General features: G+C 42.0%; 1 protein-coding gene, 4 non-coding genes and 1 pseudogene across 5 annotated transcripts; 4 read left to right on the top strand and 2 right to left on the bottom strand.

The window, feature by feature from the left end:
* Positions 1 to 84,470: 84,470 nt before the first annotated feature.
* On the top strand, positions 84,471 to 84,588 carry LOC124620499 (annotated as a pseudogene).
* A 129,729-nt stretch (positions 84,589 to 214,317) lies between these two features.
* Trnas-cga lies at positions 214,318 to 214,392 on the bottom strand. Its single transcript has one exon. It is a non-coding gene; the product is annotated as a tRNA-Ser (tRNA).
* A 446-nt stretch (positions 214,393 to 214,838) lies between these two features.
* Positions 214,839 to 214,913, top strand: Trnas-cga. Its single transcript has one exon. It is a non-coding gene; the product is annotated as a tRNA-Ser (tRNA).
* Positions 214,914 to 282,589: 67,676 nt separating this feature from the next.
* Positions 282,590 to 282,664, bottom strand: Trnai-uau. The gene has a single exon. It is a non-coding gene; the product is annotated as a tRNA-Ile (tRNA).
* Positions 282,665 to 355,131: 72,467 nt separating this feature from the next.
* On the top strand, positions 355,132 to 1,111,411 carry LOC124619330 (low-density lipoprotein receptor-related protein 1). Its single transcript, XM_047145639.1, has 76 exons — positions 355,132 to 355,364; positions 600,094 to 600,114; positions 741,291 to 741,413; positions 766,177 to 766,311; positions 766,403 to 766,549; positions 767,473 to 767,586; positions 774,155 to 774,277; positions 778,964 to 779,215; positions 797,123 to 797,285; positions 800,067 to 800,292; positions 800,394 to 800,565; positions 804,851 to 804,991; positions 805,086 to 805,263; positions 805,365 to 805,595; positions 805,711 to 805,924; positions 806,010 to 806,208; positions 810,955 to 811,230; positions 816,492 to 816,737; positions 827,250 to 827,392; positions 841,182 to 841,428; positions 846,708 to 846,881; positions 852,778 to 853,023; positions 858,720 to 858,920; positions 863,806 to 864,010; positions 864,161 to 864,331; positions 864,490 to 864,734; positions 864,872 to 865,000; positions 866,022 to 866,249; positions 870,411 to 870,713; positions 875,288 to 875,524; positions 881,733 to 881,906; positions 884,387 to 884,518; positions 910,309 to 910,440; positions 912,648 to 912,928; positions 929,121 to 929,269; positions 938,628 to 938,872; positions 944,223 to 944,456; positions 948,430 to 948,604; positions 948,748 to 948,952; positions 950,032 to 950,221; positions 958,927 to 959,181; positions 959,796 to 960,023; positions 969,014 to 969,154; positions 979,328 to 979,465; positions 983,519 to 983,638; positions 987,852 to 988,039; positions 993,231 to 993,411; positions 993,508 to 993,636; positions 994,511 to 994,759; positions 998,032 to 998,237; positions 999,305 to 999,492; positions 1,005,108 to 1,005,325; positions 1,024,683 to 1,024,877; positions 1,028,556 to 1,028,758; positions 1,030,798 to 1,030,959; positions 1,031,545 to 1,031,697; positions 1,031,861 to 1,031,985; positions 1,032,078 to 1,032,221; positions 1,037,141 to 1,037,386; positions 1,039,435 to 1,039,644; positions 1,040,087 to 1,040,175; positions 1,041,666 to 1,041,929; positions 1,044,861 to 1,045,168; positions 1,051,070 to 1,051,248; positions 1,051,332 to 1,051,555; positions 1,059,653 to 1,059,829; positions 1,059,953 to 1,060,098; positions 1,065,246 to 1,065,452; positions 1,068,484 to 1,068,622; positions 1,073,825 to 1,073,970; positions 1,075,440 to 1,075,545; positions 1,084,410 to 1,084,629; positions 1,091,613 to 1,091,846; positions 1,097,166 to 1,097,345; positions 1,102,282 to 1,102,408; positions 1,109,194 to 1,111,411. The coding sequence occupies exons 1-76, from the start codon at positions 355,274 to 355,276 to the stop codon at positions 1,109,350 to 1,109,352; spliced, it is 14,082 nt and encodes a 4,693-aa protein (XP_047001595.1). The 5' UTR covers positions 355,132 to 355,273; the 3' UTR covers positions 1,109,353 to 1,111,411.
* Positions 423,097 to 423,170, top strand: Trnat-ugu. The gene has a single exon. It is a non-coding gene; the product is annotated as a tRNA-Thr (tRNA).
* Positions 1,111,412 to 1,153,433: the final 42,022 nt, after the last annotated feature.

Below are 1,153,433 nucleotides of genomic sequence, written 5' to 3'. Positions count from 1 at the left end.
AATACCGCAACAACAACAACACTTTAGACAGTGCTGAATGACAAAACAACTACAGAATTGACATACAAGGTGCTGGACAAATATTTATTAGTGAATAACTTGAGAATTTAAGAAAACCCAAACAGGTTAAAAAAAGTTACAATTGTAGTTAAATAAAAACCAAGTTAACAGTGGGCCCCTACACAATTTCAGAACATTAATCTTTAAAAAAGGTCAAGGGCAGTAAGTCCTCGATGTCACAGGATTGCACCGGCACTAACAATCAAGCGGCTAGACAGAATCTCAGTATGTGAGGCACTGGGGAACAAACGGCAAAAGGTCATAGAAGGAAAGGTAAACACAAATTAGGGAGCTGACGAAGCAGCACGAAAGGTGACCGCAAAGCTAAGTGACGGTGTGAGGCCTCTTGCTGTCCGCCAAACAGCATGCCGGAGTGGCGCCGCGCCGAGCAGGCGCATGCAGCCGTACACAGCTACTCCTGTGCCGGATACCTCAGGCTCCGCAGCCAAGGCGAGAAGCACTGTCAGGTAGGAAATAGCGCAGCGAAGGAATCGCCTAAGCAAGACAGGTCAAAATCAAACAGTAACACAGAGACAATAGCCCTTCACCAAAGGAAACGCGAGGTAAATAGGCACCTAAGCCCTTTCAATTAGCAGCAATTAAATCATAATTATTTTAAAAACAAACTGAATCAAATTACTACCAACTAAGTTAAAATTTGAGTATCAATTAAATTATGTATTAAACAAATTCGTTCAGTAAAAGCTCAAAAAGAGACAAACCAAATTAAATACAATTTGCAAAACCAATTAGTTAAATTCAAAGTATCTACAATTACTTGCTCCGAGGCATAGTGACCGAGGTCAAATAGCACCCCCAAAACATTTATGTGTTGAGGCACGACGTAAGGCCCGAGACGGATGCGGTCACATAAGGAAAGCCAAACAAGTTGTTAATGATGGAAATGGAAATCAGCGTTTAGCGTCATTGGCCGGGAGGCCCCTTACGGAGCGGGTCCGGCCGCCTTGGTGCAGGTCTCATCTACATCTACATTTATACTCCGCAAGCCACCCAACGGTGTGTGGCGGAGGGCACTTTACATGCCACTGTCATTACCTCCTTTTCCTGTTCCAGTCACGTATGGTTCGCGGGAAGAACGACTGCCGGAAAGCCTCCGTGCGCGCTCTAATCTCTCTAATTTTACATTTGTGATCTCCTCGGGAGGTATAAGTAGGAGGAAGCAATATATTCGATACCTCATACAGAAACGCACTTTCTCGAAACCTGGACAGCAAGCTACACGGCGATGCAGAGCGCCTCTCTTGCAGAGTCTGCCACTTGAGTTTGCTAAACGTCTCCGTAACGCTATCACGTTTACCAAATAACCCTGTGACAAAACGCGCCGCTTTTCTTTGGAACTTCTCTATCTCCTCTGTCAACCCGACCTGGTACAGATCCCACACTGATGAGCAATACTCAAGTATAGGTCGAAAGATTGTTTTGTAAGCCACCTCCTTTGTTGATAGACTACATTTTCTAAGGACTCTCCCAATAAATCTCAACCTGGTACCCGCCTTACCAACAATTAATTTTATATGATCATTCCACTTCAAATCGTTCCGTACGCATACTCCCAGATATTTTACAGAAGTAACTGCTACCAGTGTTTGTTCCCCTATCATACAATCATACAATAAAGGATCCTTCTTTCTATGTATGCGCAATACGTTACATTTGTCTATGTTAAGGGTCAGTTGCCACTCCCTGCACCAAGTGCCTATCCGCTGCTGATCTTCCTGCATTTCGCTACGATTTTCTAATGCTGCAACTTCTCTGTATACTACAGCATCATCCGCGAAAAGCCGCATGGAACTTTCGACACTATCTACTAGGTTATTTATATATATTGTGAAAAGCAATGGTCCCATAACACTCCCCTGTGGCACGCCAGAGGTTACTTTAACGTCTGTAGACGTCTCTCCAATGAGAACAACATGCTGTGTTCTGTTTGCTAAAAACTCTTCAATCCAGCCACACAGCTGGTCTGATATTCCGTAGGCTCTTACTTTGGGGCGATAGTGTGGAACTGTCTCGAACGCCTTCCGGAAGTGAAGGAAAATGGCAGTTACATTCGACGCCACATTGGGGCGACCTGCGTGCTGGATGGGGATGAAATGATGGTGAAGACAATGCAATACACAGTCCCTGAGCGGAGAAAATCCCTGACCCAGCCGGGAATCGAACCCAGGCGCCTTAGGACGGCAGTCCGTCACGCTGACCATTCAGCTATCGGGGCGGACATGTTGATGATGATATTTGGTTTGTGGGACGCTCAACTGCGCGGTCATCAGTGCCCGTACAAAGCCCCAGTTTTTACACAGTCCAATTTTTACACAATCCGATCTAGCCACTTTCACGAATGATGACGACGAAATGATGAGGACAACACAAACACCAGTCCCCGGGCAGAGAAAATCCCCAACCCAGCCGGGAATCGAAACCGGGACCCCGTGAGATACAGGCAGCAACTAGCCCCTACGCCACGAGCAGCGGACCAAACAAGTCGTTCCGTCAGCATCAGACAGGACAATGGCGAAAAACTATCCAATTTCTCCTTGTTAACGGCCTCAATAAACACCTTGAGGACCTGGCCACGCCACACATCTAAAACATAGCTAAAACCAATACATATTAAAATAAGGAATATACATTAAATGAATAACCGTCTCTTTTTCTCTCCCTCTGACCGTCGAGAGCCGGCCTTCACTCGATTCAGAAATCACTGCAAAACTTGCAACGGCGCGCCATTGCGCCTCCGCGTGGCACGCCAGAACGGTTAAGTCACGCCAGCAGGTCGCGAAGCAAATATCGGTACGAGCCAGCTTGGCTCACTAGGCAGCATACCTTCAACAAAAAGTACGTTCAAACAAGAAACACACTGTTGACGCTCTTCATTGTTCACAGCAGTTCACGTGAAGCCAAACTCTAAGTAGCTATCGTCGTATTTCCTATACTTGCTTTTCTTATCTTCATTACCACTTGCCTTCTTGTCCTCAGCATCTTTTCGAGTTTTATTTCCAGCTCACAAATTTAAAAACCTTTCCATAATTTACAGCCTTTATCATCGTTATATGAGGGACTGCTGAAGAGTAAGAGCCACCAAATATTGCAATATCGATTGAGGTATTACGTGTCATGTACATGCACATGTCGACTTTCCTGCTTCGCTGACACACGTTGCAATCCTCTGACGCTGTAGGGCTCCGAATTGTAGCGTGTAACATAACGATGTGTACCGTAACTGCCGGCCGAAGTGGCCGTGCGGTTAAAGGCGCTGCAGTCTGGAACCGCAAGACCGCTAAACTCGCAGGTTCGAATCCTGCCTCGGGCATGGATGTTTGTGATGTCCTTAGGTTAGTTAGGTTTAACTAGTTCTAAGTTCTAGGGGATTAATGACCTCAGCAGTTGAGCCCATAGTGCTCAGAGCCATTTGAACCATTTTTTTGTACCGTAACTATGTCGCTGTACTGCGAGACCCTCAGAAAACAAAAAGCACGAATTTGAAGTGTTTGTCCCACATGGAGCACCCTCTACTGCAGCATGACCATCACCGACCATACACGAGCGCTGCGACATGTGCAACAATGAGACGCCTCATCGATCATATAGTCCCGACTTGGCCCCATCCGATTGTCATCTGTTTCCAAAATGGTTCAAATGGCTCTGAGCACTATGGGACTCAACATCTGTGGTCATCAGTCCCCTAGAACTTAGAACTACTTAAACCTAACTAACCTAAGGACATCACACAACACCCAGTCATCACGAGGCGGAGAAATGTTTCCAAAACTTAAAGAACACCTTCGATGTTTACATTTTGACAGGGATGAAGCGGAGCAAACAGGGCTGAGGTTGTGACTCCGTCAACAAACTAAAAAATTTGCAGTGAGATTATCAATAAACTGATCTCTTTTTGGGACAAATGTGCTCGTCGCCAGGGCGACTATGTATGTAGACATGAAGGATAAAGATGTAGAATGTTAATCAAGTTCGTTCTTTTTAAAAATCTTTAACAGTTTTCACATTAAAAATTCGGAGTCATTACTTTTCAGTACGCCTTTGAAGAAACTCACAGTATAAAAGAACTAGTTGTAAACAAAAAAATCACTGCTGGAACTAAATGTAATGTGTGATAGTTCAGCTTCGAAGCTATAATTACTTAAGCAGGCTGGTCAGTATCTGAAGTGGAATTCCTCCCAGGCCACATAGGATGACATCAGAAATGAAATTTCCTACAATTCTTTGCCATGAACTGTGAAAAAATCCACAACGCTCCAGTCGGTCTTTCATGATATACCAGGACGCTGCGATGCACAGGTTGAATACCACTAGCTTAGACGAACCATGCCTAAGTCGCCCAGTGATGATAAATAAATTATGAGTTTCAGACGAAACAAGAGTGATGTATGAAGGACATTAATAGGGGTAACAAGTGATGTATGAAGGACATTAAGTAGGGACAACAAGTGATCGATGTGTAGCTGCAATTATTTTTTTTGTTATTTTATATTAATACTTCATCGTAAGTGCTACCCTCTAGCGATAACATCGTACGTTATGGCTACGTTAACGGTGCCTCGACACTGCGACTGCAATCAGCTACTGGTTAGACCTACTCTTTGTGCACGACGACACAGGTTTGCTTGACCTTTGTAAGGACATCATTCAACGTCCTTGTCAGTGCTTGTAATGATCTTAAATGATGTTCATTTATGTTCTTCAAAAATGTATACAATTAATGTCATTTGAGGTTTATGTAATCTCATTTCTTGGATTACACTGTATTGTATTATATCATTATTTGCATTTATCTTTTATTACTCATCACTAGGTCATCTGATGACGAGCTATGCCCAAAAAATGTCATGAGCACAATAAAGCATTCAATACCAGCTGCATCTGTGTTACTTACGTGATTTGCCAGGGATTTTAAACTGACTTTCACAGTTACTATTATTTTGGTCACACACCTCTGTCAGGACTTCAGGTCTGATTTACAACACAGGACGTGTTGGTGACCTGTAAGCAGCCTGAACATTGGATTTCTGGACACATGAACAACTGTTGCAGATGACCTAGTTGCATTTAGTGTCTGCAGGTGTACGTGATGCTGTAACACCAGAAATGCATATCCTCCTATTTCCATCTATTGTCCTATAAATTTTTTCTTTATTTTGTTACCTGAAGATATGACATTTCTGTGTCTTTATGTATTGTAATTGTTTTACAATTTGTATATATATATATATATATATATATATATATATATATATATATATATATATATATACATTTATGTCGATATATAATTGGTTTGTTTTGTGAAATTTTTTTGTATTTTTACGCTGGGTCTTCCCTAAGGAAAACTATGCTATCGAACGATTACATCGATAGATCGTGTGGAGAACCAAAGTGTTTAGGATCTTGGGTAGTGTTAACTCTGCCGCGTGGAGCGCAGGCAGAGCGGAGTCTAGCTGGAGTAGGGCGATGGAGCAGGTGTGTTGTGTGACGCTCCCGCGAGTTGCCGCGCTTGCGGGGTTTGTCAGCGTGTAATTGCGCTCGACTTACTATGATAGTTTCTGGCACGGTGTCGCGGACTGGAAACATTAGCTGGCACACATCAAGAGCCCGTTTCGCCTGGTGACCGTGTCGAGAAGAAGGCGCGCCAACATCCAGCTTCTTTAACAGCGACTGCCGACAATAAGTGATTGTCGCCACCTCCTCGATCGACGACTTCAAACCTTCAATCAACCAACAAGGAAGACTGAAAGCACATAAAGTTTTAGAACTGTATGGAAGACCTCAGCTTTTCAAACTGTTCCATTTGCTTCACTAAAATACAGCAACTTAGCATGAACCTTTGTTGCTCATTGTCCCAATTGCATTACCAAGCAGGGTCCCTTCCTTTTCCGAAATGAACCCGATTGTCGTTGAAATTCAAACGCCAGCATTAAAGTAATATCATTCCGTTTCACTGCTTTAATTTCAAAGTTCAGTTAAAGTATTCGCTACAATAGCCAAACAGAACTATATTTAGATTACACAAGCACAAATTAAGAGTGCTAGTTTTGTTACCATATTTTAACCTACCTGTGACTGAAGCTCAGATTGGTACATACTAAATTTTACTATTGTTAATTGTTCAAAATCATTTAATTCAAGTTCAAAGTTAAACCTCTTATTTCTAAATTGCGTAGATTCAAGTTGCTTTTGAGATGGTTGTTGAGGTAGCCTAAGACTAACCTTATTTAATTTAATTTCGTAGTGCTTCAGAAACAAAGTTCACTATTAATTTCAGTCACTAAATTAACTTTCAATATTCCGGTTTTATTAATTCTTATGCTAAATTAAGTCAGAGTGTACCGACATTTATTACTTCTGACAAGCATTCAGTTTTCACACAACATGTGTCAACCTTCAGTTGCCACGCTTTTAGTGCTAATTATATGTGCATTAGCCTTTCTTTTTCAGTTATTATAGTAGTTGTCCATAGGACTGGAAACCGTAATTTTCCCCAACTCTCAAGTATCTAATTAACGCCAGTTAATTGTTAACGTAACGACCGCACATTTACTTTCTTTATTAACTTTACCCTTTTTCAAAATTAAGTTCCACCAATTTCATTTGCATTTTTCCTTTCATTTAGATGTAACCCTTCCTCCCTCTTTACCGACAGATTAACTTCAGTGACGATTGCTTTTCCCAAATTTTCATTAGGTACACGCGATTTTTTTTTCACTGCCATTAAGGTCGATAAGTGAGGGGGAGGTTACAATGCATCACGAAGGTTTAAGGAATGCACTTGGATTCGAGTACATCAAGGAGAGGCTCGAGCAGCACTATAAGAAAGAAGTTAGTAGGAGATTCTTTTGGTAAAAGATGATTGGAGTGTGACACAGGCGAAAGTTTTCTTCATAGGATAGGGAAGATAAATGCTAACGACCAGGCGAACCAAATTGTTCTTTAGGAAGTGGATCACAGAGCTTTCCTAAGAGGGCTTCCACCTAATATGTCGAGGAGGGCTCTTACAGAAAACGTAAATGACCAGCCTGCCGCCATTGAGGGGCCATGAATCTGGATAAGACACGTGTAGTGACGAGGGAATTGGAACAAAGGGCTGCCTTCTGTATTGACTTGTTATTGATGAGGGCGCTTAGAGCACGTCACGGAAGGTGCCGCCAACCACAGTGTTACAAATGTCGAGTGGTTGGGCCCTGGGAGCAGGATTGTGCAATGCGCGGACCCTCCCGCCGGAGGTTCGGGTCCTCCCTCCGTTATGGGTGTGTGTGTTGTTCTTAGCGTTAGTTAGTTTAAGTAGTGTGTAAGTCTGGGGTCCGAGACCTCAGCAGTTTGGTCCCTTAAGGATTCACATCCATTTGAACATTTTGGAGCAGGATTGTGGAAGTAAAATGCGAAATGGACAGAGACAAACTAATCAGTCGTTAAACGACAATTGGAAATCCAAATCCGCTGGATGGTGTTCAGTGCTTAAAAGACGTATGGGAGTGGAATTTGCTTAACAGGCATAACAGACGGTAGAGAGCACGTGTCTACTGCAAATCTTGAACACTTGGGCAAGAGACCGTTGAACCCTACATGTTGGTAGGATACGAGGTGGTAGGGAATAATGATGTGGAATCGCTAGGTTCAGCTATACTAGCTTTTCAGTTTGGAGTAAAACAGTGTTGTGAGCATAAGAAAGATTTGAGCCAGTGTAGGTGAAGGATACTGCTCAGTACTAAGGTTAACTTCCTTGAACAGACGTCATACAAAAACGGACCTTCGCGACACGTTGTGGAAAGTAGTGAGGCATTGTTGCAGATGTTGGCAATGACGTACGATAATAAAATTTCCCTGTAACGAAGAGCGAACCAGTTAAACTGCAAACAAAGTCAATAAGACTAAATTCGCATGATAAAATGTCGCAGGGCACAGGAAACTTATTTTGGTGAGCGCAGGTAAGGAGTTTTACCAGTAAATATATTATATGGGGTAGAACCGCTAGAGAACAATGACAAATTAGGTGCATCACGATGTTTTCCACATTGGAGTGTGTACGGTATAGTTGTTGAACATGTGGTTCCTGTCAGTGTAGATAACTTCGGCACCAATGAAGTGGGTTTGGCGAAAGGATTGTTAATTGTCAGTCTGGATGTTCTGAATGAGAAAGATGTAGAGAGGTCATGTATGGACCTTAGCAATAAGCAACCCAGCAGCACAAATGGATTAAGTGCGGAAGTTGTGCATTTCAATGGAGAAAACAGAACTTCCATGGAGAATCTATTAGTAGAGATCCTAGAGATCAAGGACTTATTTGTGCATCATAGACTGATACTGGAAACACCCACAATGCAATACAAGATTATGACTAGGGACAAATAAGCTGTGTATCGAAAACCGTATAAAGGACCCCATAAATTACAATCAATAATGGAAGAGTTTATTAACAAGGAATAAGAAAATGGCATAAGAGAAGAAACTGCTAATCTCTGAGGAGCACCAGACATTATTATGCCCAAAAATCAAAAGGAAGTATAGATCCTGTTATAATTGTGACTACCTGAACAGCAGAATGATTGCATATGCTTATCCAATACCAAATAATAGGGAGACGCTGAAAGCCTTGGGTCAACGCAAGTACGTTACTACAATAGACCTGAAGAGGATTACCATCAATTGGAAGTACTGCCAGAGGACCAGTCAAAGACAGCGTTTACAGATTCCTGAAGTCATCAACGGTATTGGTGAATGCCATTTGGTCTAAAGAGTGCATCTATCATATTTATTTGGCCTCTAGATGAAATGTTAAGAGGCTTAAAGCCGCAACAATTCATGGTTTACCTTGATGACCCTATTGTTTGCGTTAGCCATCATCTTGGCAGGCACACGCCTCCACTGTAAGCTGTCATCATCCACACTGGCGACCACAATTTGGTTCCACCTGCCCCAGTAAAATTTGTGCAGAGCAGTAGGAATAACGCAGCTGCAGCAAGTGTTATGTACCGTTCAATGTGCATCTCTAACACCCTGGACACACATCACACCTACAGCCGTCGCTCTGTTGACAGCACGCCTTCACTGGCTGCAGCCGCAGCCTTTGGGAGGATGCCACTCACTGTCCATACAATGGATAGTTGCTGACAACAGTATACTTCCATCAGCCAAGGCTATCCTGCATCACGGAGGGCACTGACCACGTTCCAGTACCACAGTATCTGCAAAGGTTGTTATGTAATAAATAAATTACTTGAATATAGTATTTTTATGATAGATCATCAGACAAACACTTGAAACCTACCATCACTGCACTCCAGCTACGTCAAAAAAATGGCTCTGAGCACTATGGGACTTAACATCTGAGGTCATCAGTCCCCTAGAACTTAGAACTACTTAAACCTAACTAACCTAAGGACATCACACACATCCATGCCTGAGGCAGAATTCGAACCTGCGACTGTAGCAGTCGCGCGGTTCCGGACTGAAGCGCCTAGAACCGCTTGGCCACAACAGCCGGCCCCAGCTACGTCAGTGATGGTGCTCTGCAGATATGCTGACCTACTGCAGCTGGCCTCATCGCCATAGCAGTCACCCAACTTGGCCACTACAAAGGCTGTAAAGTGACTATATACGGAAACAGCAAAGTATAAGGTCCCTACTCTGACGATACTTCAGAAATAAGCAGAGAAATCAAATAACTTACTTGATTTAATTCTTCCAGCCTTAAGCACAACTGAAATGGTGGTATTAGTAGTTATTGGGATAGTCAGTTCTATCCACCAAGCACTACCTTCAGTGATTGGGCATCACTTCCAGGATGGTGTGAAAAGCAGCAAATAGCAGTGGAAACATTGGAAAGCTATGCTCACACATTTTTTGTATAGGAATCCATTCCCCATAATTATTATCCTTTGCACACACAAAAACTGAAAACATAGGTTGCATCATCAAAACACGCTCATTAAGACAACCACACACTACAGTTATTTATGTAATGAGCAACACTATTTGTAAAGCAAGGAACGTCCACCAGACGCGCAAGGAAAATCAAAACAGAAGGATCTTAGGAGGTTCTTAGTCACTCAACGTCTATTGCAGAAATGACTCACTAAAGTAGCTTATAGACAAGGAAGACGAGGAGGCCGAACACACGCAGCAGCTGCACTGATTCAGCGTTAGAAATGACAACTCATCAGTAAGTTCGATTACAGGTAACTACAGGGCAAGACCAGACCGATAAAGTGATTTGGCCTGTAAATACCATGAATCTTCAAGCACATGATTTCGCGGAGGAATTATGAAGACATAGCAATTGGATTTTCGTAGGCCACAGTCCATATGGGTCTCAGATAAAGAATCCAACGAATTAGCTGTGCAAGTATATACATCAATTGAGGTACAAAAGCCAACAGAATGCATAAACGACAGAATAATACCGTATGAGGACTTGCCGCGGACTCTGGCTGCCTAAAGGCAACCACGTACGTAACTGCATGCTTGACAAGCATACATGCGCTATTGTGCTTGCCCAGTTATACTTGAGCGTGTGTACGTTAAAGCTGCATAAGCATTAGAATTGTACAAACAGTGTGATGCTTGATCGATTTTCCATTATGCATGCTTGTGCAAGCGTTCAAGAGTATGCATGATTGAGCGTGTGTACTATGGCGATAACGGATCAGAGGGTACCACAAAACGTAATTGTATCATCTGAAGTAGCACCTCCTCGAACGTCGACTGAGCTAGAATCGACCTTGTTCTATTACTCGGACTGACAATACTCCGATCCGTCGCCCCTAAATTTATCGCTCCCGGAAATTTTAGGTTAACTGGAACCAGGGATACTCTACTTCTCTTCAATTTGCCTGAACATTAAGTTCACACATGCAAATTATTACCCAAAAATTATAACATGATCACAAGTCAGCCCAAATCAAACAAACTACCACTGATAAAATATTCTCCTAAACAAGCTGCACAACCCGTGACGTGTTTCTACCTAATAAAGCAATGGCGGAAAATGCGTAGAGCGCAAAATCCATCATGAGAGCACAATAATTCGCATGATATCAAATACGAAATAATAAAACACGTAGATGTAGATAAACACTTACAGAATGTATAAATAAAAAAACACTGACAACTAAAAGCTGATAAAAAGAAATCAAAACTGTTTAACTCTTATCTCGTTAGCACTGGTAACTGTTGTTTCTAAAAATGACTGTTTGGGAAATTAATAGGTTTGCAAAATTATTGTGGTTATGAAAAGAAATAATTAAATGAGGAAACCAAGTTTTAACTGCTGCTCTGAATATTATTGAAAATAAAGCTGAATAGTATTAGAATGTGACAATTTACAATTACGTAAAATGAATGACCAAGTTGCGCCTATAAGAAGAGTTTTGACACCACTGATCAGAACATTGTAGTTTGTGGTATTTCGTAGGCAATGCTCCTTCAAAACAGTTTCCACTTAGCTATTACTGCTCGTGGATCGTCGACATCCGCGTTGTTAGTCCATGAACCTTGAACGTGTAATCCAATGATTGATGTCGTCTTGCTGATTTCCTTGATAGTAAGCGCCAGTTGTGAATGTAAAAAGTGTGCTCGGTGTTAGCAGAATTAGTTCCAATTTACGTAACTGCAGGCAACGACGAGAATGAAACACGCTTCTTTCCATTAACGCATGGCGTACTCTGACGTCATAATGTTCGTTGCACACGCTAGCCACAGTTATCAGGTTTATGGTTTACGATCGCGGCGCGGCAGTTTTCTCAGTGCATCCGTCCACAATACGAAAGTAAACCAAGTCAGCTGTACCGTAAATCATTAGGCCGTCGTTTAAACAGAACAGTAAGTACCGTGCGCAATTGTCTATGCAAGTACTTCAATCACTTAGCAATCTGCACGTCATAATTCACAATCAAAGTTCTTATTAATATACGATACGAAAGTGTGTAACCGTATCATTCCACAGCCCGTGGTATGCACTAAAGGTTTGTGCTGTCTACAATCTAAAACAATATCTTTACGGCGTGCACAAGGCTTACCGGTCTGCATATCGAGTTTTTATCTGTAATGACTCAAAACACAGTTCTGGCAGATCAACGCGATACGTAAAGTCACTGGGTATTTAATGGCGGTACACAGATCATAAATGTTGTGGATTGGCAGGAGAGCCAACCCAGGAATTTTAGAGGAAGCCGAAAGGCACGCGTTTAAGCTCACGCAGGCTGGCGTGAGGTCTGGAACAGGACAAGGAAATTAGAACTTAGAAAAACGGACGCAGATGGTGGAATATTTAACTTTAATCCATTAATGTTGAACGTAGCTCTTGTCTATACATTATTTACAATATCAATAGTAACTGAACATGGCGCCTTGCTAGGTCGTAGCCAATGACGTAGCTGAAGACTATGCTAACTATCGTCTAGGCAAATGAGAGCGTAATTTGTCAGTGAACCATCGGTAGCAAAGTCGGCTGTACAACTGGGGCGAGTGCTAAGTAGTCTCTCTAGACCTGCCGTGTGGCGGCGCTCGGTCTGCAATCACTGATAGTGGCGACACGCGGGTCCGACGTATACTACCGGACCGCGGCCGACTTAAAGGCTACTACCTAGCAAGTGTGGTGTCTGGCGGTGACACCACAATAAATGTAGCGCTGTCCAAACACTGATATTTTTCATAGGCCACGAACACAACGTGTAGCGCTACACGCGCTACACACACATTCTCCTTCTCGCTCCCAACTCTTTGTTGATGCCTTCTCTTTCGACCTCTCGATATGACTCGACATCGCTCGTACATCTCTCTTCGGTTACATCGTTTCGCTGTTTTATACAAAATCACAGTTTCATGTCACTCTGTCCAAAGAAAATGAAATAACACGTTAACAGATAGGAAAGTATACAACATCATAATCACTGAAAAGCGGAACCACAGCCATAACAGCTACTTTAGGTAAACGGAAACAAAATTACACCAAGAATTAAATTTACAAAGCTCATTCTGAAATAACCTTTCCATGTATGGTGAAAGTAAGGCAGGACAGAAGGAAATGAAAATATTGCAAAAAGAAAAAAAATGTATAACAGCCTGTAGTGTTATCCTCACACTACAACAATAAGGTTGGTTATGCAAGCAGTTGTCAGTGATTTTGTTTGATATAATTTTAATTTGATGTTGTTAAATTACATTCCTTACAAAGGTTGTACTGTAATGTAGGAGAAATCAAAGAAAACAATGTTACATGGAGAAAAAGAGAAGAAAAACGGCAATACCGCGAGACTGGACGAACGAAGCGGCAGTCCAGCACATCGTCGTCTGAGCGCAACTGGTATTAGCAAAAAAGCTGACGCTTGTGCAAGCACGCCCGAGCAGCGTGGAGGTGCGACGAATTCGTGCATGCTTCACGTTAAGCATACCTCTAGAGGGCGATTCCTGGACCATACAGCAACTCTTCCAGATCCAAAAGGAGGTCCTCTTGCATCTTCTACGTGGCCATGATAGTCATGCGGGCCTCTTTGGCACAGATTGTAAGAAGATGGTCCGTTTCCAAGTTAGATGACGTTCATAGATTTCATAATGCCCGTAAAGACGTCGTTGAAATTAAATGCCACTTTTCTTCGCTGTGAACTATTTTCTTCTAACTCGATAACAAATTTCATGGAGAATTTGTGACGAACCCTACAACAAAGTAGATATTCCAGAGAACATTTTCAACGTAAAAATCGATTTTTGAAATTTTCAGCGGTCCTCACTTTCGCCACAATGCGCCACACTGTAACTGGTAAGTTATCGCCAACCTCGGCTCGGACACACATCACGATTTCTCTGCCCAGCGACTGTGTGTGAGAACCGAGAACCAAAGATCCACTTCCAGTTAGTTCGAAGCACCTTTAGCATTTATAAAAAAATAGAAAAGTACGCATTAAGATTTACAAAACTTCCGTCATTATACTTAATCGATCCATTACACCTTGCATCATGTGACAGCAAAAGATTCCCGGTATCTTTTCTCTTTTGATATTTACTTTACGTATCAAATGGCTCTGAGCACTATGGGACTTAACATCTGAGGTCATCAGTCCCCTAGAGCTTAGAACTACTTAAACCTAACTAACCTAAGGGCATCATGCTCATCCATGCCCGAGGCAGGATTCGAAGTTGCGACCGTAGCGGTCGCGCGGTTCCAGACTGTAGCGCCTAGAACCGCTCGCCCACACCGGCCGGCACTTTACGTATCGATGCAACCTATTCTTTGATAACAGACTCACCCTCAACTTGGATTTTCATTGCATGTTCCGTGGACTTGGTGAAGCCCTTGTGCTTCTTATCTCGAGCAAGTAGTGCTCTCCATTTGCAGGCTTCACTGAGTGTTATGTCGTCTGAAGTCATTCTGAGAATTTCAGTGAAGGACCCACGATTAACCTGGAATGCGCATAGCAATCTGACTATAGCCATCCATAATGTCTGATCAGAGAATGACTTCCATTACTCATTTAAAAAACATGTATCTCGAGCAGGAGAGTTATTATCACTCATCACAGCGTGTGGAAAATAATGCACATGGGGGAAAAAGACTAGCAAACTATTCTCCGTGAAAACGGGCATTCATTAAAACCGAGGTGATGAAGATGGGACTCAGTTGCTCAGCTAAACGCGTTACAACTCAAACACACGTTACTGGTGGGGAAGGAAGTTACTTGAAGACAAGTTTACCAGTCCAACCAAACCTAATAATTCCTACGCAACCTGAGTGGCTGCGTCAAACCTGTCTTGTGACCAACTATTTCGCTTAAGGAGCCATGCTAACATGGGTGGATAAATGAAAGTCGCCCTTCCGAAAACGAAGTTGAAAAATCAAAAAAGCTTGCGAGGGCAAAATTTAGCCATATACTCCCTCGATAGTTGAATTTAATCACCGTACGTCAATCTCAGCCAAATGTTTAAGCAAAGTGCATTCGAAAGCAACACGTACTACTCACCATAACGTCAGCCCACGAATAACTCTGCAATTTAACTTTCCGACGCTGTGGCCTAGTGCCTTCTGGGGAAGGCATGGGCGCCAAGACAGTCTAAAGAAAAGACATCGTTGCGTCAGGCACCCTGTCCAATCGAAAGGATTTTAAAAATGCCAGTAGCTATTACTCGGTCTCCCGCCAGTTCTGCGTACAGAATTTGACAAAGAACGCTCCTTGCAATTTTCCACTGCTCGTCCGTTGGCCTGCCCGACCAATCGCAAGTGGAGCTTTTTGAAAATAAGGGGACAGCGGTTGTCTGCAGTCCTGGCACGTTACAAGCCAGGATTCAATGAATGTTACCACACTTCTACAACAAAAGCCAAGAAAGCTATACAGATCGTCCCGTAGCAAATGGACTTCCAGATAAGCACACACTCACACTTCACCGAGTTAACCGTGGTTATGATTAACGTATAACGCTTATATGCAATAAAAAGGAATAAAAACAAAGTTGGTTCCCCACGCAGTTCTTCTCCCAAGGGTGACTACGGGGGTTTGAACTTTAATAGTGGCAACTATTTATTTACAGCTCGTACAAAATAGATACGTGTTTCAAAGTTTTACTGACCTTCAAAGTAGTCACCTGCATTGTGTATAACCCGTTGGCAGCGATGTGGAAGTCGTAGGATACTCTTAGCAGTGCCAGTTGCGTTGACAATTCGAACGGCGCGATTTGTTGCCCGATGAATTTGTTGCAGTTCTGAAGCTAATGCCGTGAAGTGTTTCCTTCAGTTTATAAACAGAGTTGAGCTCACGAGGGCTCAAGTCACGGGAGTGCAGTAGGTGGTATAGCACCTAGCAGTTCCATCAGTCAAACAAATCAGTAACAGCTTGCACTGTACGTGCTTGAGCATTGTCCTGCAAAATGATGGTCAGGTCCTGCAGAAAGTGTCATCACTTCTGTCTCTGAGCTGGTCGCAGGTTGTGTTCCAAAAATGAACAGCATAGAGGCAGAAGTGATGACACTTTCTGCAGGACCTGACCATCATTTTGCAGGACAATGCTCAAGCACGTTAATGCAAACTGTTACTGATTTGTTTGACTGATGGGGCTGCTAAGTACTGTACCACCTACTGCACTAGCCTGACTTAAGCCCTCGTGAGTTCAGCTCGATTTCTAAACTGAAGAAAACCCTTCACGGCATTCACTTCAAAACTGCTACAAATTCGTCGGGCAATAGACCGCGCCGCTCGAACTGTCAACACAACTGGCACTGCTAAGAGTATCCTACGACTTCCACATCGCTGCCAACGGGTTATACACAATGCAGGTGACTACTTTGAAGGTCAGTAAAACTTTGAAACACATATCTATTTTGTACGAGCTGCAAATAAACAGTTGCCACTATTAAAGTTCAAACGCTCATATATTATACGCAGAAAGCAGAAAATCAATCTTCTCAATGTTAAGAAGTCATGTTAATCATTGCAAACAATAATCTCATGAAAGGTGGCTGCGACAGACGTCTTTGAAGAGCTCGATAAAGATTAAGTTATGAAACGTGTCAGTTCGTTAATAACCGATGTATTTTAACATGAATACACCCTTTGAGATTCAAAACATAAAAGAAATAAAGTACAGGGAGAAAATGGTCACCCACAACTTGTGCAGAAACGATATTGACGCTGCAAGTGGTGAAGGACGGGGAGGGGAACCAGTAGCTGAAAATGAAGTGAGCCACTGTCGCAGCCTATCGTCGAAGTTATTCAGTCTGTGCACTGAGTACACAGAAAGAAAACCAAAGAGAAACGTGAAAAGAGAATTAAAGTTCCGGGTAAAAAATGTAAACTTTGAGGTTTGCGTGCAGCTGTGTTTTTAATGGTCGCTTTTCTGGGAAGAGATGTGTCGGTAGCGGTAAGAACCTGGGTGACGCCATCGCCACGTTTCGCAGATCCTTCTACTACTGCTGCTGCTGCTGCTGCTCGCATCTGCTGCGTTTGTGGAGGTTCGCAAAAAGCGTTGATAGCCTTACCAGTCGCAGCTGTAAGCTTAAGAAGCGTCTGCGAATGTCGCAACACTAGTTACAGTCGTGCCCCTTGCAACCAAAGAGCGTCTCGAGCGGATGAGGGGGGGGGGGGGGGGGGGCATACGTTACTTCAACTCACCTACGTGACCACTCACGCTACCCAGTAAACTCTTGCTTACAGTGTGTCAGTGTATGTTGCAACACAAAGTTATCTTGTACTTGGGAAATCGTTCATTCATCAGCTGAGCACTTGATTATTACTGTGTTAAAAAACATGTGGGGTCATTCCCACTCGTCTCTTATAGGATGCCTAAAGGATGCTGCTTTCTCGGATAGCTATACAATTCAAGCAAAACACATTAATGGTTTTTGTAACAATAAAGTAGATTTAGCCGGCCGCTGTGAACGAGCGCTTCTAGGCGCTTCAGTCCGGACCCGCGCTGCTGCTACGGCCGCAGGTTCGAATCCTGCCTTGAGCATGGATGTGTGTGATGTCCTTAGGTTAGTTAGATTTAATTAGTTCTAAGTCTAGGGAACTGATGACCTCAGATGTTAAGTCCCATAGTGCTTAGAGCCATTTTAACCATTTGAAAGTAGATTGCGAATACTTTGGGTCACAAGTAAATGGCGACATGCAAATAAACAATGTCCTTCACTATATACAATGTCCGTAGAAATAATTCACACAAGTTCATATGGATCACTAATCACGGCCCTTCTAACCTCTCTTCTAGTGCGTGGTTTCTAGTCCAGGCCTGCTAGTGCGCGTCTTCTACTGTTTGGCCAAGGCTCGCAAGAGCGGCTCCTATATTCTCTTCGGATAGAGGCCGCTCCTGTCATGGAGTGATCCTAGTCAGCATGCTATTGCCTGACGTCGTCTCACAGTCTTCTCTGATCTTGCGTTCATCTTCGTGCCGGCGCTTGTTGTTACGCAGGAACAAAATTTCCACGATGAGATCAAGAAACCATCTTGTGAACTTGCTTTTTCTGATTTGGTTATTTCCCGACCCGTTTCACTTTTTCGTATGAAGGCACAGTCAGTGGTGTTTCGTTTTATTTAATATTCTTAAAACTAGGACATAGGTTTTTACTTTAGAGACAAGTGCTCAGCGCTGGTTCATTCGGTAGATACATCGAAGTAACTTTTCTATTGGAACAGGACTATCCACCTTTTACGAGAGACATTCGAAAAGGCTTAATTATCACCTCGAAATATAGAGTGACTTAATTTTCTGTTTGTCTGCAGGTAAATGCCCACAGTCGTGATACACATCGAAATTCCCGCGTCACAGTACCGTAGCTAGGGTTGCCAGGACCAAAAAAATTAAAAACCTGACTTGGCATTACATTTAGCTGGGAAAATTGGAAATTTGTGGTAAATCCATAGGGGACCAAACTGCTGAAGTCATCGGTCTCTGGGCTTACACACTACTTAATCTAACTTAAACTAACTTAAGCTAAGGACAACACACACACCCATGCCCGAGGGAGGACTCGAACCTCCAACGGGGGGAGCCATTTAGCCGGACATTTTGACCTAAGAACCGTACTGCCTTTTTAGATAGAAATTGTGACATTTGACTATTTTCAGTCGTTCACTAACAATCAGTTACACTTAGTTTTTGGTGAGATCAACTTTAAACGAAATTAAATTAAAAAACAATCAGTAAACACATAAATCGGCAGTTACGATACCAACTAAGTACTCTTTCTCCTTAACTGCTCAGTCTTCTTCTTAAAATAGTCTTATGTCAAAATGAACTAAAAGTTCTTCGCTAAATAAGATAATTATTTATCTATTCTTCTAGGATGAACAGCGAAAAGCTGTTCAATACTGTTCAATAACCTTGGTCATTTCAATTAGTCTTATAAAGAATTAACAATAATCTGTATTCAAGTGCTAAAATTTCTCATCCGAACCTGTTTTATTACGAACGTTACTTTTCTTAGACAAGATAATTTTAAATTACATTTCTGTCTCCGTCTGTTTTACATTTATGGACGTTTATGAAGCACAACACTCTATCAAAGTCGGCATTATGGCCTGGAACTGCAAAGTAATATTTTGCCAGATTCAATAATTCTGAAAAAAATTCATCTTTAGCTGTGATTTGAAACAAACTTTCGATGTGGCAAAAGCTTCTGAAAGGTAGAGTCGACATTTTTCTCGTTGAATTTCGTGACATTGTGTGTTAGGTAACTGAGCCGCGGCGGCTTCCTTCTTTCAAATCTCCCGCTGTGCGCACCAGAGAACTAGTGGATCCTTGCCACAGACGGCGGTATTCAACGGGGGGGGGGGGGGGGGGGGGCGCAAGACGCCGTCGCAAGCGGCCTGGCCGGTTGCTGTCAGCGGCAGTGTTGTTTGCGACATTATGTCGGGCTCGGCTTGGCTGGAAGTGGTGCCCTGTGTCGGGCCAGGGGTTGGTCACGTTGGCCATTAGGATTTGATACGACGCCTGTCGACACGGCGGTTCTCCGCCGTCGTTCCCCCTGTGCGTTGTTTGGGCACCAAAATTTATTTCATTTCTCTTTTTAAGTAATTTACTCTCATTTGGGTATTCAGTAATGTGCGGAGAATCTGCTGTTTTGGAGACTCTGATTCATTAGGTTACGAGATCACTGAACTGTCCATCGGTCCAGTGTGGTTGGAACTGATTAAGCACGCTAGATGGGCTAAGTCAAGAGAACGTGATATTTTTGGTGTCTTTCTTTGCTGTCCCTGTATCTTTCTTGACTCTCGGTGCTGGGCAAAACCAATGGGCTGCAATGCCTGAGATGTGGTTCTAATAAGCTTACCCTCAGCAGCAAATCTGACGGGACTAAATTATTTAAAACTGTATAATTGGCGATTCCGGTGTGTGGAGAGCTGTTGACTGGTAAGAGAACCCTTTCCTGAGAGAACACCATATTACGCGAGATTTTGAAAGGGACTAGTGAAGCCGCAACTTAGACGCTCCCTTACTTTGCTCCAATCTCTTACGGCTCTTGTGACACACGCAAAAGAGGACATCGAACCTGTTGGTCTCATAGTCTTCGCCGAGCCTTCGCCTACTGCATCACCTCACGCTGCAAAGTATTAAATTTTGTAGCCCTGTTACGGGCTTATACGAGGGCTATGCCGAAATTTTTAGCAGCCTTTAAACAGTAAGGCGGGGGACAATGGGGTTGTTTTCATCCGAAAGAGCGATGTTTTTCTTCCTTGGCACGTGCGCGCGCAGCCCCTGGCTAGCGGTGATCCCCCCACAGCGCGGTAAGAAAGCACAGGCAGTGCTGAGTCAGTGACGGTGCAGGATGGAGCTGTCGCGCCATGACTTTTTACGATTATAAAAAGGGTTTAAGCACCGAAGAATGCCATTCTTGTTTGCTGCGTGTTTTTGGTGAAGCTTCCCCTTCTAGGGCCACAGTTGGAAATTGATTTCGCGAGTTTTCGAGGGATCGGCAGTCAATTGAAGATGAACCTAGTCCCGGTCGGCCAGCAACAGCTGTGACTCCTGAAAACATTGATGCTGTGAGGAAAATTATCAAAGAAGATCCACGTCTTACATTTTGCGACATTGAAGGGACCCTAAATATTGGATCAGCAGCAGCACAGACCATCGTTCATAGTCACTTAGGCCTTACTAGGAGATGTGCTCGTTGGGTGCCACATTCTCTGACAGAAAGCCAAAAGGAGGCGAGAGTGGACTGGTGTCGTTTCATGCTCGAAAAATTCAGTGGAGGGAAGTCCTAAGACACCTACAATTTCGTCACAGGTGATGAAACGTGGGTCTACCATTATGACCCTGAAACGAAGAGACAGTCTTCTGTGTGGTGCTTTCCAGGGGAGGAACCACCCACAAAAGTTCGACGAAGTCGGAGCTCTGGAAAAAAGAGGGTGGCAACTTTTTTCACAAAGATCGGGCATCTCACCTCTGGGACATTGGACACACATCGTACAGTCAATGCTGAATGGTACGTGAACGATTGTCTTCCAAAGGTCATCACCACATGGAAGTCACAGCAGCTTAAGTCCAAGAGTGGACACCTTCTGCTGCATCACAACAATGCATCTGCGCACACGGCTGCCAGAACGATGGACTTTCTGGAGAATGAAAAAGTGCGAGAGTATTTTGAAAAGTTGTAAACTTTTTTTGCAAATAAATTTTTTTCACACATTCTGCTAAAAACTTTCGGCATAGCCCTCATATATATATATATATATATATATATATATATATATATATATATATATATATATATATATATGTATATATGATCAAAAGTAACAGGACACCTGGCTGAAAACGACTTGCAAGTTCGTGGCACCCTCCATCGGTAACGCTGGAATTCAGTATGTTGTTGACCTACCCTTAACTTTGATGACAGCTTCCACTCTCGCAGGCATACGTTCAATCAGGTGCTGGAAGGTTTCTTGGGGGAATGACAGCCCATTCTTCACGGAGTGCTGCACTGAGGAGAGGTATCGATGTCGGTCAGTGAAGCCTGGCACGAAGTCAGCGTTCCAAAACATCCCCAAGGTGTTCTACAGGATTCAGGTCAGGACTCTGTGCAGGCCAGTCCATTACAGGGATGTTATTGTCATAAAATCACTCTGCCACAGGCCGTGCGTTATGAACAGGTGCTCGATCGTCTTGAAAGATGCTGAGAGGCACCCATATGCCTTGCTCATACTGTGGCTTCAAGCAGTCAGGCCTGCAAGATGAGTGGTCTGCAAGCGAGTGGATTTATTCTTATCCATCGCAAAACATCAATGACTGATTGTGAGCTCTAGTACCCACAATTAAGCTACAAATTATTCCCCTGTTTGAATATTACGCAACGGAAACGGGTAACGCACATCTGACCATTAAAAATTTACACAACTCTGATTGTTCACTACGCGCTGGCAATACCACATTTTCTTTCTCACCCAACGGCTTTGATCAACACGTGGCCATCGCACTGAATATGAATGGCGCACACGTTATAAATTCTGGATATCATGACTACACACTATTCGAAGAACAAGGCCACCAATCTTTTTCTTTTCACTATCTTTTTATTCAGATAAATTCTATTATGATTCACAGATAACCTAAACACACCATTACATTTTATAGTACAATTACACATGAGAAACTCCGCCCAGTGGGCATGGCTTTACATTGGTGAATATCTTATGGTCTCGTAATGATCTAACGCTACAGTGCACTTTCTGGATAGGATGGTGGATCTTTTGCTATATCTCACACTTCGACTCTCACATCCATCATCACGAAAATTTCCTCCAGACCGAGCGGTACAAAAAGGAACATGCATAACCCACTGGCTCTGAACCTATCTTGCTACTCTCCCATGCAAACCACACATACTTAAATTACATGAAACACATCACACTGGCAACATAGAAAACAACACAAAGAATAGTCACAACGTTAGAATAACATCACTTTCAGCTTTCCCACTTCAATTAGTATTCATCCCAGTTTCACACGACACTGCCCCACTTCGTAACTTTTCTTTCCTACCAGGAACTCTGGAGGACATATGCACGCCTTCCTGTGCAATGCAAGCCAAGTGGCGTTCCTGGATAGACGGCTGACTCACCTTACTTCTCTCTCAGAGTATTAGAGTTTGAATCTAGCGCCACACGGAAACATAACACGCAAAGTAATATTAAGATCATATTCATCACACACGCGAGCCCTCAACTGATACCATGGACGAGTACTTCTCTTTATCCTTTGTCTCATACACAGATTGAGACTCACACAGTACTCACCACGTGGAAGTAATCGTCTCTAATTTCAAGTCCTGCACGCGCCATTTCTTAAATATTTCCAACTTACAGTTCACACGCCAGTAATTCAACTTAACTTTAGCACTTAGTACTAGCACTCGCAAGTATTTCAACTTATTGCTACACGTGGTTTCATTGTGACCGTTGGTCGCTTCCGAAGATTACTACGATCCCCTTAATATTACGTGCCTGTCGTTTAATTCTCCCCCCAAAAGATCCTAAAATAGAGAAATAATTATTCCAAACTACTCTTAAGTATTCCACATGCATACCATTCTCTCCACTCTTTTGTCTTTACAGAGCACAGCTAAGGTCTTACCAACATAAGATCCAGCGCCAGAATGCTGAAACATGGCCGTTCTTCAGGTCAGCTCGCAGCTCCGTCGAGATGGGGGGAGCACCATGTTTCCGTATTGGTCAGCCACATTTCAGGCGCTCAGAGCCCAGGTAAATTTCAACTCTTTAGTTCCACCAAAGGTGACCAAAGGACCGTCTCAAAGATGATCATATATTGCACATTCACTATCTGCGTTAGCAGACGACCATACATTCATTCATTTCACAGATCTCACCAAATTGGATGTAGGGATTTATTTTGTGGGAGTGCACATGTGATCAATTAAATACATAAATTGTCCTTCTTTCCTACAGTGGTATCCGGCTTCGGTGTATTAAGTGAAATTGAGTTATTATTACAAAAAATATGTTGTTCTGTCAAGAATAACGAAGAATGTTGTACCTATTTTCAATGTCGGGTGGTACTGTACCCCTTCAATGCAATCGCCATCCCCGAATTGCGCTTCTACACTGGGAAGCAAGAAGGTGCTTAAAACATCAGTGTAGGCCTGTGCTGTGATAGTTCACGCAAAACAACAAGGGGTGCAAGCCCCCTCCATGATATACATGACCAGACCATAACACGACCGCCTCCGAGTTTTGCTGTTGGCACTACACATGCTGGCAGGTGACGTTCACAAGGCATTCGCCATACCCACACCCTGTTATCGAATCGCCACATTGTGTAGCGCGATTCGCCACTCCACACAATGTTTTTCCACTGTTCAACCGTCCAATGTTTACGCTCCGTACACCAAGCGAGGCGTCGTTTGGCATTTACTGGCGTGAAGTGTGGCTTGTTTTGAGCAGCCGCTCGACCGTGAAATCCAAGTTTGCTCACCTCCTGCCTAATTGTCATAGTACTTGCTGTGTATCCTGATGCAGTTCGAATTCCTGTGTGATGGTCTGGGTAGATGTCGGCCTATTACACATTACGACCCTCTTCAACTGTCGGCCTGTACACAAGTGACACCCAATCACCTGACAACGTTCGAAGTCCGTGAGTTCCACGGAGCGCCCCATTCTGCTCTCTCATGATGTCTAATCACCACTGAGGTCGCTGATGTAGAGTACATGGCATAAAGTGGCAGTACAATACACCTAATATGAAAAACGAATACTTTTGATCACATAGTGTATATTCGCGTAACTCTTTCTTAGGATCCTTTCTTTGTGATGTGGATGAGTCGATTTGTGTTCATTCACTCGAAAGGATCGACATGTATAGCAAAACAACAAAGGAAAAACCTTAAACACTTATATGTATACCGTTTTCTCAATTTCATATTAATAAATTAGTTAGCAGGTCACGAGAGACAAACCTGTCACTCGTTTTGCCTGGAGTATCAGATGAAACTTTATTACGAGATAAAAAGTAGAACAATCAGATGTACACAGCGAAAAGTAGCCAAAAAATATTTTGAAACAGTTCCAAATTTCCACCAATGACCAGTTCAGCGCAAACCAAACGGATTTAGAGAAGGAAGGGAGATTATATTTTAAAATTTTGTCCATATGAGAGCCATTAGAGCTCAAGGTGAAGAAAGTGGGGGCTTGACGTGATTTAGTGAAACCTCTGTGTATCTAAGTAAAGCGAACCAGAGGAGCTAATCCGATCTGTATTAGTTGTCCTGGGAGAATAGTCAGAATTAAGGAGTGTGGCAGGAACGGTCATTCGAAGTGAAAAGTCTAGGAAACATTGACTCTAGACCTATGAGCACTTCATCTTTGATAGTATGAAATAAATCTCTTCTAATGCAAGGTCTTGGTTGTTCGTATTTTCGTACGTGGTAGTATGGACCAAAACAAAGAAAAAGTCCAGTAAACCATGGGCTCTGAAGTGTATACGTTAAGAGCTATAAGCAATTGTTCGCCTTCGCTACTGTGAAACATCTCTTCTACTGGACAAGTGCTCATAGCTCGTAAGGTATGCAATTTAGGGCCCATGTTTACTAGACAAATGTTTCTTGTTTTGGTCCATACTACCCCACCCCAAAATATGGAAAGCAAAGAGCTTGCAGTAGAAGAGATTTGTTTAAACGAGTCGAAGATGAAGAAATGCTCATAGCGATTAAGGTATACAGGGTAGTCCATTGATCGTGACAGGGCCAAATATCTCACGAAATAAGCGTCAAACAAAAAACTACAAAGAACGAAACTTCTCTAGCTTGAAGGGGGAAACCAGATGGCGCTATGGTTGGCCTGATAGATGGCACTGCCATAGGTCAAACGGACATCAAGTGCGTTTTTTAAAATAGGAACCCCCATTTTTTTACATATTCGTGTAGTACGTAAAGAAATATGAATGTTTTAGTTGGACCACTTTTTTCGCTTTGTGATAGATGGCGCTGCAATAGTCACAAACGTATAAGTACGTGGTATCACGGAACATTCCGCCAGTGCGAACGGTATTTGCTTCGTGATACATTACCCGTGTTAAAAAGGACCGTTTACCAATTGCGGAAAAGGTCGATATCGTGTTGATGTATGGCTATTGTGATCAAAATGCCCAACGGGCGTGTGCTATGTATGCTCCTCGGTATCCTAGATGACATCATCCAAGTGTCCGGACCGTTCGCCGGATAGTCACGTTATTTAAGCAAACAGGAAGTGTTCAGCCACATGTGAAACGTCAACCACGACCTGCATCAAATGATGATGCCCAAGTAGGAGTTTTAGCTGCTGTCGCGGCTAATCCGCACATCAGTAGCAGACAAATTGCGCGACAATCGGGAATCTCAAAAACTTCCGTGTTGAGAATGCTACAACAATATCGATTGCATCCGTACTATATTTCTGTGCACCAGGAATTGCATGGCGACGACATTCAACGTCGTGTACAATTCTGCCACTGGGTACAAGAGAAATTACGGGATGATGACAGATTTTTTGCAGGCGTTCTATTTAGCGACGAAGCGTCATTCACCAACAGCGGTAACGTAAACCAGCCTAATATGCACTATTGGGCAACGGAAAATCCACGATGGCTGGGACAAGTGGAACATCAGCGACTTTAGCGGGTTAATATACGGTGCGGCATTATGGGAGGAAGGATAATTGGCCCCATTTTATCGATGGCACTCTAAATGGTGCAATGTATGCTGATTTCCTACGTAATGTTCTACCGATGTTATTACAAGATGTTTCACTGCATGACAGAATGGCGATGTACTTCCAACATGATGGATGTCCGGCACATAGCTCGCGTGCGGTTGAAGCGGTACTGAATAGCACATTTCATGACAGGTAGATTGGACGTCGAAGCACCATACTATGGCCCGCACGTTCACCAGATCTGACGTCCCCGGATTTCTTTCAGTGGCGAAAGTTGAAGGACAAAAAATGGTTCAACTGGCTCTGAACACTATGGGACTTGCCAGTGGAGGTCATCAGTCCCCTACAACTTAGAACTATGTAAACCTAACTAACCTAAGGACATCACACACATCCAAGCCCGAGCAGGATTCGAACCTTCAATGTTGAAGGACATTTGCTATCATGATCCAACGACATCGCCTGACAACATGCGTCAGCGCATTGTCAATGCATGTGCGAACATTACGGAGGGCGAACTACTCGCTGTTGAGAGGAATGTCGCTATACGTATTGCCAAATGCACTGAAGTTGACGGACATCATTTTGAGCATTTATTGCATTAATGTGGTATTTACAAGTAATCACGCTGTAACAGCATGCGTTCTCAGAAATGATAAGTTCACAAAGGTACATGTATCACATTGGAAACCCAAAATAGAATTTTCAAACGTACCTACGTTCTGTATTTTAATTTAAAAAAACCTACCTCTTACCAACTGTTAGTCTAAAATTGTGAGCCACAAGTTTGTGACTATTACACCGCCATCTATCACAAAGCGAAAAAAGTAGTCCAAGAAAAACATTCACATTTCTTTACTTACTACACGAATATGTAATAAAAAATGGGGGTTCCTATTTTAAAAAAACGCAGTTGATATCTGTTTGACCTATGGCAGCGCCATCTAGCGGGCCAACTATAGCGCCATCTGGTTTCCCCCCTCAAGCTAGACAAATTTCGTTCTTTGTAGTTTTTTCGTTTGACGCTTATGTCGTGAGATATTTGGCCCGGTCACGATCAATGGACGACCCTGTATATTGAGGGCCCATGTTTACTAGATCTTTTTGCTTCGAATGATCGTTCCTGTCATATCCCTGAATACTGACCACTCCTTGTGGCACACCCGATATTGCTAAGTGAGTATCGCTGTACACGGAATGCAGGCTGTACCTGCGGATTGGAAAATTGCGCAGGTCGCACCAGTGTTTAAGAAGGGTAGTAGGAGTAATCCATCGAACTACAGACCTATATCATTGACGTCGGTTTGCAATAGGGTTTAGGAGCATATACTGTATTCAAACATTATGAATCATCTCGAAGGGAACGATCTATTGATACGTAATCAGCATGGTTTCAGAAAACATCGTTCTTGTGCAACGCAGCTACCTCCTTATTCGCACGAAGTAATGGCCGCTATCGACAGGGGATCTCAAGTTGATTCCGTATTTCTAGATTTCCAGAAAGCTTTTGACACCGTTCCTCACAAGCGACTTCTAATCAAGCTGCGGGCCTATGGGGTATCGTGTCAGTTGTGCGACTGGATTCGTGATTTCCTGTCAGGAAGGTCGCAGTTCGTAGTAATAGACGGCAAATCATCGAGTAAAACTGAAGTGATATCAGGTGTTCCCCAGGGAAACGTCCTGGGACCTCTGCTGTTCCTGGTCTATATAAATGACCTGGGTGACAATCTGAGCAGTTCTCTTAGGTTTTTCGCAGATGATGCTGTAATTTACCGTCTAGTAAGGTCATCCGAAGACCAGTATCAGTTGTAAAGCGATTTAGAAAAGATTGCTATATGGTGTGGCAGGTGGCAGTTGACGCTAAATAACGAAAAGTGTGAGGTGATCCACATGAGTTCCAAAAGAAATCTGTTGGAATTCGATTACTCGATAAATAATACAATTCTCAAGGTTGTCAATTCAACTAAGTACCTGGGTGTTAAAATTACGAACAACTTCAGTTGGTAAGAACACATAGATAATGTTGTGGGGAAGGTGAGCCAAAGGTTATGCTTCATTGGCAGGACACTTAGAAGATGCAACAAATCCATTAAAGAGACAGCTTACACTACTCTCGTTCGTCCTCTGTTAGAATATTGCTGCGCGGTGTGGGATCCTTACCAGATGGGATTGACGGAGGACATCGAAAGGGTGCAAAAAAGGGCAGCTCGTTTTGTATTATCACGTAATAGGGGAGAGAGTGTGGCAGATATGATACTCGAGTTGGGATGGAAGTCATTAAAAGCAAAGACTTTTTCGTCGCGGCGAGATCTATTTACGAAATTTCACTCACCAAATTTCTCTTCCGAATGCGAAAATATTTTGTTGAGCCCAACCTACGTAGGTAGGAATGATCATCAAAATAAAATGAGAGAATTCAGAGCTCGAACAGAAAGATTTATGTGTTCGTTTTTCCTTCACGCTGTTCGGGAGTGGAATGGTATTGAAGGTCCGATGAATCCTCTGCCAAGCACTTAAATGTGAATTGCAGAGTAATCATGTAGTTGTAGATGTAGATGTGTAAGGCTTACAGGGCCAACAATAAACCTTATTTTCCACCATTTCGCATAATTATTGAAGGAATTTAAAAAATTAAAATGCTGTCATAATGTACTGATTAAGAGGTATAGTCTTACGTTAAAAGTTTAACACCACAAGATTAATAGTACAAATAAAAACTGTGTGTTTTGTCTTCACTGGCAAAGTAACTGACAACGATAATGAGAGCACTTAGTGTCTTGAAAAAAAAAACATTACACATAATTTCAAACATCTATGAAACTTTCCCTCGCTGATCCCCTTCACAAAATGATGAAAGGAAAAGTTTTAGGTCGTGCAGTAAAACTCCAGCATCAGGCGTGATGTTTTTATTGATTATTTCTTTACAACCAATGCTATCTGCAACAGTTTGTAGGCACTATCGACGTATACCACAGCATGTACCTGCAAAGTTATATCATTGTACGAAATATAGTTCAGGAGATATGATGTCAAAGACACTTAGATGTATGAAAAACTTACTTTCGCTTGAAATGGAGCGCATATTACCCGGATTATTTTCATACATTGCAGTACCCATGGGAAACGGTCAAGTCTTGTTAGTTCGAAATATAACAAAGAGAAAGTTACGAGAGAAGCGATACAGGTCAAGTGAGACAACAGGCAGTACTTGGAGAGATGTTACATAAAGTGACACAAGCTCTAAACGCATCGGAGAAGATATGACCAGAGGCCTCAGCGTTCGCGTTTAGTCATAACACTAGAGACAAGAGAGATATAATTGCAGACAAGGAGTGAGGGTGAGAGAGGGATAAAGGGAGAGAGTCTTTGGAAGGTGCACCTATACGTCATGAAGAGCCTGTAGCACGCCTAAGACATGATTTAACAATGGACGCCTCCCTCCCTCCAATTAACCTCCGAAGAATGGTGCACAATTAGAGGCAATGAGATGGTGAGGGTCCATCGACAGCTCACCGCGGTGTCAGGAACTGGCAGGCGCGAAGGGGAAAACCGAATAAAACTCGGAAGCAGGATGCTACTAGGGGGCTACAGCACTCAGAGTAGATAGCTGGTAGTAATATCAGCAGAGGCAGCCGAAGAGAGTATCCAGGCAGGTTTAAACAGAGATATCTGCAGTAGTTGCAGCTCAGCTGATGAAATTCTAGCAGTTTATCTATGGACAGTTTCATTTTAAGTAGCCAGAACACTGCTAGATGGTTACTGTCTCGGTGTAAATACTTGGTCTTTTCGTAGGTACAATTCCCTTAGAGCAAGGAGTTGATGCTGTTCTCTGAATAGAGTCAGAAGTTGTAAAACACTCATAGTGTCTGTCATTTCATGGACCTTGCCGTTGGAGAGGAGACTTTCGTGCCTCAGCGATACAGATAGCCGTACCGTAGGTGCAACCACAACGGAAGGGTATCTGTTGAAAGGCCAGACAAACGTGTGGTTCCTGAAGAGGGGCAGCAGCCTTTTCAGTAGTTGCAGGGGCAACAGTATGGAGGATTGACTGATCTGGCCTTGTAAGAGCAACCAAAACGGCCTTGCTGTGGAGGAGCTACGAACGGCTTAAAGCAAGGGGAAACCACAGCCGTAATTTTTCACGAGGGCATGCAGCTTTATTGTATATTCCGGAGATAAAACAGTCCCCCATTCTGATCTCGGGGCGGGGACTGCTCAGGATTTCGTCATCAGGAGAAACAAAACTGGCGTTCTGCGGATCGGAGCGTGGAATGCCAGATCCCTTAATCGGGCAGGTAGGTTAGAAAACTTAAACAGGGAAATAGATAGGTTAAAGTAGATATAGTAGGAATTAGTGAAGTTTGGTGGCAGGAGGAACAAGACTCCTGATCAGCTTAATACAGGGTTATAAATACAAAATCAAATAATGATAATGCAGGTGTGGGTTTAATAATGAATAAAAAATAGGATCGAGGATAAGCTACTACGAACAGCGTAGTGAACGTATTATTGTAGCTAAGATAGACACAAAGTTCACGCTGTAAGTAGGCTGTTTAGGTTCTTATATTGGTAACGCCACAGCCACGTATCGCTATGTATGAAAATCACTGACTGTGCTGTGTGCAGTCTGAGGCTGGTCGGCATTGTTGCAATATTCGCCATTGTAGTGTTGGGCAGTTGGATGTTAACAGTGCGTAGCGTTGCGCAGTTGGATGTGAGGCGCCAACAGTGGTGGATGTGGGGAGAGAGATGGCGGAGTTTTGAGAGCGGATGATCTGGACGTGTGTCCATTGGAAAGAGTAAATTTGTATTATTGGATATCATGAACTGATGCATATATATGATGTCCTTTGAACATTATTAAGGTAAATACATTGTTTGTTCTCTATGAAAATCTTTTATTTGCTAACTATGCCTATCAATAGTTAGTGCCTTCAGTAGTTAGAATCTTTTATTTAGCTGGCAGTAGTGGCGCTCGCTGTATTGCAGTAGTTCGAGTAACGAAGATTTTTGTGAGGTAAGTGATTTATGAAAAGTAAAGGTTATTGTCAGTCAGGGCCATTCTTTTGTAGGGATTTTTCAAAGTCAGATTGCGTTGCGCTAAAAATATTGTGTCAGTTTAGTGTTTATCAGAATAGGTGAAGAGCGAAATGTCTGAGTACGTTCAGTTCTGTTCAGCTGTTTGAAAATCAAATAATGTAAGAGGTTAATCAGCACAGTAATTCATTAATTTTTCTAAGGGGACGTTTCAACGCCTACCACAGTAGTACAAGTTTATATGCCAACTAGCTCTGTAGATGATGAAGAGATTGAAGAAATGTATGATGCGATAAAAGAAATTATTCAGATGGTTAAGGGAGACGAAAATTTAATAGTCAATCGTGCCTGGAATGCGATTGTACGAAAGGAAGAAAAGCAAAAGTAGTAGGTGAATATGGACTCAGGGGTAAGGAACGAAAGAGGAAGCCGCGTGTCAGCCGCCTGGCACAGAGCATAGCTTAATCATAGATAACACTTGGTTTAAGAAACATGAAAGTAGGTTTTTACGTGGAAGAGGCCTGAAGACATTGGAAGGTATCAGATTGATTATGTAATAGTAAGATAGTGATTTAGGATCCAGGTTTTAAATTGTAAGACATTTCTAGGGGCAGATGTGGACTCTGACCACAATTTATTGGTTATGAAATGTAAATTGAAGCTGAAGAACCTGCAAAAAGGTAGGAATTTAAGGCGATGGGACCTGGATAAACTAAAAGGACCTGAGATTATTGAGAGTTTGAGAGAGTGTTAGGGAACGACTGAAAAGAGCAGGGGAAAGAAATACATTAGAAGAAGAATGGGTAGCTTTGAGAGATGAAATAGTGAAGGAAGCAGAGTGCCAATTAGGTAAAAAGAAGAGGGCTAGTATAATTCCTTGGCTAACAGTAGAGATATTGAATATAGCTGATGAAAGCAGAAAATATAAAAATGTAGTAAATGAAGCAGGCAAAAAGAATACAAACATCTCAAAAATGAGATTGACAGAAAGTGCAAATTGGCTAAGCAGGGGTGGCTAGAGGACAAAGGTAAGGATGCAGAAGAATGTATCACTAGAGGTAAGAAAGATACTGACTACAGGAAAATTAAAGAGATTGTTTGAGAAAAGAGAACGGCTTGCATGAATATCAAGAGCTCAGAAGCAAAGAAGTGAAAGCAAAAGTGTGGAAGGAGTATATAGAGGGTCTATATACTTGAGGGGTATATTATGAAAATGGAAGAGGACGTAGATGAAGATATGGGACATATCACACTGCATGAAGAATTTGACAAAGCAATGAAATGCCTAAGTCGAAACAAGTCCCGGGAGTAGACAACATTCCATTAGAACTACTGATAGCTTTGGAAGATCCAGTCATGACAAAAGTCTTCCATCTCGTGAGCAAGATGTATGAGACAGGCGAAATACCCTCAGTCTTCAAGAAGAATTTAATAATTCCAATCCCAAAGAAAGCAGGTGTTGACAGGCGTGAAAATTACCGAACTACTACTTTAATAAGTCATGGCTGCAAAACACTAACACGATTCTTTACAGATGAATGGAAAAGCCGGGCCAGCCGGAGTGGCCGTGCGGTTCTGGGCGTTACAGTCTGGAGCCGAGCGACCGCTACGGTCGTAGGTTCGAATCCTGCCTCGGGCATGGAAGTGTGTGACGTCCTTAGGTTAGGTAGGTTTAATTAGTTCTAAGTTCTAGGCTACTGATGACCTCAGAAGTTAAGTCGCATAGTGCTCAGATCCATTTGAAAAGCCGGTAGAAGCCGACCTCGGGAAAGATCCGTTTGGATTCCGTAGAAACGTTGGAACCCGCGGGGCAATACCGACTCTACGACTTACCTTAGAAGGCAGGTTAAGGAAAGGCAAACGTACGTCTCTACCATTTGTAGACTTAGAGAAAGCTTTTGACAATGTTGACTGGAATACATTCTTTCAGATTCTGAAGGTGGCAGGAGTAAAATACTGGAAGCGAAACGCTATTTGCAATTTGTACAGAAACCAGATGGCAGTTATAAGAGTCGAGGGGCATGAAAGGGAAGCAGTGGTTGGGAAGGGAGTGAGACAGGGTTGTAGCCTATCCCTGATGTTATTCAATCAGTATACTGAGCAAGCAGTGAAGGAAACAAAAGTAAAATTCGGAGTAGGTATTAAAATCCATGGAGAAGAAATAAAAACTTTGAGGTTCGTCGATGACATTGTAATCCTGTCAGAGACAGCAAAGGACTTGGAAGATCAGTTGAACGGAATGGACAGTGTCATGAAAGGAGGGTATAAGATGAACATCCACAAAAGCAAACCGAGGATAATGGGATGTAGTCGAATTAAGTCAGGTGATGCTGAGGGAATTAGATTAGGAAATGAGACACTTAAAGTAGTAAAGGAGTTTTGCTACTTGGGGAGCAAAATAACTGATGATGGTCAAAGTAGAGAGGATATAAAATGTAGACTGGCTATGACAAGGAATGGATGTATGAGGAAGAGAAATTTGTTGATATCGAATGTAGAGTTAAGTGTTGGGGATTCTTTTCTGAAGATATTTGTCTGGAGTGTAGCCATGTATGGAAGTGAAACATGGATGATAGTTTAGACAAGAAGAGAATAGACACTTTCGATATGTGATGCTACAAAAGATTAAATGGGTAGGTCACGTCTTTAGTGAGGAGGTACAAAATAGATTTGTGGAGAAAAGGAATTTGTGGCACAACTTGATAAGAATAAGGGATCGGTTGGTATGACGCGTTCTGAGACATCAAGGGACCACCAATTTAGTAATGGAGAGAAGCGTGGAGAGTAAATATCGTAGAGGGAGGCCAGGAGCTGAATACGCTAAGGATATTCCGAAGGATGTAAGCTGCAGTAGTTACTTGGAGATGAAGACGATGGCAGAGCATACAGTAGCATGGAGAGCTGCATCAAACCGGTCTCTGGACTGAAGACCGCAACGACAGTCAGGTTAGGCGGAACGAGTATTTCCCATCTTCCCAAACCCTGTCACCCAATCCCAAACAACACAGTGGTTCATAATGAAAGCACTTAGTGACTTCTAAACAGCTTTAATCACAATTCCAAACCTTTTCTAAACCTGCCTTCCTCTTACATACTCATAGTCACAATATATATGGTATCTGTTCTTTCGAATCTGTCCGAAGACATTGAGACAGCTGGCCGGAGTGGCCGAGCGCTTCTAGGCGCTACAGTCTGGAACCGCGCCACCGCTACGTTCGCAGGTTCGATTCCTGCCTCGGGTATGTATGTGTGTGACGTCCTTAGGTTAGTTAGGTTTAAGTAGTTCTAAGTTCTAGGGGACTGATGACCTCAGATGTTTAGTCCCATAGTGCTCAGAGCAATTTGCACATTGAGACAGAAAGGAATTACAGACATTGGCTGCGAGTAGGCATTGATTTAAATCAATGGAGAAAGTTGAAAATTTGTGCTAGACTGGGATACAAACGCAGGTATCCCGCTTTTTTTTCCTTTTTTTATTTTTAATTATATGTTTTAATCGTGTGCTCTCTTTTTAAAAATAATTTAGCTTTTTTTTGAGAGGGTTTTTCAAGTGACAAACTAATTACAATTAGAAACCATCTATCTTTTAATTAATTATTGTTTCTTACTTTTTATTTTTTAATTTCGTTTCTAATTTTTAGTTACGTTTATTTTTATTTTTTATTTATTTTTTACTTTTTTGAATTAGGGTGACAGGCTGCTGCAAATACAGGCTGGAGGGAATAAGGCCATCCGAAATCCTGGAAACCCGTGAAGGTGATAAAAGATGGCAGGCGGCCGAATCAAAGGTGTAGGCACGTGTTTCGTTCCTAATCAGGTGGGCACTTGCCACACTGGGAACACGCCAACTTAGTGTGGCTACGGTGAAAACGCTGTTAACATAATTGGCAAAAAAAAAAAAAAAACGCGCGATAACTCCTGAAGAGATCAATGTTCGTCTCGCCTTAATTACTTGTAAGTGGTGTCTGTTGTTTCGGAGATTTCCGAAGGAACAGAATAGATACCATATATACAGGGTGTTACAAAAAGGTACGGCCAAACTTTCAGGAAACATTCCTCACACACAAAGAAAGAAAATATGTTATGTGGACATGTGTTCGGAAACGCTTACTTTCCATGTTAGAGCTCATTTTATTACTTCTCTTCAAATCACATTAATCATGGAATGGAAACACAAAGCAACAAAACGTACCAGCGTGACTTCAAACACTTTGTTACAGGAAATGTTCAAAATATCCTCCGTTAGCGAGGATACATGCATCCACCCTCCGTCGCATGGAATCCCTGATGCGCTGATGCAGCCCTGGAGAATGGCGTATTGTATCACAGCCGTCCACAACACGAGCACGAAGAGTCTACATTTGGTACCGGGGTTGCGTAGACAAGAGCTTTCAAATGCCCCCATAAATGAAAGTCAAGAGGGTTGAGGTCAGGAGAGCGTGGAGGCCATGGAATTGGCCCGCCTCTACCAATCCATCGGTCACCGAATCTGTTGTTGAGAAGCGTACGAACACTTCGACTGAAATGTGCAGGAGCTCCATCGTGCATGAACCACATGTTGTGTCGTACTTGTAAAGGCACATGTTCTAGCAGCACCGATAGAGTATCCCGTATGTAATCACGATAACGTGCTCCATTGAGCGTAGGTGGAAGAACATACTGACGAAACTAAAATGAGCTCTAACATGGAAATTAAGCATTTCCGGACACATGTGCACGTAACATCTTTTCTTTATTTGTGTGTGAGGAATGTTTCCTGAAAGTTTGGCCACACCTTTTTGTAACACCCTGTATATCTAATTGAGGCGAGACGAGCAATGAACTCTTCTGTGTAGATGCACACCAGGCTCGAACTTACAGGAGTCGGCGAAATGCCACGAGTAATGGGTATAATGGGCAAAGGATATTACATTAGTAGTGTGTGGATAAGTTGAGAATTTGGGTCTGACGGGAGAGTGCTGGTGTATCGCGTGTAGTTACGGTGACCAATGTGTCCAAATGGTGCACTGGTCAGCGCAACTGCCTAGTAAGCAGATCTGGCTTCGATTTCCGGTCCGGTAAAAATTTTCGATATTCCATATTGATTAAATCAGTGCCCAATGGCAGCCAATGACTGTAATTCTTTTGTGTCGTAATTCAGCACATTAGCTCATTTTCAAAGTAATCAGACGTTTGGAGGTTTTTTGTCCACGGGAGTTCCTTTTTTTTTTTAAAGAATCAAGGATTTACGAGTTACTCCAGATCAAGATACCGGTGACGGTACTTTGGCTTGCGGAGTTCCCCAGTAGCAATACCTGCAGAATCTTCGAGAGTGCTCAGTCCACGGCGGGTCTCTGCCGAAGGTCAGATGAGGAGCAGGCAGTGAGGTTAGAAGCCGTTTCCCACGAGAGGGCCAGCGGGCAGCAGGCAGCGGCTACCTGCCCGGTACGGCGACGCTGGGAACCGGTTCCGGGGGCCTGGCCTGCCGCCTCCTACGCGGCGCCGCTGTACCGGGCGTCGGCCGGCGCGGCTCTGCCATTGACACGACCCATTACGCCTCGGCAGCCGGCGGCGCGGGCGGCGGTTATTTCGCTCCTTAATTAAAGCTGTCTGTCGCAGCGCGGCCCGGCTGCCGGCTGACAATACGCCCTCTTTCTGTCGCGCATTCTCTTTCGTTACGCGACACCGCTCAGCGTCATTTCAGGGCCACCTGGAATGGCCACCTGAGCCACGGCGGCTCAACTCGTCGCGAACTGCTGAGCCACACGGCCACATACTTATCTATTGCTAATCTTTTCTTTATTCACACGAAGTAATGACTGCTATCGACAGGTGATCTCAGTATGATTCCGTATTTCTGGATTTATGGAAAGCTTTTGACGCTGTTCCTCACAAGCGACTTCTAATCAAGCTGCGGGCCTATGGGGTATCGTGTCAGTTGTGCGACTGGATTCGTGATTTCCTGTCAGGAAGGTCGCAGTTCGTAGTAATAGACGGCAAATCATCGAGTAAAACTGAAGTGATATCAGGTGTTCCCCAGGGAAACGTCCTGGGACCTCTGCTGTTCCTGATCTATATAAATGACCTGGGTGACAATCTGAGCAGTTCTCTTAGGTTGTTCGCAGATGATGCTGTAATTTACCGTCTAGTAAGACCAGTATCAGTTGCAAAGCGATTTAGAAAAAATTGCTGTATGGTGTGGCAGGTGGCTAAATAACAAAAAGTGTGAGATGATCCACATGAGTTCCAAAAGAAATCCGTTGGAATTCGATTACTCGATAAATAGTATAATTTCCGAGGCTGTCAATTCAACTAAGTACCTGGGTGTTAAAATTACGAACAACTTCAGTTGGTAAGAGCACATAGATAATATTGTGGGGAAGGTGAGCCAAAGGTTGCGCTTCATTGGCAGGACACTTAGAAGATGCAACAAATCCACTAAAGAGACAGCTTACACTACTCTCGTTCGTCCTCTGTTAGAATATTGCTGCGCGGTGTGGGATCCTTACCAGGTGGGATTGACGGAGGACATCGAAAGGGTGCAAAAAAGGGCAGCTCGTTTTGTATTATCACGTAATAGGGGAGAGAGTGTGGCAGATATGATACTCGAGTTGGGATGGAAGTCATTAAAAGCAAAGACTTTTTCGTCGCGGCGAGATCTACACTCCTGGAAATTGAAATAAGAACACCGTGAATTCATTGTCCCAGGAAGGGGAAACTTTATTGACACATTCCTGGGGTCAGATACATCACATGATCACACTGACAGAACCACAGGCACATAGACACAGGCAACAGAGCATGCACAATGTCGGCACTAGTACAGTGTATATCCACCTTTCGCAGCAATGCAGGCTGCTATTCTCCCATGGAGACGATCGTAGAGATGCTGGATGTAGTCCTGTGGAACGGCTTGCCATGCCATTTCCACCTGGCGCCTCAGTTGGACCAGCGTTCGTGCTGGACGTGCAGACCGCGTGAGACGACGCTTCATCCAGTCCCAAACATGCTCAATGGGGGACAGATCCGGAGATCTTGCTGGCCAGGGTAGTTGACTTACACCTTCTAGAGCACGTTGGGTGGCACGGGATACATGCGGACGTGCATTGTCCTGTTGGAACAGCAAGTTCCCTTGCCGGTCTAGGAATGGTAGAACGATGGGTTCGATGACGGTTTGGATGTACCGTGCACTATTCAGTGTCCCCTCGACGATCACCAGTGGTGTACGGCCAGTGTAGGAGATCGCTCCCCACACCATGATGCCGGGTGTTGGCCCTGTGTGCCTCGGTCGTATGCAGTCCTGATTGTGGCGCTCACCTGCACGGCGCCAAACACGCATACGACCATCATTGGCACCAAGGCAGAAGCGACTCTCATCGCTGAAGACGACACGTCTCCATTTGTCCCTCCATTCACGCCTGTCGCGACACCTCTGGAGGCGGGCTGCACGATGTTGGGGCGTGAGCGGAAGACGGCCTAACGGTGTGCGGGACCGTAGCCCAGCTTCATGGAGACGGTTGCGAATGGTCCTCGCCGATACCCCAGGAGCAACAGTGTCCCTAATTTGCTGGGAAGTGGCGGTGCGGTCCCCTACGGCACTGCGTAGGATCCTACGGTCTTGGCGTGCATCCGTGCGTCGCTGCGGTCCCGTCCCAGGTCGACGGGCACGTGCACCTTCCGCCGACCACTGGCGACAACATCGATGTACTGTGGAGACCTCACGCCCCACGTGTTGAGCAATTCGGCGGTACGTCCACCCGGCCTCCCGCATGCCCACTATACGCCCTCGCTCAAAGTCCGTCAACTGCACATACGGTTCACGTCCACGCTGTCGCGGCATGCTACCAGTGTTAATGACTGCGATGGAGCTCTGTATGCCACGGCAATCTGGCTGACACTGACGGCGGCGGTGCACAAATGCTGCGCAGCTAGCGCCATTCGACGGCCAACACCGCGGTTCCTGGTGTGTCCGCTGTGCCGTGCGTATGATCATTGCTTGTACAGCCCTCTGGCAGTGTCCGGAGCAAGTATGGTGGGTCTGACACACCGGTGTCAATGTGGTCTTTTTTCCATTTCCAGGAGTGTATTTACGAAATTTCACTCACCAACTTTCTCTTCCGAATGCGAAAATATTTTATTGAGCCCAACCTACATAGGTAGGAATGATGATCAAAATAAAATAAGAGAAATCAGAGCTCAAACAGAAAGGTTTAGGTGTTCGTTTTTCACGCGCGCTGTTCGGGAGTAGAATGGTAGAGAGATAGTATGATTGTGGTTCGATGAACCCTCTGCCAAGCACTTAAATGTGAATTGCAGAGTAGTCATGTAGATGTAGATGCATGTAGATGTAATACGAGGGTAATCCCAAAAGTAAGGTCTCCTATTTTTTTATAAGTACATAGCCCTGTTTATTTCTACAATGGTTTACAGCTTCAACAAGTAGCTATTCTTCGACATAATCACCGTTTCTGTCGACGCATTTTTGTAGACGCTGTGGCAGTTTTTGTATGCCCATGTCATACCAGCTCGTTGCCATGCTGTCCAGAAAGTTATGAACCTTTTCTTTCACCTCTTCGTCGGAGCTCAATCGCTTTCCTGCCAAATGTTATTTTAACCTAGGAAACAGGTGAAAATCACTGCGCACCAAGTCAGGACTATACGATAGGTTGGTGATTATGTTCCACTGAAACAGTTGCAAGAGAGCGATGCGTGGGCGAGCGTTGTCATGGAGAATGTGTACGCCCTTGCTCAACATTCCTCTTCTCAGGTTCTGAATTGCCCGTTTGAGTTTTTTTTTTTTTTTTTTTCCAGAGTCTCACAGTACCTTTCAGCGTTAATTGTGCTCCCAGTGGCTCAACCTTCAACACTATCTCCTCAGAAATTGACGGTCTCCGCTCCTTTGTTCGTCGTGAATTTCGGTCTGACCAACTGCAAAGTCTCTACACCACTTACGAACGTTTTTGACATCCATGCACGACTCACCATACACTTCCGTCAATTGGCGATGGATTTCAAGCGGCGCAGTGACCTTTGCGTTCAAAAACGGAATAACTGCACGCAATTAGCACTTGGCGGTAACATCCAACGGGAGCTCCATTCTCAACGGCTGCCAAGCCAAGACTGAGCGCCTCAGCGCGGCGTGCGCATGTTTACACACAGCGCGTGAAGCACTCTTCATAACAGTGTGACCAATTACCACACAAACAGAGTCCTGTACTTATAAAAAAAATAGGACACATTACTTTTGGGATTACCCACCTACAATTCTGTCATTTCCTTTCTTTAAGTGGTAACATAGGGTAGGGGGACTCTCAGAAGGCAGCCTTCCTAGGGGAGTAAACTCTGAAGAAAAATATTGGTTCTCCAAGTAGCGGGTTCGGCAGGGATTTAGCATCCCACCAGTTTTTGCAAACTTTTTCCAAACAAAAATAAAAAGGCCGGACGGATCAAAAGCCATCGGCTCCGGTTAATAACAAGGTCTCTAATATGTGGAACACGGAATGTACGGGCGTTAGCGGGAAAAACTGAGAGTTTAATTAAAGAAATCGAAGTACTGAAAATCGATATCTGCTAATGACAGGAACGAAAAGGAAAGGATCTGCACAAGAAGTAACTGGAGACCTGTTTTGGAGTGGAGTGTAAATACCTGAAAGAGCAAAATCAGGAGTAGCATTTCTTACAAAAAGAAAACGGAAACAAGGAATAATTAATCGGAAAGAAGAGATTTGAAGGACAATCAGCGTGATAATAAAAACTCGTGGAATAAAATTGGAATTAATTGGTGTGTATGGTCCTAATGAAGATGCGCGTTACGAGAAGAGTGATTTCTTCAATGACGTACAAGAAATGGCTCATGAACGTCCACATGGACGTGAATTGTTAATAATGAGGGACTTAAATGGACGAATTGGGAAAAGATTAAATGATGACATTGTAGGGCCGTAGGGAGAGGATGTAGAAAACGATAACGGAAGGAACTTTATTAACTTCCGTGCTTCTGTGTACTATTATAAACAGCCAGCTCCAGCATACGTCAATTATAGACTATGTAATACTGCGGAGGCAGCGGGTAATTAAGGTACAAGATGAAAGATAATAAGAGCAATGGAGTGTGGCTCCGATCATCTTATAGTTATTTCAAGAAATGCTCTTACGATCAAGACCGAGTTGGAACAGGAAAAGAGAGAGGACGAGGTTGGAAGTAGAACTATAGAGGATCCAAAATATCGGATGAATCGCCTAGAAGAATAAAATGTGAAAATTTCATATCAGCAAACATTAAATCGAAGACTGAATGCAGTGGAGGAGCCCTGGAGTGCCAATGAACCATACAGTTTCCTGAAACAGTCAATTAAAGAAGCAGCGGGACAGGCTTTGGGAAGGGAAAGAGAGAAAAGAGTGAGAACTGAAGGTGAATGACCGGTCATTGGAGGTGGTTGAGGGAAAGAAGAAACTAATTAAGCTCTGGGAGGAAAGAGGACTAGAGTAGGTACAATGTGTAAAAAGAGGGCTAAGAAATTAATAAGAAAGTGTAGGGAGGCGGAATGGGAAAGAGTATGTAGAGAAATAGAGCATTCGCTTGCATATAGGAGATCGGCAGAGGCATGTAGGATGATAATGAAGTTGAAAATTTCTAGCAATCCCACATCCACAATAAAGCCACTGTCTGGACACTGGGAAAAGCACTTTTAAGAACTTCTAGTAGAAAAAGGAGAGATCACGCGACGGAAGTCTACAGCAAAAGCAGTATATTAGGTATTATACAACCTATACTACAGGAAGACGTAAAAGAGTTGCTGAAAAAGGGGAGAAATGGGAAGGCAAGTGGACCGGGAGGAGTTGTGAGCAAGTGTGGAAATATGAGCACCCTCAAATAGTGATGTGTGTGTGTGTGTGTGTATGTGTGAAATCTCATGGGACTTAACTGCTAAGGTCATCAGTCCCTAACCTTACACACTACTTAGCCTAAATTATCCTAGGGGACAAACACACACACACCCATGTCCGAGGGAGGACTCGAACCTCCGCCGGGACCAGCCGCTCAGTCCATGACTGCAGCACCTTAGACCACTCGTCTAACTCAAATGGTGAGAGTTATATGCAAATTGTTCATTCAGATTGGAGAGCGAGAGGAAATACAACAGAGTGGTCTGTATCATACATATCTGCCATCTACAAAACAGGAAAAAAGAAGCACCAAAATAATTAGAGAGTAGTTAGCGTTATGGCTTCTATCGGCAGACTTTTTAGCGCTGTACTGAAAGTCAGGTTGGAGAATGAAGTAGAGTGAAAGATGCGAGAGGAACAGGCAGGTTTTACAGTTGGACGATCTTGTGTCAATCATATTCTTAATCTTACAGAATAGTGAAAAAGCATATTCGAAGGGTCAGGAAGTACACCTAATATTTGTGAATTTAGAAAAAGCGTGTGATTCTGTACTCATCAATGGACTAGGGGAAACGATGTTGTATATAGGTGTAGAAGCACAACAGACATCCCTAATTGAGGTAAAATACCACCAATCGTGCTCAGCAGTTAAAGTAGGGAGAAAGTCGAGTGAGACATTCCAAACATCGAAAGGACTCAGACAGGGCTGCAGTATACTGTCGACCCCGTTTAAAATATGTATGCAGTATGCACTGGAATAGTGGAATCAGTCAAGCGAAGGTATGGGATTTCCTTTCCAGCTTGGTATTATGTACTCATTTTTATTTGCCGATGATGAGGTACTGATAGTAAAAAGTAAAGGACTTCAAATTTATGATAGAAAAGTTAATTGAAGCATTTGAGTAAGGCGGGCTTGGAATACACATGAGCAAAACAGAATGTGTAGCAGTTGGAGCAGATGAAAGAAATAGAGTATTGCCGCAGGGAACTATTAAAGCTGTAAAGTGGTTTAAATGCTGAGGATCGATTGTCCAGTCCTCCATAAGCTGTGAAGCAGATGGGGAACGTAGGATCCAGCAGGCAAGACAGGCAATTAAAATGCTAAATGGAGTTCTGTGGAGCCGGGAAGTATCGAAAGAAACAAAGAAGAGGGTTCTGTAAACATAAGTGGAAAGTGTACTAACATATGGAGCAGAAGTATGGACCCTGGAGGAGCTGCAGAGAAGTGGAGTAAGCAGTAGAGTTGGCTGGAATAAGGAGAGCAGCCAGGATATCCAGGACATGGCCGAGAAGAAATAGGGAAATTAGGGAAGTAATGGACATGGAACAATGAGTCGTACAAAGAATTGAGAACAAATCCCCTCAAAGGTATGGCCACATATGACGAATTGAGTAAGGGCAATAGCCAAAAGCAGTCCTGGAATGGTCGCCGCCGGGAAGGAGGAAGCGTGGATGGCCGAGATTAAAATGGACAGCGGGAGTAATTGGAATATTGAGGAAGAGAAATCTGAAAAAGGAAGACTGCCATGATCGTGTGATGCTGGTGAATGGGAATACTGGGCAAACCCTTAAAAGTACTACGGATATTACAAAAATCTTCCCGACAATAATAATAACTATATTGATTATAATAATAATATCTGACACTAGTAGTAGTAGTGGTAGTAGTAATAGTGATAGTAGTTGTTGTTGTACTAAGAGGCATATAGAATTAGCTTCGTACATTTGAATCCATGCTTAGTACTATCAAAAGCAGAATCCATGAAGGAAGAGGAGAAGACTGAAATGTATGACGTGGCCGTTAGGTAAGAACAAAATGAAAATAGAGAACTCTGCCGATAAGGTGTAGGGACAAGTTTTGGGGAAGGAAACAAGCAAGAACAGGAAGGAACATAATTTTTTCTTCTGGGGAGGGTGTTCAATTCTGCTCAAGCACTAGTTGTTCAATCAGATCAGCGTTCGAATATATCATCAAGTGAACTGTCAAACTGTTTCAATGTTTATAATTGAAACACAGATTACATCTACTGAAAATTACGACCTTGTGGTGATAGTTAGGAGTTGTGATGACAGGCTGAGAGTGTACAACAACATTCATGAAACATTTTGATAAATAAGATAAAAACTCACAAATCAAAATCAAGAGGCGCCCTCCGCATTCCCCTCCCTCTAGTTACAACAAACAGCTTATAGTAACTTCAAAACACGGCCATTAAAAGAAAACTGAGAACAGAATGACTTATACAGAAATCCGTCAGAATTAATCCTACCACTAGTCAGTTGCCATGCCACAATTAAAATACCCTAAAAACCTCAGACCTACGGCACCATTTACACTTGCCTTTTGAAAACTATTGCATAACACGGATTGCGATTTCAATTCCAGGTACTTACTTCCAAAAGAAATCAAACTCAAATAGTAATCGTCAAAACTTTTTAAGAAACCCAGTATAGTCAAAATAGGACTACCCAAAATACCCAATACTCAAAACATTAGCAATAAGGATGGCTACCATTTATGACAGACGGACTTAGGAAATAACATAACAGCTGCTATCCAAATGGAAACGTAAGTTAACGTCGAACTTACGAATACTAATGAATATGGCCGTGCGGTTAAATGCGCTGCAGTCTGGAACCGCAAGACCGCTACGGTCGCAGGTTCGAATCCTGCCTCGGGCATGGATGTTTGTGATGTCCTTAGGTTAGTTAGGTTTAACTAGTTCTAAGTTCTAGGGGACTAAAGACCTCAGCAGTTGAGTCCCATAGTGCTCAGGGCCACTAATGAATAACTAACAGAAAAAATTTGTAAAATGAGGAACACAGTCGTCTTTAAACGTGTCCATAGTGAAGTTTATAGGACGTCTTTAACAGAGTGCCCTTGACACCCAACAAGTTCCTGGCGATCTAAAAGTAAAATACACCTGAGCACATACAAGCCAACTGAGTCGACACCAGCCCAAGGTAATACGCCAGCGACAAAACTTGGTGGTAAGTGTAACTCGTCGGCGGGTCGAGACACGCGGCACGCCCAACCCATGGGTCGCCAATGTGATGAAAGACGATGTTTTCATGCTGATCGCTCGACAGGAAACACTACGCTTCGAAGCCGCGCCACCGAGGCGGACCTTGGAGCCCCCCTCAAATGTCTGTAGTTGCAGCGGGTGTGTAGGGCAGAACGCGCCACAGCAGTTCGGCGAGTGTGCAAAACAGCTCGGTGATGGTACTAACGAATGGAGATAAAAGCACTGCAGCAGAAAAATAGCGACTAGTCGTAAATCTCGAATATTTGGCGGCTATAAGCTCCAAGCTATACGACAATTCACTTCAAAAGCTTCCTTTCTCATCGTAGTTGATTTGGAAAGAAAACACTTTACAAAATGTGTCACTTACCTCAGTAAAGGGGCAAATCATTAGTCAGCCTGAGTATTGATGTTTCTGAAGGATTTAGGAGTGAATACAATCTAAGATATAAAAAGACGCATCACGAAGGTATTGTCCCAATGGGACTGAAATCGGTAGATCTAGTGTATATCTAGAGGCAAACAAATGATTATAGATCCATAAAATTTGGATGATTTCTTCAAGAGAACGAGTTTCACGAACTGAGTACGTCAATAACGACTTGGTCCACTTCTGGTCCTTACGCAAGCAGTAATTCGACTTGGTGTTGATTGAAAGAGTTGTTGGATGTCCTCCTGTGGGACACCGTGCCAAATTCTGTCCAATTGGCGCCTTAGATCGTCAAAATCCCGAGCTGGTTGGAGGGCCTTGCACATACTGCTCCAAACGTACTCAACAGGGGAGTGAATGAGTGACGTTTCTGGCCGAGGTAGGGTTTGTCAAGCACGAAGACAAGCAGTAGGAACTCTCGCCACGTGCGGGTGTGCATTATATTAGTGAAATAAAAGCCCAGGATGGCTTGCCATGAAGGGAAACAAAACGGAGCGTAGAATATCGTCGATGTACCACTGTGCTGGAAGGGTACAGTGGATGACAACCATAGGCGTCCTGCTATGAACTGAAATGGCACGCCAAATCGTCACTTGTGGTTGATGGACCATATAGTGAGCGACAGTCAGGTTGGGTTCCCACTGCTGTCCTGGGCATCTCCAAGCACGTTTATGCTGGTTATCGTGGCTCGATTCGAACTGGGACTCATCAGTGAAGACAACTGTACTCCAGTAAATAAGATTCCAGGACGAAGACGTGTCTGGAGACTCCCTGATCGGTGGTGAGACACCAGCCTGACTGTCACCCGTTATTCGGCTCGATAACCACCAATGAGATGGTCTGGGGTCCCATTTCATAGCAGGACCCCTTTGGTTGTCATCCGCTGTGCACTTATAGCACAGCAGTACGTCGACGATATTTTACGCCCCATTTTTTTTCCCTCCATGGAAAGCCATCCTGGGCTTTTATTTCAGTAATACAAGGGTTGGTTCAAAAAATGGCTCTGAGCACTATGGGACTCAACTGCTGAGGTCATTAGTCCCCTAGAACTTAGAACTAGTTAAACCTAACTAACCTAAGGACATCACAAACATCTATGCCCGAGGCAGGATTCGAACCTGCGACCGTAGCGGTCTTGCGGTTTCAGACTGCAGCGCCTTTAACCGCACGGCCACTTTGGCCGGCAATACGAGGGTTGGAACTTTAATAGTGGCAACTATTTATTTACAGCTCGTACAAAATAGATACGTGTTTCAAAGTTTCACTGACGTTCAAAGTAGTCACCAGGATTGTGTATAGCCCGTTGCCAGCGATGTGGAAGTCGTAGGATACTCTTAGCAGTGCCAGTTTGTAGCAGTTTGAACCGAATGCCGTGAAGTGTTTCCTTCAGTTTATAAATAGAGTTGATCTTACGAGGGCTTAGGTCAGGGGAGTGCAATAAATGGTACAGCACTTGGCAGCCCGATCAGTCAAACAAATCAGTAACACAGAATGAGATTTTCACTCTGCAGCGGAGTGTGCGCTGATATGAAACTTCCTGGCAGATTAAAACTGTGTGCCCGACCGAGACGAGATACTGGCAGAAGTAAGGCTGTGAGGACCGGGCGTGAGTCGTGCTTCGGTAGCTCAGATGGTAGAGCTTGCCCGCGAAAGGCAAAGGTCCCGAGTTCGAGTCTCGGTCGGGCACACAGTGTTAATCTGCCAGGAAGTTTCAAATCAGTAACAGCTTGCACTGTACGTGCCTGAGCATTGTCCCGCAAAATGATGGCCAGGTCCTGCAGAAAGTGTCATGACTTCTGTCTAAGTTGGTCGTAGGTTGTGTTCCAAATATGAACAGCATATAAAAAAAAAGTGGTGACACTTCCTACAGGATCTGAACATCATTTTACAGGACAGTGTGTGGACACAAGCTGTTACTGATTTGTTTGACTGATGGGGTGCTACGTTCTATACCACCTACTGCACTCCCCTGACTTAAGTCCCCGTAAGTTCAACTCGGTTTCTAAACTGAAGGAAACACTTCACGAAATTCGCTTCAGAACTGTAACAAATTCGCGGGGCAATAGACCGCGCCGCTCGAACTGTCAACACAACTGGCACTGCTAAGAGTATCCTACGACTTTCACATCGCTGGCAACGGGTTATACACAATGCTGGTGACTACTTTTAAGGTCAATAAAACTTTGAAACACTTATCTATTGTGTACGAGCTGTAAATAAATAGTTGACACTATTAAAGTTCCAATCCTTGTATAGTGTCTGCCGGCACATAGCGAGAGTTTCTACTGCTTGTCTTCCTGTTAGCTCTCCTCAACTCATAACGTTTGGAGCTTATAGGCAGGGCCGTCCAACCACCTAAAGATCTTGACAATCTAAAGCTCGAATTGAGCAAAATTTCATGCGAATCCCTCAACAGGACATCCAACAACTCTACCAACCAATTACCGAGCCGAATAATTGCTTGCATAAGGACCAGAGTTGGACTAACGCATTATTGACTGGCTCAGTTTCTGAAATTCTTTCTCTTGAATAAATCATATTTTTTAAAATTGTAGTTATTTGTTTGTCTGTACATGTACGTCACATCTACCAATCTCCATGCATTTCAGATAGTTCGTTATTAGTGTTCTCTTTTATTTTTTATTTTTTATTTATTTATTTTGTCTTAGAGTGTGTAAGAAGCATTGTGCGAAGTACTGACGACACACACATCAAGTATGATGTTCTACAGATGAATAAATAAATACATCATGACTTAAAATAATTAGAAGCAAAACAAGGGTACCAGTAAATAACAAATACATTCGCTGTAGTGACACATCCAGTTTCTTCTTTTCTTTTGGTGCAATGATCTAGTAGATACTGAATGATGAACGGACAAGAGGGCTAATCCCTTTAGTCTGTTGTGAAAGGATAAAACAGAATTATCAGCTTAATTCAAATGATAGGTCAGCATATATTGTTCATTTTTTGAATCTGTGTATATTAATAACTGATAATCTGACAATAGTTATGTGACTTAGTGTCACACAATAAAATTCAAAAGTTGCCTGTACTGCTGAATTTCGCAAGTACGTTTTGACTCTCTTTAAAGTGGAGAATGGCCCCTCTGCTGTGGCTGTAGTTACAGGAAGTGTGGCCAGTGTCTTCATTAGGTTGTAGATATTTGGATACATGACTTTGTAGTAGTGGGGCAAAGCAAATACGAGGACAGTTTTTATTTATTCAAGACGTTGGACCCTCCATCACCCATCCCCCCTGCCCACTGGTGTATTTGCGACAACGTCGCAATTTTGATGTCAAATTAATTGACTAATTAATTAAATTGATCAGTAAATTACCCTTCCCTTCTCCACCTGGGAAAATGGCAGGAAATTCAAAAGCATTGGAAAATTCAAAATCGGCATAAATACATATTTTCATGGTAAATCCAAAAGCTAGTACATTACATTACAGAGGGCATAGAAATAATAATAACATATTCAATATTTATAAAAATCTAATTTCGATATCGCTCTTGTGGAATTATGTAGGGTACTCTCTTTGTTTCATCATCTTTGTAATGCTGATACAGTCTATGATGTCACAATCCAAGATGGCTAATCCAAACACTGGTGCAGTCTAACTCCTCTCCTTCTCTTGGAATTAAATTCAGAAACTGATCGGAAATTCATAAATCAGTGGAAAAAATTCTAATTTTTGCCTCTGCATGTGAAGCATGGAGTTGAGAAAGGGTAGTTACTATAGATCGAGTGCTAGAGAGTAGCTCTAGCCTGTACCTGAAAAGACTACTGGCCAGAGTCCTTGTACCTGAAGAGAAAACCAGCTAAATGTGTGGCTTTTCGTCGGCCGAGACCTCTCGACCATGCCTGCACTGGCCATGGACCAGTGTCGTTATCTCCCAGCATACTGTGAGACAATCAGGTATGGCTTGAAAATAGAGTTGTAACTGCAGTTCCACCCCTGACGCAGACTCCCAGTTTTAAAAAATCCACTTTACCCAATCTGACACAGGGATTTTGTTGTCCATACTCTTCTAATTTCTAATCTGAAATGTAGATTCCTCCCTTTTATGCAAGTTATTTTCGAAGACAAGAAATCGGTGCATACAAACATTTTTTCATCACTAAAGTATCATTAGTTGTTGATCTTAGTGTGAAAATACAACATTACGTTATAGGCCGTATTTCCTCTAAGTATTCTCTCATCTGATAAAAAAAATCTGCTCTTATGAGCTTAATATCTGTTAAGCCCTGCATCACAGGACTAGAATATTAAACTCATTTTTGGGTCATGATGAAGCGCTAAGAGCGTGCTCCACCTCTGTTACAGGATGCCTCCCCTCTTTGCAACTTTTTTAAGGCTGTCAGATGCCTTGTTACCTAAGAAGTCTCTGAAGGTAGCCAAATAGCAGCTCAGAGGGGTTCAGCAGCACAGAGGAGTTGTAAATATCAGATTTATACTATGTATTACTATATAAATTCGGTAATGCAGCTGATTTCATTTCGCTGGCCATCTCTCTCTGTGTAGGTAGGAGACTGACATTTCGTTAAACGATTTCACTAAAAAAAAAAAAAAAAAAAAAAAAAAAGGAAAAGCGCCTGATTGCTACTCGAACTCACAAATCATATCTGTGCCATTCTCACACCCACTTCCACCCATCTAGCGGCATGTCATTGATATTGAATTGACTAGTCAATTAATTATGAGAGTCCCTTTGCTTGGTGAGTAATTTTTTCCTGCAGTCGGATTACATTCGCCAGGTAACTGTTACACACACTTCTTTGACGTCTCTGTCGGCTTCCCACAAGCTAGATAATAACTTCTTGTGATAACAGAACGGGTGGCTACTATCGTCGGATAGTTGAAGATATTCAACGCTAATTACGTTCTGTCCGTCGATTGCCTTGTCATGCTGGTGGAGGTAAGTGTCTTAGAATTCTGATGTACTGCTCCCTAGCTAATCTTACTGAGGCCTGTGGATCAAAGTGCGTGTGTGTATGAGTGAGTGTGTGTATGTGTGTCTACCGCTGACAAAGGCCTTAATGGCCGAAAGCTATGATTGTGTGTGTCTTATTATTGTGCCTATCGCGACTCAGCATCTCCACTGTATGATGTAGATGTAGAGTTAGACTGACTAATAAGATGTCAGTCCATTCGTTTATAGGCACACAAAACTCTTGGAAGTAAGTTGTCTTTTATTTACTAAGAAAACAAAAGACGGAAGTTCTGCTGCTTATTGTCTCTCAATAAAAACCTTCATATTGGCCTCTAATTTTCTCATTACAGTCACTTCATGAGGCGTTTGTGAGAGGCTGTAACATGGTAGACCACAACACTTACAAGAAGTTTTATACAACTCATCTCTCATTTCCCCTTTCGTCAGAGTATCACTTACCAACTATATTCTCACGATTCTTCCAGTCTTTGACATATAGCATTTGAATCCGTCTCGTTTTGACGAGTAAGACATGTCCCCTTCCAAGTCACAGACCCCTGCTAATGCTCTCGAAATTCCATCACATTCATTAGTTACTGGCTGTGCATTCCCACACCCATCATGGACTAGCTTGAGAGCTATCACAATGAGAAAAATAGCATACTAACATAAAGGAAGAAATTCACAGACATGCAGAGTCTACCAAGACGTTCAAGGCTGCTAGAGCAGAACAAGCAGACACTATGAATCACAGACATATACACAAATCGAACAAGTGAACCACACATACAATGTGTTTGTGGCAGGGAGGGAGATACAGGGCATTAAGCAGACAGTAGAATATAACGCTGTATCCTAACATAGTTTGGATCGACTGGTACAGTGTACTACCTGGCCAGTTGAGTATAATGCTGCACCTGAAAGAAGTTTTGCGTAGAAAGTGCAGTGCTCTAGCTGACTGGCACATTATAGCACTGTACCCAGATGCATTTTCAGACGGGATTGTACAGTGCATCAGGGAGACGGTATAGTGGACTGCTGTGCACAGATGGGGTGTGTGATTACGTGGTACTGGGCAGGGTGATGCTCACCAGGGACTGTCCCTCCCATCCTCCCTCCCTGCCAAAGACACCATGTGTGTGTGTGTGGTTCACTTGTTCAGTGCACATATCTGCTTGTTCTGCTCTAAAGTGTCTTCAGCAAACGCATGAGGAGCTGCTGGGTATGAGCCGGTGGCAGCTGCCTGCGAGTGTCCAGCAGCCTTCAACTTCTTGGTAGAAGAAAGAGTCCAACTGATGAACGGCTTCAAACTGTTAAACTGTTCTGTGGTTTTATCAACTGCCCATGTGGTAAGTTTCACAAGTTCACGTCTCTCTCAAGGCTGAGAAACCATGTCAGCTACATGGGGATAACAATGTGATGGCAGTAAGAATACTAGGTAAAAACAGCAAAAAATCATCTAAAGATAGCGATCAAACCACATAAGTTGAAATGGCTGACACTAAAAGCTGCTGTTCTGTTGGAGCAGCTGTCTGGAATATCGCATTAGCTGCGAGTTCTTACAATTCTTTTTCCTAAAGCGTTTGCTTATTTTCTTAGAATTTCAAACGTATATTCACCACCACATCGCAAATCTACCTTTCTGGCAGTGATCGTTTCACAGACTCTTCCTATTTCTGTAGGACTGTGATAGGAAGACAGCTGATGCCGAAAGAAACTGTGAAAAGCTGTACCAGAAAATATAACTCTTAGACCTTTCAGAGCAGCAGTATAGGTGTGGATATAGCGCGGAAACAGCATGCTTCGTCTAATTGGTTGGAGCCGAAAATGGCATGCTCCTTAGCAAGAAGAATGTAAGTGTGCCTACATCCATTACAGAACTGTTTTGCGACGGCATTTTGGTTGCTCAAATCTGTGATCATGTGAACTGTCATAAGCAGTTAGAGAAGTGATGGTCTATAATATTAAGAAAGGAGATGTGTGGATCATTTAACTATTATCTACATAGTAAATTCACAAAGTTAGTCACTGTGAGACATTGTGTCAAAGCGAAGCTATCTTTTTCCCTAGATGGGAACGACAGTGTGACTGCAAGAGGAACACGAGAGAATCGGCAAGGAAGCACTGGAAACCATTTCGAGGAAATATAAGTATCCTGTGGCTATACCATGTAAAGTAGAATTCCTCGACGTTTAAACTGAAAGTTCTAATGGAAGACCTGCCTAGTTACGTGCTACGACTATTACCTTTTAGATTCGAGCATAACGCAAGATTTTGTCGGAATTTTTTAATAAAATGGAGATGTGCGACTACTAAATATCAACTTCTGCGCGGTAGGAGACCGCCATGGAAGCAGCAATGGGATTGCGGACAACAAGACAGTTGGAACAGACTGTTAACAAGTCCATGAGTAAACAACGTTATCGGTAACCACCATATAGGTTTTATAAAGTACCCAGACACGTAGCTAGCAGAAACTTTTACGTATTCCTCAGCTAAGGAGTATGGCACTACCAGGCTAGTGGCTACTATACACAACTACAAAATGGATCGTGTGTCCTACCCTGTGCAACATTATTTAATTGTATTAGGCTCTAACAAACAGTATTTACTCCATTCTCCACTGGACTCAGTGCCAATCACATCTATGTGCTGTCAGCTAGTTAATAACTTACAGAACAGCTGCTGTGTCGTGTTTAACAACGTTCTGCAGTTTGTCTGCTTGGGTAATAAGAATACTCATAAACTGACTGGTGTACAAGTAAATCCGCCAGATTCTCAAGAGCGGGAAAACCTAAGTTACGTTCTGTCTGCATAAAGTTTTGATTGTCTACCTGTAAACTATATAGAGAGTCCTAACATTGATTCCAACAAAGAAGATACAAGTGCTATACAGAAGTGTTATATTAAAGTAGGTGAAACACGTTTTTGACAATCTAGGACACTGTTCTTTACAATATCTTCAAATATACATTTTTGAGAATTGGGTCTGGTTCCCACAAACAATGTTATTCCGCAAGGAAAAGAAAAAATGTGTCGAACTGACCTAAGCCATTCCCTACTAAGGGAATCACTTCCCTAAGTACAGCTAATAAGTTTTTTGCACAAAGATGAAAACTAGAAATGGGGGACATTGAAGTCAGAAAACGAAAAGTGGAGTATATGGCGAAGACAACCGCCATAGAGGAAGAATGTAAACAATTGGAAAAAGAAGTAGCTATTGCTAATGTGCAATCAAGGTTTACATATGACTTTAAATTCAGTGTATCTATAAATCTGGCTACGACTCGGGGATATCTCAGAGGCAATAGTTCCGCCCTATAGATATCGATAGATGACAACATAAAATGCCAGTGATAAGGTTAGCTTCGACCTCGGTGGACTACGAGGTGCGGCTAAAAGCAAGTAAGAAAACTTTTTCGCCACGCTTGGGAGGGATGTATACTACCTGTCTGCCATAAAATAACGCAACTTTAGGCATACGTTTGCACAGAGAATCAACAAATGTCGTGTAAGTTATACACGTAAGCAATATGAAAGCATTTCACTCAGTTATTCGTGTCCAAACACACTCATTCAGCTATTTATTTTTCAATTGACGGACAACACCAGTTTGCCGCGCTACTGTAGCGTTACAGCTGCTGTATCAGTGCAGTTGGCAGACTGACGAACGAGGTGGGAACTAGAGGACGCAATACATGAACCAGTCCTCATTCTTTTAAATCTAGAGCGTCTGCCAAGTACTTTCAATGGACGAACATGTGTTGCCTCTAACATAGACGTCACTTTGATAAACCGCTTGACAGGAGCTAAGATTAATAGTTGGCAAGGGTTCTAATACCTATCATCCACTGACCATAGTAATGCAGTTGTCATCGAAGAGGGAAGCGGCAGTAATAGAGGGACACAAGGAGAGGAATTCATGATTGAGTTAGAAGTCAAGAAAACAGACTAGGACAGCATTTACAATCGAATCACTTCCGGGACATGTAGACTTTGGTACGCAGCTAAGAAAATCGCAAGAAGTCAGGCTACAGTCTCTTAGAGCTTACAAGGGAACCTCCCCATCGCACCCCCCCCCCCCCCCCCCCTCAGATTTAGTTATAATTTGGCACAGTGGATAGGCCTTGAGAAACTGAACACAGATAAATCGAGAAAACAGGAAGAAGTTGTGTGGAACTATGAAAAAATAAGCAAAATATACAAACTGAGTAGTCCATAGGCAACATAAGCAACTTCAAGGATGACGGGAGCCCAGGATCGCCGTGGTCCCGTGGTTAGCGTGAGCAGCTGCGGAGCTGAAGGTCCTTGGTTCAAGTCCTCCCTCGGGCGAAAAGTTTACTTATTTCATTTTTGCAAATTTGTGATCTGCCGTTCGTTCATTGACGTCTCTGTTAACTTTAATAAGTTTAGTGTCTGTGTTTTGCGACCGCACCGCAAAACCGTGCGATTAGTAGACGAAAGGACGTGCCTCTTCAATGGGAACCGAAAACATTTGATCCAGGAAAACACGTCTGATATATTCTATACGACACTGGTGACGGCATGTTTGTCACATGACAGGAATATGTTGTCGACCCACCTAACTTGCACACTTGGCGAATGGGTGAAACGATTCTTCTACCTTGCCCGATTTAGGTTTTATTGTGTATCTGATAATCACTCCCAAAACAAACAAAAAATGAAAACATAAGTGTGTGTTACATAAACTGCAATAAATGAATGCAACAGTTTACAGTCACACAGTTTTCTCTGTGCTCTGTCAAAACATATGTTTTTAACGTTTTCAAATTTTTCCGTGTGTAGACCGTCAAATCCTGCATATCTCCAAGCAAATCTGAACATGTCCTGGAATTTTGGAGAGCGAAGTTGATTATGTGTGAGTGCCTGAACACTGAATCTGTCTGAAAATAAAAATTAAAATTTTTCACTGGAAGGAAGAGTTGAACCGAGGACCTCTCCTTCCGCAGCTGCTCACGCTAACGACCAGACCACGGCGCTCCTTATCTCACATTGTCCTTGTTGTTGCATATGTTCGACGTGGACTACTCAGTTTGTATATTTTACTTATTTTTTTCATAGTTCCACACAATTTCTTCCTGTTTTCTCGATTGATCTGTGTTCAGTTTTTGAAGGCCTATCCACTGTGCCAACTTATAACTAAATCTGAGGGGGGTGCGATGGGGAGGTTCCCTTGTTAGAACTTTCCACGCTGAGGCGTTGGGTGAGATCAAGAAGAGCAGCTTATGAACGCGCATTAGGGAAATCAAAGCGCACCATGAGGCTCCATGAATACAGGACAATTAAAATGCGCTACAAAACATTGTTTCAGAAAAGTAAAAGAAAACACTGGGAGAAGTTTCTACCAAGGCCACTGAAATTTGGGTTATGGGGAAGACCATATAAGCTACAGTACCTACTGTCATGTCCAGAGTTCGTAAATAGAATGGCTCAATGACGACAGTGGAGGGACTCAGCAGAATACCTGCTAACTCCCCTACGTCTTCGATAATCTTTGTACCGAGCGAGGTGGCGCAGTGGTTAGCACACTGGACTCGCATTCGGGAGGACGACGGTTCAATCCCGTCTCCAGCCATCCTGATTTAGGTTTTCCGTGATTTCCTTAAATCGTTTCAGGCAAATGCCGGGATGGTTCCTTTGAAAGGGCACGGCCGATTTCCTTCCCAATCCTTCCCTAACCCGAGCTTGCACTCCGTCTCTAATGACCTCGTTGTCGACGGGACGTTAAACACTAACCACCACCCCCCGATAATCTTTGTTGGTCTGCGATGTTTGCACGCCTCCTAAATCTCGGTGTCCCCAGATGTATACATAAGAGTTTTGTAGATTAGTGGACATAACGTCCAGTGGATTGCGGAGCAGCGCAAGGTAATCAAAAGGTTATCAAGGGCTATCCACAAGGCTCCATAAGCGGTCCATTGTTCTGGAATCTTACTATTGAGCCCCTATTATATGGGGTATGTGCTACTGAAGGTGTTGCATGCGCATACGACATTCTTGTAGTTGTGCAGACTCCAGGGCGCGTCACGAGGAAAGCACGAATGGTGTACTATGTTGATAAAACCACATACATACTTCTGAACGCAAGACTTTCTCTTGCCAGAAATAGATCCCTGCAAAACCAGCATTGTTTGTAAATATTCAGACATTCTTTTATAAGAGAAAAGAAACGTTCTAGAACATGTAAAAGCAATTACTTAGAAAGCTACTAAAATTATGCATAAGATTGCCACATCTGATTGTTGTTGTTGTTGTCGTCTTCAGTCCTGAGACTGGTTTGATGCAGCTCTCCATGCTACTCTATCCTGTGCAAGCTTCTTCATCTCCCAGTACCTACTGCAACCTACATCCTTCTGAATCTGCTTAGTGTATTCATCTCTTGGTCTCCCTCTACGATTTTTACCCTCCACGCTGCCCTCCAATGCTAAATTTGTGATCCCTTGATGCCTCAAAACATATCCTACCAACCGATCCCTTCTTCTAGTCAAGTTGTGCCACAAACTTCTCTTCTCCCCAATCCTATTCAATACCTCCTCATTAGTTACGTGATCTACCCACCTTATCTTCAGCATTCTTCTGTAGCACCACATTTCGAAAGATTCTATTCTCTTCTTGTCCAAACTGGTTATCGTCCGTGTTTCACTTCCATACATGGCTACACTCCATAAAAATCCTTTCAGAAACGACTTCCTTACACTTAAATCTATACTCGATGTTAACAAATTTCTCTTCTTCAGAAACGATTTCCTTGCCATTGCCAGTCTACGTTTTATATCCTCTCTACTTCGACCATCATCAGTTATTTTACTCCCTAAATAGCAAAACTCCTTTACTACTTTAAGTGTCTCATTTCCTAATCTAATTCCCTCAGCATCACCCGATTTAATTTGACTACATTCCATTATCCTCGTTTTGCTTTTGTTGATGTTCATCTTATATCCTCCTTTCAAGACACTGTCCATTCCGTTCAACTGCTCTTCCAAGTCCTTTGCTGTCTCTGACAGAATTACAATGTCATCGGCGAACCTCAAAGTTTTTACTTCTTCTCCATGAATTTTAATACCTACTCCGAATTTTTCTTTTGTTTCCTTTACTGCTTGCTCAATAGCATCGGGGAGAGGCTACAACCCTGTCTCACTCCTTCCCCAACCACTGCTTCCCTTTCATGCCCCTCGACTCTTATAACTGCCATCTGGTTTCTGTACAAATTGTAAATAGCCTTTCGCTCCCTGTATTTTACCCCTGCCACCTTCAGAATTTGAAAGAGAGTATTCCAGTTAACGTTGTCAAAAGCTTTCTCTAAGTCTACAAATGCTAGAAATGTAGGTTTGCCTTTTCTTAATCTTTCTTCTAAGATAAGTCGTAAGGTTAGTATTGCCTCACGTGTTCCAACATTTCTACGGAATCCAAACTGATCTTCCCGGAGGTCCGCTTCTACCAGTTTTTCCATTCGTCTGTAAAGAATTCGCGTTAGTATTTTGCAGTTGTGACTTATTAAACTGATAGTTCGGTAATATTCACATCTGTCAACACCTGCTTTCTTTGGGATCTGATTATGCTGACTATAAAATTACCGCTGCGTGTTGTGCGGCCATGTCACGGAGCTATTTTCAGCGGCATTGTGGGCTTCGCTGCCAGCGTCTGGGTACATTGCCTTAGACCAGGCAGCAACAAAACAATACTGCGACGAATCCAGCGGAGCTTACTAGTGAGGCTCGCCAGTGCCTTTCGCACTACACCTGTCGAAGTATTACTGGTGATTCTCGGGATATGCCCGATGGCTATCGTGGTACATTACAGGGCAGCGCTGTATTGGTTGGGGCGTGGACAATACGACCGTATGTACGAGATCACAGGAATTCGTATTACTGATAAAAGTCATTAATGAGCCTGGAAGTCTGACTGGGTCACTAGAAGTACTGCAAGGTGGATTTACATTATATTTCCAAGAATCAGAAACAGGCTCAAACCGCGTGACATTGCCCCTACCCTAGGCCCACGGTCCATATCCCAAACTTTCAATAGAGTGGGATAGAGTAGCACACCAATCTGTGAATGTGGAGACGAAGGATCCGCCTGCCTTGTCGTTTTCAGTTGTCCGTTTTTTCAGGTAGAGAGAGAGACTGCACACAATTTGATAAAGACCTGTAAACAATTTGATGGAGACATGCATAAGTGACGAAAACATGTGTACTATAGTCAATATGACTGCACATAGAACATCCAAAAGGCGGCTGTCTAAATTTCAATTCATAAGATCAAGTGAACACTCCGATTATTAAAATAACGTCAACAGATCGAAAAAATCGTTTCTTCCATTATAGGTAATGATAAGCACATATAAATTTAATTAAGAGAAACTTTAAAATTCAGGTATGTGTAAATAAATAAGAAACATCTGTTTGAAAGAGGAAGGAATGAAGGAAAGAAAGAAAAAAAGGCGTAGCCCTCGAGGACTGCCGAGGCACGCATATACCAGTGTGGTCAATGACAATAAGATAGCAACAACAGGTTTAGAAGCAGGTATAGTCGTAGTTAGTCAGCAAGCCTCGAGTTATTCCGAGCTGCCACTAGCATATCGAGTAATATAAGCTGCAAACTATTAACCTGGAACTCAAAGTAATTCCTCTTATTTTATGTGATTTATAATTGATTCTTAATTTCAGTATCCTATTTTATTTCTAGATTAATATTACGAATGGATGCTGTTACCATAATTTATTACTAGATACAAAATATAAATCATTGCATGTGCAATAAATTGGAACTGAAAAAAAACTGAATTCAAATTTTGTTTCCTCCTGCCCTTCTGAATGCTTTACTCTATGTACTTAGCGCCGGGAGTATGGTGAGGTCTAGCTACAGTTTACTATAAATAGCATTAATTCGAACCCCTACTAATATGTAGATTTCGATATCCACAACCCCATGCAATATACTTACCTTCTAGTCGTTTGTTGTCCATGTTTGCAGGTCTGCTGCTTGCCTGCTTATTGAGATATTTTTTAAATTCCTAAACGATATGCAGATACTTCAAATAACGTTTCGTTATTGTTGTTCTGGGAAAAAATAGTAACACAAGATCGATGCACTGATATACCTCTCTGCTCAATGGGTCAATTTTGCCACCATCACCCTAGGCAAAACCAAAACACCGCCAACTTGGATCCATTCGTGGCTGGCAATGCGTCTGATAGCTATACTGGTCAATATTAAGTCAAGAGTGTCAGCACATTGCCCAAGTGCCAAGTGCTGTTGCTCTTGTTCTATAGGCTTGTGACGACACTACCATAGTTTCAGACACTCCCTACGGCAGAATTACGTGTCATATGTATTATTGTGGCCTTTTGTCTACAATGCCTGCAAAGCACATCACCTCCAAGTTATATGGGCAGCCAGTTTTACAGCTGACACTCGATAACTCCCACATGGCACACGGCCATCAAATGCCAACCGAAGCGCCAGCAGAGGTCAAAGGCCCCTCGGAACTCTTTTCTACGCCAGCTACGTGCCAGGAAGCAAGACCGATTGTATTTTGGCGCCGAGAGCTGTACTTAAGCCGGCACATAGGTCCTGAGCAGCGAGTTCACTTTGAGTGGGTTTCCTGGGCCATGTGTCAAATGCTTGCCTATTTCTTCAGTCAGGAGCTCACTCAGGAGCCGTCACTACACTGTCACCGCTCTCCGAGCCAGCCTGCTCATCCCAGATCCTGCAACGTAGCCATCCAGAGGAAGACATGGCCCCAATGTAGTGACTGACCAAACAGATTTGCAATATTTCGGAGTTTGTTTTTAATTCGAATTTGCTGGACTTTGACAGTTTTCTCTCTGTGAACTTTGACTCTTACGGGTCCCCTCCAAACTTCGTTTCTGCACTAAGTCTGCCAAGAACTTTTTAATCAGACTCACTTTCTACATGAGGTGTGGCAAGATCTTTTAATTTGGACTTTTTTTATTCCATTAGCAGGCCTTCTGCCTGATATTCTGTTTTTGTGTTCATGTCAGAAGAGTTTATTTTGTTCATTACTGTTTCAAGATTCATTTCCAAGAAGGAAATTTTTGTTCTCATAATTCACATGAACTTGGTGTCATTTTATTCCCGGGCGTTTACTTTTGGATACTTCAGCTGCAAACGAGGACGGGATCGTTTCTCCGAATCAGTACTTATGTATCTACTTCCAGCCCACGTCAACAGTACTTTTGCATGTGTTTCCTTTTCCTTGTGATGTGGCTGTCGTGCCTCTTTACTGTTTCTCGTGCCACAGCTGTAGGCGATGTACTCTCTCTGGAACTAAACTTTTCACACGTTTCCTGACCACACGGTGGACATTATCTTGTGTATCGTTCGGTCTCTATGTCAGATACTACCTTCTGTCACCGGTCTCAGGCGTTTGTGTACCTCTATTTTGAAGCAATGCATTTGATACCCTCTACAGTATGACCGATGCTGCGGACCAAACTATTATGTTCTCCTTACTATGCGACTGCTGGCTTATGCAACACACCTTCTGGAACTGTTGGAAGGTTCCCCACAACGTCGGAGATGCCCTGCAAGGCTGCTCCCCTCCAGACTCCACCTCGGTCTTTGGTCCCTGGCTTAGCATCCAAAGTAGGGACCATACTCCACCCACACCAACCGCACAGTCAAGGGCACTGGACCACGGACGCCACCACAAAGGAAGGTGCTCCACTGATTCATCACGCATGGCTCAGAACCATCGGTGCCTGCAGTGTCTATAGGTCCTGGTGTACTAGTATCACTGCCCGAGGCTGTCCACATTCAGTGGGATCCTCTTAATTCAAAGGGACGACAGTTGCTCAATGGTAATCATCCCAGTCACTCTCAAGCTGCGTATTTTGTCTTCAGTCCACCTTGTTCACTGTGTTGTGGTTCTCATGACATGCTTGTGTCACTGGCATGTAACTCTGTGATGAATGGTTGCTGCCACTACCTGCATTTCAAGGCCTGGCCAACCTGTCAGATCAGTCAACCTGCTCCGTCATGTCATGTCTTTCCCTGACCGGATATGTTCTCGCCTTGGTCCCAGTTACATCTAGATTTCAACCTATTCTGGTTCCATCCTGCTCTCGGCATTCAGCCTGTCATAAGTTTCTTGTCTTCAGTCCTATTTGAGCCCTTGTTTTTTTTCCCTAGAGGGTGTCAAAACTGGCTTCTTACCTTGTTTAACAGATTTCTGGGACGCTCTAGGATGGAAATAAAATTTTCATATGGTACCATCCACTATAAACGTGTGAAACAAGGTTGGCCCCATCGAAGTCCGATTTCTGAGCCCTCACATTTACCTCCCTCCTTCTCAGCTTCCCAGCCTGGGCGATATGCGTGCCAGTCAGACTCACTCGTCTTCTGCACTCCCAGAAGTGTTGCCAGAGGACACATCAGAACATGGAAGAGCAATTCATATCGCCATCCTCCTCTACAGTCAGCACGAGCCTGCGACGTTGCACGTCGATGTCATCCCCATCGTGAGCGAGAGGGGGAGGTATGCAGTAGTGTGGACTACGTCGGCTTTGCCTGAAACGCAAGTTACGTGGGTAGTTGGATTTCTTATAGCCGACAATGGAGGGCTGCCCCACTAAACACGGCCTCCAGATGGCTACCGAAGAACCAGCAGAAGTAATTGACCTCCCAGACCTCTTTCTTACACCAGCCACGTGACAGTAAGCAAGACCGACTACATCCTGGCGCCGAGGGCTGGCACGTGGACACTCAGCAGCGATTTCACACTGAGTGGGCTTCCTGGAAGACGTACAGAATGCTTATACATTTGATCAATCAGGAGCTCACTCTGAGGCTGTCACTACATTGTCACTGCTCGCCGAGTCACCCCTCTTGCCCCAGATCCAGAAGAAGATGCTTCCCCGACATTGTGACTGACAAGCGGACTTGAAATATTTCAGGGTTTGTCTTTAATTCAGCTTTGCCACACTTAAACATTTCTCTCAATGTGAACCTTGACTCTTACTGGACCGACCCAGACTTTGTTTCTGCAATGAGTGTTCCAAGAACTTTTAATCGGACTCCACATAAATTTCAGTTATGGTCGCATGCAAATCGTTTTTATAATATACTGATTGAACCGGGTTGGAAGAGGGGCAAAGGGCCAAAGCCCCACAAAAATTAAAATTACTGGAAAAATGTCAAAATAAAAATCAAACTAGAGGTTATCGTGATGTATATGAAACGACTCCGTTTGATTAGAGACTTACGAAACTGAAACTGAATTTTGTCTAGACGAAGTACACGAAAACTATCCATGTATCTCTAACGATATTTGTAACTAATTAATACTAAGTAAAACTTCATCTTGTTATCAGGATCGTGGTATTTTGACCTCGTGCTTTGACTTAAGTACAGGGCAACTATAAACGATTCATTCGGTTTATAAGCTCTAAATTTTCCATAGTATCACATGTTCAAATATAATTATACATGAATAAAACCGTGAACTCGCTAGATTTACATTCTGCACTCTAAAATATTCTATGAGCTCCCTCTGCTCTACGGCACACCTCCAAGCGATAGTGAATTTACCTTATGTAGCAAAATTCTGCCAGTGGTCGTCACAGGAGCGTTGGTGCGTTCTCTGAACAACTGCAGTGTTCTCGGGAGTGGGAGTATGTAAATGCGGTTCTTATTGTACCCCCAAAGGAAAAATTCAAACGGCATAACGTCAGACGATCGGGGTGGCCAAGGGAACATAGTCACAGCATATGATTTGCGATGTCGTTTAGATAGCGACGAACATCGATGCCTTAATGAGGATTTGGAATCAGCAGTCAGTTGTGGATATCGAGGGAAGAGGTAGCCGCCAGTCTTCTCAGAGGAATAAAAACGGCCCATACAGCTTTATCACCATTTTGTCAAGGCACTACACTCGTAACGACAATGGGTGGGTAGAGGGCAAACTCGGTGAGTAAACTGTTCTATTCATGCATCTGTTGTTACCTTTGTTCACGTAATACATTGGAAAATATAGAACTCTGAAAACGAGTAAATCATTTATAGTATCTTTTTATATCAACTACCCTCATAGACTTTTCTAAACAGTCTCAGAATAAAGATGAGCAACAGTTGACGGGTGTCGTCCCCTGCGAATACAAGAAAGACGTAAAGAAATGTTTCCATATGTAATGAATTAGGAATAGGAGGTGGGCAGAAAAGGTCAAACAAGTGAGAAAGGCATAATGTTGGTATTACGATTAACCACCGATTACACAATTTATTGGATGTGAGAACTGGAGACGTTGATGAGAGGCTGTACAGCGTCAGATTTGCACCTAGTAACCAAATGTTAAACTATTTTTTTTCAGTATAAATCTTTTCAGCATCAATGCATTAGAATATCTACAAGTGTCGCTGCCATACGATAATTAGAGCCCACACTGGACCTCTGTGAGTAACTGCACTTTAATTACAACCACCCAGAATAAATCAAAAGATCTATGCCGGAAGGGACGGATAAATTCATATAGTTCTGCGTGAAGGCCGAAGTTTTCATGTCACAACCAACTTTTATTATGTATAATTTACCTAGCACCGAATAAAGCAGCTTCCGTCTGAAGCAATCGATTTGGAATAATTCGATTGGTTGCCGGAAATGCACAGCGAGTTGAACAGAATTATATCGCAATAGCGTGACATCCTCTACCCCAGACCACACTTCATGTGGGGTAAAGAAATTAAATTGCTCTGTAACATGCTAACATGGACCACAGGTCCCTGATACGAAACTATTCAGAAAATCCCCGGAACAGTGTACGAAATTTTGTCGGCGAAATTGGAGTGCATCCAGCATATGCAGATGTAGACAGTCTGCACAAAAAATGAAACGTGGATGAACTGAGAGACGGAACGAATAAAAAAGAAGTTGCGTCGATACTGACCCGACTTGACCTCGTATTGTGCTGAGTTACCCGTGGCATTCGACCCATCAGCACAGGAGCACTTCGCTTAAGTTCTAGCTGCCACTAACGTCGACCGACCATCCAGCTGAAAGTGGCTCTCGCAGCAACTCTGTCGTTACCGCCGTAAGTAATTACAACTCACCCGTGGCTAAGTTCAGTTCCGGCACAGGCGCACCTGCTAATGAAATTCCTTAACTTGGACGTTGTCTGCAACGTTGCTGAAGACGATCGTCTGCTACACTCACCAAGCAGAGAATGCGAGAACCATTACAGAATAGACTGCAAACGACTCCTCAGTAATAGGCACTTCATTGCCACCCAGCAGAGTGCTCTCCTTCGAAAAACGATGCAACTTTTTGTGGGAGATTTTTTAACAAAATATTTACGCAGTATAGCTTAACAGCGCCGCGGTTATTTTCGGAAAAATCACTGCAGAATGAAACGGCAACCAGAGACACTTTTTGCATGAATGATTTATTTCATCACAACTGCTTTTCGGTCTAGACGCACTGTCAGATGGCAGTCCTCGTAGAAATGTCAATTTATTTTTTTGTTGAGGTAAATTTTTACTTCACACTTCACAATACAGAGATTTGGTTATTCATACACTGCAGGAAAAAAGTGCAACACCGTCAAGGACAAGGTCACTTTATTGGCAAGTGAGGTAACCGGTAGTTCACCATTGTAGTAGTATCTGATAAATTCAGGCCAAATGAAACACACATGTGACAGTAAAGCGTTGCCATGCAGTCGAATCAGTACACAGTATATCCCTCTCTGGGGGCAACACACGCGTGTATTCTCGCATGCACAAAATGTAATAAAGGTGGCGAGTGGCATCCTGCGATAGATAACGTCTTGCACATTTTGTTCCAGTTTGGCAACGGATCTTGCAGGCTCTGGAGAGCGAGTAATTTCCCACTTCATCATTTTCCATACCTGTTCGATAGGCGAGAGATCTATCTTGCTGGACAAAGCAGATGTTGAGCATCACGAAGGGCATGTTGAGCCACATCAGCTGTATGTGGACGTGCTTTGTCCTGCCGAAAAATCATGTCACCTTCCTATCGGAGAAGTGGCAGTAGCACAGGGATAGCAACCAGTGCAATGTAGCGGCCACTGGTTACTTTAGCATGGAGAAACACCTAATGTGACTGCGTGGTGTAACTGTTGGCCACCATGAAGACTGTGTGTCTCGGACGAATGCACTCCAGAATAGGCCGCTCAACAGATCTACGCCATGCACATGAACGTCCATCACTCGCATTCAGACGGCACCTGTTCTCACCACTCTAGACAACAGAGCGCCATTCGACCCTCCAGTCCACATTTTCATGACACCAGACTACCAGTGTCGTGGTGACAGTGGCGACCTGAGCAGAGGCACCCATGACCTTAAACTTACTGCAAGCGGACGATTCCCAGTGGTTCTTGGTGGCACAGTAGGTACAGCATGTGCCAGGATTCCGTCTCTGGATGATATTCAGTCTACCACTGCTGCTCGCATAGTACGTCAATCTTTATATGTATCCAATACCGCGTCTACTGGTGTGATAATCAACATACCACTGCTGAAGCAGTGACACACAAAATCCGCTATTATCTCCATCCAGCTTCCCACGGGCCAACATTGCGACTCCATTCAAATGGTTGAAGTAGTTCAACAAGAGCACTTTTTCCTTGTCAGATCACAGTTAACCCTAGTATGAATCTTATAACCACTGTTCATCTCTAAACTCAGCACAGTTACTGATGTGAAGTCAAAACAGAGGTCTCCCAGACAGACTTTTTGAGCGTTACATGATAGCTGAAGACTGTGACAAATAAATCACTAACACTACATCTCCTCAGTATGCACATATTACGCTCTGTTGCTACTGAACTCAGTCCTTGAGAGTGCTGCATTTTTTCCCCTGCAGTGTAGGTGCCACGCTGAGCCATGAGCTATGGAGCGTAGACTAAATCCAATTTGAGGAAGAACAAAATTTGATCCAAGCAAGGTTCAATGCATAGCCCACTCTTGTTCTCGGCATGCTTACATGATCAAACTGAGACATTAAAGCACTCCTTAAAAATTGTGATATTTGCTCATGACGCTAGTTGAATGATAAAAGTTCCAAACTTTTCAATACCAGACATAAGCAGGAGAGTAGTGGAAATGGGTTTGAAACTGGTTCACTGCCATTTCAACCTTTTTGTTTATTGTCATCAGTCCTCTGACTGGTTTGAAGTGGACGGACACGAATCCCTCTCCTGTGCAAACATCTTCATCTCAGAGTAGCACTTGCAACTTACATCCTCAATAATTTGCTGGATATATTCCAATCTCTGTCTTGCTCTATAGTTTTACCCGCTATAGTTTTTACCCTCTAAGCATCCTCTAGTAGGGCGAGCGGTTCTAGGCCCTTCAGTTTGAACCGCGTGACCGCTACGATCGCAGGTTCGAATCCTGCCTCGGGCATGGATGTGTGTCATGTTCTTAGGTTGGTTGGGTTTAAGTAGTTGTAAGTTCTAGGGGACTGATGACCTCAGATGTTGAGTCCCATAGTGCTCAGAGCCATTTGAACCATCCTCTAGTACCATGGAAGTCATTCCCTGTGTCTTAACTGATGTCCTAGCATTCTGTCCTTTCTTCATGTCTTATTTCATATAGTCCTTTTCTCATAGATTCTGCGCAGAACCTCCTCATTCCTTGCCTTATCAGTCCACCTAATTTTCAACATCAGTCTGTAGTACCACATCTGAAATTCTTCCATTCTCTTCTGTTCCGGTTCTCGCACAGTCCATGTTTCTCTACCATACAATGCTGTGCTCCAAACTTACATTTAGAAATTTCTTCCTCAGATTAAGGCTACTGTTTGATACTAGTAGACTTCTCTTGGCAAGGAATGTCTTACTTGCTCCGATCTTCATTTATTATTTTGCTGCTTAGGTAATAGAATTTCTTAACTTCATCTACTTCGTGACATTAAATTTCTCGCTGTTCTCATTTCTGCTACTTCTCATTACTTTCGTCTGCAATAAATGAAAAGCGCTTGTTGGTCTTCTTCTTTCTTCGATCTACTCTCATTCCATGTTCTGCACTCATTAGACCGTTGGTTCCGTTCAGCAGCTTATATAATCATTCTTCACTTTCACTGAGGATAGCAATGTCATCAGCGAATCGTATTATTGATATTCCTTCACCTTGAATTTTAATTCCACTCCTGAAACATTCTTTTATTTCCATCACTGCTTTTTCGATGTATAGATTGAATAGTAGGGGCGAAAGACTACATCCCCGTCTTACATCCTTTTCAATTCAAGCACTTCGCACTTGGTATTCCACTCTTATTATTCCCTCTTGGCTCTTGCACACATTGCATATTACCTGTCTCTCCCTGTAGAGCCGGCCGAAGTGGCCGAGCGGTTAAAGGCGCCACAGTCTGGAAGCGCACGACCGCTACGGTCGCAGGTTCGAATCCTGCCTCGGGCATGGATGTGTGTGATGTCCTTAGGTTAGTTAGGTTTAAGTAGTTCTAAGTTCTAGGGGACTTATGACCACAGCAGTTGAGTCCCATAGTGCTCAGAGCCATTTGAACCATTCTCCCTGTAGCTTACCCCTATTTTCCTCACAATTTCGAATATCTTGACACTGTTGAGTGCTTTTTCCAGGTCGGCAAATTCTATGAACATACCTTGATTTCCGTTTAATCTTGCTTCTATTATCAACCGCAACTGCACTGGGAGCCGCCGAACCGCACAGTAACCCTGAAAGAGTGGTTCGGTGTGGGGTCGCGGAAGAATAAAGTTGACTGCGGTAGTCGTCGTGGGGTTGTGGACCACTGCGGCTGCGGTGGGGACGGAGCCTCCCCGTCGTTTCTAGGCCCCCGGTTAACATACAATACAGTATTAAAGTTCCTGCAAATTTGAGCTAGTAGTTTGATCATAGCAATGATCAGACTGTTAAATCCCGGTCATGGAAATTGGAGGCAGATTAATGTTATTGTTGTACTTCAGGTCAAAAAAGCTGCTGTCTTGTGCATGAGGCGTCACTGTTGCCTGGAGATGAAGTAGCCCCGTCTGACGGAGCTCATGCGGCAGATATGGTGTGTGTGGCAGTATGGCAGACTGGCTGCGACCCGTTTGTCTAGTTAACAAGCTTCCTTGTGCCCACATTACGGACTTCACACAAGAATTTAATAGTATAATTATTCAGGGAGCACTAACCTCTCTGAAAAGGTAAGATGAAAACGGAGTTGCCACTGATACTTAGAAGGAAAACAAATTTAAGAACATTGATACTCAAGATTTTCTAGTGAGTAAACGTTCTGAAGCTTGTGCTGTAGAAGTAGAAATTCATAGTACATGGGCTCCAACTAGAGATTTTGTTTCAGCCGTGAAAAAATTAGACGCATTATTAACGTTTTTATTACCTGAACGGAACGCACATATCCTACAGCTGTAACTTAACTGACTTCCTCCCTATTTGACAGCAGGCCCCACTGGTCTCCATCCGTGGCGTAGTGCATGCTCCGAAGAGTCTACATATTTACTCCGTAAGCCACTATGCGGTTCGTGGCGGAGTGTGCTTTGTTTACCATTGTCATTTCTTCCCTCTACTGTTCCAGTCGCGAATAGTTCGCGGGAAGAACGATTGCCGGCAAGCCTCCATGCGGGTTCGACTCTCTCAGATTTTATTTTCATGGTCCCTTGGCGAGATATACGTAGGACGAAGCAGTATGTTTGTTGAGTCTTGTAGGAACATACGACCTTGAAACTTTTACGATATATTACACCTTGTTACAGAACGTCCCTCTTGCAGTGTCTGTAACTGGAGTTGGCTGAGCATCTCTGTGACGCTTTCGTACTGAACCTGTAACGAAACGCGCCGCTCTTCTTTGGATCTTCTCTATTTCCTCTCTCAGTCCTGTCTGATACGGATCCCATACTGACGATCAGTATTCAAATATTGTCCGAACAAGTGTTTTGTAAGCTACTTCCTGTGTTGATGGACTGCATTTGTGAGTATTCTTCCAATGAATCTCAGTTTGGCTTGTGCTTTACGCGTGATTAATTTCATGTGGTCGTTCCATTTCAAATCACTCCACCCACATACTCCTAGGTATTTTATGGAAGTAACTCCTTCCAGTGATTGTTCTGTAATTGTGTAATCACACACACATCAAAAAAAATTTTGCATCGTCCCAGTTCCCAGAAATCCTGAAGATAGACGTTGACTCTGGATATTGTATCACAGACACAGTCCCTTTGACTGTTCAGAGATGTCACTAAACCCGCCCAGAGACGTAACCAACCATGCATGAGCAGCTCCTATTGGGCAGAGGGGGTCCGACAGCCGATCAGTTCCAGTCATTCCACCAAGAAAGAGGTACACGGCTGCTGTTGTCTGTAGTTCAACCACGCCTAGATGGTTAATACCGTGGTTCTATCGTGTTATTTTGTTCCAGGGAGGGCTCTCAAGAAGGGAAGTGTCCACGCGTCTCGGAGTGAACCAAAGCGATGTTGCACGGACATGGAGGAGATACAGAGAGACAGGAACTATCGATGATATGCCTCGCTCAGGCCGCCTAAGGGTTACTACTGCAGTGGATGGCTTGGAGGAACCCTGACAGCAACGCCACCATGTTGAATAATGCTTTTCGTGCAGCCACAGGACGTCGTGTTATGACTGAAACTGTGCGCAATAGGCTGCATGATGCTCAACTTCACTCCCGACTTCTATGGCGAGATCCATCTTTGAGACCACGAAACCATGCAGCGCCGTACAGATGGACCCAACGACATGCCGAATGGACCGCTCATGATTGGCATCAAGTTCTCTTCACCGACGAGTGTCGCAGATGCCTTCAACCAGACAATCGTCGGAGATGTGTTTGGAGGCAACCCGTTCTGGCTGAACGCCTTAGACACACTGTCCAGCGAGTGCAGCATGGTGGAGGTTCCCTGCTGTTTTGGGATGGCATTATGTGGGGCCGACGTACGCCCCTGTTGATCATGGAAGGCGCCGTAACTGCTGTACGATACGTAAATGCCATCCTCCGACCGACAGTGCAACCATATCGGCAGCATATAGGCGAGGCATTCGTTTTCATGGACGACAATTCGCGCCCCCATCGTGCACACCTGGTGAATGTCTGCAGTTCAACCACGCCTAGATGGTTAATACCGCGGTTCTATCGTGTCCGCATTGTTATTTTGTTCCAGGGAGGGCTCTCAAGAAGGGAAGGGAAGTGGAATGACTTCCATCACGACAACGACAGCGCTCGACTAGAGTGCCAGCATGTTCTCCAGACATGAACCTTAGTGAACATGCATGGGACAAATTGAAAAGGGCTGTTTATGGACGACGTGACCCACCAACTACTCTGAAGGATTTACGCCAAATCGTCGTTGAGGAGTGGGACAATCTGGACTAACAATGCCTTGATGAACTTGTGGATAGTATGCCACTACGAATATAGGTATGCATCAATGCAAGACGACGTGGTGCTGGGTATTAGAGGTACCGGTGTGTACAGCAATCTGGACGACCACCTCTGAAGGTCTCGCTGTATGGTGTTTCAACGTGCAATGTGTAGTTTTCATGAACAATAAAAAGGGCGGAAACGATATTTATGTTGATCTCTATTCCAGTTTTCTGTACATGTTCCGGAACTCTCAGAACCGAGGTGATGCAAAAAATTTTTTGATGTTTGTACAACAAAGGGCCTTTCTGACTGTGCATTCGCAGTACGCTACATTTGTTTACGTTGTGATTAAAATGTTACTCCCTGCACCCAGTGTCGATCCTGTGCAGGTCTTTCTGCATTTCGCTGGAGTTTTCCGCCGGCGCGACTTCTCTGTGTGCAACAGCATTATCTGTGAAAAGCCTCACGGATCTTCTGACATTATCTGATATGTCATTTATACATATCTTGAAAAGTAGTGGTCCTGCAATACTCTCATGAAGCATGCTCAAAGACTTCTCTCCTCTCAGAATGACGGGCGTGATTTTGTTTCCTAGAAACTCTTCAGTACACAGCTGATCTGACATTCCGTACGCTCCTACGTTGTTCATTATCCAGCAGTGCGGAACTGTATCGAATGCCTTCCAGAAGTCAAGGAACAGGCTGTTTACTTGGGCGCCTGTATCCACTGCTTTCTGAGTTTCGTGAGCGAACAGAGCGAGCTGCGATCCCAAGACCGTTTTCGAAACCCATACTGCCTCCTACAGACGAAATTTTCGGCCTCCAAAAATGTCGTAATGCGCGATAATAAAACATGTTCGCCGACCGCTGTGACCGAAAGATTCTAGGCGATTCAGGCCACAACTAATAACAATTTTCAAATTACATTCTCTTCTTCCTACTTCTTTTCAGATTAAAATGGCGGAAAATGAGAAGAAAGCAAGAGGAAAATAAAATGAAGAGTGTATAAGGATCGCTTTGAGCAAGGTTATGTCCAACAACATGACTGCGAGGAAGGTAGCTGAAGCGTTCTCAACAATTAGTAAAGAAAAAGACGCCCACCGAAGAGATTAAAATTAGAAAAAATAAAGTCTGAAAGACAGTTGAAAAGAACTGAACTTAAGTCAGGTGTTCCAAAATAAAATAAACACTCAAAGCGTAGCCATGGAAAGCCAATTAAATGCGGTAAGGAAAACTGGAATTTACTGTAAAAAATTGGTCAGTACAAGAGAGTGAAAAGTGCGTTACGTGTTTGGAGCAGTTTGTAGAAGACTGGATGGTGTGTACCAAGAGTAGAGCCTGGGCACTTGTTGGATGTGTGGATCAGGAGAATATTTTGTATATCATTTGCGATTTTTGTAAAATAGTTATTCTAGGCCTACCGCGTAATTTCAATGGTATAAAGCCGCTGCCAACTACTTCTTGTTGACTCAGGGATACCTTTTCTTTCTACTTTTTACGTCTCATATACGTAAATAAAAAAACTGTTTTGGATTTTATAACTTATCTATTACAGCAAGCAGTAATGTCATTTAATGGATTCTTTCGTATATGTCTTCTTTATGCATTTATTCTGGAATTTTTGTACTACAGCCAGTCATTCATTAGTTGTATTTTATATCATGCAGTATCCCGCTATTGTAATTACTTTATGTACACCGTTCAAGTGTTTGTTTTTTTCCCTCTCTGCAGTTACGAGAGATGTTTACAAAATAGCTTGTTTTACCGATTAGCCACCAGGTGGCGGTATTGTCTTGAAGTTGCTGTGACGCACAAGTCACATGATGTTTCAGTTTTGTGTTGACTGTAGCAGAAGACACATGGCAGCCTCTAGTGGCTTACTATCTGACGCTATCAGGTATGACCGCAGCTTTCGTATTTTTTGGTATGTTGCGCTGTAACATTTAGTTTTAATTTTGTCCGAAGAAGGTGTTCCTTGTGACACCGAAACCTAGGTTACAAATTAATTGTGTTCGCGACTGAGGGCTGTGTTTTTCAAAATGTTGTATTATACAACAGTCGCTGATTGACAGCCATGTTAAAAATCTTTAGAGTGCGATCTTCCTATGTGAAATAGTTTTGGAAAAAGATGTTTAGTATTTCGGGCTTTTCTGTGGGAGCCTCCGTTTCTCTACAATTATGATCACAGAGTGTCTGGACAGATGGCGATCTGTTTACCGATTTAGCAAAATGATCAGAACAACTTGGTATTTTCTGTCAAGTCGGAATACAGGATTTTACTTTCGAATTCGTTGGACGCTTTTTCCTGGATGACGGAGAATCCTGACAGGATCATCGACCTGATATGGATCAAATGGCTCTGAGCACTATGGGACTTAACTTCTGAGGTCATCAGTCCCCTAGAACTTAGAACTACTTAAACCTAACTAAGGACATCACATACATCCATGTCCGAGGCAGGATTCGAACCTGCGACCGTAGCGGTCCCGCGGTTCCAGACCGTAGCGCCTAGAACCGGCGGCCACCCTGGCCAGCTCGACCTGATGTAACAAAATACATATTTCACTCGACTAGGCGACAAATTTCCGTTGATTCACGCTCCAACCTCAATGGTCCGGTGCTCTCTGCTGTGGAGCTCAAATGCTGCAGGACACTTACGCCTGTACCATGTCGTGAGACCTGCCACGTATCACCGTCTGTCATCGTTTACAGGGCAGGCAAACCTCCGACCTCCATGCAGTTTGATGAGGTATTGGCACACCACGCCTAAATCACTTACTCGTGCCTTCACTGTCCTTCATCCACTGTCCGCATAAGCTCACTACAGTAGCAAGCAAACAGCCGACTAACTTCGCTGTTTCCGAGATGCTCGTTCCAAGTACCAGGCCATGTCAATCTGCTCTTTATCAAAGTCGCTTATTTCAGTGGTTTTCTCCATTAGCGGCCTGTATCGTCACTCGCAATCGTCTCTGCTGCACTTAAATACTTTCTAGACCGCGTCACGTGACCGAAACGAGACCAGGAAGGGTTCAGTCTCGTGTTTGGTTCATCAGGGTGACGTATATGCTGGTTACCCAGTGTACAGATAAAGAGCAAAACCACTGTGAACCTATGGGGGATATATACGAATGCATAATTTCGCAGTGATGTATACTGATAAAATTTACTCGGGCTTCCAGCCGCGTCCAGTGGTTTAAAATCCACGAGCGTTCGGCCGAGTTCTCCTCGGCCATTGTCAAGTGGTGCGCGTACTTGAGAACATTGCCCTGGACACGGCTCCTGCAAAGCTTAGTTGCTTTTATCGCTACGTCGACGGCACATTCGTTGTCTGGCCTCATGGGCGTGAAAAGATGGGAGAATTTTTCAATTACATCAACAGCATCTATGATAACATTAGATTCACGATGACGGTAAGGACAGGTGGTGCCTTGCCTTTTATAGACGCCCGCCGGAAAGAAAATGGGTGTCTCAGCCAGAGTGTTTATCGGTAACCCACCCACACTGACCAATATCTGAATGCTACCAGCTATCACCACTCTTCGCAGAAAAATTCTGCTCTGAGGACATTGGTGCATCGAGCGAAAGCCGTTTCAGACGCTGAAGGCCTTCCGAAGGAACTGAGACACTTACGGAAAGTCTTCAAAGAAAACGGCTACAACAACCGTCAGATTTCGGAAACCATCTCGCCTAAGAAACATAAGCTGAAGACCTCCGAGGACTGCACGAAGAAGTTCGCGTTCTTGCCATTCTGTGGCTCAATAACAGGAAAGATTAGCCGGCTTCTAAAGAAGCATAAAATCGATACGGTTTTTAGAGCGCCGGCTAAAATTTGACAGCTAATGAGGCCTGTGAAAGACGATGTGGACTCAGAACGCTATGAATATATAAAATACCGTGTGGGTGTGGACAGTTCTATATCGGATAGACTGTACGTACTATTGAACAGCGCCGTGTGGCGCATGAGAGGTATTATCGTTTACGGTATTCTGAGAAATCAGCGGTGGCGGAATATGCTTTAGAAAATGGACACCAAATTGGATTTGCTCACGACAATAGATTTGGGACAGTGTTATAAAAGAAGCGATGGAGTTAAAAATTTCTGACAACACCCTCAATAAAGACGGTGTCCTGCAGCTAAGCACAGCTTGGCCATCGGAAAGTTGAAGCGGATGCGGCAAGCGCGCAATGAACACATTACCATATACGGCGCGGGGCGAGCGCTAGTGACATCACTGAAAGCGCGGCTATATAAGGACGCCAGCAGCAATCATTCGACAGTCACCGCTTGACAATGGCAGAGGAGAACTCAGTCGAAAGCTCGTGGATTTTAAACCACTAGATGCACCTGGAAGTCCGAGAAAATTTTATCAGAATGGAAGAGATGTATATATGCAAAGTGAACGACGAATGAAAATTTGTACCAAGGCCGAGATTCGAACCACGGTCTTCTGCTCATAGGCAGATACACCAACCACTACACCCCCTCGCACAGTGGCTTTACACAATTGCAAAGTCTACTCCAGCACTCATTCCTCTTCAATCCAAATTCTCATTCACGCCTCAGCCCAATTGGTATTCCTCATAGTGACCAGGAGACCTGGCTCTGAGCACTATGGGACTTAACATCTATGGTCATCAGTCCCCTAGAACTTAGAACTACTTAAACCTAACTAACCTAAGGACATCACACAACACCCAGCCATCACGAGGCAGAGAAAATCCCTGACCCCGCCGGGAATCGAACCCGGGACCAGGAGACCTGGGTTCGAATCCCAGCCTTGGTACAAATTTTCATTCATCGTTTCAGTCTGTGTACATCATGGATGCTTGAGACTTGAAAACGTCTCTGGACCTGTAAAGTCTCGATTTACTATAGGAAAGAGTCTTGCAGTATCGACTGACTTTCAGGACTGGCCACTACCATGACTGCCCTTTCTGCCTCCAAATAGCAGGAGAGTACAGTAAGCAGAAGCAATATGTGTTTCTATGCGCTCTTCATTATTATATCTGCTCTAAGTATTTGATGGTAATGCTGCCGGTATCAGCACACGGTAGATATTTTGAGGCCTGTGGTCTCCGTTTAGGAGGTAAGTGATTAAGTTCATTGCTATATTTCGCTTATCTACGTTACGTAAGGAATGACACCTAACAAATGTTTCGTGATGATTTCTGTAAAAGAACGTACAATATGCAATATGACTAGATTCTACTGAGCGTCTGTCGTGCAGTACCGACCACTGAATTGTCTTTGGCCAGGCCACAAATAATAACAATTTTCAAATTACATTCTCTTCTTCCTACTTCTTTTCAGATTAAAATGGCGGAAAAAGAGGAAAGCAAGAAGAAAATAAAATGAAGAATGTATAAAAATCGCTTTGAGCAAGGTTATGTCCAACAACATGACTGCGAGGGAGGTAGCTGAAGCGTTCTCAACAATTAGTAAAGAAAAAGATGCACACCGAAGAGATTAAAATTAGAAAAAATAAAGTCTGAAAGACAGTTGAAAAGAACTGAACTTAAGTCAGGTGTTCCAAAATAAAATAAACACTCAAAGCGTAGCCATGGAAAGCCAATTAAATGCGGTAAGGGAAACTGGAATTTACCGTAAAAAATTGGTACGTACAAGAGAGTGAAAAGTGCGTTACGTGTTCGGAGCAGTTTGTAGAAGACTGGATGGTGTGTACCAAGAGTAGAGCCTGGGCACTTGTTGGATGTGTGGATCAGGAGAATATTTTGTATATCATTTGCGATTTTTGTAAAATGGTTATTGGTGAACTAAGCTGTAATAGCAAAAATGTTCCCGTGCTTAAATGCTCTATTATTATTCAATAAATATCAGTGTAATGTATCATTAACAACCGATATTATCACAGAATACACTAGAAGATACTTTCTACAAGCCTTGTCATTGTAGCTCTTTTACTTTCGATGCAATTAAGTACGATAAAAACTCATTAAACTATGCTATTCATAGGGCATGTTTTGAGGTAGGCGAATAGTATATTTATATTCAGATTGACTACCTCAGTTACCCAACGTCGGCAAAATATTATCCATCTGTTTTCTGTAATTTAAAGGGAAAGAAAGTGTGGATTGAACGTTTCGCTGACGAGGAGGTGCTGAGATGCAGACAACGAGCTTGGACCACACGGGGCTCCGAGCGCTCAACAGTCATTTCCGCCATTCACCAGAGCTGATTTAGGAAACTCGCAGAAAACCCCGGGCACGAATCCACTGTCTTCAGCACGTTGCCATCTTGTCTAGTCTACCAAGAGAAAATTAGCAGCCATAATTTATTTCACATTCATGTCTGTTTCCTGTCTCAGAGTCTGCCACCTTGTAAGATTTTCACGAATATGAAATTCGCCATTATATTCTGGCATGCGCTACGTAAAGCTTTTTAAGTCAGTAGAGATGAACGAACATCATTATTAACAAAAATTATTACTGATATCAGAAGGTTTTTTTTTTTCAATGTCTAGCGTCCTTCTCAAGTTATTGAGTTGGTGGAGTATCGACGAAAACCGGGAACAGATCAAGAGCGACCAGCTAGACGTGCGTGTGCATTCCTCCCCAGTGCCCTCCCCCTACCCCCCTCCTCACGTCTCAGGTTAGCCAGCCCAGTTTCGCCCGCAACGTCTCTGGTCATCCCACGCTTCTCGAGTTACGCAGCCCGTAACACTATTCCACAGTCTGGGCCTTTCACAACATTCTAACTCTGCCTGCTTGGGATTTGGCGCTTGCTACTACAAACCTTGTGTACTGTATACTTCCTGGTCCTATATATGTGGGAGGGGTGGCCATTATCCTTACCTTTGAATGTCTCAAACTTGTGGAACTGATTCGACATGATCCGCATTGTTTATTGACTAAAAATTACCATTAACGAAGAAACATTTACAATTAATATCATTAGCAACGCTTCATTACACAACAAAAAAAAAGAAGCTACTTACCCCATATGTTTCTCCAATTGTTCATATTCGCTTGAGTTAATTGAAATGTCACTGATAACTGGTGAACACGGGTCACGCAGCCTCACCTACAATTTCATCAGTTAGCACAAATCGATATGTAGATTTAATGAACTTGCCTTTTGAGTATAGTGATTCACACAAAGTGATCCGTTACATTGAGGTGTCTTGGCACACTCTTCAGTTAGAGGGCATTTCTCTTCTGGAACCTTCCTCCAAACTTCAGTAGTTGAACAACTATTTCGTTTGTGTCCTTCTAGTGTTTCGATCTCTTGCAATTCCTGTTGCTTCAAATCTAGAGCTGCTCAACCCTTCGTAATTGGCAGTGAAACGTGACAGCCATCACTTACATCAACAACGGCAAACGGTTTTTTCAGGAATGAATACGAAGCCTAAGTGTCTTCAAATGATTAAATGTACTGTTTATTTCTTTAGCGAGGTCAGGCCAGTTACGTAAATTTTCTTCTATTTTCACCAGAATACTGGGAAGGATTTCACTGATTTTCTTCAGATACTTCAAATGAGCAAATTTTTAAATCTTAAGGTGTTTCCGAAAAACCGTAGCTTGTTATGAAAGCTAAACACATTTGCTTTGAATCAGTAATAAGTTTTCATTCCCTTGTAATAATATATTTAGCGCCTTTAAACGCAGATCAAAATCCATAGTAAAAGCCATACCTAACAACCACTGCGGATCATCGATTAGGGCAAAGACTTTTCATTTTCTTGCAGGAATAGTTCGATCGGATTCATTAATTGGAAAACTGTGCCTAGAAATTTACCTACTGAAAACCGTCTCACGTGTCACTAAACGAGACGTAACAGGGAGCTCACCAATGCACAGTTCTTCCAACAAGAAGAATTTGAAACGTCGATGTGTTTCGCCATTTCAGAGGATGTAGTTATCAGTTTTCAGAACTACGTGCACAACTTGGGGATAATCAAAATACGCTCCTGATATATAAAAAAAATTGAAGCGCCCAGAAGATGAGAAGGAAATGAAAACAAACTTCACATGTTAACGTGCTATGATGTTATTTCAGTGATTACTGAAACCTTCCATTCTCCTCTATATCTCTTTCGTTACGCAACCTTCCCTTTTACAATAACATATGAAACCTTCCCTTAGGATTTCTACCTCTTGCTTAATAATAACAAATGAAGTCTTCCCTTTGAAATTAATTCTGTTTCTCAATCTTCGCATACAAATTTTAATGCTGCTTATTAAAAGTTATTTTCTGACGAAATATGGAATTTTTCGTCGTCGTGGCCCTCAGTTGTTATTTGCAATAACCCAAAACTGTTCCTTACCTTCTTTACTGTTACTGGATCGCCATCTGACCGCTACATCGAACTGCAACATGAATATACTTACTCTGTTTTACTATACTCTATTAGCTGCTGGTGGGGTGTCGTAATAAGTGGCTGTATTTATTACCAAAGCTGACATTATTCTTTAATAGCAAAGCCGACGTTATTCTTTAATTAATTTGACTGAAGTTACGTAATTCATAGTTAAACTTTTTCTTGACAACAATAAAATTTTGCAAAGTTTTACGTTGATGGTTTTTGGGATGGATTTTAATCAGTAATGCAATATTGCTGGCAAAAATTAATTATATTCTGAATGAAATGATTTTACAAACATTCAAATGGGACTTACTTTTTACAATAATCTTACAACTAGCAATGCGCAAACATACCTTCAGTAGTCTTGAGTTTCTCAAAAAATTAATTCAATGATATTAGTTCCTCTTATGATAATAGTTAGCTGATGTCTCTGTACATCTGTTTATAATCTCTTGCAAATCATAGCTAGTGGCTGGCAGGCACACCGCTCCTCTCAACCTCTCGCTTCAGACCTGCTACCGACTCGCTTCACATCTCGCTTACTACTGACTTCCTACGAACGCTAAAGTGCGTTCTCTCCTGCCAACAATGCTTTCTGGTGCAGAAATCCCTGCTACCATTACAAAATGTATCAATGCGCGGTGTTTCCGGCTCTTTTCTTAAAATGTATCCATACGCGGTCTCTCCCGCCCTTTTTAGAATTATATCAATGTGCGGTCTCTGTTGCGAACAATACTTTGGTGCAGACATTCCCCGCTACCACAATTATTTCCAACATGACAAATAATAATTATTCCTACTCAATCCTATTAATAAAATATAAACATCTTTCATAAATTGTGGTTTGATAATAGTCGATAGAAATATACACGTCTTACATCACATCAGGTCAAATTTACGAAAAACTTGGCAGTATGAGCCCACTTTTCAATTTGACGTTGCAACCCTCTCTGGCCTGAATGCATGCACTCATTCCGATGAAAGGGTATCATGAAGCCGAAGTATCTTTTGAGCCAACAACGGTTGCAATTGTTCCTTGATATCCTATATACTGGTACGGGGACGGAACTGAGGCCCGAGCTGGTCTCACATACGTTCTATTAGGAAAGTTCTGGATATCTTGCTGGTCACAGGAGTTGCTGAACATCTTGCAGCAGTTCATAGAACCACCTGCCCTGTGTGGACGTGTATCTTCCTGTTAAAAAATGGCTTCACATTACTCTCACATGAGAGGCAACACATGAGGACCTGATTCCCGATGGCACGCCACCCTATTACGCCAGGAGTAACATCATTCTGCTCTCCAAAATATTGGAAGATTGGGACCTATCTCCAGATCGTCCCCAGCTCGCCGACGATGGTGATGCAGGGCAGAACCGCGATTCGTCACTGAACACAGTGCGACGCCATTCATCGGAAGTTTATGTTTCCAGATCATGGCAGCGCCCCAAAGGCAGCCGTTCGTGTTGTGGTGTTAAAGGCAGCTTGCGGGTGAGACGGTAATCCCCAAGAGAGGCTGCTGCTAGTCCTGGGCTGATGGCGCGGGATGACAGAATGTTGCAGAGAGTCCATTATTTGTTCTCTGATGGCGGACGCAGATGTGAAGGGGATACGATGTGCTTTGTGCACTGTACGTTGCTCCTCTCTTGTCAAGGTCAGACGCTGTCGATTGGAACCTTGCCGACGAGCACGGCTACCCTCAAGTTCCCATGAAGTCCACCATCGGGCTCTGCACATTCGAACGCCCCACAAACCATACTGTAAGATTCTAAAAGACGAAAAGGAGACCCTCAGCAAGGTCCGTCTCGAACTTTGTCAGATGCTGACAACGCAATCCCATCCAAGTACGAAGCGTCGCCTTACTTACTACCAGGCCTGGTAAGAACACTAAGTACGGACATCAGTGTTCTTCCCGTCACACAGAGGTGGAGCTCTAAGCATTTACATACTATCGATCGTGCGTCCGCGTATAGGCGACAAGAAGCTTGCTCGCATTGTTCAAACCCACAAGAGCTGCGTTAGACTGGGGCAACGGCCGCCTGAGACTGGCGAAGTCCAGTGTGGCCAGCCCGGGGGCGTGCGCGTGACGATGACAGTAACTTCCATGGGTCGTGGAAAAGACAAATACATAAATTTTAGATCAGGAATCCCAGTCCAGAAACAATCGACTATTAATGTTCGAAGTTAAACATCTTAAATATCTCTGGCAGTGGAATATGACAATCTACTCTGAGCCATGGTAAAAATTGCTGTTTTGAAGAGCGCGCCGCAGCGCGTAGTGTGAAGCAGTCGCCCTTCGTTTCTGGCGGTGGCACCGGTGTGGCAATCGCAGCTTTGGTGTCTGCCTCTGGTGGGAAAGGGGAAAAGTTGCCTCTTCACGTGCGTTTAAGCGGCGCTATGAGCTCGGCAGGGGCCCCCTTCTCTCCCCCACGTCCTTTTACATTTCCCTCCTCTGCCTCCTCTCATTCCCTCTCGCGTCTGCCCTTCTCCCCCTTTATTAGTCCTCTCCCTCCTTGGTTCCCCCCCCCTTTTCCTTTTCTCCTCTCCTCCCTCCTTGTTTTTCCCCTTACTCCACGTCCCCCCCCCCCCCCCTCCCGCCATCTGCCTTGGATCGGGAGTGCCATCTTTGTGCCGCCTTGTTCGTGCAGTGTTTTACAGTGTGTTTTTCCAGTGCGTGCTCCGTGTTGTGTCTTTTGGGAAGTGTAGCGAACAGCCATCATACTGTCGCTGGGTGTGCTTTTTATTACTTGCGAACAGAAACCAGACTGTCACCATGTTTTTTAATTGTGTGTCTACTGTGTTACTTGTCTGATTCCTGTGTCTGTTATCTACATTGCCAACCCCCTTTTGCTTTCTGTTTTAACTTTCCGCAATTTTACGCCATTTTACACTTTAAATCGCCATTTTATCGCCTATTTTTCCTTGTTTCTTTCTTCTTCCTTTATTTACAAAAAAGTCTGTAGACTGTAGAGCAGCGTAGTAAGCTGCTGCCGGCCTACCCCCTTCGGGGGGAGTTGAAACTCAATAAAGAAAAAAAAACTCGGCAGGGGGTCAGTCTGTCAGTCTGGGAGAGTCTGGTCAGTTGGTCAGCCAAGTTAGTCTGGGTCTGTCTCTCCTCCGCATTAGTGAGGCGGTTAGTGTCTGTTTGTCGTCAGGAAGTGCTAGTATGTGTTAGGCCGCCAGTCTGCTCGAGTTTGCTCAGGCAATGGGCATTGGCGGTTGGATCGATCGGTTGGTCGGTCGAGCACTGGGACACAAGATGACTTGTCCGCCTTGAGCGTCAGCGCATGTGAGGTCGCCACGTGAGTCCAGTGGCCCGCGCCGTATAGCGAGGGGTAGTGGCTTCGCGGTCGACACGAGAGCAACAGGAGTCAACCCACGACATCGGTCTGGCCGGGGCGAGCTGCGACGCCGTGAGACGGGAGATTGGCGCTCCTTCCTGCGTCCGTTGAAGCGGCTGGCAGGGGACGGATCGGGAGAGCGTTTTGGGGGTCCTGCGCCAGGTCTTCGCCAGAAATCGCAGTTACTAGAAGTTAAGTGATTCGTGATATGTTGTTTAAGTTACTTATTAAATTCTACATTTATTGGTCAGTCTTTCGTCTCCAGCTTGCTCGTCTGTCTCCCGTCTGCATTTGTTAGGCAGTTTCTGTCTGTCTGTCTGTCTGTCTGTCGGTCGGTCTGACATACGTTAATAGCTGCCTCTGTCATGTTTGTCGGATTCGGTGTTAACGAATTTACTGCTTAAGGTGTAAAGGCCGAATTCCTGAAACGTGTTTTTATCTTGCCTATCATCTTGAGAGGCGGTATATGTGTAATATAGAGCATGTTTGTATGTTTTATGTAAGACTGCATTTCATCGGCTTTTTATTTAAATGGTCATTTTAGTACATAAAGTTGCCAACCTTTAAACGTAAGTGTTTTCTTTTAAAAACAAGTTGCACTTTCGGTGGCAAGTAATTTTTAATGTGATTGCTTTGTACCATTTCCATCACTCCTACGGCGTGCGTAGTTTGTGTGTTTGTGTGCGTCGTTAAAATTTTCAGTTCAAAGTAATCTGGTTCTAAAAATGGCTCTGAGCACTATGGGACTCAACTGCTCAGGTCATTAGTCCCCTAGAACTTAGAACTAGTTAAACCTAACTAACCTAAGGACATCACAAACATCCATGCCCGAGGCAGGATTCGAACCTGCGACCGTAGCGGTCTTGCGGTTCCAGACTGCAGCGCCTTTAACCGCACGGCGACTTCGGCCGGCAGTAATCTGGTGTGTTGCAGATTTGCACCAGTGTATTCTTTCTGAGGTTGTTGTGAGCGGTCGTGACTACGGCCGTGTTAAAAGGGAGCGGCAAGGTTCTCAGCCCGAAAGCTCATACGGTTAAAATAAAAAAAAAAGTTTTTTCTGCCTCTGAATAAATTGTAACTTGATATTTACAGGGTGCTTTCTGATTATAATTTTAAATCTGTTTAAAAAAGGGCTTTTAGGAATAAAATTTCCATTTATTAAAAAAAAATTTAATTTGTTTCATCAGTTACCAATTGGCAACTACTTCCACGCTCACATAGTGTGATTAAATGTGTTAATGTTCTTGATGAATCGTTAGTAAATAAAGTAAATTCTTAAGATAGGCTTTTTAAAAGTAAATTCTCGGTTCATACTCTTAACAAGTCATTGCCTGTGTAACGTAAATAATTTATTATGTACTTAGACGACAATGTTTTAGTGTAGTCGAACCCCACTAACATCCGGTGGACATCATGGACGGCGGGGTTAGGAAACTACAGTAACGCTGGTGACTGACTGTGTCACTGCACACATTACACACTTATACACCTGATAGCGCAAAGACTGTGTTAAAATGTTGCTATGTAGGCTACTATGCCTTCATTCCAAGAGGTATGGGACATTTATTTGAGGACACTGCAGAGAGGTTTTTCGCAACAACAACTCTGCTCAACCAGTCCCTTGCCGCCAAATATTGGGGACGAAAATTTGTCCCACCTCGAGTATTCAAACGGTAGGCTACAGAAAGAATCTTTCACTCTAAAGCGGAGAGTGAACTTTCTCTCAGGGTTGTAAGCATAGACTTACTGAAGCGCTCATTGGCGCTACTGTAACGGTCCCGTATTCAACGCTGTGTTTGCACTTAATGAATGACGTCAAACATCTGGTAGAACGTTGCATGTAGAATGACTTAACAGATACAAATAAATTTCGTAAGAACTCTGTATCCTTATTGTTAGAAAATAAAAGTGTAAAAATGAAGTGGCTAGTTAAGGTTATGACAATGGCCTTGCCGCAGTGGTAATACCGGTTCCCGTCAGATCACCGAAGTTAAGCGCTGTCGGGCTGGGCTACAACTTGGATGGGTGACCATCCGGTCTGCCGAGCGCCGTTGGCAAGCGGGGTGCACTCAGCCCTTGTGAGGTACAGTGAGGAGCTACTTGACTGAGAAGTAGCGGCTCCGGTCTCGGACACTGACATATAGCCGGGAGAGCGGTGTGCTGACCACATGCGCCTCCACATCCGCATCCAGTGACGCCTGTAGGCTGAGGATGACACGGCGGCCGGTCGGTACCTCTGGCCCTTCATGGCCTGTTCTGTCGGTGTTCCGCTTAATTTTAGTTAAGGTTATATTGAAGATTAAAATTGTTCAGCTGCAAGCTAGCTGAAAAAAAATTACGAAAAAATTATCCCACACGAAAATGAATTAAAGACTGGAAAATAAACTCAAACAATAGACGCCAGGAAATATTAAATAGGAACCGAAAGTGAAAAACGTAGTCTCACTATCACCTTCTTCGTAAGTTTCATGCATCTACTTTGAATCGACAACCTGACGCATTTTCGCTACTACTTGTAAAAAAATGAATCCTACATTCTTGAATATGTATAACTTCCCGTCTTATGATGGAGACCTAGTGCAGGAAACTTGAAAACTACATTCGTTTAAGACAGACTTGATTACTCGGTAGTAATTGTGAAGTAAACATCCTTTTATTTGTTCTTTAAATCAAATGGAGGCTTTCAGTTCGGGAACAGATGCCTCACCTCTCCGCTACGGCGTGGTAGGAGCTTGGTTGCTAGCAGAGTCCTCTGATTGCCCACGGAATGCGAGGTTCTTTGCTCGAGTTCCTCTCCGGAACTCATAAAGTTTCCAGTAGGTAGCCACCGCCCTTGTATAACGTCGGATACTGAAGTATATAAGGTGGATATTTGATTTATTAGTCAGAAGAGGAGTTCGAGAGGGTCTGTATTGAGCAAACCAATTTTTTTTATTTTTTTCTGTTATCCGTACATGTTTTGCTGAAGTTTCATCATTATCAATCGGCTTTTATTTTCTTTCTGTTAAACAAGAAAGATACTCTTATAAATCTGAGTTTTTAAATAACTATTTACAAATTTGAAAAACTGACGAAGTTTTGTACAAATATACCATGTTGCCATACGCTGTAGTTTTCCTGTTTTTTATGTTTAGCGTTGTACTTGCTTCCCTTTCAGTCTGTCGCCTGGAACCGTATAAAATATAATGTAGAAAGTTATTTAATTCAAAATTTTATGACTGGAAATGTTTAGGTAGGCCCAACATAATTAATTTGATATAGATGATGGTGCGTTACGGCGCGCGCGCTTGCGTGTATGTGTGTGTGTGTGTGTGTGTGTGTGTGTGTGTGTGTGTGTTTAAAATATGTTTCTGGCCTGGACCATCCACTGATCCGGTTGAAAGGGTGTATAAAGCCATTGTATCTTCTCCTGGTAGGAGAGTAAGATGTATGAGACAGGCGAAATACCCTTAGACTTCAAGAAGAATATAATAATTCCAATCCCAAAGAAACCAGGTGTTGACAGATGTGAAAATTACCGAACTATTAGATTAATAAGTCACAGCTGCAAAATACTAACACGAATTCTTTACAGATGAATGGAAAAACTGGTAGAAGTCGACCTCGGGGAAGATCACTTTGGATTCCGTAGAAATATTGGAACACGTGAGGCAATACTGACCTTACGACTTATCTCAGAAGAAAGATTAAGGAAAGGCAAACCTACGTTTCTAGCATTTGTAGACTTAGAGAAAGCTTTTGACAATGATGACTCGAATACTCTCTTTCAAATTCTAAAGGTGGCAGGGGTAAAATACGGGAGCGAAAGGCTATTTACAATTTGTACGGAAACCAGATGGCAGTTATAAGAGTCGAAGGGCATGAAAGGGAAGCAGTGGTTGGGAAGGGAGTGAGACAGGGTTGTAGCTTCTGCCCGATGTTATTCAATCTGTATATTGAGCAAGCAGTAAAGGAAACAAAAGAAATATTCGGAGTAGGAATTAAAATCCATGGAGAGGAAAAAAAAACTTTGAGGTTCGCTGATGCCATTGTAATTCTGTCAGAGACAGCAAAGGACTTGGAAGAGCAGTTGAACGGAATGGACAGTGTCTTGAAAGGAGGATATAAGATGAACATCAACAAAAGCAAAACGAGGATAATGGAATGTAGTCGAATTAAGTTAGGTGATGCTCAGGGATTTAGATTAGGAAATGAGACACTTAAAATAGTAAAGGAGTTTTGCTATTTGGGGAGCAAAATAACTGATGATGGTCGAAGTAGAGAGGATATAAAATGTAGACTGGCAATGGCAAGGAAAGCGTTTCCGAAGAAGAGAAATTTGTTTACATCGAGTATTGATTTAAGTGTCAGGAAGTCGTTTCTGAAAGTATTTGTATGGAGTGTAGCCATGTATGGAAGTGAAAGATGGACAATAAATAGTTTGGACAAGAAGAGAATAGAAGCTTTCGAAATGTGGTGCTACGGAAGAATGCTGAAGATAAGGTGGGTAGATCACATAACTAATGAGGAGGTATTGAATAGAATTGGGGAGGAGTTCGTGGCACAACATGACAAGAAGAAGGGAACGGTTGGTAGGACATGTTCTGAGGGATCGAAAATTTAACATTGGAGGGCAGCGTGGAGGGTAAAAATCGTGGAGGGAGAACAAGAGATGAATACAGTAAGCATATTCAGAAGGATGTAGGTTGCAGTAAGTACTGGGAGATGAAGAAGTCGGTAAGACTCAGCGGAGCAGCTCCTCTGAGGAAGTCCAGCGCAGTCCTGGACGAAACGTAAGGAGCAGAAAAGTTCTTGGACCACGACCTCACATCCCGGAAAGTATATCAACAGCCAGATGAAGAAGCTTGCACAGGATAGAGTAGCATGGAGAGCTGCATCAAACCAGTCTCAGGACTGAAGACCACAACAACAAACAACATCTTCTCCTATTGCATCTGTTGTAATTGGTCCTTGATATTCTGGATACTCGCAGTCCTAGCTGGTCCAACACATGTTCTGCTGGGGCAGATCTGGGGACCTTTCTCGCCACAGAAATACCTTAATTGCTGTGTTGAAAAGCGATATCAGGACTGTCTCATGCGAAGTAACACAGGAGGACGCTGGGTGGCCATGACGTACTGCTGTGCCTTCGGAGTTCCTTCAGTCACTACGAGCCGTGAGCTTAAGTCGTACCAGATGGGTCCCCACATCGTGACGCCAGCAACAGTACCCGTGTACCTCTCCAAAACATTGGGATAGTGGGACCTCTTCCCAGGTCATTGCCAAACTTACCGACAATGGTCATCACGGATAACTCAGTAGCGCGATTCATCTTTGAACATGACGTGACGCTGTTATAAGCAGTCGTGTTCTTCCTAGTAACTGCAAGTGCAGACGCTTTTGTTGTGGCGTTGACGGTAGCCTGTCTGTCCATGAGATGGTAATTCACTTTACTCTGTTCATCATAAGAATAAACCTGATGTAAACATTACGCCAAGTATTCTTCCGCGTTTGATTGAATCTCATTGGATTTTGTTTCAGGTGGAGCGGAAGCCAAGCTATAACCAACACTTACGATCATAATGACACGTTTTATTCTGAGTTACATGCACATGGACCGAGCGATAATGCGAGACAACGGCTTTACCGTCGCATTTAACTCTGATAGCACTGTCCAGCCAGTGGTCCAACTTATATACGACGGTATGAGCAATTGCAGCTCGGAAGGAAAAGAGAAGAGCAAAGGAACAATACAGCTTCTAATGTCATTTAATTTTAAAAAATAATGAAGTAATATTCGGCAAAACTCCAGCACTACCGCGCGCTTCTTATGTGACCAGACGGAAAGCATAAAATGCTCTCCTTCTCACCTTACATATTATTTTAACTACAAAGAAGAGTGATGAAAATTCCTAACTTAGGGTAATTTTTCTGCAAAAGCATACTGCACGAATTTCACCGTACTGTTGAGTACTGAAGCCCATGGAGGTATTAATTAAAGTCAGTCGTCAGGTAATCTCTTAACTCCTTCCTCATCCGAATCTGAGAAATACCTTTCAGTCCTGGAACTGTCATCTGCTACGTTGATAACGAGTCGATCAACAACAGAATCCACAAAGCCGCCCAAGCGCCCCATTTGCCCTTTTTCTTTTGTTCGTGCCGTTCTAAAAAAGCTACGTGCGTTAGTTCCATTCCGTTTGGTAGCTTGATAGTCATGTTATTACTCGGTCCATATCCCTTAACTTGGCTCCAAGTCAGTTCTTAATGGCTCTAAGCACTATGGGACTTAACATCTGAGGTCATCAGTCCCCTAGACTTAGAACTACTTAAACCTACCTTGGACGACGGTTCAATCCCGCGTCTGGCCATCCTGATTTAGGTTTTCCGTGATTTCCCTAAATCGCTGTAGACAAATGCCGGGATGCTTTCTTTGAAAGGGCATGGCCGACTTCCTTCCCTAATCTGATGAGACCGATGACCTCGCTGTTTGGTCTCTTCCCCCAAACAACCCAACCCCAACCCAAACCTACCTTGCCCGAGGCAGGATTCGAACCTGCGACCTTAGCAGCCGCGCGGCGCAGGACTGAAGTACCTAGAACCGCTCGGCCACAGCGGCCGGCCCAGGTTAGTTCTGTTAGGTTCATACTGTAATGGTACAGCCGGCCGGTGTGTCCGAGAGATTCTAGGCGCGTCAGTCTGGAACCACGGTCGCAGGTTCGAATCCTGCCTTGGGCATGGCTGTGTGATGTCCTTAGGTTAGTTAGATTTAAGTAGTTCTAAGTTCTAGGGGACTGATGACCTCAGATGTTAAGTTCCAAAGTGCTCAGTGCCATTTTTTTTGTAATGGTACAGTGGCAAATGTAAAAATTCAGCATTTGTATGGCGTGCTCGACGCTGTGAAAATGATTGTTTTTCATATTTCGACGAACTTACCTACCTATATCTGTGGTGTAAAACAATGGACACAGTCCAAATAAAGAGTATTTGGTTTTTCATTTTTGTCTTAAAGTAAACTGTTGTATTTTCTTAAGTTAAGCAACCTTTATTAACAGTCTTTCATAAAATATCAATAATTGAGAATTTATATTTTAAATGAAATCGGGAGATTTGCGTTCAATATGTAATTAGAAACGAGAAGACGTGCATTATTCATAAAAAATTGATGATGAATTTTACAATTGCAAGATGTAGGTATTTCAAATTGAACAATAAAAAGAAGTAACTCAGACAACACCTGAACCATCGAACCATGACTTCTGTAGAAACTTATGAAGATACTGCGCTACCTATTGCGCTACACAAGCATTCTCGGTTAATGTGATAATTGTATCTAATACAGTCCCTCGAAAAACTTCAGAGGCGATTGTCTCCGTAAATTTATGAAAAACATTAAGAACAACCTATTTCTCAGCACTTTTTAACCGTGTTCCACATGTGTGTTTCACTACGGAACGACAAGCAGCCTCAGTCACTTTCGTACTGCGTATTAACAGAACGACAATCGAAGCACTAAAGCGCAGTGGCTGTGACTGTACACGATATTTGAAACAAAAGCCACACAGCTAAAGTGTGATTAAGAAATACGTCGATGGTTGATAATACATTTGAATGTCTTTAAGTTCCCTTTAACGTAACTTAGTAATAATGCATCTCATACCTAAGTAGGACCTACTTCCAGGATCGTAACAACACCAGTGTACGTGTGCTACGGCTTCCGACCAATCATCGCGTTTGCGTTTCTTTACATCATGTTTATTCTTATGATGAACAGAATTCGGATACTGCAACTCTCGGACCAGTAACACAGAATGTTGCAGGGAGTCCATTATTTGTTCTCGGATGGCAAGCGGGAAGAGTTTACCACGTGCTTTGTACACAGTACTGCGATCCTCCCTTATGGTGGTCAGACATGAGAAATGGAGAATCACAATTAGGCCGCTTTCAATTTCTGTTAGATGCTGATATCGCAGTTTCACACTAGTACGCGGTATTACCGTACCTTTCTCAGTGATCACTCAGCATCTGACGCTGTTCACGACCGTTATATACCCCAGAAGGCCTGCTAACACTAAAAATGAAAAACATAAACGCACCCTAGTGGCCGTCCTGCCTTTCACAGAGCACTGCAACTCTAACCATCCTCATATCTGCCGATGGTGTGTCCGTGTACCAAGTTACATTGACATCCAACCATGTCCAAGAGTGTTTCGCTTCTTTTATCAGGCAAAGTGTATTGTGTACTGCATTGGTCCTATAACACGACGTTGGGGGTTCGCTATAAATTACTTGAGCTGCGGCTGGCTCGCCTTCATGCCATTTGTTCTTTGGCATTTTGTCACAATTGAGTGACATCTTATTTCTCCCTGAGTTACTACCATAACGAGATGGTGACTTGCCTCCGTCAGTGGCAGCAGCAGCCATTATCGATACTAGAACTACTGTACCATCTCTGGTGTGACGCTGTATTTCCGTGTGGTGGTGAGTGTGAGGCAGTCGGTCGGTTGGGACAGAACAGCGAGGAAGTCTTTGCAGCTCGCCGTCAGGCCGGGGCTGCGGGCAGCGTGCACGCGCAGTCGGATTTGTGAGGCGCTAGCAGCGAGAGCTGCAAAGTTCGTCGTTCACTGAACCTGGACACTGAAGTTGAGTGATCAATTAGCTTGTTATGAAACCTCAACTGCTGTCACATCTCTTCGTTCATTGCTGATTGTTGCTTCCTGGGCCCTTCCTGCAAGCAGCAACGTATGGTGTGTTGGAGTCGGCAAATTCTGCAGCCGTCTTCCTGTATGGTGTTTAACTATTGAATTGGTTGTTACTTATTAGTGAAGTGCACCAGCGGTATTTTCTGCTTTTTGGCCATTAATGTTCCAGTTGCCTGCCCTGGTCGTTAGCGTAGTTTTCCGGCAGTGTGTTTTTCCTCGCCGTGTTGATGCTGACCAGAACAGTGCGTAGTCTGACAGCTTTGGTGTTGTTCATATTTTTGAGTCGTTATTGTGCCTTGACTGCATTTAGACGCCAATTTTCAAGACGTAATGCTGCTGGTATCTTCGTCCTCACTGATATTTTCCGTTGTCGTGCCATTCGTCGGACGGAAGAGAATTGATTAGCTTGTTGGTCGGTCCTTCAGCTGTCCCTGGCTCAGGTTGCCATACGATTATTTGGTCTTACTCTTGGCTGCCTGTCTCATCTAAACTTATGTTAGAGTAACCCCTCAGGCCGACCCTTGGAAGACTTCTGAGCATCATTTGTCTGTTGTTTTTAGACTGTGATTTTCTTTTAGTCTTAAGTACCGTGCAAGGCCTTTAGCAGTCTATTAATTTAGTTTATTTCAGTTTTAAAATAAGGCCTTTAGCTGACTTAAATTGAGGTTTTAACATTGATTTGTTTAAAACTTATTTTAAGAAAAGAGATTTTGCTCTATTGGTAATCTTTGTTATTCAGGCCTTAAGCCTTGAGTTGTTCTATGTTCAGTATATGGCCTTCAGCCGAGCTTTTACGTGAGATATTTTAAGATAAGGCCTTCAGCCGTCTCAAATTAAAATTTGAAAATTCACTTGTTTAAAATCCTTTAAAATTTTCTTCTCTATCTGAAATTATTATTATCCAGCCTGGAGTTGTTCTGTGTTAAGTGTGTGGCCTTCAGTCGAGTATTTACACACACACACACACACACACACACACACACACATATATATATATATATATATATATATATATATTTAGGAAGTCCTTCAGCCGCGTGTATTCCTTAACGCAATTGTAATAACTTGTGTTCGGGCTTTCAGCCATATTATTTTGAATCTTTTTAAAGGCATATGTGATTAAGTGTTTTTAGGAAAATAAAGCTTGTGTGTTTTGTCCAACTGACAGTAAATCATATTGGTTCCTTTGCACAACCATAACCTGATCCGCTCTGTCCAGCGAATCCAGATTTCATTACTTTTACGTCCGAAGATCTATCTCTACTCTCCTGCGCTTCTCCGCTTCCCCTTCTTCTGTCGTAAATTTGTACAGCTTTTTGCCGTTAATACGATTTCCTAAGACAGATGGAAATATGCGTTTTCATCACCTTTTATTATGTCCATTGCTGATACCATTTTACTGTGGTCCTCGCCTGCTAGCAAGGAGCATTGTTCTTTCTCCAGTCTAAACAGGCAGTACTTTGGATACGGAAGCTACAGTGATTACATTATTACAGACGTTATTTTGCCTCTTAACATGTACATTCATAATCTCTTGGCTACGGAGACAAGTCATAGGAAAGCGTCAGGCTGATCGTTACGATGCTCTACTCTGCTCCATGGTGACAGATCTATTGTCTTCGGTAGGTGGAATGCCTGGAAAATGATCATACGTACTGTATTACCAATTCTAACGCAACAATTTTAAAACTTCCAGACACTAAAACCGTGTTACTAGTATGAGAGTTGGCAGCTATGGACTACCTGCTTATTCCCAATTATTAATCTCTTTCCTTTCATACTCGTAATATTGTCACAGAATAAGCCGAGTAACAGAGTCAATGTGGTGTAGTGGTTATGATTCAAGGTGCCGGCACGGTAGCTCAGCGTGTTCGGTCAGGGGGTTATGTGCCCTCTGTAATAAAAAAACTGAGTTAATCGATCAACAACGAACTTAAACGGATATCTTACGACGTCCGCCCCGAGCAGACGCAACGAACAAAACTGAACAAAATGGGATTAAAAAAAAAAAAATAAAGAAAAAGGCTGTTGCATGGAGGGTCGTGAGTTCAAAACTTACCTGAGCTATATTTTAATTTCTATATTCGGTTCCAGTACATTCTAGAAGTATCACAAATGTCAAGAATCATTGCTGGGATGTTCTGTGACACTATATATACCATATGTGTTCTGGCCGGAGGCAGTTCGCTTCGCGCTCTTGTACGTGCAAGTGCTGAATAAACCTTCCTTAAGTGTTCGTCATTCATCTAATTACACCTTCTTCTGCGTGATAATATGATAACTGCAGTAACGAAACAAGTAATTCACGAGTATCGGGGAGCGGTTGCGTGATCGTATGGCAACGTCATTTCATTGAAATTTCTTAATTTCTTACACTCTTGCGTAACTACAGAGCATGATTTCCTAAAGCGTTTTATGGGTGAGCTAAGGAGAACCCTGGCTGGAGGAAGGGAAAGCATATTTACCTATCTACAGAACAGACACCCTGAACAGCAGGTGGTCTGTTGTCTGGACGGCCATTCGACGTTCCAAAAGGCGTCTCTCTGGCGCGCGCCACAGGTGTCTCCCTATAGTTCATACAACCGGACAATGCGTTGTGTTCTGGCCGGCCATTATACACTCGAGAAAAAAAACCGAAGCGCCACGAAGGCCTTTTCCAAAGAGACGGAAATCGGTAGACGTGATGCACATGTACAGACAAACAAATGATTGCAACTTCAGAAAAACTTGATATTTATTCAAGGGAGAGAGCTTCAGAAACTGAGTAAGTGAATAACGCGTTAGTCCAACTCTGGTCCTTATGCAAGCAGTTAATCGGCTCGGCATTGACTAACAGAGTTCTTGGATGTCCTCCTGAGGGATATCGCGCCAAATTCTGTTCAGTTGGTACGTTAGAGCGTTGGAGGACGCCACCCATAATGCTCCAAACGTTCTCAACTGGGGAGAAGTCTGGCCAAGATAGGTTTGGCAAGCACGAAAACAAACAGTTGAACCTCTCGTCGTTTGCCGGCGGGCATTATCTTGCTGAAATGTAAGCCCAGGCTAGTCTGCCATGAAGAGCAGCAAAACGGGACGTAGAATATCGTCGACGAACCGCTGTGCTTCATAGGTGCCGCGTGTGACAACCAAATAGGTCCTGCTATGAAAAAAATGGTCCCCCAGACCATCACTCCTGGTTGTCGGGCTGTATGGTAGGCAACAGTCAGTTTGGTACCCACCACTGTCCGGGACGTCCGCAGAAACATCTTCGACCTGGAATCTCATTGACTATAGTAAAATTACCTTCCATGATGAGCCCCGTCTCGAATTGAGCCCCGATGACTTCCGATATCCCTCTTGATGCTTCATTCACCATTGTAGTGATTTCTTTCGGCCCTTATCATTTAATCTTACGTTAACAAATGTACAACGATAACTGGATCCTGAATGATTTTGTATTTTGGGGACCGTTTCAATAGCTTAAGAAAAGATTGCTTGTGATTATGCCAACAGCGTAACCAGTTACTTGGGCCTCCTTTGGTATCATTTTACCACTAGATACATTCACAGATTATCGGCGATCCGGGCTGCACACCTTGTATAGGCAACTGTGTTCATGGGAGCCATCCGTTAAGCGCAGGTCCAGGTGCGGAGGACACATGTCACACTCTCAAATTCAGGAGTGCCTCGGCCGGCACTTTACAACTGGAAGTCTTAGCTGTAACGTTTCCTTCACAACACTTCCTCGCAACTTCACTTCTCCCAATACCTCTCATTAATTTTCAAAGCTTCACAGAAGCACCCGTGCATACCTTACTAGTACTTCTGGGAAAATGAATATTGCGGAGAAATGGGTTAGTCATAGCCTGAGGGTAGCTCTTAAAATAGATCTTTCTGTCCCCAAGGATAAGTGTAGAACTTTTTTAAATATGTGATGTTTTTCCTGGAACTAGAAATCAATCGTGTACCCAAAGATTATCGGTCCATCAGAAAAGGCGGAACGTCCAAACCGTATCGACTCGACTAAATGAAAGCGCGCTCAGATTTCTTCACCATAAAACTGCGAAAATTGTACGTTCTGTGGGTTTCTATTAATTAACTTTTGTTTCAGTACTTTCCATTGTAAGAGGAAAACGGGAGGACCATTCCACCATTCACTATGTGTCTTGCGGAAATTTAAATCTCCACATGGAGAGTGAATTTTACATATGATTGTTTCTCGTACATGTCCCAGGCCGCAAGTAGCTTTTTCTTATGTCATCTCAGAAATATTGAGTAATGTATATTTTCCCAGGAGAATAGTTTTTGTAATTTCTATTGCTTCAACGTTCTCCTTTCCTTAGCAGAAACTTACCAACGTCCATGATTGTGGCTATGGTTTTCCAAAGCTACTCAGACAGTTAACTGCAACCCTTTGTAACAATGTAAGTACACATCTTCTTTTTCTGTTGTAACTGTTATGTAAACAAAGTATTTTGCTTGAAATGTAATTTGTTACAGGAGATTCATTCAGTTCCTTCAAATACTGATTAATGAAGCTAAATCAAAGTCAGCGCAGTCCATACCCAGGAAACGAGCGCATGAGAGAAGATGCAGGAATCCACCATCGCCGCTCTTGGCAAGGTCCTAAAGGATGTGGTTTGCCATCGCCTTCAAAAATGGTTCAAATGGCTCTGAGCACTATGGGACTCAACATGTGAGGTCATCAGTCCCCTAGAACTTAGAACTACTTAAACCTAACTAACCTAAGGACATCACACACATCCATGCCCGAGGCGGGATTCGAACCTGCGACCGTAGCGGTCGCGCGGCTCCAGACTGAAGAGCCTAGAACCGCTCGGCCACACCGGCCGGCGCCATCGCCTTCCTCCGTCCTCTTATCAAGTATCAACTGTGTGTTCTCTGTCATGTGGATGACTGTGATGACTGCGTGTGCAGTGCATGTTTTGACTTTGTGTTTTTATGGATGGAGGGGAGGGAATCGGCAAATAGCCTACTACTCTTGAGTAGTACCAAAGAGGCCACTGAGCTTAATGGCACAAGATGTCGGAAGGACCGCTATCAGCAGTGGCGTATGCCGTTACTTCATGTGACGCTGTGGAAAGGTGTGGAATTTAATCCAGAACGCTGGAGCAAAGACTGTTGATCCGGAACTTTGCGCCAGGGCCTCTCCTCCTCTTGCCGGTCAAATACTGCCAGTGAAAAATGTTCCGCCACCAGCATTCGAAGCGGAGTACCTCCGAGTCGAGAGCGATCGCTAGAAGTGCGTTAGCCAATTCAAACACAAATAACGGTTGTTACTGTTGGTTTCTTTCGTTTTGTAGTGTTCGATCGTGAAACAGAGATAATAACGTATCAAATAATTTATGTCCTTGTCTCCACAATAAAGTACAGCGCGTTACGCTCCAAGTTAACAGTTATGTTCCAAGGGCATTCATTTTGAAATGTCGACGACATGATGCGATTGGACCCAGACAATGGGTGGTATCGCAACGCGTTTAAGTGGTTCTAAACTGAGCAGACAGGAGCCGGTCTCTTTTGAGCCGTGCCGTAAGACAGAAGCTGCTGACGTGGAGTGACATTGTACGTGATCCGTGACCTTGGCCAGCTTCGCTGCATTAAACAGATGACCTTTCTGCTTCACACGTAGTGACTTGATATTGAAGAACTAGAAAAATAACGAGGCTTTCAAAGATACGATCTCAGTATTTTGTCTGAGAGCGCAGTGGGAGATGAAAGATTTGCTGTTTAAACAGTAACCCATGAACCATGACTGAGCAAACGGAACATAAACAGGAGTAGTTTTTTGAAATATCATTCGATAGTACGAAAGTTCCTCGAACTTCAGTGGGATTTTCATCTACTTATGCCAGTGACGTTGCACTTCAACGACATTTTCAAACTCGAAAAACCACTTCACAATACATTTTCGTTGCTCGAATGTCAAGGGTGCTCCAGCCATCTTGTTTTCTCAATACCGAGGTGAAAATACTAACATCTGTTGAGCCAAAGAACATACTACAACACGCTCATAACTCAAATCGAACGGCGATATCGATATGTCTATAGAGCCTGACAAAGAGTGTATACATTTTTATGGCGGATTGCGTACAGGGCTATTACAAATGATTGAAGCGATTTCATAAATTCACTGTAGCTCCATTCATTGACATATGGTCACGACACACTACAGATACGTAGAAAAACTCATAAAGTTTTGTCCGGCTGAAGCCGCAATTCAGGTTTCTGCCGCCAGAGCGCTCGAGAGCGCAGTGAGACAAAATGGCGACAGGAGCCGAGAAAGCGTATGTCGTGCTTGAAATGCACTCACATCAGTCAGTCATAACAGTGCAACGACACTTCAGGACGAAGTTCAACAAAGATCCACCAACTGCTAACTCCATTCGGCGATGGTATGCGCAGTTTAAAGCTTCTGGATGCCTCTGTAAGGGGAAATCAACGGGTCGGCCTGCAGTGAGCGAAGAAACGGTTGAACGCGTGCGGGCAAGTTTCACGCGTAGCCCGCGGAAGTGGACGAATAAAGCAAGCAGGGAGCTAAACGTACCACAACCGACGGTTTGGAAAATCTTACTGAAAAGGCTAAAGCAGAAGCCTTACCGTTTACAATTGCTACAAGCCCTGACACCCTATGACAAAGTCAAACGCTTTGAATTTTCGGCGCGGTTGCAACAGCTCATGGAAGAGGATGCGTTCAGTGCGAAACTTGTTTTCAGTGATGAAGCAACATTTTTTTCTTAATAGTGAAGTGAACAGACACAATGTGCGAATCTGGGCGGTAGAGAATCCTCACGCATTCGTGCAGCAAATTCGCAATTCACCAAAAGTTAACGTGTTTTGTGCAATCTCACGGTTTAAAGTTTACGGCCCCTTTTTCTTCTGCGAAAAAAAACGTTACAGGTTACGTGTATCTGGACATGCGGAAAAATTGGCTCATGCCACAACTGGAGACCGACAGCGCCGACTTCATCTTTCAACAGGATGGTGCTCCACCGCACTTCCATCATGATGTTCGGCATTTCTTAAACAGGAGCTTGGAAAACCGATGGATCGGTCGTGGGGAGATCATGATCAGCAGTTCATGTCATGGCCTTCACGCTCTCCCGACTTAATCCCATGCGATTTCTTTCTGTGGGGTTATGTGAAAGATTCAGTGTTTAAACCTCCTCTACCAAGAAACGTGCCAGAACTGCGAGCTCGCATCAACGATGCTTTCGAACTCATTGATGGGGGACATGCTGCGCCGAGTGAGGGAGGAACTTGATTATCGGCTTGATGTCTGCCGAATCACTAAAGGGGCACATATCGAACATTTGCGAATGCCTAAAAAAACTTTTTGAGTTTTTGTATGTGTGTGCAAAGCATTGTGAAAATATCTCAAATAATAAAGTTATTGTAGAACTGTGAAATCGCTTCAATCATTTGTAATAATCCTGTATAACTAAATTGTATCAAAAAGGAGTTGATAGCTTTGAACTTTGGTAGAAACTTTTTCTTACAGTCTCAGTGTCATCTTCAAGGAAAATGGATCAAGTTTTGACTCACATGGTACGCTAGAACAAAAAGCACCACTGCAAACGCTAGCGGCAGCTACAGCAAAGATTGCTGCATTCACCGGTTCCGAGCGCCTTTCTGTATGTTTTGTTTCGAAGAGTCAAAGTCTGTGGCATCTGTGCAACGTAATGTTCGTACAGAGTATGGTAAAGATCATTCTAGTAGGCCTACGATTTATGTATGGCATAAGTATTTTACTGCAGATGGATGTCCACTTTGCAGGTAAATGGACGGGCCGAGGTGTGCCAAGTGCGCGGATCGCACGTTCTTGGAGCTGACACCTCCTGACCGTTTATTTTTGGGATTCATCAAGGTTACCGTGTTCGTTCCACCCTTATCGGCTTCCGCACCATAACTCAGCTCTATAATCTGCCTCGTAACTGAACGTGTGAAACCTGATATGGTGCAGCGAGTTAGCAAGAAATCGGCTTCAGATGAAATGTGTGCCGCATAACCAATGGAACTCACGTTGGACCTGTTTAGGTATGAGGTAAGATACGTAATGTATTCGTATTTTGCTATAAAATGACACTAAAGACATGTCTGTAATCTGAATAAATCAACACGAGTTTTCAAAGTTGTAAAGTCCTTTCCGATGCCTCTGATATTTTGCCTGTAAAGTATGACAGCTCCTTATCTTCATCTACTATGTGGTCCCCAACTCGATGCTACGTTTCTCGTTAATCTCATTTCTGTTGCTCCTCAGTAGTTTTCAAAGACCTGCGATTGTTTCTCACATATGATAACAACGTCATATGTGAATCTTATTACTGACATCTTTTCATTAGTGGCATTTTAATAGCACTTCTCAACCTTTGTTATCTTTCCTTTACAAGAGATCGTTTGAGCCTTGGCCGTATCTTCATTTTGTGCTTGATACACGACGAAAAGCCAGTAGATTGCCCCCACTGATATGTCCTATCGTACCAGACTAACGGGTCCACCTCTTCACTTATTTAATTTACTCCTCTAATCAACGGAAGTGGAAAAGCTGTCTGTAATTTAATGAAAATGTGTGAGTGCCAATGATTCAAAACTTATTCAAGTGCAACTTAGATAGGCTAAATTTCATTAGGAATATTATAATTTGAAACTCGGTCTTCGCTGCAGAAGGAAACAACAGGTTTAACACAGTGGGGCTTCTAATCGTTCATGTGTGGGACAAAAGGTGACAGACGACAAAAGGTTCGTTGTGTGACTCGATTATTCACACGTCTACATGGAAGTGCACTGTTCTGTTCATTCTACCGGGAAGTGGAGACATACAAGGAAATTAATAGTACAATACTGGCAATCGATTGGTAGGTAGCCTTAACCTGTCTCATGTGATTTCCACACAAATGAAAGGCCACAAAAATCACATAAATTTTAACTCTGAAGAGTGCACCCAAATTAACTGAAGGAATGAAACGCAGCTGCTTGTACCCACATGAAATAAAAAGATGTGGCGTATCAGGTAGCGCGTTTGAAAAAAGGATGACAGTTACATTTTAAAGGCCCGCCGGTGTGGCCGAGCGGTTCTAGGCGCTGCAGTCTGGAACCGCGCGACCGCTACAGTTGCAGGTTCGAATCCTGCCTCGGGAATGGATGTGTGTGATGTCCTTAGGTTAGTTAGGTTTAATTAGTTCTAAGTTCTAGGGGACTAATGACCTTAGAAGTTAAGTCCCATAGTGTTCAGAGCCATTTACATTTTAAATCACACACAAAAAATCTCTAGAAACAATTTATATTGATTTTTTAATCAGTTTAAGTAAGCAGGGAATGGTGGGGCACCTATATGGTATCATAAGCTACTTAAAAATGTTATCTAACACCATCACATAAGAAAGGAAAGACATTTTATTGTGAGAATTTACGAATGAAAGTCACTGGGAAAGTTAGAAAGCTTCATTGAAATAATTTAAATTGAGGAAAAAACATAGGGGAGATGATTTTACTGACTTGAATTACGTGAGATCCGACTAGTGCGACACGCATTTATACAAGAACGAAACTCTCGGTTAGATGCAAAAATCTAGGTAATGAAATACCAGACATATTGTGCAAACATTAGTTAACAATTACTGTACCGAGTATGAAGCACTCAGGATATCCATCTGACCGCACATGGTTGCAACTGTAAAGACTTATTCAAAAGTTCTGAGAATTAAAATTGCTTGTACCGACAAAAACGCAAAAACATTGATGAAGCAAATTTAAAGAGTGAAATGCTATGAAATCGTTAACTGCATCCATCGAACCTCACATTCTGGGTCAGAAGAGACAGACCCTGCTCTTTTGCTTCCTCCCTCCACCCCTCCACCCCCGCCCCCCACCCACATCCCGGGCTCCACTCAACTCGCGTCAATTTCATAAAGGTCACTGCAAAACACGTGACTCTTCCAACCTCTGCCGTTAAAAGAAAAAAGCCACTCGATCCCTCTGGTCGGTGATCTCTCTGCCTACACCGAACCATGGATTTGCGTGTTCTTACACCCATAGCCAAATGGTGGGATTTTGAAAGATGCTCACTCACTACCATAACTAATGCTACTTCAAACCGACAGAAAGTGGGCGTGTTGAAGGTGCTACCTACCAGCAGATATTAGTTATTTCCTCTACTTTTACACTTTTAGTCTCTTTTAGAGAAGCCGAAGGTTTTAAACCTTACGAATATGAAACGAGTCAGACAAGATTTAGTGAGCGCGTTTCACTTTCATCACTTCTGCATAAACTGGTTTATGGTAGAGGTGTATTTACCTTTTCTACAGCCAAACCTATCCTCATCTAACAAATCCCCAATATTCTTTTTTATTGTTTTGCATACTATTCTAGTTAACGGCTTGCGTCATGGGTTGCCAAGGTCAATCTAGGATAATTCTCCCTTTTATCTTCCACTGCTGTCTTTGGGATTTCATGAATGATATTCATCCGATGTTTGTATACAGTGTCAGTTTCAGTGTTTCAATGATATTCGAGGAAGCTTTCTCGATGTTTAGCTAGCTTTCAATCCTCTTCCGCTCCTATATGACAATTAATTATCAGGCCATTCACACAACGGATAGAAAATTCTGTAAGTTTCTAAGTTATTCATTAACAGGTTTTGAAGCGCTCCAATATCTTTTTTCCTTATTAAGGATTAAAAGCCCTCGAAGTCAAAATCCCAAACAAATTTTGTTGTTAAACTTAGAGAGTAACCGCGAAGAAACCACGGGTAACAGAGGAAATACTTCAACTGATCGATGAAAGAAGATAGTAAAAAAAAATTCAGGGAAGTTCAGGAACACAAAAATAGAAGTCACTGAGGAATGAAATAAACAGGAAGTGCAAGGAAGTTAAGGGAGAATGGCTGCATGAAAATTGTGAAGAAATCGAAAAAGAAGTGATTGTTGGAAGGACTATCCCAGCATAGAGGAAAGTCAAAACAACCTTCGGTGAAATTAAAAGTAAAGGTGGTAACAATAAAGAGAGCAGCGGGAATTCCCCGTTAAATTCAGAGAAGAGATCGAAGATATCAAGAGCTGACAAGTACGAGAATTATCGCACAATCAGCTTAAAAGCTCATGCATCCAAGTTACTGACTAGACTAATATACAGAAGAATGGAAAAGAAAATTGATTATGTGTTTGATGATGGCTTTAGGAAAGAGACAATTCTGACGTTGCCATTGATAATGAAAGTAAGAAATGTAAAATGGAGCAAGTTGTTCGAAATTCTCAAAAAAAAAAATAGGGGTAAGCTATAGGGAGAGACGGGTAACATACGAATATTTGTAAGAGCTAAGGGTATAATAAGAATAGCAGACCAAGAACGTAGTGCTCGGATTAGAAAGAATGTAAGACAGGGATGTAGTCTTTCGCCTCTACTATTCAATCTGTACATCGAAGAAGCGGAGATGGAAATAAAAGAAAGGTTCCTTTCAAGGTGAAAGGATATCAATGGTACGATTCGCTGATGACATTGCTATCCTAAGTGAAAGTGAAGAAGAATTACGGGATCTGCTGAATGGAATGAACAGTCTAATGAGTATAGAACATGGATTGAGAATAAATCGAAGTGACGAAAGTAATGAGAAGTAGCAGAAATGAGAACAGCGAGAAACTTAACATCATACCGTGACCGAAATAGACGAAGTCAAGGAATTCTGCTAACTAGACAGTAAAATAACGAATGACAGAAGGAGCAAGGAGGACATTAAAAACGGACTAGCACTGGCAAAAAGGGCATTCTTGGCCAAGAGAAGTCTCTGGCATTAAATATAGGTCTTAATTTGAGGAGGAAATTTGTGAGAATGTGGAGCACAGCAATTTATGGTAATGAAACATGGACTATGAGGAAAGCGGAACAGAAGAGATTCGAAGCATCTGAGACGTGGTGCTACAGACGAATGGTGAAAATTAGGTGGACTAATAAGGTAAGGAATGAGGAACTTCTGGACAGAATCGGATAGGAAAGGAATATGTGGAAAGCACTGGCAAGGAGAAGAGGAGTAGGATAGGACATCTGTTAAGATGACAGGTATTGGCTTCCATGGTATCAGAGAGAGCTGTAGAGGGCAAAAACTGAAGAGGAAGAAAGAGATTGGAATACCTGCAGCTAATAATTGAGACCATAGGTTGCAAGTGCTACTCTGAGATAAAGAGGTTAGAACAGGAGAAGAATTTGTGGTGGATCCCATGAAACCAGCCAGAAAAAAGATAGTACTGCAGTTGACGATCAGTACTACCTTCATACACCACATTATAATAACAAACTCATGATGATCTCTGCTATGAGACAACATGAACAGTAATAAAACGTGTCATTTACTATACTCTGATCAGCCAGAACATTATGGCCATCAACCTAATAGCCGGTATGTTCATCTTTGGCAGGGATAACAGCGGCGACGCGTCGTGGAGGAATTTGTACCACCTCTGCACACACAAGTCACCTAACATCCTTAAATTCTGGGAAGAGGGGCGATGAGCTCCTACGCAACGTTCAATCACATCCCAGATGTGTTGGATCGGGTTCAGATCTGGCGAGTGAGAGGGCCAGCACATCAATTGGAATTCGCCACTTCTTCCTTCGAACCACTCCATCACACTCCTGCCTATCAGACATGGCGTATTATCTTGTTAAAAATGGCGCTGCCGTCGGGAAACATGATCGTCATGAAGGGGTTAGATGGTCTCCAACCAATATACGGAACTGCTTGGACGTCATGGGCCTTGAACGAGCTCCACTGGACCCATGGATGGCCAAGTGAATGTTCCTCAGAGCATAATGGAGCCACCGCAAGGTTGTCTCCGTCCTGCAGTACAGGTATCAAAGTACTGTTCCCCTAGAAGGCGACGAATTCGCACCCTCCCATCGCCATGATGAAGAAGGAATTCGTCAGACCATGCAACGCTCTGCCATCCATTGCCCATTTAGATCATCGTTGTCGATGTCTTGATGTTAAAATTGGCGCGTGCATGGGTCGTCGGCTGCAAAGACCCATCGTCAGTAGAGTTCGGTGTACTGTGTGTTGAGACTCACTCGTACTCTGCCCAGTATTAAAGTCTGATGTCGGATCCGCCACAGTTCGCCACCTGTCCTGTTTTGCCAGTCTGCCCAGCCTACAACGTCCGTCATCTGTAATGAGAGGTGACCGCCCGACCCCACGAGGTCTGGACGTAGCTTCACTTTGCTTTACCCACGTCTTGAAGACACTCACCACAGCACTCCTCTAACACCTGACAAGTTGTGCAGTTCCCGAAATGCGTCCGAGCCATCACAGTCTGCTCTCGGTCAGACTCAGACAGATTGCGCACCTTCCCCATTCTACACACGCGGCAGCAGGTTCACTGATACTACATGCACCGAGCTCGTGTCTGGGATGCAGTAATTCCTCACCAGGTGACGTTACTGTCGCCTGGATGCGTTTATATCGATAGTAGGTCTGTGGTCATAATGTTCTGCCTGATCAGTGTGCAATGCCACGGTTTTATGACCTTTGTTCTGTTGTTGCGGTCTTCAGTCCTGAGACTGGTTTGATGCAGCTCTCCATGCTATATCCTGTGCAAGCTCCTTCATCTCCCAGTACCTACTGCAACCTACATCCTTCTGAATCTGTTTAGTGTATTGATCTCTTGGTCTCCCTCTACGATTTTTACCCTCCACGCTGCCCTCCAATACTAAACTGGTGATCCCTCGATGCCTCAGAACATGTCCTACCAACCGATCCCTTCTTCTAGTCAAGTTGTGCCACAAACTTCTCTTCTCCCCAATCCTATTCAATACCTCCTCATTAGTTATATGATCTACCCTTCTAATCTTAAGCATTCTTCTGTAGCACCACATTTCGAAAGCTTCTATTCTCTTCTTGTCCAAACTAGTTGTCGTCCGTGTTTCAGTTCCATACATGGCTACACTCCATACAAATACTTTCAGAAACGACTTCCTTTTGTTCTAACTGATCGGATATGAACGATATGACAAATTATTCCACGTAATCGTTCTGTATCAATGTTGTCTCTTAAAATTTTATGAATATGTGTTAAACGTTATGGCAATCAAACCATTCAAGAGCGTTTTTTATGATCTGAAGATATCTCGTGTGTAGCTGAAACTAATAATCACAATAAAATTGGATGACGATGTTGACTTAGAGGACTTAAAGAAAAATAAACACCGTCCGAGCAAGCCTTGAAAAAAAAAACTCTTTGGCGTCACCGGATGCGGATACGGAGGGACATGTGGTCAGCACACTGCTCTCCTGGCCGTTGTCCGTTTTCGTGACCGGCGCCGTTACTTCTCAATGGAGTACCTCAATTAGCGTCACAAGAGCTGAGGGCACCCCGCTTGCCAACAGCACCCGTAAGGCCCGGATGGTGACTCATCCAAGTGCTAACCATCCCTGACAGTGCTTAACTTCTGTGATATGACGGGAACCCGTGTTACCACTGTGGCAAGGCCGTTGGCCGTTTCTCTCACTCTTTCCAAGCATTAATCCCGACTTGCGGGGTCTGCTGGTTAGTCAGATGTGGCATGTTAATTTCAAGGGGTAGCCGGATGCCCTTCCTGCTGCCACCCTGTACCCCTCGGGACAGAATTAGTGTACCCTAACTGTTTGCGTCTAGTGTAATCCATGGAATAGTGTGAATTTGTTCAGATGTCTGCGAGCCGTCTAACTGAGGCGGAACGAGGAGACCAGCCTGCTATTCACCTAGTAGGATGTGGAAAACCGCCTAAATACCACATCCAGGCTCGCCGGCACACCGGCCCTCGTCGTTAATCCGCCAGGCGGATTCGATCCGGGGCTGGTGCGCCTACCCGAGTCCAGGAAGCAGCGCGTTAGCGCTCTCGGCTACCCTAGCGGGAAGGCCGTTGGCCTTTTAATACTTAAAAAAAATTACGACAGATCGCTCGTCTCCAAAGAAGACTATGTCATCAAACATGAACTTCGTTATCCTTTTGAGGAGGGAAAGGAAGTTTCTAATTTAATAATGTCCCGTCTCTATTAATGTCAGTAGAAACGAAGCATCAGCGTTAAGAAGGGGCCTGGAAACCGTGTATGTTCTGATTAAGGAATTGTCGGCAAGAGCTGATTCAAGAAAAAAGCAGGATGTACGGAGGAGCGTTTGAACACTATTCCTTCCACCTTCGATCCCGAAGTCTAAACCACTCCGCAATCTTTCCACTTACATCCTGTAGAATTTAATGGTAAATGGTGTCTACTTGACGGCCGTTATCAGCATTTTTTGGGGGGGAAGAACGGACTCGAAAAACTGCATCTTTCTTCTGCAGACTTATTGAACTTATTAGTTCGAAGATAATAAATTTCCTCCTTACAAAAATCAGAACGGTTTTAGAAAGCATCGCAAGTGCGAAATTCAGCTTGACCTTTTCTCATGATATCGTGCGGACTATGGACGAAGGGCAACAGGCAGATTCCGTGTTTCTAGAGTTCGGAAAGCGTTTGACACGGTACTTCTCTGCAGACTCTTAACGAAGGTATAGACATGCAGAAGAGGTTCCGAAATATGTGAGCGGCTCGAACACTTCTCAAGTAACAGAACCCACTAGTTTTCCTCGACAGCGAGTGTACATCAGAATTAAGGGTGTAGTCAAGAATGCCCGAGGGAAGAGTGGTATGATCAACGGCAGCTAGCTCTAGATATAGAAAAATGTAAAATAATGCAGATGAGTAGGAAAAACAAATCCGTTACGTACAGTATTAGTAGCGTGTTGCTTCACACTATCAAAACGATTAATACATAGGCGTGACGTTACAAAGCGATATGAAATTGGCTGTAGTAGGGAAGGTTTATTGAGAGAATCTTAGGAAAGCGTGGTTTACCAAGGTGGCCGCATTTAAGACACTATTGCGTCTCATTCCTGAGTACTGCTCGAGTGTTTGGGATACGCAGCGGGTCGGATTGAAGGAAGACATCGAAGCAATTCAGAGGTGGGCTGCTAGATTTGTTACCGGTACGTCCGAACAAGACGCTAGTATTACGGAGATGCTTCGGGAACTTAAATGGGAATGCTTGGAAGGAAGACGACTCTTTTTTTCTTTTTTTTTTTTTCGAGGAACATGACTGAGAACATTAGAGAACCGGCGTTTGAAGACTCTTCTGCCGCCAACGTACATTTCGTGTAAGGACTACGAAGATAAGATAAATTAGGACTCATACGGAGGCATATAGACAGTTTGTTTTCCCTCGCTCTGTTTGTGAGTGGAACAGGAAAGGTAATGAGCAGCAGTGGTATAGGGTACCCTTCACCACGCGCTGCACGACGGTTTGCGGAGTATGTATCCATATGTAGATGTTGAACTTATAGGTCTCGGCTTACAACTTATGTTTATGTAATTGCGTGCTAATGCTAAATTGAAGTACGGTTTGTAAATAAAGCTACTGTGTGGTTGGATGGTACTGGTAGTTGGCAGCGCAGGGGGAACGCCTGGATCTGTGGCTGGGCGACTCGTGTTGTTTTGGGAGCCTCACGTGTCGGCCTGCCAGTTTCTGGCAAGCGTGTTCTATTTACAGCAAGTGGGTCGGTCGGTGAACTCGCCAGCGAGCATATGGACCAAGCCGCGGACCACGGCTGTCGCAGAGTATCACGGGGTCACCAGTCAGACCCCACGATTGCTGCTCTTTTCGCTAATAGCAGCTCTAAGCTTCAGTGACACAGGCAAGCGAGTGACGAATACGGTAGGCTAGTTACAGGTCAGCGTGAAAACCATAATTTGCGGAAGTTATATCATTGCTCCCTAGCTCTGTAACCACAGAGGTCGCCTCTCCCTGAAAGCTAAGTTAGAGACGGCTTCGAAATAGCGGACCTTGGTGTTAAGTGTGTATAAATAAGGCTTTGAAACAGTTGCATTAATTGTGGAAGTTTTCGCACCGCTTCACGAACACACTAAAATGTACTTTCTCGACAGAGAAAATTGTACAATGGAACAATCCTCCTGCTAAACGATATTACAAAATGCGGATGATTCAAAATTTAGCTTGCATATTTTTGTCCAGAAGCCACAGTCCAACAGCGATGGTATTACATTTTTTTCCTATAAACGGGCATTACTAACTTTTATACGCAATCATTCGTGATGCGAAAATATAAGACATATCATTAATTATTCCCACCGCTGAAAAGGAAAAAAAATAATGATAACCGTCTCAGGCCAACGTGTCTGGATTGTCTGCCGTCATTGTTCAGTGACACTCGAACGTAAAAGTTTAATAAAATAATGTAGGAATTAAGATAATCGGACTTCGATATCGATGAAGATAGGTTCTTTCCCTGGTTAAGGAAATGAGTAGCGAAAGAACCCAAGTGATGCTCGAATCGTATGGTCGTTGAACAGTCCGGCTCCATCCTATTGAAGACAACCTCTGAAAATCGTAATACTACATTTGATTCAGAAAATGTCAATTCAGTAAGGTTGCGAGGTGCCGGGGCTGGCGTGTATTTAACACTAAATTCTTGTAGAATCTACATATGTAAATGATGCCCTAACCCCCCTATTCTAACTCCGACTTTTGCTGTTGCACATGGATTAAAAATTATACGCGAACTGACTGTAATCAACCCTGCAAGTGGAGTAGAAAAGAGTTTGGCACCTACAATAATTTAATTTGATAAATAAGTTAAATAAAGGAAGGTTTCATTAACGTAGTGAGAAATGATAGGGTTGCTCCAACGATTAACAGAATGAAAGTTCTGTCCAATATAACAATATGATTTATTAAGACTAAACACAAAATAATAAACAAAAACACATGAAACATTTATAACACATCAAATTGGCTCAAATTGGATACTCGAACAAACGCTGTGAAGTTGTCCCTAAACTAGATTGTGAGGTTTATGACGAAGTGGTATGTGGAGCCAATTCCTTGCCACTCAAATCTTAAGAGAGACACACAGCTAACCCAACATTAATTGCTGCTACCCAAGACAGAACAAAGAAAAAGACGAACAGGCGCGCTCTGCTGAGCTCTGATTATCACCTAGGAAAATCCCTGTCTGCCGGTGCTGCGGACATACAATACCAAACTGTCTTCTTAACTGCCAGAACACGATCTGGCGTACCGTAGGCGATGGCTGGTTGCTTCGACGTCCTGTCGTGGTGATGATAACGTCGCGAGTATAGCCCGAAACGAATTATCCTGGTTTGGTTGTTCCAGACTAAAGACTTCCTAGCAATACAAATGCGCCTCTGAGGGAGACGAAGATGGCTCGCCACACAATCACTGACGGTACAGTGATTGATTTTAACAAGCGAAGTCACACTGTAACTCCGATACAGTCAACTTTAGCCAAAACTGCTCAAGACGGACAACATAGGCCGCTTGTACGCAGAACGCTCAATTGCCAACTGTTCTCGGAAAGTTGCGTTAAAGTCGAAACTTCAGCAACTTCGTCAAAACAGTTACAATTAAAACAAACTATATTAGACAGCCAACGGAAAGCAGGCTGTCCAGAGCAGCGAGAGCTCAGTCCTGTAACCTACTCCGACCGAAAGGCGAGAGCTGACTACTAGATCACCTGTACAGGCCGAACACAGAACATTCCTGCCCCCACAACAGTGGCCGTGGTTAAACGTTCCAATCAGCAACTCGAAAACCGGCGGAAAATTTCACTCTATTGCCGGAGCACTACCATTCCACCAATGGAGATTGTTGGCGCCAATTTCTGCGCTGATTTTGCTACGTCACGGAGCTATGCCCTGAGCAAGCTAATCACAGTTACTATTTTGCAGAAAGCGCGGGTATTTTCCCACCACTACTGCCTGGGTACACAAGTCATTCCCACGCCTCGCTGGTAGCCCGCCAGAAAGTATTTTCGCTAAGTTTCTGCGAAGTAACGGAACCTCTAGCCCAGCCGCTACTTCAGGCCCCTGCGGGCGTGTCTCTTGACAATGTCGGCGTCTGGAAAGCATTCACTCGACTCCCTCACACCCGTCGGCTTAACCCTCTTGAGATCAGCGGTGCCCGCCTGTCACTGGACCACCTGGGTGACAAGAGACGCTGCCTGGGAAGTCTGCGTGTGAAGGAATAGCAACTTTTCACCGCATGCAATTAGAGAGGAAAATCGTAAGATAGAAATATGAGAGGGGGCTCATGCCACCTCTCATAGCCTCTATGCCATTTTAGATTGTAATTGGTGAGCGGTTGGCTCACTTAGGAGCAAGGTAGTGAGTCAATTGCCCAAGAACAATCTCGCAAACTGTCTCCACATGCCGCACTCTATAAAGAAAATCACTGCAACTGAAAAATGCAGCTCATAGAGGGAGGATTATTTATGATGTAGCCAACTTCACCTTCTTAATATGGAACTCTAACACTCACATCACACATCCATACCCAGGGAGCCCCTTCCAAACACCAATTCACACAGACATTCACGCTCTAAATATGGCCCGTGCATCTGAGCCAAATATGGAGCAGTTTATTCTTTACAATCAGAGTTGGAGTGCTCCACAATTAAATGCCCAAGATGTTACAACAATTTGTATCATTAAACTAACCTGAACTCACTCACACATGATACTATTTGAGTTAACAATCCCTTTGTGAGCTTACATAATCTAATTACAACCTCCAATTCATTCTGTCTCCCTGCAGCAAGAATAACCTTTACAAAATGTTCCCTGAAGAAAGGTTCATATATTTGCCAATTCTACTATGTACACCACTTACACTACTACTATAGCAAGGTTCATGTATTTGCCCATACTACTATGTACACCACTTAAACTACTATTATTCCACGAACTTCTTTGTGTGAGAGATGTGGTGGAGTCCTATGGACTAGCGCCAATCCCTTGTTAGACTCCCCCTCCTCTGACGTGCATTAGGATTTGCAGGTCTAATTTCAATCTCCTGGTTCTCCTGTTGTCCTTGATTTCGCTCCCTCCAATTACAGTCGCTTTGCCGTTCGTTATTCCTCCTGTCCCTGCTTCCTTGTCTAGATTGACCCTGTTCCCTGACGTTCTGGTTTCCGTGTCTCTGGCTTCCATAACCTTGAATAGCGTAACCTTGATTTCCGTAACCCTGGTTTCCTAACTGACCAGTGCGATTATGCGATCTGTTGTCGTCTTCCCGTGCTGGCCCATGGTATTTGTTATTTTGTGCTTTCTTCCTGTCCTTTGCGTCTTGTTTATCAAAGACTACTTCGAGTTCGCGCAATAGACTCTTGAATGCTTCTATGTCAGATCCACACTTCCCGATAAGTGTCTGTTGATACCTAACTGGCAATTTGGAAAAGCAAAATTTGATGATTTCTCCATTGCTATATGGACTATCTAAAAACTGATTCTTCTTGAGTAAATCATCAAAAAATTTGGTTGCGCTCCTATGCTCGGACACTTCCAGTTCTGGACAAAATATTATTTCCTCTTTAATGCTGTCTTGCATTTCCTTTGACCAGTAGGTCCGCAGGAATGCACCAACAAATTCCTGATAAGTCCGACACGTCGCTGCCACACCCCGCATCTTTTCCGCAGCTTGGCCTTCGATGTGTCGACACATGAATTCTAATTTTGCCTGGGTTGGCCATGATGCCGGTAATGAATTTGTAAACTGCATCACCCAGCTCTTCGGATGCATCGACCCTCCATTTTCTTTGAACTTCTGGAATTTTAGCATCGACAGGAAGTGATTGTGATCAAAATCCTGTCTGATCCTCGCACTGGTGTTGTCACTCGTTTCCGATACTTGCACGTCTGCTGAGTGTCCTGTTCTATCTTGCTGATAACTGTGATGTGCTACCTCTGTATCACAGTGGAAGTGGCACTCAGAATTCATTCTCCTAAGTGGGCTACAATTATTGGAGCTATTACTCGCTGTTTCTGCGTGTGCATTGTTAGTTCCGCACTCGGTCATTGGGCTAGAGCACGACAGGCTTTTCCTCGGAGACACAATTATGTGTACTCCATCATTGGTATCCGAAAGCGCAGTGCTCGTGTACCCGTTTCGCTCTAGTTTTGCTATTCGACTCTCTACTTCTTTCATTCGTTTCGTGATGCTCGTAACCGCGATATTACCTTGAGTCTTTAGGAACGCTAGGGATTTTGAGTGGGCTTCTGTCACACGTCGCAAGCGACCTGCGAGTTGAGAAGTTACTTTTGCGACTTCCATTGCCCCTGTTGCTGCCGTTTTGGCTAGGCCTGCTACTTTTTGTGCTACCAGTGACATTTGTTTTGCTTCTCCACATTCTTTCTTTATTGTTAGTAATTCCCAACGAATTTTCCCTAAATGCGAAATTATTGCCTGAGTGTCCTTCTTACGCTGTTCGTCAGCTTCTTCCTTCTCCTTCTTATGTTGTTCGTCAGCTTCTTCTTTCATTGATTGTAGGAAGCTTAGTATTGGGTTAATGTCATCATTTTGATCCTCGTCACACCTGGGTGATGTAACTCTGGACACCTGGGCACTAGAGCTCTGACGTGACCGAGCTAGCCTCTGTCTGCACTCGTTCGTTTGATTAACTTCTGCTACCGTCTCGACCTGTGTGCCTGTCTCTGTTTCATCCTCTACCTCACTATCATGGTCAAGACGTTGCTCTAGGATCGCGTCCAAATCACCTTCCTCATCAATGACCCTGTCGTCCGGTGCTGCTAAATATGTGCCCATCTCATCTCCGAACCTATCCTCGTCAGTAAACTGCCCCTTATCCATTATGCTATCCTCTTTTGTTTTTGCTTCGCTTGATAATAGTTATGCCTTACTTCTCGTGATCATTCATGAAAAACAAATTTATCTAAAATCCACAATACAAATAATCTACTCCATATATTTTTCCACATAGCCATAAAATTTCAACAACGCCGTTCCAATGCTGTACTTACATGCACGAATTGTTGTGGTACAGAAACTGCACACAAACCCGACAAAGTATGATGTGGTACGCACACCACATCAAAGAAACACACAAAACAATCAATATACAAAAAATATATACCCTAAAAACAAAAACAGTAATCATGCACCACTAATAAAAACTAATTGCGGAACTACAAGAAAAAGAACTTGGGTACTAATCATAAAAATAGTAGAGAAAAAAATTTGAATGTTCCTACTAAGAATACTGTTTGTTAATCAGTGATTCACAGGAAAGATCCTGGCAGGGTCGCCATTTTATGCGAGGTGCTGGGGCTAGCAGTGTATTTAACACTAAATTCTTCTAGAATCTACATATGTAAATGATGCCCTAACCCCCCTATTCTAACTCCGACTTTTGCTGTTGCACATGGATTAAAAAATATACACGAACTGACTGTAATCAACCCTGCAAGTGGAGTAGAAAAGAGTTTGGCACCTACAATAATTTAATTTGACAAATAAGTTAAATAAAGGAAGGTTTCATTAACGTAGTGAGAAATGATAGGGTTGCTCTACCGATTAACTGAATGAAAGTTCTGTCCAAAATAACAATATGATTTATTAAGACTAAACACAAAATAATAAACAAAAACACATGAAACATTTATAACACATCAAATTGGCTCAAATTGGATACTCAAACAAATGCTGTGAAGGTGAAGTTGTCCCTAAACTAGATTGTGAGGTTTATGATGAAGTGGTATGTGGAGCCAATTCCTTGCCACTCAAATCTTAAGAGAGACACACAGCTAACCCAACATTAATTGCTGCTACCCAAGACAGAACAACGTTAGGAAAAGACGAACAGGCGCACTCTGCTGAGCTCTAATTATCACCTAGGAAAATCCCTATCTGCCGGTGCTGCGGACATACATTACCAAACTGTCTTCTTAACTGCCAGAACACGATCTGGCGTACCAGAGGCGATGGCTGGTTGCTTCGACGTCCTGTCGTGGTGATGATAACGTCGCGAGTATAGCCCGAAACGAATTATCCTGGTTTGGTTGTTCCAGACTAAAGACTTCCTAGCAATACAAATGCGCCTCTGAGGGAGACGAAGATGGCTCGCCACACAATCACTGACGGTACAGTGATTGATTTTAACAAGCGATGTCACACTGTAACTCCGATACAGTCAACTTTAGCCAAAACTGCTCAAGACGGACAACATAGGCCGCTTGTATGCAGAACGCTCAATTGCCAACTGTACTCGGAAAGTTACGTTAAAGTCGAAATTTCAGCAACTTCGTCAAACAGTTACAATTAAATAAAAGTATATTAGACAGCCAACGGAAGGCAGGCTGACCCGAGCAGCGAGAGCTCAGTCCTGTAACCTACTCCGACCAAAAGGTGAGAGCCGACTACTAGATCACCCGTACAGGCCGAACACAGAACATTCCTGCCCCCACGACAGTGGCCATGGTTAAACGTTCCAATCAGCACCTCGAAAACCGGCGGAAAATTTCACTCTATTGCCGGAGCACTACCATTCCACCAATGGAGATTGTTGGCGCCAATTTCTGCGCTGATTTTGCTACGTCACGAAGCTATGCCCTGAGCAAGCCAATCACAGTTACTATTTTGCAGAAAGCGCGGGAATTTTCCCGCCACTACTGCCTGGGTACACAAGTCATTCCCACGCCTCGCTGGTAGCCCGCCAGAAGGTGTTTTCGCTAAGTTTCTGCGAAGTAACGGAACCTCTAGCCCAGCCGCTACTTCAGGCCCCTGCAGGCGTGTCTCTTGACAATGTCGGCGTCTGGAAAGCATTCACTCGACTCCCTCACACCCGTCGGCTTAACCCTCTTGAGATCAGCGGAGCCCGTCTGTCACCGGACCACCTGGGTGACGAGAGACGCTGCGTGGGAAGTCCGTGTGTGAAGGAATAGCAACTTTTCACCGCATGCAATTAGAGAGGAAAATCGTAAGATAGAAATATGAGAGGGGGCTCATGCCACCTCTCAAGGTGTATCATCCGATCCTAAGAATTGAAACACAGTTACGTAAATAATTTTTAATTTATTATTCCGTAAATTCAGTACAAAAGACTTACATGTTGCTTCTCCTACAAACCGACAGAAAAAAGATAAGTGAGTAATTAAAAAACAATTGAATCTAAAACATCAACTTTAAAAAATAAAGAAAAACCTAGTTACACACAACATGGACAGTCTCTCAGGCTAGACTTATTAATAATATACATTAGTATTTAGAGAGTGTTGGATAACACTTCGCTGTTCTTTTGACTTTTAATATCGTGTCTGCAGAAAAAGTACGTTTTGTCACATAACATCGTTTTGCCATTACAAAGGTAATGCTATTATAAACAAGCGTACATTGAAAAAGGAACAGCTTGAGTACTGCTGTAGCTGTAGATGAAGCAATGTTCCCAAACTAAAAAAGATGTTATCATATAGAAGATTCTATAGACGATCGTAGTATATTTGGTGGTTATCTAAGCATCGGAGTACAAATCCAAAGGTTAAGGATTTAATCTTCTCTGGGATCTAGATTTTTGTTCGTCATTTATTGCTCCTCTCACCTCTGACAATTGTGTGTGTATGTGAAAATGCTATATGGTTTAAAGCTCACGCTGAACTGCAGTACCCCAATCTCGAAGGATTGTCTACGCCCAGTAAAGCTGTGTGATGTTTAACTCATCCGTTAGGTTAATGAGAGCTTTACTTGTTATTCCCCTAACTGAGTACACGCCATTTCACTGGATCTGATGGGTTGTATAGTTCTATTTGCTAACAGTCTTACAGACCTTTACATGCCGTTCTACAAATCACGCCCTACGCAGTGCAGTAATGGCATTTCCCGTCGCCAGTTTTCGTTATCGATGCTTATAAGTTGACCAGGTTTGCCTACCTTACAGCGTTAGTAACTAAATACACAATACATCAGTTTAGTACATCGTGCAAACAACGATTTGTAGGATCCTCGTTTTGCAGTGCAAGAGTTGTTCTACAACATGTTTGATTTCGTAGCTTGAAATGACAATATTTTCGATTCCTCCTTGCCATCGTCATTCCAACTTTATCCCTAAATGGGACAAATATTGTCTCCTTCAGCTAAGAGCCTAGGAGTAATAATAGATGAAAATCTGAACTGGACTGATCACGTTAACTGCAATGTGAAAAACGGTATTAGCATCTCTCCAGACCCTATAAAAATATAAAAGAAACTCTAACCTCTTGACCTGAAAACGCAGCCTGTGCATTTATACTTTCCCTTATGAACTACAGCGACGTTATCCTCCGTCAGCGTGATGACTGGGTGTTGTGTGCTGTCCTTAGGTTAGTTAGGTTTAAGTAGTTCTAAGTTCTAGGGGACTGATGACCATAGATGTTAAGTCCCATAGTGCTCAGAGCCATTTTTATCCTGCGTCAGCGGCCTTCCCGCAGTTGTCACATCGGTTCCTGTCAGATTATCGAAGTTAACCGCTGTCGGACTGGGCTAGCACTTGGATGGGTGACCAACCAGTCTGCCGAGCGCTGTTGGTAAGCGGAATGTACAGCCCCTGTGAGGCAAACTGAGGAGTTACCTGACAGAAGTAGCATCTCCGATCTTGTAAACTGACATACGGTAGTTAGAGCGACGTGCTGACCACATGCCCCCCTATACCCGCATCCAGTGACACCTGTGGGTTGAGGATGTCGTGGCGGCTGGTCAGTACCTTTATGGCCTGTTCTGGCGGACTTTCGTTTAGTTTAGACATCATCCTGCGGGGCCTTTCTCAGGAAGTCCCACAGTGCCTGGAACTGATTATGAATGCTAGATTTCGTCATATCTGTGATGTTCGACTCTTTGATCACATTTCACCATCGTGCGCTCCTCCATCTTGGCTGCATGCAGGCAAGCGCGGAGATATGCATATTTTCTGTCTTCTCTACTGTCTTATCAAAGTACACTGTCTCCCGTATCTCTCCTCGACCTTAACGCTCTTGTCTGAACAACATGGCAGAAACACCCGTTCCTATTAGAGCAAAATCCTTTCTGTCGCACTTCACGTCAAACCATTTTCTCGAAGTCCTTCTCAGTAGCAGGAACATGATTCTGGAACAACCTCCCGCATTAAATTAAAGAAGTGAATGACATCTCTAGCTTCAGAAGACAGTTACTGACGTACCTATTAAAGCAACAATAATGATCACCATCGGACGTGTACGCACTCGTTACTCTTTCCAGCCAGGTCGTCCTCATTTCCTAGTATTGTTGTCTGATGCAATCTCCTTAAATTTCATACCAGAAAACGTCTATTTTGTGCGCCTATAAAGTCTTTTTATACCTGCCACTATCACTATCATTTTTATTATTATTGTCATTATCACTATTAGTGGCAGCAGCAGTACTAGAAGAAGTACTGCCAGTATTAACATTACTAGCTGATGAAACTTCCTGGCAGATTAAAACTGTGTGCCCGACCGAGACTCGAACTCGGGACCTTTGCCTTTCTCGGGCAAGTTCTCTAGCTGTGAGTACCGGGCGTCAGTCGTGCTTCGGTAGCTCAGTTGGTAGAGCACTTGCCCGCGAAAGGCAAAGGTCCCGAGTTCGAGTCTCGGTCGGGCACACAGTTTTAATCTGCCAGGAAGTTTCATATCAGCGCACACTCCGCTGCAGAGTGAAAATCTCATTCTGGAAACATTCCCCAGGCTGTGGCTAAGCCATGACTCCGCATTATCCTTTCTTTCAGGAGTGCTAGTTCTGCAAGGTTCGCAGGAGAGCTTCTGTAAAGTTAGACATGATCCAGCGAAAAGCAGCGCGATTCGTCATGGGGACATTTAGTCAGCGCGAGAGAGTTACGGAGATGCTGAACAAGCTCCAGTGGCGGACACTTCAAGAAAGGCGTTACGCAATACGGAGAGGTTTATTATCGAAATTACGAGAGAGCACATTCCGGGAAGAGATGGGCAACATATTACTACCGCCCACATATATCTCGCGTAATGATCACAACGAAAAGATCCGAGAAATTAGAGCAAATACGGAGACTTACAAGCAGTCGTTCTTCCCACGCACAATTCGTGAATGGAACAGGGAAGGGGGGATCAGATAGTGGTACAATAAGTACCCTCCGCCACACACCGTAAGGTGGCTCGCGGAGTATAGATGTAGATGTAGATGTAGAAGGTAGGAGACGAGATACTGGCAGAAGTAAAGCTGTGAGTACCGGCCGTGAGTCGTGCTTCGGTAGCTCAGATGGTAGAGCACTTGCCCGCGAAAGGCAAAGGTCCCGAGTTCGAGTCTCAGTCGGGCACACAGTTTTAATGTGCCAGGAAGTTTCATATCAGCGCACACTCCGCTGCAGAGTGAAAATCTGATTCTGGATTACTAGCTGATAGTATTACGTACCCACACTGTCGCTATAGACCCTAAGATCAGTTTAGTACTATTTGTCATATTAAAATTATTTCTTATGTAACTATGCTGTAAAAGAAGGTTCTGTATGTGTGAAACCCTTATCTGATTTAAGAGAGGGCCCGATAGCCCTAGTCAGAACAGGTTAACTAAATAAAGAAATAAAATAATTCACATGCTTCCACAAATTGAAACTAGTCTCTGAGCGTTTGGCAACTAAGTTTCTTCAGGCGAGAGTCATTCGCAGTTGTGAAATGTTGTTTCCGGTCGTTAACGCTTAGGTTATCGTGCCGTGATAGCGGACCACTTCGTTCCCGGAATTGGTTCGTATCGGCACGCAATGCCGAAAAGGCGAGGCAGTATCGTGCAGAGAGATGATTCATTTCGGTCACTTTATAGTTTTCAGTCCATTATACAGCAAGGGAATTTCCTAAGATTTTTGAAACCTTTAACCCACGCGTGGTCAGGTCCACGTAGGGTGGGAGGGATAAACCCATGTGAATCGCAACGCCCTGGGCACACGGACTTTAGTATACAGGCGCCGCGAGTCATTTCGAATCTGTGCAGGTGCAACACGCCCCTTTTGTAGAGACCATATTTCGCCTGTCCGTACTTGTTTTCTTCAGAATGGTAGAGCACAGAGCACGTGGTTTGTACTCTTGGATTCCCGGGTTGAGCTTCGACAAGCACCAGCCTTTGTAATATGTGTCGGTCAGTGTTTATCTGTTCAAATGTTCTGACCTATAACTTTGTTAAGGTGTTTTTTTTTTTTTTTTTTTTTGACCGTTTTGCGATTCTTATTGCCATCAGTTGGGCCTCGTGCCCAGCTTGGAAATTGTGAAACAAATGTACATGTTGAGAATGAGATTTCCACTCTGCAGCGGAGTGTGCGCTGATACGAAACTTCCTGGCAGATTAAAACTGTGTGCCGGACCGAGACTCGAACTCGGGACCTTTGCCTTTTGCGGGCAAGTCTCGGTCCGGCACACAGTTTTAATGTGCCACGAAGTTTCATATCAGCGCACACTCCGCTGCAGAGCGAAAATCTCATTCTGAAAACATTCCCCAGGCTGTGGCTAAGCCATGTCTCCGCAATATCCTTTCTTTCAAGGAGTGCTAGTTCTGCAGGTTCGCAGGAGAGCTTCTGTAAAGTTTGGAAGGTAGGAGGCGAGGTACTGGCAGAAGTAAAGCTGTGAGGACGGGGCGTGAGTCGTGCTTGGGAATCTCTGTTGGTAGAGCACTTGCCCGAGAAAAGCAAAGGTCCCGAGTTCGAGTCTCGGTCCGGCACACAGTTTTAATCTGCCAGGATGTTTCGTACATGTTGAGTATTTGTCATTACACATCTACGTCATATATTTGCAACGCCTTCAAATTAATCAGTGTGTACATAATCCTAAGCCGACGCATCTCGTCCACAGGCATTAAGAGAAGGTTAGATGAGACAAGAGCATCGTTAATGCCAGGGAGACACAGCGTTACGTCTAATGGCTGGATATAATTGCGAACATAAGTGTACTATTACTTTCGAACTTATACTCACTAGGGAATCTCCCCATGCCCCCCCCCCCTCCCCCATCCTTAGATTAGTGGTAAAATACCTCAGCAGTTAGCCCGTCAAAGACTGAACAAAGATCAAGCATGAAAACAGTCAGAAGTAGTACTGAACTGTGGAAAAAGAAGCAGAATGGAAGGTGAACGGTCCAAGCTCATTATATGCAACATCGAGCGAACTGCAAGAACAACGGCGTCTCGTGCTTCCGTCGTCACGGTGTTGGACTGCAAAGCGAAAGATCCGTGTTCAAATTTCCCTCGTGCACCTTTTTTTTTTCACGAAATTGTGAACTGTCTGTCGGCTCGCTGCCGTGTCTGTTCTCCTTCTGTAGTCTTAACAATTGTCGTACTACACACTGGTTATAGGATATGAGTCAGGCGGTAAGAATATATTACTGTCGCAAGAAAATGTGATGAATAGTGAGAAGAGGCGAGATGCCGCATAGACCTCTCGCAGAAATTAAAACAAAAAATAAACAGGTGTGAACTATATTACAACAGAGAGAATTCAAGAGTCTAAACTTCCAATATGAAACACAAGTTTCATACCACGTGGTAACTGTGCGGCTGGTCTCGGCGGAGGTTCGAGTCCTCCCTCGGGCATGGGTGTGTGTGTTTGTCCTTAGGATAATTTAGGCTAAGTAGTGTGTAAGCTTAGGGACTGATGATCTTAGCAGTTAAGTCCCATAAGATTTCACACACATTTGTACATTTTTGAACCATGTGGTAATTGTGTATAACAAATAGGAGTTACGAACGTTTGAGGGTCCCTTCCGTACACCTCGCTGTTGCAAACGAATACTACACGATGACACAGACACAAATCTGAAACAGCGAACAGACACGTCAATGGGCGGGCGGAGAGTTCGTAACTTTGTGGAAAAAAAAAGTGGAGCATGCGGAAGTTTTGAGCACGGACCTCTTCCTTCGCACGCCAACACCGTGACCAGACGTAATGACGATGCCGCCGTTATTACAATTTACTCAATGTTGCATATCTTGAGCTCATTACTACTCTCACTATATCATAACACTGTCATACTGATTACGATTACGTAAGATACAAATAATTACGTTTTTTCAGAAATTATCATTAACGCACGACACTCTGTTACAGCTCGTGAAACAAATGTATGAACAACACCTTCCTCACGTAGTCCACCCGCTGCGTGCATACTTTGTATCACGTAGCTATTACAGCAAAATAGAGATATACACAGTGTATGTGCTGAAGATCTCATGAAAATGACTTCTCCTAGTTGTTGGCAAGTTCTCACAGTGGACCAAAAATTGCTGCGTTTTTCACTTCGCAACAGGTACGAGCTAATTGACAGCACAACAGAACAGTAGCTGTACAATGGCTACTAGACTGCCGTAGGCCCTATACAGTGTTATTATTGTTCTTATGATTGTTGATAACATTATTATTTACTGGAAATTATGAGACACAATTGCGTTGGCAGTCAGAAGTCTTCTTACTTCTGAACTGGCAGAAATTGGGAATAGTGTGGTGCAGCGGAAATTAGCGGCAGTTGCACCAGGATCCTTACCGCCCCAGTGTGTGTAGGTGGGAAGGTAATATAATGGTTTGACACCTATTAAGTTATTAGATTCCAAATTTGTTTTCTTATTTAAATATGTTTTAACTTTTGTACATAAATGTTTATTTCTGTTTATTTCATGTCTTGAGGAAGAGTGTCTCAGTGCGCTGACACAGCATTTTCGTCGCTGCCGGAAAATACGAGGGTTGGAACTGAAATAGTGGCAACTATTTATTCACAACCGATACAAAAGAGTTACATGTTTGCGCCTGTTGCTGTCCTTCAAAGTAGTCACCAGCGTTGTGTAGAACCCGTTGCCAGCGATATATGGAAGGCGTAGTATACCGTTAGCAGAGCCTGTTCTGTTGATGGTGCGAATGGAGCGGTCTACTGCCTGTCGAATCTCTGGAACAGTTCTGAATCGAATGCCACAAAGTGGTTCCTTCATCTTCGGAATCAAATCAAAGTCACATGGACTTAACTCGGGGGAGCATGATGGACGGTACAGTACTTCCCAGTCCCACCGACCGCCTACAGCAGCCACAGCTTGCGCTGTATGCGCCCGCGCATTGTCGTGCAAAATGATGGATGGGTTGCGCAGAAAGTGTCGCCGCTTCTTTCGCAAAGCTGGTCGCAGGTGATGCTCCAGAAACGAACAGTAATACTGCGCATTGACGGTCTGCCGTGGAGGAACGTAATGCGTTAGTATAACACCATCACAGTCGTACACGAGAATCACCATAACTTTAGATCGCTCCATTCGCACGATCGACAGAACGGGCTCTGCTAACGGTATACTACGCCGTCCACATCGCTGGCAACGGGTTCTACTCAATGCTGGCGACTACTCTGAAGGACAGTAACAGGGGCAACATGTTACTCTTTTGTATCGGTTGTGAATAAATAGTCGACACTATTTAAGTTCCAACCCTCGTATAAACTGACGACTGCCGCACACTGACCGACTACCAGCGCTGAGCAGAAGATCCGGCCGCGGCTGTTGCCGATCTCTGCCCTCAACTTAATTACTTACGAAAAACACTGTATTTGAAAAGAAAGTGAATATCGTTGTTTTAATTGACTGTAGTTGGAGTCACAAACGATGGCGCTTGATTTTGGGCTTGTTCTGCGCAACTGCTTCACGCATTCTCCGACAGCGAATGAGAGTTTAGTAGTGATCTGAGCGCTCTGTTATGAACGTTGTAGCCAATAAAAGCATTATACACGATCGTAGCGAGTTACTTAGTGAATTTTTATTCCATTTGCTGCAAGTGTATCGCAACCGTCGCTTGAAACCGGCCACAATGCAATGCCCGTCCTTCTCTCGACCTGTGCCAGCCGCCATTGTTCGTGGATTGGATTATAACATGTAACGAGATTATGATCAGTACACTGTCTGACGTCTTACTGCTGAGAACTGTTACTCATTTGGCGATTACTTACAATATCAAACAGAAGGTTTTTCAATTTGTGTTGATTGAAAATTACTGCGGGTAATAGAAAATAGTTTGAGATTGATAATTGACGCATATCTGACAATTCATCCATAGATTATTTACGGCGCTGCCCATTCCTCACATAGGCTTTAACATTAACAATTGTCGGTGAAGCTACCCATAGACCATATATAACACAGACGCTATCTCTGCCGTGTTAAGGCTTGAAACCAACATCCAAATCACGTAACTCGGGTCCGAAAGCCGAGTTCCTGTCATTAGGCGCTGTGTGAAGTGGAACTGACAGAGTTTTTCTCATTTATAACTGAAATCAAGCATTGATTTTGACAGGTAAACGAACTGTAGTACTACTGTTACACATGTAGTAGTGCATTTAAGCTAGTTTCTCCGAAGTTCCTGATAACAAAGCAATGGTTATCGTTTCTACATGTGGTCAAGTTGAAACGTATTTTTAACGGGCTACTGAATCACTGTTCTTTAGTGATTTTTTTTGTTTTACTGAGAATTCTTGTAGCTCATCGCTACCACAGGAGTGGAAGACAAAATAACAATTTCGCTTGAAGCATTAGTTTCCTAACGAATCCACAAGAATGTGTGAAATATTTTAGTATGTTTTTGTAAGAAAGGAAATTCGTTCATGTGCTTAATGTCAGGTATTTAAACACGATAAGCGCATATATTTTTCGACTTTTGCTTAACCCTGCTGTTCTGTTCACTTTTACTTGACATATATACTGTTCGGGTCAATATGACCCGACATATCAAAATGCTTTAGAAACATAAATTTTGGTACAGTTTTAGCTATCGACATTGTTGTTCTATTCCAGTACCTTGTTAGTAATAATAATAATAATAATAATAATAATAATAATGGTAATAATAATAATAATAACAATGCATACAACTTTATTGAGGGATATTTTTCATTTAAATATGCACATAAATTTGAAACAACAGACAGTTTCCATTACAGGCATTCAACTTAGAAAGCACTACAGTTTTTCCATACTTCTATTCTTATTGTTGACAGTTTAGACGTAAGTATTGACATTTTCTAACAACAGACAGTTGTCATTACAGATATTCATCTTAGAGCACACTACAGTACAGAACACACTACAGTTTTTTTATTACATTCCAACATAGAAAGCACTACAACTTTAGAATCCTCTCTTCTTACTGATTGTAGTTTAGGCACAAGTATTCACATAAATTTGAAACAACAGAATTTTCAATACAATCATCTTATAAAATACTACAGTTCTTTTCTTACTGCTTGCACTGTGGACACAAGTAGGTTACATGTTTCTTGCAAATATGTTTACTACATTTTCCACACACCATGTTTGTTTTATTGTCATTACTTGATGGACAGAACTTACAGCGTGCACGTTTTGTAGATTTTCTTGTTGTTACCGATTCTGACACACCACCCACATCATTCGGGTTTTGGATGCTTGTGACCATTCTCAAAGAATCTTCTGTTCTTGGGAAATGCGTTCTTGATGCAATATGTTCTTTTATCAGTGACTTTCCAAGTTCCTCCAAGAATATTCTCCTTCTAGTCAATTTGCTTGCATTCCAATTAGGGTCAACCGAAATCCACAAAACGTATGCATTATAAGCAGAAACATCAAGAATATTGTAGAAAACTATCATTGGCCACCTATTACTTTTTCGTTTGCATGTATATGTACCTAATAACTGATCAAGCGTGTCTACAGCACCTTTGGTTGAATTATAGTCCAAAATCATTTTTGGCTTCTTATCAGCCCTGTCACTGATTTCCGCATCATGGTGGAGAGTGCTCATAAGTACAACATTCTTGTGTCTCTTAGGAATATAATTAACCACAGTAGTGTCATTTGTGAAGTAAAATGAAGAGCTGTGTACCTCCTTGTTGGTCATTTTGTGTGGAAGCTCCGGCTTATTTTTCCGTATAGTTCCCAACATAGTCAATTTCCTTTTCAGAAGCAGCTGCCCCAAATTGTACGACGTAAAAAAGTTGTCACACGTGATATTCTGACCACGTAACTCAGAAGTGAGATCAGATACCACCCTCATTCCCTGATTTCTTTCTGGTGCCGCTCCACTCACCTTTCCTGTATAAATTTGGGCTTTCAGTACGTATGAAGTTTTGCTGTCACACATGGTCCATATTTTGATCCCATATTTTGCCGGTTTACTTGGGATATACTGCTTGAATGGACAGCGACCTCTAAATGCTACTAACTGCTCGTCAACAGTAACATTTTCTCCTGGATTATACAGTTTAGGAAGGACCTCTACCCACTTCTCCCAAATACTACGAATTGCGGCAAGTTTGTCAGTACGTCGTCTTTCCTCTCTAGTAGATTTCTTGTCAAATCGCAGGACACGTGATATCTTACAGAATGTTTCATGAGACATGGTTGCTCGAAATATGTTTCGCCCAGTATCTTTATCCCACAAACTTTTTGTAGACTCCCCATGAGATCGATATACACCCGCTAGGAGTAAGAGTCCTAAGTATGCATGGAAAACAGAACCATCAATATCTGTCCACTGTTCACCATAAACTCGCTGCCCTTCAATATTTGTCATCTCTATTATTTCATTTTGAAGCGCTGTGTGAAATACTGCTTCAAATGAACATTTTACATCAGATATTCTGCTGACTGCATACCTGGTAACTCCTGGGGTACTCTTGATGATGTTCGAAGCTGGTAGGCGACCATGTTGTGCTGGTGGATGCAACTGCCATTCTATATTCCCATTTTTAGAAAGAAAAGTCTCTACACTATTTTGTATGGGCTGTGGACTGTCGTAACTGTCATCGGAACACTCGCTTTCAGATGCATTGCTGATGTGATCTTCAAACTCAGAAAGTGATCCTTCATCTGGTGAGGCATTTACTATTTCTTCCAACTCACGATCATTCAATGGTCTCATCGCCATGGTGTCACAAGTCAAACTGGGCAGAAACAAAGCATTCCAATTATTGAGAACTGCCAATTATTATTTCCTGGGGAAAGCAACAAACAAGCCCATTGTTGTGAACGCATGGAGCTTTAGGTGATTGTTGAGAGTAAGTTGGAATGATGCAGTCACTATTCCCACACAACACAACAAAAATAATTTTCGCCATTTCCAGATTTTAGAAATAAATACGAGTTACACTAAACATATTTGTGTCGGGTCATTATGACCCGAACATTACATATGCAACTATTACAGTTGAAGCCCAAACTTCTTAAACTTTTTTAAAACCTTTTAAAACACATGCTGCTCATCCATTTTCAGACAAAGTCACAAAGTTTCATAAATATATATTGGTATTTACATAATGTAAAATAACGTTCATATTCGTTTCGGGTCATATAGACCCGAACAGAACAGCAGGGTTAATCCAGCACAGATACCGAAACTATATTAAAATAGGAAGCGTAATATGCTGATTATACTAAAGTAGTGAGCTAGATATTAACAATATGTCAGATCAAAATCTTAGTCATTTATCACGTTTTGCATCCAAGGGCAAATATCAATCCTAACTTTTAATTCATGGAAATACCTCTGCAAGGATTTTGAAACAGTTTCCATTCACAGTTGAGATTTTCATGCGTTTGTGAAATGTGTAGGGTCAAAAGAAGATTTCTCTGGGCATATGAAGGTCTTTAATTATACTTCTAATACAAAGCACAAAATCTAATCTGTAACAAAATTACGCTGTAGATGGAGAACCCTCAGGGGTATGTAATGAGTCAAGATCTACAGTAAAAAGCAAACTGTAGATAGTCTGCATTAACATTAATGCTCCTATCTCTATCCTGCATAGTTATATTCATACCTACAGCAGCTAGTTAATTAAAGTAAGAAAGAAAGTTACTACTTCAAAAAAAGCTGTTCCATCCACAGATACACTACATACTTGCTGTTTCCCTCCACTGGTAGTCTAACACAAACTTTATTACACTCGAATTTTCAAACAAAACAGTTATTTTTAACTGCAAATGCTGGGTCTTGCTTGTAGTGCATTATTATTTAACATATAGCTTTACAACACACATTCGTACCTACCAAGTAACCAACAAAACCTCAATTATTGACTCTAGATCTTCAAGTAATAAAAAGAGTGGCAAAGTTAAGTATAGTTTTCTTTTGAATCAGTAGAAATTCCCAATTTCTTGCTTTATGTTAGATGGGAGTTTGCTGAATACGATACCTTTGCAGCAGAATCCATTACTCCTTCCAGAGCACTGGGTAAGAATGCAAAGTGGACATGGAAATGATTTTGATTGCCCTGTATTAAGTACATCACAGTTCAGCTGAAACTTGTTTTTCTTTTTGTCAGTAGGTGAAACCGTTAAAAACTACAGGTACCGGGAAGAAAGAATTCCAAGAGCCTTAAAAAGCATTCTGTACAGTGTGTGGGTATCTGCTTTACACAATAATCTTGCTACTCACTTCTGGTGAATAGACACTATTTACTACACATGCCAAAACACCGGATTTACTTAAAGTGTCCCGCCCCAGATGATTCATTTACAGCTGAGTAAAAACATGCCAGCACTAATGCCCAACCCCCCTCCCCCCCTTCAAAAAGAACATCACTTACATGGACAGCAACATATATCCAAACACTTTATACAGACATTAACCAAGGTTGATACCATTGTGTTCATCTTCATATTATTGTATATTTCTTGTGGATGAAGTGCTCTCTCAGAAGAATAAGGTAAACAGCTTTTTTTCAACAAGATCATCATCAATTTCATAACTTCTTTAGGATCTGTAACTGGCTATACCATGCGTGTTAAGGTTGCAGCTTTTTCTGATGAAGTGACAGGGGGGAGTACATTTTTCATCAGAAATTTTCGCTTCCTGACCTGGTATCGAAAAGTTGAACAGAATTCTAAAAGCAGCAGTTAACACTAAAGAAAAACTTGACAAAAAAAGACTTCGGTAGTCTCCTCTCATATTTGACCACAGGGCTTTGAAACGAGTGTGGTCCCTTTGGTGTGTCCGTGGCGAAACTGGGTTTGGTTGTCTTCGGTCGAGGAATATGGACTGTGAAATGGAATCAAAAACAAGTTTTCTGGGAGTGTCCGGTCTGTCGCTGCAGTGGAGGAAAAACGCTCGCAATATCGCGGCCTGAAGGAAACTGGTATTCATCGCTCAGCATCTTCGAGGAGCGTGAAGTTGGTTACGAGGGAGGTACCTGGCTGTCAGCGGCTTGTTTTTCTGATGTGTTCGATTCGTGGCTTTTCTCGTCTCCATGCTGATAGATTCCAGTGGCTTTCCTGCAGTTAAGAGAGCGAGTTGATATTAAGGTCCGTTGAATTTTGCTTCTGTGAGACTTTCAAATTGTATACCGGAGGTATTGCCCTGATAAGTCATGTGTATGAATTTATATTATTTTATTGGATTATTTTACTGGCATGTAATTGATGTCAAATTATCTTGAAAGAAGGAGGTCCCTAACCTAAGCAGCTGTGCCTCTTATTTCATTCTTAAACGTGCCATCTTTTTCCCCTCAGACCATTTTGGTAACGCAGCTTGGTGTTTAAAGGAACTTCAAATTGCAATTCTCGTGCCTGTCTGAGCCACGTTTCTCGAATTAATACATACATTCTGGCCTGTGCCCAACTATTTTAGTAGGATGAATTTTCATATTTGGGTTGGCTTTGGTTTTCCATGTCACCACTAAATTATGTAACCCGACTAACGTAGTCTTATTCATGTATGTTCAGTGGGTGATTAATTACGATATACTATTTCTCTTAAATTTCAGCCTTAAAATTAAAACTATTCTAGGTAGTGTTTTTGCTGCAGTGGCTGAATGATATGTGGTTCACGTAGTAACCAGTCTGTATCAGTATATACTGTAGACCTGTGTCTCAAGGTTTCTCCACACAGTTGACTTAATTATGAGGTGCTGAGCCGATTGTAGAGGCGTTTATACGCCTCCACCAAACACATTGAGAGAAAAAAACTCATTGTTTTAGTTGTAATTTTATTTTAAGTCTCCAAGGCCATTAGATTGTTACTTTGTATTTAAAGGAAACCAATCTCGATCTCTTGGAGTGCCTGACGTTAGAATATATATTTGGGAGGGGGTCACTTGGTAGTGTCCTTATAGTGGACCATACATAAAGGTAACTATGCTGTACTGCAGGAAGGTGTCATTGAGATTTCTCTAAGGGGATCATCTGTGACGGGGTTAGTTTGGAAGAGGCCCATTCAACCTGGGACTGTTGGCAAAGCTGGTCCCGCTAGCGTGCTGCCTTGGTGTACAAAGCACGGCAGCGGCGTCTGCTCTCTCGCCGCCACACGTTCGTGGCATTGCACGTTGGCGGAGGCAGTGCGCCAGCCACTATTCCAATCGCCCATAAACGGTGTTTCAGAAAGGACTTTACAACTTTAAAAATTGATATAAATTTATTGAAATAAGATATAGAACTGGGTTTCGTGTTATTTTGTAGGGAAACGCATCAAGGTTTTTTTTTTTTTTTTTTTTTTTTACCTTAATCTAAAGACATTGTACATTGTATGTGGCTTGCGTTGGTTATCCTGCACACATCGCATCGGAAGTCAGTTTCTTCCCAAACTCGCTGTAGCACTGCGGGTGTAACTTGCTCAGTGGCGGTGAAAATTCTTGCTCTAAGTTCAGCCGGCCGCTGTGACTGAGCGGTTCTAGGTGCTTCAGTTTGGAACTGCGCTGCTGCTACGGTCGCAGGTTCGAATCCTGCCTCGAGCATGGCTGTGTGTGATGTCCTTAGGTTAGGTTTAAGTACTTCTAAGTCTAGGGGACTGATGACCTCTGAAGTCCCATAGTGCTTAGAACCATTTGAACCATTTTAACTCTAAGTTCAGGTAGAGAAGTCGGAACAAGAGGCACAAACACGATATCCTTGATGAATCCCCGTTTAAAAAAAACGAGTGGTGTCAGGTCTGGGGAAAGTGGAGGCCATCCAATTGGCGCATCACGGCCAATCAATTGACCTGGATAGCGGTCACGGAGAAAATGCCGGACGTCATCCAGGTAGTGGGGGTGATGTACCATCTTGAATGAAGTAAAAATTTCGTTCTTGGTCATCCTCATCGATCTGTGGTATCAGAAACTGTTGTAACATATCCAGATACACTATCCCATTGATGGTTCTCTCACGGAAAACAAGGGGTCATACACTTTGTTCTTGCTCCATGCACAAAAAGTTCAGTTTAAGGCTATCACGAAAATTTTGCATTGTTTGATGTGGATTTTCACTGCCCCAAATCCTACAGTTATGAGCATTAACCTTGCCACTTAAGCGAAAAGTCGACTCGTCAGAAAAGATGATTTCGTCCAAGAAGTGTTCGTCCTTATGAAATCGATTTAAAATATCTGGACAGAAGTTTCTGCGAGCAATTTTATCAGTGTCTCTTATTGCTTGTAAGATCGTCGATCTGTACGGTTTCAAATGCAAGCGGTTTCTCAACAGACGGCAAACAGTCGAATGTGGGATTTGCAGTCCATGAGATGCACGCCGGGCCGATTTCGTCGGGCTGTTGACAAAACGTTGTCTCACTCGCTCAACGACGTCGTCAGATGTGCTCGGACGACCTAATGATTTCCCCTTGCCTTACCGAGCGCCCTGTTTTTACAAAACATTTATGCCACTCGTAAACTGTAGGCCTACTAGGATCTTTAGCGTACTTAGTACGGAAATTACGCTGAACTGTTGTCGCAGACTTCGATTCTGCAAACCAAAACACACAGCTAGCACGCTCGGGTCCAGCAACTGCTGCTAGCGCTCCTACGATGCGATTCGGCACTAGCGAATTATGCGAGACAAAATTTGATGTATTTCTCTACAAATTGACACTACAGTCACCTCTGTAGGTACTACGAATTAATTTATATGAATTTTCGAAGTTTGAAACTCATTTTTGAAACTCTTGTATTGTGGACAATTATCGAGTTTTGGACACACCGGTTTTCTAGGCACTCCACGAGTGTCAGCTTTCAGGGCTTCCTGAGGTCTCTGACGATTAACCTGTTTAACTGTATCCTTAGCCGTTCTATCACGTCCAAGTTCATTTCTAGTAAATTATTTATTTGAAGGTATATCTGAGTATTTTCTCTAAGATAGGGGAACTTAACTTAATTCATTGTTGATTTAAAACTACAGTGTAAGTTATTATTTATTTAAATCAAGCCGAACGTTTCTATTTTAAAGTGTTTATTAAAGGATGGCTCACATCTGTTGTTATTTGAAGGTAATTTTTGAAAGTTGTACTGTGCATTATTTAGTACTGTGTATTCACGTTCTGCAGAGGCAATCCATCAGTGGTAAATCTATCTCCGTAGTACGGGTGTCCGGAGATATGCGGACATCGGAGATTTGCGGGCAAAACCAGCTGACGGATGGATTTAGGTGGTCCGTCTCCCCGCACGCGTCTCTAGGTCGGTCTTCACCCCCCTCCCAGCCCCTCAAGAGCTGAGAGAACGTCGAACTGTTGGAAACACAAAATAATCTCTGTGCTTGTTTTACATCTGCAGCAAGACAAGCATATCGTGGTGTTGAACATGAAAAAGACAAATTGTTAAAATATTAGCCCACGTTTTTTAGTCTATAAAACAGGCAGGAAGCGTTCGTTTCCCTCAGATTATGCCTAAAATAGCAGTATATGCGTACATTCATGTTTTCGTGCTACGGATTTCAAACAAAACAAAAATCTTGTTCCTCAGATAGAATTTTTTGAGCAGAGCTTTAGTACAAAATTCTTAGGTAGTATTATAATTTTACTTAACACTCCGAAATGAGGCTTATAAGTTATTTGCTATGACATTGTTTTATTTAAAATATTAAGATTTAGATTATCGAAATAAATTAGATTTAAATTTACATTGTCGAATTAAATAGCAGTAGTATTTCATATTGGAGATTCAGAAAATTGTTCCACTTCGAAGAATTATACACACTACTAGCCATTAAAATAGCTACACCATGAAGGTGACGTGCTACAGACGCGAAATTTAACCGACAGGAAGAAGATGCTGCGATATGCAAATGATTAGCTTTTCAGAGAATTCACACAAGGTAGGTGCCGATGGCGACACCTACAACGTGCTGACATGAGGAAAGTTTCCAACCGATTACTTATACACAAACAGCAGTTGACCGGCGTTGCCTGGTGAAACGTTGTTGTGATTCCTCGTGTAAGAAGGAGAAACGCGTACCATCATGTTTCCGACTTTAGTAAACGTCGGATTGTAGCTTATCGCGATTGCGGTTTATCGTATCGCGACATTGCTGCTCGCGTTGGTCGAGATCCAATGGTTGTTAGCAGAATATGGAATCGGTGGGTTCAGGAGGGTGATACGGAACGCCGTGCTGGATTCCAACGGCCTCGTATCACTAGCAGTCGATATAACAGGCATCCGCATGGCTGTAACGGATCGTGCAGCCACGTCTCGATCCCTGAGTCAACAGATGGGGACGTTTGCAAGACAACAACCATCTGCACGAACAGTTCGACGACGTTTGCAGCAGCATGGACTATCAGCTCGGAGACCATGGCTGCAGTTACCCATGACGCTGCATCACAGACAGGAGCGCCTGAGATTTTGTACTCAACGACGAACCTGCGTTCACGAATGGCAAAACGTTATTTTTTTGGATGAATCCAGGTTCTGTTTACAGCATCTTGATGGTCGCATCCGTGTTTGGCGACATCGCAGTGAACGCACATTGGAAGCGTGTATTCGCCATCGCCATACTGGCGTATCACCCGGCGTGATGGTATAGGGTGCCATTGCTTACACGTCTCGGTCACCTCTTGTTCGTATTGACAGCACTTCGAACAGTGGATGTTACATTTCAGATGTGTTACGACCCGTGGCTCTACCCTTCATTCGATCCCTGCAAAACCCTACATTTCAGCAGGATAATGTACGACCGTATGTTGCAGGTCCTGTACGGGCCATTCTGGATACAGAAAATGTTCGACTGCTGCCCTGGTCACCACATTCTCCAGATCTCTCACCAACTGAAAACGCCTGGTCAATGGTGACCGAGCAACTGGCTCGTCACAATATGCCAGTCACTACTCTTGATGAACTATGGTATCGTGTTGTAGCTGCATGGCCAGCTGTACCTGTACACACCATCGAAGCTCTGTTTTACTCAACGCCCAGGCGTATCCAGGCCGTTATTATCGCCAGAGGTGGTTGTTCTGGGTATTGATTTCTCAGGATCTATGCACCCAAATTGCGTGAAAATGTAATCACATGTCAGTTCTAGTATAATATATTTGTCCAATGAATACCCGGTTATCATCTGCATTTCTTCTTGGTGTACCATTTTTAATGGCTAGTGGTGTAAAAACCTGTACTCTGGAAACTGCACGTTAGTCTCAAGAAATTATCACAAATGATTAAAGATTCTAACCTCCAGTTGTAGTAATACTGTATCCACTCCAAGAACCTCAACATATGAACCGTGAAACCAGGCCCTACTATACGGAAAAAGTCTTCACTCTCAACCTGCTTAGGTTGACCACAGCCGTTTGCAGCTCTTTGCCGGTCGGTGTGGTCGTGCGGTTCTAGGCACTTTAGTCTGGAACCGCGCAGGTTCGAATCCTGCCTCGGGCATGGATGTGTGTGATGTCCTTAAGTTAGTTAGGTTAAAGTAGTTCTAAGTTCTAGGGGACTGATGACCACAGATGTTAAGTCCCATAGTGCTCAGAGCCATTTGAACCATTTGCAGTTCTTTGTTAGAGGTTGATTCGTGATCTTCATTAGCTCAGGTCTGGCGGATATTTACATGTCCTTGTGCATGCTTACTGTTGTTAGAAACAGCCATGAACATCACAACTCAGGTTACTGCTCTTTCGCGTTCACTGTAATGCAGCCGCGATTATTTCGGTCGTGAATTCATAGAAATGCGGGTGTAATGAAGGTAGCCATGCCTTAGTAATGGCACTTTGTCCTGCCCTGCCTGGTCTTCATTCTATTCAGTTCAAGCTCTACATCTACGTAAATACTCCGCAAGCCAATGTACGGAGTATGGTGGAATGTACCACGTACCAATAATGGTCATTTCCTTTCCTGTTCCACTTCCAAACAGAGCGAAGCAAAAACGTCTACCTAGAAGACTGCACACGTGCCGTAACTTCTCGCATCTCATCTTCGTGGTCCTTATGCGAAACGTACGTTGGCGGATGTAGTTCTACAATCGGCCTCAAAGGCCGGTTCTACAAATTTCCGCAATAGTGCCTTGCGAATAGAGTGTCGTCTTTACTCCAGGAACTCCCAGTTGAGCCCACGAAGCATCACCGTAGTACTAACGTGCTGATCGAACTTACCTCTAATAAATTTCTGAATAGCTTAATAGTCTTTCTTTAATCCGACCTCGTTGGTATCCCAAACACTCGAACAGTACTCAAGAATGGTTCGAATTAGTGTTCTACAAGCCGTGTCTTATACCAATGAGCTACACTTTCCCAAAATTCTCGCAATAAAACAAAGTCGAGTGTTCGTCTTCCCTACTACCAACTTCTCGTGCTCATATCGGTTTGCAACGTTACGCCCAGACATTAACTCGATGTGACAGTGTCAATCTGCACCGCACTAATGCTCTATTCGGACGTAACAGGATTGTTTTTCCTATACATCGGCAGTTTGATACATTTCGAGCAAGCAGCCATTCATCACACCATTTGCAAATTCTGCCCAAGTCCTCTTGTGCATTCCTACAGTCACTCAACGACGGCCGCGCTGCATTAGCCGAGCGGTCTCAGGCGCTGCAGTCATGCTCTGTGCGGCTGGTCCCGGCGGAGGTTCGAGTCCTCCCTCGGGCATGGGTGTGTGTGTGTGTGTGTTTGTCCTTAGGATAATTTAGGTTAAGTAGTGTGTAAGCTTAGGGACTGATGACCTTAGCAGTTAAGTCCCATAAGATTTCACACACATTTGAACATTTTTCTCACTCAACGACGACTCCTTCCCGAACATCGTACCGTCATCAGCACACAGCCGTCAATTGCTGCTCACCCTACTTGTCAAATTATTTATATGTACAGAGAATAAAAGCAGTCTTATGAGATTTCCCTGGAAGACTCCTAACGGTACCATTATCTCTGATGACAAAAAACTTGGAGCCACTCACATATCTGGGAACCGAAACTGAATACTCGGACCTTCGTTAACAGTCTGCAGTAGGGCACCGTGTCAATCGCTTTCTCGCGGCTGTTCATGGCTTTTCAGTCTAGGATGATCAAATGTGGGTGAATAAGTCGTAACTAACTTGTAACAGGCTGCTTCACATTTCCATGTATTTTTCTGCAAGACTATAGGCAAGTTTTGTGAGCTCTGTCTGATTTCAGGTCTGTTGAATTCCCCAGTTGCCTATAAGAACCATTTGTTTTTGGCAGTCATAAACCCCTGGTATGCAATATGGGTTGAGAGGGCAGTAAATTAGCGGGTGCAGCTAAATGCACATGTTAATTGGGAATCAGTAGTCAGACAGTCTGTCGTGAATTCTGCAATCAGTACAGGACGTTCTTTTATTAGAACACAGCAGCATCTACAAGCCCTATGAGCCGTGCTGCGGCTCGCGTTGGTTCTGTTTGTAGGTTTCCGCCCTCTCTTGCAGGCCAGACAGTACAGTTTAGTTGGCATGGTTGTGGTTGTTCGTCTTCTTCTCGCGTTGACTGGCGACACTCCGTTTCGCAAGCGTTGCCTGTCCGCTAGTGACAGCAGCGGCAGTTATCGATATGTAGTAACTGTTGCCCTATCTTTGGGGCGACGTCGTTGCTTTTCCGGGTCGTGTGAGTGGGCCAGTTAAGTTGGAGACTCAGGAGGAGGCAGGTTCGCGCAGTGCCAGAACACGACGAGACTGCTGGCGGCGGACATGGACTGCCGGATGGAAGGGCTGTGGTCACCAGTGTGCACGACCTCGTCATAAACCGAATCCAGCAAGCTTTAAGATGAGTGCATTTCAATCCAAGTAGAGAAACCTCGACCACTGTGATATCTCGCGATTCTCCCGTGACTTGGGTTCGTGTTGCTGCTCGTAGTGTCGCCGAGACGAAGAGCAGCGAGTGGAGTGCTTGGGCAGGTGGATCTAGTTAGCTTTCCTCGACTTCTTATTACTATTTACTGCGTACAACTTGTTACAATTTGTTAAGTTCAACGAGCGGTAATTTTTCTTGCCTGGTGGCAGCTAACGCCCCAGTTACCTGCCCTGGGGGTTAGTGTATGTAGCGGCAGTGTACGTTTCCTCGCCTTGCCGCTGCTGTCCGGTAAGGCGTGTAGTTTCGACAGCCTTCTTGATTGTAGGCCGTTTGTGATTCTTCTACTCTGGTGGTAGTGATTCCTTTCTCGTTCAGGGCGCTTTAAGCACAGTATTCTGGGAACGTAGCGCAGACCGCCGTTTCCGGCTTTGGCGTATTGTTCCATCGTTGCATTTGGTTTATCGGACGTCAGGTAGCTTCAGCAAAATTATCATTAGTCATTCGTTAGACTGCCACTAGTCTGAGTTACCATCTTGTGAAGTGAATGCCATTCTTGGCTGCCCATCTCATCGCTCGCGAAAGTGTTTGCTGCCAGGCCTTCTCAGAGGTCGATTCCTGGAGCACCGTCTGTGGCCCCTTGGTTCTTGTGAGACATGTGTGTTCTAAAAGTAGGTTTGATGGCCAGTAGTTCAGTGTAACGCTCTTCCTCTTCACGCCTTCTGCGGGTATAATCTGTCTCAGTACCCCTTAAGGAACTTATGTACTGGCCCTTGTGTTTTATTATTGTATTATTTATTAGAATACCTTGTAATGCCTAAATTAAACTTATATATATATATATATATATATATATATATATATAGTTCTGGTCGCCTTCAGGAATAAATCTAGCAGTGTACTGTTCAATAGATGTTAAGGGTTGTGTTACAAACTTTACCATCATCTTATTTCAGCTGTTTTGTAATCAGTTGTTTGTTTTTAATTAACTTTTGCTATTATATTTGCTGTTTTACAGCAGGTTTCTAAATTTTTTATATTATTGCCGTTCCTAGCGTGTAAGGCCTTCAGCCGTAATTGTGGTCATTTGCCTTAAAATTCTAATTTTCTATTTGTATCTACGCAATAAGCCTTTAAAACCTTATTTACTGCCGTTCCTGGGGTCTGATGCCTTCTGCTGTGTTTGTGGTGACTTGCCTTTAATATTTCAATGCCTGTAATTCGTAAGTTTTAAATAATTCTTAATTTATTGCCATTCCTGGCTTGTAAGGCCTTCTGCCCGGATCACAGAGGCTTGCTTTTAAAACATTATCTGCTGTACCTGTATTTAATGGTGATTTCTTAAATTGTAACTCACTGAAAAAGCTATTATTTACACAGATGTTTATTCCTTCACTAATAACGTGTGGCATTTTCGTTTATTGTTGAGTCTGGAATTACTGGTTTAAAATAAATTGTGTGCAACTGTAAAAGGAAACCAATAGTAACTGATTACGGCCCCGTCCACAATCGTAGCGCAATCTTGCCTTCCCTTGACTACCAGGTTTCACTCTAGTTTACATGAGATTATAATTGTTGCTTCTTTTGCGATACGACCTTGCTTCATTAGCGCAAGGGGCTACATTGCGAAACTGATGTATGTTTCACAATCCAAGTATCTTCTCTAACCATCTTTATTCCCTGTGCTAAAGATCAAGTGATCAATCAAAAATGTTTTGTTTGGGGGTGTTGCTGCAGCGTTTATGCAACGTAGTGCGACTCCGACGCGGGTATGCAAGCACCGACATGTAGTTAATGGATTAGTGTGGCATTCATGACTTTCGACGTTTGTGCGGTAAATGCGGAATCGTGAACTATGACGACATTATCACTAAATGCGTCAAAACAGGACCAACCTGCTGTTATTCTTTTCTTGGCCGCCGAAGGACAAACAGTGGTAGACATTCATTGGAGAATAAGGAATGTGTATGGGCAGCATATCTGTGAAAACCACCGTTGTGGAATGGTGCGCCAAGTTCCATGCTTGTCGCAACCAGACACAAGACGCCAGTGGATCTGGGAGGCCAGCAGAAGTTACACCAGTTACAGTGGGGGACACTCGAGCCCCCGCTTCGGTTGCTTAAAAAAGACCTTGAAGGATCGACATTTCCTGTCAGACGAGGATGTGCAGTAGACAACTATGGACTTCTTCATGCAGCAGGAGACTGTGTTTTACCAAAGGGCTGTCTTCAGCATTGTGCGTCTATGGGTGCTTGCCTCAATGCTCATGGCGATTTTGCCTGATTGGCATATCAAAGCCTGTGCGTGACCATCGAACGGAAACTATCTATCGCTTGAGCCTTGTCCCCGCAGTTACGCAGGGTCAGCCATCGTTAAACGTATTTGACATGTTAATGTTATAAGGGGTGGCCCCAATTGTCTGCGTCGAGTGTAATCCATGGAATAGTGCGAATGTGTTCAGATGTCTGCGAGTCCTGTAACTGAGGCGGTGCACGGGGACCAGAACGGTATTCACCTAGCAGGATGTGGAAAACCGCCTAAAAATCACATCCAGGCTTGCCGGCACATCGGCCCTCGTTGTTAATCCGCTGGGCGGATTCGATCTGGGGCTGGCGCGCCTATCCGAGTCCAGGAAGCAGCACGTTAGCGCTCTTGGCTACCCTGGTGGGTACCTCCGAAGAGAAACATCCCCTTATAATTATCACCTGGAAGAAACCAAGCTGCGACCATGAAACTTGATAATGATGTTAAGTCCTTGGCCACAGATTCATCTTTAGTACGATGTGTTTTTCCGAATGACGGATTGCTTGGCGGCGACCTTGGTTGTAGAAGTCTGCGTTTTGGTTGTTCAGGAAACAATCCAGCTCGAAAACCACCTGTTCGTTATTCTTGAAATGCGTACACTCACTGATGATGAGAAATGTGATAACCCAAAGAAGCAGCATGTATGACAATGTCCTTGCGGAATGTGCTGAGCCATTGTCGTAGAGCAGAAACATTACTTTGATTGGCTTCTCGCGAAACTTCGTATTGACAACCTTCCTCAAACTCTTGAAGCGGTTTTGTTAGTACATCCCTCTAACTGTTTGCTTACTAAGATTGTAATCTGTTGACACCACACCACGGCAGTTAAAAAAAAAATAACCATTAGGTTTCCCGATGATAGATCGTAGGCCGCCATTTCGGCGGTGCTGAATCCACAGTTTCCGCTACTTGTTCGTTCATTCTATTTGGAGCCATGGTGATACATCTAGTTCTCGTTCATTGTCATTAGCAGTGAAATATGTCATCCGGGTTGGCCCGACACGACTGCCTCAGTTCGCCGAACTCTTTCAGTGGGTTTGAGCGGTCACGGAAGTTAGCGCAAAGCGACGTTCGTCATATTCAGAATGTCGTGCGAGATTTTGGAAACTGATCCATCATAATTTCGCTTTCTCCAATTTCGCTTCCGTTCTAATACACCTATCTACGAGCAGCAGGGCCTGTTCTTCTCATGCAATTCCTTGTCTTCACAGAAATATAGTCTGCTGCTTCATTTCTGGTCATTCAGACCTATTTGATCATAGTACAGGCGGCTGCGTCATCTATGGTCGCGCACTGCTGCTGAACACTTAACGCAGACTCAGCATGAATTGTTGCAGCATTGTTCCTCTTCAGACGAAGAAAGCGGATTACTCTACGGCACTCCACTTTATTAATGAGATGCAGTATTGTGCTTTTGCTCCTGTAGCGGCGTACTACCGTACTAGAGTACGCATTTCAATGTATATTAGAACTACAGACATATAACTGGAAACGAACGAAAACTTCATCACCCGAAACTTTATGACAAACCCCATTCCTCTAAAATCTCCAGAGACCTCCGCAAAATATTTCGAGTTCTGGAAAATACTGCACAATATAAATATACAAATTCATTAATGGTCTTTCCTTGTACCACTGGGACAAAAACCAAGCTCTAGTAAGACGTAGAGGGATTAAGACAATCTCAGAAAGGAATCTGATAGTCAAGTATTCAACAACCTGCCAGAGAACATTAAGACTGTAGCAGATGATGTGGTGGAGTTGGAGACGTCGGGCAACACCTTTAAGACTTCAGTCTGGCCGTCCAGAATTCGATTTTCCCTTTTTTCCTGATCGTTTAGGGCAAATTTGCCTATAGTTTCTTTGAAAAGGAAGCGATTCAAATTCCTTCGCTGTATTTTTCTTATCCGTGCTTGTGCTTCGTCTATAATGACGTTGTCGTTAACGAGGAGTTAAAAATATTCTTCAGCGCACAGAAAAGTATATTCACAGAAAGTATTAAACCTAAAGTTTTAGCTTATTTTGTAATTAACATTGGAACCACAAAAAGTATTTCAGAAACATTATACTGGTGAGCGAAAAATTATGAATACCAAGATACTCATTACCGCCTGTGAGGCGTTACGAGCACGTGACGCAGTAACGAAAGTATATAAGCAGACAAAATGTGAATGGGAGAGCATTCTAGCAGCGATACGAACAACTGAAACGTCCCCTTAGAAAAATTATCAATGACTGTGCTTAAACCGTCACACAGTACTTTTAGCGCAACGCAATCTGACTTTCAATAATCCCTACAAAAGAATGGCCCTGACTAACATTAACCTATACCTTTCACAAATCACTTACCTCACAAAAATCTTTGTTACTCAAGCTACTGCAATACAGCGAGTGCCACTACTGCCAGCTAAATAAAAGATTCAAACTACTGAAGGCACTAACTATTGATAGGCATAGTTAGCAAATGAAAGATTTTGATAGAGAACAAACAATGTATTTACCTTAATAGTTTTCAAAGGTCATAATATATACAGCAGTTCATGACATCCAGTCTTACAAATTTCAAAACTCCGCCATTTCTCTCCCCTCATCCACCACTGCTGGTGGCTCACCTCCAACTGCGCAGTGCTACGCACTGTTAACAACCAACTGCCCAACACTACAATAGCCAACAACAATGCAAACCAGCCACAGACTGCACGCAGCACAGCCAGTGATTTTCATACAGAGCGCTCTGTGGCGTTACCAATAAAAAACCTATACAGCCTACTTGCATAGCCCCCATGCTCCCCACAAAAAATTTTACAAATTGTTTTGGGCACTGGCCAATACAGATTTGAAAAAAGTTTTCATAACTACAATAACAAAGAAATCAAGTGCACACTCTTATTGATACAATGTTGGCCAAAAGCTAAAATTTTCTCACAGTCCATAAAGACAGTCCTGATCATTCATCACAGTAAAACTGCAGTGTTTTTTTTATTTTCGAAGTCTGAGCATTAAAGAAAATGCACACGGAAGTAGTGGATTTCATGCAGTGTTGAAGAAGTAGTGTTGTCCTTCCGATAGAAAGACAGCGCTGACTCTTGACATGCATACAGGTAATGGGCCACAACAGAGCAAACCCACCGCAGAGTCAGTCGAAGTTCTGAAGAATATTGGTAGGTAGGTCATCACAGAGCAGACCACTGTAGTCCTGTTAGAGATTACGGAATTGGTGGGCCACCAGAGGTGCAGACCCACTGCATTCCTTGTAGAAATAATGGTACTGGTGGGTCATCAAAGGTGTAGACCCACTGTAGTCCTTGTAGAGATGGCCAGCAGCCATCTGTTGCAACTGTGCAAGTGCACAATCACCATCGAAGAGTCTTGCGGACAATATAGCAAGTCCATGAACCACCACTTGTGCACTCACAAAAATATTTTTGAAATGTCCTTAGAACCAGCAATGCTGTTATCCAGTCCCTTGCTGAATTATTAACACACGTGCAAACACTAACAGTCCTCCTATTTTTACATATTGTGCATATACTATGACCAACAGAAATGTGTGCAGTGAAATGTATGCTTACAAGTTACTTAATTTGATGAACTGGTGTCCATTACAATTTTATAACATGAGAATACAATTAGAAAGATACAGAAAATATCATTAAAAACATAATAATACAGATAACATATGTAGTAATACAGGCTTTACAAAAGAATAGAAATAAACATATACATCAGTGTTACAGGAATTATGATATAAGTAAATATATAAAATAATGAGAATAGTTTTCGAAACATTAATTTCACACATGAGCATTGAAACAACAGAATTAATAATGTCTAAACATCTTTACAAAGAAAATAACACATTATAAATGCAAATTATATTTGAGGATAACAGTATTCCTCATCATAGTGAATGTAGCTTAGTACTAGAAAAAATTCTACAACATAAATCTTATTAGCTAAACACATAAAGACAGGATGAACACAAATACACAAGGGTACACAAACACATAGCGAACTAATACAAAAGGAAAGGACAGGGTTTGTTTTACTGCAGTATTTTCCAAACAAAACTCTGTTTACTTCATGGAGATCTCCCTTCGTTCTTCATTATTTCAAAAAGTGCTATCTATACCTGCTTTCTGTACTTTTTTCGTAAATCTCCTCAATGCATTTCTTCCAATTCATCGCAACTCATTCTCTTATATAGTCTACCCCCTCTTAAGCTATCTTAAATCTACTGAGCTCAGATGCTAAACTAAGGGATGAGGCAATGCAGCAGCACAAAACAGTTAATACAAACAGCAATGAAAAAATGCAAATTGGCAAATCTAGCAGCAGTAAATCTAAATTAGCAAAGCAAATGCAATATTACAACTAATATAAGGCAATGTGCAGCAAACAAGAAAAATAAATCGGTAGTAAAACTGGCTTAACAGAGTAATACAACGTGAAATTTAGTAGCACTATGCCTGGCAAACAGCAGCAGCAAATTCAATAATTAATATCTAGACATGACAAAGCTCAAGCAGAAAAAATATTACAGTAAAGATGGCCATATCTAACACCTATGTCACATCTTAACTCTAGAGTGGTGCATCACCTTGACTTACTCTAGCAGACAAGTTACCAAACTGTTAAAAAATTATTTTTGCAATTCCTGTGAAGGGAAATGTCTATTTGTGCTCTCTTTTCTACGAAAGTACATCATAAAATTATTCTTTACTGGGTCTGTATAGAGCAACATATGAAACGTCATTCATTAGGCAAATGGCGTCTCCAAAGGCAAAAAAATTCTCTCAACTAGAAAGACAATAGATGTAAAATGTTTCTCATCATTTCATTTGGCATTTTAGTAAATATCATAAATTAAGAGCTCCACAGTATAATCATATGTTTTCAAGTTTGAGCGTGTCGTATTTGCGATGCTTTCTACAAAGAAATGTCAATAGCAAGGATAATGGCCTCCTTTTTTCTCCACCTGTGCCTCTGAAAGGCACACACTAATGGCTTTTTTCCAGGCGACTGTCGCGCAGCTGGGTGCCCACGGCGCATTACATGAAGGTCACTTAACTTTCTTACTAAAATATTTACAACAGCAGTTTGCACTACAGTGACAGCCTCATATAAAAAATTTGACAGGTCGAGAATTTGCGTTGCAAATGTGTAGAAACAAAATCCTATGAATATAACAGTGTCCAAAAAATTTTCGCCAGCATTGTGATACATTCACGCATATACACACATTTCATAACTCTTAAAGTACGATTCTCAGCTTATTGATCATAAACATACCTCAACAGCATAATACACATTGTCATTGTAATAATAACATCATAAAAACTCAGCCAAATCTCAAAAAAATCATAGCTTTCTGCAATAATTTCAAAACCTAAAAAAATTCTCTGCTCATTTCAGTAGTGTCATTTACCTCAATCGTACTTTAAAAATCGTGATCCTATACCAAATATATCATTCAAAGCTCTCGTAGTATCACAATGGTTCCGAAAAAAATATGAATAGATCACAAAGTACAGACAAAATACAATTTCATAAGTGTGAAGTTATTCAACTGTGTAATTGCGTAAACATCTGTCACTGACATAGTAAAAAAAAATGTTTGTCTCTCTCAGTTAAATGATCAGATAGCTGTGTGATTTATGTGTGAGAGAAATATGGTACCGATGTGTAAAGTTGTATAAGCAATTACCATATTAGATAGGGCTCCTTGTGCTTGCCAAACACATGGTACACAAAGTAAGAGTGTACCCCCCTGAGTATTAATGTAATTATACCCTCAGGTGTTACAGATTACAGCAATGGAATGAAATGTATTACCGGCCGGCTGAAGTGGCCGCGCGGTTCTGGCGCTGTAGTCTGGAACCGCAAGACCGCTATGGTCGCAGGTTCGAATCCTGCCTCAGGCATGGATGTGTGTGATGTCCTTAGGTTAGTTAGGTTTAACTAGTTCTAAGTTCTAGGGGACTAATGACCTCAGCAGTTGAGTCCCATAGTGCTCAGAGCCATTTGAACCAAATGTATTACAGAAAACCTTTGTATCAATGTAATTCAAAAATCTGTAAAAATAAATGTTTTAAGTACAAAATTAATCACTCAAATACGTGTACTGTAGCGCTAAACTGTGCATCTTGTTGTAAGATAATCTCCGTGGAAGTGTCGTAGTTATCGTCCTCCAAAAGCTAAGTTCTGCAGAAGTCAATTTACTTACCTCATGATAAACAAAAGTGAAATGCTTTGCGTATAGATATCGTAGTTATTATGTACAGCACCGTGATCAAGAAAGTACTACACTGTAACATATTCTTGTGCTACAAAAAAGGCTGTCTTATTGTAGCTATACCACAAAGTTACTACTAAAACATGTTTTACTTTCCAGAAGAATTCAGAAACACTGTGCAGATATGAAACAGATACAGCACAAAAGCATCAATGTAAATTGTGTCACACATTAGTAGCGTCGTGATATAATTGTGTAGCTGTCAAAGAAACCAAATGCTAAGTCATCTTTAATCCCACAGAAAGTACTTCAAATAAAGAATGTCTTTTCAAGTAAACCAAAATGTTGCATGAAAATATCATTAGCAGTACCGGTATATGTTCTAAGTATGTGAGCCTTATAGTCGTTACGTAATCGTGTAACTAACAAGCAAGAATGTACACACACAATAACACTGTGACGTCTGTTCACTATAACAATGCATTCGTAATTTCTGTTTAAATAAGTTCTCTTGGTTCTTGAAGGATATTTAACTTCAAACATTGTTGCATGTTAACAGATTCTAAGTCTGACAAAGCATACTAGTAATGTAAAGTGAAAAGTTTTATGGCAAAGACAAAGTTAAAAAGCAGATTATCTTTCAATAAACGGTTTTACATGTGAAATGTGGTGTAAACCTTTACTCTTCCTAGTACCCAGAGTTTCAACTTCAACGCAATTATCATGTGGTATACGTCGGATTCTTTAAGGTCCATTGTAAACTAGAAAGAATTTGTGCCTCAAGTGTTTCTTCTTATGTGACAATGAATGAGCTTTAATGAGAACTTTCTGACCAATATACAGTTTCTTTGCATTTGCTTTACCGTGTAGTTTCCTTCTTTTGTCTGCAGCAGAATTTATATTTTTAATAGCTAAATCAATTATGTCTTTGTGTCGAAGTTTACGTGTATTCGGGAAAGGTACAAGCTCTCTGATTCTCTTCGGTGGTTCTTCATTCTTCAGTACAAGAGTAGGTGGTAAAGCAGTGGCGTCATGAGGCATTTCATTCAGCACATTTTGAAATAAGTGTAAATATGTGTCCCAATGCTGATGCTTTCTGTGCCAGTACAGTCTGCAAAGCTTATTGATTTCTTTCATAATCCGTTCAGACGGGTTACAATGTGGTGAGTACAATGAAATAAAAACAGGTTTGATTTTATCTTTCCGAAGCATGCATGACCAAACAGCAGATCTGAATTGCGGTCCGTTATCTGAAATGACTTTAGCAACGTGGCCAACTTCACGTAAGAAATTTTTAACAAAAGCGTTGGATACAGACCGTCCAGTGGCTTTACGTAACGGAGTGAAAGAAACAAGTTTTGAAGTAAGTTCAACAGCGACTAGAACGTACGAAAATCCATTCGATGTTCTGACAAGGGGTCCCAAGAGATCAACAGCAGCAAATTCTTTTAATTTAGAAGGAATGGCAGGAAACAACGGAGCACGATGTGAGATAGTAGATGGTTTCGCCTTTTGACAAAGTTTACAAATAGACAAGACTCTTCGAATTCTTTTTTCCATACTGTTAAAATAACAAGTCGTCCGAAGAATATGATAACATTTTCGTGGACCAAAATGTGCGTAGCTGAAATGAATGTACCAAATGAGCTTATTAACAAAATCATCTGGAATGCAAAGTACCCATAGCTTGTCATCAACAGTGCAGCGTTTGAAGAGTATGTTGTTTCAGACCAGATAATAATGCCGAATCTGAGTGTGTGTCTTTTCATGCCATTTACTTTTGATGTCTTTCCAAATTGGATCTTTATCTTGTTCATGAGCAATGTCCTTTAAAGTTGTGGTGATGAAGTTTTCAAAGGCGACTTTCTGAATGTAAAGAATACTGAAATTTTTCTCGAGGTTGCTTTCTGTGTTACTTTTCTCAAGCCCAGCCGGTGCACGTGACACTGCGTCCGCAACAATGTTCTCCTTGCCGGGAATGTAGACTATTGTGAAGTGGAATTCTTGTAGAAACAATGACTGACATTTTGACCTGTTATGATTTAAGTTTGAAGACATAAGAAATTGTAATGCATGATGATCACTGTATATTTTTACGTGCTTACCAGAAAGAAAGAAACGGAGTTTATTAAATGCCCAACGATAGCTAAAGCTTCTAATTCAGTAACAGAATAATTTTTTTCAGATTTTGTTAGCACTCGACCAGCAAAAGTAATGGTATTCTGAACAGTAGTGTCATTTTCTGTGGCTTCTTGAAATAAATGGGCACCAAGACCGACTTTAGAAGAATCCGTGCTAAGGCAGAAATCTTGTGACAGATCTGGATGAGCTAGTATTGGCGCCTTACGTAGCGATTCTTTCAAAGAATTGAATTCCAGCTGTGCTTGTTCGTCCCAGTTCCTAACGGTATTTTTTCCAGTGAGAGAACAAAGTTTTGGTGTAACTAGAATTTGCATATTCAGAAAACGACGGTAAAAATGTACGAGACCTAGAAAACTGCGGACTTCTTTTTTTGTGGATGGAACTGGAATGGCTCTGATTGCTTCTGACTTTTCAGGATCCGGCTGAATGCCTTCAGAAGAAATAATATGTCCCAAAAACTTCACCTTTGTCCTACCGAATTCAGACTTTTCCAAGTTAACTGTAATTCCAGATTCTGCAAAAATATGTAACACACTGTTGAGGATGCGATTATGCTGTTCCCATGAGGCTTCTGCTATCAGAATATCGTCCACATATAAGGTGATGTGACGTTTTAAGAACTCAGGTAATATTGAATTTAGCCCGCGAATAATTGCTGCGAAGAAATGTTCAAACCAAAAGGAAGTTTCCGAAACTGGTAACAAACGCCGAAATAAAGGAAAGCTGTGTATTTTCTACATTCTGGATGAAGTTCGATTTGATAAAAGCTGGATCTGAGATCAATAGAAGACAACACTTTTACGCCATTAAAATTTTGAACAAGTTCTTCCAACGTTTGCGGCCTGTCTGTTTCAGGAATGATGATAGTATTGATTTGTCTCGAATCTAAGACAAGCCTGATCGATCCATTTTTTTCTCAACTACATGTAATGGATTGTTGTATGAGCTAACTGCAGGCTCAATAATGCTCTCGTCAACCATAGATTGTATTTCTGTTCTTACACGGTCCCTATAATGTGCCGGAATTACGTATGGTCTAACACAAAGTTTAGTATGCTCACGAACACGAAATTGGTATTGAAATCCCTTGATTGTTCCTGTTATGTGAGTAAAAACTGTGGAATAGGCTTGTAAAATCTCAAAAAGGTCCTGCCTATCAGTGTCATTAAAGTTCTCAATTGTTTGAATATTATTCTGAATTAACTCATTAGTATCAAATATGCCGTCGATATCATCCCTGTCAGTACTTGCAGAGTGATTGTTAGTGTCTAGTTCCGTCGAAAATTCCGAACTGTTGTCTAACAGAAGGTAAAGCCGATTAATTTCCTCGTCATGGTTTGAGAGGCAATCTTCAAATTTAAAAGCTATTGACTTACCTTCTTTCTCTAAACTTATTTCAGCATCGTGAAAGTTTAAGATTGCTTTGTATTCATTCAAAAAGTCTACTCCCAATATAATTTCCGTCGACAATAATGGAATAATAAGAAAGTTCATAGAGAAGCTGTGGCTTTGACAAAAGAATTCTAAGTTGGTTGTTGGCGTACATCTACACTTTTTCCAAAGATTGCACCTTGTAATTTAATCTTACGTAACGGAAGTGTGGGACAATCGTTCGATTTGTTGCATTTGCTAAAGGCTGTTTCACTAATTACTGAAATGGGACTGCCAGAGTCAAGTACTGGCGTAAATTTTACGTCATTTACTGTAATGTGAATCACAGGATATGCAATGTTGTTATGTTTTACGTCGTGTTCCTGGAGTAAGATGTCCCTAATGTCTTCCATTTCTGCGTAACTACTAGCCACGCCAGCTACGTCGTCAGCTTCATGAGTACGTTTTGTGGCTGCCAGCGGTATGAGTCATTGCCTATTGTCTCTTTGATGGCGCGCGTCGTTATTGGGATTTGGAGACCTAACTTCTACAAATTCACCTTGTCGAGAGGGCCCTGCCCTGTTTGAATTCCGCCAGTTCTGATGCAATTCAGGTATGTTCAAATTGGTTCAAATTGCTCTGAGCACAATGGCATTTAACATCTGTGGTCATCAGTCCCCTAGAACTTAGAACTACTTAAACCTAACTAACCTAAGGACATCACACACATCCATGCCCGAGGCAGGGTTCGAACCTGCGACCGCAGCGGTTCCAGACTGGAGCGCCTAGAACCGCACGGCCACACCGGCCGGCTTTCAGGTCTGTCATTATGGTCATATCGTCTGTCGTCATGTCGGTAGATTCCATAGTTTCTTTCTTGACGGTCACGTGGTGCAGAATTTCTCCCTGAATCGTAACTGCGCGCTGGACTGTTGTGTCTGAAGTTATTCTGTCTCCTTTGATAATAATTATTTTGGTTCCCAAATTGTCTGTTTCTCTGATTGTCTCTGTGATTGTTACTACAGCGGAGAGGTGATCTTTCCCTGTAGTTATTACTACCCTGCCAACGGTTGTCATACGGGTGGTGTCTGTTTTGGTCACGATTTGTGTTGTGAGAATAGCCTTCTCGTGTCCAGTTATTATTTCTTTCATCGTGGAATTGCGATGGATGTGACCTGTAATTGTTGTGTTCCTGTTTTCGCGTTCCGCAATTGTCAGTGTCAATTTCTAATTCTTGTAAGAGTCCCTGAAAAGCTTCAATGTCGTCTTTGCAACGTCCTGCCAAAATAATATGTCGTAAATGTTCAGGTAATTTGATTAAGTAAATGCGGATGAGTTCTGAGGGGCTGTATGGGTTTGACAGGTACTGATTCTTGTGCAACATCTCTTCAAAATACTTCACAAGACTGGAAAATTCAAATTTTTCGAAATGTTTCATCATTATGATGCTATGTTATACTCGGTCTTGTGTAGCTTGAGACCAATATGCTGAGAGGAAGGCATGATAAAATTCTCCTGCACTGTGGCAATAGTGAATGAACGATCGCATTCTTACAACTGGTTCATTCTCTAAATAGCCACACATAAATTCTAATCTGTGCTCTAATGACCAGTTGGGAGGAAAACAATGAGAGAATTGATGAAGCCACGCTTGTGGATGAATGTCGTTGCCGAAATTCTTAAATGTTTTGAATTTACGTGTAGTAATCAACAGCTTATAGTCAAAATCATCATGTTGGTGAGTCGCATGTCGGTTCGGCGGTTCCATCTCAAAATTCGGTGTACCTTGCAAATTTCTTTCATAATTTCCGAAGTACCCCGTGTTATTATTTTGTGGCTGTACCGTGTTTCTATGTCCCACTTCCCGTATTGGAGCGCGAGTGTCCTCTGAAATACGTAATTCTTGTATTACCTGTGTCAGCTGATCTTGTACTTCCAGAATATCTCTTTGGTGTTGCGTATTAATTTGATTATGATTTTGTTAGAATTTCCTAATTTCTTCGCCCTCTTCTGTGTCATTAAGGACTAACGGTTTTGTGTCATTCAGATTATCATCTACCTTCGAAGATAAATTATTTAGCTGATCCGAAAGTTCAACTACTTTCTCTGATAATGAACTAATTTCCTCCACGTGTCTTTCTGAACCAATTTTCAGAGTATCTACTGTGTCCTTTAAGTTGTCCTGAGTTTTTGCAAGTTGCGTAACCGAATCGGTAGATGCAACTGAGTCAATTTTAGCTTGCAAGGTCTCATGATTTTCATGAACAATAGTTTGCAGTTCTTTTATGGCTGCTTCGTGGTTCTGTAATGCATTTTCATGATGCGAAAAGATAGGTTGGAAATGCTCACAAATTTTTGTTTTTATGTGATTACAGACTTTTTGACATTTCGATTCGATTTTATGTAACTCAGTAGTTAAATCTTCACGTGTTTGTTCATGTGTGGTGTCTAACTTTTGAAGATTTTGCTCCATTGCGTCTAACTGTTGCTGTGTTTGTCTCTGGTGTTGTTCCATTGTGTCTAACTTCTGAAGATTTTGTTCCATTGTGTCTAACTTTTGAAGCTTTTGCTGTGTTTGTCTCTGATTTTGTTCCATTGTGTCTAACTTTTGAAGCTTTTGCTGTGTTTGTCTCTGATTTTGTTCCATTTGTTGCATTAATTGCAATAATAATGTATTAGTGTCTGGAATCTGTTTCTCTATGCTTTTTGGCAGTGCATTTTCACCGGCAACATTCACATTTTGACAAGCAGAAAATGTGTCTTGACTCATTTGAGAAAGCGGTGAGGACCCAAAACCTGAGTTTACAGTATTTGCAATATTGTGTTCTGTCATTTCGGATTCCTGAGGCGAGCTGTTGCCGACCGATCGATCGATAAGGCTTCCCTGTTCACTATTTGTTTCACTGTCTACACCATTATTTGCCGCCCGCTCCATTTCCCTATGCACAATTACCAAATTACTACTTCGAATGTCTGTTAATTCATTACACAGTGGTGCTAATAAGCTACGCTCATCGTCACTATCATTTCTCAGTTTACTTTGGAGCCTAGTGTTACGTTTTTCACACGCCATTATTGTCACAATATTTCACACGATAACACAGAAAAGCACAATTTGAAGAGCAAAAATAAGAGAACACATTAACATAGCACTGAAAATAATATCTAGTTAATTGCAAGCGCAGCTGCGAAATACTTGGTGCAAATCTACATGCATGCCACAACTGCAACTGCAACTACAAAGGAGATTCTCTCTACAATTACGCGCTAGCAATAAACAAAAGCTACACTAATTACACAAACTACAAGAAAAAGACTCTGAGCACTATGGGGCTTAACAGCTGTGGTCATCAGTCCCCTAGAACTTAGAACTACTTAAACCGAACTAACCTAAGGACATCACACACATCCATGCCCAAGGCAGGATTCGAACCTGCGACCGTAGCAGTCGCGCGGTTCCGGACTACAAGAAAAAATCAGAAGATTCCAGTGAGGCATCCTCGGCTAAGGGTCGACATATGGAACGTCCCCTTAGAAAAATTATCAATGACTGTGCTTAAACTGTCACACAGTACTTTTAGCGCAACGCAATCTGACTTTCAATAATCCCTACAAAAGAATGGCCCTGACTAACATTAATCTATACCTTTCACAAATCACTTACCTCCCAAAAATCTTCGTTACTCAAGCTACTGCAATACAGCGAGCGCCACTACTGCCAGCTAAATAAAAGATTCAAACTACTGAAGGCACTAACTACTGATAGGCATAGTTAGCAAATGAAAGATTTTGATAGAGAACAAACAATGTATTTACCTTAATAGTGTTCAAAAGTCATAATATATATAGCAGTTCATGACATCCAGTCTTACAAATTTCAAAACTCCGCCATTTCTCTCCCCACATCCACTACTGCTGGCGGCTCACCTCCAACTGCGCACAACGCTACGCGCTGTTAACAGCCAACTGCCCAATACTACAATAGCCAACAACAATGCAAACCAGCCACAGACTGCACGCAGCACAGCCAGCGATTTTCATACAGAGCGCTACGTGGCGTTACCAATAAAAAAACCTATACAGCCTACTTACACAACAAATGCGGAAATTCGCTGACATAAGTGACTTTGTCAACGGTAAGATTATGGCCCGACGTCAGAGAGCGAAGCTCTCGAATATGACGAACCTGGACGGCTGTTTGCGTCCTACTGTCGTGAGCATCTATGCAGCGTGATTGAAGAACTGCGAAACCACCAAAGGAGGACAAGGTGTCCAACGTTTACGCCTAATTGCAAAACGTGGAAGTTGGACGTTTCCCGTTGTGTAAAGTAGAATGGGAGATGATTTGTGCCATATCTGACGACAGAATAGAGTTGTGCAGGAGGCACAAGTGTTTGAGAGCACACCGTTCAAGGGCGCACGTTATTAAACTTGGGCTCCGCAGAAAACGACCTCTGATATGATACGGGTGGAGGGGCGCAGGCGGGAGAGAAGAAGCGTTCGGGGACATTCACTTGTGCTTCCGTGAGACTTGTTAGTAATCGAAAGGACTTCGACAGCTCTGACCGAGTGACACATACCTTTGGCTTTCCAACATTTCTCCTTTTCTTAAAAGCCTTCAGAGGATTTCTAATAACTTTACTTTTACTCATTATTATACTTCAACAAAACAGAGACTCAAGAAACTGAATTAATTACGAATATTTTCGAGATAACGACAGAGTAAATAAACATGAAACAATCGACAATCACACCAGCGATATGTATTGAACCATCACAGGTTAGCCACAACACATACTTTATCTCACATCACTAAAATGTACCTGATGAACACGGACGTTAATAATAACACCATTTGACAGCAGTTTAACAGCGCCACAGTGGGTCACGCCCATGAAGAACACATTTCAAAAAAAATTTTAAAATAGTTGTAGTCTTCGGAATTGAATAAATTATATATCTATTAAAAGGTAATAGTCCGCAGATTCAGAAAACGCAAAAAAGTAAAAATTGAACTTTTCATGATTTTGAGCCTTTCCGGAGCCCCTTAACGTGAATTCCGAACCACTTGTTCCTCCTTGCCACTCCTCACATCGTTGAGAGGTGTAGGCTAGGTTAAAACGAAGACTGAAATGTCTGTGGGCCGACCGACGTTCGATCCCGCGACCTCGCGGTTTTCAGGCACGCGCTTTACTTGCTAGGCACCAGCCTCGACATGTATATAGACAGTGCATCTACAGGTTTTGATGTGTAAGTTACAGAGTATCAAAATATGTGACATATGCGGCCATATCTTTTGATGGAATTGACTTAGAACCTTAAATTTTTTACATCACCGAGGGACTGTCGTAGATGCGGAAACTGAGTCTAATATGAATGTTGATGCTGCTAAACTTACTGATGTGCTGCATGGTCAGATTGCATTTCGTGGTGGACGTTTCGACTTTGCTTTGATTGGTGTTGAAGTACATCCTGGAGAAGTTTGGTTAATTGTGGCTATTGTTCGTGTTGTCTGCTCTATTACCTAGCGCCAACAGGTAATTTCTTTGTAGTCTTCTACTGCGAGGAAGCAAGGGAGAGGATATTGTTATGAGTGGCCGGTATCCTCTTTCTATAGCACAACTGCTCACGGTTCTTTATTTACGTGAAGCAGCTACGTAATTTGAATAGAGTCCATGTTCGTGATACAAGCTCATCAGTAATAGTCCTCTTGCAGACAATATCGGTAACCTTGCTATCGTCACTATTCTGGTCGCTGTGAACTATCGTAACCTGCAATGAACTATACCCGCTCCGCGATTGAACTGACAGACGCCAAAGTGGAGTGTGAGTTAGTGAGGCCGAACGGTCAGCGGCGGCGTGATGCGTGATGCCTTTCATGCGTGATGTTTTCCCCGACAGCTATGGCAACCCCCAGTAGCATTAACTGTCCGTTACACAAGGCCAGAAATGTGCTACAGTGATCTGAGATGCAGAATAGTGAACCCACGTTGTCCTGGCCTCCAAACGTGCCTCATCTGAACCCGATGGAACACATCTGGATCGCTATCGGGCGCCACTTCCCTGTTCATCAACTTCCGGTCCCTAACTTACGGGATGCGGGAACTGGCTGACCTGTGCACAGACACTAGCGGTCTAAGGCGCTGCAGTCATGGACTGCGCGGCTGGTCCCAGCGAAAGTTCGAGTCCTCCCTCGGTCATGGGTGTGTGTGTTTGTCCTTAGGGTAATTTAGGTTAAGTAGTGTGTAAGCTTAGGGACTGATCACCTTAGCAGTTAAGTCCCATAAGATTTCACACACATTTGAATACTTTTGTGCACAGACAACAGGTGCTACACACTTCTGGAAGCCTACCAAAGCACAGATTTCTACTGTAATGGATTCCAAAGGCGGAGAAACACACTATTAATTAGGTGGCCATAACGTTTTGGTTTATCAATGTACTTCACTGTTCTGCACATAAATAAACTGTAGATTTTTAACTCTTTTCCCATCCACCCAGGGAATGCCCTCTGGCTTGGACCCTTCTGATGACGTTTCACGCCGTAAACGCCAACAGTCATCTGTTTGGTGGAGCATAAAACGTGATTCCTCTGAAAGGGCCACCTGTCAGGACTGAGTGGACGTCCACTTGCGGTGCCGGAGTGCAAATTCCGGCCTTCGTCGACGATCAACAACAGTGAGCGTAGGTGCACCAACCAGATGCCGTTGCGGCAGCCCAATCACAGCAACGTTAGCTGAGCAGTCGGTGGGGAGGCAAGGTTGGTAGTCCTTTTGTTTTTCAAGGCGGTTAGTTGCTCAACATTTGTAAATAGACATCTACGATCCGTAGTGCACCACAGTTGCGTAGGCGCCGGTTTTGGGGTAGAGCCATTTCGTCATGCAGGGTATACTTTAACCACATCGGCACGCAAACAGATTGGAGACTAGCCGTATTGGAAATGCTTCCACCCTTGGCCCAATAGACAGTGGTCGTGCCCTTTGGACGTCAGACAAATCTCTCCGTTTCCGCAATATGACAACGACTACACCGTTTTCCGTCTTCCGCGTCCCCCTCTCCCCCCCTGCGTCGGTGCAGTTTATAGTAGAGATATGTCGTTCGCGAACTAATGGGTCCAAAGGAACGGTTCACCAAGATGAACGGAAAGAGCGAGGAAAGAATTCTAAGGAACGGTCTTTCATAGTTCACTTCGGTCGCGGCTTTCTGTTTATAGTTCCCGGGAACAGGAAATGGTCGGTCTCCTTCCCGCAGCCGCGCGGGATTAGCTGAGCGGTCTGGGGAGGCAGCAGTCATGGACTGTGCGGCTGGTCCCGGCGGAGGTTCCAGTCCTCCTTCGGGCATGGGTGTGTGTGTTTGTCCTTAGGATGACTTAGGTTAAGTAGTGTGTAAGCTTAGGGACTGATGACCTTAGCAGTGAAATCCCGTAAGATTTCACACACGTTTGAACATTTCCTCCCCGCAACGGCACGCCGGCCGGTCTCATTCCAGCCTCGGTCCCGTTCCTGTCCGTCTCGGTTGCAGTCTCGCTCGACCGGACTCGTCCTTCTTCGGATGGCCACTCGTCGCAGATCCACTGCCAACTGCTCCTAGTTAGTTCAGTATCTTGTTGTTGTTGTTCGTTTCGTTCGCTTCGCACATCCATTCTAGATCTGCTTCAAACCTTTTTTGAACTTTGAACTTCTGGTTCTTTTCGTGTTCTATTCAGCGTCCTCGACCGGTAATTAAAATGTATTTTATAATTACGTAAACTTCATAAGAATTACGTGGTATGTAATACACACTGGCGGCCGGAGTGGCCGTGCTGTTCTAGGCACTGCAGTCTGGAACCGAGCGACCGCTACTGTCGGAGGTTCAAATCCTGCCTCGGGCATGGATGTGTGTGATGTCCTTGGGTTAGTTATGTTTAATTAGTTCTAAGTTCTAGGCGACTGATGACCTCAGAAGTTAAGCCGCATAGTGCTCCGAGCCATTTTTGAAATACACACATCTTTTCAGGTAACAAAACGGCGTATCAGCTTACTTCACTATTTCGATAAACAGTAGAAAAAATACTTGTGAAAAGGAAAGATTTTTTTGTTATTACACATGCTAAGGACGTGGGCATGGGACATACGAGTGGCCATTTTCCGTCTTTTTTGATCCAAGGTAAAACAGCATGGTCATTGTTATGGAAGGCAGACCGACTTACAAACGAATTAAACCCATACTTCGTAATCGAGTGTCTGGTGTCACATTTTGTAAAGAGAATACGATAACTCCTACAATATAATTTCAGTGGTACAGGGTGGCTCACGAAAAATCGGCCCCGAGTAGTGGACTGCTCACTGTCGCAGACCAACCGTCATCTATTGTTTCGAAGTTGTTGTTTTCATCAGCATATTTGTTATCTAAAAAATGGTTCAAATGGTTCTGAGCACTATGGGACTTAACATCTGTGGTCATCAGTCCCCTAGAACTTAGAACTACTTAAACCTAACTAAACTAAGGACATCACACACATCCATGCCCGAGGCAGGATTCGAACCTGCGACCGTAGCAGTCGCGCGGTTCCGGACAGAGCGCCTGAACCGCTAGACCACCACGGCCGGCATTTGTTATCTCTTTACTGCCTAATTATTACATATTTATCTATTCTGCTGGTAGCGGTCAAGGAAACGTGCGTAATTGGCGAGCAGTCTGTACTCGGGGCCGGTTTTTCGTGCGCCACCATACATTATTTCACTGCGGTCACCCACATAACGCTACAGTTGGCTAAACGAGATGTTTTGGAGAATCACGAAAATTACAAGTGTGTGGGAATTCTGTTATGAATTAAAAATGGTTCAAATGGCTCTGAGCACTATGGGACGCAACTGCTGTGGTCATCAGTCCCCTAGAACTTAGAACTGCTTAAAGCTAACTAACCCAAGGACATTACACACATCCATGCGTGACGTAGCGGTCGCGTGGTTCCAGACTGTAGCGCCTAGAATCGCTCGGCCACGGACGCCGGCTTTCAATTTTTTTTAAGAACCATACATATACCAAGGAGAATGAAGGGTGAACGAGTAAAAATGAACGGTTCCCAAACAAGAGCGATCGCCAGTGAACTAGTTCCCAAGGATGAACGACTTTGCCCATCTCCACATCAAACGACCTCTACCGCTAGTGCTGATACCTATGAGTCGTTAATGCGTGTTGACATCGAACATTGGCGGTGGTCACGTTAATGTGACTGGAACTTGTATTAATAAAATGCAATGTACAGTATCTGATGACTTGATGCAATGTCTTTTATTTATCGTTTGAGTTCAGAATCGTCACCTTCGGGGACACCTGTGCTCTCAGTTGCCTGGCTGTCCTCAAGATGTCAGCGTGCGAAGTCATGCACTCCCAATGCGAGATAGAAAGGCTGTTCGTTAATGAAAAGGGGCCGCTGCATTATGCGCGTGGCGATTTCGGGGAAACGTTGGCGATGTTATCGCGTCGGTATAACGAGCTGAGGCCGGCCCGGCACCGCCTAAGGCGTGACCCGGCATCGCCGCCCGTGCCGCCCCGCCCTCGCTAACGAAGCGGCCGTTGCCCACGCCAGGCTCCGTCCACGCCTGCCGCCTAAACCCGTCCTCAGCAGAGATTTTCTGTAGCTTCTGGCTCACTTTTCTCAAATCGTAAAACAAGCATACAAATTATTGGAGTTTATTTGCTTTTTTTCACTTGCGAAAAATTACCCACAACCCACAGTAAAATTCTACAATACATATATAAAATTAGCTATACTTTTTTTCATTCTTATGCTCGCCTATTAGTAAGAAAATCGAGTTTAAGGAAAAAGGGAAACGGAGGTAAACCACAGGTGATTTCATTGAATTTTATTTCATTGAATTATTAAGCATTTTTAGTTGACATAAGACTCTTACGAATTAATAATTTTTCATGTTTTTGAGTGTAAGCCTGCTAACACTTCTACCACATTCACATGCAATTAATTTTTATCCTTGTATCTCTTACAGTAATATTTTTACATTCTTTGCATATGTTACAATACGACCTTTTCCATACTTATCTTTATGAAACTGTCCAATTTTTTTTAATACATACACTGACTACATTTCTGTAACTGAAGGTTGTTGTTCCTTTATCCTATAAAGGATATAAATGTTCATGGGAAAAATTAAATTTTTAAACCAGAAATTTCAGGTTAATACTCAGGTTAATACTCTATCTTCAAAATACTGAAAATCACAATCAGAAATTAATTTATAATATCTGGCAATATAATGTTAAATTTACTACTGAGCTTCACACAAATTTTCTCTCCATATCAAGTTTTCAACTACTCTCATACTATAATATGTTTCATTTACTTCCCAAACTCGAACTGCTAGTATTGAGCTTCTTGAGTAGAGACTCCATCTATGTAGAATAAATTTTTGATAATATTTCATTTTTATTCTATATAAATTAAAATCAATGGAAAACATTTAAGGATTTATACTTTTGAAGTGATAGTAGTAGTGACAGATAATATACCTGAATTAAAGTCTTTATTTTTAAAAGAAAATTATGAATATGACGACTATACTGCTGAACAATGCCCATTTATTCTTTTTTCCATAACATATCTCTTACCATCAAGAGGCCTTTATGTTTTGTTGCTTACCTCACTTGTGTAAATTTCAAATTTTTCACTTTGAATAATGTCTGTCATGCTGTACTGCTCTCTGCTGTTGAACAAACCATCTTTTTAGTTTTCTAAAATTATTCTATTTTTAACAACACATTTATTCACTCCTTTACATTTTTCTCCTCCTTGTCACCAACTTTATCAGCATATATTTTTGCACTCAAACCACAAAATTCTTTCATTATTTTTCTTAAGACTCTCTTGCTTACTTATGGAATATGGTATATATTATCTAGGGATAGTCATTTGTACGAATGTAATTAATCATCGATTTAATATCTTCATAAAAATCTTCAGTCTGTTGTTGTGGATATGAGGGTTGGAACTTTAATAGTGGCAACTATTTATTTACGGATCGTACAAAATAGATACGTGTTTCAAAGTTTTATTGACTTTCAAAGTAGCCACCAGGATTGTGCATAACCCATTGCCAGCAATGTGGAAGTCGTAGGATACTCTTAGTAGTGCCATTTGTGTTGTCTATTGCCCGACGAATTTGTAGCAGTTCTGAAAGAATGCCATGAATTGTTTCCTTCAGCTTAGATGTCTGGCTCTGAGCACTATGGGACTTAACATCTGAGGTCATCAGTCCCCTAGAACTTAGAACTACTTAAACCTAACTAACTTAAGGACATCACACACATCCATGCCTGAGGCAGGATTCTCACCTGTGACCATAGCGGTCACACGGTTACAGACTGAAGCACCTAGAACCGCACAGCCACACCGGCCGGCTTCAGTTTAGAATTCGAGTTGAACTTATGAGGGCTTATGTCAGGGGAGTGCAGTAGGTGGTATAGCACTTAGCACCCCAATCAGTCAAGCAAATCAGTATCAGCTTGCACAGTACATGCTTGAGCATTGTCCTGCAAAATGATGGTTCGGTCCTGCAGAAAGTGTCATCACTTCTGTCTCAATGCTGTTCATTTTTGGAACACAACCTATGACCAGCTCTACAATCTTGCCAAGACTATACATCTTTCTTAATTCCTGTGTATAAAATCTATGTTATTTTAGAAGTACATAAGAATTGTATCCATATAAATTATAAAAATAATTTGGTACAAAACTCGAATTTTTTTTGTTTTAGATTACTATTATTGCATAACAGATTTATATAATTTCCTGTTAAATGATCATGATAACAAACTTTTTTATTATTTTTTGTGAAGTGGCACACACATAATCAACATATTTTAGATTTCTTCTGATGTTCATAGTCTCATTTCTTCAATTTCAGAATAAATTCTTCCAATTTCTTCAGCTTCTTTTTTCATGCATTCGATAATAAGCCATGCGTGGTTCGTGTTCACACCATCATGTATTTCACACCCTGTTTTTAATGTACTTCCACCTCACTACATTAATATAAATTACTACTGTCACTTAATCGCTGCTTTGCCTGACCATGAGCGGCGGTATCGGCGCTTATCAATATATCCCCTCTCATAGTATCTCTGCTCAACTGCTATTACTGCCCAGTCGTTGTCTGTCATTTGGGTTCGGGTTGGGGTTGTGAGTTCGGGTTTGCCAGTCAATTGCAACATGTCTGAAGCGCAGTCTGGACCTGCCAGTTGGGGAGTTGCAATGTGGCACTAGTGCAGTCAGGTTGGAGCTGTGAGGTCTGCGTCGACATGGCTCGCCCAATCATTGATGCCACGCATCACTTGAGCCGGCCCATGGTCTTGGTGGATCATCAGTCGGTCGTCACACCAGGCGACGCATCTTGGCTCGCTGATCGTTCATGTGTGTGTGTGTGTGTGTGTGTGTGTGTGTGTGTGTGTGTGTGTGTGTGTGTGTGTGTGTGCATCGACTCCCGATTTGTCTTCGTGGGTGTTCAGTTACTGTTGGGTATTGTTCATGTCTTTGGGCAAGTGTTTGTCAGGTTGTGTGTGTGGTTGGCGTTCTTTCTACTGACGACTATTTTAGATGTTGTCAACATTCTTAGGGCAGTCGGTTGGTTGCTGTGGACCAGGGAAGTTGTCTCTGTGTGGTGCAGTCGGCTGGGTCCGCTGGCGGTTTCTGTGCAGTGCCAGAGCGTGTGTGGAGCTGTCTGATCGCTACGAGCTTCGTGGTTCACTGACCCAGGACGTCAAAGTTGAGATGTGGTTTCAACTACCCAAACCACGTCCATCCATGTTGTGTGGTTTCTTTCGGTGATTTGGTGTTGGGGAGGTTTTCCTGTGACCAACTTCGAGTGTTTCTATTGCTGAAATTTAACAGCCATGCGGTGCAATTAACTATATTGGTTGACTACAATTCAAGTGTACCAACGGAATTTTCTTCCTTGTGGCCGTAAGTGTTCTGGTTACCTACTCTGGCCACTAACGTAATTTCAGGCAGCATCCTTTCCTCACCTGTTGTCGCCATCCTACATGGTGTTTAGTTTTGACAGCTAAATACATATTTCATTGTGGATAATCACGTTCATAACTTTTGGTGTTTGAGTTCTCATGTACCGATTGGAGGCAAGCAAGCCGTATTGTCAGTCCGTCCATGGCTGTCTGCTGGTTGGGTTCCAACGGATCAAGTGTGGTTGTACTCACCACCTGTCTCACTTAAGTGAACGAGTGCAGACTGACCTCCCTGGAGGCTTCTGAGTGCCGTTTTCTTTATTATCCTTCTCACCGGTGTTTGATTGTCTGTTTGTAATAATAGCCAATGATTTAAAAAATTCTTGCTTTTACTGGATTTGATGTATTTGAATTTTGGAAAATCAATTGTGGGCCTTCAGCCACTTAAATCCTTATTCTAAAAAAAAAAAAAAAAAAAAAAGAACATTATGGCCTTCTGCCTTTGATGAGCTATGATGGTAATATATTTTAAAAACTTGAAAATTTTATTGTGGGCCTTCAGCCATTTCTATTGCATCTTGTTATGTTTGTCTACTCACCCTTGCCTTGAGGCTCTCAGCCTCGCTGTGTACATATATATGTTAATTATTTTATTTGCAATTTTAACTGCATGTTTTTACCACTTCAGATTTATCTTATTGCATTAAGATTTCTTGTTTGGTGGCCTTCAGCCATGAAATAATTGCCTTTTGAAACTCATAGTTCAAAATAATTCCCATGCTGAGAATAAGAATATATACATAAAGTATAAACAGCTCTAAAAAAAGATAAAAAGATTAAAGCAAAAAATCTAAAAGAAGAAAGGTTTGGCTATGTGCTGTTTCGGTTCAAAGGTGTTATTAAACTGCAATAAATTCCGAGTGAACCTGACCGACACCTTATTTCGCCCTTTCCACAATCCTAATCGCCTGTTCTGCCAAGTGGGTTTAGCGGGCGTTTCAAATAAATTTTTGACAGTATTGTGCTCTGTATAGTGTTCATTAATGCACTTGATACAGTAAAAGAAACAACTTGGTTCATAGAATAAGATTCATCATTCAAATTTAATTGTATTATATTTACCTTTTTGTTGGTAAGTTTATATCTATGTTTTAATATATCTCTACATAAACAATTATTAATATCTTTCTCTGCTAATACTGGATATTTATGGATTAATTTAAATATGTTCATCATTTCTGACAAACTTGCAAATTGGTATAAACATCACATCGAACTTTTTTGAGTATGCTGATAATGTTTAAGACTTACATATGAGATTTGCTCTGATAATTCAGCTTTTAATTGTTTGTTAACGAAACAGTTTGGTGTGTGAGGGAATAATTTAACCTTACTGTTAAAAATGAGTAATCAATTGTCACAAAAAATTTTTACTTTTTCGTTTTTGTAATTTGATTTGAAACAAACCTAGATAATATTTCAAACAACAATAGTGTGAATTACTTCCATTCTTAAAATAAAGGAGTTTTATGTTTTTCTCTTTTATATTTCTCTATTTATAATGCAACCACTTTATATTTTTAATCAAAATTAACTCTTTCTCAGTTTTTAGATATTATCAATGACTAAAGGAAATTCAAAATTACTAGTTTTGGATCAAGATCAAAACAAACATTTTTATATTTTTCACACTTTCAGCATTTTTATTTACAGAATATAATACCGAATTTATAGTCCATGAAAACATTTTTGGTCATTATTTTTTGTATTAATACATGCTTTTTATTTTTCTGGTCATATGATATATAATGATCCTCTCAGTGAAACATATCTATTAATTCCTAAGTATAAACCAATAATTATATTTAAGGTCGAGCCTGATAACCCATTTTTGAAAATTTGTCATTTTGGATAAAATTTGTTGTTTCCATAGATCTCTATCTGGAACTTAAAGTTCAATAGTATTTCTATTTTACAGCATGCTTTTCTCATAAAAAGATTAAATGCTACTTTCTGGCCAAGACATATTTTAGATTATTTTTCACAGTTTTCAATATGTTTGGCTTCCATGCATTCAATAAGATATTGTGTTCAAGAAAGTTTACATTATGCTCGCAATTTATGGATTGTAGTCTATTTGCAAATGCTATTAACTAGATAACCTTTAAGTGCTATTCTATTTTTGTTTTGGTAGTACATTGCTAGAAAGAGGGGTTATTATCATCAGTTTTGAAAATTTCATCATCAAAAGAAGGTAATTGTTTCCAGATATTTCCACCTCCATATCAGTAGTGGGACAAAACGGTTTCTGCCCCACATTCCATTGTTGCCAAATTTATTCAAGATGGGGACGATGACGTCATCCAAGATGCCGGCATGTAGACTTGGTAACAGCGCATGATGTCATCCAAAATAGCTGCCTCTCTCACTTCTCATACTTTTTTATTTCTCCCTTCACAATTTCATTTTATATTTTTATCCTGTTTATACATACTAGTACATTGGTCAGTGACTGGCTGTTTTACACCACATCTAGGTCTTTCCATAAAATTTATAGTATCTACACTTAATTCACCAGATATCTCAAAATTGTGTGTTAACTGAAGTATCTTTAATGTATCTCTTAATGCATCATCACTCAATTCATTAAGTTTTGTATCATACTAAATATCTAAGTAATCATAATCATTTAAATATTTTATTGCTTTACTTCTGTCACCTGCATCTACTGTTTCCACAAACTATTAAACTATTAAAATATATGATTGAAACAGCTGGTGACTAATAATTTTTTTAAATGGAGTCGCTATCAGTAGAGAGAATATATACGAATTTATTCAGAAGAACAACAGGAATGTTATGCAATGATAAAGAAGTGCTTCTGATTACTGATGCAACAATAATCGTTGGTTTACAGCTAAAGATATAGTAGAAATTTTAGAATATGAAAATCCTAAGACTGTTCATGACCATGATAAAAAAATACGGTATTAATTTTGAAATTTTAGAGAGGAATGAATCGTCCCCTTCATTAAAAATATTCTGAAATGGAAAAAATGCTTCTAATAAAAAAGGTCCTATTAAATGAAGTCAATCGTAGCTATTATCGACAAGTTATTCAGAATAGATACAAGCATTTGTGATAACTGCCAAAAAGAATAGTTCTTGGCTTAAAGCTAAGGATATTTCTGAACCTTTAGAAAATTAGAAACCTCTAAATGCTATACAAAAATATGTAGATTACGAAAAAGTATATTTTGCTGAGATTAAAGGGGTTTATGATTAAAAATGACCCCTCGAAATTCCCAACCTGACACTATACCAAGTGTTCAAAAAGTCAGTATAAATTTGAAAACTGAATAAATCACGGAATAATGTATATAGAGACGTACAAATTGACACACATGCTTGGAATGACATCGGGTTTTATTAGAACAAAAAAAATACAAAAGCTCAAAAAATGTCCGACAGATGGCGCTTTATCAGATCAGAACAGCAATAATCATCATAACAAAGTAAGACAAAGCAAAGATGATGTTCTTTACAGGAAATGCTCAATATGTCCTCCATCATTCCTCAACAATACCTGTACTCGAAGAATAATGTTGTAAACAGCATTGTAAAGCATGTCCGGAGTTATGGTGAGGCACTGGCTTCATATGTTGTCTTTCAGCATCCCTGGAGATGTCGGTCGATCACGATACACTTGCAACTTCAGGTAACCTCAAAGCCAATAATCCCATGGACTGAGGTCTCGGGACCTGGGAGGCCAAGCATGATGAAAGTGGCGGCAGAGTACAAGATCATCACCAAACGACACGTGCAACAGTTCTTTCACACTTATAGCAATATGGGGTGGAGCGCCATCCTGCATAAACATCATACATTCCAGCAGGTGTTTATCAGCCAGGCTGGGGATGATGCGATTCTGTAACATATCGGCGAACCTCTCACCCATCATGGTAGCAGTTACAAAACCAGAATCACGCATTTCCTCGAAGAAAAAAGGCCCGATAACAGTAGATGTGGTAAATCCAACCCATACCTTGACTTTCTCGTCGTGCAGTGGAGTTCCCACAACAGTTCTAGGATTTTTGGTACCCCAAATTCTGCAGTTGTGGGCGTTGACAGACCCTCAGAGCGTGAAATGAGCTTCGTCGGTCCACAACACGTTACTCAACCAATAGTCATCTTCCGCCATCTTTTGAAACGCTCACACCGCAAATGTCCTCCGCTTCACTAAATCGCCAGGTAACAGTTCATGATGCCGATGGCTTTTGTACGGATAGCATCGGAGGGTACGCCTAAGTGCCAACCAAGCAGTAGTGTATGGAATGCCAGTGCCATGTGCGACTGCACGAGCGCTGACTTCCCCATGCATAGACGAACCCGTTACAGTCTCCATTTCTTCCTGAACCTTCTCAGCAGCATTACGCCTTGTGCTCGGTCGGCCACTATGTGGTCTAGCATCTAAACAACCTGTGGCTTCGAACTTCGAAATCACTCTCGCCACAGCTGCATTTGTCAACGGACCTTTACCTGTTCGAATCCCCTTCCTATGGCGATAGGATCGTAACGCTGAACTAGCACATTCCCCATTCTGATAATACAGCTTCACCAAAAGCGCCTTTTCAGGTAACGTCAAAATGCTGCGACTGGTGGCGCATGTGATTGTCTCTCTCATTACAGCTCCTTTTATATATGATTGTCATGTGCAGCCCTGATGGTTTGCTGTCCAGTGCTATGTTTTGGACATTTTGTGAACTTTTGTTTTTTTTGTTCTAATACAACTCCATGTCTTTCTAGGTATGTGTGTCAATTTTTACCTCTCTATCTACATTATTCTGTGGTTTATTAAGTTTTCAAACTCATACTGGCTTTTTGAACACTCGGTATTTATTAATGAACAAGGTTTCTAAATTGAAAAAAATATTTTTTTAATAAAAAAGTTTTCCTATTAAATAGAGTCATTCATAGATCTAATCAAAAACATGAACATGGTTGCATTTATTGGGAGGCAAACATTTGTCATTATTGATGAAAAGAAAAATCTTTATTTTAAAGAAAAAGATATAGCTGAAATTTTAGAATATAAAAATACGAAAGAATCGATCAGAAAAATGTTGATCAATATGATGCAAGAATCATGAACAATATCATGGGAGACCGCCAGTCTCTCCTAACCCATAACGAAAATATAAAGGACACATGGCAGACATATTAAGAGGTAATGAAAATTCATCTATATTTATTAATGAATCTAGTTTATACTCATTTATTTTAAAATAGAAAAAAGATGAAGTCAAGAATCCAAAAACTGGGTTACACATGAAGTTTTACCATCAATTCATAAACATGGTGAGTACGAGATTAAAAATGAAGAGAAACAAATGTATCATGATCTTATAACTCACTTGAAAATTTTAAATAAAATTAGAAAATGGAATTGGGATTAGATATGAACATATAGAATATTTAATTGAGTTGACTGATAGTACTTTAGAAGCATTACGAGACAAAAACAGAGAAATAAATATATAATTACCTCAAGTTGTTCATCAAACACTTAATCAGAATTTTAGACCAGCTTTTGTTCCTTTAAATTATTTATGATGACAATTAATATAATTATAATGTCATTAGAACACAAAGATGAAGCCTACAAAAACAATTTAATAATACTAGAGGTACACACCCAGCTTTTGAAAAAACATTAAGACTCACAAGGGGAAGGCCTCAGTGACGGCCAACTGATTCGGCTCAGATTTGGCAGGTTGCTTGTGTACAACCTAAAACGAAGGTCTCTAAGATATTTTGGGCCAACACCCCCACGTTTTTGAAAAATCACCCCTAAAGGTTATGACGAGCGATCGACTCATTGTTGGCGGGATCGATACATAATTGTAAATAGAGCATTTTTCATCATCAGGCATGGGGTCCGAAAATGCATACTTATCCAGAAATCGAGGTAAGAAACTTTTACAACTGCCACATCTATACCCACATGGTTATCGCCTGTCGCCGACAGCGCCAATAGCGCAACGGCCAAGGTAAGTGGCTAGGAATCGGAAAACCCGGGTTCGAATCTCGAAGAAACTGCACGGATGTTATTCTTTTCGTTTGTATTTTTACATATCTCAATTGATAGGGATAGGAGGGTTAGGTTGGTTGGTTGTTTTGGGGGAAGAGACCAAACAGCGAGGTCATCGGTCTCATCAGATTAGGGAAGGATGGGGGAGGAAGTCGGCCGTGCCCTTTGAAAGGAACCATCCCAGCATTGGCCTGGAGCGATTTAGGGAAATCACCAGGAGGGTTAATAAGGTAAGTAAATCAGTAAGGGATGATAATAATAAGGTAGGCAAACTAATTTCCCAAATGCTGTGAGTTAGTAAAGTATTAAACTTTTAAGCCTTGTCACATGAAAACAACTCCGAGTAAAAGTGCTGTGACTTCCTCACGAGGGATCACAGATAGCCAACCGTGTGATGCTTGTTTACAGCGAGGCACGGGATAGGATGCACGCGGGGAGAGTTACGTTGTCTCGGTTCCCTCTTCATCGTATCATAGGGAAGGAACAGTGTGACTGTCGAAAGATTGCATTCATTAGATGCTCTTGGTGCCGTGAGTACATTTGTTTCGAATGTTTATATGACAAGTACCATCCATCTAGTTGTTCGAAGAAAAGTGAGGACACGTAACAGTGACTGGAAGAGCCATTGTAAAGTGACCTGGAGTAACATTTTAGTTGTTTACTATCCCCAGAGGTTTGAGAAATTTATTTGCCTACCTTATTATTATCATCCCTTACTGATTTACTTACCTTATTAACCCTCCTATCCCTATCAATTGAGATATGGAAAAATACAAACCAAAAGAATAACATCCACTACGTTTCTTCGAGATTCGCAGCCAGTTACCTTGGCCGTTGCGCTATCGGTGCTGTCGGCAAAAAGAGTTGACCATGTCGGTACAGACGTGGCAGTTGTAAAAGTTTCTTACCTCGATTTCTGGAGAAGTATGCATTTTCGGACCCCATACCTGGTGATGAAAAATGCTCTATTTACAATTATCTACCGATCCCGTTAACTTTGAGTCGATCGCTCGTCATAACCTTTAGGGGTGATTTTGTCAAAAACATGGGGGTGTTGACCCAAAATATCTTAGATTCCCTCGTTTTAGTTTGTACACAAACAACCTACCAAATCTGAGACGAATCGGTTGGCCATGTCTGAGGCCTTCCCCTTGTCAGCTACAATCATAATTCAGTAAACATGTACCAGATAATGAAAGAAAATTTACACATTGTTTGCTGTCATAATTATTTTTATATTTTGGATGATTAAACACAAGAAGAATTGATGAATGATATATTCACTTCTCATCAGATCCTAGGATTTAATATTTAATCTACAAATGTAATTATTATATTATTTTAATAACATTTCTAAACATTGGATGGAAGGATGTTCTGTTAAGCATTTATCAATACAGTCTGTATGAAAGACATGATTACATTTTGTTTTGACAGACTGATAATTTTGACCGATTAAACATGCAGAACAATATTGGTGCAGCCCTGAAGAAGTCATTATTTCTTAAGGTCTTATTTTTTTAATCAGATACATTGATGACTTTTTATATTCCTGAATGGTATCCCAATTAACTTGCCATTACGTTCCATTATAAAATCTTCAGACAATACTTGTTCAGTTGATATATCAATCAATCTTTTCTTGAAATCCTCTCATACGATTTTCAGATAATGTTTGGAACACTGACATCTAATTTGTCTTGGAATTCTCATAAAATCTTGAGATAGTTTTTCTTCAGCTGATAAACCAAACCAATCAAATTTATCTTGAAATTCAGTTATGAAGCTTTTAGACAGTTGTTGTCTGAATGGTATTGTGTCCCAACCTATTTTTGGCGTTATGAAACATATTCCTTCATGAAAATTCAGATAATTTTTAATACACTAATATATAATTCCAATCTAATTTATCCTGACAGTCTCTTATGAACTTCTTAGATAAGTTAACAAATTTTGATACATATTCCAAATCTATTTTATCTCACAATTCCCCCATAAGATTTTCAGATAAATTATAACATCTTGATATTAGATGTTTCCATTCAAATTCAGTAAATGGAATACCCTTTTTAATATATCAACAACTATATCTCCATATAATTTATTTGTTATTTGCAACTCATATAATAGTTCAAAATTTAAACTTTTACACATAAACTGAGTCAATTGAATAAGGTATTGTTCTTCAGCTTTATAATATAATTTATATGTTCATTTGTTTTATTTTTCTTAATAAGGTCAATAAATTATTGTTTTCTCGGTTTGAAATATGCTGTAGTTCCTAGTTTTTTGCACTATCTTTTAATTCACTTACTTTTAAGCTCTCCATTTATTAGATTTATTTTTTAATAAGAAAAAAACCGTCTACAGAGGATGTGAAGCAAGTGGCTGAAAGAATTAAATGTAATACAAATTATTTCTTGTAATAAATTTTAGTTCTTTATAAATGGAGAGAGTTCATCTAATGCTATAGCACCTATTATGAATATAATTGAATTTATTTACGATTACAACAATGAGTTAAATTTTAAGTACTTTGTTCAAAGATATTTGGTTTCCATTACATGAAGAGAAAAATTGTGATATTTTAACTGTTCTATATAATGTAACAGGGGAATCTAATTGTTCCCACGAAGAATATTAAAAGAATGTACTGATACCTAATGATATTTTATGCTTGATTCATTATGGTATTTCAACCTCCAGAATATCAGAGACTGTAAAAAATATGTTTACTGGATTTGCTAAAAATTATACTCTGGAATATACTGTGATAGCATGTGATAGTGCTGTTGCTTTAGGATATCATTAGATTCGAAATATTTTTCCTAGTAAAAATGTGTTATATTAAATGACAGCAATCTCAAGCACATATAATGCTGTAGCAACTATGACAAATATATTTCAATTTATCTAGAAGATCAACTACAAGCTACATTTGGGTATTTTGTTTAATGTTATTTGAGTTTCATTATTTAACCGAAAAACTTTACTCATTAAAAATGATATTTTATGTTTCATTCATTAAGGAGTAGAGTTGAAGATTGAAAAAAAAGCACATAAAATAAAAATCATTGTGTAAGATAATTTGTCTGGAGATTATCTACCTGCAATTACTTCTGAAATCTGTGAAGAACACCCTGGTAAATGTAATGTGGTTATAGAAACATTAAAATTGTTGTGTCACCACCAGACACCACACTTGCTAGGTGATAGCCTTTAAATCGGCCGCTGTCTGTTAGTATATGTCGGACCAGCGTGTCGCCACTATCAGTGATTGCAGACGGAGCGCCGCCACACGGCAGGTCAAGAGAGACTTCCTAGCACTCGCCCCAGTTGTACAACCGACTTTGCTAGAGATGGTTCACTGACAAAATACGCTCTCATTTGCCGAGACGATAGTTAGCATAGCCTTCAGCTGCGTCATTTGCTACGACCTAGCAAGGCGCCATTACCAGTTACTGTTGATACTGTGAATAATGTATCGTCAAGGGCGATGTTCACCATTTATGGATTAAAGTTAAGTATTCCACCAGCTACGTCCGTTTTTTCTAAATTCTAATTTCCTTGTCCTGTTCCAGACCTCACGCCAGCCTGCGTGAGCTAAAACGCGTGCCTTTCAGCTTCCTCTAGTAACGGTGTTGGCTCTCCTGCCAACCCACAACAAAAATAACTTCTGTAATCAAAGAGGAAGGAAATAAAGGGAAAGATAAAGATATGGGGCAGAGAATATTTTAAGAATGTTTAATGTGAACATAAACTTTACATACTAATTTATCACTTGTAATATTCATAAATGATAAAGGGAAAGATAAAGATATGGAACAGGACAGAGAATATTTTAAGGATATTTAACTTAAACATAAACTTTACATACTAATTTATCACTTGCAATATTCATAAATGATAAAGGGAAAGATAAAGATATGGAACAGGACAGAGAATATTTTAAGGATAGTTAACTTAAACATAAACTTTACATACTAATTTATCACTTGTAGTATTCGTAAATGATACATATTTCTTCTCCATTCAGACTGTATAACCAATTCACATCATTTAATTTTATTGTCCTATAAATTAAGATATATAGTCATCTTCATCATCAGGATAACATACAGACAGAAAATATGACTGTACACAAATACATACATGCACACACACACACACACACACACACACACACACACACACACACACACACACACACACACGCACACACACACACACAAAATATATATATATATATATATATATATATAAACTAAAAGGGGAAGTAAATCACTACCACCTCCAAATATGCAGCAAAACACTGGATTAGTGATGTAATAACTTGGATGTTGCAAATTACTGGGTCTAACTTATAGACAAAAAAGTCACAAAAATATATAATGAACTAAAAATCAGTCAATCACCAGTGACTTGTAATATGAGCCCCAATAAAGTCTTTATAAATGAATCTTAAAGAAAGCATTGACTCAGTACACATAACATAACCATTTATATAAAAAAGATAACCATTTATATACCAACATTTAAATCTTTCTGTATGAGCTCTGATTTCTGTTATTTTATTATATCATTTCTCCCTATGTATATTGGCGACATATAACTTTTCACATTCAGAGGGGAAAGTCTATGATTGAAATGTCGTGATAAGATATTGCCGCAGTGTAAATCACCTTTATTTTAATGATTGCCAACCCAACTCGATTATCATGTCCGTGACACTTTCTCCCCTATTCTGCGATAACACAATATGAGCTGCCCTTCTTTGGCCTTTTTCGATGTCCTCCGTCAGTCCTGTCTGGTAAGATCTGGTACTACACAGCAGTATTCTATCAGAGGACGAACAAGTGTAGTGTAGGCAATCTCTTTAGTAGACCTGTTGCATCTTCTAAGCGTTCTGCCAATAAAACGCAGTCTTTACTTTGCCTTCCCCAGAACATTATATATGTGATCGTTTCAATTGAAATTGTCTGTAAATGTGATTTCTGGGTTTTTAGTCGAATCTACAGCCTTTTAATTTGTGTGATTTTACATGTAACCGAGATTTAATAGATTTTTTCAATACTCATATGGATGATATCACACTTTTCTTTATTCAGAGACAGCTTTCACTTTGCGTACCTTACGGATATCGTGTGACAGTCATTTCCATCTACTACTTTTGATCTACTGACGATTTACTAGATGGTAAATGACAGCTTGATCTGTTGACAGTCTAAGGGGGCAGCTCAGATTGTTGTTTATATAGAGTAGGAACAGCAGACGGTCTATAAAACGCCCTTGGGAAACGCTGGAATCACTTCTGTTTTACTCGATGACCAGTGACTGCTCTCTACGAATCGACCGCATTTTCCATGTAAGATTTGTTTAACATTTGAATTTTCAGATTCTTACGACGGAGATGGCTTTCAGTCGCCAAGTGTTCTAAGGTACTTGCATTATGCATACAAAAGAATTATTTTTTACTTCCAGCATCTTAAAAATTTGTCTCTGACATCTTTCCTCAGTCCCTTAATGCGTAGGCTCTTGACTGCATACACTATCAGCAGTGAAGGCATTGGTGGTAGGAAACTGGACTCATCAGCACTAAACTCACTGGGATAGGAGACTGGGCTGATTACATCTGATAAGCAATGAGTCTCTGGAATAGGAGACTGCACTGAGTATACCTCGTCAGCAGTGAGTCACTCAGACAGGAGGCTGGACAGAGTATAGCTCATCAGCAATGAAGTCATTGGGATAGGAGACTGGGCTGAGTACAACTCACCAACAGTGAAGTTGTTGGGATAGGAGACTAACTGAACATATCTCACAAGTACTGAAATCACCGAAATGGGAGACTGGCCTGAGTACACCTTATCAGCAGTGATGTCCATTGTGACAGGAGACTGGGCTGAGCATACTTCATAAGCAATGAAGTCAGTAGGATAGAAAACTGGACTGAGTACAGCTCATTAGCAGTGGTCTAATTGAGAGAAGACTAGACTAATTATATAAGCACTGAAATCCCTGGAATAGGAGAGTGCACTTCGTTTCGGAATAGAATGCCACTGCTTATATACGAATGTTATTTTCTGAAAGCTATAGAACTGTTTGACTATTCACCTTGTTTTGCATGATATTATTGCATTATCGAACGTCGGTACATTTACTGATTCACGGTATCTGAACTCTATACAAGAGCAGACCAAGGACGTGAACCCAGAGAGGTTAAAGCTCTGAACTCTCAATCAGTTTTAGCAGGGTTCAAATCTCCCTCCAGTCGTCCAGATTTAGATTTACCGCGAGGTGAGGCTTGGACGTCCAACATCTTGTCGCATACTGTAGTTTCACCGTCCTTCGACTAGTTCCTATAGATGTTGAAGACAGCTGCACGTGCACAGCCAGCCTCTTCCGCCGTTTCCGATATGATCGTTACTAGACGCTAAGTCTAGACGATCGACATTCCTCTCTGTTCCGTGTGATATACATTCCATTCCACGTCCGTTGCTAACAACGTTACCAGGCATCATGCGGTGGACAGTGGTCAGAAATTTTTCGCTCACAAGTTTAGTAACAACTAAGTAGGCAGTAAATTAAATTTTTCCTAGCCGTGAGTTTTTCTTTTCTGTAGGCAACTATTAACGTTTATCGCGAGCACCGTTAAATTAACTATTATTCGTTTCAATTTGAATCAAATGAATTCTACATGCAGAGAAAGTAGGAAAATTATAAATCTAGCTGCTGGGTTGCTAGATTTCCAGATTTAGTGGGGTGTAGATGCACGAGGTCCCTAGTACTGCACTGGCATTAGGCTGTCCAGAGCCGACAGGCTAAGGGCTTGGGAGTCCCTGTGACGGCGGCCGTCCTTTGATGTTCAGTGATGAGAGTGCAGCACTCGCCTGCTAATGGGAAATTTTCCTCTGGTCTGACCGTATGTGGGAAAGCACTTACGCAGAAGTGGAGAGGGCACCCGCAACATACCGTAGCGTACAAGTGGGACCGAATCTGCCGAGGATTTAAAACTAATTTTTTGTTCTTCCAGAAGTCTCACAGGCCTCGGCGTCTAGCTAACCTCAGAGTTTTCCTGGGTGTTATTGCAATTCGAGGTAATTAGGGTCTATGCTCATTGTGTACTAGCCGCCCATGTAGACAGCATGTTTTATAGACTATTAATGTTTCAGGTAATGTCAGTGGCAATTGATATAACGGCTAACATACTAATTAATACTGAGTTGCATCCCCGTATATTATAGCTTAAGAGTCGTATGTACACTCCTGGAAATGGAAAAAAGAACACATTGACACCGGTGTGTCAGACCCACCATACTTGCTCCGGACACTGCGAGAGGGCTGTACAAGCAATGATCACACGCACGGCACAGCGGACACACCAGGAACCGCGGTGTTGGCCGTCGAATGGCGCTAGCTGCGCAGCATTTGTGCACCGCCGCCGTCAGTGTCAGCCAGTTTGCCGTGGCATACGGAGCTCCATCGCAGTCTTTAACACTGGTAGCATGCCGCGACAGCGTGGACGTGAACCGTATGTGCAGCTGACGGACTTTGAGCGAGGGCGTATAGTGGGCATGCGGGAGGCCGGGTGGACGTACCGCCGAATTGCTCAACACGTGGGGCGTGAGGTCTCCACAGTACATCGATGTTGTCGCCAGTGGTCGGCGGAAGGTGCACGTGCCCGTCGACCTGGGACCGGACCGCAGCGACGCACGGATGCACGCCAAGACCATAGGATCCTACGCAGTGCCGTAGGGGACCGCACCGCCACTTCCCAGCAAATTAGGGACACTGTTGCTCCTGGGGTATCGGCGAGGACCATTCGCAACCGTTTCCATGAAGCTGGGCTACGGTCCCGCGCACCGTTAGGCCGTCTTCCGCTCACGCCCCAACATCGTGCAGCTCGCCTCCAGTGGTGTCGCGACAGGCGTGAATGGAGGGACGAATGGAGACGTGTCGTCTTCAGCGATGAGAGTCGCTTCTGCCTTGGTGCCAATGATGGTCGTATGCGTGTTTGGCGCCGTGCAGGTGAGCGCCACAATCAGGACTGCATACGACCGAGGCACACAGGGCCAACACCCGGCATCATGGTGTGGGGAGCGATCTCCTACACTGGCCGTACACCACTGGTGATCGTCGAGGGGACACTGAATAGTGCACGGTACATCCAAACCGTCATCGAACCATCGTTCTACCATTCCTAGACCGGCAAGGGAACTTGCTGTTCCAACAGGACAATACACGTCCGCATGTATCCCGTGCCACCCAACGTGCTCTAGAAGGTGTAAGTCAACTACCCTGGCCAGCAAGATCTCCGGATCTGTCTCCCATTGAGCATGTTTGGGACTGGATGAAGCGTCGTCTCACGCGGTCTGCACGTCCAGCACGAACGCTGGTCCAACTGAGGCGCCAGGTGGAAATGGCATGGCAAGCCGTTCCACAGGACTACATCCAGCATCTCTACGATCGTCTCCATGGGAGAATAGCAGCCTGCATTGCTGCGAAAGGTGGATATACACTGTACTAGTGCCGACATTGTGCATGCTCTGTTGCCTGTGTCTATGTGCCTGTGGTTCTGTCAGTGTGATCATGTGATGTATCTGACCCCAGGAATGTGTCAATAAAGTTTCCCCTTCCTGGGACAATGAATTCACGGTGTTCTTATTTCAATTTCCAGGAGTGTATATATAAAACGTGTTGTGTGTGTGCGTTTGCGATGGAATATACAGCCCACGAGTTCTGTATCGATACAGTAAGTTTACAATTCATCTTCTTGTTATTCACTTCCTGGATTACTCATTTAAGCCTTTTTTGGCTTCACGAAATCCTTCCATCTATTCCCTCTATTCTTAGGATTTCCACTGCTTTTTTACTCCCATTATGTCTCTGATGTAAAGATAAGTTAGGAAGTCATTTATTGTCCACCATTTGCATATATCTGTAACGGTACACGTTTATTTCCCCCTGGATAACCTCCATCAACAGTTATGTCGTATAGCTTCATTTCTTGAATGTTCTGTTCTAGAGCAACCTCTCGTTCTTCTTAGAAATTTCGCTTCCGCGCTTTGTATTCTACTTGGTGTTCTTCATAGCGCTAAGGATAGTACAACATACGGATATGCTCAAATCTGGCCATGATTATTTCAAAATTTTTATTTGTCTCAAATCTAATCCGGCAATCAAAATAGCTGAATGATGATGCTTACTCTACAAACTGGTTTTCTAAAACATTTTTATTTCAGACTGGACCTTTGGCTCAGAATGACGTGGCCTTTGTTTTAGTTTTAGTCCTTTCATGGCCCTCACATAAGTATAAAAATAGCATAAATTCAGTAGTATTGCTATCATGTACCGTCCGCCACGTATTGTTCAATGTTTTGTGCAGTACAAATGTTGATGTCGAATACAGGGGTGGGCTTCAACTGCCACTAAGGCACTTTCCAGTCTATGTGATTTTTAAACCACCCAAGACTAATATAAATATGTGTGTGTGTGTGTGTGTGTGTGTGTGTGTGTATGTGTGTGTGTGTATGTATGCACATGCGTATTATAACAGCGCCTAAAAAAAGAGACTGACAGAAAAAACGAAATGTATATGCACGAATGGCTACATGACAATATAAAGTTGTTGAAGAGACAGACAGATGATGCGTAGAGGAAAAGTGGACATTGCCTGTTCATTCGAAACTTTTATTCCTTGCCACTATATTTTGCTTTTAATACATTGCAACAGCTATCTTTGCAAAACTTCACCCGTACCCACTATGATCAGCTTCAATAAAACGATAGCAGCCTCTGGCCATGTTTACTGTAGCAGTTCGTATTTTTAGGAATCACTTTGTTTTCCGACTAATAGAACGTTTTTGCGGGTTAAAATCCACGAGGCTTATCGCGTCTGAAAACGCATTCCCAATTATTTTCTGTTGTGGCGCAATATTAGGTTCGACGCTGTTCTGTTCTACGTTCTTTTGCAGAGGACACTGCCTTTATCTGGTGGTGATCTGTACTGGTGTGGAGATTCCAAAACTAATAAGGAATTGTGTGATGCCATGTCAATTAGCTGCCGTCGTGAAGGTCAGTTCAAGTGGTTAAGTTATTTTGTCGTCACTTGGCAGTGATTACTCCGCGACAAGGAATAGAGCAGTGTGCTTCCACGTGGTAAAATGGAAACCTGTAAGATTCTCGACTTCTCTTTTCACTTCATCGTGCTGTAAATTTAAAGTTGTCACTCTCTCCTGAGTTTGTTGAAAACCGTCAGATGGCATCATGATGCTCCGATTACCTGAAGTGAGTCTGAATATTGCACCTGTTGTTTTGAGTACTCATGTGGGACTGTAAATCAGTTACTTGTGTTCAGTAATACGAGTAATATAATCGGTTATCAGCTTACTTCTTTCAGAATTATTTTCATTTATAGCTCATCCTTCTTCGTTACTGATGCATAATATGATGCCACATTTTACTACAGCCATGAATATTCTGGCGCATCAGAAACCAAGCACTAAATTGCAGTCACAATATATTAGTAATAAGAAGTTTTTCCTTGGACGCTAAAAGCTTTCAGATGCCGATCAAGTAGGTCGACGGGTGCCGTTTCGCCAAGTGCTGTTTGTTAAATATCATGCTGATTGAAAGATATGTCCACTCCTTGTTACTCAAATCCCTGGTGGGAGGAGAAATTATAAGTGGGCTAGCCGGCTCAAGAGCGATAGCTTTTCTTTTATAAACGCTGCAAGGCACGATCTTGCCAATGGCTCTTCTTTGTACAGAGTGCGATGTTGTAATGGTAGTCTGTGCATACCTGTTACCACTTCCTGCCACAGACTTTACTTTTGGCACCCTCCAGAACAGAAACCGACAGAGATCTTTACGCAAGGATAACGCTAACTATAGATGGCCCCTTCCAATAATTAACTGTACCGGTGGCGTAGCGAACATAACTAGCGCCCCGAGCGCCCCCCCCCCCCTCCCACCCTCATCGGCGCCCGGAGAATGCAGCACTTCAATAGGGCCCATTCATTCTTCTGTACCTGGGGTACGATACTACACTTTACGGCCCTCTCCTCCAGAAAAACATTTAGTACACTACTGGCCATTAAAACTGCTACACCAAGAAGAAATGCAGATGATAAACGGGTATTCATTGGACAAATATATTATACTAGAACTGACATGTGATTACATTTTTACGCAATTTGGGTGCATAGATCCTGAGAAATCAGTACCCAGAACAACTACCTCTGGCCCTAATAACGGCCTTGATACTCCTGGGAATTGAGTCAAACAGAGCTTGGATGGCGTGTACAGGTACAGCTGCCCATGCAGCTTCAACACGATACCACAGTGCATCAAGAGTAGTGACTGGCGTATTGCGACGAGCCAGTTGCTCGGCCACCATTGACCAGACGTTTTGAATTGGTGAGAGATCTGCAGAATGTGCTGGCCAGGGCAACAGCGAACATTTTCTGTATCCAGAGAGGCCCGTAGAAGACCTGCAACATGCAGTCGTGCATTATCCTGCTGAAATGTAGGGTTTCACAGGGATCGAATGAAGGGTAGAGCCACGGGTCGTAACACATCTGAAATGTAACGTCCACTGTTCAAAGTGCCGTCAATGCGAACAAGAGGTGACCGAGACGTGTAACCAATGGTACCCCATACAATCACGCCGGGTGATACGCCAGTATGGCGATGACGAATACACGGTTCCAATGTGCGTTCACCGCGATGTCGCCAAACACGGATGCGACCATCATGATGATGTAAACAGAACCTGGATTCATCCGAAAAAATGATGTTTTGCCATTCGTGTACCCAGGTTCGTTGTTGAGTACACCGTCGCAGGCGCTGCTGTCTGTGATACAGCATCAAGGGTGACCGCAACCATGGCCTCCGAGTGGATAGTCCATGCTGCTGCAAACGTCGTCGAACTGTTCGTGCAGATGGTTGTTGTCTTGCAAACGGCCCCATCTGTTGACTCAGGGATCGAGACGTGGCTGCACGATCCGTTACAGCCACGTGGATAAGATGCCTGTCATCTCGACTGCTTGTGATACGAGGCCGTTGGGATCCAGGACGGCGTTCCGTATTACCCTCCTGAACCCACCGATTCCATATTCTGCTAACAGTCATTGGATCTCGATCACTGGATCTCGACCAGCGCGACCAGAAATGTCGCGATACGATAAACTGCAATCGCGATAGGCTACAATCCGACCTTTATCAGAGTCGGAAACGTGAAGGTACGCATTTCTCCTCTTTACACGAGGCATCACAACAATATTTCACCAGGCATCGTCGGTCAACTGCTTTTTGTGTACGAGAAATCGGTTGGAAACTTTCCTCATGTCAGCACGTTATAGCTGTCGCCACCGGCGCCAACCTTGTGTGAATGCTCTGAAAAGCTAACCATTTGCATATCACAGCATCTTCTTCCTGTCGGTTAAATTTCGCGTCTGTAGCACGTCGTCTTTGTGGTGTAGCAATTTTAATGGGCGGTAGTGTAATATAATATACACAATTTAATAATATGTTTTCCGGGAAATTTTGTTTGTCTCGGAGACTGTTTGGCACCCCTCTGCAACTGGCACCAAGGGCATGATACACCCCCTTGCCCCCCCCCCCCTTTTGCTGTGCCACTGAACTACGCACTTGCACCAGTAGCGATAATCAATGAGTAAAATATTAAACCAATCCAAAATAATGAATCAAAGGTTTTATACTACTGAAATCAATCATTAGCTACTGATTAACGAAAGGCTTTATTGTCCCAAAGATCAGAATGCACAACACAAACAATTAATCAAACATGCAATGAGTGAGAATAAGTTCTGCACATAAAAAATCACTAACTATTAATGGCAAATGTGCGATAAGAATGGAAATGACCCCCTTACTATCTGTGGATATAAATTTTGGATAACGCAATGTGCCTGTAAATAGAATTCAGAAGTTGACTACGACTGTGAACTGACAAAACGTTTTACCAATAACTGTCTGCTCAACTCAAAACTGGTGGAAATAGACTCTTCTCAGACAGTGAATTAACATTCTACTTTCCCTAACTACAAAGTTGCAAATACTCTTACCAAAAGACACAGCCTTCTGCAAAGTATACTTTCACAGGTTCACGTCCCATAATGGGTGCGGCACAGGTCTGGCGTGCGTGAGGCGGGGGTATTGTACAGCCTTACTTCCGGCCCGGCCGATGCTCCAGAAAGCCACCTGTCATCTCTGCCTCTGTGGATGGCCACTGCCTGTTAGTGAACTTACAGCCAGACTCAACTTACAGCAGACAGAAGTTATGCCCAGCCAGAAAGTCAATTCGCGCATATATGCTGCTTAATGTACACTAACCACAGCCAGCCTCGTTTTAAAATACGTTGTTACTATCCTTTGGGCTGTGTGGGCTCGACCTATCGATTTCGCCCCTCGTCGATAATCTTTATCTCGATAACTTCACAGGTACGCCGGTGTCGCCACCAGTGGCGACAAAATCCGCGAAGTAGGAAGGTTTTGGGGAGTGAGTGGGTGGCGTGCGGTGTGAGTCGACTGGGGGCGTGAGACGTTTGGTACACGAGAGAACGAATCGGTTCCAGTCAAGGCACCGAGCCTAGTTTTGACTGTCGCTTTTCGCCTGCCCTGCGAAGCAGTTTCTGTGAGTGGTCATGATATTTTCGAAAACACCTGAGCGACTAGGAGGTTATTTGACCGGTTCGACGCTAGTGAAGGACATCCGGTCTCTTGCAGGCTTAAGGAGTGGAAGGATGGCGGCCTTTCTGTCCGAGTTAAGTAACTTCCGTGTATGTCGTTACCTCTCGCTCTTCCCATTCTCCCCCCCCCCCACCCCCCACCGCCATGGGGTTTATGCAACCATTACTCACAACTAATAACAGCTGCTTACAAGTCATTTGCTTATAAACTGATCAATGAATTTTGGCTAACCGTAGCTGCCTGTTAAGTGACTGATAGGCCTAATTGTTTTTTAAAATTCTGTACTTTGTGTTTGCACTGAATGGCAACGGGCTCATTGTTAATAGCAGCTTATTATAAGTCATTTGCTTAAACTCTGATCAATGAATTTTGGCTAACTGCAGCTGCTTATTTAGCGACTGTTAATTGTTCTTAAAATTCTCTATTTTCTTTTTACTGAATGACAGTGGATTCGTAATTAATAGCAGTTGTTTAAAAGTCATTTGCTTAAAATCTGATCAGTGAATTTTGGCTAACGGTAGCTGAGTACTCAGTGACTGTTAATTGTTTTAAAATTCTATACCTTGTGTGAGCCCTGAACGACAATGGGTTCATAATTAATGCTCGCTGTTTATAAGTCATTTGCTTAAATTGATTAGTGAATTTTGGATAACTGTAACTCCTTACTCAGTGACTGTTAATTGTTTTTTTCTTTTTAAAAAAATTCTATATTTTACTGTCTGCTGAATGACAGAGGATTCATAATTTATAACAGCTGTTTAAAAATCATTTGCTTCAAATCTGATCAGGAAATTTTGGTTAACTGTAGTTAATCATTCAGTGACTGTTAATTCTTTTTTAAAAATTGGAAAATGGAAATTTCGGGACCAAACTACTTAGATCATCGGTCCCTGAGCCTACACACTACTTAATCTAAATTAAAATAACTTACACTATGAACAACACACTCCCATGCCCGAGGGAGGACTCGAACCTCCGACGGGGGAAGCCGCACGGGCCGCGATAAGGAGCCCTAGACCGCGCGGCTACCCCGCGCGGCTCTTTTTTAAAGTCCCTTGCCTTCACTGCCTACTGAATGACAGTGGGTTCACAATTAATGGCAGCTGTTTAAAAGTCATTTAGTTAAAAAAACTTCTCATTGATTTTTCTGACTGTAGTTAATTGTTTTTAAAATCCTGTTCTTTTAGTGTATAGTTAATGGCAGTTGGCTCATAATTAGTGGCTCATTTTCCTATAGTCTGCTCAGTCAGTTTTACTGTTGATTGTTTTTAAAACTCGTTCGACATTAATAAAGGCAAGTTATGTGTTAAAGCATGAAGAATGCTGGAGCAGTTATCGGTGACCCCAGTCCTTCCATTAGTGTGACCTGATCCCAAATATTCCCACCTGAATTCCTAGTTATCACCTTTCTGTGAGGACATATTGAATGATTAATAATTGCATAGAAAAAATAACGCAAATAAATTCTGGGAAGTGAAATGAAGGCTCTTTCAAAGAACAGCCACTTTTCAAGACTTCCATATTACTATGAAGTTATGTACATATGATATTAAGAATTTATATGTTCATTCAAATGGTTTAATTATTCTTAGAAGGTAAAGTCAATGATTACATAACTGAGGAGACATTCTCAGCTGCACAGCTGGACCCTATCAGCAGACAGCTAACACCTGTTCAATTTGGAACCACCACCTTTACGAATCAATACTCACTGTCTAACAGGCAAATGTTAGCAACGCAAGCCCATTTCTTAGTTGTACGGTATTACAAAAATGTGCGTGTGTGACACTGTTTCTATTAAACAATACAAGTCAGTGTTTCCTTTCTGATTTCAGTAATGGCGACTCCTGCAATGATGTGAATCTGTATCTTTCTAATAATGTAATGTTTTCATATCAGTGTCATCCAAAATTTTCAAATCTTCGTCAGCCCATCCTTGATAGAAAATGAGGGTCCTACTAATTATTTTTGACAACAGTTCTTTAATTTAATTGCTATGCTAATCAGTCGTGTGGCTAAATTTTTCACTTTGCGGTCGTCCTACTTGTGATTAAAACACATAAGTTTTCATTTACATTCATCTTTTGTAAAAAATTTACTGATTAGATTCTTGTCTATACTTTGATGTATGAATATGGTCTGGTTAAGTTATGCTGTACTGGTGAATTACAGTGGAGCACAATTAATTTTCGTAGGTGATATAGAAGAAGAGTGCATGCTATTTGTGATCATTATATTGGTATTACCCTGAAAACTAATACAGTATGGAGAATTGGTCGCGTATTGTGACATTGGGCTGTAAAGAAGTTTTTGGTTCATATTTAAATAACAGTGAAAACTTGCCTTTTACATGAAAGTACAGTGTTCAGTAAGTCATGTGGTTCTAGGCGCTTCAGTCTGGAACCGCGTGACCGCTACGGTCGCAGGTTCGAATCCTGCCTCGGGCATGGGTGTGTGTGATGTCCTTAGGTTAGTTAGGTTTAAATAGTTGTACGTTCTAGGGGACTGATGACCACAGATGTTAAGTCCCTTAGTGCTCAGAGCCATTTGACCCATTTTTTGTTCAGTACGTAGGAGATTACCATCTAATGATTAGAGTGTAAAAATATGCTCTATTCTGGGTGATTTTTCTTTCTGTTTATGTGATAAATATTTTGCAGTGTGTTAGAACAATAATTTTGTACTTTGAAGGGAGAAATTTTTCCAACAGTAAATTAATTTTTTGATAATGTTCCTTGCTGTAAGAGATGTATTATTTCATACAAGGATATTGGTTCATTGTAGTTTATCTCCTTGATTAAGAAAAATTTTGGAACTGTTGTCTTCTTCATTCAATTCTATTAACCACTAGTTAACAAGAAAAGCTAAATGTGAAACTCCATCGATCTGACACAGAAAGTAATGGTGTTATGAGATAGTCAGAGGTGTAATCTTCCTTGAACAAATAGTTTTTGTAACTTGATGTGCAGATGTCTGAAAAGTTCCCCTCCATCTTTTTTATGGTGAAATAGCTGAGATACAGAGTCTGTTGACAATACATTTCCAGATCATTAAGAGATGTTAAAGCGTTTGAATATATGCAATTTACCTCATTTATTTAGTTATTCAGCTAGGCGGAAGATACTTAGAACCTGAAAATTCTTATACATTGAAAGGTGGCTACACTGAGTCACAGCGCCAGAGATTGCGCCAAAGGGTTTTATTCCGCCGCCTCCACTGGCAGTGCTTGTTCAGAAGTTGTGGTGGTTAGTGCTTTGCTGAGAGGATGTTGATAGCTGTATTATTTGAGGCCATGTCGTGTGCAGTTGTTTTGATGGGATAGACAGCAGATGTTGTTCGAATGGAGATGTAATGATCAGAGTGTATTTTTAGTCAATATATATGAAGGTAAAAAACATTTTTTATTTTTTTTAAATCTCCTAACTAACAATGCCTCTCGGTCACAGGTTCAGTCAACAAAGCATCTGGCTTGTGTTCATGTATTAGACTGTAATTCGGGTTTCTATGTGCAATTATAGTATTTCAGTTTTATTTAATTAATTCAGTGTAAATGGTATTTAAAATATCTTGTCTTATTGAGGAAGAACCGTTCTAGATGTGTACGTTGAACACACTTCCACACACAGAACAGTTACACTTGTGCTTTGTTGTTCCGTAGTTTTTGTTTTGTAGCTTTTATAGTTGCTGGGGACTTAATTAATTAATTGTGTTAACGCAAATTTCCTTCCATTCTTTGTTGTTATTCTATGCAGTCAGATTGCAGAGTAATACTAGTCAGGGCCAACCGGTTACGAGACTGCGTAGCCGGACAGACAGCGACTAAAATTAAAATTATTTGCATTTTATTTAATTAAGCCCCCATGCACGTGGCGACCACTGCTTCGGATCGTCCTTTGGAAATCTTCTGATAGTAAATTAGCAGACAGTAATATTGTTGAAGTAATTTGTAGTTTAGTAATTGTAGTTTATATTGCATGTGTAGATTTGGTAATGAACATATGTAGTTGTCTTGTCTTTCTTCTAATGCTATTTTTGCATAATTTAATTTTTGATGTCTTGTATACAGGTTTGACAATTTTGTCCAATTGTGAAGGTTTTAATTGTTCGTTAATCGTGTTTGTCGGGAAGCATTTTTGTGAATGGTATTGTTGGGGATAAAGTGTCATTGTGTGTAATTTTCGTATAGTGACGAGTTTTGTATGTTTTGTAAATGATTACGCGATCGATGAAAAAGACAAAAATGATGGATAGTCAGAATGACGAAATTGTTAACATGGCGAACTCGCCATCACAGGAGAACAGTATGATGAATAATGAAGTAGAAAACAATTTAATAAGCAGGGAAAATAGTCCAGAACCAGTTCAAAACTTTTCACAATTAAAGAATTTTCAGAATACGAGATTAACGACAGAAGATTCTGGAATAGTATCGAACACAGATAGCTTTACAGCTATGACGAAGGAAGCTGGTTTTGCGGGAAATGTTAGGGGCGAAAAGAATTTCGAACCAGTTAATATGGAGCAGTTGATGGGTGCAATATTTAATTTGGGATCTGAATTAAAAACAGTGGGATCACAGCTACGATCTGAATTTAAAACGGAGATGGGAACTTTTGCAACACGGTTAGACTCACAAATAGGAACAATTAAAACAGATATGAGAACATTGGCAACACGGTTAGAAACTGATATGGGAACAATGGAAACACGGTTAGACTCACTGGGATCACAGTTAGGATCTGAATTAAAAACAGTGGCAACACGGTTAGACTCACAAATAGGAACAATTAAAACAGAGATGGAAACAATGGAAACGCGGTTAGACCCACGAATAGGGACATGTTTCAAAAATATGAAAGATGAATTAAAGAAAGAAATTAGAGAAAAAGTACAGCCGATTTTGAATGCTCGCAAAAATAGATTAATTTCAATTGAAATTAGACAAAAGGAACAGGATAGAGAACAGGAAGAAAGAGATCGCGTGATAGTACAAAAATTTTCAGAGTTAAATTTACAACGTGCACATGATAAGGAAGAAATATTTGAAAGAATCGAGGAATCCGTACCAAATGACAGAATAAATAACCTAACACAACAATATGAACAGTTAATACTGAAACCCGAGTCGCGACACTTACGGAAGACGTAAATAAACAGAAAGAACAAATAGGTGACTTATCGGAAAGAGTTGAGGAGATTTCAGATAAATGGACAAATCTTAGTTTACATGGGGACGGAGATTCAGATGATACAGCTCCATTGCCATTTGCAGAAACCGAAGAGTACCAGAACATAAATAAACATGTTGAAAATCAGGGAAAATTTAACGAACGCGTTAAAAGGGAATTTGAGGCGTTACGAAAGCAAGTCAAACAAATTGAAAGCGAAATCGTAGGAAAAGACGATAGAAGAAATTTGGAATCACCGATAGCAGAGGGCTTTGAAGAAAATAATTTATTTCATTTACGAGAAGCAACAAGAGAGCGCCAGGCGCGCGAACTTGACAATAATCGACATTGGGACTGAGACAGACGCAGTAGGTCTTTATCGCCACGAGGCGAAAACTTTGACTATAAACACTTTTTAACTGTTCGGAAATTTAAAATCTTTCGCAATTCTAAGAATGACATACATCCATGTTCATGGTTAGATCAATTTATGTACGCACTTCCACCAAATTGGCCACTAAGTCTGCCGGCCGCGGTGGTCTAGCGGTTCTAGGCTCTCAGTCCGGAGCCGCGCGACTGCTACGGTCGCAGGTTCGAATCCTGCCTCGGGCATGGATGTGTGTGATGTCCTTAGGTTAGTTAGGTTTAAGTAGTTCTAAGTTCTAGGGGACTGACAGCTGTTAAGTGCTCAGAGCCATTTGAGCCACTAAGTCACAAACTGGAATTTATGTGTGGATATTTAGAAAACGAACCGGAGACGCGTATGCGCGCACTTATTAGAGATTGTAATAATTTAAATGATTTTTATCTTGCATTTCTATCGGCATATTGGTCCGAAAACACGCAAGACAGAGTCAAACACAGTCTTATTATGCAGCGTAATTTTAAACAGTCTGAGTTCCGCACGGCAGCAGAATACTTTGAAGACATGATTCGAAAGAATCAGTTCCTTTCCAGCCCTTATAGCCCGACTGAATTAATTCGCATTTGTTTAACTAAGCTGCCACAATCCAAAAGACAAATTGCTTTAGCCGGAAGATGTAAAGACAACATTGAGACTTTTAAGACTTTGCTACAAGAACTTGAGTATGACAACGACGACGGGACTTCTTGTAATTTTTTCAGTAACGGTAATCACAATAGATTTTCAGAGAGAAGAGATAATGATCGGAACAGACGTTATATGGGTAATTTTGAGAATGACAGACGAAACAGACAGGACAATAGATACCAGCCTTATGACAATAACAGACGTTCTAACAGAAATTACACAGACAATTATAATAACGGTAATTCCTACCGGAATGATCAATCATACGGAAACAGTAATCGGTATCATCAAGACAGAAATTATTCATACAAGAATAGAAATTCTTACTACAGAAATAAGCAGGGTAGTAGATCTAACAGTAATTTCAGAAGTGACAGTCGAAATTACACAAGAAGTGGTCATGCAGATAGACAGGAAAACAGAAATTTTTATAACAGACACAACCAAGAATTTACATCTAACAGACAGGAGGGACCTAATTGGCATCCTCCGCGTGACAGAAATTCCGAGAGACAAGTGCAAATCGTAGAAATTGATCCGCGAAATGACGCGAATAATCAAAGACGTGACGCAAACAATCGACAATGACTTGTAGCTTCGGCTTCTGGCAGCAATATAGACGGTTTAGAAAGTAATGACACTACGGCTTTACACTACGTACGCCTGGAAGACATGAGAGACATTTTGCTAGACGAAAAGGAAAATAATGTAGACGCATTTTTACATCCTGTTATTGAAGCATAAGTTCACTGCGGTTTTAGATTCTGGGAGCCCATTGAATGTTATTAGTGAATCAGTTTTTCGTATACGTGTACGAACTATTGCTTGTCCTGTGTTACCTGTTTCTAAAACTGGAGGAGCTATTTCTGGAAAAAGTGTGGAAGTCAAACAACAGACCAACCTAAATTTCATTTGTCAAGGATACGAATTTTCTGCTAATTTTATTATTGTTCCATTACTCAATACACAAATTATATTAGGTATGGAGTTTCTTAACACACATAAAGCAATTTTAAACTTTAAAGAAGGAAGTGTGAATTTGACTGTTGCCGGAATGCCGAAATGTTTGAAATTTTTCGAGTGTTTAACAAAATCTGAATCAGACACAAAATGTTTAAGGTTTCTTACTTCTGATGTTTTCGCTGAGTATTATGACGACAATGTGTTCATTCATGACAACGACAATAGATACAGAGACGGGATGGATGATATAATTAATAGCGAAGAATTGATTAATGAAAAGGTTAAGAAAGCTGAAGTGCCAGATGACGTTGCAAGAGAAGAACTGCACCAAATTTTGACTTCACATGCTACAGTATTTAGTCATCACACAGGCTTACAATATTTATTTAAAGTAAAAGAACACACACCATTTCGAGGAAAAACGTACGCTATTCCTTTGGCTTACAGAGACAAGGTTAAGAGCGAACTTCAATACATGTTAGATCAAGGCATTATTGAGCCAGCAGTCAGTCCTTATACCAGCCCATTACACGTTGTTCTTAAAAAGGATGGGTCAGTTCGTTTGGTTCTGGATTCCAGACAGATAAATAATATCATCATTCCTGAAACTGACCGCCCACAAAATTTAGATGAACTTCTTCAACATTTCCATGGAATTAAAGTTTTATCCACGATTGATATGCGCGCAAGTTTCTGGCAAATAGAACTTCACCCTGATTGTAGAAAATAAACTGCCTTTTTAGCCTTTGGTAACTGTTATCAATTTGGGAAATTACCGTTTGGACTTACTGTATCTTCAGCAGCATTCATTCGTAGTTTAAACGAAATTTTACCTGTTTATCTTCGTGACAATATTACTTCATATGTTGACGATATTCTTATTGCTAAACGTTCTTAGAGTGAGCATAACAAACTTTTGGCTTCATTATTACGTATTTTTGCAAGAGTTGGCATTACAGTGAACTTGGAAAAATCTGAATTTGGTCGTTCTCAGGTGAAATTTCTTGGTCATATTATTTCGGCAGAAGGTATTCTTCCTGATCCAGATAAACTAGATGCTATTCGTAATTATACTGTTCCTACTACAAAACGTGATGTTCGTAGTTTCCTTGGTGTCTGTAATTTTCTTAGACGCTTTGTTAGATTGGACGATTTGGCCACACCTCGTTTATGTGAACTATCTGGAAAGAATTCTAATTGGTGTTGGGATGAGGAAGCTCAATCAGAATTAGAACAACTTCGCGATGCTTTAGTTGCTGCTCCACTTCTTTCACATCCGGATTTATCTAAAGATTTTTGTTTGGCGACGGACTCATCATACAAAGGCCTAGGTGCACACTTATTTCAAGAGATAGAAGAAAACGGCGTTGTAGTACAGAAAACTATTGCATTTGGAAGTCGTGTTCTCTCTAAATCAGAAAATAATTATTCGATTACGGAACTTGAAGCCTTGGCTGTTATTTGGGCTTTCACAAAATTTCGCACATTTTTTTATGGCATACATTCTAAGGTTTACACCGATCATCGAGCTCTGGAATTTCTTATGTCAACAAAATTAACTTATGGAAGATTGTCACGATGGGCGCTGTATCTATAGGAATTTGATTTTAGTATTGTTTACATACAGGGTTCTTCAAATATTATTGCTGATGCTTTATCACATGCACCTGTGGGTTTGAAACAAAGTGTTGAAGAGGACTGCAAAGAAAACAATTATTGTTTGATGTATATTCAAGCTGTTGCGTTTTAAAATTTTATTTCATCTTCGCTCCAGGATATCGCTAAGGAGCAAAGTAAGGATCCAATCTGGAAGGACATTAAGGAGAATTGGAGGAGAAAGGAAAGCGTAGCGATTAGACAGTATTATTTGGTTCGCAATGATATTCTTTTTAAACGAAAATCGGTCGACAACTCTGTTTGGTTAGTTTGTATTCCTGATGAGTGGGTTAATAAATTGATTTGGTATACACATTTCAGTTATGCACACTTTGGTCCCAGAAAATGCTTTCATAAATTACGAGAAAATTGCTACTTCAGTAATATGGAAAAACGTATTCGATATGCTCTTGCCAAATGCAAATTATGTCAAAAGGCTGAGCCGCCAACTATTTCTCACAGAGCACCGTTGTTTCCTATCATTCCAGCGAAATTAAAGGACATGGCTGCAGTCGATTTGTTCGGTCCAGTGGTTCGTTCTACTAATGGTTTTGCGTACATTTTGGTAGCAGTGGAATTGACATCAAAATATGTGTGTTTTACACCTTTACGCAAAGCAACAGCTCGTTCAGTATCTAATGCTTTCATCAAACATTTTCTTAAAGAAGTGGGTCATGTTGATAAGGTTATATCAGATAATGGATCACAGTTTCGCTCTAAAATTTGGCTTCGTACTCTACGGCGTCGTAAGATTAAACCAATTTTCACTTCACTTTTTCACCCTCAATCTAACGCTTCAGAGAGATGGATGAAGGAAATCAATAAATTGTGTCGTCTTTATTGTCATCAGAATCACAGAACTTGGGATCAATATCTTCATATTTTTCTAAACATTCTGAATGAACTCCCTAATGATTCAACTTCTTTACCGCCTATATTGATATTAAAAAATAAAGCACCGACAAATCGCATTTCTGAAATCGTTCCTTTTCCGCCTTCACGGAAACTGCGGCATTCTGAAGTTGTCAACCTGGCTCTACAAAATATTCCATCTGCGGCTGCTAGAAGAGAGAAATCAGCTAAACGTCCTGGTCGTTTAAAAACCTTGTCAGTTGGTCAAAAGGTGTTAATTAAGTCTCACCGTTTGTCTCACAAAGGAAAAGGCTTGTGTCGCAAATTTTTTCTGCTTTATAACGGTCCATATAGAGTTCGCAAAATTATTCATCATAACACTGTCGAAGTAGAAACTCTTAAATCTCGACGCTCTAAGGGAATACATCATATATCGAACGTTAAAATTTTTGTGGAATGACATACTTTTCAGAAACTAACAGTTATACGTAAACACACGGAGAGTACAAGGATACCGCGCCGTGTTCTGGCGGCGGCACATACTCAAAGCAACAGTCAAGTCTGCGCGCCGCACAAGGCAGTCGTTGACCGCAAACAATTACTTCCTACGTCACGCGTACCTATTGCTGATCGAGCGCTCAGTGCGAATGCACTGACAGCCGTAAAGAAAATACACAGTCTAATTTCTGCGAATAAATTCAGTATAAAGCTATAGAGAGTTGATAAATTATGTTATTAACGTTCAGTATTTTTCAGGATACGGTTGTATAAAATATTTAAGAACTTCAGGTAAATTCTGTGTGTGTCCGACGTTAAGAGGACTTGCTATCGAGAATTTTTCAGGAAGAGTGTAATTTCAAAGAAGAAACTAATAAACTAAAAAGGTAACTATTAATTGAGTTTATTTTTCAGGTAACATATTTCCACTTAGGTACGTACTTTAGACGTAATTTGCTGCTCGCGATTACGTGATTTATGCTTTGTGCTAAATTTTATGTTCTATGAATTTACTTGGGAAGCGACGTGCTTGCGTACATTTGCTGATTTTGACAATGTTTTATTAATGAACAGGGTTGTTACTTGTGTATATTATGCATCGCTTGGCTGCTATGCTTTTTCGCTGATGTCATATTTTTTATTATGTGCCTGCTGTGCTTATTTATTTAAATTATAATTGTCACCTGATTAGTTGTGCTGACATGGTTATGTATGTAGGTTATACTTTGTGATTTATCTGCTTGCGCCTTCATGTTTACTTATTAAGATTACATATGAACATTTATTTGCTTATGCTGATATGACACTAATGACCTGTTTATTATGTAAGATACATATTTCCTGCTTTGCGTATGGATTGCATATTTATACATTTCTGTTTGTTGTCATAACTACTCTTTAATTTGGTATATAGAAATGCTGATATGCGGTGTACGAACATGGAGTTTAGGTCACACTATGGTATTAATTATAGATTTTTCGCTTGGTAGAGCCTCGTTGTAGGAATTGTGCTGCATCCACTTGTTGACATTCTGTTCTCCACTGGTATATTTACTCGCTATTGTATGTTTTGCTTACGCTCAGTGCCTTATATTTTTAAGATAAGAAAATGAACTGCTATAATTCGACGAACGACATTAGTACAAGAAACTTCATAGAAGTCACATGAGCTGGAGGTTTTATGGAAGCTGTATAAATTTATGCTAATAGGAAGGAAGCTAACGACATGACATTCCAACACTAGGTTTAGACCATTGACAGTTATTACACTGCATTCTTCGTGAGCAATTGAAATAGCAAGTGACACTTGACACAAGAAATACTTCACATGTTTGCTTCTGTTTTGCCATGATTTCTGAAGTGGTGTACACACTGTGAAATATTACGATTTATTCGTTCAAAGTCTTATGTAATCATTCATACTCCGTACTCGTACTTACTTACTGAAAGCTATTCAAACTAAAGGCTGTTAAAGGTCATGTATGCATTTCTTTTATTTAATGATGGCCAAGGTAACCAAAATGTATTTTATAATTCATAATGAGTAGAAGATTTGGGTCAGATGGATTACACAGAGGTTGTGTGTCGACATTGTGTCTTCGGATTGCATGGGATGATGAATTGAGGTTTGCACTAGGATTTTATCTGTACTTGTTCGAGGAGACTGACTAGAGGAAAGAGTTGTTATGGAAGTGAAGTGATATTGGCGATAAGGTTTATGTGTGTGGGCGTATTGAAGAGGTATTATTGAGGTATTGAGATTGTGTGAAGTTGATGATTATTGGAGTTTTGGTGGACAAGAGGTAAGGTAAATGATATTGATGATAAGGTTTATATGTATCGACGTAAGAGGTATTATTGAAGTATTAAATTTATGTCATGCTGATGATTATTGGAGTTTTGGTGGATAAGAGGTAAAGTAAGTGAGGAGCATATTTGGAACAAGGAGGATGAAGATGGCAGACTAGAACACTCAAGTAGAAGGAAGATTGTCTACACACACACTTTGTTACATCAATGAGCAGTATATACTTTTTTTTTTTTTTTTTTTTTTTTTTTTGGAGAAATGAAGTAATTGCATATCTTGGCACACTGGCAGTTGTTCAGCAACCGTACATTTTGATTTGGCTTGGCAAACATTGGTCTTGACATGATGACTATTACGTTGACTAATTATTATTGACTGTTATACACTGTTGCCACTACTACTTGATACACATGTTGAACATCAAATTTTGACAGAATTACATTTACACAGTTAACACTATTCAATTACACAGTAGTACTTAATGTGGATGAAAGATGAGTGAGTGTGTTTGGTTTGTTTTCCTTTCCTAATCCCAAATAATTGGTACCGACCTATCTCCTAAATATTATTTTACTTGTTCTTTGTGGCTTGCACTGAGACCCATAAATATTATAGGTTTACTGATATTTGTGTATTTGTAATAGTTAATATGACAATTATCTGATATCATTTGTTTGTTTATTATAATTTGTATGTTTAGTGTAAGAGCATTAATAATAATTTTGTGAAGCAATTGTGTGTGCCTTCAAACTGTTGTTCGTGCTTGCACCTGTTCGACATTGCTGGGTGTCACTTAGAAATTTGTAATTTCTGCTGATGAACTCTGATGAACTGTCTCATTAGTGATAGTGAATATTATGGACTGTTACCTGCACTTGTTCAAAATGATGGGTGCCACTTGGAAATGTTTAATTTCTGCTGATAAACTCTGATGAACTGTCTGATTAGTGATAGTGAATATTATGGACTGTTACCTGCACTTGTTCAAAATGATGGGTGCCACTTGGAAATGTTTACTTTCTGCTGATAAACTCTGATGAACTGTCTGATTAGTGATAGTGAATATTATGGACTGTTACCTGCACTTGTTCAACGTGATGGGTGCCACTTGGAAATGTTTAATTTCTGCTGATAAACTCCGATGAACTGTCTGATTAGTGATAGTGAATATTATGGACTGTTACCTGCACCTGCTCAACATTGCTGGGTGCCACTGTTGGAACTGCTCAACCAGTGATGAGATGTCACTTGTTGCTGTCTGCACCTGTCAACATTACTGGGTGTCACTGTTGGAACTGCTTCTACTGAAATAATGTCACTTGTTGCTGTCTGCACCCGTTCAACATTGCTGGGTGCCACTGATGGAACTGCTTCTACTGACATAATGTCACTTGTTGGTGTCTGCACCTGTTCAACATTGCTGGGTGCCACTGATAGAACTGCTTCTACTGAAATGATGTTACTTGTTGCTGTCTGCACCTGATCAACATTGCTGGGTGCCACTGTTGGAACTGCTTCTATTGAAATGATGTCACTTGTTGGTATCTGCACCTGCTCAACATTGCTGGGTGCCACTGTCGGAATTGCTTCTACTGAAATAATGTCACTTGTTGGTGTCTGCACCTGCTCAACATTGCTGGGTGCCACTGATGGTACTGCTTCTACTGACATAATGTCACTTGTTGGTGTCTGCACCTGTTCAACATTGTTGGGTGCTACTGTTGGAGCTGTTTAAATACTGCTGATGAAATGTTATGAGACTGCTATTTGCAGCTGTTGACCATTGCTGGGTGCTACTGTTGGAACTGTCAACTACTCTGAGGAGTGCTACTTGTTTATTGAACTATTGACAAGAGTTTATGTGAATATTTCCATAAACTGATTTTTTATATATTTACTGTTTATGAAATGTTATGAGACTCTTACCTGCACATATTCGTCATTGCTGACGCTATTGATTGAATTGTTTAACCACATGATACTTGTTGTTGTTGTTGTTGTGGTCTTCAGTCCTGAGACTGGTTTGATGCAGCTCTCCATGCTACTCTATCCTCTGCAAGCTTCTTCATCTCCCAGTACTTACTGCAACCTACATCCTTCTGAATCTGCTTAGTGTATTCATCTCTTGGTCTCCCTCTACGATTTTTACCATCCACGCTGCCCTCCAATGCTAAATTTGTGATTCCTTGATGCCTCAAAACATGTCCTACCAACCGATCCCTTCTTCTAGTCAAGTTGTGCCACAAACTTCTCTTCTCCCCAATCCTATTCAATACCTCCTCATTAGTTACATGATCTACCCACCATATATTCAGCATTCTTCTGTAGCACCACATTTCGAAAGCTTCTATTCTCTTCTTGTCCAAACTATTTATCGTCCATGTTTCACTTCCATACATGGCTACACTCCATACAAATACTTTCAGAAACGACTTCCTGACACTTACATCTATACTCGATGTTAACAAATTTCTCTTCTTCAGAAACGATTTCCTTGCCATTGCCAGTCTACATTTTATATCCTCTCTACTTCGACCATCATCAGTTATTTTACTCCCTAAATAGCAAAACTCCTTTACTACTTTGTCTCATTTCCTAATCTAATTCCCTCAGCATCACCCGATTTAATTTGACTACATTCCATTATCCTCGTTTTGCTTTTGTTGATGTTCATCTTATATCCTCCTTTCAGGACACTGTCCATTCCGTTCAACACCTCTTCCAAGTCCTTTGCTGTCTCTGACAGAATTACAATGTCATCGGCGAACCTCAAAGTTTTTATTTCTTCTCCATGAATTTTAATACCTACTCCGAATTTTTCTTTTGTTTCCTTTACTGCTTGCTCAATATAGAGATTGAATGACATCGGGGAGAGGCTACAACCCTGTCTCACTCCTTTCCCAACCACTGCTTCCCTTTCATGCCCCTCGACTCTTATAACTGCCATCTGGTTTCTGTACAAATTGTAAATAGCATTTCGCTCCCTGTATTTTACCCCTGCCACCTTCAGAATTTGAAAGAGAGTATTCCAGTTAACATTGTCAAAAGCTTTCTCTAAGTCTACAAATGCTAGAAACGTAGGTTTGCCTTTTCTTAATCTTTCTTCTAAGATAAGTCGTAAGGTTAGTATTGCGACATGAGTTCCAACATTTCTACGGAATCCAAACTGATCTTCCCCGAGGTCCGCTTCTACCAGTTTTTCCATTCGTCTGTAAAGAATTCGTGTTAGTATTTTGCAGCTGTGACTTATTAAACTGATAGTTCGGTAATTTTCACATCTGTCAACACCTGCTTTCTTTGGGATTGGAATTATTATATTCTTCTTGAAGTCTGAGGGCAATTCGCCTGTCTCATATATCTTGCTCTCCAGATGGTAGAGTTTTGTCATGACTGGCTCTCCCAAGGCCATCAGTAGTTCTAATGGAATGTTGTCTACTCCCGGGGCCTTGTTTCGACTCAGGTCTTTCAGCGCTCTGTCAAACTCTTCACGCAGTATCTTATCTCCCATTTCGTCTTCATCTACATCCTCTTCCATTTCCATAATATTGTCCTCAAGTAAATTGCCCTTGTATAAACCCTCTATATACTCCTTCCACCTTTCTGCCTTCCCTTCTTTGCTTAGAACTGGGTTGCCGTCTGAGCTCTTGATATTCATACAAGTGGTTCTCTTATCTCCAAAGGTCTCTTTAATTTTCATGTAGGCAGTATCTATCTTACCCTTAGTGAGATAGGCCTCTACATCCTTACATTTGTCCTCTAGCCATCCCTGCTTAGCCATTTTGCACTTCCTGTCGATCTCATTTTTGAGACGTTTGTATTCCTTTTTGCCTACTTCATTTACTGCATTTTTATATTTTCTCCTTTCATCAATTAAATTCAATATATCTTCTGTTACCCAAGGATTTCTGCTAGCCCTCGTCTTTTTACCTACTTGATCCTCTGCTGCCTTCACTACTTCATCCCTCAGAGCTACCCATTCGTCTTCTACTGTATTTTTTTCCCCCATTCCTGTCAATTGTTCCCTTATGCTCCCCTGAAGCTCTATACAACCTCTGGTTCTTTCAGTTTATCCAGGTCCCATCTCCTTAAATTCCCACCTTTTTGCAGTTTCTTCAGTTTCAATCTGCAGTTCATAACCAATAGATTGTGGTCAGAATCCACATCTGCCCCTGGAAATGTCTTACAATTTAAAACCTGGTTCCTAAATCTCTGTCTTACCACTATATAATCTATCTGATACCTTTTAGTATCTCCAGGGTTCTTCCATGTATAAAACCTTCTTTCATGATTCTTAAACCAAGTCTTAGTTATGATTATGTTGTGCTCTGTGCAAAATTCTACAAGGCGGCTTCCTCTTTCATTTCTGTCCCCCAACCCATATTCACCTACTATGTTTCCTTCTCTCCCTTTTCCTTCACTCGAATTCCAGTCACCCATGACTATTAAATTTTCGTCTCCCTTCACAATCTGAATAATTTCTTTTATTTCATCATACATTTCTTCAATTTCTTCGTCATCTGCAGAGCCAGTTGGCATATAAACTTGTACCACTGTAGTAGGTGTGGGCTTCGTATCTATCTTGGCCACAATAATGCGTTCACTATGCTGTTTTCAGTAGCTTACCCGCATTCCTATTTTCCTATTCATTATTAAACCTACTCCTGCATTACCCCTATTTGATTTTGTCTTTATAACCCTGTAGTCACCTGACCAGAAGTCTTGTTCCTCCTGCCACCGAACTTCACTAATTCCCACTATATCTAACTTTAACCTATCCATTTCCCTTTTTAAATTTTCTAACCTACCTGCCCGATTAAGGGATCTGACATTCCACGCTCCGATCCGTATAACACCAGTTTTCTTTCTCCTGATAACGACGTCCTCCTAAGTAGTCCCCGCCCGGAGATCCGAATGGGGGACTATTTTACCTCCGGAATATTTTACCCAAGAGGACGCCATCATCATTTAATCATACAGTAAAGCTGCATGTCCTCGGGAAAAAATACGGCTGTAGTTTCCCCTTGCTTTCAGCCGTTCGCAGTACCAACACAGCAAGGCTGTTTTGGTTAATGTTGCAAGGCCAGATCAGTCAATCATCCAGACTGTTGCCCCTGCAACTACTGAAAAGGCTGCTGCCCCTCTTCAGGAACCACATGTTTGTCTGGCCTCTCAACAGATACCCCTCCGTTGTGGTTGCACCTACGGTACGGCCATCTGTATCGCTGAGGCACGCAAGCCTCCCCACCAACGGCAAGGTCCATGGTTCATGGGGGGACATGATACTTGTGTAAACTATTATGTAAAATCACAAGTATGCAAGCATTTGTATTCCTTACTGTATTTTATATATTAGGTTATTGAAGGATCAGTGTAAAGCCAAAATTTACTTAGTTATGTGATATTTACTTATTAATATTATCTTTTATTTTTGTCTGTATTTTTTTTGACGAATTTGGTGGTATTTTCACCACCCATGCTGGCAAAAATACCATCAAATTCTAGCCCGTGGTGGAGGGGCATATGAAAGGTGGCTACACTGAGTCACAGCGCCAGAGATTGCGCCAAAGGGTTTTATTCCGCCGCCTCCACTGGCAGTGCTTGTTCAGAAGTTGTGGTGGTTAGTGCTTTGCTGAGAGGATGTTGATAGCTGTATTATTTGAGGCCATGTCATGTACAGTTGTTTTGATGGGCTAGACAGCAGATGTTGTTCGAATGGAGATGTTGTAATGATTAGAGTGTATTTTTAGTCAATATTTATGAAGGTAAAAAACATTTTTTTTATTTTTTTTAAATTTCCTGACTAACAATGCCTCTTGGTCACAGGTTCAGTCAACAAAGCATCTGGCTTGTGTTCATGTATTAGACTGTAATTCGGATTTCTATGTGCAATTATAGTATTTCAGTTTTATTTAATTAATTCAGTGTAAATGGTATTTAAAATATCTTGTCTTATTGAGGAAGAACCGTGCTAGATGTGTACGTTGAATCACACTTCCACACACAGAACAGTTACACTTGTGCTTTGTTGTTCTGTAGTTTTTGTTTCGTAGCTTTTATAGTTGCTGGGGACTTAATTAATTAATTGTGTTAATGCAAATTTCCTTCCATTCTTTGTTGTTATTCTATGCAGTCAGATTGCGGAGTAATACTAGTCAGGGCCAACCGGTTACGAGACTGCGTAGCCGGACAGACAGTGACTAAAATTAAAATTATTTGCATTCTATTTAATTTAGCCCCCCTGCAACATGGGACAGGGCATGATGTTGTGATGAGCACATAGGCAGAGACATAAGACTGTTTGGGCTTTTGTTAACAATGAGGTAGTACTTTTGATGAAAAACTTACTCCATTCTTTTAAATATTTCATTTCTGGAGTGGTATTTTATTGAACTTTAAGTATTTTTTATGTCATGTATTCTTTCACTAAATTCCTGATTTTCATGCTAGTCTATAGTACTCAGAAGAAACTAGAGCAGTAGTATTCCATATGTTGATAATTAGGTACTTTGTAGAGAGTTGTTAGAGATTTGGTGAATGATTTTCCATTTTTTTGCTGCATTTGGATACCGAGATTACTGCTGAAAGTTGAAACAACAGAAGCAAAATTCGAATTCATGACAAGTAATCTTAAAATCATTGTTGCCAGATCATCGTTTAACAAAGCAAAACCTGTTTCATAATTCAGGAGAAGGTGACAACTTTGAATTTATAGTACAATGAAGTGAAAAGAAAATATAGAGGACTATAATCAGCTTCCATTTAGTCAGATATGAACAACTTACAAGTTTCCATTTTACCATGTGCAAGGATGCTGCCCCATTCCTAATCGTAGAGTAATCGTGGGCAAACGATGCCGAAAATAACCTACCACTTCTCTCCAAAAGAACTGACTTTCTCCACACCAGAACTCACAGCGAAAAAAACACTGAAATGAATACTGAATCAGAGCAGAAAAGAATGGCGACCAGCCTCGTAGCTTGTAAGCCGCAAAAGTATCCTATTGGTTGAAAAACAAACTGTCTCCAAAAGATATGAAACTGCTACAGCGAAAATGCAAAGAGGTTGTTCACAGTGTATGTATCGCTGATGATGGTGGATATATGTGAAGTTGGCGAAGATAGGTCTTGGAGTATATTAAAAGCAAAATTCAGTGGGAAGAAATGAATGTGCCATATCAACAGGGAATTTTCAAGAGGAAACGTACCTTTGAAGAAAATAGACACAACTGTATGAATATCAGTAGCTCATTAATATCCCCTTATTAATCAAAGAGGAAAAAGCTGGAAGGTGGAAGGAGAACGTAGAAGGCCTATACAAGAGACGCAAACTGGAAAACAGTATTATAGAAAGGGAATAGGAAGTAGATGAAGATGAGATATGACACATGAGAAGAATTTGACAGAGCACTGAAAGACCTGGATACACGGCACCTGGAGTAGACGACGTGCCCTCAGCATTATTGGGAACTGGGAACTTGTGCGCAGACTCGTGTGTGTGTGTGTGTGTGTGTGTGTGTGTTTGTGTGTATTTTGTGGTGTAACTTATCACTTTCGTAAAACAGAGTTTACGCAACATCTACCTGGTCGATGAAGGATGATTATTGATTAATTACTTTACATCCATAAACTGCTGGGATGTTTATTATGATTAGTGCATATACTCTAGTGCCGATGGACACTGTGCCTCTTCAAAATGGAGCGGTGGTGACAGTTTTTACTACGTATTGCAGCAGCTGCTGGCGGAGCAGTTTCTCTATGCGATCACGTCCTGGTTCAGAGAACCGAAGCACACCATGGAACAGCGCCTCCAATGAGAATAAGAGTGACGTTCCGGTAGAAAAGAAGTTTGGTTCTATCTGTCAGATCGAAACTGTCACATATTAATGTTAAACAGAGCACATGTAACATCACATTATGAAGTGTTATCTCACTGTATTAATTAGTAGGAAGTTAGAAAGAGATAATAGTTCTGAGAGTTACAAATGGCTCTGAGCACTTTGGGACTTAACTTCTGAGGTCATTAGTCCCCTAGAACTTAGAACTAGTTAAACCTAACTAACCTAAGGCCATCACAAACATCCATGCCCGAGGCAGGATTCGAACCTGCGACCGTAGCGGTCTTGCGGTTCCAAACTGCAGCGCCTTTAACCGCACGGCCACTTCGGCCGGCTCTGAGAGTTACAGCCCAGGTATAATTGTAATGGAGAAGACATCCTTGATAAGAAGAACCACACAATTATCTGAACATTAAGTCAAGAAGCAGCAGTTCAGAATTAAAAAGTAATGTCTATGGATATGTAAACGTTAGGCTACTTATAATAATGGAAGCAAAAATATCGTATCACAAACAGAAAGAAATCAAACTAATGAAACGAATCCGGAGTCGATTGGGGAACTGTTAGAAAAATCAGTTAATCTATTCATCAAAAAGCAGAAAATTCATAGGAACAATTAAATCGATTAAGAAACAAATCACTGCGAAGAGTGGCAATAGCTTCAAACATAAACCTGTGGTGTTCAAGGATAAAGAGCAATAACGTCATAATTATTTTATACCTTTTTGCATTATGTGAGTAAAACCAGAGCTCAGGTTCCATACACACTTCTAGTTCCACCTTACATAAGTTTAGAGGCACACTTGCTAGCTTGTGTCTATTCCCATGTGTTGGATAGTTATTGCGTATCACTGTTTAGTGTATATGTCCTAGCACTATACACTGACGGAAGTGGCTGGCTCAAATGGCTCTGAGCACTATGCGACTTAACTTCTGGGTCATCAGTCGCCTATAACTTAGAACTAATTAAACCTAACTAAACTAAGGACATCACACACACCCATACTCGAGGCAGGATTCGAACCTGCGACCGTAGCGGCCGCTCGGTTCCAGACTGTAGCGCCTAGAACCGCACGGCGACTACGGCCAGAGAAAATCCCTGACCCCGCCGGGAATCGAACCCGGGAACCCGGGCGTGGGAAGCGAGAACGCTACCGCACGACCACGAGCTGCGGGCTGACGGAAGTGAATAGCTACACCAAGAAGGAGTTGTGCAACATCAGTGAAAGTTGGTAGGCGTGTTTCTACATTGGAAAGATGATGTCTATTCAAATTTCGCGCCAGTCGCATAGGAGTGGTTCTAGTAGCGCCACTATGAGGATGTGAAACAGGTTTTCTTTTACACTACTGGCTATTAAAATTGCTACGCCAGAACAGACATGTGATTACATTTTCACGCAATTTGGGTGCATAGATACTGAGAAATCAGTGCCCAGAACAACCACCTCTGGCCGTAATAACGGCCTTAAAACGCCTGGGAATTGAGTCAAACAGCGCTTGGATGGCGTGTACAGGTACAGCTGACCATGTAGCTTCAACACGATACCACAGTTCATCAAGAGTAGTGACTGGCGTATTGTGACGAGCCAGTTGCTCTGCCACCATTGACCAGACGTTTTGAATTGGTGAGAGATCTGGAGAATGTGCTGGCGAGGGCAGCAGTCGAACATTTTCTGTATCCAGAAAGGCCGGTACACGACCTGCAACATGCAGTCGTGCATTATCCTGCTGAAATGCAGGGTTTCGCAAGGATCGAAAGAAGGGTAGGGCCACGGGTCGTAACACATCTGAAATGTAACGTCCACTGTTCAAAGCGTCGTCAATGCGAACAAGAGGTGACCGAGACGTGTAACCAATGGGGCACCCCATACCATCACGCCGGGTGATACGCCATAATGGCGATGACGAATACACGGTTCCAATGTGCGTTCACCGCGATGTCGCCAAATACGGATGTAACTATCATGATGCTGTAAACAGAACCTGGATTCACCCGAAAATGACGTTTTGCCATTCGTGCACCCAGGTTCGTCGTTGAGTACACCATCGCGGGCGCTCCTGTCTGCAGCGTCAAGGTTAACCGCAGCCGTGGTCTGCGAGCTGATAGTCCATGCTGCTGCAAACGTCGTCGAACTATTCGTGCAGATGGTTGTTGTTTTGCAAACGTCCACATCTGTTGACTCAGGGATCGAGACGTGGCTGCACGATCCGTTACAGCCATGCGGATAAGATGCCTGTCATCTCGACTGCTAGTGATACGAGGCCGTTGGGATCTAGCACGGCGTTCCGTATTACCCTCCTGAACCCACCGATTCCATATTCTGCTAATAGTTATTGAATCTCGACCAACGCGAGCAGCAATGTCGCGATGCGATAAACCGCGATCGCGGTAGGCTGCAATCCGACCTTTATCATAGTCGGAAACGTGAAGGTACGCATTTCTCCTCCTTACACTAGTCATCACAACAACGTTTCACCAGGCAACGCCGGTCAACTGCTGTTCGTGTATGAGAAATCGGTTGGAAACTTTCCTCATGTCAGCACGTTTTAGGCGTCGCCACCGGCGCCAACCTTGTTTGAATGCTCTGTAAGGCTAATCATTTGCATATCACAGCATATTCTTCCTGTCGGTTAAATTTCGCGTCTGTAGCACGTCATCTTCGTGGTGTAGCAATTTTAATGGCCAATAGTGTAATATACGCTGTAACGGTTATAAGCTTTACCTACATTTGAGATTGGTCGGGGTGAGTTGATATTAGCCAAGAATGCCTTTAACGCGACAAAGATTCCGTTATCAATACCACAATGAGTTAAAACGAGGTCGTATAATAGGGCTACGAGAAGCTGGACGTTCCATCTGTGATAATGCAGGAAGACTTGACTGGAATGTAACCAGTGTACGTGACTGCTGGCATAGGTGGACATGAGAATGTACGGTCACAAGAAAACCGGGCTCTGTACCGCCACATGGCGCAAACAAGAGGAAACGCCATCGTGTTCGGCGTACGGCTCTGGCGCATCTTACTGCAACTCAGCAGCAATTTGAGCAGCAGTTGACATCGCAATGACACAATGGACTGTTAAAAACGGTTTTCCTGCAAGGACAGCACCGAGCTAGGGGCTGCTTTCCAGCAGGATAACTCTCGCCTCATACCGTTCTTGTAATCCAGCATGCTCTACCGATTGTCGACATGTTGCCTTGGCCTGCTTGATCACCTGAATTGTCTTCTGTCGAGTACGTATCTGACATTATCGGACAACAATTCCAATGTTATCCACAACCAGAATTAACCGTCTCTGCACTGACCGACCAAGTGCAACAGGTATGGGACTCCACCCCATAGTACCTGTACAACGCAATGCATGCACGTTTGCATGCATGCAGTCAACATTCTGGTTATTAACGTACCAGCATTTCACATTTGCAGTTGCTTATCTCGCGCTTCAACTTGCGAAGTTAATCACTTAAATACGAGGTGTGATTGGAAGGTTTTAAGAATGGCTCCGCTACTGCTTACTGGTTTGGTGGGCAGGTACACGGAGGGTAGGGAGTGAGTCATTGCTTTGTCCTTGAACGTCTTCTGACAGGAAACTGTGATTCCTTTATTCAGTTCGTTGTGGCAGCTGGCTGAGTGCGGGTCTGTTAGGGCTTGTTGCTGGATTCTGCCTGCGAGACAATGGACGTAAAAAGGGAGCAACGAGTTTGTGTGAAATTTTGTTTTAAAACCGGGAAATCAGCTTCTGAGACTTACAGACTATTAAAAACAGCTTTTGGAGATAATTGTATGATCCATTCAAATGTTTTTGTCTGATTCAACAGATTTAAAAATGGCCGCGAATCATTTGAAGATGAACCACGGACAGGCCGTCCTTCCATCTCAAAAACGAATGAAAATGTTGTGAAAGTTCACGACTTAGTGCGTTCTGATCGTAGAACAGAACATTAGGAAGATAGCTGATGAACTTAATTTAAGTACATATGCAGTTCAGTCGATTTTAACTGAAGATCTGAACATGCATTGAGTGTCTGCAAAATTAAAAAAAGAAAAGGTTCAAATGGCTCTGAGCACTAGGGGACTTAACATCTGAGGTCATCAGTGCCCTAGAACTTAGAACTACTTAAACCTAACTAACCTAAGGACATCACACAATCCCATGTCCGAGGAAGGATTCGAGCCTGCGACCGTAGCGGTCGCGAGGTTCCAGACTGAAGCGCCTAGAACCGCTCGGCCACACTGGCTGGCTCTGCAAAATCCATTCCAAAAGTGTTGTCAAGTGACCAGAGACAATACCGACTTGAAGTGTGCCAAGAACTGATTAATCGAAGTAAAAATGACCCAGATTTGTTAAATAGGGTAATTACAGGTGACGAATCGTGGGTATATGGATATGATCCAGAAACCAAAGTGCAGTCTTCGCAGTGGAAGACTCCAGGTTCACCACGACCTGGAGGACAGACAATTAATCAGGAATATTACAAATGTGTCCTTGAGCGTTTTCGCGAAAAGGTGTGGAAGACAGGAGTTGGGTGCTCCACCATGACAATGGTCCGGCTCATCATGCCTTCCCCACCATTTGACTTCAAAATTCCTCTGCCATATTCCCCTGTATTGGCCCCTGCGGACTTCTACCTGTTTCCTAAAGTGAAATTTTCACTGAAAGGGATGCGATTAGACTCGATTGAAGACATCCAGGCAAATACGGAGAGAGTCCTTAACACACTTCAGGAAAAACATATCCAGTTATGTTTCAAAACGTGGAAACCGTTGGTGTGTTCAGTCAGAAGGGAACTGTTTTGAAGGAGATGCATCACAGTAGCATGTAAGCACCACCATTGTACAATTACAAGCCCATTCATAAAACTTTCCAATCACACCTCGTTTTATACACTAAACAAACATATTCCCGAAATTTCATTGCATTAATTATTTTTTGATGTATGTATTACCTGTCAGGACAATATGCTATAGAAAAAATTGCAGCTGATATAAAAGTAAACTAAGTTAAAACAAAGGCTAAAATATTAATTGAAAAGAAATTAATAGAAACTAGATAAAATTTAGAATAAAAATTACATTAGTGGACCAATACCCTCTAAATTCCAGGTAAGGAAGGGGGGAGGACGATATACACTCCTGGAAATTGAAATAAGAACACCGTGAATTCATTGTCCCAAGAAGGGGAAACTTTACTGACACATTCCTGGGGTCAGATACATCACATGATCACACTGACAGAACCACAGGCACATAGACACAGGCAACAGAGCATGCACAATGTCGGCACTAGTACAGTGTATATCCACCTTTCGCAGCAATGCAGGCTGCTATTCTCCCATGGAGACGATCGTAGAGATGCTGGATGTTGTCCTGTGGAACGGCTTGCCATGCCATTTCCACCTGGCGCCTCAGTTGGACCAGCGTTCGTGCTGGACGTGCAGACCGCGTGAGACGACGCTTCATCCAGTCCCAAACATGCTCAATGGGGGACAGATCCGGAGATCTTGCTGGTCAGGGTAGTTGACTTACACCTTCTAGAGCACGTTGGGTGGCACGGGATACATGCGGACGTGCATTGTCCTGTTGGAACAGCAAGTTCCCTTGCCGGTCTAGGAATGGTAGAACGATGGGTTCGATGACGGTTTGGATGTACCGTGCACTATTCAGTGTCCCTTCGACGATCACCAGTGGTGTACGGCCAGTGTAGGAGATCGCTCCCCACACCATGATACCGGGTGTTGGCCCTGTGTGCCTCGGTCGTATGCAGTCCTGATTGTGGCGCTCACCTGCACGGCGCCAAACACGCATACGACCATCATTGGCACCAAGGCAGAAGCGACTCTCATCGCTGAAGACGACACGTCTCCATTCGTCCCTCCATTCACGCCAGTCGCGACACCACTGGAGGCGGGCTGCACGATGTTGGGGCGTGAGCGGAAGACGGCCTAACGGTGTGCGGGACCGTAGCCCAGCTTCATGGAGACGGTTGCGAATGGTCCTCGCCGATACCCCAGGAGCAACAGTGTCCCTAATTTGCTGGGAAGTGGCGGTGCGGTCCCCTACGGCACTGCGTAGGATCCTACGGTCTTGGCGTGCACCCGTGCGTCGCTGCGGTCCGGTCCCAGGTCGACGGGCACGTGCACCTTCCGCCGACCACTGGCGACAACATCGATGTACTGTGGAGACCTCACGCCCCACGTGTTGAGCAATTCGGCGGTACGTCCACCCGGCCTCCCGCATGCCCACTATACGCCCTCGCTCAAAGTCCGTCAACTGCACATACGGTTCACGTCCACGCTGTCGCGGCATGCTACCAGTGTTAAAGACTGCGATGGAGCTCCGTATGCCACGGCAAACTGGCTGACACTGACGGCGGCGGTGCACAAATGCTGCGCAGCTAGCGCCATTCGACGGCCAACACCGCGGTTCCTGGTGTGTCCGCTGTGCCGTGCGTGTGATCATTGCTTGTACAGCCCTCTCGCAGTGTCCGGAGCAAGTATGGTGGCTCTGACACACCGGTGTCAATGTGTTCTTTTTTCCATTTCCAGGAGTGTAGAACAAGTCATCGTCTTTCAAGGCTTCAAGTCTTTCGGTGGCATCGGAGGATGCCACCACCATACCTCTATTCTACCTTCAACTGACATTCGTTCGGTATAAATATTTGTAAGGTTACTGCCTGATGCATATTGTACTTCATGAATGTGATGCGAGCACTGTATAAGCGTCTTACACGTCGCAAGTTAGGCACTCAGTAGGTGCTCCAGACTGGTACACTATTTTGTGAATATGGTCATCGCACTTATATCGTCGCTGATGCCATTCCTTTGGCTTTAGGATCGACACCGTAGCATCGCTTTAATCCAACGTCACTGGGTGGACGGCGGGGGTGTCAAGCGTTATGTAAGCTGTCTCTTAGTAGACCTGTTACACATTATAAGTGTTATGCCAATGAATCGCAGTCCTAGGTTGGCTCTACCCACAACAATATCTATGTGATCGTTCCAATTTAAGGTATTTGTAATCCCTAAAGATTTAGTTGAATTTACCGCCTTCCGATTTTTATGACTTATCGCGTAATCGAAATTGATACAGAAAGCCACAGTACCCAGTATCAAAACAGATTTATCTGGTCCTGATGATGGGTCAAAGCCTTGCCTCTGGTACTCTGGTAATTATTTCCCGTTCAAAGCGCCTCAGATGCTAGACTACCAGTGACACAATCCACAGCGTTAGATTGCGTGACCTGTTTCCTTCTGCGTGAATGTTGTTTAGCTTACAGCGAAACGCGAGGCGTGTTTCGCTCTTGACCTAGAATTCCAGAGACAGCTTGCGATTGTCAGCGGCACATTTTCATTGCGCACCGGCGGTACCTTGATTCCTCCACCCAATGACGACCGTGTCTGTGTGGCACAGTTCACTAGGATTAATGAGCACTACGAGACAAGCTGACGTCACCAATCGCATTTTAGCAGTTGCTGCTGGTATAACAAACGCAATTTTATCCTCAAATGAGTCGTCTCTGAATACTTTAATGGGTAAGAGAAACACATGTGATAGAACTTCGAGTTAAAGGTTGGAAAATAACTGACAAGCAAACTCTGAATAGCAGCATATCTGTAACAGTAGTGTATGGCTGTGTGCAAATGAGACCACAGGTCTCTAATGAATGTCAGGAAACGTAAATGATAAATTATTCATGCCTTCAAAAGAGGCGATTCATATTCTGAGAGAGCACAGACATAATCATGCGACCATGATTAAAAACATGTTCCTAGTACAGTTTCTGAGCGAATATCTGCCCTTAGTCCAACATGCGGTTATCTTTGCACAATAACACCGAATTGCTTATGGCAGTTTAAGTTCTAAAGGTTTAAAAACCAAATTTTCGTGGAGATCAGGACACAGAAGCACATGCTTCCGAGTTAATAATAAAATTTACAGCTTTAAATTCGTATAGGTGCCTACTAGGAGACATGGAGATGTTTGGTAGGCAACACGGTTCTTTGCTATGCTACCTAACGGACTATAAACGAAAGCATCTGGTGCTCTCTGATTAATTCAATATAGATTTTCTTAGACAGTAATTATCTATAAACCTTATTTTGATCATACGATTTTATTCCAGTAATTATTCTTCAAGCTTGTCTAGATGAACGTAGTAGAGCCCCACTGGATATTCTCTTCGTAATTGAAGATCAAAAGCAAGCAAATGTACGTGTTCTCTGTAGATAATAGACGTCAAAATTATGATGGACAGCTGATTAGGATAAAATAAACAACCTGTTCTTATCGGGTAACGTAACATCACTATGGCATGCAGCTAGGATTATTAATGCCTCAGAGACAAAATATGTTAAAAATAATTTGCAAACGCGGTCTGGGATGAAGCTCCCAGAGATTAAAATACTAATAACAATCTATTCTGTAAGTTTTCATGATAATCTCAAAATACATAAGCAGGAAATTATTATAAATAACATAAAAAATACATATAAAAACCTTGGATCGCTAGTGAGATGAAGTATCTTGTAAATAGAAACAAGGACAGTTACACATTATCAAGAACAAGTAAATATTGTGTTATATTTGCACATTACAAAAATTACTCAAACTTATTAACTAAAATCATTAAAAAATCTAGCAGCATGCCTATTAGATCTTAAATTAGTAATTCAAATAGTAGAGTGAAATGTACATATAGTATGCAGCAAAAAAAAAAGCAGAATTGTACGTATATCGTAGGACTAAGTAATACAGGTATATACCTGTTAATTTGAATGGAAAGTTCATGGATTATAGCCCACAGATCGTAGGTATATTTAATACTCACTGACGAAGGAGTTTGACAGGAAAATCAAGGCAGCATACTGATAAAGCCAATTCCATAAAATTTATTGATCTGGCATTATCACCCACTTCCCCATCCTAAGTTAAGGAAATAACGAATTCTCACAAAAATAATACACAATTTACAGTTCGTGTTACAGCCAGTAAAATATTAAAGACATGTCAGATAATAATGACAATTAGATCTGACTACGTAAAGTATCACAAAGTCAGGACAGTTGTCAAATTATTTATAAAGAAAGTGACAGAAGCAATATTGGTAATATTACTAAACCCTTATATGCCTCCTGAGCGTGTGTGGTGGTGCAAGTTCACCTGTATGCAATGTTTGCAGCTTTAACACAACACCACTCTAGAGTACGGCATATTGACACAGGACGAGTGATCATAATGTTCGTTGCATTGATAAGGAATATCAGGAGGAATTAACTCGTACCGATATAAAACGAGCGAAACAATGCTCGTTGCTTTTACAAAGTAATCCCTGCAACAACTAAATCGAATAGGTATAAGACGAGCGAATGCTGCATTCGTTTATTGGACAGTATAATAAGTAAATTATCCTTGTAGTGGGCCACATTCCATCAGAATTTCTAGAATAATTGGAGAAAGTGGCAACAAAACGACTATGCACGTTGGTGCGTAGAATGTATGAGTCTGGCGACATACCATCTGACTTTCGGAAAGCATCATCCACACACGAAGAAAGCAAGATCTGACAAGTACGAGGATTACCGCAAAGTCAGCTTAACAGCTTATGCATCCAAGTTGTTTACAAGAATAATATAGAGATGAATGGAAAACAAAATTGAGGATGCGCTAGATGACGATCAGATTGGCTTTAGGAAAGGTAAAGGCACGAGGGAGGCAATTCTGACGTTGCAGTTAATAATGGAAGCAAGATTAAAGAAAAATCAAGACACGTCTATAGGATTTGTCGACCTTGAAAAAGCGTTCGACAGTGGAAAATGGTGTAAAATGTTCGAAATTCTGGGAGAAGTAGAGGTAAGCTATAGGGAGAGACGGATCATATACCATATGTACAACAGCCAAGAGGGAATAATAACAGTAGACGATCAAGAATGAAGTGCTCGTATTAAACATGGTGTTAGACAGGGATGTAGCCTTTCGCCCCTACTGTTCAATCTGTACATACAGGAATCAATGATAGAAATAAAAGAGAGGTACAGGAGTGGAATTAAAATTCAAGGTGAAAGGATATCAGTGATACGATTCGCTGATGACATTGCTATCCTCAGTGAAAGTGTGGGAGAATTACACAATCTTCTGAACGGATTGAACAGTCTAGTGAGTACAGAGTATGGATTCAGAATAAATCGAAGAAAGACGAAGGTAATCAGAAGTAGTAGAAATGAGAGCAACGGGAAACCTAACATCAGGATTGATGGTCACGAAGTAGTTGATGTTAAGGAATTCTGGTACCTAGGCAGTAAAATAACCAATGCGGACGGAGCAAGGAGGACATTAAAAACAGACTAGCTACGGAAAAAAAGACATTCCTGGCCAAGAGAAGTCTACTAATATCAAACATCGGCCGTAATTTGAGGAAGAAACTTCTGAGAATGTACGACTGGATTACAGCATTGTATGGTAGTGAAACATGGACTGTGGGAAAACCGGAACAGAAGAGAATCGAAGAATTTGAGATGTGGTGCTGCAGATGAAGGTTGAAAAATTAGGTGGACTGATAAGGTAAGGAATGAGGAGGTCCTGCGCAGAATCGGGCAGGAAAGGAATATGTGGAAACGCTGATAAGGAGAAGGGACAGGATGATAGGACAAAAAAACAAAAAAACAAATGCGCAATATTAATACCGACACACCGACGTGAACCCATTGAAAATACAACCGTTATATTTTATAGGTTCGCATAGCCAGGACGAGCTGAAGGACCTTGAAATGTGAGTGAGGACTGAGATTAACAATACTTTATTAGCTGTAATGATAAGCATGAGTCACAATGAAATTAACAGAGAGATAATTTCTATTTACAATTGGATTCCTGTTCGATGCTAACCCTGTGCGACGTACCAAAAAAAGGAAGAAAATTGCTGTGCAAGACTGCAGGGAGCTAGCAAGTAAGATTTGCTTATCTCGGCAGCTTACGTAATCGAGGAACATATTACAACAAAAAACCATGAATGTTAGCTAAGCGAACAAAAAACGTTGCGCGGCAAAGTAAGCAAGTAATGCCATGCTGCGTAGAATATGGATTGCCTCTGCAATTGCGATACTTACATCCAGTTAAGCAGCTGGTGTACGACAACCAGGACCGAACAGCAGCCAGAAATAATGCCCCTCCACGGCTTAGCAGAGTGCCCAGAATACATGGATCTAAGCTCGTTGCTCTCCCAAACTCTACATGGAGGGGATGGTGTTGCGAATGTGACAGGGGAGAATTGTTGCTACTTCCATGAAAAAGCAGGGGAAAGTATACGTAACTTCCCTTCTTTTTCGTGTAAGATGCACTTTTTTAAACACGAAGTTGGCACTCAGCCAGAACAGTGTCTTCATGATTGATCAGCCTGATGTGCCAAGAACCCTTTCCTGAGCGCTACAATACTATTGGCTGAACCAAATTTAGTGAATGCAACTGATTCTCGCGCGCTAGTAAAATGGTGCCGTGGCTTTTCTGTCTTTTGAAGCCATGCACAAAAGAAGGAATGTAGCTCCCAGTAGCAACTTGTGACAATAGCATTACAACACTGATCTGTAGTAATTTCTGACATTTTTGGGTAGTTATTGTAGTGTTCTATCTTTATGATAGCAATGTGTTCAATAAACAAACTTTCTCTTTTGAGAGGCATTTTTTTGTGTGGCTCACACTTTGTAAGGAAACTATATTTTATAGAATTAATAGCATAGCTAACTAGAATCTAATACCTGAACAAAAAGAATGCCAGTAATTTCGTCATTATTCATCAGCTGTAGAAAAGATATACGCTTATTTCTAACTGGAGGAAAACCATTATTGAAATTCTGCAAGATGCAGTGTGAGGTGTACTACTGTTTCTCATAAATGTATATGACTTCCATTAAATACACATGAAGCAGAATTTGTTGTTTTTGCAGATAACAGAAGTATCATATTAATCCAATTAGACAGATATCAACAAAATAATCATTGGATAGTTTTCTACAACTGGTCTCTCTCGTAAGTTAACATAGGTAGCTTATCCAGATCAGCACATCACGTGTAGAACACTAATGATAAATATCAGATATGGACAAGAACTAGTAAGTAACGCCAACTCTTCAAAGCAGTTTAGATATACATGTTGAAAGAAAGAGAGAAAAATACGTTTCGAGTATCACAAACAACTCAGAAGAATCTTTGAGTAACAGAAAGAATACTTCAATTGATAGATGAAAGAAGGAAGTACAAAAATATTCAAGTAAAGTCAGGAATACAGAAACGTAAGTCACTTAGAAATGAAATAAATGGGAAGTGAAGAGTATCCAAGGCGAAATCGCTACAAGAAACGTGTGTGGGAATCGAAAAAGAAATAATTGTCGGACGGACTGATTTAGTATACAGAAAAGTCAAAAGCACTTTCTATGAAATAAAAAGAGGAGCGTTATTATTAAGAGTGCTGAGGGAATTTCCCTCTTAAACGCAGAGGAGATACCAGATATGTGGAAAGAATACATTGAAGGTCTCTATGAGGAGGAGGACTTGTATGATTTTCTCACGACCAGCTCAACACCTCAGCATCAAAGTTGTTAGTAAGAGTAATACACAGAAGAATGAATAATATGATTGAGGGTCTGCTAGACGGCGATCAGAATGGCTTTAGGAAAGGTTAAGGCCACAGAGAGACAATTCTGACGTTGCACTTGATAATGAAAGCAAGGCTGAAGAAAACTCAAAACACGCTCATAGGATTTGTGGACCCAGAAAAATAGTTCGAGAATGTAGAATTGTGTAAGTTGTTCGAAATTCTGATAAAATTAGAAGTAATCCATAGGGAAAGGCTGATAATAAAATCAAAGAGGGAACAGTAAGAATGGAGGAGCAAGAACAGAATTCTCGGATTGAAAAGGGATTGAGGTAGGGATGTGATCTTTCGGCCCTACTGTTCAATCTGTACTTCGAAGAAGAAAAGAAAGTGTCAAGAATGGGACTAAAATTCATAGTAAAAGAATATCAATGATAACATTCACTAATTACGTCGCTGCCCTCAGTGAAAGAGGAGAATTTCGGGAAGTGTTGAATGGAATGAACGGTCTAATAAGTACGAAATATGGACTCACAGTAAACTGAAGAAAGGTGAAAGCAATGAGGGGTAGCAGAAATGAGAACAGCGAGAAACATAACATCGAAATTGGTGACCATGAAGTAAACGAAGTTGAATTCCACTGTCTTGGAAGAAAATAACACATGACGTACGGAGTGAGGAGGACATAAAAAGCAAACTAGCACAGGCAAGGGGGGCATTCCTGCCCAAGAGGAGTCTACTAGTACAATATATTAGCCTTAATCAGAGGAAGAAGTTTCTGAGAATCAACGTTTGGGGCACAGCACTGTATGGTAGTGAAACATGGACAGTGGGAAAACCGGAACAGAAGAAAATCGAAGTGTTGGAGATGTGGTGCTATAGAAGGATGTTGAAAATTGTGTGAACTGATGTGGTATGAAGGAGAATCGCAAAGAAAGTAACATATTGAAAACACTGATAAGAAGAAGGCACAGGATGACAGAACAAATGTTTAGACATCGGGAATAACTTGTGTGGTACTGTAGGGAGGCATGGAAGGTATAAATTGTAGGGGAAGACAGAGATTGGAATACAGTCAACAAATATGAAACTTCCTGGCAGATTAAAACTGTGTGCCCGACCGAGACTCGAACTCGGGACCTTTGCCTTTCGCGGGCAAGTGCTCTACCAACTGAGCTACCGGAGCACGACTCACGCCCGGTACTCACAGCTTTACTTCTGCCAGTACCTCGTCTCCTACCTTCCAAACTTTACAGAAGCTCTCCTGCGAAACTTGCAGAACTAGCACTCCTGAAAGAAAGGATATTGCGGAGACATGGCTTAGCCACAGCCTGGGGGATGTGCTCAGTTGGTAGAGCACTTGCCCGCGAAAGGCAAAGGTCCCGAGTTCAGGTCTCGGTCGGGCACACAGTTTTAATCTGCCAGGAAGTTTCATATCGGCGTACACTCCGCTGCAGAGTGAAAATCTCATTCTGGAAACATTCCCCAGGCTGTGGCTAAGCCATGTCTCCGCAATATCCTCTCTTTCAGGAGTGCTAGTTCTGCAAGTTTCGCAGGAGAGCTTTTGTAAAGTTTGGAAGGTAGGAGACGAGGTACTGGCAGAAGTAAAGCTGTGAGTACCGCGCGTGAGTCGTGCTCCGGTAGCTCAGTTGGTAGAGCACTTGCCCGCGAAAGGCAAAGGTCCCGAGTTCGAGTCTCGGTCGGGCACACAGTTTTAATCTGCCAGGAAGTTTCATATCAGCGCACACTCTGCTGCGCAGTGAAAATCTCATTCCAGTCAGCAAATAATTGAGGATGTAAGGTGCAAGTGCTACTCTGAGATGAAGAAATGGTCTCAAGGGGGAGAATTCGTGGTGGGCAGCATAGCGAACTTATGTTAGCACATTTTGCACTTCATTTCATTAAAGTCTTGAAGAATAACACATTAATCGCTTTATATAACTAGCTCTGTTCATTTAATAATGTCAGATTGAATTATATTCTGAGGTAATTCACTTTTAGAAAAGAAAGCTTTGTTTCAAAGAAGTATTCCATAAGAAACATATATGATGCTCATTCAATATTATTTTGAAGTTAACTGTTTTAGATGTTAAGTATTTTAACTACAGTGCAACAATAAAGCTACAGTTTCCACAAGTTTTTGTAAACAAGGAAACAAATTATATCTTTAACTATAATACTAGAAGAAAAAGCGCCCCCTATTGCTTTTAATTAAAAAGTCATTAGCACAGAAAAGGACGAATAATGTTGCTACCAGCTTTTTTGATCGTTTAACGAATAATTTTAAACGATGAACAGATAGCAAAGTTAAATTTGAAAGCTCCTTAAGGGCGTCTCCTTCTTTCCTATGACACTTTTTTATTTATAAATTTTTGCATGAAAAGTGTTAAATAAATGTTATTAAACTAAATATTCTTTCCTGTTATGTGAACTAATCTGTAAGTGGTCATCATACAGTTGATTAAGTTTATAATCTATGCACTGATTCGTTCAAAATCATTACACCATACTGTGCAAGCGTTCCACATAATTACAGTATGGATCTTGAGGATTTCAATTCTAGCCTGCTCTACACTTGCAGGCCAGGCCTTGAAGAAGCTGTCATCCAAGGCCTTATTCACAGATAGAGCCGAAATTCGTGCGTTTCTTCTGTCTGTGATTTGTCTTGATGATATCTCTGTCATATGAAAACTTTTTACTCACTGTGGGATGCTTGGTCAAGAGAGAACGTGAAAACATGTGTTGTGTATAACGTGTGGCTATCGAAAGGAAGAAAATGTTTTCATAATAACACACTGTCAGAAATGAAAATTCCTAACAGCTTTTCATAATCATGCTATCGTTTGCCAGTCATTTAATTAAAAAAAATGTTACAGTTGTGCTATTTCACCCTGTTAAATAGGAACATCGGTAAACAAAGTACAAGAAACAAAAATAGATATTGGTAAAAAGTAAGAGGGAATAAAAATATTTAATAATGAAAAGTAAAACGTTTCCTTAACGACTTCAGATATTATGACTTCAACAGACACGCATGCCGGCCGGAGTGGCCGAGCGGTTGTAGGCGCTACAGTCTGGAACCTCCCGACCGCTATGGTCGCAGGTTCGAATCCTCTCTCGGGCATGGATGTGTGTGATGTCCTTAGGTTAGTTAGGTTTAAGTAGTTCTAAGTTCTTGGGGACTGCTGACCTCAGAAGTTAAGACCCATAGTGTTCAGAGCCATTTGAACCATCTGAATGACTTTAAAATGTTCTTGCAGCTATTTTCCTTCTTTTGGGTAGGCGATGTACCAGCATTCATTGTATTCAGCTATTAGTTGACTTTTACTTCTGTCCCTCTTTTTATTTCTGTCATGATTTTCGTTATCCTGTATGTGTCAAAGGTAGTGTTCAGTGCTCTAGACTACGCAACAGAATCAAAGGATCATGTATTCGAAACCATGTAATAGTCTCCCACTGCGACACAGAAATTTGAAATTTGGCTCGTAGGTGCCTAGAGTCTTCTTCGGTAAAGATGCAAAAGGGTGGCGTCCTGAGACGTCAACTTCGGGTTTGACGGCGCTTCAAACAACAAGGTGAGGACATACGCGAAAATAAGGTAACATCTCAGTTCATGGGTCTTGTGAGACGGGTTAATTTTATCAAAATTCTACCCAACACCACCCATATTTCACCTCTTCTTTTGACGCCTCTGCGATGATGGTCCGAACCGCTACGCCTAGCGTTGAAATCAACCAGTTCGCTTACGGGTGGCCGAGGAAAACATTTCGGACACACCGCCGCTCAGTTTCAACGCGGGAGGCCTCAGGGTGTGGTGTAAGGGGCGTCTGTAAAACCAACCCTTTCCCTGGACCTTTAATTCCCAGATATTTCGCGATCGAAGACGACACTTGATAGTGTGATGAGCGACAGGACGACGTTCTTGACAACATTGGACACTGATGACACATGTGGACGTTTCAACCCTTCTCTTTGGACTTCATAGGGCTGCATCTACATTGAATGTGATTGCACCCCTTTGGTGTACATCATACCGCGATTTTTGCTATCGTAAACAAAAATGGCTCTGAGCACTATGCGACTTAACTTCTGAGGTCATCAGTCACCTAGAACTTAGAACTAATTAAACCTAACTAACCTAAGGACATCACACACATCCATGCCCGAGGCAGGATTCGAACCTGCGACCGGAGCGGTCGCTCGGCTCCAGACTGTAGCGCCTAGAACCGCACGGCCCTATCGTAAACAGCCTGGTACCACTAGGGATCTTTGAAAACCATCGACGAAATTTGAATACGATCCGAAGCAGCAAAGGATGCTTAGGTCCTTTAGCCCTCCTGTTTCACATCCTAATGTGGCGTGGTTACGGGTTGTGCGACGTTGACGCATGCATAAATAAAACAGCAAATGGTCTCTGTAAGACACCCCTGTTCGGCAGACTCCTCAGTGGCACGCGCCCACCTTCATTAAGAATTTTAAAAATGACAACCTGCAAAGCAGTCCTAGTCACCTGCAAGCAGGCAACCCCTTGTCACCCTCCGAATCCAGCGGTATGTCCACAGGCGCCTAGGACTACTATTCAGGTCGTCTCTGTACTGGTTCTTTTCACTTCGTTTTGGCCTACTAGGGATCATGGGGCTCGTCTTAACTCTTAGCTAGGGTCTTCTGCTTATTCTTGGTCCAGTATGCCTTCATCTCCTGGCTCTGAGCCAGCTTCCTCTTATGCATTCACTTAGGTCTGGTGGTGCGTGTACACTTCTTGCATGTGTGAGACAGTGGGAAGACTCCCTGCAGGATGGCCTGTCGGTATTGACTTCGGCTCTCGGTTGTCTTCAATGGGATCTGTAGATCATCTAAGTCTGATTTAACAGAGGTGATCCACTTGGCTTTGGACGCCTTTCCCCTACTTGTCACTGTGAGGATCCTGTTGGTGAGCCTGGAGTGATTCAGGTGGGTCATGGGCCCATAGAAGGTCAGTCGCCTTTTCCTCATACATGTGACTATGTCTTCCTGATGTTCACAGAGCTGTTATTGTGCTTGATTCTGTAGGTACCGTCTTACGGCTCCTAGTACTCTCCTCAGTATCTTCCTCTCTTTAAGTTCTAGTTTCCTGAGTCGGCCCTTTAGACTCATCAAGAGGCACTCAGAGGCATAGAGCGCAGGGGGTTTTACTACCGAGTTGTAGTGCTTCGGCTTTATGTTCTAGGATAGGTACTTGGAGGTAAAGATGTTCTTACACGAATGATAGTCCCTCTCTAACTTGGTATACCTGGCGTCTATGGTCAAGGTTCCGCTCTCGCTTGCTGAAATCCATTCTATCAAGTAGCTGACTGCAGGAACTTTACAGATAGTATTGCTTCCTAGTGGGATTGTAGAAGAAGCTTGCTTGATACTGGTGGTGAACTCATTCTTCTGGATGTTTACCCTCAAGCCGGTTTTTGGCGCAGTACTGTAGAGGCTCTGTAGTCGGTGAGTAGCCTCCTCCATGCTGTTGGCCAATAGTGTGAGATCATTAGCAAATAGCTGACAGGGTATATTGAGATTGTCTTTCTTGTACCCAAGCTTCAGTTCTGCTTCTGTTGACTCTGTGGAAGTCCATTCTCTGACAATTTTCTCCAGAATACAGTTGAAGAGGATGCAAGAGGGGCCATCCTCCTGCTTGACTCCTATCTGGATGGGAAAGCTCGAGAAGAGTTCACCCCTGAATTTGACTTTGGAGGTAGAGTTCTTCAGGGTAGCTTGGACCAGTCTGGTAGTCTTCCCATCTTGGCCTAGATCCCACAGAGAAGAGTGTCTGTCGATCTATTGAGTCATATGCCTTTTGGAAGTCTACCATAATGGCTACCCAGGGGTGTCCTCCTCGGCTCCTATATGAGAGGATGGTCTTGAGGTTCTGAATCTGTTCTGTGCAGGACCTACTTGCACAGAAACCAGCTGGGTATTCACCAAGTTGGGAGTCTAGCTGTTTGGTGATTCTATTTTGCAGGGCTTTCGAGAAGATCTTGTAGGTTCCTTTTTAAAATTTTCGCCCGCATCTCGTGGTCGTGCGGTAGCGTTCTCGCTTCCCACGCCCGGGTTCCCGGGTTCGATTCCCGCCGGGGTCAGGGATTTTCTCTGCCTCGTGATGGCTGGGTGTTGCGTGCTGTCCTTAGGTTAGTTAGGTTTAAGTAGTTCTAAGTTCTAGGGGACTTATGACCACAGCAGTTGAGTCCCATAGTGCTCAGAGCCATTTGAACCATTTTTTAAAATTTTCAATAAAAGTTGGCTGGTGCCACCGAGGATTTTGCTAACAGGAGAGTCTTAGAAGGACCCTTTGCCATTTTATTCATGTATGTGTCAACGCTGCACAGCCCATAGTCACGCTATATTAGGACTTGAAACAGGAGGGCTGAAAATGCATAAGCAACCGTTGCTGCTTCAGATCACGTTCAGATTTCGTCAGTGGTCCAACCTATACTCGAGAGCATAAAATGTGGTCTCGCTGCACTCAAAAGGGGTTCCATCACGTTCAGTGTGGATGGAGCCCCACAGTGTAGTACGAGAAGAGCTGAAATGGTCTCTGAGGTGAGTAGCGTTCTGTTGCTCATCACATTGCAAACTGTCGTTTTCTAGTGCAAAAGTCACGCCTTTTATGTCACCATTCCCAGAAGCCTTTCCGTGTCGTTAATGAGCGGAGGTGTGTCTGAAATGTTTTCCTCTGCCACTCATAAGAAACCGCGTGATTTCAATGCTGGGCGTCGCAGTTCTGACCTCCAAGGCAGAGGCTCAAAAGAAGGTGTGAAATGTATGACAGGGTGTGATGACCTTTCTCATTGTATGACACGTCCGCGATGACGTTGGTCAGAATTTTGGTGAATTTTGGTGCCACTGCGACATGAGTTATCGTCGTTACACCGCTCATGAACTTCTGGGCTCTAGCTTTTTTATTTTTTTTTTAAGTATCCACACCTCGCTGTTTGAAGCATCGTCGAGCCCAAGATCATTGGCATCTCTGAGCCAAATTTCAAACTTCTGCATCGCTATGAGAATTATGAGATATGAAAAAGGTGAATCTTTCGATAAACCCCCCCTATGACTATTAAATTCACTTATTACACTGAGTGCAGCAAGACATCATGAAATCGCATAAAATTGCTAGACTGCTTTTGCCTTGGATCTGCCAGGTGCGCAGTTCAGGACTGCAAGCAGGTCGCAAAAGATTTTCTTCCTATGCTTCTATGTACAGTTCAGACTACCTCCTTCCTGCTGAATTTCCACACGGACAATGGGGAAATCCACAACAATTGGGTTCTTCAGAGCAAACATCAACAAACACCGTACATACAGGGTTATTCATAAGTACCTCGGGGTTTTTAGAAAACCACTGCACGAATACTAACGACATAGAGGAAATAGAAACGTATCAGTTCACGGAGCATCTCTCCAAGTTTTTAACTCACATTACAGGTGCTCAATATGGGCAGCATTTGTGACACAGCATTTGTCACTATGATATTCAAACTCTTGCCATACACTCTCCAAACGTCACGGTCGATGTCAGCGATCGTTTCCCTACAACTCTTCCAAATTAAGTGCCAGTGGCGGCAGGAACACTCGATCTTTGACATAACCCCACAAGAAGAAATTACATGGAATTAAGTGGGGTGACTGTGAGGGCCAGTAAAGCAGAGAAGAGTTGAGCTCGTCCAGTCCAAAGCTGTGGCAGCTGAGCGCTGAGCTAATTACGAACGTCCGAAGAAAGTGTGCTGGAGTGCCGACTTGTTGCGAAATGAATTCTCCGTTGTCTTGGTGAAACCGTGACACAAGTCACTGCTGCAGCATACCCAGGTTCAAGAAATCAGAGTTCCCCCACAGAGAAAAATGTCCCATGAACGTTTGAAGAAAATGTGACAAGGAAGACATTTACTGTAAGTGGATCACGAATGTGTTCCACAATGTAGTGTTGATGTTCTGTGCCTCAAACACGTACGTTATGACGATTCGCCACTGCAAACAAATTTCTTTGAAAAACTGTCTTCCTTAAGTAATTGCTGCAAGTTTTCCCGAGTCAGGACGAAGCTCACTGTCCCGAGTACTTAGCGCCTCTGACAACTGCAGCCGATGTGGTGTTACAAGCAGGCCAATTCAGAACGTGTACTCTGAGCAGGAAATAGATTGCTCAGCTTATCCTCCAAAATGTCATACAAACTCTTCAACTACATTCAAATCAGGGAACTGAGAGGATCAGCACATAAGGTGTCATACTTCAAAATCAAATTTCTTAAGGGGCCAGTCTTCTCAATCATCCTACAATATGAGAGACTTTCACAATTTTTTTTAAAAGTAATGAAGCAGTCTACATAAATCTTTCGGCACATTATATACCGGGTGATCAAAAAGTCAGTATAAATTTGAAATCTTAATAAACCACGGAATAATGTAGATAGAGAGGTAAAAATTGACACACATGCTTGGAATGACATGGGGTTTTATTAGAACAAAAAAAAAAAAACAAAGTTCACAAAATGTCCGACAGATGGCGCTGGACAGCAAAACTGCTACCGTGACGGTTGAGAGGTACGCCGATATGTTACAGAATCGCATCATCCCCAGCCTGGCTGATAAACACCCGCTGGAACGTACGATGTTTATGCAGGATGGCTCTCCACCCGATATTGCTAGACGCGTGAAAGATCTCTTGCGAGCGTCGTTTGGTGATGATCGTGTGCTCAGCCGCCACTTTCGTCATGCTTGGCCTCCCAGGTCCCCAGACCTCAGTCCGTGCTATTATTGGCTTTGGGGTTACCTGAAGTCGCAAGTGTATCGTGATCGACCGACATCTCTAGGGATGCTGAAAGACAACATCCGACTCCAATGCCTCACCATAACTCCGGACATGCTTTACAGTGCTGTTCACATTATTCCTCGCCTACAGCTATTGTTGAGGAATGATGGTGGACATATTGAGCATTTCCTGTAAAGAACATCATCTTTGCTTTGTCTTACTTTGTTATGCTAATTATTGCTATTCTGATCAGATGAAGCGCCATATGTCGGACATTTTTTGAACTTTTGTATTTTTTTTCTAATAAGACCCCATGCCATTCTAAGCATGTGTGTCAATTGTACCTCTCTATCTACATTATTCCGTGATTTATTCAGTGTTTAAATTTATACTGACTTTTTTATCGCCCGGTATGTTGTATCCTGCCTAGTTGTCGAACATGGGGCGCCTAGCAAACCTGCTCCTCGGACGCTAGATAACAATTCAAGCAAATCGTATTAATGAGTTTTATTACAGAAAATAAATGACAATATTCAACTTTGAAAAGTACATAGATGTGTAGCAAGCAAAGGGCGACAGGCAGTATAACCAACGTCCTTCAGTATAACGATTCCAGTACAAGTGAAGTGATGCAATGGATGCTTCTATCCAGGTCGCTGGTGTTGAAGTGCCAACTCTCGTGTCTGCTGTAGAAGCGGCCGCAGCCAGCCGGGGGAGGCGCTTACGTTCTCTTCGCATAGAGGCCGCTGCTGTCGCGTTGTCGTCCTATAAAGGGGTCGGCCAGCGTGTTATTGGCTGACGTCTTCTTCACGGCCCCCTACGCACTAACGTTCCCAACTGGCGCTTGGCTTTACGCCGTAACAATTTATTGAATCTTGGACACCATTTTCTGCTTTTTTTAAGGAATTCAGTCATCATTAAGCCCACCGTCCGAGGAGCTAACGTTGTTCTGTCCAAAACGATGTATGTCAACGACGGAATTTCTGCAGTCTGCAAATCTTATCTGAAATTTTTAAAAAAATGATTTTCTCAATTTATAGCACGTTGCACAAGTAGTAATGGCACAGTTTCTTTTGAAATTTGACAAAATAATGAAACGGATGTTGGAACTGCTACTTCCAGGATCACTAAAGTTCAATCTTTCCACCTCGTTCGCGGACGAACTCTTGGACGCCTACCTGTTAGTTGATGTACTAATACGTTGTTAGGGAGAGTACCTTCTGCTTGGAGAACATGTCCTGCCCACTGCAGTCAACTTCTTGCAATCACTCTCCCAATATCAGCTTTCTTAAGCCACCGACATAGAGCTACCTTCTCCCTTCTTTTCCGTCTTCCAGTTTTTGTATTGTATATCAAAAGGTATGAATTGAAAAACAGTATGTATAATGTATGGGGGCAGGGGCAGCGTGTTATTATATGCGGTAGGACCGGGTTAAGGTACATCTTCATTTGACTTTTGCGTGGCTTCTAAGTGTGTGTTCCATGCTGTATACAGGGTGTTACATAAAGGTACGGCCAAACTTTCAGGAAACATTCCTCACACACAAATGAAGAAAAGATATTATGTGGACATGTGTCCGGAAACGCTTAATTTCCATGTTAGAGCTCATTTTAGTTTCGTCCACCTACGCTCAATGGAGCACGTTGTCATGATTTCATACGGGATACTCTACCTGTGCTGCTAGAACATGTGCCTTTACATGTACGACACAACATGTGGTTCATGCACGATGGAGCTCCTGCACATTTCAGTCGAAGTGTTCGTACGCTTCTCAACAACAGATTCGGTGACCGATGGATTGGTAGAGGCGGACCAATTCCATGGCCTCCGCGCTCTCCTGACCTCAACCCTCTTGACTTTCATTTATGGGGGCATTTGAAAGCTCTTGTCTACGCAACCCCGGTACCAAATGTAGAGACTCTTCGTGCTCGTATTGTGGACGGCTGTGATACAATACGCCATTCTCCAGGGCTGCATCAGCGCATCAGGGATTCCATGCTACCGAGGGTGGATGCATGTATCCTCGCTAACGGAGGACATTTTGAACATTTCCTGTAACAAAGTGTTTGAAGTCACGCTGGTACGTTCTGTTGCTGTGTGTTTCCATTCCATGATTAATGTGATTTGAAGAGAAGTAATAAAATGAGCTCTAACATGGAAAGTAAGCGTTTCCGGACACATGTCCACATAACATATTTTCTTTCTTTGTGTGTGAGGAATGTTTGCTGAAAGTTTGGCCGTACCTTTTCGTAACACCCTGTATAAGCAGTAGAATTTTTATTTGATGTAGTCAAAGACATTTTACTCTAAAAGAAAGCTTTCATTTTAGGCATAACATATTTCCAGATACATTGAAGATCCGAATAAACTGATTCACCTGCCTAACATCATGTAGGACCCCCACAAGCACGTAAAAGTGCCGCAACAAAACGTGGCATGGGCTCGACTGAAGTCTGGACTACGGCTGGAGGGAACTGACACCATGAATCTGCAGAGCTGTCCATAAATCCGTAAGAGTACAAAGGGGTGGAGATCTCTTCTGAATAGCACGTTGCAAGGCATCCCAGAGATGCTCAGTAATGTTCACGTCTGGGGAGTTTGGTGGCCAGCGGAAGTGTTTAAACTCAGAAGAGTGGTCCTGGAATCATTCTGTAGCAATTCTGGAAGCGTGGGCTGACGCACTGTCGTGCTGGAATTTCCCAAGTCCGTCGGAATGCACAATGGACATGAATGGATGCAGATGATCAAACAGGATGTCACCTGTCAGAGTCGCATCTAGACGTATCAGGGGTCACAAATCACTCCAACTGCACACGCCCGACACCATTACAAAGCCTCCACCAGCTTGAGCAGTCCCCTGCTGACATGCACGGTTCATAGATTCATGAGGTCGTCTTCATACCCGTACCTGTCCATCCCCTCGGTACAATATGAAGCAACATTCGTCCGACCAGGCAACATGTTTCCAGTCATCAACAGTTCAATGTCGATGTTGACTGGCCCAGGCGAGGCGTAAAGCTTTGTGTCGTGCAGTCATCAAGGGTAAACGAGTAGACGTCCGGCTCCGAAAGCCCGTATCACTGATGTTTCACTGAATGGTTCGCACGCTGACATTTGTTGATCATATTGAAATCTGCAGCAATTTGCGCAAGGGTTGCACTTCTGTCACTTTGAACGATTCTCTTCAGTCGTCGTTGGTCCCTTTCTTGCAGGAGCTTTTTCCGGTCGCAGAGACGACGGAGATTTGGTGCTTTACCGGATTCCTGATATTCACGGTAGACTTGTAAAATGGTCGCACAGGAAAGTCCCTAGTTCATCGCTACCTCGTCCGCCCCCGGTAGCTGAGTGGTCAGCGCGACAGAATGTCAATCCTAAGGGTCCGGGTTCGATTCCCGGCTGGGTCGGAGATTTTCTCCTCTCAAGGACATTTGTCCTAATCATCATCATTTCATACCCATCGACACGCAAGTCGCAGAAGTGGCGTCATGTCGAAAGACTTGCACCCGGCGAACGGTCTACCCGACGGGAGGCCCTAGTCACACGACATTTACATTTATCGCTACCTCGGAGATGCTGGGTCCCATCGCTCGTGAGCCGACTGTAACACCACGTTCAAATTCACTTAAATCTAGGTAACTGCCATTGTAGCTGCAGTAACCTAACTAACAACTTGCGCCAGACTCTTGTTGTCTTGTATAGGCGTTGCCGACCGCAGAACCGTATTCTGCCTGTTTACATATCTCTGTATTTGAATACGCGTGCATCTACCACTTTCTTTGGCGCTTCAATGTATAAGTAATGTATTATAGGGGTATCCTAATTACTTGCGGATTTATTGCAGATAACAAGCAGCTAAACGTATCAGAATGTGATATTAACGTATTATTCTTGCTGATAATGTAATGAAAGTATTATAATCCTGAAATCGTATATACACTCGTCAACAAAAGTTTTGCCTCACCCCGATCTGTTGTGCCTTTGTGTTGCGACTGTTACTGTTCCTGCAACGATCGGAAGGTCACCCCTGAAGTTGTAAATACACACACAGTTACCACGAGCCCTAACTACGGGTAGAACGCCGCACTCGACTGGACTGCAGATTTTCACTTGAAAGTAAAGCATCAGTAGTTCTGCGTTAGAGATGTCTGTGGAACATTAGAGTTAGCATTCACCATTCCACAAATGACAATCGCGACCAGTGTTCGGTTCTGCACCATCACGTTACACGCAGATGATTTGTCAACCACGGAAGTTGCTCGTCGTCAGTACCGGAGCCAAAGTGATGTGAGGATGATCGATATCTACGACTTTTTATTGAAAGGAACTGTGGACTGAGAGCTCCAGAACTGAATTCGGCATTCGAAGAGGTTACAGGATGACATTTGTTCCATCAAACTGTTAGCAGACGATAGCATGACACTACTCTCCGTTCCCGACCACCTAGGCTAGCATCACGTCTTACACCATAGCACCATGGACTCTGTTACAGATGAGCAACAAATCATGCAGAATGTAGGCCTCCAGGTTGGTGTCAGGTGTTGTTTTCGAACGAAACTCAGATCTGTTTGTAGCCCGATAATCGCAAACAACGTATATGGAGACAACCTTGTAACATACAACGCTCTCAACAGTATGTCCTACCGGTGCAACAAGGTTGTGGCAGAGTGATGCTCTGGGACGGCGTTATGTGGGGCCACCGGACACCTTTTGTAATCGTTGAAGGAAATCCCACTGCTCTACGGTATGGGAACGAGATTCCGCAAACCGGTAGTGGAGGAGTAACGCCAGAATTTTGGAGACAGTTCCATCTTGAAGGATGATAATCACGTGCTCATCGTACTGCTCTCCTGGACACGTCCCACCAGCATGCTAGGACTACCAGAATAGAATGGCCCGCCTGCTGCCAGGACATGAACTTAATCGAACACGTGTAGGACCGATTGAAACGAGTAGTTTCTGGACGTCGACAACGACCACATACACACAGCAAAAAAAGTTTTGCGTCACCTCGGTTTCGAGATATCCGGAACCTGTACAGAAAATTGGAATAGAGATCAACATAAATATCAAACTTCCTGGCAGATTAAAACTGTGTGCCCGACCGAGACTCGAATTCGGGACCTTTGCCTTTCGCGGGCAAGTGCTGTACCATCTGAGCTACCGAAGCACGACTCACGTCCGGTACTCACAGCTTTACTTCTGCCACTACCTCGTCTCCTACCTTCCAAACTTTACAGAAGCTCTCCTGCGAACCTTGCAGAACTAGCACTCCTGAAAGAAAGGATATTGCGGAGACATGGCTTAGCCACAGCCTGGGGGATGTTTCCAGAATGAGATTTTCACTCTGCAGTGGAGTGTGCGCTGATATGAAACTTCCTGGCAGATTAAAACTGTGTGCCCGACCGAGACTCGAACTCGGGACCTTTGCCTTTCGCGGGCAAGTGCTCTACCATCTGAGCTACCGAAGCAAGACTCACGCCCGGTACTCACAGCTTTACTTCTGCCAGTACCTCGTCTCCTACCTTCCAAACTTTACAGAAGCTCTCCTGCGAACCTTGCAGAACTAGCACTCCTGAAAGAAAGGATATTGCGGAGACATGGCTTAGCCACAGCCTGGGGTATGTTTCCAGAATGAGATTTTCACTCTGCAGTGGAGTGTGCGCTGATATGAAACTTCCTGGCAGATTAAAACTATGTGCCCGACCGAGACTCGAACTCGGGACCTTTGCCTTTCGCGGGCAAGTGCTCTACCATCTGAGCTACCGAAGCACGACTCACGCCCGGTACTCACAGCTTTACTTCTGCCAGTACCTCGTCTCCTACCTTCCAAACCTTACAGAAGCTCTCCTGCGAACCTTGCAGAAGCTGTGAGTACCGGGCGTGAGTCGAGCTTCGGTAGCTCAGATGGTAGAGCACTTGCCCGCGAAAGGCGAAGGTCCCGAGTTCGAGTCTCGGTCGGTCACACAGTTTTAATCTGCCAGGAAGTTTCATATCAGCGCACACTCCGCTGCAGAGTGAAAATCTCATTCTGGGAACATAAATAGCATTTCCACCCTTTTTATTGCTCACGAAAACCACACATTGCATGTTGTACCACCATACAGCGAAACCTTCAGAGATGGTGGTCCAGATTGCTGTACACACCGGTACCTCTAATACCCAGTAATAAGTCCCCTCGCACTGATGCATGCCTGTATTCGTCGTGGCATACTATCCACAAGTTCATCAAGGCACTGTTGGTCCAGGTTGTCCCCCTCTTCAACGGGGATTCGGCGTAGATTCCTCATAGTGGTTGGTGAGTCACGTCGTCCATTAACAGCCCTTTTCAATCTATCCCAGGCATGTTCGATAGGGTTCATGTGTGGAGAACATGCTGGCCACTCTAGTCGAGCGATGCCGTTATCCTGAAGAATCTCATTCACAAGATGTGCACGACGGGGCAGCGAATTGTCGTCCATGAAGACGAATGCCTCGCCAGTATGCAGCCGATATGGTTGCACTATCGATCGGGGGATGGCATTCGCGTATCGTACAGCCGTTACGGCGCCTTCAATGACCACCAGTGGTGTACGTCGGCCCCTCATAATGCCACCACAAAACAGCAGGGAACCAACAACTTGCTGCACTCGCTGGACAGTGTGTCTAAGGCGTTCAGCCATAATCCGTAGATGGAGGTGATCCACTGTAGTAGTAACCCTTGGGCGGCCTGAGTGAGGCATGTCATCGACAGTTCCTGTCTCTCTGTATCTCCTCCATGTCCGAATACCATCGTTTTGGTTCACTTCCCTTGTTGAGAGCCCTTCCTGGCACGAAGTAACAATGCGGACGCAATCGAACAGCGGAATTGAGCGTCTAGGCATGGTTGAACTACAGACAACACGAACTGTGTACCTCCTTCCTGGTGGAATGACTGGAACTGATCGGTTGTCGGACCCCTCCGCCTAACAGGTGCTGCTGATGCATGGTTGTTTACATCTTTTGGAGGGTTTAGTGACATCTCTGAACAATATCCACAGTCAACGCCTATCTTCAGGAGCTCTGGGAACCGGGGTGATGCAACACTTTTTTGATGTGTGTATTATGCGCAGAATCACCATCGAAGAGTGGGTCAATTTGGACCAGGATTGGCTTGATGATCTCATCGACCATATTCCATGACGGATTCAAGCCTGCATCCAAGCACTTTGCTCAGGAGTGCTATGTAAAATCTCCATGGGAAATAGGCGGTTTCATCGTTACAGAAATTGTGTTTTTGATTGGGTGATCTGGACGCATTGTAAATGAATATATGCGCTTGCTTCAGACCCATGTTCTGTTTCCTGTGTCATGAATTTCGAAATAAAGTGGTGATGCAGAACTTCTGTTGATATATGTGTTGTTTTCACCAAAACTGTTTCATAACTTCTTTAATAACCCACTGTTCTCATTAATCCCCAAATCAATTCACGTTAAAACTGGTGAATGAAAGTATACATGTGACTGAAACAAATACCAATGATTGTGAATTTAATAAGTACTTCCTCACTTCATTCCTATATAGTGGTGAAACCTTTGTATATCTTTTCTGTGAACTGAATACGCTAGCTGACTGTGAGAACACGAGGGCGACGAGAGCAGAATAACAAGTGAGTCGTAAAACTGTTTCTCGCTAAAGGCAGAGTCCTAGGAAGGTATACACCGGGTGATGGGCTTTGTATGGAACAGAGCTGATTCCACTGGTGACAGCCACAGCAGGGGACAGGAGGCCGAACGCGACGAGTTGTTACGTCACATTGTGAGAAACAGTGAAAAGAACACTTTCCTGAGATCCCCTCCTATATCCGCAGGACAGGACAGATAGTTTAATTCGTGGAAAGGCGCCAAAATGAGTGTCTGTCAGTTGCACTCGAACGTACTACTTTATTCATCTGACAAATATTACAAGAGTAAAGAAAACATTAAAAACAGAGCAAACAAGCATTAATTTTATAACTTAATTCCCGGCTAAATGGGCCATTCAATGTCACGCCTCAAGGGCAAAACAACTTTAATTTAAAACCGGCTGAACGCCAATCACTGAAGACTCAAAAACGATAATTTGAATTTTAAAAGGCAGAAGGCTTCATCTTAAAACATTTCTCTACATTAGGCTGAAAGCCCAAACAATCTCACGCCCTAAGGGCAAAACAACTTTAACTTAAAATCGGCTGAAGGCCAATAAGGCTCAAAACAGGAATTTGAATTCTGAAAGGCAGAAGGCCTTATCCCAAAATTTCTTTAAATCGGGCTTAAGGCCCAAGCAATCTCACACCTTAAGGGCAAAACACGCTTAATTTAAATTCAGCTAGAAGCCATCCAATAAGGACAAATAAAAAAAGGCAGCACGTCAAACGGCGCTCAGAAGTTTCCAAGAGTCTGCCTGGAATTCAAACACTAACGCTGGCTTAGGTGAGACAGGCAGTCGGCCCAACCATTCTCAATCCGACGGCAACTCAACCGACAGACAGTCAACGGACCAAGCGACAGGATAATTTCCGCTCGACCCGACCAGCACACAACAGGGAGTTCAATGGAACAACGCAAAAGGTATCGGCGCCCACAACGAATTACGCATTCAGCTGTCAAACTATACACCGTGCTGGACAGCCACAACATTGCCTGAATTTACGTCAACGGCCAGCGCAGGTAACGGCGACAAGGCAGAAGATTCCGCTGGTGCACTTCAATTCAAAATAATCAAGTTAAGTTAAACTCCACGGGAGGGCAGCTAGAATTTCGCCAACTTGAAAACACACGTTCTCGCTGGCGGAAATGTCCCAACAGCCCACAACGAAATTCAAACGACGCAATGTGAACAGTTGGAGCTGGCTGGTAGATTAAGTAAAGCCTCAACTTTCGTGCCCAGGATCGGTGAGCCACGGACCTCGTAGCAATGGGAACAGCCCGTCACACTCCGACCGCACGTAGAAAGTCCACGATTGTCTCACCTAAATTATTTTTGGCTAGTGTTTATGTGCAGACTCTATTATTAGCCAAAACGTGAAACCAGCACATAGTGGAAGAGAATTTCTGGTTTTCTGATCAACTCTAAGAGATAAATGTGAGTTACTAGTAAATCAAGGGATCTTCTTTAAGATGGTAGAGAATGCTAATGTTGTGGACTTGGAAGGTCCACAGTGACTGGTTAAAGAGAATCCGGTCCCGGCAGAACCGCCAAGATTTGTGAGGAGAGGTTCTGCACACTATGTTCTAGCGCTCCAGGGAGGGGAGCTCTTCATCCTCGTCTGCTCTTCCAGCAGAACAACGCTTTAGCTGGTGGCCGTTTTGAGAGTCTGTGTGCGAGCCGAACATAGATGATGGGGTCAAACTTGTAACTTTCAGCCACCACTGCAACCATTCTCAGCATTTCAGCTTTAGAATGATGGTAAGCATGTGCAGAACTTGTGGATGACTTGACAAGCCAGACACGAATTCATTTGTTTCGAGTTAGTGTGTTACTCCTGCTAGTTGAACTCAACACGCGCTGCGGCAAGGGAACTGGTGCTCATATGTACTTCTCTGTGTCTTTCCTTTAAGCTGTTAGCTAATTCAACAATCACTGGTGATTTAGATGGACGCATGTAATTATACATCATTATTGTAACAATTCTGCTGACCTATGCCAAGGCGCTTTATGTCAGTTTAATAATCTATCTGAAACTCTGCCCGATAAATAGCTACTTGTATTATCGATTCAATGTTCGGAGAAGTCCATGCGTTTCAGCAATAAATAGGACTTTATTGTGACCTTTTGTCTCATTACGCAGATGAAACCCTACTCATTATACCTGTTTGAGCTATGGCACCCAAGTTTCTTGTATGAATGGGCCAGGCCGCGCGACTTTCATTTAATTATTCACATGGTCTTAAGGGGGGATATCTGTTCATCACAAAGGTCACCGCACTCAGATCTTAATATGGCATTGCTGCAGCATATATGCAACGTAGCGCGACTCCGAGTCTGGTTTATAAGCACCGACATATAGCCAAGGGATTAACGAGGCATTTGTCTTTCCGACGTGCAAACGGCAAATGTGGAAACATGAACTAGGGCGATGTTATTACCAAATGAGTCCGAAAAGGACCAACGTACTGTTATTTCTTTCTTGTCTGCCGAAGGAAGAACACCATTAAATATCCATCGGAGAATAAAGAATATGTGCAAAGCAGCATATCTGTCGAAAACCATCATTGTGGATCGGTGCGCCAAGGGGTTCCGCTGCTCCATTTTAACGCACGTCCACAAATCGCAAATGTCGCCATGCAGAATTTGCACCATCTCAAGTGGGAACACTCAACCACCCACCATATAGTCCTGATCTCTCGCCATGCGATTGTCACTCTTTCGGTCCATTAAAAAAGGCCTTGGAGGTTCGACTGTTCCTATTGAACGAGGATGTACAGCAGCAGTTATGGACTTCTTCAAGCAGCAGTACATGGCCATTTACCAAATGCAGAATTTTGAAAAACACAGCCCTCGGTAGCGAACACAATTAATTTGTAACCTAGGTTTCGGTGTCACAGGGGACACCTTCTTCGGACAAAATTAAAACTAAATGTTACAGCATAACGTACCAAAAAATACGAAAGCTGCGCTCATACCTGACAGCGTCAGATAGAATTAAAATAAAATGCAACAGAGGTGCAAGACACTAGGGGCTGCCTTGTGTCCTCTGTTACAGTCAACACAAAACAGCCCCTAGTGGCTTGCATCTCTGTTGCATTTTATTTTAATTCTGACTATCTGACGCTGTAACATTTAGTCTTAATTTTGTCCGAAGAAGGTGTCCCTTGTGACACCGAAACCTAGGTGGCAAGTTAATTGTGTTCGTGACTGAGGGCTGCGTTTTCCAAAATTTTGTATTATACAACAGTCGCTGATTGACAGCCATGTTAAAAACCTTATTATTTACCAAATGGGTATCTTCAACCTGGTGGAACGATTGCCTCAATGCTTATGGTGATATTGCCGGATTGGCATATCGATTCTGGACTGTACAGCCTATGAAAAGAATCTTTTTGATAGCTCCTTATAGCATTACGATGGTATGCTTAAAGTTCAACTGAAACCTCACATCATGCATGAAATGTTTACCTTTATTCGACAGAAAATCAGACTAAGTGACTGACGATGGTGAAACTTTGACGAAACGCGTACAGGTATTAAAGCAGAAAATTGTATTTGCTCAAAGTAGAACCCTATTTCGATAACGACACAGAAAAAGTTACTGTGGACGCGGTAAGCCGTACGGGGAAGAATTTCGTACTTAATGCAAAGGTTTTACGCCGAGTGTGGCAGAAATTGTTAATGCCTCGTCCTCGGAGTTTTTTCAGCGAGCACGTGTTGGGCGGGAGTGCCCCTGCAGAAGCCCGTTGCTTAACATCCGTGATTTGCCTGCTGCAGCTTCCAAGGCCGGAGTCCGGGGGTCGCTGTTTTGTGCTCTGTCTCTTTCGCTGCTGTCCGCGTCGATTCACCGCGGCTGGGCACAAAAAGCTGAACACGCCGCCAAGTGCGCCAGCGGCAGCGCCGGGTTCAATGCCGCTGTTTTTAATTGCTGCTGCAGCAAGGACAGGACACGGCAAGGCGCGCCCGCTCCGATGTGAGGGGCGGCTGGCGCAAATAAGAGGAAAAAGGAGCAGCCCCGCCTCTGTCGTGCCCACAGTTTTTTGCCGCCGGCGAGCTTCCCCCAGCCTTGTTCGGGGCCTCGGCGGCGTCCATCGCAGACGTCGAACATCTGTACGGATAAATTCAGTCCTGAAAGGCAGAATACCGTACAGAGACTACACGACAAATACCGGGAAGCAAACTGAAAACTCTTCACCACGTTTTATGTGTTGACAACAAAGAGGCGTGGTACAGCTTAGTATTAGATTACGTGTGTAGTAACTACAAAATAAACATCCCATTGTTAACGTTAGACACATATACAGAGTATGAAGGTACACTACTGGCCATTAAAACTGCTACACCAAGAAGAAGAGCAGATGATAAACGGGTATTCATTGGACAAATATATTATACTAGAACTGAAATGTGATTACATTTTCACGCAATTTGGGTGCATAAATACTGAGAAATCAGTACCCAGAACAACCACCTCTGGCCGTAATAACGGTCTTGATACGCCTGGGCATTGAGTCAAACAGAGCTTGGATGGAGTGTACAGGTACAGCTGCCCATGCAGCTTCAACACGATACCACAGTTCATCAAGAGTAGTCACGGGCGTATTGTGATGAGCCAGTTGCTCGGCCACCATTGACGTTTTCAATTGGTGAGAGATCTGGAGAATGTGCTGGCCAGGGCAGCAGTCCAACATTTTCTGTATCCAGAAAGGGCCGTACAGGTCCTGCAACATGCGGTCGTGCATTATGCTTCTGAAATGTAGGGTTTCGCAGGGATCGAATGAAGGGTAAAGCCACGGGTCGTAACACATCTGAAATGTAACGTCCACTGTTCATAGTGCCGTTAATGCGAACAAGAGGTGACCGAGAGGTGTAACCAATGGCACCCCATTCCATCACGCCGGGAGATACGCCAGTATGGCGATGACGAATACACGCTTCCAATGTGCGTTCACCGCGATGTCGCCAAACACGGATGTGACCATCATTATGATGTAAAAAGAACCTGGATTCGTCCGAAAAAATGACGTTTTGCCATTCGTGCGCCCAGATTCGTCATTGAGTAGACCATCGCAGGCGCTCCTGTCTGTGATGCAGCGTCAAAGGTAACCGCAGCCATGGCCTCCGAGCTCATAGCCCATGCTGCTGCAAACGTCGTCGACCTGTTCGTGCAGATGGTTGTTGTCTTGCAAACGTCCCCATCTGTTGACTCAGGGATCGAGACGTGGCTGCACTATCCGTTACAGCCATGAGGATAAGATGCCTGTCATCTCGACTGGTAGGGCCGTTGGGACCCAGCACTGTGTTCCGTATTACTCTCCCGAACCCACCGATTCCACATTCTGCTAACAATCATTGGCTCTCGACCAACGCGAGCAGCAATGTCGCGATACGATAAACCGCAATCGCGAGGCTACATTCCGACCTTCATCAAAGACGGAAACGTGATGGTACGCATTTCTCCTCCTTACACGAGGCATCACAACAACGTTTCATCAGGCAACGCCGGTCAACTGCTGTTTGTGTATGAGAAATTGGTTGGAAACTTACCTCATGTCAGCATGTTGTTGGTGTCGCCACCGGTGCCAACACTGTGTGAATGCTCTGAGAAGCTAATCATTTGCATATCACAGTATCATCCTCCTGTCGGTTAAATTCCCTTCTGTAGCACGTCATCTTCGTGTTGCAGCAATTTTAATGGCCAGTAGTGTATTTTATGAGCTCTTTAAGATATAGTAATTCTGTTATAATAATATACAATATGTGCAAGAATCAATAAGGAACACTAAGACCGAAAGACCATGAACGAACCTTGGCAGCAAAATAACGCACGACGCACGGAGCAAGGAGGACACACATTAAAAAGCAGACTGTTGTTGCTATTGTAGTCTTCAGTTCAGAGACTGGTTTGGTGCAGCTCTCCATGCTACTCTACCCTGTGCAAATTTCTTAATCTCCAACTACTGCAACCATATCCTTCTGAATCTGCTTTGTGTATTCTCTCTTGGTCTCCCTTTACGATTTTTACCCTTCACTCTGCCCTCCAATACTAAATTGGTGCTCCCTTGATGTCTCAGAACATGACCTACCAACCGCTCCCTTCTTCTAGCCAAGTTGTGCCACAAAATCCTCTTCTCCCCCATTCTATTCAGTACCTCCTCATTAGTTACGTGATCTACCCATCTAATTTTCAGCATTCTTCTGTAACACCACATTTCGAAGGCTTCTTTCCTCTTCTTGTCCATGTTTCACTTCCATACATGGCTACTCTCTACAAAAATACTTTCGGAAAAGACTTCCTGACACTTAAAACTGTACTCGATGTCAACAAAAGCAGACTAGCACTAACAAGAAGGTGAAAATTAGATGGACTGATAAGGTAAGGAATGAAGAGGTTCTGCGCAAAATCGGGAGGGAAAGGAATGTATGGAAAACACTGACAAGTTCAGAAGAAGGGATAGCGTGATAGGACATCTGTTAACACATTAGGGAATAACTTCCATGGTAGTAGAGAGGGCTGTAGAGGAGGACGCAGACTGGGAGACATCCAACAAATAACTGAGGAAGTAGGCTGTAAGCTCTACTCTGTGTTATAATAATAAAAAATAACATGTACATATGAAAAACATTTAAGGGCTTATATAATTGCATTATTAGAAATGTTCTGCTTGTACGAATTGGGGCTAATCGGACTTCCTCTCTTATATTTCAATTGTAGATGCAGGAAACCGACTTCAAGGACACCAGTGCGTGTCAAAAGTACGAAAATCCTTCTTACTTGGTCCCACTTCACTTCAGCAAAAAAAATACTTAAACAGATATCAAGTCTTCTCTTATTTCGAAACATATGTGATACAAAACACTCGTAGATCGGCATACTCCGTGCTTCACATCTTAACAGATCTTCTACATACTAGAGAGTGAGAAACAAAGTGACGTACAAAGAAAAATGAATTATGATTTCTTTTTCATTTGTCTGCGCCTTACCGCGTATTCATAATGAAAGTCTTTGCCGACGCCTATGGTCGATCTCTGTTTCATTTTTTGTTTTTAATAAATTTTAGCTTTACTATGTCCCGGGGGGGGGGGGGGGTCACCATGTATCTACACAACACGGATATGAAAAGTTTGACAAAAGAGAGGAATTCGTGACGGGCCGCATAAACGCATTTCACTGTACAAAATACGATTAATAGTTTCGGAGAAATTACCTATTCAGAACATAGGATTTATCTGTTTTTAAAATGAATTGCCGCGCGGGATTAGCCGAGCGGTCTGGGGCGCTGCAGTCATGGACTGTGCGGCTGGTCCCGGCGGAGGTTCGAGTCCTCCCTAGGGCATGAGTGTGTGTGTGTTTGTCCTTAGGATAATTTAGGTTAAGTAGTGTGTAAGCTTAGGGAATGATGACCTTAGCAGTTAAGATTTCACACACATTTTTAAAATGGAACCATATCTATCAAATGCGGAAATTCGTGTTGTTATGCAGAAATCTAGCGTCATGTTACTGGGACGCTCCAGCTTGACGCAGTGGAATAGTGGAGAAAAGTTTAATTTTAAATTTACACTAATCGCAATTGGCTATATGTGGTTTGACCGACAGACTAACTGAAAGGAGAAAGGAAGTGGCTTCTAACGACGATTCACCAGACAACTATGGTAACAGTTTTGCTCTCGTTTCTGCCAGAGCTTCGAAAGAGAAGTGCACGAAAAAACTGAATAGGTTTGTAAAAAAGGGAATTGAGATATAAACATTGTCAAATAATAATAGCGCTTCACATGTTTAATATCAATATACATCCAAAATAAATTTTCACTCTGCAGCAAACATTCTCAGATATGAAACTTCCTGGTGGATTAAAACTCTGTGCCGCACACTCGAACTCGGAACCTTTGCCTTTCGCGGAGAAGTGTTCTACCAAATGAATTACCCAAGGACAACTCATGACCCCTCCTCACAGCTGTACTTCCGCCTGTCCGGAAGGTAGGAGGTGATCAACCGGTCGTAGTAAAGCTGTGAGGACGGATCATGAGTCGTGTTTGGAGAACTGATGTGATGGAGCACTTGTCCGTGAAAGGCAAAAGTCTCGAGTTCGAGCTTCGGTCTGGCTCACAGTTTCTGTCTGCCAGGAAGTTTCATGTCTCGATACACATTTACATTACAGGGACAGCAACAAGAAATAAATAACAAAGGAAGGTGGTCATAAGCACTTCGTCAGGATTCCATTTACATCATCAAGTATTCCAAATGTCCAACTTCTGCTGGAACATTCATTTGCAGTCGCTGCTGCAAAGATTGTCGGACAGACTGAATAGATTTCTTCGATAAAACTGCACATGCTTCAACAGTATTATCTTTTAAATCCTCTTGATCCGTTCAGACCTCTTGCATAGATTTCATCTTTAAGTTTACCCAGAGAAAAAAATCCAGTGGTGTCAAATCATACGACGTGAAGACCAACTGATAACGCATTCACGTGCTATCCAGAAACCAAGAAAGATCTGGGTGAGTAGTTTCCTACCCACAAGCCAGTAGCATGAACCGGGCGCCCATTGTGCTGGTACCACATGCATCTACGTTCTTCAAGCATAATTTCGTCTAGGAAAGCTGCAATAACCACACACCACCGCTCACATTCCTACGCCTCTAATGTTCAGCTGCCTCAGCCAGTGCTGATTGCAAGCAGCCAACTAGTACTCTCTCTCTCTCTCTCTCTTTTTTTTTTTTTTTTTTTTTTTTTTTAAGGGTCAGTCTTCTGTCTTGTCTGATGCGGGCCGCCACGAATTCCTCTCCGAGTAGTATTTGTCACCCACATCCTCAATTATTTGCTCGATGAATTCCAATCTCTGTCTTCCTCTACAGTTTTTACCCTCTACAGCTCCCTCTGCTACCATGGAAGTTACTACATGATATCTTGACAGATCTCCTGCTACCCTATCCCTTCTTCTTCTGAATGTTTTCCATTCTGCAGAGAACCTCCTCGTTTCTTACGCTAGCAGTCCTAATTTCCAACATTCTTCTTGTGAGCGTGTGGGTGCTATTCTGTCATTCTGCGTAACCGATTAATCTGAGATGTACCCTTGACCCTGTGGCTCCTGCAAGATGCAATTTCATTTCCACCCCCACACTACTACAGAAGTCAGACAGACGCTCCTAACGTTCTAAAGAGAGATGCCTGAAAAACTTTCAGCAATAAATGTCTTCTGGAGTCGTCCGCTGTAAGGAAATGACACAAAATTCACAAACTTTCTTACGTAACTAGTGGGATACATACTAATGAAATTTCTATACAAGGTTTAAGATTGTTATTGACTTGGCAGAATGGCTGAGAGCTGCGCCTACTCAACTTGAATAATTATCCGTTAGAATGTTGCTAGGTATGGTCGAGGCTGTCGCGTGTGAAATGCAGTGAAGTGTACTGTTGTGGAGGAAATATGGGGCTCGCAAGAGCTGTAGCGCACAATACCGTAAGCTGCAATGACTGCTGTCTGCGCCGCTCGCTGCTGGCAAATAAGATAACTCTCGTTCTATCTGGATTGACCTTCGCCAATCAAACTCTCCCTATTCGCCCCTAGTCTAACTATTGGCGTGGTACACTGGTCAGATAACCAGTTCATCACGATGCCACTCAAAATTCGCTCGCAGGCATGTAACTATAACTCAGTCCGTTCACACCGCACAATAAGTGTGGCGGCCAACACAGTGAACAACACTTAATCGCAAGGACTCAATATAGAGTCGCACTCCGATTCGCTCTTGACAGAGGTGCTCTCCCAGTGAAGTACTGAGGAGAGACTTGTTCCTCGCTCTTTGAGTACACGTACGAGTGCACACACTCTCGTTACGTGTTCTCGCTCCAAGAGCGACAACGGAATGGTCCTCTGAAGGGACTGCCCTCCTGGCGTGCGGTTGCCTCTCCTGAGCTAAAAGCCCCTGCGACCATCGTGTTTTGAATGTATGTGTGTACGCCAGCCTCGAGTATTTCAATCTCGGTGCGCATTTGCGATTTACTAGTTATTTGCATATCGTTTACATGAATTCATACAACACTGACTTTATCTTGTCGAATTTGGGTTCGAATGAAGCGTCTTTATGTGCAGAATATGACTGTGAAGGCGAAATATGTAAGCAATGAAGGTCAGGAGACCACGATGTCTTACATTCTGTAGCACTATATCTCAAATTCTTCGATTCTCTTCTTTTCTGGTTTCCTGACAATCCATGTTTCACTACCATAAAATGCTGTGCTCCATACGTACATCCTCAAATTCAGACCTATGTTTATGTTTGATACTTGTAGACTTCTCAAGGCCAGGAATGCCTTCTTTGCCAGAGTTACATTGCTTTTTATGTCCTTGCTCTGTCCATCATGGGTTATTTTGCTTACTAAATAGCTGAATTCCTTAACCGGATCTACTTCGTGATCAATAATCCTCATGCTCTTGTACGTCTCATTACTTGCGTCTATCTTTTATTTAATCCCAGTCTATATTCAGTACTCATTAGACTATTCATTTCATTCAGCAAATCTTGTAATTCTTCTTCCATTTCACCTAGGATAGTAATGTCATCAGCGAATCTTATCATTGATATCCTTTCAGCTTGAATTTTAATTCCATTCTTGAAACTTTTAGTTTCATCATTCTTTCTTCGATATATAGACTGAACAGCAGGAGCGAAAGACTATATCCCGGTCTTACACTCTTGTGATTCCGAGTACTTCGTTGTTGGTCTTCCACTCTTATTGTACCCCCTTGATTCTTTTACATGTTGCATATTACTCATGTTTCCCTATAGTTCACCCCTATTTTTCTCAGAATTTCGAACATCTTGCATCATTTGACATTGTCGCACAATTTCCCAGGTCGCAAATCCTATTAATGAGTCTTTATTCTTCTTTAATCCTGCTTCATCTTCCGAAGACATTTCATACAGTTGACCACAAGATTCTATTGAATAAATTAGAAGCATTAGGAACAAGAGGGGTAGCTAATCACTGGTTTCGATCATACGTAACAGATAGGGTACAAAGAGAAGAGATAACACATACTTCAAATAGATCTAAACATTTAGTAAAACATTTATCAGAACCAAAATACATTAATATAGGGGTTCCACAAGGTAGCATATTAGGACCAATACTGTTCCTGATATACATCAATCTCTTTCCCAGTAGTGTTACTCATGATGAAAAAATCCTCTTCACTGATGACAGCAATAATATAGACACTGAGAAAACAAGAGAACTCCTTGCCAAGAAAGCAAATGAAGCTCTCAAGGAAGTTTATGATTGGTCAATAAGCAATAAAGTGACATTGAACATAGAGAAAACTAATGCCATGAATTTCAGTTTGAAGAGGAAAAATGACAATGTTCAATTAAATGTAGATGGCACCTCTAAAGATATGTAACAAATGCAAAATTTCTAGGAATGAATACTGATTCTCAGTTGAAGTGGTGTGAACACACAAACGTACTTGCAAACAGAATATCATCAGTATGCTATGCCCTTAAAATCTTATCATCAGTGTGTAACAAGAAGTGCCTTTTAGTTACATATTATTCATATGTACACTCATTTCTTAGCTATGGCATTCTTTTTTGTGGAACAAATGCACAAAATATGAACACAATTTTCAAACTCCAGGAAAGACCCATAAGAATAATAACCAAAAGTACTAGTCAAGCTCATTGTAAAGATCTGTTCAGAACACCAGGGACTTTAACTGCTCCATTGGAATACAGTTACCAGTCAGCTGTACACATCAAAAATAACATTGGTAATTACTGCACAAACTGCTCTGTCGATGACCATGCAACAAGAAATAGGCTCAACTTACATTTACCAAGAAAAAATAAACATAAAACTCAAAACAGCATTTTCTACCAAGGAATGAAACTGTACAATAAGTTACCAAAAGAGATTAAAGAAATTGCAAAAATACACTTATTTAAAAAGGAGGCTGTAAAGTACCTGTTATGCAATACATTTTATACATTGAAGGATTACTTAGCTAAAACGGAGTAGGAGTTTGATAAACAAATGTTATACAATTAAATAATAATAATAATGATTATAAAAAATCCAACATAACACCTTCACTTTATGTTTTTTCCTTCTTTTTTTTCCTTTCTAGAAATACTTACTCCCAAGCTATGCATAGCATAATACTAACACCTCTTCCTCTTTCTGAGCTTATGGATGGATGCTGACTCAGTTTTTCAGGATGGCAAATGGGAAGTTGCAGTACAGAAAATGGCCCAGAGATCTCTTGTGTGTGTGTGTGTGTGTGTGTGTGTGTGTGTGTGTGTGTGTGTGTGTGTGTGGTGTGTGTGTGTGTGTGTAGTGAGTGAAGTGTTATGAAAAAATGTGTGTATTGTGTGTGCAGTGACTGATAGTGAGATATGAGTGAACAATGTGGCATTACATTATTTAATAAGTTATTTGTAAAAAAAGTATTGTATGCCAGGAGTAAATCTAATGATTGTCTCTAGCTAGAAGTCTGTAAATATATGTGTATACGAATTAGTTTATTTTAAATTGATCCAAATTTGTAAATACTTTGACATGTCCTATATCCTCGTAAAAAGAGATCTATGGATGAATAAGGCTACTACTACTACTACTACTTCTTCCAATATCAGGCGCAACGTCAGAACTGCCGCTCTGTTGCCTTTACCTTCCCTAAAGCCGAACTAATGGTCATCCGCAATTTTCTTTTCCATTCTCTTGCACATTATTTTTGTCAGTAGTTTGGATGCATGAGCTGTTAATTGATTATGCGATACTTCTCGCACTTACTGGCTCTTGCAATCTTCGGAATTGAATGGTTGATGGTTTTTCCCAAAGTCAGATGGTATATTGTTAAACTCATACCTTCAACACATCTTCGTGAATAATCGTTTTGTCGCCACTTCCCTCAACGATTTTAAAAATTCTGATAGAATGTTATCTGTCCCGTCTGCCTTATTCGATGTTAAGTCTTCCAAAGCTCTTTTAAGTTCTGATTATAATATTAGATCCCCTATCTCTTCTATTCGCCCCCTGTTCTTCTTTTCTTAAGTCATCAGTGTTCTCTGTCATAAAGACCTTCAATATACTCTTTCCACCTACCCACTCTCCCCTCTTCATTTAATAGTGGAATTCCCATTGCAGTCTCAGTATTACCACACTCGCTTTCAATATCACCAAAGGTTGTTCTGACTTTTCTACTTGCTGAGTCAGTCCTTCGGACAAACATTTCTTTTTCGATTTCTACACATTTTGCATGAAGTCATTTCTCTTTAGCTTCCCTGAACTTCCTATTTATTTCGTTCCTAAGTGACTCGTATTTCTGTATTCCTGAATTTCGCTGAACATTTTTGTACTTCCGCTTTCATCTATCAACCGAAGTATTTCTTTAGTTTCCCATAGTTTTTACGCAGTTACCTTCTTTACACTTACGTTTTTCCTTCCATCTGTATATTTGTCCCACTTCCTTGCCGATTTATTTTTCCTGACTAGTCTCTTAAACTTCAGCCTATTCTTCATCACTTCTAAATTGGGATCTGAATCTATATCTGCTCCTAGTTACGCCTTACAGTCCAGTATCTGATTTCGGAATTTCTACTCACCATGATGTAATTTAACTGAAATGTTCGCATATCTCGTGGCCTTTTCCAAGTACATCTCTTCCTCTTGTGATTCTTGAGCAGAGTATTTGCTATTACTGGCTGAAATTGATTGTGGATCTCAATTAGTCACTCTCCTCTCTTGTTCCTAGTACCAAGCCCATACTCTCCCGTAACTCTTTCTTCCTTACTTACTGGCGTAACGAAGTTGCTGGCTTGCCTCCTTGACTGGTAGCAGCAGATCTTATCGATACTAGTACTGTCTTGCTATCTTTGGTGTGACCGTTGGTGGTGGTGTGTGTGGTAGTCAGTCAGTTGGGACGGAGCAGAGAGGAAGTCTCCACAGCGCGGGCCAGGCCAGGGCCTCTGGCGGTGTGCACGTTGAATCGTGAGGCGCTGGCTGTGACAGCAACGAAATTCGTTGCCCACCGAACCTGGACGCTGAAGTTGAGTGATCAGTTAACCTGTTATGAAACCTCAACTATTGTGACATCTCTCCATTCATTTGCGAGTTGTTGCACCGTGGGCCGTTTGGGCTAGCAGCAACGTATGATGTGTTGCCGAGTTGGCGAAATCTTGCAGCCATCTTCCTACATTGTAATTAATTATTAAATTGAGTGCTGCTTGCCAGTGAAGTGTGCCAACGGTATTTTCTGCCCTGTGGCTGTTAACGCCCCAGTTACCTGCCCCGGTCGTTAGCGTAGTTTTCCGGCAGTGTGCCTTTCGTCGTCGTGTTGATGCTGTCCAACACAGCTTGTAGTTCGACAGCCTTTTAAGTTTTTGGTTCATATTTTGCTTGGAGTGGTTATTGTTCCCTTGGCTGTTTTTAGACGCCAATTTCTGAAGATTTAGTGCTGTTCGTATCCTCGTCCTCACCTGATATTTTCCATCGTTGTGCCATTGGTCGGATGGAAGAGAATAGGTTAAATTGTTGGTCAGTCCTTGGGCCGTCCCTAGTTTGGGTTGCCATCCAATTATTTAACTTCAGCTATTGGCTGCCTGTCTCACCTCACCTTACGGTTGAGCTACCTTCTCAGGCTGACCCTTGGAACACTTCTGAGCACCACTTGTTCTGTTTGTTTTAGATTGTGATTTTCATTTTAGTTCGAAGTACTGTGCAAGGCCTTGAGCCGTGAATTAATTCAGTTCTTTTTAAATTTTACATAAAGGCCTTCAGCCATGTTAAATTACAATTTTGAAGATTGATTTTATTTTTAAAAAAAATTTTCCATAAAATTCGTTCTATCTGAAATTGTTTGGAATCCAGGCCTTAAGCCGTTAGTTGTTCGATGTGTGATGTGTAGCCTTCAGCCGAGGATTTACGTGAACCCCTTTTAATAAGGCCTTCAGTCGTGTGTATTTTTTAAAGGAAATTTTTTATAAGAAGGAAGGGTCTTTTTTTTTTTTTAAATTGTGTGTCTGACTTGTTGTTCAGTCCTTAAGCCGTTGTTTCAAATATGTTTGTGGCGTTCAGCCGTGCAATAAGTTAATATTTATTTAATTAGGCTTTTGGACATTCTGTTGTAAGTTTAAAAGGAAATTTCTTGGTTAGAAAAAAATGTTTATTAATGTTTCAATTATACTTGTCCTTCAGACGTGTAGTGTAGGCCTTCAGCCGCTAATTTAAAATTGTATGATTTTTTTAATTTTACCTTCTATTTTTAATTACTTTTGATGTCTAAGTCAGGTCTTCAGCCGTTCTTGTGCGCTCTCTGTGTACCTACCAACTAGGTTTCAGTATTCCAAACCTCCATGACTATTAGACCATCTCCCTTTACGTACTGAATTACTCATTCAGTATCCTCATATACTTTCTCTAATTCTTCATTTTCAACTTGTAACGTCGGCCTATATACCTGCACTATTGTTGTTGTTGATTTGCTGTCGGTTCTGATGAGAACAACCCTATCACTGAATTGTTTACAGTAACTCACGCTGATTATTCAGCGTTATTATCATGGTCACCTCCCCCTTGGCTGTCCCCTCCCGGAAATCCGAATGGTGTACTAGTCCGGAATCTTTTGCCAATGGAGAGATCATGACACCTTTTCAGTTACATTCCGCTATCCGTGATTATAAGGGTAACTTCATCGGTAAAGAGAATTCTTTGAAGAAAGAATCTATTGCGCTAATGTAGCATCAGAAACGAGTGACAGAACTACATTCGTCTTCCGTAATGCTGCTGGTTGATCTGCTGGTGAAGTGACACATGTTATGGACGGCTGCTGTTTGCGCACAAAATGCGAAAAAGATTCTGCCCTAACTTGTTCCAGAGCCACTTGCAATTTCTCTGGTCTAACACTTGGAGCAACAGCTGTCACAACACCTACGTATTTCGTTTGCTCCTTACCCACTGCATAGTATTCCTGTGCCTGCCAATAACCATTTTCTGCAAATTCGCTGAATTCTCATTCCTGTTGGTCGTCGTATGGCGGGACACTGTTGAGCCTATACTTAACTGTCCTCTCCGCGCTCCTTCTCCATTTTCCTCAAAGAAGCAGGGTAGCTACTTTCTCTTGGTTTAGAAGAGACGTTTATTTTTTCAGACTAAACAGCACTCTACACAGGTGAATGACACAGACAGAAAGAAACTGTATTTCCTCTGTGCCCCATAACGGTATAGCGACGTTGTAAAACCCTGTTTCCCCTTGTCTGACGTGAAGTCTTTCCTTACTTGGACTTGAAACACACAATCGGCATAAGGCACCAACAGATTACCTGACCAAAAAAGAAAAATCCTAAGCTGTAAAAACTGTAATTACTCTAACACTTGTAATCGGATTTTGAACAGTGAAAAGCTGTAGAATTGCTTTCTCTTACAACTACAGTAATAGCAACAGAAAATATTATACAAGGGGCAATGAAATGAAATTCGAACATCCTCTACAATCGGATCATGGAATGGTTCCATACAAAAGTAAACACCACATGCCTTAAGACATTTATCCCAATACGAAACGAGACGATCAATCGCTGTTTCGTAGAGTATGATCGGCCGCTGACGGATCCACTCTTGCACTTCCTCGTCCTACTTAAATCAACGTCCATGCATGTCTTTCTTCAAGTCGCCAAATGTGTGGAAATCACACGTTCAAGATCTAGGCTGCACTGAGGATGTTGCAGTGTTTCCCAGCCAAATCGCTGAGACGCAGCCTTCGTCCGATTGGCGGTGAGGAGGCTGGCGTTATCGTGCAACATGATGATTCCGTCCGGCAACATTACGACAATCCGAGAGCAAAAGGCAAAGCGAGTAATGGAGACATCCCATATCTCCCCCGCCAAAGAACTCCAAAGATGTTCACACAAGTTCAGGTGAGGTCATGACTACCTCCTTCTTCACCTGCAGGGACCCTTCGATCATAGAGTTCCTCCGGAGTGGAACCACAACCAGTGCGCGACGCAATGAAGATGCTTTGCAGAAACTGCGTCCTCCCGTAAAGTCAAAACGCCCAAGACTGCTGTCGTACTGAATCATCCCGTTGCATGATGACGCCCGCCCCCACACTGTCAGTCCGACGAGGGCTACATTTCAGTGGTTTGGCTGGGAAACACTGCAACATCCTCCGCACAGCCTGGATCTTGCGCTTCTGATTTTCACATCTTTGGCGACATGAAGAAAGGTATGCGCGGATGTCGGATTCCGTCGTACGAGGACATGCAAGAGAAGGTGCGTTTGGGCATCCGTCAGCGGCAGATGGAGTTCTATGAAACGGAGATTGATCGTCTCATCTCCCACGCGAATAAATATCCCAACGCGTGTGGTGATTACTTTCGAATGCTACCGCTCCATGTTCTCGTTGTGGAGGGTGTTCGGATTTCATTTGGCAGCGTCTCATAGTAATGAAAAAGTAGTTAATTGAGTGGCCGAGCGTTTCTAGGCGCTTCAGTCCGGAACCGCGCTCGCAGGTTCGAATTCTGCCTCGGGCATGGATGTGTGTGTGACGTCTTTAGGTTAGTTAGGTTTAAAGTAGTTCCAAATCTAGGGGACTGATGACCTCAGATGTTAAGTTCCATAGTGCTTAGAGCCATTTGAATCATTTGAGTTAATTGAGATCCATTGCAATCCATATTTGAAGACAGAAGGTGAATTTTATAAATGGTTGGCCACCATGTTTGAAAATACTATAAAATTTACATATGGAATTATTTCCGTGTTTGGAAGTACCTACCCTTGTGAGCAGCGATTTTCTGTTATAAAAGGGAACAAACCGCCTGTCATATTCAAATTATCAGATGTTCATTTAGACCAGTTTTGGAAGTAATTAATGCGGATAAGTTTTTACCGAAATAGGGAAGATAGCAACAGAAAAGTGAGGTCAGATGTTAGCGAGAAAATATTGTCCTCGTGTCTTGTGCTATATTTTTCCAAATCAATTTAATTTCCATGAAAGCATAATTTGAAGTCTTTTTTCCGCCGGCCTAAACCTGAACTTTATTTTGAATCTGACACACTTAAACGGTACTGTAAATATTTAAGGTGAAGAGCTTAGCTGAATTACCCTGTGGTACAGCCAGATCAAAATAAGACTCATTCTCCGAAATTCTGTGCAGCATCAGTCATAGTGATTTCATACATGCTCCGCGAAGAAAAGATACGGTATATATATATGAAGATGGTATCTGTTCTTTCGGACATGTCCGAGAGAACAGATACCATCTTCATATATATATATATATATATATATATATATATATATATATATATATATAGTTAAGGCTCACTGGCCATTTGACCATCAAACAGTGCTCGAACTCTTACGGGAATCGGCAGTAAAGCCGCGAGTAATGAGTATAATGGGCAGGGGCACTATTAATATAGTGCGCGACAGTAAGTTGGCCGGCCGATGTGACCGAGCGGTTCTAGGCCCTTCAGTCTGGAACCGCGCGACCGCTACGGTAGCAGGTTTGAATCCTGCCTCGGGCATGGATGTGTGTGATGTCCTTAGGTTAGGTAGGTTTAAGTAGTTCTAAGTCTAGGTGACTGATGACCTCAGATGTTAAGTCCCATAGTGCTTAGAGCCATTTGACAATAAGTTACGAATGTAGATCTCACGGAAGGCGTGCCAGAGATCCTGCAGTCGCACTATCCTCTGTGTTCTCGGTGGCTCAGATGGATAGAGCGTCTATCATGTAAGTAGGAGACCCCGGGTTCGAGACCAGGTCGGGGCACAAATTTTCAACTGTCCCCGTTAACTTATATCAACGCCTGTGTGCAGCTAGGGGTATTAATTGCATTGTAAAAGATACGCTGTCCAGTCACGTTAATGTCGTCACCTGTCAAAAGCCTGAATAACCATCTTTTGCTATGTGGACGCGAAAGAAGACAATCAGTGAGATTGTGGATGGAATCGGCAGTCATGTGGAGCCATGCCGACTCCAGTGCCGTGGCCGGCCGCGGTAGGTTTCTCGGTTGAAGAAGATCCATGACGCGAACAGCCCGATCGAGGTGGCGCAACAGATTTTCGGTCGGGTTGAAATCCGCAGGATTTGGTGGCCAAGGGAGTACGATATATTCATCCTGGTGCTGTCCGCCCCCGGAGCTGAATGGTCCCCGTGACAGATTGTCAATCCTCTGGGCCCGAGTTCGATTCCCGGCTGGGTCGGGGAATTTTCTCCGCCCAGGGACTGGGTGTTGTGCTGTCATCATCCTATCAACCTCATCGACTGCAGGTCGCCGAAGTGGCGTCAAATTGTAAGACCGGCACGCGGCGAACGGCCTGCCCGACGGTGGGCCATTGCCATACGATTAAATAAATAATCCTGGTGCTCTTCGAACCATGCACTTAAGCTGCGAACTGCGTGATACGTTGCATTGTCGTGACGGTAGATGTCATCGTGCCAAGGAAAAACAAATTGCATGTAAGAGTGGAAATGGTCCCTAAGGATAGATGCATAGTTCTGTTGATGCATTGGACCCCCCTGAAAGACGAGATCAGCTAGGGTATGCCACGAAAACATTCTCCAGACCATAATGCACTCTCCTTAAATGCTTTCAGACGTTTCACGCCGTACACGCCAACGGCCGTCTGTCCGATGGAACATAAAACGCGACTCTTCTGAAAAGGCCCCATGTGACCACTCAGTGGACGTCCAGCTGTGGTACTGGCGAGCACATTCCGTCCTTCGTCGTCGATGAACAGCAGTCAGCATGGGCAAACGAACACCTGCGCCGAAGGCCCATATGCAGCAAAGGTCGGCTGAACGGTCGTTGAGGACACACTTCTGGTAGCCCTTTAGTTCATATGGGCTGTCAGTTGCTCAACAGCTGCACGTCTATTCGCCGGCACACATCGCAGTCGTCGTTCACCGCCGGCCGCGGTGGCCGTGCGGTTCTAGGCGCTTCAGTTCGGAACCGCGAGACTGCTAAGGTCGCAGGTTCGGATCCTCCCTGGGGCATGGATGTGTGTGATGTCCTTAGGTTAGTTAGCTTTAAGTAGTTCTAAGTTCTAGGGGACTGATGACCTCAGATGTTAAGTCCCATAGTGCTCAGAGCCAGAGCCGTCATTAACCCGTCACGTAAAGCCCGTGGTGCACACAATTGCCTCGGTGTCAGTTTTCGTAGCACCACTTTGCCATTCACGGTATTCTTTAACCATAGCAGGATGCGAACAGTTTACAGAGTTACGTGCTTTGGAAAACCAATTATAATGCCCTTTTTGATGTCAGATATATTGCTTCGTTTCCTTATTACGACAATGAGTGCACTGTGTTCCGCATCCCCCCACACGCATTAATATACCCTCCACTACTTGTGCAGCTACCTTCCGTCTGCTAGTAATTATTGCACACCGACATCGTACAGAGGCGGAAGTCACATTAACGTGTTTGGACCGTGTACACCCAAATGTGCTAAGACTGAGTTACGCGGAGATGGCGCTCGATATGGTCCCAGATGTGTTTCATCGCATTCAGATCTGATGAAGTTGGTGATCAAGGGAGCAACATTAGTTCACTGTCGTGCTCCTCAAAGCAATGTAGAATGAATCTCACATTATGCCATGGACAGCTATTCTGCTGGAAGATGCCTTCGCTGTCGGAGAATTCATCAGGCCAAAAGGGATTCATGTGGTCTGCAATAATGTTCATGTAGTTCACAGTTGTCATGGAGCCTTTGATTCATACCAAATGAAAATCTTGAATATCGCAATACTGCCCCAACAGGCTGTCATTCGTCTGGAGGATGACGTATCCAGACACGTCCATAGACCTGGTGCCACAAGAAACATGATTCAAAATGGTTCAAATGGCTCTGAGCACTATGGGACTTGACATCTATGGTCATCAGTGCCCTAGGACTTAGAACTACTTAAACCTAACTAACCTAAGGACATCACACAACACCCAGTCATCACGAGGTAGAGAATATCCCTGACCCCGCCGGGAATCGAACCCGGGAACCCGGAAGACACGTGTTTCATTCGACCAGTTGACACTTTATATTGACCCATGATCCATTCTAGATGATCCTGAGCCCACTGCTTCGCACCTGTATTTGGGCTCATCAGCGTATATTTGGTGATACGGTAAAAAAGAATACGCATAAGAGGCAGCAAAAATCCGAAAGCCTGTGTTACGATTATTCAATATCGAGCACCGCTGTAATTATGCACCACACCGAGCTAGAACTCTTAATGACAGTTTCTCACTTGCCCACACAGAGTGTAAAGTTTTATTTTTGGTATTCAGTGAAAGTGATATGAGTTATCTTTTTATTCGATATGTCAAACTTCTTGTCCGTATAATTGACATTTTACAAACAGAAGCCTCCAGTAGTCGATACTTTACGCCGCAGAGGTTCTGAGTATAGGCAATGTAATCTTTGGTTGTCAGTAGCATTGTCGTTGCCAGTGTCGCATTCAGTGGGAAGTAAGTGAAGGAGTCAGGTGTTGGTTACCTTGCCGTACGCAAATACAGAGGATACTACTTTTTGGAAATAAAGATCTATAAAGATTGATTTGCAAAAAGTGAAGATATTCAGGTAATGTTGTCGCTGCATTACTTGCCCACGCGTAATTTATCATGAGTTTGAGAAAGGCGAATATGTAGCACGATTGTCCTTTATTGATTCGGGTCAGTTAGTTTGACTGTCGAGACGTGATTAACAAAGTTATCTGTTCACATAGTTTGGACTCAGAGTTATAGATTAAGCACTTCTTTACTATTTGAGTAACGTGTTATATGGCAGACGGTCACGAAAAAAAGGCCGGAAGAGCGGTGCCCCTCCGTATTTGCATCCGGTGTCGCCTAAGGCCTGAGGATGACACAGCGGCCGGTCGGTAGCGCTGGACCTTCAACGCCTGTTCGAACGGTGTTTGTTTTCTTTTATTATTATATGGCAGGATGATATTTTTAATAAAAATAAAGTTTGTAAATATTGTTATCACTGTTAAGGCATGAGGTTCATAATTCACAATACTGTTTTCGAATGCTAGTCTAGTCTGCATTGTTTAGTAAATTCAGTTTCTACCACCATCTTATAAATTCAGTTTCTACCACCATCTTCTAACGAAAGTATTATTTCCTAATTGTGTGTCGCCACACTGCACTTAGCGGAACACAGTTGTTAACGCTTAATGTACACTATATGATCAAAAGTATCCGGACACCCCCAAGAACACACGTTTTTCATATTAGGTGTATTGTGGTGCCACTTACTGCCGCGTACTCCATATCAGCGACCTCAGTAGTCATTAGACATCGTGAGAGAGCTGAATGGGGCGCTCCGCGGAGCTCACGGACTTCGAACGTAGTCAGGTGATTGGGTGTCACTTGTGTCATACGTTTGTACGCGAGTTTTCCACACCCCTAAACATCCGATGTGATAGTGAAGTGAAAACGTGAAGGGACACGTACAGCACAAAAGCGTACAGGCCGACCTCATCTGTTGACTGACAGAGACCGTCGAGAGCTGAAGAGGACTGTAATGGGTAATAGGCAGGCATCTATCCAGACCATCACACAGGAATTCCAAACTGCACCAGGACCCACTGCAAGTACTATGACAGGCGGGAGGTGAGAAAACTTGGATTTCATGGTCGAGCGGCTACTCATAAGCCACACATCACGCGGGTAAATTCCAAACTATGCCTCGCTTGGTGTAAGGAGCGCTAACATTGGACGATTGAACAGTGGAAAAATGTTGTGTGGAGTGACGAATCACGGTACACAATGTGGCGATCCGATGGCGGAGTGTGGGGATGGCGAATGCCTGGTGAACCTCATCTGCCAGCGTGTGTAGTGCCAGCAGTAAAATTCGGAGGCGGTAGTGTTATGGTGTGGTGATGCTTTTCATGGAGGGGGCTTGCACTCATTGTTGTTTTGTCTGGCACTATCGCAGCACAGGCCTACATTGATGTTTTAAGCACCTTCTTGCTTCCCACTGTTGCAGAGCGATTCGGGGATGGCGATTGCATCTTTCAGCACGATCGAGTACCTGTTCGCAATGCACGGCCAGTGGCGGAGTGGCTACACGATAATAACATACATGTAATGGACTGGCCTGCACAGAGTGCTGACCTGAATCCTATAGAACAATTTTGGGATGTTTTGAAACTCCAACTTCGTGCCAGGCCTCACCGATCGACACCGACACCTCTCCCCAGTGCAGCGCTCCGTGAAGAATGGGCTGCCATTCCCCAAGAAACCTTCCGACACCTGATTGAACGTATGCCTGCGATAGTGGAGACTGTCATCAAGGCTAAGGGTGGGCTAACACCATACTGAATTTCAACATTTCGATGGAGGGCGCCACGAATTTCTAAGTTATTTTCAGCCAGGTATCCGGATACTTTTGATCACATTGTGTATGATGTGATTCTGTTTGTTAAATATCAAGTGCAAACATATTAAGTATGGCGCTTAGAATAAAAAGATACCTCACTTCACTTTCATTGAATATGAAAAACAAGCTAGAAACCTCACAAGTGCATATTTCTACAGAGACCTGCATCGGCTATCTTTGTCGACATTAGTTTCATTAGTTTGATTCATTTGTTTATCTTCCGAAAGTCTTTTTCAATAACTAATGTAAATATGAAATGCTAGTATGAGTGAGGATTCCAGCGTGGTCAGATTAGCTTTCTAATAAGCTATTTATTAATTGAAATAACTAATTTATTAATTATTATTATTTATAGGTATGCATACTGCCGCCAGCTTTGTACGAGGACTTCTGTTGCCTGCGTTAGCTCAAGGCCAAAGTCCCGTACCGACTGCAACTTTCTCACACTCTGTGATCAGAGTGGCTGCCAGTCATATGGAGTGGCAAACCTGCCCCTCCCTTCAAACACGCACAGCTATAGCAGCAGACGTAGCTGAAACAGAAACTCACGATCTATTGCCAGCGCCACTGCTTGGTAGTGTAAAACTTGTTGTGTTTACTTGTGTCACCACATTGAACAGTGTTGTTGTGGCCCTCAGTCCCAAAACTAGTTTGATGTAGCGCTCCACTTTAGTCCATCTCTCAAGTTTTTTGGTATCTGCGTGACTACTCATTTTGAACATGCGTATTGTAGCCACGCTTTGATCATTTCGCTTTCCCTCTTCGATTTGTACCTCCACACTTCTTCCCTTTATCAAGTTAACCATTCCCTGATGGTTCAGGACGTGTTCTATCATTATTTTAGTCGTATTGTGCCATAAATTTCTTCTCTTCCTGGTTCACTTCAGTACCTCGTCACTAATTATCCGATCTGCTCGTTCAATATTCAGCATTCTTCTGTTGCTCCTATTGTCTTCTTGTCTGTCAAGTTTATCATCTACCTTTCACTCCTGTTGACAGCTACACTCCAGACGAATTCCACCAGAAAAGATTTCACAACACTTATTTACGTTATCCATTAACGTATTCCTTTTTTTTTCGGAAAAGCTCTTCTTGCTATTTCAAGCCTGCATCTTCTGTACTCTTTGCCACTGTCGAGCAGTTTGTTCTCCTAATAGTAAAACCTGCGTACTATATATAGTGTCCCATTTCTCAACGTAATTCCCTCAGCATCGTCCAATTTAATTCGACAATGTTCCATTACCTTTGTTTCACTTTGGTTGAAGTTCATCTTACAGTCTCCCTTCAAATCAGCTTCCATTTCGTTACACTTGCTCCCAATAGCTTTTCTGTCTGACAGATATATAGTGTCACCGACAAGTAACAAAATTTTTATTTGTTCTCCTTAATTTCAATCGCTTTTCCAAATTTCTCATTGATCTCGTTTACTGCACGTTCATTGTAAAGATCGAATAACATCGGAGACAGGCTACAACCTGGGGAAGCGGTTATCGCTGAAACAACTGCTTTTCGGTTATACCAGTTGTTTTTTCATTTCCAATTTAACTTGACTGTTAAGACCGCTCTAAATAATTATTTTCTGAAGTAACCGATTTTCGGTTTTTATTGCAGTTCTTTCCAGCACAAAAGTAGACATCGAACAGACTGAAAAATTCTATAACCCCCTCAGACTTTTGTCCAAGATAGATACGTAAAATAAAAATATCAAATAAAACGGTAAATAAAAGGAAACTTAATCCGTTTACCGATCGTTCCTTTTCTAGAAAAGTAATTAGGGTTGAATACTACAAATAATTCGCCAATATTCTCCTACTGATTCTAATTTTTTAAACCTCTGCTCAAAAATCGCGTTGTAATTGAAGATCATACCACTGTTTGGCAACAACGATTAGTCAGTGCTAAAGGATGAAAACTGAGGTTGGAGAATTCTATTTTTCGTGTTAAGTTGTCCGTTTCCAAAGACTGTAGGAATATAAAGAGATATTATGAAGACACAGGTAACAGATCAGCTACTTTCTACTCTTATTGTAAGTTATGAATGAGTTGTCAAGTTTTTAATTCGCTACTATTGCCGTAACTTCCTTTCTCTTTCATTATTTCGTAGAAATGACGGACAATTAACGAGCTTTTAGGTTAAATTTGTAGCTTTCTTTTCTTCAATTATTTCGAATGAAAATTCTTTTATTATTCAAATATTTATCTTACATTTTAATAGGATTTTGAATACAAATAAATTTTTATTGACAGAGCCAAAAATGCTTTTTCAAAAAATTCTAATGTACAGTCTAAATAGTTATACTTTCTTATGATTACCATGCGACATTTGCTTCAAGCGCTTACATACACTACTGGCCATTAAAAGATGCCTGTCATCACGACTGCTAGTGATACGAGGCCGTTGGGATCCAGCACTGCGTTCCGTATTACCCTCCTGAATCCACCGATTCCATATTCTGCTAACAGTCATTAGATCTCGACCAACGCGAGCAGAAATGTAGCGATACGATAAACCGCAATCGCGATAGACTACAATCCGACTTTTGTCAAAGTCGGAACGTGATGGTACGCATTTCTCCACCTTACACGAGGCATCACAACAACGTTTCATCAGGCAACGCCGGTCAACTGCTGTTTGTGTATGAGAAACTTTCCTCATGTCAGCACGTTGTAGGTGTCGCCACCGGCGCCAACTTTGTGTGAATGGTCTGAAAAGCTAATCATTTGCATATCACAGCATCTTCTTCGTGTCAGTTAAATTTCGGGTCTGTAGAACGTCATCTTCGTGGTGTAGCAATTTTAATGGCCAGTAGTGTAGCTATTTACACAGTAGAAAACCAGCAGAGGGGTCACGATCGGAAAATGAAATACTTCCTCACTGCCGCCGAATGAAATCCTAGGTTACAATCAAGACTGTGTGATCACAGCGAGGAAGTGGTCTCAGAAAGTGCAGGATAAACGATGAATAGAACAAAGCGAAAGGAGAGATAAGCAGTCCCTGTAAACGACCTAGACTTTTCCTGAGATGTTATTCAGCACATTGAGCAAGCAGTAAGAGAAACAAAGAAAGAATTTGGATTAGGAATTAAAGTTCAGGGAGGAGAAATAAAAACATTAAGTTTCGTCGATGACATTGTTTTTCTGTCAAAGAGCAAAGGGCTTGGAAGAGCAGTTGAACGGAACGGACAGTGTTTTGAGAGTATAAATAAACATCAACAACACCAAAACAAGGCTAATGGCATGTAGTCGAATTAAATCAGACGATGCTGAGGGAATCAGATCCGGAAACGACACTTGAAGTAGTAAGTGAGCAGGAAAATAATTACGGATGACTGAAGCAGAACGGATGTAAAAAGTAGACTGACAATCGCCAAGGAAAGCGTTTCTGAAGAAGAGAAATTTGTTAACATCGGATAAGAATTTACTTGTTAGGAAGTTTCTCTGGAAGTATTTTTATGGTGCGTAGCCACGTACGGTATCAGGCTTGGGCCGAAGATTAGATGGATAGATCATGTAACTGATGAGAAGGTACTAAGTATAACTGGGGAGAAAGGAAATTAATGGCGCGACCTGACTAGAAGAAGCATAGACACTTTCTGAGACATCAAGGGGTCATCAATTAGATATTGGAGAGAAGTGTTGGGGTTAAAATTTGTAGAGGGAGAGCAAGAGATGGATACAGTAAGCATATTCAGAAGGTTGTAAGTTGCAGTACCTATTCAGAGATAAAAAGGCTTACACAGCATGGAGTAGCACGGATAGATGCGTCAAACCAGCCTTCCGACTAAAGACCACAACAACAAAAACACCCATCACTTTGACCTCCTTCTGCAGGGTAGAATCCGATTTGAGGATAATGTTACGTGTCATACGGTTACAAATTATGCACTGCTTGACAAAAAAAGATTGAAGTGCCCAGAATACATGATCGGATGTCAATGTAACTTCGTGCACGCACCCATCATCGGTGGGTATGTAAATGATAATGATTTCATGTTCTCTGTAACATGTATCACGGCCATCAGAGGAAATTGGTGTTGTTAGGGTTTAGAGTTCTTACCAGGCCTGGTAAGGTATATCAGGGGCGTGAATAGTGTCATATGTTGAATGCCCACTGTGAAGGACATGGAGACGCCACATGCTCGCGGTTGACACCGTTATCAGCACCTGGAACAGTTTTAAACAGGCGTCGTTCTGAAACTCCATTTGGACTGAGAGGTTCCATGTCTTTTGCATGTCGCCTCGCATATTCATCAATTTTCTATATCATTGCACGGTAGTAACAGACCGAATAAGGTTATTGTAATGAGAGTATTTGTACTGAGAGCTCAAAAAATACTTTTCGCTCGATTCCTAAACATGTTGTTTTACTTCTCTGGGTGTCTTGTGCGAGGCGAGCATCGGAGGACGCGGCACGCTGCGTTTCCGGGTGGGGGCTGCAATTCCCTGAATTCTGAGAGGTTCGTACAGTAGGCTTAAGCGCCTGGTGGAACGACTGACGTTGGTCGAGTTTCGCCTATTGTATGCAGGGCGAAACGACCTGTGAGATGTCAGAGTGTCGCCGGAGTTTGTGTTTACCGTTCCGGCGCGTCCGGAACGAAGATTCCTGGCACCGACTGACTGCATTGTCCTCTTGATTGGGAGAAAACTTGTGGACTGCCCTGCTGAGTGCGACTGTCTGGCACGGGATGGCCGGTGGTCTAGGCAGGCTGTTTTCGTAGCCGGTCAAACGGCAAGTTCAGTACCCTCAGCTGAATAGCAGAGGCACGATTGGTCAACTTAAACTGAGGCTAGTTGACGTCATAAAGCCCTGCTCGAAATGGGAGGGAACGGTCGCTATTGGCGCGAATGATGTTCTGAGACAGCGTGGAGGAATTTTGGAATCAGAACTGAATGGTGATTCGTGGTTTTTCGAGGAGAGTAGGGAGTAGAGCAATGTTGGCTTCACTCTTGCATGGGCAGGGAATTCGGGATCTGATCGTTCTCAGAGTCGGACTGTCTTGCGACTTGGTCGCTCATTTTCGGAAGTACTTAGAATTTTCGGACAGCCTTCGCGGCCAGGGGTTGACACAGAGTTGATGCATGGCAGAAACCGGCGCCTACATCATCAGGACGCTGCCTACCGACGACGTGCTGCAGATTTAAGTACTGGTACAGTATTTTGCGGCTCTGGCGTTATAGCACCTTATCAATTTTATACTGAATCCCTCCTCAGAAGGCGCGTTCGCTTTGCTACAAGTCCACCTTGCTTGTTTCTCCATGTGACCCCATTTGAACTCTCACTACTAATCGCAATACTGCAATATAATCGAGAGATTAATATTTGATTCATGAGGACCTCGAGACATTATCGTCAATCTATTGCATCACAGGGAGTAGGAGCCCCTTGTTCTCGAACCAACTATTATTCTCATAATATTTCAGTATACCCTATCCTTTAACCTACTGTGTGTGTCGACAATCATGTGCATTTATGTTCTGATGTATAATAAATCGCATTGTAATATTTAATCCGCATGTCATTTCGTAGATATATGCAGAATCCCATTTCCTGTTGTTTATTATGATAAAGTTCTCTTTTTTCTGAGTAGATTACGATTTTTATTAAATTATTGTGAGTGTGCGCTCCTTATTTCACCAACTAGCAGGGTCCACCATCATTTTCTTCCGTTACCGACGTGCACATAATTAATTAGGTGGTAGATAGGGAGAGGGTCGAGTGCATGTCTCGTTCTCACGCAAAATTCGTCTGAAATAAACAGGTACAAACTCTTCTCCACCCCGGCACCTCTCAGGATGACGAATCTAATCGTGCAAAATCCAGATCTGTGGGGCATTCGGACGTTTCAGTGGTCCGAAGTTGGACTCTATGGCAACGTCTGACCACCAGAAAGAAGGTTCGCCGTACTGCGTACCAAGCACGTCATAACTCCTGAACATCTGCGCCTGCCATCCGCCAAGGAATAGACTCTCTGCGACATTCTGTATCATCCATCACCCTTGTTCGGAGACTAGCAGCAGCCAGTGTAGGGAATTACCGCCCAAAATGGCTGCGTTCGGAGAGGTTCTGTGACTGGGAATGAGAGACTGCTGATGAGTAGCGTCGCATTGTGTTCAGCGATGAATCGCCGTTCTTCACTGCCCTAGATGGCCATCGGCAGCAAGTATGGCGGCGACATGGGAGAGGCACAGCAGTGATACTCCTGGCGTGGTATGGGAAGTCGTCGGGTATGGCTTCAGGTATCGGATTGTAGTGGTTGACGGAATTCTGACGGCGCAATGCTACACCACGGACATCCAGCATCCTCATACATTACCTCCGGTGTGACGGTATCACAGTATCGTGATGCCATGTTTCAACAGGATAATGCTCGTCCATACATGGCACGTGTCTCTATGATCCGTCTGCGTAATTCTGAGGCACCCCTGTGACCAACGAGATCCCCAGATCTGTCCTCGATATGGGTGTGGAATCAGCTCAACCATTAATTTCGACCCAGTGCGAGTATTCAGAATATCAAGGACAGTCTACAATAGTTGTGGACCAGTTTGCCTCGGTAGAGGTTACGACGGCTTCCTGACATCCTTCCCAACCAAGTCAATCCGTGTATCCAGCCAGAGGGGGTGCAGCATCTTACTGATAACTGGGCCATACTACACTACTGGCCATTAAAATTGCTACACTACGAAGATGACGTGCTACATATGCAAAACTTAACCGACAGGAAGAATATGCTGTGATATGCAAATGATTAGCTTTTCAGATCATTCACACAAGGTTGGCGCCGGTGGCGACACCTACAACGTGCTGACATGACGATAGTTTCCCACCGATTTCTCATACACAAACAGCAGTTGACCGGCGTTGCCTGGTGAAACGTTGTGATGCCTCGTTTAAGGAGGAGAAATACGTACCATCACGTTACCGACTTTGATAAAGGTCGGATTGTAGCCTATCGCGATTGCGGTTTATCGTATCGCGACGTTTCTGGTCGCGTTGGTCGAGATCCAGTGATCGAGATCCAATGACTGTTAGCAGAATATGGAATCGGTGGATTCAGGAGGGTAATACGGAAAGCCGTGCTGGATCCCAACGCGCTCGTATCACTAGCAGTCGAGATGACAGGCATCTTATCCGCATGGCTGTAATGGATGGTGTAGCAACGTCTCGATCCCCGAGTCAACAGATGGGGACGTTTGATAGACAACAACCATCTGCACGAACAGTTCGACGACGTTTGCAGCAGCACGGACTATCAGCTCGGAGACCATGGCTGCGGTTACCCTTGACGCTGCATCACAGACAGGAGCGCCTGCAATGACGAACTCGACGACGAACCTGGGTGCACGAATGGCAAAACGTCATTTTTTTCGGATGAATCCAAGTTCTGTTTACAGCATCACGACGCTCGCAGCCGTGTTTGGCGACATCGTGGTGAACGCACGTTGGAAGCGTGTATTGTCACCGTCATACTGGCGTATCACCCGGCGTGATGGTATGGGATGCCACTGGTTATACGTCTCGGTCACCTCTTGTTCGCATTGACGGCACTTTGAACAGTGGACGTTACATTTCAGATGTGTTACGACACGTGGCTCTACCCTTCATTCGATCCCTGTGAAACCCTACATTTCAGCAGGATAATGCACGACCACAGGTGGCAGGCCATGTATGGGCCTTTCTGGATACAGAAAATGTTCGACTGCTGCCCTGGCCAGCACATTCTCCAGATCTCTCACCAATTGAAAACGTCTGGTCAATGGTGGCCGAGCAACTGGCCCATCACAATACACCAGTCACTACTCTTGATGAACTGTGGTATCATGTGGAAGCTGCATGGGCAGCTGTACCTGTACACGCCATCCAAGCTCTGTTTGACTCAATTCCCAGGCGTATTAAGGCCGTTGTTACGGCCAGAGGTCCCCCCAGGGGGTCCACAACTCTTTCGTGGATACGTGCGTAGAGAGCACGGGACCCCGAGCTAATGTGGCCCTCCTTCCTTTCCGGGCTGCATACCTTCCTTTTCCGCATCCTTCCCTATCCCCCATCTTCGCCCCCCCTCCCCTCACCTCTGGCTCTTTCCTTCCCTTTCTCCCCCTCTGGGAGTATGGTTTGTGCCTACGTCCGAAGACGGACGCTCGTAAATTTAACGCATTCTTCGCCTTCTCTGCTTGTATGTCTTCATGCTTCCTTTGTCCTTCTCTTTTCCTTACCTCTTCTCTTTACCCTTTTCTCCGCTGTGGTGTTTGAGACCTCTCTTCTTTCCTTTCCTTTTCTTTGTTTTTCCCTTTCTCTTTCTTCCTCCCTGTGCATGTCTGAAGGCCGACCCACGCATTTTCGTGCGTAGCCGGTGACGGGGTAATGCGTAATTCCCCGCCCCGGGTAGACAGGAAGGACTCGTACGTACCCCCTGGTAATGGCCAGGCCCAGGGAGGGGTGATTACCCGAGCTGATACCTTCCGAAAGTGCCGATTGGTCCCTCTGTCCGTTTGTCGGGAGGTGTGGCCTGAGGTGTGAACAATCACCTAAGGCGGGAGTGCCCTCAGAGAGGGCCCCCACAAGGGAGGAGCGCGCCATCGGAGACGCCGGTAATCATGGGGGATTCTTCCGCAATGGTTTTCTCACCTTCCACTATGTCCGCTCACAAGCATAAGTTCATTGAGTCTCAGCCACAGACAGTTCTTCCATCGTTGCCACAGTTCCTTGTTGTTTCTCGGTCTGATGAAGGTCACGACTTCTCCACGGTCAACCCTTTCATTATCCAGAAAGGTGTCGACGCAATTTCAGGTCCTGTAAAGTCTTGTTCCAGACTACGGAATGGCACCTTGTTGTTAGAAACGGTCAGTGCCCTCCAGACACAAAAATTGCTGCATACATCACTTCTCCACACCTTCCCTGTCCGGGTGGAACCGCACCGTACTTTAAATTCCTCGCGTGGAGTCGTTTGTACACGCTCCCTCGATGGAGTGTCTGACGACGAAATTCAGCACTACCTGTCTGACCAGGGCATAACGGCTGTTCATAGAGTTATGAAAAGGGTTGACATGAACATCATTCCAACCCGCACTGTCTTCTTGTCATTTGACAAAGTTCAACTCCCATCCAAAATCAAAGCAGGCTATGAGATAATTTCCGTTCGCCCTTACGTCCCAAACCCTACGCGTTGCTATCGGTGTCAGCGGTTCAATCACACCAGCCAGTCCTGTTCCAATCCGGCCAAATGTGTTACGTGTGGCAAGGATGCCCATGAGGGTGCTTGTCCACCTCCATCCCCTCGCTGCATCAACTGTATGGGTGACCACGCTGCTTCCTCTCGAGATTGACCCGTTTTTAAGGACGAAAAGCTCATCCAGGAAATCAGAGTGAAGGAAAAGGTGTCGACCTTTGCTGCTCGAAAATTATTTGCCAGTCGACAGCCCATCGTGCCTCAGACAGGAAAATACAGCACTGTCCTTGCTTCTCCTTGGCCAACAAAGGAGGCGGCCACGCAGACTTGCGACCTCACCTTTAGTGCCACGGTCGTCAGATCGGCCAGCGCAAAGATCGCCCGTTCAACCTCACCGCTTTCGCCTGCCCACTCTCTGGCTCACCCTTCGTCGGGTTCTGCTAAATCTCGAGCCCAAAAGTCAGACACCAAGACTTCGAAAAAAGAGCATACTACCGCAACTTCCCAACCATCGGTTCCTCCTTCATCTAAACATCATACTTCCAAGAAGGCTACAAAGAAACCCAGTTCCTCTCCTTCTCCGCCAAGGCGTGTCCCATCTACAGCACCACCTGACGGAAATCGCCCTCGGCCATCTTCTGTGTCGCCGAGGCGCACTGCTGGCGGCCGATCAACCGGCCGATCGCTGGTGGCAGGAGCTGCTCCTGAACAACCTATGGATCAGAATCTTCTGCCTTCGGCTGAATGCCATTCCATGCTGTCGGTCGCAAGCTCTGAGCAGTCGTTGAGTTGACAGCAACCTTGGTCACATTCCTCCATTTTCTGTTCACCCTATGTCCATTATCCACTGGAATATCCGCGGTATTCGAGCCAATCGGAATGAATTGTCGATCCTCTTACGATCCTACTCGCCGGTCATCTTTTGTCTTCAGGAAACAAAGCTGCGTCCCCATGACCGCTTTGTTCTCCCTCATTTTCAGTCCGTCCGATATGATCTCCCCTCTGTTGAAGGCACTCCAGCACATAGAGGACTCATGATTCTTCTCCGTGATACTCTTCATTATCACCCAATCCCCTAAAACACTTCCTTCCAAGCTGTCGCCGTCCGTCTTTCCCTTTCCGTATACACGTTCTCTCTTTGTACTGTATACATTCCATCGTCCACATCAATGGCACGAGCTGATCTCCTTCATCTTCTTGGTCAGCTTCCACCCCCCTATTTGCTAGTTGGGGTCTTCAATGCCCACCACCCACTTTGCGGATCTCCACATCCTTGTCCACGTGGCTCACTATTGCTAGACGTCTTCCACCAAGCGGATCTAGTTTGCCTCAACACTGGGGTCCCTACATTTTTGTCTGCCTCCACGACAAATTTATCTCATTTGGACCTTGCGGTCGGTACTGTTCCGCTAGCTCGGCGCTTCGAATGGTTCGCCCTTGATGATACACACTCAAGTGACCACTTTCCATGTGTCCTTCGACTGCAGCCTCAACTGCCACATATGCGCCCGCGACGCTGGAAGTTTGCCCAAGCTGATTGGACACTTTTTTCGTCTCTAGCGACATTCGATGACCGGCACTTTCCCAGCGTCGACGATGAGGTCACGCATATTACCGCCGTTATTCTTACAGCTGCGGAACGTTCAATACCACGCACCTCCGAATTGCCCCGGCGCCCCCCAATTCCTTGGTGGAACGAGGCATGCCGTGATGCAATACGTGAGCGGCGACGTGCTCTCCGCGTTTTCCGCCACCATCCTACTTTGGCCAACTGTATCCGCTATAAGCAGTTCCGTGCGCGGTGCCGTCGTGTCATCCGCGATAGCAAGAAGGCAAGCTGGAAATTCTTTATTAGCTCATTTAACACCTTCACTCCCTCCTCGGAAGTTTGGAGTCGGCTTCGACGGTTCTCAGGCGCGCCTAGTTTCTCCCCGGTTTCTGGGCTCACTGTCGCGCATGATACATTAGTGGACCCCGTCGCAATTTCTACCTCGTCGGGTCAGCACTTTGCTGAGATTTCAAGCTCTTCAAATTACCCGCCAGCGTTTCTCCCGAAGAAACGTGCAGCGGAAGAGCGACCTCTTGCTTTCTCCTCTCAAAATCGCGAAAGCTACAATACTGTTTTCTCCATGCGGGAACTCCAACATGCACTCTCTTCTTCTCGCTCCTCCGCCCCAGGACCGGATGGTATCCACGTCCAAATGTTGCTGCATTTATCAACCCATAGTCTGCGTTACCTCCTTCGCCTTTATAATCGAATTTGGACCGACGGTACTTTTCCCAGACGATGGCGGGAAGCTATCGTCGTTCCTGTTCCGAAACCTGGAAAGGACAAACATCTCCCCTCTAGCTATCGCCCCATTTCTCTCACGAGTAGTGTCTGTAAGGTTTTGGAGCGTATGGTGAATTACCGTTTAGCGTGGTGGCTGGAATCCCGCAGTCTTTTAACACCTGCCCAATGCGGATTCCGAAAGCATCGTTCTGCAGTTGACCATCTTGTTGCTCTCTCCACTTATATCATTAACAATTTTCTCCGGAAACGCCAAACAGTAGCAATATTTTTTGATCTGGAGAGAGCATACGATACCTGTTGGAGGACAGGCATCCTCCGCACACTGTTCTCTTGGCGCTTTCGAGGTCGGCTGCCCCTTGTTCTTCGCGAATTTATGGCAGAGCGCACATTTAGGGTGCGGGTGAACACTACTCTCTCCCGTACCTTCTCCCAAGAAAACGGGGTACCCCAGGGCTCCGTGCTGAGTGTTGTACTGTTTTCCATTGCCATAAATCCAATTATGGATTGTCTCCTTCCTGATGTCTCGGGCTCCCTCTTTGTGGACGATTTTGCGATCTACTACAGCTCTCAACGGACCAGCCTTCTTGAACGACGTCTTCAAGGATGTCTCGATCGCCTCCTCTCTCGGAGCATCGAAACCGGCTTCCGTTTTTCTCCCAGTAAGACCGTTTGTGCTAATTTTTGGCGACGTAGGGAGTTTCTTCCGCCCTCCTTACATCTAGGTCCTGTCAGCCTTCCGTTTTCAGACGTCGCTAAATTCTTGGGTCTTATGTTTGACAGAAAACTGTGCTGGTCCTCCCACGTTTCCTATCTTTCGGCTCGCTGTTTGCGATCCCTCAACACCCTCCGTGTCCTGAATGGTACCTCCTGGGAAGCGGACCGAGTGGTCCTTCTCCGCCTCTATCGCGCCTTAGTTCGCTCGAAATTGGACTATGGAAGCATAGTCTACTCCTCTGCTAGGCCGTCTATTCTTCGGCGTCTCGACTCTATCCACCTCCGTGGATTACGTTTAGTGTCTGGAGCTTTTTACACCAGCCCTGTGGAAAGCCTTTATGCTGAGACTGCTGAACCTCCGCTGTCCAATCGGCGAGCAGTCCTTCTGAGTCGTTATGCTAGCCATCTGTCTTCCATGCCTGCTAATCCAGCCCATGACATTTTTTTCGACGCCTCCTTTGATGTAGGGTATGCAGGCCGCCCCTCCTCCCTACTACCACCGGGAGTCCGCTTACGTCAACTGCTCCATTCTCTTTCCGTCCGCTTTCCTAAAACCTTATTGACAACTTGGGGTACAGCACCGCCTTGGCTCCGTCCCCGGATCTGCCTGCTCCGTTACCTTTGTCGATTTCCCAAGGATGGTACCCCTTCACTTGTTTATCGTCGGGCATTTGCTGCTCTATGTGCACAAATGACGGACGCCACATTTATTTACACCGACGGCTCGAAAACATCGTTAGGTGTAGGGAGTGCCTATATTGTTGGCGACACCCCAAATCACTTTCGGCTTCCCGACCAGTGTTCGGTTTATACTGCGGAGCTTTACGCTGTTCTCCAGGCTGTCCACTACATCCGCCGCCATCAGCGGATACAATACGTTATCTGCTCAGATTCCCTCAGCTCTCTCCTCAGTCTCCACGCTCTTTATCCTGTGCGCCCTCTGGTCCACCGGATTCAGGACTGTCTGCGCTTGCTCCACCTGGGGAGCGTCTCGGTGGCGTTCCTCTGGCTCCCGGGACACGTTGGTATCTGTGGAAATGAGGCGGCCGATATTGCAGCCAAGGCTGCAGTCTCTCTTCTTCGGCCAGCTATTCAATCGATTCCCTTCGCCGATCTACGGAGCGTTTTATGTCGTCGTGTTGTTCATTTATGGCACGCGCATTGGTCGACACTTCCCCATAATAAATTGCGGGACGTGAAAGCTCTTCCTTGTGCTTGGACCTCTTCCTCCCGAACGCGTCGGGAGGAGGTAATTTTAACTAGACTCCGGATAGGGCACTGTCTTTTTAGTCATCGACATCTTTTAAGCGGCGATCCTCCCCCACTCTGTCCCCACTGTTCTCAGCTGTGGACGGTAAGACACCTTTTAATTGAGTGCCTCTATTTTAATCCGTTACGCTCCCGTCTACAGCTATCGCCTGATATATCGTCGATTTTAGCAGATGACACGCGCTCAGCCGACCGCGTTCTCAAGTTTATTAGTGCCAGTGAAATGACGTCAGTCATTTGAAGCTTTTTTTGGGGACAACCAACCCCTTTCTGTAGATTTTTAAGCCTTCCTTCTGCTTTTAGTTTCTCCAATTTTATGACTTTCGTTCCCATTGCTGCTGGTTTCCATTTTCGGTTTTTTACTGTTTCCTAAGTCACGGACCGGGCGCTAATGACCATAGCAGTTTTGCGCCCTAAAACCAAAACAAAAAAAAAATAACATCACGTACCATCTCAACTCGTGGGGCACCATTTCGTTTCCTTCTCCGCTTCAGCGTGCTTCGCTTTATTTGTCAGGCTGGGTACATCCTGCATCTACACCCTTTTCACATACATACTGGCTCATACACACTCTCACCTAACGCATTTTGATGACGTAAGGAACACTGGGGCACATTTATGCGGATTCTATTTGGGCCCTTTTTAAATTCTTTTGATTAGATTTATCGTATTTAAAACTGCTTAGTCTTATAACACAGTTATTAAAGTATAACATTGTATACAAACTTCCAACTCAACATTACATAAAAGACCGCAAAATAATTTCATATAGGTTGAAGTCGAGGTCGTAAACGTGACCTGGGTATGGGCGGGTTAACGGCCCTATAGGGGAACGTTTACTTATATCACAGAACACAGTAAAGAGTAAACAAAACACACTTCTGAAATTTTCAAATATATTTTATTGGGAGTAAAGAAAATTACAGGCTTACTTTCACCAATTAACATGGTAAAATACAAAAATTTTGCTGGCAGTAAACAAAATTTTTGGCGAGTTTTCACCTGTTAGCATAATATGGTCTACATAGAAGAGTCAACGCCCAACGGAGTGTTTTAACAGCTGTATATGGGAATGGATGCCAAAAATTGTTCCAGTAGGACAAAATACTTTGAAAATAGGTGTGGTGGATGCTCTGCTACGTTTCAGTGGTTGTGCAGTGTCATGAGTTAAGGTTATGGAATTGTTGGGAGTGCCTGGTGGACTAAATACGCAAGGAAGTTTCTTTGTCATTAACCGCAGGAGACACTTCGAAGCAGAGAAATCAGTGTTGGAAGCCACCAAAGAAGCAAATAGGAAGTAGTAGTCTGAAGAAGAAAAGGGCGGAGAACAACACCAGAAACATGATGCGTATGGACTTGCGATGCATTAGTGTTATGCAAGTGGATAGAGTAACAAGGTTTAATTTTAACCTGAATTTCCCGGAAGTTCTCTTTTTTGGTATTCTGGTACACATTGATTATAAAATATTCTAGTTAGAGGGTTGAAATTTTTTATACTATCTTAAAAAGTACTTAACTCAAAAGCAGACTACTCTTGTGATTTAAATTTGAAAATTAAAGACTTTTTTAAAGGAAACCAATGAATTAATTACTAACATTCTCGAAACTCATTAAAAAAATTTTAAACGATAATTTGACACGGACATATTTTTTAAAGTCTACTTTAATTATAATTGTGTAAAGAACTTCCAAAAAAAGAAGCTTCTACTTTGTTTTTATTTCGAAATATGTGTACTTATGTTGTATATAAAGAATGAACATGCTTATTTCGTCCCCCTTAAACATCCCAACAACCACCACCACATGCTTATTTCACTTGCAACACAAAATACAATTCAGAAAAAAGTGTGAAGCCAAAAACTTTGAAGCCAAAAACTGTGGTTCACACATCAGCTTGTTCCCAAAGGATCAATTAAAATATGGCGAGCATTACAGGGTCTTACAACTGTTACTCTTTGAGCTAACTAATTTGGAGACGGAAAAAATTTATCAAGCTTGTCCACTGTGCTCACGAACTATTCCTGTTAAGGGAGCACTGGATAGTTACTCCGAGACATTTTACTGTAATACTGTTTCTACCAATTTATCATCAACACTGTAGTTATACAGTAGTGAATTTCTATTGCGACGTATGTGTTGTGTACATAGTTCCACGTAGTCAGTGTGTACACAACTTTCCCACTAGAGCGCGCCCCGCTAAGCACAACAGCGCAGGCGCAGCGCTCGTCCGTCCCCGCACTACGTGATAGCACTGCGATAGAGACGGACAAAATTCTGCTTCCGCCGATCCGTGTATTAATATGTAACGCAGCCAATGATATTGCTGCTAAAGTAGAACCTTTTCTCCTCGCCGATCACACGCGCGCACTGATACAGGAACGCGCGAGGTATTATAACGAGTGTACAGACCTCCGCTTAGTCAGTCTGCATCGGTCTGTACCAGTCCGCATCGGCTGTACCAGTCCGCATCGGCTGTACCAGTCCGCATCGGTCTGTACCGGTCTGTACCGGTCTGTACCGGTCTGCATCGGTCTGCATCGGTCTGCATCGGTCTGGAGGTCGCACGTCCGCCAACGTCTCTAAGCACGGTAAGACAGAATGCTGTGACATATAACCCCAAATCGTCCCCTTCCCTAGCCACGCCATGGTAGGAACATAGGGCTGTGGACAGACAGGAGCCGTATTCACCGCGATACCTTGTGTGCAGCAGAACCGATGGGGTTTCGTTTTTGGGGTCTAAGCCTCTCTTCTTTGTTCACCATCTTGAAGATAAGTTTGGGGAAGTGGCATCTGTTTCCAAAATGAGGAGCAGGGCTATTTTGATACAAGCAGTTTCATCTGCACAGTCACAGGCGTTACTCGCCTGTGAGATGCTCGGTGACATCCCCGTTAACGTCACTCCCCATAAGTCCTTAAATTTGGTCCAGGGCATTATCTTTCATAAAGATCTTCTGCTACAGTCTGATGACGAGCTACGGGAGAACCTGGCACGATGAGGTGTGCACTTTGTCCGTCGTGTCTTTAGGGGGCCCAAGGATAATATGGTCGCTACCGGTGCCTTCATCCTGGCCTTTGAGGGTGACTGCTTGCCTGAGAAGTTCTAGGTCATGATCTACCGGTGCGATGTCAAGCCCTATGTCCCGCCCCCTAAGCGATGCTTCCAGTGCTGGAAGTTCGGACATGTGTCCTCCAGATGCACTGCCAACCCCACGTGTCGTGATTGTGGCCGACCTTCACATCCTGATGCTCCATGTGCTCCACCTCCCACTTGCGTTAACTGTGGGGAGCATCATTCTCCCTGCTCGCCAGACTGTGCAGTCTACCAAAGAGAGTGGAAGATCAAGAGATTAAGACCATGGACCGTTTAACTTACCAAGAGGCAAGGAAGAAGCTAGAACGGCTCAACCCCACATCTATGTTGAGGAGTTATGCTGCTGAAACTCTGCCGCCACCAGTTCCTGCAAAGACACCCTTCTCAGTTGGCCCACGGAACAGTAAAGTTTCGCCTGCCCCACCGCTGGTAGGGGCCACACTCTCTTCCACTGCTCCCAAAACACCCAGTTTGGGAGCAGTGGACCCCAAACAACTGGGGACATCCATCCCCACCTCTCAGCCGGAGAGGCACCAGCCTCCTCCGGCTGCTCAGCCGGAGAGGCAAGAGCCTCTTCGGGCTCCTCAGCTGGAGAAGCAACAGCCTCCTCCGGCTGCTCAGCCGGAGAGGCAACAGCCTCCTCAGGCCTCACTCGTTCAGAAGGGGTCCCTTGGGGAGTCCCTTCCAAGGATTTTACCAGTGTCTCGCAAGACGCTAGCCAGTGGCTGAGGACGCCACTAGCTGCTGGTCGAAGGGCTTCACGCTCTTCCTCTGTTCCTGGCAATGCATCAGGAAAGCCCTCCCAGCATGCGAACCCTCCTCCAAGACAAGCGAGAGAAGAGGAAGCTATCTAAGAAGCCTAAGGACCCAGTGATTCCCGCGCCAACGCTTCCTGTCAGCTCAGCCTCTGAGGATGAGGTCGAGCTCTTTGCGTCCCCTGATGACCTCGATCTCGCCGTCTCAGAAACGATGGCAGTTGCGATGTCAGTCACTCAGTCAGTGGCAGCATGTGACTCTGTGAAGTAATTTGCTTTTTCAGTACCTTAATGCCCGTACAGGACACGCTTTGTACAACCCTCCAGTGGAATTGTGGTGGTTATTTTAGCCATCTCCCTGAGCTATGACAGCTTCTAAGCCTGACACCTGCTTTCTGCATTGCCCTCCAGGAAACCTGGTTCCTGGCAATGCGGACCCCTGTCCTTCGTGGATACACGGGTCATTGCTGCAACCGTAGCACTTACAATAGTGTGTCAGGTGGAGCCTGCGTGTATGTCCTTACCTCTGTATATAGTGCTCCTGTGCCCCTTCAAACATCATTGGAAGCTGTGGCTGTCCGCATAAGGACTACCCAGGACATAACCATCTGCAGTGTCTATCTCCCTCCAGGTGGTACAGTCTCCCTGACCGAATTGACTGCAATTGTCACCCAACTCCCCACGCCGTTTCTTCTCCTGGGCGATTTTAACGCCCACAATCCCCTGTGGGGTGGAACGAAGGTTACTGGCCGAGGTGGAGAGGTCGAGAATCTCATCTCCCAACTCGACCTCTGCCTCTTAAACACTGGCGCCTCCACACATTTCAGTGTGGCGCATGGCACGTTCTCGGCCATAGATCTGTCGTTGTGCAGCCCAGGGCTTGTACCATCGGTCCACTGGAGAGTCCATGAGGACTTGTGTGGTAGTGACCATTTTCCCATCTTCCTTTCACTACAACAGCGTCGCTCCCTTGAACGCTTGCCTAGATGGGCATTTAGCAAGGCAAACTGGGACACGTTCTCCTCTGCTGACACTGTTGAATCTCTCCCCCACGGTACCATCGATGTGGCGGTTGAGACACTGACTGCAGCGATTGTTTCCGCTGTGGAACGCACCATTCCTCGTTCGTTAGGGTGCCTCCAGCGAAAGTCAGTGCCTTGGTGGTCTCCAGAAGTCGCTGAAGCCATTAAAGAACGTCGGCGGGCTCTTCAGCGACATAAGCGGCACTCGTCTCTGGAGAACCTCATTTTATTCTAACGTCTCCGTGCTCAGGTCCGGAGGCTTATCAAACGGCGGAAACAGGAGTGCTGGGAGAGGTATGTTTCCAACATTGGTTCCCGTACTTCACCCTCCCAGGTGTGGATGAAGATTCGGCGTATCTTTGGATTGCAGTACTCTACAGGTGTCCCAGGGCTTGCCATCAACGGGGCGGTATCCACCGATGCCGATGCAATCGCCGAGCATTTCGCACAGCACTATGTTTGGGCCTCTGCATCGGGGAATTACCCGCCTGCGTTTCGCGCGCTCAAACGCCGGGAGGAAGGCAAACGGCTTTCTTTTGCTTCTCGCCACCCTGAGGCGTATAATGCCCCATTTAGTTTGTGGGAACTCTAAAGCGCCCTGGCACAGTGCCCCGATACAGCCTCTGGGCCATATGGCGTCCACAATCAGATGTTCAAACACCTGTCCCCGGACTGTCAGCGATGTGTTCTTGCCATCTTCAACCGCATATGGGGCGATGGTGTCTTTCCGTCGCAGTGGCGAGAAAGTACCATCATTCCGGTGCTGAAGCCTGGTAAGGACCCGCTTAATGTGGATAGCTATCGACCCATCAGCTTGACAAATACTCTGTGCACGCTACTGGAACGTATTGTGAGTCGACGGCTGTGTTGGCTGCTCGAGTCTCGGGGTCTTCTGGCTCAGTGCCAGAGCGGCTTCCGTCAGGGCCGTTCCACCGCCGATACTTTGGTCTTCCTTGAGTCTGCAATCCGCACTGCTTTTTCCAGGCGCCAACACCTCGTCTCCGTCTTTTTCGACCTCTCCAGAGCATATGACACGACGTGGCGGCACCATATTCTCGCCACGTTGCACTGGTGGGGTCTCACGGGCTCTCTCCCCATTTTTATTCAGAATTTTTTATCTGTTCGGACATTCCGCGTTTTATTGGCCCATCCCATAGTTCACTTCATATCCAGGAGAACGGCGTTCCACAGGGCTCTGTATTGAGCGTGCCCCTTTTCCTTGTGGCCATTAATTGCCTTGAAGCAGCAGTAGGGTCGTCTGTCTCACCCACGTTATATACTGACGATTTCTGCATCTTTTTCAGCTCCTCCACCATTAGTGTTGCAGAACGTAGGTTGCAAGGAGCCATACGCAATGCGCAGGCGTGGGCCCTATCCCATGGGTTTCAATTTTCTCCTGCAAGGACTTGTGTTATGCACTTTTGTCGGCGTCGAACTGTCCATCCCCACCCTGAGCTTTATCTTCAGGATGCCATGCTCAGGGTTGTTGACACTTACCGTTTTCTGGGATTGCTGTTCGATGCCCGGCTTACTTGGCTTCCACATATTCGTCAGCTCAAGCATCAGTGCTGGCAGCATCTGAGTGCCCTCCGCTGCCTCAGCAACACAACTTGGGGTGCAGATCGTAACACGCTGCTGCAGCTCTACAAAGCCCTTGTGCTGTCCCGACTGGATTATGGGAGTGTGGCATATGGCTCAGTGTCGCCCTCAGCGTTGCAACTGCTGGACCCCGTTCACCACTGTGGGGTTCGACAGGCGACAGGAGCATTCCGCATCAGTCCTGTTAATAGCCTACTTGCTGAGGCTGGGGTTCCTCCGCTCCACATTCGGCGTCTACAACTCTTAGCCAACTATGCTGCCCACGTTCGTTGTTCGCCTCGTCACCCTAACTACCTTCTCCTTTTCGCTAATGCGGCAGTCCATACCCCACACCGGCGGCCTCGGTCAGGCCATACCATTGATATCTGTGTTTGGTCACTCCTTAGTGATCTTGAGTCTTTGCCTCTTCCATCTGCTTTTCAGGTCCACCCACATACACCACTTTGGTGTATTCGTCGGCCGCAGCTTCGGCTGGACCTCTCATAATGGCAAAAGGATTCAGTTCCTCCTGTAGTCTTGCGCCGCCAATTTCTTGCTCTCCTCGACGCATCCCGCGACTCGGAGGCTATCTATACAGATGGCTCGATGGTTGATGGCCGTGTGGGGTACGCTTTTGCTCATGCGGACTATGTAGACCAGCGCTCCTTGCCGGATGGCTGCAGTGTTTACACCACAGAGCTAACAGCCATTTTTCGTGCCCTTGAGCGTATTCGTACCAGCACTGGAGAGTCTTTTGTCATTTGCAGTGACTCTCTCAGTAGTCTACAGGCTCTTGACCAGTGCTACCCACGCCATCCCATTGTTGTTGCCATCCAGGAGTCCGTTCATGCTCTTGAACAGCGTGGACGTTCAGTGGTGTTCATATGGACCCCGGGACACGTTGGGATAGCGGGAAACGAACACGCCGACAAGTTAGCCACCCGCAAACTGCCGTTGGAGATCGGCCTCCCGGCAACTGATCTCCGATCGGTGTTACGCCGTTGGGTCTTTGGGATGTGGGCTGACAATGGCGCACTCTGTCTGTACCCAACAAGCTGCAGCGTGTAAAGGAGACACGACCGTGTGGGGTTCCTCCATGCGGGCCTCTCGCAGGGATTCTGTTAATCTCTGTAGGCTCCGCATTGGTCACTCTTGGCTGACGCATGGTCGTCTGCTGCGTCGAGAGGACCCCCCTCATTGTCGCTGTGGTGAAACCATGATGGTGGCCCATATATTGTTGGAATGTCCTCTTTTAACTGCCCTCAGGCGAACTTTTAATCTCCTGGGTAATTTATCATCTCTTTTAGGTGACGATGTCTCTATGGCAGATCGTGTTTTAAGTTTTATTCGAGCAAGTGGCTTTTATAGGTCCCTCTAATTTTATTGCGTCACCCTCTTTTGTGCTGTATCTTTTACTTAGTTTTGTGTTGTAATTTGACTCCACCCTAATCTTTTAGGCTGGAGGTTTTAACGTGTTGCAGAGTGGCTGGCTCATCCTATTATTTTCGTGATCAGCCAGCCACAGTCCTCTGCTGTGCAGTTTTACTTCCTTCTGCCTTTGTTCTCTATGTTGTTTTTGTTGCTGTGCTCCGTTTATTGGTTGATTTTGGTTCTTATTATTTTATGTTTTATGTTTTTATAATTCTTGCTTTTTTAGTTAAGATGCCAATATTTTTGGTTCATTTGTGGCTTCCTAAGGCCCATGTTGAGGCCCCTATTTCAGGTAGAATAATTCTTGCTGGTGTTTTATTAAAGTTAGGTGGTTATGGTATTTTTCGTGTTATAAAGGTTATTTCTTATTTGGGTTTAAAGTTTAATTATTTTTGATTGTCTTTAGGTTTATCCGGTGGGGTTATTGTTAGATTTATTTGTTTTTGTCAGGTTGATTTAAAATCTTTAATTGCTTATTCTTCTGTTGCTCATATAAGAATGGTTATTGGAGGATTGATAACTATGAATTGATGAGGTTGTATAGGTTCTCTTTCTTTAATGGTTGGTCATGGTTTGTGTTCTTCTGGTTTATTTTGTCTATCTAATATTATTTATGAGCGTTTAGGTAGACGAAGATTATTAATTAACAAGGGTATAATTAATTTAATGCCAAGAATGGCTTTATGATGATTTCTTTTGAGATCTTCTAATATAGCCGCTCCTCCTTCTTTAAATTTGGTAGGTGAACTTAGATTATTAAATAGAATTATGTCTTGATCTTCTTTTAGATTTCTTGCTTTAATTTTTTTGTCTTTTTTTAGAGCTGTTTATACGTTATATATGTATTCTTATTCTCAGCATGGTAATTATTATTCTGGTGTTTATACTTGTTCTCTTGGTTATTTTCGTGAATATCATCTTTTACTTTTACATTGATTGCCTTTAAATATTCTTTGTTTAAAGGGGGAGTATTTTTTTGTTTAGGTTGCTTAAGTATTTTAATTAAAAATGTTGTTTTGTGGAATCAATGATATGAATTTTTTTCATCTTAGGTCGTCAATTTGTTTTCTGTTTGTTCTTTGAGTTTTTTTCTTTATTTTTTTCTAGAACTATAATTTTTATTTTGAGTATTTATTATTTAATAATTGATTATAGAGTTTTTGTTGAATGAGAGCTTTTTAATTTAAATGGTTCTATGGTTGTTATGACTTTAATTTTGGATTGAATGTCTCTTATTTTTATATCTTTTGTTATGTATATTTCTTCTTTGGTTATTTATTATAGAGAGGATTATATATCGGGAGAAAAGAATATAAATCGTTTTATTATTATTGTTTTAATATTTATTCTTTCTATAGGGTTTTTAATTATTAGTCCTAATTTGATTAGAATTTTATTAGGATGGGATGGTTTAGGTTTAGTTTCTTATTGTTTAGTTATTTATTATCAAAATGTAAAATCTTACAGTGCAGGTATGTTAACTGCACTTTCTAATCGTATTGGTGATGTTGCTATTTTAATTTCTATTGCTTGAATATTGAATTTTGGCGGTTGAAATTATATTTATTATTATGATTTTATTTCTAATTCTTTTGAAATAAAGCTTATTACTATATTAATTGTTTTAGCAGCTATCACTAAAAGAGCTCAAATTCCCTTTTCTTCTTGACTTCCTGCTGCTATGGCTGCCCCTACTCCTGTTTCTGCTTTGGTTCATTCTTCTACTCTTGTTACTGCTAGGGTTTATTTATTAATTCGTTTTAGACCAATATTAGATACTTATAATTGTGGTTGATTCTTACTTTTAATTGGTTGTATAACTATGTTTATGGCCGGTTTGGGTGCAAATTTTGAATTTGATTTGAAGAAAATTATTGCTCTTTCTACTTTAAGACAACTTGGTTTAATAATAAGAATTTTGGCTATGGGTTATCCAAAACTTGCATTTTTTCATTTATTAGCTCATGCTTTATTTAAGGCTTTATTGTTTATGTGTGCAGGTTCAATAATTCATAATTTAAAGGATTCTCAGGATATTCGTTTTATAGGTTCAATTGTTAATTTTATGCCTTTAACTTCAGTTTGTTTTAATGTTTCTAGTTTATCTTTGTGTGGTATACCATTTTTAGCAGGTTTTTATTCAAAGGATTTAATTCTTGAGATGGTTTGTTTAAGATGAATTAATTGTTTGATTTTTTTTCTTTATTTCTTTTCTACTGGTTTAACTGCTTCTTATTCTTTTCGTCTTTTTTATTATTCAATATCTGGTGACAATAATTTTTATTCTAGATTTTCTTTTGACGATAAGGGTTATTATATTTCTTTTGGTATAATTGGTTTATTGTTTGTTGCTGTTTTTGGTGGTAGTCTTTTGTCTTGGTTAATTTTTCCTGTTCCTCATGTGATTGCCTTGCCTTATTATTTGAAGTTTTTAACTATTACTGTAGTTGTTTTAGGTGCTTATTTGGGTTATCTTATTTCTAATTTTGATTTTTCTCAAAATTTATTTTCTTTAAGTATGCTTTCTTTTGTTAGATTTGCTGGTTCTATGTGGTTTATACCTTTCATTTCAACTAAGTTTATTAGATATTTTCCTTTAAAATTGGGTTATTATTCATCAAAGTCATTTGATCATGGTTGAGGTGAATTATTTGGTGGTCAAGGTTTATATAGACTATTTATTTATTTAATTAGTTATATACAAGGTTGATATGATTCTAATTTTAAGATTTATCTTTTAACTTTTATTTTTTGAATATTTATTTTGGTGGTATTATTTTTCGTTTACTTAAATAGCTTATAATTAGAGCGTGACACTGAAGATGTTAAGGAAGTATTTTTACTTTTAGGTATTTATAAATATATATATATATTATTTTTACAGTGAAAATGTAATGTTTTATTTAAACTATATAAATTTTAGAAATGTTAACGGAGTTTAACCGCTAATATAAAAAGTTAGCAGCTTTCATATTGGCTTTACATTTCCTTAATTGGAACTTTATAGTTCAATTATATTATTAACAGTAATACGCCTCTTTTTGGCTTCAATTAATAAGAATAAGGGTATTTTATTTACCAATCTTCCAGGTCGAAACTGACTGCAATACTTCGCTTCTTATTCTATTTAAGGTTGATTGATTATATCAATACTTTTTGAATGCAACCCAAATGTTATAGTTAACTGCAACCCTTTATTCTGCTCATTGTAAGGCTCCTTGATTTCATTCATGGTATAGTCCACCTAATAATACTATAATAAAAAATATTGTTGATACTGTTCAGATTATAATGTCTGAAGTTTTAAAAATAATTACAATTGGAAGGATTAATGCGATTTCTACATCAAAAATTAAGAAAATTACTGCAATTAAGAAGAATCGAAGTGAGAATGGTATTCGTGCTGATCTTTTTGGGTCAAATCCACACTCAAATGGTGATCTTTTTTCTCGGTCATTAATTAATTTTTTTGATAATGTTGTTGCAAGGATTATAACAATTATTGGAATAATAAATCTAATAAAAATTCTTGTAGATAAGATTAAGATTGTTTTTCTTGATTTATATCAATCTTTTTGATTGGAAGTCAAATGTACTATTTATACTAGAAAAACAATTATCTACCTCATCAATAAATAGAAATATATAAGAATAATCATACTACGTCTACAAAGTGTCAGTATCATGCTGCTGCTTCAAACCCAAAGTGGTGTCTTGGTGAGAATTGATTTATTGAATGTCGAAGTAGACATGTTGATAAGAAAATTGTTCCGATAATTACATGTAGACCATGAAATCCTGTTGCAACAAAGAATGTTGATCCATAAACTGCATCTGCAATGGTGAAGGGTGCTTCTCAATATTCATATGCTTGAAGTATAGTGAAGTATAGTCCTAGTAGTACTGTGAAGAATAATCCTTGTAATGCTTGAGTATGATTAGATTCTATTAGACTATGATGTGCTCATGTTACTGTTACTCCTGACGCTAAAAGAATAGCTGTATTAAGTAATGGAATTTGTATAGGATTGAAAGGTTGAATTCCTATTGGGGGTCATAATATTCCTAGTTCAATAGTAGGTGCTAGTCTTCTTCTAAAAAATGCTCAGAAAAATGAAACAAAGAATAGTACTTCTGATGCAATAAATAAAATTATTCCTCATCGTAATCCAATTGATACAAATCCCGTATGTAGTCCTTGGTATGTTCCTTCTCGGACTACATCTCGTCATCATTGGATTATAGTTAGAAGTGTAATTCCAAATCCAATTATAAATAAGTTAATGTTAAATAGGTGAAATCATTTTGCTAATCCTGATACTAGAACTATTGCTCCAATTGCTCCTGTAAATGGTCAAGGTCTGTAATCTACTAAGTGGAATGGGTGGTTTGAGTGAGTTGTTAACATAAGTTTAGTATACTTCTCTAGAATATAAAGTTCTTAAAATTGAGAAAACATAGGCCTGAATTATTGCTACTGCTGATTCTAGAATTAATAGAAGTATTTGTCCAATAATTAATAGTGAAATTAAGTTTATTGCTATAGATGGTCCTGTATTTCCTAGCAACGTTAATAGTAAGTGCCCTGCAATTATATTTGCTGCTAGTCGTACTGCTAGTGTACCTGGTCGAATGACATTTCTAATTGTTTCAATTAATACTATAAATGATATTAATGCAGGTGGTGTTCCTTGTGGAACAAGGTGTGCAAATATGTGATTTGTGTGATTAATTCATCCAAATAATATAAATCTTAATCGTATAGGTAGAGCAATTGCAAATGTTAATGCTATATGTCTTGTTCTAGTAAAGATGTAAGGGAATAATCCTATGAAATTATTAAATAGTATTATAATAAAGATTGAAATGAAGATGAATGTTGTTCCATTAAATGATTTTGGTCCTAGCAATGTTTTAAATTCATTGTGTAAGGTTAAGTTTAGTTTATTTCAAATAATATTAATTCGTGATGGTGTAAGTCAAAATATTGATGGGATTAATAATAATCCTAGGAATGTTCTAGTTCAATTTAATGATAAATTGAAGATATTAGTTGATGGATCAAATGTTGAAAATAAGTTTGTTATCATTTTCAATTCAAGTTCTTTATATCAATTGTTCTTTTTTCTGCTCTTTTAATAAGGTTTGGTTTAAATGAGAAAAAGTTTATTTGATTAAATAAAATTAATGTAGTCGAAAATATAATAAATAGGGAGAATCATATGAGAGGGGATATTTGAGGGATTTGGATTGAATTCCCCATCAGAAGTAGTCGTTAATTTACTATTTTTTGGTTTAAGAGACCATTACTTACTTTCAGTCATCTGATGTATTTCAAGGTGTACTAATTATTTAGTTATTTTAGATTGACACTCTAATGTTATATATTTTAACTAACTCCTTAGATTATCTTAGATAATCACTTGATAAATAAGTTTACTGAAGTTCTTTCAATTACAATTGGTATAAATCTGTGGTTTGCTCCACAGATTTCTGAGCATTGTCCAAAGAATAGTCCAGGCCGGTTTATTGTAAATGTTCCTTGGTTTAGTCGACCTGGCGTTGCGTCAATTTTAACTCCTAATGCAGGCACTGCTCATGAATGTAGAACGTCTGATGCTCTTGTTAATACTCGTACTTCTGTATTTATTGGTAAAATTGTTCGGTTATCTACATCTAGAAGTCGAAATCCGTCGTTTTCTAGGTCTTGTTCTGGTGTTATATAAGTGTCAAATTCTACATCTATAAAGTCTGAATATTCATATCTTCAATATCATTGTCGTCCAATTGTTTTAATCGTAATTATTGCGTCTACTGAATCATCAAGTAAATATAGAAGTCGTAATGATGGTAGTGCAATAAAAATTAGTGTAATTGCTGGTAGTGCTGTTCAGATTGTTTCAATTAAATGCCCGTGAAGTATGTTTCGGTTTGTATAGGCAATGAATAATATGTAACTTAGGGCATAGCCTACAATTACTGTAATTAATAATAATACGACCATGGTATGATCATGGAAGAATGATAGTTTCTCCATTAATGGTGAAGCTCCATCTTGAAGGGATAAATTTGATCATGTTGCCATTAATTAATTTTTCTAATAAAAGGTCAAACCTTTATTTGTAGAGCTTAAATCTACTGCACTAATCTGCCATATTAGAATCTAGAAATTAATGGTAGTTCTGAGTAACTGTGTTCCGCAGGTGGGTTATTTTGTAGTCATTCTGTTGATCTTCTTATATTAGCTCTAAATATGATTGCCCGGTTTGTAACCATTCTTTCTCATATAATTACAATGAATATAATGATTCCTACAATAGAAATTGTGGACCCAATTCTTGATACTACATTTCATGATGTATATGCGTCTGGGTAGTCTGAATATCGTCGTGGTATTCCTGCTAGTCCTAGGAAGTGCTGAGGAAAAAATGTTAAGTTTACTCCAATAAATATAATTGTAAATTGGATTTTTAATCATGTATTATTTATAGTTAATCCTGTAAATAATGGGTATCATTGAATAACACCTCCTATGATTGCAAATACTGCTCCTATGGATAACACATAATGGAAGTGGGCAACTACATAATATGTATCATGTAATACGATGTCAAGTGATGAATTTGCTAATACTAATCCTGTTAGTCCACCAATTGTAAATAGAAAAATAAATCCTAAAGCTCATAATAACGGTGGATTGAATTTGAATTTAGTTCCATATAGTGTAGCTAATCATCTGAATACCTTGATTCCTGTAGGTACAGCAATAATTATTGTTGCTGATGTAAAGTATGCTCGTGTGTCAACGTCTATTCCTACCGATGACCTTTGCAGTTTGGTCCCTTTAATCTTTAAACCAACCAACCATCTGCACCAGTCTGCACCAGTCTGCACCAGTCTGCACCAGTCTGCACCAGTCTGCACCAGTCTGCACCAGTCTGCACCAGTCTGCACCAGTCTGCACCAGTCTGCACCAGTCTGCACCAGTCTGCACCAGTCTGCACCAGTCTGCACCAGTCTGCACCAGTCTGCACCAGTCTGCACCAGTCTGCACCAGTCTGCACCAGTCTGCACCTAATAAGATTACCATATTCCTGTACATAGCCATGAAGATAAATGTATAGACACTTTTGTCAAGTATCAGAGATAAATGTGAGAATAAGATTAACATACCAATACCAAAGGAACTTCAAATTGTCAATTGTAAATAGCATCCAGAACCAAGCTAAGCAATTTTTATGCTTGTTATTATTTTAATAAATGTGTGTGAAAATTAATCAAGTTCTGTTTAAAGTTGGTCACCGTCGATCTGCTACTCTAAGCGTGCAAGTGGCATTTCTATCGTCTGACCTAACGGCAGAAGATAAACACGCCACGATAAGACCACGAGACATATTGCTGGCACTCGCCTACTTCAAATAATCTGATGGTGTGTGTACTGAAGGTCTTAGAGTACGCACACCACAGTATGTTTCTGCCGTCATACTTGTTTTACAATTATTGTCGGTGATCTTTAGTTTTTCTTTACGGCAGTGCTATAACTCGTATATTCAGTATAATTTACTATTCTTCATTCGCATTATATGATTACGACTTTCGCCTTATCTTAAGAACAGTGTCATGAGAGTGAAAGAAAACTTCCTATCTTTACGTCACGGAGCAGTTTCCAGTGAGTAACCAGCGACAAGAAATAAAGATTCTGTGTCATTGCGGTGTGACCATGGCGGAATGACGAGGAAGGGCGCAATAACGCTGACGTGGGTCCACTTTGAACTGTGAAGGCTGTGACTCCAGCAGGAATTGAGAAGTAGCCCGCAGAGAGAGTATTGGTCTTTGGACACGGCCGAACGGGCCTTCGCTTCTGATCCAGCGGCGGTTGAGTGACCAGCAGAGTTCAGGGTCCCCCTGGCCTCAAGGCCAGGAGTGAAGGCCGGCGCTGCGGTACGGGACCAGCCAGTTACCTCAGAACAGTCACTGCACAAGGAAAGACACAAGTAATAAGCAGACGAGATGTGTGGGTAAAGACTGCAAAGCGACATAAAATGGAGTGCGCTCATTGTAACGAAGGGAATCTCGCTGTTGTGAAATAAATTGACTTAGCAAATGACATGGGGTAGTGGGGCACAGACGGCGCAGGTGTGTTTGTCCGCAGCACACGCCCACTGTGCCAGCTGCCATTGTATAGGAGGGACGTTGTTGTTACAATGAAACGAACACCCTTAGCTGCTTACGGGCGTTGACATACGTCAACGGGGACAGGTGAAAATGTGTGCCCCGACCGGGACTCGAACCCGGGATCTCCTGCTTATATGGCAGACGCTCTATCCATCTGAGCCACCCAGGACACAGAGGATAGTGCGACTGCAGGGATTTCTCTCTGGCACGCCTCCCGCGAAATCCACATCCTCGCCGTATTATCCCGCACTACATTCGTAGTGCCCTCGCCCATTATAGTCATTACTCGCGGCGCGTTGCCGATTCCCGTAAGAGTTCGGGCACTGTTTGTGCATTCGCACGGAAGAAGAAGATGGTCAAGTGGCCGGTGAGCCTTAACTATATATATACTGTCCGAAAGAACAGATATCATCTTAGTATATATAGAAGTGGTTGTGCAAGAGATTTGTGTAACCTGCAACGTCGTTGCCTTTCGAACGGGTTACTGTGGTCGGTCCCCCACAGATGTGGTCTTAGATTTCGGCTGTGGTGCAGTAATTCGGCTTCACACGTTCAACCGTGTCCAGTGTCTATTGTGAATAGCTGAATGAGGGTGTCACAGTCCACAGCAGACGAACTACCGGCCGTCTAGTCACTCTCTGTGACAGTGACCAGTGACATCTGAGACGGACCGTCAATAGTGACGACCTAAAAGCAATACTGCAACAAACCACGGCTCAATTCAACACAGCACGTGCTAGACACGTCTCCCACTTGACGATCCATAGACATTTCCGTGGGGTATGGGAGCTTGGGCCGCACACGGGTGCCACTGTTAATCCAACGTCATCAGGCACAACGGATTGCATTTCTCGCCAATCACCAGGGACGGACATTGGAACAATGGTGCAAGGTCATATGGTGGGACGAATCACGATTTCCACTGCACCATGCCGACGGGAGGCACCGTGTGCGGTGCAGACCACACGAATCGATGGATCCCGCCTGCCAAGGTGTGGTCCAAGACTGTGGTGTCTGTTATGGCCGGTGGTGAATTTTCCTGGTATTGAATGGGCCCTCTAGTTGTTCTGGAAGAGACTTTGAATGGTCCGCGGTGTGTGGAGGTGCTTGAAGATCATCTCCACACATTTTTGGCCTTCTAACACAATGAAGGTTCTGCGGTGTTTCAAAATGATAACGCTCCTCCATATCGTTCCCTCATCGCTCGGGAATGGTTCCAGGAACATGCAGGGGAGGTCCACAGATTTGCACGAATCCCATCGAGCAAATCTGGGATACCATGGAATGCAGGCTCCTTGCCATGGATCCAGCGCCCACGGACAGACCGGAACTGGCTGCCGCTCTGCAAGCGATTTGGTGTCATACGCTTCCAAAGGAGTACCAGACACTTGCAGACTCACATCCAGGGTGTTTTACTGCAGTCCGCATGGCGATAGGAAGCCTCACACGATATTGGGTGTCTATCCCACGATATTTGCTAAGTCAGCGTACATAAAACTTATTACAGTCCAGGCAGAACATATTCTCGTATCTGAAATACTGTAAGACTATGAACCAAAGTAAACAGACAATAAGTCTACAATATAAATGACACCCACATCTACTGGGTGTCGCAGGCCATTAAGGTCAATATTATATAGACAGAACCAATGGTCTGAAATTATTACAACCTCTTGAATAAGCCGCTTCTGCGACTCGTGGAGGCGCTCTGGCTCCGGATAGAACCCACGTGGCAGATTAACGACGAGGGCCGGCGTGCCGGCCAGTCCTATGTGGTTTTTATGAGGTTTCCCATATCCTAATAGGTGAATATCATGCTGGTACCCAAGTCTCGCCTCAGTTACACGATTCGCAAGCATTTAGAAAACGCTCGTACACGTCAGCATGGGATAACGCTAGATGCAGACAGTTGGGGTACAGAAATTCCGTCCTGGAGAGGAGGGGTGGGGATGGGGGGAGGGTGGTTGAAGCAGTGGTGACAGTAAGGGCATCAGACCACACTCTGCCAAAACCACTAATTAACATGTCGATCGCATGACGACACGCGATAAACTCTAAGGAAAAGAAGAAAAAGTATAGCCCTGTCAACGATGACCAAAAAAGATCGATTATGGGAAAAATCATGTAGTCGCAAATTTTTGCACAGCGCTAGGACAAAGTGTCCTTAAAGATTACTTTTTATGTCTTCCTCGAATAACTTGTAAAGCGTGACTTCCAGTAGAAAATTAAATTTAATTAACCCTTAACACACGAGATATGGTCTCTCAGATCATGTGAGAATTTTCGAACTCGCTTGCTGGATATATTCCAATCTCTATCTTCCTCTACAATTTTTCACCCTCTACAGCTTCCTCTAGTACCATGGAAGTTATTCCCTAATGCATTATCAGATGTACTATCATCCTGTCTCTTCTTCTTGCCAGAGTTACCCACATATTCCTTTCCTCGCTGATTCTGCGGAGAACCTCCCTCATTCCTTACCTTGTCAGTCCACCTGATTTTCAACATTCTTCTGTGACACCACATCTCAAAGGCTTCGGTTCTATTCTGGTTTTCCCATAGTTTTCTCACTATCATACAATGCTGTACTCCAAACGTTCATTGCCAGAAATTTCTTCCTCACGTTAAGAGCTATGCTTGATACTAGTCTCTTGGCCCTTTTCACCATTGCTAGTCTGCTTTCTGTGTCCTCCTTCCTCCGACCGTCATAGCTTACTTTGGTGCCTAGGCAGTAGAATTCCTTAACTTCTTCCGCTTCGTGATTCCCAATAGTAATGTTAAGTTTCTCGCCCTTCTCATTTCAGCTGCTTCTCATTATCTTCGTTTTCTTCGATTTACTCTCAGTCCATATTCTGTACTCATTACACCGTTCATTCAACACATCCTGCAGCTCTTCTTCACTTTCATTGAGGATAGTAATGTCAGCAGCGAACCTTATCACTGATATCCTTTCACCTCGAAACTTTCTTTTGTTTCCCTCATTGCTTCTTCATTGTATAGATTGAACATAGGGACGAAAAACTGCATCCCTGTCTTACGCCCTTTTTAGTCTGAACACTTCGTTCCTTGTCTTCCAGTCCTAATTGACTTCTTTGTTCTTCTACATATTGTATATTATCTTCCTTTCCCTATAGCTTAGCCCCTTTTTTTCTCAGAATTGCGAACATCTTGACCCTTTTACTGCGTCGAACGCTCTTTCCAGATCGACAAATCCAATGAACGTATCTTGATTTTTCTTTAGTCTCGCTTTCAAAATCGTGAGCAACGTCAGAATTGCCTCTCTGTTGCCTTTACCTTTCCTAAAGCCAAAGTGATCGTCACCTAACACATCCACAAATTTCTTTTCCATTCTGCTGTACATTATTCTTGCCAACAACTTGGATGCAAGAGCTGTTAAATGTGCCATAATTCTCGCTCTTGTCGGCTCTTACCTCTGGAACTGTGTAGATGATATTTTTCCGGAAGTATGACGATATATCGCCAGTCTCATACATTCTACACACCAACGCGAATAGTCGTTTGTTGCCACTTTTCCCAACGATTTTAGAAATTCCGATGGAATGTTATACATCCCTTATGCCTCATTTGATCTTAAGTCTTCCAAAGCACTTTTAAATTCTGATTCCAATACTGGATCTCTCAACTCTTCCCTGTCTACTCATGTTTCTTCTTCTATCACGTCATCACGTAAGTCCTTCCCCTCACTGAGGCATTCAATGTACTCTTTCCATCTAACCGCTCTCTCCTTTGCATTTAACAATGAAATTCCCACTGAACTCTTCATGCTACCACCTTTACTTTTAATTTTAAAGAAGATTGTTTTGACTTTCCCATATGTTGAATCCGTCTTTCCTAAGATAATTTCTTTTCCGAAGTCTTCGCATTTTTTATGCAGCCATTTTGCCTTATCTTCCCTGCACTTCCTATTTATTTCGTTCCTATGTCACTTCTGTTATTCCTGAATTTCCCTGCACATTTTTGTACTTCCTTCTTTCGTCGATCAGCTGAAGTATTTCATCTGTCATCCACGGTTTCTTAGCAGCTGTCTTCCTTTTACCAACGGTTTTCGTTCAAACCTCTGTGATTGCCCTGTTTTGAAGATGTCCAATCCCCTTCAACTGTACTGCATCCCGAGCTACTCATTAATCGCAGTGTCTATAGCCTCAGAGAAATTCAAGTGTGTTTCTTTATTCCGTAGTACTTCCGTATCTCACTTCTTTCCGCATTTATTTTTCCTGACTAGTCTCTGAAATTGCAGACTACTCTTAATCACTACTGAGTTGCGATCTCAGTCTATATCTGCTCCTGTATACGCCTCACAACCCACTACCTGAATTCGGAATCTCTGTCTCACCATGATGTAATCTATCAGGACTCTTCCCTTATCTCCCAGCCTCTCCCAAGTATATCTCATCCACTTGCGACTCTTGAATGGATTGAATGGATTTTTTATTTCAGAACTGAATCAGTCTTTCTCCTCACTACCACGGCTATATTCTCCTGTAACTCTTTCTTCTACTCCTTCCCCTACACACGCATTCCAGTCTCCACGACTATTAGGCTTCACCTCCGTTTACGTATTGAATGGCCCGTTCGGTATCCTCATATAATTTCTCTATCTACTCGTCTTCTACTTTGATGTCTACAGTTGTCGGTGTTGGATTGCCGTCGATTTTGATAACAACCACCCTCTCACTAAACTGTTCACAGTAACTCACTGTCTGCCCTCCCTTACTGTTCATAACAAATCCTACTCTCGTTTACTGTTTTGTGCTGCTGCTTATATTACCCTATATTCGTCTGACCATAAATACTTGTCTTCTTTCCATTTCACTTTACTAACCCCTACCGTATCTAGATTGAGCAATAGCATTCCCCTCTTCAGATTGTCTAGCTTGCCTACTACGTTCAAACTTCTGACAGTCCACCCCCCCCCCCCCCCTCCCGACTCGTGTAGAGTTATCCTTTAGTTAGTAATTCAGTTTTTTTTTCATCCTCATTGGCAGTACCCTCCTGGAAAACCAAATGGGGGTCTAGACCAGAATATTTTGCCAAAAGAGAGACCATCACGACACTTTTCCAATTACAAGCCATATGTCCTGCGGATACACATTGTGTTTTCAATGCAGTGGTTTCAGTTGCCTTCTGCATCCTCATGCCGTTGATCATTGCTGATTTTTCCATCTTTAGGGTCAGTTTCCAACCCCAAGGGCAAGAGAGTGACCTGAACCTCTATCCGCTCCTCCACCCTCTTTGACAAGACCGTAAGCCGACTGAGGGTGACTTATGCCTCGGCTGCCATTGCTGATTGTTTTTGTTCAAAATTTAAGCAGTGGCGGGGATTCGACCCGGAACCGAGAACGTTTTGATTACGAAACAAAGACTCTACCCCCGCCAGTCGTACCGTTTTTATTGTCAGTTACATTATCGCTTTATAACATATTGGAGTTTCCTAGACCATCAAAAATGGTTCAAATGGCTGTAAGCACTATGGGACTTAACATCTGAGGTCATCAGTCCCCTAGACTTAGAACTACTTAAACCTAACTAACCTAAGGACATCACACACATCCATGTCCACGGCAGGATTCGAACCTGCGATCGTAGCAGCAGCGCGGTTCCGGACTGATGTGCCTCGGACCGCTCGGCCACCTAGACCATCCCTCATGATCTACATACCTATTTTTCTCAGTATAGCACAAAATATGTTCGCAGGAATGTGCCATTTTTGACGATACTAAGCTTGATGAGATGGAGGATGATGTCAGTGATATAGATCAAGAAACGGACGAAAAAGATGACGATTTTGCAATAGCCAGTGACCACAGTTCTGCTAGCAAAGAAGAGGATCATTCGGAGGATAAACTTCAGTGCAGTAATGATGAAGACCTTTTTGTTTCTCCAATAAACAAAACTTTTTGTTAACATTAAATGTGTTCTTAGTGGTGGTCAAAAAAGTGTAGAATGTCAATTTTGCCGACTTCTTTTCATACCAATCGTGTGCTATTGTTATGTGCAAGTTTAATCTTTGGAATTTAGTTTTATGTGAATATTTGCACGCTAAAAACATACTATAATTCCTCAGAATGTAAAATTCACTTCCCTAACGATTTAATTTTTATGTACTATTTTATAAGACCGCACAAAAATATGTGATTTTGTGTAATAAAAAGTAAAATACTACCAGCTTTATTTAGTGCAATGAAGTCAACAAGTGTTTAAACAACGCTTAAATAACGGTGAAAATAAATGTTACATTACTGACATTAAAATTTTCAAGTGATTTATCCCTTAAAACTCAGGTTATACACATGGGTCCTAGAGACTACTACCCGTAGTATACGTTACAGGAAAGTCACCACGTGAGTTAAGGCTTAAAATGGCTGCAAAAAAGGAGCTATTCATTTTGTATCCGCGTTCAGGGAATGGAAAAATGCAGATTATTAAAGATATTATTCTAAGTGTATAAAATTAATGTTTATCTTTAAATGAAGTGGGTTAAAAACAAATATGAAATGTGTGTACCACATGTAAGTGCAGTAGAGTCAATTTAGGGGTGAATTGTGTTTCAAGAATGTGACAGGGAGGAGGGGGGAATAAATGTGAATGTGGGGAGGGCGGGTTGCTGGATTATGTTCATGCACTCCCTTCCTTCGTAGGTCTGCAGACGGAAGGTCGAATAGGTGATTGCCCACTCCGTCTACCCCACTACGTCACAAGAGGCATCTACGACACATTTCACAAAGCTATACGGACCCTGTACAGCGTTCTTTAGAATCACTGGTGACGCAGTTCAGGGACATGTCCGTGGAATGTTTATTAATACAGTCCAGCAAACTATGTTCCGTCGCAGTGCTGTAGATCTCCCACCTCCACCGTTTTACAACCCTGGAACACACATTATTCTTTAATTTCATATTTGTTTTTAACTCATTTCATTTAACAGTAAACATTAATTTTGTACAATTAAAATGTATGCCATCAAAAAGAAATAATTGACGATAAACGTTAATTTTATACCGTTAGAATAACGTTTTTCATAATATGCGATTTTTCCAGCCACTGAACGAGGAAACTGTTCGTCACAGAGAGAAAATTAATAAGACCTTTTTGTAGGAAATTTAATGTAGATTAATTTTGTACCAGGAAACATTTTCTCTTGGAGCCACAGCTTTCGAGCTATAGAGGAAATCATAAAAAAAGTGCCCTATGAACGCAACCCCTCCTGGACGCTCAGACACCCTCGCCCCTCCAGTTAGGATTTTTGGTACGTTGTTCAGAACCCTCTCCTAGAAGTATGCAAAAATTTGCAACTACACGATTTTTACTCAACTTTTCCTTCGTTGCCTGGGCTAAGAGGGACAGACGTCTTCACTGAGCGATGTATGCTAGGCACGTGTCTTTAAGCTGTTTGCATTTCTGCATCCCCTTTGGTGCCGCTAGCTTGAAAAACGATAGAATATCGTTTGTGATCTCTGCAAAGTTGACTTTTTTTCTCCTTACGGGGTGATACGAAGTTGTTGGCTTATGAAAGCAAAAAGCAACTGAGGGAACTGTTTGATACGTTTTGTAGTACAACAGGTAATAGTAATATTTCACAGAAAGTCGCAAAATTGTATTTGCATCTGTAAAACATACACGCAGGATCATAGTCGTTGCTTTGAACTGTTGCTGCGACAGTAAACTGTGTAAGTAGGCTGTTTAGGTTTTCTTATTGGTAACGCCACCTCTGTATAAAAATCACTGGCTGTGCTGTGTGCAGTCTGTGTCTAGTTTGCATTGTTGTCTGCCATTGTAGTGTTGGGCAGCGGCAGCTGGATGTAAACAGCGCGTAGCGTTGCGCAGTTGGAGGTGAGCCGCCAGCAGTGGTGGATGTGGGGAGAGAGATGGCGGAGTTTTGTAATGTGTCATGAACTGCTATATATATTATGACTATTAAGGTAAATACATTGTTGTTCTCTATTAATATCTTTCATTTGCTAACTATCCCTATCAGTAGTTAGTGCCTTCCGTAGTTTGAATCTTTTATTTAGCTGGCAGTAGTGGCGCTCGCTATATTGCAGTAGTTCGAGTAACCAAGATTTTTGTGAGGTAAGCGATTTGTGAAATGCATAGGTTAATGTTAGTCAGGGCCATTCTTTTGTAGGGATTTCTGAAAGTCAGATTGCGTTGCGCTAAAAATATTGTGTGTCAGGTTAAGCACAGTCATGTATAAATAGTTCAAAGGGGACGTTTCAACTGCAGGGTATAAAGTATGAATCTACCCATTTCACATCATTAGTCCCTTGTCTCAAAGTACTGAGTGTAGGCTCCGCTGACATGTGTTTGATTTTGACCTCACGTGTTTGGCCCACATGTAACTGAAGCAGACGAAAAAAATTTGGAGTGAATATACATAATTACTTTTAAAATCAGAGATAGTAAAATATTGTGTAACGTTATAAAGGCGATGTCAGACAGAGGCTTACGATATCGGACTACAAGTTGTTCACATACGTCACAGCGTGAACGTTGCACTAGGTGGGTGTAGGATATAGTAGAGGAGACTTCTTGTAGCTTGGTACAGTTTCCAGACCTCGGCCTCTAGCCAGCCCTGTAATAGAAGTTTAATATATTTTCTTACTCCGTTTTTAAATGGCGTCGTTGACTTCTTAGGTGCTGCAGTCTTTTTATGATATTATAGGAATTACTCAGGAGTACTATAACTTTTTCAAATGCGATAAGATGGTCACGCATCTACGAACAAATATTCAACTGAAATATAAAACCGTTGCAGTCGAGAAAATCTTGTCAGTGGTGTATTTCACCGTCTACCTGTTGCATTATTACTCTATTACAAGGCCGGCCAGGGCATGTCAAACTTCACGTGAGCAGTGTGGGGGCCGAGACTCGGCCTGTTTCGGCTTTCCTCGCTCCTCCTCGGAAGTACCTGGCACAACGCGACATTTCGTTTAGTACTCCGGTGCGGTGTTTTTCGGTCGGCGCAACTCTCTTCAGTTCGGGAGAATCGTCGCGTCACTGCTGTTTACCTTTCGCTACCTGTTCATGCTATGAAGGACGCACACATGTCCACTGGCTGTTTACACAGAAAAAGGTAATCTAGCGATCTGTCGTCACAATCCTCACAAATGAATGGGAATGACAGAAGAGAGGGATGACAATTCTCAGTTCACATAAGTAACGGGTACTGCTTATTTGCTACGAAACAGCACTACAGTACCATACAGAAAGAATTTAAATTTGTAGATTTCAGTGAAAGAGGAAAAAATTACAATTATCGACAGCCGGGATTCATTGCTATGCACATCAAGAAGCACTTCATGCTAAATTTGCAGGTATGGAGCACTTGAAGAAATTGGAGGTACGAATAGTAAAGTTTCTGAAGTCGCACTCGTTATTCCCTTTTGAGTTGCAACAGTTTTCAATGGAAATGAATTAAGAGTATGGAGACATTATACACTGATGACCAAAACATGACCACATGCTTAATAGCTTGTTTATCCATCTCTGGGGAGGTACGTGGCGTTAGATGTCTAAGTAGAAGTTCACTTAAACAACAGGCCGCTGATCTGTGTATGCGATGATGGCGCCCGATAGCAACCAGTATGGGTTCCATAGGGTTTACATCAAGCGATTCTGGTCGCCGAGACATTAATGTGGGCAGTGGTCATAATTTTTTGACTTATCATATTACTTCAAAGTGCGGTGTTTAACTCAAAGGGCACGTCTGCAACGATTTAAGTCTCGATATTGTTGAATTTGAGGGATGAAGGAGTGCAGGAATGAAAATTAGAACATCTGAAATGGATTGCATACTTCACATTTTAATTGTAGCTATCTGCCCACTGCCCACAGCAAGACACTGCAAGGTAATTTCTTTCTGATTTTATGGGGATGTATTTAAAAAGAAGATCGCATTGTAGAAGGGACACATTCTGACAAAGGCAGTCCAATTCCCTAAGGTTAGTGGTGTTGAAAGAAAAGCGAGGTTTGAAGGATTCATTGTGGCCATGAAAGAATTACAAGGAGAGTTTGCTAAACGTTTTGAGGACGCCTCCAATTTTACATCTTTTTTCGAGACCGTTTGCCATTTCAGTTGAAGCCCTCTGTGCATTTGCAGAGGTAACTGATTGACCTGAAAAGGTCTTCAAAATGTAGGTAGTTCCTGTTTTACTGAGAAATCCTTTTACGTTAAAACTTTCAAGTACGTCTATGTTGCTTTCTTCAGGTGGATTTCCATGCCTCCATGTTGTTGTTGTGGTCTTCAGTCCTGAGACTGGTTTGATGCAGCTCTCCATGCTACTCTATCCTGTGCAAGCTTCTTCATCTCCCAGTACCTACTGCAACCTACATCCTTCTGAATCTGCTTAGTATATTCATCCCTTGGTCTCCCTCTACGATTTTTACCCTCCACGCTGCTCTCCAATGCTAAATTTGTGATCCCTTGATGCCTCAAAACATGTCCTACCAACCGATCCCTTCTTCTAGTCAAGTTGTGCCACAAACTCCTCTTCTCCCCAATCCTATTCAATACCTCCTCATCAATTATGTGATCTACCCATCTAATCTTCAGCATTCTTCTGTAGAACCACATTTCGAAAGCTTCTATTCTCTTCTTGTCCAAACTAGTTATCGTCCATGTTTCACTTCCATACATGGCTACACTCCATACAAATACTTTCAGAAACGACTTCCTGACACTTAAATCTTTACTCGATGTTAACAAATTTCTCTTCTTGAGAAACGCTTTCCTCGTGCGGTTAAAGGCGCTTCAGTCTGCAACCGCGTGACCGCTACGGTCGCAGGTTCGAATCCTGCCTCGGGCATGGATGTGTGTGATGTCCTTAGGTTAGTTAGGTTTAACTAGTTCTAAGTTCTAGGGGACTAATGACCTCAGCAGTTGAGTCCCATAGTGCTCAGAGCCATTTGAAACGCTTTCCTTGCCATTGCCAGTCTACATTTTATATCCTCTCTACTTCGGCCATCATCAGTTATTTTACTCCCTAAATAGCAAAACTCCTCCATACTGTGTGCTAAAATATTTTGATCGATAGGTTAGTGTGAAACAACTTTCTTTATTATGGAACTAAAGAAGCCACGATCACGCGGCAAACCGAGTGCAAATATCGCTGAAACTGTCCGTATGTCGATAGTTTGTAGTAGATATAAATTATATAACATCTTCAATGCGCCAAAAAGAATCAAATTAGGCCTATAGTCAAAATTTGTTTGTTTTTGAGATCTATGTTGTTGACAAGTGTGAAATGTGAAACAAAGTCGTATGCACTACCATCTAAATGTAGCACATTCGCAGTTTACTCTCCTCGCGCTCGGAGGGCGTGGCGTGGCTGTGGGGGGTGAGTGTACAGCGAGGATGAGCGCCATGACACCCACGCCAGAGCACGGCTATTGAGCCAAATTCTTGGCTAATTAGTGAGTGAAATGAAATTAAGCTCGAGTATTATTAAAAACCAATTACAAGTTAAAGCTACTGGAAACTAACACAAATTTCCATCCTCAAGACAGGTAAAATTGTTAGGATGTTAAAGAAACTCAGTTCATTTGCAAGTGTCACATGCTGCAGGATAGAAGGCCTTTCCTGGTTCAGGGTAATAGATAATGCAAAACCGATAGTGTGTGGCTTAAGTGCCCACACATTACGTAAATAGTCCTAAAAATATATAGCATTTTCCTCACCATTAAATTCTGTACATGACGAATTAAGAATATACTCCAAATGGCAGTAATATATTATATAGCACTTAAATGTGTAGAACGTTAAGGGGAGTCGTACCGCCAAAAATTGACAAAATTTGTCATTTTTACTTTTATGCAAATTATGAAAATATGGAGGTTTATGCTTAATTTGGTGTTGGTTTTATTGAAATATTCGATTATTTACTATTTTAAATAAATATTTGAAAATAATCATGCAATGACATTTCCGAGAATTTTGTTTTCCACCATTTCGCATGTTCAAAAATGGTTCAAATGGCTCTGAGCACTATGGGACTTAACATCTATGATCATCAGTCCCCTAGAACTTAGAACTACTTAAACCTAACTAACTTAAGGACAGCACACAACACCCAGCCATCACGAGGCAGAGAAAATCCCTGACCCCGCCGAGAATCGAACCCGGGAAACCATTTCGCATGTTGGCATTTTTCTCTGGAACTATGTAGTCTAGAAGGCTGGGATTTCTTTTGTTTTGTAGAGAACTGTCCGTTTCATAAGTTTCCTACACTGGCGGTACTTCGCAGTAAACTCATTGAACTGAACTGTTGTTTGTGTTTGACAAAAACAGTTATCCACTAGCCGCGTTTTAATTTCTGTGTTTCCTGTGATAATTTTCGTCATGACTAAACCAAAAGGAGTGTTTAAAAAAATACGAAACAAAGGAAACAGATACTACAGAACAAATATAGCCGCAGTAAAAAGAGTGGTTAGCGCCGAAGGGCGTGATAATTTGGATGTAAATAGTGACAGTCCTTCTACTCCTCCCGGTACTTCCAAGAAAAAACTGCTGGGTAATGATGTAAAATACAACGCAGCTTCAGACAGTGAGACAAACTGCAATATCATTATTAATCTCCATATACTTATTTCAGCTTTGTGTGAAACAGTGTGTTGACGTATACGTGGCGCGGAAATTGAAATTTCTGAAAAGCTATCTCAACGCAATGGTCTGGTGTGCACTTTACAAATAACGTGTTTGAACTGTAAAACCGAAAGACTTTCAAGACTTCAGAAGTAAGTGTAAAGAATGGACTTTTTGACACTAATCTACTTCTATGGACTTAGATGCATAGAAGAAGGCCATTACGCTGGTAAGGTTCTTTGTGGCTTGCTGAACCTGCCTCGTCCCCCTACAAAATCTATCAAATACAACTCCATAGTAAGAAGTAGTGTCAAGGCGTGTGCTATGGAGTCAATGACTAAAGCAGCAGAGCAGGCTGTAGCAGAAAATTGTAGTTCTGACATAGCAACAACATTCGACGTATCCTGGCAAAAAAGATGTTTCCAGTCGAGGAGTTAATGTGCATCTACTATCAGCATCGACAATGGGAAAGTGTTGGATGTTGATGTGTTGACCACGTACTGTCAGGGTTGTAGGCAAGCAGGCAAGAGTACTGAAAAGCAAACTAAGCATGAAATGAATTGTCAGAAACTATGAAGGAACTAGTGGAGGGATGGAGGTTGCTTCTGCAGTGGAGATGTTCCAACATTCCCAGCATGACCGTGCTGCTGTTCGCTACATGAGTTTTCTTGAGGATGGAGACTCACGATCGTATAAGGTAGTGGTGGAGAGTAAACCCTATGGTGATTTGTCAATTACAAAACTAGAGTGCATTAATCATGTGCAAAAGAGGATGGGCATGAGACTACGTAGACTCAAACAGCAGTTGGGAAGTACCAAGTTATCTGATAGTCTAAGACGTCGACTGACTGATAAACAAATTAATCAGATTACACATTATTATGGTATAGCTAGTAGAATATAGCTATTAGAAGTAACAGAGATAATTTAGATGGTATGAAGAGAGCTGTTTGGGCAATTTATTTTCACAAGCTATCTAAAGATGCTGAACCAATACACAACCTGTGTTCCACTGAATGGTGTAAATACTTGAAGGCAAAAGAGAAGGGTAAAGTAGACACTTTCTAACACAAAATTACTATACCAAATGCTGTTATGCTTGCCATGAAACCTGTGTTTCAGGATCTTGCCCAACCAGAGCTGTTGAAGAAATGTCTCAAGAGCAAAACACAAAACGTGAATGAATCATTTAACAATGTTGTATGGTCAAGGATACCAAAAAAAAAGTGTTTGTTGGAAGGTCAGTCTTTGAACTTGGTGTTTTGAATGCTGTTCTTACTTTTAATGATGGCTATTCTGGAAGACTACAGGTTTTGGAATATCTTGGCATTCATAAAGGTTACAACACCACTAAGAGTGTGATGGACTTGGACCAACTGCGAATCATGAAGGCAGAGATTGCAACAAACAATATGTCAAAAGAAGCCAGACCCAAGAGAAGGAGGGCAGCACTGGGTGAGGAAGATGAAGGAGGAGATGACTACCATCCAGGAGGATTCTAACATATTTTTTATGTATCAGTTGGCTGTACATTAAAACTTTTTCTTTAAACGCAATTTTCTCAACATGACATTTTTCAGTATAAAAGCCCCTTTTTCTCAGAAACTTCTGAATCTACATCAATGAATTAGTTACCACATAACATAGGTAGTACAATGATGTTGTATCTCTACTTTAGTAGAAAACGGGGCATTCATATAGCCAATTTCACATTGTCGGGATAGGGCGGTACGACTCCCCTTAAACATCTACAAATGTCGTAAAAAACACAACATCAGGTCTAACAAGAATAAAAACTATAGAAAATAGAGGGTACTGGTTCTATTGCACACTCCTTCATTTGATCCTAAAATCAGTCACTAGACCGAAGAACTGACCAAAAAATATTGTGTGTCCCTAGATACACTATCTTTTGCTACAGCACTGTTTCCAATTCTTCCAGTAATAATGAAGGCAAAAGTGGTGTTACCTGAGGAGGGTAATTCTTTGAAATGTTTTACACGTATTTATGATTAATAATTCCAGCATGTTGACACCTATTTACGCTTGTAGCGACTATTGCAAAAGGAGAGCAACGGTCACACACACGTTTCATGTTCCACAACGAAACACACAACACTGATACATAATGCAGATATATTTAGTGTACAACGAGGGTCGCGTGTAGTACGAAGAAAGTTTAGGAAATACTATGTTGTCTGTAATACGTATCCGCATCTCTGAATATCAAAATCACAGTGGAATGCTTTTATACGGCGGAATGCTTATCTAAGCTCAGAAAAAGCAAATCGTCCTTAGCTCGATAGCAATCGCGAGTTTTTGTCCAACTTCGTAACAACTCTGCTATCACGGAATTTGTTTTTGCACCAACTCAGATAAACTGGTAATGCGTGAAGTTTCAAGAAGTATCTTTTATTGATGTTTCTCTAAGAAAAACAAGTTTTCCAATAACATTTGATAGTGAGAAAGAGGGAGAGAACGGAAGCTAAAACAGCCATCACCATGTGGTCTTTGCTACAAAACAGCACCATTTCTTCCATTTCTTAGCTTGAAACTGGAACAATAAACAGAACGGAAAAATATCCTAAGGCTTAAAACATAGAAACAAGCAAATTATCTGGCTTGGAATGTATGTAAACACGAATCAGGTGCCCAGCAGATGATGTTACTTACACAGCATTCAGTCGAATGCCCTAGGAACAGTTACTTTTCAGTTTAGAGTTAAGAGACTTTTTACAGTGCTAAATCGACCAAGACAAGTAATTCAGTGGTTAAGTAATGGGTTCGTATTCAGAAGATGGGAAGGCGGGAGGGGGGGAGAGGGTATTTCGGATCCCCAATCACCTCCACCTAGATTTAAATTCTCAAAATTTTCCTTAAGTCGGTTCTTAGGAAAAAGGCACGCCCCATTTCCTTCCTTAACGGTGGCCTAAACACGATAGTACATCCCAATCACCAACACCCCGTCTCCATCTACTATTAGAGTATCACAAGAATGAAGAAGGGGTTTTACAGTATTAACAATGTAGCATTCCCCAGAGGCAGTGAGCTTTTTACTCACAAGACCAGATTCGCTACAACGACAGCTACATCCATACTCTACAAACCATTATGAAGTACATAGCTCCCTTATTAGGTCTGTAGTAAATGACTAGATTCTTCACTTAATAGACTTTCTAAGAACTATGTAATAAGAATTTTGTGGGACAACTTCATATTTTTATTAATGCACAGATGATAAGCACAGATGTTTAAGATATTATAAAGGTTATAAATGCCAAAATTTGTGTGTGTGGGGGGGGGGGGGATGGGGGGAGGTTAGAATATATTTTCTAATGCTTCACGTTGAAATGGCTGGACGGAATTGAACGAAATTTGGAATGCGGATAGCTTCTCTCTAGAATTAAGACTTAAGATACCTCACACACATTTGTCAAAGGAATGGTGGTAATAAAGAACAGTAGCCCACGACGCGTGAATGCTCATATTTCATTCGTCCAATTTTAATACCACGCAGAAAGAATTTAAATTTTTAGATTACAGTGAAAGAGCAAAAATTTACAATGAACTACAGACAGGATTCATTGTTCTAGGTATGGAGCACATGAAGAAATTGGTCGTACAAATAGTAAAATTTCTGAAGCCACACCCCACCAAATGATGAAAGCTAAAAAGTTTATCGCTTATTACATTTTAGCTGTTCATGCAGTAAAACTGCTGCATGAAGCACGACATTGTAATTTATTACTTCTTTACTACTGACTGTATTCGTGACAGTATTCACATATGTCACTGAATGCACCAGCAAAATTATATCATTCTATGAGACATGACTTCATAAACACTGAGATGCGTGAAAACTGCCACATCATGTATTGCTTTTAAATTTATAGCCTCTTTGCTACTAACTTCATTCGTAACACATTTTGTAGACAGTAGTCACATATACCACTGGATGTACCTGCAAAATGGTGTCATTGCGCAACACACAGTTCAGGAGATACGAAATCATAAACATTGAGCCATGTGCTAATCAAACTACAGGGAAAAATCACCTACAGATACAGGTGAAATATGTGTACAAATATATGTGAAATCTTATATTTTGAAAGGTATGTGCTAAGGTTTGATCAGGGTAGATCCAGAAAATAAAGTCGATAGTTGCCAACCGCAAGGTGGAATGAGTATAATATCTTTGAGTAGGAGGATATTTGATGGTTAAGACAGCCGGGCGCGAGCAGTAAAAAACTCCGTCGTCGCAGCTAGGTGCCCGGAGGAACCAGGTGTGTGGTGACAGCTTTAAGGTAGGATACACGCTACGCATTTTGCAGATTGTACACTGAGCAAACTTTAGCACGTTAATGGGAGAAGCTATAAAATGATTTCAAAATAGTTTTTGTTAGATAATGTTCAGAGTTAGGATTTGTATTGCCAAGTTTTGACGCAGTAAGTGTTTTGTAAAATTTTTTGTAAGAGTGATTCGTGCTGCAAAAATGTTGTAAATATATATGTGCAGTTCATGGTTTGAAATCGATTTTGGTATAACTAAAGTTATCAGAGCAAAGTTATTTCAAATAACTAATTTTGTGCCATTGCACAACTGGCATTATTGAACTCAAGATATAATTTCATTAAGTAAACATCACAGCCAAAAGTTAATTTTTCAGTACCATATTAATGCCATTGCACAAACGGCATTATTCTCTCAAACTTGATTGCTGAGCCAAATACATGTTTCATTACTGGCAAAATGGAGGAGGGCACGAAAAAAGTTCGCAGACGCAGTCAGGTGCAGGTTTGTTGAATAATTATTTTGGAACAATTTTATCTTTGATACTTTCACTAGTTAAAAATGAAACAATTTTGGGTTAGATACTTTCACGTTTAAAGATAATTTTGGACATTATACTTTCAATTTGTTATACATATTAGTTACGATTTGGAAGGACATATCATGGGGTAAGAATAATGAACCTCCTACTGGGATGTGGGTGATAAAGTGAAGACATAAAGGGAGTAGGGAAGAAATGGACAGAGGAAGGAAAATAGAAATGGGGAGTAGGTGGTGTAGAAAATGGACAGCTAGAGGGGAAGGAGGAGGTGGACAGCGAGAGGGGGACGAGGTGACTGACACAGGGAGGGGCAGGAAGAGATCGACAGAGTGGGGGGGGGGGGGGGGGGTGGTTGCAGGAGGCAGACAGAGAGTGGGCAGTGAAGGAGGTGGACAGGAGAGGGGAAAGAGGAGATGGACTGTGAGAGGGGGAGAAAAGAGATGCACTAATAGAATGTTGGAATAAATAAATAAGCAGGCAATACCGGGCACTCAGCTCTCTCCACATACACACAGACCTAGGGTGTATAATAATTAAGTGTTATTTATGGTTCTTCAAAGCAGAGATCTGACAGAAAAATACGTAAAGAATTATTATAGGTCAAGTGAATATTTTACAGACTTTGACACGTTAAGCCACAATGTTCAGAAGTGACAGCAGTCAAACAAGGAGGCCGATGACCAGCGGAGTTTGCGTGGCAGCAGTCACCATTGCGATAGATGAACGGCCGAGAGGATGGGCAATGCTTCCAAGGAGAACAACGACTAGTTCGCATATCAGATCTCTGTGCTCCAGCAACTGTCATCATACTGAACTCACGTGCATGACGTATCTAGCGACGCAGAAGAGAACGAGAGGGCAATGCCCAACCATGCCAGCATAGAGGTAAAACAAGGAAGGCTGACACGTGTGTTGACATTGGCCACGATTCCGCCCAACGAGTGAAGCGTAGATCAACGACCGAAGAGACAGTCTTCGCCTGAGAAGCTTCGCGACATTGGCGCAAACACCGAATAAATATCTCCGACAAACGGGCATGAGGAGGTTCTTCGAGGGGAGAAAGAAGAGACGATGAAACGTCGCCTGGACAGACAGACCGATGGTTAGTCAGCGGACGTCATGCTTCGCGGCAACGACTTAGCTGCCACGCTGCTAGACATAAAAAGTTGTCAGTACCGCGTCAATATGTCAACACAGAAGATGCCATCCGGGATGTTACTAGAAAGAAGCTCGTGTGGTACCTACCAACGTGGCTGGTGAATATGGAGGGACTACGGCCTCACCGAATGGGTCACCTGTGAATCTAGAGGTTAATGAAGAACCTGAGGGTCGCTGGTTCGATTCTGGGAGGGAGTGCTTTGCAACACGCCATAGCCGCTTGTTAATAATGCAACGAGAGAATTCACAAGACGAAGACAGCGTCGCCCCCGCAGAAGGTACGGTACCGAATGGAAGAATACACTGCCTGGCGCTGCGCTACAACACGAGCCGTCGCCGCATCAGCGGTCACTAGAACCTGCACGCCACGACTTCGCGCCGCACTGCTGCTGCGAGGAATCGAGCGAGTTAAAACGCAAAGTATTACTCTGTTTAAAGGCTCTTATGTATCAATAAATGACTGATAGTGGAACCACCAATGTTTCACTCACACCTCACCCACTGTTGTTGTTGTGGTCTTCAGTCCTGAGACTGGTTTGATGCAGCTCTCCATGCTACCCTATCCTGTGCAAGTTTCTTCATCTCCCAGTACCTACTGCAACCTACATCCTTCTGAATCTGCTTACTGTATTCATCTCTTGGTCTCCCTCTACGATTTTTACCCTCCACCCTGCCCTCCAATGCTAAATTTGTGATCCCTTGACGCCTCAGAACATGTCCTACCAACCGGTCCCTTCTTCTCGTCAAGTTGTGCCACAAACTCCTCTTCTCCCCAATTCTATTCAATACCTCCTCATTAGTTATGTGATCTACCCATCTAATCTTCAGCATTCTTCTGTAGCACCACATTTCAAAAGCTTCTATTCTCTTCTTGTCCACACTATTTATTGTCCATGTTTCACTTCCATACATGGCTACACTCCATACAAATACTTTCAGAAACGACTTCCTGACACTTAAATCTATACTCGATGTTAACAAATTTCTCTTCTTCAAAAACGCTTTCCTTGTCATTGCCAGTCTACATTTTATATCTTCTCTACTTCGACCATCATCAGTTATTTTGCTCCCCAAATAGAAAAACTCCTTTACTACTTTAAGTGTCTCATTTCCTAATCATTTCCTAATCTAATTCCCTCAGCATAAATGACTGATAGTGGAACCACCAATGTTTCACTCACACCTCACCCACTGAGCCAACGAAAGAACCCATTTCACGGCCCATAAAGTGTCTTTTCCCGCTCGCCATCCCTGACAAAATATTGACCTTTGCTCTCCTCTGTCACTGATGCTCAATATCTACTGTCACAAAACCCCAACCCGCTACACAGAGAACAATACGTCTGGGAACGTTGTTTACAGAGACATGTGCTGTAGATTCCTGGCTCTCCATACACATCGAGGGGGATCTTTCCCGTGCTAAATACGTCGCAAACAGTAGTGAAATTATTTACTCCCGTTTCTGGAACATTTTTTAATTCGTTACACGGTCGCGTAAAAATCATTTCCGTGAAGTAAACGAGTGAGTTGGGAGCGATACGAGTTCTATTGCCTTTTCCCGCCATCTCAAAATTTGGTTTTTTTCCGATGTCGCGTAATTTACTGCGCCGCAAATTGTTCGCACTCAAGACTTCCAAGAGATGGCAGATACGCATGGACAACGAGTTTTGGTACTGACTTTTTTTTATATAAACCGCAGGACGTAGCTAGCAAGAGCGCCCCTGCGATAGTTTGTAGGGGACGAGGGGGCAAGACTTGGGCTGATGTGACTTTTTCTTTATAAAAATGCAGTAAAGAGAGGACTCGTTCAAGAGTGTTTCACATCTCTGGTGAACACGTGAAAAGCGCATGTTCTGTCGCCGTCAGTCCTGCGCGCTGTTCATAGCCTGCGCCACAATTAGCCGCACCTGGCGGAACGGACGATGAGTCAGTGTGAGTCGGATAGTAGCAGTGAAGGCAACGACGATAGATGACGTGATAGCGCCTGTAAAAGTACTAAAAAAAGTGAAATTTGGGATCTAACGTCGAGGGCGTACGAAAGACGCTAGGATTACCGGTAAAATAATGAAAGAAGTACACAAGCGGTCTTACTGTTTAACAGAATGTCTGAAATGATTATCAAGGTTGTGTGCTATGGGTGATAGTTTTGTATATTAGCAGTTGGTGGCAAAAAAGCACTGCTGACAATAATAATTTACAATTCACAACGGCTAAGTGTGTGTTTCACTTTAGTTTCATCGTCTTCCCACAAAATATCACCACGAAGGAAGCAAAGCGCTCAACAAGGGCTCGTTGCCAATTTGCACGGGAAACAGAACAGATTTACCCTCGGGATAGAATCTCGTCACGCAGGCAGATCGTGACACACTTTCGGATACAAAAACTATGGGATTCAATATTCAGCAATAAATACTGCACGTCGCAAATTCTCTCACTAACATTTTGTTTGGAACCAAATTAAGACATACAAACATAAAACCACTGCACAAATAAAAAGTAGAAAGTAAGTGCCATTTTCAGGACGTAAGCATTAATAGACAGTTCTTATACTACAGAGTACATATTCAATAGTAATGCAGTTAATGAACTACACACCAAATCTCGGAACAAATTCACAGCGCAAAGCTGCAGCCGTAGTATGACATTTCGATCCATATGTTTCAGTATATCCATGATGCTTTCCCGTGAGTGAAACCTGTATCCATTCATGCAGTCCTCCTTTGTACACGTTTAACATCATCTGATAGTCCTATCTGGTATGAATCCAAATGCCACATACTTGAGCAATATTCTGCGGCGAGCTGCACAAGTGATTTATAGGACTACAGTTTCGCTGAGCACTGACACTTCCAGTGCCTTACTGTCGCGTATGCGCAACGTTATTCGCATCTCTAAAATACGGCAAGGATGACTCAGGAAGGACCAGCTACAAATGCTGATTCTGATTTATCTTCTGTGTAAGCAGAGATAACGTCCAGAGTGCTGTGGGGAGTCGCGGAGTGTTCCAGAGCAAACTCTGGGTGAGCTGTATTTCAGATACTATCATAAACAGAAGCGCCGCTTTGAGTTAGCCGACTCGGAAAACAAGATAATGTTGTCAAACGCAGAGGCTGCGCTTGGCAGACGTGGTGCATGACATACGACAGTGACTTTTCAGTGTGCCACGTGACATTCGATGGAATATGGACTATGAACATGTCGTGTTCTGGCATACGGCAGGTCCGCTCTCACGCAAAGTAGTATCAAACCCCCGGACTGGCGGAGTGAATGCCAGTGACGAATTAACAGTAAGAAGTCACCGTCTGAGGGGCTGTAGAAACTACATCTACAAGATTACTTTGCCATTCACAATTAAGTGCCTGTCAGAGGGTTTATTAAACCATCTTCTAGCTATTTCTATACCGTTTCATTCTCGAACATGGCACGGGAAAAATGAGCACTTAAATCTGTCCGTGCGAGCCCTGATTTTTCTTATTTTAGTATGATGATCATTTCTCACTTGAAGGAGGGGCCAACAAAGTGTTTTCACATTCTGAGGAGAAAGTGACTGAATGAAATTTCTTGAGAAGATCCTGCAGCAACGGAAAACGGCTTTGTTATAATGATTGCCAGTCCAATGTGCGTATTATGTCCCTGGCACTCTCTTCCCTATTTCGCGATAATGCAAAATGAACTGCTCTTCTTTGCGCTTTTCAGATCTCCTCCGTCAATCCTAATGCGCCTCCTACACCGCGCAGCTATACTCGAGAAGAGGCCGGACAAGCGTAGTGTAAGCCGTCACTTTCGTAAAAATGGTTGAAATGGCTCTGAGCACTATGGGACTTAACTCCTGAGGTCATCAGTCCCCTAGAACTTAGAAATACTTAAACCTAACTGACCTAAGGACATCACACACATCCATGCCCGAGGCAGGATCCGAACCCGCGACCGTAGCGGTCGCGCAGTTCCAGACAAGCGCCTAGAACCGCTCGACCACTCTGGCCGGCTCACTTTCGTAGACATGCTTCATTTTGTAAGTGTTTGTCATTAAACCACAGTCTTTGATTTACTTTCCCAACAATATTATATATGTGATCGTTCCAAATTTACTCGTAATTATAATCGCTAAGTATTTAGTTGAATTTACAGTCTTTAAATTTGTGTTATTTATCGTGTAACCGAAATTTACTTCACAGTTTTCATTATTTAGATCGAATGCCACTTTTCGCTCCATAAGATATCTTGCCTAAACCATTTTGCAATTAGCTTTGGTTACCTGATGACTTTACAAGACGGTAAATGACAGCATTATCTGCAAACAATCTAAGACGGCTGCTACATCGTTTATATGCATCAAGAAAAGCAGAGGGCTCGTTTTGTACTATCGTTTTGTATTATCCAAAAAAAAGGGAGATAGTGTCACAGACATGATACGTGAATTGGAATGGCAATCATGAAAACAAAGGCGTTTTCAGTTGCGACGGGATCTTCTCATGAAATTTCAATCACCAGTTTTCTCCTCCGATTGCGAAAAAATTCTGTTGGCAGCCACCTACAAAGGGAGAAATAATCATCACGATAAAGTAAGAGAAATCAGGGCTCGCACAGAAAAATTTAAGTGCTCGTTTTTCCCGCGGTGGTTCACTGAACCCTCTGCCAGGCATTTTATTGTGAATAGCAGAGTAATCACGTAGATGTAGATGTAGAACGCTTTTTTTGCGAGGGGGGGGGGACGTCAGTTTTACTCGAAGACTTTACGTCAGTTACTACGAATTATGATCTTCCTGAAAGGAAGTAACGAATCCACACGCACAGCTGAGAAGATATTCCATGTGCACGCAATTCGATTACAAGTCACTTGTGACGAACGGTGTCAAAAGCCTTCTGGAAATCTAAAAATATGGAATCAATATGACATCCCTTGTCGTTATCACCCATTACCTCGTGAAAATAAAGAGCTAGCGGAGTTTCACAATTACCTTATTTTCCGAATCCGTGTTGGATATTTGTCAATAATTCGTTATCTTCGAGGTAATTCATAACGTTCGGACACAGTGTACATTCTAAAATTCAACTGCAAATCGACGTTACTTATATAGGTCTGTAATCCAGCGAATTACACTACTGGCCATTAAAATTGCTACACCAAGAAGAAATGCAGATGATAAACGGGTATTCATTGGACAAATATATTATACTAGAACTGAAATGTGATTACATTTTCATGCAATTTGGGTGCATAGATCCTGAGAAATCACTACCCAGAACAACCACCTCTGGCCGTAATAACGGCCTTGATACGCCTGGGCATTGAGTCAAACAGACCTTGGATGGCGTGTACAGGTACAGCTGCCCATGCAGCTTCAACACGATACCACAGTTCATCAAGAGTAGTGACTGGCGTATTGTGACGAGCCAGTTACTCGGCCACCATTGACCAGACGTTTTCAATTGGTGAGAGATCTGGAGAATGTGCTGGCCAGGGCAGCAGTCGAACATTTTCTGTATCCAGAAAGGCCCATACAGGACCTGCAACACGCGGTCGTGCATTATCCTGCTGAAATGTAGGGTTTCGCAGGGATCGAATGAAGGGTAGAGCCAAGGGTCGTAACACAGCTGAAATGTAACGTCCACTGTTCAAAGCGCCGTCAATGCGAACAAGAGGTGATCGAGACGTGTAACCAATGGCACCCCATACCATCACGCCGGGTGATACGCCAGTATGGCTATGACGAATACACGCTCCCAGTGTGCGTTCACCGCGATGTCACCAAACACGAATGCGACCATCATGATGCTGTAAACAGAACCTGGATTCATCCGAAAAAATGACGTTTTGCCATTCGTGCACCCAGGTTCGTCGCTGAGTACACCATCACAGGCGCTCCTGTCTGTGATGCAGCGTCAAGGGTAACCGCAGTCATGGTCTCCGATCTGATAGTCCATGTTGCTGCAAACGTCGTCGAACTGTTCGTGCAGATGGTTGTTGTCTTGCAAACGTCCCCATCTGTTGACTCAGGGATCGAGACGTGGCTGCACGATCCGTTACAGCCATGCGGATAAGATGACTGTCATCTCGACTGCTAGTGATACGAGGCCGTTGGGGTTCAGCACGGCATTCCGTATTACCCTTCTGAACCCACCGATTTCATAATCTGCGAACAGTTATTGGATCTCGACCAACGAGAGCAGCAATGTCGCGATACGATAAACCGCAATCGCGATAGGCTACAATCCCACCTTTATCAAAGTCGGAAATGTGATGGTACGCATCTCTCCTCCTTACACGAGGCATCACAACAACGTTTCACCAGGCAACGCCGGTCAACTGCTGTTTGTGTATGAGAAATCGGTTGGAAACTTCCCTCATGTCAGCACGTTGTAGGTGTCACCACCGCGCCAACCTTCTGTGAATGCTGTGAAAATCTAATTATTTGGATATCACAGCATCTCCTACCTGTCGGTAAAATTACGCGTCTGTAGCACGTCATCTTCGTGACGTAGCAATTTTAATGGCCAGTAGTGTACTTCTATTTCCCATCTTGGATACTGATGTGAGTTGTGCAACTTTCCAACCTCTGAGTATGGATCTTTCGACGAGCAAGCGGTTGTACATGACTGCTAAGGAAGGAAAGTGACTGGTATACAGTCTGGACCGGAGGCCTTGCGTTTGTTAAGTAATTCAAGCCACTTCGCTACACAGAGGATGTTTACTTCCAATGGGCTGTGGAGCCTACACTTAAGTGTGTCTACTCCTGTGCAGCTTTTATTGCGCACTTGGCGCATGCGGCCGTTGCACGAAGAGGCAAGGTGGCGCCCGCACCGGCGCAAAGTCACGCCTGACTGTGGTTGTTCCGCACGGCCCACCGTGCGCAGGTGCAGGAATCTACCCATCCTAGACGGGCAGACAGGTGCAGCGGCCGCTCCCCTTGTCCGCGGATCTCTCCGTTTGGTTCTTTGTTTTACTGCGTGACATTGTCAAAAGATTCCGTTTTCCGCACGTATTCAAATTAGCCTTTGCGTTAACACTTTGGCTTAGTTGTCCAACGAGAAGCACAAAGTATTTGAACAGTATTGTCGTATGTTTCATTTTTTCTGCCTAGTTAAGTCAGTGTATTAGCAAGACGGAGTAAAAAAGTTAACTGTCTACAGTCACTCACAAATAAGAATATCATAGAAATAACAAAAGCAAACCGTAAAAGAATAGAAAACCCCCGTTCGTTCTTCTGATGAACATGTGTTGAAGAAGAGGAGTGTCTTTGGGGCCATTTGTGTGTCGAAGCCGTACTGGTTGCTTCACGAGTCGCTTTCTTTCATAAATAGCTTGCGTCGACGCGAGAAAGCAAAAGAACATTGAAATCTAGCCGAACTGTGAGTCCATATAATCCTTTTTGATTTGCAAATAGAATCGCAAGCCCAACATCCACTATCTGGTATTTCTTCATTACGCACCAGCCAGTCCTTGTATGTTAACAGCCATGGAGACAATGAAGTGAAAGAACAATCTAGTTTGAGAGGAAAATGTTGTGACTTGGCGAGACAGCCAAGCCACTATGAGGTAGCCGAAAGGCACGCGTTTAAGCTCACGCAGGCTGGCGTGAGGTCTGGAACAGTTAAAGGAGTTGAGTCTAGTAAAAAAAAAGTACGTAGCTTCTGGAATACTTAACTTTAATCCATAATTGGTGAACATCGGTCTGACGGTACATGCATCACAAGATAAATAGCAAATGATAGTGGCGCCTTGCTAGGTCGTAGCAAATGACGTAGCTGAAGGCTATGCTAACCATAGTCTCGGCAAATGAGAGCATATTTTGTCAGTGAACCATCGCTAGCAAAGTCGGCTTTACAACTGGGCGAGTGCTAGGAAGTCTCTCTAGACCTGCCGTGTGGCGGCGCTCGGTCTGCAATCACCGCTAGTGGCGACACGCGGGTCCGACGTATACTAACGGACCGCGGCCGATTTAAAGGCTACCACCTAGCAAGTGTGGTGTCTGGCGGTGACACCACAGAAAAATTCATATATACAAAACTTTTGTTTCCCATTGAGCTTGTGACTCAATAAAAACTGAAGATTACAAAAAAATATCCTGAAAATACCAGCAACACTTCGCAGTTAGCAGCCCACATTCATCTGTTGTTCAAGATAGTCTCGGTGTTCCTGGGGCCACTAAGATTCCATGACTACTCCAGGTATAGATTAGGCTTAGTAGGAAACATTATTCGGACATACTTACTTTGCTGTGACGGCATTCCTAAAGCAGGGCTTGGACACCCAACTAAAGTGACGCCACAGCTCGTGTCATACGGAAGCGCCGCTTTCAGTGTAACCCTCGCAACATACGCCCACAGTCATTAGCTGGATGTATTGAAATCTCTGTCTTCCTCTACGATTTTTAACGTCTAACACCAAGGAAGTTATTCCCTCAAGTCGTAACAAATGTCATATCATCTCGCCCCTTCTTGCAGGGTTTTCCACACATCCTCACCGATTCTGCGGAGAACCTCCTCACTCCTTACCATATCAGTCCACGTAATTTTCAACATTCTTCTGCAGCACCACATCTCAAACGCTTAGATTCCCTTCTGTTCCGGTTTTCCCACTGTCCACGTTTCACTGCCATACAACGCTGTGCTCCAAACGTACAATCTCAGAAATTTCTTCCTCAAATTAACACCTTTTTTTTGGTACTAATAGACTTCTCTTGGCAAGGAACGCTCTCTTTGACAGTGCTAGTCTGATATCTGTGTCCGCCTTACTTCGTTTGTGACTGGTCATTTTGCTGCCTAGGTAGCAGAATTCCTTGACTTCGCGATCGCCAATTCCCCGATGTTAAGTTTCTCGCTGTTCTCATTTATACTTGTCATGACTTTCGTCGTTTTTCAGTTTACTCTCAAACCATATTCGAGTGGGTATTAACGCTACAACTCAGGTTATGGCATTAGAAATGAGGCAAGATTTCAATACAAGAAACAGACAACGCAAATGTTGGATCCAAAAATGGAAGTCATGCCGGTATAAAATGTCAGCAACGAACATACTTATAAAAGAAATAATACTTGAAAATGTTTTCTGCTGTGGCAAACCAATGAACAGGTGGCGCCTACAGACGAAACACTCTTTTCTGCTGTCGTAGCGTTTCACCGTAATTGTTAATGTAGGCATTTCGGGTACTTCCAGTTTTTACTTTTGCAGCTGTGACGTCACATACTGGGGCTGTTTTCCGATTACTACTCACAGTTCCTAGTAGTGCTTGATCTGTCAAAAAAGATCTTTATACGACCCGAATTTTGATTCGGTAAGCATGGTGTGTCCTCCAGAAGATACGGCAAACAGCCTACATAGAAAGATTGCCGAGCTGCCTACGATTCAGGTGCGAGATAGTTTAGGTTATACTAGAGATGGCCCACACGACATGGACAATGTTACGCACCCGCCTTATATGTCACAAATACACTCCTGGAAATGGAAAAAAGAACACATTGACACCGGTGTGTCAGACCCACCATACTTGCTCCGGACACTGCGAGAGGGCTGTACAAGCAATGATCACACGCACGGCACAGCGGACACACCAGGAACCGCGGTGTTGGCCGTCGAATGGCGCTAGCTGCGCAGCATTTGTGCACCGCCGCCGTCAGTGTCAGCCAGTTTGCCGTGGCATACGGAGCTCCATCGCAGTCTTTAACACTGGTAGCATGCCGCGACAGCGTGGACGTGAACCGTATGTGCAGTTGACGGACTTTGAGCGAGGGCGTATAGTGGGCATGCGGGAGGCCGGGTGGACGTACCGCCGAATTGCTCAACACGTGGGGCGTGAGGTCTCCACAGTACATCGATGTTGTCGCCAGTGGTCGGCGGAAGGTGCACGTGCCCGTCGACCTGGGACCGGACCGCAGCGACGTACGGATGCACGCCAAGACCGTAGGATCCTACGCAGTGCCGTAGGGGACCGCACCGCCACTTCCCAGCAAATTAGGGACACTGTTGCTCCTGGGGTATCGGCGAGGACCATTCGCAACCGTCTCCATGAAGCTGGGCTACGGTCCCGCACACCGTTAGGCCGTCTTCCGCTCACGCCCCAACATCGTGCAGCCCGCCTCCAGTGGTGTCGCGACAGGCGTGAATGGAGGGACGAATGGAGACGTCTCGTCTTCAGCGATGAGAGTCGCTTCTGCCTTGGTGCCAATGATGGTCGTATGCGTGTTTGGCGCCGTGCAGGTGAGCGCCACAATCAGGACTGCATACGACCGAGGCACACAGGGCCAACACCCGGCATCATGGTGTGGGGAGCGATCTCCTACACTGGCCGTACACCACTGGTGATCGTCGAGGGGACACTGAATAGTGCACGGTACATCCAAACCGTCATCGAACCCATCGTTCTACCATTCCTAGACCGGCAAGGGAACTTGCTGTTCCAACAGGACAATGCACGTCCGCATGTATCCCGTGCCACCCAACGTGCTCTAGAAGGTGTAAGTCAACTACCCTGGCCAGCAAGATCTCCGGATCTGTCCCCCATTGAGCATGTTTGGAACTGGATGAAGCGTCGTCTCACGCGGTCTGCACGTCCAGCACGAACGCTGGTCCAACTGAGGCGCCAGGTGGAAATGGCATGGCAAGCCGTTCCACAGGACTACATCCAGCATCTCTACGATCGTCTCCATGGGAGAATAGCAGCGTGCATTGCTGCGAAAGGTGGATATACACTGTACTAGTGCCGACATTGTGCATGCTCTGTTGCCTGTGTCTATGTGCCTGTGGTTCTGTCAGTGTGATCATGTGATGTATCTGACCCCAGGAATGTGTCAATAAAGTTTCCCCTTCCTGGGACAATGAATTCACGGTGTTCTTATTTCAATTTCCAGGAGTGTAGCTTCCAAGTCGACATTCATCCACCGAACATGAATGTAAGCAGACAAGCAGTGCACTAAGCAGTTAATCAAACTGTACCTCAAGACAAAATCTCAGCGAGAGTGTCATTACTCACCTACAGTCGCCGGCAAGGATAGCCAAATCGGACATTGTACAAATAATATGAGTCACTGGGTCCACTGGATTTCGGACTATAACAGTACCTAATAACATAATAGCGCAAGTGATCATGAACCACACTACCACGGACAATCTTCACGCCCCATTTAAGTGCTTCAGTCCGAAGGCCGGATGGTGCAGCTCTCCATGCTACTCTATCCTGTGCAAGCCTCTTCGTCCCCGAATAACTACTGAAATTTACATTTTTCTGAATGTGCTTACTGTATTCATCTGTCGGCCTCCCTCTACGATTTTTACCCACCAAAGTTGATTCCTTGATGTCTTAGAATGCCCCTATCAACCGATCCCTTCTTATAGTCAGGTTGTGCCTCAAATTTCTTTTCTCCCCAGTTCTGTTCAGTACCTCCTCATTAGCTACTTAATCTAGCCATCTAATCTTCGTAATTCTTCCGTAGAAACACATTTCAAAAGCTTCTCTTCGCTTCCTGTCTAAACTGTCAGGTTGTGCCTCAAATTTGTTTTGTCCCCAGTTCTGTTCAGTACCTCCTCATTAACTACTTAATCTAGCCATCTAATCTTCATCATTCTGCTGTAGAAACACATTTCAAAAGCTTCTGTTCGCTTCCTGTCTAAACTGTTTATCGTCCATGTTTCACTTCTATACACGACTACACTCCATACAAATTCTTTCACAAGGGAATTCTTAAGACTTAAATCACAAAGAAATTCCTAAGACTTAAATCTATATTCGAGTTAACAAATTTCTCTTATTCAGAAATATTTTTACTTGCCATTGCCAGTCTACAATTTATATCCTCTCTACTTCGGCATCATCGGTGATTTTGCTGCACAAATAACAAAATTCGTCCACTACTTTAAGTGTCTCGTTTCCTAATCTAATTCACTCAGCATCACCTGATTTAATTTGACTACATTCCAACATCCCTGTTTTACTTCTCTAGATGTTCCTCCTACATTCTCCTTTCAAGACACTGTCTATACCGTTCAACAGTTCTTACAAGTCCTTTGGTGTCTCTTGCAGAATTACAATGTGATCTGCAAACCTCAAAGTTTTTATTTTTTCTCCCTGAACTTTAATTCCTTCTCCAGTTTTTTCTTTGGTTTCTTTTATTGCTTGATCAAAGTACAGACTGAATACCATCAGGGATAGGCTACAACCCTGTCTCACTCTCTCGTCAAACATTGCTTTCCTTTCATGCCCCTCGACTCTTATAACTGCCATCTGGTTTCTGTACATGTTGTAAATAGCCTTTCGCTCCCTGCCTTTTACCCCTATTAACTTCCGGATTTCAAGGAGAGCATTCCATTCAACACTGTCAAAAGCTTTCTCTAAGTCTACTAATGCTATAAACGTAGGTTTGCCTTTCCGTAACCTATCTTCTAAGATAAGCCGTAAGGTCAGTATTGCCTCGTGTATTCCTACATTTCTTCGGAATCCAAAGTGATCTTCCCCGAGCTCGGCTTCTACCAGTTTCTCATTCTTCTGCAAGGAATTCATGTTGGACTTTTGCAACCACGACTTATTAAACTCATATCAATAAATCACTGCAAATTGTTGCTAATCTGTGTTGCCACTTGTTTTACTGTGAATGTTGGCTAAAGCTACTTGGCTGTGTTATGAGGCTGTACAGTCGCGCGTGCCAGCAAGACACCTCAGAACAGCAACTACAAGGGGCGTTCAGTTAGTAAGCAACACATTTTGTTTGAAAGCAGGTTGGTTTTTCAGATGGTTCAGATGGCCTAAGCTCTATGGGACTTAACATCTGTGGTCATCGGTCCCCTGGACTTAGAAATACTTAAACATAGCTAACCTTAGGACATCACACACATCCATGCCCGAGGCAGGATTCGAACCTGCGACCGTAGCAGCAGCGCAGTTCCGGACTGAAGCGCCTACAACTGCTTGGCCACAGCGGCCGGCCACGATGGTTTCATTTAGGTGCTTCGAAGTCCTATTTATCGACATAATCTCCTTTCAATGCGATGGCCTCACGCCACCTGGGAGGGCATTTATGCTGCATGCATGCATGTTATGCTCTACTGGTCGACATCGGAGCCAACGTCTTGCTGTATCAATAACCTCCCCATCATCCGCGTACTGCTTCCTGCTGAGTTCATCCTTCATTGGGCCAATTCCGCACAAATGGTCCTTCTTTGCTCTTTATGGTCTTCTGTTAGGCGCCGAGGAACCCAGCATGGACACACCTTTGACTACCCCAGCTGGTCGTAGAGTGTGTCTGCACTACCAACAGAGACGTTCAGTTGTGCTGCGAGGTGACTGCGATCCGTCGATCGCCTCGCATGAGAGCATTCGCACGTTCCGACATTGAAGGAGTCACAGCTGGGTGCGGCAGGTTGGCACGTGGGAGATAGAACAGTTTTGGGTGACCTTGTTGCGATGATGACAGACGCCTCACCCAACGACTCAACGTGCTTTTGTTCACTGCCAGGTCTCCGTGGGCATTCTGCAAGCGCTTATGAACATCTGCGATGCTTTGGTTTTCCGTTAAAAGAAACACAATGACAGTTCTCTACTTGGAATACATCTCCGTTAAAGACGCCATTTTCATGGCTAAGTATAGAGCCGCCACCTGTCAAAACTTCATAAAAAGGTGTGAATATTCGACAAAGTTCCACAACTAAGTCCGCATTTTTTCAACCGAAACTGACCGAGAAAAAAATGTATTGCATTACTTATTGAATGCCCCTCGTACTTTCGGTGGTACGAGGTGTCCTTCCCATCACACATATTATTGGTGAATAGAACAACCCATTGTCTCCTTGCTCTGAAATATTATTTTACTGATTTAACGATCTGTTCTGCAATCTTAAATTTTATGTACATTTGAAAGAAAAATGGTTCAAATGGCTCTTAGCACTATGGGACTTAACTTCTGAGGTCATCAGTCCCCTAGAACTTAGAACTACTTAAACCTAACTAATCTAAGGACATCACACACATCCATGCCCGAGGCAGGATTCGAACCTGCGACCGTAGCGGTCGCGCGGGTCCAGACTGTAGCGCGTACAACCGCTGGGTGCACATTTGACCTAAATATTAATAGGAACTTTATATATTTTAGGCTTTTGAAAAAGTGTGACTATCTTACAGAGGACGGGCGCATCTAGGACAAAGAATGTGAACACAATCTAAAAACATTTTATATCTATAAAAGACCGGTGTTTTACATTTTATAGCTGGTTTGACAACACATGAACCTGTGTTCAGTGTATGCCGCCTTTAGGTATGAACTATATGTATTTCGCATATGTTGAGTTAGATTACTAATAAGCGTGGCTAAATATTGCACTTATTTTTTAGGTTTTAATATAAATTTTCTTTTGAAACTTCCTGGCAGATTAAAACTGTGTGGCCGACCGAGACTCGAACTCCTGCCTTCCCAAATTTACAGAAGCTTCTGTAAAGTTGGGAAGGCAGGAGACGAGGTACTGGCAGAAGTAAAGCTGTGAGTACCGGGCGTTAGTTATGCTTCGGTAGCTCAGTTGGTAGAGCACTTGCCCGCGAGAGCCAAAGGTCCCGCGTTCTAGTCTCGGTCGGGCACACAGTTTTAATCTGCCAGGAAGTTTCATATCAGCGCACACTCCACTGCAGAGTGAAAATCTCATTCTGGAAATTTTCTTTTGTATTGTCTTAGCATCTGAAGATGGTCGTATTATGGCCGAAAACGGTTATGATTGCCTCATAAACATGTGATTGTGTTTATAAATAAACAAAAAATTGTTACAAGAGAATCAATCACGCACTCCATAGACAAAATGTCGTTTTTACACAACCCATGGATGCTCTTCATATAGTTCAAGAAACAGCGAGACCAATCTTTCGACTTTCTTTTAATAACAAAATGAAAAATTACTGAAATCGAATGAACTGTAACAGCAGATGTTCCACGAAAGGAGAGACGGAATGCCTGTGTTTCGAAATGTGGCCACCAGGGAGCAATCGAATTGTGCTGTTAAGTGGAGAACGGCTAGTGCAATCACTAAGTACAATCGAGTTGAATGTTTTATGGCATGGCAGCAAGTGGTATTACTGCAGTGACGTCACCGAAATCCAGGTCGAGGCCCACAAGAAAGACAGGCCACGGCGTGTACGTCACAGCACGAGCAATTGCATGTCTTACGAGCCCCAGCAGTCATCTCGGGCTGGGAGCGAGTAATTATTTCAGGCGAGCTTAATAATTCTTAACTGCGCGTTTAACTGCATGCAAGTTCTCGACAGCACACGAGAACATTAACACCTTTAGTGAGTATTTTTTCATTGACATATTGAATTCCCGTGGGCCATGTACGAAGCCGAGCGTTCTCGAAGTATCGCAGACAAGGTGACTAGAGCGACGTCAGAAGTTCGTTGCGGTGCTCGTATTTCGCGAGGTCCCCGGAACCAAGCGTTCACAAGTGTACATGTGGCGCAGTACTCCACTAACGGTGACGTCGCTTCAGCTTTGTGTGTGTGTGTGTGTGTGTGTGTGTGTGTGTTTGTGTGTGTGTTATTATGGCAGGCCAAATAGCTTTGGCTGAATGCTGCTGCTGAGTGACACATACGTAACACTACTTTTCAACATAGCCACAAAGTTTGTGTAAACAACAGCTGTAACATTCTACCAATCGCTCAATTCATCGACGATAGAAATCCACTGCTTGGTCACGAAGCCATTCCAGAATCGCTGTGTGAACCTCCTCATAGTTGGAAAATCTCTTTCCCCCCCAGATGTTTTCTCAGCCTGTCGAAAGATCAAAATCCCGTGGTGCAAGACGTGGACGTCCCGAAAAGCATCAGCTAAGCCTGTGTGGCCGTGGTCAAGGCGATGGCACCGTTACACTGAGGCTGGACGGTTCTCTGCAAAAAAATTGGAAATTTGTGCTAATTCTATGCGACTAAACTGCTGAGGTCATCGGTCCCTAAGCTGACACACTACTTAATCTAACTTAAACAAACTTACACCCATGCCCGAGGGACGGTTCTCTGTATTTGGTCCATATAGCTCAAGAATTTCACGGCGAGTCTGTGTGCAATTTAGACGTTTTGCCTACAATAATCGTATTGTCCCACCCATTTCACCTTTGGAGTACGTTTCCACTTGCAGCCCATTCCAATCATACAACGTGATGCAGCTATCATCCGTATCGTAGCAGAACTGTGTCTTGAGAAAGCGCGGAACATGTACTCCTTTCTAACAATGCGACGTTCTTGTTGCGCAATGGTCTTAGTGCGGTATGACAAATACTACTTCCTTTCTGAGAGTCGTACATACACATCTCTTTTGCAGGGGACAAGTGTCTGGAGAGACGTTACATCCGCAGGGGCTGAAGTAGAGCCTCGGTCCTTTGGAAGCTGACCACTTCGAGTCTTAACAAAAGAATGATAGATACGAAATGCAACATACCGTCCGATTAATGTCCTATCAAATGAATCATCGCACATGCGACGGTAGCTTGAAAGATCACGGAACGGAATAGAAAGACACGACTTACCTTAGTGGAACTTCCCTTATCTACAGCCCGCGTGGTCGCTAGAATGGTTCTCTGCTCCGCTTGCATAACTTCCTTAAGCCATCCTCAAACGGGACGAGGCAGCTAACGTCGGCATGGACACAAACGGGACATCCGACTTCACGAAAGACAGCCCTTTCGGCACACGGGGCGAGCTGGGTCACGTGATATTCGCTCTCAGCGCTCTTCAAATTGTTCAAATGGCTCTGAGCACTGTGGGACTTAACATTTGACGTCATCAGTCCCCTAGAGCTTAGAACTACTTAAACCTAACTAAAGGACATCACACACATCCATGCCCGAGGCAGGATTCAAACCTGCGACGATAGCGGTCGCATGGTTCCAGAAGCGCCTAGAACTGCTCGGCCACATTGGCCGACTCTCAGCACTCTCCGGGCGCTGTTGTTGGCTTTATTTGGCCCACAAATCACACAGTTTCCTTGCCAACATGGACGCGCGTGAAAATGGTTCAAATGGCTCTGAACACTATGGAACTTAACATCTGAGGTCATCAGTCGCCTAGAACTTAGAACTACTTAAACCTAACTAACCTAAGGACATGACACACATCCATGCCCGAGGCAGGATTACAACCTGTGACAGTAGCGCGGTCCCGGACTGTAGCGCCTAGAACCGCTCGGCCACCGCGGCCGGCCGATGCGCCTGAAGTAGCTACGTTTATTCTGTTAGCGATTGTTGAATATGAGCTGAGTAAATAGCGAAGTGGATCGTCGATGACTTGAACAGCAGATTGGTGATGAGGAACACTACACATTGCTGTACAACGATCTGACATATGTACTGTGTAGTAGAAGTTATTCCTTTACTCAACTGAACTTTCATACTATTACCGGCATTAAACTGGATAAGCAAGGATAATCTCCATATTCTCAATGTTGCTCTGACTACTAACACTCTAAAATAACGTACTTCATCACATAGATTCCAGGATCGAGATTCATTTCATAGTTTCAGTCCAATGGAAGAGATGATATTTTCGAAAGCTGCTCACAATCATTAAACAAGATATTTGCAGGCAGGCTACAAACATGAGCCAGTCCACAAAGACAGGGATGGATACATGTATATTTTACAGAAAGCATCATAATAGTAAAACATCCATTGTTTAACTTGTGTTTACCTTCAGACACAGACTTGCATTCATGTCAAGATTTTTAGCCTCTACGGAAACATTCCACTCGTTAATCTTTGCAACAAGAATTGCAGCAAATACATTATTTACAATAAATAATATCATCTACTGCAGGTAATATTTCTATTAAATGAAAAAGGACTCAGGATCTTTTAGAAAACAAAAGGTTAAATAAAAGACTACAAGGAGGTGGCCATGAACATGTTAATTATTTATTCATAACTCGAGAGCTCACGGCCCTGAGCTACACTTTCGATTCAACAGTCAGCTCCCAGTATATGGTATAGACTGTGTAAAGACTATTTACAAATGTCATTATCCGACATGTAATTTGCAAACTGTACCAAAAAGACGCGCTTTTGATAGATTGCCGGCCGCGGTGGCCGAGCGGCTCTAGGCGCTTCAGTCCGGAACCACGCGGCTGCTACGGTCGCAGGTTCGAATCCTGCCTCGGGCATGGATGTGTGTGATGTCCTTAGGTTAGTTGCCTTTAAGTAGTTCTAAGCCTAGGGGACTGATGACCTCAGATGTTAAGTTCCATAGTGCTCAGAGCCATTTTTTTTCATAGATCATCAGTGTCCTGTAGGTGTAAAACGTTACACTTTCGGGGCACAGAAGTTACAACACTAAAAAAAATCAGCTACACTGACCAGTAAGCTATCGATATTTGCGACGGTCGTTCAATAAGTAAAGTAACACGTTTTTTAAAAAGCCATTTGTTGTGACTTGGCAAGACAGCCAAGCCACTATGAGGTAGCCGAAAGGCACGCGTTTAAGCTCACGCAGGCTGGCGTAAGGTCTGGAAAATGACAAGGACTTGAGACAAGCAAAAAAGGTACGTAGCTTCTGGAATACTTAACTTTAATCCATAATTCGTGAACATCGGTCTGACGGTACATACACACAAGATAAATAGCAAATGATAATGGCGCCTTGCTACGTCGTAGCAAATGACGTAGCTGAAGGCTATGCTAACTATCGTCTCGACAAATGAGAGCGTATTTTGTCAGTGAACCATCGCTAACAAAGTCGGCTGTACAACTGGGCGAGTGCTAGGAAGTCTCTCTAGACCTGCCGTGTGGCGGCGCTCGGTCTGCAATCACGGCTAGTGGCGACACGCGGGTCCGACGTATACTAGCGGACCGCGGCCGATTTAAAGGCTACCACCTAGCAAGTGTGGTGTCTGGCGGTGACACCACACCATTATCAGACATATGTTCTTATTGGTGCTTCACATTTGATGTTTGTTCTGTGCGCCGGTGAAGTTTAGAACCGTTCTGGCAGATGACAGAGCCGTAGTACAGCGTCAAAATGGCGTCTACATGTGTTATTATAAGAAATTGTAGCTAAAATGTCACGTTTTCGAGAAATAATCACTTCTTCTGATGCTCTGCCCGCAACGCCGCTACGTGCCATTCATTCTCGCTGTGGGAAACGGTTATGTCTTGGCTCCTCAGTGTGCGTATACTTAATATAAATGACATGCTGACGTTCTAATAACAAACAATGAGATTTTGACTTGAGCATCCTAAGTGTGATATACACTGAGGTGAGAGAAGACACACAATAACTGTGTGCACATACACAAATATCGCTAGTGTCGCGTACCCAAGGTATAAAAGGGCAGTGCGTTGGCGAAGCCGTCATTTGTTCTCAGGTGATCCATGTGAAACGGTTTCCGACATGATTGTGGCATCACGACGGGTATTCACAGACTTTGAACGCGGAATGGTTGTTGGAGCTGGACGAATGGGACAGTCCATTTCAGGAATCGTTGAGGTGTTCAATATATCGAGATCCGCAGTGTCATGAGCGTGCTGAGAATACCAAATCTCAGGCATTACCCCTGACCATGGAAAAAGGCAGAGGTCGAGGCCTTCACTTAATGACCGAAAACAATGTGTTGTTAGTGCTGACTGACAAACAACACTGCGTGAAACAACCGCAGAAATCTATGTGGAACGTACGACGAACGTATACGTTAGAACAGTACGTCAAAATTTGGCGTTAATGGGCTATGGCAACAGGCGACCGATGAGAGTGCCTTTGCTAATAGCACGGCGTCGCCTGCAGCGCCTCTCCCGGGCTCGTGACTATATCGGTTGGACCCTAGGCGACTGTAAAACCGTGAACTGGTCAGATGAGTCCCGATTTCAGTTGGTAAGGACCGATGGTAGGGTTAGAATGTGGCGCAGACCCCACGAAACAGTGGACTCAAGCTGTCAACAAGGCACTGTGCAAGGTGGTGGTTGTTCCATAAAGGTGTGGACTGTGTTTACATGGAATGGACTGGCTCTTCTGGTCCAACTGAACCATCATTCACTAGAAATGGTTATGTACGGCAACCTGGAGACCATTTGCAGCGATTCAACGATGGAATTTTTATAGATAGTAATGTGCCATGTCACTGGGCCACAGTCGTTTGGAGAACATCCTGAGCAATCCGAGCGAATGATTTGGCCATCCAGATTGCACAATATGAATCCAATAGAACATTTGTGGACATAACCGAGAGGTCAGTTTGTGCACTGAATCCTGCAATGGCCACACTTTCGCAATTATGGACGGCTATAGAGGTAAAATGCTCACTATTTCCTCAGGGGGCGTCTAATGAATTGTCGAGTCCATGCCACGTCGAGTAGCTGCACTACACTGGGCAAAAGGAGATCCCACCAGATATTTAGAGGTATCGCATGACTTTTGTCACCTCAGTGTATGTGTATCAGGTTGTATACTAAAACTGTTGTTCCGGATTGTGAACTAAACCCGAGAGTGAGGCAGTGTCCAGTTTGATTGCAAGCGCCAAATGGTTCAAATGGCTCTGAGCACTATGGGACTTAACATCTGAGATCATCAATCCCCTAGAACTTAGAACTACTTAAACCCAACTAACCTAAGGACATCACACACATCCATGCCCGAGGCAGGATTCGAACCTCCGATTGTAGCGGTCGCACGGTTCCAGATTGAATTGCCTAGAACCGCTCGGCCTCAACGGTCGACTACAAGCGCCAGTCAGCGGCCTGTATTCTTCAGTTGGACACTATACCACGATCAAAAGAAGTCAAAAGAATTTTTTTTTACTCTATACGTACAGCTGCATACACACGTATACAGCGCATGCCACCGTTTGGTGCGTGGCGGAGGGTACAGTGTACCACCACTGCTAATCATTTCCTTTCCCGCTACACTCGCAAGTACAGCGAACAAGAAATGGCTACGTATATGCCTCCGTGCGAGCCCATGTTTTCGTGTCCTGTACATAAAATGTACGTTGGCGCCAATGGTTTAACTACAAGCGCAGTTCAACGGCCTGTGTTCTCCGGTACGTCCTCGGTGGAGCGGCGGCTCGGTCAGTTCTCGGCTGCATAGACGCTCCCAGAAACTCGAAACGCTGGTCCATCTGGGCGGCTTAAGAGCAGAGCAGAGGCCGGCCACCGCCTCTGTGTGTAGCGCACCCGTATTTGCTCCCGAGCAGAGCCGTCCGGGCCAGAGAGTTGAGCAACCGAGAGCTTCGATCGCACGGCTCCACAGAGACGCGTCCAAACAAACAGAACAGCCGACTGAACGCTCGCGGCCTCCCAGCTCCGAGGGCAGTGTGTGTGTGTGTGTGTGTGTGTGTGTGTGTGTGCGTGCGTGCGTGCACGCGCTCTCGCGTGGAAGGGCGTCCGAGTCACACACACGTAGCTGTTCCCTCGCCTCTGAGATGCGGCCGCGAACGCCACACAAAGCCCTTGCCTGCAAAAACCCATTTTCTAAAAAAAAATCAGAGCGCTATTTTAGGAGAAAACCACTCGGGCGAAACACAGATTTGTTTTATCCATACACGACATCTTGCAAACACTAAAACAGGAGAACAGGTAGTTTCCGATTTCCTAGATTTCCGAAAGGCGTTTGGTACTATACCACGATCATAAGGAGTTTCTTCGCAGTTTCGTGGTTCTAAATCGACACCTGCATCCACGAACATCCTCCGCAAGCCACCGTATCGTGCTTGCCGGACGGTATTAAATAAAGGGTACCGCAATCAATCGCAAATATTGTTTATTGTATACCGCCATTTCGGTCACTGTGTAGCCATGTTCGGTGCAGCAAATGTAAGTTAAAACATTAAAATCACTTACGTAAGCACACAGTCCCAAGGGGAATAATCTTATCAAAGGTTCAGTCATGTGTGAACTCAGTCTTTGACATGATTAGTCCAGCTGGGACTACACCCATATATAATTGATTTCAGTGTCTTAACTTACAATTTCTGCCATGAAGATAACCACACAGTGCCAGAAATTTGGATATGCGATAAACGTTATTTGCGACTGATTGCTGTACCCTTTACTACTTGAAATAAATACGGTTGCTAGGCACAACTGCTTCTCCATGGAATCAAACCTGATAAACTTAGCCGGCCGGTGTGGCCGAGCGGTTCTAGGCGCTGCAGTCTGGAACCGCGCGACCGCCAGGTCGCAGGTTAGAATCCTGCCTCGGGCATGGATGTGTGTGATGTCCTTAGGTTAGTTAGGTTTACGTAGTTCCAAGTTCTAGGGGACTGATGATCTCAGAAGTTAAGTCCCATAGTGCTCAGAGCCATTTGAACCATTTTTTGATAAACTTACTATACAGCCAATTGAAGTAACGTTTTGAATGTTGCATTAAACCACCTAGCAGAATCACACATATAGTAAGATCTGCAATTCTGAATACTACTCATATATTCGCTGTTATTCTGGGTGCAACCACGAAAAAAGATGCTTAAAGAGGATCCGTCACACATTTGAGATACTGCATATGCCTTCCAGGGTGTGGTAATGAAGAACATGCAAAATTTTTATGCACGTAAAATCCGATATGAGATGTAAAATTAGTTTTGCGTCATTGCAGTTACACATTAGGAAACCATCAAAATTACGCTAACCCATAAAGTTCTATTCATACGAGAGACATGCCTTGCTGTAGCAGGAGAAAGAACGTAATCACCGGAAAAAAATGCTTCTATCGAAGCACAAAAAAGGCAAATACACTCGTGTTTAAATGGCACTGACTGTAAAGTGGGGTATCAGCTGTCTCAGTCTACCTTCTACAACTATGTATGCATCTACATGGCGAAGAATACCTTGTACCACTACTAGTCATTCCTTCCCGGTACTTACGCGAAATGTACGTTGGCGGCAGTCGAATAGTTCTGCAGTCAGTTTCGATTACCTGTTCTCTAAATTTTCTCAGTGGTTTTCACGGAAAAAACGTCCTCTTCCTCCAGGGATTCCCATTTGAGTTCCCACTTGCGTGCTGGTCGAACCTACCGGTACAAATCTAGCAGTCTGTCTCTGAATTGCTTCGATGTGTTCCTTTAATCTAATCTGGTGCGGATCCCAAACACTCGAGCAGATGAACCACACTATCCGAAACTCCCAATAAACCGAAGTCTAGCATTCGTCTTCCCTACTAGGTGCTCGTTTCGTTTCATATCGCTTTGCAACGTTACGCCCAGACATTTAATCGACGTGGCTGTGTCAAGAGTACACTACTAATGCTGTATTCGAACATTACAGGATTGTTTTTCCTACTCATCTGCATTAACTTACATTGATATATAGAGCAAGCTGTATACATCACACAAGAACTAGAAATTTTACCTGCGTCACCTTCTAGTCTCACACAGTCACTCAATGACATATTCACGTACACAACAGCATCATCAGCAAACAGCCGCAGATTGTTGCTCACCACCACCACCACCCCCCACCCCACCCCCCGTCAGATCATTTATGTATATAAAGAATAACAGCGATCTATAACACCTCCGTGGGGCCCATGTGACCATACCATTGTCTCTGATGAACACTAGCCGTCGAGGACAATGTACTGGTTCCTGTCACTTGAGAAGTCTTCGAGCCACTCACGTATCTGGGAAGCTATTCCGTATGCTCGTGTCTTCGTTAATAGTCTCCAGTGAGGCAGCATGTCAAAAGCTTTCCGGAAATCTACACTCATAGTCATAAATTAAGGATAACTGCAGAATGTGGTGCCACACGACGTGGTACTACACAAAACTGGCGCTAATAGCATAGGCACAGAGGGAACACACACGAACAGTTCTGTAAGTCCACGGTATTGGTGATAAGTTGACAAAACCGTCCCGAAACACATGTGCTACAAAACGCCACTGTTTCCTGCGCATGTACCCCGATATCAATATGGAATATGGTCACCATGCACACGTACACATGCCGCACAACGGGTTGGCATACTCTGGATCATGTGGTCGAGCAGCTGCTGGGGTATAGCCTCCCGTTCTCCCACCAGTGCCTGTCGGAGCTCAGGAAGTGTCATAGTGGTTTGAAGACGTGCAGCGATACGTCGACCGAGAGCATCCCAGATATGCTCGGTGGGGTTCAGGTCTGAGGAACAGACAGGCCACTCCATTCGCCTGATATCTTCTGTTTCATGGTACTCCTCCACGATGGCAGCTCGGTGGGGCCGTGCGCTATCATTCATGAGGAAGGTGGGACCCACTGCACCCCTGAAAAGGCGGACATACTGGTGCAAAATTACGTCCCGACACACCTGACCTGTTACAGTTCCTCTGTCAAAGACATGCGGTGGTGTACTTGCACCAATCATAATCCCACCCCACACCATCAAACCACGACCTCCATACAGGTTCCTTTCAAGGACATTAAGGGGTTTCCATCTGGTTCCTGGTTCACGCCAGATAAAAACCCGGCGAGAATCACTGTTCAGACTATACCTGGACTCGTCCGTGAACATAACCTGGGACCACAGTTCCAATGACCATGTACTGTGTTCTTGACACCAGGCTTTACGGGCTCTCCTGTGACCAGGAGTCAGTGGAATGCACCTTGCAGGCTTCCGAGCGAATAAACCATGTCTGTGCAGTCTTCTGTTGTCTGGAGACAACTGTTCAAGTGGCTACGGTAAGGTCCCGAGCAAGGCTACCTGAAGTACTCCGTGGCCGTCTGCGGGCACTGATGGTGAGGTATCGATCTTCCTGTGGTGTTGTACACTGTGGACGTCCCGTACTGTAGCGCCTGGACACATTTCCTGTCTGCTGGAATCGTTGCCATAATCTTGAGATCACACTTTGTGGCACATGGAGGGCCCGTACTACGACCTGCTGTGTTTGACCAGCCTCCAGTCGCCCTAGTATTCCACCCCTCATAAAGTCATCAATATGTGTTCTTTGAACCATTTTCAACACACAGTCACCATTAGTACGTCGGAAAACGTATGCACACTTACTCGGGCCGGCCGGAGTGGCAGTGCGGTTCTAGGCGCTACAGTCTGGAACCGAGCTACCGCTACGGTCGCAGGTTCGAATCCTGCCTCGGGCATGGATGTGTGTGATGTCCTTAGGTTAGTTAGGTTTAATTAGTTCTAAGTTCTAGGCGACTGATGGCCTCAGAAGTTAAGTCGCATAGTGCTCAGAGCCATTTGAACCATTTGAACACTTGCTGCATTCACACTGCCGGCCGGGCCGAGCCGAGCCTGGCCGGGCCGCCGCCCGCTTTGATATCAAACACATGGTTTTGAATTTTGCTGTTCACAGTGCCGGCCGGGCCGCGCCGACACGGCGTGAGCCTCCCGGAGCCGAGCCGGCGACATCTCGACTGCTTAATATTGCCGGCGCGAGCTGACCGCAGGCGCGAGCCTGTGGAGCAGCACTACAGCTTCTGCACTACACACATCACACGTATCACTTCTGCTTTCATCACAAGTGTGACTGCACACGTCTTTTATTTTAAGATGTTACCTCACATTTCACAATTAGTGAGGAAAAATTACGTTTATTATAATGACACATGCGAAATTACTTTTATTTCATTTATTTAATCTATCGTATTTACATGCATTTACAACAATAGCTTGCCAGCGATCGCGGCATTGCCACCACTGAATAGATCGCATTTACTTGTAAACGGAGGCAGATATGAGTGTCACTGAGGGACGGAAATGTGTCCCTACCAGATGACAATGCATTGTAAAGTCATGCTGTGGCACGTTACTATAAGCTGTTGTCTGTGACATCTTTTTGCGATGTTCTTACTTTAATGAATGCAGAATAACATATACATGACATTAACTTGTGTCCATCAATTTGGTATCAGAAATTCGGCTAGTATGACAGTAATGATGAAGTTTCCAGATCATGGAACGAAGTAACCAAGGAGAGTCCTATAAACTCTCTTCCCCTCAGAGGTAAGCGTTTGTGAAATTTAAAATACAAAAGCATAACTACAATTAATTGGAGGTAGTGAATGCTGCACAAAGTTCTACTGCAAACCAAAAAGTGTGTACTAACGAATCTTACCTTATCGTTATACACAAGTTTTCTCCTGCTGTTATACTTCTGAGAAAATTTGTGTTCTGTTTCGAAATTTTGTCTTGAATTTCCTGCAGCACATACTGAAATGTATTATGATTCATTCTGAAATATGAATAAAATTTTTCAGGATAGTTTTTAAGTTCTTCATGTAAAGAAGAAAACTCTCCTAAATGTCTGTCGCTATTTATGGGACGAATCCATAACCTACTAGTTCTTCTGTACTTCAAAACTCGAAGAGTTACTGCAGAGTCAAAACAATACCAATAAAAGAGTGAAGACATTGTTCTACTGACAGCACAGACTAGCTAAAGGCGAGCAACTGTTGACTGCAGCTGCGTTTTCCACTGACTTGCTTGTCAGCTGTCGAAGGGTCAGGATTTTTTTAAATTTATTTATTTGGCCTCCGGCAACTAACAGCCATTTAGCCAAAGAGTGGGGATTACCTTGACAGTGCAGCGCAGCCAGCCAAGGAAGAGAAAAAAACAATGAAGAACAATGAAACGCACATCTGTGTCGATCTACAGTAATTTCATTAACTCTCCGTTATTTTTTCTGTCAAAGTAGACAACGAGACTACAGAATTGCGCTTCAGTTTCTGCAGTAAACGTATCAGAAATCTCCAGTTTGTTTTTGTGATTAGTTTTACACCAAATTTTATTAGACCTATGTCATTGACACTTCTACCTGTACATGTACTAAGCCAAGCTGTAACCGCGCGAACTCCGTGGCTTGCGGACGCGGCACTGACGCCACTGAATAGCTCGCATTACTTGTGACCAGAGACAGATATCAGTATCATTATCATTTCAAAAACTTTTTGGTACTTTTAGCTACATTTCATTCGCAACGATGTATGGTCTAAAACGGATCTAACAGTAAGCTACCCGCTACATAACTTTTTCACTACAAGATTTGTAAATCAAGTGCACAACGTTGACAAATAGCATCATTTCACAATGACTGTTAAGAAATATGGAAAGATAAATGATTCAATACGAAGCCAAGGCGTTACACTACCACGTGTACAAAAATCAGGTTTTTTAGCCGCATACTTTCTTCAGAATCGCTTGGGAAGCGTTACGAAACTAAGAAAACTCGCGAAACGAAAAGTAGACTTTTTCTTTTTTCACGACGTAAGTAATGCTTTTAAGGAAAAAATAAGTTCATAAAACGATGTGGCGAAGTCTTACATACCGCTAAAAAATTTTAAGACATGAAAATCGGAGAAGTGGATTTTCCCCCATTTCGCCGTCCCGGCTCGGCGCGGCGCGCAATGTGAATACACTACACGTCGGCCTGAGCTGGCTAGGCACGAGCCGAGCTGGCACCCGTCATCCCGGCCCGGCCCGGCCCGGCCGGCAGTGTGAACGCAGCCTGCACCGTACTCTGACATGCACCAACACACCTCTGCGTATGTGGTCTGCTGCCAGCGCCACAGTGAGACGACCGCAGGTCATATGCACCGCACGGTCATACCCCGAGGTGATTTAAACCCGCAAACCGCCAACCAGAGCGTTGTTTCACCATGTATCAGCATTATCCTCAATTTATGAGCATGAGTGTAGGATTACAGAATCTGCCTGTTGCCCCTCAGACCAGATCGCAGTTTAACATGTGAGAAAAGCAGTATATAATGTGATAAAACGGCAAACTGTGTTTCTCCCGAGCGATGCTTTCTAAAACCGTGCTGGTTTACGGCCAGGAGGTACTTACTCCCTCTCAAACAGAAGACCTCCTGCCTCCTAGACGACAGAAGATCAGGAGCAGCTTATCTGTTCAACTTAGTTTGTGTACGTCGTTTATCTTACTGGTATCCTACTTCTGAGTGGAAGTCAACAATAGCTGAATATTTAGCTATTTCTAGTTGTGCCATTTATATGTAGCAATAGAGAAAAGAACAGTAATCACCTACGAGATCCGTCACTTTGTTACAGCAGATCTAGATTTCAATTATTACATAGCCACCTCCGATGCTAAAAATGACAAAACAAGAGAATCGGGAACAAATACGAGATGTTAACAACGAACCGCAAGTGCAGACTTAAGCACCACACAGTTACCTACCATATAACAACAGATGACATTAGTCCTTGATATCACATTGTAAACAATATTACTTTATGCAGAACATTTACGGGAGTGTAACAAGAACCAGAGCCATTACTAACATCGTTGAACAGGAAATAAATGTCACGTTAAAGATGAGTGGTGCCCACAATCGAGCACTGATGAACAGTTAAGTAACAGCGAAGTTACATGATCTTTAGAAAAATTTTAAATTTTTTAATGTGTTGAACAACAAATCCAAAAGTAACTGTTAAACTATTGGAAATAAATCACATATTTGGAGCCATAAGTATAACACACTCGAAACCAATGAATACGGGATACTACGGTCGCAGGTTCGAATCCTGCCTCGGGCATGGATGTGTGTGCTGTCCTTAGGTTAGTTAGGTTTAATTAGTTCTAAGTTCTAGGCGACTGATGACCTCAGAAGTTAAGTCGCATAGTGCTCAGAGCCATTTGAACCATTTGAATACGGGATAGTATAGAATATACTTTTGGATTACAGGCAAGTGTGCGAAGATCCATTTACAAATCCATGCAACAGCAAAAAGTACAATATTAAAAATAACGTACCAAAATAATTAAAACACAAAGGAATCAAAATAGTACTACAGTACAGTATGTCCTCTCTGAGAATAAACTGAAGTCGTACACATCGTAAAAACAAATTGGCGTCATTTCTGCGCTTACAGTATAAACGTGTGGAGCAAAGTAGTATTATCACGTCGAAAGGCATGAAGGTAGCCAGTGGCACATAAAAAGTGAACAAATAAATAAAATAAAGGCATGAAAATAGTACAATAAAACGAAGGATTTCGCAGTCAATTGCAGTTCATTTCTCCATTGTCTACACTCAACGATCGCTGCACACGACAGGATCATATGGATTCTAATCTAAGTAACTATTTATTTTTGTTCTGTGAGCTGGTGTATTTTCCGAATGTTTGTGTTGGATGAGTTTACTTTGTAGTAAACAGTTTGTATACATCGTTTGCTTTGTTTGTATTTCTTGAGATATCATTCACTTTTCTTATTCAGTACGATATCGTTAGGGACTGCGCTTGTTGTGAGTGAACACAAGGAGAATTGGCTGCCGCCTGCAAACAGCTGGAAGCTGCGTTGGCCATGGGCGAAAGGCTCCTAGCTGCCGCTCAAAGCTGCGACGCCATCAGGACGCCAGTGACGAGATCTGCAACCCTTTTGGTGCTGTTGGAATCTCCTGGTCACCTGACAGTCGCTGCGTCTTCAGAGACACAACATCTTAACGGTTCATCTTCACTCGGTAGTGAGTGGCGGACAGTGATGAGCTCGCGTGTCACTGGGCGGAAGGCAAAGGGTGAACGAGCAGCAGGGCTGGCTCCTTAAGCCTTAGCAACAGTAAGGAACGCTTTACCTGCCTAGACAGCGGCCGTTTTCCTACCCAATCAGAACAAGTGCAGAGGGCGGGTATGCCAGTCATTGCGACCTCCAGCGTTAGGTAGGTAATGGACCCCTCAGGGAGATACACTACTGGCCATTAAAATTGCTACACCAAGAAGAAATGCAGATGATAAACGGGTATTCATTCGACAAATATATTATACCAGAACTGACATGTGATTATATTTTCACGCAATTTGGGTGCATAGATCCTGAGAAATCACTACCCAGAACAACCACCTCTGGCCGTAATAACGGCCTTGATACGCCTGGGCATTGAGTCAAACAGAGCTTGGATGATGTGTACATGTACAGCTGCCCATGCAGCTTCAACACGATACCACACTTCATCAAGAGTAGGGACTGGGGTAATGTGACGAGCCAGTTGCTCGGCCACCATTGACCAGACGCTTTCAGTTGGTGAGAGATCTGGAGAATGTGCTGGCCAGGGCAGCAGTCGAACATTTTCTGTATCCAGAAAGGCCCGTGCAGGACCTGCAACACGCGGTCGTGCATTATCCTGCTGAAATGTAGGGTTTTGCGGGGATCGAATGAAGGGTAGAGTTATGCGTCACATCTGAAATGTAACGTCCACTGTTCAAAGTGCCGTCAATGTGAACAAGAGGTGACCGAGACGTGCAACCAATGGCACCCCATACCGTCACGCCGGGTGATACGCCAGTATGGCGATGACGAATACACGCTTCCAATGTGCGTTCACCGCGATGTCTCCAAACACGGATGCGACCATCATGATGCTGTAAACAGAACCTGGATTCATCCGAAAAAATGACGTTTTGCCATTCGTGCACCAAGGTTCGTCATTGAGTACACCATCGCAGGCGCTCCTGTCTGTGATGCAGCGTCAAGGGTAACCGCAGCCATGGTCCCGAGCTGATAGTCCATGCTGCTGCAAACGTCTTCGAACTGTTCGTGCAGATGGTTGTTGTCTAGCAAACGTCCCCATCTGTTGACGCAGGGATCGAGACGTTTCTACACCATCCGTTACAGCCATGCGGATAAGATGCCTTTCATCTCGACTGCTAGTGATACGAGGCCGTTGGGATCCAGCACGGCGTTCAGTGTTACCCTTCTGAACCCACCGATTCCATATTCTGCTAACACCCACCGATTCCATATTCTGCTAATAGTCATTGGATCTCGACCAACGCGAGCAGCAATGTCGCGATACGATAAACCGCAATCGTGGTAGGCTACAATCCGACCTTTATCAAAGTCGGAAACGTGATGGTACGCATTTCTCCTCTTTACACGAGGCGTCACAACAACGTTTCACCAGGCAACGCCGGTCAACTGCTGTTTGTATATGAGAAATCGGTTGGAAACTTTCGTCATGTCAGCACGTTGTAGGTGTCGCCATCGGCGCCAACCTTGTGTGAATGCTCTGAAAAGCTAATCATTTGCATATCACAGCATCTACTTCCTGTCGGTTTAATTTCGCGTCTGTAGCACGTCATCTTCGTGGTGTAGCAGTTTTAATGGCCAGTAGTGTATATAGGAGGCAGGACAGAAAATAATGGCAGTGCGCACTCGCTTTGTTTGCTGGCGTCCCGTCTGAGACATGTAAGAGGCGCTGCCGACGGCTAGTGGGCGCTCTGTGTTCAACCGGCTACGAATAATGCCACAAATGAATTAGTGAATTTGAAACGTATTGCTCTAACAATCCTTACAATCCTGAAACAGATGATGAAGTGCCGAAAGAGAAAACATCAGCGATTCAGCCTAAAGGACTTCCCATCTTTTTATTTTCTAAACACACAATCGAAAAAGTTTTGCATCACCCCGGTTCCCAGAACGTCTGAAGATAGACATTGACTGTGGTTATGTAATCACAGGCATAGTCCATTTGACTGTTCAGAGATGTCTCTAAACCCGCCCAAAGATGTAAACAACCATGCATGAGCAGCGCCTACTAGACGGAGGGCGTCCGACGGCCGATCTGTTCCCGTCATTCCACCAGGAAGGAGATCACGGCTCGTGTTGACTGTAGTTCAACCATGCCTAGACGGTCAATACCGCGGTTCGACCGCGTTCGCATTATTACTTCGTGCCAGGAAGGGCTCACAACAAGGGAACCAAAGCGATGTTGTTCGGACATGGAGGAGACACAGAGAGACAGAAACTGTCGATGACATACCTCGCTCAGGCCGCCCAAGGGCTACTACTGCAGTGGATGACCGTTACCTATGGATTATGGCTCGGTGGAATCCTGACAGCACTGCTACCATATTGAATAATGCCACAGGACATCGTGTTACAACTCAAACTGTGCGAAATAGGCTGCATAATGCGCAACTTCACTCCCGACGTCCACGGCGAGATCCATCTTTGCAAACACGACACCATGCAACGCGGCACAGATGGGCCCAACAACATGCCGAATGGACCGCTCAGGATTGGCATCACGTTCTCTTCACCGAAGAGTGTCGCATATGCCTTCAACCAGACAAGCGTCAGAGACGTGTTTGGAGGCAACCCGGTCAGGCTGAACGCCTTGCACACATTGTCCAGCGAGTGGAGCAAGGTGGAGGTTCCCTGCTGTTCTGAGGTGGCATTGTGTGGGGCCGACGTACGTCGCTGGTGGTCATGGAAGGCGTCGTAACGGCTGTACGATACGTGAATTCCATCCTCCGACCGATAGTGCAACCTTATAGGCAGCATATTGGCGAGGTATCCATCTTCACGGACGACAATTCGCACCCCCATCGTGCACATCTTGTGAATGACTTCCTTCAGGATAACCACACCGTTTGACTAGAGTGGCCAGCATATTCTCTAGACATTAACCCTATCGAACATGCCTGGGATAGATTGAAAGCCCGCATCTCGTGGTCGTGCGGTAGCGTTCTCGCTTCCCACGCCCGGGTTCCCGGGTTCGGTTCCCGGCGGGGACAGGGATTTTCTCTGCCTCGTGATGGCTGGGTGTTGTGTGCTGTCCTTAGTTAGGTTTAAGTAGTTCTAAGTTCTAGGGGACTGATGACCATAGATGTTAAGTCCCATAGTGCTGAGAGCCATTTGAACCATTTGATAAATTGAAAACGGCTGTTTACGGACGACGTGACCCACTAACCACTCTGAGGGATCTACGCCGAATCGCCGTTGACGAGTGGGACAATCTGGACAAACAGTGCCTTCACGAACTTGTGGATAGTATGCCACGACGAACAAAGCCATGCATCAATGCAAGAGGACGTGCTACTGGGTATTAGAGGTACCGGTGTGTACAGCAATCTAGACCACCACCTCTGAAGGTCTCGCTGTATGGTGGTACATCATGCAATGTGTGGTTTGCATGAGCAATAAAAGGGCGGAAATGTTTATGTTGCTCGCTATTCCAATTTTCTGTACAGGTTCCGGAACTCTCGAAACCGAGGTGATGCAAAACGTTTTTTGATGTGTGTACAAATTTGTGAGGATCCCATTCAAGGGCCCCTCTCCCATGATCTAGTTAAGCTCTTTAAAAAAAACAGACTATGCTTCTTTTCTTCACTACTGGGTATAAAATTCAGCATAGTTATATTCATTATCAACGCCTCCACAGTCACAAGTATACAGTATCAGATGTGTATAAATTAGACTGCAGTAATTTCGAAAATAATGTCTTATATAGGCCAGATTGGCAGAATATTCAAGACGAGGTTTAGTGAACATTTGTCACGTAAAGGCCAGGTTAGACAGCATTCCGCTCATATCTCATGAACGCCTATCATATTAAGTCAAGTTGGCATTAGTCTCCAGAAACCTGAGAGTACTATACTTTCCTAAGAAGTGGAAAAAGCTGAATTTGTTCGAGGAGTTGAAAACTGTTAAGCACCTGCAGGTTGATAAGAATAATTTGCTGAACGGTCGACTGATTAGTAAAAATCAAGATTATTACGACTCAATGTTATCGCTTTATACAATGTTGGTCCAATGATAAAAATTTTTTTCTGTTTCAGGTTGTAGCAAACGATAGGATTACTTCTAACATTACCCTTTTGATGTATTGAGAAGATAGTGGGGGGGAGAATTCCCATGGAGTTTTTAAGGTCTTTATTTCATTATAGGTGATTTTTGTGGCTTTTATATTTGTACATTTATATTGCTTCATTTCTAGTGCTTTGATGTTTGCATTTGTTGGTTATCGAATGCATGTGCTGGACATACATTTCAAACTTAAGCCAATTTCTTGCACATTACTCTGTTCTTATGGCGTACTAGACTACCATCACTTTATTATTTTGATTCATATGCCAGCAGCTTACTTCTTCTTCTTCTTCGTTTCACCCAACTTTGGGGTACGTTGAATCAATCACTTCTGTGTGTTCTGTGCCTTTCTTTTCGCCCAGTACTACTTCATTCTTTCTGATCTTGCTTTTCTTTCCTCATCAGAGATGACAATCGTTCTTTTCTTTCTATTTTGGAGCTGGAATCCCTCTTTTCTGTCTTTGCTTATCATTTTTGCGGTCCTGTCTGTGAGCATTTTTTCTGTGATGTGTAGTTCTCTTAAGTCTTTCTCTGTTTGGATAAACCAATTTGGTTTGGATTTTTTATTCCTGAAGTAGTCAAACATTCTTTTTGTAAGTCTATTTGGGTTCATTCTGAGAATGTGCCCATAAAACTCAATTCTTCTTTTCCTCATTGTATCCGAAAGTTTTTCTGTGGTTTTGTAGAGTGTTTCATTTTTGGTATGAATTAGTTTGTCGTTATGAAATTTGGGGCCTAAAATTTTTCTCAATATTTTTCTTTCTTTGATCTCTAGCCTTTCAATTGGGCCATGGTTAGTGATAGATAATGTCTCAGCTGCATATAGTGCTTCTGGTTTAATGACAGTGTTGTAATGTTTTATTTTTGAATTCCATGAGAGGGACTTTTTATTATAAGTATTTTTAGTAAGCTGAAAGGCTAGTTCAACTTTGTTTCTTCTTAATTCTATTGCTTTTTTCTCAAGGGCGTTCCAGCTAATCCATTCACCAAGATATTTGAATTCTTTAACAATTTCGATCTTTTGGTCTCTTACTTTAAGATATTTCATTGGCTTTTTTATATTTGTGATTATTTTGGTTTTTTCAAAAGAAATTTTAAGGCCTATTTTCTCTGCTTGTTTCTGTAATTCGAGGATCTGTTCTTTGGCTTCTTCCCATGTTTCAGCTAGTAGGGCCATATCATCTGCAAATGCTAGGCAATTAACCTTGATGCCTTTGTTTTTTGTTCCTAGTCGGATTCCACTGTTGATTTTCTTGTTCCATTCTCTTACTATTTTTTCTAGGGCTTACTATATATTTGGTTTTACTTAATTTTGTTGCTTTTGTGATTGCATTAATTTCTTATGATTAGCATACTCGTATATGCATTTTAATCTATTTGTTTGTTAAGTACTAATTGATGTAACGCTTCTTACGGTCGATTCTGTGCATCACATGGTTATCTTTTGCCAGACAGGTGCTATGTGTTTTTCCTAGTGCGTCATACTCATAGCTATGTGAGCGCTGAGCGAACCTGTTGTGCCGCGCACATCTGACCCCATTTGCGCTTCCGCAAGCATGGTCCTATGCTGTGCTGCTATGGGGAAGTTAGCTGACTTCATTAAGGTAACATGCGGTCTTTTCTGAGAATTGTTTCCTTCTCCTTCATATACGACACGGCATTTTGTCATATTCCCTTTCTTTTAAACAGTCCACCTCTCCGTCTGCATGACTTTATGATGGATAGGTTTTTGCATCCAGTTACTTTTACGTGAGTTCTAGTATATATTTCAGTTCATTTATTAATATAATTGTACAAGATTCACATAATTCTAGAAGACAGGACCATGCACCTGTTCTTAATGGGCGTTTTCCTGTTTTACAGACAGCCTGATTGAGCCGTGAACGACTTGTGTTCATCCCATTGTTTGTCATCTTCTATTACGGTAGTGCCGCCTCGTTTTCTTATTCCATTTTCTGGCGTCACCATCTTCCTGCCTTACTTGCCCGTGAGTGGCAGCAGCAGCGCGTATCGATAAGCGCACTGTCGTACCATCTCTGGAGCGACGGATAGTATTTCCGGGTCGTCGTGTGTCGGTTAGTGAGTGAGTGGGAGACGCACCAGCAGTGCAGTCGCGACGGAGCAGCAGTCACGGACGGACCAGCAGTCCAGTCGGTCGGTTGGCGTGGAGCAGCAAGGAAGTCCCCGTCGTGCGGAGTCGTGTTGAAGCCGCTGGCGGCGTGGACGCGCGGTTGGAGTGTGAGGTGCTGCATGCGAGTGCTACGAAGTTCGACGCCCACCGATCTTGGACATCAGAGTTGAGTCCTCACTTAACCTGCTACCGAGTCTCAGCTGTTTACATTTCTTCGTCTGATCCTGGTTGTCGTTTTTGGGACATTCCCGCGAGCAATAACGTGCGTATTTTCAAGTCGGCTAAGCTTCCAGCCGTCTTCCTGTGAAATTTAACTTAATTAATTCCCTGTTATTGAAGTTCACCAGCGGTATCTTCTGCCTTGTGGTTGTTGACGTTCCGGTTAACTGCCCTGCTCATTGACGAAATTTTAGTCAGTGTATTTTCCTCGTCATGTTGTGCTGTCCAGTGCGGCGTGTAGTTCGACAGCTGAGGTGTTGTTGGTGTGGTGTCACCGCCAGACACCACACTTGCTAGGTGGTAGTTTTAAATCGGCCGCGGTCCATTAGTACATGTCGGACCCGCGTGTCGCCACTGTGTGATCGCAGACCGAGCGCCACCACAAGGCAGGTCTCGAGATACGGACTAGCACTCGCCCCAGTTGTACGGACGACGTAGCTAGCGATGCACACTGACGAAGCCTCGCTCATTTGCAGAGCGGATAGTTAGAATAGCCTTCAGCTAAGTCAATGGCTATGATCTAGCAAGGCGTCATTAGTAACATTGCATGTATCTAAAGAGTCTCACTTGTATCGCCACAATCTCCAGATGTACCAAAAGGATGGATTAAAGTTAAGTATTCCAGAAGCTACGTACTTTTCTTTATAACATTCATTACGTATCCTGTTTCAGACCTCACGCCATCCTGCTTTAGCTAAGCGCGTGCCTTTCGGCTTCCTCTCATTGTGTCTAGGCTGTCTTGTCTAGACACAACAGTTGGTCGTTGTCGACGCCAATATTCTGTGTGTCGTGTATTGAAATCTTGTGGTAGTTTTGCTGGTTGTGTGGAGCGGAACTGATTTCATTGATTGGTCGGTCAGCTGTCTGTCGGTTGGGTTGCCTCCAGATTAAGAATTCGTTGGACAGGCTGCCTGTCTCACCTAAACGGGCGTTATTGTTACAATCCCAGGCCGACCCTTGGAAACTTCTGAGCGCCGTTCCTTGTGTGTTATGTAGTAATTTCCCTGTTTGGATTTTCGTTATTTGGTTGATGTGTGGCTTTCAGCCGAGTATCAGTATCTCTTAAATTAATGTCCTTGTCTTGCCCTTACGGCATGAGATTGTTATTCTTTATTTTCTATGAGATGTTTTAAGATACGGCCTTCTGCCCTTTAAAATTGAAACTCTTCTTTCTAGGGCTTAAGCTGTTACATTATTTGTTAGTGAGCGGCCTCCAGCCGAGTTTTAATATCTCTTAAATTAATCTTCTTTCCTTGCCCTTAAGGCATAAGATTGTTATGCTTTTGAATGGGGCCTTCAGCCCAATTTGCATGAAATGTTTTAAGATAAGGCCTTCTGCCTTTTGATTGAAACTCCTCTTATTGCTCAATATGCGACCTCCAGCCTAGTTCCATTAAAATTAATTTTCTAAGGCCTTCAGCCGATTAGATTGAAAAAAATGGTTCAAATGGCTCTGAGCACTATGAGACTTAACTGCTGAGGTCATCAGTCCCCCAGAACTTAGAACTACTTAAACCTAACTAACCTAAGGACGTCACACACATCCATGCCAGAGGCAGGATTCGAACCTGCGACCGTAGCGGTCGCGCGGTTCCAGACTTTAGCGCCTAGAACCGCTCGGCTACCCCGGCCGGCGATTAGATTGATGATTTAGAAAAAATTCTTGGGTGAAACCTCCAGAAGAACCTTGTATTTCAATTTTGCTTAAGCCTTGTGCCATGGATTTTGAATGTGATCTTCAGCCGATCTAAAGTTAATCAAAGGAGGTCGATTAAAATTTTGAGTGTTTTTCATCCTTGTTGTAATATTTTGTGTTGATAAATAAAGTTTGTATGTTGAGTACAACTGCCAGGGACTGAGGTTGGCCCCTTTCCACAACCTAATGCGCTCTGACCTGCTAGCCCAGGCAATTCACTGGTAGCAGAGCGTGGTTACGTTTGTGCTTGCCATTCCAGTTACTGTCAGTTTCATCCTTGTTTCTGTTCTGTGGCACCGTATTGTTTTGGTGGCTGATTGTTTCAGGTGTATTCCAATGGCCGTCAGACAGTGTCCAGGGATCGGCCTGCTAAGGAAGGACCATCTAGTTCACGAGTTGGCAATAAGGCGCCAACCTGTTAAGGGCAGTGTTCCGGATTTAGTGGCTCGTTTGCGCGTTGCCGTTCGTCATCCGGTTGACGTCACGCCGGCGGTGGTGGATGAGACAGGAGCGGCCATTATATACTTGTTTAAGGCAGTTAGAGACCGTGTTTTGGAAGGAACCCAACCTAGTGACAGTCAGCTGAATAGGGTGCGGGCGCAGTTAATGCATTTAACTAATCTGATAGCGAATTTCGGCATTTTCTAACATTCTGCGTGGTGTCTGTTTGTTCTAAGTCGTCTCTCCCTACCACTTTCGCGCAACGACGCTCTGAGCGTGTTTTTTAGGGAACTGACTAGTTTGAACCTGGGAACTGTTGCTGGTAAGGAGACGCCAGACCACACATGACATGTAGAGTTCAGAAGAGTTCAGTGAGACTAGCGATGATATAATCATATACTTAATGATTTCAGTGTCAGCTCCACTGCACTCCCTGTGAAAGAATCTTAATACTAATTAAATTTGGTGGAAAGGGTTCAAGGCTTTCCTATTTTTAGTTAGCTGGTAAAATAACGTCGAAAAAGCAGTTAAGTTTACCATTGGAAATTTTGTTCTACGCACAAAGCATTGTTTATAAATTGCACTATTGATAAAAGGAAATATTTTAATACAGGACGATAAAAACCAACTGCGTTCAACAAAAATGTGAACGAATATTCCCTGAAAGGGTTTCCAAGTTCTACAATGGATCGAAGGATGACCTATGCCATATCACATGTATAATCCAAGTTTAAGTGTCATAAAAGAGAAAACTATCAAAAATGGTCTACAGTGACCCTCAATTATCTTTAATTACTTATTTAACTTGTCGTAAATTACAGTAGCTGATGTGGCTTCTCAATAATTATATAACAGAAAAATCATCGCTTTTCAGATTTTAACTTCTCGTAGCAAAATGTGAATGCCACGAAGTTTAATTGACAATCGACACTAGTATTACGTAAAAGGGGAATGTAACAGACGAGACTTCTGCAGTTCTGAGTGAAGCCTTATGCGCTCGCATCACGTGCGTTCATTACCTTGTCGTTGGTTAGGCAGCGTCAGGGGGCGGCGGGCAGCGCAGCTCCACACACCTCGCCGTCTCGGAAGCATCTCTCTCTAACTTCTCTTTACTACAATTTACCAAAGTTGGTTTAAGAAAAGCTATCTGGCTGTGTTTTCAACTGACCAATCAGGGTCTCGATGTTAACCTTAAGCTCCACCTACAAAAATTCTGTCTATCCAATGAGAAACGTTATACTTTTCATGGTGGGACAATGTTTTTAACGTTTGCAACGTAACAGAGACGCTTATAGTCTCTCGCTAAAACTTGCAGCTGGTGTGGCCCTTTTATTGTTATCGTAAGATGTATACTGTTCTTCTGGAGGGCTCTATCTTTTAACATTGGCTGGGGGGTGGCCTTGGCGGTCAGCTGGCATGTGGGTGTCCGTCCCTTATCATAGGGCCTTCTAGCTTAACATAGTTCTGCTCTCGGCTTCTGTACTCGTTTCTCCCCTCGGAACTGCGTCTGTTTCACGGTGGGAAGGTATGACATGCATTTAGGCGTTCTTGTGTTAGTCTGTGGTATTCCATTTGCTCACTCGTTGATCGTATTACTTTGAAACTTCCTGGCAGATTAAAACTGTGTGCCTGACCGAGACTCGAACTCGGGACCTTTGCCTTTCGCGGGCAAGTGCTCTACCATCTGAGCTACCGAAGCACGACTCACGGCCGGTACTCACAGCTTTACTTCTGCCAGTATCTCGTCTCCTACCTTCCAAATTTTACAGTTCTCCTGCGAACCTTGCAGAACTAGCACTCCTGAAAGAAAGGATATAGCGGAGACATGGCTTAGTCACAGCTTGGGGGATGTTTCCAGAATGATATTTTCACTCTGCAGCGGAGTGTGCGCTGATATGAAACTTCCTGGCAGATTAAAACTGTGTGGCCGACCGAGACTCGAATTCGGTACCTTTGCCTTTCGCGGGCAAGTGCTCTACCATCTGAGCTACCGAAGCACGACTCACGCCCGGTACTCACATCCCCCAGGCTGTGGCTAAGCCATGTCTCCGCTATATCCTTTCTTTCAGCAGTGCTAGTTCTGCAAGGTTCACAGGAGAACTTCTGTAAAGTTTGGAAGGTAGGAGACGAGATGCTGGCAGAAGTAAAGCTGTGAGTACCGGCCGTGAGTCGTGCTTCGGTAGCTCAGATGGTAGAGCACTTGCCCGCGAAAGGCAAAGGTCCCGAGTTCGAGTCTCGGTCGGGCACACAGTTTTAATCTGCCAGGAAGTTTCATATCAGCGCACACTCCGCTGCAGAGTGAAAATCTCATTCTGGCGTATTACTTTGGTTAATTTAATGTCAGGATTTATTCAGAACTATGTGACATACTCTCGGATTTGCTATCACGTCAGGGTTTTCATGGAAGGTGTTGGATTTGCCTGACACCTTAGAGTGTTAGCCTTGGAAGATTATCATAAAAAAATAACTGTTGAATTGGGAGCTTTGATTAGCTTATTACAGTTTAAGCTTACGTGTTTAGAGTTGGATTGAAGAGCGGGACTTGCTGTGTCAGGGAGAGGGCGAGAGCCTGCCAGAGGTGGTACTGTTACATCCTCTGTGAAGTTAGACTGCCCGGGGGTGGTACTGTTACATTCTCTGTCAACTTAGACGCAATATTTGACAATTTGCCTAATCCTCTGGCGTATTTCTTCCGAGTTATTACTCAATTTGTTGTGGAGCGACTTGAACAGATCGAGAAATTATTGTGGTTGTTGATTCGCCTTGAACAACACGCGGCTGCCTTTCACGTTCCGCACCAAGTAATTTTGTCACTGTTGTACCCGCTGACTACAGGTGAGTTGCAGAACCTCCTCTCGTGTGCCATTGCGGAAGGGTTCTCCTTACAGCAACTGACGGAGCTCGTGACTAGGCAGAGGTTGACCACCGGAGTTCGAAGACAGCTTGAGTGTTGTTACATTTGGGAAGTGCAGCGTGATAAGGAGCAGTTACATCAGTATGTCGATAGAGTTCAGACGGCCTCTTTGGCCTTGTCGATTGATTTGCCTGAACAAGAATTGGTGTCTATGATTCTTAGGGGAATGCGCGCGGCGGATGAGTCGCATTTTGTCTTCCATAATCAGCCTTCAACCTGGGAAGAGCTCCGTGATGCGGTTGTAGCACTATCGGCATTGACACTTGGGAACGATGTACGGCACGAGAATAAGGTTCAAAATGGCTCTGAGCACTATGGGATTTAACTTCTGAGGTCATCAGTCCCCTAGAACTTAGAAGTGCTGAAACCTAACTAACCTAAGGACATTACACACATCCATGCCCGAGGCAGGATTCGAACCTGCGACCGTAGCGGCCGCGCGGTTCCCGACTGTAGCGCCTAGAACCGCTCGGCCACACCGGCCAGCCGAGGTTAAGGGGCAGGCCGTCGGTGCTGGTTCCAAAGTCTCTACATCCGCTGAAGTCCAGTTTTAAGCATGGCTGCTTGGTTCAGTGACCGTTTATTAATCGGAAATTAAATAAATGAGCCCTCAGTCACACTTTTTTTAGTCTTATTGACCGGGTTTCAACGCAAAGAGTGCCTTCATCAGAATTTAGACACACAAAGTGGTTTACAACATAATTACAAATTTATGGAAGAAACACTTTTTTATATATAAAAAATTTAAGTACTGATCCAATGTACGGGGGTATAATGTCTATGAAACTTCAAGAGTTCACTACTGCTATCTGACTTATTGGCTCTGTTTAACACAGCGAATATACCCGCAGTGTTGTTTGCATCGAATTAATATGATAATTTATTTTATTAATAAAACTCTTATTCTATCAGTAGTTTGCTACCTACGGAAATGATAATTCTTTGATTATGGTCTGTTATTAAATCTTACATTTATTCATTAAAAGCAGGATGAGCAACATTCCTAACCTAAAACATTACAATCAAATTAATTCCTTAAACTACTATTCTATAATTGGCACAATGCAGGCTCTATCCCTAATCGTCCCTTTCCTTAACTTACGTAGGATAATACTGCCCACGCAAGTGGTTTTATTGAAGTTCCACCTAGACAGACACAGAATCAGAGACCTTGTAAGTAGGCTGTTTAGGTTCTTATATTGGTAACGCCACCGCCACGTAGCGCTCTGTATGAAAATCACTGGCTGTGCTGTGTGCAGTCTGTGGCTGGTTGGCATTGTTGTAACATTCGCTATTGTAGTGTTGGGCAGTTGGCTGTTAACAGCGCATAGCGTTGCGCAGTTGGAGGTGAGCCGCCAGATGTCGTGGATGTGGGGAGAGAAATGGCGGAGTTTTGATAGCGGATGATCTGGACGTGTGTCCATGAGAGACAGTAAATTTGTAAGACTGGATGTCATGAACTGCTATATATATTATGACTTTTGAACACTATTAAGGTAAATACATTGTTTGTTCTCTATCAAAATCTTTCATTTGCTAACTATGCCTATCAGTAGTTAGTGCATTCAGTAGCTTCAATCTTTTATTTAGCTGGCAGTAGTGGCGCTCGCTGTATTGCAGTAGTTCGAGTAACGAAGATTTTTGTGAGGTAAGTGATTTGTGAAAGGTATAGTTTAATGTTAGTCAGGGCCATAGGGATTATTCAAAGTCAGATTGCGTTGCGTTAAAAATATTGTGTGTCAACCTCAAGCAAAGAGCTAGTCGAACGCGGACGCAATTTCAATTACAATGCCCTCCTTTGCCAGACGTTTGCTCACCATACTTCACCACGTAGATTACGACAGGCACCAGCGTGATATCGCCTTTCCCCTGTGAGAGCTCTTGCGGAGCAGACCCTGAGCGACCTGCTAGCACCACCGCCGACACCAGAGTCCCAATCTTGTTGCCGCCAAACTTTGCCGTTCCTCGCACATGTATTCCTACGCTTTTCGGCCAATCAGGACAAAAATTTCGCGCAGATCTCCCACCTTTCATGGGCGCGCCGTATTTGTGTCCCGTTAGCCGCAACGGCGGGAAACAGTCTCTCTCTGTCCCGCAGGTACGCCCTCTCTCTGTCTTCTTCCACCTGTGAGGTCTCCGGCTCCCCCAATACCCCCTGTGGTCACGTGTGCCAATCAACCGACAAAGCAGCCGCTGTGTGAAGCACCGGCCAGCTGCCGGCCACCTCGCTTGTTCGACATCACAAACAACTCTTTCCTGTGTCCGTCCAAACCACCTTCCCAATGATAATATGCACGGTTCTAAAATCTTGCGTACCAGTATTAACCTTGATATGTCGATACTAGTATCGTTCTGTCAAATGGCTCTCTCTGACCGCATGGTATCTGTCACACATTATTTTCTGAATAAATATCATGTAAGGTGCTGCGACCGCTACGGTCGCAGGTTCGAATCCTGCCTCGGGCATGGATGTGTGTGACGTCCTTAGGTTAGTTAGGTTTAGGTAGTTCTAAGTTCAAGGGGACTGATGACCTGCGAAGTTCAGTCCCACAGTGCTCGGAGCCATTTGAACCATGTAAGGTGCTAAATCTGCTACCTTACACTGACTAACAATACTAGACAGAGACAGTACTCACACGTCAAGTATAACATAAATAATGAGCCAGAAGGGCTTTAGTCACAAAAATTCAAAAAGAGTGTATGAAGGCGAGTCTCTAAGGGCTGCTCATACCTGTACAGCCACAGGTTGCAACGGACTCCGTCATTGTCTAAGTAGGTCGAGCCGCGCGGGATTAGCCGAGCGGTCTCAGGCGCCGCAGTCATGGACTGTGCGGCTGGTCCCGGTGGAGGTTCGAGTCCTCCCTCGGGCACGGGTGTGTTTGTTTGTCCTTAGGATAATTTAGGTTAAGTAGTGTGTAGGCTTAGGGACTGATGACCTTAGCAGTTAAGTCCCATAAGATTTCTCACACACACACACACACACAAGTAGGTCGAAAACACGCATCTATAGAGATACATTACACACCAGAATCAATTACATCTGGTCCTTGAGTCAATTACTGTGGGACTCACCGAAAAACTATGAACCAAACATAAAAACAACGTAACATCAACAAGCATCGAAAAAAATTAGACACACACATAAAGTAACTGTTGCTTAGGCCTATATGCAGTACCCTCATATTTCATTAATTCCAAATATAATAAATCGTTGAGTAGGGGTGCTTATTTGCTCCATCACCATCAATATGTACTGACCATTCCATGATGCTGTTCAAACTCAAATGGGTAGGAACTGTCCAGTGCTGATCATATATAGGCGGCAGCCTGGATGCTTGTGCATCCAGTCACGTGTACATGTGTATCGAGAAAAATGATTTCATCATCAAGCAAGCTGCCGCTTCCAGCAGTGCGTTTCTGTGGAAATCGCTGTACGGTGCTTCTGATAACTGTTGTGTTAGATTTTTCTGTCCGCTCACGTGTCGCTTATACTAGCCATGCCCACATGGAAAGCGATTCTACGGAAAAACATTGACATCAAACAGTTTCTCAAGATTGGATAACAGTAAATGTTATGTCCTCGCGATAAATATTGTTTATTGTATACATGTCGCTGATTCTGGTGAAACAATGATGTCACACATTTCTACTAGTGTCGACATGTACACAGATTAAAAATCACAACCTGCAGTGCAACACGACCAATGAAACCTCGGCCAAGGCTGCACCAGGTACAGCTGCACTACATGTTCTCAGGCCTGCTGGCGCAAGAGACATGGACGCCAGAAATAGAACCTTTTTTCCAGTTGCTGTGTGTACATCAGTTCACATATTGGGCGATTGGCATTTCACCATATACAAAGTGGCACATAAGGGCTCTTGGATGCAAGTAGCAGTCAAGTACTGCTGCTATAGGTGAAGTCTCCAAAATTATCTTTCCTATTCTTCATGAGGAGTGCAGAGAACGAATGTTAAACACTTACCTCTACATCCAACTGAGGATGTAGAAAATATGAAGTGAATAACCATGTTGTTGTTGTTGTTGTTGTTGTTGTTGTGGTCTTCAGTCCTGAGACTGGTTTGATGCAGCTCTCCATGCTACTCTATCCTGTGCAAGCTGCTTCATCTCCCAGTACCTACTGCAACCTACATCCTTCTGAATCTGCTTAGTGTATTCATCTCTTGGTCTCCCTCTACGATTTTTACCCTCCACGCTGCCCTCCAATACTAAATTGGTGATCCCTTGATGCCTCAGAACATGTCTTACCAACCGATCCCTTCTTCTTGTCAAGTTGTGCCACAAACTTCTCTTCTCCCCAATCCTATTCAATACTTCCTCATTAGTTATGTGATCTACCCATCTAATCTTCAGCATTCTTCTGTAGCACCACATTTCGAAAGCTTCTATTCTCTTCTTGTCCAAACTATTTATCGTCCATGTTTCACTTCCATACATGGCTACACTCCATACGAATACTTTGAGAAAAGACTTCCTGACACTTAAATCAATACTGGATGTTAACAAATTTCTCTTCTTCAGAAACGCTTTCCTTGCTATTGCCAGTCTACATTTTATATCCTCTCTACTTCGACCGTCATCAGTTATTTTGCTCCCCAAATAGCAAAACTCCTTTACTACTTTAAGTGCCTCATTTCCTAATCTAATTCCCTCAGCATCACCCGATTTAATTAGACTACATTCCATTATCCTTGTTTTGCTTTTGTTGATGTTCATCTTATATCCTCCTTTCAAGACACTGTCCATTCCATTCAACTGCTCTTCCAAGTCCTTTGCTGTCTCTGACAGAATTACAATGTCATCGGCGAACCTCAAAGTTTTTATTTCTTCTCCATGAATTTTAATACCTACTCCGAATTTTTCTTTTGTTTCCTTTACTGCTTGCTCAATATACAGATTGAACAACATCGGGGAGAGGCTACAACCCTGTCTTACTCCCTTCCCAACCACTGCTTCCCTTTCATGTCCCTCGACTCTTATAACTGCCATCTGGTTTCTGTACAAATTGTAAATAGCCTTTCGCTCCCTGTATTTTACCCCTGCCACCTTTAGAATTTGAAAGAGAGTATTCCAGTCAACATTGTGAAAAGCTTTCTCTAAGTCTACAAATGCTAGAAACGTAGGTTTGCCTTTCCTTAATCTTTCTTCTAAGATAAGTCGTAAGGTCAGCATTGCCTCACGTGTTCCAGTGTTTCTACGGAATCCAAACTGATCTTCCCCGAGGTTGGCTTCTACTAGTTTTTCCATTCGTCTGTAAAGAATTCGTGTTAGTATTTTGCAGCTGTGACTTATTAAACTGATAGTTCGGTAATTTTCACATCTGTCAACACCTGCTTTCTTTGGGATTGGAATTATTATATTCTTCTTGAAGTCTGAGGGTATTTCGCCTGTTTCATACATCTTGCTCACCAGATGGTAGAGTTTTGTCAGGACTGGCTCTCCCAAAGCCGTCAGTAGTTCCAATGGAATGTTGTCTACTCCGGGGGCCTTGTTTCGACTCAGGTCTTTCAGTGCTCTGTCAAACTCTTAACGCAGTATCACATCTCCCATTTCATCTTCATCTACATCCTCTTCCATTTCCATAATATTGTCCTCAAGTACATCGCCCTTGTATAGACCCTCTATACACTCCTTCCACCTTTCTGCTTTCCCTTCTTTGCTTAGAACTGGGTTTCCATCTGAGCTCTTGATATTCATACAAGTCGTTCTCTTATCTCCAAAGGTCTCTTAACCATACAGCTAAGAAAAGAAGAATTATTTATTGATAAAACAATTCAATAGTTGTTGACATTTTCTGAAGCGTTCATAAGCTCTTGTCATCCAAATATCTTCTCTGTGTGTTTCAAGCTTCTGAATAGATGCTCTTCTGTAGATTTCTTTAAATCTAGACTTCTTCCCACGACCTTTGATGTAAACTATGCCGTCTTTATGATCACAAGTCTGGAGCGATGGCATCATATCCCCAAACGGCACTCCATCATCATCCCAGCATTTTCCATGGTAAAATGGTGTCAGCCACAACGATTTTTCGAGTTTTAGTACAGCACTCTCAGCTAGACGGCTTGGGTGAAGTGATTATTGTGGAATACCTCGTTAACACTCACCTGGCGTCGGAGAATGCGATGAACGCAACATTTTAAACATCACTAGACCAATCGTAAAATCCTTGTGTGTCTGAGATGATGTTTGCTCCTTCAGTCATCATTGTAAGATACCCTACAGGTTGTGTCATACACGGTCCAGCCACACTAAAGTGACCACTGCTTACGTTTGACGTCGACGTGCAAGAACACTCACAGAGGACAAGTGGAAGCATTAGCAGTGGAGGGTATATAAAGTGTGTCGGGAGACACCAAAATGCAGTACAGTCGTTTTAGTAATGAGGAAATCTAACAATTTATCTTATGTCCAAATCGGCATGAACATTGGCTTTACGAAACGGCTAAGTTTTTAATTATTCTTGTGCTGCTGTGGTTAAGGTATACCATGCGTATCAAAATGAGGCTATCCAAAACTGGTACGAGGCAACAGTGATGCACCAAGAATCATACGAGGGTTGACTTAAAAGTAATCCCTCCACCTTCGTAACTCTTCAACAGTTGGCAGCATTGGTATGCGGCAAGTACTGGCTTGTTCCGTAGCGTCTTCTCTACAGCTCCAGTTGGCGGGAAGCCTTAGCATTGAACGGCTGTGTTGTTACAGTGTAAAGAAGGAACACTGTGCAGACGGTCGGTCAATGCGATTTAAGCAACGTGCAGTCATGGAATTCTTGGCAGCAGAAGGTGTCACCTTTCTCCATTTAATTGTGGCGGGAGACGAAACGTGGGTACGCCATTACGACCCGGAGACGAAACGCAGCCCTCAGCTGAAAAAATCATGGCCACAGTGTTCTGGGACGCAGATGGTGTTCTCCATGTGGATTTCCTTGATCGTGGAACAATAATAAATTCAGAGCGTTACACCACAACGCTGCGAACTCTGAAATGACGGCTAACAAGGGTCCAAAAGGAAAAGGGAAATGTTTTCCTGCAGCGTGACAATGCCAAACCACATTCTTCACGTGCGACCACAGCAGAATTTCAGAGACTGAATCTCACCACCGTACGGCATCCTCGATACAGTCCAGATTTAGAACCGTCTCACTTTCATCTGTTCTCGATAGTGAAAGACAATCTGCAGAACCGTTATTATGCTTCTGATGAAAACGTTGAGAGAACTATGAGAGTGGGGTTGCGGAAACAGACTGTCGACTTCTTCCGTGGCGGCTTCAGAAAACTTGTTCATCGTTGTCAGAAATGTATCCAACTGGCTGGTGATTATGTGGAAAAGTGAATATTGGTAATTAAAGATCACATTCTAAAGATTATTTATGCGTTTGATTTATTAAAATATTCTCATCCATATACAATTAACGAAGGTGGAGGCATTATTTTTCATTCAACTCTTGTAGATCACAGTGGTGAACGACGGGTGCAAAGATTTGTGTGGGCGAATAGACGTGCAGCTGTTCACCCAGATGAACAAGGAAGCTACCAACAGTGTCTTCTCAACGACTGTTCAGAATGTGGGCCTCCGCAGCGGGCGTCTGGTTCATTCATCCATGTTGACCGCTGCTCCATGTTAGAAGGTTTTGGACCAGAGGAGGGAAGCTTTATGGTCTGGGGAATGTTTTCATGGCATTCCCTGAGTGATCTCATCGTTCTGGAAGGTACAGTGCATCAACACAAGTATGCCTCTATCCTTGGGGACCATGTCCAAACTCATACGCAATTTGTTTCTTCCTTGGCATGACACCATCTACCAAGAAAGCAATACCAGTAAACCCAAACTAATTAAAACCTGTGCGCGAGAATGACAGATTAGCGGTACTCGATCTTACTGCGGCCCTGTAAATATGAATACGTACAAAAGTGGGCCCTGTGCGAAAATCCATAAACTGTGTGAAATAAATTTCTTACCTTGTAGTGATGCCGCCTTGGATAATGCGTTGTTCCGCTCTCAGCGTTACTAAACTAACCACAGTTACAAAAACCAAAAAGAAATATATTTGACCGAGATACATTTAGAATTTGTTTAAATAAAAACGACTTGGAATTGGGAGACGGGACATGATCGAGGAGAATGACTGTAATATCTTTTTGAAAATCTAACAATACTGTGAAACTGACTTGCAATGGTCAAGGCATATCATAAAAATTACATTTACACAAACAAATTATCTTTACGAAAAAATAAAAAAAACTTGGGGTTACATACAAAGCTGGTCTCATTCAAATTCGTTCTACAGCAAAAGCTCATAAATATATGAATACTGATTACCTTATTTTAGATTTATGTAACAATAAGTAGAAAAATTCTTCATCAAAATTTCAGAATAATATTTGTAGTATTTTCTTAATTAATTTTACTTCAACTCTTACTTCTTCCACAAATCATTAATACACAACACTGACATTTTTACACTGAATATTTAACATTAAGCAAGTGCCCACTACAGAGCATCGCAACAGACACTGCCAGACACTGGCGCGCTAACCCTGCTACTCTCGAGGAACGACGGCCCACCTAAGTTTTGTGTTGCACATACTCTGCCTCAGTGATAGCTGCCTCGCAGCGCTATTTCACACGTACATCCTCGTAATTGATATATGTTCTCTGAAACAGGCAGAATGGGCGCCAAAGTATATGGGGTTTGCTCGAATGTGGTGTAGCTACCCGGCCTGGTCGCATCAACAGCGTCAGCTGTTGAGTGATCGCTGTGAAGAACATGGAGATGCTGCGCACTCGTATGAGACTGCGTTATCAGTACCTGACCGAGTTCATGTATCTCCATTTGGATGACTGGCTGAACCTTGTAATATCCAGATTTTTGGTGTTTCCTAATGGTACACTGGCGCCATGTTGGACTGCATGGATAAATGAGCGCAGGCAGTTTGGTTGACCACGTCAGATTACCACAAGAGAGGACCGCCATATTGTGCACAAAGCACATTGTAACCCGTCACATCTTCTTCTGCCATTGACTGGAGACTAACGGCAGCCGGACTAGGGAATGACTGTTCCATGGGTAGAATGCCGTTGACGCCACAACATAAACAACTGCCTTTGTTGTGATGCCATGACCAGAAAGTATGGACTGCTGATAAATGCCATCGTACCGTGTTCATCGATTAACCGTGTTACTCCACTACCCTGTACGACCATCGTCGGCGAATCTTTCAGCGACCTGGGGGGAGGTCACATTCTTCCAATGTTTTGCGGACACACAGCGAGATTACTACTGGTGGCATATCGAGTGAAGTGGCACAGTGGACTCGCATTCGTGAGGACGGTGGTTCATTATCCCCGTCCGGACATCTACATTTAGGTTTCCCGAGGTTTTAGTAAATCACTCCAGGCAAATGCCGCGATGGTTCCTTTGAAAAGGGCATGGCTAATTTCCATCTCCATCTTTCCGAGCTTATGCTCCACTTCTAATGCCGACACTGTCTATCGAACATTGAAGTCAAATCTTCCTTTCTGTTCTGGCGTCATGGCACAATGGTACGTCGCGGTCATCCTGCGTCCTCATGTGACAGTATCGTGGTGACATTGTTCAACACGACAATGCCAGTCCACATAGGGCACGTTTGGCTGTGCTCAGCCTGTGCGATGTTGAGGCACTCGAGTGGTCAGCAACACACCCAGACAGAACGCGTTGGGACAGCTCGCACGTCAAGCCCGTCCCACTACCAGTACACAGGATGTCAGGGATCAGTTGTGGCCCATCTTGTCACAGAAGAGGATGCAACGGCTTATTGAGACCCTGCTCAAGCGAATCAGTGCATGCATCCAGACCAGAGATAGTGCAACGTTTTGCGGACACACAGCGAGATTACTGCTGGCGTCAAAAAATGGTTGAAATGGCTCTGAGCACTATGGGACTCAACTGCTGAGGTCATAAGTCCCCTAGAACTTAGAACTACTTAAACCTAACTAACCTAAGGACATCACACACATCCATGCCCGAGGCAGGATTCGAGCCCGCGACTGTAGCGGTCGCGCGGTTCCGGACTGTAGCGCCTAGAACCGCACGGCCACTCCGGCCGGCACTGCTGGCGTCACGTCGAGTAAAGCGGCACACTGGACTCGCATATCATTACCCCCGTCCGGCCATTTAGATTTAGTTTCCAGAGATTTTCGTAAATCGCTCCAGGCAAACGATGCGATGGTTCCTTTTGTCTCACACAGCGAATTTGTTCGTAAATCTGTAGCGATATTCTAATATCTGAAATTACTTCACACACCCTCTCAACCCACGGAGTTTCATTTACTTTCCTCCTCCCTTTCTGTTTTTTTTTTGTTTTTTTTTTGTTTTTTTTTTTTTTTCGGGCACCGTATGTCGTGGATGATCCGTCTGCCTCTGTAGCTTATCCTCATCCATCTAACGCTTCCCATCATCTTAGTTCTTTTTACAGTGTTAATGCTTTTCTGTGTTTTGAAGCCGTCTTGGTATTCCTATACTACTTTTTCGTCTGAAAATCTGGACGATATCCACGCATCCATTCAGATTTAAATTTTTCGTGGTAGCCTTAATTGGATTAAGACAAATAAATGCCATCGTGGGTCCTTTGAACGAGGCACGACCGATTTCCTTTCTTTCATTCGTCCAATCCGAGGTTGTAATCCGTCTCTCATCACCTAGTCGACGACGACATGTTAATCTTCAACATTCATCTTTGCGTGTAAACGAGACAGTTACATCTGCCTGCTCGTGGTTTCAAAAGCATTATTATATTTTTTATGTAAATCTGATTTTAAGTCTCCTGTTTCATAGGTTGTTACCTTTCACCGCCACTCGCATTTAAATTTCTGTACAAGTTCTAACATTTAAGCGAAAATTGCAGCGCAGGCAGCAGTAATACGCCGTTCCATATCATCTGGTGCCGCTGCATGTCCTTGTAGACGGCGTCTTTCAGATGCTCCCCCCCCCCTCCCCCAAGAATTAAATCCAATAGCGTGTCAGATCTGACGAACGGGCCTGCTAACGTGCAGGTCTTCTTGGTTCAATCCATCGATATGGAAACAATCCCTGAAGATACGCAGTCGTAATTTGTGCACTACGGGCAGGATAGCCATCATATTGAACCACAGGTTCCTCGAAGTATAAAGGGAAAATCTAACGTCTGTGGAAGATGGTCCGTTAGGAGGTTGAGATACTTGTACGAAATCAGTGTTGCCTCTACGAACAACAGACCTATGAGGTAATCTTGCACTATTCCACACCACACGTTTAAACACCATGGACGCTGATTAGCCACCTGACGAAGCCTATGGGGATATTCAACAGACCAGTAGTGCATGTTCTTGAGATTGACTTGGTCATGGTTAGTAAAGGTTGTTTCATCCGTAAACAAGATACACGACACGTCCAGAGTATCATGCCTTAATGTCCATATACAGAAGTTCACAGGTTTCGAAAATCATTTCCAGACTCCACTTGATGGAGAGAGATGTGATACGGATGGAACTTAGGACGATGGACAACACGTTATAGCCGGCCGAAGTGGCCGTGCGGTTCTAGGCGCTACAGTCTGGAACCGAGCGACAGCTACGGTCGCAGGTTCGAATCCTGCCTCGAGCATGGATGTGTGTGATGTCCTTACTTAGAACTTAGAACTAATTAAAACTAACTAAATTCTAGGCACCTGATGACCTCAGAAGTTAAGTCGCATATTGCTCAGAGCCATTTGAACCAACACGATATACACTTGCCTGATGCATGCCGCTTTATCGTGCGATCGCAAGGAAACTACTTTGCGGATCTACTGCTACAGCAATCAGAACATTAATTTCACCCTCCCGTCCAGTCAAACGTTTCGTTCTGTTACGTATCTTAGGCGTTACACCACCACTTGCACATCATTGTTTGTAGAGGATCACAAATAACTGTAGCAATGGTTGATATCTTTCGGTGTGCACGTTACACATACGAACGGAATTCTTCCTTCATTCACCATAAACCATGGACATGTCCGCTTTTTCCGCTTTGGGAAATACCATCTTCCAAGCACGTCCTACTGCGTCCATTATGACGCAATAACTGACAGGACCATCGCAAAGCAATCACAGTGTACATACAACACAACGTACTCGTAAAAACGCATAACGTCCTCGCCTTCGCCTAGAATCTAAGAAATACGATGGAATAAACAGCTGTCGGTGTCTGCAGTGTTCATAATACGTTAATTCGTAAACTGCTTCCACAAGCTTCCCGCAACATGTACCACTGACATTCTCATTTACGCTACTCTTAGGATTTTACTGTCAATAGACCCTGTTCCGTTTAAATATTTGTGACTGTTAACTGCGCTTTCAGAAACTTCCCAAAATCTGGGTATTGACTGCAAATACGTATCCTTACCTACAATTCAATTATGTGAAAACCGCATTTCGATAGCGCCTTCCACGTCTGAAATATTTGCGGTGCAGGTATTAAGTGATTCACCCACTATACTGCGTCATGTACAGGTGAGTATTAAACATGAGGATGTTGTGTACTTATCTGCGGTATTAATATTTCTGCCGCTCTACATATTTCATATTTATAGAAACATATAAAATTAGCATGTAAATAACCTCACGAAGCCTGCCCCTGGAGACTGACCCAAAGCACCATTGTGCTTAAGGAAATAATTTTTGGCTCGAGGCTGTTCGTATCCTAGTACATCTTCTCCCTAACATCTGCTCGCGGAGTGAGATTTTAGTCTGCGAGTGTATCACGACTATAGCTTCGAGACATTTAATAATGGTGTAAATCATAATCAGTCGCGATGTGCCTATTGTTTTTCTGATGCCTGATTCATTTAGGTGCTGAAAACCCTTCAAAAAGGAATTTATTTCCAGAATATGTTGAGCACTGCAAGAACCTCAAACATATAGCGATCACATATGATGTATTATTATTACCATCTGACTCGAATCTGTAAATAATAAACAATTTATCTGCTACGAAAGACTGCCTGTTCAGTAAAACACCATCTTTGAAAATGAGCGCTAAGTGCGCTACAGCGGCGCGTTGTATCATCGGTGCTGCGCTTAACATCTCTGGCGCTCTACGCAATATCGCTGGACGCTAGTCGCGTCCGGAGCCTTTCAGTCGCTCCGCGGACGGCGTCGCGGACGGTCGTTGAGAGGAGAGTGTAGCTTGTTTCGCTTTCGTGACCGAACAATGCCCGGTTTATCATAGTGGTAGAGCAGCAATTGGAAATAATAAAATACTGCTGTTCGTTTTCTGGTAAGAAAGAAAACGAAAATGAGGCATCACGTACTTTGTGTGGGTGCTTTACTTGTGCTGATGGCTTGCTTCGACCAACATCGTGGATGGCAGCAACATTATGACGATTGTAAGTATCGCCGAATTCAGATGAACGTGTTTAATTCACGAGAGTTTCGATTGTTGTGTTTCAAATTTTGTGAAATTTGCGATAGCTTGTACTTCGTCTCATCCAGACACCGGTATGAAACTAGCTTTTTTTCAAGTAGTTGCTTGATTTGTTTGGAATTGAAGGGCTGGTTGTTTCTGCGAGAATGGTACCTACAGCCATGAGCGATAGAGCAAAACTGCGAGTGTTAATTAACGTGTGATGATATGTTGTGTTCTCTCCCACTTTCATTGCTCTTCGCATAGAATATGTCGAGCTGCGACATCACAGGCTTATAGATATTTTAACTGTTGCCTATGGTGATCAGTAAGGAAATAAGTTGTGAATTAGTTGCTGAGGTCTTTTAGGAAAGGCACAGTTGCAGTTGGCTCACGAACCATACCTCACTACTTTCAGTACTTAAAATCCGCGAGAAAGGCATCGTGACGGTAAGATGTTGCTTTGTTTTGTATTGTAGCACCTGAGAAGAGCCGTTCATCTGACGTTTGTTCCGCAGTGTTTGAACCTGAAATCGGAATGTGTGTGCTATAGAATGGACGTTTCAGAGCCAGGCCCCAATCGTTCAGATTCAGATTTAAAAAGATTTATCGCACACTTTTCGAGACCTCTAAACTGTATACTGGTTTCAAGAAAAAAAAAACAGCGCTTTGTTTACAAAGGAAATAATTTGTGGACGAATATTAGTACCAAATATATGCCAAGCAAAACATTTCATATACATTTTTCAGATTCAGTAAACATTTTATGGTTCTCATGGGATCTGTGAAGTGCGACTGCTGTCACTTAGAAAATCCTGCATCGGCAGTGAACGTTTAGGACGCATATTCGCTTACAGCAGAGTCTTCGTTCTGTAAGTTTCTGAAACGAAATATTATAACTTTTGTTATGGAATAAAAGTGTGGTGACAGCGAGGTCATCAGAGATGGCGCACAAGTACAGTAAGTTCAGAGTTCATTGTCTGTCGACATCGAGGTCATTATGAACGGAGTAAGAGACTCGTGGGTGGACAAGTACTGTTTCACGCCCAATAAGTGATCAAGAATGCAATGTAAATATAAAACATAAGTATTTAAAAACGTCACAATAAACAGGCGCAATTTGGATTTAAATTCGAAGCCATCACAGCATAGTGGGACTTTTTTCTACTTGTATTAGATAATTCGGTAATGTGGTGCAGTCAAAGAGCCGTTTGTGTATTCTGGTCACGATGCATACGCTCATATTTTCGCCGCAGTACGAAAGTTCGCAGCATTTTGTTTTAATCTGTGCTTCGAAGCGTACCAAGGGAGAGGCTTGTGATATTTCACGTGAAAATCGATCCGGAAAAGTTTCCACACTTGCACTACTTCTCAAATCTGCATGAAGCATTTATTTGGCACGAAAAAGTGAAAGTGGGAGAAGGTGCTTCGTTGTGGGGCGATATGAATAGTGGTGTCGAGAGGATAAAAATGAAGCTGTTTAGCGGGACAGTGGGTCAGTAGCCGTAACCGTTGGGTGAGCACTTTCACCTTCTAATGTGCTGCGTTGTCCGTACAAATCCGTTTCTCACGTTTGAAAAGACTGGAAAGTCACGAAGGTGTCTGTGGGAGCGAATATTGTTGGTTTGTTAGCCCTTACGGTGTCTAAATCTGCATGGTTTGGCTTTGGCTTCGCCAGCGTTCATTCCCTGGTCTTTGCGCGTTGTTTTAACTTCCTTTTCAACAATGAAATGAAATAATCGCATTTATATTTAGTGAACTGATGGTAGTCATTTAGTCGCGAACGGATTCATTATGCTTCGTCAGTTCCAGACTGGCATCAACAATAAGGTGCACTCTTTAAATTTACTATTTAAATACTGATTGACGAAGACGAACCGTTCAGTGTGAATTTCCTGTAGTACACACCGATACACAGAGATGACTGCAGTGGTACTGTTTTCTAATAGATTTAGACGTAGTTAACTGCATTTTAAGGACTGTGAATGGAGGCTGAATCTTATGCATTGGACAACAATTAATTAGTTCATTATGAGCTTCAGTGCTCACATCATCGTTATGAAGTGGATAGTTATATAAATTATAAATTGTAACCGGTGATGTGTTTAAACGATTTTTGCAACTCCACCAAGTGACCACCACGTAGTTTGTCGTATTGGAAGATGAAAAAGATCCAAGGGATGCTGCATGCTGCTGAATCTTGTGTTAATGCATTACTGATACGCTATTATAGCGTCTTTCACTTTTTACACCTGATAGTGATGGCGTAGATATTAAAAAAAAGTGGTGGATGAATAAATGTAAAAATAAAAACTAGTTCATTTGTGCCACAAAAAAAACTCAACTGTATACTCGCCATGATATAAATTAGAAGGTAAAGAAGGGGAAAAATGGTACTGAACCCTTTATCAGCGGATGTACTACAGAAGTTATCTTGGGTTTATCAAATGCGAGCGATACTAAAAGTCCGTTCAAGGTGCTGATAAGGACATGGACAGTCTCTGTTCCAATGTCATCCACATAGTATCTCAGTGTCGAGCTGTAGCTTCACGAACCCAACAGACCAAGAGGAACAACTATCACGACTTTTTTTGCTTCCATCTGTCCGCGATTCCTTCCATCTTTAATTGCCAACGGTTCGTTGGCAATCTGAGTTTTGCGTCTTGGCAGCTTACACTCGCCATAGTGAAGTTAAGATTAAACCTCAGTATTCCAAGGTTGTTATGTTATGGTTCAAATGGCTCTGAGCGCTATGGGACTTAACATCTGAGGTCATCAGTCCCCTAGAACTTAGAACTACTTAAACCTAACTAACCTAAGGACATCACACACATCCATGCCCGAGGCAGGATTCGAACCAACGACCGTAGCGGTCGCACGGTTCCAGACTGAAGCGCCTAGAACCGCTCGGCCACACCTGCCGGCAAGGTTGTTAAGTAAAGCGATTATGAACGCAGATTTTTTTATTTAAGTTTTATTAGTATTTGTCCCTCGAAACGCACAAAGTAGTTGTAGTCATACTGTATCGTTTGTATCACGTAATATATTACAGATTTCATAAATTAAACAAATACAGTTGAGTTGATTGACTGTTCCGTGCTTCTTGGTAGAATATTTTATACACTATGAATGAAAACACACACAACACTGGTGTAATATTCAACAATATTTATTATTTATTTCACAAATCGGTTTTCGGCTGTTACGCCATAATCAGGTACAAAGATTATTAGTATGTGGTGCAGTGAAATATTGTTGGATAAAAAATTTTAAACTAGTGTACCTACAGAGTATTCCAGTTCCAGAAGTGAAAAATGTTAACGTTAGATGTAGGAATAGAACAACAGGGATTATTACACTGAAATAATTCCTCCTGTTTTATTCCTAGACCTAACGTTAACATTTTTCATCTCTGGAAATGAAGATACTCTATACAATAGTGATTCAAAATCTTTGATCCAACAAAATTTCACTGTGCCGCATACTTATCTCTGTACCTGATCATGGCATAACAGCCGAAAACCGGTTTGTAAAATAAATAATACCGCAGCATATGACCCCAAATCTAACTGGAAGAAGTCGGGAAGAAAATCTATCCGTACCTATTTACAGGAACTATCTCACTCTCCCCCTCGGAGTGGTTTTTGAAATTTATGGGAAAACCTGAAACCGGATGAATTGTTAGATTCGAACTTAAGTGCTCACACCGAGAAGGTGACTCAGAGGTTGGCGTATTGGACTCGCATTTGTGTGGACCATGGTTCGAATCTCTGTCTGACCATCCATACTGAGGTTTCCCATAGTTTTCCTATTCGCTTAAGGCAAATGAAAGGATGGTTCCCTCGAAAAGGATAATCTGTATTTTTTTCCCACCAGTCTGAACTTATGCTCCTTCTGTTAACGTCCCTGGAACGTTAGACCATAATCTTCCATCCTTTTTGTAGTCCACACTATTCTGTGTCCACAGTTCATTAAACTCTGGACTCACAATTATGCTAGGTGCTCTGATTAGATATTTCCAGCTACGAGTAATTCCGCGTAGAATGTGTACCAAGCTACACTTTATCGGAAAAGAGATCCCATTACAAAGCTAATCATGGATTGTTAAAATTTTTATACCTAGATCGACTAGCAGCTAGTACAAGTTATCTGGACGGTTGCTGGAAGTCAGGTATCGATAAGTTACATGTTTTCATCGAAATTTCTCTTTAGAGGGTCTTCATTATGGTTTAAATACAGGGCATTCGTTCCATTTAGGTTCAGTTGTACACTTAAGTGAAATGGCTGTATTCTGCGTTAGTAGTGGCTCTATATTTAGTTATTTCAGTGTGTCATTAATTGATGTGTGATCTGAGAGACTACACGTTCTGACAATTCTACTCGCAACATTTTTGTTCTTACTAGCTTTGTGGGTGCCTAGTCTTTCAGAACCGCACAGCAGAATTAGGACTGCTATAGTTCTATAATACTGCATTTATTTATTTCCATGTTTTGATGTAAGAGTTTTAGGTTTTCGAAAAAGAAACGTGTAATATATGATAAATTTTAGCCTCAGGAAACCTTTGCCGGAAGCATTTTTCTCGAATATTGCCCTGTACGGAAGTGAAATTTGGACGATAAGCATATCAGACAAGAACAGAATAGGAGCTTTTGAAATATTGTGCTACAGAAGCATGCTGAAGAATGGAAGGGTACATCGATTAACAGATGATGTACTGAATATAACTGAGCAAAAAAAGGTAATTTATGGCGCAACTTGGCTAAAAAAAAAAAAAATAGGGATCGATTGAAGGGACGCATCCTGAGGCGTGAAGAAATAGTTTAGTTTGTTCAAATGGTTCAAATGGCTCTAAGCACTATGGGACTTAACATGTGGGGTCATAAGTCCCCTAGACTTAGAACTGCTTAAACCTAACTAAGGACATCACACACATCCATGCCCGAGACAGGATTCGAACCAGCGACCGTAGCTGCAGCGCGTTTCCAGACAGAAGAGCCTAGAACCGCTCGGTCACACCGGCCGGCCTTTAGTTTGTAACGGGTCGAAGTGTGAAGGATCATCAAAATACACCGCTATTCCACGCCGACAGTTCCTATAGCGAATAACGCTAATCATTCTTGCCTTCGTAGCGCACACACTTCCCACATAACGTAAAAATGTAGTTTTTTTTATACCAGATTAGCCGTTTTTTCAGCTTTATAAGTGAAAAGATTTGTCGTCCATCAGTCTGATGTCTAGCGACACACATACTACAATGCAGTGTACTGACTACTGAATTTCCTTTTAAGGTAATGAAAAGTGAACAACGAAGCCTAGTTGGATGCAACGCTTGACATTACTCTACCATGTGAAAGCACCTTCATCTCCGAATAACTGCTGCTACCTGGCAATGTTGACTGGAATACTCTCTTTCAAATTCTAAAGGTGGCAGGGATAAAATACAGGGACCGAAAGGCTATTTACAGTTTGTACAGAAACCAGATGGCAGTTATAAGAGTCGAGGGGCATGAAAGGGAAGCAGCGGTTGGGAAGGGAGTGAGACAGGGTTGTAGCCTATCCCCGATGTTATTCAATCTGTGTATTGAGCAAGCAGTAAAGGAAACAAAAGAAAAATTCGGAGTAGGTATTAAACTCCATGGAGAAGAAATAAAAACTTTGCGGTTCGCCGATGACATTGTAATTCTGTCAGAGACAGCAAAGGACTTGGAAGAGCAGTTGAACGGAATGGACAGTGTCTTGAAAGGAGGATATAAGATGAACATCAACAAAAGCAAAACGAGGATAATGGAATGTAGTCGAATTAAGTCGGCTGATGCTGAGGGAATTAGTTTAGGAAATGAGACACTTAAAGTAGTAAAGGAGTTTTGCTATTTGGGGAGCAAAATAACTGATGATGGTCGAAGTAGAGAGGATATAAAATGTCGACTGGCAATGGCAAGGAAAGCGTTTCTGAAGAAGAGAAATTTGTTAACATCGAGTATAGATTTAAGTGTCAGGAAGTCGTTTCTGAAAGTATTTGTATGGAGTGTAGCCATGTATGGAAGTGAAACATGGAAGATAAATAGTTTGGACAAGAAGAGAAGAGAAGAGAAGCTTTCGAAATGTGGTGCTACAGAAGAATGCTGAAGATTAGATGGGTAGATCACATAACTAATGAGGAGGTATTGAATAGAATTGGGGAAAAGAGAAGTTTGTGGCACAACTTGACAAGAAGAAGGGACCGGTTGGTAGGACATGTTCTGAGGCATCAAGGGATCACAAGTTTAGCATTGGAGGGCAGCGTGGATGGTAAAAATCGTAGAGGGAGACCAAGAGATGAATACTTTAAGCAGATTCAGAAGGATGTCGGTTGCAGTAAGTACTGGGAGATGAAGAAGCTTGCACAGGATAGAGTTGCATGGAGAGCTGCATCAAACCAGTCTCAGGACCGAAGACCACAACAACAACAACCTACGTCCATTTGAACTTGTTTTCCTGTAGCCATGCCTTGTGTCTCCCTGTAGCATTTTAATTACGTATGCGTTTATTTTCGTTTCATTGACCGCGACTTCGTTAATATTTCGACCTGGGCGGAAATATTGGAACGATCTGATGTTCACAAGCAGAATTAACGTAACGCTAGTTCTCCTTGTATGTCTCCACCGTCAGTTTCCAGACTGCCAATCTCTCCTGTATGTTATTTCACGCGATATAAACGGATCAAAACAGGGTTCCAATGCATACCATTCTGTATATGAGAGAGAATATTTTTAAAAAATGAAAAATGCGCAGAATGATTATCTCTACTATTACATTCAGCATATTACTCGTCACTTCATAATACTTCCTTTCATAGCTTATTGTCAGATGTATTGAGGCGGATCATTTACTTTAAGGGTCTGAAAGGAAAGGGGCCCTTTCAATAAGTCCGTACGAAATTATTCACGGCGATAAGCGACAGTGCAAAGCCGAACGGGAGGCTACAATGGTGCTTGTGAATAGACTTCTCAGGCGTTACAAATGTCATTCACATCGCGCTCTTCTTCGCTGGGACAGTGGGGCGCAGCTTCAGTGCGACCTGAGCAGAGGCCAACACACCGGCTCGGAGGGGCGTCCTTGTTCGGTCTGCTTTGTACTGGAACCTGCTCCCAACCGGTTCCAGCGTCTTCCACAGTTTTTACGACGCCTCCGCTGCCCTGCCGACTCATGTGAGGAGATGTCCGGCAAACGCGTGACTCACGTCCGCTCTCTGCCCCCCCCCCTCTCTCTCTCTCTCTCCCCCTCTCTCTCCCCCCTCTCTCTCTCTCTCTCTCCCTCCCCGTCTCCCTCCCCCCCCCCCTCCTTCGCCCTTTTCACTAAAGGACGAGTCTTGCGCGTGGCTGATTTTTGTGTGTGTGTTGTATCAGTGACCATCTACTTCTACCTGTCGCACTATCCTTGAAGAAAGTGTCAAGGCTAGAGTATCTTAAGCCCACGAAAGCACGGTTAGTTATTTTTTAATTAATTTTGCCTTCCATATAATTAGTATTGTTCTCCGTACGGTTTGGCACTATACACTCTCGTGAAGGCGACACAATACCACACAGTGTGATTCCGTTTCAGTGCGGGAAACTTCTGCTTGTCGAGACACATTAATGTATCCAACTGTCAAAAACCCGAATAACCACCTACTTCGAGGGTAATCCCAAAAGTAAGGTCTATTTTTTGTAAGTATATAGCCGGCCGGAGTGGCCGAGCGGGTCTAGGCGCTACAGTCTGGAGCCGCGCGACCGCTGCGGTAGCAGGTTCGAATCCTGCCTCGGGCATGGATGTATGTGATGTCCTTAGGTTAGTTAGGTTTAAGTAGTTCTAAGTTCTAGGGGACTGATGACCTCAGAAGTTAAGTCTCATAGTGCTCAGAGGCATTTGAACCATTTTTATGAGTACATAGACCTGTTTATTTCTATAATGGTTTACATCAGTTTTCAGCTTGAACATTTAGCTGTCGATGCATTTTCGTAGACGCTGTGGCAGTTTTTGTATGCCCATGTCATACCAGCTCGCCGCCATGCTGTTCAGAAAGGTATGAACCTCTTCTTTCACCTCGTCGTCGGAGCTGAATCGCTTTCCGGCCAAATGTTCTTTTAACATAGGGAACAGGTTGATAGTCACTGGGCGCCAAGTCAGGACTATAGGGTGGGTGAGTGATTATGTTCCACTGAAACTGTTGCAGGAGAGCAACGGGTTGCCGAGCTATGTATGGGCGAGCGTTGTCATGGAGAATGTGTACGCCCTTGCTCAACATTCTTCTCCGGTTCTGAATTACCCGTTTGAGTTTTTTCAGAATCTCACAGTACCTGTCACCGTTAATTGTGGTTCCAGCGATTCAGCTCTGACGACGAGGTGAAAGAAAAGGTTCGTAACTTTCTGAACAGCATGGAGGCGAACTCGTATGACACGGGCATACAAAAACTGCCACAGCGTCTACAAAAATGCATCGACAGCTAAATGTTCAAGCTGTAAACTGATGTAAACCATTGTAGAAATAAACAGGTCTTTCTTTCTTTCTCGGGGCCTTTGTCCCGCACCAACGCCGGGTCGGCTTTGTTATTACGGATTTGGCAGTGTTAAGTGGCAGAGGGTGGTCGGATGCCCTTCCTGACGCCACCCCGAAGCCCCCAGGACGGAAGTAGTGGACCTCAGCTGTCTGCGTCTAGTGTAAGTCATGAAATACTGCAAACGTTTTCAAATGTCTGTGAGTCGTGTAACTGAGGCGGAACTAGGGGACCAGCCCGGTATTCACCTAGCGGGAGGTGGAAAACCGCCTAAAAACCACATCCAGGCTGGCCGGCATACCGGCCCTCGTCGTTAATCCGCCAGGCGGATTCGATCCGGGGCCGGCGCGCCTACCCGAGTCCAGGAAGCAGCGCATTAGGGATCTCGGCTACCCTGGTGGGTAAACAGGTCTATTTACTTATACAAAATAGGAGACCATACTTTTGGGATTGCTCCCGTACAAGACGAAACGCTGCGAGACGTGCAGAAACAGTCAGTCATGTTCTAGAAGGTACCGACAGGGATGTGATCCAGTGCCGTGGCCTCTGCGCTAGGTTTCTCGGTTGAGAATCCACGGTGTAAACGGCGAGTCGAGGTGGTCGTACAGATTCTCGATTGTGGAATGTGGGCGGCCAGGGGAGTACGGTAAACTCACCCTGGTGTTCTTCGAAACACGCCCGTACACTGGGAGCTGTGTAACACAGTTCATTGTCCTGCTGGTAGATGGCATTGTGCTGAGGATAAACAGACTGCATGTAGGGATGTGCGTGGTTCCCAAGGAAAGATGCATACTTGTCTTGATCCATTGTTCCTTCCAAAATGACAAGATCACCCAGGGAATGGCACGAAAACGTCCCCAAGACCATAACGTACAGACGATTGTTGCATGGTGTTTCCTTTCAGACGTTTCACCCCATACACGCCAATGGCCACGTGGCCGTTGGATCATAAAACACGTTTCATCTGAAAAGACCGCCTGTCGCAACTCAGTGGCCGTCCAGTTGTAGTAATGACTCGCAAATTGTAGTCTTCACCGCCGGTGAACGGCAGTCAGCGTGGGTGCACGAATCAGGCGCCTGCTGGGCAGGCCTATGTGCGGTAACGTGCGCTGAGTGATCGTTGAGGAGACACTGTTGGTAGTCCCTTGGCTAATCTGGGTGGTCAGTTGCTCAACAGTTGCACGTCTGTTCGCATCTCTGTAGTCGTCGTTCATCCCTGTCATCTACCGCCCGTGGTGCACCAGTTTCCTCAGCGTCTGTTTTGGACAGTTTACCATGCACGGAATACTTTAACTATGGTGACATGTTAACAGTTTACATACTTAGCCGTTTCGGAAATGCTTCCACCGTTGGCCCGAAATCCAATGATCATGCCCTTTAGGACGGCAGATTGCTCCATTTCCGCAATGTGACAACGACTTCACTGTTTTTTGTGTCCCCCTACACGTCTTATATACCCTCCAATGCTATGCTGCCTCCAGCCATCTGTGAATGGTTGTTACACAATGACGTTGAACATAGGCGGTGTCACGTTAATGAGACTGGACCATATAAGTAAGTGGCAATACTTAACAACAATGGATCTACGAGGCGACTTCGGAAATTAAGTTAAAGATTATTATGACCACTCCGTCTACAGGCCACAAGTGGCCCATCGGGACCCTCGACCGCCGTGTCATCCTCCGAGGAGGATGCGGATAGGAGGGGCATGGGGTCACCACACCGCTCTCCCGGTCATTATGATAGTATTCTTGACCGAAGCCGCTACTATTCGGTCGAGTAGCCCCTCAAATGGCGTAACGAGGCTGAGTGGACCCCGAAAAAATGGCAGCGTGGATGGTCACCCATCCAAGTGCCGACCACACCCGACAGCGCTTAACTTCGGTTATCTCACGGAAACCGGTGTATCCACTGCGGCAAGGCCTTTGCTTGCAGATTGTTATGACAGATCATAATAATGTGTAGCATCGTAGTGTGATCGTTCTCATCGTTGGAGAGTCTCTTCCCCACCGACATTCCTTCAGCTTGCCGAAAAGATGTAAATCGCATGGAGCAAGATCTGGAAAATCCGATCGCCGCCACCTCCGTCTCTGCGGCCTTGCCGAAACTGTTGGCACCATTTCACGATGGCTGGAAGCGACACCGCATTTAATCGTCATACCGCCAGAATTTCGTGGCGAATCCGTGCGCAATTTAGGCGTTTTGCCCACAAGAATCATAGCATCCCACAGACTTCAACTTTGGTGTACGTTTTCAAATGGCTCTGAGCACTACGGGACTTAACATCTGAGGTCATCAGTCCCCTGGACTTAGAACTACTTAAACCTAACTAACCTAAGGACATCACACACACCCATGCCCGAGGCAGGATTCGAACCTGCGACCGTAGCAGCAGCGCGGTTCCGGACTGAAGCGCCTACAACCGCTCAGTCAGAAGGCCGGCGTACGTTTTCAATTGCAGCGCCGTTTCACTCCTAACCTGTTAAGCACCTGTTATCCGCACCGCAGCAAGTTGTCTCTGCAGGAAACCCGGAACGTGTAGTCTCTTTTGACAACGCACTAAGGTTGTCCTGCAGTGCTTGTAGCATGCGGTGACTTGTGTAACTTGCGTCGTGTTTATACTAATGAACGTAACGGGTGCACCCGAACTCCAACGACAAAATTTCGGAGATTGTTTAGGAAAATTTTGTGACTCTTTGGTATATGGTACTCGTGGTCTCTAGTGAATCTTCACTTAATAATGTGATACTAGCTTATACTACTTTATCACCCAAATTACGTCTGTTTCTGCGAAAATACCTTCTCATCAGTGAAAAGCTTGTAATATCCAACCAACAAAACATAGAACTCTAAAGACAGTAGTGCAGTAACCCGCAGGAAAGTACCGTTATGTGGTTGGAAACGCAGCAGGAACAGCTCAGGAATGCGACTTATGCTGTTGCTTCATTGTACACTAGTGGCCATTAAAATTGCTACACCAAAAAGAAATGCAGATGATAAACGAGTATTCATTGGACAGATATATTATACTAGAACTGACATGTGATTACATTTTCACGCAATTGTATTGATCCTGAGAAATCAGTACCCAGAACAACCAACTCTGGCCGTAATAACGGCCTTGATACGCCTGGGCATTGAATCAAACACAGCTAGGATGGCGTGTACAGGTACAGCTGCCCATGCAGCTTCAACACGATACCACAGTTCATAAAGAGTAGTGACTGGCGTATTACGACGAGACAGTTGCTCGGCCACCATTGACCAGACGTTTTCATTGGTGACAGATCTGGAGAATGTGCTGGCCAGGGCAGCAGTCGAACATTTTCTGTATCCAGAAACGCCCGTACAGGACCTGCAACATGCGGTCCTGCATTGCCGGCCGGAGTGGCCGATCGGTTCTAGGCGCTTCAGTCTGGAACCAAGCGACGGCTACGGTCGCAGGTTCGAATCCTGCCTCGGGCATGGATGTGTGTGCTGTCCTTAGGTTAGTTAGGTTTAAGTAGTTCTAAGTTCTAGGGGACTGATGACCTCAGCTGTTAAGTCCCATAGTGCTCAGAGCCATTTCGGTATGGCATTATCCTGCTGAAATGTAGGGTTTCGCAGGGATCGAATGAAGGATAGAGCCACGGGTCGTAACACATCTGAAATGTAACATCCACTGTTCAAAGTGCCGTCAATGCGAACAAGAGGAGACGTGTAACCAATGGCACCCCATACCATCACGCCGGGTGATACGCCAGTATGGCGATGACGAATACACGTTTCCAATGTGCGTTCACCGCGATGTCGCCAAACACGGATGTGAAGATCATGATGCTGTAAACAGAACCTGCATTCATCCGAAGAAATGACGTTTTGCCATTCGTGCACCCAGGTTCGTAGGTCCGTCGTTGAGTACAGCATCGCAGGCGCTCCTGTCTGTGATGCAGCGTCAAGGGTAACCGCAGCCATGGTCTCCGAGCTGATAGGCCATGCTGCTGCAAACGTCGTCGAACTGTTCGTGCAGATGGTTGTTGTCTTGCAAACGTCCCCATCTGTTGACTCAGGGATCGAGACGTGCCTGCACGATCCGTTGCAGCCATGCGGATAAGATGCCTGTCATCTCTACTGCTAGTGATACAAGGCCGTTGGAATCCAGCACGGCGTTCCGTTTTACCCTCCTGAACCCACCGATTCCATATTCTGCTAACAGTCATTGGATCTCGATCAACGCGAGCAGCAATGTCGCGATACGATAAACCGCAATCGCGATAGGCTACAATCCGACCTTTATCAAACTCGGAAACGCAGTGGTAGGCATTTCTCCTCCTTACACGAGACATCACAACAACGTTTCACCAGGCAACGCCGATCAACTGCTGTTTGTGTATGAGAAATCGGTTGGAAACTTTCGTCATGTCAGCACGTTGTAGGTGTCGCCACCGGCGCCAACCTTGTGTGAATGCTCTGAAAAGCTAATCATTTGCATATCACAGCATCTTCTTCCTGTCGGTTAAATTTCGCGTCTGTAGCACGTGATCTTCGTGGTGTAGCAATTTTAATGGCCAGTAGTGCATGTAGTAAATGCATACACGAGATGCATATCGGCCAACTCTTCATCCACGAACCTATCAGTGAACGGCTTACCTAATTGAATACAAGGGTTCTCGTCAGATCACCGAAGTTAAACAACGTCGGGCGCGGCCAGTACGTGGGTGGATAGCTGCCTGATTACACCTTGTGCTGTTGGCTGCTTTACCTTTGTCTTTACGGCAGACGGGGGGGGGAGGATATGTAGTGGTGTCAAGTCCCCAGCCCGCATCTCGTGGTCGTGCGGTAGCGTTCTCGCTTCCCACGCCCGGGTTCCCGGGTTCGATTCCCGGCGGGGTCAGGGATTTTCTCTGCCTCGTGATGGCTGGGTGTTGTGTGCTGTCCTTAGGTTAGTTAGGTTTAAGTAGTTCTAAGTTCTAGGGGACTTATGACCACAGCAGTTGAGTCCCATAGTGCTCAGAGCCATTTGAACCATTTTTTTGTTAAGTCCCTGATCGCTAGTCTTTGCGTCAGTGCCCTGGACTACATTCCAAACCTCGCCGCAGTGTCTCGTGAAGGGAGGGCACGTGTTACTGTTGATGGTGTTCCGTACTCATCCGGATAACGGAGCACGTTAAGGGGCCGCTTCCAGGTCATTTGGGACGAACCTGACTTGGGTCGAACCTCACAGATTAATGATGAGGGCTGGTGAGCCAACTAGCTTGAAAATGGTTTTTATGCCGTTTCCCACATCCCACTAGGTGAATACTGGGCTGGTACGCATGCTCCACCTCCGATACACACTATGCAAACGTTTGGAAATCGTTCTCCCACTTCACACGCAATATTAAAGACGCAGACGGATAGATTATGCAGATTTCGACCTCGGGAATGAATAGGGTATTTTCCTATGTTAAAAATGTGGTTCGGATTGTTATTATTGCGATTGATTATTACATTTAAATTACATTTACTGTGAATATTTTCGTAACGTATGTGCTATTTCTATGTACTTACAAATGGCTCTGAGCACTATGGGCCTTAACATCTATGGTCATAAGTCCCCTAGAACTTAGAACTACTTAAACCTAACTAACCTAAGGACAGCACACAACACCCAGCCATCACGAGGCAGAGAAAATCCCTGACCCCGCCGGGAATCGAACCCGGGAACCCGGGCGTGGGAAGCGAGAACGCTACCGCACGACCACGAGATGCGGGCATGTACTTACAGCTTAAAAATCATTAAAGTTCAGGTTTGGGTCACGTGACCGAAAACACAGTTACTGGCTGATCCTTTGGTGACGTCACAGAGTAGGAGTAAAGAAGAAGCTATACTTGTATTACAGGAGTGTTAGCCGAAATGACGAGGTTTTTACGCACTTTTTCTGCAAACTTTTTAGCTATTTAGTGATGGAAAACCAATCACAACTTTTAATTATCAATAGAAAGGAATTTTGTGGTGATGGCGGAAACCTAGCGAAAGTTGATGCGTTTAGGCTCCATCAGTTTAGAGCGACGATATGTACAACGACGGACACTCTTTTCTCTGCTCCCTGCCAACATCATTAAACTCGCTCAAAACCAAGGGATTGTGGAACGTTTAAAAATGGGTCCGTATATTATAACCAAGTGTCGACTATCAGTCATGAGCGACGACCAAAGTACAATAAAATTATTCTCGACAAACCTTAGTGGTGTTTCCTCTGCTGTGCCCAGCAGGAGCTCGCTGGCACAACTGATAGCGCAGTCGACTGTAAATAATGGGGTCATGTGTTTTTGAAAGTTTTACACAAAATACGAGAATAGCATCAGCAAGAACTGATTATAGTAATTCTTTCGATGGTGGGACATTTTGTATATAGCTTCACATTAATCTTAGTCTGATAAATGTACAACAGAGGACAAATACATTTACTATGCGAACAAACAATTCACTTTTTTGAAAAGCATTGCTAGTAGTGAAGATATCCCCATACTTACGTGGTACAACTAGGTGTATGACGATGAGGTTTTCTATACAGAGAGGCCGACCGGTGTGGCCGAGCGGTTCTAGGCGCTTCAGTCTGGAACCACGCGACCGCTACGGTCGCAGGTTCGAATCCTGTCTCGGACATGGCTGTGTGTGATGTCCTTAGGTTAGTTAGGTTTAAGTGGTTCTAAGTTCTAGGGGACTGATGAGCTCAGGTGTTAAGTCCAATAGTGCTCAGAGCCATTTGAACCATTATACAGAGAGATTTAAAGCATGTACAACTCTCAAATTACATAACGTAAGGGCTGTGGTGTTTGTGAGTGTAAACTAACGTCAGTGTTCGAAGCTGACATATTTCATCTCTTTGTAAGATGCTGAAACTTCAAAAGTATCCTAGGTGAGCAGTACGAAAATAAAAAGAGCATTGTTTCTAATAATGTAAAAAGTGCCTGGTCATATTAATTAGCAAATGTCTTTTTGAACGCGACGTGTTTGAACAGCGATTGCAAATGTAAGCGCATGTAAACAGCAAGGAAAACACAATAATATTCTTTCGGACTGGATTCGAACCAGCGATCTATGAACATCTTCGAATAGCATTCGACGAGTTACCGCTGTAACAACTTTTTCTTTTCATTCTGTACGATATTGTACGGTACGTTTGGTCTTGGCGGATGTCACAGGACATCCGTTCAAGTTCATTGTTGATTCCTTTACTCATTTTTTTTAATTACAGAGGGCCAGCGCCTCTCTGACCGAACACTCCGAGATACCGTGCCGGCGTACAACTAAGCTACCAAATAATTTAGGTAGATTTTGCTAAAACAACAATTTTCATTAAGAGTTTAATTTCGTTGAATGACGCTGTCCCTCCTTGTAACAGTGGTAAAGCATATATCGGAGGTAAATTAATGTCAGCTTCACAGTGCAGCACATTTTTAATTAAGTTTGTTAACTTGTATGTCGACGTGGTGGCAATTTGTCAGCACAATGCAACCGCATTTTATCATCTCATCATTCTCTGTAATACCCAAAAGCAACTTATCAGGAGTTTTTATAGATGTATTTGTACAGTATGGTACTACACACCATTTGTAACCCATTTAAGGAAACGTAAATTCCAAAACAAGACATCACTGTGAATGAGCTGTGTGACAGTAGGAGCAGCGGGCTAGCCAGTGACGTCACAGGCTTCACGTGACCCTAATGGAGCGTTTTAGCGGACTTTCAAATTATTTGAATTTCATTTCCGTTTTTATAACAGAATACTGAAACTCAAGAGGAAAAAAAAGCATGTTAGGAGCGTAACATGACATAATTAATCATTTAAGACCATTTCCAGAAAACAGTCGAGTAACCTGTAGGAGGCTGATGACCTTAGATGTTTAGTCTCCTTAAACCTATACCCATCTTCAGGGTGATCCGTCCAGGGTGATTGGATGGGATTTTAAGCTAGGCGGTCCTCTTGGGGCTATTTTAAAGAAGTAGGCTGTATACCGGCAGCGGGTTTCATCCCCTCTCTTCTTTCATCATAATCTTAACACAAGTGTGAGACTACACTACACACACCGATTACACTAACCTACACTTTCGGATTCACACAACTTTGACTCTTCGCGAGGGAAAGGTGCCAGTGTGTGCGAGGAGCAGGGATAAAAATCTTTCCAATCAGGCAACTGAACTACTCTTCGGGATCACCTTCCTAACCAGTGCTATACGACTTTACTTTTATTAAACCTGTCGATACTGCTGTGCATCAGTGTTAACTTACGAATAACACTGCCAGAGAAACAAAACCGAGCAGCAATGATTGCAAGTTAGAGGACGAAGAATAAAGTTGACGTTATTACAGTCATGACAAGTGCCGCGAGTGATCAGAAAGGGTTTGTTGCACACAAGACACACAGCACACGCCGTCGACGTTTGCTTTCTTGTGTGCATACTTGCAGTACAATACACATACAAATATAAATGACGGTGTACCAAGTCAGGCGAAATGCGATTACTCTGTAACGAGCCATCGGAGACCACCGGTCTGTTACACCAAAATAGTCAACAAATATCCTTGAACAACATCCGGAAACATGTTGCCTGGTCGGCCCAGTCTCGTTCCAAATTGTACGTACGTAAGCATCCTGCCTGATCACCTGTATCCATTCATGTACAGTGTGCATTCCAACGGACTTGGGCAATTCCAGCAGGACACTGTGACACCCCACATGTCCAGAATTGCTACAGAGTGGCTCCAGGAACACTCTTCTGAGTTTCATATCTGGAGCGCTTTGCAACTTGCCGTTCAGAAGAGATCTCCACCCCCTCGTACTGTTACGGCTTTATGGACAGCCCTGCAGGATTCATGGTGTCAGTTCCCTGCAGCACTACTGCAGATATTAGTCGAGTCCATGCCACATGCTCACGGGGACTTACACGATATTAGGCTGGTGTACCAGTTTCTTTGGCTCTTCAGTATGTATGTATGAGTTTTTAAGAAAGTATTCACTAATTCGAATTTGTGGTTTCTCATATTTGGGATTACAGCTGTTTTTCTTTCTTTTGCATCTGCAATCACAGAGAACGTAATTTAGAAAGTTATTTTGCTTCGAAAATTCACAACTGGGGAATATTACAGTTGACATATCTTTGTACTAAGTGGAAGATATTCTCTCTCTCTCTCTCTCTCTCTCTCTCTCTCTCTATTAGTTTCTACGAGTTGTTGTGCTCATACCTCCACTACAATACAGATTCCAGTGCAATTCCTGCATGTTTTTCACGTGCACCACCTCTAAATCCTCTTCAGTGCCTTTTCTAAGGTGGCCTGTATTGTATACGTGTTTGGCTATGATAGATTTACCGGTATTTATCCATCTGAAAGCTCTGTGCTCTTCATAACTTGTCCAAAATGTTCTTTATGTTTGTCCTAATACGTCGGCGTCACACGAGGATCGCTGTATTTTATGAACTCCCTCTTGTTCTATTTACTTTCCCGTTCCCAATGTCATGCCCCATCTAAGGTTTTCGCTCTGAATATCATCTAGACATTTCACGGTTTAAATTCACTCTACAAAACAAACAACGCACCACGAAGGAATTATCCGAATGGGATGGAAATCGTTAGATGTGATCTACATATCTACAGACGAAGAAATAATTACAGTTTCAGAAAATTGGCTGATTTATTCAAGAGAAAGAGCTTCATAAATTGAGCAAGTTAGTAACGCATTGGCCCTCCTCTGGCCCCGATATAAACAGTTATTCATCTTGGCACTGATTGACAGAACTGCTGGTGTCCTCCTGAGAGATGTTATATCGAACTCTGTCCAGTCGGCGCTTTAGATCGTCAAAATCCCAAGCGGGTCAGGTTGCTATCCCAGAGTTGTCTGAAGCTTCTCCAGAGACGTCTTCAGCCTGGAATCTCATTGACTGGTGTAGAATTATCTTCAGTGATAAGTCTTGCTTCGAACTAAGCCCCGATGGCCAGCAAAGAGTTGCCTGATACCCTCCGTACACGTTGGGATATAAACCTAACGCCGGCCACACGGTCGGACAATCAGAAGTGGTGGTCTGGGGTGCCATTTATTTTCATAGTAGGACGGCATCCTAACAGCACAACAGTACGTCGAAGATATTCTGTACCACGTTGTGTTGCCCTTCACGGTAAGCCATCCTGTCTTACATTTCAGCAAGATAATGCCCGCCCGCACATGGCGAGAGTTTCTACTGCTTTTCTTCGTGCTTGCCAAAACCTGTCTTGGCCCGCAAGGTCATTAGATCTCTCCCCAACTGAAAACATCTGGAGCATTATGGGCAGAGCCCTCAGCTCGGTATTTTCATGATTTAACGCGCCAGTTGGACAGAATTTGGCACGATATCCCTCAGGAACACATACAACTAAGCAATGCCAAATCGAATGACAGCTTGCATAAGGGCCAGGTTTATTCACTTGCCCAGTTTGTGAATCTCTTTGTGTTGAATAAATCAACCAGTTTTTCTGAAACTGTAATCATTTATTTGTCTGTACATGTACATTACACTTACTGATTCCAGTCTCATTTGGATAACTCCTTCGTGGTGCGTCGTGTGTATATTCGCCAATTATTTTGTGGTTTTGCCAATATATGGCACGGTAATGAATTTGTTGTCCATAGCTAGTTCTACATTGTTTCCCCTTCCCCCTGTGGATAAGGCGATTCACCATACTGACATTATAGGCGTTGTTTACTTCTATTTGTTTAACAGCGTTTAACTCATTCAATCTATCTGCTTATCTTTACGGAGCACAAACAAAACCAGCATGTCGCGCTTGGTTCTGTGCTGTGTGTGTGTGTGTGTCACGAGAGGTGCGCTTGTGGACCGAGGTCGACGAATCAGGAAGTCATGAATATCTTGATGTACTGGGAGTATGTCACTGTGAAGGACGTCCCAAATACTAACACCTTGTCGAAGCACTGTAGCTTCATTAAAACGCTCACTGCGGTATTTTGTGTGTGTGTGTGTGTGTGTGTGTGTGTGTGTGTGTGTGTGTGTGTGTGAGAGAGAGAGAGAGAGAGAGAGCGAGAGAGAGAGAGAGAGAGAGATGGGGGAGGGGGGGGAGGAAGAGCACCACTGTAGCTCATCAGAGCGCTTACTCCAGTATTGTATGTATGTGTGTGTGTGTGTGAGAGAGAGAGAGAGAGAGAGAGAGAGAGACAGAGACAGAGACAGACACAGGCCATTGCTCCCGCTAGCGACGTGTTACACGTGCTCGTAATGCGAGCAATCTTGGCGCGTTCCAAGGCAAGCAATTCACTTTCTGTGCCCGTCGGGCTCTCACGTATCGCCCAGCTTGCTTCTCCTGTTGCCCTTGCCTCGGAGTTTGTTATTTTTTTCGGGGAACGCAGATGTGCCGGTAAATCTGGTCTGGGCAAGGCTAACAGCTGTGTAGCTAACATCTTATTTACGCACACACACACACGGTGGCTATTTACGTATCTACAGGGGTTGGACAAAAATATAGAAACTCTGCGAAATATGCAGGCTTGAACATAAATGCAGATACAAGCAAAGCCTGCAGGTTGCGCCGCTGTATTGGACGACGATTGCCATCTGTGCAGTGTCCTCAATACGTAGCAAGTGAACAGTGTTCTGTGTAGTTCTGAGTCTATTATGTCAGAGCTTAATGAATTCGAACGTGGGCAAATTGTTGGCGCTCGTATGGCGGCTACTTCGGTAACCAACGTTAGACCAAGTGTTTGGTGTTCTAAGAGGCACAATATCGAAGATTTATACTGCGTACATGGAGAGCGGAAAAACATTATCCGCTAAGTCACATCACGGACGAAAGTGTTGTGTTGAGTAGTCGTGACGATCGGTCATCCAAGAGTATTGTGACGAAAGGGGACGACCGCTGCAAAAGTCAATGCACAACAGTGTCACACTCGCGAACCCTGTCAGCAGCAAAACAACACCAGTAGGAAAAACACTAATGCGACAAAAATACCGGGTGATCAAAAAGTCAGTATAATTTTGAAAACTTAATAAACCACGGAATAATGTAGATAGAGAGGTAAAAATTGAGACACATGCTTGGAATGACATGGGGTTTTATTAGAACCATAAAAAACACCCTATATTGCTTGACGCGTGAAAGATGTCTTGCGCGTGTCGTTTGGTGATGATCGTGTGCTCAGCCGCCAGTTTCGTCATGCTTGGCCTCCCAGGTTCCCAGACGTCAGTCCGTGCGATTATTGGTCTTGGGGTTACCTGAAGTCGCAAGTGTGTCGTGATCGACCGACATCTCTAGGGATACTGAAACACAACATCTGACGCCAATGTCTCACCATAACTCCGGACATGCTTTACAGTGCTGTTCACAACATTATTCCTCGTCTACAGCTATTGTTGAGGAATGATGGTGGGCATATTGAGCATTTCCTGTAAAGAACATAATCTATGATTTGTCTTACTTTGTAATGCTAATTATTGCTATTCTGATCAGATGAAGCGCCATCTGTCTGACATTTTTTGAACTTTTTTTTGTTCTAATTCATTCTCAAGCAGGTGTGTCAATTTGTACCTCTCTATCTACATTATTCCGTGATTTATTCAGTTTTCAAATTTATACTGACTTTTTGATCACCCGGTACGTGTTCTGTTGGTACAGATGTGATGATGACAGTAACCAGAACCGGTAATTACGAAATGTATAGCATATGTACTCAAGAAGTACATTTAAGAATAAAGTGCGAAACATGGTCGAGTACCCGTTTAAAGATTTTGTCTCCAGCTGAGAAACACATCGAAAATGTCTGTGACCATTTTGAACAACAGGTTAACGAAGTGTTCAACATCCCCGTGGAGTAACAGCTCTTCAGGAGCTGACCACGAGTGATTGGCTTCAACTGGATGCAGCACACCTGGAGAAATTTTTGGATCATCGTCATCGTGTAATTGGGGCAGTTATGAAGCTAGAGGCGATCCTACACGATTTTAGCGTGGTGTGTTCTGGGAGGGTGACCAATTTTTGTCCGGTTTTTGTGTGACGTCAGGCTCCTCTACAGAGGCAGATTGTCAGTGCTCGAATACGTTGTCTTCGTCTGGTGCGCGCAACTTGCCGCGTAATAGTTCTCACTAAATTCATCGAGCATTTCAGGCATACACGTTCCAGACACATTAATGTGATCACCATCCATGTTCGACGGTCACATGCAGTAACTACTCACAGACGAAAGGTGGCAGTACTAACAGTGGAGGGTGAATGAAGCGTGTGGGGCGACGTTTACGTAATGCGGAAACGGAGCGGTTTATTTTACATCCAGTAGGTCATGATCACTGGTTCTCTGGTCAAGGGCGGAAGCATTTCCAAAACGGCTAAGTCTGTAAACTGTTCGTGTGCCACTGTGGCTGACATCGAAATAAGTGTCCAAGAAATAGAAAAGGAACTGAAATCACTCTACAGAGGAAAGTCCATTGGACTTCACGGGATACCAGTTCGATTGTACACAGAGTACGCGAAAGAACTTGCCCCCTTCGAACAGCCGTGTACCGCAAGTCTCTAGAGGAACAGAACGCTTCAAATGATTGGAAATAAGCAGAGGTAGTTCCAGTTTTCAAGAAGGGTCGTCGAGCAGGTGCGCAAAACTATAGACCTATATCTCTGACATCGATGTGTTGTAGAATTTTAGAACATGTTTTTTGCTCACATATCATGTCGTTTCTGGAAACCCAGAATCTACTCTGTAGGAATCAACATGGATTCCGGAAACAGCGATCGTGTGAGACCCAATTCGCTTTATTTGTTCATGAGACCCAGAAAATATTAGATACTGGCTCTCAGGTAGATGCCATTTTCCTTGACTTTCGGAAGGCGTTCGATACAGTTCCGCACAGTCGCCTGATAAACAAAGCAAGAGCCTATGGAATATCAGACCAGCTCTGTGGCTGGATTGAAGAGTTTTTAGAAAACAGAACACAGCATGTTGTTCTCAATGGAAAGACGTCTACAGACGTTAAAGCAACCTCTGGCGTGCCACAGGGGAGTGTTATGGGACCATTGTTTTTCACAATATATATAAATGACCTAGTAGATAGTGTCGGAAGTTCCATGCGGCTTTTCGCGGATGATGCTGTAGTATACAGGGAAGTTCAGCATTAGAAAATTGCAGCGAAATGCAGGAAGATCTGCAGCGGATGGGCGCTTGGTGCAAGGAGTGGCAACTGACCCTTAACATAGACAAATGTAATGTATTGCGAATACATAGAAAGAAGGATGCTTTATTGTATGATTATATGATAGCAAAAAAAGTGCCTCTGAGCACTATGGGACTTAACTTCTGAGGTCATAAGTCCCCTAGAACTTAGAACTACTTAAACCTAACTAACCTAAGGACATCACACACACCCATGCCCGATTCAGGATTCGAACCTGCGACCGTAGCGGTCGCGCGGTTCCAGACTGTAGCGCCTAGAACCGCTCGGCCACCCCGGCCTGCTATATGATAGCAGAACAAACACTGGTAGCAGTTACTTCTGTAAAATATCTGGGAGTATGCGTACGGAACGTGGAATGATCATATAAAATTAATTGTATGTAAGGCGGGTGGCAGGTTGAGATTCATTGGGAGAGTCCTTAGAAAATGTAGTCCATCAACAAAGGAGCTGGCTTACAAAACACTCGTTCGGCCTATACTTGAATGTTGCTCATCAGTGTGGCATCCGTACCAGGTCGGGTTGACAGAGGAGATAGGAAGATCCAAAGAAGAGCGGCGCGTTTCGTCACAGGGTTATGTGGTCAGCGTGATAGCGTTACGGAGATGTTTAGCAAACTCAAGTGGCAGACTCTGCAAGAGAGGCGCTCTGCATCGCGGTGTAGTTTGCTGTCCAGGTTTCGAGAGGGTGCGTTTCTGGATGAGGTATCGAATATATTGGCTCCCCCTACTTATATCTCCCGAGGTGATCACTAATGTAAAATTAGAGAGATTCGAGCGCGCACGGAGGCTTTCCGGCAGTCGTTCTTCCCGCGAACCATACGCGACTGGAACACACCGCTGGGTGGCTTGCGGAGTATAAATGTCGATGTAGATGTAGAAAGTGTACCGTGCATGGCAAAATGGCACTTATGGAATTGACACCGAGGCAACTGTGATGCACCGCGGGGCGTATACGACAATGGTGAACGACGGCTGCGGAGATGTATACGGGACTTGCAACTGTTGAGCAACTGACCGTCCAGATGAACCAACCCCCCAGGGGGTCCACAACTCTTTTGTGGATACGTGCGTGGCGAGCACGGGGCCCCGAGCCATTGCAGCCTTCTTTCTCTCCCGGGCTGCATTTCCTTTCCCTTCCCCTCCTTTCCCCTCCATACCCCTTTCCCCTCGCCCTCTCCTCTCCCTCTATTGGTGTCCTTGCTTATGTTGGCCCCCGCTATCCTCCTGGTTCTGTTGGTTTTACACTCTGGCTTTGTTGCGTAATCATCTCCTCCTTGTGGCATTCCTTGGTCCCCCTCTGGGGTTTGACCTCCATTCCAAAATTTCTCTTCCGTAGTGTGAGCCATTTGGGGAAGAGCACCTTACCTAGTGTCTCCGACGTGTGCCCTCCTAGTATATTCCACCTTTTCTTCTACGTCGTTGTCTGATGCTAGGGTGCATAGCCAGCACGGTAGCCAGCCCGTGTGGTGGGGTCGCTATGTACCCTTTTGGTTGAGCCCCCTGAACACACAGGGATCACACTTCTGATACCTGAGCTGTGACCTCCTCATGCATGCCTTGGAGTGGTTGCTCGTCATCCTGGAGCATCGGAACTCCCGGCAATGGCCGCCGTGCCAGACGGCCCTTGCTGTGGCTGGGTGGCGCCTGTGAGGAGAGCCCCTGATCGGAGTGGGTGGTATCAGGGCGGACGCTATGCAGATGAAACGCATAAGGGTCCCAACCTCTGGCCGCTCTTCTGCGGCCGTCTCTCTGCGTGGTACTGATTCCTCAAGTGCTGCTTCTCTTGCCCCTTCGGCCTTCCCTTCCGTGGCTACCCCCTGGGAGGAGGGTCAGGCCCGTCGTCTAGGGGCAAAACCTTTCCCCCGTTATCTAGTTTGCACCAGGACTGATGGAGATACTTTCACCAGTGTCAAACCTTTATTCTTTGTGGAACACATTGAAGACAAGTTCGGCGAAGTGGACTCCCTGAGCAAGATGCGGTCGGGTTCATTACTGATAAAAACTGCTTCGGCTGCCCAATCTGCGGCCCTTCGTGCCTGTACCCATCTTGGCACAATTCCCGTGTCCATTACCCCTCACCAGTCTCTAAATATGGTACAAGGTGTGATTTTTCACAGAGACCTCATCCTTCAAACTGATGAGGAACTTCGGGACAATCTCGGACGGCGGGGTGTTCACTTTGTTCGGCGTGTTCAGAAGGGTCCTAAAGATAATCGTATTGATACTGGTGCCTTTATCCTGGCCTTTGAAGGGGATACCCTTCCTGAGAAAGTTAAGATTATGGTCTATCGCTGTGATGTGAAGCCGTACATCCCACCTCCTATGCGGTGTTTTAAGTGCTTGCGTTTTGGCCACATGTCTTCTCGCTGTACCCAGGACCCTCTCTGTGGTGACTGTGGACGTCCACTCCATGAGGGGAGTCCCTGTGTTCCCCCTCCTGTATGTGTAAATTGTCATGGTAGTCATTCTCCACGTTCAGCAGATTGCCCAGTCTATAAGAAAGAAAAAAAGATACAGGAGTATAAGTCTCTTGATCGTTTAAGCTACACAGAGGCCCGTAAGAAATATGCACGATTGCACCCTGTGTCCATGACATCTAGTTACGCCTTGGTTACATCTTCATCCCTTCCTCCCCCTTCCTTACCCCCGTCCCGGACCCCTCTCCTTCCCCCCTCCCCTGCGGCTCCCACACCTTCTCCTCTGGGCGCCGCTCCCCCTCCCCAGCCGGAGAAGTGTCCCACTCCTTCGGCGTCTGCCGGTCAAGGGCGCCTCTCCCGGGATGCCCCTTCCCGGCACCTTCCACGTCAAAGGTCTGCTGCAGCGCGGCGACCGCGAGAGCCGCGGTCTATCGGCCCCCAGGTCGCCCGGTCTCTTTCTGTTCCTGATCTTGCTGCAGCTGGCTCCATTATGCCACACAGCCCTCCTCGATCTCAGCCTGAAAAGAAGAAGAAACATAAGTCCCGGGACAAAGAGCCTCTGGTGTCACCGGAGGTCCCTTCTCCGGCTTCACAACCGGATTCTGACCTGTCGTTTATGGATGTCGCCCCCTCCTTGTCGGTGACGGGTGGGGACCCGGCGGTATGACTGGATTTAGCGTGTTCAGCCCTCATTTAAACCATCGTTCTGTGGTTCTCCAATGGAATTGTAATGGCTACTATCGTCACCTTCCGGAATTGAAATCCCTTCTTTCGTCCTACTCTGCAGCTTGTGTGGTTCTCCAGGAATCTCATTTTACTGATGCTCACTCACCGACCCTCCGTGGGTTCCGTGTTTTCTGTCGAAATCGGGTCGGACCCTTGCGGGCTTCTGGTGGCGTTTGTACGTTGGTCCGTACAGACATTGCTAGCACGTGGATTCCTCTCCAAACTACATTGGAAGCAGTTGCTGTTAGGGTCCACTTAGACTCTGCAGTCACAGTATGCAATCTTTATCTCCCTCCTGACAGGACTCTTACACCTGCTGCCTTAACCACCCTTCTTCAGCAACTTCCTCCTCCCTTCCTCCTCCTTGGGGATTTTAATGCTCATCATCCTTTGTGGGGCAGTGCCTTTCCATCTAGACGAGGTCTTCTTATCGACCAATTTATTGCAGACCACGACCTGTGCCTTCTTAATGATGGCTCCCCTACTCATTTCAGTGCTGGTCATGGTACTTTTTCTGCCATTGATCTTTCTCTTTCTTCTCCCTCTCTCCTCCCTTCATTACACTGGTCGCCACACGACGACCTTTGTGATAGTGACCATTTCCCGTTGATTATCACGCTCCCTTCCCGCTCCCCGATGGAGAGGTTACCTCGTTGGTCTTTCCACCGCGCCGATTGGCCTCTATATACTGCACAGGTCGAGTTTTCTCCCTCTTTGTCGGGTTGTATTGATGACGTCCTACGTGACGTGTCTGACGCGATTGTTCGCGCTGCTAACCTTGCTGTCCCGCGCTCATCTGGACAATTTCGTCGTCGGCAAGTCCCGTGGTGGAGTACGGCCATTGCCATTGCCATCCGTGATCGCCGTCGAGCTTTGCAACAGTTTAAGAGGCACCCATCTGTAGCCAGCCTTTCTACCTTTAAGCGCCTTCGCGCTAAAGCCCGTTATTTAATCAAACAGAGCAAGCGGATATGTTGGGAACGATTCGTTTCTTCCCTTGGTTCCACTGTCCCTCTGTCACGGGTATGGGCTACACTTCGCTCTCTCCAAGGTTGCCATCGGCAGTCCACCCTCCCAGGCCTTCACCTCCCAGATGGCATTTGTACGGACCCATTAGTTCTCGCAGAACATCTTGCAACCCATTTTGCAGTGGCATCAGCGTCGGCCTCCTATCCAGCTGCTTTCCTTCATCAAAAACAGCAGGCTGAAGCTGTCACCTTATGTTTCACCACTTGTGAGTCAGAATCTTACAACGAACCTTTCACTGAATGGGAATTTCTTTCTGCTCTATCTGCTTCTCCTGATACAGCTCCTGGCCCAGATTCCATTCATAACCAGCTGCTTCAACATCTCAGTGCTCCACAACGGCACCATCTTCTTCGGGTGTTTAACCGTATCTGGCTCCAGGGTGACTTCCCTTCTCAGTGGAGGGATAGCATTGTGGTTCCTGTCCTTAAGCCTGGTCAGAACCCCCTATCTGTTGACAGCTATCGGCCAATTAGTTTGACCAATGTTGGTTGTAAGTTACTTGAACGGCTGGTAGCCCGTCGGCTCACTTGGGTCCTCGAATCTCGGGATCTATTGTCCCCTTACCAGTGTGGCTTTCGAGAGGGACGATCTCCAATCGATCATTTGCTTCGCTTGGAATCCGCAGTTCGGCAGGCTTTTTCCCAGCGCCGCCATTTGGTTGCAGTGTTTTTTGACCTTCGCAAGGCCTATGACACGGCCTGGCGCCATCACATCTTACTAACCCTTCATCAGTGGGGTCTTCGGGGCCCACTCCCGATTTTTATCCGCCAGTTCCTGATCCATCGGTCATTCAGAGTTCGAGTTGGTACTGCTTTTAGTTCTCCACGGACCCAGGAGACGGGCATCCCACAGGGTTCTGTCTTGAGTGTCCTTCTTTTCCTCATTGCTATCGATGGACTTGTGGCCTCTGTCGGTCCCTTGGTCGCCCCTGCCCTGTATGTGGATGATTTCTGCATTTGGGTTACTTCCTCCTCGATGCCATCTGCAGAACGGCAGCTCCAGGTGGCTATACGGCGTGCCTCTGCATGGACCCTCTCCCACGGGTTTCAATTCTCTCCTTTAAAATCGCGGGTGGTCCACTTCTGTCGCCGTACTACGGTCCACCCTGATCCAGAGCTCTATCTCGCTGCACAACGATTGCCTGTGGTTCCACAGTTTCGTTTCCTAGGTCTTCTTTTCGACAACAAGCTCACTTGGCTGCCCCATATCAGACTCCTGAAGGTAGGATGTTTCCGTAAACTCAATGTCCTTCGCTTCCTTGCCCACTCCTCCTGGGGTGCGGACCGTTCCCTCCTCCTCCGTCTTTATCGTGCTCTAGTTCTGTCACGTTTGGACTATGGTTGTCAAGTTTATGGTTCAGCTGCTCCTTCCACGCTGCACGTGCTGGATCCAGTCCACCATCGTGGTATCCGTTTGGCCACCGGTGCCTTCCCTACTAGCCCTGTTGATAGTCTCCTGGTTGAAGCTGGGATCCCCCCCCTTTCTGTTCGGCGGTCCCAGCTTCTGGTGTCTTATGCCCTTACTATCCGTTCTTCTCCCGCTCATCCTTCCTATTCTATCCTATTCCCAGACCATGGACGTCGCCCGCCTGACTCCCGCCCTCGGGCGGGTTTACCGGTTGGGCTGCGCCTTGCGTCTCTTACCCGTGATTTTCGGCTTCCTTCTTTGTCCTGTCTTCCTCGCTCCCTCCCCTCCACCCCTCCTTGGTTAGTTCCTCGGCCTCGAATTCGAATGGATCTCCGCCGCGGTCCGAAAGATTCCATCCCCCCGGTGGTGTTCCGTTCCTTTTTCCGCCAAATTTTATGGGAGTTTCGGGATGCTGTTGTTTTTTACACTGATGGCTCTAAATCTGCTGATCATGTTGGGTATGCCTTCACGTCCTTTGTTGGAACGGAAAATCATCTACTGCCACCCTCATGTGGGGTGTTTACTGCGGAATTGATGGCAATTTCCCGGGCCCTTACCTTTATTAAACAATCCCAACACAACCGCGTTTTGTTATGTACGGACTCGATGAGTGGCCTTCTTGCTATTGACCGGTGTTTTTCGCGCCATCCCTTGGTCTCTGCCATCCATGACCATCTCGCTGATCTTCACCGTGCTGCTTGTTCCATTGACTTCCTATGGGTCCCGGGCCATGTGGGTATCCCGGGTAATGAGCTCGCTGATCGTTTGGCTGGGGGAGCAGTTACTTACCCCCCGTTTTCTGTAACCCCTCCTGCAGCGGATTTACGGCTTCACATCAAATCCCACTTTGCACAGTCATGGGCCAATTCTTGGGAGGCTACTCCACTGTCTAATAAACTTCGTGCCATTAAGGTGAATACAGGCCCATGGCGTTCTTCCTTTAGCCTCTCCCGCAAGGACTCGACCACACTGTGTCGTCTCCGCATTGGCCATACCAGGCTGACCCATGGTTTCCTTTTGCGTGATGAGCCACCCCCGCTATGTGGTTGTGGAGCCTTCCAGTCAGTGGCCCACATTTTGGTTGAATGCCCCCTTCTTTTGGCTCTGCGTGCTAAGTACAGACTCCCCCACACTTTCCCTTTGATGTTGGCTGACGATTCCCGGATGGTCTCTCTGGTTCTAGGTTTCCTCCGGGAGAGTGGTTTTTATTCTCAGTTTTAAAGTTTTTAATCTCCCTCTGGTGTTGGGGCAGGGCGGTGAGTGTTTGGGTGTCTCCCACTGTAGGCAGTGTTCAGAGATTCCCGATTCACCTCCCTGACCGGAATCCTCTTCTCTTTCCCTTTTACTCTGTTTTTACCCCTTCTTTTTAAGGCTTGGTTAGTTTTTCTATTCCCATACGTACTTTCTGCATTATAGCAGTTGTACCTTTTAAGTCACAGGTGGTCTTGCCTATGCTGTTTCAGCATAGTGTTGGGTTCGTTCTCTTGCCAACTTCCCTCATTTGTTTTTACTAATGACAACGTGACTGCCCTTTTACGTTTCCCCTTTATCCGTTTTATTTTTCTGACTATACTGAGATGTCCCGTTAGCAGAATGGAGTCTATTTGAAACAAGGGACTGATGACCTTGCTGTTTGGTCCCTTTAACCTCAAACAACCAACCAACCAACCAGATGAACCAAGGGGCTGCCAACGGTGTCTCCTCAACGACCATTCAGCGAACGCTACTACATATGGGCGTACGCAGCAGGTGCCCGATTCACGCACCCGTGCTGACTGCTGTTCGTCGACGATGAAGCCTGGAATTTGCATGCCAGTGCCGCAATTGTACGCCCACTGAGTGACGACAGGTGGCCTTTTCTGATGAATCTCGTTTTATGCTCCAACGGACAGATGACCGATGGCGTGTTCGGCGTGAAACATCTTAAGGGGACCACACCCTGCCTTCCTAACCCACGTTAATTTAGGCAGGTATTTGACCTATTTCTGAAAAAACTATTTGATGCAGGACGTAATATTTTTACTGTATGTTACATGATGCCAGTAGAGTCAACTGTACTAAAATCTACTTTATCCTTTTTATAGTTTTTAAGAAATACTTTCTCAAATTTATTTAAAAAAATATTAAGTTTTTTCTGCAGAAAATATTTTTTGTGAACTTCATAATGGAGGAATATTAATGAGTGTAGTAACAGATATAGCTTTTTATGCTATGCAGAGTCTCTTAAAATTTCATTCATTTATCTATTATACACTGCTGGCCATTAAAATTTGCTACACCACGAAGATGACGTGCTACAGACGCGAAATTTAACCGACAGGAAGAAGATGCTGTGATATGCAAATGATTAGCTTTTCAGAGCATTCACAGAAGGTTGGGGCCGGTGGCGACACCTACAACGTGCTGACACGATTTCTCATACACAAACAGCAGTTGACCGGCGTTGCCTGGTGAAACGTTGTTGTGATGCCTAGTGTAAGGAGGAGAAATGCGTACCGTCACGTTTCCGACTTTGATAAAGGTCGGATTGTAGCCTATCGCGATTGCGGTTTATCGTATCGCGACATTGCTGCTCGCATTGGTCGAGATCCAATGACTGTTAGCAGAATATGGAATCGGCGGGTTCAGGAGGGCAATACGGATTGCCATGTTGGATCCCAGCGGCCTTGTATCACTAGTAGTCGAGATGACAGGCATCTTATTCGCATGGCTGTAACGGATCGTGCAGTCACGCCTCGATCCCTGAGTCAACAGATGGGGACGTTTGCAAGACAACAACCATCTGCACGAACAGTTCGACCGCGCTTGCAGCAGCATGCACTATCAGCTCGGAGACCATGGCTGCGGTTACCCTTGACGCTGCATCACAGACAGGAGCGCCTGCGATGGTGTACTCAACGACCTGGGTGCACGAATGGCAAAACGTCATTTTTTCGGATGAAACCAGGTTCTGTTTACAGTATCATGATGGTCGTATCCGTGTTTGGCGACATCGCGGTCAACGCACATTGGAAGCGTGTATTCGTCATCGCCATACTGGCGTATCACCCGGCGTGATGGTATGGGGTGCAATCGGTTACACGTCTCGGCCACCTCTTGTTCGCATTGACGGCACTTTGAACAGTGGACGTTACATATCAGATGTGTTACGAGCCGTGGCTCTACCCTTCATTCGATCACTGCGAAACCTTACATTTCAGCGGGGTAATGAACGACCGCATGTTGCAGGTCCTGTACGGACCTTTTTGGATACAGAAAATGTTCGACTGCTGCCCTGGCCAGCACATTCTCCAGATCTGTCACCAACTGGAAACGTCTGGTCAATGGTGGCCGAGCAAATGGCTCGTCAGAATACACCAGTCACTATTCTTGATGAACTGTAGTATCGTGTTGAAGCTGCATGGGCAGCTGTACCTGTACACGCCATCCAAGCTCTGTTTGACTCAATGCCCAGGCGTATGAAGGCCGTTATCGCGGCCAGAGGTGGTTTTTCTGGGTAATGATTTCTCAGGATCTATGCACCCAAACTGACACATGTCAGTTCTAGTATAATATATTTCTCCAATGAATACCCGCTTATCATCTGCATTTCTTATTGGTGTAGCAATTTTAATGGCCAGTAGTGTAGTTTCTGATATAATGGGGCATATGTACTGAAAATTTTAGTTTGCAGTAAATTGACTTTAAAGAAAAAACTTTGGAAATTTGTTACTTACAGCTAATTAAAAACTGTCCTGCTGCATATGATGGCCCTTCTTTGGCCTCTAGCAGGTCTTCCAGCTTCTTTTTCACCATCCTGGATGTTTGTCTTGCTTTCTTGGCCATCTTAGATGCAGACCTGTCTGCATCGGCTGTCCTCATTTTACCGCAATGTTGCAGCCCAGTGATCATATTTTCACCAGGATTAATTCCCAGCTTTTTCAGTACCCAACACTTTCCAATATTACCACAACTGAATGTAATAACAGCATCATGTACTCCTAGTTTCATTGTATGCATACCTAGAAATACAGTTTTAGGAAGGCGGTTCCAAATTATGCTGTTGAAACATTCATTTGGGTTCTGTGTCTGCCCATGCAGACATTTCCTTAGAAGGTCAGGATGAGCCAAGTCTCTAAAAATAGGTTTAATTGCTGTAATAACAGCAGCAGGAAGAGAATGCTGGTGAGAATAAGATTCTCCAGTTGCCTGAGCCCTATTGTATTTGCACCACGAATTTTCTCCTGATGGACACAATCCATAACATGGCTTATCATCAATAGAGGACTTATGGAAGAATATGGCCCAAACATCTCTCATCATTGCCTCCAGATTTTTTTTATTTCTTCTAATTGCCTGCCCATAGCATACATGCAAGTTTTCTATAACAACTACTCACACTTGAACAAAACTAACCGCGTGTTTGAAAGCGTGTTGTTTACAAACAGCAGAAACAAAAGAATACCGACCGTTGATTTCCAAGGATAGCCAACACACTCAGGAGTTAAAAAAAAAAAAAAAAAACTAATGTGCAATGTAGGGGATATAAAGATCTAAAATATATGCAGAAAAGTGGGCGTGGTACATAAACACACGTGGTAGGAAAATGCTCTTTTAATGCTCAAAATAATTTTTTTCAACAAAATCCTTTTCAGAGTACTTAAATACAACCTTACTCTATCGAAATATGATGAAAACCGAAAATCGATTTTTTTCGACCTGAACCACGGTGTGGACCCCTTACGGCAAACACGTTGCAACAACCGTCGGAAGGGGCAGGTTGGAGGAGATAGTGTTATGGTCTGGGAAATATTTTCGTGACATTCCCTAGATGATATAGTTGTACTGAAAGGCACAGTGGATGAACGTAAGTATGCATCTAACCTTGGGGACCGTGTACACAGCGTGCACGCAGCACTGGACTGTCTTTTGCAAATAGTACTGTATCTCGCACATAGCCTCTCACACAAGGAATGTGGCCAGCGTACAGTCATTATGGTAGCACTTACGGGAGTCTAAGAACTTTTAACATGTTGCAGCCCCGTCATCAACTGTGATAAATTAATATGTCAAAAATCCTCTTCAGTTGCGAAATGTAACTGGTCTTTACCCAGGTTTGAGCTAGAGTAATGTAACCTTCTTCAGAAGCATAAAATAAACTAATACATGCCAGAATAAGGCACGGTCAAACATAAAAAGCTAAAGTACTGTGGTACGTCACTTAGCTGAGGAACAGCCCCGGCCCCACTTTGTGGAAAGCGGTCGGTTAGCCGCGGACGCTACTTTGTAACTGACTGTGGCACGCGGATATGTACCGAGCAACACATTGGATCACGCGCATGCGCCCAAGGAAAGTCATAGGTGCCTGTCTTATTCTGGCATGTACTAGTTTATTTTATGCTTCTGAAGAACGCTAGATTACTCTAGCTGAAACCTGGGTAAAGAGCAGTAACATTTCGCAACTGAGGCGGACTTTTAATGGCTTGATAACGGACTAAGGTCCGAGACTGGTCGCCATTTAAATAAAATCACACTTCCATGCAACTGTGGCGATCTCGTAATTTCAATGAAAAAAAATTATGGCTGGTAGCAGCATTTGTAAAACCTTTCCATACAGAAGTTATTTGTCTGGAGTGTAGTCTCGTACGCAAGTAAAAAGTGGACAATAAGCAGTTCAGACTTCTGAAATTTAGTGGTTTAAAAGAATGCTGAGGATTAGATCGAATAATTAATGAAGAGGTACTGAATAGAAATGGGGAGAAAAGAAATTTATGGCGCAGTACGACTAAAAGATGAGATGCGTTGACAGGATACATCCAGAGGCAAAATGTTCAAATGTGTGTGAAATCTTATGGGACTTAACTGCTAAGCTCATCAGTCCCTAAGCTTACACACTACTTAACCTAAATTATCCTAAGGACAAGCACACACGCCCATGCTCGAGGGAGGACTCAAACCTCCGCTGGGACCAGACGCACAGTCCATGACTGCACATCCAGAGGCACCGAGGATTCTTAACTTGGTAATGGAAGGAAATGTGTGTGTGTGGAGGGGCGGGGGGGGGGGGGGGGGGGGGGGGGTTAAAGGAAACCCAGGGCTCGAATACAGTTTGCACATTCAAATGTATGTCGGTTGCAGAAGCTACGCAAAGATGAAGAGGCTGGCACAAGATAGATTAGCTTGGAGAATTACATCAAACCAGTCTTCGGACTAAACAGCGCACAACAACTACATTATGACTTTTTCTTAATGGACACCACAAATGATTCGTTTCGCCTGAGCCTCTAACATTTTCTAATGTCTGCATTTTGACACGAGACTATGCCCCATGTTTTAGCTGCAGATCTCCTGAACCCCCGCGAGAACGTCATGCCGCCACATCGGTTACGACACGAATCCGGAAAGGAACAGCGTGTTATGGTAACAGACCACGGATGTGCGACACAGCGGGCCATGTTAGCCATAAAACAGTCAGGACGGCTATTCCTAGCTGTGTCGGCCATCCGTCAGGCTTCTTGCCGCTAGCAGTCCACTCGGCTTCACCGCAGCGCCGACCGGTCACCAGAGACACGCAAGAAATCTCGCTCCATTTTGCAAGCTGACGTAACTCGCGGTCTGACATTTGCCTCATTCCGCCGCGACAAACATCACGTTTCGCCACGCTCGAAAATAAATCCGACCGCTACCGTTATTATCGGCAACTATATTAATGGTCGGCGTGACAGCACTTGACAGGAATGCATCGATAACTACTGCCATTGATCGCTTACGACCACAGCGGCGCATTAGTAAAGGGAACGCTGTACGCTGTCGCGATATTAATACGTCCGTGGCACTATTCAATGAATACTACACGACACTCAATCGTTATTTGTTTCTGAATAAGGAGCCTTTTAATAAATTGGTCCTCAAAATCTTCTTATGTTCTATAGTACACAGGATTACTCACTCTCCTTACAGCACATGTCAACGGGGAACCTGTTTATGACGAATGGACACTAATGGTTTCCCATAAACCGTTCAGGGCATCGAAATATGTTTGTTGTCAGGTGATATTACGCAAAATTTGCTGGCTTTCTTTTATCCATTGAGGTATTAATGCTGTTTATGTCCTTCTTCTTCTTCTTTTCGTGTTGGCCGTCCCCGGACCACGCTATTTCAACTGCACTTTTCGTTTTTCTTGCTCCTGGGCTTTAACTGTTGCTCGTTGTTCCCGTAGTCTTTTCCACGCTTCAGTCCACGTCCTAACTGTTGTAAGTTTTGAGTTTCCTTGGAAACCAAGGTGCTCTTGGTGTCTAATCTTGAGCAGAATGAGTATATGGATATCCTCCAATGTTAGCGCCGCGTATTGTAGGCCTTTTTCTGTCTCGGTGAACCACCCGTCATTGATTTTTTTGTTAATAACGTTAAAACTTTTGGGACTTCTTCGAATGTCGTCTGTGGTTTATTCTACGTGGGTATGGAGTCCAGGTCCTCAGCTCGTGGTCTCGCGGTAGCGTTCTCGCTTCCCGAGCACGGGGTCCCGGGCTCGATTCCCGGCGGGGTCAGGGATTTTCACCTGCCTCGAGATGACTGGGTGTTGTTGTGTCGTCTTCATCATCATCATTCATCCCCATTACGGTCGGAGGAAGGCAATGGCAAGCCACCTCCTAGGACCTTGCCTAGTACGGCGGTGCGGGTCTCCCGCATCGTTCCCATACGCTCTTTCAAGGAGTATGGGAATTCATCACCATCATGGAGTCCATGATGGCGTTATCTCCTGAATTCACCATTTTCTTTGATCAATAACTCTTTCTCTCATTATTAAATTCTAGATCAGACCTTTTTTATTCATAGCAAGGCATTCTGCAGTGTATAGGACCTCTGGTCACATTACGGTGCAGTAATGTCATGTTTTGCCATTAATTGGTATTGCCTTAATCTTTTTGACACTTTGGTTAATTGATATTGCCCCCCCCCCCCCAAATACACACACACACACACACACACACACACGGGCGCGTGCAGTTCTTTAAACAATCAAATTACCTTGTGTAAAACGGCTTCGTGCTAAGAAGAGCTTCGTTGTCACACAGCCCAATCTTTATGACGTCATATCTGGTCAACTATGTTTCACCAAAACATTCAGAGGTATATGTGGACACTGTCGTACTTAATGCTGGAAATTGGAAATTTGTGGTAAGCTCTTATGGGACCAAACTGCTGAGGTCATCGGTCCCTAAGCCTACACACTATTGAATCTAACTTAAACTAACTTACGCTATGGACAACCGCGCGGCGCTTAGTGCTTAAAGTTTGTTCGAATGCTAGACTAACACAGCTTCGATAATAGTGAGCTGCGATGCCTCCAGACATACACGGTTTCTATCTGTGACACTTGACTTACAGTGTTAAACCTTTAAAGGAAGGTTATATCTTTTAGAGGGTAGAACTGCGGTCGCATGTTAAATTGTCAAATTCGATAAGTAATTATTTGAAATACTGAAAATGTAAGTATTTTTGCCCACAGAAACCGTGTATCTGTTTACCCGTTTAGTAATTTCGTTATGATATGCTTGTCGGACTGCATCCATGATTCGCGGGATATCGTGTGTGCAAAACGCGAGCTGTTTTTCACACTAGCGCTTCTTGGGAAATCCATGCTGATATATATGGGCAGGAGCATTTCACTCTCTAGATGATTTCTTTCTTATCGACGGGAAAGTAGTTATAGAAAGAACGATGGCTGTACCAAAACTGGGATGAAACAAAAACTAAGCACCTCCCGACGATGGAAAACGCTCGGGTTTTGAGCATTGTTGAAATTCTTAGACATACTTCGCGGAAAGATAACCGGTGTGACACTCGTCAAACATCGCTGAATCTCGACGTCCTCGCAGTAAATACGAGAGCTGTTCATCAACATGTCCGCAGATTTACCGTCTGCATTCACACACGTAAATCATGTCTTGTCCATGAAACTGCCCCATCATTCTACTGCAATGACTGACTACAGGACATGGAAATGTGTTGTTTTGCCACTCGGCGTCTGTCTGCGAAACCTTTCATTGAAGCCACAGAAAAAGAAACCGCGTCGTGGGATACACATTCATGTAGCCGAGACCAATTAGCGCAGTGACTGACTGCAGTGAGGAGAAAGTGTGGAGAACCGCTATTTCGGGCTTCCATTTTAGAGACTACGATCTGAACGTCAAATCTCGTGAAACGCAGCGAGTCAAAAGCGAGATCTTACTTCCTACGCCACAGCGGAGTAATGAGGTACAGAATCAGTCACATTTGCGAATAGTGTATCAAATGAATGTGTATAAAAATTTCGGCTATAGTCAAAACATCATTAATCATGCACGATGACATATCAGACCCTCAAGATAAAAAGTAAGTACATGATGAGATACACAATTATAATTAAAGCTATTTTTGTGACTGGAAGTGTAATTTCAGTATACGCCACGGTTGTTTCAAAGAAAGAATAATGGGTCCCAAAAAAAAGTGACGGACCGCTGGTGGCATCACCAACGATATCGCTTGCAATAGGTTGCTCGTTTCGACCCCGTAAACCATGAGCTATTTACCAAACAATTTCATCCAGAATTACGAACGTTCTGCGCCGGCAACATCCTGCTGTGCAAAACGAACCGTTATGTTTAACATCTGTGGCAGTTGTTCTCCGTATGTCCACTAATATTTGAAAAATAAATAAATAAAATTAACAACAAATGCTCTTAGTTATTAAACGTATTTAGAAACGCTTCTCTTGGGAACTGTAAGTCACGTTCCACTAGTGCGAAATGGGTTGTGTACTTCTTTCCAGCGTGCTAACGCAATGCCTTTTTTCATTCATTAGTCTGGTAGTTTGGCTGTAAGTATTTACACAATGGCTTTTCAGTCTTCATGTGTCTGTGCAGATGTTATCAATAACGGCCCTAGTGATTTTCGTAACTCTTGTAATTTCAATGAGGGACTTACGCGAGAATTCTAAGCGTTTTGCGTTAGATCGCTGCAATCTGCGATGTGACGACACACTTGCGATCTGCAGACACACAGCAGGACCTGGCGACAGATCGGTGCAATCCGTCGTCCTTCTGTAGGGTCCGTAAGAAAAACAACGCTATAGCTTTTCGGTCAGAAGATATGTTCCTTGTATGTAAATAATGATTCCCCAGCACCTCGACGTGTTTCGTTGTAGATTTCCAGTTTCGTCAGTAGTGGCCACTTCCCTGTTTCGCCACAAATACGTTGCTTTTGTGTCTTCTTACGTTTGAATATCTTGTCAAACACGCGAAAACGTGATGAGAGTATATGAAACGCATCTAGAAAAGATGTGTAAAGTGTTCGAGAATTTAAGAAGGCTCATTCGTATGAAAATGACATCGCTCTTCAATATAATTGCATGTCCTGATCGCTATTTTTATTTTAGGTTTTTTTTTTTTTTTTTTTTTTTTTTTTTTTTTTTTTTTTTTTTATCTGTACACCTTAACGCGTTTCGGCCACTGTCATCCTCAGAACCTGTCAGATAACAAAAGATAAGTCGTACAGGATGTTTCAAAAAGAATGACCTGATATTAAAGCTGCATATTTATTGGTTCAAATGGCTCTGAGCACTATGGGACTTAACATCTATGGACATCAGTCCCCTAGAACTTAGAATTACTTAAACCTAACTAACCTAAGGACAGCACACAACACCCAGTCATCACGAGGCAGAGAAAATCCCTGACCCCGCCGGGAATCGAACCCGGGAACCCGGGCGTGGGAAGCGAGAACGCTACCGCACAACCACGAGCTGCGGACGCATATTTATTGATAAAAAGCTACAGACAAGGGATTAATTGCAAAACACTTACAAAATCGTAAAGTTCTAGCTAATCTGTTACAAATGCTCTATACGTGCACTAGCACCAGCACAAACAACATCTACACGATAGCTTATTTCGATATAAACTTTACAAAAGTTATGGCGGCTGTTACTCTCTTCTCCACTAGCGAGGTAAAGGGGAGATAAGCAAACTTTCATTCACACATTCCCACAAAAAAACGCATGGAGTCACGTCTGGCGATCTCGGAGGCCAAGGGTGCAGCAGGGCATTGTCTCGGGGACCCGTGCCCTCTATCCAGCAGTGAGGCAGAGTGTAATTGAGAAACTGACGTGCGTTGTTGTTCCAGTGTGGTGGCGCTCCATGCTGTTGGAAAATGAAGTCATCGGAGGAACCAATTCTGATGCAGTTGAAGATAGGTCGTTTTCTTCTGGAAGTATGTGAAGGAAACTGTGTTGTTCTCTCTTTTACCTCGTGACATAGAAGAAGTGAAGAACAGAATAACATCCGTCATAACTTACGTAAAAGCAGATACTGACGAATTTACACTACTGGCCATTAAAATAGCTGCACCACGAAGATGACGTGCTACAGACGCGAAATTTAACCGACAGGAAGTAGATGCTGTGATATGCAAATGATTAGCTTTTCAGAGCATTCACACAAGGTTGGCGCCGGTGGCGACACCTACAACGTGCTGACATGAGGAAAGTTTCCAACCGATTTCTCATACACAAGCAGCAGTTGACCGGCATTGCCTGGTGAAACGTTGTTGTGATGCCTCGTGTAAGGAGGAGAAATGCCTACCATTGCGTTTCCGACTTTGATAAAGGTCGGATTGTAGCCTATCGCGATTGCGGTTTACCGTATCGCGACATTGCTGCTCTCGTTGGTCGAGATCCCATGACTATTAGCAGAATATGAAATCGGTGACTTCAGGACGGTAATACGGAACGCCGTACTGGATCCCAACGGCCTCGTATCACTAGCAGTCGAGATGACAGGCATCTTATCCGCATGGCTGTAACGGATCGTGCAGCCACGTCTCGATCCCTAAGTCAATAGATGGGGACGTTTGCAAGACAACAACCATCTGCACGAAAAGTTCGACGACATTTGTAGCAACATGAACTATCAGCTCGAAGACCATGGCTGCGGGTACCCTTAACGCTGCATCACAAACGGGAGCGCCTGCGATGGTGTACTCAACGACGAACCTGGGTGCATGACTAGCAAAACGTCATTTTTTCGGATGAATCCAGGTTCTGTTGACAGTATCATGATGGTCGCATGCGTGTTTAGCGACATCGCGGTGAATGCACATTGGAAGCGTGTATTCGTCATCGCCATACTGGCGTATCACCCGGCGTGATGGTATGGGGTGCCATTGGTTACACGTCTCGGTCACCTCTTGCTCGCATTGACGGCAATTTGAACAGTGGACGTTACCTTTCAGATATGTTACGACCCGTGGCTCTACCCTTCATTCGATCCCTGCGAAACCTTACATTTCAGCGGGGTAATGAACGACCGCATGTTGCAGGTCCTGTACGGACCTTTTTGGATACAGAAATTGTTCGAGTGCTGCCCTGGCCAGCGTATTCTCCATATCTCTCACCAATTGAAAACGTCTGGTCAATGGTGGCCGAGCAACGGCCTCGTCACAATACGCCAATCACTGCTCTTGATGAAGTGTGGTATCGTGTTGAAGCTGCATGTGCAGCTGTACCTGCGCCATCCAAGCTCTGTTTGACTCAATGCCCAGGTGTATCAAGGCCTTTATTACGGCCAGAGATGGTTGTTCTGGGTACTGATTTCTCAGGATGTATGCACCCAAATTGCGTGAAAACGTAATCACTTGTCAGTTCTAGTATAATGTATTTGTCCAATATAATGTATTTGTCCAATGAATACCCGTTCATCATCTGCATTTCGTCTTGGTGTAGCAATTTTAATGGCCAGTAGTGTAGCTATGCCTAGATGGTGTTTGTGCTCTTGCTAGTGGACACACAGAGCATTTGTAGAAGCACAAAGTTTCTGAATATTTTGCAGTTTATCCCATGTTGTAGTATGTTTTCATCAATAAATATGGAGTATTGTAATCAGGCCATTCTTTTTGACACACGCTGTATTTCTACAAGCGAGTGGGGTGGGCTGAGTCGAGGGCGGTACTTGCCATCGTGTACGTGTCGGCTGCGGACCGCGGCGGATATGGCCGCGTTTGCAGCGTCAACACCACAAGTAAACACATTAGGTGTGACATAGCGCCGATACAGGAGTCTAAAGCTCCAATTTCTTTATCCTTGCAACGAATTTTAATAATAAAGTCATCCTGTTTTATGTCCTCAGTTTGCAAAAAGGAAAAAGTGGTTGCTCGGTAACTTACACCTGCTTTACAGTAGAGGGACAAGCTCCGTTAAGCCCTTCCTTGTGTGTTTTAAGACATATGGCAATTGCTTTTATCAACATATTTATCAATATTTTTTTTACTTTTATGAATTATCTTTACAAATGAGTATGTCCTTAATACTGGAAAATATCTGTAGACAGTATTTTGAATTTTAACGTGACAAATCTGTTTTTGCATTTAATGCCACCTAACGGCCACAGATTTTTAGATAAGGTAGGCTGCCTCTGTGGCCAGCATTAGTCTAAGATAGAAGTGCATGTGGGAACTCAGAGTGGCCGTGCGGTTCTACGCGCTACAGTCAGGAACCGCGAGACCGCTACGGCCGCAGGTTCGATTCCTGCCTCGGGCATGGATGTGTGTGAATGTCCTTAGGTTAGTTAGGTTTAAGTAGTTCTAAGTTCTAGGGGACTGATGACCTCAGTAGTTTAGTCCCATAGTGCTCAGAGCCATTTGAACCATTTTTTGTGAGAACTGACAAGATACGGTGTATCGAGATTTTGAATGTGGTATGGTACATATCCGTCTTATCCTATATGTCTGTTATTTGCAGGAAAATTACTATTCATTTCTTATATTTGTTATCTGACAGATTCTGAAGATGTCTGTGGAGCTTAATTTAAAAAAAAAAATAAAAGTAGCTGTCAACTATATTGACTAGTGACAACGATTTTATATAATTTGTCTACCAACTTGTCCACGAGATCCCGGCGTTAATAGAGGTCGGAACTCAGGTTTATGTTCCAGAAAACTTTTGATGCAGTCCAGCAACGTCACCTAGCAAACAAAATGGTTCAAATGGGTCTGAGCACTATGGGTTCTAATAAAACCCCATGTCATTCCAAGCATGTGTGTCAGTTTGTACCTCTCTATCTACATTATTCCGTGATTTATTCAGTTTTCGAATTTATACTGACTTTTTGATCACCCAGGGTATGCAATTTTAACTGCATGTCTTCAGTCACTTGAAATTTATCTTGTTGATTTTTAAGATTTCATGTTTGGAGGCCTTCAGCCGTGAAAGAATTGGATTTTGAAATTCGTAGTTGTAAAGGTTAGGCTATGTGCCATTTTGTTTTAAGGTGTTATTAAATTACAATAAATTACAATTTTAAGGTGAAACTGACCGATGCCTTATTTGGCCCTTTCCACAATCCTAATCACCTGTTCTGCCCAGCGGGTTTAGCGGGCATGTCACTATGGATTGCCGTTTTATTTGCGGTTGGAAGTGATGAACCCATGTGTCATCGCCTGTGACGATGTTCGACAAAAATATGTCACGATCAGCCTCGTAACGCACAAGAAATTCCGCAGATGGTCATTTGTCGCTCTTTATGTTATTCTACTAAGCAGCGAGTAACCCAGCGCGCACACACCTTTGAACATCCAAACATGTGGACACGTTTGTCACCACTACCAACAGAGACGTTCAGGTGTGCAGCGAGGTGTTTGATTGTGATCCATCGATCACCTCGAATGAGAATGGAATAATAATTAAATCAAGACCCTAAGCTGCCGACAGGCGTTGATATGCATCAACGGGGACAGTTGGAAATGTGTGTCCCGACCGGGACTCGAACCTGGGATCTCCTGCTTACATGGCAGACGCTCTACCCATCTGAGCCACCGAGGACACAGAGGATAGTGCTACCGGAGGGATTTATCCCTTGCAAGCTCCCGACCCACATTCCCAACTTAATGTCCACACCCTACATTCGTAGTGCCCCTGCCCACTACACTCATTACTCGCGGCAGACAATCTTATCGAGTCCCGTAAGAGTTTGGGCAATGCGTGTGCATCCAGCACAGAAGAAGAAGGTCAATGGCCGGTTAGCCTTAAATATATGAAGATGGTATCTGTTCTTTTGGACACGTCCGAATGAACAGATACCATCTTCATATCGAATGAGAGTGACGGCACAGTCCAACATTACAGGTATGTCAGCTGTGTGTGGCCGGGGGGGGGCGGGGGGGGGGGGGGGGGAGGCATGCGGGAGATTGGGCTGGTTTGCGCGACCTTGTTGCTATGACGACAGACACCTCGACCAGTGGCTCGCGGTGCTTCTGTTAACTTCAAGCGCTTACGAGTACCTGCAATGCTCGGGTTTCCGACAAAAGATACGCATGACAGTGCTCTCTCTGCTTGGAACGCACATCCGTTACAAACGACATTTTTAAGCCCACATACGAGGGGCGTTTGAAAAGTCCGTGCAAAAATAGAAACTACTTACGTGTTTGGGAGAAACCTTTTTTTATTTTTCGACGTAGTCTCGTTACACACTTCGTCCAACGCTGTTCTAATTTGTTGATCGCTTCCGAATAATAGGAATTGTCAAAGTGTGCAAAATAGCTGTTAGTTGCTGCAATTACCTCCTCAATTGAGTAATGTCTTTGTCTCGCCAGCCATTTCTTCAAATTGGGGAACAAATAGTAGTCCGAGGGTGCCAAGTCTGCAGAATAGGGGGGGGGGGGGGATGCGAAACGAATTGGAATCCTATTTCTAATAATTTTGCGACCACAACGGCTGAGATGTGTGCTGGTGCATTGTCGTAATGGAAAAGGACTTACGCAGTCCAAGCGCCGGCGTTTTTCTTGCAGCTCGGTTTTCAAACGGTCCAATAATGATGAATAATATGAACCTGTAATAGTTTTACCCTGTTCTAGGTAGTAGATGAGGCTTATCCCTTGCGAATCCCAAAAGACAGTCGCCACAACCTTTCCGGCCGAAACAATGGTGTTCGCCTTTTTTGGTGCAGATTCTCCCTTGTCAACCCATTGTTGGCATTGTTGTTTGGTCTCAGGAGTACAGTAATGTATACATGTTTCATCCAGTCACGAAACGACGCTTAAAGTCCTGTAGATTATTCCTGAACAGCTGCAAACCATCCTTGCAACACTTCACACGATTCCTTTTTTGGTCAAGCGTGAGCAATCGCGGAACCCATGTTGCGGATAGCTTTCTCACTTGTTTATGCAAAATATTATGTACCTGTTCATCCGAGATTCCCAACCTCACGCACCTTAACTCTTCCGTCAGCCACCATCATATCATGGATTTTATCAATGATTTCTGGAGCCGTAACCTCCACAGGGCGTCCAGAACGTTCGGAATCACTTGTGCCCATATGGCCACTCCGAAAATTTTGAAACCGCTTTTAAACTGTTCTAATCGAAGGTGCAGAGTCACCGTAATGTTTATCAAGCTTCTCTTTAGTCCCCTGAGGCGTTTTGCCTTTCATAAAGAAATGTTTAATCACCATACGAAATTCTTTTCGTCCATTTTTTGACAGTCACTCGTATCCTTAATTCACACGAATGCCAAACACAAAGAAATAGACCAATATGGCTGAAACGTCGTGTGCGTTCTTTCCAAAGATGCTACTAACTAAACATGACCTTGATATGCGCCGGTGGTGCCATCTCTCGGACTTTGCACGGACTTTTCAAACGCCCCTCGTAGAGCGCCGTAACCTATTTGAACGTCACGAAACTATAGAAACTGAATCGGGAGTATTCCGGAATTTCCCACAACATATTCCGCACTTGTTGAACCGAAATTGTCCGAGAAAAAAAGTGTTGCAGTAATTATTGAACGCCCTTCGTAATGCGTAAGCCATAAACGAGTTGTGTTGCTTGCGCGTATGGTGTCGTCTGAACGCGTTCGGAGCTGCCCGAGGCGGGCAGACACACAGCTTGTATCATTTCGGGTGGCCGCCGAGCTCTCTTGTCAATTGGCTCAACGAGGCTCAATCACGAGAGTGACACGCGGATAGAACCTCTGCTGCTCCGCTGGCGTGCCATGGCAGCAGTCCAGAGAATGACGCTGTTTGTCTTCTGCTCGTTGTCGTCTAGTGACTCCGTGACTGGGAAACCGGTCCTAGCATTTGCGAAGAAAGGGAAAATTCCGCGTGGCGCAGCAGGCGTAAGAACATGAGAGAATCATCCGAAAAGTAAACTCCTTGGATTATAAATTAAATATTGTTATAGCGAAAGCAGATATATTAGACATTAGCGTTTTGCCCGTTGCTCCACCTGCTAATACAAATGTTACACATTTCACGTATATTTACTAGGTATTTCACACATACAGGGGTTTGATAAAAAATAGGGAAACACCACGAGATATGCGTGCTTGAACATAAATACAAATGCTAGGCAAGTCTGTACGTGTGGCGAGTTGTATTTGACCACCTGTGCGTCCGCATCTCGTGGTCGTGCGGTAGCGTTCTCGCTTCCCACGCCCGGGTTCCTGGCTTCGATTTCCGGCGGGGTCAGGGTTTTTCTCTGCCTCGTGATGACTGGGTGTTGTGTGATGTCCTTAGGTTAGTTAGATTTAAGTAGTTCTAAGTTCTAGGGGACTGATGACCATAGATGTTAAGTCCCATAGTGCTCAGAACCATTTGAACCATTTTGAACCACCTGTGCAATGCCCTAAATACGTTGCAAGTGTCGAACGTGGTCACAACTGTGTTGTGTGTGCTTGTGAAGAGGAGATTCATATCTAACGTTCCGTTGGCAACGAGGTCAATAGAGACGGAGTACAAGCTCGGATTAGGGAAGGACGGAGCAGGAAATCGGCCGTGCCCTGTCAAAGGAACCATCCCACTATTTGCCTTAAGCACTTTCCGGAAATCATGGAAAACCCAGATCTGGAGGGCCGGACGCGGATTTGAACCGTCGTTCTACCGAATGCTAGTACAGTGTGCTAACCACTGAGCTGTCTCGGTCGGATGTACTTGTGAGTGCATTATGCCGGAACGAAGTGAATTCGACAGACCGAGCGAGGTGGCGCAGTGGTTAGCACACTGGACTCGCATTCGGGAGGACGACGGTTCAATCCCGTCTCCAGCCATCCTGATTTAGGTTTTCCGTGATTTCCCTAAATCGTTTCAGGCAAATGCCGGGATGGTTCCTTTGAAAGGGCACGGCCGATTTCCCTCCACATCCTTCCCTAACCCGAGCTTGTGCTCCGTCTCTAATGACCTCCTTGTTGACGGGACGTAAAAATTAAAAAAAATTAAAGAAATCGACAAATTGTTGGTGCTTGTATGATGAGTGCATCCATAACCAAGGGAGCCGAGGTGATCCTGTTTGAAGAGGCGCGTTTTTCGAAAATTTATACAGCATACAGAGATAACGAAAAAATACACCATCTGCTAAGTCACAACGCGGACGAGATCATGTGTTGAGTTATCGTGATGGACGGTCATTGAAGAGGCTTGTGACGAAAAAAAAAAAAAAAAAACAGGATGACAACTGCAAAAGTCACTGCAGAACTGGATGTCAGCTCCAAAGAACGCTAACGAGCTCCATAAGCAGTGAATTGTAGGGCGAGTTCGAATTCCAAAACCACAAATCAGTGATGTAATTGTCCGTGGTTCCGAATCCATAAAAACTGAGCTAAGGGGCAATGGAGGAATGTCAGTTGTTCGGGTGACTCGTGTTTCAAACTTTTTCCAACTACTTACCGAGTTTACGTTCCAAGAAACTTGGCGCACATTTCGTGATGATTTGGGTAACCATACAGTGGTATTCCGTCGGCCACGGGGGTACTCTGCTAGATCGCATTACTCCCTAGAATTATGCGATCATTTTCGCTGATCAGGTCCATCCCATGGTACATTATTGGTTTCCCAATGGTGATACTGCTGTTCTGTGCACGAGGATGAACTGCCTGTGGTCTACTTTGTAGAGAAGGGTGTGTGATCGCTTTCCACCTCGAACATCGGTATCCGAAGTCGCCACTATTTTGCAGTAAGAATGCCATAATATTCCCTTGAAAACCACACAGGACCTGTATTTACCCATTTCGAGGCAATAAGAAGCTGTTTTGATCGTCAACGGTTTTCCTACTCCGTATTAGGCGTGGTAATGGTTCATATGGCTCTGAGCACTATGGGACTTAACATCTGAGATCATCAGTCCCCTAGAGCTTAGAACTACTTAAACTTAACTAACCTAAGGACATCACACACTTACATGCCCGAGGCAGGATTCTAACCTGTGACTGTAGCGGTCACGCGGTTCCAGACTGTAGCGCCTAGAACCGCACGGCCACTCCGGCCGGACAGGCGTGGTAATGTTTTACGATCTTGGTGTTTCCGTTTTTCTCCGTCCTCTGTATTTCATCATGTCTAATTCGCATCAGTAATCCGTATTTGTGGTGAAGAGTACCACTGGTGTCAACTTATCCCCCGTTCACTACCCCATTCGCGAATGTCGCGTGAGAGAAATAACTACCGGTCAGCTTCTGTATTAGCTCGATAGTTCTCGTTGAGGCCATTTCCCAAGACATATTTGAGGGGAAGTGATACTTTGTCCGACTGCTCCAGAGGACGCACTATTTCAGTAGCAAATCTCTCCGTGATACAAGCGGGACTATTATTTTTGACAAAAACGGCTGACAACTAAGGTAAATAATAATTGATGTTAATTAATTGAAACCCTCAACTGCCGGCAGGCGTTGTTGCTATTCCTCGATGGGGACAGCTGAAAATGTGTGCCCGATCGGGACTCGAACCCGGGATCTCCTGCTTACATGGCAGACGCTCTATCCATCTGAGCCGCAGGGACTTATCCCTTGCACGCTTCCCGTGAGACTCACATTCCCAACTGTCCACAATCTACATGCGTAAAGTACCTAATAGATATTTGCCCATCCACTCATTACTTGCGCACACTAAGATGACGATTCCCGTAATGTAATACAAACGTGAACAGTTGCTTTAGGTAATCCTGTCGGCTCGATAGCGTAAACGGCGCTATTTGTGCGAATGTCAACTCTTAAAAAAAACTTAGAACCAGTCAGTTTCCGGGTATAGCATTTAGAACGTTCTTAATAAAACATATATTTTCTAATTTCTCATTTTTGCGATGGTGCAGTGAGCAGCATATTTGTGTGCTATCAGAATACTTTCTCACATTTTTGGACACATATCATTTATGCACAAACAGATGTACGTTGCTTTTCCAGTCTCCTGACCAATAGCAGATTTGGTACTTAAAACGTTTTCAGTTTCCACTCCTGAATTTTCTTTACCACTTCGTTGCTGACCACAGACGGACGTCACCTGTGTCACTATGGTGAGACCGAAAATATTCGCTTCAATGGTGGCTCTGTTTTATTATAAATACAACCGGTTTCGGAAAAATTATAGGGCCGGCCGCTGTGGCCGAGCGGTTCTAGTCGCTTCGGTCCGGAACCACGCGGCTACTACGGTCGCAGGTTCGAATCCTGCCTCGGACTTGGATGTGTGTGCTGTCCTTAGGTTAGTTAGGGTTAAGTAGTTCTAAGTTCTAGGGGACTGATGACCCCAGATGTTAAGTCCCATAGTGCTCAGAGCCATTTGATGCAAACACAACCGAGAATGAGCGATCGGGTTAGCCAGTTTAGAAACGAGGGAATACGGAAAAAGAAATCCGTTGTATGGGAACGTCTAATTATCTGAGTGAAAAACCGAGCAGAAGTTTAAAGCACTAAAACCGGAAAATAGGCCGAGCAACACACAGTCGCACGCCGTAGACACCGGGCTGCACTACGGAACAGGCGGACGCGAAGGTGTGGTAGGGTGGCGCGAGGTGGTAGCATGCCGTAAACCAGCCTGAGAGCCCGGAGAGAGGAGCCATCATGTGGCGGGAGAGGGAAAGGAAGAATTACGGCAGCTGACTGGCCCGAGCGATCACAAATAGCCAAAACTAAAGATTAGGATTGAAATGAGGGTGAAAATACAAAAGATTACAAAAGGTAGTAAAACCATAGTGCCATAATAAAGGGATTGATAGTACAAAAAGTACTAATGGCGCTAAATTGGCTATGAATTGATAGTACTAATGCCGTGGAGTGCAAATATAAAAATGCTTGATGGAAAAATAACAGCTGAAGCGGATATTTCCAGTCTCAACATGCAGCACACCTGCGGATGTTCTGTTAACAAAATCCTATGTGTCAGTATGTTGAACATTCACTCTTCTACTCTTAAACAAACACGACCTTCGTACATCCCATGTGCACCCTGGTTCCTATTCCAAGTTCAGCTGTTGCTCCCCTGCAATAATCTTTCATAACAGCGCATACTGTAGAGCAAAGTGAAATTTCCTACCAGGTTAAAACTGTATGACGAACAGTAACTCGAAATTAGTATGTCGAAACCTTGCAAGTGTACAGGTTCCCTTCCGTAGCTCCTCTCTTAACAGTATGGGGCCGGCCGGAGTGGCCGACCGGTTCTAGGCGCTACAAGTCTGGAACCGCGCGACTGCTACGGTCGCAGGTTCGAATCCTGCCTCGGGCATGGATGTGTGTGATGTCCTTAGGTTAGTTGTGTTTAAGTAGTTCTAAGTTCTAGGGGACTGATGACCTCAGACGTAAAGTCCCATAGTGCTCAGAGCCGTTTGAACCATTTTGAACAGTGTGGGTGAGTCAGTTCTCAGGTTGGAAACAGGCACGGTGCAACTCACCACCGGCTAAACCAAGTCTAATAAAGCACTGCGCTTTCATTTATTTTCGGTGTAAGACTAATTTCCTCTTTATTTCATATTATCTGTATCGAGTTGGTCAGCAAAACATGAAAATCATTGAGAAACGGAATCCCTGCTTATTGGCTGAGACGTGCGCACAACACTTTGTGATAGCTAAGCGGAAATTGACTTTGATAGTGTGGGACATCTATAGACTTTGGCTATCAGGAGCAGGCGGGTATCTTCAACTTTTGTCTTTTGTCGTTGCTTGATAAACACTGGAAATATGTGTTGCGGCCGGCCGAAGTGGCCGTGCGGTTAAAGGCGCTGCAGTCTGGAACCGTAACACCGCTACGGTCGCAGGTTCGAATCCTGCCTCGGGCATGGATGTCTGTGATGTTCTTAGGTTAGTCAGGTTTAAGTAGTTCTAAGTTCTAGGGGACTAATGACCTCAGAAGTTGAGTCCCATAGTGCTCAGAGCCATTTGAACCAAATATGTGTTGCCCCCTCACTTTCATTCCAAATGGAAATCCACAGCAAGTAACAGCCTTGCAGCAAAGGGAAACATACAAAATCGAAGACATAATATAACCGTTTTTTATGCTAGCGTTCAGCAGAATCGAAAATAAGACCAGAACGCACACTGACTAAGATGTAAACCCGAGACTTACCTGACATGTAATAGAAGCACTGGAATCTTGAATACAAATTCAGTAAAATCCTAATTACCACATGAGTGTTCAATATTTACGAAGCATTAATGAATAAACTAGCGCAACATTGGAAACACACACATTTTAATAACAGTAAGATAAACATTAGCCTGACCGAAAACTGTAGCTTGCTGTACCATCCTCCTCTCTATTAATGTATAAAAGAAATGAACCAACTTTAGAAATGTTTTAAATTGTTGTTTGTACCGGGTGCATGTGGTGCAGCCAAAACGTCTGAGAAAGAAGGTCGCACGATATAAACTGTATTACCCATCTGTTTCTTGTAGTTCCTCGTCGAAAAGATGATTCGCCGAAGAATGTAGTACGGTCCATGTTCTGATTTTCAGACGAGGTCACCGTCTGGTTAAAATGCGTTCATCTGTGATTTATTGCCTTCATTTCACATATAGTAGTTTTCACGATTCCACATTGCCTTCAAATTTAGAACTGTTTCATTATAGTCAGTCACAGTGGTTCCACAAATCAAAATTATACATCCTCTTCAACAAGAAATTCACGTAAATAAAACAATACACCAGTGCGTAATTACACTCTCAATTTTCATCATACAAATTCATTTGAATTAACTTCCAGCTATAAAATCTTGAAATTGCAAAAAGGTGCAGCATCCTGTTATGCGCCAGCAACTACGTGTCACTCCCGCCAACATATGAGCTCCAATTACTAACGAAGAAAAACGAAGATTATACGTATATCTCAAACAAAGTGTTGTGCACACCAAACGAGTTACTGATCTGTTATATTTTTCAAGTTGTTTTGAAAGTTTATAACTAACAAATTTAGTGTCACTGCTTCGTTAATATCGTTAAAACTACACGAAATGCAAGATTACAATTTCAACTTTATGAGATCATGTCATGATTTTGTCGCACATGTCGAGTTCTCCAGTAAGCGACGAAAGAAGGACCATTGACCAATTTCATTTGAAGCTTTAGAAAAAGGAAGAGAATTAAGTCAACACATCATGTGAACACGACGAACAGTCAACGGATGCCAGTGCGACACATTCTTGAATACTGTTTCAACATGCGGCGTCCTTATCAAGTAGGCATGACAGCACACCTAACGAATTCAGAGATGCTCTGCTAGCGTCATTACAATTCGGAAGAGCCCATACGAAAGTGTAAGAGAAATGCTCAGTAAGTGTAACTTGGAATCCGGGGAAAACACCGTAGTTCTCGTGAAATCCAGTTGCCTAAATCCAGAGAACCTGTATTCTTTGCTGACTGTACGATTATTACGCTGCCACTAATGTACAGAGGACGGGCGAAAACACATTACCATGCCTAATATCGTGTAGGAAAACCTTTGGCATTCAAAATAACTTCCAGTCGTCTCGAAATGGGTAAATATAGCTCCTGTGTGACTTTCAACAGAATATTACATAATTCTTCCTGCAAAGTAGTGACACGTTCAAGTAGATCCTAATGATGGTGGAAGTGGGCAACGATCATACACTCTTCTTTCTAAAGTAAACCACAAAGCCTTAATAACAGCCGGCCGTAGTGGCCGAGCGGCTCTAGGCGCTACAGTCTGGAACCGCGCGACCGCTACGGTCGTAGGTTCGATTCCTGCCTCGAACATGGGTGTGTGTGATGTCCTTAGGTTAGTTAGGTTTAAGTAGTTCTAAGTTCTAGGGGACTGATGACCTCAGAAGCTAAGTCCCATAGTGCTCAGAGCCGTTTGAACCTTAATAACACTGAGAGTCGGTGACTGGCGGCCAGGTGAGGTGTGGCGATTCATCGGCGTGCTCACAAAACTAGTCCTGGACGATGCGAGCTATGTGAACAGTCTTGTGACACAGCATCGCCGGCCGCGGTGGTCTCGCGGTTAAGGCGCTCAGTCCGGAACCGCGCGACTGCTACGGTCGCAGGTTCGAATCCTGCCTCGGGCGTGGATGTGTGTGATGTCCTTAGGTTAGTTAGGTTTAAGTAGTTCTAAGTTCTAGGGGACTGGTGACCACAGAAGTTAAGTCCCATAGTGCTCAGAGCCATTTGACACAGCATCACCGCTGGGGAACAGACATTGTACCATGCGATGGACCTGATTAGCGAAAACGGTCACACAATCATTGGCAGACCTGCGACCATGCAGAGTAACCATGGGGCCCAAGGGATAACACAATATGGTTGCCCAAATCATCACTGAACCCCCAGCATGTTTCACTCGTGGGAGTGAACTCGGCCAGAAGTTGGAAACAGTACAAAACAAGAATCATCAGACCAAATGACATTCTTCCATTGCTCCATAAAGTACAGGTTTTATGGCTTCTCGGTTCTACTTTTTCCTGTTACGAGCATTTTCATCACTGATAAGTGATTCTGAAATTCCAGTACGCCCTGCAATTTCCGGCTCACGCGGCTCTTTTCGTTCTGTTTTGGTGTTGACAGTGTTCGCGAGTGCGACATTCATTTCTGCTGTGACTTTTGCAGCTGTAGTTCTCTTATTTTATGTCACAATCCTCTTCAATGACAATCCGTCACAGTTTCGCAACACACACTTTCGACCGCGCTGTTACTTAGCGGAAGACCAGGAATGACACTTCCAACGTATTTCCGGCATTGCATAGGTGCCGCTCGTTGTCAAATACGAAGGTGAGTCAAATGAAAACCTTAAATTTGTAGTAACAAATCGAAATTACGCGGCGTTATCCTGTAAGTTGGTAAGCGTACTACAAACAGCCTGCAGGATGGCCTGTAGGTGGCAGCATAGTGCAGATGCACACATACCGTCGCATTATCAGTATAAATATGGCCGCCCCACTTGCGACTTGTACCAGGAAAGAACAGCGTTCTGTTATTCGATTTTTGCGTAGTGAATGTGTGAAACCTAATGAAATTCATCGACGAATGAAGGTTCAGTACGATGATGCATGTTTGTCACAGCAGCAAGTCTACGAATGGAGTGACTTCGGTGGAAGATACTCCTCGTCCAGGTCGAGGCACAGCGAGTTGTGACCCCACAGAAACATTGCAGCAGTTGAAGCCATAGTGAAGGGAAACCGCCGAGTGACACTGAATGACATTGCAGCATGTTTACAGATTAGTCATGTGTCAGCACACCACACTGTGCATGATGTGCTCCAGATTCACAAAGTGTCTGCAAGATGGGTGCCACGGCAGCTGACTCTGAAATGAGAGAACGACGTCTTGATGCTTGTGAAGAACTTCTTCGGCGCTTTGAAAGAGAAAGTGATGGCTCCCTTGCAAGAATCGTTACTAGGGACAAAACCTTGTTTCACTTCCACCAACCGTAAACTAAGAGAGCGAGCAAGGAATGGCGCCATTCTTCATCACCAAAACCAAAGAAGTTTCGAACAGAACCATCACCAGGGAAGGTTATGCTGACTCAGTTTTGGGACAAAAAAGGCGTCATTTTGGAGCATTACGTGTCTAGAGGGACCACTGTCACCAGTGCATCATACACAGAGTTCCTAAAAAAATCATCTGCAACCAAATCAAAGCGACATTGATTGCTGTCAACAGGTGTCCTTTTGCAGCATGACAATGCAAGGCCCCACACTGCCCGTACAACAGTTGCAACAATCACAGACCTGCATTTTCAGTGTCTTCCTCCTCCACCATACTCACCAGACCTTGCCCCCAAGTGATTTCCATATGTTTGGACCATTCAAAGACGCAATGGGAGGAAAGAAGTTTCGTTCTGATGAAGAGGTACGCCATGAGTGGTTGCGCGGACTACCAAAAGAATTTTTTTCTAAAGGAGTTTATGCACTTTGTAAGCGGCGGAGGACTTGCATTGAGCGTGGGGGAGATTATGTTAAAAAGTGATACAGCTTTGTAGCACTTCTGCACAATAAATGATATTTTAAAAATTTTTTTAAGATTTTCATTTGACTCACCCTCGTACAACAACGGCTAACATCTACATTTATATTCAAGCATCCATGTAACACGCTGTTTCCGTATTTTTGTCTAAACGCTGTGTATCTCTTAAATGGATTAGTAGACAAAGAAAACAAAGATTGGGGCGCGTACAACGACATGTAGACAGTCATTTTTCGTAGTTCAATATGCGAATGGAATAGAAAAGAAAACAGATAATGCTAATACTATGTACTATCCTCCATGTGGCTTACGCAGCGTTATAGACAGACAGATAGGCAGATACATAGATGATAAGCAGTATCTTTGTACAGTAGCATGATGAGACAATGTTCGATCGAACTCGTCGCCTGGGCTACGGCGGGTAGCGAGTGGCGCTGACAGTGTTAAACGGCGAGAATCCACGAGGCTGATCGATTTATGAGGCTGTTGGTACTCCATTTGGCTCGCGTCCAACCCATGCCAAGAGCGGCTCGTGCAGCGCCTCTACACAATCCCGTCCTGTTCTTCCGCGTCCAAGCTCCGTGCCACCTGAGAATCGTCCCAGAAGCTCCGGTCTGTATCTGTGGTTGTGCAAATGTCTTTCTGGCGTAAGAATTTTCAGCAACTTGTAAATTAACGCAGATATTTTGGAGGCGGCCAGACAATGCAGAGAAATTTCTACGAGCTAGTGTGTTCTTCAATGTGAAACAGTGAGAAAAGTCGAAAAAATAAAATTTTGTTTTAAAGGTAAAACATTTCGGATGACCAGGAATCTCTCTCATCCCGCGTACCACTAAACACTTGAAATGTAAATTTATTCCAGCACAAGAGTAGGTAGCGGATATCTCCTCCTTGAGAGCAAATAGCGCCGTTATTATTTTCGAACAGACGACTGTTCACATTTATAGTTTAATTCAGCTTATGCTGAAAACGACCCGTTGGCTGTTATTGGTTGTGCGGTTAGTTGTTTAACAATGAACTAAAAAGCACTGACACTGTTTGTAAATTACCATCTTTCCAAAAACATATTTAGCCGCGCGGGATTAGCCGAGCGGTCAAGGGCGCAGCAGTCATGGACTGTGCGGCTGGTCCCGGCGGAGGTGGGAGTCCTCCCTCGGGCACACACATTTGAACATTTTTGGAAAACATATTTAGTTGAGGGTGTGTCGTACTCTGCATTGATTGGATCTCCAAAATTCTGATAAGTTATTACTATGCGATTTATTAATCTTTTCAAAAACAATCAACAGTGCCATAAAATAACACACTACGTTCGATATAAGTAGCACAATCCAAACTTAATTTCCTATCTTTTGAAACTAATTTAAATATGTTACTTCAGTGCAGTGTTAGTTCAATTTAACTGAAGTAGCCATATTTCGAACATCACCGCTCCAAAGAATTTTCGCCATAACTAAAATCATCCGAAATCTCTTGTTCAGTGTAAGTAAGTGTAATTATAATCGTGATGAGAACAACATTTAGGTCCGGAACTGATAACGGCACTATTTATTCTAAATAAATAGCAGTATTAACAGCGACTGGTTACTGATTCACTTTTTGCGAGAATTAACAAGTAGTAACGGTTCTACCCCTGTTGATGAAATACACTGCATAAATTTCTTTATTTTACCGTTGAAATTTGCTAGGTTTTTTCCTGCGTCGTTGAAATCCATCCTTTCCTCATCGTAAGTTCTCCCTTATGGAAACAATCGCCCGGTCTTTGAGCTCCGCGATTGGTCGTCGAATGAAGTGCCACTGGAAACACGCCTTACTTACGTATCTGTTAATTCGTTCTCTGAGAACTATGGGACTCAACATCTGAGGTCATCAGTCCCCTAGAACTTAGAACTACTTAAACCTAACTAACCTGAGGACATCACACACATCCATGCCCGAGGTAGGATTTGAACCTGCGACCGTAGCGATCGCACGGTTCCAGACTGAAGCGCCCAGAACCGCTCGGCCACATCGGCCGGCTCGTTCTCTGTCCTACGGTCGTGTGGTTTTGTCGTGCGTATGTGTTGTGAAAATTTGTGAAGCTTCTTCGAGTTCTGTAATAAAACATAGGTGCGGAAAAAATAGTTAAAAATCAACACTAAACAGATTATTAGACTTGTTTTGGTATGTTTATCTCCCAAAATTTTTAATCTCTTCAGTATTATCATGCAATCTTCCAAGCTAACCCACATTCGCCCAGTATTATTTCACAATCGAAAATATTGACCGTCTAGAGGCCGCTTTAATAATGAATCACACGCGACGCTGCGCTGTAAGGAGGTTCCAGTGAGGCAACAACAAACGCGGGGGGTTATTTAGCTTTCGTGTCAAATAAGCAGAATATACCATAGGGGTGACACTCATTTACGGACGTCCGGTAAGACGACCCTGGTTCGCTGGCAGGCCACTTGGAGCGCTGCGTGTTTATCAGTCCATCATCTCGGTTTCTTATTGTACGACAAAAGTCTTCCATACTGTTTTGGTTTCATTTGAAACAGAGGCTGGGTACCTCATTACTTCGTGTGTGTATTGCACTCTTTAAATTCCATTGTGAAAATGTTGCTCGTATTCTGCTCGAGTTCTGCTCGCATCTGTAATACCGAGTTGATTAAATGATTCCATACTTTGTTTGCGTGGCCATTTTCCGCAGCAGCCGTTAAAGTCAATAATTATTGATTTCTCCGTCTTGAGCATAGTGCAAGTCATTAAAGGAAATTTTCCACCAGACGCGTTTCACTTTTATTTACGAAGGCACCTTCTGTGATCATGCTGGAAATACGGATACATGCGTTTTTGAAAAACAGTATTTCTTTATAAACTTGGTGTGCAGTTTATTTCCGGTGTTCCTGTCTCTTGTTCACATATTCTGCAAACCACTGCTTTTTCCTACTTTGATATCGGAGACTTCGTTGTACATATACACGTAAGTCTTTTGCCTTTTTGCTCTCTCTCTCTCTCTCTCTCTCTCTCTCTCTCTCTGTCTCTCTCTCTCACTCACACACACACACACACACACACACACACACACACACACAAAATGGTTCAAAAAGCACTATGGGACTTAACATCTGAGGTCATAAGTCCCCTAGACTTAGAACTACTTAAACCTGACTAACCTAAGGACATCACACACATCCATGCCCGAGGCAGGATTCGATCCTGCTACCGTAGCAGCAGCGCGGTTCCGGACTGAAGCGCCGAGAACCGCTCGGCCACAACCACACATACACGAATTATATTTTTTTTAAATCACAGGTTGGCAACGCCCACAACCTACACGAAAAACAAATGAACAAATGTAAAAATTGTAATGCTGTGCTAAAGTGAGGTGGAGTGCAAATAACACCAACACAGCAAAAAGAAAGTACAAAAATGCAGAAAACTACTAAGCTTATATGTACAACGAAGCTTCTTTCTATCTCAACCTCCGCTAACAAAGAAGTAAAAAGCAGTGGTTTGGAGAATGTGCAAACGAGGGCCAGAAACACCGTACGCAAACTGCACGTCAAAATTTATGAAGAAATTCTGTTTTTAATCTATAGCCATCGAAATGTAAAATCATGTGTGTTTATATTTCCAGAAAGACAACATTAGATGCTGTATAAATAAAAACGAAAAGCGTCCAACGTAAAATTCTATTTAATTAATTACAATAAACTTAGACAGAGGAACCAATAATAATAATAGATTCCACATTTGATTTTGTTTCACATGAAACAGAAGCAGTATTCAAGTTTATTACGTCTTGTTATAGAATGAGAATGTAATACTGGTTTACATGGTGTTGCTTGTCGCCACTGAATGCCGCGCATTTCACGACGGTTTGCGGAATATGGATGTAGGTGTAGATGAATAAGCTTTGTAGTGTTAAGGACTGGAGTATTCCTCCTTGAAAATTATAAAAATGCAACGTGAATTACGCAAATGTGTTCACAGCTTATTAACAGGTATTGCAAACAATATATTTTGGCAGAAATCACTGCACTAAAATCATCCTCTGCAACGAAAATTTCGGGGACCTCCATTAAATGCAAGAAAGTACGAAAAACAAATGCTAAGAAAAATAACGTAGAATACAAGCAATATACTTTCAACGCATTTAAATCGAGCAGTTCACACAAGGATTCGTAAGCAGTAATAAAGAGACAGGAGTTAAAATACCATGCTGCGAAACGAGCTTCAGTTTTATACGAGAAAACACAAATATGGAATCATTTAACCCACCCCAATATTATGGTTGCCAGCAAAAATTATGCGAAATATTGGTCACATATTTACAATGCAATTCACAGAGTACAATAAATATAAGGTAGTAATCAGAAACGCAATGTGGTGAAACCTGCTTCTGTGTCGTGCCGTGTCATGTCATGTCAGATGATTTTTAGTTTTTGACATGTGCTAAAGCGGAATTATTTCCACTTGGCGTCGCGGTTGTAATTTCAGTATTGGGTTTTACAAGCAAATAATTTTACAGTCAAAAGACTATCACGATGTCATTTATAAAACTTATCTGAGTGTGAACCCCAGCTACGAGAAGTTAATTTTAGTTTTTTTTATTGAGATTTCTGCAATAGCACTTCGCAAGGTAACAAAAACATTTTAATTTATAGCTCGCGCAGGATACGGTGGGCGATGCACAGTGACCAGTTTTCGTCCAATGCGCTGTCGCTGTGATTTTGCGTTTGCTTATTACGTAATATGATGTTGCTCATGAAATTTAGCTAACATATTGAATTTTTCTTTAGACTTGGGTAGAAGTATCTATCTGCCAACAGTCTCGAGAAAACTGAATTGATGTAGCACACACATTTGCGATCGCGCCACGCCAGCGATAAAGCCAGAGTGAAATATCCACAACATTCCTCATATTTCATAAACGGTTTCCCATATCGAAATGAGATTTTGGCAAATGATAGCACACAAAGAGGAGGGTATTTTACCATATCGTTATTACGTAAAACTTCGTTATGTACCATGTTATTCCAATAACTACAGACTCTTTCGGTGAAGAATGTAAATTTTGTCATCAATAGCTGGTGAAACGAGAAATGCTATGGATTTTGGAACAACATATTTGAAGGCTTACACGTTTTTTTCTACCGAGGATGTGCTTTTTCATAAGTTACTGACTTTACTTTTTCTCAGTTCCTTACTTCATACACTTGTATGTATGTTGTATGTTAATCGGGGTCCAAGAAACGACGGAGAGGCTCTGTCCCCGCCGCAGCCGCAGTGGTCCACAACCCCACGACGACTACCGCAGTCCACTTCACCCCTCCACCGCCCCACACCGAACCCAGGGTTATTGTGCGGTTCGGCCCCCGGTGGAACACCCCCTCCCAACCCCCCACCCCCCCCCCCACCCACCCTCCCACCCCATACCAGGGAACGTCACACACCAGACAAGTGTAACCCTATGTTTGCGTGGTAGAGTAATGCTGGTGTACGCATACGTGGAGAACTTGTTTGCGCAGCAATCGCCGATATAGCGCAGCTGAGGCGGAATAAGGGGAACCAGCCCGGATTCGCCAAGGCAGATGGATAACCGCCTAAAAACCATCGACAGACTGGCCGGATCACCGGACCTCGACACAAGTCCGCCGGGCGCATTTGTGCCGGGGACCAGGCGCCCCTCCCCGCTCCGGAAACCCGTGCGTTAGACCGCTCGGCTAACGGAGCGGGCTAATACACTTAATAAACCACTGTTTCAGAATTCTTTCGAAATTGTGTGTGCACATGTTAGTGAAGCGAGACAGTGTGTTTCAGCAAAAGATGCAAATTTTGACATGGCAACCAGAGAAATGTGCAGGTTTCACTCAAAATTTGCCACTCATGACGTTTCTGTGAAAGTTACAAATGGTTAACAAGCCAGGTGAAAATAAATCGCTGCATTTTCGGCGGAATTCTTTTTAGATACTAACGAAAGCAGAGGTGACAGACAGTAGATATTTTTAATGATCACCATGGAAGTGTGGACGTGGAGGTATACTCCGTCTTCAGGCCACGAGTGGCCTACCGGGACCATACGACCGCCGTGTCATCCTCAGTGGAGGATGCGGATAGGAGGGGCGTGGGGTCAGCACACCGCTCTCCCGGTCGTTATGATGGTATTCTTGACCGAAGCCGCTACTAATCGGTCGAGTAGCTCCTCAATTGGCATCACGAGGTTGAGTGCACCCCGAAGAATGGCAACAGCGCATGGCGGCCCGGATGGTCACCCATCCAAGCGCCGACCGCGCCCGACAGCGCTTAACTTCGGTGATCTCACGGGAACCAGTCTATCCACTGCGGCAAGGCCGTTGCCTGGACGTGAAGGTGCCCCACTTAATATTTACAAAAAGCGTGCACTTCAATTTAGAACGGAACTTTCCCTCCAGCGCTCGACGTTTCCCCTACAGCGCTCTGAGTGACCCTCACCACTGCCGCTGTCACCAGCAAACCCAGCAGACTGCGTATCTAGCGGTCACAGCATTTTGCGCGCACTTCACACACTTTGCCACCTATCAGGCCTATTCCTGAAATACATAAAAATATTATCATCGCAGAGCAAGGATACGATTTTCGCGCCACACTCATCTCGTATTCAGAGTTCACTGTCAGGCCACTAGGAGCGCTACTGTCGCTCGTAACATCTGCCATACTGTGGTGTATACCCTTGGTGATTCGCTATTGCGCTTGGCCACCGAGGAGGCGCGTCCTTGGTCGCAGCAAACGGAGTCTTGGGTGACGCGGCCGGGCAGAGTCGCTTCGCCCAGCGTCGCCCCAGCGCACAAAGGCCGCGCCGGCATTGTGATGCGGCCCGGTGCGCTTGCAGACTCGCAGAATGCTGCCGGCGTCCAGCCGCGCGCGACGCGCTCACTGCATCTGTACTGACTACTGAGCCACCTGCGCTATAGGCCTCTTGTCTGACCGCCAAGATGATCTCAGGCGGCAGTTATGCTTCCGTGGCAGCACAATAGCTACGCGGTTACTAGTTACGAAGTGGGTAACGCCCCTGCGCAATCGGTCGCTCCTTCGATAACGAATCTCCGATCGATGTGCCTTAAGCCATCGTCATGTAGGACGCGTTTCTCGCCGTGAAGGACGCAAGCGTGCTTTCCAGCGTGGTCGTTGCACGTACGGGAACGAGCTAATACCTCAGACGGGCCGGCAGGGGTGGCCGAGCGGTTCCAGGCACTACAGTCTAGAACCGCGCGACTGCTACGGTCGCAGGTTCGAATCCTGCCTCGGGCATGGATGTGTGTGATGTCCTTAGGTTAGTTAGCTTTAATTAGTTCTAAGTTCTAGGCGACTGATGACCTTAGAAGTTAAGTCGCATAGTGCTCAGAGTCATTTGAAGCATTTGTTGAGTCCCATAGTGCTCAGAGCCATTTGAACCTCACACGGAACACGCTTATCAGCACATAATTTGCAGCCGCAGCGCTCTACAGCGGCAGTTTTTGGCTATTACTGGTGCACAAACCACAAACTTTAAGTACTAAGATTGACGCGCTTAAAATACACATTTGAGGCGCAATACTATGACCGCTTTGTAAATCAACCGTTGGTCCACCTCTGGAATGCAACATAGCAACGATTTTGCGTGATGGGGATTCGACAATTTCTCGGTAGGTTTCCGGAGGTATGTTAAACTAGTCTACGCAATTACCTAAATTTGCGGGCGCAGAGGTAACTCCCAACATCGTCACGTATGTGTTCCATCGGGCTCAGATCAGGCAAATTCTGTGGCCAAGACAGCAGTATACAAGAACCGACTTGAAGGGTATCGCTGCAAAGTCGGTCGAAACGCCGGCAGTCTAGTTGCTTTACTACAGACCTGGCCAAACAGCGCTCCAGCCGCAGTCCTGCCTAGCGCTGCGCGAGCAGCGGCGAACGGCGCTGAGGGGTGATGAGGAAGACTGAGATGAAGGCTGCAGCCCGACGTCACTGGAACAAAGCATTCACCTTGCCAGAGGTCAAGCACTTCGCTGACAGTATTGCTGCCGTCGAATGAAATTTACGTTCTGCATTGGGAATACTATGGTTCCACGCCCTTGTCAAAAAAAAGAACAAGTGGAGAAGCCACATCACTCAATGCCGAGTGGGAATTGCTTTACTTTGCGTATTGTTTAAACGCCATACAAAGTACTTAATATGCCATCGCAGTACTGAGACGGAAATACGGTCAGTGCAACACCAGCGAGAACGACGGTATGATGCACTCGTCTTCTGGCAAACGACAGTGAATGCTACCTGAATGAAGGCAGCGATTAGGGAAAAAAACTCAGTTACGAGTGAATAGAGTGAAGAAATCATATTTTATGATCGACAACTGCAATTCTTTGAATTCATTAAGAGGAGCACTCCGTCTTCAGGCCGCGAGTGACCTACCGGCATCATCCGACCGCCGTGTCATCCTCTTTGGAGGAGGGGCGTGGGGTCAGCACACCGTTCTCCCGGTTGTTATGATGGTATTCTTGACCGAAGACGCTACTAATTGGACGAGTAGCTCCTCAATTGCCATCACGAAGCTGAGTGCACCCCGAAAAATGGCAACAGCGCATGCCGGCCTGGATGGTGACCCATCTAAGTGCCAACCACGCCCGACAGCGCTTAACTTAGGTGATCTCACGGGAACCGGTGTATCCACTGCGGCAAGGCCGCTGCCTCATTAAGACGAGAATCATTTGTTAACAGATACGGCGGATGAGGTAGACGTCAAACAAAAAGTAATCCTGTGGAAAAATCAGCGTCAGATTAATGATTTGGAACATTTATCGTAATTCAAGTCAGTCATTTGTGGACCATGCATGACTAGCTACGTGTTAGTAATCGAAACATTTCATTGTGAATTCGTAAAGAGATTTCAAGACATTACACGAATGAGACAGATTTCGATTTATTTGTCAGATCGTTCTCACTTTTGGTTGTTGATGTACCTCATTACTTTCATCTTAACCTGATGAACGTACTCAGCTCAACGACCTGTTTGCATACAGTTACAAGACTTATATAAAATGTTACCCGAAGAGCAATATCGTCAACTGCACAGACAACCCCCTAAAGTTATTTCAGTTTCTGTTTCAAAACATGTACGCGAATGTCTCCTTTTTTCCTTTTATGAAACTGTTGAGTTCCCACTAACGTTAGAGTTTAACAGATTTTAATCTGCACACATGTTTGTATCACGAACCATAGTACCAGATGTATTATTATACGAGGGTGAGTCAAATGAAAACCTTAAATATTTTTTTAAATATTATTTATTGTGCAGAAGTGGTACAAAGCTGTATCACTTTTCAACATAATCTCCCCCACGCACAATGCAAATCCTCCAGCGCTTACAAAGCGCATAAATTCCTTTAGAAAAGAAGTTCTTTTGGTAGTCCGCGCAACCACTCACGCACCGCGTGGCTTACCTTTTCATCAGAATCTTTGAGTGGTCCAAACATATGGAAATCACTTGGGGCAAGGTCTGGTGAGTATGGTGGATGAGGAAGACACTTAAAATGCAGGTCTGTGATTGTTGCAACTGTTGTGCGGGCAGTGTGGGGCCTTGCATTGTCATGTTGCAAAAGGACACCTGCTGACAGCAATCAACGTCGCTTTGATTTGATTGCAGGCTACAGATTGGTTTTTTAGATCTGTGTATGATGCACTGGTGACAGTGGTCCCTCTAGGCATGTAATGCTCTAAAATGACGCCTTTTTCGTCCCAAAAGAGAATCAGCATAACCTTCCATGGTGATGGTTCTGTTCGAAACGTCTTTGGTTTTGGTGATGAGGAATGGCGCCATTCCTTGCTCGCTCTCTTCGTTTCCGGTTGGTGGAAATGAACCCAGGTTTCGTCCCCAGTAACAATTCTTGCAAGGAAGCCATCACCTTCTCGTTCAAAGCGCTGAAGAAGTTCTTCACAAGCATCAACACGTCTTTCTCTCATTTTAGGAGTCAGCTGCCGTGGCACCCATCTTGCAGACACTTTGTGACACTGGAGCACATCATGCACAATATGGTGTGCTGACCCATGACTAATCTGTAAACATGCTGCAATGTCATTCAGTGTCACTCGGCGGTGTTCCTTCAGTATGGCTTCACCTGCCGCAATGTTCTGTGGAGTCACAACTCGTTGTGCATGACCTGGACGAGGAGCACGTTCCACTGAAGTCACACCATTTGCGAACTTCCTATTCCATTCGTAGACTTGCTGCTGTGAAAACATGCATCACCGTACTGAACCTTCATTCGACGATGAATTTCACTACGCAAAAACCGAATAACAGAACGCTGTTATTCCCTGTTGCAAGTCGCAATTGGGGCGGCCATCTTTGTACTGATACTGCGACGGTATGTGTGCATCTGCACAATGCTGTCACCTACAGGCCATTCTCCACGCTGTTTGTAGCACGCTTACCAACTTACAGGATAACGGCGCGAAATTTCGATTTGTTATTACAAATTTAAGGTTTTCATTTGGCTCACCCTCGTATATTCAGATACTGAAATGCTTATAAATGTGTAAACATCACAACATAAGGTTAAACGCCCATATGTAAAGTTTTTTGTAGATCTGCTCACCATGTTAGTACTATCTAACGTACGTCTGCATTTCTTATAAAAGTTTGCTGCAGTTATCGCCTCTTAGAAGTAGCTGCACTGTGTTACAAATAAATCTTCCTAAGTTTCTCGGATGTGCATCCTTTGGCGTTTAGCTGCCTCACCCACACACCTGTTCCGAATAGCGCAGTGGTGGGGGAATCCGGAGCACTGAGTAGTAGTTTTTGCGCTCGCGGAATGTTCCGGGAGCGCAAATATTGGCCAGGCCTGCTTTAGTGGTTTATAAGGATGCGGCCTAATATCCACAATTATTTTATTCAAAATTATACTGGCCGTGGAAGCCTATGAATTTATATCACTGTAGCTCTATCTGGAGTTGTGACACACAGAATTATCCTGCTGGAAGATGCATCGCTGTCGGGGAAGACATCAAGCATGAAGGGATGCAGGTGGACTGCAATAATTTTCACGTATGTACCTCTGTTGTGGTGCCTTTGACGTCCTGTTGAAGCTCAGGTGAATGTCCTTCATGGCATAACACTGACTTGCGGTGGTGTGATGCATGTTTCTAGCAGCCTTTCGCCTGGGTGAAGAATTATTTATAGGAGAGTGGAAATTTTAGTCGAAGCCCACTTATGGAAGGTGAGGAACACGAGAGGCAGTATTCATTCTACCAGTTACCCTACAAGAAGGCTGAAGAAAGGCATTTGTGGATATAGAAAAAGCCTTCGACAATATTGACTGAAAAACACTCTTTGAAATTCTGATGTTGTCAGGGATAAAATACAGCAAGGTAAAACGTACTATACAACTTACATAGAGGTCAGAATGCAATTCTGCAAGGAGAGGCAGCACATGATAAGGGAGTGAGAAATTATTGTAATATATTCCGCATGTTATTCACTCCGTGCTGGCCGGAGTGGCCGAGCGGTTCTAGGCGCTTCAGTCTGGAACTGCGCGACAGCTACTGTAGCAGGTTCTAATCCTGCCTCGGGCATGGATGTGTGTGATGTCCTTAGGTTATTTAGGTTTAAGTAGTTCTAAGTTCTAGGGGACTGATGATCTCAGATGTTAAGTTCAAATGGTTCAAATGGCTCTGAGCCCTATGGGACTTAACATCTGTGGTCATCAGTCCCCTAGAACTTAGAACTACTTAAACCTAACTAACCTAAGGACATCACACACATCCATGCCCGAGGCAGGATTCGAACCTGCGACCGTAGCAGTCCCGCGGTTCCGGACTGAGCGCCTGAACCGCTAGACCACCGCGGCCGGCAGATGTTAAGTCCCATAGTGCTCAGAGCCATTTGAACCATTCTTATTCACTCTGTACACAGAGCGAGAAGCAAAGGAAACCAACGAAGAATGCAGCCTGGCAATAGCGAGAAAAGTTTTCGAATAAAGAGAAATACATAAATTTCGAATATAAATTAAAGTGTTTGTAACCTGGAGTATCTCCAATGTATTGCCAGTAATAGTTAAACATTGGATTTCACGTGCAGACTGTCGTCAGTCTGTGTGAAGAGAATGGAATCTTTTAAGATGTGGTCCTACAGAAAAATGTTGAACATTAGATGAGTAGATCGAATAACTAATTAACAGGTACTGAATCTAACTGAATCAAAAATTTATTTATGGTAAAACGTAGCTAAAAGAACGGATTGGATTATACGACACATCGTAAGGCATTAACAAGTCGTTAATTTGATAATGGAGGGGATTGTGTGGAGGTGGGTGGGGAAGGAATGGGGAGTGGCGGAGGGAACGTAGACCAAGACTATACTATCGTAAGCAGGTTCAAATGGATGTTACTTGCAGTAGCTATACAGAGACGAAGAGAACTGTACAGGATACACCAGCGTGAGAGCTGCATGAAACCACTCTTCGGACTGAAGACTATAACTACAATCACTGAACGTTCACACGGCAGCTGAATGACAGTTAATATTTCTATTACTAAATGACAATTAATTGAAACCCTCAGCTGCCGACAGGTGTTGTTGACATACCTCGATGGGGATAGCTGAAAACGTGTGTCCCGACCGGGACTTGAACTCGGGCTCTCCTGCTTACAAGGCAGACGCTCTATCCATCTGAGCCACAAAGGACACAGATGAATAGCGCGACTGCAGGGACTTATCCCTTGCACGCTTCCCGTGAGACTCACATTCCCAACTGTCCACAATCTACATACGTGAAGTTCCTAATAGATGCTTTGCCCATCCATTCATTACTCGCGCCCACTAAGGTGACGATTCCCGTAAGATTTCGGGCAACCTGTGCGCATTCGCACAGACGAAGGTGAATGGCCAGGTAGCCATTTAACTATATATGAAGATAGTAACAGTTCTCGAAAGAACAGATACCATTGATGACCGTGCGGCTTCTCCAGAATAAATGATAATTAATTGAAACCCTCAGCTGCCGACAGGTTTTGTTGACATACCTCGATGGGGACAGCTTAAAATGTGTGTCTCGACCTGGTTTCGAACCCGGGATCTCCTGCTTATATGACAGACGCTCTATCCATGTGAGCCACCGAGGACACTCTTACGAGAATCGTCACCTTAGTGGGCGCGAGTAATTAGTGGATGGGCAAAGTATCTATTAGGAACATTACGTATGTAGATTGTGGACAGTTGGGACTTTGAGTCTCACGGGAAGCGTGCAAGGGATAAGTCCCTGCAGTCGCGCTATTCATCTGTGTCCTCTGTGGCTCAGATGGATAGAGCGTCTGCCTTGTAAGCAGGAGATCCCGGGTTCGAGTCCCGGTCGGGGCACACATTTTCAGCTGTCCCCATCGAGATATGTACAACACCTGTCGGCAGCTGAGGGTTTCAATTAATTATCATTTATTCTAGAGAAGCTATACGCTCATCAATGGAATCTGTTCTTTCGAGAACTATCTTCATATTTCTATTATTGTTTCTTGTGTTGACATGCCGTTGATAATATGTCACTATTCCGATGTTTAATAAATGTCACAAGTTATTACTCTAACTTGATGATACTTTAGAGCTGAATTAGTCATCCAAACAACGTAATGTCAGAATTTAGAGCAGGGGATAAGAAGAAGTGGGAGCAGGGTAGCCTAAAATATTCCTTGCATAGTGTGTGGCACTGACCTGTCAACTAAACTGTCCAGATACATAGTTTTGTGTCAGGGAAGCCATGAGTCCGACACAACCATATAGTCTTGCTTGACAGTCGCACAATCGAGTAACCAAAAGATCAAGAAGTGTAGCACTGACAGATATCCGGAAAAGGATATCATCAAAGTGAAAAAGTTTACGCAGTGCGACACGTTTCTTTCCTTAATATCTGCGCACTGCGCAGGTGTAGCATGCACTGGTAAATCACAATGTTAAAGAGAGCGCGCTTGCGTCTTTTAGAAAGAACGTTGTAGAGAAGATGCAGAACTGAATGGGTCAAAGTGTTATCACTGAGTTATATGTGGCGTATAAACTGGCCAATAAGCGTGACCTCGCTCCTGCATCGTGTAAAACTGAACTTCGAGAACTCGTGTTGGAAGCAAGTTAGAAGCTATCAAAAATACTAATTTATTGTCAAACGAAACAAATTATTTCGATTTATGCTACTTTCAGGGAAGATGCAGTTATTACAGTGTTGCTGACTGCTTCATGCAGCTCACATCGACAGTAAAAAGTTCCGAGTGGACGATGCTACGGAGAACGCAGTATTCTGTGAATTGAACTTTCCCTCTGACGCCGCTGCGGTCATGAAACGTGTTGTTAATGCCTTACGAGAGTTTTATTTTCTTGAATCTTTGAGCGTTCATGCTTCGTGAGCTCGATACGATCAGGAAGCTACCGGCGATACTTGTCAAGAAGTCAATAACCCTTTCTCAACTGCACGCAATGGGAAAGCAAGCAGCAACACGTGTTCTTCGATATCCGTAGTCGCCATTGTATAGTAAATTCTCGTGGACTGGTGGCCTGGAGCGAGATGAAGACCAACTGCCAATAACATAAGCTAGCGTCACATGCACATCTTCCTCTCCATCTCCTTCCTATTAAACCCCCACGCGATTACTCGTTCTCTCCAGGCATACGTGAATCACGTGGGTGAAACCTGGTTGGTAGCTACTCAGAGAGCGCACAGGATAAGGTTGTGATTGTGGATGGGCCGTGAACAGTTACTGTGAGTTGCACAATCAAACACACAGCTTTATTTTTCTAATAACCACTTATTCACACATTGCTTTAAAAGATCACAACTAAACAATACAGCTGAAGGCCTAGTTAAAGAACTTGAGATGCTTGCTGGGCTGAACGCCCAATACCACACCAAAAACAAGAATGGCTGAAGGCCTGGCTTAGAAATCAAAATCAATTAAAAATAGAAGGAATTTTTTTCTTTCTAAAAAAACCATGCAATTGAAAACAATTAGCGGCTGAAGGACTACACTACATGTCTGAAGGGCAACTATAATTAAAACACATTAATAAACAATTTTTTCAACCAATAAATTTCTTTTTAAACTTACAACAGAATGGCCGAAAGCCTAATTAAAGAAATGTTAACTTATTGCATGGCTGAAGGCCACAAACAAATTTGAAACAATGGCTGAAGGCCTGAACAACAAGTCAGACAAGCAATTTAAAATAAACCCCTTCCTTCTTATAAAAAACTTTCCTTGAAAGAATACACACGGCTGAAGGCCTTGTTAAAAGGGGTTCACGCAGATCCTCGGCTGAAGGCCACGCATAACACGTCGAACAAGTAATGGCTTACGGCCTGGATTACAAACAATTTCAGATAGAACCAATTTGAAGGAATTTTTTTTTCTTTTTTAAAATAAAATCAATCTTCAAAATTTTAATTTAACACTGCTGAAGGCCTCTACGTAAAGTTTAAAAAGAACAGAATTAATACACGGCCGAAGGCCTCTCAGAATATTTCAAACTAAAATGAAAATCACAATCTAAAACCAACAGATAAAGCGGTGCTCGGAAGTGTTCCAAGGGTCGGTCTGAGAAGGTACCTCAAACGTAAGGTGAGGTGAGACAGGCAGCCAAGAATTGAAGTTAAGTAATCGGATGGCAACCCAAAGTAGGGATGGCCCAAGGACCGACCAGCAATTTAACCCATTCACTTCCGTCCGACCAACGGCCCAACGATGGAAAATACCGGCCGAGGACGAGGATACGAACAGCACTATGTCTTCAGAAACTGGCGTCTAAAAACAGCCAAGGGAACAATAACCACTCTAAGCAAAATATGAACCAAACAACTTAAAAGGCTTTCGAACTACACGCCGTGCCGGACAGCATCAACACGACGAGGAAAGGCACACTGCCGGAAAACTACGCTAACGACCAGGACAGGTAACTGGGGCGTTAACGGCCACAGGGCAGAAATACCCGTGGTGCACTTCACTGGCAAGTAACAGTCAATTTAATAATTAATTACAATGTAGGAAGACGACTGCAAGATTTCGCCGATTCCAACACATCATACGTTGCTGCTAGACCGAACGGCCCAGGGAGCAACAACCCGCAAATGAACGAAGAGATGTCACAATAGCTGAGGTTTCATAACAGGCTAACTGATCACTCAACTTCAGCGTCCAGGTTCGGTGGGCAACGAACTTGTCGCTCTCGCGGCTAACGCCTCACGATCCGACATCGCTTGCACGCCACCAACGGTCCCGGCCTGGCCTCGCGCCGCGGAGACTTGCTCGCTGCTCCGTCCCAACCGACCGACTCAATCCAGCACACATACAGTATTAAAATAACTGCTCAGTCAAAACGACACAAGCTACACACGGTTCGGCGAAACACTTTTACAGACAACTCGAGCAATACTAAAACCAGTCACTGTGGAACAACTAGGAGGAATCACAAGTCGATAACACAGAGAACCTGGAAGCGGTCGGCGACGAAATACACGTCATCCGATGAGACGACTGACCGAACGACCAACCAAGGTCGTCCACACGCAAGTCATGTGTGCCGGCAACGGTCGGGTGAGTCATGGCTGTCCGGACCTCACTGCTGCGCCGTCCCAACTCAACTCCCCTCGACAAACGACGACCCGGAAATACTAGCGGTCGCTCCGAAGATAGTACAACAGTGCTCGTATCGATAAGCGCTTCTGCTGCCACTCAAGGGCAGGCAAGCCAGCAACTTAGTGACGCCAGTAAATCGGATAAGAAACGAGACGGGAATACCGCACGGCTCACTGGTATTCACAGGCACATTCGAGAGTCAGTGGCTCTTCGAACGGAAAGATTTCAGAAGACTTCCGGGAACAGTGGAGACAGCAGAGAAATGGCTGTCCCTCCTAAGAGACGTCAGGCGCATTTTATCTGGCGTGTCAGCAGATATTTGCAGTTCAGTTTCTGCAGTGTTTAGCTGGAGCCACTCCATGCAAATACTGCTCATCACTTCTTTCGTGCGATGCCCAGTCACGACGGAAAGCGTCAGTTTCTTTTCCGCTACGAACAAAATGGTTTTTAAAGCGGAATTTTACATTCTCATTCGATAGATCGGTGCCAAATTAGTCTAATGCGATATTCGTTTTTACTATATGTATTAACAGGGAAGTACAACACGAAGAATAACCAGTACTCTAGCAGCATCAGCACCGCCTTGGCCCACGCTTACTGCTACGGCCACACAAATGGTTCAAATGGCTCTGAGCACTATGGGACTTTACTTCTGAGGCCATCAGTCCCCTAGAACCCAGAACTACTTAAACCTAACTAACCTAAGGACATCACACACATCCATGCTGGAGGCAGGATTCGAACCTGCGACCGTAGCGGTCGCGCGGTTACAGACTGTAGCGCCTAGAACCGCTCGGTCACATCGGCCGGCTACGGCCACACAGTAGCGCTGCTCAGCCTCTGCTGGAGTACTGGATACTCTTCGTTGTTCTACTGCCCCTGTTAATACATATAGATAAAACGAATATCGCATTAGACTAATTTGGGACCGCTCTATCGAAAGGGCACGTAAAATTCAGCTTTAAAAATTGTTTTGTTTGTAACAGGAAACAAAAGGGCGCCTTCCGTTGAGACTGGGCGTCGCATGAAAGACGTAATTAGCAGTATCTGATCAGGATGACTCCAGCTAAAAATTGTAAATATAGAATTGCAAATATCGGCCGAAACATCAGAGAAAATGCACTTGACAACTCTTAAGAGCCGGCCGGGGTGGCCGAGCGGTTCTAGGCGCTACAGTCTGGAATCGCGCGACCGCTACGGTCGCAGGTTCGAATCCTGCCTCGCGTATGGATGTGTGTGATGTCCGTAGGTTAGTTAGGTTTAAGTAGTTCTAAGTTCTAGGGAACTGATGACCTTAGAAGTTAAGTCCCATAGTGCTCAGAGCCATTTGAACCATTTTTTGAACTCCTAGGAGGGCACCCTATATACACATTGTCGTCGACGATAACCACATTGTCCTCCTCGATAATCCCTCGGCGCTTCTTTCTGGTGGCAGAAGCGACAGTGTGGAAGAATGGTTGCCGGCATTGGTGGTTGCACCTAGTGGCATGAAATCCAGAAGCGGCCCGCGACAGTCCCACAAGACCGTTAACATCACTTTCCTAACAGCTGGAACTGAACGGATCTCTCTCTCTTTTTTCCATCAGCCAAGCCAAATGTTGCCAAACCTTACTCTGGTGCTTCGATTTCGACGTGAAACGGATTATCCACGTTCCATCGCCAGCAACAATACGCTACAAGAAACTGTAACCATTGCAGATAATTCAGTGAAGCAATCATTCGCTTGCTTTTGACCTGGTCATGCAACTGCTTAGGCACCCACTGACACTCCAAGGACCCCTGAACGACGCCGTAGACACTCCCATAACAAATTCCAAGTTCCCGGGAAATGTCCTTGAGGTGCATACACCGATCTCCGTTCATCATTACATCAACGCGGGAAATGTTGTCGCCAGTCAGCGGCCAACGCTTCTAGAGCGCTCATTGTCATACAAGTCTTCACGGCCTTTTGCGAACTCACAACACCAACGCCACCACCACCATCACCACCACCACCACCACCACCACCACCACCACCACCACTATCACATGGTTCGTCCAAGCGAGACACTTTTCGGCATACGTGAGCTGCATCTCTCTGTGTATTTCGATGGGCTTTCGGCTTATAGAAAACGAATCACATTTCGTTGCTCGTAAGACGTGAGGCAATACTGACCCTACGACTTATCTTAGGAAATCGATTAGGGGAAAAAACCTACGTTTCTAGCATTTGTAGACTTAGCGAAACGTTTGACAATGTTGGCTGGAATACTCTCTTTCAAATTCTGAAGGTGGCAGGGGTAAAATACAGGGAGCGAAAGGCTATTTACAATTTGTAAAGAAACCAGATGGCAGTTATAAGAGTCGAGGGGCATGAAAGGGAAGCAGTGGTTGGGAAGGGAGTGAGACAGGGTTGTAGCCTATCCCCGATGTCATTCAGTCTGCATATTGAACAAGCAGTAAAGGAAACAAAAGTGAAATTTGGAGTAGGAATTAAAATGCATGGGAAAGAAATAAAAACTTTGAGGTTCGCCAAAGACACTGTAATTCCGTCAGAGACAGCATAGGAGTTGGAAGAGCAGTTGAACGGAATGGACAGTGTCTTGAAAGGAGGGTATAATATGAACATCGACAAAAGCAAAACGAGAGTAATGGAATGTAATCGAATTAAATCGGGTGATGCTGCAGGAATTAGATTAGGAAATGAGACGCTTAAAGTAGTAAATGAGTTTTGTTATTTGGGAAGCAAAATAACTGATGATGGTCGAAGTAGAGAGGATATAAAATGTAGACTGGCAATGGCAAGGAAAGCATTTCTGACGAAGAGAAATTTGTTAACATCGAGTATAGATTTAAGTGTCAGGAAGTCGATTCTGAAAGTATTTGTATGGACTGTAGCCATGTGCGGAAGTGAAACGTGGACGATAAATAGTTTAGACAAGAAGAGAATAGAAGCTTTAGAAATATGGTGCTACAGAAGAATGCTGAAGATTAGATGGGTAGATCACATAACTAATGAGGAAGTATTGAATAGGATTGGGGAGAAGAGAAGTTTGTGGCACAACTTGATTAAAAGAAGGGATCGATTGGTAGGAGATGTTCTGAGGCATCAAGGGATCACCAATTTAGTATTGGAGGGCAGTGTGGAGGGTAAAAATCGTAGAGGGAGACCAAGAGATGAATACACTAAGCAGTTTCAGAAGGATGTAGGTTGCAGTAGGTACTGGGAGATGAAAAAGCTTGCACAGGATAGAGTAGCATGGAGAGCTGCATCAAACCAGTCTCACGACTGAAGACCACAACAACAACAAGCCCTTGAGCGTGTGAAGCACAACCGCCGTCTTCAACAGCTGGCAGGAGCTACCGGCAGATTCGGCCGAGCTGGACCAATAAAGGTACACCGCTGGGAATGGACGTTATTGATTTCGCATTTTGACCCGAATTTGGCAAAAATAGGGGAGGGGGCAGGGCAAAGACTTTCTGATTCGGTAAAGTCATGCGTCAAGGCTTGACTTCGCGGAGTAGTCTCCCTCAGTTTCGTCTCGAGCTCACTGATCGTCCCCACCTGAGAGGGTCGAGCAGTAACACAGGCAGTTCACGGAGCGAACGTCAACTGTTTCTGCAATGGCTCTGCCGCCACACAGCCTCTTCGCCCAGTATATATCGACTAAAGCAGTCGAACCGACCGCTTTGCCGAGCGGTTGTAGGCTCCTCAGTCTGGAACCGCGCGACCGGCACGATCGCAGGTTCGAATCCTGCCTCGGGCATGGATATGTGTGATGTCCCTAGGTTAGTTAGGTTTAATTAGTTCTGATGATCTCAGATGTTAAGTCCCTTAGTGCTCAGAGTCATTTTTGACTAAAGCAGTCGGCAGCCTCTGCTTAGATGCGCGCGTGGTTGCGCAGGCGAGAAGCGTGCCGCGCGTCGGCGCCTTACCTGCAGTGAGTGAGTGTCCAGTCTCCTGTTTCGCGGGCTCGCTCGCAGCAAACGGCGCGTCACGGCGACCCTGCACTGCTCTCAGCTGCGGATACGTCCCGCCTGCTGCTCGCTGCGGAGCGTGGCGTCCAACATACGATGAGCACAAGGACGCATGGTGATCGCCTCCCAGTAGCTTGCTATCCGTTGCCATAAAAGACCGATTATAAGACGGTTGCAAACAATGTAATTACAGGCCCTCCAACCGTTTAACAAACCGCATTCTCGGCGGTTACTTCCAAAAGCTGTTGCACTTGACTCTGCACCACACCAATGCTTCTTAACAAAGAAACTGCCCAGTCAAATTAATACACTACTGGCCATTAAAATTGCTACACCAAGAAGAATGCAGACTGGACAAATATATTATACTAGAACTGACATGTGATTACGTTTTCACGCAATTTGGGTGCATACATCCTGAGAAATTAGTATCCAGAACAACCACCTCTGGCCGTAATAACGGCCTTCATACGCCTGGGCATTCAGTCAAACAGAGCTTGGATGGCATGTACAGGTACAGCTGCACATGCAGCTTCAACACGATACCACACTTCATCAAGAGTAGTGATTGGCGTATTGTGACGAGCCCGTTGCTCGGCCACCATTGACCAGACGTTTTCAATTGGTGAGAGATATGGAGAATGCGCTGGCCAGGGCAGCAGTCGAACATTTTGTGTATCCAGAAAGGCCCGTACAGGACCTGCAACATGCGGTCGTGCATTATCCTGCTGAAATGTAGGATTTCGCAGCCAACATGGCGATGACGGATACACGCTTCCAATGTACGTTCACCGCTATGTCGCCGAACACGGATGTGACCATCATGTTACTGTAAGCAGAACCTGGATTCATCCGGAAAAATGACGTTTTGCCATCCGTGCACCCAGGTTCGTTGTTGAGTTCACCATCGCAGGCGCTCCTGTCTGGGATGCAGCGTCAAGGGTAACCGCAGCCATGGTCTCCGAGCTGATAGTCCATGCTGCTGCAAAAGTCGTCGAATTGTTCGTGCAGATGGTTGTTGTCTTGCAAGCGTCCCCATCTGTTGACTCAGGGATCGAGTCGTAGCTGCACGATCCGTTACAGCCATGCGGATAAGATGCCTGTCATCTCGACTGCTAGTGGTACGAGGCCGTTGGGATGCAGCACGGCGTTCCGTATTACCCTCCTGAACCCACCGATTCCATATTCTGCTAACAGTCATTGGATCTCGACCAACGCGAGCAGCAATGTCGCGATACGATAAACCGCAATCGCGATAGGCTACAATCCGACCTTTATCAAAGTCGGAAACGTGATGGTACGCATTTCTCCTCCTTACCCGAGGCATGTTTTACCAGACAGCGCCGGTCAACTGCTGTTTGTGTATGAGAAATCGGTTGGAAACTTTCCTCATGTCAGCACGTTGTAGGTGTCGCCACCGGCGTCAACCTTGTGTGAATGCTCTGAAATGCTAATCATTTGCATATCACAGTATCTTCTTCCTGTCGGTTAAATTTCGACTGTGTAGCACATCATCTTCGTGGTGTAGCAATTTTAATGGCCAGTAGTGTATCACCACCTGTGAAAAGGGTGAATAACCACCTTTTGTAGCGCAGATGGCTACAAGATGTGGAGAAGGAGAGTCGATGAGGTTCTGCAAGAGATTGAAGAGGATGTGGAGCCATGCTGAATCCAGTGCGTTGGCCGTGCCAGTTTTCTCGGTTGAGCATCCATGGCGCACGCAGCCCGATCGAGGTGATCCCACATGTTTTCGATTGGGTGAAATCCGGGCACTTTTGTGGCCAGGAGAGTACGGTAAACTCATTCCGCTGCTCTTCGAACCACGCATGAGCACTGCAAACTGTGTGACACGTTGCGTTGTCTTGCTGGTAGATGCCATCAAGATGAGGAAAAACAAACTGCATGTGGGGGTGGACATTTCCCCAAGAATAGACGCATGCTGTACTTGCGTTGATCCCTTGCGCCTTCCAGAACGACGGGATCATCCAGGGAATGCCACAAAAATATTCCCCAAGCCATAACAATGCTCTCTCGTCATGCCTGAACCCTTCCGACAGTTGTTGCACGGTGATAGCTTTCTGTCCGATGAAGCATAAAAGATGGTTCACCTGAAAATGCCACATGTCGCGTCTCGGTGGACATCCAGTTGTGATACTGGCGTGCAAATTCCAGCCTTCGTTTCCGATGAACAGCAGTCAGCATGGGCACATCAACGAGGCGCTTGCTGCAGAGGTCTATTTCGCCGAAGGATCGTTGAGTAGACGCTGTTGTTAGTTCATCTGTGCACTCAGCTGCTCAACAGTTTCGCATCTATTCGCGCGTACACATCTCCGCAGCTGTCGTTCACTTCTCCTCTATGGCCCATGGTGCATGCCAGTGCTCCATGAGATCCACAGCGCAGTGCACAACGGCGCTCAGGTTGATGCCGTGTTCCTTGATTTCAGTAAGGCATTTGACACCGTCCCGTATTGCCGTTCAATGAAAAAATTTCGAGCTTACGATCGTAGCAGACTTCCGATTGGATTCAAGACTTCCTTGCAGATAGAACTCAACACGTCACTCTTAACGGAACTAAATCGACGGATATAAATATCCAGAGTACCACAGAGAAGTGTGATACGACGGTTGCTGTTTACAATATAAAGGGTGTAAATTTAAAGTTGACAAACCAGAATAACTCGAAAAATAAGCTTAACACGAAAAAATGTGTAGAATGCAAAGTTGATTATTTTCGAGGAGTACATCTGCTGGTGCTAAAATTAGCCCGCAATCCCAGCTCGTTGGGGGTGGAGCGGGAGACAACTTTAAAATTTCAAATGGGAACCCCCATTTTTTTATTGCAGAATCAGATTCTGCATAAAAAAATTACGTACATTTTGTCTTAAATATTTGTTTTGATTCTTGACAGTTGGCGCTGTGATTCAAGAAAATCCATGTTCTCATTTTTACATGGTAAATGGTTACGGATAAATAAAAAATACTTATTTACTTCGTAAATTTTGATTCGTTAAAACTAGTCAGATGATTTGTTTGATAATTAAAAGTAGTGTGGCCTAATGACCACAAAACAAACAAAACTTATGTGAATCTGCACAAATAATTAATATTTGATCAACATCTGCAAAACTCTTAATTCTTCTCTCTCAAATCCCACCTTCCGTAGTGGCCGAGCGGTTCTAGGCGCTTCAGTCTGGAACAGAGCGACCGCTACGGTCGCAGGTTCGAATCCTGCCTCGGGAATGGATATGTGTGATGTCCTTAGGTTAGTTAGGTTTAAGTAGTTCTAAGTGACTGATGGCCTCAGATGTTAAGTCCCATAGTGCTCAGAGCGATTTGAGTGTCTCAAATCCCACCCTATGTGGAGAGAGGGTTTTAGTTTTAAAGTTGCCTCCCGCCCCACGCCCAGGGGGCTGGGAGGGCGGGCTAATTTTAGCACCAGCAGATGTCCCCCTCGAAAATAATCAAGTTTAGATTCTACAAATTTTTTCGTGTGAAGCGTATTTTTGGAGTTATTCTGTTTTATCAACTTAAAATTTACACCCTGTATATAAATGATCTAGTCGAAAGCGTCGGAAGCTCTTCAAGGCTATTCGCAGATGATGCAGTTGTCTATACCAAAGTAGCGGCGTCAGAAGGTAGTAAGAATTTGCAGAACGACCTGCAGAGAATTGATGAATGGTGCAGGTTCTGGCAGTTGACCCTGATTGTAAATAAACGTAACATATTGCGAATAGATAGGAAATGGCTCTGAGCACTATGGGACTTAACATCTATGGTCATCAGTCCCCTAGAACTTGAACCACTTAAACCTAACTAACCTACGGACGTCACACAACACCCAGTCATCACGAGGCAGAGAAAATCCCTGACCCCGCCGGGAATCGAACCCGGGAACCCGGGCGTGGGAAGCGAGAACGCTACCGCACGACCACGGAATAGATAGGAAAATAAATCCACTACTGTACAGCTACACTATTTATAACAAACAGCTGGAGACAGTGTCTGCCATAAAATAACTAGGCGTAACTATCCAGAGCGACCTTAAGTGGAATGACCACATAAAACAGATAATGGGAAAAGCAGACACATCGGAAAAATCTTAAGGAAATGTAACTCAGCCACGAAAGAAGTGGCTTATAAGCCGCTTGTTCGGCCGATTCTTGAGTATTGTCCATCTATCTGGGATCCCTATTAGGTAGGACTGATAGAGGAGGTAAGATCCAACGAAGAACGACGCGTTTCGTCATGGCACCGTTTAGCTCGCGCGATAGCGTAACAGAGATGCTAATCAAACTCCATTGGCAGACTTTACAAGAGAGGCGTTGTGCATCACAGAGAGATTCACTATTGCAATTTCGGGAAAGCACTTTTCAGGAAGAGTCGAACAACATATTAATTCCCCCCCACATAAATCTCGCGTATTGACCACGGGGAGAAAACTCGAGAAATTAGAGCCAATACAGAGGTTCACTGACAATCATTCTTCCCATGCACTATTCGCGAGTGGAACAGTGTTGGAGGGTTACATTGCCTTGTTTTGGGAAATAGACCAAACAGCGACGTCATCGGTCTCATCGGATTAGGGGAGGACGGGGAAGGAATTCGGCGGTGCCCTTTCAAAGAAATCATCCCGGCATTCGCCCGGAGTGATTTAGTGAAATCACGGAAAACCCAAATCAGGGTGGCCGGACGCGGGATTGAACCGTCGTCCTCCCGAATGCGAGTCCAGTGTGCTAACCGCTGCGCCACCTCGCTCGGTAGGGTTGGAGGGATCAGATGGTGGCACTGAAAGTACCCTCCGCCACACACCGTTAGGTGGCTTGCGGAATGTGACGTAGATGCCTCAGCACAGATTCTGGGTAGCGCCATTTTGCCATGCGTGGTGCTCTTCAACAACGGAACGCAAACATTTCACAAACTTCGCCGTTTCGGAAGCGCATCCACCCTTTGCCGAGAGTCCAATGATTATTCCCTTTTGGACGTCAGATAAATCCCTCCTTTTTTGCATTAGGACAACGATTGCACTGTTTTCCGCATCCCCCTGGCACGCTTTATATACTCTCGACTGCTAGTGCTGCCACCTGCCGTCCGTGAGTGAGTATTGCAGTTGTCTTCAAACTTAGGCGGTAGTCACATTAATGTGGTTGGACCTTGTCTATGGCAACAACAGAACCGGAGGTGTTACACGAAACTCGCCGCTGGTGACTCAGCCCTGCACGCAACAGTCCATTAGGAAGCAATCACAGCACCATCGTTCTCGTCATACCCGCGGAACTACAGCGGGAAGCAGAGAAGCCACCATAGCAGCAGGGTAACAGCGCCTCCTTGGTTTCTAAAGTATGCAAACCTCAACATTGGACTTGCCCCCTCTTTTGATCTCTAATAGCGACGTTGTTGCCATCCTCTTGATGTGTCTGGGTGCTACACGTATATATGCTGTTTCTGAGCACCAGCAAATTGAGAATCACAGGAAGACCCGTTGTTAACTGTGTGATCCGTTGCAATAAAATAATGAGAAACATCATATTCGTGGTAAAAGAACTTTTGTAACTTGCGTATTATGAGAGTATGCTATTTGAAGGCAGCAATGCACTGAGGATGCACCCAAAACGCATTGTTCTTGGTACAATTTGTTATAATTAAATTTCAGTTAGTAACATAGCTACAATTAAAGCTTTCAACAAGTGGTAAGATTGGTAAGATCCTAGGAATAGCAGTTAACTACAAAATGTTGGTTTAGCATGGTGAGTAAGCCGGCACGGTAACAGCGTGTTCGGTCAGAGGGTTGGGTGCCCTCTGTAAAGAAAAAAAAAGCTGAGTTAATGTATCAACGCTGAACTGAAATGGGTGTCTTGCGACGTCCGCATCGAGCAGATGCAACGAACGGAAACGAACAAAATGAGATTAAAAAAAAGAAAAAGGTTGCGTTACTGATACATGGAATTTTTATGTTTGGGCGGTGGTTCGCGACTCGCCAGTACGTAAATTTTTTTTCCTAACATTTGCGTTTTTATTAGGTTCTGTTATTTTATTATTAGTTTAATATAAGTATATACTATAATTTTTGACGTTATGTAAATATAAGTTCACCTTTCTTTGGTTGTACGATTGGCTTGATCTACAGGACACGTTGCGCTACTTGTGTAAAGCTATTTTGCTCCTTTTTCTTTTATGCTTCGTAATTCACGTGTTGCAAAGATTCTGGTACTGGGTAGGAACAGTGATCAAGTAAGACTGACCTTAGAGTTTTACTAAAATGTGGGGATGATGAAATAATGTTTATCTTATGTGAAGAAGTATTGCAAATTTTTATCGCACTGTTTGTAATGGAACTTTTATAAGCCTGTGTCCTTATTGATTGGACATGGTACTTTCCTTTTCGTGGACAGTGGAGGAAATGTGCGTTTTAATAGAGCTAACCTGGGAATTTTACGCGCGCTAACCTGGGAATTTTACGCGCGCCCGTTTAGCAAATAGTGTGATTTACGAACTAGAAACTTCCCGCAACTGCCGCCGGAGTGCGCTGCGATCGCGTGTACCACGTTGAGACCCACGCACCTATGCACAAGTCGCATCGTTTCTGAGCGTTCAGCAGCACGTTGAACTTAGCACGCTCAACGTTGACGTTCGACAGCACGGTCCGTGTGCCGACGGCTTAAGGCACTTAGAGTATCACCCCACGACACTGCTATGACCCAGATGTGAATGTGTGGCAGCGCTTGCGATAGCGGTCTCCTGCAGACAGCCAGCATTGAATTCCAGGCTCCATTTTGCTGCCCCCTCAGCAAGACCACCGCAGTCTGGCTGCCTCCCGCTTCTGACGCTCCGCTGCACCGCCAGCGGCGGCCTCGTGCAGCGCCAGCTGCTGGGAGGACACGCATTCTTGGCAGCCGTGGCTCGCTGCTGCCCCCACGGCCGACTGGCTCGTAGGCGGTAGACCCGTGTCGCACGAGCGACTTTCTGGTTAAAGCGACTACTGGTGGGTGCACATCACGTACCAGTGCTCATTTACACGTTCCCTAAAGAGTGCAGCCACGCGCACGCGAAATCGAACGGAAAAAGTATTGTATCGTTAGACGAGCCAAGGAGCGCACATCAGTCGTGCACGCACAGAGCGTCGAGTGCTAAAAGGAAAATAGCAATTCTTGCTTTCTTTGCGGCCGCTGTATTATATGCCGCGGAAGTTAACAACACGGAAAGAAGAAAACCGTCACGGTGGGTGAAAAAGGGGACGAGCAGATGGGAGGAGAGCGAATTCTTGAAATTTCTTCGAAAATAGCTTCTTTCATGGGATGAACAGTCGTTTAGAAATTAATTGAGGATGACCAAGGCAAGCTCGCCGGACAAAAAATTAATCATCCCGGAGCGAACGCGCAGATGGATCGTTAAACCTTTACAGATGGCGCAGCGATCGAGTCACGTGATCACCCGCGTGCCCACTGTCTATACGTGAGCATGACTAGAAGAAGGGATCGGTTGATACGACCCATTTTAAGACAGAAAGGCATCACCAATTTAGTACTGGAGGGAAGAGACGGGGGGGGGGGGGGATCATAGAGGAAGACCAAGGGATGACTGCAGTAAGCAGATTTAGAAGGATGTAGTACTCTGTTGTTACTTGGAGATGAAGAGGCTTGTAGAGGATAGAGTAGCATGGAGAGCCGGCCGGTATGGTCGAGCGGTTCTAGGCGCTTCAGTCCGGAACCGCGCTGCTGCTACAGTCGCAGGTTCGAATCCTGCCGCGCACATGGTTGTGTGTGATGTCCTTAGGTCAGTTACGTTTAATTAGTTCTAAGTCTAGGGGACTGATGACCTCAGACGTTAAGTCCCATAGTGCTTAGAGCCGTTTGAACCATTTGAGTAGCATAGAGAGCTGCATCAAACCAGTCTTTGCACTGAAGACCACAACAACAATAACAAAAAGGTGATAGAAGCTCTTGAAGTGTGGTGCTTCAGAAAAATGCGGAAGATTACAGAATGTACGCTGGTATGAAACTTCCTGGCAGATTAAAACTGCGTGCCGGACCGACACTCGAATTCGGTACCTTTGTTCTCCACGTGGAACTGCTCTACCAAAAAGTCTCGGTCCGCAACACAAGTCTAATCTGCCAGGAAGATTTGATGGGTAGGGCGAAGGAGGTACTGAATCGAATTGTGCACAAGCTGACCAAACTTCGGTTGACAAGACACATCCTGAGGCTTCAATGGATTTTTAATTTGGTAATGGAAAAAATTTGGAAGGAGGGGGATAAAAATTGTACAGGGAGCCCAAGGCTTGAAAACAGTAATCACGTTCAAATAAATGTTAGTTGCGGAAATGAAGATGAACAAGCTAGTCTGGCACGTAGAGCTGCATCAAATTAGTCTTCGGACTGAAGACGACAGCAGCAGCAGCAGCAGCCACAACATCAACAACAACAGCAACAGAAATTACGAATCATAAAACTGTGATAAGAAACCCAGTATGTTTTCGAGATGTTACGGACAAGTCTAACATTGCATGTCGCTAGTGAATCAAAAATGGTTCAAATGGCTCTGAGCACTATGGGACTTAACCTCTGTGGTCATCAGTCCCCTAGAACTTAGAACTACTTAAACCTAACTAACCTAAGGACATCACACACATCCATGCCCGAGGCAGGATTCGAACTTGCGATCGTAGCGGTCGCGCAGTTCCAGACTGTAGCGCCTAGAACCTCTCGGCCACTCCGGCCGGCGCTAGTGAATCGAAGTCTGTCAAAATAGCATACTTTTCGTACCAGAACATCCTCACTCTCAGCACCATTTCTCTTCGAGATTTCAATGAAACGTCTTTCTCTGCAGTACTGTGAACCTAGCGATTTTCTTTATCTTCTTTCACTGTTGCCTGCGGCATACACGTTTTTAACGTGTGCTGTGTTAGGTTTGTTCCTATTATGATAATCTTTTCTTCGAATGTCAAAAAGAAACGGCTCCAGTTCAATTAAAACACTCACGTGTTGTTTGCACCAAGTTCTCACATTCAGCCTTCGTTTCTCTTGAAATCACTTCGTCAGCGCAGCGTGGGAACTGTAAAGTGCACAGCTGCAGACGTCTTCCCCGCTTCAAAGCACACTTGTGAGTGAAAGCTTCGGCTTCCATCGGTAGCATTCGCGTAACATCATATGCGCTTTCACTCGTAAGTATAGACTGGCCTATGAATCCGTACAGCATCCAGTAGCGGCTTGCCGAGGGTAACGAGTTTAGGCAGTCGGCACAATCCCCCGTGGACTCCTGTTGTGCACTGAAAGGAACGCGTTAATTGGCACTAAATCAGCCGCCAGCTACGTGCATCATCGATGACGCCGATGATCAATTGGGCCCTCGCTCTCCAGGGCTCGGTACAGGACTATTGCATTTAGTTTTGATTTCTAACCCTCATTTGATATCTGTGTTTCACTGATAATACCTGCACAACAGAGCAAATGTCGACTGTCTGCGTTGCTTTTCTTTTTGGAAAACAAACTGTTCCATTCACTCACGGTACCTGCTGTTGACAGGAATAATCACCACTTTACTCTTTGCCTTGAAGCATACATTCAGTGCTACCCTCTTCTGTCTTTGATTTGTTTCTACAAAAATGTTCAAATGTGTGTGAAATCTTATGGGATTTAACTGCTAAAGTCATCAGTCCCTAAGCTTACACACTACTTAAGCTAAATTATCCTAAGGACAAACACACACACACCCATGCCCGAGGGAGGACTCGAACATCCGCCGGGACCAGCCGCACAGTCCATGACTGCAGCGCCCCTGACCGCTCGGCTAATCCCGCGCGGCATTTGTTTCTCCGACAGCGTTAGAACTGTATACACATTACTATGGATAGGTTAGTTAATCAAGAGTGGATGGATAGTGCGTCTGCCATGTAAGCAGGAGATCCCGAGTTCGAGTCCCGGTCGGGGCACACATTTTCAGCTGTCCCCATCAAGGTATGTCAACAACACCTGTCGGCAGCTGAGGGTTTCAATTCATTATCATTTATTCTATAGAAGCTGCACGGTCATCAATGGTATCTGTTCTTTCGAGAACAGTTACTATCTTCATATATAGTTAAAGGGCTAACCGGCCATTGACCTTCGTCTGTGCGAGTGCGCACAGGTCGCCCGAACTCTTACGGGAGTCGTCAACTTAAGTGGGCGCGAGTAACGAGTGGATGGGCAAAGTATCTATTACGAACTTCACGTATGTAGATTGTGGACAGTTGGGGAATGTGGGTCTCCGGGATGCGTGCAAAGGATAAGTCCCTGCAGTTGCGCTATTCACCTGTGTCTTCGGTGGCTCAGACGGATAGAGCGTCTGCCATGTAAGCAGGAGATCCCAGGTTCGAATCCCCGTCGGGGCACACATTTTCAGCTGTCCCCATAAATGTATGTCAGCAACACCTGTCGGTAGCTGAGGTTCAAATGGCTCTGAGCACTATGGGACTTAACATCTGTGGTCATCAGTCCCCTAGAACTTAGAATTACTTAAACCTAACTAACCTAAGGACATCACACACATCCATGCCCGAGGCAGGATTCGAGCCTGCGACCGTAGCAGTCGCGCGGTTCCGGACTGAGCGGGTAGCTGAGGCTTTCAATTAATTATCACCTTTCAAGTAATTATGAGACAGTCGTGCATAGTGTACAAATGTGTAAGTACAGTACCCAGATTACGAATGCGGAATACAAATTCTCTGTAATCTTTATTTAACAATAAACAATATTTCTAGTTACATGTTCAGGTAGCTGACCACATCTGCTTAGCAAGTCTGTAACGCTATTTTGTGAACGTCTCTATGATAACACCTCTTCGTAGTTCTATAGATGGGTATTGTTTTTCCTTAAAGCCGTTTCCGCTTCGCATTCGAAAGCTGTCAAAAGCGCTGCCACATGTCGGAGATTTCACTGAATCGACTGTACGAGTGTCTTTGTAGTGAATAATAAATGCATTAAAACATCATGCATTATATGGCAGTTTTCATACATCTCATTGTTTACGACGTCATATCCGCAGAACTTTCAAAGGTAGGTGGTGGTTACCCCCCCTCCCCCCCCCCCCCCCCAGCAATTGTTGCCTTACAGGAAGGGATGTGTGTACCAAGTGGTTTGGTTGAAATCAGTCCAGTGGTTTAGGAGGAGACGTGGAAAACACACACACACACACACACACACACACATTCACAAACACATACAGCCATTTTTATGATACGTGCCAACTAATGGCATCGTTAGTTAACACAGTTAGAAAATCGTAAGATCAACATCATAGACTTAGTTAAAACTTTTTAATTGTAGTGCAATGGGCAAAGTTGTGGACTGTGAGCAAAAAGATGTTCGACTCCAGCGTTCTGCAATTGTTTTTAATCATCTCCTCGTTTTCTAAAACATCCTGGGGCTCTGTTACGATTTCAGAGAAGTATGTTCTAGCATATCCGACTCCGTAGCTGAGTGGTCAGCGAGGGAAGTCCCTGATTCGATTTGGAGTACTGCAAGGGACTTTTCCTTGGTGGGACGATTGGAACGAGGTGCCTCCAGCCTCGTGAGACCGACCGATGAGCTACTCGACATACTAATGGCGGTTCCAAGTTCAAGAAACCCGACAACGGCAGGTAGAACGCCAGCACAATGGGAGAGCAGTGCATCTGCCGTGACGCGCTGCGGCAGGCGTCTGCGCGGCTCGCACCTGCGGCCCGCATCTTACCACTTCTTCTGATGGAGGTTAAAAGCGTAGGCTGCACGTTTCCGCAGTTACACCAGTTGCACAGTAGCACTAAACTAAGTCACTAACGCACGATACTGCAAAACACTCGATGCGTGAGTACGATTTGTTTCCGGTTGTTGGCAGATATTTTGATCACTAGTACGTCACGCACTGACATAGTCATCTACATCTACATGGATACTCTGCAAATCACATTTAAGTGCCTGACAGAGGGTTCATCGAACCACCTTCACGCTCGTATAGCGCGCGGGAAGAATGAACACCTATATCTTTACGTACGAGCTCTGATTTCCCTTATTTTATCTTGGTGATCGTTCCTCCTTATGTAAGTCGGTGTCAACAAAATATTTTCGCATTTGGTGGAGAAAGCTGGTGATTCGAATTTCGTCAGAAGATTCCGACGCAACGAAAAGCGCCATTCTTTTAATGATGTCCATACCAAATCCTGTATTATTTCTGTGACACTCTCTCCCATATTTCGCGATAATACAAAACGTGCTGCCTTTCTTTGAACTTTATCGCTGAACTCCGTCAGTCCTATCTGGTAAGGAACCCACACCGCACAACAGTATTCTAAATGTGCACGGACAAGCGTAGTGTAGGCAGTGTCCTTAGTAGGTCTGTTACATTTTCTAAGTGTCCTGCCAATAAAACGCAGTCTTTGGTTAGCCTTCCTCACAACATTTTCTATGTGTTCCTTCCAATTTAAGTTGTTCGTAATTGTAATACCTAGGTATTTAGCTGAATTTACGGCTTTTAGATTAGACTGATTTATCGTGTAACCGAAGTTTAACGAGTTCCTTTTAGCACTCATGTGAATGGCCTCACACTTTTCGTTATTCAGGGTCAACTACCACTTTTCGCACTATTCAGATATCTTTTCTAAATCGTTTTGCAGTTTGTTTTGCTCTTCTGATGACTTTATTAGTCGATAAACGACAGCGTCATCTGCAAACAACCGAAGACGGCTGCTCAGATTGTCTCCCAAATCGTTTATATAGATGATACTGTCTGTCTCTGTGTGAGACCAGTTAGTAATTCATAGCTCCGACTGTGCCTATATCGTTGTATAAAATTGATGAACGAAACACAGTCTCAAGATTGATCCAGCTCTGCGCTTCCTTTTTTCCGCCATAAATTTGGCTCCTTCGCCAAATCTGTCCCTCTCAGATTAGCACTTGCACCCTATGTCTCCAATTATTTGCTGGATGCATTCCAATGTCTGTCCTCCTCTACACCTTTTACCCTCTACACTTCCCTCTACTACCAAGGAGTTATTTCCAAATGCCTTAACATATATCCTACCGCCTGTCCCTTCTTTTTGTCAGTGTTTTCCTATATATTCGTTTCCCCACCAGTTCCCCGGAGAACCTCTTCATTTCTTATGTTATCAGTCCACCTACTTTTCAGTATTCTGTTGTAGCACCGCATCTCAAATGCTTAAGATTCTTTCCCGTTCCTGGTTTTGCCACAGTCCATGTCTCACTACCACACAATGCTGTGCCCCAAACGTACATCCTCACAAATTTCTTCCCTCTTTGCTTGTGCTACCCTGCTTTTTATGTCCTCCTTGCTACATATATCATGCGTTATTTTGCTGCCTAGGTAGCAGAACTCCTTAAACTTCGTGATCCCAAATTCTGATGTTAAGTTTCTAGTTGTTCGCATTTCTGATACTTCTCAATACTTAGGTCTTTCTTCGATTTACTTTGTTCATTCTGTTCTTGAGGACAGGTATGTCATCAGCGAATCTTATCATTGATATCCTTTCACCCTGAATTTTAATCCCATTCTTGAACCTTTTTTTAATTTCCGTCATGATTTCTTCGGTGTATAGATTGGACAATAGGGGCGAAGGACTGCATCTTGATCTTATACTCTTTTTAATCCGAGCATTTTGTTCTTGGTCTTCCAGTCTTATTGTCCCCTATTGGTTTTTGTGCGTATTGTACAGGGTGTTTCAAAAATGACCGGTATATTTGAAACGGCAATAAAAACTAAACGAGCAGCGATAGAATTACACCGTTTGTTGCAATATGCTTGGGACAACAGTACATTTTCAGGCGGACAAACTTTCGAAATTACAGTAGTTACAATTTTCAACAACAGATGGCGCTGCGGTCTGGGAAACTCTATAGTACGATATTTTCCACATATCCACCATGCGTAGCAATAATATGGCGTAGTCTCTGAATTAAATTACCCGAAACCTTTGACAACGTGTCTGGCGGAATGGCTTCACATGCAGATGAGATGTACTGCTTCAGCTGTTCAATTGTTTCTGGATTCTGGCGGTACACCTGGTCTTTCAAGTGTCCCCACAGAAAGAAGTCACAGGGGTTCATGTCTGGCGAATAGGGAGGCCAATCCACGCCGCCTCCTGTATGTTTCGGATAGCCCAAAGCAATCACACGATCATCGAAATATTCATTCATTCATCTCATTTTTGAAACACCCTGTGTATTACTCGTCGTTCTCTAGGGCTTATTCCTATTTTTCTCAGAGTTTCAAACATCTTGTACCACTTGACACTGCCGAACGCTGTTGCTAGGTCAACGAGCGTGTCTTGATATTTCTTCAGTCTTGTTTCCATTACCGGCCGGGATGACCAGGCGGTTCTAGGCGCTACAGTCTGGAACCGCGCGACCGCTACGGTCGCAGGTTCGAATCCTGCCTGAGGCATGATGTGTGTTATGTCCTTGGATTAGTTAGGTTTAAGTGCTTGTAAGTTCTAGGGGACTGATGAACTCAGAAGTTAAGTCCCATTGTGCTCAGAGCCATTTGAACCTTGCTTCCATTATGAAGAGCTACGCGAGAGCTGCCTCTCCGGTGTCTTCATCTTTCCTAAAGCCAGACTGACCGTCATCTAATACATCCTCAATTTTCTTTTCCATTCTTCCGTACATATACATGTCAGTAGCTTGGAGGCATGAACGATTAACCTAATTGAGGGATTTGTTTTCCAACTTATCTCCCTCTCTTCGGAACTGCGTGGATGGTATCTTTCCGAAAGTCTGAGGGTACGTCACCAGTCTCGTAGATTCTACATACGAACGTGAATAGTCGTTCGGTTGCCACTTCTCCCAGTTATTTTAGAAATTCAGGTGGAATATTATCTATCCTCTTTTTTTAACTCATATCTTCCATAGCTCTTTTAAATTCTGCCTCTAATACTGGATCCCTTATGTCTTCTATATCGACTCCATTTCCTGTTTCTGTCACGTTATCAAACAAGTCGTCCGCCTCGTAGAGGCCGTCAGTGTACTCTTTCCACCAGTCCGGTTCCTCCTCTGCGTTTAACAGTAACATTTCCGTTACAGTCTTATGTTAATGTTGCCGCCCTTGTTTTTAATTTCACCGAAGGTTGCTTTGACTTTTCTATATGCTGAGTGGGTCCAAACGACGATCATTTCTTTTACGGTTTCTTCACATTTCTCTTGCACCCATTTCGCCTTGACTTCCATGCTCTTTTTGTTTATTTCATTCCTAAGTGGCTTATATTGCTGTATTCCTGTCTTTCCCTGGACGTTTTTGTACTTCTTTCTTTCATCCGTTGAGGTATTTCTTCCGCCTTCCTTCTGCCTATATTGGTCTGTCCAACATGTGTGACGTTTTAGATGTCACCTCCTCTTCAACTGAACTCTATTGTGGCATTCCTTGTCACGCTATCGCCATCCTAAGGAAAATTCAAACGCGTCTCATTGTTCATCAGTACTGCAGCGTACCACTTCCTTTCACACTGACTCTTCCGGACGATTCTCTTAACTTACTCTTCATGACTATTAAATCGTGATCTGAGTCTCTGACCCTGGATACGCCTTACAATGCAGTACCTGATTTCGGATTCATCTGAAAGAGTACGCAAGCAAATTAATCGACACAGAACTGCTCTGGATCAGTGGGTATCGGTTCCATACTGCTTACATTGCGGACAGCAATGCTTCGACCTTGGATCTACTCCAGAGGTGCAAGATGATTGGGGATAGCAACACGCAATTTATTGTTTTGGCTGGCTACCCGAAACGATTTAACGCAGTGGGGTGAGCGTGGGTGAAAACAGAGGAACAATTGCGTCAGGGTTTGGCTACACACGGAGAGGTTGCCTGCATAATGCAACGTGGTTTGCTGCGGCGCTAATGACCTCAGTGCCGCACGGACCCGGCCTCCCAAGGAGGGGCTCATCCATCATGGAGACGGGTGCACGACACCTCTCGTCTGTGCAATGGTCGTCTACGTGTGACCTCTTGTTCCATCTCGACATCCGTTGGCCTTTTTTTCGGCGTTTGTTTCCAGAGAGCTTCTGGCACCGTTGTCGTAGGCACGCTCCTGCCACAGGAAAAACGGAAGATTTCGTGTCTGTTAAGTTTCCTGGGAAGGTCGATTTTGCACGAACCATTAGACTGACAGCACACTGAACAAAATTCCTCCCAATACTCGCCCGTGAGCCACGTGGCGCCAACACAAAAACTTGAAATTTGGAAAAGGTGTGGATCTTATACTATAGGCATTAAGAAGGGATTTTTAGAAATTCCAGCCCTAAGGGAGCGAAATAGGTGATGAATGTTTTTTTTTTTTTAATGTTGCTGTTAGGACAATTTTGAAGGTAGACCCGCGAAAATTGGTATTTGGTTTCTCCGTCAGAAGTAAATGCGTGTTTCAGTATTTTTTGAAATTTAACCCTGTGGAGGAGAAATAGCGGGTGAAAGTTTTTTGAAAATATGTCATTGCGAAAGCATTTTTAAAGCTAAATCTTTGAAAATTTGTGCTTTGCTTCTCGGTTAGAGATGAAAAAAATACGTGCTTCACTGTTTTTGGAAATTCAATCCCTAAGGGAGTGAATTAGGATCAGATTGATTCACTAACTAATTATCGTCCAACCCAAACCGCTAAGGATAGAAACTTGAAGTTTGGAAGGGGTGTAGATCTTATACTGTAGGCATCGTTTAAGAAGGGACTGTCCGAAATTCCACTCCAGAGGAGGTTAAATAGGAGACGGAAGGCTTTTTGAAAGTATGTCGACATTAAGGGACTTTTGGAGCTAGAACTACGAAATCTGATAATTGGTATCTCATTCAGAAAATAAATAATACGTGTTTCACCGTTTTTGGATATTCATCCACAAAGGGTATAAAACAGTGGGTGTAGGTTATTTAAAAATAAATAATTACAAAAGAACTACTAAAGGATTTTAAGGCAACATCTGTGACAACTGGTATTTGACTTCTCCTTCAGAAATAAAAAAAGTGCGTGTTTCAGTGTTTCTTGAAATTCAATCCCTGAGGGTGTGCGATAGGGGATGAAAATTTTTAAAGAAAATATTTCATTACATTAAAAAAATTTAAAGCTAACTTATTAAAATTCGTATAAAGAAATGTTTGTTAGGGAATGGAAGTTGGTTTGGAAATATCTCCACAAGAACGCAAAAGGCATGAGCAACAAAAACCTTGTACTTCAGTTACCAGAATCACTTTTTGGTCAGAAGTACATTCGGAAAAAACCATGTTTATATGGACTTAATTACAGCTTGGAAGATGTTGCAATTTGCGAACATCGTAAAAATTCGATCAAGTAAAAAAAAACTGCAGGCCATACAGTGTATACTGTAGTGTAACGTCTTCCCCCTCGAAGCGTCCGCTGGCCTTTCTACTGGAAATGATTAAGATATTGTTCTGTTTCACGTCACGCCAACAACGACGAGGCTGTTGAAGGTAGAATGCGAGCCTATCGAAGGAACCGTCCCGGCATTCTCCTCGGGGTGACGAAAATCCTAAATCTGCATAGCCAGACCGGGATTTGAACCGCCGTGCTCGTGGATGCGCTTCCAGTGTATCAACCACTGTGTCTCCTCTCTCGGTTCGTATTCACTCTATATTACTAAATCGCTATACCAGAATCCAGTACCAGCTGCGGGTTACCTGTCTAACAGCTTGCAGGGCCAACAAAAGCTTCATTTTCAGTATTTCGCGTGATTATTGACCGAATTTAAAATTTTGAACTGCTGACAACACCCATTCTTTAAGAGGTATACTTTTACGGTAAATGTTTTATACAATCAAAGCTAGAAACAGTGTGAGAATGAGAGCACTTGGCAACTCCCAACAAACTATACACACAACTTCCAACGGTCACGAAACACTTTGTCGCTGATACCCCCACAAATAGATGAAAGGAAAAAAGTTTATAACTTACTACATTTTCGCTGTTCATGGAGTAAAACTTCAACATGAGGCGTGACGTTTTAATTTATTACTTATTAACTATATACTCTATTCGCAACACAGTTTCCAGGCGGTATCCACATACATCAGTGAATGTACCTGAAAAACTCTATAATTCTACAACACGTTGTTCAGGAGACATGACGTCATAAACATTGAGATGCGTGAACAGTTTGCTTCCGCTCAAATTGAAGCGCAAATTTCCCAGATTATATACATCCAGTGTTTTGTAATGAGAGTACTTAGCGACTTACAACAAACTTAGTGTAATTTCATAAATTATCTAATCTTTTTCTCGCTGTTTTACACATGGGAGTTCGGTTTAAAAATGGAAGGTTTGTTGTTGTTGTGGTCTTCAGTCCTGAGACTGGTTTGATGCAGCTCTCCATGCTACTCTATCCCGTGCAAGCTTCTTCATCTCCCAGTACCTACTGCAACCTACATCCTTCTGAATCTGCTTAGTGTATTCATCTCTTGGTCTCCCTCTACGATTTTTACCCTCCACGCTGCCCTCCAATACTAAACTGGTGATCCCTTGATGCCCTACCAACCGATCCGTTCTTCTGGTAAAGTTGTGCCACAAACACCTCTTCTCCCCAATTCTATTCAATAGCTCTTCATTAGTTATGTGACCTACCCATCTAATCTTCAGCATTCTTCTGTAGCACCACATTTAGAAAGCTTCTATTCTCTTTTTGTCCAAACTATTTATCGTCCACGTTTCACTCCCATACATGGCTACACTCCATACAAATACTTTCAGAAACGACTTTCTGACACTTAAATCGATACTCGATGTTAACAAATTTCTCTTCTTCAGAAACGCTTTCCTTGAGATTGCCAGTCGAGATTTTATATCCTCTCTACTTCGACCATCATCAGTTATTTGCCCGCATCTCGTGGTCGTGCGGTAGCGTTCTCGCTTCCCACGCCCGGGTTCCCGGGTTCGATTCCCGGCGGGGTCAGGGATTTTCTCTGCCTCGTGATGGCTGGGTGTTGTGTTCTGTCCTTAGGTTAGTTAGGTTTAAGTAGTTCTAAGTTATAGGGGACTTATGACCATAGCAGTTGAGTCCCATAGTGCTCAGAGCCAACCATCAGTTATTTTGCTCCCCAAATAGCGAAACTCCTTTACTACTTTAAGTGTCTCATTTCCTAATCTAATACCCCCAGCATCACCCGATTTAATTCGACTACATTCCATTATCCTCGTTTTTGATATTCATCTTATATCCTCCTTTCAAGACACTGTCCATTCCGTTCAACTGCTCTTCCAAGTCCTTTGCTGTCTCTGACAGAATTACAATGTCATCGGCGAACCTCAAAGTTTTTATTTCTTCTTGATGGATTTTAATACCTACTCCGAATTTTTCTTTTGTTTCCTTCACTGCTTGTTCAATATACAGATTGAATAACATCGGGAAGAGGCTACAACCCTGTCTCACTCCCTTCCCAACCACTGCTTCCCTTTCATGCCCCTCGACTCTTATAACTGCCATCTGGTTTCTGTACAAATTGTAAATAGCCTTTCGCTCCCTGTATTTTACCCCTGCCACCTTCAGAATTTGAAAGAGAGTATTCCAGTCAACAATGTCAAAAGCTTTCTCTAAGTCTACATCGAAGGTTTATTGGCGTATATTAAAGTTTAGTTCCTATAAATCCCTGTTTATAACTAAGTATATTATTTAAAGAACAGAAAGTTTCAAATAAAATAGGATGCAGTGAAATTACAAAATATTGGGCTTGCTAATTCTTACATTTTAGCGTAGTGTATACTGCCATCTTTTTTTTTCCTGGTCTTCATCCTGCATCTTCACGGAGTCGGCATGTTAATGTCGACTTGGCAGTGTTGGTGGTACAGGGTGGACGGATGACCTTCTTATCGCCCTACCCGTTGATCTTCAGCATTCTTCTGTAGCACTACATTTCAAGAGCTCCTGTACTCTTCTTGTCCGTATTTCTTATCGTCCACGTTTCACTTCCATGAATGATTACACTCCAGATAAATACTCTCAGAAAGCCGGCCGCGGTGGTCTAGCGGTTCAGGCGCTCAGTCCGGAACCACGCGACTACTACGGTCGCAGGTTCGAATCCTGCCTCGGGCATGGATGTGTGTGATGTCCTTAGGTTAGTTAGGTTTAAGTAGTTCTAAGTTCTACGGGACTGATGACCACAGATGTTAAGTCCCATAGTGCTCAGAGCCATTCGAACTCTCAGAAAACACTTGAATATATGTTAGGTGTTAAGATGTTTCTCTTTTACGGGAACGCTTTCCTTTCTGTTCCCAGTCTCCACTCTGTATCCTCTCTATTTCGGCCATTATCATTTATTTCGCTCTCTAACAAGAAAAATTGTCTACTGGAGCGTCTTGTTTCTGAATTCGGCTGGCTACATTGCCCTTATCTTAATTTTACTGTTCATCTTACAATCTCTTTTCAAGACACTAACCATTCCGTTCAGTTGCTCTTCCAAAACATTCAGCAAACCTAGAAAGCTTCTATTTCGTCTTCATTTCCAAATGTCTATTTAGTTTCCTTCACTGCTGCAGGACCGTAGCCTTCCATGAATAACATGGGAAATATGCTAGGACGCTGTCCAGCTCCCTTTTCTTGTTAACTGGCTCTCATAACTGCAGTCTGCTTTCTGTACAAGATGTAGATAACCTTTCGCTCCTTGTATCCTGTCCCTGATAACTTAAAGAGTCGTAGACACTGTGTCCCAGCCAATGTTGTCAAAAGCGCTCTCTACATGTGCAATTTCCATAACTCTGAATCTGCTTTCGTTCGATCTATTTTTGAAGGCAAATCTTGCTCAGGCACTATGTCCGCACGACCGTCTTCGTGACGTCCGGTAGACGCCAACCGGAAACCGACATCTGGCCGCTGCACCTGTCGCGCGGGTTTCCAGCCAAGCAAAACATTCGCTGTCGGCTTGTCACCGTGCAGCTCGCACATATCCTGTTACATTAATGGAACGAGGCTATATATACGTATGGGCAGCCGCCTGTCACAAGCAACATATTAGCAACGTCACAGTTGTAACAGTTCAACGAGAGAGACAAGAACGGAAGCCTACGGTCTTTCATCACTCAAATGGTTCAAATGGCTCAGAGCACTATGGGACTTAACATCTAAGGTCATCGGTCCTCTAGACTTGGAATAACTTAAAACTAACTAACCTAAGGACATCACACACATCCATGCCCGAGGCAGCGTCCGGCTTTCTAGGCGCTTCCTGTATGAAATCTTTTCGGGTTATTGTCAGCCGAGTTGAGCAGTCGTGTTGTCATCAATGAGATTCACCAAGAAAGCCTGAATTCCCAAATGATGCTAGCTGCATTGCTTGCATCAGCGCTTGGTTTTCCTTTATTACATCTGGTGACGATAACGTTTTCTCTTTATTGTTGCAGGTGAGTACAGCAAAGTCGGCACCTGTCCCGCATGCTCGCTGCCACAGCTGCCCAAGCATGGTTACGACGGGCGCCGAGAGGAGCGCCACCGTCGCGTCGTCCAGAAGCAGGCAGAACCTGTTACACTCCCACGTGGAACAGCCGCATTCAGCAGTCACTGTCGTCAGTCTGTATAAAAAATGCTCCATACGGCCAAGCCTCTCCAATTCAGGGTTACCAACCGTCCGGCTTTTTCCGGACTTGTCGGGCATCTCGATGTTTCTTTTTTTAATTACGGGCTCGAATTTTTGTTTTTTTAGTAAATGTCTGTCTTTTTGGTAACGAAGTTACATGTCATCGTCTGACGAATTTCAGTGTAGCGTAATTGGGTTGAATTATAAGCTGCACACCATTGGCTATGTATTTTGTCACGAGGTTCGCTACCAGTCGTGTAGTTGTGAGAAACGTGGCATTCGTAGCCGTCGTACACCGAAATTCGATTTGAGATATTGTAGTTCATGTCGCACTGTCTCGATATTTTCAGTCGACCTATATGATTTCTCGATTCGAGATACAGTAGTTTGCCTCAGACTGTTTTGATATTTCCATGCTCTGTCTAGTTAATGTCTGATTTGAAGTGATCCGTATTCTAACTTAAATACTAGTGACAGCAGGAAAAGACAGTGCAAGTTTTCAGACAAATCAAATGTGGTGTCCTGTTCGTCTAATGTAGGGTGCCTAGGAAGCTGTTTTCTAGGATAGCTAGGCAATATACAAGCAACTCTTATTAACGGAGTTTATTAAAGTAAATTAATTGACAATACTTAACTTTACCTTTTTACAAAGAGGTGTCGCAAGCAATTGGTGACATGCAAATAATCAATGTCCTTCGATATATACAATTTCCGTCCAAGCAATTAATATAGATCACAAGTCACGACTAAATTGTTTGGACCACGGCTCGTCTTCCAGTGCGCTTCTTCTAGGGCGGCCGAGGCTATCTGGAGCGGCTAATATTCTCTTCGTATAGGTGCCGCTCCTGTCGTGATATCGTCCTGGTCAGCGTTCTATTGGCTGACGCCGTCTCACATCCTTCTCTGCTGTATCGTTTCAGGCCAACATGCCGCGGCTTGTTACTCCGAAAGATCAAAACAAAATATCAGTATTTTGTATTTGGATGAAACGGAGTTGAAGCTAAGCGCACACCGTTTGATCCGTTAATATGGGATATAAGAGTGCTATGGGCTTGGAAAGACATCTTGCACAGAATAACACAAAAGGGACAGGGTACAAATCAGCTCCACGTCTGGCTCGAACTCGAACCTCGAATCTGTGGGTAAAAGACATGCGCCTGTAGTTAGAAACGGAGAAGCCACATTGGCATACCACAGGGTTTTCCCACTATCATTCGTGCTAATCGATGGATTGTACAAGCAAATTATAAAAAACTGCATCTAAAATCTTTTTTTTTTTTTTTTTTTTTGTTTGTGGTTTTAGGGCGCAAAACTTCTATGGTCATTAGCGCCCAGCCCGTGACGTAGAAAACAGGAAAAAAACGAAATTTAAAATCAGCAGCAATGGAAACATAGTCAGAAATTTGGAGAAACTAAAGGCAGAAGGAATGCTTAAAAGTCCACTATAGAAAGGGGTTGGTTGTCCACAAAAAAAAAGCTTCAAATGACTGACGTCATTTCACTGTCACTAATAAACTGTAGAACGCGGTCAGCTGAGCGCGTGTCATCTGCTAAAATCGACGATAGATCAGGCGATAGCTGTAGACGGGAGCGTAACGGATTAAAATAGGGGCATTCAATTAAAAGGTGTCTGACCGTCCACAGCTGAGAGCAGTGGGGACAGAGTGGGGGAGGATCACCGCTTAAAAGATGTCGATGACTAAAAAGACAGTGCCCTATCCGGAGTCTAGCTAAAATTACCTCCTCCCGACGACGCGTTCGGGAGGAAGAGGTCCAAGCGCAAGGAACGGCTTTCACTTCCCGCAATTTATTGTGGGGAAGTGTTGACCAATGCGCATGCCATAAATGAGTAACTTGGCGACATAAACCGCTCCGTAGATCGGTAAACGGAAGAGACTGAAGAGCTGGCCGAGGAAGAGAGACTGCAGCGTTGGCCGCTATATCGGCCGCCTCATTTCCACAGATACCAGCGTGTCCCGGGAGCCAGAGGAACGCCACTGAGACGCCCCCCAGGTGGAGCAAGCGCAGACAGTCCTGAATTCGGTGGACCAGAGGGTGCACAGGGTAAAGAGCTTGGAGACTTAGGAGAGAGCTGAGAGAATCTGAGCAGATTACGTACTGTATCCGCTGATGGCGGCGGATGTAGTGGACAGCCTGGAGAACAGCGTAAAGCTCCGCAGTATAAACCGAACACTGGTCGGGAAGCCGAAAGTGATTTGGTGTGTCACCAACAATATAGGCACTCCCTACACCTAACGATGTTTTCGAGCCGTCGGTGTAAATAAATGTGGCGTCCGTCATTTGTGCACATAGAGCAGCAAATACCCGACGATAAACAAGTGAAGGGGTACCATCCTTGGGAAATCGACAAAGGTCTCGGAGCAGGCAGATCCGGGGACGGAGCCAAGGCGGTGCTGTACCCCAAGTTGTCAAGAAGGTTTTAGGAAAGCGGAAGGAAAGAGAATGGAGCAGTTGACGGAAGCGGACTCCCGGGGGTAGTAGGGAGGAGGAGCGGCCTGCATACCCGACATCAAAGGAGGCGTCGAAAAAAAGGTTATGGGCTGGATTAGCAGGCATGGAAGACAGATGGCTAGCATAACGACTCAGAAGGACTGCCCGCCGATTGGACAGCGGAGGTTCAGCAGTCTCAGCATAAAGGCTTTCCACAGGGCTGGTGTAAAAAGCTCCAGACACTAAACGTAATCCACGGCGGTGGATAGAGTCGAGACGCCGAAGAATAGACGGCCGAGCAGAGGAGTAGACTATGCTTCCATAATCCAATTTCGAGCGCACTAAGGCGCGATAGAGGCGGAGAAGGACCACCCGGTCCGCTCCCCAAGAGGTACCATTCAGGACACGGAGGGTGTTAAGGGAACGCAGACAGCGAGCCGAAAGATAGGAAACGTGGGAGGACCAGCACAGTTTTCTGTCAAACATAAGACCCAAGAATTTAGCGACGTCGGAAAACGGAAGGTTGACAGGACCTAGATGTAAGGAGGGCGGAAGAAACTCCTTACGTCGCCAAAAATTAACACAAACGGTCTTACTGGGTGAGAAACGGAAGCCGGTTTCGATGCTCCACGAGTAGAGGCGATCGAGACATCCTTGAAGACGTCTTTCAAGAAGGCTGGTCCTTTGAGAACTGTAGTAGATCGCAAAATCGTCCACAAAGAGGGAGACCGAGACATCAGGAAGGAGACAATCCATAATTGGATTAATGGCGATGGCAAACAGTACAACACTCAGCACGGAGCCCTGGGGTACCCCGTTTTCTTGGGAGAAAGTACGGGAGAGAGTAGTGTTCACCCGCACCCTAAATGTGCGCTCTGCCATAAATTCGCGAAGAAAAAGGGGCAGCCGGCCTCGAAAGCCCCAAGAGAACAGTGTGCGGAGGATGCCTGTCCTCCAACAGGTATCGTACGCTCTCTCCAGATCAAAAAATATTGCTACCGTTTGGCGTTTCCGGAGAAAATTGTTCATGATATAAGTGGAGAGAGCAACAAGATGGTCAACAGCAGAACGATGCTTTCGGAATCCGCATTGGGCTGGTGTTAAAAGACTGCGGGACTCCAGCCACCAAGCTAAACGGTAATTCACCATACGCTCCAAAACCTTACAGACACTACTCGTGAGAGAAATGGGGCGATAGCTAGAGGGGAGATGTTTGTCCTTTCCAGGTTTCGGAACGGGAACGACAATAGCTTCCCGCCATCGCCTGGGAAAGGTACTGTCGGTCCAAATTCGATTATAAAGGCGAAGGAGGTGACGCAGGCTATGGGTTGATAAATGCAGCAACATTTGGACATGGATACCATCCGGTCCTGGGGCGGAGGAGCGAGAAGTAGAGAGTGCATGTTGGAGTTCGCGCATGGAGAAAACAGTATTGTAGCTTTCGCGATTTTGAGAGGAGAAAGCAAGATGCCGCACTTCTGCTGCACGTTTCTTCGGGAGAAACGCTGGCGGGTAATTTGAAGAGCTCGAAATCTCAGCAAAGTGCTGACCCAATGAGTTAGAAATTGCGACGGGGTCCACTAAGGTATCATGCGCGACAGTGAGCCCAGAGACCGGGGAGAAACTAGGCGCGCCTGAGAACCGTCGAAGCCGACTCCAAACTTCCGAGGAGGGAGTGAAGTTGTTAAATGAGCTAGTAAAGAATTTCCAGCTTGCCTTCTTGCTATCGCGGATGACGCGACGGCATCGCGCACGGAGCTGCTTATATCGGATACAGTTGGCCAAAGTTGGATGTTGACGGAAAATGCGAAGAGCACGTCGCCGCTCACGTATTGCGTCACGGCAGGCCTCGTTCCACCAAGGAACTGGAGGGCGCCGGGGCAATTCGGAGGTGCGTGGTATTGAACGTTCCGCAGCTGTGAGAATAACGTCGGTAAAATGTGTGACCTCATCGTCGACGCTGGGAAAGCGACGGTCATCGAATGTCGCTAGAGACGAAAAAAATGTCCAATCGGCTTGGGCAAACTTCCAGCGTCGCGAGCGCATATATGGCAGTTGAGGCTGCAGTCGAAGAACACATGGAAAGTGGTCACTCGAGTGTGTATCATCAAGGGCGAACCATTCGAAGCGCCGAGCTAGCGGAACAGTACCGACCGCAAGGTCCAAATGGGATAAATTTGCCGTGGAGGCAGACAAAAATGTAGGGACCCCAGTGTTGAGGCAGACTAGATCCGCTTGGTGGAAGACGTCTAGCAATAGTGAGCCACGTGGACAAGGATGTGGAGATCCCCAAAGCGGGTGGTGGGCATTGAAGTCCCCAACCAGCAAATAGGGGGGTGGAAGCTGATCAAGAAGATGAAGGAGATCAGCTCGTGCCATTGGTGTAGACGATGGAATGTATACCGTACAAAGAGAGAACGTGTATCCAGAAAGGGAAAGACGGACGGCGACAGCTTGGAAGGAAGTGTTTAAGGGGATTGGGTGATAATGGAGAGTATCATGGAGCAGAATCATGAGTCCTCCATGGGCTGGAGTGCCTTCAACTGAGGGGAGGTCATATCGGACGGACTGAAAATGAGGGAGAACAAAGCGGTCATGGGGACGCAGCTTTGTTTCCTGAAGACAGAAGATGACCGGCGAGGAGGATCGTAAGAGGATCGACAATTCCTCCCGATTGGCGCGAATGCCGCGGATATTCCAGTGGATAATGGACATAGGGTGAACAGAAAATGGAGGAACGGCACCAAGGGTGCTGTCAACTCAACGACTGCTCAGAGCTTGCGACCGACAGCATGGAATGGCATTCAGTCGAAGGCAGAAGATCCTGATCCATAGGTTGGTCAGGAGCAGCTCCTGCCACCAACGATCGGCCAGTTGACCGGCCACCAACAGTGCGCCTCGGCGACACAGAAGATGGCCGAGGGCGATTTCCGCCAGGTGGTGCTGTAGATGGGACACGCCTTGGCGGAGAAGGAGAGGAACTGTGTTTCTTCGTAGCCTTCTTGGAGGTATGTTTAGATGAAGGAGGAACCGATGGTTGTGAAGTTGCAGTACGTAAAAACTCTTCACGAGAATGCTCTTTTTTTGTAGACTTGGCGTCTGACTTTTGGGCTCGAGATTTAGCAGAACCCGACGAAGGGTGAGCCATAGAGTGGGCAGGCGAAAGAGGTGAGGTTGAACGGGCGATCTTTGCGCTGGCCGATCTGACGACCGTGGTACTAAATGTGAGGTCGCAAGTCTGCGTGGCCGCCTCCTTTGTTGGCCGAGAAGAAGCAAGGACAGCGCTGTATTTTCCTTTCTGAGGCACGGTGGGATCACAAAAGAGTTGTGGATCACCTGGGGGGGCATCTAAAATCTGAGGGATCACAAAAATTATCTTGTGGAAGAACTGAAACATAAGCCATTATAACTAACGTCAAATGTACTTCACTCTGTAGATATCTATGCCAAAACTTTGAATGACAAAGTTCCATGTTTTGGCCTGGCGATAGATGCAAGTAATCATACTGCATTGGAAATGTTGCCAATTGTAATTCATCATTTTCATTGCGAAACCAGTGGTATTCGAACAAAGGTCCGTGACTTACGAAGTTGTCCAAACGAAATTCCAGACAGTATTGCCAATTGTATTACGGATAATTTGCATTTCCTTACTAATTCCCAATGCATTCGTTTTGTTGGTGACAATGCAAATGTTGAGATCGGTGCTCTTCCTCGCAGAGGAGGAAAAATGTGTATTCTGCTCTCAAACAACAGTCAAACGAAAGTATAATAGGAATTCCTTTTCGCAGGTTGGCTTGAAAATTAGTGCCAGGTACACGTGGAAAACGTATCTGGTTTCTATGAAACTTGCACTGAACACACAGAAAAATGAATGCAGGCAACTGAAGGATTCAAATGCTTCAAACGGGAAACTCAAAGACTTAAGCAACCTTTGCTTTGAGGACATTCTTCCAAGTATTCAGTACTTGCTGACCAAAGATGTGAAAATAGATTACTCGAAATTGTTTGATCAGTTCTGCAATATCAAGAATTGTGTCAAATCTGCTATGCTGGACGAAAACTCTAAGCTAGACCAACAGTAGTGTTCGTTGTTTAAAAAGCCTCAAAATAATAAAACATTTTCTGAAATTTTGAAAGTTTGCTAGTTTTTCTTTGCGATTCCTGGTAGCAATGCATCTGCTGAACGTGCGTTTTCTCTCCTAATTGCTGAGTGGGCAAAAGAGAGGAACCGTTCGTTGACAGATTCAGTCGAAGCAATTTTACTGGTCAAGTACAATTTCAGGGATGTACCCAGTGAGGAATTTTATAGCTGTAAGCTTCAAGATAATAATTTTGCTCTTCTCTCAGCAGTATATACTATTGAAAAATACACTTTCAAAGGACACACCACTGAAAAATACTGAAAATTACTTCAGGGTGATTGTATTGTATCTATTGTTTAACATTATAGCAGATTTGTGATGTATTATTTTCTGCTCTTATTGAGATTAGAGCATGTTTATTACAGCACAGAGTAAAATGCATACAATTTATTGATTCTAAAATAAGCTGTCAGGCTTTTTGTGAAGTACCGTCCAGCTTTTGATAATTTTGAGTTGATAACACTACTCCGACTGCAACGGGAAATATTCTGACTGCTTTTCAGTTTTCTACCGATCAAAATTAATGGGAAATTGAGAATTTAAAGAAGACTGAGCAAAAAATATTATTTGTCGCCAAAAGTGCCCTCAGAAGTTCTACAGAAAGCTTATAGAGTTTTGAACAGGAGGAACTACGATGAAGTTCGTGTTCTTGATACATACGTGAGGCACCTTCGTTTAATTTCTGACGTTGTACTGGTTGCTTCAGGATGATGCCTTCATGTGGAGCTGAATGTTAAATGTATAGTGGTAGTGGTGGTGGTGGTGGTGGTGATTGATGATAATGGTGATGAAGATGATTTCAAGTTGGAATGTCACTTGTCACTGCTTTTTATTGGATGAAACCCCTTAACGTGTTTCAATGTTATATAATTTTTAAAGGCAAATTAAAAAATAAAAAAATCTTCATGCTAAAATGCTGTTTACAATACTGATCTAGGTGCACATCGTGCTTCGCCATCTGCTGTGAACCACGAACAAGTGCAAACTGATTTACAGCAGAACCTACCAACGAACAGTCAGAGCCTGATACGCAAAATCAATTATATATTTCGTTCGAAAGACGGACAAAAAAAAGCTATTGAACAGGACTCATCAATGTATACATATCCTGTGAAGTGACTCCACATCATTTCGATAAAATAATTGTTCAAATTAGCTATGGAACATGCAACTAATTAACTAACTGTGGGCGGCTTAGTAACTCTCGTTCTTCCCACAGACCATTCGCGATCGGAACAGTAAAGGGCGGAGAGGGGAGTGGGGGGGGGGGGGGGGAAATTGGTGGTGATAAATAATGTATCTCTGCCAGACATCATAAGGTGGTTTGCGGAGTATAGATGTAGACGTTGGAAGTAAGGAAGTAAACTGTTTCACGTCAGCCGACAGACATTTCACGCAGTTCTCCATTACAAACACAAGGGTAGCGTGTTGTTTTTTCCACACAGCAAGTGCGCGCTTCAATAAGAAGTTTCCTGCACCAGTCTCGACTGTTGTCTTCACGCACGTCCCATTTCGCGATGAACACTCTGTTTGCGTACCTGCAGCCTTAGAGCGACCTTGCATACAGATAAGGCGGTGCTCTTTCAGCCCGCACAATACTGTATCTGAACCTACCGCATTCACCTCACATTTTTCTCCACCTGCAAGGCAGTGAAAATTCAGTTACGTTTTACTCGAACATAAACCAGCGTGCTTCGACACGGAATTGCGAAATACGTGACAATTTATTCAGCAAGTTTAAAGTCCTTAGGGCCAGAGAAGATTCGTGCGGAATAAGCGGCCTTGGCGTAGGCTTATATGCATTTCACACAGATCTGCATTACGCTGTAGAAGAAGCCAGAAGGGGGACTAAAAGCTTTACACGTTCCTCAGCAATTTTACTGTGACCAGGTGGTCAAGGGAAGGCAGAATTCGATTACGATTGGGGACGGGGCCGTAATCAGTAACTATTGGTTGCCTTTTACAGTTACTCACAATTTATTTTAAATCAGTAATTCCTGACTCAACAATAAATAAAACAATACCACACATTATTAATGAAGGAATAAACTTGTGTAAATAATAGTGTTTTCAGTGAGTTACAATTTAGCAAGTCACCATTGAACACAGATACAGCAGATAATGTTTTAAAAGTGATCTGAGCAGAAGGCCTTACACGCCGGAAATGGCAATACATTAAGAATTGCTTAAAACTCGCTGCAATTTACAAATTACAAGTACTTAAATATTAAAGGCAAGTCGCCACAGCAGACGGCATCAGTAAGTTTTAAGGCTTACTGCTAAAATACCAATACCAAATTAGAAATTTAAAGCAAATGACCACAATCACAGCTGAAGGCCTTACACGCCAGGAACGGCAATGATATGAAAAAAAATTTGAAACCTGTAAAACATCAAATACAATAGCTAAAGCCGGCCGGGGTGGCCTAGCGGTTCTAGGCGTTACGGTCGCAGGTTCGAATCCTGCTTCGGGCATGGATGTGTGTGGTGTCCTTAGGTTAGTTAGGTTTAAGTAGTTCTAAGTTCTAGGGGACTGATGACCTCAGAAGTTAAGTCCCATAGTCCTCAGAGCCATTTGAACCATTTTTGAACAATAGCTAGAGTTAATTAAAAAAACAAGCAACTGATCCAGATGGTGCACCAGGAGTCGACCTCTGAGAAGGTCCGACAGCAAACACTTTCGCGAGCAATGAGATAGGCAGCCAAGAGTTGCATTCACTCCACAAGATGGTAACTCAGACTAGTGGCAGTCTAACGAATGACTAATGATAATCTTGCTGAAGCTACCTGAGGTCCGATAAACCAAATGCAACGACGTAACAATACGCCAAAGTCGGAACCGGCGGTCTGCACTACGTCCCCAGAATACTGCGATTAGAATGCCTGAAACGAGAAAGGAATCACTACCACTCGTGTTAGCGGCCACCAGGCAAGAAAAATCACCGCTGGTTGAACTTAACAAATTGTAACAATTTGAACACAGTAAATAGTAATAATAAGTCGAGGAAAGCTAATCAGATCCGCCTTCTCCAAGCACTCCACTCGCTGCTCTTCTCCTCGTTGACACTAGGAGCAGCAACACGAACCCAAGTCACTGGAGAATCACGAGATCTTATATTGGTGGAGGTTTCTCTACGTGGAATGAAATGCACTAATCTTAAAGCTTGCTGGATCCGGTTTACGACAAGGTCGTGCACCCTCGTGACCACAGCCCTTCCATCCGGCAGTCCCTGCGTGCCGCCAGCGGTCCCGGCGTGTTTGCACACTGCGCGGACCTTGCTCCTCCTCCTGAGTCCTCAACCGAACTGGCACACTCACACGACCCATCGACGTCGCCCCAAAGATAGGGTAACAGTTACTACATATCGATAACGCCGCTGCTGCCACTAGCGGACAGGCAACGCTTGCGGGAGCGAGTGGCGCCAGTCAACATAAGAAGAAGTCAAACAACCGCAACCATGCCAACTAAATGATACCGTCTGGCCTCCAACAAAGGGCGGAACCTACAAACAGCACCAATATGTGTCGCAGCAGGGCTCAATTACTTTAAACATAATTGGCTTTCAAGACCACTACTAGGTACATTCTCAAAGTTTCGTGAAATGTGCAGGCTTGGAGCATGATCTGATGTTAAAAATATAGCCTTTATTCACGGTCCAGTCACATTAATGCGACCACCTGTCAAGAGCCTGAATAATCACCTTCTGTAGCGCGGACCGCTGCGAGACGTTCAGAAAGAATGTCTGTGAGGTTCTGGAAGCTACCGACGGCATTGCGGAGCCATGCTGACTTCAGTGCCGTGGCCAGATGCGCTATGTTTCTCGGCTGACGAGTCATAGCGCGATCGAGAGGGTCCCACGTGTTCTCGAGTGGGTTTAAATCCGGGGCGTTTGGTGGTCAGGGAATACGTTAGACTCATCCTGGTGGTTTTAGATCCACGACCGTACACTGCGAGCTACGTGACACGTTGCATTGTCCCGCTGCTAAATGCCTTCGTGCCGAGGGAATACAGATTGCATGTAGGGGTGGGCATGGCCTCCAAGGATAGATGCTTACTTTTGTTGATCCATCGTGCCTTCTAGAATGACGAGATAACCCAGAAAATGCCAGGAAAAGATTTCCCAGTCTACAGCGCTTCCTCTTCTGGCGTGGACCCTCTCGAGACTGTTCCAGGGCGTTTGCTTTCAGACGTTTCACACCGCACACCGAAGATGCGTGATTCATCTGAAAAGGCCACCTATCGCCACCCAGTGAAGTGTAGCTGTGGTCTCGGCGTGCAAATTCCATTTTTTGTCGTCGACAAACAGCAGTCATAGTGAGCCTATACGTAGCAGCGTTCGCTGAAGGGCCGTTGATGAGACACTGCTGGCAGTCCCTGTTTCCATCTGTGCGGTCAGTTGCTCAACAGCTGCACGTCTCTTCGCTCGTAAGCATCTCCACAGTCGTCGTTGGCTCCACTCGTCTACGGCCTGTGGTGCACCATAGTTGCCCTTGCGTCGGTTTTGGATAGCGTCATTTTGCCATGCAAAGTAAACTTTAACCACGGCGGCACGTGAAAATTTGCAAATTTAGTCATTTCGGAAATGCTTCCACTCTTGGACCGAAAGCCATTCATCACGCCTTTTTGGACGTCAGGTAAATCGCTCAATTTCCGCATTACGACAGCGACTGCACTGCTGTCCGCGTTCCCCAGTCACGCAATATATTCCCTCCACTGCTAGTGCTGCCACCTGAAGTGTGAGTGGTTACTGCGTGTTGGCGTCGAACATAGGCGGTGGTCGTGTTAATGTGACTGGACCGTGTAAAGTTCCTCGTACTTGTGGACTAATATACGAGGCGTGTTTTTTTAAGTAAGTACCGTTTTGAAATTAAAAAAAGACGTGCTAAGATGTCTCAATAATTTTATTTTTACATGATTACATGAAAGTCTGTACCTTAATCTACGCACTGACGCCATTGCAGTCCGATTCTTCCTTCTTTACGTTGTGTACTGAGTGTTTAACATGTCTCCGATAATCGTGAGTCCCGCCGACTGTGAAGTACGGGCTGTTATAAGATTTCTTAGTGCTAAAGGTCTAAAAGTGATCGATTTCCTTCGTGAGATTTGTACAGTTTACGGAGAAAACATTATGAGTGATGGAACGGTAAGAATGAGAGCATTTAAAGATGACCGCACAAATCTGCATGATGAACAACGGAGTGGGCGTCCTTCGGTGGTTAATGAAAGTTTGGTGCAGGAAGTGGACAATAAGGTGAGAGAAAACAGACACTTTACGATTTCCTCCTTGCGGGATGACTTTCCTAATGTTACTCGTAGTGTTTTGTATAGCACTGTGAGCGAGCACTTGAATTACCGAAAATTGTGCGCACGTTGGGTACCGAAAATGTTGACGGATGTGCACAAAACCAAACGTTTAGACAGTGCACTGACTTTCCTTGACCGGTACCACAAAGACGGTGATGATTTCTTAAATCAAATTGTTACAGGCGATGAAACATGGGTGGCCTACGTCACACCAGAATCAAAACAACAGTCCATGGAAGTTGAGCAAAGGCATCGTTTTGCTGCAAGACAATGCCCGTTCGCATGTGGCGAATCAGACCAAAGATCTCATCACATCTTTTCGATAGGAAACTCTAGATCATCCTCCGTACAGCCCCGATCTTGCGCCCAGTGACTACCATCTGTTCCTGCACTTGAAGAAATACCTGGGCGGTCAGCGTCTTCGAGACGATGACGAAGTCAAAACAGTGGTGATGCAGTGGTTAACAAGTCAGGCGGCAGATTTCTATGAGGAGGGTATTCAAAAACTGGTACAACGTTATGACAAGTGCCTCAATATTGACGGAAATTATGTAGAAAAGTAGATTAAGGTACAGGCTGTCATGTAAAAATAAAATTATTGAGGTATCTTAGACCGTATTTTTTTATTTTCAAAACGGTACTTACTTAAAAAACACGCTTCTTATATTGGTACCACGAAAAGAATTTCTAACAGCTGTTTAACTGAGCGTACGAGGAATTGCCATCTGAGACATACAGATAAATTGGACGTAGTGGAACATGTGTATCAAAAGGGTAATCATGAATTAAAAGTCAGTGAGACGAACATCACATCAAAACATCGCACTACCATAGTGCATATATAGAGGATATATTGGGTTTCTAAACACCATAATAATTTCAAAAGAGAAGATAAGGTGTCAGAATATGGATATCGACTTTGCACCAACAGAATGACGATTGATTACCTTCAATCGAGAATGTTCGCACTACCAGAGATAGTCTCGTAGCCAGAGTCACCTGATGGACAGTGGTGCCCTCTATACGACCTATATATTCAGCGACCGAGTTCTGATTGCAGTTCGCCGCTTCACCTGTAAGGATGTCCCCCGCAGCCGGAGACGAAACTATAGGAGAAGTTGGAAGTTTTACATTTCGAACATGGACTGTCAATTCGAAAGTTTTTAGTGAATATCCAGATTTGGGTCTTCTTCTGTCTCCTTAAATCACTTAAGGCGAATGCTTGGATGGTTCCTACTAAAACGGGCATTACCAGTATCGTTATCCAACCTTATCAGTGCTTCCGCTGCCCCTTTAATGATTTCATCGTCTACGAGACACCAAATTCTAACCCACTTACTCTTACCTTCCCTTTTAATATCATATTTAAACTCCCGAAACGATCGGTGTAATAACTGAAAATGTCCTAGAAACACAAAGCAGCCCAGGTCTAAATTGACCTCGTACTTACGTTGGGTAATTATTATTATTCGTCACGGCTAGTAATACCTTTTTGAAAAAAAGCCACACACTGTCCTGGAAGCAAGCTCTTGACGTACATTACATTTCTTTTATTTATTTTAGGCGAAATCACGTACAAGGTGACAGTTATGGAATTATATGAAATAAAATCAGCGCAACTTCTGAACGGTTTGCGTTAGGACCGTCAAACTGCCCGGTTGGCCTTGAGGCATGATGGGAAATAGTATGCGCATGCATGGTTTGGTTTAGCGACGAGGCCTACTTCAATTTGGATGGGTTCGTCAATAAGCAAAAATGGCTCATTTGAGGGACTGAGAACCTCCATTTCATGATCGAGAAGTCTCTTCAGCTTCAGTGGGTGACCGTGAGGTGTGCAATGCCCAGTCACGGAATAATTGGTGCGATATTCATTGATGGCACGGTAACTACCGAACGGTACATGAAGGTTTTGGAATATGATTTCATCCCATTATCCAAAGTGATACTGATTTCGAGAAGACATGTTCATGGAGGGTGGAGCTTGACCCCATTGAAGCAGGAGAGTGTTTGATGTCTTGGAGAAGTACTTTGGGGATTGCATGCTGGCTCTCGGGTATCCAGAGGCCACTGGCATAGGCCTTGATTTACCGTCATATTCTCTGGATCTGAACACATGTGACTACTTTTTTTGGGGCTATATTAAAGACAAGGTGTACAGCAATAATCCCAAAACCATTGCTGAACTGAAGACAGTCATTCAGGAGACCATCGATGTTCCGACAGTTCAGCGGGTCATGCACAATTTCGCTATTCGTCTGCGCCACATCATCGCCAATGATGGCAGGCACGTCGAACATCCGAATACCTGTAGTGACGTTTACATGTTGAGTAAAGTGTGTACACGCCGTAGTTTGTAACTAATTTGCCATTTTTTAATATAGTTCAATGACTGTCACTCTTTAAGGCTTTTACAATTGTTACCTGTTTCCGCCATACATTGGTCATCTTCAGAACCCATTGACATAGGTGTTATATGGCAAATAAAGCGTCTCTAACATGGGTGAATATGACAAAGTCGACACTTTGTTCGCCATATGCCATCTACGACGTATGGAGTCTGAAGATGCCCAATGTACGGTCAGAACTGGTAACGAGTTTAGACATGTTCTGTAGTTTCCTCCAATAGAAATAAAAATATTTAATATCCTTTTCAGGGATTTAGTTTGATGTGTCAACAATTTTCTATATCTCGCGTAATCAACTTTACTCTGCAACCACTACGACCCTTTCGTACCTTAAAAGATTTGTTTGGAATTCATTATCGCTTTGAGTTAAAGCGCCGGCCGTATTTCACGGTCAGTCTGTCGGTGGCTTCCTGGAGCTGACACCAGCCTTTCAATAAATCATATTTACCGATCGTTTTTCGCTCAGGAGTCAGCGCGGAGTATTAGTCATGATCAATACTTACGGCGTCATTAATATGTAGAAGCCCCGCTCGCTGCACGAAAACCGTGCAGTGAAAGTAATTTTCCCGGCAGATTTGCATCTGATAATGGTCGTTAGGCAGAATTCTGTTGCTCTTCATTTGCATCACATAATCCTGTAGTTACGCATACTAGAATTCAAAGCGCGAACATGCTCTTCAACAAGCGAATCGAGTTCAACGACAGATGGAGTTCAGCAAATTCTTCGCCATATGTGAAAATATGTAATGAGTGCTGGGAAGATCTTAGCTTTTTTTTTCAGAATGGTCACTGAAATACAGGTTTGTTTATAACATGAGGAGGATGCTATTTAACATACAGATTGATCATGTATTAAATATTCTGATGTCTTCTAGTTCTTATGAGTAGAAAAGCTAGCAACTGGCGAACTCTGAACAATGGTCTGCCTCAAGGAGCTATTCTCGCTCCCATTCTGTTTAGGTTGTATGTCCACGATAGAGCAACTCCTAACATCAAAGAGTATGCAGATTACCTGGTATTAATATGTAAGAACAGAGATGCTCCAACCAAACACAAGTAAAACAGAGGTCACAGCGTTTCATTTCCATAATAAACAGCTAGACAGGAAGTTAGCCATGTTACTTGACGGGGTCGAAGTTTCCCAGAAGAGCTTTCGCAGCTATCTGTCACCCTCAATCGGACATTGTCATTTAAGCAGCATTGCGTAGATCTATCGAAGAACCATGACTCAAGAGTAAATCTCCACAAAATACGTCATACTCGTATATTGACTTCTACGTTGTTAAGCTTAACACTGTTGGAAGCCAGCGAGGGATATTCGATGGGAAATCGGAGACGTAATACAGAGAGCAGCTAGATGTTTTAACGTTTAGGTTACCGGAGGTAAATACCAACGCTAGAACCCTGCGAATTACAGCTCTGTGCAACTGTCCCAGGGGACCTAAGAACACCTCTGCAGACAAATTCTCCAAATCTGGAATATATCAGTTAACCTGCAGTCATGTCAGTCGGTCTACGTATGCCAAACATGCGGAAATTTCAAAAGGAGGTTCTCCGAACACCTCAGAGCCCTAAGAAGTGACCATCTATTACAAGAAAACCACCACTCAAAAAACATGGAGACTGATCTGAAGATCATCAGAGAAAACAATAGTCTCTATCAAAATCTCACAATAGAGGAGAACTACCACATACAAAAAGCAAAAATACAGGGAAGAGTGTCCTGAATGAAAATACAACACTGTGCAACTAAACACTGTTTGGAACACTTAATAAACTTTACAAAAATGACTCCCCACAAGAAAACATAAAAAATTTTGTTTTCTGGGTTCTCAAACCACCTCTCTCTCTCTCTCTCTCTCTCTCTCTCTCTCTCTCTCTCACGCACACACACACACACACACACACACACACACACACACACACACATTCAAAATAAGCGCCATAACAAACACAAGACCAACGATGAACAAGTGAACATCGACAATAACATGACACCTCTCATTCAGTGTGTTAATCAGAGGTGTCTACGCAGATCACATTTGCCACATTTTGTGTAAGTGCATGTGAGGTGAAATAGTGAGCGGAAATTTGTGATAAACTGAGTGAAAGCAATGCACTAAACAGCAGCTGATTGAGACACCAACCAGGGACACGAAACAGGACGAGAAACGTACATAACCTCTACTCTCGAAACAGCTTTCCACAAATACGTAATAATTTTTCTTCATGGCTAGTTTGCAGATGACATGCTGCCAAAAAATCGACGAAAACGAACACTAAAATCGACGTATAATAACACAGTTCAGCTAGCGATGTAATTTTAAGGTGAATGTCCAAACAAAACTAAGCAAATTGCAAATATTGTGTTTCTTAGGCCTGTTGTTGTTGTTGTGGTCTTCAGTCCTGAGACTGGTTTGATGCAGCTCTCCATGCTACTCTATCCTGTGCAAGCTTTTTCATCTCCCAGTACCTACTGCAACCTACATCCTTCTGAAACTGCTTAGTGTACTCATCTCTTGGTCTCCCTCTACGATTTTTACCCTCCACGCTGCCCTCCAATACTAAATTGGTGATCCCTTGATGCCTCAGAACATGTCCTACCAACCGATCCCTTCTTCTGGTCAAGTTATGCTACAAACTTCTCGTCTCCCCAATCCTATTCAATACTTCCTCATTAGTTATGTGATCTACCCATCTAATCTTCAGCATTCTTCTGTAGCACCACATTTCGAAAGCTTCTATTCTCTTCTTGTCCAAACTATTTATCGTCCATGTTTCACTTCCATACATGGCTACACTCCATACAAATACTTCCTGACACTTAAATCTATACTCGATGTTAACAAATTTCTCTTCTTCAGAAACGCTTTCCTTGCCATTGCCAGTCTACATTTTATATCCTCTCTACTTCGACCATCATCAGTTATTTTGCTCCCCAAATAGCAAAACTCCTTTACTACTTTAAGTGTCTCATTTCCTAATCTAATTCCCTCAGCATCACCCGACTTAATTAGACTACATTCCATTATCCTTGTTTTGCTTTTGTTGATGTTCATCTTATATCCTCCTTTCAAAACACTGTCCATTCCATTCAACTGCTCTTCCAAATCGTTTGGTGTCTCTGACAGAATTACAATGTCATCGGCGAACCTCAGAGTTTTTATTTCTTCTCCATGAATTTTAATACCTACTCCGAATTTTTCTTTTGTTTCCTTTACTGCTTGCTCAATATACAGATTGAACAACATCGGGGAGAGGCTACAACCCTGTCTTACTCCCTTCCCAACCACTGCTTCCCTTTCATGTCCCTCGACTCTTATAACTGCCATTTGGTTTCTGTACAAATTGTAAATTGCCTTTCGCTCCCTGTATTTTACCCCTGCCACCTTTAAAATTTCTTAGGCCTACAGCATTTAAATTATTACAGATCTGATATTGTACTTTACAGTAACAAATCTTGACCCACAGAAGATGACACATTGGTGTCGAAACATGACTGGGTAAATATAAAAAAATAAATAAACTAATTGTGTTTGCATAAGGCTGATTTCCAAAACCACCCATTTTTTCCAGAGAATTAATTAATAACTCCGTCCACCGTCTAGACGCTGTTGTAGGCGTCACTTTAGAGGGTCGCAACAGACAGGCACGTCTTAGTAGAGGCAGCAAGCTTGATACTTGCTCCGGGGAACAAGAACATCAGTTGATTTAAACAGGATAGACTGAAATGAGAAATGAGTAAGACTGTTAGGACAGCGGTCCCCACTCACGAGCGGCCTCAGGTTGGGGCCGAATGACGTAAAACACTGATGCTGCTCCCATAATATGAAGGGCAGTAGCGTTTGGCTTTCACCTAAACGTTGTTGTTACCGAAATTGCAGTTTGTTAATGTAAATGTCAGAAATATCCCCTCCTACGGAATAGGGGGAGGGATCCCCCAGATCTGGTAAGAAAAGCTGGCATGGCTCCAGTTTTTACAAAGAAAGACCCATGAGTACTCAGTTCTAATTAGCGTTTTACTCCTGAAGTCAGGCAAGCTACCTTAGGTCTACTGGTAAACACCTATGCCGAACGGCATATCAGACTGCCGAACGGCATATCAGACCATATGTTTTCTTTAGTTAAAGTTTTTTGAAGTTCACTTCGTGTTCGCAACGAGAACATGCCAACTTATCTCTGACAGACCAGTTATTTTTCCAGAGTGATAACCGAATAGGCGACGGCGGCTGGAATCGTCTTTCCATAAGATTGGTCGGATTAGGGAAGGATGGAGAAGGAAGTCGGCCGTGCCCTTTCAGAGGAACCATCCCGGCATTGGCCTGGAGTGATTTAGGAAAATCACGGAAAACCTAAATCAGGATGGCCGGACGCGGGATTGAACCGTCGTCCTCCAGAATGCGAGTCCAGTGTCTAACCACTGCGCCACCTCGCTCGGTTTCCGTTATTATCTGTCTTAAATCTCATAAGGTTGATGGCCTTAAATAAACAAGCGACAGATTTCCTTCCTACCACCCTGTCTCTAATGACCTAGTCGTCGATGGTACGTTACATTAAAATCTTCCTTCCCCTTTTTGTCGTTTCTTACCATCAAGAACATCTGATGTATGTAGCAATTCCGTAAGATACTCCAGATCTCTCTTTGCAACTACTAAAAACTGCAAATTTGTTTTATTCATTTAAAACACTGACACTGGTAGCGCTTTTGTCTGACTTATGACCCGCATCTCGTGGTCGTGCGGTAGCGTTTTCGCTTCCCACGCCCGGGTTCCCGGGTTCGATTCCCGGCGGGGTTAGGGATTTTCTCTGCCTCGTGATGGCTGGGTGTTGTGTGATGTCCTTAGGTTAGTTAGGTTTAAGTAGTTCTAAGTTCTAGGGGACTGATGACCATAGATGTTAAGTCCCATAGTGCTCAGAGCCATTTGAACCATCTGACTTATGCTTTCATCTAGAAGTGTTGTCTACTTGACATTTAAGGTATTTCTACGCTTGGCACTGACGATTTTTGTCAAGTTTCGCGTTGGCTTGCAGCACAAGACACTCCTTGATCCAAAACACAACAAAATATTTCGCCACTAGTGGTGTAATGTCAAGAAATGTGAAACTCAGCTCGCCCTATTTGCCCAAGAAATTCACAGTGCCGTAGACACTGGCGAGCAGATTGATGCCGTATTCCTGGACTTCAGGAAGGCATTTGATACGGTTCCGCACTTACGTTTAGTGAAAAACATACGAGCTTACGGAATATCGGACCAGGTTTGTGATTGGATTCAGGATTTCCTAGAAGAAAGAACACAACATGTCATTCTTAACGGTTCAAAATCTGCAGATGTAGAGGTAATTTCGGGAGTACCGCAGGGAAGCGTGATAGGACCTTTATTGTTTACAATATACATAAATGACTTAGTTGACAACATCGGTAGCTCCGTGAGGCTATTTGCAGATGACACGGTTGTCTACAAGAAAGTAGCAACATCAGAAGACTCGTACGTACTCCAGGAGGACCTGCAGAGGATTAATGCATGGTGCGACAGCTGGCAGCTTTCCCTAAACGTAGATAAATGTAATATAATGCGCATACATAGGGGCAGAAATCCATTCCAGTACGATTATGCCATAGGTGGTAAATCATTGGAAGCGGTAACGACCGTAAAATACTTAGGAGTTACTATCCGGAGCGATCTGAAGTGGAATGATCACATAAAACAAATAGTGGGAAAAGCAGGCGCCAGGTTGAGATTCATAGGAAGAATTCTAAGAAAATGTGACTCATCGACGAAAGAAGTAGCTTACAAAACGCTTGTTCGTCCGATTCTTGAGTATTGCTCATCAGTATGGGACCCTTACCAGGTTGGATTAATAGAAGAGATAGACATGATCCAGCGAAAAGCAGCGCGATTCGTCATGGGGACATTTAGTCAGCGCGAGAGCGTTACGGAGATGCTGAACAAGCTCCAGTGGCGGACACTTCAAGAAAGGCGTTACGCAATACGGAGAGGTTTATTATCGAAATTACGAGAGAGCACATTCCGGGAAGAGATGGGCAACATACTACTACCGCCCACATGTATCTCGCGTAATGATCACAACGAAAAGATCCGAGAAATTAGAGCAAATACGGAGACTTACAAGCAGTCGTTCTTCCCACGCACAATTCGTGAATGGAACAGGGAAGGGGGGATCAGATAGTGGTACAATAAGTACCCTCCGCCACACACCGTAAGGTGGCTCGCGGAGTATAGATGTAGATGTAGAAATGTGTAATGGTGCAAGCCAATGCTAAATTAGGCCATAAACAATACTTTTAGTAAGGGGGTAGAAAGGGTCGACGAAAGAAACTGCTAACTCACAATAGCAGTTATAGCGTGTTAAAAGTTTCACTAAATTCAAGTTTGGTTAAATTCAAAGAAGAAGAAAAATGCAATAAGACAGAGCAATATCAAAAGTATCGGGATACCTGTTGATGGGCATTAAAATGAAAGTGTATACTCTTCGTCTTTATGGTGTCTTGAACTCTCGCGGAGCCACTTTCATTGAGGTACCTGAATGTTCGTGGAGGAATTGCAGCCCGTTCTTTCTCAAAAGCTGAAACCAGAGCAAATAGTGATGTTGGACGCTGGCGTCTGAAGTGGTCGACGCTCTAATTGATCCCTGGTTAGGAGTCCTGGTTAGGTCAGTCTATTTCAGGAACACTACTGTCCACAAACCATTGCCTCACAAAGGCTCCTTCACGTTTCTAGCATTTGTAGACTTAGAGAAAGCTTTTGACAATGTTGACTGAAATACTCTCTTTCAAATTCTGAATGTGGCAGGGGTAAAATAGAGGGAGCGAAAGGCTACTTACAATTTGTACAAAAACCAGATGGCAGTTATAAGAGTCGAGGGACATGAAAGGGAAGCAGTGGTTGGGAAGGGAGTGAGACAGGGTTGTAGCCTCTCCCCGATGCTATTCAATCTGTATATTGAGCAAGCAGTAAAGGAGACAAAAGTAAAGTTCGGAGTAGGTATTAAAATCCATGGAGAAGAAATAAAATCTTTGAGGTTCGCCGATGACATTGTAATTCTGTCAGAGACAGCAAAGGACTTGGAAGAGCAGTTGAACGGAATGGACATTGTCTTGAAAGGAGGGTATAAGATGAACATCAACAAAAGCAAAACGAGGATAATGGAACGTAGTCGAATTAAATCGGGTGATGCTGCGGGAATTAGATTAGGAAATGAGACACTTAAAGTAGTAGATGAGTTTTGCTATTTGGGGAGAAAAATAACTGATGATGGTCGAAGTAGAGAGGATATAAAATGTAGACTGGCAATGGCAAGGAAATCGTTTCTGAAGAAGAGAAATTTGTTAACATCGAGTATAGATGTAAGTGTCAGGAAGTCGATTCTGAAAGTATTTGTACGGAGTGTAGCCATGTATGGAAGTGAAACATGGACGATAAATAGTTTAGACAAGAAGAGTATGTAAGCTTTCGAAATGTGGTGTTACAGAAGAATGCTGAAGATTAGATGGGTAGATCACATAACTAATGAGAAGGTATTGAATAGAATAGCGGAGGAGTGGCACAACTTGACTAGAAGAAGGGATCGGTTGGTAGGGTATGTTCTGAGGCATCAAGGGATCACCAATTTAGTACTGGAGGGCAGCGTGGAGGGTAAAAATGGTTCAAATGGCTCTGAGCACTATGGGACTTAACCTCTGTGGTCATCAGTCCCCTAGAACTTAGAACTACATAAACCTAACTAACCTAAGGACATTACACACATCCATGCCCGAGGCAGGATTCGAACCTGCGACCGAAGCAGTCGCGCAGTTCCGGACTGAGCGCCTAGAACCGCTAGATCACCGCGGCCGGCATGGAGGGTAAAAATCGTAGAGGGAGACCAAGAGATGAATACACTAAGATTCAGAAGGATGTAGGCTGCAGTAGGTACTAGGAGATGAAGAACCTTGCACAGGATAGAGTAGCATAGAGAGCTGCATTAAACCTGTCTCAGGACTGAAGACCACAACAACAACAACAACACCACATGATGGCAGGTAACGTTCTCCAGCCATTCGGCAAACCCTTCACTCGTTCCCAGTCATCCATTGTCAAGTGGCGTCTCTGTTTGCACCACCACAAGCGTCGCTTAAAATTGATTACAGAAATGTCTGGCTTATGGGGAGCTGCCCGGCCATTGTACCCGATTCTTTGTAACTTCCTACGCGCGGACATCGTGCTAGTTGGTATTCTGGGAGCACTTTGGAACTCACGGGTGATTCCTTCCTCTGATTTCATACGACATTTTACAAGCACTCTCGCAACGCTCGACAGCCTCTGTCCATCAGTATACGAAGTTGCTTTGTTTTCGTTTTGCTGTGGTAGTTCGTTCGCGTTTCCACTTCAAAATCACATCATCAACAGTCGACTCGGGTGATTATAGAAAGGTTGAAATGTCCCTGATGTATGTGTTATCTAGCTCACGTCCAATAACTAGCCCACGTTCGAAGCTCTTCTTACCGACCCATTCTGCTGTTACTTCCACTCTACGGACAACAAAATACTCACCTGCTTTCTTTCATACTGTCAGGTCCACTAGTCGTGGCGTCTAGTGGTCAATTCCGCGTTAGATAGGCGTGCCAGGGTACTTTTGATCAGATATTGTAGTAGATAGTGTTTCCTAACGGTACATAAAGAACTACTTGTTACCAGTACGCCGTGCATTCGAAAACACAATAGATATGTGATGAAACTAATCTTTTCAAACTGCGAGTCAACACTTTCTTCCACCGGTCCCCTCGATTGTAAAGATACTACAGACATATGGACACACAAATGAGGTATATAGCTGATCGCTTTGGATTTGGAGACTTCTTGTTACGTTTTTTCCCAAATAAGTGTTTCCGTGGTTCCGAAATGCAGCGATGGATTTTGAAACCCTCGTTGTTTCCTAGCAGTTCACTGTCAGTGTACATAGGAATGCTGTCACAAAGGCGATCCGATCTTCTAGTGAGGAGCCAGGGACACTGTGCCATCAGCATCGGGAGATTGTCGCGGCGAACGCGGCGCCCTGTGTGCACATCAGGCTCCCGGCGGCGGATCGATGCGATCCTGCGAGCGCGGCACGGCAGCGGCGGCGTACGCTAGGTTGCCATGGCAACGCGCCGCCCCGGAGGTTGAATGGGCCGCGGGTACGCGCGTCGCGCCACTGTGTCGGTAATACCCACCCTCTCTCCCCCTCTCCCTCCCCCCTCTCACTCCTCTGTCTCTCTCTCTCTCTCTCTCTCTCTCTCTCTCTCTCTCTTCCAACGCACCTCGCTCTCCGCTTCTGCAGCTTCATTCCTCATTGTGTTTCGGTGGCTTAATGGAGGACGCTGAACGTTTACAAAAGCAGAGGAGTTCGAATGGTCGCAGCCTCGTCTAAAAAATGTGAACTACCAGTCTTTCCAATAAAAAGTCTACCTAGAAATTAGCTCTTCGGGGAGAAAGTTAGTCAACTGGTGGATCAAAGTTAATGGTAACTGCAGGTCCCCAGCACATGGTATGAAACGAAGTCGAGGTAGTGGCAATTGTTCGGGGAGTGCATGATGGTGTTCAGGTGCATACAGGCAGTTGCTACAGCGAAGTGTGCCGAGAATCGCGAAGCAAACGTGCAAGTAACGAAACGATTCAGGCGGTAAAACCGTCTGCTCATAAGCCGTGCATTCGAGCGTTGAGCTTTGAGCTGTGTCGATCTTCTGACGTCATAGCGCCTTACTTGTACCTAGTGGTTATAATTAAAGTGGTGTAACTCACGGAGGTCCGCTGTGGGCTCTAATTATCTTATGGCAGCGGAACTTTGTAGATATGCTAGTGCTTTAATGTGGAATCGATTTACGCTCGAAAAAATTAGTTCCAATTTTGTCCACCAAGTGCAAATCTGGTGCTGTACGTTACCTCGTCGACGTCTCCGGTGTTCATACTGAACAAATTGCATAAGCAATGGTTAATAATAAAATCAATATTAAACCTTTCTCACTTGTTTGACCTAATTCATAACAAATGTAAACATTTCTGTACATCTCTCTTGCATTCACACTACGATTTGTCGTAATAAAATAATGGGAAACGACATATTTGGGGACAAAAATGCGTATTATGAACGTGTACCGTTGCTAGGCAGTGGTACACTGAGGATCCATCAAAAGACTCATTGTTCTTGGTACAATATGATAAAGTTAAATGTCAGTTAATAACACGTCAAGATTAAAGCTTTCAGGAAACGGTAATGTGCAAACTATGGTCGTAAATCGTTCATGATCGGTGTAGCTTAATGAATAGAAACGCATAATTCCCATGTACAGCTTATGCGTAGCTGGTTCGCGTCTCACTGGATCCAAACTTTTTTTTTTTACTGACGTTCGCGTTTTCTCATATTTTCTTATTAGTGTAACAGAAGTATACAGGGGATCTGAGAAAACTATTGATTGACTTTTTTTATCTACCAAAAGATTTTTTTAAAACTATTTTTCCCTTCGACGTAGTTCCCTTCGGTAGCTATACACCGGCTGTCATTGTTCCCAGCCTTGATAGCAGCACTGAAAGGCTGCAACTGATAGGGCGTTTCACATGTCGTTCACATTCTTTTGGATGTTCCCCAGAGTCCCAAAGTGACGTCTTTTTAATACAGTTTTCAGTTTCGGAACAGAAAAAGCGACAGGGACTCAGGGGAGCTGTGAAACAAGAGGAATGCCTTTCGAGCCCAAAAATATCGTGGTGGAAGTGGCCGTGAGACAAAATCCATTTGTCCGTGATGTTCGATCTCACTCGATTCTCCTTTTCCTGAGCCTATCAAGGCCATCTTTGTAAAACATTTGGTTGACAGTTTATCCTGGAAGAACAAATTTTTTATGTACGATATCCCTACTGTCGAAAAAGCAAATCAGCATTACTTTGATCTTTTATTTCCCTTTCGAGCTTTAACGTGTTCTCAGCCTTCCAGAAACGATTTGTGCCAGCGAAAAACCTATGGTCTTGATAACTAGTGTTCCCAATAGGCCTGTTTCAACCTTTCAGAGATCACACGCGTGGTTTCCTCAAGTTAAATGCAAAACTTGACAGCATAACGTTGCTTTGAATTCCGTTGTTCCATTTTCGTAACACACAACAAAAACATAACTTTATTGATGGCGCTCTCAGAAATCACGTAATGGTTGTATGAAACTCAAACTCGGGCTGAGCATCTGGAAGGGATGAACACACCGGTCCACACAATTAGAACAACACAGCGTTGCCAGATGGCTCACAGTGTTGTCAGTTTTATTACTTTTATCACGCATCTCGTATTCTATAATATTAAATGTTATGTAAATGTAAGGACGCTCTTTCTGAGAAGTGAGTTTGTTCGATTGGCGTTATCTACAAGACAGCTTGCACTATGTTCTGTAAGATATTTTGCACTTTCTTGTTTCAAGTTTTGTATTTCGCATGAGAAGATTCTGCTACCGAATAGGAACAGTGATAAAGTAAGAATGATCATAGGGCTTTTACTAAAAAAAGAGAATGATGAAATAATTTTTACTTCATGCGGAGAACAATCGTAAATTTGTTTCGTACTATTTGTAATGGAACTTTTACAAACAGATGCCTTTATTGAGCCAGTCGCTGTGGCCGAGCGGTTCTAGGCGCTTCAGTCCGGAATCGGGCTGCTGCTACGGTCGCAGTTTCGAATCCTGCCTCGGGCATGGATTTGTGTGATGTCCTTAGATTAGTTAGGTTTAAGTAGTTCTAAGTCTAGCGGACTGATGACCTCAGATGTTAAGTCCCATAGTTCTTAGAGCCATTTGAACCATTTTGAGCCCTTATTGATTGGAGATCGTACTTTCCTTTTTGCCTTATAACATGCTTGTGAATATTGAAGCTTATTTATCTTTACTACAGACAGAACAACATGAATAGTGTGTGGATAAGGAGGAAGTGTGCGTTATAATAGAGCTAACGAAAGAATTTTACGCCCGTCCATTTCGTAAACGATCTGCGACCCAGATACGACTAATAATAACTGCCGCTGGAGCGCGTATACTATGGTTTTTACCAGAACGTGCCCTTCTCGCGTCCGTCGGCCGTCGTAATTTAATATATTATTATTGGTTGTTGCCTTAATAAAAATGATATTTCATTCAATTTTGATTTACGATTAAATTCTTTCGTGAAGTTCTCCTTTTTAACAATATTAATCTTAAATTATTTTTTACGTTGATGAACGTTAGACTCACTGAATCTTAAAACAGGAGCATATAAATTGAACAATGTTATAAAATTTTCATATTAATTTCCTCGGCTAGTCAGTTCACTTTAAAGAAAAAAATCTTTAGTTATTAATTACAATTGCGGCCCACACACGCGCGAGATTTTTTCTTACCTCCGTTAACCATTGTCTCGTAGTCGGAGTCCTGGCTCTGGCTCTCGGCTAAGGTACTGAAAATAAGAATCTTAAAGCTACGTATTTTCTGCAACTTGGTGCGGCTGTGGAGAAAAATGAATATTATGTTAATAGCGGGCGAGTTTTTCGCTTGCGCTATTTTTTTTTTTTTTTTTTTTAAGTTAATATCGCCACGTAATGGCGTCGTTGGCTGCATCGGCCGCTGCGATTGTTGAACTGTAAATTACTTGAATGCAGGTTAATTCAAGGAAGGCGGACATGAAATCGGGATCACCTCTTACAAATTAAAAGTGCACAATAATATTAAATCAATATATTATCTGCTTAATTCATACAAATATGCTTACATTTGCCAACACTCGCAAGATGTCCGTCTACACACCACCAAGACAAGAGGAGAAGTGAAGACGACTCAGAAATTAACAAAAGAGCGTATCTTGTCGTCTCTTTAGATCATTTTGTTATATTTCTTTGCACTCGAAACTTACACAGAGAAATTATTATAATGCGGGTATATGATTTAAAAAATCTACATTATTCTTCCTTATAAATACCGTTTTTAAGTCTTTTCGTTATATAGCACTGGGGACGCTGTACCATACAACCATCTTAATAGCGAAGTATCAATTATGATGATACGAACGTGAGGAAAACACATCACCCAGTCCCCGAGCGGCGGAGAAAATCTCCTTGCCGGCCGGAAATCGAACCCCGTCCCTCTCGATCACATATACCACGTTGAGGCACGTACCACATGCAAAACTCACTTCGTCGCTGAGGATTCAGCAGCGCTTTGGACCGGACACGCTCAGAGCTGGCGTTCGAAAGCGCGTTCCGCGTGGCGACGGCTTAACGAAACGATACTTCCAGGCTCGTGGGATAGTCGTTACTCCGTAACGGGTACGTACAATATGCAACAGTCCTATTACTGGCCCCGTTACCGCCTGAGAGCCCTGTTTGGAAGGTACTGCTGTCTCATGGAGAGATGGCGTGTTGCAGCGCTGCCTACTAAATAGCTGTACAACGCGCCGTGTGGGAGCGGCGACCTGTCCTCAGATCATGGCTAAATGCGGATGTAATTTTCTACTTTGTTGCGCGGTGCCCTCGCTTATTACGCCTCTAACCACAGCGCGCGGGCTGACACGGTATCGTGCATTAGGCGTTACTGATCCTATCTCTTACTACCAAACCTATTTTTTCCCTTCCTCTTGAAGGGTTGAGTGCATCCCGTCTCCAATAGGCGTATCAAGGGCCCAGGTTGCCCAGCCGAGACAGCATTTCCAACATTGTGCGTCTTCAATGACTTTCGTAGAATCCCAACCATGCAAAATGGGATCCGTTCCTTTAACATGAAACTACCTACTTCCGCAGCACAAGTTTTAAGGCCGGCCGTTGTGGCCAAGGGGTTCTAGGCGCTTCAGTCTGGAACTGCGCGACTGCTACGGTCGCAGTTTCGAATCCTGCTTCGGGTATGGATGTGTGTGTTGTCCTTAGGTTAGTTAGGTTTAAGTAGTTCTAAGTTCTAGGGGGCTGATGACCTCAGAAGTTAAGTCCCATAGTGTTCAGAGCCATTTGAACCATTTATTCTTGTTTCTTACCGTGCCAAAAACTTATGGAGCACAGGAAAAATGGTAGGCTCTTTGCGAGTTGTAACTAGTCTAGTCTTCGAGATTCCAATGGGAGCGATACGAAGATTGTTGTACTATACTCCCAGATTCCTCATTACTTACTGGGCCTTCAAACGTTTTGATTTAAATAATGCGCCTGTTACTTTTCTTGCTTAGCACAATGGGCTTCGAGAATTTATTCTTATTTTCAAGAGTATTTGCTTACATAAATAATTTTTGTGATGTTTGCATGTATGATATTCTGCGTCTCTTGAGCTGTAGTTCTCTTTTGGGGGGTCATAATTCCAAAAAGATAACTAGAGCCCAAGAGACAGATATGCAAACATCCTCAAAAACATTTGGTAGACAAATGCTCCTGGAAATGAGAATAAATTCTCGAAACGTATTGTGCTAAGCAAGCATATCCGACTAAGTGAGCGAAAACTGCCAATTGCTTTGCGCCCTACACCTGTGATCATTCCATTTAATATCCCCGCAAATTCTTACCCTCATGTATTTTCATGAGGGGACTTTTTTTTTTTTGTTATCTCACAGGTTGAAATTTAAGGCAAGCTGCCACTCTTTGCACGACTTTGAATTCTATCGACGTCAGACTGAATATCTGTGCAGCTTTTTTCAAGTTTTTCTTGTAGATAAAGCGAATAAAATAAACTCGGTGTTCGGAGAGAGCGCACTTACAGACCGGATATGGTGGTATTATATTAATAAAAAAAAACAGGTATGGGAATCTATTAGAAAACGCAAAGGTAAGTAAAAAAAAAAAACTGGCTGTAGTAGGACGCGAACCGGTAACAACGGCGCCTTGACCTTACAATTCTGCATCTCTAGTTATTACGTTACACCAATCATAAATAATGTATGACCTAATTTGGCAGCTTACCATTTCCTGAAAATCTAAACGTAGATATATTATACACTGACATTTAGTTGTAACACATTGTACCAAGAGCAATGCGTTTTTGATGCATCGTGGATGTGCCGTTGCTTTGAAACGGCGTCCTTTCATAATACTGAAATTACAGTACTTCTTTGACCACCAGTACGAAGTTTCCCGTCATTTAATTAGAACAAATAGAACAAAGACGGTGTGTTTTCGAGAGATCCTGAAATTGCAGGTGCTTTGCAAAGGCACGTATTCATATAAAATCCACTGCGTATGGGCTTCAACTGAAAGCCAATACAGCGCCTGTGCGTAGGTGGTGTTCTTCTACCTCATTTCTCTGCGTTCAAACGCGCGAACAGAAAATCTGACACGCTACGTATTGCAATGCGCTTTCGGAGCCGGCCGGAGTGACCGAGCGGTTTTAGGCGCTACAGTCTGGAACCGCGCTACTGCTACGGTCGTAGGTTCGAATCCTGCTTGGGCATGGATGTATATGATGTCCTTAGGTTAGTTAGGTTTAAGTAGGTCTAAGTTCTAGGGGACTGATCACCTCAGGCGCTAAGTCCCATAGTGCTCAGAGCCATTTTTTTGCGCTTTCGGACTCCCCCACGTGCCTCTTCTACACTGCGACGTCAGAAACTCGGCACGCTGGACGTTCTCGTTCGAATGCTCTGTCAGTGTGCCGACGGCTTTGCCATTGTTTACAGGCAGGTCTCCGCATCGCGCCGTATTTCACTCCAGAAAAATGTGAGATTGTGCAAAAAAAAAAAAAATCCTTGCCAAACGAAGGATTAAAAAAATGCAGTTACATCCCTAAAGTGTGTTTTCGATCAAATCTGGAAAGAAGAAGAGATCCCCGCAGAATGGAGAACAGCTCTCATCCACCCTATTAACAAGAAAGGTTTGAAGACAGACCCCAACAATTACAGAGGAATATCACTGCTGGATATAACGTACAAGATTCTTTCTACTTTTGAACAGGGCAGAGCCGCAATTGGATCCGCAAATCGGGGAATACCAGGGAGGTTTTAGAAAGGGTAGATCATGTTCGGAACAAATACTAAACCTCAAAAACATCATGGCTTACCAAAAATCAAGGGCAAAGACATACGTAATCTCCTTCATTGATTTCAAAAAAGCATATGATTCGATTGATAGAGAATCTCTGTTATCAGTCCTGGAAGAAATGGGTTTGGATAAGAAAACAACTAATATTATAAAAGCGACCCTTACGAATACATTTTCGAAAGTTAAATTTATGGGCGAACTATCGGAACCCTTTGAAATAAAAACGGGAGTGCGACAGGGCGATGGGCTCTCACCGTTGCCGTTCAATTGTGCTCTTGAGAAGGTAGTCAGAGAATGGAACACAGATATTAAGAGTGGTATAAGGCTGGGTTGCAAAAAGAAGAACCTTAAAGTAAATTGCATTGCTTTTGCAGATGATATGGCCCTGTTTGCTGAAACAATGGAAGAAGCACGGGAGCAAATCCTTGAACTAAAGAAACAAGCAGCTAAAATTGGTCTTCACATCTCCTCTGAAAAAACTAAGATATTGACAAACATCAAGCACTCATGTAAATACCTCAAAGTTCAAGATCAGAAGATTGAAATAGTAAAAGAATTCAAATATCTCGGAGAAGGGATTACTTGGAATGCTGGGGAAAGCAAAGCAATGGAATCCAGAAAAAATAAACTTGAATTGGCCTTCCAACTAACAAAAAATACATACAACAAAAAATCCCTTTCATGGGGGTCCAAAATTACACATTACAAGACAGTGATTAAGCCAGAAGCACTGTATGCAGCAGAAACACTTAACATGAATTTCAAAGGCCAAATGGAGAAACTTGAGATAAAGGAAAGAAAAATTTTAAGAAAAATCATTGGGCCAAAATTTCAAGACAATAAGATTATATACATTAAAAATGAAACTCTCTATAAGAAAATTGAAAAACTTTCAGATTCTATGCGAAAAAGGAGAATAAATTTTTATGGTCATCTTCTCAGAATGAATTCCAACAGATTAACTAAACAAATCTTTGACTTCTTCCGTAACCGAAAAACGAAGCCCAACTGGTTTAAAGAAACTGAGAAAGACCTAGTGGAATTAAATATTTCAGAAAATTCACTTATTGATCGAACTGCTAAATTAATTACTAAAGATGAAAACATAAGGTTCCAAGACAAATCCACACAAAAGTCCAAATCCTTCATCTCGGAAGAAGAGAGGAGAAGAAGATCAGAAAGAATGAAGAAATACTGGGCCCTAAGAAAAGAACAACGCACAAAGAAATGATTGATCCAGCGTACCCCAAAGAGGGTGAAACGAAAGAAGAAGAAGGATTACCTCAAAAATTTGCAAACAGACGACGCCTTCTGATGTAAACGAAAATCGGACGTAAAATGCCGCCTCTGCGATGTTTTATAACAAAAAATAAATAAAGAAATAAAAAAAATAGTTCTAATGGCTCTGAGCACTATGGGACTCAACTTCTGAGGTCATCAGTCCCGTAGAACTTAGAACTACTTAAACGTAACTAACCTAAAGACATCACATACATCCATGCCCGAGGCAGGATTCGAACCTGCGACCGTGCGGTCCCGCGGTTCGGCACTGTAGCGCCTAGAACCCCACGGCCACTCCGGGCGGCTTTATAACAACAAAACGAAACGAAACGCCTGTGGGTTCAATAGTAGTAACAGAAATCCCCCCCCCCCCTCTCTCTCTCTCTCTCTCTCTCTCTCTCTCTCTCTCTCTCTCTCTCTGTGTGCGTGTGTGTGTTTGTAACGACACAGTAAGCTATATGACTGTAGTTGGCCGTGTCGGGAGCCTGTTGTGTGGAACAAAGGCTGTGTGTGTGTGTGTGTGTGTGTGTGTGTGTGTGTGTTCGTGCGTGTGTGCGCGCGCAGCCCAAGGCAGAAGGCGGCAACAGGTACCCAGGCAAGCCGGCCCACTGCGGCAATGTAGCGGGAGAGCAGAGCACTGCACCGCACAGGGTAGGTGGGCGGCTGCTGCTGCTGCTGCTGGCTGCGGGGTGGCAACGCAGCAGCCGGGCTGGCCAGGCACAGGACCTCGGCTCCTAAAACGCGGTGCAGTCTCACTCGCTGGCTCGCTGCGCGCCGCCGGATGAGATGCTCCAGATAACGCGCCTTCTGCCGCTGCTGCTGATAGCTTGCGCAAACACTGCCGCCCGCCCCTACCTGTTGCCTTGGGAACGACGACGCCTGCATTCCTGCCGCCTCCGCACGTTTTCGTGGTCTACTAGGATACGCGAACGGTAACTTACAGGTTCTGCGAAAGAGCAAAAGGGGATACTCGACGTATCGGTATACAGTGGTGGAATTATTTTAATAAATACGGTGACCAGACTCCTTGTTATGTATTTTTATTTAAGCTGAGACGCTTTACGTGCTTGCATCCATCTTGCTACACCAAGAAGAAACGCATATGATAAACGGGTATTCATTGGACAAATATATTATACTAGAACTGACATGTGATTACATTTTCACGCAATTTGTGTGCATAGATCCTGAGAAATCAGTACCCAGAACAACCAACTCTAGCCATAATAACGGCCTTGATACGCCTGGGCATTGGGTCAAACAGAGCTTGGATGGCGTGTACAGGTACAGCTGCCCATGCAGCTTCAAAACGACACCACAGTTCATCAAGAGTAGTAACTGGCGTATTGTGACGAGCCAGTTGCTCGGCCACCATTGACCAGACGTTTTCAATTGGTGAGATATCTGGAGAATGTGCTGTCCACGACAGCAGTCGAACATTTTCTGTATCCAGAAAGGCCCGTTACAGGACCTGCAACATGCGGCCGTGCATTATCCTGCTGAAATGTAGGGTTTCGCAGTGATCGAATGAAGGGTAGACCACGGGTCGTAACACATCTGAAATGTAACGTCCACTGTTCAAAGTGCCGTCAATGCGAACAAGAGGTGATAGAGACGTGTAACAGATGGCACCCCATACCATCACGTCGGGTGATACTCCAGTATGGCGATGACGAATACACGCTTCCAATGTGTGTTCACCGCGATGTCGCCAAACACGGATGCAACCATCATGATGCTGTAAACAGAACCTGGATTCATCCGAAAAAATGACGTTTTGCCATTCGTGCACCCAGTTTCGTCGTTGAGTACACCATCGCAAGCGCTCCTGTCTGTGTTGCAGCGTCAAGGTTAACCGCAGCCATGATCTCCGAGCTGATAGTCCATGCTGCTGCAAACGACGTCGAACTGTTCGTGCAGATGGTTATTTTCTTGCAAACGTCCCCATTTGTTGACTCAGGGATCGAGACGTGGCTGCACGATCCGTTACAGCCATGCGGATAAGATGCCTGTCATCTCGACTGCTAGTGATACGAGGCCGTTGGGATCCAGCACGGCGTTCCGTATTACCCTCCTGAACCCACCGACTCCATATTCTGCTAAGACTGGATCTCGACCAACGCGAGCAGCAATGTCGCGATACGATAAACCGCAATCGCGATAGGCTACAATCCGACCTTTATCAGACGGAAACGTGACGGTACGCATTTCTCCTCCTTACACGAGGCATCACAACAACGTTTCACCAGACAACGCCGGTCAACTGCTGTTTGTGTATGAGAAATCGGTTGGAAACTTTCCTCATGTCAACACGTTGTCGGTGTCGCCACCGGCGCCAACCTTGTGTGAATGCTCTGCAAAACTAATCATTTGCATATGACAGCATCTTCTTCTTGTCGGTTAAATTTCACGTCTTTAGCACGTCATGTTCGTGGTGTAGCAATTTTAATGGCCTGTAGTGTATTTGAGTCTTCATTCCGTAATAGCGACAACATCGACAGATTGGATGCTGCCTTTGGTTTGTGCAAATGACGATTGTGTTAGCTACTAAACTTCGCGAGTTGTATATTTACGATGTATTAGGTGTACTTATTTCCTACTCTGCTTATTGTTATTCCGATTTTTGCCTTTACGAGTGACGCGCAAACAATTTCTTTACTACTATTTTGTGCAAAAATAGCCCAGCATCCGCCATATTGCCGACTCACATCTTTGTGTACATCCCAAAAATATATATGTGATCAAAGATTATATTTTGCTTAAGGTTCTGTATGACTAAAAGGACAAACTGTTAAGCATGAAGGTGCTGAGTACTCTTTATGGGTACTTAATTAGTGCGTTAGTGACTGTTTAATTTGACTATATGTAATACTATAAAATAGTCCGCACCTCGTGGTCGTGCGGTAGCGTTCTCGCTTCCCACGCCCGGGTTCCCGGGTTCGATTCCCGGCGGGGTCAGGGATTTTCTCTGCCTCGTGATGACTGGGTGTTGTGTGCTGTCCTTAGGTTATTTAGGTTTAAGTAGTTCTCAGTTCTAGGGGACTGATGACCATAGATGTTAAGTCCCATAGTTCTCAGAGCCATTTGAACCATTTGAGCCAATACTATAAAATAAAAATCATATAGTACATTTTATGTAGAAGAATTAATATTACATTTTTCTCTCACAGTTGGCATGTGATTTATAAACAAAAATAGAACAACAGCTGTACATTCATGTATAGAAATATTATTTTTTATTTCATAATATTCCATGTAATCTAACTAAAAAGTTACTAACGCACATATTTAATAACCATATAGAGTACTCAGCACATTTTATTTTTACTCACACAGAACGTGTAAGCACAATATAAGTTTGACCACAGCAAAAGCTGCAAGCAGGTATAATTTTTGAACACGGATGCCTTTTACGGTTGCAAAAAAATATGCCACATAGCGATTGCCGAGCTCTATTTGTGCAAAACTGAAATGAAAACGTTTTTGTGCCGCAATCGCTACAATGACAAGCAGAGTAGAAAGTAAGTACACCTAAAAAGCAATATATAGTAAATATACAACTCGCGGAGTGTATTAGCAAACAAAAAATTTATTTTACAAATCTGCAGTATCCAATCTGCTATCGATGTTGTGAAACTATGTACTGACTGAAGACCCAAATACGTATACCGCTAATTGAAGGTAGGTGAACGCATAAACTGTATTTGCAATAAATTTCGCAGGCAGTATTCACCTATGCCGCTAAAAGCACCTACAAATGTATATCATTGTGCCAACATAGATCAGGAAATATGACGTCATAAATAGTGAGGCGAGTAAAAAAATGTCTTAATACATTTATTTCTTACTACTAAGGCACTCCTACAGCCGAGTCAACTTACAGAAATCCATGATATCTAGCAGCGGTTTTGACAGCTTTCAACTGCGAAGTGTAAACGTCTGTTGGCGAAAACGATAACCGGCCGGCCGAAGTGGCTGCGCGGTTCTGGCGCTGCAGTCTGGAACCGCGAGACCGCTACGGTCGCAGGTTCGAATCCTGCCTCGGGCATGGATGTGTGTGATGTCCTTAGGTTAGTTAGGTTTAACTAGTTCTAAGTTCTAGGGGACTAATGACCTCAGCAGTTGAGTCCCATAGTGCTCAGAGCCATTTTGAAAACGATAACCGTCTATAGGGCTATGAAGAGGTGTTGCCATAGAGATGTTTACGAAGTCGCGTTGTGTACATGCGAATCAGATGCGCCGAACGTACAGAAACTGGCTGGGATTGTATTTCTCAGTTTGGATACTGTACATTTGCACAATATGGATATTTCTTTGTAAGACTGTTCCCTAATTTCAAAGGTTTTTCACAAATACAATACTGTACTTATACATTTGTAGACTATGCGTATTTCTTCGTACGACTGTTTCATAATTTCAAAGGTTTTTCGCGAAAACATTGAAAAGAATTTTTTTTTATATACTTCACTGCAAACTAGGTTATTTTTTGTTTTCGTTTCTAACAGAACATTGGCAAAATGAATAACTGTGCTGCAATAAATGACCCTCAAAAGAGACTCGTGTATTTGTTTTGAGCATATTGGATACTGTGCAGCAATGTATTGTAGCACAAACATGTTACTTACTGAGTGTGCTAAACTTGCCAGCTGTCGTCTGAAAAGGGTTACCTTGAAGACTGATGATAGCAAGTGGAGAAAATACTTTTGAGAGTGGTGTATGATCTCCTGACGTTCCACACACTATGTCTGATTGCTCGACAGGTAAACACATTTGCGTGTATCTCCATCTCCGTGCAGAAGTCCTTGCCACAGAAATCCATTCTTTGCCAATCGCTTCAACTGTTAACTCATTAGACGTCACTGCATGGCTTCCGCCCCTATGACCTGTTTAACGTGTTTTCCAGGTGCCCGCATTCGCCTCGCCGTTGTTTTCAGGCTGCTGTTACATGTAGTACTGCATGTACTGTTCCGCTAGCTTTGTATCCAGAAGACGTTATTTGTGCAGTAGACGACTGTATTATACACGTGCAACCTTACCTATTTGGGAACTCCACATGCAATTTCTGACGTAGAACACATTCCAGTGCAAAGCAATGTACATCTACAGCCATACTATGCAAGAGACCATATGGTTTGCGGCAGAGCGTATGGTCACTCCCCCCCACCTACACACACACACACACACACACACACACACACACACCTACAGCTTTTCCCGTACCAATCTTGGTTCTTGGTTGGTGCGAGTGAAGAACCATTGTTGGTAAGTCTTCGTGAGAGCTCGAATATTTCTAATTTTACCTTCATAGTCTTTTCGCGAGATATATACAGTAGAAAGAAGTGATATACTAATTGTCTTTTCTAGCAATGTCTAGAGTTGGCCGAGCATCTCCGTGACGCTTTTCCGCTTACCAAACTAACCTGTGACGAAACGTGCTGCCCTTGTTTATTTTCTCTATCAGTCCTAACTGGCGCAGATTCCTGACTGACGAGCAATATTTAATGATCGGCCGAACGAGGGTTTTGCAAGCTACTTCGTGGAGGACTAAAATCCCTGAGGATTTTTCCTGTGAATCTGACTCTGGTGTCTCAATATTTCAAGATAGTTTTATGAGGTCGTTCCACTTGAAAATGCTCCACACATACACTTAAAGATATTTAATGGATAAGATTTCTTCCAGCGATTGTTCAGCAGTCTTGTAATCATACAGCAACCAACCGTGCACAGACAGGGTGGCGTCTCCAGCGAGCGACCAAATGGTGTAAATTGCCCTGAAGATGACCCCGTCGCGGTTTGAAACCGGTTGGCGGCAAAATAAATAATGCGATTGTGACTGTCATTTTGAATAATTGATTATAAGTAAAGTAATCGCTGTTTATCTCCATACAACTATGTTGTCTAAAAATTTATACAGTAAAGTGCCTTTCTGCATATTTATGCGTAAAATTTACGTATATATTTTTTCGCTTTGCGACTAATCTGTATGCAACAGTATCATCCACGAACAATCTAATGGAGCATCCGACATTATCCAGTGTGTTGTCTTACTTCTGTAACACTCCATAGGGATGCGCCCGACGGTGACTACTTCATGTGAACATTTCTCTCCGTTAAGAATAACGTGCTGCGCTGTGCCTGCTGGCATTTCTTCAATCCGCTCACAAAGCTGGTCTGATATTTCATTCATTCGAACTTTGTCAGTTAAATAAAATGAAATTAGCCGGTCGGTGTGACCGAGCGGTTCTAGGCGCTTCAGTCCGGAACCGCACTCCTGCTACGGTTGCAGGTTCGAATCCTGCCTCGGGTATGTGTGATGTCCATAGGTTAGTTAGGTTTAAGTAGTTCTAAGTTCTAGGGGACTGATGACCTCAGATGTTAAGTCCCATAGTGCTTAGAGCCATTTGAACCATTTGAAAATGAAATTCCTCAGTGTCGGATCAGTTTCGTAGCTCACATTTCTATCACTTTTTCAACTGCTGTGCACTCAGTGTGACTGATCTAATCGACTTCGGTGCGATTAGCCAGACTACAAGCTCCATTCACATTAGTGAGACCACCGCCTATATTCGACGTCAGCGTGAAATAACCACGCACAGCCGGTAGGTGGCAACACTAGCAGTGGATGTCATGTAAAGCGTGTCAGGGGCAAGCGGAAAACAATGGAGTTGTTTTAACGCGGAACTGGAGAGATTTATTTGACGTCCGGAAGGGCATCATTATTGGCTTTCGGGCCAACGCAGAAAGCATTTCTGAAACGCCTAAGTTAGTGAACTGTTCCCTTGCGGCCTTTGTTAACGTATACTGTGCATGGCGAATAGACGTGCAGCCGGTGAGCAGCTGACCAACCAGATGAACTGAGGCGCTACCAACAGTGTTTCATCAACGATCGTTCAGCACGTTGCTCCATATGAACCTCTGCAGCAGGTGCCTGGTTCATGCATCCATACTGATTACTGTTCATCGGCGGCGGAGGATGGAATTTGAACTCCAGTACCGCATTTGGACGTCCACCGAGTGGCCACAGTTGGTCCTTCAGATGAATCACGTTTTACGTTCCATCGGACGGATGGCCGTTGTCGTGTACATCGTGAAACGTCTGAAGGCAAAGCGTGCAGGCTGGAGGAGGGAGCGTTATAGTCTGTGGAATGTTTTCGTGACATTTCTTGGGTAATCTCATCAATCTAGAAGGCACGATGGATCAACACGATTATGCCTCTATCCTTGGGGACTATGTACACCCCTACATGCAGTTTGTTTTTCTTCGGCACGATGACATCTACATGCAGGATAATGCAACGTGTCACATACGCTCATGCACATACGAGGCGTGTTTTTTAAGTAAGTACCGTGCTTCGATATCTCAATAATTTTATTTTTACATGAAAGCCTGTACTTTAATCTACTTTTCTACATAATTTCCGTCAATATTGAGGCACTTGTCATAACGTTGTACCAGTTTTTGAATACCCTCCTCATAGAAGTCTGCCGCCTGACTTGTTAACCACTGCATCACCACTGTTTTGACTTCGTCATCGTCTTGAAGACGCTGACCGCCCAGGTGTTTCTTCAAGTTCAGGAACAGATGGTAGTCACCCTGGACGCAAGATCTGGGCTGTACGGAGGATGATTTCGAGTTTCCCATCGAAAAGGTGTGATGAAATCTTTGGTCTGGTTCGCCACATGCGGACGGGGATTGTTTTGCAGCAAACGATGCCCTTGCTCAACTTCCATGGTCTGTTGATTTGATTCTGGTGTGACGTAGGCCACCCATGTTTCATCGCCCGTAACAGTTTGGCTTAAGAAATCATCACCGTCGTTGTGGTACCGCTTAAGGAAAGTCAATGCACCGTCTAAACGTTTGGTTTTGTGTTCATCCGACAACATTTTCGGTACCCAACGTGCGCACAATTTTCAATAATTCAAGTACTCGGTCACAGTGCCATACAAAACACTACGAGAAACATTAGGAAAGTCATCCCGCAAGGAGGAAATCGTAAAGCGTCTGTTTTCTCTCATCTTATTGTCCACTTCCTGCACCAAACTTTCATTAACGACCAAAGGACACCCACTCCGTTGTTCATCGTGCACATTTGTGCGGCCATCTTTAAATGCTCTCACCCACTTTCTTACCATTCCATCACTCATAATGTTTTCTCCGTAAACTGCACAGATCTCACGATCAATATCGATCACTTTTAGACCTTTAGCGCTAAGAAATCTTATAACAGCCCGTACTTCATAGTCGGCGGGACTCACGATTATCAGAGGCATCTTAAACACTCAGTACACAACGTAAACAAGGAAGAATCAGACTGTAATGGCGTCAGTGCGCAGATTAAGGTACAGGCTTTCATGTAAAAATAAAATTGTTGAGATATCTTAGCACGTCTTTTTTAAATTTCAAAACGGTACTTACTTAAAAAACACGCCTCGTAAATTAAGGATATTTGCAGACTGTGGTGCCACACAACGTGGCACTGCACAAAACTGGCGCTAATAGCATAGGCACATAGGGAACACACTCGACGCAGATCTGTAAGTCCACGGTATTGGTGATAAGTTGAGAAAACCGTCCCGAAACACATGTGCTACAAAATGCCACTGTTTCGCGCGCATGTCCCCGGACATCAATATGGGATACGATCACCATGCACATGTATACAGGCCGCACAACGGGTTGGCATACTCTGTATCAGGTGGTCGAGCAGCTGTTGGGGTATAGCCTCCCATTCTTGCACCAGTGCTTGTCGGAGCTCCTGAAGTGTCCTAGGGGTTTGAAGACGTGCAGCGATACTTCGACCGAGAGCATCCCAGACGTGCTCGATGGGGTTTAGTTCTGGAGAACAGGCAGGCCACTCCATTCGCATGATATCTTCGGTTTCAAGGTACTCCTCCACGATGGCCGTGCTTTATTATCCATCAGGAGGAAGGTGGGACCCTCTACACCCCTGAAAAGGCGGAAAAACTGGTGCAAAGTGACGTCCCGATACACCTGACCTGTTACAGTTCCTCTGTCAAAGATATGCAGGGGTGTACGTGCACCAATCATAATCCCACCCCACACCATCAAACCACGACCTCCATACAGGTCCCTGTCAAGGACATTAAGGGGTTGGTATCTGGTTCCTAGTTCATGCCAGATGAAAACCCGGCGAGAATCTCTGTTCACACTATACCTGGGCTCGTCCGTGAACATAACCTGGGACTACTGTTCCAATGACCATGTACTGTGTTCTTGACACCATGTTTTACTGGCTCCCCTATGAGCAAGGGTCAGTGGACTGCACCTTGCAGGTCTCCAGGCGAATAAACCATGTCTGTTCAGTCGTCTGTAGACTATGTGTCTGGAGACAACTGTTCCAGTGGCTGCAGTGAGGTCCCGAGCAAGGCTACCTTCAGTACTCCGTGGCCGTCTGCGGACACTGATGGTGAGATATCGGTCTTCTTCTGATTTTTCACTGTCGGCTCCCCGTACTGTAGCGTCATCAATATGTGTTCTTTGAACCATTTTCAACACACAGTCACCATAAGCACGTCTGAAAACGTCTGTACACTGCACCGTACTCTGACTTGCACCAACACACCTCTACGTATGTGGATTGCTGCCAGCGCCACCGTGCGACGACCACAGGTCAAATGCACCGCATGGTCATACGCCGAGGTGATTTAAAGCCGCAAACCGCCCACCAGTGCGCTGTTTCACCATGTATCAGCATTATCCTTAATTTATGAGCATGAGTGTAGTTCGTAGTGTACATGCGTGGTTCGAAGAGCACCAGCATAAGTTTACCGTACTCCGCTGATCACCAAACTCGCCGGATTTACACCCAGTTGAGAATCTGTGGGACTACATAGAACACAGTGTTCGCGCCATGGATCCTCAAAGGAGAATCCTAGCGCAGCTGTTGTACTTCCTAATGAACTATCGATGTTTTTGCACGTGAATGTGATGTAGCCTGCCAAGTATTTCAAGGCATCGTTAGTAACGTCTTCATTGGAGCTTGCTGAACCACTAAGATCGCAATCTGGAGGCAAATAATCTTCATCTGAAGTATCGTGTTGTGACGTGTCAGCTACTGTATTAAACAATTCACTAGAAATAAAATTCTCGAAAACACCCTCCGTTTCTTTTAGTAGAATTTTGATCTGTGTCGCCTGCAATGAAAGCGCCAAGCGACAAAAGTATATTTGTCGTACTGCTAGTTTGCATTAGTAGGTGAATTCTGTTTTTACCCTCGAAGGGCATGGGGTTATTATAAAAAGCACCAAGACCACGAATTCTAGAAAAAAAATTTTCAAGACAATCTTGATTCAATCTGGCAGCCAAGATGTAGACTTCCTGACATTTTTCACGTCTCTGAAAAGTCCAAAAAGTGAGTTTAATAAATCCTTGTTGACTGGGAGGAGACAATTTCTTTTCCTTATTCGCATATTCCCAAAAGCGTCTTTCTTGAGGTTGAAACCGTAATCACTGATAAGAGATGCTTTCTTATCTTGAGTGTACCTCGACTTCAACGTATCGAAAACGTCAACAAGGAACCTTTTTGATATACTGGAGTAAAATGGGAGAATAAACTACACCCTTAAGTCACAGTGTCCATGCAGTAGTAAAAATGAATACACGTAGGGAGTTATGTTGGTTGCCGCTAATGCTTACTTTGTGGCGGGGGGACTTGGTAGCCTAGGCTGTTTGTATGTGTTGCTAGTCGGTCGCGGAACGTATTAAATCAGACCGCATCCGAGGTCGCCATTGTGTGGGCGGTCGTGGCAGGTGCCTTTGTATCTACATACGGGGCACGCCACATCTCTCCCCGTTCGATTGTTCTTGTGTATTGTGTTCGGTCGGCCGACAAACGACGCTCCCCAGTCTTGGAGAGAGATTCCACAGTCAGGAACTTCACTATGGCCCGTGTCCGCTAAAGTAGGACCTTGCGAAAAGGACAACCGGTAAGACGAACAGAAGGCAATTGACTTCAAAAGCGCAACCTTTCATAGCCTCATGGAATCCTCGATTTGATGATGAAGAGGAGGGGGGATAATGACGATAATACCGGATCCAGAACTCTAAGCCAAATGGTCACCAGCGCCTTTACTATATATCAACATACAATTTTTGTATTTATTTGGCCTCCAGCTGCCCAGTTATTGGCCAGTCGTATTATTCTTTAATATATTTACAATTGCAATTATACACGCATTTGTTGTGTTAAGAGTGAATTTTAGATATATCTCATTATTCATTAATTACATGTAATCACTCCAAATAACACAAAAATTTCTTATTCTTATAGTGATGATGTTAATAACAGGCAGTCATTTTCCACTAGAGTAGTTTTGGGGTTCATCATTGGAAATACATAATTAATCGCGGAAAGCTTTTGACAGGAAGAGGTTGACTGGTATACTCTCTTTGAAATCTGAAGGTAGCAGGGGTAAAATACATGGAGCGAAAGGCTATTTACAACCTGTACAGAAACAGGATGGCAGTTACAAGATTCGAGGGGCATGAAAGGGAAGCAGCGATTGAGAAGGGAGTGAGACATAGCTGTAGCTGTTCCTAATGTTATTCAGTCTGTACACTGAGCGAGCAGTAAAAGAAACTAAAGAAAAATTTATAGTAGGAATTAAAGTTCAGGGAGAAGAAACAGAAAGTTTGAGGTTTACCGATGACATTGTAATTCTGTCAGAGACAGTAGAGGACTTGGAATAGCAACTGAACAGAAAAAGAGGATAGAAGATGAATATCAATAAAAGCAAAACAAAGAAAACGGAATGTAGTACAATCAAAACTAATGGTACTGGGGAATTTGGACACTAATAGTACTAGATGAATTGTGCTATGTGACCAGCAAAATAACGGATGATGGCTGATGTGGAGGATGTAAAATGTAAACTCGTTATGGCAAGAAATGCCTTTCAGAATAAGAGAAATTTGTTAAAATCGAATATAAAGTTAAGTGTCAAAAAGTCTTTTCTGTAGGTTTTTTTTCTGCGGTGTAACCATATATGGAAGTAAGACATGGACGATAAACAGTTTAGACAAAAAGAGAATAGAATCTTCTGAAATGTGTTGCTACAGAAGAATGCTGAAGATTGTTTGGGTAGAACACGTAACTAATGGGGAGGTACTGAACAGAATTAGGCGTAATAGAATTTTGGCATAATTTGGCCAAAAGGTTGATAGGACACAATCTGAGAGAACGAGGGATCACCTATTTAGTATTGGAGGAAGTGAGAGGGTAAAAATCGTAAAAAGAGACCACGAGATGAATACAGTTAGCGGATTCAGTAAGATGTAGGTTGCAGTAGCTATTCGGAGACGAACAGGCTTGCACAGGATAGAGTAGCATGGAGAGCTGCATCAAACCAGTCTTCGAACTGAAGGCCACAACACACAGAGACACATGATTAATCGCACGAGTGATTAACATTGTACACAAATAACAAATTATAAAATGACCGCAGGCGGTTTCTTCTTCAGGGATCAGCTATTACGTGTGCACTTGTGGAGCCAGTGAAGTGTTGCGGTTGCTATGGCTCGGTATCTTCACATCGTGGAATTTAAAAATGAGTGTTCGTGTCGTCACGTCTTGGAATTTAAAGATGAATTTCCGTCTGTTGAAAATAGCTCTTTTAGCTGTCGAGCAGGGTTCGTGACACTTGTGGCTGGGAAATCCCCAGTTCGACGATTGCCTTGTGGAGTTTGCATTGCTGACTAGTGTAGCAAGAACAACTAAGCAATTGGTGATTTCGATCTGCCAGTTCTGACATAAATCGGTAAACACTACATTAATCGCTGAGGAGTATTCGTTCTCGACTTCATCGACGCAACACTTTTAAAACTTCAGTACGTCCCACAGGGTCCACGACAGCCATACTACCTCCACGAGGGCTGCCGGCTGATTCCGATTTCCCCGAGCTTCCAAACCCATTCCAGGAGATGGTGACCTTTTGGCCAGTCAGCCTCGTGAGCAAAATTTAGGCCAAGAATGCCGCGCCCGAAAGTACGATTTTTCACGGGGTCATAGCTCGGGTTTTATTGATCAGAGATGAAAGTTCAGGTATTTTGGGTAGCTCTTGCCGTATCGACCAGTGTGTGCCTATCGGAAGAACGGCCGTACTGTCGCTGTCCTATAGTACAGTGTCAGTATTTAAACATTATGCGTTTCCTCCAACCCAGGAAAATTGGGCCAATCTGTTGGTTCTTACGCATCTGGAGTGATCTTGAGTGTACCTTTGAGGGCTTATAAAATGGTTCAAATGGCTCTCAGCACTATGGGACTTAACATCTGTGGTCATCAGTCCCCTAGAACTTAGAACTATTTAAATATAACTAACCTAAGGACATCACACACATCCATGCCCGAAGCAGGATCCGAACCTGCGACCGTAGCAGTCGCGCGGTTCCGGACTGTGCGCCTAGAACCGCAAGACCACCGCGGCCGGCCAAGAGGGCTTATAGAAGCACCATTTGTTCAGAGGGAGTTCCCAAGAAAACCCCAACAGACCACGAATTTGGATACGAAAAGTACCAGTTGTGGAGATGGCCACTTCCATAATTTGTATTCGTGGCAAATAGTCGAAATTTTTACCATATGCTTCTAATATGAGCCGACCGGAGTGGCCGAGCGGTTCTAGGCGCTTCAGTCAAAAAAATGGCTCTGAGCACTATGGGACTCAACTGCTGAGGTCATTAGTCCCCTAGAACTTAGAACTAGTTAAACCTAACTAACCTAAGGACATCACAAACATCCATGCCCGAGGCAGGATTCGAACCTGCGACCGTAGCGGTCTTGCGGTTTCAGACTGCAGCGCCTTTAACCGCACGGCCACTTCGGCCGACGCTTCAGTCAGAACCGCGCGACTGCTACGGTCGCAGGTTCGAATCCTGCCTCGGGTATGGATGTGTGTGATGTTCTTAGGTTAGTTAGGTTTAAGTAGTTCTAAGTTCTAGGGGACTGATGACCTCAGATGTTAAGTCCCATAGTGCTCAGAGCCATTTGAACCTTTTTTTTTTTTCCATATAAGAAATCTCGACCAACTTTGAAACTTTTATCAATATCATTATCGGTTACCGAGATCCAGAACTTCAAAGTTACCGTACTTACGCACGTAAAATATGAACGTAAAACTGGTCTGAAGCGTAAATGCGGTATTAACTGACGTAGTGAACTCATGACTAGGATTCTGAGATCACCAAATTGTTTTTAATCAGCAGTTTTTCAGCAAAGAACTTCGACGCGTTGTTTTATTGTAATGGGCACTTCACGTCTATACACACATGCCCAAAGTGGTAGTGCAGTGACAAAAAATGGGCTAAAAAACCTTAACTTGGCTGAAAAGAACTCAAAATTATTTACAAAAATTGTGTGCAACTCGAGAGACTGCACAGTCGGTAAAACATTTCTAATATAATTTTTACTCTTTCAGGGCGCAAATCATAAGCTGGATGTTTTCGATGCATTGTGGTCGAAGAGCAAAATATTCAGAAAAAAATGTAAATGAAACAATTTTTTGTTAACCTAATATATATGCGAACATATTTAGGCTTTCTTGGGCCGAAAGAGAATAGCTTAGAGACAGTGACGTTGGCAGGGAAAGGAGACATGGTGGTAGAGAAAAAGTGGAAGTGAAAGAGAAAGAAAGACGAATGTAGACAATAGCAGTGAGAGCCAAACAAAGAAGAGGCGTGCATGGTCAGTGAGAGACAATGGCAGTAAAAGGAAGCCAGAGGTGGGTGGAGATAGAAGCAGTGGGAGTATAGGAGAGAGGAGGCAGTGGAAATGAAAAATAAAGTTGAGTGAAGAGCATGCATAGGCTGGGGGGTGGGGGGGAGGGTCTGGACTCTCCCAGACCAGCGAAGTTTAACACGTAGGACACCGGGAGAGAGACGTAGACACTGGCAGTGAGAGGGAGACGATAAGTCAAAGGCGAGGGCGCATTTTGGACCGAAACTTTAAACACGTTGGTATAGGGGCAATAATAAGTTGGACCGCCTAGAATTTTTGGGCTGCTCAGGTGCGGTGGAGACAGCAGCAGTGGTAAAGAAAGACAGGAGATAGTCTAAGTGAAAGAGGCGATAGTGACATTGGAATATACTGTGAATCAGTGGGAGGAAAAGGAGACAGCAGGAGAGACACACAGACACTGGCAGTGAGAGGGAGATGCCGACAACGAAGGCATAACTACTGAGAGGTACTGCAAAAAGTATTTAGAATTTTTTGTGTTAAAAGAGCGCCAATGAGTTCACATGCCAAAATTTTAGGTGAGGAAGAGGGAATGAGGATTGAGGCAAATGGTTCCGTTCCACACGTTTCTGTCAGTCTTTTAAAGTTCTAAGAAGAAGAAGATATTCTCTTTTTTTTTGGGCACCGACCGGAGCATTTTTTCCATTGGTATTGATAAACGGTTGCAATTTACCTATCTAACGGCCTCTAGGGACAATAAAAAATTTTCTTTTAGTACTTCGTAAAAATACTGGTCTAATTTAAATATTTAAAATGCTGTCATAATCTACTCATTAAGAGGTATAATTTTAAGTTAAAGATTTGTTTTTGGAGAGGGCCGCCTTGAAAAAAAACACTTTTTATTTCCCAAAAATGTTCCGCTGAAGTTTTAGAATCTTCTGTGGCTTTTTTGTTATCTTCTACAAAACAGTAAAAATACTTTTTACTACTTGCACACATATAAATCTGAGTTTTTAAGACAGTATTTACATATCTGAAGAACGGACAAAATTTTGGACATATGCCTTGTTACCACATCCTGTGGATTTCCTGGATTTTATGTAATTTAATGCAGCTGTTTTGTTTCACAGTTTGTCATCTTTAACAATACAGAATTTACTGCAGGACAGTTATTTTCCTCGAAAATTTGCGACTGGGCGTATTATGGTTACACCTGCCATTAACTAATTTTGTGGAAATAAAAATTGTGTTTTCCTCAGGATGTAACATCTTCAAAAACAGATCTATTTGTAACCAAAAACGGACAGAAGAGCTTCAACTTCAAAATGATTACTTATGTTAAAGGTTTGACGCAAGAAGTGAAGTATTAAACTTAGAAACTATGTATATGTCTTGTGGCAGTGTAACACAAAGCACGCCAATTCAAATGGTTCAAATGGCTCGAAGCACTACGGGACTTAACAACTTCTAGTACTCAAAAAAAATGGTTTAAATGGCTCTGAGCACTATGGGACGTAACATCTGTGGTCATCAGTCCCCTAGAACTTAGAACTACTTAAATCTAACTAACCTAAGGACATCACACACATCCATGCCCGAGGCAGGATTCAAACCTGCGGCCGGAGCGGTCACGCGGTTCCAGACTGAAGCGCCTTTAACCGCACGACCACACCGGCTTCTATTACTCAACCACACACAATTGACTTCGTCAAAGTGTATGAGGCTGAAGATGGAGTTGACGCAACGTTGAAACTAGTAACCAAATAAATATAAAATCTTAAGGACAGCTGGAGGAGTTCGCAAGAGATATAAAAAAAATCACACCGTGCGACAGCATGATGTCCGTTCGCAACACTTCGGAAAAGACTCACAAACTCTTAACAATCACTGGGAACACTGCACTAAAAAGTCGGCAAATGACACTCCATAGGCAAGGGCTGATGGGAGGGGGGACCTGGACAGAGGAGGGGGAAGAAAAAGGAGGGAGGAGAGGAAAAGACGAAAGGCGGGGGCGGGGGAGGGGGACGACAAACGGAGATGACTTAGAAGGGGGTAGTCCTATTATCTGACACCTTATAATTTACCTGATGATTTTTATTCTTGCATGTTTCTTTTGTAAGTTGTTTTGAAAATAACATTCCAGTTGGCAAGATGTGCATGTCCTCCCTCCTTTTTGATATGCGTTTTTAATGTACAATTTTAAAACTGAAATATTCAATTAATGATTTGCAAGTGCACATTTGGTATTTTGTGGTAATCTCTTGCCAGATAAAGTAACGTTGAGTCTTCACATGACATGTCACATAGAGGGCGTTCCAAGACTCTGTCACACCGAGGTCTGCTCTATAGGTGAATGTAAACAGCGGCTTCAGTTATTGTGATCGTTTCATAGCTACTGTTAACTGCTAATAACTAAGACACCAGTGCCTACGAGCTTTAAATTGTACGCTAAAGGTATGTTCTTACCAACAGTTGGTTTATACTCAGGTGCACTTGCGGTCTTTTGTTTCTTATTCACTGATCGCTATGTGAAATTTTTAACTTCTAGCACTGAAGATGATCATTATGTGATCGAAAATTGATTTTGTTGTTAATAAATCATCAAAGGTACGACAAGTGCTGACCTTCCTTCTAATTTTAAAGATTTTGTTGCTCGTCCCTCACCGACTGACCCTATCAGCAGCAGGAGCGGTACGGGGGAGACGACGGCGTCATCGAAGAGCAGAACAAAGGCAGCGGCAGCGCTCGTGGGATTGCTCTCCAGCCCATTGGCAGGGTTGGGGAAGGCGGTCCCCCCGCGCAGATTGCTGACAATGCGATAAAGTGGGCACTTCCCTCTTGGCCAGCGCACGCCGGCCGCCGGGGCTCAATCAGCAGCTGGATGGCCGACTGCGGATATCGAGCATCAGCCGTAATGCACGCGCGTGACTCACCTCCCTCTGGCAGCGGGTGTGCGCGCGCGTCTTTGTGCATCACGCTAGTCCGTGCTGCCACTCCGAGATTAGTCGAGCGACTGTCTGCTCCCTCCTCCCGCCACATGCCGAGTACTATACGTACTAGTGATGGGCTAAACCGCGCTTTTCCGATAGCAGTGATTTCTGTGAATGCTACTTTTCAGAATCTGTTGTTCTTAACTGTGATTTGTCGCAGTGGTGTGCTGGCATCCATGCACACGCCTGTGTTTAATGTGTAACTACCTTAGTTATTGTTCAGTGCTGTATTGAGTAGTAAGTTGTGACGCATAATTTGCGAATTTCGACATGGCAGAGTTAGAGGAGCAACGCGACTGCATTAAATTTTGCGTGGAACTCAAGAAAACGCTTACGGAGACACACCAGATTATGCAGGAGGCCTACTGTGATGAGTGCTGAAGCCGTACTCGGTGTTGCAAGTCGTTCACACGGTTTAAAAATGCCGGACGGAAGTTAGAGATGACCCTCCTTCAGGACGCAACAGTACCCCGTCTCCTAACTTCCAAACTTTACAGAAGCTCTCCTGCGAAACTTGCAGAACGAGCACTCCTGAAAGAAAGGATATTGCGGAGACATGGCTTAGCCACAGCCTAGGGGATGTTTCCAGAATTAGATTTTCACTCTGCAGCGGAGTGTGCGCTGACATGAAACTTCCTGGCAGATTAAAACTGTGTGCCGGATCGAGTCGTGCTTGGGTTGCTCAGATGGTAGAGCATTTGCCCACGAAATGCAAAGGTCCCGAGTTCGAGTCTCGGTCCGGCACACAGTTTTAATCTGCCAGGAAGTTTGGTATGACGAGCTTTTTTTGGTCTTGGAGAACCTTTCCCGACCCATTGTGAATATAAACCTTGGACTCGGCATGATAACCGTAGACCCCATTTATGATTCTCTTAAGGAAAGTCTAGTTTTCATTTGTGCGATCCAAAATCTCTTCACAGAGTGCGAGGCGAAAGTCTTTCTGGCTCGACCTGTTCACGTAGTTCTGTAAAAGCTGTTAGCTGACGAGTAGCACAAGTCACTCCTCGTCCTTTCGTATCACACACGTGCTCGATTGGAGACAAGTCCGGAGATCGTGCTGGCAGGATAGCTGCAGCACGTTTTGCAGAGCACGTTGAGTTTCACGGGCAGTGTGTGAGCGAGCATTATCCTGCTGGAACAACCCATCACCTTCCTGTTGCAAGAAAATGAAGAACAACATTTTGCATGTGCTGGGCGCTAGTCAGCGTCCCCTCCACAAACACGAAAGGCGAACGGGAGTTGTACTGGGTGTCCATAAAGTCCCTTTAAAACTTCAAAATTTTATTACAACGGCAGTTGTTGAAATACTTTAACAAAATTTCTTTCATTGTAATCACTGTTTACTGAAGTTTATATATATATACGGTACTGAAATTTTGTGTTTCTGATACTCTGTTGATGGAAGGAACTGAACCTCTATAAAATGGCAACTCGACAAGAGAAGGCACAATGTGTATCCTAGTTTACTGACACAAAATAGGAGTTCAGGCTCAACGAAACTTTCGATCGAAGAAATGAAGAGATCCACCATCGCGCCCTTCAATCTGTGCATGGCGCAAAAATTATATGGAGACAGGGACAGTGTTGGACAAAGGGAGGAGCGCGGGAATAAGAACATCCGAGGGAAACATCGATCGCGATTTAAACGTCTTCACTCGTTCACCTACGAAGTCCATCCGCACTGCTGCCAGACAGTTGCAACTACCACGTTCAACTGTGCATAAGGCCCTCCATAAGAACTTACGGCTGTACGCTTACAAAGTGCAACTGTTACAGACACTTGGGGCAAATGACAAGCCAAAACGGACAGAGTTTGCACTCAACATGCTGGAACGCCTTTCGCAGGATGAAACATTCCTCAAGCGAGTTTGTTCCAGTGACGAGGCAACTTTTCATGTTTCTGGGACATTAGACAGACACAATGTGAGAATCTGGGAACCTGAACACCCCCCCCCCCCCCCTCACTAGAGAGCTTCACCGGGATAATCGACAAGTGAATGTGTGGTATGGAATAATGTTCAACCGAATAATTGGTCCATTTTTCTTCAACGTGTCAACAATTACTGCAGATGTTTACCTCGACCTTCTGACCGAATATGTAGCACTACAACTGACTGACTTACAACCAACTATCATTTTCCAGCAAGATGGTGCACCACCACATTCAAAAAAATGGTTAAAATGGCTCTGACCACTATGGGACTTAACATCTGAGGTCATCAGTCCCCTATAACTTAGAACTACTTAAATCTAACTAACCTAATAACCTAAGGACATCACACATCCATGCCCGAGGCAGGATTCGAACCTGCGACCGTAGCGGTCGCGCGGTTCCAGACTGAAGCGCCTAGAATCGCTCGGCCACCCCGGCCGGACCACCACCACATTGGGGACTGCATGTTCGTCGGTTCCTCAGCGAAACGTTTCCAGGCAGATGGATTGGGAGGGATGGGCCAATTCCTTGGCCACCGCGTTCGCCAGATATCACTCCCTTGGACTTTTTTTATGGGGTTATGTAAAAGATATCGTGTATCAAACACAGATACGTGACATTGCTGACTGGAAACTAAGGATTCATAATGCCATTGCCACCATTGATGACGTTATGCTACAGCGAACATGGGAAGAAATCGAATACCGTGTTGATGTGCTTGGTGCAACTAAAGGCGCCCATGTAAAAGTCTATTAAACACTGTCAAAAAACTTTTATAAACACTTATTACAATAAAAGAAATGTTTCTTAAAATATTTCAACAACTTCCGTTGTAATAAAATTTTGAAGTTGTAAAGGGACTTTGCCGGCCAGAGTGGCCGAGCGGTTCTAGGCGCTACAGTCTGGAACCGCGCGACCGCTACGGTCGCAGGTTCGAATCCTGCCTTGGGCATGGATGTGTGTGATGTCCTTAGGTTAGTTAGGTTTAAGTAGCTCAAAGTTCTAGGGGACTGATGACCTCAGCAGTTAAGTCCCATAGTGCTCAGAACCATTTGAACCATATATATATATATATATATATATATATATATATATATATTTTTTTTTTTTTTTAAAGCGACTTTATGGACAGCCTGTACTTCTCGCAATCCAGGATCTGTGCTGTGGTAGCTGTACGACCTGCCACTGCTGTCCTTACAGTACGGAGATCCTGGCGGGCGTCTGTGCTGCGTGGACGTCCAGAACCTCGTCTGGTGATCAACATCGTTGCTCTACACGTATGCACCACACTGAGCCTTTTGGCAGTCATAATTCCCTATCAAAGGGTAGACACAGATGGCAATGTCGTAGCTGTGCCAATATGCTGTCTGTTGGCAGACGATGTTTGAAACCATTATCAGTACATCTACACTACTGGCCATTAAAATTGCTACACCAATTTGGGTGCATAGATCCTGAGAAATCAGTACCCAGAACGACCACCTCTGGCCGTAATACGGCCTTGATACGCACCGAGTCAAACAGAGCTTGGATGGCGTGTACAGGTACAACTGCCCATGCAGCTTCAACACGATACCACAGTTCATCACGAGTAGTGACTGGCGTATTGTGACGAGACAGTTGCTCGCCCACCATTGACCAGACGTCTTTCAGTTTGTGAGAGATCTGGAGAATGTGCTGGCCAGGGCAGCAGTCGAACATTTTCTGTATCCAGAAAGGCCCGTACAGGACCTGCAACATGCGGTCGTGCATTATCCTGCTGAAATGTAGGGTTTCGCAGGGATCGAATGAAGGGTAGACCCACGGGTCGTAACGCATCTGAAATATAACGTCCACTGTTCAAAAGTGTCGTCAATGCGAACAAGAGGTGACCGAGAAGTGTAGTCAATGCCATTGCCAGTAGGGCAATGACGAATATACGCTTCCAATGTGAGTTCACCGCGATGTCTCCAAACACGGATGCGACCATCATGATACTGTAAACAGAACCTGGATTCATCCGAAAAAATGACGTTTTGCTATTTGTGCACCCAGTTTCGTCGTTGAATACACCGTCGCAGGCGCTCCTGTCTGTGATGCAGCGTCAAGGGTAACCGCAGCCCTGGTCTCCGAGCTGATGGTCCATGCTGCTGCAAACGTCGTCGAACTGTTCGTGCAGATGGTTGTTGTCTTGCAAACGTCCCCATCTGTTAGCTCAAGGATCGAGACGTGGCTGCACGATCCGTTACAGCCATGCGGATAAGATGCCTGACATCTCGACTGCTAGTGATACGAGGCCGTTGGGATCCAGCACGGCGTTCCGTATTACTCTCTTGAACCCACCGATCCCATATTCTGCTAAGAGTCATGGCATCTCGACCAACGCGAGCAGCAATGTCGCGATACGATAAACCGCAATCGCGATAGGCTACAATCCGACCTTTATCAAAGTCAGAAACGTGATGGTACGCATTTCTCTTTCTTACACGAGGCATCACAACAACGTTTCACCAGGCCACGCCGGTCAACTGCTGTTTGTGTATGAGAAATCGGTTGGAAACTTTCCTCATGTCAAAACGTTGTAGTGTCGCCACCGGCGCCAACCTTGTGTGAAGGCTCTGAAAAGCTAATCATTTGCATATAACAGCATCTTCTTCCTGTCGGTTAAATTTCGCGTCTGTAGCACGCCATCTTCGTGGTGTAGCAATTTTAATGGCCGTTAGTTTACTATCCCCCAGGTGGCACAGGTCGCCATCTGATCAAAATCGATGTCGTCTTTCCAAGTGTACAATATTTTTTTTTTTTCCGGCAGTGAATAATGCTATCAAGCTCCAGTGAAATAGCTACCTAAGTGTCAGATGTTCTTTACATAATGGGTATTAAATCATTAAACTTTAATTCGGTTTGTAACTCATGTTCGTCATTATGGTCATAACGAACATCAATATGAGGTGTAACGGGCACGAGTAAACTCTTGTAATGGCAAATGAAGAGCTGCTTCATCCTGCTGCGAATTCAGAGTTACGCAGTGAAAAAGATTTTTTGTTAAAGCAGCACACCTTAAATAATCCCACAATAACGGCATTAATTTTCAGTTCGAAGCGTTGAAACTCAGTGACGTACTTGATTTCAAACCTGTTAGAGAGCTTTCAACAGTTGGATTATCTTAAAAAGTAATAAAGTGCACGTAAATTTGAGTTTAGCAGGAAACAGAGTGTGACGTTCAGATTAAGTAAATCCGGTGACTATAAGGGCCGGCTTAGAAGCGAATTCTGCCTTGTTCTCGTTCGGCAAAGCCCGTCTGAAGCAAGCACGAGAAGTCGCAGTCTGCAGAGGATGGAGTGGCTAGCGAGGATAATAATAGGACTGTTTAATGAGAAAAGTCCACGATCGATTTCTCTCGAGGCCTCCGCGTTTCGGCTTGAAATTTCCGCTCCCAGCAGCACCCAGCCGTTAAGCGCTCTTTTTCTCCTCGAGTTTCATGGAGCGGGGATTTTTGGACTCCGAGGCAGAAAATTGAAAAGCCGTTAGCGGTTACCCCGTGCGAGAAACGATCGGGCACCGGCGTCCGTTGTTACCTCGGGGCTTCTACAGACTGAATTTTTCACGTCGGAGACCAACACATCATTCGGCGAAGCCGATAAATTGCACGTTTTCTCGTCGTTCTTAAACTACTTCGTTCTGGAATAAGTCAATAAACCGAGGCAGATGGGTTGCTGGAACTGTTTCACTGCCGGCCGCAGTGGCCGAGCGGTTGTAGGCACTTCAGTCTGGAACTGCGCGACCGCTACGGTCGCAGGTTCGAATACTGTCTCGGGCATGGATGTGTGTGATGTCCTTAGGTGTGTGATGTCCTCAGGTTAGTTAGGTTTAAGTAGTTCTAAGTTCTAGCGGACTGATGACCTCAGATGTTAAGTCCTATACTGCTCAGAGCCATTTGAACCATTTGAATTGTTTCACTCGCAGGGCATAGTATTATAAATGCTCTGAACCCTCTGGTACCTGAACGGGGACGTATAATATATTTGGAAATTACAGATTAAGCTAACAGAGAAGGTGGTATACAAAATCAAGTTTGAGCATTGTAATATTGTTTCCCCACCCGTATACTCCCTAAAATCGTCCCAAAGGTGTGGAGAATGTGTTGGAATACTTGATTTCGAGACACTCACTTCGTTTCTCCATTGAGTCTTTGCAGTACTCAACATTGCCTGCTCACAACTGGCTGATGGAATGCACATCTGTTGTTCGCATTTCTTAGTTTAAGCTGCCAGCGTAGTTTCTCTGCCGACTTCGCTTCTACGGCAGGCTTTTGATAGACGATGTATGACATGTCACAGCGTTAACGTTTGATGTCCGCAATATAAAACACACCTAACGTCTGAGGTATACACTTGCAGTTAAGGGTAGCCGTATCGAAAGCTTCTTTTACATTTTGTTACAAAATTGAAACAAGGGATTTATATTCAGAAAATTTCTCTCATATCTAAGTGTCTACTAGCTTTGATAGCGGCACAGCTTTAAACAAAAACTTGAACAAAAACGGAACATATCTATCGAAGTAGGCGCGAACAACATGTCAAACATAATACTGCAAGAGGTTTTGTATTATTACGGATAAGAGTGACATAGATGATATAGGAAATATCAGATAAGTGGACACAGAAAGCTGAAAGATTTAAAGGACTAACAAGGAGACCGTACGAACTTTATATATACATAGATACTCTGCAAATCACATTTAAGTGCCTAGCAGAGGGTTCATCGAACCACCTTCACAATTCTCTATTATTCTAATCTCTTATAGCGCGAGGGAAGGGCGAACACCTGTACCTTTCCGTGCGTGCTCTGATTTCCCTTATTTTATTATGGTGATCGTCGGCGTCAACAAAATACACTCCTGGAAATTGAAATAAGAACACCGTGAATTCATTGTCCCAGGAAGGGGAAACTTTATTGACACATTCCTGGGGTCAGATACATCACATGATCACACTGACAGAACCACAGGCACATAGACACAGGCAACAGAGCATGCACAATGTCGGCACTAGTACAGTGTATATCCACCTTTCGCAGCAATACAGGCTGCTATTCTCCCATGGAGACGATCGTAGAGATGCTGGATGTAGTCCTGTGGAACGGCTTGCCATGCCATTTCCACCTGGCGCCTCAGTTGGACCAGCGTTCGTGCTGGACGTGCAGACCGCGTGAGACGACGCTTCATCCAGTCCCAAACATGCTCAATGGGGGACAGATCCGGAGATCTTGCTGGCCAGGGTAGTTGACTTACACCTTCTAGAGCACGTTGGGTGGCACGGGATACATGCGGACGTGCATTGTCCTGTTGGAACAGCAAGTTCCCTTGCCGGTCTAGGAATGGTAGAACGATGGGTTCGATGACGGTTTGGATGTACCGTGCACTATTCAGTGTCCCCTCGACGATCACCAGTGGTGTACGGCCAGTGTGGGAGATCGCTCCCCACACCATGATGCCGGGTGTTGGCCCTGTGTGCCTCGGTCGTATGCAGTCCTGATTGTGGCGCTCACCTGCACGGCGCCAAACACGCATACGACCATCATTGGCACCAAGGCAGAAGCGACTCTTATCGCTGAAGACGACACGTCTCCATTCGTCCCTCCATTCACGCCTGTCGCGACACCACTGGAGGCGGGCTGCACGATGTTGGGGCGTGAGCGGAAGACGGCCTAACGGTGTACGGGACCGTAGCCCAGCTTCATGGAGACGGTTGCGAATGGTCCTCGCCGATACCCCAGGAGCAACAGTGTCCCTAATTTGCTGGGATGTGGCGGTGCGGTCCCCTACGGCACTGCGTAGGATCCTACGGTCTTGGCGTGCATCCGTGCGTCGCTGCGGTCCGGTCCCAGGTCGACGGGCACGTGCACCTTCCGCCGACCACTGGCGACAACATCGATGTACTGTGGAGACCTCACGCCCCACGTGTTGAGCAATTCGGCGGTACGTTCACCCGGCCTCCCGCATGCCCAATATACGCCCTCGCTCAAAGTCCGTCAACTGCACATACGGTTCACGTCCACGCTGTCGCGGCATGCTACCAGTGTTAAAGACTGCGATGGAGCTCCGTATGCCACGGCAAACTGGCTGACACTGACGGCGGCGGTACACAAATGCTGCGCAGCTAGCGCCATTCGACGGCCAACACCGCGGTTCCTGGTGTGTCCGCTGTGCCGTGCGTGTGATCATTGCTTGTACAGCCCTCTCGCAGTGTCCGGAGCAAGTATGGTGGGTCTGACACACCGGTGTCAATGTGTTCTTTTTTCCATTTCCGGGAGTGTATTTTCACATTCGGAGGAGACCGTTTGGCCGGCCAGAGTGGCCGAGCGGTTCTAGGCGCTACAGTATGGAATTGTGCGACCGCTACGGTCGCAGGTTCGAATCCTGCCTCGGGCATGGATGTGTGTGATGTCCTTAGGTTAGTTAGGTTTAAGTAGTTCTAAGTTCTAGGGGACTGATGACCTCAGAAGTTAAGTCCCATAGTACTCAGAGCTATTTGAGGCAGTTGGTGTCTGAAATTTCGTGAGAAGATTCCTCCGCAACGAATAACGCATTTGTTTCAATGATGACCACCCCAAATCTTGTATCATTTCAGTGACACTCTCTTCCCTATTTCGCGATAATACAAAACGTACTGCTCTTCTTTGAACTTTTTCTATGTACTCCGTCAGCCCTATCTGGTAAGGATCCCACACCACGCAGCAATATTCTAAAAGAGGACGGACAAGCGTAGTGTAGGCAGTCTCCTTTTGGTAGATCTGTTACACTTTCGATGTGTCCTGCCAGTAAAACGCAGTCTTCGGTTTGCCTTCCCCACAACATTTTCTATGTGTTCCTTTCAATTTAAGTTTTTCGTAACTGTCGTTCCTAGGCATTTAGTTGAATTTATGGCCATTAGATTTGACTGAGTTATCGTGTAACCGAAGTTCAACGGATTCATTTTAGCACTCATGTGGATGACCTCACAGTTTTGTTATTTTATTCGTACTGACAGGGTGTGTAGTGCACAACTAGTAGTTCAACATATGTAAACAGGAAGACACATCTGTCAATTTTGGAGAAAATCGAGCTTGAAAACTTTAAGCCTGCTTATTTTCTTTGAACGGTCTGTAGCATTCAAGGAGTTCATAGCCGATCGAGAAAACAGTTAGTTCCGTAAGCGCGGGTTTCCTGGATCCAATCTGGCTCTTGGGCGCCTTTCCACGGTTCGCGCGGCTGCCCCCGCCGGAGGTTCGAGTCCTCCCTCGGGCATGGGTGTGTGAGTTGTCCTTACTGTAAGTTAAAGTTAGATTCAGCAGTGTGTAAGCCTAGGGACCGATGATCTCAGCAGTTTGGTCCCATAGAATTTACCACAAATTTTCCAATTTTTCCAATCTGGCTACCGGTACATTTTTTTCATTCCCACGTTACTCTGGCAACGTGCAGCATTAAAGTAATCCCTCCCAAGTCTATTCCGCCGGTGCAGCCTTTGACGTTTATATTTACATGCAGGCGAGGAACCTTGTAAAACGACTACAGAATTGTGCGTACATAATCGGAAAGCATAGGGAGGTAGGTTCTAGAGAAGACTGCATGAAAATTAAATCACTCGTACACTATCAGTCGTCTGCACCAGTATTCGGTGATATGCTTCGATATGCATGGCACGCTGCTAAATTGTGTGATGACGAAGAACCTTTTATGAACTAAACCAAGTTTGTTTTGCAATAGACACATTGAAAAATCCGGCGTTCTTCACGCGTGTTGTACCTCTCAATAATAGCAATTATTGTGTCTGTTATAAGTATCATCCCGATTCAAGCAGTGCTCTACAGGTTATTCATTATACTTGTCACTTGTTATGTACCCTTTTTAGTTCCAATCTTCTCGAGAAAAAATTTTGTCTCTTTTTTCAGAATAAATATTCCGTAAATGAGTCGTTAAATATTGATAATTTGTTCTACAGTCACAGTATGTTGCTGGAATTACGTGGGAATGAAAACTGTACCAGCAGCAAAATTCAGTCCAGAAACCTCGCTCTTTGAAAGTACGCGCTTACTCACTCGGCTGGAACTGTTTGCACATTTGCGACCATATAGAGCTTACTGGTGTGTCAAATGTCGTGGGATGCCTCCTAATATGTTGTCGGGTCTCTTTTGCCCGGCCTAGTGCAGGAACTCGATGTGGCATAGACTCAACAAGTCGTTGGAGGTCCCCTGCACAGATGTTGAGCCATTCTGCTTCTATAGCCGTCCATTATTGCGAAAGTATTGTCGGTGCAGGATGTTGTACACGAACTGACTTCTCGGTTATCCCCAGGGATTCATGTCGGGCGATCGGGATGAACAAATCATTTCTCAATTATCCAGAATGTTCTTCAAACCATTCTCAAACAATCACAATTGTCAGTGACATGACATCGCTGCAGATGGTCTCCAACTAACCGAACTTAACCATTTCCAGTCGATGACCGGTTCTGTTGAACCAAAGGATCCAGATAATTCCACGTAAACATGGCCCATACCATTCTGGAGCTACCAGTAGCTTTCACAGTGGCTTCCTGACAGCTTGGGTCCATGGCTTCGTGGGGTGCGTCACACTCGAATCCTACAATCAGCTCTTACCAATTGAAATCGGGACGCATCTGCCCAGATCACGGTTTCCAAATGTGTAGGGACCAAACAATGTTGCCGCGAGGCCAGAAGAGGCTCTGCAGGCGATATCGTGCAAAGGCACTCACGTCAGTCGTCTGCTGCTGTAGCCTGTTCAAAAATGGCTCTGAGCACTATGGGACTTAACTTCTGAGGTCATCAGTCCCTTAGAACTACTTAAACCTAACTAACCTAAGGACATCACACACATGCATGCCAGAGGCAGGATTCGAACCTTCGACCTTAGCGGTCGCACGTTTCCAGACTGTAGCACCTAGAACCGCTCTGCCACCCCGGTCGGCAGTAGCCTGTTATCGCCGAACTTCGACGCGCTGCCCCAATGGATACGTTAGTCGTTCGTCCCACATTGATCCCACGCAGTGTTGTTTGTCTGTTAGCACTGACAACTGTACGAAAACGGCGCTGATCTCGGTCGTTAAGTGAAGGCCGTCGACCACTGCGCTGTCCGTGGTGAGAGGTAATGCCTGAAATTTGGTATTCTCGGCACACTCTTGACACTGTGTATCTCGGAATGCTGAAGTCCCTAACGATTTCCGAAATATAATGTCCTATGCGTCTAGCTCCAAATACCATATCGCGTTCAACGTCTGTTAACTCCCGTCGTGCGGCTGTAATCACGTCGGTGATGTTTTCACATGAATCGCTTGAGAACAAATGACAGCTCCGCCAATGCACTGTCCTTTTATACTTGTACATTGCGTACGAGATAGTATCGTCGTCCGTGTATGCGCATATCGTTGTCCCATTATTTTTATCATTTAATGTATATAAGCACGCCAAAATTTTCAAACCGATCTTCTCGAAAACAGTTGAGAGTTGAGTCTTCCTGGTTGCATATGTTGAAACTCGAGTCCTGCCTCCCCATCCTGCCGATACGAACCAAATTGGCGAAGGGAAATTCGTAGGGTCCCGTTGAAAGTTGACACAGTACCACACAAGCGCTCGTAGTGAAATTGAGTGCTTATGGAATATCAACTCAGTTATGTGACTGGATCTGTGATTTCCTGTCAGAGAGGTCACAGTTCGTAGTAATTGACGGAAAGTCACGGAGTAAAACAGAAGTGACTTCTGGCGTTCCCCGATGTAGTGTTAGAGGCCCTTTGCTGTTCCTTATCTATATCAACGATTTGGGAGACAATCTGAGCAGCCATCTTCGGTTGGTTGCAGATGACGTTGTTGTTTATCGACTAATAAAGTCATCAGAAGATCAAATCAAACTGCAAAACGATTTAGAAAAGATATATGAATGGTGCGAAAAGCGGCAGTTGACCCTAAACAACGAAAAGTGTGGGGTCATCCACATGAGTGCTAAAAGGAATCCGTTATACTTGGGTTACACGATAAATCAGTCTAATCTAAAAGCCGTAAATTCAACTAAATACCTAAGTATTACAATTACGAACAACTTAAATTGGAAGGAACACACAGAAAATGTTGTGAGGAAGGCTAACCAAAGACTGCGTTTTATCGGCAGGACACTCAGAAAATGCAACAGACCCATTAAGGAGTCTGCCTACACTACGCATGTCCCTCCTCTTTTAGAATACTGCTGCGCGTTGTGGGTTCCTTACCAGATAGGACTGACGGATTTCAGCGATAAAGTTCAAAGAAAGGCAGCACGTTTTGTATTATCGCGAAATATGGGAGAGAGTATCACAGAAATGATACAGGATTTGCTACGGACGTCATTAAAAGAAAGGCGTTTTTCGTTGTGACGGAATCTTCTTACGAAATTCCAATTATCAACTTTCTCCTCCGATTGCGAAAATATTTTGTTGACACCGACTTACATAGGGAGGAACGATCACCAAGACAAAGTAAGGGAAATCAGAGCTCGTACGGAAAGACATAGGTATTCATTCTTTCCGCGCGCTATACGAGACTGAAATAATAGAAAATTGTGAAGGTGGTTCGATGAACCCCCTGCCAGGCACTTAAATGTGATTATTCAGAGTATCCATGTCGATGTAGGCCAAGTGCTTACTCGTCTTCAACAAACATAGCCCACTTTCATTGCGTGTCACCTTGTACAAATAGCCCAGGAGGACTACCTCAACAGCAAACCCCTTCTGCGAGTGTGCAGAAAGTACTGGCTCAATTGCATTGAGCTGTGGAGCCCATAAAATGAGGGCTGTTTGGCGCTTGCTGTTGCAGTACCAGCAGGCCAGTAGACGGTGTTTATCTAATTGACCCGTGTTGCGGGCAGCAGACAAGCTCGCGCCGTGTAGGCCGCAAAAGCCGTTGCCACACTGCGTGGGTTTCAGCCGCCCGCAGGCCGAGCTGAGGTCATCCATCCCGCGGCAGACTGAAATTCTGTGCGCAGCGGCAGACCACCACATAGACAGCTGTTTCGCCGCGTCGAAATGCCTCTCAGCTCCGGCCTGTTCCCTTTTCTGTAAAGCGTTCACCTCCCCTTTCACAGAACTGCCAACATGTCGTCCAACATTAGCGCCTGTCGCTGTGGATGAAGTCACGTACGCTATCCGTCGTGTTTAAGAGAACTGTCGCAACTCTTGGGCGCGACGCACATAGGGTGACCATATTTTCTTCGGACAAAAGTGGGACTTTCATACATTTTCTTGGCCAAAAAGTGGGACAATTTTTATTTCTCGTTAAATATCACTTTTAATGCTAACATTTCTTCTTCCTCTGCAGATATAGCCTTCACTGACATTTGTGTGTGTGTGTGTGTGTGTGTGTGTGTGTGTGTGTGTGTGTGTGTGTGTGTGTGTGTGTGTACAAAACCAAACAAAGAACGGAAAGACTGGAAAGAAGTACATTTCAAGTTTTCAGAAATTTACTTATTAAGAAATGTAACATTTTTAACACAGAATGTAGAAAGACATACAGTAACTATCACTACAAAAAAAAGTTCTTTGTGAACACAAGGAATTTATGGTTTTGTGGATTCCACACTGCAATCATATTTCTTCGAAGATGAAATTTCATTCAACATCTCAGGTTTGCCTAATAGGTATGAATAGAAGTCAGTGCAACTGTATTTGCTGAAGTTTAAACAGGTCAGTAAAATACACTTGACGCTCCTCACCGTAAATCTATTCCTCTCATCTGTCCACTGTGACGATAGTAAGCTGAAAACTCTCTCAACATTTGCATTGTGGGCAGGAAGTGAAAAGGAGTACTGCGCTATATTAAGCGATTCTCTGAACTGTTCATTACACTGACAAGATCTAAAAAACCTACACCATTTTTCAAGTGCCATCAACTGATTCCATTGTTCACTGTCTGTTTCCCCTTGTTGTTTTACAAATGATTGTATATGAACTATTTCATCAAATAAGAGGCTGTCATTTACTAAAATGCCCTTTTCATTTAGCCACATTAAAGTATTTCCAACTACTGACCATTCTGGTGGTTCTGTGAGCATCATCCATGAGAATACAGAAAACTCAGATATTCCCTGTAACCATGAGGATAAATAGTCTCCTGAAGCATCATAAAACGTTGATACTGCTATGTCAAATTTCTTAACAGAATCGTCATCACAATCATTCAGCAGTTTTTTTACACTTAGTGGTACAAAATGTTCATGTTTCCTTCAATTTAGACTTGTCAAAGCTTTATTTAAGACTGCTAATACTTCACATACGGAATTATTCTCTTTCTCAATGCTCAGAATGGATTGTTTGAAAACACTCATTTGTGAGTGTACAAAAAGTAAATAACATTCATTTATAGGATCACTGAAAAAACTCTAAGGTTGCAGGGCACTTTGAGTTAGACTGTGACAAAAAGTAAGATTTCGAAGGTTCATACATTTTCAAGATCCTTTCTATGGCTGGCAACAATGAAAGCCACCTTGTTTTGGAAAAGGAAAGTAAATTTTTATAAGTCACACCAACAGATTCAGAGAATTCAGTGAGTTCTACAACACGAATAGAAAAAAAATATGAAAATGGTTGTACAACTTCATGACAATGCAATCAATGTCAACAGGTAAAACATCACAAGCACTTTGAAGTGTGTTATGAACAACATGTGCTGGACAACCCATGCTAACAATGTCAGAGTTTTTTAATTTTTCTTTCAGATGTGTGAAAACATTATTACCCTCTTTCTTCATTAAACCCCAAAATTACAGTTAGTATTGTCAGCACCAAATGCAACACACTTTCAGATGATACTGAATGACTGTATAACATGAAAATGATAATTGGAAATTGTTTCGGGCTTTTCGTTCTGCAATTCATCAAGATCAAGCAATTTCGTCTGCAGTCCACCCTCACTTACAGAAAAATACTGAACTATCACAGGAAAAATTTTATGATGCCCATGGCTGCTAGCATCAGTAGATATTGAAAAGTATTTTGCACTGTTTACAGCAGCTATTAATTGTTTCTGGGAATGCGGAGCTATAACATTGTTGATAATTGCTTCACACTTTGTTCTTCCACACGAAACATTTTCTGCAATCTTAGAATCAGGAATTTTTTTTGTTTAGTTGAACACTGCAGTCATTAGAACGATAGCTTTGGTGGTGTTTAACAACATGGAATGGCAGGGTTCCTTCTGCTGCAGCTACGTTTTTCTGTTCCTGTGTATTTGAAGTTACAAAATATCTCGTCATTTTTTGCGAGGAACCTGCCGATCGAAAATTCTTCCTGTGTTTCTCTGATTCCATATGATGCTTGAGATCTGCAGCACCACCATGAGACACGGATACAGCACAGTTACATGCGTTACATTTTGCTGAACAGTCATTGTCTGTAGCAGTGAAGCAAGGAAATTTCCTCTGAAGCTCTTCCGAAAACTTTGATTTTCGTTTCGGCATCGCCACGACGTGCTAGCACTTCACGAAACCGATACTGAGTGCTGACAACAATGGCAAGCAAAAGCAAAGAAAATAAGAGCACGCAACAATTATAGAGCTTAAGCTGTACATTATCAGGGGGACCAACATACGGAATGTCAGTTTCAATTGATAGTTTATAAAATCGAAACTCAGAAAATATTTTAACCACTTTGTAAATGTCTGAAAATAATCCTTGAAAATCGGGACAAATTGCTTGTTTTTAAAAAAAAGTCGGGACAAATTTTTGAGCCTCAAAAAACGGGACAATCCCGACTAATCGGGACGTACGGTTACCCTAGATGCACACGAGCGAGTAACAGCCGCGCGTGTTCGCATCGAGATCGCGGCATTAGAAATCGTTCCAGCTCACCCACAGCGGCGACGCAGCGATGATCGCGAAATAGTACTGGATTGGAAGCCAACCACTGTGGACGCACGCAGAAGAAAGCAGGCAGTGTTTGCTCGTTTCGTTCATGAATACATTAAGAAACGCAACTCGGCTGCTAGTTAGTTCATAACTGGTGCTTTCGTTTCGCTTTTTATAGACTTGAGAGAAGATGAAAGTAAATTCTTTATTTTCGAATGAGTGCACCATAGTTTTATAAATTAGCAGGAAAAATGCAATCATCCGTCAAAAGCTGTCAGGCCTTCAATACCGCCTAATCTAATGTGCCAGATTTTGCCATGTGGCTATACACCGGAATTTTCCTCTCCTACAGGAAAAGGATCTGTAACTACCATATAAATCGTGCTCCCAAGATATTTGTAGTGTGCGTTTAGAATTCTAACCAATAAATGGAGAATCTTTCAGACTTGGCAATGTTAAGTTGAACTTTACCCTTTACATTACCAAATGTTGCTGTCTCCTTCACAACTGCTGCCTTTTCAGAGATGGTTTTAAACTTGGAACACGTCTTAAGCATATAGGCGCTATGCAACCTGGACAACGAAATCCCGTCAAACCAAGGAGGAAGTTCATTTAACAGTGGAAGTAATGTTTTCGGTGATTATTTTACAGATAATGCTGGCAAAGTACTATCGCAAAACGTATGTAAATCTGGTCTGTAACAGTCGTAAACAACCAGTTTGTTACCGGACGCGAAAGAATTTAATTATATCAGTATGTGCAGTTACGTATTTCGTGGCAGCAATAGAATAAAAGCATGGATTACTCGAAGTTTTGAACAGAATTTGCTTTAAATTGTAGATTTGTTCGTTCACCTGAAAGGGCTGTCGCCAGTAAGCAATTTCCAGTTTTGAATGGCCGCATTCGAGCAGAAACGTCACCACTAGAACACAAACATAAAATTGTTTAACAGTTTATCAGTGTCCGCCCCCGGTAGCTGAGTGGTGAGCGAGACTTCTGTCAATCCAAAGGGCCCGGGTTCGATTCCCGGCTGGGTTGGAGATTTTCTCCGCTCAGGGACTGGGTGTTGTGTTGTCCTAATCATCACCGTCTCATCCCCCATCGACGCGCAAGTCGCCCAAGTGGCGCCAACTCGAAAGACATGCACCCGGCGAACGGTCTACCCGACGGGACTCCCTAGTCACACGACATTTACATTTTAGTTTATCAGTGATACCTATATCATTTTGCTCCTGATACTGTTTCGCAGCAAAGCCTTCTCAAAACTTTTCGCACACTTGAAACGATGTGGCTCTGTTCTAAATCCTATCATGACTACTCCTTGCGAGATGTATCCCTTATTGCATGATATTTCTTCACCTCTTCCGTAAACAGTTTCACGTGCATCCAAGGCGACTGACAGCAGATGGTGGAGTTGCGAACGTGTGTGCACTACCTCTTTCACCAACGACGACTGCTGCTCCGCGGTCATCGGCTGTATCGCTGCGATGCGGCGGTGATTCGCGAGCACAATTCTTTCGCTGCGTCACAGCCATAGTGTGCGCGGCTCCATTGTTTCACGCGCACTGCTGAAACGCGCGGGAAAATTACGCTGGGAGCTCGCGATAATAGATCGCTCGTGAGCATCGAGCCTTAGGCTACGTTCGTAGTAGCACCGGCGACGAACGTCAGACGTCGTCACCTGATGTCGTCCGATATTATCGGTCGACATTTTTGTCACAGTGCGTTTGAACTACTACTCCGCCAGTTTTTAGCGGAATCAAGGAGGTGGGTTAGTTTATTATAATCTATTCTAGTAACCGCTGACGTCATGGATTTCGCCGGCCGGGGTGGCCGACGGTTCTAGGCGCTACAGACTGGAACAGCGCGACCGCAACGGTCGCAGGTTCGAATCCTGCCTCGGGCATGGATGTGAGTGATGTCCTTAGGTTAGTTAGGTTTAAGTAGTTCTAAGTTCTAGGGGACTGATGACCTCAGAAGTTAAGTCCCATAGTGCTCAGAGCCATTTGAACCATTTTTTGTTTTCTTCATGGATTTCATGACGCGTCTGTGCTTGGAGGCGAGTGCTGCATTGCGGCTTTTGCTATTAAAAAGACGCTGAATGCATGTGAATGAGCTACGAGGGCTGTTCAATAAAGATTATTATTATTTTTTTCTTTTGACAACATACCTTTACTCATCGTCATAAGTTTGATGGTCCTTCTCAAAGTAGTGTCCCACGAATGCGATGCATTTGTCCAAGCGTTTCTGCCAGTCTTCAAATACAAGCTGGAAACCATGTTTTAAAGGTCCTTCAAAATCTCCTCCGCAGCCTTCATCACTACTTCTGATGATTGATAATGCCTCTCACGAAGCCTTTTCTTCATGTTAGGGAATAGAAAGAAGTCACATGGGGCTCAATCCGGACTATAGAGAGGGTGAAGGATGCACTTCACGTTGATTTTTGCAAGATATTCAGCAAGAACGTTGGCAATATGCGGCCGCGCATTATCGTGGTGGAGCATCCACCTACTTTACGGAAATGTCTTTTGCGCCTGATGTGGACTTGCAATATCTTCAGGACATCCCTGTAGTATTGTCCAGTTACTGATGTGTGTGCAGGTACAACATGCTGATAAACCATTCCGTGAATACATAAGAATGAGATGACCATAACTTTGCCAGCACATGCAACCACTTTTGCTTTTTGGGGGGTTAGTGATGAAGGAGATTTCCACACAGGGCTTTGCTGTTTGCTCTCAGGATCTAAATGATGTAACAAAGTTTCGTCAGATGTGATTGCATTTGAAAGAAACTTCGGATCTTCCTCTTAACATCAACTTTAACTGCATGCACACCTGCACACGAATGTCAAAAATGGTTCAAATGGCTCTGAGCACTATGGGACTTAACTTCTGAGGTCAACAGTCCCCTAGAACTCAGAACTACTTAAAACTAACTAACCTAAGGACAACACACACATCCATGCCCAAGGCAGGATTCGAACCTGCGACCGTAGCAGCAGCGCGGTTCCAGACCGAAGCGCCTAGAACCGCTCGGCCACACCGGCCGGCACACTATGTCCTTTTGTTCGGGAATCAGCAGCCGTGGAACCCCTCGCGCACAAACAAATGAAATGTTCAGTATTTCAGAAAGTGATCTTAAGGTAAATCGTCAATCCTGTCTCACAATGACAGAGGCAGTATTGATGTTTTCTTCCGTAAGAGCAGTAACTGGAGCACCGGGTCAATCTTCTCTTGAAATTGATTGTCTCCCCTCTTTAAACATTTTAAACCACCTTCGGGCTGTGCTATAGGGGAGAACAGACTCTCCATAGGCACCTTGTAGCTTTGTATAGGACTCAGCTGAAGCAGAATTTCAAAGCCGCATATTGTTTCTCGCGTGTTAGCTCCATTGCAGCGGTAGACGATACTGCACATGTCTGACCTTGCCTGCCTCTCACAGGCGGGAACCAGAACAATGAAACTACTACGGCGTGTTTGTTTCACATTAAGCTACCAGAATATCATAAGATTAAATTTTTGCGCGAGAAATTATTACCATAAAAATTATTATAATTTTTATTGAACAGCCCTCGTCTATCTGTCTCAAAAAGAAAGTGAAAGGTGCTGCACGTTCTTTTCTTAGTTTGATAACTTAAGAAAACTTAACAAGTCACTAAAAAAGCATTTTATTGGATGATCGGTTTCGAGCACGGCTGTACTGTCATTATCGGATCTGCAAGAGGATGAATAACAATTGATAGGAACTTGTGTTGTTACGTAACCTATAGAATTATGTATAACATACCTTATGCTTTGGAATTTTTACAACGTGTTATCCATCAGTGTTGCAAGTCACTTCACGTTGCGTATGTACACCACGCTTCCATAAAGATTACTACAGATTTCATTTTTATTTACATTATTATACAATCCAAATCAGAGAGATATAGGAATTTTAGGTATAATTAATGTATATACCTTTTATAATTTTGTAGGATAAAATAGTTATGACATATGTTGGGAAACAACAGGTAGGCTCACGAATGTGTCAAAATATAGAGGAAAAATTTTAAGATGAGATTCTTCAGGCAGGATGTCTTTTCTGGTGTACTCTGGGCATCTGAATGTTCGTAGTTACGTTTCGAATTTTACATCATAGTGGATTGACAGACAATGCTATACATACAATATTATAAACAGATCACCGTTATAAGTGTAATGATAACCTTACATAATTTAAACTATGGAATTACAATATTCATTCACATCGCCTATGTCGCCCGATGTTTAGGTACTCAGCGGGGATATGAGTAGAAACAAGGTTTCCTTAGTTAGTGGACTAACCAGAGAGGCTTTAGAAATATGAGATAAACGAGATGATTCAGCTGACATTGGAAAGCAAAATTACAAGCACTCTTCACAAAATCTAATAAATTAAAAAAAAAAAAAAAAAAAAAAACAGAAGGAAGTTAACCTTCCATGACTGCCATTCAGTGTACATGTGAAAGACAAACATAAATTTTATAATAAGATACCTAACACAAAAAGTACTGAAAACTGGAAAAAGATGCACCACATTTGCAAACCGCTTCATATAACAGAATTACCGACCTATGGCATAAATCCATCAGAACTAATAATAATTTGTAAACAGCCATTTCCCACCTACCACAACCTAATACAGATACACTACGATGACTTGAAGCAAATGATATGCAACTCTTCTCATTTTTATTTATTTTTAAGGTTATAATTTACCCCTAAAATTTCCGATAAGGATTTTGGCTACTTCTGGTTACCAGTAAAGCTGGAATTTCAGTCCATAGATTCCCAATTTTGAAATTTATCCTCATAATGCCACATACTGCTTCCTTGGACAAAACTAATCAACTTCTCACTTTCCATAATTCATGTGTGAGAACGTCGGCCAGTTTGATCGAAGAAAACAAATTGATTTGATGTCACCGACTGCCGTTCAGAGCCTGCACATTCAGGCTATCAAATCGGCTGAACTGTGCCCATGGACGTAGTGGCGCACTGATTTGAAAACATCGGCCGATGTCGGACATCGGAGGGTTCCACCGATGCCGCTGTCGCTGTAATAGCAGCCTAAATCTTGAGATATAATTCTACTGAAGTCTCCCCTCTTTTCGTAAATAAAATCTAGACCGCAAGCGCTCGAACTATACTTTAATCGGTTGCTTTAGGAGGAAGGCCCATTGTCCTTCCCAAATTTGTGCACTGTAAAAGTTGGTTCGAACTTAACATAGCAGACACTTTCGGTTAAGGCTCAGTAATCATCCTTACAAAAATTTTCTCTTAGTTAAAAGTGGTTCCCATGTAACGGATTCAAAAAATATCGTCATTTTTAAATGCAAAAAAACTATTTATTTACGTGGAGTGATGAGTGCTTCTGTCAAGGGATCTCAAGTCAATTCCATATTCCTAAATTTCCAGAAGCCTTTTTGACACTGTTCCTCGTAAGTGACGTCAAATCAAATTTCTTATCTGTGGAGTATCGTCTCAATTTCGCGAATGAACGGGTGATTTTCTGTCACATCGGTCACAGTCCATACTAATTACGGGAAGCCATTTAGTGAAACAGAATTGATTTCTGCGGTTGCGCAAGGAAGTATTAGGGCCCTGTGCTGTTATTCATCTCCAGAAACGATTTAAAATGATTCAAATGGCTCTGAGCACTATGGGACTTAACAGCTGTGGTCATCAGTCCCCTAGAACTTAGAACTACTTAAACCTAACTAACCTAAGGACATCACACACATCCATGCCCGAGGCAGGATTCGAACCTGCGACCGTAGTAGTCGCACGGTTGCGGACTGAAGCGCCTAGAACGGCTCGGCCACAGCGGCCGACCAAAATATTTTATTGACTCACCCTTACATAGGGAGGAATGACCATTGTAATTAAAATGAGACTTTAGAGCTCGCACGAAAATATGTGGGTGATATTGCACTAAAGGGATAGCCTGCGACATATCTAAATCTATATTCCGCAAGCCATCTGAAGGTGTGTGGCGGAGTGTTCTTTTGGTATCACTATCTTATCCCCCTCTTCTGTGTTCCATTCGTGAATGGCGCGTGGGAAGAGTGCATTAGCTGTAATTTCTCGAATTTTCTCAAATGTGTGTGAATTCCTAAGGGACCAAACTGCTGAGGTCATCGGTTCCTAGACATACATACTACTTAAACTAACTTACGCTAACAACAACACACACACACACCCATGCCCGAGGAAGGACTCGAACCTCCGGTGGGAGCGGCCGCACAATCCGTGACATGGCGCCTAAAACCGCGTGGCCACTCCGCGCGACGAATTTTCCCGTCGTGGTAATTTCGCAAGACGTATGTGAGAGAAAGTAATGTATTACCCGATTCTTCCCGGAACGTACTCTCTCGGAATTTCAATAGTAAAGCAGACTGTGATCCACAACGCCTCTCTTGTGGTCCTGCCGTTGGAGTTTGTGAAAATTTCTGTAATGCTCTGGTGCCATCTAAACGATATATATATATACTGGAGCGCCAAAGAAAGTGCTGTAGACATGCGTATTCAAATACAGAGAGAGAGATGTAAGCAGACAGAATACGGCGCCGCAGTCTGCGACGCCTGTGCGAGACAGCAAGTGTCGGCGCAGTTGTCAGGTCAGTTACTGCTGCTGCAACGGCAGCATATCAAGATTTAAGTGAGTTTGAACGTGGTGTTATAGTAGGCGCACGAGTGATGGGATACAGTATATCCGAGGTAGCGATACATTGGGGATTTTCTCACCCGACCATTTCACGAGTGTACCTTGAATATCATGAATCCGGTAAAACATGAAATATCCGACATCTCTGCGACCAGAAAAAGATCCTGCAAGAACGGTACCAACGACGACTGAAGAGAATCTTTCAACGTACAGAAGTGCAACCCATCCGCAAGTTGCTACAGATTTCAGTGCGAATCATTCGACGAAACATCATCGATATGGGCTTTCGGAGCCGAAGGCCCATTCGTGTACCCTTGATGACTGCAGACCACAGAGCTTTACGTCTCGCCTTGGCCCGTCAACACCGACATGCACTGTTGAAGACTGACAACATGTAGCCTAGTCGGACGAGTCTCGTTTCAAATGGACGTGTACGGGTATATGGACCCTGCATGACAGCAGGGGATTGTTCAAGCTGATGGGGGCTCTGTAAAGGTGTGGGGCGTATGCAGATGGAGTGATATGGGACCCCTGATACGTCTAGAAACGATTGACAGGTGACACGTACTTAAGCATCCTGTCTGGTCACCTGCATCCATTCGTGTCCATTGTGCATTGCGACGGACTTGGGCAATCCCAGCAGGACAATGCTACGCTCTACACGTCCAGAACTGCTGCAGAGTAGCTCCAGAGACACTCTTCTGAGTTTAAACATTTCCGCTGACCACTAAACTCTCCAGACATGAACATTATTGAGCATACCTGGGATGCCTTGCAATGTGCTGTTCGGAAGAAATGTCCACCCCTCGTACTCGTATGGATTTATGGACAGCCCTGTAGGACTCATAATTCCCTCCATTAGCCGAGTCCATGCCACATCGTGTTGCGGCACTTCTGTGTGCTCGCACGGGCACTACATGTTATCAGGCAGGTGTACCAGTTTCTTTAGCTCTTCAGTGTGTGTGTAGTTGCACAGTAGTGGATTTCTTCTTATATATACACTCCTGGAAATTGAAATAACAACACTGTGAATTCATTGTCCCAGGAAGGGGAAACTTTATTGACACATTCCTGGGGTCAGATACATCACATGATCACACTGACAGAACCACAGGCACATAGACACAGGCAACAGAGCATGCACAATGTCGGAACTAGTACAGTGTATATCCACCTTTCGCAGCAATGCAGGCTGCTATTCTCCCATGGAGACGATCGTAGAGATGCTGGATGTAGTCCTGTGGAACGGCTTGCCATGCCATTTCCACCTGGCGCCTCAGTTGGACCAGCGTTCGTGCTGGACGTGCAGACCGCGTGAGACGCCGCTTCATCCAGTCCCAAACATGCTCAATGAGGGACAGATCCGGAGATCTTGCTGGCCAGGGTAGTTGACTTACACCTTCTAGAGCACGTTGGGTGACACGGGATACATGCGGACGTGCATTGTCCTGTTGGAACAGCAAGTTCCCTTGCCGGTCTAGGAATGGTAGAACGATGGGTTCGATGACGGTTTGGATGTACCGTGCACTATTCAGTGTCCCCTCGACGATCACCAGTGGTGTACGGCCAGTGTAGGAGATCGCTCCCCACACCATGATGCCGGGTGTTGGCCCTGTGTGCCTCGGTCGTATGAAGTCCTGATTGTGGCGCTCACCTGCACGGCGCCAAACACGCATACGACCATCATTGGCACCAAGGCAGAAGCGACTCTCATCGCTGAAGACGACACGTCTCCATTCGTCCCTCCATTCACGCCTGTCGCGACACCACTGGAGGCGGGCTGCACAATGTTGGGGCGTGAGCGGAAGACGGCCTAACGGTGTGCGGGACCGTAGCCCAGCTTCATGGAGACGGTTGCGAATGGTCCTCGCCGATACCCCAGGAGCAACAGTGTCCCTAATTTGCTGGGAAGTGGCGGTGCGGTCCCCTACGGCACTGCGTAGGATCCTACGGTCTTGGCGTGCATCCGTGCGTCGCTGCGGTCCGGTCCCAGGTCGACGGGCACGTGCACCTTCCGCCGACCACTGGCGACAACATCGATGTGCTGTGGAGACCTCACGCCCCACGTGTTGAGCAATTCGGCGGTACGTCCACCCGGCGTCCCGCATGCCCACTATACGCCCTCGCTCAAAGTCCGTCAACTGCACATACGGTTCACGTCCACGCTGTCGCGGCATGCTACCAGTGTTAAAGACTGCTATGGAGCTCCGTATGCCACGGCAAACTGGCTGACACTGACGGCGGCGGTGCACAAATGCTGCGCAGCTAGCGCCATTCGACGGCCAACACCGCGGTTCCTGGTGTGTCCGCTGTGCCGTGCGTGTGATCATTGCTTGTACAGCCCTCTCGCAGTGTCCGGAGCAAGTATGGTGGGTCTGACACACTGGTGTCAATGTGTTCTTTTTTCCATTTCCAGGAGTGTAGAAAAACCATTAGCATTCAGAACAGCTTCCAGTGGTCCCGGAATGGCCCATTATGGCTTTCAAAGGAATATTATACCATTTTTCCTGCAAAATAATGGCAAGTTCAAGTGAGGCTCAGGTGAGTTTGATGGAGGTGGACAGCGATCAAACATCCTTCTCTCCAAGGTAGACCACAAAGCCTCAATAATATTGAGATCTTATGATTGTGGTGGCCAGGCGAGATCGGAAAATTCATCGTCATGCTCACAAAACCAGCCCTGGACGAAGCAAGCTGTGTAAACAAGGGCCCCAGTCGTCTTGGAACACAGCATCACCACTGGGAATAAACATTGTACCATGGGGTGAAACTGATTAGCCAAAATGGCCACATAATGACGGGCAGTAATGCGACCTTGCAGAGTAACCTCGGGACTTATGGGATACCAAAATATGGCTGCCCAAATCACCGAACCCCGCCATGTTTCACTTTTGGGACGTAAACTCGGCCAGAATTTGGAAACGATGTGAAACAAGACTCATCCCCCCAAATTACTTTTTTCCCATTGCTCCATAGTCCAGGTTTCATGGCTCCAGCACCACGTTTTCCTGTTACGGGCATTTGCATCACTGATGAATGGTTTCGGAATTCCAACTCTCCCTGCAATCCACAGCTTATGGAGCTCTCTCCGTGTGTTACGCTGGCGACTGCGTTCGCGAGTGCAACTTTCAGTTCTGCAGATACTTTCGTAGCCGTCTTCCTCGTATTTTTCGTCAAAATCCTCTTCCATGAACATCTGCCAGCATCACTCAACACATGCTTTCGCCCGCGTTCTGACTTAGCGGACGATGTTTTTCCGCTTTCCCTGTATGCGGTATAAATTTTTGGTACGGTGCTCCTTGCACACAAAACATTGAACAAGCACGAACAATTTCCCATTGTTCGAAATAACTTATTCCGACATAATGCACTTCGTTACACAGAACAGTATTCTGACCACGACTGCCACTTAAAAGATATTGAGGACATTGTACAGACGCCGTTCGTGGCCAGATAAACAACCTGCAAGCTTGGCTAGCAGCGTCTTTTATGTTCAGCCATCCATTTATCAGTGTTTCCATATTTTTGACCGACTCCTATATATGTTCATTGTATCCAGGGGTGGGGGCTGAAGATCGTGTAATGTAACACCGAAGTCCGTTCCAATTAAAATTAGACCTATAACAACAGCTTGACGAGAGGCTAAAACGGCTCAGGACATATATTTTGTCATTGTCGACGTAGAAGAGAAAACTGACAGAGTAGACTGCTGACAGCGTTTTCAGAAGGTGAGAGAGAAAGTGGTATAAAATATGAGGAAATTTTTTTCGAAATTTGTGATAAGTTCCTATGGGACTGTTAAGATCATCGGTCCCATAAAGTATGAAGACGAAAGAGTAGTGCAGAGGAGACATTCAGAGAGCCATAGATGAATTCATAGAGAAACGAGGAGCTATGAAGGAATTAAAGTCCATGGTAAGAAAATAGAGATGTCGAGTTTTGTTGATGATTAAGTTATGTGACGGAAGGTACGGTACAATTAGAAGTGATGCTGGCTGAGATGGAAGCTACATACAGCTCATAATATTAAAATTAATAAAGCTAAAACAAAAATTTTAGTGGTGAGTGGACAAAACACTTGCGCAATGCTCACTTCGTAACGAGATACTCGAGACTATCGAATACTTCGTCTTCGTCTTTTATTATTATTTTATTCTTATTTTAAGTTTATTGTTTTCATACAAAAAAACACACACTGTGTACCCAAGTCTAAATAAAGCTAGCACGTTTCTTCGACTTGTATTGCTTCGTTCTCAGTGTATATGCACAGCTCGTTCACACATTTTGGACGGTCAGGTTGGAAAAATTTGGAAATTTGTGGTAAGTTCCTATAGAACCAAACTGCTGAGGTCATCGGTCCCTAGGCTTAGACGCTGCTTAATCCGACTTAAACTAACTTACGCTAAGGTCAGCACACACACCCACGCCCGAGGGAGGACTCTAACCTCCGACGGGGGTAGCCGCGCGAACCGTGGCAATGTCCCCTAGACCGCGTGGCTACCCAACGCGGCAGTACAGAGTGAACGTCTTGCGTCATGCGTTCCTTAAGGTCATTGATATCAGTAGATCTTGTAGCATACACGCGTCCTTTTACCATTCTCCACAGCCAGAAAACACATGGAGTCCAATCGGGTGGTGACAGTGGTGACTATACCAAAGTCCGCCTCTTCCAAACCAGTGTCTACGAAATGTTGCATCCAGCGAATGTCGAACCTTTGGGGATTAATGCGATGATGCACCATCTTGCTGGAAGTAACATGTTGTTAGGGGAAGAATATAAACAACAAAATTTTGCAACATATCTGGATAAGCACGTCCCATGACATCTGATCATAAAAAAATATGGACCAAGTACTCCATTCTTCAAAACATCGCACTATACGTTAACATTCGGAGAGGATCGAGTGCGCTCTCTTAATTCACAGAGATTGTCAGTACTCCAAATGACGCAATCGTGCTTATTCGTGCTTCCGCTGATATGAAATATTGCTTCATCCGATATGAAGAAACAACATTAGGATCTATGCACGTCATTTCTAATAACAGCTCGTACACTAGCAATTTTATCAGCATTGGATAGGTCCTTTGTCACTTGAATATGGTAAGGCTTCATTCCAGATCGAAGTGGAGAATTCTTAAGACACTTGTCCGCCCGATTCCTGTTTCCAATTCTAATGATGTATTTGAGCTACCTGGGTTCCTGATAATTGTGTATTGATGTTATCTTTCATTCGTACAACTTTACACATAGCTGTTAGCAGCAACCGTGAAAATATTTTTTATAGTAACAACAGGATGTTTTATTATGTGACGTGGCCTTTTTGGCATTAAAATTGTATGACGAGAGCTGTTATGCTCAACTTCTTATGTATGTAATATAAATTCTGATGAAGACTCCCTTAGTTTAGGAGTCGAAACCATGGTCAATTCGACTATAACATCCATTGCAACCAGTGGGCTGTTTTTACTATAAAAAAAAATCTTTTATTCGAATACTGCCGGCCGGAGTGGCCGAACGGTTCTCGACGCTACAGTCCGGAACCGCGCGACCGCTACGGTCGCAGGTTCGAATCCTGCCTCGGACATTGATGTGTGTGATGTGCTTAGGTTAGTTAGGTTTAAGCAGTTCTAAGTTCTAGGGTACTGATGACCTCAGAAGTTAAGTCCCATAGTGCTCAGAGCCATTTGAACCATTCGAATACTTCTTGGACGTTCACTGTTACCTTTACACTCATTGGCTACAGACCCGGTGCGCACGAATTTCTCATTTAGTAGACTGTTAAACGCTTTGGAGGATCCTTATGAAACCATCGCTGAAATTATTATTAAGGGTGACCCAAACACTTCCATCCAAGCTGCTACCTTCCTTTCCTCTTCCAAAGTAAGTCGGATAGGGTTAGGTTGTACCATACGAGTGGTAACATCGTTTTGGAGAACGCTGTACAGTGACAGCTGTCATCCCATGATCTACCGAAAGTTGGATGTACGGAGATTTGTTACTACTGTTGTACATATACACGGTTTTTGCTTATAACGCAGGCGGTGTATCTGGCGCTGTGCGAGAACCAGTACCGGTGAAGGCAGGCTCCGATCATTCACTCACTCCGGCCCGTTGTCCGGACTCCGGCAGGTGGCGTAACGGTCTTAGCCGAACTAGAAGCTTAAGGAATGGCGTAGGAGGGAAGTTCGAGGAAATGGTTCTCGCATCTAGCACCTAATTCTGTGTCATTTGCTGATACAGCTGTGCACACACTCTAACATTAAACTGAAACCTCATACTGTGACTTTAGTACAGCAATTGATCAGAGCAGATACTGTGGTTGACATCAGTACTGCATCTAGCTGTTGCAGTCTGTACATGATGGAGACGTTCATCCTCCATCGGATTTTCTTTTAACATAAGGAGCGACCAAAAATTTTCTGTATGAGGGCACTGCTGCAGCTTATATGTAACGTAGCCTGACTCCGATGCGGGTATATAACCACCGACATGTGGGCAAGGCCATTCGTGTCTTCCGACGTGTGTGCGGTAAATGCGGCCGTTATGACCGAGCGGTTGTAGGCGCTTCAGTCCGGAACGGCGATGCTACTGCGGTCGCAGGTTCGAATCCTGCCTCGGGCATGGATGTGCGTGATGTCCTTAGGTTAGTTAGGTTTAAGTAGGGGACTGATGACCTCAGATGTTAAGTCCCATAGTGCTTAGAGCCATTTGAACCTGAAATATGGCAACGTTATTACTAAATGCGTTCAAACAGGACAAACGTGCAGATTCTTTTCTTGGCTGCCGAAGGACAACATCGGTAGACATCCATCGGAGAATGAAGATTGTGAATTGACCAGCATGTCTGTTGAAAACTGCTACAAAGGATTCTGCTGCTTCATGATAACCCATGTCCTTATATCGCAATAGTCGTAACGCCCAAGTTAAGCCAATTCAAGTGGGAGACACTAGAGAATACGCCCTATCGTCCAGATCTCTTCCCAAGCGATTATCACGCCTTCTGTCTCTTAAAAAAGGGCTTCAGAGGTCGACGATTCCTGTCGGTCTGGGACGCGCAGCAGGCAATTATGAAGTTCCTCACCCAGCTGGACCTGTTTTATCAAACGAGTATCAACTTCTCGCGTCGGTAACATGATTGCCTCAATAGTTATGGCCAGCTTGGCATACCTATCTGGAGTGTATGGCCTTCGAGGGTTTGTTATACAAAATTTAAAAAAAAAAGAAAAGATGCGGGAGCCGCTGTTTTCCATAAAACAGGATCAAATTATTTAGCCCGTCAGCAGTACATTAGTGCCACACTAGACAGGCACAAGAGTGGAGAAACGGTAGTAAACAGGAGCAGTATAAATATTTTCAACCTTCCGCTCACGATGTTATGTCGTCGGCAGCGTATTTTGTGTTTGTTAACAGAGTCACTCTTCCGCATTCTCACGCGCCACCCAAGATGTAAACAAGATTTTACGTAGACGTCGGCCCTGAAGGTGATTCACTAACAGGCAGCAGAAACCAGAGAGCTTAAAGTGAGAAATCGTAATCACTACCCGGCGACGATATCAGGAGATTTGCCTTTCAGTGCCACATAATCTGTTTCGGAGGCATCTGATAGTTTTGTGTCAAGGTAATTGAGGATACTTTTTCCAGACGTTCAGAAGGCCTACGAAAGAAACTGCTCATCGGAAGGGTTGCGGCTAAGCATTAGAAGACCGCTATTGATAGTTTTGCAGATTAATCACTGCCCTATCTGTTCTTGACATACGTCCACTTCATAGGAATATTTCATACTCGTGCATGATACAGGAACCGCTAAAGTTCTCGGATATGTATTTTTGTTGTAGTCTGGTTTTCGCCCTACAAAACCTATAACAAGTTCTCTCTCTCTCTCTCTCTCTCTCTCTCTCTCTCTCTCTCTCTCTCTGCTTTATTTATAACGCTGTGTCGGCTACTGCCATCATTACATCGAAACTTATAAAACAGACGTTCAGTGTCATACAAAAAAAAACCTTCCATAACACCACATCGCACACGCTTTCCAGTTTTCCGTTGTCCATGACTGAATTCCATACAATGTTATTCTCAAAGTCGTACACTCTCAGAAATATCTTCCTTTAATTAAGGCCTCTGTTTGATAATAGTAGACAGCCTTTTAGCGATAAATGCCCGTTTTACTTCTTCAAGTCTATTTCTCACGTCATTCATGCATCTTTTTATCTGTGCATTTCTCTCTTTTCGTCTTCGATTTTTAGGAACGTTTTGTAAAGCAATAAACATAAATACTCTGAGACGTTCATTGTTGCCGGCCGCTGGTGGCCGAGCGGTTCTGGGCGCTACAGTCTGGAACCGCGCGACTGCTACGGTCGCAGGTTCGAATCCTGCCTCGGGCATGGATGTGTGTGATGTCCTTAGGTTAGTTATGTTTAAGTAGTTCTAAGTTCTAGGGGACTGATGACCTCAGATGTTAAGTCCCATAGTGCTCAGAGCCATTTGATCCATTTGATCCGCCGATCTTCACGCATGCTTTGCTCAACGTTCAACATTGTCTCCTCAGAAATTGACGGTCTCCAGCTACTTTGGTCGTCGTGAATTTCGGTCCGACCAGCTGCAAACTCTCTACACCACTTACGAATATTTTTGAAATCCATGCACGACTCACCATACACCTCCGTCAATTGGAGGTGGATTTCAATCGGTGCAGTGCCCTTTGCGTTCAAAAACCGAATAACTGCGCGCAATTCGCACTTGGCGGTAACATCCAACGGGAACTCCATTCTCGACGGCTGCCAGGCCAAAAATGAGCACCTCATGGCGGCGTCCGCATTTTTACCCACAACGCGTGAAGCACTCTTCTAATAGTGGGACCAACTGCCACAGAGTTCTGTACTTAAAAAAAAAAAATAGTAAACTTTACTTTTGGGCTTAGCTTCGTATATACTGAGGTGACGAAAGTCATGACGTACCTCCTAATATCTTGTCGAACCTCCTTTTGCCCGGCGGAATGCAGCAACCCGACGTGGCATGGATTCAACAAGTCGATGAAAGTCACGTGCAGAAATATTAAGTCATACTGCCTCTGTAGCCGTCCACAATTGCGGAAGTGTTGCCGATGCAGGATTTTGTGCACAGACTAACCTCTCGATTATGTCCCATAAATGCTGAGCGATCTGGGTTGTCAACTCATTCGCTCGAACTGTCCAGAACGTTCAATTATTCAAAAACAGTCTTAATCGCATTTATTATTATTATACCGCCAACTGGTTTCAACCCGACGAAGGGGTAATCTACTGGGCGTTTACACCATTGGTCGACTGCTGGTGGTGTCACTCCTGTCTACATAATGACAGGAAACTATCATGTAGACAGGAGTGACACCACCAGCAGTCGACCAATGGTGTAAACGCCCAGTAGATGACCCCTTCGTCGGGTTGAAACCAGTTGGCGGTATAATAATAATAAATGCGATTAAGACTGTTTTTGAATAATTGATTAATCGTACTAATCGCTGCTTCATCTCCACAACCATGTTGTCCAAAAATGTCCCGAACGTTCTTCAAACCAATGACAACAACTATCGCCCGGTATCCATAAAAATTCCATCGTTGTTTGTGAACGTGAAGTCTGTGAAATGCTGCAAATTGTGTCTAAGTAACCGAACATAACCATTTCCAGTCAGTGATCACTTCAGTTGGATCAGAGGACAGCCCGCGCCATTATGGAGCCACCACCATATTCTACAGCTCGACTTGAGTCCATGGCTTTGTGGGGTCTGGTCCACACTCGAACCCTACCATAAGCTCTTACCAACTGAAATCGGGACTCATCTGACCAGGCAAAGTGTTTACAGTTGTCTAGGGACGATGGATATGGTCACTAGCCCAGGAGACGCGGCTGCAGGCAATGACGTACTGTTAGCAAAGGCATTCTCGTCGGTCATCTGGTGAAATATCCCATTAACAGATGTGTTCCGCGTAGGTCCCACATTGATTTTTGCGGTTACTTCACGCCGTGTTGCTTGTCTGTTAGCATTGAAAACGCTATCCAATCGCCCCTGAGCTAGGTCGTTAAGTGATAGCCGTCGGCCATTGAGTTGTCCATAGTGAGAGGTATGTTGTTGTTGTGGTCTTCAGCCCAGAGACTGGTTTGATGCAGCTCTCCATGCTACTCTATCCTGTGCAAGCTTCTTCATCTCCCAGTACCTACTGCAGCCTACATCCTCCTGAATCTGCTTAGTGTATTCATCTCTTGGTCTCCCTCTACGATTTTTACCCTTCACGCTGCCCTCCAATACTACATTGGTGATCCCTTGATGCCTCAGAACATGTCCTACCAACCGATCCCTTCTTCTAGTCAAGTTGTGCCACAAACACCTCTTCTCCCCAATTCTATTCAACACCTCCTCATTGGTTATGTGACCTACCCACCTAATCTTCAGCATTCTTCTGTAGCACCACATTTAGAAAGCTTCTATTCTCTTTTTGTCCAAACTATTTATCGTCCACGTTTCACTCCCATACATGGCTACACTCCATACAAATACTTTCAGAAACGACTTCCTGACACTTAAATCGATACTCGATGTTAAAAAATTTAGCTTCTTCAGAAACGCTTTCCTTCCCATTGCCAGTCTACATTTTATATCATCTCTGCTTCGACCATCATTTTGCTCCCCAAATAGCAAAACTCATTTACTACTTTAAGCCTCTCATTTCCTAATCTAATTCCCGCAGCATCACCCGATTTAATTCGACTACATTCCATTATCTTCGTTTTGCTTCTGATAATGTTCATCTTATATCCTCCTTTCAAGACACTATCCATTCCGTTCAACTACTCTTCCAAGTCCTTTGCTGTCTCTGACAGAATTACAATGTCATCGGCGAACCTCAAAGTTCTTATTTCCTCTCCCTGGATTTTAATACCTACTCCGAATTTTTATTTTGCTTCCTTTACTTCTTGCTCAATATACAGATTGAATAGCATCGGGAGAGGCTACAACCCTGTCTCACTCCCTTCCCAACCACTGCTTCCCTTTCATACCCCTCGACTCTTATAGCTGCCATCTGGTTTCTGTACAAACTGTAAATAGCCTTTCGCTCCCTGTATTTTACCCCTGCCACCTTCAGAATTTGAAAGATAGTATTCCAGTCAACATTGTCAAAAGCTTTCTCTAAGTCTACAAATGCTAGAAACGTAGGTTTGCCTTTCCTTAATCTTTCTTCTAAGATAAGTCGTAAGGTCAGTATTGCCTCACGTGTTCCAACATTTCTACGGAATCCAAACTGATCTTCTCCGAGATCGGCTTCTACCAGTTTTTCCATTCGTCTGTAAAGAATTCGTGTTAGTATTTTGCAGCCGTCGCTTATTAAACTGATAGTCCCGTAATTTTCACATCTGTCAACACCTGCTTTCTTTGGGATTGGAATTATTATATTCTTCTTGAAGCCTGTGCGTATTTCGCCTGTCTCATACATATTGCTCACCAGATGGTAGAGTTCTGTTAGGCCTGGCTCTCCCAAGGCTGTCATTAGTTCTAATGGAATGCTGTCTACTCCCGTGGCCTTTCAGTGCTCTGTCAAACTCTTCACGCCGTATCTCATCTCCTATTTAATCTTCATCTACACTGTCTTCCATTTCTATAATATTGTCCTCAAGAACATTGCCCTTGTATAGACCCTCTATATACTCCTTCCACCTTTCTGCTTTCCCTTCTTTGCTTCTTACTGGATTTCCATCTGAGCTCTTGATATTCGTGCAAGTCGTTCTTGTTGATCTCGGAATATTGAATTCTATAATGATTTCCAAAATGGAATGTTCCATGCGTCTACCTCCAACTACCATTCCGGTTTCAGACTCTGGTAATTCCCGTCGTGCGGCCATAATCATGTCGGAAACCAGATGGATCAGCTGAGTACAAATGACAGCTCCGCCAATACATTGCCTTCTAATACCTTGTGTACGCGGTACTACCGCCATCTGTATATGTGCATATAGCTATCGCATGCCTTTTGTCGCCTTATTATACCTGCCATATGGAACCACTGCACCTTGGCTGCAGCATGGCTGCTGTGAGACTCATCGAGACTTGGTGACTCATAAAAACTGATAGGTGCACGTCGGAAACCTTGCTCTTAACGTATCCTAGCTATTTTCATTGTGTGCAGTTTTGTACCAGTATCTTTGTCGACACTATCCACATTTTATTCATGCCTGTCTATTGCCGCTTTATTCATTCCACTTCCTCTACTGACCTTATCCTGTTGAATCTCGCTGTTTCCTCGACCAGTCAGCTTCTCCACATTGCTGTTAGAGTTCACTACTCACGTTCGACAAGAACGTAATGAGTAATTCAACACAATTTCCTGAATACCACAAATTAATTACTAATCTTATTATCATATTTACTACATTATTATTACAGATATGTGCGGTTGGAGTGGGATCACGCAACAAAAAAAAAATGGTTCAAATGACTCTGAGCACTATGGGACTTAACTTCTGAGGTCATCAGTCCCCTATAACTTAGAACTACTTAAACCTAACTAACCTAAGGACATCACACACATCCATGCCCGCGGCAGGATTCGAACCTGCGACCGTATCGGTCGCGCAGTTCCGGACTGTAGCGCCTAGAACCGCTCGGCCACTCCGGCCGGCGATCACTTAACATTTTATGTTTCAGTTTTCTGACTTTCCATGCAGTCGACATTTTTACCCCGTGAAATTTTTCTTCAGTCCATTTAGTTCCGGTTTTCTCCACTGTTTCGTTCTCCGAGTGCACTTCCCACTTGTACGAGTTCCTGTCTAAGACTTGCGAGAAATTTATCTGTCCCGTTTGTAAATCTTTTTTGAATTGTTGAATCCAGGGTGTAGTTTTTCGTCCTCTCATACATGTTAAAATTTTAAACATAAATATTTTGTCTGGGTCCTCTGGACGCGTCCAAAAAACTTTGTTCTTTTTCATGTATCGGCCGCCAGGTGGGATAATGTTTGCCTTGTTTTGTAAGACTTTAGTCTCTCGCCATCCACCCCACTTGGGCCGATCATCATCAGCAGCATGATTTTCTATTTCTCTCTTCGTGATGTTTTCCATGTCGTAGTTTTTTCCGAAGTGTGAGAGTTTCGCAGGAGTGCAGGGCTTCTGATCTGGCAACTGTGTTGCAGTACCTTATTTCTGTATGTGTACAGACATTTTTAGCTGCAGATGTCTTGACTTCTCCCACGGGACCTCTTGAGTTTCTGTACGCGAAATATTTATGGTATTTTTGTCCCAAAGTAAGTTCATGGACCTCATCTAGGTACTTAAAAAACGAAACTCCTCCCGAACAGGCCTTGAAGACCCAACGGTACAGACTGGCCGCCGTGTCATCCTCAGATCATAGGCGTCACTAGATGCGGATATGGAGAGGTATGTGGTCAGCACACCGCTCTCCTGGCCGTATGTCAGTTTCCGAGACCGGAGCCACTATTTCGCATTCAAGTAGCTCCTGAGTTTGCCTCACAAGGGCTGAGTGCACTCCGCGTGCCAACAGCGCTCGGCAGACCGGATGGTCACCCATCCAAGGGCTAGCCCAGGCCGACAGCCCTTAACTTAGGTGATCTGACGGGAACCAGTGTTACCACTGAGGCAAGGCCGTTGGCTATCTAGGTGCTTGAAGTATAATAATAATAATAATAATAATAATTATTATTATTATTATTATTATTATTGTTGTTGTTGTTGTTGTTGTTGTTGTTGTGTACTGCTAAGGTATTATGCATGTTGTAACAATTAATATAACTTAATATTATCATTTATCCTTCGTGTACTATGAATATTGTTAAGTTGACACTCTAAAGATGCCTGATTAGATGTAGGAGATATCCTGAAGGTACTAACCTAAGTGTGAGATAAATGCATAGATAAATTTACGTTATTTTTTTATTTCAAAGAAACTGAACTTAGTTTTCTAACGCCGTCAATCTATCAGCTTGAATTTGCATATTTCAGGAGTATATCTTGAGTGAAGAATGTTGGCATTATCTACTTCTCCCTAACACATTAATCACGTAGGCTTCATCAATCGTAGGAGCAGGAAAAACATTTAACGTTGTGACATAGTCATTAGTACCCTCCTCCTTGTCCTTCGCGTTGATTTCTGGTTAAAACGTGAACGAGATGGCTTCGCTGTCTATGAATTTTTCTAAAAAAAGCATTAATGTATCACGGTAAATAGTAGTAAATTACATTTGGTTTCAGATATAAACTGTAATTTAACCGGCGTAGCTCAATTTACTTTGCTGCCAGGTTTCCACGGCTATCACCGTGAAAATTCTGCAGTCTTGTAATTGCGATACGAAACTGTCCGTAGTTCATACTTCTTTCCTACTTTTTGTGTGGTGCTCAACTACACCTCCAAGCTGTGGCCATTATGCACTGGTATTGCACACGCCACCTTGTTATTTGCCTACAAGAACTAGTGTGTCTGACACTACCCTTTGGCGTCTATAATGTCGTGATGTATTTGAGTCTTATGCTGGCACGTACCGTCGCCGGAGTTTATCCTATAAGCAGTACGCGCGCTCTTCGCTCTGTTCCTTCAACAGGGCTTTAACTGGACCAGACAAAAGAGGGAGGCACGGGGGGCTCCAGTGTATGCTGCATTTCTTCAATCTCAATTACTCAGTGTACATTTGACGGCACAAAATTTGACCGGCGAAGACAGCCAGAGTTAAAATCCGGTGCAGAACTGACGTAAAAGAAATTCAACATGCCGCATATTTCTTTTACCTTGGCAACATTCAGACGAGAAAATATTGCTTCGAAAATTACCGGAAACTGATCTTGTCAGTATTTCGGATCTGTTCCAAGGAGGCACAAAATCTTTTCTGCAAATAGAATATGCTGGTATTATCAATAGATACTGTGCTTGTTAACTGAGCACATATTTGTTCTTTAGTTAAAACAGCCGAATACACAAGTGCAGAGTTTATATGTACGAGAATAGTGTCCCTTGTTCGAATCTACGAGATTATTTTTTTGCCAAAAGAGACACATTCTTCCGGTTCATCAATTTGTTGTCTATGAAGCCCTCCATTGTACAATATGAAACAAATTTCGATGATCTGCAGATAATTTCCCAGAGAAGATGTAAAACAGGTTTGGTTACAGATCAACGAGAGTCACTTCTGGTGAGGAATGACTGCCCTGGAGTCGAAAAATTAAATTTACTATCTCTATTTGACGCGTAATTATTCACACATTTCCATTGATGGCAGCAGACTGACACACTGTCACGGTGAATTAGGTCTGGAAGGGAGCAAATGGGGCGCTCCGCGGAACTCACGGACTTCGAACGTGGTCAGCTGATTGGGTGTCACACTTCTAAAAATATCTCAAGGTCCACTGTTTCCGATGTGATAGTGAAGTCGAAACGTGAAGGGACACTACAGCACAAAAGCATACAGGACGACCTCGTCTGTTGACTGATAGAGACCGCCGACTGTTGAAGAGGGTTGTAATTTGTAATAGGCAGACATCTATCCAGACCATCACACAGGAATTCCAAACTGCATCAGGATCCACTGCAAGTACTAGCTCAGTTAGGCAGGAGGTGAGAAAACTTGAGCCGGCTGGTATGGCCGAGAGGTTCTAGTCTGGAACCGCGCGACCGCTACGGTCGCAGGTTCGAATCATGCCTCGGGCATGGATGTGTGTGATGTCCTTAGCTTAGGCAAGTTTAAGTAGTTCTAAGTTCTAGGGGACTGATGGCCTCAAATGTTAAGTCCCATGGTGCTCAGAGCCATTTGAACCATTTGAAAAAACGGATTTTATGGTCGAGCGGCTGCTCATAAGCCACACATCACGCCAGTAAATTCCAGACGATGCCTCGCTTGGTGTAAGGAGCATAAACATTGGACGATTGAACAGTGTATGGATTGACGATTCACGGTACACAATGTAGCGATCCGATGGCAGGGAGTGGATTTGGCGAATGCCCGGTGAACATCGTCTGCCATCGTGTGTCGTGCCAACAGTAAAATTCGGAGGCGGTGGTGTTTTTCATGGAGGGGACATGCACCCCTTCTTGTTTTGCGTGGCACTGTCACAGCGTAGGCTTACTTGATGTTTTAAGCACCTTCTCGCTTCCCACGGTTGAAGAGCAATTCGGGAACGGCGATTGCATCTTTCAACACGATCGAGCACCTGTTCATAGTGCACGGCCTGTGGCGGAGTAGTTACACGACAGTAACATCCCTGTAATCGACTGGCCTGCACAGAATCTTAACCTGAATCCTATAGAACACCTTTGGGATGTTTTGGAACGCCGACTTCGTGCCAGGCCTCACCGACCGACATCGATACCTCTCCTCAGTGCAGCACTCCGTGAGGAATGGGCTGCCATTCCCCAAGAAACCTTCCAGCACCTGACTGGACGTATGCCTACGAGAGTGGAAGCTGTCATCAAGGCCAAGGGTGGGCCAACACCATACTGAATGGCAGCATTACCGATGGAGGGCGCCACGAACTTTTAAGTCACTTTCAGTCAGATGTCCGGATACTTTCGATCACATAGTGTAGATTAATTATCAGTCGGGCAGGGTGAGCAGCAGTCTGTACCTGTTTGGTGATGATGGTTTGGTGTACGGAAAGGTAACATCGTTGAGTGACTGTAGGGGAATATAAGGTGACTTACAGATAATTTCTAGTTAGTGTGATGTACGGTAGTTAGCTCTAAATGTAGAAAACAGAGTTAATGCAGACTACTAAAAAGCAAACCCTTTATGTCGAATACAGCGTTACTGGCCAGAAACAAATATACATTAAATGTGTTCTGTCTCGAAAACCATTCGGAATAGGGCATTTGCCCACTTTTTTTTTTTTTCAGATGAGCGTACCTGTCATATCCCTCAATACTTATTCCTCCTGGGACACCCTGTATAACCCTTAGAAGCTTGCAGCCAGTAAATAATAGTACGAGAGAGGATCGGAAAGTAACACACAATTTTTTTCTCCCCTGGTACTGGACTGCGGAAATTTCACGACAATATAGTTTGAAGTGTGCTCTACAGAGTGTATTTTGTTTTCATGTGCAGCTCTAGCGAGAGAAGCCTGAACTGTGAAACTAAAATGGCGCTCATGTCACTGTCGTCTACTTTTGTAGAGTAGTGAAGTGTAGTTCGATATTTGCGGGCCAAAAGAGATAAAACAAATGAAATTAACAGGGGCATGCGTGGCGTGTATTGGGATGACTGTATGGACCGTAGCAACGTCTCCAGATGGTACGCATTCTGCCAAGAGAACCGTGATTCGCCACGCTCCGGACATCCAGTAACGGTTGCAACACCGCGGAATGTCGGAGCCATTGAGGAAGCAATTTTGAACGACCGGCGAGCGCAACTGTGAACATTATCGCAACAGTTCAAATTTTCCTATGGTGCGGTGTACGGTATTGTTTGTGACATGTTGGAAGTTCGGAAGTTAGTGCTCCCCGGGTGTCTAAGAATGTGACGGACAACCGCAAGGGCCAGCAAATAATGGCAAACTTGGATCACGTAACACGTTACGCCGCAAATAGGCATGACTTTCTCGAAGGAATCGTCACAGGTGATGAGTCGTGGGTGTACGACTACACGCCTCAAACCAAGCAGGCCTCTATGGATTGAAAACATGTTGGTTCCTCAGTGCGAAAAAAATTCAAAGTGACTCAGTGTGTTAGGAAGGTACTTGTGACAGTGTTGTGGGATATGCATGGAGTGTTATTGGTGGACTTTGCTGAACATGGGATCAGTGTGAATACTGCAGCCTACATTAAAAGTTCGATTAAGTTGCGTCGTGCCCTTTGTGACAAACGCCACAACATTAATACTGACGGTGTCAAGCTTCTTCATGAGAATGACTGTCCTCATGTTGTTGCTGCTGTTCTACATCTACATCCATACTCCGCAAGCCACCTGGCGGTGTGTGGCGGAGGGTACCTTGAGTACCTCTATCGGTTCTCCCTTCTATTCTAGTCTCGTATTGTTCGTGGAAAGAAAAATTGTCTGTATGCCTCTGTGTGGGATCTAATCTCTCTGATTTTATCCTCATGGTCTCTTCGCGGGATATACGTAGGAGGGAGCAATGTACTGCTTGACTCCTCTGTGAAGGTATGTTCTCGAAACTTCAACAAAAGCCCGTACCGAGCTACTGAACGTCTCTCTTGTAGAGTATTCCACTGGAGTTTATCTATCATCTCCGTAACGCTTTCGCAATTACTAAATGATCCTGTAACGAAGCGCGCTGCTCTCCGTTGGATCTTCTTCTCTCTCTTCTATCAACCCTATCTGGTACGGATCCCACACCGGTGAGCAGTATTCAAGCAGTGGGCGAACAAGTGTACTGTAACCCACTTCCTTTGTTGTCGGACTGCATTTCCTTAGGTTCTTCCAATGAATCTCAGTCTGGCATCTACTTTACCGACGATTAATTGTATATGGTCATTCCATTTTAAATCGCTCCTAATGTCTACTCCCAGATAATTTATGGAATTAACTGCTTCCAGGTGCTGACCTACTATATTGTAGCTAAATGATAAAGGATCTTTTTTTCTATGTATTCGCAACACATTACACTTGTCTACATTGAGATTCAATTGCCATTCCCTGCACCACGCGTCAATTCGTTGCAGATCCTTCTGCATTTCAGTACAATTTTCCATTGTTGTTGTTGTGAGAAAATCGGCAAACTTGAGCGGGAGGTGATCCTGCACCCATCATACAGTCCTGTCCTTGCACCATCGGAATTCATGTTTGGTCCCACTAAGAAACTACCGGCCGCCGGCCAACATTGCGACAGATGCGGAAGTGAAATCATCAATCCGCATTTGGCTATATTCCAACAAAACGGACTTTTTCGATCAGTGCTTATTGAAACTGTTACCACGATGAGAGAAATTTGTTGAGAACGTTGGTGACTGTGTAGAAAAGTAGGTAAAAGATGTAAGTTCATTTGTGATTGTTTTTGTTTTGTTAGGTTCTATTTTTTTTAATAAAATTATTGTGCGTTACTTTCTGATCTTCCTTCGTAATAAAGTAGAGCAGTGGAACTTGTATTTTTAAAAAAGTTGTATGAATGACTGCGGAGCCGCGTCATCGCACTAAGCAGAATTGTGAGCGCGCCATTAAGCAGAGTACGTGCACGGTTCATGGCTGACGACTCTTATCTGGCGACGAGGAGCGGCGTGACCCTCTGAAAGGGCGACCCGCTTGCTGCTTAGGAGGCGGCCGTCTGGCGCTGCCATTCATAGCCCGACTTGTGGGTGGGTGGGCGGGGTGGGGGGGGGGGGGAGAGAGAGAGAGAGAGAGAGAGAGGCGCCGCCGCCGCCTCGCATAGCGCGGGCGCCATAGCCAGGTCAGCGACCATGCCTTTCTGCATGGGCTCCGTCGTTACAGTTAAGGACCCTGTACGCGCTGGGAAATTGGCATCGGCTCACCTTTACAGACGGTGTTCAAATGGTTCAAATGGCTCTGAGCACTATGGGACCCAACATCCATGGTCACCAGTCCCCTAGAACCTAGAACTACCTAAAACTAAATAACCTAAGGACAACACACAACACCCAGTCATACACAGACAGTGTATACCCAGAGAAATCGTTGTGTGTGATTGTTACGTTGTGTTGCGCTGCGGCTTTCAATTGAAGCGCAGCTATGGGTACTTCTTCGCAGGATTCACATAATTATGCGTGTGATCTTACTTATGGATTATTCCGTTACTCCTTGGTAGAACAATTTGACATATAAGGTTGAATAACAAGTACACTGTTTTTGTTCTACTGAGTTTCGCTTATTTCAAACTATTTTTCGGCTTATTGCGCCATCTTCAGAAAACAACTGACTAACGTCTGAAAAGGAGAGTATTTCTTAGGTAACCAAACATAATAAACAAGGATACAATACACATGCATAGACTGTTTTGCATCAAACTCGTTTTTCAACGTCGACATTACACACTACACAATGGACACTGTTAGGTATAATAAATTATTAAAGTACACAATATTAGTGGTTAAATGGTCATAAAGGTGAAGTTTGTGCGGTCCTGACAGTGGCTGAGAAACTGTTGAATTGAGCATTCGTCATTTATGTTGTGCAACAAACATGTTTTTTAACAATGTGAAGTAAACTTTAGACACTGGTCAGTATTAGACAAAATAATTAATACACACAATTGTGGAGTATTACGGGATATATGATTATGACGCCATAGTTTGTGAGCTCGTGATAACTGTCTGAGCACTAGTAACTTATGTTCTGCGACAAACGTGTTTTACATTGTAGATTACATTTTTATGAAATGGGTAGTATTAAACACAGTGCATGGTTAAAAATACACAATACTAAAGTACTGGAGTTTGTAGGATAAGCGAGGTAAGGAATAGGAAATTCTGTTGTCTTAATTTTGTGCTGCAGTGTACGTCATTCTGGCGGTGTGTTGGTATGTGGCTGGTTGATTGCATCATATGAAACTTGCAAGTGGAGATACGCTCAGCTGTAATTGGCCACTTAGAACCAGCTGCGAATTTTGAGCAACAGGTCTGTCTACCTCAAATGATTGTAACAGGCTTAGCTTTTTTCCTTGTGTAGGTATTTATTATGCTTAACAGTATCCATTGTGTAAAGTGTAATTTCAACCTTAAGAAACAAGTCTGATGGACGTCACTCCATGCGAGTGGAGAGTGTCTTTGCTTGCAATGTTTGGTTACCTAAGAACTTGTGTCCCTCTCAGCTGCTAGTAAGTTGTTTCCTACAGATGGCGCAATAAGCCTAAAACTGATTAGAAATAAACGAAAATCACTACAACAAAATAGTGTACCTGTTACTCAACCCTAAATATGCACGTACATAGGGAAAGGTGTCCTAAGGTCATATACCACAAGGGAAAATCCCTACTGTGGGTACATTTTATGAATTATAAGGTTTATTTTTTGTAAGTTAACATTAATAGCTATTAACCACACAGAGATTCGTGAATGAAAAGTATATTGCACCTCATATAATTATTACAATGTATCATTAGAAAGCTTTCACATTGTCACGTCATGAGTGCCGTTGAGCAAAATAACACACACTAATTTCTTTTTAGATATTCACTTTTATTTGCAAACGTCACCTGTAAACATAACAGAACTGCGGTTTATCTAATTATTGGTAGGATGTTAAATGCTTATTTTTGTTTGATTAAATTAAATAAGTATTTACCTGCCACCAAGTCTGTTTGCTGAATCGATCGCCAATTTGATTTCTGTTGGCTAGCTCAAATGTCAGTTTCCTTACATCATTAAATGTAAGTACACATAGCCTGGTTTCAAGGATCTTTAATATACTATAAAAGCTCAACTTCTAGCTCTGTTTGCTTTATCAGCTCCTACAGCTAGCTTAATCTTGCCTTCTACGCTCCTCCTTAAAGTAGGATGAGGAGCACCGAACAGTTATAAGGCACTTTGCCAAATCGTTTGCTTGTTGTTATCAGCGTCAGTAGCCTTCTGCACGCTCTCTGAATCCCGGTCACGCATTATCATTCATGAAAATGAACTCAGGGTCGAACGAACCCCTGAGAAGACCCACATGGGAAAGGCGGACAGGCCGGCCGCTGGTGGCCGAGCGGTTATAGGCGCTTCAGTCTGGAACCGCGCGACCACTACGGTCGCAGGTTCGAATTCTGCCTCGGGCATGGATGTGTGTGATGTCCTTAGGTTAGTTAGGTTTAAGTAGTTCTAAGTTCTAGGGGACTGATGACCTGAGATGTTAAGTCCCATAGTGCTCAGAGCCATTTGATTTTTTTTTTTTGAAAGGCGGACAGTGTCACAATGTCGTTGACTTGTGAGTGTGTCGTGTTCAAAGATTTGAAGGTCAGTAAGCCCATGCAACGTTATGCCTCACACACAATAACATCTGGACCACCAAAACGATCGTGTTTTACAAAGTTCCTGGATGCAGTACTTGCTCCCAAATGGTTCAAATGGCTCTGAGCACTATGGGACTTAATATCTGAGGTCATCAGTCCCCTAGAACTTAGGACTACTGAAACCTAACTAACCTCATCACACACATCCATGCCCGAGGTAGGATTCGAACCTGCGACCGTAGGTGGTTGGAGGTGCAAACAAATAAACGCTCACACAAAAAAATAAACGCTCATAAAATATTCCGGTCCACATGTCTGTTGCGTAACATTGCAACGTGTGCAGCAGTCGGGCAGTTTACACACTATTGCTCGAAATAGGCTTTTGTAAGCCATCTCCTTCCCGATTATTCTTCCAATGAATGTCAGTCTGACATCTGCCTTACCTGCGATTCCTTTTATGTGGCTGCCCACTTGAAATCGCTCTGTACGCATACTTCCAAATATTTTATGAACGTGACTGCTTCGAGTGGTTGTTCGGCAATTGTATAGTCATGCAATAATGGCTGTTTTTGTCTGGTAATGCAATAATACGCTACATTTGTTTATGCTGAGTCTCACCTGCCAGTACGTGTACCAAAAGACGTCGATATCGCCCAGGTCTCTGGAATAGTAGGAAAACACGCGTACACTAATTTTCAATGCATAACGTAGTCATTAAGCCGAATCTTGCATGCAAGACGTAGTCATTAAGTAGCAAACCAACCATGTTAGTTTTAGTACCTAGCAAAGTTGTTACTATAAGTAATTTTTCTTATTGTTTCAGGTGAGTATTCGCGGCTTGCGTATGTTTCTTCGCCACTTACAGTAAGTACAAAATATTAGTACTACAAATTCAATACGCTTGATTCTGATCTACATGAAATGTATTCGCAGTTGCTAACACCGACAACCATCAGCTGTATAATGGAATGACGACAATGAAAATTTGCGCAGCACCGGGACTCGAACCCGAATTTCCGTCTTATCGCGGACGGTCGCCTTAGCTTTTTTTTTTATCCCATTTTGTTCGTTACTGTTCGTTGCATATGTTCCAGGCGGACGTCTCATGACACCTGCTCATGTTCATCGTTCATACGTTCTCTCAGTTTTTTTACAAAGAACAGCTAGCCCTCAACCGAACACGCTGAGCTACCATGCCGACTAGCATCAGGTTATCCGAACATTCAACGCCAGACCCAAACTTTCACATGTTGTCAACCGTGTGTACAGCCTGTGCTCTCACATCCATTATCTACATTGCCGCATAGGAGCGAATAAATACGATACTATGTCTGTGTTGTTAAGAAGAACAACGCAATACTCCTATAATCGTTATTCGGAGTAACACTGGCATGGCAATATCGTGTTTATCCGCGGACACCAGGCAAGCAGCTTTCAAGTAAATGTCTCCTCTGTACGGGAATACACATAATGGACGTATGAGTACTGGTTATAGACACATGTTTGACGACATATGGAAGTCTGGATCTGACCGTGAGGGCATAATGGCGAATTCCGCTTCGAGCCCCAGCCCGGGAAAAATTTTCATTGTCGTCGTTCTGTTATACAGCTGATGGTTATTCTTATTCACAACTGCGAATACATTTCATGTGTTTCATAACGGCTGTATTCTCCGTGTTCCTAAGTTGGTAGTAGATGACTGCGAACACAACATCGTTTTTACAGTATTCTACGGAAGCCAGTTCATAGATGTAGGTCACTGATGGAATCGTGTTTACGATTGGAGTCCACGCCCTCAACGTCAGCTAAGACCTAAAGAAGGTGTATTCAGCCACCAAAACTGGTTGCAGTATGATCAAATAACAACAAAATGATGACTGTAGATGTTTCATTTTATTACGCAAGTGAATGGCTGAAGTCCCGCAGGCCATCAACCACAAGGATAGACATATAAAAACGTAATGTGTTATGGTTGGCAATCGATTTCGGTCTATAATTTAGACCATCTTCAGGCCTTAAGCTGGTGTCGGTGGACGGAGTAAGATACATAAGAACACGGAATGTCAGCTGCGAGGCAGTTACTGGACAACCTCTTCTCCACCGTGAGTTCTTAAAAATTTATTTGTTGGCTCGTTTATTGATCCATAATATTCTCAGCAACCGCCTGTATGCCCACATTGCAAAGGCATCAATTCTTCCTTCAGTATTTTCAGCCCTATAAGGGAAAAATGGAAACACCACGCTTTCCGGCACTCTCAATTTAGTAAGTCTGGTTAGGGTTCGGTCTTTCCAAATTACTGTCAGTTTCGATGCTGCGACCCCATGCAGAGCAGTTCTACGCTGTAAAGAGTCACACTCTTTTTGAAGAGTTTGTGACACTTGCACAGAATGACAGTTCTACGGAGATGGAATGTGTTGACATTTGCACGGAGTCCAGGACACTGTAGGATGCACCGGCCTGTCCACCGCTACCTATGACGTATTCTGGAGAAGGCCAAAGCCCATGTTCTGACAGAGTTCCATGTCCTTGCACCAGTTCGTAGTGTGCGCGGCTTTCTCCCAGAGTTCAGTACTTCAGTTGACCTCTGACTGGCAAGTAATGTTCTGTGATTTAGTTCTGAGATAACTGAGTTCACCGAGACCACCAAAGGGAAGCCTTTACGATTTACAACGGTCGTCAGTATATAGTGGACTATACAAACAAGAAGTGACTTAATGGCGGGGTGTAAACTTTAAAAAGAAAAAATGGAAAAGAAGACTATCCACAAAAAATAACATAGTATTAAAGGAAGGTAGCCACGTTTTTATTTCAGGTAAAGAAGCAAATGAAGTTCGAAAACGTTTTGTCAGCGCAAAGAAAGGTGCAAAAGGAACAGACACTACAGTTACATCTGTTTACGTTGAAGCAGTAGGGCAGTTCTTCAGCTGAAGTTACGACTTAGTAACATCGTTACTATCACACAGAAGGGCGAAACAATCGTTACATTGCATTAGGCGAAAGTATATGAGATCTACAAAAGATCCCACCGATTCACCGAACGAGGTGGCAGTGGTTAACACTCTGGACTCGCATTCGGAATGACGACGGTTCAAACCCACGTCCGGCCGTCATCATTTAGGTTTTCCATCATTTCTCGAAATCGCTTTGGGCAAATGACGGGATGGGTCCTTTAAAAGGACTCTGCTGACTTCCTTCCCTAATCCGACGGAACCGATGACCTCGTTGCTTGGTCCCCTCCCCCAAATCAACCAGCCAACCCACCGATTCTGGTGGAATATACAGGGTGATTCAAAAAGAATACCACAACTTTAAAAATGTGTATTTAATGAAAGAAACATAATATAACCTTCTGTTATACATCATTACAAAGAGTATTTAAAAAGGTTTTTTTCACTCAAAAACAAGTTCAGAGATGTTCAATATGGCCCCCTCCAGACACACGAGCAATATCAACCCGATACTCCAACTCGTTCCACACTCTCTGTAGCATATCAGGCGTAACAGTTTGGATAGCTGCTGTTATTTCTCGTTTCAAATCATCAATGGTGGCTGGGAGAGGTGGCCGAAACACCATATCCTTAACATACCCCCATAAGAAAAAATCGCAGAGGGTAAGATCAGGGCTTCTTGGAGGCCAGTGATGACGTGCTTTGTCACGGGCTGCCTGGCGGCCGATCCATCGCCTCGGGTAGTTGATGTTCAAGTAGTTACGGACAGATAAGTGCCAATGTGGTGGCGCTCCATCCTGTGAAATATGAATTGTTGTGCTTCTTGTTCGAGCTGAGGGAACAGCCAATTCTCTAACATCTCCAGATACTGTAGTCCAGTTACAGTAGCACCTTCGAAGAAAAAGGGACCAAAAACTTTGTTGGCTGAAATGGCGAACAAATGTACAACTAAATGAAACTTTATAGCTCCCTTAATTCGCCGACAGATAGTGCTTAGCTCTGCCTTTTATCGTTGCAGAGTTTTAAATTCCTAAAGTTGTGGTATTCTTTTTGAATCACCCTGTACTTGCAAGAAAATGATTTACCGCCGATGAATGATGGTAGAAATTCTTTGCTTGCAGATCATAACAGGCGACCGTGTGACAGAATACTGGTGTTTGCCAGTGAAAAATGAAAAACGTGTTTATCAAACTACGAAACATAGTTGTTTATACTCCTCGCCGATTAATAGTTCTTTAGAGGAAACAAACACCATTCCAGTTTTTCCAAATAAAAAGCGAAAAAACTATGAACATTTTTAAAGCTGTTAAAACTAACGTGTCTGGATGGAACTCTGGGTGTTCAATGAGGGCTACGAAATTGCCATTGCCCAAGCAGCTAATCGTTTGTTTCCTGGAACAGAGATTACTAGTTGCAGTCATGTTTGTAGAAACAGGTTCAGTGTTGCGGCCTCGTTTCGGCCTATAAGGAAAGCGAGGAAATATGCTGTCAGATAAGAATGTGTCCTGTTCTAGCACATGTTCGATAGAAATGTTGAGACGATGGTTGGCTGTGTATTCAAGACAGCACGCCTGAAAACCGACAGGTTTATGACTTTTTGGATCAATGGCTCGATAAAGAACATATGGCAAGAGAGATGTGAAACTTCAGAGGAAGGCGCCATCGCACTAATTACGTCTCTGAAGGATGGAACCGAAGAACAAACACATTAATATCAAAATTTCATCCAGATGTTTTCTGGTTAGTGAAAAATCTCCGAGAAGATGAGTATCATGGCTACAAGTGTGACCGTCTGTTTTTAAAGTTTGGTGGGAAGAGAGAGAAGGAAGGGAAAAAAAAGAGTCAGCAATAAAGACTGACGAAACGGTTTCAAAGGCTTTAGAGAAAATCCATAGTGAGGGATACTTAAAAACATTGCTGAGTTGTGTGGCCTACGCATAGCAATTACAATAACGAAGAAAATGTTAGATTCATTGAAAAATCTGTAAATTTTGAAATGTAGTTTCATGTAACCATTGGCAGTCACGTAAATATTGTAAGTAAAACTAATGGGGGACTGAAAGGGACTACCTCTTTGTGGTGTTCCCTGGAAACGACACAAAGTCGACTAAATGTCACTTAAAATTTGCGACATATCCTCTAATGAAGACAACAAGACTGTCTCAAAGGCCAAGCCTTTTCTAGGGAATATTCGCAACATTTGCTTGAGAGGTTTTTGGAACCAAAATCTGTGTGGCGGACACCGAATACAAAATCTTTGCAGCGGAAACGCAGGCAAATGACATGCATCTCCATTAGAAGACGTGCAAACCAGCATAAAACTGGTAAAGACAAAATAAATTATCATAAAAAGGTGACTGACACACAGCTTTGCAACTTTTCAACCTATGTAAAAACTGTTGAGGATGCGACTAGGCGAACAAGAGCGCTCAAGCTCGTCCGCCACCTCGGTTGTGTGGACGCTCTTTGTGAAATGGACGAAAGTGCAAACAGTGTTCTGCCTTCATAGGAATGACCATACAGGCGCAGTGCTTAAGGGGAGAATCCACTCAAAAATTTAACTTTCTTCTACTTTGCGGGTAGCAACAAAATTTCAAAAATACCCAAGTCTTGAAATCCATAACGTCACTGTTTTTCAAGTTTTGGATTTTTAATATGATTTTAATGGTATTCTCGAAAATCTTTTTTTTTTTTTGTATTCACACCATAATTTTCACATGCCACATTTTGTAGGTACATTCACAAGACATAGTTCAAGGGTTCCGTACATTCATTTTATGAGAAATATTAGTAATTTGTTTTCAGCGTTTATTTACAATTTTAACCGTAAATTTTCTTTAATTATCGGTGCATAAATGCGATAATAAATTAAACTAATTACATTTTCGATAATATTAATGGATAGAAATATGCAAACACTTCAAGATTACTAATTGTAAAAAATCTCTTATCATCATCATCATCATCATTTAAGTCTGATTATGCCTTTCAGCGTTCAGTCTGGAGCATAGTTCCCCTTATAAAATTCCTCCATCATCCCCTATTCAGTGCTAGCATTGGTGCCTCTTCTGACGTTAAGCCTATTACTTCAAAATCATTCTTAACCGAATCCAGGTACCTTCTCCTTGGTCTACCCCGACTCCTCCTACCCTCTACTGCTGAACCCACGAGTCTCTTGGGTAACCTTGCTTCTCCCATACGTGTAACATGACCTAAGTCTGTTCGCCCTGACTGCTACATCTATAGAGCTCATTCCATGCTGGTTAATATTTATGATAAAAAGTTGGCACTGAGCTTAGAAAAACAAACTTATGGGAAAATGGATTTTAACATTTTATCAAAAATTAATGTTACTGCAAGACACATACCCATTAAAATTCACCGGCATCAAAACGCTTTCCCTTCCTGCTTATGTGAGGCTGCTTCTTGTAATTTCAAGATCAGGATAGCCTTTTTCTTGAATTTTCTAAATAAAAATCTACTTTCAGTCCATTTGAAGAGATGCAGTGTTAGCTGATATCAGGTTGCAAGCCAATGGCTGTTTCCTTGGAGCTTGTTGATGGTACTGATCAGGATTCAGTGCATTCCCTAATTTCTTTTTATACAGTCAGCAGACAAAACAATTAATTTGCAGCGACTGGCTGCCAGTTGTTTCGCTTCAGTTTTCTTGGAAATCTTGCAACTTGATTTTCCCAGTTTGAGTTTAAGCAGATTCGGAGAAATGGTGGTTCTTCTCGAGGTGACTGAAACCAAAAATTAACTGTGGCATCTTTCGTTGTGCCACATCGCCTTATTTCAAACATTTCTTAGACGTACTTGTAATTCGAATCTGCCAAATCGTTTTGGGATCTGAGAGTAAACATTCTAAAGATGTGAAATAGCCATCATTTTGTAACTAACGTTTTAGGGTTCAGTCACTCCTTAGAAAGGAGGGTAGCTGTTTTGAAAGGGATAAAAAGTAATACGATGGTCGGGTTAGAAACTTCAAAGCGGCCAGACATATCAACGTCAACGTATCAGTGCAGAATGCCTAGTCTATAAGTTTATAGTATGTGATGGTACCTTGATACGTTTAGTGTTCTATTAATCTGCTTCAAAACTTTGAACACGACGAAAAAATTAAGCTTACAACAACTTCACAATAGACTGCGTGCAAAAGATTATGGTCACCTGGAAGATGAACAGCGGGAACTCGACGTGGAAAAGTAAAAAAGGAAAAAAAAACTGGCCACGAGACGCGTTAATGAGCCGCGCTGAAGCCAAACACGGTTGCTCACTGCTGTGGTGTGAGCGCGAGCCAGCTAGCACGCTAGACTTTTCAGTGTGCGTGCACCTGTGAGAAACGGTCAGCCCAGAAGAGCCCCGATCTCCGTGCAAATGTCACATTTATTCCAAACCCCTTTCTGAACCTGAGCCCAGATACACAAAGGGATCAATTCTTCATATTCTGATAGTACACTAGTAGCTGGTAATGACTTAGGCCTTTCAATTATCACATAGTCATTCTCTTATTTACTAAAAACACAAATTTCTCTCTTAACTCTGTTCAGTATTTCGTTTATTCCCACTCTCGATTCTGAGCACAGTATGGTATCAACAGCGAATCTTCGTCCTCCAATTCGGGTCCCCCCAGTCCAGCCATGAACCCTTTTTCTCGTAAAATATACTCGGCACATGTTGCGAAGAACTGGTGATAGAATATATCCCTCTATAACTCCTTTACATGGTTGAAAAGGACTTTAAATTGTCTTATTAAGCCTAATTACTGCCTTGCAATGAGAGTAGAGATTTCTGATAAGGGTAATAAGGTGACCCGAAACGCCCATTTCTGCTAGCACACTCCACGGTTCTTTCCATCGAACACTGTCGAAAACCTTGCTATACGATCGATCAAAAAGTATCCGTTCGAAGAGCGCACGGTCCAAAATCGGTATGCCGATCAAGCAGACCTGCCTGGTTAAAGATACCTGCTTGGTAAAACTCTGTGTCTGAAGAAGTCCATATCCACCTGCTGCATATCCTCGTCCGACAGAAGTCATCGTCCCTTCAAGGACTGTAGGACGGGTGCTCGAGTGTCTTCCACCTGAGTTCGCGTAACTTGTGCGTTACGACATTTGTGATACGGCAACTTGCGTTATCACGCAGCAGCAGCGCCCTTGTCGCAGTTTTCCACAAAGGTGGTTTTCGACATACTTGCTGCCACGTACAAGTTGTTCTTTCTCCGACGGATGTCTACCGGTGTTTGTTCTTCGGCAGCCGAGAAAAGAATAAAAGCTTGCTGGTCGTGTTTGGCGAAATTATTACCAAATGCATCCACATCTAAAGTTTCCGCATTTACCACACGCACGCCGGTAAGACGCGAGTGCCACACTAAACCGTTGCCTATATGTCGTATACACCAGCATCGGAGTCGCACTACGTTGCATATTAGCTGAAGCAAAGCCCTCAAACGGAAATTTTTTGATCGTCCCTTATACAGATGGGTACAAAAAAATGTATCCACTGTTTAAAAATCCATAACTGGCAAACTAACTGACGGAGTTCTCATCTTCGGTAGTGTAATAGTTTGTAGTTCCGGCAATCGCCACACAAGCGTTGTATTGCGTTGTTTTGTTTTGTCAGATGACAGTCTCCAGGTAGTGTTTTGTTCTTAGTTACACCTAGTTACCCGAGTAAACCAATCCAAAAGAAAGCACGCGTTGACAGATGTGAAAATTACCGAACTATCAGTTTAATGCGTCACGGCTGCAAAATACTAACGCGAATTCTTTACAGACGAATGGAAAAACTGGTAGAAGCCGACCTCGGGGAAGATCAGTTTGGATTCCGTAGAAATATGGGAACACGTGAGGCAATACTGACCCTACGACTTATCTTAGAAGCTAGATTTAAAAAAGGCAAACCTACGTTTCTAGCATTTGTAGACTTGGAGAAAGCTGTTGAAAATGTTGACTGGAATACGCTCTTTAAAAGTCTGAAGGTGGCAGGGGTAAAATACAAGGAGCGAAAGGCAATTTACAATTTGTACAGAAACCAGATGGCAGTTATATAAGAGTCGAGGGACATGAAAGGGAAGCAGTGGTTGGGAAGGGAGTGAGACAGGGTTGTAGCCTCTCCCCGATGTTATTCAATCTGTATATTGAGCAAGCAGTAAAGGAAACAAAATTCGGAATAGGTATTAAAATCCATGGAGAAGAAATAAAAACTTTGAGGTTCGCCGATGACTTTGTAATTCTATCAGAGACAGCAAAGGACTTGGAAGAGCAGTTGAACTGAATGAACAGTGGTTGGTTGGTTGGTTTGGGGAAGGAGACCAGACAGCGTGGTCATCGGTCTCATCGGATTAGGGAAGGATGGGGAAGGAAGTCGACCGTGCCCTTTCAGAGGAACCACCCCGGCATTTGCCTGGAGTGATTTAGGGAAATCACGGAAAACCTAAATCAGGATGGCCGGACGCGGGATTGAACCGTCGTCCTTCCGAATGCGAGTCCAGTGGGAATGGACAGTGTCTTGAAGGGAGGATATAAGACGAACATCAACAAAAGCAAAACGAGGATAATGGAATGTAGTCGAATTAAGTCGGGTGATGCTGAGGGAATTAGATTAGGAAATGAGACACTTAAAGTAGTAAATGAGTTTTGCTATTTGGGGAGCAAAATAACTGATGATGGTCGAAGTAGAGAGGATATAAAGTGTAGACTGGCAATGGCAAGGAAAGCGTTTCTGAAGAAGAGAAATTTGTTAACATCGAGTATAGATTTAAGTGTCAGGAAGTCGTTTCTGAAAGTATTTGTATGGAGTGTAGCCATGTATGGAAGTGATACATGGACGATAAATAGTTTGGACAAGAAGAGAATAGAAACTTTCGAAATGTGGTGCTACAGAAGAATGCTGAAGATTAGATGGGTAGATCACATAACTAATGAGGAGGTATTGAGTAGGGTTGGGGAGGAGTTTGTGGCACAACTTGACTAGAAGAAGGGATCGGTTGGCAGGGCATATTCTGAGGCATTAAGGGATCACCAGTTTAGTATTGGAGGGCAGCGTGGAGGGTAAAAGTCGTAGAGGGAAACCAAGAGATGAATACACTAAGCAGATTCAGAAGGATGTAGGTTGCAGTAGGTACTGGGAGACGATAAAGCTTGCACAGAATAGAGTAGCATGGAGAGCTGCATCAAACCAGTCTCAGGACTGAAGACCACAACAACAACAACAACTAGTAAACATGGCTGGCGCAAGGCTTACATTCGATGAAAGGAAGTCAGTTTTGTAGTGGTATTTTAACTACGAAAACATTAATGAGGTTCAACGGCAATGGCGAAATGAATATCAAACAAAGCCACCAACACGTTTAACGATTCGTCGCATTCGAGACAAATTTGAAGCCTAAGGCTGGGTTAAGGATGCACATAAACAACGATCTGGACGACCTGAAACAGTAACAAGTCCAGCTAACTCCCGTCGTGTGTTAAACAATTCACTCGCTCACCTCAGAAGTCTGTGGGACAGTGTGCCCGTGAAACTGGAGTGAGTCGCTCAAGTGTTAGGCGAATTTTGAAGAAAGCAAAGTGCAAGTGCTACATCCCACGATTGCTACACGCAATGAACGAGGACGACCCAGATCGTAGAATGGAGTACTGATAGTGGTTTACTAACAAGGTGCGCAACGATGAAGAGTTTGCAGAGATGATTGTGTGGTCTTATGAGGCACAGTTCAAACTCAATGGTACAGTAAATCGCCACAATTGCATCTACTGGGCCGCCGAAAATCCGAACGTCCATATAGACAGAGCCGTGAATTTGCCAGGAGTAAATGTGTGGTGTGCGTTGTCTTACCGAGGCTTGATTGGGCCATTCTTCTTTGACGGCACAGTTACCGGTGAGGTGTACCTTCAGGAGCTTCAGACACCCGTTTTACCTGCCATCCGAGACTTGTATGGAGACGGAAGAGTCTACTTTCAACAAGATGGTGCCCCAGCCCACTACCAAAATCATTTGGGGCGTATCTCGAAAAAATCTACCATGAAGATGGATAGGCCGTAGAGGTGATGTGGAGTATCCACCACGTTCCCCAGACCTAACTCCTCTGGACTTTTACCTGTGAGGAACACTAAAGGGCGTCGTTTATCGACAAAAGCCACGCACATTGGATGAACTTCGAGAATCCATCGTACATTCATGTGCAAATATCCAACTGAACACGTTGCAGTTCGGCGGCATCGTTTGCGTGTGGATGTTAATAGTGACCATTTCGAACACCTTCAGTGATATCTTTAAGTTGGACTTTAAGCTACACTTTCACGAAAATTGAGACAACCCCGTCAATTAGTTTGCAAGTTATGGACTTTTAAACAGTGGATACATTTTTTTGGACCCCTCTGTATAATCAAAGAGCTAAGAGGGTACTGAATTCTCTGCACTCCTCAATTAGCTGAATGACGTTGAGAATTTTCTATCTTGTCCTTTTCTTATTATGTACAAACCCAGCTTGGTTTGGTGATATTTCTTTAAGTAGGCTCTCAGGCCTTTATGGATGATATTCAGAAGAATCTTACGGGCGTTTCATCTACAGTAGCAGGGAGGTGAACGCTTCGTGAAAAGCCTGTTGTCGAGAGAGGATGGAAAGTTTTGTCACGCCGGGGGTGAAGCCGTGGGGAGAGGCTGGGTCGCCGTTAGGGGAGGGTGCCACCCCAGGCACAAGGGCACCCCTGGCCGCCGACAAATGGCGGACATAGCGCCCGCACGCCGCGCTGGCCCCTGCGTTTTTCATTTCCCCTGACGCCGGGCTCCACGGCTCTGCAGGCCGGATAGCCGCCATTGCGCAGCAGAAAGATTACTTCCATTTGCTGCGAAAAGCGTTGCGCCCACGGCGTCTTACTTTCGAAAGTAAGCTGGTAGCCAGGTTTGCGTGCTCACGAAACTCATTTTTCCAGAAACTGACCATGTAGAAAACAACTATGAGTCTCGTTTAAATTACACACTCTAGACATACTGCCTCAATCCGTCGGCACACGGACCGTGTTGTCGAACGTCAATATCGAGCGTGCCGAGTTGAACGTGCTGCTGAACGCTCAGGAACGATGCGATTTGTGCATACGGTACGTGGGTCCCAACATGGTATACGCGATCGCGACGCACTCCAGCGGCAGTTGTGGGATATTTCTATTCGTATATCACATTGTTTACTCAACGGGTGCGCGTAAAATTCCCACGCTAGTTCTATTAAAACGCACGTTTCCTCCATTGTCCATATCCTAGTCACGTTGTTCTGTACACAAAAACATCACTATCGATGTACATGTTTTAAGACAAAAAGGGAAGTACCATGTTCAATTAGTAAGGACACGGGCTTATAAAAGTTCCATTACAAACAGTGCGACACAAATTTGCAATAGTTCTCCACACAAGATAAACGTTATTATGTCTTTCTCACATTTTGGTAAAACCCTTAGGTCATTCTTACTTGATCTGTGTTCCTACCCAGTAGCAGACTCTTTAAAAGACGTGAATTACGAGACTCAAAAGACAAAGGAACAAACTATCTTCATACAAGTGGTGGTGATTAGTGTTTAACGTCCCGTCGACAACGAGATCATTAGAGACGGAGCGCAAGCTCGGGTTACGGAAGGATGTGGAAGGAAATAGGCCGTGCCCTTTCAAAGGAACCATCTCGGCACTTGCCTGAAACGATTTAGGGAAATCACGGAAAACCTAAATCAGGATGGCCGGAAACGGGATTGAACCATCGTCCTCCCGAATGCGAGTCCAGTGTGCTAACCACTGCGCCACCTCGCTCGGTTATCTTCATACAAGTAGCGCAAGCTGTCCTGTAGATTAAGTCAATCGAACAAACTCACTCCTCAAAAGAAGGTGAACTTATGTTTACGTAACATCAAATATGTAGTATATACTTACATTAAACTAATAATAAAGCATCATAACCTATTAAATACGCGAATGTTACGAAAAAAAAATTTTAAGTTTCGGGTTGACACGAACCATCGTTCTGTCCCTAACCTAGTCGCGGATCGTTGACGCTACTCACTACACTAAAGTGACAACAATTCGTATGTGGACAATTCTGACATTTTACTACTTGCTAAATGCTTTAATCTTAGCTGTGTCACTACCTGAAATTTAATTATAACAAATTGTACCAAGAACAATGGATTTTTTTGTGGATCCTCAGTGTGTCACTACATTCAAATGACATTCTCTCCTAATACGCAAGTTACAATAATTCTTTTGCCACGAATATGACATTTCTCATTATTTTATTGCAACGAATCACACAGCTAATCAAGGGATTTTCGAGCGATTCTCAATTTGCTGGGGCTCAGAAACGGCATATATACGTACAGTATGAACTGAATGCCAATATGGCTCCTCACAGCTCTGTGCTGAAGGGAGATGGCGTGCGTGTGACGTAGGTGGCGTTGTGAGATCTGATTGGTCAACTCTCAGACGCACGCTGAGAATATCTGACATGCTAGATATTGCTCTGCACGTTCGGAAAGACTCCCGAAACGCGCTGTTCCACGCTATGACATCAAAACTCGGCACGCACAACGCTCAACGTTCGGATGCACGGTCCGTGTGCCGACGGATTTAGGGACAGTGATCGCCCGTGAGGTTTTTTAATTTATTGGATGCAAACGAAAATTGTTTATTATTTATCACAGTGGTGTATAAGAAATCTAGACAAACAATTTGATGTAACACACTGATGATGTTGGTGATGATCGTATGGCATTGATGACCGAGATTCCCCATCTTGTGAAGTTCGGCCGCCGAGATGCCTTTCCAGTGTGTGCCACATTGGGCGACTTGAGTACCGATAATAGTGAAATGATGACAACACCCAGTCCCTGAGTGGAGAAAGTCTCTGATCCGGCTGAGAATCTAACCGGGCTCGCTGCATGATAGACGCGTTGACTGCTCAGCTGAGGAGCCGGACATACAAAACACTTGTCCATCAAGTCGGAAAACTACCGCAAATTGGGCTACAAAAGCCACGCAAGCTACAGCGTGCGCGAGATATTCAACATTCAGTCCTTGCGTACGAACAGTTGGCCCTAGAAAGAAAAAAAAGCGTTTCTGATAGAGGCAGCAGTTTCCATGTTATTTAAGAAAAACGTACAAAAGAGGACTTTAAACGCACCTCCACCCCCAACCCAACACTTAGCCCCTCCCACCACAGGTCAGGATTTTTAGTTCAGTATGTTATTCAAGCCACTCCCTCCTACCGCTGTAGAAAGATACACATACAATATTATTTCTCATATCATACCTCTCTTGGTCCTCACTGACTGGGCTATTATACCACTGGCATAGTCGACTATCTCGTTAACGTTATTAATTTAAACTTCCCCATACTGAAATAAAAGCCAGCCGAAGTGGCCGTGCGGTTAAAGGCGCTGCAGTCTGGAACCGCAAGACCGCTACGGTCGCAGGTTCGAATCCTGCCTCGGGCATGGATGTTTGTGATGTCCTTAGGTTAGTTAGGTTTAAGTAGTTCTAAGTTCTAGGGGACTAATGACCTCAGCAGTTGAGTCCCATAGTGCTCAGAGCCATTTTTTGAACTGAAATAAAAATGACTTTTATATACGTTATGCATAAACTAATCACACTTGAAATTCGATCTCAACTTAGTTGCTACAAGCACAGTAGGAAGGACAAACAAAGGAAACGATTCAACTTAATTTTATCTCTAGTTCCTCACGTCTGGTTGACGCTGAGTCCGCAACTGTAGTTCACTGAATGAAAAACGGCTCCAGTTGCTTTTTTAAACTTTATTAAGTTCACACGACCTGTTCCGGCCTTTATATTAGGCCATTATCAAGTGTATCTGGAAGTTATGATGTAGACAAGCAACATCAACAGACTAATTTTCAGACACAGTTGACACTGGCGTAATATAAAGTCCGAAACCTGTCATGCAAACTTAATAAAGTTCTGAAAAAAACAACTGGAGCAGCTGTTTATTAATTTAATGTTACATTGATGATGTTAGATAAAATTTACACAGACGTCAATTTTACAGTTAGTAGGTGCACGAGTAAGTCAGTGAACATTAGTCTAAAAACTGAAGACCAGAAAGAGTCCATATGGGAATTTTGTTCAGCGGTAAAAGGTAATGCCATAAACAACATATTAAAATTCTTACCAGTGGGGGTCCCGGCGGAGGTTCGATTCCTCGCTCGGGCATGGGTGTGTGTGTTTGTCCTTAGGATAATTTAGGTTAAGTAGTGTGTAAACTTAGGGACTGATGACCTTAGCAGTTAAGTCCCATAAGATTTCACACACATTTGAGCATTTTTTGAACATACCAGTGGGGAGTGAATGTAGGGCTGGGGTGCGTTTGAAGGCTACTTTTGTACAGTTTTCTTGAATAACTCTAAATCTGCGGCGTCTAGCGGAAACGTATCCCGGTGCAAAATTACACTATATTTCCTACAAAAAAAGGTTCTTCTCATTTCCTGTCTAGGACCTGTAGTTAGTGCACAGAGAGCGACAGAATATCGAAAATCTTGCACCCCGCGCATGCGCTGTTGCTTAGGTGGTTTTCTGTAGGCCAGTTTGACAGTTTCCTATAAGGCAGATCGTCAGTGTCCTGCATCAGACTGTTCGTCTAGACCTCCTCTACACACTGTGGTTCGTTGTAAACAATTATCGTTTACACCCTGCCTCAGGTCACAAGAGCAGTATCATTATCTTCGTCTTTTACTTTTATCCCGTACCCACACGGGGTAGGCATGGTTATTATCGGATTAGCATTGTTAATGGTAAGGGTGGCCTGACGCCCTTTCTGACCTCACTCCACTCCCCCCCTCCCCACCCCCTGGAAGGAATTCGTGTACTCCAACTGTCAGCGTGTAGTTTTATCCATGTGCAATTGTGCGGAAGATTTCTAATGTCTACGAATCGTGTAACTGATGTGGAACGTGGGTATCAGCCCGTTATTCACTCGAACGAATTTGGGAAACCGCCTAAACCTACATTCGTGCCTGCCCACACAGGCCCTCGTTGTTAATCTGCCAGGCGGACTTGATCCACGCCGGCCGGGGTGGCCTTGCTACAGTCTGGAACCGCGCGACCGCTACGGTCGCAGGTTCGAATCCTGCCTCGGGCATGGATGTGTGTGGTGTCCTTAGGTTAGTTAGGTTTAAGTAGTTCTAAGTTCTAGGGGACTGATGACCTCAGAAGTTAAGTCCCATAGTGCTCAGAGCCATTTGAACCACAGTTGGCGTGCCTCCCGAATCCTGGGAGCGGCATGCTAACACTAGCCGCTTTGCAGGCAAGTAAAATTTGTATCATTACCAGTTTTGGCTTATTACCATGTCAGCATCAGGCCATTTGAATACGTTACATAGTAGCTAGTCGAGAAAGTGACGTAAACTGTTAGGTGGTGGTTGTTCCCAGGCTGAGCCACATCTTGTTTATCTTAGAAATGTCTTCGTTGGAGGCATGCTGGTCATTTTGGCATCAATATTTTACACGAATTATTTAATATTCTCTCTGTATGTCAGATTTTTTACCTATGCTTAAAGGGCCATAATCAAGTACCAATTTATCAGCCGACAGACCGGCAAGTTGTATTTGTGTGGGGTTGTTGGCCGACAGACCGACCGACCGACAGATATTTCTTATCTGTCGGGTGGTGGATTGGGTATGACTACCCGGGAGCCGGGCCCAACTTTGCCCAACAAACTGTGCCCGATGTAGCGCTGTCGTGCCTACCGCGTAACGAAAGTTCGTGTTCTGATTCCATTGCGTGGGACTAAAAGTTGTTCAGATATGGCTAACATGAGTGGTTGCGAGGTGGCAAATACTTTTGATCACAGTTTCTGGATAAGTTTAAAGATTAGGTGTTTGTGGGACACGTCGTGCGAGGAGTATAGCAAGAGAGATGCAAGAAATGAACCACTTGTCTCATTTGTAACGTATCCTTGTGGTTTCATGTGGCACACAGATGCAGTACGACATATATACTTTAATGGAAAAAAAGTCCTTCAGCTATTCATATTTAGGTTTTACTTCCGTTACTTATTGAAAATGAAATCTAAAAATTGATATACAGACCCTAGATTTTAGATTTCGTTTCCGATACATACAGAAATAAAACCTATAGATCGAAATAAAGACAATTGACGGTCTTGTGTTCATAAAATATACTTACCTATTTGTAGCAAGTGTCAACCCAGCCTCCACACCTTCTGCTATGAAGAGTTGTTACGTACATCATTTCTTATGCATCTGTTGCTGTATTTATTACACGATGTGTGGGCCACCATCGTTTGTTGTATTTCTTCTTTTAATTTGAAATTAGTTTCTTAACTTGCAGTTTCTGTACTACATTCATAAAAATTCATGAACTTTACATCAACTTAATTTGTTTTATTTGTTTTGCTTTACCATAGTGTATTTACTCAGGCAACGTTAAATCGTGTCGCATCATTTTCGATCATACTTCTGGGGAAAGAACTGCACCGTATTTGAAGACCTTGTAACTCCTGCCTTTGGCTATAAACTGTAATGTAGCTAACAGCCTCTCCTCGCCGTTTACAGCTTCTGTGATGACTGAATTCTTTTTCGTCAAATAACGTTTGATGACCATCAGCAGCTCTGATAGCATGTTTCAGCCATTCTTAAATAATTCTGGATATCATCCCCTCCCACTTCCATAAGTAACAGAGCGTAAGTGCATTAGCCATTTGTTTGCCCACTGATTTCTCTTGGCTTTCTTTTGCCCTTGTTGGCACCAAAATAGCCAAGGCAAATCGCCTATTGAATAATGAGCGCCATCTCGTAGAACATAACCTCAGTAACCGCAAGATAAACAATTGCCAACTTGCGGTAGGAACAGGCGGCGAAAGAAGCGCTGAACGCAGTGGGTCGTGCAGCTCTTAGACTGCCACGAAATTGGTCGGTCGATGAATTGGTGAGTGTGTAGGGCCCTTAAGATTGGAAACAAACAGACTTGACTTTTTATACTAGCAGCTTGTTTTGTCATTGTCAGAAGACAACTAAGTAGAGTTCACAAACGGCTCTAGTATTTAGAAAGCCAAATATCAGAAACAAAGACTTACAGCACAATAGAGTCTTTGGTTATGACACTAGGTGATAAATGTCAAATCGAATGTGGTTCAAAAGGCTGTGAGCACTATGGTCATCAGTCCCCTAGAACTTAGAACTACTTAAACCTGACTAACCTAAGGACAGCACACAACACCCAGTCATCACGAGGCAGAGAAAATCCTTGACCCCGCCGGGAATCGAACCCGGGAACCCGGGCGTGGGAAGCGAGAACGCTACCGCATGACCACGAGCTGCGGACAAAAATCGACTGTGCAACAAACGTTTTATGCACCTCACATGTTTATACAGTGTTAACTAGTAATTTACAAAACGAATAACATCGAACACATTACATAATAAAATCACACACAATTAAACTATACAAGTTGTATGAAACACATATTGTTTTTCAACCTTAAATATGAAATTCTTCTACCAAGATGTGCTTTATGTATGATTTACGCGGTTCTTGGACATAGTTTGCGAATTATCAAACAATGAGATTTTCACTCTGCAGCAGAGTGTGCGCTGATATGAAACTTCCTGGCAGATTAAAACTGTGTGCCCGACCGAGACTCGATTTCGGGACCTTTGCCTTTCGCGGGCAAGTGCCAGGAGCACTCTTATCTGAGCTACCGAAGCACGACTCTCGCCCGGTACTCACAGCTTTACTTCTGCCAGTATCTCGCCTCCTACCTCCCAAACTTTACAGAAGCTCTCCTGCGAACCTTGCAGAACTAGCACTCCTGAAAGAAAGGATATAGCGGAGACATGGCTTAGCCACAGCCTGGGGGATGTTTCCAGAATGAGATTTTCACTCTGCAGCGGAGTGTGCGCTGATATGAAACATCTGTGAGTCGTGCTTCGGTAGCTCAGATGGCAGCCGGCACGGTAGCTCAGCGTGTTCGGTCAGAGGGTTAGCTGCCCTCTGTAATAAAAAAACTGAGTTAATCGATCAACAACGAACTTAAACGGATGTCTTACGACGTCCGCCCCGAGCAGACACAACGAACAAAAGCGAACAAAATGAGATTAAAAAAAAAAAAAATAAAAAAAAAAAAGATGGTAGAGCCGTTGCCCGTGAAAGGCAAAGGTCCCGACTTCGAGTCTCGGTCGGGCACACAGTTTTAATCTGCCAGGAAGTTTCAATTTCAAACAGTTAATTTTACGTCATTTCAGTGATTATTCTTTTCTCGTGCATATTATAAAATAGCCCGAGGATGGCAGAATATGCTCCAAATCAGTAGCAAATGTATTAAATTAAGAAAGAATAAGTAATTTGATTACTAGCGGAACAAAACAAATAATTTGATAAATATTGACCAGTCAAGTCATGAAAATTATCAGATTTTAACTTAATCAGCATCCTATACTGTTCTGGAAATCCATATGATTATGTCTGTACTGTAAGCTTACTGCTCTTGCGAATGAATTCGACTCCAGAAAAGGAAAAGGAAGACTTTATTTTGTTCTGTTCTGTCGCTCTTGTGCGCAACGCGGCCTAGTCTGGGTCAAAGGGTCACACAACGAAGATAAAGCTTTCGAGCGGAGAAACTTTAATGTGTTAATAGAGCAGCCGATACGCTAAAGAGATGGGAAAATGAAAAAAAGGACTAAACAAAGTCGCGTCAGTATCTTCTCGGATGATCCAGAATAGCTGTGACTTAAGGATGTATCACGGGCAGAACCATGAATGGGAGTGTCGGCAGCCTCTCGAGTTCTCCTTAATTACGTCGATCGCTTCACTCAGCGTTATTTGTGTCTGACCGCACTTCACATGTGTGGCGACGAAAGGCTAACATCTACATTTACGAAATCTGTTCAAAAAATATATGCGCTTTTTTTAAAAACCTTATTCACATGTCGTTGGTAGCTGTTCATCACAACCTACCAGGCAACCATTTGGTTTAATTTTGATGGTAAATCTGCAGAACTCCTAGCTATTGTTATTGCGGTAAAAGATGGTTCAGTGTTCGTGGCGGTCGTAGTAATGTGTGATTTTCAGGAGCGAACCTGCAACATGAAATTTACTTATTGGATTACTTATTTACATTAATTGCAATAAGTTACAGGGCCGAAAAGAGCGGTTGGCCGCGAAAGGCAAAGGTCGCGAGTTCGAGTTTGGGTCCGGCACACAGTTTTAATCTGCCAGGAAGATCCACTACAAATACAGCACACTACCATGTCAAATGCATTTATGAAAACTGTTGGCATTCAAAACACCTTCCAGTCATCTCGCAGTGGATAAACACAGAACCTGTATTGTTCTCAAGGGAATCTTATTCTTTGTGCAAAATAGTGGCAATTTATGGTAACGATGGTGGAGGTGGATGGCGATCACTCATCCTTCCCGCCAAAGTAGACCACACAGCCTCAGAAATTTTGAGATCTAGCGACTGTGATGGCCAAGGTAGATGCGACAATTCATTCTCGTGCTCACAAACCTGTCCTAGACGATACAAGCTCTGTGAACTGGGGCATGTCGTTTTAGAACCCAGTGTCATCATTGGGCAACAAATTGTGTACCGTGGGATGGACTTGACCAGCCAGAATAGTAACATAATCCTCGCCAGTTATTCCACCTTGCAAAATACCAAAATATGGCTGTCATTTTTTTAATCCACTGCTTCAAGAACAGATGCAAACAGTAGCAGTTCTTTGTTTTTCAACTGATAAAATGAAAATGAAATGATCGTATGAAATTTATTGGCCGGGATGGCCCCATTCGGCCGCCTTATTGCAAGTCTTCTTACAGTTGACGCCACTTCGGCGACTTTCGTGTCAATGATGATTAAAATGATGATGGTCACAGTACCCAGTCTCCTGCCGGGAATCGAACCCGGACCCCCTTGCGTGGTGGGCGGCAACGCTACCGCTACGCTATTTTTTTTTCTCCATTTGGTTTCGATATTGCTCGTAGCATTTGGTCTAGGTGGACGTCACAAGACATCCGTTCAAGTGGATCGTTGATTCTTTGACTCAGTTTTTTTTTTTTTTTTTTTAACTACAGATAGCATGCAGCCCACTGACCGAACACGCTGAGCAACCGTGCCGGCCTATGGAGGCGAATAATCAGTTGCTCTGTGTACTGTAGTATATTATGCATTGTTGAGTAAGAAAAAGATTGTCGTGAAGAGCTGAGTGGAGCCGGCGCGGTATCTCAGCGTGTTCGGTGAGAGCTGGTTGGCCTCTGTAATAAAAATACTGAGTGGAAGGATCAACAAACCAACTTTAACGGATATCATGTGACGTCCGCAACGACCAAACCCAACAGAAAAGGGAGGGGGGGGGGGGGGGGGGGGGAAGCGGCGGAACAACTGACGAAACAGTTCGAATTACCGAGTGTTAAACAGCCGCTCACTTCGAGATATAAAGAGTGTTTGCGAAGCAGTGTGTCATGATTATCGTTTACGTTTCACTAGTGTACTAAAACGCGCAGTGTTTCTTCGATGTATGGAGGTTATTTCACGATACCGGACAACCAGTTCGTTTTATCGAAAAATTTGATTCACTGTTATTCGAACTAGCGATTCGACAGTATTAGTTTTTCAGCCCTCACATGTAAAGCGGCGCCTAGACTGTGTGCATTATTACTGACCTTCTATAGATAAGATTGATAGATATACTGAAACTAGATGTTTGCTGTGCAAACTGCTTCGACTGTATATTGTCTGGCTAATATTGTGCTGTAAGCCATATATATTTGTCAGCACAGTCTCGTATGTTAAACTCCGTATTTTCCCCTGCGGCTTCGAACTCAGCGGAACGTAAGTTCGTTTTAGAATTATTGGAAGTATATAAGGTTTTGCAAGCATAATTGCGTGTTACATGAAACGAGTATAGTAAACGCCAAAAGAAAACTGAACAATACTTTCAGTTGTCGAGATGTTGGAAAATGTACCCGGAAGCACTGAAGTTTCAATTAGTAAAGAAATTAAATTTATTGCGAACCAATTATAGAAAAGACCTGAAAAGAATTACCAGTGTGTCGAAAAGCGAGGTTTATGCTGAAGACTACTGTAGGCAAAACTGTGGTTCTTTGATCCCCCGCCCTATTTGCGAGGTTAAGAAGTTTTTTAACGCAACTGAAGTACGAGGGGGTATACAAAAGAAGCCGAACCAGTTTTTTGGTCAGCGGAGCTTTTGTATTACGGCGTTTTGCCGCCAGGAGCGCATAGAGCGAGCATTACAGTCAGTAAGCCGAATGCCGTCGCTGAAGAAGGTTAGGACTAGTTTCGGCAGAAAGAAATTTTCTCTCTGCAGCGGAGTGTGTGCTGGTATGAAACTTCCTGGCAGATTAAAACTGTGTGCCGGACCGAGACTCGAACTCGTAACCAATGCCTTTCGCGGTTAAGTGCTCTAGCAACTGAGCTACCCATGCACGACTCACGACCCCCCCTCACAGCTTCGAGTTCGAGTCTCGGTCCGGCACACAGTTTTAATCCGCCAGGCAGCTTAAGTTTCCGCAGAGTTTATGATTACAACTTTTTGTGTGATTGTCGTTTTTGCAAAGGCTAAGTTTCGTGTGCAGCGTGCGGCGGTGAAATTCTGTTTTTTTACTCGCAGAAAGTGGAATAGAAACTCTTGAAATGTTAAAAACAGCGTACAACGCCGATGCTATGGTGGAAACTCATGTGTTTGTGTGGTTTTCCAGTTTCAAAAATGGTGAAATGTCAACGGATGAGAAACCTAGTTTCGGTCGTCCTTCCACTACCCGAGCACTTGAAAACTTTGACGCAGTTATCAACGAAGATCGACGACGGATCATTGAGGAAACTACAGAGCAGTCGGGAGTGACCTGGAGTTCAGTGCAACGAACTGTGTCAGAAGATTTCGGAATGAAAACGGTGGCTACCAAACTGGTGCCACGACTGGAGGTTGCTGAACAAAAACAAGCTCGCTAGGAAGCATGCTGTGCTTCGAAACAAGACTCCCGAAACGATCGAAACTTTCTCTCAAAAATCATCACAGGTGACGAAGCTAGGTGCTATGCTTACGGCACTGACCGTCAGCAAAATTAAATCAAATGAGCGAGCGTCCAAACTCAGAAAATTCCGATAATCATTTGGCTCACTTATCTTTTAGTCACTAACTTCATGCGTCAGTACTATCTCTGTATCCATCTATGCTCCCTCTTTTCGTTACACGAGCACAAAGCCAGCCCAAGAGTCAAATAACAGTCGCCGTCCGTATCCGCCGTGTTTGCACGTCCGTGATTTCACTCACAGATTGCGCCAATACGGCTTCCCTGTCTGGAGTCAACCGTAAATATACTGAACAATACTATTTCCCAATAATAGTCTAGGGACCGCTTCAGTACTGCGGGAAATGTGTGTAATCTGATTTTTAAGCGTCCTTAAACTTTATTGTTTTGCACATGAAAATATTTTAATGTTCTGCACTTTAACGCTTTTGCTAGCTAATATAAAACCTGAAGGTACTCGCCTGCATTTGCATCTCTATCTCATAACAGTAAACTCGTCCTTTACTGCAACTACGCGCGGTAGTGTGTTAGTTACGGCAGCGACGCTGTGGCCGCCGCCGCCCCCCCCCCCCCCCTCCACCCGTGTGTTCGGATGGGGAGGCGGCTTTGGGCGACTCAGCCCGCTCCTTGGGAACGCAGGTGTGCTGCGGTCTTGGGTGGCTCCTTTGTGTGGGTCGGGACCGCACTGGCAACGCCGAATCAAACCTGCTGCCCTCGCCCGGTATCTATCGGCCCTTTCAGAGACGTACGCCAACGTGGGACATACCGAGCTCCGCGACCAACGGCTTCTCAACGCAATGCGCTGTCGAGTCGAGAATTGTGATAGTGACCTAATGAAATTAGTGCCATTTGTATTACGGGAATTCGGTGCCACTTATTATATCAGCAACTAATGGTTTTATTTTTATATCGAGCGGTTAGAGGCGCCATGTTGCTAATCGTGCGGCCTCTCCCGCCGGAGGTTCGAGTCCTCCCTCGGGCATAGGTGTGAGTGTTGCCTTTAGCGTTAAGTTAGTTTAAGTAGTTTGTAAGTCTAGGGACCGATGGCCTCAGCAGTTTGGTCCCTTAGGAAAATTCACACACATTTGAACATTTTTATTTTTATGAAATAATATATACAGCAACAGTCACTTCTTACTAATATTTAATTAGTACGACACGTTTCGGTAGCATGCTTCCATCATCAGGTGCATTTATACTTACTTTTACATTGTCGTTAATATGAAGTGAGTTTAGTTTCCTGTGCTGTGTGTGACTTTGAGGTTACGTGTCCAAAAAGACGCCCATTCAGGGAAATAAATACGTACGTTATAGTGTGTACATAATGTGATAATCATGATTTGGTACTTTCTTAGTCTATTTACTTCTAGCCGGCCGATGTGGCCGAGCGGTTCTAGGCGCTTCAGTTTGGAACCGCGTGACCGTTACGGTCGCAGGTTCGAATCCTGCCTCGGGCATGGATGTGTGTTATGTCCTTACGTTAGTTAGGTTTAAGTAGTTCTAAGTTCTAGGGGACTGATGACCTCAGATGTTAAGTCCAGTAGTGCTCAGAGCCATTTATTTACTTCCATTGTTGTTCGTAATTTCGTTATCTGGCACACAGAGCACAGTAACAAGTCAATCAAATTTAACACTTTCACAATCGTTTGTATTTTATCAATCCAAAGAATCTTAAAAGCTAAGATGAAATAGTTTCTATTGCTACAAAAGTAGAGTACAATGAAGGTGAAACATTTATATCTAGGTGTATTTATATCATTACAAATATCAGGTGAGTAGTTGATAAGAACTTTTTTTGATTAAATAGTTATTCAATATTTAGGTTTTATAAAGAAGTCAGTATTATTACTTTCGAGTTTACCATTTAGCAACATTTCTCCATACAGTATGTCATAATGAGCATTTCCAATTCTTCATGAAAGTCCATTTGCCAATTTTATGTAATGTATAAAGATCATGTGCAATATTATGTAATGTGTGGCTTGTGTTTCTTATGTGGGTGGCTACTGCTGATTTATTATACCTATTACACTAACAACATTAAAAAAAGTCTTTACCAACTACTACTCAAAAATTTACCATTAAAAATGACAAAGTGTTTAGTTGTGATGTACTTGTCACTGTGCTCTGTCTGCCAGACGTCAAAATTACCGATAAAAATGGAAGTAAATGCACTAACAAAATGACTAATCACACTTATCACATAATGTATGCACTAAAACATATTTATCTTCCTGATCAGACTTTTTTTCGACACATAACCTCAGTGACACTTACCACACAGGAAACTAATCTCACTTCATATTAATTACAATGTAAAAGCGAGTATAAATTCGCATGACATTGGCAGCCTTTTTTGGTGCAGAAAGGTGTCGTGTTAATAAAATATTAGCAACAAGTGTCTGTTGCAGTGTATTTTACTTCACGAAAATCTTACAGTACAGTCGCACCCTCAAATAACATCTACACAACATGGACAAATTGAAGTTGAAATCTTTTTATTGCTGATGAAGTAGGCAATCAGCAACAAATGCTTTTAAAAGCTTCATTTTTGTCATGACTTGTTTCGGGGCTTCATGCCTGTATCCATTTGGTTAATTATTCCAATTACAGTAAAGTTTTCGTCAGCAGCATGCCGTCAGCTCCTGTACTGCACAACAATATTTGCGTTTTAGCGCCATTTTATGGCGCTATTCACACTTTGGCGACACGACATTCTATACAGCTCGTCGTAATAAAGATCGCATTACGCCAAGCTCGTGTACAGATAGGGTCGACACTCGCATTGCTACTGTGACGGTACGATACCCGATCCAATCTGTGATATCGTACTACCGAGCTAAAATACATTTAAAAAAAAAAATACGGAAGTTTCTGTATTTCTCCATTACCCTTCCACATCCTCTGGGTATATATTAAAGCAAATTACGTTGTATCTTTTTGCTGTTATACTGACGAGGTTCTTCCATTGCAATAAAAGAGCAAGAAGGTAAAACCATTTAAATAATTCAGAGATGTCCGGTGTAGGTACTACTTCCTGTGCGTCGTTTTCTGTTGGGTTATACTATAAATGTTTATTATAATTTATACGCCGTCATGGCAGCCAAAGTGATAACTTGGAACTGTAGCCTCATCTGTTCTTCCAAGTAGCTGTAGATAATTCTTGTTCGAAGCTGTATGTTTGAATGTACTGAAACTGAAGCTTGCTCATTTTATATACCTGCTATTAATATTTCCAGAGCCTTAAATAGGGACTCCTCCATTTCAGTTTCGTATGAAGTAATTTTTAGAATACGATTAACATTTTACCATCACTGACCAAAGCGGTAGGTTTGTTATCTGAATAAAGGAACAGCAGTGAGTTAAAAAGGATGGTACATATTACACAGTAGATCATTACCTGTTTCTTTCATTTCCGTTCCTATTATTCTGTGCGCCGAGCTAGTCACATCTGTCCTCGAATATGATTTCGTAGTGTAATCCCACAGACAAGGGCTTTTTTCAACAAGCTGGGCGAAACGTATCATCTTCGGACAGTCCTCTTGTGTGGACGACATGGTGACTATACGCAGCACAGAAATAAGTGCACAGGTCAAGACGCCTTTCCAGCTTGAAAGAACACGTGCGAGCGACTGCTTCGGCTGGCATCGTCAGCAACACGAGGCAGCTCCACACAGCTCGACGCTCCCGCATGGCGTCGAGTGTGGCGTGTCGCATGTCGTAGTGGCCAAACGGCAACATGTATCACGTGTTTACTCGAGGCTGGAAAGTGGTGCAGCCTTCCTTCTAGCGTTAAAAACAATTTACACATGTTAGCCATTAGGTCTACAACTTTGCTTCCGCCGTTTTGCAATAGACGGCAGTAGCGGCAATGGGGTTCAGGTGGTTGGTCATAGGTCCGAACGCTGTTGCAGAGGCAACGGAAAAAGCATGCGAAGTTCAGAAGAATGCGAAATCCCGAAGATTGGCGAAAATTTACAGACGCGCGAAATTTAGCACGGACTTCAATGCGAGATGCCTTTAATAGGTTCCACAACGAAACATTGTCTCGAAATTTGGTAGAAAATCCGAAGAAATTCTGGTCTTATGTGAAGTACACAAGCGGCAAGACGCAGTCAATACCTTCGCTGCGCAGTGCCGATGGTACTGTTACCAACGACTGTGCCGCTAAAGCGGAGTTATTGAACGCAGCTTTCCGAAATTCCTTCACCAGGGAAGACGAATGGAATATTCCAGAATTTGAAACACGAACAGCTGCTAGCATGAGTTTCTTAGAAGTAGATACCTTAGGGGTTGCGAAGCAACTCAAATCGCTTGATACGGGCAAGTCTTCAGGACCAGACTGTATAACGATTAGGTTCCTGTCAGATTACGCTCATACAGTAGTTCTCTACTTAGCAATCATATACAACCGCTCGCTCACCGATAGATCTGTATCTACGGATTGGAAAATTGTGCAGGTCGCACCAGTAGAAGTAGGAGTAATCCATTGAACTACAGACCTATATCATTGACGTCGGTTTGCAGTAGGGTTTTGGAGCATATACTGTATTCAAACATTATGAATCACCTCGTATGGAAGCCGGCCGAAGTGGCCGTGCGGTTAAAGGCGCTGTAGTCTGGAACCGCAAGACCGCTACGGTCGCAGGTTCGAATCCTGCCTCGGGCATGGATGTTTGTGATGTCCTTAGGTTAGTTAGGTTTAACTAGTTCTAAGTTCTAGGGGACTAATGACCTCAGCAGTTGAGTCCCATAGTGCTCAGAGCCATTTGAACCATTTTTGAACCTCGTAGGGAACGATCTATTGGTACGTAATCAGCATGGTTTCAGAAAACATCGTACTTGTGCAACGCAGCTAGCTCTTTATTCGCACGAAGTAATGGCCGCTACCGACGGGGAATCTCAAGTTGATTCTGTATTTCTAGATTTCCGGAAAACTTTTGACACCGTTCCTCACAAGCGACTTCTAATCAAGCTGCGGGCTTGTGGGGTATCGTCTCAGTTGTGCAACTGGATTCGTGATGTCCTGTCAGGAAGGTCGCAGTTCGTAATAATAGACGGCAAATCATCGACTAAAACTGAAGTGATATCAGGTGTTCCCCAGGGAAGCGTCCTGGGACCTCTGCTGTTTCTGATCTATATAAATGTCCTGGGTGACAATCTGAGCAGTTCTCTTAGGTTGTTCGCAGATGATGCTGTGATTTACCGTCTAGTAAGGTCATCCGAAGACCAGTATCAGTTGCAAAGCGATTTAGAAAAGATTGCTGTATGGTGTGGCAGGTGGCAGTTGGCGCTAAATAACAAAAAAGCGTGAGGTGATCCACATGAGTTCCAAAAGAAATCCGTTGGAATTCGATTACTCGATAAATAGTACAATTCTCAAGGCTGTCAATTCAACTAAGTACATGGGTGTTAAAATTACGAACAACTTCAGTTGGAAAGACCACACAGATAATACTGTGGGGAAGGCGAGCCAAAGGTTGCGTTTCATTGGCAGGACACTTAGAAGATGCAACAAGTCCACTAAAGAGACAGCTTACACTACACTCGTTCGTCCTCTGTTGGAATATTGCTGCGCGGTGTGGGATCCTTACCAGGTGGGATTGACGGAGGACATCGAAAGGGTGCAAAAAAGGGCAGCTCGTTTTGTATTATCAAGTAATAGGGGAGAGAGTGTGGCAGATATGATACGCGAGTTGGGATGGAAGTCATTAAAGCAAAGACGCTTTTCGTCGCGGCGAGATCTATTTACGAAATTTCAGTCACCAACTTTCTCTTCCGAATGGGAAAATATTTTGTTGAGCCCAAGCTACATAGGTAGGAATGATCATCAAAATCAAATAACAGAAATCAGAGCTCAAACAGAAAGGTTTAGGTGTTCGTTTTTCCCGCACGCTGTTCGGGAGTGGAATGGTAGAGAGAGATTATGATTGTGGTTCGATGAACCCTCTGCCATGCACTTAAATGTGAATTGTAGAGTAATCATGTAGATGTAATACAATAAGCTTAGGCATCTGTAAATCTAATGCCATAAAAATATTAGTCTATTTGCATCATAAGGTTATTCTCGATTAGGTACGTCAAATTACGTACTCATTTCTCGCCATTTGCTGGAAGTTTTAATTTTCTGCTTTAACGTGAAGAAATCTGTGGCTGTGTCTCGTAAACTGCTGAGCAAGATCAATGGTGAGGGAACTATTAGTGGAAGAATGTGCAGAGAATGTTTTCAACGCCTTAAGAACGGTGATTTTGATGTCGAAGACAGGCATGGCGGTGGAAGACAGGACGTTTTCGTAGCTACTGAAACAGACGAAGACAGTCACAGGACATCATTATCGAAAGCAATTGATGCTTTCGAGCCCATCACTGAAACACGAACGGCCATAATACAGCTATAGACACGTAAAGTTAATTTGCAGCAGGTCAGTGCTCGACCTAATGTCGCAAAACCCCCCAAAATATACATGGAAACGTTGAAATGAGAATTCCTATACCTCCCGCCGTATTCTCCATACGTTGCTCTCTCTGCCTACCACCTTTTTCGACCAGTGGCATACAGTCTGGCTGCCCAGTACTTCCGATCATATGAATAAGTGAAAAATTGAATTGATTCATGGATCCCCACAAAAGAGGCCCAGTTCTTCCGCCACGGCATTCGTCTGCTATCCGAAAGATGGGGGAATGTAGTGGCCAGCGATGGGCAATACTATGAATCATAATTTTTTTGTAAGTTTTTCACAATAAAGCGCCGAACTTCGAGAAAAAACGGCGGAAGCAAAGTTGTAGACCTAGTACATTTCTTACGCAGCAATATATACAGTAAAATGCACCAAAAGTAAAACGGCCAAAGACTACATTTTTCACTCATTCTTTTCAAAATATGCCCGGTGTTTTACTTTGAAGTATCACAACAGCTACTTGCAACAACGAAAAGCAAACAAGTTCATTGTCAAACTGGGATGAGTGGCTTTTTTCCGTTTTTTTAATCTAATAATTGGGTCAAAATCGAATGAGAAACACTGCGTAGCGGCGAACATGCGCGAATTTCAAAACAGGAATTTTTATTTTTTTACGCGTTAAGTAAAAACTTTTGTGAGAAAGTAAGTACAGAGACGGATGTAACTTTGCTTTATCTACGTACAACATTTTTAATGCAAATCGGATGATTTGAAATTTCATTGCGCGTCCATAGTACGATATGAGCTGCGTGAAGCGACCAGCACTCCGTGTTGCACTGGGAGATACGGCAGAGGCGCGTACCTGTGTTGTCCCAGCGTGAACCAGTTAAGTCGCTCCCATTACGTTTTTCTGCGCTCCTCCGATGAAGACTGCTTCTGCATCGTATCGCGTATCCTATCGTCTCAGTGTGAACCGCGCGTGCGAGTTGTGATGTAACAAAAACAGTTTGATAACATATAAAGTGAAATAGTTATATACACTGACACATGTTCCGGTGAATGGGTTGGTGTTTGTTTTTTTTGTGGAAGGAGACCAGACAGCGAGGTCATCGGTCTCATTGGATTAGGGACGGACGGGGATGGAAATCGGCTGTGCCCTTTCAAGGGAACCATCCCGGCATTTGCCTGGAGCGATTTAGGGAAATCACGGGAAACCTAAATCAGGGTAGCCAGACGCGGGATTGAACCGTAGTCCTCCCGAATGCGAGTCCAGTGTCAAACCACTGCGCCATCTCGCTCGGTCCGGTGAATGGCATTTCGTGTTGATTTGGTCCTTACGCCATTTCAGGACGATGCATAACGTGTTGCATTGTAAATAACACACATATTCCAAACAAACCGTTGTGGAACACTACACTTCATAATATTCCTTACGTCAGTTACAGCCAGCCTCAAACATGTGCTTTACATTGGATGTTTTTATTTACAAGGTTAAGATCATGCAGGAAGGTAACAATCATTTCAAGCTAAGATCTCAGCTTTTTTCTTTGCCCGAACACTTTTCGGTATTAATATGTTCATTAGCATGGCCATCTTCAGTAGTAGCTAATTTATTTGCACTACACGTTTTAGAGGTTTAAACCTCCATAATGAGGTGGATTTATGTCAATTAATACAACATGTAAGTATTGCGTTTACGACTTTGATGTAACATGTGGTTCCGTCTTGAGGAAGATGCCGAAAACAAAACACTATGTTAGAAAATGGCTCGCAGTTTTATGGACCTCCTACAAAAAATGAACAGAAGTATAAACGTAAAAGTAAAAACATCTCCGCTGGGCACATGTTCCTTTTTTCTGTCGTTTTACATCACATACGTCGTCACATGCGCTTTGTAAACACTGAAGTGAGCAAAGATGGCGTGTATAATTTACAAAGTGCAAATAACATATAAAATAACAATGTTGCCAACAGTGGCAAAGGCAAAACCCTATTTTGGAAGAAGTCTCAATGCTTTCTGGAGGTCTTTGGTTGCAGAGATGAACAGAAAAATAAATGTGAACATCATTATCATTGACTACAGATTTTTCTGTCTCATTTACATTACTTAAGTCATTGTGTGCATTTATGCAAACAAGATGGCGTGTTAGAAACACAAGTGAAATTTTGTTCACGAGAACAAGTCTCGTGCCTAACATACAAGGCAGCGAACCCCTTCCACAGCAAAATCGTCACTGTACTGAGGTGCTTTTTTACCCGGGAGCAACTGAAAGCGTCACAAGGTGGTATTTATTATAATGCAGAATACATGGACAAGGCAATGACAACCAATAAACGCTATTTACAATGAAATACTCAGCTTTGAGTGATGTATGATACGTAGCTTTGTAGATACAGTCCTGCACATTAATATAACCCAACACAGTGAAGCAGATCTATCTAATGTATAGAAGTTCAGTGTAGACTGCTATAACCAGCAGCTATTTAGTTCAAGCTCTCAGCTGATTAACAGTTCGACACTTAATTGTGCACTGTCTCGACGATTACCCGCTTATAGCAGTTGGCTGTAACGGCATCAGCTGTTGATAGGCCTCGCCTGGCAATTTAACTGCAGACAGGAACTGGTGCTGGCGACGAACCGCGACAGAATCCGATTGTGGCTACGTGTCCCCATTTATCCGCGAACGGCGGAAGGCCGTGCATCTGCTGACTCGATGGTGGACGCAGAAAGTAGTTCCTAGTGCCAGCGCCCTCTGTGACAGCTGACATAAAACGGTTGCCGGATGGAGCGGAGTCTTTTCAGGTATTGTGGACGAAGCATAAATACATTCGTATTTATGAGTGGCATCTCTGTGGCGACAGCCTGAATTGCTTCGTGCCTGGCGAGGGGTGTGACCGGCTGTTGAAATCACTGTGTACCGTGTATGGCTGCGTACACAGCAAGATTATAGAACATGAAAAATATATATTCTGCCAACAGTGGCAAATTTCTCGAATACTGTACTTCTTATTTAAATACAAGTTCCAGGCACATTAATGTGACCACTGCCTATGTTCGACGTCAAGATGCAATAACCACTCACAGACAGCAGGTGGCAGCACTAGCAGTGAAGGATATGTACAGCATGTCTGGGGACGCGGAAAAACAGTGCATCCGTTGTAGTACAAGGTGTACATAAAGTCCCTTTACAACTTCAAAGCCGGCCGCGGTGGTCTGGCGGTTCTGGCGCTGCAGTCCGGAACCGCGGGACTGCTACGGTCGCTGGTTCGAATCCTGCCTCGGGCATGGGTGTGTGTGATGTCCTTAGGTTAGTTAGGTTTAAGTAGTTCTAAGTTCTAGGGGACTTATGACCTAAGATGTTGAGTCCCATAGTGCTCAGAGCCATTTGAACCATTTGAACCACAACTTCAAAATTTTATTACAACGGCAGTTGTTGAAATATTTTAACAACATTTCTTTTATTGTAATCAGTGTTTATAAAAGATTTTTTGACAGTGTTTTAATAGACCTCTATATGGGCTCCTTTAGTTGCACGAAGCACATCAAGACGGTACTCGATTTCTTGCCAAGTTCGCTGTAGCATAGCGTCATCAGTGGTGGCAATGGCATTACGAATCCTTTGCTTCAGGTCTGCAACGTCACGTATCTGTGTTTGATACACGATATCTTTTACATACCTCCATAAAAAAAGTCCAAGGGAGTGATATCTGGCGAACGCGGTGGCCAAGCAATTGGCCCATCCCTCCCCATCCATCTGCCTGGAAATGTTTCATTGAGGAACCGACGAACATGCAGTCCCCAATGTGGTGGTGCACCTTTGCTGGAAAATGATAGTTGGTTGGAAGTCAGTCAGTTGTGGTGCTACATATTTGGTCAGAAGGTCGAGGTAAACACTGCAGTAATTGTTGACACGTTGAAGAAAGATGGACCGCCGGCCGCGGTGGCCGAGCGGTTCTAGGCGCTTCAGTCCGGAACCGCGCGGCTTCTACGGTCGCAGGTTCGAATCCTGCCTCGGCATGGATGTGTGTGATGTTCTTAGGTTAGTTAGGTATAAGTAGTTCTAAGTTCTAGGGGATTGATGGCCTGAGATGTTAAGTCCCATAGTGCTCAGAGCTATTTGAACCAAAGATGGACCAATTATTCGGTTGCACATGATTCCGCACCACACATTCACTTTTCGACTATACCGGTGAAGTTCCCTAGTCACATGGGGGTGTTCAGGTCCCCAGATTCACACATTGTTTCTGTTTAACGTCTCTGAAACATGAAAAGTTGTCTCGTCACTGAAACAAACTCGCTTAAGAAATGCTTCATCCTCCGAAAGGCGTTCCAGCATGATGCGTGCAAACTCTGTCCGTTTTTGCTTGTCATTTGGCTCAAGTGTCTGTAACAGTCGCACTTTGTAAGCGTACAGCTGTAAGTTCTTGTGGAAGACTTTATGCACAGTTCAACGTTGTAGTTGCAACTGTCTGGCAGCAGTGCGATGGACTTTGTAGGTGAACGAGTGAAGACGTTTAAAACGCGATCGATATTTTCCTCGGATGTTCTTGGTCGCCCGCTCCCCCCTTTATCCAACACTGTCCCTGTCTCCATAAACTTTTTGTGCCATGCAAGGATCGAAGGGTACGATTATGGATCTCTTCCATACTTCGATCTGAAGTTTCGTTGAGTCTGAACATCCGATTTTGTCTCGATGAACCAGGACACACGTCGTGCCTTCTCTTTAGGAGTTTGGTTTTATAGAGGTTCGGTTCCTTCCATCAACAGAGTACCTGAAACACAAAATTTTCGTATATATAAATACCTTTAGTAAACAGTGATTACAATAAAAGAAATTTTGTAAAGGGGGGTAGGAGGTCAAATGGGCTGCCTTGGAGCAGGAGAGCCACCACAGGACATTTTAATTTCCATTGTCTATAATTTTACAAATAAGTTCACAAAACTTTGTTAGCATGAGCAGGAAGGATTCAGGATTCACACTCATAGCAGTGGAAGTTCAAAATCATAACAAAATAAATTTTTTACACGTGAAATTTCATTATTTTTTGCCTACTATTGGCAGCATTTGTTGCTATAGGTACACTTTTCTTCATAAGTAAGAGAGATTCTTCGATGACTTTTGCACAGCATACGAACCACACTTACAGGTTTATGAAACTCGAATTTATTTAATTTATCAAAAAATGAATGAGTTGTTACATTTTAAACTTCATATTTAGAAAAAACTCAAATTTTATAGTTAATTACCTTTTTACCACAGTTTTTAATATTTTTGGAAAATTCTAGAGTTTCATACACCTGTAAGTATGGTTTGTTTGCTGTGCAAAATTCATCGAAGCATCTCTCTTACTTTTGAAGAAACGTGTACCTATAGCAACAAATGCAGCCAATAGTAGGCAAAAAATGATGAAATTTCACAAGTAAAAAAATTTACTTTGTTATGTTTTTGCAGTTCCACTGCTATGAGTGTGAATCCTGAATCCTACCTGGTCCTGTACCTATAGCAACAAATGCAGCCAAAAGTAAGTGAAAAAATGATGAAATTTCACAAGTAAAAAAATTTACTTTGTTATGTTTTTGAAGTTCCACTTCTATGAGTGTGAATCTTGCATCCTACCTGGCCATGCTGACAAAGTTTTAGGAACTTATTTATAAAAGTATAGACAATGGAAATTAAAATGTCCCGTGGTGCCTCTCCTGCTCCAAGTCGGCCTGTTTGACGTCCTACCCCCCTTAAAATATTTCAGTAACTGCCGTTGTAATAAAATTTTGAAGTTGTAAAGGGCCTTTATTGACACCCCGTATTTCGGAAATGAAGCGATTCAACAAACCTTCTTAGGTGCGTGATCTTTGGCTTGCGGACCAAGGGTGCCCATTTCCGAAAAGGCTAAGGTTGTAAACTGTTTGAGTGCCGCTGTGTTTGGCAAACTGGCGCTATCCATTACGGACGCCGAGGCAACTGTGGCCCACTGTGAGCCATGGATTACAGGGGTGAACGGCGGCTGCACAGATGTGTACGAGCGAACAGAGCTGCAAACTCTGACCGCCCAGTGAACCAAGGGGCTAACAACACTGCTTCATCAATGAGCGTTCAGCGAACTTTGCTGCGTATGGGCCTCTGCAGCAGGCGCCTACTTCATGCAACCGTGCTAACTGCTGTTCATCAGTGACGAAGGCTGGAATTTGCACACCACTAACGCAACTGGACGTCCACTGAATAGCGACAGGAGGCCTTTCGAAATGAATCATGTTTTCTTCGTCGGACAGATCACCGTTGGCATGGTTCAAATGGCTCTGAGCACTATGGGACTTAACTTCTGAGGTCATCAGTCCCCTAGAACTTAGAACTACTTAAACCTAACTAACCTAAGGACATCACACACATCCATACCCGAGGAGGATTCGAACCTGCGACCGTAGCGGTCGCGCGGTTCCAGACTGTAGCGCCTAGAACCGCTCGGCCACTTCGGCCGGCGCCGTTGGCATGTACGGAGTAAAAAGTCTGAAAGCAAACACAGCGACGCTTGCTGAACAGTCGTAGAGGAGACATTGTTGGTGGCTCATTGGTTCATCTGGGCGGTCGCTTTCTGAACAGCTGCACGTCTACCCGCTCGTACACATCTCAACAGTCGTCATTCCGAGACGACTGCAAGCTGTTTTGAATGTCAGCAAGTTTTCTGCGCCGTATTAGGCATGGTAACGTGTTGTGTTTTTTGCGTTTCCCTGTATTTGTCTGCCCTCTGTAGCTTCCTGGGATTTCATCAAAACCTAGCAGAGTTATGTCCAGTACTGGAATGTCAGAGCATTTTGAAAAGGAGGCGCATTATTTTCAATACTTTTAATACACAATGAAGACTTTTACCACCGGATGTTTCAGCTGCTAAGAATTCTTCCGGGTTGTATGGCCGTGGTCCATGAAACTCTTCCATCCCTGACGTTTCGTCCATGGCTGCGTTGGACATCTTCGGAGGTATTCCTGGTTGTGCTCTGTCTTGCCGGCAAGACTCAGCACAACCAGGAGCACCTCCGAAGATGTACAACGTAGCCTTGGACGAAACGTCAGGGATAGAAGAGTTCCATGGACCACGGCCATACAACCCGGAAGAATTATCAACAATTTTAATATAATTTGAGATAAGACAGACAGGTAACACAAAAAATGAACAATTAATGATGGTGCCCCTTTGCCAGTAGATGAATTCACACAGAGTAGGCACATCTTTAGCGATCAGACTAGATTGAAAACTGAGGTTAAGGCAAGGATTCTGTGCAGCAGAGTCGTTTCGAGAAGTTTTAAAATCTAGCCATAGCAGAACGTAATTCCGCCGGTAGCTCTATATAAGTCTGCAATACTTACGTTAAGGAGGGCAGTCGAACAGAAACGGGGTCTTCGAGAGAAAGATATTAAGGAAACTATTTGGCCCCAAGAAGGAATGGAGGTATCAAAAAACCAGAAACTGGCAGAGCTACACTCACAAGCTGATACTGGCCGAAGGGTGAGGGAAAGAAGATTGATGAGTACTAAACCGCTACACGGAACCCGGTACCAGTTGAAGGTGGCTATTTAAGGTCTTCCAGGATAACATAAATTCGATCTGCAATATTTCGCTTAGTTGTTGTCCTTATTAAAAGTTTTTAAACTGCTGTCGTAATCCACTCATTAAAAGGCGTATTTGAATAGTAAAAGTTTAACGCAATAAGACGGTATAACAGTCAGAAACTGTTTTTGTCTCGAGGCAGCATAATCACGTTTTTCAAATACCCGGACAGTTTTCATCCAGTACTTGAGAATAAGAGCTCTTAGCGACTTCCAAAAAGCTATAAGCATAATTTCAAACGTTTCCTAAAATGTTTCTTTCCTACATCCTTAAAGTCAATTATTTATCACATTAACTCATTTGCAAAGTAGTCAGACGTTTGAAGTTGTTTTATAAGTGGGTGTCCGATTTTTTTTAAGGCTCTGGGTTTACTGGTTATTTCGAAATCGCGAGTACGGTATTTAAACATAATCCTCTTTGCCATCTTTTTCTCTTCCATCACGCTGACACTTTTCCGTCCCACCAGGCTGGTATGAAGATGTGGCCGGCGTGTCGCAGCCAAGATGGTGATACTGTGCGCTGAGATATGCTAATTTCCTTTTAATGGAGTGAGATGAGAACATCTCCTAGGACCTTAAACAGAAGCTATGTAGGAACAGGAAGAAGTTGGCAGGAAGTGAATAAGGCTGCAAACACTTCCAAATACAATTTAAGAATACTTTATTTTACAATAATTCGTCCTTACCACTCAGAGAGATGTCTTAAAGTGGCTTTTTACCCAACAGTGATTACACTCTACCATTCTAGCAACCCCAACTTCCTGAATAGGGGAGTGTGGGATAAATTGAACTTTCACCAAACTATGTATTAAAGATCACCCCTACACTTTTTGAATATACGTATTACAAGATATCACACCAAACATTTGTAGGTGAAAACGAAAATGATATGTAGGAGATATATACATTTTTCCGAAGGCTCATTAAGTGGCCACTTTTCCCTACCTATGGGTATAATGCGGTCAGTTACATCGCAGCAGGATCCCATGTTTGTTGTGATTTTTGGACAAATTTTCTAGGCATCTTGATGTCCAAGCGCCTTGACCAGATCGTTTTCTGTTGTATTTTTTTATTAGCCATATATAACATAACGGAGACGGTTTAAAATAATGTTCATGAATTCAGGAGATAGAACGACAGGCGATAGCTTTTCATATAAAAGTGGTTGGAAGTAAATCTGATCGACAAGTGTTATGGGTTGTATATGGAAGTAATTAACCTTTACCAGGGTAAACAACTTTGCCACTTTTCCCGAAGAGTAATGTAGCCACTTTTTCCAATCGGGTACCATGCCGGTGTATTCACAGATGAAACTATGAAACAGAAACAAACAACAAGAGCGACATTTTTAGTCCAAAAGACTTTTCTTTAAATGCGAACATTTTTAGGTTAGGCTTTACCGTGACTGTTACTGACATTAAATGAGACAACAAGTTCACTGTTACCAGCCACCGTTTTATTTGGTTATGGAATCATATTCTAATCTATGAAGCAACTTTCCCAACTGTAATTCTGCATTATAAAGCTGTGTATTGAACATTTCACCTAATTGATATCAATAACTATGAAGCTTAAGCCATTTTAACGTTTCACCTGATTGTATAAACGAGTACGAATGTTTGCTGTTTTAACTTGTCAGAATTGGATTTATATCCCACCTGAAGTACACACACATATATTTGACACCTCAAAACAAACACCGCCAAATGCTTAAAGCAATTCTTCTGTAATAATATTGTTATGATGTATATTCTTTGCACTTTGCGATTATGTCTTCACCTCTGCTACACGAACCTTGCACCCAGCTGATTCCAGACGCCATATTTGTTTACCATTAGATATCAGTTTAATTTTTCGTCAAAAGTAATACTAAACCATATTCTGAAATAGTGTCTCGTTTCTCCACTAGCCAGTGCCACAAGTTCCTCCAAAAAATCGTAACACAACACACACACAAATGTAATACTTACTAATGTAAATCCACCCGATGATGGAGGTTTAAACCTTCGAAACGCGTCGTGGAAATAAATAAAACGGTGGCTGGTAACAGTGAACTTGTTGTTTCATTTAATAATCCAAAAGACTTTGTCGAAACATTGCTATGGTAAAAAAGTATTACTCTAAATATAAGTGAGGTAACAGGACTAGTTTAACTTGCTTACATTACATTGTCACATGACTGAAAATCAGAAAAATATAACGGAACAAACTTCCTTTGTCAAACTCACTGACAACAGAGATGGTGCATTGTAGAACTAGTCCTTAGGCAACAGCACTATTCAGGGCAAGAAATATGCAACGGCCGCTTTTGCCGCCCTGGCCACTTTATCCCACCTACCCCTATTACTTTTTACTATCAGAGACGAGCGCTTTGCTGACCACTCATTCTGATGATACCATCAAAAGCTCGAACCAAGATAAGAAACGAGTGCGAGACAGTGCTCATTCCTTCCTGCACACAGAAAATTACCAGCTATTCCTCGTTGTGACTCGTACAACTACACACCAGGTGACAAGCGTAAGGCACCGCTTGTTCCTCTGTATATTCTGACACACAAAAACATTATTACTCTTTGCGATTTTGTCATATGATGACATGGTTGGAGACCGTGGCTGTCACTTGAAGACAAATGTTGATGGTGTTGAGACAGCAACCACCCACAAATTTATTTTAAGTTCCTTTATTCCTCCGTTTTGTGATGCTTGTGGTGTGCACATCTCTGTCCGCCACATTTTAACAGACTGCATTTTATACCGTGATGCAAGGGCAGAAGCACAAGTTGATGGTGATCTGCCCTGTGTTTTAGCTAATGATGAGACGTGTGTGTCTAGGGTTTTTAAGTTTTGTGATGTGTCTGGACTCTGGCCTAAACTTTTAGGCTGGGGGTTTTAGTGTATTGCAGAGTGGCTGACACCTCCCTTTTTTTTCCTTGCGGTCAGCCGGCCACTTCCATCTGCTACATTGTTTTAGCCCCCTCTCTCGTTTTCTTCCTGTGTTGTCCATGTTTTACTGCTGACGCCCTGCTTCATCCCACGCTTCGGTCTGGGTGAGCACATCTTTTCCGATGATTGTTTCCCGTGTTTTATGTTCCGTTTTATGTAAATATTCTGAGTTTTTTTTTTTTTTTTTTTTTTTTTTTTTTTTTTTTTTTTTTTTTTTTTTTGACACCCGTCTCACTATGATACTGAACGGGCGCTGAAGACCTTGTTGTCGTGCGCCCACAAAACCCCTCTACTACTACTACTTTATTCAAAAGGTACCGTTACCGATTTCGAATCATTACGATTCATCCTCAGACGGCTTTCATGCTTTCATTACAACATGTGCTGCGTTTTTTACTGATTAGTTATCCTAAAATATAAGTAATAAATAATTAAAAGCACGTCACATTCAGTGACAAATCTGAAGCGCTCAATTATGCATGTGTGCAACTACATGCGGCGAAAACTACAAACGTTGTCTGCTGGACGAAAACTATGAAAACAAGTACTCCAAACCGACATATCACGTGAGTCACATCCCAATGCAAATCTGTAACTCAACCATCTATGTGGCGTGCTTATAGTTCTGTATTATTTACATTTTAGGATAACTAGTCAGTAAAAAACGCAGCACATGTTGTAATGAAAGCATGGAAGCCGTCTGAGGATGAATCGTAATGATTCGAAACCGTAACGGTACCTTCTGAATAAAGGAACTTAAAATAAATTTGTGGCTCGTTGCTGTCCCAACACCATCAACATTATTGCTCTTTTCTACATCTAGAGACAAGCCGAGCAAAGCTTGCTCTACTCTGACGGTTAGAAAACTCAGTCTAAGATCTGTGGCTGGTTACTTATTGGAAAATCAGTGCCTCCCTCGAACGTGTACATTCTCATGGTTTGGTACAGGATCATCGAACTCTCACTTCAGCGATGACTCAGGTGCTCCCTGGTGGTGACTGTGGCTCCGACTGTGCGACTCATTCGCAAATTCTCTCACAAGGGAACCTCCCCATCGCACCCCCCTCAGATTTAGTTATAAGTTGGCACAGTGGATAGGCCTTGAAAAACTGAACACAGATCAATCGAGAAAACAGGAAGAAGTTGTGTGGAACTATAAAAAAAATAAGCAAAATATACAAACTGATTAGTCCATGTGCAAGATATACTCCATCAAGGAGGGACACGATTGGGGAACACCGTGGTCACGTGGTTAGCGTGAGCAGCTACGGAACGAGAGGTCCTTGGTTCAAGTCTCCCCTCGAACGAAAAATTTTTCTTTGCAAAGTTGTGATCTGTCCGTTCGTTCATTGACGTCTCTGTTCACTGTAATAAGTTTAGTATGTGTGTTTTGCGACCGCATCGCAAAACCGTGCGATTAGTAGACGAAAGGACGCGCCTCTCCAATGGGAACCGAAAACTTTTGATCGCAAGGTCATAGGTCAACCGATTCCTCCACAGGAAAACACGTCTGATATATTCTATACGACACTGGTGACGGCATGTGCATCACATGACAGGAATATGTTGTCGACCCACCTAACTTGTACACTTGGCGAATGGGTAAAAAGATTCATCTACGTTGCCCGATTTAGGGTTTCTTGTGGAGGTGATAATTACTCCCAAAAAGTGATGAAAACATCAGGGTTTGTCACATAAACTGCAACAAATGAATCCAAAAGTCTCACAGTCGCACACTTTTCCCTGTGCTCTGTCAAAACATATCTTTTTAACTTTTTCAAATTTTTCCGTGTGTAGACCGCCAAATCCTGCATATGTCCAAGCAAATCTGAACATGCCCTGGAATTTTGGAGAGCGAAGTTGATTTATGTGTGAGTGCCTGAACTTTGATAATTGTCTGAAAATAAAAAATTAAAATTTTCGCTCGAAGGAAGCCTTGAACCAAGGACCTCCCGTTCCATAGCTGCTCACGCTAACCACGGGACCACCGCGCTCCTGAGTTCTGTCTCTCCTTGATGGAGCATATCTTACACATGGACTAATCAGTTTGTATATTTTGCTTATTTTTTCATAGTTCCACACAACTTCTTCCTGTTTTCTCGATTGATCTGTGTTCAGTTTTTCAGGGTCTATCCACTGTGGCAACTTATAACTAAATCTGAGGGGGGTGCGATGGGGGGGTTCCCTTGTCAGTACTTAGCTCATCTGTTGCTGACAAGACTATCTCCGACTGCCGTTTATATACTGCTCTTTCAGGGTCTTGGCAGAGTTCCTCTGACACTGTTGCTTTCTCCTGCTTCCAATGGAAGTCCTTTTAATGACCAAAATGTTTCTCGAAGTTTCTCATACCTTCTTAAACAGACTAGAAACGTCTCACCTATGCCAGTAATACCTTGATTTTGCTTCGGTCAGCTGTCTGTGACTACTTCTATTGCTTATAGCATGTTGTCACCCTGGTATTGGCCACGAGTGTAGCAGCATACTACTTTCGCCCGGGGTGTGCTAGGAGTTACGCTCGCTTGCCCTACTTCCGACCGGCCGTATGGAGCCTGTCTCTTATGCCTGTGCCTTACCACTTGAGGGGAGGTTCTGGTCGAGACCGATGAAAAAAATGTTTTTTTTACATAATTTGCATCCCAGAAGTACACAAATTATGCCTGCGAAAGAATTTTTTGCTTATGAAGGTATTTTAGAAGTTACAGTGTATTGAATGGAACCGTGCTTCGACCGAAATATGGGCAGCTGTAGGAACACGAGGACTTAGTTAAAGAAAAGATTTACAAATTTCTGCCCAATGAAGATCTGCTTAAAAGGTGCACCAGAGCCAATACATGAAATGACTGCAAGAGCTTCAACGTGTGCATTTGGGAATTGATACCGAGAACATCTTCGTAGAAGGGCAAAAACTGTTGAAAGAGGAGCATTTATAGCTGCAGGCGTATTCATATAAAGGTATCAAAAATTGGTTCAAATGGCTCTGAGCACTATAGGACTTAACATCTGTGGTCATCAGTCCCCTAGAACTTAGAACTACTTAAACCTAACTAACCTAAGGACATCACACACATCCATGCCCGAGGCAGGATTCGAACCTGCGACCGTAGCGGTCACGCGGTTCCAGACCGAAGCGCCTAGAACCGCACGGCCACACAAGCCGGCCATATAAAGCTATCCATTTGTTCTGAAGACCATGAACATATCAGGAATCGTCAGAGAGACGAACAGGAAACGCATTGCTACCGCGGAGCAATGGGTAAAGAATGTCTCAGTTTGCTAAAGAGTCGAGAGGGCTCCAAATTCAGAACCAGAGCATGTTTGAGGAAGAGAAAGGATGCCTCTATGGTCTTGGGACTGCAGATTAACCGTAAATTCGGAAACGACTTTTTTCTTCTTACTCCAAACTTTAAACTTAAACTTTCTTGAAACAACATTTTTCAGCGCGCGAAGCGCTGTGGAGCTTCGACAGCGTAACTGATTCATTTGATTTTTATTTTAAATGAAAGATTTAGGGGGTCTTAGCGAGAGACTTTTTTGTATCTGAATTTCAAATATTTGTTTTAAATATTTGAAATTAGAAAATCATGGCATATTTTTCAAATAGTTGCCATTTTTGAGGTGTTTTTCAGAATCCCTTCGTGATTCCCCCCCTCTCCACCTACCCCCATACCTACCGAAATTCATTCCAGTTTTAGGTATTTTCTATTATTGTGGGTTTCAGAAGTAGCCACAAGTCTGAACGCAGAGCGCAACCCAGGATGTGCCACGAGGCATATACTTTGAAATCGGTTGCAGTTGCCATTTTTAGTGTGCTATGAGATAGAAAACTTTTTTTCATACACATGAAATGAGATCACATGGCATTGATGGCAGGGAGTCCCCACGCGGAAAATTTCAGCCGTCGAGTTGCAAATCTTTTCAGTTGATCACACGTTGAGCGATTTACGTGTTGATGATGATGAAATGAAGTTGAGGACAATGCAACATCCAGTCCCCGAAAGGAGAAGCTCTCCAACCTGGGCGGTAATCGAACCTGGACCCGCTGCCTGGCAGTCAGACGCACTGAGCACTCGGCTAAGGAGGTAGACTTTCATACACAACTGTATGTGTATTACAGATGTTTATACCCCCAAGAACCATGGACCTTGCCGTTGGTGGGGAGGCTTGCGTGCCTCAGCGATACAGATAGCCGTACCGTAGGTGCAACCACAACGGAGGGGTATCTGTTGAGAGGCCAGATAAACGTGTGGTTCCTGAAGAGGGGCAGCAGCCTTTTCAGTAGTTGCAGGGGCAACAGTCTGGATGATTGACTGATCTGGCCTTGTAACACTAACCAAAACGGCCTTGCTGTGCTGGTACTGAGAACAGCTGAGAGCATGCAGCCTTACTGTATGGTTAAATGATGATGGCGTCCTCTTGGGTAAAATATTCCGGAGGTAAAAAAGCCTCCCATTTGGATCTCCGGGCGGCGACTACTAAAGAGGACGTCGTTATCAGGAGAAAGAAAACTGGCGTTCTACGGATCGGAGCGTAGAATGTCAGATCCCTTAATTGGGCAGGTAGGTTAGAAAATTTAAAAAGGGAAATGGATAGGTTAAAGTTAGATATAGTGGGAATTAGTGAAGTTTGGTGGCAGGAGGAACAAGGCTTCTGGTCAGGTGACTACAGGGTTATAAATACAAAGTCAAATAGGGGTAATTCAGGGCTAGGTTTAATAAAGAATAGAAAAATAGGAGTGCGGGTAAGCTACTACAAACAGCATAGTGAACGCATCATTGTGGCCAAGATAGACACGAAGCCCACACCTACTACAATAGTACAAGTTTATATGCCAACTAGCTCTGCAGATGACGAAGAAATTGAAGAAATGTATGATGAAATGAAAGAAATTATTCAGATAGTAAAGGGAGACGAAAATTTAATAGTCATAGGTGACTGGAATTCGGTAGTAGGAAAAGGGAGAGAAGGAAACGCAGTAGGTGAATATGGATTGGGGGTAAGAAATGAAAGAGGAAGCCGCCTGATAGAATTTTGCACAGAGTACAATTAACAGATTCAGAAGGATGTAGGTTGTAGTAGGTACTGGGAGATGAAGAAGCTTGCACAGGTTAGAGTAGAATGGAGAGCTGCATCAAACCAGTCTCAGGACTAAAGACCACAACAACAACATACCCCCAATTTAATAAAAACAATTCTTGTATGAAAAAAATAATTCTAAACTTCACCAATTTAAAATACCAGAATCTCTCCTTAATAAAGGTTATATTCTTTTTGTAGCGTCCACGACACTTCGTATATCAGTAAAATTTGACCCTTTAATTATAACCATGACAATACATGCATTACGTAAAAGATATTAATTATCCCAGTACATTTTATCTTTTTCCTGTGACTTCGTCTATATCTCGTAATATGCAGGCTGCGACGACAGTCCCTACTGGCAAATCGGACATCTTGATCCCTGGAAGCGCGTGCGTGGTTCTGTCTAGGTGCGAATGAAGACGCGCATGCATACGTGTCGAGAAAGACGCAAACACGGGCGTACGGTGACTAGGCGCACAAGTCTGAAGGCACCTTTAATTGCGTTGTTGCTACTGTTTGTCGCTTTCATACGTGAAGTTTGAAGTTCAAACATTCAACTTTAACCTCCGATAAAGTCTTTTCTTGAAAACTGTCGGAGCCGAGGCGCAATTTCAGTCGGAAGTTGCGACCTTTCGGAGTCAGAGGCGAAGCTCCTTTATCACTTGCTGGGAAGTAGTGTGACGTGTTGAAGGGCGGCCGGAGGCCCTTTGAAGGTGATTATTAGGGCTGGCTGGCTTCCGAGAGGCTGCAAGCGGCCACCGTGCGCCAACAAAGCCTCAGGTAGTCGCCCGCCCCCCACATCAAAGGCGCGCATTCCGGGATAAGATAGGGACCACGGCCCTTCCCCGGCCACAGCGGGGAGGAAGAAACCCGAGAGCCTAAAGGAACCGCTTCCTATTACACGTTATGTGTTACTGTTGGCGGGGCCCTGTTTACCTCCTCGACAGCTTAATACGTAAAGCTCCAGTACGCCATGTCCTGTCTTTCTTCGCAAGGGACATAATTGACACACAACTTGAAAGAAGACACGTGGAGTAGGCGACAGTCTCTCGGCATTGTTAAGACTTTGAGAGAATATATCGAACCAAAGCTCTTCCACTTGCTATGCAAGATATACGAGACAGGCGAAATAAGAGGGGCAGTCAAGTGAAACCCGAACACCTGCCACAGCGAGGCCATGGAATGGTTCCACTCAGAAGTAATTACCACCGGCGTTAAGACATTTATGGTTCGAATGGCTCGGAGCACTATGGAACTTAACATCTGAGGTCGTCAGTCCCCTAGACAGAACTACTTAAACCTAACTGATCTAAGGACATCATACACATCCATGCCAGAGGCAGGATTCGAACCTGCGACCGTAGCAGCAGCGCGGTTTCGAAGTGAAGCGCCTAGAACCGCTCGTCCACAGCGGCCGACTTAGACATTTATCCTACTGTGTAAAAAATTTATTGGTGACCAACACCTTCTACTCCATTGATGAATTTCTTAGCAGAACCGATTGATGCGTGTATTTATCAATAACATCACATAATATGAATATTGCGTACAATCTGACATCTGCAGTAATTTTGTGCAGTATTGCAATTATTCTAAATAAGTGCTGCAAAATTTTTTTATTTTATTTTTATTTAGTGATACGTGGCTACAATAGCGTAAGAATTATCGTATGCAGCTAAGTGTACTGAACATTTTATATTAGGTGACTGTTTTTTTTTTTTTTTTGACGATTCCACATGCGCAAAGGCAGTTTCATTTGTGATCTGTGGAATGTACGTTAGCATATCTGTTCTTATTCTGTAAATATTTATTGTGTACTCTTCTGACGTTCCACATCCCAGAGGATCTCTTCAGCATGGATGAATTGGAACGAAAATTGAATCTGACCTAATCTAATTAGGGGAAAAATGGTTCAAATGGCTCTGAGCACTATGGGACTCAACTGCTGAGGTCATTAGTCCCCTAGAACTTAGAACTAGTTAAACCTAACTAACCTAAGGACGTCACAAACATCCATGCCCGAGGCAGGATTCGAACCTGCGACCGTAGCGGTCTTGCGGCTCCAGACTGCAGCGCCTTTAACCCCACGGCCACTTCGGCCGGCAATTAGGAGAACACAGCAAATGCCATCACCCGATTTCCCAGGAACTTCGCTCAGTGGGACAGGAGTCGAAATAATCGAACACGTGTCTCGGTTTATCCGTAGATACTCGACCGTTTCTGGAAAAACGACGGACAAAGTTTTCGAGTTAGTTTTCAGGTAGTATAGGTGTCTTTTATCGTTTGATATCCTTAAACGAAATGGTGCCGCTGTGGTTAGCGTAGCAGCTTTTTAATTTTGCGCTCCGTGTTCGAAGCCTGATTAATAGTTTTTATTTATTTTATTTTTGTTGTTTTCATTTATCTACCCACATCAGTAGAACGTTACTACACGAATGTTTCTTATCAGACTAGGGAATACAGGGGCATTATATTAATTGTAAAATTACAAACGTATTTCACAAAGATGTCTCACATTTATTTAATATGTGCATATCGTATGTTGAGAGATTACTATCTTTCTAAATTATCATATTTTGTTATTTCATTGTCATTTCAATTTCTTTATTGGAAAATTTGGAAATTAGTGGTAAGGTCTTATGGGACCAAACTGCGGAGGTCATCGGTCCCTAAGTTTACGCACTACTTAATCTAACTTAAACTAACTTACGCTAGTGACAGCACACACACCCATGTCCGAGGGAGGAGTCGAACCTCCGGCGGGGGAAGCCGTGCGGGCCGTGACAATACGCCCTAGACCGCGCGGCTACCCAGCGCGGCAATTTAATTTCTGTATTAATTCTTCTATTTAATCGTATCTTTATTCTTCAGAAAGGTTTGGTGCACTGCCTTCGATGATACCGAACGTAGAAACGTTCGAAACACAGGTATCCGAACACCACGACTATCGCTCGGAGGCATGTTTGCTACAGTGACATTTCTTCGTAACAATATCACTCGCAACAGAACCATCGTTAAGATTCATGAAGATGTCGCGCGTTGGCAATAAGTTCACAGTAAACCACGCATAACGTATCACCTTTCCGAAAACTGGCGCGCGCAATTGATTATGAATGAAGATACACTACAAGAATTTAACTGAAAACAGTTGCAAATAATTTTCTCATTTTTCGGGCCGCATGTTATTCCACAGCGCCTGATTGGCAGAGTGTATCGACAGTTTGTGGAACATGAATTGGATGGCCTGCTTCATGATGTCCCACTCGCAATACGAACCAGCTTATGGTTTATGCACGACTGTGCCCTGTACATTTCAGTCGGAAAGCAAGGGGGTTTCTCAATGTTGCTTATCCTGGTAAGTGCATAGGTCGTGGGGACCAGTTGCTTGGCCCATCAGATCTCTGGATCTTAACCCCTGGAGCCGTGTCAGAGAGCTCGTGTATGGTGTTGCAATTGAGAATGTAGCAGTACTAGAGCAACGAAATGGAAATGACTGTGGAAAATGGGATGAACGGAGCCTACAACATTCTGAGAGCGTAAGATGTCTAGCACGTCACTCTCGTTGCCGACATCGACATCATTTTAAACTTGTCCTGGGGTAAATGTACGGTACGTAGCTATGTTGAATTTCGGGACCCTTCGTGTCGCTGCTTTCTGAGACGAATTAATTTTGTGTTGTTTGTGTCGCACTTGTGATCCCTACTCTGCCGCATAACTCTGAAATAAATTAATTTAAGACGAAACTTTATTTAACACTTGCCGATTATACATTACACACACGAAATTTGTAGAGCTACTTTTGAATCACTCTATACAGGGTGTTACAAAAAGGTACGGCCAAACTTTCAGGAAATGTTCCTCACGCACAAATAAAGAAAAGATGTTATGTGGACAAGTGTCCGGAAACGCTTAATTTCCATGTTAGAGCTCATTTTAGTTTCGTCAGTATGTTCTTCCACCTGCGCTCAATGGAGCACGTTATCATGATTTCATACGGGATAGTCTAACTGTGCTGCTAGAACATGTGCCTTTACAAGTACGACACAAAATGTGGTTCATGCACGATGGACCTCCTGCACGTTTCAGTCGAAGTGTTAGTACGCTTCTCAACAACAGATTCGGTGACCGATGGATTGGTAGAGGCGGACCAATTCCATGGCCTCCACGCTCTCCTGACCTCAACCCTCTTGACTTTCATTTATGGGGGCATTTGAAAGCTCTTGTCTACGCAACCCCGGTACCAAATGTAGAGACTCTTTGTGCTCGTATTGTGGACGGCTGTGATACAATACGCGATTCTCCAGGGCTGCATCAGCGCATCAGGGATTCCATGCGACGGAGGGTGGATGCATGTATCCTCGCTAACGGAGGACATTTTGAACATTTCCTGTAGCAAAGTGTTTGAAGTCACGCTGGTACGTTGTGTTGCTGTGTGTTTCCATTCCATGATTAATGTGATTTGAAGAGAAATAATAAATTGAGCTCTAACATGGAAAGTAAGCGTTTCCTGACACATGTCCACATAACATATTTTCTTTCTTTGTGTGTGAGGAATGTTTCCTGAAAGTTTGGCCGTACCTTTTTGTAACACCCTGTATAAATAAAACACAAAAATAAAAGTAACAGTCAGATTTTGAACACGTGGCGCAAGATTAAGAAGGCGAGCTCTAACCACAGACCCACCATTTCGTCTGATAATATCACGCGGTAAAAAGCACACAAGTACTTGGAAGGTACGTCAAAAACATTTCAGAAACCATAGAGTATCAACGGATAAGCCGAGACATGCGTTCGCTTATTTTTTGATTCCTGTTGCACCGAGCGAAGTTTCTGGGAAATCACGTTGTGACACTTGCCGTGTTCTCCTCGTCAAAGTGTTTCTGCGACCAAGCAACTGTGAAAATGATTCGTTCCAGGTTCCGATGAACACTGAAAGTGCTTCGGTCCGTCACCGTTTATCGTGTCTCTCTCTCTCTCTCAAACACACACACACACACACACACACACACACACACACACACACACACACACGCACGCACGCAGGCAGCCTCTCGCCCTCACGGACCTCCATGTTTATCAGAACAGTATTGACTTTACCGCGGGGCGAGAACGTGTTTGACATAGCCAAGAGCATCGTTCGATAGTGTTTCCTCTGAAAGCTTGATCGTAAAGCTAGGCGTTCGTCCGGCCTTCTCCTAACCGGCACGCTGCAGTACCGCCGCAAAGGGCTGCACGTCCATCGGCTCTCGCCACGAATCGCCGCACAACAGAGAGACGTCAAACACCTGTGTCTCCGGAAGCCGCCTACCGCACGCAAGGCACTGTAGAGAGATTTCTTAAATCTACACTACTGGACATTAAAATTGCTACACCAAGAAGAAATGCAGATGAGAAACGGGTATTCACTGGACAAATATATTATACTAGAATTGACGTGTGATTACATTTTCACGCAATTTGGGTGCATAGATGCTAAGAAATCAGTACCCAGAACAACCACCTCTGGCCGTAATAACGGCCCTGATACCCATGGGCATTGAGTCAAACAGAGCTTGGATGGCGTTTACAGGTACAGCTGCCCATGCAGCTTCAACACGATACCACAGTTCATCAAGAGTAATGACTGGTGTATTGTGACGAGCCTGTTGCTCGGCCACCATTGACCAGACGTTTTCAATTGGTGAGAGATCTGGAGAATGTGTTGGCCAGGGCAGCAGTCGAACATTTTCTGTATCCAGAAAGGCCCGTACAGGACCTGCAACATGCGGTCGAGCATTATCCTGCTGAAATGTAGGGTTTCGCAAGGATCGAGTGAAGGGTAGAGCCACGGGTCGTAACTTATATGAAATGCAACGTCCACTGTTCAAAGCGCCGTCAATACGAACAAGAGGTGACCGAGACGTGTAACCAATGGCACCCCATACCATCACGCCGGGTGATACGCCAGAATGGCGATGACGAATACACGCTTCCAATGTGCGTTCACCGCCATGTTGTCAAACACGGATGCAACCATCATGATGCTGTAAACAGAACCTGGATTCATCCGAAAAAATGACGTTTTGCCATTCGTGCAACCAGGTTCGTCGTTGAGTACACCACCGCAGGCACTCCTGTCTGTGATACAGCATCAAGGGTAACCGCAGCCATGGTCTCCGAGCAGATAGTCCATGCTGCTGCAAACGTCGACGAACTGTTCGTGCAGATGGTTGTTGTCTTGCAAACGTCCCCATCTGTTGACTCAGGGATCGAGACGTGGCTGCACGACCGGTTATAGCCATGCGGATAAGATGCCTGTCATCTTGACTGCTACTGATACGAGGCCGTTGGGATCCAGCACGGCGTTCCGTATTACCCTCCTGAACCCACCGATTCTATATTGTGCTAACAGTCATTGGATCTCGACCAACGCGAGCAGCAATGTCGCGATACGGTAAGCCGCAATCCCGATAGGCCACAATCCGACCTTTATCTTAGTCGGAAACGTGATGTTACGCATTTCTGCTCCTTACACGAGGCATCACAACAACGTTTCACCAGGCAACGCCGCTCAACTGCTGTTTATGTATGAGAAATCGGTTGGGCACTTTCCTCATGTCAGCACGTTGTAGGTGTCGCCACCGACGCCAATCTTGTGTGAATGCTCTGAGAAGCTAATGATTTGCATATCACAGCATCTTCTTCCTGTCGGTTAAATTTCGCATCTTCGTGGTGTAGCAATTTTAATGGTCAGTAGTGTATACTGGGTGTTACAAAAAGGTACGGCCAAACTTTCAGGAAACATTCCTCACACACAAATAAAGAAAAGATGTTATGTGGACATGTGTCCGGAAACGCTTAATTTCCATGTTAGAGCTCAATTTAGTTTCGTCAGTATGTACTGTACTTCTTCGATTCACCGCCATGATTTCATACGGGATACTCTACCTGTGCTGCTAGAACATGTGCCTTTAAAAGTACGACACAAAATGTGGTTCACGCACGATGGAGCTCCTGCACATTTGAGCCGAAGTGTTCGTACGGTTCTCAACAACAGATTCGGTGACCGATGGATTGGTAGAGGCGGACCAATTCCATGGCCTCCACGCTCTCCTGACCTCAACCCTCTTGACTTTCATTTATGGGGGCATTTGATAGCTCTTGTCTACGCAATCCCGGTACCAAATGTAGAGACTGTTTGTGCTCGTATCGTGGACTGCTGTGATACAATACGCCATTCTCCAGGGCTGCATCAGCGCATCAGGGATTCCATGCGACGGAGGGTTGATGCAAGTATCCTCGCTAATGGAGGACATTTTGAACATTTCCTGTACCAAAGTGTTTGAAGTCACGGTGGTACGTTCTGTTGCTGTGTGTTTCCATTCCATGATTAATGTGATTTGAAGAGAAACAATAAAATGTGCTCTAACACGGAAAGTAAGCGTTTCCGGACACATGTCCACATAGCATATTTTCTTTCTTTGTGTGTGAGGAATGTTTCCTGAAAGTTTGGCCGTACCTTTTTGTAACACCTTGTATACGTGTATGTAATATGTAATGAACTTGAATCTCTCCGTGTGAAATGGCCGTACCAATGACGGTACCATAAATTTTATGTGTTCGTTGTAAGTTTAACACGATGGAAAACATTGCGGTACGAAATCATGCGTGGTTGTTTTCATCTCACTGCAGTCTCCTCCCGGCGGAAAATAAAGCGTGCCCTGTAGCGTATAGCTGCGCTTAGATGGGCCATATTTTGCGGCAGTACTGGGCGACTATCTGAAATCTGCTTTGTCACTAGCGGCGTATTTTTTCTTTAAGAGGAACACTTCTCGAAAATATAAAGCGTAATCTGTTTCTCGATTCTTTTTAGCGGTTTCTCCGCTCCTATGTTTACAGAATATTATGCACCTTGACGTATTTTCGACGCCCTTACGATAGGGACCATGTGAGCGTGATGGGCTGGAAAGAGGAAGTGACTGTCCAGTGAATTTTTGTAACAAGAACTGCGCGAGAAACATTTAACGCAGCAACTGGTAAAAAACAGCGAATTCCTTGAATGCTTTAGTGTGCAGCTGTGTCATGCACCCTTCAGATGCAACGAAAAATTTTATACTAAAGTGGGGCGTAATTCTAGCTGCGTCACATCTTGTGCAGGTGGACTGCGCCCGATACCAATCTCTGACTGTGCTGAGCGTTTGTTTGATTACCCTAGAGTTAAACTGACGATCAACGAAGTCTTGTTTGGCGTAGACGACCACGGTTTCATTCGACAACAATGCTCTGCTGATGTCATACATAAGCTCTCTCAAATCAGTTAAAGTTATACATACAGTACAGGATCCTAAAGTGAGCCTGAGATAAAGAACGAATAGTTTTAAATTAATATTTCAAGCGCTACGAAGTCTTCAATGATCAATCCCTGCGAGACATGTCTTTGTAAACTGCTTTGTTTCATAACAAAGAGGTGATGGAGCTACCTTATGCTGATATAACGTCGACAATGTCAGGGATACTATTCATGGTCCTCATCTATCGTCCTGACTCAAGATTAATTTACTCACTCGACACCGATTTACAATCTTTCCGTAATGGAGTATTTCAAATTGTCGCGTCCTCCGATCGTTGATGTGTTCAAGTGTTTCACCACTACCAGGATAAAAAGTTTTTTTTTCTTGAAGCAACAGCTATTGTTTCGTTAAAAACATTCGTGAAATTTGTAATAATGAACGCAGAAAAGTAGTGTAATAATTATTTATTCATACTTTTGGCGTCTTCTTAGGCCACGTGCGTGATAGAATTTCTATACGTTCGTTTTTCCTTTTTTTTTTAAAAAAAAAGCTTCCTTTATTAGAAGTTAACTTTTAAGGCTTGAACTGGCAACACTGATTGCGGAAAATGATCTACTTTCTGCAGCAACAGTGGCAGGTGATGTACAAAAATCGACCTATATTTGAGAGAAATAAATCTAAATAAAACGGAGCTGAAATTTAGTAAATTTGTTTGGAACGCTTTTCTTTGAAAGTGTAGAGTGTTGATAGTGTTGAGACAACAACCAGCAACAAATTTATTTTAAGTTCTTTTATTCAAAGGGTACCGTTACCGGTTTCGAATCATTAAGATTCATAGTCATACGGCTTTCATGCTTTCATTACAACATGTGCTGCGTTTTTTACTGATTAATTATCCTAAAATATAAATAATATATAATTGTGAGCACGTCACAAAGATGGTTGAGGTACAGATTTGCATTGGGATGTGAATTACATGAAACGTCGGTTTGGATTACTTGTTTTCATAATTTTCGTCCAGCAGACAACGTCTGTAGTTTTCGCCGCATTCACATCATTGCACTTGCGTAATTGAGCGCTTCAGATTTGTCACTGAATGCATTTCCACCACATTTCTATCGTTGCACACGTAAATTTGTATCACTGAGCACTTCAGCTTAGTCACAGAACATGCACCGCATGTTGTGATAGATACATAACCTATGTATCTATCAAAACATGTATGTTAACTAAATATTTTTCTTTAATTGTTCAGCTGTAATATTTAAGCCCATTTGCAACCGATGTGTTAATAATAATTGCTCTTCTCTTTTGCAGATTCCGAAGGCACAGATTCCAGTAAGTAAATGGATTTACTCCTGATTTGCGTGTGACTGCATAGATTTTCATACTGTATCACACCTGGTAAATTTCTTTTATAAGAGCAGCTCCCTGCGTACCGTGTTCCAATAGCGAAAACAAAGACATACCTTCTTGCTGCTCTGAACCAACAGCAACTAACAAAAACTGCATGTATCGATTATGCTGCTGTTTCGTGTCGTGTCATCTTCGCATTATATGTGTGCTAAGTATCCTCACCCACTCTCCATAAACTTTATAGATCACGATGACATACACTTTAGCTTAACTTCCATAAAGACATCTGTTTTCGTAGGCTGTCTGCACAAGTGTACGGATTACGTGGATCAGATATTTAGTATCAGTAGTTTACACTGACACGAACTGATTATTTAGCGTTTCATTCATGCTGACTATTCCACGTGAGAAACGACGCAGGAGGCTAACTGATCAACTGCACGAAAAGCAACTTTGAAGCAATACTTTGAAACGTCCCCTTTGAACAATTATACATGACTGTGCTTAAACTGACACACAATATTTTGTTAGCGCAACGCAATCTGACTTTCAAAAATCCCTACAAAAGAATGGCCCTGACTAACATTAAACTATACCTTTCACAAATCACTTACCTCACAAAAATCTTCGCTGCTCAAGCTACTGCAATACAGCGAGCGCCACTACTGCCAGCTAAATAAAAGATTCAAACTATGGAAGGCGCTAACTACTGATAGGAATAGTTAGCAAATGAAAGATATTAGTAGAGAACAAACAATGTATTTACCTTGATATCATCATATATAAATATAGCAGTTCATGACAAATTACAAATCTCCGCCATCTCTCTCCCCACATCCACCACTGCTGGCGGCTCACCTCCAACTGCGCAACGCTACGCGCTGTTCACAGCCAGCTGCCTAACACTACAACGGCGAGTATTACAACAATGCAAAGCAGACACAGACTGCCCACAGCACAGCCAGTGATTTTCATACAGAGGTGGCGTTACCAATAAAAAAACCTAAACAGCCTACTTACAACTTTTAAATCACAAGCTGATCAGTCTATAAAGCGATAGTGGCTGCAGGCATTTTATTTAAACACCACTCAGTTTGGCAGAAACATCCGAAATATTCCCAAAGTCCGAGACAAAAAAGTGCGGGGATCGAAAGGAGACCATATTACACATTATATTTAGATGTAGTGTCCTGCAACCCACTCAGTATTTGAAAAGTCATGACGAGGTCGCCAAAATAATCCACCAAAAGTCGAGAAAGCAGTATTAGGTAATGAGAGGTTTTCTTCCATACCAACGATATTTGCGAAGATACTGCATATGAATCGATACAGTACCAGTTCTCTCCAGAACTCTGGATGTATACGAGATGCGATAACAAGAAAGTTAGTATCTCTAGATGCTCAGTGGTATACTGAGGACTAAAGTATCGACGCCACTTACAAAGTGTGCTAGGAAAATTGTTCGAATTGCTAAGGAACCATGTGTCGAAGCGTAGTATGACCGTTTTGACGGGGCTTTTATTTATTATTTATTATGTACATTAAATGTCATTGAACCTTCACTTACTTCGTAGATGAACGACAAAATTGTTTGTAACTTCCTTTGAACAGTATGATTACGTTGCTTTTCAATCTCTTCCTTGAGTCGATCACTAGAGAATTATTGTCGGTGAACTTCAACATAACTTCCTTCCACAAAGATTGACTTCATGCTGACGCGTTTGTTTCGACATGTCGGCATGCCGCTAAACATACGCACTCTAAAAGTTTTGGTACAACACAATAACATCGGCTTTATATCCTTTAGAGAATTTCACGACAAACTCACTGGCTGACCCGCAGTGATTTCGACCGGTGCGGTAGGGATCTTCGCGAATGAATCTGGTATTTGTGCGGCCCTTGTCTCAAATCGGAGAATCCTGGGGATGCCCAGGTGTAAAACATTCAGTTCAGTTCAGAGGAGTCACAAAGACTGGTGGGCTGTTTAACATTGTCCGTTGAAATATATTGTGTTCTCTGAACTAAAAAGTTAACATGAGATTTTCATTGCCACCTCCTTTAAATGAGACCCCTCGTCCCCCCCCCCCCCCCCCCTTTTGAGCTCACGTAATTAATAGACCTCCCCATAATTACTTACTACGATCAAGAGCCTTATATTTTGCTTGCATCGTAAGTTAGACACGACTACATGAGTATACAACAACAATCTGTTATTGCCCTCTGCATAACGGGTTTAAAATTTATTATTCGATTGTTTTTCAAAACACATGCCGCCAAGTTTGCGGTCTCTGGGACATGTATACTGTTTCTGGAATCCGGAAGCCCTTTGTCAGGCTATAGGATCGAACCTTCGTCATTTTAATATTCACTTAAAAGATTCACAGACCAGCAATGATTTAACACTTGTTTTACAATCTTACAGTCCGGAACCGCGCGACTGCTGCGGTCGCAGGTTCGAATCCTGCCTCTGACATGGATGTGTGTGATGTCCTTAGGTTAGTTAGGTTTAAGTAGTTCTAAGTTCTAGGGGACTGATGACCTCAGATGTTAAGTCCCATAGTGCTTAGAGCCATTTGAACCATTTGAACAAGTAGGGGTGGTCTGCTGCGGAGCTCCATGTTCAACAATGTATGATGAACGGCGTGCTCCAAAGCATTTGTGCGTGAACCACCGTTGTGCTCTTTCGGTAGAGATGCCACAGATCACCATCTATCCTACTTTACAGACCAGAAAAGTCTCCAAACCCCACGTTTTATGAAGAGTAGTGGACGTCCAACCACTTAGCGCCTAATGATAGTTTGACTGTTCTTCTGCCTCTTCCAGCATCAACACGATGACATAAGGCCGGCTTCACCGTTTTCGAGATACTCGTTCACAGGCTGTGCCTAATAATAATCTTCCCTTTGTCAAAATCGCTTGTCTCAATGGATTTCCCGTTTTGCAGCCCATGTCTTCGCTAGCGTGAACCCCCGTCCGTGTCTTCTCCGCCGGCCGGTGTGTCCGTGCGGTTCTAGGCGCTTCAGTCTGGAACCGCGTGACCGCTACGGTCGCAGGTTCGAATCCTGCCTCGGGCATGGATGTGTGTGATGTCCTTAGGTTAGTTAGGTTTAAGTAGTTCTAAGTTCTAGGGGACTGATGACCACAGATGTTAGGTCCCGTAGTGCTCAGAGCCGTTTGAACAATTTGTCTTCTCCGCTTACATACTTGAGTTACCGCGTCACATGCCCGCAACGCCACAAGGCGGCATCCAACGTAGCGATGGATAGTGGTCATAATGTTTCGGCTGATCATTGTGCATGCTGGGAAGTAGCAGGAGAGACGGGGAAACAATCAGACGGACCAAGGAACAAATTAGAGCGAGTGATATGATTGTGACTGTAATGAAAGTCAAACAGCTGTGCGGGACATATAGCAAGGCGAACACACGGTGTATGGCTCAGTCAAGACAAAACGAGACAGTTGAAAAAAAAAAGTAAGTAAATCTCTTTATTTCAAAAGTAATAGCCATAGCTGTTAATACGTCGTACATCTATTCCATTCCACTGTGAAACAAGACGGTCGGTGCCTTCATGGAAAAATGTTTGCTAAAGTGAACAATGATCGCATCCAAGCGTGCACCCGATCGTAGCCGCAAATCGACGGCGACGAATGCCCTTCTTCAGGACTCCGAAAATATGGAAATCGCATGGGAAGAGATCGGAACCATATGGAGGATGTGTAACGTCATCCCAGCGAAACTTCTTCAGCGTCGCACCATGTGAAGGAGGGTGGCGGCATCTTTTTGGCATGTCGTTTCGACTGAGCTGCGGAAGTTTCGCTGGGATGCCTTTACACATCCTTCGTACAGTCCCCATCTCTCTATAGGCCATTTCCACATTTTTCGAGCCCCGAAGAAAGACACTAGTGGCCTGGATTTGCTTGTTCGCCGAAGAGGTGCACACCAGGACACAATCATGGCTGCGTAGGCAACTGCAAACATCTCTCCATAAACGCGTTCTAGGCGCTTCAGTCCGGAACCGCGCTGCTGCTACGGTCGCAGGTTCGAATCCTGCCTCGGGCATGGATGTGTGTGATGTCCTTAGGTTGGTTAGGTTTAAGTAGTTCTAAGTCTAGGGGACTGATGACCACAGATGTTAGGTCTCACAGTGCTCAGAGCCGTTTGCACAATTTGTCTTCTCCGCTTACATACTTGAGTTACCGCGTCACATGCCCGCAACGCGCTAGCTAGGTTCGAATCCTGCCTCGGGCATGGATGTGTGTGATGTCCTTAGGTTAGTTAGGTTTAAGTAGTTCTAAGTTCTAGGGGACTGATGACCTCAGATGTTAAGTCCCATAATACTCAGAGCCATTTGAACCATAAACGCGTTGGCCAGCGTGTCTTACAATAGGATAAATTTATTAACGAAAATGGCTATTACTTTTTAAATAATAAACTGTTTACTTACTTTTTCCCAACTATCGTGTTTTCATTTGACTATCAAGTACAGAAGGATCAAGGATCATCTTTGCTATATTCGAAGGGATAAGGTTCAAAATGGCTCTGCCCGAGGCAGGATTCGAACCTGCGACCATAGCGGTCGCGCGGTTCCAGACTGTAGCGCCTAGAACCGCTCGGCACACCGGCCGGCCAACTTGTTGTTGATGATGATGAAGATGATGATGCACCGTACCAGTCACAATACTATTCTCATCATTACTTAAATTTTATGTCGTAAACTCTCATAGAATTTCCGCACTTCGCCGCCAACTCTTTCTGCGTTTCCGCGTATTCAAAGTAATCCTATTATACGGAACTCCGTTTTGTGCCAGGTGGATGCTAATTAATTAACGGTCAACACGCTCTGAACTAATCTCTTTAAAACAACAGCTGCAATTTAATTTACTTTTTGCATTTGAATCCGCACTGCACGCGAGACTAATCTGCTTCATTTATTTCTTTTTGGCGGGAGATTAACAGCTGCCCTAATGCCTACGCAGAACACCTCGCCAGTAGCATGTTCTCTAAAAGAACCAGCGTAGCTCTCGCGATGAGGCGACAAATTAATTAGCCCAGAACTAATCTCTACGGTTCCAGTTAAATTTACATATGTTGTGTGAGAAATTACATAGTGCCCGGTATGCAGAACTTCTACCTAAATCGGTTTCGACAAATGAAAGGCAAAAGAACCACTGCAATAATGAATATAGAAAATTTTTGTGATGATTGTGATGGAGAGAAGTTGAAATGTAAAATACTTGTCCTGCATAAATGTAAACATGAAAACTTATGTGGTCACTATTTACAGTGGAGTGCACTCTAAGTGGAAATGGTTCAAATGGCTTTCAGCACTATGCGACTTAACTTCTGAGGTCATCAGTCGCCTAGAAGTTAGAACTAATTAAACCTAACGAACCTAAGGACATCACACACATCCATGCCCGAGGCAGGATTCGAACCTGCGACCGTAGCGGTCGCTCGCTTCCAGACTGTAGCGCCTAGAACCGCACGGCCACTCCGGCCGGCCACTGTAAATGGAAAAAAGAATGCATGTGTCTGACATACTCTGTTGCAGAGTGTTTTTTACGCCAGTATGGAGCAGGAGTACGAGGTGTGACAATAAAGTAGTGAGACTGATGCGAAAAAAAAATGTTGCTTACCGTTTTAGTCAAGTGTAGTGTTGTCTCCTTCAAAGTAGTTCCATTCTGATTGCACACACTTCTTCCAGCGCTTGTGCCACTGAATGTAACATTTCTGGAACTCATTTACTGTAATATCCTCCAAAACCCTCGTCACAGCTTTTTGAACATCTTGTGTTGTTGAAAAATGGTGTCCCTTACCGCCATTTTGACTCTTGGAAATAGAAAATCAGTTACAGTGATAATTACACAAATCTGAAAGCTATTAATTCAACTACATACCTCGGGATAATAGTGACGAACATCTTAAATTGATACGGTCACATAGATAACGTTCTGAGGTAGCGACCAAAGAATACGTTTCATTGGCAGAAGAGTTAGGAAACGTAATAAGTCTGCCTGCACTACACTTTTCCGTCCTCTTCTGGAGTATTGCTGCGCGCTGTGGACTCATCACCAGATAGGATTGACGGAGGTCATCAAAAAACTTCGAAGCTACTTTTGTACTGTTTCGAAATAGGGGAGAGAGTGTCACGCATATAATACGCGAAGTGGGGTGGCGGTCGTTACAACGAAGGGGTTTTTCGTTGCGGCGAGGCGTTCTCACGAGGCTTCAGCCTCCAGCTTCGTTTTCCGAATGCGAAAAAATGTAATTGACACTCAACTACATAGGGACAAATGATGACTGCAATAAAATAAATCAGAGCTCGCACAGTGAGATTTAAGTGTTCGTTTCTCACGCGCGCTGTTCGAGAGTGTAAAGGCAGAGAAATAACATGAAAGTGGTTCAATGAAACATCTGTCGGGCAATTTACGTGAGTGCAGCTGTAGACCGCCCAGTGCCTGCTGTACTGGTGTGGGGTGCCATTGGATGCCCACACTATCACCCCTGGTTCACATGGCCGATAATTTGGACACTAGCCGATACATTTCTGACGTGCTAGGGCCGGTAGCTGTGCCCTGTCTTCGAGTTCTCCGCAACATTGCATTTCAACAAGATAGCACAAGATCGCATGTTTCCCGAGCTGTTCTGGCCGACCTCAATACAGAGGACGTGCGCCTGCTGCCCCGGCCAGCACGTTCTGCGGATTTGTCACGCACTGAAAACAGCTGGCCATCGGTTGTCGAGAGATCAGTACGCCGCTACCACGACTGGCGAATGCAGCGTGCAGGATGTAACCGTATCTATCATTCAGGCTCACAGTTATCGTCGATTCACAGCCCGGTTTGTCCAACTTTTGCTGCCAGACTTGCCGATTTCGTGTAATACACTACTGGCCATTAAAATTGCTACACCACGAAGATGATGTGCTAGAGACGCGAAAATTGACCGACAGGAAGAAGATGATGTGATATGCACATGATTAGCTTTTCAGAGCATTCACACAAGGTTGGCGCCGGTGGCGACACCTACAACGGGCTGATATGAGGAAAATTTCCAACCGATATCTCATATACAAACAGCAGTTGACCGGCGTTGCCTGGTAAAACGTTGTTTTGATGCCTCGTGTAAGGAGCAGAAATGCGTACCATCACGTTTCGGAGTTTGAAAAAAGGTCGATTTGCAGCCTATCGTGATTGCGGTTTATCGTATCGCGACATTGCTGCTCACGTTGGTCGGGATCCAATTACTGTTAGCAGAATATGGAAACGGTGGGTTCAGGAGGGTAATACGGAACGACGTGCTGGATCCCAGCGGCCTCGTATCACTAGCAGTCGAGACGAAAGGCATCTTATCCGCATTGCTGTAACGGATCGTGCAGCCACGTCCCGATCCCTGAGTCAACAGATGGGGACTTTTGCAAGACAACAACCATCTGCACGAACAGTTCGACGACGTTTGCAGCAGCGTGGACTATCAGCTCGATGGCAATGGCTGCGTGTAGGCTTCTTGAAGCTGCATCACAGACAGGAGCGCCTGCGATGGTGTACTCAACGACGAACCTGGTTGCACGAATGGCAAAACGTCATTTTTTCGGATGAATCCAGGTTCTGTTTACAGCATCATGATGGTCGCATCCGTGTTTGGCGACATCGCGGTGAACGCACATTGGAAGCGTGTATTCGTCATCCCTGCGAAACCCTACATTTCAGCAGGATAATGCACGACCACATGTTGTAGGTCCTGTACGGGCCTTTCTGGATACAGAAAATGTTCGACTGCTGCCCTGGCCAGCACATTCTACAGATCTCTCAGGAATTAAAAACGTCTGGTCAATGGTGGCCGAGCAACTGGCTCGTCACAATACGCCAGTCACTACTGTTGATGAACTGTGGTATCGTGTTGAAGCTACGCCATCCAAGCTCTGTTTGACTCAATGTCCAGGCGTATGAAGGCCGTTATTACGGCCAGAGGTGGTTGTTCTGGGTACTGATTTCTCAGGATCTATGCACCCAAATTGCGTGAAAATGTAATCACATGTCAGTTCTAGTATATCTGTCCAATAAATACCCGTTCATCATCTGCATTTCTTCTTGTTGTAGCAATTTTAATGGGCAGTAGTGTAAATTTTACATCCCAAAAATGTAATCATGAATTCTTCCAAGAAACAGAAGTATGTTGTTTACTTTCTTGCTTGGAGTGCAATTTTAATGGGCAGCAGTGTACATGTAGTGTTGCCTGTGTCGGCGACACGGACAAGCGGCCGTGTAGCCGGGTAGGGAGGGCCAAACAGCGGCGTTTGTTATTAGGGAGAGCGGGGAGCCCGGGGTAACGAGGTCGCAGAGATAAGCCGAATTCCTGCCGCCCGTGGGCGGAGCTAAACTGCTGGCAGTCTGCCGCGCGCTGCGCGAGGCGGCGTTTTGACGGGATTCCGTCCCTTATCACCTCTGCCGCCCGCACGGCGAATTCCGCATCAGGTGCGCCGCGTTGTCGCTGATAGAACGGTCGGTATGTGTCTGTGTGTGTGTGGGAGAGAGAGAGAGAGAGAGAGAGAGAGAGAGAGAGAGAGAGAGAGAGAGAGAGAGAGAGGGAGGGAGAGAAAGGAAGAGAGAAAGAGAGGGAGACAGAGAGAGGGTGAGAGGGGGGGGGGGGGGGGAGAGACGGAGAAAACACTTCATACATAGGATATCCTGAACCTGCCGATGCATCTCGTCTGCTTTGAGCAATGATGCAAAGATGTGCCTTAACATATTCGAGATGGCCTCAGAGATGTTCCAACAGCATCAAAGTATCGATACCTAATCATGTGAGTACCCCGAAAGTATCGAAACCTACTCATATCTGTACTTTTTAATTCAACATATGATAACGAGGATAATGGAACGTGGTCGAATTAAGTTAGGTGATGCTGAGGAAATTAGATTAGGAAATGAGACACTTAAAGTGGTAGAGGAGTTTTGCTATTTGGGGAGCAAAATAACTGATGATGGTCGAAGTAGAGAAGATGTAAAATGTAGACTGGCAATGGCAAGGAAAGCGTTTCTGAAGAAGAGAAATTTGTTAACATCCAGTATAGATTTAAGTGTCAGGAAGTCGTTTCTGAAAGTATTTGTATGGAGTTTAGCCATGTATGGAAGTGAAACATGGACGGTAAATAGTTTGGACAGGAAGAGAATAGAAGCTTTCGAAATGTGGTGCTACGTAGGGTCGCGGGGTTAAGTAAGGAATTGGCATGGTTAATTTTAAGCTGTGGCCTGATGCCCTGCCGGCCGGTGTGGCCGAGCGGTTCTAGGCGCTTCAGTCTGGACCCGCGCGACGGCTACGGTCGCAGGTTGGAATCCTGCCTCGAGCATGGATGTGTGTGATGTCCTTAGGTTAGTTAGGTTTAAATAGTTCTAAGTTCTAGAGGACTGATGACCTCAGATGTTAAGTCCCATAGCGCTCAGAGCCATTTGCATTTTGAACCGGATGCCCTTCCTACCGTCACCCCATACCCCCTGGGGGAAGGAGTGTACCCCAGCTGTCTGAGTCCAGTGTAAATCGTGAAAGAGTGGGGATGTGTTTCAAATATCTGTGAGTCGAGTAACTGAGGCGGGACGTGGGGACCAGCCCGGTATTGACCTAATAGGACGTGGGAAACCGCCTAAAAACCACATCCAGGCTGGCCGGCACACCGGCCGTCGTCGTTAACCCGCCGAGTGGATACGGTCCGGGGCCGGCGCGCCTACCCGAGCCCAGGAAGCAGCGCGATAGCGCTCTCGGCTACCCTGGCGGGTTATTTATCATCAGTAATGAGATCTATTATTGTTGCTAAATGTTTCAATTCCTAAAAAGGAAATCACAACCCGGTTCTGGGACCTGTGGCCCATCTTCAGGTGCATCTACAAAGCTATAAATAAATGATGCCTATCCAAATCGACGCATCAAAACAACCAAACAAAACTAATACTACAACTCTTAAGAAAAAAAACCTATGTACATAAAACGTAAGTCCATAAAAGTCGAATAACAGAGTTTAAGCCGGGTGGAGTGGCCGAGCGGTTCTAGGCGCTACAGGCTGGAACCGCGCGACCGCTACGGTCGCAGGTTCGAATCCTGCCTCGGGCATGGATGTGTGTGATGTCCTTAGGTTTAAGTAGTTCTAAGTTCTAGGGGACTGATGACCTCAGAAGTTAAGTCCCATAGTGCTCAGAGCCATTTGATTTGAACAGGGTTTAAATTAGATTAATATAGTACATCTCTGGCACATAGCATAAAACAACCCTCTGAATTCGTAAGCATGCTGGAAATCTTCCGGAGAGCAGGACCTACATAAAAAGACACAGGCCTCCAAATTAAAAGAGTGGGACCACCTTGAATAAAATCAAAATATAAACTACACTACTGGCCATTAAAACTGTTACACCAAGAAGAAATGCAGATGATAAACGAGCATTCGTTGGACAAATATATTATACTATAACTGACATGTGATTACATTTTCACCCAATTTGGGTGCATAGATCCTGAGAAATCAGTACGCAGATCAACCACCTCTGGCCGTAATAACGGCTTCATACGCCTGGGCGCCGGCCAGTGTGGCCGAGCGGTTCTAGGCGTATCAGTCTGGAACCGCGCGACCGCTGCGTTCGCAGGTTCGAATCCTGCCTCGGGCATGGATGTGTGTGATGTCCTTAGGTTAGTTAGGTTTAAGTAGTTCTGAGTTCTAGGGGACTGATGACCTGAGATGTTAAGTCCCATAGTGCTCAGAGCCATTGGACCATACGCCTGGGCATTGAAAAAAATGGCTCTGAGCACTATGGGACTTAACATCTGTGGTCATCAGTCTCCTAGAACTTAGAACTACTTAAATCTAACTAACCTAAGGACATCACACACATCCATGCCCGAGGCAGGATTCGAACCTGCGACCGTAGCAGTCGCGCGGTTCCGGACTGAGCGCGTAGAACCGCGAGACCGCCTGGGCATTGAGTCAAACAGAGCTTGGATGACGTGAACAGGTACCGCAGCCCATGCAGCTTCAACACGATACCACAGTTCATCAAGAGTATTGTGACGAGCCAGTTGTTCGGCCACCATTGACGAGACGTTTTCAATTGGTGAGAGATCTGGAGAATGTGCTGGCCAGGGCAGCAGTCGAACATTTCTTGTATCCAGAAAGGCCCGTACAGGACCTGCAACATGCGGTCGTGCATTATCCTGCTGAAATGTAACACATCTGAAATGTAATGTCCACAGTGCAAAGTGCCATCATTGCGTACAAGAGATGACCGAGACGTGTAACCAATGGCATCCCATACCATCACGCTGGGTGAAACGCCAGTATGGCGATGACGAATACACGCTTCCAATGTGCGTTCACCGCGATGTCGCCAAACACGGATGCGATCATCATGATGCTGTAAACAGAACCTGGATTCATCCGAAAAAATGACGTTTTGCCATTTGTGCACCCAGGTTTGTCGTTGCGTACACCTTCGCAGGCGCTCCTGTATGTGATGCAGCGTCAAGGGTAACCGCAGCCATGGTCTCCGAGCTGATAGTGCATGCTGCTGCAAACGTCGTCAAATTGTTCGTCAGATGGTTGTCGTCTTGCAAACGTCCCCATCTGTTGACTCAGCGATCGAGACGTGGCTGCACTATTCGTTACAGCCATGCGGATAAGATGCCTGTCATCTCGGCTGCTAGTGATACGAGGCCGTTGGGATCAAATGGTTCCAATGGCTCTAAGCACTATCGGACTTAACATCTGAGGTCATTAGTCCCCTAGAACTTAATCTACTTAAACCTAACTAACCTAAGGACATCACACACATCCATGCCCGAGGCAGGATTCGGACCTGCGACTGTAGCAGTCGCCCGGTTCCAGACTGAAGCGCCTAGAACCACTCGGCCACGCTGGCCGGCCTAGGTTTAAGTATTTCTAATTTTAGGGGACTGATGAGCTCAGCTGTTAAGTCCGATAGTGCTTAGAGCCTTCTTCTGATCCGCGTAGATAAGCGGTCTTTCAAACACTGAAGCGAAAAAAAAGGGATGTATAGCATGTGTAGCTGCAGGTGTGTGAAGACACAATGTGATCCTTGAGTAAAAACTGTGACTCACCAGTGCCTTATACCCATCCATCAGGCCCGAGCCACGAACACACCAGAGTTGAAATGTCGGCGGTAGAATTCGTGTAGCCGGTTCTTAGACCTGATGATAATGGTTATAATATCTCAGGTCTTAACCGTCAGTTGGACTCACCGTTGCACTCGCTATGGTGATACACAATACGGTGGCGAAACCAGTGGTATTATACCGGTGGACCCGAAGTGCACAACGCTTCGGAGGTTAGTCACGGATATTTCATGAGTAGTCTGGTACGAGGAACTCGTGGTCTCCTGTGGCTCCTTGCAGAACAGTATTACATTTCGTTTGATTTCTAACCATCTTTAAACATTGCAGTGAAGATGAGCATGAGAATGGGTGTTCTGAAGAGATTTTAATGGAGCATCTAATTTACTTACTAGAGAACCGGGAGCTGAAGACCTCAGAATAATATCTTTCCCCTCTGAGATGTCAGAAAATTCATTCAGTTTTCTATTGGAAAAAGTACAAGGCAAAATCCAGCGTACCGTTGCTTACCTAAGAGAAGTCATAACAGTACCACCAAACTGCAGGTAGCGCCGTACCTTCCTGCTAGTTGATTCAGTTTGAAGGAACATGTCAAAACTCTTCCGACTAGGGAACTAAAATGTTCTGTTTTCCTAACCTGATGCAATTAACTTTGTTAAATTCCTTCCCTGTTATTCGTGATGCCTTTGTTAACGTAGTAACTGCGGTTACCTTGGCTGCTTTATTTTTAAGCAAGGAACATTCCACTTTCCACAAACACTTCCGTTGTACGTAAGCAGTTGCAGTCTTGATCGTCGTTTCATTGTCCCAACGACTATGATTTCAAGGTTTTTAACGTAGCTGTCAATCAGCGACTGTTGTATAATACAAAATTTTGAAAAACACAGCCCTCAGTCGCGGACACAATTAATTTGTGACCTAGGTTTCGGTGTCACAAGTTCTTCTTTTGCAGATCACCTGTTAATCACAGGGCACTCTCCTAAAGGGGTTGAGAAGTTGAAAATTTTGCGTAGGGAAAAAAAGGGCGTAAACTTGATATTTTAGAGGAGCTGTAAACTTTCAAGCATTTACTTTCGAATGACGAGCAGGTGCAGTTGCGCGGAAGAAGTTATTTCAATGGTATAAAGCCGCTGCTTGGCGAGATCTAACACTTTGACGTACCAACTACTTCTTGCAGATTCAGAGATACCTTTTCTTTCTACTTTTTACGGCTCACATACGTAAATTAAAAAATTTTTTTGGTTTTTATAACGTATCTATTATAGCAAGCAGTAATGTCATTTAATGGATTATTTCGTATATGTCTTCTTTATGCATTTATTCTGGAATTTTTGTACTACAGCCAGTCATTCATTAGTTGTATTTTATATCATGCAGTATCCCACTATTGCAATTACTTCATGTACACCGTTCAGGTGTTCGTTTATTTCCCTCTCTGCAGTTACGGGGGATGTTTACAAAATGGCCTGTTTTACCAATTAGCCATCAGATGGTGGTATTGTCTTGAAGTTGCCGTGGCGCACAAGTCACATGATGTTTCAGTTTTGTGTTGACTGTAGCAGAGGACACATGGCAGCCCTTACTGTCTTGCACCTCTGTTGCATTTTATTTTAATTCTATCTGACGCTGTCAGGTATGAGCGCAACTTTCGTATTTTTTGGTACGTGATGCTGTAACATTTAGTTTTAATTTTGTCCGAAGAAGGTGTCCCTTGTGACACCAAAACCTAAGTCACAAATTAATTGTGTTCGCGACTGAGGGCTGTGTTTTTCATAATTTTGGGCTATGATTACGATCCACAAGAAAAAGAATACCGAAAAGAGAGCGCGGAACGAAGACAGACTACTAATGCCCTTCAGCAAACTGTTGGTGTGCACATTTGTTTAGTGGCGCCAGAGGTGAGTTGGGGTGGGTGAGACCGCTTTATCGACTACTATCGCCCGTGTTACACTGTCAAGAATCTTTGACCTTATTTAGACTTTCAGCCGTTGACGAAACTGAGGGGAAAGCAGTTCGCATGTTTAATTAACATTGTGTAATAAAATGAAGAGCGTTTAACTGCAGTCTGAGACTATATCGATGTTCCTGATCACTGAGAAATCTCATTGCAAAAGTACCCCAGTCTACTGGCTAATATTTTATAAAAATCTTCAACGATGTTATTTTGCAGAGTAATACGAGCTTATGAAATTTTCTGGTTCGGGTCCGTCAAACTATTTGAACTGCTTCAGTAATCAGTGCTCTCCATGCACATATCAGTTGACTGCTTGCTTCGAGTGAGTCAGTCTTTAGGGAGAGACAGTACTGGCAACTGTGTCGACACGTGTGGGCGCACTGACAGCTGTTAGCAGCTGAAACCCTGCTGGCCCTAATCCCTTCTCCAAGCCGGAGGACATGAGGCGCGTCCTCCGTTCTTCCCCCTCCACCTTCACCGCCATCCCGCCCCTACATCCCTCTCTTCGTCACCCTGAGGCCGTCAACGGCCAGTCGGCTAGCTACTGATTTGAACTGAAACACCGAATGAAGACACTTACCTAGAATACAGACACAGTGGTTCGTACTATCCCCTTTCATGAAGCAACGATGGACTTGGCTGTTGCTCCTCTGCTCGTTTTAGGTATACAGTTAAGAAACCGTTTTTGTTAGCATCGAAAATGACATCTAAATGAAATTTCTGAGCCCAGTCAGTGGGGGCAAGTAGAGTAGTACACTACTGGCCATTACAATTCCTACACCACGAAGATGTGCTACAGACGCGAAATTTAACCAACAGGAAGAAGATGCTGTGATATGCAAATGATTAGCTTTTCAGAGCATTCACACAAGGTTGGCGCCGGTGGCGACACCTACAAGGTGCTGACATGACGAAAGTTTCCAACCGATTTCTCATACACAAACAGCAGTTGACCGGCGTTGCCTGGTGAAACGATGTTGTGGTGCAACAACGTGTAAGGAGGAGAAATGCGTACCATCACGTTTCCGACTTTGATAAAGGTCGGATTGTAGCCTATCGCGATTGCGGTTTACCGTATCGCGACATTGTTGCTCGCGTTGGTCGAGATCGAATGACTGTTAGCAGAATATGGAATCGGTGGGTTCAGAAGGGCAATACGGAACGCCGTGCTGGATCTCAATGGCCTAATATCACTAGCAGTCGAGATGAGAGGCATCTTATCCGCATGCCTGTAACGGATCGTGCAGCCACGTCTCGATTCCGGAGTCAACAGATGGGGACGTTTGCAAGACAACAACCATGTGCACGAACAGTTTGCAGCAGCATGGACTATCAGCTCGGAGACCATGGCTGCGGTTAACCTTGACGCTGCTTCACAGACAGGAGCGCCTGCGATGGTGTACTCAACGACGAACCTGGGTCGACGAATGGCAAAACGTCATTTTTTCCGATGAATCCAGGTTCTGTTTACAGCATCATGACGGTCGCATCCGTGTTTGGCGATATCGGGATGAACGCCATTGGAAACGTGTATTCGTCATCGCCATACTGACGTATCACCCGGCGTGATGGTATGGGGTGCCATTGGTTACATCTCTCAGTCACCTCTTGTTCGCACTGACGTCACTTTGAACAGTGGACGTTACATTTCAGATGTGTTACGACCCGTGGCTCTACCCTTCATTCGATCCCTGTGAAACCCTACATTTCAGCAGGATAATGCACGACCGCATGTTGCAGGTCCTGTAACGGGCCTTACTGGATACAGAAAATGTTCGTCTGCTGCCCTGGGCAGCACATTCTCCAGATCTCTCACCAACTGAAAACGTCTGGTCAATGGTGACCGAGCAACTGGCTCGTCACAATATGCCAGTTACTACTCTTGATGAACTGTGGTATCGTGTTCAAGCTGCATAGGCAGTTGTACCTGTACACGCTATCCAAGCTCTGTTCGACTCAATGTCCAGGCGTATCAAGGCCGTTATTACGCCCAGAGGTGGTTGTTCTGGGTACTAATTACTCAGGATCTGTTGTTGTTGTTGTTGTGGTCTTCAGTCCTGAGACTGGTTTGATGCAGCTCTCCATTCTGATCTATCCTGTGCAAGCTCCTTGATCTCTCAGTACCTACTGCAACCTACATCCTTCTGAATCTGCTTAGTGTATTCATCTCTTGGTCTCCCTCTACGATTTTTAGGCTCCACGCTGCCCTCCAATGCTAAATTTGTGATCCCTTGATACCTCATGATATGTCCTACCAACCGATCCCTTTTTCTAGTCAATTTGTGCCACAAACTTCTCTTCTCCCCAATCCTATTCAATACCTCCTCATTTGTTACGTGATCTACCTACCTAATCTTCAACATTCTTCTGTAGCACCACATTTCGAAAGCTGCTATTCTCTTCTTGTCCAAACTATTTATTGTCCATGTTTTACTTCCATACATGGCTACACTCCATACAAATACTTTCAGAAACGACTTCCTGACACTTAAATCTATACTCGATGTTAACAAATTTCTCTTCTTCAGAAACGCTTTCCTTGCCATTGCCAGTCTACATTTTATATCCTCTCTACTTCGACCATCATCAGTTATTTTGCTCCCCAAATAGCAAAACTTATTTACTACTTTAAGTGTATCATTTCGTAATGTAATTCCCTCAGCATCACCCAACTTAATTCGACTATATTCCGTTATCCTCGTTTTACTTTTGTTGATGTTCATCTTATATCCTCCTTTCAAGACACTGTCCATTCCGTTCAACTGCTCTTCCAAGTCCTTTGCTGTCTCTGACAGAATTACAAAGTCATCGGCGAACTTCAAAGTTTTTATTTCTTCTCCATGGATTTTAATACCTACTCCCAATTTTTCTTTTGTTTCCTTTACTGCTTGCTCAATATACAGATTGAATAACATCGGGGAGAGGCTACAACCCTGTCTCACTCCCTTCCCAACCACTGCTTCCCTTTCATGCCCTTCGACGCTTATAACTGCCATCTGCTTTCTGTAAAAATTGTAAATAGCCTTTCGCTCCCTGTATTTTACCCCTGCCACCTTTAGAATTTGAAAGAGAGTATTCCAGTCAACATTATCAAAAGCTTTCTCTAAATCTACAAATGCTAGAAACGTAGGTTTGCCTTTCCTTAATCTTTCTTCTAAGATAAGTCGTAAGGTCAGTATTGCCTCACGTGTTCCAACATTTCTACGGAATCCAAACTGATCTTCGCCGAGGTCGGCTTCTACCAGTTTTTCCATTCATCTGTAAAGAATTCGTGTTAGTATTTTAGAGCTGTGACTTTTTAAACTGATAGTTTGGTAATTTACACATCTGTCAACACCTGCTTTCTTTGGGATTGGAATTATTATATTCTTCTTGAAGTCTGAGGGTATTTCGCCTGTCTCATACATCTTGCTCACCAGATGGTAGAGTTTTGTCAGGACTGGCTCTCCCAAGGCCGTCAGTAGTTCTAATGGAATGTTGTCTACTCCTGGGGCCTTGTTTCGACTCAGGTCTTTCAGTGCTCTGTCAAACTCTTCACGCAGTATCGTATCTCCCATTTCATCTTCATCTACATCCTCTACCATTTCCATAATATTGTCCTCAAGTACATCGCCCTTGTATAGACCCTCTATATACTCCTTCCACCTTTCTGCTTTCCCCTCTTTGTTTAGAACTGGGTTTCCATCTGAGCTCTTGATATTCATACAAGTGGCTCTCTTTTCTCCAAAGGTCTCTTTAATTTTCCTGTAGGCTGTATCTATCTTACGCCTAATGAGATAAGCCTCTACATCCTTACATTTGTCCTCTAGCCATGCCTGCTTAGCCATTCTGCACTTCTTGTCGATCTCATTTTTGAGAAGTTTGTATTCCTTTTTGCCTGCTTCATTTACTGCATTTTTATGTTTTCTCCTTTCATCAATTAAATTCAATATTTCTTCTGTTACCCAAGGATTTCTACTAGCCCTTGTCTTTTTGCCTACTTGATCCTCTGCTGCCTTCACTACTTCATCCCTCAGAGCTACCCATTCTTCTTCTACTGTATTTCTTTCCCCCATTGCTGTCAATTGTTCCCTTATGCTCTCCCTGAAACTCTGTACAACCTCTGGTTCTTTCAGTTTATCCAGGTCCCATCTCCTTAAATTCCCACCTTTTTGCAGTTTCTTCAGTTTTAATCTACAGTTCATAGCCAACAGATTGTGGTCAGAGTCCACATCTGCCCCTGGAAATGTCTTACAATTTAAAACCTGGTCCCTAAATCTCTGTCTTACCATTATATAATCTATCTGATACCTTTTAGTATCTCCAGGGTTCTTCCATGTATACAACCTTCTTTCATGATTCTTGTACCAAGTGTTAGCTATGACTAATTTATGCTCTGAGCAAAATTCTACCAGACGGCTTCCTCTTTCATTTCTTAGCCCCAATCCATATTCACCTACTATGTTTCCTTCTCTCCCTTTTCCTACTCTCGAATTCCAGTCACCCATGACTATTAAATTTTCGTCTCCCTTCACTACCTGAATAATTTCTTTTATCTCATCATACATTTCTTCAATTTCTTCGTCATCTGCAGAGCTAGTTGGCGTATAAACTTGTACTATTGTAGTAGGCATGGGCTTCGTGTCTATCTTGGCCACAACAATACGTTCACTATGCTGTTTGTAGTAGCTTACCAGCACTCCTAGTTTTTTATTCATTATTAAACCTACTCCTGCATTACCCCTATTTGATTTTGTATTTATAACCCTGTATTCACCTGACCATAAGTCTTGTTCCTCCTGCCACCGAACTTCACTAATTCCCACTATATCTAACTTTAACCTATCCATTTCCCTTTTTAAATTTTCTCACCTACCTGTCCGATTAAGGGATCTGACATTCCACGCTCCGATCCGTAGAATGCCAGTTTTCTTTCTCCTGATAACGACGTCCTCCTGAGTAGTCCCCGCCCGGAGATCCGAATGGGGGACTATTTCACCTCCGGAATATTTTACCCAAGAGGACGCCATCATCATTTAACCATACAGTAAAGCTGCATGCCCTCGGGAAAAATTATGGCTGTAGTTTCCCCTTGCTTTCAGCCGTTCGCAGTACCACAAGAGCAAGGCCGTTTTGGTTAGTGTTACAAGGCCAGACCAGTCAATCATCCTGACTGTTGCCCCTGCAACTATTGAAAAGGCTGCTGCCCCTCTTCAGGAACCACACGTTTGTCTGGCCTCTCAACAGATACCCCTCCGTTGTGGTTGCACCTGGATCTATGCACCCAAATTGCGTGAAAATGTAATCACATGTCAGTTCTAGTATAATATATTTGTCCAATGAATACCCGTTTATCATCTGCATTTCTTCTTGGTGTAGCAATTTTAATGGCCAGTAGTGTATTAACTAGTGTGTAGAATGTGTCATAGTGAAATCAGTCGCAGCTCATATCCAGATCTTCGCAATTAGGTCGCAAACGGCTATTTTGTGGACCCATTTTTAGTGGAACCTTGTTGCTTGTACTATCGTTTGCATTCACTGATGTTGGTTTTGACCATTAATGACGATATACCATGAGCAGACTAGACTCGAGGCAAGCTGTACAACGGCATCAAAAAACCGTTGGTGATAATCAGTACCAGTACATGTATTCCTTCTCCTGATTTCAAGGATCTGGAAACTTCCTCTTGTACTGACTCTTCTTTCAGTTCCAAATATCTCACTGGCCTGATGAAGCCTAACTAAGCTGTACCGTTGACGTTGATATTCCTACGCTTACTCGCACAGTGTGAAACAGTGCCGTGTTTCTCTTGAGATGCTCGTTTAGATTTTGTTGATATCCAATCAAAAACTGTTTGAAAATTTATAGATCGCAGGCAGAGTGCTAATTAATACTGATTGTTCTGTTGTAGATACTGCCCGCTATAGGTGTCTATACACCAAGTCTATTTATTATTATTATTATTATTATTATTATTATTTGTCTGTGTCACTTACAATGTCATGTTGTCATGTTTTACGTCAAAATATTTTCGGAACATCATAGTAAAAAGAGTAGTAACTAATTATGATAATATATCCCAGGTATCCAACAGGAGAAAGGAGGCCTACAGTCTAACGTGGAATCCGAACCACGTGTCTTTTCTGGAGAATCTCCACATCGTTGAGAGATGTATGCTAGGTCAAAGGGAAGACGGAAAACTCCATGGTCTGACCGGGATTCGATCCCGCAACCATTCGCCCAGTTGGGCTTTAAACAAGGCGGACTGGGAAACTTCCACCTCTGCTGTCACCATTGAATCCCCCCACAGGGTAACATCGATGTAATGGTTGAGCAGGTGAGTACAACAACTGTTTCTGCTGCAGAAAACGCGATCCCTCGCTCTTTAGGGTGCCCTCGGCGTAAGGCAGTCCCTTGGTGGTCGCCGGAAGCCGCTGAAGCAATTAAGGAGCGTCGGCGAGCTCTACAGCGACATAAGCCTCACCCTTCCCTGGAGCACCTCATAGCCTTTGAACGGCTCCGTGCCCGCGTTCGTCAACTTATCCAACGACGGAAGCAGGAATGTTGGGAGAGATACGTCTCGACCATTGGATGCCATATGTCACCTTCCCAAATCTGGGCAAAGATCAAACGTGTTTTCTTGTACCAGACCCCAACAGGTGTTCCCGGTGTTAACATAAATGGAGGGTTATCTACCAACGCAAACGCCATTGCCGAGCACTTTGCTGAGCGCTTTGCTCGAGCCTCTACGTCCGAGATTTAACACCCAGTCTTTCGCACTCTCAAACGGCGGCTGGAAGGGAAAGTCCCTCATTCACTACATGCCACGCCACAGTGAATCCTACAATGCCCCATTTACAGAGTGGGAGCACCTCAGTGTCCTTGCACATTGCCCCGACACAGCTTCTGGGCCTGATCGGATCCACAGTCAGATGATTAAACATCTCTCTTCTGACGACAAGCGACATGTCCTCGTCATCTTCAAGCGGATCTGGCACGATGGCGTCTTTCCATCTCAATGGCGGAAGAGCACCATCATTCCGGTGCTCACACCCTGTAAAGACCCGCTTGATGTGGATAGCTATAGGCCCATCAGCCTCACCAACGTTCTTTGTAAGCTGCTGGAACGTATGGTATGTCGGTTTCGGACTGAAGCGCCTAGAGCCGCTCGGTCACAGGGCCGGCTCATGTAAACAAATCGTCAGAAGATACAGTCTGTGTAAAATACTAATGTTATCTGAAAGCTCTGTTAAAATGTATGTCGAAAACATGATAGGAACACAGTACTTAATTTTGCTGTTGTGTCATTGTTTATTCCGCGTATCTCATGTAAATTTAAATGTTATCATTGTTTTCTTGCTAATCTGTATGTACGAAGGAAAGAATAGCGTTTATACTGATTCTTTACGTATGTCAAATTGACTTGATGAAACACTTTTCAATTGTATTTACTGACAACTGTGAAATCAACAACGGTGTCATTGTACGAAAGTGTATATAAGTATATGAGTGGGGAGTTCGAGGTTCACTATTGAGCTGTTGTTTGTGAAGGACCACCTGTGTCGGTCTGAGTAATAAAATGTCGTATAAATGTATAAATGTGTGCCTGTTATTTCAAGTCAAATTGCACATTCACGTTAATTCTTCCGATCTTGTGCTTGTCAAGATCACCAAGATATTGAATAAGTAGTTCAGTATCTGTTTTACACAACTCATCTAAACTGTACAATTTCGACGATACTTACTGCAGCAAGTTTTATCATCTCAGTAAAAAAAAAATGGTTCAAATGGCTCTGAGCACTATGGGACTCAACTGCTGAGGTCATTAGTCCCCTAGAACTTAGAACTAGTTAAACCTAACTAACCTAAGGACATCACAAACATCCATGCCCGAGGCAGGACTCGAACCTGCGACCGTAGCGGTCTTGCGGTTCCAGACTGCAGCGCCTTTAACCGCACGGCCACTTCGGCCGGCTCATCTCAGTCCTAATTGTTTAAAAGGAGTTACGTGTCACCGCTTGACATAAGTAACGATGAAACGCCAGAAAGATTTACTATTGATAATGATAGTCAGAAACTTGCAGTAGAGAATTTTATTTCGTTTTGCAAATCTCGCGGTGCAGGGAAAGGTGTGTGTCGTCCATGGTCTGTTGGGAGAAACTGTCCTGGCTTTCATCAGGAATGATACGAGACCCCTCTGAAAAACTTAAAATTAGAACGCAATGGATTTTTTTAAAAAAAATGGCTGGCAATTAGTTTCAGTGCGTCTCATTTTGCAACACAAAAACATGCAGTATCGAAGATATTAAATGTGTCTGCGGTGAGATTATTATTATTATGGTATCTGCTAGAAGGCAGGTCTTTACACGGTTGCCTTCTCTCAGAGTCTTCTTCTCTCCCCTATTCTGTCCCGAACGTCTTCATCAGTTCCTCTCTGTACCAAACTAATCCTTTCCACCCTCTTCCACACTGACTTCTCAAATGTCTCCAACCTCCTTTCGTCCTCTCTTCTCAGTGTACGTGTTTGCCACTCACCAGGCTAGTCTTTCCTGAGCTCTTTATGTAGCTTTCCGCACAATAAATTCCCTTTCTATTTAAAGGTTCCTTAGCCATCACAGTTCGAGATTTGACCTCTCGGTGGCACCTTGTTATGCTGCTTACGTACTTGAAAGGCGTGCACCAGAGGTACGACTACAAATACCGTCTGACTTACAGCAGGCGGCTGAGTTAGGCTAGGAAACTTTCTACGGACGGAATACTATCATTATAAACTCCAAAGAAGTACATGGTATGATTCTCCATACTGAGGATTCCGGATTTAAAGCCAAGTGACAGCTTTCAATTTCGGCTAACTAAGAAAAGTTACGTAGCGTAACAGCGGCTTACACAGTAAGCTTGGAACGTTTATCCCAGTTGTGTAGACAGAGACCAGGTGCATGGCACACAAGAGAACAGACTACACTAACAGGAGATGCGGCAGATGTAGTCGATACAATCTAATCTCCAAAGTTCTCAAACAACCCAAATGGCTTTCTGATGAAGCGTGAAGCGCACGAAGTTTCGCAAGTCTTTAGAGTCCTTGGCGCATCCTGGTACCACTTCGCTACCCCATCACCGAGGGGTTAGTTTTTCTCGAATGTTAGCACGCGTATCTCCGCTGGATTGCGAAAAAGTTGCCAGACTCTTGGTTCCGCATTTAATACCTTTGTTATGTACAGGCAACTTTAGCAACCAGTCATTTGCCTTTTATTACCGCACGAGTCAACGTTTATGCACTGTCTTGTACACAGTTTCTCCTCCAGGTTTGCATTTTCGTAGTTTGCTCAGGTGTTCATGTTTCAGAGTACGTCATTGTTCCCTCATTTTGGTTGTCAAATTTAACTAACGTTGTTCTGTGTGAACCGTGACGCAACGCACCTTCATCATAACTGTTGGCGCTGCGTCTTCTTTATTTACTCGCTTACCCAGAGATGTTTGTTCTGTGTCAGCGTGTATGACTTGCAATGAGCATACGAATCCGGCTCGTCATGCTATTAAGACAAACACTAGTCCATTGGTATCAGAATTGCTTACATCCGCCACCGCGTAAAGCAGACAAATGTTTTCCGCTTAGGCAACCAACCACATAGCCAACTGATTCACGTGTGATCACGTGCGCGGACACAATGGTTTCTGCTATTAGCTACAGCACGTCTCGGTGGCTGATCTCCGTTAGCAAGTGATACGCTGTGAGCACCTCGCGCGCGTACAGCAATTGTCCGAAACAATTGGGGACGGACGGCGTTTGAATAACTGATTTTTCGGCTAGCCGATTTAGCCGTGCTGCGGCTCGCGTTGGTGCTGTTTGTAGGTTTCCGCCCTCTGTTGGAGGCCAGACGGTATCGTTTAGTTGGCATGGTTGCGGGCTGTTTGTCTTCTTCTCGTGTTTACTGGCGCCACTCGGTTTCGCAAGCGTTGCATGTCCGCTAGTGGCAGCAGCGGCAGTTATCGAAATGTAGTAACTGTTGCCCTATCTTTGGGGCGACGTGTGAGTGGGCCAGTTCGGATGGGGTCTCAGGAGGAGCAAGGTCCGCGCAGTGCCAGAACACGCCGGGACCGCTGGCGGCACGCATGGACTGCCGGATGGAAGGGCTGTGGTCACGAGGGTGCACGACCGGATATAGCAAGCCTTAAGATGAGTGCATTTCAATCCAAATAGAGAAACCTCCACCATTGTGAGATCTCGCGATTCTCCAGTGACTTGGGTTCGTGTTGCTGCTCGTAGTGTCGCCGAAGCGAAGAGCAGCGAGTGGAGTGCTTTCTACTCTTTTGGTAGTGGTTCCTTTCTCGTTCCGGGCGATCTAAACACAGTATTCTGGGGACGTAGTGCAGACCGCCGGTTCCGGCTTTGGCGTATTGTTCCATCGTTGCATATGGTTTATCGGACATCAGGTAGCTTCAGCAACATTGTCATTAGTCATTCGTTAGACTGCCACCAGTCTGAGTCACCATCTTGTGAAGTGAATGCAACTCTTAGCGGCCTATCTCATCGCTCGCGAAAGTGTTTGTTGCCGGACCTTCTCAGAGGTAGACTCCTGGAGCATCTGGATCAGTTGCTTGTTTTTTTAATTAACTTTTGCTATTGTATTTGCTGTTTTACAGCAGGTTTCAAAATGTTTTTATGTTATTGCCGTTCCTGGCGTGTAAGGCCTTCAGTCGTGATTGTGGTCATTTGCCTTAAAATTCTAATTTGATATATTTTAGCAGTAGGACTTAAAACCTTATTTACTGCCATTCCTGGCGTCTGGTGCCGTCTGCTGTGTTTGTGGCGACTTGCCTTTAATATTTCAATACCTGTAATTTGTAGGTTGCAGCGAGCTTTAAACAATTCTTAATTTATTGCCATTCCTGGCGTGTAGGGCCTTCTGCCAAGAACACCGTGGCTTGCTTTTAAACATTATCTGCTGCATCTGTATTTAGAGGTGATTTGCTAAATTATAACTCACTGAAAACAGTACTATTTACGCTGTTGTTTATTCCTTCATTAATAACGTGAGATATTTTTTTATTTATTGTTGAGTCTGGAATTACTGGTTTAAAATTAATTGTTTGTAATTGTAAAAGGCAACCAATAGTAACTATTACAACCCCGCCCACAATCGTAACCGAATCCTGCCTTCCGTTGACTACCACCAGGTTTCACCGATCATTTATAAAAATACCCCTTAAGAGAAAAAGGGTGCGCGGATGACACTCAAAAGGGTCCCGCTATGAAAAGAAATGGCATCCCACATCACCAATCTTTGTTGTGGGGCAGTATGGTGGCCGACGGTCACATTGGTCCCACCGCTGTTTGGGGCATCTCCAGACCCATCTTCGCTCATCTTCGGAGCTCAGTTCGTAATTCTACTACAGTAAATGATATTCCAAGACCGAAGATGTCTGGAGACGCTACGGGTAGCATTGGATTACCAACGTGATTGTCGCCCACCATACGGCCCACAGCAGGGAGCGACGGCCTGGGTTGGTATTTCTTTTCAGAGCAGAACCTATTTGGTTGCCATCCGCCGCAGCTTTATAGCACAGCGGTACGTCAACGATATTCTACGCCCCGTTTTGTTGCTCTTCAAGGCAAGTCATCTACATCTACATCTACATCCATACTCCGCAAGCCACCTAACGGTGTGTGGCGGAGGGTACCTTGAGTACCTCTATCGGTTCTCCCTTCTATTCCATTCTCGTATTGTTCGTGGAAAGAAGGATTGTCGGTATGCCTCTGTGTGGGCTCTAATCTCTCTGATTTTATCCTCATGGTCTCTTCGCGAGATATACGTAGGAGGGAGCAATATACTGCTTGACTCTACGGTGAAGGTATGTTCTCGAAACTTTGACAAAAGCCCGTACCGAGCTACTGAGCGTCTCTCCTGCAGAGTCTTCCACTGGAGTTTATCTATCATATCCGTAACGCTTTCGCGATTACTAAATGATCCTGTAACGAAGCGCGCTGCTCTCCGTTGGATCTTCTCTATATCTTCTATCAACCGTATCTGGTACGGATCCCACACTGCTGAGCAGTATTCAAGCAGTGGGCGAACAAGCGTACTGTAACCTACTTCCTTTGTTTTCGGATTGCATTTCCTCAGGATTCTTCCAATGAATCTCAGTCTGGCATCTGCTTTACCGACGATCAACATTATATGATCATTCCATTTTAAATCACTCCTAATGCGTACTCCCAGATAATTTATGGTATTAACTGCTTCCAGTTGCTGACCTGCTATTTTGTAGCTAAATGATAAAGGATGTATCTTTCTGTGTACTCGCAGCACATTACACTTGTCTACATTGAGATTCAATTGCCATTCCCTGCACCATGCGTCAATTCGCTGCAGATCCTCCTGCATTTCGGTACAATTTTCCATTGTTACAACCTCTCGATACACCACAGCATGGGTGAGCTGTGGTCAGCTCGCGCTAATGCCCTTTTTCCTTTTGGGTATTTTGTCACCACAAGTGGCGTCTTATTCCTCCCTCCGTTACTATCTGAACGAGTTGCTCACTCGCCACCGTCAGTGGCAGCAACAGCGTTTATCGATAGTAGTACTGCCGTAACTTCTTTGGTGTGGCAGTTATGTTTCCGTGTCATGGTGTGTGTGTGCGTGTGTGTGTGTGTGTGTGTGTGTGTGTGTGTGGCAGTTGGTTGGTTGCGACGGAGCAGCGGGGAAGACTGCGTCGTGTGGCCAGGCTGGCGCCGCTGGTGGCGTGCACGCGCTGTCGGAGAACTGCTAAGTTCGTCGTCCACGATACCTGCATACTGGAGTTGAGTAATGAATGAACCTGTCATGAAAGCTCAACCGTTGTGACATCTCTTTGTTGATTGCTGGTTGTTGCATCCTGGGCTGTCCCCGCAAGCACCAATGTGGTGGTGTGTTGCATTCAGCAAAATTTTGCAGCTGTCTCCATGTATGGTCTTTAACCTTCCAAATGATTATAATTTATTAGGGAAGTATCTTCTGCCTTGTGGCCGTTAACGTTCCGGTTACCTGCCCTGGTCGTTTGCGTAGTTTTGCGGTAGTGTGTTTTCTTCGCCGTGTTGATACCTTTGGTTGTCGTGCTGTTGGTCGGGTGGAAGGGAATTGATTAGGCGGTTGGTTGGTTCGTCACCCGTCGTGCTGCAACCCGATTGTTTAGTGTTAAGCTTGGCTGTCTGTCTCACCTAAACTGTGGTTAGTTTCCTCACCAGGCCGACCCTTGGAGCCCTTCTGAGCACCACTATTAGTTGTTTGTGATTGTCATTTTATTTGGTCGCAGGTACTGTGCCATGCCTTCAGCAGTGTATTAATATTGTCTTTTTTATGTTTAGTACATGGCCTTCAGCCGAACTTCATGACAACTATTTTAAGATTAGGCCTTCAGCCGTGTTTGTTTTAAAATTCTTGTTACTCTGTATTTAGGCCTTCAGCCGCGTTCGTTCCAGAATCTGTGGCTTTAATATGTAAATCTTTGTTTGTAAAGCTTCTCTTTAATTATCTTGAATTCTTGAAATGGCCTTCAGCCGTGTTCTGTAAATGTTTATCTTAAGATTGTTTTTAATTATTCTTGAGTAATTGTTTGGGCCTTCAGCCGACAAGATACTTCAAGTTTTCTCAGGATGTTTTTCTGTTGTACTGTGTAAAAGCTTATCTTTAAAACGTCTCTTTATTATTTAAAAATATTTTTTTTTATTTGCCTTCAGCAGAAGGATTAATTTGACTTTTCCTTAATATGGCCTTTAGCCGAAACTTGTAAATGCTTGGCTATCAAAGAATTTTCTTAGCTGATCTGAAATATTATTTCGGCTTTTAGCCGAGAAGATATTGCAATTTTGCTTAAGTAGGGCCTTTAGCCATTACTCTAATCCTGGTGTTTTAGAAGAAATCATTCAAACTTATTCTGGAGAAGTTACTTGGGCCCTCAGCCGTGAATTGATCTTTGTTGTTTCAAAGAGAAAACTGTGCATTGGTTTGAGCAATAAAATTGTGTGTGTTCTTGTATAACAGTAATTGACCTTGGCCCCTTACCACAACCTGATCCGCTCTGTCCTGCGAAACCAGATTTCACTGGGCTTACATTTTCAGCGAGATAATGCCTGCCTGCACGTGCCGAGAGTTTCTACTGCTTGTCTTAACATTTACCAAACCCTACGTTGGCCAGCGAGATCGCCGAATGTTTCCCCAAAGTGAGAACGTTTGGAGTATTATGGGCAGAGCCCTCCAACCGTCTTGGAATTTTGACGATCTAAAGCGGCAATTGGACAGAATTTGGCACGAATGCCCTCTGGAGGACATCCAACAACTCTTATCAACCACTGCCAAGCCGAATAACTGCTTGGATTAGGGCTAGAGGCGAATCAACGCGTTATTGACTTGCTCAATTTCTGAAGCTCTTTCCCTGGAGAAAATCATCCAATTTTTCTAATATTCTAATCATTTGTTTGTCTGTACATGTACAGAGAATCTGTTGATTTCAGTCCCATTAGGATAGTTCCTTCGTGGTGCATCATTTTTTTTTTCTTAATTGTTAAAGTGTGTTTGTATCGGACGTACGCAACGTGTGTAAAACCAGTGACAGTGTAAACATAATGTACATTGAAGAGCCCATGCAACAAGAAGCAGTATGGAATCTTTTTTCGCCTACTTCCCTTATAAGTACTATTTACTCTCACAAATTCATGTTTTTTTTTTTTTAACTTAACAGTGCCTTTACTAAAACCACGATTTTATCACTAGCAAAAGACGCAACATTACCTACATTGCCCTTGATCTGCTGCTGTGGAAAGTCGTCTGTACTCTTCACAAACACCAGCTACTTAACTGTACAATTCCCCACAAGAAGATGATGGTGTTAACTATCAAACCCATAGTGACAAAAATAAATAAGTGATGGACACAGAAGACGTTTTTACTTGTAAGTAATATGTTCCCAAACTACTCTTCGAAGGTACGCCCTCAGAATTTCAACACTGATAGACTACGCCTCGTAATGACTGCAAGTGAAGTTTCTTGATTATCATCGTGGCGCTCTCGCGCTTACTAAACAATCCAGTGACGAAACGTTCCGCTCTTCGTTAGCCTTGTCTGCCTCTTCTGTTAATCCTACTCGGTACGCGTCCCAAGCTGAAGAAAAGAACCTCTGCTCCTAAAGGCTCACCCATGAATCCGCCGCCGCTTTGCCAGCAGCTGCCCGAACACGCGCCGCCATTACCGTGAATATCACACGAGCGTATTCTTTGATTAATTCCAATGCACTGCCTCTCGTTCCGCATGTATGTATTCATTATGCCCAGCGTCTTCCGCTTCTCCGGAGCCGCTGTTCTTCTTAACGTACGAGAAGAGGAACGGCCCGAGCTCACAGCGGCCGTAATACGGCGCGTCTTGCATTGTGCAGAGCAACAGACGGCATGCGGCGCAGGACTTGTTTCTTTGCTGCACCGCGGGGACGCCTACGCCTCCGACCCAGCCGGCTATCCGAGTCCCGTAAGAGGCCGCCACTCAATGTTTAATACAGTCCGGAGCAGGTAAAGAGAACATCGAGGCTCTTGGTTTCTCCCAGTCGGGCCATTGTCTCGAGTGTCGTAAGTATACGACTGCGGCCGACGCACTCAGTTACTAGCGGCGTTCCACAAGTAATGCAACACATTATTTTCTCGGCAAATTTCGGTTAAAAATGCAGGATTTGTTGTAGAACATCGTGGAATATTCCCGTTTCAGCCCCTATAGTTTCATGAAGTTCCTATAGGTGGCGGCGCTATACGTAACCCTCAAAACGGCATATGTAGCGGAGGTGCGCTCCAAATATAGAGGTGTCATTGAGTTTCTTATGGCGGAAAACCAGAGCTTTTCAGATGTTCATAGACGCTTGCAGAATATCTACGGAAATCTGCCAATGAACAAAAGCGCGGTGAGTCGTCCGGCGAGGCTTTTGTCATCATCGCAACAATGTTGTGCAAACCACCTGTCAAATCTCCCGCTTACCGGCCGGCCGCACACCACTGTGGCTCCTACAATGCTGGAACGTGCGGACACTCTCACTCGAAGTGGTCGACGGATCAGAATCGAACATCTCGCTGCAGAACTGGACGTCTCTGTTGGTAGTGCTGTCACATACGTCCATCAGTTGGGGTACTCAATGGCGTAGACTACCCTACAGCCAGCCGGCAGGGGTGGCCGAGCGGTTCTAGGCGCTACAGTATGGAACCGCGCGACCGCTCCACCGCGACCTCAGATGTTAAGTCCCATAGTGCTCAGAGCCATTTGAACGATTTTTACCCTACAGCCCGGATCTCGCACCTTCCAACTACCGTCTGTTTCGCCCAGTGAATTGAATGATGCACTATGCGGGAGGCAGAGCGTGGATGACGTGGAGGTCATTGATGCAGAAGACGCTGGCTCCGACTTCGACGGCTAGAGTGGTACCATGCGGCCATACAGACCCTCCTAAGGTAGCGGAAGGCCCTTGCGTTGAACGGGGATTACAGGGGCGTTTGAAAAGTCCGTGCAAAAATAAAAACTACTTACGTGTTTGGAGTAGATCTTTTTTATTTTTTGACATAGTATCCTTTTAGACTTATACACTTCGTCCAACGCTGCTCTAATTTGTTGATCCCTTTTGAATAATCGGAATTGTCCAAGTTTGCAATATAGCTGTAAGTTGCTGCAATCACCTCCTCGTTTGAATAACCAGCCATTTCTTCAGATTGGGGAACAACTAGTAGTCCGAGGGAGGCAAGTCTGGAGAATAGGGGGGATGTGAAACGAGTTGGAATCCTATTTCCATTCATTTTGCGACAGCAACTGCTGATGTGTGTGATGGTGCATTGTCGTGATGGAAAAGGACATTTTTGCGGCCCAATCGCCGGTGTTTTTCTTACTGCTCGGTTTTCAAACGCTCCAGTAACGATTAATAATATTCACCAGTAATAGTTTTATCCTTTTTCCAGATAGTCGATGAGGATTATCCCTTGCGAATCCCAAAAGACAGTCGCCATAACCTTTCCGGCCGAAGGAATAGTCTTCGCCTTTTCTGGTACAGATTCTCTCTTGGTAAACCATTGTTTAAATTGTTGTTTGGTCTCAGGAGTATAGTGATGTATCCACGTTTCACCCACGGTGCCGAAACGACGCTTAAAGTCCTGCGGATTCTTCCTGAACAGCTGCAAACCATCCTTGCAACACTTCACACGATTCCGTTTTCGGTCAAGTGTGAGCAGTCGCGAAAACCCATCTTGCGGATAGCTTTCTCATGTCCAAATGTTTATGCAAAATATGATGTATCCATTCATTCGAGATCCCACAGCACTACCAATCTCACGCACGTTAACTCTTCTGTCATCCATCACCATATCATGGATTTTATCAATGATTTCTGGAGTCGTGACCTCCACACGGCGTCCAGAACGTTCAGCATCACTTGTGCCCATATGGCCAATCCGAAAATTTTGAAACCACTTATAAACCGTTTTAATCGAAGGTGCAGAGTCACCGTAATGTTTATCAATCTTCTCTTTAGTCTCCTGACGCGTTTTGCCTTTCACAAAGTAATGTTTAATCATCAAACGAAATTCTTTTTCGTCCATTTTTTGACAATCACTCGACTTCCTTCATTCACACGAATGCCAAACACAAAGAAATAGACCAATATGGCTGAAACTTGGTGTGCGTTCTTTCCAAAGATGTTACTAATTAAACATGACCTTGATACTCGCCCTTGGTGCCATCTCTCGGACTTTGCACGGAGTTTTCAAACGCCCCTCGTATGTTGAAAAATATAGAACTTTGTGGACAAAAGAGTGGGTAATAATATGGTTTATAGAAATCCTAAATAAAACCAACCTGCTTTCAGGAAAAAATATTGCTTTAATTATCGGATGTCCCTTTTTTTTTATAGTTTTATCGTTACAGCTACAGAAATGGAGTTGTCTCCCTTCTCCTACCAACCGTTGCAGTTGTCATGTGAGGAGTCACTTTGATTACCAGGTGAATGTGAAAGATTCAGACTGCCAACAACAAGAAAAGCAAGATAGCGGGTAAGCAGATTGAAAATTTGAGGATCCCCATCGTTTTCACGATTTAATCTAAACCAGTGGTTCCTAATTTGGGGTTAAATACCACCTGACGGATAAAATGCAAGTTCATGAGGAGTCAAAACAGTCACGATACCAAAATCTTTTAAAAGGTCATTACTATTAGCACTCTTTCATAGGAATGTAATAATACTGCTTACGTAAGTTACGAGCAGTTAGATTTTTTTAAATACTAGCATTAACGCGTGATTACAGTTGTAAAACTATCGTAGGGTATGGTAGACTATCATAAGTAAGCCTAGATTACAGCAGTTTTCCTAGTAGCCTCGGTCAGTTAAGATCGTAACCGCATTTCTTGCCCATTACTTGTGCTGCGTACCCATCAGTCGTTACCTAATTTCGCTCACTTTGCTTGCGCGCCCGATCAGTGTCTTACCAGGTTCGGTGAAACGATTAGAAACTGAGTGAGGATATATAAAGGGTCGCGTAACCTACAGAATATTTTTGTTCTGCATAGTTATTCTCCTGTCTGTTGTTTAAAAATAAACTGAATTTACAGCAAAATTGAAAATGTCAATGTTTAATTCAGGTTTTATTCGAAAATTGTTGATATGTAACGTGGAACAGAGTGATATTGCAGTAAAAATAAAAAAAAGAAATATCTATCATATAGAGCTAGAAAACGCAATTTCCTAAAAAAAGGTAAAGTTTTAAAAAAGCGCAAAACAAAAACGTATCAAATATGACTTCAAGACTTCGTAGAGCTTATATTAAACGTGCTTCTGTTGTTCATAAACAACTTTCGCACTTACCAATAATAACAGGAAACTCTTGCCTTTGATGAAGAACATTACATTTAGTACAAAATCACAACCATAATTATAAAGATTTTTTTACGTCTGAGAATATAAAATGTACTTGCATCAGAAGTACACCTTTGGTTACGTAGAAGATGTTACACGACCAACTAATTTTTACTAATTATAAAATGCAATTTACATTTTATAACGATATAAGCTACGATGTGCAGTTGTAATTATGTGAAAAACAAAGAAACAGACAAAAAAATATGTCGGCTCCCACTTTCTTCCTGCACATTTATTAATGTTTCTTTCCCTACCAGCGCCAAAAATGCTACCGGAAATCCATTTACTACGTCATTTATGTACGGTACTTTACTAAACCTACCGAACCATAGTTTTTGTAGAGTACAACTCTAAGCGTGACACGAAGTGTCGGAGGTTACAGGCTGAGAAACAAATGTACTGCCGCATTCCTTTCGTGAGTATTGCCTGAGATTGGGCGACAAGGTTCGTGAGAAGGGAATTAGCTGGTTGGCTTGTGTGAGAGGTAGTCTTGACCTGGGTATAATTACCTTACTATAAAAGGTAAGGATTGCAAAATGACTTCAAATAACCTCAACTTGAAGTGCTTTGCAACTTCTGAATTTGTTTACAAAACCAACTCTTGCTCTACTTGCCTTGAAAGAGTTGTAGCAACGAGGAGGCCAAGTCTTAGTACAGAGATAGTGACTGGCTAGCACCCTTCCGTCTGCTTTGAAATGAGACTGTCGGTATTAGCTGAGCCCGCGCCCGGTATACGACACATAGATGTCCCCAGCCATGGTTTCATTAACTGCGCTGATGCTACTGCAGCTTCTGCCTTGCCCATCCTGACTACTCACCTGTTTCTCTAACTTCCCTTTACTCTCTCATTGTCTGACTCCTTCCACTACTCGCAGCGTCCGAGTTGTATTTGCCTTTCCTCGTCGCCTTCGTCCTCGACCGTCCTTGACACGACGTGACTCCCAAGACCTCTCGCCACCTCATCGCCTCTAATTCTGTACTGCTTTTCAATAGTTTCGCCGATGCTGAGTTGAGGGAAAGAGGCGTCTCTCCCTATATGGTGACACACTGTGTCCTTAGCCGGCCTTTGGCTTTTCGTGAAGCATCCGTGTTCCTACCAAAGACCCTCTCTCTCTATCCCTCTCGTCCAGTCTCTGTCTAGCCAGGAGGTGCTCTCCTCAGTATTATTATCGATATGTGTATTGAGTACACTTGGAGCTACGCCTATCACTTGTACTCTACAATGTCCGTGGGCCACTCTGTGTTGATAGCTTATAGCGTTATCGCTATACGTGGACACCCGACATGCTGGCACCTGGTTGGCTCGCTGGCTGCACAGTGGCTTTTCCTTGCCACGCCTTAAGACTTCTAGGCTCAACATTATTCTCCAGTTGTTGCTATTTTGCTACAAGACTTAGCTGTTTCCTATGGATACGGCAGTACAAACATCTTCCTCACACAGCCGCGCGGGATTAACAGAGCGGTCTGAGGCGCTACAGTCATGGACTGTGCGGCTGGTCCCGGCGGAGGTTCGAGTCCTCACACGGGTATGGGTGTGTGTGTTTGTCCTTAGGATAATTTAGGTTAAGGAGTGTGTAAGCTTAGGGACTGATGACCTTAGCAGTTGAGTCCCATAAGATTTCACACACATTTGAACACTTTTTTCTTCCTCCACAGTTCACTTACATAATCATACTTTGTAATTTGTACATGCGTGTACACTGTTCAGAAGAATTAGGGGAATATCTGTTTTGATATATGTTGTACCTGTGGTCTTATTTCACATTTTGAAATCTTCGCTTTAAATGTAGGTAGCAATTACAATCCCATCTTAACTGGCGGTGTTATGCATTAGTATCGGGTGACCTCACAGAACAAATAAAGTGTGTATTGGTGTTCCAGTGTTTTCTAGCGACCTAACAGATGACAGTTGTCATTTCTGAAGCTTGTATTCAACCAAGCATGTGCAACGCAATATCTTAATGCAAGTTGCAAAGGCTGTCTGTCTGATCCCAAAAAGATGAATTTTCGGTTGAGTTGCTGCAGATGCCAATGTCTCTCCATGTGTCAGCCGGCTGGCCGCTGTGGCCGAGCGGTTCTAGGCGCTTCAGTCCGGAACCGCGCTGCTGCTACGGTCACAGGTTCGAATCCTGCCTCGGGCATGGATGTGTGTAATGTCCTTAGGTTAGTTAGGTTTAAGTAGTTCTAAGTCTAGGGGACTGATGACCTCAGATGTTAAGTCCCATAGTGCTCAGAGCCAATTGTGTCAGCCATAGGTAGGGGACACGCTACAGGGAGACGGGTCAGTAGGTAAGGCGAGTTGGACAAGGTCGCCGACGCATTGAAACCCCCCATGAAGACCGGTATGTGGCCATCTCTGCATCGCAGTGTCGTACGGATACCGCCAGAGCACTGCAATATCTCAGAAGAGCCACTGGAACCGCTGTGTCGGATCAGCCTGTAATGAACAGGTTGCGAGAAAGGACCTTAGGACCCAGATGTCCTGTTCGAGTAGCCCAATTATCACGATAAAACCTCTGCAGTGACCATGCAACTGGCACTTCGGCACTACCTCAGCATGCCTGCCTCCACAATCGTAATTCCCATTCCCGCCTCAACCCATTTGGTATTCCCCCTACATTCGAAGAGCACTGCAGAGGCTCTCAAGCTGTAAAGGAATATCGTCTCAGCATCGAATGAAACGGGAGATGGTGCCTGAAACCCAGGCATAGGTGCTTTAATCAGTGAAACTGTATGGTTCCGGAGATCTTTACAAGTCTCGAACATCTGTGAAGCATTTATACAGCATGAAGCGACGAATGAGAATTTGTACGAAGGCCGGGATTCGAACACGGGTCTCCCGCTCAGTAGCAGGTGCACTAACCACTACGTCACCCTAACACAGTGGATTTGCGCAACTGCACGGACTAACCTAGGATGCCTCCCTCCTCACGCATAATCTCCATCAACTTCTTTGACAGCAACTGATTTCTCAGCGAAAATAATCACAACACACTTCCGCTTAATCGCCATAGCACAAAAATTACACACGCAATGGAATTAAACGACCACTTGGATGCACTATTGTTGGCGGTATAGTTGCATCTAGACTCGTGAGTTGGTGGCTGGGGAAGCAACTCATGTTCGGGCGCCCACCTCTCCCCACTAGTTACAGCTCAACGCTCACACCCTCGAATTATTTCCGTGCAGAACAATATTAATTTTTAGAGTAGCAGTTTTTGGATCCGTTTCATGTAAGTCGTGTTTCGATTGACCCGAGTTCGGTTCAAATGGTTCAAATGGCTCTGAGCACTATAGGACTTAACATCAGTGGTCAACAGTCCCCTAGAACTTCTTAAACCTAGCTAACCTAAGGACATCACACACATCCATGCCTGAGGTAGGATTCGAACCTGCGACCGTAGCGGTCGCTCGGTTGCAGACTGAAGCGCCTAGAACGGCTCGGCCACCCCGGCCGGCCCCGAGTTCGGTTAGCCAGAGCTTTACTGCATGTATAATTAATGAAACCCAAATCCTTTTGCAGCTGCGTACTGAAGCAAAGCCTTGGTCTACTCCTTCAACGTTTATCCCCCACACTTCCCTTCATTGGCGATCCCTTTAAGACTCAGGCTGTGTCCTACCAACCAATCCCTTCTTTTACTCCCGTTGTTCCACAGATTTCTTTTTTTCCTCCAATTCAGTTGTGGACCTCTTCATTACTTATCCGATCTTGTATTGTATCACACTTCAAAAGTTTAAGTTCTCTTCCTGTCTGAACTTTTTATCGTCCACCCTACACTTCCGTGTAAGACTACAGTGCTATCGAGGACCTATAGAGAGTATTTTGTTACACTTTGTTATGTCCTATGTTAAATTTTTTTTTTTTTTCATTTTCAGAAGCGTTTCCTTCCTATTGCCAGTCTACATTTTGTATTATCTTTACGTCTGCAGTCGTCAGTTATTTTGCTATCTGCTACTTTTAGTGTCTCATTTCCTAACCTAATTCCCTCAGTATCGCCTGATTTAGTTCGATTACATTTCATTAACCTCGTTTTATTTTTGGTTGGTGTTCATCTTTTAACTTCTTTTCACGACACTATGCATTCTGTAAAGCTGACTACAATGCGAATTTTAAATTTTTTCCCCCGGCGAACGGAATATCGAAAGACATTTCGAGCCTGCAGCCGGTCGTCGTTCACTGCACGATATTGTCATTCGTCCTCAGCTGAGGCATCTAAGACTGACGAAGACTTCGCTCTTCGCTCAGTTTATCTGCACTATGCATGCATTCTACGCATGTGTTAAGATCGTGACAGACTGTCCACAGTGTACGCCAGGCAGCGTCCTTGCTGGTAGAATTGCGAAACTCGGGGTAGCAGCTCGCTTGGGCCATTGTCATCTTTTACAGCAGTGGTTCCCAGCCTTTCTGAGGCCATTACCTCTGAGTGCAATCAGGTACTACTTAGTAACCCCCTCTCCCCGACCCCTCCCTGCACTATAATCAACATTAGTGCTTGACTAAACTCTAGAATGAAAAATAATTTTCTTTCAATCCTTTTATTTTTGAAATGGAGAAAGGTAAATGACATTTATTTTTTGTAAGTGTTTTATTAAACTAGGAAAGAATGAGTCAATGAGACCATTCCTATTGCTTCTTTCTAGCAACCTTCTTGACAGAGTAATGAAGCAATTCTCAGCGAATCGCGAGAGCTACATATAACTCCTCATAAACCCAACTATCCACATACAGGGTAAAACCTATGAGTTTTATGCAAACCGCAGTGCCTTCAAAAACCACCCGAGAGATTTTCATAATCTCTCGATCGCTACGAGCGAACTATTAGACCTACAGAAAAACAAAGAGAATCTTTTTGTAGGAAATTTAATGTAGTTAAATTTTGCCAGTGGCCATAGTTTTCCATTCAAGAAAAATGCATTTAAAGGCCACTTTTTTACGTTTTTCTTGTATAATTAGAAAACCACGGCTTCCAGCGATATGTGGTAGATACTGCTCTAAAGAATTAAGTAAACATGACTCTGGGAGTCTGTCATACTCCATTGAGCGGTAATTGAGGACTGGATATGTTACCAAATTCTACCACATTATTGACATATTAAGTATGTAACAAAACATCATCATATCCTCAATCATTTACATAAAAACAACTGAAATGCCTGACAGGTGTCGAAAACAAAGTGGAAACAATCATTCATCCCAACATCCCGGGTGCTTTCCATTGGACTTTGTGAGCTTCAACAACATGAATGCCCTCCGTGAGCGTTTATTGCTGCCTGACACCTTCGTGGATACTCCTTATGAGTCTACAGAGGTCATACAAGTCTGCAGAGGTCATCTGGCAATAGCTTTTCGGTGTGAAAAATGTCTATAAGTTACTGGGTGAGGCACTTCAAAGAGGCAGGCTAAGAAATATCACATCCAGCAGACCATTCAACGCACCGTTAAAACCAGCATTCGTTCAGAGGTCAGCCTTAGCTTAAGATACATTTACTGTGAAATTTGAGGGCCATACGTCTGTCGTTTACAAGATGTGATACGTTAGGTTTTATATTTACTGTGTGGTATAACATTTAGAAAGAGAGAAAGCACTAAACAAACACAATTAATACTAGCATGTGAAGAGCTGATCAATAGAGCTAATTTACTGGTGGTGTATGTACACTGTGGGCATGTCAGCAATCGAGGCTAGGGAAGAAATGAGAGAGGGACCGACAGAAAGAACATACAGCAGTGATTAAGGACAAACAATGAAATTGTTGGGAGGAGGAAAAAGGTATTATTGGAAAGATTGAGAGTTTGATTCGTATTTCTTCTTCTTTGTGTTTATCCTGTATCATCATGGCGTTGGCAGTGTCGGCGGTGTTAGTGTAGAAGATGGCTGTGTGCCCTTTCTGTGTCGCCATAGCCACCCCCCCCCCCCCCTCCCCTTTTCCTTCTAGCTTCTCTGCTGGCGTGCTGCTGTGGTACTGTGGGGTGGAGATTTCAGTGTATACCAGGACTGTACTCATCTACCTGCGAATGAATAAGAAATTTATTATGTAACGTCTATTTTTGAGGTGATGATTAAATCTTTAGGAATACCACCGCAGGTCTGTAACCCGTTGACACGTCGTTGGCACAAGATTTCTGGGAGGACCAGTTTAATATGTCAGAGCCGGGACACAACTAACGCAACAGCAACTGAAATACTGTCTGTGCGTCGTGTATGCAGATAGGTCCAAGTCTAGCGAAGATGCTGGTAGGGCTTATTGGGTATCTGTAAGCAAACAACGAAGCCTATACAAGCCGGAGCCACACTCCACTATTGCGACAGCCGAGATGATTGCCATTTTGGAAGTGTACCATTCGCACAGATGACTACAGAACACACAATAGTCATCGTCTCCGATAATACGTATATCAGCTCCACAACTGATTAGAAGCCATCATAATAGTTCTAGCTACCCCCTAGTTGCAGCAATTATCACGTTGTGTTTGGGATGCAGAAAAACTGTCGCAACATCGTGATGGTATGGATGAAAGACCACTCTCGATTATCTAGAAATGAACAAGTTGATGCCCTAGCAAAGCAGGCATCTCTGCTTGGTGCTATTAAAGGGTGATAAACTTCCCCTCAAAGATACGATATCCTTGCTCAGGAAGCAGTTGTCTTCGGACTGGTAAGATAAATGGTCGCAGACATCTAAAATCAAAGGTAGTCACTACCCACTAATTCATCCCACGATTCCAAGAGTACCATAGTATAAAAGGCACAGACAGGAAGGAGCTTCACGACAGTTACAGCACGGCTGAACTTTAGTCACTGGAAATTCAACAAATACCTACATCGGCTCAACCGAAGCGCCACCCCTGCTAAGAGGAAGAAGATCCAAACCAAATATTTCTAAATATTCCCTGAACACGTTTCACATAAATTTTCTTAGAGCTAATCTTCAGGCTCTTTGTCCTCAGTTCCCAAGCAGCCTCCAAACCTAGTTAGCGTTCAACTATATAGCAACGTGAAAGTTCTGTAAGAGTTCGTCGCCGCGCGGGATTAGCCGAGCGGTCTTAGACGCTGCAGTCATGGACTGTGCGGCTGGTCCCGGCGGAGGTTCGAGTCCTCCCTCGGGCATGGGTATGTGTGTTTGTCCTTAGGATAATATGAGTTAAGTAGTGTGTAAGCTTAGGGACTGATGACCTCAGCAGATAAGTCCCGTAAGATTTCACACACATTTTTTTAAGAGTTCGTCAGCAGTGCCAACCTCAAGATATAGCTCTCTGCGCTGATAATCTACTGGACTTGGTACTTAGAATGTCAAGGGAAGACCAAAAGCTCAATCACTATATCACCACGTGCTATTCTGCAGAAAATGAAACGCTCAGTCTCTAAGTGTATGTCACTATGTGCCTCCTAAATGTACAATGTATAAAAAAAAGTATCCGGACACCCCGAAAAACACACGTTTTTCATATTAGGTGCATTGTGCCGCCACCTACTGCCAGTTACTCCACATCAGCGACATTGTGAGGAGCAGAATGGAGCGCTCCGCAGAAAACACGGTCTTCAAAAGTGATCAGGTGATTTGATGTCACTTGTGTCATACTTCTGTACGCGAGATTTCCACACTCCCAAACATCCCTAGGTCCACTGTTTCCGATGTGATAGTGAAGTGGAAACTTGAAGGGACACGTACAGCACAAAAGTGTACAGTTCGACCACGTCTGTTGATTATCAGAGACCGCCGACAGTTGAAGAGGTTCTTAATGTGTAATAGGCAGACATCTATCCAGACCATCACACAGGAATTCCAAACTGCATCAGGACCCACCGCAAGTACTATGACAGTTAAGCGGGAGGTGAGAAAACTTGGATTTCATGGTCCAGCGGCTGGAGTGACGAGTCAAATGGCTCTGAGCACTATGGGACTTAACTGCTGTGGTCATAAGTCCCATAGAACTTAGAACTACTTAAACCTAACTAACCTAAGGACATCACACACATCCATGCCCGAGGCAGGATTCGAGCCTGCGACCGTAGCGGTCGTGCGGTTCCAGACTGTAGCGCCTTTAACCGCTCGGCCACTCCGGCCGGCCGAGTGACGAGTCACGATACACAATGTGGCAACCCGATTGCAGGGTGTGGGTATGGCGAATGCCCGGTGAACGTTATCTGCCAGCGTTTGTAGTGCCAACAGTAAAATTCGGAGGCGGTCGTGTTATGGTGTGGTTGTTTTTCATGGAGAGGACTTGCACCCCTTTATTATGCGTGGCACTATCACAGTACAGGTCTTACATGTCTACATTGATGTTTTAAACACCTTCTCAGTGTTGAAGAGCAGTTCGGGAATGGCGATTGCATCTTTCAGTACGATCGAGTACCTGTTCATAATGCACGGCCTGTGGCTTAGTGGTTACACGACAATAACATCCCTGTAATGGACTGGCCTGCAAAGATTCCTGACCTGAATACTACAGAACACCTTTGGGATGTTTTGGAACGCCGACTTGTTGCCAGGCCTGACCGACCAACATCGATACCTCTCCTCAGTGCAGCACTCCGTGAAGAAGGGACTGCCATTCCCCAAGAAACCTTCCAGCACCTGACTAAACATACGCCTGCGAGAGTGGAAGCTGTCATTAAGGCTAAGGGTTGGCCTACACCATATTGAATTCCAGCATTACTGATGGAGGGCGCCACGAACTTGTAAGCCATTTTCAGCCAGGTGTCCGGAGAGTTTTGATCACATAGTGTATGTGTCTGTATACTGATGTGTCTGTACGTGTGGCTGTAATACAGAAACTGGTGTTTGCAAACTGTTCTTTCCTGCCTAGATGGTACTTGTAGATCTGCACAAATATTTAATTCTTTACCCGCAGCTTTTGACACAATTTGCACAGGACATGCAAGACCATTTTATTGTTAATTTAGTCGTTAAGCCATTAATATGGATTGAATTATGAATATTCCAAATATGTACCAACGACGATTTATCATTTCGTGTTGTGGTTTCAGTGGGAATTTTATACTACACTACCACTGTGTATCCTGTGTTCCAGTTCCGTCTTGTGTTATGTCAAGTCAGTCCTCTGTTAATCCTATATAACTTCGTACCAGGGTACGGATTAAAATAACGTCTACCATGAACTCTCAAAACAGATTGTAATGTAGCATTCCTTGTGTCGAAATGGACGTGTAGGCACGTTCCGGAAGCTTTTGTCAAGCGCCGCAATCAGTGTGCAACTGTGGGTGTGTCTCGCTGTGTTCCGACCCCTGGTGGCACTTGCCGCAGGGAGATGCGTGACCTACGTGGCCGTCTTGCAGCGCAGCATTAGCATTGAATGAGCAGCCATCACTTGATTTGGGGAGGGGGGGGGGGGGAGGGGTCAGCTTCCTGCCTCGGTCACTGACTCCCTGTCTGTCTGCGCGACTCCACGGGGGGCCGCAGACGTCTGCTTTCTCCGTATGACCGTAGTCGGAAAAGCTACCCCGTAGTCTGCATGTATTACAGAAGCTGACTGACAATACATAAAAGTCGTACTGCTAATAAAATCTTTGTTATTGCTAGGAGTGTCGATTTTTAGGGTTCCTGTAAAAACGCAATCGTTATATGATCGCTTTGTTGTCCGTCTGTCTGTCTGTCCGACTGTTAGGAACCTTTTTTCTCAGGAATGTGGAGACGTAAAAAGTTCAAGTTTATGTCCCATATTGAGGTCTGTGGTAGCTGGCCTGCCCAGTTAGCCGTGCGGTCTAACGCACGGCTTTCCGGATTGGGAAGGAGCGCCTGGTCCCCGGCACGAATCTGCCTGGCGGACTTGTGTCGAGGTCCTGTGAGCCGGCCAGTCTGTGGATGGTTTTTAGGCGGTTTTCCATCTGCCTCGGCGAATGCGGTCTGGTTCCCCTTATTCCGACTCAGCTACTCTATGTCGGCGATTGATGCGCAAACAAGTTCTCCACTTGCGCGTACACCACCATTACTCTACAACGCAAACATAAGGGGTTACACTCTGGTGTGAGACGTTCCCTGGAGGGTCCACCGGGGGCCGAACCGCACAATAACTCTGGGTTCGGTGTGGGGCGGCGGAAGAGTGAAGTGGACTGCGGTAGTCTTGGTGGGGCTGTGGGCCACTGCGGCTGTGGCGGGGACGGAGCCTCTCCGTCGTTTCTAGGCCCCCGGTTAACAAACAATACAATACAATGGTAGCTTGGAGGTGTAAATATTTTAAGCTTCTAAGTCAGTTCATTCAAAAGAAACGGCCATTCATGCTACATATTTTGAAACCCGAAAACTTACTCATCACAGAACAAGAAAAGAAAAAAATCCGAAACTTGCCAATTTCTGATTATATAACACGCAAAAAATATTTATGTCATTTTCTTATCCATCTGTCTGTTAAGATTCTTTTTCTATGGAACAGTTCGGCGCATCAAATTTGTGTCACATGCTAATATCTACGATTCCTTTGCGGTGTAAAAATTGTAGCTTCTAAGACAATGCAATCAAAAGATGCGGCCATTTTTGTCGCACACACTGCCGGAAAAAAAAAGTTAGCCCACCTGGGAAGCCGTTGTCGATTTTGATTCGATGATGGCATATGCTGTCTGGGGGATAGTCGATGTACTGATAATGGTTTCAACGTCGTCCACCAACAGATAGCGTAGTGGCATAGCTACGCTTTAACACGGAATGCTTACAGCCAGAAGGCTCAGAGTAGTGCATGAATGTGAAGTGAAGCAAGCAGATCTAAGCTACGGAGACGCATTCGTGTTCCCTAGAACCAACTGAGTGAATCTGAAAGGGGTGAAACTGCAGCATTTACATCTACATCTACATCCATACTCCGCAAGCAACCTGACGGTGTGTGGCGGAGGTTACATTGAGTACCTCTATTGGTTCTCCCTTCTATTCCAGTCTCGTATTGTTCGTGGAAAGAAGGATAGTCGGTATGCCTCTGTGTGGGCTCTAATCTCTCTGATTTTATCCTCATGGTCTCTTCGCGAGATATACGTAGGAGAGAGCAACATACTGCTTGACTCCTCGGTGAAGGTATGTTCTCGAAACTTCAACAAAAGCCCGTACGGAGCTACTGAGCGTCTCTCCTGCAGAGTCTTCCACTGGAGTTCATCTATCATCTCCGTAACGCTTTCGCGATTACTAAATGATCCTGTAACGAAGCGCGCTGCTCTCCGTTGGATCTTCTCTATTTCTTCTATCAACCCTATCTGGTACGGTTCCCACACTGCTGAGCAGTATTCAAGCAGTGGGCGAACAAGTATACTGTAACCCACTTCCTTTTTTTTTCGGACTGTATTTTCTTAGGTTCTTCCAATTAATCTCAGTCTGGCATCTGCTTTACCGACGATCAATTTTATATGATCATTCCATTTTAAATCACTCCTAATGCATACTCCCAGATAATTTATGGAATTAACTGCTTCCAGTTGCTGACCTGCTATTTTGTAGCTAAATGATATGGGGTCTTTCTTTCTATGTATTCGCAGCACATTACACTTGTCTACATTGAGATTCACACATTACACTTGTCTACATAGAGATTCAATTGCCATTCCCTGCACCATGCGTTAATTCGCTGCAGATCCTCCTGTATTTCAGTACAATTTTCCATTGTTACAACCTCTCGACATACCACAGCATCATCCGCAAAAAGTCTCAGTGAACTTCCGATGTCATCCACAAGGTCATTTATATATATTGTGAATAGCAACAGCCCTACGACACTCCACTGCGGCACACCTGAAATCACTCTTACTTCGGAAGACTTCTCTCCATTGAGAATAACATGCTGCGTTCTGTTATCTAGGAACTCTTCAATCCAATCACACAATTGGTCTAATAGTCCATATGCTCTTACTTTATTCATTAGACGACTGTGGGGAACTGTATCGAACGCCTTGCAGAAGTCAAGAAACACGGCATCTACCTGGGAACCCATCTCTATAGCCCTCTGAGTCTCGTGGACGAATAGCGCGAGCTGGGTTTCACACGATCGTCTTTTTCGAAACCCAAGCTGATTCCTACAGAGTAGATTCCTAGTCTCCAGAAAAGTCATTATATTCGAACATAATACGTGTTCCAAAATTCTACAACTGATCGACGTTAGAGATATAGGTCTATAGTTCTGCACATCTGTTCGACGCCCCTTCTTGAAAACGGGGATGACTTGTGACCTTTTCCAATCTTTTGGAACGCTACGCTCTTCTAGAGACTTACGGTACACCGCTGCAAGATGGGGGCCAAGTTCCTTCGCGTACTCTGTGTAAAACCGAACTGGTACCGCATCAGGTCCAGCGGCCTTTCCTCTTTTGAGCGATTTGAATTGTTTCTCTTTCGCTCTGTCGTCTATTTCGATATCTACCATTTTGTCATCTGTGCGACAATCTAGAGAAGGAACTACAGTGCAGTCTTCCTCTGTGAAACAGCTTTGGAAAAAGACATTTAGTATTTCGGGGTTTAGTCTGTCATCCTCTCTTTCAGTACCATTTTGGGCACAGAGTGTCTGGACATTTTGTTTTGATCCATCTACCGCTTTGACATTAAGACCAAAATTTCTTAGGATTTTCTGCCAAGTCAGTACATAGAACTTTGCTTTCGAATTCATTGAACGCCTGTCGCATGCCCTCCTCACATTAGAGTTCGCTTCGCGTAATTTTTATTTGTCTGCAAGGCGTTGGCTATGTTTAGAGTGTCGAGATGGATCTTCCGGAGAATTGCCACTCAAGTTGGACGTGCTGCGACAGTAGCGCAACGCTTGTGGTATCAGTGGTCACGTGAACATTCTCATACCCGTAGATGAGGTTGTGGACATTCAATTTTACAAATTCTCTTCAAGTCACTATCCATTTTCTTCAATTGCTCTTCCAAGTTTTTTGCAGTCTCAGGCATAATTACAATGTCGTCGGCAAACGTTTTTCTTCTCCTAAACGTTCAGTTCCTTGAGAGCTTGCTCAACGCAGAGATTCAATATCTGCTGCTTCTCTTTCGTGCTTTTGACTACTATAAAATCTGGTGTGTGTGCAAGTTGTAGATAACTTTTCGCTCCTTGTATTTTATCCCTGCTACCCGTTCAAGAAGTGTATTTCAGTCGATATACTAAAAAAAATTTATAAATTTACAAATGCTTTCATCGTAGGTTGGCTTTCCTTTAACCTACAGTATCTTCTAAGGTAAATGGTAGAATCAGTTTCGCCTCGTGTGCTCCCTCATTTCTCCGTAACCGAAATTGATCTGTGTCGAGGTCGATTTCTACCAGTTTCTCCAGTGTTCTGTAAATAATTCGTAACAGTATTTTGCAGCCATGACTTATTGAACTGATATTTCGGTGATATTGACATCTCTCTGTATCAGCCTACTTTGAAAAAGAAATTCTTGTTGAAGTCATAGGGCATTTTGCCTGCCTTGTATACGAGATAAACTAGTTTTATCGATTCGTTCTCCAAAGGATGTCAGTAATTATGAAGAAATGTCCTTTTCTCCACGTGACTTGTTTCGACTTGCGTCTTTTAGTGCTCTGTCAAATACTTTTCGCATTATCATATCTCCCATCTTGTCTTACTTTACCTCTCTTGCTATAATACTGTCATGAAGTTTCTTTTCCTGATACAGACCCCTTTATGTAATACTTCCTCTTTTCAGCCTTCCAGTCTTTGCTTCGCACTGGCTTCCCACCTGAGCTCTTAATATTCATACATGTGCTCCTCTTTTCGTCAAATATCCCTTTAATTTTCGTATAGGTGGCATCTACCTTTCCCATGGTTATACATATTCCTGCAACCTTGTATTTCCCCTCTAGCCATTCCTGTTTAGTTATTCAGGACTTGCTGTCAATCTCACCTTCTTGACGTCTGTATTCCATTTCGCCTGCTTCATTTGCTGCGTTTTTGTATTGTATGGGTTTGTACTGGCCCATGTCTTTTTGCCTATTAGATACTCTCTAGTTCATCTCTGAAAGCTACCCAGTCGTTTTCTGTTGTATTCGTTTTCTCTGTTTCAGTCAATCGTTGCGTATTGCTTCCTTTGAAACTCTTATCCACTTCTAGGTCTTTCAATTTATTCGGATCCCATTTTCTTAATTACCTACCTTTCTCTAATTTATTAAATTCTGACTTGCAGTTCATAGCAAATAAATTGTAGTCATGGAAATGTTTTGCAGTTTAAAATCTGGTTTATAAGCCTCTGTCTTTCCATTTCTGAATTCTTTCGGCGTCCCAGGTCTCTTCCACGTGAGCAACCTTCGTCCACGATAACACCTAAAATTGTTCAGTATGAGATGCAACGGTAAGCTAAAAATCGAGCGAAGTCCGGCTCTATATTTATTGGGATACATTCAAAAATTCACAGGCAGTTTACTCGCGTGAAATCAGAGTCCGAAACGAACACTCCCGTATACAGTGTACTTACATGATTTTTTCATGTATACCATAAACCAAATGCGTTACAACACATCGAAGCTTTACTAAACAAATCTAAACTACCTAAACTGATCTAAATAACCGTTGTCTTCGTTCAATATAATGTAACAATTTGTCGCTAAGTGCGATGAAACAATGCTAGAATGCTGCGCACCGACCTTAGACAAGATAAGTACAGTAAATTAGAAACACAAGAAATGACTCAGTCAAAATCCTGTAAATGCCCCAGATTAATTATTGAAATTTGCATCATTTATGCAACTTTGTTTCAGTTTTATTCCACAAACCACTTTGGTTGTGTAGAAGTTATACCGTATCAGTAGTATTACTTGACAGAAAAATTATATTATAATTTATTGTTCTACTTCTCCGACTCCATACTGCCTACGATGAGTAATATGAGGCTTTGTTATATTGCGTTGTATTTTGTTGTAAAATATGTTAATGAAGGGAGGGGACGGGGGGGGGGGGGGGGGGGAGTGGCATGTTACGTACGAGAAAAGTGCATGCGACTCCTAGTCTGAGACAAAACACATCGCTCCGCCGGCGACACTATGAATCCTTTGTCAGTGATTATTTCCCTACATTTCCTTATATTTACAAACTAATTTACTCTAGAACAAATTTAGAATGAATATAAGTAAACAATAAGAATAAATACATCGAGTAACGGTTAGTTGTATCTCCTTATATGTTGTACCAAATACTCGTTTTAGCCACATCTGTAGTGATTCTAATGTTACTGTTTTTTCGTTTGTTTCAGGTGAGTATGGCTGTTTACGTGTGGATTTGAGTTTTCTCGACTCGCGTGAGTTTGTGACAGTAAGTCAACAACTGTAGAAAGGCCTATCTCAAACACTGTGACTATACAGGTTGTTCGGGAACTAAAAGCCTTGCCGCAAACATACTACATAGTTAACTACCTGATGTTTTCTGCGTAGCCACAACTACGCCTGTCAGTGTAGACTAACCGTTTTGCGTCCACACTTTGATACCTGATATGCTGCGCAGTGGGAAGATAGAAATTAATGGCTTACTTGTGCCGTGATAGTTGGAAATACTAACCGACCTAAAAATATGTTACTCGTAAAAGCTATAAATATTAGCGTGCAAATGAAGTAAATATTGGTGTCATGTTGTTCACTGTACAGTACGCATCTACGGCGGACGGTGGTTGCTCGCTGCACGCCCACGCCGACTACCAACTTCGCTAACCTTTTCGTCACGTGTAGTGTCGAGTGTTTTTTGCTGCACGGGTCCTTGTGAGCTGCCTGGAGAATGTCTGACCCTGGGTGCCAGTGAAACTCCGTCACACTTGTTTACTGCTTGTCATTAGTTTTTGTGAGACTCTTGTCATGTGTCACTAAAGTGTGCAAATTGATGGCGTGAAATGCTACTTAATCAGCTGTAAGTGGTACACCGAGATCGCCGCGCAACGAAGCTCGGATACGGCATTCTGCAGCGCTTCCTGAGAGATAATTCATAGCAGTACTGATTCTGATGAAGATTAACAAGCGTTTTACAGTGTCTTCTTTCTGCTCTCACTTTTTATACTGATCGTGTTCGTATTTTAGGCTCCTAGGGCGAATTACAGAAGTACTGCAACGTTGCTAGTGATTTTCAGCTAGTGATTTTCAGTCAACGGCTGTGACAAGAACATGCCTCTTTCTTTCTCTAGTACTATGCTTTTTTTAAGATTCTGCAAAATACCTGCATTTTCAAGCAAACTACCAAAAAAAAAGACACTACTGCAGAATCATAGAATATATTTCGAGCTCAAACATTATGAAGTTCCCAGAGGAAACAAGCTTCTCTGAAAAATAATCAACACGGATTCAGAAAAAAGCATTCGTGTGAAACACAGCTTCCTTTACTTATGCCATACATCTTGCAAACAATAGTTGCAGATTATACGGAATGTCTTGGCGAATGTAATGGGCTGGAGGAATCTACACTACTGGCCATTAAAATTGCAACACCACGAAGATGACGTGCCACAGACGCGAAATTTAACTGACAAGAAGAAGATGCTGTGAAATGCAAATGATTAGCTTTTCAGAGCATTCACACAAGGTTGGCGCCGGTGGCGACACCTACAACATGCTGACATGAGGAAAGTTTCCAACCGATTTCTCATACACAAACAGCAGTTGACCGGATTGCCTGATGAAACGTTTTTGTGATGCCTCGTGTAAGGAGGAGAAATGCGTACCATGACGTTTCCGACTTTGATAAAGGTCGGATTGTAGCCTATCGCGATTACGGTTTATCGTATCGCGACAATGCTGCTCGCTTTGGTCGAGATCCAATGACTGTTAGCAGAATATGGAAACGGTGGATTCAGGAGGGTAATACGGAACACCGTGCTGGATCCCAACGGCCTCATATCACTAGGAATCGAGATGAGAGGCATCTTATCCGCATGGCTGTAACGGATCGTGCAGCCACGTCTCGATCCCTGAGTCAACAGATGGTGACGTTTGCAAGACAACAACCATCTGCACGATCAGTTCGACGACGTTTGCAGCAGCATGGACTATCAGCTCGGACACCATGGCTGCGGTTACCCTTGACGCTGCATCACAGACAGGAACGCCTGCGATGGTGTACTCAACGACGAACCTGGTTGCACGAATGGCAAGATGTCATTTTTTCGGACGAATGCAGGTTCTGTTTACAGCATCATGATGGTCGCATCAGTGTTTGGCGACATCGCAGTGAACGCAAATTGGAAGCGTGTATTCGTCATCGCCATACTGGCGTATCACCTGGCGTGATGGTATGGGATGCCATTGGTTACACGTCTCAGTCACCTCTTGTTCGCACTGACGGCACTCTGAACAGTGGACATTACATTTCAGATGTGTTACGGCCCGTGGCTCTACCCTTCATTCGATCCCTGCGAAACCCTACATTTCAGCAGGATAATGTACGAACGCATGTTGCAGGTCCTGGACGGGCCTTTCTGGATACAGAAAATGTTCGACTGCTGCCCTGGCCAGCACATTCTCCAGATCTCTCACCAACTGAAAACGTCTGGTCAATGGTGGCCTAGCAACTGGTTCGTCACAATACACCAGTTACTACTCTTGATGAACTGTGGTATCGTGTTGGAGGTGCATGGGCAGCTCTACCTGTACACGCCATCCAAGCTCTGACTCAATGCCCAGGCGTATCAAGGCCGATATTACGGCCAGAGGTGATTGTTCTGGGTACTGATTTCTCAGGATCTATGCACCCAAATTGCGTGAAAATGTAATCACATGTCAGTTCTAGTATAATACATTTGTCCAATGAATACCCGTTTATCATCTGCATTTCTTCTTGGTGTAGCAATTTTAGTATATATTACTAAAATGCTATCACGGAACCTGGTATCAGTTGCGGCTTACGGGCAACAAAAATTTGATTTTCTATTTTTCGCGTTATTATCAACCGAATTTAAAAATATCGGTTTCTGTTATAGTCTAGCAATTAAGAGGTATAATCTCATGTTAAAAGTTAAACGCAGTAAGGCAAGTACAGAGTTAGAAACTGTTTGACTTGAGGCAGCGGTAACTGACGGCGCGGAAATACCCGCACTAGATTTATCCATTATTTGAGGATGAGAGCACTTAGCAACTTCCGACAAAGTTTGCACATAATTTCAAACCTTTACGAAACTTTTTGTCGTAGACACCCTACACATTATATGAAAGGAGAAAAGTTTATCGCTCGCTATATTTTCACTATTCATGCAGTAAAACTTCAGCATCAGTAGTGACGTTTTGATTTATTACTTCTTTATTGCTAACTCTATTCGCAGCACGCTTTGCAGACAGTATCTACATCTATCACTGAACGTACCTGCAAAATTAGACCGTTCTACGACCCACACTTCAAGAGATATGACGTGATAAACAGTGAAACATATCGTCGCTTAAAATGGAGCGCAGTTTATCCTGTGTATATCCATCCAGTATCGCGTAATGAGAGCGCTTTGCCAACAAACTTTAAGCATAATTTCAAATCTTTCCTAAACATTTTCTCGCTTACATCTTTAAAGGTAGAGCTCTAGGACATTAAAGTTATTTGCAGAGTAATCGGACGTTTGTTTTATACACGTCAACTCGATTCTTTAAAGAATCGGTTGTTTTCTGGTACATGACGTCGAATGTTCGACAGAAACAAAGGAACGTCGGGTGTGCTCCATGGGAGCATATGTATGAGGATGTGCTCAAAAGTAATGCATTCTAATTTTTTACCTGGAAACTCTTAAAGCTTTTTAAATAAAACACATTTTACTGACGTTCTACATACAAAAAGAGCTCTCATGAAGGCTATTTCAACAGTTTTTGCCCCACAATGAAGATGTTTCCGTGCCATTTTTTGAAACTCTCGCAGTGAAGCTCTCGTTGTCATTTTACGTACTGGCACCAGTGCACCTTTCAAGCAAATCTTCGTTGGAGAGAAATTGGCATACTTTTCGAAACTTTTCTTGAACTAATTCATCGAGCGTCTATAGGTGCACGTATCTTCCAAGATGCTACTCCAAGCGAGTGTAAAATGAATGTGCGCAACGGAAAACACTGAACGCTAAAATGAAGATTTGGCCCTGTCTGGCTACGCCCTGAAGATCTCTTGATCGTAATATTATTTCATCTCTCTTGCTCTTTAACATATAAATTACAACCTAAACATAAATGAATGATTAAGGGAACTAGTACTACTAAATGATAAACGTTGTTTCTGCTTATACGTTTATTGTAGATTAAAAAAACACTTTATTACAAATTTCCTAACTAAAATTGCTAATTAGTTGTCCAAATCTGCCCCTTTTTATGGCTACGCGATCTAAGAGGTAACGCTTCCTCTCTGCTGTGTCCAAGACTTTCAGAGTTCCCGAAGTATTATCCGGTTATCCTTCCGGCTCTACTACAATAACGGACCGGCCGCCGCTCTATTGTTCTTCCGCCCAGACCGGCACTTCCTGTGTGAAGCAGGACCAACACACCTGTGCGGGCTTTTCCATCCAGGGCTTGAGTTATGCCTGCCATTTCATTTCCACTGGCGTTCCAACCTCTACTAGTATAGGCAATCATTCATTACGCCGTTTTGATAATAAAGACACTCCGACACCTTTCATGCAATAAGCGTTAATAATTATTTACAAGTTGTACGTGACAATGTCAGTCTTCTTTAAATATTCATATATACGATGTACAACCTATCAAATGATACCTAATTCCCGTTGTAATTCACGGCAAAGTATGTAGATGAGTGCTTGTAAGGTGCGAAATTCTAGCAACCTTACAATCTCTGACGGTGCATGGTTCCGTTCAACACGCTAGAACGTCTAAAGCACTTTCACAATCAAAATATTCTTTTGCAAACATAATCCGTATACTTTATGGATGCAAATTATGTTAAAAAATTCATCTATTCTTCGGTCTCGGATCAAAATCTACCCTTAATGTAGATGTAGAACAACGCAAATGCCTATTCAGAAGCATCAACAGTGTTACGTAATTTATTCGCTGAAGGCTAACCACCTGTAACAAACTAGTTCGGTAATAGTACACCCAGTCTGATGGTGCAGTAGCTACGATTTTGAATACATATTCAGGCGGCACTCGATTCGAGTATTTATCTGGCCTCGGAGCCACACGCCTGCCAGTTCATATATTATCAAATTAGTAAAAAAAGAAACTATAATAATTTAACTTTCTTGCAAGGTGTGTTTAATAAACAAGAACCGCTTTTATATGAAACAAATAGAGCTGCATTTCTTAAACATTGTTATAAGCAAAACTATATCTTAATCTACTTTTCAACTAAGTTTCTACCAATATAAAGGTGCTTAGTATAATGAACGAACAACTTCTGAATCCATTCTCACACAATCCTGACACCTGATTTCAGTAGCCAAGCATAAGCTCACCTTCCAGTAGTTTGAGCGTTCTCTCAAGATTTTGAAGAACACTACTTGAACCTGGAGGAAGCTCATTATATAAAGACTAAATCATAAAGCGTCTGCTTTCTGGAATCTTTGAATTACTTGTTCCACCAACACTCTATTGGTGACACTAATTTTCTAATCTGTCGATGAATTCTGACCCCTTTCGGGTCTATAGCGCAAAGGAAACGAACCTCTACGCGTATTTCAATTAAATACGGCACTCCAAAAATAACAGCAAAAAATTTAAACACGGACGAATGCTTTTGTTACGATGTCTGTAGGGAGCAAAGAGATACGATTACCCAGAGTGTACAAGGATCTTCCACCGCAGCGGTACGACGGCTATGTTTAGAAGCTGCACTTAATAAAAAAATTTGCCTTGCAAGGTTATGCTGTTCTTTGTTAATGTAGCTTGGTATTGATTCTAGTGTACGTCATACAAATATTTGATAAACAATGTCAGGACAAAATTTATATGTAATTGGAGACTTTCTCGGCGTATCCAATGAAAAATCTTCTCGGGTGATCAGCCGTGTGGTGTCATTTTCTTGTCGCACCGTTTCAGTGAGTTTCGTAGCCATCATCTTCAGGCATCAACGGCCGCGCTTATTTCCCCCACTGCTAGCGCGGCACCCTCTTTCGGAGACAGAAAAGAGGTCTGCGGTGCAGCGGCTGTGGAGATACGCAGAAGACAGTATCCCAAAACCTCGCCTGAAGATTATGGGTTCGAAACTCACTGAAACGCTGCGACAAGACGACGACGCTACTCCGCTGTTCACCGGCAAGATTTTTTCACCGGACAAAACGTAGTTCCTCAAGATCTACTCATATCTAGTTGCAATTCATGCAATAGTTTCTGTCAACGTCCTTGCCGCAGTGGTACCACCCGCTCCCTCCAGATAACGGAAATTAAGCGCTGTCGGGCTGGGCTAGCACTTGGATGGGTGACCATCCGGTCTGCCGAGCGTTGTCGGCAAGCGGGGTGCACTCAGCCTTTGTAAGGCAAACTGAGGAGCTACTTGATTGAGAAGTAGCGGCTCCGGTCTCGTACAATGCCATACGGCCGGAAGAGCGGTGCGCTGACCACAAGCCCCTCCACATCAGCATCCAGCCTGTGGTCTGAGGAAGACACGGCGGCCGGTCGGTACCGCTGGGCCTTCCAAAGCCTGTTCGGACGGAGTTCAGTTTTTAGCGATAGTTTCTACTCAAATCCTCACGACTCTTCAAGTCCCCCACCCTTCTTGAATTACGTGACGAATTCCAGAACTGTCACCGTTCTACTCAACAAGAGGCAGTACACGTATTTCACGAACAGGTGTGCCAATGTACGCGAATGAAGAACACCACACCTATAAGGAACATGTCCCCGAGAACAATGCCGTAAGACATTCCTTTCTCTTTGTTGTTGTGATCTTCCGTCCGAAGACTGACTTAATGCAGCTTTCTGCGTTACACTATCCCGTGCAGCCCTCACCATCTCTGCATAATTACTGCATGCTGCATCTATATGAATGTGGTCACTACACTCAAGGGTTGAGCTTCCTCTTTAACTTTTACCACCCCCTCCCCCCCCCCCCCCCCCCCATACACACACTCAAGATGTACCATAAATTTATTTTCTCTCAAGTTCGATTCAGTACCTCCATTACACATACATCTACCTTAGGATGTGTGGCGGAGGATACCTTGTGTAACAGTACCACTTAGCCCTTTTCCTGTTGTGTATACTTCGGACGAAGATTGATAAGACTTTGCAGATGACGCTGTAATTTACCATCTGGTAAATTCATCAGACGATCAATTCCAATTACAAAATGATCTAAAGAGAATTTCTGTATGGTGCGAAAAGTGGCAACTGGCAGTAAACAAAAGTGCGCTACTAATAGAAATCCGATAAATTTTGGGTATACGATAAATCGCACAAATCGAAGGGCTGTCAATTCGACTAAATACCTAGGAATTACAATTACGATCAACTTAAATTGGAAAGACCACTTAGACAATATTGTGGGGAAGGCGAAACAAAGATTGGGCTTTGTGTTGTGACTTGGCAAGACAGCCAAGTCACTATGCGAGGATGCCGAAAGGCACGCGTTTGTGCTCACGCAGACTGGCGTGAGGTCTGGAACAGGACAATGTGTTAGAAAAAGTCATTAGAGAGTGGAGGAAGAAAACGACTGAAGAAGGAATACAAAAAATCAGATTAGGAAGAATAAAGGATGGATTAGAAGTAGATTGCCTCGCTTTTGCTGATGACTTAGCGATTCTGGCAGGAAGTTTGGAAGAAGCAGTCAAACAGATCAATATTCTGAATGAAACAGCAGAAAAAGCAGGACTGAAAATCTCCTTTGAAAAGACAGAGTACCTAACCAATGTAAAAGAGGCACGGAACAATATGATTACAAAGCATGGCCAGATGAAGAAGGTTTCTAATTTCAAATATTTAGGGGAAATCATCCAGCCCAGTGCTTCAGATAAAGAAGGAAATAAAACAAGAACAAGAAAAATGGAAATGGCATTCCAGCTAACAAAGAATGTGTACAACAACAAGTCAGTATCAATTAACGCAAAAATAAGGCACTACAACACTGTGATTAAGCCAGAGTGTCTGTATGCATCTGAATGTTTAGCAATGAACACTAACAAGGAAATGGAAGCTATAGCAAAAAAGGAGCGAAAAATCATTAGAAGAGTACTTGGGCCGAGGTTTGAGAATGGGACTTGGAAGCTTAGAAGTAATAGAGAAGTGTATGACAAAATTGAGAAAGTGGGAGATACTATGAGGAAGAGAAGAGTAAGCTTTTACGCCCATTTGAAAAGAATGAATGATGAAAGGCTGACCAAGAAAATATTCATGTTTTTTGACAAGAACCCCAGAACCCAAATTACCTGGTTCAAAGAAGTCAAAGCAGACTTAGAGGAGATGGGTATAGGAGAAGATGATATAACCAACAGAGACTTAATGAGAGACAAAATTCAACATTTTGAAGGATTTGAAGTGAAGAAGAGAAGAACTGGAGGAACAGGGTGGACAGAAGACCGAAGGGAGCAGCACAGAGATAGGATGAAGACATATTGGCAGAAGAGAAAAGAGGAGGAGCGCAATAGGAGAAATGTACATTGAAAAATAGTTGTTTAACGCGGTCCCTAGACGGCCAAAATCGGAATAAAAAAAATAGCCAATAAGGTACGTTGCTGCTGGAATACTTAACTTTAATCCATAATTGGAGAACATCGCTCTTGTTGATACATTAATAACAATCTCAATATAAACTGGTAATGGCGCCTTGCTAGGTCGTAGCAAATGACGTAGCTGAAGGCTATGCTAACTATCGTCTCGGCAAATGAGAGCGTATTTGTCAGTGATCCATCTCTGGCAAAGTCGGCTGTACAACTGGGGCGAGTGCTAGGACGTCTCTCTAGACCTGCCGTGTGGTGGCGCTCGGTCTGCAATCACTGACAGTGGCGACACGCGGGTCCGACGTATACTAACGGACCGCGGCCGATTTAAAGGCTACCACCTAGTAATTGTGGTGTCTGGCGGTGACACCACACTTTGTTGGCACAACACTTAAGAAGATGCGACAAACCCACTAAAGATACAGCCTACATTACACTTGTCCGTCCTCTGTTGGAATATTGCTGCACGGTATGGGATCCTTACCAGGTGGGACTGACGGAGGACATCGGAAGAGTGCAAAGAAGGGCAGCTCGTTTCGCGTTATCGCACAATACGGGTGAGAGTGTCACTGATATGATACGCGAATTCGGGTGGCAGTCACTGAAACAAAGGCGATTTTCTTTGCGGCGAGATATATTTACGAAATTTCAATCGCCAACTTTCTCTTCCGAATGTGAAAATATTTTCTTGACACCCACCTAAGTAGGGAGAAATGATGATCATCATAATAAAATAAGAGAAATCAGAGCTCGAATGGAAAGATTTAGGTGTTCCTTTTTCCCACGCGCCACTCGAGAGTGAAATGGTAGAGAAGTAATACGAAAATGGTTCGATGAACCCTTTGCCAGGCACCTAAGTGTGAACTGCAGACTTCCTTTGGCCTATAACATCTCTAGTTTTATCGTCACGGTCTTTTCGAGAGAGATGTATGAAAGAGGGAGCAATGTACTGGTTGAATCTCCCGTGAATATATGCTCACGGAACGTTCACAGTAGACCACGACGTAATGCAGAATGCCTCTGTTGTAGCGTCTGCCTCAGTAGTTGGCTGAGCATTTCCGTGACGATTTTGCGCTTGCCAAATGAACCTGCAACGAAACGTGCTGATCATTTTTGGAACTTCTTTATTTCCTCTGTGAGTCCTATCTGGCACGGATCTCAGACTGACGAGCATTATTCAAGTATTGGTCTAAAGAGTGTTTTATAAGGGATTCCCTTTGAGGATGGACTGCATTTCCTGACGATTGTTCCAGGAATTACTCTTATATCTGAAGACTGCTATCCGTTCAGAATGACATGCTGAGTTCTTTTTGTTAGGCACTTTTCAATTCAGGTAGTCACCCAATGTGCCCATCTAGTCTTCAGCATTCATCTGTATCCCCACAGTGGAAACGCTTTTCTAGCTATTGCCAACGTTCGTTTTATATTATCACTACTTCTGCCATTTTTAAGTTATTTTGCTGCCCAAATAGCAATATTTGGACTACCTTCAGCGACTCATTTCCTAATCCAGTTCCTTCAGCAATACTTAATTTAATTCGGCTACATTGCGTTACCCTTGTTTTACTTTGGTTGATATTCATCTTACACAGGATGTACATAAAGTTCAGGAACACTTTTAATTATTCATTGCGCAAGAACCAAACATTGTACAGGTATCATACATACGTCATTTTTCCACGTATACCGTCACAGCGTAGTTTGGTAATTTGCCGATAGTCAGCGCTAGTCGCAAACATGGCGAGTTCAGGTGCGGAGCGAGCTTTCTGTGTGTCCGACAAAAACAAGTGTTCTACAGCTGTTCAACGGATGTTTAGAATCAAGTACGGTAAGAAGCAACCAACAAGGAAGGCCGTTTACCACTGGCACAACAAATTCGTTACTTCGGTTGCTTGTGACCGGCAAAGAGAAGCGGATGTCCTAGTGTGAGTGAAGAGAATGTGGAACACGTACGAGAGACATACATAAGGGGTCCAAAGAAATCCGTGGTTCACACAACGAATGTTTGTAAAAAAAAAAACTTTCAGAGTTTCTCTTCAAAATGCAATATGTGTGACATCTGTACAATGTTTAGTTCTTGTGCAGTAAATAATTTAAAGTGTTGCTGGACTTTATGTACACCCTGTACTGGTATCTACAGACACAATACGTAGACCACCGTACGGTACGTGCCGTAGGGTACCCTGTACCACCACTAGTCATTTCCTTTCCTGTTCCACTCGCAGACAGAGCGAAGGAAAAACGATTGTCTGTTTTCCCCCGTACGACCTCTAATTTCACTTATCTTTGTGGACCTTACTCAAGATGTACGTTGTCGACAGTAAATCGTTGCGAAGTCAGCTTCAAATTCCGGCTCTGTAAATTTTCTCGATGGTGTTTCTCGAAAAGAATGTCGCCTTTCTTCGGTAGCAAATCCTGCAGCCCACCTCTGAATTGCTTCGACGACTTCCTTTAATCTGACCCGGTGCGGATCCTAACAACTCTAGCAGTACTCAAGAATGGGTCGCATAGCAGTACTCAAGAATGGGTCACACTAGTGTCATATATGTGATCTGTTTTATAGATGAGCTACACTTTTCTAAAGTTATCGCAGTAAACCGAAGTCGACCATTAGCCTTCCATACTACAGTCGTTACATGATCGTTCCATTTCATATAATTCTGCAATGTTAAGAGTAGACGTATGTCAAGCAGCATCCTACTAATGCTGTAATCGAACATTATAGGTTTCTTTTTCCTACATATTTGCATTAAATTACATTTTTGTACATTTAGAGCAAACTGCCATTCATTCTACCGACTAGAAATGAACTGCGGGCACTGAACGACAACATCTACCCGTACACCACAGCGTCAGCGGGAAACAGACGCAGATTGCTGCTCACCATGTCCTCCATATCATTTTTGAATACCGAAAATAACACTGGTCCTACAACAGTTCCCTGAGGCAGTCTTCACGATACCCCTGTCTCCCCTGAACACACTGTCAAGGACAACTTTGTGGGTTCTGCCACTTAACAAGTCTTCGAGCCACTCACATACGAGGGTAATCCCAACAGTAAGGTCTCCTATTTTTTATAAGTACATAGACTTGTTTATTTCTACAATGATTTACATCAGTTTACAGCTTGAACATTTAGCTGTTATTCGACATAATCACCATTTCTGTCGATGCATTTTTGTAGACACTGTGGCAGTTTTTGTATGCCCATGTCATACCAGCTCGCCGCCATGCTGTTCAGAAAGTTACGAACCTCTTCTTTCATCTCGTCGTCGGAGCTGAATCGCTGGGACCACAATTAACGCTGACAGGTACTGTGAGACTCCGAAAAACTCACATGGGCAATTCAGAACCGGAGAAGAGGAATGTTGAGCAAGGGCGTACACATTCTCCATGACAACGCTCGCCCACACATCGCTCGGCAAACCGTTGCCCTCCTGCAGCAGTTTCAGTGGAACATAATCACCCACCCACCCTACAGTCCAGACGTGGCGCCCAGTGAGTATCATCTGTTCCCTAGGTTAAAAGAACATTTGGCCGGAAAGCGATTCAGCTCCGACGACGAGTTGAAAGAATAGGTTCATAACTTTCTGAACAGCATGGCGGGGACCTGGTATGACATGGGCATACAAAATCTGCCACAGAGCCTACAAAAATGCATCAACAGAAATGCTGATTATGTCGAAAAAGAGGTAAATGTTCAAGCTGTAAACTGATGTAAACCATTGTAGAAATAAACAGGTCTATCGACTTATACAAAAATAGGAGACCTTATTTTTGGGATTACCCTCGTATGTGGGAACCTATTGCTTATGCTCGTACCTTCGTTTACAGTCTGCAATGGGGGCACCTTTTCGGAAATCTCGGAATATGGAGTCTGCCTGTTGTCCTTCATCCATAGTTCGCAGGATGTCATGTGAAACTAGGGCAAGCCGAGTTTCGCACGAGCGATGCTTTGTGAAACCGTGCTGACTCTGGACAGAATCATTTAGGTCTCGAGGCAATTTATTATATTCGAACTGAGAATATGTTCAATAATTCTGCAGCAAATCGATGTTGAGGCCGGCCGGGGTGGCCGAGCGGTTCTAGGCGCTTCAGTCTGGAACCGCGCGACCGCTACGGTCGCAGGTTCGAATCCTGCCTCGGGCATGGATGTGTGTGATGTCCTTAGGTTAGTTAGGTTTAAGTAGTTCTAAGTTCTAGGGGACTGATGACCTCAGCTGGTAAGTCCCATAGTGCTCAGAGCCATTTGAACCAAACGATGTTGAGGACATTGCTCTGTAATTTTGCTGGTCCATTGTTTTACTCTTTTATCTACCGGTGTCCGCACCGATAGCTGAATGATCAGCGTGACGGACTGCCGTCCTAAGGGGCCTGGGTTCGATTACCGGCTGGGTCGGGGATTTTCTCCGCTTAGGGACTGGGTTTTGTATCGTTTTCATCATCATTTCGTCCCCATCCGGCGCGCAGGTTGCCCAATGCATTCAGACCTGCACCAAGGCGGCCGGACCTGCCCTGTAAGGGCCTCCCTGCCAATGACGCCAATCGCTCATTTCCATTTTTGTATACCGGTACGGGTACTCTTTGTAAAACCAAATTTGGATTCCATCCGGAGGTGCCGACTTATTTGGTTTCAATGCTACCAGTTGGTTCGCTGCGCCAGGAACGCTTATTGCTATGCCTTCCATATGGGATGTCTCGCGGTGGTCAAACGACGGTAGGTTTATACGATTCTCCTACGTGAACGATTTCTTAAATGCGAAATTTGGAACTTCGGCTTTCCTTTTGCTATTTTTCCACTGCTACACCAGTCTGGTCGACGAATGGGTGGATAGAAGCGCTAGACGTGGTCAGATTTCGCTGTCTGCGTGTCGTCCGGCAAGTATCTCAGAATACCGCCTGGCCCAAAAGTGTCTTGTCAGGACGCTGTCCATTCTGTTCATCTGGTCTTCCTGGTCCTTAGCTGTGTCTTGCAGAATTACAATGTCACTGGTAAATCGTAGCGTTTTTATTTCTTTACCCTGAAATTTAACTGCCTTTCTTCTTCATAAAGATAGAGGAGAAAAGTGAGAATGCGGAGTACCCCACGCGGCCACGGGCCAGAGCGAGTCGAGGTATCGTAAGAGTCGATGCGGGTGACTTGAGCCCAGCGCCGCTGTGGCTTCCCTTCGGACGCAGCCAGAAGGGGCCGCCACGCAGTTTGGCCGGGCGTAGCGGAGGTTCGAGTTGCGCAGTAGCGGGCTATTCGCGTCCTAGAGAAACCAGGTTGCTGCCTTGAGGGTCATCACCCTCCCTCACTGGAAACCGATTCCTCGCGTCGCCTTCTCTAGTCGATCACGGCACTCGGCACATCACGGAATCATCACGAGGAGCAAGTTGAAGTAAACGTGTATTTCAAAACTTATTCATGGTCACGAAGCAGCAATTGTGTAAATCTGAAGAGGTTGAGAAATCAGCCAACCAGTCCCAAAACAAAGGTTTATTTGCTTGACGAAGCTGCATGCAAGAAGCACTGCACGCGGTTTCGTACACCGCCAGCATTAGTATGTTCCCTGGTACAGCAGTCGTCTAAAAAGCGTGCACGGAAAAACCGGATACGCTGGAGTCGTGTTGAGAGAGATGTGCCACGTCTCATTACCGAGGTCGGCACCTCTGCGCTTCCTTTGGAGTGGTGTTATCTCTTTCCGGGCGAGTGCTATCGCCTCTGCGCAATTTCGGACGTAGTAAAATATGTATGGCGGAGAGGCGGGTTTTAATATCCGCTTTTAATTGGCCTGGGCAGACGCGCTAGCCCGCCAGTTCACCCGCCGACCTTTGGCCCGAGCCCGGATACCGGGGCTGCGCCACAAAAAAAAAAAAAAAAAGGAAAAGAGAACTCATCGTCCGTCGCGTTTACACTCCGCTCTGCGTCTCTTTTTTTTTGTCCGTCTTTGCCTGACTCCCTGGAATGCACACAGGACGGCAGGCCGGATTCCAGTTGTCGTAGTGACAGTTGCCACTGTACATCGCACGCACGTGTGTGTGTGTGTGTGTGTGTGTGTGTGTGTGTGTGTGTGTGTGGAGTGGGGGAGGGGGCAGTTTTTTCTCTGTTGTGCTAACTGAAGTTCCCCAGCTTGCCTTCGAATACGAGCGAAAACCAGCAAATGGCGACCAGTCGGCTTTAAAAAATTCAGGAAATATGGGCACAGTACATACAGGTTCTCCGGCGAAGCAGCCCGTGATTTTAAAACTAAGTGAACCGGGAAAGCTGTAGGAATTTCAAACCGAAATTGAGTTGTAAAACCACCATAGACCATCAGAAGTTACCGTAAATTACTGTAGGTTTCCTAGTAGCTTTGGTAAATTAAGGTCATACCCGTGTTAGCTGTACGTTAGGTGTGTTACATATCTATCGGGCATTCCTCATAGTGACCGAGCGAGGTGGCGCAGTGGTTAGCACACTGGACTCTCATTCGGGAGGGCGACGGTTCAATCCCGCGTCCGGCCATCCTGATTTAGGTTTTCCGTGATTTCCCTAGATCACTCCAGGCAAATGCCGGGATGGTTCCTTTGAAAGGGCACGGCCGACTTCCTTTCCCATCCTTCCCTAATCCGAGCTTGTGCTCCGTCTGCCGGCCGCGGTGGTCTAGCGGTTCTAGGCGCTCAGTCCGGAACCGCGCGACTGCTACGGTCGCAGGTTCGAATCCTGCCTCGGGCATGGATGTGTGTGATGTCCTTAGGTTAGTTAGGTTTAATTAGTTCTAAGTTCTAGGGTACTGATGACCACAGCTGTTAAGTCCCATAGTGCTCAGAGCCATTTGAACCATTTGTGCTGCGTCTCTAATGACCTCGTTGTCCACGGGACGTTAAACACCAATATCCTCCTCCATTCCTCATAGTGATCGCTTTCCTAACGTATGCGAACAGAAACCTGAAACGTTGAATCGTCTAGAAACTGAGTGAGGATATACGGTATAAAGGGCCGCATAACCTGCGCAACATACTATTCTATGTAGGTATCCTCCTGTCTGTTACTTAAATATAAACAGTATTTATGGCAAAATTGATATTTTCAGCTTTTATTTCAGGTTTTATTCGAAATTTGTTGATTTATCGTACGGCACTAGAAAACGCAATTTCCTCAACAAATGTAAAATAAAAAACCTCAGAACAAAAATATATCAAAAATCGCTTCAGTTCTGCATCGGACGTATATAAAACACGTTTCTGCTATTCATAAACAACTTTCACATTTAGCGGTAATAACAGGAATCTCTTGTTTTCCATCATGTGAAGAACGTTCTGTTGACTACAAAGTAACAAAGAGTACTCGCATCAAAAGGAATTGCTTTGATTACATAAAGGAGCAGAAGTTACCCCATCAGCTAATTTTTATTACGTATAAACTGTAATTAATATTCTGTAAGGGTATAAAATACACAGTGGAATAACCCTAAGTGATGTGTGGTTAATTATGTGCAAAACAAAGAACTAAACAAACAAAAAACAAAGAGAATTCGTCAGCTCCCAGTTTCTCTCTTATACATTTATTTACTTTTCTTTCCTTACGAGTAATACAAGTACTGGCTGTGATCCTATCATTTACTATGTCATTTATGTACTCTACCAAAACTACCGAACCGTAGTTTTGGTAGAGCGTAACTCTTTACAGAAGTTTCGAAGTGGTTTGAAAAGTTGCTAGCAGATGGTGTGGAGCCACTAAACGATGTTCTGGGTGTTTACTTGCCATACGCTACCTTGTGACATAAGGATTCTGAAAATGGAAAATGTATAGCCGAAACAGGCGAAGAATGTATCACGTTCTGTGGCTGTGTCTAATGGAAAAATATAAGTGTGTAATGACGTTTTTACTTAAATATAATGCATTAGTAACCTGATCGCGAAGCGGGACGCGTAATGCACTAGCTAACGTGACAGGAAGGACAGCCACCTGACAGGAATCGAATTCACGCGTCGGACTAACGACCCTAGCTGGTGCACCGGCCATCCTGAATTTCGTTTTTAGACGGTTCCCCATGTTCTATCAGCCAAATTCTGCTCTGGCCTTCACTTTCCACCTCAGAACATACGATACACAAACAGTTAAAATACCACCACACACAGAAAACAGTTTAGCAATTCTCCGAGTGCAGTGCAGCCCGTAACCGCAATGGGGTAAGAGCTGACGAATAGAAGAAGACGAACAACAACGACAATAGTCGCAGGTTTGTTTAGCGTTATTATCAGAACATGGTGGCTGTTAAATGGACGAAAACAAAATTGGACATAAATTGGTGTGTGATATAAAGAGAAAACACCGTCGGGTTTACACCGTCTGGAAGGGGTCGACTAGAGAGCTCGACACAGGCTAACCTCAAGAGTACCCGTTAACATGACTGGAATGTTGTTCAGATATACGTAATCGTGGAACAGATACGACACCCGAAAATAACTCCCTTATACTGAGTGGTTGTAATTAAACTGAAGGTGTTCCGAGTGCTGCAATACGGCTGTATACGTCACTAGACGCTGAAAGGTCGTAGATGTGTCCAGTAATCGGTACGATCGTGATGTGTGCTGAAAAAAAAGTAATAGTTCCACTTCTTGCCACCAGATGAAAATATGGCGCAGTAAGTAGTCAGAATGTGGTGTGGGTACAGGATAAGTGGAGGAACAATGGAGCACATGATAACGATGGATCAGGCACGTTTATTAGGATATGGTCACAAGCTACAACTTGTGTTCAGTATGGTCTCCCGATTCAGCAACATGCTGCATCCGTAACACGACATGGTCGACAGTTGCTTGCATCATAGCCAGTGTAATCAGAGCAATATGTCATCGTATGCTATCCTTCAGATCAGGAAGAGTCCGGATACATTCCTGATAGACATGATATTTCAGTTATCCCCACAAGCAGAAGCCATATGAAATTAAGTTGGGAGATCTGGAAGGCCATATACGAGGGTGAGTCAAATGAAAACATTAAATATTTTTTAAAATATTATTTATTGTGCAGAAGTGGTACAAAGCTGTACTTTTCAACATATTCTCCGCCACGCTCAATGCAAGTCCTCCAGCGCTTACAAAGTGCATAAATTCCTTTAGAAAAAAATTCTTTTGGTAGTCCGCGCAACCACTCACGCACTGCGTGGCGTACCTCTCCATCAGAACGGAACTTCTTTCCTCCCATTGTGTCTTTGAGTGGTCCAAACATTTGGAAATCACTTGGGGCAAGGTCTGCTGAGTATGGTGAATGAGGAAGACACTCAAAATGCAGTTCTGTGATGGTTGCAACTGTTGTACGGGCAGTGTGGGGCCTTGCATTGCCATGTTGCAAAAGGACACCTGCTGACAGCAATCCACGCCGCTTTGATTTGATTGCAGGCCGCAGATGATTTTTCAGGAGATCTGTGTATGATGCACTGGTGACAGTGGTCCCTCTAGGCATGTAATGCTCCAAAATGACGCCTTTTTCGTCCAAAAAGAGAGTCAGCATAACCTTCCCTGCTAATGGTTCTGTTCGAAACTTCTTTGGTTTTTGTGATGAGGAATGGCGGCATTCATTGCTTGCTCTCTTCGTTTCCGGTTGGTGAAAGTGAACCCAGATTTCGTCCCCAGTAACGATTCTTGCAAGCAAGCCATCACCTTCTCGTTCAAAGCGCCGAAGGAGATCTTCACAATCATCAACACGTCGTTCTCTCATTTCAGGAGTCAGCTGCCGTGGCACCCATCTTGCAGACACTTTGTGAATCTGGAGCACATCATGCACAACGTGGTGTGCTAACACATGACTAATCTGTAAACATGCTGCAATGTCATGCAGTGTCACTCGGCGGTTTTCCTTCACTATGGCTTCAACTGCTGCAATGTTCTGTGGAGTCACAACTCGTTGTGCCTCGACCTGGGCGAAGAGCATCTTCCACTCAGGTCACACCATTTGCGAACTTCCTACTCCATTCGTAGACTTGCTGCTGTGACAAACATGCATCACCGTACTGAACCTTCATTCGTCGATGAATTTCATTAGGTTTCACACCTTCACTATGCAAAAACCGAATAACAGAACGCTGTTCTACCCTGGTGTAAGTCGCTAGTGGGGCGGCCATCTTTATACTGATACTGCAACGGTATGTGTGCATCTGCACTATGCTGCCACCTACAGGCCATTCTCCACGCTGTTTGTAGCACGCTTACCAACTTGCAAGACAACGGCGCGAAATTTCGATTTTTTGTTATTACAAATTTAAGGTTTTCATTTGACTCATCCTCGTATCTTGAAATTGCCTAGAGATTACGCGGTCCGTTACCGAGGTTTTCTCGAAGCAAGTCTTTCAGCTAGAAAGCTACATGTGTTGTTACCCCACCCTGCATGAAAATATTGGTGTGGCGTTCTTGCAATTCTGGGGTCGTATGTTGCATAAGGAAGTCCTTATAACTTTCAGATGGCACTGTATACCGAACAGGCTCGTGCGGTGTAATCTCCTCGAAAATATGAACCGGGAATAAAGGGTCTTGTGAAATAACACCGCACAGTCACCTAAGCTGAGTGCAGTGGGTGGTCCTCCACAACATGTGGATTAGAGCCCTTACGCGACAGTTATCTGCATTCACAGCACCATGCAGAGTAAAATATGTATCGTCCATTCAAAGAATCTTTCCCAGCCACATGTCATCCATTTCCACGTGTGAAACGTAAGGCAGAGTCATAGGATTGAAGCCTATCTTGGGACTTCGTTTGGTGCACATTCTGAATCTTGTAGGGAGACCGGTGTAAAATGTGCTGCAAAATCTTCTGAGCTGTTGACCATGGGGGAGATATCTGCAGAATTTGAGGCATGTTCTGCATGGTCGGCCTTAGCTACAGCAACTTCATCAACAAATGCCATTGGAATGGCCCTTCCCTCTCGCTGCTCCACCGCCTAATTCACCATTTTCTTCAGATTTCTAGATCATATTCTTTAGCCCATTTATTGACATAAACTGTTCCTATCTTCGATATTCCCGCAATGCAGCGATCCTATTGCTGCTATTCTATAAGACAACTTTGCCAAAATCCACGGTCTTCCTTCTCAGTAGCGGTTGCGTTTCTTGCGGGAAACTTCGACCTTCTAAATCCTTTGCACCTACCGTCGCTTCACAAAAGAAATCAACACGTTTCGCCAAGCGATAAACGCCATACTGGCGTCGAACCAGGAAAAATTTCATATTCTGACTGCTTACAGCGCTTTATATTTACTCGGTGGCAGAAAGTGGAACTAGTATTTTTTCGGGCATACTCCTTAAGAGCACCAATTACTGAACATATCTACGATGTTTTAGCGGCCTGCAATATATACAGCCCGCACTGCATCACTCGGCACACTGTCAGTGAATTATAACCACTCGGTATGTCCGTCTTTTACATCGGCGAAGATCATTTGCAGAATTACTCGGAAATTTATATTCCATTACGTTCTTATTTTGTGTAGATACAGCTCGTTTACGTGTCACATACGGTAAGTGGTGATTATGAAGTATGTAAATACCCAGCGAGGAGTGTGTAGCGGAGCCTCGCAAAGGTGCAAGAAACACCACTGGTCACTTGGAAACACTTAATGGCTGGCGATGTGAAAGATTTATCGTTATTTAGGTATCGCCTGTTTCACAGTTCTCCAGGGGAATCCCTATCGCAACCTACAATTAAGGGAAGATCGATCGGCCGATCACCTGCAGTTAAAAAACGAGTCGTTGGTTATACATATTTTATCGAGGCCACAGTCCGCTATGGATTGGAGCTGAAAGCTTCGCCAACAACTGTAGAATAAACTGGGATTATGGGTCTGTCTTGACGCAAAGCACTTTTTCTTAATTTCTTCCTCAAACTACCAAGGAACGTGATTACATGGCAGTTTAGGTTATAATTTATTGCCCACCAAAATTCTATTGACAACACCTGCGCAGGTCAGAATAGTATAATGCTAACTTACGTTCACATTTTCATATGTATTCTTTATGACTGCCGCTCAAATCATTGCAGATGACATATTGTCATTAAGTATTAATTAAAACTGGAGCAGTTATCGTCACACTAAATACGTACGCATATTTTATTCATTGGAATTTAAGTTAACCTAAACTACTGTGAGTGAATTAGTTAGTTTCATGTTCCATGCATCATTTACACGCTAAGTCGTAATGATGTCGAACGAATCATTTTATATATACATCGTAAATAAATTCGTAAATCTGATTAAATACGAACCATTTACAAATGTTTGTTAATATACATTTGTGAGTTAGTATTCCTACCCAGCCGGCCTGAGTGGCCGAGCTGTTCTAGGCGCTACAGTCTGGAACCGCGCGACCGCTACGGTCGCAGGTTCGAATCCAGCCTCGAGAATGGATGTGTGTGATGTCCTTAGGTTAGTTAGGTTTAAGTAGTTCTAAGTTCTAGGGGACTGATGACCACAGTAGTTAAGTCCCATAGTGCTCAGAGCCATTTGAACCACTTTGAACTGATGACCTCAGAATTTAAGTCCCATAGTGCTCAGAGCCATTTGAACCATTTTTTTTATTCCTACCCATAACAGTTTACACATTACAGCAACAGAAATTATTCTAGAGAATAAAAGCAGAAACTTTTCACTTTGTTTTCTTTTACTTTGCTGTTGGTCAGACATTTTCTATCACTGGGTAAGTGATCAAAAATTTTAGATGTAGCATTGTGCGCCTTTTTTGTGTTAAAGTCAACAATGTGGAGTGATGAATGTCCTTTTTCCTTCTAGTATTGGAATTATATACATAATTGTTCATTTTGAACTGCACTCTATTATTTACAATAATCTTCATGAGTGGTGAGTAGTTATTGGCATCTCTCCTATCACCTTTCATATAGAGGGGTTTAACAATATCACTGTTCAGTCAGATCCAGATGAGCTTTTATTTTCTAAAGAATGTACAATATTGTGAAGCAGTTATCAGAATGCCCAACTCCTTTAACAGATCTACAAAATCATCGTGTGTGAGCACTACATATTATTTTTACAGCTCTTATTTGAGGGATGGAGACTTTCCCTTTAAGAGGAATTACCCCAGAACGTTATTTCATATCAAATGGCTGAATGAAAATGTGCATAAAACGCTAACTTTGTCTCTTCCCAAGATTTGCAATGACTAAGTACAAGTACAATTATGGCTTAAATAAGTTCTATTACAATTTCCGAAATGTGCTTTTTCTAATTTAAATGTCATCAAAATGAAGATCTAAAACTGTTTAAATTTCCTCTGTTTTTAATATTTCCTCACCTCCAGATGTGTAGAACTGAATATATGGTGTCCTTTTAAAAGTGAGAGTGAGACCATTCACAGAAAATCAGTCAATGATACTTCTGAGAAAATTGTTTAGCATTTGTTCTGCTGGTGTACGTATGCGTGGATTGATTACAATACTAGTGTAATCCACAAAAGAACTAATTCTGCTTGTTGCATATTAGACAGAAGATCGTTTACATATGTGAGGAAAAATAGTGGAGATAAGACTGAATCTTGGGGAACCGCATCCGTGACTGTTCCACAGTTAGAAGAACCTCTCCTGATTACGTAGGTTGAATTACAAAGTGTAACTTTCTGCATTCTATTGGTTAGATGTGACATTATCCATTGGTTGGCTATACCATCAGTTCTATAAAACCTCAGTTTATCTATAAGATAATTGCGATTCACATAGTTAAATGCCTTAGATACCTCGCAGAAAATCCCAGCTGGTGCTGTTTTGTTAATTAATGCTTGTAAAATATGATAAATGAACGTGTCAATAGCATTCTCAGTAGAGAAACACTTCTGAAATCCGAATTGTGATTTAGTGATGATGCTGTTGTTGCTGGGGTGGGATACTATTCTAGAAAGCAACACGTCAAAAATTTTGGAAAACGATGTTAGTAGTAAATTAGCTGAGTAGTTATTGGAATCTCTCCTATCACCTTTCATATAGAGGGGTTTAAAATGTCACTTTTCAGTCAGATCTAGATGAGCTTTTATTTTCTAAAGAATACACAGTTTTCTTAACTTCAGAAGGAGAAGCTGGTGATAGATTCATATTATCGATTTTTATGAGCGTTGCTTTTTCAACACTGCTGTGATTTTTTTCTTGAACAGTTTGCCCCTACATCAAGAAATAATTATTAAATATACCTGCCACCTTTGACTATTTATAGTCTGTTGTGTACATAGTTCCGCGTAGTCAGCGCGTACACAACTTTCCCACTAGAGCGCGCCCCGCTAAGCAGAACAGCGCAGGCACAGCGCTCGTCCGTCTCCGCACTACGAGATGGCGCTGTCTTAGAGACGGACCAAATTCTGCTTCCGCCGATCCGCGTATTAATATGTAACGCAGCCAATGAGATTGATGCTCACGTAGAACCTTTTCTCCTCGCGGATCACACTCGCGCAGTGATACATGAACGTGAGAGGTATTATAACGAGTGTACAGACCTCCGATTAGTCAGTCTGCATGAGTCTGTAGTCAAGTTTCAGTCTGCGCCGAATAAGATTATCATATTCCTGTACATAGCCATGAAGAGAAATGTATAGACACTTTGTCAAATATCAGAGATATGTGAGAATAAGATTAACGTACCAAGACCAAAGGAACTTCAGATTGTCACTTGTAAACAGCATCCAGAATCAGTTACGTAATATCTATGATTTTTATTATTTTAATAAATGTGTGTGAAAATTAATCACGTTCTGTTTAAAGTTGGTCCCCGTCAATCTGCTACTCTAAGCGTGCAAGTGGCATTTCTGTCGCCTGACCTAACGGCAGAAGATAAACACGCCACGATAAGACCACGAGACATATTGCTGACGCCTACTTCGCTAGAGCGACAAGTCAAATAATCTGATGGTGTGTGTGCCGAAGGTCTTACAGTACGCACACCACATAGCCCTTCCACTTAGTTCAGCAGTGATGTTATACTGTTGTGTGGGCTGTTGTTTTGTCTCTCGTTTCACTACATTCCTTATAGTATTTATTCTGCCGTCGGGATTAGTGATCTGTCTGACATAATGAGTGAGCATGTTTCTTGACTTTTTAATAAATTTTCTTAGTAATTTTGAGTAGTATTTGCAGTGCGTAACTTCTGCAGGATCTTTACTTTTTCTTGCCAACAGATACATTTTCCTTTCCCTTTCATAAGATACTTGAATCCCTCTAGTGATCCATGGCTTTTACATGGCTGTTGAATATCAAACTCTGCAATTTCCTCCTTCTCCTAAAAAAACACGGGCGACTGCAGAAATGAAGAGGTTTATTAACCGTAGCATTGGGTAAGGAGTATCATAACAAGAGGTACGACTCTCTACTGCAGAAGCTTATCTTTTTTTGTCTTCAATCCTTTGAAAGCATTTACTTTGCGCCGGAGAATCTTTCGCCATGCCCGCCCCCAGCGAGTGTGCTTTCTGGAGATTTCCCCAGGGCCTCGCCTTCTGTTCGTGGCCGTGGCGGCAGCGTGGCCAGGGATTTGTTCGTCGTAATGGCAAGTCATGTTATTCGGACGTTGGCTTATTTCCAACCGTCCGGGCGTATAACAGGATTATGCGCGCACGAAACAAGTAGCACGAAAGTAATTAACTGTGTCGTGACCTTCAGGTGCCGATCGTCTAACGAGTGGAACGAACGACGTAAGGTGATGACTAAGAAAGGAAAAACAACGTAAAACTATTGTTGGAAGTCTCGAGTATATTGCACACCTCATGGACGTGAAAAAAAAAATTGCGTGGTACTAAAAACCACATCGTATCACAGAGAATAGGGGACAGTCTCCAGCAATTGTGGCACCCCATCTAAAATGAACATTTTTTTAATCCTTTATTTATTTTGGTTTATGCAACATCGACAACTTAATAGCAACGTTTGAGTTAAAGTAAACTGACAGAATAAGCACATATTGTGTACAATACTTTAGAACTTCAGTTACGGCCATGATTACACAACATACAAATCTACAAGTTTACGGAGTATCTTGCGCAAGATAGTTTTGAGTCTTCTTCGCTGTACGCGCACTCACTATGTGACTGCTTCAATGCCAATTGCCATGAAGAGGACGTATAGTAAAAAGTTTAAATCTGTGGTGCTACAGAAGAATGCTGAATGGGTAGATCACATAACTAATGAGGAGGTATTGAATAGAATTGGGGAGAAGAGGAGTTTGTGGCACAACTTGACTAGAAGAAGGGATCGGTTGGTAGGACATATTCTGAGGCATCAGGGGATCACCAATTTAGTACTGGAGGGCAGCGTGGAGGGTAAAAATCGTAGAGGGAGACCAAGAGATGAATACACGAAGCAGATTCAAAAGGATGTAGGCTGCAGTAGGTACTGGGAGATGAAGAAGCTTGCACAGGATAGAGTAGCATCGAGAGCTGCATCAAACCAGTCTCAGGACTGAAGACCACAACAACAACAACAACAACAACAACAACATGAGCCTTTTTTCAACATTCCGCTATCAAAATATAGTGGTCTACATCGAATATGTAGAGTAAGAAGTTAAAAGTCAGAGGAAAGCCACTTGCAACCAACCAGTTTCCTGTACAGTACTTCTTGTGCTTCCTTGTTCTTCTTGTTTGCCAATACTATATGATTCGAATCAGCCTCGTCAGTTTGATCCCCGTCACAACCTCCAGTGTCTAGAATTTTTATTCGATGTAAATTTGCAGGGTAACATTGTGTCACGGAATCGTACGAAAGCTGGACGTCGCATGCCTGATTACTTAGCTTCATCTGTTGAATCGATGTCGAGGAGAGGTGCTGGGTTGTATGGCCGCTAGGTATCTGCCCTTGTATTATTGATATACTGGGGTTTTTACAAAAATGTGGGAACAGCGCGAGAAATGCATGCTTGATCATAAATCCTAGGCTTGCAAATTGTGTATGACCACGAACTGAATATGTGCAGTGCCTTGAGTACGTCGCAGCCGCCAATCGTGGTCGCAACAATGTTACGTCGGAGCTAAGTGAACGTCGGAAAATTGTCGGAGCTCGTTTGATGGGTGCTTCCGCAACCAAGGTAGAAGTGTCTGGTATTTCAAGAGGCACCGAAACGAAGATTTATCCGCTAAGTCACAACGCGGCCGAAAGTGTGTGTTAAGCGATCACCACAGACGGTCATTATAGAAGATTGTGACGAAAAATAAGAGGACCACGACTGCAAAAGTCACTGCAGAACTGGTTGTCGCACTGGCGAACCCTGTCAGCACTAAAACAACACGAGGCTGGGGATTTAAGAGCGAGTTGGGGTTGCGAAACCATCATCAGTGATACCCGTAACAGGAAAACGTGGTCGGGAGTCGTAAAACCTGGACTCTGGAGCAAGTAAAGAACGTCTTTTAGTCGGATGAGTCTTATATTACACTGTTTACAACTTCTGACCGAGTTTACGTCCCAAGAGTGAAACATGACGAGTGTTCTATGATGATGGGTAGCCCCGTTCGGAGATACGAATGGGGACTATTTTACCTCCGAAATATTTTACTCTAGAGGTCCTACCATTATTTAACGAAACAGTAGATCGGCATGCCCGCGGGAAAAATTACGGCTGTAGGGTCCCCTTGCTTTCAGCCGCTCGCAGTACCAGCACAGCAAGTCCGTTTTGATTTATGTTACAAGACCAGATCAAATTCTGGGGTAACGAATCGAATAAATCACGTTTACATTATTTCTCTGTAACGAGCCACTGGAGGCTACGGGTCCTTTGCACCAAAATACTCAGAAAATATCCACGAACAACATCCGGAACGTTGTCAGTAGAGTTCGCGTTTACAGTGTGTATTATTCTTATTTTCAATTCGCTACAAATCTGCTTTCTATCATTCTTTTCGTGTTTGCAAATTTGCGATAATACTAGAAAAACGTCAAAATAGTCATTCCTATTTTGATCACTGTGTCTAGCGTGATTATTTATTTCAGGGCCGCTCAGCAGTCGTAATTATTGAAATAAAGAACTTTTTAGCGTAACACGTTTTTAATACGGACTGAAAAGTATAAAACAATTTCTCCTAGCCCCACATAGAAACATAACCTCCTGCATATGGTCCTGGAAATTTGTGCTTGTGAATTTTTAATAGTTGTGAAAATGCTTCTGGAATTTAAAACGAAAAACATATGTCACATTCATCAGATAACAGCAAGGAGGTGAACTTTTCATGCATCAGTTAGGTACTGCATGCGCTCCACGTATTTCGTTTTAAATTCTACAAGTATTTTCATAACTATTGAGAATACACAAGCATTTCAGTAGGAATCTGTAGGAGCTAGAAAAAAAATATTTTATACGTTTTAGTCCGTTTTTAAAACGTGTTTTAATTAATTATCTCCTGGTTTTTAGTATTGTGTGTGTTTCAACATTTTCAATCGATTTCAAACATTTTGATGAGATTGCAACAGAGACATGTGGAAAATTTCAGGTTAACTTCCGTTGCTCTACTCACCTGAGTCAACCAAGACATTTCTTCCTCCTACGACTTTTTCACGAAGGTAAAAATTAGGAACAATCGAGCTCACACGGGGACTTTCAAGCAACCGTTTTTAGCACGAAACATTGGCAAGTGGAATAAGAGAAGGGGGTTCAAACGGTTCAAATGGCTCTGAGCACTATGCGACTTAACGTCTGAGGTCATCAGTCCCCTAGAACTTAGAACTACTTAAACCTAACTAATCTAAGGACATCACGCACGCCCATGCCCGAGGCAGGATTCGAACCTGCGACCGTAGCGGTCGCGCGGTTCCAGACTGAAGCGCCTAGAACCGCTCGGCCACACCGGCCGGCTAGGTAAAGGGGGAAACAGCTGTGGTACACGAAGTGCCCTCCGCCGCACGCCAGAAATGAAAGCGTGTTAAAATTGTATTGTCACCCAGTTCCGAGCCGTGTTAAAAGTTTTAAGTCTCTAACTCATCGGGAAATTACAGTGGTATATAAAGTACCCTCCGCCATGCACCAGGAAAGGAAGCGAGTTAATATTACATTGTCATCCAGTTGTGAGCTGTGCTGAAATTATCAAGTCTCTAAGTCATCTGGAAGGTAGTGTAAAATTAACTCCAAAATTTGAGCCGAAGAAAGCAGCGAGAAGAAAGCGACCTGATAAAAACGTGGTAGAAGACACAAACTGAATGCTACTGATAGCTAGGCAGATCGCTGTGCCTTGTAACTGAAGTATGGATCCGATTCTCATTTACTGATTGGAAAAGCGGCAGATCTCTCATTCTTTAATCAGAGATATTTTTCCTGCTTATGTGCGTGTCAGCGCGACCGCACGCACAGCTTCAGTGCTATGCTTTCTCTTAATGCACACACACAGAGAGAGAGAGAGACACTCTGCTTAATGATGCGTCACTCATAGAGAACTGCGGCTTCGGCTGGATTCATCTGGTTCTACCTAGTTATCCTGCTGCTCGAATCCCCACCAAGCATGGGCTGCGTTCTTTTTCCGGACTTTCTGCCACTGGCTACTGCGCGCCGAAGAGCTGCAGTGGCCACCGTAGTTTCTCGTTGGAGACATGAGACTTTTGTAATGCGTGTGCAGTGCACACCTCAGTAAGTATAAATTGATTGGAAGTGGGAGTCTGATATTATACACTACTGGCCATTAAAATTGCTACACGAACAAGAAATGGACAAATATAATATACTAGCACTGACATGTGATAACATTTTCACGCAATTTGGGTGCATAGAACCTGAGAAACAATTACCCAGAACAACCACCTCTGGCCGCAATAACGGCCTTGATACTCCTGGGCATTGAATAAAACAGAGTTTGGACGGCGTGTACAGGTACAGCTGACCATGCAGCTTCAACACGATACCACAGTTCATCGAGAGTAGTGACTGGCGTATTGTGACGAGCCAGTTGCTCGGCCACCATTGACCAGACGTTTTCAGTTGGTGACAGATCTGGAGAATGTGCTGGCCAGGGCAGCAGTCGAACATTTTCTGTATCCAGAAAGGCCCGTACAGGACCTGCGACATGCGGTTGTGCATTATCCTGCTGAAATGTAGGGTTTCGCAGGGATCGGATGAAGGGTAGAGCCGCGGGTCGTAACACATCTGAAATATAACGTCCACTGTTCAAATTGGCGTCAATGCGAACAAGAGGTGACCGAGACGTGTAACCATTGGCACTCCATACCATCACGCCGAATAACGCTTTCAGTGTGGGTTCACCACGATGTCGCCAAACACGGATGCGACGATCATGATGATGTAAACAGAACCTGGATTCATCCAAAAAAATGACCTTTTGCCATTCGTGCACCCAGGTTCGTCGTTGAGTTCACCATCGCAGGCGCTCCTGTCTGTGATTCAGCGTCAAGGGTAACCGCAGCCACGGTCTCTGAGCTGATAGTCCATGCTGCTGCAAACGTCGTCGAACTGTTCGTGCAGATGGCTTTTGTCTTGCAAACGTCCCCATCTGTTGACTCAGGGATCGAGACGTGGTTGCACGATTCGTTACAGCCACGCGGAAAAGATGCCTGTCATCTCGACTGCTAGTGATACGAGGCCGTTGGGGTCCAGCACGGCGTTCCGTAGTACCCTCCTGAACCCACCGATTCCATATTCTGCTAACAGTCGTCGGATCTCGACCAACGCAATGTCGCGATACGATAAACCGCAATCGCGATGAGGTACAATAAGACCTTTATCAAACTCGGAAACGTGATGGTACGCATTTTTCCTCCTTACACGAGGCATCACAACAACGTTTCAGCAGGCAATGCCGGTCAACCGCTGTTTGTGTATGAGAAACCGGTTGGAAACTTTCCTTATGTTAGAACGTTGTAGGTATCGCCACCGTGAATGCTCTGAAAAGCTAATAATTTGCATATCATAGCATCTTCTTCCTTTCGGTTAAATTTCGCGTCTGTAGCACGTCATCTTAGTGGTGTAGCAATTTTAATGGCCAGTAGTGTACTATTCTCTCTTGCTGCTAAAAGAAAACACTGTAAGAACAGACGTGTCCCTAGCATCCGAATGGACGATTTGTTCACTTACACGGTCCAGTCACATTAATGTAACCACAGCCTATGTTCGAAGTCAACACGCAATAACCACTCACAGACAGCAGCACTTGCAGCGGAGCGTACGGAGGGCGGAAGGGGGTTGGGAGGACGACGCAGACAACAGTGCAGTTGTGACGCGGAAACGGAGCGATTATCTGACGTCCATAACCATTGCTCTTCGGCCCAACAGAAGAAGCATTTCCGAAAGGGCTACGTTTCTAGTTTTCTGCGCGCCGCCATGGTTATGGTATACATTGTATGGCAAAATGGCGCTATTGAAAACCGGCGCCCAGCCAACTGTGGTGCACTACTGGGCCATAAGTTGATTTGGGTTGCGTTGTTTGGGGGAAGAGACCAAACTGCGAGGTCATCGGTCTCATCGGATTAGAGAAGGAAGGTGAAGAAAGTCGACCGTGCCCTTTCCAAGGAACCATCCCGGCATTTGCCCGGAACGGTTTAGGGAAATCACGGGAAACCTAAATCAGGATGGCCGGACGCGGGATTGAACCGTCGTCCTCCAGAATGCGAGTCCAGTGTGTTAACCACTGCGCCACATCGCTCGGTCGGCCATAAGTGACAGGGTTGAACTACGGCTACGAAGATGTCTACTAGGGAACCGATCGCACAGATGAACCGAAGGGGGGACCAACAGTGTCCCCTCAACGACTGCTCAGCGAACGGTGCTGCGTATGGACCTCCGCAGAAGGCGCGTGGTTCATGCACCCATGGTGACTGCTGTTCATCGGTGACGAAGGCTTTGCACGCCCATACTGGATCTGGACGTCCACTGAGTGGTTCAAAATGGTTCAAATGGCTCTGAGCACTATGGGACTTAACTTCTGAGGTCATCAGTCCCCTAGAACTTAGAACTACTTAAACCTAACTAACCTAAGGACATCACACACATCCATGCCCGAAGCAGGATTCGAACCTGCGACCGTAGCGGTCGCGCGGTTCCAGACTGAAGCGCCTAGCACCGCTCGGCCACACTGACCGGCCCACTGGGTGGCACAGGTGGCCTTTTAAGACGAATCACGTTTTATGCTCCATCGGACAGACTGCTATTGGCATGTACACCTTGAAACGCGAACACCCTGCAACTATTGTCTGCAGGTTCCATGGCCGGAGGAGGTTTGGGGGAATGTTTTCGTGGCGTTCCCTGTATGATCTCGTCATTCCGGAAGTTAAACTCGATTAACACATGTTTGCATCTATCCTTGGGGACCAAGTCTTTCCGTATCTGCAGTTTGTTTTTCCTCGGCACGATAGCATCTTCCAACAGAACAGTGAAACGTGTCACACAGCTCGCATTGTACGTGCGTGCTTGGAAGAGCACAGTGCTGAGTCTACCCTACTCCTCTGCCCACCAATCTGTCAGGATTTAAACTCAACCGAGAATCAATGGGACCACCTCGGCTGGGCTGTATTCACCATGGATCCTCAACAGAGCTAGCCGCGGCACAGCTGACTCCACATCCTTTCGGTACCTTCCAGAACCTCCCTGACTCAGTTTCTGCAGCCTTCCGCACTGCAAAAAGGTGGTTGATCAGGCTACTGACTTGTGACTGGAGAGTGTCTGACTTCTGGTTGGGCGTGGAAGAAAACCAACATGAGATGTCCGTTTGACTACGTGGCTACACAACTTTATTTTCATGCGGCGTGTTCAGGAAATCCACATGCCAATATTTTGTAGCCAATGCAGTCTTTATCGCTGCGAATGTGGCGCTCGTAGGTTTCACTGTTTAAGGTAGAACATGTCATCACTTTCTTGTTTGTTTTACCTTAAAAATGAAGTAATTTTTTATTGTTGTTTCGAGTTTGACGCCGAATATTGAATTGATGCAGATCTCAAGGTCCGTCGCTTATCAGCTCTCATCGTCAACGACGTACAGCGTGTTCCAGAAATGTCGCTACAAACTTAGAGGAATTGTAGAGGGCGTCTTGAGGGAGAAAAGGAGAACAGTCATCCAATGACGTTACAGAGCGTCGAAGTCATAAGCGCCGGCGGCTGAAACAGGGCCACCCCTTCGGTAATGGCTTTGTACGCCGACGCACCGTAGGCGGAACGTCTCAAAAAAAAATTGTGTGAAATCTTATAGGACTTAACTGCTAAGGTCATCAGTCCCTAAGCTTACACACTACTTAACGTATATTGTCCTAAGGACAAACACACACACCCATGCCCGAGGGAGGACTCGAACCTCCGCCGGGATCAGCCGCACAGGCCATGACTGCAGCGCCTCAGACCGCTCGGCTAGTCCCGCGCGGCGGGAACGTCTCGCAATGTTGTTTTTCATTCAGTGATCGCGACTGATTCTCACGAACGGCAGTGGAGAAGACTGAGCTAGCTGCTGCAGAGACAGCCCTGGTCTCGTATGAATGCGGACGATGCTCTGTTGCCTTGGTGGATGACGGTTTGCAGCACAGGTTTCCAGATACAGTTTTTCTCCTGCATAGCGAAAAACATTGTAGACTTTAGAGAGTTCCAGAGGAAAATAAACTGCAGATTGAAACCCGTGTCGGAAATTGTTGTCCAGCAAGGCAACAGAGCATCGCATTCATAGGAGGCAAAACCTATCTACACAGCAGAAGCTCCATCTTCTCCACTGACGCTCGGTACCATCGTTGGATGACGTTTCCAGACACGGGTTTCTATCCTCGATTTGTTCCTCAAGACGTCAACTCCTCGAAGTTTGTTCCAACGGTTCTAGGACACCCTGTTTGTTACTAAAACAATGCTCATTCCCAGCTGCAGTTGCCTATCAAACAGCTACTAAGGGGAACGAAAATTTGATTTTCAATATTTCGTATAATTATTTATCGAATTTAAAATTTTAAAATGCTTTCTTAGAATCCACTCATCAAGATGTATAACCTTACATTAAAGATGTAACACAACTAGGTAAGTATTACAGTTAGAGACATGTGTATATGTCTTCAGGCAGCGTAACACACGGCTCGCAAATTTTACAGACTGTAATCATCCAGTATTTAAGAATTGGTGTTTAGAACGCATGAGTTTGGCAATATAACATCTAACTTTCGGAGAAATATCTTCTGCTCAATTCTGAAGATGGCAAGAGCCGACAATTCCGAGTATTGTCGTGCAGTCAGCTTAACAGGTCGTGCATCCAAGTTGCTGACAAGAATAATATACAGATGAATGGAAAAGAAAATTGAGGATGTGCTAGATGGTGATCAGTTTGGCTTTATGAAAGGGAAAGGTACCAGACAGGCGATTCCAACGTTGCGGTTGATAACGCAAGCAAGATAAAGAAAAGTCAAGATACGTTCATAGGATTTGTGGACCTGGAAAAAGCGTTAGACAGTGTAAAATGGTGCAAGATGTTCGAAATTCTGAGAAAAATGGGGATAAGCTATAGGGAGAGACGGGTAATATACAATATGTACAATAGCCAAGAGGGAATAATAAGAGTGGACGACCAAGAACGAAGTTCTCGGATTAAAAAGGGTGTAAGACAGGGATGCGGTCTTTCGCCCCTACTTTTCAATCTCTACATCGAAGAAGCAATGATGGAAATAAAACAAAGGTTCATGAGTGGAATTAAAATTGAAGGAGAAAGGATATCAGTCTTTCGCCCCTACTCTTCAATCTCTACATCGAAGAAGCAATGCTGGAAATAAAACAAAGGTTCATGAGTGGAATTAAAATTGAAGGAGAAAGGACATCAGTAATGGGATTCGCTGGTGACATTGCTATCTTGAGTGAAAGTGAAGAAGAATTACATGATCTGCTGAATGGAATGAACCATCTAATGAGTACAGAATAGGAGAGTTAATCGAAGAAAGACGAAAATAATGAGAAGTAGCAAAAATGGGAACTACGAGAAACTTATCATAAGTGGGGATCACTAAATAGACCAAATTAAGAAACTCTACTACCTGAGCAACAAAATAACCAATAACGGGCGGAGCAAGGAGAACATCAAAAGCGGACTGGCATTGGCAAACAGGGCATTCCCGGCCAAGAGAAGTCTGCTAGTATCAAACACAGGCCTTAATTTGAGGAAGCAATTTCTGAGATTGTAGGTTTGGAGCACAGCATTGTATGGCAGTGAAACGTGGACTGTGGGAAAACAGGAACAGAAGAGATTCGAAGCATTTGAGATGTGGTGCTACAGAAGAATGTTGAAAATTAAGTGGACTGATAAAGTGTGTAAAGATTGGGTTCTGGGGGACCTTCTGGGCATAATTGGCAGGGAAAGAAATGTATGGAAAACATTGACAAGAATGGACAGGATGGTAGCACATCTGGTAACACATCACGGAATAACTTCCATGGTACTAGATGGATCTGAGGAGGGTAAAAACTCCAGAGAACGATAGAGATTGGAATACATCCAGCAAAAATTGAGGAGGTAAGTTTCAAGTGGTACTCTGAGATGAAAAGGTTCGCACAGGAGAGGAATTCGTGGCGGGCCGCATCAAACCAGTCAGAAGATTTATGACCCAAAAATATGCAAGCGTAGAATAAATTTTCTTTCAGTTACGCGGGTCTCACTATCCTTACAGACCAAATTGCAAATTTCACTGTCCCTGCACCCTCAAAACAACAACAGGTGGCAGACTGTTGTGGCGGACGGTTGATGCTCTAGTGTGCCGTGAATCAGCATTCAAATTTCGCCCCTAGGCGCGAATTCTAAGCATATTCAGATGATGGACGAATTCATTATGAAGTAGTTTTGAATGAAATTTTCTGTTTTGTTAACTTTTGATGGCATGTATGTATTTCGTTCCTTGTTTTTCACCAAATAATTATTTACTGAGGTACTCTCCACATTTTGTATGAGCTTCTTTTCACGTGCCGCAGACTTACTTTTTTCAGACAAATAAAGTTAGACGAATACTTTTGGAACTCCCTGTACTCACACCACAGTTCCCACTCTTGATGACCATCTGCCGCTTTGCGGAGTGGGCAGGCTACCGATCTTGACTGTTTGCTAACTTACAGCAGCGTGAATCTTCAAATACTGTATTATAAAACATGAACTGAAGTGTGGCATAAATGCTGTAAGCACCATAGCTCGAATCGGTAAATTCCGTAGCCTCCCTCAGTATAGAAACCATGATCATCCCCTGTTAGGTATGCTTCATAAAATTAACGCTCTCGGCGTTGCACCGCTGGCAGCCCATTCTCGCCCTGACGGACGAAGAAATGCAATAATAATCATCAGTCCATCAACTTGGCAGGTGGAGAGACCGAAAGAGGAATTCGAATAATATAGTATTTTACATTATATGTTTTATAAATAACGTAATATTTATAATGGAATACTCTCTTTGAAACTGTGAAGGTAGCAAGGGTAAAATCCAAGGAGCGAAAGGCTATTTACAACATGTACAGAAACCAGACGGCAGCTATAAGAGTCGAGGAGCATGAAAGGGAAGCAATGGTTGAGAAGGTGTGAGTCAGGGGTTGTAGTCTATCCCCGACGTTAAACAATCTATAAAATGAGCAAGCTGTAAAGAAGAATTTGGAGTAGGAATTAAAGTCCAGGGATTTGCCGATAAAACTGTAATTCTTTCAGAAACAGCAAAGGATGTGGAAGAGCAGTTGAGCTGAATGGACAGTGACTTGAGAGGAGGATAGAAGATTAACATAAGCACAAGCAAAACAAGGGTAATGGAATGTCGGCGAATAAACTGGGGTGATGCTGAAGTATTAGATTAGGAAACGAGATTCTGAAAGTGATAGATGAGTTTTACTATTCGGGAAGCAAAATTCCTGATGATGGCGGAAGTAGAGAGGCTATAAAATATGGACAGCAAGAAAAGTGTTTCTGAAGAAGAGAAATTTGCTAACATCGAACGTATATTTAAACATCAGGAAGCCTTTTCTGAAAGTATTTCTGTGTAGTGTGGGCACTTATGGAAGTAAAACATGGACAATAAACAGTTTAGACAAGAAGCTTTTGAGATGAATACTGCTGAAGATTAAATGGGTAAATCACGTAACTAATGAGGAGATACCAAACAGAAGTGGGAGAAAAGAAATCTGTTGCACAACTTGACTAGAAGAAGGGATCGATTGGTTGGACACATTCAGAGACATCAAAGCATCACCGATTTAGCCCTGGAGGGAAATTTAGCGGGAGGGAGGGGAGGGTAAAAATCGTAGAGGGAGACCAAGATACGAAAGCATTAACGAGATTCAGAAGGATGTACGTTGCAGTAGTTATTCGGAAACCAAGTGCCTTGCACAGGATGGAGTAACATGGAGAGCTGCACAAAACCAGTCTTCGGACTAAAGATCACAACAACAGTATTTATGAAGTAGTGTTGAATTTGTAAACTATATCATTGTGTGTTTCAGAAACTATATTGAAAATATCCTAATTAACGTACTTATCACACAATCTGTACTGTATTTATCCTGCGGTCCCACTTATAGGGCGACACAAGTTTTCGAACGAACACAAATGAGTAGAGAGACACATGACTGCATGTATGGTTTATGCACCCGTCACACAGTCGTTGTGTTCATACTGTGCCTCACAAGTTGCAACATTCGCTCACAAATGTGGTGTACTCGTAAGCCTTCACAAGTAAAATGAGGCCTAAGGGAGGGAGGCAGCAGTCGAAGAGAGAAATGCTGTAATTAATCTCTACAAAAACATAATTCCATTTCTAAAATTGCCAGTGCAGTCAACAGAAGCAAAACTGCATGTTCATCATTCAGTGCTTCAGACAGACTAATTCTGTTGACAATAAGTCGAGATGAGGCGCTCCTTTTTAACTTACTACTAGAGGCAGGAGGCAAATCAAAAGTTGTGGAGCAGAATCCGGGAGTTATAGTATCTGAGATACGAGATTAGAGGAAGCCTTGAACAATATTCTGTCACCGAGGTTCACACAAGAATAGCTGAACGGGTTTTAATAAAATTTGCAAACCAGTAAGTGGTGAAAGCAACAGAGTTCTGGGGGTCACGATCTCTTGTCGAACGAGAGCAAATTCTCCTTCTACAGTGGTGACAGACGAGTTACAATGTGGAAGGTACCAAATATTGAGGGGAATCTAAGAATATGATAGCTGCAGTGAAACATGGAGGCAACAGTGTGGTGGTATGGGGCTGTCCGGCTTTATCAAGCGGTGGGGAAGTGGTGCTCACAGATGGGATCACGGACAAGTTTGCAAATAAGGAAAAAATGAAATGAGCGTATGGCATCGTTGGCCGGGAGGCCCTATTCGGGGAAGTTCGGCCGCCACGTGCAATTCTTATTTCATTCGACGCTACATTGTGCGACTTGCGCGCCGGTGATGAGGATGAAATGATGATGAGGACAACACAACACACCGTCCCCGACCGGAGAAGATCTCCATCCCGGCCGGGATTCGAACCCGGGCCCGCTTGCGCGGGAGGCGAGCACGTTACCACTTTTTTTAAAATCTGATTTTGTTCTATATTGTTCGTTGAATTTGTTCGTTGCGGACGTCCAATGACACTCGTTCAGTTTTTTCGTTGATCCGTTTACTCAGTTTTATTACAGAGGATAGCTAAACCCTCTGACCGAACGCGCTGAGCTACCGTGCCGGCTTACCACCCAGCTAAGCGAGCGGACGGCAAACAAGAGATCCTTGGAAACAATCTTAAGAGTAGTGCAGAGAGTCAGGTATTAGGAAACGATAATTATTTCCTGCAGCAGGTCAGTGATCGAAAACATACTATTGAAACTGTGAAACTTTGGATCGTGTGCAGTTCTCCTCACACTTTGAAGACACTGCCCTGACCACCAGATTTAAATCCTATAGAAAACATCTGGAATGTACTTGAAGAATGTGCTAGGCGTCATCACGTCAGAAGTAAGGACTACCTGAAAGAAGATCTTCAAACAGTGTGGAGGAGTAAGGGCTCTGCAGCCACAAAAAACATATACAGTTAATGTCCAAAAGACTAACGGCAGTAATTCATAGGAAGAGGTTCATAACCAATTAGTAGCCGTTCTGTGTTCGAATACTTATGTCCAGATGTAAACAAATTATTTTCTTTGTTTCTGGTAGTGGGAATATTTTTCAGTTGTCTTTCTTGAGACTGTATGCTTAGTAGAAGATTCAACTGTATTTTGTACCAGCTGCGTTTATGTCTACTTTCTTCGCATCACTATAGAAAAGAAAGAACTAGTAAACATTTTTATGTTCGGATACTTACGTCGGCCTCTGTAAATGCACATATCGAAGAATAGTATACGGTGTGTATTCCTTACACAACTTTTTGGCCCATCAGAACATACGCAAAGAATGGGGCCAATTACTTTAAACCCAGAGTTCAGTTGTGTCGGCGGACTGTATTGTAATGCATACAATGACACTGGCTCTCACAATTTTGAACAGTTGCTATGAACTAAAGTTGTAAGTTGTTTATGACCATGAAAAAGACTTTGTAAATAAAGGCATGTTGACAAAGGGGGAAAAATAGAGGAGCAGTAAAATTGTAGATGGCGTTCTGCATATATTTACAAACATATTAAAATATGTGGAAGGAAAACTGCGATAAAGAACAGAGCTTTGGGTTTGCCCGTGCAGCGCTGGCGCCCGGTGGTAGGTTGTTTACGGGATGCCTAATTTAGCTCCGTAATGTAAGGCCCGTGTTCGCCTCTGCCGTTAACGTGAAACAGAAGCCGCGCGGCGCGGCGCTGCGCGGTTGGTACGCCTGCTGTGCGGCAGGTGGCTGGACCCGCTGTGGTGTGGCTCTCGCGTGGGGGAACCCCCGGCGGCAAGGCAGCCGCAGTTCATTAGCGCGCGGCTTCCCGCTGCTCTTCACCTGTGCCTCTGCCGCTGACGCCAACAGCCCTCACACAGGCGCCCACTGTCGTTCTGCTGCGACACAAAACCATACAACGTTGTAAGGCCAGAAAGTGTAGAGCCGCCGATAAATATACAAAAAATAAGTTTGAAACTAAAACATATTAGGGAGTATTATCTTGAAGTAAGTAGCTATCTCAGTAAAAAGCTTTTAAACTCCAAAAACGTTACAGAAAAGGCGATTTTAGCTGAAAGACGGAAACATGAAAGGAAAAATAACATAGAAACTAAATATGCTGGAATAACATTGAATGTAGTCTGGTAAAACATCAGTAGTGATGCTCTTTCGTCTGACGTGAGAATAGCGTGGTACAACGTAGTCAATAATATCATCAACACTAATGAGCGTCTCTTTGTCATCAGTTTAAGTGAAACTAACCTCTGCAGCAAATGCAACCTCGTTGATAGTGTGCCTCATCGTTACACATGTGGAGATCGGATTATCAGCTAGAGGTGGACCAGGGAGATGGTTCAAATGGCTCTGAGCACTATGGGACTCAACATCTTAGGTCATAAGTCCCCTAGAACTTAGAAGTACTTAAACCTAACTAACCTAAGGACATCACATACACCCATGCCCGAGGCAGGATTTGAACCTGCGACCGTAGCAGTTCCGCGGTTCCGGACTGCAGCGCCAGAACCGCACGGCCACCGCGGCCGGCGGACCAGGGAGAAAATTGCTGAAATAACAAGAACTTCAGCAAACAAAATACCGACCAACTGTTTCTTCAGACCAGAAGAAAGTTACTACCCTCAGGCAAAAAATAACGCAGTTAATGGGCAAATAAACAAGTTACATTTTTAACAATATTGGAAGCGATGAACATATTGAATACAAGATGTATTCTTTCTTTCTTTCTTTCTTTCTTTCGCTGTGCCGTTTTTCCCGCGGATACGCAGGGTCGCCGTGGTTAATCGGATGTGGCAATGTTAGTTGAATGGGTGGCCGGATGCCCCTCCTGACGCCACCCCGTACCCCCTGGGAAGGAATTAGTGCACCCCAACTGTCTGTGACTAGTGTAATCCATGGAATAGTGCGAAAGTGTTCAGATGTCTGCGAGCCGTGTAGCTGAGGCGGGACGTGGGGACCAGCACCGTATTCACCTAGGGGAATGTGGAAAACCGCCTAAAAACCACATCCAGTCTGGCCGGCTCACCGGCCCTCGTCGTTAATCCGCCGGGCGGATTCGATCTGGGGCCGGCGCGCCTACCCGAGTCCAGGAAGCAGCGCGTTAGCGCGCTCGGCTAACCTGGCGGGTTTTGAATACAAGATGTACATGGAAAATCAATTCGAGAAAACACTTAAGTATCAGAATCGCAAAAAGAAATATGGTAACATGCTCCGAATTGTGTTCAACAGAGTGGGTATAGGTTAGGAACTGGATTCCTCGTGGAGAGGGGATGGATTGTGTCACGTTCCCGACCCTAACCTCACGTGCAAGCCACACATGAAAAATAAGTCAGTAGTACAGCAGATACAAGAATATGACGGCAAACATCTGGTGTCTGTTATAAAGGAAGATCGTGAACTCCCTAAGGATGCGTTTAGAAGACTGGAACTGACAAAAATAACAAGGCAGTGAAGGACTTTGCGATGTCGCTGTTCGAGACTTCTCTTCTGTCCATGTAATTTACGCTGGAAGGAACACACATCAAGGATTTACTGACTGATTAATTTGCGTCTGGGAAATGATGATGAGGAACCTCAGGCTGCAGAAGAAGAAAATGTGCATGTTGATCTGCCACCAGTTGAAGGTGACAGTGAAAGTCCTAAACTGTGCTACAGCTAAACACTGAATATCATTCGTTACTCTTTGAATGCTGTTATTTATGACTGCAATTATCTTTCACCTTATTTATGTCATTTCATTGTAAGCTAGCCATTTTTGTTACTGTTCTTGTGGAATAAAAAAACTTGTTAGACAAAAAAAGAAACACTGCGAACACTAGTCCCACTAGGAAATGACGACTTACTCAGAAGACCGAGCAGCTCCTCTGTAACAATCAATACAGATTACACACTCACCGTTAGCGACGTTCCGATGTCGATGTTACTAATACAAGTAAGTATAGATAATTTCGCCTCGATACTGATGACGATGACTACGGTATTAATGATTTCAAAATTTAAGTAAAGCATTGAAATGAATCGAAACAAGAAAAAAGGATGAAAGTTCAAAGCCATGCTGACCACTAAGACTGTAACTGGAAGTATGGCGCTTCGTATCCAAAATGAGGCCGTGTACGTGGCAGCATTAACGCTAGATTGAGCTCCCTGCTCACATCACTTATACATGCCACCTCTCTGGCAGCCAATTAGGCCTTACAGCTACTTAGTAGTAGAAACTTTAGCACACAGGAATAGCTCCTGCAACATAAAAGCTGTTAATCACTTACAACACAAGGAAACCTGGAATGAGCATATAATCTTTTAATACTCAAAACCATCAGTGCTTGGCATAATTAACTGATGCTTATTTCATTTAAGGTCAAACCATGAATTTAAGTTACCAAGAATGTTTATTAATTAATATGAAAAGGAGCCCAGAATTATGCACAATGCTCAATTTAATCGCCAGAAGCACCTTATGCATACCAGAGCTTTGATCAACAGTTGCAGCGGATAGCTTAGCAATTACAAATAACACGTCGGCAATAGCCAACTGCTGACACCACAGTTCACTACCCAAAGTTAATTTCCAACGGTAACAACTAGCAAATTTGAATATTGTTAAATAGCACCTAAATCATTTGGCGCATCGTTCCCTTTAAAATTAATGAATAGTCCTTAGATCACTTTGAGGCCCATCCAAAGCTGGCCGCGTTCCACTCACTATCGACAATAGCTTGTTCCACAAGCTGCACCCGAGAGGTGGGTTCATTCGGTGCTGAGATAACACACGCTGACTGCAGACACGCAGACTGCGTACTTCCGTTCCATCCGGCAGTGCCAAGCACCGGCGCATAACAACCGCGATCCCACACAGGACACAACACACAGGTCCACGGCGTACTGCTATACTCTGTTCATCATAAGAATAAACAAAAAAATGTTCAAATGCATGTGAAATCTTATGGGACTTAACTGCTAAGGTCATCAGTCCCTAAGCTTACACACTACTTAACCTAAATTATCCTAAAGACAAACGCACACACCCGTGCCCGAGGGAGGACTCGAACCTCCGCCGGGACCAGCCGCACAGTCCATGACTGCAGCGCCTTAGACCGCTAGGCAAGAATAAACCTGATGTAAACATTACGCCATGTATTCATCCGCATTTGCTTGAATCTCATTGGATTTCGTTTTACGTGGAGCGGAAGCTAAGCTGTGTCCAGTACAGTGAAGTACGATCCTAAGGTTACGCATTTATGCTGTGTTACACCCACATGGACTGAGCGATAATGAGGGACAAGAGCTTTACCAGCGCATTAAACTTGGCCGGCATTGTCCAGCCAGATGGTCCAAATAACATGCAAAGATGTGAGCAGTTGCAGTTCAGACATAAAAAGAAAGGCGCAAAGAACCAATATAGCTTCGAATGTGGAAATTTGTGGTAAGGTCTTAAGGGACCAAACTGCTGAGGTTATCAGTCCCTAAGCTTACGCACTATGTTGTGGATTGGCAGGAGCCAACCCACGGAGTTTGGAGGAAGCCGAAAGGCACGCGTTTAAGCTCACGCAGGCTGGCGTGAGGTCTGGAACAGGACAAGGGATTCAGACTTCAGAAAAGAGGTGGTACTTGGTGGAGTACTTAACTTTAATCCATCAATGTTGAACGTAGCTTTTGTCTGTACATTATTTACAATATCAATAGCAACTGAACATGGCGCCTTGCTAGGTCGTAGCAAATGACATAGCTGAAGGCTATGCTAACTATCGTCTCGGCAAATGAGAACGTATTTTGTCAGTGAACCATCGCTAGCAAAGTCGGTTGTACAACTGGGGCGAGTGCTAGGAAGTCTCTCTAGACCTGCCGTGTGGCGGCGCTCGGTCTGCAATCACTGATAGTGGCGACACGCGGGTCCGACGTATACTAACGGACCGCGGCCGATTTAAAGGCTACCACCTAGCAAGTGTGGTGTCTGGCGGTGACACCACACACTACTTAATGTAACTTAAACTACCTTACGCTAAGGACAGCACACACACCCATGCCTGAGAGAGGACTCGAACCTCCGAGGGGGGGAGTCGCGCAGACCGTGACAAGGCGGCCTAGAACGCGCGGCTACCCAGCGCGGCGCTTCGAATGTCGTTTAATCTTTAAAGAGAATGAAAATTCGACAAGTCAGTTCTCCGAAGTGGCGTCAAATTTAAAAGACTTGCTCTGGGTGGCGAAAATACCTAGACGGGATCATCTCTTTGATTTCAGTGTCTTGAAACTGACCGTCACATGCTTTTGAGCTGTATGTGCAGTGCCTACTCTCGACGAAAACCGCACCGCATTGTTGTAATTCAGTTGCACCTATTAAAATGCAGAACGAAAAACTCATTTTGTTGCTGTACTATCGCACATTGGGTAACATGCGATTTAACGAGCGAGCGAAAGGGAGATCTTATCACCACTCTTTTAACGAATTTGAAAGCAATATTTTATCTGAAGATCCTAAAAATAACCCCAAAAAATTTTGGTCGTACGTAAAATCTATTAAAATCTCTGAACGCTACAAATAATCCAATACCTTCTCTTGCTAACAGTACGGGTAATGTAACTGATGGTGATAAACAACAGGCCGAAATTCTAAACCTAGCTTCCAAAAACTCGTTTACGATGCAGGACTACAGCACCATTCCCCCTTTCAATTATCGAACAAACGAAAGAATGGCTGACATAGTGTTTAGTGTATCTGGGATTGTGAAACAGTTAAGATCCGGCGGAAAGTTCCACGGGACTGGAAGAAGGCCCAGGTCATAGCAATCTATAAAAAGGGTAGGAAATCGGATGCACATAATTACCGGCCAATTTCACTGACATCGAATTGGTGGTGTAATGACTGGTGGTTATCTCTGAATATTAGTAAGTGTAACCTACTGCGTATAACAAGCCGAAAATCCCCATTAATGTATGAGTACAAAATAAATGATCAGTCTTTGGAAGCCGTAACATCAGTCAAGTATCTGGGTGTGACTATTCGAAATGATCTCAAATGGAATGATCAAATTACCCAAGTAACGGGTAAGGCGAACTCTAGATTGCGGTTTATTGGTAGAATCCTGAAGCAATGCAGTCCTTCACCAAAGGAAATAGCTTACAATACGTTAGTTCGTCCAGTCTTAGAGTATTGTTCGTCTGTATGGGACCCTTACCAGTTGGGTCTGATTCAAGAAATTGAGAAGATCCAAAGAAGAGCGGCAAATTTCGTGACTGGTACATTTAGCCATCGCGAGAGTGTTACAAATCTCATAGAAAGTTTGAAGTGGGACACACTTGCAGATAGACGACGCGCTAAAGAGAAGGGGCTGCTCACTATCTCCGAGGATGTAGAGCGTATGTTATTACCACCAACTTTCAAATCGTTCAATGATCATCATTCAAAGATAAGGGAAATAAGAGCTCGTACTGAGGCGTTCAGACAGTCGTTTTTCCCTCGTATAAGGGGGGGGGGGGGGAATATGATTTTGGCGCGAATTGTGCCCTCCGCCACATACCGCTTGGTGGCTAGCGGAGTATATGTGTAGATGTAGAACCGACAACTTAACAACTGGCTTGAAGGTAAGCTGTTAGCTTCGATGCGTAAGTTAAAAATTTACCCCAACTTCCTACCTTTATTCATGTAGAAGATATAGTCTCGTAAAATCAGACAGACCTTTATGGAACACCCTGTGTATGTTGAAGCAAGACTAACATGACACCACCAAGCTGCATTGGTAGAGTTCCTGTGATGACTCGGGCTACACGTGCTGGCCTCCCTGGCACTGCGCCAAATATTTGGCGTTCTGCGTGGACTGTTCTTTATAGCGAGGCTCCGCTCCTCCGTCGACAGAACAGAGGTTTGCGGGGTGCTTCATTCCCAGTGAACCGCAAGGATGGACCATTGTTCAGCTCGGATCTTTATTGCTCCACCAGTTTTGACGATACCCTTCCTCACTGGGCATTTACATACAATTCCGTTTGCCGGGATCGCTTTCCTGTGCTACTGCACTTCTCAGACGTGATATATTTAAGCGAAAGAAACCTGATGAGTTAAATCGAGCAACCAATGCTCTCAAGCTTCAGATATATTGACTCTTTGCGGTGCCTTTGTCCATACATGGCGCACGAACCTTTCGGATATAACCGAAACGAATGGGCCGCGAATCAGATGTGACGTGCATGCAGAGACAAACAAATGATTACAATTTCAGGAAAATTTGGTGATCTATTCAAGAGAAAGAGATTCACAAATTGAGGAAGTCAATAACACGATGCTGCACTTCTGGCCCTCCTGAGGGATAGGCTACCAAATTCTGTCCAATTGGTACGGTAGATCTTCAAATTCCGAGCTGGGAGAGAACTACATACGAGGGGCGTTTGAAAAGTCCGTGCAAAAATAAAAACAACTTACGTGTTTGGGGTAAACCTTTCTTATTTTTCGACATTGTCTCCTTTTAGACTTATACACTTCGTCCAACGCTATTCTAATTTGTTAATCCTCATTTGAATAAAATCTTTATTCCGCCAGCCATTTCTTCAAATTGGGGAACAAATAGTAGTCCGAGGGAGCAAAGTCTGGAGAATAGGGAGGATGTGAAACGAGTTTGAATCCTACTTCCATTAATTTTGTGACAACAACTGCTGAGGTGTGTGCTGGTGCATTGTCGTGATGGAAAAGACTTTATTGCGGCCCAATCGCCGGTATTTTTCTTACAGCTCGGTTTTCAAACGCTCCAATAACGATGAATAATATTCAGCTGTAATAGTTTTATCCTTTTTCCAGATAGTCGATGAGGATTATCCCTTGCGAATCCCAAAAGACAGACGCCATAACTTTTCCGGCCGAAGGAGTGGTCTTCGCCTTTTATGGTGCTAATTCTCTCTTGGTAACGCATTGTTTAAATTGTTGTTTGGTCTCAGGAGTATAGTGATGTATCCATGCCGGCCGGTGTGGCCGTGCGGTTCTAGGCGCTACAGTCTGGAACCAAGCGACCGCTCCGGTCGCAGGTTCGAATCCTGCCTCGGGCATGGATATGTGTGATGTCCTTAGGTTAGTTAGGTTTAATTAGTTCTAAGTTCTAGGCGATTGATGACCTCAGAAGTTAAGTCGCATAGTGTTCAGAGCCATTTGAACCATTTTTTTTATGTATCCATGTTTCATCCACGGTACCGAAACGATGCCTAAAGTCCTGCGGATTCTTCCTGAACAGCTGCAAACCATCCTTGCAACACTTCACACGATTCCGTTTTTGGCCAGGCATGAATAACTGCGGAACCCATCTTGCGGGTAGCTTTCCCATGTCCAAATGTTTATGCAATATATTATGTACCCGTTCATTCGAGATGCCCACAGCACTAGCAATCTCACGCACCTTAACTCTTCTGTCATCCATCACTATATCATGGATTTTGTTAATGATTTCTAGAGTCGTAACCTCCACAGGGCGTCCAGAACGTTCAGCATCACTTGTGCTCATATGGCCACTCCGAAACTTTTGTAACCACTTATTAACTGTTCTGATCGAAGGTGCAGAGCCACCGTAATGTTTACCAAGCCTCTTCTTAGTCTCCCGAGGCGTTTTACCTTTCATAAAGTAATGTTTAATCAGCGCACGAAATTATTTTTCGTCTATTTTTTGACAATTACTCGACTTCCTTGATTCACACGAATGCCAAACAGAAAGAAATAAATCAATATGGTTGAAACTTAGTGTGCGTTCTTTCCAAAGATGCTACTAACTAAACATGACCTCGATACGCGTCGGTGGTGCCATCTCTCGGACTTTGCACGGACTTTTCAAACGCCCCTCGTACAGTTCTCCAAACGTTCTCAATTGGGAAGAGATCCGGCGATGTTGCTAGCCAAGGTAGTGTTTTGGGTATCACGAAGAAAAGCAGTAGAAACTCGCTCCGTGTGCGGGCAGGCATTATGTTGCTGAAATGTAAGTTTATGATGGCTCGCCATGAAGGGCAACAAAACGGGGCGTAGAATATCGTCGATATTCTGCTGCGTTGTAAGGGTACCGCAGACGACAACTAAAGGCACTCTGTTATGAAAAGAAATGGCACCTCAGATCAGTGGTTATTGGGCAGTATGGTGGGCCAAAGTCAGGTTGGTATTCCACCTCTGTCCAGGGCATCTGGAGACACTTCTTCGGCATGGAATCTCATTGATTGGAGTAGAACTGTCCTCAGGGATGAGTCCTGCTTCGTACTGAGCCCCGATGACCAGTGAATACCTGAATAGCGGTGGGGTACCAGCCTGACCAGGAGTGATGGTCTGGGGTGACATTTCTTTTCATAGCAGGACCCCTTTGGTTGTCATCCGTGGTACTTTTACGGCACAGTGGTACGTCGACGGTATTGTACGCCCCATTTTGTTGCCCTTCATGGCAAGCAATCCTGGGCTTGCGTTTCAACAAGATAATGATGCCCACACACGACGAGAGTTTCTACTGCTTGTCTTCGATTCTTGCCAAACCCTGTCTTGGTCAGCAAAGTCGTCGAGTCTCTCCCCAATTAAAGCGTTTCGAGCATTATGGGCAGGATCCTCCAACCATCTCGGGATTTTGACGCTCTAACGCACACATTGAACAGAATTTGGGACAATACCCCTCAAGAAGATATCCAGCAACTGTATCAATGTATTGCAAGCCAAATAACTGCTTGCATAAGGACCAGATGTGGAGCAGCGCGTTATTGGCGTACTCAGTTTGTGAAGCTCTTTCTATTGAATAAATTACTCAATTTTCTTGAAATTGTAATCATTTTTTTGTTTGTTTTTACATGTACATCACATCTACCTATTTCCGTCCCATTCGTGATGCGTCGTGTATTTTTTTCTTTTTTTGTTTAGACTGTATGTCTTACAGACATACTCCGCCACTGCAGGCAGCGATCCTCACTTTGAAGTGTGCAGGTTGCAGAGCTTTGTTGTTCTCTTCTTATTTTAATTATTAGTAACGTGCTTTTCTTTCTTTCTCATTCTTTGTTTTCTGTACGTGTGGCTTCGTGGGCAGGTCTGAATACGGGTTCGATCCCTAGTTGTGAATGAGGATGCAGAATTCATCTTTTTTGCAGATGACAAGGATTATTGTCAAGCTAAGAAAAGAAGCAATGACTGTTGACAAGGAAAAGAGGTTTTTATTGAAGTAATTAACTGTTTTTGTGCGATTGGACTTGATTTAACATTTGATGAAAGGGAACCACAGCTCATCCAGTTTTGTTTTATCAAGAATACCCTACCGTCTATTAATGGACTGTGTCAACAAAGACTAATAAAAGAGGTAGAAAGTTCTAAGGATCTGAGTGTGCATATTGATAGAAACTTAGACTGGAAAACTATAGACTGATGACCTCAGATGTTAAGTCCCATCGTGCTCAGGGCCATTTGGAAAACCATATACATTACTAGACCTGGTAAAAGGTTTAGGTCAAGCTAGTTTTGCCGAAAGACTAGATGATAAAATTTGGAAATATAAATCGGTAACTCATTCACTGACATCATACAGTATAGTATTTTGCAATACTTAAGCAAAATGTATACATTATTACAAAAGAGACTAGACTTACGCGTAAGGTTGGCACACGTACATCTAAAAGGCAACTGGAAATATTAACCACAGTCTCACAGGACATTTATTATCAACAGTCTTTTGTAGTTTGAGAGTGATGGAGATATTGACAAATACAATACTGGGTGTTTCAAACAGGACTTCACAACTTCAAAAATTGATATAAATTTATCGAAAGAAGATATGGAGCGGGGTTTAGTGTTATTTTGTTGTGAAAGACATCAATTCTTTTACTTTAAATTAAAGAGGTTGTATGTTGCTTCCATTGGTTATGCTGCACACATCCCATCGGAAGTCAATTTCTTTCAAAACTTGCTGTAGCACTGCAGGTGTAACTTGCCCAGTGGCTGCATAAATTCTTGCTCTTAGTTCAAGTAGAGAAGCCGGCACAGGAGGTACAAACACCATATATTTGATGAAGCCCCATAAAAAAATCGAGTGGTGTCAGGTATGGGGAACGTGGGGATCACGTAATCGGCGCATCACGGCCCATTCATTGTTCTGGAAAGCGGTCACTAAGAAAATTCCGGACGTCAGCCAGATAGTGAGGTGGTGCACCATCTTACATGAAGTAAACATCTCGTTCTTGGTCATCCTCGTCTATCTGTGGTATCAAAAATTGTTGTAACACTATCCCGTTGATGATTCTCTCACGGAAAAAAAGGGACCGTACACTTTGTTCTTGCTCAGTGCACAAAAAACGTTCAGTTTAATGCTATCACGAACATGTTGCAATGTTTGATGTGGATTTTCACTGCCCCAAATCCTAAAGTTCTGCCACTTAAGTGAAAAGTCGACTCGTCAGAAATGATGAGTTAGTCCCAGAAACGTTCATCCTCACGTAATCGATTTAACATATCCTCCAAGAAGTTCTTGCGAGCAATTTTACCTGTGTCTTTTATTGCTTGTACGATCGTCAGTCTGTACGGTTTCAAATGCGAACTATTTTCCAAATCAAACCAAACAGTCGTATGTGGGATTTGCAGTTCGCGAGATGCACGCCGGGTCGATTTCGTAGGACTGTTGACGAAACGTTGTCTCACTCGCTAAACGATGTCGTCAGATGTGCTTGGACGACCTGATGATTTCCTATGTCTTACCGAGCACCTTGTTTCTACAAAACATTTATGCTACTCATAAACTGTAGGCCTACTAGGAGGATCTTTAGCGTATTCGGTACGGAAATTACGATGAACTTTGTCGCCGACTTCGATTGTTCAAACCTCGGGTCCTGTGAAGGCAGCCATTTTTGACCCAGTTATAAATTCACTCTTACACGGAAGATTACAGCAACCAGCCACTTTTTACAATGGTATTTATTTATTTAAACAGCTCCGTTACCGGTTTCGAACCGACATGTTTATCTTCAGACGGCTAGCTCTCGTTTTGCATTAGATTTCGCCTTTTGTTTCCCCACCTGACGAAACTTCCTCGGGGTAGTGGTGCCCTACAACCAAAACAAGATGCGAGACAACGTCTTTTTAACTCTGCCTATAAAAGGATGAAATTCACAGCTATAAAACTCGTTGACAAGCTGCCAATGGAAATAATTATGTCGGTCTGATAGCACAAGTGCTTACAGGTTACTGTTACCATTGTGAGCCACGTCGTTAATATATAGTTCTAGTTAACCGGCAATGTTTGGCAACTGCTAAATATGTGCAGGAATTGGCTGTACGTTCTAATCTCCACCTCTACCCCTCTCTTCATCCATCACCTATTCCCCCTGTCTTTGTCCTTCTCCTCCTCCTCTCTCCGTTCTCTGTGCATCGCCTCCTCCTCCCTCTCTCTCTCGTCCCACCACCCCACCCCCCCCACCCCCAATCCCTTCGTTATGTTTATCTCCTCCTTCCCTCCATGTTCATTTCTGTCCACATCTCTGTCCACCTCCTCTCCCTCCATCGCCTTTTTCCGAGTTTGAGTCCTGTTTATCGGTGTTGCGGACCAAACATTGATAGGAGACTGAAGTCTGTTAAATGAATGGGTGAATCAGCTATGATTATTCATATACTGGGTATGAGAGAGGCCTCTCTGGCTACTGGATCCATGACGACACTAGCTTCATCGACAGTATATCGCGCCGGCCGGAGTGGCCGAGCGGTTCTACGCACTACAGTCTGGAACCGCGCGGCCGCTACGATCGCAGGTTCGAATCCTGCCTCGGGCATGGGTGCGTGTGATGTCCTTAGGTTAGTTAGGTTTAAGTAGTTCTAAGTTCTAGGGGACTGATGACCTCAGAAGTTAAGTCCCATAGTGCTCAGAGCCATTTTTAGACAGCATTTCGCGTGGTTTTAATCTACAAGCTGGTAGGATTACAAAGTTTCAGATGGTTTAGACTCCGTAGTATTTTCGTAACAAAAGCCGATAAGCCAAAGAGACAACTTTCTGTTTCAGTGGAATGAAACGAAACAGCACATTTTTGCGATGCAAATTTTTTTAAAATTATGTGTAAGTAGAACGATCAAGAACTTTTCGTGATTTTTGCTAAGATCATTTCATCCTTAAATATTGTTCAAAATGTTCAAATGTGTGCGAAATCCCAGGAGACCAAACTGCTGAGGTCATCGGTCCCTAGACTTACACACTACTTAAACTAACAGCAAGACACACATATCTATGCCCGAGGAGGACTCTAACCACCGGCGGGAGAGGCCGCGCAATCCCCGACAAGGCGCCTCAAACCGCGCGCACCTTAAATATTACATATATTTTTATACACAACATATTCTTAAGAAATATGTGGCCTCTGTCCGTCCGAACATTTAGTAAAGAGCATTGTGAAAATTTGAAGTAAATCGGTCAAGAACTTCTCGAGATTTTTGGTAACAACATTAAACTATGCCTTGTCTTTATATAGTAGTACGGATGAACAACAAAGGTCCTTACACAAATCCCTGTGGCTCGTCTGATGGTACTCCTACATCTGTCAATGACTTGTCGCTATATAATGCTCACACAACTGCAATCATTTCTCATCTCATTACTACACTACTGGCCATTAAAATTGCTACACCACGAAGATGACGTGCTACAGATGCGAAATTTAAACGACAGGAAGAAGATTCTGTTGTATGCAAATGATTAGCTTTTCAGAGCTTTCACACGAGGTTTGCGCCGGTGGCGACACCTACAACGTGCTGACATGGGAAAGTATCCAACCGATTTCTCATACACAAACAGCAGTTGACCGGCGTTGCCTGGTGAAACTTTGTTGTGATGCCCCGTGTAAGGAGGAGAAATGCATACCATCACGTTTCCGACATTGATAAAGGTCAGATTGTAGCTTATCGCGATTGCGGTTTATCGTATCGCGACATTGCTGCTCGCGTTGGTCGATATCCAATGTCTGTTAGCAGAATATGGAATCGGTGGATTCAGAAGGGTAATACGGAACGCCGTGCTGGATCCTCGTATCACTAGCAGTCGATATGACAGGCATCTTATCCGCATGGCTGTAACGGATCGTGGAGCCACGTCTCGATCCCCGAGTCAACAGATGGGGACGTTTGCAAGAAAACAACCATCAGTACGAACAGCAGCATGGACTATCAGCTCGGAGACCATGGCTGCGGTTACCATTGACGTTACATCACAGACAGGAGCGCCTGCGATGGTGTACTCGTCGACGAACCTGGGTGCACGAATGGCAAAAAGTCATTTTTCGGACAAATCCAAGTTCTGTTTACAGCATGGTTGCATCCGTGTTTGGCGACATCGCGGTGAACGCACACTGGAAGCGTGTATTCGTCATCGCCGTACTGGCGTATCACTCGGCGTAATGGTATGGGGTGCCATTGGTTACACGTGTCGGTCACCTCTTGTTCGCATTGACGGCACTTTGAACAGTGGACGTTACATTTCAGATGTGTTATGACCCGTGGCTCTACCCTTCATTCGATCCCTGCGAAACCCTACATTTCAGCAGGATAATGCACAACCGCATGTCGCAGGTCCTGTACGGGCCTTTCTGGATACAGAAAACGTTTGACTGCTGCCCTGGCCAGCACATTCTCCAGATCTCTCACCAATTGAAAACGTCTGGTCAATGGTGGCCGAGCTATTGGCTCGTCACAATACTCTCGATGAACTGTGGTATCGTGCTGAAGCTGCATGGGCAGCTGTACCTGCACACGCCATCCATGCTCTGTCTGACTCAATGCCCAGGCGTATCAAGGCCGTTATTACGGCCAGAGGTGGTTCTTCCGGGTACTGATTTCTCAGGATCAATGCACCCAAATTGCGTGAAAATGTAATCACATGTCAGTTCTAGTATAATATATTTGTCCAATGAATACCCGTTTATCATCTGCATTTGTTCTTTCTTGGTGTAGCAATTTTAATGGGCAGTAGTGTAACTGCAAGCGACACTTCGCCTGTCGCCAGGGCGGAACTCAGACCGGCGATTTACGAGATAAGAGACGCTACCGCCATTTTTGTTATTCACTGGCTCGAAGTATGTGCTCTTGCGCTGTGTCAGACGGAGGCAGAAGGTTCACGGCAAGCAAACTGCGTGTTGCGCAGCGGCCCGGAACAAACTGCGTGAACAGATAATGCGTCGTTGTCGCTGCTTCGCTGACATCTGAATCTCGGAGCGGAATGCGCCGGCGAAGCTGCTCTGTGAACGCCAGCCAGGTCTCGCGCTTGGATGGTTACCAGCTGGGAGGAGCTGACGCGGGCGAGCTCCCTGTGTTCGTAGCAGGCGTAACAATTGTGGATGCACGCCGCACAGACCCTGCCCCTCCTTGTACAGTATGTGATGCAGGCCAACGTGCGCTCGTAACAACATCCACGAATACAGTGTCCCATTTATTCTTGACCGATACTTCTTTATCTAGAAGCAAAATAAATGATGTACTAAGCAAATATTGTTTAGCTATTCGAGGACGTTAACCAGCATCGTAGCCTTTTTTGTAAGTTTGTGTATGACGCAGTACGCGTTTATCCAGTTTCTGCTGCACGCTGATTTCATTAGTTCATTATTTACGTACGACCAGTCATGTTTCGAGCATTGTATCATTTTCAAGAGTTCCAGAAATATACCGGGTGATCAAAAAGTCAGTATAAATTTGAAAACTTAAACCACAGAATAATTTAGATAGAGAGGTAAAAATTGACACACATGCTTGGAATTACATTGGGTTTTATTAGAACCACCCCATATTGCGAGACGCATGGAAGATCTCTGGTGATGATCGTGTGCCCAGCCGCCAGTTTCGTCATGCTTGGCCTCCCAGGTCCCCAGACCTCAGTCCGTGCGATTATTGGTTTTGGGGTTACCTGAAGTCGTAAGTGTATCGTGATCGACCGACATCTCTATGGATGCTGAAAGACAACATCCGACGCCAATGCCTCACCATAACTCCGGACATGCTTTACAGTGCGGTTCACAACATTATTCCTCGACTACAGCTATTGTTGAGGAATGGTGGTGGACATATTGAGCATTTCCTGTAAAGAACATCATCTTTGCTTTGTCTTACTTTGTTATGCTAATTATTGCTATTCTGATCAGATGAAGCGCCATCTGTTGTACATTTTTTGAACTTTTGTCTTTTTTCGATTCTAATAAAACTCCATGTCATTCCAAGCATGTGTGTCAATTTGTACCTCTCTATCTACATTATTCCGTGATTTATTCAGTTTCCAAAAATATTCTGACTTTTTGATCACCCGGTAAATGATGGTACAATTTTTTTATGACGTTATAAAACAGGGCCGGCCATGGAGTGCCGGACTTCACGCGGGCAAGTTGTACGGGCCATGTGCAGGCCAAAATCGTTGCCTGTCTCTGTTTTGCTCGTTCCATCCTGGAAGTACTAGACAGAGCACGACATTTCATTTACACAGTATAACGGCGCAGCGTTTTCGGAGGCGCAATTCTCTTCAGTTCCGCAGAATCGTGGTGCCAGTGCTGTTTACCATTCGCTATTTGGAGGACGTTCTCAGGTCCAGTGGCTGTTTGCACAAAAAGAGGCAGTTGTGCAATCTATCATCACAAGCCTTTTAAAACGAATGGGAATGACGCAAGAGAGGGACGAGAATTCTCAGTATCTGTTATGCCGTTGATAAGTGACGGGTACAACAAATTTGCTATGGAACGATATTGCAATACCATGCAGAAAGAATTTAAAGTTTTAGCCGACAGTAAAGAGCAAAAAAATTACAATAATCGACAAATGAGATACTAGGTGGGTTTTTTAAGTAAGTACCGTTTTGAAATTAAAAAAGACCTGCTAAGATATCTCAATAATTTTATTTTTACATGAAAGGCGCAAATGGCTCTGAGCACTATGGGACTCAACTGCTGAGGTCATTAGTCCCCTTAGAACTAGTTAAACCTAAGGACATCACAAACATCCATGCCCGAGGCAGGATTCGAACCTGCGACCGTAGCGGTCTTGCAGTTCCAGACTGCAGCGCCTTTAACTGCACGGCCACTTCGGCCGGCTTTACATGAAAGCCTGAACCTTAATCTACGCACTGACGCCATTACAGTCTGATTCTTCTTTACGTTGTATACTAAGTGTTTCAGATGCCTCCGATAATCGTGAGTCCCGCCGAGTGTGAAGTACGGGCTGTTATAAGGTTTCTTACTGCTAAAGGCCTAAAAGCGATCTGTGCAGTTTACGGAAAAAACATCATGAGTGATGAAATGGTAAGAAAGTGGGTGAGAGCATTTAAAGATGGCCGCACAAATATGCATTATGAACAACGCAGTGGGCGTCCTTTGGTCGTTAATGAAAGTTTGGTGCATGTAGTGGACAATAAGGTGAGAGTAAACAGATGCTTTACCATTTCCTCATTGCGGGATGACTTTTCTAATGTTTCTCGTAGTGTTTTGTATGGCATTGTGACTGAGTACTTGAATTACCGAAAATTGTGGGAACGTTGGGTACCGAAAATGTTGGCGGATGTGCACAAAACCAAACGTTTAGACAGTGCACTGACTTTCCTTGAGCGGTAATACAACGCCGGTGATTATTTCTTAAGCCAAATTGTTACGGGTGATGAAACATGGATGGCCTACGTCACATCAGAATCAAAGCAACAGTCCATGGAAGTTGAGCAAGGGCATCGTTTTGCTCCGAGACAATACCCGTCCGCATGTGGCAAATCAGACCAAATATCTCATCACATCTTTTCGATGGGAAACACTAGATCATCCTCAGTACAGTCCCGATCTTGCACCCAGTGACTACGATCTGTTCCTTGAAGAAACACCTGGGCGGTCAGCGGCTTCGAGACGAGTGGTTAACAAGTCAGGCGGCAGACTTCTGTGAGAAGGGTATTCAAAAACTGGTACAACGTTATGACAAATGCCTCAATATTAACGGAAATTATGCAGAAAAGTACATTAAGGTACAGGCTTTCATGTAAAAATAAAATTATTGAGATATCTAAGCATGTTTTTTTTTTAAATTTCAAAACGGTTCTTACTTAAAAAACACGCCTCGTACATTGGTCAGCCATCAAGAAGCATTTTGTGCTAAATTTGCAGGCATGCACCACGAGAAGAAACTGGTGCTATAAATAGTAACATTTCTTAAGTCGCGCGCGTTATTTCACAGTCTTTTGCAACAGCTTGCGATGGAAATGAACGAAGAGTTTGGAGACTATATATATTAGTTCAAAGTACGTTGGCTAATTCAAGGAACATGCGTGGAACGAGTTTTAGATTTAAAACTCGCTATTGATGAATTTACGAAGGAAAAAAGAGGGCAAAAACGAAAATTAGAAGAACTAGAGTATATTGCAAACCTCGCATTTTAAATGGATTTAACAAAAGACTGACCACACAGTAAGACATTCCAAGGTGAGAAAAACTATTTTCTGATTTGATGTGGCTGCATTTGAAAAGAAATTCCCGCTATTCAAGGAACACAGTCTGACAAACACAATTCAATTCCCAAAATTAACTAGCGTTAAAGAGAAAACGAAGTTTGATGAATTTGTTGTAATTGAAAGTATTACGCGGATAGTTTCCTAAACGTTTTGAGGACGTAGTCAGTCTTTCATCTGTTTTCGAGACCGTTTGCCATTTCAATTGAAACCGTCTCTGTGCACGTGCAGATACAAGTGATTGAGCTGTAAGGTAATTCCCGTTTCAGTGACAGATCCTTTTGCGTTTAAGTTGTCCAGGACGTCTACATTGCTGTCCTCAAATAGTTTCCACGTCTCCGTAATGAGGTGGCAAAAGTGCTACAATAATTCGATCGAAATATCAGTGTAAAAGTCGTGTTCTTGATTATGAAAATGAAGAAGTCAATTACATGTCAACCTGAGCGCGAAAATCTGCGAAATTGTATCGCGCTAAAAATAATAAAATAATACTGAAGTTTTTTTTTTTGTTTGTTTGTGATCTGTGTTGTTGAGAAATTTGAAATACACGACGAAGTCATTCGCAGTGTGTCTGCGCTCTGTTTAAATGCTTCGAGTTGGCAGTTTCTCCCTCTCCCGCCTCCAAGGGCATATACACCATGGGCTAGCAGTGAGGGAAACGCGCAACGCGCAGCGAAGCTAACCGCTTTGCCAGTTGTACCAAGGCGCAGCCGGCGAACTGAAATCTTGACCGCATCTTTTATAGAAGTATAGCTTACGTCTACGTTAGTAATTATTTGCTTTATGTTTTAGATCTCATGATACAGCGTCCTGGAATATTTTGCTGAGGTTTTTTCTCAGTTTTTGTACTGTTTTATAGTGCTGACTTTTTATTTGTCCCTATGTTCATTTCACACTATCGTTACTTCACTCCTTTGAGACACACAAGTTTACAATGAGTTTAGACTACACATGTCGTGTTGCTCAGCAGTTGAACATCTTTCCACCCGTACACATTTCTGCAACTGTCATTCACCCCCTGTCATCTATGACCCATGGTGCACGACAGTTGCTTCGGAGGCTGTTTTGGATAGCGCCATTTTGCCATGCACGGTTTATTTTAACCACGGCGGCACAAGAAGAGTTTTATGAACTTGACCGTTTCCGAAATGCTTCCCTCCTTGTTCCGAAACCCAGTGATTATTCCCTTTTGGACGTCAGATAAAGAGCTCCGTTTCCGCATTAAGACAACGATTGCACTGTTTACCTCGACAAGCTATATCTATCCTCCATTGCTAGTGCTGCCATCTACCGTCTGTGAGCGGTTATTGCACGCTGACATCAGGATGAAGATGTACGCAGGTCGCACATTAATGTGACAAGAGCATTTATTAGCAATAATCTAATGTAGAACGTGTGTGGCTATTTTAAATATATTACTGCTGTTATTTGTAGAAGACACTATATTAAATTTAATTTTGTAGGCTTCAATCTCAATCCCTTATTTTCTTTGTAAGAGATTTGCAACCCTAACTGGAAGACGATTATTGACAACGTTTTCTCCAGAATCACCTTGACCTTTTTGCCGCATGGTGTAATCAGTGGCTCCTGAAAATCAATCCTTCCAAAACCCAGGCAATCATCATAGGTTGTACCACTCGCTCCTTCCGGCTCCTTGATTTCTCCCTTTCCATCTGCAACTGTCTTGTCCGCCTCTCCCCCCACTATCACCTACCTTGGCCTCACCATTGACCGTCACCTTACCTGGATCCTTCATCTCCGCTCTATCCAATCCAAAGCCTCTCTGGCCGGGCATGGGGGTTGAACCCATCTACCATCCTTCACATCTACAAATCCTTAATCTGTCCCATCCTCTGACATGCCAGTCCTGCCTGGATATGCGCTCCCCTCCCCCCCCCCCCCCCCAAATTCTATAAGTCCCTTCAGATTGTCGAGCGCCATGCACTCCTTCTCGCCCTCCATATACACCTTCCGTTCCCCACGCGATCCTCTATGACCTGATTCCTTTCTCCCATCTGCTCCTTTTCTTCGAACATATCTGCATCCTCTATACCCCCCCCCCGCCGCCTTGATCCCCTTCATCCCATGGTTGCTCTTCTCCTCTCCAACCACCACCCTCTGCCACACATTCACTGTTGTGTCCCCCCTACCCTCCACCTCTACACCCTTCATCTCCTTTCCCAAGGTGGCTTCTGTCAACTCCCCCTCCTGAATGATGCCCTTTCTCCCTCCATTTATCCCTCCTATCAACCCTGATCCTCACCTCCCCCTCCCTTCCTCTGTCCTTTTCCCAGGGTCCCTCTCCCCCCTTTCATCCTGTTTTTTCCTCACCTACCCTCTCTCTGCCTCCCTTCTCTCCCCTGAGTCCTTTCGCATTCCCCTCCTTTGCCTTTTCCCACTCCCTCTCACATCTGCCCTGCCCCCCCCCCCTATGAGTTCTCCCTCCATCGGCTCCTCCCCCCCCACTTTGGTTTTCCTCTCCTTTCCCACATTTTTTCCACTCATCTGTCCAGGTCCCCCCTATCTGCCCTTGGCTGTGGTGTGTCATCTTCGTGTCAACTTTTTAGTGCAGTGTTTTAAATGAGTGTTAAGTGTTGTGCATCTTTTCCGAAGTGTTGCGAACAGAAATCACACTGTTGCTGGGTGTGATTTTTATATCTCTTGCTAACAGAAACCAGACTGTCGCAATGTTTTTTTAATTGTCTGTCTACTATTTTCCCTGTCTGCTTCCTGTGTATTTTATTAGCATCGCCAACCCTTTGTTTTATTTTGTGTTTTAACTTCCACAATTTTCCACCATTTTACAATTTAAGTCACTTTTTTATCGCCTGCTTTTATTGTTTATTATCTTCTTCTTCTGTTTTAAAAATCTGTAGGCTGTAGAGCGGCTACTAACAAGGGAACCTCCCCATCGCACCCCCCTCAGATTTGGTTATAAGTTGGCACAGTGGATAGGCCTTGAAAAACTGAACACAGATCAATCGAGAAAACAGGAAGAAGTTGTGTGGAACTATGAAAAAATAAGCAAAATATACAAACTGAGTAGTCCATGCGCAAGATAAGCAACATCAAAAAGTATGAATTCAGTCGCGCCGTGGTCCCGTGTTTAGCGTGAGCAGCTGCGGAACGAGAGGTCCTTGGTTCAAGTCTTCCCTCGAGTGAAAATATTATTTTCTTTATTTTCCCAAAGTTATGATCTGTCCGTTCGTTCATTGACGTCTCTGTTCACTGTAATAAGTTTAGTGTCTGTGTTTTGCGACCGCACCGCAAAACCGTGGGATTAGTAGACGAAAGGACGTGCCTCTCCAATGGGAACCGAAAACATTTGATGGCAAGGTCATAGGTCAACCGATTCATCCACATGAAAAGACGTCTGATATATTCTATACGACACTGGTGACGGCATGTGCGTCACATGACAGGAATATGTTGTCGACCCACCTAACTTGTACACTTGGCGAATGGGTAAAAAGATTCTTCTACCTTGCCTGCTTTAGGTTTTCTTGTGGATGTGATAATCACTCCCAAAAAAGTGATCGCATCGGACGGACGGACGGACAGATAATAATTGACTGAAAATAAAAAAATTGGACTTCTCACTCGAGGGAAGACTTGAACCAAAGACCTCTCGTTCCGCAGCTGCTCACGCTAACCACAGGACCACGGCGCGTCTGAGCTTACACTGGCCGGCCGAAGTGGCCGTGCGGTTAAAGGCGCTGCTGTCTGGAACCGCGAGACCGCTACGGTCGCTGGTTCGAATCCCGCCTCGGGCATGGATGTTTGTGATGTCCTTAGGTTAGTTAGGTTTAAGTAGTTCTAAGTTCTAGGGGACTAATGACCTCAGCAGTTGAGTCCCATAGTGCTCAGAGCCATTTGAACCATTTGAGCTTACACTTTCCTTGATGTTGCCTATCTTGCGCATGGACTACTCAGTTTGTATATTTTGCTTATTTTTTTCGTAGTTCCACACAACTTCTTCCTGTTTTCTCGATTGATCTGTGTTCAGTTTTTCAAGGCCTATCCACTGTGCCAACTTATAACTAAATCTGGGGGGGGGGGGGGGGTGATGGGGAGGTTCCCTTGTAAGCTTTCTAGGCGCGCAGTCCGGAACCGTGCGACTGCTGCGGTCGCAGGTTCGAATCCTGCCTCGGGCATGGATGTGTGTGCTGTCCTTAGGTTAGTTAGGTTTAAGTAGTTCTAAATTCTAGGGGACTGATGACCACAGCAGTTGAGTCCCATAGTGCTCAGAGCCATTTGAACCATTTGAACCTTGTAAGCTGCTGCCAGCCCGCCCTCTTCGGGGTGAATCGAAACTCAATAAAGGAAAAAAAAAGATTATTGAAAGAACAAACGTGGTGGACCTGTGTAGAACTAGAGTGATGGCTCTGCAGGGTTAGGGCGCGCCGTTCGCCGCTGCGTCTGCCCTCGCCCCAGCGGTGCAAAGTTGGCGAAACTCTGCGGCCGCATCACCAGGGGGCGTGTAGAGGCGGCCTCTTAACTCGGCCTAGGGGCGGCAACTTGCAGCCATCTTGATGGCTCGGACGTCGCCTGGCGCCGGCTGCTGCATTATGCATGAGCGGAGCTGTAGTGCGCCGCCGCTGCCGCTGCCGCCACCCACTACAAAACTGTACCGCGGCCGATTTCGGATGCGGCCTCCACACATCTTCATTTCACTTTCAGCCGCTGTGGTTCGTCCCAGGCGCGAATTCAAAACATTTTAGGAGATGTGTTTGAGTTATTACACGCACAGTCGCCTCTAGCAGACTCGATAAGTAGTATTACTCGATAAAACGATCTGGTTGTTCAAATAGCTCCAAGCACTATGGGACTTAACGACTGAAGTCATCAGTCCCCTAGACTTAGAACTACTTAAACCTAACTAACCTAAGGGCATCACACACAACCATGCCCGAGGCAGGATTCGAACCTCCGACCGTAGCAGCAGCGCGGTTCCGGACTGAGGCGCCTGGAACTGCTTGGCCACAGCGGCCGGCGATCTGGTTGTACTGTGTTCCGAAAACACGTCGATAAATCGAAGAAATCTTCCTTGTTTTGATATACTCGACAAATCGAAACGATTTTAATCACATACTGCCCACAATCACTCAGTAACTCGCAGTCAGCGGCTATCTGATAGGCTACTCGGCAATTAAATTGTTTCGGTAATTATCGACATTCAGCTCTTATCAACACTCCTTTGTTTACTGAACAATGATTTAGGTACTGCAGAACATAAATTAAACGGTAAAAATTATTAAATTTAAAACTTTATAATATAACACGTTTTTAAAACGGTCTATAAAGTATAAAATAATTTCTCCTAGCCAACCCTACACAGGTTTTTAACCCCATGCAGATAGCCCTGAAAATTTGTGCTTATGAATTTTTCATAGCCATGAAAATACTTGTGCATGTAATACATAACAGTAAGAAGATGAACTACTCATGCTCAGTTATGTATTGCATGGATCCCACGTTTTTTCGTTTTAAACTGTATTTTCGTAGCTCTTAGGCCTGTCGGGGTGGCCGAGCGGTTCTAGGCGCTACAGTCTGGAACCACGCGACCGCTACGGTCGCAGGTTCTAATCCTGCATCGGGCATGGATGTGTGTGATGTCCTTAGGTTAGTTAGGCTTAAGTAGTTCTAAGTTCTAGGGGATATATGACCTCAGATGTTAAGTCCCATAGTGCTTAGAGCCATTTGAACCTCCTACGTTTATCTCACGAAAACGTCTCGTAGATAAAAATTAGAATCGAGCTCACACGTGGCTTTCCAGGAACCGTTCTTACCACTAAACATTTGCAAGTGCAACAGCAAAAGAAGAAAATAGCAGTGGCACCAAACTACCATCCGCCACATACCAGACACGAAAGCGGGTTAATATTGCATTGTCATCGAATTCTGAGTCGTGTTGAAAGTTTCAAGAATCGGGAAGTTAATTTAAAATCAACATCAAAATTTGTACCGAACAAACAGACAAGGTTCAAATGGCTCTGAGCACTATGGGACTTAACTTCTGAGGTCATCAGTCCCCTAGAACTTAGAACTACTTAAACCTAACTAACCTAAGGACATCACACACATCCAAGCCCGAGGCAGGATTCGAACCTGCGACCGTAGCGGTCGTTGGGTTCCAGACTAAAGCGCCTAAAACCGCTCGGCCACCCCAGCCGGCATACAGACAACAAATCGATATATTAAAAAAAGTGTCAAAATAACATCAAAGAATCGTAAATGTTTGACTCTAGCTGGGCCGTGTTCCAGATTTAGGAGAAAATTTGACATTTAATGTTTTCATACATTTTAATCTACATCTATGCCCATACTCCGCAAACCACAGTGACAGGCGGAGGTTACACTGTACCATTGTTGACATTCCCTTTCCTGTTCCACTCGCAGATGGATCAAGAGAAAAAAGACTGTATATGCGGTTCCCTATGAACCGTAGTTTCTCTCTTACTTTTTCTTTGCGTACTTACGCGACGTGTATATTGTTGGCGGTAGTATCGTTCTGCAGTCTGTCGCAAATGCCAGTTCTCGATACTTCTCAATAGTGGAAAGAACGTCTTCTTGCCTCCAGGGATTCACATTTGAGTTCGTGGAGCATTTCCGCAATACTCGCGTATTAGTCGATCCTACTGGTAACAAATCTCACATCACGACTCAGAGTTACTTCAGTATCTTCCTTTAACCCAAAATGATGGGGAACACAAACACGCGAGCAGTACTCAAGGATTGGTCGCGCAAGTGTTCTGTAGCGGGCTCCTTAATACACTGATGTGACAGAAGTCGTGGGATACCTCCTAACATCGATTCGGGCCTCCTTTTGCCCGACGTAGTGAAGCAACTCAGCCGGCCGGAGTGGCCGAGCGGTTCTACGCGCTACAGTCTGGAGTTGCGCGACCGCTACGGTCGCAGGTTCGAATCCTGCCTCTCGGCATGGTTGTGTGTGATGTCCTTAGGTTGGTTAGGTTTAAGTAGTTCTAAGTTCTAGGGGACTAATGATTTCAGAAGTTAAGTCCCATAGTGCTCACAGCCATTGGAACCATTTGAAGCAACTCAACGTGGCGTGGAATAACCAAGTCGTTGGAAGTCCCCTGCAGAAATATTGAGCCATGCTGGCTGTATAGCCGTCCATAGTTGTGAAAGGGTTGCCGGTGCAGGATATTGTGCACAAACTGACCTCCCGATTACGACCCACGAATGTTCGATGGGATTCATGTCGCGCTGTCTGGGTGGCCAGACCATTCGCTGGAATTGTCCAGAACGTTCTTAAACAAATTGGGAACAATTGTGGTCCACTGACATGGTGCATTGTCTTCCAGAAAATTTCATCGTTGTCTGGGAACATGAAGTCAATGAAAGGCGGCAGATGGTCTCAAAATAGACGAACATAACAATTCCCAGTCAATGATTGGTTCACTTGGACCAGAGGACCAAGACCATTCCACTTAAACGCAGCCCACACCATTATGGAGCCACGATCAGGTTGCACAGTGCCTTGTTGGTAACTTGGGTCCATGGCTTCGTGATGTCTACGTCACACTCCAACCCTACCATCAGTTGAAATGGGGACTCACTCATCTCACCAGTCAAAGCTTTCCAGTCGTCTAGGATTCAACTGGGCACAGGAGAGGTGCTGCAGGCGATGTCATGCTGTTAGCGAAGGTCCTCGCGTCGGCCTGCTGCCATAGCCCATCAACGCCAAATTTCGCCGCATTTTCCTAAAGGATACATCCCACATTGACTCCTGCAGTTATCTCAAGCAGACATGTCTACGCAAACTCCACTGCCCTCGGTCGTTAAGTGAAGGCCGTCGGTCACTGCGTTGTCCGTGGTGAGAGGTAATGTCTGAAATTTGACATTCTCGGCACTCTCTTGATACTGTGAATCTCGGAAAATCGAATTCCCCAACGCTTCCTGAAATGGAATGTCCCACGCGTCTAGCTACAACTATCAGTCCGCGTTAAAAGCCTGTTAATTCCCGATATTGGCCATAGTCACGTCGGAAACCTTTTCACAAAAGTCAGCTGAGTACAAATGACGGCTCCGCCAATGCGCTGACTTTTTATACCTTGTGTAAGACGTACTACCGCCATCTGTATATGTACATGTCGCTATCTCATGGCTTTTGTAAGCACTTTCTAGAATTCTCCCAGTAAACTAAAGTCGACATCTCCCCTCCACATCAACAAACCTTACGTGCTTGTTACATTTCATATCACTTTCCAGTGTTACGCCTAGATATTGAATAGATCTGTAAGCAGTTATGTGTTAGCTTTTTCTTTCTTTATCATTATTTTTTATTTTTTTTATTTTTTTTTTTTAATGGCTGACAGAGCAGATGTCTCATAGTTATTACATGTCTGTTATTCACAACTAACGAAGTAACGGTCTAACCTACGTCGTTGTTGCTGTTGTGGTCTTCAGTCCAGAGACTGGTTTGATGCAGATCTCCACGCTACTCTATCCTCTGCAAGCTTCTTCATCTCCCAGTACCTACTGCAACCTTCATCGTTCTGAATCTGCTTGCTGTATTCATCTCTTGGTCTCCCTCTACGATTTTTTCCCTCACGCTGCCCTGCAGTGCTAAATTGGTGGTCCCTTGATGCCTCAGAACATGTCCTACCAACCGGTCCCTTCTTCTTGTCAAGTTGTGCCACAAACTCCTCTTCTCCCCAATTCTATTCAATACCTCCTCATTAGTTATGTGATCTACCCATCTAATCTTCAGCATTCTTCTGTAGCACCACATTTCGAAAGCTTCTATTCTCTTCTTGTCCAAACTATTTATCGTCCATGTTTCACTTCCATACATGGCTGCACTCCATACATACTGACACTTAAATCTATATTCGTTCTTAACAAATTTCTCTTCTTCAGACACGCTTTCCTTGCCATTGCCAGTCAACATTTTATATCCTCTCTACTTCGACTATCATCAGTTATTTTGCTCCCCAAACAGCAAAACTCCTTTACTACTTTAAGCGTCTCATTTACTAATCTAATACCCTCAGCATCACCCTATTTAATTCGACTACATTCCATTTTGCTTTTGTTGATATTCATCTTATATCCTCCTTTCAAGACACTGTCCATTCCGTTCAGCTGCTCTTCCAGGTCCTTTGCTGTCTCTGACAGAATTACAATGTCATCGGCGAACCTCAAAGTTGTAATTTCTTGTCCATGGATTCTAATTCCTACTCCTAATTTTTCTTTTGTTTCCTTGACTGCTTACTCAATACACTCCCAAGGCTATCATTGTTCTAATGGAATGTTGTGTACTCCTGGGGCCTTGTTTCGACTTAGATCTTTCAGTGCTCTTTCAAACTCTTCACGCAGTATCTTATCTCCCATTTCATCTTCATCTACATCCTCTTCCATTTCCATAATATTGTCCTCAAGTACATCGCCCTTGTATAGACCCTCCATATACTCCTTCCATCTTTTTGCTTTCCATTCTTTGCTTAGAACTGGGTTTCCATCTGAGCTCTTGATTATCATACAAGTGGTTCCCTTTTCTCCAAATGTCTCTTTAATTTTCCAGTAGGCAGTGTCTATTTTGCCCCTAGTGAGATAAGCCTTTACGTCCTTACATTTGTCCTCTAGCCATCCCTGCTTAGCCATTTTGCACTTCCTGTCGATTTCATTTTTTAGACGTATGTGCTAACCACCAAACCAATCCGCTCCGTTGTTTCTTAGAGGGACAATATTGATTGAGAACCATAGTTTCTTTCATTCAACTGCGAAAGCCATGGACCCCTGCGTCGCAGCTACAAACATCCAGGACGGGGCGTAAATTTGCGCCCCGTTTTCATCCCGTGGCGCGGAGCTTAATTGGCGGACGGGCAGTGTGACGCGGCCCTCCACATAAATCGTACCGTCGGGGAGGGTCGCCCACGGACAACCGGACCCCCCACAAAAAAAGAGAGAACAGACGCCCCTACATATTTCACGCCGCCCTGCGAGCCTCGTGTCGCCCCAGCCGTCAACCAGCATCCATTATTTCTGCCTGACGGCCGTGGGAAGCAGAAATTCCCCTGTAATGTATTTTCCTTGTCGCCGGAAAATGACAGCGCGCAAGCGGCAGCAAAACACCGTCACCGCAAGAACGCCGTAATGAGGAAGGCGCCATCTCGGTGGGTGTGGAGGCCTTCCCGTGCTGGAGAGGTTTGTAAACAGACGGGGCTGCGGGCGTAATTGGCGGTTGCCAAAACTGGTATCTCACGGATGAGGAAAACGGTTCGCGACACTCGATCCGTAGGTCTGTAACAAAAAATCAAGTGGCTCTAAGCTAACTAACCTATGGACATCACACATATCCATGCCAGAGGCAGGATTCGAACCTGCGACCGTAGCAGCCGCGGGGTTCCGGATTGAAGAGCCTAGAACCTCTCGGCCACATCGGACGCCCGTAAGTCTGTAATACCCCATTTTCCTTCGTAATATGTAGATCACTTTCGAAGGGTGCCTGAGAAAGAGAATTTGCGCTATTTATCACTTGAGTATTTAGGATTCATCGGTTTATTAAGAAAACGGAAGCTCTGTGATACTCTTGGACTTCCGATTTTTACTAACAAATTTCGTCACACAGTTTCATATTCGTGTGCCACTGAAGAATTACTTAAGAACAAAGCAACTTTCTTACGAATATTATACAAAGTACTGTACAGAGAGAAACCCAAGCATTAAACCAATCGGGTGTCTGGATGAAACAACAGTCGGCTAAAAAGCCCGCTACCTTGTTGATACATACACTGTCCAGTCACATTAATTCATCACCTATCAAAAGCCTGAATAACAAACTTTAGCAGTGCGGACTGCTGCGAGACGTGCAAGAAGAGAGTCAGCGAGGTTCTGGAAGGTACACTAGGTGATCAAAAGTATCCGAACACCCCCAAAAACGTACGTTTTTCATATTAGGTGCCTTGTGCTGCCACCTACTGGAAGGTACTCCATATTAGCGACCTCAGTAGTCATTAGACATAGCGAGAGAGCAGAATAGGGCGCTACGCGGAACTCACAGGCTTAGAACGTGGTCAGGTAATTGGGTGTCACTTGTGTCATACGTCTGTACGCGAGATTTCCACGCTCCTTAACATCCCTAGGTCCACTGTTTCCGATGTGACACTGAAGTGGAAACGTGAAGGGACACGTACAGCACAAAAGCGTACAGACCGACCTCGTCCGTTAACTTACAGAGACCGCCGACAGTTGAAGACGATCGTAATGTGTAATAGGCAGACATCTGTCCAGACCTTCACACAGGAATTCCAAACTGCATCAGGATCCACTGCAAGTACTATGACAGTTAGGCGGGAGGTGAGAAAACTCGGATTTCATGGTCGAGCGGCTGCTCATAAGCCATACATCACGCCGTCAAATGGCAAATGACGCGTCGCTTGTTGTAAGAAGCGTAAACATTGGACGATTGAACAGTGGAGAAATGTTGTGTGGAGTGACGAATTACGGTGCACAATGTGGCGATCCGACGGCAGGGTGTGGGTATGCCGGTTGCCCGGTGGACGTCATCTGATTTATCACCAGAATGAGGCACCTGCTCATACAGCATTTTGGTCTGAAAATGACCAGAGGCGTGGTCGAAACCGGTTACCAGAATAAATTTGTGATCAAGATTGATTTTAATAGTAACTATTAGTAATAACATTGATCGCTGTCTGCTCCCACGATGTTTTCATAAGAGAGTTTTTAGTTGAAAGAAGTGACGTAGGTACAGAACGAACCACATCCCTTATAAAGATGTATGGTACAAAAGAAGGAGGCATTTCAGCAGCGTATTACGTTTATCAAACATGGATGAAACAGAATCATTCCAGGAAAATAAGTGGATTCTTCTAGCTGTTTTAAAGGTCGCATAGGAGTAGTTTCTCGGATTATTACTGTGTAGTGGCTCTTTTTCTGGTTTTATTCCTGCGAGTAAAATTGTATTTAGATCTAAGAAAAATAGCAATGAATAGCATTCGGAAATGAACGCTGTCAGTAGCAAGATTTGGTCCACTGAACAATTCTTGTCATACGTTGCTTCGAAGTCGATGATTGTAATTTATCATGCCAGTTATCATTCAGCTTTTACAAAGAAATCACCGAGTACAAACGCCAGGAAATCGGATATTGTGCCCTGGTTTAAAAATAAAAATATTCCTCACAGTATAAACGAGACTCGTGGCGAACTCCTGGAGATCGTTAGTTTATACAAGTCACGCAACAGAACGTACAAACTTTAACTTTCTTGCACGTAAATGTGGTGACAGTTTTGCGTTTATCCACATATGGTTGTCAGTTTAATCTCATGGAACTGATTTGGACAAAGTTTAAAGACTACGTGAAAAAAAATTCAGGTTAACAGAATCTGAATTGCTTGTGCAAGAAGCAACCCCGGGGTGTAGCCGAGCGGTTCTAGGCGCTTCAGTCTGGAACCGCGCGACTGCTACGGTCGCAGGTTCGAATCCTGCCTCGGGCATGGATATGTGTGCTGTCCTTAGGTTAGTTAGGTTGAAGTAGTTCTAAGTTCTAGGGGACTGATGACCTCAGATGTTAAGTCCCGTAGTACTCAGAGCCATTTTTGAACCAAGAAACAACAGGGAACATGCCCCCTTCAGTGTGGGCACAGTCTGAGAGGCGCGATGAAAAGCTTATGGAAGAAGATATTTATAGGGAGGTCAAGATGGATATAAGTCTCGAACCTATCATCGTAAATTTACAGTTAGATGGTTCAGACACGGACTGAGAAAGCAGTGACTGTGGTATTACGGTGTAGACTTTGGAACAAAGTAAAGTAATAATGTTTCATAGTTTTGAGGATTCCTGGTCTAAGAAATGCCGATAGTTTTCAACGTTATCGTTCAGCATTCCTGCAAACTACTCGCAGAAGATGGTTAATTGTTTGCTTGTTCAGTGGCTTATAAACGCGATCTTTTACTGTAATATCGAACGAGTTAATTCATACTCGTCATGCTCGTTGACAGCGAAAACTATGACTACATACTGACCATTTTTACAATAGTCTTTGGAATTAGTCTTTTCTACCAATACTTATTTTTTTTTTTTTTTTTTTACATACAGTGATGACATTTAACTACAGTCAAACACGCTGTCATACACGTATTATAAATATTTTTAAAAACATCTCGGAGTATAAGCAGGTGGTACGCAAATACAGTCGATTTCGATTTGTGTTTAAAGCTAATTTTGTATTGTGTATTTCATTTTTACTTATAATACAGTCTAGATCACAATAAATGACACTTATTGTAAGCAGTTTCAATAAGCGTGTCGTTAGACAACTGTTCTTTTGAGGAAAATTGTGCTTGACATCTTCACAGAGCTGTGGACTAGTGGAGCAACGTCGTCACGACGTGAAGTAAGCTGTCTCTCTTGACGATTGATCGAAATCGGTTTTAAAATTTATTATTCCCCTTATAGATTGGAACGTATCATACGATGTACGAGGGTCACTCCAAAAGAAATGCACACTTTTTTTTAATCCATCTTTTATTCTATTTGTTTGAAAGTTTTGCAATTTGTAGATACATCCTTTAGGAACAATATTTTCATTCCTTCACATAATTTCCATCCCTTTCAACTGCCTTACGCCATCTTGGAACCAGCGCCTGTATACCCGCACGGTAAAATTCTGGACCAACATGTTAGAGCCACTGTTTGGCAGCGTGCACAAGGGAGTCATCATCTTCAAACCTTGTTCCACGAAGAGTGTCTTTCAGTTTCCCAAAGAGATGATAGTCACACGGAGCCAGGTCAGGACTGTAAGGCGGGTGTTTCAGTGTTGTTCATACGAGTTTTATGATCGCTTCCATGGTTTTTTGACTGGCATGGGCCGTGCATTGTCGTGCAACAGGAAAACATCCTGCTATTGGCGATATGGTCGAACACGACTCAGTCGAGCTTGAAGTTTCTTCAGTGTCGTCACATATGCATCAGAATTTATGGTGGTTCCACTTGGAATGATGTCCATAAGCAAGAGTCCTTCGGAATCGAAAAACACTGTAGCCATAACTTTTCCAGCAGAAGGTGTGGTTTTGAATTTTTTTTTCTTGGGTGAATTTGCATGATGCCACTCCACTGATTGCCTCTTCGTCTGTGGTGAAAAATGATGGAGCCATGTTTCATCACCTGTCACAATTCTTCCAAGAAATTCATCTCCAACATTCTCGTACTGTTCCAAAAGTTCACTGCATACCGTTTTTCTTGTTTCTTTGTAAGCCACTGTCAACATCCTGGGAACCCACCTGGCACAAACCTTTCTTAACGCCAACACTTTCAGTACTCTGTAAACACCTCATTCCCCTATCCCAACGTAGCGTGACAATTCGTTCACTGAGATGCGTCTGTCAGCAGTCACCAATTCGTTAACTCTCTGCACATTGTCTGGAGTGTGTGCAGTACGAGGCCTGCCGCTGCGAGGACAATCTTCAATATTGCCGTGCCCGCTTTCATCACGTAACATGCTTGTCCACCGACTAACTGTACTGCGATCGTTAGCATCATCTCCATACACCTTTTTCAAACTCTTGTGGATGTTCCCCACCGTCTCGTTTTCACAGCACAGGAATTCTATGACAGCACGTTGCTTGTGACGAACGTTTTTTAATTTTTGGTGATATGTTGCAATACAGCATCACCGGTCTATTGCGGTCTAACTGTGTTGGTGAGGCAGTAAATTTCCACAGGGCAGTGACTGGCGTCACTGCAATTCACTTTGGAGGTGTGGCGGTGGGACTTGTAGTCCCGTACCACCCTCTGACGGTGACAGTGCTACGACGAACGTTAAGCGTAGCAGCCATCTTGAAGACATCCTGTGACGGTGCCACTCACGGGAACAGGTTGAACTAAGTTTGAAAACAAGCGGGAAGGATGTATCTACACGCTGTAAAACTTTCACACAAGCAGAATGAAAACTGTATTTTTACAAAAATAGTGTGCATTTCTTTTGGAGTGACCCTCGTACCTTAGGCAAATGAACCTGATCGTTGCGTGCAGCAACACAGTTCGGCAACGTGGGCTTTGTCCGCTGTCAGCCGTTGCGCATGCGCAGACATCGTGCCCTCCACTTTTCCCCACAGCTCCGCCTCAATGCGCGGAAGCGCCATCCTACGTGACGTGGGCTATAGTAGCGTGGATCGAATAACTACTTTGTGTGGGGAATCCAAGTAGGATGCGGCGTGCCGACGAGTGGAGGTCGCCGGTGCGGGTGCCGTCTCTAACAGAGGGCGCCGGATTAATTAGCAGCGCCGTTCATTAGCGCAGGCGGTAGAGTGCGACGCGCTGCATCTCTGCTGGTGGCGAGGCGTCACACGGCGGTCCACACCCACCACTGCTGGTTACAGCTAATAAGCTGGTTTACCGGCGACCGAGTCGCAGCTTACTACCAGCTCGTTCACTCCATTTACACTACTGGCCATTAAAATTGCTACACCAAGAAAAAATGCAGATGATAAAAGGGTATTCATTGGACAAATATATTATACTAGAACTGACATGTGATTACATTTTCACGCAATTTGAGTGCATAGATCCTGAGAAATCAGTACCCAGAACAACCACCTCTGGTCGTAATAATGGCCTTGATACGCCTGGGCATTGAGTCAAACAGAGCTTGGATGGCGTGTACAGGTACAGCTGCCCATGCAGCTTTAACACGATACCACAGTTCATCGAGAGTAGTGACTGGCGTATTGTGACGAGCCAGTTGCTCGGCCACCATTGGCCAGACGTTTTCAATTGGTGAGAGATCTGGAGAATGTGCTGGCCAGGGCAGCAGTCGAACTTTTTCTGTATCCAGAAAGGCCCGTACAGGACCTGCAGCATGCGGTCGTGCATTATCCTGCTGAAATGTAGGGTTTCGTAGGTATCGAACGAAGGGTAGAGCCACAGGTTGTAACACATCTGAAATGTAACGTCCACTGTTCAAAGTGCCGTCAATGCGAACAAGAGGTGACCGAGACATGTAACGAATGGCACTCCACACCATCAAGCCGGGTGATACGCCAGTATGGCGATGACGAATACACGCTTCCAATGTGCGTTCACCGCGATGTCGCCAAACACGGATGCGACCATCATGGTGCTGTAAACAGAACCTGGATTCATCCGAAAAAATGACGCTTTGCCATTCGTGCACACAGGTTCGTCGTCGAGTACACCATCGCAGGCGCTCCTGTCTGTGATGCAGAGTCAAGGATAACCGCAACCATGGTCTCCGAGTGGATAGTCCATGCTGCTGCAAACGTCGTCGAACTGTTCGTGCAGATGGCTGTTGTCTTGCAAACGTGCCCATCTGTTGACTCAGGGATCGAGACGTGGCTGCACCATCCGTTACAGCCATGCGGATAATATGCCTGTCATCTCGACTGCTAGTGATACGAGGCCGTTGGGATCCAGCACGGCGTTCCGTATTACCCTCCTGAACCCAACGATTCCATATTTTGCTAACAGTAATTGGATCTCGACCAACGCGAGCAGCAATGTCGCGATACGATAAACCGCAATCGCGATAGGCTACAATCAGACTTTTATCAAAGTCGGAAACGTGATGGTGCGCATTTGTCCTCCTTACACGAGGCATCACAACAACGTTTCATCAGGCAAAGCCGGTCAACTGCTGTTTATGTATGAGAAATCGGTTGGAAACTTTCCTCATGTCAGCACGTTGTTGGTGTCGCCACCGGCGTCAACCTTGTGTGAATGCTCTGGAAAGCTAATCATTTGCATATCACAGCATCTTCTTCCTGTCGGTTAAATTTCGCGTCTTTGGCACGTCATCTTCGTGGTGTAGCAATTTTAATGGCCAGTAGTGTATATTCCGGTACTACCACAGAAATCGACGAGCAATCGTAACCCGGCCGGACACGATGATGGAGAGGGTGATGGTGCCCTGGGGGGGGGGGGGGGGGGGGGGGTCGCAGTCATTTCACTCGAGTATAGGTAGTCACCAGATCAGTTTAACCGGCGAGGGAAATCGAAGTTTCCGGCTACTGTACTCCCTCCTGTTATCCACAGTGCCGTTTTTGGAGGCTATGAGGAAACGGTTGAGGCGGTCATTTGACGAAAGGCAGTGACAGGACAGTGACACGGTGTGTTCTAACATACAGGGTGGTGAGAAACAGTTTCAACAGCTTGGTGTTGGAGGAAAGGTTGTGTTGAGAAATGTTAACATAAAAGTTCGTTGCGTTACACCGTTTCCGGGTTATTTAGCACTGAAGTTAGCAAATTCAAGCAACCGCCCAGAGACAGTTTCGTTAAAAATGGTCTTCGTTTGGTTTCCCCTTACCAAACAAACGAAGCTTTTGCTCACCTAGCCAAAGTTGATTTAATTTACGCTTCTCGTAAAATATTCCGCTATGCCAACTTTAAATCCCAATCTATGGCTGGCTGCGTTAGACACGAATGTTTAGAGTCCAAAGCTTGTCTGTTAACTTAACCATGCTGAAAATACCGTTATGCCAATAGCACTCACAGCACAACGCAACAGCAGCTTAAATGGACGAAACCGCTGTCCTAGGGACACCTAAATACGTTACCGGACAAACTTAATACATACTTTTGTACAAGTTGCGTCTGAAAAGATCGATGAATGGTCTCAGAAGTCCGCGGCTCGTGGTCTTGCGGTAGCGTTCTCGCTTCCCGCGCTTGGGGTCCCGGGTTCGGTTCCCGGCGGGGTCAGGGATTTTCTCTGCCTCGAGATGGCTGGGTGTTGTGTGTCTTTCATCATCATTTCATCCTTATTCACTAGCAAGTCGCCGTAGTGGTGTTGAAGAACTTATGGAGCGGCGGCCGAACCGCCCCGCGAGGGGTCTCCCGGCCACCAATGCCATACGCTCATTATTTATTATTAATGTTCTCAGAAAATAAAGGAAACAAGAGTTACGAACAAAATACCTTTACTGGCCTTCAGATCAACCATAACTTTTTATATCGGCTGTAAGGCTGCTTAAAAATGTCAGCAAACGCTACTTGTAGAGTCGCTTAAACATTGTGGTCACGCGTTGTTGGATATCCGCAACGTCTGCGAATGTTCGTGAACAACAGTGTTTACGCCGTCTTTGCTTATTTCCAACTCGTTTGCTGTGATTCTCAGAGACATGATTCGCTTATCATTCGCAAAAATACGTAGCACTTGATTCATTGCAAAATGAAGTGCAAAATGGATCAACGCCTTAACATGACGTTTTGATTCGTATTTGGGAACGGCTTGTGGAATGTTAATGCAAGTGTACGGTGCTAAAGCAGTGAGTAAAAATAGTGTCTGTGTATGATCTAAACGGTATCGAGACGGGTAAGATGGTGTTGAGGAGGAGTCCTTACGAGTCGACACACACAATCCCAGGCAACATCGAACGATTCCGACAGATACTTGCGGGTGCCGGCCGGTATGGCCGTGCGGCTCTAGGCGCTACAGTCTGGAACCGAGCGACCGCTACGGTCGCAGGTTCGAATCCTGCCTCGGGCATGGATGTGTGTGATGTCCTTAGGCTAGTTTAGGTTTGATTAGTTGTAAGTTCTAGGCGACTGATGACCTCAGAAGTTAAGTCGCATAGTGCTCAGAGCCATTTGAACCATTTGAATTTGCGGGTGATCGGCAGCTGTCTTCGGGAATGAGAGCAAAAGAGCTAAAGAATAGCAAAAAACAGTGTAAGCACCGTCGTTTACAAATATTCGCAGAGATTGCGGATATCGAACAACAGGTGACCATGGCGCATCGAGTGATTCACAACGAGCGTTTCCTGACGGTTTCCAACAGCTATACATCCGATATCAGACGTGTGATGAAGCTAATGCTGAAAGGTATTTTGTTTCTTGCTCCTGTTTATTTTAGGAGACTGTTCACCGAGCTTTTCAGACGCACCATGTATTACAACAGTGGTTCCCAGAATGGAAGTAATTACCCCTTAAGGGATAAAAACAAAAGGTTTTTGCGTGTCCTGCTTTGTGATCGGAGGTCTGGAGGACTTCCGCCGTTCATTTTACGTAAGAAAAGGAAATACCTACAGCCGTCGGTATGATATTTACTCGCAACTTTATAGCTGATAGTTGATGACTAAAGAGACAACATTGCGGTTACAGGTAGTCTGCGGAAACCAATTGTAGATGTTGGCCACTGACACACCGTTTATGCGCTTGGTGCTACCCCTCTCGGTATCAGCGGACGGCTGAAGATGGTCCACTGGAGCACCGAAACTGTTAGCCACACAGAAAATGACATCATGACGACGGTTGTAGGTGTTTCATTCTCTTACATAAAAAACAGAAGGGTTCAAATGTGTTTCAGTCATGAAACTAAATTAACTTTAAAAGATCATTCCAATTATCATTTGTCATGAACCAGTAATACTGATTACGTAAGTTAGTGATAATTGCATTCTTTTTTCGAGAACTAACATTAACGCACGATACAATGTGGTGGCGGCTACAACCTGTGTAACGAATCTATAAACGTCATCCTCACATAGTCTACCCACTACACAAATACTTTATACTTCGCAGCATACATTTATGATAGGAAAATTGAGAATCGTACATAACATACGCTTAAAAAAAATGGTTCAAATGGCTCTGAGCACTATGGGACTCAACTGCTGAGGTCATTAGTCCCCTAGAACTTAGAACTAGTTAAACCTAACTAACCTAAGGACATCACAAACATCCATGCCCGAGGCAGGATTCGAACCTGCGACCGTAGCGGTCTCGCGGTTCCAGACTGCAGCGCCTTTAACCGCACGGCCACTTCGGCCGGCCCATACGCTTAAATATCTCATGAAAGTCCCTACTGCAAGTTGTAGGTTGTTACCCCAGTAGACGAAAAATTGCTACATCATTCACTTCTACATCTACATCTATACTCCGCGAGCCACCTTACGGTGTGTGGCGGAGGGTACTTATTGTACCACTATCTGATCCCCCCTTCCCTGTTCCATTCACGAATTGTGCGTGGGAAGAACGACTGCTTGTAAGTCTCCGTATTTGCTCTAATTTCTCGGATCTTTTCGTTGTGATCATTACGCGAGATATATGTGGGCGGTAGTAATATGTTGCCCATCTCTTCCCGGAATGTGCTCTCTCGTAATTTCGATAATAAACCTCTCCGTATTGCGTAACGCCTTTCTTGAAGTGTCCGCCACTGGAGCTTGTTCAGCATCTCCGTAACGCTCTCGCGCTGACTAAATGTCCCCATGACGAATCGCGCTGCTTTTCGCTGGATCATGTCTATCTCTTCTATTAATCCAACCTGGTAAGGGTCCCATACTGATGAGCAATACTCAAGAATCGGACGAACAAGCGTTTTGTAAGCTACTTCTTTCGTCGATGAGTCACATTTTCTTAGAATTCTTCCTATGAATCTCAACCTGGCGCCTGCTTTTCCCACTATTTGTTTTATGTGATCATTCCACTTCAGATCGCTCCGGATAGTAACTCCTAAGTATTTTACGGTCGTTACCGCTTCCAATAATTTACCACCTATGGCATAATCGTACTGGAATGGATTTCTGCCCCTATGTATGCGCATTATATTACATTTATCTACGTTTAGGGAAAGCTGCCAGCTGTCGCACCATGCATTAATCCTCTGCAGGTCCTCCTGGAGTACGTACGAGTCTTCTGATGTTGCTACTTTCTTGTAGACAACCGTGTCATCTGCAAATAGCCTCACGGAGCTACCGATGTTGTCAACTAAGTCATTTATGTATATTGTTAACAATAAAGGTCCTATCACGCTTCCCTGCGGTACTCCCGAAATTACCTCTACATCTGCAGATTTTGAACCGTTAAGAATGACATGTTGTGTTCTTTCTTCTAGGAAATCCTGAATCCAATCACAAACCTGGTCCGATATTCCGTAAGCTCGTATTTTTTTCACTAAACGTAAGTGCGGAACCGTATCAAATGCCTTCCTGAAGTCCAGGAATACGGCATCAATCTGCTCGCCAGTGTCTACGGCACAGTAAACGAACCTACTGACAGCACAGCACAAAGTTAACTATGTAGTGGCTGCTACACTGCTGCAGAGCGTAAACAGCATTGTGTTATTGTTATTGTTATCATTAATAATGATGATAATAATAATAATTTATATTATATATGTTATAATGTTATACGCACTTTATTATTATTATTATTATTATTAGTGAAAGTGCTCACAAAGCATTGGGGCCCTGAAGGCTTCTCATTTCAGCCAGTTCAGAAGAAAGGAGTCCAACAATAAAGTGATTTAGAAACAACAAACATAGTGGGATGATCTTAAATGGGGGCGCGAGATGTGACTGAAGAAAATTTAGACAGGTAGAGAAGTTCTGCAGAGGAATCGTGTCTCGTAATAAGTATCTGCCCTCAGTGTAGGTAGGTAGATTTCTTTTTTGAGGAGGAGTTGTAGATAATATTTGTGATGCACCGAGAATTGCTTCGTCGTCCTTTGAAAAACTAATATCTGTTGTGTCACTGGTTCATTAATTTGTGGTTTAATAACAATCGACAAGAACAAAATATCATTTACCTTTCGTCATTCTAAAAACATATTTCAAAAAATATCTTTTACTTTCGAAAGATTAGTTAGGCGCTAAATGTATATATGGGGGACGCGGAGGAGGACAGAGGAGGTTAACTAGCCGTTATCTGATTGCAGTCAGGAGTAAAGGTCTCAGAAAGGTTGGGAACCACTGCTTTAGAGACAATGTTATTGTCAGTCAAAAAGGAGAACACTCACAAATCCATACGAGAGGTAATCGTTAAGTATCATTTCTCACTTCGAAACAAAAATGTATACAGTTAATTGTTATCGTCGTGGTCTTCAGTCCTGAGACTGATTTGATGCAGCTCTCCATGCTACTCTATCCTGTGCAAGCTTCTTCATCTCCCAGTACTTACTGCAACCTACATCCTTCTGAATCTGCTTAGTGTATTCATCTCTTGGTCTCCCTCTACGATTTTTACCCTCCGCGCTGCCCTCCAATGCTAAATTTGTGATCCCTTGATCCCTCAGAACATTTCCTACCAACAGGTCCCTTCTTCTTGTCAAGTTGTACCACAAACTCCTCTTCTCCCCAATTCTATTCAATACCTCCTCATTAGTTATGTGATCTACCCATCTAATCTTAAGCATTCTCCTGTAGTACCACAATTCGAAAGCTTCTATTCTCTTCTTGTCCAAACTATTTATTGTGCACGTTTCACTTCTATACATGGCTACACTCCATACAAATACTTTCAGAAACGACTTCCTGACTATTAAAATCTGTACTCGATGCTAGCAAATTTCTCTTCTTCAGAAACGCTTTCCTTGCCATTGCCAGTCTACGTTTTATATCCTCTCTACTTCGACCATCATCAGTTATTTTGCTCCCAAAATAGCAAAACTCCTTTACTACTTTAAGTGTCTCATTTCCTAATCTAATTCCCTCAGCATCACCCGACTTAACTCGACTACATTCTATTATCCTCGTTTTGCTTTTGTTGATGTTCATCTTATATCCTCCTTTCAAGACAGTGTCCATTCCATTCAACTGCTCTCCCAAGTCCTTTGCGGTCTCTGACAGAATTACAATGTCATCGGCGAACCTCAAAGTTTTTATTTCTTCTCCATGGATTTTAATACCTACTCCGAATTTTTCTTTTGTTCCCTTTACTGCTTGCTCAATATACAAATTGAATAACATCGGGGAGAGGCTACAACCCTGTCTCACTCCCTTCGCAACCGCTGCTTCCCTTTGATGCCACTAGACTTTTATAACTGCCATCTGGTTTCTGTACAAATTGTAAATAGCCTTTCGCTCCCTGCATTTTACCCCTGCCACCTTTAGAATTTGAAAGAGAGTATTCCAGTCCACATTGTCAAACGCTTTCCATAAGTCTGCAAATGCTAGAAACGTAGGTTTGCCTTCCTTAATCTTTCTTCTAAGATAAGTCGTAGGGTCAGTATTGCCTCACGTGTTCCAGTATTTCTACGGAATCCAAACTGATCTTCCCCGAGGTCGGCTTCTACCAGTTTTTCCCTTCGTCTGTAAAGAATTCGCGTTAGTATTTTGCAGCCGTGACTTTTTAAACTGATTCTTCGGTATTTTTCACATCTGTCAACACCTGAATTCTTTGGGATTGGAATTATTATATGCTTCTTGAAGTCTGAGGTTATTTCGCCTGTTTATATTCAGGTACATTCCTGCTGTCTTGGTACAGACTGAAGTCTTCGTGCCACTAATTTTCGCCAAGAGCGGAAGTGTTGCAAAAAAAAGAATTACCTTACGATACTCCACATTATCAAGGGACTGCGCCATTCTTTTAGGCTGCTCTAGAATGTGTACCGAGACCTTAGGCATGTCCCTTCAAACAAACAAAACAATTAATTGGATTACTTTAAGTATAAGATGAACATCAACAAAAGCATAACGAGGATAATGGAATGTAGCCAAATTAAGTCGGGTGACGCTGAGGGAATTAGATTAGGAAATGAGACACTTAAAGTAGTAAAGGAGTTTTGCTATTTGGGGAGCAAAATAACTGATGATGGTCGAAGTAGAGAGGATATAAAATGTAGACTGGCAATGGCAAGGAAAGCGTTTCTGAAGAAGTATAATTTGTTAACATCGAGTATAGATTTAAGTGTCAGGAAGTCGTTTCTGAAAGTATTTGTATGGAGTGCAGCCATGTATGGAAGTGAAACGTGGACGATAAATAGTTTGGACAAGAAGAGAATAGACGCTTTCGAAATGTGGTGCTACAGAAGAATGCTGAAGATTAGATGGGTAGAGCACGTAACTAATGAGGAGGTATTGAATAGAATTGAGGAGAAGAGGAGCTTGTGGCACAACTTGACTAGATGAAGGGATCGGTTGGTAGGACGTGTTCTGAGACATCGAGGGATCACCAATTTAGTATTGGAGGGCAGCGTGGACGGTAAAAATCGTAGAGGGAGACCAAGAGATGAATACACTAAGCAGTTTGAGAAGGATGTAGGCTGCAGTAGGTACTGGGAGATGAAGAAGCTTGCACAGGATAGAGTAGCATGGAGAGCTGCATCAAACCAGTCTCAGGACTGAAGACCACAACAACAACAACTTTAAGTTTAGAGGTGATTATTAAAACATTGACTTCCTTTCGTTCGTGTTGACTTTAAATTAAGTAATTTACATTGTACGGTGCTGGTAGCTGATAGGGTTACTTGTAGGTGGCACTGTTACTGTTAAAACTCTCCCGCCGACCGCGTGTATTGAAAAATTGCAAAGAAGTTTAAATAAAATGGTGAGAATAATTTGTATGAGCGTAATCACGTGTGAGGCGGTGTGTCGTTAGCGCAGGCAGAGCGGCGAATGAGGCGCTACTTGTGGTATCTGCAGGCCCTTGCTGCTGAGCGCTGGCTGGCTCTTGTTACGAAACCGGAGGCTGCCCACTTGACGCCGATGAGAGCGCCTCAGCAGCGCTCTCGGGAGGCGTCGCGATTGGCCGCGCCGAGAAGTGTCAAGTGCCGTAACAGCCCCTTCGTGGCTCCCCCTAAGCTTAAAAACCCACCTCCTCCTGTGTACCGCGGCTACGAGGAGAGGTTAAACTTCCGACTCTTTTGTTGTTCGATGCGTCTGTACAAGGAGATGTGTGTTTTTCGTGGTTCCTTAAATCGCTTATGGCAAGTGCCGCGGTGGTTCCTTTCACTCATTAGTGCCCAGCATTACATTAGCGGTACACGTGACAGGACTAGGCTTTTAGTGATTTTTTCTTTTTGTCTATGTGTGTGTAGACAACGATGAACTTCTGTAATCTTCTTATGCTCGTTTAACCAATTGCTGAACATGTATTCTTTCATTTCTGTTTTGTAGTTGTGAAAAATAGTACATTACTGGCAACAACTGCCAATTGAATTTAAATATTATTTCTATAGTCGGAATCTCATTACACAATGGATCTAAAATGTAATCAGATATTTTCTAATACAGTCCACGGATCCCCCACTATAGTCAACACTATCGAGGATTACACTTCGCCGGCCGGAGTGGCCGTGCGGTTCTAGGCGCTACAGTCTGGAACCGAGCGACCGCTACTGCCGCAGGTTCGAATCCTGCCTCGGGCATGGATGTGTGTGATGTCCTTAGGTTAGTTAGGTTTAATTAGTTCTAAGTTCTAGCCGACTGTCCGCAGCTCTTGGTCGTGAGGTAGCGTTCTCGCTTCCCACGCCCGGGTTCCCGGGTTCGATTCCCGGCGGGGTCAGGGGTTTTCTCTGCCTCGTGATGACTGGGTGTTGTGTGATGTCCTTAGGTTAGTTAGGCTTAAGTAGTTCTGAGTTCTAGGGGGCTGATGACCATAGATGTTAAGTCCCATAGTGATCAGAGCCATTTGAACCATTTGAGGATTACACTTCAGAATGGCAAAGAATTTTCTTTCAACGATTGCATTTTTACAATTACGAAAAATAAATGGTATTTAGTTTTCGTAGGAGTGTAGCCATGTATGGAAGTGAAACGTGGACGATAAATAGTTTAGACAAGAAGAGAATAGAAGCTTTCGAAATGTGATGCTACAGAAGAATGCTGATGGGTAGATCACATAACTAATGAGGTGGTATTGAATAGAATTGGGGAGAAGAGGAGTTTGTGGCACAACTTGACTAGAAGAAGGGATCGGTTGGTAGGACATGTCCTGAGGCATCAAGCGATCACCAGTTTAGTATTGGAGGGCAGCGTGGAGGGTAAAAATCGTAGAGGGAGACCAAGAGATGAATATACTAAACAGATTCAGAAGGATGTAAGTTGCAGTAGGTACTGGGAGATGAAGAAGCTTGCACAGGATAGAGTAGCATGGAGAGCTGCATCAAACCAGTCTCTGGACTGAAGACCACAACAACACAGGTGTTTTATTAAACCACGAACTAATGATTCAATTAGAACTATATACAGGTGTTTATAAATGAATATCGGGATTTTAACGCTTTGTAATATTTATTATATTAAACTTACAGTTATAAATGATATGTCAAATGAAAGATCAATTCAAACAGTTTTACCAAGAACCTTACAAATGTTCAATGTGACGACCATTTATCACACGGCGCACATCAATATAGCCGAGTTCTTCCCAAACGTTGATAAGTGTGTCTTCAGTGATTGTAGCAACAGCTGCTTCAATCCAGTTTCTTAATTCAGGGAGGTCTGCTGGCAGCGGAGGCACGTACACACGATCCTTGATGAAGCCCCAAAGGAAAAAATCGCATGGTGTTAGGTCGGGTGAACGTGGAGGCCATGCAAAGCAAGCCCTGTCATTGGGCCCCTTGGGGTCTATCCAGCACTTGGGTACAGTGAAGTTCAACCAATCATGTTGTCATATGTCAAATGAAAGAGCTACTCAAACAGATTTTATTTCTTTGGGCTTCATCAAGGATCGTGTTTACGTGCCTCCGCTACCAGCAGACCTCCCTGAATTAAGAAACCGGACTGAAGCAGCTGTTGCTACAATCACTGAAGACACAATTAACAACGTTTGGGAAGAACTCGGGTATGCACTTGATGCATGCCGTGTGACAAATTGTGCTCACATTGAACATTTATAAGATTCTTGGTAAAACTGTTTGAGCTGCTCTTTCATTAAATATATCACTTATAACTGAAAGTTTAATTTAATAAATATCATAAAACGTTAAAACCCCGATATTCATTTATAAACACCCTGCATTTCTAACAACCACCTCTTATAGAATGATGAAGTAATCCTCATTACATCGCCAAGTGCTACCTACAACTCCTTCTCAGAAAAGAAAGCTATCTTTTCACATTGTGAGTAGGCACTTCTTTCAAAAAACATACTTCTCCTGCGCTAGTTCACTCCTTACAGATAGTTCCTTCACCCACACCCTGTACCCTCACTTAAAACAAACCAAGTTAAAATGTGTGCACTACACTTACTGTCTGTAAATCACGTGATTGCTGGACCGCTTACTTCTGCACTGGCAGAAATTGGAAGACTTCGGGCTCCCAACGCTTTGTGTCCGACTACTGCCACTAATCATAATAACTATAATGTGTATGTCCTACAGTAATGTAGTAGCCATTACATAGGTACTGTTGTGTTGTGCTGCCAATTAGTTCGTTTATTTGATGCAAAGAGAGTAATGTTCCAATTTCTGATCAATTGCCGGAACTACCTACAACACGAAGTCATTTTCATGAGTTATCGACTCATTTATGTCTTAATTTTGTTGTCAGAGAGGCACAGTACAAAGTATAAAATGTCAGAAACAAGAAAGATGTTATTCGTATATTCGTTTCTAACCTCCACCACGCGCTCGTGAATGCTAATATTTTAGAAAAATGTGATCATTAGTTACTTATATAATCAGTATTATGGTCTTACGAAATAGCAATAATAGTAAAGAGCTTTTGAAAATAATTTATTTTCGTGAGAGTTTGTTTTTACCCCTCAGAAAATTTTGTTTTACCTCTCTGGGTGTAATTATCATCATACTGGAAACTACTCATTTAGAGTCGGCATAACTACTAAAATAAATCTTCATTAAGGCTCAAAAATTGTAAACAGTTCCTTAACAAACAAACACTCTCATGTCACTTATTTAATTGTGTGCAGTATCATTTTTATTACACGGACGCATGCTAATTTGTCAGCATAAACGTAACACCAGACACTAATGAGAGCACTTTACTAATTTTTATGCGTATTCTGTTACGACTATTGTTACAACTTTTCTTAGAAAAGAATGTTGTGGAGGCAATGGGACTGTGAGAGAAAATTGTATCCCCCAAAATTTCCCCCTTCCAAGAAGAAGGAAATACAGAAAGATAAAAGGGTTTTACTCATTCTGCCACCAAAAAAAGGGTCTATTTCTGTGTAAAAGTTGCAGCGTCAAATACAAGTGACATGAACCAAGTAAGGAAACACGTTGAATTTACTCGGCCAGAATACGAAAAGTATATGGATAGAACTGATCGACCAGATCAAAGTGTGAATAGTGACAGGTAATGGTACTGGATGGGCTCTTTTCAGTTGGTTAATTGGATGTCATTGTACACAGTGTCCGCATACTCTACCTTCAAAATGGAAATAAATCGTTCCTGTAAGTTTTCAAGAAGTTGTGCAGATGTACGTGAGAAAATATGCGACCCCACCGAAAGGACTTACACAGTGCAGACAATGTAATGGGCAAGTGTGTGTTGAGTTTTTTGCTGTTCATCATATCAAGCAATTTGTTATACTTGTATTTTATTTTTAATCTGTACTCGTGTTTAATTCATTGCTTTCAATAAAAAATTTGTAACCTAACACCTAAATGTATGGTTTGCTCTCATTACTGCTTAGCCCTACCATTTATTATATTAAAATTAGAAAGGTAAAAATTGTTTTTCCTCTTTAAATTCTTTTTCAGTGTAACAAATAAACGCAACACTAATGGGCTACGGCTGATTTCCCTCCCGATCCTTCCCACAATCCGAACTAGCCATCTGCATCTAATGACATCGTCCTCGACGGAGCGTGAGACCCTAATCTTACGATCCCCTGCCGTATTGCTTCAGCTGTGCTTCCTTGGCTCTACTCCTTTTTAACTGCTGCCACCAACCTGGCAAGCGGAACGGTTAAGAGTGCAGCATAAGCGCCAGGCGCAAGATTAGTCGCTCTGTTTGCACACTGCAGAGCGGTTTGTTAGGTTTTCCGTGTGGGTACTTCGACAAATTGATTCGGCTTATCGCAGCAAGTGGTATGAATTCCAGCACAGAGTAGATTATAATATTTTTAATTATACAGGGTGACTCAAAAGTCACTATATACTTAGTGAATGTATTTCTATAGGTTGGTTCTATGTGCATCCATGCTGTTGGTAGGAAGCAGCAAATGAGACGCCGTGTAAACAAATCGTAACATAGTCTTGACAACACATGTCCATACCGCATCCAATGACGCAATTGGCAGAGGATGATGCGGCGGTCGATGGGACCAAATTGACCCTAAGAGCCGCGCGGGATTAGCCGAGCGGTCTTGGGCGCTGCAGTCATGGACTGTGCGGGTGATCCCGGCGGAGGTTGGAGTCCTCCCTCGGGCATGGGCGTGTGTGTTTGCCCTTTAGGTTAAGTAGTGTGTAAGCTTAGGGACTCATGACCTTAGCAGTTAAGTCCCATAAGATTTCACACATTTTTTGACACTAAGGCTAGAATACGAAAATTTATCTACCTACCATGGCTGTGTTTCGCTGAAGCAATAAGCCTAGTCTGTGCAGATTATAACTATCCGCAGTGTCTCGTAATCTCTAAGGATATAGTTGCTGTAGCTTCCAGGTTTTAGGAGACATCGGAGGTCATCAGAGTCTTATTCACACCCCGGGACGGAATCTGTGTACCTCATCCACCTACATCTAAAGTATATCCTACGTGTGAGAGAGAGAATGTTTCCAGAATGTTTGCGTAGCGTGTACCCGAGGCGGGCTGCCAGTAGCAGCCCGGTATTCACGTAACGGGATGCGGGAAACTGCCTAGAAACCACATCCACACTTGTCCACTGACCAGGCCTCGTCGTTAAATCAGGGACGGGCTTGCCTCCCCTTGTCCCGGAACCTACGCGTTACTGCGCCCAGCTATCCGGCGAGTTCCAAGGAAATTGCTTTTCTTATTTTTATGTTGGCAGGAATGTTTTCACGAAGTAACATATGTTTGTTTTTGTTTCCTGGCCCCAGGCGAGATTCGCTTTTTTCCGGAAAACAGCTTGCTAATTACATACAATGCAAGGAGTAGTGTTCCTGGCGAAGAGGTCAACATAGTGCCGTCTTCGGTTGCGGTTAGAGAGAGAGGGAATTATTTGAAAATCCCCATCCACTGAGAAATGGAGAAAAAATAATAAAAAATAATAACCTTTCATAATTTGTGCTATTTTTAGCCACAGAGGCGGAGTATAAACTTGTGAAGAACAAAGTCAAAATCAACTCAATTTCGTCCACTACATTACGAAGAAGCTGCTACGTCAAGAACAATAAGATGCTGCTCCCTCAGTTATGTTAAACAGCTTAATATTTACCTGATTACAGTGGTGTTTCTCAAAGAAGTAAATTACTTGCATCTGTAAATGCAGAGTCGCCATTGTTTACGTTGCTGGAATAAACGTAAGGAATTCAACATTCCATACTTCCTGAACACAAGATGTTACAGCGTGTTTCAATAAGAATATACGTTTTACCAATCTCTCAGGTTTGGATTTAGATGTTCAATATGTCCCCCATCACCAACATAAACAATATAACGGTACTCGAATTCCTCCCGTACTCGGGGAAGAATGTCAATCGTCACTGATTTTATGGCAGTACGGATCAGATTCTTCAACTCTTCTGGATTCTGTAGTAGTGTTAGTACATAAACGTTGTCATTAATAAAAACCCCACTGGAAGAAGTCACAGGGCGTCAAATCCGGTGACCGTGGAGGCTAGCTGCGAAATGCTAAGTTGCCATCTGTTTGATGACCAATAAAAATGCTCGGTAGAGTTAAAGATATTTACGCATTTGTCAACAACAGTTAAGGATGCCCCGTCTTGTTGAAAAACAAATCTGTCCTCGTTCAGGCTCGGAAATAAAGAATTTTGCAACATAACAAAATAATGCTGAGCGTGAACCCTTTTTCCGTCGAAGAAGAATTGGATGTTAATAGATGAGTGGGATATCGCACAAAACACATAGACTCTCGTACATGTTCATTGCTTGCATGTGGGTTCTGTAGACCTCAAATTCTAACATTGTGTTTGTTCACTTTCCCACTAAGGTGGAAAGTCGTTTCGTCACTGAACACGATGCGTTGTGTGATAGTGTTATAATTGTCAGTAGTATTCTGAAGCTTGTCGGAAAATGTCACACATTTGTGTTTGTCGTCATAACGTAGAGCCTGTAGCTGCTGTAACTTGTACGGTTTCATAGCCAACCGACGTCTATAAACAAGCCAAATCGTTGTTGTGGGTGGTTCTATCTCACGATTGGCACGACGAGCTGATTTTGTAGTGATGAGCTGCTTTGTAGGACTGCGTTGCAAAGTGCTTTGAATTCGTGCGTGACATTTTCGTCGGAAACAGGAAGGCGCCCTGGCCTCTTTTCTTTACATACACATCCTGTGTCTACAAGCTGTCTATGTCGTCTGCGAATGTTCTGTCCATTCGCAGAGTCGGTTTGGTACCTCAACCCTAAACGTCTTTGCACTGTAGTCACTGAATTACACTTCCCAAACTCGAGAACACAAAATGATTTCTGCTTCAGAGTAGCCATTTTGCGTCTTGTGACGGGAACCAGTCAAACAGAAAACCGACATGTAGCGGCAATGAATATAAACCATACAGTGTATTTGTTCCTCCAGTAACCGAGCTGTGGCGCACCGATCGATAGTTTTGACAACATAATACTTTGTAGTATGTATGTTCTTTTCGAAACATCTTGTATTTCTCATTTTTTAATACACCTCTTACGAGGTCAAAACGAATAAGTTTTGCGTAATATTAGGTGTGTTCCAGAGTGTGAAATATCCAATAAATAATCATTGCAGCACGCTTCTGGCATGACGCAGTTTCGATAGACGAAATGCTTCCTGTTGTAGCCTGACGTATATGCTACCCGCGTGTCCGCCCTGCGCGTAAAGTAGCTTCAGCAGTTAACGAGACGTGGGAATTTTTCTTAACACTACAGCGTAGGCTCATACAGAGATTGTATATTTTCCTAGAAAAGTTAGTTCTTCTTTCTCATGTCAGTAATGCTTGATGCACACCTCGCAGTGGTCGAAAAGCAGGAACGTAACCAATGCCCACACATAATAAGAGTCACGAGATCCCTCTCTGGACTGCTACGGTCGCACGTTCGAATCCTGCCTCGGGCATGGATGTGTGTGATGTCCTTTGGTTAGTTAGGTTTAACTAGTTCTAAGTTCTAGGGGACTGATGACCACAGATGTTAAGTCCCATAGTGCTCAGAGCCATTTTGATCCCCCTCTGTATGAAAACAAGTGCGAATACTAGTTTAGGATAGACGATGCATGTTTCAGTACCTTCTTCTGCACTTCTTGACTTCCATTCTGAACAGACGCCATATATTATAAACGGAATAATATTGAAAATACCAAAGAAAGGTGAGACAGTATAACCTTCGACATTTCAACCAATCGTAGTACACTTATGGCTTAGTATCTAGGAAAAAAATACAGTGACCTAGGAAACTGCTATTTTTTTTTTTTAGATGGTGTAAACTAATGTCGACACGAAGTCGATGGCTGAAAATGTACACAATGATCGTCACGACGGCAAGAACGTGATCCTAAGCCAGAATCGTCTTACACGATAACAGAAAATCAAACAAATGTACAGATCCAGAAAAGTGACATATCATAACAGATATACTCGAGAATATGACTGACGAACGCCTCAGTGGCGAGATACGCACCGCCGAATCGTCCCGAAGACCTGATCTTTATTTCATATATAGCTTCGAGATCAGTTGTTTCTGCCTGAAACCAACATTTTATTAATTTGTTTTTTGAAGCACCACAGCCTTTCGCATGTAACCAAAGATACTATTGCAAAGCAGACACTTTTAGCGTTGCAACTAGGTACTTCTAGAATGTAGTACATCGTAGCAGTCACTTATAGCGTTCAAAGCAACAGTCGGCGCGGAGATTATGCTACGTGATTGTCGGAGATCCTAACATGCGCCTTTTTTGTAGCGGTCATATGAAACCATTGACAATGAAATTAAGTATAACAAAAGCCAATGCAAAATAAATTTAAGTCTTTACTAGTGCTTTTTTAAGTATTATCGAAATGAAACCATTGGGACAGAATGTACTTTTGACAGAAAATGTATTAAATTTTAGGCCAATTTTTGCGTGTTATTTAGGAATACAATTTGTTTTTGGCCTTATGAATGCGTGGATGTTTCGAGATGTGAGATTTGTCTTACAGGATTAATTTATTCAAGTTAACAGGTTTTCGGCCTGCAAGACTATCGTCACCAAAGAAGTTACAAAGTCTGTATACAACATTGGAAAAGACGTTCCTGATCTAGGCTGAGGCACAGACTTCCGGTAAATGTCATCCTTGACAGAGCAGTGGTAATGTAATTAAAAAAAAGATTAAACAGGAAAAACATTAATAGTTGCAGACACTGTTTGTTAAACCAATCATGTTGTGTTGCCTTTCCTTTTGGTCTCAGTGGTCTACGGATTTACTGGATGTTTGTGCCTCAGGCTAGATCAGTAATATCTTTGCCTAAGTTGTATACAAATATTGTAACTTCTTTGACGATGATAGTCAGTTAAAGTCTTATGATGGCCCCGTAAGCTGAAAACTGGCCAACTTGAAAAAAATAATCCTGTAAAACATAGATAATATACTGCTTATTAATAGAACGCCGCTCCAGTTGCTTTTTTTAGAACTTCATTAGGTTCACACGACTGGTTTCGGCTTTTATATTAGGCCATTATCAAGCATATCTGAAAGTTATGCTATAGAGAAGCGACGTCAAATTCGACCGTCCGCAGCTCGTGGTCTAGTGGCTAGCGTTGCTCTGGATCATGGGGTCCCGGGTTCGATCCCCGCTCAGATTGGGGATTTTCTCTGCCCGGGGACTGGGTGTTTGTGTTGTCCTCGTCATTTCATCACCTTCATCATTGTTCGTGACAGTGATTAGATTGGATTATGTACAAACTGGACTGTGTAAAAGTTGGGACTTTGCGCGGGCGCTGATGACCGCGCAGTTGAGCGCCCCGCTAACCAAAGATATATCAGATTCGACCAGTCAAACTGAAAAACTGTTGTGACGTCAATAGCATCATGCAGACGTGGAGAAACTAATTATATCGCTCTTTTCATGTATTATTATTCTTTGCTGTTCAAATTTTTACCACAGCATCGTTCTACCAACAACTGACGGAAGAATCAGTTAACATAATTCTGTGTTTATTTATGCGCAGCATGTTACATTTGGTTATATTGAGGGTTAACTGCCAATCCCTACACCAAGTTTTGATCCTGTGCAGGTCTTCTGAATTTCGCTACAATTTACCAACATTGCGAATTACAAATTAGAATTTTGCTGTATGCCTATTAGTTTTTCTTATCATATTTATGTTTTCGAGTGAGACTTTATGGTTCCGGAGATTTTTTCAAGTCTCAAACTTCTATGACGTGTATATTTAGACTGAAGCAACGAATGAAAATTTGTACCGAGTCTGTGATTCGAACCCGGGTCTCTTGCTCATTAGTGGGAATATGAACTGGGCTGAGGCGTGAATGGGAATTTGGACTGAGAAGGGAGGCGTGCTGGACCAGTCCGTGCAGTTGTACAAGGCCACTGTGGCAGCGTGGCGTAGTGGTTGGCGCATCCCGGATAGTGAGCAGGGGGCACACCTTCGAATCCCGACCTCGGCACAAATTTCATTCTTAATCTCAGTCTGCTAATATACATCTATGTTTTCGTCAAAACTAAGTAATTCTGCAGAATGTACCGGGTGATCAAAAAGTCAGTATAAATTTGAAAACTTAATAAACCACGGAATAATGTAGAGAGAAAGGTAAAAATTGACACACATGCTTGGAATGACATGGGGTTTTATTAGAACAAAAAAAAACACACACAAAATGTCCGACAGATGGCGCTGGACAGCAAAACGTCAGTGACTGCGCATGACAATCGACTATAAAAGGAGCTGTAATGAGAGAGAGAATCAGAAGTGACAGCAGTCGCAGCATGTTGACGTTACCTGAAAAGGCGCTTTTAGTGAAGCTGTATTATCAGAATGGGGAATGTGCTAGTTCAACGTTACGATCCTATCGCCATAGGAAGGGGATTCGAACGGGTAAAGGTCCGTTGACAAATGCAGCTGTGGCGAGAATGATTTCGAAGTTCGAAGCCACGGGTTGTTTAGACGATAGACCCCGTAGTGGCCGACCGAGCACAGGGCGTAATGCTGCTGAGACAGTTCAGGAGGAAATAGAGACTGTAGCGGGTTCGTCTATGCACGGGGAAGTCAGCGCTCGTGCAGTCGCACGTCGCACCGGCATTCCATACACTACTGTTTGGTTGGCACAGAGGCGTACCCTCCGATGCTATCCGAACAAAATCCATCGGCATCATGAACTGTTACCTGGCGATTTAGTGAAGCGGAGGGCATTTGCGGTGTGGGCGTTTCAAAAGATGGCGAAAGATGACGACTGGTTGAGTAATGTGTTGTGGACCGACGAAGCTCATTTCGCGCTCCGAGGGTCTGTTAACGCCCACAACTGCAGAATTTGGGCTACCGAAAATCCTAGAACTGTCGTGGAAATTCCATTGCACGACGAGAAAGTCACGGTGTGGGTCGGATTTACCACATCTACCGTTATCGGGCCTTTTTTCTTCGAGGAAATGCGTGATTCTGGTTTTGTAACTGCTACTGTGACGGGTGAGAGGTACGCCGATATGTTACAGAATCGCATCATCCCCAGCCTGGCTGATAAACACCTGCTGGAACGTACGATGTTTATGCAGGACGGCGCTCCACCCCATATTGCTAGACGCGTGAAAGATGTCTTGCGCGCGTCGTTTGGTGATGATCGTGTGCTGAGCCGCCACTTTCGTCATACTTGGCCTCCCAGGTCCCCAGAGCTCAGTCCGTGCGATTATTGGCTTTGGAGTTACCTGAAGTCGCAAGTGTATCGTAATCGACCGACATCTCTAGGGATGCTGAAAGAAAACATCCGACGCCAATGACTCACCATAACTCCGTACATGCTTTACAGTGCTGTTCACAACATTATTCCTCGAATATAGTTATTGTTGAGTAATGATGGTGGACATATTGAGCATTTCCCGTAATGAACATCATCTTTGCTTTTTCTTACTTTGTTTTGCTAATTATTGCTGTTCTAATCAGATGAAGCGCCATCTGTCGGAAGTTTTTTGAACTTTAGTATTTTTTTGGTTCTAATAAAACCCCATGTCATTCCAAGCATGTGTGTCAATTTCTACCTCTCTATCTACAGGGTTATTACAAATGATTGAAGCGATTTCACAGCTCTACAATAACTTTATTATTTGAGATATTTTCACAATGCTTTGCACACGCATACAAAAACTCAAAAAGTTTTTTTAGGCATTCACAAATGTTCGATATGTGCCCCTTTAGTGATTCGGCAGACATCAAGCAAACAATCAAGTTCCTCCCACACTCGGCGCAGCATGTCAAATGGCTCTGAGCACTATGGGACTCAACTGCTGAGGCCATTGGTCCCCTAGAACTTAGAACTAGTTAAACCTAACTAACCTAAGGACATCACAAACATCCATGCCCGAGGCAGGATTCGAACCTGCGACCGTAGCGGTCTTGCGGTTCCAGACTGCAGCGCCTTTAACCGCACGGCCACTTCGGCCGGCCGCAGCATGTCCCCATCAATGAGTTCGAAAGCATCGTTGATGCGAGCTCGCAGTTCTGGCACGTTTCTTGGTAGAGGAGGTTTAAACACTGAATCTTTCACATAACCTCACAGAAAGAAATCGCATGGGGTTAAGTCGGGAGAGCGTGGAGGCCATGACATGAATTGTTGATCATGATCTCCACCACGACCGATCCATCGGTTTTCCAATCTCCTGTTTATGAAATGCTTCTGCTTTAGCCTTTTCCGTAAGATTTTCCAAACCGTCGGCTGTGGTACGTTTAGCTCCTTGCTTGCTTTATTCGTCGACTTCCGCGGCTACGCGTGAAACTTGCCCGCACGCGTTCAACCGTTTCTTCGCTCACTGCAGGCCGACCCGTTGATTTCCCCTTACAGAGGCATCCAGAAGCTTTAACCTGCGCATACCATCGCCGAATGGAGTTAGCAGTTGGTGGATCTTTGTTGAATATCGTCCTGAAGTGTCGTTGCACTGTTATGACTGACTGATGTGAGTGCATTTCAAGCACGACATACGCTTTCTCGGCTCCTGTCGCCATTTTGTCTCACTGCGCTCTCGAGCGCTCTGGCGGCAGAGACCTGAAGTGCGGCTTCAGTCGTACAAAACTTTATGAGTTTTTCTACGTATCTGTAGTGTGTCGTGACCATATGTCAATGAATGGAGCTACAGTGAATTTATGAAATCGCTTCAATCATTTGTAATAGCCCTGTGCATTATTCCATGATTTATTCAGTTTTCAAATTTATACTGACTTTTTGATCACCCGGTACATGCCTTTCTCTATGCATTGCGTACATTCTCTACCTCACCAGCGATGTTATCGTTGGTAGCAGGTCCCGTTGTCTTCCAGCCCTTCAACAGCCGGTGCATCGCGTTCTGAGCCGCCACCTCTTCTTTGTTGCAGCATCGCCGAAGAGCTGCGCGCCGGGAATGTTCCAGTGCGAGTACGGCGCGTGCATCCCGGGCAGGTGGCACTGCGACGACTATCCGGACTGCGCTGACGGCTCCGACGAGCCACCAGAGTGCCGTAAGTTGTGTCTACGTGTAACGACTTACCAGTAGCGAGGAAGCCGCAGAGCTCAGATGTGCAACTGTCATACACGGTGCAGGCACACTAATGTGACCACGCCAATGTTCGACGTCAACGACACATTCATAGGTGGCAGGCGACAGCACTGTCAGTGGAGACTACATAAAACATCTCTGGGGGATGCAAAAAAACAGCGTAATCGCTATAATTGCGTTGGCTTCCGCGGCCAGAGTCAGTCGGGTAGGTCGGGGAAGAATGCCAGTGTGCACTCGGTGTGCTTGCCGGGGTGTCTCGTCCGTAATGTGGAGGAGGCCCTTCCGGCAGCTATTGAACGCACTGGGTGTGACCGGCTGCAGATAGTAGCACATGTCGGAACGAATGACGCCTGCCGCTTGGGTTCTGAGGCCATCCTTGGTTCCTTCCGGCGGCTGGCTGATTTGGTGAAGACAACCAGCATCGCACGCGGAGTGCAAGCTGAGCTTAATATCTGCAGCATAGTGCCCAGAGTCGATCGCGGTCCTCTGGTTTGGAGCCGTGTGGAGGGTCTAAACCAGAGGCTCAGACGACTCTGCGACTATAATGGTTGCAAATTCATCGACCTCCGTTATTGGGTGGAGAACTGTAGGGCCCCCCTAGACAGGTCAGGCGTGCACTACACACCGGAAGCAGCTACTAGGGTAGCAGAGTACGTGTGGCGTGCACACGGGGGTTTTTTAGGTTAGAGGGACCCCCCCTTGGGCGAAACGATAAAATACCTGACGGCTTACCAGAGAGGACATTATCATCGTTGATAAAGAACGTCCGTTCTCAGAGACCAAAAACAGGAAAAGTTAACGTAATATTGGTAAACTGCAGGAGTATCCAGGGCAAGGTTCCTGAATTAGTATCTCTTATTGAAGGAAATAGTGCGCATATAGTATTAGGAACGGAAAGTTGGTTAAAACCGGAAGTGAACAGTAACGAAATCCTAGACACAGAATGGAATATATACCGCAAGGATAGGATAAACGCCAATGGTGGAGGAGTATTTATAGCAGTAAAGAATTCAATAATATCCAGTGAAGTTATTAGCGAATGCGAATGTGAAATAATCTGGGTTAAGTTAAGTATCAAAGGTCGGTCAGATATGATAGTCGGATGCTTCTATAGACCACCTGCATCAGCAACCGTAGTAGTTGAGCGCCTCAGAGAGAACCTGCAGAACGTCGTGAAGAAGTTTCGTGATCATACTATTGTAATAGGGGGAGACTTCAATCTACCAGGTATAGAATGGGATAGTCACACAATCAGAACTGGAGCCAGGGACAGAGACTCTTGTGACATTATCCTGACTGCCTTGTCCGAGAATTACTTCGAGCAGATAGTTAGAGAACCAACTCGTGAAGCTAACGTTTTAGACCTCATAGCAACAAATAGACCGGAACTTTTCGACTCCGTGAATGTAGAAGAGGGTGTCAGTGATCATAAGTCAGTGGTTGCATCAATGACTACAAGTGTAATAAGAAATGCCAAGAAAGGAAGGAAAATATATTTGCTTAACAAGAGTGATAGGGCACAAATCGCAGAATATCTGAGTGACCACCATCAAACGTTCATTTCTGAGGAAGAGGATGTGGAACAAAAATGGAAAAAATTCAGAAACATCGTCCAGTACGCCTTAGATAAGTTCGTACCGACTAAGGTCCAAAGCGAGGGGAAAGATCCACCGTGGTATAACAATCATGTACGAAAGGTACTACGGAAACAAAGAAAGCTTCATCATAGGTTTAAGAGTAGTCGAATCATAGCTGATAAGGAAAAGCTGAACGAAGCGAAAAAGAGCGTAAAGAGAGCAATGAGAGAAGCATTCAACGAATTCGAACATAAAACATTGACAAACAATCTAAACAAGAACCCTAAAAAGTTTTGGTCATATGTCAAATCGGTAAGCGGATCTAAATCCCCTATTCAGTCACTCGTTGACCACGATGGCACCGAAACAGAGGACGACCGAAGAAAGGCAGAAATACTGAATTCAGTGTTCCGAAACTGTTTCACTGCGGAAAATCGTAACACGGTCCCTGACTTCAGCCGTCGCACGGACGCCAAAATGGAAAATATTGAAATAAACGATATCGGAATTGAAAAACAACTGCTATCACTTAGTAGCGGAAAAGCATCCGGACCAGACGAGATACCCTTAAGATTCTACAGTGATTATGCTGAAGAACTTGCCCCCTTTCTATCAGCAATTTATCGTAGGTCGCTGGAAGAACGTAAAGTACCTAGCGACTGGAAGAAAGCGCAGGTCGTTCCCATTTTCAAGAAGGGTCATAAATCAGATGCGAATAATTATAGGCCTATTTCGCTTACGTCAATCTGTTGTAGAATAATGGAACATGTTTTGTGTTCTCGTATTATGACGTTCTTAGATAATACAAATCTCCTTCATCATAACCAACATGGATTCCGCAAACAGAGATCATGTGAAACTCAGCTCGCCCTATTTGCCCAAGAAATTCACAGTGCCGTAGACACTGGCGAGCAGATTGATGCCGTATTCCTGGACTTCAGGAAGGCATTTGATACGGTTCCGCACTTACGTTTAGTGAAAAAAATACGAGCTTACGGAATATCGGACCAGGTTTGTGATTGGATTCAGGATTTCCTAGAAGAAAGAACACAACATGTCATTCTTAACGGTTCAAAATCTGCAGATGTAGAGGTAATTTCGGGAGTACCGCAGGGAAGCGTGATAGGACCTTTATTGTTTACAATATACATAAATGACTTAGTTGACAATATCGGTAGCTCCGTGAGGCTATTTGCAGATGACACGGTTGTCTACAAGAAAGTAGCAACATCAGAAGACTCGTACGTACTCCAGGAGGACCTGCAGAGGATTAATGCATGGTGCGACAGCTGGCAGCTTTCCCTAAACGTAGATAAATGTAATATAATGCGCATACATAGGGGCAGAAATCCATTCCAGTACGATTATGCCATAGGTGGTAAATCATTGGAAGCGGTAACGACCGTAAAATACTTAGGAGTTACTATCCGGAGCGATCTGAAGTGGAATGATCACATAAAACAAATAGTGGGAAAAGCAGGCGCCAGGTTGAGATTCATAGGAAGAATTCTAAGAAAATGTGACTCATCGACGAAAGAAGTAGCTTACAAAACTCTTGTTCGTCCGATTCTTGAGTATTGCTCATCAGTATGGGACCCTTACCAGGTTGGATTGATAGAAGAGATAGACATGATCCAGCGAAAAGCAGCGCGATTCGTCATGGGGACATTTAGTCAGCGCGAGAGCGTTACGGAGATGCTGAACAAGCTCCAGTGGCGGACACTTCAAGAAAGGCGTTACGCAATACGGAGAGGTTTATTATCGAAATTACGAGAGAGCACATTCCGGGAAGAGATGGGCAACATATTACTACCGCCCACATATATCTCGCGTAATGATCACAACGAAAAGATCCGAGAAATTAGAGCAAATACGGAGACTTACAAGCAGTCGTTCTTCCCACGCACAATTCGTGAATGGAACAGGGAAGGGGGGATCAGATAGTGGTACAATAAGTACCCTCCGCCACACACCGTAAGGTGGCTCGCGGAGTATAGATGTAGATGTAGATGTAGACATAAAAGTTTTCTGGGTATGGTACCGCGTCATAATGTATAAAACTACTGCTGCTGGAGAAAACCAACGTTTCGGCCACGGTTGAGCGGCCTTCATCTGGGTCTAATGGTCTGCTAGCCGAAACGTTGGTTTTTCTCTAGCAGCAGTAGTTTTATACATTATGACGCAGTACCATACCCAGAAAACTTTTATGTCGAGTGTAATCGTTGTTGTAAGGCAAAAACGAAGCGATTTATCAGACGTTCAAGGGTGTGATCATCGGCATTTGGCACAAGGGTGGAAGCATTTCTGGAACGGCTAATGTTATAAACTGTTGTGGTTAAATTATACCGTGCACCGCAAAATGGCGCTATGATCATTGGCATTTGGGACAAGGGTGGAAGCATTTCTGGAATGGCTAATGTTATAAACTGTTGTGGTTAAATTATACCGTGCACCGCAAAATGGCGCTATGATCATTGGCATTTGGGACAAGGGTGGAAGCATTTCTGGAATGGCTAATGTTATAAACTGTTGTGGTTAAATTATACCGTGCACCGCAAAATGGCGCTATGATCATTGGCATTTGGGACAAGGGTGGAAGCATTTCTGGAACGGCTAATGTTATAAACTGTTGTGGTTAAATCATATCGTGCACCGCAAAATGGCGCTATGATCATTGGCATTTGGGACAAGGGTAGAAGCATTCCTGGAACGGCTAATGTTATAAACTGTTGTGGTTAAATTATACCGTGCACCGCAAAATGGCGCTATGATCATTGGCATTTGGGACAAGGGTGGAAGCATTTCTGGAATGGCTAATGTTATAAACTGTTGTGGTTAAATTATACCGTGCAATGCAAAATGGCGCTATAATTATTGGCATTTGGGACAAGGGTGGAAGCATTTCTGGAACGGATAATGTTATAAACTGTTGTGGTTAAGCCGCGTGGGATTAGCCGAGCGGTATAAGGCGCTGCAGTCGTGGACTGTGTGGCTGATCGTGGCGGAGGTTCGAGTCCTCCCTAGGGCTTGGGTGTGTGTGTTTGTCCTTAGGATAATTTATGTTAAGTAGTGTGTAAGCTTAGGGACTGATAACCTTAGCAGTTAAGTCCCATAAGATTTCACACACATTTGAATTTTTTTTTTGTTGTGGTTAAATTATACAGTGCACCGCAAAATGGTGCTATGATCATTGGTATTTGGGACAAGGGTGGAAGAATTTCTGGAACGGCTAATGTTATAAACTGTTGTGGTTAAATTATACCAGCCACCGCAAAATGGCACTATGATCATTGGCATTTGGGACAAGGGTGGAAGCATTTCTGGTATGGCTAATGTTATAAAGTGTTGTAGTTAAATTATACCGTGCACCGCAAAATGGCGCTATCCAAAACCGGCGTTGAGTCAGCTGTAGTGCATCATGGACAGGGATGAACGACGACTGCAGACATTTGTAAAGGCGAATAGACGTGCAACTGTAGAGCAATTGACCACCTGCGTGAACCAAGCATCTACCAACAGTGCCTCCTGAACGACCATTCAGTGAACGTTGCTTCGTATGGGCCTCTACAGCAGGAGCCTGTTTCATGTACCCATGCTGACTCGAACATCGCCAGTGTCACAACTGGATGTCCACTGAGTCGTGACATCTGGGCATTTCAGATTAATCACGTGTAATGCTCCATCAGACAAATAGCCGTTGGCGGGTACGGTGTGAGACGAGTGAAAGCAAACACCCTGTAACAATCGTCAGAAAACAAAAAAATGGTTCAAATGGCTCTGAGCGATATGGGACTTAACATCTGAGATCATCAGTCACCTACAACTTAGAACTACTTAAACCTAACTAACCTAAAGACACCACTCACATCCATGGGCGAGGCAGGATTTGAACCTGCAACCGGAGCAGCAGCGCGGTTCCGGACTGAAGGGCCTAGAACCACTTGGCCACAGAGGCCGGCAATCGTCATTTGGATCCAGGCTGGAAGAAGGCACCTTATGCTCTGGGAATTGTTTTCTTGGTGGTCTCGTCATTCAGGAAGGTACAATGAATCAAGACAAGTATGCATCTGTCCTTGGGCACCATTCCCACACCTACATGCAGTTTGTTCCTCCTCAGCACAATGGCATTTACGTGTGTGCTTCGAAGAGCACCAGGATGAGATTCTCCTGGCCAGCAAACTTCCTGTGTTTAAACCCATTCGAGAATCTGTGGGATCGCCTCAGTTGGCCGGCTCACGTTATTGGATCCTCAACCAAGAAACCTAGCGCAGCTGGCCGTAGTACTGGAGGTCGCATGGCTCCACATTCCTGGCAGTACATTCCATAACCTCATTGACTTTCTTCCTGCATGTCTTTCAGTGGCTCAAACTGCAAAAGGTGGTTCTGGGGCTTTTGACAGGTGGTCACATTAATACACTACTGGCCATTAAAATTGCTACACCACGAAGATGACGTGCTTCAGACACGAAATTTGACCGACAGGACGAAGGTGCTGTGATATGCAAATGATAAGCTTTTCAGAACATCCACACTAGGTTGGCGCCGGTCGCGACCACTACAACGTGCTGACATGAGAAAAGTTTCCAACCGATTTTTCATACACAAACAGCAGTTGAGCGGCGTTGCCTGGTGAAACGTTGTTGTGATGCCTCGTGCAAGGAGGAGAAATGCGTACCATCACGTTTCCGACTTTGATAAAGGTCGGATTGTAGCCTATCGCGATTGCGGTTTATCGTATCGCGATATTGCTGCTCGCGTTGGTCGAGATCCAATGATGTTAGCAGAATATGGAATCGGTGGGTTCAGGAGGATAATACGGAACGCCGTGCTGGATCCCAACGCCCTCGTATCACTAGCAGTCGAGATGACGAGCATCTTAACCGCATGGCTGTAACGGATGGTGCAGCCACGTCTCGATCCCTGAGTCAACAGATGGGGACGTTTGCAAGACAACAACCATCTGCACGAACAGTTCGACGGCGTTTGCAGCAGCATGGAGACCATGCTGAGTTCCCGAAGCATCTCCATAACCTACCGATAACAAATCTAGCAGCCCGCCCCTGAATTTCTTCGTTGTCTTCCTTCAATCCGACATGGTACGGAGACCATGGCTGCTATTACCCTTGACGCGCCTGCGATGGTGTACTCAGCGGCGAACCTGGGTGCACGAATGGCAAAACGTCATTTTTTCGGATGAATCCAGTTTCTGTGTACAGCACCACGATGATCGCATCCGTGTTTGGCGACATCGCAGTGAACGCACATTGGAGGTGTGTATTCGTCATCGCCATACTGGCATATCACCCGACGTGATGGTATGGGGTGCCATTGGTTACACGTCTCGGTCACCTCTTGTTCGCATTGACGGCACTTTGAACACTGGACGTTACATTTCAGAACTGTTACGACTCGTGGCTCTACCCTTCATTCGATCCCTGCGAAACCGTACATTTCACCAGGATAATGCACGACCGCATGTTACAGGTCCTGTACGGCCCTTTCTGGATACAGAAAATGTTCGACTGCTGTCCTGGCCAGCACATTCTCCAGATCTCTCACTAATTGAAAATATCTGGTCAATGGTGGCCTAGCAACTGGCTCGTCACAATACGCCAGTCACTACTCTTGATGAACTGTGGTATCGTGTTAAAGCTGCATGGGCAGCTGTACCTGTACACGCCATCCAAGGTCTGTTTGACCCAATGCCCTGGCTTATCAAGGCCGTTATTACGGCCAGAGGTGTTTGTTCTGATTTCTCAGGATCTATGCACCCAAATTGCGTGAAAATGTAATCACATGTCAGTTCTAGTATAATATATTTGTCCAATGATTACCCGCTTATCATTTGCATTTATTCTTGGTGTAGCAATTGTAATGGCCAGTAGTGTATATCTGAAGACTGTATACAGTACAGGCATCGGCATGCACAGAAATTAATCTTGGAGGTCTTAAAATTCTAAAATTGTAATTTTTAGATCTCCTCTATTCCCAAAACTGAGGAACAGGACTCAGGTGTTGGTCGAATGAAGGTCATCTGCCTTTGCTACAATACTTCCACGTTGTTTCATCATGCATACTTTTATATACACTGCCAGAAATAAATGGAACACCCTCAAGAACCAGGCCAATTTTATTCAAGTGGTGCGTCAAATAGTTCATCATTCTACGAATGTAAAGCAATAAGTTAAGACCAAATGAAACACAGATGTCACAGTAGAGACTGCCTAAACAGTCGCACACAGTGCAGCCCCCGCCCCGTCCTCTTCTGGTAGCAACGCAGGCATGCATTCTAGCACGCAGACGATTGTAAATGTGGTGGATGGCATCATGTGATAGATTGTTCCAAGACCTTTTACCTTTTGTTGCAATTCGACAATGTTTTGTGCAGGCTCAGGAGAATACTCGTAAGTTCCCGCTTCATCGTGTCCTATACATTATTAACTGACAAGAGATTTGGCGATCTTATTAGCCGGGGCAGTTGTCATACACGATGAACAGCACGTTTCGACGCAGCTGCTGTATATGGATGTGCATTGTCCTACTGAAAACGCACATCATCTTCCTGTCGAAGAAATCGTAGGGGCACAGGGATCAAAACCTTTACAATATAGCTAGCACTGGTTACTTTGCCCTGTAGTAACACGAGACATGACCACAAGTTGGACCCTCACACTATGAAACCTACAGATGCATGGGAGTGGGAAAGCCTGTGGGACGGGTGGGAGGTGACCTTGAATATACATCGTGCAACAGCTTCAGGTGTAACATTATACCCCCTCTTAAGTTCAAGTGTAATCTGACACTGGAAGCCATTATTAGGTATATGGGCAAGCCTAGGGACGGGAGGTGAAATGGATGACCTTGAATACAAGTCATGCAATGGCACTGTAATAGTCACAAACGTATAAGTACGTGGTATCACGTAACATTCCACCAGTGCGGACGGTATTTGCTTCGTGATACATTACCCGTGTTAAAATGGACCGTTTACCAATTGCGGAAAAGGTCGATATCGTGTTGATGTATGGCTATTGTGATCAAAATTCCCATCGGGCGTGTGCTATGTATGCTGCTCGGTATCATCATCCGGACCGTTCGCCGGATAGTTACGTTATTTAAGGAAACAGGAAGTGTTCAGCCACATGTGAAACGTCAACCACGACCTGCAACAAATGATGATGCCCAAGTAGGTGTTTCAGCTGCTGTCGCGGCTATTCCGCACATCAGTAGCAGACAAATTGCGCGAGAATCGGGAATCCCAAAAACGTCGGTGTTGAGAATGCTATATCAACATCGATTGCACCCGTACCATAGTTCTATGCACCAGGAATTGCTTGGCGACGACTTTGAACGTCGTGTACAGTTCTGCCACTGGGCACAAGAGAAATTATGGGACGATGACAGATTTTTGGCACGCGTTCTATTTAGCGACGAAGCGTCATTCACCGACAGCGGTAACGTAAACCGCCATAATATGCACTATTGAGCAACGGAAAATCCACGATGGCTGCGACAAGATGAACATCAGCGACCTTGGCGGGTTAATGTATGGTGCGGCATTATGGGAGGAAGGATAATTGGCCCCCATTTTATCGATGGCAATCTAAATGGTGCAATGTATGCTGATTTCATATGTAATGTTCTACCGATGTTACTACGCTGCATGACAGAATGGCGATGTAGTTCCAACATGATGGATGTCCGGCACATAGCTCGCGTGCGGTTGAAGCAGTATTGAATAGCATATTTCATGACAGGTGGACGGGTCGTCGAAGCACCATACCATGGCCCGCACGTTCACCGGATCTGACGTCCCCGGATTTCTTTCTGTGGGGAAAGTTGAAGGATATTTGCTATCGTGATCCACCGACAACGCCTCACAAATTGCGTCAGCGCATTGTCAATGCATGTACGAACATTACGGAAGGCGAACTACTCGCTGTTGAGAGGAATGTCGTTACTCGTATTGCCAAATGCATTGAGGTTGACGGACATCATTTTGAGCATTTCTTGCATTAATGTGGTATTTACAGGTAATCACGCTGTAACAGCGTGCGTTCTCAGAAATGATGAGTTCACAAAGGTACATGTATCACATTGGAACAATCGAAATAAAATGTTCAAACATACCTACGTTCTGTATTTTAATTTAAACAACCCACCTGTTACCAACTGTTCGTCTAAAATTGTGAGCAATATGTTTGTGACTATTACAGCGCCATCTATCACAAAGCGAAAAAAGTGGTCCAACTAAAACATTCATATTTCTTTACGTACTACACGAATGTGTAATAAAAAATGGGGGTTCCTACTTAAAAAAAAAAAAAAACGCAGTTGATATCCGTTTGACCTATGGCAACGCCATCTAGCAGGCCAACCATAGCGCCATCTGGTTTCTCCCTTCAAGCTAGACAAGTTTCGTCCATTGTAGTTTTTTCGTTTGACGCTTATTTCGTGAGATATTTGGCCCGGTCACGATCAATGGATCACGCTGTATAGTAAAATTCAGGGCTGGTTCGAGACTATTTTTCGACACATGCGACTTATCGTTGGCGCCCCCCCCCCCCCTCCCCTCATCCCAGCTTGTGCCTCGTACGCTTTTACCCATGTCAGTTTTTGTTACTAATTATGATACGCATTGTGTAGAAATAAGAAATATTGTACTTGAGCACGCCTCGCACCCTCAAGCGGCTGCTACTCACTGTGATACATCCTGTGTAGAGATTATACAGTTGTGGCGCCCCTCTCGACTTGGCACCCCAAGCTGTGTGTCGTGACCCTCGGGGCTCGGCATAGATTCTAACAAAGAGTCAGGATTATTATCCACTACTCAAACAGCGGATGACGAATAAACAGACACGCCTGTGAAAAATAGCGACATCATCGTGGAAGATACTAGGGCGTTCAATAAGTAATACAATACATTTTTTTCTTGGCCATTTTCGGTTGAAAACTGTGGAATGTATTGTGGGACGTCTTGGAATATTCCCGCTTCAGCCTCTATAGTTTCATAGGTGGCGACGCCATATGCAGCCTTCAAGATTGCGTCTCTAAGGCCGGTATTACACTATCAAATTTCTTTGTCAAATATCTTTGTCAAAAATCTTTGTCAAAGATATTTGATGGTGTAATAGGAACTTTGTCAAATGTCGTCCAATGTTTGATCAAATCTAGGGCCTCGCTGAAGATTTGATCAAAGAAATCGCTTGTCTTCTGTTTACTGCAATGTGACATGTTACCACATGGAGCGCTAGCATCGCTGCAGCGTTCTGTCGTCTGTAGTGTTTTTATAATTGGCGGTAAATACAATTGGTGTGTGCCGACAACTACAAAATTAATAGAGATGAATGAAGCTGATGGGACACTTTACAACGTGAGGCACCCTGAATACAAAAATAGATTAAGAAGATTGGAGACCTGACCAGACCTAACCTAACCTAACATAACCCTCTCCCGTAGCAAGGAATCGGAGTGTTACAGTGAGCCTGTCTTCTGAAGATGTAGCAGTGAATATTGTGCTTTGTGATATAAAGATACGCTTCACTGAGCACATACATCCATTCTTAAGTAATTGATCGACGACTTGACGCCATCCACTGTAAGCTCATGTAACAAGTTTTGTTGAATGCTTTTATCGTGTCGTCGCTTTACCCAGATTAGATTAGTTTTTCGTTCCATAGATCCGTGCTGAGGAGATCCTCGTGGATGTGGAACATGCCAATTTTTTTAAAGCGGAAATAACAATACTAATAGTATGAATAAATACATCATTTGTTTCTATTAAAAATTTCGTCAATGGAGTAGGAGTTGGCCACTAGTAAGTCTTTCAGGCTCCTTTTAAACTGATCTTTATTTATAACTAAAATTTTTATGTTTGCTGGCAAATTATTGAAGATGAGTGTTGCTGAGTAGTGGACCCCTTTTTGAACTAAAGTAAGTGCAGATCATTTTTGTTCGTGGTATTGTATGTATGAACTGAGTTGTTTGTTGGAAAAAGAGATATATTATTTAGGACAAATTTTATTAAGGAGTAAATATACTGAGAGGCAGTAGTTAGTATACCCAGTTCTTTGAAGAGGTTTCTGTAGGACATCCGTGAATTTACTCCACAAATAATACGTATTACACACTTGGACTCTGAAAACTTTTGTTTGACTCAAAGAGTTACCCCAAAATATTATACCATATGACATTATGGAATGAAAGTATGCAAGCTTTTTCATTTTTATGTTGCCTATGTCTGCCAACACTCGAATTGCAAATACAGATTTGTTAAAGCGTTTCTGTAGTTCTGTGGTGTGCTCCTCCCAACTGAATTTATTATCAAGTTGTAATCCCAGGAATTTACGACTGTCAACCTCGTATGTATGGTTCCTTTTTTTTTCTCCCATTTCTTTTCCGCATGCGCGCACATTGCAATTGCGATACGTGCAACTACTGAGGTTAATAACAAGTTGTTGTCAGCCATCTTGAACTTTGACGAAAAATATGATGACAGTGTAATACCCCTTCTAGCGCTACGTCAAAGATCTTCGTCAAATATATTTGAGGAATATTAGATCATTTCTTTCATCAAATCTTTGACAAAGAAATTTGATAGTGTAATACCGGCCTAACCGAGTGCGTTCCAAGCAGAGAGCTGTCATTAAGTTTCATTGGCCGGAAACAAGAACATTGCAGTACTGATAGTCGCTTGCAGAATGTCTTCAGAGACCTGACAGCGAACAAAAGCACGGTGAGTCGTTGGGCGAGGCATCTGCCATCATCGCAACAAGGTCACGCAAACAAGCCCGCTCTCCCCATCTCTTCAGCGTGCTCTTCGCCGCAAAAAAGCAAACGAATTTTTCCTCCATGACAGCAAAACGGCTTCACAAAAGTGCGCGCACGGGAGAGGAGCTCACAAAATTAATTTGATTGTTCTTCCTTATCCATCATACAGCCCGGATCTCGCGTCTTTCGACTTCCATATGTTTGGCCCAATGAAGGATGCGCTCTGCGGGAAGCAGTACGTGTGTGATTGAGAGGCTGTTGCAAAACGTTGACTCGACCAGCAGAGTGGTATCATGCGGGCATATTGGCCCTCCCAGTAAGGGCTCGTAAGGCCGTCGCAAAGAAAGGAGATTATGTTGAAAAATAGGATTTTGTTGCCAAAAGAGTAGCGAAAATATGGCGTAATGGAATTCTGAATAAAAACTGTCTGCTTTCAGAAAAAAAAGTGTTGCATTAGTTACTAAACGCCCGTCGTAGCTTTGCGGATACTGACAGTGAAGCTTCGTTAGTAACCGAGGTGAGATGTAGTGTACATTCTGTTTTTGTTCTGGTTCTAAATGAACACGTCACTCAGTGGCGCATACAGATGTCTACTGTGGTTCAAATGGCTCTGAGCACTATGGGACTCAACTGCTGAGGTCATTAGTCCCCTAGAACTTAGAACTAGTTAAACCTACCTAACCTAAGGACATCACACACATCCATGCCCGAGGCAGGATTCGAACCTGCGACCGTAGCGGTCTCGCGACTCCAGACTGCAGCGCCAGAACCGCGCGGCTGTCTACTGTGTAACAGCGCTTCACTCGGAAAGTACTGGTATGTTGTTGTTGTTGTGGTCTTCAGTCCTGAGACTAGTTTGATGCAGCTCTCCATGCTACTCTAGCCTGTGCAAGCTTCTTCATCTCCCAGTACCTACTGCAACCTACATCCTTCTGAATCTGCTTAGTGTATTCATCTCTTGGTCTCCCTCTACGATTTTTACCCTCCACGCTGCCCTCCAATAATAAATTGGTGATCCCTCGATGCCTCAACACATGTCCTACCAACCGATCCGTTCTTCTGGTCAAGTTGTGCCACAAACTTCTCTTCTACCCAATCATATTCAATACTTCCTCCTTTGTTATGTGATCTACTCATCTAATCTTCAGCATTCTTCTGTAGCACCGCATTTCAAAAGCTTCCATTCTCTTCTTGTCCAAACTATTTATCGTCCATGTTTCACTTCCATACATGGCTACACTCCATACAAATACTTTCAGAAATGACTTCCTGACCCTTAAATCTATACTCGATGTTAACAAATTTCTCTTCTTCAGAAACGCTTTCCTTGCCATTGCCAGTCTACATTTTATATCCTCTCTACTTCGACCATCATCAGTTATTTTGCTCCCCAAATAGCAAAATTCCTTTACAACTTTAAGTGTCTCATTTCCTAATCTAATTCCCTCAGCATCACCCGACTTAATTCGACTACATTCCATTATCCTCGTTTTGCTTTTGTTGATGTTCATCTTATACCCCCCTTTCAAGACACTATCCATTCCATTCAACTGCTCTTCCAAGTCCTTTGCTGTCTCTGACAGAATTACAATGCCATTGGCGAACCTCAAAGTTTTTATTACTTCTCCATGGATTTTAATACCTACTCCGAATTTTTCTTTTGTTTCCTTCACTGCTTGCTCAACATACAGATTGAATAACATCGGGGAGAGGCTACAACCCTTTCTCACTCCCTTCCCAACCACTGCTTCCCTTTCATGTCCCTCGACTCTTATAACTGCCATCTGGTTTCTGTACAAATTGTAAATAGCCTTTCGCTCCCTGTATTTTACCCCTGCCACCTTCAGAATTTGAAAGAGAGTATTCCAGTCCACATTGTCAAAAGCCTTCTCTGTATGCTACCATTATCTCCCCACCATGCTTCGACGTTGCTGGCCCACTGGCCAGGTAACCAGTTCGCTGTGCCGGTAATACATACACTGTCCGATCAAAAGTATCCGAACACCTGTTAGTGGACTTTCGTATGGGGTGCGTCACCCTTCGCGTGTATAACGGCTTGAAATCTGCACTGGACTCTTTCACTAAGGTATTTAAAAGTCTGTGGAAGAATGTTAGACATTCTTCCTTAAGAGCCGAAACCAGAGAGAGTAGCAACATTTTACGCTGCGGTCTGGAGCGAAGTCGACCTTCTAACTCAATAAGGTGATACAAAAATATTTCTGTTTGCTGATGACACCAGATTGGTAGTGAAGGATCTTGTGTGTAATATTGAAACATTATCAAATAACGTAGTTCATGAAATAAGTTCGTGGCTTGTGGAAAATAATTTGATGCTAAATCACAGTAAGACTCAGTTTTTACAGTTTCTAACTAACAATTCAACAAGAACTGATATTTTGGTCAGACAGAATGGGCATATTATAAGCGAGACGGAACAGTTCAAGTTCCTAGGCGTTCGGATGGATAGTAAACTGTTGTGGAAAGCCCATGTTCATGATCTTGTTCAGAAACAAAATGCTGCTTTATTTACCATTAGAACAGTATCTGAAATACGTGACATTTCAACACGAAAAGTAGTCTACTTCGCATATTTTCATACGCTTATGCCATATGGTATTATTTTTTGGTGTAATTCTTCTGATTCAAAAAGGGTATTTTTGGCTCAAAAACGGACTGTTCGAGCTATGTGTGGTGTAAGTTCGAAAACCTCTTGTCGACCCCTATTCAATAGTGTGGGAATTTTGACATTGCACTCACAATATATATTTTCTTTAATGTCGTTTGTTGTTAGCAATATTAGCTTATTCCCAAGAGTTAGCAGCTTTCACTCTGTTAATACTAGGCAGAAATCAAATCTGCATGTGGAATGCACTTCCTTGACTCTTGTGCGGAAAGGAGTGCAGTATTCTGCTGCATCCATTTTCAATAAGCTACCACAAGAACTCAAAAATCTTAGCAGTAGCCCAAATACTTTTAAATCTACACTGAAGAGTTTCCTCATGGCTCACTCCTTCCATTCTGTCGAGGAGCTCCTGGAAGAGCTAAAAAAATTAAGCAAATTACAGTGTTACATTGTTGATTTTCTTTATTTAAACTTACGACTTGTCGCCTGAATATGTTTCTTATATTTCATTTTATCTGTTTCTACAATCGTGTTATAATTTCATGTATTGACTCGTTCCATGAGCATGGAGACGTCTCCTTAATTTGGTCCCACGGAACAATAAATAAATAAATAAAAACCACGAAGGTGTTCCATTGGATTCAGGTCAGCACTCTGGGCAGGCCAGACCATTTCAGGAATGTTACGTATCATTGCCCCACGGATGCTGCTACATAACAGGGTCCATTGTTATGCTGATACAATAAGTCATCGTTTACAGTCAGTCATCGTCTCTGAACTGTTCACGTACTGTACGCAGTACACAGTGCGGTAAAATGTTCATATCCTTTTTCTTGGATATTTTGTGTTTTCTTGAGCGCAAGTAGGGGACCACATTCTAACCACGAAAGACACTCCCGTACTGTAATACCACCTTCTCCGTACTTCGCTGTAGGCACTACACCTGGTGGTAGATAACGTTCCACTGGCATTCATCAAACCCAAACCCTTCCATTACTCCAGATCATTAGTTTCCAGTCATCCACTGTCCTGTCGCATCGCTCTTTGCGACACCTCAAGCGTCACTCAGCTCTGACTACAACAGGGCGTTCTGCGGGAAGTGAGTAAGTGCTCCACAAAAAGCAATAATGTCGTTTCTTTTTTGACATATTCTCTAATTTTTTAAACATTTTTAAAATTTTATTCTGATTTCAGTGTTACTGGTTGTGGTTTAAAATTGAAGTAATCACTGAAAGAAACAAGTTTTTCTCGTTTTTTAAAGTTATAGTGAACTTCAAAATAAAAGAGGTGTTCCATCAAAGTACCACGATTTCCGTCTCAGGAAAAGTTTGGGAATCCCTGGACTACAGAAATGTGTGGTTTATGAGTAACTGTTCGACCATTGTACCTCATTTTTTTAACTTGCTACGCACAATCATTGTGCTAACTGGACAGCTGGTAGCACTTTGGAACGCATGAATGATTCCTTCCGCTGCTCTCGTGCGACTGTTACAAGCACCTTCCACAATGCTTGGCGATCTCTGCCCGTCAGTCACAAGGTCTACCTGGCGTTTGCAACTCACAGTCTTCCGCGTTTCCATTTCACAATCATAACAGTCGACTTGGGCACTGTAGAAAGGTTGACATTTCCCTAATGGATTTGTTACTTTAGTGACATCCAATGACTACCCACGTTCGAAGCCGCACAGCTTTCCTGACCTATCCATTCAGTTGGTACCACTTCTCAAGTTTTGGGTTCGCATGCAGGAGGTCGTGGATTCGATCCTGGGTTTGGGCGCTTTTTTTATTAGCTAATATCATTCTGACATTTCACACGGTAATATACGCCGTTTCTAACGTCACATGTATCCTAAATTTACAACATTTTGTAACTCTGAACGTAACAAATACGTGGTTATACAAATAAGAAATAGACTGTTGAAGCAAATAACCTGTCATAGGACAGAATAACTACAAAAAAATATCAATTTCGAGATGCTAAAGATGCGCATGGTCCATGTAATGCGCATTACTCCTCCGACAGGTATTGTTCTGCACGATTCATGCCGACATCGCCTATTGTGAAATGTTCTGTTTCGAAGTACATTCTGTGTCCCTAACGGTAACAGACGTGATGTTTCCACAATCCCGCCGTTAGAATAATAATAATAACGCATTGAAATACGTACTAAACAGCATGCGGTTACCAGATTCAGTGCCGGCCGGAGTGGCCGAGCGGTTAAAGGCGCTACAGTCTGGAACCGCACGACCGCTACGGTCGCAGGTTCGAATCCTGCCTCGGGCATGGATGTGTGTGATGTCCTTAGGTTAGTTAGGTTTAAGTAGTTCTAAGTTCTAGGGGACTGATGACCACAGCAGTTAAGTCCCATAGTGCTCAGAGACATTTGAACCATTTTTGAACCAGATTCAGTGTTGAAAGGCATGGGACCATGGTGACAACACATACAAATAGTAACCGAGTTTGGACATTATTCGCAAAGCACATTGGTAGTCCTGTTGGTAACGTAAGGCCCTAACGAAATGTATGGACCTGAACGAGGCAAGAAAATAGTTGCTACTAATCTCTGGGACCATACAAAGAAAACAGGTTTCGCATCTAGTGGATGAGGTACTTGTGAAATTCGATGACATGAAAAGGGCTTCTTTCAAAGCTGACCAATCTTCCATATCTACGATTGTAGTATGTAAGTGCAAGCTTTTTCTAGAGGACCCGCTGCGATCACTGTTGACGGTTAAGATGCCAGATACCGTACCACCTGCACTACTTTTACCAAACAAAAAACAATGGCCTCAACCCGAAATCGAACCATCGACTAGCTGCATGCTAACCAAAACGCTATTTATTGCACCAACTGTACAGCACGAAGACTATATGCTGACAGAGGTAGCTACCATACATGTGGTTACAGTGTTGCCAGATTGCCACTCTTTAACGTCCTTTTTCTGCCGGATGTACTCGCCGGACGAAATTTTGTGATAGACATTTTTTTATCACTGGCATGTGAGGATTGCGCTGCGAAGCCCGAGTGCGCGAATTTCCCTTCATCCTGTGTATAATATTATACCCTCTTCCGTAAGTAACTTTGGGAAATATTGTGGTAACACCAGTCTTCTATTGCTGACTCAGGTTGATCATTCAAAAGATTCAGGCTTACAAAAAAGTAGCTGTCAGTAAAAACATGGGGAATCTCGCTTATCTAGCTCCATTAGTAAGTCTCTCCTATTTATCCAGATCGTTTTATTTATTTATTTATTTTTGTTCAGTATCTACACTGTATTAATTAGATACTCTAGGAGTAACAAAAGGCATCAATAAGTAGACGACAATCATTAAATTTAGAGGCAGCCAATTGCCATACATGGATGATGACACAGTGTCAGTTAACGAGTTAAAGTTTAATGGTAAAATACTATATTGGCTCCGTTTGTTGCAAATGTAAAATGTCATCCGAGAGAAAGACGAGTTTAATGTTCAGTGGGAAAATACAGTATTGTCTCCATTTGTTGCAGATGTAAAATAACATCCGAGGGAAAGAAGGTGGTACTGCCCATGGGCGAAAAGTTACATGCACTGCGTAGGATGAGTAAAGGAGATTTGCAGAAAACAGTGATGTTGGATTTGGTCTCGGGAACTTTGACCGTGTCAGACTGGAAGAATAACCGAAAAAAACTGAAGACTTTTGTTTCAAAGTTGTGTCAGAAAACTTTAGAAAGCCGCAGGGCAACCGAAAAAGCAAAGAATGATTCCCTAAATGATATCCTTTTCGTCTGGTTTTGTGAAAACATGGAGATTGATGTTCGGTTTATCAATTGTCACTAACTAATATAGTGAAAGCCTTTCGGGCGAGACAGTAGCTGCTGGAAAAAGAAATCGAAATGTTCATTTCCTGTCCATTTCCTTAGACAAGTTTAAAACGCCCACGAAGCCTTTATTATCAGACGCCACCCAATAAGACACGAAGTTCCAAATTATAATCCTGCAAAAGTATGTAATAAGAATAGAATCTCAACACTGACTTGCTATTAAGTGTCTGGGAAATTACAAAATCCCCCTTTTTTTAATAGGGAAATCAAAAAATCAAAGTGCTTTAAAAACAATTGAATCGTCACTCCTTGTTAGTGTCTTACAACTCGCAAAATAATGTGTGGATAGACTGTTTACTTTTTTAAAACTGGTCCTTGTGACGAAGTGTAAAAGAATTTCTAAAAGAAAGTTTGCCATATGATGGAGTAACAATGGCTGATGGCGCCAAAGTGAAATATCTGTTATCCAACGTACTGTACCGGTATTGCATTGTATCCTTATTAATCCGTTCAATGTGGTGTACGACATAATATGGCAGGGGTCAAAATATGGTATGAGAACATATGTAGACACAACATTGTTTCATATAGTGTACATCACACCGAAGATATATTACACATCTACTCATAATAAAGTAAGAGTTCAAATAATAATGCTGGTGATAGCCAGAAAGCTGAAGTTCATTAATGGACAATAGGTTATATTCCTAATAAATGGCATTATTGCAGCCAGTGAACCAAGGAGCTCAGGAAAAGATTAAGAGACAAACTGCTGAGTAAGCATGTCGAATAACTGCAAGAGGAATATGGTGTACTAACACTTTTCAAATTTGTGAATTGCAAAGCCTTCATTTATGTGATTGCTTCTGTGTGGTATCATGTTACTGAGTCAACAACCCAAGTTGTGGACATGTTTATGACCAACCATTTGTGAGTATACTGATGCAGTTTGTACACTGAATGAACAAACTGGGAACAATGTCAACATGAAGTTCATTGAAGCACTTACAAACAGCCTGTGCTGTGCAGACATACTGACTGCAAAATATCAGTGATGCTGTTTGTGGTTATTTGTGTTATGCTACTTATTTGATTCTGACATTAATAATTTATTAAGTTAAGCATAAGGAACATTGCTTTTAAGGTTTAGGTATATTGGGAATGTAATTGAAGGTAACTATTGGATTGTAATAGTTACCTTACTTTAATGTGCTGTTGCCACTAAGGATCTCTTAATTATAATTAAAGTTACTACTTTTACAGTATTGTAAATTTACTGAATGAAATTAGTGGCAAAATTTATTTGTGTGATTGTTATTATGTGTTTGTTTTTCTCAGTATATGAATTATGATTGAGAAAATGCATACAGAATTTATTTCTCCAGTGAAGGAGGTGCATTATTGTTGGGTTTAGTTTGACATTTCCATTCCGTGCCACAGTTTGTCCTTGCACACTTGTAATCTCTACTATTGCAGTGATTTTAATAGGTGAATGTTTTGTGAAATGTATTTTGGATTCCTGTTAATATTCTTACTGTTGTTATTGCTGTGGGCTTCAGTCCTGAGACTGGTTTGATGCAGCTCTCCATGCTACCCTATTCTGTGCAAGCTTCTTCATCTCCCAGTACCTACTGCAGCCTACATCCTTCTGAATCTACTTAGTGTATTCATCTCTTGGTCTCCCTCTACGATTTTTGCCCTCTACACTGCCCTCCAGTACCAAATTGGTGATCCCTTGATGCCTCAGAACATGTCCTACCAACCGATCCCTTCTTCTAGTCAAGTTGTGCCACAAACTCCTCTTCTCCCCAATTCTATTCAATACCTCCTCATTAGTTATGTGATCTACCCATCTAATCTTCAGCATTCTTCTGTAGCACCACATTTCGAAAGCTTCTATTCTCTTCTTGTCTAAAGTATTTATTGTCCACATTTCACTTCCATACATGGCTACACTCCATACAAATACTTTCGGAAACGACTTCCTGACACTTAAATCTATACTTGATGTTAACAAATTTCTCTTCTTCAGAAACGCTTTCCCTGTCATTGCCAGTCCAGATTTTATATCCTCTGTACTTCGACCATCATCAGTTATTTTGCTCCCCAAATAGCAAAACTCCTTTACTACTTTAATTATCTCATTTCCGAATCTAATTCCCTCAGCATCACCCGATTTAATTTGACTACATCCCATTATCCTCGTTTTGCTTTTGTTGATGTTCATTTTATACCCTCCTTTCAAGATACTGTCCATTCCGTTCAACTGCTCTTCCAAGTCCTTTGCTGTCTCTGACAGAATTACAATGTCATCGGCGAACCTCAAAGTTTTTATTTCTTCTCCATGGATTTTAATACCTACTCCGAATTTTTCTTTTGTTTCCTTTACTGCTTGCTCAATATACAAATTGAATAGCATCGGGGAAAGGCTACAACCCTGTCTCACTCCCTTCCCAACCGTTGCTTCCCTTTCATGCCCCTCGACTCTTATAACTGCCATCTGGTTTCTGTACAAATTGTAAATAGCCTTTTGCTCCCTGTATTTTACCCCTGCCACCTGCAGAATTTGAAAGAGAGTATTCTAGTCAACATTGTTAAATGCTAGAAACGTAGGTTTGCCTTTCCTTAATCTTTCTTCTAAGATAAGTCGTAGGGTCAGTATTTTCTCACGTGTTCCAACATTTCTACAAGAATCCAAACTGATCTTCCCTGAGTTCAGCTTCTACCAGTTTTTCCATTCGTCTGTAAAGAATTCGCGTTAGTATTTTGCAGCTGTGACTTATTAAACTGATAGTTGGTTGGGGTTGATTTGGTGGAAGAAACAAAACAGCAAGGTCATCAACTCATTGGATTAGGGAAGGAAGTCGGCCGTGCCCTTCCAAAGTAGCCATCCCGGCATTTGCCTGAAGTGATTTCAAGAAATCACGGAAAACCTAAATCAGGATGGTCGGATGCAAGATTGTACCATTGTCCTCCCGAAAGCAAGTTCAGTGTGTTAACCACTGCACCACCTTGCTCGGTAGTTACATGTAGTACTTGTACATATATTTATCTTAGTATTGTAAGTATATTATGTGTTGCAACAGGGAACATGTAACTTAGAATTAACTGAGTGAATACAAACGCCTATTTACAAGGAAAGCGTTTAACTCCTTGTGGAATAGCTTTGCTTCACAAGTTTTTAGAGTATGTGGGAGCTTATTGAACCAGGTCTACCCATTAATATAAAGGCTGTTGTCAGTTATTTTTAGTTTTGTCCTCTGCCTGAAGTACTTACCCTTACTTGTAGTATCATAATTGTGTGTACCACTACATTTATTTTCTTTGTTTTTACTATTCCCAACAAATGTAATAAGTTTATAGCAGCATAAATAATAAATTGTTAATGATTTATGTTGACGTAAGGTTTCATTACAGGATTGAGTGGATCTCAGTCTATGCATTAACGTAGTAACTGTCTTCTGTTGTACTAATATTCTGTTCAGGTACAGGTCTGCCACACAGCCCCACAGTTCAATTCCATAATTAAGAAATGGATAAATTGTTCCATAGTAGACCATTTTTAAAGTTTGACTTGGAACTATTTTTGCCAGTTGGCTTATAATGTACAAGCTACTGCTGATTGTCTCACATACAGAGTTAATGTGGTTTACCCAGTGAAGATTTTTGTCCAGGTGGACACAAAAAAATTTAATGTTATCTGTTTCTGTGATTCAACACAATGTATACTGCTGATTTCAGCCTGATAAGAGCCAGTTGTTTGAAATGTTGTTAGCTGGGATTTACTGATGTTAGCGTGTAGTCCTTGATGTAGAAGATATATGGTTGCTTCAGTTACACCTTTCATTGCAACTGACTGTAATGCCTCAAAGTCTAGAAGACTGGGAATTATCTGTTCTGCATGAAAGTTTAGTAGACTACTTGCAGTTTGTTAAGTACGTAGACAGTAAATGCATAAATGAGTCTTTGATGTGGTTTAACTATTTGTTTTATGTATTTTTGAACTACAGCACTTGACATACCATCCCAAGCAGCTGAGTGTTTGTTTTTTAAGGTGGGGATTATCGTGCTTATTTCATTTTCCTTGACCTAGTCAGATTCAATATCCACTGTTTGAGTGTTGTGATTCGATATTAGCATGTCAGTGTAGGGATCTCAGGGTCCTTGAAAAGGCTTCTTCCAGGTGTTTGGTTTTAATTTTTTCGTAATATTCTTAGTGCATGCTTCTGGAGATCTAATATTTTCTTGACTTCAGCTGCATTCTCCCAGAAGATTATGCTTTCAAGCAGCAGCCAGTGAAAGTATGCTATGAACCCTGTCTGCTGGACAACACAATAACACCATTTTCTAAGTGGAAATCAGACAAAAACAGGCTTTTTGGTTAACTTATCCATGTGCTGCCTTAGTTTGATATCCATCTCGATTGCTTGGAACTTCACACATGAGTTGTCATTTTGTGTCTGCACATTGACCACTACATTTTGTCCATGGAAGTCGTTTTAGTTTTGCATGCATAAAATTAGTTTTTGTAAGATTAAGATTAAACTGCTTGCTGTGAACTAGTTATTATCCTGTTTTGCTATTCACCTGGCTCTCTCTGGTGTGTCAAGAATAGGAGTATGCCTAGTACCAAACCTCACTGGATCCCATATTCAACATTTTTCCTCACGTATCCAAATTAATGTTCACCAATGCATCAAAGATGTAGATGTACCAGTGTGACCCAAGTCAAGTTAAATTCTCAGAAAGCTTGTAAGACACTGGTTTTATATTTCGGAGGAATAAGGTTCAAATCCATGTACAGCATCTGTATGTAAATTACACGTGGTTTTCAGGAATCACTTCAGGTGAATGTTTTCTCCAACAAAACCATGGCCAGTTCCATTTCCCATCCTATGCTAGGACAAGGTAGCGCTTCATCTGTGGTAACGTTGTTGTTAATAGTGGTTAAAACTATGACTTTCCTTTTGTCAGTATGGTCCAGAGATGTAATGGTATTCATCTAACTCTCTGTTAAAGTTATTTGTCATGTAAAAGTGGAGAGAGTAAAGAGTGTAAGAAAAAAAGCACTGTACTTTTTTTTCGCTGAAGTGGATACGTAAGCACAGCCAAACTTGGAGATGGTATCTGTAGAATGATGGGCTAAAGATTGTGTTTTTGTAATGTTTGTGGAATATTCTGTCAGTACTTGGAGGAATATAAATATTAAAAACTTAAATACAGTGATTACTGTGGAACTTCAGAACTGTGTATTTAAGTTTTTTTATGTCTTTTGAACCTCTTTGGAATAACTCAGATGGTGCTGACAAAAATAATCGTGTGCCTACTTGTAGGATTGCCAAAACACAAGAATTTCTTGAGGACTGCCTCAAGGGCGCCTGTACCCAGGGGCAAGGAGGAATCACAGCCCCCTAACTCTCAGGGAAAGGAAAAACATATAGTGTAATAAGGTGTTCTTCTTTTGAGAAAATGATTTAAAAGTTGGTATTAGGCAGTTTTTAACAGAGTTAGAAATTGAACTTTTTTATGGGTACTTGGAAGTCACCATTTGTCTTCCAAAATATTAAAAATACTCCCTACCCTAGGACTAGTGCCCTCCTGCCCTCCCCTTACTAACTATTATTTGGGTGTCCTTGCATGGCATTGTGATTTCTTGCTCCTTTCAAAGCGCAATGAGTCATTTATAAGCATTGGAAGCAGTTGTGTTTTCCTCTGAGCTTTCACAAAGAAAGCACATTGCAGAGTCTTCACTAGGCTGTTTGAGAAGTTCCAGTAGTGCATTCACCTTGAAGAAAAATATTTTGAGTAGATGTGAATACAGTTTCCCAGAAAAGAAGTAAGATGCAAATTACCCCCCCCCCCCCCTCCCCATCACTCCAGACTGAACCCATACAATGAATGTAAATTGAATATGCATGTATTTATTAACAATTTTAACATATTCCTTTCAGAACAAAAAACCTGCAGGCCGCAGTCATTCCAGTGCACAAAATCCAAGCTGTGCATCCCTTTAGCATGGCTATGTGATGGCGAGATTGACTGTGGAAGTCCAGAGGATGATGCTTCGGATGAAGACCTTGAAAGGTGTAAGTGATGAAATCCACATCAAATGTACACTCTTCAGAATATTAATGTTGGTTCATGGACACTTTTGATAACTGTAGTTAAATTTTACAGGTCATGTGAATTACAAATGCCTCTGGAACGAATTTAGATGTCCTGACACAGTGGAATGCCTTCCAGTGTCAGCACTTTGCAATTCCACGTCTGAGTGTCCAGATGGAAAAGACGAAGGAGACTTCTGCAAACCAGATTATGTTTACCGTAAGTAAAGCTAATTTGTGGCCATTCAGAACTTTGTTATTATTATTATTATTATTATTATTACTGCTGTTGCCATTTTTATTATTATTAACACTAATTACATTGTTTGAACTGATGCTTCCTTTTGCATAAAAATATTCAAATTATTCTACCAAGAAAAACAATGCAGCCCGAAAACACTAGATTTACATTATAAGAAGGAGATTTCAGGTAGTCATAACTACTGCATTATTTTCATACATTATGTGGCATGAATGATGTGGTCATTCTTTGCAGCTTCCATACCTACATATTCTGCAAACCACTGTGAAGTGTGTTGCAGGCACCAGCCCAACATTATAGTGTTGGGCTGGTGATGGATGTCTGGTGACATTGTACTGAACTACCTTTTCACCTTAGCGTTTGTAATCTACTTCAAGTATATGTAGCAGAAGAAGATACTGCTTTAATTTTATACTTTGATAGACTTTATCTTTTCACCATTTAAATTCCTATTATCTAACACACAAGTAAACACCGACAGTTTCACATGTAACCTAAGGGTTCCTGAAATTCCCTGCATGCCTTATTTGTTACTTTTATGCCCCTCTAAACATGATAGAGAAAGATGAGTTTATTTCTTACTACTTTGTCCAGTTCCTTATCAATTCATTTTGTGTCCTTCCCTCACTGAATCAAAATATAAGCAGAGGTATCATAACAGTGCACACCAGTTGTTTCTTTGTGCTATGTATTTATTATATTTGTTTAAATATAACTGAAGCAGAATAGGGAAAAATATTTTTTCTCTGGCAGTGGTTGCTGCACATTGTTGTAATTTAAATAACAACAATGCTCTCACTTCTTGCACAAAGAAAACCTGTTCATTTTTCTTAGTGTTGCTGTTAGTTGTGAGAGATTGTATTTCTGTTGTATATTTCCAGCTGATGGTGTGAGCTGTTCCAGTATGATGTGCTCACATGCTTGTCGACATAGTCCTAGTGGCGCTATATGTTATTGTCGAGAAGGAGAGAAGCCTGTTGGCACAAACTGTGTAGGTAAGTTTACTTCATTTGTTGTGTTGTCTTCTTAAACTTTTCTTGTGTAGGAAATTTTATGATACTTCATTGTACAAAATGGGATCCTGTTCACATTATAGCAGGGAAAAAATCTATCCATTTGATAGTCTGTGTCAGGTGGATTGAACTATACTAAGCAGTGGCCGTAAATTTCTAATCAGATTTCTCTCCACCTTTATCAGCTGTTTCTTGATTAAAACTGAGAAATATGGCATCACTGGTATATCAAAGAAATTGTGGTAACAAAAGATGAAGTATCATGTAACAGAAAGAGAGAACTATATCTAATGATCAGTGATAAGCACAGGTGTGCAACTGTCTTTGTATTATACAAAAGGCATTGTTGGTTATTGAGAAGATTTACAAGAAAATCAAAAAGCTTGCATGTGATGTTAGAGATTTGTAATTCTGAAAATAGAATCAAAACTATATGGAGAAGGGAAACAGAAAAGTCTTAACCATGAACAAGATGATCTACTAGTTGAAGATATGACCAAATGGTCCTTGACATCAAACACACAACAAAAAATGTCTTTAATAATAATTTTCAAAATGTAACCGAGAAATTCAGTACAGTCATCTGAAAGAAGAAGCTTTGCAGTCTTTATGGGACAATCAGTACCACAAGCATTCAATCACTTCTAGTGAAACCAGGAGAATATTTAACTTCTTAATGGTGAAAACTGTCATGCAGTCATTTCAAGCAAAATGTGTAAAACATGTTCATCTGATATAGCTACTGTACTCATATTGAGTACATCACTTTCATAAGACATCTTTCCAGGCAGACTGAGGTGTTCTTTAAGAAAGTTAGTGGGACAGATCTTAATAACTATTGGTTCTAAAGAATTTTTTATAGCCTCTATCCACATTCAACTCTGTTTTTTTATTGATCTGTTTCAACAGCTAAGATAGTCATCTTCAGATATTTGGTTGGTTGATTTGGGGGAGAGGACCAAATAGCAAGGTCATCGGTCCCATCGTACTAGGGAAGGATGGGGAAGGAAGTCGGCCGTGTCCTTGCAAAGAAACCATCCCGGTATTTGCCTGAAGTGATTTCGGGAAATCATGGAAAACCTAATCAGGATGGCCAATGTGGGTTTGAACCATTGTCCTCCTGAAAGCGAGTCCAGTGTGCTAACCACTGCGCCACCTTGCTCCGTTTCAGATGTTTAAAAACTTTTTTGGTTGTATGTCAAGTTCCATAGTGAGTTCATTACTCATGCCATGTTAACATTTTAGTGGAGAGTATATTGCAAATTCCACAAAGGTTTGTCAAAAATAAAATTACAAACAGATTTGTCACAAGTAAATACATAGGCAAAGCTAAAAAATGCACTTTGTGGATGTTGGCATGTCTACATATGTAGCATTCTTGTGACACTTGTCGGTTGTTAAAATCCACAATATATAGTAAAAGTGCACATTTATGCCAATTTTTACATTTACTTCGTGAGTGAAGCTCATCTTGGAACTTTCTCATTTGAAATACATAGTGCATTATGTCAATAAAAAATGGTTTGGACCACAATCTTGTCTGTAAAAAATTTCTTAGAAGTATGTACAGATCACTCCTCCTCATATATCATTATGAGGAATTTAAACTATTGACTCATTTCACCATTAACTTCTTTTTCAAAACTTTTGAAAAATGTGCTGTACTTAAGAATCGTTGAGACTATCTGCATATGTAAGATACCCAAGTCACCCAGAATGAGATTTTCACTCTGCAGCGAGTGTGCGCTGATATGAAACTTCCTGGCAGATTAAAACTGTGTGCCCAACCGAGACTTGAACTCGGGACCTTTGCCTTTCGTGGGCAAGTGCTCTACCATCTGAGCTACCGAAGCGCGACTCACACCCGGTCCTCACAGCTTTACTTCTGCCAGTATCTCGTCTCCTACCTTCCAAACTTTACAGAAGCTCTCCTGCGAACCTTGCAGAACTAGCACTCCTGAAAGAAAGGATACTGCAGAGACATGGCTTAGCCACAGCCTGGGGGATGTTTCCAGAATGAGATTTTCACTCTGCAGTGGAGTGTGCGCTGATATGAAACTTCCTGGCAGATTAAAACTGTGTGCCCGACCGAGACTCGAACTCGGGACCTTTGCCTTTCGCGGGCAAGTGCTCTACCATCTGAACTACCGAAGCACGACTCACACCCGGTCCTCACAACTTTGCTGTTTGGAAGGTAGGAGACGAGATACTGGCAGAAGTAAAGCTGTGAGGACCGGGTGTGAGTTGTGCTTCGGTAGTTCAGATGGTAGAGCACTTGCCCGCGAAAGGCAAAGGTCCCGAGTTCGAGTCTCGGTCGGGCACACAGTTTTAATCTGCCAGGAAGTTTCATACCCAAGTCAGTTACAGTTTGGATTCCAAAGGGGGCTCTCTACTGAACATGCCATCTACTGTTTCTCAGATTGCATATTAAAATATCTGAGTGACAAGATTTCACCTACCAGGATGTTTTTTTTATCTGTGTAAGGCAATTATACGACTGTCCAAATCACAACATTCTTTTGGGGAAGCTTTTGAGATACAATGAGTAAATGGTTAACTCATATTTAACTGATGGGAAGTAAAGGGTCGTGTTAGAAAGATAATGCAGCTCTCGCAATGAATCTTCTCCTTAGTGGGAGCAAAGTAATACTGGTATTCCACATCTTTCAATATTGTGTCCTCTCCTTTCGTTGCTATATATAAAAGACCCTCCATTTGATACTGAAGCAGAAATGTGTAGTTTGCTGATAGGTAATCATCATAATCAAGCGCAACAAAGCTGTAGCTATTGAATAGGTATTAAATGAAATATTCAAAAGCATTTTTGATTGATTCTTGGTAAGTAGCCTGTCACTCAAATTAGGAAAAAGAAAAAAAATGTTCATTAAATTTTATTAAAATGGTAACAGTACTGTATCAGGGAAAGAAAATACCTAAAACTGATTGTTTAAAATTCCTGGGTGTGCTTAGTAATCGGAACATGTACTGAAAATCACATGTTATAGATCTTGAATGCTAGAGTTCAGCAACTCTTGCTCTTTTACATTACTACATTAATGGTGTTACATGGATTCCATCAAGAGTGATCTCTGGGATGTGGAAAAAAGGCAAGGAAGTACATTTAATTTAAGTGCAATACAGTGAAATGACATTACATTAGTGTATTAAATTGCCAATTCCAATTATAAATTAACCTGAAACATTAAATTTAAGAGTTCTTGAGAAGATTAGTCTTCAGTGGAGCACTAGGAGTTGCGCAGTCCTAAACTCTACTACCAGGGTTGTCACAGGTTCTGGAAATCAGGGAATTTCAAACACATCAGGGAAATCAGGGAAATTTGGGAAAAGAAAACCACTGAAAAAATCACTTTTTTGTCTCAGTAGATGAAATTATTTGTTTAATGAGGTGTCATGCATCGTTGCTGGCTGGGTGCAGCTGAGTAGGTGCACTGCCCCCCTATTCGCTCATTTCTACTGCTTCTCCCATTCCTACCACTCCCCTCAGCTTGCTTGCAGTCAGTGCTGCCACCACTTCTTGCTGCTAGCCGAGCAGCTGCCGCTGAGAGGCAGGGAGGTATGAGGAATGGTTTGTTTGGATCTGATTCTCAGAGACAATGTACAGGCCCTGCCCGTCGGGTCTAGTCTCCCTGATCTGCCCGCAGGCTGGGTCTGTTTGTGTGTGGCGTAATGCAGCGGATTTTCATGGTTTGTCCATGGACCAAGGAGTGCGGTGCTCTTCAGCAGGCCAGAGGCCATGGGCGATGGATTTCAGGAATTACGACTGTCTCACTGCGAGTGCGTTGTACAGTGTGGCATTTTATATTCATTTTATTTGTTCTAGTACATTTTGGCACTTCAAAAGAAGTTTATATTTTAGAAAGTATGGCTGATAAGAAGAAGAAAATTGTGTCATTCGCTGGCAGTTTGTATGTTATATACTTATATATTTCTCGAAAGAAGAATCACACATTACCTGTAAAATAATAGATATAACACAGTGGGTAATAACCAACAATAACAAACAAAGTAGAACCAACATTTTACTGGCGTCACCTACAATGTTGGTTTACACAATTCTCGCCTTATACACTTCTTTCAAGAAGTCTACTTTTTTTCTGAGGTTATTTGTGAAAGCAGTGAAGGTATTTTAAACCTGTTTTGCGACTCCAAAGGAATGGGTGTTTTTGTCACCAGATGTGTTTCATTTTATTGAAATAAAATAACATAAGTTGTCTTAATGAAATACATATACCATTTGGCTTGCTTTCTCCATCTAAAAACAGTTCATTACAAAAAATGTTGATGTTAGTACTTAAGATTTTTGCTTGCATCAGGAAATGCCTTCTGCTTGCAAGTGTGTGTTTCTTTCTTTCTTTTTAATACATATTTCCTCGTTTGCAGTATTGTTTCTTGTTCCATAGCCACAAAGACAGATTGTCAACTTATATCTTAACTTAACCTTCAGATGTCAAAATTTGTCTGGAAATCGGGGAAATATCAGGGAATTTCACTTGGGGAAACTTGTGGAAACCCTGACTACATTATCTATATGATATTTAATGTGCTCTAATAGGTTGTTGAACTCTCATTTACCAATGTATGTGACTCCTTTCTATACTAATGTTAATCCCTTGAGGTCTTTGTAGAGGTTGTTTTTGGTCCTAGTGTTATATTCATGCCCTAGTATTATATTCATGCTTTTCACTTTTTTGTGTAGAGAGAAATATTGTTTATGACAAGGGGCATTAATGAAAATATATATTGTGAAGTAGTTGTCAGAATGGCCAGTTTTTTTGAAGAGGTCTTCGCAGCATGTTCTTGAATTAATGCCAGATGTAATTGAAACACGCATCTGTAGTCTGAAAATATTATCCTTGTGACTTGAATTTCCCCAAAAAATGATTCCATAACTCAGTAATGAATGGAGATAGGCAGCTAATAAAGTACTTTCTTAGTTTTTAAATCACTTATGGTAGTAATCATGCTTGCTACAAACATAGCTGGATCAAAGTGCTTCATTAATTGTAAGCAGCAGGTTTAATTGTTGATTTTGGTGATGAAAGCATCAAAAAAATTATCTAGTGTTTAATTTTGAACTTTATGTAGGCAACTATTTAAGAAAAGAGGCATATCAATAGCAGCCTCTCAATATATTTACTCTATTATGAAGTTTGCTGTGGAGAATCAGGCACTACTTGAAAGCAATAGCAGTGTTCTACATATACATCTACATCCATACTCCGCAAGCCACCTGATGGTGTGTGGCGGAGGGTACATTGAGTACCTCTATTGGTTCTCCCTTCTATTCCATTCTCGTATTGTTCGTGGAAAGAAGGATTGTCGGTATGCCTGTGTGTGGGCTCTAATCTCTCTGATTTTATCCTCATGGTCTCTTCGCGAGATATACGTAGGAGGGAGCAATATACTGCTTGACTCCTTGGTGAAGGTATGTTCTCGAAACTTCAACAAAAGCCCGTACCGAGCTACTGAGTGTCTCTCCTGCAGAGTCTTCCACTGGAGTGTTCATAAATATAACACTGGTAACCGAAATAGCCTCCACTATTCACAATTTAACCTTAATCTTGCATGGAGAGGAGCAAAGTGTGCAGACATAAAGATATTTGATCAGCTCCCTCGTGAATTAAAAGCTCTGTTAGACAATGATAGTTAAAAAAAAAAAAAAAAAAAAAAAAAAAAAAAAAAAAAAAAAAACGTAAATTGAAACCATTCCTATTTGACAAATTCTTCTCCTCCATAGATAAATTTCTGAGTAAGTAGTATATCAAAGAAAATCATAAATTTTTGAAAACATAATATAATCAGATAAAAAAAAAAATCTGTTCACCAAGTGGCAGCAGGAAAAAACTGGTATAAAAGTGAAGGAAGTGTGAAAGCTGTGGAAGGGTTGAAAGGGAAGAAAGAGAGATGAAGGGAAAGGACTTGTGTGGTTTAGGAATGTGAAGAGTTATGGAAAAGTTGCTCTGACCCAGAATTTTAGGTGGCCTTTCCATAACTCTCGCCTTTTCCTCAACCATGCCAGTCATTTTCCTTCATCCTTATTCCCTCATCCCTCTTTCTTCCCGTTCAAACTTTCTACCAGAAACAGGAGCCACTGGCTCCAAAACCTTCCACATTTCCTTCATTTTTGCATGGCTTTTCTCCTGCCACTGCAGAGCGAGTAGAATTTTTTTTTCTGTCCAGTTGTATTATTTGTTTGTATGTTTGTGGCTGGATTACATTTATCAAATTTTGTTGTACCCTTTTTTTTTAAAAAAAAATCCACTTCTGTGAATGACCAGCATGTAGTCATGTTTTGACTGAGGGATGTTACAGGCAGCCCTCCACACTTAGAAATAGTTTCTCTGTCTTGTGTTCACTGAATGTATACAGTTGTTCCTTTTAGAAGACTGAAAATTAGATACAGCATGATCTAACACATAGCAAAAACTACTGTTTAAGGCAGAAATGGCAATATTTTGGGAACATTGCGTAATGTATATTATTAAATGCCTTTTGTTGTATGCACTGGTTTTGTTACATTTGTTCACAGATGCTGATGAATGTCAGATTGAAGGCTCTTGTGATCAGCTTTGCAGTAATGCTGTTGGTTCATACTCCTGCTCTTGTGTGGAAGGCTACAGGGAAAAAGGAACTCATTGTGAAGCAGTGAATGGTAAATGTGACAGAAAGTTCTATTTCTTGCAGAGAGATTTAAGCACATACAATATATCCTCATGCTTCCAAATTTATCCAATCTAAGAGATCTATGTTGTATCAGGAGCAATAACAGGCATAATAAGTAAAACATAGCAAACTCTTCATTCGTCATGTCAATATATTGCATCAAATATCCATCATCACTCATATCTCCATGTTTGTTGGTCACAGTAGTGTAATATTTTGTTTCTGTGGCATTTATGAAGTGTGTTCTTCATAAACAACACCTTAAGCCTGGTTTCCACTGGACTAAACACAAGTGAAGAAGCATCAGTGAATGACAGTTCTCTCTGGTGTAATCTGTAGGTGAGCATGAACAGTTTGCATTCGGCAGTGTCTGGTTTGCATTTGATAGTGATCATTCATGTCCTGTCATACTAACTTTTAACATACCTTCAAAGGAAGTTTGCGCCCCCTCCGCTTCAGTACTACCAGTACAGAAACCTTTCTTCTTCTGTCTTGCCTACTTCTGTTTTTGACAAGATTTGCTTGAGTCATGGAGTGCTGTAAAGAAAATATAATGTTCGTGATAGAAGTATATAGATCTCATTGGTGCTTCTGGAATCCAAAAAAATTGCCAAAACACTCAGAAGTTAATCTGGGATGTGAGAAAGATGATAAATTCATTAGAATCTTGCATTATGCAGGAATGGAATGAATAAGCACAGGCTTTGTGTTTCTTTAAATTAAAGAGGAAAAGCACAATAAATTTCCTTGAAAGGAAACAAGTGTAAGTATGTCTAATTACGACAACTAAAATTAAAAACGCATGAAAGGCTTGCTCATTGTCATTGCTTACTTTCATAGAAGTCATAATTACATAGCTGTATCACTGTTACATTAAAGATTTTTGATGATGAATAAAAATGGTTTGCCTGGAATAAAAGTCACCTGGGATCACCCTATCATGTTATCAAATTATGAGGGCTATACAGAAAGTAAGGTCTGATCAATCATGAAATGGAAACCACAGTCAAAATCAGATGAAGCTTTGTGTAAATATGTTGTGCTGTGTCCCTAGGATGCCCGTCGATCATGTCACATCGCTTTTCTCCATTCTGAGTGCCCATGAGCACGTAAAGATTCCTAGAAAAATAGTCTCCCATCAAGGCATTGAGGATGCTGTTGCAGCATTATCAGTGGGAAGTGTTTGATACCCACCATACAGTGCGGAGTTGGCTCCCTCTGATTTTCATCTCCACTCACATGAACTGTTGGCTATGAAGACAATATAAGGCTATGTTCATTTTCTTCCTTCTTGTGTAAATGCTTGTTCAGAGATACAAGTGAATGTTAGTGAACACTGGTGAACTGTCTGCAAATGCTCACTTCCTTGTTTTTGCATCCAGCTGGCCCTAGTAAACCAGGCTTTGAATAACATACACCTGCTGCAGTAAGCACACTACAAATGTGCTACAAATCCAAACTCAAATTTTGAAAACAGACTACAGTTTCCTATGTTCTGATTCATACATTACTTTTAAATGTAATAAACCTCTTCCACAAGTTGTATGCACTCAGCAAATAATTAAAATGGTTCTCAGAGGGTAGAATTCTGATTAGCTTAAAAGGGAGAGTTAGACAGCTTTCTGCACTGACAATCAACATGCCATGAGAATTCACATGTATAATAAATGGAAACTGTTGCTTAAATGTTGGAGAAATGTTGTAGATGTGGGCATCAGTATTACCACATTTTTAACAAGAAAATTTCATTGTGTTAGTGCTTGATCTATGGCCCATCACTAACTGTATCATACAGTAGTTTCTGAGTAATTAGGAATCTGTTCTCTTTTAAAACTGCTCCATACAGTAATAATTATTTTCTTCAGAGTATTGTTTACATTCAACACTTCGCCAGCATTTTAAGAAACTTTGATAATATATATTATTTGGGCCATAGTGATTGTAAAACTCTAATAGTCTTATTTGTGCTTTTATGGATTCTGTCACTTTTAGAATTATTAGAAAATCTATGGCCCAAATAATATACATTATTAAAGTTTCTTAAATTTGCTGGCGAAGTGTTGAATGTAAACAATACTCTGAAGAAAATAATTATTACTGTATGGAGCAGTTTTGAAAGAGAACAGATTCCTAATTACTCAGAAACTACTATATGATACAGTTAGTGATGCAAACTGCAGGAAACGTGATAAAAAATGGTATACAAATGTACTGTTATATTATTTTATGTAGGGAGCTTGACACTTTCTACTTTTGGAGGGTTTAAATAAGTGAGCAGTATGTTGAGGAAAATGTAATTTCTTCAGAGGGGGACTGTGTTGTAAAACAAAAATTGGCATCTCCATTCCTGGACATGACCATTTTTAAGATTGTGTGATCTTTTGAAGATGAAAACTACAGATTCAAGATTTGATGAGGTACACACAGAAAAAAAAGGAAAGGAAAGAAAAGAAAGCTCCACGTGTTAGAAATTACAAGTGAAAAGATTTACTACACAGAAAGTTAAGTGAAAAGAGACTCAAAGTGCAGGTGTGCCATAAACAACTTTTAAACTCCATCCCTACTTTAATACCATTGTTTGTATCCTCTGCAAGCCACCGTACATTTCGTGGTAGCAGTCATTTAATTAAAGAGCACTAACTAGCCACACTACAGATATGTGACAACAGACAGGTTGATAAACAAGTCAGAGGAAAATTTATAGGAAGCAGGAAATGAAACAGTACGCGGGCACCACTAAGTCTGATTCAAAAAATATCATTTTTAAAATATTTTACATAGTTCACTGTTTTGTTTGTTTCCATCACCAGTAGAAGGGAATATCCCTGATTGTAAAACTCTAATAGTCTTATTTGTGCTTTTATGGATTCTGTCACTTTTAGAATTATTAGAAAATCTATGGCCCAAATAATATACATTATTAAAGTTTCTTAAAATGCTGGCAAAGTGTTGAATGTAAACAATACTCTGAAGAAAATAATTATTACTGTATGGAGCAGTTTTGACTGACAAATGGGCACATAAACCAAATACCTCTCTCTCTCTCTCTCTCTCTCTCTCTCTCTCTCTCACACACACACACACACACACACACACACACACAACACTTGCATTTTTTACTGTCAATGTGACCTCAGTGCACCATGTTGCTCATACACCTAAGAACGCTGATTCTTAGCCTCTTAAGTGTTCTCCGATTTGCATATTGTAAATGATGACCATTTTTTTCTTTTGTGAAATGTCCTAGATTTTCTGAGTATGATTCCCACCAATGCTGAATAGCTAGAATGACTTTTTACTGTACAGTGTAATTCACACTGATATAAACTTCCTGGCAGGTAAAACTGTGAACTTGATCCTTGTCAGAACCTGGATCCTTTGCCTTACATGGTGAAGAGCTCTACCAACTGAGCTCCACAGGTTCGATGCACAACCCTTCCTCACAGCTTTACTTCTGCCAGTACCTCTCTTCTATCTCTCAAACTTCAGAGAAGTGCCTCGGCATACCTTTCAGACTAAGTAGTCCTGGAAAAAAAGGACATTGCAAAAGTTGGCATTGCCACAACCTGGGGCATTATTTCCAGAATACACTCTGCGGCAGAGTGTGCGCTGATTTGAAACTTCCTGAAGACCAAAACACTGTCATACAATAACACTTCTTTGTTCCTAGATATTCTTTTTATATAGCTTCATATATCTCTATGCCTCTAAAGGTAAAGCTATCATCAGTCTGAACTGTGGTGTTCAAACCAACCTTCAGATTGATGACAGCTTTACCTTTAGAGGCAAAGCTTTACCTTTAGAGGCAAAGCTGTCATCAATCTGAAAGTTGGTTTGAACACCACCGTGCTATACCACATGTGATCCTGCTGGAGGTGGTATGCCCTACCCCTCCTTTGACATTGGAATTAACTTACCCAGCTAGTTATAGGGTGGATCTACAGTTTAACATGAACATGAACTCCAAAGCAAAGTGTAGTGTAGCATTTCCACATTAACAAATCATTGCCAAAATTGAAAGAAGTGGTAAGTGACATAAAAAGTACAGGACCTGTTGGGGATCAAATCACAGGCTTAAGGATTTCTTGTGAGGCACTTATCTACTGAACCACTGAGTCATACCCATATCTCATATCTGTTAGATTTTGTAGTCTGTGTGCGCATGTCTCTCAATCCTTGGATTCTTTTTCTGTTTCCAAATCATCTACACTCAGTTTTTATTTATTATTTTTCCCTCTCCCTTAGCTCCTCCTGCCCGTTCCCTCTGTTTTGCATACAGCCTGTGACTGCCCATGGCTGTGGCTTGCTTCACCATTTCTTACCATCTCACCATCACTTACTGCTCGGTCACACATGTCCACTGATTCCACCTGAATCAACTCCTCACAGCTTGAGAGCTACTGCATCAAGGGGGAGAGAGAACGGGGCCAGAACAGAGAGAGAGAGAGAGAGAGTGAGTGAATGAGTGAGAGCGTATGGACTGATGAACACAAACTAGATGTTGAAGTGCTAGTCTCCTTCTCAGCGCTTTGCTTTTTGTATTCAGTGAGTGGGTACCTTTCCTCATACCTTTACTTGCACTATAGTGGGAAAGAAGTTCAAAATTTTTTTTTTTTTTTCATATAATTAAGTAGAAGTTTTTGTTAGTTTTTTTATTAAATTTGGCCATAAACAGTTCCAGAGGACGAGCCACCATCTTTGATTTTTAGCAGCATCTACAGTATCTATCATATCCATCTAAATGGTACTGTGTATGAGAATGGTACAAAACTTGATCAGCATACATTGGCTTTGGACTTCAATCATCGCAATCGTACCATCTGCTACATATATCGTAATGGTCCTCACTCTGAGCCTCGCTGTGCCAGTGTGGACAATCTGGAAAACTGGTGGACTGTGGAGTCACCTTCAACATACACTTTTGACTGTGAGTAATACTTGTTTAACAATTTAACTTTAATGTATAATCCCTAACTTGCTCCATGAAGACAAAGACGTCAAATTAGCACTTAGCAATTGTACTGTGTTAAACTTATTCTCATTTCTTCTCACAGGTTGAGCATCATAAAACCAAAAAAATTTTTGTATTCTTTTGTGAAATAATTACTACCACCAATAGCACTTCAATGAGTTAGGTTTTTGGTGGAAGTAAGTGCAATATAACTTCCGTAGACATTTTGTATGTTGCCTGGATTCTTCTTTATGCCTTTCATTCCAGTTTAGTATAGTTAAGTTTGTGGAGCCTCAACTTTTAAATTTGGTACAAACTTTGATGATGAAACAGGCATATATTTTTCTTTTGTAAATATGTTCCTGTATTACAAAGAAAACATTTTTATCACAGATAAGAACTTACATTAGTTAGTAATACACAAAAGACATACATTAGTGAGTTGTTTAATTTATGATACCTGTTGCATAGAATAGGAAGTGCTCTATTTGTGCACAAAAACATGAAACAGCTTTGTGTGTCATGTTGTCACATTTCATTTCTGAACATGTAGAAACAAGTGGTTGAAAGAGTAATTATCTGGCATGTGGATGAATTTCTGTGAGACATACAAGGGACAATAGGTTGGGTTTACTCTCTTTTGTTTGTAGCCAGTAGCTGATGGGTTCATCATCCCAAATCCACATAAAGTGGGCTGTAAGAGAGATTAATAGGACAAGCTGAATGTTATGTTCTGAGTTTCCTAAGCTCATTTAAGCGTTTCAAACTTTCTGGTGATGTTACATGTTTAGCTAAGACTAAGTTATACATAAAAAGTGTGAGGTCTTCCGTGAGGTCTTCCACATAAATACTAAAAAAAAATCCGTTAAATTTTGGTTGCATGATAAATCAAAAAAATTTAGAGGTTATCAATTCAACTAAATACTTAGGGATTACAGATATGAACAACCTAAATTTGAAGCATCACACTGAAAAGTCTGTAGGGAAAGTGAACTAAAGACTGTGTTTTGGAAGACACAACAAATCTACTAAGGAGGATAACTACACTACAGTAGTCAATTCATTTGTGAAGTACTGCTATTTGGTATGCGATCCTTACCAGAGGTCATCTAAAAAGTTCCAAGTAAGATTGCTCTTTTCATGCCATGTTATTACAAAATAGGAAAGAGACTGTCGTGGATACAGTAAGCTAGTTGAAGTGACAATCGGTAAATCAAAGGCAATTTTCATTGGGGTGAGATCTTTTTATAAATAACAATCAGTAAGTTTGTCTTCCAAATGCAAAATATATGCTCGACTCCAACGTGCATTGAGGGAAATGACCAACATGATAAAATAATGTAAATTGGAGCCTGTGTGGAAAAATTAAGGTGTTCATTTCCCCATGTGCTTTTTGAAAATAGAATGATAGAGAAATTGTTTGAAAGTGGTTCTATGAACGCTCTGCTAACCACTTAAGTTTGAATTGCAGAGTTATCATGAAAATATAATACAACTGGATAGATGAGAGACCTACTAATCAAACAGTGACAGGAGAAAACATATACAGAACTTTAGGCAATCAGGATGCTTCTCGGGGGTGGTTGGCTGAACAACCTCAATTTTTTTTTTTAAAGTTTTAAGAGTTGTTTGGAACATTTGCAATGTGGGAGTCACCAGACTGCCCTTATTGGTGTAGGAGGCGAGTCTTGGCTCCTCTGGTGCAGAGATGATATTTGATAGTGTTACGTGTTGACCATATCAGAAGTTACTCGCCATTGACAGTATTCTTACAGTAAAAAAAAGCTCACAGGAACTCACAAAACTGTTTCCAGTGTGAAAGCTTATCAATTTTTTTTCTGTTTTCATAGTAGAGTGGGGCAGCTAAGTGTGTGCATGAAGCTAATTGTTCAATAGGTGCCTTGCACTGATTACACTGGGAACTGTTAGCTATCTGAGGAGGCTGTTGACAGAAATAGTGTACTGGATGAAGTTTAATTGCCTTAAATAACTTGTATTTCTTTTTGCAGGAACTTCAGATGCTTTGATTTTAATGCAATCATTAACTTATATTGTTTAGAAGTGTTACCCTGTTTGGTATTTTTGAAAATTTATGCACAAGTTCCAGAGAAATAGTTGGAAGTGGTCCATTGACTATGACAGTGTACATTTCTAATCTAGAGTCTGGGCCTTGGAATATTTTTGAATGCAGCTAGATTGCTACAGAGCATTTGTTATTATTATTAAAGTAGTAACTGCTTTAATCTTGTCTCATGAGTCAAAACAAAAGGGTCTCACAAATGTGACAGTGCGAAGAAATCATCTAGGTTTGCCAATCAAAGTTTTCAAATCTAATGGATGGTGTAGCATTTGGTATAGTTTGTTTCATGCATGTTAGGAGCATGTGTATTTCAGCCATGAACAGATATAGTTTGTATGATATCATGTCATCATAAATAATGAGGGAAGTAGTCTAGTCAACAAAGGAAAATTAGTGGAAAAATATGTGCAGGACAAGTTTTCTACAGTGGTTGGGGGAAGTGTAAAACTCCTGAGCAAGGGGGTGGCGTGAACATTTAAAAGTTACAATATTATGAAAAGAATAGTTGCTGCTTACCATATAGCGGAGGTGCTGAGTCACAGATAGGCACAACAAAGACTGTCAGAAAGTGAGTTTTGCCCAACAAGGCCTTCCTCAGAAAAAGACAACATACACTCATGCAAAGTCACACGCATAACCACAGTCTCGGGCTACTGTGGCCAGACTGTGGGCAGCAGTGCATTATGGGAGAACAACTGGGTGGTGGGGTTAAGGAGGAGGTTGGAGTGGGGAGGGAGAGGAATAGCAGGTTAGGGTTGGTTGATAGTAAAGTGCTGCTTGAGGCAGCATAAGGTAGAGAGAGGATAGGGCAGCTAGGTGCTTGTGGAAAAGGAGAGAAGTAAAATGACTGGGTGCATTGGTGGAATAGAGGGCTGTGTAGTGCTGGAATGGGAACAGGGAAGGTGCTAGATGGATAATGATAGTGATTAAAGAAGGCTGAGGCCAGGAGTGTTACGGGAACATAAGATATATTGCAGGGAGAGTTACCACCTGCACAGTTCAGTAGAGTTTGTGTTGGTGGGAAGGGTCCAGATGGCACAGGCGCTGAAGCAGTCATAAAAATGAAGAACATTGTGTTGTGCGGTGTGCTCAGGAACGGAGTGGTCCAGCTGTTTCTTGGCCACAGTTTGTTGGTGGCCATTCAGGCAGACAGACAGCTTGTTGGTTGCCATGTATACGTAAAATGCAGCACAGTGGCTGTAGCTTAGCTTGTAGATAACATGACTGGTTTCACAAGTTTCCCTGTCTTTGATGGGACAGGTGATGCTTGTGACCAGACTGGAATAAGTGGTCGAGGGAAGATGTATGAGACAGGTCTTGCATCTAGGTCTATTACAGAGATATGGCCATGAGGCAAGGGGTTGGGAGCAGGGGTTGTGTAGGGGTGGATGAAGATATTGTGTAGGTTTGGTGGACGGCAGAATACCATTGTGGGTGGGTCTGGGGTGGGAGAAATAGTGGGTAGGACATTCCTCATTTTAGAGCACGACGAGAAGTAGTCAGAACTCTGGGATAGAATGTGATTCAGTTGCTCCAGTCTTGGGTGGTTATGAGTCACAAGGGGATTGTTACTCTGTGGCAGGACGGTGGGACTTTGGGAAGTGGCAAGTGACTGGAGAGATAAGGCATCTTGTTTTTGTACAAGGTTGGGAAGGTAATACGGTCTGTGAAGGCCTCTGTGGGAGCCTCTGTATATTTCAAGAGGGACCACTCGTCACTGCACGTGTGACAACCATGGGTGGCTAGGCTGTATCAAAGGGACTTCTTGCTATGAAATGGGTGGTAGCTGTTGAAGTGGAGGTATTGCTGGTGGTTGGTAGGTTTGATTTGGATAAGGGGTACTGATGTAGTCATGTTTGAGGTGGAGGTCAATATCAAGGAAGGCGGCGTGTTGGGTTGAAGTGAATTGGGGAGAAGGTGTTGAGGTTCTGGAGAAATGAGTATAGAGTGTCCTCGTCCTTGATCCGGATCACAAGGATGTCATCAGTGAATCTGTACCAGGTGGTGGGGGGTTGGGATTCTGGGCATTTAAGTAGGATTCCTCTAGATAGCCTATGAATAGGTTGGCATAGGATGGTGCCATGTCGATCCCAATAGCCATACCCTAGATGTGTTTGTAGGGAATGCCCCAAAGGAGAAGTAATTGTGGATGAGTATATAGTTGGCCATGGTGACTAGGAAGGAGATAGTAGGTTTGGAATCTGTCAGACATTGGGAAGGTAGTGTTAAATAGTGGTAAGACCATGGGCATTGGGAATATTAGTGTAAAGGGAGGTGGCATGAGTAGTGATGAGCAGTGCACATTGTTAAAGAAACAGGAACTGTGGAGAGTCAGTGGAGGCTGGCATCTTTTAAATAGGAGGGTAGGTTGCAGGTAATAGGCTGAAGGTGCTGTTCTACGAGAGCAGAGACTCAAATGTTCCACTACTGTTGTTTTGAACGACAAGGATTACTTGGTAGAGGGAGTCCACTAGCTTTGATTCATCCACCTACAAAACCTGTCCACAGTGACCCCACTGTAGAAATCCAACAGGATGTCCTGTCTCTTCTCAAATCTTTGGGTCCATGCCAGAACCTTTCCCCAGAGCACACCTCTCTCCTCATCCCTACCACTCTCCACACTCTTACCTTCTACACGGTTCTTAAAATCTGTAAACCCTACCATCCAGGATGCCCCATTGTGGCTGCTTACTGTGCCCCACTGAGAGAATCTCTGCTCTTGGAGACCAACACCTTCAGCCTATTACACCCAACCTACCATCCTATATAAAAGATATCAACCATTTCATCCACCGACTCTCCACAGTTCCTATTCCTTTACCAAATGGTGCACTGCTCATCACTATTAATGCCACCTCCCTTTACATCTCAAATGCCCATGACCATAGCACTACCGATCATTACCGTTCCTCCCTCCCCCCTTTTTTTAAAAAGTCATTACTCTCCTGACATGTTTGATTTTGATGTGGCACAAATTCCTCTCATGTACCAACCCATTCATCTCAGAGTAGCACTTAAAACCTATGTCTTCAATTATTTGCTGGCTGTATTCCAGTCTCTGTCTTCCTATACAGTTTTTGCCCTCTACAACTCCCTCTAGCAGCATGGAAGTCATTCCCTGATGTCTTAACAGATGTCCTGTCATTCAATCCCTTCCCCTTGTCAGTGTTTCCCATACATTCCTTTCCTCTCTGATTCTGTGCAGAACCTCCTCATTCCTTACCTTATCAGTCCACCTAATTTTCAACATACACCTGTAGCACCACATCTCAAGTGCTTCAATTCTCTTCTGTTCCAGTTTTCCCACAGTCCATGTTTCACTACAATACAATGCTGTGCTCCAAACGTACATTCTCACAAATTTCTTCCTCAAATTAAGACCTATGTTAGTACTAGCAGACTTCTCTTTGCCAGGAATGCCTTTTTTGCCGTAGCTGGTCTGCTTTTGATGTCCTCCTTGCTCCGTCCGTCATTGGTTATTTTGTTCCCTAGGTAGTAGAATTCCTAAACTTCATCTACTTTGTGACCATCAGTCCCTATGTTAAGTTTCTCACTGTTCTCATTTCTGTTACTTCTCACTACTTCCCTCTTTCTTCAATTTACTCTCAATCCATGTTCTGTAGTCATTAGACTGTTCATTCCATTCAGCAGATCATGTAATTCTACTTCCTTTCATTCAGGATAGCAATGTCATCAGCAAATCGTATCGTTGATATCATTTCGCCTTGAGTATTAATTCCTCTCCTGAACCTTTCTTTTATTTCCATCATTGCTTCTTTGATGTACAGACTAAACAGTAGGGGTGGAAGATTATATCCCTGTCTTACACCCTTTTTAATTAATGCACTTTGTTTTTGGTCGTCTACTCTTATTAGTCCCTCTTGGCTCTTGTACATATTGTATACTACCCATCTCTCCCTATAGCTTATCCCTATTTTTCTGAGAATTTCGAACATCTTGCACCATTTTACATTGTCGATGCTTTTTCCAGGTCTGAACTTGTATTAATTTTTCATTAGTCTTGCTTCCATTACCAGCCGCAAAGTCCGAATTGCCTTCTGGTGGCTTTACGTTTTCCTAGAGCTAAAATAATCATCATCTAACACATCTTCAGTTTTCTTTTCCATTCTTCTGTATATTATTCTTGTCAGCAACTTGGCTGCATGAGCTGTTAAGCTGATTGCATGATAATTCACAAACTTGTTGGCTCTTCCAGTCCTTGCAAATGTTTGGATGATATTTTTCCGAAAGTCAGCTGGAATGTTGCCAGACTCATATATTCTACACACCAGCATAAACAGTGATTTTATTGCCACCTCCCCAATGATTTTAGAAATTCTGATGGAATGTTACCTATCCCTTCTACCTTAGTTGTTCTTAAATCCTCCAAAGCTCTCTTAAATTCTGATTCAAATACTGGATCCCCTATCTCTTCTAAATCGACTCCTGTTTCTTCTTCTATCACATCGGGCAAATCTTCCTCTGCATGGAGGCCTCCAATGTACTCTTTCCACCTATCCACTTTCTCCTCTGCATTTAACAGTGGAATTTCCATTGCACTCTTAATGTTACCACCCTTGCTTTTTATTTCACCAAAGGTTATTTTGACTTCCCTACATGCTGAGTCAGTCCCTCCAGCAATCATTTCTCTTTCAATTTCTTCACCTTTTTCATGCAGCCATTTCGTCATAGCTTTCCTGCACTTCCTATTTATTTTGTTCCTCAGCGACTTGTATTTATGTATTCCCGAATTTCCCTGAACATTTTTATACTTCCTTCTTTCATTGATCAACGAAGTATTTCTTCGGTTGCCCATGATTTCTTCGCAGTTACCTTCTTTGTACCTGTTTTTCTTTCCAACTTCTGCGATTGCCCATTTTAGAGATGTCCATTCCTCTTCAACTGTACCGTGTACTGAGTTAATCCTTATTGCTGTATCTATAGCCTAAAGAGAACTTCAAGCATGTCTCATCATTCCTTAGTACTTCCGTATCCCATTTCTTTGCATATTGATTCTTCCTGCCTAATCTCTTAAACTTCAGCCTGTTCTTCATCACCACTACATTGTGATCTGAGTCTGTATGTGCTCCCAGGTATGCCTTACATTCCAGTATTTGATTTCGGAATCTGTCTGACCATGATGTAATCTAACTGAAATCTTCCTTTATCACCTGGCATTTTCCAAGTACACCTCCTCCTCTTGTGATTCTTGAACCGAGTATTCGCTATTACTAACTGAAAATTATTACAGAAGTCAATTAATATTTCTTCTCTCTCATTACTTGTCTCCTGTAACCCTTTCTTCTGCTCCTTCTCCTACACCTGCATTCCAGTCCCCATAACTATTAGATTTTCACCTCCCTTTACATACTGTATCACCCTTTCAACATCCTCATGCACTTTCTCTCCCTCTTCATCTTCAGCTTGTGACATCGGCATGTATACCAGAACTGTTGTCAGTGTTCGCTTGTTGTTGATTCTGATAACAACAACTCTATCACTGAACTGTTCACAGTAACACACTCTGTGCCCTATCCTCCTATTCATAACAATCATTCTCCTATTATACCATTTTCTTTTGTGGTTGAAGGAATTATCTACAAACAAATCTGGGGTATGGCCATGGGGACCCTCATGGCACTATCTTATGCTAACCTATTCATGAGTCATCTAGAGGAATCCTTCCTATACAACCAGAATCCCAAACACCTCATCTGGTTCAGAAGCAATGATGACATCTTCATGATCTGGATTGAGGGTGAGGACACCGTATCCACATTCCTCCAGAACCTCAACACCTTCTCCTCCGCTCACTTCACCTGATCCTGTTCAACCCAACAAGCCACCTTCCTTGATATTGACCTCCACCTCAAGGATGGCTACATCGGTGCCTCTGCCCACATCAAATCTCAATACCTCCATTCCGACAGCTATCACCAATTCCATAGCAAGACATCCCTTCCATACAGCCTACCCACTCATGGCCATCGCATATGTAGTGGCGAGTGGTTCTCTCGAAGTATACTGAGGGTCTCACTGAGGCCTTCACAGACCATAATTACCCTCCTAATCTTGTACAAAAACACATCCTGTGCCTTCTGTCTCCAGTCACCCACCACCTCCCAAAGTCCCAACATCCAGACACAGAGGAGCATCCCATTTGCAACTCTTTACCACCCAGGACTGGAGCAACTGAATGACATTCTCTGCCTTTTGACTATCATAATGCCCTAGAATGAGGAATGTGCTACCCACTATCTTTTCCACCTCACCCATTGTGGTATTCTGCTGCCCACTGAACCTACATAATTTCCTTATCCTTCCCCACACAACCCCTGCTCCCAGAGCCCTGCCTCGTGGTTCATATCCCTGTAATAGACCTAAATGCAAGACATGTCCTATGCATCCTCCCACCACTACCTACTCCAGTCTGGTCACAAACATCACCTGTCCCATCATATGCAGGGCAACCTGTGAAACCAGTCATGTTATCTACATGCTAAGCTGCAACCACTGTACTGCTTTCTATGTGGACATGACAACCAACTAGTTATCTGTCCACACTAATGGGCACCAACAAACTGTGGCCAATAAAAATCTGGAAAGCCCTGTTGCTGAGCATGCCGAACAACACGATATTCTTCATTTCAGTGACTGCTTCACAGCCTCTGCCATCTTCATCTGCCCCACCAACACCAGCTTTTCTGAAATGCACAGGTGGGAACTCTCCCTGCAATATATCATATGTTCCCATAACCCTCCTATCTAGCCCCTTCCCTATTCCCATTCCAGCACTACACAGCCCTATATTCCACCAACGCACCCACAGTCTTTTTACTTTTCTCCTTTTCCAACCCCTGCCCTCTTCTAACTTCCCAACTGCACCTAGCTGCCCTACCCTCTCTCCACCTCGTGCCTCTATGCTCCCACAAGCAACACTTGATCATCTCCCATCCCTACCCTGCTATCCCTCCCCCCTCACCACCAAGTTGCTTCTCCCATCATGCATTGCTGCTCCCAGTCTGGCCGCAACAGCCAGAGACTGTGGTCATTTGTGTGTGTGTGTGTGTGTGTGTGTGTGTGTGTGTGTGTGTGTGTGTGTGTCTATATTGCCTGTTTCCAACGAAGTAATTGTTGGCTGAAAGCTCACTTTCTGACAGTCTTTTTGTTGTGCCTATCTGCGACTCAGTGTCTCCAGTATATGGTGAGAAGCACCTATTCTTTTCACAATATTGTAATATTCCATCCTGGGTTTTCCAATGTTTGATTTTAGATTTAAAGGTTACTTTTTATGTTTTTCTTGTCTATCTTGTAAACTGCGACTTCTAGCAAAAATGTTTCTTAGTACCAAATTAGATTACATTAAATTTCATACAAAAAAGGTCCTAGTCCTTTTTTCTGTAGGACTAATAGTTTGCATGTTACAGGGGATGGAAAAATCACAGATTGTTAAAAATAGTGTTTTAATGATGTATAAATAATGTGTTATGTTAAATAATGTGAGTTAAGAACAAATGTTATTTGTATCATATCTAAGTACAGAAGAACTGTTAGGGATAAACTGTGTTTTTAGGGTGGGAAAGTCGAGGTGGAGGTTAGAAGCAAGAGGAAAGGTATTTGCTGGATTGTGGTCATGCACTTCCCTCCTTCGTAGGTCTGCAAAATGACAAGTGAGTAGATAGTTCCCCATTCTCCCTACCACACTACATCACAAAAAGCAACTACAAGGTGTTTCACAAAGTTATATTCTTGCATTTGTATGATTAGTGGTTCATATCTGTATCCATTTTGTAGAAAATTAATACATCCAGACATGTCTGTACGTTCTGTTGCCAGGTGATTAATAAAGGGAGCTGCCGAAGGGTCAGTTTAAATTTTTGAAACACATAATAGACCCTGTAGTAACTTTTTGTGATACAGTGCAGTAGAGAGAATGAGGAGTTGCCTGCTCGCACATGATTTAGCAGACATATGAAAGAGGGAAGTGCATAACCACAGTCTAGTGACCTACTTTCCATCACACATCTAACCCCATCACATCCCCAGGACACAATTTATCCTCTAATACAGTTCTACTCCACTTAGATGTGATACACATATCTAATATTTGTTTTTAACCTGCTTTATCTGTTACACATGTATAACAGGTTCTATGTATGTATGTATGTATGTATGTCTAGCATCTCCTCCCATGCTCCTGAATTGATTTCAACCAAGTTTGGCACAGAAACTGTAGGCCTCATGAGTATCAGCACTATTGGGTTCATAACCTCCTGGCTCCAGTAGTACGCAGATACAGCTGAAAACAAGTTTTTTCCCAGCACCTGGTATATATGTTGCCCTGCGTGACAGGCATGTTGCATAGGAACAGTATCGGTCTGCCAGATCACCTGCTTTGCAAGGCACCTGCATGTCGGGCCTGACATGTAGGCTACCCTACATGAAAGGTGTGTTGTGTTTGAGTACTACCAGCCTGCTTTATTGAGCCGCTTTGCACGGTGCTCGGTAAATAAGGGGCAGTTAAATGATTTTCGAGCTCACGATGTGTAGCCTGCTCTGCATGTCAGACATATTGTGGAAGTAGTACCGTCCTTCTTCTTTGAACTACACTCCTGGAAATGGAAAAAAGAACACATTGACACCGGTGTGTCAGACCCACCATACTTGCTCCGGACACTGCGAGAGGGCTGTACAAGCAATGATCACACGCACGGCACAGCGGACACACCAGGAACCGCGGTGTTGGCCGTCGAATGGCGCTAGCTGCGCAGCATTTGTGCACCGCCGCCGTCAGTGTCAGCCAGTTTGCCGTGGCATACGGAGCTCCGTCGCAGTCTTTAACACTGGTAGCATGCCGTGACAGTGTGGACGTGAACCGTATGTGCAGTTGACGGACTTTGAGCGAGGGCGTATAGTGGGCATGCGGGAGGCCGAGTGGACGTACCGCAGAATTGCTCAACACGTGGGGCGTGAGGTCTCCACAGCACATCGATGTTGTCGCCAGTGGTCGGCGGAAGGTGCACGTGCCCGTCGACCTGGGACCGGACCGCAGCGACGCACGGATGCACGCCAAGACCGTAGGATCCTACGCAGTGCCGTAGGGGACCGCACCGCCACGTCCCAGCAAATTAGGGACACTGTTGCTCCTGGGGTATCGGCGAGGACCATTCGCAACCGTTTCCATGAAGCTGGGCTACGGTCCCGCACACCGTTAGGCCGTCTTCCGCTCACGCCCCAACATCGTGCAGCCCGCCTCCAGTGGTGTCGCGACAGGCGCGAATGGAGGGACGAATGGAGACGTGTCGTCTTCAGCGATGAGAGTCGCTTCTGCCTTGGTGCCAATGATGGTCGTATGCGTGTTTGGCGCCGTGCAGGTGAGCGCCACAATCAGGACTGCATACGACCGAGGCACACAGGGCCAACACCCGGCATCATGGTGTGGGGAGCGATCTCCTACACTGGCCGTACACCACTGGTGATCGTCGAGGGGACACTGAATAGTGCACGGTACATCCAAACCGTCATCGAACCCATCGTTCTACCATTCCTAGACCGGCAAGGGAACTTGCTGTTCCAACAGGACAATGCACGTCCGCATGTATCCCGTGCCACCCAACGTGCTCTAGAAGGTGTAAGTCAACTACCCTGGCCAGCAAGATCTCCGGATCTGTCCCCCATTGAGCATGTTTGGGACTGGATGAAGCGTCGTCTCATGCGGTCTGCACGTCCAGCACGAACGCTGGTCCAACTGAGGCGCCAGGTGGAAATGGCATGGCAAGCCGTTCCACAGGACTACATCCAGCATCTCTACGATCGTCTCCATGGGAGAATAGCAGCCTGCATTGCTGCGAAAGGTGGATATACACTGTACTAGTGCCGACATTGTGCATGCTCTGTTGCCTGTGTCTATGTGCCTGTGGTTCTGTCAGTGTGATCATGTGATGTATCTGACCCCAGGAATGTGTCAATAAAGTTTCCCCTTCCTGGGACAATGAATTCACGGTGTTCTTATTTCAATTTCCAGGAGTGTATATTGCAGAGGATAGATGTGGTGATGACTGGGGACAGTTTGAGATGTACAGAGGAGGGGATGGACAGAGTGAGGAGGGGGTAATGGACAGAGGGAAGAGCAGGGGATATGCATGAGGCAAGTGAAAGGTGTAGAGGTGTCATGGTCTGATGGAAAAGGAAGAGGGAGACAGAGATGGAAAGAGGGAGGGGGGGGGGGATATGGTCAGAGACAGAGAGTTAAGGAAATTGGTAAAGAGAGGGAGAGGAGGAGACAAAGAGACAGAGAGGCTCCGGAGAAGGAGATAGCCAGTTAGAGGTGGGAGGATGGGGTGTTCAGACAGAGGGAGGAAGATGTGGACACAGAGAGGGTCAGGGGAAGATATATTCAATATACACTGTGTGATCAAAAGTATCCAGACACCCCAAACCACATACGTTTTTCATATTAGATGCATTGTGCTGCGACCTACTGCCAGGTACTCCATATCAGCGACCTCTGTAATCATTAGACATCATGAGAGAGCAGGAAGGGGTGATCTGTGGAACTCATGGACCCTGAATGTAGTCAGGTGATTGGGTGTCACTTGTGTCGTATGTCTGTACATGAGATTTCCACACTCCTAAACATCCCTAGGTCCACTGTTTCCGATGTGATGGTAAAGTGGAAACATGAAGGGACATGTACAGCACAAAAGCATACAGGCCGACCTCATCTGTTGACTGACAGAGACCACCGACAGTTGAAAACTGTTGTAATGTGTAATAGGCAGCCATCTATACAGACCATCATACAGGAATTCCAAACTGCATCAGGATCCAGTGCAAGTGCTATGACCGTTAGGCGGGAGGTGAGAGAACTTGGATTTCATGGTCGAGCAACTGCTCATAAGCCACACATCATGCCAGTAAATGCCAAACAATGCCTCACTTGATGTAAGTAACATAAACATTGGACGATTGAACAGTGGAAAAACATTGTATGAAGTGACGAATCACGGTACACAATGTGGCGATCCGGTAGCAGGGTGTGGGTATGGTGAATGCCTAGTGAACATCATCTGCCATTGTGTGTAGTGCCAACAGTAAAATTTGGAGGCGGTGGTGTTATGGTGTAGTCGTGTTTTTCATGGAGGGGGCTTGCACCCCTTGTTGTTTTGTGTGGCACTATCACAGCACAGGGCTACATTGATGTTTTAAGCACCTTCTTGCTTCCCACTGTTGAAGAGCAATTCGGGGATGGCGACTGCATCTTTCAACATGATTGAGCACCTGTTCATAATGCACGGCCTGTGGCGGAGTGGTTACATGACAATAACATGGACTGGCCTGCACAGAGTCCTGACCTGAATCCTATAGAACATCTTTGGTATGTTTTGGAACGCCAACTTCGTTCCATGCCTCACCAAGTGACATCAGTACCTCTCCTCAGTGCAGCACTCCATGAAGAATGGGCTACCATTCCCCAAGAAACCTTCCAGCACCGGATTGAATGCATGCCTGCGAGAGTGGAAGCTGTAATCAAGACTAAGGGTGGGCCAACACCATATTGAATTCCAGCATAAGCCACACAGACCATAAAACAGGAATTCCAAACTACATCAGGATCCAGTGCAAGTACTATGACCGTACTATGACTGGACTTTCAAGTCCAGGAACAGTAGGTACTCCTGTACCTCCACGTACAATGGCTACAGTAAGCCAACCATTACCGTGTGAAAAAGTATCATTAATGTCAATACTAAAATTTAGTCTACAACCACAGAAAACATAAGGTCCATCGACAAGTGCAGTAGCAGCAACACTCTTCACTGGAATGCGATTGTTCTTGTCACCTGCTGTTGTAGCAAACTGGATGTTCTAGATGGTTTTATAAACTGTCTGTTTAGAACGGCAACGAATTCTCCTGTAAGTAGCCTGCTGCACAGGCAACTGCATTGAACGCCGCCACGATGCCTTACAGGAGAATTCGTAGCCGTTCTAAACAGACAGTTTATAAAACCATCGATAACATCGAGTTTGCTACAACAGCAGGTGACAAGAAGAATCGCATTCCAGTGAAGAGTGTTGCTGCTACTGCACTTGTCGCGAACTCATGTGCTGCATGTATTCCTCCGATACTTCGGCGGAAGTCATTTTCAGCCAGATGTCTGGATACTTTTGATCACATAGTTTGTGTGTGTGTTGAATGCATGTGCTAACAAATCCACAGGCAGAAGGCTAGTTTAACAATAACCATCAATTTTATACCAGTATAATACAATTTTTAATAATCTGTGATGTTTCCATCTCTTGCAGTGTGGAAACTTAAAGACCTAGAGAAAATAGAATAGGACCTTTTCTGTAGGAAATTTAAAGTAGTTGAATTTTGTACTGGGAAACATTTTGCTCTAAAGAAATGACCTTTGCACAGTCCCCACTCTCACACCCCACTGCTCAATATTTTTAGTATGTTGTTGATGACACTCCCCTATACCAATGCACAAAAATTTGCAACTATGCAAATTTTTTCCCCAGGTTAACATTTTTTGGTCTTTGTTGGTTGGGCTAAAGGATCATTTCAACATGACTGGATTGTTGTCAGACTATGTGCTGACTCTTCACATGACAGTCAAGTGCAAGATGGGCAAGAGGACACCACTATGGAGTGCAAGCACTTTGGTGTACAAATGACACTGTATCGAAAGTGGAAAATGAGTACATTGGTATTAGGAAAACTGCTGTCTCCAGAATCAAATGCCTTGTGTAACAAAATAGTGATGAGAGAGAGCTCACATTATCTATTGTGGACTGTAAGAGCAGATAGAAGGACAGCAATGCAGTAAATTACTCATTAGTTCCCTGCTCAACAAGTGATGAATGATGATACTAGTGAATGTGTACCACAGCTCAGTGCACTTTCCAGGGCACAGCAGTCAGGAAGAGCTAGGAGTATTAACATTGAGTTAAACTTCCTGTCAGCTTAAAACTATGTTATGAACTGGAAGTCAAACCTGGAATATTTGCCTTTCACGGTCAAGTGCTCTACCAACTGAGCTATCCAACCATGACTCACAACTTACCCTCACAGCTTTACGGCCACTAGTATCTCTCTTCTACCTTCCAAATTTCACTGAGGTGATGGCGTGCATACCTTGTGGATCTAGCACACCTGGAAGAAAGGATGTTGTGGAGAAATGGCTTGACAACAGCCTAAGGAATTGTTTACAGGATTTTTTTTTTGGTTCACATTGAGCACTTGAAGCACTGCAAAATGTTGAGCTATTCTGGTAAGTCATGATGCATGTTGGTATTCAATGGAGCTAGGGCTTGAGAATGTCAACAACAACAAGAGGCAGTACATATCACTTGCCAACAAGGTTCCATTTAGGTAGATTGTGAAGGTATTCTTATCTAGAGGTTGTTTACAGTAGGATGATATACTTCCCATTACCCTTCGCCAGTGAATGATACGACTCACAATTCAGTAATATGCAAAGAAAATACACCACTTCCTCACTCCAACAGTGGCAGAATGGCGTGAGGATTGCTCTGCAAACATATTTATGCTCGTGTGGCCCCCAGATTACTTGACCTCTATCTTACTGAGCTCTTAACACATAGAAGAATATCAAACCTAGAAAAACCATTCATTTATGCTGTTATTTAAAGTATTACTGGCACATATGTAATTGATATATCTCCAGGAGTAATACATACTAAAAAAGACCAAGCTTCAAGATTTATTTTTCATATTCATTTTAGTTCTTTGATAGATTACAAATTTTAAAATAATTTTGAAAGAAAGTGTCATTATCCATAAAAAAAAAGAGCGAGATGAGTTATTGAGACATTTCTTCCTCTCAAACTTTGAAAATTTCTTGTTCACTTAACAAACATGACATATTTGTAGCAGAATTACAACAAACTGCAAAACGTAATGAGTACACGCACGAAATTACATCAATCCGATAATACTGGCTCAGCCGTTTGCAACAGCAGCTGTTACATTTGCTAACGTTTCTCTCAAAATAATTCTAGAAATTTACAACAGAAGGCAGCAACTGTCAAGGTACATGTCATGAGACGTCTATATATTGCTCTCATATGAAATGAGCCCAGTTTTTGAATGATAGGTGTGTCTAGTACTGAGCTGCAACCAGCGCCTGTGATTTTAGGTAATTAGTGAGAGATGATTGATGAAAATCCTTTAGTGTCTCACCAAGTCCATGCCACAGTGCAATGTGCCGTTATCAGGGCTGCAGGATCTTGTGGTTAAGTCTCTAATGTAATTATTCCTCAGTGTATAATATCAATCATTTCTTTGTAAAATGAAATAAATAAAAGAGTGGACCTCTATTTCTGTGTGCAACAAATACTGTTCTGTTCACAACTGCGAGGGGCATCCAATAAGTAACGCAACAATTTTTTTCTGAAAGCAGTTTGGTTTTATCCAGGATTCCAGTATACCGTATTGCCCCCACTCTTTCAGCTTAAAACCTTATTTTCCAACATGATCTCTGTTCAATGCAATGGCCTTACACCACTTTACTGAGAGGGCCTGTTTGCCGACATGCTACCACTCTGCTGGTCGATGTCAGCGTCAACATCTTGCTGTGTCGATAACCTCCCCATCATCCCTGTACTGTTTCCCAAGGGGTGCACCCTTCATTCGGCCAAACCGATCTTCCGTTAGGTGGCAAGGAAATCAGCGGGCACAGACCTCCCACTGGTGGTTGGTTGTGTCAGTACTGCCAATGGAGGTGTTCAGTTATGCGACGAGGTGTTTTTGATCTGCCAGTCATCTTGAATGAGAGTGTTCAGATGTTCCAACATAGCAAGAGTCTCAGCTGTGTGTGGCCGGTCAGCACGTGGGAGGCCAGACAGGTTTGCACGACATTGTTGCGAAGACAACAAATGCCTCACCCAACGATTCACTGTGTTTTTGTCTACTGCCGAGGCTCCGTAGGCATTCTGCATGTGCCTATGAATATCTGCAATGCTCTGATTTTCCAGCAAAAGAAACTCGGTGACAGCCCTCTGCTTGGAACACACTTCTGTTACAGTCGCCTTTCTGAAGGCTACATATAGGCCATCACCTGTCAGAACTTCATGAAACTATAGGGGCTGAAGCAGGAATATTCTGTGTTGTCTGACAGCAAATTCTGCGTTTTTTCAACCAAAATTGGCGAAGAAAAGAATGTGTCCCATTACTTATTGAACGCCCCTCATATAAAATATGAACATTGTTGATAGTTCAATTTATGAAGTGCAGCCGTTGGTGCAAGGAAGAAAACTTTGAAATTCTAGCAGACATTGTCAAAAATACTTGTATTTCACCATCAGGAGAAATTTAACGGTTGTGGCAAATATGTTAAAAATTAAAATTTAATTCTTGATAATTCCTGACCTCCCTGTCTCTCTTTTTACACCATGGGAAGCCGTATTTAATAACTGGATATCAACTGAATTTAGTCATGCAACGTTATAAATTAACCCATTGCCTGTCGAGAAAAACCCAAACTTTAAGTATATTGCTGAAATTTTTTTTTTTCCTCCCATCAATTGGTAAATTAAAATGTCATAAAGAAATTTTTCAGTGTGGAGTAATTTTCAGACTTGTGCATGATTCTAATAAACCTTGTCACACAGCAGATGAAGTATTTTCTTAACTTTGAATTTGGTGTTTCCTAGAACTTCAAAGCTTTTATTGCTGGCTGATTTAATTTCACAATTTGTTTCTTGTCAATGCTTAAAGTGAACCATAGTAAGTAAATGCAGGATTGTCTCTTGTAAACATTTTTATTTATTTTCAGCAACAACACACCTTGCACTTGACTGGGTCTCTGGAAATTGGTACTTTGTTGATGATTCTCGTGAAATAATATTTTTATGCACATCAATGCTTAAGATTTGCACTGTTATCATTGACAGTAGTCTGAGCAAGCCAAAAGGAATAGCAGTTGACCCCACAAAAGGGTATGTTACCCCACTTTATAATATGCCATACAAAATCTGTGATTAATGTTTCAAGGTGTTGCCTGTACATGGCGAAGATGATATTGTAACATAACCTGCATGATCTTGTGATAATATGACAAAATAAATTATTCTAGGACTTCTAGCCATATCAAGATATATGGGTGTAACCATTGCAAGCTCAGTATTGACTGATACAACTTGTCTGATACAACGTAAATGTCATCATCTTAATGAAATAGAACCAGCATGTTTGGGTGTTCTGTGGCATTTAATTATGTATGATTACACCATTATTTGTGCATTATTGACCATAGAAACGATCTGCAAACAATTTTGACATTTAACACATTGCGGTTATGATTTACTGGAAAATCTGAACAGCAGTTAAAAATCTGGAGCTTTCAAATACATTTTTTGGCATAAAGTGTTAAAATGTAAGTATGAAATGAGTTTGTGTACTCATCAGACATTTGAACTTTTATGATCATGTAGAGCTAAAAGAATGTGGAACTGCCTAAGATACAAAAATTTGGAACTCGCACTTCATTTGTTACGATCCCATGACAGTTAAGCATAACTTGAAGTACAGGGTTTGTATAAAAAGTAATGAGACTGATTTTTTGCTAACGTGACTGTACTTTGCTGCCCATACTCACCTGAGGGGATTGGTGGTGGGGGTGTCTGGCCGAAAACGCATGGCGTGCCAGTCGCCTGTGGGCTCTTGTCTCAGCAGCATCATGCATTGAGTAGACACATTGCAAAGTTGTCGGTCGTGGCACAACATGCAGCAAAAGATAGAGCAACATTATGCCATCAAGTTTTTTGTGAAACTAGGAAAATCGGGTACGGAAACATTGGATATGTGTCGGCAAGCCTATGGCAATGGTTGGCTGTCAAAGGCCCAGGTTTTCAGGTGGGTGAAGAGCTTTAAAGAGGGCCGGGACAGCTTTGAGGATGAGGAACGCTCCAGACACCCACCAACCAGCAAAACTGATGAAAACATCAACTGTGTGCGCATTTTATTGAACACTGACTGTAGAATGAGTGCCAGGATGATAGCACATGCCCTCAGACTTGATAAAATGACAGTGCACATCATCATCACCAAAGAATTGTCGATGAGGAAGATCTGCACCAAGAAGATTTTGTCAGATGTTTAAAAAGCAAGCACGTGTGGATGCCTGCCTAGACAATCTCCATATCCTTGAAGTTGATCCGGAATTTTTAGATAATGTTATCATCAGAGACAAAACCTGGGTTTTTCAGTATGACCCGGGAACAAAATGCATGAGTGCTGAAAGGCACACCGCAGCATCCCCATGTCCAAAAAAGGCTTGCATGAGCAAATCGTAGGTGAAAGCCACGTTGATTGTGTTTTTCGACGTCAGGGGCATGGTTCATCTTGAGCCCCAAGGCCAAACTGTCAATTGTGCTTTTTATTGTGAAGTGCTCAAGAGACTGGAAGCCAAGGTCCATCACAGGATGACAGCCATTGCCGATGATTGGAAGTTGCATTATGACAACACACCGAGTCATACCTGCTTCACGATGGACAGCTATGCCAAGAAAGGTATTCCAACGATTCCCCAGCCCCCCTACAGTCCCAATGTGGCCTCGCCAGACTTTTTTTTGTTCCCCAAACTAAAAACTTCCTTCAAAGGACACCATCATGGGACCCTGGAGGAGGTCCAAACTGCCACAGTGATGTCTTTGAAGGCCATCCCGGACTCAGTGTTCAGGACAGCATTTGAAATGTGGAAATCTCGCATGCAATGGGTTGCTGACTCTCAAGGATCATACATTGAAGAGTGCTAAGTGGTTGTAGTGATATCTACAATAAATTTTGATTCACAATCTCAGTCTCAATACTTTTTATACAAATCCTGTAAAGAGGGGCACAGTGTTTACACTAGTAGTGAGAAGTAGGAGTTAAATAGACTCCAAAATTTAGACTTCTTAGCGATCAAGAGTATCATTTTGGGACATGAGCAGAAATGTGAGCTGCAAGTTGTGGATGGGGGCAAAACGTGTGTGTGTGTGTGTGTGTGTGTGTGTGTGTGTGTGTGTGTGTGTGTGTGTGTCTGAGAGAGAGAGAGAGAGAGAGAGAGAGAGAGAGAGAGAGAGAGAGAGAGATAGACATTCGGTCTGGGACTATCTCTGCTCCAGTACTTGTAGCTCTGATCTAAATGAGATGAATGTGGAACAAACACCCGGGCGTTAGATTCTACAATATTTCATAATATATATCCATGCACTAAGGGTAGTAAAAATAAATGATTAATATAACTGTCTGTTGAGAGTTTTTAATATCATGCACCACTTTCATTGGTGGTGTGACATACTGTGAAGAGTTGCATTAAGTGTGTGCATGATGCGGCATTCAACCTGTTGCAACACCAGCGGAAAAATCCTGATGTTCAGTGTATTTTTACTTCATGATTTCTTGTCAAGTATGCAAATAAGTTATATCATTGAGTTTGCCTCATACAGATCTGCTAATGTAGTGCACAAATACCATAGTCCCATTTTACAAAAATGCTAATGACCATTGTGTTTTTGAGAATATGTCATTCATGTGATTTTTAGTAATGCAAGCAGAGCAATCTTTTGAAACCAAACAACCTCTGCCTGAACAATTTTCTTGTCACATCAGAATTAACATAGCTCTTCCAGATGACAGAACTAGTCAGGGAATGCTGTGTCTAATCATAATAATAGTGAATCACCACAAACAACTTGTTAACATTTTTTTTTTTTTTTTTTTTTTTCAATTTTCAGCTATATGTTCTTCACAATATGGGGAGGTTCACCAGCTGCATTAGAACGTAGCTTGCTAGATGGATCAGAACGTACAAAATTAGTGACTCACAAGATTGTGTACCCTTATGGAGTCACAGTGGATTATCCAACACAGCAAGTCTATTGGGTAGACACTTATTTGGACGTCGTAGAGAGAATTAATTATGATGGATCAAACCGAGTTATCGTTAAAAGGGGCCCACCGGTAATGATCATGTTTACAGACAGTAATTATAGTGTTTCTGACTTTTACAATGATTTGTTACTGATGATGTACTTAATTTTGGCATCTTACCTATTCCACAGATACAAAATGCTTATGGGCTGACCGTTTTTGAAAATTCCCTTTTTGTTACAAGTTGGCGAAATTATAGCATAATACGTGTAAACAAATTTACCCATGAGACTGAAATGACATTTTCAGATATCGGAAGACCATTTACTATTCATGTTTACCATCGACAGCGACAGCCATCTGGTAAGTATACTTCATATTAGTGCAACATATGCTTCCAGACCATCAAATTTGCTGCAGAAGTGATTAGCCATTGAAATCACTATCCATGATTTTGAATGAAAAACTTAACAGTGGCAGTAATCATAGGAATTAACAATAAGCAATCACATGTAGCTGCACTGCACACAGAACTGTCGGACATTAAGTTTCTAACGTACGTGTTTCTAACATACATCTTTTTTAGAATGTACAAAAATTGCTAGAATGCCAAAAAGTGTTTATTATCTGGCCTGTTTTTAGTCAATGAAAGACATTTTTCCTTGCGAGCTTAAATCTGCTGTAGTATCACTAATCTGTCTGGCACAGAAATAAGCATGAACCTTTACTAACTGTTTAATTTTTTTTTCTTTTAGTCTTAACAAAACATTATGAGAAACTTTAGAATGGGTTACCGGTACTAATCCCTTATCCTGTTTCCTACTAGGTATATAAAATTCTGCCCCTACACATGGTGTGCCATTGACATCATATATTAAATTCTTGCAACTAAAATTTTGTGATCTGTACACTGAAAGCGTTTGAGAAGATCACAGAAAATTTCAGCAGGGTAATTTTATAAAATAGAAAATTCAGTTTAAAGACTTGTTAAAATTACATACGTGTACAAAACGGAAATCTCAGTTGAGTAAATTTTTTTAAATTAACTGTGAGTTCTTAATTTTATGAGTTGACTTTTCCATTTTATACAAGCTACAGGATAATTTTTTTTGGTTTTGTTCAATACAGCCGAACTTCATTGTGAGATCAAAATGTACTTTTTCTGGAATGAAGCATTTAAAGAAGTCAAACCAAAAGATCCTTACAGTAAAAATGGGTCCCTGTTCTGTCATAAATTACTTTGTAAGAAGTTATTAAGAAAATGAGAAGGATCAGCAGAAAGAAAGTTCATAGTTAATTATCTCCATTATTGTAATTACACAGCTACTGCATATTTGTCTTTTAGGAGTGGTACCTTAGGTCACTGACCGATTAGTTTTGAAAGTACGTACAGTATTTTAATATGTTGCTGTATTTACCTTTGCAAATTTTCAGCAATAGGGGTAATCACTTTGCTGTCAGTGTCTTTGAAGCAGGTATCTGTCAGTGGAGCTTGCAGTATTTGCCCAAGTAAATCCAGTGTTCCACTGAATTTTATTTTGTAGTCCTTATATTTAGTGCCACAGTTAAAAAGAACCCATTGATTTGGTGGCCAAAGCATATGTTCTGCTGCTATGTGCCACAGTGTAAGTCAGGAAATTCTCTTATTTGTGCCACTATTTTTATGGCTCTGCTGGTTAATAATGTTATAGATCCTTTTTAAAAAAGGTTCATTCTTTTATTTTTTGCATACTAAATATTAAATTCTGTCTTCCTTGTGCATGGTATTGCAACCACCCCCTCTCCATTTTTATATATGTGTTAAACTAACTCATTTCAACAAAATAAAAGTAGAAAGTTTGCTCATACATCTTTATTGGTAACATTGTTGTGAAAATGATGTACAATATCCCTTACATCAATTTTAGATGCTAAAAAGTAACTTAATGACTGTACATAATGAAATCCGGTCATTTGATGCAGCACTCACTGATTAATTGGCACATTGTTATTATCAACATATTACTATGCACAATGCAATATTTTGTATGAAGAATTTCAGTCTTTTCAGTTGTACAATTTTGCCCTTCCACTGTTTTTCACTGTGTCATAGTAACTGCTCTCGAATGTCAGCACACCTATTGAATACGATGTGTAGCAAACCTCCATTATCATTCTGGGTTCTGTTAATCAGTTTTGTCTCTTTTTTTTTCTTTAATTAACATAATTTTCCAAGTACTTCATCTATTCCTTCTAATGCCATTTTTATGAACCTTTTACTTATTCATTGTTATCAGCCCCCTTTGCACTTCATTTCTTTCTTGATCTTTAATTTGTTTCATTATTCCTAGATATACAAGATAAAATGCAAAGCCAGTGAGCCCCAATCCCACCTTGCACATTTCTTCTAATGATGTTATTATTTTTCCTGTTTGAAATTTGTGGTTATTATAATTTGTTAAATTGTATATTATTTAATTCATGTCTGAGCAGCTGCTAATATTTTACTTTGTCCTCAACATGAACACAGCTGGCCAGTTTCAGTCTACAGGACCTTTTGCAATAATCTTTTATCAGAATCGATATACAAGCAAAATGTTAATTATATTTGATAAACTGTAACCCATTTACATGTGTTATCATCTCAGTTACTGCCAACCCAGTCTAAAAGCGTATGTTATCACATTGGACCCATTGTGTTCATATAGTGTGCCATGTGTAAACCCGTTTTTGCAGCAGCTTTTGCAAGAGAATTTTTCCCACTTCAAAACATAACTGTCAACCACTCATACCTTGCCACATGTGTGTACATTGAGACTACATGTAAAAGTACTAATTGTTTGGCTGAAGGAACTAAAAGCAACAACATAAAGGAGACACAAGAGTGAACAGAGAGTTTTGCAGAATGTTAATGACAAACAAACAACAAATTATGAATTTGCTGTTAAAAAAAAATTGGGGTGTGATATTTGAAAACATTTACAATGACTGAGCTTTTTTAATGATGATGATGATGATGATGATGATGATGTCACAGAGCTTAAATAGGTCACACAGAATATTTCAAACTAGCTGAAGTCCCTGAAGAAATGTAGTTTTTTCATGTTTATAGGAAGGGAAATATCAGGGAATTTCGCTTGTGGTAACCCTCATGTATAAAGTGCAAATCTTTACTAATAGCATGAAGATTCTACATAGGCTTCATAAAGTGTGGTTGATGATACAGCAGAACAGCAGTTAAGTGTTATGTTTTGAAGGTGTTTCTCTCCCATAAGTTACTGTATACCGGTTTGATTATGACACACTAAGTTAAATGCAAATGAATGGGAAAAATAAACCCATAATGTTCTAATACAGCGTTAGCAGTGTATTACTGCTTGACACAGTCACTTCGATTAAATATCTAGGTGTAAAGTCATGGAGTGATATGAAATGGGATGAGCATGTAAGGATTGTAGTAGGTAAGGCAAATGATTGACTTCATTCAGTTTATTGGAAGAATTTTTGTAAAGTGTGGTTTATCTGTAAAGGTGACCACACGTAGGATACTAGTGAGACTCATTCTTGAGTATTGCTAGAGTGGGATCCCCACCAGGTCAGATTAAGGGAAGACATCAAAGCTGCTCAGAGGCGGGATGCTAGATTTGTTACCAACAGGTTCAAACAATATGCAAGTATTACGGAGATGCTTCAGGAACTCAAATGGGAATCCCTGGAGGCAAGGTGATGTTCTTTTTGATGAACTCTATTGAGAAAATTTAGAGAACCAGCATTTGAAGCTGACTGCAGGACGATTCTTCTACAACCAGCTTACATTTTTTGGAAAGTCCACAAAGATAAAATAAGAGAAATTAGGGCTCATATGGAGGCAAATAGACATTCGTTTTTCCCTCCCTCTATTTGTGAGCAGAACGGGAAAAGAAATGACTGGTAGTGGTTTCTGGATACCCTCCGCCACACAATGTATGGTGGCTTGCAGAGTATTATGTAGATGTAGATGTAGAAATGTGCTTCAACCTGTATGGTGGCATAAAGATTTAGACTGGGTTGATTTTGGCTGTGGTGCTTTCACATGTGGATGGCCTATGTGCTGTTTAATATTGCCTATGTTTTGCTTGCACATTCATTCTGATGAAGATCTTAAGAATGACCATGCAGACGGAAATTGCGTGGTTGTGCTTGTAACAAGTAATGAAGGAGAATTTTAGAAGCAGAGCTTTTTTTCCCCTCTCCCTTCTGCTTCCATTTCTGATGGTTGTGACATCTGCAAAAAAATTTTATCTCTGTTCTCCAAAGGATTTGGGAAGTCTTATTCCTTTTTACAGTTTCCAGTACATTTTAATATCCACATTTGGATGAAGCAAATGCAAGAGGAGAATTGTTCCTCAGATGCCTTAATCTAATCTTATATTTTTCTGTTCTCTGTCTGTTACTCAAGTCAGTAATGTAGTTTATGGTGTAAATAGTGGTCAACCTCATAACTTATTTGGGCAAGTGCTACCATCTGGTATGGAAACTGAGACTTGCTTTGAATGGTGAAATAAATTATGAGATAAATATAGACAAAGATGTAGTCTAGAACTTTTAATATACCATTGCTGAGTACTGTGTGCAAAGTCTCTGCAAAAGCTTCTTTGCATTTTATTGTTTTATGTGTTTTGTATTTCAGTGCAGCATCCATGTCAAAACAATAATGGAAACTGTGACCAAATATGCATTACTGCATGGAAAAATGAAAGTAAAAGTGAAGGAATTGCTCAGTGCCTTTGTCAGCCTGGTTTTAAACTCCAGGATGGGACCAAATGTGTTGGTATGCTTAACATAACATAGTGTCAATGGTTATTTCCTTTTGCATCAATAAACTCCTTTTAATTAGTTTTAAACCTGCTTTCTAATTTCATCAGAGGCAAGATTACCAGAGTTCCTGATTTATAGCAAAGAATCTCCATCAGTTATCAAAGGAATGCCAATGACAAAAAATCCTGATTACCAAGTTATGGTACCAGTTACTAATGTCCTTCGGGTAGTCGCCCTAGATTATGATGCGGCCACAGGCTACATTTATTTTTCTGACAGTCACAGGTAAAGCAGCTTAGCAAATGTAACTTATCACACTAAATTTATTCAGTATTTGCTTTTCAAAACTCAAAAAAGAAATGATTTTTGTCCTTTTTTGTGTACAGGAATGTTATTGAACGCCAGAAAATTGATGGTACTGGAAGGTCTGTCTTCATAGACCAAGCTATTGGCAATTGTTTGGGTATAGCTGTTGATTGGCTAGGACGAAATCTTTATTGGACTGATGCTGGGCTTAGTTCCATCAGTGTTGCACAGCTTGAAAATCCCAAACAGAGGAAACTAATTGTCGAAAATGTTTTCTTTGCAAGGTCAATTGCGCTAGATCCTGTTAATGGGTAATTATGTTTTTAAATCTTTATCAGCCCCACCCTTCCCCGCATATCTCTGCCTTGCATCTCTCTCAAATTTGTCTTAATTTATATGTTTCAAATGTGTCTTGTTTTATTGCAGATACATGTACTGGAGTGAATGGGACAGTTTTTGGAGCAAGGAAGGACAGATTGAACGTGCGTGGATGGATGGATCAAACAGAGAAATTTTTGTAGGTAGTGGAATCAAATGGGCCAGTGGACTCACAATTGATTTTCAGAACCATGTGCTCTACTGGTGTGATGCTTACCTGAACTCTATAGAAAGTATAACATTAGATACTACCACCACAGAAGTAAGTAACTGCTGTGCTTCTATTGCATCTCATTTTCTTCTTTTATCAGCATCTTATTTTTTCCCTCTTCTTTTCTTTTCAATAGGTTGTGCTCAACAAGAAAACTGATCCTGATTTAGACCGCCCATATGGGTTAGTGTATCATGATGGTGCACTTTATTGGTCTGAATTTCAGAGGGGCACTATACACCGACTGCGCATAGGGAATGGAACTTCAGAACTGTTAATTGATGAAGGAACAACATTATTTGAAGTTAAGGTGTACTCTAAGAATGCACAAGGTGGTGAGTGTTCCCACCATTTTAATTTCTTTTCTTTTTTTTTCATTTATTCATTTTAATGCAATTACTCTTTGGATGGTGTGACAGAGATCTGTCATAATGGTTTCATACCAGAGCTTAATATAATGTAATGAAAAAGGGAAAATGAAATCTGATAATGTATCAGACTGTTTCAGAGCAGCTTTAATAATTAAAGTTACAATACGCAATCCTGTCAGGAAATGAAACTAACAAGACAGGCAACACAGTCTCCAAGTAGTTTCAGCTACCTGTGTAGTTTCTTGTTTCATTAAAGCCATTTTCATACAGTCCTCAAAACTAAACAAAATAGTGATATAGTGTATGTCTCATTTTTGAACTGTTCTTCACATCCCCCCTCTTCTAATTACTGGCAGCCAATTAGGCTGGTCTTCATCTTAATGCCTTACTATGAACAGCACTAAACAGTAATAAATAAATGATCTCCTTCATATTGTGGTGTGGCCACACTACAGTGGCAATGCAATTACTTTCGTTGTTGCCTGCATCAGCACTTTGAAAAGGTTGGCAACATATGTGGCCCCTCTGCTGTGCCTAACCAAACTTCGTCTCCTCTCCTTCTTTCCCTGTTGCTCTCCTTCTGTGCACAGAGGCACCTTTCAATGTGATGTGCACTGTAGTTAAGTCTGATACAGTATGCGTGTATGTGTATAATTGTACAGGTACTACTCTCCTTTCTTTACTTAGGCTCCCTAGTTTTTTCTTTTCAAAGTTTCCAGGTAGCTATGCAGTCTTATTCTCTTTTATAATATGCTATCCAATACATGTGAATTAGAAGTTTACTTCATTGTTGTCCGTAGATATTGCTACTTGATACCGAAGTGTCACTCTTAAGATAGTACGAAGCAAACACTGTACTCACCATTTAAATTTACTACCTCATTCAAAGAATTTTTACTGTTAATGAAATTTTAATAGGAAGAAAAGGGAGAGAATTTTACACAGTTATACGAAAAGTGTACAGGTATGTCACAATACCTAACATTTAGCGAAGTGGCATGTCAGAAGGAGAAACATTAGATACAGGCTTTCTGCCATATACATCCCAAGGTGACAGACAAAGTTGGCCATGAATTGCACAAATGCAGCATAAAGACTGTTTACAAACCAGCCAAGAAGATCAAAGTGTGTCTCAGATCAGCAAATGTCAAAAGGGCCCATTTGTATTGTCGGGAATCTGTCTGTGTATCATCACCATTTAGTTTGATTTCCTATTGCAGAGGATGTCTTCAGATGATATTCTAATAGATACTTGAATTTTATGACATTAATTGCAGCTAACAAAGTTCAAATACATTACAGGTAAGAATAGCAAGAACACACACATTTTTATTAGTAACTATATAATTGCCACTACAACAGGGCCTCATCTGAATGCTGTCTTAGATAGTCAGGTTGAGCCAAATATTGTTCTGTAACTAATTCAGTAGGTGCTTTAGCATTACTTGCTTTATTTAACACCAAGCCAAGAGGTTATCTAATTTAAACCCTTCAGTTTATTCACTTATGTGAGAGCAAATTCAACAAGAAAACTCGATGACTCAAATTAGATATGTTGTGGCCTTTGATCTGAAATAAACAATTGATTTGTTCACTGAAAATACTCCAAGATACAATTTGATTAGACTTGGTGGACTTTAAGATAATCAAATTACATTGTATTGCTGTGGCCTTTGCAAGTTAGGCAACACAGTGAGACTTGGCAAGAACTGATGGACAACTTTTGGGCATTTTCTATCAATTCCATGGCAGCATGCATCAAGATGATTGGGATGAGATCAACGGCATCACTCGCAGGAGCATGCAGGATAAACTTGATTGCTGCATCGAGAGACAGAAAAAAATATGAAAGATGCAGTAAGCAGATTGACAAGTTGATTCCTGACATGTCACACACAATGCAAGTGACCAGTGACCTCAAAGGAATCTCTGTCCAAAAAGGAGGGAATGTCACTTCATCCCTAGAACTTTTAATTGGAGAGGATGTCATTGCTAACACCAAAGGGGTCATCTTGACCCTGCGTTGTGAAAAAGCTGAGGAAATATGCACTGAAAGCGGCAGGATACTACATAGAGCAAAGCCACCATCTTGCAACTTGAAAAAAGAAGAGTTAAAAGCTACCAAGAGCCTTAACTTAGAGAAAAGCATATATTGATACTCTCTGTCAACAAGGAAAATGTGACCATTGTAATAAAATCTGAAGGATGAAGACTGTGATACTTGCTCTATTAGATCTGATAATGTACTGAAAGCTAAGCTTGGATTTAGTGCATTGGATCACTTGGAATACAAATCGTTTAATCAAGGTATCTTCTTTGTTGGTGAATTTACAGATAAACCTGCACAACACATAAGCCATACTACTTTAGCTGTAAGGGTTATGAAAAATCTGTGAAGATCTTATACCATTAAGACAAATTGTAAGAGCCCCTACCTCAGTAATGTATAAACTGGCAAAACACTTGGCACCTCTGCTTCAGCTGCGCATGGGTAGCCCACTTAATCCAGTGGTTACCAATTTCTCTATGGAACATTTTGAAAGACAGGTGCTGGAAACCTAAGGTCTAGAACATGTATATTGGAGCCATGGTTAGGAACAGCTCTGTGACTTCCTATTATGTCTGAACAGTTTCATGCCAACTAAAATATACTATGGAGATAAAAAAGAACCAACAGATGCCCTTTGGTAGTTGCAAGGATTGGTGAGAACCTGGGACACATTTGTCGAAAACTGACAACCGAGTCTGAAAAGGAGAATGATTAATATGTTCACAACACATGCAACACAAACACGTGAACCCCAGTACTTCGAATGTGAGGTGCAACACCTGGAATGCACTCTGAGGAGCAGTGGGTACTGCAACTGCTGCATAATAAGTGTCACAATACCTAACATTTAGCAAAGTGCCATGTCAGAAGGAGAAACATTAGATACAGGCTTTCTGCCATATACATCCCAAGGTGACAGACAGAGTTGGCCATGAATTGCACAAACACAGCATAAAGACTGTTTACAAACCAGCCAAGAAGATCAAAGTGTGTCTCAGATCAGCAAATGTCGAAAGGACCCATTTGTATTGTCGGGAATCTGCCACATAATATGTAAATGTGGTAAACTGTATGTTAGGCTGAATGGATGATTCATCAATACCAAGATCACCAAATACAAATGGTATATTGCAGTTTGGACAGGAGGAGAAATCGGACTTGGCAGAGAGCATGCTTTGTGAGGCCAACCACATTATAAAATTCACCGACTCATAAGAGGTTCTCATTGTGGAGAAGAGCCACCACACTGGTTTGTTCAGGGAAGTCATAGAAATCCACAAACATGACAATAAATTCAACAAGGAAGAAGAAAGCCTCAAGCTAAACAGATCCTGGTTTCTCATGCTGCAGCAAACGACCGTTGCAGATAACAAGGGGAGAACCGCAGTGGTAATAACCAGGAAAAAGCCTTCAGATGTTCATGCATCAGTAAATGTAATGCTTGGCCAAGATCTCGTTTCCTGTCTGCTACAGATATAATGGGTGAACCTGTGCCAATCACTTGTGCTGGCAAAACATCAGGAAAATCATTAAACAAATGTCACCCAAAGAACTCAAGACAGAACCCAACAGGCAATATGTCAACAAGTCGGCTTGAAAGTTTCAATAATGGGTACAGAGTTCAGGTCACTGTAATCTGTGCTGATGTATCCTATATCTGAAGACAATAACTTAAGCCACAAAACTAAACCTAAGTACATGATCTAAATCCCAAAAGCTATATGTCACCAATGAAATATAAACACCAGTCATGAAAACCTACAATGGCTCATTTTCTGAGATCTGCAATCATATCTTTGGTAATGTTCTATGGAACCTTTAGCAGGTACTAATTGGATTAAAATTACCAATAAATGGACTGCATACTTTTAATATTTGTACAACTGTCCAAGGGTTTCCTTTGTATCCTTTTCTTCCATTACCAGTGAAATTATTACGAGAATGTGCTCACATACCAGGTTGATGACGAAATGTTAGACATTGACAGTCATATTTAGTTTACAGTTATTTGGTAAATATTTGGTGTGCATTAATTTAACTCATACTTAAGATATTGTTTTGTTTCAACCAAGCCGGCCACGGTGGTCTAGCGGTTCTAGGCGCTCAGTCCGGAACCGCACGACTGCTAAGGTCGCAGGTTCGAATACTGCCTCGGGCATGGATGTGTGTGATGTCCTTAGGTTAGTTAGGTTTAAGTAGTTCTAAGTTCTAGGGGACTGATGACCACAGATGTTAAGTCCCATAGTGCTCAGAGCCATTTGAACCATTTTTTGTTTCAACCAAGTTTATAAATTCAGATGAAATAAAAATGCCTTCTGAAATTGAATAGATGAGTGTTGTGTAAGTGTCAGATTTGGTAGTGCAACTTCTGTGGAAAAACTTGTAATAATCAAAATAAGCATCATCCACTGAATAGTACTTGAGATTTTCTGCAGAGGAAAAAGTAACAATTGTATATTAATTCACCTTAAGCTTGATGGTAGTTCAAAGCCGTACTAGAAGTCTCAAAAGAAATGTATTATATTTAAGAAATTTGTAACTTATACCATTGAACTCACCAAGGAGAGATCTTTCGTCTGAAGAAAAAATGTAACTATTGAGCAACATTTAGCTAAGATGTGAATGTTCTTTAGTGTGGTAATGTGCATTACGTTTTACAGGGGACAATGAATGCTCCAGGAATCATGATCTTTGTCCTGAATTATGTCTGAGTCTCCCAGATGGCCACACTTGCTCATCACATGATGACCATCTTAAAATTGGAAGTGGGCAGGTCTCTGCCAACAGCTCTTCAATGTCTCCCTGTTTACCTGGTCAATTTCGCTGTGCTACACCCACAAACAAGGCCCTCTGCATTGACCAGCGATATGTTTGTGATGGAGATGCAGATTGTCAAGATGGTTCTGATGAGACTATTGGTCTTGGTTCTGGATGCAGTGAGTAGATTGTTTACTAGATGTTGACAGTCATGCACAAAAACAAGTTGAAGACAACATTCCTCATCTTGCTTGATGAAGAATCCTTGAGTCACACATTGTTCTCATGGCCGGCCGATGTGGCCGTGCGGTTCTAGGCGCTTCAGTCTGGAACCGCGTGACTGCTACGGTTGCAGGTTCGAATCCTGCCTCGGGCATGGATGTGTGTGATGTCCTTAGGTTAGTTAGGTTTAAGTAGTTCTAAGTTCTAGGGGACTGATGACCACAGATGTTAAGTCCCATAGTGCTCAGAGCCATTTGAACCATTGTTCTCATGTATGCTTGTTTTTATCTTAAAAGTTGACATTTGTCGTAAGGCACTATGCATGATCAGTGTGCAGCAGTAGGGGTACACATAGCTGACTGATTGTAAACTTGTACTACTCCAGCGTGTTATGAACCATTCCATCATTCATTAAATCCATGTATCCAACAATAGCACTCAGTTAACACACGTTATCCTTTAAAAAAAAAAAAATTACTGTGACTAAAATGGCATTTCATGTACTTTCAGGTGAGAATGAAATAAAACTTACTATATACTTCGTTTTTTTGTTTTATTTAGCCTTGAAATGTGTTAGCTAGTTTTGCCACTTTTGTATTAAGAGTCTTTCATTTTTTAAATGAAATTTTTATTTTCTTGCTGATGAAATCATCTTGTGCTTACGTCTAGGTGGCTGTGTTTTGATGAGTATCATTCTCATCATCTTCACTTCGTCAGAAGATGATGAGAATGTCACTTATCAAAACGTGAGAGAATTTGAACACAGCCACCTGGTTGGAAGCCTGAGAAGATTTCATCAGCAATATGTGCCACAAAAGCCTGCTTTCACTTTTATTTTTTTGGTAAAGCTTACTTTGTATTACTTTATTCCTTAATGTTTGTACTACAAAGAAAAAACTTCTAATAGTTCTTTTACTCAAAACCTGTGATGTGGTGCTATTTTGTTATTAAGAGCCTGTGTATCAGGCTGTTCCAAAGCTGCTGCATGGGAAACGGACACCCTTGAGACCCGAAAACATGCCCTCTGTCAGGCATGGCCTGTGGGCATGCACGTCAGCTGGAACAGCCTTCTGTGTATCATCGCTGTACTCCACTTTAGTTTCCAACCCAAGCTGGCCTAAATATTTCTTCACACTGTGTGTTTTCCAGAGTATAGAGGAGTAAATCAGAAGGAAAACACTGCATGATGTAACAAGTGTGGAGGCCCAATTTTCATGGAGCTTCTGCTTCTATAGGGATACAGTGACACTTGGGTGACAGCGGTAGGGGAACTTCCATTACATGCTCAGAAGTCTTTGTTTCCATTGTACTGCCACATCAGGTGTAACTGTCTTGAAATTTTTTTCTATGATTACATGAAGAATGGCACTTCATGATTTTCTTAACCACAAGATGAGTGATCTAGATACAAGAAAATAATCAACTTCACCAATATTTTTGAAGCAGATGAACATTCTTTATTTATGAGGTCATCAGTTAACATCTGAGAGGTGCAATTGACACATTTTTTTAATGTTCTTAACTGATTATGTCCAGCTCACCATCAATTCATTTGGTAATTATTCTCAGTCAGTTTGAATAATTGCATCAGCTTTTTTACAAAAATGTAAGGATCATCGTTTTTAAAGGATATAGAGACCATTCTCTCAAAACAAAAAACTGCTTTACTCAGTGACAGCAGCACTTTTTTCCACATTGTTGCTGCAGTATATCATCTTTAAATGTAAGGTTGGCTTTGATTTGATTTCCCCTTTCACCAAAAGAAATACAGCTGCAGCTATTGTTTGAAATTAATTTTATATATAATATCCATTGTGATACTATCGAAGATGGCATTTGTATGTCAAGGTTTGACACCATTATTATTTCTATAGCCAAATTGCTTTCATTGGCCTTCTTTATAGTAGCAGTGGCAGTAATTGTAGTAGTAGTAGTAGTAGTAGTAGTAGTAAGCAATTACTGAAAATCAGAATGTGAACTAGCTTATAAAGGAACCAGCTGTATGAAATGTGAATTCTTAACATTTTTTAGTGATATAGGACAAGCAATACCATTTCTCTGTTGATCCTAATAAAATCTGACAAAATGAAGTGTTGCTCAAATTTGCATTAGTATCTGATTGCAGTGAAAAGTAGCTGCAACTACAATATAGTAACACTTGAAAGATATTGCACCTATGAACCTCACTAATTATGTTGACTTCCAGGTAAAAATGCTTATTAATGTAAATTATTTTCATTCATAATTTTTCTTGGAAGTTACCCTCTGAAGTATCACAGCTACAGCTTGTCCCGCATAAAACCAGTACACCTAATGCACGAGAGTCAAGTAACAATGAACTAACTGAAAAAGAACAGATAATAATAGTGTTAAAAACATGTAGTTACCTCTTTATAAGAGATACTGGAGGTGGTGGCCATGGGCACCCTGGCATCGCTGACTTTGATGATGTTAGCAGCACCATGCTGTAATTCAGCAGGTGTGATGTTATTACGTTCTCTAGTAATGTTCTGTTTAAGATCTTCTGTTTTCTGTTTTGCGAGGGTTATCAGGATATACTTTGCTTTTTAGTGTACCCCATAAATAAAAATCACACAATATTAAGTCCAGGTAGTTGGGGGGTGGGGGTTAGAGGCCTTTACTGACAAGTCTGTCTTCAGGGAACATGTTGGTGATGTGGGCCATACTTTGGTAGAATGTGTGAGCAGTTGCTCCATGTTGTTGGAATACTGCATACAACTTCTCTGCAACTGTTAATTGTGAATAGAAAGAATCAAAGATCTCTAGATATCTGACCCTGTTAAAGGTGTAATTGAAAAATATGGGGCCAACAATGCACATAACAAACAATGTATCTTTTCTGAGTGGAGAGGTTCTTCATACAGAACATTTGGGTTCTCCTATGGCCAATATCTGCAATCCTCAGAGTATACATAACCTAACTAATGAAACTAGGCCTCAACTCACATGAAGTAGAGCAAAGGGTCCGATTTACTGCTGGTGGTTGATGATATTAACTGCCAATTACAATAATGAACTCTTTTTTTCCTGATCCTTAGATTTCAACTCTTGCACCACACCCACATGACAGTCTTTTAATTTCATATGTTTTAGTACATTATGCACGAGATACAACAACCTGCTGCGATAACCTTCTTATTGACTTGCTGCAGCTTCTCGTAATGTCCATGCAAATTATGTCTTTAGTTTCAGGGGTCCTTGCTGTCAGTCACCTATTCCTCTGCACACACTGAATGGATCATACAGCCCTCTATTTCTTGTTCAGATCTTGGTTAGTGCTGATCATTGGGGGTTTCCTACCACCATACGTCGCTAAAACGTTTCTTTACATTCCTTGATGGAGCCAACTTTCGAGACGGTGTTGCTCCTTGACAAGCAATTCGACTAGAGATGATAAACCACTATGTGAGTTGTACCAGTTCTATGTGGGACACTCTGCAGTATCAGTCAAGTACATGCAAAAGTGAACAGTAACTGCAGAATCACTTTGAATCACTTTGAAGGTTATTACATTCTTGTAATCAGTTTCCAAGACAGTTATCATCCAATGGTATGTTGGCCAGTTATAAAAACCCACTCCAGATAAATGTGATTCACGTTACCATTATATAAGATACACAACTAACATTTATGAAAATTTTGAGTTCTTATTTAGCATTTATTGTGAAGTTCTATGTTCTGCTGCAAGATTACAGCATGCATTATCCAGAAAGAGAGAACCCATGCAAATTCAAAACAAAATTAAAAATATCCCCATACAATTTATTTTATTATACAGTTTTGCATATTGAAAAACTATGTTGGTGACAACTATCATTGCTGATAGAACTCCATTAATATAGAACTTTAATAACTATTGCCCTTAGAGGATTATTAATGCACTCATGTATTCATTAAACAAGAAGAGTTATAATATACAGCAGATATTCAATATAACTGTGAAAGCAGTATTTATATTCTCAATAGAAGCTATTCTGCATGTTATATTATTTTTGCTCAAAATTGTTCTAAAAGAACAAATAGTGTTCCATAGATTAATGCTAGGTAATTGTTGACATGGTAGCTCTGATACCTATTCTCTTGTAAATTTGTATCTATCTCATTCCATGTCTCTAAAGGCTCTCAGTTGTGATTCAATATTTAAATGAATGAATGAACTGGTGCTAATTATCAACACAATGTAAATGTGGGAGCAAAACTTTTTAAGCAAACAGTTTCTTGTTGCCGATTGTCATCAGTAGACATGATATCTGATATCTGCAGCTTAAGAAATATGGAGTCCAAATTTTAGATTAAAGGGCATAAATGTTAGATTATATTTGACAAGAGTGAAGTAATGTGCAAACAACTTACTACTATAAAACTGAGCTCATGGTTGTCCAATGAAAAAAAATGTGTTGCAGAGCATAATGATAAAATATTATACAGAATTAAAATGGAAAACTGGTAGTTCACCAGTATGCCACAAAGTTCTCCACTTATACATTTGCAAATTTCGTGGATTTGAGGAAGTACTTCAGGGTATAGACCACCAGCACAGCTGAGTGCTTAACATATGTGATAGTTACATCAAAGAATTTGGTTCAGTCTTCACTATTCTAAGGATTTTTAATTGGTGAGACAACTGCAACGAGAGACACTCAGTCTCACCATAACAACTTAGGATGCACATGAAAGAAAGTAATAGTTCAAGTTTCAGAACCTGATACTAACAGCTGTGAGAGCAGTATATTAACCTCATATCCATCCAGAATACTTGACCAGAATGCCTTAGGCAGTTGTTGGAACTCTTGGGGCCTGCTCATGGAGCTTCATTACAATATGTTATTCATCATGTTATGGTGCGCTTGTAGCCGAGAAAAAAGAACCATATAAAAAAAAAATCAAACAAAAAGAGTTATGGTATTAGATAAGTGTGGGAAGTATTACCTTCTTCCTGGACTGAGTTTCTGATTATTCAATTCTCAGCATAGCTGTAGGCTATTTATTTTCATTTGTATCTAATTAACATTTTCCTTCATAAAGAACTGTGATTTACAGTGACTAAATTTTTTATTTAATTGGTGCTAAATATTGTCGAGTCAGAGATAATGTAACACATTGGTCTTTGTGCACAGTTGGTGAGAAAGCAGTTAACTTAGAATGTATCTAATAAAATTACATTAATTATTATCCAGTTGTAATATCATGTTGACAGAGAATACGCCATGCCGTGAGGATCAGTTTAGATGTGATGGGAACCGATGCATCACGAACCACTGGGTATGTGACGGTGACAGAGACTGTGCAGATGCCACAGATGAAGACCCAGAACGCTGTAAAAATAAAACTTGCAGCATTACTCAGTTCACCTGTAAAGTGTCTCGTCGCTGTATTCCAGCTGCCTGGTTCTGTGATCATGCTCATGACTGTGGGCCGGGAGATGACTCTGATGAACACTGTGGTTTGTCAAACTTTTTTTCATATTTTTCACTTTTTCATAATAGAGAATGCAATAATGAAAATTAAACTGTTAGAGGAAAAAGGTTCTTTATATCAGGTAGAACACGAGGTGAAATAAAAGCACTTTTGGTGTTGATGGTTCCTTCGTCAGGTGAAAGAGGACAATGTTTTGGATTAAGAGGGACTCTTTGTGTATTTTGTAATGACAATATTAGGAACTCAGAACAAACAATGGCAAAGAAAGAGCATAATTAACAACTGATGCAAGCAACAGATGAAAGAATAATTATCTGAAATCACATGCACTCTACTAACTGTTATCCTCCCCAACTCTACACAGCTTTTTGTTGCCCCAGTCAACCTTTGTAGCATCCTACTCAGATACTACACGTTTTCTCAACCAGTTTCCTTCCCACATCACTGTTTAAGGCATCATTTATCAAAAGAGGGTACACCCATAAGATGACTTATGTCATACATGAGCTGACATGGAGCCACTGTTCAGCTTTCTATGTCTTCATAATAACCATTAACTTATCAGCAAGGGTGTGAGGTCATGAAGTGTCTGCCTCAGAAGTGAGAATACATAATATCCTGCTCAGTTGCATTCTCTGAAAATGGCAATGACCAAGTATTCTTCAAATCCTTCTTTCCAGTGACAGATCATATTCAGGATGACGGTGTTTCAAAATCCTGTCCAACCATCCTGATTTAAGAAAGTTCCACAGTGGTTCCTTTCAAAGGACATGGTTGATTTTGTTCCCCAACTCCACCAGTCTGAGCTTGTTCACACTCCCTACAATAATAGTATCCAAAATTATCACTGACTGTAATTTGTTCTTTCCTGATTTTTTAATTTTTTTTTTCTAGTTGGCAATATTTGTTGGGTGTATATTTCATGTTCACCAAACATTCCCATGTTCTCTGACTAGCCTTATGGTTGTTTCTAACCCCCCAAATTTTCAATGTTCTTCTATTGTGAGCTTTCAGTTGTTGATTTTCACACTATTGTGTCCTGTTGTCTTTCTTTTATTGTATAACTTTATATGACTATCCTCTCAAACCAATGAATTGTCCCTTCAGTTTGTTATTTTCTTTTTCTAGATGTAAGAAACCTATTGTTCAAAAGATAAGATTTGTTATCTTTTGTTTGTGCCAGTTGCAGATTGGTAAATAGAAGCTTTTCTGTTTCATTTACGTCTTTATTTGTAAATTAAGTCTATGTTAAACATAATATTGTAATATTTATGAATATACTTAAACACTGTGAACACAAAAATAAGCATTTTCACCCCACCAGCTAACAGATCTAAAATAAGTAGGTATTAAATAACTTAAGTGCTCTTTCAAAGAAAATTGAAAGTGTTATTCTTTATTGTATATTCTTTAATGAAATTATAAGTACTTTTCTTACCCTTATTTATTAAAGAAGAAAGAGGTTCCTTCCACCTTTTTTTTATGGCATCAGACACACAAAATGACAAATATAAGCAGAAAGTATATTTAAATTAACTTATTTCTGTATCTGTGAATTTCAACAAACATAGCTGTGTAGTAATTAAATACAGTTTTGATTATGAAATAAATTTTTTCTAAGGAAGATATACAGGGTAGATATCCTAAACCTTGCGCCACAAATATTGCAGAAATGGAATGTGGTATTGATGTGTAGTTTTTGCAGAATGGATTGGTAGTCAGGGGCTAATGCTGATAGCTAACAAATAGATTGTAATAATACTAGAAAGTGTATGTTTTGTGCAAACATACACTTTTTTGAAAATGGAGCAAAGCCTGTTGACATTAACAAACTAAAAGTAGGGTAAATTAGAATGTCAGTGGTGATTGTTGCATGATTCTAGGGCAATTCATTTATGAGATATCATACTTTGCAAAGTTTCCAAATTGACACTCGTTTGTGCCATTTAGCCTGCATAGTTTCTAGGTTGACCTAGATTGACACTTGTTCGTGTCATTCAGCCAGCATGGTTCCTAGGTATGATGTTATGATTGCTTACAATGTGCTTCTGTGTTCTTAGACAGCATTGTGACTTGCTAGTCAGTTAGTGTGCGGCAGTCCAACAAGTTGTAGGTTGTGAGTGGACGATGGGGTTTACCAATGCACTATTGGTCTGCTGACAATCTCTGTTGGCTTCATCAGGTGGAACATCAATGTCCATGGAGCCTAGACATGTCGTGTTGGAATAGTGAACCTTCAGCTCATAGTCGTGTTTTTCATAGACAGAACACTGAACAAGCACAAGTATTGCAGCCTTCTAGCAGACCATCTTCCACAGATTCTAGAAAATGTACTTTTAGTCCATCAATGTCAATAGGCATTTTTTCATTTAAAAAGTGTATGTTTGGGCAAAATGTACGCTTTCTAAGTATTATTACATCTTGTTGATTGGCTAAGAGTAAGAGCCCCTGAGTACCAATCCATTATGCAAAAACTGCACAACAATCACAGTTTTTATTTGAATAATATTTATGGTGCAAGTCTTAGGTGATGCACCCTCTTTGTTTCTTTGTGGGATGTGGTATACATTGCATAAAATCTTCACTTTATTTGTTAAGTGTAATAGATACAACATAAGATGAATCATTGCTGCTGTTCTTCAAATCCCTCTTTTATGTTTTTATTAGAGTATTTTTAGTACACACTTTCTGCATTGTTGGAAACCCAATTAATTTTTGTTTGGTCGTTGGAAGTCTGCATAGAACATGATATTGATGATCATAATGATAGTTTTTATTTTAGACTACACAAGAAAACTGGGCTACTAGCACCCACTTGGGATGTTTGAGGGAGTTCTTCTGTGTTATTACAGTTAATAAGCTGCACATATAAATATTTACAGAGAACAGGCAGTGCTCAAGTGCTACTGGAAATTGTCAAAATATTCTGCTAGGTGGAGTTTCATTTGCTTTCTTTCAGTAAGATGTTTCTGCTTACATTGGAGTATTTAGATTACTATTTGGTAGTAATTTAAACTTAGCTATCTGGAAATGTATGAGGTCTGAAACTAAAATCATATTCAGATTATATCATTTGCCTCTATCAAAAGCCTCCACAGTTACATTCACAGATGTTGTGTAGAAAGAATGACTGTGAATACCCTCTGTGTAACCTCAAATTGCCATGAAATGACCATTATGGTTATCTAATCAGCCACATTGTGATCACAACACAGCAGTTAATAACATGGCAAGGATGAACAAAATATGAGAGTTACTCCCAAATACATTGCAGGATATTCTCAAATATTATGTTAGTTGCTGTTTTGTTGCCCCATATTTAAGGTATTCCAGGTCAGTGAGCGATGGGCGACAGAATCATATCTTTCACATAGAATCACAGAAAAATGCCACAATGAGATACCTGCAAAAAACTCAAAGGTTGTTAAATAAGGTCATTTTCTTGAATAATCCAGTATTCTGATTTATATGCTAATTTAGTCCTTTTTCTCACTCATTATTCTTTCATATTTCAGAAGCAAGGGAGACAGCGTGTCCCATTTTCAGCTATAATTATTTTTCACAAATATCGACATCTACAAGCTAATATTTCTGTTCAGGGGATTAACATGTGCTTCATCACCCAATCTGCTTCAGTTTTCACCTTATATGTTACAGATTTGTGAATGTCCCAAACAAGTTACCCAATGTATTTTTTAAAGCAGCTGTTTTTCATAAACTGATCTGTTTCATTTTAGACACTCTCTGTGTTACTATGTGATCATTGAAGCTTTTACAGCTGATGTTCCACCAGTGACACACTGCAAAATTTAATTATTATATTTTTTTAGTTAGTCTTAGTCTCACTTTCGTGTTTTGAAAAAAAAAAAAAAAAAAAAAAAAATGAATCCAGTAAAACGTACGCAATTGTTTGAAACACTAATGTTTGTGAAAATTGCAACATCAGGAAGAATGCCCATTATGAACACCAACAGGAAGGACGTGTAAATCAGCACACCAGTGAGAAGAGGCTACATTCCAGAGAGGAGACTCACCTATGTCCTCTGCTGTGTGACTGGAAACATCAGAGTTACAACAAACTGGATTAATGAAAAACCATAAAATTAATTGCAACTGTGAAAGCATGTGAAGGTTGTACACAACAGTGAATGGACACTGGATCAATTATTGTGTCCATAACTTGAGATTAAGAACATCTCATGACATAGACATGAACACAGATGTTTTGTACACAATATTTGCAAGGCACGGGAACACCAGTGTGGGTGTGGGCCCCTGTGGATTGACAGTTTGATGTCACTGCAGTGGACTGGGCAGGTAGCACACAAGGCAATTTGTCAGATCTGATTATAAAGAAACTACAAATACATCAGACTGAAATTAGCCTATGAATACCAAAGCAGTCATGCTGACTCCTGGCATGCATGCCCAGCTTTCATGTCATCCACGGAACATGTCTGGGATATAGTTGGTCGGGAACTTGTTTCTGTTTGTTCTCTGGCAACAATGTGGAAGGAGGTTTCCCCTGGAATGTATCCAAGTCTTCTTTTATTTATATTTATTTATGTATTTAGCAAGGTGAGGTCCTTCACACCCTCTCTTACATCAAACCAGATATTCTTATTGAATTATCATTACAATATGCATAAGCAGTAAGTGATTATAGATAAGAGCAATGAGTATGTGAAATTTCAGAAGTACGTTGTGTTAAGAAATTTTGTTATTACTTTCTTGCTTTATGTGAGTAATGAAATTCAACAGATATGTGTGGCAGTAGTACAAAGGGAAAGGAAATTTGTAAAAGAAGTTGGAAGAATAATATGGTGAGCTTAGCAGATGAGATGGAAGGAAGGAAACAGAAATAGATTGGGAAAAGAAAGCCATGGATAGTGTTAACAATGAGACAGAGAAACGGCTTCACTGTTGGACAGATGGGTCATTCCATGCCAAGTGGTCTAAACCTTCCCACCATCATGTCTCCAATTTTCTTCAAATTTTATCTGTAGCACTAGTCAAGTGCTAAATTAAGTTTCTCAAGATTTCAAGCCTCTAGCTGCAATACTTGCTGATCTACACCCCCTTGTCTGAAGGGTAGTAAGTTCGCATGCGCGCGACATCAGACAAAATGCCATTTTTGGGGTCTCATAAAATTGAAACCAATTCATAAGAATGGTTAGTAAGATGAGACCCTGTACAGTTTTTTGTGCTGATTCAAACGAAATTAATTATAAGATTACTGATGCAAAATCCGGTCAAACAAGTCGACTCAAAGTGTACCCCTAATTCTGTCGTGACTTAATGCGACAAATTTTGACCAATATTCAGACTGCAATAATTTCCTTGCAGATAAAGATATGGACTTGAACTTTTTACCAAGTCTTATCTTTGTGCTGGACATAATACAGCTGGATTTCCAACTACCCAGGCTTTATAGTCGCCTTGCAAAATCTCTTCAAATTTGGCAGTGTCAGCGCAAATGGCTTTATTTACCAAAGTTCAAAGCCCATTACTACAAAATAGTCAGCCTGGATTTAATTGTGAATAGTATCATCTGAAAGAGAAACTCTTGCTCTACAAGATGGATATATTTTTCTTTTGCAACGCTTCCATTAAGTGCTTATTTACTCAGGTCAAAGTATCTTATATTTTGTGTGCGCAGTGCCCTGCGTTGGTCCATGATGGCTGAGCCATTACTGGTTATCACAATAAAACCAGCATCCCCATCGCCATAGGGGCCACGCCCGATAGCCATGCAGTAACAGCCACGGGTGGGTATCTTTACTGCAGGTTCCCAAGCCTGATTACAGGGTGTCTTTACCACAGGATCCCAAGCCTGATTGTGGGTTTCTTTATGCAGGTTCCCAAGCCTGTCTTCCTCAGTTACTTCATCATTCTGGAAGCATCGTTGATTTGCAAGAGAATGCTTTCAGGAAAACTGTATTGCCGACCAGATGATGTCACTGATGGAGCTGGAATAACACCAATGATAAGTTGTTCTGGAATCCAGCAAGTATCACGTCTTAAGGGCCAATAAAATGAACTTGCAGGACCATGAGGATGCATAAAGCTTATGAAAGCATCTTTCTGTTCGACTGAGATTTCAACGATGTTTCCAATCCACCATTTCTTTTCATAAATGCAAGCAACATACTGCCCAGGCTGAAGATCCATGACTTGAACTACTACTTCAGCAGCACTAATTTTGGCCAAAAAAGATGTCGCATCATTAGAAACTCTACTGACCTTAATTGTCGTCATATCAATGGGCAAAAAATGGTGGTTTTCTCTTGTGCCAGCTAGAGTGTGCCCTTGCAGGAATCTTTCTTCTTGAGAAGCTTTTTCTTCTTCAACTTCCTCTTTGCTGATGAAAAAGAATTTGATTCCATTGATATTATCATTGCAGAAGTTGAAAAGATCTTTGGGTGTTAGAATCTGGTTTTCATATGGACGTTGCAAACTTGCTCTTGCTGCCAACCGTTTTGTTGTGCCTCCAATGCCATCACAAGGCGACTTTCCATGGCTTGTTCCAAAGAAATTCCATTCTGCTGTTATTTCAAAATCTTCTTTGTGATAGCATAAGTTGAGAAAATTCTTGAAATTCTTATATTGTGCAGCTGAACCATCACTGAAGTAGTGGATGTGGCTTATTTTGGAAAATTGCATCTTCAGGTAATTGATTACTTTTCCAATGTAAACATGGACAGTAATCGTATCGTGTCGAAGGCAGTCACTAATAACACAAAGATTCACACATTGCACCTCTTCGTTTTCACAGTAGTAGACTACAAATGGATGAACTGTTGCTTGACTGTTTTCCCAGTGAAAGCCTTGCACTGCATCTTGAACAATAAATGAATAGTTTTCAGCAAAATCCATTAGTATTATGAATTCGCCTTCTTTCAAATCAGTTTTGAGAGCTTTCAGGTGCTGGCTTTGATGCTTGGCAATGTAGTGATGACAAGACAGGTTCCAAATTTTTGCTGCAATATCTTCAACATACTCTTCTGTTGAAAGCTGCTTTGTTTCTAAAGTATCCCTGTCGGTATGAATCCATTGTTTGTACTCAATCAGTTCTTCAGGGTCATTATCTTCAAAATATGTTGCAATAACTGCTTCTACACCTTCTGGACCAGGGCAGTTTTCACAACGATGAAGCATACAATCCTTGTTTTCCAAGCTGCAAACAGCTTTGCTAAGAATTTCCTTGTAGTCTTCATTGATTGATGCACCAGTGAGCATAAGCTTGACATTTTGGTGTATTGTACAGACACAAACTGAGTGCATTCCAGCAGAGCCAACTGTAACACACCATTTTGGTCTAAGCTCGCAAAACTTTGAGAAGCCAATTTCTGGTCCATTTTGCTTCTGATAAGACACGTACATTTCCTTCAAATTGCAAAGCAACAACCGCTTTTGCTTGTACACCTTTGTTCCTGAAATTCTCACAGGCACACAGTCTTTCTTCCCTGGACAAAGTCTGCTGAATTCGTCATCTTGAAAAAAGTCATGTACTTTCTGGACAACTTCATCTGAAAGCTTCCTTCCTTGCCGATTTGCTGGAAAAGCTAGAACACCTTGCTCATTCTTCAGTTTTCTCGCTTGCTTTACCATTCTTTCTGATACATTAAATGCTGTTGTCGTATCTTTAATTGTCCAGCTTCTTGGAACCAAGGTCAATATTTGAACTTTTGTCCTACGATTTGACACTTTACATTTTTCTTTCAACTCTTCTATAAGATTATCAAGATCTGCACAATTATTGCATGGGCGACTTTTACTTGAACTTGGCTGTTCATCGTAATTGATTCCTACAGCAGCAGCAATTTGATTCCCAATTAAACTTTGTGCATCCAAGATCTTTCTTTTTGCATAGCTTTGCTTATCTCTTTTACTTAGTTGTCTTCTTTTCAATGGTGAAGCACCAATAAATGATAAACTTTTGTTGATGGCTGGTTCAGTTTCATCCGTTGTGAAATCTTGTTCAGATTGGGTTGATAGTGATGATGAATCTTCTAGCTTTTGGTTCAGTGCCGACATGCAGCGAGGGCAAAGCTTCTGACCAGGTTTTATATCAATCACTTCTTTTTTCTTTAACAGGCAAAGTTTGGCAGCTGTTTCATTATCAAGCAGTCTAAGTCCAGCTTTTACATTGTGATTCCTCTTCTTGAATGGATTGCAACATTTCTTTTGCATCGCTTGATATTCATGTAGGAAGAGGGCTTCATGGTGGAAGCAAATGATGGAATTTTCGTCAAGTTTGGCTTCTGAACGCGAAACAAGCAATTTCTGGTCACATTCTGTGAAATCACTAAACGCTTTGAATCCAGTCTTCTTAGCATAGAAGATAACATGGCACTTCGATGCAGCAGCATCTTTTCCAATTGAACAGGGGGCCAACGATTCTTCTTCTTCATTAACTTCTGACATCTCTCACTGGCCAATCACTGAATAAAACACGAATGAAATATCCAATTATATCAGTAATTCTAAGCGACTATTAAGATTCAAATTCCTAGAAATGAAGAAAAATTAGTGCATCGCGCATACAAAATATAACAACTTTGATGTGAGTTAATGAGTACTTAATGGTCGCGTTGCAAAAAAAACAAATGTCAGTCTTGTAGAGCAAGAGTTTCTCTTTTAGGTGATACTATTCACAAGCAGATTCAGGCCAACTATTTTTTAGTAATTGGCTTGAAACTTTGGTAAATTTTACCGTTTGTGCTGACACTGCCTAATTTGAAGAGATACTGCAGGGCGACCATATGGCCTGGATCATTGCAAATCCGGCTGCATTATGTCTAGCACAAGCATGAAGCTTGGCCAAAAGTTCAAGTCCATATCTTCAACTGCAAGGAAATCATTGCAGTCTTAATATTGGTCAAAATTTGTCGCGTTGTGTCACGACAAATTTTGAAGTATACTTTGAGTCGAGTTATTTGACCGGGGTTTGCATGAGTAATGTTATACATAATTTCGTTGGAATCAGCAAAAAAAACTGTACAGGGTCGCATCTTACTAACCATTCTTATGAATTAGTTTCGATTTTATTAGACTCCAAATATGACATTTTTTTTATGTTGCATGCACACGGACTAAGTACACTTCAGACAAGGGGGTCTAGATCAGCAGCTATTGCAGCTAGAGGCCTGAAATCTTGGGAAACTTACTTCAACACTTGACTAAAGCTACAGTTAAAATTTGACGAAAATTGGAGACCATGATGGTGGGAACTTTTTTCAGTTTTAGACCACTTGGTGTGGAATGACCCAGATGGGAAACAGGTGGGATATGTAAAGAGGGAAGCTATGCCAGTGATGACAGATAAAGCTTCAATCTCTTGTTGAATGACGAATGGTTTTGTGTGAGACACATGTTTCTGGGTAGTTGGTTTAAGAATCACATGGCTGAAATGGAGAAGGGCATGGATTTAGTGTTATGCATAGGTGCAGCCAAGTTTCCAACTTTGTAATTGTGGAATGAAGGTAGGTATTTGATATTGGAGAAGGTATACTGAGGACACATATAACTAAAAAACAGTGATAAAGAAACCTGAGCATGTGAAAAATATGTCACCTGCCCAGTCACATCCAACCTGAGCATAGGAAGGATTGATGTGATCAAAGACTCAAGTGTTGTAAACGTATCTTCATTCCTAACTGGCTCAAGTCATCTTGGAGTTTTCGCTAGTTGGGCATGTCTAACTACACCACAGTAGTAAAGATTTGGCAGGACTAAAGACTGGAATATATTTTGTTTTATATGAGGTGCAAATATTTTTCTAAATAGTTTGGATTGTGTGTAGGCAAGAGGCATGCTGTGTCAGTTCCATCTCTTCAATTTAGATCCTCATCCAAGATTATTCCAATATCCGTCACTGTTTTTCAGTGGGTAGTTGGACGAACACCATCAAGGTATGCTGGAGGAACTATTTCGTGAAACTGCCTTCTAGTCAACTTTCAGTGTAGTATGAGGATGACATATGACTTCTTAGGGTTTAGTTGAAGACTCAGAGTTTGTGACCATCGTGAGACTGAACAAATGGTGTCATTCATACCAGCAGCGGAAATATTTGCATGACTGGCCATTAGATACAACTGGATGTTGTCAGCATGTAAGTGGTTTAGAGGTTCATAATTGCAGTACTTGGGAACTTCACACCATACTGAATTCTTATTGTCAGAGAGCAGTTACAGTTTTGAAATTCTAATCAGTTGTGTGTTGTCAAGAACTATAAAGTTAATTTCGTTCAAATGTATCATTAAGGTTGTGATTTTCACAAACATTAGTGTGTATAGACGTGTTTATGGTAAACCCATTTCTTCCCCAAAGCTGTACATTCCAAATAGTTCCAACCTGGCAGCCATTTTAAGCATTCAAGCAAAGAAGTTCATAAATCAGATGTTCTCAAGGCTAGTATTATTTTTAATCATCTCTGATGTTTGTAAAAATAAAATGAAAGATTATGTACCAATACACATTAAGAAATTTCCTGTACTCTTTATATTGTATAGATTGACACTTGAATTGTTTACAGTTTACCCAAAATGCAGTATAACAGAGTTTACATGCAAGAACAAAAGGTGCATTTCACTTGAACTGAGATGCGATTCATCTGATGACTGTGATGATGGTAGTGACGAAGCAGACTGCAGTGCCAAGTGCCAAGCTGGTGATCAGGTACAGACTAGTTTCTCACTTTACTTCAGTTTTATTAACTGCTTTGGGTGGAATGGAAGTTTCTCTTTGTTATAAGTTAAGAATTGTTATGAAATGCGCTTCAGCTAGAGTGGGAGCATCATTCTGTTTACACTCGAGAAAGACAGAAATGAAGATTAGGATTTTGTATGTCATCAACAAGAGATGCATTCAAGCCATAATGCATCTTATTTTTTTGCCTCAGGACAGGGAATAGATAGAAACATGTGATTTGTTTTAAAATATGCATGCACTTGCTTTGAAAGCATGACAGAAATTTCAGCACTTTATAGCATACAGAAGTATAGTGGCAGCAGCTAGAATGAGAGGTGTTTTTGATACTTAAAGTGGCAATGATTTCATTACAATAAGAGTGTGTAATCATTCATTTTCTTCATTTGTGTGGTGTGACACTGATTGAAAATCATTACCAGTTGAGTAAGACATGTGGTGATGGTGTCACGGATGTCTCTAATGTAAATTAGTAGGTGCAGCAGTTCAAAGAAGACCAATCGTCATATGACACAAACTGAGACAGTTTTGGCCTCACACCAGCCAGTCTCATGATGTGTTTGAGCTAGTTGAGAAAGTTGTTTTGGAAGATTGCTAAATGAGCATGGAACACACTGCCTCTGAAACTGACATTTCTATGGGTTCTCTGCACACAATCCTGCATGAATACCTGAAAGTTCCAAAAGTATCTTCCAAGTGAGTGTCACGAATGCCACAAGGCTGCATGCGTGGCTTGTTGCCTGGTAATGTTGATGCATGATGATGGCATGAATGGGACTTCCTTTTCATCAATTGTGACAATTAATTAGACATGGATGCTGGTTTCAAATCCTGAAAACCGAGCCAGTCAGCTCGGTGTAAGCACGCACACTTACGTTACCAAAAAATTCTGGGTAAGCGACAGTGCTGAAAAAATGATGGTGGCTTTGTTCTGGGACAGCAGTGGCATAATCCTTATTCATTGTGCTCTAAAGGGCACTACAGTGACAGATACATCCTACCAAGATGTTTTGAAGAGCAAGTTCCATCCAGCATTGAGTGAAAAATGGCTGGGAAAGGCTGCACGTGTGCTTTTTCACCAAGACAACGTACCAGCCTATCAGGCGAACAAGATGCCGTAGTTTCTTCATGCTCCCTACTCACCTGACCTAGCTCCTAGCAACTTCTGGCTGTTTTCAATTATGAAAAACACACTCTTTGGTTACACTTTCACTAACCATGCCAGTAATGCTAAGCCAGTGGTCAAACCAGACTCCTAGGGAAGTGTTCACAGTGGCCCTGGAATCATGGCATCAACATTGTGAAAAATTTGTACGGCTGCAGGGAGATTGTGTTGAGAACTGACACAAATTTCAAAGTTTTTGTGTAATCATTTTCTGAGAAAAAAAATCGGAGGTGTTATAACTTGAATGCATTTCGTAAAGTTATTAGACAGAGCTCAAGAAACTATACTAACTTTTTTAAAAATCTACTTAGGGAAGCGACAAAGAACTAAAATTTTGATGACTGCACAGGGATTTGACTGCTACTCTTTCAAATCAGAACAATAGATTCATAAGGCAACTATTCACATTACCATTCCCTTAAATGTGAAGTTGTCTCATACAAAATATATTCCTAGACACTCACTGATGTAAATACCCATTTTGCTGTAACAACAAGAGTAGAAATGAGACATTCGTTTATCTTATATTACCCTCTCACTGCATTTCTCTAGCATCACTATTACTGTGAATGTTCCACAATGATATAACAGTCTTTGTTTCCTTTGTCCATGGAACTTTCATCTGCCATTGAAATTCTATTGACACTAATGACAACCCTTCATTTGAAAGTGTGCAGACTGATATTACTGTAGTTTCAGTTTCTTCATTCATCAAAGCATTCTCTTGCCAAACTTTCCAAGTGTGACTTGCTTTCTTTGTTTTTTAATGTCATATCAACTAAAGTCTCAACCATACTTTTTCTCATCTCCAAAAGTGCAATGCTTGACACATTTTGATTATATGTCTTTATTTTTAATGAGATTCCAAATCACTTTGCCCAGTTTGACTATGACTGATATGATGGCCAATGGAGAGTAACAAATCTTTCCTTCTAAATGTCATTCGTGGAATGCACAGGAGTATATTGCCACCCCTTAACTTGTGTCAGATATTCCGCTTTTATTAGATCTGGCTCATAATTTACATGAGTGCTTGCATGCTAGTCCTGTATTTTACTTTGCAACAAACAAGAGAAAATTGGTTTATTGTTCTGCTTATTGTGTGTGAAGCAGTATCACGGATGATTATATATCTAGGAAGTAAACCTGGAATAAGATGGGGGGAAAAAATTTATTACTGTCCATTTTAAAATGGTTGCTGGAAGATATGTTGTTTTGATTATGTATGACTGTTATGAAGCAGTCGAACACCTCTGAATATCTGTATGCATTAAAGTTAAATATTGTACAGAGCTTCTCTATGACTTCACTTTTCACACACTGTTCCTTTGCTGGTATACATTGACAGTGTAATGTGTATTTGGGTACTCCTGCTTCTTGTTGAATAAACCATACTCAAAGGAATACCATTAATTGGTGAACTACACCCTCTCCAAATGCTATCACGTTTAAGGCTATGAAACCACCAGTCATGTACACAGACTTTCATCCAATATGAGCCTTGATTTTGTATACCTTTACTATCGAAACCCAGTCGAGTTCATTGAATTTGTTAAAGTACAATTGCCCTTTCACTATGTGGACATTAGAACATGCATTGTCGGTGAACTGCAGTACACCAGCAGGGTTAGGTGGAGTGATGTATGAATATTAAAGGATTTAAAAATAGTTCAAAAGAACATCTCTTCACTTTTTCTAACTGAATTCGGATTGAAGGTGAATTCCAACTCATGGAGAGAGGCAGCTATTGTTCCTCTCTTGAACCCAAAAGCTAACTGCAAAAAACTGATTAGCTATAAAAATATGACTCTCAGCAGATGCATGAGGAAAACTTTGAGCTCAAGATCATCTGCTGCTTTGTGTGGGCCCTTGAATACAGAAAGCTACTATGTCAAGTCCAGTCTGGGCTCAACATATATCACTCAACACTTGACAAACTTACCTTACTAAAGTCTGCAAAACAAGAGGACTTTGTATGCAGGGAACAGTTACTAGGCATATTCTTGATTTTAATGAAACCTGTTATACAATGTGGCAATATAACGTCCTACGACAGGAACACAATTGGGATCTTGTAATTGTCTCCCAATTGTATTGCAATTATTCGTTGCCAATGCTACTTCAGATGATGAGTTCGTAATAAGGTGGGGGGAATTCTTAAATGTCACAATTTTTGGAACAGGAACAGACAATATAGTATAAACAGTAAGGAGCCTGTTTTCTGTTTATGGATGATTCTAAAATCTTCTGTTGAGGTCCCAATCTAGAGACTGATGATAATGCCCACTAAATACAAATGACACAGAGGAGACTGGAGATTTGGGAGGAAGCTGCAAGCTGTCCATTCTCCCCTGAGAAAATTGTGTGTGTGTGTGTGTGTGTGTGTGTCTGTCTGTCTGTCTGTCTGTATGTTAATCTGTCTTTGTGTGTTAATTGTGTGTGTGTGTGTGTGTGTGTGTGTGTGTGTGTGTCTGTATGTATGTTAATCTGTCTTTGTGTGTTAACATGTTTTTAATGCAATAACATTGAGACTTGAAAACATTATTTTCGCCCATATATTCGATGAGAAATTTAACTGGCTAATACACCTAAAAGTTCTTAAAAGAAGAACTTTAGGGCTCTAAAGATTTTGAAGCCCTAATTGATCATGGTTAGAGGGCAGCTGCATGACGTACAGATCAGCAGGACCTTATCTAAGAATGCTAGACACCATCCACCATGGAGGTCTTAGGCTATAGAACTAGCGGTCTCCATGTAGCAAAATTTCCTTATAGTGAGATATGATTACGTGGAACAGTAGTTCTCACAATTGTCAGTATTTAATGTTGTCGCCCAAACAGCATCTGAACGTGTCTTCCTAAGTGGTAGAGCAACAATGAGACCTTCTTGCAATCCAGGCAGTGGAGCTGCTCTCAAATCTAAATGTGTCAAACATGAATATCCTAATCCAGGAATTGAATAAATATCTCCTATGGTAATTAGTAAGGCTGAGGTGATGTTTGGATTTATAGTGTACACGACGTTTGCTATGCTTGATAAGCTTTTTTCACAAATATTTTATCAATTTTTAATGTCTTCATTGTTTCTGTTCGAGACACATTTGCATTTCCCAGTGTTCCATTCTTAGGGCTTGAACAATATGGGCAAGGTGGTTGTAGGATAACTGAACTTATATTTGATTTACAGACATGAAATTTTGCAACTTACTCAAAAGATGTTTCAGACCACTATAATTACAAAAAACTTGGTCAGTAAGTTAAAATGGTCTCTATGTATGGAAAGATTTCCAGACAGGTAGCTGCACACAGTTCAACATCACTCTCTTTACATTGGTGAATTGGTTGTCTTCTAATATTTCTGATGCACTAACAGTGCACGTTCCCATTGCATTCACCTTTTTCTTTGTAGCTGGCACATATACCAGAAAATGTCTTTCAATTAGACAGAGAAGATCGTCAACATTTGACAAGGAGTCTCACTTTCCAGATCTGTCTCCCTTACCTAGCTGGTATTTCAGAATTAGTTTTCAATAATCCTATGAATTGTATATTGCAATTTCCAGTCCTGAAACTCCAATAAATTAATACTTTATTGGTACTGCACAAATGTCATCAAAACACATTCACTTCAAGTTCTGTACATGCTCACACAAAGTAGACAGTCAGGTTAGTTGTCAAACTCATTGTCCTGTGAATTACTTATCATGCTTCCACTGCAAGCTTCATTTCTTTTGCTGGATGTTTTAGTATATTCTTCATCAATACATGCTTGTGGCCACAAAATAACACATTCAGAATCATCCAAAGCTCATAGCCCATAGCTTTTTACACACACACACACACACACACACACACACACACACACACACACACATACACCAGCTACTAAGTCACCATATTCTAAATAAGTTCTTTATAAACCTACCTACTGAAGGAGGTAGAGTGAATGCTGAAATAGTTTTGATGATGGGCAGAATGCAGCACCTCTCATAAATGGGTCATGTGATGAATTGTTGTTGTTGTGGTCTTCAGTCCAAAGACTGATTTGATGCAGCTGTCCTTGCTACTCCTCTCATAAATGGGTCATGTGATGAATTGTTGTTGTTGTGGTCTTCAGTCCAAAGACTGATTTGATGCAGCTGTGCGCTAAGTCCGCGGCTGGCGCGCTGCCAAGATTGCATAAGCGAGCGTCGCGCGCTGGGGTCAAAGGTCAAATTAATAAGAACTTTAACATGGAACATGCTGTTGCCTCCTTGAGCCCCCGGTTCGTGATGTACCCTTGTCCGGTTCTCAGCTACGCTACAGATCAATTTATTTATGAAAATACAGAGTACAATCTCCAACAAATTTTACATATTCACATACACCTTTGCCTTTAACCCAAATGAATACAGACTCATTTACAGATATTTTACGTCTACTACGGGTGTACAGGGATAGTGGGGAAGGTGACATATAAACAGATTTACCAAAGTCTTTATTTGCAAGTTCTCCAATATGACATGTGCGATAGGAAATAATGTCTCTCTCGACGAAACTCTCAAGGCCACCAACAGAAGGAACACCAGTACCACCTCTTACAATGGCTACTGTTAACCATCCGTTGCCATGGGTAAAGGAATCATTAATGTCAATGCTGAAGTTCAGTCTACATCCACGAAAGACACATGGTCCGTCGACAAGTGCGGTAGCAGCAATATTCTTCAAAGTATTCTTCTTCTTGTCTGCAGCAGATGTCAAAAATTCGATGTTTTCAATTGTTTTATAGACTGTTTATAGACTGTTTATATGTCACCTTCCCCACTATCCCTGTGCACCCGTAGTCAACGTAAAATATCTGTAAATGAGTCTGTATTCATTTGGGTTAAAGGCAAAGGTGTATGTGAATATGTAAAATTTGTTGAAGATTGTGCTTTGTATTTTCATAAATAAATTGATCTGTAGCGTAGCTGAGAACCGGACAAGGGTACACCACGAACCGGGGGCTCAAGGAGGCAACAGCATGTTCCATGTTAAAGTTCTTATCAGTTTGACCTTTGGCCCCAGCGCGCGACGCTCGCTTACGCAATCTTGGCAGTGCGCCCGCCGTGGACTTAGCGCACAGGGATAGTGGGGAAGGTGACATAAACAGATTTACCAAAGTCTTTATTTGCAAGTTCTCCAATATGATATGTGCGATAGGAAATAATGTCTCTCTCGACGAAACTCTCAAGGCCACCAACAGATGCCGTACAGAAGGTACCGTCGAAGTTCTCGTCAAACAGTCTATAAAACAATTGAAAACATCGAATTTTCGACATCTGCTGCAGACAAGAAGAAGAATACTTTGAAGAATATTGCTACTACCACACTTTTCGACGGACCATGTGTCTTTCGTGGATGTAGACTGAACTTCAGCATTGACATTAATGATTCCTTTACCCATGGCAACGGATGGTTAACTGTAGCCATTGTAAGAGGTGGTACTGGTGTTCCTTCTGTTGGTGGCCTTGAGAGTTTCGTCGAGAGAGACATTATTTCCTATCGCACATATCATATTGGAGAACTGTTGGTGGCCTTGAGAGTTTCGTCGAGGGAGACATTATTTCCTATCGCACATATCATATTGGAGAACTTGCAAAGAAAGACTTTGGTAAATCTGTTTATATGTCACCTTCGCCACTATCCCTGTACACCCGTAGTAGACGTAAAATATCTGTAAATGAGTCTGTATTCATTTGGGTTAAAGGCAAAGGTGTATGTGAATATGTAAAATTTGTTGGAGATTGTACTTTGCATTTTCATAAATAAAATGATCTGTAGTGTAGCTGAGAACCGGACAAGGGTACATCACGAACCGGGGGCTCAAGGAGGCAACAGCATGTTCCATGTTAAAGTTCTTATCAATTTGACCTTTGACCCCAGCGCGCGACGCTCGCTTACGCGATCTTGGCAGCGCGCCAGCCGCGGACTTAGCGCACAGCATTGACATTAATCATGCCTTTACCCATGGCAACGGATGGTTAACTGTAGCCATTGTAAGAGGTGGTACTGGTGTTCCTTCTGTTGGTGGCCTTGAGAGTTTCGTCGAGAGAGACATTATTTCCTATCGCACATATCATATTGGAGAACTTGCAAATAAAGACTTTGGTAAATCTGTTTATATGTCACCTTCCCCACTATCCCTGTACACCCGTAGTAGACGTAAAATATCTGTAAATGAGTCTGTATTCATTTGGGTTAAAGGCAAAGGTGTATGTGAATATGTAAAATTTGTTGGGATTGTACTTTGTATTTTCATAAATAAGGTACCATCGACGTTCTCGTCAAACAGTCTATAAAACAATTGAAAACATCGAATTTTCGACATCTGCTGCAGACAAGAAGAAGAATACTGTGATGAATATTGCTGCTACCGCACTTGTCGATGGACCATGTGTCTTTCGTGGATGTAGACTGAACTTCAGCATTGACATTAATGATTCCTTTACCCATGGCAACGGATGGTTAACTGTAGCCATTGTAAGAGGTGGTACTGGTGTTCCTTCTGTTGGTGGCCTTGAGAGTTTCGTCGAGAGAGACATTATTTCCTGTGCAAGCCCCTTCATCTCCAGATAACTACTACAGCCCACATCCATGTGAACCTGCTTACTGTACTTGTCTCTTGGTCTCCCTCTGCAATTTTCATTCCCCAAACTTCCCTCCAGTACTAAATTGACAATTCCTTGAGGCTACAGAATGTGTCCTATCAACCAGTTCCTTCTTTTAGTTTCTTATTGACAGATTTCTTTTATTCCCCATTCCATTCAGTTTCTTCGCATTAATTATGCAATCTACCCATCTAATCTTCAGCATTCTTCTGTAGCACCACATTTCAAAAGCTTCTATTCTCTTCTTGTCTTAACTGCTTGTCATCTATGTTTCAGTTGTTTACAAGCCTACACAACACACACATACCTTCAGACAAGAATTTCTAACCCTATAATTTACATTAGTGTTAAATTTCTTTTCTCATAATTGCTTTTCTTATCATTACCAGTGTACATTTAAATCCTCTCTACTTCGGCCATCGACAGTTATTTTAGTGCCCTAGTGGCAAAACTTGTCCACCACTTTCCTAATTAAATTCTCTCAGCATCGCCTGATTTAATTTGACTACACACCATTACTCTTGTTTTACTTTTGACAATGTTCATCATGTATCCTCCTTTCAAGACACTGTCCATTCCATTCAGGTGCACTTCCAATTACTTTGCTGTCTCTGACAGTCATTGGCAAACATCAAAGTTTTTATTTCTTCTCCCTGAACTTGAGTTCCTTCTCCAAATTTTTATTTTGCTTTCTTTACTGCTTGATCAGTGTACAGATTGAATAACGTTGGGGATAGGCTACAATCCTGTCTCACTCCCTTCTCAACCTCTGCTTCCCTTTCATACCTTTCGACTGTCATAACTGCTGTCTTGTTTCTGTACAAGTTGTATTAACCTTTTGCTCCCTGTATTTTACCCCAGCTACCCTTAGAGTTTCAAAGAGTGCATTCCAATTGACATTGTCAAAAGCTTTCTTAAAATATATAAAAACTATAAATGTAAGTTTGCCTTTCTTTAACCTTTCTTCTAAGATAGATTGTAAGGTCGGCATTACCTTACATGTTCCACCATTTCTTCAGAACCAAAACTGATCATCCCCAAGTTCGACTTATACCATTTTCTCCATTATTATGTAAATAATTGGTGTGTGTGAGTACTTTGCAGCCATGTTTTTTTGAGCTTACAGCTCAGTAATATTCACACCTCTCAGCATGTGCTTTCTTTGGAATTGAAATTTTTACTTTCTTCTTCAAGCCTAAGGATAGTTCTCCTTTGTCTTTATATCTTGCGCACCAGATGGAAGAGTTTTGTCATGACATGCTCTTCCATGGATATCAAATGTTCTAAGAGAATGGCATCTGCTCCATGGGCCTTGTTCCAGCTTAGATCTTTCAGTGCTCTATCAAATTCTTCTTGCAGAGTCATATTTCCCCTCTCATCTTGAGCTACTGTCTATTTCTGGTGTATAATATTGCTTTCAAGTTTACTTCATCTTGCAGAGCCCCTCTGTATATTCATTCCATCTTTCAGCAATCCCTTCTTTGTTTAGTACTAGCTATCCATCTGAGCTCTAGCTGTTTATATAACTGCGTCTCTTTTCTCCAAAGGACTCTTTAATTCTCCTCTGATGGATTATGTTGTCAGTATATCAACAATAATAATTGATTTTTGAAAATATAATATAATTGGGCACATAAAATATCTACTTGCCAAGTGGCAGCAGGAGAAAACATGTATAAGAATAAGGAAACAAGTAAGCTTTTGGAGCCAGTGGCCTCTTTTTCTGGCAGAATGATTGAAGGGAAAGAAAGAGGGTTGAAGGAAAGGGACTGATGGGGTTTAAGAAACGGAGAGAATTATGGAAAAGTCGCCCAGTAGGCAGATCAGGGGACAATCAGTCCTTCCAACTCATCCTGTAATTCTCCCCAGATCCAGGTTTCTGGGTGGCTTTTCTCCCCTTTTCCTTCATTTTCCTTCAACCCTTTTGCCAGAAGGAGAAGCCACTGGCTCTGAAAGCTGGCACATTTCCATAACCTTTATATATATATTTTTTCCTGCTACTACTTTGTCAGTAGAATTTTTTATCTATCCAATTGAATTACTATGTCAAAACAAACAAAATACAAGGCTATGTGCCAGGATGTAATATTATGTTGAAACAGAGATACATATATCATCAGCTAGCTCAACATAATTTTATGTCAAAAACAGTTGAAGGGTTAATGATCACTAGAACATGAATTACCAGTATTATGAGATGGAAAGTTGCTACTCACCATATAGCGGAGATGCTGAGTCGCAGATAGGCGCAACAAAATGACACTCACAATTAAAGCTTTCAGCGATTAATGCCTTCGTCAACAACACACACACACACACACACACACACACACATGACTGCAGTCTCAGGCAACTGGTGCGACTCAGTATCTCCACTATATGGGGTAACAACTTTCCTTCTCATAATATTGATACATTCCATCCTGGATTTGCCATTGTTTGAGAACATGAATTAGGATAGATTGCTACTCACCTCACAGAGGAAGCACTGAGTGGTAGACAGGCTACTGGATATTATTAAGCTATTGGACTAAGTCCTTCACTAGAATAATGCTGTAGTCAGTCAGTCAGTCAGTCAGTCAATTATATGTTCCATAGAACATTTGAACAATTCTTTTAGTAAAATGATGTGCAACAAATGAGTTGACAGGATATGTTCTCATGGTTAGTGTTAACATTAATGACCACACTATATTTTCCACCTCGCTCGCGCAACTATGCTTAAAAACAAAGGTCTTTTCCCCAAATGTGCTACCAGTTTTTAAACAGAAATCAATCCATGGAATAGAAGGAGTTGTCCAGGAGAGGTGATTTTTAGGTTAGATTTAAAATTTGCTTTGCTGCCTGTCGGACATTTTATATTATTGGGCAGGTGATCAAAGATTTTTGTTGCTGCATATTTAAATCCTTTCTGAACCACTGCCAGCTTTAATAACGGCTAATAAAAGTTGTTTTTACCTCCAGTATTGTAGATATTGACGTCACTGTTCTTCTCAAATAGTGATGGATTATTTCTGACTAATTTCATTACTGAAAATATATATATATATATATAAAAAAACAAAGATGAGGTGACTTACCGAACGAAAGCGCTGGCAGGTCGATAGACACACAAACAAACACAAACATACACACAAAATTCTAGCTTTCGCAACCAACGGTTGCCTCATCAGGAAAGAGGGAAGGAGAGGAAAAGACGAAAGGATGTGGGTTTTAAGGGAGAGGGTAAGGAGTCATTCCAATCCCGGGAGCGGAAAGACTTACCTTGGGGGGAAAAAAGGACAGGTATACACTCGCACACACACACATATCCATCCACACACACACACACACACACACACACACATGACTGCAGTCTCAGGCAACTGGTGCGACTCAGTATCTCCACTATATGGGGTAACAACTTTCCTTCTCATAATATTGATACATTCCATCCTGGATTTGCCATTGTTTGAGAACATGAATTAGGATTCCGCTCCAGGCTTGTGTCTGTATATGTGTGGATGGATATGTGTGTGTGTGCGAGTGTATACCCGTCCTTTTTTCCCCCTAAGGTAAGTTTTTCCGCTCCAGGCTTGTGTCTGTATATGTGTGGATGGATATGTGTGTGCGTGCGAGTGTATACCCGTCCTTTTTTCCCCCTAAGGTAAGTCTTTCCGCTCCCGGCATTGGAATGATTCCTTACCCTCTCCCTTAAAACCCACTTCCTTTCGTCTTTCCCTCTGCTTCCCTCTTTCCTGATGAGGCAACAGTTTGTTGCAAAAGCTTGAATTTTGTGTGTATGTTTGTGTGTCTATCGACGTGCCAGCGCTTTCGTTTGGTAAGTCACATCATCTTTGTTTTTTTTATATATATATATATATATATTTTTTTTTTTTTTTTTTTTTTTTTTTTTTTTTTTTTGCATATGGCATGCGCTGGTATTGTGGTAGACGTCTGATGGAAAATGTAATGAAATATGGATCTCTCAGGGGATTTGTGGCACTTAAATAAAGCAAGAAATATTCCATGCAGTGCTTGTGTAACGTGATTCACATCTAAATGGCGTGCAAGAAAATATCCCTAATGAAATTCAAGGACGGTGTTATTTCAATGTCAATCTCATCTGTTTCATTTTCGTCATCGGTAAACATGGCAGATAGAAGCCAGTTTTATTCCATCTGAACGAATGTGATTAGTTGTTACCTGAAATGTTTTCGGCGCCCTCAACATCAGAGACACACAGCTATGATTTCGAGAAAGAAGAAAATGCCGCAAAATGGAAAGGAGTTTTTGTCAATTCACTGCGCAAGGTGCTGGAGCAGGTGCATCATTCACTTACGGCGCGTGACGACGCCCTCGACTACGTCGAAAGTCTCATCTTACGACCAAGCACAGGTCGACGGCCTCGTCCTGCATGAACTATTGTGGGAACAGGCTGTTGGCGTTGAAGCCGCAGATGGTCAGACCGTGGATAAGGGCGTTATTCGTGCTGCGGCCTCGTGGCGACGGTAGCGGCCTGGAGGTCCCCCGTCACTGTGGTGACTTGCACCGGCAGTTGCTGGAGCAGGGCAGAGAGAGAGCTCAGCAGTGCTCCCAAGCCTGCTGCTTCCAGTTCTGGTGATGGCACGGGTGCTGCCACAGTTGCGGGTGCGGAGGCGGCAGGGTGCGGCGTTGCAGCCACGTCCGTTTGCGGAGCCGCATGCCTGGCAGCCTGAGGGGTGGCAGGGGGGGGGGGGGGGAGGACGAGCAGTTTGCCGCCCTCCCCCCTTGTGGTGGTCGTCCTGGGTGGCAGCCGGGTGGGCTGTCTGGCTAGGCGCAGTTGTGACTGTCGAGGAGTCAGTCGAGTCCTCGTGTCGTAGCGGCGGGAAGGCCACTTTCCGCCCCTTGGGGGCGTCAGCGGACTCCCCCTTGGTGGCAGAGGCGAAGCTGTTGCGGGGGTGCACCTTTCGTGCAGGTGCAGCCCGTCCTCGCTGTCATGGGCAACGTCTGAAGGCCGCGCAGCCTCTGTAGCTCGCCACATGTCGCTCGCTACAGTTGCAGCACTTTGGCGCCTCCTCTCCTTTCTTTTTTTTTTATATATATATATATATATATATATATATATATATATATATATATATATATATATATATATATATATATATAAAAAAACAAAGATGATGTGACTTACCAAACGAAAGCGCTGGCATGTCGATAGACACACAAACAAACACAAATATACACACAAAATTCTAGCTTTCGCGACCAACGGTTGCTTCGTCAGGAAGAGGGAAGGAGAGGGAAAGACGAAAGGATGTGGGTTTTAAAGGAGAGGGTAAGGAGTCATTCCAATCCCGGGAGTGGAAAGACTCACCTTAGGGGGAAAAAAGGACGGGTATACACTCGCACGCACACACATATCCATCCACACATATACAGACACAAGCAGACATATTAAAAGGCCTTTGTAAGCACCAACATTACCTTTCTGTACCAGTACCTGATTCATAGTGAAGTGTTCCTGGACGACAAGTTGTACCAAATGTTGTTTCTTATCATGTTGTCATCCTCTTCCCCCCCCCCCCCCCCCCCCTCGCCCCCTCACCAAACACACACACAGACACACTCTTGTGTCCCATTTCATTAACACCAATCATGCTATCATGTACCAGCTCTGCACAAGAGATTTTATATTTCCACTTCACTGACAGTTTAAAATTACACAAATGATACAATATTATGAATAAGCAAATTGTCACAGTGTGTTGACTATACCTGTCATGAGTTTACTGTTATTAATATTTGATAATTATTTATGTAGTGTTTAAAATAACATAAATAATACAGTAATATGAGTAAAATGTCTGTCACTGTGTGTTTGCTCAAATTGGTAGTTGACTCCACTGTTATTCATTTTTAATAATTATTTGTGTACAGTGTTATACAGTAATTGTACTAAATCTTTAATATATGATTACTATTTCAATGAAGTCTTGAATTTATAGATATACTGCAGAAGAGATGATCGGTGTCTTCCAAGTTCAGCTCATTGTGATGGACATCAAGACTGTTCCGATGGTAGCGACGAGCAGGGATGTAATACAACAGTCACCAGTCCTGTTCATCCAACAGACATCAGGCCTTTGTGTGGTGCTCATGAGTTCCAATGTAATGATGGATTTTGTATAAGGAACACCTTTGTTTGTGATGGTCATGAAGACTGCTCCGATTCTTCAGATGAAGCCTCCTGTGGTACATTGTGCTATACCTTTTATACAGTAGATTCATTGACATTGAATGTAGTGAAGATTCATGGAACAGTCTAACACTAATTTCTTTTCCCACAATTTACCTGGCATGAAATTTGTCTACTATCTGGAAAAAAAGTAATAAGAATCACAGCTCAGTTGTATGCTACTTTATTTGATATCCTTGACAAGAAATTAAGGAGAGTTGTCACTTCAGTCACATAATATTACATCTTTCATCAATGCGGCACATCCATTTATTCTCCAGAACTTGAATTGACTGACAAATTGCATCCTGTGGTAGGAGTGAGATGTCAACTGACAGCAAAAGAGAGACTAGTTTAATGCAAAGAACCAAACACTCTTCTTAAGTAGCTTCTCATCTGTGTAATTCTGGATTTAGATTATCAGATGCAAGAAATTATATCACAGGCATAATGAAGGCACATCAGGGTCACAGCCACCCTGCAGCACAGTGTATTTTGTTAAAAGGTTTTGTTTATTATACTTGGTGAGTCTTATATCTTTTCAGCCTGACTTGCAGCTTTGAAGACATTAAAGGTTGAGCGTTGACTGAATCTACAGCTTGTATGTGTTGTGAATCAGCTCAAAAGTATCCGTCCCTTTGATGAAGTGTCTCTCACCATCCCATACTTGAAGAAGACAATTGTAAGAGAACATTCAAAACAAGTTTTGAAGCAGGAGTAGTAACAATGTATCAAGGAAATTGAATGGAGTAGCATAGACAAAAAAGTTGTGAACATATTTCAGGGAAATAGATTTGGGACTATTGAAAGTTACTCTTTGTGGAACGGCTTAATAATACTGGGAGTCGTCGTGTGTAGCACATAACTTGACCAATTTTTACATAGTGGCAGTGCTTTTCAGTTCCAAAGAAGTATAGCCTTGTGTAATGTGAAATACATTCAGTTGTTGTTTTGTAAGAAGCAAGCTAGTAGGGTGATTCAAGAAGGAAAGCCTTTGTTGAGCTGACTATAATTGTATAGAAAATTACAATTAATACAGATATGTTTACCACTTATGTCTTGGCTGTATATACAGGAGCAGTGAACTGAAGCAGTCAACAGAAGACAGTGCCAACCCACAAGAGTGTTATTTTGACTTAATGTACCTTGTATGTTGGTTAAATCCAAAGATAAGAACATAACTGCAGTAAAATAAAACTATGTAGTAGGCAGTTATTTCTAGCAGCTCAAATGATAATACTTATTACCAATCTATGGTGCATCAAAAACACAGCAGTTAATGTGACGAGACTAATCCTTCTGGAATTGAGAGTTAGCAGATTCTGCTGCTGACCTGTTCTGTTAACATGCAAAACATGGCAACTGTCAGAATGGTAATACTGTTGTTTATTGATAGGCTTATCATGTACAGAAGGTAGGATGTGACAAGGTGAGGGTCATTAACTAGAAATGTAGTGTGAGACTGAGGAACCTTGCATGTGAAATTGAATTAAGATGTTCCAGAAAAATTAGAAACTCAGATTTAGAACAAGTCCAAATGCTGAATTTATCATCATTGTACCATAAACACAAAGTCCAGAAATATCCTGTCTACAAAATTCATGAAGAGGTTGCAATGTAAATGTGAGCAATCTGTTTGCCAATGTGAGCAATCTGTTTGCCAATCTCTAAAAGGTGAATTACTTATTGTTTGTAGTTAAAAAGGGAAGAAGAAGGTAAGGCATTGTAATACTTTCAGGAAGTGTTCATTCTGAGCAAATGTTCAGTTGCAGTTACTAAGTATGTGATGTTGGTGTAAGATAAAGTGTGGGGATGAGGAAAAGGGGAGGAGGCATGGATATAGATTTCAGTAGCTAATGAAAATGGTTCAAACATTTATCAGCAATATTCATTTGATTCTTTCAAGGCAATCAGTTTGGCTTCCAGCAAGGGAAAAATACAACAGAAGCCATAAATAATTTCATAGAAAAAATTAGCACAGCTCTAGACAAAAAAAGTAAAGTAGCCGGAATTTTCTGCGACCTGACAGAGGTTTTTGAGTCTGTAAATCATTCCTTGCTAATCCACAAGCTAGAAAAATATGGGATTAAGGGTGCAGTACTTCAGTGGCTTACTTCTTACTTATCTAATAGAAAACAAAGAACAATCATCTCTTCAAATGGTGTAAACTACCATTCAGACTGGAAAACAATAACACAGGGTGTCCCGCAAGGTTCGATCCTCGGTTCAATTCTCTTTCTATTGTATGTCAGCGACTTACCATTAAACATAAAATCACCATCCGTTCTGTTTGCTGATGACACGTCTGTCTTGATAGAAAGCGAAGAAACAGAAACGATTCCTGATAGAGTCACTGGTACTCTAGACAGGCTAGAGTCATGGTTCCAGTTAAATGATCTGAAGCTTAACATATCAGAAACAAATTGAATTCAGAACCAAACAGTCAAGAGACCAAGAAAATAGTATAAATCATAAAAGTGAAGAATTAACAGAAGTGCACTCTGCCAAATTTCTAGGTCTACACCTCGATAAGAATTTAAACTGGAACACATATATTGAGTACCTGTGCAGCAAACTAGGTAGCTTTGCATATGCCATGCATATATTATCAAGAGATACTAACATGTCCACTCACAAGGTAGCATATCTAAGTTACTTTGAATCAGTGATATGATATGGCATTATTTTCTTGGGGGAGGTCCAATAATATATCTCGTGTACTGAAGCTCCAGAAGAAAGTCTTCAGAAATATGTGCACTGCACAGCAAATAGAATCATGCCGTCCATTATTACAGAAACTAAAAATTTTGACCGTCCACTCCCTGTACATATACGAGCTAATAATATTTTTACACAGCAAACCGGAATTGTTCATTAGAAACCAATTTGATCATCCATACAGTACAAGGAATATAGATAATTTTATGCTTCCTGCCCATAGATTGAAATTATATGCTCAGTCCCCACAATATATGGGCATGAAAGTCTACAATAAACTTAAAGGCAAAAACATTCTAAACATGGAACTAGGGATACTAAAGAAGAAGTTACATGAAATTCTTATACGCAAATGTTGTTACTCATTAGAAGAGTTCATGGAAGATGAACTGATAATTTGAGCAGAATCCAACCGCAAATTAGCATTATATTATGGTTAAAAAAAATTGTCCATTATCAAGAAAGATATTTACCTGTTGTTGTTGTGGTCTTCAGTCCTGAGACTGGTTTGATGCAGCTCTCCATGCTACCCTATCCTGTGCAAGCTTCTTCATCTCCCAGTACTTACTGCAACCTACATCCTTCTGAATCTGCTTGGTGTATTCATCTCTTGGTCTCCCTCTACGATTTTTACCCTCCACGCTGCCCTCCAATGCTAAATTTGTGATTCCTTGATGCCTCAAAACATGTCCTACCAACCGATCCCTTCTTCTAGTCAAGTTGTGCCACAAACTTCTCCCCAATCCTATGCTGGAAAATAAGAAAATATAGATACTGCTACATAGACTAAATATAGTTTTAAAAATTAGTATTAAATTCTAGTTTGTATTTTTGACGTGTCTCCTGTGCCATAATCACATGATTTGTAAGTGTATGTTATGAGACTAATAAATCACAATTCAAAGCTCTAGGTTGATGAATATACTTGGGTTGCTATATCTTCAAAAGAAGGTAAAAAGTAAGAGTACTCAACTTATTTGGAGTAAAACAACCCCTGAATTCAGTTCTGAGGTCTTGAAAGAACTACAGTTTTTCTTTTGCTGTCAATAAGCAGTTTAAAAATGTACAGATTTAAAATTTAGGGGCAGCAGCAGTGAGAGGATTGTTGTTGCAAAGCTTAATCAACTTAGAAATACACGAGGTACTTGGAGTTAGTTGAGACAAATTTGTAAGAAATGAAAGTGGGTGGCCAAAAGACTTCATACAGTTTTGAAGTGACATGTAGCCATTACTGGAAGCTGTAATGCATTCTGAAGTGGAAACCAACAAACCACATAGTCATAGAATTTTGGGTAGAGAAAGAAGTTTCCCTGTGTGAAAAGTGGTACATGGAACAGTTGGATCTAGAGAAAGATACTTCTAGAGCAAGGGCCTCAGAAATGATACCAAGAAACACACAGTTTTAAAGGAACATGATGTGTTAGCCAAACTCTACTTTAGCAAAGGCATGCTTGCAAAGGTACTGATATAATGTGCTTGAGAGATGAAGAGTTTGCAGAACACAGAGCAGTGCTTACTGGCATAAATGTATGAATATTGGATATTGCTAAAAGCACATTTCCCTGCATTTATTTGTCTGTTGTTTCTTTTAAGAACCGTATTTGTTGAGGCAATCTTCATATTTTGGTGATAACAGTATTTTCTGACTTTCACCACTGTTTATTTTCCGTATTGATTTTTACAATATACCTATTGTAGAGGATTGATCACAGTCACCATGCAAAGAGCTTATATTAACTGTGGTGTCTAGGAATTTTGTTAATATAACATTTTATTTTATTTTAAGGGAACAAAGATTTACAACTTTTAAGTATAGGAAAAAAATCTGGATTGGCACAATAGCTCTGCCATTTTATTAAAACCACCAGTTTTGGTTAAATAACAAGACATTCACCCAATCATGATCATGTGTATTTAGATTAGTGTTGTACCTTATGTTAACTCCCCAAAACATGGAATTCATTCATCATCTGCATGCAAAGATATAGGATATAATACACTCTAAATGTTATTCTTAGCCAACATCTCTGTGCATTTCCACTGATAATTTGTAAATGAAAACTTTGTTTGAGTGTACCTGGAAGATATGGAGGAAAATACAAACTTTGATGACATTTTCATGATGTGCAGTTATAGCATATTTAATAGCTTTCATAATTTGGGGGATTATGTTTAATTTTGGCACCTAATGTATGCATAAACCTATACATTAACAGGGTAAAGCACCTGGCCAGATTCTGCCAATGCTTTAGTTTATGAAGTTAACTATGTGTAAATGCTGTAGCTGAATATTTATTAACACTTTTATCTAACTAAATGTATGTAAGATAGTAGTAAGAGACAGGAGAAGGAAAAAAAAGAGAATGTGTATTCTGCTTTGTAATGTGTACATTGTATTTATGTTACTGTGTCTTATTCAGCTTTGTACTGCCTTGTGCTTACCTCTTTCATTCATCTTTTGGTATCCTCACTTGTATAGAAGATGTTTTGTTTTTCAAAGCTGACCCTTTTTCCTTTTCTATACAATTAACAAACATTTCTCAAAAAAATGTACATATCAAAATTTAAAATATTTCAGGAAATGTGTCCATGGCTCCAGCTACTACTACTGTATCAAGTTTGTATGGATCACCCTATGAGTGTGAACATCCTAATAGAGTGTGTGATAACAATACTATATGTCTTCCGGTTGAGTTGCTCTGTGACGGGAAAACACAATGCCAAGACGGGTCAGATGAGGGCATGCGTTGTGGTATGTATTAGCATTTAAAATGTATGTACCAAGATTTTATTCTGAAAACAACTTCATGTTTTCTTCTTTGAATTTTTCTTTGGGTGTAACTTTCTACTAACAGTTATTCAGTGTCAACAACGTCTATGTAGAAGTTCTGTATTAACTGGAACACAATTACTAAGGAAGCAGATATTGCTGTATGTATCTCCTAAAGTAACAGTCATCAATAAAGTTGACAATTTGAGCTCTGGGAAGCATAGTTTTAATGTAGACTGTGTGCCCTCTTCTCCTCTGACCTGTTAACCAGTTCTCTTTGCCAACTGTAAGAAGACTTAGAATATATTGTAAAATTCAAAATGTTATTTGCACTTGGGATTAGTTAGAAATTCAACACAGGATCTCAGTTTCTTTCTTTTGGCACATCATATTTGTATGAAATGTTGAACCCTGCAGGAGCTCACTTGAATCCTTCAGAAGTATGGTGAAGACATGGAAATTCATTGCACTTATTAATGCCTTACTAATGTTTAATGTAGTTACTAAACCAACAATTTATCTATGAATAATAATAATATAATAATAAAAAGCAAAATAGTAATGAGATTCACAAAATGGAGAAGAAGAATCAGAATAGGAATAAAATATCCTTTCTGTTCCATGAATGCTTTGAATATGAATAAAAGCATTAACCTGGAGTAAGATCAGGGTTCAGTGTCTTATTGAACCAAGAGGCAGAGTCCAGATGACACTTTCCATTTAGACATATACAGTAATTTTACTGCAATGGTGTAGCAAATTCTTTCCTTGTTGTGAGCATGTTTCACACTTGTTCACAGTAGAGAAGAGATTGTGCATAGCTGTTGTTTGCTACCCCAGTGCCTTTTATTTGTCATTCATAACTGATGAATTTTGTTGTGACACCTGCTATCTTGAATTCTCAGTGTATTTAATTTACATTTTTCCTGTCATCCTAAAGTATGTCTGACAAGTCCCCATATCACTGGCTCAAAACATTGTATTGCATGTTGCAGTACTTGTATACAAGAACTATATATCCAGTGGATCTGTTTGTGCACCATTATGTCTTACTCAGAGATCTCCATGTCCACCTAACATCTTGCTGAGTTTTGCTTCAAGAGGCTTCCTCAAAAGTTTTGCAAAATTCTTCACTGATGTTGAGCAACATGGGACTTCCCCATAATGAGTTGTCTGGCATGGCAGGGTCTGGGCTTCATGCTGACCATTTCAGTGGTGAAGGAGATGTTGCTGAACCATGCACAGTCCAGTGCCCTCAAAAGTGTTCTAGGGGCTCGTGCATCTAAATAGCAAAATGTGTTGTAGCTCTGTCTTGCTGTAGCCACACATGATCCATGATTTCTTTGTCTGCAAGCTGAGGTGTTAACCACGTTTGTAACAAGTCCAAATAAAGATTTCCCTTTCACACACCCTTCCAAAAAATATGGTCCCAACCAGTATTGCAATGATTCATATTATAATATAAGGGGAGGGGGGGGTCTTTTCTAATTTTTATACATAATGGTGATTTTCTGTAGAACATAACATCATATACTTCCTGTGTCAACTGCAATATATCATACATTCATCATAAATTTACAGTGTGAGACGTGGCATTTGGAAATTGTGCCAATCGAGCACAGCAACTTACCACTTGATGTCATCTGATAATTCATTCTCAAACATTGGTCTAAATACTTTCATTTCCAATTTGTTTTTCATGTGATCATCTACTGTTGACCGTGGAACTTGAAGTTCAACTGCTCTTTTAAAATAGGTTTCACTGGATACTGTTCAGTTGATTGAACGGCATACATTTCATCTTGCATTTTCTTCTTCTCCTTTTCTCCTTTTTTTCCCACTCACTGCACAGCCTGTCTTTGCCACTGCCTCGATAGCCATAAAAGTTAACAGACAGTTCCTTCTCTGGGCTTTCCTTCACTGCTTTAAAATGTGGAAGGAGAAGTCCTATTGAACAGAGTCGTGACCAGTTGTGAGACAAGAGTTTCCTATGATAGAGTGAAGACAAAACAGCAGTCAGTGATGTGGGTCATACTCAACAAACCAAGAAGACAATGCCATATTTTTTCAGTCAGAAAGGTTAATGCAACTGCTTTTTTTCCAATGCTAAACCAATCTTATTTGTAGATTTTACAGAATGTGGAAGAAAAATCAATTCTGCAGCCTTCTATGAAACATTAACAACTGGGAACTTAAATGACACAACAAAATGGATCAATTATTGATATAACATCGTCTCTTGACTACTAGTGTCATGTTTTTGCATGAAAATATTCTGCCACTCTCTGTCCTGCAAACACAAGAATTGTTGTATCAGTTCAAATGAGAAATTTCTCCTTATGACCAATGATTTCCCTCTTTATATGTACATGATGAAGTTGGCCTCCAGTACTTTGACTCTGATGAAGGACTTAAAGATGCTGTCACAGGCTGACGGAAATCTCAGCAATCAGAATTTTATGTAAAAACACTTTGTCAATTTGTAAAGATACATGATAAATACTTAGATCTGAATGATTGTATATGTATGTAAGTAATACAAAGGTCACACATTTTATTTGTGAGACATACAAAACTGTTCTGCAACTTGGTCGTGGCCATTTTGAGCTCTTAGCCCTTTCATCAGGTGTATCTGAGATCTAAAGTAAAATGTTAGTTAAGTTGCAGACAGGCACAATTAAAAGATGCATAGAACTTTCAGCCACAGCCATCATCAACAAAAGAGAAATTCACACCATTCATACACACAAGCAAGCACACCACATGCACACATGACCGCCAATCTGGCAGCTCAGGCCGGAATGCAAGTATCATGTGGGATGCAAGTACCAATCTAGAGGAGGCGGGGAAGGGGAAGGGATAGTACTGCATGGGTGAGAGGAGAGGTGAACACTGTCTGGCAGAGTGTGCAGGAACTAGAATGCCAACTGGTGCAGTGTCAGTAGATCGTGGAAGTGAAGAAAAAAGGATTGGAGAAAGATGGGCGGGTGCAGTGGCATTGGGCAACAAACAGAGAGGATGGGAGACGAGAATAGGGAGAAGATGATAGCACAGATGGGGTGGAAACTGTTGGTTGGAAGGTGCGGAGACACTATTTTACCATAGGTTGAGGCTGGGATAATTACTGGTATGTGAGCAGAGAATGTGTTGTAAGGCTAATTCTTATCTGTGCTGTTCAGAAAAGCTGGTGGTGGAGGGAAGGATCCAGATGGCTCAGATAGTGAGGCACCCATTGAAATCAAGCGTGTTGTGTTCAGCTGCATGTTCTGCTGCAGGTTGGTCTACTGTGCTCTTGGCCACTGTTTGACAGTGGCCATTTGTCCTGGTGGACACCTGGTGGTTGTCATACCAATATAAAAATCTGTGCAATGATTGCAGCAAAGCTGCTAAATGATGTGGCTGCTTTCACAGATGGCCCGTCCCCTGTTGGGTAAGGTAAACCTGTCTGTAACAGGACTGGAATAGGAAGTGCTGGGTGGATAGATTCAGCTGGTCGTGCACCTGGGTTTCTCACAGGGACATGATCCTTGTGCCAAGGGATTGAGATTGGGAGTGGTGTAGGGATGGACTGGGATGACAGGGGGTTGGGTGTATGCTGGAACACCACTTTAGGAGGGGTGGGAAGCATCTTGGGTTGGCTGTCTCTCATTTCAGGGCATGATGAGAGATAATCAAAGCTCTGGTGAAGGATGTGTGCAGTTGTACCAGTGTGGGGTGGGACTGGGTGATGAAAGGGGCACTCCTTTGTGGCTGGTTTGGGGATGGTGGATGGATTGGAGGTATGAGTGGAAATGGAACATAACATTGTTTTGTGGGCTAGACTGGGGGTACTGCCTGTCTTTGAAGGCCTTGGTGAGAGCCTCAGCATACTGAACAAGGGAATTCTTGTCACTGCAGATACAACATCCCTGGCTGGCCAAGCTGTATAGGAGGGATTTTTTGATGTGAAAGGGATGACAGCTGTCAAAGTGCAGGCACTGTTTGTGGTTGCTGGATTTGATGTGGATGGAGCCATGAGAGAAGCAGAAGTCAGTGTCTAGGAAGGTGGCATGATGGGTTGATCTGAAGCAGATGGGAGAGAAGGTGTCTAGGTTGTGAAGGAGTGAAGATAGGATGTCTTGGGCCTGAGTCCAGATCATCAAGATATCATCAACGAACCTGAACCAGACGAGGGGTTTGGCATTTTGGGAGGTTGGGAAGGTGTCCTCTAGAGATGGGTGCCATGCAGGTGCCCATGGCTGTGCTTCAGATTTATTTGTATACCTTCCCTTCAAAGGAGAAGTAATTGTGAGTTGGGAGGAAGTTAGTAAGGTGTATAATGAGTGATGTAGTGGATTTGGAGTGTGAAGGATGTTGGGGAAGCTAGTGTTCAGTAGCAGTAAGTCCATGGGTACAAGATGGATCTTGGTGTACAGGGAGGTGGCATCAGCTGTGACGTCTAGGGATTCAGGAGGTAAAGAGGTGGAGATGGTGGAGAGTTGGTGAAGGAAGTGGTTGGTGTCTTCAGCTTAGGAGGCTAGATTACAGGCAATTGGTTGGATGTATTGGTCAATGAGGGCTGAAATTCTTTCAATGTGCACCTGACCATCCTTCTGTGCTCTCTTCCTTTTTCACCCTTTTCGTTCCATGCCCCACAACCTCCTTACACTGCACCTGTTGGTATTCTAGTTTGTGCACACTCTACCAGACAGTGTTCGCCTCTCTCCCTACCCATACTCTGCTATTCCTTCCCCCTCCCCATTCCCCCCAGCTTGCTGCTTGCATCCCATGTGATGATGTGTGCATGAGGTCTGCTTGCTTGTATGTATGAATGGTTTGAAGGCTATGGCTGAAAGCTTTATGTAAGTGTCTTTTAATTGTGTCTGTCTGCAAATTATTGTGTATCTTTACAGTAAGTAGCAATCTGTCTCTCCTGCATTGTTGATATTCCTGACTGGAGTTTCCATTGTTTGATTTTGTAAAACGATAGTTGTGACCTACTCCATTGAACAATTAAAAAATTTAAAAAAAACTAAAATTTAGAAACTAAAAAGCAGAAGAAATAATTTAAAAAATAGCCTACCTAGCAGTAGTAGGATGTCATGTCCATGCCCAAACAACTAGCAGGCAAATTTCTGTAACCGGTGGACCATCATAATAACATTCCAAAATGTGGTTGAAAAGAACACCAACTTTCAGACACAGCAGATGGTGAGACTAAGACCCTGAAACCATTCTAGTGTACAGCAATTATTCTCGTATAAGATAAAGATGTTTTTTGAAATATTTTCTAACAAATTTGCATTAGTAATGTTGCAGTGCTAATGAGACAAACTGTTTCACCGAAATCACAAACAAAACATTTGCTGTTTGTAATGTCACTTCCCCTGTTGTTTTCTTTCTGATATTTTTTTCCAGTGTTAATGATAAATTTGTGGCTGGATTGGGTAATGGAAAATTCAGAAATATGTGGCATGGCATAAAAAGGAAATTACAGATTCAGTGAAATTACTTTAAAATTGGAGTTAATGCTTCTCAAATTTATGAATTCACTTTGATTATATGAATTACAACATTAAAATAGTATTAAATTGTACGGCACAAAATTAATTGACAATATTTTACCATGGACAATATAACATATTTGAATATAGTGTATAATTTGTTTAATTTCAACATTCATGAGCTCATCTTCAGGTGCAAAAATTATTGTACAGGTACATTCATTATTCGAGTTTCAGGCTAAACACAGGACCTGTCTTTGTATATTATTAATTTTATGTTCATTGTTGAGGTTGTGGTTATTATTTGTTTTTTTTTTTTTTACAATTATATTTTCCATTCCCATATTTTCTGGGTGTAGTTTCTCTTCTTGAGCGATTTCTGTATATATTTTCAGATGATCGTATGTGTGATATTCAGCATGTCTGTACACATACTTGCCATAATGCACCAGAGGGCAGAGTTTGCTCCTGTCCTGCAGGAATGTATCTACAAACTGATGGTTCTACATGTTCGCCATGGCATCCTTGTGATATGTGGGGAACATGTTCTCAGCGTTGTGAGCAGCATGGTTCCAGACATAAATGTTCCTGCGAACCAGGGTATGTTTTGCAGTCTGATGGATTCACATGCAAAAGTACAGGTAAGTTTCAAAATGCTTTAGAACAAATACATGAGGATGAGGTTGTGAGCTACATTTTTATGAAATTTAAGCATCATGCATATTGTTCTTAAAGATAAAGAGTTACGTAGGCAAACTACACATCTTTATAATTTCAGTTATATTACTTGCAAACAAAGATTTTTTCCCCTCTGTACCAGAATGGAAATGTTTCCTCATACAGATGATTCTTCTATTATCTAGAAACAATCTGCATTTGGTTTTATGTAGTTTTTGGAAATTTGTGGTAAGGTCTTATGGAACCAAACTGCTGAGGTCATCAGTCTGTAAGCTTACACACTACTTATTCTAACTTAAACTAACTTGTGCTGAGGATGACACACACACCCATGCCTGAGGGAGGATTCGAACCTCCGACAGGGGGAGCTGTGCGGACCGTGACAAGATGCCTGAGATCACGCGGCTATGTAGTTCTTGCAACAATTTTCTTAGAGAGATGAAAAGAGAAATTTTTTTGCATAAGGCATTATTTTTTGAAGAATTTACTGTTAGTGATCTCAGCAATTTCCAGAAGACATGGTGTGATGTCTATGAATCATAACACATTAAATAAATCTTTGTAGATACACATATGGCAGAAAGTGCTTGATATCCAATGACCACAGTGTGAGACATTTAATAATTCAAAAGTTACTGGCACTGATAACGTGGCAGTTACCTGCTCGCTCACTCAGTTATGATCCTGATTGATTGGGGTACAAGATATTATGTTGATTGATAGCCATTTTCTCCTTGTACATTATATACAACTGAACAGCATAAATGCCTGATAAACAACAGGTGTTTGGCATGTGGAGCATGCAACTGAGCATCTCCCGCACCACACACTCTGTCACAGCCGAGTTCAAGACATCAGTCTGTGCTGAGCTACAATCACATCAACATTTCTCCCAACAAGTGTGAATTTTGAAGCACTATTCATTTCATGCAAACAGAAAGGAATAGTGCAGCAGAAATTCCTCAGAGAATGAGCTGAGTGCACGGAGAAAACATTGAATGATGATTTTGTGCATGGATGGTGTTGAAAAGTTAAAGATGGCCAAACTGACTTGCGTGATGAAGGGACCCAGGACACAAGTCTGTCACTATAAGGGACCTTCTTCATTGAGTTGATGAAGTGTTTAGAGAAAACTGTAGGTTCACTGTAAATGCTTTGTATATGGAATTTCCAGAAGTTTCAAAATCTTTTTCATATTCTGTTACTACAGAACATTTAGGTTACTCATTTAAATTAATTGTCAGCAACATTTTATAAAGAAGGTATTGGAAAGCCAGTCCACAGGTAAGACAAATGCCTGTCATTGTGATGAGTATATTGAAAAGTAACTGTAAGTGTAGAGTATGGCAACCTAAATATGATACAAAATCACAAAAATTGTCTGTATTTTTGAAAGAAAAAGAATAACTGTTAGGAAAAAATTGTATATGTTAGACAATGTAAGCTACTTTAAAATGATGATGTATTTAAGTCTTTAAAGTTACAAATGTGGACTAGAAAAAATAAAAACATTTTTTGGGTCGGAGTTCTTAAATATGGCGCAGCTGGCCCAAAATATGATACACATGGGCTGTTGTTATGTGTGCTGAAGATAGAAGATTGAGGTCTTAAAATTGAGGTAGAGAACACAAGAAACGATACAGATGTGTAATAGAGATTTTTCTAGGATATTTATGACATGAAATGTATGTCAAAGTGAACTACAGAAATTTCTTAATTCATTTTTTTCTATTTTAAATAATATAAAGTCAACCATCAATGGGTAGGGATTGTTTACGTTTACACGTAATATATTGACACTAATACAAAAATAAGAGATGTGCAAAAGAGAATCCCTGTTGCACTCCCCGCCCTCCTTTTTTTTTCTGTTAATAACAATTGGACCATTGAACATGAAACGGATTCCTCATTTGATATTTCCTTACTGAATAGCTACTTCAGGAATCAGCAATTTCCCTCTCACATCGTTCCTACTAATAAGAAAAATGTCTTTCTCATTTAATTAAAAAACTATTTTGTCCTTATTCTCAGACTCTTGGATCCTAACTTCTTGTTCATTTACTAATAGTTTTTGTGTGGTGTAGATATATTTGCAGCTGTGTGAATTCCTCTTTCCTCTTGAAATTTGGACAAGATATAATCTTTTCCACCTACATGTGCTAGAACAGTTATTACAATAGGATCTGGTGTAGATTCTCCAAAGGGATTGACATACGTTCTGTCATCACTCTTCAGAGAGATTTTGGCCCAAATATATATGCAATAGCCGCTCCCCCCTTCCACCTTTTCCCAAATTTCACCCAATTAGAAACTAGATTCATGTCCCATGTGACTGAAGGGAGAGCTACATGGTAGGTCATCCTTATGTTTCTGACAAAGTGAGGTGGCACAGTGGCTAGCACACTGGACCCACATTTGTGAGGTCAAAGCTTCAAATTCCTGTCAGAGGTTATCCATGATTTCCCAATTCACTTACGTCAAATAGTGGGATGGTGTGTTTCAAAGGGCATTTCCATAATCGGAGCATGTGTGTTCTGTCTCCAGTGATCTTGATGAAAGGATGTTAACCACTAATATTCTTTCCTTTTTTATGTTACTAATAGCATTGCCATCATTAACTTATAGGAAAGGCCTTGAATGAAAAAAAAAAGGCATTTTGTAAGGTAGGAACTCGTATTTCAATTACCTTCAACGTGGGTTCATAAAGTATTTTTCTAGTGTAAATGTTCTAATACTGCTAAGGAATTTTATACGCTGTACAAAGTTTTCCCTTAATGAGTAACCTCTCTTCTACAATTTCTTTGATATTAAGATGCATGCATCATTTATCATAATTCACAAAGTTAACTTTACACTTTGATCTTCATAAAGGTTAATAGTTCCAGAGTATTGCACCTGAAGGGATTTTTGTAACTAGGGACAGCCTGAGAGAAATGTCTTTACTGTCTCACTGTTAGCTGTTTAAATACTGCAACCATCTCGCTAATGGACCCAGAGCATTCTCATTCTGTAATTTTCAACTATTCCTTTCTCTCTTGGCCATCAGTTCTTTGTTATGGTCACATCTGTTTCATTTACACCAACTGCTACATATGTGTGGTGAATATTTATCTTGGCTCATTCATGATAAATAAGCTACAAATCCTGTATGCCACGTCATACTTTTTCAGGATGGCCATTCTTTCAGTTATGCAAGTTGCCAATTCTTTCCATTTAGCACTGTCTTCTTGCCCTCACATATCTCATTAGATCCTTATGTTGTTAATTACCTCTTTATTAACTACATTATATCATTGACTCATTTGTTTTCCATTCTTCTTCTTGGCACTTTCTAAACGTCACTTGATTTTAATATTTTATTTCATCTCATTTCCGCTTATAATATCCCTCCAAAATTCTTGTAGATATGAGAAGAACATTGGCTTTGTTAACTGTTTTTAGTAGTTTTTTTTAAATACAAATTCCATATCTTCATCCTTATTGTAACTTCTTCATTTTCCTTTTCTCACTAAATATTTGGATAAAAGAATTATTTGTTCTAAAATCTCATGGCCCAATGATCAATTACAATAAGTACAATTTTTCTTATTTTAATACCTTTTCGTTAGGTCAGTTTCTTCTCTGTTAGTTCTGTATAAATTTTCCACATGAGCTAGAAACCTGACATTTTAAACATAACTCAGGACTGGATGGCAGTACAATATTAACTTCTTTTGTGTCAGTCTGTTGGTAGGGGTGAAAGTGGGTGTGAAATAGGCTGCCACTGCCTGATCTCAGCTGCCTTGTAGGACTGGCGGGTGGTGCGGGCACATCTATATCTTATGGTGTGTGGCAGAGTGCACATTGTGCACCAGTGCCATTTCCCCTATTTGCTATTCCAGTCATTGGATATGACAATTGCTAGTAAGATGCTGTGTGGGCTTGAATATCTTTAATTTTGTTTCCATGTTCTTTCCACGAGATATATGTAGGAGAGACCAATAAATTGATTGACTCTTCTAGGAATGTATGCTCTTGAAACTTGAACAGTAGAGTATGCCATGATGCAGAACGCCTTTAACAGTAAAGGATACCATAATATAGAATGCCTTTCTAGCAGCATCTACCACTGGAGTTGGCTGGCACATGTGTGCAAAGTAAATGAACCTGTAAAAAATGCACTGCTCTTCTTTGAGTCTTCCCTATTTCCTCTATCAATCCTGTCTGGTACAGCTCACAGGCTGCCGAGCAATAACCAGTTATTGGTTGAATGAGGATTTTCTAAGCAATCTCCTTTGTTGATGAACTACGTTTCCTTTCTTTGTATGCACAGTACTTTACATTTGTTTATGTTGAGTCAGTTGCCACTCTATGCACTAAGTGCTGATCCTTTGCAGGTCTTCCTGCATTTTGCTACAATTTTGTAGCATTTTGTCTTTATATACAACAGCATCATCTACGAAAAGTCTCATGGACCGACTGACATTATCGACTAGGTCATTTATATATATTGTAAAAAGTAATTATCCAATAACACCACCTTGGAGTGCACCCGAATATTGGAATGCATTCCAGGTGGCATGTGAGTGGACAGGCTTGACTGTGGAAAGAGAGAAGGGGAGGGGGGGCGGGGCAAGAAGAGATAAACAGAGAGAGGGGGAGAAGGAGATAATAGATTCTCATCAAAATGTTTAAAATCCATTGAGAAATTACACACAGCTTATGAACTTTTGATAGCTGAGACACTACTTGCAAGATCTGTGAATTGTAAGATGTTACATAATTTTAATAGAGTTGGATATTGATCCTAAGAGAGACATTTACCTTTTGATAGTAAAAGAATAACTCGTTTTGAGCATCGAGCATGCAGAAAATAATAAGTACAAGGAGCTGAGGCACTACTTGAAAGATTTGTGAATTGTAAGATGCTACATGTTTTTAATAGAGTTGGATATTGATCCTAAGAGAGATATAGACCTCCTGATAGCAAACAGTAACATGTTCTGAGCATTGAGCATGCAGAAAATAATAAGTACAAGATACATGTGTAAACTTCGGTGAATGGTCTCAGAAAATAAAAGAAAGAAGAGCTACAAAAAAATTTCCTTACTGACCTTCAGAGTAATCACCATTATCTACCACACCCTTCTGAAATTGGTTGTAAAGCTGTTTGAAGCCATCAGCAAACTATTCTTGTGGAATTGCTCAAAGCACTGTTGTCTTGCTTTGTTGGATATCCGCAGAATCTGCATGCTCACTTTTCTTGCCAGTTACATGGTGGTTGTTCTTCAACACCCTCTTTATTCCCCATATTTACACCAGCAGTCTTTTCTTTTTTTCACAGGCTTAAACTAGCCTTGAAAGGGTTACGGTTAGCAGATTTTGCACGTGACCATGGTGTTTCTAGCAATTCCACAAGAAGTGTTTGCTGACAGTTTCCAACATCTTTACAACCAATGACAAAAGTGTGTTGTAGCTAATAGTGATTACATTGGAGGCCAATAAAGGTACTTTATTTGTAACTCTTGTTTGCTTTACTTTTCCATTGCACTTTGTATTTAGTTAAAAGCTTAAATTTGTTTAATGATTTATTAGCAACTATGTGCATTTATGGTAACTAAGGCCTAAAGGTGTTGTTTGTCATGCTGTTTATGTTTTCTCATTTTAATTATTGTTGCAGATCCAGCTATTCCATATGTAATCTTCAGTAATCGTCATGAATTACGAAGTGTTGACCTTAACACCTTCAATGTAAAAGCTCTCATAATGAGTTTGAAGAACACAATAGCATTAGATTTCTTTTATAAAGATAATACGAGTACTATATTCTGGACTGATGTAATTGATGACAAAATTTACAGAGGGACACTTATTGGTGGCTGTAAGTAAATCTGTATAGCTATTTGTTAATAGTGGTAAGTCCCTCTTATCATGGTGTTTGAGTGACCCCTCCATCCTTTTTAACCCTCCCTGATCTATCTGCCCCTTCTCCCCAAAGAGAAGCCAATAGTCTGAAACGCAGGATAATGCCATCACTTTTGCTTTTGCATGTGCCTGTCAGCAGTAACAAATATTTACTGGCCAGCAATTTCTCGATTGAAATTTTCTTTCATACTTTATGTAATAACCTCATTGTGTACATTTGTACTTAACCCTTGGATGCAAGAGTGTTTGGACTGATGTTAATGCATGATGGAGGCCTCAGAAGCCCCATTGAGATTTCCATAAATATGATTATTTCTCAGCTCCATTACATTATTTATTATGAAATCTTACTATTACAAAACATGTCTGTAGCTAGTTTAATTAGAAAAATATTAAAGAAAAAGTGTGGAAATAATTTCAGTGGAATAAGTTTTAATTTAATGAATACTAATTGTATTATTATTGTATACAATAACTTTTATTGATATTCAAATAAACTATGAATTGTACATTGGAGAGGTACATTGCAAACCAGTATGCATAAAGCATCCAGATACAAAATGGAAAGAAAGAAAATGGCTAAGTTGCATGTAACATGGGCACACGAAAATTGAGATACACAGCATATTACACAAATACAGGCTAGGCTGCCTGTCACTAAATTTTGACATCACTGGAAATGATCTTCACAAAGGAGCACACTATGTTCATTGCATACATTGTTAGAACATTTTGAACAGTAGTGAGCAATTTTCCTTTGCGGTTCATGTGGGCACAAAAGCATCTTCTTCTGGGCGTTTTTCTTTGGTTATTAATATCCATTTCCTGGCACCTTTTGATCCCACATCTAGCCAATGCTCATATGACATTTTTTTTTCGAATTTCGAGTTTTGGCTCTGGACTGCATATGTGGATTAATAAGTTGTAGGGCCAAGCCTTTCAAGAAAAGCTTCCTTTTATGTGATTTTCCATTGTTATATTCAGGATGTTGTTTCGTGAATGAACAGAAAGCATTTATATCTGCTGCATCCATTACATTAGCCTAAATTACAAACAACCATCTCCTTGTCTGTCTTTTGCAAGTGTATGTATGTACCTTCTGATCAAAAGAATCTACATTTGATTTTGTTTTGTTATAAAATAGAATCATTTGTGGTTTCTTCTCTTATGAGTCTCATCAACTGTGGTGTTGTGATGATGGAACTTAGTAGCACCACACTCTTATTCTTCTTTGGTGCCTAGCTCACAATAGTCAAATCATCTATGAATCCAAATGTTGAAGATAAAACCTCTTACATGGTTTCATTTTAGGTGGAATTTGTTGTTTGTTATGGTGAAGAGTGCTGACTGCTGTAATTTTATCCTTCAATAAATCTTGGAGCATGGAAGCACTGGTAAAGTAGTTGTCCATCATGATGTTGGTTGAGGTTCCTCTGAGCGTCTTTGCCAGAGTCTTTATCACATGAGCTGCAACATTAGCTTCACGAGGGCAATCTGGAGTTTTTCCTGAGTACACTAACCCATCTATAGTATATGATGTCAAAGAGTCGCAGAGCCAGATATCTTTATTCCGTATTTTCCTGGTTTGCTTGGAATAAACTCTAGAAATTTATAACACCCTCTGAAAGGCATTAGCTGTTCATCTATTCTACAGCTCTCTCTTGGATGAAACCTTTGCCTGCAGTTGCTTATGAATAGTTCCCACACATTGCGAAAAGCTGCCATATTACCATCTAGGCTCCTAGCTTGTCAAGTCTGTCCATCGTCAAACCTTATTTCTTCAAACCTGTTTATAGAAAAAGTTGTCATATAAACAGGGTTGCCAGAAGAGTTGTGAAATAATTCCCTCATAGTAACATCCCAGCTTTTTCTAACTGCCAGCTAATAGGCGAATTCCAAAAAATACATTCATTTCCTTGTTTGTGACATTACACCATGTTGACCTTTTATGGCTGCTGAGCATCATCCTTCCAGATTTGTGTAGTGAACTATTTCATCCACAATATTATTTGGAATGAAGTAACTACAAGCATCTCTTGGTATTTGTAGTGACTTCACTTGACAGGACCTGGAGAAATTTTCATTATATTATGTGTAAGCGTTCTGCTAGAAGAAGGTGCTGTTTTGCTCCCCAGAGTCCCATTGCACCCAATAAAAAAGTCTGCAGGCTATTGTGTACTTGCTACATTATTTGAATTTGCTGGCAGCCGTCTGTTATCAGGCCAGACTTTCATTGGTAAGCCTACTTCATTTACATCAGAATAGTGGTTACCACTTTCTTCAGATTCTGAATGTCTGAGAAAGATGTATATGCGAGATCAGTTCCATCTTTTGAAGGAATGCAAGATTCACATTCATCCAACCATTCAGAAATAATCATTGAAGCATTTAGATCATCTGCATTTACAGCAGAATTATGTTCTCTCTTTCGAGATGTACTGGATGATTCCATATTGTAAGAAACGAATGTTCCTTGATTAGAAAGAGAGTCTAAATAGTTACTTCATCAGAGGAAGAGAAAAGGAAGGAAAACAGAGAGAATAACAAACACAATTACTTACTTCAGCTATGAGAGCGTCTTCTTCCTTGCGACATTAAATACAACTTTATTGTCTTTCTTAATCGTAAACATATTTTTTAGGATTACATAAAATATGGTCCAATTATAAGTAATTTTAATATAATTAAATGGGTGATTAATTCACTCCTAGGCTTTAAAGGCCCCCATGGTGCACCAAAGGGTTCTACATCTACATATACATTTATACTCCGCAAGCCACCCAACGGTGTGTGGCGGAGGGCACTTTACGTGCCACTGTCATTACCTCCCTTTCCTGTTCCAGTCGCGTATGGTTCGCGGGAAGAACGACTGTCTGAAAGCCTCCGTGCGCGCTCTAATCTCTCTAATTTTACATTCGTGATCTCCTCGGGAGGTATAAGTTGGGGGAAGCAATATATTCGATACCTCATCCGGAAGCGCACCCTCTCGAAACCTGGCGAGCAAGCTACACCGCGATGCAGAGTGCCTCTCTTGCAGAGTCTGCCACTTGAGTTTATTAAACATCTCCGTAACGCTATCACGGTTACCAAGTAACCCTGTGACGAAATGCGCCGCTCTTCTTTGGATCTTCTCTATCTCCTCCGTCAAACCGATCTGGTACGGATCCCACACTGATGAGCAATACTCAAGTATAGGTCAAACGAGTGTTTTGTAAGCCACCTCCTTTGTTGATGGACTACATTTTCTAAGCACTCTCCCAATGAATCTCAACCTGGTACCCGCCTTACCAACAATTAATTTTATATGATCATTCCACTTCAAATCGTTCCGCACGCATACTCCCAGATATTTTACAGAAGTAACTGCTACGAGTGTTTGTTCCGCTATCATATAATAATACAATAAAGGATCCTTCTTTCTATGTATTCGCAATACGTTACATTTGTCTATGTTAAGGGACAGTTGCCACTCCCTGCACCAAGTGCCTATCCGCTGCAGATCTTCCTTCATTTCGCTACAATTTTCTAATGCTGCAACTTCTCTGTGTACTACAGCATCATCCGCGAAAAGCCGCATGGAACTTCCGACACTATCTACTAGGTCATTTATATATATATTGAAAAGCAGTGGTCCCATAACACTCCCCTGTGGCACGGCAGAGGTTACTTTAACGTCTGTAGATGTCTCTCCATTGATAACAACATGCTGTGTTCTGTTTGCTAAAATCTCTTCAATCCAGCCACCCAGCTGGTCTGATATTCCATAGGCTCTTACTTTGTTTATCAGGCGACAGTGCGGAACTGTATCGAACGCCTCATGAACAAATAAAGCTAGTTGGGTCTCACACGATCGCCGTTTCCGAAATCCATGTTGATTCCTACATAGTAGATTCTGGGTTTCCAAAAACGACATGATACTCGAGCAAAAAACATGTTCTAAAATTCTACAACAGATCGACGTCAGAGATATAGGTCCATAGTTTTGCGCATCTGCTTGACGTCTTGAAGACTGGGACTACCTGTGCTGTTTTCCAATCATTTGGAACCCTCCGTTCCTCTAGAGACTTGCGGTACACGGCTGTTAGAAGGGGGGCAAGTTCTTTCGTGTACTCTGTGTAGAATCGAATTGGTATCCCGTCAGGTCCAGTGGACTTTCCTCTATTGAGTGATTCCAGTTGCTTTTCTATTCCTTGGACACTTACTTCGATGTCAGCCATTTTTTCGTTTGTGCGAGGATTTAGAGAAGGAACTGCAGTGTGGTCTTCCTCTGTGAAACAGCTTTGGAAAAAGGTGTTTAGTATTTCAGCTTTACGCGTGTCATCCTCTGTTTCAATGCCATCATCATCCCGGAGTGTCTGGATATGCTGTTTCGAGCCACTTGCTGATTTAACGTAAGACCAGAACTTCCTAGGATTTTCTGTCAAGTCAGTACATAGAATTTTGCTTTCGAATTCACTGAACGCTTCACGCATAGCCCTCCTTACGCTAACTTTGACATCGTTTAGCTTCTGTTTGTCTGAGAGGTTTTGGCTGTGTTTAAACTTGGAGTGAAGCTCTCTTTGCTTTCGCAGTAGTTTCCTAACTTTGTTGCTGTACCACGGTGGGTTTTTCTCGTCCCTCACAGTTTTACTCGGCGCGTACCTGTCTAAAACGCATTTTACAATTGCCTTGAACTTTTTCCAACTTGTCAAACCCATTATCGGAAGGAACTTTCTCTCCTACCGCCACACCACAAAAAGGAATTGGCATCAGTCATAGATAATTAACTAATTACCCATACGATAACTTATAAGAGCTTTTATTTAATTAAATTTTTAGTTTAATTTGTTGTACTTTTGCAGCTCTCAGTAACTTTGAAGTTGTGGTCCAGACTGGTCTTTCAACAGCAGAAGGTTTGGCAGTGGATTGGATTGGAGAAAATCTGTACTGGGTAGAAAGTAACCTGGATCAGATTGAAGTGGCTCGTTTAAATGGCAGTTTCCGACGTACATTGATAGCTAGTGATCTGGAATCGCCAAGGGCCATTGCTCTGGATCCAAGAGATGGGTACATACATTTTAGAATCTTATTAAGTTGGTAGACTTTTAAGAAAACTTTGATTAAGAAAGAGTCATGCCTTTTAAATATATTTAAGGAGTGAATTCACTGTGCATTTGTAGGTAAGATATTACCCTTAACATTTATGGATTTTCACAGACTGTTGTTCTGGACAGATTGGGATGTCAACTCTCCCCGAATTGAGCGTTGTAGTATGAGTGGTCAGTATCGCAAGGTCGTTGTTCGTGTCGATCAGCTTACAGATGGAGCTTGGCCAAATGGTCTTACACTCGACTATGTGCTTCGTAGAATCTACTGGATTGATGCTAGGTGAGTTTTTCTCCATCCTCTTAATTCACTCCCATCAGATAAATCCGTGTGCAGCTTACTTTCTGATAATCATGTAGCTAATGTTTGGTTTGGCAGTTGCACTGATTATTTTTCCTATAAAAGTATGGGTACCATCAATGGACTTGAACAATGTGCAGGTCAGATTCAATCCACACTACCACTTACGATGGTTTACAACATCATGAAGTTATACGAGGCCATGAAACACTGTCACATCCATTTGCTATTGCACTGTATGAAAATTATGTTTACTGGACAGACTGGAGGACAAATGCTGTTATTCGAGGCAATAAATGGAATGGGTCTGATATAAGTGTCATACAAAGGACGTTGACTCAGCCATTTGACATACAGATAATGCATCCCAGCAGACAGCCAAGAGGTAAATTCATTTTTGGTTGTATTTTTTTTTTTTTTTTTTTTTTTTTAATTTGGTCATACAGCATTAAATTTTTGAATTATTTCTTTTCATATAGTATGTTCACCCTAAATAGTCCAAATACCTATAATTAATTTCAGATGTAGTCAACCCCTGTGGAGATAACAATGGAAACTGCTCACATTTATGTCTGTTGAACCAGTTTGGGACATACAAATGTGACTGTCCTCATGTCATGCGGCTCAGTGAAGATAATCGAACTTGCATTGGTAAGTTGCAGTACATCACTGAGTCCCATAACAAGAAAATTTAAATGCAAGCACATGTACATGAATAATAATACCACTTTTTAATTTAGCATGTCAGTAAAGGTTTTAATTATGCTACTTAAGATCTTGAATTCTCATTATCAACGCTGTCTATAGCTTAACATCCATTCTAGACATCTGGTACTTGAGCCTTTTACACCATATTTTTTGAGAATCGGCTAGTACCTGAAATTTTTCATAAGATTCTGTAATGGTGCAGGACTCATACCTGGACCCTTGCTTCCCACAAGCAACACTCAATAGCAACTGAGTTATCTGTCTGCACCATAAAGCTTATACCAAAGCTTTAATCAACTAATAACTCTGTCATGTGCTTCTAGCTTTCACAAAAGCTCTCTTGCACACCATGCTGGATTAGCACATCTAGGGGCAAGAAATGACAAAAAAACTGTTTAGTTACAGCTTAAAGTTATTCTGTGGATTTTGTATGTTGGAGTAGGTCTGCAGTGCTGCTGGACTATCTTTGCAGTGGTGTCTATTTCATTCCCCATTGACAAATGTTTGTCCAAATTATTTTACTTTCAATGGTGCTTAAATTTATCAGGGAGTATGACTCATACAATAACAAAGTGTAAATAAAGAGTAAAGAACAGTTATGAGACAATCCTTTCTCATTTTTTGTTGATGCAGAAGGCCATCAGTAGTACTAGCCAAGTCCATATCATATTTCTTGACTTCAGGAAGGACTTTGATGCAGAACTTTGTTTTTATTTGAATAGAATCAATAAGTAAACTTTTCACTTGCAACACCATTTACAAAAAAAAGGTTTATCTTTTGTTATTGTTAGACCACATGTTATTCCATCAGCATCAATCCGTACAACCTAGAATTTTTTCTGAAGTGTGCTTCTCTGATATGTTGTTATTTTGCTTCTTAATCTGTGGATTTATTCTGAAGCATATAACTAATCTTTTCGGCGTTATGTTTGTGTGTGTGGCGTCCCCTTTCTGTGTGTTGCAGTCAATGAGCAGGTGCTACTATTCTCCCGCACTAGCGAGATCCGTGGAGTGGATCTCGGCATGCCGTACTATCATACAATACCGACAATCAGCTTACCACAGGTCCTGTCACCTTCACAACTAGATTACAGCATTAAATTACGCAAGATTTACTGGACAGATATTCAAGTCAATGAAGTGAAGCGAAGTGGTTTGGTTGGTGGAGAAACAGAGAGGATCATAGACAAAGGTAAGCTATATTGAGTAAAAACTTTGCCTGTTTCCTTGCAAATAAAAGGGATGATTTATAATTGTTGCAAAATGGGATTTTAATGGCTTCTTGATGAAATGTGGTAATGTTTCTGATCCAATATAATTTGTGAACTGCTATTATAAAATATTTATTTATTCAAGAGCAACATTTTTTAAATAACCAATGTTGTAATTGTAAGCATCACAGTTAATTATTGTGAGAAGTAAGCATGAGCCATTGTGAGAAAAATGAACCAACTAGAAACACAATCAGAATAAACCACTGGGTTACCAAAAAGGTTCTCAAAATGACAGTACAGCCTGCACTTCAAATTGTAGGTCCTCAGAGGAACTGAATCGACATTGCATACCCTAATAAAGATCTAGCAATAGTAAAGCCTTCAGTGTGTTTAGCTGTGTGAAAATAATATCACATCTTTGTTTAATAAAAGGTAACTTCATTTTAAGAGTGCTCTTTTCTTTTCCTTGAAACAGCTATATGTTATTTTACATATGAGAAGTACCAGAGAACAACATTTGCATGAAAAAACTCTGTTATTGCTGTCATGATCCAGTGAATGGATTCGTGGCACCCATTCCACCACACACAGTTGTTTTGGGTTTAAATTAACCTTGCTAGTAACACACAGTCATACATACTGATGGTTTTCCCAATACGGGAGGCATCTTCCAGCAAGATAATATGATATCCCAAATGGATGAAGGACTGAAGGCCACCACTCACCTTACTTTTGGGGCACGGAGTAGCCATAAGCCGTATAAATAAACAATTGTCATTAATCTTCAGATGTGTCCTCCCTTGGAGTTAGCAGATTGGGGGAGGGATGAAATGTGTGTGTGTGTTTTGGGGCGTTGTTTTAAAACTTCGTAAGAATGTAAATGTCATTTGTGTGCATATCAACCACTCAACATGTCAATTTTATTTGTACCCAGAACTTTACAGTGTTGTATTGATGTTCCAAATGTGCTAGACATGCCTATAAGTAGTTGGAAGGACACAACAAGACATTTTCAGTACTTCTCTACCTCTTTAATTATCTGATTTAAAGCCAATTAATCATTGCTGGAACAATCCAATTTTTCCTATCCACTATGTGCATTCTTCAAAGTATACTTTTCAGCAAGTGTAGGATGCATTAGAGTTGAATGGCTAATGTATGGTGTAATGAAACATGCATATTACTTTTTTGCAGCTATTCTGCAGAAAGAGGATTATTTTTTAATTTGAAGTAACCACGTAATTGGATGCTCTCATATAAACAGTCTGTTGCACATTGTGAGATATTGGTAAACTGATATTTTTTAAATAATGAATGAGTAAAGTTTCCTGCTTTTCTTCTTGCTGAAGTGGGTTTTTTCTAAATTATGTTTTTGTAGTAATTACATTTTATTATTCAAAGTCCGACCGATATTCTGACACCTTGTTGAAAACAACATGTTTAAGCTATTTGCAGATGATCTGTTACTCAACCACTGTTCAAAACTATGCTATCATCAAGAATCTTGCACTTGCACCAATCACATCCAAGTTGTCATAATGTGCATCACTTTTTATCAGAGAAACAACTGGAAAAATAATCACATAATTACAGTGTATCCAAACCAAGAGGTAGAAACAGCAGATCATGCTAACTTCAGTGCAATTGGTCCATGAAACTAGCATGAGCTGTTGAGCCTACCATATGATTTTAACAAGATACTATGCATTTACATGGATATATTTTTCAAGGTTTCTCCCTGATGAAACAAACACCAACATTTGCAAGGCGGTATACGATGTCAACTTTAATGTGAATCTTGACAGTATATTATCTCTCTCTCTCTCTCTCTCTCTCTCTCTCTCCCTCCCTCCCTCCCCCCCCCCTCCCTCTCTCTCTCTCCGTCCCTCCCTCCCTCCCTCCCCCCCTCTCCCTCCTCCCTCCCTCCCACCCTCCCTCTCTTCCACCATCCCCACCCCCTCCATGCCCCAACTATATTAAAGCTGTTCTGTTGCAATCTGAGCTCTGTCTTGCTGTGAGGAACATTCATGTTAACAGTTTCATAATTTTCTTCTCTTTCATCACAGCTTTGGTGTTCATTGTTTGTACCCTGTCACTGTAATTATTACCATTCACTTACAAGAATCTCACAAATAAACAAAAATAGCCAAAGATAATACACTTCACAATTTGGAGAATTGTGTTGCTGGTATTCTTTGAGGTGACTAGACCTTTGCTGAAATAAATGATAGCAAGCACATATTGTGGGCTACATGTGGTTATGATACCCTCAAAAGTCCGGAGCTCGTGATCTAGTGGTTAGCATTGTTGCTTCTAGATCTCAGGGTCCCAAGTTTGGTTCCCAGCTGGGTCAAACATGTTCTTTGCTTGGAGACAGGGTGTTTGCATTGTCCTAATCATTTCATCTCCAGCACACTGGACTCACATTCGGGAGGACGACGGTTCAATCCCACGTCCGGCCATCCTGATTTAGGTTTTCCGTGATTTGCCTAAATCGCTCCAGGCAAATGCCAGGATGGTCCCCCTTTGAAAGAGCACGGCCGACTTCCTTCCCCGTCCTTCCCTAATCCGACGAGACCGATACCTCGCTGTTTGGCCTCTTACCCCAAACAGCCCAACCCCCATTTCATCTCCTCTTTATTGACATGAATATTGCCGAAGTGGTGTCACTAAAGAGACTTGCAGCAGACAGTCGAACAACTCCAAATGGAGCCTCCAGAACCATAATGTCACAGGATCATTTAATTCAATGCTCCTATAGCTCTATAAGGTGACAGGGGGTCTGTAGTTTACTTATCACCCATGCCAGTGTGTGACATTTGTCAAACATAACAGTGAACTTCACAGGTTAATTTTGAACCTTTTCATACAACCCACTCTCCGAATATTTCACTTTTAACTTTGATGAGACTGATTGACAAGCAGAAGTGATTCATCACTCAGAGTTTTGCAATGTTGCAAACAGTTTCCATCTGTAATTAAGGACCTACTTAATGACTTCTCACTTTACTTTCATGGTTATAGAATGTATGTTGTTCACCACATGAGGATTTTGTTTTGCAGATGCTTGTATGTCTCATCAAAATCACATGTACTTTCTTTACTGTCATTGTCCAACTTCATTTAAGGTCATTATCAACATCATCCATCATAAACATAATCTTTTTCTTCTTTTCTTTTTATTTTTGGTTTCACCTGTCAGGGTTAGAAGTTAATCATAGATAGCTAAGAACTGACTAAATAATACTGAACTACTGCTCTTAGTTTGGTAAGTCAAAATTCATGAATTGGGCCCATAAGCAGATTTCTGTGGATATTGTTCAAAGGATGCTGTGTTATTGTTCAGACCAACACTGCATAGTTGTGTATTTTCTTCTTGTTGTAATATAAATTGCAAGCTCAAAGTATTATTTTCATTGCAGTTTTTGTTCACTTATTTTCCCCCAATAAATTATGATTACTACAATGTTGTTTGCATATGGGGCTTGAAATAACAGCACCAATTTCTTGCTTTCAGGTTTCTCATAATCCTTTGTAAAGTTGTGTTTGCTATATTATCTAGCTTGCTTTCTATCCTAATTTTGACTCATTTACTTTCTTAGAAGGACTTATGTCTGTTGTGAACATATTAACAGAAAATCTCTTTTTAATTTCCTTGGTATATAGTGTCTCATATATGTAAAAAATTTAAGCACAAGTAAGATGAAGATTAAATGAGTATATAAAATCATTGGAAGAAATAAATGACATTTTAAGGAATAAATGACAGTATCAATGAATATGTGGTAGTTAAAAAAAATTAAGTACAAGTACCTACTTACTAGCTATCAGCACAAGAATAAATGAAGCACTTTGGCTTTGTTCTTTGGTTCGTTAAGAGAAAAATACATTAATATTAATATATTTTCCTAGTTTGTGTACATTAGCCTCTCATTGTTTCAATGTGGGTGGATTTTAGGTTGGTTCAAGTATTGACGCTATTCATTGTGTCTTCATTTTTAATTGAAGAAATGTCTTCTTATTTTTTAGATTTATGTGTAACAAAATCTTACTGGAAATTTTTGAGTTTCCATTTCTAGACTATATTGTAACTTAGATAAGTATCAAATAAATAATTCACAACTCTGAATTTTTCCAAGGTATTGAACAGCCTACAGGTTTAGCCATTGACTGGATTTCTGGAAATATGTTTGTAAGTTCATGGGGTGCTGTCTATAACTACATACTAGTATGCAACCTTGAAGGAGAATATATTTCTGCTGTGGTTGGACCAGATGATGTCTTTCAAATACGTTCTCTTGCTGTGGATCCTTTACGAGGTGGCTTGTATTGGAGTCATATGCAAGATAGTCAGTATGTAATTGAAAGCAGCCGTATGGATGGCAGTGAAAGGAAAATGATTGTTACCCAACGGGAAAATCCACTGCTTGTGTCACCTCAAAGTAAGTTAATAGTTACTTCTATTTAAAAAGTTTTGCATGTTTGCATTTAGTTTCATTCTGCTTAAGGACAAAGTTTCTAGTTTTCAGAGATAGGCCTATGGACATATTTACTCTTTGTTCATTATTTGTGTTCTTAGTCTTTAGTTGATAATTGTAAAGGATACTAATTCAGTCAAGTAAATAAGACATTTAGTTCATACAATAATATTAATTCTCTCTGCAAATCTTCATGTACATCATCAACTTCTGTAACTGTTGACATGTATGAAATGGCATGCAGTCTGTATTTCTTTCATATAAAACACTTTTGAAAAGAAATGAAAAATAAATGAAATTACAAACTATTAATGATACTACACACTGGGTGACATGGGAGAATATATATGTATGCTTAATTCATAGAAATGACCAATGAGAATAAATGTGAGAGCCAGTCACATTTTTTGTTGCACAAATACTTTATTTTTCCTCGTACCTAACCATCTTGAGGTGCCAGCCTTAATTTAATTGCAAAAAAATAAACCATTCATTAAAGAAAAAAGATGTAGCAAGTTTCAGTGTTTTTCCCTTGGTTTATTTATACAGATAAATAAAATTCTGATGCTATCATTGCTAAAAAAAGATAGTTATTTTCTTCTGTCATGTCATTTTTCCTCTTTTTTCGACTGTGTCTTTTCACCTTCCTTCAGTGTTCTGTCAGTCAGTTCTTACTTTTCCTTAGTAACTGAAAATTTTGCATATATATAATCCAGTTAACCCACCAAGTAGCTACCCGCATTAGTATGTTGCTTCCAGAATTCAGGCAGCAACACTGGCTCCAGATTGAATGAATCAGCCCATCAGATTAATGACAAGGACCAGTGTACCATCCAGCCTGAATACCATTTTTTAAGATGGTTTCCCACATCCAACTCAGTGAATACTGAGCTGATATCAGTGTGTCTGTCAGTTACACAATTCACCAGCATTTAGAAAACGTTCACACACTGGCATTTTGGATAACACTACATGCAGACAGTTGGGGTACCCAAATTTTGTTCCAGGAGGGAAAAGTACTTTGACAGGAAGTGAATCTGGCGACCCTCTGCCATCCATATTGCCAGATCCAGTAATTAACATGCTGACCTTGTGAAGATGTTCAGTGAATGTGCTTGGCATATGATGATATTGTTGAAAGACTTTTGTGACAGTCAATCTGCTATGAAAGAGGTCAGTGAGGATTTAACATATTTTTTCAGTTTGTTGAAACAAGAGCATTTAATTTCAAGATATCATAAGAGTAGTAGTTCATGTCTGGTGTATTGATATCTCAATTGGTGAAGGAAAATGAACAGCTTATGATTTGCTGTGCCTGTAGGGAATTGTAGCTACCAGATGTACGTGGGAGAACAGAGATTGTTAGCGTATTCTGGAAATCAGTATGAAGAGGAAAAAAATTGTGTAAAAGTTTGTGTGGTTTCTTCCTTCTCCTTTCTTTAAAAAAAGTCCTATCAGAAGTATAAATACAAAGGGAAAAACTACAAACTACCTAAAGTAAGCATGTCCAGGTTTAGGAGCATGCAAGATTTCACCATGGATGACTTAAAGTAAGGTATCCTGCAAAAAGTTTGGACAGACCAGAAGTAAATCTGCATTAGTGCTTGGTGCAGGACAGAGCAAGTGGGCAAGTGTGCCATATTTGCACTTCTCTGTAGTTATGGCTGATAGATGTCATTGGAGAGACCAATTTTTGCAAATTACATTTGGACCTTCAGATTCCAGATCATAGATAACTGACAGCACACAACAAGCAGTAGTCCACTTCTCTTGATTTTCAGTGGTTTGAGGCCAAAGAGGATCTTTTACAGCTGATAAATTCCCTATTTCTGTTCTTGCTGTAGATGGAATCATTTCTAAGATGATTGTGGTTTACGTAAGACTTTCATGGACCTTAATCCCTGGGGAGTTGATGCATAATCATGTAATGGGTGGCTAGATTTGGTGGCCAGATTTGAGCTTTCCACAGTGATGGAAACCTCACAATGGATATCTGGAGGAGCAATATCTATACCAGTTGATATACCTTGACAAGTGGTGTAGTGGTGCAAACATCAGGTAATAAACCTGCACATCTCACTCAGTGCTTTGTTGATCTCTTTGGCATGGGCAGACATGCACCAGACAGGGAATATGTATTCTGCCATGGAGTAGCAGATTTATAATGTTGTTGTTGTTGTTATGGTCTTCAGTCCTAAGACTGGTTTGATGCAGCTCTCCATGCTACTCTATCCTGTGCAAGCTTCTTCATCTCCCAGTACCTACTGCAACCTACATCCTTCTGAATCTATAATGTTGTTATGTTATGGGGATATCATCCACTAACAACATTATAATAACAAAAAAAAATGTTGTTATGTTATTATAATGTTGTTAGTGGATGATATCCCCATGTATTACCAACTATATTCCTAAAGATAATTCCTCTTCCACCTTTGTGTTATGGCAGTCCTGCTGTATATCAAGATGCAATCAACTGTGAGACCTAAATATTTTGGGTGTGGTGTATCTTCTATTTGTACTCTTAGCCATGAGACACTGAGTTTATGATGTGCCTATCTGTATTTAAGATGAACACAGGCTTGGGCAAACTTGATTACTGTTATAATAAATACTTATCTTCTTTGAAGTATCTGTTAGGTAAACCTCCATGTCTTCAAAGAACTTAGCGTGAGTTGCCAGTGCCAGAGCTTTTTTCATAATTCTGGCACAGTCTGGAAGTTGTTGCTCATTAGCATATATGCTATAAAGAGCAGGGGTTAATATGCTTCCTTGTGGTGACACATTTTTCAGACAACACCATCAACTTGTTTATGAAACGGGTCTTTTCACTATTTTGTTTACTGAGAACTACAATTACCTTCCAATAAAGATCTTTTAACTGAGTGTCTAACTCAATTCAGTAATGTACAGCATAAAACCTTTTATCCGTAAAGAATATATATAATCATAAAGTCACATACACAGGCGTGAAACACTCTTGCCAAGAAATTAACGTTAACTGTATATGTTCGGGCATTCTACTAACTTCAGTTTTGGCATAACTGTCCATTCCCCCACATGTGAATGGACATAGAATTCTCATTCTAATTCCGGACATATTTGTATATTATAAATTGTTTCTCATGGGCAATACAAAATAGTAATAATAAATGCGTGGGAAGTTAATAGTGAGACTTTAATGATGGTATGATGTGTACATTCTCAACCAAGAAAATGAGTTTTTGTTTTAGTGGTCCACAACTCAAAGGCTAAGTGTGGTTTCTGGGCACTCAGTGAAAGTTTCTCCGTGGTGGGATCCTGTGTGAGCCTCATCATCTCTGCATAGCTGTTGCAACCTCTGTTCATAACTTCTGAAAATAGTACTGGAAAAAATCAGTGATCTATAGACAGCTAAAATACTAATCGGTCCTGATCACAAGGATGTATTAAAATTAATAATCACACATCCAAATGGTAATCACCTTCAATTTTACCAAAACTCATCTTCAGACCATGTCTCATCAGGCAGTGAACAGAGATGACAGCTGGAGCATTGATAAGTGTTGCGGGACACCACTGGTAAGTGCTCACCATCTGGTGAGACATGGTCTGAAGATGATTTTTGATAAAATTGAAACTGATTACCGTTTGGATGTGTGATTAATTTTAATAAATCCTTGTGATCAAGATTGATTGCTATTTTAACCTATATTCACTTGAATCTGCTTACTCAAGTCAAATTCTGGTCTCCGTCATCAGTTTTTACTCCCCACACTTCCCTCCGTATGAAATTGATGATTTCTTCATGCATCATTGGGTATCCTATCCATCAATCCCTCCTTCTTGTTGAATTGTGGCATAAATTTCTTTTCTCACCAGTTTGATTCAGTACCTCTACTCTCTAATCTTCAGCATTCTTTTGTAGCACCACATTTCAGAAGTTTCTGTTTTCTTGTCGTCTGTACCATTTATCTTCCACATTTCACTTCCATACAAGGCTACACTCCAGACAGATACTTTCAGAAAAGATTATGGATTTTAAAAAATCATCACAGTATTTGTGGATTTAGAAAAAGTCTTTCACAATGTTGACTGGAGTACACTCTTTGAAATTTTGAAAGTTCTGTGAGGGAAAGTTCAGGGATAATGTACTGTGAGAGTTGTTTCTCTACAACTTTTATAGAAATTATACTGCAGTCATAAGAGTCAAAGAGTGACTGTAGTTGAGAAGTGAGTGTGACAAGAGTTGTAGCTTTTCCCCCATGTTATTCAATCTCTACATTGAGCATGCAGTAAAGAAAACCAAAGAGAAATTTGGGAAGGGAACTGAAGTTCAGGGGGAAGAAATAAAAACTGCAAGGTTTGCAGATGACACTGTGATTCTGTCAGAGATTGTAAATATTTGTAAAATCAGTTGAGTGGAATGAATATTGTCATGGAAAGAGGTTATTGTATGAGTAAGTGTGTATTATAATTATTATTATTGTTATCCTGAGATTTAATATGTTCAGAAAGCAACAGAAATTGTAAATTACAGCCAAACTTTATTTCACTAGGTCTTGCAATGGATTTGGCAGACTGGAGACTGTACTGGGTCAATATTATGACACATTCTGTTCAGTATTACGATTTTAAGACTGAATCTGTGGAAACCATTCAGCTACAACCAGGACAGAAGTCAGCCCTTGTGATCTACCATGGTCTCATCTACTACGCAAATCAAGACGATGCAGCAATCCATATAGCAAATAAGACAACTGGCTTGGATGATGTTATATTGCGTAGTAATACTGGTGAGTTTACATTTGTTTATCAGTGACACTTTCTTTATAAAATAATATGGATCTTGTAATTGTCCTGATACCTTATCTTCATTCCTGTAATCTTATTCATATCTTTAAACCTTCTCTCCAATGCTTCACATCTACATCTACATGACTCACACTTAATTGCCTGGCAGAGGGTTTATCATATCTCTTTCAGTGTATTTCTCTGCCATTCTACTCTCAAATAGCATGCAGGAAAAATGAACAGTCAAGTGATGTAGCAAAGGAAATACATAATTGGAACATAAGTTTCTGTGGTACATTATTATTACATTTCCAAAATGGAAACAATAAGCAAAAATAAGGAAGGACAACTACATACTAGTAATTGTAAACAATTGATCCATGCTGCACAGAAACAGAACACTGTAGAGACATTACTAGCTTCTGAGCTACCTCACATTTTGTATTTTAACTACAAACACACACACACACACACACACACACACACACACACACACACACACTTGCAGCTGAAACAACATTTCCAACAGATATCTCGGCTACATATGTCAGTACCAAACAACCCCTGTGTCAACCAGTTGCAGCCGTCAGACCTGTGTTGTTCACCTTCTCCATCTCCCACATCTCTAGAAGCCTCTTCCACCCCCAGAAAATACACTGCTCCTGAATACCCTCTCAGACTTTCAACATGGTCATCTTCTGAAAAGCCTGACCCATTTAGAAGTCTCAGTTGTCTCAAAAGTTCTCACCTTTTGCTTAAAACACAGGTTCAGTTATGAGGGAGCCGTAAAGGAATTGCTTTACGGCACTCATATTCTTCAGTGAAAGCATTTCTTTATCACCCAGCCTATAGACTGCAGTCAAGTGAAATCATGGATAAAATCTTGTGTCCTAGAGTTCCAACCCATTCCAAATGTGATTCTTGCTCCTGTACCCCAGCCATATGCTGATAATCTTCCAGGAATTCCTCGCCTCCAAATTGATTCCAACTTCCTTCCTAAGATCCCTTCTCAGTGAAACACACAATAGTTATGGAATGAATAACCATTTAGGACCTTGAAAACAAAGCTGATATCATTTTTTCCAAATCTCCTTCACTATGGTCATGAACTGCAAAGATTATACAATTGAAGGTCCTTGACGGCTTACAAGCAGCTTATCACTTTGATCCCATCTAGAATGAGAAGATTAGTTCCAAAGTTAAGGAAATCAGTATCTTGGTTTATGCTATGTTTCACCATCATTTTAAGATCATTGATGATCTTCACTTCCTAGACTTTTAATCACAAATTTTCTGATTAAATCTTGCACAATAAGATCTTAAAATTACAGTGCAAATTTTGAAACTATTAAAGTTATGACACTGTGATATGTGCTTATAAAGTGTATATATGATAGGACACTGCTAACAGTCAGATAAGTTTAGAATGATGTGCAGTACAGATAGAGTACTTTCAGAGCCAGTGGTTCATTCCTTTGACAGTAGGGTTGAATGTGAAGGAAGAGAGGTGAAGGAAAAGAACTCAAGAGGTTTAGGAAAAGGGGTAGATTTCAGAAAAGTCACTCAGAAGTCAAGGGAGACATACCCGAATGGGACGAGAAGGGAAGACTGATTGTTAAGGATTGCATCAGATGAGATTTGAAAACCTGAGGGCTTAAAGGTGGAAGACAGGGTAATATAAAAGACAGAGATTACTGCTAAAATATTGTGCATGAATTAATAAGAGTGAAAAGCTAAGTGTGTTGTATGTAATAATGGTGGAGGGTGGGGTGGGGGAGGTTGATGAAATATAGACAGGTCAGAAAATGAAAGGTCTAGAAAACTAAAACGGAGTGAAGAAAGGAGTAGTTACTGTGAATAAATTGTGAGGCAGGGGAAGTTAATTTAAATTAAGGCCAGGTGGGTTGCGAGAACCAAGGACATGTTGTAGTGCTAGTCCCATCTGCGGAGCTCCAAGAAACTGCTGCCTGATGGAAGAATCCAGATGGCGCATGTGGTGAAACCAGCACCGAAGTCATGTCAGTCATCTTGTAGAGGATTTCATCTTCTAGAGGATTTCATGTGTTGTTGATATAAACCCTCTGCCTCTGTCCATTCTTCCTAGCTGATAACGTGAGGGTACTCATACCGATATAAAAGGCTGAACAGTGTTCACATGGCAGCTGGTATATAACATGTTGTTTCATAGGTGGCTCTCCCTTTGACAGTATATGTTTGCCAGTGACAGGGCTGGTATAGGTGGTGGTAAGAGGGTGCATAGGGCAAATCTTACAGCAGGGTGGTCACATGGGTAGTAGCCATAGGGTAGGGAGATGGGTGCAGAAGGAGCGTAGGATCTAACAAGGATGTTGTGGGGATTGGGAGGGTGACAAAAGCTGTTCTACAGGTGGTGGGCAAAATTGCAGACATAATGAACCTCATTTCAGGGCATGATTTTAGGAAGTAACAGCCTTGTTGAAGTAGCTGAGTAATACATTCAAGTATTCAAGATTCATAAAATCAGAATAATGTTTCATCATCCTCCTAATTTTTCCAATATCCTTGTCAGACCCTGTGCTCCTTTTGCACCCATTTTCCTACCCTTTGGTTCCTACCGCTGTGACCATTCCCACTTCAAGACTTACTCTGTACTCTCTCCTACCACCACATATACCAGCCCTGTAACTGGCAAAACATAGATTGTCAAAGGAAGAACCACCTGTGAAACGACACATTTCGTGTACCAACTGTTATATAAACATTGTTCAGACTTTCACATCAGCGTGACTATCACCAAGTTATCAGTTAAGCTGAATGGCCATAGGCAGAGGGTGTATACTGGCAACACACAAAATCCTGTTGCAGAGCATGTCTACAAGATGATAGTCAGGACCTCGTTGCCTGTTTCACCACGTGTGGCATTTTTATTATTCCCCCAGGCACCAGTTTCTCAGAACTCTGCCTCCCTCCTTGCCCCTTCCCACCACACCTCTAATGCATACTATGCATTGAGCTTTTCACTCTTGTTAACTCACGCCCATTGTTTTAGCGGTAATCTCTGTCTTGCATATTATCTAGTCTTCCACCTTCAAGTTCTCAGGTTTACAAATCTCATTTGGTGCAGTCCTCAACAATTAGTCTTTCCTTCTCATCCTGTCCAGTACGTCTCCCCTGACCTGAGGTTCTGGGTGACTTTACCGAACTCTACCCCTTGTGCTAAACCTCTCCAGTCGTTTTCCTTCAACCCCTGTGCCTTTCCCTTCAACTCTTCTGCCAGAGGAAGGAGCCACTGGCTCCGAAAGCTTGCATACATAATACCTTTTTTATATGTGTGTTGTCCTGGTAAGTAGATTTTTTATCTGTCCAATGACATTACATTGTCAAAAACTGATTATTTTTGTTGTTAATCTGAAAAAGTGGTATATAAGTAAAGGGGTCCAAGATGTAGGTAAAACCATGTTTATGATGGAATAATTTCATGTTTTAGGATTATATTAAGCTTCACAAATTTCCGTGTTTAGTCATTCACTTCTGTCAACAAAGATTTTAGAATTAGTTGATTTTTTGCAGATTCTTCTGTTCTCTGTCATCATTCACTGTCTTTTTGCCTCAGAATCACTGTCTTTGCTGGGGTTAACTAAATAACTAGAAGAAATTTAAGTCTCCAGTTTTCTTAAGTTGTACAATACAAACATATCTTAAAAATAAAAGTTCTTTTCATTTTTCAGTGGCTTTTATTCTATTACTCTCAGTTAACTGTTAATCTCTGTTTATTGTTGCGATCCCTAAAATTAAGCAGTTCTACATGTTTTGCTTATTCAAACAATGGAAATTCCAAGGTGTAATAACAATAATATGGAAAGGATAGATTACTTCTCACTACACAGAGGGGGTGTTGAGTCATGGACATGCACAATGAAAAAGAATGTTATAAATATTTAAAGTTTCAGACGAAGTTCTTCCTCAGAAATAGACAAGAGACACCCATTCACAGAAGCATAACTCAAAATGCACATGGCCACTGTCTCCAGCCGTTATTGTCCATAGACAGTGGCCATGTTTGTGTGACGTATGCTTGTGTGAATGTATTTGAGTTTTCTACTTAGGAAGGGGTTTGTTTGTAAGCTTAAATATTTCTAGCATACTTTTGCATTGTACCTTTCTGTTACTCAGTTCCTCCTCTGTGGTGAGTAACAGTCTGTCCTTTCCGCATTATTGTTTTTCTTATTCACTATAAGAACACCAATCCAATTGAATCTATCTTTAAGTAAGGAAATGTAAGGTCAAAGTAATTGCTTTGAATTTGAGATGTTTATATTTTCCCACCTCCGCGTTGCAAATGTTTTGAGTGAAATGCCCAGTCGATGCGCTGTTGTTTTCATGTCAATTCTACCAACATTGAGAGTTGTTTAGTTCTCGGGGTTTTGCAAAATTCCTGGATTCATGTCTCGTCACTGTGCAGCCTATGAAAAGGATTGCGGAAGACTCCCAAATAAATTCCAAAGTACAGTGCAGTTTTAATACCAATATATTTCCAGGACTCTGGTGTCCGAGCCTGGTGAACTGTACCGGTTACATCACATGTACCCAAAGTTGACATCAAACGACACAGAGTTCCCAACAATCAACAAACGAGTGAGCATACAATACATTTGCTCGCAACCCTAGCCAAAAAACGAGTGCCCCAAGGCGTCTGCGTGACCTCTATTTATACTTTTGTTAACAATTACCTACTATGAAATTTACAATTTTATGTAAAATCACAATTAAAAGTTAAACCGAATATGAGCTACACATTGCTAAAAATTTAAAATCTCAGTGCTGAACAAGGTGAACCTATTTTCAACTTAGTTATGAGTTAATATAACATTTTCTGACCAATTATGTTACAGGTAACAATTACATTTCTAAATTTGTTTGTAACAAATCAACTAGTGCCTGAATTTTAGTGCTAACATATATTGCAGATTCAATTAACGTGCTTTATTTATATGTTCTATTTAAATTACTGCAGTAATTTTATAATGATAGGTTTACTGGTACATCCTGACCATGTGCTACATTTCTTTCGATTAGTTACAGTATTAATTTCACATTTATATTATGTTTCTCACATAAGAACAATGTTAATCAGCAAAGCATCGTTTTCGAATTATACGTATAATGAAATAGTGGTTACTTTTGTATGTAATTTGGAAACAGGTCACTTTACAATTGGACAATTAGGACTGGTGTTTATCTTTAATGCTCTCCGAGGGGTCCCGATAGGTAGCAATGAGATACAGTAATATTTCAAATTGTAGGTAATTTCAGTTTTCTCATCTAGGCAAATATCTGTGAAATGGGGCAAAATTCCTGCTTGTTTTTCATGGTGACAAATTAACAGGTAACAGTGGCTGTTTGCAGTTCATTAATCACCATTAGCTTTTTAATTTGAAATATTATTCTCCTGCTTGTTGGACTTGAATATTTTTTCCAAAAATAATTCTTTTGGAATAGTATATTACATGATTTTAGCTATTCTCATGAATTTTTCCCCCTATTTTATTGAATTCTATTTCTGTTTGCTTTACATCATAATTTTGTTCTGATTGTTTTCCATTTATGTCGAAGTACTTATTTTCTTCATCTCTTGACTTGCCAACTGTCATTAATTCTATTTGTAATTTTTTGCATTTTCAAATCTTGTGTGTTGTTGGATATTCATTTTCTATCTTGCCGTGGTGTGTCTCCTTTGCCAAGTAGCACCAAGTAACTATCCTATTTAGTCCCTTAATAGTCCCACTTGTTCCTATTGTGCCATTTCTTAAGATGGATGTAATGATGACGTTTGTAAGTCATTTGTTTGTGTAAGTGTTTTTCCTGCACCTTGCAAGTAGTAGTTCATATGACAGAAACTACAAATTCAATAGTATATTCTAGCATGAACAATAATAATGATACAAAATTCTATACGTCAGTACAAAACAGGAAAATACTGGTGGAATAGAAACAATGAAATGCACAAAGAGACTGCTAAGTAGATATTTGAGTAGTTGAGGCATTAATATGGGGAGGAGGGTTCATCAATAGGAGCTGAAACATGATAATATTATTCTTAAGGGCACATGAACACTCATATATAGGTGGAAATGGGACTGAACTTGATTTATTTTGTTACTGTACTAGTTTCACATGTAAGACAAAGGTTTCACCCCACTTTTTTGTAACATTTTTCTTCCATTATTACAGCCAATGTCTTATCTCTGCGGATCTACGACCCAAATGAACAAGTCGGCAAAAATCCATGCTCTGATAATAAAGGTGGTTGTGCTCATCTTTGCCTACCAGTGTCAGAAACAGAGCGAGCTTGCAAGTGTGCTACTGGATACACTGCTCATTCGGAACGGCCTGAAGAGTGTGTTGGTTTGTAATATTACTGATATGTATTTTATAACTATAAGCAAACAGTGGAAAATTTGGGATGGAATAATGAAAAGAATAGTTGCTACTCACCATATAACAGATATGCTTAGTTGCATAGGCAGAACAAAAGGCTGCCAGACAAAGCTTTCAGCCAAACAAACCATCAGAATGTGTGTGTGTGTGTGTGTGTATTTTGTGTAATTCTGATGAAGGCCTGTTTGGCTGAAAGCTTTGTTTCATAGCCTTTTTGTTGTGCCTATCTGTGACTCAGCATCTCCACTATATGGTGAGTCGTAACTATAAGTTTTAGATGTAAGTATTTGTAGCTACCTTTATTACTGGCAATGTTACTCCTGTTATGCAGCCATGGTATAAGAGTTAACTTCAGTGTTACTATAATGGCTATCATGTGTTCAATAAGGTGGAAATCAGTCTTATCATTGGGTACATTGATGTTAGAGCACAAGGAGGATGGCCTAGAGAACAGGTGCATCAGTTCCCCATGAAGCACTAGCTAATTTATTCAAAATATTCTTTTTATTGAGTTTCTGCTTGGTGTTTCTTAAAATCTTTATACAGATCAGTGACCAATCCAGCTTTATGGCAAAGTATTTAGACTAAAGAGTGTGCTCTATCTTTTCCTGACAAAAGTTCACATAGTGCTGTTGTGTTGCTGTTCTGTCACTCAAGTTTGGTCAGAGTCTCCACTTCTTGTAAAATAAATTCAAAGTTTTCAGATCATCAAACAAGAGATTTTCTCCTTTTTTTAGTGTAGTAATTTCAACTTATGAAACTGACATGCTGGATATTTTTGTTGTTGGTTTAGTCTACGTGAGAGGAGAAAAAATGAAATGTAATTATTTCAAATGCTAAATAACTCAATAAAAATGTTAGGGTGTCTGAACTAGAGTATGACTGCATTCTGCTTCATGTACCAATTATGATTAACAAACTGATTGGAAACCACACCATATAATGTGTTACAACAATTAGTCTTAGACTTTATTTTTTTTAAATTCAGCTAATGCTGAAAAATTATTGATTCTGTCTGCCTCCCTGCTCTCTCTCTCTCTCTCTCTCTCTCTCTCTCTCTCTCTCTCTCTCTCTCTCTTGCCCCCTCTACCCTCCCCTCTCCCTCTCTCTTCTTGCTCAGAACCTTATGTTTAAAATAGTGGTCTGCCCAGCATGTGCTGATCACATGACCCTCTAATACTGTTGTTCACTGATGCCTTAGGACAGAAGATTTAGACTCATGACCTCAGCAGTTTGGTCCCATAGGAAATTACCACCACAGTAGGTTTAGCAGTAGTTTATGAACATTATGGAGACCCTTCCCCATAACCACTTCTGAACACCTTTGAAAATGACACAGTTAATTTCCTTCATCATTCTGAGTTTGTGCTCCATCTCCACATCATTGCAAACAGCATGTTAAACCCTACTCTTCCTTCTTCTAAAATGAGCCAGCAGGGTAATACTCATGAACCCAGGTACATTTGGCACTCCACAGTAGCTTTCCTGCCATGCTATGTGAAAAGAAATAAAGCAGAGAGTTTGTATTAGCCACAGTTCAGTGCTTTTGTGAAACTGAATCTGCAGATTTTAGCAGTTTATGTACTGTGTTGAATATTTGTTACTAGTTAAAATTGCCTACCAGAATTGGATTTAGTCCTGGATGCATACTTTCACAGACAGTGTTCTTATTAATTGATCTGCCTTGACACATTCCACAGACTGAATAATAACGCTTTAAATTTTCACTAGTTTCCTACAAACTCCAAAGATCCTCTGCCAAACTACTGTGATGCTAAGACCATAGTGAGGAAGAAACAGTAGATACTCGTACTTGACTCTGCAATATTACTGCAATGAAATGAAAATGTACAAAGTGATTTATTCATCCCGTTACATACAATTTTCAAATTGTTTGATTCATTGTACAGGAGATATGCCAAGGTTTACAATGAAATATTTTTATAACCCAGTACCTTGTTGAATTATGTTCCTGCCATGTAGTGTGTTACACATTTTTAAACATCTAAGAGCATATTATGTTTCAAATGTTTATAACAACTTGAAACAATGTGGCAGTCTAAGTCTTGAACCTAGACACATGTCTAATATTTCTTCTCCGGTTAGCTAGTCTTGGTGCAGTATTTAGTCAATGTTTCATGTCCTTTCAAGGAATATCAGGCTTCTTTCCTGTACTGTTGTTTGTATACAATATACTAAAAATTGTAACAGGGAAAAACAGATTTGTACATAATGGACAGATAGTAGTTATGTATCTGCTGTTCCTCCAAATCGTGGTATTACTATCAAGTTCTGTTATTAGTGGTTGCTCTTCACATCCAGTGACCTTTAATTAATTGGAAAATTTTGAGGTAAATAATTTTAACAGATTTTCATCTTTAGTACCTTATATAGAGAACTTGTGAAATTCTTACTTATTTGTTTATGTTGGTTATATTATGTTCCAGGCATTGAAGAATTTCTGTTCTACTCAATGACATCAGAAATCAAAGGGATGCTCCTTTCTGAGGACAACACAACTGATATACTGGGACCAATTTCTCGAGTTTCAATTGCAACAAGCATTGACTTCTATGCAGGTTGGTCTTCTAAACAGTTGTAAACCTGAAGATATACAGGATGTTCATTGTAACCGAAGACAATGAAATATCTCGGCAACTACACATTGGATAAAAAAAAGTTGTAATTCCAGTTTGTTTGTTTTGGAGGGCAACATTGAATGATACCACACTCGAACCCCCCTTCCCCCCACTACCCTATGCATCAGTGGTGAGGCAACATTGAAATCTTCAATGGGAACCCCCATTTTTTGTTGCAGGTTATAATTTTGTGGCAAAATTCACAGTGTTTGTTTTGCCACAGATGGTGCTGTAATCAGAGGAATAGAAATGGGTACACAATCATAATTTATGATGTGCTACTCAATGGCCTTTGAGCATCCAATGACACATGAGACCCAACCTCCATGCTGTGAGGATAGGACAGGCCAGTATTTCATAACTTCTAATGGGAAACTCAATTTGCAATTTGGTACTCCTCTGACATATTGAACAGGGGTCTACTCGACATACAGGCTTGTGGCTGTGGCTTGAGGCGAATGCTGCTCTACTTTTCCAGTTAGAGTAAGTGTGCAAACATAATACTGCCAACTTCAAAACACTTAGTGGCCTGCTTTTCAAATGACCATGCAGAGGGCAGAAGCATATCTGTGGGAATGTCAGCACTGGAGTTTCTGATGCAGTCAACCATGTCATCACCGTATGTTGGCACTTGCTGGCACACCTTATCTTTTAAATATCCCCACAGAAAGAAATCTTGTGATGTCAAATACAGCAACCTAGTGGGCCAAGTAACAGGGCCAGCTTTGCCAATCCACCAGCCAGTGTAATCACAGACTAATATCTACTGTGTAATGTGCTGTGCAGCCGTCAGGCTGAAACCACATATGTTATCAGATGTCAAGGGCAACATCATGCAGTAATACTAGTAGTTCCTGATCCAAAACCGTTCGGTATTTGCATCAATTCAGTGTGCCGTCAATAAAATATGGACCAGCGAGTTTGTTCCTCATGATGCCACCCCATATGTTAACCAAAAAAGGATTTTAATGGCCAACTTACCGTAACCAGTAGGATTATCTGCACTCCAGTAATGCATACTGTGCCAGTTAATGCTACCATGGTTTGTGAATGTAGACTCATCAGTAATAGGTCCTTGGCAAAGAACATGGGGGTTATTTGCATTTGTTGATGTGCCCATTCATAAAACACCACCCGCTTATGGAAATCAGTGCCATGAAATCCTTGATGCAGTGACACTTGGTATGGATGTTACTTAAGGTGATGCAATATTGTGGCTATACTGAAGCACCAAAGGACCTGGTAAAAGCATGCATATTCAAATGCAGAGATATGTAAACAGGTAGAATACGGTACTGTGGTCGGCAACCCATATATAAGACAAGTGTCTGGCACAGTTGTTAGATTGGTTACTGCTCCTACAATGGCAGGTTATAAAGATTTAAATGAGTTTGAACATGATTTATTACAGTTGGTGCATGAGGGATGGGACACAGCAGCTCTGAGGTAGTGATGAGGTAGGGATTTTCCTGTACGACCGTGTCACGAGTGAACTGTGAATATTAGGAATCCAGTAGAACATCAAATCTGATAAATTGCTACAGCCAGAAAAAGATGCTGCAAGAATGGGACCAATGATGACTGGAGAGATTCATTCAACATGACAGAAGTGCAACCCTTCCACAAATTGCTGCAGACTTCAATGCTGGGCCATCAACAAGTGTCAGTGTGTGAGCCATTCAATGAAACATCTTCGATGTGGGCTTTTGGAGCCAAAGACCCACTCGTGTACCCTTGATGAATACACAACACAAAGCCTGGGCCCATCAACACTGAACTGGACTGTTGACAACTGGAAACATGTTGCCTGGTCAGAAGAGTCTTGTTTCAAATTGTATCGAGCGGATGGACATGTACGGATATGGAGACAACCTTGTGAATCCATGGACCCTGCATGTCAGCAGGACTTGGGAAATTCCAGCAGGACAATGCAACACCCCACATGTCCAGAATTGCTACAGAATGGCTCCAGTAGTACTCTGAGCTTAAACACTTCCGCAGGCCACCAAACTCCCCAGATATGAACATTATTGAGCATGTCTAGGATGCCATGTAGCATTCTGTTCAGAAGAGATCTTCAACCCCTCGTACTCTTATGGATTTATGGACAGCCCTGCAGGATTCATGGTGTCAGTTCCCTCCAACATTACTTCAGACACAAGTCGAGTCTTTGCAAAATCATTTTGTGGCACTTCTGCATGCTCGCAGAGGACCTACACGGTATTAGGCAGGTGTACCAGTTTCTTTGGCTCTTCACTGTACCTACAGATGTACTGGAGTCACGGTATAATTGCATTGACAGGCGCTTATCCATCGGTTGTGGTGCACTGCTGCTAGTATGGCTATTTCACTGGTTTCTCTTGTACATGTTTGCTTCATTTCCTTTTGCTGTTCTATTTGCTGCCATCTGACTTAAAGGTGTTCACAGCCTTGTAAAAGAACAAATGAGAGCAAACTTTCTGTGGAAGACACTTGGCATACAAGGCAACAGCAGCCTCAACATTTCTCCAACATTCTCCATAAACCAGGATCATTTCAGCGTTTTCTTTTTTGGTTGCAATATTCATCAATCACTTGCACAACTGTTCTCCATGTGATAGGTAGGTGTGCAGGCAATAAACACTGTGCACATATCGTAACGTTTTGAGCCGCAATCAGTTTTACTTGTGCACAACATGTGAGCTCCAGTCTCAGTGTACTGCCAGTTATTATACATCATAGTTCGCTACATGGCCACAGTGACGCACCAAGTGTCCCCTGTCCGATATGTTGGAGGAATAGAACAATGTAGGAATCAACATGGATTCCGGAAACAGCGATCGTGTGAGACCCAACTCGCTTTATTTGTTCATGAGACCCAGAAAATATTAGATACAGGCTCCCAGGTAGATGCTATTTTTCTTGACTTCCGGAAGGCGTTCGATACAGTTCCGCACTGTCGCCTGATAAACAAAGTAAGAGCCTACGGAATATCAGACCAGCTGTGTGGCTGGATTGAAGAGTTTTTAGCAAACAGAACACAGCATGTTGTTATCAATGGAGAGACGTCTACAGACGTTAAAGTAACCTCTGGTGTGCCACAGGGGAGTGTTATGGGACCATTGCTTTTCACAATATATATAAATGACCTAGTAGATAGTGTCGGAAGTTCCATGCGGCTTTTTGCGGATGATGCCGTAGTATACAGAGAAGTTGCAGCATTAGAAAATTGTAGCGAAATGCAGGAAGATCTGCAGCGGATAGGCACTTGGTGCAGGGAGTGGCAACTGACCCTTAACATAGACAAATGTAATGTATTGCGAATACATAGAAAGAAGGATCCTTTATTGTATGATTATATGATAGCAGAACAAACACTGGTAGCAGTTACTTCTGTAAAATATCTGGGAGTATGCGTGCGGAACGATTTGAAGTGGAATGATCATATAAAATTAATTGTTGGTAAGGCGGGTACCAGGTTGAGATTCATTGGGAGAGTGCTTAGAAAATGTAGTCCATCAACAAAGGAGGTGGCTTACAAAACACTCGTTCGACCTATACTTGAGTATTGCTCATCAGTGTGGGATCCGTACCATATCGGTCTGACGGAGGAGATAGAGAAGATCCAAAGAAGAACGGCGCGTTTCGTCACAGGGTTATTTGGTAACTGTGATAGCGTTACGGAGATGTTTAATAAAGTCAAGTGGCAGACTCTGCAAGAAAGGCGCTCTGCATCGCGGTGTAGCTTGCTGTCCAGGTTTCGAGAGGGTGCGTTTCTGGATGAGGTATCGAATATATTGCTTCCCCCAACTTATACCTCCCGAGGAGATCACGAATGTAAAATTAGAGAGATTAGAGCGCACACGGAGGCTTTCAGACAGTCGTTCTTCCCGCGAACCATACGCGACTGGAACAGGAAAGGGAGGTAATGACAGTGGCACGTAAAGTGCCCTCCGCCACACACCGTTGGGTGGCTTGCGGAGTATAAATGCAGATGTAGATGCGAATGGGGTTTCCAATTTTTAGAAGTTATGAAATACTGGGCTGTCCTATCATCGCAACATGGCGGTGGGATCTGAAGGGCCATTGGATATTCAAGGGTCTTTGAGTAGCATTTTATAACTTATGATTGTGTATCTATTTCTGTTCCTCCAATTACAGCACCATCTGTGGTGAAATGAAAAAGAAAATGCTTCAGACAAAACATATGCAGATTTTGCCTTAGAATCATAATTTGGTATAAAAAAAGGGGCTTCCCATTGAAGATTTCAAAGATACACCCAGCCACCCATGTATTGGGTGGGCTGGGGTGTTGAGTGTGATATCATTGAATGTCCCCGTCCAAGACAAACAAATTGGAATTCTAACTTTTTATGATCCGATGTGTAGTTTTCAAGATATTTCAATAACTTCAGTTAAAATGAACAGCCAGTGTATGTAAAATTGTATCTATGTTTATTCATTAAAGTAAAATAATTTTAGGATCAAATGGATCTAAATATGAAACTGACTAAATTTCATCAAATAATAAAGTAATTGCATAGGAGGTGACAGTCTTAAACCATTTTTGAATTGTAGGTGGCAATAGGCTTTTTAGAGTAAAAATAGATAAGAGAGCTAGAAAGAAACAGATTCATCAGGCAGGAAGTCAGAAGTTTCGATTCATAGAATTTGTCAAAAAATAGGGAGGTGTATCAGATTAAAAGCCACAAAGTCAGGATATTAAAAATGTAGATTATACGGTAATAAAAGAATGAGGCAGTTATTTAACAATGGTATATATGTAACAAGCACAAGATGTTGAAGATATGAAAAATGCAAAAGAAGAGGGAAACTCAAGTTGGATGAGGCAACCCAGGAGAAGTGTGTTAGGACCCTTGCTGTTCATGTTGTATATTAATGACCTTGCAGACAGCGTTAATAGTAACACCAGGCATTTTGCACATGATGCAGTTATCTGTAATTAAGTACTATCTGAAAGAAGCTCCATGAATATTCAGTCTGACCTTGAGAAGACTTCAAAGTGATGCAAAGATTGGCAACTTGCTTTAAGTGTTCAGAAATATATCCTATGACCATAATATCAATGAGTCATTGTTGGAATCGGCCAACTCATACAAATACCTGGGTGTAACACTCTGCAGGGATATGAAATGGAATCATCATATAGGCTCAGTTGTGGGTAAAACAGAAGGTAGACTTTGGTTGATTGGTAGAATGCTGGGAAAATGCAATCAGTCTACAAAGGAGATAGCTTACAAATCACTCGTGTGACCCATCCTGGAATATTGCTCAAGGGTGTGGGATCCATACCAGATAAGACTAACAGGAGGTATTAAAAGTATACAGAGAAGGGCAGCACAAGAGGTCATAGGTTTGTTTAGTATGTGGGAGAGAGTCATAGAGATACTGGAGGAACTGAACTGGAAGACTCTTGAAGATAGATATAAACTATTCTGAGAAAGTCTGTTAACAAAGTTTCAAGAACTATCTTGAAATGGTTACCCTATGAATATACTACAATCCCCTATGTATCGCTCGCTTATGGATTGTGAAAATAAGATTAGAATAATTACTGCACACACACAGGCATTCAAACAATCATTCATCCACACTTCCTAAGTGAATGGAACAGGAAGAAACCCTAATAACTGGTGCAATGGGATGTATGCTCTGCCATGCATGTCATAGTGATGTGCAGAGTTTAGATCTACAGGGTGTACATAAAGTCTGGGAACACTTTCAATTATTTATTGCACAATAACATTGTACAGATATCATACATATTGCATTTTGACGAGAAACTCTTAAAGTTTTTTTTACAAACATTCAATATGCGAACCATGAGTGACTCTTATGAATGTCTCTCATACGCGCTCTACATTCGCTTCACTCACACTGGGACATCCACTTCTCTTTGCCGGGCACAAGCAGTCCCTCATAATGAATTTGTTGAGCAAATGGTAAATGGCCCTCCTTGTTGGTGGCTTCGTACTGCACTTGGTTCTAAACATCCGTTGAACAGCTGTAGCACACTTGTTTTTGTCGAACTCCAGCACACAGAAAGCTCGCTCCACACCTGAACTCGCCATGTTTGCAACTAGCGCTGACTATCAGCAAATTACCAAACTACGCTGTGACGGTATACATGAAAAAAAACTTTCAGGGTTTCACTTCAAAATGACACACAATGGTATTTGTACAATGTTTGGTTCTTGTGCAATAAGTAATTGAAAGTGTTCCTGGACTTTATGTACACCCTGTAGTTGTAGACGTAGAGAAAGCAAAATATTAAAGCAAGTAATAATAGGAACATGATGAAAGTGTGCTGCATTAGATGATACTATTTGCAGCTGTCTTAGAGAGGGTGTGAGAAGGTTGTTGTTGTTGTTGTTGTTGTGGTCTTTAGTCCAGAGACTGGTTTGATGCAGCTCTCCATGCTACTCTATCCTGTGCAAGCTTCTTCATCTTCGAGTAACTGTTTCAACCTACATCCACATGGATCTGCGTAGTACATTCATCTCTTGGTCTACCTCTACGATTTTTACCCTCCGCTATTCCCTCCAGTACTAAATTGGTGGTCCCTTCATGCATCAGAATGTGTTCTACCAACCAGACCCTTCTTTTAGTGAGATTGTGCCATGATTTCCTCTCCTCCCCAATTCTGTTCAGTATCTCCTCATTAGTTACATGATCTACCCATCTAATCTTCAGCATTCTTCTGTAGCACCACATTTTGAAAGCTTCTATTCTCTTCTTGTCTAAACTATTTATTATAAATGCTACACTCCATACCAATACTTTCATAAAAGACTTCCTGACACCTAAATCTATACTCGATATCAACAAATTTCTTCTCTTCAGAAATGCTTTTCTTGCCATGGCCAGCCTATATCCTCTCTACTTCGACCATCATCAGTTATTTTGCTCCCCAAATAGCAACTCTCATCTACTAACTCCCTCAGTTTCAACTGATTTCATTCGACTACATTCCATTATCCTTGTTTTGCTTTTGTTGATGTTCATCTTACTTCCTCCTCTCAAGACACTGTCCATTCCGTTCAACTGGTCTTCCAGGTCCTTTGCTGTCTCTGACAGAATTAAACGATCCTCGGCAAACCTCAAAGTTTTTATTTCTTCTCCACGGATTTTAATTCCTACTCCAAATTTTTTCTTTTGTTTTGTATGTTGGGCAGGCACTTCATTTCGTCACTTGGAACAGCTACATAAAAGAAGTTTTACAAGAATTCCAAGATTTTTTTAAGGGTTTGTCTTGCTCAAGAGATGTGTCAGAAACATGGATGATAATGAAAATACTGAGAGTCCAGAATTTATGCCTGATTATGTTTATACAAGCTATTCTAGGTATGAAGAAAGGAAAGGCACCTGGAGATAATGGTATTTCTAAAGAAATGTTTAAAGTTTGAGGAAAATTTGTACTAAACTGAGTTGCAAAAGGTTTTACTGATTTTTTGTGAATGAAGACTATTTCCAAAAACTGGGATGAAACTGTAAATGTGCCCTTTACTAGAACAAAGACAGACAAGATGTTACGACCTGACAAAACTACAATCATCCAGTCATAACTGTGGGTTGTTTGGTTGCTCTGGGAGAGGACTTTATTCAATCCCTTGCTGTAGGAGTGTGTCAAATGTTTACATCTGTATTTGAACAGTAAAGGATCACTTAATGTGCACTGTTACAAACTCCTCTCTTGAAGTAAAAGTTCAACATTTACAAAGGTACAGTTCCATCTGAGACTTGAATAGCACTGGTGTCATGAGTAGAGGATGTCGACTGCTTCAGCAGTGGTCATGAACTGGTCAGAGCCGAGTCCATGCTCGGCTCTGTGTCAACCTCCATGTGACGATGCAGCAGTGCTGAGAGAGAGGTTGTGTCTTTTCAGGAGCACCTTACATTCATCATCACAGATTGCAATGAGACATTGCTGATGTCTGTGGTATAAGTATGTGTTGCCAGCTTTGGTTGGCAATGCAATCATTGGACAATACCACACAAGACAAAACTGTAGATCTGTAAGTTTCATCTCTGTGATGTAAAAGATATTACAGAAGTTGTCACCAACTGAGTATAAAAACATTAAATTTTAATTAGGCAAAGTAACAGACTGGTGTTAGAAATGGATCTAGTGCAGTGGGCCATTTGCAAGTTGTGAATGAAATTATAGAGAGGAGCAATGAGTATAATTCTGTCATCTAGGGCACATAGGTTTGAGAAAGCTTTAGACTCTGTTTCAGCAAAATCTTCACCAGCTGCCCAGAGGAAACAAGACATACATTTAACTTCATGGATGATTGATGGACCAAAAATTCCCCTTGGTAGATTCCAAGAGATAAGTATAGGTTGAGACAGTGACATAATGGAATTTAGGTAGGTGGTGTTAGGAAACATGCAGAAGAATCATCGATATATATCTTTACAGACAGTAATGCAGAAAAAAGTTGAGAGGAGGCTTTTATTACCAGTGGATTTTAATTTGCTAGAGATTGTGTTGATAATAATGATAACAATGATGAATTTGTGTGTCATATTCTATTATGGCTGGAATTGTCATCTGATAGATTGTGGTAGAAAAGCGGACTTTCCATTCAAAGTAGGCATACTATCTAGTGGTAAGAGAGTTACTACCTGGCAATGAAATCTGTGTATTGTACACAAACACACACACACACACACACACACACACACACACAACACACAGTATTCTAAAGGAAGGGCTTACATTAGTAGCTGTGGCACACACAGGTAGAAGTTGGTGATTACAGTCTGCATCATCTAAGGTAAACGCTGCTGTCATTTTACTCAGTATTAAAATGAAAATGTTATTAAAATAAAACCTGTGACTGATCTGTATTTTCCATATGCTTGAGTTACTCAAGATTTGGTGTCATTTTAGCATGTATTCTTGGCCATTGTAATAAATTGACAATTTAGGCAATGGTGTTGGACATCATTGTGTCTGTCATTCATCATATTGCTGGCTATGATTTACATACACTGGCACAAATAACTATCCCAAGTAAGCTATAGAAGACAGACCTTGTCCTTCCTTCATCATCATCATAATCATCATCATCATCCGGCTATCTCAAGTGAGTCAGGTTGGCCTAAGGTGGACAGAAGGGGGCCAAATATGTGAAAATGTTGGGTTATCAGGAAAGCTGTTAAAAAAAGAATAAATAATATTTTTCACCATAAAAAACTTTTGTTTGTTGCCTGGGAATACAACAGTTTATGAAGAATGCTATTAGTCAAAACTCAAATTGTCCGAATAAGCTCAAGAAAATACCTGATACTTGAACTGTATATAAATGTAACTTACAAATATTTCAGTTTACCCTTATAGTGAAGGAATGTTACTTTATGAAGGCACAGAGACTTTACTAATAAAAGTTAATGAATATGGTAATTTACCTGATAAGACAGAGTTCAGAAAATTACTTTACAAAGGCATGAAGCTTTCTCTAATGAAAATAAAAAAGCCAACTTTTAAAAAGTTGTAATGTCTTATTGTTTTCCACATTGCACTCTGTGTCTTGGTGCTTCATCATGAAGGCGATGAAGGAACAGTAAGTCAGTTGCCAATGCACATTCTTGTTCAAAATACTGAAAGGCAGATTTACACTATGTGACATTTTAGGGTCTTGTACAGTGGAGTACTCAACATCAGTGTCTTCATCACTTTTGTGAATTTCTTCATTAACTTTAACAGCTCCAATTATTTCTGCATAGGACATAATGTCTTGTTCGGTATCATTCTGGAACCACTCTTCAACTTCAGTTTCATTGCCCTCTTCACATCCAGGAACTTTGTTCATGAGGTTGATTAAGTTCACATTTTCTTAATCATGATGTTCAATGGACTCATGCCCCTCATGATCAGGAAGTTTTCTTCAGAAACAAACCGGTTTTAGTGACACTCTAATTCATTCCAGGAGTCTGCTTCCTATCCAACAGCATCCAATAGGTCAATTTTCTTTAATTTCTGGATAGGACCTTGGCAATCATAATTTGCAGAAAGAGAGGAGGAGTATAATGGCTTGTGCCTATATCTTCTCTTGAGACTAACCCAAATTTCTTGGTCTGTGGGTTGGCATAGCACTGTGACATTGGGTGGCAGAAATATTGCTCAGTGTCTGGGTGTGAAGACACATTGCCCAAAATCAGAATAGCCTTCCTTGGCAGATTTTTACATGTTAAAAATTGCTCAAGCAATTGGACAAATACTTTATGAAACCATTCTTTGGAAAGTGCACCACTCATCCAGGCATTTGATTGGTTTTGGTGCCAAACTGAAAGTTTATGCACACTTCAATATGCTTAAAAGCATATGAGTTGTTTGATTTTCCTATGAGACCAAGTTTTAGTTTGTGGTCACCTGTTGTGTTACTACATGCTAGGATTGTAACCCTCTCCTTGCTCCTCGTAAAACCACGGACTACTATTCTTCCTTGAAAGGAAGACTTGTAGCTGGTAACAGTTTATAATTCAACCCTGTTTCATCACAGTTGTACAATTGCTCTTTGTTCAAACCTTCAACTTCAATAATTTTCTGAAACTTCTCCTTAAACTGAGACATACCCTTGGTGTCACCAGATACTTTTCCCCCCACAGACACTATATTGTTGGATGATCAAGCCAGCCAGTGCTTGTGACAAATTTAGGATCATCATGTTTTTTTTAACTATTCATAAAATTTCAAGGCCTTCTCTTGCAAGATTGACCCACTAATTGGCATTCCCTTCTCTCTTGTTTGGCAAAACTAAATGTAAAGTGCTTCATTTACCTCATAAAATTTGCTTTCCTTCGTACTTTTCCTTTCTTTCAATGTTTCTGTGCAAATTCACTTAACACACTTGTCATATCCTTCTTCCAGACATGTAGTGGAGGAATGGAAGTGTGATGCAAGACAAAAGGTTTTTCTACCCTGCAAGCAGATGGCCGAATTATGTGGACTGCCAAGTTATCGAGTACTGAATTGGGAAAGGGGGAGGGGGGGCTCTGCTATGTTGTGGACAATTTGCTTCTATCTGTTTCTGTAAACTTCCTCTCCTTTTACATCTTTCAGTGTTGCTCCTTCATGGAAAAGGTGTTCAATTATTTGGTCTAGATACCTTTTTCTGGAATGTCCAAGTAATGTATAGAGGTTCTAGTCTCTAGCATCTTTTGCACATATCCAAACCATTTCAGCTGTGTAATGTATAATCTTTCCTCCATTGTGCTAGTCACTTGCATGTTGTTCTTAATTCACTCATTTCTAATTCAGTTTCATCTCACGTTTGCGTAGCAGATTGTTCAATTTAATTTTGCATACTTATAGTTTGCTGCTCAGCCCTTGTGAAGCCAAATGAGCAGCTACTTTATTGAGAAGTAGAGGCTCCAGTCACAGAAGCTGAGAGCAGTGTGTTGACCACATGGCCCCCCCTCCCCTCCCCTGTATCCAGTGAAGCCTGTTGGCTGGGAATGACATGTCAGTAGGTCAGTAACATTGGGCCTTCCAAGGCCTGTTTGGATGGGGTTTAGTTTTATTGTTTGTTGATGTCTCTTCATGGTAACATGCAGGTCTCTAAGCCTTATGTCATGATTGGCAGAAGCTATGATTTGAGCATTCTTTGTTTGTTTGCATTTTTATGGGAACTGCTTTATCCCAACTAGATTTCCCACTTGGTAAAAGAACATTCAACTTTTTGACACTCTGTTTTGGATTTCTAACTCACCATTTCCCTGGTTTGATACAGTAGTTTCAACATGACTGAAGCTTTCTACACTTTCAGTTCTTTCTCTGTGAAGTTCGGGGCTATGTTGCCTGGTTTTTCCTCTCAATTTCATTACTACTGTTCCTTCCTTCTTCACACACTTAATTTACATCTCTTCAAACAGATGTTGCAGACCATGTACTGTAAACGAACTGCTGTGCCATTGTCTTTGAGTCTGATTGTAAACTGTTCCAGTGTTCCCACAAAGGAAAAATCATATGTAACATAAGGAACTGAACCCATGTTCTTTGCATAGCAGTCAGATATGCTGACCATTCTACTATTGCAGTAGATGATAACAGCATTTCATTTGTATGAATGTGCCACATGTAATGCATTTATTAGAAATGAGTCTCACATTGAGAACAATATATGCGGTAAGTATGTTGATATGTCTTGGGTATTTAATATGGTTGTCCACCTCCATAGCTAAGTAGTTAATGTGGCTGTCTGCCATGCACTGGGCAGCCAGGTTCAATTACTTGTACTGCCAGGGATTTTTTCTTTGTCAGAGGACTGGTATTCAGCTTTGTGATGATAACTGAGGGCCTACTTGACCAATTGGTAGAGGTTCCAAGGACAAGAAACCCAACAATGATGGGAGACTGGTATGCTGATCACATGTCTGTTCAAACTACATCCAATAATGCTGTTGGCAGTGGATGACACAGTGATCAGTGGGCCCAACTGGCCCAAGTAGAGCCAGAGCCAGAACATGGAACACTGACGTGTCGGCTTGAAAGCTTATAAGCATCATCAAACTTCACTACTTTAATACATATTTCTTCTTCCCATTACACACTTTGAGGCCTTGTACTTGGAGTAATAATAATGAATGAGAACTCATGACTGAAAACATACATTTTCCGAGCTATAGGAAAATATTGGCGTTGTCACCAGATCAGTTAGTTGGTGACCGAGCGATAAAAATTATTGCATTTACAACCAACTGGTTGATATGGTAACAATGCTTAATACTTTTACTTTTCTATTAATGGAAAATGAAACAGAATATTGTCATGTCGAAATCCCGATCAAGTCCAAATCCGAAGGCAGGGTCCAGTGAAACACAACTGTTGGAACTAATAGCATGTTTCGTACTGACCACAACATACAGCCAGAACAGAACTGGATAGAGAATACAGCTATTTATACAAACACCAAATATTCCAGGCTACTGTTATTTACACAAACATTGAATATTATGGAATATACAAACATAACAAATGTAATAAATTTAAAGAAGTTTCCAGAAATGATAAATTCTAAATAACAAATAATTGCTGGTGGTACGGTTTGAACTGGTGATTCACAGCATACCAGCCAGCACTGCTATCCTGTAAGCCCGCTGTACACACCACAGCTCGCTCCCTCTCCTGAAGAAACCGCAACTAGCTGTTTCAGGAGTTCTCATTGGAGCTGACTACAACACTCTGGATCTACATCTTGGCAGTGGCTCTCTGTGTGACAGTGCTGGTCTATCCATGTGTTCTAGTCATGTTGTTACATTCTCTTCCATGTGGTGAATGTTGAATGTAACCTCCCCGTTGAAGTTTCGTGATAACTGAGTGGATCTTCAGTTTCCTTGAACCTCCCATCATCGATCTGCATCTTTGGACTATAGTAGGGCTTCATATGGAGGACGTGGACAACATTTTTCCCTTTTGTCATCTTGATGAAAGCTCATAATGCTCAGCTTTATATGTGATAGCTGACAATTGCCAAAGGATTCTATAATAGCCCAAAATCTTTTCTGATAACCCTGCTTTCTGCATAGGCAAAAATCCATACCCTGCCTCCCAACTGTTACTTGGCATTATAGCTTATAGTAACCATAGTTTTCCTCCAATCCATACTCACCTACCATGTTTCCTTCTCTCCCTTTTCCTACTCTCGAATTCCAGTCACCCATGACTATTAAATTTTCGTCTCCCTTCACTACCTGAATAATTTCTTTTATCTCATCATACATTTCATCAATTTCTTCATCATCTGCAGAGCTGGTTGGCATATAAACTTGTACTACTGTAGTAGGCATGGGCTTCGTGTCTATCTTGGCCACAATGATGCGTTCGCTATCCTGTTTGTAGTAGCTTACCTGCACTCCTATTTTTTATTCATTATTAAACCTACTCCTGCAATACCCCTATTTGATTTTGTATTTATAACCCTGTATTCACCTGACCAAAAGTCTTGTTCCTCCTGCCACCGAACTTCACTAATTCCCACTACATCTAACTTTAACCTAACCATTTCCCTTTTTAAATTTTCTAACCTACCTGCCCAATTAAGGGATCTGACATTCCACGCTCCGATCCGTAGAACGCCTGTTTTCTTTTTCCTGATAATGACGTCCTCTTGAGTAGTCCCCGCCCAGAGATCCGAATGGGGGACTATTTTACCTCCGGAATATTTTACCCAAGAGGACGCCATCATCATTTAACCATACAGTAAAGCTGCATGCCCTCGGGAAAAATTACGGCTGCAATTTCCCCTTGCTTTCAGCTGTCTGCAGTACCAGCACAGCAAGGCCGTTTTGGTTAGTGTTACAAGGCCATATCAGTCAATCATCCAGACTGGTGGCCCTGCAACTACTGAAAAGGCTGCTGCCCCTCTTCAGGAACCACATGTTTGTCTGGCCTCTCAACAGATACCCCTCTCTTGTGGTTGCACCTATGGTACGGCCATCTGTATCGCTGAGGCACACAAGCCTCCCCACCAACGGCAAGCTCCATGGTTCATGGGGGGGCTAAGAAATGAAAGAGGAGGCCGCCTGGTAGAGTTTTGCACAGAGCATAACTTAATCATAGCTAACACTTGGTTCAAGAATCATGAAAGAAGGTTGTATACATGGAAGAATCCTGGTGACACTAGAAGGTATCAGATAGATTATATAATGGTAAGACAGAGATTTAGGGACCAGGTTTTAAATTGTAAGACATTTCCAGGGGCAGATGTGGACTCTGACCACAATCTATTGGTTACGAACTGTTGATTAAAACTGAAGAAACTGCAAAAAGGTGGGAATTTAAGGAGATGGGACCTGTATAAACTGACTAAACCAGAGGTTGTACAGAGTTTCAGGGAGAGCATAAGGGAACAATTGACAGGAATGGGGGAAAGAAGTACAGTAGAAGAAGAATGGGTAGCTCTGAGGGATGAAGTAGTGAAGGCAGCAGAGGATCAAGTGGAGAAAAAGACGAGGGCTGGTAGAAATCTTTGGGTAACAGAAGAAATATTGAATTTAACTGATGAAAGGAGAAAATATAAAAATGCAGTAAATGAAGCAGGCAAAAAGGAATACAAACGTCTCAAAAATGAGATCGACGGGAAGTGCAAAATGGCTAAGCAGGGATGACTAGAGGACAAATGTAAGGATGTAGAGGCTTATCTCACTAGGGGTAAGATAGATACTGCCTACAGGAAAATTAAAGAGACCTTTGGAGAAAAGAGAACCACTTGTATGAATATCAAGAGCTCAGATGGAAACCCAGTTCTAAGCAAAGAAGGGAAAGCAGAAAGGTGGAAGGAGTATATGGAGGGTCTATACAAGGGCGATGTACTTGAGGACAATATTATGGAAATGGAAGAGGATGTAGGTGAAGATGAAATGGGAGATACAATACTGCATGAAGAGTTTGACAGAGCACTGAAAGACCTGAGTCGAAACAAGGTCCTGGGAGTAGACAACATTCCATTAGAACTACTGACGGCCTTGGGAGAGCCAGTCCTGACAAAACTCTACCATCTGGTGAGCAAGATGTATGAGACAGGCGAAATACCCTCAGACTTCAAGAAGAATATAATAATTCCAATCCCAAAGAAAGCAGGTGTTGACAGATGTGAAAATTACCAAACTATCAGTTTAAAAAGTCGCAGCTCTAAAATACTAACACGAATTCTTTACAGATGAATGGAAAAACTGGTAGAAGCCGACCTCGGGGAAGATCAGTTTGGATTCCGTAGAAATATTGGAACACGTGAGGCAATACTGACCTTACGACTTATCTTAGAAGAAAGATTAAGGAAAGGCAAACCTACGTTTCTAGCATTTGTACACTTAGAGAAAGCTTTTCACAATGTTGACTGGAATACTCTCTTTTAAATTCTAAAGGTGGCAGGGGTAAAATACAGGGAGCGAAAGACTATTTACAATTTTTACAGAAACCAGATGGCAGTTATAAGAGTCGAGGGGCGTGAAAGAGAAGCAGTGGTTGGGAAGGGAGTGAGACAGGGTTGTAGCCTCTCCCCAATGTTATTCAATCTGTATATTGAGCAAGCAGTAAAGGAAACAAAAGAAAAATTCGGAGTAGGTATTAAAATCCATGGAGAAGAAATAAAAACTTTGAGGTTCGCCGATGACTTTGTAATTCTATCAGAGACAGCAAAGGACTTGGAAGAGTAGTTGAACGGAATGGACAGTGTCTTGAAAGGAGGATATAAGATGAACATCAGCAAAAGCAAAATGAAGATAATTGAATGTAGTCGAATTAAGTTGGGTGATGCTGAGGGAATTAGATTAGGAAATGAGTCACCTAAAGTATTAAAGGAGTTTTGCTATTTGGGGAGCAAAATAACTGATGATAGTCGAAGTAGAGAAGATATAAAATGTAGACTGGTAATGGCAAGGAAAGCGTTTCTGAAGAAGAGAAATTTGTTAACATCGAGTATAGATTTAAGTGTCAGGAAGGTGTTTCTGAAGGTATTTGTATGGAGTGTAGCCATGTATGGAAGTGAAACGTGGACAATAAATAGTTTGGACAAGAAGAGAATAGAAGCTTTCGAAATGTGGTGCTACAGAAGAATGCTGAAGATTAGATGGGTATATCACATAACTAATGAGGAGGTAATGAATAGAATTGGGGAGAAGAGGAGTTTGTGGCTCAACTTGGCAAAAAGAAGGGACCAATTAGTAGGACATGTTCTGAGGCATCAAGGGATCACAAATTTAGTATTGTAGGGCAGCGTGAAGGGTAAAAATTGTAGAGGGAGACCAAGAGATGAATACACTAAGCAGATTCAGAAGGATGTAGGTTGCAGTAAGTACTGGGAGAAGAAGCTTGCACACGATAGGGTAGCATGGAGAGCTGCATCAAACCAGTCTCAGGACTGAAGACCGCAACAACAAAAACAACAGTTTTCCTCCTGGGTGATAAAGATCCATATATGAGCTAGCTACCTTGTTTCTTTGATCCTGGTGACAAGATATTTCACTTAGTCATCCCCAGTACTGCCCAGTCAAAATGTGATCAAAGTACCCATTGTCATTTCAGTCTTGTGACCATGAAGCAGAAAAAATAGTGTGAAGCCCATATGGTCTTGCTCCACTCTGCTGTGAGTGAATGTCACAGGAGACAATATTTTACCCCAGTCTTTCTGTTCAACATCAATGTTCATCAATAGAATACCTGCTAAAGTCTTATTGCAGTATCCTGTGAGGCCATTTATTTGCAAATGGTAGGCAGTTGTCATCCTATGGGTGATGTAACAATGTGAAATTACCTCTGATACTAGTTCTGACTTCGAAGTTTTTCCGGGATCAGAGATCATCATGCAGGATGCTCCATGCGTCAAAATAATGTCTTCTACAGTTTCTGGAGCCTCAGCAGTCAGCACAGCTTTGGTGGCAGCACAGCAGGTGAGGTAGTGGGTCCGCACTATTATCTATTGATTGTCATTTGTCCCCTTCAGTAACCTCTCCAAGAGGTCGAATACAGTTCAGTTGAATGTTGTTGCTGCAGCCAGAATTGGTATCAGATGCCCCAGAGATAACTTTGGCACTTGCTTCCATCATTTATATTCCTTACAATGGCTCACATAGTGTCATAAGTGACTGGTACAGATCTGGTCTGTAATACATGCGTCTGATTCTGTCTAGAGTCTCCATAAATCCCAGGTGACCAGATGTTAGAGTGTTGTGGAAATAGTCCAGAATAGCTGGTTGTAGACGGACTGGGATGAGCAACCATTTCTTCCCCATTGGATCATAGTTCCTCTTATATGCTGCTCCATTAAATAATTGAAATTTTCCCATGGTTGGTTCGTCGTCCTCCTCTAGTTTTCAGTACTCCCTCTCTTCAAGAAGGATGTCCTTTTATGCAGTGATGACCGAGATTTCATCCAAGCTGCTGTGTTCTGCCAAAGGAATCTTTGAAAGTCAGTTGGTATCATTGTGCTTGCATTCACTTTTGTACACCACTTTGATATCGTACTGCTTATGCCTCAGTGCCCGACTTGCCAGTCGACACAACGGATCTGTGCCAGTCATCTCAACGGATCCTTCATGCTAGTTAGCCACCATAAAGAAAGGTGGTCCCTCTAAACAGTGAATGGTTTGCCAAATATGTACAGTCAGAACTTGTTAATTGGCCAAACCACTGCGAGGCACTCTTTCTCGGTTGTAAAATAGTTCTTCTTGGGCTTAGAGAGTTCCCTGAAAGCATGAACTGTCATCGTTTCAGCACCCTCCTGAATATGCACTTAACTGCACCTATCCCATATCCTCTAGTGTCAGTGTGAGGTCCTGTCTCGGCATTCTCGTGATACACTGCTAGGACTGAAGATGATGGTAGCATCACCTTAAGTACAAGTAAAGATCTTTGTTACACATTGTTCCAGGAAAATTTGGTGTTACCCTACTGCAGTTCTTGCAAATGATGTGCCTTGATACAGAAATCATTTATGAGTTGTTGGTAGTATGAGCACTTTCCAAGAAAACATCACACATCATGAATGTGCTGAGGAATCAGAAAGTGTATGACTGCTCTTATTTTCTTTGGATTGGGACAGACTGAGTCACCATTCACTAGATGCCATTGGGTCTTTATTTCATGGGTGATGAAAGGCACTTCTCAGATTTGGGTGGAGGCCTGCAGTCTCAACACACTTCAACATGGTTGTTGTGAGGCTGAGATATTCTTCAAATGTGTTTAAAAGAATGTCTTCCAGACAGCAATGACATATCGTACATTTAAGGTGTTGAAGCAGGCTGTACTAATACATTCAAAGGTGACAGTCAAAACGACATAACTTTGAGTTCATAAAGGCTGTCAGGAGTTATAAAGGCAGTCCTTCTTCATTATAAGGACTGTAAGGAAGGACCAAGGACTCTCTAAAGGGTCAGTGACATCATCATGCAGCATCTTTGCCACTTCCTTCCGGATTATCCATCATTTAGTTGGCAAAACTATATGAATGCTGCCTGATTGATGGATGATCCCCAGTATTGATATTGTGTTTTACCATAAGCTATTTCATCTGACTTTTCCCCACTCTGGATCAGAAAGCATCCAAAATTGACATGGAATGTCTATCATGCACTGATGGTGTTCCTCGATCAGGCTAAATCCTAGTGGCAGTTTAATAGTAGCTTTCTGCTCTGTGTTATCCATAGTGGCAGCGGAATATGAGTCTCCATCAGTAACACTTAGCTGCGCTTTCTTGAATGGTTCAGCTGTCCCTATGATCATACCTTAAGGGATGAGTTGTGGCTGCTCATGATACTAAGTGATCAAAAGTTCTACTTGACCATGTATGATGCTTATGATCATTATTGGCATATAGAATTTCTTTGTAAGCCTGAGTAGCTTTTTGAAATTGACAGAAGCTTCACAGTTGAACCAAACATCTCAGCTGATCACTGAAACTCTTCTCACTGATGATGGCATGATAACAATGTCTGCAACAGCAAACAGCTGCCCAGAACAATCACTATTATGTGTGTTCATTGAAGTAGTTTAATAAGTCTGGAGCTCTGATCTTCCACAGTCTATGATGCTTTCGATGCATCGATCTAAGAACTACATTATGACTACAAATTCAATAAGTCAGAAAATTTGAACCACTGTGTTCTGTCATTGATAGTTGCTCTAGCAGTACATGTTCCTGTTGGCTAGACATATTTTCCATTTGCGACTTTCAGCTCCATCACCTTCGTATTACATAACATACGCTTCTTTAGTTGGATGATAAGCACCCAACATCACAGAAACAGAAGCCCTTGAGCCGACTAGCACCCTGTCATGTTGGCCATTGATGATGGTGTCAGTGAGATATCTTGACTTCTTGGTGACTGTCATCCATGGAGGACTTGCATCTGTGATGACCTCACCTCCATAGGTGGTCGCCTCACGTAGTTTTCCTGAAGTCTGGGTCCAAGCAAGTGGCTGGTACCTCTGTAGGGCAATGGGAAATTGCTGCGGAGCATTGGGGAGCGACTTTGTCCAGGGTGTGGCAATGAGCTTGTCCCAGAGTTCAATTATAATCAACTGTGGCTGACTGACATGAATAGAACTTTCTCTGCAGTATCATTCAGTGTGTACAGGGCATCTACAGTGAAAACACATTGGCAATGAGCTTGTCCCAGAGTTCAATTGTAATCAACTGTGGCTGACTGACGTGAATAGAACTTTCTCTGCAGTAGCATTCAGTGTGTCCAGGGCATCTACAGTGAAAACACATTGGCAGGTTATTGTTTGTCCTCCAAATGCCTTTTCTTCTGTTGGGCATTCTACTTTGCACAGAATTTGGTTGTACTTGCATTGGCCAGAAGCTGGGTTGTTGTTTCACATTCACAGCGTAAGTCCAAGTTGACAGAGTCCATTCTTCCAGGCACATTCAGCTTGTGGCACAGATTCATGGTAGAGATTGATTCACATCTTCTTCGACATTCTCTGTTGTCTCCTGATGTATCAGTTTGACATTCGAGGCTCCTTTCTCTTGTGTACTCTTGTCTTACTTTGTGACTTATGAGAGAGGTCTCATCTTACTCATTTTGTTGCTTTTTCATGACTTTCTAGCACCATTTGATGAATTATTCTGTTATTGTGGGATTCTGGATGAGAAGAGCTTGGAACATGTCTTCTCTGACTTCTTTAATCATTGTGTGATTTTATCAGCTTTTGTCATGTTATGAAGGTAGGCTCTGTTCTTCAATTGTTATTCTGCTAAGTGGACTTGCTGCCAATTGTTGCCAAATGTTTATGTAAGTTTGCCCAGTGATTTGTCCCAATTATTGAGCCATTGAACCACTGTTTGGCTGTCCCATTGAAGTAAATGTACACATTTGCCAAACACATCAAGTCATCCCACTTGTTGTATTTGGCAACTCAGTTGATTCCTTTCAGCCATTTTGTTAGGCCCTGACCAGTGTCTGCAGAAAAACGGATGCATGCCTGGTGCGTAACTTACTTATTGGTGTTTTGGTATCCATCTGTCTCCTGAATAAATGGATCTTAGGAACAATGTACTGCTTGTATTCTGGCTGCTGTCTATGTAGGCAACTGCCCCTACATTGCCTAAATGGAGCCACCAGTGTCTTGTTAAAACCATGATCAGATCCAAATTCAAAGACAACATTGTGAGTGAAGTATGACACTTAGAACTAAAAGCACATTTATTGCTGACACCAACGTACAGCCAAAACCAAACTGACTTCATGAGCAGAGAGTGCCGTTATTTATACAAACACCGAATATTCAGAATCTTGTTATTTATACAAACATAAGATATTCCAGAAAATATAAACATTACAAATGTGAGACATTTCAGGAATCTTCTAGAAATGATAAATTCTAAACAGTAAATAATTGCTGGTTTCAGGGTTTGAACTGGTGACCAAAGAAAGTTAGATAGTACATTGCAAAATGCAGATACTGAATGTTTCATTTGGCTTTCATTTTTGTAGATTATACCTTTTGCAAGTTAGATGTAATGCAGTTCTTGGTCTTTTCTGTTATGTTTCGATTACTTCTGTTATTACAGTTGTCCTAAACTGTAGTGCATGTTGAAATTGTGGGTACTTACATCCACAGCTGAAGAAATTCTGCAAAAAGAGTTTCACTTTATCTGCAAATCTTTGTTTGATAGAATGCTAGATACAATAGCCAACATCTAGCACACCATCCATGTACTATTGTTAATGTGATGCGTTGAAAAATAAAGATGAAAGACAATATAATTTGGCCTTCGATATTCAATCTAACGTAGGGAGTGGTTGACTTTTCCCGTAATAAATATGTTAAGATAAGCTAGTGAGGCAGTTTCTGTAGTTTCATAGCACATGAATAAGATTGCAGATTTTTCCATCTCACTATGAGAGACTGATAACATATCACATTGACATTAGTAACAACATGTTAGTTTGCATCTGATGTGCTCTTGTACTATATTTCTGTAAGTATAGTGATAGTTTTACTTGAATACAATATGTGTAGGTATGGACATGTGTATGAGAAGCTTCTTAAATGTCCTGTGTATTTTTCAAAATTCGTTTGAGACTCTTTCAAAGATTTGCTGCAGAATTCTAGAACATATATAGAGTTTGAACATATAATAAATTTCCTAGAGACTGAAAAACTTATGTCCATGAATGAGCATTGTTTTAGAAATCATTGCTTTTGTGAAACTCAGCTTGCCCTTTTCTCACATGATATAGTGTGAACTGTGGATGAAGGGCACAAGCAGATTCCATACTTCTAAATTTCCAAAAAGCATTTGACATGGTACCTCAGTGCAGACTGTTAATGAAGATGTGACCATACAGAATAGGTACACAGATGTGCAAGAGGTTGCAAAACTTCTTAAGTAGTAGGACCCAGTATGTTGTCCTCAATGGCGAGTGTTCATCAGAGAGAAGCGTATCATCAGGAGTGCCCCAGGGGAGCGTGATAGAATATTGCTATATTTTTTAAATGCATAAATTATCTGGCAGACAGGGTGGGCAGGAATCTGTGGTTGTTTGCTGATGGTGCTGTGGAGACAAAATTTCTGGTTGGTATGATGAATGGCAGCCAGCTCTAAATGTAGAAAAACGTAATGAATGCAGATGTATAGGAAAAACAAATCCATATATTTGGATACAGCATTAGTAGTGTCCTGCTTGATGTAATCATGTCATACAAATATCTGGACATAACATTGCAAAGCGAAATGGAATAGCATGTGAGGATTGTGATTCAGAAGATGAATTGTCGGCTTGGGTTTATTGGCAGAATTTTAGGAAAGTGTGGTTCATCTGTAAAGGAGGCTGCATATAGGACACTAGTGTGACCTATTCTTGAGTACAGCTTAAGTGTTTGGGGTCCACACTATGTCAGATTAAAGGGAGACATCGAAACAGTTCAGAGGCAGCCTGCTAGAGTTGTTACCGGTTACCATAGCAAATGCTATGGAGATGCTTAGGAACTCAAATGCAAAACCCTGGATGGAAGACGACATTATTTTCAAGGAACACTATTGGGAAAATTGAGAGAACCAGCATTTGAAGCTTACTGCATAATGATCCTGCGCCTGCTAACATACATTTTGCATAAAGGCCACAAAGGTAAGATACAAGAAATTAGGGCTCATACGGAGGCCTACAGACTTGCCCCTAGCTATGTCTGTGAGTGGAACAGGAAAGGACAAAACTAAGACTGATACTGGAGACCCTTTGCCGCACACAATATAGTGGTTTGTGGAGTATGTATTTAGATGTATATGCAACAATATTTGTGAAAAGGAAAGTTGCCACTCATCATATAGCGGAGATACTGAGCCACAGATGGGCACAACAAAAAGACTGTCACAAATATAACTTTTGGCCAGTAAGGCCTTCGTCAAAATTAGATGACAAACACACACGTACACACTCATGCAAATGCAACTCACACACACATTGATAGATGTATATGTAGACATAGATGTAGAAGCAAATATGAAGTATGTCTTTTTGAGTTGTGATCCACTGGCATACTGTCTATGTTATTATTTTCTTTGTTTAAAAATAGTCACATTGTCACAGCCATACCTGTCTACTTTATAATTTCTTTTGTTTTCAAGGCCTCTCTTCCACAGTCACAGTTTTAAAGTAATATTGGCATTATCTGGTCTTTTGAAATTGTAATAAAGCCTTATTTGGACCAGAAACATTTCGTTTTATTTAATGCATCTTCAGTGGTCAGTAGGAGCCACAAAATAGACCACTGAAGATGCTTTCAAACAGCAAAACATATCTGGTCCAATTAAGTTTTCATTACAGTTGCGACAGGCAGAATAGCTCCTGTATTATTTCACATAATTTCTTTTGAGATTTACTCTGAAGCACCAAAGAAACTGATATAGGCATGCATATTCAAATACAGAGATATGAAAACAGGCAGAATGTGGCACTGTGGTTGGCAAACCCTTTATAAGTCAACAAGTGTGTGGCATAGTTGTTAGATTGGTTACTGCTGCTACAATTGCAGGATGAGACGCTTGAAGTAGTAAATGAGTATTGCTATTTGGGGAACAAAATAACTAATGATGGTCGAAGTAGAGAGGATATAAAATGAAGACTGGCAATGGCAAGGAAAGGATTTCTGAAGAAGAGAAATTTGTTAACATCGAGTATAGATTTAAGTGTCAGGAAGTTGTTTCTGAAAGTATTTGCATGGAGTGTAGCCGTGTATGGAAGTGAAACATGGACGATAAATAATTTAGACAAGAAAAGAATAGAAGCTTTCGAAATGTGGTGCTACAGAAGAATGCTGAAGATTAGATGGGTAGATCACATAACTAATGCGGAGGTATTGAATAGAATTGGAGAGAAGAGAAATTTGTGGCACAACTTGACTAGAAGAAGGGATCGCTTGGTAGGGCATATTCTGAGGCATCAAGGGATCACCAATTTATTATTGGAGGGCAGCGTGGAGGGTAAAAATCACAGAGGGATACCAAGAGATGAATACACTAAACAGATTCAGAAGAATTAAGTTTGCAGTAGGTACTGGGAGATGAAGAACCTTGCACAGGATAGAGTAGCATGGAGAGCTGCATCAAACCAGTCTCTAGACTGAAGACGACAACAACAACAAAGATTTAAGTGAGTTTGAAAGTGGTGTTACTGTCGGCGCACAAGTGATGGGCCACAGCATCTCAGAGGTAGTGATGACGTGGGGATTTTCCCATATGATCATTTCATGAGTTTACTGTGAATATCAGGAATCCAGTAAAACATCAAATCTCCGACACATTGTGGCCGGAAAAAGATCCTGCAAGAATGGGACCAACGACAACTGAAGAGAATCATTCAACATGACAGAAGTGCAATCCTTCTGCAGATTGCTGCAGATTTCAGTGCTGGGCCATCAACAAGCATCAGCGTGTGAACCATTCAACGAAAAATCATCGATATGGGCTTTTGCAGCCAAAGGCCCACTTGTGTACCCTTGATGATTGTACGACACAAAGCTTTACCTGGGCTCGTCAACACTGACATTGAACTGTTGATGACTGGAAACATGTTGCCTCATCAATCCATGTGAGATGCCTTGCAACATGCTATTCAGAAGAGATCTCCACCCCCTTGTAGTACTACTTCAGACATTAGTCGAGTCCATGCCACATCTTGTTGCGGCACTTCTGCATGCTCATAGTGGCCCTACAAGATATTAGGCAAATCTTCCAGTTTCTTTGGCTCTTCAGTGTAGATATGTTCAAAATTTAATGATGCTATTAGTACTGCACAGGGAATTTTATTAGGGTCTTTACTTCAAACTGTGGTCTGTCCTCTACTTTGTTTCAATTTTTACTTCCACCAACCACTCAAATAATAATTTGATTTCTTCCACCATCTTGTTCATCTTTTTATCTAACTGAGATGACCGTTTAAGTATTCCCAGTGACCACATTTCCTTTATGTCTACCAGAAAACATTTTCAGCAAACAACCTTTTGGTTCTGTACTCATGTGACAGTTTAAAATACGTACTGGACAATTGCTTAAAATGTACATAGTGTTGACTGGTGCCTTTGGCCCACTTATTGTGACGTTGTCGTTCCTAAGTGGTTAACGTGTCTCATGATGATGTACAACCTGAAACTAGTGATGAAGTAACAATAAAAAGCTATCCATATTGTTCAGTAGTATTCCATGATTAGTATCTGAAGACTTTTGTAACAAAACATTTTTGTGGGCGTTTGTTTACAGTCAATAATTTTTCAATTTTCACAGCTGAAGATTACCTGTACTGGGCTGACAGTGACCATGGAACAGTTACAAGAATCCGTCGTGATGGCACAGGCAGAGAAGAAGTTGTGGAACACTTTGAATCTATTGAGAATATTCCTATTGACTGGATATCAGGTAAGCTGTTTTAATCAGCATTTACAACTTTATCTAATTTTATGATTCACTTTATAAAACTATTAGTTGTGTGGATTTGTTTCTGCTTTTCTAAAAGATGCCATATATGAGTTCATTAAATAACAGTTCTTCAGAAAAGAATTTTTATTTATAGGTTTAAATAGTATTTCTATCTTAACTGAAGATGTATTGTAGTCAGTATTTTGTGCATTGAAATAGTGACTATGGTAAAAATTTTCTGAACAAAAAGTGTAATGCTATACTAATAATTTAGCTTCTGTAAGCTTGAGTTTAGCTTCTGTAAGCTTGAGTTTATTATTTACAAAAAGAGAACTTGGTGCAGCACTGTTGTGGATTCATTGCAGCCCCTTAAACATTATAGATTTCAAACCAGCAGTAATATGAGTTTTTATCTGCAGATGCAAAGAGAAGAGAGTCATGGATATATAGACAATTGGAAATAAAGGCTCATGCCCTGTTAGATGTTGTACAAATGGGTGAATGATAATTATGGAGAAGAATAAAGAGAGAGAGAGAGAGAATAATTCAGTCGGACTGGAGTGGAGGTGCTGTGGAAGAAAAGTGTGCACAGTTGCACAGTATTTGTAAATGTTTTCGTTGTTATTGTAATATCAAGCCATTTAAATAAAGTCGGAAAATCATAGGTTTCATTAAGTAGCATAAAAAATTACCCTTACAAAAAGGCAATGCCGATACCAGGTTTTAGAACCTAAGGCTTTGTCATCTACAAAAGAAGAAACTATATGGCAGGTGAGAGAACCTCTGGTTTGAAACCTAGTTTTTGCGTCCTCTGTATCTGAGTGAATGTGTGTGTGTGTGTGTGTAAATTTGGTGCAGATTGGTCAGTGTAAGTTTCATCCTATTTGTAAAGAAGTGAGAGCAAAGGTTGAGAATATTGGACTGAAACAATACAATAGCCAGCACATATTTGGTGATCTAGATAGTTCCATTGGTGTTTTAAGTCAGTTGAGTTTGAAACATATATGAAGGTTATTGATTATTCATGACACCAAAGCTATTCAAGAAACAGAATATTTTTAATGCAAGATAATCTCCTGGTAAGTGCATGGATGACTCACAATGGAGATAAGTAAAATTTTCCCAAAGCATCATAACCAAAGGTAAGACCATACTCAGTTTGAAATCATTTAGTTGCTATTGGGAACTCTCATTATTATACTCTCTATAGAGTTATAATGACAGTCAAGATAGACACAGACAATCAGGTACTGTCATCCCAATGAAGGCACTCACTGAAACTAAAAGGCCTGATAAGTCTTAAGCTAAGGTGACATAGTTTTGCTACTAACTTTTCTAAAGTTGTGTATTGAACACTTTGCAAGTTTATTGAAACAGTGAGCACTTACCAAGTGGCATCAGGAGGAAGTTCTCTCTGTTCTTCATAACAGAACCTAACTAAACATTCAAGTTTTTAGAATTTTGTTGAGGCATTCATCACATGTTTTTGTGACACTCCACACCTGTTTAGAGTTTATTGTTCTGGTACTTTCCTGCACTTTTTCTTCTCCAGCTTTTTTTTCAGTATCCTAAAATGCAAAATGCTCTTGGAAGGCTCAAGGCGTTATGTTGAATCATGTGCATTGTATTAAATAATCTTAAATCATTCAGAAACAGGCTAAGAATAAATTATTCAGTAGTAAAAATTCTTGGAATATAGAAAGTTTTCACTCAAATAATTTTGTTCTGCCTTATTTTTTATAATTGGGTGTTTCTCTTATGAATAGTAATTTTAAAAATAGAGAATAGCCACATGAAAGCGTACCATTTTGGAAAAATTGTTGTTAAACAATTTTTTTCACAACTTTTTGTTATTGCAATTGCTTCTTGACAATGTTTAGCTACCACAATCTGTAAATCCACACTTTATCATGACACTCCTGCTCTCTCTCTCTCTCTCTCTCTCTCTCTCTCTCTTCCCTTCTCTCTCTCTCTCTCTCTCTCATATATATATATATATATATATATATATATATATATATATATGAGAGAGAGAGAGAGAGAGAGAAGGGAATATATATATATATATATATATATATATATATATATATATATAAAATTAAAACAGTTTTCAGATAACACTGTGTTTCATTGTCTCTTTAAGACATTTGCTATTGGTAATTTCCCTCTCTTTTACTGGTAATACAAGTTATTCCTTTTGGTTTTAGGGTTGGCAGTTGACTGGATTGGCAAAAACCTTTACTGGACTGATCCAAAATTCAATATAATTGAAGTGGCCCGACTAAATGGCTCATGTCGCTATGTTTTGATAAATGGCAATCTGTCGAGGCCAGCAGCCATTGCCGTTGACCCAGTTGCAGGATTCCTTTTCTGGAGTGATATAGGCAAAGAACCAAGGTTGGAACGTTCCAGACTTGATGGTTCTGATCGAATAATTCTCTTAAATGACACTACCATCCATGTCAACGATATTGCTATTGATTATCAGGTGTGTTAATGTGTTCTGTTATGTATTTTGGTTTATGAATTGGAATAGTTCTTCTGTAAGTAGTTGCTAACAGTTGCTACTATAAGACTAACAGTTATTAGCGTTTTGAAGAAGGAGTTAAATCACTACATTACCAAGAATAAATAAAATAAAAAGTAGGTGATTTTTGGGTCCTCAGATCAGTAAGTTGTCCCCTTATGAAGGCTTCTTTGAGGAGCTGTCTGAAGAGGCATCTTTTCAAATAGCAATATCCTATTCATACTGTCTTGTTAATTATTCTACATAATACATGAGAAACATGCAAACCTCATAGGCCAACAGTTCATTAACTTATTATAATGTAGTTACTTCTTTCGTTCATAAGCTCTGTCATGTATTCAAAGGGTTTATAATATGATAATTACAACCTGCTATTTTAAAATATTTGGAGGATTATGTCTTTAGCTTATAAAGCAAATTTAAAAGAAATGTCCAATATTCTTACAAGAGATACTACTGGTCAAACCTGGCATAAAAAGTCATGTAAACATATGTGTGAAAACAAATAGTTGTTGAACTCGGAGCTAATGTGCTTTAGTCAAGATTTGACTATACTGAATGGTGTGGGCTGTCTTCCTGTTGGTGTTAATCACACATTTCTTATTGTGTGTGTTTCTCTCTGTGCTTAGTTCTGTAACTGTTATTGTGTTATCATAGCTCTTAACAAATGTCTCATACTTTAGGCATTCCATATCTATTGTTAGGAGATGTGCTGCCCTCAGAACAAGATTAGTGTTTCTGTGGAGAGTGAACAATGTAAACTGTGAAATGGAGTCCTATTATTTCATGTGGGAAATGACAGGCATGGTATTCTGCTGTGGTTTAGCTTATGGCATTGATTAATAGTCACATGCCATACACCCCTAACAGCATCCACTGTATCACATTCCATCTGAAGGAATTTTTGGCATATTCGAGTGACTTGCAGACACCTGCTTATTCACAAAAGCACAAGGGATCATGATAGTCTTTGCACAGATTGCAAGTCACATATGATGGAGTAAGTGTTGCATTAAGTACAAGGAATTCGTGAAGCAAGTCTGTAAAGAATTTGAGTTGCTGAAGATGCAAACCACATTCTTGTGGTTGGTCAGTTCTGTAAGGGCAGACATTTTATTCATGTCAAATCATGTATGGGCAATTCAGATCCCTCAAGCAATCATAAATACAATGCATCAGGTTCGATTTATTTTAAATGTGTATGCAGGAATTGTGGGTGAAAGATTCATAAGGCCACACAGTTTACCAAACAAATTAACATGTGCTGGTTGTAACCAATTTCTGTGTGACAGATTGCTCACACTATTGGTGGAACACTATCCTTGCAGAAAGACAACTGATGTGGTTTGTCCACAGTGGGGGTACCACCTCATTCTCTACACCTCATATGGCAGTGACTAATGTATTTACACAAATCTGATGCACAATCAAATGTATTATGCACCCCAATTTTAGAAATTAAAATCATTAATAAAGAGCTTGTTGGCACATCACTGGTATGCTACATTTATTTTACACAACAATGGATGTAAAGATAAACAGTCAAAACAACAACAATTTTCGGTGACCTATTGTTAAGTGACAAAGTCATTATCATAAAACAATGCCCAGCTTGGTTACATACATGACGTGCAAACAAACCTGCTGTAATTTTTGGGCATTACACATTGTTATTCAAAATGTCACCATTACTAATATTCTCTGAGGAGTCTGCATCAGAAACAGATTCATTTCCTCTTTCCGCATCATCCTCAGTGTTATTCCAGAGTACACCATCTACACTGCCATCTAGGGAATTTAAAATACAGCATTTCTTGAATGATTTTATGATCATTGGTGCTTTTATGCTTTTCCTGGTAGCTGAAACTCATTATGCAAGAATGTGGGGTGCAGCATGCTTAATTTTTCATGTCGGTGTCAGTTCATGGTTTGGTTTGCAAAGTCATTTGTTGCACTGTTCCTGACCATAACCTTTAAAAGGTTTATTTGTACTAATACCTGGGGATTCTAACACAGAAGTCATTTCTCCAGAAATAACAAGAAGATCATTGGGTAGGCTGTGGATCTTGTTTTTTACATTGTCAGGGAGATGTCCATGAAATGCATAAAGATAAAGTATTGATGGTAATTTGGAAAGTCTATGAGGATGGAGTTCCCATATGTTTCAGAGCAAGTCAATCATTAAAGTTTCAGTCACCCATACTCTCCCTGGATTTCGAAAAATGGCGTCATCAGGGAGCAGTTTTTGGGGGTCTTGAGGCTTGTTTTCTGCTTGAAGATTAAGAAATTGGAAAGTTTGCAGCATCTGCTGTGACTGCCAGCATTACAGTTAAACAGTGTTTTTCACTACCTGATATTTTGACAGCAACTTGTTATGTCTCCTTCACATCAGTCATGTAATAATGTAGAATATCAAACCAAATTGGTAGCTTATCGACATTGCCTATTTGGCCCATCTAAAAAAATCTTCTCTTTCCAAAGTGTTTTCTCAAAACCCTGTGGAAGCGTTTGGCATACTATGTGTACAGCATCGTAGAAATAAGCCCGCCCATTTCATAAAGTGATCAGCCCATCCGTGTCTAGCCTTAAACTCTTACCTTGGTATATTAAGAACTACAGCCACCTCTTTTGCTTTGTTTCTTATGGTGTCACTAGTCATAGGTTTCCCATTCTTCCTCCTTTCATGGACAAATTTCAAAACTTTTACTTCAACAACGAGATGTATTCCTTTGTGAGGGCCAGTGAATTTTTTTCTAGTAGCAGCAGTTGCAAATAATATCAATTTCCGTATCTCCCATAAGTGGATGTTACTCTTAGCTACATTGAACTCTTGTCCCACCCTCCTGTTATCATTTTTTATATAAAGAATTACTTTACATTTGAAAGTAGCATCATGCAGTGTTCTCTGCTTGCCTTTGATTTTGTGACTACCTTATGTAAACACACTATGCAGTATAAGCCAGTCGTAATGTAACAAAGTTGAAAATCACAACAATGCATTGTGATTTAAGGAACAACACCTAAATTTCAATTATGTTGCTGATGAACAATAGATTTAAGTTTGTAATCGAATCTAATGCACCATTGAATCTTATGTGCACCCCAATTTTGAATGCTGCATGCAGTAAAAAAAAAAAGAGTGCACATTAGATTTGTGGATATACGGCAACAAACATTTAATGAGCAATGTTCTGCTCAAGGAGGTCCAGTAGCTTGGTCTCATTATTCATCTGACCATAATCCTGTAAGATTTCAAGCTGTGGGGACATTGCAAGACTTTTATATATTCCACAACCATCAACAAAATGTACACATTATCAGAGCATGTGTTCCGTGCATGTGACCAAATCCATGGGCAGCCAGGTGTTTTTGCACAAGTTCTTGGTTCCTTTAGGAGGAGCAGTAAAAGATAGGCAAGAGTGAGTGATAACCTCATTGAACACTTTTAGTAGTGTCAACAGTGAGATGGCTATCATAAAACAAAAAGGCGCATTTGTTTCCAGATGTGTTTATAGGACTTTTTTGTCTGATTTTGATCAGTACTGTCTCCTCTAATAATATGAAACACTTATTTTTCAATACGCTTTATATCACTTAGATTTCTCTGAATAATCTTTAAGGACATTTATTGAATAGAAATCAGGAACAACGAACAGCTGCAGCAGTTTGACATTCACTGTTGGATAAGGGCCACCTCTAGACTTTTACAAGTATTAGAGCCTGTAGCTTTATGGATCCATGTCACTCTTGCATATTTTCTGATGTCATCCACCCACCTTTTACTATGATGTTGTTTCAGTCTTTTCTTATTTCTTGGAATCTAGCAGAGAACTGCCCTGGTGCTTTTATCATACATTTACCTGAGTGCAAATCCTGCCCATTTGTTTTTATTTTTATTAAAAACCTAATGTCTTTCCTTACAGGCCATTCCCAGATGTATTTTGCTTGTTTTCCTGTTTCTCCTAGCAGTTGCAACACACACCTCTTCATTACTCACTGGTTTTCACATTCAGATTTCTTGCCACACTGTTACAAATCAAAACCAGTAATTTATACGTTTTTAAACTTTACATTCAGACACAATGGAAGCGTAGTTTTGAAAACCTCAGTTATTTTACAAAAGCACTGAAAGGTCAGTTTTATTCCTGTATTTATTTCTTACATTGTCCATCTAATTATTGTATTCAACTGTGCAAAATTCACTAACTTGTCAGCCAGTTATATGACATTGTTAATTTCTTTTTAATATATTGATTATACATTATTTTAGTCTTATTGTAATTAACTTTCAGACTTGCTCTATTCATTTCTTCAATTCATTGTTGAAGTTTATCTGAACCAGAGGCAAACAGTACACAACATAAAAACAGAGGTGGTTCATGTATGTTCCATTTCCTTGTATTCCTTTTTATCAATGTGAGTTTTATGGATTTTGTTAAAACAGGGCCAAAATTCGGTCTTGAAATATTAGGGCTATGCACAAAGTACATTATGTTTTGGAATTAAAAATAAATAAAGTATTGGAAATTTTTTTTATTATATACAGATGAAAGCCCTACTTAAATACTACTTTTCTACATAGTTGCCATTTAAATTAAGGCACTTATTGTAGCGATGGATGAGCTTGGAAATTCCTTCGTTGTAAAATTTGGCCGCCTGCACCTTCAACCACGTGGTTACCTCTTCTTGAAGCTGTGCATCGTCATCAAAACGCTGCATAGCCAACCACTTCTTCATTGCTGGGAATAAGTGGAAGTCGCTCGGTGCCAGGTCGTGACTGTACGGCGGATGAGGAAACAACTCCCACTTAAAAGATTCGAGAACTTCATGAGTGGCATTTGCCGTGTGGGCCCGGGGGTTGTCGTGAATCAGCAAGATCTTTGAGCCCAACTTTCCCCTGCGCTTGTTTTGTATTGCTCTTCTGAGGTTGTGCAGAGTTTGGCAATACCTTTGAGAGTTTATTGTAGTGCCTCTTTCCAGGAACTCTACAAAAATCACACCTTTTCTGTCCCAAAAGAGATAACCACGTGGTTGAAGGCCCAGGCGGCCAAATTTTACGACGAAGGTATTTCCAAGCTCGTCCATCACTACGATAAGTGCCTTAATTTAAATGGCAACTAGGTAGAAAAGTAGTATTTAAGTGTGGCTTTCATCTGTATATAATAAAAAAAAATTCCAATACTTTATTTATTTTTAATTTCAAAACGTAATGTACTTTGTGGATAGCCCTCGTACATGAATCCCATACAAAGTAGTAATTAATATTCATTGCTCCATTTTATAATTTCATTCATGATTTGCAAAGGGTTCATTGTGTTAAATTCACTTCTAAAGCCAGCTTGTTCCTTTCTTAATTGAAATCTGATGTGTATTTTGTACTATTGTTGATGGCCTTTACGTATATCTTGTACATAACAGGGAGATGGCTGGTAAGTTTATTGCTTTTCATGTCTTATCTGTCTCCCTTCTTGTGAAGAAGAATAATTAAAGACATCTGGTTCAGGGAAATTGTCTTCTTTTGCAAACATTCTGTGAAAAATTTTGCTAGTTCCTTTGATTATACAGCCCCCTCTCTCCCCACTCCCATAATTTCTTTTGAAACACCATCATCTCAAGGTACCTCCCCTTTAGTACTATATAAAAGGAACTACCAAAATTTTCCATAGAATGATTACGAAAGAAGACAACTTCTCCAAACTGAGACCCTCTACTTATTCTCCTTCACAAGAAGGGAGACAGACGACATCCATACATTGGTTCAAATGGCTCTGAGCACTATGGGACTTAACTTCTGAGGTCATCAGTCCCACAGAACTTAGGACTCCTTAAACCTAACTAACCTAAGGTAGTGCCAGTGTACAAGAAAGGGTGTAAGGATGATCCCAACAACTACAGACCAGTTTCACTGATATCAAGTTTCTCAAAAATCCTAGAAATGCTTATGTGTACCAGATTAGTTAGCTATTTGGACAAACATAACATTCTCATGACCTCACAACATGGTTTCAGAAAGGGTAAATCTACAGAATCAGCAATTGTCAGTCTAACAGAATACATTTTACTGTCCTTAGATGAGAAAAAGGTTGTCTCTGCAATGTTTCTGGATCTTTCAAAGGCATTTGACACCATTGACCATGAAATGCTGATACAAAAATTAAGCAACTATGGCATTCGGGGGCAACCAGGTGAATGGATAAAATCATACTTGTGCAACCGCAAGCAGTATGTATCATTAGGAAACTCGTACCAATCAGAAACCAAATCCATCAAATATGGAGTGCCGCAGTGTTCGGTAATGGGGCCATTGGTATTTAATGTATTTGTTAATGATATAGGTGTTGAGGAGGAAGAGAAGAAAATATTGTATGCTGATGACATGACAATACTAAATAGTGACCAAAATATGGAACAGCTTGAGAGAAGAGCATACATATCTGCAAATGTCACAGCTCAATGGCTGTTGGAAAATGAACTGGTTATAAATCTAAAAAAGGCTATGTATGCAGTGTTTAAAAACAAGGAAAAGGCTGTAGACATGGATTTAGAGGTTGACGGAACAAGGCTGGAAGAAGTAGAATCTGCTAGATTCTTAGGTATTCTTGTGGATAATGAACTGAAATGGAAAAAACATATTAATAATGTCTGTAAGAAACTGAGCTCTGTCATATTCTTAATGATGCAGCTATCACAGTATTCAGACAAGAACCTTCTGTGTACAGTGTATCATGGACTTTTCGAACCATACTTACAGTATGGAGTGACGTTGTGGGGAAACTCAAACAAACAAGAGACAAAACGAGTGTTCACATTACAAAAAAAAGCAATTAGGACCATTTTAAGAAGAAAGACCTCTGAAACATGCAGAAACTGTTTCAAGAATTTAGGTATCTTAACTTTTTCATCGTTGTATATATACAAAACAATAATGTACATCACAAAAGGTAGTGAGGACTGGATTACAAATGCTAGTGTACACACCCACAATACAAGAAAGAAGAATGAAGTACGGAGCGTACCCCACCGACTGGCAATGCTAGAAAAAGGACCCCAGTACTCTGGTATCAGACTACTAAGAAGTCTGCCCAAAACCCTGCAAGATAGTGTACTTCACAATGAATTTACAAAGAAACTTATAGACTATCTCATTGAAAAAGAGTTTTACAGTGTTGCAGAATACTTATGCCATTAAATTTGTATATATTGTTACTCATTATCAGTGATTTAAAAATGTAAGCTAAAGGTGTAGAAAAATAATTGATAAAGAATTTTATACTTTGACATGTCCTATATTACACGTACATTTACTGTACACAATGTAATCTTACAGGATCAAATAAAATTCAATTCAAATCAAACACATCCATGCCCGAGGCAGGATTCGAACCTGCGACTGTAGCCGTCGCGCGGTTCCAGACTGTAGTGCCTAGAACCACTCGGCCACTCCGGCCGGCCATCATCCACACATTAACTGCATTTGTAAATAAGGATGTGGTCTCTCTTGAGCTATGCAGTTTTAGTAAGGCATTTAACTGTATCCTCTTTGACCTCGTAATAGCCAAACTACAGTATTATGGAGTAAGTGATACAACATTAGAAATAATCAATTCTTACCTAAATAACATATAGGCTGAAGGAATGATTTAGGTTCCCTTCTACACCACTAAGGGTCATACATTCTTGAGCAGTGTGCTATTTATGGAAGATAATAAATAATGGGGCATGGTGGAAGAGCCATGTGAGCTGGTTCTAAGATATTATTTCCAAAGGCTTAACAACTACAGTAAAATTTAATGAGTTAATACTTCTTAATCAAGGAACCCTCACCCAGGGTGGAGTCTCTGGATAGGGCGTACCATGAATGGCTTACAGCCTTTGTTCAGTGTCATCTGGTGACACTGGAAAACCTGCTTCAGTGGCATGCTTGGTGGCAAAGAGGGTGCTAAAATGGCCGGGGATGGAATGATAATAAACCACCTGCTACTCCTGGCACACAGTGCACTATTTACACCACACTGCATACAATATTCCAAGTGCTGATGATGAAACAGGTGTCTGTCATCAGGCTTTGTATGCTTTGTATACCCATAGTCAATAGAACCACCTCAAGGGGACCCAGCTTGGGAAGGCGATGTGGAAAAATGTGCTAGCACTCCTCCTGTCAAAACATTTGACTCACATTCAGGAGGATGATGGTTCAAACCTGCATCCAACCATCCTGATTTAGATTTTCTGTAACTTCCCTAAATCGTTTCAGGCAAATGCTGGGTTGATTCCTTTGAATGGGCGCAGCCGACTTTCTTCCATATTCTTCCCTAATCCAATGGGACCGATGACCTCGCTGTTTGGTGCCCTCTCCACAGCAACTAACGTCTCATTAAATGAACCATGACAGAACACTGACACTGAGTACGGGGTAGGAATTCTGCTGTACACACATACCATCGCGAAGTGCAACAGACTACGATGCAAGCCATGTGTCGTTGCATGGGCGACTTCCCAAGAGCATGGCCAAGAGGTGTTGCCTCATCAGAGTGGAACAAGAGATGCCTAAAGCCACAGTTTGGCATACGTGGATCTGGAAAGTGTGGCCATCTAAGCTCTCCCTCTGGCGAAAGTGACCATTGAGGGTGTTGGGGGCTGCGTTTCCAGTCTGCACAGCATATCATGTGCTGCTACAAGTGGAAGCAATGAAGGGACTCAGCACACAGTTCCTCCCTTTTGAGAGGAAGACACAGGTGCCAACTGCACAGAGGGGCATTTGAAGCTGATAGGATGCTTGCTGGGTGGCATTCACAGCTTGTTGCTGCTGTGCTTGTGCTGTGCTTTCCAGTGAGAGGAGGAACATGGGCAGCTCCTGTGCACAGCATTGGGAGCATATGAAATAGCATCACTGCTTCCTTGGCGCAGGTGCTAATACAGTGGTGACAATACTCTGTTGGTGGTGGTGGGTGCCTGTGGGGTGGGGCACTGTCTGCTTGGCTGGAGGCTGTGAAAAGAGTAGTGTGATGGCAATATTAGGGTCCAAGGCACTGGAAGGTGGGTCAGTCACATAGTCATTTGGTGATGGATCAGAGGCAGTTTCAGCTGATGGCATGTTGGACATGGTGTCAGGAGTATCATCAGCTGGTGGCACATTGGGTACAGTGGAGGGGACGGTGTTGGCCTGATATCCATTGGAGGTGGGTAGTGGACTGAAAATGTCAAGGTGAACACATGGTAACCAGTGTTGTGTGGAGGAAAGGCGGCCACAGGGGAGTGAACATGCCGTCCGACCTTGGCATGCTGGCACAGAACACAGGACTGTGTCCAGTTGCTGCAGTCATGTTGGATGCCCGGCCAGACGAAGCGTTGTTCATGAGAGTGGTGGAAGCACAGATGTCTGGGTGTGCGAGGCTGTGGATGTGGTCAAATGCCGGTTTTAGAAGGGAGAAGAGAGGAAGGGGTGGGAGCAATCTTTGCAACTGTCAAGTTGTGAAGGGTCCACAAGAACATCACACCAGATCTTACGGTTGAAGTCAGGTATAGATCTTAGCTGGAGGCTGAGGCCAGAGTCTGCATTCTGAAGGGCATGGGCTAGGTTGTGTTTCTCCCTCTTGAGCAATGGCCAGGGCATTGTAGTCTAAGGGTTGGGTGATGGCACAGGAGCAACTAATCAATCTGCCAGAATTTTATCGATGCTGGCAACATGCTGGATGTTGGTAGTGAATTGTGCAATACACTCCTGGAGTGTAAACTGTCAATGTGCAAAAACCAAAGGCCAGGAGTTGTGGTCTCTGAAGATCATAAAGAGCTTCCCTCAGCTGAAGATTGGAAACAGCGGACCGCTTCATGGATGGGGCAGCTCATGGTCGTATGCGCCCAAGCAGCGTTGTGCATCAGAGAGTTTCAACGAAAAGAAGGAGAGTGGTTGCCGGACATTCAGATGTTGTCCACGTATTGTTGTAAGACGGCCCCGAGAACCTTATGGCTCATGTCCGCCACTATTGCAAGGGGGGCATTAGGGTGAGGGTGGGCCAAAAGGGCTGCATTGGTGAGGTCCCGTTTTGTTTTTTTGAAGCTCTCAATCATGCCCTGAATCCAAGGGACCAGCTTGTTGCCTTCGTTATCAATACCATGGAGTTCTGTGGTAAGGGCTTTTGGGTGGCAGAGGCATCATTAAGATTGCGACAGAAAAAGGTGATCATGCCAATGAAATGCCAGTGGTCTTTGAAGATAGTAGTGTGTGGAAACTCTGCTACTGCCCGTACTGTCTAGGGAAAGGGGCAGGAGGTGACAGCAGAGACTAAATGTCTGAGGAATTTGACCTTGCTTGCCCCAGAAATGCATTATGCCATATTGAGGATCACTCCAGATTTCTGTAGGTGGGAAAAAATTTTGTGATGTGTAGGTGGTGTTCAGTAGGGTCGCTGGAGTAGATGAATATTTATCTAAGTAGGTGAAAGCAGAGCAACTGGAATTTATGTGTGGGATCTAGTGCAGTCTATCTTACTGAAGGTAGTAGCTCCTGAGATGGCAATCTTAGGTGTGGAGGTGTGAGACAGAATAGCGCTCAGGGATTATGTGGGTGTGAGTTTACGGTAGTTGCTGTAAGGTCATTGGGAACCATCCTTCTCGTGGGCGAGGTGATGAGCTGAAGCCCAGGGCTTTCGGAAGGGTGAAGCACGCCACTGGCAAGCAGCTCTTGGAACTCCTTTTGTGCGATGTTGCGCCTGTAAGGGTGGAGGGGATAGCACGTGTAGTGGCAATGTGATGCATAGTGTCATGCTGAACATTCTGGGGGAGGGGGGGGGGCTGGGTGAGAAGGGGGAATTCTGCAAGGAGCTGGACATGTGGCCCTGAAACTGCCAGTTGTTTAACAGCAAAACATGTGGTGGGGTGGGAGCTGCATTGGACGATCCTACCGGAGGTGCTATCAATTGAACAGCACTTTGCTTCATCGGCCTGTAGGCTGTTATGACCCACGAAGTTGGTACCCAAAATGGGGTTGGTAATGTCTGCAACCATGAAGGTCCATGGTAATTCGAGCTAGAAGCCTAGATCAAATGAGAGGGTATGTACCGCATAAGTAGGGATGGCTGAGTTATTGGATTCACATCCCATACGAATAGGTGCTGTGAGGTACAGCAACCAGGCATGCCTACTGCCAGTGGCTGCCAGGATTTAGGGACCAGAAGCACAGAAGTCTGCAGTTGGTGACATTCTCACCAAACCTTTGGTGGTACCAGCCAGCTATGCCTAATTCACAGTGGTTGTGATCATCAGGGGGGGTTGTAAGGACCGCGCAAGTGAGGGTGGCTATTTTCACCTGAGCATGTATAGGGCAGTCAGCACCTGGTGGTGGGTGTGTGAGGTGTACATGGGCAACACTAGCGATAAGTGCATCCATTTCGGAGCTCAGGTGGATCAGAATGTGGTAGAGGTTGGGGCCCTGCATGCTGGGTGGAGACTTGTTAGCGCACAGGTGGCGTGAGTGACATCATGCATGTGGCGGCTTGGAGTGGGGTGGGATGGCTGGGTGAATACCTGGCCAGAGCCACAGGGTTAGGCAGCATTGTGTGCTGCAGCCCTAGCGGGTAAGGAGTTCAGGGTTTCGTACAGATTATTGGGCAAGACCATTGTGACACCTTACTATAAATGGGCTTGGGAGGCCAGGACAGAATATATGGGGGTGGGAAGGGACATGAGCCAGCAGTTTAGGAGCGGGCTTTCATGGAGGGTGTGTGGTTTGGTGAGTGTTCAGATGTGATCCAGCAACAGGGACAGGCACATTTCATTGCACTGCTTTAAAGATAACAAATTATGTGCTCGTTGCAGCTCCTGAATCAAAAAGCTAGGTATGATGTGTTATTTTAGTTTAGTGTAGCTGCCATAGAGATGTGGATGTGAAATAATGCCCCAAACTTGGGTGGCAGTGAATGGGTTAGGTGGCTGACAACCATCCCAAGTTTTGTTACATCACTCGTTATACAGTAACCTGTGAAAACTGCCTCAATCGAAGCACGCCACAGGTGTGAGTCTCACATTGAAGGGGAGCAAGTGAGTAGCAGTGTAACAGGAGGGAGTGGTATGAAGAGTCGGGTTGTGCTGGGCCTACTGCCCCATTGGTCAGCTGAATCAAGCAATTCTGTGGTGCTGACAGTTGCGTGCAGAGGTCCAACACCTCCAAAGTGCTCATAGGTCTGGGGCAGGAGGGGTAATGGTAGGCTGCTGGTTAAAGGCTCGTTTGGTGTGACTGCCATAGGTTTGGAAATCTGTGGCAGCAACATTGCGATTTAACAGTGCGGCCAGCATGTTGCGGTGCGCAGGGTGGTGCTGGCAAGCAATATTGCAGAGAAGAAGGTAGGCGGGACGTGCATGGTGTGGACCAAGCAATACAATCTTCACCACGTGTTGTTATGGGAAACAGTGTTCAGTAAGCCACACGATAACACTGTGGCTTTTTTGGGTGTGCAGCTGTCAGTTGTGGCTGGGGCATAGAGGGTCATGGTGGTGTGAGTGGGGGGATATCGCATGCAGAGGGGTGTGGGAAGGGATGCAGGAGAGGTGTGTTGTGCTCAAAGGAAGGGCATGGTGGAGGGGTACAGGAGGCTAGCAGTGATGCATGCAGTGAGATGGCATGTGTGGAGGGGTGTGGGAGGAGTGGAGAAGATAAGGAGGGAGTGAGGCTGCAAGCGGGATGCATCTGGCTGAGCTAATGGGAATTGAGTTTGCAACCATATGGGTAGTGCTGTCAAAATAAAAAAAAAATAAAAATCAACATTTTTGGTAAAGAGACTTGGGACTTTGGTTTAGAGGGGTCACCAATGAAGGAACGATTTAGGTTCTCTTCTATACTCCTAAGGGGCATACATAGGTAAGTGGCGCACTAATTAAAAATTATGACAATGAATAATGGGACATGCTTCAAGAGCCATTTGAACTGGTTCTGAGGTAGTATTCCTGAAAGCTAACAGCTACAGTAAAATTTAACAAGTTAATATCTCTTAATAAAGGAGTACCCTCACCCAGGGCAGAGTCTCTGGGCAGGTGGACCATGAATGGCTTACAGCCTTTGTTTGGCGTCATATGGAGGCATGGGAAACCCTGCTTCAGTGGCGCACTTGGGAGCAAAAGGGGTACCAAAATGGCAGAGGATGGAATGATAATAAACCCACCTGGTACTCCTGGCACACACTGCATTCACTGAAATATTTACACCACACTGCTCGCAGTATTTTGGAAGGAAGAACCAGGCTTCTGGCATCAGGCTTTATACACCCATACTCAATAGAAGAACCTCAAAGGAATGCAGCTCGGAAAGTCGGCGTGGAAAAATGTGGTAGCACTCCTCTTGTTAAATGAACCAGAAAAAAAACGCTGACCCTAAACATGGGGTAATAATTCTGCTGTTTGCGCATTCCCCGGTGAAGTGCGGCAGACAACACATGAGCTAAATGTTGTTGTTTGGCCAAGCTGCCGAGAGCAAGGTCAAGAGGTGTTGCCTCATTAGATCGGAACGAGAGACTTCTCTAGCAATTGTTCATTATGGGTGGCATCTGGAAAGCGTAGACATCTAAACTCTCCCTCTGGTGTAAGTGATCGTTGAGGGTGTTGGGGTCTGGTTTCTGGTCTGCACAGTTCGTCATCTGCTGATACAAGTGGAGACTATAGAAGGAGTTGCCACAGGCAATTTGTGTCAACTCATATTAGGCATTCTTTCCTGAAGAAAGTCACATTTAGTGTGCCTCAGGGCTACATCCTTGGACCTTGGACCATTCTGGTTCGTTATTGCAATCAACAATTTGCCGCATTATGTTTCACTTCAATTAGTTATCTGTTGTGAATACAACACAACTTCAATCACCACAGATTGAGATATTTTTAGGGCACACCAGAAATCACAGGACACTCTCTTCTTAACACTAAACTGGTTTTCATCAAATAAACTACTGTGGAATCCAGAGAATACCCAACACCTGCAGGTGGGACTAGCTAAAGACATAGAAGCAAAAACTGTAAAACTGCTTGGAACACATATTGATTACAAACTAAACTGTCAACCCCATTGTTAATCCTGTCTGCAGAAAGGTACTAAGGATGTCCTATTTCGTATGAAAACTATCTGATCCAGTGAGAAATAATTTTCTTAGGACAGCTTATTTTTTATTTTTTCTGTCTCACACATCTTATAGGCTGTTGTTATGGGGTCACTCAGTTCTGTCCGTGATGTACTAGTGATTCAGAAAAAGATGCTGTAAAAAATGCATAACATCAGTCCAAGGAAACACTGCCGTATATTCACTAATATCAAAATAATTACAGTGATAAATCTTTATAGCCATTCATCATTGATATATGTTAAAAACAACAAAGCAGAGTTTGACACCAAAGAGAACATACACTGTCATGACATTAGGTACAAAAGGAGTATTGACATTCAAGCAGGCAACCCTCACAAAGTGAACTGTTTGAAAATTTTTAATAAATTGTCACACTTTGCAGTCAAAACTTTAAAAAGTAAGTTATATAACTGGTTAATAAACAATCCATTCTACAGTTTTAGAGAATTCTTGGATGCTAGTAGTGTAGAAATTGATTTTTGGAATTATGATTACAACTCCGTGCAACTGGTTAATATAGAATGACATAGGATCATGCCATTGATATGAAGCCCATTCCATTACATGTGGTGAAGGCTAATAAACAATCTGAATCTGAATTTAATTAAAACCCAATAGTTATATTAACATTACAGCATAACTACTGTTTTGGGAGGAAGGGATAGTAAGCAATATCTTCTACACAGGGGAGCATAATATTAGTTTGAAAGGTGGTTGTTATTGTTCCATTTCCATTTGTGCTGAATACTCTCATTGCTCTGTCTCACAACACAGCAAAGCAGAACACTGCCCTCATCCCCTGTCACTGACTCATTTCACTTGGCCATGCTTTTTTCATAGGCCCTTCGTTTTCTGTTTTTCCCATATGATTTGCTTAGAGTTTAGCATTCACGCTTGCTCTATTGATTACTAACAGCTCATTGTTAGTTGAAGAGAATTGAAATCCTGGCTATTGGTTCTTCCAGTATATGCACATAACCGTCTTTCTATTTTCTGTTGCTAATACGAGGGTTATTCCAAAAGTAAGGTCCGATTGATTGCCAAATTGAAACCACAGTGAACATCAGAAATGTTTTACTTGTAACAATTAGCTACACCTTTCAGCTACTTCTCTACGTAGTCGCCGTTCTGACTTAGACTTTTGTCATAGCGTTGTACCAACTTTTCAATAGCCTCATCATAGAAGGCAGCCGCCAGTGCTTTCCGCCAATTCTCCACGCTGGCCTACACCTCGTTGTCTGTGTCAAAATGTTGTCTTCAAAGACAGCGGTTCATGTGACCAGAGATGCGGCTGAGAATTGTCGTGAAGACGAAACAGCACGACAGTTATGTAATGTTGGCTGCATAGCTTCAGGCGAAATTCCTCACCAGGCCCTCGTACTTGGCGGCAGACACTATTTTCTAGACATCTTTACGCACTCACTGCGAGCTCAGAAATGAGAAGAGCGACGTGATGCTAACTGGGGTTATACTAGAGACACTACCCAACACATCTGTGCAAAGCTTTATCGGATTTTCATAGTCGTTTCCATTTCGCGACCGATCGGACCTTACTTTTGGAATAACCCTCGTATATTTCCTTTGGCTAATGACAAGATTTTGGGGGGTTCTGGAAGATAGAGTTTCAACAATATTTTGTGATTTGTGGCTTTGTCAGCCATGCTCCTCTTGTTCCTAGCAATGAAGCTGGTAAGTAGAATATGATTTGAAAATAGAGACTCAAGGACTGATGCGATGGTTCCTTCAGGGTCCTGGACTGAACTTGAGAACTGATTCTGAATAGAAGAGCATAAGGGATATATTTGCCTCATAGCCTTCCAACATTTATCTTACATTGATGTAAACTTGCAATACCTCAATCTTCTGGTTCTTTCACTTGTAATCTTGTATGTATTCTCATAAAATTGAGGCATTTATCAATTCTTTCTTTCAGTCACTCACAGTACCAAAGACTTATTTCAGCCTGTGAACTGTATAACATTTATTGATTTTAGTTACTTAGTACATGTGAAAGGTGTTTGAAATTTGACTCTTCATCTGTTTGATCATTCTAGGCAAAGAAATTGTACTGGTGTGAGTCTATAACAAATGTCATTCAAAGAATGAACTATGATGGAAGTGAGAAAGAAGTTCTGCTGGAGCACTCATTGGATAATCCTTTTGCCATTAGTGTTTACAACAACACGGTTTATTGGATTGATATGTAAGTATAATTAATTTAAGGGATATTCAAAGAACAAAAAGTAGTTTCTCACTGGTGCTGGGTCATAAAAGAACTTCCATTACTCACTTCAATATTATTTATCCCCAGTTATGTATTTCTGGAACATATCTTCATTCTCAGTTGGAGATATTGTTAAGTCATGAAATATACAAGGTTTGTCTGAGTAAACATATCCTTATGTTGAAGGGCAACTATTGATTACTATACAGCAAGAATTAAAGTGACAATTTTTGAAAAACTTGAGTAGACTAGAACTAAAGTTTTAAATGATTAATGGAAAATCTCATATAAAGATGTGAAACAAATACTAACTAAGAGATAGAGGGGCTGGCCAGTACTTACCTCAGCTCTGTACAGCCGATAGATACACAAAACAGAACAGAAAATTTACGTTCCTAGCTTTCGGAACTTTGTTCCTTCGTCAGGGAGGAGAGAGGGGAAAAAGAGGAAGAAGGGAAAGTGGATTCAGTTACTCACAACCCAGGTTATGAAGCAACAGGGAAACGTAAACAGGGAGGGTAGCAAAGATGGAGGCATATACTGAGCTTAGGTAAGTACTGGCCAGCCCCTCTATCTCTTTGTTAGTATTTGTTTCAGAACTATAGTGTTGTATGTTTATAATATTACAAAATTATAGTTGTTTTCTGCTGACTGTAACAACTGTGGTTCTCATACAGAAGGAAAAGTTTCACACTTACATATTGTAGTGCATCATCACTTATAAGAAAAGGAAGATCTCCACCTAAACTAGAAGACATATATCTTTTAAATGCAACATGGGGAAACAAAAATAATCGGATAATTTTTTAGAGTTTTTATGTGATCAAGCTACAAAATGTTTATCTGTTGGTGCAGGCTGCCATCTAAATTGAGGAACAAGTAAATTTTCCTTTTTGTTGTGAATTTGCTCTCTGTTTTTAGTAGAAACTTCCCCCCACCACACAGCCAGTCTTTCCTGTGGATAACAACTTACTACACTAGGACACAAAGAACATCTGAAATTATTTTTGAAAGTGAGGTTTCACGTTACCACAAGCAATATGTTCATCAAACTTGCCTTGAATCTGTATATAATAGTGGGGAAACATAAGCCTGTTGACGGGGCTCTGGTAATTTGCCTTTAAATGATACAACTTCCAGTTTGTCATGAGACAAGTAAGAGAATAAAAAAAAAAAGGAAGAACCATCAGCTTCACCAGAAATGAAAATAAGATGAAACTTGTTTAAGTTTTATGTCAAAAGATGAAGAGCAAAGAAAAGTGAAGAACAATTTGGAGGGCAAGGGAAAACTTACTCTTATCCAAAGATCAGATGCAGAAAGAGAACATTGCAAATGATGTTTTCTTGTTTCTTCTTCTTTGCTGCACCATATCAGTGACCTCATTATCAAAAAGATATTAAATCTTAATATTCTTCCATCTCTTCTTTGTTTCTCCTCGTTTCATGATGAAGGTTAAAACTAAATATTTGGCCTCTTATTTATAGCTCATGTGTTAACAATCTACCATCTTTTTACATGAATGAATGGGTAAGTGACAATTTACCAAGCCAGCAGATTTTGTAGTGGGATTTGTTGTCTTTTCTCAGCTTTTATAACTCTTCACAGAGGTCTCCTGAATCATCATCAGAATGATAGAACATTGGGCCATAGGCTAGAATATTTCTGTGGAATACCTTTTGTTTATGTTTGAAATGAGTCCTGCTATTCTGTTTGAGTTTTCTTCAATACTTGCAATAATTTTTCTTACTTACTTATTTATTTATGTATTTTTACAGTAAATTCTAAACCTGAATTTTCTCCATGTTCTGTTCCTTACTAGCAAAACATATGTCTTGATTTTAATCTTCCTGCCACAAGGTGGAATAGGAGAAATGTCACAAGGCTGTATCGTATATGACACTTGACTAAAAATCTGTTTTTTCCCCTTATAAATCAAGTTCATTTGGTTTACAGACGTAACACACACTACTGCACACTAGCACTGTTTACAGTTGAATGAAAACAAATGAGATATGTCGAATCTGACACCGCCGTGTGGTAGGAAGATTAATTACATTTGCTCTGCATTTTTTGCCACATTTCTTATAACTGTACTAAATTCCATTTGACCTTTTTAATTTTTCTACCAAAACTGCTGGCCTATCTTTGGGTCCTAAACTTCTTAAATTTACTGTCTCAAAGCGACAAGTGGTAAAGTAGTTGGATTTCTAATGTCCATGTTGGTGCCTGTTTAGCCAAACTTTGTGCACCAGAAGTGCAGAAGTGGCTGGGAGTGCAACATGATCTGTACAATTGCGTACCAGCACCCAAAGAGTGTGACAGGGTACTCACACGGTGCTAAATCAGGGTGTATACGACCCGGGACAACTGGGAGATCTGGGAAAAACCCAGGAATTTTTTCAACTGGGAGAAAACTGGAAAAAAACAGGGAACTTTTCATTGTTTTCATTTTAAGTTAAATTTTTATAGTTCTGACTGGTAAGAACCAATACTCTAACAAAGGATATTACTAAGGATATTACTGTATCCTGCAGAATAATATTGCAGCAATAAAACATGAACGAGAGAAAAAACGAAAATAAAACTTAAATTGCAAAGGAAATTTGTGCCATATACAGCAAAAAAACACAGTGCTCATACAAGCATCTGCCAACAGCAAAATTTGTCAAAGGCTTTAGGAAGACTGTGCAATGTGTTGTAACAACAAATTGCCTCCAATGAGCATGACGTCACAACTGTTTACATTAGATTTGTTGTAGCAGTTACGAGCAGGATCATGCGCATGCACAGTTGAGTAGTACCTTCTCCTGCTTCTGGCTACAGAAATGTGACTGTCGGCTGTGTAAGCAGTCACAGCAAGCAGTTAGATTCTACCGGGAAAAATTTTACTGGAACGCCCACGCCCAAGCTGTCAGATTCATGCATGCGCAGCAGGCCCACATCTAGGAGGTGGGGGGGTGGGGGGGGGGGGGGGCAAATTCATATTCTTGAGGGAAAAAACCTGGTTTCACAAAGCACCTAGCCTCCAGTGTATGTTAGTATATCAATTATTCATATGACTTTGAAACGCATCCCTGTCACTTTTTGAACATTTTTGAACGAAGTTGATTTCTGAAAGAATCGTAAGCTGATTTGTGAATGCGTGCATAGTGTACAAGATGTCCCTGTCAGGGGAATCCTCTTCACATGTAGAAACAAACTTTCCTGCAGACAAAAGGGGACGGGTCTGTATGAGCTGAGCGGATTAAGGCCGAACTGATGAATGCCCACCGCTGTCTGATTTTGTGGCTGATTGGGCTTGCGAATGATGAGCTTTGTTATAATTACTAGCGAAACCTATAGATTCAGAGAGTGCAAATAAATGAATAACAGATAAGAAAGATTACGTATTACGTTCTCGGTGTATCCAAGAAAATGAAATTTTGACAGAAAATACTAGTCAGGGCCAGTTGTACAGTCCCCGGCTAGCAGCCACTTTAAGTTCTATTCTCGAAGAAGGGCAGAAAACACGTTTTATGAATATGTAACAACGCCTAGCCAGAGAATAATCATGGGTAAGTAAACTGGTGATTCTGGCAGAGTTAGTGAAGATAACCCGTGAATAAGTTTTGACATTGGCAGGAATAGTTACAGAATTAGTGATAACAAGACTCTTTGTTAGAAAGAGGTAGAGAAGAAACGGGGACATCACACAAATTAAGGAACAATATGATGACTCCAAGTTTGTATAAAAATTTTGTACTACTACTTATCAATCTCATGCTTGAGAAACTGGAGTGTATGAATGAAGTGTGAAACTATTTCCTAATGTAAATCATTTTGCTTGTAGTAGGCCTAATAAGCATTAGATATTGGTACTTTGTGAATTATGTTCTGTAATTACAAAATGGCTGCTCAAGTGTGGTGATGCCTGTCATCTGGCGCTCTCTGGCAACTGCAGAAACGAACCCATTTGTAACAGGTTGCGGGAAAATATTCTGAATAGTGGTTTGAAAAGTGTTACCATTAAAGTAAATTTCCTTTTACGCAGGTTGAACTATGTGCGAGAATGTACGATGAATTTCTTAAATCACAGAGCGTTTGACTCTCATTTAAGAATCAACTCTTTGATAACGAGCCATTTAGATGAATTTTGAGCCCAGAAGATCAGACATTTATGTCGTTATTAAAAATTTTACTGGCACATTTGTGTCATATATCTTAAATTGTAATACGCAAATGAAAGACAACAGTATATGTGAAAGCTTATCTTCTCTTGCAGCGTATTAATCTTACAGACCAATATTATATGTGAAAGCTTTGCTTTTCTTGTAGCAACACTATGTATATTAATTTAAACCATTAACTTTTTCTGTTTGTATGTTCACACTACCTAACAGTGATGTTGCTATTCGCTGACCACATCACGTGTCCTAAGCTCTGAATACCCGCTGTCATCAGCTGGCGAGATCAAGTGACATGAGCTATGACTCACTTACAAATATGCGTCGCAATCTCGATTTCAGTGCTTCGGAAAGTAACATGCAATGTTTGGTGGAATTCAAATGTATACTTTTGTAATACAAAAATATGCAGCATACATGTTGCTGAACATCAAAGATCTTTCCAAAACATGTTCTTTTCCCTGTGTTTAGTTTTCTAAAGCACCAGGAAATTCTACGCCCGTGTAGAAAACCATAACCATTCAAAGGACTGATAAGTTATACAGTTCCGAGAGAAAATATACTTTCAGTAAAGAGTGAAAAAGTTTGTTTTCACCCGGGAGAAAGCGTATTTTTAACCTGGAACAAACGTGTGACAAATCCGGGAATTTTTTCTCCTTGTCCGCGTATACACCCTGTAAATACAGGAACAGTTGTGGTTGTAGCAGTCTCAGTGCAGCCAAAGGGTCTCTGATTCCTAAAGCCTGGAATCTATCCTTGGCTTTGGGATGGTTTGTTCCTTTCTCACAGGGGAAAGAGTGATAGGTTGAAGAAATTAGAAAAGGAGGAGCAGGTCTGTCAGATCTCCAGGTTCACCTGTTGTATCTCTCAACTTTGGATTTGAATGACCCATCACTACTTTTCAGCCTTCTCTGACCTTTTCATCTTTCCTCTCTGAGGAAGTAACTAACAGCCACACAAGCTAACCGTAGTTTTTTTCTGGTTTAAATGAGCCTGTCATCAGTATTTACAATTTCACCTTCTGAAACTTTTATTTCACCAAGTTTTCTGTGCATTATTTCTTCATAGATTGTTTTGTTGTATGTTTTGAATCACCAGAATCAGTTTTCTCATCTGCTTTTAGAATGCATTCTTTGTAAATATCTTTGCACATAAACTGTCTTCTGTAATGTTTGCTTTCTCTTTAATGGGAAGAGCGATATTTTCTATGGGTACTTTCCTCATCTCTTTCCCAAAAATATTCCGTAATGTAAATGTTTTAGGCGTAAAGAAGACCACTCACTGAATAGCAGAAGCATTGAAACCTTGACAGAGATTTAAAACTTGCTAGGTTTTATTTGCAGTCTGTCAGTTTAATTTTCTGCAATGTTCAATTAACCAACTGAATTTAATGAAAAAGAGATATTTCACCTGACCCCAATAGCCATAATGCTTTTTAGAGCTTCCACAACTACCAGCTTATTGTCCTCTTTTCTAAAATACATACATATATATCACAAGTGACATTACCTGTCTGATACCAGTGTTAAGTTTTACAAACTGGTACACTGAGCCTGCCGCCACCACCATGAATTCTGACTGGCAGCAAAACTCGTCTTTTTCTGTGCTGCTTCTCTACCAGTTTATTTTTACAATTAGTGCCATTGGTTGCTGCATCCTATATTCTCTACATCTATATGATGCTCATCCTTCTCCAGAACTCATGACAAACAAAATCTGTTGGTAAACTAAAGTTCAGATATGCTAATAACTTATTAGCTCCCATTCACCTTTTGCTTCTTAATTTTTTCTCAGCTCTTGTTGCTTTAAGAGGTGTAATTCAAATTTAACATATTGTAACTTCGCCTGGAGCCACAAATGTACTGTTTAAGTGTACCATTATCTTTCCCACTGAAAACGTGCCAAGGGAACCACAATTTAGAATGTTTGGAAAAAGCTCCAAGTTTAATTAACCTGTTTCAAGGTCCACACTTGTCAAACAAGGATAATCAGTTTTTATAAAATGTTAACATGTAGCCACAAAACAAAATTATATAATAATTTGCTATCATTTATTGTGTGTGAAACTAAGCCTAAAAATATGTCTGCTGGAACAAGAAGAAATATGCACTTTTTATGATATTTTTATCCCATACAACACAACACTACTAATTTACTTGAAGATTGTCAACAACAGTATTTATAGTACTCTCAAAGACACAGTATTTTGTTTAGATTGTGTTTTGCAAATTTATAAGTGTGTGTATATATATATATATATATATATATATATATATATAAAAAAAAAACACAAAGATGTAGTGACTTACCAAATGAAAGTGCTGGCAGGTTGACAGGCACACAAACAAACACAAACATACACACAAAATTCAAGCTTTCGCAACAAACTGTTGCCTCATCAGGAAAGAGGGAAGGAGAGGGAAAGACGAAAGGATGTGGGTTTTAAGGGAGAGGGTAAGGAGTCATTCCAATCCCGGGAGCGGAAGGACTTACCTTAGGGGGAAAAAAGGACGGGTATACACTCGCGCACACACACACACACACATATCCATCCACACATATACAGACACAAGCAGACATATTTAAAGACAAAGAGTTTGGGCAGAGATGTCAGTCGAGGCAGAAGTGCAGAGGCCAAGATGTTGTTGAATGACAGGTGAGGTATGAGTGGCGGCAACTTGAAATTAGTGGAGATTGAGGCCTGGTGCATAACGGGAAGAGAGGATATATTGAAGAGCAAGTTCCCATCTCCGGAGTTCGGATAGGTTGGTGTTAGTGGGAAGTATCCAGATAACCCGGACGGTGTAACACTGTGCCAAGATGTGCTGGCCGTGCACCAAGGCATGTTTAGCCACAGGGTGATCCTCATTACCAACAAACACTGTCTGCCTGTGTCCATTCATGCGAATGGACAGTTTGTTGCTGGTCATTCCCACATAGAATGCGTCACAGTGTAGGCAGCTCAATTGGTAGATCACGTGGGTGCTTTCACACGTGGCTCTGCCTTTGATCGTGTACACTTTCCGGGTTACAGGACTGGAGTAGGTGGTGGTGGGAGGGTGCATGGGACAGGTTTTACACCGGGGGCGGTTACAAGGGTAGGAGCGAGAGGGTAGGGAAGGTGGCTTGGGGATTTCATAGGGATGAACTAAGAGATTACGAGGGTTAGGTGGACGGCGGAAAGACACTCTTGGTGGAGTGGGGAGGATTTCATGAAGGATGGATCTCATTTCAGGGCAGGATTTGAGGAAGTCGTATCCCTGCTGGAGAGCCACATTCAGAATCTGATCCAGTCCCGGAAAGTATCCTGTCACAAGTGGGGCACTTTTGTGGTTCTTCTGTGGGAGGTTCTGGGTTTGAGAGGATGAGGAAGTGGCTCAGGTTATTTGCTTCTGTACCAGGCCGGGAGGGTAGTTGCGGGATGCGAAAGCTGTTGTCAGGTTGTTGGTGTAATGCTTCAGGGATTCCGGACTGGAGCAGATTCGTTTGCCACGAAGACCTAGGCTGTAGGGAAGGGACCGTTTGATGTGGAATGGGTGGCAGCTGTCGTAATGGAGGTACTGTTGCTTGTTGTTGGGTTTGATGTGGACGGACGTTATCCACCAGGCCTCAATCTCCGCTAATTTCAAGTTGCCGCCACTCATACCTCACCTGTCATTCAACAACATCTTTGCCTCTGCACTTCTGCCTCGACTGACATCTCTGCCCAAACTCTTTGTCTTTAAATATGTCTGCTTGTGTCTGTATATGTGTGGATGGATATGTGTGTGTTTGCGAGTGTATACCCGTCCTTTTTTCCCCCTAAGGTAAGTCTTTCCGCTCCCGGGATTGAAATGACTCCTTACCCTCTCCCTTAAAACTCACATCCTTTTGTCTTTCCCTCTCCTTCCCTCTTTCCTGATGAGGCAACAGTTTGTTGCGAAAGCTTGAATTTTGTGTGTATGTTTGTGTTTGTTTGTGTGTCTGTCGATCTGCCAGCACTTTCATTTGGTAAGTCACATCATCTTTGTTTTTAGATATATTTTTCCTACGTGGAATGTTTCCCTATATATATATATATATATATATATATATATATATATATATATATATATATATAGGGAAACATTCCACGCGGGAAAAGTATATTTAAAAACAAAGATGATGTGACTTACCATACGAAAGCGCTAGCAGGTCGATAGACTATTGTCCTGCCAGCGCTTTCGTAGGGTAAGTCACATAATTTTTGTTTTTATATATATATATATATATATATATATATATATATATATATATATATAGTTATAATAGAGGGAAACATTCCACGTAGGAAAAATATATCTAAAAACAAAGATGGTGTGACTTACCAAATGAAAGTGCTGGCGGGTCAACAGACACACAAACATACACACAAAATTCAAGCTTTCGCAACAAACTGTTGCCTCATCAGGAAAGAAGGAAGGAGAGGGAAAGACGAAAGGATGTGGGTTTTAAGGGAGAGGGTAAGGAGTCATTCCAATCCCGGGAGCGGAAAGACTTACCTTAGGGGGAAAAAGGACGGGTATACACTTGCACACACACACATATCCATCCACACATATACAGACACAAGCAGAGTGTCTGTATATGTGTGGATGGATATGTGTGTGTGTGCGAGTGTATACCCGTCCTTTTTTCCCCCTAAGGTAAGTCTTTCCGCTCCCGGGATTGGAATGACTCCTTACCCTCTCCCTTAAAACCCACATCCTTTCGTCTTTCCCTCTCCTTCCTTCGTTCCTGATGGGGCAACATTTTGTTGCGAAAGCTTGAATTTTGTGTGTATGTTTGTGTTTGTTTGTGTGTCTGTCGACCTGCCAGCACTTTCATTTGGTAAGTCACATCATCTTTGTTTTATTTATATATATATATATATATATATATATATATATATATATATATATATAATATGAAATATTGTTACAGTGTGCATATCTTGTCTCTAAAAACTATAACAGGGAGAAGCAGCTTTTAAAATCATGTTTGTGTGATTGTGTTAACTTCTAATGATAATTAAAGCTTTTGGTGTGAACTTCTTTCTCTTATGTGTTAATTATTTGGCAATATTTTGCTTTAATTATACTAAGGAAATTCTCAATATTAAATATATTATCTTATTTTTGTGTACATTATCTAATGAAATTCATTTTCTTTCCAGAACACATGAAGGTGGTAGTGTCAAATCAGCACAAGCATCAAATCTTTCAGATTACACAGTGCTGATGCGTGGGCTTGGTGATTCACTAAAGGATATTGAAGTTTTTTCAAAATATAAGCAGCAGGGAACAAATCCATGTGCTGAAAATAATGGAGGATGTGCAGAACTTTGTTTGTTTAATGGTACACATCCAGTTTGTGCATGTGCACATGGTAAAGTTTCTGCAGATGGAAAAACTTGTGAAGGTATATTAAAATTTTAGAAAACATTCTTTCACAGAGAATGAATAGCGATCAGTGTGGAATATTAAAATTCAGTAAAATAATCTCGATCACAACAGATGTTTATTTTCGTTGGCAACCAGTTTTGATCTGTGATTTAGACCATCTTCAGGACCAGCACCATTATAGCAGCTGGGTCATGGTGCTTACAGTCTGAAGATGATGTAAATGATAGACTGAAACCAGTTGGCAACCAAAATGAACATCTGTTGTGATCGACTCTGTTTTACAGAATTTTAATCACAGTATATTAAATGGTTACTGTGATAATCCTACTATTTCCTGTAGTTTCAGTGACAACATGTTCAAAATCAAGTAAACTTGTCTATACCAAAGAATGTAAGTTCCATATCTAAGTCTCCAGCACGCAATGATCCATGCTAGTTTATTGATTTTATATTATTTTAGTACTGAAGACGACTTATAGGATAGAAAAACCCTATCTACCCACTGTGTTTGTTTTTTCCACTTTTTCTTGTTGGCTATTGTAATGTAGTGAATATTATTAGCATTAGATTTGCAAGTGCTTTGTTATCAAACTATCTTTGTGTTTTGCTGCAAACTATTTTACTTAAGTATGACTACACAACCCACCATTCTGTTTTAGCATTGACTGGCATTTTGAAATACCTCATTTTTGACCATAGTATTGCTGGAGGAACCATATTGTGTGAATATGAAGTAGACATAGTGAAATAGTTTTCACATTTAACTTTTCAGATTTTCCCAGGGGATCTATGTATACTCTTGTTGCATTTGACACCAGGTAACATTTTGTAAGTCTCATAATATTTCATCAAACAAACTGTTAAGAGATCGTAAGGTGCCTGTGATAGCTACTCCTGCATGGTGTGAGCAGGAATATTGGTATGGCAGCATCCAAATTATTGAGGCCAGAAGCAAGAATCACATAGAAACTGAAAAGCTTTCATAGTTGGTCAAAAATAGTGTTCATAGTGCCTCCTTGCGGGGAGGAAAAGAGAGGCCTTCTGTGCATGTGCTGTCGGCAGTGACTGTGCTGCCGAAGTTACCGTAGTTAAAAGCTGAATAAAAACCAGGTAATGCACTGTGTCAGACCTGTAAGTGGAGATTCATGTTTCCCCATTTGAATTTAAGAGCAGCTAGCATTGCATTCCAATTCAAATCCTGTATCCGTATTGATTTGATTGTCTGCTGTGCATATAAGCACTTCACTGTACGTCAGCACAATCTCTGCCCATGGTGCACATGTAGATAGGCTTATCTTCTGCTCCTGACAGAGGCCACAATGAGCAGTATTTTCATAAAAGTGTAAGAAATTTTTCGTGCATGAATAATTCCTGTTCAAGCTCTGTGAGATTTAGATGCCACCACGTGAATATCTCTACTTGTGTTTTGCAGCAGTAATTGCTGCAACACCTGGAGATGTCAAACAATTGCTTCATGAAATATTGTGATACTTACACAATATAACAGAGTGACAAATCCAAGAGGTATAGTATCCCCCCCCCCCATTTTGGTTGTGGAGGGGACAGGGGGGTTGGGGCGTAGACTTGCTGAATTAACCTGAAATATTAGTTTCAGATTCTTGAAACTACTATTGCATCTTCCTCAGAATTAACAATCCTGAGAAAGAAAATACATTGTAAGAGATCACCCACTCAACTCCAAAACTGTCCTATTTAGAAGGATTGATTTACTTTTCACTCCAAAGACACACAGACAGCAGATCATCAAGCATGTAGAATAAAACCGAAAACATTAAAGTCATTTGCATTATTTATTAAAACCATGTAATACAGAATCACAAAAGAATGGATCTTCTAATGTCCTTTGACATGTTTTGAATGAAGTGGTTCTTATGAATAATAAGAAGCTTGAAGATATTTTTATTTAAAATTATTATCAAAATTTTCATGGAGGTTTTAATGTTGCTTAACTGCAGTTCCCCCTTAAAATACTTCTCATTGTGAAAGCTTCATTGTAGGATGAGAGTGATGTAGTTTTTTGCAGTGCAATACTTAGTTTTGAACTGTTGAATCTCCTCTACCAGTAAAGTCCATTAGGGGATGTATATCATAGATTTGCCTTAGATATTGAAATAATATTTTCTAATACACTGATGTATCCTTTTAACCACAGATGTATTTTCCATGAGCATTTACAAAGATGTTCACACATAAACTGTCTTCTATCAACATGACTGACAAAACAGCAACTGTTACAGGCAACTGTTAGTACAGTTTTAAAGACAATAAATGATCATTCATTCTAGGTACATTTATAATTATTGTTCTTTTGACCTTTGTGTGAGGAGATTTGTTTATCATGTTACAAAAACTTACATTAGCTATTGTAAAATCATTAGTTACATCTTATTGCATGTTGGATTTTATTCCTAACAACTACTAAGGTACAGTAAGAAATGCCAAAACAGAATTTTATGTTAAAGTTCTGTATGATAATTTCATAGTACCAAAATGACTGAAAATCAATAGTGTTTACATCAGAATGTTCGAGCATTGTTAGTGAAAAAGTTAATTACTACTGATCTAATTGGTTTTTCATTATTGACATGATACATAAAGTGCACAAGTCATGTTAAATACATCAGATGACTGATAAATATTCAAAAAAGTCTGTAGGTGAATTGAAATTTATGAATTTTTCTAATTAATTGTTGGTTTAATTACAACATAGATATTTCTCCTAAAATTTCTACAGGAATATAATAATGCAATCTTAAAAATGAAATTATAAATGTTATGAAATTTACGAAAGTATGCTAATTCACAACATCAGGTTTTCTAACTAATTATAACTTAATGTTAATTACAGTTAAATGATCTGAAATAATGTTAATGATGTTTATTCAGTATATAAGTGAATCATACATTTTAATTTGCTGATAGAAATTAAGAAAAACCATACTTTCTAACTTTTATCCATTACATATTGTGAATCAGGTAATATACAATCTGCTAAACTTTTAGTGGTGTCAAAGCATTCATTAAGTACTCCATAACTAGTTCTATTACAAGGTGCAGTTGTATATTCACTGAAATGAATAAGACAACTGTTAGGCTACTAGAGTCACACATCACCAGGAAGAAAACAGTTTACAACAAACAAACAAATATTGTTTCCCAGCAGTAAAATACATGCTTCATTCAAATTTCAGTGACTGGTTAATATTGTACATCAGAGCAATCATAAAATTTGACATTGACTGAAGTGCCAAAGAAACTGGTTTAAGCATGCCTATTCAAATGCAGAGAGATGTAAATGGTAGAATATGGCGCTGCGGTCAGCAACACCTATATAAGAAACAAGTGCCTGGCACAGTTGTTAGCTCAGTTACTGCTGCTACAATGCCAGGTTATCAAGATTTAAGTGAATTTGAACATTGTGTTATAGTTGGCACATGAGCTATGGGTCACAGCATCTCTGAGGTAGTGATGAAGTGAGGATTTACCTGTACACCATTTCATGAGTGTACCGTGGATATCAGGAATCCCACAAAACATCAAATCTCCAACATCACTGTGACCAGAAAAAGGTCCTGCAAGAACGGGACCGACAACAATTGAAAAAAATTGTTCAGTGTGACAGAAGAGCAACCTTCCACAAATTGCTGCAGATTTCAATGCTGGGCCATCAACAATTGTCAATGTGTGAATCATTCAACAAAACATCATTGATATGGGCTTTTGGAGCTGAAGGCCCACTCGTGTACCCTTGATGACTGCACAACTTAAAGCTTTATGCCTCACCTGGGGCCGCCAACACTGACATTGGGCTGTTGATGACTGGAAACGTGTTGCCTTGTAGGACAAGTCTCATTTCAAATTGCATCAAGCAGATGTAAGTGTAGGGGTGTGGAAACAACCTCATGAGGCCATGGACCCTGCATGTCAGCAGGGGACTGTTCAAGTTGGTGGAGGCTCTGTAATATGTGGGGCATGTGCAGTTAGAGTGACATGGGACCCCCAATACGACGCCGACAGCTGACACGTACCAAAGCATCCTGTCTGATCGCCTACATCCATTCATGGCCATTGTGCATTCCAACAGACTTGGGCAATTCCAGCAGGACAATGTGACACTCCATACGTCCAGAATTGCTACAGAGTGGTTCCAGGAATGCTCTTCTCAGTTTAAACACTTATGCTCTCCACCAAACTCTTCCGACATGAACATTATTCAACATATTTGGGATGCATTGCAACATGCTGTTCAGAAGAGATCTCCAACCCCTCATACTGTTACGGATTTATGGAGAGTCCTGCAGGATTCACGGTGTCAATTCCCTACAGAACTTCTTCAGACATTACTTGAGTACACACCATATTGTGTTGCGGCATTTCTACATGCTTCCAGGGGCCCTACACAGTATTAGGCAGGTGTACCAGTTTCTTTGGCTCTTCAGTGTATTACGTGTACCTGACTACAAGGTCCCTCTACCCTGGCAAATTCTTTCCTAACCGCTTTCACTGCCATTCCTCATGTCATCCCACCCCACTTCAGTCATTATTGCTACTCATGTCATTTGAAGCGCAGTCCCAGGACACTGTGGTGTGTTTGTGTGTGTGTGTGTGTGTGTGTGTGTGTGTGGTGTGGTGTGTGTGTGTGTGTGTGTGTGTGTGTGTGTGTTAGCTTTGAAGAATTACTTTGTCTAAAACTTAACAGTTTAACAACATCTTGTATTCAGTAGACCCATGTTCTTGTTTTTTTTTATATTTTTTATGACAGAATGCCGTTATTGGTTTCAGTCAGCCAGTGGTCATATTCAGTCTGAATATCATCACTGGTTGTTTGAAACCATTTGCAGCATTGTGATTATGTCACAAAAGATATAAAAGAATGTAATCAGTTTATCGTTTAATCACCATGAACAGTATGTCATTTTTTCTACAGTAAGAAACGTTTCAGTACAGTCATTTACCAGAGTTGGCATTTCATTATAAAGAAGAGCTTTCTTCATTTTCACCCTAAATAATACTTCATAGTAGCAGAAAATAATACCATTAAATATAACCCTTATGTTGTGTATGTTACGCATGGGTGATTACCTTTCCTCATTAATTCTTTTTTTTTTTTTTTTCTGTATCAATTTTTAACAGGTAACAGTTGAAATGGAAATTGTACTGACTTGTGTATTTGCTTACTTCCAAGAAAGATTTATTTGAAATCCTTGCATTCTGTGTGAAAAAGTTTTATTCTGCAGCCGTTTCTCCTGTTAAATGTATACCAGTGAACTAAAGTGAAGATATGTACCATACTCCTGATTTTTCTTATATGTTTCCATCATACTAATACGTATTTTTCTTTTCAGATTATGACAGCTTTTTAGTGTACTCACGTGTTGTACGAATTGACAGTATTCATATGTTTGATGAAAGCAACTTGAATGCTCCATTTCCAAGCATTCAGTCACAAGATTATATGCACAATGCTATAGGATTATCTTTTGATTACAATAGAAAGAAGATATTTTACTCTGATATTCATAAAGGGAGCATTAATTCAGTTTACTTCAATGGAACGAATCATACAGTCATTGTAAGCAGTAAGTATGATAAATGCCATATTAAGCATATTTTTGCATAGAATATAATGAGCTGTAAAGGAGTAATCATATGTACAGCACAAGAGTATCATTTCACAAAGTGTAAAATAAAAGAAAAGGCAACCACTGTGTGGAGCACAGTAACATATAATAGAAAACAGCGCTCACACTAGCTTTCAAGCACTAGATCTTCTCCAGCAGTAGTACACACATCCACACACACAACCACACAGACACAGCACCTGTGAGGTTGTGTGTGTGAAGGTGTGTACTATTGCTGGAAAAGAGCTAGTGCTCAAAAACTAGCATGAATGCTCTTTTCTGTTATGTATTACTGTGCTCCACTGACCGATTCACTAAAGGTGAGTGACTGACTTTTCCTTATTTTACATATTGCTCCATCCAGAAATTTCTATTATTATTTTACAAAGTGTCTTTGATTATGGCACAAAGATAATAAATCTACATTACGTCTACATCTACATGGCTACTCTGCAAATCACACTTAAGTGCCGTCAGAGGGTTCACACTAATTCTCTATTGTCCCACTCTTGAACAGCACATGAGAAAAAATGAACAACTATATTCTTTCTGTGCAGGCTCCGATTTCCCTTATTTTTTTATGGTTATTGTTTCTCCCTAAGCAGATCAGCCTCAGCAAAATATTTTCGCATTCAAAGGAGAAGAGTAATGATTGAAATTTTGTGAGAAAATGACACCACAATGAGAAACACCTTTTGTTTTAATGATTTCCACCCGAAATACTGTATCATGTCTGTGACACTTGTTCTCTTTTTCTCAATAATACAAAGCTTGCTACCCTTCTGTGAACTTTCTTGATGTTCTCCATCAATCCTATCTGGAAAAGATCCCACACTGCACAGCAGCATGTCAAAAGATGACAAGTATGTGTAGTCTCTTTAGTAAATCTGTTGCATCTGCTAAGTGTTCTGCCGATAAAATGCAATCTTTGCTTTACTTTCCCCACAACATTTTCTGTGTATTCTTTCCTATTTAAGTAGTATGCAATTGGAATTCCTAGGTATTTAGTTGAATTTACAGCCTTCATATTTGACTGATGTATTGTGTAACTAAAGTGTAATGGATTCCTTGGAATCCACTTATGAGGATGACCTCACACTTTTCATTATTGAGAGTCAGTTGCCAATATTCACACCATACAGGTATCTTATCTAAACTGTTTTGCAATTGGTTTTGATCTTCTAATGACTTTATTAGACGATAAATGACAGCAGTATCTGCAAATAACCTAAGACAGCTGCTCAGATTGTCTCATATTGATAAGGAACAGCAGAGGGCATATAACCCTACCTTGGGGAATGCCAGAAATCATTTCTGTTTTAGTTGAAGATTTTCCGTCAAGTTGCTACGAATTGTGACCTCTCTGACAGGAGATCATGGATCCAGTCACATAATAAGATGATATTCCATAAGCACACAGGCTGCTTGTGAGGTAAGGTGTCAAAAGCCTTCTAGAAATCTAGAAATATGCAATCAATTTGAAATCACTTGTTGGTAGTACTCAAAACTTCATGTGAGAAAAGAGCTAGTTGTGTTTCACAAGAATGATGTTTTTGAAATCTTTGTTGATTTTGTGTCAATAGGCAAGGTAATTTATAATGTTTGAACACAATATATGTTCCAAAATCCTGCTGCATATTGATGTTAATGATATGGGCCAGCAATTTAGTATTAATGATATGGACCTGTAATTTAGGGGATTACTCCTATAGCCTTTCTGGAATATTGGAGTAACATGTGCAACTTTCCAGTCTGTGGGTACAGATGTTTCATCGAGCAAGCAGTTGTATACGATTCTTAAGTATGAAGCTATTACATCAGTATACTCTGGAAAGAACCTAATAGATATACAATGTGGACTTGAAGACTTGCATTTATTAAGTGATCTAAGTCACTTCAGTATGCCGAGGATATCATCTTGTAAGTTACTCATGTTGGCAGCTGTTCTTGATTCGAATCTGGAATATTAACTTCATCCCATCTGTTGAAGAAATTTTGGAATGCTGTGTTAGTACCTCTGCTTTAGCAGCACTGTCATCAATAGTATTTCCATTGCTATTGCCCCGGATAGGCACTGATTATGTCTTTCCACTAGCATACACTGCATACAACCAGCATCTCTTTGGATTTTCTCCCAGGTTTTGAGACACCGTTTCATCATGGAAACTATTATAAGCATTCGGAATGAAACTGGAAACATCCCCCAGGCTGTGGCTAAGCCATGTCTCCGCAATATCCTTTCTTTCAGGAGTGCTAGTTCTGCAAGGCTCGCAGGAGAGCTTCTGTAAAGTTTGGAAGGTAGGAGAGGAGATACTGGCAGAAGTGATGCTGTGAGTACCGGGCGTGAATTGTGCTTCGGTAACTCAGATGGTAGAGCAGTTGCCCGCGAAAGGCAAAGGTCCCGAGTTCGAGTCTCAGTCAGCCACACAGTTTTAATCTGCCAGGAAGTTTTATTATAAGCATCTCAGATTGAAGTCTGAGCTAAATTTCAAGCTTCTGTAAAAGATTGCCAGTCTCGGGGTTCTGCATTTGTTTAAATTTGGCACGCTTTTTTCATTGTTTCTGCAACACTGTTATATCCTGTTTTGTGTACCATGGGGGATCAGCTCCATCGTTTGTCAATTTATTTGGTATAAATCACCCAACTGCTGTCAATACTCATTCTTTCAATTCAAGCCACATCTGGTCTACAGTTATAATGTTAGCTTGGAACGATTGGAGATTGTCTTTCAGGAAGGCATCAAGCAAATTTTTATCTGCTTTTTTGAACATCCTCTGTTTACCCACCACACTTTATTTATCTTCTGATAGAAGATAAAAGTAACACTGAGAAAGATAAGATGGTCAGAGATAACTCTATGATCTACCAGATTAATTAATATTACAATATGAAAATTCCTAATAGATTAAGTCTGTGTGCCTGATCTGGACTACAAACCAGAACCCAACCATTCACAGGCAATGCTGGTTCAGCAGGTTATGTGACTGGATTTCTATGAAGTAGGAAAGAGGTACTGGCAGGAATGAGGCTGTGAGGGGCTGTTGTGAGTTGTGCATAGATAGCTCAGTCTGTAAGAAGTAGCCGGATTTTAGTTCTCAGCTGGGACAAAGTTTCATTCTGTCAGGAAGTTTCTAAATATTACGCATAAATATGGTTTGGAAAAGCATTCTGTCTTTAGCAAACATCTTTTAATTTCTTCACCTATATATGTTTCAGTGAAATTTCAGTGGCTTCTCTTTGTTATCTGTCAAATAACAAGTAAAACGTTGCATAATAATACTATAGGTTTGGGAGAGTGGTTACTTTATTCATGTTGTATTACCAAATTATGTACCTCAATCGTACATACTGTTGATCATGTAGCTGAACAACATATGCAAAATCAAATAGAGACAGTGATCATCTGTGTGAGAGCTGTGTTTGCATGAATGTGTATGTGTGTTGTCTATTTTGGAAGAAGGCCTTTTGTCCGAAAGCTTACTTGTTTAGTCTTTTATTGTGCCTGTGTGCAACTCAACATCTCCACTGTATGGTGAGTAGCTATGTGTCCTTTTCATTAGCTATGTGTCCTTTTCATAATATTCTCATTATGTGAACAATCTACGCTATTCACTCAAACATGTCTGGGTCGAAAAAGAAGAAAATTGTGTTGTTCAAGGCAGATTCCTTTTCCAAAACACATTTATTTAAAAGCAAACACAGACACAAAAAGTTAGCTTTAGTGTCAAGAGACATAGTACACATTTTACGGCAGAGTTAAGGGTTCTTTGTAGTATATGTCAATATCTTTGCCTCACAGTTTTCCACGATTGTTTTTTCTTGAATTATGGATGTTGCAATGCATTATTATTATTATTATTATTATTATTATTATTATTTCTCCCCTGTACTCATTCTCGAATTCAGTGTTTCACTTTAATTTTTCTTCAGGTCAGGGGTTAGTTGAAGGCCTGGCATATGAGGCATTTGACAACATGCTGTACTGGACTTGTAACAATGATCCAACTATTAGCAAGATCAATCTAACAAACAATGTTATCAAAACAGTAATTAAATTAGAGCAGACAGATAAACCTAGAGGCATTGATGTAGACAGCTGTGAAGCGTAAGTATTTACTGTCAGTGGTTTTCTAAATTTCTTTTATAGAAATTTTGAAGTAGCATTTGTGTACTCTTCATAATAACAATAATAATAATCCATGAAGTCAGTCTTCTCTTTGTGTGCTGACTGCCATCACTTCTTTGCAGACGTATATACTGGACAAACTGGAATTCGCACAATCCATCGATACAAAGGGCTTTTGTAAATGGACAAGGTCTTGAATCAATCATTACAAAAGACATTCGGATGCCCAATGCTCTTGCCTTGGACCACAAGGCACAGAAGCTGTACTGGAGTGATGCACGATTTGACAAGATTGAAAGAGCAAACTATGATGGCACGAACAGAGTGGTAAAGAGCAACTTCATTCTGTAGAGCAAAATGAGAGTCTGATGTTATGTTTTGTACGTAGATATACCTACAGTAATAGTCTAATTTACAGTGCTGCCTTGTAAGGTACTACCTAGTGTATTAAGAGTGTCATTTCATCCCAAAGGAGCATGAAATAGGAAGCAGTATTTTGAAATGAGGTTTGTTTAATAGTTAATAATTCTTTAAAAGTGCTGGTAGATAAATTACCTATGTTCATTAAACATGTTCTTTGTAACAATTTTATGTGCAAGAGAAATCCAAGAACAAGAACTATATACTGTAATAATTTCAGAAGTGTAAGGGGCATTCAAAAAGAAATGAGCCAGAGGCATAATTACAGGAACCAGTACCTGTATGTTAGAAGTATTGACCCTGGCTGTTGAGACACGTGTCCCACTATGACACAAGGCAGTGAACAGCTGTCAAAATTTCCAGGGCTGTGATGTTGACCAGTTCCCCACATCCAACTGGATGTTGTCATCTGAGGTGAATCGTTTGTCCTTATGCTGACACTCTTCTTTGACCAAGATGGGCCCCTTCTGATCCACTTCCTGCAGCACAGGACAACAGCGAATACCCAGCATTACTTGCAAATCTGGGCCACCCTTCACCAAGCAATCAAAACAAAACGATCAGGCAATCTCACACTTTGGGTGATTCTGCTCCATGACAATGCAAAGTCTCGTACAGCCAACATAGTCGCGGCACTCCTGCAGAAATTCAAATGGTAGGTTCTCGGCCACCCTCCTAGTGATTACGCCATTTTTGGTCCCCTTAAAAAGGTTCTGAGGGGCATACGATTCACCTCGGACGACATCGTCCAGCTGCAGGTGCAGAACTGGTTAACATCACAGCCCTGGGAATTTTATGAGACAGTCATTCACCACCTTGTGTCACAGTGGGACAGTGTCAATACTTCTAACATTGAGGCACTGGTTTATGTAATTATGCCTCCGGCTTGTTTCTTTTTGAATGCCACTTATAATTTTGTCTTTTCTTGTATTGCATTCATGCAATTTTATACTATGTTTTTGTGTAGCAGAATTGTTTGTTCACAGGTTTTAAGCAGGGTAAAACCTCAACACACATTTGATATAGCTGTGTATGGGGATTACATATTCTGGACAGACTGGGTATTGCATGCTGTCATTAGAGCTAACAAATACACTGGAGATGATGTAGTATGGCTAAGGAGAGATGTACCTCGGCCAATGGGCATTATTGCAGTTGCAAATGATACAAATGACTGTGAGTTTTCAGTTCAACAAGTATAATTACACTTGCTTGTATCATAGAGTAATTCAGTAAAAGTAGTCAAATTGAACAGCAACATAGCCTTGTGGCAGAATTATCAACTGATGACTTTTGGAAATGTCACAATTATGAATGATATAAGTTTATCTGTCTTTAACCTCAAATTTTTTCCAAAATAGATGGCAGAACATGAATCTAGTTTGTAAATAGATATTTTTAACATAGCAATATTCTTTCTTACAGGTTCTGCTATAAAAAAGCAATTCTTTTGTGACAAAGATAAATATTAGATCCAGTACTATTCATATGTTATGTACATGTTTTGTCAAGTTCTGTAGATAATAAGCATCTAATCACTGTATGCTGATGACACATCTAGTGTCTGTTGTGTTGGCAGTGAGGTCAGCCTTACTGAAGGGGTTCAAAACTTTCTTGATAAGGCAAGAGCTCACTTCAAGAGTAACAACTTGGATATAAATTTTTGTGTTTACCGTATTTACTTGAATCTGAGCCCCACTTTTTTCCGAGTTTTTGTAATCCAAAAAACTGCCTGCAGCTTAGAATCGAGTGCAAAGTAAGCGGAAGTTCTGAAAAATGTTGGTAGGTGCCGCCACAACTAACTTTTGCTGTCGAATATATGTAGCACTAACCAGGCATGCTTGGTAGGCACAAAGATAAATACTGGCGTCAAAACCTCTGCGTCAGTAAATAAATTAAAAGAAAAGGTAGAAGAATGTAAACATTGTGCCATGTATTCTTTCGTGTTTGCTGCTATCTCATTTAAATCCTGTCTGCCTAATAAACTATGAAACTAGAGTGAGACAACAGCAAACACGGAGAAATATAAATATCATGTCATGTTTATATTCCTATTATTCTTATGCTGAATAGTGATACAGTCAGAAATGAAGCATGGCAACTGATTTGGGAATTTTTTTTCCCCTGATTTTGAGTCTTATTTTTCAGGTGGGGCTTAGATTCGAGTGCGGCTTAGATTCGAGTGTGGCTTAGATTCGAGTAAATTCAGTATACAATAAATCCTGCAATGCATTGCAAGTTATAAATATCTAAGGGAATTGGATATACTTCATAATTCCTCTCCTTCCCCCCCCCCCCCCCCTCCCCCTTCTGCGTCCATCTCCTCCTCCCTCTCTCTTTGTCCATCTTTCCTTGCCCCCCCCCCCCCCCCTCTCTGTTTGTGCATCACCTCCTGCCCCCTCTCTCTGATCATCTGCGGCTCTGAGACTTGTTTATTGTTATTGCAAACAAAACCTTGATAGAAAATTGAAGTTGCTGCAAATGGATGGGCAAATTGGTTGGGATCATTGCCAGGGTATGAGAGAGTCCTCTCAAGCTGCTGGATCTGTGAGGATAGTAATTTCAACAGCGGTATTTGGCATATTTTTAATCTGTCAATGGGTAGGATTACAAAGTTTCATATTCCGTAGTAATAGTAGTATAAGCTTTAACTGATAAGCCATAAATGCAACATACTCATTTACAAAAATACATAGCCTACATTATGTCCAGTTGAATGTTTATTAGTGTATCATATAAAAATTTGAGATTAATCAATCAATAACTTTCAAGATTTTTGGTAACAAAGACAAACAGTAACTTGTCTTTATATAATAGTATATGTTCTGTTCTGTCCACTCATCTAATATGGGGTGCCTAGGAAACCTACTTTCTAGGATTGCTTGACAACAATTCAAGCAAATTGTATCAATGAATTTTTATTACAGTAAGATGAATGACAACTTTGGGAATTTACAATGGTATGTCGCAAGCACTTGGCGATAGTTAAATAAGAAGTCTCTTCAGTATATACAACTCCTAATACAAGTGAAACAATACAGTTCATAAGTCGCTGCTGTTGCATTCGTAGAATGGCTAGTCAGTCTCCCAGTGGGCTGCGGCCAGGCAACCAATCATCATCATCATTTTCATCATCATTACAAGAAGTGTAGTAACATAAAATTATGCAAGTCTAGTAACTGACGAGCTGAGGCTTGTTAGTTACTATTATTTTATGCAATAAGCACAGGAACCATTTGCAAGGCAAATATCCAATATTTGATAATCAGAGAAGCTCCTTGGACTTAATTGAGATACTGCCATGGAAAATAATGAAATACCATGTAAAAAAATTGAGCATTACACTAATATTAAAACTATTACATTAAAACCAGACTTCAAACAGGTAAAACAAGGAAGGGGCAGATACAGCTGGCCAGCTCTGAGTAAGACAGTTTAGAATAACGGACCCTTCATGTTAAATTAACAGCCGATTGCTACGAGATAGAATGTCAACATATGAGGAATGCCGCAGCAAGCTTGGAGGCCACATCTCAGAGGCTACAGTGAGATGGGAAGCAGCGCACTGCCCACATGCACGTACACAGCCAATGTGGACAGGATATGCTCACTGAACTGGTGGGTGACTGATAACATGCCAGGGCAGCACCTCCAAATGCAACAAACAGCTCAGATAGCCAAGAGCAAACAAGCAGACATATAATTTCATGCATAATAATCATAGAACTTATAAAAATACTCAAAACAATCAAGAAACTCAGTGCGAGGATGGCTCAAAGCTCCAACCAAACCTTATGTATTGCAAGAAGAATATTATGATAAAAATTACTAAGAGGAGTAACCAGTTAATCTTACATAAAATATTACAACAAGTTAATCTAATACCCAAGAAATCACAGGGCTACCCAAACACATAAACTTAGTAATTTAAAAGGCAACAGGCAAATCTTGAGGGGTAACACTCAAACTACTACAATAGTAATTGTATTTAGAACAATAAATATTAATTTTTTTAAGGGGGAAAATCTCGCCAGAGCTATGGAACTTAACTACCCAAATGAGCCAAGATTTACTGGACTGCTAGTGTTTGCTCACCAAGGCCATAGGCAGTTTTATAGTCATTACCTCAGTCAGGGAAACAACAACTTCCAATACAAATAACACTCAATGTTGACCTCAGTGGTCACTAATACATGTGGTGGCCTAGAACATATGACACAATTGATTTCAGGCCCAAATGACAAGATAAGCTGACATTGAACAAGTTGCAATTAAAAGAAATTTTAAAACACATCGATTATGGCAGTCAGATAATTTCAAACAGAGGCACAAAAGGTAAATTTAATGCTTGAGACAGAGTGATGGAGAACCACAGGCAATCTAGTGTAGTGGGAGTAACTTCAACATGGGAGCACATATGTCAATCAAGTAACCTTACCCCCAAAGAGCAGAACAGACAGCACCAGAAAATGAAAAGCACCCCAGCACCCACATCAGCAACTATGCCTTCTGAATCCAGGGTAAACTGACTGCATTGACAATAGGCCCAAGTACTGCCGTCTGACACAACTCTACTAACGCCTGGCCACTTAGACAACCATGCATCCGTAAGCTCCATGAACAGCTCACCATCGGTTACATGTGCCTCTTGTCTCTCACTCAGTGACGGCGACCAACTGCCTGCCCATGTGGTCAACAATGTGCCCCAAGAAACTACAACCAAAGAGTCAACTAACAGGTGACCAAAGCACCAGCCTGTGACTAGACAGAGATGGATCACGCCAGTAAGCAAACATGTAAAAATATAGAACAAGCTGACATGGTTTAGGCACATTGTCTTTGTGGAACTTCCAAGAATCAGTGATGTGTGGTCTGATGCAAGTGCCCTTTTTTATCACTTTCACATAAAAGGCAGTATTGACAGTCTGTGTAGGTGGTACAAACTAGTGGTGGATTATACCACTAGCAGCAAAAAAGACAATGAGTATTACCTTCACTTTAGATCTGTTCATATAAGCATTCTCATGGTGTGGTGACTGTGATCTGTGCCATTTGGGGCTGTCTCTCTATTTCAGGGTCATGTAAAAACTCAAAACTGGTGTTGAGTAAAACATTGTCCAAAATTGGAGCATCATTTCTGTACAATTCCAGAAGTTCTTCACAAATGCTGACCCAGTGGACTTGTGGTCTGTAGTCAGAATTTTTGGGTCAAGTTTTGTACACACTTTTGTCATCTGCAGTTCTTCAGTTACAGTCTCATGGAAGATGGTTTTGGGTATATGCAAAGTCTTAAATATCAGACAAACACTCCTTCCATCGTCTTGTTCAAAATTTCGAACACATGAGTCCCATTGTCACCTTTCAGCTTTGAAGGACATCTGGAATGAATCTCATTGTCGACCCATCTTGGCCTTCCAAAATGTCTTGTTCCAGCTATTGTGACAGACATATATTCCCAAATGCCTGCTCAATCACTGGAAATGTTTTGGCCATAGACTTCCAAAGTTTCACGAAAAATTTGATTGTGTACTGCTTGAAATATGTTCACTATTTTTATATACTTGAATTTAGCAGATTTCATGACAGTACTCACTTTTCCGTGGATGTTTATAAGATGAGATTTGACTTTTTTGTGTTGGCTTCAGTCGTCTAGTGAAAGTATGATTCCATAATGCTGTTTTGTCGGCTGCGGAAATGTCTGGTTCAATGCGTTTGCCGCATTTTTGGTGCTTCAAATACCATTTTTCCGAATATGCTTCCTTCTTGATGTTTATATAAAAAAGTAGATAAAATAACTCATTTTTTCTGGTCACATGCAAATTATTATAACAGGGACCTGTACATTGTTCCACCGTCACACACCGAGTGTTCACTGCTGACTGACTACGGTCAAAGACGACTCCAGCATCAAAGACATTTCACACAACACACAAGCTTCCACTTGTAACCAGTCTCTTTGATATTATTCGTCACATCTACTAATATTAATCAGTATGCTGTCACTCTCGAACATATAAGCAAATTAGCATAAAATAAGGCAAATTACAATTCAAAAAAAATATTGTGACAAAAATATAAGAAAACATTTACAACCTCCCTCATTAGATTTGGTATATAAACACATCTCCCATATCCATTACACGCTGTTCAAGTGAACATTGCATCACAGGTGGAACCGGACCACCAAGCGGAGGATCATGCAGGAACATGTCTTTATTCTCAAGGAGCTTGGAGGAAACTTGGATGCATTGGGAAGTTAGCAGACCCTGCCAACATGCCCTGGTGGATAGACAAAACAGCAGGAGTGTCGGAATACAATTGGTGATATTAATTTATGGACAAACCATGTACGTCTTTTCTGGTCTTATGGAATTGTAGCATGAGGCAGGACCTGCAAAACAAATATGAAAAGGGTTCTCTTACTGTAAATGAGAGGCTTGAGGAATGAAGTGAAAGTGAAACCAGGAACATCTTCTCAAAACCTGTTTACTGGATTTAATATTTTCACACTTTATGCTGTCTATTGTTTGAAACTGTTCCATTAGTGAAAGAAGGCACTAATGTCAGAAACAGAAAAATGCACATCCAGAGTAATGATGCAAGGCATAATACAGTTTTACATATGGTAATAGAAGGTTGAAGTTAACAGCAGAAAGTCCTTACATCAAAGGAGCTGATTTTCATAATTTGCTACCAAATTATGTTAAAATGTTGCCGGGAGATACCTTTTGAAAACAAATTAAGTGGTGGCTTATCCCTAAATGCATGTATAACTTGGAACTAACATAAATGATAATATTAGCAACTGCCCTGGCCCAGCTATAAGTGTAGTACTAAATTGCATATAAAATCAACTGCTAACTGTGAAGTGAATTATTGTCATATTGTGTGAATTAAATAATTGTGCAATAGCATAAAAAACTCCTGTATGTACAAGTAATGGTGTAATTGTACTTTGTCAACATTCCCCATGAATTAAAATTATGTGTTGCGAGCAGAAACTAGAGAATAATCTTGAAGTAAACCCACTACCAATCATTTATATTTGAACTACAATTGAAGGCTTACATTCAGGCATTGCAAAGATTCATGGATAAATATTATTTCCATGTTTGCAGCATTTGGCAGTTTGTTCTTTTACCAATAAATCAGAATGTACTTTCCAAACAGAACTTAAGATTGGTACACATCCATTTACATCTTGGAACTCACAATTTTCGTGATTTCTAAGAAACTACTTCAGATTCACAGTTAATACACCCGTAAAAATTACATGAAATATATAACTGCAGAAAATATTGTCAGTTGATTTTATTGTGTTAAAGATATAGTTATTCCCCAACCATACAACCTTTAATGCTTCACTACTGAGGTTTTGATGATGTCATATCACAAAGTGGGGCAGCCATTGTTTCCCAAATTTTGTCTCTTGCTTCTGCAGTGCCATACACTGCACTTGATGATATTTTCATATCTTCATTGTCTTGGTGTAGCTGATGAGTAAAGTGCAGCAAAGATATTTAAAATTTGTATTCTGTGCAGACTTTTGGGCGCTAAAGTCATTATAATAGAGTTTAATGATCTTAAATTTTTACTTTCAAGACTTACTGTATTTACCAATTACAAGAAGATCTTCTTTCCCAAATTTTTCATTCTAAAAATACAGGATTGTCATATTCAAAGATTAAACTATTGCTACTGGGGCCAACATTTTTGCATTGTTTGTTTGGTTACTGTAGGGTTCATCTTACATAAATCTTTGGATATTCAACTCACATGTAGATTTATTTTGAAGAATTCAGAAAGGTAGGGCTGGACAAAAGATACATTTGAACAAACTCCAAATTTCCTGTTGTGCCTAAGCACTACACACAGTGTTGACTTTGCTTGAACAGTACTAGTCTAGGGGATATGTGAGTACTGTGAGCTAGCCCCTACAACAATGTTTCTCTCCTTAAAATCTGACAATTTTGTTGTTCACACAAGAGGAAATAGCATGAAATTCCATCATCTTACAAGCTCATGTTGTAGTTGAACAGGTTTGTAATAAAGTTCTCATACATGTATTGATACCGGACACAAACATTTGTGCTATTTTTTTATGTAAGAGTAACATTCAAAGGAGAAAATGTCCTTCAAAAAGCATTACTTGATTCTGAACCCACATCAATATTTTATTTGGCTAGGAGAGACCATAATGATTTAGCAAGTAGGTGGCAAAAGAGAAATTTGCTTTCTGTTTATGAACCGCTATTAAAATACTGGGTAAAAACACTAACAAAATTTTTATCAACTTTAGAACAAGATGGTGACCTTCAGATGACATAAAAAATCAAATTTAATCCAGAATTAAATGTCTAATAAACAAAATAAATCACACTAAAGTAACTAATTGTTGTCATGAGAGTAAATTATGGCAGTAAGACCTATCATGAAAATAGTGCTAACAGACATCATTAAAGTTCGAGAATAGGATTAAATAATGACAGCAATCTTTTATTTATGTATTAGTTTCTGTTGTTACATATGATATGCATCCTAGAAGATATTGCAGTTCATACTTCACAGTTGTTCAAGCACAACACTATGGGAGGGTTGAAGGGAGAACAGTGAAGAATGAAGATGAGAGCAGGGAAGGGAGTGGTGAGTAGACAAAAAATGTCATGCTGCCAACCATGGGAATATATACCACATACTTTGGCTTTTTGTGAACATCTACTATGTTTAAACTTCAGTTTGCATGAATTCATTTGTAGTTTGAAGTGGGCACATGCTCAACAATAGCATATATTTCTGCAGGAGATTGTAGAAGCGTGGATAGGGACCAGGAGTGCACTTACATGTTTCTTCCAGCAATGTTGGCAACGCTCAAGGTGAGGTATGACAGGAATGAAAGGGGGTGCGTCAATTACCGGTTTTACACAGCCAATAAGAGAGTAGCGAGCAGATGATATGTTTGGAAGTGAGAGACATTGTAACATTCTCATGTCAGCACAGAACTAAAATCTGCTATGTACTCAGAAAAAGAAACTGTGTTCTCAGTTTCCACTGCTACCTCAGAAATTGTAATTATATAAAAGAAAAAGCCAAATATTTTTGACCACAGAGATATAAATTTCGCAACTCTGCTATTATGACAATGATGATGATTAATAATAGTGATACCATAGATGACAGGCATAGTAAGCAGAAAAGGTAGTGAAGATAAAAAGTAACGTAAACCATCTCTTTTCATCATTTTTTTTCTCCTTCTGTTATCAAAATGCAGACAACTAATAAATGGCATATGTTTAGGTTAGGTATAATGTTAACTTGTTAGGCAGATACTTCATGTCAATAAAACTAAATCTAAATTACGTCCGGTTGCCTTAAAGGCCCAATGGTACTGACCGACTGCTGTAATCCTCACCCTACAAGCATCACTGAATGCAGATATTGAGGGGCACACCGCTGTCCCGGCTCTTGTCAGTTTTCGTGACTGGAGCCAACACTTCCCAGTCAAGTAGTTCTTCAATTGTCCTCACAAGGACTGAGTGCATGCACCTCATTTCCCTACAGTGTTTGGTACACTGGACAGTCACCCATCCAAGTGCTACCCAAGTCCAACAGCACTTTAACATCAGTGATCTGATGGGAACTGCTGTTACCACTGTGGCAAGGTCACTGGCTTATGTCAATAAAACAGTTTGCAAATTTGATTAGTCGAAATATGTAAAAATAAATTTTTCTCAAGGAGCCTCTTAAAAAAAGAGAGGCCATCTTAAACTCAGGGTTGCCTTCTGCTCATGGAAATACAGTATAGCTTATAGATACAATATTTCTCTGATTTATTTTATGTGTGAGGAATACAGTTTTAGTACAACTATATGTGATTTTAACAGGTACATCTAATGCCTGCCGCAATAGGAATGGTGGTTGTGAAGACAAATGTGATCTAAATGAGGCAGGGTCTGTCATATGCAGTTGTTTTTCTGGCCGGAAACTGCAGGCTGACAATGCCAGCTGCTTAGTAACAGAATCTGAATGTAACACTAACATGTTTGGTTGTGCTTCTGGAGGCTGCATACCATTTCATTTAACTTGTGATGAAGTTCCTCATTGTGAAGATGGATCTGATGAGGACTCAGCCGTGTGTGGTAAGTAAAAAACTCACAATGTAGTATACTTTTAATTTTTCTTCACTTTGCATACATTTCTTGAGACCCTTTTCCATGCAAACAGTTGATATGTTTCAAATTTTTGGGAATAATATAAGGACTTTGTGATAATTCTGTTGTTCTGTGCTTACAATAAATATTCTCTGATATGAATGATGTGCCTTTCAGTCAAGAATAAAGTGAATACTGAAATCAACCATTAGCAGCAGGTTTAAACTGTGTACTGCTGTCAACAGCCCAGCCATTATGAATAAGTGCTGCACTTCATAGCCATGGACACAGCTTCAGTTTCTCAATAAGTAAAGGCCTATGCTCTGAAGTGATAACATAAGTGATGAGAAATTTATGGAGGCTGAATGTATGTTATAGGCCATGAAGGTGCTCAGATAACTCTCTGCTTAATAACACTGGCAGACCAGAACAGATATTCAGCTTGATTTTTTCCTTAGACACAGTTTCAATCTGCCACTAATGGTTAGTAGTTCTTTTACCAATTATTTTAGCTTAATGCAAAGCAATTACATAATGGTATCAATAAAAGCAAATATAATTATAATAACCTAACAAAAACCAATTTTTTAAACTTTCAACAGAGTTTCGCACTTGTCCCGAAGATTATTTCCAATGTGGAAATAATAGGTGCATCTTCCGTAACCAGACGTGCAACAATAAGGATGACTGTGGCGATGCAAGTGATGAAGTAAATTGCCTTTGCTCTGGTGATCATTACTTCCGATGTAACTCAGGTCATTGCATTCTTGGTGACTTCCGATGTGACCATGATCCGGATTGTCCAGATGTCAGTGATGAGATTGGTTGTCGTAAGTCTTTCAGTCATTGTTTGTGGAAGATTAACCTTTCTATTTTAATGTAATTTTATTGTACAATTAAGGACTGGCAAAAATTTATAAGGCATTATTTTTGTATTTTTGACTCTTTCACTTTTTTATGGCACAATTGTAACCAGCTTTGGCATTCAAAACCCATCTTCAGACGCTAGAGGCTGTGTTTGATGAACAAGTGCTTATGTGTTATAATGCATGAACAGTTTTCATCAAATGCTGCCCATAGCATCTGAAGATGGCCTTTGAAAGCCAAAACAAGTTATGAGTGATAATTAAAAAGTTATTGGGTCAAAAATTAAAAAAAATAATACTTTGCAATAAGTCAGTCACCATATCTGCAAACAGAATGTTGTTTCTTGTAAAATAAAAACAATGCTTACGTTTTCTCTTGTCAGAGAAACATAGAAATACTAAAGGAGACACAGTGTATGGAGAAGACTAATTCAGTCAGAAACTTTTGAGTTAGCATTTGACGTATTCTAGTATTTACATTCTGTTCCTTAATTGCATCTCCTATCTTCCTAACTCCTTAGTTTCAGAAGAATAGATCTTTAATTTCAAATAAATATGGGAGGTGGAAATGAATATACACACAATTGTCCACATTAAGTCAACAAACTGTAGTATGTCCACTACTGAGTTGGTGCCCTAAATAATAGTAATGAAACAAAAAATATAAGAAAACTGAACCATTTATAATTCAAATAAATATTTACAATGGTTTATCTGGGGAACTATTTGGAGTCGATAGATGTTTGAATATACTTTTGTTTCAAATTATCATTTATGTTACATCTAGGATGTTGCAGTATCATTTAGATAGTGGGTAAATGTGAATGTTGTGTGGGATGATTGATAGGATACCCCTGGAGGTATACAAACATGAATAAGAACATGTGCAATAATGTGAAATAATAATACATTCAGCTATGTGTATTAGGCTTCGTATCTTTCTGACCAGTTACAGCAGTGCAGTTCACCATCTTAAGGTAAACACCATCTACTGCAACCATATCATTCGTCATACTATACAAAAAATCATAACATCTGTATTTCCAACAATGGAAAATCCAGGATGAAATGTAACAATATACACTCCTGGAAATGGAAAAAAGAACACATTGACACCGGTGTGTCAGACCCACCATACTTGCTCCGGACACTGTGAGAGGGCTGTACAAGCAATGATCACACGCACGGCACAGCGGACACACCAGGAACCGCGGTGTTGGCCGTCGAATGGCGCTAGCTGCGCAGCATTTGTGCACCGCCGCCGTCAGTGTCAGCCAGTTTGCCGTGGCATACGGAGCTCCATCGCAGTCTTTAACACTGGTAGCATGCCGCGACAGCGTGGACGTGAACCGTATGTGCAGTTGACGGACTTTGAGCGAGGGCGTATAGTGGGCATGCGGGAGGCCGGGTGGACGTACCGCCGAATTGCTCAACACGTGGGGCGTGAGGTCTCCACAGTACATCGATGTTGTGGTCGGCGGAAGGTGCACGTGCCCGTCGACCTGGGACCGGACCGCAGCGACGCACGGATGCACGCCAAGACCGTAGGATCCTACGCAGTGCCGTAGGGGACCGCACCGCCACTTCTCAGCAAATTAGGGACACTGTTGCTCCTGGGATATCGGCGAGGACCATTCGCAACCGTCTCCATGAAGCTGGGCTACGGTCCCGCACACCGTTAGGCCGTCTTCCGCTCACGCCCCAACATCGTGCAGCCCGCCTCCAGTGGTGTCGCGACAGGCGTGAATGGAGGGACGAATGGAAACGTGTCGTCTTCAGCGATGAGAGTCGCTTCTGCCTTGGTGCCAATGATGGTCGTATGCGTGTTTGGCGCCGTGCAGGTGAGCGCCACAATCAGGACTGCATACGACCGAGGCACACAGGGCCAACACCCGGCATCATGGTGTGGGGAGCGATCTCCTACACTGGCCGTACACCACTGGTGATCGTCGAGGGGACACTGAATAGTGCACGGTACATGCAAACCGTCATCGAACCCATCGTTCTGCCATTCCTAGACCGGCAATAGAACTTGCTGTTCCAACAGGACAATGCACGTCCGCATGTATCCCGCGCCACCCAACGTTCTCTAGAAGGTGTAAGTCAACTACCCTGGCCAGCAAGATCTCCGGATCTGTCCCCCATTGAGCATGTTTGGGGCTGGATGAAGCGTCGTCTCACGCGGTCTGCACGTCCAGCACGAACGCTGGTCCAACTGAGGCGCCAGGTGGAAATGGCATGGCAAGCCGTTCCACAGGACTACATCCAGCATCTCTACGATCATCTCCATGGGAGAATAGCAGCCTGCATTGCTGCGAAAGGTGGATATACACTGTACTAGTGCCGACATTGTGCATGCTCTGTTGCCTGTGTCTATGTGCCTGTGGTTCTGTCAGTGTGATCATGTGATGTATCTGGCCCCAGGAATGTGTCATTAAAGTTTCCCCTTCCTGGGACAATGAATTCACGGTGTTCTTATTTCAATTTCCAGGAGTGTAGTTATAAAGCTAGTTGCTACTCGCCATACAGCAGAGATGCTGGGTTGTAGAAAGGCACAACAAAAAGACTTTCACACAATTAGCTTTCAGCTAACAAAGCCTTTGTCAAAAATAGACAACATACGCACACTCACACAAGCACAACTCACACGCACATGACCAGTCTCTGGCTCTAGCTGTCGGAGACTGTGGTCATGAGCGTGTGAGTTGTGTTTGCTTGAGGGTGTGCGTGTGTGTATGTTGTCTAATTTTGACAAAGGCATTGTTGGCTGAAAGCTAATTGTGTGACAGTCTTTTTGGTGTGCCTTTTTGCGACTCAGCATCTCCACTATTTGCTGAGCAGCCACTGTCCTTTTTCATTATACTGAAATATCTATATTTACTATTTTAAATGGCAAATTTACCTATACCGTATGCAAGGGAAAGGCAATCACTCACCTATAGTGGACTGATGTGTGTGGGATATACAAACATGTAACAGAAAATGGTATTCGCATTAGCTTCTGAGCTTTTGCTCTTTTTCTAGTAAAAAGTACACAGATTCCCACACACAGACACCTAAGTGTACACGTCTGTGGCTGCAGCATGACTGCTTATTGCTTATCAATTACTGGAAGTGGTTGTGTGGACTAATGGAGGTGGAAATGGGGTAGGGAGGGTGCAGGAGGCAAGGAGACAGTAGCGGGATAGAGTGAGGCAGGTAGTTTGACAGATGACTCAGTGGCTCCGCAATAATGCCAAAGGAGTTCAGAGGCTAGTGTGTGTGTCTGTCTGTCTGTGTGCTTGTGCGTGTGCATGAGTGCGTGCGCATGTAAAATGCGGTCCATCAACTGACCTACATATTTTGTCCAGCATTTTCTACTGAGATGTGACACATAGATGCTAACAAGCTACCAGTAGTAATGTGGAATAGATGAAGGCCCAAGAGTAACGTGCCCAGGTAATTTTGCATGTTAGAGCACCACTTCTGGGACAAGGAGGTACGCCAGCTCCAGATTGAATCTGCCAGGTAGATTAACGATGGGGGACAGTCCGTTGGCCAGCCTGGATGTAGTTCTTAGCCGGTTTCCCACTTTCATTAGGTGAATATTCAGATGGTACTAAAATCCTGTCCCAGTTACATGATTCACAAACATTTAGAAAACTTTCACTTGCTTTTACATGAATAGCACTACACACAGACAGTTGAGATATGTGTGTTCTATGCCAGAGGGTAATAGGGTGATGGCAGGAAAGGCATCTGACCACCTCTTCAACTAATAATGCCAAATCCATTAATAACTATGCTGAACATGTGCTGATATGAGACAAAGGCACAAGAAAAAGAAGGCGAAGAAGAAGAAAGAAAGCAAAAAAAAGAATATGGTGAAATCTGACATCGAACAGAGGACATATCAGGAATAGCACTGAAGGAGGAGAGAAGTTTGAGGACCGTAACTGGCGGAGAAGTCTTCTTTGATGACCCACCAAATAAGATGGAATGATGTGGGATGGTGATGATGATGATGATGATCTAATGACCTTGTTGCTACTAGGAAATTAAACTCTTATATCATAAGTGTTACTCCTATGTGGGATGGGATTTTACATTTTTGAAATATTAACATTCTAAGTGAACCTGTGGAATGTAAAGCACATTTATCTGTACTTCACAACCTATTTTTCATCGAATGAAGATTTTATGTTAATTAAGATATAGATAATATTATGAGAAGGGAAGTTGCTGCTCACCATATAGTGGAGGTGCTAAGTCGCAGATAAGTACAACAAAAAGACTGTCACAATTAAAACATTTGGCCATTAAGGCCTTCATCAGCAATACACACACACACACACACACACACACACACACACACACATGCAAACGCAACTCACACACATGAATGCAGTCTCAGGAAACTGAAACCACACTGCAGGCAGCTGCACCAGTGCATGATGGGATTGACAACTGGGTGGGGGTAAGGAGGAGGCTGGGATAGGGAGGGGGAAGGATAGGATGGTGGGGGTGGCAGACTGTGAACTGCTGCAGGTTAGACGAAGGCAAGGGGATTGGCCCGGAGGGATTTTTTTTTTTTTTTGGGGGGGGGGGGGGGGGAGTTGCGAAAAGGAGAGAAGTAAAAAGACTGGGTGTGATGGTGGAATGACGGCTGTACAGTACTGTAATGGGAACAGGGAAGGGGAGGATGGGTGAGGACAGTGACTAACGAAGGTTGGGGCCACTAGGGTTATACCAGGGAAACCTCCCACCTCCCCAATTCAGAAAAACTGGTGTTGGTGGGAAGGATCCACATGGCACAGGCTGTGAAGCAGTCACTGAAATGAAGGATATCATGTTTTCAGTGTATTCAGCAACAGGGTGATCCAGTTGTTTCTAGGCCATAGTTTATCGGTGGCTATTCATGTGGACAAACAGCTTGTTGGTTGTCATGCCTTCATAGAATGCAGCACAGTGGTTGCACCTTAGCTTGTACACCACATGAGTGTTTTCACAGGTAGCCCTGCCTTTGTTGGGATAGGTGATGTTAGTGACCAGACTGGAGTAGGTGATGGTGGGAGAATGTATGCAACAGATCTTGCATCTGGATCTATTACAGGGGTATGAGCTATGTGGCAAGGGATTGGGAGCAGATTTTGTGTGAGGATGAATGAGTGTATTGCATCTAGATCTATTACAGGGGTATGAGCCATGTGGCAAGGGATTGGGAGCAGATTTTGTGTAAGGATGGACAAGTATACTGTGTAGGTTCAGTGGATGACAGAATACCACTGGGGGGGGGGGGGGGGGATGGATAGTGAGCAAGACATTACTACATTTCTCATTTCAGGGCATGACGAGAGGTAATTGAAACCCTGGTGGAGAATGTAATTCAGTTGCTCCAGTCCTGGGTTGTACTGATGTGTGAGAGGAATGATCCTCTGGGGCCGGATGGTTGGTCTGTGGGAGGTGGTGGGAAACTGAAAAGAAAAGGCACGGGAGATTTGTTTTTGTACAAGGTTGAGAGGATAATAACAATCAGTTAAGGCTGTAGTGAGACCCTCGGTACATTTTGAGAGTGAATGCTTCTCCCTGAACATGCGACTACCATGGGTGGCTAGGCTGAATGGAAGGGATTTCTTGGTACGGAACTGGTGGCAGTTGTCGAAGTGGAAGTATTGCTGGTGGTTAGTAGGTTTGATATGTATGGAGGTTCTGATGTAGCCATCTTCGAGGCGGAGATCAACATCTAAGAAGGTAGCTTGTTGGGTTGAGTGAGACCAGGTGAAGTGAATGGGGGACAAGTTGTTGAGATTCTGGAGGGATGACGATAGGGTGTCCTCACCTTCGATCCAGATAGCAAAGATGTCATCAGTGAATCTGAACCAGGTGAAGGGTTTAGGATTCTGGTTTTATAGGAAGGATTCCTCTAAATCGCCCATGAATAGGTTGACTTGGGATGGTGCCATGCAGGTGCCCATAGCTCTAACCCAGATTTGTTTGTAGATAATTCCTTCAAATGAGAAGTAATTGTGGGTGAGGATATAGATGGTCATGGCACTAGGAAGTAAGTTGTTGATTTGGAATCGATCGGGTGTTGGGAAAGGTAGTGTTCAGTAGTGGTAAGGCCATGGGCATTAAGAATGTTAGTGTCCATGGAGATAGCATCAATAGTGATGAGCAGGGCACCATGTTGTTAAGGCACATGAACACATGAACTGTGGAGATTTGATGGAGGACATGGTTGCTATCTTTTATATTGGACGGTAGGTTCTGGGTAATAGGCTGAAGTTGTTGTTCTACAAGAGCAGAGATTCTCTCAGCAGCAGCACAGTAACTGGCCACAGTGGGGTGTCCTGGGTGGTTAGGTTTATGGACTTTAGGAAGGATTTAACAGGCAGGAGTGTGGGGAGTGATAGGGGTGACTAGAGAGATGGACTTAGGGGAGAGGTCCTGCGATGGGCCTAAGGATTTGAGTAGTGGCTGGAGATCCTGCTGGATTACTGGAATGGGGTCACTGTGGCAAGGTTTGTAGATGGAAGTATCTGACAGCTGGTGGAACCCTTCCATCAGGTAATCCTTGTGGAGAGGTGGAGCCTTTGTCTGCAGGTAGGATTATAAGGCTGGGATCAGTTTTTAGATGGTGGACTGTGACTCTTTCTGTAGATGAAAGGTTAGTTGGCATGTTGTGGGATTTGGGGAATGATGGTCAGTAATCCAGCAGGATCTCCAGCCACTACTCAAATCCTTAGGCCCATCCCAGGACCTCTCCCCTAAGTCCATCTCTCTAGTCACCCCTATCACTCCCCACACTCCTAAAGTCCATAAACCTAACCACCCAGAACAACCCGCTGTGGCCGATTACTGTGCCGCCGCTCTGCTCTTGTAGAACAACACCTTCAGCCTGTTATCCGGAACCTATGTTCCTATATAAAAGATACCAACCATTTCCTCAATCGACTCTCTCCAGTTCCTGTGGCTTAACCACATGGTGCCCTGCTCATCACTATTGATGCTATCTCCATGCGCACTAACATTCCTAATGTCCATGGACTTACCGCTGTTGAACACTACCTTTCCTGATGCCCAATGGATTCCAACCAAACAACTTACTTCCTAATTGCCATGACCAACTATATCCTTACTCAAAATTACTTCTCATTTGAAGGAATTATCTACAAACAAATCCGGGTTACGGCTATGGGCACCTGCATGGCAGCATACTAAGCCAACCTATTCATGATCCATCTAGAGGAATCCTTCCTAAAATCCCGGAATCCTAAACCCCTCATCTGGTTCAGATTCACTGATGACATCTTTGCTATCTGGATCGAAGGTGAGGACACCCTAACCACATTCCTCCAGACCCTCAACAATTTCTCCCACATTTGCTTAACCTGGTCTTACTCAACCCAACAAGCCACCTTCTTAGATATTGACCTCCACGTCAAAGATGGCTACATCAGTACCTCCATCCGTATCAAACCCACTAACTGCCAGCAATACCTCCACTTCGACAGCTGCCACCCATTCCATACCAATCAGTCCCTTCGATATAGCCTAGCCACCCATGGTAGTCGCATGTGCAGTGATGAGCAGTCGCTCTCAAAATATACCGAGGGTCTCACTCAAGCCTTCACTGATCGTAATTATCCTCCAAACCTTGTACAAAAACAAATCTCCTTTACCTTATCTTTCCAGTCTCCCACCACCTCCAAAAGACCCACTATCTGGCCACCACAGAGGATCATTCCCCTCGTACCTCAATACCAACCAGGACTGGAGTAACTGAATTACATTCTCTGCCAGGGTTCCAATTACCTCTCGTCATGCCCTGAAATGAGAAATGTCCTGCCCACTCTCCTTCCCACCCCTTCCAGAGTGTTCCTCTGTCCACCGAACCTACACAATATACTCATCCATCCTTACACAACTTCTGCTCCCAATCCCTTACCACATGGCTCATACCCCTATAAGAGACCTAGCTGCAAGACCTGTCGCATACATCCTCCCACCACCACGTACTCCAGTCTGGTCACTAACATCACCTATCCCATCAAAGGCAGGGCTACCTGTGTGATCTACAAGCTAAGGTGCAACCACTGTGCTGCATTCTATGTAGACATGACAACCAACAAGCTGTCTGTCCGCACTAATGGCCACTGGTAAACTGTGGCCTAGAAACAAGTGGACCACCTTTGTTGTTGAACACACTGAAAACATGATATCCTTCATTTCAGTGACTGCTTCACAGCTTGTGCCACATGGATCCTTCCCACCAACACCAGCTTTTCTGAATTTCACAGGTGGAAACTTTCCCTGCAATAACCCTCCTTCCCTCAACCTTCATTAGTCACTGTCCTCACCCATCCAGCCCCTTCCCTGTTCCCATTCCAGCTCTGCATAGCCGTCATTCCACCATCACACCCAGTCTCTTTACTTCCCTTCTCTTTTGCTACTTCGCCCCACCTCACCCTCCCCCCTGCCACTCCCCTGTTCTTGGTCTAACCTGCAGCAGTTCACTGTCCGCCACCCCCACCATACTATCCCTCCCCCTCCCTGCCCCAGCCTCCTCCTTGCCCCCACCCAGTTGCCAAACCCATCATACACTGCTGCTGCTGCTTGCAGTGTGGTTTCAGTTTTCTGAGACTGCAGTTGTGTGTGTGAGTTGCATTTGCTCGAGTGTGTGTGTGTGTGTGTGTGTGTGTGTGTGTGTGTGTGTGTGTGAGCGCCAATTGTTGACAAAGCCTGTAATGTCTGAACACTTCAATTGTGAGAGTCTTTTTGCTGTGCCTATTTGCAGCTCAGCATCTTTGCTGTATGGTGAGTAGCAACTTTCCTTCTCATAATATTGTTACATTCCATCCTGGATATTACATTGTTTGATTAAGATATAGATATTATTACATGATTTGTTATTCTTGTAGCTGTCATTTCAGCATCTGTACAAGAAAATTGATAGTGTGTACAAATTGTTTCAGCTCCACGTGACTGCAGTGGATTAGGTGTTATAGCTCCTACAATTCCTTGCAATACAACAACTGCATGTATTCATCCAAAATGGATATGTGATGGTGAAAATGACTGCTGGGATTCTAGTGATGAAGCAAACTGTCCAGAAGGTAAGTGCTGCTGTTTTGTGCAAAAATCCTTGTGTTTCACATATTATCATAATTCTTGACTCTGTAGCAGTTCTCTCCTAAATTTTCCCTGTTTATTGGTCTTACTTTCTCTGTTGTATACTCTGTATCATGCATTTCTTGCAGTCATGTACTGAATGATGCGGGGACTACCGCTGTATCCACACATTGAAAGTTTATGCTCTCCTAAGTGAGAAAGCATATATGTCACAGATATGAGAAACTCATAGAAATTAATCCTAAGACCCAAATATTTTAAAAGTGTGACATTCTATGACATAGGCTGCAGCCCTTAGAAACATATGTGTCCACCACCATAAATAATGCTATATTGTTGATCTGTGTAACTACACTGCAGTTTTTTCTGTGGTAGTGAATTATGTTCAGGGTCAGGTACACAGATTTATCAAGGCAGATATCACAATAAAAATGATTTACATTGACCAACAGGCCTATTTTCTCACGTTCCATAATAATTAAGTCCCAGAAATATAGGATTTTGACACAGTCATCTTTTATGGTGGTGTGCAAGTAAAGACGCCTCTGCATTATGCATTTTACATAGAGAGGAGTACAGAATACCCTGTAGCAGCTTCAGTATACACTTTTTCTCTTTCTCATGCTCCAGTCATTTCTTACTCTGTTAACTGACAATTGTGGGGTGAGACCACTGTCTGTGCTTCTCTCTCTCTCTCACTCTCTCTCTCTCTCTCTCTCTCTCTCTCTAGAAAAAATTATATGCTCAGAAAACTCTCGCTTCACTTCTTAATGTAATACTTATTGTGTTTGTCTTATGACCCCCTTGACTCCCATAATGAACACTACAGTGGCTGAGTGCTCTCACCCACTTGAACATACGTGAAAATCAACGCTAAATGTTATACAAGACCCAAAGTGCGCACTACAGACAGACACTGCAGAATGATGCTATTGACTGAAGCATCTTGCCATACATTACTCCTTGCCGCTGTGCATTGTCCCACCACTCACCTACTTAAGTGGATATCAGTATGGTGTATCAGAGATATAGATTATTTTGTGGTGCTATGGTCTCAGTAACAAAATCTTGCACTTTTAGTATGCTTAATTCTCATTATCATCTCACTGTTTTTCAGATAACTGTTACAATGAAATTTTTTTTATTGGCAGTAGTCACTTACAATGCCTGGGATACAGTAACAGTCTTCTACTCAGAAGGTGGTTACAAAGTATGTTGTTTGTTGTTGTGGTCTTCAGTTCTGAGATTGGTTTGTTGTAGCTCTCCGTGCTACTCTATCCTGTGCAAGCTTCTTCATCTCCCAGTACCTACTGCAACCTACATCCTTCTGAATCTGCTTAGTGTATTCATCTCTTGGTCTCCCTCTACGATTTTTACCCTCCATGCTGCCATCCAATATTATACTGGTGATCCCTTGATGCCTCAGTACATGTCCTACCAACCAATCCCTTCTTCTAGTCAAGTTGTGCCACAAACTCCTCTTCTCCCCAATTGTATTCAATATCTCCTCATTAGTTATATGATCCTCCCATCTAATCTTCAGCATCCTTCTGTTGCACCACATTTCAAAATCTTCTATTCTCTTCTTGTCCAAACTATCTATCATCCACGTTTCACTTCCATACATGGCTACACTCCATACAAATACTTTCAGAAACGACTTCCTGACACTTAAATCTATACTCAATGTTAACAAATTTCTATTCTTCAGAAACACCTTCCTTGCCATTGCCAGTCTTCATTTTATATCCTCTCTACTTCAACCATCATCAGTTATTTTGCTCCCCAAATAGCAAAACTCCTTTACTACTTTAAGTGTCTCATTTCCTAATCTAATTCCCTCAGCATCACCCGACTTAACTAGACTACATTCCATTATCCCCATTTTGCTTTTGTTGATGTTCATCTTATATCCTCCTTTCAAGACAATGTCCATTCCATTCAACTGCTCTTCCAAGTCTTTTGCTGTCTCAGAATTAGAATGTCATCGGCGAACCTCAAAGTTTTTATTTCTTGTCCAAGGACTTTAGTACCTACTCCGAAATTTTCTTTTGTTTCCTTTACTGCTTGCTCTATATACAGATTGAATAACATCGGAGGAGAGGCTACAACCCTGTCTCACTCTCTTCCCAACCACTGCTTCCCTTTCATGTCCCTCTACTCTGATAACTGCCATCTGGTTTCTGTACAAATTGTAAATAGCCTTTCGCTCCCTGTATTTTGCTCCTGCCACCTTTAGAATTTGAAAGAGAGTATTCCAGTCAACATTGTCAAAAGCTTTCTCTAAGCCTACAAATGCTAGAAATGTAGGTTAGCCTTTCTTTAATCTTTCTTTTAAGGTAAGTCGTAGGGTCAGTATTGCCAAATGTGTTCTAGTATTTCTACGGAATCAAAACTGATGTTCCCCGAGGTCGGCTTCTACCAGTTTTTCGATTCGTCTATAAAGAATTCATGTTAGTATTTTGTAGCTGTGACTTATTAAACTGATAGTTCGGTAATTTTCACGTCTGTCAACACCTGCTTCCTTTGGGATTGGAATTATTATATTCTTCTTGAAGTCTGAGGATATGTAATTGGAATATTAATGCAAGAAGTCAACTGTCTGGCTGTAAGCATTAAATTTCATGACTGATGTTTTGTAGATTAGTATTGTTCTATTGACAGCAGCACTTCATTATCAGATGGTTAGCATTGCTACCTTCAGTGCAGAAGGACCGATTTAGAGTCCCGGAATGTTCTCTGATGAATCTTGTGAGGCCACACGAGGAGCTGCTTGAATAAAGAGGAAACAGCACAAGCAAGATTCATCTACTGGCAATAACAGCTGGAGGGATTGCTATACACTGCCTCATAATGGTCGGTTCTGCCTCAGAATGGTGTGAGTAGTGTGGTGAGTTGCATTGTGGCAGAATCATGTTGAGTTGCATTGTGGCAGGACCATGTTGAGTGCAGAATCAGGAGAGGTCAATTAGTAATTACATACTTTATCGTGCAAGACTTCCATAAAGAGACTGATGACGGCATTTCAGTGGCATGTGTAGTAATCCAGGCAATAGTTGCTACCTGTGCATGACTTCCAGGTTTGTGACACATTCATACTGTGACAGTGGTGCTACCTCAGCAGAAGGCCCAGGTCAGCGTGTTGGCTGTATTCACATGAGGTAGGCACCTCTGGCGGCCTGTGGGCTTACACTGCAGTGGCAGCAAATAGCAAGCCTGGCGTGAAGATGCCCTGTGCCAAACCCAGGAGTCTTGGAGTCACTTGGAGTGCCTGACAGAGAGACCCTAGGGCAGGTCTACCCTCAGTGACACTGGCTAAAGACCCAGAACCCATCAGATCTGGCAGTGTCTTGCTGTCCACTAGTTAGGCTGATTACACTGTCAAGTGAAGCTGAAGTGCCTAAATGTGGCCATTGGGTGACATGGAGACTGTTACAGAATTTACTGTAGGTGGAAGTCCAGGTACCAGTTGTAGTATGAATACAAGTGCTGCTAAGGGCAGAATTGTATCCAGCTATGTTGTGACTGGAGTGCATCCTAGGTCACTGATGTGACCACAGAAGCACAGTGTTGTGCCACGGGATGTGAAAATCCAGCCCACCACTGTGGCAGACACACACTGTTGTGGAGTATTGTGCCAGCAGTATTTTGGCACACAACAGCAGAATTTTGTAGGCAGCTTGTCTGTATGCCTCTGAGCGTATTGCAAAGTCTGAACTGTGATAATTGCTGCAACACAGTCATGAATGACAGGAAAATCTCTTACAACAGATTAGGAACTGAACTTTAGACTTTGAGTTAGTGATCTGTCACTTTCTCACTGAGCTACCAAACCACACTTGATTTGCATTTTCAACTTCTCATGGCATAATGAATAGTCCATTAAATTTTGGGCATGCAGCACTCAAATAAAATTTCTTTCACTGATATTTCAGATGCATATTGTCTGGCCATCCCCAGAGTGAGTCGCAAGACTGATGACAAGGTGCCAAGTGCGGCCTGATGTCCTCCACCACGACAGTATTGCGCATGCAGGTCACAGTCACTAGTCAGTGGCAAAGAGATACGCTTAGACACACACCACCTGTAGCGAAGATGTACAGACATTCGATTCGTTCATCGATGTATGTTTAGTGGTGGTGATACCATGATGACTTCTCTGCAGTTTAATTACCCCAAGAGCTGGATTCTACACTGTGCCCAAATTAAAACTATTATCTCCATTTATTAAATTATTAGCTAATCTAATCTCTATAGCTTCCTTAAAGACAGTCCGAAAAGGAAGAGGTGGATGTTAAAATCTTCACATCACTGTAGTTCATTGAACTACATTATCAGTATCAGTACAATGTTCAGCCACATCTGACTTCTCTGGCTGTGATAAGCGGGTGTCTTCAATGTTCCACACATATCTCATAAACGGTGCATGTTTTTTGGCCTATGTATAACTTCTCACAATTTCTGCAAGGAATCTGATATACACCCACTTTACGAAGTAATAAATCGTCCTTTATAGAGCCAAGTAAAGCTGCAATTTTTGTGGGAGCCAGAAGATCACTTTAACACAGTGTCTCTCGAGAATACGGTCTATCTTTGAGGAAAGAGCAGTCACTTAGGGCAAAAGCACCCTTGATCTGAAGGAATTACTATCTTCTTCCCCATCATATACCTGCATTCTAGGTTTTACATTGAATGCTCAACAAATTTGTTACAGAGAAAATCCATTTATTTTAAAAATGCTCTTGAGGTATGTGAGCTCTTCTTGCAAATTATCTTTATCGGATATACAGTGCGCCCTATGCTCTAAGGTTTTAAGGACACCTATGGTCTGCGAAGGGTGATGGCAGATAAAGGCATGTAGATATAGACTGTAAGTGTTAGTTTATGATATACAGCATGTCCTAATGTACCATCAACTTTAAGGTGAATGACAACATCCAAAAAGGAGAGGCAGCCATTCTTTTTTATTTCCATAGTAAATTTGATACTAGCATGGATAGAATTCAAATGCTCAAGAAATTGATGTAATTCGTGCATCCCATGTGGCCATATTACAAATGTGTCGTCCACACACTTCCAGAAGACTGTTGGTTTAAAACATGCTGTGTCCAGTGTCATGTCTTCCATGGAATAAATTAGCTACCAGAGGGGAGAGGGGGGCTTTCTATAGCAACTTCCATCAATCTGCTCATAAAATTCACCATTAAACTGAAAATAAGATGACAAAAGCACATGTTCCAATAAGGCTGTGATGTTCTTATCAAGAGTCCTAGAGTCCTTTAAAGGTACCTTGGTATGTAATGATACCATGTCAAAACTAATGAGACCATCCATACTATTTAGCCTGGCATTGCCAAGTCTCTGAATAAAATCCATGAAATTATGAATGTGGTTTCTACATTTTCCTACCAACAATTTTAATAAGGAAGCTATTTGGCAGAAAAAATACATTGGTGAACCACTAGTGCTTGTTATAGGCCACTTTATCTGTATAACGTCCCTTAGTTAACAAGTGTGGGGCACTCAAAATGCAAGTTAAGAATAATTCATTTATTGTGAGAAGGAACCTCCCACAAGCCATTCCTCTTCCTTCCCAGTAGAAGATATACAGTATATAAAAAAATCATGTGTACAAAATTTTAAGTGTGTTTAGAGGAGATAAAAAGAAACATTTTTTATGTGACAGAAATGTCACAGGATCACCGGTACCCATTACGGTACATGGAAGTTGTGACACTAGTAATGTTCAGAGATGGTGTTCAAACTGCCATGTGATGGATATTTTTTTAGAGATGTTATTGAAAATATTGTCAATTTATATTAATGCACATCTAGCATCTGCATACTAATGATTGTCTAACACACTCAAAACAACCAGATGTGTCATGAACGATGGCTGCAGCTTCAGCCAAATGGGCAGCCAGCTCATTTGGAGTTTTTACCAGTGTCTCATACACAAAACGTTTCATTTCCCCATACAAAAAGAAATGCATAGGACATCGGCAACATCTCTAAAACAATATTCATCACATGGCGGTTTGAACAGTGCATGAAATCGGTAGTGTCAAAACCTTCTAGTGGGGAAATTACACATCTGTGACATTTTGTCCAATAAAAATATGTTTCTTTTTATCTCCCATAAATTTCATAAAATTAAAACATACAGTTTTTTATACCCTATATATTGTTCTGAAAGCTAACAGCTGTTTGATTCTTTTTTAAATGTGTTTGTACTGGCAGTATTTGGAGATTCAGCTTCTGAAATGTTGTTGTTGTTGTGGTCTTCAGTCCTGAGACTGGTTTGATGCAGCTCTCCATACTACTCTATCCTGTGCAAGCTTCTTCATCTCCCAATACATACTGCAGCCTACAACCTTCTGAATCTGTTTAGTGTATTCATCTCTTGGTCTCCCTCTACAATTTTTACCCTCCACGCTGCCCTCCAATACTAAATTGGTGATTCCTTGATGCCTCAGAACATGTCCTATCAACCAATCCCTTCTTCTAGTCAAGTTGTGCCACAAACTCCTCTTCTCCCCAGTCCTATTCAATACTTCTTCATTAGTTACATGATCTACCCATCTAATCTTCAGCATTCTTCTGTAGCACCACATTTCAAACGCTTCTATTTTCTTCTTGTCCAAACTATTTATCGTCCATGTTTCACTTCCATACATGGCTACACGCCATACAAATACTTTCAGAAACGACTTCCTGACACTTAAATCTATACTCGATGTTAAAAAATTTCTCTTCTTCAGAAACGCTTTCCTTCCCATTGCCAGTCTACATTTTATATCCTCTCTACTTTGACCATCATCAGTTATTTTGCTCCCCAAATAGCATAACTCCTTTACTACTTTAAGTGTCTCATTTCCTAATCTAATTCCCTCAGCATTGCCCGACTTAATTAGACTACATTCCATTATCCTCGTTTTGTTTTTGTTGATATTCATCTTATATCCTCCCTTCAAGATACTGTCCATTCCGTTCAACTGCTCTTCCAAGTTCTTTGCTGTCTCTGACAGAATTACAATGTCATCGGTGAACCTCAAAGTTTTTATACTTCTCCATGGATTTTAATACCTACACCGAATTTTTCTTTTGTTTCCTTTACTGCTTGCTCAATATACAGATTGAATAACATCGGGGAGAGGCTACAACTCTGTCTCACTCCCTTCCCAACCACTGCTTCCCTTTCATACCCCTCGACTCTTATAACTGCCATCTGGTTTCTGTACAAATTGTAAATAGCCTTTCACTCCCTGTATTTTACCCCTTCCACCTTCAGAATTTGAAAGAGATTATTCCAGTCAACATTGTCAAAAGCTTTCTCTAAGTCTACAAATGCTAGAAACGTAGGTTTGCCTTTCCTTAATCTTTCTTCTAAGATAAGTCGTAGGGTCAGTATTGCCTCACATGTTCCCATATTTCTACGGAATCCAAACTGATCTTCCCCGAGGTCGGCTTCTACCATTTTTCCATTCGTCTGTGCAGAATTCACGTTAGTATTTTGCAGCCGTGACTTATTAAACTGATAGTTCGGTAATTTTCACATCTGTCAACGCCTGCTTTCTTTGGGATTGGAATTATGATATTCTTCTTGAAGATGGTAGAGTTTTGTCAGGACTGGCTCTCCCAAGGCCGTCAGTAGTTCTAATGGAATGTTGTCTACTCCTGGGGCCTTGTTTCGACTTAAGTCTTTCAGTGCTCTATCAAATTCTTCACGCAGTATCATATCTCCCATTTCATCTTCATCTACATCCTCTTCCATTTCCATAATATTGTCCTCAAGAATATCGCCCTCGTATAGTCCCTCTATATACTCCTTCCACCTTTCTGCTTTCCCTTCTTTGCTTAGAACTGGGTTTCCATCCGAGCCCTTGATATTCATGCAAGTGGTTCTCTTTTCTCCAAAGGTCTCTTTAATTTTCCTGTAGGCAGTATCTATCTTACCCCTAGTGAGGTAAGCCTCAACATCCTTACATTTGTCCTCTAGCTATGCCTGCTTAGCCATTTTGCACTTCCTGTCAATCTTATTTTTGAGACGTTAGTATTCCTTTTTGCCTGCTTCATTTACTGCATTTTTATATTTTCTCCTTCCATCAATTAAATTCAGTATTTCTTCTGTCACCCAAGGATTTCTACTAGCCCTCGTCTTTTTACCTACTTGATCCTCTGCTGCCTTCACCACTTCATCCCTCAAAGCTATCCATTCTTCTTCTACCGTGTTTCTTTCCCCCATTCTTGTCAATTGTTCCTTTATGCTCTTCCTGAAACTCTCTACAACCTCTGGTTCTTTCAGTTTATCCAGGTCCTATCTCCTCAAATTCCCACCTTTTTGCAGTTTCTTCAGTTTTAATCTACAGTTAGTAACCAATAGATTGTGGTCAGAGTCCACATCTGCTCCTGGAAATGTCTTACAATTTAAAACCTGGTTCCTAAATCTCTGTCTTACCATTATATAATCTATCTGACACCTCTCAGTATCTCCAGGCTTCTTCCATGTATACAACCTCCTTTTATGATTCTTGAACCAAGTGTTAGCTATGATTAAGTTGTGCTCTATGCAAAATTCTACCAGGCGGCTTCCTCTTTCATTTCTTACCCCCAATCCATATTCACCTACTACGTTTCCTTCTCTTCCTTTTCCTACTATCGAATTCCAGTCTTCATGACTATTAAATTTTCGTCTCCCTTCACTATCTGAATGATTTCTTTTATCTCATCATATATTTCTTCAATTTCTTCATCATCTGCAGAGCTAGTTGGCATATAGACTTGTACTACTGTTGTAGGCGTGGGCTTCGTGTCTCTTGGCCACAATAATGCGTTCACTATGTTGTTTGTAGTAGCTTACCAGAACTCCTATTTTTTTATTCATTATTAAACCTACTCCTGCATTATCCCTATTTGATTTTGTATTTATAACCCTGTATTCACCTGACCAAATGTGTTGTTCCTCCTGCCACCGAACTTTGCTAATTCCCACTATATCTAAACGACGTCCTCCTGAGTAGTCCCCGCCCGGAGATCCGAATGGGGGACTATTTTACCTCCAGAATATTTTACCCAAGAGGACGCCATCATCATTTAACCATACAGAAAAGCTGCATGCCCTCGGGAAAAATTACGGCCGTAGTTTCCCCTTGCTTTCAGCCGTTCACAGTACCAGCACAGCAAGGCCGTTTTGGTTAATGTTACAAGGCCAGATCTGTCAATTATCCAGACTGTTGCCCCTGCAACTACTGAAAAGGCTGCTGCCTCTCTTCAGGAACCATACATTTGTCTGGCCTCTCAACAGATACCCCTCTGTTGTGGTTGCACCTACGGTACGGCTATCTGTGTCACTGAGGCACGCAAGCCTCCCCACCAATGGCAAGGTCTATGGTTCATGGGGGGCTTCTGAAATACTAGCTAGATTTAATGTCTTTTTATTCCTCAATCCATTTTTCTGCATTCCTTATTCTTTGCATCCTATGTATTTCACGCTTTTGTCGTACAGGCTATATTATGTATCCCAGTTCCCACATTTCATTACTCTCCTCCACCCTACCACCCAAGCTGCTGTTATCACTCTCCTTGTGTTTCAAATGGAATCATCTTCTGTGCCCAGTCTTCCAATCCCCTTCCCCATCCCAGCCTGTAAAATGACATTTTGTTGAACAATAAGCAAGCACTTCATAGAAATAGAAAATTGACACTGTCTCCCTCAAAAATTTATTAATAACTGGTTGAAGTTACAGGAGTGACTTATATTATTCAATCTGTTTGGTTTCTCATAATGCAATGTCATCTTCAAAGTTACCTGTAAGATATCTCCCAGCATTCATATTTATAAAAATTAACTGGATAGCATCAATTTGAAAGGGGCAAGATGAAGTCACATACAAATACTTACTTAATTTGGTACTGTAGATGTTGCATAGTATTCAAATTCAAGCCAACAAAAGTAATGAATAAAAGCTTCTTAGTTAACGTGCTGTGGGAAGTTAACTTAGTACTTTTTATTCAGTATGTTCATCACAAAAAGACCTCATCCTCAAACAAAAATAGAGAAACAGACAATCTGAGTGATAAAAATTGGGGGATTTATCTTGTAGTGAAATTTTAAACATCTGTGCAAAGAAGAATGTGAGATTTTTTATACATTCTAGTTACAACCTCCGCATGCCGAGATGATCAGTTCCGATGCCAAAATGGAAAATGTATCAGTATGCAGTGGCGCTGTGATAATGCTAATGACTGTGATGATGTTGGTGAAGATAATCTAAGTTCAGATGAGAGGAACTGTGGTAAGTATTGATTCTGGAATTTACCTACTTTCCTTTTGTCTGAGGAACCTTAGTGGGATAAAGTATGAAATCAGAGACCCTATTCTGTTAATGGCTGGTAATCATAGTTGTTGCAGATGAAATCATGGGTAACAAGTGGATCACACATCACTGATATGATACAAGAGGAAGTGAGAGTATCAGTTTGTTTTTAGTCACTTCTTTTTATTTAAGAAGTAAATTGTGCCTGTTTCTTTCTATGCATAAAAAAATACAATTGAAGTGTCTTGATGGACACCAAATAATGCAATGAGTAAAGACAATCAACCACCAGTGATATAATGGTGACACTGTGCAGTGAGTAGCTACAACAACAAGAAGCTCGAGCATACACTCACTCATGCACATGCATGTCTTCCACACTCATGCGCATGCGCGAGTGCGCGCGCGCATGCACACACACACACACACACACACACACACACACACACACACACACACACACACTCATTCCTTAGCTTCTTCTTAGTGTATGTATATATTTCTCAAGACTTCCACAGTATGATGAATGGTTGTATGGTTGTTTGTACTCATTTCATTCCATGAAAGAAATATGCATTTTGATTTACACTTCGGAGTGTTTCTTCCAAGTTATGATATTATTTCTTTCCAGTGACAAAAAAGAACTTTTTAAAATACTTGGAGAACTACCGTATTTACTCGAATCTAAGCCGCACTTTTTTCCTGTTTTTGTAGTCCAAAAAACCGCCTGTGGCTTAGAATCGAGTGCAGAGTAAGCGGAAGTTCTGAAAAATGTTGGTAGGTCCCGTCACAACTAACTTCTGCCATCGAATATATGTAGTGCTACACAGGCATGTTTTGCAGGCACAAAGATAAATACTGGCGCCAAAATCTCTGCGTCAGTAAATAAATAAAAAAAAGGTGGAAGACGAGCTTTTTTTTTTCCGCCCCGAGTTTCGACCACTGCATTTTCATACATTATCCAATAAAGTAAATACAAATGCCGTATTGTTCATCTTCAAATTTAGCAGCATTTCAATGTACTACGAAAATCCAACTGGCAAGACTGTTTGGGATGTTTGTCAATATGGCCAACTCTACGTTCCTAATTTTTTCCTACCTCGGGAAGAGATGGTTGCTAATAGGAACTTTTATGAAGTGCAAATCACATGCAATATTCTCTTCACCATAAGAATAAAACAAATATAAACATTTTGCCATGTATTCTTTCGTGTTTGCTGCTATCTCGTTTAAATCCTGTCTGCCTAATAAACTACGAAACTAGAGTGAGACAACAGCAAACGCGGAAGAATATACATATTATGTCATGTTTATATTTGTATTATTCTTATGCCTAATAGTGATACAGTCAGAAATGAAGCACAGCAATTGACTAGATTTTTAAATCTATGATGACTGTAATTTCTGTGCAGAATGTAATGTACTAAAGAGGCGCCTGCAAAGATTTTCAAACGGAGAAAAATTTTCGCTAAATTCTCGTTCGGAACATCATCTATCATACACAGTCTATTATTTGGTTCTTGTTGATCATTATCAAAGAAAGCAGCAGTGTATGTAACAACAAATAGCAGTCTCTTGCCATTGTCTCACTAATGAGACGATTCCTCTCTCTCTCTCTCTCTCTCTCTCTCTCTCTCTTTTTAATTGTAAGCGGCAGTAGTGTGCACAAAAGCAAGCCATGCCATGAACGACGACAGGCCGTAGACACTCATTATCAGAATGCGACAAACAATGCATGACACAGTACAGTAATGCATTTTCAGCTTAGAGTGACGTAAACACCTATAACAAAGAGAACAGCATTTATCAGATCAAAGAAAAATAAGCAATCACTTCAAACCAGATGAAGCACGTGAAAAAGGAAGGGTACCCGAATAAATATGACGGAGCACCTGACGCATAGCAATGGCTACCTGGTAAAGCTTAACTGCTAAGCTTACGACTCAAACCAAACTACTGTGGCTTTATCGTCATTCATTCGAGCTAAATTGTTTCTCTTATTACAATAGGCCAACTTTGTTTGGATTTGGAGGTGCGGCCTAAAACTTTTCTCTCCGCTTGAATTTCAAGTCTCAAATTTCAGGTGCGGCTTAGATTCGGGAAAATTTTTTTTCCTTGATTTCGAGTGTCATTTTTCAGGTGCGGCTTAGATTCGAGTGCAGCTTAGTAAATACGGTATAGTGACCAGTTGGCTGGTTGTGGTATTTCCAGTAACAATCCGCAGCCAATGCAGGTCAACCACCAGAATAATGGATAAATCAGCGTTGACTTTTTAGTCTTTTCTGCTCACTTGATGACACAAATTTCATAAAATATATATAAATAATCAATCTTTATTATTCTCTTTCAATGTAAATGTTTTTGCAATTTGTGACAGTAAAATGGTGGTATCAGAAACTACTTGACAATAGAAAATAACTGTTTAAAATTTGATTCTTAGCTGGATCAGTTTCATGGTTGCCGATATTTTCTGTTTTGTTGTCTGTCCTATGACATGGGCTATACAAATAGCCTTTATGGCATGGGCTATGCAGATGTTCTTCATGATGTTGATGTTGGCTATGCAAATAGCCAACTGAATCTCATACTATCAGTGAGCTGTATTTACGAAGAAATCATACAAAGAGACCAAAATATCTTTTTTAGTTACAAAAGATAAAAATGAACTGTTATAGTTCTACCATCAAACATCTGTGTACGTATTACATTAATTCCTTCAACAGCATAATTCTTGCTGTAGACTGTCAAATCATACTTACTCTAAAAAGGTAAGGCAAATACACTAAAAAGGTAAGGTAAAGTCTGTGGTGCTCAACCTGTGAATTGACTTCTGACCTGACTGCACGTAGAGCATAGTCTTTGTGTTTGCTGTGACTCTACTATGGGGAATGTGGCAAGTCAGTCATCATCCTGTATGTGTTTTACCTCTGGAAAGGATCTCCTATACTCAGTTTAATAGCTGGCTGAATGGACCTGGGGCTATGCCAGAGGGACTGGAATGAGAAAAAAATCCCTGCTCCTAGGTGGGACCTCAGGGACTGATGTCAAGCACTCCACCTGCTAGACCATCATGGCCATTACACGTGCACTCTGTATCTGAAAAGTATCTGACACTCCCTGAATCGATTCCGTGTTATGTCAAGTTTCGAACCTAGAGTAGGCCTATATAAGTGTAGACATATTGTGTTAACACATCAACCTATTTCTTGTCAGAGTGTCAGTAAAGAACTGAATGAGTTTAAATGGGTCATGATTGTATAAGCTTACAATTTCTGATACATAATTTAGACTGATTTCACAGTATTTGGGGCCACTGATAGAGATATTATTATGAAGTGGAAATGTCAGGAAAGTATTAAGCACAATAATTACCCCGATTTCCTAAGGTATTCCAAACTCTAGACTACACTAACTAAACAAATTACCAGAAATCCGTAACAGGATCTTCCAATCAAACCACCTACCCCATTATCAAGTTACAATTTTGTCCTTGCTGTCAGCAATGAAAACTGAGGTTAAGAACAGAAAAATATGAGTAACTGTGGATTTAAAAAAAGAATCAAAAGTTTTTCGTGGTCTTGTGGATAATTTAGTTTTAAAATTAAGATGTTGATAGACTGCTGCAGGTACAACTAATAACCAAGGAAACTGCTATGTATGGAACCAAAATGGCACTTCGTGCTCTGTGGAGAATATTATGAGACAATCTTAGGTTTCTTATAAACAAGTAGCTTTAGAAAATTGTTTTGAAATACCATGTAACTATCATACTCAGTAGCATGTACTCATCAAAAGAATTAAATACTTCTAAGGAAGACCAAAAAGTATTTCAGTATTGCTGAAAGTAGAACAGAATCAAGTTTCTGGTGTTTAACTTTTCGGTTACCTCCCAAAACTGGTTCTTCAATATGAATCCTGAAAATAATTTAATTTAATGTGCTTAATTGTGAGTAAAAGTGTTCTGATAATGTGAGACCTACTTCTATTATCATTATTGGGATGAATCGTAATTCTGATATTTTTTTATTGCAGCACAGCAAAACTGCCCTTCAGATCAGTTTCGATGCAACAACTCCGAATGTATTCCATCATCATGGGAATGTGATGGTCTGCCAGACTGCCTTGACAATTCAGATGAATCTGAACTTTGCCGTAAGTCTATAATTTTATGGAAACAAATACTATAGTAGTTGCGCATTTTCTGTTTCTAGATCATTTCTGTAACCTTCTTACTTTCAAACATATTTTAGTAAACCTCAGAAGACAAAAGAAGAAATGAGTATTTCACAAGTTGGCATACAGTGTACAATAAAGACAACAGAAAACTAATTTTCCTTTCATAGTAAGCTATTATTTGTTCTGTTATTTAACTAATTTGTGACTAAAGTTGAAAAGCTGTATCTGACACATATTGAAGAACATTCTCAGAAAATATTTTTGATCCCTGCATTACATAAATTTTTTATCTAAAAATATGATCTTTGTCAGAAGGAAAACATTTGTGAGAAGAAAAGACCATAAGACATTTTAAAGTTGCCTCCCCCTGACATACTAAATAAAAGAGAGCAGCCTATATTAAACTTTGATATTTATCATTTCTTTTTAAATTTGGAAAATATAAAATGAATGACATTGTCAATGCTTAAGATTTTATATGATGATATAGTTCATGAATAGAGACAGAGGATCCAATATTCTCAAGTTTTCAGTGCCTGATGAATTCATTGTATTAAGAGGCTGTCTAGTTTGTTCAATGTTGACAAATGAGATATTTCATTTTGCAAGTATAATCTGTTTCGCAAATAGTGACTAGGTGTTAACTATACATCTGATTCTCTAGCACACATTAGAGCTTTCTCCCCCCTTTACAGATTAGTTCCTTGCTTTCTCGTTAATTTATACACAGTCCACACAAATGTACAGTTTTCGGACATTGACATGTACACTATATTACCATCATTAAAAATATGATGTACTATTAGCTGTAGTATTTTGCATTCATTTTCACATACAAATGGTGTTTACAGAATGAGATTTTCACTCTGCAGCGGAGTGTGCTCTGATATGAAACTTCCTGGCAGATTAAAACTGTGTGCCCGACCGAGACTCGAACTCGGGACCTTTGCCTTTCGCGGGCAAATGCTCTACCGTCTGAGCTACTGAAGCACGACTCACGCCCGATACTCACAGCTTTACTTCTGCCAGTATCTCGTCTCCTGCCTTCCAAACTTTACAGAAGCTCTTCTGCGAACCTTGCAGAACTAGCACTCCTGAAAGAAAGGATACTGCGGAGACATGGCTTAGCCACAGCCTAGGGGATGTTTCCAGAATGAGATTTTCACTCTGCAGTGGAGTGTCCACTGATATGAAACTTCCTGGCAGATTAAAACTGTGTGCCTGACCGAGACTTGAACTCGGGACCTTTGCCTTTCGCGGGCAAGTGCTCTACCATCTGAACTACCGAAGCACAACTCACACCCAGTGCTCACAGCTTCACTTCTGCCAGTATCTCGTCTCCTACCTTCCAAACTTTACAGAAGCTCTTCTGCGAACCTTGCAGAACTAGCACTCCTGAAAGAAAGGATACTGCGGAGACATGGCTTAGCCACAGCCTAGGGGATGTTTCCAGAATGAGATTTTCACTCTGCAGTGGAGTGTCCGCTGATATGAAACTTCCTGGCAGATTAAAACTGTGTGCCCGACCGAGACTCGAACTCGGGACCTTTGCCTTTCACGGGCAAGTGCTCTACCATCTGAGCTACCGAAGCACGACTCACGCCCAGTACTCACAGCTTTACTTCTGCCAGTATCTCGTCTCCTACCTTCCAAACTTTACAGAAGCTCTTCTGCGAACCTTGCAGAACTAGCACTCCTGAAAGAAAGGATACTGCGGAGACATGGCTTAGCCACAGCCTAGGGGATGTTTCCAGAATGAGATTTTCACTCTGCAGTGGAGTGTCCGCTGATATGAAACTTCCTGGCAGATTAAAACTGTATGCCCGACCGAGACTCGAACTCGGGACCTTTGCCTTTCGCGGGCAAGTGCTCTACCATCTGAGCTACCGAAGCACGACTCATGCCCGGTACTCTGATGGCAGACGGTGGCTGTGAACGGAGCAGGCACCACGCCTCCACAAATGCTAACAGTTAGCAGATAGTATTGGTGGAGGTGTAGCACCTGCTCCATTCACAGCGACCACCTACCAGCATTGTGCAAAGTCTGAAGATGGTCTAAAATAGACCAAAACCAGTAATCTCATATTTAAAAAAATTATTGCAGCAATCTCTGATAAAATTGTTCATACGGATACAGTAGTCTGTGAAACAGAAATTATTACATAAATATGCATTTTGTGGCAGAATTTGTGTCTGTATTTGCATTTATTGCAAATGTAAATTTTTCAGCTTCCTATTTATTTGGTTGTCCATCTTTACTTTCTCCTTGTTTCAGCCTGTTGTTCAGCATTGACTTTGGTATTCTGACTTCATTTATTCTTGCGGCATGTTTCTTTCATTTGTTTCTGTATTTTACTATTCTGTCAGTCATATTTAAAATTGCTAGTATTGTTTAACTTTGTCAGGCATATGTATTTTTTATCTCCTTCTATTATCTCTATTTTATTAGCTTTTTAATTCGTCAGTATTCAACATTTACAGTCACACACAGTGGTCCCACAACCATTATTCTTTAGAATTAATGCATTGTTTCTTATCTCTTGCTTCTATTTTCATTGTCCCATAGAAACACTGAAATTTAATGTGTTATTGAAATCTTAACATAACCATAAAACAATTTCTCAATATTTTCATTTTCTTTAATAACAACTAACTCACTTCTGTAAATACCATAAGTATTATCTTTTTTGTAAATATATTTAATTTTGTACACCTGTGTCACTATCATAAACCCCTGTTGAAGATTGCCTCTAGATTCACCTAAAATGTATTTCTAGTGTGGTCAGACAGTAAAGTAGATAGAGGTTTCCAAACTAAGCTTCTTATGTATCTGAAAAGGGGAGTTTACAATCTGTGTATTACTAGTTTTTAATTTTGGCATTGAAACATGGATTTTTGATGCTAAAACGACTCAGTACGAGAGGCTTGTTCAGTGGGCAATGGAGAGATGCATTTTGGAAATAAATAGGAAAGGCATAAAGCAAACAGATGTATAAGGGAACAGACTGCAGTTGGAGATGTAATTAAGACCAGAAAGAGAATGAAATGAGGATGGTGGGACATGGAGCCTGGCAAATGTGTGGTAAAAAAGGAGTCATTTGTTGTATTCCAAAATATAAGACAGGAAAGAGATGGTGGCGTAATAGAAGGTTAGTAGGTGATAGTGGAAAACATGCAGAAACTCCATGGACATGATGCATGTAAAAGTTGTATGTAATAATGAACACTTTTAGTCCACAGATCATATCACTTTATTTTTACTTTCTGAAATTATTATGAAGTTCACCTTCAAAATTTGTAGTTCCTTTTGCATTTTGTTTGTTTGTGACACATAACCCATACATATCACACTAGTACTTTGATCCACCTTTCTGTTCAAAAAATCGGTAATAATTTAAAAGGGCTGTTAAACTGCTCATAATCAGTCCTACTGTCCAAGGCTTTCTGAGGATTTCCAGTAGGAAAACTGCCACATGACTGCATATCAGATGTTCATGGTAAACCCAATAGTAGGGCTTTCACTTGATTCTCTCTGATCTGAAAGTTTTCACCCTTTTGGAAACTGGCCTGATCACACTGCAAAGTCCTGGCTGCCACAAGATATTGGACATGTGGTCTCTTTGATGTAGTCTGTCCATCTGGGTTGCCACTGGTTTAGATATGCCACTATTAGCATTACCTGTTGGCTTGCTTTGTTAGAGCACACACATAATTGCCCACTGATGTTGTCTTAGTAATTTTTGGAGTAATATTAAGACACATAACATAAAAATAGTGTTTCATGAACAGTTTTCAGACTAGCTCGTGAAAGGTACCTATCACCGTTAAGGAGTTTACAGTAATTGTAACCTACAGTGATGACTTGGTATCCAAAATTTGACTTAAAAGTCAGTTACAGTGCAGACCACAGCCAGTGTGTTGCACAGTTTGAGCTTCAGAATCTGCATTCTGTAGTACCAAGCAATATCCTTAAGGCTATTTTTGTTTCTGATGAAAAATAATTTTTAGTATCAACAGTACCCAGGCATGAAATGTGTGCTGACTATACAGTTTTTTCACAACCTGTGCCTTAAAGTTTCAAGCATGTTTTAAATATCTTATATGTTATTACACGCCTTCAATTTGGGTCATCATTTGCAAATGCATTATGTACACTGCACTAACAAATGAATTTATAATGTTTACACAGGGCACAGGAAATGTCCAGAGACAGATCATAAATGTAATTCAACTGGACGTTGCATTCCTCTTGCTTGGGTATGTGATCATGAAGATGATTGTAAGGACCAGTCTGATGAAAGCATAGAGCAGGGTTGCTTACAGGCACCCTGTTTATCACAGGAGTTCCAGTGTCTTAATCAGCAATGTATATCCATGGTAAGTTTAATGCATTAAGGACACTAATACCGGAGACCTAATGCTTAAAACAAAAATAAGAAGAATAACTACTGTGTTAGCTGAATTATGTAAAATCATATGGAAGATATCAAATATTTATAGCATTATTTGTTTTATATTACTTATCATTGACAAAATAAAAATATGATGATTATTCTCCAGTTACTAAATTAATTATTGATGCAAATGTGACAATAAATTAATGCAGTGCCCATCAAGCACTGCCAAGTGTATACGCTTCATCTCCAGAAGTCAGTACACAACTGTTTAGGAGAAGGTCAATTAAACTGTATATACACATATATATTTTTACGAAATGAAACTTGACTTTTTTCTTATTACTGCGTAACATTATATGGTATTACTACAAACAAATAAAATAGTTGGAGATTTTATTTTAATATTGCATGGTTGCCAGCTGCAGGTTGTGGCACTAGGTGGAGAGGAGAGAGAGAGTTGAATGCTCAAAAACCTGAGAATTTGGAAAAAGAAATGTATTGGAGGGGATAGGTAATAGAGTGTGAAGTTAGGAGAGAAAGGCAAATAGGAACAAGAGGCAACAGAGTCAGTACAGGAGAGAGAATCAAAAGTTGACAGCAGAAGTTTGAAACAAGAAACAAGAAAAGGTAACAGATCATAAAATTAAAAAAAATATATACGAGGGCGGTTCAGAAAGTAACCTCCGATTGGTCACAGTGCGGGTTGTGGGGGGAGTAGCGACGCCATCTGTGCGTTCACGCACTCAACAGGTCAGTCGGCATCAAGCCGTGGTCGAGTGAACGTCGTACCTGCGCTAGTTTAGTTTTTGTGGCAGTTTGAAATGTGTGCTGCAATAGAAAACCCCGCCAAATGTGAAGTGCGTGCTGTCACAAGGTTTTTGCAGCCAAAGGATATTCTGCAGCAGCTATTCATCGTGAGCTTTGTGCCGTGTACGGACCAAGAGTTATGAGTGAAGGAGTTGTCCGTGAATGGGTACGTTTATTTAAAAGTGGACGAGAAAACGTTCATAATGAAGAGAGGAGTGGTAGACCAACATTGGTGACTGACGAACTCGTTCAGACAGTTGATGCAAAAGTTCGTGAAAATCGACGTTTCTCAATGTCGGAGTTGTCTACTGGTTTTCCACAGATTTCTAAGACTCTCTTGTATGAGATAGTGACAGCAAGATTGGGTTACCGTAAGTTCTGTGCACGATGGGTGCCCAAAATTCTTACCGACCACCACAAAACTCAAAGAATGGCCTCTGCATTAGACTTTCTGTCACGTTATGAGGACGAAGGAGAACCATTGTTAAACAGAATCGTGACCGGTGACGAAACCTGGATTAAGTACGTGAACCCTGAGACAAAAGAACAATCAAAGATGTGGGCACATTCAAATTCGCCTACCAAACCAAGAAAAGCCTCGCAAGATTTTTCTGCCAGAAAACTGATGGCAACGGTGTTTTGGGATGCCAAAGGGGTGTTGTTGGTTGAATTCATGGAACGTGGTACGACCATTAATCAAGACGTGTACTGTGAAACAATAAAAAAGTTACGACGGGCTATACAGAACAAACGCCGTGGTATGCTGACTTCCGGTATCGTTTTTTTGCACGATAATGCCCGTCCTCACTCTGCTCGCAGAACAACGGCCCTTCTTGAGTCCTTCAAGTGGGACGTTATCAACCATCCACCTTACAGCCCAGACCTGGCGCCAAGTGATTATCACCTCTTCATGCATTTTAAGAAATGGCTCGGGTCACAGCGGTTTGATGTCGACGAAGAGCTCAAAGATGCGGTCACAGGCTGGCTCCAGGCACAAGCGGGTGATTTTTATGCTGAAGGAATTTCAAAGCTTGTGAAGAGATACGATAAGTGCCTCGATCGCTATGGAGACTATGTAGAAAAATAGTGCAAAGATGTAGTTGTAAGATGTATATATTAAAATATTTTTATTTAACTTGGTGTATTTTTTTAAATCAACCGGAGGTTACTTTCTGAACGGCCCTCGTATATACACTCCTGGAAATTGAAATAAGAACACAGTGAATTCATTGCCCCAGGAAGGGGAAACTTTATTGACACATTCCTGGGGTCAGATACATCACATGATCACACTGACAGAACCACAGGCACATAGACACAGGCAACAGAGCATGCACAATGTCGGCACTAGTACAGTGTATATCCACCTTTCGCAGCAATGCAGGCTGCTATTCTCCCATGGAGACGATCGTAGAGATGCTGGATGTAGTCCTGTGGAACGGCTTGCCATGCCATTTCCACCTGGCGCCTCAGTTGGACCAGCGTTCGTGCTGGACGTGCAGACCGCGTGAGACGACGCTTCATCCAGTCCCAAACATGCTCAATGGGGGACAGATCCGGAGATCTTGCTGGCCAGGGTAGTTGACTTACACCTTCTAGAGAACGTTGGGTGGCACGGGATACATGCGGACGTGCATTGTCCTGTTGGAACAGCAAGTTCCCTTGCCGGTCTAGGAATGGTAGATCGATGGGTTCGATGACGGTTTGGATGTACCGTGCACTATTCAGTGTCCCCTCGACGATCACCAGTGGTGTACGGCCAGTGTAGGAGATCGCTCCCCACACCATGATGCCGGGTGTTGGCCCTGTGTGCCTTGGTCGTATGCAGTCCTGATTGTGGCGCTCACCTGCATGGCGCCAAACACGCATACGACCATCATTGGCACCAAGGCAGAAGCGACTCTCATCGCTGAAGACGACACGTCTCCATTCGTCCCTCCATTCACGCCTGTCGCGACACCACTGGAGGCGGGCTGCACGATGTTGGGGCGTGAGCGGAAGACGGCCTAACGGTGTGCGGGACCGTAGCCCAGCTTCATGGAGACGGTTGCGAATGGTCCTCGCCGATACCCCAGGAGCAACAGTGTCCCTAATTTGCTGGGAAGTGGCGGTGCGGTCCCCTACGGCACTGCGTAGGATCCTACGGTCTTGGCGTGCATCCGTGCGTCGCTGCGGTCCGGACCCAGGTCGACGGGCACGTGCACCTTCCGCCGACCACAACATCGATGTACCGTGGAGACCTCACGCCCCACGTGTTGAGCAATTCGGCGGTACGTCCACCCGGCCTCCCGCATGCCCACTATACGCCCTCGCTCAAAGTCCGTCAACTGCACATACGGTTCACGTCCACGCTGTCGCGGCATGCTACCAGTGTTAAAGACTGCGATGGAGCTCCGTATGCCACGGCAAACTGGCTGACACTGACGGCGGCGGTGCACAAATGCTGCGCAGCTAGCGCCATTCGACGGCCAACACCGCGGTTCCTGGTGTGTCCGCTGTGCCGTGCGTGTGATCATTGCTTGTACAGCCCTCTCGCAGTGTCCGGAGCAAGTATGGTGGGTCTGACACACCGGTGTCAATGTGTTCTTTTTTCCATTTCCAGGAGTGTATAAAGATGGGAAACAAAGAATAATTAAAACAGAATTTTCTATCTGCCATCGAGGTGAGATGAAGAACCCAAGTTCTGAAGCTGAGCCAGTTTATTCATCACTTTGTTTACTTACCCATCTGGTCCTTACAGATTCCACTACATGGAGAGACAAATGGTTTCTCTCACACTTTTGTTTGTAGTATTCTCAGAATTTTACATTTGCATGATATTATATATTATAGCAGAGGAGGTGAGAAATTTAAAAAGACTCAAACAGCAGGAAATGTTGAGAAATTAGTAGGCAACTTTCATATGGCAACATTTATTCCGGTTGCCCTTTTCAATGGAGTAAATCTTATCAATCATTTGGCTAGAGTCTTTAGTGTTAAAGAGCTGTGCTAAAGTATGATAACAGTGTCATAAAGCAATATCTTTGTGGCTATTTGAGGAGTATGCAGTGCCACACAAGGATGTTACCAAATATATGTGGTTGACAAGAAGAATCTCAAAGTAGGTAAGTGTCATCATGGTGTAGATGCCAGATTCATCACACAGTGGAGAGAAATGGTCATCTTTCTCTTGTCCAGGTTTTTCAATTTGTTAAGTGTTAACAACCTTTTTCTCCATATCCTTGTCTCATTGCCTAGGATACCATAGTTCTAAAATCTTGCTATTTTACAGTCTACTTTGTTGTCTGTGGGACTGCAATATGCAATATTTGCCTGTTTTTTGACACTTTGTTAGTTTACTATAATTCAGCAAACTTTTATTTTGAAATTAGTACTGCACATGAGCCTCATTCACCTGGCCCTTCATTAATAAGTTTTTCTGATTCATCCAATTTTTTTTTTTTTTTTTTTTTTTTTTTGTTTCCTTTCCTGTTTTTTAACCTGAAAAGGTGCAGTATGCAGTTGGTGTGGTACAGTATATATACAGTTGTTATTTTGGCACCACAAGCAGCATAGGGATTGCCAATCCCCCATTTCCAGCTGCCATTGTTACGGTCGGTGTAGATCTCGTCCTTACAGAGTTAAGAAACTGTACTACTCGTGTTCTTGTGTTTTGAGTATGTATGTGTGAAATAGTTTCGAAGTGAAAGAAAGTGGTTTCTTCGATGACCAAAAAGTTGGAAATACTAAATGCAATAGACAAAGTAGAAATGCTGAAAAACACAGCTGCACCATATGGTGTAGGGGCAGCAGCTGTGTCAGACAGGAAGAAGAACCGAAAAGAAATTGAACACTTCTGTTTTAAAACTGTGACTGAAGACTATTTGCAGAACCACGGTATAATGAAGAAAGCAACAATGAAACATTGAATGGAGCATTATTTGTTTGGTTCAGTGAGAGAAGAGAGCATGCAGAGGCAATGGTTCAGCTGGAAAACCTAATGGTTTATGTAGAATGTCAGCCAGAAACAACTCCTGCTGAACTGATGTTAGTGAGGTATCCACACAATAATGCTGCCCTCAAATGCCACCCAGTTTTGAAACAAAAGAAACATACACTATTTCAGTAATTAAACATAAGTAGACTAAAGTATAAATAAGTGCCAAAAAAGTTTTCTTATTAATGTCAAAGTAAAAGGTTTGTATGTTCTAGTACATATTAGAGTCTGTAGATTTAGTAGAATATATCTAGATTATCTGGGTTTTGGGTAATCTGGATGGCATCCCGTCCCACCTGGTCCAGATAAACAAGATTTTTGTGCATTTATTTTTCTGCTATTAAGTTAAGTTCCTGTTAATTTAAATTACTGGTCCTCTTTTGTACAGATTTTTTACTGTGATGGTGATGATGACTGTGGAGATGGCAGTGACGAACATGAGCACTGTTTAAAAACTTGCTTGAATAATGAGTTTCGCTGTGACAATGGTAACTGTATTCTTTCAACGTGGGCCTGCAATGGTGCAGATGACTGTGGAGATAATTCAGACGAGACAGAAAAGGCATGCTGTAAGATATTCAACTGTTTAAATAGTCTTTTGTTTTTTCTCCTCTGACTTAAGTTGTATAATTTTCATCCAGTTATCACAATTTTTTTCCTTACAGCAAATGAAACAGAAATATCATGTAAGGATCATGGATTATTCTCATGTACAAATGGCATCTGTGTGAATGAATCCTTGCTGTGTGACGGCCAGGACAACTGTGGAGATTATAGTGATGAAGAGATGTGCAGTAAGTTCAGAAAATTACAGCTAAATTCCTTGTTTGATTCACTTAATCTGTTTTGTGATGTGTATTACATTATTAACCCGAAGAAAGTAATTGGCAGTAATGACCAATTGTACTAAAACAAAATTCTCCATGTATTGTTTTTGTAGATTTCATTTCTGATTCTGTCTCTACTAATTTTATGTCTTTTCGCTAATAGCTTATAAAAGAAACACCACTGTTCATGCCACCATGTCAAACATAACAAACATTGGTAGAAGTTTAAAGCTTTCACAAGTATGAACATTACTTGTAATGTTAATAATATGAAAGAAAGATTACTAAGGAAGCCTTGTGATGACAATGTACATGTGTTTTCTTTGCTACCATCAGCAAAGTTACAGGGAGAGAAAAGGAACTGGAATTTAAAATTTGTTTTCAAATGGACTGGCTCTTGTATTCTTAGTGTTATACATCTTCCCTGGCCCCCAGAATATTGGTGGATATTCATTTATATTCCTTATGTTCAGCTTTCTGATCTTTTCCTGTTGTAAAAAGAGCACAAAATAAACTCAGTTGTCAAATGCATTCCAGTCATGATTACTCTCTGTGTACTTATATTCTTGCTCTCATTCCATGAACCAATAAACTTAGTTATGTAAGGTTGTGAAGGCTCTAAATGAAGATTGTATCTAGTTTTTCCTCTCAATCTTTTGTGCATGGAATATGATATTTAACAATAACAATATGACAACAGGTATTCATCGTCATACTTGTGACACAGTTATGTACAAAAACGGGTTTCTTAGATGTAGAAGTAAGCTTATTTATTTTAGTCCCATAAAATGAGAATGGATGTGGTGTCATTAATGAAGATTTTTCTTTTATTCTTTTACAGATATCAATGAGTGTGCCAATTCTAAAGTTTGCATGCATGATTGTGTTGACCTTAAAGTTGGCTATGCATGTACTTGTCGCCCAGGCTTCAGAGTAAATCAAAAAGATTGGCACCTGTGTGCAGATGTTGATGAATGTGCAGATCGTCCTTGTAGTCAGATATGCCGTAACACAATGGGCTCGTATGTCTGTTCCTGTGCTGATGGTTACATATTACGCAGTGATAAACACTCTTGCAAAGCCAATACTAGTAAGTAACTCACATTTAAGGCTAACAAAAACCATGATTCAAAACAACTATAAGTTTAAAAATGCATAACAGTTTAATGACACTTTAATGCTCTGTGCTGGACTGGAACTCAGATGTATGCATTTACAGTACAGTGCTCTTCCATACTTTTATCTGCCATGAAGTTTCAGTGCTAAAATCCTCATTTATATAATAGCACTTAACATTTTGTTATTAAGTAAAGTTATTGATTAAAAATTTAGCACGTCCAGATGTTGTGGAGCTGGGCGGCCATCCCTCATTACATATTTCATATGTTGTAAGCTGGACAGTCTGGTAAAATAGAACAGGTCGCAAACTGTGGCAGAACTAACCTCAAACTTTAATGCTAGGCAGAATACAAGTGTGTCTGAACACACAGTGCACCGAACTCTCCTAACAATTGGCCTCCGCTGACGGCATCCCATGCATGTGCCAATGTTAACACCATGACATCAGCAACTACAACTGAAATGGGCACTTGACCATCAGCACTGGACATTGGCGCAGTGTCAGAGCACTGCATGGTCTGATAAATCTTGATACCGTCTTCATCATGCTGATATGAGGGTACAAATCCATCGTCTTCCAGGAGAACAGCTCCTTGACATCCGTACTGTGGGATGGGGACAAGCTAGCAGTGGCTCCATTATGCTCTGAGGAACACTCACATAGCCTTCCATGGATCCTGTGGAGGTATGTAGGGGACCATGATACACTGGTTGCAGATCATGTACACCCCTTTATGATGATTATGTTTCCCAACTGCAGTCGCATTTTTCAATAAGATAATGCACCATGTCACAAGACCAGGAGTGTGATGGAATGGTTCAAGGAACACAGTGGTGAGTTTCAGTTGATGTGCTGGCCCCCCAACTCACCAGATCTGAACGCTATCGAACACGTCTGGGATGTGATTCAACGTGACGTCAGAGCTCATCACCCCGTCTCCGAATTTACGGGAATTAGGTGACTTGTGTGTGCAGATGTGGTGCCAACTCCCTCCAGTGACCTACCAAGGCCTCATTGCTTCCATGCCATGATGTGTCGCTGCAATTACCCGTACCGAAGGTGGACATACTGTTGTTAGGTTGGTGGTCATAATGTTCTGGCTGATCAGTGTAAGTGAATTGTTTCTTCCCAGCTGACTATAAAACAAAATTGGTAGTAATACAAATTGTCATCCATTTGATACTGGAAGTCAATTTGTTTTTAAAGTTATCAGTTGAATGCGATGGGTTGGAGTGGAACGAAAAAGTTAGTGGCCGATAAAGTTAAAAAGAGCAGTGCATCAATACACATCGTGTTGTAGCTTGTGGTATGCTGAGAAATGTTGCTGTATACAATATATAAAAGATTTAACTTTAGTAACAGTATCCATTCACAAATTTGAGTAAATCTTTGTTTAAAGATGCTACAGGACTAGTTTTGGACTTCAAAGATTCATATTCAATTAGTCACTTTTGTGGTCTTGTTTTTACTTAGACCATTACATCACAGACAGACCAAAATATAAGTTAAATTTTACTTTTAACAGATGATAAAATTTGAGGCTTAGAAGCTATGAGTGGCACACACACACACCACACTGTTTTTGTTCTATTTAGTGTCCAGTCAGTGTGGAAATGGAAGTGATTAACTGATTGAATGCTGCAGATGTGCTTGCCACATGCCAAGCTGTGTACTACATCATTTTTGTCTACTGTATCTAACTGAACTAAGTAGCCTGCGTTTAATCTTATACGTAGGCCAAGGTTACCCATGTGGGTTGCCTCGCACTGTACAGAATATTTATGAAGTGCTTTCTTCAGTGCCTCTTTGTGTCATTTATCTTGCGCAGATGGACATTATTGTAGGTGTAAAAATTAGTGTCTGACTGTGAGGCTTGTCTGTGAATTAATGGTTGTTACAAATCTGCAGACATGTGAAGATGGCTTTTCCTTGAATAGCTTATGGTTCCATTTTGATAACCCATTCAAAAGTTATATGTCACTTTCACTGTACATCAGTTTTCAGTGTTTCCTTGTAGCTAAACCTCCACAATACCTAGTGTACTGCACGTATTCTTCACTCTACTAAATGAAGAAATAAACTATTTGATTTTAGCTTTGTAGATATTTTTAGATCACACACAGTTGACTGCTTTCTGTTGATGTGCGGAGTGTATTGTTTCATTGTGCATGAGGGATGAAGGCTATCAGTGATACAGGTATCCTTTGTGGTATTTTTGTAGTCAAAAGCAACCTGTTACTTCATATGACAAATGATATATCTTGCGAGTGAGCTGAAAAGTAATGCTTTTTACTTGGTTGTCTTTTCAGCTTCTCTGAAGCAAGCTGCAACCCTCTGCCACAAGAAGGCTCCCTCCGAACGGTAGCATGTAACATGGGCGAGGGGGGTAATGTAACTATGTTGGTGTATGAGAAACAGCATGCTGTTACCGAGTTTCTAATTGAAGAGTCCATCCACACATGGAGCACCCTCTCCATCAGCATGATGTATGATGGTGGCAGAGCACACACTAGCACTATGATATCTGCAACAATCTGATGCCTTGCATTCACTGTTGTTGATCATCCTCCATAAAGTCCTGACTTGGCCCTATCTGATTTCCATTTGAACACATCCAAGTGCTTCAGTTTGAGAGTGGTAAAGTGGTGCACACAGAGGTGAAGTTGTGGCTCTATTAACAAAGTCAAACCATCTATAGTGATAGTATCAACAATCTGGTCACTCAAGAGTACAAGAGATGCTAGAGAGACAGTTCTCACTTGTGTAGTTCAGAGAAACTTGTGCTGGAAGGTAGACCAGGTTTCTCTGAACTTTGCAGGTGGGACTTGTCTCTACAGCCTATTCTGTGCTCTTGCAATGCCTCTTGCCTACACCTGCACTATCCTGTTTCCCATTGCCTCACCTTACCTTTTCCATTCTCTCTTCTGCCCACACCACTCCTTTCCCATCCAGATAGTGTATCGCCTTCTCCCGCCACTCTCCTGACCCTCCCTCCCTGCCCATGTCCAGGCATTCTCTTAAGACAGAGACAGTTTGTGATGGCTGTGAATTGCAGCTATAGTATCTATAATTAAATCACTGCTTAGAGTGTAACATAGGTGAAAAATGGAAGGGTGGATGTTGGTTAGTGGTTATTAGTGGTATATCAGTATATTTCACTCATCAGTTACATTGAAATTAATGACCATTGTACTTTTATATTAACGTTCTCGATTTATAACAATGATTTTAATATTGCACAGCTGCTGAGCCAAAACTGATATTCTCAAACCGCTATTACATACGGGAAATGGACCTTGTTGGCCACGCATCACTACTGGTTCACAACATGACAAATGCAGTTGCTCTTGATTTTGAGTGGTCTACACAGTGTATATATTGGAGTGATGTTACACCACTTGGGTCCAGTCTAAAGCGATTGTGTCCTGGAGGAAATGCCACTCATGAGGTAATTATAATGTAAATATTTGTATTTGAATGATGCTTTTACTGCATTCCTGTTTGAGGAAATTGCAATACTACAAAGGAATACTAGGGATGTCCACAGTTGCTATAGACTGTGGCTAACCGTAATGCAAATACGTAATTACATGTTGTCTCTTTAGTTTATTACAGTCTTTTCTACTGGAGTAACCTGTTGCAAACAGGATGTGGGGATGGCTCTACAGCGTAGCCCAAATAAAATTTGACAATCCAGTTCATCCAGTTTTCATACTTTTATCTTACAATTCCCTTTTTTTAAAAAATTTCTGTGGAAAGATAGTTCTACAGTTTCGCATCAGGGGACCATGTAACAGAGCAACTGTAGTACAGTCTCCATTACTGAAAGCATTCTGTTAAACAGAATTTGTAATTTCATCTCTCATCTTTCTATCACTGGCTTCAGTGCAGGCTGTTTCTGTTAGCAGTTGACAAACATTTTCTTTTACACGTCACCAAAAGCTCTTGTGGTCTTTGATAGTTTTGTATTATGAATTTTTCACCTGCGTAGGTCAGAAGCCTGTCATGCAGCCTTATGTAATAAACGCATAGTTACCCCAGATATTTTCTAGGAAACTGTAACCTTAAATGTGCCACAGCCAGGAATTCCAGTGAAGGCTGGTCCTTGGGTTTCAATTGTTTCTGGTCTGACGGCTTGAGAATTCTTTTGAATCTGTGATGCAGTTTTCTTCAGTACAGAATGTTTAAACAAAGAGAAAAGTAATTAAGATTTAAAAACTAGCAAGATGATCTGCTTGAAATTTTTAGTCTATGAATAATTGTACCAACACTAGTGGTCTGTAAGATCCTTGCTTATTACAGTTCAGTTTTATGTTCATTATGTTCCATGTGGGTTTTAATAGTTTATTTTAAAATTGATTGGACAAATCCACAGATTAAAAATAAATTGCCACGAATGAAAATAATTCTTCTAAATCTTCATGTTTTCTTGCACTCTCCTTACTTTGCCAGTTATTTATGTACACAGTGTTAATGAAGCTCAATGTTTCTTGCACATTGCTGTGCTTCTTTCAGGTTTTACATTCAGCAACACTCAGAAATGCTGATGGTCTGGCTGTTGACTGGGTTGCACATAATTTATATTGGTGTGACAAAGGTTTTGACACAATTGAAGTATCACGACTTGATGGGCGATATCGTAAGGTCTTAATAAACAGTGGTCTACAAGAACCTAGAGCTATTGCTCTTGATCCAAGGAATGGGTAAGCAGTTATCTCTCTCTCTCTCTCTCTCTCTCTCTCTCACTCACTCTCTCTCTCTCTCTCTCTCTCTCTCTCTCTCTCTCCCCCCCTCTCCCCCTCTCTCTTTTTAATATCTTCTTTTTGTTATATGCTAGTCTACATTGAACCAAAAAACTCCAAAACAAAAGTTCAGCTCATAATATGAGGGTCATTCACTAAGTGATGCCACAAATTATTTTTCCCAGGCAGTTTCAGTTGAAAAAAAAGTGTGATTTGTTGTGGGACATCAAGGAATATTCCCACTTCAGCCCCTACAGCTTCGTGAAGTTACGTCACATTCAGTGGAGATTCTGTTGAAAAATTGGATTTTGTAGCCAAAAGAGTGGGTATGATAGGAATACTGAATAAAACCAACCTACTTTCAGAAAAAAATGTATTGCATTACTTATTGACTGCCCCTCATATTTAAGGAACATATTCAGGCTGGAAATAATATGAAAAGCTAATAGGGGAAGATGTGTATTAATTTTTCTTAAGTTCAGGAATATCAGAGCTCACAAAATTATTCACTAAAATGCCAAAAACCAATTATTTTTTAAATAAGAAAAGCTATGCTGCATGTGACTTTCCCTGCTTGCAGAAAGAGGTAAGTTTTCAGACACCCCATCCCATCCTGTTTCCTTACTTCCCCTCGCTTTACATAACACTCTCTCTTCTGTCCTTTTGCAGCCCCCTTCCTCTCCTCTCTTTGCTCTTTTCATCCCCTCCAACTGCTGCAACACATCACCCCAACCTTTAGTTCAAGGTCTATGTGGATATGTGTGTATGGGAGTGGGGGGGGGGGGGGGGGGGGGGGGGGAAGTTGCATGGGTGTGTTTGTTCTGAGAAAGGATATTGTCTGGAATCATAGGTACAAGTTCAAGTATGTTTATGCATCTGTTTAATCCTCAACTATATGATGATGACTAGTTACTTTTATTCTTTTCACTGTTTGGAAGATTTCTGTTGTCCATTATTTAATAAAAAAATCTATATCTTTTAACTGACCACTCACTACACAACTTTGAAATCATAATCTTTTTACTCAAGAACCTGGAATTGCTTGAGGAGAATAATTTTCATTGTAATTGCAGTACAAAAAACAACAAAAATTTTATGCTTCCCTATACACTATTTGAAGTTATATGCTCAGACTTCACTTTATACAAGGCGATTCAGAATTTGTACTATGCAGTTATAGGTGTTGTAGAGGGGACACAGGGCAGCAATATTTGGTAATAAACTCATGTCCAGAAATGTGTAGTTGGGAAGATAAACAACTTTAAAAGAAGCACATGCATTGACCAACTCGTACCTGTGTGAACTACAGCATATGCTCAAAAGTGGTGACCATGAGTTTCATTGCACAAATCATACTTGTGAACAGTATTCACGTATACATGGCCCAAAAGTCCTGGAGTGTCCTGAAAGACCTCCACTGCAACCATTAAACATGTGCAAAGAGATCATACTGTGACTTGACAGGAGTCTAGTGAAGAATACTCTTCATGTAGGCCTGCAGAAAAAAGGTGTTAAATGAGGTGTTAAATTGGGTGCTTGTGGTGGCCTATGAATCGGCCCTCCGTGACCTATCCAACTGTGTCTGAATGTTTGGTGAGGGCACTGGTAGACGTTGCATGAGAAGTGGGCTAGCACACCATCATGCTGGAACCACATTGTGTGATGGATAAGCACTGACACATCCTCCAAATACTGCATAAGGATGTCTTGCAGGAAGGGCAAGTAGCTTTGACCCATTAGGTGGTGCAGTAGAATACATGGGTCAATCAGATGATCATGGGTATACCAGCAGACACATTAATACAGAAACGATGTAGAAATCTGTAGGGATGTGTGGGCTTAGGGTTTTCCTCATCACAAATGTGGTTGTTATGATGGTTGAGGAAATATTTGTTTGCAAAATACACTTCACCTATGAAAATAATGATCCAAGGAAAGTCTCAAATGTTGACACAGTGTGGAGGAAACCATGAAAATTAACTGGCATGTGACACAAAATCACATGGGCCCTTTTCTGCAGTCTCTGGAGGTGGTATGGCTGAAGTTGCCATTCATGGAGTACTTGCCAGATGATGCTCTGGGATACCTCCATGAAATCTGTGATGTAATAGATACACATTGATGGATTCTGGTTGACCGGTTGAAGGACTTCCCTCTTCCATGTCAACAGTGCAGCACGTCTGAGCATGACCTCATTAAGCCCTATTAGTCTTGAAGTGCTGGTTTCCCAAAGCCATTGTTCCAATCTTACAAAAATAGTATGTGATTGATGGGCACAACATGGATATCATTCATGATTCAGGCATTGTGCTGGTTGACCATTTCGTCCATTTTCACCATAGATGAGCAACATGTTGGTATACTTGGAGAACGTGTACTCTGCCATTCTGTAATGCTCTGTCTTTCTCTCTCATCCAGTCGCAGCTGATGTACAAGCACTTCAATTCATTGTGTTGTTCTCTGATGATGTGTCATGATGTCACACAGCACATCACCTGTCATGAGACACTGATCTCTGTCATGTATATTTACTTTGATCATTCAGAGTCATTTATCTTTCAAAGATGCATTTCTGTACGTGGGTTTATTACCAAGTATCGCTGTTCTGAGTCTCATGTACAATACCTATAACAGTGTAATAGGAATTCTGAATCACCTTGTTTAGGAAAGAAGATCTACAATAAATTAATAGGCAAAATTATGTCTAATTTCCTTTGAAAGACAAAAAAATAATGTTATGGGATGTTCTGGTACCAAAATAATACTTGAAGAGGAAGAATTTATGACCATTGAATTAATTATATTGCCAGGATGTGACATTGTATTAGATGTGTTATGTAACTGTTTCTGTACACAGAGGACTTTATTACTCTAGATTTATCCAGTGCGCTTTATTAAGGATCAACTTCGATTACTTTTTTTATCTGCATTGACTGAACCAAAAGATTTATACACGTATATCATATATTTGATAAATCACAGTTTGTAGTGGAAATAACAGTGATGAAAAAGATGGAATTACCACGTAAAGGGGTTGGAATACAATTTTCCCATTAGTTGAAGTGTAATAATAAATGGTGTCAAATCTTTTGCCTCATCCCATTCATTTGTACATAATTGAATAATAATGTTTTTTAATGTAATTTACATTCTATTTTCAGTGCATTTAGGAAATAACTATACACACATAAAAACACAAATACGTGTTGACCAGGGGAGTGTGTTGCTACAAATACTTAAGCATTTTCTGTACTCAACCCCTTGGAGTGAACGAACATTTCTTGACTTACGTAATACTCACAGACACAGTACATCTGCATCAATATTTTATTTTGTCGACACCTGAACATCATCTGGGATAAACTTATTGTCAAATGTCTGACATGAAAATATGCAGAATTAAATGTTTACATACAGATGTTATAGTAAAGATTTAACAATTAAGAAGTACTTGTGCTTTGATGTCCATATGTAAACACCTTTAATTCCGCTGATTTTCAATAACTGATTCATCCGTAAACTTTTCCCGGTGTTGATAAGTAAAATATTGGTATAGCTACATGGCATCTTTGAATGTGGTATTCATTCAGTTGGTACTTCAAATACTGTATTTGCAAGTGTTGGCAACCCTGCACACAAGTATTAACATTATTTCTAATTGTTTATGTCTTTCATGAGCATAATCAGTACACAATAATAATAAAGATCAGTTCCCCATAAAATTTCCATTTGGGACCAGTAATGAATACAAGGCCAAGTGGTTAACCATTAATACTCAATTAAGAAAAACTGCAAGGCATGTCAAGTGCTGTAGAATTTAGATCCAAAAAATCCTTACATAAATTGGCCCAGATACATGTCACAATTTGTAAGATGCTATGTTTATTCCCCTATAGAGTTAACCTGTTTACAAATGGTCATTTTTTGTCAGGAAGATTTGGTGTGGTGAGGAGCATTACCAGATCACTTGTAAATGTACCGCCTGCCACTACTTTTGTAGGATCTCATTCAGTAGCTGTCTCATACAACCACCCAACATTGACTACCTATAGCGCTGTCGGACCTGACAGCTCATCTGATGCACAGTGAACTTCACTGCCTCAAGTTTGTTTGTCCTAAAAACTGGTGATTTCAGCTATAATGTGTGCTGTGAAATAGCAGAATTTTTGGAACCTGATAACATGCACTGGCCATACAGATGAGAGAAATTAATTTTTTGCAGCTTTCTACTTTTACATAAATACTCTGCAAATAACTGTGAACAACATGGTATAGGGTACTTAGCATGGTACTACTTGTTAAGATTTCTTCCCATTTTGGTTGCATATGGAGCATGGGAAGAACGTCTTCTTAAATGCCTTTGGATATGTTGTAATTAGTCTAATCTTCTCTTCATGGGTTGAAGAACATCTGTAGATTCTTCACTCAAAGCAGGTTTGTGAAACTTTTATAGTATGTTTACATGTGGGATAACTGGTATCTCTCTCCAAGAGTCAGTCAGTTCAGATCTTTCAACATTTGCTTGATGCTCTCTCGGAGTCAAACAAACCTGTGACCATTTTTGCTGCACTTCTTTATATACATTCAGTACTCCCTGTTATTCCTATTTGATGTGGATCCCGTGCATAAGAGCAGTGTTCTATTATGGGATGCAGAAGTGTTTTGTAAGCTCTAAATGGCTCTGAGCACTATGGGTGTTTTGTAAGCAATTTACTTTATAGACTGTTTGTATTCTCCCAGTATCATGTCAATTAACTGAAATCTGCTACATGCTTACCCTGCAGATGTGCCTCTGTGGTCATTATATTTAACACCTGTGCAAATTGTTACACACAAGTATTTGTTTGAGTTAAACCTATTCTACCTCTGACTCATTGATGTTATAGTCCATAGGATACTGCTTGCCTGCTTTTTGTGAAGCACAAAATTTTACATTTCTGTACATTTAAAGGAAGTTACCAATTTTTGGTCCACTATGAAATCATACCAGGATCTGAATGGATATTTATGCATCTTTTAAGTTGGTACCTTATTATAGACAACTGCATCATCTGCAAAAAGGCTAAGGTCACTATTAATGTTGTCTGCCAAGTCATTAATATACAATAGGAATTTGGCCAGAGCAGCTAGAGGTAGCAATCATGTGTGTGTGAGGTGTCCTTGCTTGTGTGAATGTGTGTATGTTTTCTTTTTTGAAGAAAGCTCTGGCCAAAAGCTAAATGTGTAGCAGTCTTTTCATTGTGCTTGTTTTAACTCAACATGCCATTTTTATGGTGAATACCAATCTGCCCTTTTCATATTACTGTTGATGTTCCTACTTGGACTTTCCATTGTTTCAAAACTATTTTTGTCTTCAACATGGACCTTCAGAATGCTATTAAGGATTTTATCTATAATTTGTAACTACAAAAACTATTTTTGTTCTCAACATGCACTTACTATTGTTATCCACAATCTGTAACCATACAAAATGTAGAGACATACATTTTGAGAACAGTGATATTTAGTAAATATCAAATGCATTTGTACTTTGTGCTGATGTTCTGCAGTCTCAATGAGTTAATTTCTTTTCCCAGGTATATGTATTGGACTGACTGGGGTGACCAAAGACACATTGGGAAGGCAGGAATGGATGGCTCATCTCCACGTGTTTTAATAAATGATTCTCTTGGATGGCCAAATGCTATAACAATCTCATTTGAAACAGATGAATTATTCTGGGCTGATGCTAGAGAAGATTATATAGCAGTATCAGATCTGAATGGAAACAAAAGAAGAGTTATTATAAGTCGCAGTAAGTTTCTGTGTCTTAGAAAACACTTTTGTGAAAAACTTGTTCATCTGTCATTCATATATTTTCTTTTTAGTTATAGCAATAATGATTATGGCGAAGAGTTCTCGGGCTTCCAGCCGGGTGGCGGTGTCTTCAAACAGCGACCTAAGAGAGGTATTTCGGAAAAACGGGTACAGTGAAACACAGATTGGCAGGGCCTTCAAGAGGAGACAGGCTGACAAAGTTCAGGAAGAGGAAGAGGAAGTTAACAAGAGACTCGCCTTTCTTCCATATTTGGGGCCCACATCAGCCAAAATCGGGAGGCTATTAAGAAAATCTAACATAAATACCGTCTTCCGACCACCGCCGAAGACGAAAGAGCTGCTGGGTACAGCTAAAGACCCACTCAAACTAAACACACCTGGTATATACAACATTGCCTGCGAATGTGGTGTGCAGTACATTGGTCAAACGCAGCGCTGCATCTCTAAAAGGTGCGAGGAACACATCAGGCATGTTCGACTTGGACAGATAGAGAAATCTGCTATAGCTGAACATAGCATCAAAGAAAACCACACCTTTGACTTCGAAAACACCAGGGTGCTATGCCGAGCCGGGAGCTATTGGGATAGCGTCATTAAAGAATCAATAGAAATACGGGTCCACGAGAACCTTGTGAACAGGGACGAAGGCTATCAACTGAGCGCGGCCTGGAATCCAGCATTAGCCGCAATACGCCAGGAACGCAACAAGAACCGTCCAGCTCACGAGACGCAATCAGAATGCTCTGACGGAGACACGAACGGCGCACCCGCTTCCCCCTCCACCTCACCCGCCGGCTCCTCTGGACCCAGCCTCCCGCGGCCAGGTGGTGGGGGGCACACCGCAGGTATAAAGGGACCGGCATCCGCAAAGTCTCGGCACTTCGCCAGAAGATGATGAGTATGTCACTCGTCGAAACGTCGCTGTTTGAAGACACCGCCACCCGGCTGGAAGCCCGAGAACTCTTCGCCAGCTGTATACGCCGGGTAAGCATACATTCACAATAATGATTATGTGAAATTTGATACCTTTGACTGTGATTTTATCTGCACTAAAAAATGGATTTTTAAATAGTGTAATATGTAAAGAGATTTGGCTTTCTGTACATATATAAGCATCCTTTTTAGTTGAGTGATCAAAGATTTCTACCTCTGAGGTGTATTTTTTAAAATATCTTTTAAATTTCATCTGTAGTATACACATCTCTAGGCCTAATGTTACACTGCTCAGAGACCGATCAATTTCCATATCCCACATTTTATTTATCTTGTGACTGGGTAGCTGTACATGTAAGATACTAAATTGCTTATGTTTATAACCATAGTGTTTAATGATTTACTTTTTTTAGATGGCCCAGGTTCAGTTCTGTCTGTAAACAGACATGACTGTGAAGTGCCTTAGTTGCCATAGAAAAGTTACTTCTGGGTTACAGTGCAGCTGTGGTGATAGATGGCTTCATTGGGAGAATGTAGTGGTCTGGAAAGTGGTGACATAAGTGACATTTGCCAGGTATTGAAGAGTCCATGTACAAGACAGAAGAACAGCTGGGCAAGAAGGAAAAATTAAAGCTCTTAAGGCAGAACTTAACAGTGCTAGAAAAGAATTGGGAAGGTTAAGGATGGTGAAGGGTAATGGGAAGTGGTAGCAGGGAACAGGGACTACAGGAAGTGAACATTACCAGACAGCTTTGTCACTGGCACAAAAAGTAACGTAGGCCCACTCTATCCATTAACTAAGGAAGAATCCCCTGTAGACGAAGTGTAGCTAATTCACGGCCGACTTTCAGTGGGAAACCAGTGCTTTCAGAAAAACTGGGAAACAGGAGGAAAGTCTTTCTGTTAGGTAATAGCTGTGGAAGAGGTGTACATCAGTTGTTACACCTACATATACATATGTACTCTGCAAACCACTGTGAAGGGGAGCATACTCCATTTTACCAGTTATTAGAGTTTTTTCCTTTCCATTCACACATGGAGCATGGGAAGAATGATTGTTTAAATGCCTCTGTGTGTGCTGTAATTAATCTAACCTTGTCCTCACAATCCGTATGGAACTGATACATGGTGTATATGCTCATATACAACTGGAAAATCCTGGAAAAACCTGGAATCTTTTCATCTGGGAGAAAACTGGGAAAAACATGGGAATTTTTTACAATTTGAGGAACTTTTTGTTGTTTTAGTTTTCAGCTAAATTTTTGTAGTTTTGACTGGTAAGAACTGATACTCTAACAAAGAATTTTACTTTAGCCTGCTACTGCAGCAATAAAACATAAACGAGGAAAACAAAATAGAACCTAAGTTGCAAAGGAAATGTGCCATTTACAGTAACAAAACACAGTTCACACACAGGCGTCTGCCAACAGCAAAATGTGTCAAAAGATTTAGGACAAAGACAGTGCAGTACTTCATAACAAGAAACTGCTTCCAATGGGCGTGACGTCACAATGGTTTCATTTGGTTCATTTGAGTAGTTGCTGGCGGGCTTATACACATATCCAGTTGAGTTGCACATGACCAGTGGGGGCAATGTGGGCGGCCTCACAAGGGAGGGATGCATGCCCCCATATGTATCCACCACTGCACTTAACAAGGAAAAAGTGTATTTTCACTCAGGAGAAAGTGTATTTCTTTAACCGAGAAATCCAGGAGTTTTTTTTCCGTGTCCACGTATACAGCCTGTGATATGTAGTGGGTTATAGTATATTCATAGAGTCATCATTTAACACTTTGAGAGTTGGGCAGCTAGGTTGTAGCTCATATGGTGGAGATTGTGGTTTTTCATAGTTTTTCTGAATTTTGTGTCGTAAGTTCTACTGCACAGGATTTAAGTCAGTTTTTTCCATTTGGAAGAGTGGTCTTTTTCTTATGCATGTGGAGAAGAAGAGTGACCATGTTTTTACATGGAAATGAAAATATGTTATTTTCGCAACAACAAAAACTTGTTTATGTTTCATTTGCTAAATGAACGTAGAATAAAATGGGTTGGTACTATAAACAATACTGTTGGAAAATTGTAATTTCTTACTGAAAATTACTTAGTTAAATATTTGCTTTAGTGTGAAAAATTTCATGTTAATTTGGAAAACAAAGTCTTATGTCACATTCTTCACAATAGTGCCTGGTATCTTTTCTTGTCATTTTCCCAAGTTTGCCTTGGTTCGTTCTACACAAACCTTATTTCTCCTCAGAGGGCATTTTGATATTTCTGTAGCTGAAAAAATTGAAGAATTTTTTTCAGATTCAGTTTACAGAAGAACTATATTGAGTGCAAACTCATTCAACCAAGTGTATTTGTTCATCAGAGCCACTGCCAATTCAGTGACAAATTCAACAAAATGTTTGCTAGTAGGCTTGGACTTTTTATATAAAACATATGAATTTGCAATCAACATCATGGAAATGTGGAAAAAAGCTTTCTTCCACCACTATGTTTGCTTCCTCTCAGACCGATAGTAGCCCATTAGCGAGTAAATGTGGCCCTCATCAGCCTTGTTTTTATTATAATGCAAAGTACAAGTAGGTTTCATTCTCTCTTGTCATTTCTAATCTTGTTCTGAGATTGACATTGGATGCAATCATTTAGTGTTTTGTCCTCAGAAGAAATACACTCTTAGAATCTTCCCATTTCACAAACAGCAAATGGTCTCATCTGCAGAATGAAAGTTCATTTTTATCCAGCTTCTGAGTAGTTAGATCTTTAGCTAGCCCTTTCCTATTTTTCAATACAGTATTGTAAGCCCATCTTGAAAATAAATGTAAGGTGTGTAGAAAACAACAATTGTCATTTGCACTCTGTGTAACCCCTTGTATGCCATATGGCAACGAAGGGGAATGTGAACTCCACAACACAAGCAACACCCGATAGTGTATGTATTCCTTTTCTGCCAGTAGATGTGAAAAACGATGTCATCTGAGTCTCTCTGTCTCTCTGTCTCTCTCTCTCTCTCTCTCTCTCTCTCTCTCTCTCTCTCTCTCTCTTCGTGCGCAAGTGTGTTTGTTTGTGTGTGTGTAATAGAAGCATCATGGAGTATCTTTATACAGGCAACAGAAGTAGTATAAATGTTGGAGTACATTTACAGAGCTGAGAAGCAGCCAATGTACAATAAATCACATGTTGTGTGTATAATCCATGCAACATAGCTCCTATGCCACTCGTCACCAAAGTGTTAAAGCGGGTTTTTGAAACTTTATAAATATGCTTTCTCAGGATAGTTTACATCTTTCTTCAAGAGTCTGCTCATTCAGTTCTTTCAACATCTCTGTGACACTCTCCTGCAGCTCAAACAAACTTGTGACCATTTGTGCTGCCCTTCTCTGGAAACATTCAATGTCCCTTGCTAGTCCTATTTGGTACATGGTTTCACACTCTTCAGCAATATTCTGAGATGTGTTGCATAAGTCATTTGTAGGCAATCTCTTTTGTAGACTGATTGCTTTTCACCAGTATTCTACCACTAAACCAAAGTCTGCCATCTGATTTACCCACGAAGCTAGAACTAGGAAATAAGTAATAGGTCACAAATTCCTTCAAGTCAAGCCCTGTAATAGAGGGTACAGATCCTTTGTACAAACATTTTGGAAATGACAGTCATGTTGTTGCAGTGGCTGGAGCAGAAACAATATTGACAGGGACTGTGGTTACACTATCAAGAGTGACCTGGTGAGGATAGCTTCAGAAATATGCTATAAAAATGTACACATTGTGCCTGTTTTTTGAGAGGTTACAATCGGCTCCATTTTAACAGCTCTGTGAATCAGGTAAACATGGAGTTATCAACTGCATCTGTCAGCTGCCAGATCAAACATAAATTTAATTTCTATTGATGCCATGAACAGGTGGACATTTACAAGCCATGGCTTACATTTGAACAGGAGTGGGCAAGTGAAATTGGTGGGTTGATAGCAGTATGTTTAAAGGGGGCACTGACACTCGTGTAGATGAACTGCAGCCTATGAATCATGCAGCTACAATATGTGTTTCTAAAAATAAATCAGCAGTAGATACAGGAATACTAATTATGGATGGATGTGATTTAGCATCCGTTTACTGTAGATCAGGCTTGGAGAAAGGAAGTGTCACTTACATTAGGAAGGGATATAAATGTGAATACAGTACAGTGATACTCATAGATTTTGCAGTGTTCAGCATTTTCATGCAAAGTTAATAATAATAATCACATTACACGGGGGTCAATCTGCTAATTTTGCGCTATTTATGAAGCTACTTAGTGCATTATTGACTCCCAAGCAGAATGAGTTAATATTAAGTGGAGGTTTAAGTTTAAAATTTTAGAGCATACCTATTCTAGAGCTATGTTTCGTATAATCTAACTCCCCTCATACAATTTGCAAGAAGTCTACATCTACACAAGTAGTCTGCAAACCACTATGAAGTGCATGGCAGAGGGTACACCCCATTGTACCAGATATAAGGGTTTCTTCCTGTTCCATTCACATATGGAACATGGGAAGAATGCTTGTTTGAATGTCTCTGTGCATGCAGTAATTATTCTAATCTTATCTTCATGATCCCTATGTGAGCGATATGTAAGGGGTTGTAGTATTTTCCTAAAGCAATCATTTAAAGCCGGTTCTTGAAAGTTTGTTAATAAACTTTCTTGGAATAGCTCACGTCTCTCTTCAAGTGTCTTCCAGTTCAGTTCCATCAGTATCTCTGTGACACTCTTCTATGGATCAAACAAACCTGTGACCATTCGTACTGTCCTTCTCTGTATACATTCAATGTCTCCTATCAGTCCTAACCGGTACAGGTCCCACATTCTTGAACAACATTCTAGGATGGGCCGCACAACTGATTTGTAAGCAAACTCCTTTGTAGACTGATCACACTTCTCCAGTATTCGAGCAATAAACCAAAGTCTACCACCTGCTTTACCCACAACTGAACCTATGTGATCATGCCATTTCATATCCCTACAAAGTGTTACACCCAGGTATTTGTATGAGTTGACTGATTGCAGCAGTGGTTCACTGATATTGTAGTCATAGAATTCTACATTTTTTCATTCTGTGAAATGCTAACTTTAACATTTTTGAACATTTAGAGCTAGTTGCCAATCTCTGCATCCTGTTAAAATGTTATCAATATCTGATTGAATATGCAGCTCCTTTCAGACAATACTTCGTTATAGATAACTGCATCATCTGCAAAAAGCCTGACTTTACTATTAATATTGTCTGCAAGGTCATCAGTATACAATATGAACAGGAAGGGCCCTGACACACTTTCCTGGGGCATGCCCGACGTTACTTCTACATCTAACGATGACTCTCCATCACAGATAACAAGTTGTGTCCTCCCTACCAAAAAGTCCACGATCCAGTCACAAATTTCACTTTATACCCTGTATTATTGTACTTTTGACAATAAGTGTAGGTGTATTATTGAGTCAATTGCTTTTTCGAAATCGAGTAATACTGTGCCTACCAGGTTCTTTGATCCAAGGCTTTCAATATGTCATGTGAGAAAAATGTGAGTTGGGTTTCACACAATCAGTGTTTTCGAAATACTTGTTGGTTGACATTGAGGAGGTTATTCTTTTCAAAATACCTCATTATGTTGGAGCTCAGAATATATTTTAAAAGTCTGCTACAAATCAATGTAAAGGATACTGGATGGTAGTTTTGTCTATCACCTCTACTACCCTTCTTGTAGACGAGTGTGACCTGTGCCTTTTTCCAAGAACTGGACATGGCCTTTGTTCAAGGAATCTACGATAGATTATAGAGAAGAGTGATGAACACAGCCCCAAATTCAGTACAGAATCTGACAGAGATTCCATCGGGACCTGGAGCTTTGTTCATTTTTGGTGATTTCAGTTGTTTCTCAACACCAGCTGTTTCTCAACACCACTGACACTAATACTTATTTCATTCATCTTTTCAGTGGTTTGAGGATTAATTTGGGACAGTTCTCTTGGGGTTTCCTTTATAAAGGAACATTAAAAAAAATGGAGTTTAGCATTTCAGCTTTTGCTTTGCTACTCCCACTTTCAGTTTCTGTCTCATTCACTGGGGACTGGACCATAACTGTGGTGCCACTAACAGCCTTTAGATACGACGAGAATTTCTGTGGGTTTTGTGAAAGATCTGTCATGGGTATCAGAGCACTGTCTTCTTCACAGTAAATAGCAATCTGTCTTTTCCTACATTGTTAATATTCCTACTTGAAACTTCCACAGTCATGGGCTACTTGAAAACTGTTTTCTGAAGACATTAATCGGTGGCAGGGCATTAAAAGCACCTAAATCCTGGCTTACAAATGGGATCAGAATATTGTGCAAAATTTAGAGAAGACTCAACTTGGCATAAATGGATATGAATGGTGAGAGGATCCAATCGCATTACTAACTGCAATGTAAACTTCCAAGCTAAGTCATTAGAGCTTCAAAATGTATGTACTTAAAAAGAAAAAAATAAAACTCTTCTAGCAACAAGGTGACAACTATTTGGATTATAGTAAAAAAATGAGACAGGAGAAACAAATCAAGAAAATGAATAAATTTCTTTACTGGTAGGTATCTGATCATATATAACTCTAAAATTGCAGAAGCATATATATATATAAATATATATATATATATATATATATATATATATATATATATATATATATATATATTTTAAAAAAAACAAAGATGAGGTGACTTACCGAACAAAAGCGCTGGCAGGTCGATAGACACACAAACATACACACAAAATTCAAGCTTTCGCAACAAACTGTTGCCTCATCAGGAAAGAGGGAAGGAGAGGGGAAGACGAAAGGAAGTGGGTTTTAAGGGAGAGGGTAAGGAGTCATTCCAATCCCGGGAGCGGAAAGACTTACCTTAGGGGGAAAAAAGGACAGGTATACACTCGCACACAAGCACGCATCCATCCACACATACAGACACAAGCAGACATATTTAAAGACAAAGAGTTTGGGCAGAGATGTCAGTCGACCTGCCAGCGCTTTTGTTCGGTAAGTCACCTCATCTTTGTTTTTATATATAATTTTTCCCACGTGGAATGTTTCCTTCCATTATATATATATAATAGAGGGAAACATTCCACGTAGGAAAAATATATCTAAAAACAAAGATGATGTGACTTACCAAATGAAAGTGCTGGCAGGTCGACAGACACACAAACAAACACAAACATACACACAAAATTCAAGCTTTCGCAACAAACTGTTGCCTCATCAGGAAAGAGGGAAGGAGAGGGAAAGACGAAAGGATGTGGGTTTTAAGGGAGAGGGTAAGGAGTCATTCCAATCCCGGGAGCGGAAAGACTTACCTTAGGGGGAAAAAGGACGGGTATACACTCGCGCACACACACACATGTCCATCCACACATATACAGACACAAGCAGACATATTTGAAGACAAAGAGTTTGGGCAGAGATGTCAGTCGAGGCAGAAGTGCAGAGGCAAAGATGTTGTTGAATGACAGGTGAGGTATGAGTGGCGGCAACTTGAAATTAGCGGAGATTGAGGCCTGGTGGATAACAGGAAGAGAGGATGTATTGAAGAGCAAGTTCCCATCTCCGGAGTTCGGATAGGTTGGTGTTAGTGGGAAGTATCCAGATAACCCGGACGGTGTAACACTGTGCCAAGATGTGCTGGCCGTGCACCAAGGCATGTTTAGCCACAGGGTGATCCTCATTACCAACAAACACTGTCTGCCTGTGTCCATTCATGCGAATGGACAGTTTGTTACTGGTCATTCCCACATAGAATGCATCACAGTGTAGGCAGGTCAGTTGGTAGATCACGTGGGTGCTCTCACACGTGGCTCTGCCTTTGATCGTGTACACCTTCCGGGTTACAGGACTGGAGTAGGTGGTGGTGGGAGGGTGCATGGGACAGGTTTTACATCGGGAGCGGTTACAAGGATAGGAGCCAGAGGGTAAGGAGAGTGGTTTGGGGATTTCATAGGGATGAACTAACAGGTTACGAAGGTTAGGTGGATGGCGGAAAGACACTCTTGGTGGAGTGGGGAGGATTTCATGAAGGATGGATCTCATTTCAGGGCAGGATTTGAGGAAGTCATATCCCTGCTGGAGAGCCACATTCAGAGTCTGGTCCAGTCCCGGAAAGTATCCTGTCACAAGTGGGGCACTTTTGTGGTTCTTCTGTGGGGGATTCTGGGTTCGAGGGGATGAGGAAGTGGCTCTGGTTATTTGCTTCTGTACTAGGTCGGGAGGGTAGTTGCGAGATGCGAAGGCTGTTGTCAGGTTGTTGGTGTAATGGTTCAGGGATTCCGGACTGGAGCAGATTCGTTTGCCACGAAGACCTAGGCTGTAGGGAAGGGACCGTTTGGTGTGGAATGGGTGGCAGCTGTCATAATGGAGGTACTGTTGCTTGTTGGTGGGTTTGATGTGGACGGACGTGTGAAGCTGGCCATTGGACAGGTGGAGGTCAACGTCAAGGAAAGTGGCATGGGATTTGGAGTAGGACCAGGTGAATCTGATGGAACCAAAGGAGTTGAGGTTGGAGAGGAAATTCTGGAGTTCTTCTTCACTGTGAGTCCAGATCATGAAGATGTCATCAATAAATCTGTACCAAACTTTGGGTTGGCAGACTTGGGTAACCAAGAAGGCTTCCTCTAAGCGACCCATAAATAGGTTGGCGTACGAGGGGGCCATCCTGGTACCCATGGCTGTTCCCTTTAATTGTTGGTATGTCTGGCCTTCAAAAGTGAAGAAGTTGTGGGTCAGGATGAAGCTGGCTAAGGTGATGAGGAAAGAGGTTTTAGGTAGGGTGGCAGGTGATCGGCGTGAAAGGAAGTGCTCCATCGCAGCGAGGCCCTGGACGTATGGAATATTTGTGTATAAGGAAGTGGCATCAATGGTTACAAGGATGGTTTCCGAGGGTAAGAGATTGGGTAAGGATTCCAGGCGTTCGAGAAAGTGGTTGGTGTCTTTGATGAATGATGGGAGACTGCATGTAATGGGTTGAAGGTGTTGATCTGCGTAGGCAGAGATGCGTTCTGTGGGGGCTTGGTAACCAGCTACAATGGGGCGGCCGGGATGATTGGGTTTGTGGATTTTAGGAAGAAGGTAGAAGGCAGGGGTGCGGGGTGTCGGTGGGGTCAGGAGGTTGATGGAGTCAGGTGAAAGGTTTTGCAGGGGGCCTAAGGTTCTGAGGATTCCTTGAAGCTCCGCCTGGACATCGGGAATGGGGTTACCTTGGCAAACTTTGTATGTGGTGTTGTCTGGAAGCTGACGCAGTCCCTCAGCCACATACTCCCGACGATCAAGTACCACTGTTGTGGAACCCTTGTCCGCCGGAAGAATGACGATGGATCGGTCAGCCTTCAGATCACGGATAGCCTGGGCTTCAGCAGTGGTGATGTTCGGAGTAGGATTAAGGTTTTTTAAGAAGGATTGAGATGCAAGGCTGGAAGTCAGAAATTCCTGGAAGGTTTGGAGAGGGTGATTTTGAGGAAGAGGAGGTGGGTCCCGCTGTGACGGAGGACGGAACTGTTCCAGGCAGGGTTCAATTTGGATGGTGTCTTGGGGAGTTGGATCATTAGGAGTAGGATTGGGATCAATTTTCTTCGTGGCAAAGTGATATTTCCAGCAGAGAGTACGGGTGTAGGACAGTAAATCTTTGACGAGGGCTGTTTGGTTGAATCTGGGAGTGGGGCTGAAGGTGAGGCCTTTGGATAGGACAGAGGTTTCGGATTGGGAGAGAGGTTTGGAGGAAAGGTTAACTACCGAATTAGGGTGTTGTGGTTCCAGGTTGTGTTGATTGGAATTTTGAGGTTTTGGAGGGAGTGGAGCTGGAGGTGGGAGATTGAGTAGATGGGAGAGACTGGGTTGGTGTGCAATGAGAGGAGGTTGAGGTTTGCTGGAAAGGTTGTGAAGGGTGAGCAAGTTGCCTTTCCGGAGGTGGGAAACCAGGAGATTGGATAGTTTTTTGAGGTGGAGGGTGGCATGCTGTTCTAATTTACGGTTGGCCCGTAGGAGGATGCTCTGAACAGCCGGTGTGGACGTGGGAGAGGAAAGATTAAGGACTTTTATTAAGGATAGGAGTTGACGGGTGTGTTCATTGGCTGAGTTGATGTGTAGGTGAAGGATTAGGTGGGTGAGGGCAATGGATTGTTCAGTTTGGAACTGATGGAAAGAAGGGTTGCAGCCAGAGATGGGAACTTGAAGTGTGAGGCCTTTGGGGATAATGCCAAATGTCAGACAGGCCTGAGAAAATAGAATATGGGAGCGTAATCTCTGCCCAAACTCTTTGTCTTTAAATACGTCTGCTTGTGTCTGTATATTTGTGGATGGATATGTGTGTGTGTGTGAGTATATACCCGTCCTTTTTTCCTTTTTTTCCCCCCTAAGGTAAGCCTTTCCGCTCCCGGGATTGGAATGACTCCTTACCCTCTCCCTTAAAACCCACATCCTTTCATCTTTCCCTCTCCTTTCCTCTTTCCTGATGAGGCAACAGTTTGTTGCGAAAGCTTGAATTTTGTGTGTATGTTTGTGTTTGTTTGTGTGTCTGTCGACCTGCCAGCACTTTCATTTGGCAAGTCACATCATCTTTGTTTTTAGATATATATTTCCTACGTGGAATGTTTCCCTCTATTATAACTATATATATATATAATTATTATTATTATTATTATTTTATTTTTTTTCTGTCAGTGGCAGATAACTTAAGTGTAAATACTTTCTTAGTATATAGTGTACCGTTTCGAAGAAAAGCCTACCCAGACAAGCTTGAAATGTTTCAGCTGCATCCAACATCTCCAATAGAAGTTTTCAATTTGATTAACTCCCTTAAAAATAAATGTTCGAGTGGTTATTGTTAAATCAGTAGTAAAATAATGAAATGTTTATTCCTGAGTTAGTTGTGTAATGAATCTTTTTACAGCAGTGGTTTCCTGGGAAACTTAAATATGCTGTTGTCAAGCCCCTTCACAAAAAAGAGATAAATAATTACTGACACACCTCATTACTACCAATATTTCAAAAAAATTTGAGAAAATAATGTATGATGGATTTTATACGCACTTATAACAAGAAAACATCTTTATTAACAAACAGTCTGGATTTCAGAATGGACTGTCAACTGAACAGTTTATATTTACCTAGAAATATGATACATTAGAATCAGTAAATCAGAAATTATTACCATCCGGAATATTTTGTGACTTGGCTAAGTTTGTTGATTGTGCAAACTATGCTATCCTTATGCTGAAGTTAAAATATTACAGAATAGAAGACACAGTAGCTTCGTGGTTTTTATCTAAATGACAGCATGCATTCATGTAAAGATAGGCATTCACAATTTGAAGCAGTCAGACATGGTGTACCATAAGGTTCAATTTTGAGTCCTCTGTTGTTTCTGATATATGTAAATGATCTCCCACTTGCAGCTTCAGAAGATGTGAATTTGGTACTTTTTGCAGATTATTCAAGTGTAGGAATAAAAAAAGTACCATCTCCTTTCTGAAAAGGCAGCTTATGAAATATTAAACAATATCAACAGGTGGTTCAACATAAATCAATTACCACTGAATTTTGACAAGGCTCAGCACATCTGTGTCAGTACTTCCCACAGAGATCCACAAGCTATAAAAATAAGTTTCTCAAACAATGAAACACAAGAATCAGAAAGTGTTAGGATTTTGGGGCTACTGTAAAATGAGGTGAATCTGATCAGGTGGTGTCAATCCGATCATTTACTGGTTTTTCCATGTCTAGATAACTGAGCTTAGCATTACACTCGTGTAGTCAACACAACAGTGCGAAAACGTCTGCTGGCGCCTGTTACTTCTGAAGTGTAAGTGGTAAGTTGCAATATTATTGCTTGCATATGAACTTCTTAAGTGATATAGCTTTTTTCTTTTTTTTCCCCATTGCTGAAACTGCTTAGTCACGATGCTGGCCTAATTACAAAATTGCATTTTTGTAACGTGAATCTGATCATGCGAGTATACCAAAAGATTCTGGGACCAACACAGAAATATAACTACAAACCAGAATTCTTCTAAATGCGGTGAAAGCTGTCAAATTATGAAAATTAAGCATGTGGAAAGCTTCAGAGCAATACACAGTTCCATATACCACATTAAATGACAAACTCAAGGAAAGGCACAAATACAAAATACGCGGCCAACCAGCGTTAACCAACAGTGAAGAGAAAAGCCTGGTTGAAGGATTGTTGTGTGAAATGGGGGTTTCCTGCGAGGAATAATGATGTTAGGAACATCAGTCGAACAGGGAGGATTGAAAAAAGGTTTCATGACAATCGACCTGGGCACAATCAGGTAAAATATTTTCTGAAAAGAAATAAAGAACTAATGGTTAGAGTAGGTGAAAATATTAAGAGGGCAATGGTAGCAATTACCCAAGAAACAGTGATCGATTATTTTAAAAACCGTGAAGTGACCTTGAGTGGTTTCCTCCCCTCCAACATTATAAACTATGATGAGACAAATTTTGGTGACGATCGTGGACAAGTGAAAGTAATAGTGAAGCGAGGCACAAGACATCGTGAAAAGATAGTGGATAGTTCTAAATGAAGTATCAGTGTGATGACAGCAGCAGCTGCCAATGGCTCAGTCCTCCCACAATACACAGTTTATAGGGCAAAATACCTCTACGATATGCAATTTTGTCGTATGATGACATGGTTGGAGACCATGGCTGTTATTTGAAGACAAATGTTGGTGTTGGGACAGCAACCAAGCCCAAATTTACTTTCAGTTCCTTTATTCAAAGGGTACCGTTATCAGTTTCGAATTGTTATGATTCATCTTCAGACGGTTTACATGTTTTCCTTATAACACGTGGTGCATTTTTTACAGATTAATTGTCCTAAAATATAAAAAAATACATAATTATAAGCACGCCACACACAGATGGTTGTGTTACAGATTTTCATTGGATGTGACTTACTTGAAATGTTGGTTTGGAGTGTTTGTTTTCATAACATTCATCCAACAGATGTGGATACATTCCCACTGCATTCTTATTGTGCAACATAAATCTTTAACGCAATCATCTGTGTGTGGCATGCTTATAATTATGTATTATTTATATTTTAGGACAATTAATCTGTAAAAAATGCACCACATGTTACAAGGAAAGCATGTAAACCGTCTGAAGATGAATCATAACGATTCGAAACCGGTAATGGTACCCTTTGAATAAAGGAACTGAAAGTAAATTTGTGGCTGGTTACCATCCCAACACCAGCATTTGACCTCTACGATACTTGGACCAAAGGGGGCATAACTGGCGCAGGTTATAATAGGAATCACAGTGGTTGATTTGACCTAACAATGTTTGAATCATGGTTTGTCTTGCCTTATGTGTAGCAATTAGAAGGACCTAAAGTGATTATAGGTGACAATCTCTCGAGTCATCTGTCATATAATGTGATTAAACTGCGCCAGGAACAGGACATTAAATTTGTGCTTCTGGTACCTAAATCTACTCATTTGTGTCAGCCACTTGATGTAACGTTTTTTAGACCTTTAAAACTTGCTTGAAGAAATGTGCTAGATGATTGGAAAAGGAAGGATAGAGGAGTGATAAAAATAGAGGAGTTACACCAAAATCCGAATTTCCTAGGCTGTTGAAAAAAATCTTTGAAAATATAGCTATCACATCTAAATCAAATGTAATATTTGTGTTCATAAAAGCAGGAATTTTTCCTTTCTGTTCCAATAAAGTCATTTCATAAATTCCAAAAGCAATCGATAACAATGCACATGGCACCAGCTCATCAGAAGTTTCTTGGGTGGCAGCCTTCGGAATGAAGTTGAAACAGGTTTGCTCTAATGAAACAAACGGAAGGCCGCGCCAAGCAAAGCATTTAGCCTTAACTCCAGGAAAAGGAATTGTTATCAGCGACTTCAATGAAAATGATGGTGATGGGGCCACAAGCAGGGAGTCCCTATCTGGAACATCTAACCGTGATCTAGAACAGCACGAGTCAAAGGAAATGGAAGAAATGGACAAGGAGAAGGATAAAGATTGGCACGAATTTAAAGAAAATGATTTCACCACAGTAAAATTTCCTATGAAAAAAAGGTTCAGGTTTTTTATTGGTTAAATTGAAAGCGTCTCTAATGACACCTATGAAATGACATTTATGAGAATGAAAGTTCTTGATGGTAATGTTTATTTTGTCTTTCCAGAAATTGACAATGCAACTGAGGTAGAAAGAGCCCAAATTATTGAAAATTTATTTTTGAAGGGATGGATGATTATGACATTGACTAAATAATTTTCACATTGGTTATGACATTGAATAACTAAAAATTAATATTTGTCTGCCAAATTTCGTGAATGAAAGTGTTTTTATAGCAAAAATCTCAAGTTTAATGTGCTTGTAAAAATTTATTAAGTCTAGAAATTGTAAAATTTTGTTACAAATACAGCAATATATTTTTTAAAAATGAAAATAGTGATTGGACTCACTCCACTGGATGTCTGATTCCGTTCCTGCATGCAAAATACAATGATGATCGTATCCACGCCAACTGAGGAGGTGGAACCTATCAAAAATTAACTTAAAATTATAACTGTAATTATAAAATAAAAATAACATAATACATGAATATATCATTATCAGTGTTTTGAAATTAACATAGGGGCCTACTGAATTTTTATTCCGATATCACAACAGTAAATGGACGATATTTAAAAAAACTGCCATTTTTGATCGGATTCACCTCATTTTATGGTACATGTAGATCACAAACACAATATTGCAAAACCCACTGCCAAGAATTAATGAAGTGCCTTAGTTCAGCTATGTTTATAGTACAAATCATTACTTCTACAGGCGATTTAAAAATGAAGAAATTGTTTTAACCTACATAATTCCATTCGCTAATGAGGTACAGAATGATTTTATGGGGAAATTTAAATTACAGAGATAGTATTCTCAGAATTCAGAAGCATGTCATAAGAGTTATGTCTCATGTTAATGCAGGAACATTCTGCAGAGACCTCTTAAAAAAACTGGGTATTTTGATAACTATTTTACAATACGTATATTCATTAATGTCCTTTGTCTTAACCAATATTCTTGTCTTCAAAAAGTAGAAAGCCTGAACATAGCAAGGACAATAAACAATGTCCATAAAGAACCCAAGAGTTTAACATTAGTACAAAAAGGAGCCAGATACATTGGTACACATGTATTCAACTTCCTACCAGAGGGCACTAAATGTCATGTGGATAATGTAGCGGAGTTCGAAACTTAATTAAAGAACTTTCTATTGGGCAACTTCTTCTACTTTATTGAAGAGTATCGTCACAGAAACTCTAATTTAATGTTTCATGTTGATGTGTAATTAGAATTAGCACTGTTGTTGCTGTAGTCTTCAGTCCAGAGACTGGTTTGATGCAGCTTTCCATGCTACTGTATCGTGTGCAAGCTTCTTCATCTCCCAGTACCTACTGCAGCCTACATCCTTCTGAATCTGCTTAGTGTATTCATCTCTTGGTCTCCCTCTACGATTTTTACCCTCCACGCTGCCCTCCAATACTAAATTGATGATCCCTTGATGCCTCAGAACATGTCCTACCAAGCGATCCCTTCTTCTGGTCAAGTTGTGCCACAAACTCCTCTTCTCCCCAATTCTATTCAATACCTCCTCATTAGTTACGTGATCTACCCATCTAATCTTCAGCATTCTTCTGTAGCACCACATTTTGAAAGATTCTATTCTCTTCTTGTCCAAACTATTTATCGTCCATGTTTCACTTCTATACAGGGCTACACTCCATACAAATACTTTCAGAAACGACTTCCTGACACTTAAATCTGCACTATAATACATTAATCAGGGTGTATATGCCATGGGACAACTGGGAAATCCAGGAAATATCCAGGAGTTTTTTAGGATTCTGGGAATTTCTTAGGATTCCGGGAAGTTTTCATTATTTTCATTTTCAGTCAAATTTCTGTGACTGGCTCTAACAAATTATTTGACTTAAGCCCACTTCTGCAGAATAATACTGCAGCAGGAAAACATAAATGAGAGGATAACATCAAAAACTTAGGTTGCAGAGAAAATGCACTGTTTACAACAACAAAACACAGTGCCCATACAAGCGTTTACCAACACCAAAATATGGTGGTGGTGGTTGTTGGGATGTTTAAGGGGGACTAAACAGCTAAGGTCATCAGTCCCCCCCCCCCCCCCCCCCCCCCAAATATGGCTAGGGCTTTAAGATGAAGGCTGTGCAACACTTTGTAACAACAAACTGTTTTCGATGACATCACAACTGTTTACATTTCTAACAGGTCATGGTAAAATATTGCGAATAAGGGCTGAGAAGTGTTACTTTCAAAGTAAATTTTATTTTGCACAAGACTGATTATGTTACGTGTGAGAATATGTGACAAATTTCTCAAATCATTCAAAACATTTTGAAGGCAGCCACTTAGAAAAATGCTGCTCTCAGAAGAACTGCCATGTATGCCGTTATTTAAAATTTTACTGGCACATTTGTGTTTGATATATCGTAGAGGGTAACACATACTAAATAAGTCCAATCTTCAAGGTTAGTTTCTCATATCTATTTTAGTTCTGTCATATATTACAGATCACATAATAATGATGACAAAAGTATAATTGTCCTTCAAGAAAAAGTGCAAGGTAAGTTCTTGAGCAATTTCACATGTGTTCGGTATTTCTGTGGGAAAGTGCTCGACAAACAACATGTATTCAACCAGATAACCGACAAAATGTTCATTGCGCAACAGTGAAATTTGAGCTTCTGCAATTTAAGCTAGCTGTGCACTTAGGATCCTGCCTAACCACACATTGGGAAAAAGCAGCAAAAAATTTTTGATGACCAGTATTATATGTGAAAGCTTAGCAAATTTCAGTGAAAAATATTGTCTAGTAGTCATACTTCTCAAAGTTATAATACATATAATCACACCATATTTTCCTGAATTCAAAGTTTACAGCTCTGTTTTTGCGTCGTACCATGGGCATCACATTTCTTATATTTTCATGTTCTGTGGTAGGAAACTATAATGCTGTATTTTGTGAATTCATATTTATACTTACGTAATACCAAAATCTGCAATGTATGTGTTTCCGTACATTAGAGATCTTTCCAAAATGTGTTGTTCTTTGCTGGAAAGTCCTGCACCAGTGTATAAAACCTTTACCATCCAAAGGCTTGATGTGTTTTACAGTCCTAAGGGAAAAATTTACTTTTCGTGTAGATTATTGTGTATGTTTACCCAGAAAAAGTTCATTTTCACCCAGGAAAAAAATGTATTTTTAACCAGTAAAAATTGGAATACCTCTTTCTTATCCTCATATGTAATGTCATGTCATTTCACTATACTGTAGTTAAATTAAATGCACATCCTTGACTTCTTTCCTCATCCAAGAGACAACACTCTGCGGGATCTATGAAATACAACTAATGCTATATAATAATTATATCTGAAACTCTACACAATAGATCAGTCTAATCTAAAAGCCGTAAATTCAACTAAATACCTAGTTATTACAATTACGAACAACTTAAATTGGAATTAACACATAGAAAATGTTGTGGGGAAGGCTAACCAAAGACTGCGTTTTATTGGCAGGACGCTTAGAAAATGTAACAGACCTACTAAGGAGACTGTCTACACTACGCTTGTCCGTACTCTTTTAGAATACTGCTGCGCGGTGTGGGATCCTTACCAGATAGGACTGATGGAGTACATCGAAAAAGTTCAAAGAAAAGCAGCACGTTCCGTATTATTGTGAAATATGGGAGAAAGTGTCAGAAATGATACAGGATTTGGGCTGGACATCATTGAAAGAAAGGCGTTTTTTGTTGCGACAGAATCTTCTCACTAAATTCCAATCACCAACTTTCTCCTCTGAATGCGAAAATATATTGTTGACATCGACCTACATAGGGAGGAATGATCACCACGATAAAATAAGGGAAATCAAAGCTCGTACAGAAAGATTTAGGTGTTCATTCTTTCCGCACGCTATACAAGATTGGAATAATAGAGATTTGTGAAAGTGGTTCGATGAGCCCTATGCCAGACACTTAAATGTGATTTGCAGAGTACCCATGTAGATGTAGATGTAGAAAGCAGTGATAGTTAGCTGTTAAGATGACTATTATAAGATACAAAATTTTAAACCAGAAGTTTAAAGGGACTAATACACCAATAACATCTATAATTCTAAAGCGTATACACTATTAAAATTACGTATGTACAAAAAACATGAGATAAATCTTTTAGTGCCATTTGTTTTGTTGTGGAATAAAAATAATCTTGTCTCCTCACAAAAAATAAGTCATTTTTTGTCATGTACTTTAATTTCTTTTTCAGACAGTAATTCCAAGAACCTTCCACATCATATATTTGCTATTACTGTGTTTGAAGATTACTTATATTGGACAGACTGGGAAACAAAGTCAGTTGAACGTGCTCATAAATATTTTGGAAATGATACAAAGACATTAAAAACACTAATACATCGACCAATGGACATTCATGTTTTTCATCCATTCAGACAGCAACCTTGTAAGTAAAATTGTTTTACTTTCCTTATTAACTATAAAAGTTAACCTGAAAATTAATTGAATTGTGAAAAAATATAAGATGCTGTTGTGTATTTGAACTGAATGAAAAACATTACAACTTTGTTGGTATTTTTTATTTGTGCTCAGAATAGACACTGTGTAACAGCTTCTTATAGGAAACTGAAGCAAAAACAAAAAAGAAAATGACAAAAAGATCTGTTATTTCATCAGAGTCCTAATTTTCTGCCATCTGATTATTGCCCATTTGTAAAATTTGCCATTAAACATCCAACATGCAGCTTTATCAAGAACAAGCAATTCAAATAGTTTGTTGTTAGACTCCCTCGAAGATAAACTTCAGTTTACCAATATCCTTCCCATTAATTGTGACCATCTTTAGTCTCTTATGCATTTCAGTTCATGTAAATATTTTATTTTGTATCATTTTGTAGAGTCTCTTTGCAGGATCTATTTGGTTCTCTTTTGTCTTTGTTCACAAGACCCTAAATATATTTAGCTTTTATGGTCATTTTACCTAAAGATGCGTGTTCCACCATGTAAAACTTTTGTAATGCCAAAATGCCTCTGTTGCAAAGCATTTTACACAGAAAAACAGTTTTCCATTTTGTAGGTTTTTATATTTTGTAGGTGCTTGAAAAAAGCGACACAAATAAATGTTCATATTACTGGTGTTAATTGACTTAAAGAGGCATTATACGGATTGAAGCACAGTGGCCACTGCTGGACAGTACTCTCTCTGCTGTAGGATCCAAACTTCACAACATCAAACAGCTGACCATGTGCCTATTGCAAAAACCTAGATTTCAAATATTTTAATAGTACCTGTTTATGTGGATGACATACTAATATTCAGTAACAATCCACAAGAGAAAGATATCTTCAAAAACAGACTAAGAGAAAAATTCTAATGCAAAGATAATGGTGAAGCTACTAACTGTTTGGGTATCCCAGTTAATAGGAACCGCAAAGAAGGTTGTCAATAGGCTTGACACACTATCTAGAGCAAATTCTCAACAGATTCAATATGAAAGACTGTAACCCAATATCTATGTCGCTGGATAGTAACCAAATGATCCCTCATCATATGAGTACAAGAACAGAACAAGGACAAGAAGGTATGAAGAATATATCCTGTCATGAAGCAATCAGAAGTTTAATGAATTCTCAGTTAGGAACCATGTCGAAGCTAGCTATCTCAATAGGATTGCAAGATGCTTTTAGTAACTTCCACAATAAAACTCTGTCATGAAATCTTACAAAAAATCCAAAGAGATTCTGCTTGCTTGTAAAAAACACCAGTGGTAAGACACAATCAATACTTTCACTGCGCAATACCAAAGGTAATATTACTGATGACAGTGCCACTAAAGTAGATTTGTTAAACACAGTTCTCTGGAATTCCTTCACAAAAGAAGATGCAGTAAATATTCCAGAATTCAAATCAAGAACAGCTGCCAACATCAGTAATTTAGAAATGGTTCCTTGCTGTAGCAAAGCAACTTAAATCACTTAATAAAAGCAAATCTTTCAGTCCAGATAGTATACCAATGTACTTCCTTTCAGAGTATACTTATACAATAGTCCCATATATAGCAATCATAGACAGTTGCTCACTCAGTGAAAGATTCATACCAAAAGACTGAAAAGTTATATAGATCACACCAGCACACAAGGAAATAGGAGCAATCATAGACAGTTGCTCACTCAGTGAAAGATTCATACCAAAAGACTGAAAAGTTATATAGATCACACCAGCACACAAGGAAATAGGAGTAATTCAATGAATTACAGACCCATATCACTGATACTGATTTGCAGTAGGTTTTTGGAACATGTACTGTGTTCCAACATAAAGAACCAACTCGAAGGTAGCGCCCTGTCTACACAGTGTCAGCACAGATTCAGAAAATATATGCTTTTGTGAAACACAAGTAGCTCTTTCTTCACACAAAGTAATGAGTGCTATCAGCGTGGGATCTCAAATTGATTCCATATATCTAAATTTCCGGACAGCTTTTGGCATTATTCCTCACAAGAGACACAATGATTTTCCATTGACTGCTGCATACTGGTAGGAAATTGTGATTTCCTGTCAGAAAGGTCATAGTACATAGTAGTCAATGGAAAATCATTGAGTAAAACAAAAGTGATATCTGGCAATCCCAAGTGAAGTGTTGTAGGTCCTCTGCTGTTTCTTATCTGTATACGATTTGGGGGACAATCTGAGAAACTCTCTTAGATTGTCTGCAGTTGATGCTGTCATTTATCCTCTAGTAAAGTCAACAGAACATCAAAACCAATTGCAAAATGATGATACTTGCTGGCTGCGAATAGTGACAATTGTCTCTGAATAAGAAAAAGTGTGAGATCATCCACATGAGTTCGAAAAGATATCTTGTAAATTCCTGTTGCATGATAAATCACACAAATTTATAGGCTGTCAATTCAACTAAATACTTAAGAATTACAGTTACAAACAACTTGGATAGATCATATAGGTAATGTTGTGTGAAGGACAAACCTAAGACTGCATTTTATTGGCAGAATACGTAGAAGTTGCAATAGTTCTATTTAAGAGACTGCCTACACTACTCTCCTCCATCCTCTTCTAGACTGTTGCTGGGTAGTATGCGATCCTTAGCAGACACGATTGATGGAGGACATAAGAAAAGTTCAAAGGAGGCTAGCTTGTTTTGTATTATTGCAAAATAGGGAAAAAAGTGTCATGGATACGACAAGTGAACTGTGCTGGTAATCATTAAAACAGAGGCATTTTTCATTGCAGCAAGATCTTTTCACAGTGTTTCAGTCACCAGCTTTATCAACTGAATGCAAAAATCTGTTATTGCACCCAAAATATACACATGGAGAAATGATCATCATAATAAAATAATAGAAATCAGAGCTCGTACAGAGAGATTTAAGTGTTCAGTTTTCCAGTGCAGAGTTAGAGAGTGGAATGACAGAGAAATATTCTGAAGGTGTTTCGAGGAACCCTAAGCATGGTAGGCATGTATATCAATGAATATAATCCATTTTTGAACATATGGTGTAATTCAATAAACAGAAATATCTACTTATCAAACAGCAACAGTGGAAAACAGGAAAACAAAAGGTTAAGTTAATGTGCAAGCTTTTGGAGCCAGTGGCTCCTTTTTCTGTCAGAAGGGTTGAAGGGGCAGGAAGACTGATGAAGTAAAAGGACTTACAAGGTTTAGGAAATGTGGAGGGTTCAGAAAAGTCACCCACAATGTCGGGTCGGGAGGGGGGGGGGGGGGGGCTAACTGTACTGGATGAGAAGGAAAGACTAATTATTGGGAACTGTGCCAGATAAGACTTGGAAACCTGAGAGCTTAAGTGTGGAAGGTAGCATAATAAGCAAGACAGGGATTACTGACAAAACATGGTGCAAAAGTTAAGAGGAAAAAGTTAAGTGCATTGTATGTGGTAGAGGTGGAGGTCGATGAAAAATAGACAGGTCAGAAAATAAAGGATATAGAAAACTAAAAGGATCCAAAGAAATGAATTATTATCTACAAACATATTAAAATTTTAATTTAAAGTTTTGATTAGTTCATGTATAAAATTGTGTATTTTAGATAATCTATAGATGTTGCCTTCAGATAAATATTATTAATTTTATTTTGAAATATTGCAGTAGAACATAATCCATGTGAAGACAATGGTGGATGCAGCACCCTTTGTTTATTGACACCAAATGGAGGTCGTCGCTGTTCTTGCCCTGAACATTTTGTCCTTGCGGAGGATGGATATAGTTGCATTGCCAATTGCACATCAGCTCAGTTTGTATGTGCCACAACATACAAGTGTATTCCATTTTGGTGGCGATGTGACACACAGGTGTGTTAAATATTTGAGTATGTGTGGCTTTTGTCTCTACGGAAAACACATCTCATCACATAGTCACTTTAGTAATTCGTAAAATTAGTGTAATAGTTACCCCAACACGCCTCAAAATCTATTAGAAAAAGAAAATAACAATTTCAGCCATAACTAAGAACTCAGGATACCTGTTATGTGGAGAATCATTGTCTGAATGACTGAGTGATCCCCAGTACTGCTAAGGATTTCTTCTTGGTAAGAGAACTAAAATAGAGTTGTGTATTTCTGATTTTGTAAAAAAATTTCATTGCCTGAATTTGAAATTTGCTTTTTTCTATATGCACCTTGGTTGTTGGACTTACTTGCTTAAATCTAACACAGCAAATCTACATGCCACAATATAAAATTAATGAAATCAGTTCTAATTTTAGTTGTCTATTTGCTGTTGCTTATGTCTGTTGTTTGTTTCACAGCATCTGGTTGCATTCAACTGATGCTGCAAATTAAGGATAATGAGACTGAAGTCATATTTTAATGGTAATGTCTTCTTAGATCATGTTGACTGCTTCAGACCCGATAAAGCACACAAATTTTCAATAACTACCTACATCCAAAACATAAGCCACCTACTTTTGATAAATGCCCTCCAGCCGCTTCACATTATTATAAAGGGTGAAGAAATTAGACCTGATAGAGGAACTTGAAATATATGTACCTAATAGTAAATGAAACAGTCAGTTTCTGCAGCAGTCATTTCTTCAGCAATTTTAAGGACCTTCTACATCAGTAAAAAAAACCTGACTTCAAATATTGTTAAATGCATTTTTGTGTATACATTTTTCTATTGCTCAGAAATGTGTATTTCTAAGAGAACGCCAAAAAAGACCTAACTCACACTGTCAGATATCACGTCTTTGATAACCATAGTTTAGGAAAGTGTGTGTTTTTGGGGCAAAATATGATACAGTGCTGTGTGGAAAGTGTGGATATATGTAAAACAAGACGTGTTTGCAAAAAAACAAGTTGTAATACTTAAGTCTGCAAAAGTGATGGATGTTATACAAAAGAGTTTGTGTCATGCTATCACATCGCATCACAAGATGAAAAACGATCCATTGCTACAACACTAGATACTGTTACCGCTTGATTTGTGGTGACAGATGCTTTTTCTGATGTCTTTTTCAGACATTGCTGCAAAATGTGACTTGATTTTTGTTATACTGAATATGCAACATGAGATGAATTTACCCTGCAGTTGTTAAACAAAGAAGAGGCACCAGCAATAGCAAACAGATTACTACTTTAAGTATTGTTACGGAAGATCAAACAGTGGAAAGTCCACATTGGGGTATCAACAATATTATGAAAAGAATAGTACTGCTCACCACAAAGGCTCTTCATCCTTTTCATAATATTGTTAAGGATAGGAAAGGTTTTATTTTATTTTCTGCTGTTAGACTGTAGCAAATAAGGTACTGGATGAGGGCAAAAATCTGAAATCCATAGAGCTATGCCCTTACAAACTATAAGAATATTTGAATTAATAATTTCATATGACTGTTTGCAGCCATAAACACATAACTACGTTTTCATCGAAGGCACAGACAAACAGGAATCAGTAGCTCATGCAGTTTCTAATTTGTTACAATTCTGCAACTCTTTACAGTATATCACAGTCGTGTAATTCTATATGTGTACTAATGTATATTAATTTAACATAGACAATAGAGTAATACACAGTATGCTGGCTTGCAAGTCCCAACACATTTCATATAAGGTTTATTAGGCAAGGAGAGAAACATACAGACTTACAAATTAGGAGGCTCAGCCAACAGTTACAAATGTATCAGTGACATAAGGTAAACATATTTGATTGGAGGAGTGCACTTACCAGCACACAATATTATGGTGTATAAGGATGTTACACAAAAATGGTATAAAGAAACTGCATTTTATGTCACAGAAAAATTCAGAAATTTTCATATTCTTTATGTTAATACTGTATTTTAAGATAAAGGTATCTGAAACTGTGGTTCTCTAAAATTTCTTCTTTGCAGGATGACTGTGGTGACAGCTCTGATGAACCCAAAGGCTGCCCAAAGTTTTCATGTCGTCCAGGGCAGTACCAGTGTGCCAATTCTCGCTGTATTCATCCATCATATTTGTGCAATGGTGAAGATGACTGTGGTGACAGCTCAGATGAAAAAGACTGTAATAATGTAAGTTACGAAACTTGTTGACATCTATTTCCCTTCATGAACTACTTACGGATGTATTTACACCTTACAAAATCGTCATTTTCTGTTACATGTAAAAATCTGTTTTTGTTGAACGTTAAAGCCTGGAGTAGCTAATAGAACTGCAAACTATTTCAGACATAATGTAAAGTGAAACAGGCTGAATAACGGCAAGTTTAAAAACTTATGTTGCTCTGCATTTTAATGCAGAATGTGTGTGTGTGTGTGTGTGTGTGTGTGTGTGTCAGTGAGAGAGAAAAAGAGAGAAACAGAGGAGGAGGGGGGGAGTTGATCACAGAGGTGTGGAATTTAAGCCTCATTTCTATCTGATTTATGAAAAAGTCGTGACTTATTAATTCATTTCATTTTTAGTTTTTTCATGTGTCTCTAAATTTGTGAAGTGTATTGCAGTAATATATATACTTTGTATTTATTTGGTAGTGATCTCATTTTATTGTTTTTTGCTCTATACCTTTTGAAAGTTAGTTAATTAAAAAGGGGAACTATGTTAATTATAAACTAAAGTTGTTTTTACTTACTGTGACTATGAGATTTGTTTTCTTCCAGTACACATGCTTAAGCACCCAGTTCAAATGTAAAGGCAATGAAACTGTCAGCGATCACTGCATTCCACTCACAAGAAAATGTGATGACTATCCTGATTGTCTAGCTGGTGAAGATGAACAGAACTGCCCCCCAAAAACATGTCCACATAACCAGGTAACCATAACTCAGTTGGCTCAAACTGCTTGCTGAAGAGTACATCAAATCATGTTGAAACTATGTTCATAATTAATCAGTAGTGTTGCTGATACAGGAAGCTTGCAACATTCAATAGCTGTTTCATATGAAAATATTTCTGTAACACAAAATTACTTTTCAGTTTCTCTGCAGCAATTTAAAATGCATCCCATCAGTCTGGGTCTGTGATGGAGATGATGACTGTGGTGACAACTCAGACGAAAAAGTTAATTGCAAGGATAGAGTATGTCCTAGCAACCATTTCAGGTGACATAAATTGTTTAGTGACAACAAACCTATTATCTATAAATGTTGTTATGATTTCCGAGTTAATAAAACATAGAGCCTACTTTGCACAGGTGCAATTCAGGACGCTGCATACCAAATACGTGGCGCTGTGATGGAGATACGGACTGCTCTTCAGGAGAAGATGAACCAGAATCATGTTTGACACATTTTTCAAGAAGCTGTGACCCAACTTACTTTAAATGCACAAGTGGGACGTAAGTATTGTGGCACTATTTAAGTACAAAATGTACTAAAGTACATTTAGAAACTTTGGTAGCAGATTCCTTTCATCCAAATGGAAAAGTTCTTAATTTTTTTTTAATTATTGATCACTTTCAAGGTAAAATCCAGCAGTTGCAGTTTGCAACCAATAATTGAATGTTATAGAATTGCATTGATAATATAAGTTAACACATTAATAACTGGTTGTTTTTGTTCTAATGTACTGCAGTGGCGGGGAATTGCACGTTGTTTGATTTCCTGCAGTCTGCACGATGTAACTGTCTTGCAGGTCATCTGTCTCTTTTCGGTACAGTCATTTGACTATACAAAATGGTATTTTTTTGGCTGAGTAGAAAAGGCATAAGAACATACCTGACAGATTGCAGCATAGTTGCAAGCACTAACGGCTGCTGGCAAAAGCAGTAGTCATCTACAGAGCTGTGACAACACTTGACCAGTTGCCACAGATGTGGTTTCCAAATATTACTGTATTGGTTAAGGCAGCTGCATGCAGCTGACATGCTCGGTCCTCTGCAGCTTTCAGGGATTGACTTATGCCATCTTAACTATAACTGTTTTGTTTTTGCTTGCAACCATAAACAAATTTATATTTCATCAACTTTGCATCATTTGCACTTTAAACTTTCAGTGTTTGAACATATCCACATTATGAAACAATAATTTTTAATGCTTACATAAGAGTAACACGTCTTATAAACTGTAATCATGATGTAATTGTAAACCGCATGTAAAAATAATTGTCACAATCCATCACATTAGTGGTCATAACAATACATGCTTTTTATCGCATGCACAAAAATACATCTGTTTCTGCAGTGTCCATTTGTTGACCTGTTCCTTTGTTATAAAATTTAGTATAGTTGCTATACATATAGCAATGCATCGAGACACAGAGACAGTCTGCAGATATTATCACTGAATCTTTTGGTGTAATTTGTTGAGAAAACCTGGACGTGGACAAAAAATAGTTTAGACAAGAAGAGAATAGAAGCTTTTGAAATGTGGTGCTACAGAAGAATGCTGAAGATTAGATGGGTAGATCACATAACTAACGAGGAGGTATTGAATAGAACTGAGGAGAAGAGAAATTTGTGGCACAACTTGACTAGAACAAGGGATCGCTTGGTAGGACGTACTCCGAGGCATCAAGGGATCACCAGTTTAGTATTGGAGGGCAGCATTGAGGCTAAAAATTGTAGAGGGAGACCAAGAGGTGATTACACTAAACAGACTCAGAAGGATGTAGGTTGCAGGAGATGAAGAAGCTTGCACAGGATAGAGTAGCATGGAGAGCTGCATTAAACCAGTCTCTGGACTGAAGACCACAACAACAACAACAAAATTAGGTCAAGGAATTTCTTCATATCTCTTTGTGTAACAGATTTGTGTATCACTTTCCGTACGTAATCCCTCTTCAACAAGTCTTGTCAGATAGTAATTTTATTTTACTGGGATTTCTGATTTAATGGTGTTATATAGACACCGTTTTTCACTTTAGGTATCTTACCTTGGTTTGCTTCTTTTATTATTCAACTTTTACCTTTTATACAGCTGCACTCTCAAAGATGAGCTGCATGTTTGTGCCTTGGTCTAGATGAGTAACATATTTTCCAAGGTAGTTTACAATCATTGTAACTTCTTTGACAGTTGTGAGTTAAAGTATGATAATGGCCTCATAAGCTGAAAACTGATTAACTGATAAATTAATCCATTAGAATGTACACAATATAGTGCTTTTTATTTATAATTATGTTGTTCTAGCAAGAAACAACAAGAGAATGCACTTGCACTTCTGACAGCATTTGAGCTAGTTACCAGCAGCAGTTTTTTGGTCCATGTGTTCTTCCAACATCACTTTACAGGTGCTGTTTACAAAGATTTTATTCAGGACAATCTTTCATATTACTGCAGGATGTACCCCTGCAAATAAGAGGGAGCATATCATTTATGCATGATGAGAGTTAAACATTTCATTCGTGTTGTTCAACATGTACTGGATGATTTATAGTTGCCATGGCAGATGGGTATTTAGTCATGTAACTGGGTGAAGACATTTCAGCCCACTTTGGTCAAGTATTTTATGTAGTTTATAATAGCCATGAAAGTTTGAAAGAAAATGCAAGTTCAATACAGTGATGCAAGCTGATCACTTAAGTAAATTAGCTACCTCTTGGACAGTCCTGGCTACTCTTTGTAGTACCAGTGCATGCTAGAGAATATGAAGAAAATCAGCAGTATCAAAATCTGAAAGGTGCCTATAAAATCATCTCTGTGTTCATCAGACAAGTACTAATAGCAGGTCGTTGATATCCTCCCTTCCTGACCGTGACGTGACATCTGTGCAAAATTGTATGTTGACAGAATCATTGTAACAGTACCATCAACTACAAAAGATGTTCTTCAGTCACCATATACATCGTTTCCCATTAATACCAGCACAGAATCAGGTTTGTTGGCAGTTCAGTCTTGAGTGTTTAGCAACTTACCAAGCAGAATGATGCTGTGTGCTTGGTAGACAAACCAAATCCTCTGCGTACACATTACTGAGAAATCCAAGCATATAAATGTCCAGTGTTGCATGAGAACCAAATTCTCATTACAGAGTGTCTTCAGAATGCATGGTGTCATTGTGTATATATCATTGCAAGTTAAAGTATTGCCTTCAGCTATAACACAGTGGCAAATTCAGAATTTTTTCAACTCTATTTTCCCCTTCCTAGACTCGCTCCTGAAACCCATATTTCAGAAGGATAATGTATGTCCTTATGCAAGATTAGTATTGTTTTAATGCATTGAATGTGGTTATTTGTTACCTTATTCTGAAAAATCTATAAAGTATCAACCAGCAAACATGTTCATGACCAGATGATATGGTAACTTAAGCCATCATCCAACTTTAAGTAACTAGATCAGCAGGAGGATTATTCCATAATTACCTCTCTAAATCTTCACATTAAACTGAACATATGATATTACAGTGCTTTGTATGCTATGGTGTTCTGTCTGTGTAACGAGTTTCATTCTGTTTTATCTTGGTACACAATTCTTTTGCATGTGAACCTAAAGCCCCCTAGGCAGGAAACATACATGCATTATTGGCGGACATGAGCGAAAGCTAGGAATTGATAAGATTCATAATGTCACATACATTTATTTAAGAACTAACCTCTCTTGTAATCTCCCATTCCTATTTGATTCTATCTGCAAAACTTCCAGTTATCACTGTCGTGTGATCCACGTTAGAGGGTCATTCCAGTTTAAACTGGACTTTTATTCCATTCATTCCAGTGGTAGAGTGGTATGCTAGAAATGGTGACACTATATGGAAGGCCTCAACACTCATAACTTGCTGTAGTATCTGTTCACTCATCAGTCGTAAACATCAGACAGCAGTATCATCCAACAGATTTATCATCCAAATTGACATCATATTGTACAGTACTAAAAGCAGATCACAAATCCTCTGTTGTTCAAAACAGTATAATTTGTTTTCTCATGAAAGAATGTGTCAAGCCTTCTGAGTTTCTGGTTAGATTGCAGGTAAGGTTTATGTGTGCTAATATCTCAATCACCTGAGAGTTTGAACAAGCAAAAAAATATTGCTGTGATCATGAAACTCTTGAAAATAAAGCTCAGAAACCTTGTCCATGGTTTAGTGTCACTAATGGCAACTTCATTTGTGTTCACAGCATTGTGGAAAATTTCTCTTTTTTAACTGTTGTCTAGATCTCATTAGTGGTGGATTTAGGTGTTTGGAGTGTTCACAGGAATTTCTTAAGACTCTTTCTACTTATAAAAATAAGAATAACATAGAAGCTCCATGGTTCTTCTGTACACTTTCACTAAAACTTCCATGGATTACCCGACATGTACCTGACATTGCCGTTCGACTGCCGCGTCTAGATTCCTCTCACGACTGAATTTCAAACATGCACACACAAACATGTGACGCGCAGTAGGTAGGATTCTGTCATCCCACACTCACCTGTAAAATATCGTGTGTTCGAGATGGTAGAAGGCTGAGTGGTTCTAGAATTTATGTGGAAATTCTCGAAACACTACAGCTTGTCATTGCTCCTTCCTGTGACTTCAGACTGCTACTTTGTATCAGTTTCAGTTATTAGTGTTCCATGTGCACGGGAGATCTTTATCTCTTAAGAGACATGACTTCAACAGATGTTCTGGCAGTTCCATGCATGGCTACTCATAGACATTTGCTGAATTCAAGTGGAAGAGCATGTCATAATTTTCCTGATTACGAGTATGTGCCATTGTTTACACACCTTTTTGTAGCCACTTGCTGGATCTTGCAGTGTAGGATGCCACACAAGATCCATTGGATTTGAATAGTCATGCTACCTTCATAGCAAACAAATTTCGCAATGTAGTGTATCAGACTATACATTCTACAGCGGATTTTGATCATTTAAATAAGTATAATCTTTATCATTTTCTCTGAAGAAAAAATAAATATTTCATTAATAACTACAGATATCTGGAAAATTCTTTTGAATCTCCAGCTTATTTCGTGTACTGAAGTCTGTTATCAAATGTCAGTTTGTATTCAGTACATTACTGTACTTCGCATCATTAAGGCTTCATGTGAAGTTTTTGGTTTAGATTTTTTCATGCATTTGTTGCCTGAGGGCCTTGAATATAGCAGTTGTAACATGTCTGGACTCAATACAAACTGAATTCCAGCACGAAGTTATGATTATTGACATTATTTAGCAGTATTGTCAGTGTGGTAGGAGGGGGAGTAGGGGGAGGGGGGGGGGGGGACTGAATAATGTTTCCCTATGAGTTAAATCCAATACTGTTTTTGTGAAGAACACATTTTTAAAAATAGTCCATGCACTTCTATTGATACAAATTATTTTTTTCTTTGCAGTTGTATTCCTGGACGATGGCGCTGTGACTACGATAATGACTGTGGTGACAATTCTGATGAGAGGGACTGCAAACCACGAAATTGCAGTGAATCAGAATTTCAATGTCACAATGGCCGATGCATACGTGGCAGTCAGCGATGTGATGGGGAGTTCCACTGTGAAGACCATAGTGATGAAGTTGACTGCAATAACACTTGCAGTAGTGTTGAATTCCAGTGTGCAAATCCTCACTACTGCATCTACATGTAAGCAAAATAACAGTTGATTTAAATAGTTAAACATGAAGCTCAGCCATAGATAAAGTTGTACTTAAATAGTTAAAAGTTACTAAAATCTGATGGGAAGGTGAGAGGAGGAGAATAGGGAAATGGCAGTGGGAAAAATAATTTAAGTATGGTATAGTAACATCCACAAATTATTACCTACAGATGCTTTCAACAGCTTGTTAGTAACAGAAGAGTGGTTCAAAAAATTTACCGTTGTTCTCTTCTTCTTAGTATCTCTTAGCACAAAAATCACATATTTTTGTGATTTGAATACATATTCCATCAACAGTCTCACAGTATATGGTACCTTCTTCTGCAGTGTCCTTCAAATTTAAGATGTGCTTTTATCCCATTTTGTTGTGGTATTGTAATAATTGTAAATGCAGGGTGACAATTCTCCTGGAAAACCAGGAATTCTGGGAATTGCATTTTACCTGGAAAAATCAGGGAAATCTCAGTGAAGTCCATAGTTTCACAAAATCCCAGGGAACTCTGTGTTTTTAACCAAGTATTGTAATTGAATTTTATTGAATTTCATAAATTACAAATTTTAAAATACTTAATATATCAAAATGTGTTAATTATTTGAATATTATTCCACATAAATTATTGATTTTGAAAACTGTGGTTAAATAACTACATGTGGCTGGTACAAAGCTCAGCTGAGAGGAAAGAAAAGTCATTATTGTAGTATGCTGCCCCCCACCCACCAACCCCTGCTCGCCATTAATTTATCAGGAGCTTCTTGACACCATCTGTCTCCTCATACCTGGAATTCTCAAGGATTTTTTTCCCCCTAAGTTTGAGTACCCACCCTGAAATGCACTTTTTTCTCATACATTTGTTATAACTTGTCTGCTTACATGCTCTGTACCAAAGAATTCCCTAACAGCTTCAGAATGATGGCATTGCTTTTATATTTCTGCTACATGTGGTTCACCATCTGCTTGTGCCCTTTCTGTAGGACAGTAAATTTGAGATTAGAACAGTGGTGAAAATTATTGACTATCTGCACTATTCCAGTTAATTGATGATAGGAAATGAAAATTTTTCATTTTGTTTTTGAAACCTGACAAGAAAGAAATCATACTGTAAAGCCTTTGAATGTGGCACTGCATCTGTTCAGGAAGTCATAGAATGAAACGAAGGAGGAATAACTCTCCCATTTACAGTTAGAGAGATGAGATTATATCTTGTCTTCGTTTTTACTCTCTGTTGGTACTTCTTTGGTGAACCATTATGAACAGGTGTAATAGTTGCATAATGTATTAGTTTGTTTTTACCATTCACTCCATTCAACATAATTTTTTCATAAAAATTGTAGTATTGTTTCTGCTCGGGTTATCAAATAGCCTTCTAAATTCCCTTATAAAAAATATTTTATATGATAAAGCAAGATGAAATAGTGCAAATTAAACTTTCTATAAATAAAGGAATACTTAAAAATGTAATTACAACCAAGTATGTACAAATGTAGAAATTATATGTGGAATAGAAACAGTTCTGTATGAAAAGATAAATCTTAAATCATCAACAGGAAGACTTGAGCCAGAGATGTTGTTCTTTGCAGTCTTCAAACTCATTCTGCATCATAACATATTTCTTTCTAACACATATATAGATCAGAATAGTAAAAGTATGGAAACTTGAACACACATGTAATTAGAAAGGGATCTGCTAGGCTGCCACTTTGGCTTTTGTGTGTGTGTGTGTGTGTGTGTGTGTGTGTGTGTGTGTGTGTGTGTGTTTTATGTAAGTTTGTTCTGAAGGAGGACATTGTCCAAAATCTCACCATTGTTTCCAATCTTGTTTATGTGCTTGTGGACTGCTCAGTGTCTGAATTATATGATGAGTGGTTACTTTTACTCCTTCCATTATTTGTATTACATGAAGGATGTTTTTGAACCATAAATCTCACAATTTATGTTGTAAAACCTTAGTAAAAGTAAGTCAGCTGTTGTCTTCAGTGCTTTATTACTCCTTGTGGACTATCATATTAATATGTAATTGTATTCTTTGCTTGTTAGTGAATGGAAATGTGATGGTGATGCTGACTGTAGTGATGCATCAGATGAAATGAATTGTAGTGACACCTGTCCACCATGGCAGTTCACCTGCCACAATAAACAGTGCATTAACCTGAGGTGGCGTTGTGATGGTGACGATGACTGTGGTGATGGTTCTGATGAATCCAAGACCCTTTGTGCAAATGTTCCATGCCCTCCAGGAAGACACAGGTCAGTATGTCAGGCAGAGAAGTAGCTGGTGTATTTAACCACATATTACATGTACAAATTGTTAAGAGCACATACCTGTTATATTAAAAGATTCCACTGATGAGAATATGAAAATTTAGGATATTTGGTCAAACTTGTGTGTACAATCTTTCCATATTCAGATCATGATGTTTTGGGTTCTATAAAACGTAAACTGTTGTTGTTGTTGTTGGTGGTGGTGGTTTTTTTTTTTTTTTTTTTTTTTTTTTAGGTCTTTGCCAATGGTGTAGTGAGCTATTATGTGCAGTTATAAGAAAGAAATAGTCACAATACTCAAGTTGTATCATTTAAAATGTACATAATCAACATTATAACCAATTAAAATGCTCAGTCCACCTTTATTAAATTGCATAACTGTAGCAGTGCAAGTTTTATTAATGTGGTTATCTCTGTTACTTATCAGGTGTAAAAATCATGTCTGCATTCCTGCAACAAATGTTTGTGATGGTCATGATAATTGTGGTGACAATTCTGATGAAGATATTGAAATATGTAAGTGAGAAATCACTCATTTTTATCTGTAATGCTACCCATAAGCAGTAACTTGAATAAACAATTTCCCTGCAATAATAGCTTACATGTTATGATCAGGTGTTTAGTTTGTTAAACACACCATAAACATACAGAGCTGCTTTCTGCTGATGTCACCTCCAAATAAAATGTTGAATTTTGTTAAATGCAAACAACTTTTAAGGGAAAATAAGAGGTATGACAGGAAAATACAGCAGCTTGTGGTATCACTCCTCACATTTAAAAGTGGACTGCTGGAGGTTTGCTTTTGACCTCCAGCAGTCCACTTTTAAATGTGTCTGTCGGCTGCACTCAACACCTTCTCTAAGTGGTGAGTAGCAATCTATCTTAATACATGTTAATATCTGTGATCTTGTAATATGTTTCATTGCTAAATTCATTTATTGATCTCATGTAAATTGTACTGCAAGAAGATACTACAAACATCTGTATAGCTGCCAGCAGTACCTTTCTTTGCAGCATCAATAAATACTAAAACACAAATATTTTTTACAATGTTAGTTGTGGATTATGGACCTGGTATGTGATGGCAGTCAGCTGATAAGTGCTTGATATGTGCATCATTGCAGACTCTCCTGTTTTTGTCTAGGAAGTTATGTGTTGCTATATAACACTTTAACAAACACAAACATACACACAAAATTCAAGCTTTCGCAACCAATGGTTGCTTCATCAGGAAAGAGGGAAGGAGAGGGAAAGACGAAAGGATGTGGGTTTTAAGGGAGAAGGTAAGGAATCATTCCAATCCCGGGAGCGGAAAGACTGCTTGTGTCTGTGTATGTGCGGATGGATATGTGTGTGTGTGTGTGCAAGTGTATACCTGTCCTTTTACCCCCCTTAGGTAAGTCTTTCTGCTCCTTCATCAGATAAAGAAGAAACACATATTCACTCATTTATAAATACATAGCTCTCTCTCTCTCTCTCTCTCTCTCTCTCTCTCTCTCTCTCTCTCTCTCTCTCACACACACACACACACACACACACACACACACACACACACACACACACGGCCACCATTGTGTCTGGTTGTTGTGACCTGTGACCCCTCAAGCAGTGACAGTGGTCATATGTGTGTGAGTTGGGTGTGTAAGCTATCTGTGCATGAATGTGTGCAGATGTTTCTTCTTCATCTGATGAAGAACTTTGTTTGAAAGCTAACCTCCAACAGTCTACTTTTGTATATGTCTGTCTGCTGCTCAACACTTCCTCTATGTCATGGGTAGAAGTCTGCCCTAATTCATATTGTTATTCCATTCTGGATTTTCCAATGCTTGAACAGAAATATGCAGTGCTTCTTTGCATGTACAGATGGTCTTTAATATCTAATCATATTTTTTATTATGTTTTAAAATTAATTGGACATTATATTGCTTACAAAATTCGCAGATCAACTTGTATTCTAATTAATTAATCCTCTCTGATTCTAAAAAATTTGTTCTGAAACTTTTCAGGTAAATTTTTTGGTATATGTAAGGAACAGCAGTTTGCTTGTGACAATGGATTTTGTATAAGCAATGTGCTTCGTTGTGATGGTATGAATGATTGTGGTGATAATTCTGATGAAAGAGGGTGTGATGAGCCACCATGTACATTTGGCACCTGTTCGCAAATGTGTGTTGAGAAGAAATCAGGAAATTACAGCTGCCATTGTGCTGCTGGCTACACAATGGCCACTGGAAACCCATTAGAGAAGAACCGAACCTGCTTAGCAGAAGGTATTTATATTGTTATCTACTGTTTGATTTGCCATAGGATAACATTTTTTCTTGAGTACCAGTAGCAGCTGATTAATTGAGTGTTTCGACTATATAGTTTTAAGAAATGTAAGTATGTGGAAGATGTTCCACTGGTTGAAAAGGCAGCTAGTAACTCACACTCTCTCTCTAAAAAGGTTTCAAAAATACATTTGATGACACATAACAAATTTTGAAACTCATTGTCAAGGTAACTTTTCCACATTTTATCAAGGAGCTGGACATCATCATCATTTGAGATTCTAAGATCCTTTCTGTTAAGAAACTGTCTCATTGTTTAGCACATTCTTCACGTGGAGAGAATCCTTTACTAAGGAAACAGTGGATCATTATTTCCAATCAGATAATTGTTGCATACTTTGAAGCTGCACAGGATGGTTATCATTGTGGAGAGATCAAGTTTGTACCATTGAGCATAGATTGACATATATGAGAACCAAATTTTTTTATTTGCAGCACTACCTCTGTGATTTTGCATAGGCACAGATATATTCATATTTTATTATAGATGCCAGTAAATGCACATTGTAGTCATATCTTTCATCAGTTATGGTGGCTTAATTGTTGCGAAAATACAGGGTGATTCATGAAGATATGCAAGTATTTTAATATGTTATTCTACAAGTAAAATTAAAGAAAAAAGTTCATATAAACATAGGTCCACAAATGTTTAGCTGTGGAGTTATGGCTAATAAAAGATTTTGCCCGAAATTTAAGAACTTTGCTAATATGAAGCCATTACAAAACTGTACGAGGTTAAAGTAAAGCACGATTTTCATTTATTTTGTTGTTATTGGTCTGATGAATCTAATAAAGCATGTCCCAGGAATCTAATAAAACATGTCCCAGGCATGTATTGGCAGAACATTCAGAGACGCAAAGATTATTATACAAGTAATTTTGTTTACTTTCTATTAAAAATGTAGAAACTTTTATGTCATTGTTGGCAATCATTAGTGAGGTGTTTCAGTCATTTCCTAATCTCCAAGTGAGCTAGTTTTCTGTATTGTTTAGTGAAAGAACATAATAACAACAGTGTATTTAAGTGAAACCACATAGTAACTGTTTTAGTTTGTGGATTATTTATGAAATAGGTAGCCTTTCAAATTTATGGCAGAGGAATATGCTGATACGGTGTTTTTTTATGGCAAATGTGATGGTAATGCTACAGCTGCAGTTAATGACTATCACTTACATTACCCATCTAGGAGGATTCTAAATGTACGACCATTAGTGGAGTATTTCGAATCTTATGGGAGACAGGTCCTCTACCTTGTATTCATAATCAGTACGAGCATTTGATACGTGAAGATGATGATGAGGGTGTTTTGGATGCTGTTCCACATAGCCTGGGTACCAGCACACGGCATACATCTCATCGATTAGGCATTACACAATCTAAGGCATGGCATACACTGAAGTACAATAATCTGTATCCCTACTATAAACAAAAAGTACATCATTTACATCTGGGAGATCCTCCCCTTTGCTTCGAGTTGTGCAACTGGTTAAATACTAATCGGCCGTTACACAAATACATTTTATTTACTGATGAGGCACAGTTTACTTGAGATGGTATAAGCAATTTACATAACAAGCACGTATGGTCTGAAGCAAACCCACATGCAATAGTACAACACAATTTACAGCTGTGATTTAGCGTAAATGTGTGGTGTGGTATATTCAACACACACTTTATTGGACTATTCATTTTCCCAGGACATCTAACTGTCAAGACGTACTTATAATTCCTTCAGGAAGAAGTGCCCTGCTTGCTCGAAGATGTTCCACTTGCTACGCGATTGCAAATGTATTTTCAACATGACGGCGCACCTCCACATTTCACCAATGCCATTACTACACATTTAAATGAACATTTTCTCCAGAAATGGATTAGTCATGGTGCTACACATCTGTGGTCGCACAGATCGCTCAATTTAACACCAATGGATTTTTGTATATGGGGATGGATGGAAGACATAGTTTATGAGGACAAAGTCAATACAAGTGAGGTATTACTTGCCAGCATTATGAATGCAACAGACAAAATTAAGAACAACCCTGTAAAACTGAAATGAGCAATAAAATCTGTTCATACATGTACGACTGAATGCATTGAACTTGATGGAGACATTTTTTGACACGTTCATACAGTTTAAGTTAACATTATTACCATCATTTTTCCAAACTTAAATTCTCTATAACTTCTGTTGAAAACTTAGTGCAATTGCCTGGAATTAAAAAATGGGCCAAGAAGTTGGTAGGACATGTTCTGAGCCAACAAGCTATCACCAGTTTATTTAGTACTGGTGGGCAGCATGGATGGTAAAAATCATAGAGAGAGACCAAGAGATGAATACTCTAAGCAGATTCAGAAGGATGTAGGTTGTAGTACTTACTTGGAGATGAAGAAGTTTGCATGGGATAGAGTAGAATTGAGAGCTGCGTCAAACCAGTCTCAGTACTGAAGACTACAAATACAACAACAACAGTTAATAAATTGAGAATTTTACGAAATTCTTTGCTTCTCTGGATGTTCTGGGAAACTACTGCAGATAAATGTCTGGGACATGTTTTATTAGATTCACCAGATCAATAACAACAAAATAAACGGAAATCGTGCTTTACTTTAACCTTGTACAGTTTTGCAATGGCTTCATATTAGCGAAGATTTCAGGCAGAATCGTTTATTAACTGTAACTCCGTAACTAAACATTTGCAGACCTATGTTTATATGAACTTTTTTCTTTAGTTTTAGTTGTAGAACAACATGTTAAAATATTTGCATATCTGTATATGGAACTTTGTGCATTGTACTTGAAATTTCAAACATTGTAACATCATTATTTTTATATGTTTGGTTCAAAAATGTCTTTTTCTTGTTTTTGACAGGAGGACCACCCACATTAATTGTAGCTAACGATGCTGAGCTACGTCTTCTAAATGCATATAAACCAAGTGAAGAATGGAGCAATAGTTTGACTGTCAAGCAAGCTAATGGTGGCACATTAAATGCTTACAAGCTTGAATCAGTGGCTATTCTATGGGAGGGCCATGAGAGCACAATTTTCTGGTCTGATTATCAACACCATCATATACAAAGCATGCCTTTACTTCTCCCATCCCCACCTGCTGGCAGTAGTGATTCTACTACTACAGGTCACAGGAGAACACGAAGAGAAGATCATATACGAACACTAGTAAGTATTTGTGCAAATGTAAATGAAAGATAGGCATTTATTTGCTGCTCTTTCTTTTAAGTGAGTCCTCATCTTTTATCTTTCAGTTACCAACAACTGCTTATTAGCAGTAATCAGGAATTTTAATCTTGTATGTTTAGTTGATTGTTCTTTTCTAATCATTTCTTGCTTGTAAATCCTCTATCTCAAAATAATTTGCAATGCATAATCACTTTGTCTGCCAGAGTTCTGTTTTTCTGAAATCGTATGTCAAATTAAGGTCCATTCTACTAACTACTCCCTGTAGTTCTACAATATCATGGCCAGATTCTGTGCTGCTTTTCAGCCCATTTATGTGCCATGTGATTTATATCCTTGAGGCCACATTTGCCCTGTTACTTAATGGGTACATCAACTTACATCTATATATGCTATCTGGATGCTTCACTCCTTTATGCCAGCTTGAGGATCAATAGAGTTGCCAGTGAAGATGAATACATGTACAGTGAGTTTACACTGGTAATAAACAGTTCTGCATCAAAGGTCATGCTCTACAATACAAATGCTGTGATGTTGGCGTCAGATTCACCATGTAGTTTATGTGGCTATATTTTGTATGCTAGTAACACTAAATACTTGTCAGAACAAAGCATTTACCATTATAGTTTTAAAAAATTTGACATTTCAAACAATTGAAAGTCCAGATCAGAATAGAGAGAGCTCCATAGTTATCAGGGCACTTGCTTATCGTGGGTCTGAAAAGGAACATGGCACTAACAGTTGTGAGTTACACTCAGTAAAGGCAACTGTTTGTTACCTAAGTATTAGGAAAGGTACAATAATCAGATTTCAATCAAGTCCTTAAGGAGGAAAACCTATGTGGAAAGACAGTTTTCAGTGGCAGTGGGAATTATGGAATAGTTGAGAAATGAAGTGCAGGCATTCCTGTTTTTCATGCAACAACCATTTACTTGAGTTCATCAGTGCACACAATAGATAGAACTTTCATTTATTATTACAAATATGCAACAAATTTCACCATTCATTTATTCATAGCTGTATGTATATCTAGTGCTCATGCACAATTTCCAGTTTTATTGCTTCTGAAAAGCCAGGTGCCTGCACTACACACACACACACACACACACACACACACACAGCTGCTGGCTGTGATGACATTGTTATATTGGAACATGAAAACAAAGTCACTCTTTGCAGATGGAATAGGCTCTTATTATGTATTACAGTGGCAAGATATTGGTGTGACAAGTGTTTTCTAGCATAGCCTCATATAGGCAACTGCTGTACACTCTCGTAACTAACAAACATCGGTATTATTTGTTAGTAATGATGTATGATGTGCCCAACAAAAGTTCAAACTTTACATCACTGTTTTCTATACCATAAGAGGTATAATGGTAAGCTCATTGCAGCTCCTTTAATTTGCAATGAAATAACTAATTAGAAAATAATGAAAATCTGCCTGTAAATAGAGAATAGTCGTAACTTCAAACTTGTGCAAAGGAAATTGTTCATGTAATTACAATCTGGCATCTGTGACTCTTCAAAGTTGACACTTGCCAAAAATGCCTGAAATTGGACGCTTTCTCTTGAATATTTCTGTGTATGTTACCCCCTTTTCAACCTGTATGTAATATTCACATATAGTAGACATTGTCACCAGCCCACAAGGCACAACAACGTGTGATGTATAGGATGAATAGGAGCCTGAAGCCAGGGATCAGTCTTTATGAAATGGATAACAGTGAGGACATAATGTCACTCTGTAAACTGTATAATGATCCCTCAATGTAGTGTGCTGTGGATTGTGTTGATGTGAATCTTAGAGATTCACTTGGAAGATAATTGTCATTCATACATTCATACAATTGATGCATTGCTTCTCAGTTGGCCATACCCCATGCATGACACTGTGTAATGGTTCTGATACTGGGTTACTGTCACAGCTAATTGGCAGAAGCATTAAGTCTGGTTCATATAGTATCCATAAAAACCCACTGATGCAAGATTTTATTTCTCACTAGACCTTTTGTGGGATAAAAAGTTAGAAGCTTTCGCATGCAAGAACTCACAAACTGACTGACTGGATGAACCTAGTTTAGCTAAAACATGAAAAACTAAAATACCTAGAGGTGGAGTTCTTCTGTTCTATTGCAGAGCTACACTGTATATAATTTGTGTGACAAGTTAAACTCTGGCACCAGAGTGCAACACGAACCAGAGTACTTGCCTTTCACAGATGATGTGCACCTTATTGTGCTACCCAAACTGCCTCAATCACCAGCCTAAATCTTCAACATACTACAGCCTTCTGCTCTTGCTTCAGCAAAATTTGACAGAAATGGGATAAACTTCCAACAGATCAAAACTTTCTCTTAATCCACATTAGGCAGGTGTACCAGTTTATATGGCTCTTCAGTGTATGTGGTGGGAATTCTTCATTTATTAAACAATGTGTCACTCAAGAGGTGTCCTCAACTATCAATGTGACATCGGAAATTCTGCACCACTCTAATGAGCATTTCTTGAGGAATAAGACCAATTTCTTCATGTATTGCATTTTTCTGGGCTGTCACAGATCTCGGATAGTGTTTGGACACCTGAGCCCCATAGAAAATAAATAAATAAATGTCGTGTGACTCGGGCCTCCCGTCGGGTAGACCGTTCCCCAGGTGCAAGTCTTTTGATTTGATGCCACTTCAGGGATTTGCGCGTCAATGGGGATGAAATGTTGATGATTAGGACAACACAACACCCAGTCCCTGAGTGGAGAAAATCTCCGACCCAGCCGGGAATCGAACCCGGGCCCTTAGGATTGACATTCCGTCGCACTGACCACTCAGCTACTGGTGGCGGACCCCATAGAAAAAATTGCAGGGGGTAAGGCCTGGTGATCGTGCTAGCCAGTAGAGGATGTTGCCACGTGAAAAATTAAGTGTCCAGGAAACATCTATGTGAGCATTTGGAGAGAAATCTGAGTCGTGTGAATGGTAGTTCTGCCCTGCTGAAACAGACTTAGTCAATCTGCAGCACATTGAGTCTTTGTACAAAAAAAGTACTGATAATGTGAGTGTCTTGTCGAGAGCTGAGTGTCACAGTAGCACCATCTGCTCAAAAAAGTAAGGATCAATTATCCTGGCTCTTCCAAATGCTTACCATACAGTAACACAATTGTTATGTAGTGGTTTTTCATGAAGTTCATGAGGTTTCCGTGCACTCAAATATCAGAAATTTTGTTGATTAATTCATCCCAGTTGCACTAAAGCGTGATAAACACAAGCTAATGGTTTTCTGATCTGGAACTACATGATGAGAGTGAATCTGGAAGGACTCCAAAAATTATGCTCAGCAGCAACAACAGATTAACCTTTTACCATAAATGATTCCTCAGTGCAAGCTCTTACCTTACCCATCCACAGTATGGTTGGAATTCATTACAGATTGTAATTTGCACTACCTGAATGTCAGTTATGTGTATTAAATGTCCTATTCAATCTTTGCTGCTGTTGTTCTGATATCGCGATGTCAGCTTATTGCTATGTTAACTTGTTGGCATTTCTGTAGCGTATGCCATGAGGTGGGGTCTCTGGGACCCCTATGTTTAAACTGTGATTTAAGGCAAAAATCATATGCAGGACTGTCCATAAATTCATAAGAGTATGAGGGGGTGGAGATCTCTTCTGAACAACACGCTGCAAGGCATCCCAAATATGCTCAATAATGTTCATGTCTGGGGAGTTTGGTGGGCAGTGGAAGTGTTTAAACTCAGAAGAGTGTTCCTGGAGCCACTCTGTAGCAATTCTGGATGTGTGGGGTGTCACATTGTCCTGCTGGAATTGCCCAAGTCCATCAGAATGTGCAATGTACATGAGTGAGTGGATGCAGGTGATCAGACGGGATGCTTACATATGTGTCACCTGTCAGAGTCATATCTAGACATATCAGGGGCCCCATGTCACTCAAATTGCAGATGTCCCACACCATTACAGAGCACCCACCAACTTGAACAACCCCCTGCTGACGTAGAGTGTCCATGGATTCATGGTGTTGTCTCCATACCTGTACATGTTCATCTGCTTGATAAAATTTGAGATGAGACTTGTCTGACCAGGTAACATGTTTCCAGTCATCAACAGTCCAGTGTCGGTGTTGAAGGGCCCAGGCAAGGCATAAACCTTTGTGTTGTGCAGTCATCAAGGGTACACAAGTGGGCCTTTGGCTCCAAAAGCCCTTATCAATGATGTTGCATTGAATGGATTGCACGCTCACACTTGTTGATGGCCCAGCATTAAAATCTGCAGCAATTTGTGGAAGGGTTGCACTTCGGTCACATTGAACGATTCTCTTCAGTCACCGTTAGTCCCATTCTTGCAGGATATGTGATGTTTTACCAGATTCCTAATATTCGAGGTACATTTCTGGAATGGTCATACGGGAAAATCCTCACTTCATCACTACCTCGGAGATGCCAGATCCCTTCAGTCATACTCCTACTATAACACTACATTCAGACTCACTTAAATCTTGATAACCTGCCATTTTAGCAGCAGTAACCAATCTAACAACTGCGCCAGACACTTGATATCTTATGTAGGCATTGCCTCCCACAGCACTGTATTCTGCCTGTTTACATATCTCTGTGTTTGAGCATGCATGCCTTTACCAGTTTCTTTGTGCTTCAGTGTATATCATCCATGTTAATATAGTTTTTTTCCCCCATTTGAACTTTAAATTATGAAGGATGCTTTGCCTCACCATGTACTTTCATTTTCCCATATGGATATGAGAATATCATCATTTTTACTGTTAAGATGTCTTCGGTTTTGGTAGAAGGCACTAAATGAATTTTCTCTAAATCTGTGAATAATGTGACTGAGTGTGTGGTACTGCATCAGTCACACATCCATGTGTCAGTGTCCTCTCCCCTGAGTGATTTTCCAAGTAGTGCATTGACATGTTCCTCAGAATTCTTCATCCAAAAAACAAAAAGAATAGTTTGAAAATTGTAATGTTTGGGTGATGGTATAAGCTTAAATATTCACAGTAAACAGTTAAAATCTCTTTCCCACACATCTCATATTAGGCAGTCTCAACAAATAAAATGATCGTAAGTACCGGTAATAGATGCAATTAGACAACAGACATCCTAAGTGAAAAAATATTGATTAACAGATAGACTACAAGAGACAACAAAATCAGCTCCTTGATGATCTGGTCAAGAAGCTAAATATGATGCGTTACACACCTAAAAATATATGTCAATTTGTTATCTGCAAAGAACATGTTTTCAGTAGCTGTATTGAATTATTTTCTGAATGATGAAGATAAAGTAAATAAAGTGTTTATCCTAAAATAGTGAGCAATAAAAATATTGTGTAAAATTGATAAGTACAAATATTGCTGAGATCTATTTTGCTGATCTTCGTCCCTTACAAAATTTTTCCATAATAATAAAAATCTGCCATAGAGAAGTATTGTTTCTCAATACTAAAATAACAAATACTTTTTTCTCCTGGATTCACATTTATAGCAGTTTTAAACATGAACTGACTGTAACAGATAAATTACAGTTAATTTGTAGTACAGTCAACAGTACATTGTGGAAACTTCTTCTGGCCATCATTCCATGTATCTGAACATTTCCTTTGCTGATTGAATGTGTAGAAAACAGTGTAAGAATGAACAAGTACTGTAACACAAAAGTCTACAGGTTCTTCAGCTAAAACCTCACATTGTTGTATTGTGAGTCACAACAAATTGTTTTTATGACTGTTTTCTGTTCCTCCCTGATTTTGTTGAAGAGAAAATTATGACAATTTTTTTATTTAGTATAGCTCATGTATAGTTATTGAAAATTTGTTTACGAGATAATTATAAAAAATTTCTTAAATATTTGTACAGCTTGAGAATTTGCAAGATCCAAAAGGTCTTGCAATTGACTGGGTTACAAAACGATTATACTGGGTAGATGCAGGAGCTGACACTGTTATGGTTTCAAAACTTGATGGTCTTGAGCGAACAACACTCATCAGTACAGATCTGGACCAGCCACATGATATTGTTGTTGATCCACAATCTGGGTATGTATTTCCCATGTAGAGGTGCCTTGGTACTTTGAAGATATTTTTTATTGCTTATTCTTATTTTGTTTCTTATTTTTTAGACTTATGTTCTGGTCAGACTGTGGAAAAAAGGCTCGAATAGAAGTTGCTGCAATGGATGGAACAAACCGCCACACTCTTATTGATGCATCTGGGCAATGGCCAGCTGGATTAGCAATTGATTATCCAGCTCGTCGCCTCTACTGGAGTGATCCAAAAGCTCTTACTGTAGAAAGTGTTGATCTGTATGGCCACGATCGACGAATTGTCCATATATTTCCCTCAGGTATTCTTTTGTGACATGTATGGTAATTATTACAATAAGGCATTCCATATTTTGAGATTCAGTTTGGTGGCTTCCAAGAAAGTTTGTCATATCTACTTCCCTACCATCTCATTCATACTTCTTGGGAAGAACATAAACCATCATGAGAGATAGAGTATCTCATGTACTTCTCCATTTTTGTTCAAGTACTGTGTTAAATTTTTATATTAGCATTATTCTCATGCAGCTTTCAGTGTCCTGTACATTAAAATAACTAGGATCTGGATGCATCTGTCACTATGTAGTGTTTTAATACATCACAACTCATTACACAGGTATACAATTATGCATCCAGTATTTTTGTTGTATTACTTTGGTTATATCTCTTCTATTACAGTGTTCCTTTTTTATCGTTTTCACTTGTGTTGGTTCCCCTTTTGTACTCTACAGCATTTGTGTACCATAGTTCTGAGTTTTCCTTTCCTTTACTTTTCATTTATGTTCTCTTTTTCTGAACTTGGCCTTTCTGTAGCCCAATAACTAATGCATCTCTAATATTCTTTTCAGTATGTTTGTTTATTATTTATAGCATAGATTCCTTAGCAGTCCTCTTGTGTTTGATTCGTCATCTTCTTTTCAGACCAGGGCTTCATTAACTAGCAGCAGCTTGTACATGAATGAAACATTGTGTGTAAAATTTCCTTGGGGTAGAATTGCATAGCAAATTAAAATTGAATCAAAAGATAGAAAACTTATCAAGAAGCTCTGCCCCCCATAGTTTGCTTTTAAAAGTATTTCACATTGTGTTGGCCTAAAGACAAGATTCTGGCTTATTTGGAATATTTTCACCCCCCATCGTCACATGGAACTGTCTTCCAGAGCCGTAAATTTAAAATAAATAAAATATTGATTTTGGAGATGCTGAGTCGCAATAGGCACAACAAAAAGATTCACACAATTATAGTTTTCGGCCATTAAGGCCTTTGTCAGCAGTACACACACACACACACACACACACACACACACACACACACACACACACACTCATGCAAATGCAACTTGCACACACGTCTGCGGTCTCAGCAGAAACCACACTGCCAGCAGCAGCACCAGTGCATGACGGGAGTGGCGACTGGGTGGGGGTACGGACGAGGCTGGGGCAGGGAGGGGAGGGATAGTATGGTGGGAGTGGCGGGCAGTGAAGTGCTGCAGTTTAGACGGAAGGCAGGATAGAAGGTGCGGAGGGGGTAAGCAGTGGAAAGGAGAGAAATAAAAAGAAATCAAATTAAAAGATTGAGTGTGGTGGTGAAATGACAGCTGTGTAGTGCTGGAATGGGAACAGGGAGGGGTCTGGATGGGTGACGACAATGACTAATGAAGGTTGAGGCCAGGAGAGTTACAGGAACGTAGGATGTATTGCAGGGAAAGTTCCCACCTGCGCAATTCAGAAAAGCTGGCGTTGGTGGGAAGGATCCATATGGCACAGGCTGTGAAGCAGTCATTGAGATGAGGGATATCATGTTTGGCAGTGTGTTCAGCAACAGGGTGGTAGACTTGTATTTTGGCCACAGTTTGTCGGTGGCCATTCGTGCAGACAGACAGCTTGTTGGTTGTCATGCCTACATAGAATGCAGCACAGTGGTTACGGGTTAGCTTGTAAATCATGTGACTGGTTTCACAGGTAGCCCTGCCTTTGATGGGATAGGTGATTTTAGTGACCGGACTGGAGTAGGTGGTAGTAGGAAGATGTATGGGACAGGTCTTGCATCTACGTCTATTACAGGGGTATGAGCCATGAGGTAAGGGATTGGGAGCAGGGGTTGTGTACGGATGGACGAGTATATTGTGTAGGTTCAGTGGATGGCGGAATAGCTTGGTAGGAGGGGTGGGAAGGATAGTGGGCAGCACATTTCTCATTTCAGGGCATGACTTTTCACACATATTTGGACGTATTTTAGGATCATTTTTCGGACGTAATTCTACTTTCTTACGTAATTTTTTGCATTTTGTGCACCACCATGGATCCCTGCTCCTCCCATGTGTGTCAATACAGAAAAGTTTCCTTATCCCCAGCCAGATCCCAGTCACACATACTGTTCCTGCATTGTTTGCTTGGCTCATGAAATCCCCCCTAATGGACTTACCATCAAATTACCCATCTCTGGTTGCCACCCCTCAATCCACATTGATCTCCACCTGTTCAGATTCTGCCAATCCTTAACACCACCTCAAAAAGCTCTCCATCCTACTCACTTCCTACTCCCGCCTCGGAGTACCACTGTGTACCACTTCTACAACAACCTCCAAACCTCCCCCTCGCCCCCTCATAGCTGACAAACTCTGTCTTGCAGACCTACTACACTTACCCCACCCTCCAAAACTCCCTCCCACCACCACACAGAACCCAGAACCCAAACACACTCGCAACACAGTTATGGACCTATCCTCCAGAAGCCTTAGTCCCACAGAAGCAACAGTCCTTTCCAAAGGCCTCACCTTTTGCCCCACTCCCAAATTCAACCATGCAGGACTAGTTAAAGACCTTCTCTCCTTCTCCCAGTCCCTCCAGTGGAAACCCTTTTTCGCCACCAACCTGACCAATCAGACTCAACCAAAGACCAATATTGAACCTTGCCTAACTCATTTCACTCCTCCATCCAACCATGAACCACCCCCCACTGCCTCTTAACCTCGAACCTTGCCTCAACATCATTCCCCAAATCCCTCCCTAAAAACTGATCCTGACCTTATAATCCTATCTGCGGACAAAGGCTCCACCACTCCACAAAGATTACCTGGTGGATGGGCTCCGCCAGCTGTCAGATACTTCCACCTACAAACCATGCCACAGTGATCCCATTCCAGTAATCCAGCAGGATTTCCAGTCACTACTCAAATCCTTAGGCCCATCCCAGAACCTTTCCCCAGAGTCCATCTCTCTACTTACCCCTACAGCTCCCTGCTCTCTCACCTTCTACATGCTTCCTAAAGTCCATAAACCCAACCACCCAGGAAGCTCCATTGTGGCCAGTTACTGTGCCCCCACTGAGAGAATCTATGCTCTCATAGACCAACAACTTCAACCTATTACCCGGAACCTATCCTCCTACATAAAAGATACCAACCATTTCCTCAATCGACTCTCCACAGTTCCTGTCCATTTACCACACGGTGCACTGCTCATCACTATTGATGCCACCTCCCTGTACACTAACATTCCTAATGCCCATAGCCTTACTGCTATCAAACACTACCTTTCCAGATGCCCTATGGATTCCAAACCAACAACCTCCTTCCTAGTTTCCATGACCAACTATATCCTCACCCACAATTACTTCTCCTTTGTAGACATTAGCTACAAAAAAATCTGCGGTACACCTATGGGCACCCACATGGCACCATCCGATGCTAACCTGTTCATGGGCCATCTTGAGAAATCATTCCTAAAAACCCAGAATCCTAAACCCCTCACCTGATTCAGATTCATTGATGACCTCTTTGCTATCTGGATTGAAGATGTGGTCACCTTATTCACATTCCTCCAGAACCTCAACAACTTCTCCCCCATTTGCTTCACCTGTTTGTACTCAACCTAACAAGCCAGCTTCCTAGATGTTGACCTTCACCTCAGAGATGGCTACATCAGTACCTCCGTCCACATCAAACCTACGAACCATCAGCAACACCTCCACTTCAACAGCTGCCACCCATTCCATACCAAGAAGTCCCTTCCATACAGCCTAGCCACCCATGGTCGCCGCATCTGCAGTGATGAGCAGTCCCTCTCAAAATATATATACCAAGGGTCTCACTGAAGCCTTCACTGACAATAATTATCCTCCCATCCTTGTACAAAAACAAATCTCCCATGCCTTATCTTTCCAGTTTCCCACCACCTCCCAAGGTCCCACATTCCGGCCACAGAGGAGCATTCCCCTTGTAACTCAGTATCATTCAGGACTGGAGCAACTGAATTACATTCTCCTCAAGGGTTTCGATTACCTCTCATCGTTCCCTGAAATGAGAAATGTCCTGCCCACTATCCTTCCCACCCCTCCCTCCGTGGTATTCCGCCGTCCACTGAACCTACACAATGGACTTGTCTATCCTTACACAACCCCTGCTCCCAATCCCTTACCTCATGGCTCATACCCCTGTAATAGATGTAGATGCAAGACCTGTCCCATACATCCTCCTACCACCACCTACTCCAGTCCGGTCACTAACATCACCTATCCCATCAAAGGCAGGGCTACCTGTGAAACCAATCATCTGATTTACAAGCTAACCTGCAGCCACTGTGCTGCATCTATGTAGACATGACAACCAACAAGCTGTCTGTCCACATGAACAGCCACCGACAAACTGTGGCCAAAAAACAAGTGGACCACCCTGTTGCTGAACACGTTGCCAAACATGATATCCCTCATCTCAATGACTGCTTCACAGCCTGTGCCATATGGATCCTTCCCACCAACACCAGCTTTTCTGAATTGCGTAGATGGGAACTTTCCCTGCAATACATCCTACGTTCCCATAACCCTCCTGGCCTCAAACTTCGCTAGTCACTGTCCTCATCCATCCAGACCCCTCCCTGTTCCCATTCCAGCACTACACAGCCGTCATTTCATCGCCACACGTAGTCTTTTAATTTCATTTTATTTCTTTTTATTTCTCTCCTTTCCGCTACTTACCCCCTCTGCACCTTCTCTTCTGCCCTCCATCTAAACTGCAACACTTCCCTGTCCGTCACTCCCACCATACTATCCAGTTGCCACTCCCATCATGCACTGGTGCTGCTGCTCGCAGTGTGGTTTCAGCTCTCTGAGACTGCAGGCATGTGTGCAAGTTGTGTTGTGTGTGTGTGTGTGTGTACTGCTGACGAAGCCCTTAATGGCCAAAAGCCTTAATTGTGTGAATCTTTTTGTTGTGCCTATCGCTACTTAGCATCTCCGCTACATGGTGAAAACTACCAGTGTGATCAGGTGAATATTAAGCTATCAGTAGATGCTAAACAGCAGTTGGGTAATATAATTGGAAAGGCAGCAGCTTCTCCCTCTCCCCGCCCCCACCTTTAACAGAATAGCCACATATCTGGTAATTTACAGTGCATCCGCAAAGTCTCTTGCAGTGAGCTTCACATGTTTCGCCTTGTGGGGTGCATAAGGTTGGCAGTACATTCATGTTGCAGCGTAAGCTAGGGGCCAGGATTCACTGCTAGTAGCTACAATTATGATGGGTGATGAGATTCGGTGTATTGCAGTTAAAACAATGAAATTAATTAATTATATTAATTGTAATTGAATACTCTGTACTCATCAAAATCACAGTAGGCGCTGGAAATGTTTTCCTCTTTCCTGAAGGCATAGGTCAACACATTTACATTTATTTCTGAACACATTTACCCATATTTCACTTGTAATCAAATGTAGACAATAAATTATCACTGTCTTCAGTTCATCTAGTGACTTTGGATTATTTTGATACATAAATCTCGTAGGCGCAAGCTAAAGCAGTAGGTGTAGATGGATCAGGTGAGTGCCAGGGTGAAAGACCTTTTGTAGTTACTCTGTCTCCAAAGATTTCATGTAAAAGACATGGGGGCTTGTGAGTCACATGAGCACTAATGTTGTCTTGTTGGAAAAATGAATGACTCATATCATTTTCATTTATCAAGGTAATAAATGGATTAATTATCTGGGAACAATACACATCAGAAGTGATGGTAGTATCAAAAAAGATCAGCCCTATAGTTCATGCTTGCATTATGGCAACCAACACTCCAATTTTCTCTGTGTGCAATGGCTTTTCTCTTAATGCATGTGGATTTTATGAAGACCAAATTCGTGAATTTTAGGAATGAATGCAGCCAGATAGGTGAAACCAAGTTTATCTGTGAAAAAGGTTCAATCTGAAACACCAACTCCATGTCAGTTAACAAATTGCTGAAACCATTCACAGTATATATTTTTTGTTTTGCATCAGCCACAAAATGTAGTTGTTGCACAGCAGTAATTTTGTATGCATACATCCCCAGTTTGGTTTCTGCCTTATGTGCTCTCGTACGAGAGACTTTAGCCTCTAGAGATAATCTCCACACTGATTTTGTTGAACCCTGCAACATGACGTCTGAAATGTCATCAGGTTTCTATTCTCTTAAAATTGTGGGCCTACCAGTTCATGTTGCATCATGATCTGATCCTGCTGTCACTCATTTGCAAATCAAATAACATACATTGCCACAATGTGGACACCTTGAAACAAGAAAAGGCAAACTAAATTGCCACCTCAAATGCTTCATAAAGTTTCTTCCTGCACGTAAAACCTCTTCCACTGAAAATGCCCCCTCTGCAATACTAACCATTCTCACTACACTCAGATCACACAAGAACTAAACAATAACACAGCTAATAGACACAACGCACATGCAACAATACTACTCCCACTCTACCACTACAGGCCCATGCCACATGACCAGATGAGTCATGAATGTGCTGCCAACCTTATGCACCCCACAAGTTGGGGCATGTGAGGCTTGCTGCTGCAGAGAGACGTTATGGAAGCATGGTGTCATGTTATATGTAGCCGACATAAGCATAAATACACAGTGTAGTCACATTAATGTAATCACTTGTCAGAAGCCTGAATAACCACCTTTTGCAGTGTGGACATGCTGGAAGAATGTCAGTGAGGTTCTGGAAGGGACCGATAGAGATTTGGAGCCTTGGCGATTCCAGTGCCATCGTCAACTGCACTAGGTTTCTCGGTTGAGGATCTATGGCACAGACAGCCCAATCAAGGTGATCACACAGGTTCTTGACGAAATGTAAATCTGAGGAGTACATTAAACTCATACTGAAGTTCTTCAAACCATGCACATACACTGTGAAAAGTGTGACACATTTTCTTGTTCTTATGGTAAATGGCATTGTGATGAGGAAAAAGAAAAAGCAAATTGCATGTAAGGGCGGACATGGTCCCCAAGGATAGAAGCATATTTGTGTTGATCCATTGTGCCTTCCAGAATGACAACATCGCCCAGGGAATGCCATGAAAACATTCCCCAGACGACAATGCTCTGTTCTTTGGGCTGGACCCTTCCAGTAATCATTGCAAGGTGTTCGCTTCCAGTCTGATGGAGCGTGAAATGTGATTTATTTGAAATGGTCATGTGTCGCCACTCAATGGACATCCAGTTGTGGTACTGGTGTGCAAATTCCAGTGGTACTGGTGTGCAAATTCCAGTCTTCGTAGCCAGTGAACAGCAATCAGCAAGCGTTCATGATCAGGCATCTGCTCCTAAGGCCCATATACACGAGCTGAACAGTCACTGAAGAGACACTGTTGGTAGCCCCTCAGTTCATCTGTTCAGTCAGTTGCTCAACAGTTGCATGTCTATTTACCTGTACACATCTTGGCTGCCATCATTCATCCCTGTCGTCTATGGCCTGCGTGCATCACAGTTGCCCCAGTGCCTGTTTTGGGTAGCACCATTTTGCCATGCACAGTATAAACTATTGCCGCATGCAAATAGTTTATAAAATTAGCTGGTTTGGAAATGCATCCACCCATAACTCTTTTGCAATCAGGTAAATCCCTCATTGTATTCCACACCCCCCCCTCTCTCCCTGACAGGCTTTATATACCCTCCACTGCCAGTGCTGCCACATGCCATCTGTGAGCGATTATTGCACGTTAACATTGAACATAGGCAGTGGCATTATTAATGTGAGTGGACTGTGAAGTACAAAGCAGTGTAGTGATTAATACAGTACACAGCTTCAGTTGTTATGATTTTCTTGTCTTTTGTTAGTGTGTGTACCTTGTTCACTGAAAACATGGATCTCTTCTGTTGTTCCATGTTATTTTATTATTGTTTCATCGATACTTTGTGGCTCTGTTGTGACTTTCATTTTTAGAGCACTCATGTTTACTTTCACACCTTAGCATTTTCTACACCATGTTTGCATTGACTCCCAACTAGGAGTCTCTGCTGAAACAGCTGATGAACCAGTATCAGTGTACCAAATTGAATAATTTTTCTATTTTAATTTACTCTAACTATTAATTTGATCTTATTAATTGTTTACGGTTCTATTCTTATTGATTGTATTTCAGAAATGAAACCATATAAAGTGGATGTGTTCGAGGACACGCTGTATGTCAGCATGTACCGTCCATTCAGTGTGGTTCGTCTGAATAAGTTTGGCCATGGGGACCCAACTTTTATGGTGCAGAGCATGTTTAGAATTACTGACATAATAATTGCCCACAAGATCAAACAGGATCACAACAGTAAGTGTGTCAATGTGTGCCACCTTTACTTCTGTTCTTATGAATGGAAGAAATTTGTTGCTAAACTGAAATGCTTCATTCAGTGTCAGTATTTGAAACTTACATATAATTAATTTGTTTCAGTTTCTGACATTTGTGCCTTCCAATTCGTTTGCCATAAAAGTGCACTTTGTGTGATTGGAATGAATCAAACAACTATGGAGCCTCAGCCATCATGCCTTTGTCCTGATGGATTCACAAAAACTACAGTAAATGATACAAGTGGCTATGTAAGTGAAACTATTATTGTTGTAGCTGAACTTAATATGTGGAAAAATCTGCTGCTCAGATATATTTAGAGAGAGAGAGAGAGAGAGAGAGAGTGGGTGTTACTGCACTGAACAATAACATGCAAACCAGTATTCAAGCAGCTATGTCTGCAAACAGTTTTACTACTGTTGCTTCGGGATACATGTTTCTTGTTGTTACTAAGAGGCTTGGATGAAGAAAAGAGGTAATGTGTCAAATGTCACAGTATAGAAGATAAAATATTTTTGTTAGATGCATGTTTAGATCAAAGTTGTTTCAGTTTAGGTGTTGTGCTTAAATTTTGACCAGACGTGTCTAAATCTGAATGGGGTTTCACAGTTTTTGCTAAACGAGAAGGCCTTGAGGCCTTGAAGTCAGATGAATTAAACACAGGAAAGTTCAATGGTGAATATGAATTGCAGTGTCAATTAACATTGTACCTAGTCACCATTGTAACCAATAATTACAGTGGTGACTAATATATTCTACTGATTAATTAATAGTTTTCAGAATAATAATTATGATGGGAACTTGTTGGCACTGCACAAGAGGTGCAACAATAGTGAGTTTGCTTAGGAGTGTTTGTCTCAGCTAATTTACACACAGCGACACACACTCCAGACTGTCAGGATTATGATTTTTTGTATGCATGAAAAGTCTGAAACATATATATTCGATTATTAGATGACAGTTCATTTACCTCCTCTACTTTGTTTAAAACAATGTTGTGGTGTCCAGCTTGCTCTGTTTAAATTTCTTGCTTCTCCGAAGTATTGCAGGTACTGGCAATGCGTGTAGATAGATTAGGTGAAATAAGGAACTAGAACAATGAGAATTAATATATTCCACATCGTTAGTGAACTAAGCAGAAATCTATGTCCTCTCTCTATCATGGTAAGGAAAAGACAGACGGTACAAGACTGATAAAACATCCCATAGAAGTTTTTACAAACATAAGAAAAGTAATGTTCTTCACCCTTTCATGTTAGCTCCACAGGCTTGACTGCTGCGGGCATACTAAGTTTTAATCTTTGCTGTATACTACTTAGATGAATGAATGGATAAAAATACACAGAAAAAAATAAAACCATACCAACATAGGTAAACCAGCTTAAGTTCCAATACAACAGTTAACATGTAAAAAGTCAAGATATTTTTGTAACAGTCGTGCATTAAATAAAATCGCCTTCTATTATGACTGATAGCAGTTATTATACTACACCTTACTGCTGTAAAATATTTCTGCAATATACACTATTCTGGCAGCCAGCAGTGTGTATGCATTTTTCAGAAAATACGTGACAGTCCACATTAGTTCATGTAGAATGTTATAATTTTCTGATGCCATAAACAAAGCTCTGTAAAAGATACCAGATGAACTTGTTTTGGCCTGAACTGGCTGCAAATTTAACTTCCACTTATTCTTAACATTTTCCTTGCGTCACAGTGTATTAATTTGTTAGTCAACAATACACGCTGGCATCTTGCTCTTATCATTTGGAATGTGGCTTGCCAGCTCATTTATATAATTGTGTAAAATATCTGAGCCAGTCAGAAATATAGATGTGCTATGAAAACTTCTATAACAATGGAAGCTCCAGGTTGAAATATCAACAGTATGAAGAATAGAATGCTACTCATCATAAAGATGACACGTTGAGTTGCAGACACAATGAAAAGATTGTTACACATCTAGCTCTCAGCCAAAGCCTTCTTCAAAAAAGAAAACACATTGACACAAGCAAGCACACCTCGCACCCACATGGCCGCCATCTCCATCAGTTCATCAGTTTGGATCGAAATGCAGCTGTCATGTTGAGCAGCAATCTGTAGTGGGTAGGGTGGGCGAAGAATTAATGGAGTATGGATTGTGCTATCTGACAGAGTGTGCAGTGACTAGGTGGAGGCATGAAAAGACTGACAGGTGCAGCGTTGGGGGGCTGTGTGGCAGGGGAGGGGGGGGGGGGGCTCTGTGTTGGAAGAGGCCAGCACACAATGAGGGTGAGGGGATGTGAAGATAGAGGTGATAGGGCAGAAACTGTTGGTTGGATGGTGCGGCAGCAGTAAGTTTTTTGTAGATTGAGGCTGGGATAATTTCGGGAGCGGAGGATGTGTCATAAGGATAACTCCCATTTTCGCGGTTCACGTAAGCTGGTGGTGTACGGGAGGATCTGAATGCCGCAGAAAGTGAAGCAGCCATTTAAATACGCTACGTTTTGTTCACCTGCATGTTGTGACATGGGGTGGTCTTCCTTGCTCTTAGTCACAGTTCTGCAGTGGCCATTCATCATAGTGGACAGCTAGCTGGTAGTCATAACAATATAAAAAGCTGAACAATGATTGCAGCAAAGCTGGTGTATGACATGGCTGCTTTCACATGTGGCCCAGCCTCTGGTGGAATAGGACAAGCCTGTGACAGGACTGGAACAGGAAGGGCTGTGTGGGTGGATTGGGCAGGCCTTGCAACTGGGTCCTCCACAGGGATATGATTCTTGTTGGCAAGGGGCTGGGATGACACCCCACACACCTATCTTCTACATACTCCCCAAAATCCACAAACCCAACAATCCTAGACGGACCATTGTAGCTGGTGACTTTGCTCCTACAGAAAGAATTTCGGTCCTCTTTGACCGACATCTTCAACCAATTACCCGAAATCTAGCCTTCCGTGCCAAAGATGCCAACCACTTCCTTCACAGACTCTCTGCCATCCCTACCCCTTTACCTTCTGAATCCCTGCTCGTCACTGCCTATGCCATTTCCCTATATACCAACATCTCTAATGCCCATGGACTTGCAGCTATTGAACACTTAATGTTCCCAATGTCCTTCAGACTCCAAACCCACTAACCTTTCCCTCATACACCTTAGTAACTTACCTTATTCCTTAACAGCTTACTAACTTACTTTATACCTCATACACCTTACTAACTTACCTTATTCCTCATATACCTTACTAACTTTATCCTAACCGAAAACTACTTCTCCTTTGAAGGGAAGGTATACAAACAAATCTGTGCACAGCAGTGGGCACCCAAGTGACACCCACCTAATCCAATCTGTTTATGGGTCTTCTAGAAGAAACCTTCCTAGCCTCCAAAAACTCCAAACCTCTGTAGTGGTTCAGGTTCATTGATGGTAATGTCATGATCTGGACTTACGGTGAAGATAACCAGCCCTCATTCTTTCACAACCTCAACACCTTCTCTCCCATCTGCTTCAGGTGGTCTTCCTCAACTCAGTGGACCACGTTCCTACACACTGACCTCCTCCCCTCTCATGACCCCATCCACACCTGTGTGCACAGTAAACTGACCAACCACCATCAGTAGCTGCATTTCAACAGCTGTCATCCCTTCTACACCAAAAAATCCCTCCTGGGTAGGGTCACCTTCAGACAGTGTATCAGCAGTGACAAGAACTCCCTTTCCCAGTATGCTGAGGCTCTGACCAAACCTTTCACAGACAGGCACTACCCCCCCATACGTGTCTGCAAACAGATCTCCAGTGCCATTTCACCACACACACCCTCTCATCCCACCACCCCTAAAACCAGCTAAAAGGGATGCTCGCTTCATCACCCAGTACCATCCTGTAATGAAACAACTAAACCGTATCCTTTGCCAGGGCTTTGATTATCTCTCATCTTGCCCTGAAATGAGGGAAATCTTATCCAAGATACTTCCCACCCCTGCTAAAGTGGTGTTCCATCACCCACCCAACCTCCACGACATCCTAGTCCATCGCTATGCCACTCTCTATCCCAGCCCCTTGCCAACAGGGATCATATCGCTGTGGAAGACCCAGGTGCAAGACCTGCCCATGCCACACACCCAGAATTTCATATTCCAGTCCTGTCAAACTCACCCAGCACTTTCAATTGTGCTTCTGGGATGGGATTAGTCTGGCAGAGTTTATAGGTGGAGTAGACAAATAATTCACAGAGGCCTTCTGCCAGATAGTCACTGCAATTCGTGATAGTGTTGGAAACTTTGTTTACAGGTAGCATGATTAGGTCAAGATTTGTCTTGAGGTTCTGTATGGCTGTCATTTCTCCTGCTGAAAGGTTGGTGTTCTTAGATAGAGACTTGGAGAAGAATGGAGAGGCCCTCACCCCACCTTCCATCCTACACTCTGCCATACAACCTTCTGATGCTGCATCTGTCAGTCTTCTCGTGCCTCCATGTGGCCCTGAAAATTTCACCAGACAGCACTCTTCTCTCTCCCCAACCATACCCTGCTATTCCTCCCCCTCATTGTACCATTACAGATTGCTGTCCAATGTGGCTTTTGCGTTCGGTTTTGAGCTGTTGAATATGGCAGTCATGGGTGCATGAGGTGTGCTTGCTTGTGTGAATGTGTGTGTGTGTGTTATGTTTTCTGAAGAAGGCTTTAGCCAATTTTTCATCTGTAAACTACATCACTGATCATATGCAGGTACCAGTTTGAACTCATTGATGGCAGCATAAGCTTGGTCAGTAGCCCACAACATTCTGGATCTCCATATCATATCATTATTTTTCTATGTATCTAAATTTAATAAAAAATTTACCAAGGTGTGATAATCAATGGTAATCAGAGAATGAGCGAAACTCAAAAAACAAGAAAAATTGTCCTTAGTATTACTGAAATAATAGAAAATTTTAAACTAGAGTAACGGATGTTCCAGGATGGAATGATAGGTAAAAATGAGGAAAAGCAGCCACCCACTTGCAGTTAATTGATGTGTGTCACTTATACAGTGATAACAGCATAGGCAAGTTCTCTAGCAAGCTGCTCCTCTTTTTCCAGTTTTTTTTTTTTTCGTATGTACACACACATACACACACACACACACACACACACACACACACACACACACACACACACACAGAGAGAGAGAGAGAGAGAGAGAGAGAGAGAGAGAGAGAGGGAGAGAGAGGTATTTAAACTATAAAGTAAAGATTTGGTTTGCTGTAGAGAAACTGAAATTTTCTTTGCCATTACAAAAGTTTGAATGCAGTTCATTTATCATCTGCAAGTGATTGGTTACCATTCCTCATTTTTGGATAAATTTTGCTTTATTGTTTAATAATTATACTCGCATCTGTTATAGTGACATTGTGCAAACATTTCCTCTGTGTTTCAGACTGTCTGCAAATCAAACGGAACAAGGAACAAGGCCTGCGATCTGAATTGTCACAAGGGAAGATGTGAGATAGGTATTGATGGTCCAAAATGTGTGTGTCCTCCACAGTATGATGGAGATCATTGCCAGCATTATCGATGCTCACAGTACTGCCACAACAAGGGCATGTGCTATTTTGATCTCTTGTCATCGACACCACAACCAAAGGCAAGAGAACACTTGTCATGGCTCCACTATTACTATTTATTAACTTTGCTGGTAACTTCTCATGAACTGTTTACTGAGAGAACTGTGCCGTACATGTTGTATCCTGTAGTAAACATAGATTTTAATAGGATACACACTATAATTAAAAGAAAGTTGCAAACTTTCTTTGATGATCAAGCCCTGTGTCTAATACTCCCTCCCTCCCCCCCCCCCCCTCTCGTAACCTTACTCCCTTCCCTCTTCTGATCAAATCACTGACTTCGTTATTTTAATGACCTTATCTGCTATAAAATTAGTAAAGTGATAGACATCAATACTGCTAAACCAATGAGGAGCTCCTTGATGTCCACAAGATGAAGATTGTTTGTCATACCAAAGACAAAATGTGCGTGATCAAAATGACATCACATTGGCTTCACCTTCATGCGACGTACATAAGGCATACATAAAATGTGCACAAACTATGCAAAATAATCATAAAATGCAATGTGACATTTCATCAAGATGGAACATATACCAGCAATTAGATATCAGTGACCAAGATTGTAGCATCATTATACAGGATACACAGTCATGAATATATCATAATGTTCGCAGCCCAGAATACAATATCATATGGCACATAAACCAAATCCATAACCCTGGTAGGTGAAAGATCACCAAAGTCTCCACTGAATTTGCCAGTTTCTCTAAGAACAATATGTTTTATAGATGTCTAGCTTCTACTCACAGCACCCTATGTGTCATCTGCGAAGCTGCACAGTTAATTCCTATGACCTTCTATTTAATCAAAGGAAGTGCAAATATTATGATGCCTTTAAGTGCTGACACAGGAAGAAATATCAGGTTATATAGGGCAGATACATACACACCACATCAGTTCATTCACAAAGGCCATAGAGGGAGGAGGTTACCATATGCCTCACTCCTCAACCGTGTCTAGGAGTGTCTTAAACTTAATCTTCACTAGCTCTGTTTGGCCCTTCTTCATTGCTCAGTTGCTGTGACTGCATGACAGAATGTCAGAGTCGGGTGCAGGAATAGTGTTATATTGCGTTCTCTGGTAAATCTCACATTAATTTTATTTTGGATGATAGTTTCAGCAGTGTTTCACATTGTGGCAAACATTATGAAAACCTATAGCTAATCTGTGCATGCTAGGCAACAAATATGGACGTTCAGGAGGCATTCAGTTATGGCACTTGATTGTCTTGTGTCATTAACATAACATTTGAGAGAACTCTTAACTTATTAGGATAATTTGAACATACTAGTTCACAGGATGACATAATTGCTTAACCTTAGTTGTGTACCAAATGTAACATAATTTTTGTTGATTAAAAGTGACTCTGGCCATCAGAATCAGTGGTACACTCAATTGTTATAGTTTCACAGACAACATTTACTTTCAAAATATTACAGTAGACGTGGGATCTTATTATGTATCCTGTATCCTGCAATAAGGAAAATTAGGAAACCTATAACTTTCAAACTCCCCATGGGTAATGTTCAAAACTGTGCATGAAAATGGAGACCTCCTTACTAAAGCAAGATAAAAATGTGAAATTACAGTAAAACAAAGAAAAACAGCTTTCTCAACCAAGAGCACACCCAGGATCTGAGCTGAGTTGGGGGGAGGGGGATTCATATTAGTTCTTTGGAAGGAGGGAGGGGGAGGGAGACAAAGTAAACTTTCTTACAAAATAAAGCTCCAAACAATTGTAACACTGTTTTTATTAATTACCAAACATACTAATTCTACCACTTTATTACAGACACCTACTATCATAAAATGTACTTCTCTGAGAGAGTATAGTGTCCTCTCCTGCCCGTTGCTAGTCACACCCTTGACCACTTTGCTCAACACTGTATGAAATGTCAATTGAGAGTGCAAACAGAAAACAAAATTTACTCATTACAATTCAATTATTATTCATCTTTGGGCCCAACTAGTCCACATGATGTACAGCAAGGGATATTTTCAGGCTTTTGTTTTAGCTTTCGTTTTTGCCCTTATTACTTTCATTCTTTAGAATGGGCTCTTGTTTGCTCATCAGAGCAAGCTGTTCCAGTCTTCTTTGGAGTTTCCTCATAGGCTAACTGTTCGGTCATGAATTTTCTGCCAAATATTTGTGCTATCTGGTATATTAAGTCATGTAATTCCTGCTCCCTTTATCTCTTCTTTAACTGTACTGATCAGTTTTATTGTCTCAGTTTTAGCTTAACTGTGGGATTCACAGAATGCCACAGTATGTCTAGTTAATGTGGTTGGCTCCATTCTTTTAATGTGATCACAGAATTTTAGCTGTTTTTCATATCCTAATAAATGATGGTATACTTTTCTACTTCGTTTGTCTGTACATTTCTCCTTTAGTATAATTTGGATCTAAAATTTTCCTGGTTATCTTTTGTTCTGTCTTTTGGATTTCTTTAATGTCCCACCTTCTGTATAAAATGAGTATTTCAGCCCCTAAAGACACTCTGACTTGATCGCTGCAGTGTAGTTTCTCAGTCTGGTGTATTTTGAGATGCATTTTATGTTGCAGATATCATTTGAAAGGCTAAAAGCTATTTCCATTTTATGATGATGTATTTTGTATTCAGTGTTTCCCAGGCCAGCTTTCTGAATGATTATGCCTAAATATTTGAATTGAAAAACTCTTGATTTTTCCTTATTTCGTTTTTAGAATTTTGGGTGCCAGGTAGTTGCTAGACAAGTATCTTGTTTTTCGAAACATAGAAGCTGAGCTACCCAAGCACAACTCACGACCTGCTCTCACAGCTTCAGTTCTGCTTGTGAGAGTGGGTTGTGAGTCGTGTTTGGGTAGCTCAGTTGTTACAGCACTTGCTCACGAAAGGCAAAGGTCCTGAGTTCAAGTCTCGGTCCAGCACACAGTTTTAATCTGTCAGGAAGTTTCATATCAGCGCACACTCCGCTGATGAGTGAAAATCTCATTATGAATTGTAATGTGTGTTTATTTGAGTAAAAAAAGTATGCCTTATGTTATTCTATATTATTCTATACTTTCAGTGCAACTGCCCACCTCAGTGGACTGGTGACCGTTGTGAAACACCAGCTAATGCTTGTGATGGACACTGTCTGAACAACGGGACTTGCCAATGGAGCATGACAGGATTTGTTGGGTGCCGATGCCCCAAAGGATATGCAGGTCAGCCATGCTTCTTCTCTGTCCTTTTTTATTTTGCTATTGTCATTTTCAGTACATTTCTTTCCAGTAACAGAACTGTTAACAGCATGCATCTATAGGTTCAGTAATATTTACTTTGTAATTTGAATTTGACTATAGTGGTTATCCCTCAGTGCTCGTTCGTACTGTTTGTTGGCTAAACCAATGGCTTAAGTCATTTTCATTAGCCCTATGAAATAAGGAACAATAATCAAAAACACACTTTTCAATATTCCGTTAAAATCTTTTTTATGTTAATTTTAGTGTATCTGGGAAGAACACCAAGCCTATAACATTCCATGCTCAACTTAATTTTCATTGGCGTATGGAATCAGAAGGTGTATTCATTTGTTTGTAGAATTCATGATGTTTACCAAACTATTCATTGGCTGTTTTGGAGAAAAAAGGAGAAAAGATATAGATCTTCAACAGAACAGAGACCTAACTTGTTTTGTAGCTGAGTATAACAGAAAGTAGTGTCACACACAATATATCAGAGGTTATAAAAAGCTTTAGTTAAGAGTAATTGCATTTAATATGAGGGTTACTGATTTTGTGTTTAGACAAAATTGATTCAGAAACCAGTCAAAAATTGAAATTTGAGTGACTCTTTTATTTTCCCATAGCTGTTTACTGCAAACTTGGAAAATATTTTTGAAAAAAAAAAAAAAAAAAAAAAAAAAAAAAAAAAAAAAAAAAAAAAAAAAAAAAAAACACTACTGCCATGTAGGAGGAGCTTGCATCACTGTGTCTCTCTGAAACAACATTACTTAATTGCTTATTTCTACCAACCCTATTGTAAACCTGTTTGTTGTTATTACTGGTCATTAATAAACAATTTTCGAGGTTATAAATAATTGATAAATTTTGAATAAAAAGTCAGCACCGTTTGCACTTGTCTCTTTATTTAATCACGAGTAGTTTTGGTGCCAGGGTCAGTATCTAGTGGTATCTACATAGTATCCAACATCAAGGTACAGCAGAATTAGTCAAACTGTAGCAATAAGCATCATTAGCAACAATTAAAAAACACAAATGTTCAGAAACAGTTTGTCCTCAAACTTCATCAGAGCAATGAAAATAAAATAATTAGTATGATTTCATCTATTATGAAAATGGATATGTAATATGGAAGTTAAATAATGTCAAAATATAACTTGTCAACAAGCATAGTAAAAATGCCATAATAACGTAAATGTTATAAGAAGTCAGTTACAGTCTAGAAACTGACATGTGTCTCCTGAACTTACATGTCATATGTCCTGATAGGCATAAAAATTAAGGTGCATCTTGTAGTCCGTAAAATACAGTACTTATAATGTTATGAAATCTATTGTGTATGAAATGGAGACCACCCCTCCACCACATTTCTGTTAACGATGCTCAAATATACATAATTGTGATGTGTTAAAAAGAAATATTGTTTAATATACACTTCTTTTGTTGATGAGATTTCCAGGGGGCTCTATTGTCACTACTTGAGAAGAATCTAGTGTCAATTAACTGTCACCATACAAGGGCAAATGGAATAGGGCACATAGGTCAACAAACTATAGAATGTGGTCAACAGTTTAATTTTTGCCAACAACAAAAGAGGACAAGAAATAACTCTGCTAAAGATGAAATGTGGATACCACATGGGTATACAACAACATTCGGACCAGATATCTGCTAGATTTAAAGTTTCATTCTCTTTCCTTTTGTGGCATTTGCACAGATACATTGCACACATGAGTGCACCCCCCCCCCCCCCCTCCCCGCACACACACAGACACACACACACACACACACACACACACACACACACACACACACACACAAGAGAGATTGGGGGGAAGGTGCATCAAGTGATGCATGAATCATAGAGGTAAGCACCTGGTTGTCCACACATAAAGAATGAAAGTTCAAAAGCTCGTTATCTATCTGGCATCCACATCATTTTGTTCCTCAGGGGTATGCTGTTGGAGACATTATGTGTAGAAGTGAAAGAAAGAATGGAGGTGCCCTAATATTTGTTAAAGATAGTATAATGTTTACTAAAATAGATGTTAGCTCTTACTGTGCAGAACTAGATGGAGAATTTAGCTGTATAAGACTAAACGTAGAGAATACCATAATTGTTAGCTTATATAGATCACCAGGAGGAGATGTAAATACATTTTTCGAAAGATTTGAGCTGCTTATGAGGAAAATACTAAAATCTAACATAAAACTAATTATCTGTGGCGATTTCAACATTGAAATGGCCAACAGTGATGAACATGTTACTAGAACGTTTTTTAATATCTTAAGATCACTAAATTTACAATGTACAAATTACACACCAACACGGGATAAGGCGTGCTTAGATAATATTATAGTAAATTTTTCTAGAGATATGTACGACGTCAGACTTGCCAGTGGAGCCCTAGCTGATAATGAACCATTGATTTTAACATTCTCCTGTGATCAGTTGCCTAAATCAGACAAATCAGTCAGAATCAAGTCCAATGCCACATGGGTAAGAGGGCAGAAAGATGAATATATTAATTTATTTATTGACAGAATATCTTATGTTAACTGGGACTTTGTATACAACACACAACCTGGAAAGGGTGCTGGTGAAATGGTGTTTAACAAATTCCTGGAAATACTCCTAGAGTTATGGTACTCCTGCTCACCATTAATCAAAAGTAGCCCTAAACATAAACAGAAAAACAAACAGCTAAAATGGTATACAGATGAGCTAGCTCTCACTAGGGAGGAGATGCTCAGACTGTACAGAATATATAAAAATTCTTGTAAACAAGGACCTGAGCTAGATAATACTTCTTATAGAGCTTATCTAAAATGTAAAAAAATCTACAAAGACAAACTGTCCTTGGCCAAAAAACAAGCATGTGAACATTACATTGAAAGTGCTCCCAACAAATGTAAAGCAGCATGGGATATCATCAACCAATATAATTCACAAACCCATACACAAGATGCAATGCTGGTCCCAGAAGAAGTAAATAATTACTTCCTAACCTCAGTGAGTGAGCTGAAAAACAAAATCAAGCAAAATGGCACTTGTGCACTAGATCATCTTTGTGCTGTGCCCCACAGTATGTATACTTTCCACTGGAATGTTGTCACCCCAAAGGATATTGTAAAAGCTGTGGCAAGGTTCACCAACTCCAAAAGCATGGACTGTTATTGGTTTTCTAATTACCTAATGAAAAAAATAATACACCTTATCTGTCAACCTCTTTCTTTTATTTTTAATATGTGTTTAGAATCTGGAGTTTTCCCAGATGCACTCAAAACTGCTAAAGTAATACCGGTCTTTAAAAAGGGAGATAAGCATCTGCCCCAAAACTATCGACCAGTTTCTATTGTCCCAATTTTCTCTAAAGTTTTTGAATATGTAATGTACAGTCAACTAAATAACTATTTTGATAAGCATGATCTCCTCTCCAACAGACAATTTGCATATCAGCATGGTAAAAACACCACTACTGCTGTCACTGAAGTTGTTAACCAGGTGTTAACTGCATTCGAAAATAAGGATCTAGTGTCAGTCGTACTGTGAGATCTTAGCAAAGCCTTCGACTGCATACCATCTAACACCCTACTTGCAAAACTGGAATTTTATGGCATACACAAACCATCTTTGGATGTAATCGAATCATACTTAAGTAACAGGAGACAATATGTATCAATTAAAAATAGATGCTCCTCACTGAAGGAAGTTCGGACTGGAGTGCCTCAGGGCTCGGTCCTAGGTCCTTTTCTGTTTATCATTGCAATTAATGACTTACCTTACCATGTAGGAGCAAATTCAGTTGTGTGTTATGCAGATGATGCAACGTTGCTCAATACACACCATGACACAACAGAACTGCATCAGGCAACACAGGAAAAACTAGAACTAGTAATGGATTGGTTTTCTTCTAATGAACTCCTGTGTAATCCTGATAAAACACAAGAGCTAATTCTGGGTTTAACTACAGCTGTTGAAAGCAAATCAATAAAATTATTAGGATTCCACATTGACTCAAAATTAAACTGGGAGGAACACATTAGCCATATCTGCAAGAGAATAGCAAGAGTGTGTTATCTCATCTGGAGACTGACAGATATAGTCACTGATGAGTATCTAAAGGTGGTATATTTTGGCCTCTTTCAGTCACACATTTCCTACGGCATATTGTTATGGGGACATTCTTGCTTTGTCAGTGAAATTCTGAAAATTCAAAAAAAAGTAATCAGAATAATAAGCAAAGCTAAGCCCAAGGAACACTGCCATCCCCTCTTTATCAAGCACATGATATTAACTGTGGTGAATCTATACATCTACACAGCCCTGCTTTATGTCAAAAGCAACTTAAATGAGTTCGAGACCAGAGAGAACATACATCCCCACAACACCAGAGGCAAACTGGACTTTGACATACCAAGACACAGACTCACAAAGACTGCAAACTCACACAAAATAATGAGTTTAAAACTCTTCAATAAACTTCCAGCATCTGCTCGGTCACTGACCAATAATATTTTCAAACGTAAGGTTTATGAAAGGCTTCTCAAACACCCATTTTATAAGATAAAAGAATATTTTGAAATAAGCATTGACATTAGTATATAAGAATATTCCTAAAAGAAAAGGAATTAAATTGTAAAAACTTTACTGTAAAGTTGTTGTTAATTGTATATTTAATGTTCAGACCTATTCCGCTGTAAGTGGTCAATGGTGAATAAACTGAATACTGAATTTGTTAGTAAGTAATCACCTGTCTTCTCTTTCTTCTTCTTCTTCCTTTCTATAGTATTTGTAACTTTTAAAGAGCCTGTTAGTCAGCAGCAGAGAAAATAGAGTGGCAAAGAAGAAGAATATGTAATATCTTGGAGCGAAGGATTGTGTCTCCAAACTCTGGATGATGAGAGGGGCAAATTATAGGACAGGACTTTTTTAAATGTCAGTTGTTCTTCCCTGCACCTTATATCTCTGTTGATAAAGTATTTGGAAAGACTTTTTATTGCCACCAGCGCCTCCATGTATTAAATATTTCTTGTATCCTATTTTCTGTTGCAGCAAGTGGTATGTAAGTGCTCTGCTTCTATGTTGTTTATTTTTTAATTTTTTATCACTACTGTATTGTTTGCTGATGTTCTTGTGTGAGTGGCAGTCATTTACAATGCCTTTTATTTGTTATTAAACAGGTACAAACTGTCAACACTGTGAAAACTTGAGGTGCATGAACACTGGTGTCTGCTCATTAGAAGGTGGTGCCCCACACTGCATATGCCCACCAGGATACAATGGAACACGCTGTGAGATGTCTGCTTGTACTGGATTTTGTGAACATGTAAGACAGAAAATAAAAAATATAAATACATATAGTGTTTATTCAGACATGTATATTCTTTTGTTGGAAATGTCAGTGGTATTTGTTGAGCATAAAAGTAGAAATCTGTGGATTATGTGGAAGCACCATAAAGAAAATAGCATAGGTAAAGAGCAACACGTACTACAGGAAACAAAAACTAATTGTAACTGGCAGAATTTTCTGTTATACTATTTTGGAGCTTCTTAAGGGTCCATTTGTCAGTAGCAGAAAAAACATAACAAGCAGTGCTCACTGCTATAATTGGGTAATTACTTCAACAATTTGAAAAATAAGGCATTTTAATCAAGATTTTGTATACAAATTTAGAATTGTCAAACAATGACAATTCCAGGTTGAAATAGTGACAATATTATGAAAAGGGTAGATTGCTACTCACCATGTAGGGGAGACATAGAGTTGCAGACAGGCACAACAAACAGACTGCTGTACATTTGAGCTTTTGGCCAAAAGGCTTTCTTATAAAGTAGAAAATACATACACATTCACACAAGCACAACTCACACACAGGGTCACTGACTTTGGAATCAGCAGCCAGTGACCATATTCGAGTGTGTGAGTTGTGCTTGTGTGATTGTGTTTTTGTGTTTTCTACTTTAGAAGAAGGCCTTTTGGCCAAAAGCTTTAATGTATAGCTGGCATTTCATTGTGGCTATCTGTGACTCAGTAGCTTCTTCACATGGTGAGTAGCAATCTGTCTTTTTCACAATATTCACAAAATTTCATTATGTGAAGAACGTGTCATCACTGCAGAGGAACAGAAGCCGTCAAGTGCATATATACTGTAGTTACACAAAAGCTATGGTTATGAGAATGATCAACATAAAAAAAATGATGTCACATTTAAGACACAGCTGATGATACATACAGAAAAGTGAAACATAATAGTTCAAGCATGGTTAAAAAGGAAGAACGTATCACTCAGACCCAGTTATGAAAAGGACCTTTGCTGTTGCAATACTGCAAGGCAGAGGTACATACAGAAGCTGCAGTTTTCATGGGCATGGAGTGTCAAGCTGCCATAAATGTGCTTCCTCCTTATCCGATGTTGAAAAATCAGTGTCTTCAGTGGGCTTCAGGTAAGAACCTAATTGTGATGTAACTGTCTACTGGTACCCAACATTTGTTCTCTGGTCCATCCATATCCCAATAAGTGTTTAAGCCTAGTCTCCTGTTGGAAGAACAAATTTTCACCTAAGCACAGTCCCCTTTTTTCCCCCTTTTCCTTTTTTGTTCATCCACAGATCTTCAGTGCCTTTGTCAGAATATGAATTTTGAATAGTAAGTCCGTACAGAAAGTTAAAAATATAATCTAATTAGCAAACATTTCAGTTCAAACCTATTAACTCCGAGATTAGAAAAATGTGATTTTGCTCCCATCCACAATACTGACAAAATTTCTATCAATAAGTTTTTCAATTTATTTTCAGGGTATATGTATTATCAACAAAAGTGAACCTCGCTGTGTATGTCCACCAAGTCGTATTGGCAAAAGATGTGAAATCCCGAATTGCGAAGGCATCTGTCTGAATGGAGGTGAGTACAGTCATAATTATGATTTTACACTTGCTGAAGTAGAAGATTAATAATTACACAGCTGAAATGAAAGTAATTAGATAAAATACAAACAAATACAACACATGTGTCAGAAATAAATGACATATAAAATGTGGGAAAAGAGATTGGAGTAATCAAAGATAGACAACATGCAAATATGAACTCAGAAGTGATACCTGTTTGTTAAAGCCAAAAAAATAATCACAAAAATTGAGACTGTGTGTTTGTAAGTGAACATAAGTGAAATCAAAGCCGGCCGAAGTGGCCGTGCGGTTAAAGGCGCTGCAGTCTGGAACCGCAAGACTGCTACGGTCGCAGGTTCGAATCCTGCCTCGGCCATGGATGTTTGTGATGTCCTTAGGTTAGTTAGGTTTAACTAGTTCTAAGTTCTAGGGGACTAATGACCTCAGCAGTTGAGTCCCATAGTGCTCAGAGCCATTTGAACCATTTGAAATCAAAATTTGCTGGGTATCATTCAATACCTATTGCTCCACTGTTTCTTTATAAAATACAGAGTGTATTACGAAGTATAATGTTGTCAAACACATTGATTGCCACCTCTGCAGGAATGAATACATTGTCGTTGCTAGATCTCTGTTGTCTTCCGCTTGCTTGACTGTGGTCTCATGTTGCAAAATGGCTACTCTGGAGCAGAAATTGTCTTGTGTTCTCGTGTTTGCAAAATGTAATTCCAAGATGACAATGCAGAGATGTTTCAGGTTGAGGTACCAAACTGATCCTCCGAATTGATGGAACTTTCACAGATGGTATCGACAGCATGTAGACACAGGATGTATATGTAAAGGAAAGTGTCCTGACTGCCCTCATACTTCTGATGAAAATGCCACTTGAATTCGAACTCTTTCCAGCATAGTCCTACAAAATCAACTTGTCATGCCAGACTGGAGTTACAACTGCTTTCAACAACAATTTGGCATGCTTTGAAATGTCAGTTGCTTATGAAGACATACAAGTTGCAGCTGTTATCAGCTCTACATCACGATGATGGACACAAACGTGTGGCATTTTCTGACAAGCTTCAGAATGCTATTGACAGTGATAACACTTCCACACAATGCATTGTGTTCAGTGATGAAGTGACTTTCCACCTTAGTGGGAAAGTAAAGAAACATAGTGGTCAAATTTGGGGACTACAGAACTCACATGCACACATTGATCATGTACAAGATTCACACAAAGTCAGTGTATTTTAACCCTATGTTACTAACTCGACAGTGGAAAATTGAGGATGGAATGTAACAAGCCTATGCAGCCAGAGATTGCGGTCACATGTTTGCGAGTTATATTTACGTGAGCGTATCTCTGACAAAGGCCTTGTTGGCCAAAAGCTCATTTTCTGATAGTCTTTTTGTTGTACCTATGTGTGACTCAGCATCTCTGCTACATAACGTATTATCCTTTTCATAACGTATTATAAAACTGGTTGTTTCCAAGGCTGAATGAAAATAACTTTATTTTTCAACTACACGGGGCACCCCCTCACTTGAGTTGCCAAGTGCGTGAATATCTGAATGAAACTCTACCTAGCTATTGAGTTGGTTACTTAGTACTTCTCAGCTGGTCTCCATGATAACCAGTTTTAGTGTCCTGTGACTTTTTCCTGTGGGGTTTAATTAAGAACAATGTTTATGCACCAACACTACCAAAGAACATAGAAGAGTTGAATCTGTACTATCATAACACCAGTGATAATGGTCATGCTGATGGACATGCTTACCTGAGTATGGAAGGAATTTGAGTATCTATGTGATACTGTTCATGTCACTGGTAGAGGACGTATTGAACATCTATAGTCTAAACTTGGAGATTCGTAAATATGTGTTCCAAGTTTCATAATTGTATGTTGAACACTTTAATAAATACAACAATGGAAGCTCCAGGTTGGAATATCAACAATGTAAGGAAAAGGACAGACTGCTACTCACCGTAAGGATGATGTGTTGCATACAGGCACAGTGAAAACACTACCATGATTTAACTTTCAAAGAAAACACACACATTCATTCACACAAGCAAGCACACCTCACATGCAGGACTGCCATCTCTGGCAGCTCGGACTGGTCTCAGCTGCTGGATATGGCAGTTATGTGTGCATGAGATGTGCTTGCATCTGCAAATGAATGTGTGTATGTTTTCTTTGCTGAAGAAGGCTTTGCCCAAAAGCTAAATCTTGAAGTCTTTTTGTTGTGGTTTCTGCAACGTAGCATGTCATCTTTATTGTGAGTAGCAATCTATCCTATATCGTTTAATAAATATATGCATTCAGAATACATATATTTTATTTGGAACACCCTGTTAAGCTGACCATGAGATGCTTAAGGTGTTGCTGCGCAAGCCTTTTGCACTCTTTAATGGCAATCCTGCTTAGGTTGTATAGTATGTGAGGAGGATTCCAGTGATGATACATGGCAAGTTTTAGCTTGTTCTGAGGAAGCTCAGTCAAGCTGATGTTACACATATTGCACTTAACATTTGTAATTTATACTGCCCAAAATATGAGTGACCTACCTCCCTGCTAAACTCATGAAACCACTTGGTTGGGGTGTACATTGGCTCCTTGCTGCCCTACCCACTTCTATGATGATCACCATGCATCATATAAACCTGCACTTATGGGTGAAGAGATCATGACACCTCAGAGACTGGTTTAGTGAAAGTATATTCGTACCTGTTTTCTTCGTACATCACTGGGTAAGAGGAGGGGAGTGGAGAGATCGTACTATAGTTCATAATGGATGTCTAGAGGCCATGTTGATCGTGTGAAGACTGTTACATCATCTTGTCAACACGGCCCTCCCAGTTACCTCCATCCGAAAGGCAGCATGCAGTTCTGTTGCAATCAGGATTCCTAGAAGCCATAATTTGTAGATACTAGAGATCAGAAACAGAGCAAGTATGAGTCTAATGTCGAGCATTGCGTACATTAGAAATGGAGGGTGCCATTTATACCAGTACTATATTGGCTTGCTTCCTTCCCACTACAATACGCATGTCTGGTGAGTCTGAGAATGCTAGTGCTATGGTTGCATTCTTCTCATCATCTTGTTCGCTCTTACTAAAGCAGGCAGGAGTGTGAGGCTAGTTGTGACTTGGTACAAAAGTGCTTAGTACAAAAACCACTTACAGCGTGAAAATCAATTGTCAGCATCAGATGGCCTCCAAAGAAACTATTTTTTGTGAGCATGTGAATTATGTAAGACAAAGATTAAGTGAAGCAGTGTATACAATTGTAGGTTTGCTCCATAAGAGGAACAGTGATGTCTGCAAAAAGTTCAGAGCTATCATCCACACTTCAGACAAAAAACTAAAAAAGTTTATCTATTGCAAACAAAATGGTAGTATTCTTGTTTATTCCGCCTCCACCATGAGGAAACATGTACTCCAAGAAATGAAAAAGGACACAGAGCAAAATCATTGTTATGCCTCCACGACTAATAAGTACACAGTTTGTGTGTTGTTTTGGTCATGGCAACTTATGTTTATGGGCTAGTAGCGAGATGCATAGCTTATTAATTTTTGTAGCTTTTTGAACATGAGCGTAAATTTAATTTAATTATTAATCACTTTTAGAGAATACACTACATACGTTCTGTTTTCTTGTTCTGTCATCATGGACTTTTTGAACATGAGCGTAAATTTAATTTAATTATTAATCACTTTTAGAGAATACACTACATACTTACGTTCTGTTTTCTTGTTCTGTTATCATGGACTTAAAAGTGTGTCTATGTCAATATAGCTGTTAGACATTTGCTTAAGGTGACAGCGAGTTTGGAGATAACATCGAAAGGCACACTAGTGAGTTTAAAGTGAGTATACAGAGCTTATTTCTGATCTCTAGTAGTACCAGTCATCAGATGAAGCTGCTGACTGCAGGTAACCACTGTGAAGCAGGTCTAGTGAGTTTTGCCTCTCACAGTAGTGACTGAATGTTGAAACGACATTGCTGTGGTATTTGCCAATTCAGTAGCCAACTTTCCATGCTCACAACCCTTCTTGCTGTAACATGACAACGTGTGCTCACACTAAGTTTGAAAGAACCCTATGAGGCTGGCTAGCAGACAGAACAGTGTACACAAGGTGGAGCATCCCTTCACCATTCAGGCAGTATCCTCTGCCAAATCACACTGAGAAAAAAATGAAGTGATCGTATAACATTGATGGCTGGGAGGCCCCTTCCGGGGGAGTTCAGCCACCGAGTTGCAAGTCTTATTGCAGATGACGCCACATTGGGCAACTTGCATGTCAGTGATGATGATGATGATGATGAGGATGAGGCTGAGGATAGCACAACACCCAGTCTACGAGCGGAGAAAATCTCCAACCTGACTGGGAATCAAACCCGGGCCTGCTGCATGGTAGGTAAGTATGTTGCCACTCAGCTAAGCAGGCTTTAACTGCACTGAGAAATCATGTTTACTATACAGCCCAGTCACATTAATGTGACCACCACCTATGTTCAACATCAACTTGCAACGACCACAGAGGACATATAAAGTAAGTGGTGAGGATGCGGAAAACAGCGTAGCCATTGTTGTAATGTGGAAACAAAGTGATTGTAAGTAGAGTGACTTATCTTACATCCAAAAGGGGATGATCATTGGCTTTAGGGCCTAGGGGTGGAGACATTTCTGAAATGTCTAAGTTTAAAAATAGTCCGCGTGCCACTGTGGTTAAAATATACTGTGCGTGGTAAAATGGTACTATCTGAAACCAATGTTGAGGCAACGAGAGCGCATCACGGGCCATGGGTGAAAGCCATGAATGATGGGATGGATATGTGCATGGGCAAATAGGTGTACAACTGTTGAGCTACTGATCAGCCAGATGAACCAAGTGGCTACCAACATTGTCTTCTCAGTGACCGTTTAGCGAATGTTGCTGCATATGGGCCTCTGCAACAGGTGCCTGGTTAATATACCCATGCTGACTGCTGTTCATCAGCAACAGAGGCCGGAAGTTCTGTAACAGAGCCACAGGTGGATATCCACTGAGTGGAGTCAGGTGGCCTTTTCAAATGACATGTACAAATGGCCACTGGTATGTACAACGTGAGACACCTGAAAGCAAACATTGTGCAACAATTGTCAGAAGGTCCAGGCCAGAGGATGTTTTTGTGGCATTCTCTGGGTGTTTTCATCATTCTGGAAGCCACAATACATCAAAACCAGTATGCATCTATCCTTGGGAACTATGTCCACTGTGACATACAGTTTGTTAATGTCAGCACGATGGCATCTACCAGTAGGACAGTGCAACATGTCACACAGCTCACAGTGAATATGCATGGTTCAAAGAGCACCAGGATGAGTTTACCACACTTCCCAAACCACCAAATGCCCCTTATTTAAACCCAGTTGAGAATCTGTGGGACTACCTCAATGGGGCTATTTGTGCCATGGATCCTCAACCGCGAAACATAGCACAGCTGGCCACAGCACTGGAATCAGCACTGGCTCCACAGTATATTCCAGAACCTCATTGATTCTGTTCCTGCATGCCCACACTGCAAAAGGTGGTTATTCAGGCTTTTGGCAGGTCGTCATCTTAATGTTCCTGGGCAGTCTGTTATCTCCATTACACAAGTGGCTGTACACAGCAGTTTCCTGTCTTCAAAAGAATATTTAGAAGTTTATGATTAAAGATAATGAAAAAGGCTATAGTAATCTTGAGGATAGTCCAAAACGTTTTTTTGAGCAGTTGAGAATTCCAGGACATTGATACTGAAATATAGGCTATCTTAATACAGAAGGTGAGAGATAACAAGTGGTAGGAAATCATGGTACCAGTGGAAGCAGATGTTACAATGGAGGGACTTGTTTCATGTGTCCTACCACAAATTTCTCAACAGCATGCAGCACACCCTGACGGCCACCCATCCAAGTACTGGCCACTGTTGACAGTACGTAACTTCAGTCCTCTGACGGGAACCGATGTACCTACCTCATCACAGTCATTATCAAGTAATTAGAAAATATGTGGAAGTGAAGGTGTGGAATAAAGCTGAGAAGTGGAAAGAGACAAGAAATTAGGATCAGGTTGATGTTGATAGCCAGCTGTTTGTTTGGGACCTTGTTCCCGTCCTAAAAATCTGTAACTGGAGGTATTGTGACTGGGATCCACATAATTCAGCTGGCAAGATGTATTAGACAGGTAGCTTCTGTTATACGCAAGACAATGCCCAGCAACAAGGTATTGTGTTATCCTCCTGTGTAGCAGCCATCAGCTTTTCTGACAGCCTCTGCAAGATTCAAGGGTTATCATTGATACTGACAAGGAATTTCCTTTGGCTGGAGGACTGGAACAAATTTTGGTTGTCCCTCACAACAGTAGTTAATGATCTGCTTGTACATAAATGGTGGGTCGGGTTTCAAAGAACTGCTTTAACAGATGGAAGAGAGGTGTGCTGACCACATATTCTTATAATACTACTGTTCAGTGAACGTTAGGTTTAGGGTGGAGTTGCTTTTGGTCAGCAGCAGTGTGCCAGTGTGCCCTTTGAGACAAATGTGCTACAATTGTTTATAAGTTTAGTTGTGTGCAGACAGACTGCCCATAGCAATTAATTATAATTAAGATTTTGATGGGGTAGAATGTAAACAAAATATTCACACCATAAGTAAACTGCAAAACTCTTATAGCTTCCTTATTATAAGGGGAAACAACCAGCAGCAGTTTGCACATCATCTGTCAAAAGATTCAAATTTCACTATCTTTACATATTGGTAAAATCAAGACTGATGTCTCAGTTACAACAAATTTCATTGGATGCACAATTTATAGGGGCAGCACTTAATTTTCTGATTGTGTATGCACTTTGCAACACAGTAATAGACCTCTTGGTATTTATTTCATCACTTGCATTGTTAAAATCCCTGTCCCACCTCGCTTTCTGTGACCACACTCCTTCTGATTCTGAGTATAGAAACATGCTTTCCAACATGTTCATGGCATTTGCCATCCATCCAGACTTAACACTTTTAGTGCTGGTCTTGTAGGTATTTGCCATTACCTTTATAAATTCTGTGTTTTTTCAGAAGTTATAACTTGTTTGTAGAAATCTGTAGTTGGATTTCCAAAATATTGTTATTGTTTTTGTACATTCTTCTTTGAACACACCAATCTTGGTATTTATAGTGTTGAAACTGGACACAGAGATGAAACATCAATTCAGTAATATTTATTTAAGAATAGAAATTGATAAATAGTAATTACATTCAACTACACAAGTAAACAGATGATATTTCAATTCAAATTTCTTTCAAGCCCAGTTTACATGACTAGTATGCATACAAAACACAATATCATTTTGAAATTCAACATTTGTAAGCTAGTTAATGTCTGTGAAGTAACAACAACAGACATTTATATTACAAATTTTTACACCTATGTCGGCTGCTACTGACATCTAGCAGTCATAGTACAGCCTCCTTTGAACACACCAATCTTGTTATTTGTAGTGTTGAAACTGGACACAGAGATGGAATATCAGTTCAATAATATTTACTGAAGAAAATAAATTGAAAAATAATAGTTATATTCAAATACATAAGTAAGCAGATGATATTTTTATTTAAATTACTTTCATGTCCAATTTACATGACAAGCAAACATATGAAACACAAGATCATAATGAAATTCAACATTCATAGTGTAGTATAGTGCTCACATATGCTAGTTAATGTCTATGAAGTAACAACAACAAACATTTACAGTAATTACAAATTTTCGCACCTATGTTGGCTGCTGCTGACACCTAGCAGTCACAGTAGAAACTATGCTGTCTGTGGACCCCCACAAAAATTTGCAGGAGATGTAAATATACACTTTACTTGCGAATGTAATATTTATTTCCCATTTTCTTTAACAGTTTGTAATATTAAGTCAGCCACACATTAAACTTCCATTGCCATCAGCTTCTGCCTTGTCTGTGATAATTCCTTATGAAATTCTTTCTGTTATTTATTTTCATCACACATGTCCCTTACCCCTCACTTCCCAGTGTTATGTCTTTTTAAAATTTCTTTTCACTTTTTTACCAAATGAAATCAAGCAACAACTAGTTTGAAGCAACTCCTCTGCAGTTTTGTATGTGTTAGTCTCCATTTTTCATTTTCATAATCGAACAGTTCTATTGGTACTGTTCAGACTATATAACTGTATTTGACCATAGAAATACTTAAAAAGTAAAAGTTAAAATAGCAATCAGAAGGACTTGTTCAAAATTTGTCAAACAAACAATGAAGGAAATTGAAATCCCAAGCTTAAAATATTTATGATTGCTGCACTGTACGCAGTAAATATTATACTAACATGATCAAACTAAGATACAAATGTTTACCATCACTACAGTAGGAAAGTATCTCTGATACTTTTTCTGCAGTGTGAGCTATTTTCAAAAGCACTTAAGACACTTTCTCCAATATTTAGAAACTAAATTCCTGTCATATTGAACCACCTGAAAATTACCCTCTTTTAGCGAAAACACAGAGTCACTGTAAAATATTTTATGCATCAAAATAGTGCATGTAATAAAAAGGATGTTCCCCGTCCTTTGAAACAGAACAAAAATGTAAGAATTAGATTCCCTATAAATCTGCTTCCTTTTCATAAATTTAACTGAAAAATGTCTTAAGCAAGTAATATTGTAACTTATAGACGTACATCCATTATATCTAAGGAAGAAAATAACTTGGAGGAAAATGTCCGTATCATTAATTTTATAATATTTTTAATATTAAGAGCCCACTCTGTGAATGGTGTGTAATATCAAATTTTATTTTATTTTATTTTATTTTTATTTATTTATTTATTTTTTCCAGGGGTATGCCGTGCTTATGCAAAGGAAAGTGTCTGTGAATGCAAGCCAGGGTACACAGGTCGGCGATGTGAAAAAGCTGTATGCGACTGCAATTGCTCACCTGGTGAAGAAAACTGCGTATGCCCCCCAGAATGTGAATTCAACACAGTATCACAGTGTACTTCCAGTACATGTGCCAATGGTGGAACATGTTCTGTTGTCAATGATCGCACTGTCTGTCGGTTTGTATTTTACACTTGTTTTACAGTTCACAGTTCATTATGAGTTTCATTTTAGAGCTTTCGACTATATCTTCAGATAATAAATAATTATCAGTCATGTGCAGAGTAGTTACTTATGATCTTGATAGAGGTAATAACAACATGGAAAGAATAGGTTGCTACTCACCACCTAGAGGAGGTATTGCTTCATGGACAGACACTGTGAAAAAGAGTGCCAGAAATAGAAAACATACACACACACACACACATTCACACAAGTGACACACACATGGACACAGCCATCTATGGGTACTAAGGTGATGTGTGTGCCTTGTGTGAATGTGTGTGTATTTTCTTCTTCTGATGAAGGGTGTAGTCTTAAAGGTAAACATTTCTAGTGCTCTTTTCATTGTACCTGTTGTACTGTCCCCTGTTAATTTGATAAATATTGAATGAAATGCAGTGTAAATTGTTGTGCTGAAAAAGGGTGTGTTACAGTGATAGTAGTATCACAGAACATCGAAAGTAATGTCATCGAAACCTTCTCTTTTATGTGTTAACTTTTGTTCATTCTGATTCGGCTGCTGCTCTCGAGAAAGACAGAGATCATCACTGTACTAGCGTATCTGACTAAGTGATGGAATTATCATCTTGTTGAAGCTGTATGTATTTTGTGAATGTGTTCAAATAATACATCAACTGTTAATTTCATGGTTTCCCTTACCTTCATTTCCCTCCTGTGATATGGAATTGAATAATAAGAATTTTTCTAGCTTTGCAAAGCTCTGCCATTAAAGCATCGTTGGTTAGTGGCCATCAACTGCTATTACACCAGAACAGCTTAACTTCAAATATTACAAGCTTCACCTAATAAATAAAGCTGGAGCGTTTGTGTTATTTGAGAGAGAAAGTTAGACCGATCATTTTTTGACAAACAGACTATTAACTGAATTAGTTGCTGTGATCCGAATACATAATGCTCTGATCTGGTAAGTCTTGCTACAAAATAAATTTGTAAAATAATCTCTGAACAAACCTGTGTGATAAACTAATGGATTACTGAACCATCTGAAAACATAAAGTAGTATTTTCAGTCAAAGGTCAACATATGTTCCCTATAAATTTGTTTAGTTACATAGGTGTGTTGTACTGTTGGCTTCTTCCATAGCGCAAAAGTTTATGCTGGGCAAAGCATAGTGCTAATTACACACTGCGATTAATAGCATTGGGCATGCAACTTACTTGCAAATAGTGTCACACATATTACCAACTTGAAAGAATTTTCTTTGCCTTTGTAATGAATGATTATTATTCTTGGCTATTGTTAACCGCCTATTACTATGAATACTTTCACGTGAGTTTTCATGCAACTAATATTATCATGCCGAAGAGTGGCTGTGTGCATGAAATTGAATAGCCTTGCAGAATTGACTGTTTGTCGCCATCAATAAGGAGAAGTGGGAAGCAGTCAGTACACTGTCTGCAGCTCAGTGTCTCCTCTGTGAGGTGAGTAGCAGTCTGTTCTTTCCCACACTGTTGTTATTCCTTCCTGGACTTTGCGCTGCATGATAGAGGTAAAACTTTTATTGAATTTATGGCGTAGACAAATGTGTAACTAAAAGACTCCAGCAAATCTGCAATTTTGGTCACTTGCGTTTCTCAGAAGCATTAAGCTTTGAACATTGCGTACTCAAAAGAAAGTGCAGTAGCTCTCATGGCATTGCATTAAGCAATCAATTCATAGAATGTGAGCCCACCTATTTTATTTTATTTTTTCCCCAGCCTCTGCATTTACACTTGTACTCTAAAACCCACTGTATGACTTGTGATAGTCAGAACATGGTGTACTAGTATTATTTTTGTCCCTACCTGTTCAATTTACAGATAATTGACAGGAATAGTGGCTGTTAATACTCTTCTGTACAACGTGCAATTTCTTTGATTTCACTGGCATTATCATTATAAAAGATGTGTTACAGGCAGTATTATTTTTCTAACTCCTCTTGAAATGGCTGCTTATAGTGACCCTTTCAATGATGCAACATTTGATTTTTTATACTGACATCTGCCACTGAAGTTTATGGAGTATTTTTGTTATTCTCTTGCAGTGACTAAACAACCCCCTGATAAAATGTACATCTTTTCTGATTTTTCTCATTAAGTCACGCTTGTCAGGATTCTGAATGAATAATACTTTTTTAGTATTCTTCCAGTGAATCTCAACATATCCCTTTCCAGCAAATCAGGTTTGTGTAGTTGTTTCATCTTAAAATGTCCTCAGTGAATACAAACCTTGATAGCTATGATAGTCTGGTGACTGAACACTGATAGTGTAGTTAAACAAGAACTTTGTTCAAGCAACAATTTCCAGTCATCATGTGCATGTTCAGATTGAAAACAGTTATAAAGAAGTGATTTTAACAAACTAAAACTATTTGTTACTTATCAGAAGCAATTTGCACAGGGACCCATCTGATTGTAAATGTTTTGTAACTGTCATCCTGTCAATTGAAGTATTTTTTTCAAACTATCTGGAACTGCAAGTCAGCACATGAGCATGGCTGTTTTTGACTGTCATGTATGCTCCCCTGTACAAAAATAAACACACACTGTGGATTTTGTTACTATGAGAAGTGGTTAGAAACTAAAGTTAAAAGCCTGCAGCAAAACGTGTACTTTTAATTTCATACAACCAGTACAGCCAACTGATAGTAAAAGCAATGAGTTCTTTTTTTAATCATGAGATAAGTTGTGAATATATCCTCCTGGTTAAAATCCTGTCCTTATGTGTTCAGCTATGTTGTTGTGAAATGCTTCACATCCTCATTGGAAGCAAATCGTTGGCCCCCTAGTTGCTTGTTCAAGTAAGGACAAAAATGAAAGATGCTTGAGGCGAGATCCAGGCTGTAGGGAAAGTGGTCAATGGTGTCCAAGCGAAGCTGCTTCAACAGTGTGGTGGTCTCCTTGGTTGTAAGAGGTCATACATTGACATGGAGGAAGATGATGTCATCTTGAAAAATCCTGTCCACTTCCTCCTGATTGCTTCATGAAATTGTGTCAAGGTTTTGCAGTATTGGTCACTGTCTTTCCTCTTTCCAAAAACTCCATGAGTTTGACATACGTGCTGTCCCAAAATGTTAAGGCCATCATCTTCCTGGCATCACCTTACACTTGTTTGTCATTGGAGATGATGGGTGTTTTCACTCTACTGACAACTGCTTACTGCTGGGAGTGTAGTGGTAAATCCATGTTTTGTCAGTTGTGACAATGCAGTTCAAAAAACTGTGCCCTTGTGTGCAGAACTGTTGGAAATTTGCAGACTTGCCCCCTTGTACTTCTGCTTGTGTTGGTGGACAGTTTTCTTAGAACCTGTCAGGAACGAACTTTCCAATACTGCAGAAGATTGTGAACAATGACACAAATGCTTCCAGACAATATTCTAGTATCATATCCCATAATGTGATCCACATGGACCATCATTCAGCTACTCCTGTGAGCTGTGTTCACATCTGTTGATGCCATGCTGGATTGACAACTGCAATCCTTGTTGATGACATTTTCTCTACCGGCCAAAATCTTCAAGATGTCATTCTGCAACATGCTTACAACATATGAGTCTCTTTGTAATTCTCTACCAGCTGCCAGAGAATTTCCACTGCTGTTACATATTTCACCCACAGAAATCGAATAAATGAGCAGAGAAACTGAACTGGCAGACTCTTGAAGATGACATAAAGTATTTTGAGCAAGAATATTTACAAACTTTCAAGATTTGGCTTTAAATGCTGACTCTAGGAATTTTCTACAACCCCTTACATATCTATCCCATAAGAATCATGAGGACAGGATTCGATTAATTACAGCATGCCCAGAGGCATTTAAACAGTTATCCTTCCTGCAACTCTCTACTTGAATGGAATGGGGAGAACCCTATTAACTGGTACAACAACAGGATGTACCCTCTGCCATACACTTGATAGCCGTTTGCAGACTATATATGTGGATGTAGATTTCTTTGCGAGACCAGTTTTCCAAATTGGTCCCCTTTTGTGTTTACCTACAACTAACACTATAGGTAGTGGGTGGCTGAGAAAACTCTGCGCAGTTGCCAACCTCAAGCATCAGAATTTCTGCACATTATACTAATGTCCCTGTAACAGATGAAGCTCCAGGTATATCAGCCATGTAACCCTAGGCTTTGATCATCCCTTGTACATTATTTGTAGAGTAAAACAGTTTTTAGACTAAAATGTACTTTTGCAAAACACAAGTTTCTTTTTCTTTCATCTATACATTTTTATCTTCTGAGTTGCAATTTATGTTGGTCGTACATTATTTCTTATTGGTGTCATTTATGTCTTGAATATAGATGATGCCATTCTGTGGTAAATTCAGGAGGATGACGGTTCAATCCCACGTGTGGCCATCCTGATTTAAGTTTTCCGTGATTTCCCTAAATCGCTCCAGACAACTGCCGGAATGGTTCCTTTGAAAGGGCACGGCCGACCTCCTTCCCCGGCCTTCCCTAATCCGATGACCTCACTGTTTGGTCTTGTCCCCCAAGCAACCCAACCCATTCTGTGGTAAATTATATATTGGCAACATGTTATGTTTTATTGTCATAATATCTTTATCTGAGGCACTGTGTATGACTGTCTGTTTTAACACTTTCTTTTTTAATATTTTGATACATGTTACTGTTACTGGAGCTTCTTTGTATTCGCTAACAAATGAATGAAGAAATGTTAGCCAACATACGCTGTGAGAGCTATCTTCCTGCTACTGTTCTTCTGTAGGCAACAGAAGCAAAACAAACACTAATGGACCCCTATAGAAATACCAGAAATGTAATAAGGTGACTGGTAAATTTGAGCTTGATGTTAAAAAGGATAGCTGTGTTAACTAATGTTTTCTCAGCTAAAACTAAAGTTTTATCTGTGTGTTGTCTGTGGGTGTCTTCTGACTGTTAGTTGTGTGTGAGTATTTGCTTCATGTGCCAGTTTGTCTTGCCCTCCATGTTATGCAATACTAAAAAAATGAAGAGTTTAAATCTTTAATTTTAAACAAATATGGATTGCGAGCATAGTTTCTCCTGTCATCATCTTTGTATACAATCTTCACAATCTTCTTGCTCATCACATCAGACTAAAAGTCTCCGTTATCTTGATCAGGACAGCTGACTGTCATAATTCTTACCCCAGTGGCCTTGTTACAACCTGTTTTCCCATGAATGTCTCTTTAGTCTCTCAACTGTCCAGCCATCCAGATTTAGGTTTTTCCTAAATTTCCCTGTCTTGCTCCTGGCAAATGCCAGATAAATTTTCGCTAAACTCTCATTCAGAACATCTTCTGTCATACACAGTCTATTATTTGGTTCTTGTTGATCATTATCAAAGAAAGCAGCAGTGTTAAGTAACAACAAATAGCAGTCTCTTGCCATTGTTTAGCTAATGAGACGATTCCTCTCTCTCTCTTTTATTTTTTAATTGTAAGCTGCGGTAGCGTGCAGAAAAGCAAGCCATGCTGCAAGTGGCCACAGGTTGTAAACATTCATTATCAGAACACGACAAACAATGCATGACACAGTACAGTAATGCATTTTCAGCTTATAGTGTCGTAAACACCTATAACGAAGAGAATGGCACTTATCAGATCAAAGAAAAATAAGCAATCAATTCAAACCAGACGAAGCATGTGAAAAAGGAAGGGTACCCGTATAAATACAGACGGAGCACCGGACGCATAGCAATGGCTACCTAGTAAACCTTAACTGCTAAGCTTACGACTCGAACCAAACTACTGTAGCTGTATCGTCATTCATTCGACCTAAATTGTGTCTCATATTACAATGGACCAACATTGTTTCGATTTGGAGGTGCTGCCTAAAACTTTTCTCTTCCCTTGAATTTTGAGTCTCAAGTTTCAGGTGCAGCTTAGATTCGGAAAATTTTTTTTTTCCTTGATTTCGAGTCTCATTTTTCAGGTGCGGCTTAGATTCGAGTGCGGCTTAGATTCAAGTAAATACGGTAACCAATCTGCAACATTCCAGTGTTTCTAAGTCTCTTCCATGTATGCAGCCTTCTTTCATTATCCTTAAACCAAGTGTGAGCTATGATTAAATTATGCTCTGTGCAAAATTCTACCAGGCAGCTCCCTCTTTCAATCCTTTCCCCCAATCCATAGTCATCTACAATTTTTCCTTCTCTTCCCATTTCTGCTATTGAATTTTAGCCCCCCTTCCCCACCACCAGAATTAAATTTTCATCTCCCTTAATTATCTGAATAATTTCCTTTATCTCACCATACATTTCTTCAATCTCTTCATCATCTGTGGAGCTAGCTGGCATATTAACTTATACTTCTGTTGTAGATGTGGGCTTCATATCTATCTTGGGTGTGGTTATGTTTTTGCTATACTGATCTTAGTAGCTTGCCTTCATTTCTTTTTTCTTATTCATTATAAAACCCACTCCTGCATTACCCCTATTGGACTTTGCATTGATAACCCCTGTATGCACCTGACCAGAACTCCTGTTCCTCCTGCCACCACTCTTGACTAATTCCCACTATACTTAGAAAGTTTAAAAAGATAAATAGAAGCCATGACAGGAAAATAAAAAGGTATGTCTGTTACAGTGTACATGTATTTGCAAGGGCTTTCTTGTCATGTAGGATTCAAACACACACACACACACACACACACACACACACACACACCTAATATTCTTCCATAATGTTATGTAGTTCCCATCTTCAAGGATGTGAAACAGGTCAAGGTATACATTAACAAAGAGCAGCAGCTGTTGGAAACAAAATCTGTACAGTTTGGTTACAATAAACTTTTCACAACTCTGATTTATACCATTTGTAGTTGCACAGGCTAAAGTGAATGTATAAAGGAACCCAGACAGAAATCAGCTACTGTAAAAAGTTATAGTATCTTTAGTTATACTAGCAGTCGCCATTTTTGATTTCCTGCTGCATAAACCAATGCTGCATTTCAGGTGTCGCGAAGGCTACAGAGGGGCAGACTGTCGTGAAGTTGATCCCTGCAGTGAATTTTGCCATAATGGTGGTACTTGTCAGAAAGAAGAGGTAACACATCCTGTAACATGCATCTGTCCACTTGGATGGACAGGTCTACGGTGTGAAATCAAAATAACAACTGCGTGCCATGGACTTTGCTTAAATGGTGGTACCTGCAATCTTCAGGCCGGCAGTGTTCAGCATGCATGTTTGTGAGTACAAAGAAATATGTTACTTGGCATTACAAATTTATAAAGAAATATCAAACACTGGAAAATCCAGGATGGAATGTAACAATATTTGAAAAGGAAAGTTGCCACTCACCATATAGCAGAGATGCTGAGTCGCAGATAGGCACAACAAAAAGACTGTCACAAATAAAGCTTTCGGCCAGTAAGGTCTTCATCAACAATAGACAAAACACACACACACACACACACACACACACACACACACACGCTCATGCAAATGCAAATGCAAATGCAACTCACACACACTTGACTGCAGTCTCGCAACTGTAGCACTGTGGTGTGTCTGTCGTCTATTTTTGATGAAGGCTGTCCTGGCCGAAAGCTTTACTTGTGACAGTCTTTTTGTTGTGCCTATCTGCGACTCAGCATCTCCGTTATATGGTGAATGGCAACTTTTCTTTTCGTAATTTTGTTAAATAAATATCAAATTGTTTTAAGTAGTGTGTAGGCTATTACTTACCTGTCATCTTTTCATTTGCACATTTTTTTATTTATTTATTTATTTATTTATTTATTTATTTTTTTTTTTTTTGTTCCATAAATCCCATTACAAAGGAAAGTGCTCACATATGTGAAATGGGATATTAGTCAGTCCTCTGAAAGAGCACACTGGTTACTTTGAAGCTTCATATATGGCGTAGTATGAAAGAAGCTGCATATATTTTTATTCACAACTTGATAAGATTTCAAAGTGTGCAGAGATTGGTAACTTGCTTCAAACATTCAGAAATGTAAAATTGTGCACTTTACAAAATGAAAAAAGTAGTAACCCATGACCACAACATCAGTGAATCACTGTTGGAATCAGCCAACCCATACAAATACCTGTGTGTAACACTTTGAAGGGATATGAAAAGAAATTATCACATAGGTTCAGCTGTGGGTAAAGCCGGTTGTAGACCTCAGGGTAGAATGCTGGAGAACTGCAATCAGTCTACAAAGGAGATTGCTTACAAATCACTTGTTCGACCGGTTCTAGAATGTTGCTCATGTGTGTGGGACCCATACCAAACATGACTAAAAGGGGGATACTAAATGTATACAGAGAAGGGCCGCATCAATGGCTTCAGGTTTGTCTGATCCAGTGCAGAGTGTAGCAGAAAAACTGAAGGAACTGAAATGGAGGACTCTTGAAGATGGATGTAAACTATCCTTAGTAAGTCTGTTAACAACATACGGAGTGTGAGGATGATTAGAATAATTAGTGCACACACAGAAGCATTCAAACAATCATTCTTCCTGCACTCCACATGTGAATGGAACAGGAAAGAAACCATAATAAGTGGTATAATGGGATGTACCCTCTGCCATGCATCTCACCATGGTTTGCAGAGTATAGATCTAGATGTAGATGCAGATGTAGCTAAGTGGTAGCAGAGATCAGAAAGGAGTTATTCATTCGAAACATTTATCGGACCCCCTCATTACCCATGGTGTACAACATAAATAATACAGCTAGAGTGTTACAACATATGCTCGAAGTTTGCACCATCAGACACCACACGTATGTGACACCGACGGAGCACTGACTGCCGGACATGTTCGAACATTCTGGAGTTTTCTTTTATTGTAGCAGTTGCATAGATGATTCTTGTGGTGGGATCCATTTCAGACTCCACAGGATTGTGATACATTAGAGGCTTCATGACTCCCCACAGAAATAACTCAAGGTTCGTTAAGTCTGATGAGTTTATGAGCCACCATGCCCAAACAATCAATGCCTACGAACAGCCAGTCCAAAATCAGCAGGCGTCTCATCATGCTGGAACCATATGCTGTGCCAGAGACATTTGACTTTCCATGGAGGCCAAGCTATGGCCTGACTAAGCAGTCGTCAACCAAAACTGCCCACACATTGACTGTGAAGCAATGTGCCATGTGGTGCTGCACACAGTGCAGATTTTATGGTGCCCACAAATGCTCATTGTGATGACTGAATATGCCATCCCTAGTGAATGTGGCCTCTTCAGTGAACAACACGTAAGCTGGAAAATGCTACTGTGGACAGCCATGATCTTAAAGATTAATTTACAGGAGCAATACGGCAGTGGCAAACTTTCGTGCAAAAGTGGAATACATTTTCCACTTGAATTTGAGTAACTCCAATATTCTTGAAATAGACACATTTGTATATTAAGCAACATGGTTAGGTTCATTTTGCAATGAAGTGTGCCCTCTCTGTTAACCATCCAATACACAAATGACCAATCCGTAACACCCAATAGCAGGAACTTCCTGTATGGACAGTTGGAAGTCCCTGAATATGCATGAGATCTGGAGTTGGTGGATCAGAGGTTAATTTGGCAAGATGGAGCTACACTGATCAAGATGATATTCAGTGTGAATGTGGAGAAGACCAGACTATTTATCATATGCTTCAGTGCTGTCTGTTCCCAGCCTCCTGCACAGAAGATAAACTTCATCAAGAAACAGAAATGTATTGGAACTGACAAAGTTTTGGGCAAAAGTAATCATCATAATTGTGTATAATATGTATGCTTCTGATACAAGAATAAATAAAATTCCATGCCCACATCTGATCATTGCACTGTGAGGACTATTCAGAAAGTAATGAATGTTTTGAAATAAAAAAATAATGGTATGGAAAAACCACATTTTGTTATATACTTTCTAAAGGTACGCTCTCAGCTATTTTTATACATAAACGCCATTCAAATGTGAGCCATTCAATATCATAACACGGCACAAGTTTTTCAATCTGAAGAAATCTGCCACCTGTGACTGCAACCACTGGTTTATACTGGCATACAGTTAGGCTTCAGTGTCAAAGTGTTGTTTAGCAAGCCATGTCTTCATTGCTGAGAAGATATGATAGTTGCACCATGTCAAATCCAGGCTGTACGGTGGACGATCAAACACTTCCCATTCAAAACCCCATATGAGCTCTCGCGATACGGTTGGTAGTGTATGGACGTGTGTTGTCACGAAAAAACAAACCTTTTGTGCTAAGTTTTCCTCAATGCTTATTTTGTACCACCCATGTTAATGTCGTCAGTGGCTGACAGTACCCCTCTGAGTTAATTGTTGTACCACATTCCAGGAAATCAACAAGAATCACTGCCTAAAAGTCCCAAAACATGGCAGCCATGATCTTTCTGCTGACAGTGTTTGCAAACACTTCCTTGGTTTCTTGGGAGAGTTTGTGTGCCTCCATTCTGTCATTTGCCTTTTTGTTTGACAATTGACATGATTCAACCAAGTCTCATTCCCAGTTATGATACAATTGATAACTTCATTAGCATTTTTCTTGTAATCTGTGAGGAAGGTCAGTGCTGCAGCCAGTCTCCATTTTTTGTGGTCTTCCTTTAGCATTTAGGGAACCCACCTAGCACAAAATTTGTGGTAACCAAGTAACCTCAGTTTCATGCATCAAACTATGTGAAATTTGGGGAAAATATTGCAAAAGCTCCATAATCATGAAAGGATGATTTTCATGAATTTTGTCATTTATTTTCATCACCAGATTGTCAGTCTCAAAGTTAGACCTACCACTGCAGTCATCATGAACATTGGTACAGCAATGTTTAAAACCAATGCACCATTGGCTTTCACTCATTATTCCATCTCTGTACACGCACCGTACATTTATCATGACAAAAGGTCATGAGAAATTTCAATTTTTTTGCAGTTTTTGCCAACAAAAACCTAATCACAGAACGCACCTCACAAGTGGCGGGATTTTCTGTTGCAGCGTAGGTTTTAACATGTCACACAAAGCAAAGTAGCAGAGCCACAGACCACACACTACCACCGCTAGATGCGTACTGAGTGGAGAAACTTTATGGTGCCGAGATGGTGGCCACAGCTCTGCCCACCGCCATGACAGACCAAAATGTCTATTACTATCTGGATAACCCTTATATAAATAGGGAAACAGAGGGTTGCACTGTCTTCCAATGTGACATCAGATGTGTTCAAAGAACTGCACACTACTACGTTCCTGGTCTGACGAAAACTTGGGCAGCTTATCACAGCTCAAATTGTCCCCTAGACAATATGAGGGACTATTTGGAACAGCAGGTGAAATGTAGTAATCTAAATTCCTGCAATTCGCTGTCTTATTAGGACCTCATCATCAATGATTGGCCTTAGTCTCCCTTCCTCACCGAATTCAGGCCTTATTAAGCATAGGAGGCTGTATAACACTGTATTGGCATGTTGTTTCCTGGGGGAGGCCAGTTTTCTTCTCCAGTGTGCATATTAATGGGCAGAAGCACCCATTGCAGGTTAGTTCTGTGAAGAACACTCACAGCAAATTACAACTAGTGCTAATCTATTCTTGTTGGTTGTTATTGGAATTATCTATAGATTACAACAATGTGAAATAGGGTAGATTGCTAGTCACCATGTAGAGGAGGCATTGAGTGGCAGACAGACTCATCAAAAGAAGACTGTTCGATATTATAAAGTATCAGACACGGTTTCCCTTCAAATGAAGACACACACACACACACACACACACACACACACACACACACACACACACACTGCCTGTCTGCCACACAGTGTCTACTGTGTGTGGGGAGTAAGAAACTATCCATTTTGTATTATTGTTATTCCATCTCTGATTTTAAATTGTTGTTAGGTGCAGCAAATTATTTTTGCTATTAATGTACAAGTTCCTGTGACAGTGGGCATGAAGCTGGATGACCTATCACACACAAGCATGCAAGCATTTTTTGCCTCTGCTATGTGACTTCCATGATCTTAGTGTATGGGCATGTTGCTTGTTGTAAGCTCAACCGTTCAGTTGTAGTACATGTTGTTGAGCTTGGTCAACTTAAACAGCTTCTTTCACCTATACTCTTCTTCCACACTGTCATCTTCTTATCCTGTCCATCCTGCTTTAACATTTGTTGGTGTACTGTTGTCATTATTTATCCTTTTCCTAGGCAGCATTGCCAGTAACTTGCTTGTTGCCAAGTTTTGGTACATTAATACATCATCATTTCTCTTTTGAGTTGTAGCAGGTTCACTATTCTTACTGCATGTAATAAATCCATGCAAGCTTCAAGCACTACCTCTACTAGCAACTGTTGTAAATCAGACATCCTGTGTTAAATACTCATTCAAAGAGTAGACACAGGGAAATATGCTAGATGGATACCTTACATATTTGTAGTAATCTCAGCACTCCGTTTTCTAGGATTGCATTTTGATAGTGGCAAATTTAGTTCTCTTTCACCTTTTAAAACTACATGTATGCTGCTAATATGTTATCGTACAGCATTTATATCCAGAGCAATTAAAATTTTGCAGGTGCCCACCAGAATTTGGAGGTGCACGTTGTGAGACGCCAGTCAGCTTAGGTACAGCCACACCAGGCAAGGCAGAGGACAATAGGCAGCCTGTTATTATTGTGATTGTGATTGTTGTAGTGACACTGTTGGTATTAATTGCTGCCGCAGCTGCATTTTTTGTTTTCCGAGGACGACGTGGGTAAGTGAAGATTTCTGTGCTGTAGAGCTTTTGGCATTTTAAGAGGTTTTGTCCAAAAGATATTACAATGTATATTAGTAATAAATTATTTTTTAAAAAAATATTACTAATTTAGATTCTGTGTGTGTGTGTGTGTGTGTGTGTGTGTGTGTGTGTGTAAGGGTTTTTTTTTTTTTTTTTAAATGTTCAAGAGATGCTGCAATTACTACTCTTTCATGTAGCGAATTTTATTATTTATTTTAATTGCCTTACACTTTTGGGCTTCAAATTTCCTGTCATAACATATTGTACCTTGGCATAAACAAATTTGTTGTATTTGGAAATGAAACTATTGTGTTCAAAACTTTGCAGCCCATCATTTGCATGAAACAAAGGAAAATATTATACATTTTAATGCTGCATTTCTGATACATTTAGTAATTCTTATTTGTAACATCAAAGCTAGCTGAGAAGTCTAGTTTAGCTGTCGATAATTTATAAATTTGCACCATTTACTTTGTTCACAGTCTCTATAACATTTAAGTTAGGATTATGTGTCTCGTTGTGACAGCTGTACGAGCTTCTTCTCTTGGAGAATATAGGACTTTGGTGTTGAATTAAAATGTTCACCCAAATATGAAGCAGAAATTAATTTGTAATTTTTGTTGAACTGTATTGTTGTAAAACAGTGAAATATCAGGTGTTTGCAAAGAATAGTATCTAGAAAGCCCAGTTATCCTAAACAGTGAATTATTTAATATAAAGATGCAGTTCAGTTGTTAAAACATCATACCTTTAACTAAACTATTCCACTATTGAAATGAAGCTGCTTAATTTACAAACAAATGAAACATCAAGTTGCATGCTCTGCCTTATCATAAATGAAGATGTCACAGTAGCATAGATATATTCTACTCATATCTAGGAGGTGCAAGGTTCAAATCAGTCTCATTTGTTTTAGGTTTCAAATAATTTTTCAGTTTTCAACTGAACTGTTGCTTGACCTGTGATGGTCCCATTATCAGTATGGCGTAAGACTTTAACAAAATGTTAGCTACATGAGATAAACTGAAATAAATTTCTACACAAGTTGTTAAATGATCAAGGAGAAGAAATAACCTTACATAAAAATTAAAAGCCAAACTTAATAAAAATATATAAAAATTAAAAGACAGTAAAAAGTGTCAAACTATCTCCCTCAGTCATTCATAACTGAAGGGGAGTTTGCTGTAATGATTCCAGAGGGTATTAATGGTTAATTTCTGAGGCGCTTTAGATATTTCATCTCGAGGCAATCCAGTCAGCCACAGCAAAAGGCCTCAGCCGAAATAGATGTCAATAGATATATACGGAGAGAGGCTTTAGAGCCTGTAAAAATTTGAAATGTAGGAATTATTTACATATATTTTTTCTGCCTTTCTAAGAAAAACTTGTTTTGTAAAACAGTAAAATTTTGACATCAAGTTCAACAGTAGATAATTGAAGCTATTTATTACCATCAAAAATATTGAGATCACCATTCACTTTAAAGATATCACTAAAAACAAGTATAAATTACCTAGAGTAAATAATATGCTTCTAAAATCCAATGAAAAATCGAATATTATGTGTCCACTGTAAAGAAGCAACGGTGTGGTTGGTTGGAAAGAGTGTTCCAAGGATCACAAAAGTATCCCACATTTATTTTCAAGTCATTTTAAGCCAAAACAGAGGTAGAAAAAACTATTTTATAAATAAACGCTCTGATGATTTTGTGGGCACTGTAGAATATTCAACATTGGTTTAATTGCTTTTGTGATATGAATTGTAACAATGTCAATCTATTGCTTATTGGCGGTGGTTTGTATCCCAGTGGCTACACAATCTGTTGATGGAGAAAGAGCAAAGCTTCAGCTGAAGCAAAGTCCAGATTACTTTCTTGCAACTTTCTTGCTGATAGAAAGCTTGAAGCTTGATCGCCAATAACCAGAGAAAGAACTGCTGCATATATATATATATATCATAAATATTTTTTGAGGATCAGGAACAAATTTCATTCATGCATATGTAGGCAAGACACTTGCTGAAATATGGTTCCCAGTAAGTATCAGAATCACAATTGTTGTTGCTTGTACCACTCAATTCGAAACCAAAGGTGATTTTGTCTTCAAACGTTTGTTTATATTAATGGGGACTTAAAAGGAACTTAATTTTGTTGTAACCAACAAAAGTGATGTCATTGCTTTGGTAATGCTACCAGCAAGAAGTGTAAGGAGCCAAAAGAAGGAAATAGTAAACAGAATGAAGGTTAATATTCAACATGTTGTTGACAGTGAGATCATTAGAGATTGAAAAGGGAGGACAGCAGCAATATAAAATCAGTCTGGCATTGCACCATTGTGTAGATAATCTCTTCAGAATTTGATAACAGAAATATTCAACAATTGTGAACTGCCCAACTCATATAGATGGTGTACTGTTTCATAGATATCATTGTTAAAAGACACAAAAAATATAATTTAATATTGACAAATAAAATTATTATGTAAAAAAACTGTAAAGTATGAAATAGTAGGCCGAAGCTTCTTGTGAAGATAATCAGCAATTTATGAATAGAACAGGATGCATTGCAGACTGCGAATGAATGATATTAATGAGAATTAGAATCTGAAGCACACGAAAATCTTTTAAATTGGAACCACACTGTGTCATTAATACATATGACTACATTACTGCAAAAACCAACGGTCTTGCCACAGCGGTAACATCAGTTCCGATCAGATCACGAAAGTTAAGCATTGTTGGGCTGGGCTAGCACTTGGATGGGTGACTATTCAGTCTTCTGAGCACTGTTGGGAAGTTGGGTGCACTCAGCCCTTGTGAGGTAAACTGAGAAGCTACTTGATTGAGGAGAAGCGGTTCCAGTCTTGTAAACTGACATAGGGCCAGAAGAGCAGTACCGTATTTACTCGAATCTAAGCCTCACTTTTTTCCAGTTTTTGTAATCCAAAAAACCGCCTGTGGCTTAGAATCGAGTGCAGAGTAAGCGGAAGTTCTGAAAAATGTTGGTAGGTACCGCCACAACTGACATCTGCCGTCGAATATATGTAGCGTCACACAGGCATGCTTTACAGGCACAAAGGTAAATACTGGCACCAAAACCCTCTGCGTCAGTAAATAAATTTTTTTTAAAAAAAGTGGAAGACGAGGTATTTTCTCCGCCCCGAGTTTCGACCACTGCATTTTCATACATTATCCAATGAAGTAAATACAAATTCCGTATTGTTCATCTTCGAATGTAGCAGCCTTTCAGTGTACTACGAAAATCCGACTGGAAAGACTGTGTGGGATGTTTGTCTGTCAATATGACTAACTCTACGTTCTGAATTTTTTCCTACCTGTGACAAGAGGTGGTTGCTAATAGGAACTTTTATGAATTGTGAATCACATGCAGTATTCTCTTCACCATAAGAATAATATGAGTGTAAACATTTTGCCATGTATTCTTTTGTGTTTGCTGCTATCTCATTTAAATCCTGTCGGCCTAATAAACTACGAAACTAGAGTGAGACAACAGCAAACATGGAAGAATATACATATCATGTCATGTTTATATTCATATTATTCTTATGCCGAATAGTGATACAGTCAGAAATGAAGCACGGCAACTGACTAGATTTTTAAATCTAAGATGACTCTAATTTATGTGCAGAATGTAATGTACTAAAGAGGCGTCTGCAAAGATTTTCAAACGGAGAAAAGTTTTTGCTAAACTCTCGTTTAGAACATCTTCTATCATATGCAGTCTGTTATTTAGTTCTTGTTCATCATTATCAAAGAAAGCAGCAGTGTAAGTAACAACAAATAGCATTCTCTTGCCATTGTTTCACTAATGAGACAGTTCCTCTCTTTTTTTTTTATTGTAAGCTGCGGTAACGCGCACAAAAGCAAGCCATGCCATGAGTGGCGACAGGCCGTAAACACTCATTATCAGAATGCAACAAACAATGCATGACACAGTACAATAATGCATTTTCAGCTTAGAGTGACGTAAAAACCTATACCAAAGAGAACGGCACTTATCAGATCAAAGAAAAATAAGGAATCACTTCAAACCAGACGGAGCTCGTGAAAACGGAAGGGTAGCCGTATAAATACGAACGGAGCGCCTGGTGCATAGCAATGCCTAACTGCTAAGCTTATGACTCGAACCAAACTACTGTAGCTGTATCATCATTCATTCGACCTAAATTGTGTCTCATATTGCAGTGGACCAACTTTGTTTCCATTTGGAGGTGCGGTCTAAAACTTTTCTCTCCCCTTGAATTTCGAGTCTCAAATTTCAGGTGCGGCTTAGATTTGGGAATTTTTTTTTCCCTTGATTTCAAGTCTCATTTTTCAGGTGCGGCTAAGATTCGAGTGCGGCTTAGATTCGAGTAAATACAGTATGCTGGCCACATGCCCCTCCAACACAGCATTCAATGACACCTGTGGATGTATCAAAAGAAAACTATACCATTACAGGCCCACATCAGTTTGGTAGTCAGTGGTACACAATATATATTTCTTGTAATTGTGTTTTGATTTATGAGGGTTTAGTCACCTGTGTTACTGCTGTTAGGTTGGTATTTCCCACTGCATACATTTTAATTTACTCACTAGTTAACTTATCTCCTGTTATAGTCTCATTTTACATGGTTTGTGTTAGGTTCCCAGTTGCTGACAGATGGCAGTGTTTTTACTGCAAGTGAGGCCATGATTTATAACTCTTACTAATAATTAGATACTTCTCCTCTCCATCTTTGCATGGATATGGCAAATTAGAATGAACAGACTGCTCACTGATGTACTATGATAAATGATAAATATTTATTGTCTTATTTTAGCAGCATTGAAATTAACGTACTCTTTTAAGTAATCTCATCTTTAACAAATAATGAAACATACAAATAATGATTATGATTTCTGTTATTCGTAGCGGAAAGCCATTCATGCACACTAGGATGCAGGAGAATGTGGAAATAAGTAATCCTATGTACTTGCGTGAAGATGCTGAAGATGAAGGAGATGTTCTGGATAGGAGTTTTACACTTGATGCAGATAAGGTAAGCAGTTTTACCATTATAAATTATTTAAGAGAAAAAGAAGTATATCACAGTAATTACAAGGAAAAACTGCTACACACCTTCAAAGTGAAGTGCTGTGTGTGTGGCAGTCACATAATAAAGCTAATGATACTGCTTGCTAACTTCAAATTCAGACTATAGTTTTCAAACACAGGATATCAAAGTTATGTTCTGCCATTCATGTAATCTGTGTATTATTGTGATCAATTCATTATGCTTCTCTTACTTGATATCCCACAGATGATAATCCTGTATGCGACTCAGGTGTAGGAACTATACCAAGTATCCACCTTCCTCTACCTTATACCTGTTTTAGGTAATTTATTCTGGACCACAAATGGAGTCATCTGTGAAAGCAGCCATATCGCCTATGAACTCTGCTGTTGTTATAATGCAGTATTCTGTGTAACTCATTCACCAAATAGATGCCAATAGTATGAATCAAAATTGCAAACTCTGCTGACCAGCAATCTTAGTCAACTAAGTTGGGAACATACTGCTCAACACAACACAGTTTAAAAATACTTTGTGACTCTTTCCACAAGGACATCCCCCACACCAACCCATAATAGATAAATAAAAAGTTCCTATTAACTGAATAGGTCAATAGATACTTTTCCTCCAAGTACAAAGAATGTTCCAAAAGTAAGTTTTGTCATTGTTTTTCACATGGAAGCTTTATTGCCAAAAACATATACACAATGGCATCATGAGCTATACACCTTGCACTATTTTTTGATACATTCACCACTGACATTAAGACATTTGTAACAGCATGCAATCAGATGGAAGAAACCACTCTGGTAAAACTTTAGTGCTCTACAATGCAAAGAATTGTCACACAGCTTGCTCCACCTCTGCATTAGTGTGGAAGTGACATCCCAATTTCACAGCTTTCAATGCAGGGAACAAGTGAAAGTCCAATGGGACATGATTGGGGCTGTGGGCCAGGTCACCCAAACTCTCCCATCCAAAGCGATAAATCTTATCTTGTGTGAGCCTTGCAGTGTGTGGTTTTGTCTTGTTGTCCAAGAGCACAACACCTTCACTCAAGAGCCCTTGTCTCTTTCTTCAAATGGTGGACCTAAGATTGGTGTGATTGTCATAGTAGGATGCCTTATCGATGGTCCCTTGCTGGAGGAAATAAAGGAAAATCACACCTTCCACATCCCTGAACATTGTGACCATAACATTTCCTGCAAAGGCCGACACTTAGAATTTTTCCCTCTCTGATGAACTGGGATACTCCCACATTATTGAGGCGGACTTGGATTCTGGGAATAGTGCTGCACCCATGTCTCATCACTTGTGATTATTCTGAAAAGGAACTCATTTTCCTCTCACGCATACTGCATCAAGTGTTTGATGCTGATTCTAATTCTTGCACTCTTGTAATCCGGGGTCAGGTTTCTCAGGATTCATCTTACCATGGAGCATGCGATGGGCCTGAGCATAGCCAATATGCAGTGTGGATACCACGTCTGACCTATTATGTACCGGTCCTCTAAAGCAATGTCCTGTATTGTAGCAGTGTTGTTTTCAGTTATGGATGTGGAGGGACGCCAACTTCATTTTTCATCCTCAACAACTTCCTTCTCTGAATGTGCAACAACAGCGACCAACCATTTGGCGAGACATGACCTCTTCACCGTGCACAGTTTGTAGTCATTTATGTATGATGGTCACATTAGTTCCACTCTAGCCCATTCATACTGGATAACAGCACGCACTACCATTGGTTATCACATTATTAGTACATGTAATTCTTCAGGCTTATGCTCAGCACTTTACAGGCCTAAATACTGGACTCAATCTGCGTAAGTACCATTCACATGTAGCACCTGAAGAAGACAGTGAGTTATGCCATCAAAATATCATGTGAGAATGACCCGAACATCCAGCAGAAGTCCTATTTTTTCAAAATGTCATTGTTAGCACATGTCTGTCTGCCATTGTGACATGTGCTTGAATAGCCTTGGGCATGCCAGTCTCCTGCTACTCTTCTTCTTCGGCACTCTGGACATGTGCCAGTCCTCCTTCACTGGCACCTCTTATTTTGTTGAACCAGCAGTGGATGTGGATTCATAAGGCATTTGTTCATGACATCTAGTTTACCACCTTCTCCTACAGAAACAATTACAAAACTGACTTTTGAAATGTCCATAAAAAAATGTCCCTCATACATTTTATGGCCCTGTGAAGCCTTTGGTTTGAAAATCTATTAGTCCCAAATTTGTACAATCTTTCCAATCTCCTCTCTCAATTTTTCCTCCTCTCTTCCATTTTTCTTTTCTACCCTGTCCATCCATCCCATACCTTGGCTTCAAACTTTCTTAGTCTGCCTTTCTTCATCACTGTAACCATACCATAATTAGGCACTTTTTTATGTTTTGGTTAATTGTTTAACCAATTTCTCATTTGCTGAAATTTTCAAATTCACTCTGATGAGTTCTCAGGAGTTCACATTGGCAAATAGGTGGTCTTCCATTATTAAGTGTGTCCATGCTATTGTAAACTATATTAGTTGGTTTTATAATTTGATGAAGGTACGTTGACCAAACTGTAGGTGGAACGTAAATAAACATGATTCACATACATATGTGGTTAGCACCTACTGCCTCTGTAGCTTCAAAATCAAGAACTGATGTACTTAATGCACTACTTTTAAGCTATATCCTTGTTATTTATCTATTATTTGTTGTTGTATAGGCCTTGTCAATATTCAACATGAATTTTCAGAAGCCATTTTGCTGCTTTTCAATCTTGATGTTAACTATTGCCTGTACTCTTCATTTCCTAGGATTTATCCTGTCATATGTGGTCTTCTGTTTCCATTATTTGGCAAATTTATTTTATTTTATGTTGTGGCTGGGAGCTCTCCCTGTCGCCACAACTGTCAGTTAACCTAAGCGATGGAAACCGTGTTCTCTCTCTCCCTCTCTCTGTTATCGTATTTTAATTGTTTATATATCTTATTTTCTGAGGTGAGGATTGGAGACCACTGTGAATGTGGAAAACTGCCTAGAAACCACTCTCAGGCTGGCTGGTGTACCGGGCCAACATTCATTAATCTACCACATCACTTCGATCTGGATCTGGTTCACCCCCTGTCTTGCAAGCTATGACGCTGCTATAAGAGAGATCAATAATTATCTGTCCTTATTTTAACATTTTATAATTAGAATCAGAAGATGTATATGCTTGTTAATAGCACAATTTCTCATTCATATTTTTATGAGTGACAGCATGGTACAAACAGGCCAAAATTCCTGTCTACCATAATTCTACATGTTCCTCCAAAACACGTCACTGAAACAAAGAAAAGTCTTTTAAATCAGAGCTTCATATTCCAGGACTTGGTGTTATCTACGCTGATTCTTCTTTGACTTATCTTAAGTATTATTCAGTTCCTTTAAAGGTATTTTATTTATGGTGTTTTTTCTGCCTTTCCTTCAACCTTTTTGTGTTCCACCATTGCTTTCCACCACATATTTTACAACATTGCTCCCACATCAGTTGTAGCAGTTTCCCCCTTTCCTTAGTCCAAAATGTCTGAATTTTATATACGTACTAGCTGAGCACCTGGCCATATATATTTATTCCAGTCTTCCTACAGTCCATCTACTCCTCCCCCCCCCCCCTCTCTCTCTCTCTCTCTCTCTCTCTCTCTCTCTCTCTCTCTCTCTCTCTCCATCTCCTCCTCCTCCGACTTTCTCTGTCCACCTACTCCTGCCCTCTCTCTCTTTGCATCTCCTCTCCTCTCTCACTGTTCAGCTTCTCCTGCCTCCTCTCTCTGTTTGTCTCCTCCTCTTTCCTTTCTCTGTCCATCTCCTCCTCCCACCTCTCTCTGTCCATTTCCCACTCCCCACTCTCTCTCTCTCTCTCTCTCTCTCTTATCACGTCCTTTAAGTCCCATAGTGCTCAGAGCCATCTTATCACGTCCTTCCCCCTCTCTGTTTGTTTGTCTCCTCCCCCCACCCTTCTCTCTCCATGTTACCACCCCACCACAATAAGAAGCTGGTGGTTCTTACCCCCACAGTATTGATTTACAGATCATAGCTAATATGTGTACCAAATGTGGTTGAAACTGTTACAGGGGTTCAGGATGAGCTTTTTATCCATGCCCTCGACAGTGTACACAATGTCAAATATATTTCACATATATTTAACATATTTCACACATATTTGTACACAAATTTCACTTGTATCCCTATTGAAATTTGCCCTGTGGTTTGATTTTCACGTAGCTCAATGTTTATGATGTCATATCAACTGAACTATATGCTGTACATTGACATATTTTTGTAGATAGATTCAGTCATGTATGTGGATACTGTCTGCAAAGTGTGTGACAAATAAAGTTGGTAGTAAAGACATAGTAAGTAAAAGTGTCATGCTTAATGCCGCAGTTTTACTGCTTGAACAGGAAAAAGGAGTGTGTGATAAACATTTTTCTTTCATTCTGAAATATTGGATGGATGGATGAATGAAGTGTGTTGTGGGCTACACTGCTTTTTCACCACCACTCATTTGATAGGAAGATGGTTGTTACCCCACAGCAATTCTTTCAGGACAATAAGTGATATGTGTACCAAATTTGGTTGAAAATCAGTCCAGTGATTTAGGAGATGTGGAAAACACAGACTTATGTATGTACATTTTTATAATATATATGGATTATTGGACCCTTTTACAGCTCTTTCTAAATTAAACTAAACTGAGGCCCTGGAAGGCCCAAAGGAGCCAATTGATCATTGTGACATCTGCATCGCATGGAGTCACCAGATGCAAATATAGAGGGCCATGTAGTCAGCACACCATTCTCTTGGCCATTGTCAGTTTCTGTGACACGTGCATTTCTTTCAATATGATTAATACAGTGAAATCCCGCCTTTCCACTTTTCAAGGGGCTTCAAAAAAATGGTGTAAACTGCGGGAAAATGTAAAATGTGGGAAATAATGTTTTAAGCTGTAGAAGTTATGTATAGGATACCCCCTTGCAGTTTTGCACTTTATGTGTGATATACATACATAACATGCATCAAAAGACTTGTCAGGGACTTATTTATTACCTAATAAAGGTTTATTATCTAATGAAAACTGCTGATGTAACTAGAATTGATAATTGTCTGGAAAGTAGGAACGTTTGACTCAATTTCATACGTTATAATCAATGTTTTTGAAAGCCTGTAGCTGTCTTTTGTCATTTAAATAATGAAATACTGCACTAGTTATGTAGTTTTTCATCCTTTGCATGGCGTATTTCGAGAATTTTTTCTTACTATCAAGTGCAAATATTGTAGACAAGTATTTTGTATTGCATTTGCATGTGTTGTTCTGCGTCTCTCCTATAGTCTTCTTTTTGAGGTTATCAGGTACTGTGCCTCCTCACTTATGTAGAAAACCACACACACACAAACTATCGCCCACCTTGTCTATGTAAAATTGCAAAAAAAAAATCATACATAAATACTGCACTTGACAACAAATTCTCGAAACACGTTTTGGTCAGCATGAAAACATTACTTAACCGGCACTATGTTTATACTATAAAGTACAAACATTTGAGCAATGCAAAAGTGAATGACAGTGTCAGCTAGCACTGCGAGTGGCCAAAATCTGAAACACGCTAAATATGATTCAATAAAGGTGTCATGGTGATCACAACCATTACAAAAATGTGTTTGCACAGTAGAGACAGTTTGGAAATGGTTGTGATTGGTCATAATATCTTTATTCAAATGAATCTAGTTACTTCCATCAGCCATGATGCCAAATAGAGCTTGGCAGTGGCAGGAGATACGGCACGAATTGTTCCAACTGTTACCCATTAACCGTTTGATATCCGCTGAGTATAGCACTCTGGTGTAAAGAAGCTTAACCATGTAATCTTTATAAACACTATTGGATGTCTAACATCATGCCAGCATCATTTTGTCTCCACAAACACTTTTTCATAATGCATAAATTGTGGGAAAATTATAAATATGTTGGCACAAAATTGGGTGCAAATTAACATTGTGGGCATAGGAAATTTGGCAAGAACGGTAAAAAATGTCATAAGCAGCAGGAAAACATTAATTCTGGGAACATAAAAGCTGGTTATACTGTAGATTCAACAGATTTCTTGCCATGTCAGTTTTGTTAAAAACCTTTGGCTCTGTTGCATTTTTATTGAAACAACATCTCATTTATAATTATTCATTTCTATAAAATATAACCCGTCCAAAGCTGTATTGATAAAGATAAGCTGTTTATTTCCTTAGCAGACTTCATTATAATTTTCCATTCTTCATTTGTAAACTTTTCTTTTGTAGTTCTTTTGCTCTTTTATTAGTGTTCCACTTATAGCCGTAGGTATTAAAAGCTTGATACTGCTATCAGATGATAAAAGTAATGTGTTCTTCATTTTTTTTCACCAAAACTGATAAAATAAACTTACATCTCTCTTAATACAGTTTATGAGAGAGTGACCCTCTTCTCTTATTTCCTACTCCACCGTAACTCTTTTCCTCCTTTCTTCCCAGAGAGCAGATTTGTGGCTGAAAAAGCTAGAGTGGGAGTTGCATCTTGTGAAATTGACCTCTAATCAAGCCACCACCACCTCTCTCTCTCTCTCTCTCTCTCTCTCTCTCTCTCTCTCTCTCTCTCGGCAGGGGTAGTGTGTGTTACTCTCATTTAATTATTATCTAGTGTAAATTTTCAAAACCATTCATCTGATGTAAATTTTCTTTATTTCAAATTTGTCTCTTTTTTTTTTACAGACTGGCAATTTTGCAAATCCGGTATATGACTCAATGTACAGCAGCACTGGTATAGAACCAGGCACTGCTGCAAGTGAAGAGAAAACAGGGTTACTCCATAATGATGAATACACCAAGGATTCTCATCTGTTAGCAGCTGAAAGCAGAGAAAAGCTATAAGCTGTGGACATTTTTAACTGAAATTCAATTTCCAAAACCAAAAGCATAAGTCCTAAAATAATACTTTGTCTTAACTGGCACAGTGGACAAATGTTGAATATTAGCTTTAACTACTTTTGGTATACCGAATACATCTCAGCACTCTTGCCACCAGTCATGATGCTCTCATTTTCATGCAGTAGTTATAAGAATCCCATATGTGTTGTATGTATGGCATCAACATGTTCTCTTCCAATTTCTGATAGTAGCTCAGAAAGAGGAGATAAAATTATTTCTATTTGTTTCCTTTTGATCAGCCTTGACTGTCCGTATTATCAGTAATTCTTGTCCCTTAGGAGGGGATAAGTCACTGTCGAAACTGAAAGACAAGAAGTGAAAATATGTGTACCAACTCACTGTTCCATTGAAATTATAAGGTAATATTCTGTGTTTTGAATTTATTTAGAGTGTTCCATGGAGGACAGCATTCGACAAATGAGTTCAAAAAAATACTGACAAATAACTTTAAAGTACATTGTTGAAATAATCTTCATTTCGCATAACTATGGAAGCTGCTGTTTACATTGTGCAAAACTCTATCCATTATATGTTCACTAGGCAACATCATTTCTGTGCCATATCAACAACATATCAGTGACATATATTGTCATTCTGCTTTACTGAACACCCAATTTTGTTACAAATAAAGCTTTAATCACATTTATAAATAAGTATTATGTATATGAGAGTACATTTTGCATGTTGTTTTTAGCAGTATTGAATGCATAATCAGGGGATTTTACTTGAATCAAGTGAGATGTTCTCTAATTAAGAGCAAGTGAAAAATGGTTGCACATATAGGGCCAAGTATGAGGTTTCAAGATGTATTAATAGCTTTTACATATCGCATAAACCAAACTATCTGACTATGCATTATTATGAAAAGACTGGGCAAAAATCAGCATTTGATGAGCATCTCAGTGAGTGAGTGTCAGGAAGAATGTGTGTGTGTGTGTGTGTGTGTGTGTGTGTGTGTGTGTGTGAGAGAGAGAGAGAGAGAGAGAGAGAGAGAGAGAGAGAGAGAGAGAGAGAGAGAGAGGTGATTCACTACCAATGATTCACTGATCTATATGTATTTTTTGATCAGAAGTTAATGTTCTGTGTGTGTGTTGTGTGTGTAGTGATGTAAGGTTAAGAATTGAAACACATTGTATATATTTTGAGTTCTTATAACAGACTTACATTGTATATAAATTTCCATTCATCTTGCTGATTACATTGAAATACCAAAAATACATCTGAAAAATTTTATATGCAGATACTGCTTTTTATTTTTGTAATAAAGAAATGTCATGTGACTCACGGCCCTGTGCAGACCCATTGGCTTCTTACTAATTCAGTGGGTTTCAAGGCAAGTGACACTGCTGCTTTATTATGAGCCTGAAGAAATGCATAGACCCTCTCCTAAACTATTCATTTTCAGAAGAATCTGATGGGATCTCTAAGAATTGAAACGGAGATCTTGATTTTAGTAGGCAGTGACACTAGCTACTGCACCACTGAAGCAGGCAATCTTTTTGTATGTGAATAAAACAACTCTTCCTGTTTGTATTAAAATGTAAATGAGTTTGTACATGTCAGTGTCAAAGGAAGAGTTGATTTCACAGACCTGTCAATACAATATCTGCTTTAACAAAATATGAATTTATATGATATAAGTAATTCTGTGTGAATGAGGAGTGTGTTTTGAAATGTTTAATACAATAGTTACCTCACTAAAGAGCTACAAAGGACAAAACACCAAGAGAAACATAAATCCATATCTTTTGGAAGATGTTGACATTGTAGTGTCTTCAATGTTGAAGACCATAACCAAGGTGAATCCTATGCCATATTTTATTATAGGTATAATTTTCCCAAACAACATACAATTTTTAAACTTTACACATTCTTACAAAATGATGCTGTACATTTTGTTGTTGCTCATCCTACCAATGTTTTGACTTTTATGTTTAGTAGAGTGGTGTACTATTTATGTGCTGTGAATTATTTTGTATTCATATAAATTGTTTTGTAATATGTAAAATATTTTTGTATATAAATGTTACTATCATTATACAGAAGGTGTTTGTTTTTAAGATACTTTCTTCCGTTAACTGTAAATTAAACAAAGATTACAGTTACCTGAACAAGCAAATTCTGAAACAATTGCAGTAGCAAAAGAAAATCACAAAAACAGTGTTTACCCTAAAATTATATTCTGAACAGATCAACAAGATCCAAAGGAAAAAAGTTTAGGATTTAACATCTCATCAGTGATGAAGTCATTAGAAGCGCTGCACAAGCTTGGCTAGGATAAGGATGGAGAACAAATTCGTACACGTCCTTCTCATAGGTCCATCCCAGCATTTACAATAGTCAGTTTAAGGGAATCATAGAAAACGTAAGTATAATTCTAGCACTTTAACCACTGTGCCACTTCCTTTAATAATGCGAATCAAGTATCACTGTTATAGAAGTAAATAGCAGAATTGTGGAAATAAAAGCTGTTGGAAATAATAGTATTATGTGATGATAGCTGGCTCTGTGATGGAAAAAAAGAAAAAGAAGACTGTCAGGGAGCGATAACTGACTCTAGTTTTTATTTTTACTTTTGGTGAGACAAAAGCCTTTGAATTGAGGTGAAGAAGATAATGAATAACAAAAGGAAGAATACCATATCAGCTTTATCTAATTTTGGTATTCAAGACTCAGTGGAACAACTTCAATTTCGTTGGAGCTTCTCTTTGTGTTAGAATTCTTATATTGTTGTGAAGCAAGAATTCATTCTGTGCAACTGGCACATGTGCATTTGTGTGTGTGTGTGTGTGTGTGTGTGTGTGTGTGTGTGTGTGTGTGTGTGTGTCAGTATGAGAAAGCTATACCCACTTTTCCACTACTCTTCCATTGTACTCTAAAGTACTGATCTAGAGAAGGTGAGTCATGCATTAGTAGAATGAAGGTGACTCGGTTATTAACACTACAGCACATCCATGCTGAATCTCTCTCAGTCCAAAGAGACTGGATGATTGTTTGTTTTGCTCATCTTCCTCCTCTCCTCCCCCTCCTCTTCTCAGAGCAACACTTACACACAGTGCCCACAATTATTTGTTGAATACATTCCACTGTCTGTCCTTCCCTACAGTTATTCCCCGATGTCTTAATACATCCTATAATTCTGTGCACTCTTCTGCTTAATGCTTTTCACGTTTCTTTCCATGCTGATCCTAATTTCTTACCTTATTACTCCAATTAATTCTCAGCCTACTTGTGTAACATTAAATGTCAACTGCTTCGATTCTCTTCTTTTTCAGTTTTTCCCCTGTCTGGATCTACTGCCATGCAATGCTGTGTTCCAGATTACATTGTCAGGAATTAAGGCTAGGTCTGGCAAAGTCAAACTATGGAAACTTCAGTTAGAACTATCAACAATATAGAGAAAAGAGATTGGTACTTATTGTAAAGAAGACATGTTAAGTTGCAGACAGGCACAATTAAAAGACAGTTACATAAAGCCTTTGTCCAGAGCCCTCATCACCAAAAGAGAAACACACATCATTCACACATGCAAGCAAGCACACCTCATGCTCACATGACTGCCAGTTCAAGCATCTTGGGCCAGAATGGAGCTATCACGTGGGATGCAAGTAGCAGTCTGGAGGGTGTGGGAAGGAGGAGGGGATAGTGTATGGCTGAGGAGAGAGACAAACACTGTCTGATAGAGTGCACAGCGGCTAGAATGCCAACAGGCACTGAGGCAGGAGGTTATGGGCAGGGAGGTGCAAAACAGGAGAGGAGCAGGGAAAAACAGGCAGGTGCTTTGGAACAGAGCGGGAGGCGTGGGAACAGTATGTCACCGTAGGTTAAGGCCGGGATAATTATCGGAGCAGAGAATGTATTGTAAGAATAATTCGCATCTATGCACTTCAGAAAAGCTGGTGGTGGAGGGGAGGATCCAGGTGGCTCTGGTGATGGAGCAGCTATGAAATTAAGCATGTTATGTTTAGCTGCATGTTGTGCCACAGGATAGTCTACATCTTGGCTCTTGGCCAAAGTTTTGAGGGTGGCCATTCACCCTTGTGTTCAACTGGCTGGTGGTCAAACCAACATAAAAAGCTGTGAAATGACTGCAGCAGAGCTGGTAAATAATGTGGCTGCTTTCACAGGTGGCCCAGCCCCTGATGAGGTAGGATAAATCTGTGACACACCTGGAATAGGAAGTGCTGACTGGGTGAATTGTGCAAGTCCTGAGTTGGGATTGGGAGTGGCAGAGGGACGGACTAGGATATTGTGAGGGTTGGGTGGGTGATGGAACACCACTTTAGGAGGTATGGGAAGTATTTCTGGTAATATGTCCCTCATTTCAGGGCATGATGATAGCGAGTCAAAGCCCTGACAAAGGATATGGTTCAGTTGTTCCAGTTCGGGGTGGTACTGGGTGATGTATGGGACACTTTTTTTGGCTTCTTCTTGAGGTGGTGAGAGGATTGGGAGTATGAGGGGAAATGGCGTGGGAGATCTGTTTTGCGGGCTAGATCTGGGGGCTAGTGCCTGTCTGTGAAGGCCTTGGTGAGACTCTCAGCACACTAAGCAAAAGAGTTCTTGTCACAGCCGGTACACTGCCACCAGGTGGCCTTCCTGTATGGGAGGGATTTGTTGGTGTGAAAGGGATGGCAGCTGGCGAAATGAAGGTACGGTTGATGGGTTTAATGTGGTCACAGGTGCGGATGGAGCCATCAGAGAGGAGGAGATCAACATCTAGGAAGGTGACACACTGGGTTGAGGAGGACCACGTGAAGTGGGATAGAAGGTGGTGTGGCTGTGAAGGAGCAAAGGTAGGGTGTCTTGGCCCTGAGTCCAGATCATGAAGGTATCATGAATGAACCTGAAGCAGACTAGGGCTTTGGTGTTTAAGGAGGCTAGGACGGCCTCCTCTAGATGGCCTATAAAAAGGTTGGCAAAGGAGGGTGCCATGCGGATGCCCACGGCTGTGCCGCAGATTTGTTTATATACCTTCCCTTCAAATGATAAGTAATTGTGGATTGGGATAAAGTTAGTAAGATGTATGAAGAATGAGGTAGTGAGTTTGGTGCCTAAAAGACGTTGGGAAACATCTAATGGACATTGGGAAAGGTAGTGTTCGGTAGTGGTAAGATCATGGGCTTGAGGGATGTTGGTTGTATAGGAAGGTGGCATCAGGAGTGACGTGTAGGGATCCAGGAGGTAAAGGGGTAGGTATGGTGGAGAGTTGCTGAAGGAAATGATGGTGTCTTCAGGGCAGAAATTCTGGGAAGGCCTAAGGCTTTAAGAGGGTGTAGGAGATTTGTTAGACTTCTGGGATGGGATCTCATGGACAGAACTCATAGCTGGAGGATTCTGATAATCGGCAGATGCCTTCTGCCAGGTAATCACTGTTATTCATAACCTCCCCTGAATCCATTTCCCTCCTCACCTGTATGACTCGTCACACACACACTTTCTACATCCTCCACAAACCCAACAAGCCTGGATGTTCCACTGTGGCTGGTTATTACACTCCCTCCGAGTGAATTTCAGCCATCATTGACCAACACCTTGAATCAATTGCCCATAATCTAGCCTCCCACATCAAAGACACCAACCACTGCCTTCACCAACTCTCCACCATCCCCACTCCTTTGAATTTCAGCCATCATTGACCAACACCTTGAATCAATTGCCCATAATCTAGCCTCCCACATCAAAGACACCAACCACTGCCTTCACCAACTCTCCACCATCCCCACTCCTTTACCTCCTGGATCCCTATTCATCACTGTTGATGTCACCTCCCTATACACCAACATCCCAAATGCCCAAAGTCTTAGTGCCATTGAACACTACCTTTCCTAATGTCCCTCACGCTCCAAACCCATTACCTGATCCTTCATTCACCTTACTAACTTTATCATAAGCCACAATTACTTCTACTTTGAAGGGAAGGTACAGAAACAAATTTGCGGCACAGCCATGCCCACCTGCATGGCATCCTCCTATGCCAACCTGTTTATGGGCCATCTAGGAGAGACCTTCCTAGCCTTCCAAAATGCCAAATCCCTGGTCTGGTTGGGGCTCGTTCAGGATATTTTCATGATCTGGACACAAGGGCCAAGGCACCCTATCTCCATTGCTTCACAACCTCAATAACTTCTGTCCCATTTGCTTCATGTGATCCTTCTCAACCTTGTATGTCACCTTCCTACATGTTAACTTCCTCCTCCCTGATGGCTGCATACGCACCTGTGTCCACATTAAATCCACCAACCACCAACAGTACCTGCATTTCGACAGCTGTCATCCCTTGCACACCAAAAAATCCTTCCCATGCAGCCTGGCCACCTGGGGTCAGCATGTCTGCAGTGACAAAACTCCCTTGCTCAGTATGCTGTGGTTCTCACAAAGACGGTCACAGACAGCTACTATCCCCCAGACCTACTTTGTAAACAGATCTGCCATGCCATTTCCCCTCACACCTCCAATTCTCCAACCACCCGTAAGACCAAGCCACAAAATGGTATCTTTTTCGTCACCCAGTACCACTCCAGACTGGAACAACTGAACCACAACCTTCATCAGGGCTTTGATTACATATCACAATGCCCCGAAATGAGGGACATCCTATCCGAGATATTTCCCACCAGACCTAAAGTGGTGTTCCATCCACTGATAGGACAAAGCATATTCAGAAGGATGTAAGTTGCAGTAGTTATTCAGAGATGAAGAAACTTTCACAGGAAAAAGTAGCATTGAGAACTACATCAAACTAGTCCTTGGACTGTAGACTACAACAACAACAACTACATCTGCTTAGTGGGATTCTGTTATCAAAGAAGCCATTGAAATCTTGGTCTGCAACAATCAGGACAGGGGCTATACCCCCAATGGTGCATGGAAAGTGTCACTTGGCACAGAAAGATTACAGGGAAATAAGCAGAGGTATCCACCAATACAATTGCTACATCACAGATGTCAGCAATCTCTGATGATACGTGGAAGTTCTGTGATATCTGCATAACTTAATTCAGCCTACTAAGTAAAGTCCCATGTGGTCTATTGATAAGTATGGACAATGATAACAGAAGAAATCATTGGAAGCTTAAGTTTACATACAAATCTGGTGTGACTAGAAATCTGTTCAAAGTTTTATCCAAGAACGTTACTGTGGAAAACTTCATTCTAACATTTCTTTATGCCATTTAAACCTGATGCAGCATTACATTTTGAGCACATTATTGATGACTTTTTTTTCTCCACTATTTATTGTTACCATGCAAAAGCCATTGTCAAAGATAGCCAAATATTACAACACTGACTTATGCTGAGTGAACAGTACACAATATTAGACATAGAATACATCACCTGGTTCATTAGACTAACAACTACATTTTCTCTTGATGAGTTTCTTGGTCTGAAGACTGCATTGGCTATTTCTATCTAAAGTTATGCTACTTTTTCTGCTGTTTAGGTCACTTATGGGGAGCCAAGCATTGATTTTACATAAGTTTGTGAGGTGGAATGTATTTTCAGGTAATACCATTTAGTCCTCATATTTATTCTGTATAGTTTGTTTGTCTATGTATTGTTTCTCCTCCACTGATCAGCTTCTCAAATTACCAGAGGGTACAACACCAGCAGAAGTGGATGTGAAGTGTTCTGTCTTATTGTCAAGCAGTAAAACAAAGGCTACATTGTTACCTTCATCAACTTTCACATCACTGGTTGCTTGTTCCCCGTCGAGACTTTCATCCAAATTCAGAGCGCATCCTATAGGGTCTAACTGAAAAGGAAGAACAGGTTCAAAGTCCATTAAGAGAGTGTTAAAGGATATGTGAGAACAACCAATTTCCAAATGCAATTTTCTATATTTTGTGGCCTGGTACTGTTTGTGTCAATCTCAGAATCGCACAACCCTTGATTCATATATTGTACCAAAATATATTTCAAAATCATGCAGAACTCTGCGGCAACTTATTAGTGTAGATACTTTTCTTCCTCACTATCCCCCCCCCCTCCCCCCCCCCCCCCACCCCAACCACCACCACTTGAATTGCTTGTGTGAAGAACATACTTTGAAGGGAATAAGTAACTGCTACAAATAGATGTTACTTGATTTCTGTGTTCTTAAGATTTTACTTCAGTACAGTGACAAATACTGAATAGCCTGTCACAGTTTGGGCCATCTCTTAGTAGATAAGACTGACATGGTTTACAAAATGATTGTATATTCAGAGTTTATACAATCTGTTTCTTGTTCAATAGAAAAAATACCAGAAATCATCTGAATCAGTAGTATAATTATAAGTTCTTTGTCCAGTAGGTTAGTAACTGATAGTAAGATCAAAAACTTGTGGATGTGAGGTTTTGTTTCATGACAAAGTTAATCTCAGTTTCATTGGTACCACTTCTATCTAATATTAATATTTATATATAAAAAAACAAATATGCTGTAACTTACCAAACGAGAAAGCATTGGTATGTTGATACGCACAATAAAAAACACACAAATTTCAAGCTTTCGCAACCCAAGGTTGCTTCATAAGGAAAGAGGGAAGGAGAGGAAAAGACGAAAGGATGTGGTTTTTAAGGGAGAGGGTAAGGACTCATTCCAATCCTGGGAGCGGAAAGACTTACCTTGGGGGAAAAAAGGACAGTTATACACTTGCACACACACACACATATCCATCCGCACATCTACGACACAGGCAGATATATGTAAATGCAAAGATGTTGGGCAGAGATGTCAGTCGAGATGGAAGTACAGAGGCAAAGATGTTGCTGAATGACAGTTGAGGTACGAGGGACGGCAACTTGAAATTAGCAGAGGTTGAGGCCTGGTGGGTAATGGGAAGAGAGAATATATTGAAGGGCAAGTTCCCATCTCCAGAGTTGTAATAGGTTGGTGTCAGTGGGAAGTATCCAGATAACCCGGACGGTGTAACACTGTGCCAAGATGTGCTGGCCATGCACCAAGGCATGTTTAGCCACAGGGTGATCCTCATTACCAACAAACACTGTCTGCCTGTGTCCGTTCATGCGAATGGACAGTTTGTTGCTGGTCATTCCCACATAGAAGGCTTCACAGTGTGGCATGTCAGTTGGTAAATCACGTGGATGCTTTCACACGTGGCTCTGCCTTTGATCTTGTACATGTTCTGGGTTACAGGGCTGGAGTACGTGGTGGTGGGAGGGTGCATGGGACAGGTTTTACACCGGGGGCGGTTACAAGGGTAGGAGCCAGAGGGTAGGGTAGTTGGTTTGGGGATTTCATAGGGATGAACCAAGAGGCTAACGTAGATGTTCGGATGGATATGTGTGTGTAAGCGAGTGTATACCTGTCCTTTTTTTCCCCTGTGGAATGTTTCCCTCTATAATATTAATTTTTGAGTCATTTTATCTGAAATATCCAAAATAGAGGCCTTCATCAGAAAACTGCTTTCATTTTGGAAAAAAATTGACATTCTTTCTTGGTGGATCAGTGACTGACTAGTGTCAATTTGTTTTTTATATTTTTTGGTACACATTCCCATGATAATTTCAAAGTGATGTAACCAGTTTTGATCCATTGTTAACAATACAACAGAAGCCACATGTAGGAAATGCCTGTAGTCTGAAGATAACCAATGACTGGTTGAAACCACTTACAGCGTTGTGAAATGTTTGTGTGATTGTGTTTTAAAAGATATAAAGAAATAAAAGGATGTTACCATTCAGCCAATATAGTATCACTTCATCTCATAAACCAGACATCTGGAAGTAATATAAATATTATCTATTTCTTCTGATATAACCTCAATTTACACACACTTTCTTCCAATGGGTCCACTTAAAACCCAAAATTTATACCCTCAGATTTCTCAGATGTAGATCAGATCATAAAGCACGCATGTGACTTTTTATATGTCATAAGACTAATTTGTTTGTACCATCCATCCTATGCCGTCATTTACTGACAGAAAACATGCACCATAATGTAACATTATATGATGAACCCACTGGATGTTCAGAAAGACTTTGGTCACACCAAAGAAAAGCAGTGGGTTTATATGGGCACTAAAGGCTGGAAATGGTAATTTATGTGTTAATTAATTATCATCATCAGCCATTTGACATCCACCGCTGGCTAAAGGTATCCTCTAAACTTTTCCTTTCATTGCTTTCTTCAGCAATACAATTCATTCTGATTGTGCAGGCTTTTTAATGTCCTCTAACCCATCTTCAGTTATGTTGTCATATTATCTTACTTTGTCTCATGCAATATAGCAAAGAAATTTCTTAGTCTATTTACCATTCACTCACAGGGCTGCATGTCTCTCTGCCTCCATTTCATTTTCATTACTATCATTATATTCTCCATTCAATTCTCTTTTCAGGTCAGTTTCTCTCTAATAGCAATTTCTAACATGGGGCTCCTTTGCTCTCTGAGGAACCTTCATTTTTTGAATTTTTTGTGCGAAAAGTCAGTGTCTTACAAGGTGACCACAGGGCACTTGGATTTCTGTAATTTTTTAAAATATTTATGGTATTTGGAGTTCAGAACTCAAACATCAACCAGTGAAAGCAGTTCCACATGTGTCTCAAAAATTATTGAGAAAATCAGCTTTGAAGTTCTCTGAGTGACATTACCTTTTTGTGGAGAAAGTTAACACTACATGTTATTTGCATGTGTTTACCAACTTTGTAGTTGACATCAGTTGCTGAAACCAAAATCTCATGCCACTGGTCCAATGTTTACATTAGTAGAATTACCTGTGGAGCAGGACACAGCTACTTTGCGACAAAAGATTCTGGTGAATTCCACAATAGTTTGAAGGGATAGATGTGGTTGTAGTAGCTTTTCAGCATTTGATGCTGAAGCAGGAAATAGTGTTTTGTGGCATTGTGGGTGAAAATCTTCTAATGTGACAGAACGAAAAAATATTGTAATGTTTGGACATGGACAACAGCGATTTGCTTGGTCCTTTGACAACACAAGAAGATGATGTTGAAGACTCCTTATGCAGTGGAGTTTCAAGATTATATTTGAGAGACATTCTTGTATATTACAAGCAAACGCATACAGAAAATAATCTCATTGAACCAATACCATTGACAATAATTCCTGAACAAGCAATTCTGTGAGCAAAATACTTGTTCCATTACACACTACAAAATTTACACAAAAAAGTGTTTATAACATATGAAGAATTAATGATGTTTTCATAATAAAATGGTACCAAGAAACAAAATTCTAAAAGAAAGAATGATAACACCTATGGCAAAAATACAAAAAATAACCAACCTTGGAATATGCAACTAGAATTGAGCTTCATAGGTGAGTTATACTTGTCAATTTCACGTTCAATTAATTTTCATTATGTGTGTGTGTGCAGTGATTTCTTTTATGATTTCTGTGTTGATTTTCTGCTATTTTCTGTACTGTCATTGTTGCATTTTGTGTATGTTACTATTTGTTTGACTTTGCAGTTGTGTTACATTTTGGTTTGTTCCCACCCAAAACTCCCGCTTTCTGCAGTAGTCCCATTAAATTCAGTATTTATTAATTAGAATTATCAGGTTTCTGTAATCTCATGAGTTTGCAATGCTGAGTGTTGTAGTGTATGTTGAAGGTTGTCTGTAGTTTTTTTTTACTTACTCATGTAAACTGTGATATATTTCATGTATGTATGTTTCCTTTTTTCTGTCTATTTGTCTTTACTATATTTTTTTGTGATGTAATTCATAGGTAAGTAGTTTCCTGTGGTATTCCTATTAGATTCAATATTTGTTAATAAGACTTATCATGATTCTGTAATGTCATGAGTTTACAATGCAGAGAACTGCAGTGTATTTATTGTATGTATATATATATATATTTTTTTCTGTGCTACATTTGTTTGTTCCCGAATAAGCATCATTATTATCAAATATTTCCTCTCTGTAGCATCTTTGGAGTAGCAATGATTTCACCGGTCAAAGCCAATGGGTGGAATCGGACACTAGAATTTATTCAAATATCATTCAACACTGTACAGCACAGAGCAATGAGACCCCTTGAGATTAAAACAATGATGTATGTGGTAAGATAAGTTCATCATCTTATCTCAATGAAGAATATTTTTAAAGTCTTCGTGAGTGTACACTTTTCTTGAAATTTTACCATGCACAAAAATGAAACAGATTACCACTTCAAGTAAAATTTAAATGAAAGTGAACTCACTTCAACCTAAAGACAAAAAATAATATGTGACATAGGAGAACTGTACAGAAGGACTGACTTTTAGGTATGGTATAAAAGTAGAGGTATAGTAATTGACTACACAATTAATGAGTCTTCTTGACAAAAAGAATAAATCTTACTATCATGAACAAATTAAGGACCATGTTGTTTGATTCAAAAGTTGGAAACAAAAGGTGAGTCTCTACAGTCTTGACAACAATTTGTCTCATGAACAAAATTCCTAGTACAGCTGTTGGTGTGACTCCAGTTCACATGTGGTACAGAATAAGACAAAATTTATCCAGAGGTGTATCTTAGGATCCGTGCCGTTCACAAAAAAGTTGAGTATTTCAAAAACTAATGGTAAGAGGTGACAGAGGTGTTCTTGCACAATACCTGGACAGTGGCCATGTCATATGGAATCCTAAGACTTGTAAATTTCCTGAAGCAAGAGATGGTGAGTTTATTCATTAATATGAAGGCAAAAAAGAGCAGACCAAAGAATAAGGAATAAATCTAACTGTAGAAAACTAAATATTTGAAGAAGAAGAAGGAAGAGAAGATTTGGAAGAAGGAGGAGGAGAAAGAACAAGAGAAAATCCACAAGAAGAAGGTAGAAAAATTTCAGGAAGTCAAAAAACATATCAGAAATCGGACATCATATAAATTTTCCAAAGTGATACGATATTTAGTCAAGCTCATGTACAAGGAATGCATTGAAGACAAAGACAATGAAAAGTGGATTAAGGCACAAATAAAGAGAAAGCATTATTGAAGAACAATGAAATGTGATCTATGGTAAATAAAAGAACTGCTCACGGAAATGAAATAACTAAAGGAAAATTGATTTTGAAGAAAAAAAAGATAGTGGAAAGTACAAAAGCTAGCCTAGTTGCCAAGGGATGTCAAGAGCATAAAGGAAAACTGGATTTTAAAGATACTTTTTTTCTATTGTATGAATTAATAGCCTGAAATTCCTATTTACACTTGCTGCACAAAAAGATTTGATAATCACAAAATTTGATGTCAAAGCAGCCTTTCTTAATGGTGATCTGAAAGAACAAGTTTTTATGGAAGTTCCAGAGGCATCTCAAAAAGGCACTGTTAGGATTAAAAAACAAGCTCCTTTGCAATGGAATAAAAAACTGTGTCAATTTCTTAAGAATGAAAACCTCATCCAACTGAAATCTGACCAATGTGTTTACAAATCAGATACCGAGCAGAAAGTATATCTTGCTGTATGCGTTGATGATGGGATTCTATTTGGAGAAGACATCTGTCAACGAAAAAAATCTCCAGCAAAAATTGAAAAATTTTGACAATTGATAGAGAACCAACAATGTATATCAATGAAAAAAAAACAATTTTTGAAAATATAGTATAGTTGGATAGACAAAAATCTATTCACAAGACCTGGCAGGAGCAAACACATATAAAAGTTAAGGAAATATGCAGTGGCTCTTTCTTCTGGCAGAAGAGTTGAAGGGCAAGGAAGAGGGATGAAGGCAAAGGACGAGTGAGGTTTAGGAAATGGGCAGAATTATGGAAAAGTTGTCCATAACCGTGGGTCAGGGGGATATTTACCATCCAGGAAGTCTTGGATTTGAATCAAAAGAATAAAAGCAGTTATCTACACTCCTGGAAATGGAAAAAAGAACACATTGACACCGGTGTGTCAGACCCACCATACTTGCTCCGGACACTGCGACAGGGCTGTACAAGCAATGATCACACGCACGGCACAGCGGACACACCAGGAACCGCGGTGTTGGCCGTCGAATGGCGCTAGCTGCGCAGCATTTGTGCACCGCCGCCGTCAGTGTCAGCCAGTTTGCCGTGGCATACGGAGCTCCATCGCAGTCTTTAACACTGGTAGCATGACGCGACAGCGTGGACGTGAACCGTATGTGCAGTTGACGGACTTTGAGCGAGGGCGTATAGTGGGCATGCGGGAGGCCGGGTGGACGTACCGCCGAATTGCTCAACACGTGGGGCGTGAGGTCTCCACAGTACATCGATGTTGTCGCCAGTGATCGGCGGAAGGTGCACGTGCCCGTCGACCTGGGACCGGACCGCAGCGACGCACGGATGCACGCCAAGACTGTAGGATCCTACGCAGTGCCGTAGGGGACCGCACCGCCACTTCCCAGCAAATTAGGGACACTGTTGCTCCTGGGGTATCGGCGAGGACCATTCGCAACCGTCTCCATGAAGCTGGGCTACGGTCCCGCACACCGTTAGGCCGTCTTCCGCTCACGCCCCAACATCGTGCAGCCCGCCTCCAGTGGTGTCGCGACAGGCGTGAATGGAGGGACGAATGGAGATGTGTCGTCTTCAGCGATGAGAGTCGCTTCTGCCTTGGTGCCAATGATTGTCGTATGCGTGTTTGGCGCCGTGCAGGTGAGCGCCACAATCAGGACTGCACACGACCGAGGCACACAGGGCCAACACCCGGCATCATGGTGTGGGGAGCGATCTCCTACACTGGCTGTACACCACTGGTGATCGTCGAGGGGACACTGAATAGTGCACGGTACATCCAAACCGTCATCGAACCCATCGTTCTACCATTCCTAGACCGGCAAGGGAACTTGCTGTTCCAACAGGACAATGCACGTCCGCATGTATCCTGTGCCACCCAACGTGCTCTAGAAGGTGTAAGTCAACTACCCTGGCCAGCAAGATCTCCGGATCTGTCCCCCATTGAGCATGTTTGGGACTGGATGAAGCGTCGTCTCACGCGGTCTGCACGTCCAGCACGAACGCTGGTCCAACTGAGGCGCCAGGTGGAAATGGCATGGCAAGCCGTTCCACAGGACTACATCCAGCATCTCTACGATCGTCTCCATGGGAGAATAGCAGCCTGCATTGCTGCGAAAGGTGGATATACACTGTACTAGTGCCGACATTGTGCATGCTCTGTTGCCTGTGTCTATGTGCCTGTGGTTCTGTCAGTGTGATCATGTGATGTATCTGACCCCAGGAATGTGTCAATAAAGTTTCCCCTTCCTGGGACAATGAATTCACGGTGTTCTTATTTCAATTTCCAGGAGTGTATATTCACCAACAAAAATATGCCAAAAAAATGATGATGAAAAGGTACCGAATAGAAAAATCAAAAACCGTAACAACTCCATTTTCACCACAAGGAGAAGCTGAAGCAATTAGTGTGGCAAAGTCAGGCTTTCAATATTGTGAAGTGATAGGCAGTTTATTGAATTTAGCATGCAAAACAGATTGAACCTGACATTTACAGTGAACTATGAAAGCAGATCAATTTGTAAGCTAAATCACACAGACACATATCATCTGAAGAGAACTTTAAGATACCTGAATTCAACAATGGGGAGTGGAATATTCTACTCATCAGAAAAAAAAGAACATGAAATAGTGGCTTACTTGATACAGATTTTACAGGGAACAGGAAAGACGGAAAAAGTACTACAGGATATGTAGTATATTTCTGTACAATAATGCTCCAGTCACTTGGTGTTGCAAGAAATAGTGTGTGGTTGCACCATACATACCTGCAGCTCAATGTTGTCAACAGATGAAGGTTTTGAAGACTTTCACAGAAGAATTGCTGAATAAAAACTTGGAAATGACACTTTGTGTGGATAACCAATGTGCAATGGAAACAATAAAATCATTTGAAATGGCAAGAAAAAGCATTCACATTGATGTGAAGTTATCTTGTCATCAATGATGAATTGAAACACGGCTGATTCAACATACGAGGGTAATCCCAAAAGCAAGGTCTCCTATTTTTTTATAAGTACATAGACCTGTGTATTTCTACAATGGTTTACATCAGTTTACCACTTGAACATTTAGCTATTTTTGGACATAATCACCATTTCTGCGATGCATTTTTGTAGACGTTGTGGCAGTTTTTGTATGCCCATGTCATACCAGCTAACCACCAAGCTGTTCAGAAAGCTATGAACCTCTTCTTTCACCTTGTCGTCGGAGATGAATCGCTTTCTGGCCAAATGTTCTTTTAACCTAGGGAACAGGTGATAGTCACTGGGTGCCAAATCAGGACTATAGGGGGGGTGGGTGATTATATTCCACTGAAACTGTTGCAGGAGAGCAATGGTTTGCCAAGCGATGTATGGGCGAGCATTGTCATGGAGAATGCGTACGCTCTTGTGCTCAACATTCCTCTTCTCCGGTTCTGAATTGCCTGTTTGAGTTTTTTTAGAGTCTCATGGTACCTGTCAGCATTAATTGTGGTCCCAGTGATTGAGCTTCGACGACGAAGTGAAAGAAGAGGTTCATAACTTTCTAAACAGCATGGCAGCCAGCTGGTATGACATGGGCATACAAAAACTGCGACAGCATTTACAAAAATGCATCAATAGAAATGGTGATTATGTCGAAAAATAGCTAAATGTTCAAGCTGTAAACTGATGTAAACCATTGTAGAAATAAACAGGTCTATGTACTTATTAAAAAATTAGGAGACCTTACTTTCGGGATTACCCTCATACAATACTGCCAAACTCAAGAACAACTTTCTAACATTCTAAACAAACATCTCCAAAAGAGTCTTTTAAAAGTCTGAAAGAAAAGTTTATGTTTAATTGAAATTAAAATCTTTTATTTGTTTAGTAGATATATATTTTCAGAGGTGTTATCAAACACTCACAAAGCTAATCACATTTTAGATGGTAAATTAGACAGCTCAAAATGATCTTGGATGCTAACCAATACTGATGAACAACAACTCTGAAAATTTTAATGAAGACTACTATAGAAGGTTTATGGAGGGATCCAAAATAATGAAGATAGTTGGAGAGCAAGAACCAATTATGAATTGGGTTGTCTCATACAAGGAGCTGATACTGTACAAGGCTAATTAAAAGCAAAAGAAGAGCCTGGCTGTGGCACATCCAGATGATGGAGGACACAAGAACTACAAAAATCTTCCAGTGGAAACCAACAGGAAGAAGATTAATAGTAAGACTAAGTAAATGATGGCTGGATGGCGTGGAAGAAAACATCACAATCCTAGGAATCAGAGAATGGAGAAGGAAAATAAATGAATGAGCAGAATGGAAGGAAAATGTTAAAGAGGTGATGATCCACACAGTGTTGTAAAGCCACAGGTAGAAGAAGTAGAAGAAGATGGTTACAAATGTGTTGTGAGATAGCAAAGTATTCTTTTGTTTAAGGGAATGTGTTGAGATTTAAAGAAAAAGAGTGTCGTAAACAAAAGCAATATGTGCCTGTTAATGTAAGGCCACGTTGGTATCAATGAATTGTTCTTGTAATAAGTGAGCAATATGAGTTGGTTACTGTTTAAATAAAATATGAAGTCAGACATTCCTTGTGCCCTGTGCTTTAATGTATTCTGTGTAGTGTCTCAAACAATTACAAAAAATACGCAGATTTTAGAAGTTTTCTTAACACTTCCAAGCCTCCCGATTGCTCATTAAAAGAATGCTGCGTTAGGCTGCATCATTGTTGAGGCTCCGTGGTCCATCAATGTAACACTTACGTAGCAACACATGTACTCGGCTAGAATGACTCAGTATGGAAAGTAAAATCTTAATGAGAAATGGAAATATAGTAAACATTATGGGTCTACATTGAAAGTGACAGGCCTTGGCTGTACACACAGTTGATGTTTTCTTTCTCACAGCAGTGGTTGATGTCGCTGTTGTGCATACATATTTGGTGAGCAACTTCCCATGATGACAGTCCTCCTTCCTGTAAAACGACAATGTATGCAAAGTCCAAGCTTAAAATGTCCCTTCAAAGAACATAACATACTGAACAGTGTACATACACCACAATGTCCCAGTTACAGCTGGAGACACATCATGCACTATTGAGCTGCATGGAGGGTGCAGCTTCATTATATGCATGTGGCTGTAGGTAGTTATGTACTGTGATTGAGAGAATATTAAGAAACACGTTTCCAATAAAACCACAAATTGTGATAGTTAGTGGAGTGATGGAAAGTTTTTTGAACAGTTCATCTATAGAGAGAACTATGAAAACATTCATTCCTCTTCCATTACCTAGCTGCTGTTTACAAGTGCTACCTATAATTGGGCAAAAATTCTACTTAACTGATTTAGATATAACTGTCTAGACAAAATGTCTCATTGACCAGTATGTTTATTACACTGTTTGTTGATATTGTCACAGAAGAAGCTGAGTAGCACCATGGTGTAGTGGATATGATACTAAACAGTTGCATCGAAGGTCGTGAGTGCAAAACTCACCTGCACTGTGCAATTTTAATTTCTATATTCAGTTCGAGTACATTCTAGAAGTATCCACAAACAGCAAGAGTCATTGTACTGGAATGTTCTGTAGCTGTAAATATACTGTAAGTGTTCAGGCTGGAGGCAGTTTGCTCTGTGGTCTTGTATGTGAAAGTGTGAATAAACCTTCGTTAAGTGAAGTTAGTGTTCATAATTCATCTGCTTACGCCTTCCTCTACGTGACATTACTCTGGTGGAGATGCTGGGCATTGGAACTGTGGTACCACACATCGACGACACAGTGACTCCCATCAGGCCATGACAGAGCTGCCGTTTACATGGCGAGAAACCCGGGTTTGATCCATATTCAACAGATCGAAATCTATCAGAGACAGAAGAAGAAGAGGACATCATGATGACAGCAGCTGTGTGTCACCACATGAGACATCCTTCCAGGTTCTCTGGTGACAATGGTCAAGATCCAAACAAGTGGCTGAAGGTGTAAGAGCGTATAGCCAAATTTAACAAATGGGATGACACCGTGTGTTTGACTGACATATTTTTCTACTTGGAGGGCACTGCCAAGCAATGGTATGAGAACACTGAGGAGAAGTTCACAAGCTGGCAAGTATTCCAGGCAGAACTGTGCAAGTATTTCGGAGACACACAATGACAGACGTGCAGGGCACAGCATCCAGGAGAAACGACAGCATCCTACATTCAAGACGTCTTGGAGCTGTGTAAAATAGTGGATCCTCGAATGAAGCAGGAAGATAAGGTTGCACATCTCACTAAGGGTGTTGCTGAGGACATGTATTAAGCCCTACTTTGACAGCAGATGACTTCATAAAATGGTACCAGTATATCGAGACAATGCATCAAAAAAGAATTACATGCAAGAAGTTTGAACAGCTTCCAAATGTCGTATCGATGTCTGTGATGGAGGAAGAAACTGATTTCACAAGTGTTCTTTGTCAGATAGGGAGAGAGGAAGTTCAGAAGGCACTTGGATTGCACGGCAAGCAAAAAAACCGAAACACTTCAAGAGGTCATAAGGGAGGAAGTGGAACAGACATTGAACCCAATCTCTCATCCTTCATTTCCTTTTAAAACGGTAAAAAAATCAAGACCCAGGTGAAGTTACATTCCTACAATGCTGCATGAGGAAACTGGACACCAAGGAAGACTGATGTCTGGAGGACCCAGGATAACCAAACAGTATGTTTCCACTGTAGACGACCAGGACATGTGGTTTGCTACTGTCAAGAAAGGCGGTGGATATTTGATGACACCTGCGCCAGAAGACAACAAACTGAGCTTAGCCGACGCCAATGCTGGAGATGCCGATCAAGGTCTCCATTGCCATTTAGAAGCTCCAGCCGATCACCTAGCTGCTACAACCTGGAAAACTAAAGGGTGTGACCTTCCTTGAAGGTGAGGCCACCGACCGTCAATCACTACAAAAATGATAGGAAACTATGTTGATATCCTTATGGATAGCCGACCAGCCCAAGCTCTTGTGGACTCTGGAGCATCATATTCAGTCATTTCAGAGAAGTACTGTCACCAGTTGCAGAAAACCGTATTTGTCAACAACAAAACATCTCTGCTAAAGGTAGCTAATGGGAAATATGTAAAACCCACAGGAAGATGTGTCATTCATGTGGGTATAAGTGGCCAAACACAGCCCTTAGAATCCATCGTCTTACAAGATTGTAGTCATGACGTCATTCTAGGATGGGACTTTTTGAAAACTTCTCAAGCAAAAAAAAAAAGGATTGTGGGCACTCGAAGATTGTGCTAGACGAGATGAGATGCTGTGGACAGGAAGATGCGCATCTAAGTGTGTGGAGACTATGTGTGCTGGATGAAGTGATCATTCCTGCAGTCAGCGCTAGAAATGTAACTGTCAAGTGTCATGCCATGCATCAGCCCATGGATCTCTTATTGTAATGTAAGCGAAGCATACCACTGAAGAATAACTTGGTCATTCCAGCCTCAGTCGACCCATTTAGGAACAGATTCGATGAACTGTGGATAGTTAACTGTCACCGAGAACCGCAGATCCTTCCAAGATGCATGTGCATAGCAAATCCTGAGTTGTTAATTTCAGAACAGCTGAGCGTCATAGAAACCTCCCACGTCGAGTCTGTGGGCGAAATTAGTGCTACCATTATGAGACAAGATCTCCTAGCTCGACTATCACCAGACCTCACTAAGGAACAACAGAAGAAGCTACTTGCCATTCTTCAAGAATTCTCTGAATGCTTCAATCCACAGGTGAAGAGCAAATTAGACAAATCGACAGTGAAGCACCGGATTAGCACTGCAGACCATCAACCAATAAGCCAGAGAGCATACTGTGTGTCAGCAATGGAACGTTGAATAATTTGCTACAAGGTAGAGAAAATGACGAAGAATGACATCATTCAGCCTTTGCAGAGCCCATGGTCATCACCAGCAGCTCTCGTCAGGAAGAAGGATGGTAGTTGGGGCTTTTGTGTTGATTACAGGAAGCTTAATAAGATAACTAAAAATGACATTTACCCTCTTCCACAAATTGACGATACACTAGATTGTCTGAAGGGGGATTAAGTTTTTCTCAACCATGGACATGTACTCAGGATACTGGCAAATTGAAGGAGATGAGGCTGATCGTGAGAAAACTGCATTCATCACCCCTGAAGGCCTGTATGAGTTTAAGGTAATGCTGTTTGGTTTGTGTAATGCACCTGCAACTTTTGAACGAATGATAGATAATCTTCTAAGGCACCTGAAATAGACTATGTGCCTTTGTTATTTAGATGACATTATAGTGTTCTCAGAGACATTTGATGAACACATAAAAAGACTGTGAAGGCCATTCTTAAGTGTCTCCAACAAGCCGGACTGAAAATTAATTCAAGAAAGTGTGTCTTTGGAGCAAAAGAAATCAAAATACTTGGGCACCTCATGTCAAACGAAGGTGTGCAGCCAGGTCCAGACAAGGCGAGAGCTATAACGGAATTTCCTATTCCTAAAAGTATTAGAGATGTGAGAAGCTTCCTCGGAATGTGTTCTTATTACCGTTGTTTTATCAAAGACTTTTGTATTAAAGCCAGGCCACTTCAAGAGTTGAGATGTTAAAAGCAGCTGACACCAAGTTTATCTGCGGGGGGAGGGGGGGGGGGGGGGTGTTCTCAACAAGATTCTTTCGATGTGCTGTACTTGGTCTGTATGATGAGAGAGCACCTACAGAACTACACACAGATGCCAGTGGGTATGGAATCAGTGCTGTTCTGGTGCAAATTTCGGATGGAAAATAGGTTATAGCCTATGCTTCTAGGACACTTACAAAAGCTGAGAGAAACTACTCAACTACAGAGAGAGAATGTCTTGCTGTGATCTGGGCAATGTGGAAATTTTGACAGTATCTCTATGGAAGGCCATTCACAGTTGTTACAGACCATCATTCACATCGTCGGTTGACAGGTCTTAAGGATCCAACAGGGCGGCTAGCCAGGTGGGCACTACATCTTCAAGAATATGACATTACCATACTGTACAAAAGTGGAAGAAAACACCAAGATGCCAACTGTCTCTCAAGAAACCCTGTGCAAGGCCATCAAGACTTTGATGAAGATAGTGACTGTCTTGCTGCACTCCAGGATCTCTCTGCTGAGCAGAAGAAGGATGCCAAGATATCTCAAATTATGCTTGCCTTAAATTGGACAGAGGATTGAAAGGACAATTTAAGGTAGTTAATGGATTACTTTGCAAGAAAAACTGATCCGTTTGGAAAGAGGTGGCCACCAGTGATTCCTAAACACATGCACTTAGATGTTCTACAGAAATTCCATGACACACCTGAGGCCAGACATTTAGGATTTATTAAGACATACGATAGGATCCGCAAGAGATTTTTCTGGCCAGGTTTACTTAGGAGTGTCCGTTACTATGCGTTGCACCGTCGAGAGTGCCAGAGGAGAAAAGCAGTCCCTCAGAAACCACCTGTCCGACTCATACCAATTCCACCAGCTGAAACGCCTTTCCAGCATGTTAGGATTGACCTCCTCGGATGATTTCCAATGTCTGCTAGTGGCAATAGATGGATTATTGTTTGCACTGATTATCTGACATGCAATGCCATTACAAAAGCTGTGAAAACAGCTGAAGCATTCGAGGTAGCCAAATTCATTGTGGAAGATGCCCCAAGGTTGTTAATTACGGATCAAGGAAAAGTTTTTCAATCGAATCTTGTGACAGAGGTAAACCGTCGGTGCAACATTACTCATCACATGATGAACTACCTACCATCTGCAAACTAACAGGCTTACTGAACGCCTTAACCTTGGCCAACATGCTATCAATGTTGAGCAGAGCAACTGGGATGTGGTGCTACCTTTCATGACGTTTGCCTACAACACCACCAAACAAGACACCACAGGATTTATGCCATTTTTCCTGGTGCATGGGCGCGAGGTGGACACTGTTTCTGTTACATCCTGATGATGCAGACGATAACTACATCGGCCAGGTGTTAACCAGAGCTGAGGAAGCTCGGCAGTTAGCTCAACTCCACACGCTGTAGGCTCAAGAAAACAATCGCCAAACGTATGATGCGAGCCACCGCCATGTTGTCTACCAGCCTGGTGACCTCGTCTGGGTCTTCACTCCTGTTTGGAAGGTTGGTCTCTCTGAGAAGCTCCTCAGGCGCTACTTTGGACCTTATAAGGTTATAAGACAGTTGTCTGATGTTGCTTATGAAGTTGAAGATTTTGACCCCAACACGAAACGACGAAAGATAAGAGATATGGTCCACGTCCTTTGACTGAAGCCCTCTAAGGATCCTGCAACCCAATGGAAGTTCTAAGAAGATCACTGCCAGGGTGAACATCAGTCATCGGGAGTCGGAGTATACAGGACCAATGACTTGTTCTTGGACTAGGTGGAAGTAACATCGAGGTGCTGTTCTCTTAAGGAGGGAGCAATGTCACAGAAGAAGTTGCATTGAAGGCTGTGAGTTCAAAACCCACCTGAACTGTGCAATTTTAATTTCTATATTCGATTCGAGTACATTCTAGAAGTATCCATAAATGGCAAGAATCATTGTACTGGAATGTTCTGTCCACCGCCTAGAACACAGTGTTGTTGCAACAAGACGAAGTTTTTAACGGAGGTTTAATGTAACCAAAGGACCAAAAAGCGATACAATAAAGGATCTGTTTGAAAAATTTCAACGGACTGGGAACATGACGGATGAACGTGCTGGAAAGGTAGGGCGACCGTGTACGGCAACCACAGAGGGCAAAGCGCAGCTAGTGCAGCAGGTGATCCAACAGCGGCCTCGGGTTTCCGTTCGCCGTGTTGCAGCTGCGGTCCAAATGACGCCAACGTCCACGTATCGTCTCATGCGCCATAGTTTACACTTCTATCCATACAAAATTCAAACGTGGCAACCCCTCAGCGCCGCTACCATTGCTGCACGAGAGACATTCGCTAACGATATAGTGCACAGGATTGATGACGGCGATATGCACGTGGGCAGCATTTGGTTTACTGACGAAGCTTATTTTTACCTGGACGGCTTCATCAATAAACAGAACTGGCGCATATGGGGAACCGAAAAGCCCTATGTTGCAGTCCCATCGTCCCTGCATCCTCAAAAAGTACTGGTCTGGGCCGCCATTTCTTCCAAAGGAATCATTGGCCCATTTTTCAGATCCGAAACGATTACTGCATCACGCTATCTGGACATTCTTCGTGAATTTGTGGCGGTACAAACTGCCTTAGACGACACTGCGAACACCTCGTGGTTTATGCAAGATGGTGCCCGGCCACATCGCACGGCCGACGCCTTTAATTTCCTGAATGAATATTTCGATGATCGTGCGATTGCTTTGGGCTATCCGAAACATACAGGAGGTGGCGTGGATTGGCCTCCCTATTCGCCAGACATGAACCCCTATGACTTCTTTCTGTGGGGACACTTGAAAGACCAGGTGTACCGCCAGAATCCAGAAACAATTGAACAGCTGAAGCAGTACATCTCATCTGCATGTGAAGCCATTCCGCCAGACACGTTGTCAAAGGTTTCGGGTAATTTCATTCACAGACTACGCCATATTATTGCTACACATGGTGGATATGTGGAAAATATCGTACTATAGAGTTTCCCAGACCGCAAGGCCATCTGTTGTTGAAAATTGTAACTACTGTAATTTCGAAAGTTTGTCTGCCTGAAAATGTACTGTTGTCCCAAGCATATTGCAACAAATGGTGTATTTCTATCGCTGCTCGTTTAGTTTTTATTGCCGTTTCAAATATACCGGTCATTTTTGAAACACCATATATATATATATATATAAGTCTTTCCGCTCCCGGGATTGGAATGACTCCTTACCCTCTCCCTTAAAACCCACTTCCTTTCGTCTTCCCCTCTCCTTCCCTCTTTCCTGATGAGGCAACAGTTTGTTGCGAAAGCTAGAATTTTGTGTGTATGTTTGTGTTTGTTTGTGTGTCTATCGACCTGCCAGCGCTTTCGTTCGGTAAGTCACCTCATCTTTGTTTTTATATATAATTTTTCCCACGTGGAATGTTTCCTTCCATTATATTGATATATATATATATATATATATATATATATATATATATATATATATATATAAAACACATACTGTATGTGTTCTGGCCGGAGGCAGTTCGCTCTGCACTCTTATATGTGCAAGTGCTGAATAACCCTCATTAAGTGAAGTTAGTGTTTGTCATTCATCTATTTACTCCTTCCTCTACGTGACAATATTCTGGATGTGTATTTATACTTCCCACAAATCAGACCACAATATTTTCATTTAAAATAAATATTGTACTTTGAACATAATGGCTTTTAGAACTGTAACTTGGACATAACGGTTTCTGGAAAGGTTTTGGTTTTAAAATTATGGGTACAAATGAAAAATAACAAACTTTTTGCAATATTTATTCCTATTACAAAATTATTCGTGACCACTGGAAAAAAATAGCATAATATATAAAAAGTAAATAATTTTCTTGAACAACTATAATCAACTTCATATTGAAGTAGCACATTATTATGAGATTACTGCTTCTTTATATCAGTTACTGATATGTTCTTAAGCCCCATCATGTAGCTTTCTCAAATCAGATTCTTCATCAAGTTCAGGTCCATATTGCTGTTGAAGACATTTTTGTAAAATAAAACAATGGAAAATCCAGGATGGAATGTAATAATGTGTGTCTGGCTCCAACTGCCAAAGATTATGGTCGCGCGCGCATGTGTGTGTATGTGTGTTTTGCATTTGCGTGAGAGTGTGTATGTTGTCTAATTTTGAGAAAGGCCTTGTTGGCCAAAAGCTAATTGTGTGACAGTCTCTTTATTGTGCCTTTCTGCGACTCAGCATATCTGCTCTTGTGTAAATAAAGGTTCATGAATGTCTGTACAACCTGATCCAAAGTGATTCTGTTAAAGTGGCTGTTACATCTTTGATTTTTTTCTGCTTTTGCCACAACACCTTTAGCTGTCTCTGCTGCATTCATGACCATCCTTGACTTACCTTTCTTGCAGATACTTTCACCACATCCTACACCAGTGTTCTAATTTTGTTCCCCTTGAATAGTAATTATGCTCTGACCTTTCTTTTTAATTAATATTCTGTTTGAAAGCTTGAAATGAAATGAAAGGGGAGGTTTTATGGCATTTTTTACAGGGCAACATTTACATCTGATCCCAGTTTGTAGATAGTTCTAAAGTTTCCGATGATGACATAAAAGTCACTGAGGTTCAAGATAGTGCTTTTTGAAAGTACTTCCTTTCACTCTGCCAAAATATGTGTGAGGGAGCATCACTTAACAAATGGTGATGTCTAAAAAGACAGTGCCCAATACGCAACCTAGTTAAATTGATCTCCTGCTGCGAGGGGGCCGAGAGGAGGTTATCCAAGCCACTGGGAGAGTCTTAATAGCCTGGACCTTGTTCCCATGAAGGGAGGTCCAGTGGTGATGCCAAACTGACACTACCTGCTGACAGACAACAACACAGAGATCTTTGACAGGGATAAAGAACTAGCAGGCTGAAGTACGAGGATTGCAGCCTTGGCAGCAGCTTCAGTAAACTCGTTTCCTGTCAGAACGACATGATCAGGAACTCATGGAGTGTGTACACAACCATATGGGTGTTGGGGAAGGGGGAATAGTTATACAGTTAATTTAAGAGCTCAAAGAGATGAAGTAGTGAATAAAATATTTACAACACCAAAATTAACATTTGTGACAAGTTAAAAGTTGATTGAAAGGTCCAATGGTGTACTACCAGCCCATAGTGTACAATGGACACAACATTTCAGTGATCAGAGGTACTGCCATTTAGCGGTGCACTGATGAACTGTGCTCCTGAGGACATGCAGCCGACTTATACCTCCTCCCACTACAAGCCATTCCCTCTGTGGTCCACATCTGTTGGCTCATATTTGCAGCTGCGGAGACGCTTGCGTTGGTGCCTGTGGTAGCATTGATATAATTGATTTTTCCACCCTGGTTGCCAGATCACTGTTGTGTACTTTCCAAATTTCTAGATTTCCAGAAGGCTTTTGAGATTGTTCTTCATAGGCAGCTTCTTATCAAAAATAAGATAAATTTGGGATGATACGGAGGCATATACACAGTCCCCTTACTCTATTCACAAGTAGAACAGGAAAGGAAATGACAGTACACAGAAAATGTTTTGAGGAAGGCAAGCCAAAGACTATATGTTATTGGTAGAATGCTTACCAACGAAGTGCAACAAGTGTGTTAGAGAGACTGTTTATGCTACTTTTGTCATTTCTCTTCCGGAGTACTGTTGTGTGGTATGAGATCCTTGCCAGATGTGATTGTCCAAGGACATTGAAAAAGTTCAGAGAAGGGCAACTCATTTTGTAGTGCTACAAAATGGGGACAGAGCATCACAGATATGATTTGCAAGTTCAAGCAGCAGTCATTAAAACAAAGCCATTTTTTGTTATGATGAGCTCTTTTCATGAAATGTTAATCCCAAGGTTCTCATCTGAATCCAAAAGTATATTATTGACTTCCACCTTCTTCTTCTTCTTCTTCTTCTTCTTCATTGTATCTGTCTTATAACGGGTGTCAACTAGGCACTCCCCATTGTGTCCTGTTCTGAGCATCTTTCTTCATCTGTTTGTACATTTGTCCATTTCTAATGTCATCAACAATTCCAGTTCTCTTCCTACCTCTTCCCTTCACTTCTTCCACTTTTATCTCTCTATAATCGTGTTGGAGCCAATTGCTATGCAGTCCCAGCCAGAATTTTTTCCTTTTTCTAATCACTTCCAATAATCTTCTTTCTTCCCCATTTTTGTCATTCCCTCTTCATTCTTAAGTCCATCAGTCCACTAACCCTTAAGCATTCTTTTCCATAGTCACAATTTCTAATTATCTTTCTTCTATCTTTTCATATGTCATGATTCATTGCTGTATTACACTCCTGACATAACACAATTAGCAGTTCTTATCCTCTAAGCTCCATTGGAATTCTTCTAGCTGTTAGTAACTTCTTCACTTTCTCAAATACTCTAATTCCCATAGTTACCCCCCTCCTTATTTCTTCTATACAGGTTCTGTTTCATGTCGTTAAACTTTCCAAGCACAGAAAACATTTTACTTGTTCTATCTTCTTTCTGTCTAAGAATATGTTAACTGGCACTTACTTTTATGTTATTCTCATCACTTTGTCTTTCCTATATTCATTTTCATTGTACACTCCTGACCACTTCTTGCTATCCTTTTATGATTCCACAGTAATAAAATAAGAGAAACCAGAGCTCAAAACTTCTACAGCAAGCTTATTCATGGTGTCCAGTGTCTCTCACAATGCTTGGCCACTGAAGTTGGATGAGAATCTCAACAATGCTCTTATGGCCGACCAGTTGAGGCCATGATGAAACATGCAGGTCTTCTTTGAATCTTCTACTAACTCTATTAATCCTACCTATTCCAAAAGAACTTGCCACAATATCAGCTTGCTTATTTCTTTGGCTCACCCATGTTACCAGATGCCAAGCAGTTTAAAACTTTGTTCCCTGGATATTGTAATACGTTGACAGTGTCTTGAATATTCTGTGCAACTTAATCTGCTGGGTCTATCTATTAAACGGTGTAAATGGCACTTAGGAAAAAGAACAGATTTATTGCACCTCGTGGACAGTGTGCAGCTCACTTAAACATATATATTCACTCATTGGTATACTATACAGTGCAATGGACACTATTCACAAATTGAAATTTCTGCCATACCAGGACTTGGATACTGATTTCTGCTTTTTATGACCAGAGTAATATTTACACATAGATGTTGTCAACAAATGGCTGTGTTCAATTGCTTGTATGAAAAAAGTTTTAAGTTGGGATTCTTCAGTTTCTCCCAGCATATATGTTGATCGGACACAATATTTTGGTGATCAGACATATCACCATTGCCATGTGCACTGATGAACTGAGCTTCTGAAGACATCTTCTGTGGACATTTCAGCAAGACTTGGGAACCAGCACTGGATTTAATTAAGAAGATTCTCAGTACCCAACAGTGATCTGGCAACCAGGGTGGAAAAATCAATTACATCAATGCTACCACAGGCACCAACACAAGCATCTCCGCAGATGCAAACATGAGCTGTCGGGTGCAGACCACAGAGGGAATGGCTTGTGGTGGGAAGAGGTGTAAGTCGGCTGCATGTCCTCAGGAGCTCAGTTCATCAGTGCACCTGAAGATGGCGATACCTCTGATCACTGAAATGTTGTACCCATTGGACATTATGGGCTGGTAGTACACCCTTGGACCATTCAATCAAGTTTTAACTTGTCACAAATGTTCATTTTGGTGTTGTAAATATTTTATTCACTACTATCTCTTTGAGCTCTTAAATTGTATAACTATTCCCCCTTCCCCATGATCCATATGGTCATGTACACACTCCATGAGTTCCTGATCGTGTTGTTCTGACAGGAAACGAGTTTGCTGAAGCTGTTGCCAAGGCTGCAATCCTCGTACTTCAGCCTGCTAGGTCTTAAGCCCTCCAATGATCTCTGTGTTGCTGTCTGTCAGCAGGTGGTGTCAGTTTGGCATCATCACTGGACCTCCCTTCATGGGAACAAGGTTCAGGATATTAAGACTCTCACAGTGGCTTGGACGACTTTCTCTCGGCCCCCTCACAGTGAGATCACTTTAACTAGGTTGCGTATTGGGCACTGTCTTGTAGCCATCACAATTTGTTAAGTGCTGCTCCCTCACCACTTCGTGCACATTGTTCTCAATTTTGGACTGTCTGCCATTTCCTGATGGAATGCCCTTTTTTTAACTGCTTACATCCCATTCGTGTTTGCCATCTGAGTTATTGGCCACATTAGCGAAAGATAAGCGGGTTGTCAACCACGTTTTGCTTTTTATCTGTCGTAGCAATATGGCGAAGGTCATTTAATTTTTAGTTCTGGACCTCTGAGATTCTCTATGGTGTATTTTATAGACCTTCCTTCATGTGTAGTCATTTTTAACTCCTCTCTTCATCTTCGTGTTCTACAGTTTTGACATGGGCGCATGTGACCCTAGTGCCTTTTGCTCCCTAAAACAAAACTGAAACAAAACAATCAATCGATAGTTAACATTACCCCAGTGTATACTTATAAAAATGTATAACAGCAAAACTACTGCTGCTCACAAAACATTCAGTAAAAGCTCGTTCTTGAACCTTTCAGACTAAACTGTCTCTTAACAATATACCTTCTGGTCATTATATCATCATATTTTTGTTTACAGTAGACAAGTTCGTAACTATTGTATACTTTATTAAGACTCTTGGTGAAATGGCTGATGGGAATAGCTGAATCGATAGAAGCTGAAATATATTGACTGGTATTGAATGCTTTCCAGCAGCAGAGGAGGCGGAGGAGGGAGGAGGAGATTAGTGTTTAACGTCCTGTCAACAACGAGGTCATTAGAGACGGAGCACAAGCTCGGATTAGGGAAGGATGGGGAAGGAAATCGGCCGTGCCCTTTCGAAGGAACCAACCCGGCATTTGCCTGAAGTGATCTAGGGAAATCACGGAATACCTAAATCAGGATGGCCGGACACGGGATTAAACAGTTGTCCTCCAGAATGCGAGTCCAGTGTGCTAACCACTGCGCCACCTCCCTCGTTTTTCCAGTAGCTACCAATTTAAGTTAGTAAGCAGCACATAGTTTAATGTATCTAATATGACATCAAATAAGATGATTTCAAACTCAGTGACACACATTTCAGCAATGTGACTTTTGGTTTCACAGATATAGATTCCCAAGACAAAGTGTTGTCTGCTAGTCAACACTGGCAACAATCAACAAGAAATCGATCTGAATTATGATGTTTGATTTCTAGCTATTCACCTAATGTCATAGCCACTCAACTAAAGAGTGTTCTTGGAGTTGGAAAACAATATGATTGCTTCATTGTACTGTAAGTCCCTAAACACTATTGGCTATTCTTCACGGTTCTTCTGGCCTTGATGAAATGGGTAATATTTTTTTCTTAGCTTGAACTAAATTTCTTAATGTGAATGGCTGCAAATAACTAGTAGTTAGCTGACAAAGGACAAAAATCATTAAAGAAAATAAATCTAATTCTGGACACACAGATTCCTCTATCAGATGATACAAATGCAAGGCGGAAGGCAAAGGCCTGTGGTCTGCAAGTGAATGGTGGTCTTTTTTGAATAAAAAAAAATGCTGTTAGGTCAAAACAAATTGTCCACTATTCCCTTCATTGGACTCAAAATGTTCTGCAGCTGCAAGTAGGTCAAAGACAGAAGGTGCCAAATCTGAAGATTAGGTCGCTGTTTGACCAACTCATAATCCAGAGCTTTCAGTTTTACCATTGTCGAAGTAGCTCCATCAAGAGATTCATTATTGTGATGAAATATGATTTTTTTTTCCTTTTATGAACCAGACACTTTGTGTGTACTGTTTTCATCCACATGGTCTAAAAAAAACATAACATTTTCTAGTTATTATTTTAACTTTTGCATTGCAGAATACTCTGGTCACAACCCATTTAGCTTTGTTTACTCTCAGCAAATTTCCACAAAATAGTTTCATTATTGTTTAATTTTTGACATGAGTTAGTTAATCGATATCTTATCCACAGTAGCAAATCTGTACACAAAATGAGTTTGATCCTACTTAAAATGGTTAAAACGTTGCTGGAAAGTGTTTTTGAACATTTTGGGTCAACGTTCAACAAATGCACAGCCCCTAATGCCCAAATCTTTCTTGCAGCAATTTTTTCCATGTAAGTAATGTGTGTGTGTGTGTGTGTGTGTGTGTGTGTGTGTATGTGTGTGTGTGTGTGTGTGTGTCATGTAAGTAATGTGTGTGTGTGTGTGTGTGTGTGTGTGTCAATACATCTTCAATTACCAATTGTTCAAGACCTCAGTTCTATTATCTAGATGTTATCTGTGGCTTCATATTTGCAGCATCCTTCTTGTGGGTCAGTTTCAAAAGAAGTACAGCCCCCTTTGAACTCAGTTCTATATTTGATTTTAGCAGTTAGCTAAAAATGAAAGAGCAGATTCCAAATAAAACTCAATAAATTTTGGATAACTGTCCATCAGATATAAACAGTATATCAGTCTGAATTAAATGTAACTACTGGTACTTATAAAGCCATACAATCAAAATTATTTTATAGATCAAGTTACTCTTAACTTACGTTTCTGTGCATTATGCACCTACATAATAAACACGAGATTTCATTGACATCAAAGTAATCTTTGAGCCAGTATCAGAATTTTTCACCATCCACTCACAATTGAAGCAAGTTGATTACTGAAGTAAAATGTGTAAGTGTGTTCTTTGTGTGCATGTATTTAAGAACAGACAAAGAACAGTCCTTGTTGATGATCCAATGTAAAAAATAATTTGAAATTTATTCACTGACTGAATTCTTTGACATCAGCTGTATAAGGTATAGATGTCCTAATAGGTAGTACACCGATTCCTACCTATTAGTACATCTATATCTAATACAGCTGATGTCAAAGAATTCAGTCAGTGAATAAATTTTGAATTATTTTATACAGCCGTGGATCATTAACAAGGTCTGTTCTTTCAGACGTGCAAACAAAGATTAATTTCAGTGGTCATAATTGAGAACTTACTGTTAGCTGCTGTCTCACTGTAACACATTTTCTTGTAATAAATGATATTTGGATGCTGGTGTGCAGATCAGCACTTACAGATGAACTGAATTTCTTTGCCATGTGATACTGAGGAATGTGTCAGTTGTATTGATATTGATTACACATTTCCATTGTCTTGGAACCCAGCAGCATCCAGCCTATGGGCCAAGAGCACTTGCAATGCTCCCAGTAACTGCCACAGTAACTACAAGCACTGTCTCTTAACCACCACCTGACTTCGCAGGAGCTTTATTGCTTTTTCGCAGTGGCTTGCTCTCCATTTGACATCGTCAGAAAATACAACTGACGTAAAATCACCATACAAGAAATCATTCTCCTTCTCACCATTCCACTCATACAATCAGAAGCCAAGTTCTACGTGGTCTAGTCACATTGATATGACCACTGTCTGTGTTTTATGCCAATGCGCAATAACAACTCACAGATGGCACACGACATCATTAGCAGGACAGGGTATATAAAAAATGTCAGAGGATTGTGGAAGCAGAGCACTTTATCTAACATCCAAAAGGGCATGATCATTGGCCTTTGGGCTGAGGGTGGAAGCATTTCTGAAATAACTTAAGTCTGCAAACTGATCAAGTGCTGCTGTGATTTAAGCATACTGCGCGAAGCAAAATGGTTCTACCCAAAACTGGCACAGAGACAACTGTGGTGCATTACAGGCCATAGACAACAGGGATTAATGATCTGCTGCTAAAAGAAGGTGCAAGTTCTTGCCTATACTGTATAAAGAATCATAATAGTATCATGTCAGATCCAATGGCCTTTCCTTTATTCAGCAGTTTCAGTTTCTTTTCTATCCCATGGTAACTTATTTCAGTACGTATCATTTTGATGTTCTGTTAAAATTTAAAGAGGAGCTACAGTACAATCTTTCTCTGTGAAATAGTTTTGGAAACAGACGTTTAGTATTTTGGCCTTCTCTCTGTCACCCTCCATTCCAATACCATTATGGTTGCAGCATGTCTGGACAGATGACTTCGACCCACTTATTAATTTAACATAAGACTGAACTACTTTCAGGTGAGTAATTAGATTTTTTTATTTGTTGAATGTTTCATGCATGGCTCTCCTTACACTAATTTTGGCTTCGGTCAGTTTTTGATGTTTGTGAGCCTTTGGCTGCATTTAAAAATTTGCAGTGACGATTTCTTTGCTTTTATAGTAGCTTCTAACTTGTTGAATCACAATGGGTCTTTCCTATCCCTCACAACTTTGCTTGGCACTTACCTGTCTCAACCATATTCAGCAATACTTTAACTACGATAATGATTGAAGCAGAAGAAATGAATTAAAATTTGTGCTGCAGCTGGGACTCGAACCCAGGTCTTCTCGCTTTCTAACTTTGTCCATCAATACTCAACATTGTCAGAATAGCAGATGAAAATTTCCTGGTGAGTGCTCAAGTAATTTGACATCAGTTTCTTGTCACACTCACTAAGCAGAAATACCTACCCACTTTTCTTTATATTCCTATTTACAGATGTATTCAGTGATGCTACAGCACCTGTATGACCACTGATTCCCTGTTCTTTTAACTGAGTGAAACGTTTGCGCCTATTGGTGACCAGGGGAATAATGTGTTTTTTTTTTTTTAACGAGTTGGTTCTCCGATTAGCTGCTCAAGGTAATGTTCGTATAAGGCATGAAGAACAATTTCAGATACTTCCTTATGACTAATAACTGCTTCAGTCACTTGAGTCACCCAGCCTATAGCTGATATGTTGAAACCTACAACTAATACTATAACCTGACTAAGTAATTTACATCAAATATTCTCCAAGTTTCCCCTTGCATGTTCCACCACCACTGCTCCTGTGGCAGGGGTCTATGACCATGTTTGATCCACTTTTAACACTTATCTTCAACCAAGTTATTTTACATTTGGAATGTGTACTAATTTAACTAGATATCACTGTATTTTATATGGTTGTCAACATCCCTCCACCATGGGCATTGAGTCTATGTTTGTGATATACATTCCAATCAAAATTTAGAATTTCATTGTTATTAAAATGTGGTTTCATCCAGTGTCCAGTCACTAGTACTATATGAGAATTACTATTGTTTATAAGCAAGACTAGGGCTGGGACCTTTCCACAGACGCTGCTGCAGTTAGCTGCTACCATAATATTTTCTTTATTCAATCTGTCATAACGAATGCTACTTCCTTTAATTAATTGAAAAATATTCTTCCCTGTCAGAAATGAGAACATATCTATCAGGCTTATGGAGAGATTTCTCTATAGTAAAAAAATCTGCAAGTGCATACCACATATACTCCACGATCCTGCATGTAGTGGCCACCTGACTTATTAAGGGTGCCATACAGTTCTCCACCTGACAGAATTGGTCAAGAAAGCCACATCTAAGATTGTCAGAGAATCATCTAAGCATATGGTTTAAGCACTCAAACTGCTGCCAGCAAAGCCTCCTTTACATCTCGGACATGACCTCCCCTGGAAAGCAAACAATGGATACTGGACTTCTCTCCTGACCTGCTATTTCGCGATGGGGCTCCATCACCTTTGTAATGTTAGAGTTCCCAATGACAAGTAATCCAACCCTCTGTGTTTGGGTGGATCTTTCAGGCAGATCAGCCCCAGTCCCGACACATGAGGCATCCTGTGCTGGCTCAGATAGACAACACCTCAAACTAGTTTTTAAAGCAAAGGAGGACAAACGTGTGGCCAGTACCTACTTTTGCCTGCTGTCCAGAGATCTGTGATGCCACCACCTTTTGCTCTCCATCGTCAGGGAAGTGTCAACCGGCTGGGATGTCTGAAATGGAAGATGATGCAGAATCAGGGATCCCAGGTGGTACTATAGCTTCCAGAGGTGCCCAAGCATCTCCGAGTTGCCCCAATGCCACTGCAGCCAAAGGCAGCAGCCTGAAGCTGGCTGGCCACTGCCAACACAACCTCCATCTGTTTACAGACAGTGGCCAAGTCTTCCTGGATCCATACACAACAGACACCCTCCCTATCCATCTTTAATCAATTTTTGTCAAACCACAAGTAATATAATACTAACTCAAAGAGTCACTGGGCACACTCTCAGTTGTTCTGCTACGCTACCTAACCCCTCCCCCTACTACACTACAGAGTCAGCTTCCACAAGGCAAATGCACTAAAATTCACACAAAATTTTAGAATAAGGCAGTATACACTAGTCAACATAGTACATTTCTGAGACACATTTCACTTCTTTGCAGAAGCATGTGAGAACAACTACACTAAATCCTGTTTATACACAAACAGAAACCACTACTGCTCCTGGTATGTCAGTGGCTGGGGAGTGCAATTTTTCACTGAATATCTGTGAGCTTACTAATGTACACTCTCCTCAAGTTGCTCTGACTGTATTTGTGTGGTGGTTGTGGTTTGCTTTGTAGTTTTTGATGATAAGGTGATAATCTTCTGGGAAACTCATTCCTGTAGTGCATCTACCATTAAATAGGTTACAGATGGTTGAACTCAGTTAAATTGCAGAAATAGTCATTGCAGTTCCACTGTAGCAGTGTCATAATTAGAATTTAAATTGTTGCACTGCTTGGTTGGGGGTGCATTGTCAATGTTCATATTCTGTTGTTTATGTTAGGCTGTAGCAGGGAAAGCTGGTATTGCTGGAACACTTTGACTTTTACATTTTTCTTCTCTCTCCTGATACGATTTTGATTCTTGGATGGGGCATTCTTCTTTTCCAACAGGGTTGGCAGCACAGCATCGGCTTCCATATTGGTGTACATGGCTCCTTTAATCACTAACTGATATCTGGTTGAGAGTCAGGTTTTTGCATTCACTGGAGCAATCATAGTTTTTATGAGAACTTTCTTGGGTCATCAGCCAACTATAGTGAGAGCTGATCTTCTGGATTTAAAGGTTCCTTTTTCTAAGTGTTTATTTTGTGAGGGTTTTTGTGTGGTCAGACACTTTGAGCTTGCCTGTTTATTTCCTGAGGGAAAATGCTTACCTGGACAGCATTGGTTACATTTGTTGTTGCTCTGTCCAGTTTTGCCATCACTGATCTGTTGTTGAAGGTCGTGCCCCCACAATTACATTAACAGGTGCAGGTGCAGGTGCAGGTGTTGACTCTGGTAATTGTGGTATCTGTTTGTATGCTCACATCAGTCTTTGGAGCAGGCTGTTTGGATACTGATGTGAATGATTTCATAAACAGGATAGCATTGCCTGCATACATCTTCCTTGTCAACTTATATGGCATATGCTGAGTGATCTTAATTTCTTAGATTTTTTTCTGTCTTTCTAGGAAGACTAGGTGTTCTCTGCTCGCGTGTCATTTACATACACCATATAAAGTTCCTGACAAATTTCAGTTTGTTCCAACTTTTTGTGAACAAAAACCTCATCACTGATCGCACTTCACAACTTGATTATTTTCTATTGCAGTACACATTTTAAACATGCACAACAAACAAAGCCAACACGAACTGCAAACGATTACAACCTGATGCTTACAAATTCAATAGATGCTCTGGTGTGACATTCAAGAAGGAGACACTAGTGCCATCTGTTGTCAAGCAGAGACTAAACATAAGTTTCTTTCTGAATAGCCATTGCATATTCCACCAAGGACTTTCGTTCACCTGACTGCTGCTTCTGATGAACATTCTTTGTCATATGGAACATGAAAAAATGTTAAAATAGCACACTTTCTACTGAAATAGGTCTGCAACTGCAGAACAACACTAGATGATTCTTGCATTTAGAAGGAAATGGTTTGGGGCTGTTACCACAAAATATCCCCCCTTATGTTGAAAATTATCACTTTCCTATTTCAGAGGCCATACAGCTTCCACTAGCATAAAGCTTATATTTGCTAAAACACAATAAAGTGCCACAGCACATAGTGTTTTTTGTTAACTCCTAGTTGTGCAAATTTAGAGGAATTTAATGAAGGACTTCACAGCTTTATGCTCAAAAGGCAAATGGCGATCTGATGCACATCTAGCACAATAAATGGGATCTCAGTTGTCGCTTCTGGGGTTTTTGATGTTGATGGACTTTAGAGCAGCATCTTCTCTGTAAATTTCAAACCACAGTTCTTTAAATTATCTTCAGTTCCTTCATTATGTATTGGGATATATAGATACAAATACTTCAAAGCATAAACTACAATATTGTTGGACGGCCCGGTACATCTAGAAAGATCAAAATTTCCACAAATGAAGTTATGATGATGCAAAGAGTGAAAGAGTTCTAAATGTAAAGTAATCTGATTATGCAAATTTTTGTACCAGTGTGTGTCACGGGAAGTAATAAGATTGCTTCACTGAAAAACTGAATTTGCATCCCAGGATTACACACATTTTGCAAGTGACATCACAATCAGTCATCAAGAGGGCAACGCGAGGAAGATGACAGAAGACAGTGACAGCAGATATGGCAAGGAAAAATTGTTACGCGCAGGGAGCACATGGGAGGCAGTTCAAGCTGCCTTGGGAGCAGTGAGGGGGTATAGCTGAGGCACACATATAGAGGCCTAGAGTCAGTACGCAGATGCAGCACCAGTGCAGCCTTCAATCACCAACATCATCCACAGCGTACAAAAAGCAAGTCAAAGTTCACATTACTTATGAGAGAGGATAAAATAGTATTGGTTAAATATTGTTATATATGTATTTGCTTAAGAGCTCTAAGAAGGGAAAGAGCTCTAGGATGAGTACCGTAGAAGAAAACAAAGAGCAGGACATGGGTCTAGAAACTTTTGGTTCAGGAGATAACATAGCTGAGACAAGTGCTGAGGTAATTATTAATAAGGAAGTAACTAGAGAAAACGTAAGCAGGATAAGGGGAACAGTGCAGATATTTAAAACTGGGTTAGATGAAATAAGAAAGGATATCAAAAAGACTAGAATCTTCTAGGGATACTAATAAAACGTTTGATCTAATAAGGAAAGATATCAATGAGACTAACGAGCATTCACAAGGGACACAAGAAATAAATTTGATAAAATGGAAGCAGCTTTCAATGGGGAGAGAGGGGGGGGGGGAGAGAGGGGGGGAGGGAGGGGGAGGGGGAGAGAGAGAGGGGGGGAGGGAGGGGAAGGGGGAGGGGGAGAGAGAGAGAGGGGGGGAGGGAGGGGAAGGGGGAGGGGGAGAGAGGGAGGGAGCGGGAGAGGAGACACACCTGCTATGAATAGAAAAGAGAACTTTAAACAATTAAATAAAAAATATTACTGGTTTCATGGTAAAGCACATGTTAATGAAAAATAACTTTGTAAAAAAAGTGAGTTCTAGTGAAACCCTTAAGACTGAACAATATAAAAAATGTCAGTGAAGATGAGAATGTTTTTAATTTTTGCAAACTAAGGGTCAGTAATGCAAAACAGTTGTTTGAGAAGGTTAATGGTATTCGGCATGAGATCAGTGATCTTAGTAACACAGACACTGAACTTTCTGCTGAAAATGTAAATAAAAAGTTAAATTAAAAATTGAAAAGTAGGGTTGCACTAATAATAATAATAACAATAAGCCTACAAATTTTGCAATGAGAAATAATTGTTGAGAAAACAATTCAGTATGTTGCACCGTATATGAGTTATTAGCACTGAAGTTAGCCAGTCAGGCCCTACACGTTCAAATGTGAGCAAATGTTCTCATGGTGTAGATGATAGTGCATGAGACGGGTCAGCATGTGGCTGAGTCTGAGCCCTACTACCGTCTTGTGTTCATTTTTTACATCGCTCTCTTGTCCAGTTTTACGAAACCAAATGGAGAATACTTTTAGTGACACCATCTCTGGCAGGCTGCTTCAATTTACACGTTAAATGGCCCTGGTTGGCTAACTTCAATGGTAATTAACTCAGAACAGCAGAATGTATCACATTTTTTCTTAACAATCATTTCTCAGCACAACCCACCCTGCACACCCTTAGAAGCTTTTGAGACTGTTTCTGATCACCCTGTATTAGCACCAACGTGTAGGTAAAGAATTAGTGTGGTATTCGTGTCTTTCTGATGTGTGTGCAGTAAATATTGAAGTGTGAATTATGGTGACATTATTACTAAATGTCTCTAGATAGAACAAACAGGCTGTTATTGTTTTCTTGGCTACAGAAAGATAAACACCAGTGGAGACTGAAGAATGTGTGCAATTAAGGTACAACTACAACAAGGGCTGCTGCTGCTTCTTAACAACACGGTCCCCATATCGCAAATGTTCTAATGCAGAAGTTACATAAATTCAAGTGGGGGACAGTCATGCACCCGTCCTAGAGTCCCCATCTCCCTCCATGTGATTATCACCCCTTCTGTCCCTTTACATAGACCTTGAAGCAGGGACGATTCCTGTCAGACGTAGATGTGTAGCATTCGGTTACGGACTTCTTCATATAGCAGGACACAGTATTTTAGCAAATAAGTATCTTCAATGTGGTGCATTAGTGGGATGATTGCCTCAACACTCACAATGATTTTGCCTGACTGGCATAACGATTCTGGACCTTACAGTCTTCAAATGTAAACTTTTTGATCACCCTTATAACAGTGGAAATGTCAGCAATATGGACCACTGTTTGAAAAGTTGGTACCTTCCATAAAATAAGAAAAGTATGCCACATCAGGAATAACAGACAGAAAACCAATATGTTTTGAAGGTACTGTATCAGTTAGTTGCTTTGTCAGAAAAAGCAATGAAGGGTAACAGTTGGAAGGGCACGACATGGAAATCAAAGGATACTGGGAACGGAAACTGTAACAATGTTCTCACAATTGAGAATGAGAGATAAGAGTAACCATTTTTCTAGAAAAGGAATATGTGGAAATGAAGCGGTTCATGTTTCCATAATAGTAGACAAAACAATGTTTATAACGAGCAAACAGGGGTGAGAATTCACATTTGCATGATAACAGCTTACATAATGATTGTGGCAGAGAAAACATACAGATGAGAAGAGTTAACATTGTCATTGTAATAGACAGGACAATGATCATGTCAAAAAAACATGGGTAGGACGAAAGCATAGTTAAGAGGATTATTAGTTTACAGCAAATATTAAATGATCAGTATTGAAGCAGTAGTAGTCCCTGAAACTTGCAGAAAATTAAGCACCATTGCAGAAAGAGTTCTCAGGTATATAATTAAGAAACAGAGAGAGTACTTGTATTACCAATACAGAGATTTAAGGTTGCAGATGACATCGGAGGTAACAATCAATAAATCAACACGGTGGTACCAGATCTGTGTATCAGTTTTGTTAAAGAAAAGGATATGTTTTTGAGAATGGTAGTAGATCCATGAAGGCAAATAGCACAAACTTTAAAATAAAGATTGATATTACAATAAGTCCTCATAAAGAAGCACACAATCAATGCTATGTGAAGGTGATGATTGAATCTTTTCCCTGGAAATCCAACAGAAATACCTCACAGAAAGGAAAGAATAGTTAGATCAATATTGGAACAAGTGTATCAAATAATGAAACAAGGGTTTATGTACAGAGAATTTGAGTAATTAATAAAAGTCTAAATGGAGAGTTAAGGAATCTGCTTTTGAAATGCCAAAATCTGTTTCCAAACAGGGCAAGTTTAATGAAAGACCGTGAAAAATCTTCCAATGTTAATGTTGAGATAAAAGACATTTTATGAGGTTTCCGACAGTCCATACGTGAAGAGCAGAGTACCTCATCTGAATGCAGTGGAAGTGTCACATGCAATGTCCCAGTTGGTAAAACAAGTGTATAACATTGTAGATATTAAAAAATAGCAAGGTAATTAAGGGGAAGCCGTTTGGCTATGATAAACATGAATACCGTGTACAGGAAGAAACAAAACACACACACACACACACAAACTAATGTAAGTCAACAAATGTAAAGTAACATGTTAACAAGATAGTTACAGTAAATAATGTCCACTCCGCTAAAAGTTTATCAATGCATAAGAGGCTGCCAGTTCTGAGGACATTGCGATGAATGAATTGGGTGGAGAATGGACTGGTGTGATGTTTAAGGACAGTGGACACAGGTGTGTCTCCCCGATACTTATCCTGTGGAATACGATAGCCAGCTGTCAGTGCTGGAGCTAGCAGTGAGATCACAAAGACGTAAGCATGGGTGTATCACAATGGGAGATGTTTGCAAACATAAGATGTGAATATTTACCATGGAATGGATTGATATCCTTAATCTGGAGATAATTATTTTTGATACATAAAAACAATGAATTAGTCTTTTTCAATAAATTTTTGATAATATTTATATGGGATTTGGGGAAATAGTTAATAAAAATATACAAGCATTATGGAAAATGTAAAATTATTTTGTAATCTTGGTCCACGATTGAAGCCATGGTGAATAAATCAATAAGGTTCAAGGAAATCAGAAACCCAATCAGCAAGGAAAAGGACGTAGTTGGAGGCTGTGTGATGATGGCAAACAATCAGATTTGACAGAATCGTTAAAAAAAAAAATAAATAAATAAAAGGGGGCAAGCTCAGTGAACTGTATTCTAAAATAACAACTGTATAGTCATAAGTGCTTCATGAAAGACTTGCGATGAACAGAATGAGCTGTAACAAACCGTAATAAAATGAAAAGACAAGTAAATGATACTATAGGGTATTTCTGTAATTTTGCAAAATTTGCTTAATTTGTAAAGACACTAAGTAAATCAGTTAATGAAGAATTTGCATTTAGGGAAGTTCATAATGAAAATTCATTTCTTAGTTACTTAAGTTAAATAAGTATTCAACAGGTTTAATTAAAATTCTGTTTTTGATGCTGGATGCATATGTTTGCTATGTAGAGAGAAATGATTAAATGTAAAGGCTACTCTTTTTTACTATAATATCATGACATTACTTATTTTAACTGGGGAGGAGGGGAGGGGGTGGCCATGAGGGGGAAGGAAAAAACCAAAGATGGTATGTGACGCTCCTTTTATATTGGATAACATTTTACTTGGTAATTTTAACACTGTATTGTGTGTAGGTGCATGATGAAAGAACCCCCACGATATTGTGAAGTTAGTATTTATTAAGAGAGAGAGAGAGAGAGAGAGAGAGAGAGAGAGAGAACTGATTGAATGTAAGAGTTGGCAGAGATGTTAATTGTGAATGCGCGTACATGATTTTATTTTTTACTCTTACACTCTCTCGTATGTAGGATGATGAAGATGTGCGACTTTAGGTATAAAGTACGATGGGTAATAATGACGCCCAGGCATTTCTAGTAGCACAATCGTGTTGTATCAGTTTAAAGAGTGTTTTCATATGCATATTTAGTAATAATAATTTTTTTATTACAACACAAATGGGATGCTCCCCAGTCAACAGGAATAACTTGCTTCCTTGAGTAGTAATGTAGAATGCTACAGTGACAAGTAAGACGCAGTTCTCACGTTTGGAACACAGGCAGAGAGACTCGTCCTGCCATGTGGTAGTAGGAACTATGTGTAAGCTGTGAGAGTGGCTCATACTCTGCAATTCTCAATGACAGGACCACCCACCAACATTTAGCATGAAACTAAGACTTTTTTGTTTATTAAATATTATTATTAAAACTCAACTTGAGCATAATAAATGCTAGGGAAAGCCTACATGTCATTAAACATTTGCTTCTACAGTGGTGCTATGCTGTGAACTAATTATATCAGAGAACAAATGAAAATTATTATTCTGCCAACAGTGTACGAATAGTTCCTAAACCATACAAAGTGTACTAAAGATTTATGTTGGACACCAATCTTTTCAATTGGTTAGGAGGCAATCCAGAAACAATCTCTACGCAAATTATGCTCTCTGTTTTCCTTAATTCTTGGGTGGTTTGTGTTTGATTGTATGAATGTCAATTATTTTGCAGTGTTTGTCAATAAATGCACCATAATGGCATCCTGGAATTTATTTAAAGTAGATAAGCTACCTGTACTTCCACTTATAGCCACATCAGTAGATTTTTGATCAAATCCAATATGCTTCAAGAACTTTTCAACGGATTCATCAGTGAGATAACTGCATAGAACACACGGGGAGGAGTTCTAAGCATCAATTCACGAAGTTGATCCAAGGAAGGATCACGTTAACTTTTGCAGTCATGAATGGGAAGGAACAACTAGCTGTACTGTATGTCACCTACATCACTTTCTATGGAGTTGTGGTTAGATGACAAATATCTATTACACATGGAGACCTTGCAGCACCTTCCCAGACATCGACCTCCACCTCTCTCCCAGTTTCACAAAAGCCTCAGTTCATAGTAAACTCGCCAAAAAAGCCTCCACTTCGATATCTGCCAGCCTTTCCCACTAAAATTTCTCTCTTGTATGGCCTTGCCACTTTCTTCCCACTCCTCTGGAAGCATTGATTTCTCACTCACACAATGCACAGAATTTTCTGATCCATCTTTATGGCACTCCCTACAGACACATATTCCATTTTACCCCCCA

This window comes from Schistocerca americana, chromosome 6, assembly GCF_021461395.2.
Source record: "Schistocerca americana isolate TAMUIC-IGC-003095 chromosome 6, iqSchAmer2.1, whole genome shotgun sequence".
Lineage (NCBI taxonomy): Eukaryota > Metazoa > Arthropoda > Insecta > Orthoptera > Acrididae > Schistocerca > Schistocerca americana.
The sequence above is the reverse complement of the archived record's forward strand: the minus strand, read 5'-3'. Positions and strand labels throughout refer to the sequence as shown.

What these genes read in the sequence shown, in the direction of transcription:
- LOC124619330 (XM_047145639.1), top strand. Translation starts at nt 355,274, where the DNA reads ATGAGGCATCACGTACTTTGTGTGGGTGCTTTACTTGTGCTGATGGCT. An exon ending in ACGGCCTGAAGAGTGTGTTG is followed by an intron (nt 881,907 to 884,386) that starts GTTTGTAATATT and finishes ATTATGTTCCAG; the next exon opens with GCATTGAAGAATTTCTGTTC. An exon ending in TGATGAAGATATTGAAATAT is followed by an intron (nt 1,040,176 to 1,041,665) that starts GTAAGTGAGAAA and finishes GAAACTTTTCAG; the next exon opens with GTAAATTTTTTGGTATATGT.